Raw genomic sequence first — 1,153,433 nt, 5'->3', positions numbered from 1 at the left:
TGGGAGACCTGCAGGGCTTGGACACGGCTAGTGGGTTGGACACTTCCCCGGAGTGGAACTTGGCATTTCCGGGGGAGTACACTGAAGAGGCTGCCTCTTTCCATTCAGAGGTCAGGAAGGCGGCGGATTTTCTTGACCTTTCTCTTCCAGCTGAGGATGTTAAAATGAATATTCTTACGGAGGTTTTGCATCCTTCTTCAGCTGTGGCAGAGCCGCTTCTTCTGTTTAATGAGGCGCTCATTGACCCAATAATGTAGGTGTGGAAGAAGCCTGTGACTTCGACGGCAGTAAACAGGTCTGTTGCGAGAAGGTATCGGGTGGCTCCTGGAGATCCAGCATTCTTGTCCAGACACCCGACTCCAGAGAGTTTGGTGGTGCAGGCTTCATGCTCCTCACGCTCTGCTCCAGGATCTTTTCTAGAAACATTATTGTTTGGATTCTGAAGTTAGGAGGGATGGCCATTTTGCACGCTCTGTGCTGCAGGATTTCTTGGTTTGACCATTCAGGCACCCACCACCGAGTGCAGTACTGGTTTGGGACTCTATTCTTTAGGTGAGGAATCCACAGGTAGTTGTATCCATCAGAAGAACAAGTTACTTACCTTTGGTAACGCCTTTTCTGGTGAATACACTAGCTTCCTCTCGATTCCTCACGGTTCCTCCCGCCTCCCCTTTGTCTGGCTGGTCTTACCAAGATTTCCTTGGGTGAGCATCTGTATGTTGTACATATGAATATACTGATGCAATGATTTATATATGTGTATATATTTATTTATGTATATATATATTGTAGGAAGTTGGCTCTGTATGTACTATTTCAAAGTAAGAAATAACATGCACAGAATCCAAGGGTTCTTGTAGGAAGTTGGCTCTGTATGTACTATTTCAAAGTAAGAAATAGCATGCACAGAGTCCAAGGGTTCCCCTTAGAGGTAAGATAGTGGCAAAAAGAGATAATTCTAATGCTCTATTTTGTGGTAGTGTGGTCGAGCAGTAGGCTTATCAGAGGGTAGTGTTAAGCATTTGTTGTACACATACAGGCAATAAATGAGGAACACACACTCAAAGACAATTCCAGGCCAATAGGTTTTTATATAGAAAAATATATTTTCTTAGTTTATTTTAAGAACCACAGGTTCAAGATTTACAAACAATACTTTAAATGAAAGGTATTTCACTCAGGTATCTTAGGAACTTTGAATCATCACAATAGCATGTACAGTTTTGGCAAAAATGGCAATAAGCTATTTTAAAATTGGACACAGTGCAAAATTCAACAGTTCCTGGGGGAGGTAAGTATTTGTTAGTTTTTCAGGTAAGTAAAGCAGCTACTGGGTTCAAAGTTGGGTCCAAGGTAGCCCACCGTTGGGGGTTCAGGGCAACCCCAAAGTTACCACACCAGCATCTCAGGGCCGGTCAGGTGCAGAGGTCAAAGTGGTGCCCAAAACACATAGGCTTCAATGGAGAAGGGGGTGCCCCGGTTCCAGTCTGCCAGCAGGTAAGTACCCACGACTTCAGAGGGCAGACCAGGGGTGTTTTGTAGGGCACTGGGGGGGACACAAGTCAGCACAGAAAGTACATCCTCAGCGGCACAGGGGCGGCCGGGTGCAGAGTGCAAACAGGCGTTGGGTTTGCAATTGGTTTCAATGGGAGACCCAGGGGTCTGTTCAGCGAAGCAGGCAGGCAAGGGGGGGGGCTCCTCGGGGTAGCCACCACCTGGGCAAGGGAGAGGGCCACCTGGGGGTCGCTTCTGCACTAGAGGTCGGATCCTTCAGATCCTGGGGGCTGCGGGTGCAGTGTCTTTACCAGGCGTCGGGTTCTTTGAAGCAGGCAGTCGCAGTCAGGGGGAGCCTCTGGATTCCCTCTGCAGGCGTCGCTGTGGGAGCTCAGGGGGTCAACTCTGGCTACTCACGGGCTCACAGTCGCCGGGGAGTCCTCCCTGTAGGGTTGTTTCTCCCCAGGTCGAGCTGGGGGCGTCTGGTGCAGAGTGGAAAGTCTCACGCTTCCGGCGGGAAACGTGGAGTCCTTTAAAAGTTGTTTCTTTATTGCAAGTTTCAGTCTTTGTGGAACAGGGCCGCTGTCCTCGGGAGTTCTTGGTCCTTTTAGATGCAGGGTAGTCCTCTGAGGCTTCAGAGGTCGTTGGACCCTGGGGGACGTGTCGCTGTTGCAGTTTTTTTCGAAGTGGGGAGACCGGCCGTTAGGGCTGGGGCCAAAGCAGTTGGTGTCTCCGTCTTCTCTGCAGGGCTTCAGGTCAGCAGTCCTTCTTCATCTTCAGGTTGCAGAAATCTGTTTTCCTAGGTTCTGGGGGCCCCTAAATACTCAATTTAGTGGTGTGTTTAGTTCTGGGGGGTTAGTAGCCAATGGCTAATAGCCCTGAGGGTGGCTACACCCTCTTTGTGCCTCCTCCCTGAGGGGAGGGGTGCACATCCCTAATCCTATTGGGGGAATCCTCCATCTGCAAGATGGAGGATTTCTAAAAGTCAGAGTCACTTCAGCTCAGGACACCTTAGGGGTTGTCCTGACTGGCCAGTGACTCCTCCTTGTTTTTCTCATTATCTCCTCCGGCCTTGCCGCCAAAAGTGGGGCCGTGGCCGGAGGGGGCGGGCATCTCCACTAGCTGGGATGCCCTGTGGCGCTGTAACAAAGGGGTTGACCCTTTGAGGCTCACCGCCAGGTGTTACAGTGCCTGCAGAGGGAGGTGAGAAACACCTCCACCCAGTACAGGCTTTGTTACTAGCCACAGAGTGACAAAGGCACTCTCCCCATGTGGCCAGCAACATGTCTGGTGTGTGGCAGGCTGGCAAAACAAGTCAGCCCACACTGGAAGTCGGGTATGTTTTCACGGGGTATCTCTTAAGATGCCCTCTGGGGTGTATTTCACAATAAAATGTACACTGGCATCAGTGTGCATTTATTGTGCTGAGAAGTTTGATACCTAACTTCCCCGTTTTCAGTGTAGCCAATATGGTGCTGGGGAGTTCGTGTATGACAGACTCCCAGACCATATACTCTTATGGCTACCCGGCACTTACAATGTCTAAGGTTTTGCTTAGACACTGTAGGGGCATAGTGTTCATGCACCTGTCCTCTCACCTGTGGTATAGTGCACCCTGCCTTAGGGCTGTAAGGCCTGCTAGAGGGGTGATTTATCTATGCCATAGGCAGTGTGAGGTTGGCATGGCACTCTGAGGGGAGTGCCATGTCGACTTAGTCATTTTCTCCCCATCAGCACACACAAGCTGGCAAGCAGTGTGCATGTGCTGAGTGAGGGGTCCTCAGGGTGACATAAGACATGCTGCAGCCCTTAGAGACCCTCCCTGGCATCAGGGCCCTTGGTACCAGAGGTACCAGTTACAAGGGACTTACCTGGGTGCCAGGGTTGTGCCAATTGTGGAGACAAAGGTACAGTTTTAGGGAAAGAATACTGGTGCTGGGGCCTGGTTAGCAGGTCCCAGCACACTTTCAAATCATAACTTGGCATCAGCAAAGGCAAAAAGTCAGGGGCTTATTTATTATAAATGTATATATGTTTTGATTAATTTTTATATAAATAAATGTTGTACTTGTATTGCATCCGTATGGCTATATGTATGTATATATGTGCTATCATGAAGACGGTTTTCACCTGTTCGCCTCAAAGGCACGTAAAAATGGGTGAAACTGATGTCAGCACGCCGGTGAGGACCTCTTATTGCCACGGTGACATCAGACGGAGCCATGCAATTGTGACGTCCTCGTCAACGTGGAGAGCTGGGAAGAACATTTTCAGCCGAATGCTGCGCATTGGGAGAATTCATAAGGTCCGGAATCCACAGGTAGCTAGTGTATCCATCAGAAAAAGCATTACCGAAGGTAAGTAACTTGTTCTTTGTAACCATACTGTATACTACTAATTAGTATCAGAACAGTTAAAGGCTACAGAGGGTGATCATAATTGGCTTGTAACCATGGCCCAGGACACATGCCAATTAAACCCTTTTAGCCTAGGTATCATACTCCGATAGTTCCTGGTATTCCACAGTGGCTTGAGTGATGTCTTTAATAGATGTCATGCTATTTTCAACTTTTTTGTTTCCTTTCATGTCTTTGTTGCTGACAAATCTTCTGCGCAACACACCATATCTTGCATCCACAATGGTTCCACTTAAGGACATCCTATATGTCAGGACCTGAAGAAATATGAGCGCATTACTCCACCCTCATTGAACTCCACAAGTTCCTGTTGTCAGCCCGCACCACCTTCAAAAGCACCTGCATCATTTTCAGAGTCATTGTGACTGGCTACCACAATGCATTAACAGTCTCCAAATGAGCTACATCTCCTTTCACCCATTAACTTTATACTTGACTTTGACCACGTACAGCTCTCCACTGGCTTTTGGCTAGGCATTGCTATATAAATACCACATACATGCATACTTAAAAATGCATTAAGTCGAAAACAATTTGTTAACATTTGATTTAAGATATAGTTTTTTGAGAGACCTAGGTCAAACCCTTCCACCCAGAGTAAGATGAATGTATTTCTACTTAATAGAACTTTAAAATATATGTACTTATTTTCTTAGGGTTATTATTTATGTTTTTATTGTTTTACTGATACCAACACAAGGAAAGTTACTTCTTGATAAGTTTCTTCTACAGTGACAGAGGACTAATAGTCAACTGATGGCACTTCCTATGACGTTATTTCTTGTGATTGTGATTTTATGCAAATTGGAAGAGCCTTACACATTCTCTTTCTGCCCAGGGCCCCAAAAATCCTAGAAGTGTCCTTAATAATAAAGCTCTTAGCGGGCTTGTGCATATTCTGTCAGGGTGTTTCCCGAGCATACATCTTTTACTAAATTAAAAATAGAAAAGATATTGTTGGTCTTTCGTTTAATGTTGGCAACTTCTAGCCCAGTTTTTGAACCCTGGCCCCACCGCACCCGTCACGTATGTACGCTCATTGCGGCCCACTTGTAAACCAGCCTAAAAAACCTTTGTCTTCTAGAGCTTTCCATTAAAATAAATATTTCCCTGCTTTATACCAGGAAATTGTGCATGTTAAAGTATTTCAGACAAATATGTGATGTGTGATTACATGCTGGGAAATGCTTTAAGGCAGGTCTTAACATCAGTACTTAGTGATGTGAAATGTCATAGGGCAGAGACAACGAGGGGTATGACAGTTGAAGTCACAATAGAGGACAGGGCTGCCAGTCAAGGACGTGAATTGTGTTTATCTTGTTATATCTGTAGACAGCACCTTTTCAATCCGAATAATTTATTCTGAGCTAAAGGGGGGGCTGTCTAAGTGATATCATCCTTGCATATTAAATAAAACCAAAGTTTGATCATTCAAATCTTAATGAGTTGATTCCACTTGCTAGCTTTGTTTTCCCCTGAATAAACTCCACAAATGTTATAGACTGACAGCTAGAATCCAGAAAAAAATTGATTTAATTCTACTTCTTTAATGTGTATGCCTAAAAATTGATTAATTTTATCCATGCATGTCACTAAGGGTGATCCAAATCTTGTGAGATAGGTAAGGCCACTGGACAACAAACCGGGTAGTGATTTGATTTATTTGTTTAATTTCTTTATTAGACACACATCACAAACTAAATTGTCTTTAGGCGCAGTGATCCATGGAACATTAAAATAACTAAATAAAAAAAGTGGGCGGCCTCCAGTTCAATTTATTTTTCAATAGCACTAAGACTTCGACTAAGTCTCTTCCCATATCGTATTTGTTTCAACAGCTGTGGTGATGATGGAGCTGTGAATTGTAGCTTTCATTGCATCCCAATTTATAAATGGACTCGTCTTTTGATAGTAATATCTTTCTCCTCATCCAGTAATTCAGCATTCAGGACTTTATTTAGAGTTTGACAGAGGTCCAAATGTGGCGGTCAACCCACCATATTTCAAGTGCATTTACCCGTATGTTGGAAATGGCCCATTGGGCAAGGTTATCCCCAAACGTGTTGCCTTCTTCCTTCTGTTTTTTTCAGATCTATTTTTTTGGGCTTTAGGACTCTGGGCACTTAACGCTGCTGACCAGTGCTAAAGTGCAAATGCCCCCTGTCTAAATTGTATTGGTGATGGTTTCTCCATGATTGGCATAATTAACTAGTAATTCCCTAGGGCAGTGCACCAGCTGTGCCCAGGGCTTGTAACCAAATGCTGCTAGTGGGCCTACAGCACTTATTGTGCCACCAACATGAGTAGCCCTGCAAACAGGTATCAGGCCTGACATTGCAGTGTCTGTGTGTGCACTTTTAAACTGCATTGTCGAACTGGCAACTGCACTTACTTGCCAGGTCAAAACCTTGCCTTTTACTCCATGTACGTCACCCCTAAAGTAGGCCAAGGCAGTCCCATTGGCAGGGTGCAGTGTATTTAAAAGGAAGTTAGCGTTACATGTCCTGATAGTGGAATACTGCTAAATTTGTTTTTTACTATTGCACAGACTGTCTCTCCCATAGGGTAACATGGGAATTACAGTGGAATATCTTTTAAGTATAGTTTCCCATTGGGAGCAAATAGCGATGTGGAGTTTGGGGTCTCTGAACTCACAATTTAAACATACATCTTTTGGTGAAGTTGATTTTTGAATCGTAAGTTTGAAAATGCCACTTTTAGAAAGTGGCCATTTTCCTGCTTAACCATTCTGTGCCTCTGTCTGTCTGTGCAATACACATCTAGGTCAGGATGACAGTTGAGCTGTTTGTGCATTCACTCTAGACTGTCACACAAAGGGAGCCAAGGTGTGCCCTTCATATCTTGACGTCCCATCACCAGGCTGATGGGTCTACCTGAGCTAGAATGGTGGGAGGAGCTGACACTTGCACCTGAATAGGGCTGTACCTGTCCTCACACAAAGCAGTCTCTGAACCCCTGGAGTGTGTCTGGGGCAAGGGTAGGAAAAGGCAGGATCCTGTGCACCACAAAGACTTCTCTTTGAAGTTTGCCTTCTTCAAAGATGGAAATGGGTATATGTTTTGGACCTCTGATCCCACATAGTTAGAATCCTTTGGGCCTCAGGAAATTCTTCCTGGAAGGAGAGCTAGGTGCTGTAGGAGTGACTGCCACGGTGCCTGTTGCCTTGTTGTGCTGGTCTGCTGCTTCTGTCCTGGGAGTGAAAGGACTGGACTTAGCTTTCTACTTCCTGCTTCTGAAGGTCCTGCAAGGGCTTGGACTGAGCTTGCCTCCTGTTAAGAAGTCCGAGGGACATCAAAGTCTTCACCTGCCCACACCTGGGCTCTCTTGCTGAGAGTCCTGACTTGCCATGTGGTGTCACATCCAGTCCCTGTGCCCTTGGGAGTGAGTTCTGGTGCAACAAGGAAGAAACTAGTACATCGACTTCCAGAATGACTTCAGAATGGTGCCGCTCTTTGACTCTGCACCACTGCCTGCACGGGGCCAGTGGTCTCAGCTGAGTGCAAGGACCGTGACATACAATGCAGGCCTAATGTCACCACAGCATGAGTCCAGAGTGCCATATCACCGACTTCCGTGGCACCCGACTTCACCACAGCACCTATGGCCCCGTGGTGTGATCGCAGCACCGCAAAGTCGACGCCTCGCATCTTGACCTGCTGCATTCATCGACCCCCCCCCCGCCAACCATCCCCCCGCAGGGTTGTAAGGAACTGATGTCTTGCTGCCAACACTGCATCATCTCCTCTGCAACCGTAAGGAACCAACGCCTCACCTCCCCTGCCTAACAGTAATGAACAGACGCCTCACCTCCTCGGTGGCAGTAAGGAACCAGTGTATTTGTAAGCCCTGTACTACATTTAATCTTTGAAAATTCATATCTTCACTTGTGTATTTTGGATTTTTGTAATTTGTTCTTGTTTTACTCAGATAAATATTGGCTAATTTTCTAAATGGGTGTGGATTGTGCCACCCACATTAGTAGCCCTGCAAACAAGTTTCAGGCCTGCCATTGCAGTCTCTGTGTGCGCAGTATTAAACTGCATTGGCGACCTGACATGTACAACCACTTGCCAGACCCAAGCCTTCCCTTTTACTACATGTAAGTCACCCCTAAAGTAGGCCCAAGGCAGCCCCATTGGTGGGGTGCAGTGTATTTAAAAGGTCAGACAAGTACTGGTGTGTTTTACATGTACTAATAGTGAAATACTGCTAAATTTGTTTTTCATTATTGCACGGCCTATCTCTCCCATAGGGTAACATGGGTATTAGATAGAGATATGAAGTTTGGGGTTTCTGAACTCACAATTTAAAAACACATCTTTTGGTGAAGTTGTTTTTTGAATTGTAAGTTTGAAAATGCCACTTTTAGAAAGTATGGAGTACTTTTGTGGTGTTTTCACTGTGTTACTGTGTGTGTGTGTATAAAATACTTTACACATTACCCTGAGATACGCCTGACAGCTTGAGCCAAGCTACCAAGGGAGTGAGCAGGGGTTATCCTAGCTGTGTGACTCCCTTCATCCCGACTAGAGTAAAGGTCCCTACTTGAACATGGTGCAAACCACTGCCAACTAGAGACCCCATTTCTAACACCATAATAGAGGGGACGTAACTTCTCTTTCTCTTTGGGGAGCCGTCTATATGTTTGTGTAAGGAGAAGATAATACATACATGTTCTTGTAGGCATTTCGGTCCAGCAGTAAAGGTGTCTACTTGATTACTGTGCTATAACCTAGTCTCTGCTTTGTATGTCTAGTAGTCACCAGAGATCCTATAGTGTTCGGTATTTTCAGAGACTGGAGAGATTTAAAGCATTGAACAGTTTGGTGTGGCGTTTGCTTGTGTAGAATATGAACCATTGCAAAATGTAAGTCTCTCCCTCAACTATTTATCTAGAGGCTGCAGGTATTGATAATAATCTCTGCTCTACTCCTTGTCTTAATGCTGCAGAATTGCATGCTTGTTGTGGATCATTTTAGTTAGTCGCTGGGTACAGTGATAGTTTGATAGTTTAGCTTAGGCTTGCAGCCTGTGCCCTTTTACCTAGTAATCATGCTCTGTATTTCAGAATTCAATTTGTATCCATTGTATTATTGGTTCTTTTAGTGCCATTGTTTTAATTTCATTATCAGCTGCTATTCTGTGAAAGCGTCATTATCGGTGCTACAGATGACATACTTTGCATCATGTTCTTTTCCCCGGAATCAGAAGAACGGAATGCAAGGCACACAGAATATTTTGTATTGCCTACCCCACGAACACATAAATAGTCCAGCGCTTAGGTACATACTTGCATCAGGCTTCTGTTCATGAACAGAAACATGTCCCCTACAAAAATATCTTGTAGGACAAAGCGTATTAGAGGGGATTCTAGCCAGAATTTCCATCCATGCTGCATGCTGGTTTTTGGTAGACCTCAGCCTTTGTGTCTCCATGGATCCTGATCTGTCTGAAGGCTGGCGGCTTGACCTTGTACCAAGGTAACGGGGGTGAAGTGTGCTTTTCATGGACACTATATGGATAGATTTGGCTTACATTGCCATGCTCTCCCTTAGGGGCTAGAGAGTAGGCTGTTAGGTAGGAATTGTGTATTAATGTCATATCAATATGTCAGGGTTGTTTATATATACAAATCTAATTTTCACAATTCTGATTTTGTTATTCCTCATTATCCTAATAATTGCAGTGCGTGCATTTTATCGTAGATTGCAGTCTTTTCAATAACTGTATTTAAAACTGTCCTGCATCTCTTTTCTTGCCTGTATGTGTGTAAGAGACTTGTATGTGGAGAGAAAAGGATAAGACTTGTTTTACCATGATATTCCCTGAGGGGGTTATCGGAGTTCCATGCAAGGCTGGCGCAAATCACCTTTACTGGCTGGGCGTTAGTGAGGTGCTGCTAGTGAGCCGGGAGGGTTGAGCTGATAGCTGCCAACTGGTGTCGGAGTGACTCGGTTGCCAACAATGCAGAGGTGCTGCCGCCCCAAATCCAGCAGTCTTGCCATAGTACGAGAGTCCTTATGACATGTTGCCACCAACAATGGTGTAGGCACTAATTTTACACGTCTCTGGAGTATCTTAGTCTCACACACTGAAGGTAGCCTAAGTACCATAGCACAGGGAAGTCCGTGGTCTTGGGGGCAATCCTCCTCATTTAAATAGGGAGCACCTATCTAGGCTATAGGTTGTTCAAGCTTTAGCCATAAAAGGACTTTTCCCCTGTTGGTGTTCCCTAACACCTGTTCTCAAATATGGCAAATCCTATGAACATCAGGGATAACTGAAGACATCCACTCTCACAGTTTCTTTTAGCCCATGGCTTAACAGAAGACGGAGGGGATGTCACATTCGTTCTGGACACCCACGACTCATATAGGACAGAAATATTTTACTCCTGGGGTCAACTTTTCTGAAATAGACGCAGATTCACATGCATATCATGTATACAGAATAGCAAACGTACCCCAACAGTACCAAGCTTACCAATACTTAGAGATATCTCTCTCTTATCAAAAACACCAAAACCTGTGAATGACGCTTTTCCACATGTAATACAACCCCTGAGATTAGGTCCTTTAAGCAATGATGCACCAACGTGGCCAGCACTTAGCACATACACGCCACATCCCAATGTGCATGCAGTGCAAGTAGCTGATATATGCACACTACACAATGAGTTAGTAGCAATATATAGCTGAGTAATACAATTTGTGATGCAGACTTTGAACACCGCCCCAGCGAGAGCTTCTCATCAATTGACCACCCCGGGAATTAATCCACATATGGTCCACTCAATAATGGTTAAAAAAAAAACACAGAATGGGAGAAGATTCTTTTCTGGATTGCACAAAAAACAAATCAGCTGGAAGCAGTGTTTCCCCAATACGGGACCCCAGGACAAACATAGAATTCTCACTATGTGCCTTTCGTTTGCCATGGTCCCCTCAGTAGAAGACTATAACACTTGGGGTTCAGTCTTTTCCTCAATCTACTCTACCATGCATGGTACTCCAACGCTTGCCAATTTACCGGAAGCGTTAAAATAAATTAAAAAATGAACATGGGGCCGTCCTTGATCTGGGGATGAAACTGATGCACTATTTTGACACAATGTCCTCAATTATTTTAAGTCAGTTATTTTAAGTAACATTAAAGGAGAAGAAGCAGCTTTGGCTATTCGCCAACAGTTCTAAAAAGTTCCTCAACAGAAACAGGATAGCGAGCTGCCAAAGATTATTTCCGTCACCTGTACTAATATAGGACGGGATAGTCTTGGGAGGGGGCCCGACCATCAAAGCCATAAATGCAAAGTACCACCCCCAAGGAAAAGTATAATACAAGAGGATTCTAAAAAACTCTGGGATTAACAAAAACAAAACAAAGAGAGAAGAAGTCAGAGAGGAGAATCTCCGAAACCGAAGACCTCTGAGAAGATATCTCCAAAATAGAGAAACTTTAAAAACTCCTGATAGATACCAATATACTGAGACACGTCCTTCTTGTTCCTTTCAGGACACACCAGACAAACAGAGTGAGAGAATGGGATGATCTGAAACGTGAAGTGACTACACAAAGCTGAATAAGGACTTACAACGTTCCTCAAAAGCTTATGTTAAAAAAAAGGACAAATTCCCTCAATAGAACCCTCAATTTAAAAAGAAAAAGGTGGCTGCAATTTCAATCAAAAATGCCAGCCATGCTGTGAACACTGTTGAAGAACAGGACGTGGGCAGTAACTCTGCTGGACAGTGTGGAAGAGGTCACAATTTTTTTGCCAGAATCTTATAGATCATCTGGGTGTGACAGCAACTAATAACTTTCCCATCATAGAGACAGCGAACAGGCATATCTCCCCACAAGACAGTGTTTGTGACTGAAATATTAAAATTGAGGGAGACAAAGCACACTATTGAAATTATATTCTTGGAAAATTTAAACTGTAATATTCTATTAACACAAAATGTTTGGCCACCTGAATTTGTCCACAAGCTCCCACATGGGGAAGGTGTCATTTTGCCTTCTTTCTTGGTCCTCGTTCCAGACATAGTAAAGGAAGCCTATGCCGCTGATTGGGCTCGGACACAGGCTCTCGAGCTGTACCACAACCACGAGGGGTTGGATAAAGAATCCACCTGCCATGTACTACCAGTTAGATCTTCACCACAGCCTCAACCTCAATATCCTATTAAGCACGGGGCTAAAGTTCCAGTGAGAGAGATTCTCACACAACTTGAGTACCAGAGAGAAATTGAACCCTGTGTCTCTGCAATGAATAACCCGTTATTCCCCATTGCCAAATCAGATCATTCATATAGTATAGTCTTAAATTACAGACATTTAAACGGTCAAACATACGCAATACAAAACACACACAGCACTAACAACATAATATGCAAGAAATACTAAACAACCTTGGATATTTCCAGTGTTTTTCTCTGCCAAAATCTAGCACCTGAAAGTCAGGGTCTTAGCGTCTTTAGCTCATTAGGCTAGTAGGGGCGCTTTTGCCAATTATCTCAAGGGTATAAGTACAGCAGTGGGTTGTTTTCAGCCCAAGTAACATCAATAGTATATGAGATTGATCCTGAGGCATTGTCTTAGGTGGATGCTATTTATCTCACAGATGATGACTTCAACATACATCTAGCCAGGGTGGATCAGATCGTATTAGGATTCGCTGCCCAGGGCTACAAATTCAATTTCAAGAAAACTAAAATTGCTTTCCTAAGTGTCCTATTTCTGGAATGAAAACTATCAGATGAAGGCAGGAGCCTGGCCCTGCACTTCTAGAAAAATGCTCTCAACTTCAACCTCCAAATACCATTAGGAAACTGCAGGGTTTCTTAACTTTGCAAAAGGAACAGTTGATGGACGGAATGCAGAACAAATCAAACATTCACCCCCAGTCAAAGATCTCAGGTTAATCCATCAGTTTTTTTGCTCACCATATCATTCTAGTTTGGACCCAGCCATCTGCAAATCAGTCTTGACCCTGTTCTCCATGGGAACAGTCCAGCCCGAACTGCCAGACCAGGTCCTCCCTGGGCCAGAAACAAGCATCCTGGGTTGGGGTATCACCCTTCTTTCAGCCAGACTAGCTTGAATCAGTTTTTTAAACTTTGGCAGAACATACATACCTGATTATGCACAACGCTTAAAACCGCTTTATGATTTAATTTGTCCAGATTTTTCAAGCAAACACTGGACAATAGAACACACATTCTCAGAGACCTGCAGCAGGACATGGTATAAGCAAAACATTTACAGACATGTGAAATCAAAACAAACCTCGTCATTAGAACAATTGCTAGTGCCATTGGCTTCACCTATGTCACATTCAATGAAGGTGACACAGTGCCCATAGCATACAAATTACATTTGTATTTCAATGCAGAACATGTTTTGCACCAACAGAAAAAATACTGACTGCTGTTCAGATGACTGTCATCAAGGAGAGGCCACTTGCCCAAGGGAAACACATTATTGTTGTTACTGAGGTGCCAGCCCTTGAGGCGGTCACCAAAGCTAGCATTCCAAACACAAAAGCATTATAGCCACTTTGGATTCAGTGGGCAGTCTCCCTGACTGCCAGTGATGTTGATGACATCTTTGACCCAAAACGTCAGACCCAGGAATTCCTCCAATATGAACAGGAGTACCCTGCACCTACTAATATATTACCATTAGAACAATACCGAACTGTCATTTACACTGATGGTTCTGCTTACACTGTTGTAACTGGACTGATGAGGAATGGTACATTTCACCCTCAAAATACCTACACCCAGACCCTAGAGGACATAGATCAGTTGGCAGAGCTTAAAGTTCTTGTCTTGACACTGGAACATACAGATCCTGACCAACCACCACTGATTGTGTGCTACGGCTTCTGTTGCTGCAATAACTCATTCTCATACGAGGTTGGATAATGAGACACTGGCTGCTGTGAAAGCTTCAACGGACAGCAAGCCTTTACCAAAAGCATACCCTGCAAAATATTCCAACCATCTCAGTGTCCAGAACTTTGCATTTGCAACCATTCCATGGGTGGGAGATCGTGTGATCCCCACCCAAGATGAGAGTACAGACCTCATTAAAGCAGGTGTGGCTGCTACAGTATCACTATTACAAAAATTACAAAAAACAATTTTGGTGGCCAGGTCCTTACAAACAGACCTAGCAATATGTCCTTTGTTGTGGCATTTGCCAGCAAATGAAAGGGTCACCATTAATCGCCCACTACAGTCATCCCTCCTAATTTCCAACAAAACCCTACAATGTGTGTATCTAGACCACTGTGGCCCCTTGCAATCTGATGGTGAATACAAATACATCTTAGTTGCTGTTGATTCTTGTTCTAGATTTCTGTGGGTATGGCCACAATGCATCGGCTGATGCTTGGACTGTTATTAAAAACTTGCTAGTCTTTATTGGTACATATGAGGTTACAGCATTCCAGTCGGACCAGGGCTCTGCCTTTAACTCTAGGGCATTCAAGGACACCATTGGAACAATGGGTGTTCAACTCCATTATTCTTCCCCCTATCATCCCAAAGGAAACAGCATTATGGAGAAGAAGAACCAAGACTTAAAGCAGCCCTTAACAGTGAGAGTTATAGGTTGAGACCATAGTTGGCTTCAGCACCTATATGGGGGTCCAGAGAGCACAAAATACTCTTCCCAGAAAGTCCTTTGGAGGTTGCACCCCATACGAGGTCCTTTTTGGGATACCTATGTATGTCCCTGATCTTGATGGTTTTATCACGGTGGCAGCAGACACGCTGGTTGACATAAATGAACGTGCAGCTGTTTTATAGGAGCTCCAGCAATTTTGTGCCACCACCTTGAAAATAAGGGATTTGCCACTAAATTCTACAGGCTGGATTTGTGGGGGATCTAGTACATGAAAAGATTGCTGTGAAAAAGGAATTTGGCCCATCCTACAGAGCACCGGTTCCAGTCCCGGGAATACACGGTACCAGAACTGTTATCATACCGCTGCTTCCTGGTTCCAGAGTGAACAGGTTTTTTTCTATTGACAATGCACATTGCACCATATGGCCGATCCTGCACAGTAGACCCAGAGGTCCTTCGAGTAGTACCCACTCCCCTCTCACTGCCCTCTACAAGCAGTAAACAATGTTTCTGCCAGCACCAGTGCTACAATTACCTCCTCGAGTATGGAGAGGATGGAGAATGAACTTCTGTTCATTCCTGTCACCACTTCATTAGTGAATACTGTCTGAGATGTGGAATGTTAATATTCCAATTCGACCCAGGAAGATGACATCAATTACTACGTACCACCACAAATGGTTCCATCCACCGGCTCTGCATTGACTCCTGTGTTTGCACAAACTGCTTCTGGTTGTTTCATCGACATCAGTGCTTTAAATGGGCCTGTACTCTCCGGTACTGTCTTATTTTGAGAGGGAGAGTACCGGCATATCTCAAGAAAAACGTAATACTTTTAATTGGAGAGTACTGGCACTTCTCAGAAACAAGCAGGTACTCTATTACAGAGTACCTGCACTTCTATTTTTCCATTTAAAGCACTGATCGACATGGATGACTTTTCTTCTGACTCGTCTGCTTCTGAAAATTAGACTGTATCAAAGACACATAAGCTGTACATTTGGCTTAGGAACAATTAATTAATGTATCCATGGTACTATCTGTGGATACTGTTGACATTGCTTTCCTTTCTGCTTTGGATTGGTTTAGTTATTGTCTTTTTACTTCTGATAAATGGTCATTATCTTCCTGAACACTCTGCCACTGAGCCTGTGGATGAGGTTTTGACAACTTCCCTATCTTCTCATAAGGTCTGAAGAGACTTGTCCCTTATGAACATTTCAGCAGTTCCGATTCCAGATGGGATTGTGTGTGACAAAGTATAATTTGACAAATACTGTCCTGTAGAGGTCATTCAAATTCCATATGTGTTTAAAATTTCAAAAAGTTATGTTATTACATCTGGTATTGTTTCCAATGACTGGGAGGTTAAAACAGTTGATTCCATGCTTTTTTAGCTTGATTATTACAGTGTATTTGAAAGTGAAGATGTGTATGTGATCACAGCGAATTATGGGTATATGTTTTGTCATCACTGATATGGACATTCCTTTCTGCACTGAACCAGTGCTCCAAAATTAGTTTACAATTACAAACAGTGGGAACATTGTTCAACACCACCTGTGGTAAGTCCCAAACATATGTAGATTAGTTTGTATATTTTATTGGGCATGACAAAATCAGTGCTGAGTCATACTATTTCAAATTGCTGCCTTCCAGAATGCGAAAATGATTGCTAACCAACACAAAATTGGTCTACTCTGATTCCTTTGTTTCCCGTCTTGCTGTGGAAGGCTATGAGTATTGGAAGAACACTATTGAATTAAAAATGGGGAACAACAAATGGCAAATACAGGTTAGGGAAGCTTTGTTTAGAGCATACCTTATTCCTTTACAAATGATATTTTTAAATGACACTGTCCAACAAACATCCTGTTTGCGGTTAGCAAAGATAAAAGAATTTCATGCGCCCACTAACTCCTCACCTTCTAAATTTCACAATTGGCAAACATTTTTAAATTTCACTCAAGAACAACTACTTGGGTTCAGAATGGTACCTTAAATTCCTCACTTACGAGTCCCAGCGGATGGTGATTGTGGCAAAGAGACACAACTGAGTGGCAGGCATGTTTTGTTAATTCCTCTAGGGGTTTTTGAATAAGCTGGCCAGATCCTCACTTTGTCTCAGGTCAACACTCAGGTACTGTTACTACATACAATGTGGGCAAACTGTGCCAGCAATGGCTGCGTTCCTCTACTTTAAGATCTGTAAAGGAACACCCTAGTCTCCTATCTAAGGACGTCAATCTGCAAGATTTCCTGTTAGGACCCAGGAAAACATGCTCAAAGCATTTTCTGTATGCCATTTCATCTCTTGATGACATTGGAGATTTTTTGCAAGAACATGATTATTGTTAGTATTCGACCATTGGCTTTTTCTCAAGAAAGTCAAATGTACACCAAATTGCCTTTTCGTTCGGCCTGTCTTTTGGCCTGCTTGGCTTATCAACTTGCACATTGTCTTTTATGTATTTTTTTAGCTATGCTTTTAAAGTTTTTACACTTTTATTAGAGCATTCTTACCATTAGGGCTTGGACTCCTTACCCTTGTTCCGGCAATAAGGGAGGGTGTTGTGGGTCCATTTTAGTTAGTTACTTGGGCACAGTGATAGCTTAGCTTAGGCTTGCTGCCTTTGCACCTAGTAATCATGCTCTGTATTCTAGTATTAAATTTATATTCATTTTATTATTTCTTCTTACAGTGGCATTATTTTTATTATCAGTTGCTATTCTGCGAAAGTGTCATTATTAGTGCTGTGGATGACAAACTTTGTATCATGTTCTTTTCCTCGGAATCAGAAAAATGGAATGCGAGGCACACAAAATAATATTTTGTATTGCTGGCCCCAAGACTGCATAAACAGTCCATCGGTTAGGCACATACCTGCATAAGGCTTCTGTGCATGAACATACACATGCCCCTATAAAAACATCTGGCATTAGCTGGTGCTCCAGCCAGAATTTCCATCCATGCAGCATGCCGGCTTTCGGTAGACCTCAGCCTTTGTCTCCACGGATCGTGATTTGGAGAATGGGGACCTGACCTGTACCAAGGTAACAGGGGTGGAGTATGCTTTCCACTGATAGTGTATGGGCAGATTTGGCTTACATTGCTATGCTCTCACTTAACAGCTAGATATTAGTCTTTTAGGAAGGAATTGTATACTCATGTCATAACAATACTTCTGATGGATACAACTACCTGTGGATTCCTCACCTCATGAATTTACCCTTGCGCCAGCATCTGACGGAAAATCTTCTTCCCAGCTCTCCACGTCGACGAGGACGCCATAATTGCACGGCTCCACGCCACTCTGTCTGACGTCACTGTGCCAATAAGAGGTCCTCGCCGGTGTACTGACGTCAGTTCCCTTTTTTTCCGTGCCATCGGCGCTAACAGTTTTCTCCTAGCTCACGCTTCTGTTGGAGATGTTCCATCTTGTTGCTAGTTTCTATCTGACTTTTTAGCTACAATGTCTCCTCCTAGGAAGTCCGGTTTCAAGCCAGGCTGAGAGTGCCAGGATTGCATGTCGGTTACTGACCCTCATGACGATTGTCTTTGGTGTCTGAGCTTTGAGCATGACGTCGAGGAGTGTGTTTCTTGCCAGAGCATGAATCCAAAGGCTTTGAAGGAAAGAGAGGCCAAACTCTTTTTGGCCAAGGTGAAGAAGGGTCATAAGAGCCATCGTAGATCCTCTTCCCATGCTTCTTCGAAGAAGCATAAGAAACGGCATCATCATGACTCTCGGCGTCGTTCGGTTCGGAGCCGATCAAGATCTCCTTCTCGTCGGCGCAGTGCGACGTGACTCCACAACCTCAGAGCCCTAAGGCTTCTCCGGCGCCGTCAGTCTTTGAGGTAGTGGCACCTCCGGACAGTCCTCGGTTTTCACCTGCTGCTCATGAGTCCGATGTTCAGCAGGCACAGGTGCAACAGGGAGATCAGCGGTATCCTGCCCTCCCGGCTCCGGGAGCGGATCCTGCAGCATTTTTGAATGCCATGTTCTCTATGTATAATGCGATGGCCCTTGCTGGTACACCGGCTGGCCCCACGGGTCCGTTGGCATTTTCGTTGGGCTCCACTGCTCCATACAAGGCGGCGCCGTTTATGCCATTCTGTCCGGCTGAGGGTGCCGGACTGGGGCCGATGATGTCGCCTCGAGGCCCTGTGTTTCCCATGGCGTCGCCTTCCAGGTCTATGGCGGCGATTTCATTGTCCCGTCAGCTGGCGCCAATGGTGGAACCGCAAGTATTCTCGTGCCATTAGGATCCGTGCCGGCGCCGGATCCGAGTGATGGATTCGATCGAAGTCAACCTTCCTCTCCTGTTCCACGTCAGGTATTGAAGCCGGTGTCTTCGACGCCTATGTCGATGCCGAGGTTGGAGGCTAGACTGAGGTCACGTAGAAATGCCTTGAGACTCTTAGAGGAGGAAGAGTACCAAAGGCAGTTGGTGGAGGAGGGCGAGCCCTTGGGAGAATATCAAGGGCTGGATTTGCCCAGTGGGCTTGACACTTCACCGGAATGGGATTTGACTTCACCGGGGAAGTTCACAGAGGAGGCAGCTTCTTTTCACACAGTGATTAGGAAGGCAGCAGACTTTTTAGATCTTCCATTACCTGCTGCAGAGGTTAAGACAAACGTTTTAACAGAGGTCCAGCATCCTTCTTCGACTTCTGCGGATCCTTTGCTTCTGTTCAGCAATGCTCTTAGGGAGCCCATATTAGAGCTTTGGAGGAAGCCTGTGTCGTTGCCTGCTGTGAACAGATCTGAAGCACGAAGATACAGAGTGGCGCCTGGTGGTGCGGGGTTTTTATCGAGACATCCTACCCCAGAGAGTCTGGTGGTTCAGGCCTCTTGCTCTACACGGCCTGCTATGGTTCCTGACCTGCCGCAGGATATACAGAAACCATTTGGTGAACTCCAATCTGATGCGCAGGCTGCGGCAAAACAAATATTCCAGTCTGGTCTGGACTCTACGGACTCGGTGGCCAGGGCAATGGGTACATCTATCGCTACCAAGAGGCCTGCTTGGTTGAGGTCCTCCGGGTTTTCTTCGGATGTACAGACCACTTTATTGGATTTGCCCTTTGATGGGAAAAAGCTGTTTAGAGATAAAGAGGACTCTGCCCTAGAGCGCGTTAAAGATAGTCGGGCCACGGCGCAGTCTTTGGGTCTGCAAGCCTCCTCTGCTACCCCTTTCAAGTCCTTTCGGAGGTTCAGAGGGTTTGGGCGTAGAGCTGTTTACTGTGGGATATCCCAGTCCACGGTCCAGCAGCCTACCAGCCTCCCGTATCGATCCTTTAGAGGGCGGGGGAGGGTTAGTACAAGAGGGGCCCACCAGCAGCACCCTGCATCATCCTCTTCTTCTGGGGGACAAAAGCAAGGGAAGCAGCCCTAGTTTTCTCCCCTTTGTCGACCATACTTCTCCTGTAGGGGGAAGATTACGTCTTTTTCTCCACGAGTGGGAGTTAGTTACATCAGACTCGTGGGTTCTAAACATTGTGAGAAAAGGATATGCTGTCCCTTTTCAGGAGTTTCCTCCTCCCATCCCTCCCCGTCCCTCATTTTGCTAAGAAGACCATCTCCTGTTGTTACAGCAGGAGGTTCAGATCCTATAGTCAAAAGGTGCGGTGGAGTTGGTTCCAGAGCTGCAAAGGGGTCAGGGTTGTTATTCAAGATACTTCCTGATCCCCAAGAAGGACGTCGTTTGAGACCCATTCTCGACCTGAGGATTTTGAATTTGTTCCTCAGACAGGAAAAATTCAAGATGCTGAGTGTAAGGAAATGCCTCCTTGGCATGGTTATCCCCTGACTTTTTGCCTTTGCTGATGCCAAGTTATGATTTGAAAGTGTGCTGAGGACTGCTAACCAGGCCCCAGCACCAATGTTCTTTCCCTAAAACTGTACTTTTGTTTCCACAGTTGGCACACCCTGGCATCCAGGTAAGTCCCTTGTAACTGGTACCCCTGGTAACAAGGGCCCTAATGCCAAGGAAGGTCTCTAAGGGCTGCAGCATGTCTTATGCCACCCTGGGGACCCCTCACTCAGCACAGACACACTGATTGCCAGCTTGTGTGTGCTGGTGGGGAGAAAATGACTAAGTTTACATGGCACTCCCCTCAGGGTGCCATGCCAACCTCACACTGCCTATGACATAGATAAGCCACCCCTCTAGCAGGCCTTACAGCCCTAAGGCAGGGTGCACTATACCATAGGTGAGGGCAAATCAAATCAAATCAAATCATTAACATTTATAAAGCGCGCTACTCACCCGTGCGGGTCTCAAGGCGCTAGGGGAAAAAGGGGGGGGTTATCGCTGTTCGAACAGCCAGGTCTTTAGGAGTCTCCGGAAAGCGCAGTGGTCCTGGGTGGTCCTGAGGCTGGTGGGGAGGGAGTTCCAGGTCTTGGCCGCCAGGAAGGAGAAAGATCTCCCACCCGCTGTGGAGCGGCGGATGCGAGGGACAGCAGCGAGTGCGAGGAGCGGAGGAGGCGGGTGGGGACGTAGAAGCTGAGGCGTCTGTTGAGGTATTCCGGTCCCTTGTCGTGGAGGGCTTTGTGTGCGTGGGTGAGAAGTCGGAAGGTGATCCTTTTGCTGACTGGGAGCCAATGCAGGTGTCTCAGGTGTGCGGAGATGTGGCTGCTGCGGGGTATGTCGAGGATGAGGCGGGCCGAGGCGTTTTGAATGCGTTGCAGGCGATTTTGGAGTTTGGCTGTGGTCCCGGCGTAGAGGGTGTTGCCGTAGTCCAGGCGGCTCGTGACGAGGGCGTGGGTCACGGTTTTTCTGGTGTCGGCGGGGATCCAGCGGAAGATCTTGCGGAGCATGCGGAGGGTGAGGAAGCAGGCGGAGGACACGCGTTGACTTGCTTGGTCATGGTGAGAAGAGGGTCCAAGATGAAGCCGAGGTTGCGGGCGTGGTCTGTGGGGGTCGGTGCGGTGCCGAGGGCCGTGGGCCACCAGGAGTCGTCCCAGGCGGACGGGGTGTTTCCGAGGATGAGGACTTCCGTTTTTTCAGAGTTCAGCTTTAGGCGGCTGAGCCTCATCCAATCTGCGACGTCCTTCATACCCTCTTGTAGGTTGGTCTTGGCGCTGGCGGGGTCCTTGGTGAGGGAGAGTATAAGTTGGGTGTCGTCGGCGTAGGAGGTGATGATGATGTCGTGCTTGCGTACGATGTTGGCGAGGGGGCTCATGTAGACATTGAAAAGTGTCGGGCTGAGTGATGAGCCTTGGGGTACGCCGCAGAAACGGAGGGAGGTAAACTCTTTGGGAACGGTTTGAGAGGAAGGAGGCGATCCAGTCCAGGGCCTGGCCTTGGATCCCGGTGGAGCGGAGGTGGGTGATTAGGGTGCGGTGACAGACGGTGTCAAAGGCAGCCGAGAGGTCGAGCAGAATGAGGCCGACTGTTTCACCGTTGTCCATCAGGGTTCTGATGTCGTCAGTGACTGAGATGAGGGCGGTTTCAGTGCTGTGGTTGGTTCGGAATCCGGTTTGTGAGGGGTCGAGCAGGTTGTTGTCTTCCAGGAAGGTGGTCAGCTGTTTGTTGACGGTCTTCTCTATTACTTTGGCTGGGAAAGGCAGAAGAGAGATGGGGCGGAAGTTTTTTAGGTCGCTCGGGTCAGCCGTAGGTTTCTTTAGTAGGGCGTTGACTTCGGCGTGTTTCCAGCATTCGGGGAAGGTAGCAGAAGAAAAAGAAGAGTTGATGACGGTCTGGAGGTGCGGGGCGATGATGTCGTCGGCTTTGTTAAAGATGAAGCGCGGGCAGGGGTCCGAAGGGGCGCCGGAGTGGATAGAGTTCATGATGGATTTGGTTTCTTCCGTGTTGATGTGGGACCAGTTGTTGAGGGTGATGGCCGTGGATGCTGGTTCGGTGGTGTATGGTTGGGTCTGGTGTCCGAAGCTGTCGTGGAGGTCGCTAATCTTGCGATGGAAGAAAGTGGCGAGGGATTCGCACAGATCCTGTGAGGGCGTGACGGCGTTGGCGTTGGCGCTGGGGTTGGAGAACTCTTTGACAATGCTGAAGAGTTCTCTGCTGTTGTGTCTGTTTTTGTCCAGTCTGTCGGTGAAAAAGTTCCTTTTGGCAGCGCGGATCAGGTGGTGGTGTTCGCGGGTAGCGTTCTTGAGGGCGGTCATGTTGTCAGCGGTGCGGTCCTTGCGCCAGGCTTTCTCAAGGGCGCGACAAGTTTTCTTTGATTCTTTGAGGGTGTCAGAGAACCAGAGAGGTTTTTTGGTGTTGGTCTGTCGATGCGTGCGTTTGAGGGGAGCAAGGATGTCTGCGCAGTTGGAGATCCAGTTTGTGAGGTTGAGGGCTGCGTCGTTGGGGTCGGTGGTGAGGGTGGGTTGGTTGGCGGCGAGTGCGGAGAAGAGTTGCTCTTCGGGGATCTTGTTCCACTGTCGACGAGGGATGGGTTGGGTGCGGAGGTGGCGGGTCTCGCGTCGGAATGTGAAGTGGACGTAGCTGTGGTCGGTCCAGTGTAGGGCGGAGGCGTGGCTGAAGAAGACGTGTTTGCTGGCGGAGAAGATGGGGTCAAGCGTGTGTCCGGCGATGTGGGTGGCGGTGTTCACCAGTTGTTTGAGGCCGAGGTTGTCGAGCAGGGTGGTAGTGTTGGGGTCGTTGTTTTGTTACAGATGGAAGTTGAGGTCACCTAGGAGGATGTAGTCCGGCGAGGCGAGGGCGTGCGGGGAGATGAAGTCAGCGATGGCGTCGCTGAAAGGGGCGCGTGGCCCGGGAGGACGGTAGACGAGGGATCCTCTGAGGGTGGTCCTCGGATCGGTGCGAATCTGAAAATGCAGGTGTTCAGCGGCGAGAGGGGTGTCTTCGGTGGAGGTGGTGACGCTGATGGAGTCTTTGAAGACGATGGCGATACCTCCTCCTACCTGGTTGGTGCGGTCTTTTCTGGAGATCTTGTAGCCTTCGGGGATGGCAGTGGCGATGTCAGGGGCCGAGGAGGCATTCATCCAGGTCTCCGTGATGAAGGCGACGTCCGGTGCTATGGAGTCCAGGAGGTCCCAGAGTTCAATGGCGTGTTTGTGGACGGAGCGAGCGTTGACTAGGATGCACTTGAGGTGGTTGATGGCGCGTGGGCTTGTGGTCGTGGTTGTTGCGTGGTGGAAGGTGCGTTTGCAGGAGTTGTAGGCGAAGGGTCCATGGGTGCGTTTGGGGTGAGCTTGGAAGCAGGTGTTGGAGCGTCCTGGGTTGAGGGCGTGGAGGGTGGTGGGGTCGTAGCGGGTCAGCGGGGCTTGGGAGAGCTGGGGACCAGGGGTCGTGGCGCTGGGCGCGGGCCAGGCGCGGACGGGCGCAGACGGGCTTGCCTCTGGCGCGCCTCATGCATGAGCACTATGCCCCTACAGTGTCTAAGCAAAACCTTAGACATTGTAAGTGCAGGGTAGCCATAAGAGTATATGGTCTGGGAGTCTGTCATACACGAACTCCACAGCACCATAATGGCTACACTGGAAACTGGGAAGTTTGGTATCAAACTTCTCAGCACAATAAATGCACACTAATGCCAGTGTACATTGTATTGTGAAATACACCCCAGAGGGCATCTTAGAGACGCCCCCTAAAAACATACCCGACTTCCAGTGTGGGCTGACTAGTTTTACCAGCCTGCCACACACCAGACATGTTGCTGGCCACATGGGGAGAGTGCCTTTGTCACTCTGTGGCTAGTAACAAAGCCTGTACTGGGTGGAGGTGCTTCTCACCTCCCCCTGCAGGAACTGTAACACCTGGCGGTGAGCCTCAAAGGCTCACCCCCTTTGTTACAGCGCCCCAGGGCACTCCAGCTAGTGGAGATGCCCGCCCCCTCCGGCCACGGCCCCACGTTTGGCGGCAAGGCCGGAGGAGATAATGAGAAAAACAAGTAGTCGTCACTGGCCAGTCAGGACAGCCCCTAAGGTGTCCTGAGCTGAGGTGACTCTGACTTTTAGAAATCCTCCATCTTGCAGATGGAGGATTCCCCCAATAGGATTAGGGATGTGCCCCCCTCCCCTCAGGGAGGAGGCACAAAGAGGGTGTAGCCACCCTCAGGGCTAGTGGCCATTGGCTACTAACCCCCCAGTCCTAAACACACCCCTAAATTGAGTATTTAGGGGCTCCCAGAACCTAGCAAGATAGATTCCTGCAACCTGAAGACGAAGAAGGACTGCTGACCTGAAAGCCTTGCAGAGAAGACGGAGACACCAACTGCTTTGGCCCCAGCTCTACCGGCCTTCAAGAAAAACTGCAACAGCGACGCGTTCCCCAGGGTCCAGCGACATCTGAAGCCTCAGAGGACTACCCTGCATCTAAAAGGACCAAGAACTCCCAAGGACAGCGGCTCTGCTCCAAAGAAGAAACAACTTTGCAACAAAGAAACAACTTTAAAAGGACTCCACGTTTCCCGCCGGAAGCGTGAGACTTTGCACTCTGCACTTGACGCCCCCGGCTCGACCTGCGGAGAAACAACATTACAGGGAGGACTCCCCAGCGACTGCGACCCTGTGAGTAGCCAGAGTTGACCCCCCTGAGCTCCCCCAGCAACGCCCCTGGGTCTCCCATTGAAACCAATTGCAAACCCGACGCCTGTTTGCACTCTGCACCCGGCCGCCCCTGTGCCGCTGTGGGTGTACTTTTTGTGCTGACTTGTGTCCCCCTCAGTGCCCTACAAAACCACCCTGGTCTGCCCTCTGAAGACACGGGTACCTACCTGCTGGCAGACTGGAACCGGGGCACCCCCTTCTCCATTGAAGCCTATGTGTTTTGGGCACCACTTTGACCTCTGCACCTGACCGGCCCTGAGCTGCTGGTGTGGTAACTTTGGGGTTGCCCTGAACCCCCAACGGTGGGCTACCTTGGACCCAACTTTGAACCCTGTAGGTGGTTTACTTACCCGCAAAATTAAAAAACACTTACCTCCCCCAGGAACTGTTGAAATTTGCACAGTGTCTAGTTTTAAAATAGCTTATTGCCATTTTTGTGAAAACTGTACATGCTATTTTGCTGATTCAAAGTTCCTAAGTTACCTAAGTGAAATACCTTTCATTTAAAGTATTACTTGTAAATCTTGAACCTGTGATTCTTAAAATAAACTAAGAAAATATATTTCTATACAAAAACCTATTGGCCTGGAATTGTCTTTGAGTGTGTGTTCCTCATTTATTGCCTGTGTGTGTACAACAAATGCTTAACACTACCCTCTGATAAGCCTACTGCTTGACCACACTACCACAAAATAGAGCATTAGAACTATCTCTTTTTGCCACTATCTTACCTCTAAGGGGAACCCTTGCACTCTGTGCATGCTATTTCTTACTTTGAAATAGTACATACAGAGCCAACTTCCTACACTGACTCTGGCACAGGTACTTCTGGCGTTGAACAGAGAGGATTGGATGGTGTCTGTCGACTTGCAGGATACTTGCTTTCATATCCCTATACTCAAGTCGCACAGGAAATATCTCCGGTTTGTGGTGGGGTCGCAACACTACCAGTTTGCGGTCCTTCCGTTTGGTCTTACTTCAGCACCTCGAGTCTTCACAAAGGTGATGGCAGTGGTGGCAGCAAGTCTCAGAAGGATGGGGATATCGGAATTCCCTTAACCTGGATGATTGGTTGATCAAAGCCTCGTCTCCAGAGCTTGTGTTGTGTCACTTGCAGATGACAACTCAGTTGTTGTTCAGTCTGGGTTTTTTGATAAATGTACCCAAATCTCACCTGGAGCCCTCTCAGCGCCTCCCGTTCATAGGGGCAGTACTGGATACAACATTGAATCGGGCCTATCCTCCGCCTCAGCGGATTCAGGACATTCAGGCGTTAATTCCAATGTTTCAAAATGGAGCAGTTGTTCCAGTCCTCAAGGTCTTACGCCTGCTCGGTCTGTTCGCTTCTTGCATTCTGTTTGTTGCTCATGCACGTTGGCACATGAGGGCTCTCCAATGATGCCTCCGCAGGCAGTGGTTTCAACACAAAGGGGATCTCGAGGAGTCGATAATGATCTCCAGAGACGCTGCAGCGGAGATACGATGGTGGGCTGTGGACGGCAACCTTTCTCAAGGAAGGCCGTTTTCACTGCTGCCTTCGGTTGCCACAGTCATGACGGATGCTTCCACTCTAGGGTGGGGAGCTCATCTTAGGAACCTGGAGATCAAGGGTTGTTGGTCTCCAGTGGAACAGACTTTTCATATAAATTTGTTAGAATTGCGGGCGATACGTTTGGCTCTCAAGGTCTTCCTCCCGTCCCTTCATGGTCAGTCATTTCAGGTCCTGACGGACAACACTACCGCGATGTGGTATATAAACAAGCAAGGAGGAGTAAGGTCATAATTCCTCTGCTTGATAGCGAATCATCTGGCCGGAGTGCTCAATGTATGTGCGGACACTCTCTGTTGGCTCCTTTCGGCCGATCACGAGTGGCGTCTCCATCCGGATCTGGTACTGCACATCTTTCAGATGTGGGGTTCTCCAGTGATAGATCTGTTTGCCACTTGGGAGAACACGCACTGTCCGTCATTCTGCAGACTCCAGTATCCGGCGCAAGGAGCTTTGGGCGATGCGTTTCAGAGCTCTTGGTGCAACAAGTTGCTTTAGACATTTCCCCCCATACCCTTGATTCCTCGGGTTCTGAGGAAGATTCGCCAAGATCGGACTCAGGTCATTTTTATGGCCCCAGATTGGCCAAGAAGGTTGTGCTACGCAGACCTTCTCCAATTCTCGCTGTGCCCTCCGCTCTGTCTCCTTCTCAGGGCAGACCTCCTCTTGCAGTCGCAGGGGCAGGGTCTACACCCGTACCTCCAGAGCCTGCAGCTTCATGCCTGGAGATTGAATGGGGCAACCTGAGCTCCTTTTCTCTCCCACCAGATGTAGCGGGTGTTATTTTATCGGCCAGGCGACACTCCACTAAGAACATTTATGCCGGTAGGTGGGCAAAATTCATGGCTTGGTGTGGAGAAAGACAAATTGATCCTTTGAAGGCCCACCTTTATTTTATTATTTGCTTTAGATTTAGCAAAGAAGGGTTGTGCAGTGGCTACGGTTAAGGGTTATTTATCTGCTCTGTCAGCCTTCTTTGCCTCCCGGATCAGCCCTCATTGTTTAAGTCACCTATTGTGGTTAGGTTTCTTAAGGGTTTAGTTAATAAGTTTCCTCCCACTCCTTTTCATGTGCCTCAGTGGGATTTAAATATTGTTTTAACCTTTTTAATGGGGTCACCTTTTGAGCCCATGCACTCTTGCCCGTTAAGGTTTTTAGTGCTTAAAACCGTTTTTCTTGTTGCTATAATCTGGGCTAGACGGGTTAGTGAGCTTCAAGCTCTTTCTGTTAAACCCCCCTTTACCTTGTTTTTCCCAGATAAAGTGGTGTTGAAAACCAGGGAGGCTTTCCTGCCAAAAGTTGTCACTCCTTTTCAAATAGGGCAGACCATTACCCTTCCATCTTTCTACCCTCCTCCTAACCCCTCGAAGGAGGAAGTAAGGGTCCACCTTTTGGACCCTAAAAGGGCACTTTTGGAGTTGTGAAGTGTGGCACAGTGGTTAGAGAGGCAGTTTTACTCTAGAGGTAATAAGTACCAATCTATCATTGTAAGCCATAAGGATTATTACACCTTTCATTTTAGCAGTTGCTTTGGAATATACAGTGTCTCTCACCCAACCACAATACAGTTTTAAAATTTCTTTCAATTGTATTCTACTTTCTTGGAGCTTCACGCAGTAGTCAAGAATAACAAATTCCTTAGCTATTATAACAGAAAGTTTCAGTTCTAGTAGGGACATGGGTGCGAGGATTACGCTGTACTTTCTTCGCTTTACAGCAAATAGCAGCCATAACTTTGATACACAATATATTTTCTAAGCCTACATTTCCCAATACCCATTGGAAAAAAATAAATAAACAAAGTCCATCCAATCCCCTTGCTGAGTTTATCCTTATAGTCCCTTGTCTCCATCACCCCTCCTCTTCCCAGTGCTGTAGGAAGAGGAAATTTAAGTCTTTGATATCCCTGATACTTCCAACAGGAGGCAAGCTCCACTCCAAGCCCTTGGAGAACTTCCTCAAGCAGGACACACAGCAAAGTTCACCGATGCACTCTTTTCAGGCAGAAGCAGCAACTGCAGGCCAGGCCAGCAAAGCAACACAGCAAAGGGACAGTACTCCTCCTTCAGCTCTTAAGCTCTTCTCCTGGGCAGAGGTTCCTCTTGATTCCAGAAAGATTTTAAAAGTCAGGGGTTTTGGGTCCTCTTCTTATACCCCTTTCTGCCCTTGAAGTTGGCAAATTTCAAAGCCAAGTCTCACATGTTTGCAAGATCCTTCCTTGTCCAAGCCAGGCCCCAGGCACACACCAGGGGGTTGGAGACTGCATTGTGTGAGGAAAGGCACAGCCCTTTCAGGTGTGAGTGACTACTCTTCCCCTCCGTCTCAGCACAGATGACTCATCAGGATATGCAGGCTACACCCCAGCTCCCTTTGTGTCACTGTCTAGAGGAGAGGTGTAAACAGCCCAACTGTCAAATTGACCCAGACGGCGAATATCCAAACTGGAAGAGTCACAGAATGGTTTAAGCAAGAAAATGCCTACTTTCTAAAAGTGGCATTTCAAACTCACAATTAAAAACCAACTTCACTAAAAGATGTATTTTTAAATTGTGAGTTCAGAGACCCTAAACTCTACATTTCTATCTGCCCTCAAATTGAATCTGCGCTTTAAGGACATTTAAAGGCAGCCCCCATGTTAACTATGTGGGAGATGGGCCTTGAAACAGTGAAAACAGAATTTGGCATTATTTAACTGTTGGGACATGTAAAACACACCAGTGCATGTCCTACCTTCTAAATATACTGCACCCTGCCTATGGGGCTACCAAGGGGCCTACCTTAGGGGTGCCTTACATGTACCAAAAAGGAAGGTTTGGGCCTGGCAAGTGAGTACACTTGCCAGGTCGAATTGGCAGTTTAAAACTGCACACACAGACACTGCAGTGGCAGGTCTGAGCCATATGTACAGGGCTACTAATGTGGGTTTCACAACCAGTGCTGCAGGACCACTAGAAGCATTTGATTTACAGGCCCTAGGCACCTCTAGTACACTTTACTAGGGACTTAGTAGTAAATCAAATATGCCAATCAGGAATAAACCAATCAACAATACAATTTACACAGAGAGCATATGCACTTTAGCACTGATTACCAATGGTAAAGTGCCCAGAGTCCTAAACCCAACAAAAACTGGTCAGAAAAATTAGGAGGAAGGAGGCAAAAAGATTAGGGATGACTCTGCAAAAAGAGCCAGGTGCAACATAGTTGTATTGGTCATTGCTAACCATGATTTTATTGCAGGCTTTATCTCGCAGAAGTGCAGTTAGTCACGCTCCTACGTGGAATTCTTGTCCCGACCTCTATCTGTATTCTACTGGTCTCCAAGTTCCATATATTGCGTTAATGCAAACCTCAGCTGTGCCTCCTTCAGTGGAGGAGAAAGCATAATACTTCACTTTTGATGATAAGTTGTGTGAGGCTGTTGAAACCTTTATACACCGGGTGGTTTCATACACCATGGTGCCCTACGAGAAGACCATACAAAAGCTAAGTGAAAGCTATCACGCACACCTCCCCTTGAGGGAAGACTCTGACGGACTCTCGGTCCCACTACATCCAAGGCACCCAGGAGCTAAGCCCACCAAGGTGACTGTGAAATGCAAACATGAGCAGCAAGGAGGCGATACCGACCCCTTTGACAGCCTCAAGAGGGTATTCCTATCCCATAGGACAACCCCTGCTGGCAACCCCATGACACCTAATCTCTTTGCTGAGGATACAGACCCAGGGGTTTACGATCCCTCTACACCCATAGCCCATTCCTTTGACCTGCTTAGCAAAGACTACTTGCAGGGGGACTTGGACCTGCTGCCCATCCGCAAATGATTCAATACAACCCCTTCCAATACTGCTTACAGTGTGACCAGCGACATACTGTATCTGGATGACTTACTCCACCCCGTTGGAAGAGGTGCCATGACAGCCACTGTGTCTTGATTTTTTTGGATGGTAATGGCCCCTACATAGTATACAGGTGAGTACTCTTACACTGACTGCTCGACTATATGTTAGACCGGTATCCTGACTTTTAATTAGGCCCTGTCATCATGCAAATCTATCATGTGCTTAGAGGCCTATGCCTGAACAAGGTCGTTGTGAGGTTCAGAAGCTAATCTGTAAGCTGAAGGAGGGAACCAAGTGTTTCTTCATAAGATATTTGGCTACTGCCCATGCCCTGTGTGTATCACATAAAGCAGTGGTAGCAGCATAGTGTGTTTCTGAATATGTAGTGTTGTAGGAAGTTGGCTCTGTATATACTATTTCAAAGTAAGAAATAGTGTGCACAGAGTCCAAGGGTTCCCCTTAGAGGTAAGATAGTGGCAAAAAGAGATAATTCTAATGCTCTATTTTGTGGTAGTGTGGTCGAGCAGTAGGCTTATCAGAGGGTAGTGTTAAGCATTTGTTGTACACACACAGCCAATAAATGGGGAACACACACTCAAAGACAATTCCAGGCCAATAGGTTTTTATATAGAAAAATATATTTTCTTAGTTTATTTTAAGAACCACAGGTTCAAGATTTACAAACAATACTTTAAATGAAAGGTATTTCACTCAGGTATCTTAGGAACTTTGAATCATCACAATAGCATGTACAGTTTTGGAAACAATGGCAATAAGCTATTTTAACATGGGACACTGCAAAATTCAACAGTTCCTGGGGGAGGTAAGTATTTGTTAGTTTTTCAGGTAAGTAAAGCACCTACAGGGTTCAAAGTTGGGTCCAAGGTAGCCCACCGTTGGGGGTTCAGGGCAACCCCAAAGTTACCACACCAGCAGCTCAGGGCCGGTCAGGTGCAGAGATCAAAGTGGTGCCCAAAACGCATAGGCTTCAATGGAGAAGGGGGTGCCCCAGTTCCAGTCTGCCAGCAGGTAAGTACCCGTGTCTTCGGAGGGCAGACCAGGGCTGTTTTGAAGGGCACCGGGGGGGACACAAGCAGGCACAGAAAGTACACCCTCAGTGGCACAGGGGCGGCCGGGTGCAGAGTGCAAACAGGCGTCGGTTTTCAATAGAGATCAATGGGTAGACCCGGGGGTCTCTTCAGCGATGCAGGCGCAATGGGGGGGGCTCCACGGGGTAGCCACCACCTGGTCTAGGAAGAGGGCCGCCTGGGGGTCACTCGTGCACTGGAGTTTGGTTCCTTCAGGTCCTGGGGGCTGCGGGTGCAGTGTGTTTCCCAGGCGTCGGGTTCTTTGAAGCAGGCAGTAGCGGTCAGGGGGAGCCTCTGGATTCCCTCTGCAGGCGTTGCTGTGGGGGCCCAGGGGTGTCACCTCTTGCTACACACGGGCTCGCAGTCGCCGGGGAGTCCTCCCTGTGGAGTTAGTTTTCTGCAGGTCGAGCCGGGGGCGTCGGGAGCAGAGTGGAAAGTCTCACGCTTCCGGCGGGAGACGTGTGGTCTTTAAAAGTTGCTTCTTTGTTGCAAAGTTGCAGTCTTTGTGGAACAGGGCCGCTGTCCTCGGGAGTTCTTGGTCCTTTTAGATGCAGGGTAGTCCTCTGAGGCTTCAGAGGTCGTTGGACCCCGGGGAACGCGTCACTGTTGCAGTTTTTCTTGAAGAGGGAGACAGGCCAGTAGGGCTGGGGCCAAAGCAGTTGGTGTCTCCGTCTTCTCTGCAGGGCTTTCAGGTCAGCAGTCCTTCTTCATCTTAGGTTGCAGGAATCTATCTTCCTAGGCTCTGGGGCCCCTAAATACTCAATTTAGGGGTATGTTTGGGTCTGGGAGGTTAGTAGCCAATGGCTACTAGCCCTGAGGGTGGCTACACCCTCTTTGTGCCTCCTCCCTGTGGGGAGGGGGTCACATCCCTAATCCTAATGGGGGAATCCTCCATCTGCAAGATGGAGGATTTCTAAAAGTCAGAGTCACCTCAGCTCAGGACACCTTAGGGGTTGTCCTGACTGGCCAGTGACTCCTCCTCGCTTTTATCCACTAGCTGGGATGCCCTGTGGCGCTGTAACAAAGGGGGTGAGCCTTTGAGGCTCACCGCCAGGTGTTACAGTTCCTGCAGGGGGAGGTGAGAAGCACCTCCACCCAGTACAGGCTTTGTTCCTGGCCACAGAGTGACAAGGGCACTCTCCCCATGTGGCCAGCAACATGCCTGGTGTGTGGCAGGCTGGTAAAACTAGTCAGCCCACACTGGAAGTCGGGTATGTTTTCAGGGGGCATCTCTAAGATGCCCTCTGGGTGTATTTCACAATAAAATGTACACTGGCATCAGTGTGCATTTATTGTGCTGAGAAGTTTGATAGAAAACTTCCCAGTTTTCAGTGTAGCCATTATGGTGCTGTGGAGTTTGTGTATGACAGACTCCCAGACCATATACTCTTTTGGCTACCCTGCACTTACACTGTCTAAGGTTTTGCTTAGACACTGTAGGGGCATAGTGCTCATGCACATATGCCCTCACCTGTGGTATAGTGCACCCTGCCTTAGGGCTGTAAGGCCTGCTAGAGGGGTGACTTATCTATGCCATAGGCAGTGTGACGTTGGCATGGCACCCTGAGGGGAGTGCCATGTCGACTAAGTAATTTTCTCCCCACCAGCACACACAAGCTGGCAAGCAGTGTGCATGTGTTGAGTGAGGGGTCCCCAGGGTGGCATGAGACATGCTGCAGCCCTTAGAGACCTTCCCTGGCATCAGGGCCCTTGGTACCAGGGGTATCAGTTACAAGGGACTTACCTGGGCGCCACGGTTGTGCCAATTGTGGAGACAAAGGTACAGTTTAGGGAAAGAACACTGGTGCTGGGGCCTGGTTAGCAGGCCTCAGCACACTTTCAAATCATAACTTGGCATCAGCAAAGGCAAAAGGTCAGGGGGTAACCATGCCAAGGAGGCATTTCCTTACATAACCCCCCCCCCCCCCCAAACGAAAGAGGATGAGACTAACCTTTCCCAAGAGAGTATTCATTTTCTAAGGGGAAGAACCTGGAAAGGCCATCTGCATTGGCATGGGCAGTCCCAGGTCTGTGTTCCACTATAAAGTCCATTCCCTGTAAGGAGATGGACCACCTCAACAGTTTTGGATTTTCACCTTTCATTTGCATTAGCCATCTGAGAGGTCTGTGGTCAGTTTGAACTACAAAGTGAGTACCAAAGAGGTATGGTCTCAGCTTCTTCAGGGACCAAACCACAGCAAAGGCCTCCCTCTCAATGGCACTCCAACGCTGCTCCCTGGGGAGTAACCTCCTGCTAATGAAAGCAACAGGCTGGTCAAGGCCATCATCATTTGTTTAGGACAAAACTGCCCCTATCCCATGTTCAGAGGCATCAGTTTGCACAATGAACTGCTTTGAGTAATCTGGAGCTTTTAGAACTGGTGCTGTGCACATAGCTTGTTTCAGGGTGTCAAAGGCCTGTTGGCATTCTACAGTCCAGTTTACCTTCTTGGGCATTTCTTGGAGGTTAGTTCTGTGAGGTGTGTCACTATTGATCCATATCCCTTCACAAACCTCCTGTAGTACCCAGTCAAGCCAAGGAATGCCCTGACTTGAGTCTGGGTTTTTGGAGCTGTCCAGTCCAGAATAGTATGGATCTTGGGCTGGAGTGGCTGAACTTGACCTCCACCTACAAGGTGCCCCAAGTAAACCACAGTTCCCTGCCCTATCTGGCATTTGGATGCCTTGATAGAGAGGCCTGCTGCTTGCAGGGCCTTCAAAACCTTCTTCAGGTGGACCAGGTGATCCTGCCAGTTGGAGCTAAAGACAGCAATATCGTCAAGATAAGCTGCATTAAAGGACTCCAAGTCAGCAAGGACTTGATTCACCAACCTTTGGAAGGTGCCAGGGGCATTCTTTAAACCAAAGGGCATAACAGTAAACTGATAGTGCCTATCAGGTGTGGAGAATGCTGTCTTTTCTTTTGCTCCTGGTGCCATTTTGATTTGCCTGTACCCTGCTGTCTAGTCAAAGGTACTTAAGTATCTGGCAGCATCTAGTTTGTCAATCAATTCATCTGACCTTGGAATGGGATGGGTATCTGTCTTGGTGACAGAATTAAGTCCTCTGTAGTACACACAAAACCTCATCTCTCTCTTTCCATCTTTGGTGTGAGGTTTGGGGACTAAGACCTCTGGGCTAGCCCAGGGGCTGTCAGAGTGCTCAATGACTCCCAATTCCATCATCTTGTGGACTTCCACCTTGATGCTTTCCTTAACTTGGTCAGACTGTTTGAATATTTTGTTTTTGACAGGCATGCTGTCTCCTGTGTCCACATCATGGGTACACAGGTGTGTCTGGCCAGGGGTTAGGGAAAAGAGCTCAGCAAACTGTTGTAAGACCTTGCTACAGTCAGATTGCTGTTGGCCAGACAGGGTGTCTGAATAGATCACTCCATTTACTGAGCCATCTTTAGGGTCTGTGGAGAGGAGATCAGGGAGAGGTTCACTCTCAGCTTCCTGGTCCTCATCTGTTACCATCAACAGATTCACATCTGCCCTGTCATGAAAGAGTTTGAGGCGGTTCAAATGGATCACCCTTTTGGGGGTCCTGCTAGTGCCTAGGTCTACCAGGTAGGTGACCTGACTCTTTCTCTCTAGCACTGGGTAAGGGCCACTCCATCTGTCCTGAAGTGCCCTGGGAGCCACAGGCTCCAGAACCCAGACTTTCTGCACTGGCTGAAATTCAACCATAGCAGCCTTTTGTTCATACCATATCTTCTGGAGTTGTTGGCTGGCCTCAAGGTTTTTGCTTGCCTTTTCCGTGTACTCTGCCATCCTGGAACGTAGGCCTAGTACGTAGTCCACTATATCTTGTTTAGGCTCATGAAGCGGTCTCTCCCAGCCTTCTTTTACAAGAGCTAGTGGTCCCCTTACAGGATGGCCAACCAGAAGTTCAAAGGGGAAAAACCTACTCCCTTCTAAGGCACCTCTCTGTAGGCGAAAAGCAGACATGGCAAGAGGACATCCCATCTCCTTTTGAGATTTTCAGGGAGCCCCATGATCATGCCTTTCAATGTCTTGTTAAATCTTTCTACAAGACCATTGGTTTGTGGATGGTATGGTGTGGTGAATTTGTAAGTCACCCCACACTCATTCCACATATGTTTCAGGTATGCTGACATGAAGTTGGTACCCCTGTCAGACACCACCTCCTTAGGAAATCCCACTCTGGTAAAGATACCAATGAGTGCTTTAGCTACTGCAGGGACAGTAGTGGACCTAAGGGGAATTGCTTCAGGGTACCTAGTGGCATGATCCACTACCACTAGGATATACTGGTTCCCTGAGGCTGTGGGAGGTTCAAGTGGACCCATTATGTCCACACCCATTCTTTCAAAGGGGACCCCCACCACTGGAAGTGGAATGAGGGGGGCCTTTCGGTGCCCACCTGTCTTACCACTGGCTTGACAGGTGGCACAGGAGACATAAAACTCCTTTATTTTCTGGGACATATTGGGCCAATAGAAATGGTTAACTAACCTTTCCCAAGTCTTGGTTTGTCCCAAATGCCCAGCAAGTGGAATATCATGAGCTAAGGTTAGAATGAACTCCCTAAACTCCTGAGGCACTACCACTCTCCTAGTGGCACCAGGTTTGGGATCTCTTGCCTCGGTGTAGAGGAGTCCATCTTCCCAATAGACTCTGTGTTCCAATGAATTTTCTTTTGGTCTCTTCAGCAGCTTGCTTCCTAAGGCCTTCAAGAGAGGGACATGTTTCTTGCCCCTTACACAACTGTTCCCTTGTGGGTCCCCCTGGGCCTAAGAGTTCAACTCCATGGGCTCAGTTCCCTCAGAGGGCAGAACTTCTTCCTGGGAAGAGAGGTTCTCTTTCTCTTGTTGTGTGGAAGTGGGTTCCTCAGTCTTCTTTCCTTTTCTCTTGGAGGGTTGGGCCCTTTTTCCAGGCTCCAACACCCCTTTTTCACCCTGAGCCTTGCACTGTGCCCTTGTCTTGACTCACACCAGTTCAGGGATACCCAGCATGGCTGCATGGGTTTAGAGTTCTACCTCAGCCCATGCTGAGGACTCCAGGTCATTTCCAAGCAGTCTACAGGGATATTTGAGGAGACCACTACCTGTTTCAGGCCATTGACCCCTCCCCACTCTAAAGTTACCATAGCCATGGGATGTACTTTAGTCTGATTGTCAGCGTTGGTGACTGGATAAGTTTGTCCAGCCAGGTATTCGACCAGGGGAAACCAGTTTCTCTGTCACCATGGTGACACTGGCACCTGTATCCCTCAGGCCTTCTACACTAGCCCCATTACTTAAGAGTTGCTGCCTGTATTTTTGAATATTAGGGGGCCAGGCAGCCAGTGTGGCTAAGTCCACCCCACCCTCAGAGACTAATGTAGCTTCAGTGTGAACCCTGATTTGCTCTGGGCACACTGTTGATCCCACCTGGAGACTGGCTATTCCAGTGTTAGCTGGAGTAGAGTTTGAAGTGGAACCTTTCTTGGGACAGGCCTTGTCTCCAGTTTGGTGTCCCTGTTGATTACAGCTACGACACCAGGCCTTCTTGGGATCAAAGTTTTTACCCTTGTACACAAAATTGGATTGTGAAGAGGCTTTGGACCCTCCCTCCTGAGCAGGTTTTTGGGGCCCTGTAGAATACTCTTTACTTTTTGCCTTGGATGTCTCAACTCTCTTCCCCTGGGGAGTCTTTGTGACCCCTTTCTTTTGGTCACCCCCTGTGGAAGTCTTGGTCACTTGACCCAATGGTCCGCCTTCTTTGCCAATTCTTGGGGAGAAATTGGTCCTAGGTCTACCAGATGCTGATGCAGTTTATCATTGAAACAATTACTTAACAGGTGTTCTTTCACATATACATTGTACAGCCCATCATAATCATTTACACCACTGCCATGAATCCAACCATCCAGTGTTTTGACTGAGAAGTCAACAAAATCAACCCAGGTCTGGCTCGAGGATTTTTGAGCCCCCCTGAACCTAATCCTGGACTCCTCAGTTGAGAATCCAAAGCCCTCAATCAGGGTAGTCTTCATGAGGTCATAGGATTCTGCATCTTTTCCAGAGAGTGTGAGGAGTCTATCCCTACACTTTCCAGTGAACATTTCCCAAAGGAGAGCACCCCAGTGAGATCTGTTTACTTTTCTGGTTGCACAAGCCCTCTCAAAAGCTGTGAACCATTTGGTGATGTCATCACCATCTTCATATTTAGTTACAATCCCTTTAGGGATTTTCAACATGTCAGGAGAATCTCTGACCCTATTTATGTTGCTGCCACCATTGATGGGACCTAAGCCCATCTCTTGTCTTTCCCTTTCTATGGCTAGGATCGGTCTTTCCAAAGCCAATTTTTTGGCCAACCTGGCTAGCAGGAGGTCATCTTCATTGAGGCTGCCCTCAATGCTTGCAGAGCTGTTGGACTCTCATGTGAGAGAAGCAACATCTCTGACTATCACTTCTGGAGTCAGGGTTGGAGAAACCCTGGGCTCCCTAACTAGGAGAGGGGGTGGAAAATTTCACTCCTCATCACTAGCTTCCCCCTCTGTGAAGATATCATCAGAGGGGTTGTTTTTAGCAAACTCTGCCAAGAGCTCCTGGAGCTGTACTTTGGTAGGGTTTGAACCAGTCTTTATCTTTTTGATTTTGCAGAGAGACCTTAACTCTGACATCCGAAGATGCAGGTAAGGGGTGAGGTTGAGTTCCATCACTATCTCTTCTGCAGCAGACATTGGGGGTCATTCTTACTTTGGCGGGCGGCGGAGGCCGCCCGCCAAAGTAACCCCGTCAGAACACCGCACCGCGGTCGAAAGACCGCTGCGGTGATTCTGAGATTTGCCCTGGGCTGGCGGGCGGCCGCCAAAAGGCCGCCCGCCAGCCCAGGGCAAATCAACCTTCCCACGAGGACGCCGGCTCAGAATTGAGCCGGCGTAGTGGGAAGGTGCGACGGGTGCAGTGGCACCCGTCGCGTATTTCAGTGTCTGCATAGCAGACACTGAAATACTTTGCGGGGCCCTCTTATGGGGGCCCCTGCAGTGCCCATGCCATTGGCATGGGCACTGCAGGGGCCCCCAGGGGCCCCGCGGCACCCCCTACCGCCATCCTGTTCATGGCGGGTTTCCCGCCATGAACAGGATGGCGGTAGGGGGTGTCTGAATCCCCATGGCGGCGGAGCGCGCTCCGCCGCCATGGAGGATTCAGAAGGGCAGCGGTAAACCGGCGGGTGACCGCCGGTTTACCCTTTCTGACCACGGCTGAACCGCCGCGGTCAGAATGCCCTTCGGAGCACTGCCAGCCTGTCGGCGGTGCTCCCGTGGCCGGTGACCCTGGCGGTCACCGGCCGCCAGGGTCAGAATCAGGCCCCTTATGTTTTTAAAAGTTGGAATACTTTTTAAGAATCTAAAACTATCTCTAGAACTTAATTCAAACTTTTACAAAACTTTTAAATTCTAAAAGAAATGCTTACAGGAACTAACACAAGGCCCTAGCAGGACTTTTAAAAATTTAGAAAAATAGCTCAAATTTCACAAATCAGTTTCTAATGACAATTTTTGGAATTTAGTTGTGTGATCAGGTATGGCTGAGTAGTCCAGCAAATGCAAAGTCTAGAACCCCACCGCTGATCCACCAATGTAGGAAGTTGGCTCTGTATGTACTATTTCAAAGTAAGAAATAGCATGCACAGAGTCCAAGGATTCCCCTTAGAGGTAAGATAGTGGCAAAAAGAGATAATCCTAATGCTCTATTTTGTGGTAGTGTTTCTTGGTTCTGGGGGCCCCTAAATACTCAATTTGATTTAGGCATGCATCAGGGGTGTGGAATTTAATAAAATATCTAATGACCATGGGACAGGTTGATTTTTAAATCTACTTGTCCTGTTAAAAAAATCTAATTGTCCCTTTGGTTTCAAGTAGTATAGTGACAAATTATGGGAGCATTCTCATTATATAAGAGCTCTGATAATAGCCTCTCTGATTATGCTGGGGCTACTATTATAGTAGGGCTTGAATACTTACATTTTCAATCCCTACTATAGCAATTTCCTTATTTTGCCACCTTTCCGCAGATCTACATACTGGGGCTGGAGGAAGCAGTAAGCAATAGTTCCAGGGCTGGAATACCGCTGAGTCTGCAAACGTTCTAATTTGCATGTTTTAAGGATTTTCACCAGCTCTTCTCTAATCTTTTCACATAATGAGAAAGGTTGGATATGTACTCCTGACAATAGTAGAAGTTCTTCAAGGGTTGGGAAAAAAGTGATTGGAGGGAAAGTGAACTTGTAAACGCTCAATAGATTTTCACATGAGCAAATTTACACATGCATTTTATATTTGCTTGTGCTAAAATACAGTTCACAAATATTTTCTAGGATCACAATTTCCTGATCTACTTCTGTAAGTTCTTGTGAATTCATTAAAGCCACTAATTTAAAAACATATACCATGGGTGTACTTTTGTGACTTTCTTTAAGAATTGGGTCCCTAATTAGGTCTGGTGTTAACAAAGTCGTTTTGTTTTTATTAAACTTCTATTTCTCTATCAGCTGGCTTTACTGTGAGTGATCACATTCTGCTCTTCCACAAGGAGCATATTGGCACACCAAATCGTTTTTTCCACTGCCGGGAAGTACTGTGGCGATCAGTGGTGTAACGAAACTGGAGCCCACCCCCACAAAGAACATGGGGGGGGGGACTTTCAGACTCATTCAGGGCAAGTGCTGTGCTGAGGGAGCCACCTGTAGGGATCCCCACGCAGTGCAGGGCTGCGGGCCTTTGTTACGCCACTGGTGGCAATGTGTTTTTTGAGACCAAAAAACGTATTTTGCTTTTTGCCAGTATTTGTTACAATGGTGAGGACCTGGCAGCTCCCACAACAATAAACTATTACAAAAGCCAGGTCAAAACAAGGCACACATTGACAAAACCAAAAGACTCTCAGCAAATGTCGGATCGGTTGGCTTTGCCAGTGTTTGTTATTTTCATGCTTCCCATTATCTTGTTGAAAATGGTTAAAGTGATTTGTCATTAGGAATATTTTTTTGAAATGCTAGCATGCATCAACATATTTAACTAAATTACGCTTCAAAGAAAAAGCACCTAACATTTCATAGTAGTGAAACGGTTTATTTTTCCTGTCTGCATTTTTTTCTGAAAAGTTTATTTTGAGGGCAAATAATCATCAGTCTTGCTTACATGCTTCTGGAAACATTTGCATCTAATCAGAGAGCATTCCGGGAGCATTATACTTAGCCTCATATTGTTAAACTTTTTTTTTTTTTTTTTTTTTATTGGAACCACTATCAGTAGTGAAGTGTGACCTTAAAACGTTTATTTACAGTGCTCACCCTAATAATAAAGTATTTTCAGTATTGAACCATAAATACAAGTTTGAACATCATTAACGTATGGACACACATATTAGTTCAACTGCAGACAGTTCCCTTCTCTGTAAACTGGCAGCCAAAGGGTTTGTGCTGTAGGAGGTTTGGCCTACTTGTCCCAAGGACAAAATAAACATGAAAACGTGTTTAGGCTATAGGAATTTCACATCCCTTAATTGAATGTACCAGTAGTTCCAGGTTTTTCTAAGTTCACCATTGATTACTTTATCCCCAAATGTTACATCTTCACAAATCTGTACGTAACACATTTCCCTGTACATTATTCCATTTGCTGTACTCTGGGTACTAGAAGTATATTCCGTTCAACCTTCAAACTCCCTTATTTTCCTCTCAGCTTATGGCTCACAATACAGAAGACATCTGAAGACCAAGTGACACAAAACATATCGATATAAATAATATGACTTTCTGATGAATACAACTACCTGTGGATTCCTCACCCTATGAATTCGATCCTTGCGCCAGCATCCGACGGAAAGTCTTCTTCGTAGCTGTCTACGTCGACGAGGACGTCATAATGGCACGGCTCCACGTGACTCCGTCTGACGTCAACGTGCCAATAAGAGGTCCTCGTCGGCGTACTGATGTCAGTTTTCCTTTTTTCCGTGCCTTCGACGCCAACGGTTTTTCTTCCTGGCTCGTTGTTAACTGTTACGATTTTTGGTGGTTACAATGTCGCCTCCGAAGAAGTCCGGTTTCAAGCCGTATAGAGAATGCGGGGGTCGGATGTCAGTGACCGACCCCCACTCGGAATGTATTTGGTGCCTTAGTTCAGAGCATGATGTGGAAGGTTGCTCTTCGTGTCAGAGCATGAATCCAAAAGCTCTGAAAGAGCATGAGGCGAAGCTCTTCTTAGCCAAAGCAAAGAAGAAGGGCCATAAAAAGGATTCCTCTCATGCTTCTCCCAAAAAGCATAAGAAGCGGTGTCATCATGATTCTCAGCGCCGTCATGACTCTCGGCGCCGTTCGGAGCGGAGCCGATCGAGGTCTCGATCTTCATGACCCCAGAAGACATGGGAGATGAGTCCTACTGTCACGCCTCAGCAGGAGAGTCCGGAGATGTCACCGGCGCCTTCAGTTTTTGAGGTCGCTCAACGTAGCCCTCACTTTTTGCCAGCGCCGAGGGATCCTGATGTTCAACAGACATCTGCACAGCAGTACCCGGCTTTCCCGACTCCAGGGACGGATCCGGCTGCATTTTTTAATGCGATGAATGCCGTCTTTCATTCCATGGCCCCTGCTGATGCACCGGCGGGTCCCACGGGGCCATTGGCGTTCAATTTGGGCTCACCGGCGTCGTACAGGGCTGCTCCATTCATTCCCTTCTGCCCTACAGAGACTGGCGGTTCGGCGCCTAGGGTCTCCCCTGGCAGGAGTCCTCCACCTGTGTCTGTGGATCCGCCTGCACGTCAACCGACTCCTTCTCCGCGCCATCCGGCGTCGTTGTTGTCTCCATCCAGACCAGCTCCATCACCTTCCGGCCAATCGACTTCGAGAAGATCATCAGCCGACTTCGCGCCGGATGAGCCTAGGAGCCTTCCTGGCCCTGTTCGGGGTTCGAGATCGTCGGCGTCAATGGATTCTTTGTTGACGCCGGCCCTGGAAACACATCTTAGATCTCGGAGGAAGGCATTGAGACTTCTGGAGGAGGAGGAATATAGACAGCTTGAGGAAGGCGAGATCGAGCCTTCTGATGACTTCCAGGGTCTTGCCACTGCAAGTGGTTTGGATACTTCCCCGGAGTGGGACATTGCGTCTCCGGGGGAGTTTACTGAAGAGGCCGCTTCCTTCCATGCAGTGGTGAGAAAGGCAGCTGAGTACCTGGATTTGCCTTTGTCCGTGGCAGAAGTAAAAACTAACCTGCTCACAGAGGTACTTCATCCCTCTTCATCCATTGCTGACCCTTTGCTGCCTTTCAATGAGGTTTTAACTGAGCCTATTTTGGACTTGTGGAAAAAGCCAGTGACAACTCCTGCTGTGAACAGGGTAGTGGCGAGGAGACATAGAAGTGCCCCAGGGGATCCGGTTTTTCTGTCTCTGCACCCAACTCCTGAAAGCTTGGTAGTTCAGGCGTCATGTTCTGCGAAGACTGCCCCTGGAACATTCCCTGGAGTTCCGACTGATAGGGAATCCAAGAGGATGGAACAGTCTTCAAAGAAGATTTTTTCATCTTGCAGCATGGCCCTTAAAGCTACTAATTCCACCTGTGTGCTAGGCAGATACGTCAATGCCCTTATGGACTCTGCTAAGGAAATGGCGAGAGATCTGCCACAGGAGATGCAGAAATCGTTTGGGTCCCTTTTCTTGGATGCGCAAACTGCTGCACAGCAGATTATACAATCTGGCCTGGATACCTCGGATTCCATTGCCAGGGCCATGGGAACATCGGTGGCTACAAGGAGGCATGCCTGGCTAAGGTCCTCTGTATTTTCTTCAGACGTACAATCCTCCTTAATGGACCTTCCATTTGATGGGGAAAAGCTGTTTGGGGACAAGGCAGACTCTGCCCTTGAACGGTTTAAGGACTGTCAGGCTACAGCTAAGTCCCTGGGATTACAGACCTCTACTACAACGCCTTATAGACCTTTTCGTAGGTTTCGAGGGTTCATTTGAAGTTCTGCCTTTCGAAGCAGGGAGGAGTAGGGTCGTACCTTCTCTGCAGAGAAGCCCTGCGACTCTGGTCCTGGGCTCAGGACCATCAGATTTGCTTAATAGCAAATCATTTGGCCGGAGTGTTAAATGTACGAGCGGACGGTCTCAGTCGTCACTTCTCAATAGATCACGAGTGGCGTCTCCATCCGGATCTAGTCCTCCACATCTTCAGGATGTGGGGTACTCCTCAGGTGGATTTATTCGCCACTCGGGAGAACTCGCATTGCCCGTTATTCTGCAGCCTCCAGTATCCGATGCAAGGGGCGTTGGGGGACGCGTTTCAGCTGGACCCTGGGGAACGCGTCACTGTTGCAGTTTTTCTTGAAGAGGGAGACGGGCCGGTAGGGCTGGGGCCAAAGCAGTTGGTGTCTCCGTCTTCTCTGCAGGGCTTTCAGGTCAGCAGTCCTTCTTCGTCTTAGGTTGCAGGAATCTATCTTGCTTGGTTCTGGGGGCCCCTAAATACTCAATTTAGGGGTGTGTTTAGGTCTGGGGAGTTAGTACTCAATGGCTACACCCTCTTTGTGCCTCCTCCCTGAGGGGAGGCACATCCCTAATCTTCTAAAAGTCAGAGTCACCTCAGCTCAGGACACCTTAGGGGTTGTCCTGACTGGCCGGTGACTCCTCCTTTTTTTTCTCATTATCTCCTCTGGCCTTGCCGCCAAAAGTGGGGCTGTGGCCTGGCATCTCCACTATCTGGAATGCCCTGTGGCTCTGTAACAAAGGGGGTGAGCCTTTGCGGCTCACCGTCAGGTGTTACAGTTCCTGCACGGGGAGGTGAGAAGCACCTCCACCCAGTACAGGCTTTGTTACTAGCCGCAGAGTGACAAAGGCACTCTCCCCATGTGGCCAGCAACATGTCTAGTGTGTGGCAGGCTGGTAAAACTAGTCAGCCCACACTGGAAGTCAGGTATGTTTTTAGGGGGCATCTCAAAGATGCCCTCTTGTGTGTATTTCACAATAAAATGTACACTGGCATCAGTGTGCATTTATTGTGCTGAGAAGTTTGATACCAAACTTCCCAGTTTTCAGTGTAGCCATTATGGTGCTGTGGAGTTCGTGTATGACAGACTCCCAGACCATATACTCTTATGGCTACCCTGCACTTACAATGTCTAAGGTTTTGCTTAGACACTGTAGGGGCATAGTGCTCATGCACCTATGCCCTCACCTATGGTATAGTGCACCCTGACTTAGGGCTGTAAGGCCTGCTAGAGGGGTGACTTATCTATGCCATAGGCAGTGTAAGGTTAGCATGGCACTCTGAGGGGAGTGCCATGTCGACTTAGTAATTTTTTCCCCACCAGCACACACAAGCTGGCACGCAGTGTGTCTGTGCTGAGTGAGGGGTCCCCAGGGTGGCATAAGACATGCTGCAGCCCTTAGAGACCTTCCCTGGCATCAGAGCCCTTGGTACCAGGGGTACCAGTTACAAGGGACTTACCTGGATGCCAGGGTGTGCCAATTGTGGAAACAAAGGTACAGTTTTTGCGAAAGAACACTGGTGCTGGGGCCTGGTTAGCAGGCCTCAGCACACTTTCAAATCATAACTTGACATTAGCAAAGGCAAAAAGTCAGGGGGTAACCATGCCAATGAGGCATTTCCTTACAGCACCCCAGTGCGATTTTCTGACATGGGTGGTCACCAGTGTTTGTGAGTGTCAGGGTGTTGCCATTTGAGTAGAATTGCTGCTACTTGAGTAGATTTTGTACTCAAGCAGCGGCAAAATCACCTTGAATGGCGGCACTTTCTTGCACAGCATATGATGCAGTTTACACTGATTTTCAGCACTGCCGGCTCTAAATTGCAGCAAATTTTCCACCCACTCCTGGAGTGTTGCAGAATCTTGTGGAACTTTTCTGTAACTCAACCAAATTCGGCAGAGGAAAATGCTGCAAGTTCCACCCACTCATAGATAACAGGCAGATTGTTCCGCATAAAAGTTCCACAGGAGCAGTCTCGTACACTGCAAATGTTCTGCCACCTTATCACAGCAAAAGTGACAGACAGACACACAGTTCATCTAAAACGAAGCATTCTGATGGGGTTGCACCAACTCCCATCCATCACCCAGGCCCCGTCCCCGTTACACAAAACGAGCAAGGACCATCCCATACTTCTGTGTGTTAGATATGGGACCTTCAATTCAGTCTCAACAGACCTCTTAAACCTTCTGTACTTTGCTTGCGTGATGTCGCCTCCTCCTCCTCTCCACCAGCTCCGATGTGGCACCATTATTTGTGTACTTGGCACCACTATGAGGCGCCACGATTGCAGATTGTGAACTTGTTGTGAAAAGCTGCCTGACCCCCTTCTCCGTCCCTTTTCGTCAGATTATGCTGTCTAGCACAGGGGTTCATTTTAAGTCATCAGCATGACTGTCAAGAGCTGTTCATCTTTTCCGCCACATCCAAAGGCATTCGAAATTGAACATCGAGGACATTTGAAAATAATCTAAAAAAGAAAGGCAAGACACCTCTTTTTTTTATTCCTTCCATGGGAATCTTTCCATCAGAGAAGATGGCTCTCTGCCGGCAAGCACTTGCCCACAAATACTTCATGTACATGACAGCATAAGATCTACTTCGACAAAGATCGCTCCGTCAAAGTCCCAGCTCTGCCTTGTCCCGTGCCGCGCGGCCGCTAAGTGCTCACACTGTTTCCATCAATCAAAGCTCGGTAAGCGTATGTAGAAGCTGATTTTAGCGAGGCTTTACTATGACAGATATCTAAATAAATTATGCACAGTCTGTTTATTGTTCTGCTGTGCATTCATGCCCTCGCTTAGTGCTTAATTTGTAAATAAAAACGTGCCGGTGCCCAGAACTCTCCTCTGAAACACTCGGCTGCTGCAACTCAATGTGCGAGCAGGGAATACTGATGTGTAATCCTGAAGCCATCCAGGGCATCTTTAATGCATTTACAGCCACTCCCTGTCCCTTCAGCTCACTCTTGCAGCTTTCTGCTTTCTCCCTGTGTGTCGCGTTTTCGTTTTTCTCTTTCCCATCTTTTCCATTTGTGTCTTTTGCTCTCATTAAATGCTTGAGGCAGATAAATAAGTGCCGGTGCCCCGCACCGAAAATCACCGGCTGAAATTAAGCGCTGCTCTCGCTTTACTGGATCTGTTCAATCTTCTTGAAAGGCGAGTGACCTGCAGCCTAATGTCTGAATGGTAGGAGGGAAAAATTGGTTATTTTATACTGTCATTTAATGTCAGTTGGCCCTGGACACTGTTGCTTGCAATTGTTAGCCAAGACTTATTCTAACTTTGTGACTTTCCATTAGTAACTTTGGACCAGTAGTCAAAACGTACTCTAGGAAATGGCTATGGGTTGGGCTCATTTATAGTGTAAGACAACTAATAAAGATAAATGTCCAGACACGGTTGTATACATCTATATTATTTGTTTATATTGTAGTTGAAAAGATCAGCAGCTGCAACAGATCACAAAGGTGAAAACCAAACAATGTCTGGTGCTAATGGCTCATGAGTTAGTGATGCTGAACATGTTCAATGATTCTTTATGTGCAGGCAGAGCTACGTTCTACTCAGTAAGTCAAGACCAGCGAATCTTGATGGGTTCTCATCTGTGCATTCATGAGTGTGTTTGAGTGTTGCATCAAACCAATAACTTTTGAATCATACCTGTTACCTTGGTGTAACCGGCAACCAGACGTCAAATCTGGCAGGGTATTTTCAAGTCACCATAGTCCACACAAGATCTGGATTTTTGCCATAGCTTATAAAACCATTTAATGGATTGATTTAAGCATGCATCAGGGGTGTGGAATTTAATAAAATATCTAATGACCATGGGACAGGTTGATTTTTATATCTAATTGTCCTGTTAAAAAAATCTAATTGTCCCTTTGGTTTCAAGTAGTATAGTGACAAATTATGGGAGCATTCTCATTATATAAGAGCTCTGATAATAGCCTCTCTGATTATGCTGGGGCTACAATTATAGTAGGGCTTGAATACTTGCATTTTCAATCCCTACTATAGCAATTTCCTTATTTTGCCACTTTTCCGCAGATCTACATACTGGGGCTGGAGGAAGCAGCAGCAATAGTTCCAGGGCTGGAATGCCGCTGAGTCTGCAAACGTTCTAATTTGCATGTTTTAAGGATTTTCACCAGCTCTTCTCTAATCTTTTCTCATAATGAGAAAGGTTGGATATGTACAACTGACAATAGTAGAAGTTCTTCAAGGGTTGGGAAAAAAGTGATTGGAGGGAAAGTGAACTTGTAAACGCTCAATAGATTTTCACATGAGCAAATTTACACATGCATATTATATTTGCTTGTGCTAAAATACAGTTCACAAATATTTTCTAGGAGCACAATTTCCTGATCTACTTCTGTAAGTTCTTGTGAATTCATTAAAGCCACTAATTTAAAAACATATACCATGGGTGTACTTTTGTGACTTTCTTTAAGAATTGGGTCCCTAATTAGGTCTGGTGTTAACAAAGTCGTTTTGTTTTTATTAAACTTCTATTTCTCTATCAGCTGGCTTTACTGTGAGTGATCACATTCTGCTCTTCCACAAGGAGCATATTGGCACACCAAATAGTTTTTTTCACTGCCGGGAAGTACTGTGGCGATCAGTGGTGTAACGAAACTGGAGCCCACCCCCACAAAGAACATGGGGGGGGGGGGCTTTCAGACTCATTCAGGGCAAGTGCTGTGCTGAGGGAGCCACCTGTAGGGATCCCCACGCAGTGCAGGGCTGCGGGCCTTTGTTACGCCACTGGTGGCAATGTGTTTTTTGAGACCAACGTATTTTGCTTTTTGCCAGTATTTGTTACAATGGTGAGGACCTGGCAGCTCCCACAACAATAAACTGTTACAAAAGCCAGGTCAAAACAAGGCACACATTGACAAAACCAAAAGACTCTCAGCAAATGTCGGATCGGTTGGCTTTGCCAAATTACGCTTCAAAGAAAAAGCACCTAACATTTCATAGTAGTGAAACGGTTTTCTTTCCTGTTTGCATTTTTTTCTGAAAAGTTTATTTTGAGGGCAAATAATCATCAGTCTTGCTTACATGCTTCTGGAAACATTTGCATCTAATCAGAGAGCATTCCGGGAGCATTATACTTAGCCTCAAATTGTTAAACTTTTTTTTTTTTTTTTTTTTTTTAATTGGAACCACTATCAGTAGTGAAGTGTGACCTTAAAACGTTTATTTACAGTGCTCACCCTAATAATAAAGTATTTTCAGTAATGAACCATAAATACAAGTTTGAACATCATTCACGTATGGACACACATATTAGTTCAACTGCAGACAGTTCCCTTCTCTGTAAACTGGCAGCCAAAGGGTTTGTGCTGTAGGAGGTTGGCCTACTTGTCCCAAGGACAAAATAAACATGAAAACGTGTTCAGGCTATAGGAATTCCACATCCCTGAATTGAATGTACCAGTAGTTCCAGGTTTTTCTAAGTTCACCATTGATTACTTTATCCCCAAATGTTACATCTTCACAAATCTGTACGTAACACATTTCCCTGTACATTATTCCATTTGCTGTACTCTGGGTACTAGAAGTATATTCCTTTCAACCTTCAAACTCCCTTATTTTCCTCTCAGCTTATGGCTCACAATACAGAAGACATCTGAAGACCAAGTGACACAAAACATATCGATATAAATAATATGACTTTCTGATGGATACAACTACCTGTGGATTCCTCACCTTATGAATTCGATCCTTGCGCCAGCATCTGACGGAAAGTCTTCTTCGTAGCTGTCTACGTCGACGAGGACGTCATAATGGCACGGCTCCACGTGACTCCGTCTGACGTCAACGTGCCAATAAGAGGTCCTCGTCGGCGTACTGACGTCAGTTTTCCTTTTTTCCGTGCCTTCGACGCCAACGGTTTTTCTTCCTGGCTCGTTGTTAACTGTTACGATTTTTGGTGGTTACAATGTCGCTTCCGAAGAAGTCCGGTTTCAAGCCGTATAGAGAATGCGGGGGTCGGATGTCAGTGACCGACCCCCACTCGGAATGTATTTGGTGCCTTAGTTCAGAGCATGATGTGGAAGGTTGCTCTTCGTGTCAGAGCATGAATCCAAAAGCTCTGAAAGAGCGTGTGGCGAAGCTCTTCTTAGCCAAAGCAAAGAAGAAGGGCCATAAAAAGGATTCCTCCCATGCTTCTCCCAAAAAGCATAAGAAGCGGTGTCATCATGATTCTCGGCGCCGTCATGACTCTCGGCGCCGTTCGGAGCGGAGCCGATCGAGGAGCCGATCGAGGTCTCGATCTTCACGACGCCAGAAGACATGGGAGATGAGTCCTACTGTCACGCCTCAGCAGGAGAGTCCGGAGTTGTCACCGGCGCCTTCAGTTTTTGAGGTCGCTCAACGTAGCCCTCACTTTTCGCCGGCGCCGAGGGATCCTGATGTTCAACAGACATCTGCACAGCAGTACCCGGCTTTCCCGACTCCAGGGACGGATCCGGATGCATTTTTGAATGCGATGTATGCCGTCTTTCATTCCATGGCCCCTGCTGGTGCACCGGCGGGTCCCACGGGGCCATTGGCGTTCAATTTGGGCTCACCGGCGTCGTACAGGGCTTTTCCATTCATGGTCTTCTGCCCTACAGAGACTGGCGGTTCGGCGCCTAGGGTCTCCCCTGGCAGGAGTCCTCCACCTGTGTCTGTGGATCCGCCTGCACGTCAACCGACTCCTTCTCCGCGCCATCCGGCGTCATCGTTGTCTCCATCCAGACCGGCTCCATCACCTTCCGGCCAATCGACTTCGAGAAGGTCATCAGCCGACTTCGTGTCAGCGCCGGCACCGGCGCCGGATGAGCCTAGGAGCCTTCCTGGCCCTGTTCGGGGTTCGAGATCGTCAGCGTCGATGGATTCCGTGTCGACGCCGGCCCTGGAAACACATCTTAGATCTCGGAGGAAGGCATTGAGACTTCTGGAGGAGGAGGAATATAGACAGCTTGAGGAAGGCGAGATCGAGCCTTCTGATGACTTCCAGGGTCTTGCCACTGCAAGTGGTTTGGATACTTCCCCGGAGTGGGACATTGCGTCTCCGGGGGAGTTTACTGAAGAGGCCGCTTCCTTCCATGCAGTGGTGAGAAAGGCAGCTGAGTACCTGGATTTGCCTTTGTCCGTGGCAGAAGTAAAAACTAACCTGCTCACAGAGGTACTTCATCCCTCTTCATCCAGTGCTGACCCTTTGCTGCCTTTCAATGAGGCTTTAACTGAGCCTATTTTGGACTTGTGGAAAAAGCCAGTGACAACTCCTGCTGTGAACAGGGCAGTGGCGAGGAGACATAGAAGTGCCCCAGGGGATCTGGTTTTTCTGTCTCGGCACCCGACTCCTGAAAGCTTGGTAGTTCAGGCGTCATGTTCTGCGAAGACTGCCCCTGGAACATTCCCTGGAGTTCCGACTGATAGGGAATCCAAGAGGATGGAACAGTCTTCAAAGAAGATTTTTTCATCTTGCAGAATGGCCCTTAAAGCTACTAATTCCACCTGTGTGCTAGGCAGATACGTCAATGCCCTTATGGACTCTGCTAAGGAAATGGCGAGAGATCTGCCACAGGAGATGCAGAAATCGTTTGGGTCCCTTTTCTTGGATGCGCAAGCTGCTGCACAGCAGATTATACAATCTGGCCTGGATACCTCGGATTCCATTGCCAGGGCCATGGGAACATCGGTGGCTACAAGGAGGCATGCCTGGCTAAGGTCCTCTGTATTTTCTTCAGACGTACAATCCACCTTAATGGACCTTCCATTTGATGGGGAAAAGCTGTTTGGGGACAAGGCAGACTCTGCCCTTGAACGGTTTAAGGACTGTCGGGCTACAGCTAAGTCCCTGGGATTACAGACCTCTACTACAACGCCTTATAGACCTTTTTGTAGGTTTCGAGGGTTCATTCGAGGTTCTGCCTTTCGAAGGTCACAGTCTTATGCCCAGCAACCTGCCAATCCGCCCTATCGTGCCTTTAGAGGGCGGGGTAGGGGTATGGCTAGAGGTCTAGCCCAGCAGCTCTCTTCTTCTTCATCCTCCTCTGGTGGACAACAGCAGAAGCAGCCTTAGTTTTCCCAACTTTATCATCCATACTTCTCCTGTAGGGGGAAGATTGAGTCTTTTTCTGCAAAGATGGAGGTCAATTACAACAGACTCGTGGGTGCTAAAAATTGTGGAAAAGGGCTATGCTCTCCCCTTTCAGGAGTTCCCTCCTCCCTTTCCCCCCCGTCCCTCCTTTTGTTCAGAAGACCATCTTCTGTTGTTGCAACAGGAGGTTGTCACCATGTTGGCAAAGGGCGCTATAGAGTTGGTGCCGTTGCAGGAAAGGGGTCAGGGGTGTTATTCAAGATATTTCCTGATTCCCAAGGTAGACGGTCGATTACGGCCGATCCTAGACTTGAGGATTTTGAATTTGTTCCTCAAAAATGCTATTGGCGTTGAATGAAAGAGACTGGATGGTGTCTGTCGACTTGCAGGACGCGTACTTTCATGTTCCCATAGTCAAGTCGCACAGGAAGTATCTCCGTTTTGTGGTCGGATCGCAACACTACCAGTTTGCTGTCCTTCCTTTTGGACTTACTTCAGCACCTCGAGTTTTCACGAAGGTGATGTCAGTTGTTGCAGCACATCTCAGAAGGAGGGAAGTAGCAGTTTTTCCCTACCTGGACGATTGGTTGATCAAAGCCAAGTCTCCAGAGCTTGTGTTGTCTCATCTGCGAATGACAACCCAGTTGTTGTTCGATCTGGGTTTTTCTGTAAATGTGCCCAAATCTCACCTAGAGCCCTCTCAACGCCTCCTGTTCATAGGGGCAGTACTGGACACAGCAATGTTTCGGGCCTACCCCCCGCCTCAGCGGGTTCGGGACATTCAGGCGCTGATTCCGTTGTTTCAAATTGGAGCGGCAGTTCCAGTCCTCAAGGTCTTACGTCTGCTAGGTCTGTTTGCTTCTTGCATTCTGTTGGTCACTCATGCTCGCTGGCATATGAGGGCTCTTCAGTGGTGCCTCCGCAGACAGTGGTTCCAGCACAAGGGTGATCTCAGAGATTCAATAAAGATCTCCAAGGACGCTGTAGCGGATCATCTTTGGTGGGCAGAGGACGGCAACCTTTCCCAAGGAAAACTGTTTTCACTGCCTCCTCCAGTGGCCACAGTGATTTCGGATGCTTCCACTCTAGGGTGGGGAGCTCATCTGGGGGACCTGGAGATCAAGGGTCATTGGTCTCCAGCGGAACAGATGTTGCATATCAATCTGTTGGAATTGCGGGCAGTACGTTTGGCGCTCAAGGCCTTCCTCCCTTCCCTTCGCGGTCAGTCAGTTCAGGTCCTGACGGACAACACTACCGCGATGTGGTATATAAACAAGCAGGGAGGAGTAGGGTTGTACCTTCTCTGCAGAGAAGCCCTGCGACTCTGGTCCTGGGCTCAGGACCATCAGATTTGCTTAATAGCAAATAATTTGGCCGGAGTGTTGAATGTACGAACGGACGGTCTCAGTCGTCACTTCTCAATAGATCACGAGTGGCGTCTCCATCCGGATCTAGTCCTCCACATCTTCGGGATGTGGGGTACTCCTCAGGTGGATTTATTCGCCACTCGGGAGAACGCCCATTGCCCGTTATTCTGCAGCCTCCAGTATCCGATGCAAGGGGCGTTGGGGGACGCGTTTCAGATGTCCTGGAGCGGCCAGTTGCTTTACGCGTTTCCTCCCATACCCTTGATTCCTCGGGTTCTGAGGAAGGTTCGTCAAGACCGGGCCCAAGTCATCTTGGTGGCTCCGGACTGGCCGAGAAGGGTATGGTATACAGACCTGCTTCAACTCTCTCAGTGCCCTCCGCTCCGTCTCCCTCTCAGGGCAGACTTCCTCTCACAATCGCAGGGGCAGGTTTTACACCCTCACCTACAGAGTCTGCACCTTCATGTCTGGAGATTGAACGGGGCAACCTGAGTTCGTTTTCTCTCCCTCCGGATGTAGTGGATATTATTCTCTCGTCCAGGCGACACTCCACTAAATCTGTTTATGCCGATAGGTGGGCAAAATTTGTGCTTTGGTGTGGAGAGAACCAAAAAGATCCCTTAAAAGCCCACCTTTCATATGTACTTTTGTTTGCTCTTAGTTTGGCAAAGAAAGGCTGTGCGATAGCTACGGTTAAGAGTGATTTGGCGGCTCTGTCGGCGTTTCTTTGCCTTCCAGACGAGCGATCTTTATTTAAGTATCCAATTGTAAATAGGTTCCTTAAGGGTTTGGTGAATAGGTTTCCTCCTACTCCCTTTCACATGCCTCAGTGAGACTTAAATCTTGTTTTGACGTTCTTAATGGGTTCGCCTTTCGAGCCCATGCATTCATGTCCGTTGAGGTATTTAGTCTTGAAGACTGTTTACTTAATCGCAATCACTTCTGCCAGGAGGATTGGAGAGCTTCAAGCACTTTCCGTTAAGCCTCCCTTTACCATGTTTTTCCCTGAAAAAGTGGTGCTAAAAACCAGGGCTGCTTTTCTGCTGAAAGTTGTCACCCCTTTTCATATAGGGCAGTCTATCACTCTACCTGCGTTTTACCCTCCTCCCCACCCTTCTAATGATGAAGAGAGGCTCCATAGGTTGGACCCTAGGAGGGCCCTGAGTTTCTACCTAGAGAGAACTAAGGACTTTCGCCTAGATGATCAACTGTTTGTTGGGTATGCTGGACAGCGAAAGGGCAGAGCGGTCCAGAAACGAACACTCTCCAGGTGGGTCATCTTGTGTATTAAGGTTTGTTACTCTCTGGCGAAAAAAGTCCCTCCTGAAGGTATCAGGGCCCACTCTACTAGGGCTAAGTCTGCATCCTCGGCCCTAGCGAGAGGAGTTCCGTTAATAGATATATGTAAAGCGGCAACTTGGGCGTCGCTCCATACCTTCGTAAAACATTATTGTTTAGACTCTGAGGTGAGGAGGGACGGTCATTTTGCTCGCTCGGTATTGCAAGATTTCTTGGTGTAATCAGGCGGGCACCCGCCACCGAGTACGGTACTGCTTGGGACTCTATTCATAAGGTGAGGAATCCACAGGTAGTTGTATCCATCAGAAGAACAAGTTACTTACCTTCGGTAACGCTTTTTCTGGTGGATACACTGACTACCTGTGGATTCCTCACGGTCCCTCCCGCCTCCCCGTTGCCTGCCTGGTTACACTCTTATCTTGCAGTATTTAGATTAATGTTTCTTCTTATGTTTATATATTTGTATATACATATCTATATATTTTTGTATATTCATGTATTTAAGGTAATAATGTAAATATATGGTTTCAATGGACAAGATTTTTGTGTTTGTATATATTTATATATATATCTATGATCATGGTCGGTTTTCACCTGTTTGCCTCAAAGGCACGAAAAAAATGAGGTGAAACTGACGTCAGTACGCCGACGAGGACCTCTTATTGGCACGTTGACGTCAGACGGAGTCACGTGGAGCCGTGCCATTATGACGTCCTCGTCGACGTAGACAGCTAGGAAGAAGACTTTCCGTCGGATGCTGGCGCAAGGATCGAATTCATAAGGTGAGGAATCCACAGGTAGTCAGTGTATCCACCAGAAAAAGCGTTACCGAAGGTAAGTAACTTGTTCGATGGAACTATGTAGGCGCCGGATATTGCAATTTTTGTGCTATTTCAGACTGGTGAACAAGTTCATTTTAAATATTTCAAGTATCCTTTTTCTTTTTCGGTATGGTGTCCAGACCTCAGTAGTGTATGCCACGGTGATTTAATCAGTGGTCTTTCGATGTGTAATGCTATCTCAGATGTGGAGTGGATCAAAACTCCAGGCTCAATGTAAGTGGGGTTAGAGCAGCCCATGCTGAGAACAGGAAGCTGCCTCTTTGACAAGAGTTCAAGGAATACACCACTTCTGGCAGAAAATAGGAGACAAATGGGAGTACCTTCATGTTATTCAATGTGCTCTTCGGGACGAGCAGGTGCAGTGTTAATAACCACTCCAGTCTCATGATTCCTGATGCTTCCCGGACTCCACACATACCAGGTCATCATGTTTTGTTTTTTGGGGTTCTAGCACTTTAAAAGCAGGGTATCCACATCACGATGCACTCTTCTGTTCTGGGCGAAGGTCAGGAAATGGGAATTTCCATTTCTGGTAGGCATATTGAGTCCCTCAGGGTCTCCAGTGCAATGAGGACAGCTCTTGTTTTCATGACCCGGAAATAAAGAAATTCGCTACTTTGCCAAAGGAGTTGTAGATCTATTTTGGAATTATCAGTGAGTGTACCAAGATTTCCTACATCTCCATGTCACTTATTAAACTCTTACTTGAGAGCCTAAGTCACACAATTTACTTCCACTCCATTCCAACATGGCCTAAATCTCTGCTTCTTAGCAAGAGTCCTTATCCAAATTTCCTTTCCACCTGCTGGTCTTTGGATTTGCATTTCGGCTCTGATGCTTAAGAGAAAAACACCCTACTGCTTGGGCTAATGGACACAAGCTGACTTGCATCCCATCCAAAACATATTTGTATTCACTTGTGAAATTAGTCCCAAAGAGAGCGTTTTTAGATGAATTGACTAAGTGGAATATATGCAGCAGTATTTTCCTAGACTAAATTCAGAATTGGAGCACACAAAAAAGTAACATATTCAAAATGTACATAAGCGTCTAGGAAAATTATAAAAAATAAATACTTATATAAATTAAACCAGACTTTTGTTAGACTTAACGCCAGTAGGTATTAGCGTGTCATGGTGCAAGCAATACGCAGCAGAAAGAAAAACACATTAGAGAACATCACTTTGTGTGCTTCTAAAAGTAGCACAATGCTTGGCCACAGGTTTGTACCCACATTCATGAAAATACATTTAAATATGTAATTTTCATAAAAATGGTTTTCTGTGTATGGACCAATAAACCTGACACGCAGCAGGCCTCTTTCATAGTACCAGTATCGCCTGTGGCATAGAAAATGCTTCTGTTCATTTAAAAAAAAGGGACTAAAGGGATAGTGCAAAATAAATACACCTGTCCTCAGTGTATTTCAGAAAATGGCATTCAGGGAAAAGGAAAATGTTCTGGAGTTCACATTCTAGAATGCGTCTTCACAAAAAATGACTCCAGTTGTCAACTTTGGGGTCACTAGCAACATATAGGAAAGATTGGACTAGAAGACCGTTGCAGAGTTTTGTTTTTCTGTTCTCCCTCGCAGTGACTGATCAACTATGATGTATTTGTCATCCTACTTATCCACTATGAATTGGGGTTAGTCTCAGAGAGCAAGAGCTAAAACCACCTCTCACCCCAATACACCAGTTACCCTTCACTTTCATGCTATGGCTGCTTAATTTGTTTTGGGGAGATTTTGCGTTCATTGATCCACCTCTACATAGTACAAAGATCCTTATGCCTGTTCATAGTCATTTTGTTGCCCAGTCTCCCCTATTTGCAGATTACTCTGCACCTTCAGGGACCACGAGAAAACTGTAACTTCGACTGTCAGGAGGCAAAATACAGAGCTGATGAGACTAACCATTAAAAACAAATCCCTAAGGGCCCCCTGGAATTCAGTAGAAGTTGACAATAAACACTGAAATCCACGTGATATCAGCACATAACTTAGTGGGGCATGACTTGGCAGTGGAGCAAGATGACCACAACTCTTGGGATCTCCAAGCTACCCTCCGAGATTTCCTCCCTCATTTTCTGAAATGAAATGAAATGGTAACCCAGATTCAGAGTTCTATCCCTGATTGACTCATGCTCCAGTGGGGTTTGGGTGTCAGAACTAGAGGTGAGAGAAGAGAGAGAGTCAGAAATTAATGGTAGTGAGCCACTCACCTACACCTGCAAATGTGAACAGCATCACCAGAGCGTGTATAAGGTGGTCTCTCATCACCAAGCTTGTATCACATTGAGGAAGAGTGACACCCAGAGGAGAGCAGAAGGCAACTTCAGGAGGTGCTTTGGAGCACCTAAGGCCTCATGAGATGTTCTGCACTGAGGTGAGGAGAAACAGGGCTGCTGAGAGGGACTGACTGCAATATTTGAATCAGACAGAGGAAATGTCCTGCCACGAGACGTGTCACTGAAAGAGAAGAAAGACAGTAGCAGTGATTCCCAGGAGGCAGACCTGACCTCTCTGACTAAAAGTGTCCAAATCCTGCAGAACACCAAACGTGATGAATAAACAGCTAATGAGAATAACAGCTTGTCTTGAATTGTGAAGGACAACAATAAAGATAATTCTGAAAGCATTTTACTCTAATAGATGTTTACTGGCCACAGAACACAAATGAAGATAGGAAAATAGAGGAATTCTTCTCAAACAGAGCTTCTGGTTCTTGCTCCTGCTCCTTCTCCTGAACAACATGAAAATGCTCCAAAAACAGAAATCGGATGGATACCCAGCTGGACAAATTGGTATGGTCAGTATTTATGCAGAAAAGAGAATGGGGGAATTAAAAGGCACTTTCAGGACACAGCAAATCAAAACACCTAACAGAGTGTGGGATTTGAGAGAGGAAGGGTCTGAACCAAGCTCTGATGAGGGACAAACTCTGAAAATATAAAATGAAGTACAACTCTTTCAACTCCATGTTCTGTTGAGATGTGAGGATTGTAACTCATGGGAGACAGATTTTCACAACTTAATGGAACAGGCCACACTACTTGAAAAAATGTACACGTGAACTGAGGTGATCCCCACTTGGCCTAATATCCTTCAGATACTGAGCCAAACTTCCAACAGCAACATAAGTTAACTACCATGCCGATTCATACCCAAGAAAAAATGGTGTCTGCTCTGCTTCCTTTATCAATTTTCACTAATAAATAAAACTATCAAAACTTATTAAGAGGAGCTTTTTGGTCCATTGAGTTACTACGGATTTAAGGATTCTGGAAAATCTAATCAGGTGTTCCAAACCTACATTTACAGTAAAATTTTGGCACCAGTGATGAACTCTGGAGCAATCCAATGGTGTTGTAATGATAATCTTGGCCAGTAGGATAACTTTATAGAAACTTGACCGACCACAGAAATCCAGGAACACATTGTCCCAGAATTTGCTATTGAAGCAATAGGTTCTAATTTTGCTAGATAGCTTTTCGGCTCCTATCTTTTTGATGGTAAGACTAGATGCCAGGGGTGCTAATACAACAGTTCCTTTTTTTAAATATCTGCACGCTCCTTTCAAACTGTTGCGGGTCCAGTATCCAGATCACTGGGTAAGCAGATAGACGATTTATTATCACCTTCAAAACTACTTATGCTCCTATTTTGAGATGTATGGAAATAGCAGGATCAGGGAAAAGCACAATTTGCCCCTGATCCTGGTATGCAGAGAAGCTCAGTAAATTTGCATTTCCGATTTTTCTCACATGCACCTTACTCTAGGTAATACCTGGCAAAATTTTCACATGGGAAAAGCACCTGGAAATAGGGTAAATGTAAAGTAATCAGGCGTGTAATCGCCAATTTCACATGTTAGCTTCATTCGAACGGATGATGTTCCGGGAGAAAATCCAGTATCTATATTTCCACAGCGGTATTCCCGCGCTGGAATTCTTGAGAAGTTGGAATGTGGTATTACCACGGTGGAATTTCAGAAAAGTCGGAATATGGGCCTTCATGATCCCAACTATAAGCAGAATGTGAATAAAAAGCCGGTCACCCAGAGCCTTTTGAGTTTATACACAACAATCACTCCTCAAGCAGCAGGAAAACGGCATCTAAGCGGCTACAGCTTGAAAAGTTTGATTTATAACTAAAAGTCCCCCGGAGATTAGCGAAGGCTCTCATCAGCTTTCTGACGCTGTAAATATTTTAGAGATGAGCGCAGCCCCAAAGCTTTTATCATCCATAACCTGGTAGTCGTGGGTCACTTTAAGAGGCTCCTGCTTACCAGGGAAGTGTGTGAATGGCAGGCCTCAGCGCAGCTGCAATACAATACACATGCATACGTTCAGGCAGTTAATGCACCCGGCTTCTCGTGCACTCCCCAGGGCAGCATTCATCTACCCCGGGTGATAATAATGGTCTTTCTGCATACCCAGCAGAATTAGGAATTCTTCCATCATATCCCCACCTGGGAGTCGTCCTGTACTGAATGCAATTTATCTTGATGTATAAGATCGCAAAATAAAATATATTTATTTCTTTAAAGTACAGGCAATACATTGCAAAACAAATCAGCACTGCGTTAAATGAGAAAGATTTTATAAACTTTAACCGGGAACTAGGCCACTGTTGGACATGGCTCTTCTAAGAGTATTTTCCGGAAACGTTTTGCTTTTTCCCCCCTGTCTTTGCTCTCTGTGACCTTAGGATACTAAGCACTTCCCAGTGTGAAAGTTGACGTCCTCGTCTTAACTATGGTAGGAGGAGATCGGGCGGGGCAAGACATGGTTGATGTGCTGTACCCAGGAGGGGCCTGTGAAAAAGCTATACCACATTCCCAGGGCAGGTACAGCTCATAGGGGGACATGCACCGAATGTGCCACAACGTAGAAGACCCCATTAACCATGTCTGAAGCCTATAGAAGAGGCCTGCAGGGGTGCTAGCATACCTGCACTCAGGCTGGCCCTTCCAATGCTGGGGCCAACTCTGAGCTGTCCTACGCCCTCCCCAGAGGCCCCCGACAGCAGGGCTGGTGGTAGGCAGACGGCAGGGATACAAAGGTGTACCCTGTCCGGGCAGGGGAGCAGCCCCATGTGGGTGCCCCCTACCTATAGAGGGGGGTCAGCCATGCCCACAAGGGTGGGCTGCTTCTCTGCCACTGGCCATGGGCCACTGGCACTGTCCCCCTGCAAGGACAGGGGGGAAGGGCTCGCGCTCATGGAGGTGGTGCTGACTGTGTGTGGGTCTCACCATTGCAGAAACCAAGGTGTGCACAGAGGCCATGGGGCCTTCAGAGGGTACACGCTTACTCAATGGGGGATTTCAGGTATGTTGCGCCTAGCACAGCTTGCCAATAGGGGCACCCTTGTCGAGGGGCACCGGATCTTGTAGTGAGCCAGGCCCAGTGCCCAGCTGCACTGGGAAGTTCATATATATATGAGGAGCTTGGCATAGCTGGCCTTGAGGTGCCTACTTGCACCAGGGCAAAATATGCTTAAATGAGACTGGCACAACTTGCTAGTGTGTGCATACTTATACAAGGGGTTGCCATGTGGGAGTGGTGACTAGTAGCACTCACTAAATCAAAAGGGGGGGAGGGACTGGGGGGTTAAAGGTCCAGTGTACAGTCTCCCATATTAATCATAAACACAAAAAGAGTACACTGTTCCTGAAAGAAAAAAGAAAAAAAGGTCTAGGGAACCTGAATGTTCAGGAGCAAAAGCCCTCACGCATCACATTGGATGACAGGCATCATCATCGGTAATTGCTCCACGTCAGGCCGGCACTGCAATGCCTGACGTGCTCCCAAAAATGGGGCTGTCAGCCGTAATTGCTAGTGTGATGACTAGTGGAAGGAAACTAACCACCAGTCCAAAGACAGGAGAGCAAAAAGGAATGGTTTAAAAATGGTTAATCATTTCCAACCTCCATCATAATTTTAATCAGAAAAGGGAAATGAAGACCAAGGTTAAAAACAGAAAAGGGAAGTAGAAATTGAGTCTAATGCTCTACAACTTCCAAAATAGACATAGAGGGTCCCAAAAAGTGTGGTGCTACCAAAAGGTCGACATGTTTCGCGTCTGAAGGTCCGATGGATCCGTTGACGCTTCTTCAGGACCAAAATATAGCTTCTCCAATGAACATTAGAAAAGAATAAAGCAATCACTTACATTTTTGTCATTTGTTAAATGTCATCTAAAACGGACGCCCAACCCCTATTAGGAGAAGTGGCTCCATAGGGAGCGCGAGCCCAAGGACTGCACAGATATAGTCTATCTGGGGTCCTCCACGAAGGACCTACCCTCCGGTGCGCATTCCCATTCTACGGTGACTGTACTCACCTGGGTGTGCATCTTTCACAATAATGGTTTTCCTATGTAGGTGTGGGAGCTGGTATCACTTGCCAGGGTACCCGATCACATTTGCACACGGGTACCCGATCATACATAGGAACTGAGTCTGACAGAGCAGGTCAGTATTAGGATACGCTCACCTTTGCAGTGGCTTTACCAAAAGTGCCCCACATGCCCCACTGGGCATGGTTGTGTGCCAGGGATGATGTGTCCAGAGAGTGCAGAACACCCATGAAACCATCCCACCTACTTATTAGACAGGAGTCAATTCCAAAACAAATCATATCTTCATTACCTATATGGAGGGAAAGGGGTAAAGAAACTGCTAACTGCAATGCCACTCACTATAGCAGCCTGGACAGCTGCAGGGAAAAGTATGGGATGGAAAGCTAAAATCATGTGTGAAACGCCTATTTGGGAGGGAATATACCTTAATAATAATAAGGATTTGCAGGGATTTGGAGCCTGGGATAGAAAAGGTATCTCCACATTGGGAGTTTTGCTGGACGACGGACAGGTCAAATCATTTGCTTCCCTGCAGTTGGTACTAGATGGCATGCAACATCTATAAATACACACAGTTGCAACATGCATGGAGGGCAGAGAAATTAGGCCTTACATATATTCAGGACTATGCCCCACTTGACGACCGACTGCTCTAGGGGGAGATCGAAGAAAAGATGATCTCCTGGACATATAAAACCATCAACAATAACATGCCTGACATACTAAAAAAAAACTGTGAGAGAGGTGGGGGAGAGACCTGGGAGAAATAGATGACACCGATTGGGAGGTGGCCTTGATGTACCTGAGAGAAGTGGCCATCAAAACCAGGCTGAGGCTGATCCAATTTAAAATGCTCCACAGAGTATACTATGATAAGACTCACTTCCACAAGACATACAAGGCGACAGGGTGCCCGAGGAAGTTCCACAAGATATGGGGTCCCTGGAGGAAACATTAGCAACTTGAGAAGGGGAACAAGAGGGAGGGGCACTCCCCACCAACAGTTTTCACGCCACAAAATGATAATCAATGAGGAGCACAACTCCCCAGGTTGTCAAGCTTACAAAGTTTCAAATGTTTCACTATGTCATAGTGAGAATTAATCGAACTGCATTTCAGTCCTATGTAATTGCTCAACTGTGCAGCCCAACAGGGCACATTGTTTTGTTTTTTATAAAAAAAAACAACGAAATTATTTTAAAAAAAGATTAAAAGCAGTACCTCTGTTTCAAACACAACCTCTTCTTATGCTCGCCAATGGAAAGCTTCGCCTTCCACTCTCTGATTGCCTTTGAGTACAAAAGAGTGCACTTATCTCTCAACTTAGAGTTGTGACCGGGGCCCAAGCACCATAGCTACAGGTCGTGTGAGTCAGTGACCGGCTTGTTTCCTGCCGTTGTGACACAGCCTGCAGCTGTCATTTTCGGGTGAGACTTAAGGGGAGACTTCTCCGATTTTGGAACAAAATTTGGATTTGTCAAAAAACTGACTAAACTGGGAGCAAAGCTCTGGTTCCACATCAAGGCATTCATAAAAAAAGTAATTCACTTCTGCATGCAGAGGTGGCGCTAATATGTGGCACCACTGCATCACTTCCATGGCAGTATGAAGTCACAGCAGAGCCATATAGTGCCACCTACTGGTGCACTGGGAGCATTGCTTAAAAGAAAACTACGGTCCGAAGTATCCATCAGAATCTTTCTCTCAGGGGCCACAGCAGCTGCTTTTTTTTGGGCAGGGTTCAAGGAGCAGACTCGCCGAGTGAGTCGGCAGTAACACCAGTATTCAGCAGAGAGAGAAGGGTGGTGGTTCCTCACGTATATGGGTATATACCCTTGGTCCCAAATGTAAAAGGCTCCTATAAGTGAAAAAACATAGATATTAGTGATACAGATATATGAAAGAGTTGAGATGCCAGTGTCTTAGAGCGTAGATAGGAATGGTTTCTTGAGATCTCAGTGTCCTGGACATTAAATAGAATGGTTCACGTGTTCTAGGTGACAGGATCCAGGGATCCTATGGAGTGGTAGATACATATAATATATGAATGTGAATAGCCTATATAGTAATAACTCACATCGACAGATAATTCAAGAAGGCTTGTCTTTGTGTGGCAGATACTGCTAATACAAAAGTATAAGTCCCGGGTGTTACGCAGAAAATGAGAATGACACATACATTGTAAGAGGTTTTTGGGGCTCTGCCTCTAATTGTGACCGAGAGTAATAGACAGTGGCAGTTAGACTGAGGATGCCAGCCATTATAGTGTTGGATATCAGTGGGTCACAGTTGTAGAAGTCATTTCTAGTAAAGATTGACAAATGCAAATGTAGAGCATGCTAACCTGTACAGGTAAAATATCATTTTTTGATACATGCAGGAGAAATGTATAAAATAATGTGCAGACACATGAGAATCTCCTCTCTAGATGGGTCGATATCCATGATGGACAGATGCAGAATTATATAAAAACGATGCACAGATAGAAATGGGTTGAGAATGTCAGGCCCATGATGGTGCGACTGTGATACACAGGCACTATATTTTTTAGATTCCAGGATTCGAGATACTAGATGGGAACAGTATGGTATAGTGTAGGGAGCCCTCAGAGTGGTGTGAATGATGGTGCAGAAGAGTTAAAGTACCTTGCTCCAAAGGATGAGTAAAGATAATCCACAAATTCGGAAGGGTTAGCTTTCTTAGTTGTGGTGGGGTAGTTTGAAGTGGAATGTATAAGTAAAATATGTCAAGAACCCTAATAATGGATGGAGACGAGAACCATTCAGATTTGGGAGTGGTGGACTGCTACTATTTAAGGAGGAATATATGCGATGTTCAGTCTTGTCATGAGACCTATCTGTAATGTAAAAAGTAAAACCATAACGGCGTGTAATTTTTGACCGAGTGAACACTTTCACTCTAAATAGATGCTTGCATCAAGAGATACTACCACTTCAGCAATATCAGTTAGTGATCAGGCTAAAAGATGACTTGGTGATTAGGCTCTGTGACAGTTGCTATGTATTACATACCTGCCTGTCCTAAAATGCAACTGACAGAGTGCATTGAGTAGATAACAGACAGCCAAACCAAAGTGCAACAGTATACAATATGAGCTTAAGCTGACCTTTCAAGTGAAGGCTAAACGTATCTGGAAGAGCTTGCTTGCCATCCAGTAACATTTGATTGACCAACATGCAAACAAAATGCCAACAAACGTTCAAGCACACATGTAAACAGCGTCAGTATCTGCATTCCCGGCCACAGGCTCATAAGTGCTGTCAGTCGAGCCCAAAGAATGAGTGGCGTTAATAGGCATCACACACTGTAATTGCTCTAGACCCATGATACAAAGTCTGATTTACTTCACATAGATAACTACCATACCACGCCCAAACAGTACTTTGGGTCAATTATGACTAACATGCACATGTTATATATTTGACAGTTACTGCATCCTGGCCAAGAATGGATTATATGCACATGCAGAAGACCTGAAAGTCCTTGTTCTGTGGGGCGGATAGGAATGACATGAAGACATATTGCAGCTACTGGATCTAAGGGGTGGCTATCTTTGGGAACATGTACAGAAGAAAGATTGTATACCTTTGCTCATAGTTGTGAGCACTAATAAAATGCAGGTACCGAAGTGGTCCCATCCTCGCCCGTTTCCTGCCCCTCCACTCACCAACTCAATGTAAACAGTAAAAAAATCGCATTCGTGCAACAGTTGTGGGGAGCTAACCTCACATGATCTAAATATCAATAATACATAACTGTTAATGGTTGTTGAGTCATGTTCTCCAGGCGTTATATCAAAGATGCTACAATTGGGCTTGCCACCTCCAGTGGGACACGGGGTCGATATTGGACATAATAGGCCAAAGAAAAATACATATTTGATTGATGGAATGTTTGAATTAACCTCGGCAGTGTTTGTTTTTTGCTCACTTTGAAACTACAGAACATACCTAAGCAAATCAGCCTTGGTCCACATGACTATATATAGAAAGGTTGGGTTTCTATTACACAGGCAGGGTCTGAACCTCTTAAATATATATAAATTAACAAGAAAACACACCTCCCTACCTGCCGTGTCATATTTTTATGGATGAGCGGTATGAATGAAAACGTTCCAGGAAAGAACGTACATACATCATACAGTTTATTTTTTTATTCTTTAGTGTGATTCTGAAAAAAACACTATTTCAATAAGGCGTTAACAGAATAGTTTTATACATCATAATTCATAAGTCATCAAGTTGTGTTGAGTCGTGTAAAAGAAAATATCACCAATGAGCAGACCGAGAATATTCCGTGAAGTAGCACATGCGAATATCAGTTAACCAATAATATGCCCTGAACAAATGATCATGTTCCAAATTATATACTCTTTGTTGGATTTCAAGTCCAGAAAACAGTATGTATGAGAATGGAGCACAGTTAATTGTGGCAGTTCGATTGTTCCCTTTAAATTTGATGTGAATCTGGGGATGGGTTAAGCAAAGTACTTCTTGCGGGAGGGATAGGGATTTTTAGATGTTGAGTCTGTTATTCACGTGTTGTGGGGCACGTCTGCGGTAGCGTTGGCACGTTTTGGCCCGTAATATTTCAGGGGTCCCATCGGGACTGGTAGCATGTGTATCCTTTGTCAATTAGTGCCATTAGGATGCTCATGGCAAATCCGGCAATGTTCTTGTGCATGTGCTCTATAGAGCGTGTTTTGTCTGGTGCTTATTTATTAATGAGAGCACGCGAGACAGGGTCTTAAATCGTAGTTAGCTGGTGGTGGTGGGACTACTAAGCTTGTGCCACGAACAGTGACTGCTGGGCGGCTGCTAGGCGTCTCCTAGTGAAAGCATCTACATTAAGACAGTAATATGGACATGACTTCAAAGTATTTTAAAACAATTTTACTGTAGTGCCTGTCAGAAGTGGACGTTCTTCCCTGAGCAGGTTTTAGAGTGTTTCAGGAAGCGCTGAATTTTCGAGCACTCTGGGAAATATTGGTCGAGTGAGATACAATTTAAAGACAGTTTTACAGCCACATTCTTTAAGAAATAGGTGTTTTATCTGCACCTACCCACGTGCATAGGTGCCAAGAGTTCTGTGTCACAGGAAAACCCTAAGTCAGTTCTAGGTTTTTGGCAAGTAGCATAATACAATCAGTCTTTTCTGATGGATACTCCTTACTGCAGAATCTTCACCTTAGGCTCTTCTCAGGTTTTCAGACTGGATCCAGAGAATTCTTCACCAGTGCTTCTTTGTGTGGACATGTGGTGCCAGATGATTCCGCTGTGACTCTGTACCACCCTGGAAGTGACTGAACGGAGCATATTAGCACAACCCCTACACTCTGATGTCACTTTGTGCCTTTGCAAGTTCTTTGATGAGGATCCGATGCCCCGCACCCAACTATGTTAATCTTCCAACAACTTAAAAATGTCTTCTGCAATGTGAGAAAGATGTCTCCTATGATATCGACAGGATTCAAGTGGTGCCCAGACTGCAGGAAGATGTTGTCTGTCATGGATCCCCAAGATGGGTGTCTCTGGTGCTTGGGATTTGGTCACAACTCACAGCTGTGCAATTAATGTGCCCCCATGCATTCAAAAGCAATATGGGAGTGCCAGGCAATCCTCTATATCACACAACTTAAGAAGAGTTTGTAGTTGAAGTCATGTTCCAAGTTGGGGGACTGCTTGTGATTTTGTTCAAGGTTGGTCCTGCTCAAAGTCTTATTCCCGCTTAATGTTTTCTGGTAAGAGCAAAAAAAGCTAAGTGGGCCTCACCCCATCTTGCCACTGAAAATTAGATGAGAGGATGTGAGAACATCAGTCCAGGGAATGTACGCAACAAGCAACTTCTGTTTCCGACCTTGTCCCTCATTTGATCCTAGACTGCCCCTAAATCCCTGAACTGTTGTCGACCCCACAGCAATTACTGGCCTTCAAAGAGGCAATGCTACAAATTTTTGAGATGCCCGCTGGCTCTCTTTGGCTGCCTTCGGACTCCATGGAGCAACAGGGGCTCCCATTTGAACTTCTGCCAGCAGATCCTCCCCTGACACCAGTTCAGACTTGCACCAAGCCAGCCCCATCACTGCTGGCACCTCGGCCAACTTTCATCAGCCTCAAACTCAACCCCCAGCCGATATCTGCCTGCTCCAAGCCCATGTTATGCTATGACAAGCTGAACATTGTACCCTGGGTCACCAACAGAAGAAAGTGCCTCTTTCACAGCAGTTGTGCAAAGGGTACCAGAGTGCTAGATTTATAGCTGCTCATTGTTGAAACTAAAACACATTTATTAAACTGAGCTCCTTCAACCAGGTCAACCTCATCTGAACCACTAGTGCCATTCAACAAGGTTCTCACAGACACTTTCATAGCCACTTAATCTAAGCCATGGTCAGATCCTCCTGTTCGTTGACCGATGTCTAAGCGGCATTTTAATTGTAATTGCATTTATTTAGCCCTTCTACCCCTGACAAGACATCAAAGTGCTTTTTGGTGAGTAGCACACTACTCCAGAACCCCAAAGGATTAGTGGGGGGTTAGTATAGGGAAATATGAGCATAGTATTAGTACAGAGAGGTATGCGTTATTTTGAGTGGAGAACATGTAAGTCTGTTAGTTGGATTTAATAGAATAATGGATGGATAGAAAAGGGAACAATCCAACATAATATTTACCTATTGTGATAGATAGGGAACAATCCAGAAGTGTTAATTGGGAGATCAAAGTAGTAAGATGAGGTTTGGGATGAGTGAATGAGAGATGGAGAAAGGAGAGTCTGTAGAAAGGGATTAGGGAGATCATAGTAGTCAAATTAGGTTTGGGATGACTCAAAGCAGAGATACATGAGGAAGAATTTAGTAGGGTTGTTTGGGAGATCATAGTAGTAAACAGAGGTTTGGGGTGAGGCAGGAGGGGTAGAGGAGGGAAGAGTCTAGGAGGGGTTATTTTGGACATCATAGTAGTAGAATGGTTTTGGGATGGGTCAGAGTGGAGATAGAGGATAGATTGATAGAGGTATAGCTTGATTGAGGTATAGAGTGATGAGACAGTTTAAAGCTTTCAAGAGAGTACTTTTTTCTCTTATACAGTCGGACTAAAGTAATAACTATATAGATATATGATTACATTGTAGGGGAATATATGTGTAAGGTATATGTTATATTGAGATTAAAAGTTGTATCATATAATCACAAACTTTCAAGTGTTGCAGTATTTGAGGTTAATGTATTTGTGTACTTTTAAAACAATATTTTATCTTTCCTCAATATTTCAATAATGAAATGCTTGTAGGTAAATAATTAACATAATATTTACCTATTGTGATAGATAAAATAAAAAACAGACTCATAAGCATCTAATCAAACAACATATATAGAAACTATGCATTGACCTATGAACCTGTTAAACTTAGAATAATATACACATATATGTAGTTACATGCACACAAACTTATATATATATACATTTAACCGTAAGTAATACATACATTTCTAAAACAGGTCTAAAGAGTATGTATATATTTTAAGATAAAATAGTTAATATATATATTTGTACAAAGTAATTCACATATCTAGATACTCATACCTAGATATATACATGGCTATCTGACAAGCAATTGGAGTTTAAAGACTGGATCTGAGGCTGACCTTATGGACATTGACAGGCCCCCGGTATTTCTGATGTTTTTTTTTTACCAAGCATCCTATGCATGAAATCCATGCCTGAAAGCCTGGTACTAGAGGTGTTGACAGGTAAAGACAATCCCATTGTCTTTCTAACCAACCCTCTGGATAGAGAGACAAAACGTATTGATACCTTTGGAAAGGGAGTGTTTTCTTCAGCTAGTTTACCTTTAAAATCCTTGGACTCAGTGCCTTTTGGGCAGATACACCAAGCTTTTTGACATGTGGCCAACAAGATCTTGGCGGCTGTCACAGAAGACCTCAGATGCAGCTGCAAAGATGCAAGAGGAACAGGATGCAGATAAGTATGTCTTGTGTCCTGGCTTGAACACCAAAGAATGAGAAACCGGTGTCGTGCTTAGAAGACACGTCTGGATGAGATACATTTTTTTTTCACAAGATGACAAGTAACCTTTAATGGCTTCAGATTGTTTGGAGAGAAGGCCAATTAAGACCTATTTGGCGGTCAAATAATTAATGTACAGTTGCACGACAGCAAGATCCTTTGAGTTCTTGTCTCTCACCAGGCTGTTCCACTAATAGTACAGAAACTTTAAAGACTATTCTAGGACACTATCTTAAAAGTGGCTTTTAAAAACAGGCTTATGAACAAGGTCTATAATCTTTAAACTAAGTTTTCTAACTACGTACATGATTCTTAAATGTGTAAAAGACAGTTTTATCTTGATTATAGTCTGGATTTTTTTTTAGATAAAATATACATCGTTTTTTTATCTCTAACTTAATCAGTTTGATGATACATGGTGGGATCCGAAGTCAAAATTTAATCAATGTCTATGTTAATTTACCATTGAACCAATTGAACATATAATTTACATATGTCAGCTTTACTTGATTTAAGAATAAAGTTATTACGTCCAATGTTTATTGAACATGGCTGTAGACCAAATCTTTGAAGCTAAGTGCTTGTTTTTTAATGCTCAGAACAGTAGTTATAGACAAGTGACTGCCAGATTATTATAGATTGATCTGGCACTGCCTTAATGCTTGACTCATATGTATTATGTATTTTTTAACTTTGTTATTGATCATATTGACGATTGATGCATTTTATTGTGAATTATTTTATCCATGAAGTAAGATCACCTACTGCTACTACAGATTCCCCCACCCCTATAATTGGCAACTACTCCATGTCATGAGGGTCATCTTCATTCAGTCCAGGGTGTTTAGATAGCAGCACCTTAATTTTGGGGGCTTGTAGTTTAACTTTTCCCTCTAGAAGCAAGGCTTTAAGTGGGTCAGGTTTCTCCAGGTCTCAGATCTGTTAGTAATTAGAAATAGACATTAAAACAGGTCTCTTTCTGGCCTTATATTTATGTCCCTAACTTTACAGGCAAAAACACTGATTATTTTCTGAATAATAAATGTTGAAATATTAAGATAATCCATGTCATTGATTTAGTTCCTGTTTATATTTCACACATTTGCTATATTCCGGATGTTGTGTTTCTGTATGTGTATTTTTCACTGTAGAATGTTACTCTTGTATAGTGCATACGTTCAACTGAGTCATCCCCAGGTGCTTCAGGGCACAGTTGAGAGCTCTGGAGCATAGAATGGAGCAGTGCAGGTTTTTGCAGTACTCTCAGTGGGTCAGAAAGTTCAGAGAGTTGTTCAGATTACATAGTCATCCAGTCTTTGGTCTCTCAGGAGAGAACACAGGGCAATGGTCACGTATTCCAGTTGCATTTGTGATTCTTTGCAATGGTGTGTAAATGAGGCAACAAATGCAAAGCAAAAAATGCAGTGCTTACAGATGAGTGGGCACATTATTTGTTTGGGGATGATGAATTTAAGGAGATGTGAGGAACTGCATTGAGGAGAGGGTGAAAAGTGGGTGCAATTTAGAAAAGAGATGAGGTGCAAGATTAGCAGATGAACAAGAGGCGAAGAGAAAAAAGGCATACACATCGAAGCATAGATTGAAAATAACAGGAATGATTGAGACACTCTGGAGACCGAACCTTCTTCCTACAGGCCTCAGAAGTGGTAAATCCACAGTCTCATAAATTCAGAATTGAAACATTTTCAATATTATTTTCAACAAAATTATCATTGTTTCCCATTTATCTTAAACATCTAACGACTGACAACACCAATTGGCAGGGCTGGTTTTTAAGTGTTTGCCAGCTATGTTATTTAGGTGGATGCTATAATACCAGTTAGGTGGCATATTATGGCAGTCTCAGAACTCTAGTTTACGTGTTTAAGATATGCCCTTTGTTACATAGGTCACACCCTTTTTAGAGACCCCACACGTTTTTCATCTCACTTAAAGCCCTATGATTATGGACCGACTAGCTCCTAAAGCAAAGGAATCCATGCAAAACCAAATGTATGACTGAAGGTGAAGCTCGTGACATAGGGTCAGTTGAAGCTTGCTCAGACACAGCCTTACACAGAGCACAAACAACCCTAAATACACAGCCAGATACACAGGCATGTGCACAGACCTGTACAAACATACACACAGGTACAGTCCAGAGACATAGCTAAGCACCCAGAGTGCGACAGATGCACACGCAGACACAAAGGCGGCTGTAGGACATATGAGCACAGGCATTTACAAACAAATACATACATGCAGAGAGGCACAAATAATTGCAGAGTCAAGTACACTTACTCATTCACACACATACAAGTGTAAAACGCTCATAGAGATACCCCCATCCCCCTTGCTTCTGAACTAGATGCAGAGCTGTGATAGTGCAGTATAGGTAGCTGTAGACATGAAACAGACAGTGAGCCGGTGGCAACCTGGCAGAGAGAACTCACTTTCCGCCATGAGAACGGCGCATGACACTCAAGGCATTCTGCCTGGTTGCCGCTGAAGCCCAAAGTGTGAGAGGCAGGAGTCGGGCACTTTGTGCAGATGTCAATGGCTGCACCACCACAGCAATGCTGCTGAGGGATAGTGTGAGTAGAAGACAGCTCACAGTACATTCAAACAGAGTGCATATGAAATGTGTATTACAGACTGGCAGCATACTCAACGCACTCTGTACCCTGCCCAACACTTCTATGCATGTTGGCAAGCCAGCGGGCCCACTGAGAGAGAGAGACCGAGACACACGGAAAGCAGGTGCAGCAGCACCGATGCCCAGGAACCTGAGGGGCTGACTAAGCCTTGATTAATGTTGCATTGTATTCCCCTTGCAGCAGTTAGAAATCCCACTTTCTTTACTTGAACTAGGGCCCTTTGCACCCTTATGGTAAAGTAATGTAAAGACATTTAAGGCACTTGTTACAACTCAGACTATTTGTCCTATTAAGCCAAAGAAAACCTTCCCTCAGTGGCCTGGAGGGCTGCCTTATTATATTGCCTGTTCGACCCAATGTGATAGAACCTGCATCATTCAACCACAGATACAATTAACCCCTAGCACCTCTTTACAGACCTCTCCTCAGTGTGCAGAAATCCATGATCCTTTTTCTCACTCTGTAAAAGAAAGCATAATTAGAACATTGGAACATCCATTGAAAACAGCAGAGTGCTCCTGGCTTCTAATGGCTGGTAGAAGCCCAAAGCTCAAACATTCCAATGTTTTTGTTCACTCCTGTTTCTGTGAACAAAGCCCTCATGGAGACCAAAAGGATTTAAATCCCCTCTGGCTCAATGAGGCCTCTGTTTTATTTATTAGAACATTCTGCCCTCTAGTGGCAGAATGTTCTAATAGCCTTATAGCCCTCTGTAGCTGGGCTATACCAGCATTAAAGTCCTGCTCCCTTGTTAAAGGCCCTTGCCTTCGGCTCAGGCCTTTTAAAGCTGGAGCAGGCCTTTAATGGCCAATATAGCCCGCTAAGGTGGGCTATAAGGCTATAATAGATGAATATGATAAAGGCAAGCGTTCTGTTTTGCGTTTGTGTCTGGCAGTGGTCTAGATGTTATGTTGTGCAGATTTGTATCACCCGTGAGGGTATCCTGGTGCCAAGCAGGTGTCTAGTCACACCTAGGGCCTAATGGGACTACTCGAAAAGCCAGGTCTTTAGCTTCTTGCGGAGTTCAAGAAGGGAGGAGGATACATTGCTGTTGCTGGAGAGGCAGGTTCAAGTGTGGTACTGCCGTGACAGCATGTTCCTTACCTGCCAGCTTTCTGGCCTAGTTCTCCATGCTTTTAAGTGAAGTCCATTTAGTGGTTAACTCTATCATAAAAATAACCCCAGACCCCCACGCACCCACCCTCCTGCTAATGGTTATGAAGCTGTCAGGCGGTGCTGAGTAGGTGCAGAGCTGCAGCTGGGCCTCTATGCATGTTTAGGATTTGGCAGTGGAGCCCGCCTGGCCTGTAAACAGAAGACACCATGCCCTCCCTTTCTCCCTGTTTTTATGACTCTGGGCCAGAGGTGCCAACGAGCAGTCAGTCAGCAGCGACAGGCAATTTACCTCGTTATTCATGTCTGTATTCGGGTGCCACCACAGACTCGTGCTTACCCGGCCAACGCCATGCACAGAAAAATCAAAGGAATTTTTAAATAAACATCAAAATAAATACATAATTGTATCCATATATTCGTTGTATTCATTAACATTTGCTATCGAACAGAATCTTGTATGTGGTTGTGCAAAATCCTTTATTTGTTCTCAGTTATTTCGTTTCATTAGCAGACTAGAGGCATCCATCACTTGTTTCGCCCCAGTGCCCCATAAATGGCCCATGGGCCTGGGACCTTTCAAAGGCGGTGTAGCCTTCCAGGAAAAGGAGAGCAGAAAGGAGAGTTTTCTGGGGCTTCGGTCAGAGTTTATGGAATGTATAGGTGTGAATAAGCAGTGGGCGTCTTCGCAGAGGTTCTAAGTCAGGAGAGCGGTCATGGAAATAGAAGACAGTTCATTGTTGTCCCAGGACCGGCAAATTGCAATCTGTTGAACGCTGCAATCGAGTGAAAGGTACTTGACTTAACCCTCTCTGTGCTACTCGGCGGACGTATCAACCCCTCCATAAACTCAGACTGTTACCGCGCGGTAATTAGAACCCCCTTCACTGCGATGCACAGTTGGAGATTCCTAGGATGTAGCGTTAGGTCGCCACAGGCTCCAAAGCAGGGGCCAAATGGGCTTTATATGAGGGTAACACTAGAAACGTCTGATTAACTTTAGTACACAGGACTCTGTCACACTTACTCCGACTGTAGTAACTGGCAGGAGAGGGTGGTGCTTGTGGTCAGTGCTCTCCAAGGAGCACAGCATGTGCTATGTCCGCAATACCGCTCCCCTCGCTTCTAATCTTTATGAGAAACTATGATCTGGAGGCAAGTTTTCTTTTACTTTATTCAACCCCATGCATGTAAGAGATATGCGTGCACTATAAGAATGTCAGCTATGTATGTTTATATGAGTAATTAAACTAATAACATTATAAATCACACTTACTAATCTGATAGTTTAATTGCTTTTATAGAGTTACTTATCCCAGTTTACTGTCAGACCACTTGACATCGCACACAGATATTACACAGAAACAATGAATCATACAAGTGTGCAAATCAATGTACAGGAAATCTTATATGAGGCCTTGACATTTACCTTGACATTTACAAGGTGTAAGAGTCACATAGGCATCAAGGTAAGAATGCTAGGTCTAGAGAAATACAAAGTAAGGATTTAAAGCGTAAAACCATGGTTTTGGTTGCCCGTACTAATAAAACTGTAATACTTCTCCTAATTGTGTATTTTTCTAGTTTTAGATCCATTGACCGCTGGTAGCCACAGTTTGGTAGAGCCTAAGCAAATTAACAGTTACAATATACAATTTATTAACCCTTTCTAAGTATATATATATATATATATGTATACAGTGCTTTAAATGGGCCGGCACTTTTTTATTTTGAGGGGGGTAGTACCGGCACATCTCAAGAAAACTGTAATACTTCTAATTGGGGAGTACCAGCACTTCACAGAAACAAGCAGGTACTCTGACACAGAGTACCTGCACTTTAATTTTTCCATTTCAAGAACTGTGTATATATATATATATATATATATATATATATATGTATAAAATATTCATATTAAAAAAACAAAGTTAATAGGGACGTTATAGTTAGACTCACATTTTAAATGTACAAAACCATAGTAATTCACCTGTTATAGCTAGAGTTATCCCAAGTAACTATAACTCGTGCCCTAAGGTAACCTTCATTTATATTTGCCCCAGGAAGGTGGTGGTCGCAAAAGTAGTTTTTGCGCTATTGCTGTTAAAAATCCCTATGGAAAAATGAATGAGGAGAATGTGTTTTGGAACCCCCGAAAATGCCATTCTTCCCCCCCTCCCCGCCCCCCACCTCTGGATGGATCACCCCAAAGCTTTCCAGGCAGCTGCTGATGGGACTGGCACATTTTTGGGGAAAGTTTTGTGATGACTTGTCAAGCGGTGCCAAAGATATAGGCAAGTAAAAAAAACAAAAAAAAACGCTTTTTATATAGATACAAGGCCCTAACTATAACTACCTAGTGGCAACCGCCACTAGGTTATTTTATATATATATATATATATATAAATATATATATATACACACACTCACACACACATATTCACTTAAAAAAACAAAGGTTACAGGTGCATTATAGTTAGGCTTTGTATGTTTAGGATGTCCCTGTAACCTTTGTTTTTTTTAGGTGAATATATATATATTTATTTTTATATATATGTTATGTAACCTTTGTTTTTTTTTTTAAAGTAAAGTTCTATGCGTTTTTTCAATTCTGTTTCCTAACTATAATGTCCCTACAACCTTTTGTTTTTTTGTCAGTGATTTTCTATGTTTTTTCAATGCAAAGTAATTTTCATTACTATACATTAATCCAGCCACCGCAACGCATGGCCAAAGGCCCTGTGCCCAACCCCCTATAACCATCCAAGCTTGCACTGGCCACTGCTGAAGGCCATGCGTCATGGGTTTGGCTGCAGGTCCTGGCCTGCGGCCAGATCCTGCTGCTATCCCCCCCAGCCACTCAAACCTGAAAGAGAGAGAGAGAGAAAAAGAAAAAGAAAGATTTAGGCTTTGATGAATGATATACCTAAAACAAGATATTTTCAGACAAATTGACAAGAAAAATAAACAGACGAACTGCCAAGGGATTCTATAATTTAAACCTTTAGTCAGCCTACTGAGTGACAGCACAAGACCTTAACCCTTAGGCCAGAAGTGACTCTGTTCTGCTCTGCATCCAAATGTAACTATAACATTCTTACGAAGCATCTTGCCAGTCTGACATCTTGTGTGGAGAGACCATTGCAATAGCAGACTCTCTCTCTCTCTCCCATCACTTTAAGGGATGGAGGAGAGAGAGAAAGTGGCAGGACCACTGTAGGAACCTGATGGCCCCTGCGGTCCTAGCCGGCTCCCCATGTCCTGCTCGAGCCGGCGTAGCTTCCACAAGCAGGGAGCTGCTTTAAATAGCAGCTGCTTACTTGTGTGACCAATCTTTTAATTTGTTTCCCTGCTTGCACATTTGCGTGCAGGGAAACAGATGAAAAGAACTGTTTGACAGCTTTCACTTGCAGAAAGTGAAGTGTTTGCTTAGACATTGCAGGAGCTGTTAAACCTCCCACCAAGTCAGAGCAAAACAGCTATGTCCCAGAGTTGGGCACCCCGGGACATAGCAGGAGCCAGCCCTGGGGCTGGCAGTCTCCAGGGTCACCTGTAGCTACTCGAGGGGGCCACTCACCCCCCAACATAAAATAGCCCTGGGAGCTGGTGATCCTTAGGGCTTTTGCGCTTCCACTGCCTCATTACATTTGGTCAGAGCTCTGGGATGGTGGTGGTCCCTGGAGCTCTGGGGCTAAGAGGGGGCAGACCCCTACATTTACTTTGATGAAAGCCCCGGGAGGTGGCAGTTCCTGGAGCTGCAGGGGGACCAGGTGCCCCCCTCCCCACATTTACATTGGTGAAAGCCCTGGCGAGGTGGCAGTCCCCAGGGATGCTGGGGAGGTTTATTTTGATGAAAGCCCTGGGGAGGTGGTGGTTCCCAGGGCTGCGGGTGCCAGGTTCATTTAAATGCCCCTGGGACCTGGCCCACCTGGGGGTTCATTGAAACAAGTGTGGGAGCTCGTGCTTGTTTTTAGTTAAAATTTTCATTGGCTCTGCGGATCCGTCACATGTACCGTAGAACATTAAAAAAAAAAACGTTTTTGCTCTGAGGGTGGGTCTTTCAAGAACACCAGAGCTGAGGTGCCAAAGTGTCTCTATCCTGGCCTCTTTTCCTTTTTTTTTTTTATCTGTTTGGCTGGGACTCTGCTGAAGCAGAGTCCCAACATGGCAGCCATCACTTCCTTGTGGAAGTGTTGGCAGCCTGTCAGATTTCAGCGAGAGAATAGGAGGGTCTGCTGTGTCTCCTGCCAAAAATTGTAAAAAAAAAAAAAAAGGTTTTTGGGCCGAGTGGACCCCAACACCAGAGCCAAGGGGTCAGGGTGTCCCTACCGTGGTCCCTTTTCTTTTTTTAAATCTTTTTTTCTGGGACTTGGCTGAAGCCCAACATGGCTGCCATTACTTCCTTGTTAAAGTGTTGTCAGCCAATCAGATCTCAGCACCAGATAAGGAGGGTTCATGGAGCCTTTGCATCCCTATATATTCAAATTTGGATTTTCTTTAATTTCTCAGAAACTACTGAATGGATTTGTACCAAATAACAAAAAGTTCACTTTCTGGACCGAGGGCTACCTTTCTGCCAAATGTGTAATTCCATCCAGTGGTTCAGGTGCTATTCCTGTTCAAAATCCCTAAGGAAAAATGCATGGGGGAAAAAGCATTTTGGGACCCCCGCTTTTTCTCATCTCCCGCTTGTCGGATCACCCCGAAACTTTCCAGATAGGTGCTGAAGTGAGTAGTATTTTCTTGGAATATTTTGTGAAGATTCATCAAACGGCGCACCAATGATTAGCAAAACAAAAAACAATTTTTCTATAGAAACTAGGTGCTAACTATAGCTATCTAGTGTAAAACCCAGCACGATCGTGCTGAAATTGAAAACCAAAAAACCAAGCGCTGTAACAATAAAAAAAAATATAAAAAGCCGCCCAACAACAGATGAGGAATGGAAGCGCAAGGAAACTGTAGTTGAACGGTGCGCCACTGCAAAAAACGGAAGTGATGTATCGCTGCCTGCACAGAAGAGGGACACTGGACTAGACCAATGGTAAGCAGCAGGCGGGAGCAAAGTCCGTTATACAATACAACAGGTCCTCGAGATAGCGCATGCGCGCTGCCTAGGCTCGACCTAAAAACATACTAACTACTAATCTTGGGTTCCGGAGTAGCGTGGTGCTCGCTGGAAAAAGTACTTCAATGCCTTGTCAGGGGTCGTAAGTGCTATGTAAATGCATTTCAATTACAACAACAGACCACTGGCTGATTAAGGGTGGCTGATAGCTTAACAGAGGCAGAAATCGCCTGGTTAGCTTTTCTGCAATTTTATTTTTGTTTTTCTTTTTTTCATCCACCCCTGTCTGAGAAACCTGTTAGGCCACTTAACTTGAGGCGGTGACAATGTCATCAAAACATGGAAACTTCGCCCTCTTCTGAGAAAATTAGTTCCTCAAATAAACTGCATTTTCCCCCATCGTACTATTAGAGTTCACTGTGGGTACCAACTTAATAACTTTGAAGCACCGTATAGCGGCTGTAAGGTGATTAGTGCTATATAAAACAAACAAATACATAATAATTTATCATATTTTCAGAAGTTTGTTGACTCGAGGTCCAGTTTTTCCTTGATGTGACATGACTATTTACAGTTTTTAAGACACGTACATGAAATGTGTGTTCAAAACCAAATTGCGAAAGTATATATTGAAAGTGTAATTTTACAGTGGTAGAATAACAGGTTTCAATTAGAAAGTATCAGCAAAAAAACAGGGTAGTTAGGCAACCTAAAAATGCACATGTAAAATACCTTACATAAGAGTCAACCGTGAGACCTAGGCGAAACACGGATTCAGATATCAGTGGAGCTAATTCTGGCTTTCACACATCTTGCCACTGTCTCTGTTTAAACAATTCTTTCCTTATTAATGACCACTAACAACGTTCTCCTCCCTGAGCAGGCTTGTGACACCTGGATAGCTTGCGCGGCTCCAAGCACCTCATCCACAGGCAGATAAATATGTGTGCCCATGTATTCTAGGGCACATGAACTTTGGGGAACCTGGGTAGGCCGTGGGAGATATTTAGGCATATGGATAGGGAGAGAAAGGAGCTTGGGCACATGTAGGGTGACCACCCGTCCGTAAATTTCACGGACTGTCCGTAATTTCGCCCTGCTGTCCGTTGTCCGTGATGAAAGCTTTAACGGACGGCATTTGTCCGTAATTTTAGCCTTTCACCTAAAGGGCAACGGAGGCAGGGCGAAATTATGGGCAGAGGAGTTTCCCCAGCTGGGCTGGAAGGCAGGGGGTCTCCTGTGCTCTGAGGGAGGGAGGGGCAGACAGATAAGAATAGGCCTTCTTGCCAGGGGGTCTCCTCTCTTAAAGACATGCAAATGTGGGCAACTGGTAAATCTGCAAATACAAAGGGGCTTGAAAACCTGCATTGACTTTACTAAAAGGAGTCACTTGAAGTTTTCTGGTGGCAAAGATATTTCTTTCAGAGAGGTATTGTAATGGTGTTCCAAGGTGAGCTGTGGAGTGTGTGGTTTTAATGGAGTGTTATACATTTTTTTATCACTAGGTATAAACTGTATATTATTCAAATCTGTATTTGAGAAGCACTTTCTTTTTATTTAACCAAAATGTATTTGCGCGTTTTGTAGCAGCCTTTATTATGATGTAATTGTATTTTTCACAGTTCTTTCAGGTACCTTGGTACCTCATAGTACTAACAAACATTGTCAAAGCCAATAGGTCTAATCTACGAAAGAGTTATTGGCTTTGCTAATGTGTTTTAGCCATTAGCCATGTTATAGACCAGAGTAGCTGCTGTTCAGCATGGCTTAAAGCTAGTGGCATAGTGGTGTGGTGTGGAGTAGAGTAGCATAAGAGCAGTGGCGTAGAGCCCAGTGGTGCAAAGTACAGTGCAGTGGGGTACAGTGCAGTTGTTTAGAGTGTGTTAGGTAGAGTGCAGTGGCATGGAGTGGCATGGGACAGATTAGAGTGGCATAGAGTGCAGTGGAGTAGAGTGGCATACAATAGAGTAGCAGAGAGAGCAGTAGTGTAGAGTGGTGCAGTGGCATAGAGTGCAGAGTAGACTCATGTGGCATAGAGTGTAGTGGTGTAGAGTAGTGCAGAGTGGAGTATTGTAGAGTGGTATAGAGTAGAGTATAGTGCCTAGAGTGCAGTGGCATAGAGTAGAGTGGTGTAGAGTGCAGAGTTGCAGAGTAGAGTGTCAGTGCAGTGGTGTAGAGTGGTACAGAGAACAGTGGCATAGAGTACAGTGGTGCAGAGTAAAGGGCAGTGCAGTTGTTTATAGTGCACTGGTGTAGAGTGCAGTTGCATAGAGTGGCATTGGGCAGAGTAGAGTGGCATAGAATACAGTGGAATAGAGTATATTGGTGCAAAATGCAGTAGTACAGAGCAGAGTGGTGTAGAGTATAGTGGCGGCAAGAGCAGTGTTGCAGAGTGTCAGCTTGCAGTGGTGTAGAGGGCATTGAACTAGAGTGCAGTGGTCAGAGTGGTATAGAGTACAGTGGCGTAGAATAGATTGTTTAAGATAGAGTGCAGTTGCATAGAGTGGAGAGGTGCAGGGTAGAGTGCAGTGGCATAGAATGCAGTGGCACAGAGTGCAGTGGCATAAAGTAGATTATTTCACAGTAGAGTGAGGTGGCTTAGAGTGGAGAAGTGCATGTTAGAGTGGAGTTGCATAAAGTGGCATAGAGTGTGATGGCATAGAGTAAAGTAGTGTAGAGTGCCGTGGCATAGAGTGCAGAGGTGCAGAGTAGATTAGAATGATGTACAGTGTATTGATGTAGAGTGCAGGGGCATAGAGTTGAGTGTTACAGAGTAAAGTGCATTAGCATAGAGTGTATTAGCTTAGAGTGCAGTGGCGTACAGTGCAGCGTTGCAGAGTGTTAAAGAGTGGAGTTGTGCGGATTAGATTGGTGTTGCCTAGACTGGAGTGGTATGGCTTGCAGACGAGCAGAGCACAGTGGTGTAGAGAGGCGCAAAGTGCGGTGGCTTAGAGTAGAGTAGTACAGAGTAGAGTAGAGAGGCATAGTGTGAAGTAGCATAGAGAGCAGTGGCATAATGTGGAGTGGTTCCGAATGGAGAAGAGAACAGTGGCATGGAGTGGCGTAAAGTGGAGTGATACAGAGTAGGGTGCAGTGATGTGGAGTGGTGCAGAGCAGAGTGAGGTGGAGCATGCATGGTGTGGTAACACACTGCCATTACAGAAAACACATTTTTGATTGAAATGACCATTACATTTGCACAGATATACAGTTTTTCAAATCAAACTATATTGTGCACAGACAATGATGTGTGGAAATTGCATCACCTAATGCAATGATTTGTTTTAATCATGTAAAGGTATTTGTTTCCAGCACAGTTCAGAATTAACAAAAATGTGCTTGATTTCAACCTAATTTTTTATAAAGAGGCAGGGCAGATGGTGTGGGCCTTGCCGTGAAGGGCATTAATTTACTACTGAACGAGGACGTAATGTGACACCTGAATGTAGCACACCAGGAGGCAATCACAAAAGGTCCACAGTGAATAAATAGTGCTATGTTAAAAAAGAGTACATAAATGCACTGACAACATAGTGAGGCATGGCCTCTCTTGTGTGTGTCTGTAAAACTGACGTTTGTTCATGAATTTTTGTCCTGAATTTTGACCCTTTGTCCTGAATTTTTTACAGTCCTGTCCAGAATTTGCCTCAATGCCAGGTGGTCACCCTAGGCACATGAGCAGGCATTGTCCATGTGCATCAGGGAACTTAGGCTGACAGTTTGGGATATTGGGGCATACGGATAGGAAGAGTGACGACCTTGGGCACATGGACATGTGTAAAGTGGAGGCCATAAAATATTTGAAAAGCTTGGCCACAGGTAAAAATAATTTGCGGTCTGAGGCCAGCAAACAGGCTATGTAAGGAGCCTGGGGCCCGTGAATAGATAGTTTAGGGAGGTTGGGGCCCAGATAGAGACAGTGTGAGTAGCTTAAGGAACAGGGGTTCATTTTAAGTTAGAAGGGCAATCTGACAGTGCGACTGTGGCCCTCTCCTCACTCACCCAGTTTAGAGGTCCCCATTGGCTTTTGCTGATCTTAGTGGAAACACTTTTGTTAAATTGGTGTTTCAGCTAACCACCATGTCATTGTGGCCAGTGGTGGTTTTGTTTTGTACTTTCCTTAGGGGTCATTGACAGCCTCCGCTTGCCAGGGCGGTCAATCGGCCATCGGTCAATGAGCCTCTGGCTGAAGCCCGTTGATGGGAAGTTTTTTTGGTCTACAGCGTGAAAGGCTGGTCTTACAGCCTTAACAAACATATACTGAGCCTGACTCCATGCACATGAAGTCAGGCCAGCAGGTTAATGTCTGAGGTGGAATGCCAATGGGCTGCTCCAGCTCTCAGCATGAGGTGTGCCAGCCCTCTGGCTCCCTCCAGGTGTGACAGGGGCCACAAGGAGCTGCTGATGGGTAGCCATTAGCACTTGCTTGGCGGCGAGCTGCAGCATTGGAGAAGACTAGGGATGAGATTGTTGGTGGGGGGGGGGGGGTCTGAGAGGGACCTCCTCAGTTTATTTTTTGCCCCCTTCCACTCTTTGCAACAGGGGGAGATACATCAGTCTCTGCTCTTCTCCTTTGTCTGCCAGATATCAATTACTGCAGCCAATAGGGACAGGTTGTGGCTTTAGTGGAATTTGAAAGTTGGTAACCAAGTTCAAGTCCCAGTTTCAGCCCAACATCGTGTAATTCTGGGCAAATCACATAATCTATATGACCCTATAAACATTAATATGACGCTTTGTAGTGTCATCTGATGCTTATGGAAAGCTCTCCAATGCCCTTGGGCAAAGTTCGTGCTACATAAAACTGCATGTAAGCTGAGTGACACTCGTTTTTTTCTTTCTTTTTTTGTTGTAATAGCACACTAGCATCTTTCCCTTTGTCAGAACGAACACGAGGCTAGCCAGTCTCTGCCCATTGGAGGGGCTCTTTTAAGAAATGCACAAAATAAACTTAATATAAAAAAGCCCAGGGTGAGTGTAAAAGGTAGTCTAGGCCATGTCATGTTTCCCCCAGAGCATTTATTAAAACATCCGCAGCAAACGTTCTGGCCCTACAATGTTTAAAATACTTTTGTGCCCCAGAGGTTTGCCTCATTTAGTTTCGTGATCCTAACCAAGCAGTGTATTGCAAAAGATTGCGATCTGCGAATTTGGCCCAATTTTCTTTGACTGCCCGGGCCTAATTGTGGCTCAGTACAACCCTGGTCATTGATCATTCTTTGTGGGTGAGGTCTGCCTTGCCTTGCTTGGCAGTCATGGGCAGGAAAAATATGTCTCGGAAAATCATGCCTTCCAGTGGCAGAACCTCTGCTGTGCCTTAGGATTCTCACAACTGAAGCCTCGGTTCGGATACCTGGCGGTTCCTCCCGCCACCCGGAGAAGAGTCTACTCCGCGAGTACTCTGGCCCGGTGCTTTAAACGGGAACAGAGATGCGCAGGTACTCACTAACTCGAGTACCTGTTTGCTTTGCCGCCACTTTTCGGTAATAGTTCGTGATGAATAAACATGGGAAATAGAATCCAAACTCTTAACTTGGGCACTAAAACTGGGGGGTACAGGCGAGCGTCCCCGGATTCACATGAGAAGTGGAGTCTTTACGGCGCTCTTTATGGGGAGTGTTCATCATTAATGAAAATCGGTTGTAGGGGTTCGTGTGCTGACTGAGCGGCTAATGGGAAAGGCGCGAGAGGCTGTGTGCGACCATAATGAGCTTCGAGAGGGAACAGGACATTACTACAAGTGGAATAAAATAGCTCGCCGGTCATGTGTTTCGGGGCACCTCTAATTATTTATGGATTTATGCGCAGGACGCCATGAAGGTCGTGCTTTTATTAAAGGAGCAGGAGCCAAGCGTGCTGCCAGCGCCGCCGGGGCCCACAAGCACTGGGTATATTCAGTGTCAGGGAGGCTTGAAAAACGTTTCTAGCGCCGGGGAGGGGTGGCTGGCCGGCCCAGATCTCGCACGGTGCCTGCTATCAGATTGCAAGTCGGTGTTCTATTTATACAAGTGTTAGCGAAGGCCAGAGAAATGCAGGAGGGAGATGGAGACGTGTGAAGGAGATGCACGAGACAGGGATTGGTGGCTCAGGGGCAGGCTGGTGGCTGCCCAGGTTGAAAGAAGACAAGGTGGTCTATAGATGGATGGTGTTGACCGGGAACGAAGGGATGGCTAGAGTGGGAATGCATAAATAAAAAAAGAGTAGATGGACGAGGGGTGATGAAGGTGAAGATGGAGTGAATGGGTGGGTGGGTTGAATGGTACAGATGGGTTTGGTGGATGGAATAATAATAGAGGATTTGATGGATGGAGAAATAACAGAGGATACGGTGGGTGTAAGTTCTAATAATAGATAATAGTCTGCATGGATGAAGGAATAATAGAGGCTAGACTGTCAAATGAAAATTCAGACTCGTCCCAACAATGCGCGTGTCGGACGCACCCAATCCGTCAGCCGCACTAGTCAGGTGGCTGTCTGGAAATGGACTCGGATGATTTGGTCCCCCCCCCCCTCCACCAGCACACCGGACACTGATACCACATGTCTGCGCATTCTATCTGTAAACATATTCACTTGCCATCTTGTTGCCACTTTGTCCAGTTGGAAACATATTTTTTATTGTGATGCCACGCATAAATACCATTGACATGTATAATGACCATGATAATTCCGAATAAGATCTGTGATGTAAAACAAGCCTGTGTTCTTTCTTTTGTCTGTAATATGTCCAGTGCTACAGCACATTTGGTGGAAATGGGAAACCCCTATAAAAAAGTAAAAAAAAAAAAAAAAAAAGAGGATAGGCTTGATGTATAAATAAATAATTGCGGATAGGCTAGGTGGATGAAGTATTAAGAAAGGAGTTAATGGAAGGTTTGGACATAGGTAAGAAGTCACTGATTGGATGGGTGAATGATAGTGATAAGGATAAATTATAAAGTGATAAATTGTGTACATATATATATATATATAGTAAATATTAAAGGCTGCTTAGTCTGCTCGGGCACTGAAAAAAAACGCTGTATGTGCTAAAGGCCAATAATAATAAGAACTTGTACTTTACATGATGCTTCCTACATCTCTTCTGCAGTTTGTAAACACTGTAAATAGACTTTGCCAATGCACAATTTAATGGTACTTATTTTAATGGCTTGGAAGTATGGAAGACTGATATTGCCTTGCCAGTATTCAAAATCCTAATCTGTAGGTCCCACAGTTGTGAACAGTGAGCTTTCACCTGATTTAACTCCTCTTTATGGGGATTTGCCATGGGAAGTTGACGGATAAAAGATGTTTCGGGCACTGGATGGTAAAATAGCCCCTTTCCTGCCACAAGTCAATTCACGTCCTAATAGCAGTAGTACTGTACAATGGGTTTCCCCAATGTAGAAATGCGTGATTCTGAGCTGGATCAGAATATGATTTGGATCAAGTAGTGAAAAACTTTCTTTGAACCTATGACTTGTTTTGACAGAAATGTTTCATATGAAACACAAAGTCACTGGCAACCAATGTCTCTGCTTGTAGAGCTAAGTGTTTTGCAAATGCCAGGATAATGTTTGAATTCGTCTGTAATGCAGCATCACATTTCTCTGTAAATAAGGAGCTTTGAGTCTTCTCAGGTTTCCCTGTGTATATGGCCAAGGCAACTCAATGGTATTTGGATGTGCAACTTTGCCGTAGATTTTTTTCAATGACCAACAAAATCCTGTCTTAACAGGTAATAAGCCCTTGTCAGGCACAGTCCAAAGTCTCTTATATCCCATGGAATTATCTCATGCATCTTCCAGTGCTATGACAGCCAAAAACTTCACCTTGCCGGGTACACCCTTGCATATCGTATAAATGGCTTGGGCTCATAACTGCAGAGAGGGTAGGTCAAGGCCACTATTGGCTGCAGATGCGATGAAAAACACTTAATTAAACCACTGGAATGTTGTATGCTCCACTGACCTTGACCTCTGATAATTATCTGTTTTCTCTGTACCAACGTTTGCTTGCTTTGCCCTATTTTATTTTTAAGTCTTCACATTCCTCAGATCCAGAAGGATCTAAATATGTTGCTATGTAATGTAAGGTCAGCAGTTATTCACAGGGCAGACAATGCTGACCTGTGCAAAGTACATAAAAAAATGTGTTGTATAACCAAGTTAGAACTGAATGAAACATCAGAGTGAGTGCATGTTGAGCTTTTGACGCCCAGTTTTTTAATACCAGGCTGTGATCACTTACATAGAAAAGGAGAGGGTTTGGCAGCTCTGTACAACGTATCCATTGAAATTAAAGCCCTCTCTTTTCAAGCTACATATGTAGGTGAATTTGTACCGTGTTCTGTGAAAATTAAAATCTGTTTTATTAATTTATTTCCTTTCTCTCATCCATCATATGTACTTACAAATGATTCTGAAGCACCTGTGAATGACATGGCTAAAGTATGGTAATAATATTATTCTTAGCTGCTGGTTTATTACCACGCATCCTACCACCCAGTATTTTCCCTTTTTAAACCATGACCCTACTCGCATCTCGAATCATCAGTTATGTGTGGTCTTCTCATCTCCCTAAAGCTATCTTTATCTCATGCTCTCTTTTCTATTAGCACCAATAGAGCACTGCCATCTAAAGCCAACACACAGTTGGTATCTATTAGTGGCTGGAAAATAATTTCCACCCTTTACATTTTTAACAACACTGTAGATCAGGACCGAGGTGTAGACTCTCTCCTAAACATTTTGGAGAATAATCTTGGTGTTGACTTGGACACAACAATCCCTCGCAATCCATTTAAGTGTTTCTAAACTAATAAATGTCATCATAATCCCTGATTTAATAACAATCTTGTTTCCCAGAAAGGTAAGAAATGCAGAACGGAAAGAAACTGGCAGTCTTCTTATACCCAAGACACTAGGGTATTTTATCAGTCTTTTTTACAGCAGTTCAAACCATTATTTGTGCTGATAAAATTAACTATTATACTACTAAAATAAAAAATTCGTATCTAAAGTTCTCTTCAGTGTTTTAAATAGACTAACTACATCATGCCTCTCCAAATCTCTGACTGCCCTGACAAAATGTGCCAGCAGTTAGCAACAAATTCTGGGAATTGAACATACTCGGGCAGATAATAATTATGACGCAGGCTCATCATCGCAAGACCCCTTTGTTACAACTTACGAATGCTAGCAGTACCCTGTTTAGGTTTCAGGATGTCTCCTCTACTGTGGTTAATTCAATAATCCTGTAGGCCAATGCTTCAGATTCTCTTCATGACCAGTGTTTCGCCCCAGTGATGAAACAACTAGCACTGCACGATTTTACAAATCCTGACATTTGTCATCAATTAGTCATTTAAAGAGAACAAGGTCCCTGATAGTTGGAAAGTGTCAGTAATCAAACCATTGCTGAAAAAAACCTACACCAGTTCCAGAGGATGTCTTTAGTTACTGTTCCATTTCACTCCTCCGGTTCTTTGCCAAAATACTGGTGAAACTCGCTTTTACCCAGCTCAAACCTTTCTTAAAATCTAAGCAGATATTATGTCCCTCCCAGTACAGTTTCAGGAGTGACATGAGCACCGATTTGGTGACTACCACCTTTATTGACAATATGCGCATAATGGCCACCCCGGAGAAGCTGTAACTTTCATTTTATTTGCCATTTTCCATGGCCTTTGATGCTATCGACCACTCTGTTCTACTGGATAAATTGCCCGCAGTTTACACACTTCAGCTTTCAAACCGGGTTGAATAATTCTTGAAGGAGCAGACATAGGCATTGACATTTCAGACAGTCTCACCCCCCCCACCCTTTTGCCAGTCCATGGGGGCGTCCCTCAAGAATTAATGCTAATATTATTTTTTTAATCTGTACTTAGCTCCTCTGGCTTATCAGATATATGAACCTCTTTTTATATGTATGATGATGGTGATAATGTACTACTTTTTAAACTTTACCCCACCTCTAATGGCCAGAACTCCATGGTTAACATTCACAGTTTTGTCAGGCACTGACTGACAATTATCTCAAACTGAACCCAGGGTAAACCGAGATATTGATAAACAGAAATTCTGTGGAACTTGGAATACTGACTTATGGCTCTGTTATGTTACCCGAGCATCTTTTCCTATACGAGTGGTCAAACGCCTGGGAGTATTGATGGATGCAACCATACTTTAGCCCCTCAGTTAAAAAGGCTTCCAGCACCTGCTTTTGCCAATAAAAGGTGCTCAGGAAAATCTTGTCTTTCATTCCTATAGATAACTATAAACAAGTCATCACTACCTTCGTGCAATCACGGTTTGTGTTAGAAATGGGGTTTTTGGTTGGCAGTCAGGTTACCCTCTGTCCAAGCAAAAGCTCTCACTCTAGTCAGGGTAAGTCACACACTATCCAAGATTATCCTGTGCCCACCCTCTGGTAGCTTGGCACGAGCAGTCAGGCTTAACTTAGAAGGCAATGTGTAAAGTATTTGTGCAATAAATCATACAATACCACCATATAGCACCACAAAAATACACCACACAGTGTTTAGAAAAATATATAATATTTATCAGGATAATTGTAGGTCAAAAAGAATAAAGATGCAATGGAAAATTGTAGCACTATCACAGGAAAGTGATATAAAGTGTCTTCAGTCTTTAGAATGTAATAAAGTGTCTTTCAAGCACAAAGTACCTGGTTTCTGGTGGAAAATCTCCTCAGAGGGCCACAGGTGAAGAGATGCGTGGAAAAAGGGGTGTGTGCGTCGATTTCCTCTCAGCACACACAGACTTGCGTCGTTCTTTTCCACGCGGGGAAGTCGGGCGTCGTTTTCCGGCGCGCAGACAGTCTCTTTTTGTGGATCGCGGGGATTACCAGATGTCCCGGGTCTGTGCGTGGATTCTCCTGCTTGTTTTCCGGCTGCGCGTCGTTCTGCGGGGCTGCGCGTCGAAGTTTCGATCTCACGGTAGGCGTCGCGTCGATTTCTCCTTGGAAGTCGGGCGGCGTTGTCCTTGCGAGGCCGTGCGTCGAAAGTTTGGTCTCACGGCAGGCGTTGCGTCGCTTTCTCCTTGGAAGTCGGGCGGCGTTGTCCTTGCGAGGCCGTGCGTCAAAGTTTCGCACTCACGGTAGGCGTCGCGTCGATTTCTCCGGGAAAGTCGGGCGGCTTTGTCCTTGCGAGGTTGTGCGTCGAAGTCTCGATCGTCCCGAGGGCGTTGCGTTGATCAGCGTCGGTGTGCGGCGTTTTTCTCGCCGCGAAACAAGCTGTGCGTCGAAATTTTCGGCGCACGGAGCGTCCAAGTGAAAGGAAGAACTCTTTTTGGTCCTGAGACTTCAGGGAATAGGAGGCAAGCTCTATCCAAGCCCTTGGAGAGCACTTTCACAGCCAGACAAGAGTTCAGCAAGGCAGCAGGGCAACAGCAAGACAGCAGTCCTTTGTAGAAAGCAGACAGGTGAGTCCTTTGAGCAGCCAGGCAGTTCTTCTTGGCAGGGTGTAGTTTCTGGTTCAGGTTTCTTCTCCAGCAAGTGTCTGATGAGGTAGGGCAGAGGCCCTGTTTTATACCCAAATGTGCCTTTGAAGTGGGGGAGACTTCAAAGGGTGGCTAAGAAGTGCACCAGGTCCCCTTTCAGTTTACTCCTGTCTGCCAGGGTCCCAGTAGGGGGTGTGGCAGTCCTTTGTGTGAGAGCAGACCCTCCACCCTCCCAGCCCAGGAAGACCCATTCAAAATGCAGATGTATGCAAGTGAGGCTGAGTACCCTGTGTTTGGGGTGTGTCTGAGTGAATGCACAAGGAGCTGTCAACCAAGCCCAGCCAGACGTGGATTGTAAGGCACAGAAGGATTTAAGTGCAAAGAAATGCTCACTTTCTCAAAGCGGCATTTCTAGATTAGTAATATTAAATCCGACTTCACCAGTCAGTAGGACTTTGTATTACCATTCTGGCCATACTAAATATGACCTCCCTGCTCCTTTCAGATCAGCAGCTGCCACTTCAACAGTGTATGAGGGCAGCCCTAATGTTAGCCTATGAAGGGAGCAGGCCTCTCAGTAGTGTGAAAACGAATTTAGGAGTTTTACACTACCAGGACATATAACTACACAGGTACATGTCCTGCCTTTTACCTACACAGCACCCTGCCCTAGGGGTTACCTAGGGCACACCTTAAGGGTGACTTATATGTAGAAAAAGGGGAGTTCTAGGCTTGGCAAGTACTTTTAAATGCCAAGTCGAGGTGGCAGTGAAACTGCACACACAGGCCTTGCAATGGCAGGCTTGAGACAAGGAAAAAGGGGCTACTTAAGTGGGTGGCACAACCAGTGCTGCAGGCCCACTAGTAGCATTTAATTTACCAGCCCTGTGCACCTAAAGTGCACCTTACTAGGGACTTATAAGTAAATTAATAGTCCAATCAGGTAGGATTCCAGGTTACCATGTTTTAAGGGAGAGAGCATATGCACTTTAGCACTGGTTAGCAGTGGTAAAGTGCGCAGAGTCTATAAACCAGCAAAAACAGTGTCCAGAAAAATGGAGGGAGGCAGGCAAAAAGTTAGGGGTGACTACCCTAAGGCTGTCAGGTCTAACATGTGTCCCCCCCAGCTGAAAGTGGGGAGAGCTACCCGACCTCCTGGGAGCTCTCATCGCTAAGGCGGAAGTACCTGGAGAGACCATCAGCATTGGCGTGGTCAACCCCTGGGCGATGTTCCACCGTAAAGTCCATCCCCTGTAGGGAAATGGACCACCTCAAGAGTTTTGGATTCTCACCCCTCATTTGCATGAGCCATCTGAGGGGCCTGTGGTCTGTCTGAACCAGGAAGTGAGTCCCAAACAGGTAGGGTCTTAGCTTCTTCAGTGCCCAGACCACAGCAAAAGCTTCTCGTTCAATAGCACTCCACCTCTGTTCCCGTGGTAATAGCCTTCTGCTAATAAAGACTACCGGTTGATCTCTGCCCTCCTCATTCAGCTGTGCTAGGACTGCCCCTATGCCATGCTCTGAAGCGTCTGTCTGCTCGATAAATTCCTGGGAGTAGTCAGGGGCCATGAGTACGGGGGCCGTGCACATGGCTTCCTTCAGGGCGTCAAAGGCTTTCTGACAAGCCTCTGTCCAATTCACCAACTTAGGTTGCTTCTTGGAAGTGAGTTCTGTCAAGGGTGTTACAATGGTACCATAGCCCTTGACAAATCGGCGGTAGTATCCTGTGAGGCCTAGAAAGGCTCTCACCTCCGTCTGTGTTCGGGGTGGTTGCCAGGCCTTGATAGTTTCAATCTTGGCCTGGAGTGGCTGCACCTTGCCACCACCCACTAGGTGTCCTAAGTACACCACGGAACCCTGCCCAATCTGGCACTTACTGGCCTTGATGGTCAGGCCTGCCTGTTGCAGGGCCTGAAGCACCTCCTTGAGGTGAAGCAGGTGTTCCTCCCAGCTGGAACTGTAGACAGCTATGTCATCCAGGTAGGCTGCACAGAAGGCATCCTTGCCAGCTAGGACCCCGTTAACCAACCGTTGGAAGGTAGCGGGGGCATTTTTCAACCCAAACGGCATCACCCGGAACTGGTAATGGCCATCCGGGGTTGAAAATGCGGATCTTTCCTTGGCCCCCTCAGTTAGGCCGATCTGCCAGTACCCTGAAGTAAGATCAAACGTACTCAGGAACTTGGCAGCGCCTAGCCTGTCCACGAGCTCATCAGCTCGGGGGATGGGGTGAGCATCAGTCCGTGTGACTGAGTTGAGACCCCGGTAGTCCACACAGAACCGGAGTTCTGGCTTCGCACCTGGGGCAGTAGCCTTAGGGACCAATACCACTGGGCTGGCCCAGGGACTACTGGATTTCTCAATGACCCCTAGAGTCAACATCTTGGAGACCTCCTCCTTGATGCTGGCCTTCACCTTATCCGACAACCTGTAAATTTTGTTTTTCACAGGGAGACTGTCACCGGTGTCAATATCATGAACACAGAGGTGGGTCAGCCCAGGAGTAAGGGAGAACAGGGGGGAGAACTGCTCCAACAGCTCATAACAGTCTCCTTTCTGAGTTAGAGTCAGGGAGTCAGACAGAATGACCCCGCTTACTGACCCATCACCTTCTTGGGCAGAGAGGAGGTCGGGGAGAGGTTCACTCTCCTCTTCCGTTCCTTCATCTGTGACCAGAAGCATGTTGATCTCCGACCTCTCAAAATGAGCTTTTAGTCGGTTCACATGGAGCACCCTTAGGGGATTCCTAGGGGTTTTGAGGTCCACTAGGTAAGTGGCCTCCCCTTTCCGCTCCTTTATTTCAAATGGGCCAGACCAGCGGTCCTGGAGAGCTCTGGGCTCTACTGGCTCCATTACCCACACTTTGTCTCCAGGTTGAAACTCTACCAGGGTGGCCTTCTGGTCATACCATTGTTTCATCACCTCTTGACTGGCCTCAAGGTTATCTTGGGCTTCTTTCCAGAAGCGGGTCATCTGGTTGCGGAGGGCCAACATATAGCTGACCACATCCCAAGGGGGTGCCTTTGGAGCTTTCTCCAATCCCTCCTGGACAATGCTTAAGGGTCCCCTGACATAGAGAAGTTCAAAGGGACTGAACCCTACCCCTCTCTGGGGGACCTCTCTGTAAGCAAAGAGAAGGCATGGTAAGAGGACGTCCCACTTACGCCTCATGGCCTCAGGGAGGCCACCAATCATGCCTTTCAGGGTCTTGTTGAATCTCTCCACAAGACCGTTCGTCTGGGGGTGATAGGGTGTGGTGAACTTGTAAGTTACACCACACGCATCCCACAGCGACTTCATGTATGCAGACATGAAGTTAGTGCCTCTGTCAGACACTATTTCCTTGGGGAATCCCACACGGGTAAATATCCCCATCAGGGTTCTGGCCACCACCGGTGCAGTTACTGTTCTTAGAGTGATTGCCTCTGGGTAACGGGTGGCATGGTCCACCAAAACCAGGATGAACCTGTTGCCTAAGGCAGTTTTGGGGTCCAAGGGGCCAACAATGTCGATGCCCACCCTTTCAAAGGGGGTGCCAACGACAGGAAGTGGAATCAGGGGGGTTTTAACCCTTTTTCCTGCTTTACCACTGGCCTGGCAGGTAGGACAGGATCTGCAGAACTTGTCTGAGTGTGTCCTCATTTTGGGCCAATCAAAGTGGGTGACAAGCCTGTTAAAGGTCTTGCCCTGCCCCAAATGTCCTGCCAGGGGAATGTCGTGAGCCAGACCCAGTAGGAAGGTTCGGTAACATTGGGGACCACCAGCACACGTGCTGCCCCAAAGCCCGGAACCTTAGGCTCACTGTAGAGGAGATCATTCTCCCAATATAGGTGGTGATCGCCAGAGGCGTCGCCGGCTGCCTGGTTTGAGGCTTGTTTCCTCAAACCTTCTAGAGTGGGACATTCTTTCTGCGCCTTGCAGAATTCCTCCCTGGTGGGTCCACCCTCAACTTGCCAGCCAGCAAGCTCAGGTAAGTCACCTAGGGCGGCGATGTCTTCCCCAGTTGGCTCGGAAGCCTCCTCCTCAGGAGCCCCGTCAGCCACTGTGGGAACAGCGGGGGCCGGTTTCCCGCACCCCTGGTCCCTCCTCCTGGCAGCTCTCTGGGCCATCGTTCCAGGCTCCAGATGCCCTTGACTTCCCTCTCGGTCAGCCATGGACCGTGTGGTCATGCAGACCCACTCAGGTAACCCTAACATCTCCAGGTGAGACCTGAGCTCCACTTCTTTCCAAGCAGTGTGCTCAAGGTCGTTGCCTAACTGACAATCTACAGGCATGGCAGGACTCACAGCTACTTTCAGAGTACCAGAGACCCCCCCCCACTCAAAGGGAACCAGAGCCACCGGTAGGTGACTCTCGCGATTGTCAGCGACTCTGACCTGGTGGAATGTATTAGGTACTATCTGCTCTGCTGACACCAGCTGACTCTTGATAGTAGTCATACTGGCTCCTGTGTCACGCAGAGCCTCCACCCTCTGCCCATCAATGGTGACCCACTGCCGGTACTTGGAAGTATTTCTGGGCATGTGGGCCTTGGGCACCATTTCTCCTTCTCCCAGGGACACTAGGGAAATCTCTACCTGCTCCCCAAAGCTAGTTGGGTCCATCTCCCCCCCGAGTGCTACACTAGTCAACCCAGGTGCCTGTCCGTGTCGCGCCGCACCGCGCGGCGCGAGCCGAGAGCTCGACTTCTGCCGGGCGTTCGGCTCGGGCCGCGCACCGCGTTATTAAGACGCGGCGCGCCCCCAGCCTCTCCTGCGCGTTTCGAGGCCCCAGATTTGCTTGGGGCCTCGTTCTTCCTTCTGCCTTACACTGTCCCAGGGGTCTCTGAACCCTCTTACCTGTTTTTCTTCGTTTCTTTGTCCTTTCTTCTTTTTGGCAGTCTGTTGTGTGCCTTTCTTTATGTTTTTTCCTCCTTCCCAGATTCCTGTGCTTTCCCAGCATTCCTTGTTCCCTATTCTCTATGGTTCCTCTACTATTCTGTTCTATGTATTATTTCCCTATCTAAGATGGTGTCCTTTTACTTCCTGTGGGTCACTTCCTGTTTTTTGGTATATAAGGGCTGTGTTTTTCCTCTTTCTTTGCGCTGCAACACTTTCTGCTCAGTTAGTGTCTTCGCTCCTGATTTCCTTGCCTTTTGGTTTTGGATTCAGCATTCTGCGTTTTCTGATTTTTGCTCCTTTTGGATTCCTGTTTGTTTGTTCTTGTTTTTCTCCAGGAGTCTTCCTGTTTGGAGGTTTTTTCCCCTTTTTAAGGGGTTTTTTCCCTCTGGCGCTACTTTCTGAAGGGCACGGTCTGTTCTTGGTGTCTCCATTGCCTACAGCACCGTGGCTACCAGAAAGAGTCGCCCCTTTTTGGGCCAAAGCCGAACACTGAAGATTCACGCCACCAGATCTGCAAATTCCAGGCGCAAGCAGCACGTGAGTCGTGACAGATTGCAGCGCCCAACCATTCCGACGTCCTCAAACACCATGGATAATACAGTGGCGGCTGCTGCAGATCCGGAGCAATCTCTGTTGACCACGATTCAGCAACAAGCCCAGGAATTGCAGCAACTACGTAATGAAAATGCTGCGTTACGACAGGCTTTGGCCCTCCGCACCAGTGATGTTCCGACAATCTCCGCTTCTACCCCTTGTTTCTCTGGTGAACCAACCAAGCTTCGCGAGTTCTTGGATGCTTTAACGGTGTATTTCGCCTTCCGACCTACTCAATTCTCCCACGACAGGACCAAGGTGGGTTATCTTATCAGTGCCTTATCCGGTCCAGCCTTGGCCTGGGCAACCCCGATGGTGTCCTCCAGCGACCCTGTATTGTCAGACTATTCCGCCTTTGTGAGTCGCTTCAAACAGATGTTTAGCCGTCCCGGATTGGAAGCCTCCGCTGAAGAAGCCTTGTGCGACGTCCAACAAGGCTCCCAAGACGTCCTGCAATATATAACCCGTTTTCGTCAGCTGGCGGCAGAGACCACTTGGGTGGAACGTACTCTGGTAACATTATTTCGTAGAGGACTCAAAGAAGAAATAAAGGATGAACTAGTGCATTCTACCAGAGCGGAAGATCTTCGTGGCCTGATGGATCAAGCACTGTCCATCGAATATCGTCTTCAGGAACGGAGATCGGAAAAGAAAAGGAGTAGAGGGTTTGCCCAGCCAAGTAGCTCACGTGCATACCTGCAGCGTTCCGAGGAACCTCACACTCCTGCTAGAGACATCGAAGGGGAACCCATGCAGGTGGATACTACCCGAGGTCCGCTCTCTGCTAGTGAACGAGAAGACAGACGCAAGAGAGGGTTGTGCCTGTATTGTGGTTCTGCTGGTCACATTCTCCGTACCTGTCCAGTACGTCCGTCCAGGCCTTCGGGAAACGCCAACTCCCGTCCTCTGTAAGAAGGGAGGGGACGGGATCTACAGCTATACCTTCCATCAGCTCCTTTAATGACAATACAACTGCCTTGTTCATCTTTCCTGTTACAACTTCCTGACGGTCGTCGAGAAAAGACTATGGCATTACTAGATTGTGGTGCTAGTGGTATATACATGGACAAGACGTGGGCTGCTACTAACCTAGTTCCTACTCAAGCAAAAGAAGTACCCGAACAGGTACACACTGTGGATGGATCTTTGATATCTTCTGGTCCTGTAGACACCACTACCCTGATGTTAAGTCTACAGGTGGGAAACCATCAAGAACACATCTCCTTCGATCTTATTACGTCCCCTAACCATACCATCATTCTTGGAATTCCGTGGTTCATCAGACATAACCCATATATAAATTGGGTTACCCGGACAGTCTCTTTGTCTTCGCAATTTTGTCATGAGAACTGTTTTACTTCCGACAAGTATTGGTCTCCGAAAAGATCCTTAGCTACTGAAGGTGCCACTGGTATGTCCATTAATACGGTCCAAGGGGTCCCAGACCACTATTTGGAGTTTCAGGATGTTTTCCAAAAACCGTCAAAACCTGTGCTACCTCCACATCGAGAATATGATTGTGCAATTCCATTGGAACCCGGCACAATTGTTCCTTTTGGGAGGATATACTCCCTCACGGAACCCGAAAAGGAAGTTCTAAAGGAGTATCTGGACGAAAATATACAGAGTGGTCTTATTGTTCCATCGTCGTCTCCGGCTGGGGCCCCTCTCTTTTTTGTGCCCAAGAAGACTAAGGATCTTCGTCCGTGCCTGGATTTTCGAGGTCTGAATAAAATTACCATTAAAGATCGTTATCCTTTGCCTCTCATCAGGGACATACTGGAAGCAATCAGAGGGGCCCAACGTTTTATTAAATTGGATTTACGAGGAGCCTACCACCTTTTACGCATAAGAGAAGGCGACGAATGGAAGACCGCATTCAGGACCCCATTTGGCCATTTTGAATATAGGGTTATGCCGTTTGGTCTTACTAACGCCCCCGCAATCTTCCAGAGATTTATGGACTCAGTGTTTTCAGACCTACTGAATCAGACAGTCGTGATCTACCTAGATGATATTCTAATTTATTCTAGAAATCCTGAACTCCATACTTCCCATGTGAAACAAGTTCTTCAAAGACTTCGTGATCATCAACTATTTTGCAAACCAGAGAAATGTGAGTTCGACATGACGGAAGTTAAATATCTGGGCTATCATTTAAGTCCCACCGGCATAGCTATGGATCAAGAAAAGGTACAAGCTATCCTAGAGTGGCCTTCTCCTTCTACCATAAAAGAAACACAATGTTTCCTAGGTTTAGCAAACTTCTATCGACAATTCATTCTAGACTTTGCCAGTCAGACTAGCCACATAACTCACACCTTAAAGAAGGACAATCTAAAGAAGGGGTTTGTCTGGACTGAGGCTGCTGAAGCAGCCTTTCAAAGCTTAAAGAGAGCCTTCACCCAAGCCCCCATCTTAAGACATCCAGATACCACCAAACAATTTATAGTAGTAACTGATGCTTCTGAGAGAGCCATCGGAGCTGTCTTACTCCAACGACAAGAGGATGATGGCCTTGAACATCCTGTTTTCTATTTGTCTCATATCCTTTCCACAGCTGAACAACATTATTCCGTACTTGAAAGGGAATTATTGGCTCTGAAAACAGCCTGCCTTGAGTGGAGACAGTTTCTGATGGGTTCCAAGGAACCATTTGAGGTGAGGACAGACCACCGTAATTTACACTGTTTAAGAAATTTTGTATGCCAGAATAGTCGTCAGGCCCGCTGGGCCTTTTTCTTTAGTCAGTACGATTTTTATATTACATATATTCCAGGATCTCAAAACATTCTGGCTGATGCTCTGTCTCGCCGATATCCAGAGTGTTCTCCTTCCTCATCCCAGTATCTTCTAGAACCCAGTAAGATCATTGGAGTGGCTCAGTCTTTCCTGGAAGAAGTACAACAAGAATACGCCAACCTATCGGACCATGACATAGAAGAACTAAGACCATTATTGTACAAGAAACAAGGATATTTTTATTACCAAGACCTGATATTCCTCCCTACAAACAAGGTGCAAAAGAAAGCATTACAAATGTGCCATGATTCCCCTGTAGCTGGTCATAGAGGCATCAAAGCCACACAAGAACTACTTTCACGATTTTTCTGGTGGCCTACCTGGAAACTGGATGTGGAAAGATACGTTCAGGCCTGCCCCATATGTGCCCAAGTCAAAGTACCTCACACCAGACCGGCAGGATTACTACAGCCTTTGCCTGTTCCATCGGCCCCATGGCATACCATCTCTACTGATTTTATGTGTTCACTCCCACCATCAGCAGGAAACCGGGTTATCATGGTCACAGTGGATTCTTTCACAAAGATGGCTCATTTCACTGGCCTAAAAAGGCTGCCTACTTCTCAAGAACTAAGTCAAATATTCATAGATCATGTCTTCCGTCTCCATGGACTTCCCCATACCATAATATCTGATAGAGGACCTCAGTACATCTCCCGATTTTGGAAGCATTTTTGTAAAACACTGAATATAAATAGAGCCCTGTCTTCAGGGTTCCATCCTCAGACCAACGGACAGACTGAGCGTCTGAACCAAGGACTAGAGCAATATCTTCGATGCTTTTGCAATTCTACCCAAAGTAACTGGAGCACTTACCTCTCTTTAGCTGAGTTTTCCTACAATAACTCAGTCCATAGTGCCTCCAAGGTCACTCCCTTTTTCTGTTCCTATGGTTTTCATCCTACCTCTTTCCCTACTTCTCCACAACCCAACTCTCCTCTACCTGCTATTACCTATTTCTCCAAACGCCTTCTCCAACTCCATAAACTAATTCGATCTAATTTGTTACATACCAAGAGGTATATGAAGAAGGCTGCAGACAAGAGACGTACATCCAATCCAAATTATCATCTGCAAGATAAAGTCTGGCTCTCCTCCAAATTCTTGCCCTCACGTCTCTCTCAAAACAAGTTCACACCTCGTTACTATGGGCCTTTCCGTATTATCCAGTTGGTCAATCCTGTCACTGTCCGTCTTCACTTACCCCATACATGGAAGATCCATCCGGTTTTTCATGTTTCTCAGCTTAAACCTTATGTGCCTGATCCTTACTCACGTCAGTTTCCTTGTCCACCTCCTGTCCTTGTGGATGATGTTCCTGAATATGAAGTGCAGGAAATTTGTGACTCTCGTCTTTTTCATAAACGACTTCAGTATCTGATTCATTGGAAGGGTTATCCTCTCAGTGAATGTTCATGGGAAGATGCCTCTTCCGTTCACGCTCCTCTCCTGATTCAACGCTTTCACTGTTTATTCCCTCTTAAACCTGGGCCTTCGGGAGGGGGACCTACTGTCGCGCCGCACCGCGCGGCGCGAGCCGAGAGCTCGACTTCTGCCGGGCGTTCGGCTCGGGCCGCGCACCGCGTTATTAAGACGCGGCGCGCCCCCAGCCTCTCCTGCGCGTTTCGAGGCCCCAGATTTGCTTGGGGCCTCGTTCTTCCTTCTGCCTTACACTGTCCCAGGGGTCTCTGAACCCTCTTACCTGTTTTTCTTCGTTTCTTTGTCCTTTCTTCTTTTTGGCAGTCTGTTGTGTGCCTTTCTTTATGTTTTTTCCTCCTTCCCAGATTCCTGTGCTTTCCCAGCATTCCTTGTTCCCTATTCTCTATGGTTCCTCTACTATTCTGTTCTATGTATTATTTCCCTATCTAAGATGGTGTACTTTTACTTCCTGTGGGTCACTTCCTGTTTTTTGGTATATAAGGGCTGTGTTTTTCCTCTTTCTTTGCGCTGCAACACTTTCTGCTCAGTTAGTGTCTTCGCTCCTGATTTCCTTGCCTTTTGGTTTTGGATTCAGCATTCTGCGTTTTCTGATTTTTGCTCCTTTTGGATTCCTGTTTGTTTGTTCTTGTTTTTCTCCAGGAGTCTTCCTGTTTGGAGGTTTTTTCCCCTTTTTAAGGGTTTTTTTCCCTCTGGCGCTACTTTCTGAAGGGCACGGTCTGTTCTTGGTGTCTCCATTGCCTACAGCACCGTGGCTACCAGAAAGAGTCGCCCCTTTTTGGGCCAAAGCCGAACACTGAAGATTCACGCCACCAGATCTGCAAATTCCAGGCGCAAGCAGCACGTGAGTCGTGACAGTCCGGTAGTGGACGGTGCCCTCTTGGGGCACTGTGGATCGCCTTTGTAGTGACCATATTGGTAACACTCCATGCATTTGGGGCTAGATTTTCCTGACCTGTCAAATGTCCCTGGCTTTTTCCCAAATTTGGAAAAGGAAGGGTTGCCACCCCCTCCCTGGGAATTCTTTTGGGGGCCTTTAGAGAGTTCCTTATCTGTAAGTTTATCTCCCCCCTCTTTCTTCTGTTGGGAACCCTGACCACCTTTGTGGGAGTCCCCCCCAGGTACCTTTTTGGACACTCTGGTGCTAACCCAGAGGTCCGCCTCCTCAGCAAGCTTCCTGGGATCAGTCAGCTTACTATCCACTAGGTGCTGGCGCAAATCGGTATAAGTAACATTAAGCATATGCTCTCTCAGGATCAAGTCATATAAACCTTTATAATCTGCTACTTTGTTGCCCCGCACCCATCCATTCAGTGCCTTACTAGAGAAATCAAAGAAATCTACCCATGTTTGTGTGGTTTGTTTGGTGCTGTCCCTGAACCTCTGACGGTATCCCTCAGGGGTCAGCCCAAACTTGGCAAGTAAAGTGGCTTTCTGGAGTGGGTATGTGTTTTGATCCGGTGGATCCAATGTGAGAAGTGTGTCCCTCCCCAATGGCGGCACATAACCCCACATAGCTACCCCCCATTGCCCTTCAGGAACCTCATGAGCCCTTAGTGCAACTTCATAAGCAGCTAACCATTTATCTATGTCATCTCCCACCACAAAACTGGGCACCACATTTTTGGGTATACGAACCTTCTTTTCTCCAGCAGGTCCTGTCTGTATTATTGCTGGATTCAGACTGTCTTGCCTTGATCTCCAGCTCCTTGAGACTCAGTTCATGAGCCAACAATAGTTTCTTTTCAGCCAAAGCTCTTTCAGCTTCCACTTGTTTGGCTGCTCTTTCAGCTTCTGCTTGTTTGGCTGCCCTTTCAGCTTCTGCTTGAATCTGTTTGGCTGTTCTTTCAGCTTCAATCTGTTTGGCTGCTCTTTCAGCCTCAGCTTGTTTGGCTTCTCTTTCTGCCCTCCTCTCCTCCTGTTGTGCCTCAATTTTCAGTTTTGCCATTTGCAATTGGAACTCCCTTTCCTCTCTCCTTTCCTCTGCGGTCAGGCTTTGCATGGAGACACTGCTCCCTGGTCTGGAAGGGTGCACAATTGCAGTGGTAGCACCATCCATAGATAGTGAAAATCCTTCTGAGGGGCCATTTTCTGGCTCCTCTTCCTCATCATCCTCTAAATGGGCTTCTGCCCAGGCCCTCAGCGCCACTTGAAAGTCCTCCTTTCTGGAGGCCCCTTGGGTGGGTACCCTTAATGCCCTGCAGAATCCTCTTAGTTGTTTGACCGTGTATGTATCCAACTGGACTAGGTCAAAGTCCCCTGTCTGAGACCCAGTCAGAGACATGTTGAGTGAGGATTTAGTTTTTGAAAATTGTCAGGAAAAAACGGATTTTCAAAAAGAGATAAAAACCAAGTTGACCTTCAACTGTGGGTAGGTAGTGAAATACTTAGCTACTGTATGTCACTGCACAAATACAAGTCCTATCCTCACCGCTGATCACCAATGTTAGAAATGGGGTTTTTGGTTGGCAGTCAGGTTACCCTCTGTCCAAGCAAAAGCTCTCACTCTAGTCAGGGTAAGTCACACACTATCCAAGATTATCCTGTGCCCACCCTCTGGTAGCTTGGCACGAGCAGTCAGGCTTAACTTAGAAGGCAATGTGTAAAGTATTTGTGCAATAAATCATACAATACCACCATATAGCACCACAAAAATACACCACACAGTGTTTAGAAAAATATATAATATTTATCAGGATAATTGTAGGTCAAAAAGAATAAAGATGCAATGGAAAATTGTAGAACTATCACAGGAAAGTGATATAAAGTGTCTTCAGTCTTTAGAATGTAATAAAGTGTCTTTCAAGCACAAAGTACCTGGTTTCTGGTGGAAAATCTCCTCAGAGGGCCACAGGTGAAGAGATGCGTGGAAAAAGGGGTGTGTGCGTCGATTTCCTCTCAGCACACACAGACTTGCGTCGTTCTTTTCCACGCGGGGAAGTCGGGCGTCGTTTTCCGGCGCGCAGACAGTCTCTTTTTGTGGATCGCGGGGATTACCAGATGTCCCGGGTCTGTGCGTGGATTCTCCTGCTTGTTTTCCGGCTGCGCGTCGTTCTGCGGGGCTGCGCGTCGAAGTTTCGATCTCACGGTAGGCGTCGCGTCGATTTCTCCTTGGAAGTCGGGCGGCGTTGTCCTTGCGAGGCCATGCGTCGAAAGTTTGGTCTCACGGCAGGCGTCGCGTCGATTTCTCCTTGGAAGTCGGGCGGCGTTGTCCTTGCGAGGCCGTGCGTCAAAGTTTCGCACTCACGGTAGGCGTTGCGTCGATTTCTCCGGGAAAGTCGGGCGGCTTTGTCCTTGCGAGGTTGTGCGTCGAAGTCTCGATCGTCCCGAGGGCGTCACGTCGATCAGCGTCGGTGTGCGGCGTTTTTCTCGCCGCGAAACAAGCTGTGCGTCGAAATTTTCGGCGCACGGAGCGTCCAAGTGAAAGGAAGAAGTCTTTTTGGTCCTGAGACTTCAGGGAACAGGAGGCAAGCTCTATCCAAGCCCTTGGAGAGCACTTTCACAGCCAGACAAGAGTTCAGCAAGGCAGCAGGGCAACAGCAAGACAGCAGTCCTTTGTAGAAAGCAGACAGGTGAGTCCTTTGAGCAGCCAGGCAGTTCTTCTTGGCAGGGTGTAGTTTCTGGTTCAGGTTTCTTCTCCAGCAAGTGTCTGATGAGGTAGGGCAGAGGCCCTGTTTTATACCCAAATGTGCCTTTGAAGTGGGGGAGACTTCAAAGAGTGGCTAAGAAGTGCACCAGGTCCCCTTTCAGTTTACTCCTGTCTGCCAGGGTCCCAGTAGGGGGTGTGGCAGTCCTTTGTGTGAGAGCAGACCCTCCACCCTCCCAGCCCAGGAAGACCCATTCAAAATGCAGATGTATGCAAGTGAGGCTGAGTACCCTGTGTTTGGGGTGTGTCTGAGTGAATGCACAAGGAGCTGTCAACCAAGCCCAGCCAGACGTGGATTGTAAGGCACAGAAGGATTTAAGTGCAAAGAAATACTCACTTTCTCAAAGCGGCATTTCTAGAATAGTAATATTAAATCCGACTTCACCAGTCAGTAGGACTTTGTATTACCATTCTGGCCATACTAAATATGACCTCCCTGCTCCTTTCAGATCAGCAGCTGCCACTTCAACAGTGTATGAGGGCAGCCCTAATGTTAGCCTATGAAGGGAGCAGGCCTCTCAGTAGTGTGAAAACGAATTTAGGAGTTTTACACTACCAGGACATATAACTACACAGGTACATGTCCTGCCTTTTACCTACACAGCACCCTGCCCTAGGGGTTACCTAGGGCACACCTTAAGGGTGACTTATATGTAGAAAAAGGGGAGTTCTAGGCTTGGCAAGTACTTTTAAATGCCAAGTCGAGGTGGCAGTGAAACTGCACACACAGGCCTTGCAATGGCAGGCCTGAGACAAGGAAAAAGGGGCTACTTAAGTGGGTGGCACAACCAGTGCTGCAGGCCCACTAGTAGCATTTAATTTACCAGCCCTGTGCACCTAAAGTGCACCTTACTAGGGACTTATAAGTAAATTAATAGTCCAATCAGGTAGGATTCCAGGTTACCATGTTTTAAGGGAGAGAGCATATGCACTTTAGCACTGGTTAGCAGTGGTAAAGTGCGCAGAGTCTATAAACCAGCAAAAACAGTGTCCAGAAAAATGGAGGGAGGCAGGCAAAAAGTTAGGGGTGACTACCCTAAGGCTGTCAGGTCTAACAGTTTGAATATGCCAGTTCCTGTTATTTGGTCCTACTGCTCAAGTCTATCAGGAATTTCCAGTGGATTAAAAACTCTGCAGTCCGGTTGATTGCCACATTCGTTCATTACAGATCACCTATCTCTTGTCCTTAAAATACAGCATTCCGTGTACAGATCACATACCTTCTGTACTAAAATACAGGGTTCTGTCATCGTCCACAGGAGTGTGCATCACAAATCTCCTCCTATTCTGGCTAGAAAGTTTCATCAGTATACTCCTTCTTTATGTCTTCGTTCCACAGACATATTTTTACTCTCCACCCCTAAGATCAGACAATCTTTTCTTTTAAACTTGTGTTTTTTTCTCACTGTAAAAGAGTTGAATAAACTCCCATTCGTATTATGATCTCTACTTATTACTCAATCCTTTGAAACATCTTTTAAAGCACATCCTTTTAAGCAGGCATATAATGTTTAGTTACTTGATTTAGCATGTTTACATAAGCTGTGGTGTGTGTTGGGCTTTATAAATCAGAAATAGAATTCTATAATACATCTTAGAAAGATTTTGCTGATGTATGACTAGTTGTGTGCCTTTCTCTTTATATAATTTGGAGAGTGTGACTATAGTGGCCGGTATCGCCTTTCTGGCTGTCTTTTAAGATCTATTCAAAAAGCGCTACTCCCTTGTCATGCTACTGCTGCCCTCCTGGCAAGTCATCAGCTTCTTCATTTGAACGATTGTCCAAGCGGTGAGGTATGCCATAGGCCAAGCGCGGCCTCCTGTGTATGTGGTCACTAGAAAACTATGCTGGCTGCGCTTCCCGTGACAGTATGTGACAGTATGTGGCATGTCAGCTAATGAACGGGGGCTGCATTATTCACCATCCTTGCGGCTTGCTTGTGTCTAGTGCCGGCTTTTAACTAACGGTGTTAGTTTGCTTTTTACGCACCTTAAGTGTTAGAACTGCGCTATTTTTCAGCCTTAATGAAGTTTGCAACGTTCACTGGTTTAAGTTCCCTATGCAGTCTTGAAATGTTTTTTTCATACACCACCCAGCCAAGATGCCGTTTTCACAGGTACATTTGCCGTTTGCAGTTTTATATGAACAATGGTAAATGTATTTCTCTGAAAGTTTACCTTGCAAGACGTAACTTGTCGCAAGCGTGGGTAATGCGTAAACCGAAAACTGTACAGTTTTGTATAGTCTTAGTTTTACGGAAGCTGTTTGTCCCAGTTTCTTGATCAGGTGCACGCCCTTAAAATGATTTCTGAAAGCTAATAACCTCATTGAACAGGTAGAACAGGTGCATTTTATTGAATTTCTTCCCAAACCTAATGTACACCTGCTGATATGTTTTGTGGGATTTTGGAAAAGCTACACCCTTGATTCTTCAAAAATAATGTATTTGATTGGATCACATGGAAACACTTAAGCCTGGTCCATAGCCAAGACATCAATTTTTTAGTTTTTTTTAGTTTTGCGACTCTCACACGCGAGGGTACTCTATCTGTCAGTTGTATTTGTTCATATCTGTCATCCATTATAAATCAATGAAATGTGGGAGGAGTGGTATAATGACGTAGCCAACCAGAAGAGCTAATTTCTAGTGTGTATTAACGCATACAAGCAAGGTGTATAGTTATAGAAAAATGACTTCTACTGTCTTTGTCTTGATTCCTTTTTCTGCCAAATATTAAAGGTTTTTATTAACCGTTTAACCATGGTACTAAGCGCTAAAAAATCACATCAATCTAATATTGTTCAGACTATTTACACCTACTCGTTAATTTAGTGTGCTTTAGCCTGGACAGCAGGAATCCAAGGGTACCGTTAATTCACCAATTGTGGGCTATCACGACGTACATCTTCTGAATTGTGGTTGTATGATTGTTGCTGTAATATAGTAGTGGAATCACTGCAGTGATTTTGTAGTATAATGATAGTGTTCTACTGTTCTAGTTTGCGGTTGTATTGTGAGTTTGTAGTGTTTTAGTGTAATTGCAGTTTTAAGTTTATTGTTGTAGTTTTACTGTAGTGGCAATATTATAGTAGTGGTGTAGTAATTTTGGTGTTGTGAATTATGTTTGAATATTATTCATGTGTGATTCCATAGTTGTATTTTTGTATTTGTATTATTGTTGATATAGTTCTTGTGTTATTTCAGTGTTGTAATATATTTGCAGTATAGTAGTTGTATCAGTACTGCAGTAACATGTTACAGTTTCATTGTTGGCTTAGTGGTTGTCGTTGAAGTTCTAAGGTTATTGTTGCGCTTACAATCTTGGTGTTGTGTGTTCGGAAGCTGTTAGTTACCATGCTTTAAGTCTGTAGTCTTCTAGAGTTTTAGTCATGGCGGTGCCGTGATCTAGAGCTCATACTGAGTATTATGAGAATTATGGCTTTTGTTGCAGGCAGGATGAAGTAGAAGCTCCAAGGTCCGAAGGACAGAAAGGTCCTCTAACAGGTGAATGCTTCTGCTGCATTCTTTAATGCTAACACAGATGCTCAAAGGCACCCAGAACAAGCACAAAGTAGCGGTACTTAAGCAAACTTCAGCTAACAGATTTCCCTGGCTCGTTGAATACTCCATTAGAATAGGCTTTTATTGGTCTAAATGTCTCCTTTAAACCGAATCTAAAAAATTGTTATTTATATTTACTCTTGCAAAGATAGCAAACCTAACACCAGAATTAATTAAATGCCAAAAGTAAAGTAGGCAAAACGTGTATTCTTTGAAGATGGTGAGGAGAGGTTAAAGTTGGAAATTGGTGAAGTAATTTTTTTTTTGTTTGGTGCAGAATATGGAGAAGACAAATGATTTCCAGGATAAGTGAGTCACTGCTGAGTGGGCGTGAGCTTGGCTTAAAGGTGAAGCCGGTGGAGTGATCCAGCACTAGAATGTTGTGTTACTTTCTGCCTGCTTGTGATCAGTATATCACAGAAAGACTGGTGCTTCAAAAATGGTAAGAGGAGTTGGGTGGTGCACAAATCTGTTTAGTTGCAATGTAGTTGTGCTTGTCATGTCCTTCGTTCTGAATGCACAAATGCTTTGTAACTAACTCACAGCAGTGGCCTTGCTTTCAGTAGTTCACCTTCTTTCATTTTCCGTTGTAGTTAGTCAGGTGCTTGGTTATCAGGTTTCTCAACACCATAAATAACCCCAGTTAATGCACTTACAGAGCAGTGTACATTATTATAGTGTATAGGCAGTGGTCAAGCCAAATAATCCAGACAGTGCCCAGATTCTTTGACAAGCCTTAAAGCCAAACACACACATACACTCACACAAACTAAAGCCAACTATTAAAACACACCTAATGAAAATAACACAATTCCAAGTACACTAATGATGTCAGAGTTAATCATACCAACTACGGTCTAGTTTACTAGTTAATATAAATATCCTCAAAAGCAGGGTGAGGATGTTCCAGTACCCAGTGACAATGTGAGAACTATCTTAATGGCACAATAAAAAAAATAAAACTCGATACATTCACTTACCTGATAAAAAGATACTTTGGCAGCTCCTTTCCGGGCAGTATTTCTTAGGTGGTACATTTTGTAAGTTTATAATTATTTTAATTATCATTATTTCAGTCTGACCATGTTTGTCCCCTGCTTTCTTCCAACGCACAGTTCCTTTCTCAGCAACTGTTTTGACTTAGAACTGTTTCCTCAGTGGCTGCAACACCATAAACGCTGCATGCAGTGGATGTACACTAAAGGAGCATTATTATAGAATCGAAAGCCTTAACTATGAGGTATATATAGTGCTGATAAGTTACCTATTTCATTTAACACAGTGAACTATGTGGCAATAAGGAGTTTCTGGTTCAGAGTGGCCAGTGTCGTATGCTGTCCACAAACCCTTTTTGATTGTTGGTCTTTCTGAAGAGGATGACCTACAAGGTTTACCAGGCTGTGTGAATAGAGCTGATCGTAGACTTGTGATTGTGTTTACGTTTCTTAAGTGCTTGTACAAAATGAATTGGCACTGATCTTTGGGGTGAAACATGAGTCTCGAGAAAATGTAAATGTGGGGCTTAGTCTAACTGTGATGCCATTTGGCTCTACAAGGACAAGCAAACATGTCTTCATACCTTTGCTGGAGAGCACATCGGAACTGGACTTTTTCGGAAAAAGGTGGAGTACGTTCAAGAGTTTGACTCGCCTGACAAACTCATAGTATGGTTGTCCTTGGAGACTTTCAGCAGTTTGTCTTTTTCTAAACTGCTCGTTGGGTGAGAATATATCAGTTGAGGATCTCTTGGGGGTAACATGGGGCTCAAATTGCTATCTTAATTGCATCATTGCATACCCTTTGCAATTTCGAAATTAATTTTTAAGTTAATACTCACTTAGTGCGTTGCAGTAATGAAGATGGGAATTAACCTTTGAGACTGTTTCAATTTCCCAGATATCTTACTGATGAAGGAAATAATAAAAACAAATTTGCGGATGGTTTGAGAGTTATTTCTATCATCAATATGTATTTGAGTATCTAAGCATGTGGCTTTACACAGGATAAAGATTACAGGGGGTCATTACGAACCTGGCGGTCGGAGACCGCCAGGGGTAATGTAGCGTCCGTACCGCCAACAGGCTGGCGGTACGGAGACCCTTATTACGACTGCGGTGGTAGCACCGCGGTCGCACCGCCGGGGCCGGCGGTTTCCCGCCGTTTTAGCCCTGGCGGTGATAATCCGCCAGGGCAGCGCTGGGATTATGACACCCCTACCGCCAGCCTGCTTCTGGCGGTTTGCACCGCCAGGAAGAGGCTGGCGGTAAGGGGTGTCCTGGGGCCCCTGGGGGCCCCGGCCAGCTTTTCACTGTCTGCATAGCAGACAGTGAAAAGCGCGACGGGTGCTACTGCACCCGTCGCAAGGCCGCAACACCGCCGGCTCCATGAGGAGCCGGCTCCTATGTTGCGGCCTCATCCCCGCTGGGCCGGCGGGCGTAAACTAAGTTTGAGCCCGCCGGCCCAGCGGGGATGTCGTAATGGGGTCCGCTGGAGTGCGGCCGCATTGGGACCCCCACAGTTTTGAGTTGTTTTGTGAAGTCTGTTAAACTTATTTAAAATCACCATAGTATAGTAACGGTTTCTCTACCTTGCTTCCATTTTAAACTGTGTCTAGGATTGGGCTGCTTTAATAGCAGAGTTTCCCAAACACTGAAAGCATTAATGGACCAACATATTGCCAGCACAGTGATATAATTCTTAAATACCTTAAAGTTTTGTTTGGATTTGAGCTTTACCATATGTGCAGGAGTTCGGTTCGGATGTTGTTCTTTTCCTCCATTTCTGACCTGGTTAAACGCAAGCTGCCTGAAGGGCCATATGTAACTCAGTCTTAACCTGCTGGATCCTATGTTGTTTGGTTTTGATTAGAGCCTAGAGACAATCTAGGCCTTTCATCTAGTAAGCTTTGTGCAAGGTGCACAGGAATTTGAGCTTTATACTGTACTAGGCTGGAAGCCAGTGTGGAGATTTCAGGGCAGAAGTGGTGTGGTTAAATTGTTCAGGTCTAGAATGACTTTGGCATCTAACTTTGGAGTTTCTGTAGTTTTGAAGATGTTTCTTGGAAAGACCAGGGTAAAGAAATTTGCAGTAGCTTATGTTATATTCAGTGTGCACTTTCCAGAACAAGTGAATTTACAAAGAGTCTCTCGTTACAGGTAGTTCAAAGGAGACATCCAATACAAACCGTACCTTTATTTCTTACTTGGTGCATGGCGACCGTGCTTCATTTGTAGATTCAGGATATTGCTTTTCCAGTTTTTCTGCTCAGGGTCAACATCTCTACCAACACTTCACACAGAGACATTGTTTCTGACGCCAAATACCAGTACTATGGCCAGAACTGGTTGATTGCATCTTTCTTTGCTGAATGTGGTATACCTGGCATCAGTCTGCACTCAGTAAAGTTACTCAGCTCTGATTTTCCAGCAGGTGGCGGTGTGGGGTGGTGGGGGTGGGGGGATCATCATCGCCTCTCCTGATTGAGGCTTAACCGGAATTGCTGTGGCCGTTCTGAAGGCATCATTGTACTTCACTTACCCCTGCTCTTTAAAGCAACACTTTAAGATGCCAAATGCCTCGTTGTCATATCAAAGACAATGCAGTGCGGGCTTGCATTTCACAAAAGAATGGTTTCTGTGAGTTGTAGTCGTGGTTAACTTCAAATGGGATGGAAGTTCATTGTTACAATGGATTGTAGAAGGTGAACTCAGGACTGAATAACTGTGTCCCTGGCTGGCACGAAGACTTCCAGTAAACCTACTTTGAGAAGAGTTGTATTAAAGCTCTCAAACCCTCTGTATTGAGGCATTAAATCATTTCCTCCACTTTAGAAATAAAAGTACTAGTATCGTAACGCATTGTGACACCATTTGGAAAACATGGTGGGCAGTTCAACGTTCTTAGAAAGTGATGACAAGTAGTCTGTGTAAAAATAGTTCTTAACAGGATGACCAATAAGCCACCCCTCCTCCTCGATCTGTCTCTCTACATGGAATAAACAATGTCCTGACGGTAGATTAGGGTATTTCAGAGCCATGGCCCGGATGGCCCTGTCTTCGACTCCAGGCGGCTATTTTTAATTCTGGACAGCGCTGCCAGTCGAAAGCAAGCACGATGGCATTAGATTGTGTATTATTTACAGCCCATTAGGCGACCTCAGAAGGAACAGGAATGGCATATAAATAGGACAAGGGCTAAAAATATAGAATTGTGTTTGTAAATAAGTAAGCCCTTGCAGCATTAGTGCACCTGTATCCCAGGATTGCTCATTAGGGGAGATTAAAGGTGTGAGCCGGGACAGAACACACTGTGCTGACAGGCGTGATTAGCCGTCCACGAGTTTACACTGACAGCAGTCTACTCTGCCCAGCACAGCCTAGATCGTCCACATGGGGTTTTGTAGGATGCGTAGTTTTGCTGACAGTAACCATTTGATCGGGTTCTAATATGTCCAGGTAAATTGTATGCAGCCTTTTTCTCTGTACATTATGTACAACGATCAGCTGAGGGGGCATAGCACTGCCAGATAGTTCCTGGGAGGAAACTTTGCGTGAATCAGCTGATGGAGGTCAACTCTGTCCAGATAGTTTTTCAGAGAAACCGAGGATATTTGCATTAGTCTGTCAAGAGGGAGGCGGGGGAGCTACCAGGTCCAAGTAGTTCATGGGAGAAAGGGTGGCTTGTCCGGCAGAGATTACCTGATGGGGCCTACTTGGTACAGAAAATTATCAAAGGAAGCTTGCCTTTTGTGGAGGATTGTCGTATGACAGTCTGTCAACGAGGCCCAACATGTCCCCCAGAAGTTCATCAGTGGAAGTTTGGCTTGTTTCTTAATGGCCTGGCAATTGTAGTTTCCGTGTCCACAGAGTTCATGGAAAGAAGTTAGGCCTTTCTTTCAATAATTTGATGGCATGGGCATACTGTGTCTAGCTACTTCATTAGAGGACGTTAGGTGTAACCAGAAATAATCTGCTGATGAGAATCTACCATGTCCAGATAGTTTATTGGTGGAAGCTCGGATACTTGAAGAAGCTGAAATAGACTGCCAACAGGGGTGTACTGAGTCAGGATAATTGATGGTTGGAAGCTTGACTTGTCCATCAGTGCTCATGGAGGCCTGTCATATCCTTATACTTAATCAAAAGAAGTATGATTATCTGCTATCAGTTTAATGATGGGAGGTCTGTATCCAGCTAGTTCATCAGAAGAAGTACAGCTTGTCCCGCAGTAGCCTTCTGTTGGGAACCTTCCAACTACATATAGCTTTTGGAATAAATGTAAGCCTGTCGAACAGTAGCTCCTGATGGGGTCATTCTATGCCCAGATAGCTCATCAGAAGAAGTTCTATTCCCAGAAATAGTCTGGTCTTCAAAAGGCCCGATAATGGTAATGAAAGCTCTTTCTAAGAAATCTGGTTGAGTAAGTAGTGCTTTCCTGTGCAGCATCATCTTATTAATGGTTAATGGTATCATTTTCTATTATTAGGAGACATTACTGTTCTGCCTGAAAGCTGAGCATTTTCATATGATTGTTAGCGTGTCCGAAGCAAATAGAATCGTCTCTGTTAGACTGGTCTGTGTGTCGCTGCAGAATTGTATTACTACTGATGTAACACGCCGCATACATCTCAGGACCTGCAAGAGTTAAGGACAAGGTGGCCCATTGTTCAGGGACTCAGCGGAGCTCCTGTGTCATTCAAGTCAATGGAAATCAGTTGGTGAGAGCCTCCCTTAAATTAAACTAATATTGGCTACCTTATAGCAGGGTTCCAGCAGATATATGTAACCTGCTCACAGGGACCAGTGGCACGCTAGTGCATGTTAATGGCACTCTTGAATCGAAGTAACATGGTGTATTAGAAAATCTGCCAATGTGAGAGTAGTGACAGGAGGCGACCATCTTGTGCATCACCTGCTCCCACTTGCCACCAACGAACGCTATAAAGCGCAAGTGGGCATACCGCAGTGCGGGACGCGCTACCCCGGACCAGAGGGAGTACATATCCCAGAATGCTTTGTGGCCCCAGGAGGCGACCATCTTGTGCATCACCTGCTCCCACTTGCCAGAACCAACAAGTGCTATAAAGCGCAAGGGGGCATACCGCAGCGCAGGACGCGCAAACCGGTACCAGAGGGACTACATATCCCAGACTGCTTTGTGGCCCCAGGAGGCGGCCATCTTGTGCATCACCTGCTCCCACTTGCCAGATCGAACGAGAGCTATAAAGCGCGAGGGGGCATACCGCAGTGCGGGACGTGTGCAGGGCAAGCCCGGACAATACCTGTCTGTGCCCGTCCGCGACCTACTGAGGCCGAGCAGGGCCACCCCCGAGTTTGGCTTTTTTTTTTTTTTTTCTCTTCTTTTTTCTCTTTACCCACCCCAAATAGTTTTGTCCGCCTCTGGTCCTCCACCCAATTACAATCCCAGGCCCCCTGTCCCGTCCCAATACATTGCCACAGATATGGGTTAAAAAAAAAAAAAGCAATGGAAGGCGGGGCTGGGGTTGGGGGAGGGGGAGAAGCACAAGAAAAACTCCCAAAAGTCAGGCTGCAATGAAGTACTTGACCGCGTTGATGACCTCCTAGCTGATTACGTGGAAATATTAGCCCTACCATCCGTTGCGGACCAACCCCTGAGTCCCAAACCGTGTCCTGCAACCCAACTATTGACCAGTAAGCAGTAAAGCATATCTAATATGTTTAACAAAGCCAGGGTACGGACAAGGACCAAGACCAGCACAGCGCCCCAAAACTCTGCAGACTCGGTTCCTAGCTCTGGCTCCCCTCATGATTCAACAATGGTGCCTTCTCCCTTGCCCATCCTCTGTACCAATCGCTTTTTTCCGCTATCACGTCCCTCAGACACACCCACAACTCAGGACTTTGCAGTTCTCCCCACTCAGGCTAAGGCAGGTAGTTTCCCAAACAACCAGCCATCCTCCCCCTCCCCAAATGACAACTTGGTAGGTTGCATACAAACACTCAGGTCAGAAATAGCAGCCCTTAAGTGTATGATAGGTGACCTTGTGGTTACAGTGGGGCGCCTTGTGGAAGAGAGAGGGAGAATTGCTAGGGAAAGCACCGCCACCTCAGTTCCGACCAACATCGCCTCTCTGTCACCATCCGTTCCCACCATGCCCCCCCATGCAAAGCACTATGGAGGCCACCCAGGTTTATCACACTAGGATACCATCTCTAGGGCATCGGTCGGAGCCCATATATCGGGTTCCCGTACACCAGCAGGTGTGCAAATTGAATCTCCTTTCATCATCACCCCAGAACAAAAGTTTCAACTCCACACCTCCCACACTAGGGGAGGGTTGTCACCTTAGCAGTACACATGCTCCCAAGACCACCACTCTCCCTCCTCGGAAAATCTTTATGACTAACGTGCCTAGATCTAATTCTCAGGGGGGTAGGGAAGGGGAAGACTCCTTGATTAACAAAGTCACCAACTGAAGTCGGCACAGTAGAGGATGTCTCTCAGTAATCAGAAAAGATATTCTTAGGGCCAGAAGGCACAGGTCTCTGAGCTCACCGTCTGACTGCATCAAGCTTCTTCTAGAAAATGGGCAGCTAGCCTATGATTTAGTAGCTCTAGACCAAAGAACTAACCCCCCCCGGACGGGTCCACTATACAGTTCCAACTTGAGCCACACACCCGTTTTCGTGTGCCACCCTCGCAAGTGGCTTTAGATGATGCCACTGTCTGTTCCAAGATAGATTGATCAACAGAGTCCGAGGCACAGGCTTCCTATGATAGACCTGATAGGAGCACAAGCTCTGACAATTGTCTCTACACCATCAGTCACTCAGCGGACATCACCGATCAGAGAAATAGAATGGGCTTCACCGCATCTCCCATCGTCACTGCACCAGCCACCTTGGATCTCCAGGTAAACCCGCTCCCATCGCCCATCTCCATGACCAATGGTTGGAAAGTTAAGATTGTCTCCTGGAATGTGGCAGGTATCAAATCCAAACTCCTGTTGCCTCACTGGAATACAATCCAAACTCCTGTTGCCTCACTGGAATACTTTTATCGACCACCATGACATATGTATTTTTCAGGAGACCTGGCTAACCAAACCTGCCCACAAACCTGGCTATGCAACCTACTTCATAACCGATGTCTTGGGCAAGGCGAGGCCGCCCATTGGGAAGCCTCCTAATATGGGTGAAAATTGCACTACAGTGCGTAGTGAAACTGATACCCACTGACAGCCCAGATATTATTGGTATCAGTCTCAAGGGAACAGGGTCCACTGTCATTGACATTTTCAACATCTATGCCAGGGGGACAAGGGGGCCTAACCACTTCGTCACCTTGCTGTCTCTAGAGACCCTATTGGATGAAAGACCCTGCGGGAGACTTTAATGCCACCTTCGAACCCCTCGGTCTGGATCACATGGGTGATTTCAAGGAAGAAGATAACATATGGCACATACCTATGCTGGAGGTCCCCCCCATCAAGAAGTGGCACTGGGCCGCCCTACAACTAAATGCCTTGACCCTCATCCAAGGCCTGAAGGCTGTAAATGGAAGAACTAAATCCAACAAGCATTCTGCCTACACGTTCACTGGCACACGGGGTAAGAGCCACATTGACTATATACTGATGAACCTTAGATACTGGCACTTGGTTGACTATATGGTAGTCCTGACCCAAATGGACAGTGATCAAAATCCACTCTGTCTTAGTTTAGAGCCACTGTGGGGAAGGGCGCCCATTGCAACAACTACTGCCAAAGTAGCCAAGGTGGTCCAGGTTGAGAACAACAGACGGCGACTTAGATGGAGTAAAGTGATCCTGCGTGACGGCATTCTCTCCTCCATCGATTTAGATCTGACACATTGTGTAGCACTGATATCCACGATGGGAGAAGATGTGGGAAACTGTTCCCCTCTAACCAATGTACACACTGAGTTTTTCAAAAGATTGGAACAGCTACTATCATTGCCAGCTGTCCATAACACTGGTAGTGCTCCTCCCTGTGAGGGAGATGACTGGTACAATCGAGACTGACGGATGGCACGAACAAATCTAATCAGTGCAATAAAACAAAATGATATTGCCCAAGTTAGGACTCTGCGGAACTTGTATAAGAAGATCCAGAACAAGGTCATGAAGGACTGGGAGGAGGAAAGGTGGAGACTCTTGATGGTTGCCTGCGAACGCAGGGATTCCAAATCCCTTTGGCTTTTGGTTAGCAAAAGAAACCAAAAGGGACTTCCCGCAGTCGGCAACAATATCCAGCCCTCAGATTGGTTCCAACCCTTCAACTCTCTCTACAATGTCGGAAGCAAGTTTGCACCTATTTCTGTCCCTTTACTCCCGCCCCAGCTGAATACCACCTACTGGGATGGTCTGTTCAACCTGGGAGATATCCAGGTTGCAATAAACAACATAGTTCGATTGAAAGCTGCTGGCCCTGATGGCATTCCCGGAGACATTTATCTCCATAACATCGACGAATGGGCTGAGTACATCCTTCTACTATCCAACGCAATTTTTAGGGGAGCCCCCATTCCAAGGTTCTGGAGGGGTGCCGAGGTAATACCCATTTACAAGAAAGATGATAGGTCCCTACCCGCCAACTACAGGCCCTACCCTACTATCGAAAATCCATGATTGGATTTCCGAGAACGACATCCTATCACCATTCCAGCTTAGCTTCAGGTCCAAAACTAGTACCATAGATCAGGTGTTCAGGTTTCGGCTTCTGTTCTGGAAGGTTGTAGTGATAGGGAAGGGGAGTCTCTACGTAGCCTTCATAGATCTCAAACCTGCATTTGACCTGGTACCTAGAGGTAGACTTTGGGAGGTCCTCAACGAGGACACAAGGCCAATTATGCAAAAATACGCTGGGGGAACAAGGGCAATCTTACCGATCCGATCAAGGTAGTCAGGCGTGTTCGGCAGGGTTGTGTACTAGCTCCAACTCTTTTCTCCCTGTATTTGAATCAGGTCATCCAACACCCCACCTTGCAGCCCTCCGACGCACCAACCTTAGGCAAAGAAAAGATTGCAACACTTTTGTTTGCAGATGATACCCTGATAGTATCCAAAACCCTGATGGGCCTCCAATCCTCGCTGAACCGATTTGACAATTTTTGCTCCAAGAGAGGACTAGAAATAAACACCTCCAAAACTAAGTTCATGGTCATCAACCCTCATAGGCCATATAGAGGGTACCTTCCCCTAAGCGGCTCTAAATTAGAACAAGTTAACACCTTTGACTACCTGGGGATCAAACTATCTGACTCAATGTCCTGGATAGCCCATATTACCTCCTAATCATTCAAATTTAGCCAGCTAGTGGGCGTCCTTTTAAGGGAGCACCATGCATCAACTACATGGCCAATAGCTGCTGCTCTCCAGATCTATACATGAAGTCTGTTAGCGCAGCCCTTTACGGGGCCGAACTCTGGGGCTTTGAGGATGTAAAAGAGCTTACCCGTATTGAGAACATGTTAATGAGAAAGCTCACCTCCCTGCCCCCAAGTACCCCGCTTGTTCCTTTGCACTTGGAAATGGCCTGTAATCCCCTAGCTGCCATAGCCGGTCTCAGACCGTTGTTATTTTGGAGGAGGATCATGGCAACCCCCGAACTTTCCTCCTATGCCACCGCGTTTAGGGTAGTCTGTTCTTCGGACACCTCCAACAAGATCTGATGGATCCATTCAGTTAAGTCAGCATTGATTGCCATTGGGATGGGAGACTCATGGAACTCTTCACACACAGGACCACTACCGACCAAAGAAAGAGTGAAGTCTTGTTACTGGGAGTGGGTAACCCAGTCCATATTTTGCTCGCTCTCATTGGGGTGACTAACTAGTGAGTTTCTGGACTTCAAATCTTTCTGGTCGCTAGATCCTTATCTGGACTGCATTCTAGACCCGACCGATAGGAAGCTCTATATGCAATTCAGATTTGGTTCCCTCCCTTTCAAAACCTTTACCTGCAGATGGCAGAATAAGGCCCCTTGCAATAAGTTATGCCCCAGCTGCAACCTGTATCAGGAGTCAGCCGCCCATGTCCTCTTTGCATGCCCACCCTACGCTCTCCTATGAAGGAAATGGCTTACGCCAATCTGAAAACGTCTTGGGACTCGAGATCACACTGCAGCCTTGAGAATTTTAAAATCCGACTCGTCTGCCCATTGCCATTGTAGTTGCCAAATTCCTCGGAGGAATATGGCGCATTAGAAGGAAATTGGCTAAGACTGCTTAGCTTTTATATCCCTGCAGACCTACATGTATACTTCTGCCCAGCACTGTACCTCGGAACTGTGCTTTGCTAGATTTCTCTTTGATTGCACTGTTTTTTCCCCATTAATATTTTGTATCTATTTTAGCCAAAATTTATTTTATGAACTTCAATTTATTTAATATGGTGCAATGTGACTTTTATGGCACTGGATGCTGAAATAAAGTTTTATGATGATGATGACAGTTGTACAGCTGAATTTACCACCTTTCCTGAAACTATGAATGGTCCTTCAAATTGGGATGTAAATTTAGAGTGTGAGACTTGAATAGTCAGATATCTGGTAGGTAACTCAACCTTCTCCCCCTTCTGCTAGTGAGGTGCCTTTCTGCGATAGTTATGTGCAAAGCATTTACACTCTTGCCTGTAACAGATGTTAATGTGAAGTCTTTGACATGGTTTAAAGTCTTTGCAGGAAGTCAATCACTGAGGAAACAATTGAATAGTAAAACAATTCTCCTCCAAAACTCCTAGGGGTGCTATGGATTAAGAGGGGGTGAGTTGACAGAAGTGTAATTTCCCCTCCTCCAAGAACATTGGAGAGTGGACAGTGAGATACTCTCCTGAGGTACCCTGCAATACTGGAAAGAAGGTGTTTGTGCCTGCAGAGCATACTGGACAATAACCTTTAGATGTTGCAGTAATGGTTGAGGATAAGTAGGTGAAAACTAGTTGAATAAAGTGGGCAGAAACACCAAGAGTACAATGAAGACCAGACCCATTCTCTCACACAGGCACACCCTGGAAATATATGTAGGGGCTGCAGTCATTCATTTGTTCATTGAATGAGTGTGGACCACAGCAAAGGAAATCGAAATGAGGACCTTATTTGGAGCTATTATCACCTTGTGGCAGTCAACCTCAATTTAATGACAGCATACCTCAGAAAGGTGGTGTGCAAGGTATTACGGATAAAGGACATCAGGAAGACAGATACAGGGGAATCGCCTCCTTGATAGTGACTATAAATGATCTCCAGAAGCAAACCAACATTCTCGGAGAGGGCAAAGAATGCCCCATGGAGGTCCTGCCAAATAACATAAGATTGGTGGTAGAGTAAATCAACATGCAGCACTTTTCACAGCATTGATTCACAAGGGTACCAAAGTCCAAAGGACTATTCACAGTCTATCAGTTGAAGGGGCACACAGAGCCCTGGTGGCTCAGCTGCACCTGAGTTAAACCTCCTAGTCCAGGAATATTGTGCTTACTCAATTATAGTGACAGGGACTTGATTCTGTAAGAAAGAAGAGGACACTAGTTTTCTTCACGGACTATATTAGGCAGTACAAAAATAATGCAGTTCCTTTGATGCAGTGAAAAAGTGATGCAGCAAATTGTGATTAAAAACATGATTTTCCTTCCCGCAAAATTAAAAATACTGCACAGACGTAATTTGTGTTTTTTTAATGCTCCGAAGCAGGCTTGGAACTGGCTGGAGAAGCTGGGTCACCATTGTGAATTGAGAAGTCTGATAAGAGGCATAAGTAAGGCCCTAAGGTACATGATCTGAACTTTCAGTTGATTACTCAGAGAAATATGCTCTGTACATTAGAGTTTGAAAGGATTGGACATTGGCATGGTGTTTGTGTCAGTGGAGCTGGCTCACCGGAGAGGATGACATCTCTATGATGATATTAACAGTGGGTGGGTATTGGATAAGGGTATTAAGAAGGTAGTTATTGTTCATAGAATGACCTCCTCTGGCTCCCACTCCTTGCTGTCACCACCTTTTGTGTCCTGGAGCCCATACCAGGTTCCAGAAAACTAGAGTACTGTGGCCTGCTCACAACCACAGCTGCAGTACAAGTTATAGTAAACACAAAACATCTCCCCGTTAAAATGAAATTCAAAAGTATATGCAGCATAAATTCTAGAAACTAATGATAATATTGTAGCTAAAACAAAATAAATAGAGAAATATGAATAACAGCATTGAGGAGACCATTGAAACAAGATCTATAACACAAATTAATTAAGTTAGAAACACTGAATATAAACATCAGAATTAATAAAATAATATTTAATTCTGTAAGAGTGAATCACATACGTAGTATCCACGTTTTCTAGGTTTGTTAAAAGCTTCTGTCTTGCTATCTTGGGCTCCAGACATTCTGTAGGAGCTGCTGACAGTGTTTTAACCTCTCCAGGGGCTCAAAGGCTATATCAGGTGGCATTACAGCTGTTTTGGAAGAAGCAGTTTCAGATTGCTAGTCGGTACTAAGTGTCAAGGAGACCTGATCCTCGGGGCTTGCGCATGTTCCCAACATGTCCACCTCTTGGCAGCTCCAAACTCCCCCAGTTATATAGCACAGAGTTAAAGAATGGTCAAGTGGGGGAATGGGTTTTGGGTTGGGAACAACGGGGAAGGAGACCTGTGGAAGCAAGAGTTAAACAACACAATTGCAAGATTAATCACAATGACTTTCAATAAGTTTTGTTTCAAATAAACACTTATGTTGAAAACATGAATGGCCTAAGGCTTCACTATAATTAGGCCTCAAAAATCTAGGTACCGGGAAATCAAGAAAAGGTTATGCAAGGTTTTATCATGAACATTCCAGAATTAGCATATAATAGTTTGAACAATAAAACTCTCTCCAAAATACTTCTTACAATAATCTCTGCATTATAGCAAGAATCAAAGAACACATGTTTTTTTTCTCTGCATGAATGAACTGTACAAGTACCATGAATAGCACTGCTACATCACTCTCTGATTAAGAGTTTCAAGACTCAAATGTTCATGGAATATTATGCACTTTAATCAAAACTGCACATCTAAGTTTAAATGTCTAGAAATGATCGCGCACTCTGCTGATCTGTATTTCAAAAGTTAAACACCAGGAAAGAATTGTGCACTCTGCTGCCGATTCGAACATCTAGATTCACATGCAATGAAACGATCGCGCAAAACGCCGATCTATGATTCAAGAGTTTAATGCTGGGAAAGAATTGCGCACACTGTTGCCGATTCGGAATTCACAATGCAAATGACATGAAATGATCGCGCACACTGGCGATCTGAATGCCAAGAATTAAATGCCTGGAAAGAATTGCGCACACTGTTGCCGATTCAGAATTCACGATGCAAATGCCATGAAATGATCGCGCACACTGCCGATATGAATGCCAAGAATTAAATGCCTGGAAAGAATCGCGTACACTGTTGCCGATTCCGAATTCACGATGTAAATGCCATGAAAACAATTGCACACGCAATTTCAAGTTTAGGTCCAAAACTCGAATGTCACTGGAAAATGGAGTCGTGGGCCCTAACCCGACCTCCGCCTTACCGCCCTGCTTGAAGATCACCAAATAAACGAGTGCAGGCCTGGAAATAACTGGATAGGCCTCCGGGACAGGAGCTCTGGAAAATGCTGCTGCTCTGCACCGGGACCTCTGAATAGTGAGCATGTGGAGCTGGGCTGGCTTCCTTATATAGAGCCAAGCCCCACCCACGAGCCAAACCCAACCATGCTGCCAGAAAGGCTTCGAGAAAGTCTTAGAATAAAGGACCACACCCTGTAGTCCTGCAAACAAGCCTTGCAAATGAACAATGAATTACAAACAGCATTAATGACTTTTCAAGGTGAAACCTCTGCAATGCAAAAGGTTAATATACTGCATAGAAACACAATGCATGAAATATGCCTCTGCATAAGGACTGGGTTACGTCGCCCGTAGAGCGCGCACTGTCCTGATGTTGACACTAAGTGACGAGTATACATAGCCTTATTAAACATCAAGTTTAATTACAGGACACCCACACTTAGTGGTTACACAAGTGTATAATTCCTATGAGCACACGTGAAGAGTGGGAAGTGACGCCGATGTATGAGACAGATAACCCCATATTGACTCACCTCATTTATATGATTTTAAATTGTTTGTTCTTGAAGAAGGTGGATTGCCATTCTGTTTTACCCACCGAAACATACGTTGACTATTTTTCTATAGACCCCAGTCAACATCACCACAGCTGCAGAAATTTGTGATCTTTTTTCTCCTGTAATCTTGGAGTGTATGGCTGGGATGGGAGAGGATGTGTTTGTTGTTTGTTTGTATGGGAGTGGAGAGGGGTATATATGGGGGTGGAGAAAATTGTGATTTATGTTAATACAATTTATATGTACAAGGTAAAATGTTTTTATGTGATATGTTCATAAAATGGACTAAATGTTTTTTTTTCTTTCATTTTTGTAACAGTGTAACTGATGAATTAAGAAATTGAAGCACATGTGGGAAATAAGTGTAAATAATGTTCTGCATATAATATTGAAAATCAGTGTAGAGTTTACCTACTAGGTGGAAAAAATAAAAAAAATGTTGAAAAAATAACAAATAAATAAAAATGTACATGTTTTGAATAGTATTTCTTGGCCAGACCCTGAGTACTTAGGACCATTCTATAAAACATACAGGTCATTTGGGATGTTGTGTATTATTTGTGGTTGTTAACCCCTTAGCTGCTGGGCCTCCCTCCCCCGTGCTGAGGCATTTTTTGGCTGTTTGGGGTAGTTCGCACTTAGGCCTGCATAACGTTATGTCCACATATGCTATCCAAGCCAAATGTTTGTCCTTTTTTCCAACATCCTAGAGATTCTAAAAGTACCCAGAATTTGTGGGTTCCCCTGGAGGAGACCAAGATACAGTGAAAATTTCATTTTTTCCGAAAAATGGGAAAAAAGGGCTGCAGAAGAAAGCATGTGTTTTTTTTCCCCCTGAAAACGGCATTAACAAAGGTGATGCTAAAATCACCATCTTCCCAGCTTTCAGATACAGGCAGGCTTGAATCAGAAAACCACATTTTTGTCTGGGACATACCCCATTTTTAAAATTTTTTGTGCTTTCAGCCTCCTTCCTGTTAGTGACAGAAATGGGTGTGAAACCAATGCTGGATCCCGGACAGCTAAACATTTACGAAAAGTTGACAAAATTCTGAATTCAGCAAGGAGTTATTTGTGTAGATCCTTCAAGGTTTTCCTACAGAAAGTAACAGCTAAAATAAAAATATATTGAAATTGAGCTGAAAAAAACAGCAATTTTTCTCCATGTTTTACTCTGTAACGTTTTCCTACTATGTCAAATTTTTAAAAGCAATATACTATTATGTCTGCTGGACTCTTCTGGTTGTGGAGATATACAGGACTTGTAGGTACATCAAGAACCCTAGGTGCCCACAACCAATAAACAAGCTGCACCTTGATATGAGTTTTCATTGTATACCGGGTGTACAGCAATTCATTTGGTGAAATATAAAGACTGAAAAATAGGTATGAAGGAAACCTTTGTATTTCCAAACTGGGCACAAGATAAGGTATTGAGAAGCAGTGGTTATTAGCACATCTCCAAATTCTGGGGTCCCCATACTAGCATGTGAATTACAGGGCATTTCTCAAATAGATGTGTTTTTTACACACTGTCTCACATTTGGAAGGAAAAAATGTAGAGAAAGACAAGGGGCAATAACATATGTTTTGCTATTCTATGTTCCCCCAAGTCTCCCGATAAAAATGGTACTTCACTTGTGTGGGTAGGCCTACTACCCGCGGCAGGAAACGCAACATGGACACATCACGTTTTTACATTGAAATCTGATGTGTTTTTTGGAAAGTACCTATCTGTGGTCTTTGGCCTCTAGCTCAGCTGGTACCTAGGAAAACCTACCAAACCTGTGCATTTTTTAAAACTAGACACCTAGTCTTCTGATAAAAATGGTTCGTCACTTGTGTGGGTAGGCCTAGTGTCCGTGTCAGGAATAGATCACACAACGGTCAGTGTTGGTCCTTGCATGAGGGCAACTGTTGACCCTGGAGTGATCCATTCCTGATGTAGGCACTAGGTACAGGAACTCAAGTGGGATAGCGTTTTTATCAGGACAGGTGTGGAAACAATGGGTAGTAGGAATTTTGTGGATCCCTGCATATTCCTCTAGTTTGTGTGACAGAAATGTAAGAACAAATAGAGTTTTTATTCAACATTTCAGCTTTTCAGGGTATTCTGGGTAAGAAAACTTTGGGGAATCCACACAAGTCACATGTCTTCACCGGATGCCTAGTTTCCAGAAATGTCTGGGTTTGGTAGGTTTCCCTATATGGCCGCCGAACCCAGGACTAAAAACACAGGTGCCTGCCTTACAAAACCAGGTTGTTTTGTAAAAGATAATTTTGATGTCTCCACAATACGATTTCGGTGGTGGAATTTGGGGCTGAACTAAATTGGGGAGCTCCTAAGAGAGCACTCTCTCTGTGCTTGCTGCTGCATGCACCTGCTCTCTGGGTTGGGCTAACCCGCTATTGTCCCGCTGCACAGACTGTGCTTGCGAAGGGACAGCAGGACTGTCCTCATCACCTCCTTCCAAATCACTGGAAGAGGAGTTATCGAATGGGACTCCACCGACTGAAAAATCACTCCCAGAGTCTGGGCCATTGCCCTATCTCTCAGATGCTGTCTCAGTCTCTGATCATACCTCAGAGCTGTCCTCTATAGCCCGAGTTAGGGCTTGAGCAGGAGTCATCCAACGAGATACCATCCCTGCTATTGGCTAAATTGTCGCTCTAAAACACTAGCCTATGTAGACAGTCATAAATTTGCTGGTGGGTGTGAGTGTGTGTGATACCTGCAACAGTAGAGATCACTTTACCTTCGCTTCTTTCCTCAATCAGCATGGTCTCTCAAGACACAAAAAAAAAAAAAAAAAGACACCCTATTACATCACCTTGTCACATACCAGTCATCACAGTCTTTAGCGCCTCTAGCGCCCAGTCCAGCAATCATTATTGGTTCTCCCACTCCCATTACCTCCTCCTCCGACTCCCTCACGACCACCCAGCAAAAGTGCATTTCATCTCTCCATAGCCCCCCTCGCACATACGTTTCATTTGTAGTACAGCGCAGGTAATGGCTGGCTTTACAAATCCACTGAGCTATTGACATATAATAGTTTTGGCCCTTTCTGTAGGCATATAAACCTTCTGCACTACTTTATGGCATCTAAACTGCCACTAGACAAAAGTCAGATCCTTTTTTAGCAGAAACATAATCACAAGAGTTACTTGACTCTTTTATTGCTGCCTAAAAGCTACAGTTGAAACGCATCAGTTGAAGTGTGGGCATTGCTTTGAAGATGCAAGCTGCAACTGCAAGAGAACTGGTGGCAAATATATATATATATATATTTAAATATATATATATGTAAAGAGATCACTTTTATATGTGGGTGTGGTTTTTCTGGGGGCTGGTCGCGGCACCCAGGGAAACCACACATGTTGACAAAAGTGATCGATATATATATATATATATATATATATCTAGATATGTCTATAGACAAATCTATATATATATATATATGTATATATATATATATATATATGTATATATATATATATATGTTTTTTTTTTTTTTTTTTTACAGCTGTATGGTTTCCTGTGGGGCCCATAGTGGCCCCCAGGGAAACCACACATGTTGACAAAAGTGATCGCTATATATATATATATATATATGTCTATAGACATATCTATATATATAGATATATAGATAGATATCTATATATATATATGTATATATATCTTTTTTTTTTTTTTTTACAGCTGTATGGTTTTCTGTGGGGCCCACAGTGGCCCCCAGGGAAACCATACAACTGTTAAAAAAAAGTATTGCCCCCACAGGGGGTTGCCCTGCTCATGGGCGATCCCCTATCAATTTCATTGTTATTTTTTTAAACAAATTTTTAAAAATGTATTCCACCCCGATCGCGCCCCCCCCCCCCCCGCCCATGGTAAACCTACCTTTGAGAAAAAAAATATGCCCCTGGTAGGGTGGGACCGGCCGGTTTTCCGAGGGGTTGACACCCCTTCTCCCCCTCCCCCCAAGTGAAATCCCTGGTGTCTAGTGGGTCTTCCTGGCCCTTGATTGCAGCCAGGAAACCAGTCCAGGAAGGCCTTGTTTGAAAGGGGAGAGTCTTCCCTTTCAAACTAGGCCTTCTCGAATGTCAGGAAGGCCGTTTGGGCCTGTTTTCCCCACCGGAGTGGGAAGCAGCCACTGATTGTGACCTGCACCAGGTAGGTAGTGTGGCCGATGCGCACACTAATGAGGTTAAAATCTTATACCAACCCTTCCCCTTGGTTTATTAATTCTAAGGAAACCATCACTCTCTCCTGGTACTCTCCCTCAGTCTCTGGTTCCTTCTCCAACAATTCTCTGCGAGCTATGTTCACTATGATCACAGTCCTCTCTCCTTACCTCCTCTTCCAACCAGAGTAAGTTACAGTTTGCTTGTTCTGCAACCTGCTCTTTCCTGCTTCTTTTACATGTGACTAACCTGCTTAAATGCCAAACCCTTCCATCACTCAACAAGGGTGAATTTCACAACAACTTCTCAACCTTTTTGGGTGAAGAAAACTTGCTTTCTCCTTTCCGCCTCAATACATTTTCCTTAACACCGACCCAGCCACCTTCTTCTATATCACCCTTTTGACTCTGTGTTTATGATCATACCTTGACCAAAATGCTTGTGGTGCATATGCACCGATCTTCTTTATCCCTTACTGTGCCAAATTAAACTTTCCAAGATTGCTGCATCTATCCTAAATTGTCTTTTGTAAAAGGTGTGCTCCCTCTCATTAAGTCAAAAAGACTATGACCAATGCTTACACATGGTGTTATCCTAGATCACCGCACCATACACACAACTTCCTTCTTCCAATCCATACTGTTACTTTTGGCTAAACCAACAGTACCCTTGATGTCCCTGTTGAATTGGTACACAAAACCATTACCCTGCGAGTGGTAAACAGATATGGTTTATGCACAACATCATTCCTTTTCAGAAAATATCACCTCTGATGTGCTTGGGTAGTCCTTCCTTCACAAACCTTAATCTGCAAGGGCATCAACATTATTCACAAGTTCAGTTTTTTCAATTTTGGAAAAATTTTCAACCAACACCATGATGTACTGTGATTCTCCACTCAACTCCGGAATAGGCCCCATTAAAAAAAAATATTTCTTTATTGCATTTATATTTAAACGTTGACATAGCGCAGTATAAAAGCATGTGCGATCCACGCTTTTACATACAACTGCAATTGACAACAATAAACATATGAGAGAGGGGGGGAGGCGCATGCAAAACATGTCTATGTACTTACAATATAGAATCAATAAAACCATTATACAGATCAGAGGTGCTCAGCAAATTGTCCCCACACATGCAGTCCATGTGGTTTCCATGCGACTCAGCTGCCTCCGAGCTAAATGGGGTGTCCATCTGTTTTGCCCATGTGTGTAGTTATGCGGTGCGCTAGAGTATATGTATGCTATCGCAATCATGCATCGCCTACAGCAGGGAATAAGAATTGAACGGCGCCGGCGCCAATGGGTTACCGAGATCCATTAACATTAGTTCCCATTGTGTCACAATAGGATACTTCCGCAGTCCCAACACCTCCTCACACCGGAGTGCTGTGCACTCCACCCTCGCCCAGACAGTCAGCGATCGCACCCATGCTTTGTGTGCCGGTGGTTCGGGAGACCTCCATTTACGAGTGACAAGGTGCTTGGCCACTAAAAAACTTAGATCTAGGAAGCAAGTTGTTGCTCTCAGTTTTTTGCCCGTAGGGAACAACCCCAGAATGCATGTTTCCAATGTCTGTGGCAAGGGTCGACCCACACAGCACATAAAGCTCACTAGTGTCAAACACCAATAGTGGCCCAGTGTGGGAGAAGACCAAACCATGTGTAGGAAGTCCGTCCCAGGTGTTGACAGCACGGGCAAGCAGCATCAATGTGGTTCAAATATCTGTTAACTTTCTTGTGTGTGAGATGGGCTCTTTGAACCAGGTAATATTGTATGAGGCAAAATCGCATGTTGCGTGGGACATACACAGGGGTTTCTAATATGGTCGCCCATTCCCTGTCTGTGAAAGGTCCACCTCAGTCCCCCTCCCAGTGCCCTCGGAGAGCCACAAGTGGGCAGGATGTATATGCACGCAGAGAGTCTGCTAACCAATGCATTAAGGGCCTTCCTTCTCCGAATATATACAGATATTGCATTGTGTAATGTACCTGGGGCTCCCACGCGAGGTCACTCCATGTACGCTGCAGAGTATTTTTAAGAGAGTTATACAGGAGGAAGGTGCCAGAGTGCAGGCCAGTGACCTCCATTAGTTCATCATGAGTGTAAAGGGCACCATCAGAGTAGAGGGTCCCCTAGGGTATATATTCCTGCTTCATGCCAGATGGCTAGTTCTGTAGACGTCGTGGTACTGGCACCCGCGGCGACGCCCATAGCGGCATTGCCGGCGCATATGGTGTGGTGCCCCTGGTTAGGTATCAACACCTGTGGTAACAGCGATATGCTAAGTTTCGTAACATGGGCGCTGGTGCTGCTGCTTTAGCACAGGGGTGGAATAAACAAAGTAATTTACAACGTGACCACGCTGGAAGATCAGTAGCCGTGTCCGCTAGATGTTGCAATGAAAACCAAAGGGCCACCCACTGTAACTGCGCAGCCAGATAGTGGTGTTCCAAGTTCGGTAGCGACAAACCTCCCAGAGTTGACGGCGATTAGTCTAGACAGTGCCACCCTATGTCGGGAAGTGTTTCAGATCAAGTGACGGAGCTCACGTTAACATAAGAGCCTCGGCAGCACTATAATTTTAACAAGGGCTACCCTGCCCATGACCGTCAGCGGCAACGTTTTCCAGAACGCCGACTCAAACCCGACACCGCACATCAAACAGATCAGTATTTGCGTAGTATACCAGTATGCCAAGATATCTGAAGGTACTGTATTGCCACATTAGGCCGGGGGCTAACGGTGTGAGGTCTGGGGCAGGTACAATAGGCGACAACCAGAAAACACAAGATTTGGCCAAGTTTACTCGTTAGCCAGATATCCGCGCATGTGTATTGAACACTGCTATTGTATCTCTGGGGAACTCCACTACATCTCTGATATACACCAGAAGGTCGTCCGCATATAAAGAGACCACATGGTTTCCATCTCCCAACGGTATGCCCCAAGTGTGCCCCGCATTACGGAGCGCTGTCGCCAGTGGTTGCACTGCCAGAGCGAAGAGCAGGGGGAACAAAAGACACCCCTGCCATGTGCCTCTCTTAACAGAGGTGGAGGGTGACAGGAGTCGTCCCATTCTGGTTCTGGTTGATGGGAACGTATAGAGCAGTTTCACCAGCTGCAGAAAGCGCAGTTGAAAGCCGTACCTGAGTAAAACTGCAAAAAGGTAAGGCCATTCCAGCAAGTCAAACGTCTTCTCTAGGTCTATCACCGGGGAACCCGCTCGTGGCCAGCGATAGGGAGCATAGCGCATCGTACGAAAAAATCTGCGCAAGTTGAGGGATGTCGTGCGACCCAGTACAAAGCCATTCTGTCCTCATGCACCAATGAAGGTACCTGTGGGGCCAGTCGCATTGCAATAATTTTGGCTAATATTTTAAAGTCCGAATTAAGGAGTGCCAGGGGCCTGTCGGAGTGCAGACTAGTGGGGTCCTAATGTGGCTTCAATAGGGAGATCTGTGTGATCTCTCGCAGTGTAGAGGGTAAGTGTACCAAGGCCTCCTCGTATGTAGCAAGCAACTTGGGTGCTAGCTGGACTGAGTACGCCTTGTAACATTCTGCTGGCAGTCCGTCCGGACCGGGTGCTTTGCCATTGGCGAGAGAGCGAATGGCGTCCTGCACCTCAGAAGCAGGAGAGAGCCATCTAGATCCAAACGCTGCTTGCAGAGATCCGGGGCAGGGGCAGTCCTGCGAGGAACAGGTCAGTTTCAGTTAGGGGAGGATGAGAGACCATGCTATACAAAGTCACATAATGTGTGTGAAGTGCTGCATGGATTGAATCCTGCGTGTACAACAAATCTCCTGTTGGTGTCCGGATGGACATTACCACACTATAGGGAGTTTCTTGACGTATCAAGCGGGCAAGTAGTGTCCTGGCTGTATCCACCCTTGCATGCGTGTTGGCCAAGTGAGCTGCATAATTAAGGCACCACAAACGCTCAAGGAGTTCTTAATGGGTCTTACGGCGGCTTGCAGTTCAGGTAGCCATTTCCGATTCGCGCCGCAGCAACTGGGCTTCCACAGCAGACACCTCCTGGTCCAGTTCCCAGCGCATACCGCAGCTAAGCCCCATGCAGTGGCCATGCAGCGTAGCCTTGAATGCATCCCCTTCCATTGAACGAGACAAGACCTTGTCTGTATTGAGTTCAAAATAACTACCTATCTGGTTGCTGGTCGGCTCACTGAATGCCCGGTCCTCCAGCATCGCAGGTTGCAGCCTCCACGCGGGAGTAGTAGGGTGGGTGATCCCATCCCAATCGAGTTGAAGGGATTGAGGGTTGTGATTGGAGTGGGTGCGGCCCAAATAATCAGTCCCTACAACCGCCGGAACCAGGTTGGCCGTGCAGAGGAACCTGTCAAGCCTGACATGAAAATCATGAGAGGGCGAGTACAAATATAGCCTGGTCTCAGGATTACAATGACGTAATTCATCCGTCAACTGCCAATGGTCCAGCCAGGTGACTAAAGAACGAGCATTACAGGTGGCAGTAGTACATTCCAACGGTAGAAAGGACCTGTTCATATGCTTATCTAGCACGCAATTAAAATCCCCACCAATCAGCCAGGGTACATCGCTCCAGCGCGCAAGGAATCAATTAAGCATATTGCTCCTGAATAGGCCCCATAATATCAATTCCAATACCTTCCCAAGGCATGTTAGGACTGTCAGTTGGGAGTATGGTGGCCTAAAAGTGGCATGAGCCATGTCTGAATGTTTTCATTCAACACAGTCCCTTACTGCCAAAATATTTTTTTATTTAAACCCATCTAACTTTTCCTGAAAAGAACTGAGGGATGTAGTTTTTGTGTACTGCTTGATAACTTAGCTAGCTCCACTAACATTACAGGTTCTGCACTATTTGGATTGAGTATCAGCCCTACTTCTACTTGGTTTCTTCATCCTAAGACAGAAGGTCTTTTTTTTAGTACTTTATAATTTACAGTTGGCATACCTGTTTTTAAATTTAAACATCAGCTTTCTAAATCCTAGCATTCCAATATGTTCCCGTGGGAAACCTTCTGGGTTTACATCAGTAGCTTCTAATGTATTTCCTTGCTTACTCTTGAAAACATTTTCCACACTTCTACATTAATATTTGAATTTGGTGACCCCGAATTGGCCACTATATTTATTCTCATGCTTCCCAGAGCTGTTTCACATATAGGTTTCTTTTTTTATTGGCCCTTTTGTTGCTACCACTTCCTGAGCCACACACAAACTGTTTGAGCAGTTTTTTTCTGTAAATCATGATAGTATTTAGATTCTTCCACATTAACAGATTTAACATTACTATCTAAGGGCGTGGCCAAGCAACATGGCCGGTGGGATGCGCTCCCAGAGAGCTCCCGCTACTGGCGAAATTCTCAAGGGATCCTGGGGTACCCAAGACAGCAGGGACCCTCCTCCTGCAGTGGGACGATGTGAGGAGAGTTCGGGCACAGCGGAGTCCCTCTTTTTGGCACCCGCGGAGCCGGTGATCACGTGCCTCTCTTGGGCCATGTGGGAGACGACCACTGGACCTGTGGAGTTCGCGCCAGAGGGACGGGCGGCTGCATTGGCGGCGTAGGCGGTTCGGGAGGCTCGCGGTGTCGGCAGCCCCCGTCATGTGCAGAGGGTCTTCTGGGCCGCGAGGTGAGCGGCAACATTATTGAGGGCTCGGGCGGAGACGGCTGGGCAATGGAGGGCAGCACGAGGGCCTGAGGAGCGTGGCGATTGTGAGTGGAGGCCTGTGCGGGGACCAGCTGCTAGGCCCGTTGCCGGGCGCGGCCTTGGAGGACAGGCAGCTCCTCCCGCACTGCTGACTCGAGTGGGCTGCTGGATACGCAGCCCCTGGTGAAGGTCGCCCAAGTTTGGAGGTAGCGGCTGCGTCCTGTGGGGGTTCCAGGGGGGGGCGCGGCAGAAACCCAGGGAGTCGCACTAGGGCCTGCTGGACTGCAGTCGCTGATTGGCGCGCACCGGAGCGGGTGTATGCAGTGGTGGCCCCTGGACCTACATTTTTTTCTTTTTTACATTTTTGATCCTTTTGGCCCCTACCTGTGACTGCCTTGAGAGAGGTCCTCTACTAAGTGAGATATCTGTGGCCGCTGCACTGGCCACTTGGTGAAATAGTGGTGGATAGTGGGGCCTGACGGTGTGGAGAGCAGAGGACACTGTTTTTGTGGCACTCTGTGTTCAAGACCTTATTCGCATCTCCCTGCTACAATTGGGACTGGGTCATAGCCCTGCTCCGGGTGTGGGACGGGGTGGGGAGGCATAAGCGGACAGATACATCACAGGTTAACACCATGGAGCAGTATACTACGAGACGATATGAGTGTGCCAATGTATCCAGAGGAACCTTCACGTGCGGAGCTGCTTGCGGCCATCCAGTGCTCTAGGGTGGCACTGGAGGGTAAGATAGAGACTGTGGCTGTGGAGGTCAATCTGCTTCGGGCGGACTTCCGGAATGTGTCTGACAAAGTCAAGGTGGTGGAGGGATCTATTGTGGAGCTACAAACAGAGGTGGGGCCCTTGCGGAAACAAATGGTGCAGGCCAACTCTACGGTTGGACGGCTGGAGGCAGGAGGACTCAGAGAGGAGGTCCCGGCGGAACAGTGTCAGGCTGCTGGGCTTTCCGGAGCGTGCGGAGGGGTCCGCTGCTGAATATTTTGTTGACAGCTGGATCAGAGATCTGCTGCAGCCTACTGGGCTATCTAAGGTTTTTGTAGTGAAGCGCACGCATAGGGCTCTTGTTGCGCCCCCCCGGCTAGGCGCGCCACCCAGGGCCATTATTGCCCACCTTCTGAACTATAAGGATCGCAACTGTGTTTTGCGGCCGCAACGATTCCGATAAGGCAATATACGAGAACTGTAATATATCCATTTATCCTGATTACACAAATAAGGTGCAGAGTTCTCGTAAGGGATTCATGGAGGTCAAGGCAAAACTTTGTGCCATGAAAATTATATATATGCTTCTCTATCTGGCACGCTTAAAGGTTCTCTCAGGCGGGAGATCAAACTTCTTCGATCGTCCGGAGGAGGTGTGGCGATGGCTGGAGATGTGGGACAAGGTGGCTCTGGCTAGGAAGGAATGAATGAACTGGAGGCGTCGCTCTTCGGGCCTCTGGAGTGGAGAGTCCAGATTGAGGTCACGTGAAACTGGTCAGCTGGTGGATGCTGGGACTGGCGGGTCAGCTGTGGACTCTAATCACAGAGTTGAGATACAACAGAACAGAACAATGACAGTAGTGTCTACTGGTCTGGCTGGGGTTTTGGAAGTGGAGCGGGCGAGGAGCTGGGGGGGATCCTGCAAAGTCTGACTATGATCTTCATGGTTCAGGGTGCCATTGCGCCTCTTTTTTGCAGGGTTGGTGACAACGAAGAAAGTATTTCTCTGGTGGAGAGCTGCGGCACTGATTTGGTTCAGGTCCTGCCGGTGTCTCACTTAAGGATTGGACTGCATTGTCCCTCGGGGGGGTGCCGCTGAGACTTAGTGAATTAAGACTGGGGTGGTACTCGGTTACTCTGTGGATTGATGCCGGGGAGGAATGGGGGGTGGTCACTCCACATTTCTGGTAGGACTTTCGACATGGTAAGTTGGGGTTGAGGCTGTTGTCCTGGCAGCATTTATGGAATGGACTTACAGTATGGTCTGTTAAGGTTGTTTTACTGTATATCTGGGGTGGGGGGTTTGGGGGGTTTGATAGGCCAAGTTTGTCAATGTTTGAAGCTTATTCAACAGTGCAGGTGTCAGAGCGAGATGTGCAATATGTCTTTTCCTTGTTGTGCCACGGGGGTGGAACACAGGGGGAGGTTTTCAGTTGGGAGGGAGGACAATAGTGTATCACTATGGGTCGTCAAATTAACACGTTGACATGGAATGTCAGGGGGTTGAAGAGCTACACCAAATGCTATAGGGTACACTCATTCCTCAGGAGGCATAAGGTGTATATTGCCTGTCTTCAAGAAACACAAATGACTGAAGAGGAAGCACACAAACTGTCTAAGAAGTGGCGGGGACAAATGTTCTCATCCTCCTTGATGATGACACATTTAGGACTATGGGATAGTTGGAGGGAGCTGCACCCTGAGGGCAGGGAATACACTTGCCACTCCAGAACACATAATACTAATTCCCAATTGGACAGGTTTCTGCTGGGTGGTCTCAGTGGCTCGCAAGTGCTGGATGTTACGCATATGGGTAGGTTCTTGTCCGATCATGCACCAGTGTAGTTACAGTTATATTGGGGTGCAGCAGCCACCTGTTCAGCGCGTAGTTGGCGTATGCCTGCGGACTTACTTACTGATGCTGGGTGTTGTGAAAGGGTGGGTGAGGCTATAAAACAGTATATGGAATTGAATTGGAACACAACACTATCTAGGGGCCTGGAGTGGGAGGCTATGAAGGCAGTCATAAGTGGGGAGTGTAGAGGCATGGTGTGGGGGGTATGCAGACAATGGAGCGGGATCTTACAGAACTGGAGGTGAAATTGGGGGATTTGCAGCAGCAGTTACTAGATGCAAGAATGGCAGAACGGGAGGAGCTCAGGTTATACAAGGAGGTTAATAGTTGTTGGGCTACACTAAGCCAGATAACACTTTGAGGGTATAGGCAGCAACTGCATCAGGAGGGAGATAAATCTGGCAAACTTCTTGCATGGATTCTGAAATGGGAGGTGGAGGCCCCTCCTATTTTGCATATTAGGAATGCTGATGGCAAAACGTTCACGAGGCGCACATATGTTTTATGGGAATTGGCTGTGCACGTCTAAAGGGTGTTGAGGGCTGGTGCTGTACTACCTGAGGAAGGTGTGGGGGGATATCTGCAGCAGATGCCGCTTCCGCGGTTGGGTCTGGAGAGTAGGGATGCTCTTGAGAGTGCAATTACTGTAGAGGAGGTGAGTGTGGCAGTGGCAACAATGACATAGTCCAAATCCCCTGGTGGTGATTGTTTTCTTGTTGAGTTGTATCAAATGTTTTCACTGTCATTACGGGAGAAGCTCCTGGAGGTCTTTGAAGAAGCTCAAGTGCGTGGTATGTTGCCAGACACCATGCGTCACGGTATTGTATGTTTGATGCTTGAGCTGGGGGGTACCCAGGTGACCCCTCCTCGTATCGCCCGCTTACCATGTTAAATAGCGATGTCAAGATACTCTGTAAGATTTTAGCCACCCGCTCCGTGGGGTGATACAGGGTCTAGTGCACGAGGACCAATGTGGGTTTATCCCTGGTCGTAGTACGTCCTATAATTTGCGTCGATTGGCACATATTCTGCACGAGACCAAAGATGTAGAGACTGAATTGGCGCTAGTGTCTCTCAACTTGGAAAAAGCCTTTGACACAGGTGAGTGGGGTTACCTTTTAGAGGTCTTGCAGGGCATGGGGTTTGGCCCCGGTTTCTGCGCTTGGGTGCGGTTGCTGTATACTGCTCCTACTGCACAGGTACGGGTGGGGGGAGAGCTCTCGAACACCTGGGAGATAGGCCGGGGTACACAGCAGGGATGCCCGCTCTTGCCTCTTTTGTTTGCTCTGGCGGTGGAGCCTCTAGCGATCTGGCTTCAAGAGGAGCTGGTACAGTGGGGGATTCAGGTGGGAAGGTCCACACATGTAATCTCCCTGTATGCTGATGATGCACTGGTTTTTGTACGGGATCCCCGCGTCTCGGTGCCGATGCTACTGCAGACGTTGGATGTGTTTGGGGCTGTCTCTGGTCTCAAGATCAACAGGAAGAAGTCGCTTCTGTTCCCCTTGGGGTCCCTTAGTGGGGTTGCACAGGCTGAGATACCTAAAGCCGGACTTCGGTGGGAGGTTGAGTGTTTCCGGTTCTTGGGTATATGGGTCACTAACTCTATTGCTGCTCATGATAAATACAATGTTGAGCGAGTAGTTGCAGGCCTGGAACGCTCGGTCTCCTTTTGGAACAGGTTACCTCTCTCTGTGATGGGCAGGGCTGCGGTGGCAAAGATGGTGTTCTTGCCATGGTGTTTATATCTGGTACAGAACTCCTTGTAATTGTTGGCTGCCCGGCTCTTTCGTCGTTTGGACAGCCTGCTGATTTCTCTGGTGTGGGCTGGTCGACGAAGCAGGTGGCACTATCGGTGTTGCAGAGGGATCTTGAGGGGGTGGATTGACGATTCCTAAAATCAGATACTACTATTACGCAGCACACTTGCAATATGCTGCCAAGTGGATGATGGATACTGATAATTGGGAGAAGAGGTTGTGTGCTGGAATGTGCGATGGGCAATCACTGGTGCATATATTGATGTTGGGGGTAGATCTGAACCTGATGTGCCCTACCTGATCAAGATCACTGCTGGGATTTAGGAGCAGGTAGTTAAACATGTACTCAGACGAGCCCCTTTTGACAGGGAGCTGAAGATATGGGACTTGGCCCCATTTCAGGAAATGGAGAGGTTAATGTCGGTAGAGGCCTGGAGAAGGCCTGGAGACTGGGAGTGTTGGAAATGGCCCTTTTTTCAGGGTTATCCCTAAACTTTTTGCCTTCTTCCTCCTATTTCTTTAGGTCTGTTTTTGCTGGTTTATTGTCTGCGCACTTTACCACTGCTAATCAGTGCTAAAGTGCAAGTGCTCCCTATAGAAATTGTACTGTTGATTGGTTTATCCATGATTGGCATATTTGATTTACTAGTAAAGTGCACTAGAGGTGCCCAAGGCCTGTAAATAAAATGCTACTAGTGGGCCTGCAGCACTGGTTGTGCCACCCACATTAGTAGCCCTGTAAACATGACTCAGACCTGCCTTTACAGTGTCTGTGTGCAGTTTTAAACTGCCAATTCGACTTGGCAAATGTACCCACTTGTCAGGCCTCAACCTTTCCTTTTACTATATGTAAGGCACCCCTAAGTTACGCCCTAGGTAGTCCCATGGGCAGGGTGCAGTGTATGTTTAAGGTAGGACATATACTAGTGTGTTTTATATGTCCTAACAGTGAAATACTGCTGAATTCGGTTTTCACTGTGCAAGGCCTATCTCTCTCATAGGTTAACATGGGGGCTGCCTTTAAATATCCTTAAAGCGCAGATTCTCTTTGAGAGCAGATAAAAATTTGGAGTCGAGGGTCTCTGAGCTCACAATTTAAAAATACATCTTTTAGTGAAGTTGGTTTTTAGATTGTTAGTTTGAAAATGCCACTTTTAGAAAGTAGGCATTTTCTTGCTTAATCCATTCTGTGACTCTGCCTGTTTGTGGATTCCCAGGCTGGGTCAGTTTGACAGTTGCGCTGTTCACACCTCTCTTCTAGACAGTGATCTTGATTAGCCATCTGTGCTGGAGGGGAGGGGAGGGGAGGAGTGGTCACTCACACCTGAAAGGACTGTGCCTGCCCTCACACAATGCCGTCTCCGACCCCCTGGTTAGTGTCTGGAGCCTGGCCTGGACAAGGAAGGATCTTGCAAACACTTGAGACTTTGCTTTGAAGTTTGCTAACTTCAAAGGCAGAACTGGGTATAAGAAGAAGACCCAAAACCCCAGACTTTTAGAATCTTTCTAGAATCAATTTGGAACCTCTGCCCAGGAGAAGAGCGGAAGGAGGAGTACTGTCCCTTTGCTGTGTTGCTTTGCTGGACTGGCCTGCAGATGCTGCTTCTGCCTGAAAAGAGTGCAAAGGGTGAACTTTGCTGTGTATCCTGCTTGAGAAAATTCTCCAAGGGCTTGGGGTAGAGCTTGCCTCCTGTTGGAAGTCTCAGGGACACCAAAGACTTCAGTTTCCTCTAACAGCAGCACTGGGAACTGTGTGTTTTGTGCTGTTCAAGAGCAGAAACCACAGCGACGCCGCCACCGACACCGCTGGCCTGCACCGTGACCTGTCGACACCACATGGAGTCGCATTGCCCCGCTTCGCACCGCGACCCTGGTCTCACCGACGCCGTCATCGGACGACTTCACCGAGCCGCTGCTCGCACCGCGACCTGTGGGCCCTGCACTCCGGCATCGCCTGCTCACACTGCAGCCTGGGCATCCCGACGACAGCACTCCTGCTATCACCGGCACCGCTGCCTGCACCGTGGCCTGTGGACACTGCTCGTGAGGTACACGAAGCACCATCCCATCCCGCACCACAGCCCTGGTCCACTGACGCCAGCACCATCAACTCTTGTGTCGTCACCAGGCATCCTGCCTGCACCGTGGCCTGCAGACACAGCTCGTGAGGGTCACGAAGCACAGTCCCATCCCGCACCGCTGCCTTGGGCCTACCGATGTCAGCGCTTCAGCAACGACGACACTGCTGCCTGTACCGTGACCTGTGGACACCGCACGTCGCACCGCCCCGCTTCACACCGCAGCCCTGGTCTCATCGACGCCCCTGGACGCCGTCACCGAGCCGCTGCCTGCACCGTGACCTGTGGACACCTCACGTCTCATTGTCCTGCTTCGCACGGCAGCCCTGACACCATCCACGCCGGTGCACCTGACTTCATCAGCCTGTAGCTCGATCTGCAACGCTTGTGACCTCAAAGGCCCGACGACTCCTGCACGTCTCCAGAACCGACACTGCAACGTCAGTGACGCTGCTCTCCGGAGCTCACCGCAGGGATCACGATGCCCTGCAAATCCAAGGTACTGTTTGCTGGTCTTCCTGACACTGTAGCTGGCCCGCAACGCTGCGGCTGGCCTGATCTGTTGGTTTTATTGATCACGACGCTGTGATAGCCCCTGGTGGAGCTATCGACTTCAAGGAACTGTATTTTTGAGTAAATCTTGCAGAATTCATATTTTTATTACTGTATGTTGGATTTGTATCGTATTCGGTCTTGTTTTATATAGATAAATATTGGCTATTTTTCTAAAACTGGTGTGGTGTTCGTTTGTAGTGTTTTCACTTATTACTGTGTGTTATGTGCAAATGCTTTACACATTGCTTCTGAGATAAGCCTGACTGCTTGTGCCAAGCTACCAAGGGGGTGCGCAGGGGTTATCTGAGCGGGTATCTCCCTTATCCTGGCTAGAGTGAGGGTCCCTTCTCGGACAGGGTGCAAACTGACTGCCATCTAGAGACCCCATTTCTAACAGGGAGGATGTGAGGTGACTGGGGATCTCGATCCCAGTGGAGAGTTTCTATCCTTTACTGACGCTCAGAATTTGTTTGATCTGGGCCCTGGTCAATTTTTGCAATATGCGAAAATCGAGTGTGTGGCACGTGAGATCTGGAGTGGTTTTCCAGTCGCCGCTGGGGCATCCTCGGTGCTTAACGGTCTGATTAACTGAGGTGAGGGGGTGCATTTGATTACTTGGTTTTAAAAAGCCCTGCGGGAGGATCAACCAGATGTGATAAGTGTGGGACACAGGGCATGGGAGTCTGACCTGGGGGAACCCTTAGCGGATGCTGACTGGGATTTGTCTTTTTCCTTGGTGCGTACGGTGTCGCGTAATCACAGGTTTAAGTTGTTGCATTTTAACTTTGTACACAGAACTTATCTCACACCGCGTCGACTAAACAGGATCTACCCGAACCGTAGAGCGTGCTGCCCCAGGTGTGTGATGCATTTGGTGATTCCTTCCTACACCTGGGCTGGACTTGCAGGCAGTATATGACTTTTGACAGGAAGTGGTGGCTGCGATTGAGGAGGCCGCAGGATTGGGGTTAGAGGCAACGCCGATGACATATATCTTGGGAGTGGTGCGGAAGCCGCGTGGTCGGGGCATTCCATATAAACTGGCACAGCTAGCATTGGTACTGGCTAAGCGTAGAGTAGCAATCAGTTGGATGAGCGCCCAGAACCCGATGATCTCCAGCTGGCTACGGGATATACTGGAGTGGGGGGCTGCCGAGGAGCAGCATATGCGCTTGACACGAAGAGATGAGAGGACACTCGCTGATGTAGCGGCTTGGGGAACATTGTTGGAACAGTTTACTGGTGGGAAGGACATAAGCTCTATAAGCAGCGAGGGGGATGGGGACACACACCTTGCCCTCTGAATAGGTGGCGACCAACTGTGGTTTCGATACGCTCCTATATGCATCGGTTGTTTAAAGCATGGTCTAATAATGCCCTGGGTTGGGAAGGTGGGATGGAGGCTAATGTCTGTACAGTGGTTGTGTCTCTGTCTTGATTTGAACTCTGGTGTACATGGCCCTCTGGTACTCTTATGTAATGATGATGTATTGTCTTGCTGTAACCTTCACTGTCCTGTATGTTCTTGTTGGTTTCAACTTTATTAAACTTAATAAAAACAGTTAAAAAGCAACAAAAACACATTACTATCTAACCTGCTAAAACACACTCTAAAAAAAATGGAACTGGGTTTGTTGCCTAGGTCAGTGAGGAAAGCATTCATACTGATGTTGGGAAAGCCAGAGACCCATATAGATATAGGTCTTACATGCCTTTATACTTGCTAAACTGGATGCTGGTTGGCAAACGTGCTCCAAGATTTAGTGTGTAAGGATCATTGTGGTTTGCTTTAAACACACAGGGCCTGATTCTAACTTTGGAGGACGGTGTTAAACCGTCCCAAAAGTGGCGGATATACCACCTACCGTATTACGAGTCCATTATATCCTATGGAACTCGTAATACGGTAGGTGGTATATCCGCCACTTTTGGGACGGTTTAACACCGTCCTCCAAAGTTAGAATCAGGCCCACAGTCTTGAAAGTATCTGTTTTAGGTGCTGGAGGAGATGCAGTTAAATTTATTTTACCTGTGATAGTTGGTCATCTCTCTGGGCTATCTCACTTGTTTATGCTATTTTTGTGTTATAGGTCTTGTGTGTAGGATTCTGCTTTCACTGTGCCTTGATGCATCTGAAAGCCATCCATGAAATGGATGCTAAATTCTTGGTGGCTTAAATTAAGGGCAGGTCTAATTTCTCTTCAAGTAACAGAATTTCCACTCCCACCATTCTCATTCTAGGAGTCATTCCCCATTGCATCAGAAACACAAAAAGAGCATAAGAAGTCCCCACCTTTGTCATAGCGAGAAAAGAAAGAGATCCAAGAAGAGGACATTCTCATGCAATTTTAGAGTCCCTCTCCACTACTAGCACCTGTCAGCTGTTTAAGCAGAATCAAGCCTTTTATCAGGCTATGTTTGAGATTTACTCCAAGGCTCCCTCATAGATGCTTTCTCTGTCTGTTTCTGTGCCTAAATTGAATGTTGACTCTGTGGTAGGAGTTGAGTGTGAAGAGAATGTTGAACATCGAATGTGATGTGTAATGAAAGGTGGGAAAGAATGTTATAGACTGAGTGGCTGGCAGTGGAAGAGAATTGGAGGAGCAACTAACTGCGCTCTTGGGGCTGCACATATTAAATCTGCATTTTGTGATTAAACTTCTTCAAGCTACTCACCGTGTTGGCCATTTCCTCAAGCCGACACTGGTGATGAGCTGAATTACCAGGAGCTGAAAGATCAGAACAATGTAAAGCATCAGAGTTGCAAGGGCTTTATGACACAACAAAGTGAGGTGGATACATGGAGTATGTATGAGGGGATACATGGATTCTGTATCGGTTTACAGCTTCTACCTGAAGATGCCAGGTTGAATTGTGATGGTTCAAGGGAGCAAATAACCAATGGTTATTGAATGGCACCTGATAATTCCGTCCCCATGCCATTGCATCGTGAAGTTACTTTATTGAAGTTTGTTGTAGTTTATTGAAGTGTGTGGCCATCATGGTATGACCTGCAACTGTTTTTTAACATCTTTATTTATTGTATTATTTATTCCTACATACAACATACAGAGGCAAACCCCCGCCTCTTCCAACCAGTGAACAGTGCCGTAATAAAGTCCATTATATGTAAAGTTTCATTATTCAAGAGATCATGTCCCTGTGGGATTTCACATTGCAGGACTTTTCTCCCACCCCACCCCCCAATTCCTCTGAATCGCCCTCCCTCCCACTAGACCTCCCGTCCATTATTATCCGTTATTATCCAAGCAGGAGGGGGTGCATCCCACAGGACCACCCCACACACTAACCATCCCCCAACATTGAGGCACCATGGTGGCAGATCCTATTACCAGTTCTAACTCTCCATCTGTGGGAGGGATGTAGCTCCCAACAGAACTCCAGTCCATCTACCCTCCCCCCAGGACAGATCCCTCTTCCACAGAACTGTTCAGTAGACCAGTGCAGATCATGCAATCTTCATCCACCTTTTTATCAGTTCTCACCTCTCTCATTCTACTCTGTTCCGCCACCACTCATTCCTCCATGTCTCTCATCGATCCAGCCACTTTAGGCCCCACGTTACCCATCCAGTGAACAGCAACTTGCCGTTTTGCTAAGAGAAGCCCCAATTGTGAAACACGTCTTTGCATGCTACCATCCCTGGGGGAGGGAACAAGCCCCAATAAGCATTTTAAACGAGGTTTCCAGTAATATTCTCGTCACAGCCTGCAGTTTACCTACTGCCTCAGCACAATATGGCACCACCTTGGACACTTCCAGTTCACATGCAGAAGTTGGCCTGATCTTTTTCTCATCTATTGGACTCATGGGGTCGTTGGGGGTAAATACATTGTAACCTCGGTGGTGTAAAATATGTGCAATGAATGAGTGGAAATGCGCCAGTTTAATCCTGGTGTTACTGGACACCTCCCTCACCGAGGCACACACTTGTCCCCATTCTGTTTATCAGTGGCCCTTGTAAGTCCTTCTCCCAACCATGTTGCGCATTCATAACCTTGTTGTAGCCTGACTTGTTTATGCTGCAAAGAGCTTGGAGAAAGTCCTCACTCTGAATTCCCTTTTTGGAAGTACCATCATTGTCTGTGAAGTCACTGGAACTGCAGGAAAATCCGACTCGTATTTCAAGTTGGCTAACTGCAAAAACTGTCCCGCTTCTATACCAAATGTCTCCTGAGTATCCTGGAAAGTTATACAGGTGTCTTCCTGGATTAGATCTCCCACTGTAGTGCACCCTCCCTCTGTCCATCGTTTCAGGGATATTTTATGACTGAAACATATAAACGGCTGAAGCCATTCCCAAGGAAGTTCTCTGGAGAAGGGCTGTGCCCTCAAGATCAAATTCACCACTGATTACCACGTCTTAACCACATGACACATTATGTAAAGGCGTGCGGTCATTTGGCGCTCTCCTGACATGAGGCAGACTGGTAAATTCTCTGCTCGTTTTATCCCCACCAATAATCTCTTCTCCCAGTTGTCTTCTAGCCAACACCAACTTACTACATGTTGGAGGTGACTTGCCATATAATATAATTTGACGTCCGGAAGACCAAATCCCCCTTTCTCAGGATCCAACTTGATTACCTCCAGTCATACCCTGCTCCTCTTCCCAGGGAAACCAGTAGGCTATCCAGTGTTTTAAATATAGCATAAGGTATTCGATATAGAGAGTTTTGCAATTGGGCTGCAACATTATGACACTACTATGACCATCTTTGATTTGTGATTATCTTTCATTTGATAGATTAGGATTTTACTGTATCAAGGCATTCGCATGTTTCAGGCGGGTGCATGGAAGACCTGCAACAGGAATCTTACACATTTTGCACAAATGAGCCTAGGATATCTCCGATCTTGATGTATGGAGTTTGCACAAAATACTTCAAGCACATGTTGCTTTTGCTTTACCTTCTGAATGTATACCTCTGATTACTATTGTCCAGGTAAGCTGTCAATCAGTGCCAGTGTAAGAGCACACCAAACCCAGAAGCCTTTATTGTGGAACACTCTCCTACCTTTACTAAAAAAGAGATTTTTATAATGAAGTGGTCTGAGTGTCCTATTGAAGACTGACCCTATCTGACAATGCTGACTTATGTTATTTTAGTTGTTTTTATATTCTGGGATCTGGATTACCTGGTATATCGCCATGTCCAGTATTGTTCCATCTCCCCCATTCTTGCAAAATCCAGGGGAACCTTCAGTGGACTGGTATATTTAGTAGAACGTATTTTTAGCTATCCATAGGTCCTGGAAGCTACTAAGGAATCTTTCCCTTCCAGAACATTGTTTAAGGAGAGTTTACGAATTTACCACCTTAAGACGATTATGGTAATATTGATGTTTTTACTTATGCGGACAGATAGATGGATTTAGGTTATAGCAAATAAAAAAAAGAGGCACAAAATATGTTTGAGGATGTAAGATGGTAAAATTGTAGAGGATTTTGGGGTGCCCTTGAATCTTTAATGATCACATTTTATTTCTAACTTATAAATTATGAATATGTATTGCAAGAGCAAATATTTATGAAAATGACCTGTAACAGGTAGAACAGTGTTTGTGGACTCGATCTAACATGTCATTAAATGCTATCATTAATTTAACCAAAGGGGTCATCAATCTTAGCTATTAGCCCCCGAACTAAGGGAAGACACCAGTCCTTGGCTAAACATAATAATTAAGAGATGTAACATTATTGAGAAGGATTCTGAGAAAAGAAAAGCCACAAAAATCCTCATGAAAACATACAGAAATAAATTGCAAGAGTGTGGATTGGATTTGACATGGTATTAAATGCTATCAATATTATATCTAAATGGGTGGAACAATCTGAACTTTTAACCTAAGATCTAAGGAAGGACACCAATCTTGGGTTAAACATGGTAAGAGATAAAAACATGTTGAGAAGGATTCGGACAAAAGAAAATCAATTTAATTCTGCTGCAGCTATCGGGAACTTCAAGGGTCATTCCCCTATTGATAGGGCATGTGTGAAATGAAGACTGGTAATTTTGGAAGTGTGTGTAGAAGTTTCAAGAATGTGAGCATGGCAACTGAAGCGATTGAAGAAGATTCTCATACGTTGAACCCTAGTGTGGTATTAAGCATAACATGAGAGTGACAAGAAAAAGGGTCTCCTGGCACCCATTGTTAACATTTATGGGAAGGATGTTTTGCTCAAGGTAAGTAATTGGAGTATCAGCTGGGAGAAGTACCCACCTCAAGTAATCATCACAGTCCTTGTGAGGGTGATTCACTAAAGTCACTGAATATGGTTGAGCTCAGTCCCCTTGCAGCTATGGCACAGACATGATAGGCTTACCTAGAGGCAATGTGTAAAGTATTTACGCAGTACCAAAACAGTAATGAAGTCGAAATGCAGATCAATAAAAATCCCAAGCATAATTTTAAAGAAAGTTACATTGAATAAACAAAATGACACAAATCCAAACAGTGGAACCATAGATAGAAATTTTTAAAGTTTTAACAAGGTATAGCGCCATGAAGCATAATGTGCCAAACATAATCAATCGTCACATTATACAGATCCCCACAGCAGGGTCGAGTCCAGGTCCAGTTGCCACTGGTCAGCTGAGCAGTTGCAGGAAAGACCTCTTGTAGCTTGTTCTATTCCTGTTGACGTTTGGAGACCACTTATTTATCCTGGTTACAAGAGGGAGCAGGTCCAGTCCTTCCGTGCAGGGCTCCTCTCAGGCCACAGGCATCAGTTCCAGTCTTCTTCTGTTCATCCTCAGGTCCAGAAAGTGTCCTGAAGTGAATGCATGGAGGTGCCACAATTATGGCTGGCACTAGCTAGTAGGTTATAATGAATCTGGCCACACCCTAACCAGTGGAGTAAAAGTTCAACTCTACCCATTTTTGGCATTTTCAAGATGGCAAAAGTCTTTGCCACTAAACTTGAGCTGTGAAGACTGGCAGTTGCATTGGAGTAAGGGGTGTACTATGGAATTCTGTTGTCCTTCCACATCGAGCACTAAAATCCAGTTTTGATCAGCCACTGTAATTACAAAAAACAAAGAGATTGAAGCTTGGTAGAACAAAACAGGCTTCATCAGCAGCCAAAAAGTGGATACACAAAAACGGTTTTGCCATTCTCTTCCTTTCAAGTGTGCCCCCGATGTTATATGTAAGCACTAGAGACAGACGTCTAGCGAGGCCCAGCTCTCCCCAGGCTGTTGTATCACTCTTGCGTCTGTCTTCTCCTTGCTTTTTACCCTGTTTTTTGTGTGTCCTTGCCTTGCTTTTCCCTTATTTTCACTTGTTTCTCTTTGCCTTTTCTCCCATTTTTAGTGTGCCCTCTCCTTGCTTTGCCATAGTTTTCACTGATTTTTCCTTGCTTTGTCCCCTGTTTTCTGTGTGCCCTCTCTTCGCTTTTCCCTCGTTCCCACTGATCTCGCTGTGCATCTTCCCCCATTTTGTGTGCCTTCTTGCTTTTCCCTTGTTTTCACTGCTTTCTCCTTGCTTTTCCCCCAGTTTTTTTGTGTGCGTCTCTTTGCTTTTCCCACGTTTTCTCTGCTTTGTCCTTGCTTTTTTCCTTATCGCTGCTCCTGCCACCCGTTATTTCCTGCCTTCTGCCTAGCACTGCCCACCGCCTCCCAGTGCCCCTCTCTCTTCCCAGGACCTACTTAATAGAGGTTGCAGCGCGACTCATTGAACAGGTCCCAGGCCCTGCTCTCCCCATGCTGCTGCATCACACTTGTTCTTGTCTTCTTGCTATTTTCCCCATTTTTTGAGTGGTTGCACCTTACTTTTCCCTTGTTCTTATTGCTTTCGCCTTACTTTTTTACCTTATTTTTTGTGTCCCCTCTCTTTCCTTTCCCTTGTTTTCACTGCTTTCGCCTTGCTTTTTCCCTCATTTTTTGTGTGCCTTCTCCTTGCTTTTCCCTTGTTTTCACTGCTTTCTCTTTGCTTTTTCATGTTTTTTTGTGTGCCTTCTCCTTGCTTTTTCCTAATTTTTCACTTTCTCCTTGCCCCACCCCCTTTTTGTGTGCATTATCCTTGCTTTTACCTCATTTGTCTGGGGCCTGCAAGCACTTGGATACTCTGTTGGGTGATTAGCCAGGCTTTACAAATCCTGACTGATCCTTTTCTCTACCTCTTAAGTGCACTCCAAAGAGTTATTTGTAAACCCAGCAGGCGTTTTTAAACAGTCTTGACAGTCAAGCACAATTTGACAATGTAATGTCAAAAAGGATGATCACAGCCCCCACCCTGCATATTCTGGGAGCTTTGGAGGGGTCCTTTCTGCCCATTCAGGTCTGCCTATTGTTTGCTCCTTGGGGACATTTCACACCATTTTCACCCCATCAGGCAGGGGAATGGTAACCTTCTAAACATTAATTTTCCTTAATATTTATCAACACTCCAAATTCCCCATTGGATTGTATTTTAACAACTATTAAAAATAGTTGCTTAATTATTTTTCTAGCTAGTCCCCTTCCTGAGATACAGTTTATGATTTTAATCTGTGCTCTAGTTTTCTACATAAGACAGTTAGGCCTACCACAATTAAAATAGCTTATAAAGGGTTAGGCACTGTAAGGACATGTTAACATTATGGGGGTTATTACAACTTTGGAGGAGGTGTTAATCCGTCCTAAAAGTGACAGTAAAGTGACGGATATACCACCATCCGTATTACGAGTTCCATAGGATATAATGGACTCGTAATACGGATGGTGGTATATCCGTCACTTTACCGTCACTTTTGGGACGGATTAACACCACCACCAAAGTTGTAATGACCCCCTATGTTTCTACATGTCCTACTTTTAAAGAACATGCACCCTGACTTATGGACTGCAAAGGTTGACTTATTAACATTTAAAAGTGAGATTTTTATCTAACAAAAGGGTTTATTTTTACAGGTTGAATTGCAGTGGTTACATTGCTATATTTAGACTGCACTGATTGGACTGAAGCTAGGTTTGCACTGCAACTGTAGTGGATGGCACAACAGGTGCTGCAATCTACTAGTGGGCTTACATTTACAGGCACTGGGCACACTTTGAACCATATATTATGGACTTATAGGTAAGTTAAATATAGCAGTTATGAATTTAATCATGTTTATGGGGGGTACTAGCAATTTGCCACTGATTAGCAGGATTGAAGTGCACACAGTTCTTATGTCAGCATAAACATAGGATCCATCGAAAAGCAAAACAAACACGGTGACAAGGCAGAAAAGGCAAAGTTCCTACACTCATGATTGGTTCTTGTGCATCGTACACTATCTTGGGAAATTACTGGTTGTGGAAGCACAGGAAATTGGATAACACTGACATAGAGCTAGGGGATTACATTAAAAACAAAATTGACCTGTTGGGATATTAGGTGAATATGAACTACCGTGGAGACATATGAGGGGGAAAATTTATGTAGCAGATAAAGAAGAATCTATTCTTGGATGACCCCCATCAAGAACAGTGGGTATTAAGCTTGACCTTAGAGATGCCCTCCCTCTCCCTCTCTAGTTTTTATAACCCACAAATCCAGAAGTCCCTTAGGAATTGTAAGGAAATACCTCCTTGGCATGGTTACCCCCTGACTTTGTGCCTTTGCTGATGCTAAGTTATGATTTGAAAGTGTGCTGGGACCCTTCTAACCAGGCCCCAGCCCCAGTGTTCTTTCCCTAAACTGTACCGTTGTCTCCACAATTGGCACAACCCTGGCACTCAGGTAAGTCCCTTTTAACTGGTACCCCTGGTACCAAGGGCCCTGATGCCAGGCAAGGGCTCTAAGGGCTGCAGCATGTCTTATGCCACCCTAGGGACCCCTCACTGAGCACATACACACTGCTTGCCAGCATGTGTGTGCTGGTGGGGAGAAAATGACTAAGTCGACATGGCACTCCCCTCAGAGTGCCATGCCAACCTCACACTGCCTGTGTCATAGGTAAGTCACCCCTCTTGCAGGCCTTACAGCCCTAAAGCAGGGTGCACTATACCACAGGTGAGGGCATATGTGCATGAGCACTATGCCCCTACAGTGTCTAAGCAAAACCTTAGACATTGTAAGTGCAGGGTAGCCATAATATGGTCTGGGAGTCTGTCAAACACGAACTCCACAGCACCATAATGGCTACACTGAAAACTGGGAAGTTTGGTATCAAACTTCTCAGCACAATAAATGCACACTGATGCCAGTGTGCACTTTATTGTAAAATACACCCAGAGGGCATCTTAGAGATGCCCCCTGAAAACATACCCGACTTCCAATGTGGGCTGACTAGTTTTTGCCAGCCTGCCACACACCAGAGATGTTGCTGGCCACATGGGGAGAGTGCCTTTGTCACTCTGTGGCCAGGAACAAAGCCTGTCGCTGGGTGGAGGTGCTTCTCACCTCCCCCTGCAGGAACTGTAACACCTGGCGGTGAGCCTCAAAGACTCACCCCCTTTGTTACAGCGCCACAGGGCATGCCAGCTAGTGGAGATGCCCGCCCCTCCGGCTACTGCCCCCACTTTTGGCGGCAAGGCTGGAGGAGATAATGAGGAAAACAAGGAGGAGTCACCCCCCAGTCAGGACAGCCCCTAAGGTGTCCTGAGCTGAGGTGACTCTTACTTTTAGAAATCCTTGTAGAAGGAGGATTCCCCCAATAGGATTAGGGATGTGTCCCCCTCCCCACAGGGAGGAGGCACAAAGAGGGTGTAGCCACCCTCAGGGCCAGTAGCCATTGGTTAGTGCCCTCCCAGACCTAAACACACCCCTAAATTCAGTATTTAGGGGCTCCCAGAACCGAGGAAGATAGATTCCTGCAACCTAAAGAAGAAGGACTGCTGACCTGAAGCCCTGCAGTGAAGACGGAGACAACAACTGCTTTGGCCCCAGCCCCACCGGCCTGTCTCCCTACTTCGAAGAAAAACTGCAACAGCGACGCATCCAACAGGGTCCAGCGACCTCTGAAGCCTCAGAGGACTACCCTGCATCTAAATGACCAAGAAGCTCCAGAGAACAGCATCCCTGTTCAAAAAACTGCAACTTTCTGCAACAAAGAAGCAACTTTAAAGACCCCCGCGTTTCCCGCCGGAAGCGTGAGGCTTTCCACTCTGCACTCAATGTCCCCGGCTCGACCTGCGGAAAACTAACACTACAGGGAGGACTCCCTGGCGACTGCGAGCCTGTGAGTAGCCCGAGTTGACCCCTCTGACCCCCCACAGCGACGCCTGCAGAGGAAATCCAGAGGCTCCCCCTGACCCGCGACTGTCTGGAACAAGGAACCCAACACCTGGAACCAGCACTGCACCCGCAGCCTCCAGGACCTGAAGGAACCGAACTCCAGTGCAGGAGCGGCCCCCAGGCGACCCTCTGCCTAGCCCAGGTGGTGGCTACCCCGAGGAGCCCCCCCCCATGCCTGCCTGTATCCTTGAAGAGACCCCCGGGTGTCCCCATTGATTCCTATCTGAAACCCTGACTCTTGTTTGCACTCTGCACCCAGCCGCCCCTGTGCCGCTGATGGTCTACTTTCTGTGCCTGCTTGTGTCCCCCCCGGTGCCCTACAAAACCCCCCTGGTCTGCCTTCTGAAGACGTGGGTACTTACCTGCTGGCAGACTGGAACCGGGGCACCCCTATTTCCATTGAAGCCTATGTGTTTTGGGCACCTCTTTGACCTCTGCACCTGACCGGCCCTGAGCTGCTGGTGTGGTAACTTTGGGGTTGCCTTGAACCCCCAACGGTGGGCTACCTTGGACCCAACTTTGAACCCTGTAAGTGTTTTACAAATACTTACCTCCCCCAGTAATTGTTGATTTTTGCACTGTCCCCACTTTTAAAATAGCTTATTGCCATTTTTGTCACAATTGTACATGCTATTGTGATTATTCAAAGTTCCTAGAATACCTGAGTGAAATATCTTTCATTTGAAGTATTATTTGTAAATCTTGAACCTGTGGTTCTTAAAATAAACTAAGAAAATATATTTTTCTATATAAAAACTTATTGGCCTGGAGTAAGTCTTTGAGTGTGTATTCCTCATTTATTGCCTGTGTATGTACAACAAATGCTTAACACTGCCCTCTGATAAACCTACTGCTTGACCACACTACCACAAAATAGAGCATTAGAATTATCTCTTTTTGCCACTATCTTACCTTTAAGGGGAACCCTTGGACTCTGTGCACACTATTTCTTACTTTGAAATAGTATATACAGAGCCAACTTCCTACAGGAATTATGCAATGAAGGGAGTTAGGCAGGCACTAGTCAGAAGAGTGTACCAGCGTACTTTTGAACAAATCTTAAGATGTGTTCAGTGAGAAGTTAGACATGTACAAAGCTTTTAGACATCACATTATTCTTAAGGCAGGGCCTCTTAGACATATGGGAGGAAATGTGGCCTAGTGGCTAGAGCGGGTGTGTTTGAAACCTGAGGATACAGGTTCATATCCCAGCTTCGGTGCTGAACTAAACATTTTGTGATTCTGGGTAGATTGTCTAATCCCCCTGTGCCTAGAAATGTTATGTGTGTGCAGTGAGTTTGTGTAATTCCTACTTGATGTACATGATCTTGTAGATTGTCTCCCAATCACTCACGTAATGTACCACACTCTATTGCTTCAAAGCTATCCATGCCTGGTGTAGATACCAGTTCATACTTACATAGATTAAGGGATGTTCCACTTACCTACAGATGTAAATAAAATAAATTTTTAAATGTTTTTTGTAGAGAAAAGATTCTTTAACCACTTGAGTGATCCCTTTGGGTTTCCCCTGTTGTGGTTTCTTTAAAGAATTCTTGGGAGTTCAGGCTGTAAATAGATCTCTGTGGTTTAAATGGCCCATTCTGATGGATACAACTACCTGTGGATTCCTCACCCAATGAATTCTCCCTAATGCGCAGCACAATTGCCCGACTCCACACTGCTCCGTCTGACGCCATCGTGGCAATAAGAGGTCCCGGCGGCGTGCTGACGTCAGTTACCTTTTTTCCATGCCTTCGATAACGGTTATTTCTCCAGCTCTTGTGTCGATTGCTGTTGAAATGGATACTTTGTGTTTTCGGAAATGTCTGCTCCGAAGAAGTCGGGGTTCAAGCCTTGCAGAGAATTCGGAGGTCGTATGTCAGTTACTGACCCGCATAATGACTGCCTCTGGTGTCTAAGCTCGGACCACAACGTTCAGGAGTGTGGTTCGTGCCAGAAAATGAATCCCAAGGCTCTTAAGTAGCGTGAAGCCAAGTTGTTTTTAGCGAAGGGTCATAGGAAGCAGTGCCATCATGATTCCCGGCGTCGTTCCAGAGGAAGCCGTTTGAGGTCGAGGTCTCCATCTGCTCGGTGCCATAAGTCATGGGAGGTCAGCCCGACGGTGACTCCTCAGCCTTCGACTCCGCAGACTTCTCCGGCGCCGTCGGTCTTTGAGGTGGTGGAACCTCGGAGCCATCGCTTTTCTCTGGCGCATCCGGATATCCAGGATCCGGCTCCGGCTCCACATGAGTATCCTGTCTTCCCTACTCCGGGATCGGATCCAGTGGCATTCCTTAATGCCATCTTTGCCATGTTTCAGAACATGGCACCGGGAGGTGGTGCGCCGGCTGGCCACACTCGTCCCTTGGCATTTAATTTAGGCGCTCCGGCTCCTTATAGACCGATGCCATTCATGCCATTCTGTCCGGCAGGGGACGCTAGTCCGGCGCCGGCTGTGCAGCCGTCGACTCCGGTGGAAAGGCCTTCGACACCGGTGTCTATCCAGATGGAGTCATCCCGAAGCCGGATGGCGTTGGTTGGTAGAGATCGTCTGTCCACGGTGCCGATGGGTCCATCTCCGGCGTCGGATCGGTCCGGAGATCGAGTGGTGACACCTACTTGACACCGTTCTTTGACGTCGGTCAACTCGTTGTCGACGCCGGGTCTGGAGGCAAAGTTGCGCTCCTGAAGGAAGGCTCTGAGATTGTTGGAGGAAGGAGAGTACTGGAGACAGCTCCTTGAGGAAGGGGAGATTGTGGAGCCCCTGGGTGACTTTAAGGGGTTAGACACTGCCAGTGGGCTGGATACTGCCCTGGAATGGGATTTAGCCTCACCAGGGGAGTTTACCGAGGAGGCAGCCTTGTTTCATTCTGTGATAAGAAAGGCTGCTGATTTCTTAGATCTCCCGTTTCCTGTTGCCCAGGTCAAGACAAATATCCTGACGGAGGTGCTACATCCGGCCACTGCTGTTGCGGATCCACTGCTGCCTTTTAATGAAGCTCCCATGGATCCCATTGTCGAGGTATGGAGGAAGCCTGTTTCTTCATCAGCGGTGAACAGGTCGGTGGCCAGAAGATATAGATCAGCTCCAGGGGACCCTGGGTTCCTTTCAAAACACCCGTCTCCGGAGAGTCTGGTGGTACAGGCTGGTGGTTCATCACGGTCTGCTCCTGGCTCCTTCCCTGGTGTGCCATCCGACAGGGAGTCCAGAAGGATGGAGCAGTCTGCAAAGAAGGTTTTCTCGTCCTGAGCATGGCGCTTAAGTCGGCAAATGCCACGTGTATCCTGGGTAGATACATTCATGCTGTTATGGATGCAGCTAAAGCTGTGTTGCCTGATATGCCCCAGGACTTGCAAGGACTCCTTAAGGATGCCCGGGTTGCAGCAACCCAAGTCATACAATCAGGACTGGACACCACGGACTCAGTTGCTAGAGCCATGGGAACATCCAGCGCTACCAGACGTCATGCTTGGTTACGTACGTCTGGGTTCTCTTCAGATGTCCAAGCCACTCTGTTAGACTTGCCCTTTGATGGCGATAAGTTATTTGGCACTAAGGCTGACTCTGCGTTGGAGCGCTTCAAAGAGTGTAGGGCAACGGCAAAGTCCTTGGGCCTGCAAGCTGCTTCGACCCCTTTTAGGTTGTTTAGACATTTGAGGGTGTTTGGACGAGGGGCTTCCTTTTGTGGAAGATCGCAGCAGACAGGCCAGCAGCCCTCAAGTCTCCCTTACAGATCTTTTAGGGGGCGCGGTAGAGTCCGCACTAGAGGGGCCACCCAACAGCAGCACCCTGCCTCTTCCTCTTCCTCAGGGGAGGTGCAACTGGGGAAGCAACCCTAGGCCTCTAACCATTGCATCCCATGTATCTCCTGTAGGGGGAAGGTTGTCTCTTTTTCTTCCCATGTGGGAGTCGATCACATCAGACTCCTGGGTCATCAGTGTTGTGAGGAAAGGCTATGCCCTTCCCTTTCGGGAGATTCCTCCTCCCTTCCCCTGTCTTTCCTTTTGTTCAGAAGACCATCTCCTGTTGTTAGAACAGGAGGTTCTATCCCTATTGTCAAAAGGTGCAGTGGAGTTGGTTCCCGAGCAGGAGAGCGGTCAGGGATGTTATTCAAGGTATTTTCTGATCCCCAAAAAGGATGGACGTTTGAGACCTATCCTGGACCTGAGGATTTTGAATTGGTTCCTCAAACAGGAAAAAATTTAAATGTTGACTCTAGCAGAGGTGCTTATGGCGTTGAGCAAGGAGGATTGGATGGTGTCTGTCGACTTGCAGGATGCTTATTTCCATATTCCCATTCTCAAGTCACACAGGAAGTATCTCCGATTTGTGGTGGGGTCGCAACACTACCAGTTTGCGGTCCTTCCTTTTGATCTTACTTCCGCGCCTCGAGTCTTCACGAAGGTGATGGCGGTGGTTGCAGCAAATCTCAGGAGGAAGGGAATAGCAGTATTCCCTTACCTGGACGATTGGTTGATCAAAGCCAAGTCTCCGGAGCTCGTGCTGCATCACCTGCAGATGACAACCCAGTTGTTGTTCAGTCTGGGCTTTTCGATAAACGTGCCCAAGTCTCACCTGGAGACCTCTCAACGCCTCCTGTTCATAGGGGCAGCACTGGACACAACATTGAATCGAGCCTTACCCCCGCCACAGTGGATTCAGGCATTGATTCCAATGTTTTGAGAGGGAGCAGTTGTTCCAGTCCTCAAGGTCCTTCGTCTGCTCGGTCTGTTCGCTTCATTCATTCTGTTGGTCACTCATGCACGCTGGCACATGAGGGCTCTTCAGTGGTGCCTCCGCAGGCAGTGGTTTCAGCACAAAGGGGATCTCGCTGAGTCGATAAAGATCTCCAGAGACACTGCAGCGGATCTACGATGGTGGTCTGTGGACGGCAACCTTTCTCAAGGAAGGCCTTTTTCACTACCACCTTCAGTGGCCACGGTGATAACGGATGCTTCCACTCTGGGGTGGGGAGCTCATCTGGGGGACTTGGAGATCAAAGGTCATTGGTCTCCAGTGGAGCAGATGTTTCATATCAATCTGCTGGTATTGCGGGCGATACGTTTGGCTCTCAAGGCCTTCCTCCCTTCCCTTCGCGGTCAGTCGGTTCAAGTCCTGACGGGCAACACGACCGCGATGTTGTACATCAACAAGCAGGGAGGAGTAGGGTCGTACCTTCTCTGCAGAGAGGCTCTGCGGCTCTGGTCCTGGGCACGGGACCATCGGATTTGCTTAATGGCAAACCATCTGGCCGGGGTTCAAAACGTGCGTGCGGACAGTCTCAGTCGGCTGCTCTCGGCCGATCACGAGTGTCATCTTCATCCAGATCTGTTCCTTTACACCTTTCGGATGTAGGGATTTCCCCAGGTAGACCTACTTGCCACTCGGGAGAACACGCACTGCCCATCGTTCTGCAGCCTCCAGTATCCGGTGTAGGAAGCGTTGGGGGACAAGTTTCAGGTGTCCTGGAACGGCCAGTTGTTTTACGTGTTTCCCCCCATACCCTTGATTCCTCGGGTTCTGAGGAAGATTTGCCAAGACCGGGCCCAAGTCATCTTAATAGCTCCAGATTGGCCAAGAAAAGTGTGGTACATGGACCTTCGCCAACTCTCACTGTGCCCTCCGCTCCGTCTCCCTTACAGGGCAGACCTCCTCTCGCAGTCGCAGGGGCAGGTTCTACACCCCCACCTCCAGAGCCTGCACCTTCATGCCTGGAGATTGAACGGGGCAATCTGAGTTCTTTTTCTCTCCCACCGGATGTGGTGGACGTTATTTTATCGGCCAGGCGACACTCCACCAAATCTGTCTATGCGAGCAGATGGGCTAAATTCGTTGCTTGGTGTGGAGAGAGGCAAATTAATCCCTTAAGTGCCCATTTGTCGGACATATTGTTGTTTGCATTGTCCTTGGCACAGCAAGGTTGCGCTTTTGCTACTGTCAAAGGCTATCTTTTGGCTCTCAGCCTTCTTATGCCTACCTGATCAACCCTCTTTGTTCAAATCCCCTTTAGTATTGAGGTTTTTGAAGGGGCTTACCAATAGCTTTCCTCCCACTCCGTTTCTTATGCCCCAGTGGGATTTAGATCTGGTTCTAACCTTTTTAATGGGTTCACCTTTTGAGTCGCTACATTCTTGCCCTTTGAGATTTTTTGTCTTAAAGACTGTTTTTCTTACGGCCATCACGTCTGCTAGGCGTGTAAGTGAGCTTCAAGCTTTTTGTGTTCACCCTCCTTTTACGACCTTTCATGCGGACAAGGTGATGCTGAGGACCAGGGCGGCTTTCCTCCCCAAGGTAGTGACTCCTTTTCATTTGGGGCAGTCTATCACACTCTCGTCATTCTATCCTCCTCCACATCCATCTAAGGAGGAGGAGAGACTACATCAACTGGACCCAAGGAGGGCCTTGAGTTTTTACATAGACAGGACGAAATAGTTCCGCTTGGACGACCAACTCTTTGTCGGATACGTGGCAAAGAGGAGGGGGAAGGCCGTCCACAAACGAACACTGTCCAGGTGGGTCGTTCTTCGTATTAAGATCTGTTATTTATTAGCAAAGAAAGTTCCTCCTGTTGGTATAAGAGCCCATTCCACCAGGGCTAAGTCGGCCACGTCGGCCCTGGCTAGAGGTGTTCCAGTGGCAGACATTTGTAAGGCTGCGACTTGGGCGTCCCTCCACACCTTTGTAAAGCATTATTGCTTGGACTCGGAGGTGAGGAGGGATGGCCATTTTGCGCGGTCTGTGCTGCAGGATTTCTTGGTATGATCAGTCAGACACCAACCTCTGAGGCGGTACTGCTTTGGGACTCTATTCATTAGGTGAGGAATCCACAGGTAGTTGTATCCATCAGAAGAGCAAGTTACTTACCTTTGGTAACGCTTTTTCTGGTGGATACACTAGCTACCTGTGGATTCCTCATGGTCCCACCCGCCTCCCCGTAGTCTGTCTGGTCATTCCGAGATTTTCTTTGGATGTATATATGTATATTTGTATGTTGCTGAATTATGAGAGGCTGTATGTATATATATATGTATGTATATATATATATATATATATATATATATGTATTTGTATATATTTATGACTATGTATTTTTGCGAATATATATTGATATTGTTTGCTATTCTTATTTGTTTACCTTTTGTATAAAAGTTTTCTTGGATACAATCATAATGAGTATGGAATATCGGTATTCACCTGTTCGCCTCAAAGGCATGTCAAAAATGGTGTAAACTGACGTCAGCACGCCGGGGGGGACCTCCTATTGCCACGATGACGTCGGGCGGAGCCGCGTGGACTTGGGCAATTGTGACGTCCTCGCCGACGTGCAGAGCTGGAAAGAAGTTTCTGTTGAATGCTGCGCATTGGGGAGAATTCATTAGGTGAGGAATCTACAGGTAGCTAGTGTATCCACCTGAAAAAGCGTTACCGAAGGTAAGTAACTTGCTATTTGGGTTGACTGCCTTTGTCAAACTTACATAAGATGGTGTCGACTTTGGCTGGTGGAAAGATTTTTTTCCACTTTTGATCATGCTAGCACCTATCACCATCTGGTCTTGATCTATGAATCAAAGCACCTTACAGCTTTTGTCTCTCCCAAAAGTGGATCAGTACAGTAAGCTTCCCTTTGTGTTGGCCAGTGCTGCATCTATCTGTGTTTCCACATCATGAAGGAAACTCTTGCAGCTGTATCTGGTGCTGTGACATTGGTTTGTGGCAAGGGTCAAGGAGCACATAACTCTAATCTTAAGATGTTGATGTTTGTGGAGAGTAAGGGTTTAACACTGAAGGTATCCAAGTGCAAATTCAGCAGGGTGGACATGACAGGGGAACAGTTCATATTGTTCCTAGGTTTGGCTAAATTCTAGACTACTTTTTGAAACAATTTTATTATGTTTTTTGAAGAAAATAACAGGACACACATTACATTTCCATTTGAAACAATGTGAAAAGTACAAAATGGGAGACATAGCTGGTACACTCATGTTAAAGGTAATTGTTACAGTCTAAGTACAAAACCCTTGAATGAGTACATAGGATATCTGTAGACCGCTTCATATGACGTCATTAAGCCATTTTCATCAAGTTGGAAATTTGGTTCCCGATGAGCCTCCCTCAAGTCTGATGAAGACATGATATGAATGTCGGATGCCCTCAGAGTCTTGGACATCGTCATGTGGAGTGCCCCCACCCATTGTAAACGCCGTAAGTAGTGAAAGGGTGCCATATGACTTTGAATTTCAGTGCTTGATTACAAATGTCATTTTGTTTTTCCATTGCTTAAAGAGACCAGCCCTTCCCCCACCACATGTTAAAGGAAGGAGGTTGTGGCTGTTTGCACATATGGGCCACACATAGTTGTGCTGCTAATAACAATTGGGAAAACAGACAGCCCTGTGTGGTCGTTGTGGGGAAGAGTTAATCACAATTGGATCAAATGGTACCAAAACATTTGTAACAGCTTGTATTGTACAAAGGACCTCAATCCAGAATGTGTAGATCAGTGGGAAGAACCACCAGGTATGCAGAAATGTGCTTCTTTTGCCGCACCCCTTCCAAAACAAATCAGGACCCCCAAACATCTTTGTAAGGTTATCTGGCGTGAGGTACCAACGTGTAAATATTTTATAAGCGTTTTTAGTAGCTCTTTGCCATATGGTTGCCCATGTGTCGTCGGAAATCTCATTGTCCAGTCCTCTATTTCATTGCTGTACATAGGCATGTTTTTGGGGGAAGGAGGAGCTAGGTGGAGAAGATATTAGTATAACCATGATATGCCTTTATGGCAGGTGTTATTGAGATAGAGGGACTTGATGGGTGCGTTGTCACGCTAGCGGAATAGGCGTGTCGGGGTCTACCTGGCCAGTGATATGCCTGACCCAACCTATAGTTGTCCCGTTCCCATCTAATCAATTCTCTAGATTAGTGGTTCCCAACCTTTTGACTTCTGTGGACCCCCGCTTTATCAGTACTGGAACCCGGGGACACACACTGAAACATTATTGGAATCCGAGCGACCCCCCACCCCCAATGAGTCCTTACTGAAAGCTGGGGACCTAACCTGCTAATATTATTAGATTTTTTCACCAGTCATGGACCCCCTGAGGAGGCTTTGGGACCCCTAAGGGTCCCCGGACCACAGGTTGGGGACCATTGCTCTAGACTAAATTCTTGGAGTATTATGGCACGAAAGTGGAGCCATTGATGTTGGATTTGAGAAAGCATTAGAAATATTGGTGCCAGTATGCCACATTTAAAAAAGTATTAGAAATATTGTTGGATTGTGTTTGTAGAACTTACTTGGGAGATATTTTAGGTACCATGTTTGAAACCGTATTTTATTGGACAAGAGTATATCTAAGGATGGATGTGAACAATTGTGGTATTGGGATGATAATTATGCAGCATGATGGAGAAATAGAATGTATATTGCTGTATGGTTCAAGAACTCCTAGACCAGCTGAATCGAATTACTCCGTGAGAGATGGGGAGTTCCTTATGTACATTTAGGCAGCTGAACATTTGACAATGGAATGGTGGGGGTACAAAATTAATTGCGACGACAGTCTCTGGCCAATCTTGTTGTCTCCAAACTGTGGCAGATTACTAGCTGCCAGGTTGACTAGGCTGGCTGCCAAATTACAAGCTTATTAATACAATATTAGGTATATTACAGGGAGATAACACAATCATGCTGATTGTATGTCACAGTTACCTTTGGTGGAGGAGGCAGCTACTGATGTTCAAGACGTTTAGTGTGAGTAGCATTTACCAAGGAGGATGTTAGGTCTGTACATGGAAAGGAAGTGTCCACCGCCATCTCAAAAGTAGAGTGGATTTCTGAAGTGGAAAAGATTGCTTCTATGAATGCAGTATGTAGGTTGCATTGTGTTTGGTCAGAAGAGCACAGTTAGAGCTTAGTGAGCTTAAGTCCTTTTCAAAGGTACTTGAGGAACTTGCTATTGAGAATTGAGCATTAGTGGTCACCAGTACTTGGATTAAGAAGAATGTTACTTATTCACAGTCATGTTGGTCATATTGAAATGTCAGATACAAAAAGGCGTGCTTGATAATATTTTGCTAGTTGTCTGTGGATGTTCTTCTGGATAAGTGGGTGACCAATCAGTGAAGGTGTCTCTCATGAAGGCTCAGCCAATGAAATTTCTAGCAGGACCCCTGAATAAGTTGGGATTTGATATAATTGGGCCCTGTGCAATTTCAAGAAAATGTTGCTACTGTTCTGGTAGACTATTTTCTCAAAATGGCCAGAGGTTATTATTGAGTGAAAAGTTGTGTCAGATGTGATAATCAAATATCTTGATGTCTTTTGCCGGGAAAGGATTCCTGAAAATAAATTGCCTGGCAATGGGACACAACTTGTCAGTGTGAAAGTATGGGATTATGTTGTCAAATGTGGGGTGTGGCGCATGAGAATCACTGTTCCATCCTCAGTCTAATGGAAAAGTGGAATGGTTTAGTTAGGCACTGAGGTGGGAACTGATTGGAGGAAAGCCCTCCAAGCAGCATTATCCACAAGATTACAACCAATAGGGTTAGGGGTGTGTCTTAGTTTGAGCTATTAAATGGATGCAAGCCAGGATATGCAATTGTTCCATGGTTTGGAGATGTCTAGTCTTGATTTTGTATGAATGATGAGGGTAGCTGATGAGTGCAAGGACAAGATGAAAAAGGATATGGATAACTGGAGGAAAAGATGCAGCAAATTGAAGAGTGGCATGGGAAAGTTGGTTTGCCTTACGTTACCCATGGATTATGAGAAAGGCACATCAATATGGCCAGATCCCATTAAGATATACAAGAAGGCAGTGGATGTTGTTGGCTGCAAAGTTTGAAATTTGCCATGGTTTTGGTGTTCCCAGCTGGTGGTGGAGTTGATTATTCTGTGTTTCATGTAGATAGTGATATAAGGGATGTGGATCTAGCAGTGCCTTTCTTAACATTTCAGGAGGCAATGCAGTGAAAGGTTGAGGATATCAAGTATTGTGTGAGAGTGCTTTGTCTGTTCTGGTAACGTGTGGCTCTTGTGGTAAAGAGGGTCAAAGTACTGTAAAGACGGGTAGACATTGGGTTCAGAAAAGCTCTTTAATTGTGTCTCAGACACCAGTGTCTTGTAGGAGCACAGGCCAACCCAGGAATTCTCAAGCATTCAGCTTGTGCTCCATATTCTGAAACCTGTGCACATCATTAGTGGAAGAGTAAAAACGAATAAGACTTAACCAGGTAAGCACCACACATCAATCCCACAAATAATTTTACTACCAGCAACAAGGACAAAAAGGTAAACATGATGAACAGGACAAGAGGTGCACTACATTTAAAAGTATAAATGGTAATCCTTCAAGTAAGAGAGTTCTACAGGATTCTTCTTTGTGTTGACATCCTGCATTGGTTAACTGACTTTTTACCTTCATCCTCACCTTGCAACTCTTATCAACTGCTTCCCTTGCACTCCTATGGTGTGGAACTCTGAAGATATATGTAGGAAGGGTCTGGAACATGAGCAAACTATTCTTGAATAAATTCACAGTCCTTGGATCTGTGACCCTAGACCACCTCCTATTGCCAGTGGGAGCTTGCTCTTTTATCCAACCTCCCCCCCTTGACGTATCCTTCCTGCAATTCTTTCCTTTTTTCATCTGCTCTTCCTCTCCAGCTCTGCACTCTGCACAGAGGCTCAGATGTCCAGTCTTTGTTCCACTCCATCCAGCCAGGCACCAATTTGTAGTGGTGTGTGTCTCTCTCTCTCCTTATGTATATGTAAAGAGGCCACATTCATATGTGTGTGTGGTTTCCCGGGGAGCCGATTGCAGCCCCCCAGGGAAACCACACATGCATCGACAAGTGATCACACTGTGTGTGTGTGTCTATATATATATATATATATATATATATAGACACACATGGATATAAAATATATACATATATATATAAGAGAGAGATTTCTCTCCCTCTAGAGTCTCTCTCTCTCTCTCTCTCATATAGCTAGATAGATCAATATCTTTTTATAGCTATGTGGTTTCCCTGGAAGGGGGGGGGGGCGACGATCGGGACCCCCCAGGGAAACCACACATCTATAAAAAATAAATCATTTTTAAGGGCTGATAGGGTTCAATAGCCAAGGCAAAGACGAGGGGAGATAGGGGGCATCCCTGCCTCGTGCCTCTAGTTAGGGTTTGTCTGGTGAGAATTCCCCATTAATGTTGAGTTTAGCAGTCAGTTTCTTGTAGTTTGCCTGGATTTATGTTTTCATCTCTGGGCCCAGGTAAGTTTTATCAAATGTTACACACCACAATGTATTGAAAACTGACATCAACAAATAGTCTTTTATATGGTACAAGCTTTCATCCACAAAGTCTAATGAAAAGCATACCATATGGTGAATTTTTAAGAGTCAGACGCAATTGTTCAGAGGAGAGTGTGATGATAGAACAATGTGAGGAAGTGAAAAATCGATTCATCAAAAGAAGGTACAATCACAAGGGAATTAAAACAAGTATGATGAAAGCACAGAAATCATGTAGAGAACATACGTTAAAAAGAATAATGTTGACAAACCCACGGATCAGTGATGATCAGGACATAAGAATGATAATGTCCTACAATAAAGAACATAGTGAAATTACAAAAATCTTGAAGAGACATTGGAACTTATTATATAATGACTCAGATCTTGGACCCTTGGTGGGAACAGGACCAAAGATTACATACAAAAAAGCACCCTCCATTAAAGACCAACTCATTAAGAGTCATTTTGTTGAACAAATACTACAAACTTGGTTAGAGGCAGATAATACAGGTTTCCTTAAATGTTCAAAGTGGAAAGCTTGCCAAATTGGTGAAAATAGAAAAACAGTAAATGACAGCATGGGGCACACCTTCAAGATCAACCAGAAAATAACTTGTAAGACCACCTATGTGGTATATGTATTGAAATGTGGGTGTGGCTTAAAGTATGTAGGCAGCACTATTTGTAAATTTAAAAAAACGCATATTGGAACACATTAGGGCTGTCAACAATAGTGACTTGAGTTACGCAATGGCGAAACATCATAGACAATGTCAGGAGCAGCATTGGAAAACCATGCAATATTTTGGGGTAGCACATGTCCCCAAAAATGAAAGAGGGGGCAATAGGACATTGAAATTGTATCACTTGGAATCTAGATATATTATTAAATTGAAGACAAAGCCTCCGCTTGGGTTAAATACCGATGAAGAACTATTTGTACACTTGTAAAAAAACTAGTAAAAAAATTAGTTGGGACTCTCTTCTCAAGAGCATACTTTGATTCACAGTGAACACACAAAAGTAGGACTCAATCCATGTAACTGTAAATATTAATAATGAAAATTATTGTTTTTAATCACTCTTTTTAATAACTGTGGTTATATATAAGGACAACAGTGTTGATGATCCTCACATTTGTAGAGAAATGTACCATATCAAAAAGTTGAAAGATGAATATACAAATGATGTAGGGAATCTGCTTTACTATGGTGTTGATTGTAGGAACCAAAAAAAGAGGCATGCTTAAAAGTATTGACAAAATGCGAAGAATAATGCATATTGGTCCATAATTTTAAAGCAGGGGCCGATTGGATTGTGGTGCTTATGGTTACTTGCCCTAATAGTGTATTATATAAGTTGGGTAGTCTCCAATATTTATAAAAGCAATTTCTGTTAAAAAAAATATATATAATTAAATGAGTTTGTATCTAATATATACAACAATATTTAAATATAATAGACCTAAACATAATAATTACTAACATATCATACCATAGGGTTTATATTATGAAGAACAAAACAAGATTGGATGCATAATTGTTAATTGTGGAAAAGTAGTTGAGGTTCAACAAACTAAGAAACTACAGGTTCCAGAGTGCAACATCATAGTAAAATGGTTTCAGACTATATAAATGGGGTTAGATTTGACATTGTTTACCTGTGATCAAGACATGTTTAGGTTGAAACGCGTTGGGTGGTGGATAGCACTGGTTTGTGAAATAATTAAAGGCTGAGAAAATACCTTCCTGGAGTGCGATGTTTTACTTTCCTGGAGATAGTTATGGGAGTTTTGGTCGCTGACTCCTTCATTGGCACCGGCAGCAAGAGCCCGTGATATATATATATGAGAGAGATTTGTCTCCCTCTAGAGTTTCTCTCTCTCTCTCTCATATATAGATAGATAGATCAATATTTTTTTTATAGCTGTGTGGTTTCCCTGGAAAGAAGGAGGGGGGACGATCGTGGCCCCCCAGGGAAACCACACATCTTTAAAAAAAAAAAACATTTTTAAAGGGGCTGATAGGGTTCAATAGCCAAGGCAAAGACGAGGGGGGATAGGGCGCATCCCTGCCTCGTGCCTCTAGTTAGTGTTTGTCTGGTGAGAATTCCCCATTAATGTTGAGTTTAGCAGTCAGTTTCTTGTAGTTTGCCTGGATGTATGTTTTCATCGCTGGGCCTAGGTAAGTTTTATCCAGCACCTTTGACAGGTACGACCAGTCCACCCTGTTGAAGGCCTTCTCTTTATCCAAGGAGAGAAGGGCGATTGGCTGGTTCTGATGCTCTGCCACCTCCTTGAGTCCCACCGCTGGCCTTGTGTTATTGTTCGCTTGCCTCTTTTTGATAAACCCTAAAGATCGTGTAGTGACCAGCCAGACAAATCCAGATGTGTTGGGCCCTGGCTATTAATACAGATGCATAGATCTTGACATTACAGTTTGAGAGTGAAATTTGTCCATATGATGAACAGATTGTCTGGGGTTTGTCAGACTTTAGGAGGCGAGTAAGATGCAAGCTGAGTATAGTGTACGTCACTACCTTAGAGGGGTTCAACCAGCAGGAAGGAGTAGGCCTTGTAGAAAGAGGTAGGAAAGCCATCTGGCCAGAGACCTTCCAAGATAGCATTCTATTGATCGCCACCCGTACTTTGTCATGTGTAATAGGTGCATTTCTGCCTCCCAGCTTGGGGGCGAAAAGTCTTGGAGATACTCATCTTGGAACAAGGCTGAGCAGTATTGCTTAGATACAATGAGGATCTCTGCCATTTTCTGTCATAGCTGTCTCTTCCTGTTCTCTATTGCTTTAACTGGGTTTAACAGCGTAACCATCTGAAGCTTAATGGTCAAGAGTCTGTCCGCTTTATCACCCGTTTCATAATAGGCTTGGTTATTATAAAGCAATTTTCTGGCAGCCGCCTCCATTTTAATTTTTCCTGTTTTCCTATTTTTCTGACCTGTTTTCGTTGGCTTTAGGACTCTGGGCACTCTACCGCTGCCAACCAGTGCTAAAGTGCATATGCTGTGTCTAAATTGTATTGGTGATTGGTTTATCCATGGTTGGCGTATTTGATTTACTAGTAAGTCCCTAGTATAGTGCCCCAAGTGGGCCCAGGGCCTGTAAATCAAATGCTACTAGTGGGCCTGCAGCACTAATTGTGCCACCTACATAAGTATCCCTGCAAACATATCTTGGGCCTGTCATGTCATTGTCTGTGTGTGCAGTTTTAAACTGCCAAGCCGACTGGCAAGTGCACCCTGTTGCCAGGCCCAAACCTTCCCTTTTACTACATGTACGTCCCCCCTAAAATAGGCCCAAGGCAGCCCCCATGGGCAAGGTGCTGTGTATTTAAAAGGTAGGACATGATAGTGAAACACTGCTAAATTATTATTTCACTATTGCAAGGAATATCTCTCCCATATGGTAACATGGGGATTGCCTTGAAATCTCTTTTAAGTGTAATTTCCCATTGGGAGGAGACAGAGATGTGGAGTTTGGGGTCTCTGAACTCACCATTTAAATACACATCTTTTGCTGAAGTTCGTTTTGGAACTGTGAGTGTCTGCTGAATACACATCTGGGTCGGGATGACAGTTGGGCTGTTTGTGTATTCGCTCTAGACAGTCTCACAAAGGGAGCAGAGGTGTGCCCTGCATATCCTGATGGCCCATCACCAGACTGATGGGTCTTCCTGAGCTACAGTAGTGGGAGGAGCTGACACTTGCACCTGAATGGGGCTGTGTCTGTCCTCACACCACACAAAGCAGTCTCCAATCCCCTGGAGTGTGTCCGGGGTCAGGGCAGGGAAAGGCATGGTCTTGTGCACTACAAAGATTTCTCTTTGAAGTTTGCCTACTCCAAAGACATAAATGGGTACAAGTACTGAACCTCTGACACCAAATAGTTTGAATAAGTCTGGACTGAGGACAGTCTGCCAGGAAGAAGAGCTGGATGTTGTAGGGAGGACTGCCACTCTGTTGCTTTATTGTGCTGGCCTGCTTCTTGCTCCTTCTGTCCTGGGTGTAAAAGCACTGGACTTTGCTTTTTACATCCTGCTTTCCAAGGTTTTCTAAGGGCTTGAACTGAGCTTGCCGCCTGTTAAGTAGGCTCAGGGACATAGAGACTTAATCTACCAGTGCCTGGGCTCTTCTGCTGAAAGTCCTGATTTGCCAAGTGGCGCCAACTCCAGTCCCTGGGCCCTTGGAAGTGTAAACTTTGTGACCTGAAGGAGAACATACATGCACTGACGTGCTGCAACAGAAAAATCGACGTCACACCTGCAGAATTGACGCAGCGCTTGCCTCGTGGTTAAAAAAAATCTACAGAGCACCTGCAGAATCAATGGAGTGCCTGTTTCACAGGAGTTAAATCATCACAGTGCGTCTGGATTTTCCACGCATCATCCCTGGGTTTCAATTTCTTACCAATCCCGCACAGCAGTAAAGAACCGAGGCTGCGTGTCCAGAAATCAACGCATTGCCTTTCTTGTGAGGAAAGAATTGACACATTACCTCCTTTGCCAGTACGGAACCGAAGCATCACCTCATCTGCAAGGAAGGAATCAAGCATCATCTCCCATGCGCAGTATGGAACCCATGCATCGCTTTCCTTTTTTGGCGCTTCACCTCACTTGTGTCTCACATCGTCTTTGCTTTTGAGGCATCCAAGATACTTTGTGCTAAAAAGATACAACCATTGATTCCTTTGGACTATGACTCCTTTAAACCTTTAAAAAGTGATATCTTTACTTGTGTAGGATAGATCTTTGTTGTTTTGGTCTTGTTTTACCCATATAAATATTGGCTATTTGTCTAAACTGGTGTGGAGTACTTTGGTGTTTTTTTCACTGTGTAACTATGTGTACAAATACTTTACACATTGCCTCTGAGATATGCCTACTAGCTTGAGCCAAGCTACCAAGGGGGTGAGCAGGGATTACCTGAGCTGTGTGACTCTCTTACCCTGTTAAGAGTCAGCGTCTCTACTTGGACAGGGTGATAACCACTGCCAACTACAGACCCCATTTCTAATCTATGCCAAAATGAACATCAAACTATTATCGGATCACTCCCCGGTCTGGCTGCTGATGAATCCGGCCAGACCACCAAAACCATTCATAAAACTGTAGGTAATAAATGAGATAACGTTGAGAGACCCTTTCCTGAGGGAACGCATCAGAGAAATCATAAAACACTACTTCTTCTTACTCGCTTATCTTTGTATGTGAATTGCAGTCAAAAGGGGAACCCCTAATGATATGGGATTTTTTTGGTTTGCAAGCAGCTTTCAAGGTTGTCAATTTTATCTTGCATCACAATGTGACCCCGTTCTAGTTTTCCGAGGCATGCCGTGCGATCCATATTGTCCTGGACATGATCCACCACCATTGTTTTGACCTGTTCTAGATTGGAGTATGTTTTTCACAGTGAGCGATGAAGATCGTTTAAGTCTCTGGTAAAGTCATGTCTGAGGGATGCAATGTCTTTGCAAAATTTTGTAAGCAGTACCTGAATGTCCTCCTTGATCACCGGGACTTGGGAGTCTGGATTGCTGCAGGTGGTTTGAAATGGCGGGTTGGAAGTTCGCTTCCTGAGTATGTGGGTCCTCAGACTGCTGTAGTAGCTCTTTAGTGGAGGAGGACTGGGGAGTTTTGCTCTTCTAGTCGCCATTGTTGTAGAGAAAGGCAGTCTGTCTATCCCTGGACCTGGAGTGCGTGTCGTTGGATATCATGTTGGTCGTGGCTCTTTGTGCTACTCCAAGCTGACCACTGCACGGCCTACACAGCGGCCTGTAACAGCTGGTTGCCCACACTAGGGTGTAATCCAAGCCCACCAGTTGCTATATGGCAGGTCTCCACTCTCCTATATCCGTTGATGTGGGTCAGAGGGGCTACCACCTGTCCGGCTGTGCTCTGCTGTGGACTTCCTTATGATCATTATCCGTGATCTGGGGTAAAGGTGAGGCGAGGGGCCACCCCTGTGTCCAGGGTTGATAGGAACTCCTGCTCTTGTCCCCACTCCTTGCAGCCTGCAATGCTAGGAGGGTTCAGTGGGCAAAACAGGGAAGGCTGGTGCTTTTTCTCCCCCTTGCCAAGAAACTCCCTCTGTTTATGCCAGCAGGTCAATATATATAGCTGCAGAGACTCCCTGCGTTCCCTTTGGGTGTTCTAGATGGGGGATGAAGTAGTGCTGGGATCTCGGTGCTTCTCCACCCCCACCTGAGCCTTGGCCTCGGCCCTGCATCGTAGCCAAGCCTAAACGTCCGGTGCAGTGAGCCTTAGGCTGGGTCCACAAAGGGGCTGCGTGCAGCTTAGCCACCTCTCCAGGTTCTCTTCTCACCTTATAGCTTTTATTTCTGCTGCTACATGGGTGAGTCTTCCTAGCTAGCTTTGGTCCTGCAGCTCTCAGCAACAGGTTCATCAGGGAAGAGCTCTCAGAGGCCAAGCCCCGCTGTAAAGGAGAGGCAGGTGAAATGTTGCTCACTCTAACAGGCCTCATCCCATGTCTGGTAATTTGGATCAGGCATTGACCCCAGGACTCTGTCTCCCATCCATTCACCATCAGGACTTGGGATTGTATATCTTTTGAGTCTTGCTGGCTATTATGCCATGTTTTTTGGGGGGGGAAAAGGGCTCAAAGTCAGAGCTCAGGGAGACCTGTCCTGACTGGTCTCCTCCCTGGCCACATTCCCAATTATCTTTGTTGCTTTTCTTAAGCAGCTCCCTCGTGACATATGTTTTCTCAATAAGGTTATTGACAAGCCTACTGTAGAACTCTACCATGCCAAAGAATGACAGTAACTCTTTACTCTTGGAAATCTTCAACTTGTATATGAGGTCGCCTAAACTGCTTTTCCGGGATATTTTGTGATAGTTTACCAAACATACACTTATCTACATTTAGAATCAAGTAATTTTCCTCAACCTTTCCAAAATCTCTCACGCTCTGCCATTATGTTTGATGGAGATATCACCAAAAAGCAACATAGCATCATAGGAAAACTTTACTCTAGCTAATTCACGCAATAAAGAACTCTTAACCCTTTAATTTAGTAGACAGATCACATAAACAAAGCCAAATTGTACGGTTTGATTATCGCAGGAAGGTCTTGTGTGACCCAATGCAAACTGATCTAGTGATATGGAGACGTAAGGTCAAGAGGTGTAAAATATTTAACTCCCAGAAAGGCTTACAACATCCCTGTTATGTTAAGTAGTTTAAATGTATCTACTAAAATATTCTTATTGAGTGCCCTTAGATCAATGCAGAGGTAAATTTCTCCCCTCAGCTTTATACATACAATCACAGGTACCAACCACTTCATAAGTTCCACTGGCACAATCACATCTGGCTCACAAACCCTGTGTAACTTCTAACTCGCTGCTGTGTATGTATTCAGCTAATTTAATCTTACTTGGCCACAAACGTTAAATCACTTTTCATGACTTTAATCTTGTAAACATGTCCTTCAGGCAACCCAGCTCAGAGTTAAATACAGCAGGAAAACTGCCTTCAAAGTTCTTTTAACTCTCCTCTACTTGATGGACTTGTACTTGAGGATGTGCATTGCGATCCAGGATGACTATCAGATATTTCTGGTGTGGCTTTCCTATTGTCCCCTTTCACAGTCACATAAACTTTCCATCTACCAGTCTTTCTTGGAACTCTAATAAAGAAAGCAGGAAAAAAGCCTTTTATGTCAGTGGCTTGCCAGTAATACCCCGTCCCCCGCAAACATCCCCGTCTGTCCATTTTCGGCAGTTTGATACATTCCGCAAAATGTTTTTGCACACTCAACCCAAGAGGTTGCCCACACTTTAGATCTTAAGATCTTTCCACCATTTCTAAAGTGCCCACACTTGCGGCATCTGTATGTATATATGTATGGTATTTTAATAGTGCACACCTTGCCAAAAAGTTGCAGCAGACTTTACAGAATCAAAGACAAGCATAAAGTTAATGAGTGATTGGAAAGGTAGCTGGTTTGAGGATTGTTCTTTAAAGTGGTACATCTTCAACTCTTTCCTAAATTGGAGCAGTGATAGGGCAATCCAATGGATGCAGGTATGTTATTCCTGATCCTGGGTGCATCAATGGGAAAGGCTTGCTACATTATTTTTTCTGTTCTACACATCTTAACTTGTAATTGGATGGTGTCCTAACTGTGGCTGTGGGTGTGTCCCGAGAGATGGTGAGCTTGTCTGCAGGGTAAGCAGGGGTGCTGGTTGTGGCAGTTTTGTAAATGATGTAGCTGGTTTTAAAGATGGTGCGGGCTGGCAGGGGATACAATCTGGTTCCATCAGGATGGGGTTGATGAGCTCATATTTTTAAGGCCCTTAATGAGGTGTTGTGTGGCATGTAGGATGCCCTAAAATAGTGCCAGTGTGGAGTCGTTTGCACACCACCTTGTATGCAGGACATTTCTTGTTGCTGGCAGTGTTCCTCACCAGTCGACATCTGTAACTTTGACCCATGATCCTCTTATCATTGATCAAGTCTCGTTCACTGACTTTTGTCACAGTTGCACCCACTTCACACTTCCACCCAGTCTCCTTTCTAAGCTCAATAGCAGACTTCATCTTGTTGTCCACGCTCTTTGCTGTAGAAATGGCTTTACTTATTCCGGGTCAATCTTTTAACCACAACTCTTCCCTGATAATGACGTTAGCCGAGTAATTAGCCTGAGATTCATCTGTCATTGTTCAACGTCCCAAACTTGTAAGGAGAAGCTAGCTTTTTTAGTGATGGTATGTAGTCCTCCTCAGTCTTCACCTCGCACACTCTTTCGAAAATGATCTCTCTCTAATATGGTACTGATGCAGGATTAAAAATGTAAATCAAGTTTTTAAACCAATGCATCATATTCATTTAACTTATTCTTCCTCTTGAATTAGTTCCAGTCAGTTGGCTAAGACCTCCTGTCTGTCCCCACCTATACAGCATATCAACCAAGCCAGCTTCCAGTACCTAAAGTAGCTCCACAAACACATGCCTAATATTGAAAAACTTCCTTTCACTCACCCCACCTTAATGGTCGTTAACCCAGATGAGCTAGAAAAGACAACAGAGGAATCGCTTTTTGCATTTCACATTTTTGATTTGATCACTAAGGTGAATTAAAATACTAAGACAGCAGTGCAAAAAAAGAATAAGGTTTATCTGAACACACTACACTCCCAACAGTAGAAATGAGAGGGGCTTCTACATTGTAGCTTCTCTGCACACGTTCTTAGGCCGCAAATAGTGGTCCAGGGCAATGACTGAAGGCCCACACACTGTACTGTTGATGCTGAGTGACCACGAGCAATCGACCAGCTTTTATTTATACCATCAGGCCAAGCCCGGCCCTTCTGGCTGATTGCAAGATACACTGTATAGTAGAGGCCGCGTGGCACTCTACATACATAACAACTCAATCCAAGTGCCTCTCTTTAAAAAAAAAAAAAAAAATGCCCTCTATTGTAAAACAAAAATATTGATAACATCTAAAAGAAATCACTTTATGTGCCACAAATTAAAGTTTACTAACTATACTATGAAAGGGTGCTCCATCTTTAAAGGAACCTGCTATGATCACTGAAGAGCCTTCCTGGGTCCACAACATTACTTGCTTGAGCTGACACCTCCTCCCGTAGTGGACCATTGGCCAGCCAAAGACATCTGACCAGTGTGACACTTTATACTCTCAGCACCAACCAGTAGCCCACAACCCAGGGAGGAATATTGTACAAACGTATTTCCATTACACTTACTAACGATGAAGAGTTCTTTTGTCGACCATGCAGTGATAATGACAGTCACCGTCGCACAATAACCACATATCTATCCCTAGTTAAAATGGAAGACTGGGATTGAAACACATCACCTGCAGATTCCATAGACCTCGCACGCGGTCACTCCCACTTCACATTGACGTGTCATTCGAATACCAACATTTCGTATGTGGAAGCCATTTGGCCGCAGCTTTATTTGCATTTGTTACAGTACCACCGCTCATGCAGCCCAAACAAAACACATTATCTTGTCACAGCTCATAAATCCTAACGTCGGTCATAAATCACTGTGAACAGGTCATCATAACGCCGGTCATAAATCATAGCGTCAGCCATAAAACACTGTAGACAGGTCATAAATCATCTTACATGCCATAAATCAATCAGTGTCACTGACATCTCACTCCCCCCCCTTGCCGGTCATAAAACCATCCATCACTACATTGCTAGCTGAATGCTTAGCTCCTGCGCCTTTTTGGCATTTACCGTTGTTGGTTGATTCTTGAGCTGGAGTTTACTGTCTATGCCGAGAGGAGGGGTGATGCATTATCTCATAGTCTTAGGCCCAACTTGCTACCTTGCATAGTTTATTGTCCTCTGCCACCCCATGGTGGCCTTCCCAACTCCATGAGCTTGTTCATGTTCCAAGCTGCGACAGACCTTGATGTAGGTGTGGGCGGGTGGGACTTCCTGCTTCCGGCGCTACCAATCCCAAGAATGCCTTGACCCTGCGGGCCCCCGCCAACCATAGGGCACAGCTGCCCTGCAGGCACGATTCAAATATTGCGCGGCCTCCCCATTGGCCGGCGCTTCGCACCACTTTGTGTTTGTCTTGGCGCCTTGCCTTGCACCACACCCCCATTTCTGGTCCCGCTTTGGAGGGGGGGGGGCAGAGCTTGGGGGGGCTGCTGCTTGCCCCAGGCCATCTTGCCCTTGCGTTCTCGGGCCACCGTTGCCAGGCCTTGGCGCTGTTTACTGCACTGGCCTTCTGAGCACCATGCGGGTACGGGCCTCTGCCATAAACAAGTGCACAGGAGGTGATGAAACACCTAAGCTGCTAGTCATGCCATAGAAGAGGAGTTTACCAGTTTGACAAAGCTCTTTTCACAGTCAGGTTTTGCTCAGCTAGTGATTGACTGTGGCCCCTTATATAGTGCACTGTAAATTCAAGAAAGGTCTTCCGCACTAGCGGTGCTGCAGAATTTAACTTTTGAAACCACCCTTGCCTTGTTGCCTACGAGCAAACAGTTCCTGAAGCCAATCTCCTCACTACTATTTCTTGCCTGGGGTGTTGCGCATTATAGTTGTCCGTGCCAGTTGGCATCTGTTGTGCCACATGACAGGTAGGATTCTCTAACTTGCCATAAAGTTAACACCTTATCGTCAGCGCCTGCCAGGGACACGATTGTCCACGCTGGGCCCACGACGGGACAATTCTCTCAAGGACAGACCCTGTCAGAACCGGCCGGGCAACAAAATATCCATGTCGTGATTTTCCCACCGGACCTGTCCAGCTCCTTTGAGGAAGTACGAGCTGCACAATATGGACGATTCCACTATCAGCTCTCGAAGACGTCTGAAGCGAGCGAGAGATAAACGGGCGAGGACGTAGGAAACATGCTCTATTCAGCTCGAAGTATCTCATCCAGGCAGCTGAGAGTGCAGAGATAAAGAACCTCTCCCGCGCACTCAGGCTGACGGCCCGCGGTGTCCCGTCGGGACATACAGGCGTGACACTCTTGTTGGTGTAAAAGGTCATTTATTAGAACAGGTTTTAAACATCATTACTCAAAACTTAACTATATTTCCTTTAACAGACTTTAACTTAAACAATTCCTTTTCCTTTATTTCCTCCTTAAAATATCTCCCTTCAATTTCCCTACCATATCTACTCCCCTATTCTTCCCATGCCTTCCCTGCCTGTAGCCTACCCCTCCCCGCTCTGATCCTTCAAATCCTTGTTTTTCCCCCTGGAAGGGTGGACAAGCCCGCACCTGGCTCTCCACCCTCCCCCATCTCCTGCCATCCCTTCAAAATTCACCTGTCCTAAATGACTATTAACCGCCCCTACTTACCCCTTCCTTCCTACCTACGATCTCCCCCTCCTGTCTTCCTAAGCTGGGTGGTCCTAACTAAGACTCCTTCCTACACTACGTCGGCACGGTGAAGAGGCCGACCCCACCCTCCACCCCCCTTATATACCCTTGCCTAAAACCCACCCCCACCTACCTTTCTACCAATGAGGCGCCTTGCGCGCCACTTCCTTTCCCGAACATGCCCGCGGAGAGACTAGACTGCGTCTCTTCCTCTCCGCGGGCCCCTCCATCGGGACATACAGGCATGACACTCTTGTTGGTGTAAAAGGTCATTTATTAGAACAGGTTTTAAACATCATTACTCAAAACTTAACTATATTTCCTTTAACAGACTTTAACTTAAACAATTCCTTTTCCTTTATTTCCTCCTTAAAATATCTCCCTTCAATTTCCCTACCATATCTACTCCCCTATTCTTCCCCTGCCTTCCCTGCCTGTAGCCTACCCCTCCCCGCTCTGATCCTTCAAATCCTTGTTTTTCCCCCTGGAAGGGTGGACAAGCCCGCACCTGGCTCTCCACCCTCCCCCATCTCCTGCCAACCAGAGAAACCCGTGAGGCGTTTCGCTGCCCCACCCTCTCTTATTCCTTAGTACACAAATTTGTACCCCATGCGCCTTCTAACATCAATCTTAATTCCGTAATATAATACACATTGCCCAGTTGTGATAAATGTACCCCATCATCACGAAACAATTCTTTTTCTTGTTCTTTTATGTCCCCGTGTCTCAGCACTTTGATCCCCTGGGCCCAGCAGAAAACCCTCATAGCTCTGTTCAATTTTTTCCGAGCCCGCTCTATGGCTCCGTGATTGATAGCCCCTCTCCAAGCCCCTCTTGGCACAAATTCCGTCCAGATCAAGCATGTGCCACATAGTTTGTGTTTTAAAAGTTCCAGATCCCTCTGCATCATTTGAATCAAAGTGAGCCACGATAGTTTCACCAGATCGTTCTCCCCCAAATGTATCAATAACAAGTCTGGACACCCCCGATGCGGCAAATTACTCGTGATAAATGGAAGCAGGCTCCCCCACCTCATACCAATCTTGCCCCACCAGCGCACTTCATGATTTCTGCTGGGCAGTCCCAATGATCTGCCGTACACCTGCTTCTCTGCAAATTTCGCCGCCCAATGTACAAACGAGTGGCCGACCAGCCATGTCGTCATTTTTCCTTTCTCTGGCCCAGCCATGCAACCTATAAAGAAAAAACATTGTAACAAACTGCCTGGATATGCAAGAAACCACCCCCCCCCTCGCTCCCCTGTCTTTCTTCTTCTGTCTGTGCCGTATTCTTCACGGCCTAACATATCTTTCGCAGCACCTCGACTTCCATCTCCCTATGGCCTTGATTTTAGCCCAATCCCATCCCCAGTGTGCCGCCTCTGTTGCCGCGCCAATCCTAAAAGAGTGCGTTCCATAATCACCTGCGCGCCGCCCTATCCTTCCCAGTGTCATTCTCATAACTTGTAAGAGTTGGTAACTCGTTAGTTTCTTTCCTGACGCATGCATGAAAACACCTGTTTCACCTGCCCTTGGCCATCTGTCTTTAAAACTGACCCATTCCTCAAACGGGCAAGCTAAAACCACACCCCCTTTCCTCAACCATATCCATTTGCCTTTTCCCAGTTGGTCAGTTTTTGACCGTCTTAACCATATCCCCAACCTGTCTCTATGCACATATACCTCTTTACTCCTTACCCCGATTTCTTTTCCCACCCCCAACAACTCTGATACTCTAAAGGCGCCAAAAAACATCCACAACATACATAACCTAAACAAACCCACCTCATATTCATCCCTACAACAAACTGGTAACACCTGTAACATCTCTACCAACATTTCAAACGTAATGGGCTCCCTGGCTGGCTTGTCTCCGCTCACTCTAACTTTGCTCCATCCCCACAGCATTTTGCCCAATAAGTCATTACGCGCTGGATCATAGCCGAAAAACAATTTGCCATAGAACGACACACCAGCCAATTTCCCCCCAATGGTAGCTGGGGATAAACCCTCCCGATCAAGAAAAGCACGAAACGTCTAGTTCTGGCTTCCAGCATTGGCAGGCTTTGTGCCCAGAAATTGCCCCAAAATCGTTCAAAAGATTGAAATTCCAACCATGCCATTCTGTAATTATGCCGCGTAGATACTGCTAATGACATCTCCACCAGCCCCGTGATCATCATGCCCCCCATTCCCAGATGTCTGCCGGGACCACAGTCTTGTTCCGATCCGCTCCCGGTGCCAATTCGCGGAAACGTTGCCACTGTGAACGAGATAGTGAGTCTGCAATCTCGTTGTAAATCCCCGGTATATGTGCAGCTTTAAAAATAACATTCAATGACAGGCATAACAGCATGAACTGGCGCAACAGGCGCAAAACTCTGAGGTCCCTTGCTCTCTGTCTATTGACCAATTCTACCACTGCCATATTGTCTATCTGAAAAATCACTGTCCTATTCGCTAATTCTTGACCCCACACTGCCAGTGCCCCTTAAAGGGGAAAAAACTCCAAGAACGCAATGCTTCTCCCTTGCTGCATCCAACATGCCGGCCACTTCTCCGCACACCACCTCCCGTCCCAATACAAACCAAAACCTGACGCTCCTGCTGCGTCTGAAATTTTTTTTATTTGCCATACCGTGTCCGACTCTCCAAAAGACATAGGCACTCCATTGAAATGTCTCAGAAAGATCTCCCACACTCTAATGTCTTCTCGTAATGACAATGATACTCTTATCCTGTGGTGCGGAAGCACAGCACCTGACATGGAAAGTCCCAAACGCCTACAAAAAGTTCTACCTCCCCTAACTACCCTGCACGCAAAGTTAAGATAACCTAACAGCCTCTGAGCCGTTCTCAGATCCATCTTACGCAAAGTGCGCACTTCCTCTAGGCAATCTAGCATTTCCTTCACTTTTGCCGCTGGCAACCTGGCGACCAAATTTTGTGTATCCAATTCAATGCCCAAAAAGGTTAGCATCGGCACTGGGCCTTCTGTTTTTTCTGGGGCCAAAGGCACACCTGCCTGTTGTGTCAGATTTTGGAAAGCGTCCAGAGCCCGCCCACATGCCCCTGATGCCGCTGGCCCTACAAATAAGAAGTCGTCTAGGTAATGCGTCACCCACCTGTGGCCGCTCGCCCTTACGAAAACCCATTGTAAGAAAGTGCTGAAAGTCTCGAAAAGAGCACATGATATCGAGCAGCCCATGGGCAGCACCCTGTCCACGTATATGTTGCCATCCAGCTGCATGCCCAAGAGGTCAAAATCTGCTGGATGAATAGGGAGCAGTCTAAAAGCTGATTGAATGTCGCATTTTGCCAATTCCGCCATCCTGCCGCATTTCAAAACTAACTTTATCGCATCATCAACTGATGCGTAAATTACTTTAGAGTCCTCTTGTGCAATAAAGTCATTGACCGACGTCCCTTCCGGCCAAGACAAATGATGAATCAGACGGAATTCCCCTTGTGCTTTCTTGGGTACCACTCCCAAGGGGGATATCATAAGAGTGTCACTTGGCCACCCAAAGAATGGGCCTGCTATTCTGCCTAAAGCTACCTCTTTTGCCAACTTGTCATGCACTATCTGCGGGCGTTCTTTGGCTGACCGCAAATTGTCAGCCCATCTACGTTGCCGAGGGCCTTGGTAACCTATTCTAAAACCTTCTCTAAAACCCCATTCGAGTAAGCGTGCTTTATCCCTGTCTGGGTATCTATGCAACCATGGTAATAGAAATTCCAGTCTAACTGGTGTAGGTCCCTTTTGGCGCAGGAGTGCCATGTCCCCCTCTCCCTCTAGCAGCCCTCCACTGTTCAGCTGGGCTGGACAATGAGAAACATTGGGTGACTGGATGACGGCCCCCGCACTTGGAGCAATCGTGCTTGAATCTGCATTGTGCCCTGGAACAAAAACCTTTATTAAAGTTCCAACAAGCCCCTGCCGTTGTCCCTGTTGTCTTAGTAGTATTGCCCGCCCCTCCCTGGGCGGGGCGAGTTTGAAAGGGCTTATACGTCACTGGCAGGCCACTCGCAGTGTGAGTGGACGCCGCTGTCTGCACCGATGCCATCCATTGCATCCATAATTCGGGGTCCACGTCACCCCACGGTTTCTCCGGATTAACACTCACCCGGGCCCTAAATTCCTCATCATAACTGAGCCATGCAAAACCTCCAAAATGCATCTGTGCCTTCCTAATTATGTCCATGTATTTGAAAAGTGCAATGGCCCTGTCCGGGTATTTCTCGCAGTATATGCTGGCAAATATCAAAAAGGCCGATGTCCAGTTATCCATTGTTATCGGCACCCTGGGCCTACGCGCTAGCTCCCATTCCTCCTCCTTGGACCCTTCCTTTGCCTGTATGTCCCTATGTAACAGTTTAAACACGTCCACATATTCGTGTTTCCATATTTTGTTTTTTGTTTTTTCCGCCACATGCGAACCCAGAGGCATGGCTAAACCCATGTATGGCAGTCTCTTTCTGAGGCCCCCCCCCTTCTTTGTCCGCTACCGTCTTCTCTCCCGTATCCTCCTTCCCCGCTGTGGCCGTACCACTCATGGCTGTGCCTTCTTTGTCCTTGTTCGCGACCGGTTTCTGAATGTCGCTATCACCTGCCTTTTCTAAAACTGACCCGTCCTCTACCCCTATGGACCTTTTTGTGTTAGCTTCCTTCCTTATGCCACTCCCTTCGTCCCAAACTGACCACCAATTCTTACCTCCAGTGGTGTCTGCCAGACTCCTTGGTATTCTTTTTAGGCTTCTGCCTCGCGGCGTACTTTGCCGACCGCCCACAGGGCCTTCCAGCGGAGCTGCCACCTGCAAAACAGACAACGAAGAGGTTGCGCCGCTCTTGCGCCCTCGCCCGCCCCCTTTATGGACCGTATTCACCTCCCAATCACGTATTTCGCCATCCTCCCAGTCATCCCCTTCCTCCTCATAGTCTAGTTCAATTTCGTCGTCTCCTTCCCACTGGCCCTTGCGCTGGCCAAAATCTCTAGTATTGTCAGATGTACTCGTACTTGCTTCCCCACCCGCATGACGCGTGCCATCGGGACGGTGTCCGTGGTCCCTTGGTGTGGAGAAGGCCGCTGCAGACCCCTCCAGTGCTTCGTGCCAACGCGTTTGGGCCGTATTGCGCCCAGTTGGCGTATTCCGTCTCTTGCCAACCTCTGCCGCTGGCATTGCTGCCCTTCTGACCCCATGACCGTCTGCGTCACCGGGTTTCACCGCGCCAACTGCCCCTTCGGCCGCTCGAGCCTCTTGTCTCTGTTCTCCCCTTGCCTGTGGCACCCATACCCAGGTACCCTCTCCCTGCCCCGGTTGTTGTGGCCTCGCCTGTCCCTGGGCCTCTCTAAGCGTTGATGTTAGCTCACTGCGTGCCTGTGCCTCGTCCCTGTCCTTACAGATCTGCGCCCACCTGGCTTCTGTTTCCGCAACTGCCTTGCGCTGTTCCCTTATTCTAGCCTCCAAATCCCACGTCTCTGCCTGCTCCCAGGCCACCTGCCTGTGCGGGCTCATGTCCCCCACGGTCCCCGTTCCCTGCGCTGCCTTGACTTTTCCTCCCTTGGCCTGGCGGGGCGCTGCCTTGGCCCTTCCTAGCCCGCCCCTGTGCCTTCCAGCATATTTACCTCTTTTCTTGACGGGCGCCCCGAAAAAACCCAAGCTGTGGGCCTCCCCACTGCGGTATGACAAATCTAAAGGTGCAAAATCCCCGCTGGGCCCCGCTATGGGTTGCTCTGCCTCCTTGTTATGGCTGTCGTCTTTTTCCTCCCCCGCCTTGGGCCCCGCACTATCTGCTGGGCCCGCGCCTACTTGCGCACTGACTGAGGCTGCTGCCTGTGAAGCCTGGGTTTCCCCTCCAAACAACAGCGGGCTCTGAGTCCCGTGGGGGCCTGCCGCGTAATCCCGGCCTGCCCGGGGGCTATCGTCTCGTCCTCTCCTTCCTCTTCAGAGTCCTGGGACTCGCAAGCCGCGATTGATCTAACACCCCAGGTCTAAGCAAATCAGCCCTCCCTGCCTTGCCTAGCATGCGTAGAGCGGCCCTTACAGCCTCTGCGTCGTTTCCGGTGGCCATGTTGTGGGTAAGTATATATATATATTTTTTTTGATCTATATATATTGATTAATTTTTTATTTTTTTTATTTTTTTATTCAGGCCACTCCGGTGCGCCCTGCGCTGTCCCTTGCCCTCGGGGGGGTGTCCGCTATGTTCTATATGCCGCCAGAAAATTGTGAGGACAGAACAAATATATATATATATATATATATATATATATATATATATATATATATATATATATATTTTTTTTTTGTGGCCCTTCCGCGTGGGCTATCGCTCGTTAGTGGCCCCGGGGGCCCCGCGCGTCGGTGCCGGCAAGGCCTAAACTTGCCGTTTTATGGGCTGCTCCTCAAGTGACCTTTTGATGCAAAGAAACCCCCCGGGTGCCGCTTCCCGCGAGCGCGCGGCTCCGCGCTTTATCATTTCTGTATCGGGGGTGGGGCCGCCCTTCCCCGATCCCCCGCAGGTGTTTTTGCCGAAAACGGAGCCGCTCCCCCTTCAAAAACGGCCGCCCGCACCTTCCGTGGTGCCCTGAATATAAGCTGAAAACCGGGGGAAATTACAAACGGCCCCGCAAGGCGGGGCGCCTGCTTTGATGCACAAGAATCTTCCGGCCTGGCCCTGCGGCCTAACTCGCCTGCCCCCACTCCTTACCTAACCTCCTAACTAAGACTCCTTCCTACACTACGTCGGCACGGTGAAGAGGCCGACCCCACCCTCCAACCCCCTTATATACTCTTGCCTAAAACCCACCCACCTTTCTACCAATGAGGCGCCTTGCGCGCCACTTCCTTTCCCGAAAATGCCCGCGGAGAGACTAGACTGCGTCTCTTCCTCTCCGCGGGCCCCTCTATAGGAGCAGCGAGAGGATGCAGTTACTAGCTCGGCTATTGCACGCGACCCCTCCGGAGTGTAGCTCAGCCCGTGTGATTTGGCAAATCTGACTGCCGGTCTGGTAAGAGTACGTACGGCTTTACCGTTTGCTGGTTTCAATAACTGGGCACTCGTACCTGTTGTTAATCACCAATTATAAACATGCTGCTGCCTCGAGTTTTCAATAAAGGATGTTTTAAAACATAACAGATCATTATGTGACTAGGTTATGTGAGACTTTCTTTGGTGTCTGTGGGTCCAGGGGCTTTCCTGGTCATTTGTTACCTTAGGAATTTTCTCTAAAAGATGTAAGGCTCCTTGACCATGTGGATCTTTAGGCAGGGATTTCACCCCAGATTCAAAGCAGCACATGTGCTATGAAAGTTTACCCTGAGAAAGAAAGGTGTAATTGCAAATGTTCAGTTTTTAATCTCTTGCTTGATACGGATCTTATTTTAGAAGTGCGCCCAGTTTCGACATATATGAGAACTACAATGAAGGGCGATAAAGTGATTTGCTCAAGTTCATACAGTCTGGCTAAGTGTGTCAAAATCCCAAAATATCGTGGATTTTCTGGTTTCACAGTTAATGCTTAACTAAAAGCTAAAACTCACGAGGCAGCCCACATACGGCCCCAGATGTTGAATGTCTTAATAAATAAGTCCAAAGGACCAGGTTCAATTTCGTCTGTTGAGTTGCCATATTTTGTGTACATGGTGTTCATCAGTTAAACAGACGCAGAGTTAAAAGCCTTCTGAAAACACCGGAGACATGAGATCAACTAGTTCACGTTAAGTAGGGAGGCACAATAAAAAAATAATCATTTGTATTGGAATTTATCAACATGAAACAAACGGTAGGACCATTGAATAGGCAATGAACTGCCTATGGTCACTTGATGCTACTTCGAAACGTGACATTAACCCCCACTTCCTCCCTCAAAAGCTGGCAGACTAGAGCACAATTTAGCATACTTAGAATTCTAATTAATTCACTTCCAAACAGAATCCATATTAAGACTCCGGGTTCCCCTGCGCACCACTTGGGGAGGGTATTACCCAGACATATCAGGCCAGCTGGTCAGCCACCCCATCCAGACTACCGGGATCCTGTGCTTGTCTAGGAACCTTTAGCTAAACGAAGGCATACTTGATTCCCTAAACACATGCATGTGTTTTGCACATTAGTGAATATGGTTTCACTATTGGGATGATCCTTGTATACTGCGCTGAAATTTCACTTTATAGAATAATTTGCCACTGTGTCCTTGAAGATATTTTATTTAATTTCAGGTTTGATCTTTGAGAGTTTGACAAAAAAATCTTAACCTTAAAAAACCTTAGAAATTCACTGAAAAAAACAAAGGTTGCAGGGATGTTATAGTTTGGGAATAGAATTAAAAAACATTAGAACATTGGAATGTTGGCAGCTCCATTGAAAACAATGGAGTGCTGCGGGCTTTTACTGGCCGGTAAATGCCAGCAGCGCCAACATTCCAATGTTCGCTTTGTTCACAGCAACAGCTGTGAACAAAGGCTCACGGAGCCCGAGGGAATTTTAATCCCTTTGGGCTCTGTGAGCAATTTGTTTTATTTAATAGAACATTCTGCCCTGAGTGGCAGAATGTTCTAATAGCCTTAGAACCCGCAGTAGCAGGCTCTACCGGCTATTAAAGGCCCTTTCCCTTGTTAAATGCCCTCGCCTTCGGCTTGGGCATTTAACGCGGGAGCGGGCCTTTAATAGCCGGTAAAGCCCGCTACGGCGGGTTCTAAGTCTGTATTAGAAATTCACTGAAAAAAACAAAGGTTACAGGGACGTTATGGTTAGGTTCTGAATTTACACGCACAAAACCATTGAAATTCAGCTGCTGTAGTTAGTGTTATTTCAATTAACTATAACTCGTGCCCCAAGGGAACTATAACTCGCTCTCTTGCTATGCACAGCTTGTTACCCCACATATTACATCATTGATTATGTCTTCTTCGGCATCATTGAAATTATCACTGCAACATTTGCTATTAAAATATTGATAAGAAAACTCTGCATGGCGGGGACCGAGTTATACTTACCTTGGGGCACAAGTTATAGTTACTTGAAATAACTCTAACAGTTGAATTTCTATGGTTGCGTGTGCATAAATTCAAAACCTAACTATAACGTCCCTCTAACCTTTGTTTTTTCAGTGAATACATATGTGTGTATATGCAAAGGAAAGCGAGGTACTCTGGGTAGTTCCCAAGTTTAGCTGGAGTGCAGCCTAGCATAGAACACCCTACACCATCAGCAACACTCTGAATCTGCTCACCACAAATGTCTGTTTTACTAGCACATTTTTTAGGCATAGGATTAGCTCAGTGCCATCCTTGCTGAGCTAAAAAGTGATGAGGATACTCTTTAGATGGATACTTCCTTTGATACAGGGTTTGTCAGACCCATTCAGGAGACCATGGTGCAGCAAGGGTTACTGGTCCTGCTTTGGAATGGAACATGGGACTCATGTGCACCGTCCTACCTCTGCCTCTCCGGCCAAAGTTCTGAAAAAGATCTAGAGCGACCAGGCCCAAGTCATCCTTATGTGTTTGCACTGAGCTAGGACAGTGTGGTGCCAGAACCTCTGGTTATTAGCATCTGCCCTCCTACCAGGCTCCCATTTCAAGAGGATCTCCTGTTGCAGCAGCAGAGCAGGATCCTTCACTGGAGCCTGTGCAAGTTATACCTCCATGCTTAGATACTGAGCAGCTGCAGTTAACTGCCTTTAATCTGCTGCCTGAAGTGGTGGATGTCGTTCTTGCCACCAGCTGTCCTGCCACAAAGTCTATTTAGACTCAGCACTGGGACAAATTTGTGGCTTGGTGAAGCATTCCCAAGATGGACTCTTTACAATCCAAAGTGGAAGATGCCCTGTTTGTTTTATCTTTGGCCCAGTGGGGTCTTGCTGTGGGCATGATTAAAAGTTATTTATTGTCCCTTCATGCCTTTTTATGTCACTGGACTAAACGTCCCTGCTTCAATCACCTGTTGCGATGCTGTTTATTAAAAGCTTGACACGCGTTTCCTCCCAGACTGTTTGTGATGCCTTAGTAGGACCTTAACTCGATCTTTAAGTTTATCATCTGTACTCCTTTCAAGCCGATGCACAGTTGCTCATGGTGTTTTCTGACCTTGAAGATTGCCTTCCTCATTGCAATTACTTCAGCTCGTTATGTGAGTGAACTTCAGGCACTGTAGGTGCAACGCACAACACCACCTTTTTTCCAGACAAACAATTGCCAAAGACCTAAATCGTTTTCTTTACTAAGCTTGTGACTTCTTTCCACGTTGGGCAATCCATCACTCTCCCAGTGTTCTTTGCCCTTCCTCACCCCTTGAAAGAGGAGGAGAGGCTCCATCAATTGGACCCCAAATGAGCCCTGAGCCAAGGACCAGCGGGTGAATTATTAACTTTTCGTGAGGTTGTCCAGGGTGAAGAAAAGGAAGGTTTTACAGAAGAGGACTGTCGAGGTGCACATCCTCTGCATTAGAATCTGTTATCCACTGGCCAAAAACAGCCTCTTCAAGAGCTGAGAGTCCATTCTACCAGGTCTACAGCTGCTACATCTGCATTGACACATGGAGTGGCTGCACTTGATCTGCCATCCCGCAACTTGTGTATTTGTGCACATGTTCAGAATATACAACTACTTTGACAGCCAGGCCAAATGGGAAGGACATTTTGGTTTGTTTGATCGGTCCTACAGGACTTTTTGGTCTAAGTCCACCCCTCAGACCCTATACCTTTTTTATGCACTGCTTTCGTGTGTATTCTGAAGGTGAAGAATCCTCTGTTAGAAGTAAGCATCAGAGGAACAGTTTTCTTACCTTTGGTAATGCTCTTTCTGGTGGATACTCTAACTTCGGGTCCCTCACTACCTACCCTCCTCCCTGTTCTGTGTATGGGCCTCTTTTTAACTTCTAACAGTCCCAAGTTAGGTATCTGCACACTGGTACTGAAGTCTGGAAAAAGATGTCCATGCACCAGGATGTGCACAATTCCAGTGTGGTGTGGAGCCTTTATGCAACCGCCTGGCACCACCTAGGGGTGCTCAGAGGTATTGCTGAAAAGTTCCTGGATCGAATCTGATCCTTAGGGATCCCTTCAGAAAGAGCAATTCCCAAAGTAAGTAATTTGTTCTTTTATAGCACAGTCTTGATGTACATTTAGTACAAATCCTTTGCGTCTGATAAGACAGTTTTGAAATATTTCAGTACTTAAAGGGTTTGTCAAACACTATTTATATTCCCCAGGCATGCTGAAGGTTCATCTGCTGCAAGAATGTTTTGAGCAAATAGTGGTGAAATTGTGCTTTACTCAGTAGTTTTCCTAAAAATGTGTGGAGCCAAACGTGCAACAACTAGTTCAGAAAACGTAGTTTCAGATTGACTGTGCTTTTCATATCATCATTCTACATGTCTACATTTCAGTTTCTTTCATTTTTAGGTTTCGCCTGCACAACACTTGCGCTGTACTTGCGAAGTGCCTTCAATTTGAAGGAAAAAAAATCTCAAAAGGGGCTTAGAACCAGCCCCTTACTTAACTGAACTTGCCATTGATTGATTCTAATGTTGCTCTAATTTAAACAATTCTTATTGGTCAGCATGCTGTCACTTCCTGCTCTACTTGCCTGTCCAGGTCGTGGAGCTGGAACCAAGTACAGCCTCTGGTCACTGGCCACTGACTAGTGAACAGTGTCCTTCCACTGCCTACACACCCTGAAGGTACTTTTTTTAAAATAGTGCTATTGATGCTCCATGCAAGTGCACCTCTAGGCACATCTATCCTCCCTTTCACTCTTCCCACATTGTTCCTGCTATAAGCTCTAGTTTACTCTAACCTCTTCATCACCCCGCCCTCCTATCATGTTGATTGTTTGTCCGCCCGTGTCCTCTTTTTTCCATAGTCAGTTTATCAGTACCACCCTCTTACCCCCAGCCCCGCCATCTTCTTTTGCCCAGGAGTTTGTGATCGGAGAACAGGCTTAATGCGTTTTTATTTTGAGGATATTGTTGCTGTGTTTATATTTTTGTTTCTTATGGGGGCAGAAGTGCCTCACAAGCAGAAGTCTGCCTCCCTCCCCCCCTCCTACTGCAACCCGCAAATCGCCAACTTCTGAATGTGCAAACAAAATGCAGCGTAAAACCGGAGTAAAAAAAAAAGCAGACAATTTCAGAGATGGTGATTGAAGGGTAGCTATCTGCTACATGAATATATCATAATTTGCTTCTTTCGTTTCAGATACATTGAAAACTGACCAAATTACACTGACATGGCATTCTCCAATGAGAACTCCATCCACTCTACCCAACCAAAATCTGGCTTTAGTGACTTAAGTGCAACCTTACATTTTCACCTCTCTTCACTTAAATCCTCTGGAATGACATTCCACCGTACACTTCACACCATATAGTGCACTGCAAGTAGTAGAGGGCCCGGACAGTGAAAACGAGTGGTTGTATGTTTGTATACAGAGAAAAATTATGATGCTACTGCTAAGGACTGTTTTCACCGAGAACATAAGCAGGCACGGTTTCAGGGTGTTCTGTGGGTCACAGCAGAGGTACAACAGTGAGAAAAATGTAGAGCGAGCTTACAGTGCCCTGTAATAATCGATCGAAGGTCTCGTGCTGTCTTACTTCTGACTTGTTTTGTTTGTTAGTTTAGTGCATGTGACAATGCAACATGAGAATTCAATTGACTTTGTCCAAGTTTTTTTTTTTTTTTTTACATATTGAAGAGCAGTTGAGCTGCTGTGCAATATAACTGTCCACGTCATAGCAGTTTTTTTTAAATATTTTACTCCATGTTGCACAGCAGCTCAACTGCTGTGCGACATGTAAAACAACATTGACAAAGGCAATAGATTTTGCAGAGGCAAAACCTATGGGCTTTGCCAATGTTTGTTAAATTCTGCCATTTCCAAGTAGATTCTAAATCATAACTGGCAGTCTAAGTGGAAGGAGAACATTGAAAATATAAAAATGAAGCAAAGCTCACCATTTCGGCAGTAGGCACAGCTACAGATGGAGTTTAGAGGCTTATATCTGTTATCAGTCAGAATGCAGACACTTTATTGGTAAGGACAGCAAGCTGATTACACCATTCATACAGTCTAGGATCTCAAACAATTGTAGTGATTATTGGTCAAATATTAGCTGTGTACATTTGAAAATTGAATCATTTTGTCTCTAAACATCAGCGTTTCAGTTTATGAAAATACATTAATTTTGCTGTCAAATGTAAGCCATTCATTTTGAAAAAATGAACCTGGTAATCTTAACAAAACTTGTAATTTTCAGGAAAGAAGTTTTCACAGTAAATATCAGCTTTTTTAAGTGTTATGTAAATGTTTGCTGCAGCAATATCAATTTGTCATTTTTACGAAGTGCCTACTTGCATTGTCACTCATAGGTTCTGCCTTGCGTGCCCACGTATCTTCATCCCTTCTATGGAAGCCCACAGTATGCCATGTATTATTACTACCATTATGTCAGGGCTAGCGTTATTATACCAGGGGTGGGATTCATGCAGCCAGGAATGTCCACAGTAGGTCAGAAATTATGACACGATGAGTATTTTACCTGGCGAGATCAGCATCCTGCCATGAGTGCCCACAATATGCCACAAACCCCCCTCTCCCCCCCATGCAACAGCAGCATTTTTAATACTATAACTGATTATATGAGTGCCGATCAGGCTGCTTCCTTACTTCTACCGCCTTTGTTATGTTTTGATAGTGCGGGGCTGTGCGTTGTCGCTGACTCTTTAAGTGTGATTCAGTGCCTTCTGTTTGTTTCTTAGCCGTGGAATACAGCCCCTGGAAACCTGCAGGCCTTCTTACTTTATGCATTTACTCTATCAGACTACTCTGCATTAGTGCTTTCCGCGATACAAAGAACTGCCGATCATCCTCTTGGTTGAGCCGCAGTGGGAACGGAACGTGATAAACTAGTTAATATTTAGTAACTTTTGACTTACAGCAGTTGTAAGCTTCCAACAGAGCTCTTGTCGAACACTGTCTGCCAACACCCATGGAGTGCAAAACGTTTAGTTTCCGAAGCATTTCATCCTGTGAGGATACCAGACGTTTTGAGTTAATACACATGCTGACACCGGCATGTAACTATGGTTTATTTAGTATACACCCTACTCGAAAGAGTCTACCAGAGTTATTTAGATTCTGGTGGTAATACTGCAATAGGCAGGTTTAGTTTTGAAGCTACGGAAAATTAGAACCAGAGAACACCTTGCACTTTGTGAGATTGTGTCTTCTTTTATACCACAACGCTGAAATAATTACACCTTTTTATATATAGCACTTCAAACCTTGGTTTTGCCGCCTCTGCGCTCTGTAACAGATTTTACAAAATGAATGATAGTCGGTTTACCGATCATGAAAGAACAGAGGGTGTTATAACTTATGGCCTGCAGGTCACATTACTTAGGTGAAAGTAAGTTAATTTTGACAAGAATGCTTAGCACCCCAGGCAAGGCCCTTATTATGCAAATGTCTTGAAAGCATAATCAGATACATAAACATTGCATCCTCTAGAGAGCACCTGTTGACACTTGCGCTTAGGGTAATGTTCCTGACAAGAGGAATCGGTCAAATACACAAACGGTGATGGGAAGAATTCTTGCAAGTAGTCTAACTACTGGCAATCATTCTGGGTAAACACGTGGTCCTTTGTGCAATAAAAAGAAGCAGCCGTTTGACGCAACTCAAACGATAAACCAAAATCTTCCTAATGTTTCTAGGGACACCCATTAAAGAAGGGACAATTGTAAAATCTTTTAAACTACGGTAATGTTAACCCACGTCTTTGGAAAGGGTACATTGGAAAATGCGCTGAAGAAGTGCTAGACATTGCTTTCATTTAATCAGACGAATGTGTCAGTTTGCACGGCAGATTACCTTTAGGGTCCCTGTAAAATATTTGGGGTGATCTGTCAAGGGAAATTCATTTGTGAAAATGATGGCAGTGCCTCCTCCGTGCCTGTGTGGGCGGTCTTTGTGGGTCACTTTGTAGCCTTCTGGGGTGGCACATGCGATGTCAGGGGTTGATAAGGGTGTGAGCCATGTCTCAGTGATCAACATTAGGTCCAGTCTGAGGGTGGTTAGAGTGTCCCATATCTCCGCAGTGTGTTTGCAGAGGGGTCTTGCGTTGATCAATATGCCATGCAGCTGTTTCTCTGGATTGGCGGGCGGCGGCAATGAGCTGATGCGGGTCTCTGTGAGGCAGGTGAAACGGCACCAGCAACATGCGAATGGGCCGTTCTTGTTCTTGGGGAGGTGACCAGTCACCTCTCTCAATGCTGTATAACAGTCACAAACACTTTGACCTGCAGTTAACATGCCTTAAATGAGTACACTCGGATGAGTGGTTGCTACAAGAAGAAATTTAATTATTTGTCTAACCAAAGAATAAAATTATGTAGCATGTGGCCCTAGTTTTAAACATAGAGAGCACTTGCTTCCACTAAAATACAGTAAATAAAAGCGTGATTTTTTTTGTAATTCACTGCGCTTTAGGTTTTATGGTATTCAAATGTTTTTTTAAGTATGCGAAGTCCGATGTTGGTTCGTGGCTGTGTCACACGTGAGGGGCCCTTCAGCAGTTGTGCATGCCAAGACTCACTAGGTTCTGTGATAAACTGGGCAGATAACCTGTTATTTAGATGTATGACATTTATTGTGCTGTATATCTGAATATAATAAAAGAAAGCTCAGAGAGGAGCCAAAGTATCTGTCAAGTGGCACATTATAAAAATCACAAAAACTCAGTATACATTTTTAAGCAACACCCGTTACTACATAGGCCGCGCCCATTTTAAAGCCCCCCTACTTCTTCATCCTACTTAAACCCCTGCATAATTACATGCGTTTCTCTAATTTGTTTTTCAACACTGGGTGTTCAAAGGGCTTAAAACAAAGCAACAAGACTCTCTGCATGACCACAAGGGAAGTATGCATCCTAGTGTGAAGCTGGTTCTTTTGAGGGAGTTCTTGCATGAGTTCCTGGAAGTTTGCACTGGTGGAAATCAGTGCAGGCTCCATGGAGACACAGAGAGCACATATAATGCCCATCTCCTGCACAAGCAGCAGCATCCTATATGCCTGATCGGTGCTCCTCATCAGAGCCTGACACCTGCCAAGCACAGCAGAGGATCCACACTCCAAATAAGATAACCTGAAACCCGCACTACTGCAGCACACTGCCATGGTGCATGTGTGATGTGTGTACAGTCTATTGCACTGAGAGCATGCTCACTGACAAGTCAATACATGGACTGCATGTGATATTAATTATGTACAACAGGCAACATAATGACATGCCGGGACATATACATTGTATGTGAGATTAGGATGCCATGAAGCACATTGCTGACTTAAAAGGAGACTTAGTAGAGTCAAGATCCATGTACTGCATATGAGATGTTTTAACAGTCACTTGCGCCACTTAAAAGATGGTGTACTCAAAGCCAGGCACACATACCTACACATATTGATTACACTGTTGCGCACAGTGTCAACTAACATAAGCAAGTACATGAACACACTCAGCATATGAAATATGTACACAATAGTAACTGCACAATGGATGTAATCACTGAGAGGCAAGCCTACGTAGGAGATGTGTGTAGTCCATTGCACTCTCATGTATGGCATGTGTTGAATATGACGTGTGGGCAGTCAATAACACATTTACACAAAGAATCTAGTACTGGTCGGCATAAGTCCAGCAAGCCCAGCTGCAAAACTGCAATGGTAAAACACATTTGCATAAAGCACACTCTAACCAACGTGGTGTCACTTGCTGTATTAGCAATGGGAGGAGTAAAGAACTCATTTGTGTTTGAACTTGTAAACTTCAGATCTCACTTGGACTAGAGAAGAGGGCTGAAAAAGGACTCCAGTAGTCCAGTGGCGCCTGGGCTTTTACTGGACCACAGAGGATTTTGAGGGGTATCTACCCTGTGGCCAAAGTCACCCCACAAGGACCGTGGATCGAGGAGTAGCCCCAGGACGTCCTCCGTTGACTGCACCTTTAACATCCTGTATCCATTGCATCAGTATCACTCTATAGAAGTCATAAGCAAGTTGCCATTAACACTGAAACTGAACTGGAGACTGCTGCCTTTTGGAGCTAACTATACTTTGGGACTTTGGTAGTCCCCCCGACCAGCTCCCTGCCAGAGTTAGAACCCCAAAGTGATTGGAAGTAACCACATTCAACTTTGACTGAAGACGTTTCTAGGTCTCAGATTCGTTGAATTTGCCAATTCTTGTTTGCAGTCAAGTGATAAGTTATAATTTATTGTTTCTTCAAGAAAGTTTAACTCCGGAATCCTCTGGTGGATCTTTTTCATTTTGGTGGCTGATAATTCATAGAAATATAGGGGGTCATTCCGACCCCGGCGGTCAAGGACCGCCGGGGCCGGGGATGCGGGAGCACCGCCAACAGGCTGGCGGTGCCCCGCAGGGCATTCTGACCTCGGCGGTTTGGCCGCGGTCAGACCAGGAAAACCGGCGCTGCGCCGCCATGGGGGATTCCGACCCCCTCACCGCCATCCTGTTCCTGGCGGTTCCGACCGCCAGGAACAGGATGGCGGTGAGGGGTGTCGTGGGACCCCTGGGGGCCCCTGCAGTGCCCATGCCAATGGCATGGGCACTGCAGGGGCCCCCGTAAGAGGGCCCCACTTTGAATTCCAGTGTCTGCTTTGCAGACACTGGAATTCGTGACGGGTGCCACTGCACCCGTCGCACATCCTCCACTCCGCCGGCTCCATTCGGAGCCGGCTTCCTCGTGGGGATGGGTTTCCCGCTGGGCTGGCGGGCGGCCTTCTGGCGGTCGCCCGCCAGCCCAGCGGGAAAGCCAGAATGGCCTCCGCGGTCTTTCGACCGCGGAGCGGCCATATGGCGGCTCCCTCCAGGCGGGCGGCTCCCGCCGCCCGCCGGGGTCAGAATGACCCCCATAGTCTTTTATAAATTGGTGTCTGATTTCTTGAGAGTTGTGTTTTTTTTTTGTCCAACTGTTTTGGTGCTGTTTAAATGCTTTACACTTGTTCCTTTTGTTGAAGCATGACTGCTGAAAGCCACAGCTACCCTGGTTTGAGCTAAGGGTTGACAAACAAGCCTGACTGGACCCAAGTCAGGATTGTGACTTTGTTACATTCTGCTGTCTCACAATCACACCATATAATAAACCACATTTCCTCATAAAACTATACAATGACAAGCCATACCATACTGTACTGTACAATGAAAGGCTATATCATACTATACAATGACATTCCATACCATACTATACAGTGGCAGGCCATACCATACTATACAATGACATGCCAAACCATACTGTACAATGACAGACTATACCATACTATAAATTGAGAAACCATACCATACTATACAATGACAGGTCAATCTGATTGAGACTTTTAGCTGCAGATTCTTTACCTTTTGAATTCTCCCCTATGCATCAGACTGGATCCAGAGGATTTTCATGAGTAGTACTGTTAGAAATGGGGTTTTTGGTTGGCAGATAGGTTGCCCTCTGTCCAAGCAAGAACCCTCACTCTAGTCAGGGTAAGTCACACACAATCCAAAATCAGCCTGTGCTCACCCTCCGGTAGCTTGGCACGAGCAGTCAGGCTTAACTTAGAAGGCAATGTGTAAAGCATTTGTGCAATAAATCATACAACACCATAGTATAACACCACAAAAATACACCACACAGTGTTTAGAAAAATATAGAATATTTATCTGGATAATTGTAGAAATATCACAGGGAAGTGATATAAAGTGTCTTAAGTCTTTAGAATGCAATACAGTGTCTTTCAAGCACAAAGTACCTGGTTTCTGGTGGAAAATCTCCTCAGAGGACCACAGGAGAAGAGATGCGTGGAAAAAGGGGTGTGTGCGTTGATTTCTCCTCAGCGCACACAGACTTGCGTCGGTCTTTTCCACGCGGGGAAGTCGGGCGTCGTTTTCCGGCGCGCAGACAGTCTCTTTTTGTGGATCGCGGGGATTACCAGATGTCCCGGGTCTGTGCGTGGATTCTCCTGCTTGTTTTCCGGCTGCGCGTCGTTCTGCGGGGCTGCGCGTCGAAGTTTCGATCTCACGGTAGGCGTCGCGTCGATTTCTCCTTGGAAGTCGGGCGGCGTTGTCCTTGCGAGGCCGTGCGTCGAAATTTTGGTCTCACGGCAGGCGTCGCGTCGATTTCTCCTTGGAAGTCGGGCGGCGTTGTCCTTGCGAGGCCGTGCGTCAAAGTTTCGCACTCACGGTAGGCGTCGCGTCGATTTCTCCTTGGAAGTCGGGCAGCTTTGTCCTTGCGAGGTTGTGCGTCGAAGTCTCGATCGTCCCGAGGGCGTCGCGTTGATCAGCGTCGGTGTGCGGCATTTTTCTCGCCGCGAAACAAGCTGTGCGTCGAAATTTTCGGCGCACGGAGCGTCCACGTGAAAGGCAGAAGTCTTTTTGGTCCTGAGACTTCAAGGAACAGGAGGCAAGCTCTATCCAAGCCCTTGGAGAGCACTTTCACAGCCAGACAAGAGTTCAGCAAGGCAGCAGGGCAACAGCAAGACAGCAGTCCTTTGGAGAAAGCAGACAGGTGAGTCCTTTGAGCAGCCAGGCAGTTCTTCTTGGCAGGATGTAGTTTCTGGTTCCGGTTTCTTCTCCAGCAAGTGTCTGATGAGGTAGGGCAGAGGCCCTGTTTTATACTAAGTTGTGCCTTTGAAGTGGGGGTGACTTCAAAGAGTCTCTAAGAAATGCACCAAGTTCTCTTTCAGCTCAATCCTGTCTGCCAGAGTCCCAGTAGGGGGTGTGGCAATCCTTTGTGTGAGGGCAGGCCCTCCACCCTCCCAGCCCAGGAAGACCCATTCAAAATGCAGATGTATGCAAGTGAGGCTGAGTACCCTGTGTTTGGGGTGTGTCTGAGTGAATGCACAAGGAGCTGTCAACTAAACCTAGCCAGACGTGGATTGAAGGGCACAACAAGTTTTTAGTGCAAAGAAATGCTCACTTTCTAAAAGTGGCATTTCTAGAATAGTAATATTAAATCCGACTTCACCAGTCAGCAGGATTTTATATTACCATTCTGGCCATACCAAATATGACCTTCCTGCTCCTTTCAGATCAGCAGCTGCCACTTCAACAGTGTATGAGGGCAGCCCCAATGTTAGCCTATGAAGGGAGCAGGCCTCACAGTAGTGTAAAAACGAATTTAGGAGTTTTACACTACCAGGACATATAACTACACAGGTACATGTCCTGCCTTTTACCTACACAGCACCCTGCTCTAGGGGTTACCTAGGGCACACATTAGGGATGACTTATATGTAGAAAAAGGGGATTTCTAGGCTTGGCAAGTACTTTTAAATGCCAAGTCGAAGTGGCAGTGAAACTGCACACACAGGCCTGGCAATGGCAGGCCTGAGACAAGGTTAAGGGGCTACTGAGGTGGGTGGCACAACCAGTGCTGCAGGCCCACTAGTAGCATTTAATCTACATGCCCTAGGCACATGTAGTGCACTCTAATAGGGACTTATAGGTAAATTAAATAGTCAATCATGGATAAACCAATCAATAGTACAATTTACACAGAGAGCATATGCACTTTAGCACTGGTTAGCAGTGGTAAAGTGCTCAGAGGTCAAAAGCCAACAACAACAGGTCAGAAAAAATAGGAGGAAGGAGGCAAAAAGTTTGGGGATGTCCCTGTCAAAAAGCCAGGTCCAACATGACCCCCCACCAGCCTAAAGCCAGGGGAGAACAATCACTATCCTGATGTACTTCCCTGTTTGAGGCGACAGAACAAGGACCCAGGCCCACAACAGCAGGGGCATGCTCCAGTTCTTCGCCTTCCTGACTCCCATTGGATCCCTCTGTCCATACTCTCAGGGCCCACTAAGCCCATCCATGGGGAACCTTTCTCCTTTCCTGCGGATCCCATCTGTGTAACACCTAACCTTACTTTGCTCACAGATGTATCCCAGGAGCAGGATAGTACCACCATGACCAACATAGTGGTGTTGCCCACTCTACCCCTGGGGTGTGACACTTGTCCCCTCCCCAGGGATAACTCTGTCCACCCGGACAGCAAGCCACAGTGATTACTGACAGCTGCCAGGGATGAGAGCCAGGCCTCAGGCCTCTCAAAGCTCTCCAACCACTGTGGCTGTGGAGAGTGGGGGGCGGTAGCCCCAGGTGCTGGGCACCCTTTAACCACTCTCCCTTCCACCAGGTCAGGGATGACAGCCTGAACCTGGTCCTCCCCTCTGGGGCTTTGTACCCTCCCTCCTGGAGCGGTACCCCCAGGGTCCAACATGGTCAGGGTGCTTACAGAAGTCACCCTGTACCATTCCTCCACCAGTGCAGGGCTGTTAACCTGCCACTGGCCCTCCAACCTGGGGCCTGTACCTTCAGGTTGGACTAGGGCCCGGGGTGAGGCTTCCCTCCCCCTGCCCTCCCTTCTGGGGTCCAGCACCCTCCAACTAGGAGTGGCCTCCTCAGAAGACAACATGGTAGGGGCACTGTTATCAGTAGCCCCTCCCTCCAGGTCCGGGGGGACACCCTGAACCTGGTCTTCCAGCCCAGGGTCTGTACCCTCAGACTGGATCACCGCCTGGCAAACCAGGACTTCCTGGGAGGCACACCTACCCCCCACCAGGTCAGAGTTTAACCTCTGCACCTGCCCATTCAACTCAGAGTCACCACCCTGAAGTTGAACAATTGCCTGGCACGCCAGGACTTCCTGGAGGGCACACTGACCCTCCACCAGGTCAGAGTTTAACCTCTGCACCTGACCATTCAACTCAGAGTCACCACCCTGAAGTTGAACAATTGCCTGGCACACCAGGACTTCCTGGAGGGCACACTGACCCTCCACCAGGTCAGAGTTTAACCTCTGCACCTGACCATTCAACTCAGAGTCACCACCCTGAAGTTGAACAATTGCCTGGCGCACCAGGACTTTCTGGGAGGCACACCTACCTCCCACCAGGTCAGAGTTTAACCTCTGAGCCTGGTTCCCCAACCCAGGGTCACCACCCTGAGGTTGGGCAATTGCCTGGCACGCCAGGACTTTCTGGGGGGCACACTGACCCTCCACCAGGTCAGAGTTTAACCTCTGAACCTGGTTCTCCAACCTAGGGTCACCATCCTGAGGTTGGACAACTGCCTGGTACACCAGGGCTTTCTGGGGGGCACACCTACCCCCCACCAGGTCAGAGGTTAACCTCTGAACCTGGATATACAACCCAGAGTCACCACCCTGAGGTTGAACCATTGCCTGGCAGGCCAGGACTTTCAGGGAGGCACACCTACCTCCCACCAGGTCAGAGTTTAACCTCTGAGCCTGGTTCTCCAACCCAGGGTCACCACCCTGAGGTTGAACCATTGCCTGGTATACCAGGACTTTCTGGGGGGCACACCTACCCCCCACCAGGTCAGAGTTTGACCTCTGAACCGGGTTAGCCAACCCAGAGTCACCACCCTGAGGTTGGGCAATTGCCTGGCACCCCAGGACTTTCTGGGAGGCACACCTACCTCCCACCAGGTCAGAGTTTAACCTCTGAACCTGGCCATCCAACCCAGAGTCGACACCCTGAGGTTGGACAACTGCCAGGCACGCCAGGACTTTCTGGGGGGCACACCTACCCCCCACCAGGTCAGAGTTTGACCTCTTCACCTGGTAAGCCAACCCAGAGTCACCACCCTGAGGTTGAGCCATTGCCTGGCATTCCAGGACTTTCTGGGGGGCACATCTACCCCCCACCAGGTCAAAGTTTAACCCCTGAACCCGGTTATCCAACCCAGAGTCACCACCCTGAGGTTGAATCTTTGCCTGGCATGCCAGGACTTCCTGGGGGGCACTCTCACCCCCCACAAGGGACACGCCGTCCCCAAGGGCCACACAAGAGTCTGGTTGGCGCAGGTCTCCCGACCTCTGCCCATCCGGCAGAGTCTGGGTTTCCCCCAAACCAGAAACGGTCTCACCTGGGTCATTCCTGGGGGGCTCTGCTCTCAGAGCTGACCCCTGACTTTCAAGATCCTCCACTGGGGTCTGCCACCCCCTCTCAACCCTATGTCTGGACTTCTGCACCCCCTCACTAGGAGTGGTACTGCCAGACACCAGAACTGTTGGGATGCTGTCTACAGTCATCCCCCCAAGTTCTTCTGACACTGCGGGGCTTCCCTCAAAAGGTGGCCCTACGGTACAGGTTAGGCTCTGAGACCTACCTGGGACACTACAATCCTCTCCCACCTCACTTGGTCGGGAACCACCTAGACCACTCCCTTCAGGAGCGCCCCCAAATGCCTCTTCAGACTCTCTGGTACTCACCCAAAAGTCTGCCTCCACTGTAAGTTCCCTGGGGTCAGAGAACTCACACTCCACCTGGTGTTGGCGTAGCTCTGGAAAATAAGGACCAGACATATGCTCTCCAGCAATTACATCACTCTGCCCTTCACATGTATTAACCACAGTACCCTTCACCCAACCACCTAGTAACTCAGCCTTGGAAAAGCACTCTATATCACCCTCTTGAGACTGGTGAGACAGTTTCTGTCTGTCCCTGACACTCAACCCAAACTCTTCTGGGATGTCTCTACACTCTATATCCAGGACGTCCACCAGGGGGGAACCCTTTTCTCTGTCACTCTCTGCTAGAGTCAGTAAAGTGTCCCTCCCCCCAGTAGGAATATGACTCCCTGTGCCAGTTCCCCAATTCTTCTCAGGGACCCTGTGCATAACGGGAACTACCTCATACCCTTGAACTGCCTGGGGTGTGTCAACTCCCTTCTTCAAATTGGGCACCACATCTCTGGGCTTGTGCCCTTCTTCAGCAGTACTAGATGCAAGATTTTTGCTGCCACCATCTGAACTGGACTCAGCCCTTCCGGCCTCCAGTTTCAGCTCTTTACAGCTCAGCTCTTGAGCTGCAATCTTTTCTTCTTCCAGGGCTAAGAGACTTGCTGCCTCAGCCCTTTCAATAAACTCATCTAGCTCTTCCATCCACCGTGCTTGAGCCATGAGCCATTCTTTTTTCACTGGGTCTCTTTCCTCATCTGAGTCGTCCTCCTCCTCCTCTGAGGGGTACTTAGTCATTTGGTTTCTTGCTGCCTCTCTCTCTGCCCATCTGTCTTCCTCCCAGACTATGTAGGCATGTAGCATCTCTGCTTTAGTAGATCTCTTTGCTACAGGAAGGCCACATTCTCTGCAAAGCTTCCTTAGGTCAGCCTTAGTGAGGTGGTCAGTAGGCAAAAAGAATAAGTAGGTAAGCGATCCCATTCTGATAGGATCTTACCCGCAAAAACCAAAATCCAAAGTCCAAAATATCAATAGTATATCCAGGAGGACATCAGAGACCAAAAGTCAAAAAAGAGATAAAAAATCAAGTTGACCTTCAACTGTGGGTAGGTAGTGAAATACTTAGCTACTGTATGTCACTGCACAAACACAAGTCCTATCCTCACCGCTGATCACCAATGTTAGAAATGGGGTTTTTGGTTGTCAGATAGGTTGCCCTCTGTCCAAGCAAGAACCCTCACTCTAGTCAGGGTAAGTCACACACAATCCAAAATCAGCCTGTGCTCACCCTCCGGTAGCTTGGCACGAGCAGTCAGGCTGAACTTAGAAGGCAATGTGTAAAGCATTTGTGCAATAAATCATACAACACCATAGTATAACACCACAAAAATACACCACACAGTGTTTAGAAAAATATAGAATATTTATCTGGATAATTGTAGAAATATCACAGGGAAGTGATATAAAGTGTCTTAAGTCTTTAGAATGCAATACAGTGTCTTTCAAGCACAAAGTACCTGGTTTCTGGTGGAAAATCTCCTCAGAGGACCACAGGAGAAGAGATGCGTGGAAAAAGGGGTGTGTGCGTCGATTTCTCCTCAGCGCACACAGACTTGCGTCGGTCTTTTCCACGCGGGGAAGTCGGGCGTCGTTTTCCGGCGCGCAGACAGTCTCTTTTTGTGGATCGCGGGGATTACCAGATGTCCCGGGTCTGTGCGTGGATTCTCCTGCTTGTTTTCCGGCTGCGCGTCGTTCTGCGGGGCTGCGCGTCGAAGTTTCGATCTCACGGTAGGCGTCGCGTCGATTTCTCCTTGGAAGTCGGGCGGCGTTGTCCTTGCGAGGCCGTGCGTCGAAATTTTGGTCTCACGGCAGGCGTCGCGTCGATTTCTCCTTGGAAGTCGGGCGGCGTTGTCCTTGCGAGGCCGTGCGTCAAAGTTTCGCACTCACGGTAGGCGTCGCGTCGATTTCTCCTTGGAAGTCGGGCAGCTTTGTCCTTGCGAGGTTGTGCGTCGAAGTCTCGATCGTCCCGAGGGCGTCGCGTTGATCAGCGTCGGTGTGCGGCGTTTTTCTCGCCGCGAAACAAGCTGTGCGTCGAAATTTTCGGCGCACGGAGCGTCCACGTGAAAGGCAGAAGTCTTTTTGGTCCTGAGACTTCAAGGAACAGGAGGCAAGCTCTATCCAAGCCCTTGGAGAGCACTTTCACAGCCAGACAAGAGTTCAGCAAGGCAGCAGGGCAACAGCAAGACAGCAGTCCTTTGGAGAAAGCAGACAGGTGAGTCCTTTGAGCAGCCAGGCAGTTCTTCTTGGCAGGATGTAGTTTCTGGTTCCGGTTTCTTCTCCAGCAAGTGTCTGATGAGGTAGGGCAGAGGCCCTGTTTTATACTAAGTTGTGCCTTTGAAGTGGGGGTGACTTCAAAGAGTCTCTAAGAAATGCACCAAGTTCTCTTTCAGCTCAATCCTGTCTGCCAGAGTCCCAGTAGGGGGTGTGGCAATCCTTTGTGTGAGGGCAGGCCCTCCACCCTCCCAGCCCAGGAAGACCCATTCAAAATGCAGATGTATGCAAGTGAGGCTGAGTACCCTGTGTTTGGGGTGTGTCTGAGTGAATGCACAAGGAGCTGTCAACTAAACCTAGCCAGACGTGGATTGAAGGGCACAACAAGTTTTTAGTGCAAAGAAATGCTCACTTTCTAAAAGTGGCATTTCTAGAATAGTAATATTAAATCCGACTTCACCAGTCAGCAGGATTTTATATTACCATTCTGGCCATACCAAATATGACCTTCCTGCTCCTTTCAGATCAGCAGCTGCCACTTCAACAGTGTATGAGGGCAGCCCCAATGTTAGCCTATGAAGGGAGCAGGCCTCACAGTAGTGTAAAAACGAATTTAGGAGTTTTACACTACCAGGACATATAACTACACAGGTACATGTCCTGCCTTTTACCTACACAGCACCCTGCTCTAGGGGTTACCTAGGGCACACATTAGGGATGACTTATATGTAGAAAAAGGGGATTTCTAGGCTTGGCAAGTACTTTTAAATGCCAAGTCGAAGTGGCAGTGAAACTGCACACACAGGCCTGGCAATGGCAGGCCTGAGACAAGGTTAAGGGGCTACTGAGGTGGGTGGCACAACCAGTGCTGCAGGCCCACTAGTAGCATTTAATCTACATGCCCTAGGCACATGTAGTGCACTCTAATAGGGACTTATAGGTAAATTAAATAGTCAATCATGGATAAACCAATCAATAGTACAATTTACACAGAGAGCATATGCACTTTAGCACTGGTTAGCAGTGGTAAAGTGCTCAGAGGTCAAAAGCCAACAACAACAGGTCAGAAAAAATAGGAGGAAGGAGGCAAAAAGTTTGGGGATGTCCCTGTCAAAAAGCCAGGTCCAACAAGTACCATTGCAGGCCTGTAGGTAAATTGATCACCTCCGCGCCTGTCATCGGCATCTTCTGAGCCAGATATGACATCGCAGGTCCTATACAGGTGCCACCCAGGTGCACGAGTGTCATTTCTTTTCTTTACACGCCAGCTAGTGCTGATCCGAAGAGAGCTGCCCCTCAGTCAATTTTTGATTGGTCTTTTTACACTTTTTGTTGAGCTTTTTTTATTTTTTTTATTGAGAATTTTATCCTGGTGTGTTGAGGGATGTCTTCCAGGAAGACAGGTTTCAAGCCCTGTGGATCCATGTCGTTGGGCGATGTTTGTGAAAGATCCGCACCTCGTGTGTTTGTGGGGTCTGGAACGCGACCATGACCCGATTCGTGCTCCGAGTGGCGGGCCATGCATCTGAAGGCCTTGAGGGAGAGGTGCCTAAAGCTGATGAAGGCCGGGCACGCAACCTGAGGTCTCGGTCAAGAGGAAGATCCTGGGACCAGTAGCAGAGCCCTCGTCCCATTCGGAGTACCTGGAGCGATCGGGTAAGTTGAGGCACAAGAAAAAATTCCAAGAGGTCGAATTGCTGTTCGACTTCTCCTCATCCAGCGGGACAAGGGAGCGTCATTCCTCTAGGCCTCGTTCTGCGGAACATGTGCCTGAGTCGATTTAACGCCTTCCTGAATTTCCGGGAGCCGGAGCAACCCCTGCCCAACTTATAGAGTTTTATGAGGTCATGCCCTGTGCCTCATTTGTGGGCAGTCTGACCCTGCTGGAGCGCCTTCAGGCCCTGTGAGGTTGGAGGTGGCCCCTTCATGTTCCGTGCCGGCAGCTCTGACCCCGGCACCATGGGGCTCCCAGGGAACCAGTCCTGGTTGTAGCACCCCGACCTTCCCCGACGCTCGAATCCACTGGTGCTGCCATTCCCATGGTATTCCCCGACTCCGGTACAGTGCCAGATGGGCATCACACCACTCCGGCGCTGGCAGGAGCCCTGCCTCCTCAATCGGATCCTAAGCCCTATTTCTCTGGGCTAGACCTCAGGGATGAATGGGGGGAGGGGTTGCTGGGCCCTTTAGAATACCAGCCGTATGAATCTGAGACAGACTGGCTTGAGGACTTGGATGAAGCCAGTGGATTGGACACTTCTTTAGATATTGGCATGCCTTCTTCCCGTACTATGGCTACGGAGCAGGGATCTTCTTATGCAATGGTGGTGAGGAGGACCACTGAGATCCTGGACCTTCAACTGCCCTCAAAGGCTGTCCAGACTAATCTTTTAACAGAGGTGCTGCAACCAGGAGCTTCCAGCACAGAACCACTTCTCCTGTTCAGTGATGCCCAAACTGACATCCTACTGGGTACCTGGCCCAAACCCAGCACCGGGGCTCCTGTGAACAGGACGATTGCCAGCTGCTATTGCCCACACCCAGGGACCCAAGTTCCCTGATGCAACACTCCACCCCCAAGAGCTTGGTGTTCGAAGCCTTTGCCTCCAAAGGCACATTACCTACTGCTCTCCCAGATAGGGAATCCAAAAGGTTGGAATAATTTCAGAAGATGAGGTTTTCTTCTGCCAGCCTTGCCTAGCGATCAGTGAACACTGCATGCCTTTTGGGCCATTATTCCCACACGCTGTGGGATACGATTGCACAAGTGCCTCCAAAGGTCCCAGAGGGAGCCCAGGCTGTACTCTCTCAGGCTGTTGCAGATGAGAGAGATGCGGCAAAGTTCATAATTCATTGCAGACTTGATACGACCAACTCACTAGGCAGAGCGGTTACCACGACAGTGTCCCTGAGAACATGATCTTCAATGGCACCCGTCTCTTCGGAGACAAGGCAGACTCAGCGCTTGAGTGCTTCAAGGTTTCTCGTGCTACTTCCAGGTCATTGGGCCTCACTGCGGCCTCATCATCTCGTCCAGTCTGCCTTTTGCCCCTTTCGTGGTTACAGAAGTTGTTACCAACCGCACCAGTTCTCATTCAGCCACCTTGCGCGCATGTTGCCCAGCCTCTGCGTGGCCAAAGGCATGGGAACCACTGACCTCGTGGCTCAGGTGGCCAGCAGTCTGGTCAGTCTGCCCTCCCCCCCCACTTCTGCAGCAGCCCCCACAAAGGATCAGTTGGCGGCAGGATTCACCATCACCTGCCCCACTGGCTATCCATCACTTCAAACAGGTGGATTTTGCAGATATTCCCAAGCGGCTACTCCCTCCCCTTTGAGACTATCCTCCCATCCATGCCACCATCTTACGATGAGATGACGGATTACCATGTTACTTGTCCTTGAAGTTATGGCTCCCTTTGCCAAGGGAGCCACAGAGAGGGTTCCAGTGCCAGAAGTAGGATGTGGTTGTTGTTCCTAATACTTTCAGGTCCCCAAAAAGGACAAGGATCTTCGCCTTATCCTAGATCTTTGATCCCTCAATCTCTTCCTCAAGAAGGAGAAGTTCAAGATGCTCACATTTGACCAGGTCTTGTCTGCCCTGGATCCCCGGGACTGGATAGTACTGCTGGACTTGCAGGACGCTTACTTCTACATCCGCGTCCTGCCTTCTCACAGATGTTACTTGTGGTTCACAGTAGGCCACAAGCACTTTCAGTTCACCCTGCTCCCCTTTGGTCTTACCAGCACCCCTCTGGTGTTCACCAACGTGATGCAGTGGTTGCTGCTCACCTGTGGAGATCAGGGGTTTCATTCTTCCCCTACCTAAACAACTGACTGTGGAAGGCGAGATCGCCCCAGGCTGTCATCTCCCACCTTCAGACTTCGGCGGACCTCCTGCATTTGCTGGGCCTCCCTACAAATGTTCTGAAGTCACACCTGACTCCTTCTCAGATGCTCCCTTTCCTCAGAGCTGTTCTGGACACAGTGCAGTTTCAGGCTTATCCTCCCAAGAGGCAAATCTAAGATATTCAGGCAATGATACCGATGTTTCAGCCTCTATCCTGGATTTCAGTGAAAATGACTCTGAGACTGCTGGGCCTCACGGCCTCCTGGATCCTGCCAGTAACACATGCCAAATGGCATATGTGGGCTTTACAGTGGGACTGGAAATTCTAGTGGGCGCAGCATCAGGGAAATATCCACAACATGGTCCAAATCTTGGAGGGAACTGCAAAAGACCTGCAGTGGTGGTTAAAGAACCGCTATTGGGCCAGAGGCAGAGCCCTCTCCCTTCTTCAAGCAGAACTGATATTAGTGATAAATGTGTCACTTCTGGGATGGGATTGCCATCTGCGAGAGGTGGAGAACAGAGACTTCTTGTCTCTGGTGGAAATGGGACTCCATATCAACATGCTGGAGCTCTATGCTATCTGGTTGACAGTGAAGGCTTTCTTCCCTCTGTCAAGGGAAAGATGGGTGTTCACGTACAACACCACAGCCATGTGGTACTGCAACCAGCAGGGCCGGTGGGGTCCTGGACCCTTTATCTGGAGGCTCTGCACCTCTGGACATGGGTGGAAAAGCAGGGTATATCCCTGGTGGTTCAACATCTGGCAGGCTCTCTGAATGCCAGACCAGACAAACTCGGCAAAAAATGCCTAGTGGATCACTTAATCTCTCTTTCAGCAGTGGGGAGAGCCTTGGTTAGATCTGTTCACCTCTTTTGAGAATGTGCAATGTCAGCAGTAATACGCAATGAAGATTCCAAGGCGGCAATCGCTCAATGACACTTTTGTCTCGAGTGGAGTTCAGGCCTCCTGTACACCTTTCCTCTCATACCACTCCTGTCCAGAGTTCTCATGAAGTACAAGAACGACTGGGTCCAAGTAATACTTATGGCTCCAGACTGGCCATGGAGAGGCTAGTATCCCGAGCTGCTGAGCATGTCCATTGACCCTTTCATCAGACTGCCCCTTTGGGAGGATCTTCTGTCGCAGCAGCAGGAGAAGGTTCTTCACCTGAACCAGCCCACTCTCAACCTTCTTGCGTGGAGATTGAGCAGTAGCAGTTGACAGCCTTTGACCTTCCTCCCAAAGCCTGTAACATAGTCTTGGCAGCCCGACGTCCCTCTACCAAAACGGTAAATGCCTTGCGTTGGAAGAAATTTGTGGCATGGTGCACAGACAAGTCTGTTGACTCCCTTTTTGCCCCTTCTTCTGAGGTCCTATTGTTCATCCTTTCCCTTGCCCAGCAGGGCTCTGCTCTAGGCACTCTGAAGGGATATTTATCTGCTACTTCTGCTTTGTTTAAGTTGCCTGATCAACCACCTTTAAGTCTCCTTTTTACATAGGTTCCTCAAAGGTCTTACACATCTCTTTCCTCCATCCCCATTTTCATGCCGCAGTGGGATCTGAATTTGGTTCTGACTTTTTTTTATATTTGCTCCTTCCTAGACTCTTCTTAATTGGCCTGTCAGGCTTCTCTTGTTGAAAACAAATTTCCTTGTGGCAATTACATCTACCCGCAGAGTGAGTGAGCTGCAGGCCTTATCATCAGATTTTAAGCCACTCTACATTTCCATCTATCCTGACAAAATAATGCTTTGCACTAGGTCCCCTTTTCTGCCAAAAGTGGTTATGCCTTTTCATGTGGGCCAATCCATCACCTTGCCTACTTTTTACGCACCCCCACATCCTTCTAAAGAAGAGGGGAGAGTCCACTGCCTGGACCCAAAAAGAGCATTGGCTTTATACCTTGATTGTACCAAAGAGTTCCAGGTGATTGACCTACTCTTTTGCAGCATTTAGGACACGGGGCCACCGCGGCCAACGGCCTCATGTGCCCATCCACCGTTGCTCAGGGGTGACTTCCGCCCCGCCTGTCTCACGAGACGGGCAGGGCGGAAGCGTTTGTCGCAGGAGTCTGGGGGGGTGGCAGGCATAAAGCGAATCACTTCCGACCCGCGCCGCATCCCTGTGGGGGTATTTATGTACCCCCCCAAATAGATTCCACCTTTCTGGTGGATGCGGCGAAGGCGGTAGGGTGCAGACTGGATCGCTTAGGGTCCTACTTAGTGGTTTGCCCAACCATGGGTGCCACAGCACTGTTCATTTACGAAAGCGGCGAATGCCTGTCAAGATATCAATTTTCAGCGGTAATGACGGCCACTCTGGGGGCAGCTGGGTTGGACCCCTCAGGATACTCACCACATTCCTTTTGCATAGGGGCGGCCACAGTGGCGGCTGAGGATGACATGTTTGCAGAAGAAGTGTCAACAATTGGCCGATGGTCCTCAATTTGCTTTAGGCGGTACATTCGACCAGATTTGCAGTAGTACATATGACATTCGTTGTGATTGATCATCATACCTTGTCGTCACTCACGCTGTTTTTTATTCTGTTTCGGTAGTATGGCCTCACATGTGGTTTGGGTTCTCGGGCACCCCTTTATCGAGCGGCCTTCAGGTCGCAACTGCTCCGTAGACCTAAGCCAGAGTCGATCCGTGAAGTCTCCTTCCGGTGGTGTGGGATCGGTGGTCTGAGAGTCAATCAACTACAACAGCTGGTAAGAATGGCGAAGGGGTGGGTGGGACTGCAGTTCCTGGACCTCATCGCGGTACAAATTGGAGGGAATGTGCAGGTCCAACTTGGGCATAAGGCACTCAGGGAAGCTATCTTAACAGAAAAATCTCAACTGTCCAAGGAATTTCCAAACACCGCTATCGCATGGTCACACGTGGTACCTCGGTGTAACTGGGGACAAGGGATAAAATCAAGGACTATCAATGTGTCTGTAAGATTTTTGAATTCAGAACTGTCAAGGTTGTGCCCGGCACATGGGCGCTTGTGGAATATCCTACATAAACTGCTTAAAAGCTCAGATATGTTCCACAAGGATGGGGTGCATTTATCAGATCACACCAGTAGTCAGTGTTCTTCATGGCTCTGTGCTTCTGGCATGAAAAGACGTGAAAAGAAACTGACGTCGGTGCGCCTGGGTGGCACCTATTTAGGACCCTCAATGTCATATCCAGCGCGGATGACGCCAGATGTGGAGCCGATTGACACCACCCACTGGCACGTAGGGGTACTGTTCATGAAAGTCTTCCAGATCCAGTCTGATGCCTATGGAGAATTCAAAGGTAAGGAATCTGTGGCTAGATGTAGTCTCTACCCGATACGGTGTTACCAAAGGTAAGAAACTTGCCCTACTACCACACCATACCATTCAATGACAGGCCATACCATACCACACCATACCATCCCATAATGTACAAAGACAGGCCATACCATGTCAGACCATACTATACAAGGAAAGGCCATACCATACCATACTCTACAAGGACAGGCCATATCACGCCATAGCTTACTTGCACAATGACAGATCTTACCATACCAGGCCATACAATACTATTCCTTACTATACAATGACAGATCATATCATACCATACAACGATGGGCCATACCATATTATACAATGACAGATCATACCATACTGTAAACTGACAGGCCATACCATCCCGTACCTCATCATTGTATACAATGACAGAGCATTCCACAGCATACTATACTATACTGTACAATGACAGGTCATCCCATACTATACAAGAGGCCTCACTATACCATACAATGACAGACCACACCATACCATATCATACTACACAGTGACAGGCCGTACCAAACCATACTATACTAGACAATGACAGGCCATACGGTACCATACTATAAAATGAGAGGTCATAGCTCAGATACAATGACAAGCCATACCATACCATATTACACAATAACAGGCCATATCATAACATAACATATACAATATCATAGTGTACCATATCACACTATTCAATGACAAGCCATACCAGACCATACTGTATAATCACAGGCCATACCATACCATATCACATAAATAAAAAATACCGAAAAAGCCAAAGGATCTTGCATAGGCAAGACCTATTGGCTTTGCCACTGCTTGTTATATTAAGAGGCCGGCTCCCAGTATACACATCCATGCATTTTAGTACCCGCTGTAATTGTGGTTGTTGTGTTACATTTTGAGCTCTAAACATATCTTATTGCGGCACTTTCCGAGAACTGAAGTCTATTAGTCTTCATGATCATCTCTGACTCGGATTGACTGTTTAGCGCAACACTGTAAAGCGAGTCCTTGGAGAGGCCCACTTAGTCTGACAGTTGATAGTTATGAAATGAGGGGTGGGAGGGGATGGTTTAGATCAAAGGACAACTGCCAAGAGCCACTTAGTAATTCATGCACTTTGCTGTAATCAGCAACCACATGTATGCACTTCATCCTCCCACGGCCTGCCAATGAAGGAGGCGGTGGAGAGAGCCTAGGACTATATTCGTGCATGTAGATTGCACTAACACAAACATAAGGTCATGAAGGCCCGTTTGTAAAATATATGGATAAGTATTTGTATATTGTGCACTCGTGCCTGTTGAGATCTGAGTACAAATTGGGGGTATAGTCAAACTTACTGCCAGTCTTCAGAGGATGATAACTATCTACAAGTCTATCAGAGGATGATAACTATATACAAGTCTATCACAGGATGATAACTATATACCAAACATGGAAAATGGTGTCCATAACACATGCGTGCAACATCCAAATACAGTTCGCGAATGCTACTCTCTCGTGTGCCCTCATCTGTGGTTGGTGCCAATATACACCATGTACCCTGCACAAACTGGATTGCCGCAGGCGTGTTTTTGCACCCGATCTTACCAATTAGGCCCGACGGAACCCCGTAGAGTTTTGTCGCTGAAATATGGAACTCCCTGACCTGTCGTCTGATGTAGAAATTTGAAAAGGGTTTAGGTATTGTGCCTGTGCTTTGCTTAATCATTTTTTTAATTTCATAATCATGTCTATCCTTTCAGTGACACAAAAGTGCATTTATACCACGCGACATTTTTCTCCGCAGGGACGACTCTTTTGGCTGTTTTCCCTCCCAGTTTTCATGTTCGAAACAGATTTACATCTATCCTTGACAGGATCAAGTCGGCAAATGTCCTCAGGATGTGAAAGTACCTGCAACCCTTTTATGAAAAGTTTGTGGCTATTCATCAACCTTTGCAGGTGGGTTCCTGTTGGAACACCCCACCCCCGGGCCACACTTGTGAGCTCATTAGTGCAGTCGGAAATTCTAAAGTACTGGAGGAATAGTAGTATGAGCAGATCCCATTGCACAAGGGCAAAATAAGTATAAATTGGCTTTTCCGTTCATATATTACGATATTTGTGCACGTGTCGCTCTGCGGTCGAGGTTCTTGGAGTTTGCTGCATGTCTGTATGGAGCACGCGGTAACCTGAACGACTCCCCTGCACGCTCCTCCCACCTCCTGGTTTCTCTGTGCGGTGCGTCTCTGTCCTGTGGAAGAAGCTGATAAAGAGCGCTATCGGACACCATCGCCACCTCCGCGCCTTCGGCGAGGCACGCGCCGCTTCCCGAGGCTTTTTGTCATTCTGACACTTGAGATGACAAGCGAAAGAGACTTTTCTCAGAAGCCCAGATCTGTCGGCAACAGGGCAAAACGTTCCCCTTCTTCTCCGAAACCTCCCTGACCTGGTGTCTGCCTGCGAGTTTTTTATTACACGGCGTGGGCTCAAGTGACTGAAAGCAACGGCGACAAGCATTGGAAAATCCAATCGGTCTGCCTCTGTCAAGCGTGTATATTTATTTTTTTCAAATTTATGAAAAAAACAAATTGGCAAAAATGTAAAATGGTGGCTTAGCAGTCCAGGCACACCAGCACTACAGTAAAACCTATTTATTTTCAGACAACTGTGCACATATGATCAGACAGAAGGCCGCAGTCATAGTGCAAGACACCCAGTTGATGAAGACGCCCCATTCTCCATACTGTGGTGAGCGAAAACGAATCTAAATTACAATTTACCAGACCAGTGTATGGAGTATTTACGTAGGTGTTTCATTATGTTTTTTAAAAATGTTGTTTGGAAACCAGGGTGGTGAGACACAGCTATCTCTAGGTCCAACACTCTAGAGAATGTCTGAGTATTTCTTATTAGACAAATCTCAGAGTTATTATCACAGCAGCCTAAATACATCTCCAAGGTTATTACACAATACATAGAGACCTGTCCCAGTCTATTACATTGTAGCCTAGAGACCTCTCCAAGGTTAGCCACACAATAGTCTGAAGGCGTAGCCATAGGTAGTGCCTTTCAATGTGGATATATTTATCAACTGTGGACTTTTGTAGAGGGCTGCTTATTTGCATTTTGGTAACTTCATAGTACCACTTAGCATAACAGAGTTTGAATGCAGAGTGGGTACAGTCAAGTCAGTAAAATTGAGACCAATTTTTTTTATTGCAGATATCTATGCAGGAGATTTCATAGAAAGCAAGCTGAAGTAGATCTCTTTCAGGCCTTCCCATATACTCGAGCTTGGCTCTCAAATTTGAGCAAGAGTCATATCTCCTAGTATATTAATTAATACAGCAGTCTAGAGGCACAACCAAGGGAAGTGTATCACCTTTCATTTATGTATGTATGTGATAGTACTTGTTTAGAACAATCAGAGATGGGGAGCAGTGGAGTACTATACAGAGTACAAGAGCTGAAGAACACTATTGAGATTACTTACAGTGAGGCAATAGCACATAAGTACTGTTGCGTGTGGGGAGTAATGCTTCTTGAAGGGATGTGTTGGAATATTCTGATACTGTTGGAAATGTTGTTCCCCCTCTTGGGTGAGTAGACAGGTGAGGCTTATATTAATTTGTTTCTTCTTTGTACTTCTTTGTTTAAATTCTGGCAATATATTGACTCCTGGTGTGGAGCCGCATTGTCCACCTAACATTTTTTGTTTCTCGGGCTGTGTTTTCTCATGGTCTTGAAGGTGTTGCACCTGGTCTTGAAGATGGTAGTGCTCCAATGTGAAAGCTAGCTTAATTCCTTCATTGTTTGTCTGTTCCGTCTTGCTGCTTTTGAACCATCTAGCTCCAGAAGCATAGAGGGACCAAAAGGTAGTGTGATTTTACATATGTTATGATGATGATAAGGTCATGCCTTAAATCAAGGCTTGGAACTCTGGTTGATTTGAGCTATTGAAGAAGAATTGAGTCTTTGGTTGAGCTTGTATGTATGTATGTATAGTGTATTTGTAAAGCGCATTCCGGCCCGAGGGCATCGAAGCGCTAACTGGGGTGAGGCTGTGCAAACTCTACAAGAAAAAAGAATCAGGGTCCAGACTTATCGTGAGAAAAGCCAGGTCTTAACCCGTTTCCTAAAAGTAAGGTAGTTGTGCTCTCTCCTAAGTTCCAGCGGGAGTGAGTTCCAAATCTTTGCAGCCGCAATAGTGAAGGCTTTGTCACCCCACTTCACCTTCTTGGTGCGGGGGACTTGAATTTGATGGATGCTGGCAGAACGTAGCAGTGTTTTAGGTCTATACCACTGTAATTTGGCCATCAAATACTTAGGTCCGATCCTGTGGGCGGCTTTATGGGTGATACAGAGGGCTTTAAAAGAAATCTGTTGGGCTACCGGAGGCCAGTGTAGACTTTTAAGGCTCTCCTTAGCAGAAGCTGATCGTGGAAGGTTCAATAATATTCTAGCAGCTGTGTTCTGCATCAGCTGCAGTTTATTAAGAGATCCTTTGTCCAGGTTGAGCAAAAGAGCGTTACCGTAATCCAATCTGGACAGGACAAGGGCCAGAGTAGCAGTAGTTCTCCATTGTTTTAGAATATAGGGAAACATTTTCTTCAATTTCTTCAAAATCCACATGCAGGTTTTAACGGTCTGATTGACCTGGGGTTTAAAAGATAAATGGTCGTCAAAAAGTAGTCCTAGATTCCTTGAGGTAGGACCCGGGGTAGGAGGGGTGCCACACTCTTTAGGCCACCAGCTAGAAGACCACTGTTCCCTTCTTATCCCAAAGCAGAGAATTTCAGTTTTTTCACAATTCAGTTTTAACCAGTTGGCCTTCATCCAACTGTTTACAGCTAAAAGTGGGTACTTGACATCCAATTCTGGATTATTCCGAGGCAGTTGTTAAATTGCTGAATGCCATTAGTGGAGGAGCTTTTGAGACAGAGTTGTGGACATATTGCAGGAACATGTTGCACAACCCTGTCTGTGTATGTTTTTAAGGGTGTTGAGCAGTACATGATTGTAAAATGTGTCAAAGGCTGTAGAGAAGTCACTCAGATTGTTTGTATCGTCCAAGGTTATTACCACCACAGCTCACCATTGCAGGCTAAAGCATTTTCAAGGTTATCACAATTGCTCAGAGATACACCATGGTCCTAAAATAAAATCAGATATGCCTTTGGGAGTGATCCTGTTCTTTTTACTTGAATGAAGACGTTCTGTACAGAGCACAAATTATGATACCCTTCTTAAAGGAACACCTCAGCTGCCACTGATGCTCAGAAACATTAAACCTTGCCTCACTTTTCACTATTGTACTCAATATTGTACAGTTTGGATACCCATTCAGGACATTCCTGCATTCCCATTACTCCTTTGTTTCCAAGATCAGTGTGCTCTATTTATAGATAATAATAATAGATAGTGTGTTTTCCCTGTAGAGCAAGCAGTTACTGTTGAGGTCAGTGCAAATCTTTGGAAAACATTTGTGAAGATCAGCAGGAATAGTTTACATTTGTGTGGGAAAAGAAGATAAAATCTGCAGATACACCTAATAGATCCACAGAAGTCTTATATCTGACACAGACTTCTATCTGCAGATGTATTATGTTAAAATTATCATCAGGTGCCAGAGTGGATCTGGAATTTTTTTCGTGAGCAGTACCTCTGCACACTGGTAGGTGACGTTGTTGGTGTCATTTGCCCCAGACGTGACATGTGCAGTGCCTATATAGGCACCACCCCAGCATGCTGATGTCAGTTCTTTTATTTCTGTGCCAATCAGCGCAGATCTGGAGAAGAACTACCCTTTAGTTACTTTCTAACTAACCTTTTTTCTACGTTTTGAGACTTTCCAAACTGCTGGGGCAGGGATGTCATCTTGGAAGGCCGGCTTCAAGCCATCCAGCTCCTGTCACCGTTTGATGTTGGTGACAGACCGACATCTTGTATGCCTTTAGTGCCTCAAGCATGATCACAATCCAAAGCTTTGCTCTGATTGCTTGACCGTGAACCCAAAAGCCTTAAGGGAGCAATTCCTTAAGTACCTGGCGGCTCGACATGCGATGCAGTGACAATCAAGAGGAAAGGAGTGGTTGGGACGTCCACCTCGTCACACTCAAATTAGTCAGGTCACTCATGTAAGTCCCAGCACAAGAAGAAGAAGTCAAAGATGTTTCTTAAACGCCAGGGCACAATTTTGACACTTCCGTGTTAAGCTGCCGGTCCGAAACCTTAATGGCTCTGGACCTTATGCCCTTGCCCCAATTGTGGCGGGGTATGATGTGGAACCATGTAATGAAGTCACTGGGTAATGTCCATCCCAGCCAAACAGACTTACTTAAAATGGATTCTCTCAGTGTTTTCTGACCCAGCCAAACCAGCTCTTTACTGCCAAGATATATGATGATAACATCTGAGAACTGAAGTTCCACACAACCCTTCATTTACTGCACCATCTCTCACAGTTGTGTTCTCTTAAGACCTCCAGCTTCGCACCATCTGAAGAGGACATTTTGTAAGGACACTGCCTTAGGCTTTCAAAGGTGTTGCAATTGGTATGCTGCTTGCCGCACAAAGGATTGGCTGAGGACCCAGCCAGATTTGATACTAAAAGATCAAAAGGGGAAAACAAGATGTAAACAACATAAAAATGACAGGGCAAAAAACTCCAATTAACCTGATAGCTTGATGTGGATGTAATGCTTAAAACAAGGGGATGACCATCAGCTGATACCCTTCACTTCCTGGTGTGAAAGGTCTGTCTCGGCTGCAAACGTTGTGGTGCCTTTTCTGAATGAACTAGAGGACTACCCAGGAGGGCCTACTCTGAAGGCTGAGGCTTAGACAGCTAAGAACTGATAGCCCAACAGGCTCTCGCCATTTTCATGAATAAACAATACCAGCACTCCCAAGCCCAGGTAAATTGAAGTACTGGGGACCACCCACAGCTCGATGCTAGCCCCCTTCCAACCTGATGATTCTTTGACCTCCTCAGCCTAATGGCCAGTTTGTCAGGCTCGATTTGAATATCTGAAAACTGAAAGCCATCTGCCTGATTCTCTCTAGTGTTCCCCACCAGTTCACCCACCCTGAAGGCACTGTAACAAGCGATGAGGTGCAAACATTGTGTAAGCTGTCTACTCTGGTGGCAAGCTTCTTTGTGTCTAGCGGCTGCCTAAGATCACTTGACCTGGCACCCAGCCTCTTCCCCCCCATTTTAGCCAGTACAAGTGTAAGTAATTGAGCTACTTGGGGCCCGCCCTGTCCTTTTGGCCACACAACCATTCCTCTCAGATATTGTGCCCCTAGTAATGAGTCAAGGAAAAGCAAATAAATCAAGACACGGAGGCTTATAGAACCGACCACCGCTGGCCAGGGAAAGGAGCCACCCCGGGACAAAAATGCATGGGAGGAAGGTATTGCACTGGGGACGTCAAATTTGAAATGTGGCAGGCAAAGTCCAGATATGAACCGGAACCTCTATCAACGACCTACGAAAAGATGATCAGGGATTTTCAGTTAATCTGTCTGGCCTGAGTAGGCCATGTGGGCTGAGGCCAATCTCTTATCTAGACAAGGATTAGCAAAGCCAATAGGTCTTGCCTAAACAAGAGCGATTGTCTTTGGCAATGTGTATTACCATGTTGTACACCATTGTGGCTTGTGTAAACTCGAATACGGAATCAACAAGAAACTCCAAACTAGACTTCAGAGAATACAGAACATCATGGCCAGACTGATTCTGGACATCCCGAGCCACAGCCACGTCTCTGTCCACCTAAGAGACCTACACTGGCTCCCTGTCAACAAACGCACCTCTTTCAAGCTCCTGACACATGCATAGAAGCCCTTCATAACATCGGATCTGCCTATCTCAAGCACCGCCTCTCCTTATACACACCCTCCAGGCAACTCCGCTCTGCTCAACAGGCCCTCGCTACCATCCACAGGATCAGGAAGAACAAGGCCGGGGGAAGATCCTTCTCCTACCTTGCTGCGAAGGCGTGGAATACAATATCGTTCCACCTTAGGCAGTCCCCCTCGCTGGCTCAGTTCAAGAAGGACCTCAAGACCTGGCTCTTCGACTGACCCGTGTCCCCCAGCTAGCGCCTTGAGACCCCCCCCCCTGGGTGTTAAGCTACGCTTTATAAATGTTTGATTGACTGAGTGTGGCTGCTGTTCAGCATGCCTAAAAGTTAGGGGTGTGTAGTGGGGGAGTAGAGTGTCATAGAGTGGATTTGTTGGAATGTTGTAGAGTGGAGTAGGAGGAGTGGAATGTCGCAGATTTGCATAGGGGGGAGTAGAGTTCATGGTTCAGTGCAGAATGTCATAGAGTGGGTTGGCGTGGATTGAGGTAGTGGGTTGGAGTGGATTGAGATGGGGTGGATTATGGTGGACTAGAGTGAGGTGGATGGAGTGGAATGGGTTGGATTGAAATGGTGTGAGGTGGATGGCATTGGGGTGGATTAGATTAGATTGGGGAGAGTGACTTGGATTGGAGTGATAGGGCTGGGTTGGTCTGGATTGGGTGGGGTGGACTGGATTGGAGTGGGGTGGTTTGGAGTGGATTGGAGTGGGTGGTCTGGATTGGTGTGTGATGGAGTGGATTGGAGTGGGGTGGGATGGGTGGATTAAAGTGGGACAGGCTGGATGGATTGGAGTGGGTGGATTTAACTGGAATGGTGTGGGGTGGATTGGATTAGGATTGAGTATAGTGGATTGGAGTGAGTGGATTGGAGTGGGGTGGATTGAAATGTGGTGGGGTGGATTGGATTTTGGTGTGGTGGGCTGAAGTGGGATAGATTGGAATGGGGTGGGGTGTGCTGGATTCGATTGGGGTGGAATGGAGTGCATTTAGGTGGGGCAAATTGGAGTGCAGTGTGGTGACTAGATTGGATTGGAGTGGACTGAACTGGGATGGGGTAGATTGGATTGGGGTGCGGGGATTGGAGTGGAGTGGGTGGATTAGAGTGGGGTGCGCTGGTTGGATTGGATTGGAGTGCGGTGGACTGAACTGAACTGAGATGGGAAGGAGTGGATTGGGTACAGTGGGGTGGAGTGGATTGAAATAGGGTGGGTTGGATTGAGGTGGATTGGACTGGGGTGGATTACACTGAGGTTAGATGGATTGGATTGACGTGGGGTGAATTGAACTGGAGTAGGGTGGACCACAGCGGGGTGGGTTGGATTGGGGTGTATTGAATTGGGGTTGGGATGGAGTTGAGTGGATTGGAGTGAGGTGTGAATTGGTTTAAGTAGGGTGGTTGGGGTGGATTGGATAAGGATGCGGATAGTTGTATTCGGTGGGGTTGACTGGATTCGGGTGAATTGGAGTGGGTTGGTTGGATTGGAGTTGAGTGGATTGTGGTGGATTGGTGTGTGGTGGACCTGATTGGAAAGGGGTGTACTGGATTGAGGTGGGGTAGATAAGGTGGTTTGGGGAGTGGCTGACCTGGAATAGGGTGGATTAACGTGGATTGGAGTGGATTATAGTGAATTATATTGGAGTGGGTTGGATTGGGTAGCAGTGGACTTGATTGGAGTGGGGTGGGTTGGATTGGAGTAGGGTGGGTTAGATTGGAGTGTGGTGGGGTGGGTTAGATTGGAGTGGGGTGGATCGGTCTGGAGTGGGGTTGATTGGACTGGAGTGGGGGTGCATTGGGTGAAGGTGTATTGGATTGGAGTGGGGTAGACTGGACTTGGCTGGATTGGATTGGTGTGGATTGGATTGGTGTGGGGTGGGGTGGACTGGATTGTAGTGAGGTGGATTGGAGTGGGGTGGATTGGATTGAGGTGAGGTGAATTGGAGTGGGTTGTTTGGGATTAGAGTGGGGCAGGTTGGAGTGGGGCAGATTGAAATGGATTGGAGTGGGGCAGGTTGTTTTGGATTGAAGTCGGGCAGACTGGAGAGAGGCATATTGTTCTGGATTGGAGGTGAGGTGGATTGAATTGGAGTAGGACGTACTATTTTGGAATGGAGTGGGGAGGGTTGGACTGGGACAGATTTGAGTGGTGTGGATTTGAGTGGGGCAGCTTATTTTAGATTGGAGTAGGGCAGATTGTTTTGCATTTCAGTGGGGCAGGTTGTTTTGGATTGGAGTGCAGCATATTGCAGTGGGGCAGATTTCTTAGGATTGGGGCATACTGGAGTGGGGCATATTGTTTTGGATTGGAATGGGGCAAATCGGAGTGGGGCAGATTGTTTTTGATTAGAGTGGGGCGAATTGGAATGGGGAGATTAGATTGGGGTGGGTTGGGAGGATTGGAGTGGATTGGGTTGGGGTGAGTGGTTTGGATTGGAGTGAGGTGGATTGGTGTGAGGTAAAATGGGGTGGATTGTAGTGGGGCGGGTTGGAGTGGGGGATTGGGGCGTACTACACTTATGTAATAAAACATAATTTCAGAGATTACACATAATAAAGAAACAATGTTGCTTTGCAATATTTCAAACAAGTTAACTATAATCTTTTGAAAAGAACACCCTTGAGCAAAAACAAAAAAAAACATGAGTGGAAAGCGAGAAAAGACAACTTGGCAAATTAAAAGAAAGTTTGCTTTATAAAATAAAACTGCAATTTTGATTGCCCGTCTGGGCACACTTTTGCCAGTCACAAGCCTTCTGTTTCCTGAACCCTAGGAGTTTAAAAGAACAAAATAGTACCTTGATCATATCGCAAGCAGTGGACGTGCACTAATTAAGTTGAATCATTGAGTGCTTAGTCCCTGCTCCACATAGAGGACCAAAAATGATGCCAGGCCTGCCTTGACGAATTATGATGCTGTAAAGCGTGCCATGCAAACCATCAAATTGTGAGTGACAGGCCATCTCCAAGCCCTTTACTGTACACAACATACGCGCAAGTGAGACGCAAGCGCTAGCAGGATCGACCCTAACTAGCGCATGCACTCGCAGGATCGACCCTAAAAAAGGAGAGTGTGGAAGGGGGAGTCCCTCTGGTTTGTGTATCAGAATCGATGTCCGGGTAGCTCTCTTGTGCTTAGGTGACTCTGTCGGGCCTAGGGCAGTCACAGTCCACAAGGAAGTATTCTTTCAGGCCACACAGCCTGCATTCCCTCAGCTCCTGCCTGTCCGTTCCCCATTATCATGATGGCAAAGTGAAAAATGAAAGCCAGTCGGGCCATGCTTAAATAGCCTCCCATGCAATCACAATAACAGGGGCCCCAGGTCCAGTGCTATAATGCCACATTCTCTTCCTATTTATCTAATGAGTGGTTAGCCAAATTTGTTGCATTCCTACATCAGTAGGGTGACCAGACGTCCCGGTTTTCACCAGACAGTCCTGGTCACCAAACACTTTTCTTCATTTTAAATACATGTCCAGGATTTTGGGACAAAGGTCAGGTGGTTCATCAAAGCAGAATTTAAATATATGTTTTCCTTTCACAGATGCCTCTGAAGACTTAATAAAATTGAGGATTGTATATGTTTTTGTTGGCAGCCGGGGAGGCAGTGTGGGCAGTAGGGCAGGAGGGCTCAGGATGAAGATCTGGTTATCCAGCCTCCTTTTAGAAGTGTGCCTGTCTGCTGTGTGTATATGTACATTACTTGCACAAAACAAGACATAGCAGGAGCTGGCCCTTGGGGGGAGGGGGTGGCGGTCCCCAGGCCCATTATTGGCTCCTTAAGGGGAGTTATGCTGTCCCCCTCCAAACTTTGCCCCAAGGAAATGGTAGTCACCAGGAACTGGGGTCCTCAATGGCCCCCCTTAATTGTACTAACTTTCCCCGGGGAGGTGGTGGTCCCCAGGACTGCCCGGAGATGGGTCTGGGGACTTACAGCCCCTCCCACACAAACTCATTATTTAGTCACAGGGAAATGGTGGTCCATAGGCTTTGGGGGTCAGGAGATGATGGTCCCTGGGGCTTTGAGGGTGGCCGTACAGGTCTCCCCCAAAGTTAGTTTTGAAAATAAATACATAAATGACCTACTGGCCGTCTCCAGTAGGTAGCTATAGTTAGGATCATGTTTCTATAGAAAAAGTGATTTTTGACTTGTCTATATCTTTTGCAGCATTTGATGAATCATCACGGAATGTTCCCAAAAAAGTGCTCTGGTGATTCTTGTTGCTCACGTAAAATTTCAGAGCGATCCGCCAAAAGGGGGCTGAGAGAAAGGAGGTGTAAAAAACATGTGTTTCCCATGTTAATTCCCATAATATCTTAACACGACTACAGCCCGAACCACTGAACAGAATTACACCAAATTTGGCAGAAAGCTAGCTTTCGGTAGGCAGATTACACTTTCACTTATTTAGTGTAAATCAGTTCAGTTGTTCTTCAGATATTTAAGGGGAAATACATTTTTATATCTAGTGCTGCAGATGACTTTGCGAATAATGACAAACTTGTGCAGGGAAATACACAGCTCTCATTGGCTGCCAACACTTCAACCAGGAAGTGTTGCCAACCACCTTGGGACTCTGCTTCAGTCAAGTCCTAAAAAAAAATGCTCAAAAATTGAAAAGGGTTCAGGGTAGACACACCCTGACCCTATAGTTCTGTCTTTCATAGATTTACCACTGCGCATAGACAGTATGACTTAAAGCTTTCACTTCCTGATAATTGGTCCATTCATTTACCACTGTTTATGAGACTATATAGGGTGTGGCTGTGGTAGTTGAATATGGGTTGATTAACTAAGTACAGGGCTGGGACAGCCATAAGATCTTACAGCCATAAGATGAGGTAAAGCAGTAGCTTAAGGCCGTCACCTAACAGTGGTACCATATTATTGAAAATAAGTCCTGAATTTTCCTCACATGTTACTGAATCACATATTTCAAGACACAGCAATTATGTTTTTAGGTCGAGCTGTAAAGCAGCAAAAGACGCATTGTGGGCTTACCCACATTGGTTGGCTTAACTGTCACTCTCATTTGCCTTCTTATTTAATGGCTTTTTGTGTCCTAGCTTGCCAGACTTTTGTTTGTCCCTCCCATGGACCGTACCCTCTTTACCACCTCTTTCATTTTCTGGGCTCTATGCTGCCACTGTTCACTTTTAAGGAACTACTTTTTACTTGTTGTTCAAGCACTTCATAAGAGTTCATATTTTTTCCAGCTGTCACCCTCGTGTGCTTTTCTCTCCTGTTCAACTTTGCTCCCTCTCGCCCATATGCACCTCTTCCCCAATCACACTCTTGTTGCTTTCTCTCTCTCTCTCTCTCCTGTGTTTCCACTTCCTGTGCTCCACATTGCTCCCTTTTGCCCTTGTGTTCTCTCACTCTTCTTGTTTCTCCCATGACTGCTGTGTTGCTTTTACTCCACCTGCTGTGTTGTTTGCCCCCACCCCACCCAACTTCCTAAATTCCCTCCTCACCCAGTGGTTTAAAAGTTCTAAAAAGTGCTTCCATGCTACTTTTTTATTTACCGTCCCATGTCTGACTGGTTAATTAAAAACAAAATGTAAATTTCTGATGAATACAACTACCTGTGGATTCCTCACCTTATGAATTTGTCCTTGCGCCAGCATCCGATGGAAAGTCTTCTTCCTAGCTGTCCACGTCGACGAGGACGTCATAATGGCATGACTCCATGTGACTCCGTCTGACGTCACCGTGCCAATAAGAGGTCCTCGTCGGCGTGCTGACATCAGTTTTCCTTTTTTCCGTGCCTTCGACGCCAATGGTTTTTCTTCCTGACTCGTTGATTACTGTTGCATGTAGCCATGTAGGGAATGTGGAGGTCGGATGTCAGTGACCGATCCACATTTGGATTGCTTCTGATGGATACAACTACCTGTGGATTCCTCACCTAATGAATTCTCCCATGGCGCCAGCATTCGACGGAAATCTTCTTCCTAGTCTCTGCACGTCGACGAGGACGTCACTCTAGCCCACGCGACGCCGTCTGACGTCATACAGGCAATAAGAGGTCCTCGACGACGTGCAGACGTCAGTTCCCTTTTTTTCCGTGCATTCGAAACGGTTATCTTCGAGGGAGCTACTGTTACTTTAGTGGTTACAGTGTGTTTTCTGCTGCGTAGTTCTTCTCTGCGGTAACAATGTCTCAGAGAAAGTCGGGTTTCAAGCCCTGTCGAGAGTGTGGGGGCAAGATGTCCGTTACAGATCCTCACTCCGACTGTCTCTGGTGTTTGAGCTCCGACCACGACGTTGTGACTTGCGATTCATGTCAGCACATGAATCCGAAGGCCCTCAAGGAACGTGAGGCTAAATTATTCCTGGCGAAGTCGAAGAGAAAGGAAAAACATCACAAAAAGTCTTCCTCGCCAAGGTCTCATCGGCGTCATCGAGACTCCCGGCGCCGTAGAGATTCACGGCGTCTTTCAAGCAAGGAGACTCGTTCGAGGTCGCCTTCGGCTCGGCGTCTGAGGACTTGGGAGGTCAGTCCAACGGTCACGCCGCATCCATCGACGCCGTTGCCCTCTCCGGCGTCACCGACTTCGCCTGGACAAGTGTCTGTGGTTGAGGTGATGCAGCCTCTTGTGATGTCTCCGGCGTCGCGGACGTCGAGACCAGTTGGGGTCGCCTTCGATCCAGGCACCTCAGTATCCGGCTTTTCCAGCCCCTGGAGCCGATAGTACTGCATTTCTGAATGCGATGTATACCATCTTTCAGCAGATGGCTCCAGGAGGTGCTCCGGCTGGTCCTTCGGGGCCTTTGGCCTTTTCATTGGGTGATCCTGCGCCTCTTCGGCCGGCACCCTTTATGCCCTTTCTCCCTTTTGGGAATGTGGGCTCGGCGCTGGTGTCGGCGCCGGTGACCGCTCCGGTGGCTTCAGAGGGATTGGCTCCGGAGGTTTCCATCCCGTCGACGTCGGGATTTCGTCCTGTGACTCCGGTGGGTCCATCGGCTCCAAGATCTCTTTGTCCTGCTCCTTCATCGGCGCCGGATGCGGCGTCGGATGCTTCTGGAGATCGGCGCCGATCTTCGACTTCGGCAGAGGCCATGTCGACTCCGCGTATTGAGCAGAGACTACATTCAAGGATGCGTGCTCTCCGTCTGTTGGAAGAGCAGGAGTACCAGCGAGTCCTGGAGGAAGGAGAGGTTGAGGACTCTGGTGATGGACTGCATGGTCTGGATACGGCCAGTGGGCTGGATACTTCCCCTGAGTGGGACCTTTCATCTCCAGGGGAGTATACGGAGGAGGCTGCTACCTTTCACACGGTGGTGAGGAAGGCGGCTAACTTTCTGGACCTGCCTTTGCCGGTGGCAGAGGCGAAGCAGAATTTGTTGACGGAGGTGCTGCATCCGGCCTCTGCTGCAGCGGAGCCTCTCTTGCCGTTTAATGAGGCTTTGCTTGATCCGGTGTTGGAGGTGTGGAAGAAGCCTGTATCTTCCTCGGCAGTTCATAGGGCTGTGGCCAGGAGATATCGGGCTGCACCATCTGACCCTGGCTTTCTTTCAAGACACTCTACGCTGGAGAGCTTGGTGGTGCAAGCCTCCTGTTCATCAAAATCAGCACCTGGATCTTTCCCGACGGTACCAGGAGACAGGGACTCCAAAAAACTGGATGCGCAATCCAAGAAAATATTTTCTTCTTGCAGTTTGGCGTTAAAGGCCACCAACGCAACTTGCATTCTGGGGAGATATATCCATGCTCTTATGGATGATATTTCATCTTCTTTTACGGAGCTTCCCCAGGGACTCTTGGATGTTGTCTCAGACGCCCAGGCTGCCGCAACCCAGATTATCCAGTCTGGGCTGGACACGACCGACTCGGTGGCTAGGGCGATGGGCACGGCTGTGGTGGCAAGGAGACAGGCCTGGCTCCGTAATTCAGGGTTTTCTGCGGATGTACAGTCGACCCTATTAGACCTCCCGTTTGATGGGGACAAACTGTTTGGAGCAAAGGCAGATTCGGCCTTGGAGCGATTTAAAGAGAGCAGGGCCACAGCCAAATCGTTAGGGCTGCAAGCTCCTTCTTCCTTTGCCTCTTCCAGGTTTTTCAGGAGGTTTCGTGGATTTGGGCGTGGCTCTTCCTCCTCTTCCTTTCGGGGGAGGTTCCAGCAACCTGCCTCTTCTCACCCCTATAGATCATTTAGAGGGAGAGGTAGGGCCCGCACCAGAGGAGCCTCTCAACAGCACTCTGCCTCTTCCTCGTCCTCTGGAGGGGTGCAGCAGGGAAAGCAGCCTTAGGCTTCCACCATTTCCCACTCACTCCTCTCCTGTAGGGGGAAGATTACGGCATTTTCTCCACAAGTGGGAGACTATTACAACGGCCACTTGGGTTATCAGTATTGTGGAGAAAGGCTACACCCTTCCCTTTCGGGAGTTCCCGCCCCGCCCATCTTATTGTTCAGAAGAACACCTCCTGTTGCTAGAACAGGAGGTTCAAGTCCTCCTTTCAAATTGCGCGGTGGAGTTGATTCCAGAGCAGGAAAGGGGTCAAGGTTGTTACTCAAGGTACTTCCTGATTCCCAAGAAAGATGGTCGGTTGAGACCGATCCTGGATCTGAGGATCTTGAATTGGTTCCTCAATCAGGAAAAGTTCAAGATGCTGACCCTAGCACAGGTGCTTTTGGCGTTGAACAAAGAAGATTGGATGGTGTCTGTCGATTTGCAGGATGCTTATTTTCATATCCAGATACTCAAGTTGCACAGGAAGTATCTCCGGTTTGTGGTAGGGTCGCAGCACTATCAGTTTGCGGTCCTCCCGTTTGGTCTTACTTCAGCACCTCGAGTCTTCACGAAGGTGATGTCAGTGGTTGCGGCAGAGCTCAGAAGGAAGGGGATAGCAGTATTCCCTTACTTGGACGACTGGTTGATCAAAGCCAAGTCCCCGGAGCTTGTGTCGTATCATCTGCAGTCAACAACCCAGTTGTTGTTCGACCTGGGCTTTTCGGTGAACGTGCCCAAATCTCACCTGGAGCCCTCTCAGCGCCTCCTGTTCATAGGGGCAGTACTGGATACAACATTGAATCGAGCCTTTCCTCCGCCTCAGCGGGTTCAAGATATTCAGGAATTGGTTCCAATGTTTCGAAATGGAGCGGTAGTTCCAGTCCTCAAGGTCCTTCGTCTGCTCGGTCTGTTTGCCTCCTGCATACTGTTGGTCACGCATGCTCGCTGGCACATGAGGGCTCTTCAGTGGTGCCTCCGAAGGCAGTGGTCTCAACACAAGGGAGATCTAGAAGGTGTGGTCAAGATCTCCAGAGATGCTGCTGTGGACTTGAAGTGGTGGATTGCGAGCAACAATCTTTCACAAGTAAAAGCCGTTCGCGCAGTCGCCACCAGTGGCCACGGTCATAACGGATGCTTCCACTCTAGGGTGGGGAGCTCATCTGGGGGATCTGGAGATCAAAGGGCTTTGGTCTCCAAAGGAACAGATGTTTCATATCAATCTGTTAGAGTTACGGGCTGTACGTCTGGCTCTCAAGGCCTTCCTCCCATCCCTTCGTGGTCGGTCGGTACAGGTCCTGACGGACAATACTACCACGATGTGGTACATAAACAAACAGGGAGGAGTAGGGTCGTACCTTCTCTGCAGAGAAGCTCTTCGACTATGGTCCTGGGCAAAGGACCATCAGATTTGCTTGGTAGCAAATCATTTGGCCGGGGTCTTGAATGTACGTGCGGACAGTCTCAGTCGCCAATTCTCGGCCGACCACGAGTGGCGTCTCCATCCAGATCAAGTTCGTTTAATCTTCCAGATGTGGGGATTTCCTCGGATAGATCTGTTTGCCACTCGGGAGAACGCGAATTGTCCGTTATTCTGCAGCCTCCAGTATCCGGTGCAGGGAGCATTGGGGGACGCGTTTCTGATAACCTGGTGCGACCAGTTGCTTTATGCGTTTCCCCCCATACCCTTGATTCCTCGAGTGTTGAGGAAGATTCACCAAGACCGGGCCCAAGTCATCTTAATAGCTCCGGATTGGCCAAGGAGGGTGTGGTACTCCGACCTTCTCCAACTCTCGCTGTGCCCTCCGCTCCGTCTCCCTCTCAGGGCAGACCTCCTCTCGCAGTCGCAGGGGCAGGCTTTACACCCCAACCTCCAGAGTCTACACCTACATGCCTGGAGATTGAACGGGGCAACCTGAGTTCCTTCTCTCTCCCGCCTGATGTAGTGGATGTTATCTTAGCGGCCAGGCGACACTCCACTAAATCTATCTACGCTAATAGGTGGTCTAAATTTGTTACGTGGTTTGGGGAGAGACAGATGGATCCCTTACATGCTCATCTGTCGGACGTCTTGTCTTTTGCTCTGTCTCTAGCGCAGAAGGGTTGTGCAGTGGCTACCATTAAGGGTTATTTGTCGGCTTTGTCAGCCTTAATTTGTCTTCCAGACCAACCATCGTTATTTAAATCCCCTATTGTTCTCAGATTCTTGAAAGGTCTTCTAAATAAATATCCTCCAAAACCATTCGTTATGCCTCAATGGGATTTGTCCTTGGTCCTCACTTTCCTTATGGGGTCCCCTTTTGAGCCTATGCATTCTTGCCCCTTAAGGTAATTGGTTATTAAAACAGTCTTCCTGGTGGCTATAACATCTGCAGGGAGAGTGAGTGAGTTGCAGGCCTTATCGGTAAAACCCCCTTATACAACTTTTTATGGGGATAAGGTGGTGTTGAGGACCAAGGCTGCTTTCCTCCCGAAGGTTGTTTCACCCTTCCATTTGGCCCAGACAATTACTTTGTCCACGTTCTATCCTCCGCCTCATCCTTCAAAGGAGGAAGAGAGACTACATCGCTTGGACCCAAAAAGGGCGTTAAGCTTCTTCATTGATAGAATGAAGGATTTCAGGCTGGAGGATCAGCTGTTCATCGGATACGTGGGCAAGAGGAGAGGAAAGGCAGTCCACAAGAGAACACTCTCCAGGTGGGTTGTTATTTGCATTAAAATCTGTTACTCTTTGGCAAAGAAGGATCCTCCTGATGGCATTAGAGCTCATTCCACCAGAGCTAAGTCGGCCACTTCGGCCATGGCCAGAGGTGTTCCTGTGGTCGACATCTGCAAGGCCGCAACTTGGTCGTCCCTTCACACTTTTGCGAAACATTACTGTTTGGACTCTGAGGTCAGGAGGGACGGCCATTTTGCATGGTCAGTGCTGCAGGATTTCTTGGTTTGACCATTTCGGCACCCACCACCGGGAGTGGTACTGCTTTGGGACTCTATTCATTAGGTGAGGAATCCACAGGTAGTTGTATCCATCAGAAGAACGAGTTACTAACCTTCGGTAACGACTTTTCTGGTGGATACATTAGTTACCTGTGGATTCCTCACGGTCCCACCCTCCTCCCCGTTGCCTTTCTGGACTTACCAAGTAATCCTTGAGTGCGCTCCTCTTGGTCTTCAGGATTGCAATAGATGATGTATATATGGATACTTGTATATATTTATATGTATATATATATATTTATATATATGTATATATTTTTGTGTATATACATGATTTACATATATTTGTTGGTTAAAAAAAAAAAAAAAAAAGTTATATTAAATCTACAACCATTTTATTGCAATGTTGTGTATTTTACAATGTTATGGGATGTTGCCTTGCTCTTTCATTGCATTGGGTTGTTGTTCTCATGCACGTAAAAAATGTTGGTACTGACGTCTGCACGTCGTCGAGGACCTCTTATTGCCTGTATGACGTCAGACGGCGTCGCGTGGGCTAGAGTGACGTCCTCGTCGACGTGCAGAGACTAGGAAGAAGATTTCCGTCGAATGCTGGCGCCATGGGAGAATTCATTAGGTGAGGAATCCACAGGTAGCTAATGTATCCACCAGAGAAGTCATTACCGAAGGTAAGTAACTCGTTCATCTGGTGCCTTAGCTCTGAGCACGACATTAAAGGGTGTAGGTCGTGCCAGAGTATGAACCCTAAGGCTCTAAAAGAGCGAGAGGAGAAGCTTTTTATGGCAAAGGCCAAGAAGAAGGCCATAAGAGAGATTTCTCCCATGCTTAACCAAAGAAGCATAAGAAGCGGTGTCACCATGATTCACGGCGCCATCATGACTAACGGCGCCGGTCTGAGCGGAGCCGGTCGAGGTCTCCGTCTTCTCAACGCCAAAAGACATGGGAGATGAGCCCTACTGTGACGCCTCAGCCCAGGAGTCAGGAGTTATCTCCGGCGCCGTCGGTCTTTGAGGTGTCTCATCATAGTCCTCAGTTTTCGCCGGCGTCGCAGGAGCCTGATGTACAGCAGGTTCAAGGACAGTCCTCTACTCTGCAATATCCTGCTTTCCCAGCTCCGGGGGCGGATCCGGTTGCATTTTTTTTATGCAATTTATGCCGTTTGTCAGTCCATGGCTCCTGCTGGTGCACCGATGGGACCCACGGGGCCATTGGCATTTGATTTGGGCTCTCCGGCGCCATATAAGGCGGCTCCATTTATGCCTTTTTGCCCTGCTGAGGGTGTCGGATCGGCGCCGAGGATGTCTCCCCGTGGGAGATCTTCACCAGCTGCGTCTGTGGCTCCACCATCGCGTCAGCCGACGCCATCACTGCGCCATTCGATGTCGATGATGTCTCTTTCCCGGCCGGCCCCATCACCTTCCTGCCAGCCGACACCGCAGAGGACGTCATTGGAGTCCGTGTTGGCGCCGGGTGATGCTAGGAGTCATCCTTCTCTTCCTGTGCCCTACCGGGATTCGAAGTCTTCGACGTCAATGGATTCGTTATCGACGCCGGCCTTGGAAACAAGCCTTCGGTCTCGAAGAAAGGCTTTATGACTTCTGGAAGAGGAAGAATACAGGCAGTTGGAGGAGGGTGAAATTGGACCTTGTGAAGAGTACTAAGGTCTGGCGCCTGCAAGCGGCCTAGATACTTCCCCGGAGTGGGACATTGCATCTCCGGGGGAGTTTACAGAGGAGGCAGCATCCTTCCATATGGTGATCAGGAAAGCAGCAGAGTTTCTAGACTTGCCCTTGTATGTGGTGGAGGTGAAAACCAACCTGCTGACTGAGGTGTTGCACCCTTCTACGTCCAGTGCTGATCCTTTGCTGCCCTTCAATGAGGCGTTGACTGAGCCCATTTTGGATTTGTGGAGGAAGCCGATTACGACTTCGGCAGTAGCAAGGAAGCATAGAGGCGCACCCGGAGATCCGGTTTCCTGTCACGCAATCCGACTCCTGAAAGTTTAGTAGTCCAGGCGTCTTGCTCCGCGAAGTCTGCTCCTGGAACATTCCCTGTGGTTCCAACTGATAGGAAGTCCAAGAGGATGGAGCAGTCTTCGAAGAAGATCTTTTCATCCTGTAGCAAGGCGCTCAAGGCTGCAAATTCTTCCTGTGTGCTGGGCAGGTATGTCCACGCCCTTATGGACTCTACTAAGGAGATGGTCAGAGATCTACCGCAGGAGGTACAGAGGTCCTTTGGGTCTCTTTTTTCAGATGCGCAGGCGGCTGCACAACAGGTTATACAGTCTGGCCTGGACACAACTGATTCGGTAGACAGGGCCACAGGTACATCTGTGGCTACTAGGAGGCACGCATGGTTGAGGTCCTCTGGTTTTTCCTTGGACGTTCAAACCACCCTGTTGGATCTGCCATTCGATGGTGAAAAGCTGTTTGGAGACAAGGCAGATTCTGCCCTTGAAAGGTTTAAAGACAGTCGGGCAACAGCTAAGTCTTTGGGCTTACAGACTTCCACTGCTACGTCTTATAGACCTTTTCGCAGATTCAGGGGGTTTGCACGTGGTTCTGCCTTTCGGAGGTCCCAATACTTGGCCCAACAACCTGCCAATCCGCCCTATTGTTCCTTTAGAGGGCGGGGTAGGGGTAGAGCTAGAGGGGCAGTCCAGCAGCCTTCATCTTCATCCTCTTCCACCGGGGGACAACAGCAGAAGCAGCCCTAGTTTTCCCCACTTTATCGTTCATACTTCTCCTGTAGGGGGAAGGTTGAGTCTTTTTCTCCACAAGTGGGAGTCAATAACAACGGACTCTTGGGTGTTAAGGATTGTGGAAAAAGGATATGCTCTCCCCTTTCAGGAGTCCCCTCCTCCCTTTCCCCCGTCCCTCATTTTGTTCAGAAGACAGGAGGTTCTGGCCATGTTATCAAAGGGTGCAATAGAGTTGGTGCCAGTGCAGGAAAGGGGTCAGGGGTGTTATTCAAGATATTTCCTGATTCCCAAAGCGGACGGTCGTCTAAGAGCGATCCTGGACTTGAGGATTTTGAATTTGTTCCTCAGACAGGCAAATTTTTAAATGTTGACCCTAACGCAGGTGCTATTGGCGTTGAACGAAGGAGACTGGATGGTGTCTGTCGACTTGCAGGATGCATACTTTCATATTCCGATAATCAAGTCGCACAGGAAGTATCTCCGGTTTGTGGTGGGGTCGCAACACTACCAGTTTGCGGTCCTTCCGTTTGGACTTATTTCAGCACCTCGAGTTTTTACGAAGGTGATGGCAGTGGTTGCAGCACATCTCAGAAGGAAGGGAGTAGCGATATTTCCCTACCTGGATGATTGGTTGATCAAAGCCAAGTCTCCAGAGCTTGTGTTGTCTCACCTGCGGATGACAACCCAGTTGTTGTTCGATCTGGGTTTTTCAGTAAATGTACCCAAATCTCACCTGGATCCCTCTCAATGCCTCCTGTTCATAAGGGCAGTATTGGACACAACATTGTTTCGGGCCTACCCCCCGCCTCAGCGGGTTCGGGACATTCAGGCGCTGATTCCAATGTTTCAGAATGGGGCGGCAGTTCCAGTCCTCAAAGTCTTAGGTCTGTTTGGTTCTTACATTCTGGTGGTCACTCATGCACGCTGGCATATGAGGGCTCTGCAGTGGTGCCTCCGCAGGCAGTGGTTCCAGCACAAAGGAGATCTCGGGGATTCGATAAGGATCTCCAGGGACACTACGGCGGATCTTCATTGGTGGATAGTGGACGGCAACCTTTCCCAAGGAAAACCGTTTTCGCTGCCACCGCCTGTGGCCACAGTGATATCAGATGCTTCCACTCTAGGGTGGGGAGCTCATCTGGGGGACCTGGAGATCAAGGGTTATTGGTCTCCAGCGGAACAGATGTTGCACATCAATCTGTTGGAGTTGCGGGCAATAAGTTTGGCGCTCAGGGCCTTCCTCCCTTCCCTTCGTGGTCAGTCGGTTCAGGTCCTGACGAACAACACTACCGCGATGTGGTACGTAAACAAGCAGGGAGGAGTAGGGTCGTACCTTCTCTGCAGAGAGGCTCTGCGACTCTGGTCCTGGGTTCAGGACCATCAGATTTGCTTAATAGCAAATCATTTGGCCGGAGCTCTGAATGTTCGTGCGGACGGTCTCAGTCGTCACTACTCAGTAGATCACGAGTGGTGTCTCCATCGGGACCTGGTCCTCTACATCTTCGGGATGTGGGGTACGCCTCAGGTGGATCTATTTGCCACTCGGGAGAACGCACACTGTCCGTTGTTCTGCAGCCTCCAATATCCGTTGCAAGGAGCGTTGGGGGACGCGTTTCAGATGTCCTGGAGCGGCCAGTTGCTTTACGCGTTTCCCCCCCATACCCTTGATTCCTCAGGTTCTGAGGAAAGTTCATCAAGACCAGGCCCAAGTCATCTTGGTGGCACCCGATTGGCCGAGAAGGGTGTGGTACACAGACCTACTTCAACTCTCTCAGTGCCCTCCGCTCCGTCTCCCACTCAGGGCAGACCTCCTCTCACAGTCGCAGGGGCAGGTTCTACACCTCCAGAGTCTTCCCCTTCATGCCTGGAGATTGAACGGGGCAACCTGAGTTCCTTTTCTCTCCCACCGGATGTAGTGGATGTTATTCTATCGTCCAGGCGACACTCCACTAAATCCATTTATGCCGGTAGGTGGGCAAAATTTGTGGTTTGGTGCGGAGAGAATCAAAAAGATCCCTTAAAGGCCCACCTTTCAGATGTTCTTTTGTTTGCTCTTGATTTGGCAAAGAAAGGCTGTGCGGTAGCTACAGTTAAGGGCTATTTGGCAGCCCTGTCGGCTTTTCTTTGCCTTCCGGACCAGCCTTCTTTATTCAAATCTCCGATTGTAAATAGGTTCATTAAGGGATTAGTTAATAAGTTTCCTCCCACGCCCTTTCACATGCCTCAGTGGGACCTGAATCTGGTATTGACATTTCTGATGGGTTCGCCTTTCGAGCCTATGCATTCATGCCCATTAAGATACTTAGGGCCTCATTCCGACCCTGGCGGTCTAAGACCGCCAGGGCCGCGGGCAACGGAAGCACCGCCAACAGGCTGGCAGTGCTTCAGTGCCCATTCTGACTGCGGCGGTAAAGCCGCGGTCAGAAAAGGGGATCCGGCGGTTTCCTGCCGGATTTCCCCTGGCTGGGCTGAACCTCCATGGCGGCGCTGCAAGCAGCGCCGCTATGGGGATTCCGCCCCCCTTCCCGCCAGCCTGTTTCTGGCGGTTTTGACCGCCAGGAACAGGATGGCGGGAACGGGTGTCGTGGGGCCCCTGGGGGCCCCTGCACTGCCCATGCCACTGGCATGGGCAGTGCAGGGGCCCCCTAACAGGGCCCCAGTATGATTTTCACTGTCTGCATAGTAGACAGTGAAAATCGCGACGGGTGCAACTGCACCCGTCGCACCCCTGCAACACCGCCGGCTCCATTCGGAGCCGGCCTCTGTGTTGCAGGGCCTTTCCCGCTGGGCCGGTGGGCGCTCCCTTGGCGGGCGCCCGCCGGCCCAGCGGGAAAGTCAGAATGGCCTCCGCGGTCTTCTGACCGCAGAGCGGCCATTTGGCGGTTTCCGGCAGGCGGGCGGCGTCCGCCGCCCGCCCGGGTCAGAATGACCCTCATAGTCCTAAAGTCTGTTTTCTTGATTGCAATTACTTCTGCTAGAAGGGTTGGGGAGCTTCAAGCCCTTTCCATTAAACCTCCATTTACCATGTTTCTCCCTGATAAAGTGGTGCGGAAAACCAGGGCAGCTTTTCTGCCAAAAGTTGTCACTCCTTTTCATATGGGACAGACTATTACCCTTCCCTCGTTCTACCCTCCTCCCCACCCTGCTAAGTATAAAGACAGACTCCATCGGTTGGACCCTAAGAGGGCTCTTAGTTTCTACTTGGAGAGAACAAAGGACTTTCGTCTGGATGATCAGCTGTTCGTAGGGTATGTTGGACAGCAGAAGGGCAGAGCGGTCCAGAAACAAACAATCTCCAGGTGGGTCATCCTGTGTATAAAAGTTTGTTAGTCACTGGCAAAGAAAGTTCCCCCTGAGGGTATCAGGGCCCATTCCACTAGGGCTAAGTCGGCCACTTTGGCCCTAGCGAGAGGAGTTCCATTAGTGGACATTTGTAAGGCGGCGACTTGGGCGTCCCTCCATACATTCGCAAAACATTACTGTTTGGATTCTGAGGTGAGGCGGGAGGGTCATTTTGCTCGCTCGGTATTGCAGGATTTTTTGGTGTAATCAGGTGGGCACCCACCACCGAGTGCGGTACGGCTTTGGAACTCTATTTATAAGGTGAGGAATCCACAGGTAGTTGTATCCATCAGAAGAACAAGTTACTTACCTTCGGTAACGCTTTTTCTGGTGGATACACTAGCTACCTGTGGATTCCTTACCTTATGAATTCGTCCTTGCGCCAGCATCCGACGGAAAGTCTTCTTCCTAGCTGTCCACGTCGACGAGGACGTCATAATGGCACGACTGCACGTGACTCTGTCTGACGTCACCGTGCCAATAAGAGGTCCTTGTTGGCGTGCTGACGACAGTTTCACCTCATTTTCTTCGTGCCTTTGAGGCGAACAGGTGAGAACCGACCCATAAAAAACGTAAAGGAAAACACATATACACAAGAACACTTCCCATTATCGCATATATTCACATGAAATTTAAGTAATAGATTACACCCATAAATACATACATATATATATATATATATATATATATATACATAAACAAATATAAACTCTTGCAAGATATCTGTGCAATCAGGCAGGCAACGGGGAGGTGGGAGGGACCGTGAGGAATCCACAGGTACTGTGGAACGTAGCTATTTCTCTTGCTCTCCAACTTAACGTTGGCGGGTGAGAGAAAAAACTGCGCTACGCGTCACTTAGCAAAGTTTTTCAGACCTCTGTACTCCACAAAACTCTGTGACCTCCGCTGGCGGTCAGAATTCTCGCCCACTCCTGATTTAGATAGGCTGGCTGGGAAATGCCTTTACTTTCCTGAAAGAGGAACATGTACTCAGTGCAGTGCAGTCAAATACAGCCTTGCCTAGAATGGATAGAATATATACATCGTCCATTCTCTATATGTGTTTTTTGCTTTTAAACCTAGGCAACAAACAAGCCCTCCTTTTGCTTCCTCGGCGAAGTTTCTCAAACGTAAAATATCTCTCTCAACTATATTTGTTTGATTGTTCGACTTTTCCTACTTCTTAAGCATGGAGTTTAAAAACGGAAAATACGTGACTCGGACCAAGTTCAGCGATCACAAGCATTTCATTTATTTTCTGCATATACAATTTAGAAATTTGAATGTACGTTCTTTAACCGTCTTTCCGATTTTTCTTGCAGGGCTTGGCAAGGTATTCTATGATTTTGGCGTTTCTCCTGAGGTTTGAGTTGATATCAGTCTTGCTCTCAGTTTGTCATTATGCCTACTTGCCAAGCACAAGTTTTCCCATGTCTTATGTGATATACATTGGCCTTTGAGCCAACATCATGTTGAATTTTGGAACCTGTTCCAAAATAGACATAAACACATAATCAAAAGTAAGGCTCCTGTTTTTGTGGTATTTGATTACCGTTTCTGTTTTTATTCCTAATTATTTTCTATTGTCCTACTGGTATTTATTGATATTTTTGTGTTATGAGAATAAATAAGTAGCAGACCAGTATATTTATATATTCATTTTCTCAAAAATGTACACTCACTGGCATTTCGATCGGGCTTTTGCAATATAACCATCCATATAAAATACAAATACAACATTCCATTGCCAACACGTACACACCTGATAACATATGAGATTTCTTTAAACAGCGTAATTGAGGTTAATCTGCACAGACACTGGCTGGGGGCCATTATTGGCAACTAAGACCTATTTTTTGTATTTTCCATTTGTAAAAACGAGTGCACTCAAGGACACACATTGTTTACAGTCTACATGTAAAGTAAAAAGTTTAAACCAGGAGACTTATTCAAGACTATTCATCCCAGGACTTCAGTGCAAGAAGCGTAATTGGATGCAAAGTGATGGATTCGCAGAGCTAGAGAGAGACAGGCCTCCAGACCAACCTTTTAGTAATAGATATCCAGCATGATGTCTTCAAATAGCAACTGTATTCTCTGTATGCTGTAGTAACAGCAATGTGTTTTAGCTCCACCTGCTCCAAAAGCGCCCTTAGGTTTCCTTCGTTGAGACTGCAGGAAAGTCTCCCAGCAGAACCTGCTACTATGGGATTCTTGTATACTCCTGTCTAGCCGTCAAAAAGGGCAGTTTTTCTCCTGAGGACTCTAGCGATATCGGAGTGGTTTCTAGGTCCAAAATGCATTACATCCGGTGCTAAATTAACACATAATAGCACACTGATTTATAGTGTTTCGACAAGAGTACCAGATTGCAAACGATTAGCTCATAAATTGTCCTGTTGCTAAGAAGCGGGGGACGCAAAACAGCCAAATATTTTTTGCACGAGGCTTCGAAAATTCTTGCACCAGAACTTTTGGAGAACTTTAGTGTTTCTTTAAGTGATGGGTGTGGGTGTACTCCAGGAGCAAGATCTGCTGACTCCCCAAGGGCAAGTCTAACAGCCTCTCCTAGGGGGGCATCCTTTCCCACGAAAACACGTATATTTCGAATGTGCCAAGCGATTCAGGCCCTTATCACCTGAAGCGGTGGATACCTGCCTCCCACACAAACACGGACCCTCCCCAGTTCACAGCCTACTTCTTGCTTCGGTGCGGAAAAACCACAGTACATCTTGTTCAGCAATTTCACCAGAAAACCTGGGAAAGATCAGCAAGCATATGCCCCGCTGTGACAGAGGAAGATGTATTTTACCTGCCTTCCTGACATATGAAATCTTGAGTTATACCGGTTTCCTGTCTTGACAGTACATTTTAGCCCAACTACCTTGAACTATGATTATAAACTGGAGTTCTCCAGTAATTTGAAGAGCCATGCCCAAGTTAAGTCAGGTCAAATAATCTTTATTCTGTTTGCATTATACAACCTTAAAATATAACACAGAACAATAAATACACAGGGCATGTTAGAAAGAAAAAAATAGCAGAGATCAAATACAGTCCACATGCATATCAGGTAAAATTTCCCTGATCCTTAAAACACGGTTTACAAAATGTAAATCAGCAGAACAGATATGTATAGTGTGCACTGATTGTAACTATAAAAGAGCAAGTCTACATTGTTTACAGTTTAGTGCAAATTCTTTAAAAAAAGAACTTTAACAGATTTATAAAACACGCAAAGAAGTCTAAATGTAAAGTGCTTTGTGCATACATTCCGTCACAATGACAAACTGCTGAAAGGCGGGTTATTAGTTGTGTGGCCTGCACAAATAACGAGTTCGCACACGACCACCACTGTGAACCAAACACCCCATTGTACTGCTTGACTCTCATAGGGTAGCGTTGCAGAGCAGCCCAAGGCTTACTCAAGGGAGGTGGTGTGGGCTAGTAATCCCCATTCACAAGCACGCAAGCATGACACTCAATAAATGATTGTCGTCTGTGCTTTTTCTTTTGATAAAGTAAAAGTACATTTATTACACACACACTACTCAATACTATGCAACAATTTACAAATATACACAAGTTGATGGAATTACTCTTGGATAACATTGTGTAATCTCTCATGTCTCCCCCGAGCGGAAATATAATCCAACAACCCACCTGGCAAAACCATCCCCGGTATCCCAATGCAGCACTTGACTGTAATGTAGAATGAGTGCACCTAAATCTGGCAATTAAGTACATCTACTTTGCAAAGAGGTGGCCGTCAGTCTCATTACTCAAATTAGCATCAACAAAGAACAGGTAGAGACATATTTAAACAATTTAAAGGGTAGGATTACTTTTGAGTTATTCTTGAATTACTTTCAAATTACTCTTGGTTAACATTCAGATTACTGTTGATTAACATTGCGTAATACCACCCTACACCCCTAGAGGGCGTATTCCCACAAGCCAAGAACAAAAGTCCCAACCAGCTTGTGCTTCACCTAACGTTGGAACCCTTGGCGGGGTTACAATTCTTTTGTCCCACTCTACCTAGGGTGGGGACACAAACCGCATTGGGGGGAGGCTGTGCTGCTCCTACAGCTCCCCCTGTCCAGGGGCACTTGTTTGGTGGTGTAGGAAAGTACCATCTTGCCTGGCATGTTACCCCCATATTTCATTGTATGTATGTTGTTTTAGCCCTTGTGTCACTGGGATCCTGCCAGACAGGACCCCAGTGCTCATAGTATGTGCCCTGTATGTGTTCCCTGTGTGGTGCCTAACTGTATCACTCAGGCTCTGCTAACCAGAAACTCAGTGTTCATGCTCTCTCTGCTTTCCAAATTTGTCACTGCAGGCTAGTGACTAAATTTACCAATTCTCATTGGCACACTGGTACACCCATATAATTCCCTTGTATATGGTACTTAGGTACCCAGGGTATTGGGGTTCCAGGAGATCCCTATGGACTGCAGCATTTCTTTTGCCACCCATAGGGAGCTCAAACAATTCTTACACAGGCCTGCCACTGCTGCCTGCGTGAAATAATGTCCACGTTCATTCACAGCCATTTTCCACTGCACATAAGTAACTTATAAGCCACCTATATGTCTAACCTTCACCTGGTGAAGGTTGGGTGCCAAGTTACTTAGTGTGTGGGCACCCTGGCACTAGCCGAGGTGCCCCCACATTGTTCAGGGCAAAATCCCCAGACTTTGTGAGTGCGGGGACACCATTACACGCGTGCACTATACATAGGCCACTACCTATGTATAGCATCACAATGGTAACTCCGAACATGGCCATGTAACCTGTCTAAGATCATGGAATTGTCACCCCAATACCATTCTGGTATTGGGGGGACAATTCCATGATCCCCCGGGTCTCTAGCACAGAACCCGGGTACTGCCAAACTGCCTTTACGGGGTTTCCACTGCAGCTGCTGCTGCTGCCAACCCCTCAGACAGGTTTCTGCCCTCCTGGGGTCCAGGCAGCCCTGGCCTAGGAAGGCAGAACAAAGGATTTCCTCTGAGAGAGGGTGTTACACCCTCTCCCTTTGGAAATAGATGTGAAGGGCTGGGGAGGAGTAGCCTCCCCAAGCCTCTGGAAATGCTTTGATGGGCACAGATGGTGCCCATCTCTGCATAAGTCAGTCTACACCGGTTCAGAGATCCCCCAGCCCTGCTCTGGGGCAAAACTGGACAAAGGAAATGGGATTGACCACTCTCCTGACCAGTACCTCCCAGGGGAGGTGCCCAGAGCTCCTCCAGTGTGTCCCAGACCTCTGCCATCTTGGAAACAGAGGTGTTGGGGGCACACTGGATTGCTCTGAGTGGCCGTGCCAGCAGGTGACGTCAGAGACCCCCTCTGATAGGCTCTTACCTTTCTTGGTAGCCAATCCTCCTTTCTTGGTAGCCAAACCTCCTTTTCTGGCTATTTAGGGTCTCTGCTTTGGGGAATTCTTCGGATAACGAATGCAAGAGCTCACCAGAGTTCCTCTGAATCTCCCTCTTCAACTTCTACCAAGGATCGACCGCTGACTGCTCCAGGACGCCTGCAAAACCGCAACAAAGTAGCAAGACGACTACCAGCAACATTGTAGCGCCTCATCCTGCCAGCTTTCTCGACTGTTTCCTGGTGGTGCATGCTCTGGGGGTCGCCTGCCTTCACCCTGCACCAGAAGCTCAGAAGAAATCTCCTGTGGGTCGACGGAATGTTCCTCCTGCTAACGCAGGCACCAAAAGACTGTATCACCGGTCCTCTGGGTCTCCTCTCATCCTGACGAGCATGGTCCCTGGAACACAGGAGCTCTATCCAAGTGACTCCCACAGTCCAGTGACTCTTTAGTCCAAGTTTGGTGGAGGTAAGTCCTTGCCTCCCCACACTTGACTGCAAACCTTTGTACTGCGTGATTTGCAGCTGCTCCGGCTTCCGTGCACTCTTCCAGGATTTCCTTCGTGCACAGTCTAGCCTGGGTCCCCAGCACTCCGTCCTGCAGTGCTCAACCCGCTGAGTTGGCCTCCGACGTCGTGGGACCCTCTTTTGTACCTCTGCTTGGGCTCCGGTTCACAAATCTTCCAAGTGCCTGTTCAGGTACTTCTGCGGGTGCTGCCTGCTTCTGTGAGGGCTCTCTGAGTTGCTGAGCGCCCCCTCTGTCTCCTCCTCCAAGGGGCGACATCCTGGTCCTTCCTGGTCCTCAGCGGCACCTAAAAACCTCTAACGCAACCCTTGCAGCTAGCAAGGCTTGTTTGCGGTATTTCTGCGTGGGAACACTTCTGCAACCTTCATCGCGACGTGGGACATCTTCTTTCCAAAGGAGAAGTTCCTAGTCCTCTTCGTTCTTGCAGAATTCCAAGCTTCTTCCATCTGGAGGCAGCTTCCTTGCACCTTCATCCGGGGTTTCCTGGGCTCCTGCCCCCCCTGGACACTGTCGCGACTATTGGACTTGGTCCCCTTGCTTTGCAGGTCCTCAGGTCCAGGAATCCGTTTTCAGTGCACTGCTGGTGTTTGTTGTTCTTGCAGAATCCCCCTATCACGACTATTGTGCTCTTTTGGGATAGTATGTGTACTTTACTCCTACTTTTCAGGGTCTTGGGGTGGGGTATTTTGGACACCCTGACTGTTTTCTTACAGTCCCAGTGACCCTCTACAAGCTCCCATAGGTCTGGGGTCCATTCATGATTCGCATTCCACTTTTGGAGTATATGGTTTGTGTTGCCCCTAGACCTATGTCTGCCTATTGCAACCTATTGTAATTCTACACTGTTTGCATTACTTTTCTGACTCTTACTTACCTGTTTTGGGTTTGTGTACATATAACTTGTGTATATTACTTAACTTCTTACTGAGGGTACTCACTGAGATACTTGTGGCATATTGTCATAAAAATAAAGTACTTTTATTTTTAGTAACTCTGTGTATTGTGTTTTCTTATGATATTGTGCATATGATATAAGTGGTGTAGTAGGAGCTTTGCATGTCTCCTAGTTCAGCCTAAGCTGCTTTGTCATAGCTACCTTCTATCAGCCTAAGCTGCTAGAAACACCTCTATTCTACTAATAAGGGATAACTGGACCTGGCACAAGGTGTAAGTACCTTTGGTACCCACTACAAGCCAGGCCAGCCTCCTACAGGTGGTGGCCCCATCTTCCTAAGACCACCACAAGCTGGCTAGGGTCTAACCCAATGCTGGTGCCCCGCAAGGCATTTTGGGGCAGGGCGCATATGAAATGATTGGCTCTCACGCTGTGCCGGGGAGAGCCGCATTGCTGCCAGAGCTGGGGTGCTGCTTTGGGGGTGCCCGGACACCCCCACACCAGGTAAGTGCTCCCTCATTGGATTGTGGCGCAGGGAGCCCAGCCATGGCCGCTCCCGCAGGCTCCACGCACGCTAGCACCTCCATGTGCTGCCGTGGGAGCCAGCTTTTCCTGTGGTGTCTGCCTGCTCCTGCTGGCAGACGAGTGCAGGGGCTGCGGCCAGACAGGCTGCCTGGGGGAGTGCAATGGGACTCCCCCCTCCTCCTCTCCATCTTCGGGACCCCAGGATGGGGTCCAGGGCCCCTCCTCACATTCGGGGGAGCGTGACGTCACTCCCCGACTTACTCCACTTCTTAGGGCCCCGGGATGGGGTCCGGGGCCCCTCAGGCCATTTTCATGGGGGCGCCACGGCAAACCCCAACTTTGCTTCTCATGGGTCACCGAGATGGGGTCCGGGGCCCCTGGGACGGATCTTTACGGGGAGTGTGATGGCGGTCCCCAGCTTCTTCTTTGGCTGCCGGCCCTTTCCACAGCCGGCGGCCATCTTGCAGGGGGGTGCAATGGTGACCCCCCCAGCCATCATTCACGCGGCCCCGGGATAGGGTCCCGGGATGGGGTCAGATGGGGTCTGGGGCACCTTTCCACGATGTTCACAGGGATCACTATGGCCCTCTCTGACTTTACTTCGGTTGCAGGGGGCCCCAGGATGGGGTCCAGGGTCCCTACATCATTGTGGCGAGGGGAGTGGGTAACAGCATCCCTTCCTCCTCCCCATCTCCCTGAACGGGCCAGACTTCACGGGCCCCTTCTTCCTCCAGAGGAGGAGTGCAATGGCACTCCCCCGGCTCCTCTTCCTCTTCCTCTTGGGGGAGGCCCTGGCCCACCCCAGGGGCACAGTCTGGACCAGCGGCAGAGCCCCACGTGCTTCATTGCGGCCTCTGGAATGGTCAAAGGTCACGGTCCTTCTCCCCTTGATATCTCAGGCCCCCAAGGGCTGATTTTTTGTGATTCTGGTGTCGTTTCACTCCTGGTGACAAGCCCTCCTGGTGAGACGTTTGAGCAAGAGTGGCATACATGGAGGACCCATTAACTGGAAGGGCTCTGGTGTCCATGTTTCCTGGAGGCAAATAGTATAAAATCTTACAATGTCGGCTTTGCAGTTAGGGTTACTTAGCGTATTTGATATGCCTGCCACTTTCCAGGATCCCATGTTAATAATGCACCTATATTGGTCCTCCTCATGCATTTACAAATAATTTACCCTATGGTTGAGTTCTCCAACTACTACTTGATCAGTATCCCCAGAATCCTTCCTCTAGTCATCATGAGGAAGGACACTAGAGACTGGGTAACATACATTATGTCAATCTATGCTATTGACAGACGTTAGTCGATCAAATGAGTTGTGAGTTTTGCCATTATATGTCACATCTTTCAAAACTTCACCCACAAGCCGTTTTGAAAGGTGCCTCCAGGGACAGATGTCTTCACGTCTATAAAAGTAGCCCTGGGGAACAACAGTGATGTGACTTAGCCGTGAAGGATAGTGATACATTTTTTTAAGAACACCGTTCACAAAATTAGGGTTTTTAAGGTTCACAACAATACAATCCCCATCACATGTTTTTTTTAAATTTCCAACTCTATTTACCCTACAAACTGTCAGGTTCTCCTTTAAAATCCAATCAGTATTGCCCACCCTAGTGGACAGCCAGTGAACAGATTTATTTGTCAGCTCTGTCAAAGTCCTTGTATAATTATGATGGAGGCACTGGACATTCTTCAATATTAGGACATACGAGATCACCTAAGGGGGCAAATGCAAGGTATGATTATTTGTCTATGAGCTCTGTTCTATTTACATATCTGGGTTAACACATTTGTTCTCTATACATCTATTGCTGTTGTTTGCCCTAATGTTGACTTGGGGTACATTTTGTGTCTAACCAGTCTTTCCCCTTCAGTTGGGAGCATAAGCACTGTAGGGCAATTGAGTGGAATTGGAAACCCTTTGGAAACAGGAGGAGGAAGGGTCTGGTGTGACATCAAATGGGCCCTTGGAGGTAGATGGTTCATAAGATGCAAAAATCTGTGTTCTCTGTTTTTTTGTAGCTGCGAGCAGAGAAGATAAACCATTTTCCAGAGTTTTTAACTTCGCCAGTACAGTATCAAAGTTCAGCATTATAATACGTTCAATTTGGAAAGTTGTTCATCCCAGTTATGCCATTTTGTTTGTCTAAAAGAGGAAGTTCTTTACTCCTGAATTAACCTCTGTATTCTTCTGTGGGGCAATAGGTTGATTTAAGGAGCTGTGTATAAGATTATCCTTAGGGTGCTCACCCGATTCTTCTTTACCTTTCTGTTTGCTGGGGGTGTGCCTAGGAGGACTTAAAGTCTCAAGCCCTCATTTTTTTTAATTTCTGAATTAATAATGCCCATGGCACTGGTTAAATAGCTTGCATTGACAGTAACCTATGGCCCCCTTTCACCACAGTGTTTGAGGAAGAAGGTAATTTCCTCTTACGCATAACTCCAGGTGTGGTATGTATCAGTAGAAGAGGATCTGGTCTCAAAAGGAAGAGTTCATTTGTTATAGTGGTGGCCCAGCCTGGTGTCCTCCGGGCTCGGATGGGGGCAGACGGTCATGCTTTTGTTCCAGTCTTATCCTGCGCCACGCCTGGGATCACCCAGAGCATCTTGCGCAGCGTGTTTGTAGCATGCTTATGAAGGAACGAAGCCCCACCTCCTCCTGGAGACAGGAATGGGGCACCATGGATGTTGCAGTCCTGCTTCTCCTGGAAAATTATTCCCATGCAGTGGGTTTGTAGTGCATACGAGGGCCGAAGGGAAGAAGCCCCGCCTCCTTCTCGAGACAGGAATAGGGCACTATGGATGTTGCAGTCCTGCCCCTCCTGGAAAACATGTCCTGCGCAATGGGTTTATAGTGTGCTTATGAGGGCTGAAGAAAAGAAGCACCGCGTACTCCTGGAAGGAGGAATCGCGCACTATGGATGTTGCAGTCCTACCCCTCCTGAAAAATACGTCCTGCGCTGCAGGTTTTTTAGTGCTGTTAGGAGGGCTGAAGGAAAGAAGCCCCACCTCCACCTGGAGGTAGGACTAGGGCAATATGTATGTTGCAGTCCTGCCCCTCCTGGAAATTGCATCCTGTGCAGCAGGTTTGGAGCACCCTTTTGAGGGTAGAAGCAAAGAAGCCTCTTCTCCTTCTGCAGACAGAAATAATGCACTATGTATGTTGCAGTCCTGCCCCTCTATGCTCATTTGGACATGCGTAAATTATTGGTGTTTCCTTGCCCTTAGCTAAATGCTCTATATCATTTAAAAGTTAGGATCACACTTGAAATTCTACTCCTGGCGCTGATGCTGACTGTCATGCTGATTGGAATTGCTATCAGAGATCATAGGAAGTTCAGAGTTCTTTTAACGCACCCCTAGCTTACATTCAGCATGGCGTGAGCACTGGCCCCACTATCAGCCTTCGTCTGGGATATGGAAAGCTCCAGGACACATTTGGTGCTTGTACCCCTAGAACAGGCTTCTCCAGTGAGTAGCTTGTAAAATACTAGTAGCTCTCTAGCTACCTGAAAGAAGCTCTCCTGTGCGCAGCCCAGTGAACCAAATTAGAAGCGTTTTCTTGATTGAATTAAAATATGTATACCAACATTAAAAAGCATGTTTTTGATATGAAAATGTGTTTATTTAAAACTCATAAGCTGATGTTTGGAGAATATTGGTTGAATTTCCAATATTTATTTGAAACTAGTTTTTGAGTGACAAAAATCAAATGGTGGTGGAGAGACCCTTTGCATATATTATTAAATTGGTGCTACAAGCATTGCAGCTATACCCCCGCCATGTTTGTTGGTACGGTCTCGGTGTATCGTTTTGTAGCCATCAGGGGTGGTTGTGGCGATGTCAGGTTTGAGGAGGGTGTTAGCCATGTTTCAGTGATGTAGCAGGTGTCCAGTCGTAGGTGGAGATGATGTCCCAGATTTCCGTGGTGTGTTTGCATAAGAAGCGGGCATTTAGCAGGATGTACTGGAGTGGTGCTTGGTTGTTCATAGTCTTCTGTGTGGGTGCAGTGTGGGCCTGCATTGCAGGAGAAACAGCAGTGTAGGCAGCTGAAGGGTCTTTGGTTGAGCGTGTGAGGGCCGTAAAGCAGCTGTTGATGGGGTGTCTGACGTTCAAGGTCTGGAGCTCCTTAGTGGTGTTTGGACCGTGATCCTGGTGCTGGACACGGTCCAGGCACGGATGGGCGCAGACAGGCTTGTCTTTGGTGTGCCAGCGGCACAGCTGCGCTGTGGCCTCAATTATATTTCCTGGTAGGTGGAATGAGCCAGAATGGGAGATGGGAAGGTGGGAGAGGCAGTGGCATGAAGGAGGTGTCGGCAGGAGTGTCAGCCTATGCAATCAGGATCTGGGTTGTGGGTGGACCTGTTGGAATCAAGCTCAAGAATGTGGGCGGAGCTGTCACAATCAGGCTTAGGAATGTGGGCAGAGCTGTCAGCAGCAGACAGGAGGGCCGTGGAGTGGCTGGGAAACTGTGACTGGCCCATTGAGGTGCCAGAGTGCATCTGTGCTCACTCAGAAACTGTAGAGTATGCAGATTAATTTGAAGGAACATATCACCCCCAATGGGCAAAAAAATGCAATATTGACTTGACATCCAGCATCTTTAGTAAATGTGGACATTTTCAGTTGAAATCTATAAGGAGGTAGCGCAGAGATCACTGGTCCTGTGCTCCATACGGTACCTGTCTACATTTCAGGTTGGGCAGTGATCAATGAAGTGAACAGACCCATTTCCCTATTCTGTATGCTGTAGTAAGACAAAGATAAATATCAGTGACACATCAGTAGACCCATGCATGCAGATGGTTAGTGGAAAGACCCTGTAATATATATACAGTAGCGTCCCTCTCAGTGAAGTTAGTCAGTGTGCTGACTATTGCCCAGTGCTGTATGCAGGAGTAGGCCAAAGACAAATGTCAGTGATACAACAATAGAAGCATGGATGAAGAGGGCTGGCTGAAAGCCTCTGTGTTGTATAGATAATGCCATCAATCACAATGGATTTAATGAGTGGCAGAGGTGAGTTTACCCAGTGGCCCTTTCTACATGCTGTAGTGAGCTGGAGACAGATTTGAATGACGCAAAAAGATCATTGTGTTGCAAATGGGTTCCACTCATTTAGTCCACCATGATTCTGCTTTGATCACCTGGTTTTGGACCTTTGCTGTGAGTGGTTCTCCCTGCTTGAGTCACAGTCAGGGTAGGTTCATGCTAATTGGACTGAAAGTGTTTACTGCTGTGTCGGCCTTTTAGGATAAGAACACTACAGCGCCTGGGATGGTTACACATAAATGTGTGCACACATATGCAGGTAAGCAGGCTGCACATGTGGGACAATCGTCATGTGCGCAACCCGGTAATTGTGCATAGGTAGCCTGACACTGTTGCTGACCTGGGTTAGGCCTTATTATATTAGTGGGCATTCATAGATAGGTTAGTAGGGTTTACTGGAAAATCTATAGTGCTTTTACAGTAGGTGAAATCTGCCTTTTAAGGGCAGTTTTGCTTCACTTAGGCCTACACAGCCGATCAAGGTGTCAGTCATTAACTCTGAGTTTGAATATACAGTTTCCAACACACCACAAATACATCGTATGGGACATCAAAACTTGTCATATTTCTGTGGACCAGCTCATAGTCAGATGCCAGGCCTTTGCCCCTCCTCCCCAGTTGGGACAAGTTACCTGCTCTGCTCCTTGGCAGAGAGAACAAAGGCCACCTCACACAAAGGCAGTATTTATCAGTGAAGAAGAAGACAGGGGCGTGGAGAAAATCTGCATTTGATAATAAGCTTTTCACATTGCACCTGGGTTGGGACAGCCCAAGTCCCATTGAACAAAGGAGGCAGTCCAGACATTTAAATCCTCTAGGCGCCAGGGCAAAAAAAAAATTTGTGTATTTTTTTTTTTTGTTTTTTTTTTTTTTTTAGAGATGGGGAGCGACCCATCAGGCAAGGGTCGCTCCCCTGGGGGGCAAATTGTATTTAGACCATTTCTGTCCCCCTTGGGGGCCGATTGGTCGATTTTAGGTCAATCTGCCCACAAGGGGGCAGAAACCACTAGGCACCGGGGATTTGTTTTTTGCCGCCAATGTCACGCAGGGGGAGCGACCCCGTAGGCAAGGGTCGCTCCCGGGGGAGGGGGGAGGGTTCGGGGGGGCAAATTTATTTTAGGCCATTTCTGCCCACCCTGGGGGCAGATCGGCCTATTATTAGGCCGATCTGCCCCCAGGGGGGGCAGAAACCTCTAGGCGCCAGGGCAAAAAAAAAAAAAGTGTTTTTTTTTTTTTTTTTTTTTTTTTTTTTTAGAGATGGGGAGCGACCCATCAGGCAAGGGTCGCTCCCCTGGGGGGCAAATTGTATTTAGACCATTTCTGTCCCCCTTGGGGGCAGATTGGTCGATTTTAGGTCAATCTGCCCACAAAGGGGCAGAAACCACTAGGCACCGGGGATTTGTTTTTTGCCGCCAATGTCACGCAGGGGGAGCGACCCCGTAGGCAAGGGTCGCTCCCGGGGGAGGGGGGAGGGTTCGGGGGGCAAATTTATTTTAGGCCATTTCTGCCCACCCTGGGGGCAGAAACCTCGGGCCGGCTGTGCTAGAGGCCAAAATCCACAGGTAGGCACTTTGCAAAAAACACCTCTGTTTTCTGTGAAAAAATATGTTGTGTCATTTCCTTTCGTGGGCGCTAGGCCTACCCACAGAAGTGAGGTACCATTTTTATCAAGAGACTTAGGGGAACGCTGGGTGGAAGGAAATTTGTGGCTCCTCTCAGATTCCAGAACTTTCTGTCACCGAAATGAGAGGAAAAAGTGTTTTTTTGGCCAGATTTTGATGTTTGCAAAGGATTCTGGGTAACATAACCTGGTCAGAGCCCCACAAGTCACCCCATCCTGGATTTCCCTGGGTTTCTAGTTTAAAAAAATGTGCTGGTTTGCTAGGTTTCCCCAGGTGCCGGCTGAGCTACAGGCCAAAATCCACAGGTAGGCACTGTTTTCTATGAAAAAATGTGATGTGTCCACGTTGTGTTTTGGGCCATTTCCTTTCGTGGGCGCTAGCCCTACCCACACAAGTGAGGTATCATTTTTATCGGGAGACTTGGGGGAACGCTGGGTGGAAGGAAATTTGTGGCTCCTCTCAGATTCCAGAACTTTCTACCACAGAAATGTGAGGAACATGTGTTTTTTTAGCCAAATTTTGAGGTTTGCAAAGAATTCTGGGTAACAGAACCTGGTCAGAGCCCCTCAAGTCAGCCCATCTTGGATTCCCCTAGGTCTCTAGTTTTCAGAAATGCACAGGTTTGGTAGTTTTCCCTAGGTGCCGGCTGAGCTAGAGGCCAAAATCTACAGGTAGGCACTTTGCAAAAAACACCTCTGTTTTCTTTCAAAAAATTGGATGTGTCCACGTTGCGCTTTGGGGCATTTCCTGTTTCGGGCGCTAGGCCTACCCACACAAGTGAGGTATCATTTTTATCGGGAGACTTGGGGGAACGCTGGGTGGAAGGAAATTTGTGGCTCCTCTCAGATTCCAGAACTTTCTACCACAGAAATGTGAGGAACTTGTGTTTTTTTAGCCAAATTTTGAGGTTTGCAAAGGTTTCTGGGTAACAGAACCTGGTCAGAGCCCCACAAGTCACCCCATTTTGGAATCCCCTAGGTCTCTAGTTTTAAAACATGCACAGTTTTGGTAGGTTTCCCTAGGTGCCGGCTGAGCTAGAGGCCAAAATCTACAGGTAGGCACTTTGCAAAAAACACCTCTGTTTTCTTTAAAAAAAATGGGATGTGTCCACGTTGCGTTTTGGGGCGTTTCCTGTCGCGGGCGCTAGGCCTACCCACACAAGTGAGGTATCATTTTTATCGGGAGACTTGGGGGAACATAGATTAGCAAAACAAGTATTATTGCCCCTTGTCTTTCTCTACATTTTTTCCTACCAAATATAGTAGAGTGTGTAAAAAAGACAACTATTTGAGAAATGCCCTGTAATTCACATGCTAGTATGGTCACCCCGGAATTCAGAGATGTGCAAATAACCACTGCTCCTCAACACCTTATCTTGTGCCCTTTTTGGAAATACAAAGGTTTTCTTGATAGCTATTTTTTACTCTTTATATTTCAGCAAATGAATTGCTGTATACCCGGTATAGAATGAAAACGCACTGCAGGGTGCAGCTCATTTATTGGCTCTGGGTACCTAGGGTTCTTGATGAACCTACAAGCCCTATATATCCCCACAACCAGAGGAGTCCAGCAGACGTAACGGTATATTGCTTTTGATAATCTGACATTGCAGGGAAAAGTTACAGAGTAAAACGTAGAGAAAAATGTATGTTTTTTTCACCTCAATTTCAATATTTTTATTTTTCAGTTGTTATTTTCTGTAGAAAACCCTTGTAGGATCTACACAAATGACCCCGTGCTGAATTCAGAATTTTGTCTACTTTTCAGAAATGTTTAGGTTTTTGGGATCCAGCATTGGTTTCATGCCCATTTCTGTCACTGACTAGAAGGAGGCTGAAAGCACAAACAATTGCAAAAATGGGGTATGTCCTAGTAAAATGCCTAAATCGTGTTGAAAAATTGGGTTTTCTGATTCAAGTCTGCCTGTTCCTGAAAGCTGGGAAGCTGCTGAGTTTAGCACCGCAAACCCTTTGTTGATGCCATTTTCAGGGGAAAAACCACAAGCCTTCTTCTGCAGCCACTTTTTCCCATTTTTTTAAAAAAAACAAAATTTTCACTGTATTTTGGCTAATTTCTTGGCCTCCTTCTGGGGAACTCACAAAGTCTGGGTACCTCTAGAATCCCTAGGATGTTGGAAAAAAAGGACGCAAATTTGGCTTGGTTAGCTTATGTGGACAAAAGGTTATGAGGGGCTAAGCGCGAACTGCCCCAAATAGCAAAAAAAAGGCCTGGCACAGGAGGGGGAAAAGGCTTGGCAGTGAAGGGATTAAAGACCCTGAACTCGAGATGCGGCTCGGCCTTAAACCAGAAGAGGGTTTATCCCGATGCAAAGTGGCTATAAGGCTATTATAACATTCCATCCACTGAGGGTAGAATGTTCTAAATTGAAAAGGGAGAAACATGAAGACAAACTTGGTAATGTTGGAGCTCCTGGCTTATAATGGCCATTATATGCCCGGAGCTACTCCATTGTCTTCAGTGGAGGCCACAACATTCCAATGTTCAAATAAGTATTACATTTTACTAAAAGTTATGTTTAGAATTAATTGAAATTATTTTGTACCCAAAGTTTAATTTAATTTTTAAATCTAAAATGTTTATTAGATTTTATATTAATATAATGGATATTTATTATATAACTTTCTTAACATTAAACAAAATATGTATATATTTATTTTCAAAGTCGACATCATGTTATTTAGTGAACATTATTTCCTATGGGGTGTTATTTTAATTTCCTGTGTCCATTAGTTTCTATGGTGGTGACTTGCAGTACATTTGTGTGGCCGTGTGTGGTGCTGGACTGTTGTAGGGCATTTTTGGGTATATTAACCATGAAAATGTCATTTGTGAATATCACCCTGCTTATTCTTTTGTGGTTGGGTGTTTGTATTTGCATTTCCTTCCCTTAACACTCATGTCTTCTCAAATCCCTCCCATTTAATAGTAAGTACTCCCCATTTTGCTGTCACTTCACCTATACATGGTAATAAAACGTAGACCCATATGTGCAGAGATCTGTGCACACAAGGCATAGACCGTCTCTCAGAAAATATAGGAGTGGTCGATGCAGAGGCCTCTGCCAGCAGGTTAGTAAATAGCATTTTATAGTACCTAAGTATTACTACTGAAGTACTTCTTCAATTATTACAAAATGCAGTTGGTGAACAAGCTCCTCTCTGAATTGTGATTCACAGGGTTCTCGTCCGCAAAATGATTTTGTATATCAAGCCCTCAGTGTGTCCCATAGTTTATTGGCACTTACGTGCTTGTGTATCATTCCAATTTTACATCAGTGTTTTTGAGGCTGTGTTAGCAAGTTAATCCTTTAGAAAATGTAATCACTAAATGAGGCACACGTTTCTGGCTTCCAGCCTTTGGGAGCCGTTCGACGGACATGTGGGTGTTTATTACAGGGACTAGTTTAATTATACTTAATGAACACCGCAGGCTGACCCGAGTGAGGTAAGAATGTTATGTCACACCAGGTTCCATCATCAGTTATAATCTGGACCTGGTGCTTTCTACATGGATATTCTCAAGCTGCATGAAACTTCACTTCTCTAGAAGATTTCGTCTCAGTGGATTCTAATCTTCAACTGTGTTTCCCACTTTGTAACACTAACCCCATCCTGTCTGAGACTGGCGGGCGGTGGGTGAGCCCTTCAGCTTGTGGCAGCCAGAATCTTTTCAGGTTTTACGTAATCAAAGGATGAGATCAGAATAAGCTAGTAGGCAGAATGAAGTGCCAGGAGCCAAAAGGTATACTGCTGCTACTTAAGTAAATATGTACTTCTTGCACCATTTGGCTTTATTTTATCCAAAGCAATTGGGTTGGTGTACTTGCATGTTTTGGATCATTGCAGCGCAGCCTCTCGTACTGGAGCAATGTCTAGGCTGGCGGCGAGTCAGAACTAAGGGGCTGAAAGGCGTTTGTCACAAACACATGAAGATGGCTTTGCTGTCACCACTTCTCTGCTGTTCGGCGTTCGTGTGGATTCCTTCCGAGAGCGAGGGGTGTCGCTTGAAATTCATAGCACAGATTTCCTGACTGGTGACAGGGTTATGTGTGTGCCACGCTGAGACTGCTGTGTGGGCTTGTACGAACCAGAAACAGAACAGGACTTTCTTAGTGTAGAATTAAAAAACACACTGAGTTGTGCGTGCTGTAAGTAAAGAGACCTGTTACCTGATGAGAATAAACATTGCTTAAAGACTTCTGCGGGAAGATGCAGTGTGTAAACAAGCTTCCTTTTCAATCTACTTCTGTGGGGCTGTCAAGGCTCTTCATCATACCTGATATTTGTGACTATGCAATGTCTAACATTGGATCTTGCAGCTCATCTAATTATTTGACGTATGGTTTTATTCATGTATTATTCATTTATTTAATTTTCAGTTCATCATCATGTTGCTGAGCCACTACTGAGAGCACGTGGTGAAAGGTGGAACACAGTTTAACTTATTAGTGTACTGTAAGAGGTCAATTTAGGGAGGTTTAGCTAACTATCGCCTTTGAAATATTTGATAATGGCGCACATGTCTTTTGAGTTCCACTGGGACCCAATACAGTTGTTATTGGGCTGCGGTAATGCATTAACTTTTCCTAAGATTTAAGAAAAGTCTTGTCCCTATGTTCTGGAGTTTTTGAATATCCTTCTTTGGAGCACTGACAGACACTTTAATGCAGTAGTCTATTCGTGATGGTACTAGAGTTCTTGTCAGTTCAATCTTATGATTGACTTGGAATAACGGGAGTACCCTTCTCGGCTGAAGGTTGCTGTTCTTCACAACTAAAGTGACCTGATGACTGAGAGTTAATTTGTGACCAAACCACGCATCCATGTTTTTTACACTCTGCTGGGTGGGAGGCCATTCCAATGGAAATACAGGGTAATCATGATTTCCAATTCTCTGAACCTAAGTTTTGGAATTTTTTAGACACAAGAGATTGTCTTTCATCCCGAAAAATGTGTGCTTGAGGCTTTTACTGATCTTATTAGAATGCACAACTTCTGTCATTGCATAACTGTAGCAGCTGCTTGGCTCTGCGATGACGTAGGAGCATCACCCCCTGCTCTCCCCCCCAGCAGCAACCGCTGCAAATCCTTTAACAACGAAAGAATAATAAACTATGTTTATTATCCTTTAGTTGCTAAAAGGGCTGGGTATTGGGGATGACGGAGATGAGGGGAGTGCACTGCTGGGTATTGGGGAAAGAGGGGAGTGCACTCCCCTCAGTGCGCATGTGTGTTTGGCCGGCCCGCTGGCCTTCTCGGGCCGGCCAAACACACATGCGCAATGTACTCTCTCCAACCCTGTTGGCGGGCTGGAGAGAGCAGGCACAAGCTCCCAGTCTGCCTGGGAGTGCCTGGCTGGGCGCTCCCAGCCAATCCTAACGCTGCTCTGAGCAGCGTCAGGTTTGGCCGCAGGGCAGGCTGGGAGCCTGTGCTGCCTGCTGAGGAGATGGAGGACTGGCAGCGCGACACGCGGGTAAGTTTTCTTTTTCTTTTTAATATTATTAATATTCCCCCCGCCACCCTGCCCCTTGAACCACAGCAAACCGCAACTGGTAAAAGTAATGGATGATAAAGAGAAAGCTGCGACTAAGGTATTTTAAAACCAAGCTTGTAATTATGGGAGCAGGCCAAGTTGCTGGAGAAAACGTGGAAACGTGACTATCTATTAAATCTACTCAGCGTACGTCTGATATGGATTTAGGGCTATTCCCAGGCTACTGGATCATGTTTGAGCACAGAATCCTTGACTGTGTTCACAAAATAAATATTGGTAACTCATAGCTAATAAGGTAGGGTCCACACTTCACTGCTGTGGAGATTTATTGTAGAACAACGAATATGTTGTGGTACCTGTATAATCAGCTTTTTAGATGAGGAACCTCATTGTAAATCATATATTTGCGTATTTCGACTCACAAATCGGGTACTTCGGTTTTCTTTCCTTTCAGAGTTCATGCTTTCATCGGGGATCAATATTTGTCATAGTCTATCGCAATTTTAAAAACTTTTCTAAATTTTGCTAATTTGAGATTCTTGTGACTGGGTCAGTGGGCAAAAAGGCTAACGCTGTAGAATCATATCAAGAGAAACTGCCAATAAACCACCTGTAGACACCATAAGCTAAGAAGGAGCAGGGAGTGGACAAAGGAGAAGTAAGAGATTTTACCAAGCAGAGATTGGGCTTGATGATTGTAGAATCAAACACAACAAATTCAGCATGAAAGTAGGGGTGATGAAGATACTGTACGTTAATCAGCAAAGACAGATGGTGTGAGTTCAGAAAGGGGTGAGAGTGTGAAGACAAACAGTGCCCTGGACGCTAAACTGTGTTGGGGCATGAAAACAAGCAAACATGCTTAATAAGTAATATTCACAAAAAAATTGATATCAAAATTCACAGCATGGCCCCGTAAGCAGGAAATTCAGTCATAAGGAATATTCAAGCTCAGGCATGTCAGCAAAGTGAAAGAAATCAGACTCGAAAAACAATCTCTACGTTTAGAAGGCAATAGGCAAGCCACTGGGTTGCTTTCTCAAGCACTGGCATCACCTGCCATAATAGGTCCGAGATAGTTGGAGGTTAATGGCCATGGTGTGCCCTTACCCCCTAACCCCTGAACCATGGGACTGTGACATCCCACCTGCTAGTGTCACCTTGTGGCAAATGCCAACAGGAAAGGGCCAGTTATTCGACCTGGTGGGGAATGGCATGCGGAAAAGAACTTGGTATTCCTGTGGCAGCATGTTGCTCCCCATTCTGGGTGAAATAACTTGTCATGCTGGTTCTTGGTGCAGAATCAGCGATTCTGGCCCCGGCATCCCTGCCTCGAGTAACAGGCAACTCGTAATGGATTGTAGTGGTAAGTGTTCGAGATTGTGCTGGGGAAGGAAGGAAAGATGTGTGAAGGAGGGCCTGTTCATCATTTATCCCACTAGGACAATAAAAACATCTACCTTCACCAATAATAGAATGTAACAAATAATAATAATAGTTTGTTTATATGTGTCTATATATGTCTATAGCAGTTCATACTAGTGTTGTTTGTAAGCCCTGCGAATAGTAGGTGCAACTACTACCCAGGTTATGACGCCACTCTTAGAAGGGAGACAGAGTGAGTCTGCCGAAGCTGAGTTTCAAACTTGTGGCCTTATATTACTGTATTTGTTGAAATGCTATTTCAGCACACTGAGTTGACCTACAGGTATGACATATTTGTATAGATGTATATAAACATGGTAGATGACCAACAGACAGCCAACAGTTTTATCTTGGTCTAGAAAAGCTGTTCTTCTCTATCTAGCTATTAGTTCCCTTTATCACGAGTATTTCTAATGTCCTCCAAATGCCAGCTCAACCTGTTGCAGAGAGCTCCAATTTATCCATGCCAGCGTGGGCTAGTCAAAATGGCGTTTTAGTGTTTACTAAACACCTTTTGAAAATTGGAAAAGCCTTTTCAAATTTTAAAACTTTAACCTGCTGAAAGACTTTCGCCATTCCATCACATAGCAGCTAAGCTTCTTGTTGTGAATGCGGTAGCTCATTCAGATAGATCTCATACAACTGATACGTTTACTGAGATACCGTAAACATAATTAGTACCTGGGTGCCACATTCTGTGAAATGTATAACTTTTGCATCTCGTGAAGTTGTAAACATATTATACTGCAGGCGACTGTTGGGTGAATTTTTATACCTTTTTACAAACTCTCTTGCACAGGACGTCTCCACCAGAGGAAAACAACCAGTGGCGTGTTTTTCACCCACTTTTTAAAAAAACGTTTGTGCCACTTTCATGAATATTAAGATTGACAACTTCACCTACCCAAACCACCCACACAATATAGCTTAAGTATTTCACCTATGGTGCTGCATGACCCCTTTCAACACTTCGAATTAGCAAGATCGCATGATACCAAAGACCATAGTAGAAAATGTGTCTTTGTTTGTAGATCCTATGGTACTGAGTTTAAATCCACACACAAGTAAAACAGGTAGGTCTTCAGGGTGTTTGACAACAATATCGAAGCTTTAATATTGACCTGCTCATCTTTCCACATCACAGTATTGACTATCAACATGTCATCAATGTAAGTAGATGTGGGGCTGACAAGAGTAAATCTAAGCCTCCCAATTTAGCCTTACCTTGATGATATGCTGGTAATAGATATTGTGGAATCAATCTATGTGCCGGTCGTAATTATTGATTGTGATCTACACTGATTTTCAGTGCTTTATGATATTTATGTAAGCTGGTTTCGAGCAGCAGCTCTTGCTTATTTATTCAAATAATTTTGCACCTTCACCAAAAAGTTTTTTTCTGGTTGTACAGACAGTTTACTATCGGACTACACTACTCGAGTTATCTAAACGGCTGATAGGAATGGATTTGAAGGGCAAGATCTCCCAGGGTTTGTGCATACTCTACTGGAGTTTACTAAGTGGATGGCTTTGAAGGTGAAGCACTGTTTGATAGGGAGTGGATGCCTCCTGTGGCCATAAAATAGGCTTACACGTCACAAACGTCATAAACGGCAAATAATTATAATTTATGTGAAGTGGATTCATTTCATTCACTCATTTTGCTCTTTGTCTTAATTGTAAGTCAATCATGGTCCTACCCTTAAAAAGGGGTAGTGTGGCTGCTGTATCACTTCTCTTTAAGCGAAAATATAAGCAATCCTGGATATATATGTTCCAGCATTTTAGGCCTCATTAGTGAGGTGCTGTTTGTGTACACCTAGCATATTGAACCACAACCTACAGCTATATGAACCGAAGCCTCATAGGGTGACACACTTTTTAGAGTGAGTAAAAGTAATGAGTGAAAAAACATTTACTTAGCCTTATCACCGCTTATTGTCACATTCAATTTCATCATGTAGTAGCTTGTTGGTACCTTTATAAATACAACTAGTAAAATATACTTTACAACATAATTTTGCTTATAAAGCTACAAAAATAAGAATATAGAATGTGGCCCCACAACGAGACTGCTAGTTTCACCTAGTTTCAACTTTTGTGTCTGCACATAATTCATCATACAACATCCGCATTTAACGAAGGTGAGCAAAAATAAATGTTAAGATACTCTAGTCCCAAAAAGAGCTGGAATTGATTTCAATAACATTGTACAGGTATGTATAGGTGGACGTACCTGTTGCGAGATTTGGTAGCAATGTTTTCGTATGATTTCATGTCAGGGGGAGATGGCATTGTGGGGAGAAATTAGGGTTAAATGTCCAAGGAGGTACTGTACCAGAAATACTTGCAATGCATTTGTCATTTATATTATTGTAAATCACAGAAACAACTTTTGCAGATATCAAAAAGGTAGATATCAAAACACGCAAAACTCTTCATTAACAAATAGGGTAGAGTAACAGAAACATGGCAGACAAACCTGTTTTAATTGGAGTCTTTGTGTCTGGGATAACCAGTAGGATATCAGCAGGGTCGGGCTGACCTATAGGGCAATCACACAGTGCCCAAAGGGCTGATCTGAAATGTCATTGTGTGGGCTGTTTTTTTGGCTGTTTGTGGGCCTGTTTTATGGTCTAGTGGACTGTGTTTTTCTGTTGATTTCACCCCAGAATCCATAATATGTATCCAACATCCGAATTCATCAATCACTGTGGAGTTTAATAATCATTCCAGTGGCCCACCCAAATGGATGACCTGCTGTTCCCCCTAACACCACTACCACCCACTCCAATCCCACATCCCTACTCTTCTCATTCTTTTCTCTTTCCTTCCCTTTCATCACTACTAAACCATGTGTAATCTCTTCTATCACCACTGAATGACATTACACTCAATCAGTCAATCAGTCAGAGTATTTGTAAAGCGCACTACTCACCCGTGAGGGTCTCAAGGCACTGAGGGGAGGGGGGCTGCTACTGCTCGAACAGCCATGTCTTGAGATGTCTCCTGAAGGTAAGTAGGTCCAGTGTCTGACGCAGGTGGGTGGGAAGAGTGTTCACGTCTTGGTGGCAAGGTGGGAGAACGCTCTGCCACCGGTGGTCGTTCTGTGGATTCATGGGACGGTGATGAGGGCAAGGGCGGCGGAGCGAAGCTGTCGGGTTGGAGTGTAGAAGGAGAGCCATCTGTTGAGGTATTCTGGTCCGGTGTTGTGCAGTGCCTTGTGAGCGTGGGTGAGGAGTTACACTATGATAGTCCCAACTACATCTGTTAACCCATATCATAATATCATCATTTATCAAACATACTTCATTCAGTATCCATTGTACTCTTAGACTACACACCTATTCATACCACATTACTGTGTGAGTTATTACTTCATGTATTTTTGTTCTCTTTCTTTATTACGTAAAACTCAATAAAAATTGGTTGACTTAAAAAAAACTAAACACCGGCTGCAGCAAGCTCAAATCCATACAGTCTTACATACCTTTCAGAACAGTTATTCAGTTGAAAACAGCCCTAAATTACAAACATGGGATACTTTTTAGGTATCTAATTCACTAATGAGGGTCACTTTTATTTTGGAGCTGTGGCACTCATTTCTGTTCCAGTCCCACATTGATTGGACTAATCATATGGTAGCACCAGGCTTGGAAAGCTAGCCAGGCTGCAGCAAGCACGACTACTATGGGTGGAGCCAAATATAGACCATCTAGGATAATGCCCCATAGTCTTATAAGGGACAGTGAAAGCCTGGGCCATTGTCTGAAGTTGGAATCTAAGTTTCAATGTACAATAAACCATTGCATTTTGACCCCCTGTTCTAGATATGCAAGCTTCCCACTACCTGACATCCAAATCTTTGAGAACCCATCCCATATGATGGTTGCACTTGGTTAGTTCAGTCGGAATGTATTTACCAAAATTCTTCGTCCACTACTATCATGTTACGAAACTGGATGTGTTAGACCCTGAGCTATCAAATGTTTTTTCTGCCATGGTGTACTGTGAGCAATCCGCGCTACCTCAGACTGATGTGATGCATAGTTGTCAAAGCTTTTTACTTTGTTCTATTTAGTACATGTGCAGGTCATGAAGATCATGATTAAGTTAGCAGGTTTCTGGCAACAAGCGCTATGGCTGATTATTGGGCACACTATAATTCGCCACCCACATGAGCTGTCTACTGGATTTTTAGTATCTCTTATGCTTCTGTGCCTGGACCTGCCCCAAGAGGAGCTAGTGTAGCCACTGGCCTCTAAAAGCCAATGATAAGTGAACGTCGCCCTATGTGGCCTCGTTCCAGTAGTGACTCTAAACATAAATGCAAGGTTGTGGTTGGACATGCTAATCTTTTTCCTTTTGCACATTACCAGAAACCAACTCCCGACCAACGTGACCCAACAGAGACTTCATATTAGTCAGGCAGGACGACAGAACCCTCTGTAATTTAATAAAGGTCGATGTCAAGCATGTCCAAGCTGCGTGCAGTTAGGTTCGGGCTTAGGACAGATGGTGGGAATCAGACGGACTGTCCATTTGGTCCGTACAAACTTTAGTCCACTGAAATGAATCCTAAAGGAAGATCACCATTGGACAAGCAGTATGTACTGTTCTGTCCTCGAAGAGCTAATACACAGATGCTTAATTAGCACTGCAGGTGATGTAGCAGCAGTGTGCAGCCAAACTGTCAGGTGCAAAAGAACGAATTACCGAGAATTAATGACTTTGTCTGAGTATAACACAAGTTTTTGGAACGGTTTCAGACATGCATTATTATGACTTGCGTTAATTTGAGGTGAAAGAAGAGGTGAAGACAACATGATCTGAATACTTAACAGAGATCTAACACGCTGGAAATGTGTGTCAGTGCTGCCTTTGTTGTGCAGGACTTCAGTAGCAGCACTTCATTGTAGCTGTGACTTTCCTTTCTTGTTATCTGCTGGCTGTTCATAAATAGTAGCTTCCAAGTGGCTTTTTGGTGCTGTGAGACTGGTTTCCAGGCATCGTACCCACATGTTACTGGTAGGTATGTTAAAAGTTTACACCTAAGTGACAAATGATCATCAGTTTGCTTGGCGCGGAATGGTTGGGTTACACGTGCGGAAAAAGGCCAACATCTCCTCCTTTACTTTTTTCTAAAGTTGGGTATAACCACCCAATGCAATCTAGTGAAGTAAAGTTGCTTGTTAGAATGATAATCAGTATTTTTTCCTAGGCCAGGCTTTGTCTAGATGCGAAATGCCCTAAAGGCCAAACACATTGACTTTAATTTGACTCACTCAGTTAGATACAGTCAATTTAATATGCAAAATGATGGGCTACTTGGTCCTGATATTGAAATTAGAGAGAAATGTGCACTCTCTCAGTAGACATATGTGCTAAAAAAAAACTGCCAAGGCAAATTACTGAAATACCATAATTTAAAAGGACACATCCCTCACACACTCAGAGTAGCATGTTCATCTCAAAATCTGCTCCAAACCATAGCTGTCTATTTGTGTTCATGGTGGCTCCTGATGTTCTTATGAATTGGTGTGTGACCAAAATTGTCACTCACATAAAGGTATAGAGTTTGTTGCTTTCTAACATGGTGTGCCTACATTATGCAGTTTCTCCTACTGTGAGAGTGACCTAACAGAACCAACATTATAAATTTGAGTAGCGGTAGGTATACTGAGTTTATCAATACAAGGCTAACAACAAGAGGGTATATTACACATCTGTTTTATTGAAATTTTTCTGGCACTACAGCTCTCTGGCATCCATCGGGGGGCGAGCCTCCCTACTCGTGGACTAAAACTGCCTGTGAGTTATGTATTGCTTAGGATATGTATAGAAAGTGAAGAACAGGATCTGCAGATTTGTAAAAAAAAAAAAAAAAAAAAAAATAAGAAGAATTGGTTCATATAATCATATATGATCAAATACATCTTGCGAACCTCTTCCAAAGCGCTATGGCATGACAACTTTTATGAAAGGGTACTTAGGCCACACTCCTCTCACTGGACGTTTATAGGTCTAAATTAAGAGTGCTCATTTTAGGTCCAGGAATCCTTACTCCATTCCAGACTTTCTCGATATCCATATAATAAAACTTCATTTTTAATTAACCTAAATGGACAGTACTTATGTAGTAGGTGGCTATCCTGAAAATGTGGCATAGCTGTAGCTCTGTTGGCACTCCTAGTGTAAATTCATCAATAGCACTGCAAAAGCATCAGGCGTTAAAAGACCACTGCCCAACAACTGTCATACATACTCCGATGCACGAGCCACAAAAGCGGGAGTAGGTATTATGCTTAATAAGTTTCTGAAAACCTTTCACGTTCCAAAACCTGTACAATTTGCGCTTCTCCTCTCAACAACACTCTGTTTCAGCGATTACCAGTCATTATTTCTTAAAGACTTAGGTGGTCATTACGACCCTGGCGGTCAGAGACCGCCAGGGGTAATGTGGCGTCCGTACCGCCAACAGGCTTGTGGTACGGAGGCCCTTATTACGACCGCAGCCGTAGCGCCACGGTCGCACCGCCGGGGCCGGCGTTTTAGCCCTGGCGGTGATAATCCACCAGGGCTGCGCTGCCCTGGGGATTATGACACCCCTACCGCCAGCCTGTTTCTGGCGGTTTGCACCGCCAGGAAGAGGCTGGCGGTAAGGGGTGTCCTGGGGCCCCTGCACTGCCCATGCCACTGGCATGGGCAGTGCAGGGGCCCCCTAACAGGGCCCCGGCCAGCTTTTCACTGTCTGCATAGCAGACAGTGAAAAGCGCGACGGGTGCTACAATTCCCCCCTTCGCCGGCAGCAACACCGCCGGCTCCTATGTTGCGGCCTCATCCCCGCTGGGCCGGCGGGCGTAAACTTGGTTTGCGCCCGCCGGCCCAGCGGGGATGTCGTAATGGGGGCCGCGGGAGTGCGGCCGCATTGGCGGCCGCACGGCGGTTACCGCTTGGCGGGCGGCAGTAGTCGCCCACCAAGGTCGTAATGACCCCCTTAGATTCTTTACTAGAATAACTTCACTCCACTGCTTTAGTTACTATCCTCAGTGTTGCCACTCTAGACTGAATGCCTAAATGTGGGTCTAGTGTTCACAGTGTCACTGAAACCAAGCTGCACCCGACTGAAGAGGCCCGGTGTACACATTTGAAAAGGCCCAACTGTGCCGATATTGGTCTTGGGGGTTGTCTGTGCTAAAATTCAGAGATAACCTGGCTTGGCAGTTAGAGCTGAACTGTTCTTAGTGGAGGATAACCCAGGCGGATTTGCATTTGTCTGGGTCTAAGGTGAGGTCTCATCGTTGGCAAAAAAGGGATGTATTGGAGTGTGGTCCCTGTAATGACCAGTGGCTGAGATTAATTTGTGCATTCCATCCATTACTTTTTTTGTATTCCTCAGTGCAACGTCCTAAGTGTGATGGGTATGCCCAGATGTGAGCGCCGTGCTCACTACCCTACCAGAACCAAGCTGAACCCGATTGAAGAGATAGAAAAAAGTCTTGGGTTGCTTGTGTTCTGGTTCGGTGAGGACCAGGCTTGGCAGTTTAGGCTGGACTATTCTTATTAGAGCAGATTCAAGGCTGATTTGCACATGGCTGAGTCTAATGCAAGGTGACATGGAGGGCAAAAAACACAGTGGATTGGGATGTGGCTGATGCAGACTGAGTAATTACTAGTGGCTGAGATTAAATTCAAGCAGTCCACACATCACTTTTTTGTGTCACTCTAGACTTCAGCAGCCTCTAACGAAGACACTGTTCAACCAGCTCCTCGCTGTTCACACTTTTAATGCACTTGACACCCACAGACGGCAAAGGGAAGCTTATGCTTATGAATACAATACTTATTTTTAGCACACTGGCTCATTCACCTAACACTATTGCCCTTTCTCCCTCTGATTGTGCTATCTTGCACAGTCTAATCAATGCCCCACCTGTCCCTCCTAAAATTGACATTACCTAAATCACTCTTCAGCCTTTCTTGTGTTAATCCCATAACTACTAAACTGCTCTGCAACAGTCCACATCATTTGACAAATTCAGTAATGTCTTGAAGCATGCGTTTGATTCTTACTATCCCCTGTGCTTTTTCTTCTTCACCATTATTCTCCCTCAACCTGGGATCTCACCAAACATCCAAACCTTCAAAATGACATGTGTGCACACCATTGTCAGTAGCGAAGGAACAAAACCATTGAAAAATCTTTGTGTTTGTACTAACCCTGACTCAGCTAGCCTCAGTCTTGCATGATGTCAGATCACCATACCTTCAAACCTTAACACAGTGCTTGGTTCTCACCCACAACGACTCACACTATCAGCAACCCACTTTCTCCACCACGCTTGCACAGTTTTCAACCAACAATTATGCTTCCCATTTCTCCTCCCCATTTAACACCAATAGCACAACTCTCGCTACTCTACTTACTTAAAAATCACCCCTTCCCGTTCATCACGAACCCTATCCTCCAGTTGCTTTGCTCTTGCACTTCAACACAAATTACCTGCAAAGCTTATTTGAAAAATAAAATCTGCAAGTCCACCAAGGTTTTCCCGCTTATCCTTTCAGCCTCACGTCCTCATCCCACCCCAAGCTAAAAACCCACTGAAAACCCTTCCTACCTTCCAACTGATACCAGTATTGCAACTTACTTTCTTCTGCAACATCCTGGGATCGCTAATATTTTATTGAATAGTCTTACCTAAAAAAATGATATCTAGTAATTTGCTCAATCCATTTCAGTTCCAATACTGAGCACTACACTTAACTGAGACCTCCCTGTCACACATCCCAAAGTTCAGCACAACAGCCCATCATAATGGCTTTTCCTACAACCTTATACTTCTGGCCTTCTTTATGGTATTCACTACTTCTGATCATCCTACTTTGCTTGCCTTTCTTAACACCTTGGGGAGTGTTAATTGGGGAGTCAGCACCCAACTGGGTGTCTAACAAATTTTTGTCAGTATGTTTGTCACCCACACCCCTACACGTTAAATCTCATAGGGATCAGCCTTGACTCCTCCTCTTCCACCTCTGTTACATCTCCCTCCTGACATGTCCTCTTTTGTTTTTTCTTACCTTCTTTATGCTCATGATACACACATTTTTTCCTCTCTTCAAACTCTTTCCACATCTTCAAGAATGGCTGTCCAGCTGTCTCACTGCTATTCGCCACTTGATGGCATTACAGTCACTCTTGTTGTACTCATCAAAGACTGTAACTGAGTCTTCTTGAGGTGTTTGGATCGGACACAAATGGTGTGCCAGTCGCCCTGCTTCTTTTGAGCGGAGCCTATGTGTGGCGACCAGAACTGTGATTCTACTTGTTGTGACTCGCATTGGTGGCTGCTTTGTTAGTTGCGTCTGGTTAAGGTGATGAGTCAGTTGGCACTGCCCTAAGGAAACCCCTGGATTTGTTCCTTTAGGGTAAAAACATCAACAACAAATGGTTATCCAGTAAATGGGCTCCCATAATGGGCATATACTCCTACAGATGTTGAAACTCATTGCCTACACCGCATATCATTTGGATGTATATATGTAAAAATGTTGTTTTGCACTGAGCACTTTTTTTGGCACATTATGCCATCTGCACTAGTTTCACTATTTCCTGATGTTGTAAAAATACTTCATTTGTTGATATACTACCACACCTTGAATGCGTCAGATACTGGTGGTATGGTAGATCTTTGAGAAAATTGTACCCAAGGTACTGTTGTGTATTTCTTGTATCAAAGACTGTGGTCCTGTATTTTCCTTCCTCTTCAGACTTATGCTGTCACTCAACCTTGTCATATTTTTTTTACTGTCCTTTTCCTCCTCTGCCAGAAACATGCTGTTCTCTTTTACTTATCACTACACCTGGCACCTTTCATCACCACCACAGGCATGTGAGCATGCTTCCAAGTTCTAAATAGACCAAGGATTCGGCCATTCATCCTATTTCAAATAACAAAAGCACTGGTCATCCCACTGGTAATTAGTAAATTCGACTATTATGATAGTCTACTGGTGGGATAACCACAGTGCTCATTGCTCCCACGGGATAAAATTATCAACTGTATTATTATGAGCCTGTATAACATCCCCAAACACACACCGGCTTCTGCCTGTCACCATCGAGTCGACAGTCTCTCTGTCAAAAACAAATTCCCGCACAAACTGCTGATACTGGTATTTAAGGGTTTTAATCACCTATCATCTGAATTACTTTGCAACTCCAAAACCTTCTACATTATTCTCACAACCCTGGTACCATGAACACATCCATGCACAACATCTAAAGTTTGTTAATTCCACCTTCAAGTACATCTTCCTTGGAATTCCAGCATGCTCCTCAATCCAGGATTTAACAATAGCCATTGAAAATAATCTGCTGAATCCCAAAGAAGAGTGATCTCTTCTCAGTATTTTCATCCTTCCTTGTTAATATGTATATTGTTGCCTCTAAATCACTGTGGTTTTAGTCATGCCTGTTCAATGTCTGTCTTCTCTACCCACTCACAAATAGTAATGTATAATGGCATTGATGGTTTGGCTTATATTTTATTTGTTTTGTAACCTATCTATCCATATGTCTTATGTACCACATATATTCTTGTGTTCAACGTTTCTGATTGAGATCTTTTGTGGTCTGGAATAGATTAGTACAACATACCTATAAACTATATGTCGTGGAAGATGAGAATGTTAGGCAATTGAATGTTTCTGGACTACATAGCTGGTGGATAGTACATCTGTTCTTGTGAGGACCGGGCAGCTACCCTGTGGTAAAACAAGCCTCCTCAAAATGTGTACTTCAGTTGCTTCACAGGCTCAACAAGTCACTATATACTTTCAAACCATGATCATCTCTTTGCTGAAACTATTATCCCTGTTCCTGCTGTTGTTTCTAAAGCAGTGATAAGCTAGAGACGTTTCTTTCTTTTTTGATTTTCAGTTTGTTTTTTATTTTCACGTATTCATAACTGGTCTCCTAAAAGAAATGTGTAAAAACGTTTTTTTTTTGTTTTTTTTGCAAGCGGTGTCCTCAATCAACATAGTCTATAAATGTTAACATACAAGAGAGTAGCCAGAAAAAACGAACCCACCATTTAGAATCAAAGCTTTGATGGCACCAAGTAGGTGAAGCAAGAGACACCAGCCCTCCCTAAAAGAGCTTCCTTGTCTCTCCACCATTTCACTTTTGCATTTCGTCATCCATTTGTTCTTTAATCCATCTTTCATGTTTCGCCATTCCATCCATCCATATTTTCTCCTGTCCTTTCATCAATCCATTCTTTCAACTACCCACTCATCCTTTCACCCACCCACACATCCTTCCTCAAATTCACCCACCCAGGCATCTTTTAAACCACCCATGCATCCTTTAATCCATCAAACCTTTCACCCACCCACACATTCTTTCACCCACCCTTTCACTCCTTCTTTTACCCGCTCATGCCTCCATTCACCCATCATTTTACCCACCCACACCTCTTTTCACTCATCCATCTGTTCACCTACTCATGCGTCTTTTGACCCATTTAACCTTTTACCCACCCATGCCGTCTTTCATCACTCTCAGATCCTTTCACCCATGCATGCCTTCTTTCATACACTCATGCACCTTTTCACCCATCCTTTCACACACCCATGCATCCTTTCACGCACCCATGCATCCTTTCACGCACCCATGCATCCTTTCAGCCATCCTTTCACCCCCCCATTCATCCTTTCACCCCCCCATTCATCCTTTCACCCCCCATTCATCCTTTCACCCCCCCATTCACCCTTTCACCCCCCCATTCACCCTTTCACCCACCCATTCACCCTTTCACCCACCCATTCACCCTTTCACCCACCCATTCACCCTTTCACCTATCCTTCCTTTTAACATTACGTCCATCTTTCTCTTTCTGTCGACACATCTTTGGCTTTAATTGTGAGCATTTGTCTGTCGAGTTGAAGGCACAAGAGGCCCATAAGGAACACATCCTTCCCTCCCTCCCTTGCCGGTATTATTTGAAGGTGAGGTAAAGGATGTTTTGGGGTCTTAGAAAGTAGCTTGACCGCCCCATGTGGTCAGACAGCACCACAAACATGGAATTTCAGCCAGAAGACAAAAGAGCAGAAGCAAAAAAAAAAGAAATCCGCAGAAGGGAGAAAACTCCTCTTTGTAAGTCATAAATTGTGCTATCGATTTACTTTCATTCGGATCATGACAGCTGACAGGGTCAGTGGTCCTTGAATGCCAAGGTTGGTTGAAGGCCACAACATTTAGACCTGAGATGCAAAATGTTAGATATGATGATGACGCACTGTTTGTGGACACTGATATCGCAAAATCTTGGAGTGGATTATAATTTCGAAAAATACCCTATAGAGGGACTCGCAAAAAGACCTTTTTTCATATTGAGGAAGATACCAAAAACATCACACTTATCAACCCTCTCAACAGCCCTTTATGCAAGCACATCCAGGCGGCATCCTACCCCAAGCAACCACCGCAGGCAGGAAACACTGGCTGCGGGCTGGTTATGTCTCCTTCAATACACCATCCTGTGGGGGAAATTTTTTAAAAATGTTCTCATCTATGGCATAAGATGACCTCGGATAATTGTGTCTGGGATCTCATCACATAGGGTCACATTTTAAGGTTCACCTAGATTCCGCCCACCACTCCACCAAAGCGAGAGCACCCACATCATCTCCATCTTCTTCAGAAGGAAGTGCTAGCTATGCTAAGCAAACGTGCCATAGAAAAAGTCCCACACTATCAGCAAGGAATGGATTTCTGTTCTCGTTTTGTCCCCATGGACAAGAAAACTGAGGAATGTCGACCCATCCTAGACATCCGGAAATTAATTAAGTGTTTACGGACACAGTCTTTTCACATGGTCACACTCTCCGACAACCTATGTCTCCTAAACATGGAAACCACATGACAACTCTGAATTTACAGGAAGCATACTTTCACATCCCCATCCATCTAAAACATTGCAAATAGCTATGCTTCACTGTAGCGGGCACCCCTTACCAATTCTTAGTCTTTCCATTTGGCCTCAAATAAGCCCCCCACATTTACCAAATGCCTAGCCTCTGTGCCAGCTTCTCTCAGGAGGTATGGTCTTCAGGTATTCCCCTTCCCCCACGACTGGTTGATAGAAGCACCAACAGCATTTTAACCACAGAGGCTTTCCTAAAGTTGACTCTGTGTAAATTACCAAAAATCACCATCTATTCCATCCAAGAAGTTAATGTTCCAGGACGCTATACTAGATACTGTCAACGACACAGACTTTTTATCCCACAACAGGTAACAAAGGCTCAAGCAACTGACTTTCAATTTATCCAGAAAAAGACCATTCAGTGCGTCTGTTCAAATAGCCTTTCAACATCAGCAAATAATCTGATCCCTCTCACACACATGAAAATGAGAGCCTTGCAAAACTATGGATTCAAACAGAAGGATCATTCGAGGGCCGGGTAAACATTACATCAAGTGTGATCAAAGCACTAGCCTGGTGGTCCCCAGATCTCCCACCTATCAGAGGGTCTCACCTTCTTACCTCAAATACTTGACTTTGTAATAGCTATGGATGCCTCTCTGGAGGGCTTGAGCGGCCATCTGCAGGACCTACAAATTCAAGGAAAGTAGTCTCCGCTCCAGAGGAGCAGGCACATCAGTCACTTGGAGCTCAAAGCTATCTGTCTCAGTATCCAACCTTTCCTGCCAAGCATAGCAGAGTATTCACTGTTATGCCACACAGACAAAACCACCTGCATGGACTATCTGAACAAACAAGGGGGCACAAGATCTGTGGCACTGTCCAAGAAAGCTCAGGGAATCTGGAGCTGGCTGACAAAACACACAAAAACTATTGGGGCCAAACATGTTCCCGGGACAAGCAGTGTCTTAGCATACATGCTAAGCAGAACTAGGAACAGCTGCCAGGAATGGGAGCTTGATCAGTCGCTGCCAAGCACGGTCCACTCACTCTGGGGCAAACCAGCACCATATCTCTTTGCAGCAAACGAGAATCGCAAATGCTAGTTCTATGCAAGTTGGCATGCACATTCAGGATTGGGGGGGGGGAATCCCTTTTCAATCAGATGGTTCGGGATCCATGCCTAAACTTTTCCCAAGATACCTCTCATACCAAAAGTTCCCAGCAAGATGAAAGTGGAGCGGTGTCACTTCATCCTAATAGCTCCCTGGTGGCCCAGGCAGCATTGGCAATGAACCAAGGCCAGATCCTTCATCCACTCCGACTTCTCTCCGCTTATGCGCATAGCTCCTAAACTCCATGAAGTCCATGATCTGAATATTTTGGGTGGCAGGGTTATTCTCTCCAAAGCTAGGGTGGAAGCTACAATAAAAACATATAAGCCCAAATGAAGACGTTTCGGGTTATGGTGTCAGATATAAAATCTGAATCCTCTACAGACATCACCTGAGAAAATACCACTCTGTCTTCTTTCACTAGTTCAGTCTGGGTTGGTGCAAGACTATCAAGATGCATCTTGCTGCAACCTCTAAATATTGGCCTTCCTCACAGTCTCTCTGTGCTTGAACAAAATTGTCAAGCAGTTCATGAAAGTATTGTTCGGCGTTTTTCCTTCGGTAATGACTCCTCTTTCGGACCAGTGCTTGAACATAGTTCTTTTTCAACTCATGAAGAGTCAATTCAAACCCATACATGGAGCAGACCTCTACATGTTCTCACATGGAAGCTCGCAATGTTGCTAGCATTCACTTCGGCCAGAAGGGTGAGTGAGATTCAGGCTCTCACTGCCCAAGAACCCTTCTTGTCTTTGCGGCCAATTGTTAGTCTCAGAACTGCTCCAAAATTAATTCCTAAAGACCCTTCTGAATTTCACCTCAATAAGCCTTTAACATCATGGATTTTCTGCCCAAATCCAACCTCACTAGCAGAAAGATCTCTTCATACGCTAGATATTAAAATATGTCTAAAGTTGTACCTACAGCGCACTAAGCAGCTGAGAAAAATTGACCAGGGTGATTAGCCACGCTTTATAAATCCTGATTGATTAAGACTGCAAATTGTATTCATCATATGTGGTGTCCAGCTATAGGTCTTGGAGTATTGTATTCTTAACATTGCTGGTGTACAGCTATAGCACTCAGCATACTGTATGTTGTATTTATCACACTGGTGGTGTACAGCTGTAGGACTCAGAGTTATATATTCATCACATGGGCTGGAGTACAGCTGTAGAGCTCAGACACCAAGCATCTTTTCCTCATAATACAGAAAAGGCCATACCAATCTAGTTTACTTAAAACAGTGTCTGGTGTACATATGTGTGGGATTTAGTTTTGTTGGTACCGCTACTCCTTTTGGGCTGTGTGCCCATGTGCACTAATATGCAATTCTGGGTGTCTCCTCTGCTGGGCAGGGGGCTGGGGGGGTCACAGAGAACAACAAGAACCATCATCTTTGGTACGCTGTGCCAAGATAAGGGCTGCTGCCCTGTGCAGGGCTGCGAACCAGAGAGGGCCGATGCCTTACGTGTACCGCTCGCAACCTTCATATATTGCAGGTGGAGGCAGCCATTGCCCTGGTGTAGCGGTATATCAAGAAGAAGGCCATCACTCTGCATAGCACTGTAACCTGGAAAGGGGTTTTGCCCTGTTTACCCTGATATGACCCCCATATGTCAGGAGGGAGCAGTAGTGAAGTGGAAGAGCTGTCTCCCTGAACCAGCCTGCATACGAGAAGGAGAAGCAGGTCCTGATTCACAAAGGAAAGAGCAACTATTCAATTCCACGAGTCCAGAAACTCCCAAAAACTCCCACCATACACAGAGAGAGACTTACACATAACCAGAGGAGCACCGTGGGCCTCTGACACCTGGACCACAGGATTGTGACTTCTTCTCCTTTCCAGGCTGCAGGCGCGAGACCAGGAACTCAGAACCAACACTCCAGTAAGAGGAGGTAGCACAGACTACTGGGCCATCAGGCCCTGGGGGAACTTGCTCTGATTAATGCGCAACCACATGGGCACACATTGATTTTTGCAAAGCCATCGTAGAACTTCTAAGACTTGAGCTCAGTAGGGGGGCCTAGCTTGGATGTTGCCTGGCGTAAATGGAGAATAACCATGTTCCTTAGAAAGAAAAGTGAGACTTGAGAGCTGACCTCAGTAACGCTTGTTACCTGCCTTATGAAGACTATGAATATTGTTTTTGATGTGCCATGTTGTACTTTGTGTTAGTAGATAAATGCTCCTTTTTTCATAAAAGCAAGTATTATACTGGATCATCATTTACTGGGTTTGTTGAATGTATTTTGAGTTGTGAACCTTTGTACAACCTACACTACCTTCTACACAAGACACCTTTGTCTGTTTAACCTGCTCTATTACTGAGAATCAGCTGCTGAAGGGCAGTGCTTAATATGAGCCGGTGGTTTCCGGTGCGGGGCACCTGCACTTATTTTTGAGGGCCGGCACTTAGTTTTCTGCATCAGGCATTTACTGCGAACAAAAGACACTAATGGGACAGATGGATGTAGGGAAAAACCAAAAAGCTTCACAAAGGGAGAAAGCAGAAAGCTGCAAGTGTGAGCTAAAGGGGCGGGGAGTGGCTGTAAATGCATTAAAGAGGCCTGCAACTGCTTTAGCATTACGCTGCCTTTGTGCTCACAGTTTTAAATGCAGTAACCGCCTGTTTCGGGGAGAGCGTTGAGCATTGGCACATTTGTATTTACAAATTAGGCACTCCTGAAGGGGTACATGGCCCAGTTGCTCAGAACCCATAGTAAACCGGGACCTGGGGTATCAGCATTGAAAGGCCTCAACTACCATGGTTGAGCCCACACCTGCTTACCCTGTGGTCCTGTGAAAGGGGTTCAGAAAACAGGAATAACAATAGTAGAATAGTTGGTAACTAGAGGAGAACTTGTGCAGCAAAGACAGCAAGAATAGTGAGTACAATGGTATTGTTGGCACTAAGAAAAAAACCTGTGTAGCCTTTTAAAGGTAATGGTTTTGCTTACTGCACTTTTCCAGTAAGGAAAGGACAGTTTGTATTGGGGGGTTTCTTTCCTTCATTTTCTCTCATGATCCCAAAGACAGACATTGTCAAGCTTGTTGAGCCCTAACTGAGTAATTCTCTAAATACAATTGTATCCTGCATATGCCAAGATAATACTAAAACCAGTGGATCCTGAAAGCTAGAATGATCTGCCTGTTCTTCTGTGACCACTCTGATTCTTTCTTCCCACACACATTTACCTTATGAATCCCGTACTTATATAAGCACAGAAACTCATCACATCATCCTTGAAAAGTAGGATTTTCGTTTAAAAATGGCCACTTGAAAAATATTTTGTGCTTAAATACCAATTTGTTACATTAATAAATGAATACTTTAGCCAAATGTACTCATCTTTATGACTATCTTTTTTGATTTCATGAAAAAGATGCTTTAGAAATGCTCTTTTGCCAGATGTACATGTTGCTAGTTTTCCTAGGGCTTTCATTCTGCGAGGGGTCTAAACCTGATTTTGCCTTGTCCTTATGTTATACTGGATATTTGTGATTGTTCCTGATGCAAACTTCTATGGAGAGCTGCTGCTCAAATATCTTAGCCAGGAATACCTGCCCTAGTGAAGCTGGCATTGAATGACAGAGCTGTTAAAACGTTGGTCCCTATTTAGAGTCTGGTGGACAGGGTACTCTGTTGCAAATGCGATGGACTGGTCTCCCTACCAAACCTTTTGGTCAACTCGCCTCATTTAGAGATGGGTGGACCTAAAGTAGCCGCCTGGGAGCCCCAGTTGACTCCGTTGATGGAACCCTAATTAGATACGTCAACTGAATTCTTCCTGACGGTCCGTGGAAGATGCTGTTGGAGGATGGACATTACATTTCCCATCGGTGATGTAGTCTTTTTTCCTGTTTGTCACCACTACGAAAAACCTGGTGGTACGGGACAGGAAAAAAAACAATGAACCCCTTCCCCTTACACCTTCGGACAAAACTTCCTCAGGGTTTCTGTCTGAAAAACAAAAATATATATGTTTGGTGGACGGCCGTAAAACCGAAGGTGCGCGTCTACCAAACTTTTTGGCAGTTGAAATGAACTTCCGTGAGAGCCGTTCCTTTAAATGATCACTGGTCATCTGTAATTTTTTTTCATTTTATAATCCTTCGAGTGGCGGAGGTAATGTCTTCCGCCTCCCTTCTGGACTCTAACCCGCCTGCCGAACTGTAGATCAAACGTATATGTCCTGCTCTGTCCCTTTTCAGGCTTCTATATCTTATAGTAATGCACATTTGTCTGCTTTATATCTTCGATAAATACATTCCACTGTCCTATTAAGTTCTCTTTTGAAAGCAAAGAGTGCCCTCTACAGGAAAATATGTTCTGTGCATGTATAATCTCACAAAACTGGTGCAGCATACATTTAATATAAGGCTGTGCAAGACCGCAAAACACCCCAGTTCTTCACGTTTCCCTCCATTGACCCCAATTAGTCCCTTTGTTTACACTAATTCCCAATGCACTTTTGAAGGTTAACCCCTTCGCTACCAGGCCTTTTCCCCCTCCTGTGCCGAGCCTTTTTTTGGCTATTTAGAGCAGTTCGCGCTTAGGCCCTCATAACTTTTTGTTCACATAAGCTACCCACGCCAAATGTGCGTCCTTTTTTTCCAACATCCTAGGGATTCTAGAGGTACCCAGACTTTGTGGGTTCTCCAGAAGGAGGCCAAGAAATTAGCCAAAAAAACAGTGAAAATTTCGTTTTTTTCAAAAAAATGGGAAAAATGGGCTGCAGAAGAAGGCTTGTGGTTTTTTTCCCTGAAAAGGGCATCAAAAAAGGGTTTGCGGTGATAAAATCACCAGCTTCCCAGCTTTCAGGAACAGGCAGACTTGAATCAGAAAACCCAATTTTTCAACACAATTTTGGCATTTTACTGGGACATACCCCATTTTTACGATTTTTTGTGCTTTCAGCCTCCTTCCAGTCAGTGACAGAAATGGGCATGAAACCAACGCTGGATCCCAGAAACCGCAACATTTCTGAAAAGTAGACAAAATTCTGAATTCAGCAAGGGGTAATTTGTGTAGATCCTACAAGGGTTTCCTACAGAAAATAACAACTGAAAAAGAAAAATATTGAAATTGAGGTGAAAAAAACATCAATTTTTCTCTAAGTTTTACTCTGTAACTTTTTCCTGCAATGTCAGATTTTCGAAAGCAATATACCGTTACGTCTGCTGGACTCTTCTGGTTGCGGGGATATATAGGGCTTGTAGGTTCATCAAGAACTCTAGGTACCCAGAGCCAATAAATGACCTGCACCCTGCAGTGGGTTTTCATTCTATGCCGGGTATACAGCAATTCATTTGCTCAAATATAAAGAGTAAAAAATAGCTATCAAGAAAACCTTTGTATTTCCAAAATGGGCACAAGATAAGGTGTTGAGAAGCAGTGGTTATTTGAACATCTCTGAATTCCGGGGTGCCCATACTAGCATGTGAATTACAGGGCATTTCTCAAATAGACGTCTTTTTTACACACTGTCTTACATTTGGAAGGGAAAAATGTAGAGAAAGACAAGGGGCAATAACACTTGTTTTGCTATTCTATGTTCCCCCAAGTCTCCCGATAAAAATGATACCTCACTTGTGTGGGTAGGCCTAGCGCCCGCGACAGGATATGCCCCAAAACACAACGTGGACACATCACAGAAAACAGAGCTGTTTTTAGCAAAGTGCCTACCTGTAGATTTTGGCCTGTAGCTCAGCCGCCACCTAGGGAAACCTACCAAACCTGTGCATTTCTGAAAACTAGAGACCTAGGGGAATCCAAGATGGGGTGACTTGTGTGGCTCGGACCAGGTTCTGTTACCCAGAATCCTTTGCAAACCTCAAAATTTGGCTAAAAAAACACATGTTCCTCACATTTCTGTGGCAGAAAGTTCTGGAATCTGAGAGGAGCCACAAATTTCCTTCCACCCAGCGTTCCCCCACGTCTCCCGATAAAAATGATACCTCACTTGTGTGGGTAGGCCTAGCGCCCGCGACAGGAAACGCCCCAAAGCGCAACGTGGACACAGCCAAATTTTTAAAGGAAAACAGAGGTGTTTTTAGCAAAGTGCCTACCTGTAGATTTTGGCCTGTAGCTCAGCCGCCACCTAGGGAAATCTACCAAACCTGTGCATTTCTGAAAACTAGAGACCTAGGGGAATTCAAGATGGGGTGACTTGTGTGGCTCGGACCAGGTTCTGTTACCCAGAATCCTTTGCAAACCTCAAAATTTGGCTAAAAAAACACATGTTCCTCACATTTCTGTGGCAGAAAGTTCTGGAATCTGAGAGGAGCCACAAATTTCCTTCCACCCAGCGTTCCCCCACGTCTCCCGATAAAAATGATACCTCACTTGTGTGGGTAGGCCTAGCGCCCGCGACAGGAAACGCCCCAAAGCGCAACGTGGACACAGCCAAATTTTTGAAGGAAAACAGAGGTGTTTTTTGCAAAGTGCCTACCTGTAGATTTTGGCCTGTAGCTCAGCCGCCACCTAGGGAAACCTACCAAACCTGTGCATTTCTGAAAACTAGAGACCTAGGGGAATCCAAGATGGGGTGACTTGTGTGGCTCGGACCAGGTTCTGTTACCCAGAATCCTTTGCAGACCTCAAAATTTGGCTAAAAAAACACATGTTCCTCACATTTCTGTGGCAGAAAGTTCTGGAATCTGAGAGGAGCCACAAATTTCCTTCCACCCAGCGTTCCCCCACGTCTCCCGATAAAAATGATACCTCACTTGTGTGGGTAGGCCTAGCGCCCGCGACAGGAAACGCCCCAAAGCGCAACGTGGACACAGCCAAATTTTTTAAGGAAAACAGAGGTGTTTTTTGCAAAGTGCCTACCTGTAGATTTTGGCCTGTAGCTCAGCCGCCACCTAGGGAAACCTACCAAACCTGTGCATTTCTGAAAACTAGAGACCTAGGGGAATCCAAGATGGGGTGACTTGTGTGGCTCGGACCAGGTTCTGTTACCCAGAATCCTTTGCAAACCTCAAAATTTGGCTAAAAAAACACATGTTCCTCACATTTCTGTGGCAGAAAGTTCTGGAATCTGAGAGGAGCCACAAATTTCCTTCCACCCAGCGTTCCCCCACGTCTCCCGATAAAAATGATACCTCACTTGTGTGGGTAGGCCTAGCGCCCGCGACAGGAAACGCCCCAAAGCGCAACGTGGACACAGCCAAATTTTTTAAGGAAAACAGAGGTGTTTTTTGCAAAGTGCCTACCTGTAGATTTTGGCCTGTAGCTCAGCCGCCACCTAGGGAAACCTACCAAACCTGTGCATTTCTGAAAACTAGAGACCTAGGGGAATCCAAGATGGGGTGACTTGTGTGGCTCGGACCAGGTTCTGTTACCCAGAATCCTTTGCAAACCTCAAAATTTGGCTAAAAAAACACATGTTCCTCACATTTCTGTGGCAGAAAGTTCTGGAATCTGAGAGGAGCCACAAATTTCCTTCCACCCAGCGTTCCCCCACGTCTCCCGATAAAAATGATACCTCACTTGTGTGGGTAGGCCTAGCGCCCGCGACAGGAAACGCCCCAAAGCGCAACGTGGACACAGCCAAATTTTTTAAGGAAAACAGAGGTGTTTTTTGCAAAGTGCCTACCTGTAGATTTTGGCCTGTAGCTCAGCCGCCACCTAGGGAAACCTACCAAACCTGTGCATTTCTGAAAACTAGAGACCTAGGGGAATCCAAGATGGGGTGACTTGTGTGGCTCGGACCAGGTTCTGTTACCCAGAATCCTTTGCAAACCTCAAAATTTGGCTAAAAAAACACATGTTCCTCACATTTCTGTGGCAGAAAGTTCTGGAATCTGAGAGGAGCCACAAATTTCCTTCCACCCAGCGTTCCCCCACGTCTCCCGATAAAAATGATACCTCACTTGTGTGGGTAGGCCTAGCGCCTGCGACAGGAAACGCCCCAAAGCGCAACGTGGACACAGCCAAATTTTTGAAGGAAAACAGAGGTGTTTTTTGCAAAGTGCCTACCTGTAGATTTTGGCCTGTAGCTCAGCCGCCACCTAGGGAAACCTACCAAACCTGTGCATTTCTGAAAACTAGAGACCTAGGGGAATCCAAGATGGGGTGACTTGTGTGGCTCGGACCAGGTTCTGTTACCCAGAATCCTTTGCAGACCTCAAAATTTGGCTAAAAAAACACATGTTCCTCACATTTCTGTGGCAGAAAGTTCTGGAATCTGAGAGGAGCCACAAATTTCCTTCCACCCAGCGTTCCCCCACGTCTCCCGATAAAAATGATACCTCACTTGTGTGGGTAGGCCTAGCGCCCGCGACAGGAAACGCCCCAAAGCGCAACGTGGACACAGCCAAATTTTTTAAGGAAAACAGAGGTGTTTTTTGCAAAGTGCCTACCTGTAGATTTTGGCCTGTAGCTCAGCCGCCACCTAGGGAAACCTACCAAACCTGTGCATTTCTGAAAACTAGAGACCTAGGGGAATCCAAGATGGGGTGACTTGTGTGGCTCGGACCAGGTTCTGTTACCCAGAATCCTTTGCAAACCTCAAAATTTGGCTAAAAAAACACATGTTCCTCACATTTCTGTGGCAGAAAGTTCTGGAATCTGAGAGGAGCCACAAATTTCCTTCCACCCAGCGTTCCCCCACGTCTCCCGATAAAAATGATACCTCACTTGTGTGGGTAGGCCTAGCGCCCGCGACAGGAAACGCCCCAAAGCGCAACGTGGACACAGCCAAATTTTTAAAGGAAAACAGAGGTGTTTTTAGCAAAGTGCCTACCTGTAGATTTTGGCCTGTAGCTCAGCCGCCACCTAGGGAAACCTACCAAACCTGTGCATTTCTGAAAACTAGAGACCTAGGGGAATCCAAGATGGGGTGACTTGTGTGGCTCGGACCAGGTTCTGTTACCCAGAATCCTTTGCAAACCTCAAAATTTGGCTAAAAAAACACATGTTCCTCACATTTCTGTGGCAGAAAGTTCTGGAATCTGAGAGGAGCCACAAATTTCCTTCCACCCAGCGTTCCCCCACGTCTCCCGATAAAAATGATACCTCACTTGTGTGGGTAGGCCTAGCGCCCGCGACAGGAAACGCCCCAAAGCGCAACGTGGACACAGCCAAATTTTTTAAGGAAAACAGAGGTGTTTTTTGCAAAGTGCCTACCTGTAGATTTTGGCCTGTAGCTCAGCCGCCACCTAGGGAAACCTACCAAACCTGTGCATTTCTGAAAACTAGAGACCTAGGGGAATCCAAGATGGGGTGACTTGTGTGGCTCGGACCAGGTTCTGTTACCCAGAATCCTTTGCAAACCTCAAAATTTGGCTAAAAAAACACATGTTCCTCACATTTCTGTGGCAGAAAGTTATGGAATCTGAGAAGAGCCACAAATTTCCTTCCACCCAGCGTTCCCCCACGTCTCCCGATAAAAATGATACCTCACTTGTGTGGGTAGGCCTAGCGCCCGCGACAGGAAACGCCCCAAAGCGCAACGTGGACACAGCCAAATTTTTGAAGGAAAACAGAGGTGTTTTTTGCAAAGTGCCTACCTGTAGATTTTGGCCTGTAGCTCAGCCGCCACCTAGGGAAACCTACCAAACCTGTGCATTTCTGAAAACTAGAGACCTAGGGGAATCCAAGATGGGGTGACTTGTGTGGCTCGGACCAGGTTCTGTTACCAAGAATCCTTTGCAAACCTCAGAATTTGGCTAAAAAAACACATGTTCCTCACATTTCTGTGGCAGAAAGCTCTGGAATCTGAGAGGAGCCACAAATGTCCTTCCACCCAGCGTTCCCCCACGTCTCCAGATAAAAATGATACCTCACTTGTGTGGGTAGGCCTAGCGCCCGCGACAGGAAACGCCCCAAAGCGCAACGTGGACACAGCCAAATTTTGGAAGGAAAACAGAGGTGTTTTTTGCAAAGTGCCTACCTGTAGATTTTGGCCTGTAGCTCAGCCGCCACCTAGGGAAACCTACCAAACCTGTGCATTTCTGAAAACTAGAGACCTAGGGGAATCCAAGATGGGGTGACTTGTGTGGCTCGGACCAGGTTCTGTTACCCAGAATCCTTTGCAAACCTCAAAATTTGGCTAAAAAAACACATGTTCCTCACATTTCTGTGGCAGTTCTGAAATCTGAGAGGAGCCACAAATTTCCTTCCACCCAGCGTTCCCCCACGTCTCCCGATAAAAATGATACCTCACTTGTGTGGGGAGGCCTAGCGCCCGCAACAGGAAACGCCCCAAAGCGCAACGTGGACACAGCCAAATTTTTGAAGGAAAACAGAGGTGTTTTTTGTAAAGTGCCTACCTGTAGAGTTTGGCCTGTACCTCAGCCGCCACCTAGGGAAACCTACCAAACCTGTGCATTTCTGAAAACTAGAGACCTAGGGGAATCCAAGATGGGGTGACTTGTGTGGCTCGGACCAGGTTCTGTTACCCAGAATCCTTTGCAAACCTCAGAATTTGGCTAAAAAAACACATGTTCCTCAAATTTCTGTGGCAGAAAGTTCTGGAATCTGAGAGGAGCCACAAATTTCCTTCCACCCAGCGTTCCCCCACGTCTCCCGATAAAAATGATACCTCACTTGTGTGGGTAGGCCTAGCGCCCGCGACAGGAAACGCCCCAAAGCGCAACGTGGACACAGCCAAATTTTTGAAGGAAAACAGAGGTGTTTTTTGCAAAGTGCCTACCTGTAGATTTTGGCCTGTAGCTCAGCCGCCACCTAGGGAAACCTACCAGACCTGTGCATTTCTGAAAACTAGAGACCTAGGGGAATCCAAGATGGGGTGACTTGTGTGGCTCGGACCAGGTTCTGTTACCCAGAATCCTTTGCAAACCTCAAAATTTGGCTAAAAAAACACATGTTCCTCACATTTCTGTGGCAGTTCTGAAATCTGAGAGGAGCCACAAATTTCCTTCCACCCAGCGTTCCCCCACGTCTCCCGATAAAAATGATACCTCACTTGTGTGGGGAGGCCTAGCGCCCGCGACAGGAAACGCCCCAAAGCGCAACGTGGACACAGCCAAATTTTTGAAGGAAAACAGAGGTGTTTTTTGTAAAGTGCCTACCTGTAGAGTTTGGCCTGTACCTCAGCCGCCACCTAGGGAAACCTACCAAACCTGTGCATTTCTGAAAACTAGAGACCTAGGGGAATCCAAGATGGGGTGACTTGTGTGGCTCGGACCAGGTTCTGTTACCCAGAATCCTTTGCAAACCTCAGAATTTGGCTAAAAAAACACATGTTCCTCAAATTTCTGTGGCAGAAAGTTCTGGAATCTGAGAGGAGCCACAAATTTCCTTCCACCCAGCGTTCCCCCACGTCTCCCGATAAAAATGATACCTCACTTGTGTGGGTAGGCCTAGCGCCCGCGACAGGAAACGCCCCAAAGCGCTACGTGGACACAGCCAAATTTTTGAAGGAAAACAGAGGTGTTTTTTGCAAAGTGCCTACCTGTAGATTTTGGCCTGTAGCTCAGCCGCCACCTAGGGAAACCTACCAAACCTGTGCATTTCTGAAAACTAGAGACCTAGGGGAATCCAAGATGGGGTGACTTGTGTGGCTCGGACCAGGTTCTGTTACCCAGAATCCTTTGCAAACCTCAAAATTTGGCTAAAAAAACACATGTTCCTCACATTTCTGTGGCAGAAAGTTCTGGAATCTGAGAGGAGCCACAAATTTCCTTCCACCCAGCGTTCCCCCACGTCTCCCGATAAAAATGATACCTCACTTGTGTGGGTAGGCCTAGCGCCCGCGACAGGAAACGCCCCGAAGCGCAACGTGGACACAGCCAAATTTTTGAAGGAAAACAGAGGTGTTTTTTGCAAAGTGCCTACCTGTAGATTTTGGCCTGTAGCTCAGCCGCCACCTAGGGAAACCTACCAAACCTGTGCATTTCTGAAAACTAGAGACCTAGGGGAATCCAAGATGGGGTGACTTGTGTGGCTCGGACCAGGTTCTGTTACCCAGAATCCTTTGCAAACCTCAAAATTTGGCTAAAAAAACACATGTTCCTCACATTTCTGTGGCAGAAAGTTCTGGAATCTGAGAGGAGCCACAAATTTCCTTCCACCCAGCGTTCCCCCACGTCTCCCGATAAAAATGATACCTCACTTGTGTGGGTAGGCCTAGCGCCCGCGACAGGAAACGCCCCAAAGCGCAACGTGGACACAGCCAAATTTTTTAAGGAAAACAGAGGTGTTTTTTGCAAAGTGCCTACCTGTAGATTTTGGCCTGTAGCTCAGCCGCCACCTAGGGAAACCTACCAAACCTGTGCATTTCTGAAAACTAGAGACCTAGGGGAATCCAAGATGGGGTGACTTGTGTGGCTCGGACCAGGTTCTGTTACCCAGAATCCTTTGCAAACCTCAAAATTTGGCTAAAAAAACACATGTTCCTCACATTTCTGTGGCAGTTCTGAAATCTGAGAGGAGCCACAAATTTCCTTCCACCCAGCGTTCCCCCACGTCTCCCGATAAAAATGATACCTCACTTGTGTGGGGAGGCCTAGCGCCCGCGACAGGAAACGCCCCAAAGCGCAACGTGGACACAGCCAAATTTTTGAAGGAAAACAGAGGTGTTTTTTGTAAAGTGCCTACCTGTAGAGTTTGGCCTGTACCTCAGCCGCCACCTAGGGAAACCTACCAAACCTGTGCATTTCTGAAAACTAGAGACCTAGGGGAATCCAAGATGGGGTGACTTGTGTGGCTCGGACCAGGTTCTGTTACCCAGAATCCTTTGCAAACCTCAGAATTTGGCTAAAAAAACACATGTTCCTCAAATTTCTGTGGCAGAAAGTTCTGGAATCTGAGAGGAGCCACAAATTTCCTTCCACCCAGCGTTCCCCCACGTCTCCCGATAAAAATGATACCTCACTTGTGTGGGTAGGCCTAGCGCCCGCGACAGGAAACGCCCCAAAGCGCAACGTGGACACAGCCAAATTTTTGAAGGAAAACAGAGGTGTTTTTTGCAAAGTGCCTACCTGTAGATTTTGGCCTGTAGCTCAGCCGCCACCTAGGGAAACCTACCAGACCTGTGCATTTCTGAAAACTAGAGACCTAGGGGAATCCAAGATGGGGTGACTTGTGTGGCTCGGACCAGGTTCTGTTACCCAGAATCCTTTGCAAACCTCAAAATTTGGCTAAAAAAACACATGTTCCTCACATTTCTGTGGCAGAAAGTTCTGGAATCTGAGAGGAGCCACAAATTTCCTTCCACCCAGCGTTCCCCCACGTCTCCCGATAAAAATGATACCTCACTTGTGTGGGGAGGCCTAGCGCCCGCGACAGGAAACGCCCCAAAGCGCAACGTGGACACAGCCAAATTTTTGAAGGAAAACAGAGGTGTTTTTTGTAAAGTGCCTACCTGTAGAGTTTGGCCTGTACCTCAGCCGCCACCTAGGGAACCTACCAAACCTGTGCATTTCTGAAAACTAGAGACCTAGGGGAATCCAAGATGGGGTGACTTGTGTGGCTCGGACCAGGTTCTGTTACCCAGAATCCTTTGCAAACCTCAGAATTTAGCTAAAAAAACACATGTTCCTCCCATTTCTGTGGCAGAAAGTTCTGGAATCTGAGAGGAGCCACAAATTTCCTTCCACCCAGCGTTCCCCCACGTCTCCCGATAAAAATGATACCTCACTTGTGTGGGTAGGCCTAGCGCCCGCGACAGGAAACGCCCCAAAGCGCAACGTGGACACATCCAAATTTTTGAAGGAAAACAGAGGTGTTTTTTGCAAAGTGCCTACCTGTAGATTTTGGCCTGTAGCTCAGCCGCCACCTAGGGAAACCTACCAAACCTGTGCATTTCTGAAAACTAGAGACCTAGGGGAATCCAAGATGGGGTGACTTGTGTGGCTCGGACCAGGTTCTGTTACCCAGAATCCTTTGCAAACCTCAAAATTTGGCTAAAAAAACACATGTTCCTCACATTTCTGTGGCAGAAAGTTCTGGAATCTGAGAGGAGCCACAAATTTCCTTCCACCCAGCGTTCCCCCACGTCTCCCAATAAAAATGATACCTCACTTGTGTGGGTAGGCCTAGCGCCCGCGACAGGAAACGCCCCAAAGCGCAACGTGGACACAGCCAAATTTTTGAAGGAAAACAGAGGTGTTTTTTGCAAAGTGCCTGCCTGTAGATTTTGGCCTGTAGCTCAGCCGCCACCTAGGGAAACCTACCAAACCTGTGCATTTCTGAAAACTAGAGACCTAGGGGAATCCAAGATGGGGTGACTTGTGTGGCTCGGACCAGGTTCTGTTACCAAGAATCCTTTGCAAACCTCAGAATTTGGCTAAAAAAACACATGTTCCTCACATTTCTGTGGCAGAAAGTTCTGGAATCTGAGAGGAGCCACAAATTTCCTTCCACCCAGCGTTCCCCCACGTCTCCAGATAAAAATGATACCTCACTTGTGTGGGTAGGCCTAGCGCCCGCGACAGGAAACGCCCCAAAGCGCAACGTGGACACAGCCAAATTTTGGAAGGAAAACAGAGGTGTTTTTTGCAAAGTGCCTACCTGTAGATTTTGGCCTGTAGCTCAGCCGCCACCTAGGGAAACCTACCAAACCTGTGCATTTCTGAAAACTAGAGACCTAGGGGAATCCAAGATGGGGTGACTTGTGTGGCTCGGACCAGGTTCTGTTACCCAGAATCCTTTGCAAACCTCAAAATTTGGCTAAAAAAACACATGTTCCTCACATTTCTGTGGCAGTTCTGAAATCTGAGAGGAGCCACAAATTTCCTTCCACCCAGCGTTCCCCCACGTCTCCCGATAAAAATGATACCTCACTTGTGTGGGGAGGCCTAGCGCCCGCGACAGGAAACGCCCCAAAGCGCAACGTGGACACAGCCAAATTTTTGAAGGAAAACAGAGGTGTTTTTTGTAAAGTGCCTACCTGTAGAGTTTGGCCTGTACCTCAGCCGCCACCTAGGGAAACCTACCAAACCTGTGCATTTCTGAAAACTAGAGACCTAGGGGAATCCAAGATGGGGTGACTTGTGTGGCTCGGACCAGGTTCTGTTACCCAGAATCCTTTGCAAACCTCAGAATTTGGCTAAAAAAACACATGTTCCTCACATTTCTGTGGCAGAAAGTTCTGGAATCTGAGAGGAGCCACAAATTTCCTTCCACCCAGCGTTCCCCCACGTCTCCCGATAAAAATGATACCTCACTTGTGTGGGTAGGCCTAGCGCCCGCGACAGGAAACGCCCCAAAGCGCAACGTGGACACAGCCAAATTTTTGAAGGAAAACAGAGGTGTTTTTTGCAAAGTGCCTACCTGTAGATTTTGGCCTGTAGCTCAGCCGCCACCTAGGGAAACCTACCAAACCTGTGCATTTCTGAAAACTAGAGACCTAGGGGAATCCAAGATGGGGTGACTTGTGTGGCTCGGACCAGGTTCTGTTACCCAGAATCCTTTGCAAAACTCAAAATTTGGCTAAAAAAACACATGTTCCTCACATTTCTGTGGCAGAAAGTTCTGGAATCTGAGAGGAGCCACAAATTTCCTTCCACCCAGCGTTCCCCCACGTCTCCCGATAAAAATGATACCTCACTTGTGTGGGGAGGCCTAGCGCCCGCGACAGGAAACGCCCCAAAGCGCAACGTGGACACAGCCAAATTTTTGAAGGAAAACAGAGGTGTTTTTTGTAAAGTGCCTACCTGTAGAGTTTGGCCTGTACCTCAGCCGCCACCTAGGGAAACCTACCAAACCTGTGCATTTCTGAAAACTAGAGACCTAGGGGAATCCAAGATGGGGTGACTTGTGTGGCTCGGACCAGGTTCTGTTACCCAGAATCCTTTGCAAACCTCAGAATTTGGCTAAAAAAACACATGTTCCTCACATTTCTGTGGCAGAAAGTTCTGGAATCTGAGAGGAGCCACAAATTTCCTTCCACCCAGCGTTCCCCCACGTCTCCCGATAAAAATGATACCTCACTTGTGTGGGTAGGCCTAGCGCCCGCGACAGGAAACGCCCCAAAGCGCAACGTGGACACATCCAAATTTTTGAAGGAAAACAGAGGTGTTTTTTGCAAAGTGCCTACCTGTAGATTTTGGCCTGTAGCTCAGCCGCCACCTAGGGAAACCTACCAAACCTGTGCATTTCTGAAAACTAGAGACCTAGGGGAATCCAAGATGGGGTGACTTGTGTGGCTCGGACCAGGTTCTGTTACCCAGAATCCTTTGCAAACCTCAACATTTGGCTAAAAAAACACATGTTCCTCACATTTCTGTGGCAGAAAGTTCTGGAATCTGAGAGGAGCCACAAATTTCCTTCCACCCAGCGTTCCCCCACGTCTCCCGATAAAAATGATACCTCACTTGTGTGGGTAGGCCTAGCGCCCGCGACAGGAAACGCCCCAAAGCGCAACGTGGACACAGCCAAATTTTTGAAGGAAAACAGAGGTGTTTTTTGCAAAGTGCCTACCTGTAGATTTTGGCCTGTAGCTCAGCCGCCACCTAGGGAAACCTACCAAACCTGTGCATTTCTGAAAACTAGAGACCTAGGGGAATCCAAGATGGGGTGACTTGTGTGGCTCGGACCAGGTTCTGTTACCCAGAATCCTTTGCAAACCTCAAAATTTGGCTAAAAAAACACATGTTCCGTACATTTCTGTGGCAGAAAGTTCTGGAATCTGAGAGGAGCCACAAATTTCCTTCCACCCAGCGTTCCCCCACGTCTCCCGATAAAAATGATACCTCACTTGTGTGGGTAGGCCTAGCGCCCGCGACAGGAAACGCCCCAAAGCGCAACGTGGACACAGCCAAATTTTTGAAGGAAAACAGAGGTGTTTTTTGCAAAGTGCCTACCTGTAGATTTTGGCCTGTAGCTCAGCCGCCACCTAGGGAAACCTACCAAACCTGTGCATTTCTGAAAACTAGAGACCTAGGGGAATCCAATATGGGGTGACTTGTGTGGCTCGGACCAGGTTCTGTTACCCAGAATCCTTTGCACACCTCAGAATTTGGCTAAAAAAACACATGTTCCTCACATTTCTGTGGCAGAAAGTTCTGGAATCTGAGAGGAGCCACAAATTTCCTTCCACCCAGCGTTCCCCCACGTCTCCCGATAAAAATGATACCTCACTTGTGTGGGTAGGCCTAGCGCCCGCGACAGGAAACGCCCCAAAGCGCAACATGGACAGAGCCAAATTTTTGAAGGAAAACAGAGGTGTTTTTTGCAAAGTGCCTACCTGTAGATTTTGGCCTGTAGCTCAGCCGCCACCTAGGGAAACCTACCAAACCTGTGCATTTCTGAAAACTAGAGACCTAGGGGAATCCAAGATGGGGTGACTTGTGTGGCTCGGACCAGGTTCTGTTACCCAGAATCCTTTGCAAACCTCAACATTTGGCTAAAAAAACACATGTTCCTCACATTTCTGTGGCAGAAAGTTCTGAAATCTGAGAGGAGCCACAAATTTCCTTCCACCCAGCGTTCCCCCATGTCTCCCGGTAAAAATGATACCTCACTTGTGTGGGTAGGCCTAGCGCCCGCGACAGCAAACGCCCCAAAGCGCAACGTGGACACAGCCAAATTTTTGAAGGAAAACAGAGGTGTTTTTTGCAAAGTGCCTACCTGTAGATTTTGGCCTGTAGCTCAGCCTCCACCTAGGGAAACCTACCAAACCTGTGCATTTCTGAAGACTAGAGACCTAGGGGAATCCAAGATGGGGTGACTTGTGTGGCTCGGACCAGGTTCTGTTACCCAGAATCCTTTGCAAACCTCAGAATTTGGCTAAAAAAACACATGTTCCTCACATTTCTGTGGCAGAAAGTTCTGGAATCTGAGAGGAGCCACAAATTTCCTTCCACCCAGCGTTCCCCCACGTCTCCCGATAAAAATGATACCTCACTTGTGTGGGTAGGCCTAGCGCCCGCGACAGGAAACGCCCCAAAGCGCAACGTGGACACAGCCAAATTTTTGAAGGAAAACAGAGGTGTTTTTTGCAAAGTGCCTACCTGTAGATTTTGGCCTGTAGCTCAGCCGCCACCTAGGGAAACCTACCAAACCTGTGCATTTCTGAAAACTAGAGACCTAGGGGAATCCAAGATGGGGTGACTTGTGTGGCTCGGACCAGGTTCTGTTACCCAGAATCCTTTGCAAACCTCAAAATTTGGCTAAAAAAACACATGTTCCGTACATTTCTGTGGCAGAAAGTTCTGGAATCTGAGAGGAGCCACAAATTTCCTTCCACCCAGCGTTCCCCCACGTCTCCCGATAAAAATGATACCTCACTTGTGTGGGTAGGCCTAGCGCCCGCGACAGGAAACGCCCCAAAGCGCAACGTGGACACAGCCAAATTTTTGAAGGAAAACAGAGGTGTTTTTTGCAAAGTGCCTACCTGTAGATTTTGGCCTGTAGCTCAGCCGCCACCTAGGGAAACCTACCAAACCTGTGCATTTCTGAAAACTAGAGACCTAGGGGAATCCAATATGGGGTGACTTGTGTGGCTCGGACCAGGTTCTGTTACCCAGAATCCTTTGCACACCTCAGAATTTGGCTAAAAAAACACATGTTCCTCACATTTCTGTGGCAGAAAGTTCTGGAATCTGAGAGGAGCCACAAATTTCCTTCCACCCAGCGTTCCCCCACGTCTCCTGATAAAAATGATACCTCACTTGTGTGGGTAGGCCTAGCGCCCGCGACAGGAAACGCCCCAAAGCGCAACGTGGACACAGCCAAATTTTTGAAGGAAAACAGAGGTGTTTTTTGCAAAGTGCCTACCTGTAGATTTTGGCCTGTAGCTCAGCCGCCACCTAGGGAAACCTACCAAACCTGTGCATTTCTGAAAACTAGAGACCTAGGGGAATCCAATATGGGGTGACTTGTGTGGCTCGGACCAGGTTCTGTTACCCAGAATCCTTTGCACACCTCAGAATTTGGCTAAAAAAACACATGTTCCTCACATTTCTGTGGCAGTTCTGAAATCTGAGAGGAGCCACAAATTTCCTTCCACCCAGCGTTCCCCCACGTCTCCCGATAAAAATGATACCTCACTTGTGTGGGGAGGCCTAGCGCCCGCGACAGGAAACGCCCCAAAGCGCAACGTGGACACAGCCAAATTTTTGAAGGAAACCAGAGGTGTTTTTTGTAAAGTGCCTACCTGTAGAGTTTGGCCTGTACCTCAGCCGCCACCTAGGGAAACCTACCAAACCTGTGCATTTCTGAAAACTAGAGACCTAGGGGAATCCAAGATGGGGTGACTTGTGTGGCTCGGACCAGGTTCTGTTACCCAGAATCCTTTGCAAACCTCAGAATTTGGCTAAAAAAACACATGTTCCTCAAATTTCTGTGGCAGAAAGTTCTGGAATCTGAGAGGAGCCACAAATTTCCTTCCACCCAGCGTTCCCCCACGTCTCCCGATAAAAATGATACCTCACTTGTGTGGGTAGGCCTAGCGCCCGCGACAGGAAACGCCCCAAAGCGCAACGTGGACACAGCCAAATTTTTGAAGGAAAACAGAGGTGTTTTTTGCAAAGTGCCTACCTGTAGATTTTGGCCTGTAGCTCAGCCGCCACCTAGGGAAACCTACCAGACCTGTGCATTTCTGAAAACTAGAGACCTAGGGGAATCCAAGATGGGGTGACTTGTGTGGCTCGGACCAGGTTCTGTTACCCAGAATCCTTTGCAAACCTCAAAATTTGGCTAAAAAAACACATGTTCCTCACATTTCTGTGGCAGAAAGTTCTGGAATCTGAGAGGAGCCACAAATTTCCTTCCACCCAGCGTTCCCCCACGTCTCCCGATAAAAATGATACCTCACTTGTGTGGGGAGGCCTAGCGCCCGCGACAGGAAACGCCCCAAAGCGCAACGTGGACACAGCCAAATTTTTGAAGGAAAACAGAGGTGTTTTTTGTAAAGTGCCTACCTGTAGAGTTTGGCCTGTACCTCAGCCGCCACCTAGGGAACCTACCAAACCTGTGCATTTCTGAAAACTAGAGACCTAGGGGAATCCAAGATGGGGTGACTTGTGTGGCTCGGACCAGGTTCTGTTACCCAGAATCCTTTGCAAACCTCAGAATTTAGCTAAAAAAACACATGTTCCTCCCATTTCTGTGGCAGAAAGTTCTGGAATCTGAGAGGAGCCACAAATTTCCTTCCACCCAGCGTTCCCCCACGTCTCCCGATAAAAATGATACCTCACTTGTGTGGGTAGGCCTAGCGCCCGCGACAGGAAACGCCCCAAAGCGCAACGTGGACACATCCAAATTTTTGAAGGAAAACAGAGGTGTTTTTTGCAAAGTGCCTACCTGTAGATTTTGGCCTGTAGCTCAGCCGCCACCTAGGGAAACCTACCAAACCTGTGCATTTCTGAAAACTAGAGACCTAGGGGAATCCAAGATGGGGTGACTTGTGTGGCTCGGACCAGGTTCTGTTACCCAGAATCCTTTGCAAACCTCAAAATTTGGCTAAAAAAACACATGTTCCTCACATTTCTGTGGCAGAAAGTTCTGGAATCTGAGAGGAGCCACAAATTTCCTTCCACCCAGCGTTCCCCCACGTCTCCCAATAAAAATGATACCTCACTTGTGTGGGTAGGCCTAGCGCCCGCGACAGGAAACGCCCCAAAGCGCAACGTGGACACAGCCAAATTTTTGAAGGAAAACAGAGGTGTTTTTTGCAAAGTGCCTGCCTGTAGATTTTGGCCTGTAGCTCAGCCGCCACCTAGGGAAACCTACCAAACCTGTGCATTTCTGAAAACTAGAGACCTAGGGGAATCCAAGATGGGGTGACTTGTGTGGCTCGGACCAGGTTCTGTTACCAAGAATCCTTTGCAAACCTCAGAATTTGGCTAAAAAAACACATGTTCCTCACATTTCTGTGGCAGAAAGTTCTGGAATCTGAGAGGAGCCACAAATTTCCTTCCACCCAGCGTTCCCCCACGTCTCCAGATAAAAATGATACCTCACTTGTGTGGGTAGGCCTAGCGCCCGCGACAGGAAACGCCCCAAAGCGCAACGTGGACACAGCCAAATTTTGGAAGGAAAACAGAGGTGTTTTTTGCAAAGTGCCTACCTGTAGATTTTGGCCTGTAGCTCAGCCGCCACCTAGGGAAACCTACCAAACCTGTGCATTTCTGAAAACTAGAGACCTAGGGGAATCCAAGATGGGGTGACTTGTGTGGCTCGGACCAGGTTCTGTTACCCAGAATCCTTTGCAAACCTCAAAATTTGGCTAAAAAAACACATGTTCCTCACATTTCTGTGGCAGTTCTGAAATCTGAGAGGAGCCACAAATTTCCTTCCACCCAGCGTTCCCCCACGTCTCCCGATAAAAATGATACCTCACTTGTGTGGGGAGGCCTAGCGCCCGCGACAGGAAACGCCCCAAAGCGCAACGTGGACACAGCCAAATTTTTGAAGGAAAACAGAGGTGTTTTTTGTAAAGTGCCTACCTGTAGAGTTTGGCCTGTACCTCAGCCGCCACCTAGGGAAACCTACCAAACCTGTGCATTTCTGAAAACTAGAGACCTAGGGGAATCCAAGATGGGGTGACTTGTGTGGCTCGGACCAGGTTCTGTTACCCAGAATCCTTTGCAAACCTCAGAATTTGGCTAAAAAAACACATGTTCCTCACATTTCTGTGGCAGAAAGTTCTGGAATCTGAGAGGAGCCACAAATTTCCTTCCACCCAGCGTTCCCCCACGTCTCCCGATAAAAATGATACCTCACTTGTGTGGGTAGGCCTAGCGCCCGCGACAGGAAACGCCCCAAAGCGCAACGTGGACACAGCCAAATTTTTGAAGGAAAACAGAGGTGTTTTTTGCAAAGTGCCTACCTGTAGATTTTGGCCTGTAGCTCAGCCGCCACCTAGGGAAACCTACCAAACCTGTGCATTTCTGAAAACTAGAGACCTAGGGGAATCCAAGATGGGGTGACTTGTGTGGCTCGGACCAGGTTCTGTTACCCAGAATCCTTTGCAAAACTCAAAATTTGGCTAAAAAAACACATGTTCCTCACATTTCTGTGGCAGAAAGTTCTGGAATCTGAGAGGAGCCACAAATTTCCTTCCACCCAGCGTTCCCCCACGTCTCCCGATAAAAATGATACCTCACTTGTGTGGGGAGGCCTAGCGCCCGCGACAGGAAACGCCCCAAAGCGCAACGTGGACACAGCCACATTTTTGAAGGAAAACAGAGGTGTTTTTTGTAAAGTGCCTACCTGTAGAGTTTGGCCTGTACCTCAGCCGCCACCTAGGGAAACCTACCAAACCTGTGCATTTCTGAAAACTAGAGACCTAGGGGAATCCAAGATGGGGTGACTTGTGTGGCTCGGACCAGGTTCTGTTACCCAGAATCCTTTGCAAACCTCAGAATTTGGCTAAAAAAACACATGTTCCTCACATTTCTGTGGCAGAAAGTTCTGGAATCTGAGAGGAGCCACAAATTTCCTTCCACCCAGCGTTCCCCCACGTCTCCCGATAAAAATGATACCTCACTTGTGTGGGTAGGCCTAGCGCCCGCGACAGGAAACGCCCCAAAGCGCAACGTGGACACATCCAAATTTTTGAAGGAAAACAGAGGTGTTTTTTGCAAAGTGCCTACCTGTAGATTTTGGCCTGTAGCTCAGCCGCCACCTAGGGAAACCTACCAAACCTGTGCATTTCTGAAAACTAGAGACCTAGGGGAATCCAAGATGGGGTGACTTGTGTGGCTCGGACCAGGTTCTGTTACCCAGAATCCTTTGCAAACCTCAAAATTTGGCTAAAAAAACACATGTTCCTCACATTTCTGTGGCAGAAAGTTCTGGAATCTGAGAGGAGCCACAAATTTCCTTCCACCCAGCGTTCCCCCACGTCTCCCGATAAAAATGATACCTCACTTGTGTGGGTAGGCCTAGCGCCCGCGACAGGAAACGCCCCAAAGCGCAACGTGGACACAGCCAAATTTTTGAAGGAAAACAGAGGTGTTTTTTGCAAAGTGCCTACCTGTAGATTTTGGCCTGTAGCTCAGCCGCCACCTAGGGAAACCTACCAAACCTGTGCATTTCTGAAGACTAGAGACCTAGGGGAATCCAAGATGGGGTGACTTGTGTGGCTCGGACCATGTTCTGTTACCCAGAATCCTTTGCAAACCTCAGAATTTGGCTAAAAAAACACATGTTCCTCACATTTCTGTGGCAGAAAGTTCTGGAATCTGAGAGGAGCCACAAATTTCCTTCCACCCAGCGTTCCCCCACGTCTCCCGATAAAAATGATACCTAACTTGTGTGGGTAGGCTTAGCACCCGCGACAGGAAACGCCCCAAAGCGCAACATGGACAGAGCCAAATTTTTGAAGGAAAACAGAGGTGTTTTTTGCAAAGTGCCTACCTGTAGATTTTGGCCTGTAGCTCAGCCGCCACCTAGGGAAACCTACCAAACCTGTGCATTTCTGAAAACTAGAGACCTAGGGGAATCCAAGATGGGGTGACTTGTGTGGCTCGGACCAGGTTCTGTTACCCAGAATCCTTTGCAAACCTCAAAATTTGGCTAAAAAAACACATGTTCCGTACATTTCTGTGGCAGAAAGTTCTGGAATCTGAGAGGAGCCACAAATTTCCTTCCACCCAGCGTTCCCCCACGTCTCCCGATAAAAATGATACCTCACTTGTGTGGGTAGGCCTAGCGCCCGCGACAGGAAACGCCCCAAAGCGCAACGTGGACACAGCCAAATTTTTGAAGGAAAACAGAGGTGTTTTTTGCAAAGTGCCTACCTGTAGATTTTGGCCTGTAGCTCAGCCGCCACCTAGGGAAACCTACCAAACCTGTGCATTTCTGAAAACTAGAGACCTAGGGGAATCCAATATGGGGTGACTTGTGTGGCTCGGACCAGGTTCTGTTACCCAGAATCCTTTGCACACCTCAGAATTTGGCTAAAAAAACACATGTTCCTCACATTTCTGTGGCAGAAAGTTCTGGAATCTGAGAGGAGCCACAAATTTCCTTCCACCCAGCGTTCCCCCACGTCTCCCGATAAAAATGATACCTCACTTGTGTGGGTAGGCCTAGCGCCCGCGACAGGAAACGCCCCAAAGCGCAACATGGACAGAGCCAAATTTTTGAAGGAAAACAGAGGTGTTTTTTGCAAAGTGCCTACCTGTAGATTTTGGCCTGTAGCTCAGCCTCCACCTAGGGAAACCTACCAAACCTGTGCATTTCTGAAGACTAGAGACCTAGGGGAATCCAAGATGGGGTGACTTGTGTGGCTCGGACCAGGTTCTGTTACCCAGAATCCTTTGCAAACCTCAGAATTTGGCTAAAAAAACACATGTTCCTCACATTTCTGTGGCAGAAAGTTCTGGAATCTGAGAGGAGCCACAAATTTCCTTCCACCCAGCGTTCCCCCACGTCTCCCGATAAAAATGATACCTCACTTGTGTGGGTAGGCCTAGCGCCCGCGACAGGAAACGCCCCAAAGCGCAACGTGGACACAGCCAAATTTTTGAAGGAAAACAGAGGTGTTTTTTGCAAAGTGCCTACCTGTAGATTTTGGCCTGTAGCTCAGCCGCCACCTAGGGAAACCTACCAAACCTGTGCATTTCTGAAAACTAGAGACCTAGGGGAATCCAAGATGGGGTGACTTGTGTGGCTCGGACCAGGTTCTGTTACCCAGAATCCTTTGCAAACCTCAAAATTTGGCTAAAAAAACACATGTTCCGTACATTTCTGTGGCAGAAAGTTCTGGAATCTGAGAGGAGCCACAAATTTCCTTCCACCCAGCGTTCCCCCACGTCTCCCGATAAAAATGATACCTCACTTGTGTGGGTAGGCCTAGCGCCCGCGACAGGAAACGCCCCTAAGCGCAACGTGGACACAGCCAAATTTTTGAAGGAAAACAGAGGTGTTTTTTGCAAAGTGCCTACCTGTAGATTTTGGCCTGTAGCTCAGCCGCCACCTAGGGAAACCTACCAAACCTGTGCATTTCTGAAAACTAGAGACCTAGGGGAATCCAATATGGGGTGACTTGTGTGGCTCGGACCAGGTTCTGTTACCCAGAATCCTTTGCACACCTCAGAATTTGGCTAAAAAAACACATGTTCCTCACATTTCTGTGGCAGAAAGTTCTGGAATCTGAGAGGAGCCACAAATTTCCTTCCACCCAGCGTTCCCCCACGTCTCCTGATAAAAATGATACCTCACTTGTGTGGGTAGGCCTAGCGCCCGCGACAGGAAACGCCCCAAAGCGCAACGTGGACACAGCCAAATTTTTGAAGGAAAACAGAGGTGTTTTTTGCAAAGTGCCTACCTGTAGATTTTGGCCTGTAGCTCAGCCGCCACCTAGGGAAACCTACCAAACCTGTGCATTTCTGAAAACTAGAGACCTAGGGGAATCCAATATGGGGTGACTTGTGTGGCTCGGACCAGGTTATGTTACCCAGAATCCTTTAAACACCTCAGAATTTGGCTAAAAAAACACATGTTCCTCACATTTCTGTGGCAGAAAGTTCTGAAATCTGAGAGGAGCCACAAATTTCCTTCCACCCAGCGTTCCCCCACGTCTCCCGATAAAAATGATACCTCACTTGTGTGGGTAGGCCTAGCACCCGCGACAGGAAACGCCCCAAAGCGCAACGTGGACACAGCCAAATTTTTGAAGGAAAACAGAGGTGTTTTTTGCAAAGTGCCTACCTGTAGATTTTGGCCTGTAGCTCAGCCGCCACCTAGGGAAAACTACCAAACCTGTGCATTTCTGAAAACTAGAGACCTAGGGGAATCCAATATGGGCTGACTTGTGTGGCTCGGACCAGGTTCTGTTACCCAGAATCCTTTGCAAACCTCAGAATTTGGCTAAAAAAACACATGTTCCTCACATTTCTGTGGCAGTAAGTTCTGGAATCTGAGAGGAGCCACAAATTTCCTTCCACCCAGCGTTCCCCCACGTCTCCCGATAAAAATGATACCTCACTTGTGTGGGTAGGCCTAGCGCCCGCGACAGGAAACGCCCCAAAGCGCAACGTGGACACAGCCAAATTTTTGAAGGAAAACAGAGGTGTTTTTTGCAAAGTGCCTACCTGTAGATTTTGGCCTGTAGCTCAGCCGCCACCTAGGGAAACCTACCAAACCTGTGCATTTCTGAAAACTAGAGACCTAGGGGAATCCAAGATGGGGTGACTTGTGTGGCTCGGACCAGGTTCTGTTACCCAGAATCCTTTGCAAACCTCAAAATGTGGCTAAAAAAACACATGTTCCTCACATTTCTGTGGCAGAAAGTTCTGGAATCTGAGAGGAGCCACAAATTTCCTTCCACCCAGCGTTCCCCCACGTCTCCAGATAAAAATGATACCTCACTTGTGTGGGTAGGCCTAGCGCCCGCGACAGGAAACGCCCCAAAGCGCAACGTGGACACAGCCAAATTTTTGAAGGAAAACAGAGGTGTTTTTTGCAAAGTGCCTACCTGTAGATTTTGGCCTGTAGCTCAGCCGCCACCTAGGGAAACCTACCAAACCTATGCATTTCTGAAAACTAGAGACCTAGGGGAATCCAAGATGGGGTGACTTGTGTGGCTCGGACCAGGTTCTGTTACCCAGAATCCTTTGCAAACCTCAGAATTTGGCTAAAAAAACACATGTTCCTCACATTTCTGTGGCAGAAAGTTCTGGAATCTGAGAGGAGCCACAAATTTCCTTCCACCCAGCGTTCCCCCACGTCTCCCGATAAAAATGATACCTCACTTGTGTGGGTAGGCCTAGCGCCCGCGACAGGAAACGCCCCAAAGCGCAACGTGGACACAGCCAAATTTTTGAAGGAAAACAGAGGTGTTTTTTGCAAAGTGCCTACCTGTAGATTTTGGCCTGTAGCTCAGCCGCCACCTAGGGAAACCTACCAAACCTGTGCATTTCTGAAAACTAGAGACCTAGGGGAATCCAAGATGGGGTGACTTGTGTGGCTCGGACCAGGTTCTGTTACCCAGAATCCTTTGCAAACCTCAACATTTGGCTAAAAAAACACATGTTCCTCACATTTCTGTGGCAGAAAGTTCTGGAATCTGAGAGGAGCCACAAATTTCCTTCCACCCAGCGTTCCCCCACGTCTCCCGATAAAAATGATACCTCACTTGTGTGGGTAGGCCTAGCGCCCGCGACAGGAAACGCCCCAAAGCGCAACGTGGACACAGCCACATTTTTGAAGGAAAACAGAGGTGTTTTTTGCAAAGTGCCTACCTGTAGATTTTGGCCTGTAGCTCAGCCGCCACCTAGGGAAACCTACCAAACCTGTGCATTTCTGAAAACTAGAGACCTAGGGGAATCCAAGATGGGGTGACTTGTGTGGCTCGGACCAGGTTCTGTTACCCAGAATCCTTTGCAAACCTCAACATTTGGCTAAAAAAACACATGTTCCTCACATTTCTGTGGCAGAAAGTTCTGAAATCTGAGAGGAGCCACAAATTTCCTTCCACCCAGCGTTCCCCCACGTCTCCCGATAAAAATGATACCTCACTTGTGTGGGTAGGCCTAGCGCCCGCGACAGGAAACGCCCCAAAGCGCAACGTGGACACAGCCACATTTTTGAAGGAAAACAGAGGTGTTTTTTGCAAAGTGCCTACCTGTAGATTTTGGCCTGTAGCTCAGCCGCCACCTAGGGAAACCTACCAAACCTGTGCATTTCTGAAAACTAGAGACCTAGGGGAATCCAAGATGGGGTGACTTGTGTGGCTCGGACCAGGTTCTGTTACCCAGAATCCTTTGCAAACCTCAACATTTGGCTAAAAAAACACATGTTCCTCACATTTCTGTGGCAGAAAGTTCTGAAATCTGAGAGGAGCCACAAATTTCCTTCCACCCAGCGTTCCCCCACGTCTCCCGATAAAAATGATACCTCACTTGTGTGGGTAGGCCTAGCGCCCGCGACAGGAAACGCCCCAAAGCGCAACGTGGACACAGCCAAATTTTTGAAGGAAAACAGAGGTGTTTTTTGCAAAGTGCCTACCTGTAGATTTTGGCCTGTAGCTCAGCCGCCACCTAGGGAAACCTACCAAACCTGTGCATTTCTGAAAACTAGAGACCTACGAGAATCCAAGATGGGGTGACTTGTGTGGCTCGGACCAGGTTCTGTTACCCAGAATCCTTTGCAAACCTCAAAATTTGGCTAAAAAAACACATGTTCCTCACATTTCTGTGGCAGAAAGTTCTGGAATCTGAGAGGAGCCACAAATTTCCTTCCACCCAGCGTTCCCCCACGTCTCCCGATAAAAATGATACCTCACTTGTGTGGGTAGGCCTAGCGCCCGCGACAGCAGACGCCCCAAAGTGCAACGTGGACACAGCCAAATTTTTGAAGGAAAACAGAGGTGTTTTTTGCAAAGTGCCTACCTGTAGATTTTGGCCTGTAGCTCAGCCGCCACCTAGGGAAACCTACCAAACCTGTGCATTTCTGAAAACTAGAGACCTAGGGGAATCCAATATGGGGTGACTTGTGTGGCTCGGACCAGGTTCTGTTACCCAGAATCCTTTGCAAACCTCAACATTTGGCTAAAAAAACACATGTTCCTCACATTTCTGTGGCAGAAAGTTCTGGAATCTGAGAGGAGCCACAAATTTCCTTCCACCCAGCGTTCCCCCACGTCTCCCGATGAAAATGATACCTCACTTGTGTGGGTAGGCCTAGCGCCCGCGACAGGAAACGCCCCAAAGCGCAACGTGGACACAGCCAAATTTTTGAAGGAAAACAGAGGTGTTTTTTGCAAAGTGCCTACCTGTAGATTTTGGCCTGTAGCTCAGCCGCCACCTAGGGAAACCTACCAAACCTGTGCATTTCTGAAAACTAGAGACCTAGGGGAATCCAAGATGGGGTGACTTGTGTGGCTCGGACCAGGTTCTGTTACCCAGAATCCTTTGCAAACCTCAACATTTGGCTAAAAAAACACATGTTCCTCACATTTCTGTGGCAGAAAGTTCTGAAATCTGAGAGGAGCCACAAATTTCCTTCCACCCAGCGTTCCCCCACGTCTCCCGATAAAAATGATACTTCACTTGTGTGGGTAGGCCTAGCGCCCGCGACAGGAAACGCCCCAAAGCGCAACGTGGACACAGCCAAATTTTTGAAGGAAAACAGAGGTGTTTTTTGCAAAGTGCCTACCTGTAGATTTTGGCCTGTAGCTCAGCCGCCACCTAGGGAAACCTACCAAACCTGTGCATTTCTGAAAACTAGAGACCTAGGGGAATCCAATATGGGGTGACTTGTGTGGCTCGGACCAGGTTCTGTTACCGAGAATCCTTTGCACACCTCAGAATTTGGCTAAAAAAACACATGTTCCTCACATTTCTGTGGCAGAAAGTTCTGAAATCTGAGAGGAGCCACAAATTTCCTTCCACCCAGCGTTCCCCCACGTCTCCCGATAAAAATTATACCTCACTTGTGTGGGTAGGCCTAGCACCCGCGACAGGAAACGCCCCAAAGCGCAACGTGGACACAGCCAAATTTTTGAAGGAAAACAGAGGTGTTTTTTGCAAAGTGCCTACCTGTAGATTTTGGCCTGTAGCTCAGCCGCCACCTAGGGAAACCTACCAAACCTGTGCATTTCTGAAAACTAGAGACCTAGGGGAATCCAATATGGGGTGACTTGTGTGGCTCGGACCAGGTTCTGTTACCCAGAATCCTTTGCAAACCTCAGAATTTGGCTAAAAAAACACATGTTCCTCACATTTCTGTGGCAGTAAGTTCTGGAATCTGAGAGGAGCCACAAATTTCCTTCCACCCAGCGTTCCCCCACGTCTCCCGATAAAAATGATACCTCACTTGTGTGGGTAGGCCTAGCGCCCGCGACAGGAAACGCCCCAAAGCGCAACGTGGACACAGCCAAATTTTTGAAGGAAAACAGAGGTGTTTTTTGCAAAGTGCCTACCTGTAGATTTTGGCCTGTAGCTCAGCCGCCACCTAGGGAAACCTACCAAACCTGTGCATTTCTGAAAACTAGAGACCTAGGGGAATCCAAGATGGGGTGACTTGTGTGGCTCGGACCAGGTTCTGTTACCCAGAATCCTTTGCAAACCTCAAAATGTGGCTAAAAAAACACATGTTCCTCACATTTCTGTGGCAGAAAGTTCTGGAATCTGAGAGGAGCCACAAATTTCCTTCCACCCAGCGTTCCCCCACGTCTCCAGATAAAAATGATACCTCACTTGTGTGGGTAGGCCTAGCGCCCGCGACAGGAAACGCCCCAAAGCGCAACGTGGACACAGCCAAATTTTTGAAGGAAAACAGAGGTGTTTTTTGCAAAGTGCCTACCTGTAGATTTTGGCCTGTAGCTCAGCCGCCACCTAGGGAAACCTACCAAACCTGTGCATTTCTGAAAACTAGAGACCTAGGGGAATCCAAGATGGGGTGACTTGTGTGGCTCGGACCAGGTTCTGTTACCCAGAATCCTTTGCAAACCTCAGAATTTGGCTAAAAAAACACATGTTCCTCACATTTCTGTGGCAGAAAGTTCTGGAATCTGAGAGGAGCCACAAATTTCCTTCCACCCAGCGTTCCCCCACGTCTCCCGATAAAAATGATATCTCACTTGTGTGGGTAGGCCTAGCGCCCGCGACAGGAAACGCCCCAAAGCGCAACGTGGACACAGCCAAATTTTTGAAGGAAAACAGAGGTGTTTTTTGCAAAGTGCCTACCTGTAGATTTTGGCCTGTAGCTCAGCCGCCACCTAGGGAAACCTACCAAACCTGTGCATTTCTGAAAACTAGAGACCTAGGGGAATCCAAGATGGGGTGACTTGTGTGGCTCGGACCAGGTTCTGTTACCCAGAATCCTTTGCAAACCTCAGAATTTGGCTAAAAAAAACACATGTTCCTCACATTTCTGTGGCAGAAAGTTCTGGAATCTGAGAGGAGCCACAAATTTCCTTCCACCCAGCGTTCCCCCACGTCTCCCGATAAAAATGATACCTCACTTGTGTGGGTAGGCCTAGCGCCCGCGACAGGAAACGCCCCAAAGCGCAACGTGGACACAGCCAAATTTTTGAAGGAAAACAGAGGTGTTTTTTGCAAAGTGCCTACCTGTAGATTTTGGCCTGTAGCTCAGCCGCCACCTAGGGAAACCTACCAAACCTGTGCATTTCTGAAAACTAGAGACCTAGGGGAATCCAATATGGGGTGACTTGTGTGGCTCGGACCAGGTTCTGTTACCCAGAATCCTTTGCAAACCTCAACATTTGGCTAAAAAAACACATGTTCCTCACATTTCTGTGGCAGAAAGTTCTGGAATCTGAGAGGAGCCACAAATTTCCTTCCACCCAGCGTTCCCCCACGTCTCCCGATAAAAATGATACCTCACTTGTGTGGGTAGGCCTAGCGCCCGCGACAGGAAACGCCCCAAAGCGCAACGTGGACACAGCCAAATTTTTGAAGGAAAACAGAGGTGTTTTTTGCAAAGTGCCTACCTGTAGATTTTGGCCTGTAGCTCAGCCGCCACCTAGGGAAACCTACCAAACCTGTGCATTTCTGAAAACTAGAGACCTAGGGGAATCCAAGATGGGGTGACTTGTGTGGCTCGGACCAGGTTCTGTTACCCAGAATCCTTTGCAAACCTCAAAATTTGGCTAAAAAAACACATGTTCCTCACATTTCTGTGGCAGAAAGTTCTGAAATCTGAGAGGAGCCACAAATTTCCTTCCACCCAGCGTTCCCCCACGTCTCCCGATAAAAATGATACCTCACTTGTGTGGGTAGGCCTAGCGCCCGCGACAGGAGACGCCCCAAAGTGCAACGTGGACACAGCCAAATTTTTGAAGGAAAACAGAGGTGTTTTTTGCAAAGTGCCTACCTGTAGATTTTGGCCTGTAGCTCAGCCGCCACCTAGGGAAACCTACCAAACCTGTGCATTTCTGAAAACTAGAGACCTAGGGGAATCCAATATGGGGTGACTTGTGTGGCTCGGACCAGGTTCTGTTACCCAGAATCCTTTGCAAACCTCAACATTTGGCTAAAAAAACACATGTTCCTCACATTTCTGTGGCAGAAAGTTCTGGAATCTGAGAGGAGCCACAAATTTCCTTCCACCCAGCGTTCCCCCACGTCTCCCGATAAAAATGATACCTCACTTGTGTGGGTAGGCCTAGCGCCCGCGACAGGAAATGCCCCAAAGCGCAACGTGGACACAGCCAAATTTTTGAAGGAAAACAGAGGTGTTTTTTGCAAAGTGCCTACCTGTAGATTTTGGCCTGTAGCTCAGCCGCCACCTAGGGAAACCTACCAAACCTGTGCATTTCTGAAAACTAGAGACATAGGGGAATCCAAGATGGGGTGACTTGTGTGGCCTAGACCAGGTTCTGTTACCCAGAATCCTTTGCAAACCTCAACATTTGGTAAAAAAAAAACATGTTCCTCACATTTCTGTGGCAGAAAGTTCTGAAATCTGAGAGGAGCCACAAATTTCCTTCCACCCAGCGTTCCCCCACGTCTCCCGATAAAAATGATACCTCACTTGTGTGGGTAGGCCTAGCGCCCGCGACAGGAAACGCCCCAAAGCGCAACGTGGACACAGCCAAATTTTTGAAGGAAAACAGAGGTGTTTTTTGCAAAGTGCCTACCTGTAGATTTTGGCCTGTAGCTCAGCCGCCACCTAGGGAAACCTACCAAACCTGTGCATTTCTGAAAACTAGAGACCTACGAGAATCCAAGATGGGGTGACTTGTGTGGCTCGGACCAGGTTCTGTTACCCAGAATCCTTTGCAAACCTCAAAATTTGGCTAAAAAAACACATGTTCCTCACATTTCTGTGGCAGAAAGTTCTGGAATCTGAGAGGAGCCACAAATTTCCTTCCACCCAGCGTTCCCCCACGTCTCCCGATAAAAATGATACCTCACTTGTGTGGGTAGGCCTAGCGCCCGCGACAGGAAACGCCCCATAGCGCAACGTGGACACAGCCAAATTTTTGAAGGAAAACAGAGGTGTTTTTTGCAAAGTGCCTACCTGTAGATTTTGGCCTGTAGCTCAGCCGCCACCTAGGGAAACCTACCAAACCTGTGTATTTCTGAAAACTAGAGACCTAGGGGAATCCAAGATGGGGTGACTTGTGTGGCTCGGATCAGGTTCTGTTACCCAGAATCCTTTGCAAACCTCAAAATTTGGCTAAAAAAACACATGTTCCTCACATTTCTGTGGCAGAAAGTTCTGGAATCTGAGAGGAGCCACAAATTTCCTTCCACCCAGCGTTCCCCCACGTCTCCCGATAAAAATGATACCTCACTTGTGTGGGTAGGCCTAGCGCCCGCGACAGGAAACGCCCCAAAGCGCAACGTGGACACAGCCAAATTTTTGAAGGAAAACAGAGGTGTTTTTTGCAAAGTGCCTACCTGTAGATTTTGGCCTGTAGCTCAGCCGCCACCTAGGGAAACCTACCAAACCTGTGCATTTCTGAAAACTAGAGACCTAGGAGAATCCAAGATGGGGTGACTTGTGTGGCTCGGACCAGGTTCTGTTACCCAGAATCCTTTGCAAACCTCAGAATTTGGCTAAAAAAACACATGTTCCTCACATTTCTGTGGCAGAAAGTTCTGGAATCTGAGAGGAGCCACAAATTTCCTTCCACCCAGCGTTCCCCCACGTCTCCCGATAAAAATGATACCTCACTTGTGTGGGTAGGCCTAGCGCCCGCGACAGGAAACGCCCCAAAGCGCAACGTGGACACAGACAAATTTTTGAAGGAAAACAGAGGTGTTTTTTGCAAAGTGCCTACCTGTAGATTTTGGCCTGTAGCTCAGCCGCCACCTAGGGAAACCTACCAAACCTGTGCATTTCTGAAAACTAGAGACCTAGGGGAATCCAAGATGGGGTGACTTGTGTGGCTCTGACCAGGTTCTGTTACCCAGAATCCTTTGCAAACCTCAGAATTTGGCTAAAAAAACACATGTTCCTCACATTTCTGTGGCAGAAAGTTCTGGAATCTGAGGGGAGCCACAAATTTCCTTCCACCCAGCGTTCCCCCACGTCTCCCGATAAAAATGATACCTCACTTGTGTGGGTAGGCCTAGCGCCCGCGACAGGAAACGCCCCAAAGCGCAACGTGGACACAGCCAAATTTTTGAAGGAAAACAGAGGTGTTTTTTGCAAAGTGCCTACCTGTAGATTTTGGACTGTAGCTCAGCCGCCACCTAGGGAAACCTACCAAACCTGTGCATTTCTGAAAACTAGAGACCTAGGGGAATCCAAGATGGGGTGACTTGTGTGGCTCGGACCAGGTTCTGTTACCCAGAATCCTTTGCAAACCTCAGAATTTGGCTAAAAAAACACATGTTCCGTACATTTCTGTGGCAGAAAGTTCTGGAATCTGAGAGGAGCCACAAATTTCCTTCCACCCAGCGTTCCCCCACGTCTCCCGATAAAAATGATACCTCACTTGTGTGGGTAGGCCTAGCGCCCGCGACAGGAAACGCCCCAAAGCGCAACGTGGACACAGCCAAATTTTTGAAGGAAAACAGAGGTGTTTTTTGCAAAGTGCCTACCTGTAGATTTTGGCCTGTAGCTCAGCCGCCACCTAGGGAAACCTACCAAACCTGTGCATTTCTGAAAACTAGAGAGTTAGTGGAATCCAAGATGGGGTGACTTGTGTGGCTCGGACCAGGTTCTGTTACCCAGAATCCTTTGCAAACCTCAAAATTTGGCTAAAAAAACACATGTTCCTCACATTTCTGTGGCAGAAAGTTCTGGAATCTGAGAGGAGCCACAAATTTCCTTCCACCCAGCGTTCCCCCACGTCTCCCGATAAAAATGATACCTCACTTGTGTGGGTAGGCCTAGCGCCCGCGACAGGAGACGCCCCAAAGTGCAACGTGGACACAGCCAAATTTTTGAAGGAAAACAGAGGTGTTTTTTGCAAAGTGCCTACCTGTAGATTTTGGCCTGTAGCTCAGCCGCCACCTAGGGAAACCTACCAAACCTGTGCATTTCTGAAAACTAGAGACCTAGGGGAATCCAAGATGGGGTGACTTGTGTGGCTCGGACCAGGTTCTGTTACCCAGAATCCTTTGCAAACCTCAACATTTGGCTAAAAAAACACATGTTCCTCACATTTCTGTGGCAGAAAGTTCTGAAATCTGAGAGGAGCCACAAATTTCCTTCCACCCAGCGTTCCCCCACGTCTCCCGATAAAAATGATACCTCACTTGTGTGGGTAGGCCTAGCGCCCGCGACAGGAAACGCCCCAAAGCGCAACGTGGACACAGCCAAATTTTTGAAGGAAAACAGAGGTGTTTTTTGCAAAGTGCCTACCTGTAGATTTTGGCCTGTAGCTCAGCCGCCACCTAGGGAAACCTACCAAACCTGTGCATTTCTGAAAACTAGAGACCTAGGGGAATCCAATATGGGGTGACTTGTGTGGCTCGGACCAGGTTCTGTTACCCAGAATCCTTTGCACACCTCAGAATTTGGCTAAAAAAACACATGTTCCTCACATTTCTGTGGCAGAAAGTTCTGAAATCTGAGAGGAGCCACAAATTTCCTTCCACCCAGCGTTCCCCCACGTCTCCAGATAAAAATGATACCTCACTTGTGTGGGTAGGCCTAGCACCCGCGACAGGAAACGCCCCAAAGCGCAACGTGGACACAGCCAAATTTTTGAAGGAAAACAGAGGTGTTTTTTGCAAAGTGCCTACCTGTAGATTTTGGCCTGTAGCTCAGCCGCCACCTAGGGAAACCTACCAAACCTGTGCATTTCTGAAAACTAGAGACCTAGGGGAATCCAATATGGGGTGACTTGTGTGGCTCGGACCAGGTTCTGTTACCCAGAATCCTTTGCAAACCTCAGAATTTGGCTAAAAAAAACACATGTTCCTCACATTTCTGTGGCAGTAAGTTCTGGAATCTGAGAGGAGCCACAAATTTCCTTCCACCCAGCGTTCCCCCACGTCTCCCGATAAAAATGATACCTCACTTGTGTGGGTAGGCCTAGCGCCCGCGACAGGAAACGCCCCAAAGCGCAACGTGGACACAGCCAAATTTTTGAAGGAAAACAGAGGTGTTTTTTGCAAAGTGCCTACCTGTAGATTTTGGCCTGTAGCTCAGCCGCCACCTAGGGAAACCTACCAAACCTGTGCATTTCTGAAAACTAGAGACCTAGGGGAATCCAAGATGGGGTGACTTGTGTGGCTCGGACCAGGTTCTGTTACCCAGAATCCTTTGCAAACCTCAAAATGTGGCTAAAAAAACACATGTTCCTCACATTTCTGTGGCAGAAAGTTCTGGAATCTGAGAGGAGCCACAAATTTCCTTCCACCCAGCGTTCCCCCACGTCTCCCGATAAAAATGATACCTCACTTGTGTGGGTAGGCCTAGCGCCCGCGACAGGAAACGCCCCAAAGCGCAACGTGGACACAGCCAAATTTTTGAAGGAAAACAGAGGTGTTTTTTGCAAAGTGCCTACCTGTAGATTGTGGCCTGTAGCTCAGCCGCCACCTAGGGAAACCTACCAAACCTGTGCATTTCTGAAAACTAGAGACCTAGGGGAATCCAAGATGGGGTGACTTGTGTGGCTCGGACCAGGTTCTGTTACCCAGAATCCTTTGCAAACCTCAGAATTTGGCTAAAAAAACACATGTTCCTCACATTTCTGTGGCAGAAAGTTCTGGAATCTGAGAGGAGCCACGAATTTCCTTCCACCCAGCGTTCCCCCACGTCTCCCGATAAAAATGATACCTCACTTGTGTGGGTAGGCCTAGCGCCCGCGACAGGAAACGCCCCAAAGCGCAACGTGGACACAGCCAAATTTTTGAAGGAAAACAGAGGTGTTTTTTGCAAAGTGCCTACCTGTAGATTTTGGCCTGTAGCTCAGCCGCCACCTAGGGAAACCTACCAAACCTGTGCATTTCTGAAAACTAGAGACCTAGGGGAATCCAAGATGGGGTGACTTGTGTGGCTCGGACCAGGTTCTGTTACCCAGAATCCTTTGCAAACCTCAACATTTGGCTAAAAAAACACATGTTCCTCACATTTCTGTGGCAGAAAGTTCTGAAATCTGAGAGGAGCCACAAATTTCCTTCCACCCAGCGTTCCCCCACGTCTCCCGATAAAAATGATACCTCACTTGTGTGGGTAGGCCTAGCGCCCGCGACAGGAAACGCCCCAAAGCGCAACGTGGACACAGCCAAATTTTTGAAGGAAAACAGAGGTGTTTTTTGCAAAGTGCCTACCTGTAGATTTTGGCCTGTAGCTCAGCCGCCACCTAGGGAAACCTACCAAACCTGTGCATTTCTGAAAACTAGAGACCTAGGGGAATCCAAGATGGGGTGACTTGTGTGGCTCGGACCAGGTTCTGTTACCCAGAATCCTTTGCAAACCTCAACATTTGGCTAAAAAAACACATGTTCCTCACATTTCTGTGGCAGAAAGTTCTGAAATCTGAGAGGAGCCACAAATTTCCTTCCACCCAGCGTTCCCCCACGTCTCCCGATAAAAATGATACCTCACTTGTGTGGGTAGGCCTAGCGCCCGCGACAGGAAACGCCCCAAAGCGCAACGTGGACACAGCCAAATTTTTGAAGGAAAACAGAGGTGTTTTTTGCAAAGTGCCTACCTGTAGATTTTGGCCTGTAGCTCAGCCGCCACCTAGGGAAACCTACCAAACCTGTGCATTTCTGAAAACTAGAGACCTAGGAGAATCCAAGATGGGGTGACTTGTGTGGCTCGGACCAGGTTCTGTTACCCAGAATCCTTTGCAAACCTCAAAATTTGGCTAAAAAAACACATGTTCCTCACATTTCTGTGGCAGAAAGTTCTGGAATCTGAGAGGAGCCACAAATTTCCTTCCACCCAGCGTTCCCCCACGTCTCCCGATAAAAATGATACCTCACTTGTGTGGGTAGGCCTAGCGCCCGCGACAGGAGACGCCCCAAAGTGCAACGTGGACACAGCCAAATTTTTGAAGGAAAACAGAGGTGTTTTTTGCAAAGTGCCTACCTGTAGATTTTGGCCTGTAGCTCAGCCGCCACCTAGGGAAACCTACCAAACCTGTGCATTTCTGAAAACTAGAGACCTAGGGGAATCCAATATGGGGTGACTTGTGTGGCTCGGACCAGGTTCTGTTACCCAGAATCCTTTGCAAACCTCAACATTTGGCTAAAAAAACACATGTTCCTCACATTTCTGTGGCAGAAAGTTCTGGAATCTGAGAGGAGCCACAAATTTCCTTCCACCCAGCGTTCCCCCACGTCTCCCGATAAAAATGATACCTCACTTGTGTGGGTAGGCCTAGCGCCCGCGACAGGAAACGCCCCAAAGCGCAACGTGGACACAGCCAAATTTTTGAAGGAAAACAGAGGTGTTTTTTGCAAAGTGCCTACCTGTAGATTTTGGCCTGTAGCTCAGCCGCCACCTAGGGAAACCTACCAAACCTGTGCATTTCTGAAAACTAGAGACCTAGGGGAATCCAAGATGGGGTGACTTGTGTGGCTTGGACCAGGTTCTGTTACCCAGAATCCTTTGCAAACCTCAACATTTGGCTAAAAAAACACATGTTCCTCACATTTCTGTGGCAGAAAGTTCTGAAATCTGAGAGGAGCCACAAATTTCCTTCCACCCAGCGTTCCCCCACGTCTCCCGATAAAAATGATACCTCACTTGTGTGGGTAGGCCTAGCGCCCGCGACAGGAAACGCCCCAAAGCGCAACGTGGACACAGCCAAATTTTTGAAGGAAAACAGAGGTGTTTTTTGCAAAGTGCCCACCTGTAGATTTTGGCCTGTAGCTCAGCCGCCACCTAGGGAAACCTACCAAACCTGTGCATTTCTGAAAACTAGAGACCTAGGGGAATCCAAGATGGGGTGACTTGTGTGGCTCGGACCAGGTTCTGTTACCCAGAATCCTTTGCAAACCTCAACATTTGGCTAAAAAAACACATGTTCCTCACATTTCTGTGGCAGAAAGTTCTGAAATCTGAGAGGAGCCACAAATTTCCTTCCACCCAGCGTTCCCCCACGTCTCCCGATAAAAATGATACCTCACTTGTGTGGGTAGGCCTAGCGCCCGCGACAGGAAACGCCCCAAAGCGCAACGTGGACACAGCCAAATTTTTGAAGGAAAACAGAGGTGTTTTTTGCAAAGTGCCTACCTGTAGATTTTGGCCTGTAGCTCAGCCGCCACCTAGGGAAACCTACCAAACCTGTGCATTTCTGAAAACTAGAGACCTACGAGAATCCAAGATGGGGTGACTTGTGTGGCTCGGACCAGGTTCTGTTACCCAGAATCCTTTGCAAACCTCAAAATTTGGCTAAAAAAACACATGTTCCTCACATTTCTGTGGCAGAAAGTTCTGGAATCTGAGAGGAGCCACAAATTTCCTTCCACCCAGCGTTCCCCCACGTCTCCCGATAAAAATGATACCTCACTTGTGTGGGTAGGCCTAGCGCCCGCGACAGGAGACGCCCCAAAGTGCAACGTGGACACAGCCAAATTTTTGAAGGAAAACAGAGGTGTTTTTTGCAAAGTGCCTACCTGTAGATTTTGGCCTGTAGCTCAGCCGCCACCTAGGGAAACCTACCAAACCTGTGCATTTCTGAAAACTAGAGACCTAGGGGAATCCAATATGGGGTGACTTGTGTGGCTCGGACCAGGTTCTGTTACCCAGAATCCTTTGCAAACCTCAACATTTGGCTAAAAAAACACATGTTCCTCACATTTCTGTGGCAGAAAGTTCTGGAATCTGAGAGGAGCCACAAATTTCCTTCCACCCAGCGTTCCCCCACGTCTCCCGATAAAAATGATACCTCACTTGTGTGGGTAGGCCTAGCGCCCGCGACAGGAAACGCCCCAAAGCGCAACGTGGACACAGCCAAATTTTTGAAGGAAAACAGAGGTGTTTTTTGCAAAGTGCCTACCTGTAGATTTTGGCTTGTAGCTCAGCCGCCACCTAGGGAAACCTACCAAACCTGTGCATTTCTGAAAACTAGAGACCTAGGGGAATCCAAGATGGGGTGACTTGTGTGGCTCGGACCAGGTTCTGTTACCCAGAATCCTTTGCAAACCTCAGAATTTGGCTAAAAAAACACATGTTCCTCACATTTCTGTGGCAGAAAGTTCTGAAATCTGAGAGGAGCCACAAATTTCCTTCCACCCAGCGTTCCCCCACGTCTCCCGATAAAAATGATACCTCACTTGTGTGGGTAGGCCTAGCGCCCGCGACAGGAAACGCCCCAAAGCGCAACTTGGACACAGCCAAATTTTTGAAGGAAAACAGAGGTGTTTTTTGCAAAGTGCCTACCTGTAGATTTTGGCCTGTAGCTCAGCCGCCACCTAGGGAAACCTACCAAACCTGTGCATTTCTGAAAACTAGAGACCTAGGGGAATCCAAGATGGGGTGACTTGTGTGGCTCTGACCAGGTTCTGTTACCCAGAATCCTTTGCAAACCTCAGAATTTGGCTAAAAAAAAACATGTTCCTCACATTTCTGTGGCAGAAAGTTCTGGAATCTGAGGGGAGCCACAAATTTCCTTCCACCCAGCGTTCCCCCACGTCTCCCGATAAAAATGATACCTCACTTGTGTGGGTAGGCCTAGCGCCCGCGACAGGAAACGCCCCAAAGCGCAACGTGGACACAGCCAAATTTTTGAAGGAAAACAGAGGTGTTTTTTGCAAAGTGCCTACCTGTAGATTTTGGACTGTAGCTCAGCCGCCATCTAGGGAAACCTACCAAACCTGTGCATTTCTGAAAACTAGAGACCTAGGGGAATCCAAGATGGGGTGACTTGTGTGGCTCGGACCAGGTTCTGTTACCCAGAATCCTTTGCAAACCTCAGAATTTGGCTAAAAAAACACATGTTCCGTACATCTCTGTGGCACAAAGTTCTGGAATCTGAGAGGAGCCACAAATTTCCTTCCACCCAGCGTTCCCCCACGTCTCCCGATAAAAATGATACCTCACTTGTGTGGGTAGGCCTAGCACCCGCGACAGGAAACGCCCCAAAGCGCAACGTGGACACAGCCAAATCTTTGAAGGAAAACAGAGGTGTTTTTTGCAAAGTGCCTACCTGTAGATTTTGGCCTGTAGCTCAGCCGCCACCTATTGAAACCTACCAAACCTGTGCATTTCTGAAAACTAGAGACCTAGGGGAATCCAAGATGGGGTGACTTGTGTGGCTCTGACCAGGTTCTGTTACCCAGAATCCTTTGCAAACCTCAGAATTTGGCTAAAAAAACACATGTTCCTCACATTTCTGTGGCAGAAAGTTCTGGAATCTGAGGGGAGCCACAAATTTCCTTCCACCCAGCGTTCCCCCACGTCTCCCGATAAAAATGATACCTCACTTGTGTGGGTAGGCCTAGCGCCCGCGACAGGAAACGCCCCAAAGCGCAACGTGGACACAGCCAAATTTTTGAAGGAAAACAGAGGTGTTTTTTGCAAAGTGCCTACCTGTAGATTTTGGACTGTAGCTCAGCCGCCACCTAGGGAAACCTACCAAACCTGTGCATTTCTGAAAACTAGAGACCTAGGGGAATCCAAGATGGGGTGACTTGTGTGGCTCGGACCAGGTTCTGTTACCCAGAATCCTTTGCAAACCTCAGAATTTGGCTAAAAAAACACATGTTCCGTACATTTCTGTGGCAGAAAGTTCTGGAATCTGAGAGGAGCCACAAATTTCCTTCCACCCAGCGTTCCCCCACGTCTCCCGATAAAAATGATACCTCACTTGTGTGGGTAGGCCTAGCACCCGCGACAGGAAACGCCCCAAAGCGCAACGTGGACACAGCCAAATTTTTGAAGGAAAACAGAGGTGTTTTTTGCAAAGTGCCTACCTGTAGATTTTGGCCTGTAGCTCAGCCGCCACCTAGGGAAACCTACCAAACCTGTGCATTTCTGAAAACTAGAGACCTAGGGGAATCCAATATGGGGTGACTTGTGTGGCTCGGACCAGGTTCTGTTACCCAGAATCCTTTGCAAACCTCAGAATTTGGCTAAAAAAACACATGTTCCTCACATTTCTGTGGCAGTAAGTTCTGGAATCTGAGAGGAGCCACAAATTTCCTTCCACCCAGCGTTCCCCCACGTCTCCCGATAAAAATGATACCTCACTTGTGTGGGTAGGCCTAGCACCCGCGACAGGAAACGCCCCAAAGCGCAACGTGGACACAGCCAAATTTTTGAAGGAAAACAGAGGTGTTTTTTGCAAAGTGCCTACCTGTAGATTTTGGCCTGTAGCTCAGCCGCCACCTAGGGAAACCTACCAAACCTGTGCATTTCTGAAAACTAGAGACCTAGGGGAATCCAAGATGGGGTGACTTGTGTGGCTCGGACCAGGTTCTGTTACCCAGAATCCTTTGCAAACCTCAACATTTGGCTAAAAAAACACATGTTCCTCACATTTCTGTGGCAGAAAGTTCTGGAATCTGAGAGGAGCCACAAATTTCCTTCCACCCAGCGTTTCCCCACGTCTCCCGATAAAAATGATACCTCACTTGTGTGGGTAGGCCTAGCGCCCGCGACAGGAAACGCCCCAAAGCGCAACGTGGACACAGCCAAATTTTTGAAGGAAAACAAAGGTGTTTTTTGCAAAGTGCCTACCTGTAGATTTTGGCCTGTAGCTCAGCCGCCACCTAGGGAAACCTACCAAACCTGTGCATTTCTGAAAACTAGAGACCTAGGGGAATCCAAGATGGGGTGACTTGTGTGGCTCGGACCAGGTTCTGTTACCCAGAATCCTTTGCAAACCTCAGAATTTGGCTAAAAAAACACATGTTCCTCACATTTCTGTGGCAGAAAGTTCTGGAATCTGAGTGGAGCCACAAATTTCCTTCCACCCAGCGTTCCCCCACGTCTCCCGATAAAAATGATACCTCACTTGTGTGGGTAGGCCTAGCACCCGCGACAGGAAACGCCCCAAAGCGCAACGTGGACACAGCCAAATTTTTGAAGGAAAACAGAGGTGTTTTTTGCAAAGTGCCTACCTGTAGATTTTGGCCTGTAGCTCAGCCGCCACCTAGGGAAACCTACCAAACCTGTGCATTTCTGAAAACTAGAGACCTAGGGGAATCCAAGATGGGGTGACTTGTGTGGCTCGGACCAGGTTCTGTTACCCAGAATCCTTTGCAAACCTCAAAATTTGGCTAAAAAAACACATGTTCCGTACATTTCTGTGGCAGAAAGTTCTGGAATCTGAGACGAGCCACAAATTTCCTTCCACCCAGCGTTCCCCCACGTCTCCCGATAAAAATTATACCTCACTTGTGTGGGTAGGCCTAGCGCCCGCGACAGGAAACGCCCCAAAGCGCAACGTGGACACAGCCAAATTTTTGAAGGAAAACAGAGGTGTTTTTTGCAAAGTGCCTACCTGTAGATTTTGGCCTGTAGCTCAGCCGCCACCTAGGGAAACCTACCAAACCTGTGCATTTCTGAAAACTAGAGACCTAGGGGAATCCAATATGGGGTGACTTGTGTGGCTCGGACCAGGTTCTGTTACCCAGAATCCTTTGCAAACCTCAGAATTTGGCTAAAAAAACACATGTTCCTCACATTTCTGTGGCAGAAAGTTCTGGAATCTGAGAGGAGCCACAAATTTCCTTTCACCCAGCGTTCCCCCACGTCTCCCGATAAAAATGATACCTCACTTGTGTGGGTAGGCCTAGCACCCGCGACAGGAAACGCCCCAAAGCGCAACGTGGACACAGCCAAATTTTTGAAGGAAAACAGAGGTGTTTTTTGCAAAGTGCCTACCTGTAGATTTTGGCCTGTAGCTCAGCCGCCACCTAGGGAAACCTACCAAACCTGTGCATTTCTGAAAACTAGAGACCTAGGGGAATCCAAGATGGGGTGACTTGTGTGGCTCGGACCAGGTTCTGTTACCCAGAATCCTTTGCAAACCTCAGAATGTGGCTAAAAAAACACATGTTCCTCACATTTCTGTGGCAGAAAGTTCTGGAATCTGGGAGGAGCCACAAATTTCCTTCCACCCAGCGTTCCCCCACGTCTCCTGATAAAAATGATACCTCACTTGTGTGGGTAGGCCTAGCGCCCGCGACAGGAAACGCCCCAAAGCGCAACGTGGACACAGCCAAATTTTTGAAGGAAAACAGAGGTGTTTTTTGCAAAGTGCCTACCTGTAGATTTTGGCCTGTAGCTCAGCCGCCACCTATTGAAACCTACCAAACCTGTGCATTTCTGAAAACTAGAGACCTAGGGGAATCCAAGATGGGGTGACTTGTGTGGCTCGGACCAGGTTCTGTTACCCAGAATCCTTTGCAAACCTCAACATTTGGCTAAAAAAACACATGTTCCTCACATTTCTATGGCAGAAAGTTCTGAAATCTGAGAGGAGCCACAAATTTCCTTCCACCCAGCGTTCCCCCACGTCTCCCGATAAAAATGATACCTCACTTGTGTGGGGAGGCCTAGCGCCCGCGACAGGAAACGCCCCAAAGCGCAACGTGGACACAGCCAAATTTTTGAAGGAAAACAGAGGTGTTTTTTGCAAAGTGCCTACCTGTAGAGTTTGGCCTGTAGCTCAGCCGCCACCTAGGGAAACCTACCAAACCTGTGCATTTCTGAAAACTAGAGACCTAGAGGAATCCAAGATGGGGTGACTTGTGTGGCTCGTACCAGGTTCTGTTACCCAGAATCCTTTGCAAACCTCAGAATTTGGCTAAAAAAACACATGTTCCTCACATTTCTGTGGCAAAAAGTTCTGGAATCTGAGAGGAGCCACAAATTTCCTTCCACCCAGCGTTCCCCCACATCTCCCGATAAAAATGATACCTCACTTGTGTGGGTAGGCCTAGCGCCCGCGACAGGAAACGCCCCAAAGCGCAACGTGGACACAGCCAAATTTTTGAAGGAAAACAGAGGTGTTTTTTGCAAAGTGCCTACCTGTAGAATTTGGCCTGTAGCTCAGCCGCCACCTAGGGAAACCTACCAAACCTGTGCATTTCTGAAAACTAGAGAGTTAGTGGAATCCAAGATGGGGTGACTTGTGTGGCTCGGACCAGGTTCTGTTACCCAGAATCCTTTGCAAACCTCAACATTTGGCTAAAAAAACACATGTTCCTCACATTTCTGTGGCAAAAAGTTCTGGAATCTGAGAGGAGCCACAAATTTCCTTCCACCCAGCGTTCCCCCACATCTCCCGATAAAAATTATACCTCACTTGTGTGGGTAGGCCTAGCGCCCGTGACAGGAAACGCCCCAAAGCGCAACGTGGACACAGCCAAATTTTTGAAGGAAAACAGAGGTGTTTTTTGCAAAGTGCCTACCTGTAGATTTTGGCCTGTAGCTCAGCCGCCACCTAGGGAAACCTACCAAACCTGTGCATTTCTGAAAACTAGAGAGTTAGTGGAATCCAAGATGGGGTGACTTGTGTGGCTCGGACCAGGTTCTGTTACCCAGAATCCTTTGCAAACCTCAAAATTTGGCTAAAAAAACACATGTTCCTCACATTTCTGTGGCAGAAAGTTCTGGAATCTGAGGGGAGCCACAAATTTCCTTCCACCCAGCGTTCCCCCACGTCTCCCGATAAAAATGATACCTCACTTGTGTGGGTAGGCCTAGCGCCCGCGACAGGAAACGCCCCAAAGCGCAACGTGGACACAGCCAAATTTTTGAAGGAAAACAGAGGTGTTTTTTGCAAAGTGCCTACCTGTAGATTTTGGCCTGTAGCTCAGCCGCCACCTAGGGAAACCTACCAAACCTGTGCATTTCTGAAAACTAGAGACCTATGGGAATCCAAGATGGGGTGACTTGTGTGGCTCGGACCAGGTTATGTTACCCGGAAGCCTTTGCAAACCTCATAATTTGGCTAAATCCTCACATTTCTGTGGCAGAAAGTTCTGGAATCTGAGAGGAGCCACAAATTTCCTTCCACCCAGCGTTCCCCCACGTCTCCCGATAAAAATGATACCTCACTTGTGTGGGTAGGCCTAGCGCTCGCGACAGGAAACGGCCCAAAACACAACGTGGACACATCAAATTTTTTCATAGAAAACAGTACCTACCTGTGGATTTTGGCCTCTAGCTCAGCCGGTACCTGGGGAAACCTAGCAAACCAGCGCATTTTTGAAAACTAGAGACCTAGGGGAATCCAAGATGGGGTGATTTGCGGGGCTCTGACCATGTTCTGTTACCCAGAATCCTTTGCAAACATCAAAATTTGGTCAAAAAACACTTTTTCCTCTCATTTCGGTGACAGAAAGTTCTGGAATCTGAGAGGAGCCACAAATTTCCTTCCACCCAGCGTTCCCCTAAGTCTCTCCATAAAAATGGTACCTCACTTGTGTGGGTAGGCCTAGCGCCCACGAAAGGAAATGGCCCAAAACACAACGTGGACACAACATATTTTTTCACAGAAAACAGAGGTGTTTTTTGCAAAGTGCCTACCTGTGGATTTTGACCTCTAGCTCAGCCGGCCCCGGGGGGGGGGGGGAAATGCCCTAAAATAAATTTGACCCCCCACCCCCCCAAACACCCCCTGCCCAGGAGCGACCCTTGCCTACGGGGTCGCTCCCCCTGCGTGACATTGGCGCCAAAAAACAAATCCCCGGTGCCTAGTGGTTTCTGCCCCCTTTGGGCAGATTGACCTAAAATCGACCAATCTGCCCCCAAGGGCGGCAGAAATGGTCTAAATACAGTTTGCCCCCCAGGGGAGCGACCCTTGCCTGATGGGTCGCTCCCCATCTCTAAAAGAAAAAACACACAAAACAAATTTGCCCTGGCGCCTAGAGGTTTCTGCCCCCCCCTGGTGGCAGATCGGCCTAATAATAGGCCGATCTGCCGCCGGAGGGGCAGAAATGGCCTAAAATAAATTTGCATCCCCAACCCCCACCCCCCCACCAGGAGCGACCCTTGTCTACGGGGTCGCTCCCCCTGTGTGACATTGGCGCCAAACAACAAATCCCCGGTGCCTAGTGGTTTCTGCCCCCTTGGGGGCAGATTGCCCTAAAATCGACCAATCTGCCCCCAAGGGGGGCAGAAATGGTCTAAACACAGTTTGCCCCCCAGGGGAGCGACCCTTGTCTGATTGGTCGCTCCCCATCTCTAAAAAAAAAAAAAAAAAAAAAAAAAAAACACAAACAAAAAAAAAGAAATTGCCCTGGCGCCTACAGGTTTCTGCCCCCAGGGGGGGCAGAAATGGCCTAAAATAATTTGCCCCCCCAACCCGCACCCCCCCCCTTCGGAGCGACCCTTGTCTACGGGGTCGCTCCCCCTGCGTGACATTGGCGCCAAAAAACAAATCCCCGGTGCCTAGTGGTTTCTGCCCCCTTGGGGGCAGATTGACGTAAAATCGACCAATCTGCCCCCAAGGGGGGCAGAAATGGTCTAAACACAGTTTGCCCCCCAGGGGAGCGACCCTTGTCTGATGGGTCGCTCCCCATCTCTAAAAAAACAAACAAACAAACAGGGGTTCCCCTTCCATCCCTGACTTGGGGGGGTGGGGGGGAACCCCACAGAGGAAGCGCTAGCGCTCCCTCTGGGCTCTGTGCACAGGACGTAATGGTTACGTCCTGGGCACAGCAGCACTGTGCCTCAGGACGTAACCATTACGTCCTGGGCACAGAAGGGGTTAAACGTGGCTCTCAGCTATTTGTCTATTCGTGCAAAAGACCACTTATTTATACAGTGCCTGGTTTTGGTCACTTAGGCACCTACTGAAGCACAATTAGACAAAGTGATTTGCCAAGATCACACATAGGCCCTCATTATGGACGTCGTGGAACTACTGATTGCACTCTCGGAAATCCCGACAGGAGGGGGTGTGGTTTTTTCCACATGCGATATTACCGCACCATTACGTAATGGCTTCCATATAATGGAGAATTGACACAGAAATGCATGTTTCTACACTGATTTTCTTGTATGATTTTCACAGTCGAGGCCATTTCTAGTGATGATGAGAATTTTAATTTCAAATCAGCACCCATTCTACAAGCAGTAGATCTTGGCCAGTTTAAAGATACTGTTTTAGAGTCCGGGAAAATGGTTCATAGTGTTCTAAAGTCATACTAATCCCGATATCTTTGGAATTCGTTAAGCAATTTCGACTTTGGGCTATAAATTGTTGACTCACTTCTTAATGGAAGAAACATTGGGCTCATTGTACTAGACTGGACCCTGACCAAATTGTCTCTGTCAGAGACTGTGACCCGGCCCTACCTAGAGGAAGAATGCCTCTCTTTTCATTGAACAACCAAGCACAGTGTTCCAGAAACCTGAGAATCCCCTACAAATCACCATATACAGCTTTCCCCTAGGGGATGGAATGTCAGGACTACCTCTTAGGCCATACTGTGTTTTGCTTCTTCATTTACGTTCACTGAAGCAAATATTTCTTTTTGAGAATATTGCCAACATCATTTTTTATGAAATATGCCAGTCCCGTATCAAAAGCTAACTGAAGTTTACAAAAACATCTAAGTACTTTTGAGGCAGTTTGCTTAAATAGAGGTTTATTGATAAATTATACAAAAAGTAAGACTTTGTCTCAAACGCTCAAAGGGCTCTCTTAGATGTTAATAGCATCTCTCCAGGAAGCGCAGTACATGTATTCATTGTACACATGCCATGCCTGCTCGTTTTTGTCATAATTCTCTTGTGACATCCCTCCCAAATTATCATCCCTTCTAGATGTCATATAGGTCCCAGGAGTGACTTACCCTTACTCTGTGTATATGTCCAGTAAGTGGCAAAGAAATAAATAATCTTGCATGCAGGTTTGGAGCTATTTTCCCCTTTGTCCCTCTTGGGTCCGCATTGACATCCACTCCTACCAGGGCTCCAAAACCGAGAAATACAATGCATGATGGCAATAACTGTAGACCAGTGTCAATGGGAGGAAACCTCCTTAGGAATCTAAGCTGCCCTGTAGTCCCCTTAACTCAGCCACAGAGTCGGTAGGCCTTAGTGTCTAATTGTGCATTGCATACTCCCCTCCTATACAAAGAACTGCAAGTCAACTCTTCTGCACATGCATGCATCTTGTGTGGATGGGCTGATTGACAGAGAGGAATCTGCCCTTAAGTAGACTAATGAAGATTGGTGCCTGTGCCTGTCCATTCAGTATTGGGCCCTCTTGATTCCGATCCTTTGTGCCAGGCTGTGGGCCTGACCTATCGAAGGTCTTCAGTTCAGAAATGCTCTCAAGTGTTTGTCACCCTTGCTGGTCTTGGCAGATCAGAGGTCCTATGGTGACACTTTCAGAGACCAGCGGTCAGTGCTGACTCAGAATTATCACCTACTAAGATGTCCTACTCTTTCATACAATTCCATGCACATACTGTCAACCATTCAGATAAAAGATCTAAGCTCAATCATCCAGAAACCCATAACATCACCACCTATTGCATTATGCTTCCTTCCTGGATGAGCTACAGTGTTAGCTTCCTCTGCGATTTCCTGTTACCTGAATTTTCTGATGCTCAGCCAATAGAGCATCTGCTGAAGTTATGTAGCTTCCAGGTATACATTTGAACAGTGTACACTATTATAGTTGCCAATACCTTGCGTTTATATGATAGCCGGAAAGATAAGGATGGCGTTTGATACAAACTCAAATCTCTGCTATGTCCACTGGGATGGACCTTTATCTCAACCGAGGCTAACATCGTAAATTCAGCAATATATCAATGACAGTAGAGCAGAATTTGCCACAGGAACGACAGAGAAAGGAACATTTGCAAGCCATGAATGATTAATGACAAACTAGTAAATCTACAATTTAAAATAAGGTCAGCTAAGCATAAATAATTTGTTGTCTGAATACAGCATGAATTAATATAATCCAAGCAATTGATTTCGACAAATGCAAGTACACAGTATTAAAGATAGCGTATGCAAAGTAAGATAAAGTTCCATTCCCATTATAATATACTATGTTTTGCTTTAGAGGATGTGGGGAATGTGGGAGAGTGAGGCATAGCGTAGGTGTCTGTTAGGGTGGTGAAAGTGTATGCAACTGTTCAGGTATTCTGGTCCTGTGTTGTGTAGGGATTTTTGTATGTGTGCGTGAGAAGTTTGAATTGGCTGTGTTTGTGAATGGGGTGCTTCTTGAAGTGTGGTGTGACGTGGGTGCAGTGTGTGAGGTCAAGGATGAGTCTTACAGCTGTGTTCTGCATGGGATGGAGTCTGTGTAGCAGTCGTTTGGAGATTCTGGCGTAGAGAATGTTGCTGTAGACCAGCCTGCTGGTGATGAGTGCTTGCATGACGGTCCTTTTGGTGTTCTGATGCAACCATTTGAAGATCTTGTGTAGTATGCATAGGATGTGGAAGCAAGAGGTGCACATTGTATTGACTTCAGCCGTCATGTTGAGCTTGTCATCTAGGATGTTCCCTAGATTTCTTGCATGGTCTGTGGGTGTGGGTCCTAGCTCCGACACCACAAGGTGGAGTCCCATGGGGAGGTCTTGTTGCCAAAGAACAGTACTTCTGTCTTGTCGGAGTTGAGCTGCAGGCAGTTGGTTCGCATCCAGTCTGCTACCATGATCATGCAGTTGGTGAAATTGGTCCTGGTGGTGGTTGTCTTGTCCATCAGGGAGATGAGTTGGGTGTCATTGGTGTAGGAGATGACACTGATTTTTTTTTTATGAGCAGTGTCATGTACATGTTGAAAAGGGTAGGGCTGAGGGACCATCCCCCTGGGACTCTGCATATCAGTCTCTTGGTCTCTGATGTGAATGGTGACAGCCTGACACTTTGGGATTTTCCTGTGAGGAAGGAACCGATCCATTTGAGAGCAGATCTTTGTATGCCAACCTTGAGGATTCTTCTGGTGAGGGTGTTATGGGAGACCATGTCATAGGCTGCAGAGAGGTTGAGCAGGATGAGGGCCTGTGTTTCTCGTCAGTCTAGGATGGTTTGAATGTTTTCAGTGGCCATGATGAGAGCTCTTTCGGTGCTGTGGTTCTTTCTGAATCCTGATTGAGTGTTGTGTAGAAGGTGGTGAAGTTCGAGGTGAGTTGCTTGTTGATGGCCTTCTCAATCGCTTCGGCTGGAAAGGGGAGCACAGAGATGGGTCGGAAACTCCCTAATGCTAAGCTAAGAGTTTAAGTCGGAAAATTTTGAAGCAGCTGATGTCAGCTAATAAAGCATCGAAAGTAGAGCCCAACTAAGGTTCCAAACAAGGCAAGGAGAAATGTACTTGCTCTAGGAAGTAAGTCTAGGAGCAGAAAGATAAGGATCATTGGGTCTTAAGAAAGAGAGAGAGAGCAAGAGGGGACATCCACCTGCAGAAATGTACAGGAGCAAGTCTCACTAGCTAAAGCCAAAGCATACAATTAAATAATTGAATTAAGGAGAAGGTACATGTCCTACATTTCCCACCGAAATAAGAATTAATAAAAAAACCAGTGTTCCCTATGTACTTGCTGTCAGCCTTCTTCTGTTGGATAACACACTGCCATATTATTCCATCATCGTGACTTTCACAATATCTTGCAAAGGAGTATCCACCTCCTCTGCCTCCTATCCTGGCAAGTGCTGAGAATCATTGTCCAACCAATTAATTGCCAAAAACATGACCTTCCACAACAAGCTAACAAATAATACATTCTGATGGATACAACTACCTGTGGATTCCTCACCTCATTGATTCTCCCATGCGCCAGCATCTGACGGAAAATCTTCTCCCTAGCTCTCCACGTCGACGAGGACGTCATAACTGCACAGCTCCACGCCACTCCATATGACGTCACCGTGTCAATAAGAGGTCCTCGCTGGCCTGCTGACGTCAGTTCCCTTTTTTCCGTGCCTTCAACGCTAACGGTTTTCTCCTAGCTCTCACTACTGTTGAAGGTGTTCCATCTTGTTTCTGGTTACAATCTTGTTGCTGGTTACAATGTCTCCTCCTAGGAAGTCAGGAATTAAGCCGTGTTGAGAGTGCGGTGGTTGCATGTCGGTCCCTACCCCTCATGATGATTGCCTTTAGTGTTTGAGCTCCGAGCATCACGTTGAGGAGTTTGTATCCTGCCAGAGCATGAATCCAAAGGCTCTGAAGGAGAGGGAGGCCAAACTCTTTTTGGGTAAGGCGAAAGAAGGACATAAGAGCCATCACAGGTCCTCTTCTCACACTTCGTCAAAGAAGCACAAGAGATGACATCGTCATGACTCTTGGCGTCGTTTGGCTCGGAGCTGTTCAAGGTCCAGGTCTCCATCTCGACGGCCCTGTGCAACGTGGAAGGTTAGACCGACTGTGACTCCACAACCTCAAAGCCTCCAGGCTTCTCCGGCGCCATTGGTCTTCGAGGTGGTCGCGCCTCCAGAGAGTCCTCGCTTTCCACCTGTGGCGCAGGATTCGGATGCTCAACAGGCGCAAGTGCAGCAGGGAGACGAGCGGTATCCTGCCTTCCCGGCTCCAGGAGTGGATCCAGTGGCATTTTTAAATGCCATGTTTTCTATGTTTAATGCTATGGCCCCTGCTGGTGCACCGGCTGGCCCCCGGGTCCTTTAGCATTTTCGTTGAGCTCCCCGGCTCCTTACAAGGCGGCGCTGTGCCGGTTCGGTGCCAATGATGTCACCTCAGAGACCTGCGGTTCCGATGACGTCGCCTTTTAGACCTGCCGCGCCGGTGTCATCACCCTTTCAGTCGACGCCGGAGCCTCAAGTGACCTCGGCGCCAATGGGATCCGCTCTGGCGCCGGGTGGCTCCGGATTAGAGCGTAGTCAGCCTTCTTCTCCTGGTCCGTGCCTTTCAGTTCAGAAGCCGGTGTCATCGACGTCGGCTAACTCTATGTCGACGCCAAGGTTAGAGGCCAGGCTGAGGTCGCATAGAAAGGCTTTGAGACTTTTGGAGGAAGAGGAGTACCAGAGGCAGTTGTTGGAAGAAGAAGAGAGTGTGGAGCCCTTGGGGGAATATCAAGGGCTTGACTTGGCCAGTGGGCTAGACACTTTGCTGGAATGGGACCTTTCTTCACCAGGGGAGTTTACGGAGGAGGCGGCCTCTTTCCATACTGTGGTTAGGGAGGCATCAAATTTTTTGGATCTTCCGTTGCCTGCTGCAGAGGTCAAAACAAATATCTTAACTGAGGTCCTGCATTCTTCTTCTACTTTGGCGGATCCATTGCTTCCGTTTAATGATGCTCTTTCTGAGCCTACCTTAGAGGTATGGAGGAAGCCTGTGTCGTCACCAACTGTCAACAGATCTGTGGCAAGGAGGTACAGGGTAGCTCCTGGGGATCCGGGATTCTTGTCAAATCATCCTACCCCGGAGAGTCTGGTTGTTCAAGCTTCTTGTTCCACACGGTCTGCTCCAGGCTCCTTCCCTGTGATTCCGTCGGACAGGGAATCCAAGAGGATGGAGCAGTCGACGAAGAAGACTTTTTCTTCTTGCAGTATGGCCCTCAAAGCAGCAAATGCTACTTGCGTGTTGGGTAGATACGTGCACACCCTGATGGATTCAGCTAGGGCTATGGTTCCGGAGGTGCAAGGATAGTTTGGGGAACTTATGTCGGATGCTCAGGCCGCAGCAAAGCAGATAATCCAGTCTGGTCTGGATTCTACAGATTCGGTGGCCAGGGCGATGGGTACCTCTATTGCTACCAGGAGGAATGCATGGTTGAGGTCCTCTGGCTTTTCCTTGGATGTTCAGACTGCTCTCTTGGACTTGCCTTTTGATGGGGACAAACTTTTTGGTGCTAAAGCTGACTTTGCCTTAGAGCGCTTTAAGGATAGTTGGGCCACAGCAAAGTCTTTGGGTCTGCAGGCTTCCACTACTACCCCTTTCAGGTCCTTTCAGAGGTTCAGGGGGTTTGGGCGTGGAGCCGTTTAGCGTGGGAGACCCCAGTCCACAGTCCAACAACCTACCAGCCTCCCTTATAGATCCTTTAGAAGGCGGGGAGGGTTCGGACAAGGGGGGCCACCAAGCGGCACCCTGCGTCATCCTCTTCCTCTGGAGGACAACAACAAGGGAAGCAGCTCTAGTTTTCTGCCCATTTTCAGCCACACTTCTCCTGTAGGGGGAAGATTACATCTTTTTCTCCACGATTTGGAGTTAATCACATCAGACTCCTGGGTTCTGAACATTGTGAGGAAAGGATATGCTCTCCCTTTTCAGGAGTTTCCCCCTCCCACCCCTTCCTTCCCTCGTTTTGTTCAGAAGACCATCTCCTATTGTTGCAGCAGGAGGTTCAAATCCTGTTATTAAAAGGTGCGGTGGAGTTGGTTCCAGAGCAGGAAAGGGGTCATGGTTGTACTTTGAGATATTTCCTGATTCCCAAGAAGGCTGGTCGATTGAGACCAATCCTAGACTGAGGATTTTGAATTGGTTCCTCAAACATGAAACATTCAAGATGCTGACTCTAGCACAGGAAATTCCGGCGTTGAACATAGAGGATTGGATGGTGTCTGTCGCCTTGAAGGATGCTTACTTTCATATCTCTATACTCAAGTCGCACAGGAAGTATCTCCGGTTTGTGGTGGGGTCGCAACACTACCAGTTTGCGGTCCTTCTGTTTGGTCTTACTTCACCACCTCAATTCTTCACGAAGGTGATGGCGGTGGTCGCAGCAAGTCTCAGAAGGAAGGGAATATCGGTATTCCCTTACCTGGACGATTGGCTGATCAAAGCCAAGTCTCCAAAGCTCGTGCTGCATCACTTGCAGATGACAAGTGAGTTGTTGTTCAGTCTGGGCTTTTCGGTAAACGTGCCCAAGTCTCACCTGGAGCCCTCTCAGCGTCTCCTGTTCATAGGGGCAGTTATGGATACAACATTCAATCGGGCCTATCCTCCGCCTCAGCAGATTCAGGACATCCAGGCATTGATTCCAATGTTTCAAAATGTAGCGGTTGTTCCAGTCCTCAAGGTCCTACGCCAGCTCGGTCTGTTCGCTTCTTGCATTCTGTTGGTCACTCATGCACGTTGGCACATGAGGGCTCTCCAATGGTGCCTCCGCAAGCAGTGGTTTCAACACAAGGGGGATCTCGAGGAGTCAATACCGATCTCCAGAGACGCTGCAGTGGATCTATGATGGTGGTCTGTGGACGGCAACCTGTCTCAAGGAAGGCCGTTTTCACTGCTGCCTCTGGTAGCCACGACCATGACGGATGCTTCCACTCTAGGGTGGGGAGCTCATCTGGGGACCTGGAGATCAAGGGTCGTTGGTCTCCAGTGGAACAGACTTTTCATGTTAATCTGTTAGATCTGCGGGCGATACGTCTGGCTCTCAAGCCTTTCCTTCCGTCCCTTCGCAGTCAGTCAGTTCAGGTCCTGACTGACAACACTACCGCGATGTGGTATATAAACAAGCAGGGAGGAGTGGGGTCGTACCTTCTCTGCAGAGAGGCTCTACGGCTCTGGTCCTGGCTTCAGAACCATCGGATTTGCTTGGTAGCGAATCATCTGGCCGGAGTGCTCGACGTACGTGCGGACACTCTCAATCGACATTTCTCGGCTGATCACGAGTGGCGTCTCCATGCGGATCTGGTCCTCAACATCTTTCAAATGTGGGGTTCGCCAAGGATAGATCTGTTTGCCACTCAGGAGAATGCGCAATGCCTGTCATTCTGCAGCCTCCAGTATCCGGTGCAAGGAGCTTTGGGGGACATGTTTCAAATGTCTTGGTGCCACAAGTTGCTTTACGCGTTTTGCCCTATACCCTTGATTCCTCGGGTTCTGAGGAAGATTCGCCAAGATCGGGCTCAGGTCATTTTAATAACCCCGGATTGGTCAAGAAGGGTGTGGTACGTGGACTTTCTTCAACTCTCACCGTGCCCTCCGCTCCGTCTCCCTCTCAGGGCAGATCTCCTTTTGCAGTCGCAGGGGCAGGTTCTATACCCCTACCTCCAGAGCCTGCATCTTCATGCCTGGAATTGAACGGGGCAACCTGAGTTCTTTCTCTCTCCCACCAGAGGTAGTGGATGTTATTTTATTGGCCAGGCGACACTCCACTAAGAGCGTTTATGCCAGCAGGTGGGCAAAATTTGTGGCTTGGTGTGGAGAGAAGCAAATTGATCCTTTGAGGGCCCATCTATCCGATGTTCTGTTGTTTGCATTAGCTTTGGCACAGAAGGGTTGTGCAGTTGCTACTGTTAGGGGCTATTTGGCGGTACTGTCAGCCTTTCTTTGCCTTCCGGATCAGCTCTCCTTGTTTGAATCGCCTATTGTTATTAGGTTCTCAAAGGGTTTAACTAATAAGTTTCCTCCCACTCCTTTTCTTATGCCTCAGTTGGATCTGAATCTCGTTTTAACTTTTTTAATGGGTGCACCGTTCGAACCCATGCATTCTTGCCCGTTAAGGTTTTTAGTTCTTAAGACGTTTTTTTCTGATAGCTATAACGTCGGCTAGACGTGTTGGTGAGCTTCAGGCTCTTTGTGTTAAACCTCCCTTTACTTTATTCTTTCCTGATAAAGTGGTGCTGAAAACCAGGGCGGCTTTCCTACCAAAAGTTGTCACTCCTTTTCATATGGGGCAGACCATTACCCTTCCATCTTTCTACCCTCCTCCTCACCCCTCAAAGGAGGTAGAGAGGCTCCATCGTTTGGACCCCAGAAGGGCTCTCAGTTTTTATATTGAGAGGACAAAAGACTTTCGCTTGGAATATCAGCTATTCGTGGGATATATTGGAAAGAGGAAGGGCAGAGCGGTCCATAAAAGAACGATATCCAGGTGGTTCATTCTTTGTATCAAGGTTTGCTACTCTTTGGCAAAGAAGGTTCCCCCTGAGGGTATTAGAGCCCATTCGACCAGGGCTAAGTCTGACACTTCAGCCCTGGCTAGAGGGGTTCCGGTGGTGGATATTTGCAAGGCAGCAACTTGGGCATCCCTCCACACCTTCGCAAAGCATTATTGCTTGGACTCGGAGGTTAGGAGGGATGGCCGTTTTGCACGATCTGTATTGCAGGATTTCTTGGTGTAACCAGTCAGGCACCCACCTCCGAGTGCGGTACTGCTTTGGGACTCTATTCATAAGGTGAGGAATCCACAGGTAGTTGTATCCATCAGAAGAACAAGTTACTTACCTTCGGTAATGCTTTTTCTGGTGGATACACTAGCTACCTGTGGATTCCTCACAGTCTCACCTGCCTCCCCGTTGTCTCTGTGGTCATACCAAGATTTTTGTGTTACATGTGTACATAGGTTTTGGTAATTATGTGTATATATAAATGATGGTAATGATTTTATTGCATCATTATGGTTTTATGTATATATGTATTCATTTTTGTGAGGTCGGTTTTCACCTGTTTGCCTCAAAGGCACAAATAAAAATGGGTGAAACTGACGTCAGCACCCTGGCGAGGACCTTATTGGCATGGGGACGTCAGACGGAGTCGCGTGGAGCCGTGCAATTGTGACGTCCTCGTCGACCTGGAGAGCTGGGAAGAAGATTTTCCATCGGATGCTGGCGCATGGGAGAATTCATAAGGTGAGGAATCCACAGGTAGCTAGTGTATCCACCAGAAAAAGTGTTACCGAAGGTAAGTAACTTGTTCTTTGAGAACACTGTGACTCTGGTGCCGGAAACAAAAGGAAAGTTGAGCACACCAAGCAAAAATAAGTTTACTTTAAAACAGAGTCTGGCACCTTGGCCCACTCATGTAAGTGTTAAGATGCATCTAACCCAATTATATCTTAATCAAAAACATATCAATCACTTATTTCACAAAATCTAAATTAACACGTGCACACGTATAGTTAATGGCTAAGCATGTTGCAAGTTAACATATTATTAATGTTATTAATGTTATGAATGTTTTTAAATATATTTATTTTTGCATGAAGTTAAATTACACAATGCGGTGCAAACACACATGTTTAACAATAAAACTCCAGAAAAAGGACAGCACATTGGCATCACATTTACAACTTACTGTGGAGCGCAACCAGCAAAACCTCAATCACAATTTGAAGAGCCATAGCAAGTAATACAGTACCAAGGCATTAATATCCGGATGGGTGCGGTGGTAGTCCCATGCCCCCATCGATCAGGCCGAGATCATGGTATGTTATCCACTTTCCCCGCACCTTATAGAATTTCGAGCGTCCACTATTTTTATATGTAACTTTCTCCTTGCCATATACATGTCCATCCCATTCCTCCACGCCTTGACAGTGGGGATGTCAGGCACCCCCCGGTGCCTTGCAAAAGTTAGCATATTACTAAGCACAGATAAATGACAAGGACTTTGCATCACCAATAAACAACCTTGTGTTTATTTGTAAAAGTAGGATACTGTTAATGCAAGTCAGTAGTGTGGAGCAATCGGCTCACCTTGCCAAATGTATTTCTTGATGTTTCATGGCGTATGGCTGTTTTAGATTGTATTTTTTGTATGATTATCTGGTCTTTTTCACCTATCACTAAAAATAAAATATCTCTTGCTAACACTGATGTGATCAAGAGCTTCCTGACAGAACAATGTCTTGCTTTATTTTAAGAAGCCCTCCAAAACTTCTGACTTTCTAAAAATCTCCCACAATCTATTGTTTGCCATAAAACTATTTTCTCTATTTGTTTGCAGGAAAAAAAACACCTACAATGTACAGGGAGTGCAGAATTATTAGGCAAATTAGTATTTTGACCACATCATCCTCTTTATGCATGTTGTCTTACTCCAAGCTGTATAGGCTCGAAAGCCTACTACCAATTAAGCATATTAGGTGATGTGCATCTCTGTAATGAGAAGGGGTGTGGTCTAATGACATCAACACCCTATATCAGGTGTGCATAATTATTAGGCAACTTCCTTTCCTTTGGCAAAATGGGTCAAAAGAAGGACTTGACAGGCTCAGAAAAGTCAAAAATAGTGAGATATCTTGCAGAGGGATGCAGCACTCTTAAAATTGCAAAGCTTCTGAAGCGTGATCATCGAACAATCAAGCGTTTCATTCAAAATAGTCAACAGGGTCGCAAAAAGCGTGTGGAAAAACCAAGGCGCAAAATAACTGCCCATGAACTGAGAAAAGTCAAGCGTGCAGCTGCCACGATGCCACTTGCCACCAGTTTGGCCATATTTCAGAGCTGCAACATCACTGGAGTGCCCAAAAGCACAAGGTGTGCAATACTCAGAGACATGGCCAAGGTAAGAAAGGCTGAAAGACGACCACCACTGAACAAGACACACAAGCTGAAACGTCAAGACTGGGTCAAGAAATATCTCAAGACTGATTTTTCTAAGGTTTTATGGACTGATGAAATGAGAGTGAGTCTTGATGGGCCAGATGGATGGGCCCATGGCTGGATTGGTAAAGGGCAGAGAGCTCCAGTCCGACTCAGACGCCAGCAAGGTGGAGGTGGAGTACTGGTTTGGGCTGGTATCATCAAAGATGAGCTTGTGGGGCCTTTTCGGGTTGAGGATGGAGTCAAGCTCAACTCCCAGTCCTACTGCCAGTTCCTGGAAGACACCTTCTTCAAGCAGTGGTACAGGAAGAAGTCTGCATCCTTCAAGAAAAACATGATTTTCATGCAGGGCAATGCTCCATCACACGCGTCCAAGTACTCCACAGCGTGGCTGGCAAGAAAGGGTATAAAAGAAGGAAATCTAATGACATGGCCTCTTTGTTCACCTGATCTGAACCCCATTGAGAACCTGTGGTCCATCATCAAATGTGAGATTTACAAGGAGGGAAAACAGTACACCTCTCTGAACAGTGTCTGGGAGGCTGTGGTTGCTGCTGCACGCATTGTTGATGGTGAACAGATCAAAACACTGACAGAATCCATGGATGGCAGGCTTTTGAGTGTCCTTGCAAAGAAAGGTGGCTATATTGGTCACTGATTTGTTTTTGTTTTGTTTTTGAATGTCAGAAATGTATATTTGTGAATGTTGAGATGTTATATTGGTTTCACTGGTAATAATAAATAATTGAAATGGGTATATATATTTTTTTTGTTAAGTTGCCTAATAATTATGCACAGTAATAGTCACCTGCACACAAGATATCCCCCTAACATAGCTAAAACTAAAAACAAACTAAAAACTACTTCCAAAAATATTCAGCTTTGATATTAATTAGTTTTTTGGGTTCATTGAGAACATGGTTGTTGTTCAATAATAAAATTAATCCTCAAAAATACAACTTGCCTAATAATTCTGCACTCCCTGTATAACCACGTTCTTTAAAAATGATTTAATGTTTCATAATATCTCTAAAATAATATAAAATCAAAACTAGTGAATTCCTCTAGATACTAGTGGATTTGGTATATGTGTAAAATTAAGTTATGTTGTGTTGTGCCTCAATATCTTACATGGAATACTTCTTCTACACACACCACAGACTGAATCCTCTAAAGTTGCCTTCTTCAGAATACCCTGAGAACCGAGCATAAGGATTAAAGCGAGATTTGCAACAGCTGTGTTGTATAAAAAATCACTATCATAGCAGAGAGAGAGATCCCATCTCTTCTTCTACCAAGAGCTTTACCGCTAACTTACACAAGAAATGTTCTGACAATGGACATGCCACAGAGTATCAGCAACTGCTGCTTTATGAATTATATACCGTTGTTTTGTTTTTTAGATCTAAAGCTTTAGTAGAAAGTGAAGACGAGTAAAATGTAAGACGCAGCCTTCAAAACATCTGGAAAATGCTAATGATATGTCTTGAATAATGATAGCGAGTGTGCAATCATTTATTCCATTTTCATTTGTAGGCATGAAACGACCTCTGAGCCCAGCCTTGATCTCTGAAAATGGAAGCCCGGGACTCACCCTGCAGCTCACCCATGATCACGGCACCCCCAGCACCACCAAAAAGGAGAAAAAAATGCAGTCTTTAACGCTTTGTGAGGTGTGCAACATCCAGTTGAACTCTACGGCTCAGGCCCAGATCCACTTCAATGGCAAGTCCCACCAGAAGCGCCTCAAGCAGATAAGCAATGGCAAGGGGCCGGGTTTCCATGGTAAGTCAGCCATAATCTCGTGGAAGTAGCCATTCATTTGTAGTGTCTGATTGAGATATCACCTGAGAGTTCAGATTGCTGGTTCTCCCTGTCCTAAAAAGGCTGCCACTGGGGCTCCTGATCGTGATGAGATGTTGTCTCTTATCAGAATGTGCTTGCTTTTGCATTACATTTAAATGGACTTTAGAGATCTGTCTGAGCATAAATAAGTTCCCAGTTCACACTTCCATTATAAATTGGCTTTGATTGTGTGCTCCTTGCATTTGCAGCATGCTTGGAGTGGATGCTTTGGAGGGGTTACTTGGTTCTTTACCGTGGTATCTTCCCAGACATTTTGAATTGTGCTGAAATCGGCTGTATTAGGTTTTATAGGCATAACCAGTCTAGTTGTATGTTATTTCCTACTCGTGTGGCTTGAAGGAAGATGGAACAATAGTAAAGCCCAAACAATTGTCTGTAGAGAAAAAAGTACACATTTCTTTGTGATAGAAAAGCACAGCTGCGATTTAAACATTGTGACTGTAAATCAAGACATCCTTTTGCTGCTTTCAAATGTTATAACCAAGAGGGGTGCTTATTAAATTAAATTATCCTAAACCAAAAACGTTAATACATTTTATAGAGATACATCCAATTTGTCTGCCATTTATCGTTTTCATAGTGCATACTACTTCGTGGCTTATATTTAAAGATCTCTTCTGTATCTTTAATTAATTTTACCAATTAATCCTTACATATTTCTATACAAATTTCTAAAATGCAAATTGTTCCATGTGTTTTGGGAACATTCTTTGAAAATTTGTGTATGTTAAATAAATACACATTTCAAAACGAATTTATTAACCTCAGGGAGTTTGAAAACATGTAAATACAACTATTTCTCACCTGTCACTACTGACCGTGAGTTAAATGTATCAGTCTGAGTATTGAGAATTATTTTACTGTTGATAAACACAAGCCTTAGCTAGAGATTAATTTAAAAAGTTGCAGTTGCCACGTTTTGTATGAAACACGTGATCATAATGTAAAGTTCCATACTGTGGTAAAATTTCATCTAAAACTTTCAGGGCTCTTGTGGGTTTCAGCACAGAAAATCACAACTCTGACTCTTAATGAATGTATGTATGTGTATGTGATATTTCTATAATGCAGACCTAACCAAAAGGCAGTGTAGCACTGTACAGTGACAAAGACAAACATAAAGTAAATTAGTGATAGGCGAAGTAGATGGCTTGTGAACTGTTAATGCATTGTGATGTAGAATTATTTAAAGAGGTGTCTTCAACTCTTTCCTAAATTGGATCAGAGTTTAGCCAGTACTGATAAATATGAAGATGTTGTTCCAGAACCTGGATGCTTAGATGGGAAAGGTCTGCTGCCTTGTTTTTTTTTTTGTTTTTTTAAACTTCTTAGTTTGCAGTTTATGGTCTGGATGTGACTGTACCAAGAGCCACAAGAGATGTTGAGCTGGTTTGCGAGATAAGCAAGGGTATTGGGCTTGATGGCTTTGTAAACAATGCAGCTGGTTTTGAAGATAGTATGGGCTGGGGAAGGGAGCCAGTGGATTTCCATCAGGATTGGGGTGAAGTGGTCATATTTCATCAAGATATGCTTTGGTGTGGAATATCCCCTTACGGGATACCAGTGTGGAGTCTTGGAGGCTATGGAGAAATGTCACCAGCATCCAAGTATGAGAGTACCGAGGCTTGAACAACAGTTCCAAGGTCGCTTTCTGGACGAAAAGTATTTAATTTCTCTAGCATCAAGAGCTAAGTCTTTGGGTTTTGGGCAGTGTGTTCCTGGAGGGTGTAATGGGTGAACCCAAGTGATTTGAATTTGTTATAAATTGGGGCTCAAAGCTGTCAAGGTATTTGTCATTAAGCCAGGTTTGCACTTTATTTCTTTGCTGTTCTTGGCCTTTGAGGACTAAAGCAGAAGAGACTTTCAAGTAGAGCTGTGCTTCATTGGTTTTCTATGAGTAGTGCCTGTGAGAACTCCAGGATGATAGGGATCTGTTGGGACCTGGAGGAACCTATGTAAACAAACTGGAAAGTTAGGAAACAAAAGAAGAATATTACTTCGAAACTCCAGGTTAGTTAAGAGAGTGGGATGGTCTACTATATCAAAAGCAGCTGAGAGGTCCAGAAATATCAGGAGGAAGGGGGCCATCTTCATTTGTGGGCAGGAGGACATTGTATTCGATGTTTAAGGTAGCGATCCCTGTGCTGCTACGTGATTTGAAGCCAGACTGGTAGTCATGCAGGAGATGTTTAGCACTGATGTGATCTTGGACTTGAACACAAACTACTTTTTCAATAATCTTGCGGATGAATGGTGGGCATGTGATGGGCTGGTAGTTGGTGAGGTCATCATTGTCTAGTGTAGTTTTCTTTAGCAATGAGCAGATGTGGCCTGTCTTCGGAGATTCTAGGAAGATGCCTTGATTGAGGGAGACATTGACTATGGTGACAGAATTTCCCCAGAGAGAACTTTGATGAAGGGTGAGAGTAAGACATCATTTTCATAAGAAATGGTTTTCAGGTAGTTGATTATGTCGACGAGATCTGCAAGAAATAGGGCTTTGGAGACTGACCATTGCAGGATTCTCCTAGAAGCAGTAGATGAAAGAGAGGAAGTGTGCTGTCAGATTGTCTCTGTGAAGAAGTTGTTGATGGCATTTTTTCTCCCATCTGTGGTTGGTTTGTTTATTGTCGGCAAAGTCTTAAGAATATCATCATGCTTAAGGCTTTGGTTTGCACTTGCATGTGGTAACTGGGGCACGGGTGATGACACATCTTTCCAATAAATTGTTGAAGCTATTTAGAAGTGTTTGGCATCCAACATGGAGATGACAGGATGAGAGCATTAGGTTGTCTATGGAGAAATCACTGAATGATCTAAACATTTGGGGTCTTTTGGGGTTGACCTTGGTTTGTTGCTAGAATGCTGTGGAGCAAGATAGGGGTGACTAAGTGGTTGGTCCAGTCCATAGCAATGGGTGATTAAGATTAGATTGTTGGTGATGTTGAGAAGATAAGTTTGAAGATGTGGCCTTTTGAGTATGTTGGTTGTGTGAAGTACTGTACCACATTGGTTGTGTTGAGGAGGTTGTCTCTTGTTTTATTTGAGCTTGTGTTGTCTGGAAGCTTGAAGTCACCCAAGAGGGTTATTTGGGCACGCCGGATGGGTGAAGTAGTTAGGCAATCTAAAAATTAATTAGTGAAATCCTTGTTTTGCCTGGGAGGCTTGTGTATGAGATGGATGGTGGTGGTCTGAGTGCAAAGAGTGGTAAATGCCATGTAGTTTTAATGGAGTTGAGTATTACTTGACTTATGAATGATGCCTCCTCTCTTCTTTTTGTGTTGTCCGCACAATTGATGCAGTAGCCTGTGGGCAGAAGGATGTCTAGGATACGGGAATGAAACGTGTTTCTGTAATAAAGGGAGCATCAGTCTTGTGAAAGGTGATTAGTTGTGCAATTTCTTATGCATGGGATACTGCAGAGTGAGCATTAATGAGCATATGTTGGAATGTGTGTTCTGTAGTTGTAGGATGTGTGTAAGTTACTGGGATGTGTACAAGGATGGACATATGTACTATGTGAGTGTTTGGGCCATCTAGCTTTTGGTGTGATTGTGGGGATTGATGGTTTGTGCCAGTGGGTAAGAGATATGCTTATAACTTACAGGTGCTCTTTCCCAAGGCCCTTCCTAGCTCTAACATTTCCAAGCAGGCAACACCCTTATCTATATCTGCCTGGGCAATGGACGACCTGAGGAGTTAATTGTAGTAAGTAGAAGGCAGGACGTTGTATAACTTCCTGTTCAGATGGACGTTGGGAAATGCACTTATGTCACTTCCTGTACAGATGAATGGTGGACAAAGAATTTGTCTTGCCTGACTTATTCTTTTAAATATGGTTTTGGTGGTAAACCAGTGATGTTAATTCCTGTGCAGACAGCATACATTTTAGCGATCTCAATCTTATGAAAGGTTGAGTTGATTCAGGATTGAAAACTGTCCTCATGGAATTACCGATTTTATGCTAGGCAAAATAATACGCTGACATGCCCATAAAGGAAAAAAAAGAACACAGACAGTAAGATATATTATAGATTATGAACTATTCAAACCTCTATTTAATATTTGTCACTGTGATGGAGGACATAGCCTAAGCATTGTTGTAAGCATCTAATTGTGGACATGAAGGAAAGCAGAAACCATTCAGTGATTTACATATGCCCCAGGTAAAATAAATAAAACCTTCATTTAGACTTCTCGGCTAAAATCTGGATGGCTGAGAATGACAAGGGTTTGTAGGAGGTGACACTTAACCCCTGCTACTGCATGGTCATCCAGAACTGACTTCCCTTATTTCAATTGCTGTATGTGCGCAAGGCAAGTTTCAATGCCAACTAGAAATGTTAAAGATGCATCAAAAGAACAGATTTATTGTTTATGTAGTGTGGAATGACTTAATGCTCGGAGAAAACTTTACCGACCCTTTACCAAGGTATCAAAAAAGATGAGGGGGGTAGCCACTATTAAATGCACATGTGACGTGTAAGTACGTTTGATGAAGATAAAGAAAAAACTGAGGGAGATAACTAGTATTAAATCCACATGTGAAGTGTGGCCAAAGGATTATGCACAACACATCAGGAAAACAAGGAACGATTAATCTCCAGAGACGATGAACATCAACATCACTAGTGGTAGTAAAGCAATGTATGTATACGAAGCATTTGAGGGACACATGAGTGTTCCTGCCAGAAAGACTGATGTTAGGAAATAACAAGAAAAGACTTGGTGGAGAGGAAAATAATGCAGAGTGATCGTCTCTGTGGAATAGGGTATGGAAGGAGAGATGGTACATTATAGAGACTCAGGAACAGAGATTTCCACATGTAGCAAGGAAAAGAAAAAGTTCTGTACTGTTTGTCTGTTTTGTAAGTTAAACTACATTTATGAATAATTGACCTCTAAAATAGTGGTTTGGAAGAGTTAATTTAGGAGTGAATTATTTAGATGGGGGAATATAATGGTGCATGTTTGTGCTCTTCAGTTTTCAGGACCTGTGCTAATCTGCTGAGCCATTGTACTAAATGTCATGGGCTCGTCAACCCCACACATCAACAGAAGTTATTATTCTTGAAAATGCATTCAGTTATCTCTATGGCACAATGCCACTCACCGTTCTTCTCAATCTTAGAATGTTTACTATCTGTATGGGAGGAACATGATTTGAAAAGATGTGGCCACTGAGATAGAGCCCCGTAAAAGAGGAATACCTGCCTTTTTAGACAGGAAATGCCAGAAGAATCCTACTGTATTTCTTCTTCACCTCAGTGGGGCAAAATTATACTTCATTTATTTTAGAGCCCACCAGCCAGACATAGTGATGGTTTGTCCAGCCCTCTCCATTTTGACCGATGAAACTTGTTTCCTCTGGGTCTGTACATCATAGTAGTATGGTCTCTGCAGAAAATAATGACATGCATAATCAACGCAAGGTGCAAATTGCCTACCATCCCCCTGGCATGACAGCCTTGAACGCTTCTCATTAACCTTCCCCAAAGTCCACAGACTACTGTGTACTGAGGTGGTGCTCTCTTGAGTCAACACCTGCACTAAAGGCAGGTTTTATTTTGTACTGGTTAGGAGGCAGCATTATGTGGTTGGTCAATTGAAGCAAGTCTACAAATGCTACTGTACGTCTGCTGTACAGTAGGAGGGAGTTGAGGGGCTTTCTGGTTGGTCTAAAGGAAGGTCAGTAACTGCGTCAAGAGATCGACTTTGCTGATTTAGGTGAAAACTTTCATTGACTGCCTTTTCTGCGTGAAATGTTGCCCACCTGTTAAATGTTTGTGCTTAAGGATTTCCACTTGAAAAAAACATTTTAAATGCGTTTGTTGATATGTTACCATCTTTGGTTATAAGTTTGAAAATCATAAATAAATTATATGTTTAATGTGATCAGGTGATACCACTGTTTCCTTTCTCATGTTTATATCCAAAGGTTGTCTTCTTTGGTGTACAACTACAGGATAAGAGGTATCAGTAAGTATTGTGTTTTTTAGCAGGATGTTGTTGTCATTAATGCAGTCTGTGTAGCGGGCGTAGGTAGGAATGGCCCTCTGCAGTGGTTGCCTCCATGCTGTGCAGTTCCGCAGGAACTGGAGCAGGTGGAAAGCAGTAAAAGCCGTGTGGGTCTTGTCCTCAGCACCGCATATAGCCCCAAGGCAACAACATCCCCTCTTATTGGTAGGTGTGACCTCTGGCTGAGCCATGACTGCGCAATTGTGTGTGTGTATGTGTGGCTTGGTCACATTGGCACATGGTAGCAAACACTGGCATTATGATAACCATCCCTGACTCTAGTGCCCAGGTACAGTGGTTGTAGCTGCCCCTTACATCCATTAGCCATCTTTTGTATCTTGGAGACATCTCTGACTTGCAGTGAGCATTCCTGGCATGATATATTTTCCTTTCCTGGCATGTAGCGGCATTCCAGGGCCGTTCCTGTCATATGCAAGTATAATTTAGTATTCTTCCCTAGCAGACTGTGGCACTCCTTGGCATCTAGTGACCATTCCCGAACTTTGCTTGCAACCTTAGCATTTGTACTGGTCATTGCAGGCATGTGGTGCTGATACCCAGTGTGTAACACTCATAACTATCATCCGGTGATGACTGTCCATAATAAACAATAGCCATCTCTGGCATGTTATTGCACTCCCATACTTGATACTTGGTACTTGGTAGCAGTCCCTGGCATATGGATATGGTGGTTATTTCTGCCACATATTGACCCTTGGCCATATAGTAAATCTCAGTGGGATAGAGTTACCCTCCCAAGCATCAGATTATACCCTGACATTTGTTGGCCACTCCAAGAAACTGGCTGTCATCCCTGGATTGTGGTGGGTGGCAATCTGCAGCATATGATTGTCTTCTTAGATAGATGTTCGGCAACTCTGGAATACTAGGAGTAACATTGACTTGTGATGGCCATCTCTAAAGTATTGTGGCCAACTCGGATATACAGGGATAATTGCTGGCATCAGTGTCCATCACTAATTTGGTTAGGCATCCTTGCCCACTCCTACGATAGTGTTCACCAGTGACACCTCTCTGGTATTTTGCCCATTCCTTGCGTGTGAGAACTGGTATTGGTAAATTGAGGCCATGAGGCTGAATTCAGCATGAGAGAGAAATCGCTCATTCGTAGCTGAATCGGGGCTTAAGAGGTCAGTGGGTAGGAGTATGAGTCAGTGTCTGCCCTTCTGAGCTATTTTGGGAATATTTAACATTGAACTAAGAAAGCGTTAATTGCCCACTTTCTGTGCATTATATGTGTATAGAAAGATACACTGCAGCTGAGTGACACCACAACAGTGTAAATATAAAATAATGAAACAATTGTAAGTCGTCTGAAAACTGTTATATTTGTATCACATTCAGTCACTGTGACCGACGTATTTACTCCACTTAGTCTGTGCACACTACCAGTCGTGGCTCGCAGGGGTTACAAGGGACGGCGTGGCGCACGCAGGGGTTTGAATATTAATATTATTAAAAAATAACTTTAAAAAAAAACTTGCATGCGCGCCGCCGATCCGCCATCTCCTCAGCAGGCACAGAGCAGCGTTAGGATTGACTAGGAGCGCCCAGCCAGGGTACTCCCAAGCAGACTGGTAGCTTGTGACTGCTCTCTCCAGTCCGGCAACACAGTGCCGGGCAGGAGAGAGCATAGTGCGCATGTGTGTTTGGCAGGACCGAGACAGCCAGCCAAACACTCATGCGCACTGAGTGCACAGTGCACTCCCCTCATCCCTGTCATCCCCAATGCCCTGCCCCTTTAACAAAGGATAATAAACTCAGTTTATTATCCTTTCGTTGTTAAAGGATTGTCAGCGGTTGCTGCTGGCCCGGGTGGGGGGTAAGAGGGCAATGCTTGTTACGGAGGAGCCACCACTGCACACTAGTGCCTTGAGAGGCGTTAGGATGATTGTCAGTAACCGGAAATAGCGGAGTTGAATTCCAGAACTGGGGTCCGCGAGTAGAGAAGACGCTAAGCCATTGAGGCCGAGATTGTGTCAGACGGCCACCAGAAGCTCCTGGTCTAGCGCTCCTGAGTTTACTGCTTTTAAAGCATGTATGTTTTTTGCGAGGAACCCGGGTGCAATATTTCGTAGACGTTTAGGTATCGTGCATCCCAGTTAAGTGATTTATCTGTGCACAATATAATAATTGGGCTATTTCAATGCTCTGGGAGGGCCATGGCCATGCATCTTTATATATCTGATACTCCTATCGTGTTTTTTGGACACGGATCGGAATACAGAGAAGACTCTGGCGCGGTGGTTCATCTAAACCCTCTGTCACACCCCAAAAGTCCATTCTTGTTCTTGGGGTGTGCAGTGTGCCTCCGCCGTGCCGCGCGCGCTGCTGTGATGGACGCAGGCGCGGCCGCGCCCGGGGACTCCGTGCCGGCAGAGCGGCGCAGCCAGCTGTAGCATTTGATTAGTGCTTAAACAATGGCGATAAGGGCCACGAGCGGTTATTTCACGGAACAAAGATGCATTGCAGATTGCTTTATGTCGCGTCCATTGGCGCTTATTATGAGAAGTGTGCGGGCCTGACGGAAAGTAATTGCTTTCCGCCGGTGTTTTGGTTGGCTGCCGTACATCAGGTAGCTTGTGTTCTCTTTGTATTCATGGGGTGCTTGTACAAGAGAATGGCCTGATTTCCCACAAGGGCATTCACGCTAATTAATTCAGTTATCTCAAGAGCTTAACAAGTTGGAGCCCGTGCTGGCCGGGTAGCGGCGTTCTTCCACAGTAGAATAATTTCATGGTATTTAAGATGGAGCGATGTTTCCCACGTGAACGAGCTCGCGTGATCATCTCTGGGTGCGTCTTTGCTTCCCTCGGTGTTTAACAGAGAGGTGTCCGCTTTTTTTTTTTTTTTTTTGTTAATGCCTTTATTTTCAGGAAATTTACTTCTTTGGCCACGCTCGAAGTTCATTGTGGCATGTTTGGTAACTTCTGCTGCCGTATATGTCGCAATTATTAGTTTTAAGATAAATGTCAAACCTGCCAGTACTTAGCAGGGACGGAGAGGATGCCCAGTATTTATAGGAAAGGGTGGGTTTTGGTGCAGTAAGCACCAAAATCCACGTTATTCCCCAAAAACTTATGTTTGAGTGGTATTTGGGCGAAGGCCCGCGACCGAAGGGAGCTCAGGAGGGCCCGGAGCGGAAACCCCACCGCGGCCCTGAGCAAACAAAGCGCCAAAAATGGCGCGCAACGTCACAATAGAAAATAGGGGTACCGGAAGCCCCCCGCGAGCACCCCACCATTTCCGGCCAAGAACGCAAAACGGACGTTCTGGCGGAAACAGAAAGGGGAGACAGGAAATAAAACAACTAAACCAATGGGGGTGCAAGCATTTTTTGAATCGCGCACCCCCATGGGCCCGGAGGGCAGAAATGGGGGATAAAAGGCTGCCCGGCTCCAAGTACCCACAAAAGTTGCAGGAGACCCGGCAGCAGGAGAGAAGAAGATAACAGGAGCACGCCGGGACCACTTCAAGCAGCCCGACACCACAAGCAGCGGCAGACACGGAAGGAACCACAAGTCAGCCCAACAGCTCGGCGGAGACGCGGATCGGCGCGGGAGACCGGCAGCCCGGGACACGACCGCCCTGCAACCAGCCACAGCGCGGACACGCAAGCACCTGAGGCCGCAAGTTAGCCCAACAGCTCGGCGGAGACGCGGTTCGGCGCAGGAGACCGGCGGGCCGGAGCGCGACCGCCCTGCAACCAGCTTCAAGCAGCAGCAGCGCGGAAGGACCGACCGGGAAACACTCGGCCAGCACAACAGCGCAGCGGAGACAAAGAAAGCAAAGGCACTCACCCGCCGCGCCGCAACCAACAACCGGGATCCATCCGGCCGGAACTCGCCGCACCGGTAAGCACCGCCCCTGCCCTCTGAAGGTCGGAGGTGAGCCCGTGTGCACCCTCCTCGAAAGCTGGGCGCTGGGCTCCTCTGAAACGGTGCCTCACACCACGGTAGCGATCACTCGAGCAGGCGGCAAACACCGCGCTGCCCCCGAGGCAAGGACCCAGCCCGCAAAGGACCCCTACGAGTACAGGGAGGCGAGCGCGGCAAACATCTAGCCTCCGTGCCGCAAGCTCCCGCGGCTAAAACACTCGGGCATCAACAGCCCATAGCTCAGTGGCGAATTTATGACCGCCGTCACCGGAAGCCGCCCCGTGACAGGGGTTCGAATCCAGCTGCCACCCGGAACGTTGTGATTAGCCGGGACGTACCAAAAAAAAAAAAAAAAACAAGACAGAGGAAGGGAAACGGTCGAGCATTTAAAACAGCTGTAGAGGGGAGACAAGCCCCTCCCTCACCTAGCGGACTAAGCAAGGGCCCAACACAGAGCAGGAGAGCATCAAAGCAACAAACAAAGAAGGACAGCAGCCAGGGACAGCCCAAAGGGTGACGCGACCTGGCTGCAGCTACTACAACCCCACCAGCAGCAACAACCGGGGACAGCCCTTGCGGCGACGCGACCCGAGTTGATCACCTAACAACAGCAGGGGACAGCCCAGCCGGGGTGACGCAACCCTGTTGGTGGACTGACCAACGAGGCACCATGGAGAACGGACCAATGGTAGAGCTTGACATCGAGGAGATCATCAAAGCCGCTAGGGAAGCGGCAACAACACGCAGCAAGGACTGGATCCTAAAACAGATAAAAGGAATAAGCACAGAAGGAGTGATGGCGCAGGACGAGCGCAACGACAACGCGACAGGTGGCGCAGCACCGGAAGGCGAGGAACCGCAGACGGAGGCAAAGAAGCGACAGCGCAACACGAGCAGGAGCACGAAAAAGGGGGACAAGAAGGAAGCGGCAGACCACACCGAAGCACCCACCCCGGGTCCCAGCAAGAGAGCGAAGGCGAACAATGGTGAGCAGATCAGCATAATTGTCCAAGAATGTCTGAAATCAATGGCGCCGCTATTATTTGCAAAAGCAGGGGGGGCGCCTGAGGCAAGAGAACTGGGGGACACAGAAAGCAGGATCGAAACAGTCCCCAGCATAGTAAAAGGGAGGGGGTCCAGGGCCCCTAGAGCAGACACAGCGCGCGAGCGTACCCCATCACCCGACAGTGGGGAGGAGGAGACAGCTCCTTTAAACCCCACAGCTAAGCCAACACAGGCATGGGACTCGGATAGGAGCACACGCAGGCGGCGCAGCCCATCTGCGAGCGGGCGGGCCCCAGAAACATACAAAAGGGGAACCCTGGGGAGACCGTACATGGTAGCAAGGGCGCCAGGGCTAGCAAGCCTGATCCCACTAGCGGTAAAAGAAAGGATATGGCGCAGAGAGTTCATAGACATCTTCACCCTGCTAGAAATCCAAGTAGAGGGCCTTGACCTAACCACAGTTGACAAAAAAGAAGAGGAGAGGAGAGAGCGTAACAGAGTCAGAAAGGAAAGGAATTTCGATAACTGGCTAGACGCCTTTAGAATCATGGCCTGTATAATAGTCGAGAAGTTCCCACACTGTGCAAAAGATCTGTGGCTATACGAGTCAAAGATACACGAGGCACAGAGGCAATTCGCTGGTGAGGCATGGCTAGACTACGACAAAGGCTTTAGGCTAAAAATGCAGGCACACCCAGATATGGAATGGGATGAGGAGGACGTGGCAGGGTATATGCATAAAATGATGATAGCGAGAGAAGCTAGGTCATGGGCAAACAAAGGCGAGCAGCCCTTTCGCGGGAGCTACCAAAAAAGCAAGTATGACAGAGCGAAACCCTACCACAAGAAACAACAGCTCACACAATGGAAAGGGCAGCAGGCAGGTAGAGCAAACACGGCAGTATGCTACAAATTTGAGAAAGACGAGTGCACATGGGGCTCAGCATGCAAATTTAGGCACGTGTGCTCAACATGCGGGGGCGGTCACCCCGCAACAGAATGCAAAAGAGGGGGGGGGGACAGCGTCAAGAGGGAAAAAGGCAAAAAGAAGTAGACAAGCCAGCATGGTTCCATGGCTGGGAAGAAAGGTGGAATTAGCAGCTTCCCCCATTAACACAGCCAAGCTGAGACAACTGGCTAACGAATACGGCAACAAACAAAATGCTAAATTAATATGCGAAGGCTTTGAACAAGGTTTTAAAATTCCGTCCCGGGCGCAACCATACAGCACAACACCTAAAAACCTGCGCTCAGCAAGTGAGTTCCCCTCAATCATAAGAGAAAAAATCAACAAAGAGATTGAGCTAGAGAGAGCGGAGGGCCCCCTAGCACCTCCCATCCCACCCGAACTCCTAGTCTCCCCACTGGGGATTGTTCCCAAAAAAGAGGCAGGCAAATTCAGACTCATCCATCACCTATCCTACCCCGAAGGCAGTTCGGTTAACGATGGCATAGACCCAGACCACTGCGCGGTGGGTTACACTTCAGTGGACGACGCAGTCGATTTAGTACGCACAAAGGGGCGGGGAGCGCTGATGGCAAAGGCCGACATAGAGGCAGCCTTTAGACTCCTGCCTGTACACCCAGAGAGCTATCACTTACTAGGGTTCAGTTTCGAGGGAAATACCTACTTTGACAAAGCGATGCCCATGGGGTGTTCAATTGCCTGCGCCTATTTCGAGATATTCAGCACATTCCTGGAGTGGGCCCTACACAAACAACACCCCAGGGGCGGCAAGCTGCACTACCTGGACGACTTTCTATTCATAGGGGAACCCAGTGGCCCCGAATGCCAAAACCTACTAAATGCCTTCCAAACTCTGGCAGCCGAACTGGGCATCCCATTGGCAGGAGATAAAACCACGGGCCCAACCACCAGGCTAGTCTTTCTAGGGATAGAGCTGGATTCCTTAGCAGGCACTTCCAGCATACCACCGGACAAGGTCAAGGACCTCCAAGGAAACATCAAAAGGCTAGTGGGCAAGCAGAAGGCCACCCTCGGGGAAATACAGGAGCTTTTAGGCAAACTCAACTTTGCCGCAAGAGTCATCCCGGTGGGAAGGGTATTCGCCAGGCGATTAACACAGCTAACTAGGGGTTTAGAGAAGAAACACCACCACGTCAGGCTGACATCAGGGGTAAAACAGGACCTGCAGACATGGCAGGCATTTTTGACAGACTTCAATGGCACATTGATCTGGAGAGAGGGTTGGGTGTCTGCCAGACAGATTGAATTGTACACTGATGCGGCAGGCAGCGTAGGGTTCGGGGCCCTGCTAAAGGACAAGTGGTGTGCCAAAAAATGGCCAGAGTCTTGGGCTGCCCGAGGCCTCACAAAAAATATCACACTGCTAGAGCTATTTCCCATTGCAGTGTCCCTGACCATATGGAGGGAACAACTAAAGAATATGAAACTCACATTATGGTCGGACAACCAAGCGGTAGTGCACGCCATCAATAGGGGGGCATCCCAGTGCGCAGTGGTCCTAAAACTGCTGAGATACATGGTGTTTCTACAGCTGGAGAACAACCTAGACATAAGAGCAAGGCACGTGCAGGGCGCAGTAAACACTAAAGCTGATGCCCTCTCTCGTTTCCAGATGGGAAAGTTCAGGACACTGGTCCCAGGCGCGGAGAAAGAGATGACACCATTTCCCACAAGTTTATGGGGCCTGGTAGAGGGGACCTAATGGCATTAATAAAGCACGCCCTAGCACCCAAGACAGCAAAACGCTATGCTACGTACGCAAACAGAGTGCTAACAGTGACAGGCCTGCAGTCTTTTGAGGTCCACGAGGAATCTCAAAGAGCTATAGAGCATTTCATACAATGGGCTTACACACAGAAGAAAACCAAGTCCTGGGCTCAAGCACATGTAACAGCAGTGGCCCACTACAGCAAACTGACAACAGGCAGAGACCCGGCAAACTCCCATTACATAAAATCCGCAATGAGAGGGTGGCGCCGGTTGGAGGGGCCGGCCCGGGACCAACGGCGCCCAATCGAGTTCAGCACCCTGAAGCTGCTGGTCGGTGCCCTCAGACACATCTGCCGCGAAAGCTTCGAACATACCCTATTCAGGGCAGCATTCACGCTGGCCTTTTTTGGGGCCTTTAGAGTAAGTGAGCTGGTGGCCCCAGCAAAGGGCGGGCGGGCAGATACATGCATACAGAGACAAGACGTGCAGTTAAGGGAGAAAGACATGCAAATCATGCTACGGAAATCCAAGACTGACCAGCTGGGAAAAGGCAAAAGAATTGATTTAAGGTGCCTAGACGACCACGAAGCATGCCCAGTGTGCAGCACACGGGATTACATGAAGCTAAGCACAGAGGGGCAGGGAGCGCTTCTGAAACACGCAAATGGAGACTTCCTGAGCATTTACCAGCTCAAGGCAGTCCTGAGGAGGGCCCTGACCAACATAGGGCTCCCCGCCAACAAATTTGGCACCCACTCATTCAGAATAGGGGCAGCAACCACGGCGGCGCGCTACGGCATACCAGAGCACGGCATCAAAGCAATCGGGAGATGGAGCTCCAACGCTTACAAGGGCTACATCAGGGAACAACATAAAGAAGGAAAACACTAGCCAAAGCCAGACCCTCAATTTTCCCCCTTATACACCCAGGTCAACACAGAACGGTATGGATAATCGGACACTCTTTCGTGCGCAGAACACAGACATGGTGGGAATCGGGCGACCCCACGAACGAGCAGCGCCCCCGTCATACAGAGGTGAAATGGTTTGGCTTCCCGGGCATGAAATGGGAACACTTCCAAGGCAGGCTAAGAGAGCTACTGGCCTCACGACATCGTGAACCCGACGTAATGATCATCCACCTGGGGGGCAATGACCTGGCACAGCTTGGCAGGAGGGAACTATTGGCAAGTATTAGGGCAAATCTCGTGTCAGCGGCCAGAACCTTAGGAGAAGTATCCCTGGTATGGTCAGAAATCATCCCGAGAAGGGAATGGAGAGGAGCCATATCAGCAGGCGCCCTGGACAGATCAAGAAAAAAATTGAACATAGCGGTCAAAAAATTCTGCATGCAAAATGGATGGGAATGCGTCAGGCATGGGCTCATCAACCTACAAAGGCCAGAATACTTTGCGAGAGACGGGGTACACCTGTCCCGCCAGGGGACTGAGGTGTTCTGGGACAACTTATGGGCTGCCCTGCAGCTGGCTGGATGCAAATAAACTCAGATGAAATAGGGGGAGCCACCCTCGAGCGGTAACCCGAGGGTCGGCGTGGCGGAAAGGAGAGATAAACAAGAACTACAAAGGCCACACCCCACGCAGCGGGGTGGCAGGGCTACTTACCTTGGGATGCCTCACGGCAGGGTAAGGAAGCCAGCGGAGGTACTCGAAAACACGGCACTCGCAGCCCGGGTCCGCCAGAGAGCGGGACACAAGGACTAAACAAAGGTAGCGAGTTAAGCCTAAAGAAACGAGTACCTTCCTACTGGAAAAAAAGGAATAACGGCTAAAGACCAAACGGGAGATTGATTGAAAACAAAGGAACGACGGCATGTAACAAAGAAGTCATTGTTAAGCGGAAAGGCGAAGTGAGGTACGACACAAATGTACCAAGCTGAACCACAAACATGGCAATGTATCGCTCGCAACAACTTGATAGAATGATTTATGGCCCTCATAAAAGCAGGGCGGGCATGCTGTAAACTAACTGTTCAATAAACTGCGGCCAAAAGATTTCCAAACACATACCAACTCCAGTGTTATCATTTGCGGGTATGGGCCGTATGGAGGGGTTTTGGGCGAAGGCCCGCGACCGAAGGGAGCTCAGGAGGGCCCGGAGCGGAAACCCCACCGCGGCCCTGAGCAAACAAAGCGCCAAAAATGGCGCGCAACGTCATAATAGAAAATAGGGGTACCGGAAGCCCCCCGCGAGCACCCCACCATTTCCGGCCAAGAACGCAAAACGGACGTTCTGGCGGAAACAGAAAGGGGAGACAGGAAATAAAACAACTAAACCAATGGGGGTGCAAGCATTTTTTGAATCGCGCACCCCCCCCCACCCCCATGGGCCCGGAGGGCAGAAATGGGGGATAAAAGGCTGCCCGGCTCCAAGTACCCACAAAAGTTGCAGGAGACCGGGCAGCAGGAGAGAAGAAGACACCCACCCACCCACACCTAAACATCAGGCTCCCAGAGCGTCGCAGACTGGGAATAAGGACAACAGACGGTAGCAGTATACGGCGGAAAGGAGAGATAAACAAGAACTACAAAGGCCACACCCCACGCAGCGGGGTGGCAGGGCTACTTACCTTGGGATGCCTCACGGCAGGGTAAGGAAGCCAGCGGAGGTACTCGAAAACACGGCACTCGCAGCCCGGGTCCGCCAGAGAGCGGGACACAAGGACTAAACAAAGGTAGCGAGTTAAGCCTAAAGAAACGAGTACCTTCCTACTGGAAAAAAAGGAATAACGGCTAAAGACCAAACGGGAGATTGATTGAAAACAAAGGAACGACGGCATGTAACAAAGAAGTCATTGTTAAGCGGAAAGGCGAAGTGAGGTACGACACAAATGTACCAAGCTGAACCACAAACATGGCAATGTATCGCTCGCAACAACTTGATAGAATGATTTATGGCCCTCATAAAAGCAGGGCGGGCATGCTGTAAACTAACTGTTCAATAAACTGCGGCCAAAAGATTTCCAAACACATACCAACTCCAGTGTTATCATTTGCGGGTATGGGCCGTATGGAGGGGTTTTGCTACACGCGTTAAATTTCAGCTGGACGTAGTTGAAGTTTTACCAGGTGCGATAAACATCACATCAATTACCCCTCCGCTTGTACTGGAGGACCTAGTTGAGACTGCATAGATCTTGTGATCCTTTGCAGGACTTCCCTTACTCTCTTTGTAACAGGCACATCATGAACCTCTGCTTTAGCAGCGATAGAGGGTTGGGGTTCTATTAGAGGAAGATGAAAGAAAAGTAGGAAAAGTGATGGGACGGATAAGTGGATGGATGGGAATAGGGGGATGGGCAGGTAAAGTGATGGCAGAGTAAATGGGAATCTTAAGAGATGAATGAATCGGCAGATGAAAGGAAGTTGTGAACTCGCTAGCCACACTACAATAACTATAACTCACGCCTTCACCATGCAGTGCTTATAGATTTTGATATTTCGTCACTTATTAATAAGATTCATAGCCAGACCTATGACATGTCTAATGACATCATGAGAACACAGTGCATGGTAGAGTGCCGAGTTGTAGTTAACGTTAGTGTGGCTAGCGAGTTCTCAACTCTGTGTATGGAGGTACGCAAATTATAGCACATTTCGGAATAAATTATAACTGTAAATTATAACTATAACTTTGGAATTTCCAACGTTTGTTTAGTTTAGGTTGGTTTTATATATAAGTAATATATTAACGTTTCCTAGCTATAACTAAGCATTAAACTTTGTTATTTCACTAATTTTGTATGTTTTTGTTTATTTATGGAAAATATTTTTGTAACATAAAACAAAGTAAATCCATCATTGTTTTTCAGACCAGCCATACATACCCATATAGAAATGTACCTGTTTTATGTACAATGGATCTAATGATGTGTAATTTTTTATTTATCTGTTATTTCTTTGAAGAACTAAACTTACTTTCCAACAGTGAGCACAGTGTCTATGGTTGTTTCTGGAATTTAATAGTATTGTTGGTGTTACTTAACTGTCATTCTAGTCTCTATGGTTGTTGGTGGTATTTAGTAGTAATGGGCAGCTTTTACAGCCCACTTGATGCTATTAAGAAATGACAAAATGCTTTACTTCTTTATTTTTTTCCTTATCAAATATGTTTATTTTAAAAACAAACCAAAGGCTGTTGTAAGAGCCACCCTATATTATGTGTATGTTCATTTTGTGATATATGTATATATATATATATATTTGTATTTCATAAGTATGGCGGTACTTCCTAGATACTTTTGCAATAGTACTGCAGTACTTTTGTGTTTTGTTAAACAGCATATCTCATAGAAACTTGTAGTTGCAGATTCCTTACCTTTGAATTTCCCCAGGCGTCAGACTTGAGCCAGAGCTTTTTCTTCGAGCAGTACCTCTGCGTGCTGTCAGGTGGCGTCTGTGACTCCGCTGGCGTCGTGTTCTCCGTGATGACGTCGCAGTTGTATTATAGGTGCCACTCTGGCGCGCTGACGTCAGTTCTTTTATTTCCGCGCCAGCCTATGCGCAGAGCCGGAGAAGACCTACCTCAGTCATTTTTTGACTATGTCAACACTTTTGTCAAAGTTTTTGACGAGTTCGTGGATGCGTCGAGGGACCGGATTCAAGCCCTCCGATTCCTGTCACCGGACTATGTCGGTGACGGATCATCACCTTGTGTGTCTTTGGTGCCTGGAGCAAGATCATGATCCGAAGTCGTGCTCAGAGTGTTGGGACATTAACCCGAAAGCTTTGAGGGAGCGGTCCCTAAAGCTCATGGCAGCCCAACACTCCACTCCGCGGCACTTACAGTCTTGTTCGAGAGGAAGGTCTCGAGATCGGCCGCAGAATCATCACCACTCCTCGTCCTCCAAGTCATTGGGACATTTGGGTCTCAAAAAGGAGGAGTTGCAGAAGGATAAACATTGTTCGACTTCACCCAGTCGCTCGGACGACGCGACGAAGGAAGAGCATTGACGCTCTAGGCCTCCGTCATCGGAGCCTTCATCTGGGTCGGCTCCTCGCTTCTCCGACTTCCCGGGAGCCAGAGCCACCCCTGCCCAGCTTAAAGAATTTTCTGACGCAATGCGCCTCATTTTTGGGTAGTCCGACCCACCTTTCGGCGCCCTCGGGCACAGGTGAGTCAGTGGGGGCCCTCTCGGGTTCAAAGTCGTCGGCTTCGGCCACGGCTCCGGGGAGAGTCCCTCCGGATCCAATCATGGATCCGTCCCAACGCCGGTCATGCCACAGCGACCTTCTCCGGTGTTGGGTCAAACATCGACGCTCCCGACGCCGGTTGGGCCCACAATCGACATCGATCCCATCCTCATACCCGACGACCCGGAGTCGGAACGACGTTGATCGACACCGATTCCATTCTCTATGGGCTCTCCTGGGCCCAGGGTTGAACCAGACTCTTATTCTTGTGGGTATGGATAGGGGGAGACCTTTTAGAATACCGACTCTCTGGGCAGATCGGTTGCATCGACGGTGGCATTGAGATGCCACGCCTGGCTGAGAATATCTGGCTTTTCAGTGGATGTCCAGCAATCCTTGAAGGACATGCCCTTTGATGGCACACATCTCTTCTGAGACAAGGCAGACTTGGGGCTCGAGCGTTTTAAGGATCCCAAGCCACGGCTTGGTCCCTTGGTCTCAAGACCATTTCTAGACCCCAACAGTCCACCTTTCACCCCTTTCGTGGCCACAGAAGGGACACCCAACCGCGTCCTTTCCCCCCCTGGCAATCGACCTGCGCATGCTGTACAGCCCCTTCGCGGACGCGGGATCCCATACCCCCGGGGATCAGGGAGCCAGCGGGTCACCTAGTCCACCCCGCCCCTCCTCACCTCCAAGCCTTCCTAGTCCACGGGTACACCAAGTACCAGTTGGCGTCAGGATTCGCCATCACCTGCCCCAATGGCAATCCATCACCTCGGACAGGTGGGTCCTCCAAATTGTCCGGAGGGGCTACTCCCTCCCCTTCAAGACACCTCCTCCAACCATGCCCCTTCATACAATTGAATATCGGAGGATCATATGGCGCTTCTCTGCAAGAAGTCCAAGCTCTTTTGGCCAAAGAGAGGGTTCCGTTGCCAGAAGTAGGTCATGGTTGCTATTCCCGCTACTGTCTGGTGCTGAAAAAGGACAAAGGTCTTCACCCTATATTAGATCTTTGGTCCCTCAATCCCTTCCTAAAAAAGGGGAAGTTCAAAATGTTGACATTGGCTCAGGTCCTGTCTGCCCTGGATCCTTGATGGTAGCGTTGGACTTGCAAGATGCATACTTCCACATTCCCGTTTTGCCGGCCCACAGACATTACCTACGATTCATGGTAGGTCACAAGCACTTTCAGTCTACCGTGTTCCCCTTTGGCCTTACCAGTGCCCCTCGGGAGTTCAAAAAGTGATGGTAGTGGTGGCAGAACATCTGCGCAGGCCCAGTCTTCCCCTACCTTGAAGATTGGCTGTTGAATTCGCCCCAGACAGTCGTCTCCCACCTCCAGACTACGGCGACCCTTTTTCATTCGCTGGGATTCACTATCAACATGCAGAAGTCACACCTGACTCCTTCTCAGACGCTCCCTTTCATCGGAGCTGTTCTGGATACAGTGCAGTTTTGGGCATATCCTCTGAGGCTGCTGGGCCTCATGGCCTCCTGCATCCTGCTGGTTCAAAATGCCAGATGGCATATGCGGGCTCTGCAGTGGGACCTGAAGTTCCAGTGGGCGCAGCATCAGGGGAATCTCTCCGACAAGGTCCAGATCTCAGAAGGAACTGCGAGAGACCTGCAGTGGTGGTTAACGAAACAGGATTTGGTCAAGGGCAGATCCCTCTCCTTACCCCAACCAGATCTTAGTCGTGACAGATGCGTCACTCCTGGGATGGGGCAGCCACATGGAAGAGGTGGAGATCAGAGGCCTCTGGCCTCCAGCAGAAACCGGGCTCCATATCAATCATTTGGAGCTCTGAGCGATTCGATTAGCATTGAAAGCATTCCTTCCCTCTCTCAAAGGGAAAGCCGTGTAGGTTTTCACAGACAACACCACTGCCATGTGGTATTGCAACAAACAGGGCGGAGTGGGGTCGTGGACCCTTTGTCAAGAGGCTCTTCGCCTCTGGACCTGGCTGGAACATCAGGGCATTTCCCTGGTGGTTCAACACCTGGCGAGCTCCTGGATTGCCAGAGCAGACTGAGTCAGCCAACGATGCATGGTCAATCACGAATGGCGTCTCCATCTGGAGGTGGCGCAAGGTCTCTTCCTTCAGTGTGGAGAACCTTGGTTAGACTTGTTCGCCTCCATAGAGAATGCGCAGTATCAGCTGTTTTGCGTGTTAGAATTTCCAAGGCAGCAGTTGCTCTGCAACGCTTTTCGCCACAAGTGGAATTCAGGCCTCCTGTACGCCTTTCCGCCCATACCACTTCTGCCTAGAGTTCTGAAGAAGATCTGGCAAGACCGGCCCCAAGTAATACTGGTGGCTCAGGACTGGGTACGAAGAGTCTGGTGTCCCAAGCTGTTGATCATGGCCATAGCTCCTCCGATCAGACTGCCTTTTCGGGACGATCTTCTGTAGCAGCAGCAGGGGAGGGTCCTCCACCCAAACCTGTCAACTCTGCAGCTTCTTGCGTGGAGATTGAGCGGCAACAGTTGACATCTTTTGACTTGCCACTCGAAGTCTGTGACGTTATCTTGGCAGCCAGGCGTCTCAACCAAAACTGTATACGCTTGTCATTGGAAGAACTTTGTGGCATGGTGTTTCGACAAATCTGTTGATCCTCTATCTGCTCCTCTTTCTCAAGTCCTTCTCTTTGCTCTTTCCCTTGCCCAGCAGGGTTCTACCTTGGGCACTCTTAAGGGATATCTTTCGGCTATCTCTGCTTTATTGAGGTGACCAGGTCAGCCTTCCTTATTTAAATCTCCTATAGTTGGGAGGTTTCTTAAAGGCCTCACACATCTCTTTCCTCCTATCCCTTTCATCATGCCCCAATGGGATCTCAATCTCATATTGACATACCTTATGTGTACCCCGTTTGAGCCGCTGTACAACTGCCCTTTACGGCTCTTAACTATCAAGACTGTCTTTTTAGTTTCCATTACTTCTGCCCGCAGAGTAAGTGAGCTCCAGGCTCTGTCATCTAAGCCACCTTTTGCTGGCCATCCATCCTGACAAAGTGGTACTTCGCACAAGGGCTTATTTTCTACCTAAAGTAGTGACACCCTTCCATGTGGGACAGTCCATCACCTTGCCTACCATTTATGCACCCCCACATCCCTCTCATGAAGAGGAGAGACTCCACCGTCTGGACCGAAAAAGAGCATTGGCGTTCTATCTTGATCGTACCAAAGACTTCCGGGTGGATGATCAACTCTATGTGGGTGTGAAGAAGGGGAAGGCGGTGCAGAAGAAGACCATTTCACAATGGTTACTCTTATGACTCAAAATGTGCTACGCTCTGGATAAAAAGCAACCTCATGAAGTTTTGCAAGCTCACTCCACCAGAGCTACTGCTGCTACCACAGCGCTAGCACGGGCGTTCCAGTCCTGGACATCCGTCAGGCAGCGACATGGGTATCTCTGCACACTTTTATCAAACACTACTGCCTAGACAATCAGGTCTGAAGGGACGGCTACTTTGGCCATTCGGTCCTGCAGAACTTCTTGGTGTGATCTTGGTTCGCAGCCCACCACAGGGGATGGTATTGCTCGGGTATCTATTCAAAGGTAAGGAATCTGCAACTAGAAGTCTCTATCAGATGTACAAGTTACTTACCTTTGGTAACAATATATCTAGTACAGACATATTCTAGTTGCAGATTCTTTACCGAGCCACCCATCCTCCCCGCTCTGCAAACTGATTTCTAGGGACAGGAACTTCCCTTTAAGGGCCCTAGTTCTGGCGCACCACACTGTGTTCTTCATGGCTCTGTGCTACTGGCGTGGAAAGTTGTGAAAAGAAGCTGACGTCAGCATGTGGCGGGGTTGGTGTCTGGATATGGCTGCAACGTCATCACAGCAAACACGACACCAGCGACGCCCACAGAGTCGACCGATGTCACCTGATGGCGTGCAGAGGTACTGCTCGAAGAAAAATCTCCGGATCCAGTCTGATGCCTGGGGAAATTTAAAGGTAAGGAATCTGCAACTAGAGTAAGTCTCTACCAGATATATTGTTACCGAAGGTAAGTAACTTATACTTCACTGGCTTAGAACTCTGTCTATATCAGGAAACAGGAGCTCTACACTCCTTTTCTACATTTCCAGTGAGATCTTCAAAAGTGAAGGTTATAGTGATTCCCAAGGGTAAATTCTGTCCTTTAAACCCACATTTGAGACTTTTTTGCAATCCAAAGTCTGACCAATAAGATCCTGTCCGGTTTGAGGAGGCAGAGGAACAGGAAGAGCAGACGATGCAACAGGAGGAACAAGAGGTGAAGCGTAGAAAGAAGCTTACAGATTCTGTTGTCTGGCAGTTTTTTCCTTGCCAGCTGGAGTAAAGAATGTAAATGCCAAACTGGTAACATGCAACCTTTGCAAAAAGGTAATTCCCCATGGCAACATCAAGCAGTACTCTTGGTACGACGGTATTGCACAAACACCAGCAGGCGATCCATTCAACCAGGTTGGCACAGACCAAAAGAAGGGGTGAGAAGTTGGAAGAGGCCGCAGCAACAATGTCAGCAACGGCCACTTCTTCGACTACTCCAAGATCTTCAATTTCTTCAGCGTTGGCAGAACCTCCACCACCATCCACTCCATCTGTCCCGGCATCAGTACCTGTTGCTGGTACAGCAATGACAATAGAGTTAGGGAGGCAGGATAGACAAATTGTGGACCTGTTCTTCTCAGAACTAACATAAAATTTAATAAGTCACAGTTTTGGATCGGCTTGACCACACAGGTCTATCCCTTTATTCGAAAGTAGGTGCACACTCCTAGAGGTCCGACTGCCCCAGACCCTCTACAACACAAGAATATTTAATCAAATGAAAGGATGGCGCCCCAAATAACCAGCATGTTCATATATTTGGTATGAATACAGTCAGGAAGCATGGGCTTATGTATTTTCACACAGTTCATCAATGGAAAGCATCCATGCCAAAAATATCAAGTGAACATGATTTTAGAAATGAACTGTCATGGTCAACCCAACTTTACACCATCACCAATTCAGTGGTATAGAATTAATTAAAATATCTACGTGTCCATGGGACAGGTTGCTTCTTAAATCTAGTTGTCCTGTAAGAATATTTACTTGTCCTCTTGGTGCCATGTAGTGCAGCGGCAAATTATGGCAGCAATCTCATTATGTAAGAACTCCGATAACAGTCTCTCTGATTATGCCCAGACTACTACTATAGTAGGTTTGAATACTTGCAATTTCAATCCCTATCATAGCAATTTCGTTAATTTGCCACCTTTCCACTGATCTACATACTGGGGCTGGAGGAAGAAGTAAGCAATAGATCCAGGGCTGGAATGCCTTTGAGTCTGTAAACCTATTAACTTGCATGTTTTAAGGATTTTCACCAGCTCTTCGCTAATCTTTTCCCATAATGAGAAAGGTTGGAAATTTACTCCTGACAATGGCAGAAATAGAGGGTTTTCCAGGGTTGGGGAAAAAAAGTGGTGAGAGGGAAAGTGAACTTGTAAATGCTCAATAGATTTTCACATGAGCAAATCTACACATGCATATTTGCTCGTACTAATTTACAGTTCACAAATATTTTCTAGGAGTACGATTTCCTGGTCTATTTCTGTAAGTTCTTGTGGGAATTCATTAAAGACGCTAATTCAAAGACCTATGCCATGGGTGCACTTTTGTCACTTTCTTTAAGAATTGGGTCCCTAATTAGGTCTGGCGTTAAAAAAGACATTTGGTATTTCTTTCTCTATAGGCTGGCTTTACTGTGAGTGATCGTATTCTGCTCTTCCACAAGGACCATATTGGCACACAAAGTAGTTCTGTTCAGTGCCAGGAACTACTGTGGCAATCAGAGGTGTAACTAAACTGGAGGGGATCCCCCTGCAAAGAACATGGAGGGCCCCCTCCAGACTCACTCAGGGTAGGTGCTGTGCTGTGGTGGCCCCCTGGAGGGGAGCTGTGGGGCCTTTGTAATGCCACTGGTAGCAATGTGTGCTTTTGGAGACCAAAAAACTTTTTTTCTTTTTGCCAGTGTTTGTTACAGTGGTGAGGGCCTGACAGCTCCTACATCAATAAAGTGTTATAAAAGCCATGTCAAAACAAGACACGCATTGACAAAACCAAAAGAATAACAGAAACTGTGTGATCGGATGTCTTTGCCAGTGCTTGTTTATTTTCAGGCTTCCCATAATCTTGTTGAAAATGGTTACACTAATTACCCATTAGGAATATTTTTTGGAAATACTAGCATGCATCAACATTTTTTACTAAATGACGCTTCAAAGAAATAGCACTTAAAATTTCATAGTAGCAAAACGTTTTTTTTCCTACCTGCATTTTTCCTGAATATTTTATTTTGAAAGCAAAGAAACATCTCTCTTGCTTATACGCTTCTGCAAACATTTGTTTGTAATCAGAGAGCATTCTGGTAGCATTTTTCTTAACCTCATAATGTTAAACCTTTTAAACATGTGTGTACACTTTAAATATATATATTTTTTTTTACTGGAACCACTGTCGTCGGTAGTGCAATGTGACCTTAAAACATTTATTTACAGCGCTCACCCTAATAAGGAAGGCTTTTCATTAATGAACCATAAATATACGTTTGAACAGCATTAACATAAGGATGCACTTATTACCTCAACTGCAGACAGTTCCCTTCTCTGTAAACTGGCAGCCAAAGAGTTTGTGCAGCAGGGGTTCTGAAGGACAAAATAAGCATGAAAACCTTTTGCCCTTGACCTCAAACAATATGTCCCGGGCGTCAGGCAATAGGAATTCCAGGTCCCTGCAACTCCAGATGATATCATAATATTTCATATTACTTTTACAATTTAATATATTCTAATTATATGCTTAGATGTCCAGTGAATTCTAATGTATCATACATTGGTTTATTACTAATTACTACAATTTAACATGTATTACTTACAATCATCAAAGCTGAAAGTTCACTGTTGGTGACCACTCCTCAACATGTTTCTCTATAATTCTGAAAGAAAACAAGTCAAACACCTACACTTAACAACAATCTCACAGAATTCTATATCCAATACCCACAATTCTCATATCAAACATCCATCTGTTTAATACCTTTTTTCTACAAAACAGTATTACATTAATCATCAAGAATCACAAAGAACTATCCACAGCTATCAAACCCCTTGCCTCGCTAATACCTTATTTGCTGAAGGCACTCTGTGTAAGAGTCCTACTAAGATCTTATAAGTGTTACAATCACAACCACTGCATTGAATCCATATTCATATTCACCATCCTGAAAACATACCATGCTCTCAAATTCTCATAACACCTCTCCAAAGGTAAGACAAAACAGAGCTATCCATGCACAAACCTCTCATATCCATACCCAATAGAGAATCCCAGTGTCCTTGCTAACTTGAGCGGAAGAAACACTGTCCATTCTAAATCAGCGCTTTTTAGGTCCAGCGTACAACACAGCACAGCAGTCTAGTTTGCTAAAGACATCGTGAGGACTTTCAGAAACTTGACCTAGGAATCCATTCTACCCATTGATTACCAGTGGCTTTGTTGTCTGTGCCTCACATTTTTTGGCTTTCTGTTTGCTGGCTTTATTTGCTTTAGGCTGTCTAGATAGATTTCGTCCCTCCCATTGCCTAAACCGTGTATACTGTATTCTTCCACAAATGTGCTTTTTGTAAACAGACCTTTACATTTTCCCCTTGCCACATTTGCTGTGCATTGAAAGACTGAGTTCAAATGTCAGTCTGTCTCTTCCAGGGAGTGTGGTGTTTCTTTTCTTTCTCTGACTTCAGAATGAGAGAATTTATGTGACCATCCTGCTGAGTACCTATGTAAAACGAGAAGGGATGCTTGTATTTCTTTCTAGCACACAACAAAAAAATGAACTGTGTGGATGTTTCAGAATCTATCAGAATTAGTACAACTGCAGCAAATGTTTGTAATTCTGAAGTGTGGTGGAAAACAGTAATTGAATTTGATCAAAACTCATCAATAAACGAAGTGATGACATTTGCACAAATTATCGTTTGTGTTCAGTACAACCGTATTTCAGTGCAAATGTAATGGTCATTTCAATTGAATTTTGTTTCCCTATTGGCAGTGCCCTACCACACCATGCATACTCCACATTACACGACTCCACTCTTTGCCACACCACTGCATTCTGCGGCACTCCACTCTGCGACATGCCACTCCACTCCCCTCCACTCTAAGACACTCTGCGACACAACACAACACTCACCTCCACACCACTCCAGTCTACGCCACTCACTCCACCACACAACGCACCACTCCACTCTATGCTCCTGCACTACACTCTATTTACCCCTCTCCACTGTACCCGACCCCACTCTAGTCTACCCAACTCCACTCCAATCTATCCCTCTCCAATCTAATGTTTCCCAGTTTACCCCATACACTCCACTGCAATCTATCACAATCTACTCCACTCCCCCAGTCTACTTTACTCTACACCACTTCACTCCAATCTACCGCACCCCATTTTACCCACCAAACTCCACCCCACCCCAGTTCACCCCACACTACTCAATTCTACCCCACTTCAATCCACTCCACCATAACCCAATCTACCCCACTCCAATTGAGTCTACCCCAGTACAATCTGATCTACCCCAGTCCAACTCAATATACCCACTCCAATCTACCTCACTCCATTCTCCCCACTCCACTCCACACCAAACTACTATACTGCAGTCCAATCTAACCCACTCAGTCTAACCCAATCAACCCCACCCCTGTCCAACCCATTCCACCCTAATCTACTGCACTCCACTTGTCTACCTCACTCTGCTCCTGTATACCCCAGTCTACCCCACCCCACTCTACCCCAGACCATTCCACTCAATCCAATCTGCCCCACTCCAGTACAGTCTACCTCACTCCAATCTACCCAACTCCACTCTACCTCAATCTACCTCACTCCACTCTACAACAGACTACCCCACTCTAGTCCAGTCTACCCCAATCAATCTAACCTAGTCAACCCCACCCAACTCCAGTCCAACCCACTCCACCCTAATGTACTGCACTCCACTCAAGTCTACCCCATTCTGCTCATATCCACCCCAGACTCCCCCACTTCACTTCAGTCTATCCAAATCCACTCCAATCTACTCCACTCTATCCCAGTCCAGTTTACCCCACTCCATTCCAATTTAACCCACTCCACTTTCCACTGCAATCTAACTCCTTTCTATTCTACCCCACTCCACGTGACTCCAATCTACCCCACTCCACTCTACTCTACCACACTGTACGCAAATCTTCCCCACTCCAGTGCACTCCATTATACCACATTCCACTCAAATCTACACCACTCCCTCCAATATAACCCACTCCACCTCAGTCCACCCAACTCTAATCTACCTTACCCCACTCCACCTCAATCTACCCTACTCCAGTTTTCCCCTCACAAATCTACCCTGCACAAATCTACCTCTATCTACTTGACTCCAGTCTACTCCACTTGACTCCAACCTGCCTCAGTTCACCTCAGTCTACCCCACTTAACCCCACTCCACTGCACTCCAGTATAACCCAGACCACTCACTACGATCCAAACTACCCCACTCCACTACCTCACTCCAATCTATCCCACTCCACCCTACTACAGTCTACCCCACTCCAGTTCAGTCTATACCTCTCCAGAGCAGACTACTCCACTCCAGTTCAATCTACCCCACTCAGTCTAACCCAATCAACCCCACCCCACTCCAATCCAACCCACTTCATCCTAATATACTGCACTCCACTAAGGTCTACCCCATTCTGCTCATACCTACCCCACTCTACACCAATGTACTCCACTCCAAACTCCACTGCAAACAAACTCCTCTCTATTCTACCCCACTCCAATCATCCTTTGTCAATCTACCCCACTCCAATTAACCCACTCCATTCCAATTTACCGTGCTCTAATCCACCCTAATCTACCCCACTCCACACTTGCCCAATCTGTCTCACTCCACTCCAATCTATCCAGCTCCTCTCTGCCTGCTCCTCTCAGATCCACCCCACTCCACTCAATCTACCTCACTCTAGTCTGCCCACTCCAATCCACTCAGTATACCCCACTTCACTCTATCCCAGCCCACCACACTCTGTTCCACTCTACCCAATCAACCCCACTCCAGTCTACTCACTCCATTTCACCCAATCCACCCCACCCCAATCTACCACACTCCATTCCACTAAATCCACGCCACACCAGTTCACTCTAATCTTTCACATTCCACTCAAATCTACCCTATTCAAGTCCACTATAACCCACTCCATCCCAATTCACCCCATTCAAATTTACCCTACCCAACTCCACCCTAAACTATCCAACTCCAATCTACCCCATCCACTCTCAAATCTATCCTGCTCCAATATACCCCAGTCTACTCCACTCCAATCTATCCCACACCATCCAATCTACCCCACACCACTCTATCCAACTCTGCTCCAACCTACTCCACTCCAATATACCCCACTCCACTCCAATCTACCCCACTCCAAACTACCCCACTCCCATCTCTCTCATTTCACTTTACTTCAATCTTGCCCACCACAATTCAACCAATCTATCCCATTTTATTCTACTGCACTCCACTGTGCCCCGCTCCACCCTAATCTTCCCCACTTTTCTCCTATTTACTCCTCTCAACTCCAATCTACCCCACTCCAGCCCACCCCACTCAAGCCTACTCCTCTCTACCCCACTTCAACCTACCCTATTCCACTGCACTCCTTTCCTCCCCAATCTACCCCATTCTGCCCCAGTCTACTACATTATATCTCACTCTACTTTACCCCAGTCTACCCCACTTGAATCTACTCCACTCCAGTCTACCCAACTCTACTCCAGTGTACCCCACTCAACTCCAGTCTGCCCCACTACATCCCAGCCTTCTCCACTCCACCCCAATCTACCCCACTCCAATATACCCTACTCCAATCTATCCCAATCTTCCACACTCCAAACCACCCGCCCCATCCCAATCTACCCCACTCCAACGTACCCCACTCCACTCTACCCCACTCCCACAATCAATTCCATTTCACTCTACCACACTCCATTCTACCCAAACCAACCCACTCCACTTCACTCTACCACACTCCACTCAAATCTACCCCGCTCCAATCTGACCCACCCCAGCCCACTCCCCTAGTCTGACCCAACCGAGTCTACCCTACCCCAATATACCCCACCCCAGTCTACCCCAAACTACCACACTCCATTCTACCCCACTCCATTTTACCATGCTTCACCCCACTCTACCCAAATCCAATCTACCCCACTCTATTCCAATCTACCTTAGTCTAATCCACCCAGTCTACCCCACTCCACCATAATTTACCCCACTACGCACCACTCTTCCCCAGTCTAACTTACTCCACTCTCTACTCCACTCAGAGCTATCCAACTCCACTCCACCATACACACCTCCACTCTATCCCAATCTACCCTATTCCACTCTGCTCCAGTCTACCCCACACCACCCCACTCCACAATGCTAACTTTTAGCCATGCTGAAGAGCATCCACACTGATGTACAGCATGGTTAAACCACAATCGCATAGGCGAAATCTGTTGGCTTTGCCATTGCTTGTTCTACAAACAGCCATTGCATGCAAATTCAGAGGAACTACCCTCTCAAAGATCGCCAATTCACATTCCCTAGTCAGTCACCATTTTGAATCAGGTCTCATCTCCAAAAATAGTCAATTTCTTCACATTATTGAAGAAAGCTAAATAACAAACCAACAAGTTTGTTAGCCCTTACATCCCTTAAACTTTACCTGGTTTATCTGTCTTGATGCATTTACTGAAAATCCATATTTTCAGAACTAACCAAATATCTTTAAAAAAATAGAGCTTATTCCAGTGTTAACCATATTTTTTCAGGTATCAAAAATACATTGTAATTATTATAGAGATAAACGTTAAGTGTAACATAAGTTAAACATGTGCCTTATGGTAGCCTCATACTACATTATAAATGTATAATACACTGCTACAGTAATATCTGATTGTACTTAGAGTGTAGTACACTTTCGTAGAGTGGAATGTAGTACAGTGCAGAGGCATAGAGTCTTGTGGAGTGGCATAGAGTGTAGTGGCATAGAGTGAAGTGAAGGAGAGTGTTGCAGAATGCATTGTTGTACAGTGGAGTGTCGTACAGTTAGTGTTGTAGAGTAGAGTTTTGTATACTGCAGTAGAGTGGCATACAGTGGAGTAGTGTTTTAGTGAGGCGTAGAGTGGAGGAGAGTGTCGTACTGTGCAGTAGAGTATCATAGAGAGGCATAGAGTGGAATAGAGTGTTGCAGTATGGCACAAAGTGGAGTGTCGTACAGTAGAGAAGCACAGACTTTTGTGGCGTGTCTACAGTACAGTGGCGTAGAGTGGAGATTTGTGTCATACAATAGCGTAGAGTGGTGTGTCATACCATGGCATGTCATACTGTGTCTTATAGCAGAAGGCGGAGGGCCGTGTCATAGAGATGTGTGTCGTAGAGTGCCTTAGAGTGGAGGTGGGCGTAGAGTGGAGTGGCATCTCGTAGACTGGCGTGGCGTGCCATAAACTGGAGTGGCATGTCGAGAATAGAGTGGCGTGTTGTAGAATGGATTGGCGTAGAGTATCATAGAGTGGAGTGGCGTGTCATACATTGGAGTGTTGTAGACTGAAGTGGAGTGTCATCGAGTACAGTGTTGAGTAGAGTGTCGTTGAGTGTAGTGTCGTAGAATAGCATAGAGTGAGTAGAGTGCCAAAGAATGAAGTGATGTAGAGGAGAATGGTATAGAGTACAGTGGAGGAAAGTGTTGTACAGTGGAGTGTTGTAGACTGTAGAACAGTTTCGTATAGCGGGGTAGCGTAGATTGTCTTACAGTGGAGTAGAGTATCCTCAAGTGGCGTAAAGTGTACTAGAGTGCCATTCAGTGGTATAGAGTTGAGTAAAGTGCCATAGAGTGGCACAGAGTGGAGTAGAGTGTTCGAGTGGAGGAGAAGAGAGTTGCGCATAGTCAAGTGGCGTGTCATAGAGTGGAGTGGCATGTCGTATAATAGAGCAAAGAGGTGTGTCACAAAGTTGTGTGTCGTACAGTGTGTTAGAGTGCAGGGGTGTAGAGTGGAGTGGCAAAGATTGGAGAGCCGTGTCTTAGAGTGGTGTGTTTTAGAGTTTATTACAGTGAAGTGGCGTACAGTCAAGTGGCGTGTCTTAGAGTGGTGTGTTTTAGAGTTTATTACAGTGAAGTGGCGTACAGTCAAGTGGCATCTCATAGAGTGGAGTATCAGAGAGTGGAGTCACATGCGTTAGACTGGAGTGGGGTGGCATGTCGAAGAGTGTAGTGGAGAGTTTGGAGTGCCATTTTGTAGATTGGAGTGCCATGTCGTAGAGTGGAGTGGCGTGGCATACAGTGGAGTGGCGTAGATTTGAGGGGCATAGAGTGCAGTAGAGTGTTGTACATCTGAGTGGCGTGTCAGAGTGGCATTTCGTAGAGTGTTGCACAGTGGCATATAGTGTGATAGAGTCTCTTAACGTGGAGGAGCTCAGAGTGTGGTACAGTGTAGAAGAGTATCATAGAGTGGTATACACTGGCATAAAGTATGGAAACCCTTTTTCCTTATTGAACTGAAAACCTGGCTTCACAAACCTGATTACATATATTTAGTTGGCAACACAAACTTAGGCTCTTTTAAGAGCCACCCCATAGTGTCTAATGTAATTTTTATCACATATATGTTGTTTTAATTTTATTAGGTACCACAATGCTTCCTAGATAATTTTGCAGTCGTACAATAGTACTGCAGTACTCAGTGAATGTTTTTAGAAAAACATAAATCAGAAAAGCTATTTTTCCTTCCCTCTACAGAGTTTGCTAAAATGGCTCATTCCTTCCTCAACATTAAATCATTAGTAATAAACTATATTTTATATTGAAACACACAACAGAGCCAAAGTGTGATCCTAGCAATATGCAGGCCTTTTAGTTTTGCAAGATCTTTCATTAACCAATCATATTGTGTTTTGTTATCACCAGGTACTGCGGCCCAATGTATCACTAAGTTTTTGTCCCTCATAATTTCAAAATGTATGAACCAATTTACAGAGGTTATCACAAAGTAACCTTTGCACACCATAATCTATATTTCTGCCAAATTTCACCTAAATCCATTCAGCCGTTTTGGAGCTACATCTGTTTAAAAAGTCAATGAAAAAATGAATTTTGGGGAGGGGGGCTGCATGGGGGGTGTTTGGGGCCATTTTTCTTATTTTCTTTGCTCCCCCTTAACTAAATACCATGAAACTTTGGATCATTAGCCAGATAGAAAAATCAATAGTTTTGTGGAGATTCGTTAAACGGTGGCATAGTTATTGGCAATCAAAAAATCTGAGGAATTCCTACTTCTGGGAATCCTAACTATGACTACAGAGTCGATGAATATATATGTATAGCTGTAGATATAAAAGATCACTACCAATAGGTAGTTACAGTTAGGACCACGTTTCCATACAAAAATCATCTTCTGGTTTGCTAATAACATTGACATTATATGTCAGAGCTTTCCAAAAAGAAGTTTATCCAATTTAGCTCCTTCCTGGAATGTGGGGGCCCAAAACATGTTTTCTCTATTCATATTTCCACAGGAAAATTAGACACAGCTATAGCCAAAACGGCTAAACAGAATTTACACAAAAGTTGGCTGAAAGCTTGCGAGAAAGCGTGTGTTTTGTGATTTGGTGTAATTCCGTTCAGTAGTTCTAGAGAAATTCAAGTTCAAAACTGTATAGATCTATCAGACTTTGGAGGATCCATACACCAAATGGACCTGACAAATCAAAAGGTAAAATCTGATTTGCTGACACATCGATAAAGATGTGGCGGCAACCATTTTCGGACTCAGGGACTCAGTCCTCTGTCCTACAAAAAAGTTTTAAAAAACATATGGGGTGGGGGCAGTGTAGGGATCACCTGACTCCTAGGCCTGATGGTGGATGGGTGGTGGGTCCCAGAGGGTCCTCTTTGGGGCGAAGCCAGATAAAAAAAAAAAAGTACTGCAAATTCGTAGAGGATCTGAGGATCTGCGGTAATTTTTTTAAAACAATGGGTATGGCCAGGGCTCAGGGTGATGACTTGATGTACTTTTAATAGAGGGCGAGGCATCCAGCCACCCAGCCTTTTCTAGTCCTTAGTGAACCCTTCTCCTGGGGCATTTTTAAAAATAAATTGGTAGGGATATGCGGCCCCTCCTTGAGCCTTTTTAGGCCCCAGGGACCCCATCCCCTGGGGCAGATTCTTTATTTTGAGAGGGGGCCAGCCCCACTCTCTGATCCTCTCTGAGGCCCCTTGGACTCCACTTCCCAGGGCCAAATATTTTTTGTGGAGCGGCATGCAGCCTCCCTCCCTGAGCTGTTGATCCAGCCCCAGGGACCCCGTCCTGCAGGGTACAATACTGCCTGGCGTACCCTGCCCACACTCTCCCTGGCAGGGAACATCACTTTGCTCCTGCCTGGGAGGGAGCAGTGTAAAACGCTGCTCTCACCCAGGTGGGAGCAAAGTTACTGAGCTGGCTCCAGCACCAGTGGGTGATGGTTTAGGAGCCAGCAGGGGGCTGCGATGTCCTTGGGGTCTTCCCAAGTGGCCCCCAACATTTTGCCCCATATGTGTTCCCTGGGTGGGCACTGGGATACCGAATTAAAAATAAAAAGGCCAGCTCATGTTGCAGAAGTGGGTGGGGAGCCAGCCAGGGCTGCAATATTGATAATTGTGGGTGCCCTAGGTGGACACGGGGGCAACCAGTTTTTGTTTTAAAAAAATAGCCGGTTCCCACCACAGTAGCAACTGTAAAGTCAGCAGAGGCCCGGGAGTAATGGGGCTTCCCCTGCAGCCCGCAGCAAGTAGTAAAATAAGGAGAAAAACACTAATAAATGAGCGAACGGAGTTGCTAATTTATTATTTACTGCTAGAGCAAGAAGCAGCCTATAATACCCTAGGGCTTTAAGTTATCTATTCTGTTGCTGGCAGTGCCTCTACAAGGGACAGGGGAACCATTAAAACTTTTTTTTAATGTTATGGAGGGCTGCAGGGAGTCCAGCAATCCTCCAGCAACATTAAAGACAAAAAACAGTAAATCTCTTGGGTCAATAAATCCATGATCTCAGAAGAGTTTACCATATTTGTTTAAAGCACTTTAAGCTGTATGCTGTGCAGCTGCAGCGCTGTACCCTCTAGTGGTTGGTTCAATGGCTGCAGTTTGTGCCCTGAAAATGTTAAAAAAGATTCAAAGACATGTTACTGCTTTTTAAAAAGGTTTAATTGAAAATATTTTATGACATCCACTTTTATTAAATATTGTAATGTGTGAATTTATGAAATATACATTTGATTATGGTTATTGCTGAATCTTTGGCAAAGCCAATAGGTCTACTTTATATCTGTTGATGTACTGACCCCTTGATAAAGTCAGTAAGCCCAGCTGCTATTATTTTGTGCATTTGACAAAGCTGGTAGGTCTGCCTGATTTAAATGTCACCTTTTATATTGTTATATAACATAGCCAGCCATGTTCTCTTAGGAGTAAAAGGAATGCGAGACCACCCTTCATGCTTCCTATAGGCTTTCAGTTCATTATGATCTTGCAGCAGATTTTGAATGTCTTTCTTAGTGATGGGGCAGTAGTGGTTTTGCAAGTGTGAGGTTCTTTCTTACACTGCGGTACAGAGAATCAAATGTAGAATGTAAGTTTTGTGCCTCATGGTGTCCTCAAGGGATGATAAATTAAGGAATTTGACAGTGATGTCAGTTTCCAGAGAGGCCATAAATTTTGGCTGAGAGAGTGCTAAGCACGGAGGACATTTGTGTGCTACGTATCACCTAAGCGTAGTGGATTTTTGGCAGGATGGGTCTACAGCTATAATGAGAGGGCACCCACATTCATTTGGGTAGAATGGGGGAACTGCTCAGATAAAAATGAAGAAAAATAGAGGGGCTGTAGTATCAGTGGGAAAGTGGAAGCTACACTGAACTTGGAAGAACTTAATTGGTTTTCTGTTTAGTTAAAATAAGAAAAGAGACATCTGGAGGGGGAGAAATGTATGTGAGAGTGAGGAGAGTCAAAGAAAGTATTCCCATCAGAGAGGATTTAAGGCACATTGAGCTGTAGGCAGTACTGTAGTAGGGAGTTCTGTCTACACAGCCACTGTACCTTCTGTGGAGAAAGATTGATGGCATAGGGGAGGCTGCAGGGGGAACTAGGAAAGTTCTTGCTTTAAGGAATTGCAGGTGTGAAAGGAATTGGGATTAAAGGGGGTTACCGACAGAGGAGACGGGCCTAACGTGAACTTGGATAAATGAAAATTATGGTTTTGTTGAAAAGTGAACCCAGAGAGAAGAATGACTTCTCTTGGAGCAAAGGATGGTCGAGAACAGTAGATCAAACTTTGCAAGACCCTCGTCTAGGTAATGTGTTTTAATCCTGATAATCTCTAGGAGGGCAATCAGTTTTGATGAGTCTGTGAAGATCAGATGTTTGCCTCTAAAAGAACAATTCGCAATTTGTGATATCTTCAGGTGCTTTGAGAGTAAACCATTAAAACACAGGGGCAAAAGGATAATGTAGACGCTCACAAGTACATCTCCTATTCACATCACAAAACATATAGGTGCTCATAGTCTCTGGGTAGAGTGGCCAGTTGTGCCACAGAGAGTCATAATATCTCTGTTTCAGTAATTTGTAATGCATCCGCAGGAAAGTGCCTGTTTTGACATGATTGCCCCCCACATTTTGCCTGGTTTCTGGTGTAATTTTGACTGTTAGAGCACTGGGTCCCTGCTAACCAGGTCCCCAGTGCCAGATCTCTTACCAAAACTGCACAGTTGTTTTGCACAGTTGGCAAACTCTTTAGCTACCACTGTAAGTCCCTAGTAAATAGTACCCCTGGTGTCTAGGGTCTGGGGTATTAAGGGTTTCTCTGAGGGCTGCAACACCAATTGCGCCACCCTCAGGTGCTGCCTTTGCAGACTGTGTGTGGGTGCAGGCTAAATTGAAAACATGACCTGTCACGCACCCCTGTGGGGCAGGTCTCCTAACACTGCTTGTGCCAGGTGTAAGTCACCCCTAAGACAGGTTAACATGTGAGGGCATATATGCATGAGCAGATATGCCCCTGCTATGTGCCGGTCGATCCTGATAACTATTAAGTGCACAGGGAAGTCATTCTAAATGCATGTGCTGGACACCGGTCATTACGAGTTCCTCAGCTACATGATGGCCTCTCTGAATCCTGGGATGTTTGGTATCATACATCTCAGAATAATAAACACTCACTGACTCCAGTGAGGGATTTATTAAAAAATGCACACACAGGGCACCTTAGAGGTGCCCCTTGAAAATCTACCAACAACTAGTGTGTTGACTGACTGGTCCTGACCAGTTCAGCAACCACAGACACGTTTCTGGCCACCCAAGGTGCGAGCCAGTGGTCTAGAGTGCCTGAGTCCAAAAGCTTGCACTGGGCAGTGGTGTGACCTCCTCTCCCAGGCAGGATGGACATTCCAGGGTGGGGAGCTTCAAAGGTCTAGCCGCCTTTGTAATGCGACCCAGGTCTCTCCAGATGGTGGAGATGACCAACCCCCTTGTCCTAACCCCACTTTTGACTGCAGCACAGCTGGAAAACTATGCAGATTAGGAGGTGTGCCCACTTCTAGTCTCACCCCTAAGGTGGATGAGCTGAAGTGGACACTACATTTAAAATTCCTCCATCTTGTTTGGAAGGGAATTAGGCCACTAGGGTTAGGGTTATTGCCATTTCCCAGCGGAAGTGGTCATAAGAAGGGTGTAGTCACCCTAAATGTGGTCAGCCATTGGCTACCATCTGGCACTCCCTGTAGCACCCCCTAAATTCATTTGTCATAACGCTGACGATGCAAACACCACTATAATTGTTCAGATACAGTGTTCCAAGGTGCTTTCTCAAACATCTGTGTTTTAAGTTTTTGTTGCCATTCTTAGAGAAGTATTGTGGATACATGACTTTGAAGGAGGTATGCTAGGCTTTCACAAGGTGAATGCGAAGAGATATTGAAATGAGGCATTTCAGCAGTGGTAGTCATAAAGGAAAGAAAGTTAAATTAAGATCATGGAGGCCTGAGAGAACTTTAGAAATGGGCAGAAGCGCATTGAGAGGTGAAAAGAGGGATTAAGAAAATTGACTGTGCAAGAGCCTGGGGCGCCATAGAAACTGCAATACCACATGACCAGTCGGGGCAGAGCCTACACTTACCGTGATCAGTGTATGGATTAATGCGAGTTAATGCTGAAAAATGGGCAAATCAACTTGAATGTGTGAGTTACCTTCTTTTCCATGCCTGCTCCCCACCCCCAATGGTGGCTTTGAAATAGAGCACTAATAGATCTGTAAAGCTGAGTACTTAAGCCACACATTGATGTAATAGTTATTAGTTGAAAGAACCATTAAAATGGGCTATTGGCCAAGATTTTTTATTTTTTAGAATTAACCAGGAAGCAGTGTCATGAACGCAGTGTTTACTACTGTTGTATTTGGTCAACTCAATAAAATTGTATTTGAAAAGAAATGGAGATATAATTATCCCTCGGAATGCTCCAGCGATATCCTGGTTAATAGACTCCCAAAACCTCAATATGTATAGTGCTTCCAACTATACAGAACTTGCAAAAGAAAGCATAAAAAGGTTTGCGCTGGAGTTGTTTTGAGTAAAGGTAAGGACAACAGGAATACACAGGATGATTTAAGACTCTTGCAAATATTTGCTTAATTGGAATCATGGATAAAGTGATTATTGCTGCTTATTTTAAAATGTATCATATATATTTGCTTGAAGAGGGAGGACAGGCATATACATTCCATTGAATCACAGAGTAAAATCTAATACTGTGTATATTACCATTATGACAGATAGCCATTTTTTAATTTTCTCTTCCATTTCTGCAGGGAGGAGATCATTAGTTGTGGACATAAGAGTTGTTTTTAAGGGTTTCATCTATAGACTTTCTTTCACTTCCTTTATGTCATTGTTGCAACAAATGAGCGATCTGGTGCATGTTTTCTATTTCATAAACAAATATTGTGTCTTCCAGTACTGATGCCTCCCTCTAAGACTACAGGCATCATTTGGTTTCTCTTGAAATTTACCCCGTGATTCCACTGGGCAGATGCGCCAGTAGACTCAGGCATGTGCATGGTATATCAGTGACTTGGGGACAGATGAGCTGTGTGACTCAGTGACTGTAGCAAAAGTCGATTCTGTTGGTGGTGTGACTGCCTTCCTTAACGTTCACCCTGCTGCACTTCAGTTTTCCCTGAAGACCCCAGGATCAGGATTGTGAAACATTCCTTGTTTGTGGGGACCGACTTCCCAAAGTAGCAGCCATTTGTATTCATGGGTATATAACAGTTTTTCTACAAGGAATGAGATTGAAGCATAAGGAAGAATTCTGGGATGGGTTCAGCAGTGGATGAAGAATGGGAGTAATCCTGTTCCATCATGGGTGATCAACTACGTGTATGGGTACTGCAGTGGGAATTTGGGGAGCACCTAATTAAAACATATTGACTATTGGAAGTAACGTTTTAAGCATCTGCTGCAGAGGTGATCACTAGAACGTGTCAGTCTCTGTAGGTTTCTCAGCATATCGCACAACAAACCAGTGCAGTTGTGTCATATATATCTGAAAATCACATCTTAATCTAACACACTAACACAGATCAGTATTAATTATATGAAATAACATGATACATTGACTTAAGACTATGCAATAGAAATCACCAGGTCTTTCTTGTCTACCCTTGTTCCAACCTGCTATCCGCCAGTAGTCTTTGCCTATTTTCCACATCTGTCTTTGCTACCACACATTGATTATAGTACTCCTCACAGATACTACGGCCTATTATGTGTTAACGATACATATACACAGACACACTTTCTCTCTCTGCTCTCTTACCCTTCCTTCTGGATCCCACCTTCCAGTTTGCGTAGGGTGAACTCTGCTCTGGAGATTAGGATATTATATTCCGATATCACTGGTACATGGTCAAAACACCATACTCCCGGACTTCTTCAGAATTTGTCCCCCACGCCTCCCAGAATGCTGATTGGCGGTATTGCTGGATGCTGCCTTTTCTGCAGATGATTCGAAGATGACCTCTGCTCAGGTGCACTGTAAGCTGCTGAAATGGACACTACATAGGGGACACCAACGCAGTTTGAAAGCTGTGCCGTCGAAGGCTGCAGCTGCCAAGTTTATGTTCAGACAGGCTGAACTGGCTCGTATCCAAGCAAGAGCGACTCTAGCCTGGAGAGCAAAGGATGTGTTGAGCATAAAATTCAGCTTGGAAATGTTAACTTGCGTAAGACCGAAGTGAGAACAAAAATAAAGGGAATGGTTAAACATTGCAGTTACTGGGCCATAAAATTTACTTCAAAAACATCAAGTTTCAAAAACATTAAATCAAGAATAAAGTAACACAAGTAATAATTTACTAAAACAGTGTTACCATTCGAACCCCAAAACAGTAATTATATTTATCACATATTTTTACAGTACGTCTAATGTGTTAAAATACATTTCTACTTAATTCTGAAATTGAATGACGATATCAATCTTTGAGAAGGTGGGAGACAAACCTGATGGCCCACAAGGAGCACCCAACATTTTCAAGTTGCAGTAACCTGATAACTTGTTGGACGGCTTGGCGGGTTTAGGAGAGGCTGGGCCCTGTTGCAAGATAGCAATCGTTTTATTCAGTCATTATAGATTACGTTGTTTTATGAGACCAGGGTGGAGCAAGATTATGGGAGTTTAAGAAAGCACTCCATGGGCAAAGCAAGACGGAATTCTCAAAAATGGTTGACAGTAAAATAGTGTGAACAAACTATAATAAAGTAATTGAAAAAATACATTTTTGCCACATATAAAGTAAAAAAGGCAATGACGGCACAGACAGGCATCACTTGCCCTAACAAGGCATTCAGTTGTTTGCCTATTTCATATATTTTAGGTGTTTAGCCATTCTTTATTTTTCAGCTGGAGGTTTTCAGCATTTTGAATAGAAAGTGGTTTGACATGTTATTAGGTTCTCTGGTTCTTCTAGCTACACAGTCCTTACCTTTAAAATATTCACTATGTGTCAGACCGGATCCAAAAAGTTTTCAGTAATTCTTCTCCAAAGCAGAAAGTGGCACCCTGCAGCTTGTGTGGGGCCTGGATAGGTACTACTCCCGCATGATGACATCCTCTCCTTTCTTTCCGTGGATCTGGAGCTCCCTTTGGTTTCTCAGAAACATTACCTCGATTTTCAAACCAAATTTCTACAGTGTGCAAGGGATGTTTTCCCTAAAATGACTGGTTTTAAGCCCTGTAGGGACTGTCACAAACAAATGCCTGTGGCAAATCCTCATTGGTGTGCCTGGGGCTAAGCCACGACTCCAAGGCCTGTGGAGACTTTGTGTCGATAAACCTGAAGGCCATGTGAGGCGAAACTGTACATTGCCAAGCATAAAAAGACTTTGCAACAGGACCATTCCACGTCCTGCTCTGCAACCAAACTTTGCTCTTGGTCCTGTTCCCAGAAACAGTGGAGCCGCTCTAGGGTTCGATTTTTGTTGCGCTTCCAAGTCTTCAGGAAAGCATAAAAAGCACGGTTAGTCAAAGCAGGATTCTGCTACCTCACTCCACTTGCAGTCGCCTAAATAGGCACGGGGGCACCACCTTTCTTGATCTCTGTCGCTAAGTCAGCCGACTTCGGACTTCAGAGCCAATTTCGCAGCTGGTCCCGGCACAACCCAAGTTTCCAGGGCATTCAGCCATGCCACATCAGATAGAAGAGTTCCGTGCAGCCATTTGATCTCTGACAACTCCCTCTGTCATGCCTTCGGACCCCGAAGAGGCCCTCCACCTGGGATACTGCCGACGGATCCGTCCTCCGCACCAACTGGACCCTCCACAATTGCCTTGCTTCTGGTTCTTGTTCTGACTCTGCTGCTGGCATTAAAAGCTACGCCAACCAATGGGACGTTGATCGCAATGCCGACTTCACCGCCTGAAGACGTGGCCTGATAGCCATTCCTATTGCCAACTCAATGCTGGTCTGACCTCGGCCCACATCCTGCTCTAATACACCACAGACGCCGCTTCCCCCACTTGACTTACAGCAGCTTAGACAACATTCTCTCCTTTCCCTCTTTGGGGACTCACTCTGATAATGATTATCACCCAGGTGATACGTTTGATCAGACCTACCAAAATGACAGTTGGCAGGAGGACTCACAGAGGAGGCTAGTGGCTTTGATACCCCCCGTGACAGGTCATTTTTCTTCCCCTGGTCCAGCCACAGAGGAATCCACCTCCTACGCCATGGTAGTGCATAGCGCATCCAAATTACTTGACCTGCAGCTCCTCACTTTGAAGGTGAAAACTGTTGTTACAGAAGTGCTCCAACAGGGGCAAATGTTTCCCTGTCCCCTTACTCCCTTTAACGAGTAACTGATAGACACCTTATTGGGGGCTTAGGCCAAACCTTGCTCTCACCTCCCAGTCAATAAACAAATTGCCAGGAGTTATCAACTGCTCATGGGGACACAGCTTTTCTTTCGCAACACCCTTTGCCAGAAAGCCTAATGATGCAAGCTTCTACCAGCTGTTCTAATCCTAACACATTTCCTTACACCCTCCACACCCCACACAGGGAATCTAAGCAAGTGGAAATATTTCGCAAACATGTCTTTTCTTCTACCAGCTTGCCCCTCAGATATTTTTTGGGGCGCTATTCACACGTCCTTTGGGATTCAGGTGGCTCAAGTCCTTTCTGGTTTTCCTGAAGACCTTCACCCTGTACTTTCAGACAATTCCAGAAGGTCGTGATGCTGCCAGGTTCACAATTCGTTGAGGCTTGAATACCATAGATTCCATTGGGCAAGCCATAGGCACCAGCGTTGCCGCTCACCGCCATGCATGGCTGTGATCAACTGGATTCTCAGGCAAAAACAAGTCTTCCTTGATAGGCATGCCCTTTGATGGGACTCGCCTGTTTGGGGAAAAGGCTGTTTCCACTCTCAAGAGCTTTAAGGAGAGCAGGGCTACTGCTCACTCTCTGGGCATTTCTGCCCATCCTCACCAACCGCAGCAGTTCCCCTGTCCCTTTCGTGTCTTTGGCACCCATCTATCCAGCACCCTCAATTAACACAGCAGTTCGATGGTAGAGGCCGTGGTGCCCACCGCCCCCATGGCCAAGGTCACCGCTATACCCAGCATATTGCACCCCCTGCGATCCCACCTCTTTAGCGTGCCCCCGCCCTTGCAGGGACACAGCCACCTAGTGGGAGGCAGGAACCAGCAATTCTTACCGGGTTGGCAAGAGTTCATGTTGCACAGGTGGGTACTATAAAATATACCCTTTTCCTCTTCTCCACTGCTCTTTCCACCGTTCCCTCGGCGACTGACGGAGGACCATCCCACAATTTTGTGGCTGGAAGTACAAGCCCTTTTGGCCATAGGGGCTATTGAGAGGGTGCTGGTGCCATAAGTGGGACGTCTTTGTTATTCTGTTAACTTTCTGGTGCCCAAAAAGGGTGGAGGTCTTTGGCCTTTTCTACACTTGCACCTTATCAATGCCTTCTTCCGGAAGGAGAATTTCAAAATGCTCACCCTGGCCCAGGTCTTGTCTGCCCTTGACCCTGGAGACTGGATGGTAGTGTTGGACCTGCAGGACACCTATTTGCATATTCCTGTCCTGCCAGCCCATCAGTGTTACCTGCGGTTCATGTTGGGAGATGAGCATTTTCAGTTTGCTGTACTCCTATTTGGCTTCACCATTGTCCCTCGGGTATTCAGGAAAGTGGTAGTGGTGGTGGTGACAGCGCTCCTTCAGAGGGCATGGGTGCCAGTTTTCCCCTACCTCTTTGACTGACTGTCTGAAGGTGGGCTCACCCCAGGCAGTCGTCAACCACTTCAAGGCTTTGGTGAACCTCCTATCATCTTTGGGGTTCACTATCAACATGCTTAAATCACACCTGACTCCTTCTCAGATGCTCCTCTTCAACTGAGCCATTCTGGACATGGTTTAGTTTCGTATCTTTTCACCTGGGGAAAAAAGAGTCCAGGACATTTAGGTTATGATCCTAATCTTTAAGACTCAATCCCGGATTTCATTAAGGTAGACTGAGGCTGCAGGGATTCATAGTCTCCTGCATCCTGCTGGTCAAGCATGCCAGGTGGTATATTTGTGCTCTTACTGTGGAGTCTGAAGTCGCAGTGAGCCCAAAATCAAGGGAACCACATTCAGATTTCGGAGGAGACTGCAAAAAATATGCAGTGGGTCACTGGCAGTCCCTTCTCCCCCCCCCAGGGCTGACTGCGGTGAACGATGGATCATTTCTGGGTTGGGGCTGCCACCTGGAAGAAGAGGAGATTAGACTCCTCTGGACTAGGGCGGAATCCCGGCACCACATCAATTTTCTGGACCACAGTGCCATCTTCTTTCCGTTGAAAGCCTTCCTGCCATCCATTAAGGGGAGGCTGGACAACACCACTGCCGTGTGGTACTGCAACCCACAAGGCGGGTGAGGTCACAGACCCTGTGCCAGGAGGCCTTGCACCCGTGGAAATGGCTGGACCACCAAGGCATTTTCCTGGTGGTGAACTACCTGGCAGGATCACTGAATGTCGATGCAGGATCACTGAATGTCGAGACGGATGAGGTTAGCCGTTTACACCTAGTAGCTCACGAATCACAGATACACCTGGAGGTGGCACAGGCCTCTTCTGCAAATGAGGAAAACCTTGGCTTGACTGTTCGCCAGTGCCCAGAATGCACAATGTCAGCAGTTATGCATGTTAGAGTTTCTAAGGCTTCTCGCTCGGAGATGTGATTCGCCTCAAGTGAAACTCGGGACTCCTGTGTGCCTTTCCACAAATAGCAGTCCTGAAGAGTTCTCAAGAAGATCCGGACTGACTGGCCCAAGCCATCCTATTGGCTCCTGATTGGGCATGGAGAGTATGGTATCCAGAACTCGAGGGCTCGACCATCTATCCTCCGATCAGCGCAGCAACAGGGTAGAGTTCTGCACCCTGGCCTTTTCAATCTCTGCCTTCTTACATTGGTATTAAGCAGCATCCAACTGAACAACTTCGACCTTCATCCGGAGGTGATGATGTCATCTTGGCAGCCAAGCATCCCTCAGTGAAAACTGTATATACCTGTCTTTGGGACAAATTTATGATTTGGTGCAGTGCATGATAAAATGATGCCCTCCAGGTCAAGGTATCTGATTTCTGTTCTGTCTCTTGCCCAGCAAGCCTTTGCCTTGGGCACTGTTAAGAGTTATCTTCCAGCCTTCAGGTTGCCAGAGCAGCCCTCAGTGTTCAACTTACTAGTTGTGATGTGATTTTTGTAAGCGCTGCAACACTTGTTTCCCTCTTCTGCTTTTGGCATACCCCAGTGGAATCCTAATCGGGTCCTGACTTACCTTATGTGCATTCCATTCGAACCGCTTCACAGTTGTCCTTTATGGCTCCTTACTATCAAGACTGTGTTTCTTCACCTCAGTACTGCATGTAAGTGAGCTTCAGCCTGTTTGTGTTAATCTGCCATACACTCCTTTCCAGACAAACTGTTTCTGTGGAGACAGGCATCATTCCTGCCTAACGTGAGGTGGAGAGGCTTCATTGCTTGGACCCAAAAGAGCACTGATCTATAAAGATCAAACCAAAGACCACCAGGTGGATGATCAGCTCTTTGTAGGGTTCGCTAGAGTGAAAAAGGCAAGGTGGTGGAGAAAAGACCATCTCCAGCTGGATTGTGCTCTGCATTAAGATCTGCTATGCATTGGCAAAGAAACAGCCTCCATAAAAACTGCATGCTCATTCTACCAGGGCCGAAGCTGCTACTAGTGCATTGGCATTCAAAGTCCCTGTCATAGGCATTTGCCAGGTGGCTGTGTTAGGGTCCCTCTATTTGTTCATGAAGCATTATTGCCTGGTCACTCAGGTTCACCAAGAGAGGCATTTTGCCTGCTCAGTCCTGCAGGACTTTATAGTTTGAGTCCATCTGCAGATCCATCTCCAAATGAAGATTCTTTTGGTATCTATTCAAAAGGTGAGAGATCAGCATCTAAAGCTCTCTATCAGAAGAACAAGTTACTTAATTTCAGTAACTCTTTCTGGTAGCGACTATCTGGCCACAGATTTCTCACCGACCCTCCCATTCTCTGCATTCTGTGGTTGGACTCCATACTTTAATAATATCTCAAGTCTAGGAATCTGCATATTGTCTACTAATTTGCTTTTGGGACTTTGCATCTCAGTGTATGAACAGTTTCAACAGCAACTGACATCAGCGTGAGGGAGTGGTGCCCATAAAGGCCCCGCACATAATTTCCGAAGCAGAACGGCATCTGTGCTGAGTCAAAAGACAACAACATCCGGTGCACAGAGATACTACTGAAACGTTTCTCGCTCCAGTGTGACACCCAGGGAATATTCAAAAGGTGAGGAATCTGTGGCTAGATAGTCTGTACCAGAAAGAGCATTCCCGAAGGTATGTAGCTTGTTCTTCAGGCCCAAAAGGTAATTTGGCCATGCAGATGCGTTTTAGGTTTCCCCTAAGAGTGCTCATGAGCCGTCCCTTGCGATGATCTAATGTTATCTGGAAAAAGGATCAAAAACTCTGAAACAGGCTTTTTAGCCTGCCCATTACTTACAATTGATTGTCTTAATTTTCACTCTTATTTTCTTCCTTTTCATTGGTGAGCATGTGTCTGCACATGCTGGCTTTACTTTGTCTCCATGTTTTGTTTTCTTTCCTGGAGCATGTTCTAAGTGCTGATTGAATTCCTTATTAGTGTTCTTCTGACCTGCCATGTGCTCGGATTGTGGTATTGGTGTATTGTTTGTGTGTATTTTCTTTTTACACACTCCTATGCTGCTCTATCTCGTTTTTGTAGCTCCTTTTATGCCCCCTTGTTTTAGATTTTTTTCTCTAGTCCAAAGCTTTCCAGATTTTTCAGACGTTCTCTTTCCAGTAATCCATATTTTTCTATGGTCAGACTTGTCCGAGCCGTATAACAATACGGCATCATAATTGATTACATTTTAATAAACTTGCATGTTGCAGCATTCACCAAGTGTGCTTTTGTTTATGAATTGTTCTTATTTTAGTTGAATTCTATATAATGCGTCCTTCCTTCCAAATTTGGTAAGCCAACTTAAGTTACATGTTTTCAAAATGTACCAACTAGTGATATTGGCGCTTGCCTAAATGCAAATGTATGCGTGCTGTTAGCAGTTCATAGGTTGTACACCTTAATACCATGCCATACCATATTTACACCATAATAAACTACACAATAATCTGCCTTGACATACCACACCACACCATACCATACTATACAATAATAGATAATAACATCCCATATTATACAATACCAAACCATACTATATAATTCCATACCATACTAAACAATATCAGGCCATACCATACTATACCATGCAGTACAATGACAGTGCATACCATATCATACCACATTCTACAATACTACACAGTAACAGGCCATACCATACAATGACAGACCATACCACACTGCACAGTGACAAGCCATACCATATCATTCTACCCAGTCAAGTCACCCTCACCACACTTCACCTCTACCCCAAGTCACCCTCACCTCCTCTTACATATATCCACTCCTAAGCCATGAAGCCACCCTTACCTCCCTTTACCCACCCCTCAACACTCTTCAACTCATCCCTCGTAATCTCTACCCACCTGTCAACCCTCAAGTCACCTTCATCTCCCTTTACATCCAACCACATCCCAATTCTCATCATCCTCACCTTTCTTTACCCATACCCACCTCGAATCCTCAAGTGACCCTCAACTAATTTTCCTTGTGCCGCCAACCCTCAAGTCACCCTCACCTCCCTTTACCTCTTCCCACACCTGAGCTCTCAATACACCCACACCTCCCTGTACCTCTACCCAGCCCTTCACCCTCAAGTTATCTTCACCTTCTTTTATCTCTACCCACCCCTCAAACCTAAGGTCAGCCTCACCTGCCCTTACCTCTACCCAAACCTCAAGTCACCCTCACTTTCTGTTAGCTCTACCCACCCCCGAACCCTCAATTTACCCTCACCTCCCTTTACCTCTAACCACCCCTGAGCCCTCAATTCACCCTCATCCCCTCTACCCACTCCTGAACCCTCAAGTCACCCTCACCTCCTTTTACCTCTGCACATTCCTAAACCTTAAAATCACTTGTTTTAAATTACATAAAAGTTTGTTATTAGGAAAAACATACTTACTTGCATAGGAAAGTACTTAATAGAAAATGTACAAATACTTACCTGCATGGCAAAGACTGTGTTAAAAGTCCTGCATGGTAAAGGCTGAGAAGTAAAGGCAGTTTCACCTTAGGCAGGACACAAATGTTTTGGGGGCACTGTTGTTTCTTTTATGCCCTTAAGTATGTTTAGCGGGCACCTTCGCCTCTTTGACAGTTTACTGTCTACCTCTCCTTTCCCTCCCCACACCCTATACTTTGTCTCACCTGAGAGATGACATGCGCTGTCACTTGCGAGACATTTTTTATCTAGGTGGCTTAGCTTTGCTTTAGCAGGACTCGTATTTTCTTGCATCTCTTGGTTAGCAAGTGCTGGCTTTACTTTCTCTTCAGGTGTTTGTCCTCACCCTGGAGCATTGCCCAAGTAATGCTTCCCTTTCCCATTGTCCTCACATTGATTGCTGCTTTTAGTGGTACCTTTTATCCTTTTACTTTCACGCCCTTCCTCGTTCCACATTGTTGCTTGCCCTACCCCCGAACCTCCTCCAGCATTGTCTGGTCCACCCCTGCCCCCATTACTGCTTGCTCCATCCACCTGCCACCCATCCCTCTTCGTTGCTCTACCCCTCCTGTTCTGCCAAAAAAGAAAGCACCAAAAAGTCATGCCAACACGTGTCAAGATGCAAATGGCACTGTGCAGCCTGCTTTAAATGGTCTGTTTGGTGCTGCCTTCATGCAGGACCAAAACTGCAACTTCATCTCGGACAAAAGATAATTAAAAGTTTTTTGTGAAGGCAAAGAATAATCCCATACTAAGAAAATGCATCAGTTCCCCTCTCGGTCAGCGCTGGCTGTGTCATAACACTTGCATTTCTAACTTTCACCCATGCTGTGCAGCAGCCACACAAATTGACAAGGCCAATAACTCTTACCTAGGCAAGACCTATTGGCTTTTCCAGTGCTTGTTTCCAACTGCATTTGCCTCATGTTCAAAGAAGCTTTAATAACAGTGATTGCTGATATCACATCATTTTCTACTGCAGTTTAGTTTAAACCAAGACTTGTGAAGATGCTAACACTTTTTTAAATAGATATATATACATACATAAATATCCTACTGGTGGCCTCCGGTAGTTAGTTATAGTTAGGACCATGTTTCCACAGAAAAGGTGTTTTTGGACTTGCCTATATCCTTGGCACCGTTTGATGAATCTACACAAAATGTTGCAAAAATAAAAGTGCCCCGGTGCTTCTTGTTGCGCACGGAAAGTTTTGGGATGACCCATCAAAGGGCGGGGGGGTCAAAAACATGTGTTTCCCATGGTAATCCCCTTAGGAGTTTTGAACATGACTATTGCCCGAACCACTGGTCGGAATTACACCAAATTTTGCAGAAAGCTAGCTGCTGGTATGCAGATTGTGTTTTTTTTTTATTTGGTGTAAATCCATTCAGTAATTTTTGAGATATTAAAGGAAATCTAAATTTGTAAATCTCTGGCCCCAACGACTTCGCAGGTAATGATGAGCTCATGCAGGGAAAGGCAGAGCTCTAATTGGCTGCCAACACTTAAACCAGGCAGTGTTGGCAGCTATTTTGTGACTCAGCTTCAGTCAAGTCTCAGAAAAACTGAAAAAAATAAAAAGGGCCAGGGTAGGGACCCCCTGACCCCTTAGCTCTGGTGCTGGAATCCCACAGGGACCCCACCAGAGCAAAACAAAGTTTAAAAAAAGAAATAAAAATGACCGCAAATTTGTAGCGTTGCTGCAAATTTGCGTTAAAAAAATTACAAAGAAAAAAAAGCGCGGTCTCCTGCGCTTCTTTTTTTTTTTCAAGCCCCCAGGCGGGCTAGGTCTCGGGGCATATAAAAAAACGTAAGGGGGAGGGGTGCACAGGGCCCCCTTCATGGCTTCTTTGGGGCTTATGTTTTGAAATATGTGAGGGGCCATTCGACCCCCTCATGCTCCGGGGACCTCAATCTCCCCGGGGCAAAATGTATTTATTTGAGTAGCCCCGCCCTTCCCCAGGGCAATTTATTTATAATAAGGGGGGGCTGTGTGCCCCCCCACCCCATAGCCTCGGGTACCACCACCCCGCAATTGCAGACCCCACGGAAAACCAGTAAAATTCAGCAGTTATAGTTAAAGTTCTTTCAAGTAAGTATAATTCGTGCCCTAAGGTAACTATAACTCTCGCCTTCGCCATGCACAGTTAATTACTCCACGTTATATCATTGATGACATCGTCTATCCCACCTTTCATATTATCACTGCAACATTGGCAATAAAATTATTTATCAAACAACTGTGCATGGCGAGGGCGTGAGTTATAGTTAATTTAGGGAGCAAGTTATAGTAACTTGAAAGAACTCTAACTGCTAAAATTTCCATTGTTTTGTACGAGTAAAGTCAGAACCTAACTATAACGTGGCTGTAACCTTTGTTTTTATATCTATATATACATATATATGTGTATATATATCTTAATGTTTTTGCATTGTAGCGTACAGTACAGAGTAAACCTAGGGTGGCGACTCTTCAGCCACCTCCTCAGAAACATCACCTATGCACTTGTGTTAAAAATAGTCTAATGTAAGTCTCTTATTTGTTGCGACCCTACCACCTCTCCCCCTAACGCAAGCAGATTTATGTTTAGATCAAATTTAAACATCTTTCCTAATGACACTTCAACAGCATACTAACGTTCCGCATCACATCTATTACTTTTAACTTTTTGAGAGCTAAGGTGATTTTACTCGGTGCATAACGGAAGTCAGCTATCATCCAGAAATGGGGTATTATGATCTGCCTAGCAAAGTGTTCCTGTTAAGACACTGACCTTTTCCTTATTTGTTGTTTCAAGAATGATTCAACTTTCGATTCCTTTTTCCTTCTTTAATCTGTCTTTCTTAATAACAGAGTTTTCCAGTTCTTAATTGAATGTCTCGGTAAATTCAAGACAGCATCTGTGCACTAGGCCTCTTAACAATCACAGGACGTGAAGCAAAATGCTTGAACAAAACTCATATCGGGTTTTATTTGTGATTTAAAGCATAATGTCTTTCTTTCTCTTCTTTATCGTGCCACCATCCTTTTGCCCATCTGCTCGTATATTCTTTCTTTCCTTCTTCTTTTTTCTTATTTAGTCATTCTTTTCTTTTTCCTCTTTCTTGCTTCTAATTCTCTTCCGTCAATTGCATTGATGCTTCAGTCTTACATCTAAATACTCTACAATCCATCAGTTCTTCCTTACTTTTTTGTTCTTTGTACCACTACTTTAGTTTTTCTTTCCATCTTTTGACTCCCATTTACTGCCCTACTTTTTCGCTGTTACGTGAGCACTGACCTTTAGCAAGTAGTTTCTTCCAGGGGAACTTTTTCATGCAAACTGGCAGATTTTGTTAGTTGTAAGACCAAGATTTTCTTTAGCCCTGTCAACTCAGATCCACATGAGATATCTTTAAAAAGAACATTCCCATGGCATTACCATGGGTCCTTCGCACAAGGTGACAGCACAAAGTTCCAGAAAACTGTGGGGTTAAAAAATCCATACTTTGCTTCTCTGCCATATACTCCATTCCATGATCATTTGGCACCATTCCCCTGAACTGCACAGAGGTTACTTTTTGTTGGATGCAGAAGAATTGGGGAAAACGTTCAGATGGTTGTCAAATCTGGCCAGTGGGTTAGTCCCAAACACATAATTTATGTGAACTGTGTTTGCTAAATAGTCATTTTTAGCACAGCCACCTACCTTTTTTTCAGCGCCGGTGCCCAATATGTAGAAGACTGAGCGCCGGTGCCCAAAGTTGTGTTCAGAAGCTGCAGCTGCAGCTGCTGCTACGAATATCGAGGTGCCAGATACCAAGGATGCATTGTCTTAATTCCATCTCATACCTCTTTCATTCACCACTAGACACTTCCTGCCTCTTTAGCTCATTCTTTCAGGTTCTTTTTTTATCTCTGCTTTTTCCCTTCATCACGGTTTTTTTCATCTATCTCTTCCTCCTTTTTAATTTGCATCATAACAATAGAGCCACGCAGATATGAAAAGCTGAGCTTTTGTTGGCAGGATTGGAGACTTAATGCATCATCGGAGCCAGAACTTAAATTTAGGGGTCAGTTGGGCTACTGAGTACAAGTCAAGTACCTGATTTTGTTCGACTGAAAATAATTTAGATTATCAATACTTCAAGAACAACGGCTAAATGTGAAAGGCTCTAACTCTTTTCATTAGATAAACAGGAGCTAGCCAATGCCTGTGTATAATTCATGTTATTCATTTCACCGATTTGTCTCATTATTTAATAAATTGTTTTTTGGAGCAATTTTAACCAAGTTTGCTCTTCAACTGTTTGCCACGTCCTTTGTTTTCAGTTTTTTATTGTGGGGGTTCTATGACACAAAAGTCTCCTGACATTACTGAAAATGATGCCAATTATTCCTAAGTATGCAATTAAATCTAGTCCCAAACTGCAAACAATTACATTTTGATCCTCATTTCACACCTCAGATAGCCCTTTTTAAATCATCCTTAAACCACAGTCTCTATGAACGTGTATCTAAAGAACCCCTTGCAACAACAATTGCAATGGACTCCTTTCTTCCGAATATCGGTTTCAATAAATTTCTTTTAGATGTACAATGGAAGACATTATCCTAAATGCCACAAGGCATGGACCTTGTACTGTTAATTAGCATTTGTACAGCCCACAATCTTCCATTAGCAATGCAGTACAGCACTACTATATGACCCCGGTGTCAAAATTCAGTAGTATTCTTTTCAAATGACACCACAAAAAGAATGTAATTTTTGGTCTCACCTTTACAACGTAGAGCCTTTAGCCATAAGTGTAACGGTGCAGGATAAGAGCGCCCATTTTTATTTTTCACATACCCAAATAGCACAAGCTATTTGGTTGCATGAGACCTGTTGTGGGCTTTCAGGCTTCCCATTACTTGCCAGTGGTTGGCTTTATTGTCATTCATATTTGCTTGCTTCTTATTCAGTGGCTTTCTTGGTCCAATCTCGTCCGTTCTGTGTTTGTCACTTCCCTGGGGCACGGTCTCTTTACCATTCTTTTGCTAACTTATACCCTTCCACTGTAAAGTTTTGGGGAATTGTTTTTTTTTTATTCTGGAAAAGTATTCTATGAGTGTCATGTGTTTAAGAGCTATGTCGCTTGTGTTCTTACATCGCCATGCCTCCTGACCCTGTGCTCTGTTGCTGTCTCCCTTGTGTGCTACTCCCATCCTGCACACCATGATGCTGCATCTCTTGTGTTCTTCTTTCCCCATAAAGTGCTCACATGCAATATGATGCTCTCTCCCTCTTGTTCTTCTCTCCCCAGAAACTACCCTATGCTATGTGTTGCTCTCTTCCTCGTGTGCTCCCCCACCCCTGCAAACCCGCAGCCCCCAAGCTCCATGTTGGTCTCTCCATTGTGTCCTTCTTCCCCTCCTGAAAACCACCCTGCACTCTATGGGCTTCTCTCTCTTGTATGCTTCCCCCACCCTGTGCTTAGTGTTTCTCTCTCCCTGCCATGCTTCCACCCACCTTCATGCTTCGTGTTGCACTCCCTCATGTGCTTTCCCTTGCAAAAGCAGGTACTCTCTCCCTCATGTGTCCCCATGCTCTGTGTTCCTGTCTCCATCATGTGCTTCTTCTCCTGCAAGCCCTCCTTTCCCAATTCTCTGTGTTGCTGTCACTGTCATATGCTTCTATGTAAAACAACTCTCTCTTATTCCCAATGTTACTCTCTCTTGTATGTTTCCCCTTGCAAACTTCCCTTCTCGTATCCTTCATGTGCTGCTTCCCTTATGTGCTTCTCCCCTTCTGGAAGCACCCCTCGTGCTCTATGTTGCTCTCTTGGACACTTTCTCTCTGCAAACTCCACTCTTCCCATGGCCCGTATGTTGCTCTTTCTCTTGTGTGCTTCCCCAACCCAATGCTTTATGTTGCTTTTTCATGTGTGCCTTCCCTCCTGCATACCCTCGCTCTGTTTCTCTCTCACTTGTGTGCTTCCCAACCCTTTATGTTGCTCAGTCCATCCTGTGGCACACCTCCTCTGTGTTGCTGTTGCTCTTTCCCTCGTGTGCTTCTCCCCCTGAAAACACTCACCACCCCGTGCCCTGTTGCTCTCTCTATTGTGTGGTTCCCCATGCAAACTCCCCTCCCTGTGCTCCAAGTGCTCTCTCTCGTATTCTCTCCACACAATCTGACCTGTGGTGTTCTCTCCATCACAGGCTCACTTACCCGGGAAAGCACACTCCGTGTACCCCGCCGCTCTCAAACAGTATTTGCAAAACAAATAGGTCCAAAAGGCAAGACCTGTTATCTCTCAATACCACCAGCTGTTCTTGTTCCCCAATTAACAATTTATGAATGCTAAAACCATATAATTTATTACCTAATGCTAAGAGCGGGTCGTCACCTGCAGTTTTAAATCTTTTGTTTATGAAAACATCCGAAAAGTTTTGAAAAATTATAACTAGGCGCCTAAACAGCTGCGATACCATACTAATAGCAGTTTCTACACTATAAATACCATGCGAAGTAAAATTTACTACCGCCCATCGTGCTGAGATTGCAGGGGCATTTGCAATGCGTGATTGCACCTCACTGTCCCAAGCTGATGACAACCCATTCTGGCTCATACACTCATTCCCAGGCAAAGACGAGTGAATTACCAGCTGGGTATTGTGGGTCAGCTCAAAAAGGCACTGCATGAGGACATCTGAAATGTGCCAGTTTGTCTGTCACCCAAAATTATTTGCCCTAAAATAATGTCCTAATATGTGGTGTATCCTGCTTGAAAAAGGTAGCATGAGGTCCAGTCCTAAAGAGGACTAGTAGATCCTGTTTGTGTTTTTTAATTGCACCGTTTTTAACGTGCATCCACGGAATGCAACTGCTTTACGAAAATGTCTTTGATTAAAAATAGAAAATAGTACAATTCATTGTATCCTATTCGTACCTTCTTGAATTGTTATACTTTGTATCCCATACCACTGCATTTGCCTTCCTCTCAGATATCCTTCCTGACAGTCTTTTTCATGGTTCGCTAGAACCGCATCTGCCCTCTGTCGGTTATTTCTCACTGACGCTGTACTTGCCTTTCTTCATCATGCGCCCTAGGACTACACTGTCGGGATGACTACCACCCCCCCACCCCTCAAGATATGCTCCCTATGTCCTTCTTTTGACATTACTTTTGCACTGTACCTGTCCTTCCCCCAGCTCTCCTCCTTTCACTGCATTTTTCAGTCCCCAATCTCTCTGCGGAACTCAAAGTGCCTTCCATACACATGTTCCCACAGGCTGGCATATGCTTTTTTTGTGGCAACGTCCCTGCACTTACGGCCTTTTCAACAAAAATGTGTATAAAATAGCCCAGGTCTGTTGGCTCTTCAAGTCGTTGTTGTTTTTGCTAACACTCAATAGTAAAAGGTCAGGTAATGCCATTGATAGCCGAGCCCTACTGGGTTAGGAGGTGCTTGTCCTTGCTTGCATTAGTGTCCACACTTACATGCACTTGTTATTGCTGTTTGGCTGCCTGCCTCTTAACGAATAATTTAATTGTGGTGACGCCACATTAGCAATGTGGCATGTAAGTCCGCTGCTTATGTTTGGAGGTAACTGATGCTCCCTACCAACTCACGAACAGAGACTCTGACTGTGATCTGGGGTGAGTGGGACTCCTAATCATGTGAGAGTCCAGGGGGACCTCTGATCATCTAGGTATCATTGATGAGATGCTCGTGCATAGGGTTGTTGGGCGTATTTGCAGGCTTTTAAAAGCTATGAGCCTATGATTTGCATTGCATAGATTTAAGAGGGAGAGAAAAATGCAGCATATGTAGCCATTTCACTTGCTAATCAAGGAATACATATTTATTCTATTCTATTTGAATGTTTTCGTAAAGTGCGTAGCTACCCAACCAGACGTCCCATCGCTGAAAACAACCACAACAGCCTCCTGATTTTGGGTACTGTCAGAAGTCCATATGTCTCTGACTGCAGAGGTCTCCTAGGGACGTAGGGTGAGATCAGTTTCTGGGTGATAGGTGGGCCTCTTCCATGTATTATCCGATGGGCAATACAGAGGGCCTTGAAATTAATCCTTTTCTGAATCGGCAGCCAGTGCAAAGCTGCAAAGGTTGGGCTGGTCGATTGCTGTTTGGGAATTTTGTGTAGAATCCTGGCAGCATTCTGGACTACTTAAAGTCTTTGGATGACATATTTTGCACTCCCTATATAAAGGGAGTTACCGTAGTATAGCCTTGAGCAGATTAAGCCCTTCACATCACTCTCTTAGTAGGAGGTGGAAACCAAGGCAGTACTCTTCTGAAGGTTCTTAGAATGCTGAAGCAGGACCCCGCCAATTTCCAGGCCTGCTTTTCCATGTTAAGCTTATCGTCTATCCATAAGTCAAGACTTCTTACTGCCTGGGAAGGCTTGGGGCAATCCCCTAGCTACTCTGGCCAAGCGTGATCAGTCCATTTTGCGGGGTTATTTCCAACCACCAGAACCTCTGTCATTACACCATTGTTTCAGACAACTTGACTGACTGGGAGCCAATGCAAGTTTCTCAGGTGGTCTGTGATTTGGCAATGGCGGGGGAATGTCCAGGATGAGGCGTGCAGAGGCGTTCTTGATGCGTTGCAGCCTCTTCTGGAGTTTGGCCGTGGTTCCTGCGTAGAGGGCATTGCCGTAGTCCAGTTTGCTGCTTACGAGGGCTTGGGTGACTGTTCTTCTAGTTTCGGTGAGTATCCATTTGTAGATCTTTCGGGGCATGCAGAGGGTGTTGAAGCAGGAGGAGGAGATGGCGTTGACTTGCTGGGTCATGGATAATGAGGAGTCCAAGATGAATCCTAGGTTGCGTGCGTGGTCGGTGGGGGTCGGAGCGGCTCTGAGAGTGGCAAGCCACCAGGCGTCATCCCATGCGGAGGGGATGGAGCCAAAGATGAGGATTTCCGTCTTGTTGGAATTGAGTTTGAGGCAGCTGCTCTTCATCCATTCGGTGGTGGCCTTCATGCCTTTGAGGAGGTTGGTCTTGGCGGAGTCCTTGGTGAGGGAGAGGATCAGCTGGGTTTTGTTCGGCATATGAGATGATGTTGAGGTTGTGGGATCGGGCAATGTTAGCGAGCGGGGCCATGTAGACATTGAAGAGGGTCGGGCTGAGGGATGAACTCTGGGGTATGCCACAGATGATTTTGGTGGGCTCCGAGCGGAATTGGGGAGGCGTACTTTCTGGGTTCTGCTGGTGAGAAAGGAGGTGACCCAGTTCAGGTCTCTGTCGCGAATTCCTGCATTGCTGAGGCATGCTTGTAGGGTGTAGTGGCAGACGGTGTTGAATGCAGCCGAGAGGTCCAGGAGGATGAGGGCTGCGGTTTCGCCGCTGTCCAGTATGGTTCTGATGTCGTTGGTGGCGGCGATGAGGGCAGTTTCGGTACTGTGGTTGCTGCGGAATCCGGATTGGGAAGGGTCCAGGGTGCAGTTCTCCTCGAGGAAGCAGGTTAGTTGTCTGTTGACAGCCTTCTTGATGGCTTTTGCCGGGAAGGGGAGCAGGGAGATAGGCCGGAAGTTCTTGAGGTCCTTTGGGTCCGCCTTGGGTTTTTTGAGGAGGGCGATGATTTCGGCGTGTTTCCAGCTCTCCGGGAAGGTGGTGGACTCGAAGGAGCTGTTGATGATCTTCCGTAGTTGGGGTGCGATGATGGAGCTTTGTTTGTTGATGATGTGGTGAGGGCAGGGGTCAGATGGAGAGCCGAAGTGGATGGTGTTCATGATTTCGATGGTGTCATTGACAGGGGTCCAGGAGAGCAGGAGGTTGGTCGGAGGTGAATCTGTGGTGTTGGTGGTTGCCGGGGGGTCTGGGTGCTGAAGCTGTCGTGGATGGCTGCAATCTTGGGGTGGAAGTAGGAGGCTAGGAAGTCGCAGAGGTCTTGGGATGGCGGGATGCCGCTGGCGTTGGAGCTGGGGTTGGAGAGTTCCTTCACGATGTTGAAGAGCTCCTTGTGTCTGTGTGCATTGTTGTTGACTCAGTCTTTGAAGGCGGTTCTCCTGGTGGCTCGGATGAGTTGGTGGTGTTTTCGGATGGCGTTTTTGAAGGCTGTGCAGTTGTACAGAGTCTGATCTTGGCGCCACTTTCTATCGAGTCTTCAGCAGGTTTGCTTAGATTTGTGGAGGTCGGCGGTAAACCAGAGGGCCTTTCTGTTGGTGCATCTGTTGGAGGGATTCTTGATTGGAGCAAGAGTATTGGCACAGGTGTCGACCCATTGCCTGAAGTTGCGGGCAGCTGCATCAGTGTCAGTGGTGCCAATGGATGGGTTCCGGGAGAGGATCGCGATAAGTTGGTCTTCGATGACCTTGTTCCAACTGCGGTGGATGGTCCGTTGTGGGTGGTGGTGTGTTGTGGGTTTCTTGAAGGAGAAGTGGATGCAGCGGTGATCTGTTCAGTGGAGTTCGGTGGTGTGGCTGAAGGAGACGTGATTGCTGGCGGAGAAAATAGGGTCGAGTGTGTGTCCTGCGGAGTGGGTCGGTATCGTGATGAGCTGTTTGAGGCCGAGGTTGGAAAGGTTGTCGAGCAGTGTGGCGGTGTTGTTGTCGTTGGTGTTCTCGAGGTGGAAGTTTAAGTCCCCGAGGAGTATGTAAGCAGTGGATGCAAGAGCGTGCATGCTGATGTTGCTGGTGATGGAGTCGCTGAACTGCTGTCGGGGGCTGGAGGGGCCTGTAGACGAGGGTCCCGCAGAGGGTGGTGTTTGGGTCAGTGTGGATCTGGAAGTGCAGGTGTTCGGCGGTGCTGAGGGTGTCTTTGCTGCTGGTCGTGATCCTGAGGGTGTCCTTGTGGATGATGGCGATGCCTCCTCCTGGTTTGTTGGAGCAGTCCCTGCAGGTGTGGCTATGGCGATGTCAGACACTCAGGAGGGGTTCATCCAGGTCTTGGTCATGAATGCGACGTCTGGGCAGGCTGAGTCTAGTAGATTCCATAGCTCTACTGCATGCTTGTGGACAGAGCCGGTGTTGAGGATACATCTGAGATGGTTGCGTCCTGCCTTGGTGGGTGGGGCGTGGAGGCTGGTGAAGGTGCAGTTCCGGCAGGAGAAGGGTCCGCGGGGAGGCTTGAAGGCGGGTGGGAGAGCGGCCGGTGTTGAGGACGCGGAGGTTGGCAGCGTCGTAGTGAAGATGTACGTGGCGGTGGGGGGGGGGCGGGAACCCATAAAGTGCTCACATGCAATATGATGCTCTCTCCCTCTTGTTCTTCTCTCCCCAGAAACTACCCTATGCTATGTGTTGCTCTCTTCCTCGTGTGCTCCCCCCACCCCTGCAAACCCGCAGCCCCCAAGCTCCATGTTGGTCTCTCCATTGTGTCCTTTTCCCCTCCTGAAAACCACCCTGCACTCTATGGGCTTCTTTATCTTGTATGCTTCCCCCACCCTGTGCTTAGTGTTTCTCTCTCCCTGCCATGCTTCCACCCACCTTCGTGCTTCGTGTTGCACTCCCTCATGTGATTTCCCTTGCAAAAGCAGGTACTCTCTCCCTCATGTGTCCCCATGCTCTGTGTTCCTGTCTCCATCATGTGCTTCTTCTCCTGCAAGCCCTCCTTTCCCAATTCTCTGTGTTGCTGTCACTGTCATATGCTTCTATGTAAAACAACTCTCTCTTATTCCCAATGTTACTCTCTCTTGTATGTTTCCCCTTGCAAACTTCCCTTCTCGTATCCTTCATGTGCTGCTTCCCTTATGTGCTTCTCCCCTTCTGGAAGCACCCCTCGTGCTCTATGTTGCTCTCTTGGACACTTTCTCTCTGCAAACTCCACTCTTCCCATGGCCCGTATGTTGCTCTTTCTCTTGTGTGCTTCCCCAACCCAATGCTTTATGTTGCTTTTTCATGTGTGCCTTCCCTCCTGCATACCCTCGCTCTGTTTCTCTCTCACTTGTGTGCTTCCCAACCCTTTATGTTGCTCAGTCCATCCTGTGGCACACCTCCTCTGTGTTGCTGTTGCTCTTTCCCTCGTGTGCTTCTCCCCCTGAAAACACTCACCACCCCGTGCCCTGTTGCTCTCTCTATTGTGTGGTTCCCCATGCAAACTCCCCTCCCTGTGCTCCAAGTGCTCTCTCTCGTATTCTCTCCACACAATCTGACCTGTGGTGTTCTCTCCATCACACGCTCACTTACTCCCCTCTTGCCCCGGGAAAGCACACTCCGTGTACCCCGCCGCTCTCAAACAGTATTTGCAAAACAAATAGGTCCAAAAGGCAAGACCTGTTATCTCTCAATACCACCAGCTGTTCTTGTTCCCCAATTAACAATTTATGAATGCTAAAACCATATAATGTATTACCTAATGCTAAGAGCGGGTCGTCACCTGCAGTTTTAAATCTTTTGTTTATGAAAACATCCGAAAAGTTTTGAAAAATTATAACTAGGCGCCCAAACAGCTGCGATACCATACTAATAGCAGTTTCTACTCTATAAATACCATGCGAAGTAAAATTTACTACCGCCCATCGTGCTGAGATTGCAGGGGCATTTGCAATGCGTGATTGCACCTCACTGTCCCAAGCTGATGACAACCCATTCTGGCTCATACACTCATTCCCAGGCAAAGACGAGTGAATTACCAGCTGGGTATTGTGGGTCAGCTCAAAAAGGCACTGCATGAGGACATCTGAAATGTGCCAGTTTGTCTGTCAACCAAAATTATTTGCCCTAAAATAATGTCCTAATATGTGGTGTATCCTGCTTGAAAAAGGTAGCATGAGGTCCAGTCCTAAAGAGGACTAGTAGATCCTGTTTGTGTTTTTTAATTGCACCGTTTTTAACGTGCATCCACGGAATGCAACTGCTTTACGAAAATGTCTTTGATTAAAAATAGAAAATAGTACAATTCATTGTATCCTATTCGTACCTTCTTGAATTGTTATACTTTGTATCCCATACCACTGCATTTGCCTTCCTCTCAGATATCCTTCCTGACAGTCTTTTTCATGGTTCGCTAGAACCGCATCTGCCCTCTGTCGGTTATTTCTCACTGACGCTGTACTTGCCTTTCTTCATCATGCGCCCTAGGACTACACTGTCGGGATGACTACCACCCCCCCACCCCTCCAGGTATGCTCCCTATGTCCTTCTTTTGACATTACTTTTGCACTATACCTGTCCTTCCCCCAGCTCTCCTCCTTTCACTGCATTTTTCAGTCCCCAATCTCTCTGTGGAACTCAAAGTGCCTTCCATACACATGTTCCCACAGGCTGGCATATGCTTTTTTTGTGGCAACGTCCCTGCACTTACGGCCTTTTCAACAAAAATGTGTATAAAATAGCCCAGGTCTGTTGGCTCTTCAAGTCGTTGTTGCTTTTGCTAACACTCAATAGTAAAAGGTCAGGTAATGCCATTGATAGCCGAGGCCTACTGGGTTAGGAGGTGCTTGTCCTTGCTTGCATTAGTGTCCACACTTACATGCACTTGTTATTGCGGTTTGGCTGCCTGCCTCTTAACGAATAATTTAATTGTGGTGACGCCACATTAGCAATGTGGCATGTAAGTCCGCTGCTTATGTTTGGAGGTAACTGATGCTCCCTACCAACTCATGAACAGAGACTCTGACTGTGATCTGGGGTGAGTGGGACTCCTAATCATGTGAGAGTCCAGGGGGACCTCTGATCATCTAGGTATCATTGATGAGATGCTCGTGCATAGGGTTGTTGGGCGCATTTGCAGGCTTTTAAAAGCTATGAGCCTATGATTTGCATTGCATAGATTTAAGAGGGAGAGAAAGATGCAGCATATGTAGCCATTTCACTTGCTAATCAAGGAATACATATTTATTCTATTCTATTTGAATGTTTTCGTAAAGTGCGTAGCTACCCAACCAGACGTCCCATCGCTGAAAACAACCACAACAGCCTCCTGATTTTGGGTACTGTCAGAAGTCCATATGTCTCTGACTGCAGAGGTCTCCTAGGGGTGTAGGGTGAGATCAGTTTCTGGGTGATAGGTGGGCCTCTTCCATGTATTATCCGATGGGCAATACAGAGGGCCTTGAAATTAATCCTTTTCTGAATCGGCAGCCAGTGCAAAGCTGCAAAGGTTGGGCTGGTCGATTGCTGTTTGGGAATTTTGTGTAGAATCCTGGCAGCATTCTGGACTACTTAAAGTCTTTGGATGACATATTTTGCACTCCCTATATAAAGGGAGTTACCGTAGTATAGCTTTGAGCAGATTAAGCCCTTCACATCACTCTCTTAGTAGGAGGTGGAAACCAAGGCAGTACTCTTCTGAAGGTTCTTAGAATGCTGAAGCAGGACCCCGCCAATTTCCAGGCCTGCTTTTCCATGTTAAGCTTATCGTCTATCCATAAGTCAAGACTTCTTACTGCCTGGGAAGGCTTGGGGCAATCCCCTAGCTACTCTGGCCAAGCGTGATCAGTCCATTTTGCGGGGTTATTTCCAACCACCAGAACCTCTGTCATTACACCATTGTTTCAGACAACTTGACTGACTGGGAGCCAATGCAAGTTTCTCAGGTGGTCTGTGATTTGGCAATGGCGGGGAATGTCCAGGATGAGGCGTGCGGAGGCGTTCTTGATGCGTTGCAGCCTCTTCTGGAGTTTGGCCGTGGTTCCTGCGTAGAGGGCATTGCCGTAGTCCAGTTTGCTGCTTACGAGGGCTTGGGTGACTGTTCTTCTAGTTTCGGTGAGTATCCATTTGTAGATCTTTCGGGGCATGCAGAGGGTGTTGAAGCAGGAGGAGGAGATGGCGTTGACTTGCTGGGTCATAGATCATGAGGAGTCCAAGATGAATCCTAGGTTGCGTGCGTGGTCGGTGGGAGTCGGAGCGGCTCTGAGAGTGGCAAGCCACCAGGCGTCATCCCATGCAGAGGGGATGGAGCCAAAGATGAGGATTTCCGTCTTGTTGGAATTGAGTTTGAGGCAGCTGCTCTTCATCCATTCGGTGGTGGCCTTCATGCCTTTGAGGAGGTTGGTCTTGGCGGAGTCCTTGGTGAGGGAGAGGATCAGCTGGGTTTTGTTCGGCATATGAGATGATGTTGAAGTTGTGGGATCGGGCAATGTTAGCGAGCGGGGCCATGTAGACATTGAAGAGGGTCGGGCTGAGGGATGAACTCTGGGGTATGCCACAGATGATTTTGGTGGGCTCCGAGCGGAATGGGGGAGGCGTACTTTCTGGGTTCTGCTGGTGAGAAAGGAGGTGACCCAGTTCAGGTCTCTGTCGCGAATTCCTGCATTGCTGAGGCATGCTTGTAGGGTGTAGTGGCAGACGGTGTTGAATGCAGCCGAGAGGTCCAGGAGGATGAGGGCTGCGGTTTCGCTGCTGTCCAGTATGGTTCTGATGTCGTTGGTGGCGGCGATGAGGGCAGTTTCGGTACTGTGGTTGCTGCGGAATCCGGATTGGGAAGGGTCCAGGGTGCAGTTCTCCTCGAGGAAGCAGGTTAGTTGTCTGTTGACAGCCTTCTTGATGGCTTTTGCCGGGAAGGGGAGCAGGGAGATAGGCCGGAAGTTCTTGAGGTCCTTTGGGTCCGCCTTGGGTTTTTTGAGGAGGGCGATGATTTCGGCGTGTTTCCAGCTCTCCGGGAAGGTGGTGGACTCGAAGGAGCTGTTGATGATCTTCCGTAGTTGGGGTGCGATGATGGAGCTTTGTTTGTTGATGATGTGGTGAGGGCAGGGGTCAGATGGAGAGCCGGAGTGGATGGTGTTCATGATTTCGATGGTGTCATTGACAGGGGTCCAGGAGAGCAGGAGGTTGGTCGGAGGTGAATCTGTGGTGTTGGTGGTTGCCGGGGGGTCTGGGTGCTGAAGCTGTCGTGGATGGCTGCAATCTTGGGGTGGAAGTAGGAGGCTAGGAAGTCGCAGAGGTCTTGGGATGGCGGGATGCCGCTGGCGTTGGAGCTGGGGTTGGAGAGTTCCTTCACGATGTTGAAGAGCTCCTTGTGTCTGTGTGCATTGTTGTTGACTCAGTCTTTGAAGGCGGTTCTCATGGTGGCTCGGATGAGTTGGTGGTGTTTTCGGATGGCGTTTTTGAAGGCTGTGCAGTTGTACAGAGTCTGATCTTGGCGCCACTTTCTATCGAGTCTTCAGCAGGTTTGCTTAGATTTGTGGAGGTCGGCGGTAAACCAGAGGGCCTTTCTATTGGTGCATCTGTTGGAGGGATTCTTGATTGGAGCAAGAGTATTGGCACAGGTGTCGACCCATTGCCTGAAGTTGCAGGCAGCTGCATCAGTGTCGGTGGTGCCAATGGATGGGTTCCGGGAGAGGATCGCGATAAGTTGGTCTTCGATGACCTTGTTCCAACTGCGGTGGATGGTCCGTTGTGGGTGGTGGTGTGTTGTGGGTTTCTTGAAGGAGAAGTGGATGCAGCGGTGATCTGTTCAGTGGAGTTCGGTGGTGTGGCTGAAGGAGACGTGATTGCTGGCGGAGAAAATAGGGTCGAGTGTGTGTCCTGCGGAGTGGGTCGGTATCGTGATGAGCTGTTTGAAGCCGAGGTTGGAAAGGTTGTCGAGCAGTGTGGCGGTGTTGTTGTCGTTGGTGTTCTCGAGGTGGAAGTTTAAGTCCCCGAGGAGTATGTAAGCAGTGGATGCAAGAGCGTGCATGCTGATATTGCTGGTGATGGAGTCGCTGAACTGCTGTCGGGGGCTGGAGGGGCCTGTAGACGAGGGTCCTGCAGAGGGTGGTGTTTGGGTCAGTGTGGATCTGGAAGTGCAGGTGTTCGGCGGTGCTGAGGGTGTCTTTGCTGCTGGTCGTGATCCTGAGGGTGTCCTTGTGGATGATGGCGATGCCTCCTCCTGGTTTGTTGGAGCAGTCCCTGCAGGTGTGGCTATGGCGATGTCAGACACTCAGGAGGGGTTCATCCAGGTCTTGGTCATGAATGCGACGTCTGGGCAGGCTGAGTCTAGTAGATTCCATAGCTCTACTGCGTGCTTGTGGACGGAGCCGGTGTTGAGGATACTTCTGAGATGGTTGCGTCCTGCCTTGGTGGGTGGGGCGTGGAGGCTGGTGAAGGTGCAGTTCCGGCAGGAGAAGGGTCCGCGGGGAGGCTTGAAGGCAGGTGGGAGAGCGGCCGGTGTTGAGGACGCGGAGGGTGGCAGCGTCGTAGTGAAGATGTACGTGGCGGTGGTGGGGGGGGCGGGAGCCTGCGGTTCTGTCGCTGGGCGTGGACGGGTGCAGATGGGCTTGCCTTTGGGATGATGCACAGGCAGAAGCCTGCGGGTGGAGGAGGGCCTCGAACTCCTGACAGCGGTCAGGAGTTCAGAGGAGCCAGGGAAAGGGCTCTATTTGCAAGGTGGAGCCATGGGAGGCAGAGCAGTGCACTGACCAGGTCAGTGATATTGCTCGACCTACCATGCGCCGGCCATCATTAAATAGAAAGGTGGGGGGGGGGGGGCAGACAGCAAGGAGGCGGAAGCAGGGTTGAAAAAACGTCACAAAAAAGGGGTGGGGCTGCGGGGGCAGCAGCGGCGGGAGTGCAGCACGAGAGAGAGTGGAGGGGAGTGGGGTCACTCAGTGATGACTTTTAGACACTGATTAAGTTGGGTGGATGTATGACTCGTGTCAGGAGTGAGGGTCATGATGATTTGAATATGACCCGAGATCTAGGCAATGCGCATGACCAATCTCTGCCAAGGGGAGCACATATAGATTAAAAAGCACTGGGCTCAGGGAGGACCCCTGTGGAACCCCACACATAAGTGGAAGGTCGGCTGAAGAGAAGATCACACACCTGAATGCCTCTGTTTTCCAGAAAAGCTACAAGCCATTTCATGGCTTGCTCCCTGATTCTATTCTTCCTTCATACTCTGGATGAAGGTAGAATGAGAGATTGTGTTGAAAGCCACACTCGGGTCTAACATAATCATCGCAGCTGAGCCACCCTTTTCCAGGATGGTCCGCAGTTCCTCGGTGGCAGCTAGTAAAGCGGTCTCCATACTGCTACCATACCTACAACCTGTTTGCGTGGGATGAAAGGTGTGTGCACTTTCAGAAAATTGGATAGGTGTTGTTTATTAATATGTTTTCCACAATTTTACTTGCTACTGGGGGAAGTGTGATACATCTATAATTTTCCTCCTTTTTTCTTTTCTTTTTTTAAAGTTTTACTATTGCCTGCTTCCAGGCTGAAGTGATCACACCACTCTCCAAGAGGAAAGATTAAGGATCTCCATTAACAAAGGCAGAAGGACACTATACGTCCAGTGGTGCTGGTTCAAGAAGGGATCCAGACTTGATAGATTTTAACATTGACTCCATGGTTTCTAGATTGAGTGCAGATAGTGTAGGGCCATTCCCCGGTTTTGCCAGGGAGTCTGTTTGATGGGACCAGTGAGGGAAGGAGGTTAAAAAGATTGATGACTTTGTTCTGGAAGGAATTAGAAAACATACTTCATCGTTCTTCTGATGATTGGCAGTCTATGGGACAATGAGGGGCTTTCATCAGGGAATTTTCAATCTTAAATAATTATTTGGGGAAGTTTGGTGCATTCTTGATTTTATCGTTAAAGTATATCGTTCTGGCATGCTTGATCAAGCATTTGTACTCCTTTTTATCTGTTGTACATCTGATTTTGCTGGGATCATGGTATGCTTTTCTCCATTCACTTTCTTTTTGTTTGTTCCCCTTTTCAGTCTTGCCAGCTCTGGGGTATTCCATGGGGCCCTGTTTTTTTGTCTGATTAACTTTACGTGATTTATTAGAGAGGAGCAGGTTTCTGAAATTATTCATCCAGCTCTATAAAGTATTATGCCTTCCTGTTGTATCAACTTTTAGGATGAGTGCTGACTTTGTAAGTACACTCACCCATTCCCTGATATCTAGATTCAACCAGGATCGCCTGGGTTTTTGTAGGGGAGGCTGTTTAGATGTTCTATTGGGGACATCAAGGCTATTGGAATTATGTGATGATCTGACCATAGTATAGGAATAGCATCCTCCATAGCCCAGCTGGAGACATTAGTAAACACTGGGTCTAAAAGGTGACCATGATTATGAGTAGGTCCACCTATGATATGCCTTAACTGCAGTGCCTCTAAGTCTTGAACTAACCTTTTGGCAGTTTCACCACCAGCTTCTTCAAAATGAAGATTAAGATCCCCTAATAAGGTAAAGTTAGCTTTGTGAAGGAAGCATTCTGCCACTATGTCTGGTAATGTTTGAACAAACTGATGCTGCCCCTTTTTCCCAATATTTATGGGAGTGTAACTCGAGTATACGGATAAGTCCTAACATAATGAGACCTCCCTCATTTCAGGGTGTCCTCAGTCGTTCACAGCTTACTCGCCTACAGAACCTAGAAATTCATAGGTCTTTGTGGGCAATATGAAAAGTAGGATGAGTTGCATTAGTCTGCCTTTGTCACAGATACAATGCAGCTTATATTCCCCTACCTGTGTAGAGTTGTGGCAAAGGCCAGATTGTGTGCCGTGCTTGCTGGGTATTTACAAGACAGTTAGGAGTTTGTGGTACATGAGGGCATATCTTTGTGAGCTCTGGATTGGGTACGGTGTGGTCTGGACTCTTCTTAATCATCGGAGGTACCCGGAAGAGTGCCTCTCAGGATATGAGAAGACACGTCCTTTTGCTAGGATTATTGTGAACGTAATGGAAAGAGCAGCAGATGGAACTAGTGATGAGTTAGATTTCCGATTGTGTGGAATCAGTCAAGGGAATAAGAGATATCCATAGCATTAGGTTTGAGAACAGCATAGGAGCTGCTGTTTTGCTTTCACTAATGACCGAGCTGAAAACAATCTGTGGAATGCACTTCTTAGTTTAAAGAAGACATTTATTATTTCTTCACCACGAGGTTCCTGAGAGAGGAGATTAGTAGGTTGGAGGCACACGTTTAAAAATAGTCACAGCAATGAAAGGCAAAGTGATTCTCAATTGCAATGTACACAGCAAATATATGTGATTATATTATAGCATAACTTCAGAGCAAAGAATAAAACTCCAAATTCATCACCGTAGGGCCTATCCCTGCTCGTCATCTTTCTCATGCCAGCAAGTTGATGACTCCTGTTCAACTGCGAGAAAGAGATTTTCTACCCGTACAGGACAGGTCAGGCAGCTGACATCCACTCCTGACTGAAGTCTCGGAAAATTCCCCTCGCTGCTGCCAAGGGACACCTTTTATAGATTAAATAATGAAAAATCCTGCTGACAGGCCCTTCCCTCTAATAGTCAAAACATGCTGGCTATTGTAGGTCAGAGTTGGAAGAAAACAAGCCCCGAAAGTTGGCCAAGTTTTCAAGGCTGTCTGTCCTAAGGCTGCACTAGAGAAAAACCGAAATATGCGCTTCCTTATCATGCTAGTGTTCGGTGAGAGAATCTGCGAAAAACACAAGCTTGATTTACCATGTAGAAAAACACAGCTCATCTGCAATGTCTCAACTGCTATGTCTAATGCCACGATAAAGCCAATAGGCAGCTAAACTGAATACAAAATGTCTAATGCCACGTTAAAGCTAATAGGCAGCTAAACCGAATACAAAATGTAATGTGCTACTGGTGAACATTGAACAACTGATATGCACAGCGGTGAAACACAAAGTCAGTGGTCAAACATACTTAATTTCATTACATCTCCACTCTCTGACCAATGACTTTTTTTTACTTTTCTCTTGTTTCAAAGAAAAAACAAAAACATTATAAGAAAATCAGGTTTGAATGATAAAAGCAATCACTGTAAAGCAATGGAAGTGGATTAACGTATTGATCTCCTAACGTTTCAAATCAGATACACCTACAATGAAGAGACTGAAGCTTATATACTCTGATTGGGATAATAACTGATTGAATAGTGTCTCTAAAATAGCAAGTTGATGTAGCATGAGTTCTACTCATGTAAAGGTACACTGTCCACCTGAAAGGTTTGCTGGAATGTAAGTGAAAGTCTGGTTTCCACACGAAAAACAGACAGCTAACTGGCAATGTTGCTTAGTTCCAGTGGAAGAATGTAATCAAGCAAGTTGCAATGGTACTCTGTATTGATCCCATGTAGAACTTGAACTGAAGGCACCAGTTGCGCAAAATGGATCCATGGGGTTTGTACTTTAATCAGTCAGGTTCAGGTTGGGGGTGCGGTCCCTCCCCCGACCCCACACGCAAACACCCAAAGGGAGACCACAAAGCAAACTCATGGTCAGTGGCGAGTCGTAGTAGGATTTGCAAAGAAAAAAGTATGACTTTTCTTGCAAATAACATTTGTCATCTGAAATGTGCCCTCCTTTTTCTTTTCCTTGTTTTATTATCAGTAGGACGTCATTGGGCCCTTTGTTATGATTTCTGCAGGTTCTGGAGGGTCATTTGGGGATTCAACCCACACCTTAGCACTGAGGTTTTTATCTGCTGCACCACAGCTTCCCTTTCCTTGCACTGTCAGAAGGGCTGGGGCAGACTCCTTCCTTACCAAACCTCCATTCACTGCACTTATGACAAGTTGGGCAATTCTGTCTCCAATCTGTATGAATAAATCAGAGTCTCTTCTAGTTATCAGAGTAACTTTTATTTCTCCTTGGTAATCTGCAGCAATCACTCCCCCTAAAACCTGATCAATTTGCCATATCTGTCCTTGTAACTTTCCTCTCCCCAACTGATCTTTGACTGTTTGTGGGACAGATCTCTGTTGTGTGTGCTCACAAATAGGACATTGCCAAATCACAGTTTTTATAAAATCTAAGGGAATGTTCATTTCTCTAATCTCTGCCCACCTGTAAGTGGCTTTTTCTCCCAGATGTCCATATTTCTGGTGCACCCACTTAGTCATCCCCACCAAGTCAGAATTCTGGGTTGACACTTCTGTCTTTGCACTTTTTTCTTTAACATCTGCAAGGGAATTGATCCATTGTTCCAATGAGTCAATGGGACAATGAGCATCTATGACTTTACTCTGTTTTAACATTTCCCAAACTTCCTGCCACAACTCTTTGCCCCTCACTTCCTTTGAATTAATGAACCAGTTATGTGCAAGCCATGTGGAAAGCCAAACGACTAATCCATTGGCAGTGAACCAAGAATCAGTGTAAAAATGACACGTCTCAAGCAGCTCTTGCTTTAAAGTCTGACACACATTGTACAACTCTGCATATTGGCTACTTTTTCCTTCTCCTGTGGTAGACAACAACTTTTCAGTAACTGGATTGTTTAACACTGCTTTCCACTGTCTTTTAGTATTCACGTAGTTCAATGAATCAATAGTCAAACAAACACGCCTTCTATCCTCAGGGGACAAGAATTCAAATGTTGCACTCAATTTCACTGGTAACTCTTTTACCTGTGGTACTCCCTGCACCCTCTCCTAATCCTGTAAAGAGGCTTGTGACACCTGTTCATGTAGGGCTGCAGTGCCTGTAGGTCCTACATGAGCCCTGTTTTGTATGTACCGGATCCAAAGTATGATACTAGCCTCTTGTGCCTGTCCTATACTGTGAGATTTAGGTGAACTCATCACCCACTGCATGATTGATATTTCTGATTTCAGAATTACATTATCATTTGATGTGATTTGCCCAGTATTCACTAGAGCCCAATAATTAGTCAAACGCTGTTTTTCAAAAGGAGTACAGCGCTTCACAAAGTCAGATAGTTTTCTAATCCAAAGCCCCAGGGGCACCCTTGTCCTCCCCAGTTTCTGCCACATACTCAAGTTCACATCAGTGCTTCCCTCTTGCACTGCGCACAAATCTAAAGTCTTTTGAATTATTTCATTTGCCAAATCAAAAGCACGCAGCTGCTTCTCACTCCATTCAAACTCATGTTTTTTCCTAGCTGCTTTATACCAAAGCGTTAAGATTTTACTCAGATGAGGGATATACTGTTTCCAAAATTCAAACAATGTCATGAAACTCGGTGTCTCTTGCTTGGTGCAAATAGTGAGAAACTCTAAAATCTTTTGTTTTACCTGTGACAACCTCTGTCTATTTTCTGGATTCCACTGAATTCCCAGAAACTGCACATTTTGCGACAGTACCTCTGCCTTGTCTGAATTCATTTTGCACATCGTACTTTGCAAAAGTGGTCTGAATATAACATCGTCAACTTCGTGCTCAGTGTAATCTTTTAAAGAATGCACTTCAGCTCCTGCCAAAAACTGTGGTTCTGCTCTGCACATGGAGATCTACGCTCTGCTCAAGAGGCTCACACTAGCCCCCACCTTTTTAACCTCCTCATTACTGGAATGTGAAAAGCCAGATTCTTCAGTAACAGCTTTGTAAATTTCAGCTTTATCTTGCAATAATTTGTTCTGGCTTATTTGCTCACGTAAATTCTTATTTTCATGTTCTAACTGCTTACAGCTCTCATGCATTTTTCTGTAAGCAGACAAAAGTATCCAAACCCTTCTGTCAAGAACAAAAGGGACATCATTTCTTTCAAAAAGCACCTTTTCTAAATATGAAAACACTTTTGCTTTATCCAAGCACTCATCCCAAGACTTAGAAAGTCCTGATAAACAAGAAAACATGTTTCTCACAGCACCATAAGGCACTTTAACTTCACATGCATTTTCAAACATGGTCTGCCATGCTTCCTTTAATTCCCTGAACAACAAAAAAACAATGACACTTTTAAATCGTGCACTTCCAATCTCCAATTCGACTCCCAGACTGGCGACTCGACAAAATGTTTTGCTTTACACTTCAGAATAACAGAACTACGCACGTCAGGACAATTTAGGGCACAACGTGAAACAATCACTCCTTTAACTTGTTAAAAAAAATTCCCCTTAGAATCCTGCCGACTATGCCAAAATATTTTGCTTTCACTAATGACCAAGCTGAAAACAATCTCTGGAATGCACTTCTTAGTTTAAAGAAGACATTTATTATTACTTCACCACGAGGTTCCTGAGAGAGGAGATTAGTAGGTTGGAGGCACACGTTTAAAAATAGTCACAGCAGTGAAAGGCAAAGTGATTCTCAATTGCAATGTACACAGCAAATATATGTGATTATATTATAGCATGACTTCAAAGCAAAGAATACAATTCTAAATTCATCACCTTAGGGCCTATTACTGCACGTAATCTTTCTCATGTCAACAAGTTGATGACTCCTGTTCAACTGCGAGAAAGAGATTTTCCACCCTTACGAGACAAGTCAGGCAGCTGACGTCCACTCCTGACTGAAATCTCAGAAAATTCCCCCCGCTGCTGCCCAGGGACACCTTTTATAGATTAAATAATGAAAAAGCCTGCTGACAGGCCCTTCCCTTTAATAGTCAATACATGCTGGCTACTGTAGGTCAGAGTTGGAAGAAAACAAGCCCCGAAAGTTGGCCAAGTTTTCAAGGCTGTCTTTCCCAAGGCTGCACTAGAGAAAAACACAAAATATGCGCTTCCTTATCATGCTAGTGTTTGGTGAGAGAATCTACGAAAAACACAAGCTTGGTTTACCATGTGGAAAAACACAGCTCATCTGCAATGTCTCAACTGCAATGTCTAACGCCACGATAAAGCCAATAGGCAGCTAAACTGAATACAAAATGTCTAATGCCACGTTAAAGCCAATAGGCAGCTAAACTGAATAAAGAATGTAATGTCTAATGCCACGTTAAAGCCAATAGGCAGCTAAACCGAATACAAAATGTAATGGGCTACTGGTGAACATTGAACAACTAATATGCACAGTGGTGAAACACAACGTCAGTGGTCAAACATACAGCATTACAGCTTCACTGAAATATGTTAATGCAAATACTGCACCGGGGGTTAATAAAAAAGTGCTGGTTTTCAAATATCTCTTTAATGCGTCCCATTGAGCACATTTTTTAAATGAAAGATAAGCAGTGATCTATCAGAGACCATGGGCCATATGTACGAACACTTTTTACCATCGACACAGAATGGGGAAAAACCTTTGCTACATCTGGCCCCATATGAGTAAATGGTACAGTGGCAGGTAACCCTTGTTAACAAACAGGGCGACTGACAAAGGTAACTCACACTTGTGAGTAACAAACATGTGTAAGTTTACTCTCACACTTTTTATTAACTTTACTACTTTTGGGTATTCGCCATTTGTGAATGAGCCAAATTTACGAGTGTTAGCTACCACTGCAAAAAGGAGCAAAAGTAAGTCCAACACCACGAATGACCAACCACTAATATTGTAACACCCTCCCCTGAAATAGAGCCCACAGGAAATAATGCTGTTTTTTAAAAATGATGACGTTATTTTAAATTAACTCTACATATTTTTTGTAATTTAATAAAGATAAATAATAAATAAATATAAACATGTTACAATAAACAATATTTTTTATAATCCTCATAAAAATATTAATTTAATATTTTTACAGTAAATAGTTAATTCAAAATCGTTATTAGTACTGTAGCATTTTTTATTGTATTCTACATTTCAACTAAATATATAATCGCAACTTACATTAATATGTAACATAGAAACAGATTTTTTTTTAAATTCAAGTTGATTCAACTTTTGTTTTAACCTTTTTTATGCTTTACTGTAAGGAGACCTTTGCCTTCGGGGCGATCTCCGTGTGTCAAAGAATTGGCAAAATTTAAAAAGTTGAAGGAATTTTTTTTTAAATATTTGTATGTTTAATATCAATGTAATTTAATTTTATATGTTATGTTATGTTATGTTAACTGGATTTGTATAGCGCATGGCTACCCTGAGGCCTCCCAGTGCTTACGGACCAGAAACCAGAGACTTGGTGGGAAAGACGGCTGATGTAGAACCACCAAGTTTTAAGTGCTTTGCGAAAATCCAATTCATGGTTAATTAGTCTGATCCTGAGAGGGAGGGAGTTCCACCTAGGTATGCCATCTTTGAACCACCCCACTTGTTTTTTTTTAATTAGGTAGTGTTGCAAGAGCGGCAGTTGCGGACCTAAGGTCTCTGGTGGGCTTATAAAATGTTGCTAAGTTCTTTAGTAGGGGGGGCTGTATTGTGTAATGATCTATGGATCACACACAAAGATTTGAATTTAATAAGTTGTTCCACTGGGAGCCAGTGAAGCAATGCGAGGGCTGTTTTTGCCGAGGCATGCCTAGGAATGTTAAGTAGAAGGCGTGCCGCAGCGTTCTGGACTACCTGTAGTTTCCTTGTTACATATTTGGGAGAACCAAGGAGTAGTCCATTACCATAATCCAGACGAGATAGAATGATCGCTTGAATAATAAGCCTTTTAGCAAGCGGGGGAAGTATTCCCAGTATCTTCCTTAATAGTCTCAAAAGTCCATAACATGTAGCAGACACTTTCTTCGCATGGTATTCCAAAGTCAGTAGGGGGTCTAACCAAATTCCTAAACTTTTAATGTGTTTCTTGGGGGGGAGGCAATTCCCCCAGGACGCTAGGAGGCAGAAGATTCATGCTGGGGTCTGGGTGGTGACCCAAGACCATTATTGCAGTTTTGTCCCCATTAAGTTGGAGCATACTATTCTTCATCCAACCAGAGACTGCATGTAGACAAGAGGATAGAGCGTGTCCTTCCGATCCTAAATTTGTGGAGAATGAAACCACTAACTGTGTATCGTCTGCATACGAGACAAGTGACAGTCCAAAAGATTCCACCAACTCTGCCAAGGGGGCCATATATATGTTAAATAATGTTGGGCTAAGTGAGGAGCCCAGTGGCACCCCACAGCTCCAGTTGAGCTTATCTGAGAAATGGGAGCGGTCGAGAACCTGGAAAGTTCTGTCTTCAAGAAAAGAGGAGAGACAACTAAGTGCTAAGCCCTTAATACCCAACTCATACATCCTGAGGCCAAGCACACAATGGTCTACCGTATCAAAAGTAGCAGTCAAGTCAAGGAGTATCACCGCTGTCATATGTCCTTGATTCACTTGTTTTCTCGCCTCTTCCATGACAGCTATAAGAGCTGATTCGGTACTATGGAAGGGCCTGAACCTTGTCTGAGTGGAATGAAGGATATTGTTGTCTTCCAAAAACCTGGATAACTGGGAATTGACATATTTATCCAGTATCTTAGATATAGAGGGGAGTAATGAAATAGGTCTATAGTTTTTGAGCTCAGTGGAGTCCAGATTAGGTTTTTTTAACAAAGGCTTGACCATGGCATGTTTCCATTGAATAGGGACAAAGCCCTTAGCCAGCGAGGGGTTCAAAAGTTCTGTCAGAACCGGGACGATGACAGAGGACCCAAGAGCCAATACAGAGGGAGGGGTGGGATCCAGTGGGGAGCCTGACTTCAAAGATGAGAGAAGAGAGGCAACCTGAGCATGAGAAAGAAGAGAGAAATTAGATAAGGTGGGCATCCTATTAAGGGGAAGTTTAACCTTAGCTTCCACCTTAACCTTATTCCTAGACAGGTTCAAATAAATGTCCCTAATTTTCTGTTGGAAAAACCTTGCCAGTTGGTTACTGCGGTCTACCGAGGCGTTAATTGATTCAACATTAAGGGGAGATTGTAAAAATTCCTTAAACGCTTGAAAAACCTCTTTCGGGGAACCAGAGGCCTGTTCAATTCTGCGGCAATTGTATATGCCTTGTGCTGCTTTTATTTCAGCATGGTAGGACTTAATCGCTTTCCTATATTCCACCCTTGCTGCAGGGTCATAAGATTTCCTCCACTTTCTTTCTAAGCCTCTACAATTTATTTTAAGGTGTAGTAGATGAGGATTAAATCATTGGGCGCCTACTCTCCAATGTGCTTCGGCTTTAGTCCTGTGGGGGAGTAGAGAATCTAAGAAGTCAGTAATCCAGTCATTGAAATTGTCGGTTCCTATGTCATTTCTGTTAGGAAAGCTAGATCTACGGCTTTCCAACATCCTGATCCATTCACAGGAGTTTAGTTTATGCCATTTCCTAACAGACTGCACTATGGGCAGGGATGGTCCCCTAACGGTAGGTGTGTCTAACTTTAGGGGAATTAGGAAATGGTCTGACCACACCAGCGGAAGGGGGGGCCTCGAAGATGAGGCTTCAAGGTTGCTGATGTCTAGATCGTGGTTTGTCCCTTTTCATGCGTAGGACCACTAACCAATTGCTCTAAACCAAGGGCTTCCATATCCGCCAACAGACGCCTGGTGGCTGCCAGTTCTTCGTTATCTACATGGATGTTAAAATCACCTAAAATGGTGATATTGGGTTTGTTACATATCAAATCGGCCAATTGATCTAAGAGGGAATCGAAAAACTTATCCGGAGACCCTGTGAGACGATAAAGCAAGACTCCTGAAAAGATGAAGTGTGGATTGAGGGTCAGGTAGAAGAACATGCTTTCGCATTCCATTAACTGAAGAGGGTGGAATGTCTGCGTAGGGCCTTCTTTGTGAATAAATGCAATGCCTCCTCCTCTAGCAGTGGGTCTATCCATCCTAGCTATTACATATCCCGGAGGTAGCGCCAAAGTAATGTCAGGCCATGAGGCTTCGTGCAGCCATGTCTCTGTAAGGAAAAACGATGTGGGCGAGGCTTCACTGAGCAAAAGGTTGATATCTAGTTTATGCGCTGACATGGAATGACAGTTTGTCAGCAGAAAGGACGTGTAAGGAATAGCGTCAGAGGAGGCCATTCGATCTTTGAGTTGGGGGGCCCACTTGCATGCACGACAAAACCATGAGCAATTACTCGGATCTGGGCAGATCTGGCAAGCCTCTGATATGATCGGTCTAAGAGCCAAAAGGGCTTCGGAGGAGTAGACAATATCCATTCTCGAAACCGGGACGGGGGAGGCTGGCTCCTGGCCTTGTTCTGGCGCAGAGGGGCTTGCCTTTGGCCCGTCTTCAGCGCACCGGTGGCGCGCCCGCTGCGTGCCGGCAGAATCGCGCTTTATGTCAGGGTCTGAACTGGGCTCTCTGCGCGCTAGACCGCTGACCCTCTAAAAACCCTTCTTCTGCTACCTTCCCCGAATGCTGGAAACACGCCGAAGTCAACGCCCTCCTAAAGAAACCTACGGCTGACCCGAGCGACCTAAAAAACTTCCACCCCATCTCTCTTCTTTCCCAGCCAAAGTAATAGAGAAGACCGTCAACAAACAGCTGACCACCTTCCTGGAAGACAACAACCTGCTCGACCCCTCACAAACCGGATTCCGAACCAACCACACCACTGAAACCGCCCTCATCTCAGTCACTGACGACATCAGAACCCTGATGGACAACGGTGAAACAGTCACCCTCATTCTGCTCGACCTCTCGGCTGCCTTTGACACCGTCTGTCACCGCACCCTAATCACCCGCCTCCGCTCCACCGGGATCCAAGGCCAGGCCCTGGACTGGATCGCCTCCTTCCTCTCAAACCGTTCCCAAAGAGTTTACCTCCCTCCGTTTCGCTCAGAACCCACCGAGATCATCTGCGGCGTACCCCAAGGCTCATCACTCAGCCCGACACTCTTCAATGTCTACATGAGCCCCCTCGCCAACATCGTACGCAAGCACGACATCATCATCACCTCCTACGCCGACGACACCCAACTTATACTCTCCCTCACCAAGGACCCCGCCAGCACCAAGACCAACCTACAAGAGGGTATGAAGGACGTCGCAGATTGGATGAGGCTCAGCCGCCTAAAGCTGAACTCTGAAAAAACTGAAGTCCTCATCCTCGGCAACACCCCGTCCGCCTGGGACGACTTCTGGTGGCCCACGGCCCTCGGCACCGCACCGACCCCCACAGACCACGCCCGCAACCTCGGCTTCATCTTGGACCCTCTTCTCACCATGACCAAGCAAGTCAACGCCGTGTCCTCCGCCTGCTTCCTCACCCTCCGCATGCTCCGCAAGATCTTCCGCTGGATCCCCGCCGACACCAGAAAAACCGTGACCCACGCCCTCGTCACGAGCCGCCTGGACTACGGCAACACCCTCTACGCCGGGACCACAGCCAAACTCCAAAATCGCCTGCAACGCATTCAAAACGCCTCTGCCCGCCTCATCCTCGACATACCCCGCAGCAGCCACATCTCCGCACACCTGAGACACCTGCATTGGCTCCCTGTCAGCAAAAGGATCACCTTCCGACTTCTCACCCACGCACACAAAGCCCTCTACGACAAGGGACCGGAATACCTCAACAGACGCCTCAGCTTCTACGTCCCCACCCGCCTCCTCCGCTCCTCTGGCCTCGCACTCGCTGCTGTCCCTCGCATCCGCCGCTCCACGGCGGGTGGGAGATCTTTCTCCTTCCTGGCGGCCAAGACCTGGAACTCCCTCCCCACCAGCCTCAGGACCACCCAGGACCACTCCGCTTTCCGGAGACTCCTAAAGACCTGGCTGTTCGAACAGCGATAACCCCCCCCCCCTTTTTCCCCTAGCGCCTTGAGACCCGCACGGGTGAGTAGCGCGCTTTATAAATGTTAATGATTTGATTTTAAAAATGGCGGCCGTCGGATATGCCGACGGCCACAAGTAAAAATGGCAACCGCACCCTATGCGGCCTCCAGCACAAGAAAATGCAATAACCCAATAATGGGTAGGAAGGGGAAAGGCAGGGGAAGGGGAGAGCCTCCAAATGAGAGAGGCCCCTAAAATAATCGAACAGGCCACTGAACACGGGCCAAATAGACTTAGAGGGAGCGCAATGACACCAGTAAAATATACAGTGTTAAAACCTAGATCATTAAATGTTCAGATTTAAAAATATTTAAAATATTAAAAATTTGCTAGCGTCTCAGAGCGCCTATAACACAAATATTATAATAAGATCGCCGCCAAACCAACCTAGTCTAATATATGTATATTATATTTTTTTTTTTATGTAGAACAAAATAAAACACCTACACTACTAGTAACAATTTTAGTTTAAAACGCAATTATTTTGAATATATTAAATAAAAATGTAATATAAGTATATATTTTTATTATGTATTACAAAATGAAAACTGGTGTATAGCATTAAAAACAATTTAAGTATATATGTTTTTTAAATGCTACATTATTTTTTGAATTCGAAAGGTTATTAAAATATTTCAAAATGAAATACAAATGTTTTATTTCTAGATAGTTTTTTTAACATTACATTAAATGTATTTATATTTTAACTAGCTTAAATGATTTAATTTAATTTAACATTATTGCCTACAGGATGTTAAGTCCCTATATACATTATGTTCTACGAGAGGGTGTTTCAGTACCAGTGGTTGACCAAGTATTCTGTTGGAGTACATGTGCTACTATTTTGTATCCTTTTTTCACCTGTAGTAACTTTAGAAGTGCAGTTTGTGAATAGGAATCGGCTTACTCTTTTGTGGATGGGTGTATGTCCCTCCCTGGCGGACTCTAAACTCCTTACTCTTTCCTAAACGCCTCCCATATAGTGGTAAGTGTGCCCATTTTTACAGTCACTCCTCCTGGTCCTGCCCATATTTACTACTATGTAGTAACAACAGCGATTCCTCCATATGAACGGAGGAGCATCCCTACTCCTCCCACCCCCACATTGCTGCAGAAAGAGTGAAAAATAAAATGGTAATAGCATGATTTTATTACCATTTTATTTTGTACTCTCTGCCAATTGGAGTGTGGGAGTGGGGCCTGTGCGTCAGCAATGAGTAGTGGCCACTTCAGTTTGAAGTGCGCATGTTGGTTTGGCTGGTTACTGTACTACGGCCAAAACAACATGCACAATTCAAACTTCCCACCCAGCTGTCTTAGACCGCTGGGTTGGAGAGCAGGCGCAGGGCTCCAGTGCCTTTCGGAGCAATGAGGCAGTCTGCTCTAGCCAATCCAGATGCCTCACTCATGCTGCGTAACAGCATGAGAGCAACATCTGAATTGGATAAAGTAGTTGGCTTTGTGACATCACCTTGCGCTTGGAGGAGTCTGGAGCCCAGGACTGGAGAACATTGAGGACGTGCTGCAGGATAAGGTATGTAAATGTATGTAGCACCCAATGTTTTTTAATACCACCAACCGCCACTGCGTTGTAAAGTTCCATGTGTAAGAATCTCCCCGTAGAAAATATAGGAGAGTTGGAGGTTTATACTTATGGGTCTGTGAATTACATTTTGTAGTAAGTAGTACTCCTGTAGTACTACTTTATGTACTACAAAACACAGTTGATGAATAGGCGGCCCCAAGGTGTCTTCATTACTATAAATGACTGTGATCTCTTGGGAAACACTTATTATCCTTTTCATGGACCATCAAACATGCCATGGTTCTTCAGGCTTCTTTCTTCTACACGTCACCCTGTCCACTTTTTGATGGGAGTGTCTCCACTTTATGTGTGATTCTGCATATATTGTAGGAGTAACTTCGTGCATTACAGGGGATGCAGATGTTCTCTTGGTTACAGTAAGACGCTGGGGCAGTCTGAGATTAACAGCCAGCCATGTGCATCCTAGGTAAATCATACAGTAGGAGCACCTTAATGTTTTGTTTTCATTATAACTTCATTTTTTGTTGTATTCAGCGCTCTACTTAACACGGTGTCCTAGGCGATTGCCTAGATCACCTATATTAACAGGCCTACTTGGACATGTCACTTCTGCCAGTAATTTGCTTACAAGCTTTTAGAAGCTATGGGCCTTTGATTAGCATTGCATACATTTAAGAGGGTGAGAAAGATGCAGCATACGTATACATTTTGCCTGTTAATCAAGGAATAATTATTTATGGTCATGTAGCAGAAACTTTAGTGCTGTCCCTCATGTGACAGACGTCATCTCTACATGTAAGTTTAGGCATTATGGTATAAAAAGTAGAAATAGTTTGCATGTAAAGTGATGCACTGAGAATACGTGTTAGTGTGCATTTATTCTAGACTAGATGTCTAAACCTCAGTGGCATTGAAGTTAAACTTAACGTTAGGAGTATTTAACTCATATTATGTCATAAGTAAGACTCTAAACTAACAGAATGTATTGAAACAATAAAGAATTTATAATAATTAATAATTTAAGTACATGTGCAAAAATAGGTAAATGTAGCGTAACGTTATATCGACTGAGACGTATTGATAGTCCCTTCGTTTACAGTTATTGTAATGTGAATATTAATGAAGAACTAAGAATTACCAGTCTGCATATTAAAATGCATTTTATTTAATGTATTAATGTGCTGTATTTTTTCATTCGCATTAGCCTAAGTTAGGTCTGTTGGGTCCTATTTCTCGTGACTGCAAAGAATGCTGATTCATTTCCATAACGTGAACCTTCTTTTAACCTTGGTTCCCATGAGAAGACTACCTTTCTAGTGTTTAGACATAGAGAGAACGTGACATAATGTCCTTGAGTGTAGAACATGCTGAGCATTGACTGACACTCTATACAATTTTTTCAAACGTGTGCGGAGCTACACAGAAGGATGATGTTCCCATGGTGGACTTGGTGAGAGATATCAATGTTACAACTTGGGCTCTTGTGATCGATCTCTGTTGGATGATGCCCCTTCAACATAACATGGGCTGATACCTTAGGTGAATCAGAATGTCGTATGAACTTTAATATACCTATGACCAGTTGGATTTTGGTCAGATGCTTTCCAGATTTCCTACCCATAAGCTTTGCTGATGAAGAAACCTGCATGCTGTGCCCCTTAAAGAGGTATTTTTCTCCGTGCCTTTGCCCCCTTTGGGATGCCCTATTGAGACAAAGATTTTTCACCCTAGCCCTCGCAGAAGACTCTTGATCAATCTTCTGACAGGCTGATGCTTTCCCGTTTTTTTACGTATCTTTTGCCCTTCTTAGTTAGTAGTCGTTTGCCCGAGATTACCTTTTCCAAATTCTTTTTGCCCTTTTTGGTTTTTTTTGTCTTTTGCCTGCATGTGTTCCACCCCGCACATGTTCTTCCCCGATTTGACTGATTGTAGGGTTTCCCCTTGCCCAACTGAATTATAACTATGCTGATCTATATTGACTTGATGTTTGCAAAGCCTTAGCAATGCTTAATTTCTGTATCACAGTTAATTCTGTTGTTGTTTTGAACTCTTCTTATTGAGTGCTTAGTTGTACTATTGTTAGCTCACTTGAACTTGTTTAATCATCTTGGGCAACCCTTGGTGGTATTGTATTATTTTGACTTGAGAGTGGTGTATATGACTGTGAGCATAAGCTTGTATTAAAACCCCTTAACTTTATTCCGAACCTGAGTTTTGTTTGTATGGCCACACTGGTCATACTATGTAAATTTATTGGTTTGTATTGAAGTTGTGTTATTTGTTATACCACACCCTTTACTAGGTCTAAAGATTCATTGACCTCAATGAGCATTGACTCATGGAAAAGGAAGAAAATGCTTCAGCAATGGCAACCCAACTCAGATAATTCCCTGAGGAGCCTAGTTCTGAACTATGGTATATTCTGTATTCTGTCTGTTGGCTCACACATCAAACACCCACACAGAGTCCTCCCTCATATCTGAGGGTCCTCAGTCCTTCACAGCTTAGTAGGATTTGTTTCATTAGTCCACCTTTGCCACTGGTGTGATGCAGCTATGTAAGGTTGCTGCAAAGGACAGATTATGTGACGTTTGCTGGGCATTGTTAAAACAATTAAAATAGTTTGTGGTAAATGAGGGGATATTGTGCTGAGCTTTGTACTCTGACAAACTGCAAGAAGCTTTGGACACATGAGCATATTGTATTCTGCTTAGTACCCCAACAACGCATTGAAGTACTTTGTGGTGATCGGTACCTACTCCAGAACCCAAGGTTAGTGCTTAATCCATTGGTTGTTGGTTATTGTTGATTATTGGTATGTTGTGTGCTCTCAAGGAAACATTTTGTGCATTTACTCCAGTTTTTAGGTAGATTAATTATTAGACATTAGGTCTGATCATTACAGGGAGGGTATGTGAGTTCATGCCAATGTATGGCAGAGTAAATATATAGGCTAGAGGAGATTAGGTGTTGTTAGGTTGCAGGGATATATGGTTTCAAAGAAGGAATGAGATGTAGGCAGTTTACAGAAATACTGAGATTTTAAGGCAGACAGTCATCCAATTTAAATTAGGTCATTAAATAGAAAGAAAAGAGAGGAAAACATTAGAAAGTTTTTTACGTCAAGGAATATGTAAGCAGAAGTGGAGGACGTGCCTTCTTTCACATCACAGCAAAAACCTGGAACAGCCTCCCCACGCACCTCTGGACCATCACCTCACTTCGAATGGCCTTCAAGACCTGGCTGTTCGAATAAGCCTCCAGGACCTGAAAATGCCTGGATACCCTATCGGGTGATTGACTGTTCTTTATAAATACTGATTGATTGAATGTTTCATGCTGGGTTTTATTTTAAGACTGTAATGGGAGGAGGCGTTTTGGGATAGCATGCGAACAGAAGATGAGAAACTGTGGAAACCGCATTAGCTGCAAATGAGATAGTCTATTGTATTATAGAATTTGTTTAGCACGTGGTTCCCCTCTGTGGTGTGCTGCAGCATTTATCCATACAGATAACACAGTCCACCATGTGGGGGTATGGTTGGAAGTGTGTTGTCTTTGCATTGTTTGTATGTAGGAAGTCTTTCCATGTCTTGCATGATGACCGTCAAGGTGAGGTAATGATGCATGGCGCTTGGCAGTTTGATGGATGAGGAAGTGTTAAGAGTTAGACATACATTTTTATATTTTGTGATATGCTTGCAGCATTATTGTTAATTTATCACGAGCACCCAGGCAGGTATCCTGTTGGTGGTGCCAGTTATTCAAAAAGAATGGATTTCATCAGTTTTCTAAAAAGAATATGTTCCTCAATCAATATGAGAAGGCACATAAGCTAGTGTTTAGCGATTTGAGAGCCAGAGGAAGCGAGTTCTACTGATAAGCCCTGCACGTCCCTTTATGGTGTTGCTATTTGTTTCAATGATCTCAATTTCATTACTTATGTTGGGTGTGACAGACATCCTCAATTCTGATATCTTTTAATCTGTCAGAAGTAGCATGTGTGGAGAAAGAGCAAGTAAATTAGAGATCCGCCCAGAAGACTGCATTACAGTTCTCCTGTATGTAATTGACATTATGAGATGCCAATTAAGGACATTTGCCAAGATTTACTGTGTTAAACATCCTGTTGTCATAACTGGATGTCTGATGTTTGGGGTATATGATTGTTTGGGACCTGCAGTTTGGATCGTGCAAGAGGTCTCTTTTAATCAGCAATGTGTGGCAGATCTATCCAGTATTCGCAGATCTGTATTGTTCATATTGAGTGATATGTTAGGTGGACTGTTTTATTATGTAGCTGTGCCCTTCAGTTGCCAGCAAAGTTCTTCAGGACCTTTAATATACTATAAGCCTACCCCTTTGAAGATGAGGGATCACAAAATAAATTATCATATGGTATTATATGCTGACACATATTACATAAGATTGGGACTGGGAGGAGTTACTGTCCTCCGTTGTTTGCTTAAAGCTAGAGTCAATTGGTCATATTGCTGACAAGCACGTTTATGTCCTTGGTGAGATTGTTTTCCCCCTGTGGAATTGGATGTGAGTTGTATCTGTGGAGGCCATGGGCCTAGTTGATATGTTGGTGGGATGCACCCAGGATGAAGGGTTCCTAGAGCCCAGTAGGTTGGCTGTAGCTAGGAGTGAGAACCACTTAGAGCCCCGTAGATAGCCTGGACCTAGGTCTGAGAGTTCACTAGAGTACAGGACCAGCAGCCCTTACCCTGTAGTGGTACATGAGGATTTATACCCAGGACTTTTAACCCCCAAGGTATCGTGAGGAATGCTTACGGCACGGGCAGAAGGTGTGAGGATTGTGGAGCACTTGGACAGACAATATAAGAAGCATTTAGCATAAAGTGTGATGACATTGGGGAACATCAACTCATGAGGTGAGGCGCTTTGAGCAAATGACGACTATGGGAAGCGCACTGGACACATGGACTCGCACTGATAGGCACATGAGCAGACATTGTGAGGCTCTTGATCTGCAGGGAAACAATGGAACAGCTGGAAAGACAAGTTGAAGATACTGGGGCACGTGCACCGACAGTGCAAGGAGCTTGTAATTTATGAACAATGTTGCCAGTAGCTCTCAAGTCGCCGATCTTTGGTGGGTGACACACACTTTGGGGGTCTGTAACTCGCTAGCCTCCCTTCTTCACCTGCTTTAAGGCTGTGTGATACAGACTTCAGCAGCAGTTCTGAATATCTGATGCCATCTAAAAGAATGCTCTCAGCAGAGGTGTGCAGCACAGCATAGGTTATGCATCAAAATAATGCTACTCTCAAAGAGTATGAAAACGCCCCAGAAGTGATGCTATAAACACGGGGGGGCGGGGGGGGGGGGGTGTTATGATGTGCAGGAAGATAAAACAACAAAACTTGTGTTACAAATGCGAATCTCATGTCTGAAGGCACCAGGAATAAGACTGTATCCTGAAATCTTATTGACCAAGGTGCTGTGTAATGTGAGGTACATGGGGAAGACTGAGCACTAGGACAGGCAATAAAGTTTGGGGCTCATAAATAAAACAAATATAACATGTGAAAAGCTTGATGCCTGGGGACTGACAGTGCGGAAAACTCGGGGCACGCTGACAGTGGGACAATTGGGGAACACGCAGACACAATGTGAGGCGCTTGGAGCACGTACACTGTTACGTCGTAGCCTGCAGCAGGCCTAAACCCTCTAGAACTCTGACCCTGCCGCACTGCTGGTGGAGCACCACGTAAAGCGCCTTCCACGTGCAGTGGGCACTATACTGGAGCACCTGGCCGCCGCTGCACTAACTCAGCACATTCGCCCGCTGCCAAGGTGTTGTTTTGTGTTCGGTGGATGGTGGGGGTGGAGGCAGGCAGGCACTCTGCGGCCGAATGACTCCATATATAAAGCGGGAAGTGCAGAGGAGCTGCAGCGTGACAGCCCCGGAGCTGTGCCACCGACACACTACATTAATTTGATCTTCTGCCGCCTGCCCTACCGGAAGAAGTTGAGAGAGTTCTGGAGGGGGCGGGAGCTGGCAGCGTCGCGTGAGCAGGAGCGTGAAGGAGCTAAATAAGCATACGCAAATCGCTGCACTGTCAATAAAATTAAATAAATTAACTATCCTTTCGTTAGAAAAAGCATCTTATGGAAAAACAGACCGAAAAAAGGTCGGGGCTTGTGACGCACCCGCACTAGAAGAATCTGTGAGCTGCACGGGCTTTTGAGGAAACCGTGTTCCCGAGTCCAGTAGTAGTATACCGCGTTCCTGCTGTTGCCACTTTGGGAGGCATTTGGCAGAGAAGGCAGAGGACACAGCTGGCCTCTGAGACACGCTTGCAGGCCTCATTTGCGTGGGACGGCTGAATGGGCTTATGATGCTAATGCCTGCTGACAGGATTAGTTATGGATGTCAAGTAGAAAAAGAAGATCGTTGAAAAAGGACAGTCAGCCCACAGGGACAGGGGCGATGCTAGGAACAGCCGGGCCACTCGGCTAGGTTGGAGACATGTTGCTTGGTGGTCCCGAGAGGTCGTGGCTGCGTGAGAGGACTAGGAAGAGTGTGTTTTGGAGTGTAGGAGGTGTGGTGTAGAGAAGGTGTGGCCTAGAGCAGAAGAGACCTACTTTAGAGTTGGAGATATTTAGGTGAGGGGTGTGGTCTAGGGAGGTAGATGTGCTGTAGGGGAGACAATGGGATGTAGAGATATGCACTAGAGTCGGGTATGTTGGTTAGTGGAGCAGTGTGGGCTAGGGCCGGATGTTCTTTAGAAGCGACGATGTGATGTAGATATATGCTAGAGTTGGAGATGTGTTTAGTGAAGAAACCAGGGCTCCCAGCCTATCACAATTTTATGATCTGAACTTCAAAACAATACACAGTAGTACTGAAAGAAATGTAGATCATACAAATACACAGAATATTAAATACTTTAATTCATAAACAAAAAATACAAAAACGGACATTTTAATTTTAATGGGAAAGCTGGAGTTTTCCAAATTTTATTTTATTTCCAAAACATGACACACCATGCTAAACTTTAGCTTACCAATTTGTGTTTTTGACACTAATTGTTAATACTAGATTCTGTTTAGTTTACTTGTGCTGCTCTCCCAACTCAAGCTGAGGATTCCAACTTAATTTTTAGTCTCCAAATTCAAATTTATAATTCCTTCATATTTATGGAGGATTTCATACACAAAAAAGCAAAATATAAAATTAGTTTATATAGCTGCAGCCCATTCCGACACCGTAAAAGCAGGAAACCGTGGGCACTCCAGGAGTAGTGGATTTAGAAAAAATGTATTTAACCAACACGCGGAGCCAGCCACTCTGGCGCAGTTTGGCTGCTCTTCAGCCTTTCTGAAGGTGAATGAAAAGGCTGGCAGAAAAGAGACTGCCGTGGCTGGCCATGAGTCCCACCTCTGTCAGCCCGTCAGGAGCCATTTTCCTGCGGGGCGATGGTCCCTTAACTGTCCGACCATCAGGGCCATAATGTGGCTGTCGGACCACCTGAAGTGCAGCGGTCTTACCGCTACCGAAGGCTTGTGGTCTCAAGACTGCCAGCCTTGTAATGAGGTCCTTAGTCCATACTTCTTCTGCCTTATCCTTTTCGAGAGTGAGAGAAAAAACTATCAGTGGTCTTTGCAGGGCATGTAAGAGTAACAGATTAGTGCCCATGATGATATTCCCCTGGCAGCTGGAAAAAAACATCAGTTTGAAATTCTAAGTAACTATTTTTCCTAACATAGATGATCGTAAAACTAACTGCAAGTGCTGTACAGCGCTCCGCTGCCTTTTCAGTTAGGTCTGTGCTACACAAATACACTTACATACATTAAAGTTAGTTTTCCACTCATAAAATGATTTTTTCAAATGAAGTTTTAATCACAGTAAATCTACTGGTTGGGAGTAAGCGAAGAGCGGCTATTGCAATGCACAAATGCTTCGAAACTTTGTGAACATACAGAAACATGCATTTTTTGGGGAGAAATTCACAAACTCCTTTCTTATCCTTTGCTACCCTGTTAAAGGACAGAATTTCACTCCTAAAAAGGGCAGTGACTGTGTAGGGGAAGGCTTTTTCCCACAGGGAAAAACATTTTCCCCCCTTGGAAAAAAGAGAAAAAGTTAATTCCCTAAAATCATAAATCTGTTTAACCCTACATGTATAGATTTACGACTGTCTTTTGGTAATCAAGGCCATGCTTTTTTAAAATTATAGTTGGGTTATTAGTCTTTGGAATTCCCTAATAAGTTATTGTACTATGAGTTCCACAAGATTAACTTCTGGCAAACATCACTAAGAACTGTGCTCTTGTTTTAGCATATTACGGACCCAGTTGTTCAAAAAACATTTTGTGCACCTAATTTAAACATATATTTTCAAAAATTGTAATTTGAGACTCACTAAAATTAGGATCTCTGGATATTTATGGTCACCAATGGAACTTCAGCTCTAGAAAATCAGTCACATGTCTGGATTTTTCGCATTAGTATGTTTATGGAATGAGAAACTGAAGTTCCCAGGGGGATCGGTAGAGTGGTCAATGGAAACTTTGGGAACATTTACAAAGCCAGACAGACGTTTGTGGGTATTCTCAAACAGTCCCAATACATACCGCAAATATGTACATCTAAAGGGGGTGTAAACAAAGATTGGAGTGTCTGTGCACTGAGTATATGAAAGGTCCCTAAACCTCCTCATAGTTTCAGTACATGTAGGGGAAGGGTTTCTTTACATGGAAACGTTTTTTCTGGAGAAGCAAAAGTGGGGGAGTGAAAAAGTAATATTGCATGTTTTCACCCAAAACTAAACCTGCGGGGACTGTCTGCCCGCCCAAAAGCTTCAAGAGTAAAACTAGAGTAAATAGGATTAACCCTGGAAAGCTATGTTCTTTGTAGAACTCTGAACATATTGTGAGTATGTGAATGCCAGAAAATATGTACATTTACGTACGCTGTCGGCAGAAAACAGGGACATTTCCTTAAGGGTAGCCCTAGTTTGGTGAGTTTTCTCTGGCTACAACGCCCCTTTAAATGAAAGCAAGTTTACACGGCAAACTGATGACTCGTCTATTTTTTAAACTAGCTTCAGTGGCCTACATCTGTATGCGACCATGAGACCCACTTCGTAAACTGTTCTCAAACAGGGAACATCATTTCAGTCCTCACATTGGGCTAAATATACTATTGCGCAGGTGACATTGCACAAAGCATATGCAGTACATACAGTCAATTCTTTGGGGGGCCCTTTATTGAATGTTTCACAGGAATGGGGGATGGAGGCATTATATTTTCATCTCTGTATTCACACAGTACCATGAATGCAATCCTTGTCTATTAAACAAATATGAATTTAAACGTTAGAAAAGTGTTGCTTTGTAAAGGATCATTCGGGGGAGCTCTCTTGCACACAGCTTCTACTGCAAATGGTTACTGGCTAACAAGAGCAGTTTGCAAAACTTCAGGGCACATAGAATTAATATATTTCTATACAAATCTTTGGCGTCCTCCTTTCCTTGTGCTTTTCAACTGATTGCAGTGTCGACAATCTGAGTCACATCATTTGCAATTTGAATACATTGCCTTTTACTTTTCCATTCTTGCTAGTCTTTCTGAGCGTGAAAAGCCTTTAATACATCGGCTCTCCAAGTCTCAAAGAGGGAGAGGCAGTCTGGTCTGAGGTTTTTCTGTCATTGCTGCATTCTGAGAATAAAAAAAAGATTGACCTTTTGTTTCGCGTGATTAATAACGCCATGATATACTGCCTGAAAATGTGTCTCTTGCTATTTTCATGTGTAATGACTTTCAGATAAAGAGTATTGATTTGATATTGTTTTTTCCCAGAAGGCTCACCTTTTCAGTGGAATATGTGCCTTATTAATCAGGAGTATGGATTTGAACCCCGTTGTTGGTTAAAACTACATGGCACAACGTAGGCAATAATACAGTTCGCCTTGATGAAGACACACTCCAGAGGTGAACATTTCATTGTGCTCGAGAGGGTTGGAGCTAGCCCTGCAGCAGCTATAGGACCGTTCTCTGTTGCTCCTTCTTTCTGTGGCCACCCTGTAATTCACAAATCACATGGATAATGTTTGATTAATCTCTTTTGGCGTCTGACCTCTTCACATCATTCCGTGCCAGTTCACATCATTCTGTGCCAGTCATTTTAGCAGGAACACAGGGGTGAATCATAGGTGCTATTTTGGGGGAGTATTCGTTCACCTCTTTGTAAAGTGTGTTATAATATATTGTACAGAGTGATCCAACTGATGTACAAATACTTAAAATGTGGTGTCAGAATCCTGTTAGTACAAGGTCCCAGCTGCTATAGCACTTTCCATTCCAATTCAAAAGCAGACCCTCAGACTCAAGAAAACGATTTAAAATCCTTTTGTGCAAGCAGACTTTTTGCAGATACCTACAACTACAAGGCACACCAATTGAGTTACTCAAGATAGAGTACACGCCCTATATTATCACAGACTCGTATCGCCCTGAGGCTTGGTATTTAGAATTGGGGCACCCTTGCTCTGTAAATTTCTCTGCTCTCGGTTACATTGGATCAGAATCATGTCACACCATATTTCCAATCCATTCACATGAAGGGAGTAACAGCGTTGGCTTCCAGAACTGCAGGAATACAGCACCTTTTGTCCATAGAAACGAACAGGATTACCCCCTGATAACTGCTGCAGCAAGGAAGAAAGCTCCAACATTCAAAGCCATTTCACAGTTAACAACTCTAGCCATCAACTTGTTCAAGTTGAAGTCAGATCAACGCTCATTACGACTAAGTTTGCCAGATCACTCCATCTCATCAGGCAACCATGTTTCAAGTGTTGAGCTTTCATTTGATAGCCGTGTGCTTTCTATAAGATGAGATCCTGGCTCATTTCAACTTTTCACCTGTAGACACAAGCTTTGCAAGACTAGTCTGGCCTTGTTGGACCTCTTCACTGAGATGCAGCTTCAGTCCTCTGGCTCAGTGAGTATTGAACCCATGCCTGGGCAGACCTGTTGTAATTAGGGAATCCCAATTATAAAACCGAAAATACAGTGGGTGGAATTATTAAATTAATTTCAGCATAATCAATCAGGGTAAAATCTGTCTGTGGGCGTCTTATATTTCTGTCTGTCTAGGAAGTGTGCCACTGCCTCCTGCACTGTTTCTATTGGAGCAAGACTTTGGGCCTGATTACGATCTTGGCGGATGGAATACTCTGTCACTAATGTGACAGATATCCCATCTGCCGTATTACAATTTCCAAAGGATATAATGGAATCGTAATACGGCGAACGGGATAGCCATCATGTTTGTGACGCAGTAACCCCGTCCGCCAAGATCATACTCAGTCGCTAAATCTGATTTGTATATGGCTTGCCACTGTCTAGAGTGGCATGGTGGGAAGTAAAACATTGAATTGCAGTGCATCAGTACGTAAATACCAGTATCTGAGATTAATGCCCATCATTTTGTTTGTGTTTCTATGTTCATTTATGACTTCAAGTGGTGAAGCTAGTCTGCAGAGAAAGACCCAATCAGAATGAGCAAGTAGTAAAGCACAGTTGACTCGTAGCACGAAATGTAGAAAAAGAAGTTCATGAGATCACTCACTGTTCCTGTTACTCATAGATTACCTACTTGTGGTCTCCAGTCAGTAGTTATAATTAGAGCCATGTTTCCATAGAAAAAACCTGTTTTTTTACTAGCCTATATCTTTGGCACCATTTGGCGAGTCTTCATGAAAGTTTCTGAAAAAGTACCCCAGTGATTCTTGTTGCACATTCAAAGTTTTAGGGTGATCCATCAATCGGGGGTGAGGGGGAAAAAAGGGAGATGGGGGTGGGGCAAACAAGTTGTGTTTCTCATGTTAATTCCCATAGGTGCTTTAGTGACAACTACAGCCTGAACCACTGGGCGGAATTACATCAAATTTGTCAGAAAGCTAGCTTTCAGTAGGCAGATTGCGCTTTTGGTTATTTGGTGTAAATCCATTCAGTAGTTTACAAGAAATTAAGGCAAATCCAAATTTGTGTATCTCTGGCCGCAAATAAATCGTGAACATTCCCGAATGCGCACGCGAATAGAAGCGCTGTAATTGGCTGGCCACAACCTGACTAGAAAGTTGCTGCTGACATTTTATGTTATAGGAGAGGATCCCTGGGGCTGACAATAGAAATATATGGGGTCAGGGTGGAGGTACTCTAACCCCACGGAGTGATACGGGGTGTTTTAGGGACAAATTATGATTTTTAAATGATTTTCTTCCTCATGCGTGATATTCTCAATATATTCAAAAATATTTTTGAGTACTCGAGGATATTTGAGAATATTTTAGAATTTACAAAAGAAAATTAAAAATATTCACACTCATTCATACACTAATTCATTCACTCATACATGCACTCACATACTCATGTGCCCACTCACACACATACTCAGACACTCATGCACCCATTCATAGATTCACACACCCACACCCACTTTCAGACCCACTCAGACACACACCCACCCACTCATAGATCCACTGACATACAGGCCCTGTGGCAAACCCCGCTGTACCCCTGGCCAAAGGCCATGTGTGGGGCAGGGTAGGTGGTTATCAGGGCTTGGCTGCAGAGCCTGGCCTCAGGCCAGGCGCTGCGGCCAACCCCTGACGGCCGTGCACATCAATGGTTGGAATATGGTATAGTAATTAAAATTACTTTACGTTAAAAAAACATAGAAATTCACTGAAAAAAAACAAAGGCGTTATAGTTAGATTCTGAATTCACTCATACAAAACCATATTCAGCAGTTATAGTTAGTTATTTCAAGTAACTATAACTTGCATCCAAGTTAACTATAACTCGCGCCTTTGCCATGCACAGCCAGTTACTCCACACATTATATGATTGATTACATCTTCTGTGGCATCTTTGATATTATCACTGCTACATTTGCAATAAATATATTTATAAGAAAACTGCATGGCAAGGGTGCGAGTTATAGTTACTTTAAGGCACAAGTTATAGTTACTTGAAATAACTGTAACTATAACTGCTGAATTGCTGTGGTTTTTTACAAGTAAATAAAGAACCTAACTATAACGACCCTGTACCTTGTGTTTTTTTCCATTGAATTTCTAAAGTTTTTAAAATTCTTTTTCTTAACTATAATGACTCTAACCTTTGTTTTTTCAGTGAAAAGAACTATATATATATATATATATATATACACACACACACACACACACACATACTTCTCTGCAGCTTAACTTTCCTTTTCTCCATACCTGTGTTAATGCTTATAAGAAGATTTAGACAAAAAAAAAGGAAAGTCAGTCTAGGGTGTATCGGAAGAAATTTAACTGAGCCTCAGCAAGGATAAATGAGTTCAGCCACAATGTCGGTGTAATTAATTTAATTTAGTTAGGCTTTTCTATACCTACTGACAGTGAATTCCAAGGAGTATATATAACATTTTTCAAAGAGGGAATAGTTGGTTCGTTTCAGTATGGGTGCGTTCATTGTGCATTCGGACAAATGACCTGCATGTGCTAGCTTCACAAGATAAAAAATAACTGTCTGCTGCTAAAGGGTGTAGGAACAAATTTTTAGAAAAACGCATAGGGTGCAATTTAAACCAAGATTGGGAAAATGCAAATAACACTGGTGACCCTTTGTTTAGATTTATGTGTGATTGTCAAGGGGCTGAATTACATAGGGGGTGCAATTTATATTCTCTCCTGTAACAACCTTGAATTAATACTTTAATGTGCTTTTAGGCCTGCTTCGAAAGAGTTTTAGCTGTCTCTCCAGCATCTTATAATCAGAATAATACATAAATACAAAATACATACATGTATACATAGAGGAGCTTTGGCTCTTCTTCCATTGGTTTGTTCAACTGTTGTTCACCTTGTGTTTCTGCCCACCATAAACCTACAGTATGGAGTAGTGGGTAAGCTCTCTACTGGCATTGATTCTCTTACACTGATCACGTTTGCTCATCTACTTAAACAAAGTGCACATGAGTGCCAGGGTGGTGGGACAGTACAGTACTTTGTCTGTGCTTTTCCCTTTCCATTCAATGTCCTCTCGTAGGTCGAGCCTACGAGACAGCACAATCTGTCTGGTTGCAAAAGACCTGTTGGGGATTTACCAAGAATTTGAAGGGGCTTGCCCATTGAGTACTATTGATTGGCTTTATTGCCACTCTCATTTGCTTGCTTATAGGGGAAGGTGTGGCCTGTCAGCCAAAGCTGATGACTTTAGAACAGAATCAAAGTTAAATTGTAAAACTGCATATAAACTGAATAATGTTGAAGATATCCCAGTTTGTACCAGTCACAGGTAACTTTGTTGGTTACAGGGTGCAGAGGCCTTGGCCCGGTAACTGACAGAGATTGGTAACCCAATTCTTCATGGATTAAATAGTTTAATGGCATTCTCATAACGATAAAGAAACGTTTGAAAATGCCATTTACATATAACAGTGCACTGAAGGACTTTGCGAAAGTTTCAAACCGTAACAGCACATATCTGTAATTCAACATCTAGAACATCACTGTTGGCAAGCTAGTACGATCTCAGCCATAAGACCAAACTCAATTTACAACAACAAAAGTCACCTAAATGCGGGGTTAGGAGGCAGCATGACTCAAGCCATGGAATATGTGGACTTTGCGTCCTTCTATCTTCAGATATCTTTTTTTGATTGTGTCTTAATTATACGTTCTCTCTGCCCTTGATCACTTAGTTCCACCAATATAGTAAGTGCACTAATGTACAGTTTTCAGATCTGTTCCCTCACGGATCATCATATTGAAAAGGCCCTGGTCTTCTGCTTTTAACCCCTCACCGATTGCTGTAGTCAGTATGCCCACATCTCTGACCTTTGCAGCTGTTACCTTGTTTTCACATGGTGTTCCTTTTATGACTCCTGGAAAACAGTAGTAGCCACAGTGCAGTGCTCGAATTCCTGGATCTTGTGGTACCATATTTCCCCTTTCCTTTGTTAAAGTTCATGTCAGCGTCTCTACAGTTCACACATTCCTGCATCATTTTGTGCCTATGTGATGCAAAGCTTCAACACCCCAACATACTCCTCTATAGAAGATATCTTAGATACCATGCACTTCATTATGCTTTGCATCTTTGTTAGGGTCTGAATGATCAATGCATCATTTTGGTTGTGTTAATGTAGCCTTCACTGCTTGGTCTCCTAATTTCTCGGCTGCTTACCCGTAAGGGTGGGGTCTTTTGGTAAAAAAAAAAATCATCATTGGTTTTCCCCAATTTGGGCCTCTGTTATTTAGAAGGTACTTTAGTACTTAAGAGGTAATTCTCCAAACCTTCGCCTCTTTCACAGAAGTGGTAGACAGTGATTAATCAGGAGAGATGAGGGCTAATCCTACCTGTCATGGTCTTCTGCTGTTACCATCATCACTCTGCTCTCTCTTTTTTCCTGTGCTATAGCTGTGCCGGTATTAGGGGTAAGGCTCAAGACTGCTGGTTCGACTCTTTGCCCTGTGCTGAGTCTGCTTGCATAACAAGACTGGCCTAGGTCGTCCGGCTGACAGCAACTAGAGCTGTCATCTTGACCACACCAGGGAGATCAAACACCATTCCTATGCATGGACAAAAGGGTAACTAAAGCCGCAGGGTCTCCCAGTGGAGTGCCACATCTCTTGCACCAGGGAGACACCTGCCTCACGCTTGGTTCTCTCTGCCCGCTCTTGATTGTGGTCCTTGGAACAGAGCTGTGTCTGAGCTTCATTTCTCTGTGAAGCTCCATTCCAGCTAGTCTAACTTTTTAAACACCTGTAGATTTTTAACTGCTTGACGGTGTCCAGAAATTTAAATGGTGGATTCAGTGGAAGAATCAGGCTGTCCTTTGAATTCCTGGTAAGAGCTCTCTCGACCTTGAAATGGTTATATCTTGGGCTCCAATAAGACTGGATTCAAACAAATCTAGTTACAATACTCAACTTACTGAAGGGAAACTCTTGCTTTCCTTCATAGTCAGTGGGCGTTAGACAGCAGCTCCCTCCAAGCATGATAATTGCAATATTCAAGGTGTAAGTACCAGTCATCAAGATGGCTTTTCATATGCTCTGAGGATGGAGGGAATATGTCTGGACAGAGGAGGCTTGTTCTGTTTTATGAAATTTGTGCAAGTCCTTTAAACTGCAAAGTACTTGAAGTTGCCTTTCTATTTTATATCCTTAGGTGTGACCCAGTTGCTTCCACCCGTTCATTTATCTACATTGTACCCGTCAATAAGGTGTTCTTTAGAACAAAATTAGGTTTATGCTCCACAGTTTAGGAATCATCCAATGCATGTTTTGCTCTCTAACTCTGAGCTTTATCGTGACTTGTACAATTTTAAATTATGTGAGCTAAGTATTGATTTCTGAGACTGTTCCTCACTTGCTAATTCCTAGCTCGGCCAGAACTAAATACTCTGAACGTCTTCCTTAGGAGAAGTAGAGCACTCACTGATGAACGTTTAGAATTGAGTTTGTTATATTTCTTCCCAGGCAATCTCTCCTTCCAGCTTGAACCCTTCAAGCGAGGCTCTCTTTGACCCTTTTGCAGGTGCTTGTATGGCAAATGTATAATTTATGTTTACATCTTTATGGATTTTAATTTGTCACTGGTCATCCGCTATTCCTAATGTAACCTATTGTTTGCTTTCATATTCTGGCCAGACCAATTCATCTTTCTAAATTAGTAAATTGAATAGCATTAAAATGGATATTAGAAAAATGTGTTAATTATCTATAGTGCTTACTGTAAAACACTGTATAACAAGTATTATATTAAAACACAAGTTATTCCTACTTTGGGACAGCGTCCCCCAAGAGAGGTGATTCCTTTAGATACCTTAAGAAGTCTTTATGTGCCAGCTGAACTAATCCTCATATTATCTTTAGGTGCCAGATCGGTGTAATTCTTAAAACTGACTGTAAAACAGCCCCTTTAGTCTTCCCTTTATCCCTTGCATCACCAGCTGCTTCCCATTCACTGTTCTTAAATACTTACTGCATTTTGAAAGTTACAGATGTCATAAAGTATAGTTGTTGTACTCTATTTTTCGACATACAGTATTTTCAAATTGAACATGTGGATGATGTCAACAGTCCTTGCCAAATAAAGACATAGATGTCTTCCCAGAGGCGTACCATGTCTCTCAAGTGCTCCAAAACACAGACCAGCCATACCCAGATTCCTATTCTGTTAACTGGTGTGGATAGTACTCTACAGATGCAAGATTGATGCAATTGATAGTATATTCTGAAAAGTAGGTTTCTAGTTTACCAGTGGTGTTGTATAAGGAAATTTTGTTTAACTCGAGCCGCCATTTGCACATTCAGTAGTGTTGTGGGCAAGATTGTCTTTCATTGGAGGTGCCTGGGAAAAGCCAAGATACTCAGCAAGTGAAGTAAATCAAGATGCTGAGAAAGAGGACCCTCAAGTGATAGACAAAGTTTACTGTGTAGCTCTTTGGGCAACAGTCCTTCTAGATTAATGAGTATTTCTATGAGTCCATCAGCATGAAATATTACATACATAGGAAACGAAGGAGAAGAAGATGTAAAGACTGCACATCAGTTCAGCCAGTTTCAAATGTAAGATTACACAGACATTAGATAACTGACCACACCATGGAGGAAATATCCTTAGTCCCAAGTATACTCTTATGATCAGCTGAGGCAAGGCACTAACTTAATTGTTTGTGTTTTTTACCCAGGACAATCTGCTTTTTAGCCCTTTCTAAGCCACAAACCCAGAATCATCCACTGATCGCTTCTTACTTTAATCGGTAACAAAGTAGAGAGTCTTCAAGATTGCAACAGTCTGAGCAAGCACACAGTTCCCTAGCTCTGCCAACTAAGATTGTAAGAGTTCTTATGGCATATTAGTGAAAAATTAGAAAATGTAGGACTTTAAAACTTATCAGTGCAATATTTATTTGTGAATGTTTTATAGTGAATCGCCTAAAAGAAAAGTACCCAAATCAGCAGTAGTCTACACAGATACAGAAAGACCCAAGCTTGTTTGCCTTGTTACAAAATCGTAGTGGAAGAGTTAATGTTTTTTATGGAAAAAGATTTCCAGTGCAAGTTAAGTATACTAGTGGAGTGAACACTGTCTGTGGGACCACAGAAAGGGCACCTTGCTGAATTTGGCACTTGCAGCTACTAATAGGATTCTCCTTCATACAATGTGAACCGGATGCTATAGGGCACTTACTACGACTAACTAGTTATCTACGGCTTACCATGGCCATTTACCAATGATATACATTTGCAAGCATCTTCTGACCTCATCGATCGATTACGGATTCTCTTTGCCCTAGACAGCCTAATCTCTGTTTGACACAGCAATTGCGAACACGTACTTTGTCCTGCACTATTGACGCTTTTACGGATGTTCTATTATACATTAGCCTTGATAAAGTCAATGTGACAAAACACGTGTTGGCTGTAAGCTGTATTTTGGATCTATTGCTTCTTGACAAGAATAAAACTTCTTCTTCACCAACCACGTGGCTTTGGACTTCCAGTTGTTTTCCACTTGGATGAACTATGCTGGACTATTTTTTGGTGTGCCCTGGTCTATATTGTTACAGCATTCTCAAATCGGTTTGGTAAAACATGGCTTTGCAGTACTGGACTAAATATCCTAGCAGCCACCGACAACATATACGCCATACTGGACCATGGAGACACGGCTGCACTCATCCTCCTCAACCTCTCTGCCGCATTTGACACCGTATCCCACCCCACCCTCTGCGCCAGATTCCACAACACCAGCATATGCGATGAAGCACTGGAATGGATCAGATCCTTCCTTACTGGAAGAAAACAGAGTGTCAGACTACCGCCATTCATATTGGAACCAAAGAAACATGCTGCGGAGTACCCCAAGGATCTTCACTCAGCCCACCACTCTTCAACATTTACATGGCCCGCTTGCCAAAATCATCAGACAACATGGCCTAGACATCTCCTCCTATGCTGACGATACCCAACTGATCCTATCACCCTGGAAAATGCCCCCGCTCCTGCCAACTACGCACGCAATCTGGGCATCATCCTGGACTCCTCAAGTCAACGCTGTCTCGACACACTCTTCAACTCCTTCAAAAGATCTTCAAGTGGATTCCCACAGAGACCAGGACAGTCGCCCACGCACTCATCAGTAGCTAACTGGACTACGGCAACACATTCTATGCGGTTCTGGGGATTGATGTTATGCTGTGGAGCCTTTTACTGGTTTTCTTTCAGTGAACATGCTTATTACCATCATAGGTCCTTGTAAATGGACCTCTTTCTTTCTTCCCTTCTAGATTTAGACTCTTTCTGGTACTTGGTCATTTTGTTTGAGAGTCTTTACTTCTTTGCTGTGATGTGCAGCCATAATTAGCTCAATTTGTTAGTGTTTGTTTCTATGGTCAGCATTTTGTGTTTGTCTAGCTGCCCGACTTAGACTGTGTCCTCTGTGCATTTCTATGGGGAATGTGTAATTTCATGATGGACACTGACAGTGTTGTCCTTCTTTAGTGTCTATAGGGTGCATTAGGAAATTGCCACTGCAGCTGGCCTGGATCACAAGATGCTGCTCTACTTTGTTTAATGGACTTTCCCGACTCTATGTGGGTGGCTTCCCAAGTAAGTTTTGGTTTGTGTCACATGTCTCGTGAGATCTCATCATTCCCTTTAATTCAATGAGCTGTTTGCCCTATTTTGCCTGGCAGTGGAGTGAAGAAACTCTTGCAGGGGCAAGATCTATGGCTTTGGCAAGGTGATTCTCTTCTTGGTATGGTGTGCCCTGTTCTGCAGTGGTGAGGGTCACGCTACTTATTACCAGTCTTTACACTCTGGTGAAATGCAATTTTCACGTTTTTTTGTGGTTTTTTTTGTGCTTGCTGGTAGATCGCGTTCTGCTAAGTGACACAGCATGTTCTTTGAGAGCATGGCTCGCTGTTGTGTGAGCTGTGCTAGTGGGTGGGTGCTTTGTACCAACGGCTTGTCCTTCATTGCTAATTGTCTGTGACCCACAAATGAAGTACAGTGTAGATGAAAAGCTCACGCTGGAAGGAGGTGGTATATTTTGTAGCGCTTTATTTCGAGCTTGGAAGTAGATGTGGCAGCTGTGGCTAGAGAGCTCACTGTTCTTTGTCCTACCCCGGAATGTAAACATTTTCCGTCAGTCTCTTTTATATCCTGTCTCTACCTGGAAGAGGTTTCAACCACAACAGAAGGGACATTCCTGATCCATACAAGGTCCCGATGCCCTACACTACAGTCTTGTGAACAAAACGCCTGTGGAAGAAACAAAGCAGAAACAAAACTGCTGTCTATTCACAAATGAGAGTTGCAATTTCACCTTTTCAGCTGGCCACGTCACCTGCAGGGTGACATAGAAGAGACAGCAACCTAGTGTTGCATCCCTGCCAGTCAGAGTGAATCAGTTTTGTCCCAACACGGTCTGCCTAGGTAGGAATTGTGGGCCACCATTCCTTCCCTATCATTTGATGTCATCAGGGTGTAGGGCGCAAGCAGGAGGGGCTGGTGGTAGCAATACTGTGTTTGCCTACCTATGAATCAATTAAGGTCCCTCCCTTCTTTTTTCATCCTTCCACTCTATCAGTTTTGGGGGCCTTATGTATTAGGAGAGGCATCCAGATCGATAGGCACATTTAGGTGTAGTGTGGCAGGGAGGCGAGATGGTGTGTGAGTACCTCTGGTAGCCCAGTCTCTAGACTCCTTTTTTTAACAAAACTCCCCAGTAGCTGAATCACAATAACACACAACTTAGATGGTGAAAACGACTGGGAAAATAAGTACAAGAAAATCAGGACACAAAACACAACACAGTACTCAAAAATGTGAAAATATTGAACAGGCTTTAAGAATAGGCTATGAAAATAACCCGCGATAATTGAGGATTGGCCACTTCCCTCCACATTATGATTTAAGCTGCCCTGCAATCTGCTTATCTTGTCTAGCTAGCTGTTCCCTACTTTCAGGTACTCCAGGACAGAGACTGTGACCCATATGTGCATGTCTTCTGGGTCATATGCTGGCTCACAGTCGTTCGCTTAAGAACTGCCCCCAAGCAGTCCAACATAAACTTGTGTGGGGAAGAGCTGTGCTGCAAGGCAATGTGCTTCCTACATCGCTCCAGTCAGTCTAAAGTCCAAGCCTCTACCTCCCTGGGCGCTCGCTGGGTGCAGACAGCAGCAGCATTCTTGATAAGCTGCTTTCTCCCTCCAGTGATATCGTCTTAAACGAAAACTCTCTCTGGCGGACTCTCTGGCCACGGGCAGGTTTGCTTAAACTTGAAAATGTCAGATCGAAGCATGAAGAGCGATTGCTAGGATGGAGGGTGAATCAGCGCGTGACGCCGAGCACAAATAAAGTGACATTGACCATCATTTTTAAAAATAGTGACTCTGGAATGTTCTAAAGTAAAGAACAGATTAGAAAGCTGTGAGTTTCTGCCCTACAGTCTGTGCTTTGATGTCCTCAATCTCTTTCATTCTTTCTCCTTGGTTCTCCCTCTATGTCCTGGAGGTGGCTCTCCTTGTCGGTTCAGTTCATGTCTTTCATGTCCTCTTTACTCTCCGCATTAACCTCCCTTGCTCTCTCCTATATATACGAAAATCCAGATTCTATTCCATTTGGAAAATGACTCAAAATAAACATTACCAAATATATGGATCACTTTGACAAATATATGGAATAAACACAACCACTTAAAAGGCTTTCAGGTGTAGAAGAAAAAACGGTTCCCTTTACTCAGCCCTACGTTGCTTACAGTCAGCTTTCCAAAATATTCCTTTCTTTGAGGGTGTCTTCTTGAGTTTTGACACATACTGTGACATCATTCACCGGGTGGTCTCTTTAAGTAGAGATAAATCTGTTCTTCCAGGTGTTTAGTACCTTACTCACATTATTCAGTTTGAAGGGCAGATAAATCTGACATCATCTCTGACAAAATGCTAGAAAGTGGAAATGCTACTCAAGAAATGTATTAGTAGGGGTGGGTGGAATGTTTAATTTCACTGGTGAAATTGGCGGAATCTGGCGACTCCACGTTACTCTTGGAACTCAATTTTTTGGCTAAAGTGTACCAGCCGCTGTGTGGTGGCATTTTTCCCACAAGAATCAGAAATGCAAGCAAGATTTGGCATCCCCTACCTCCATTTTCTAACATGGGCGGTCTTGTGTGGTCGCGCTCAGAGGCCTGCTTCTCAAGTAGATTTGCTGCCACTTCAGTAGATTTTCTACTCGAACCGCAGCAAAATCAACTTGAATGGGTGCACGCACTTTCTCACTACATAGTGCTGTTTGCGCTGATTTTTCAGTGATGCTCACGCTGCTGGCGCTAAATTACAGTGCAACATGCACCTTTCCACCCGTTGGCAGAGCCCCTCAGAATCTTACTGAGTTTTCATGTAACTCAGCAGAATTTGGCTGAGTGAGTTCTGCCTACCCCCAACTTAACAGCATATCGCAGTCTGAGCAGAATCACCCAGCCATGTTATACCTTCATTTCCAGAAGCAAGGCCACGTGAATCCTTCATCAACATCACTACACTGGTCCTTGCTGGAATCGGGAATTAAATTGAAATGATGCTGCGCTATACAAAGCTCGGGGTTTCTTAAACAAAACTGGCAAATCATTACATCTTTAGATTGAGCCCTCAATCAGCCATGTCTAGTATGATTCAACAACAGTTCAAAATGCTAAAACATGTAGACCAGTGGATAGTAATGGAGCACCCCCTACTCTGGAATGAGCTGCACCTTGGAATGTGGGCAGAAGACAACCACCTGCGATTGAGGAAAAATCTAAAAACACAACCGTCTGAGAACTGATGCAAAGACAGATAAAACAGTATTGCATAGTGTGTCATTTTACCCTCCAAACTAGTTATGCTGTAATTATGCCTATCTAGAACTTTTAATGCTATGGTTACATTTAGCTTCATTGCAACCGAACAGTGACACTGTAAAACTATTAAAAAATCCTTAAATAAAAAAATTATGAGTATGTGTTTGCGTACAAGCAGTGCATGTGCGCAGACGTATACTATTGCCAAAAGGAAGCTATGTAAAAATCTATGTGCATTGACTGTGAATCTACTGAAGCATTACGTAGCTGCCCTTTTTTCTGTTTATGAAAAGCATTGCAAAAAAAGAAAATACAACAACAATATAACTACAACTATGGCAATACTGTTACAACTCAACTATAGTATTACAGCTACAGGACTACTAGAATGCTACTCCAGCATTGCAACTGCAATTCTTAAACGCTACAACTGATTCACTTACAATACTACAGAAGTGTTACAATTCTATCACTACAATAACATTGCAATTCCACAGCACCACAACTACACCACTGCAATGCAGTAAAATTGCATCCTGACTACAAAACGTTAACTACCTTCTTAAAACTGAGTCTCTACAGCCACATTACAAAACTGTTACACCTGGCATCCTTGGTGGAGTCTCCCTTGTCTTTTTTTGTCTCTGCCTCCCATGTTTTGACTGTGTGTTGGACTCTATTTTTGCTGTTTTTGGTACTCTTGGCACTTTACCACTGCTGACCAGTGCTAAAGTGTAAGTGCTCCTGTGCAAAGTGTTTGGGTAATTGGCTTTTCCATGATTGGCATATTTGATTTACTAGTAAGTTCCTAGTAAAGTGCACTAGAGGTGCCCAGGGCCTGTAAATCAAAGGCTACTAGTGGGCCTGTAGCACTGGTTGTGCCACCCACATTGGTAGCTCTTTAAACATGGCTCAGACCTGCCACTGCAGTGTCTGTGTGTGCAGTTTTAAACTGCCAATTCGACCTAGCAAGTGCATCCACTTGCCAGGCCCAAACCTTCCCCATGGGCAGGGTGCAGTGTGTGTTAAAGGTGGGACATTTACTGATGTGTTTTATATGTCCTAACAGTGAAATACTGCCAAATTCGTTTTTCACTGTGCAAGGCCTATTTCTCTCATTGGTTAACATTAGGGCTGCCTTTAAGTGTCCTTAAAGTGCAGTTTCCCTTTGAGAGCAGATATAAATGTGGAGTTTTGGGTCTCTGAACTCCCATTTAAAAATGCACCTGTTAGTGAAGTTGGTTTTTAGGTTGTTAATTTGAAAATGCCACTTCTAGAAATTAGGCATTTTCTTGCTGAAACCATTCTGTAACTCTGCCTGTTTGTGGATTCCCTGTCTGGGTCAGACTGACAGTTGGGCTGTTTGTGAATCTCCTCTAGACAGTGACACAAAGGGAGCTGAGGTGTAGCCTGAATATCCTGATGAGCCATCTGAGCTGGAGTGGTGAGAGGAGTGGTCACTTACACCTGAATGGGCTGTGCCTGCCCTCTTACAATGCAATCTCCAGAACCTGGACTCCCTGCTGAGACTCCTGCCCTGCCAAGTGGTGCCCTATCCACTTCCTGGGCCCTTGAAAGGTGAAGTTGGCAAAACCAGAACTAAAATCCACGCACAGAATGCTCTGCGGGGAAATTTTCGACGCACCATCTGCAACGCAGCTTATGAACAATGCGCCACCTGCTTTGCAGCTGAAATCGAAGCTCCACCTGCATCGCAGCTGGGAGACCGACTCATCTTGGCTGGAGAAACGATGCAATACCCGCTTGCGGCTGTTGATAACGACGCAAACCCCACATAGCGCAGTTTTCTAACACCATGCAACGCGATTTCTCATGCATCATCCCTGGACGTCACTCATTGTGAACCTGAGCGGATCCGAGTTGACCTGTCCCTAAATTTGATGCATCGCTTACCGGACCAGGGAAGAAACAACGCATGGCCTCACTTGCGAGTAAGGAATTGACGCATCTCTGACCTTTCCGATGCACGCTCCCCGTACGGCTTTATTTTTTACGCAAACCAGGTACTTTGTGTAAAGTCAAAGTTTGCACCGTTTTCTATGGAGTAAGACTCTTATTCTTTTGAAAATTCTTATCTTGACTTGTGTATGTTGGATGTTTGTTGCTTTGGTCTTGTTTGATTTAGATAAATATTGCCTATTTTTCTAAACTGGTGTGGTGTCCATTTTGTAGTGTTTTCACTGTATTACTGTGTGTGTTGGTACAAATACTTTACACATTGCTTCTGAGATAAGCCTGACTTCTGATGGATACAATTACATGTGGATTCCTCACCTTATAAATTCTCCCAATGCTCCAGCATTTAACAGGAATTTTCTTCCCAGCTCTCCATGACGACGAGGACGTCACAATTGCATTGCTCCACATGCGACTCTGTCTGACGTCATCGTGGCAATAAGAAGTCCTCACCAGCACCCACCGCCGAGTGCGGGACTGCTTTGGGATTCTATTCATAAGGTGAGGAATCAACAGGTAGCTGTATCCATCAGAAGAACAAGTTAGTTAACTTTGGTAACGCTTTTTCTGGTGGATACAGTTGCTACCTGTGGATTCTTCATAGTCCCACCCGCCTCCCCGTTGCCTGTCTGGTCATACCAAGACTTCTGTTATTATAATTGTATATACATTTTTGGTGTTTTTATATAACCAAATGTTGTGGTTTATATTTGTATTTGGATTGGTATATATTGTTCATGTGAGGTCGGTATTCACCTGTTCGCCTTCGAAGACACTTAAAAAATGGTGAAACTGATGTCAGCACACCAGCGAGGACGTCTTATTGCCACGATGACTTCAGACAGAGTTGCGTGCGGAGGCGTGCAATTGTGACGTCCTCGTCAACGTGGAGAGCTGGGAAGAACATTTCCATTGAATGCTGGCGCATTGGAAGAATTCATTAGGTGAGGAATCCACAGGTAGCTACAGTATCCACCAGAAAAAGCGTTACCGAAGGTAAGTAACTTGTTCTGCTTGTGCTAAGCAACCAAGGGGGTGCGTAGGGGTCATCTAAGTGTGTTTCTCCATTGCCCTGACTACAGTGGGGGTCCCTGCTTGGAGAGAGTGCAAACCTAGTTCCCAGGGTAAGGATCCCCAGCCCCCAGTGGAAATTAAGTCTTGGTTCTCTAAAGGGAAGCCTGCAGAGGGGTGGTTTCCACAAATGTTATGCATGTGGCCAGGTGTCTCATGTGAGGGAGGGACCCCAAATGCCCCAAGTGGACACCGGCACCCACTGGTGCTCAGTCACAGGGTTTGGCCAGTGTAGCGCTTGGGGAGGAGTTGGTTCCAGGTGGGTGGGAGCCAGCTGAGATGACCCTTGTCTCACTTGGGGACAGTGAGAGGGTCCAGAGAACCCTTGTGCCTGAAAACAATAAGAAGTACAGGCAGTGGGTGACCATCAATGGACAGAGGGTGGAGGCTTTGAGAGGCAAAGGAGCCAGTGTGACTACTGTGAGTAGTCACCTGGTGTCTGAAGAGCAGATAGATTCCCATGTACTTCACCAAGTAATTGCGGTAGACAACTCAGAGCGCCTGTGCAGAGTGGCGCAGGTGCCCTTTGAAAGAGTGGGTCTCAGGTGTCTTGAGAGTAATTGTGAGTCCAACCATGCCGGTAGATTGTCTGCTTGGCAATGATCTGGAATATTCCCTTTGGAAGCAGGTGGAACACAGGTCTCACTTGGTCTGCCTGGGTGGTTGTGTGTATGGCAGCCCCTCAGGGTGATCAGGAGACCCTGGAGTCTGAAAGAGTGGTCTAGGTGTCTGCCAGAAGGATAAAGGGTAAGGGGCGTGGGAAACCTGCTCCAGAAGTTCCCATGGTCCAGGAGGAGGCTGAATCTGAGGGGGATACCTTGGAGCCTACAGGGGAACAAGTGGCTGAACTGGGAGAGGTCCCTGAGCAGACTCAGTGGCAGCAGGAAGGGGGAGGCATTCTGTGAGGCACAGAAGACATGCCCTACTCTGAAGGGTTTGAGGCAGCAAGCTGCAGACCAGGCTTCTGGCAAGGAGCCTGATCACACTTGATCTACTGGGAGGATGGCCTCCTATATAGTGAGCCTAAGGTTGCTGAGCCTGGGTCAGCCTGTGTGCTGGTGGTACTCTAGTGCGTCATAGCCTTCCTACTGGGTCTGGCTTATGATGTGCCTTTAGCTAGTCATTTGGGACAGGACAAGACCTTTGAGCGGCTTGTCGCCCACTTCTACTGGCCCCAAATGCGCAGGCACTCCGATGCACACTGTAGGTCTTGCCAAACTTGTCAGGCAAGTGGCAAGAGTGGGGGGAAATGTAAGGTGGCCCTCCAACCTTTTCCTATTGTCAGCACCTCCTTTGAGTGGATCGGTATGGTCGGTATTCACATTGTGGGGCCTCTGGTACCAAGACAGCCATGGGCAACACATTCATCCTGGTCTTGGTGGACCATACCACCTGGTACCCAGAAGCCATTCCTTTGAGGTCAATCACCTTCCCTGTGGAGGGATGTGTTTTGATGGGGGGTTTTACCCGCATGGGATTCCTCAAGGAGGTGGTATCTGATAGGGGTAACAACTTCATATCAACTTATATGAAGTCTCTGTGGAAGGAGTGTGGGGTGATATATAAGTTCATTGCTCCTTAGAACCCCCAGAGTAACGGTCTGGTTGAGAGATTGAACCGTACCTTGACAGGCATGATTATGGGCCTGTCAGAGCCCTTGATGTGTAAGTGGGACATCCTTTTGCCATGCCTTCCATTCGCTTACAGGGAGGTGCCTCAAAAGGGTCTTTGATTTAGCCCTTTTGAGTTACAGTATGGCCACCCTGTCAGGGGACCTCTGAGCCTGGTTACGGAAGGCTTGGAGAAAGAGAGAGTGCAAACTGACTGAGAACCAGAGACCTCATTTCTAACAAAAACTATAACAAATTCAACACAATGGAGGAGTGGGGTCAACCGGGCTTCCAACTGGCTGTGATCCTGTGGAGCCCTTTTTGACCACTTCCATGCCTACCCCTAGGCACTAATGAGCAGCTACATTTAGTTACAGAGAAGAGAGTGTCAGACATCAATCAAGAGAAGGTTATGCGTGGCTGATGTGGCACGGACTGCTGTGACAGCCTGACTGTCCAAAGACCAATAAGCTGTGTTTACATTAGAACAATCCCTTCATGGACCGCTCCTGGACTGTGAAATGGGTTGAGAGCACCAGAGTGTGGTTCGCAGGAGGATTGTTGGAGACCTGCACAGGTGACAAAAATATCACAGGAAAACCAGGACCATGGATGTTAGATAGTGCTGCCGGGTAACAGGGAGGGGAGGATGAGCCGGAAAGGCACGACTTTCCACAGTCGCAGTGAGAAATGACTCCTGCAACATTGGGCTCTTCATCAACAATCAAGGACAGGGCTTTGGGGCCGAAGCCTGGCTTCCACTGGGACGCAAGAGTGGCCCCTTGACCAAGGCCTGTTCTGAATGTGAAGAGAAAATCTGGGGGCCTAGCTTCTTGACAAGCTGCTCACTGGCAGCCAATATGGCAGCAAAACCAATGGGGAAAAAGGGCTTGTATGGCCCACGTAAAGCAGCATCCAAATGTGGCGGGAGAAAACAGATACAATATTTGCCAGAAGCAGATGGCATGGCAACTAGTGAGGGAGCTTTGCTCCTTGCTTGGCTGCCTTGTGCTGTGATTTACTCGAAAAATGAGCTTTATTGAGGAAATTATGCAGAGCATTGAGCAAAAACTGAGAGGCCTGAGTGGCAAAGTGGTGGCAGTCGAGAAAAAACAAGAGGCGTTCCAAAAGACTAAAGGTCAGTTGGAAAGTAACATGACTGAAACAGCAGAGATGAGATCCAGTCCTCTATGAAAATCACTATTGGGATATGGGTGAAAAGATTCTTATTGCACTATGTGAGACAGAGCACTCTTCTTCATTTGTTGGGTGTGCCGAGTGTGTATCCAGAGAATTCTATCCAGGTATAATTTGAAGGTGGTGCTATATGACCTACTAGGGTACTGGGACAAGCACCAAGAAGGAGTGACACAAGCATACAGACCTTTTGTTACCCTCCCCACAGTTCCCAGAGAGAGGTAACCAATCATAAGTAAATATTTACTTAAAGTTTTAACAATCTCCTTCCCAGGCATCACACAACGGAGGTGTTTCAGGTGCATGGCCTTCAAGAGATATCTTGTAGCAGGATTATACATTGCTGTCAACTTGTCCCAGGCAAATGTGTGGAAAGTCACTATTAAAACATTTAATTAGCTCAAACTCCTGTAGCTTGACTCCTGAAATGAGAGAAAGAGATACAGAATCACAGTAGCTAAATTGTATTTTCAGTGTTAGCGTGGCTGGTTAAATTAAGGCCTACATTAACTACGGATAACTTAACGTGTAAACACTTTAACTGTTGTACTCTATAACATTAAAAATTAACCCTTTGAGAGTACATATATAATGAGTAGATTAGTATATTTTAACCCAGAATATAGTGACGGAGCATCACCAGGACTGTGGCCCAAGAATTGTAACTAAGAATCCTTTGAGGGAGGTGTGGCCTAGGTAACTAATGGCTTCACTCAATACATGTGAATTAGTTAGGTTTCCATCATCTAATGGCAGACATCGGAAATCGGACTCATGCTAGTAAATTCAGCCTGACAAATTACACTGGTAATGAAGCATGCACTTTTATGCTTGCAGAGGAGGAAGAGAAGAGACAGATAATTTATTAAAACATTTAGATCAACCACGAGGTCTACAAGGCAACAACTACTTTTGTTTTTCAAAAAGGCAAACATTTAAAATGAATGCTTACTTTGTCGAATTTGATACATTTATAGTATGAAAGTTATTATTATAATTTATGGAGCTGAGATGAAGTAAATCATGATTTCATGACCACTTACATTGCTTAGACTTTTCTAGAGTTTAGCTGAAACAAAAATCGGTCCCTCATTACAAGAAAACGACCCCTCCCTGGCTGTGGCAAGGTAATATTTTCTACTCGGAAAGGCATGCTAGGGCCTTCAGAAAGGAATACTTCTCCAGCGGCCATAGACACCTTCGGCTGCTCCTGTGCTCCGTGTATAAGATGCAGGTCACCCTAATCTAGTGTTGCAACCAAAAGCCCCACAACAGCCTGTCTTCAAAGCACCTTGCCTCTTCTGGGTGTGTTACTTGGTGAATACTCATGACAATGAGGATAGAGGTGGGGTGGACATAACTATCTTACAGCGCCTCCCCCCTTCTTTCCAAATTGGCACAAGGTCCACCAGGTTGCTGCAGTGGCTCATATGATCGCGATAAATGAATGCGGCAAACTGACAGTTGTGGCTCTAAAGCCCCCTCTCTTAATAGGTGATAGGGACCAGTGACTCCTCTCCAGGTTTTATGTGCTCCGTGCCATCTGTGTATGTGTATGACAGTAGGGCACCTGTATAAGCCTTGCAGAACGAGGAGCAGTGCTTTAAATGGGCAGGTACAGTTCGCTACTGAGTAATTTGAAAGGGGAAGTACCTGCACTTCTCAGCACTGCTCCTATACATTTAATGGGAGAGTACTGGGACTTCTCTAGAACAAACAGGTACTCTAAGGAGTGAGTACCTGCACTTCTATTTTTCCATTTAAAGTACTGACGTAGAGTACTTCAGTACGATTGCATCTGATTACATACTCTGCGTCTTACGATGTATTGAGTCAAGCTGGCACGTAAATAACCATTTTTGGCTGAGTAAACCGGCAGCAGTACAGTGGTGTTTACACTGATATAGTCTCTTGTTTAAAGAATAATGCTGGGCTGGTTAATGTAAATATAGAGGTAAAGGTCCTGAACAAATGAAAGGCAGCTATGCGTGCCTTGAGCCACGTGACCCAGCCAAAGTGACATACTATTTGTTTTAACCTTTTTAACCGTGTTTTTAAAACATTTTTAAACAACAATATCCTACTCCAGGTATAATCACAGTGTAACAGAGATTGTTTTAGATTGCTATAGAAATGTGAAAATAACAATCATGAATCAAGAGGAAGGCCTGTATGGCCCAACAACAAATACCCATTAATGAAATGAAATACACGTGTTACCTCACAAGATCATAATCCGCATTAGACGTCATAGAAGTGGTCGTAAAGTAAATAAATACGTATTATATTTACGTGGCTTTTGCCCCGATATGTTGCAGTCGTTTTTTAAAACTTTTTTGATTTCAGGGGACTAGACCAGTGGTTCCCAACCTTTTGATTTCTGTGGACCCCCACTTTAACATTAATGGAACCCAGGGACCCCCACTGAATCATCATGGGAATCCGGGGACCCCCGCCTGAGTCATTACTGGAAGCTGGGGACCTAAGTTGTCAATATTTGTTAATATTTTTTCATTTTCTAGGCTCTCGCTGACCCCCTGAGAAGTCTTCGCGGACCCCCAGGGGTCCCCGGACCACAGGTTGGGAACCACTGGACTAGACCACTGTAGGAAAGTACCATCTTGCCTGGCATGTTACCCCCATTTTTCACTGTATATATGTTGTTTTAGTTGTATGTGTCACTGGGACCCTGGTAACCCAGGGCCCCAGTGCTCATAAGTGTGCCTGTATGTGTTACCTGTGTAGTGACTAACTGTCTCACTGAGGCTCTGCTAATCAGAACCTCAGTGGTTATGCTCTCTCATTTCTTTCCAAATTGTCACTGACAGGCTAGTGACCATTTTTACCAATTTACATTGGCTTACTGGAACACCCTTATAATCCCCTAGTATATGGTACTGAGGTACCCAGGGTATTGGGGTTCCAGGAGATCCCTATGGGCTGCAGCATTTCTTTTGCCACCCATAGGGAGCTCTGACAATTATTACACAGGCCTGCCACTGCAGCCTGAGTGAAATAACGTCCACGTTATTTCACAGCCATTTTACACTGCACTTAAGTAACTTATAAGTCACCTATATGTCTAACCTTTACCTGGTAAAGGTTAGGTGCAAAGTTACTTAGTGTGAGGGCACCCTGGCACTAGCCAAGGTGCCCCCACATTGTTCAGAGCCAATTCACTGAACTTTGTGAGTGCGGGGACACCATTACACGCGTGCACTACATATAGGTCACTACCTATATGTAGCTTCACCATGGTAACTCCGAATATGGCCATGTAACATGTCTATGATCATGGAATTGCCCCCTCTATGCCATCCTGGCATTGTTGGTACAATTCCATGATCCCAGTGGTCTGTAGCACAGACCCTGGTACTGCCAAACTGCCCTTCCTGGGGTTTCTCTGCAGCTGCTGCTGCCAACCCCTCAGACAGGCATCTGCCCTCCTGGGGTCCAGCCAGGCCTGGCCCAGGATGGCAGAACAAAGAACTTCCTCTGAGAAAGGGTGTAACACCCTCTCCCTTTGGAAAATGGTGTGAAGGCAGGGGAGGAGTAGCCTCCCCCAGCCTCTGGAAATGCTTTGTTGGGCACAGAGGTGCCCAATTCTGCATAAGCCAGTCTACACCGGTTCAGGGACCCCTTAGCCCCTGCTCTGGCGCGAAACTGGACAAAGGAAAGGGGAGTGACCACTCCCCTGACCTGCACCTCCCCTGGGAGGTGTCCAGAGCTCCTCCAGTGTGCTCCAGACCTCTGCCATCTTGGAAACAGAGGTGCTGCTGGCACACTGGACTGCTCTGAGTGGCCAGTGCCACCAGGTGACGTCAGAGACTCCTGCTGATAGGCTCCTTCAGGTGTTAGTAGCCTTTCCTCTCTCCTAGGTAGCCAAACCCTCTTTTCTGGCTATTTAGGGTCTCTGTCTCTGGGGAAACTTTAGATAACGAATGCATGAGCTCAGCCGAGTTCCTCTGCATCTCCCTCTTCACCTTCTGATAAGGAATCGACCGCTGACCGCGCTGGAAGCCTGCAAACCTGCAACATAGTAGCAAAGACGACTACTGCAACTCTGTAACGCTGATCCTGCCGCCTTCTCGACTGTTTTCCTGCTTGTGCATGCTGTGGGGGTAGTCTGCCTCCTCTCTGCACCAGAAGCTCCGAAGAAATCTCCCGTGGGTCGACGGAATCTTCCCCCTGCAACCGCAGGCACCAAAAAGCTGCATCTCCGGTCCCTTGGGTCTCCTCTCAGCACGACGAGCGAGGTCCCTCGAATCCAGCGACACCGTCCAAGTGACCCCCACAGTCCAGTGACTCTTCAGCCCAAGTTTGGTGGAGGTAAGTCCTTGCCTCACCTCGCTGGGCTGCATTGCTGGGAACCGCGACTTTGCAAGCTTCTCCGGCCCCTGTGCACTTCCGGCGGAAATCCTGTGTGCACAGCCAAGCCTGGGTCCACGGCACTCTAACCTGCATTGCACGACTTTCTAAGTTGGTCTCCGGCGACGTGGGACTCCTTTGTGCAACTTCGGCGAGCACCGTTTCACGCATCCTCGTAGTGCCTGTTTCTGGCACTTCTCCGGGTGCTACCTGCTTCAGTGAGGGCTCTTTGTCTTGCTCGACGTCCCCTCTCTCTGCAGGTCCAATTTGCGACCTCCTGGTCCCTCCTGGGCCCCAGCAGCGTCCAAAAACGCCAAACGCACGATTTGCGTGTAGCAAGGCTTGTTGGCGTCCATCCGGCGGGAAAACACTTCTGCACGACTCTCCAAGGCGTGGGGGATCCATCCTCCAAAGGGGAAGTCTCTAGCCCTTGTCGTTCCTGCAGTATTCACAGTTCTTCAGCCTAGTAAGAGCTTCTTTGCACCAACCGCTGGCATTTCTTGGGCATCTGCCCATCTCCGAGCTGCTTGTGACTTTTGGACTTGGTCCCCTTGTTCCACAGGTACCTTCAGACAGGAATCCATCGTTGTTGCATTGCTGATTTGTGTTTTCCTTGCATTCTCCCTCTAACACGACTATTTTGTCCTTAGGGGAACTTTGGTGCACTTTGCACTCACTTTTCAGGGTCTTGGGGAGGGTTATTTTTCTAACTCTCACTATTTTCTAATAGTCCCAGCGACCCTCTACAAGGTCACATAGGTTTGGGGTCCATTCGTGGTTCACATTCCACTTTTGGAGTATATGGTTTGTGTTGCCCCTATCCCTATGTTTCCCCATTGCATCCTATTGTAACTATACATTGTTTGCACTGTTTTCTAAGACTATACTGCATATTTTTGCTATTGTGTATATATATCTTGTGTATATTTCCTATCCTCTTACTGAGGGTACACTCTAAGATACTTTGGCATATTGTCATAAAAATAAAGTACCTTTATTTTTAGTATAACTGTGTATTGTGTTTTCTTATGATATTGTGCATATGACACTAAGTGGTACTGTAGTAGCTTCACACGTCTCCTAGTTCAGCCTGAGCTGCTTTGCTAAGCTACCATTATCTATCAGCCTAAGCTGCTAGACACCCTATACACTAATAAGGGATAACTGGGCCTGGTGCAAGGTGCAAGTACCCCTTGGTACTCACTACAAGCCAGTCCAGCCTCCTACATTGGTTGTGCAGTGGTGGGATAAGTGCTTTGAGACTACTTACCACTCTTGTCATTGTACTTTTCATAAGAGAAAAATATACAAAACAAGGTCAGTGTATATACACATAGCCAAAAAGTTTTGCATTTCCTCTTTTCACTCTTTTCTAAGTGCTGAAAAGTACTTCTAAACTTTCAAAAAGTTCTTAAAAGTTTAAAAAGTTTTTTTTTTCTGTCTTTGCAAAAAGTTCTGAAAACTTTTTTCTCTTTGTCTATCACTTTTACTCTCTCTAAAAAATGTCTGGCACAGGCCAAAAAGTTGAACTGACCAAACTTGCATATGATCACCTTAGCTGGAAAGGAGCAAGGAGTCTCTGCATAGAGAGAGGTTTGAGTGTAGGGAAGAATCCTTCCTTAGAACTGTTAATTAATATGCTTAGAGTACAGGATAAGGCCATAAGTGCCCAATCTGTAGAAAAAGTAGCTAATGGTTCTCAATCTGATCCAGGGACTCCCCCAGGAAAAGGTTCAGGAAAGAAACTTCTCAGCCTGCCCATTACTAGACAGTCTAGCATAGTTGGTACAGAGGTTGAATCACATCATACTGATGATGTGCTCTCACATTATACTGGTAGCCAAGCTGTTAGGGTGCCCTCTGTAAGGGACAGGTCTCCTTCTGTTCATTCCCATCATACCTCTGTATCTAGAAATGTCCCTCCCACCCACCCTGATGACAGATTGTTGGAAAGGGAGCTCAATAGATTGAGAGTGGAGCAAACCAGACTGAAGCTCAAGAAGCAACAGCTGGATTTGGATAGACAGTCTTTAGAAATAGAGAGGGAAAGACAGAAAATGGGTTTAGATACCCATGGTGGCAGCAGCAGTATTCCCCATAGTCATCCTGCAAAAGAGCATGATTCCAGGAATCTGCATAAGATAGTTCCCCCTTACAAGGAGGGGGATGACATTAACAAGTGGTTTGCTGCACTTGAGAGGGCCTGTGCTGTACAGGATGTCCCTCAAAGGCAGTGGGCTGCTATCCTATGGCTATCATTTACTGGAAAAGGTAGGGATAGGCTCCTTACTGTAAAAGAAAATGATGCTAACAATTTCCAAGTTCTTAAGAATGCACTCCTGGATGGTTATGGCCTAACCACTGAACAGTACAGGATCAAGTTCAGAGATACCAAAAAGGAGTCTTCACAAGACTGGGTTGATTTCATTGACCAGGCAGTGAAGGCCTTGGAGGGGTGGTTACATGGCAGTAAAGTTACTGATTATGACAGCCTGTATAACTTAATCCTGAGAGAGCATATTCTTAATAATTGTGTGTCTGATTTGTTGCACCAGTACTTGGTGGACTCTGATCTGACCTCTCCCCAAGAATTGGGAAAGAAGGCAGACAAATGGGTCAGAACAAGAGTGAACAGAAAAGTTCATACAGGGGGTGACAAAGATGGCAACAAAAAGAAGGATGGTAAGTCTTCTGACAAGGGTGGGGACAAATCTAAAAATGAGTCTTCATCAGGCCCACAAAAACACTCTGGTGGGGGTGGTGGGCCCAAACCTTCCTCTAATCAGAACAAGGAAAGGAAACCATGGTGCTATTTATGTAAGATAAAAGGCCATTGGACAACAGATCCCAGTTGTCCAAAGAAAGGCACCACAGCTCCTACCACTACAACCCCTACTGCTACACCTAGTGTCCCTACTAATAGCAGTGGTGGTGGGAGCAAACCTACTAATAGCCAATCCAAGGGAGTAGCTGGGCTCACTTTTGGTAATTTAGTTGGGGTTGGTCTGATTAGGGAGACCACAGAGGCTACTTTAGTCTCTGAAGGGGCTATTGACTTAGCCACTTTGGTTGCTTGCCCCCATAACTTGGAGAAGTACAAGCAACTAACCCTAATAAATGGTGTTGAGGTCCAGGCCTACAGGGACACAGGTGCCAGTGTCACAATGGTGATTGAGAAACTGGTGCACCCTGAACAACACATACTTGGACACCAGTACCAAGTAACCGATGCTCACAACATAACACAAAGCCACCCCATGGCTGTTGTAAATCTCAACTGGGGGGGGGTATCTGGTCCAAAGAAAGTTGTGGTAGCTTCAGATTTACCTGTAGACTGTCTATTAGGGAACGATTTGGAGACATCAGCTTGGTCAGATGTGGAGTTGGAGGCCCATGCAGCAATGCTGGGCATCCCAGGGCATATTTTTGCTTTGACAAGGGCTCAGGCCAAAAAGCAAAAAGGACAGGGAAGCTTGGATCCTGGAACAATGGACCAAGTGCTCCCTAAAGCTAGGGCTAGTAGAAGCAAACCACTTCCTACTATCCCTCCCTCTACAGTGGATTCTACTTCTGAGGAAGAAGAATTCCCTCCCTGTGCAGAACCTACACCAGAGGAGCTGGAAGCAGACACTGCTGAGCTTTTGGGTGAAGGGGGGCCTGCCAGAGAGGAGCTGAGTGTGGCACAGCAAACCTGTCCCACATTAGAGGGTCTCAGACAGCAAGCTGTCAAACAGGCTAATGGGGATGTCAGTGACTCACACAGAGTTTACTGGGAGGACAACCTCTTGTACACTGAGCAAAGGGATCCTAAACCTGGAGCTGCCAGGAGATTAGTGATTCCTCAGGAGTACAGAAAGTTCCTCCTAACACTGGCACATGACATTCCCTTAGCTGGACACCTGGGTCAAATGAAAACTTGGGACAGATTGGTACCACTGTTTCATTGGCCTAGGATGTCTGAGGACACAAAAGATTTTTGTAAGTCCTGTGAAACCTGTCAAGCCAGTGGCAAGACAGGTGGCACTCCAAAGGCACCCCTTATCCCACTGCCTGTGGTTGGGGTTCCCTTTGAAAGGGTAGGGGTTGACATAGTTGGCCCCCTTGACCCTCCTACTGCTTCAGGCAATAGGTTTATCTTGGTGGTAGTGGACCATGCCACAAGATATCCTGAAGCTATTCCTTTAAGGACCACTACAGCTCCTGCAGTGGCAAAGGCCCTCCTGGGAATATTTTCCAGGGTGGGCTTCCCAAAGGAAGTAGTATCAGACAGAGGAAGCAATTTCATGTCTGCATACTTAAAGGCCATGTGGAAGGAGTGTGGTGTAACTTACAAGTTCACAACACCCTATCATCCACAAACAAATGGACTGGTGGAGAGATTTAATAAAACTCTCAAAGGCATGATTATGGGACTCCCTGAAAAACTCCGCAGGAGATGGGATATCCTTCTACCATGCCTCCTTTTTGCCTACAGGGAGGTACCCCAGAAAGGAGTGGGCTTCAGCCCCTTTGAACTTCTTTTTGGACACCCTGTTAGGGGTCCACTCACACTTGTAAAGGAGGGTTGGGAACAACCTTTAAAAGCTCCTAAGCAGGATATTGTGGACTATGTACTTGGCCTCAGATCAAGGATGGCTGAGTACATGAAAAAGGCCAGTAAAAACCTTCAGGCCAGCCAAGAGCTCCAGAAGCAATGGCATGATCAGAAGGCTGTTTTGGTTCAGTACCAACCAGGGCAGAAAGTGTGGGTCTTGGAGCCTGTGGCCCCAAGAGCACTCCAAGATAAATGGAGTGGTCCACACACAATTGTTGAAAAGAAGGGTGAAGTCACCTACTTGGTTGACTTAGGCACTGCCAGGAGTCCCCTTAGGGTGCTCCATGTCAACCGCCTGAAACCCTACTATGACAGGGCTGATCTCACCCTGCTCATGGCAACAGATGAAGGACAGGAAGAAGACAGTGATCCTCTACCTGATCTCTTCCCTTCCACAGAACAAGATGCTCTTGTGGAAGGGGTAGTTTTGGCTGATTGTCTTACTGCTGAGCAGAAAGATAATTGCATAAATCTCCTAGGACAATTTTCAGAACTCTTCTCCATTGTGCCAGGCACCACTTCTTGGTGTGAGCACACTATAGATACTGGAGACAGTTTACCTGTCAAAAGTAAGATCTATAGGCAGCCTGACCATGTCAGGGACTGCATAAAGCAAGAAGTTCAGAAGATGTTGGAACTAGGAGTGGTTGAGCACTCTGACAGTCCATGGGCTTCTCCTGTGGTACTGGTACCAAAACCCAATTCTAAAGATGGAAAGAAGGAAATGAGGTTTTGTGTAGACTATAGAGGTCTCAACTTGGTAACCAAAACAGATGCTCACCCTATACCCAGGGCAGATGAGCTAATAGATACACTGGCATCTGCCAAGTATCTAAGCACTTTTGATTTGACTGCAGGGTATTGGCAGATCAAAATGTCAGAAGATGCTAAACCTAAGACTGCATTTTCTACCATTGGAGGACATTACCAGTTTACTGTAATGCCTTTTGGTTTGAAAAATGCACCTGCCACTTTTCAGAGGTTGGTGAACACAGTCCTGCAAGGGCTGGAAGCTTTCAGTGCAGCATATTTGGATGATATAGCTGTCTTTAGCTCCAGCTGGGATGATCACCTGGTCCACCTTTGGAAAGTTTTGGAGGCCCTGCAAAAGGCAGGCCTCACTATCAAGGCTTCAAAGTGCCAGATAGGGCAGGGTAAAGTGGTTTATCTGGGACACCTTGTTGGTGGGGAACAGATTGCACCACTTCAGGGGAAAATCCAAACTATTATTGATTGGATTCCCCCTACCACTCAGACTCAGGTGAGAGCCTTCCTAGGCCTCACTGGGTATTACAGGAGGTTCATTAAGAACTATGGCTCCATTGCAGCCCCTCTTAATGACCTCACATCCAAGAAAATGCCTAAAAAGGTATTATGGACAGCAAACTGTCAGAAAGCTTTTGAGGAGCTGAAGCAGGCCATGTGCTCTGCACCTGTCCTGAAAAGCCCTTGTTACTCTAAAAAATTCTATGTCCAAACTGATGCATCTGAATTAGGAGTAGGGGCAGTCCTATCACAACTTAATTCTGAGGGCCAGGATCAACCTGTTGCTTTTATTAGTAGAAGGTTGACCCCTAGAGAAAAGCGTTGGTCTGCCATTGAGAGGGAGGCCTTTGCTGTGGTCTGGGCTCTGAAGAAGTTGAGGCCATACCTGTTTGGCACTCACTTCATTGTTCAGACAGACCACAAACCTCTACTTTGGCTAAAACAAATGAAAGGTGAAAATCCTAAATTGTTGAGGTGGTCCATATCCCTACAGGGAATGGACTATACAGTGGAACATAGACCTGGGAGTAGCCACTCCAATGCAGATGGACTCTCCAGATATTTCCACTTAGACAATGAAGACTCATCAGGTAATGGCTAGTCTTATTGTCCTTCGTTTGGGGGGGGGTTGTGTAGGAAAGTACCATCTTGCCTGGCATGTTACCCCCATTTTTCACTGTATATATGTTGTTTTAGTTGTATGTGTCACTGGGACCCTGGTAACCCAGGGCCCCAGTGCTCATAAGTGTGCCTGTATGTGTTACCTGTGTAGTGACTAACTGTCTCACTGAGGCTCTGCTAATCAGAACCTCAGTGGTTATGCTCTCTCATTTCTTTCCAAATTGTCACTGACAGGCTAGTGACCATTTTTACCAATTTACATTGGCTTACTGGAACACCCTTATAATCCCCTAGTATATGGTACTGAGGTACCCAGGGTATTGGGGTTCCAGGAGATCCCTATGGGCTGCAGCATTTCTTTTGCCACCCATAGGGAGCTCTGACAATTATTACACAGGCCTGCCACTGCAGCCTGAGTGAAATAACGTCCACGTTATTTCACAGCCATTTTACACTGCACTTAAGTAACTTATAAGTCACCTATATGTCTAACCTTTACCTGGTAAAGGTTAGGTGCAAAGTTACTTAGTGTGAGGGCACCCTGGCACTAGCCAAGGTGCCCCCACATTGTTCAGAGCCAATTCACTGAACTTTGTGAGTGCGGGGACACCATTACACGCGTGCACTACATATAGGTCACTACCTATATGTAGCTTCACCATGGTAACTCCGAATATGGCCATGTAACATGTCTATGATCATGGAATTGCCCCCTCTATGCCATCCTGGCATTGTTGGTACAATTCCATGATCCCAGTGGTCTGTAGCACAGACCCTGGTACTGCCAAACTGCCCTTCCTGGGGTTTCTCTGCAGCTGCTGCTGCCAACCCCTCAGACAGGCATCTGCCCTCCTGGGGTCCAGCCAGGCCTGGCCCAGGATGGCAGAACAAAGAACTTCCTCTGAGAAAGGGTGTAACACCCTCTCCCTTTGGAAAATGGTGTGAAGGCAGGGGAGGAGTAGCCTCCCCCAGCCTCTGGAAATGCTTTGTTGGGCACAGAGGTGCCCAATTCTGCATAAGCCAGTCTACACCGGTTCAGGGACCCCTTAGCCCCTGCTCTGGCGCGAAACTGGACAAAGGAAAGGGGAGTGACCACTCCCCTGACCTGCACCTCCCCTGGGAGGTGTCCAGAGCTCCTCCAGTGTGCTCCAGACCTCTGCCATCTTGGAAACAGAGGTGCTGCTGGCACACTGGACTGCTCTGAGTGGCCAGTGCCACCAGGTGACGTCAGAGACTCCTGCTGATAGGCTCCTTCAGGTGTTAGTAGCCTTTCCTCTCTCCTAGGTAGCCAAACCCTCTTTTCTGGCTATTTAGGGTCTCTGTCTCTGGGGAAACTTTAGATAACGAATGCATGAGCTCAGCCGAGTTCCTCTGCATCTCCCTCTTCACCTTCTGATAAGGAATCGACCGCTGACCGCGCTGGAAGCCTGCAAACCTGCAACATAGTAGCAAAGACGACTACTGCAACTCTGTAACGCTGATCCTGCCGCCTTCTCGACTGTTTTCCTGCTTGTGCATGCTGTGGGGGTAGTCTGCCTCCTCTCTGCACCAGAAGCTCCGAAGAAATCTCCCGTGGGTCGACGGAATCTTCCCCCTGCAACCGCAGGCACCAAAAAGCTGCATCTCCGGTCCCTTGGGTCTCCTCTCAGCACGACGAGCGAGGTCCCTCGAATCCAGCGACACCGTCCAAGTGACCCCCACAGTCCAGTGACTCTTCAGCCCAAGTTTGGTGGAGGTAAGTCCTTGCCTCACCTCGCTGGGCTGCATTGCTGGGAACCGCGACTTTGCAAGCTTCTCCGGCCCCTGTGCACTTCCGGCGGAAATCCTGTGTGCACAGCCAAGCCTGGGTCCACGGCACTCTAACCTGCATTGCACGACTTTCTAAGTTGGTCTCCGGCGACGTGGGACTCCTTTGTGCAACTTCGGCGAGCACCGTTTCACGCATCCTCGTAGTGCCTGTTTCTGGCACTTCTCCGGGTGCTACCTGCTTCAGTGAGGGCTCTTTGTCTTGCTCGACGTCCCCTCTCTCTGCAGGTCCAATTTGCGACCTCCTGGTCCCTCCTGGGCCCCAGCAGCGTCCAAAAACGCCAAACGCACGATTTGCGTGTAGCAAGGCTTGTTGGCGTCCATCCGGCGGGAAAACACTTCTGCACGACTCTCCAAGGCGTGGGGGATCCATCCTCCAAAGGGGAAGTCTCTAGCCCTTGTCGTTCCTGCAGTATTCACAGTTCTTCAGCCTAGTAAGAGCTTCTTTGCACCAACCGCTGGCATTTCTTGGGCATCTGCCCATCTCCGAGCTGCTTGTGACTTTTGGACTTGGTCCCCTTGTTCCACAGGTACCTTCAGACAGGAATCCATCGTTGTTGCATTGCTGATTTGTGTTTTCCTTGCATTCTCCCTCTAACACGACTATTTTGTCCTTAGGGGAACTTTGGTGCACTTTGCACTCACTTTTCAGGGTCTTGGGGAGGGTTATTTTTCTAACTCTCACTATTTTCTAATAGTCCCAGCGACCCTCTACAAGGTCACATAGGTTTGGGGTCCATTCGTGGTTCACATTCCACTTTTGGAGTATATGGTTTGTGTTGCCCCTATCCCTATGTTTCCCCATTGCATCCTATTGTAACTATACATTGTTTGCACTGTTTTCTAAGACTATACTGCATATTTTTGCTATTGTGTATATATATCTTGTGTATATTTCCTATCCTCTTACTGAGGGTACACTCTAAGATACTTTGGCATATTGTCATAAAAATAAAGTACCTTTATTTTTAGTATAACTGTGTATTGTGTTTTCTTATGATATTGTGCATATGACACTAAGTGGTACTGTAGTAGCTTCACACGTCTCCTAGTTCAGCCTGAGCTGCTTTGCTAAGCTACCATTATCTATCAGCCTAAGCTGCTAGACACCCTATACACTAATAAGGGATAACTGGGCCTGGTGCAAGGTGCAAGTACCCCTTGGTACTCACTACAAGCCAGTCCAGCCTCCTACAACCACATACTCATCTCTGTGTTCTAGCTCTGTGGACCTCGTGAACACACTAGCTGCAAGATGAAAAGAGGAGGGACAGAAAATCATTGACAATCACTATGGGGCTTTAAAATAAAGTGCAGTCACAACCATACTGTTGTTGCTTCTGTCCCCGTGCTCATGTTGTTCGGATAGTCCGAGAAGAGAGAGTGTGCAGCAGCACGGACGAGAGGGGCTGATCCCTACAGAACCAGCCCATCCAATCCCAATGCAGTCCTGAGGCTACTTACTATAATACAGAGAATGAAAACTGCATCTTAATTGGCTGGCAAGTCAACTCACCCAGTGCCTCATGTGAGAACAGTGGGCCTTAGAGCACTTTAGTTATTGCTCCACGTCATGGTAGCTAAGGAAGTCTTGTGTAACCTTCAGAACAAGTAGTGTCCACGTTGTTAGGAGTGCAAATATCACAATATTTAGAGATGACAACACTTTGGCTGTCGGAAGATGTGACATGCCACTAGCGTGACTTCATCATATGCTTCTGAAGTGCTGCAACATCTCTAGACTGGAAGAAGACATTTCAGCAAAGGTTATACTTGGTTCTGGACTCTGATATTACACTAGCAGCCAAGTAACCTATTTTTAATACTATCAAGAAGAGGCCTGATGTAAGATATGGAAAAAATCTCGGACTTCTGCAAGAGATATTGTTGTCCAAGAACTTAATTCTGAATAACTAAAAATGTCTGTCTATTCCACCAGAGGATGCATGGATAATGGATAATGGAAGTGGCTAACTTGTCGGAAGTAGTAAAGAAATCTGTCATACTAAGAGACCAAGAAGATCTGTTCGGTCTGATATGGAACAGGTTTCTGGACATCTAAGAGAAGTGAATACTGTTGATACAACTAATGCTAAAATCCTCATTCTTCTGCTGTTTATATTTATCATGTGTTTCCATATTGTCAGTTGTGTAATGCCTATAGTAATCTGTTTCTGTTACATGTATTCTGTATATTGATAGGTAATTATCATACTGGAACTCTCAGCACGTATCTATAGTTTATAATACACTTCTCTGCAAATAGGCATTGGAAACTACTTTGCATGTGTACGTTGAAACTATTTATGGCTTGGAAAGTAAACCCAAAAATAAAAACATTTGCCAGTCAGCCTAACCTACACAAACCTTTGTTCTGTTCTCAAGACCTCACACATGACCTTGTTGATGACAACAGAAATTACATCATCGATAAAATCATTGATGACAATTAATGATATGACTTACACAGGGCTTGATCTTATGTATTTGTATACACTTAGACTCATTAGGAGCGAACCAGAAAATGCACTGGAATCTTCCTATCCACAGAGGGACACGGGTAAATCCGGGAGTGGGTAAAATCCAGCCCTTTTAAGAATCGGACCTTGATGATGCACTAAGAAATGCTGTATTACCAAGGCAGTTGCTGGTCCAGTGCACCTGGCAATTCCTCATTTCACCTTGGAATTTCATATGAAGATTTTGGCTGCAAAATCTCTGTATGAAACCCTGGGGTCAAAGTAAAGAGATCCATGCGATTCCAATTGATCTCATTATTTTTATGGGCCCTGTAACTGTTGTTAGTGGACCCATTGAAGTTACACGGACACTCTTAAGGGAGGGCCTTAATATGCATAATTCTTTTCCTCTTCTAGTCTGTCGTTTCTACACGTCGAGTTTATCAAATAAACAGGTTCTTGGACAATACATACTTCGATGTCTTTATAGAGTGAGAACAAATTAAGACGAGGGCAGTATTTGACCAGAATATGGGGTTAAACGCCTTGAAGAATTCCTTTTGAAAGGCTCTTTGAATTTGTAGAAGCATTCATTAGCAAAGGAGCTACATGATTAAAAATATGCCATACTTTTAGAGACAGTCTTATATCGTTGCACTTTATACTTTAGCCCCTTCGCTGCCGGGCCTTTTCCCCTCAGGTGCCAGGCCTTTGGCTATTTGGGGCAGTTCGCGCTTAGGCCCCAATAACTTTTTGTCCACATAAGCTACCCACGCCAAATTTGCGTCCTTTTTTTTCCAACATCCTAGGTCTTCTAGAGGTACCCAGACCTTGTGGGTTCCCCTGAAGAAGACCAAGAAATTAGCCAAAATACAGCACAAATTTCGTTTTTTTAAAAACAAATGAGAAAAAAAGGGCTACAGAAGAAGACTTGTGTTTTTAACCCTGGAAATGGCATCAGCAAAGGGTTTGCGGTGCTAAAATTACCATCTTCCCAGCTTTAAGGAACAGGCAGACATGAATCAGAATACCCAATTTTTCAACACAATTTTGGCATTTTACTGGGAAAAACTCAATTTTTACAATTTTTTGTGCTTTCAGCCTCCTTCCAGTTAGGGACAGAAATGGGTGTGAAACCAATGCTGGATCCCCAAAAGCAAAACATTTCTGAAAAGTAGACAAATTTCTGAATTCACCAAGGGGCCATTTGTGTAGATCCTACAAGGATTTCCTACAGAAAATAAAAGCTGAAATAAAAACAATATTGAAATTGAGGTGACAAAACAGCCATTTTTCTCAATGTTTTACTCTGTAACTTTTTCCTGCGATGTCATATTTTTGAAAGCAATATACCATTACATCTGCTGGACTCTTCTGGTTGCGGGGATATATAGGGCTTGTAGGTTCATCAAGAACCCTTGGTACCCAGAGCCAGTAAATGAGCTGCACCTTGCAATGGGTTTTCATTCTATACCGGGTATACAGCAATTCATTTGCTGAAATATAAAGAGTGAAAAATAGGTATCAAGAAAACCTTTTATATTTCTAATATGGGCACAAGATAAGGTGTTGAGAAGCAGTGATTATTTGCACGTCTCTGAATTCCGGGGTGCCCATATTAGCATGTGAATTACAGGACATTTCTCAATTAGACATCTTTTTTACACACTGTCTTACATTTGGAAGGAAAAAATTAAGAGAAAGACAAGGGGCAATAACACTTGTTTTGCTATTCTGTGTTTCCCCAAGTCTTCCGATAAAAATGGTACCTCACTTGCGTGGGTAGGCCTAATGCTTGCAACAGGAAACGCAACATGGACACATCACATTTTTACATTTAAATCTGACGTGTTTTTTGCAAAGTGCCTAGCTGTAGATTTTGGCCTCTAGCTCAGCCGGCACCTAGGGAAACCTACCAAACCTGTGCATTTTTTAAAAGTAGACATGTATGGAAATCCAAGATGGGGTGACTTGTGGGGCTTTCACCAGGTTCTGTTACCCAGAATCCTTTCAAACCTCAAAATTTGGCCAAAAAAACACTTTTTCCTCACATTTCGGTGACAGAAAGTTCTGGAATCTGAGAGGAGCCACAAATTTCCTTCTAACCAGCATTGCGCCAAGTCTCCCTATAAAATTGGTACCTCACTTGTGTGGGTAGGCCTAATGCCCGTGACAGGAAATGCCCCAAAACACAACGTGGACACATCACATTTTTCCAAAGAAAACAGAGCTGGTTTTTGCAAAGTGCCTAGCTGTGGATTTTGGCCTCTAGCTCAGTCGGCACCTAGGCAAACCTACCTAACCTGCACATTTTTGAAAACTAGACACCTAGGGGAATCGAAGATGGGGTGACTTGTGGGGCTCTCACCAGGTTCTGTAACCCAGCATCCTTTGCAAACCTCAAAATGTGGCTAAAAATAAACACTTTTTCCTCACATTTCGGTGACAGAAAGTTCTGGAACCTGAGAGGAGCCATAAATTTCCTTCCACCCAGCGTTCTCCCCAGTCTCCCGATAAAAATGGTACCTCACTTGTGTGGGGGGGCCAGGTGCCTGCAACAGAAAAGGCAAAAAGCTTGTAGAGATTGAAGGGATAGCACAGCGAGTTGATAAGCGCATATTTTTCTTTCATACATCTTTAGGCTGACTCTGCTTTGGGGACCCACACAAGTGAGGTATCATTTTACTTGGGAGACTGAGTGGAACGCTGGGTGGTAGGAAATGTGTGCCTGAGCGGTGATCCTACAAAGAAAAGTGAGAAAAATATAATTTTTTAAGCAAATTTTGAGATTTGCAGAGGAGTCTGGGTAAGAAAATGTTGGGGGATCCAGGCAAGCCACACCTCCCTGGACTCCTTGGGGTGTCTAGTTTAAGAAAAATGTCTGGGTTTGATAGGTTTCCCTAGATGAAGGTCGCACCCAGGACCAAAAACATAGGTTCCCCCCCCCCCAAACACAGGTAGTTTTGCAATAGATCATTTTCATGTGTCCATGTACTTCTGTGATGTTCCAAATCCTAAAATTGTGAAAAGAAACACACTTAGGTTATGTTAAAAAGACCACTTACCCACCAACCAAGTTGGTAGCATGCTTCATGTAGGAAGGTATCCTCTTTCTAGCCGTGTTACCCCCACTTTTGGCCTGTTTGTGAGTATATGTCAGGGTGTTTTTACTGTCTCACTGGGATCCTGCTAGCCAGGGCCCAGTGCTCATAGTGAAAACCCTATGTTGTCAGTGTGTTTGATATGTGTCACTTGGATCCTGCTAGCCAGGACCCCAGTGCTCATAAGTTTGTGGCCTATATGTGTTCCCTGTGTTTTGCCTAACTGTATCACTGAGGCTCTGCTAACCAGAACCTCAGTGTTTATGCTCTCTTTGCTTTCTAAAATTATCACTGCAGGCTAGTGACTAATTTTACCAATTCTCATTGGCACACTGGAACACCCATATAATTCCCTTGAATATGGTACCTAGGTACCCAGGTTATTGGGGTTCCAGGAGATCCCTATGGGCTGAAGCATTTCTTTTGCCACCCATAGGGAGCTCAGACAATTCTTACACAGGACTGCCACTGCAGCCTGCGTGAAATAACGTCCACGTTATTTCACAGCCATTTTTCACTGCACATAAGTAACTTATAAGTCACCTATATGTCTAACCCTCACTTGGTGAAGGTTAGGTGCCAAGTTACTTAGTGTGTGGGCACCCTGGCACTAGCCAAGGTGCCCCCACATTGTTCAGGGCAAATTCCCCAAACTTTGTGAGTGCGGGGACACCATTACACACGTGCACTACACATAGGTCACTACCTATGTGTAATGTCACAATGGTAACTCCGAACATGGCCATGTAACATGTCTAAGATCATGGAATTGTCACCTCAGTACCATTCTAGTATTGGGGTGACAATTCCATGATACCCCGGGTCTCTAGCACAGAACCCGGGTACTGCCAAACTGCCTTTCCGGGGTTTCCACTGCAGCAGCTGCTGCTGCCAACCCCTCAGACAGGTTTCTGCCCCCTGGGGTCTGGGCAGCCCAAGCCCAGGAAGGCAGAACAAATGATTTCCTCTGAGAGAGGGTGTTACACCCTCTCCCTTTGGAAATAGGTGATAAGGGCTGGGGAGGAGTAGCCTCCCCTGCCTCTGGAAATGCTTTGATGGGCACAGATGGTGCCCATCTCTGCATAAGCCAGTCTACACCGGTTCAGGGATCCCCCAGCCCTGCTCTGGCGCGAAACTGGACAAAGGAAAGGTGAGTGACCACTCCCCTGACCAGTACTTCCCAGGGGAGGTGCCCAGAACTCCTCCAGTGTGTCCCAGACCTCTGCCATCTTGGATTCAGAGGTGTTGGGGCACAATGGACTGCTCTGAGTGGCCAGTGCAAGCAGGTGACGTCAGAGACCCCTCCTGATAGGTGCTTACCTCTTTCAGTAGCCAAGCCTCCGTTCTCTGTAGCCAAACCTCCTTTTCTGGCTATTTAGGGTCTCTCCTCTGGGCTATTCCTCAGATAACGAATGCAAGAGCTCACCAGAGTGCCTCTGCACTTCCCTCTTCGACTTCTGCCTAGGATCGACCGCTGACTGCTCCAGGACACCTGAAAAACCGCAACAAAGTAGCAAGACGACTACCAGCAACATTGTAGCGCCTCATCCTGCCGGCTTTCTCAACTGTTTCCTGGTGGAGCATGCTCTGAGGGCTGTGTGCCTTTCCCCTGCACTGGAAGCCAAGAAGAAATCTCCCGTGGGTGGACGGAATCTTCCCCCTGCTAACGCAGGCACCAAAAGACTGCATCACCGGTCCTCTGGGTCCCCTCTCATCCTGACAAGCGTGGTCCCTGGAACACAGGAGCTGGATCCAAGTGACCCCCAGAGTCCAGTGATCCTTCAGTCCAAGTTTGGTGGAGGTAAGTCCTTGCCTCCCCACGCCAGACAGCAAATCTGTGTACTGCGTGATTTGCAGCTGCTCTGGCTTCTGTGCACTTCTCCAAGGATTCCTTTGTGCACAGCCTAGCCTGGGTCCCCAGCACTCCGTCCTGCAGTGCTCAACCCTCTGAGTTGGACTGCGACGTCTTGGGACCCTCCTTTTGTGACTCTGAGTTCACAGAACTTCCAAGTGCCTGCTCCAGTACTTCTGTGGGTGCTGCCTGCTTCTGCAGGGGCTTTCTGAGTTGCTGAGTGCCCTCTCTGTCTCCTCCTCCAAGGGGCGACATCCTGGCCCTTCCTGGTCCCCAGCGGCACCCAAAAACCTCTGTCATGACCCTTGCAGCTAGCAAGGCTTGTTTGCGGTATTACTGCGTGGAAACACTTCTGCAACATCCAGCACGCCGTAGGACATCTTCCATCCAAAGGAGAAGTTCCTAGCCCTTTTGGTTGTTGCAGAATCTTTGGCTTCTTCCACCCGGAGGCAGCCCTTTTGCACCTTCATCTGGGGTTTCCTGGGCTCCTGCCCCCCCCCCCCCGGACACTATCGCGACTCTTGGACTTGGTCCCCTTGCCTTGCAGGTCCTCACGTCCAGGAATCCGTCTTCAGTGTTTTGCTGGTGCTTGTGGTTCTTGCAGAATCCCCTATCACGACTATTGTGTCTTTCTGTGGTAGTAGGATAACTTTACTCCTACTTTCTAGGGTCTTGGGGTGGGGTATTTTGTACACCTTTACTGTTTTCTTACAGTCCCAGCAACCCTCTACAAGCTCCCATAGGTGTTGGGTCCATTCGTGATTCGCATCCTACTTTTGGAGTACATGGTTTGTGTTGCCCCTAGAACTATGTTCACCTATTGCATCCTATTGTGATTCTACATTGTTTGCACTACTTTTCTTACTGTTACTTACCTGTTTTGGGTTTGTGTACATATAACTTGTGTATATTACTTACCTTCTAAGTGAGGGTATTCTCTGAGATACTTTTGGCATATTGTCATAAAAATAAAGTACCTTTATTTTTAGTAACTCTGAGTATTGTGTTTTCTTATGATATTGTGCTACATGATATAAGTGGTATAGTAGGAGCTTTGCATGTCTCCTAGTTCAGCCTAAGCTGCTTTGCCATAGCTACCTTCTAACAGCCTAAGCTGCTAGAAACACCTCTATTCTACTAATAAGGGATAAATGGACCTGGCACAGGGAGTAAGTACCACTAGGTACCCACTATAAGCCAGGCCAGCCTCCTACACTTCATCATCGGGGTCCTACCCGAGACACCTAGCGTGTCACGGGTGTTCTGCGACGCCTGATTACAGCGGAGAAGGTTTTGTCATTTTTAGCACACATACTGGTTGGATTTCGCACAAGGGTGAGTGATGGTTCAGTAGATCAAATTTTCTTAACAAGAGATTTCACAAAAGTTAAATGTACTGTTAATAACGGAAAGGCCAAAAAATGAACCAATGACTCACAGCTCGTGAGCTGTAAAGCCGCGTCAAGGCACCAACCACCTTACAGTCCATTCACATACCTTTCGTACATGACGTGCACAAGACCATTCACGCAGCCAGCCGTGGGCCCAGCATATTATAACACTTGCATCAACAGACAGCACCATTCAAGGGCCCATTGTTTTCATATGCCCACATGCCTGATACAGCAATCACACCAGCTGATGGGAGTGTGTGGACTGGCGTTTAGCTGGAATCGCCAGCCAAGCGCCACCCCACGCACACCACCAGCCAAGTGCCACCCCACGTACACTGCCAGCCAAGCACCACTCCACGCACACCGCCAGCCAAGCGTCACTCCACGCACACCGCCAGCCAAGCGCCACTCCATGCACACTGCCATCACTTTTTTTTTTTAAACAACAAAGAAACCACTAATTATAAGTACAAAACTACAAACACGAAAGCTCTAACTGAATACATGATAGTAATGGCAACAGTGAAACTGAACATATGAAAATATAAAACAGGTAGTTTACGCTAACGGTATTTCCCCCAAAAATATTTTGGTGTGGTAACTCCAGAAACAGCCTGCCACACACAGCCCAGGCTTTGAAGGACATTCCGGGCAGTACATCAGGGTTTTCCTGCGGGTACCTCTTCGGGCACAAAGTCTACATTTCTTGGCGGGAAAGTCTTTTTTGGGAGTGGGAGGAATCTGATCAGGAAAGTGGCGATCTTTCAATCTAGCCACATCCTCCACAACCGCTACTCTAGGAACTCTTGCATGATCCACCATAACAAGGCTCTCTATCACTGATTCCTGAAATTTAACAAATTTCATCCCTGACTCAAGGGAACAAACCTTAAACACTATAAAAGCATTAACAGTTGCCGGATGGAACAAATGGACAGACAACTTTTTATACCACACGTACGACTTACGAACAGCAGTGTAGGGTTCCAACCTCTGATCTACTCTATCAACACCACCCATGTGCTCATTGTAATCTAAAATGCACACGGGTTTGCGGACTTCAGCAACTTGACCCCAAACAGTCACAGGTGAAGTACTCTCATCATGGATGGTAGTTAGCATGTACACATCCCTCCTGTCTACAAAGTTCAGAGCTAGCAGCTCATCATTCTGCAAGGCACTGCATTGGCCCCTCTCAAGTGTTTTTACACACAAGCTCCCTTGGAGAGCCTTTCCAGTTAGAGCGGATTGTGCCATAAGCAACAGTGTCCCCTCTGAACAACTCCTTAAATAACTGAACTCCAGTGTAGAAGTTATCTACATACAAATGGTGACCTTTGTTAAACAGTCGTCTACCAAGTTCTCACACAATATTCTTGCTAATTCCAAAAGTGCGCGGACAACCAGGGGGTTCAGTACTGGAATCCCTACCAGTGTAGACCCGGAAATTATAAACATATCCTATACTAATTTCTGACAGCATATACAATTTAATTCCATACCGTGCCCTCTTGCTGGGAATGTACTGCCTAAAAGCCAAACGACCCTTGAACAGGACCAAAGACTCGTCCACACTTATTTCTTTGCCTGGCACATACACCTCTGAAAACCGATCTACAAAATGATCAAGGACAGGCCTAATCTTAAAAAGGGGTGATCTTGTGGCAAGGCTAAAGCATTGTCGACAAAATGCAGCATCCGAAGAAGAAGCAAATATCGATTACGAGTCATCGTTGCAGGAAATATAGCCGTTGCCATCAAGGGACTAGTAGACCAATAAGAAGCCAGTGACGGCTTCCTTATCAACCCCATCAAAAAAGTCAAACCCAAGAATTTTTTTATCTCTTCCAAATTTGTGGGAATCCAATGGGTAGCTCTAGACTGAGGCCTAAGATTGGCAGCGTTGTCCCTCAAATACTGCTCTGCATACAGATTGGTCTGTTCAACAATCTCATCCAAAAATGCATCGTCCATAAACAAGTCAAAGAAATTGATAGGAAAAACATTTTCTGTATTCACTCTACACCCTGGGAGACTAATAAAGGCAGGCAACTGTGGCTGCTTCATCTTTGGGGCAACCCAGGTGTCAGGTCTTCCAACTGGAAGCCTTTCAGCCGCTGGCAGCTGCACCATTGGCACATCGATGTCCTCCTCGAAAACAGGCCTTTCATCTTTACTGAGAGTGGCTTCCTCGTCAGAAAATTCCTCTCGGACAGAAAATTCACTCCCAGATTCTCTCTCTTCCTCCTCTGCCTCAGATGCAGAGTCCGTCTCATAATCATGGTCAGAAGACGACTCAAAAAGCATGCCAACAACCTGCTGAGTAGTCACTCTGCGGCTAGCCATGATCCTTTCTAAGAAGTGTAAAGTGATAAATGTGCCAACAACAACCAGCACTGTCTAAAATAAGTAATAAAGTGTGGCTTTATTACAAAGAGCTATGTATTCAAAAACTATACCACTCACTTGCCTGAAAAAGCTAGACTCACCAGCAGCTAATCTGCACAGACTCAGCAATCACCAATCATATCCCACTGAAAAGAAAAAAGAAAAGCATATTAGACATAAGACAACACAAATATTGTGCACAAATCTAAGGACAATTTCACACACAATCCTGCATTTAGTACACAACCTACAAACATGTCATTCATGCATGGCAACAATACTCCTTTTGAGTAAATTTACTTACCTAAAACATGCAACTACGCAAACTGCAGGTCAACCACTGCCAAAATGAGCCACAACAAAAGAAGCAAAAGCTTTGAACTAGAACAAAAAAGAGATATAAACTGTTATAATCACAAATGCAAACACTTCGCCAGTTGAGAAACACCCCGCCACCAAACAGTTAAAATTTTTCCCTGGTGTCTAGTGTTCTCCGGGGAAGATGGGCTTAAAAAAATACTAGGCCGATCTGCCCCTAAAGGGAGCAGAAACGGCATAAAATATTATATCCCATACACAAAAAACACACACACAAAAAGAAAATCCCTGGTGCCTAGTGGATTCTGCCCCCAGGCTGATGTGCCCCCAAGGGGGGCAGAACTACCTAAAAGTGCTTGTCCCCCTTTGGGGGGTGACCCTTGCCCAAGGGGTCGCCCTCCTCACAAAACAAACAAAACAAAACACATCCTTGGTGCCATTGTGGCTTCTATCCCCCCTGAGCGCAGATCGGCTGAAAAATAATTAGCCGATCTGCCCAGCGCCAGAGCTTCCCCCGAGGGCCGGGTGTAGGAAGTAATGGTTACGTCCTGGGCATGCAAGCGGTGCTGCCCCGGACGTAACCGTTACGTCCCAGGCAACCTAGGGGTTAAATATGTCACAATGCTAATCTGTCCCATATAGAGTGGCAAGTGTCTGTAATTTATAAACATATTTGAGAGAAGTTTAAGTTAGTGCTTAATTTGTGTCAGTAGTTGACACAGGCACTCATTTTTGGGGACCTGGGTTTATTTTTATCATTAGGGTGACTCGGAGCAAGGGGGGGGTGGCAGAAAAGGCAGCAAGATAGAAAAACAGTGACAAAGTGAGAAGGCAGGGAAAGGAATCTGCCCACAACAGATGGATACAGAGGCAGGAGGTGTAGGGTGGTAGAAGAAAGTTACATGAGGTGTAATCAAGACCAAGACGCCCACATATTTATTAACTCCGGCACTGCACGGCTAAAAAAAATGGTGGCCCATGCAGTTATTTTTTTATTTTATTTTACATAGTATTCTGAACTCGTCCTTGGAATTGTCAGATCAAAAAGAGAACATCCCCAGATGTATTTGTACCTTGGTTCCTAATGAAACCCCCTGGTGGAAAGCTGCACGGGCCATAAGATGTGCTGATTATTATAAAATAGCATAATGGGTATTTGTAACTAGCACATTCAACCTGAAGGGTATTCTTGGCACTGTAATAACAGATCTTTATTGTTACCCACCTCAGTGGTCCTGATTTTATCGACCTTAGAAGGATAAAATGCTAAGAGGTCCAGGATTTGAACCTGCGACCATGAGGACAAACACAAATTCATATCCCTATATGCTTTAGTCCTCTTACCAGACTCGTAGGAGGTGTTTATTTCTGTTACAAGGTATGGGGCTTAATACTTTGGGGGTTCCTCTGTTTAAAAAAAAAAGAAGGCAAGTGGCCAAGTTCAAGCTATTTGATCTGCTTTAGCAGGGCTAATAGCGCCTGGGACGACGTATAAGATGATGTTATAGTTGAGTGTCACGAGGATCTTGAAGTTTAGCAAACACACCTTTTTTATTTCGCCCTCTAACCTTTGTGTCATCTGGTCACACGAACTGTCTTTTCTTGTTTGCAGCCTGTTAGGCCCTGATTGCTGCAGGAAGTTTCCAGGCTCTTGGCTATATTGTTGTAGTGACCCACTTTGAAGTGAGTGTAGACCATACAGAACGCATTAGCTAATAATATTTCATCAGCAATTGAATTAAATTTCTTCTGTGATTTCACGCTCTATTTTTAGATAGACATCATTCCATCAGTTTTTTTCATTGACGAGCTTTGATGCACTTGATTTCTTGTTCCATTTAGGTCCTCAAGAAGAAAATAGCACATTTGTCGCCTTTTTGAATGGGGTGCAGGACTTTTTTTTGAGCTGCTATAAATGTTACTTGTACGTTGCAGCTTTAAAGGCTGTTTTGACATCGTTGTGGGGTGGCCCACGGATGTGTTCATCCCTGACGGGATTGCACATAAGACAGGGTACTAGTGCCATACGGGAGAGGGCAGTAAAGGCTTCCACCTTTCATCTGAGAACTACAGATAATGCCCTCTGGCCATTAAGTTAGGAAGCTCTAAATGTAACAAGCATTGGCAAAGCCAGTTGATCTCACCTTGTAGTGAGAGTGCCAAGCTATTGGCTTTGCCAGTGCTTATTTGTAAAGCATTTTTTTAAAACAAGTATAAGAATATCAGAAAAAAACGTTTTAAATACTGGAGGAAATACTAACACATATCTTAAAGTATCTCAAAACAGTACACTGAATTCAATATTTTCAATCATAAATGTCATGGCTTATTTTTCAAATACATTTTAATGAGGAAACTTTGAACATAATTTAAAAGGAATAAGGAAGTTTAAAGGAGAACACTTGCCAATGCTTACATGACTTTCCACAGGACTCAGAAATGAAACATGTCGTAGCCATTTGGTTCCCTAAGGTAGCCCAGGGAGCAGCTTCATGTGCTTCTAGGAGAAGACACTTCTCATTTTCAGTTATGCTAATTACATCTTTTGTCTCAAACACTTGCTCAGTGCAGCAACCATCTCCTCTCTAGCACCAAAAAAACCTTTGTGTGCCAAGGTCTGAGCTTTTTTGTAATGTATGGAATGCAGAAGCTAAAACAAAAAACAACCCTTAGCATCTGCTCTTTAGCAATACCCTGGCAAAAATACCTATTAATGTGCTTTTACAGTCAAGCTGGGAGGTGTGAGGAGTAATACAGTGTGCAATGGGTGGGTTTTTGATAGGGGCTGCATTCACAAGGAACAGAGCAAAAAAACACATGAGCTTTCAGAGACTGCTGAATGAAAAAGAGAAGGTTCTCTAAATGTGAGCAGTGTAAGGATGCAAGCCAGTCAATCAAAAGCATAGTAAAGAGATTGTGCTTTGTGGGGGGAGAGGCGAACACACAAGTAAAGGCAGGCCTACAAGAGGCTTTCACCTACCAGATAGCTAAAAGCTGTCTGGTCAACAAAACCTAAAAATACGTTTTTGCCTGTTGTACTGATAATCTTTGCACTGTGCTTGGTTGTGTTTGACTTCAATGTTATTAACTTCCAGATGCAGGGGAATGCACAGAACTGATATATATATATATATTTTTACCTCTCACACCATTTCGTTTCTTACCTCTACAGTTCCCCTCAGGCACTGCTTGAGCTTTATCGTGCTAAATTCATCCCCGTGCAACAGGAGTACAAATGAACTATTCCTCTGGGATGTGTGACAGAACATCGAGGACAAAAATAGTATGGGGCCAAAATATTGAGGCCTAAATATCAAGGGCCAAAATATTGAGAAAGTAAGTGCATATAGTTCAGTATAGGTTTACTATTCTTAACTCAGCATCTACTTACCTTTAAAATATATATATATATATATATATATATATATATATATATATAAATAAATCGCCAATGTACATATACTTGGAGTTAAGTACAGTAAACCTACACTTACCAACAGAAACGTACCTTCTTGATAGTTTTGTTGCACTCAATATTTTTGCCACCATATTTTGGCCTCATGATATGCTGTAGTCTATGTTCTGGTGGAATACCGGTCCACTGATGCACCGATTTAAAAACCTTATTATTGAAACACTTTTATCTGACATTCACTGTTGGATGGATTTGACTATTAGCTTCCCGAGTTACTGAGTTAACTGCTCGCTGCTGACGTGTGTGTGTGACCTGCTGATCTTAAGTTTAAAGCCAACTCCGCCCTTCATCCAAGCAAGAACGATACTTTGACTATTAGCGATTGTATTAATAGTGAAATCTATTATTAACTGATCATAGAAATCTTCAATCTGTGTTATTAAGCACTAAGTGAAAAACAAAGTACTATTATCACACAGTACTTTCCCCTCAACCCACGTGGGCAGCCGGAGCTCAGTGCACATGTACTTTCAGATCACACGCCCACTACATACATATTCTGGAAGGGCTGGTGTTTTTCCTCCTATGGAAGACTTTCTCTGAAGAAGGTGACTGGTTCAGAAACGCATAGAAACGTGAGAAACCTGCAAATACGTTCCCTCAACTACTGTGATGTTCTGGGACTGGCAGGACACGATTTCTTCCTCCATTCAGAGAACATTTTGTGTAAGCCCACGTTTTGGCCATTACCTTTTGTGGGGTTGTGTTAACAAAGGGAGAGGTCGTACAAAGCTAGCCTGAGGCACCCTTGTCTTTCCCGCCCTAGCCACCCACAGAGCGCATGCTCAGTTACTCCTGTGCTCTGTTCCACTTCGCTTCACATTCCACGCAGCCGCCGAGCATGGCAGCTGCACTGTCACTTGTAATTCCAAGAGCATCGCATATTTTGGCAGTGCCTCATCAGTTCTCATTTGAGCCGTATCCCAGAGACGCAGCACCGTGTCGTTTCTAATCCCAGCCGAACCAGAGAGCCCTGTACCATGTTCCGTTCTATTTCTACCTACCGAGAGAGGAATCTCCTCGACGACACATTACATCGCTGCATCCCAAGGAGTGGTCGGCATCACTTCCTGTTTAGTGACCATCTTTTTTTTTATTAAAGAGGCCAAGCACCTCTTTCAGCCTCCGCCTCTAGAGACCCTAAGCATCTCTTTCATTCTAATGGCTACTCCCAGCTGAGAGTCCCTGTACCAAGTCCGATTCTGTCTATTCCACCCAGTTGAGATGCCATTCATCACTTCTCCATTCTGTCTCTACTGCCCAGAAGTATCCAGACTCCACTTACCATTCAGTTGCTAGTCTCTTCCCTCCTAGTGAAGAGACCATGCATCAATCACTTCCTATCCTTTGCTACCTCTACCATGCCCCACTATCACCTCCTGTTCTATCCCTACCTCTGGTTTGAGAGTCCTTGCACCACCTACCATTCTGCATATGACTCCCACCCAAGATGCAAATTATAGTACTTCCCGTTGCATCTCCATGTCCCGGGAGTATGTAGGCACCACTTCCCATCTAGGGCCTCATTACGAGTCTGGCGGTCCTCAGACTGCCAGACTCGCATTGGTGGTCTTACCGCCACCAGGCTGGCGGTAACGACTGCCAAATTACGTCTTCGGTGGTTTGGCTGAAGCCAAACCACTGAAACACCACCCGTACCGCCAGGGTGGTCAGTTCACCGATAGCCGTAAATACCGCCATCGGTATTACAACTCGGCAGACCGCCAGCATTTTTTGTGCCGGTCATACCGCCTCGAAAATGCTGGCAGTCATGCACCCAGTGCGGCAGACACCCCAGCACACGACCACACACCTACATTCACGCACTCCACTCACCCACACATTCGCTTACATACACTCCCACACACTCGCACCCAAGCAGACACTCAGATACACCCATTTTCTCGCACACACGCACTCAGACAGCCACATACACTCGCACACACGCACTCAGGCACCCTCTTCCCCCCTCTGCATTCATGCAAACATACATGCACTCACACACAAACCTCCCCTCCCCCTCGGCACTCACAAATGCACACACAGACACCCCTCCCACCGCATTCATACACACACGCAGACACCACACACATCCATACTAACACCCCCACCAGCTCTCACACTGATATACACACACCCCCACTCACACATTAGCACCCCCCACATTAATGCACACCCCAACCCCCTCCATGCATCAATACATTCACACGCCCCCATCCGCACACTTCCATACAAACACCCCTCCATCCGCACACTTCCATACAAACACCCCCACCCGACCGCACACATACACCCCGACTCACTTGCAGACTTGCACACATGCACCCTCATTCGCCAGCATCCCAATACACACACCTACTCACTTGCACCCCAACACCGCCCTTCCCCTCCCCACACTTGCAGACACCCCCATCCACACACACGCAGACACACCCCCCAACCTCACGCATACAGACACCCCCACTCGTTCGTAAACATGCACTCAGACACCCCCATTCACACACATACAAGCACTCAGACAGATACCGCCACCCCTCTGCATACACACACGCACTCGCACCCTGGCACCCCTTTCTCTGCTTCCATTCGGACACACACAGCCACCGCACACACATACTTACACACACGCACTCATAGTGCTACACATACACACACACACCACCCACATGCACACAACCATCACTCCCCAACACACACACCCTTTTGGACGGTTCACCTACTTGTCTCAGCAAAGTGGTCGTCCGAGATGAGATGGGTCTCAGCATCTCCAGCACCGCACCGCCGTAATACGGCCGGTGGTTTTCTGTTGGCGTGGCAGAGGAAATGCCTCTCTTCCGCTGTCAGTCAGGCCGATGGTGTCAGATTTCCGCCCGTAAATGGACAGAAATTCAACATAACTCGTAATATCGCAGTCTTCGGACCGCCAACAGTGCTGGTCTTCTGATGTCCGTGGCTTCGGCGGTCTTGTGAAAACACCGACAAAGTCGTAATGAGGGCCTTGGTCTCCGCCCTCTTAGTGAAGAGACCCAGCATCACTTCACATCCCATCTCTACCTCCCAGGAGTATCCACATAGTGCTTCCCATTTAGACTCTAGTCTCCATCCTCCTAGTGAAGAGGCTTCACTTTCCATCTCTACCTCTACCTAGCATCAGCATCACTTCCTGTTCTATCTCTACCACTACAGGACCCCAATACCACTTTCCATTCAATCTCTAACTCACAGTTGAAAATCCCTGCCTCTTCCTCCCAGCGAAGATGCAATGCATCACTTTCCATTCCGTCATAACCTCCCAATAATATACACCCACCACTTCCCATGCAGTCTCTATTGTCTACTCTCTTACTGAATAGGCCGAGCATCCATTCTTGTCCATCATTACCTCTGGAAGACCCCAGTATCCCTCCTATTCTATCTCTACCTCTAGTGAGAGTCCTTGCACCAAATCCAATTCTTTCTCTTCATAGCTTACAGGCCACGCTTCCCCTTCCATTCCATCTCTGTTTTCCAAGAGTATCCACGTGCTACTTCCTGTCCATTTCTCCCTTGCCCCAGCATCACTTGCTGTTCTACCTCTGCCTCTCAGCTGAGAGTCTTTGCACCACCTTCCATTCTATATCTCCCTACCCGTTAAGAACCCGTTCTTCCCTTCCCATTCCATCTCTAGGAGTATCCTCACAGCATTTCCCTTTCAGTCTGTAGTCTCCACTCTCCCAGTGAAGAGGCCAAGCATCACTTCACATTGCATTTCTACCTCTAAATAGCCCCAGCATCACTTCATGTTGTATCTCTACCACTACAGGATCCCACCATCAATTCCCATTTGTTTTCTGCCTCCCAGCTGAGAGTCCCTGCACAAAGTCCCATTCTGCCTCTTCCAGTGACAATGCCATGAACAAATTGCGATTCCATCTCTTCCTCCCGTGAGTATCAACACACAATTTTCAAATCCATCTCTAGTCTCTATCATCCTACTGAAGAGGCCATGTATCCATTTGTACTTCTACAGGGCTCCAGCATCACTTCCCATTCTAACTTCACCTTCCAGCTGAGAATCCCTTGAATTCCCTTCACCAAAATACATATTGATCATCAGCACAAGATAGTCACTTCAAGTCTGGCTGAGAAACTACGCAGCACTTCCCACTTATCTCTCACTGTACCTGGAAGGCCATAAATCCCGTCCCAAATCATCTCTACATTTCAGCTGAAAACCCCTGCATCTATCTCTGTCACCTGGTCAGATACTCTGCAACACTTCTCATTCACCTTTCCGTCCAGCTGAGAAGTCATGCATTGACTGTTAATTACTTCTCTAATCACTTTTTATCAATCTTTACTTCCCAGATAAAAAGTCCTCTTATCACTTGCTGGTCAACTCTGCCTCCCTGTTGAGAGGCCATGCATTCCTTTCAATCCATTTCTAGCTGCCAACATACAGTCCCTGCATAATTTCCCATTTATCTCTTCTTTGTCACTAAGAGGTCCTGTGTTGCTATTCAGTGTTTTACCTCCCGGTTGATAGGAGCTGCGCACTTCCCATGCATCCAAGTTGTATTGTGTTATATGGACATTTGTTTAATGCTTCCCTACCTCTTACAAGACTTAAAGCACTTTCCATATGGTTAATTAGGTACTGTGCCTGTTATGCATGAATGTTATAATGTTTTTTAACAGTGCCTTATGTCAGACCAGTTTTGCTGTTATGCATGATGCTTTGATGTGAGCTCTAAACTTGTTGCAGAAAACCTCTAGCTGTGCTGAAGTGTGATGTGAAGTGAAACAATGTGTGATGGATAGCTACATATGCCTTTTATGATTGTTTATAAGGTGTAAATATTTGAGCAGCTGGGTATATTGATATCAGAAATGGACTTGGTCCATCCGTTATTGATAGAGGACCATTCCAAGGCTAACCGTAGATCCCGAATTAATGCAGCCTTAAGAGTCCAATTGGAAGGGAAGATGGCAGCACCTAAAGATAAACCATAGTAGTAGGTTTATGAGGTCCATCCAGTAGACGAGATGGTACAATTCAAGGATAATCAAAGACTCTACAGTAGTAGGTCATCATGATGCAGGTATAAGAGAGATGGCATAGCCCAAATATAATCTACTGACATTACAGGTGCATAATATGAGATCAAAGTAGCTTAACATAATGTGCATTTGTAAAGTGTAGATTCACCAAGAGGGGGTGTCTTGGCACTGAAAACAGGTGTTTATTGCTACCCAACTCGATGACACTCATTTTATAGACTTTTGAAGGGTGAAAGGCTGAGTGGACCCACCAGGACCTGAACATACTGTATGACCGTGAGGTCAAACACGTGTCCCTGCAGTGGATGCTGTAGTCCACTTAGGAAATTGGCTGTCTCTTAAAAGTCCACCCAGGAGAGGAGATGGTTCAACTCAAGGATAACCAAAGACTCCACAATAGTGTGGCTGTGGCGACCCACTAGAGCAGAGTTCGCACTACACAAAGATAAACCGCATACACCACAGTATTTGGTGGATGTGGTCCACCCAGAGTAGAGATGGGTCACTTTAGGATGACCAAAGAGACCACAGCAGTGGGTCTGTGGAGTAATGAGTCCACCAAGAGACAGAATGTATACCTGATAGAAAACAGTGCTGCTAGTGAACCCAGAATGATAATCCAGAGGAAGTAGTAGTGAGATTTAAAATAGTAGGGGTGTTAAGCAGGAGGGTGATAGGAGAATGGGACAAAGGTGAGTTAGACATGGGTCCTACCTAAGGTCCTGCCTGGCTCTAACTGGTCCAAACCTTAAGACGCTACAGGAAGACACCCTTACCATCTCTATCCTTTATCTGGATTCATAGGGAAGAGCAGTTAGAGGAGTCAGAGTGAGAAAGGGAAGGAGAGGGGGGGATATTGGGTCAGATGCTGCATTCTAACACAGTACTGACAGCCCTAGAATGCCCAGGGTGGTGGGCACATGTGGGAAGGCAAACAAATGCACTAAACCGTGGTATGTTATGTTAATAGTTTGCATAGTGCACTAATCACTGTCAAGGGTAGCCAGACACTTGAGCAGAGGTGTGGTCCCCCGCATTATTCGAAAAGCCAAGCCTTTGAGTTCTTGCGGAACTCATGCAATGAGGAGGAGGAGGCTCTGATGTGGTGTGGGAGGTTGTTCAATGTTTTGGGTTCTGTGTACAAGAAAGAGTGACCTCCTGTGGTGTTTAGACAAAATATTGATTTTAAAATATCGGGAGACATAAATTTCATAAATAACATATCATGACACCCAAATATCGTGATGCACTACTATCATTGACAAGAATAGCGTTTTTTTTTTTTTAGGCAAATCATATTGTTTGAAAGAATGAGTATTTTTAATATTGTTGAAAGTAATATAGTTAAACAATTTGTTTTTTAATCTTTTATGTTTTAGTTGACATTAATTCTATGTATTACTATTTATAGAAATGTTATTTTTTTTAACTATAGCATGTTAGTCTAAGTGAGTTAGTTTTTTACTTAATTATTAATAGTAATTTATAGGGTTGTTGGGTTTGTAGGGGGATAGGTTTGCGAAGTTAATTAGTTAATACTTAATTATGGTTTATTGAATCAATTTTAATTATATGATTGATATTTATTACGTAAATTATGTAATACTGGTTTATTTTTGTATTTTTTTTGCCGGCTGTTATGTTTGTATGGGTATCGGGTGGGGAGTTAAGTAATTGATTAACTATTAATTTATCATGGTTCATTATTTAATTGAATTTTAATCATCTAATTTATTAAGTATTTATTTTATTTATATTTTAGTTGCAAGCTGCTAGGTTTGCACAGGTCTAGGGTGGGAAATTAAGTAATAATGTTTTAACTGTTAAATCATTTATTTTTAATTATGTAAAAGGTGGAATACTGATTTATTTTAGTTGCAGGACGCGAAGTCTGTAGGGTGCAAAGTTAATTAAGTAATAATTAACCATGAATTATTAATTGTAAGTTTGATTTAATTGGTTTTTAGTTATGTTCTTTATGGAATACTGATTTATTTCACTTATATTTTAGTTGTGGGCTACTAGATTTGTAGGATTATTGGGTGAGAAGTTAATTAAGTAATAATTAACTAATAATTATAATTTGTAAATTATGTAATAGAATTTCAAATATGTAAATTATAGAATACTTATTTATTTTACTTATATTTTAGTTGCGGGCTCTTAGATTTGTAGGGGTCTAGAGTGTGAAGTTAAATAAGTAATAATTAATAGTTAATTACCTGTTAAATATTTAATTGATAAATATGTACATTATGAAATGTTAAGTTTTTTTTACTTGTATTAAGTGTGGACAGCTAGGTCTGAAGGGGTATAAGGTGAGAAGTTAATAATTGAATAACAATTATTAATTAATTATGTTATTGACTAGTAATTATGTAAATGGATTATTTTTATTATTCATACATATGTTTTTCATGTTAGTAATTTTGATTAAAAATATATTTTTCTACATTTGTGGGTTTACTCACATATGTAATAATGTGTTTAAGTGAAGTACTTTACCCCTGCATAGTCCAACACTTTCCATACTGTTGTGCTGTTTGCAGTGGGAACAGTAAATTTTACCCCTCCAAAATCCAACACTTTCCTTACTGTTGCCCGGTTTAGAGAGTGGATAGTAAATGTAACCCCTCTGAAGTCCAACTCTGTCCCTACTACTGTGCTGTTTGGAGTGTGAATAGTAAATGTAACACCTCCACAGTCCAACCCTTTCCCTATTATTGCAGTGATTGGAGTAGGAATACTAAACCAAACCCCCCGAAGTCCAGCACTTTCCCTACTGTTACATAAAATAGAGTGGGAATAGTATATTTAATATTCTTAGACTCCAGCAATTTTCAAAATATTTGTTAGTTTTATAGCATTATTTTTTTAAAATATTTTATACAATTGTTTTATTTGAAATCTATTTTAATGTTTATAGTATTTTTAGTAAATGTGTTTTTGGATTTAAAATGTTAATAGCTTATTTTCCCCCTAAATTATTTAATATATGTTTTGTTATTTAAGTGTTTATATTTTATGGTTTTATTGTGTGTGTGCGTGTGTATATATATATATATATATATATATGTGTGTGTGTGTGTGTTTTCATAGTAATAATTTTAAAATACAAAAGGTAAAATATTTTTATTAAATATGTTACTCTCTCTCTCTCTATACATACTGTATACATATCAAAAGCACAAACATGTAGACATATGTTTGTGTGTTTAAGTATATATTTATATATAGTATTGAATGTTAGTGGAATATATTTTATTTACATTATAATAATTGTGTATATTCAAATATTTAACATGTACTTCTTTAAATTCTATTTATTTTATAATTCGATATTTTTTTGTATATTTTTGGATGATATTAATGTTAATATTTTTCCCAATATTTTGGTACTTACCATTATAAGTATTAAGACACAATGTTGTGGTAAACAGTATTTTGACACAATATTTTTGTCAACAATATTGTTTACCACAATATCGTGTCAGTGATCCCACTCCTGTTCTGCCTTTGTGAATGCTTGGAAGTGGAATGTGCAAATGAGTGTGAGGCACTTGAGCGTAGGTGTCTCAATGGCTTGTGAAAGTGTATGCAGCTGTTGAGGTTAACATGTCTCATGTTGTGTAAGGCTTTTTAGGTGTGTAAACCGAACCATAATAACAACCCATACGCCAGTGGAAAGCAACACTTTTTCTGCCAAAAGTAACAGTGGTGTAGGGTGTACTTTCCTGGGCTAGAGGCACAGTAAAAAATATCCTCCCAAAAACAAAGGATAAAAGGAGGAGCCCACACTTTACACAGCACAGTTCAGGTCTTTGTAGCAGCTAGCATGCAGGCCATGGCAGGAACCCACAGTGTCTCTTCCACTCAGTGACTGTCCCGTGGTGAAACAGCGATAGCAGATATTAGGCGGACAGGAATAAGAGGCATCAACAGATGTAGTGCCACAGTTAACAGTGGCAATGTCATTGGAACAGAAGGCATTTCAGCTACTTTTTGAATGGCTCATAGGAAGGGATTACTTCCGATGTCGGCAGAAGGGGTTCCATATCTTGGGTACGCTACCTGAGAAGGGATCATAGCTATGATCCTACAGCTGGTTTCTGCCATCAGTTAAATACCCCCACACAGTCTCTTCTGCTAGGCCTTCTTAATGGCATAACGCAAAATGATGTGCCCCCCCCCCCCGAATGTAATGAGGGTCCCCTGAGTCTCCCATATCTCTCTGATATTCATTGGCTGTGCATTGAATGGGGCCCCTTCTGAATGCTCGACTCAACCAATGCCCTCACGCCCCAACCTGCAGGAATTACAGGGGTCTGTGCTATGCTGCTTAGGATCACCAAACACAAATTTTACTCAAATTTATGTTAGGTTTTTAGAACATGCAAATAATTCATTATAAAAAGCAACACATCTCACTCATTCTCATACATGTTCATGGTGAATAACCTAAAAACCCTGACTGGATTTCCCCTCTGTCTTTTGCTCCACAAGGTATGTTTAAGTCCTGACTACTCCTTATAAGCCAGGGCTTAGATATCAGTCAGTAAATCAATCATTTGTTAAGCGCGCTACTCACCCGTTAGGGTATCAAGGCGCTTTGGGGGAGAAGGGAGGCTTGCTACTGCTCGAATAGCCATGTCTTGAGTCTTTTCCCGAAGGTCAGGAGGTCCAGGGTCAGACATAGGTCGACGGGGAGGGAGTTCCAGGTTTTGGCGGCAAGGTGGAAGAAGGATCTGCCGCTGGCTGTGGTACAATGGATGCGAGGGACGGTAGTGAGGGCGAGGTTGGCGGATCGGAGCTGGCTGGTGGGTACGTGGAAGCTGAGACGTTCGTTAATGTAGGAAGGGCCTGTGTCGTGGAGAGCCTTGTGAGCGTGGATGAGGAGTTTGAAGGTGATCCTCTTGTTGACGGGGAGCCAGTGTAGGTCTCTGAGGTGGGCTGAGATGTATTTGTGGCGTGCGATGTTGAAGATGAGGCGTGCGGAGGCGATCTGAATACGTTGATGTTTCCTCTGGAGCTTGCCCGTTGTTCCCGCGTAGAGTGCGTTGCCTTAGTCCAGTCTGCTGCTGACGAGGGCGTGGGTGACCGTTCTTCTGGTTTCCATGGAGATCCATCTGAAGGTTTTCCGAAGCATGCGGAGGGTGTTGAAACATGAGGATAAGACAGCGTTGACTTGCTGGGTCATGGTGAGCGATGAGTCTAGTATGAGGCCGAGGTTGTGTGCGTGGGTGGTGGGGGGTGGTGTGGTTCCTAGAGTGGCTGGCCACCAGGAGTCATCCCAGGCGGAGCGGTTGGAGCCGAGGATGAGGATCTCCGTTTTATCCGAGTTCAGTTTGAGGCGGCTCATCTCCATCCAGTTGGCGATGGCATGCAGTCCGTTGTGGAGGTTGATCTTAGCGTTGGCGGGGTACTTGGTGAGAGAGATGATAAGTTGGGTGTCATCCGCGTAGGAGATGATGTTGAAGCTGTGAGAACGGACGATGTTGGCGAGTGGCACCATGTAGATATTAAAAAGGGTTGGGCTGAGAGAGGATCCTTGTGGGACTCCGCAGATGGTCTTGGTGACTTTCAACAGGAACGGAGGGAGGTGGACTCTCTGAGTTCTACTGGAGAGGAAGGATGTGATCCAGTCCAGGGCCTTGTGGTGGATCCTGGCATTGTTGAGGCGTGCACGGAGGGTGTGATAACAGACGGTGTTGAAGGCTGCCGAGAGGCCAAGGAGGATGAAGGACGCGGTTTCTCCTTTGTCTAGCATGATCCTGATGTCATCGGTTGCCGCGATGAGAGCAGTCTCGTTGCTGTGGTTCTTGCGGAAGCCGCATTGGGAGATGTCTAGCGTGCCAGTGTCCTCCAGGAAGCGGGTCAGTTGGCTGTTGACTATCTTCTCTGTGACCTTCGCTGGGAAGGGAAGGAGGAAGATGGGCACGTAGTTCTAGAGGTCCTCGGGGTCTGCCTTGGGATTTTTGAGCAGGGCGTTGACATAGGCGTGTTTCCAGCTCTCTGAGAAGATGGCGGTCTCGAAGGAGCTGTTGATGGTAGCACGGAGTTGAAGGGGGATGATTTGGCTGGCTTTGTTGAAGACATAGTGAGGGCAGGTGTTGGGGTGATCCGGAGTGGATGGTGCTCATGGCTTTGGTGGCATCCTCGTTGTTGGTTTGGGTCCAGGTGCTCAGGCGGTTGGTGTGGCTGGGTGCTTTGCGGTTAGAGGTGGTCACGGTGGTCGTGGGGATCGGGGAGGTGAAGCTGCTGTGGATGTCTGTGATCTTGCAGTGAAAAAAGGCGGTGAGGGAGTCGCAGAGGTCTTGCGAGGGGGGAGGGGGTCGATGGAGCAGGACTTGGGGTTGGTGAGTTCTTTGATGATGCTGAAGAGCTCTTTGCTGTTGTGTGCATTGTTGTCGATTCAGTCTTTGTAGAATGATCTTTTGGTAGTCCGGATGAGCTGGTGATGCATGCGGATGGCTGTCTTGAGGGCAGTGTGGATGCTTTATGTTTGTTCGTGGCGCCATACCTTCTAAATTTTCCAACACTCCCGCTTGGAGGCCTGAAGTTTGGCAGTGAACCAGAGTGCTTTCGTGCTGGTGCGGTTGTTGGGTGGTTTCCTAAGAGGGTCGAGGGTGTTGGCACAATCATCTAACCACTGTTTGAGGTTGAGGGCGGCAGTGTTGGGGTCGCTGGTGCCGGGTGGCGGGGCATGGTCGAGGGTGGCGATCAGCTGGTCTTCCGAGATCTTGTTCCAGCTCCAGCGAGGGATCTGTGCGGGTGGTGGTGAGCGGTGGGTTTCTGGAAGGTGAAGTGGAAACAACGGTGGTCGGTCCAGTGGAGTTTGGTGGTATGGGTAAAGGTGATGTGGCTTCTGGCGGAAAAGATGGGGTTGAGCGTGTGGGTGGGCGTCGTGACTAGTTGTTTGAGGCCAAGGTTGGCGAGGTTGTTGATCAAGGCTGAAGAGTTGCTGTCGTTGGCGTTCTCTAGGTGAAAATGTAGGTTGCCAAGGAGTATGTCATCCGTGGAGGCGAGGATGTGGGTGCTGATTGTGTCGGCGATGACGTCACAGAACTGTGGTCGGGGGCCAGGGGGCCTGTAGACAAGGGTTCCTCTGAGAGTGGTGTTGGCGTTGTTGTGAATCTGGAAGTGTAAGTGTTCGGCGGTATCGATGATGTCGTTGGTGTTGGTTGAGATTCTGATAGTGCTCCTGTGGACTATGGCAATTCCTCCTCCTGGTTTGTTTGTGCGGTCTCTATGGGTAATCTTATGCCCTTCCGGTGATGGCTATGGCGATGTTGGGTTCCAAGGAGGGGCTCATCCAGGTTTCGGTGAGGAAGGCGATGTCTGGGGAGGCCGAGGGGAGCAGTTCCCAGAGTTCGATGGCGTGCTTGTGGATGGAGCGGGTGTTGAGGAGGATGCAGCTGAGGTGGTTGTGGGTGGAGCTGCTGCGGTGCTTGGTGGCTTGGGTGCAGGTGAAGCTGCTCATCTGACAGGAGAAGGGTCCATGGTTGTGCTTCGGGGTGGCTAGGACGCAGGCGGTGGAGCGGCCAGGGATGAGGGTGTGGAGTTCACAGGTCGTGTAGCAGCGTCTGGTGATGTGGGGGCGGGAGGGGCAGGGGGACAGGCGCTGGGCACAGACGGGCGCAGATGGGCTTGCCTCTGGTGCACCTCTGGTGCGCCAGCGGCCACACAGCAGCCACCATTAAGAAGGGGAGGTGAGAGGGAGGAGCAGCTGGGAGGCGGAGGTGAGGGCGCGAGGGGGGCGGGGCCGCAGGGACACAGCAGCGGGGAACGGATGGCTCAGAAGAGCCAAAAACGGGCGGGAAGGGGAGTGCAAAGCAGCACGGCAGAGAGAAGGCTAAAAGACCAGAAAATTATGAAAAAAGCAAGCACACAAAAGGCAATAAGTACAAAAAGGATACGAATGGTAACAAAACACACTCACAGTACTTACGGACCCCACTAGACACCAGGGATGAGGCGCAGGGGGGGTGCCTGCCGGTGGTGGAGGGCCTCGAACGCGCGGCAGTAGCGAGGGCAGGGTGGAAGGCACGGGCACAGACTGGAGGAGCTGTGCGGCGTGAGGGACGAACCCAGACCTTAAAAGCAGGTCAGGGGTCACTCCGAGCACTGCGCAGCGGCCGCCATTAAGAAGGGGAGGTGGGAGGGAAGAGCAGCTGGGAAGTGGGAGGTGAGAGTGGAGGGGGGCAGGGACGCAGTGGCGGGGAACGGACGGCTCAGAAGAGCTGAAAACAGGCGGGAAGGCGAGCGCAAAGCAGCGTGGCAGAGACCAGGATTAAAGCACAGCTATGTGCAAGATGTTTCCATTTGCTTGTGTAGACAATCAAATCAAAAAGAATACGGAGTGGAGAAAAAAAGATACAAAGGGCAGTTATGAAGCTAAACAAAGAATACAAATCCTGAATTGTAGACGTGTCCTAATAATCTACAATCTTCTTGGACCTTTCCAGTGCTGCCCACCTGTTCCGAGCACTTGCTGCGCCTCTTCCCCCATCGCCAACCCGCCAGGTAAGACAAGTCTGGTACATACCTAGTCTCCTTGTCCTAGTTAGGATATTGTTGTGCCTAATTCCACATGCTTTTCTCACTAGGTATACTCTCCAGCTTAGTAGACGGGCACCTTGTTGTACTTATCGTAGACCTTCTGTTCTTTCCTTGAGCTTTGAACATCTACTTCTCAGCCGCAGCCTGTCCTTTAAGGCAAAGGGGCCACAACCCACCCCCCCCTTCTGCCCCTCATGAAGCGTGCCTGTCAGGCTGAGCAAAGGTCAGCCTGACAGACGCTGTTAATGTTCGGCTCAGGCAGCTAGGAGCCAGACATGCACAATTTGCGCAGACTCCTGGCTGCCTTAGCTGAACTTTGCTGGGCTGAGGAGGTCACAGCTCCAATGGGCTCAGTAAAGGTGCCTCGAGGCCCCCTCTCAGTGACGAGGGAAAGCAGCACCCATTGACTCCGACCTGGACGCTTCAGGTTTACGCCCTGAAGCGCCCAGGGCAAGTGTCAATCAGTGACGCCTCGTCACAGAGTGGGGTGGGGCCAGAAGTCTCACTGAACTCATCTCACTCTGTGAGGAAGCTGGGACTACTGCCTTCCCTCATTGGCTGATTGGGGGGTGGGGGGGGGAAGGAGAGAGAGAGAGAGATTTTTTTTTTAATGAATGGTGCATGCGTGTATGTTTCATTGTTGAGTGTTGTGAATGGATGAGTGTGATTGTGCTTCCCGTCCACCACCTCCCTCCTAAAATTACCGGCCGCTACTTCTCGCTGGCCTTCTCGTTCTTGATAACCTATTTATTAATTATTCGGATCTTATTTATTTGTATTTTAGATTGTGTTGCACTGGTGCTTTTATCTTATCTTTTTAATCAACGCCCCATCGCACTTGGGCTCAATAAACATCTAAAAAGCAATGACCACATTTCTTGTGAGGCCACACACCACTTCTCGTTCAGTCTGCAGCAACCACTGAGGGCGTGCGTCACTTTCCATTACCTCACGAACTCCCAGCCCAGCGGTCCTATATAACTTCCCATTCATCGCAGCTGAGAAGGAAAAATCCACTGCAGAATAATTTCTTCCACGAGTGAACATAAAAAATGCCATCTGTGCTAATTCGTCTCTTTGTTTTCATTGGCAGTCATTTTGTTGCGCGCTCGTTTATCCGACACGCGACACTGCGTGCAGAATTGTTTGGATCCTATCTGGCCCAGGACTGGGTAAAAGCAGGGCCCCACCACCTCCAGGAAGCAAAATGTTGGCCCCGCTCTACATCGCCCTTTGTAACTGTCACATGAAGGGTCACCCTGATGTTGCATCGTGAGTCACATGGTATTAACTGTACAAGCCCGCATGCTTGAGTGCTTCCGGTTCGGAGGGTCCCATTAAACCCAGTGTGCCGAGTCCGAGTACAAAGGCTCCCACCAGCAGCTGTCCACGTTAGCTACCGCAGCGCACAGTTAAAAAAGGGCTGAGAAGGCGGCTTCACGTGTAGCTGCTTGTGAAATGTTTTCGTGGTTACTTCAGTCATGTTCCAAGACTTGTTGTTTGCTGCTCCAATCAGGTTCCAAGAGGTGTGGTGGCTTCTTCAATTATGTGCCTGGAAGTGTTGTTGCTGCTCCAATCAAGTTCCAAGCAAGATCGTGGCTTCCCCTTCAAGTGCCTAGAACTGTTGCAACTTCTCCAGTAACTGTTTAGAAGTGTTGGCTGTTCCAATCAAGCACCTAGATATGTTGGAGCTGCCTCATTCAAAGTGCTTAGAAGTGCTGTCGTTGCTTCATGCATGTATGCGGAGCGTTGGGTGCTGTCAGAGCTGGCCTTTGCTAAGATAGGGCCCTGGGCGTAGGAGGAGAGAAATTTGACACCCTTTTGTGTTCACTGGTCAGTACCTCAGTGAGCAGGGACTGGCCCCTGAACACAAACATTCTGGACCCCCCCCCCCCCAGCTCTCATTAATCTAATGCTGGGCCAAACAACTTTAAACTAACAAAACAGACAGAAAAGGCTGAGGCAAGATGAAAAGGGCGCTGCTGTTGGCATAAATCTAATGCACACAGCTCCATGCTGCGCCCCTCAAAATATTGGGGCCCTGGACCTGTGCCCAGCTCGCCCATGCCAAAGGCCGGCCCAGGGTGCTGTCGTCATTGATTAATGGTTGCTACAGATTTATTTTTCCAAAAAGTATATTTATCCATTTTAAAATCACTGCCTAAAGTACTAGGTTGGCGTCGGTTGAGTTTGAGGTAATCTATGGTGCTCTGTTTCATTAATCCAATAACCGCGAGACAAAAACCCAAGGCCGAACATTGTATTACATACATCTTTTGAAGTCCATATGTACACTGTATGAACATAAAGTAAGGTACTAGACAAAAACCCAATGTTGAACATTGTATTAGAGACATCATTTGAAGGATATATGTACAGTATATGTACATAACATTAGGCGCTAGACAAAAACCCACGGCTGAACACTGTATTACATACATCTTTTGTAGCCCAAGTGTACTGTATATTTACATAAAGTCCGACACTAGCCAAAAACCTAAAGTTGAACATAATGTTACATACATCATTTTATGCCCATATGTGCACTATATTCACAAAAAGTTAGGTGATAGACAAAAACATAAGGTAGAACATTGAAGCAGAGACATCATTTGAAGGACTTGTGTACAGTATATAAACATAAAGTTAGGAGCTAGTCAAAACCCAAGGTTGAACCTTGTATAAGAGACATAATTTGAAGTACATAACTACAGTATATTTACATAAAGTTACAGTGGAGGCTGACACAAGGCAGAAGTGAAGAGACGCACCTGAGAAAGAGTAGTGCAAAGTGTTAAAAACGAAGTTCAGTTGTTCAGTATCTAATAAATAACAGTGGGCAATATATAATTATGTCCAGTGTACAAAGCAGGGAAATGTGGAGTTTCGATGTATATATATCAATGTTTCGACATGTAGAAGTAATGAAAAGGAGAAGCCCACACATGCTGTTACAGACCCGAGCAGAGCAACCGTGGCTGGTATCGGCCCACACAGCATCACAAAAGCTCACCCAGACCTGTATTGAGTCACGCTCACCTATGCACTGACCCTTAAAGGACCACACATACCAGCACAGGGTCATACAAACTTGCGCAGACCCACAAGCTCTAAGAGAATTTGCCATGTTTATTTAAAGTTGAAGTATCATTCAGAATTTCCTCCCTTCTAACTTCACATTAAATTGAGTAAGATCATTATTGTCTGGAAGATGCCAATAAGCAGGGCCTTAAGTGGGCAGGATGGTGCTGGTGATGAGCTCCGCTCCGGCAGTTCTAAAATGCAGGTGCTGAGAAGGGTCCTTTTGGGGCTTTCCGTTTTTGCTCTCATCCTCAGGGTGAAAAGAAACTACTACGAGTTTTGTGGATGGGAACACCCATCTGCCAAACTTCCGCTGGCGACCACCCTGCCGGGCCCATTACGACTTTCCTGCTTGGCTGAGCCCAGCGGGAAAGTAGCAGCAGCATTGTCTCCGACTCATAATAGAGCTGGTGGGAGTGCTGCCGCACGCAGGGGGCACCAGCACCCTTGAAATGCGCACTGTCCGCATAGCAGACAGTGCTAATTTCGAGGGTGCTGGTCAGTGGGACCCCTGCACTGCCCATGCCATGAGCAGCGCAGGGGCCCCCCTTTGCTTCCCTGCACTTGTTCTCCACCAGCCTTTTTATGGTGGTTGAACCGCCATGAAAAGGCTGGAGGAGAACAAGGTTGTAATCAGAAGGGTGGCACTGACTTCAGCGCCACCCTGGCTGATTGCAACCTGCACCGGCATCAGCCCGTCGGATTCTGTGATCCTGGCGGGGACGGCAGAAGGTTGGCGGGTCTGCCTGCCAACCTCATAATGTGGCAGTCAGACCGCCACAACCGTGGACTGCCAATGTTGTAATCAGGCCCAAAATTTGTCACCCTGATGTTGCATCGTGAGTCACATGGTATTAACTGTACAAGCCCGCATGCTTGAGTGCTTCCGGTTCGGAGGGTCCCATTAAACCCAGTGTGCCGAGTCCGAGTACAAAGGCTCCCACCAGCAGCTGTCCACGTTAGCTACCGCAGCGCGCAGTTAAAAAAGGGCTGAGAAGGCGGCTTCACGTGTAGCTGCTTGTGAAATGTTTTCGTGGTTACTTCAGTCATGTTCCAAGACTTGTTGTTTGCTGTTCCAATCAGGTTCCAAGAGGTGTGGTGGCTTCTTCAATTATGTGCCTGGAAGTGTTGTTGCTGCTCCAATCAAGTTCCAAGCAAGATCGTGGCTTCCCCTTCAAGTGCCTAGAACTGTTGCAACTTCTCCAGTAACTGTTTAGAAGTGTTGGCTGTTCCAATCAAGCGCCTAGATATGTTGGAGCTGCCTCATTCAAAGTGCTTAGAAGTGCTGTTGTTGCTTCATGCATGTATGCGGAGCGTTGGGTGCTGTCAGAGCTGGCCTTTGCTAAGATAGGGCCCTGGGCGTAGGAGGAGAGAAATTTGACACCCTTTTGTGTTCACTGGTCAGTACCTCAGTGAGCAGGGACTGGCCCCTGAACACAAACATTCTGGACCCCATTCCCCCCCCCCCACAGTTTCATCATTTCAGAATGGGAGCATTTTAAATATTTATATCTATCTTATGCAACTAACAACCATTGACAAAGCCTAGAGCCCTGGCATGTTGTAGGTAGAATGTTACCTGTTGTATTATATATCTGGATGCAATGGCAGAAAGAAGCAGCAAAATACCAGTCAGTTGGCCACTATGCTAAGCACAGATTTTTAGCTTACATGTTTTAAGCCACACACTTAATTACATTGACCACACCCCTTTGAGAAACCCCCCATTTTTTTATCCCACTTAAAGCCCTGCCAAAAGTGAAAGTGGCAGATGTGCTGCTCCCGTATTGGGATTTTGGGAATCTTGTTCTTACTTTTAACACGGCTATGCGTCGATTGGCCAGACCATAACAGTAGTGCTTAGTTTGCAAAAGAATGTGCTTTCCGCAGTATTTTGCTCAGAAGCCTGCAGCAAGCGCTACCGAATATTAAGGGTGTCATATATAGTAATAGTATTTATATAGCGCTTACTACCCCTGACGAGGCGTCAAATCGCTTTTTGGTGAGTAGCACGCTACTCTGGAACCCAACAAGAATTAGTGATGGATTAGTATCGGGAAATATGAGTGCAGTTTTTGTATTATTATGAGTTAATTTGAGCCGCGGATATGAAAGTTTGTTAGTTAGATTGACTGGAGTAATGGAGGGGTGGAGGAGGAAAGAAATCCAGAAGTGTTAACTGGGAGTATATCCTTCATTTACTCAACCCAAAGGCTTGGGATGAGTAAAGGAGGATGAAGGAGGGAAGAGTCTGTGGAAGGGTTAGGGAGAGCATAGTAGCAGAGTGAGATAAATGAGGGAGAATTTAGTAGGGTTGTGTGGGAGGTCATGGTAGTAGAGTGAGGTTTGGTGAGTTAGATGTGGTAGCAGAGGGAAGAGCTTAGGCAGAGTTATTTAGGAGATGAACGTAGTAGAAAGGATTTGGGATGAGTCAGAGTGGGAATGGAGGGTAGTTTGATAGAGACATGACATATGATGATGGGTAGATAAGTGTGATAAGATGAGAGCAGGAATTCATAGATATCTAGTATAACAACCCACCCAGGAACCATGCAATGACCCACGAACATGCCAAGCACAGAAACAACATATACACATACATACATATATATATATATATATATATATACAAACACACATACAAACACACATGAATACACACACAAATGCACATACAATACATAATTAGAACCATGGGTAAATATACTTAGTCAAACAGCTTTAAAGAGTGTGTGTGTATTTTATTGTTATGACATAGTAGCAATACATATTTTCTAAATAACTATACATAACTAGAAATAGACACATAATCAGAAAAAATATTTATCAACATAGGCATATGCAGTCCATAGTTGTTTGAATATGGTGGTTATGAAGGAAAGAGACAACTCTTGAGTAGTTTTCTGAAGACAAGAAAGTTATCTGTGGCTCTTATAGTTGGGGGTAATGAATTCCATAGTTTGGCTGCTTGAACGGAGAAGGATGTACCACCGATAGTCTTTTTCTTGTATGGTGGTGTTCTAAGGCGGGATGCCAATCTTGAGCGGAGGTTTCTTTGTTGGATGTATTTGGTTATTTTGTTTCTGATAAAAAGCAGTCCTGTTCCATGTATAGCTTTGTGGGTGATACAAAGCAGCTTGAAAGTGCATCTTCTGGCAACGGATAACCAGTGTAGTGCTCTAAAGGCAGGAGATATGTGGGCTTGCGGCTTTACATATAATAGTAGCCTGGCTGCGGAATTTTTGATACGTTGCAGTTTTTTCATAATAGATAGAGATGATCCATGGTAGAGGCTTACACCTGATGCCTATTTCTATTAACCAGCAGACACTCCTTGCCCTTCTTATCTTACTCTTTCAGGTTCTCTTTCATCACTGCTTTCTCACATTGACAGTGGTGTTTTTCAGTATTTCTCTTTCTCCTCCTTTCCCCATTCTGTGTATTTTTTCTCCCTTGCTCTAGGTCTAAGTCTGATGAGGAAAAATAAGTGCAAAGCCCTAATAGTTAGTGCCATGGGCCCCGCCTGCAATCAGCAGCTCACATTAAGCACTGCATGAAAGCTCTTATATTCCAAAGGTAGAGAACTGGCATACATTTCAACTCTCAATTGCCCTCAGGCAATCCAGGAATATCTCAGCTGGATCCATAGCTTTTGTTCCATGGGTTTCTGTCATCCATTCCCATATCTCTTCTCAACCTTGTGCATCACTGCATAAGCTGTTCACACCTAATATGCATAAAATTAATAATGCAACATTTTCCAAAAGATATTCTAGGATTGGTGTATATATCATGTTAAGTCCAAGAATTTTATGAAGAAAAGAATTCACTAGGAATCTCACATCTTCATGTATTTAAAATTACTTCCAAAGCGTCCTCTCTATTTGCTCGTGAGATCCAAATGGGAGACAGAATATCTTGTAATGCCCATTGGCCCCACTGTGAGTCAAAACGGTAACCCTACAAGCTATATTTATGGCCGACAATACCTCATCATTTACACCAGTCAAGAATGCACAAAAATATTCCTTGCAGGTTTAAATGGATTGCAAATGTCGGTTTCTTAACCTCAAAGATGGAGAAATTGGAAGCAGTAAATTACACACATGTGTGTGAGAGAATATGTTCTTTTTGCATGGTCACCCTTATTTTTTTGCTCGATTTTATAGCTGGTTTTTATACTCTGCACACAGGCACACTGCTGTCCAGTGCCAGGTGTATGTGCTCCCACACCTAAACCATGTAAAGATTGGCTAATCCCAGATTGGCATGCTTAATTCTTTTATAAGGGCATAGGGCCTTATTATGAGTTTGGCTGTCGGACAAGCCACCGCCAAACCCACTGGGAGAACACCACCGCCATGGTGGTGACTGTCCCCCTGCATCCCCCCAAACATTTTACAATGTTCCCGTCAGCTGACCGGTCAGAACATTGCAATTCATGTTCCCGCTAGGCTGACCAACAGGAACTAGGCTAGGATATTGTACTCAGCTCCCTCAAGGGAGCTGAGGCCAATATCCTTGCACTCCAGCACCCTCTGATGGCTGGTTAAAACTCAGACGCCGTCACCACGTCGGGAACCATGTTCCCAGCGGGGACGGCGGTCCGACCATCACCGCCAGCCTCATAATGAGGCCCATAGTATATGGTGTTGATAATGTACCCAGGGCATGGAACGTTAAATGTTAGTTTTGGACTTCATCACTTGTTGTGTCACCTACTAGTGTGAGAAGGGAAACATGGCTTTAGGCATGCAATTTTAGCCTGACTGCTGCAGTTTAAACCTGCATTGCAACCAGTTATAATAATCATTGTTGACATATTAGTAAGTCACCCCCTATGCAGGCCTTGTAGCCCACAAGGTAGGGCACATGATATTTAAAAGTATGAGATGTAAAAAAATAATGTTAACATGTTTCTAAAGTGACAGGGCCCCTAAAAGCTATTTTCACTGTGGCCGACCTGATCAGAATACTGATTAAAATACAAATACTGTATTTCAGGTCTGGGACAATCTAGGAAAAGAATTAAACAACTGTTGTAATCGTTATTAAAATACAATTCAATGGTGAATTGTATTTTCTATAAACATTAAGGAAAATTAAATTTTAAAAGGTTATCTTTTCTCTGTTAAAGTTCCTGGATTCTAATTTGCAATAACTCTCCAGTGACGTCCAGCTGTGCTCAGCCTGGTAAGAGGTGTAAAAGAGGTTGAAATTCCTCCCAAGAGCACACAATGAGCTGACCTGGATCGTCAGAGATGACGTCACGAAGCTCAAAAGACCATACAGGATGGAAGCTATGGGCATTCTGTTGACACCAAAGTGTCAAATACTGCCTGACAAGTCTGGTGAGCCATATGTAACACTTTAGCACACTTGAAAGTGAGAGAGCAGGATGCTCAGACAATTCTTGTGTGTCCACTGTCTGATTGCCGAATGGCCCTGCTTTTGTTCTACCAGACTTCTGTGTCTGGTACTGTTGAGGGGACATTGCCTGGTTCAAACTGGATTTTAGTGTTAGCTGTAGGGGAACTCTAATACTACCATAGTACTCTCTCCATTCACACTCTAGCTTTATAGCCCAAGTTGAGTGTAGCTGAAGATCTTCACCATCTTTGATTTGCACTGACATATTGCATTTTGGACATATTTTCAATAAAGCAAACAGGAACCACTGAAAAAGTAGGCCTTCCAGAGTCTGGGAATAATTACTCAATCAGTAAGACTGCCTGTATCACCCTCCAGGCCTCTTACACATACACTCCTCGGTACCTAGTGAACAAACAGAATGCATCAGGAGGCACCAGACCATCGAAAAATGCTGAAACATGTTGTTAAAGCCTCTAACCTTTAAATAGGAACGGTTCATGGCACAATCTTTCTCAGGTAGTGTGACCAGAATATGAAACGCCTTACCTATGAAACAATGCATCAGCATCTATTTTGCTAGTATTTAAAATGGAGCTGAAAGCCCTTCTCCCACAAATACATTTTGGCTAATTGTCCCCTTAGCCAACCTCCTCACTCTACCATGATAAGGTACCCTCCCCGAGACTGAGACTAACTGCATTACCTCTGTTTCAATTGACCTAAACTTGCTGCTACTACTTATTCCACCTATTTCCTCTAACAGTCTATAAGTCAATTACTTTATAATAATTGAAACAAGTAACTATCACTATGTATCATATCCACCACTTTGTGCCTTTTGTATTAATCATTCGTAGCAACTGTAACTTTGTATCTCTTGTATTGAAACCTGTTTTATTACAAAGTGCTTTAACACCTTTGGGGAATGTCTGCGCTATATAAAAAAGCATAAATGAATAAATAAATAAATTGGTCAGAAAGGGAGTAAGAGTGTTTTAGGGTGCCCCCCCCCCCCCACAGTCTTGTGAAACTTACAAAGCTGGACACTCACCCAGCGTTACTCAGAACACTGCAAGACTTGCAAAAGGATGGCAGGCGGACTGAACCTGCAGCACTTGACAACTATGAACTGTGAGAAGGACACATTTAACAGATAGGACAGAAAGATCTCCAAGGATCGTAAGGATGGTCACCTGGGTGGCTCCAGGAACATAAAACAAAACTGAGAGGATGTTCCTGTGAAGATGTCCCACTGAACATGAACTGGATTGAGCTGTTACCAACTGCCTGACTCCTGAAGAACCTTTAAGTGTTTGCTTGAGGGTCAGGCTCCTTAGAAGTGTACTCACATGATTGTTTAGGCACCAAAAGAAGTTTGGGAACTTTTTCAAAACTTTTACACCAGAGCTTCAAGGGAACCGACCGCAAATTAGTATCTGAATGTCAGTTTCATGGCGTCAGAGTGAATTTTTCTTAATAAAAACATTAAAGTCTCTTTTCAGATTGGGGCTTAGAATTTTTTTGAATTTACACAATTTCAGGCCCTAACAGGACCAACCTACTTGGTGTATCAAACCCGTGCTACACTGCAGTTGCCCACAAATCGTGACTAGATCTCTGCCTACTGCGACCATTGACTATCATTAACCCTTTGAGCTTTTTGGTTCTATAGTCCCTTACATATTTAAAAATTAATATCTCCAGCTCCTCGTATTGGGATTTTGTCATTCTGGTGTCATTTTGCTTATTAAATGTTTCTCCATTATAAATTAGAGTGGACATTTTATTGTGCTGTATTTTTGACTTTGCAACTATTTTGATACTATTAAAACTACTAAATGCTTTACACAATTTCTCTATGTTAATCCTGCATGCTCTGTGCCACAGCTACCAGGGATTGAGCTCAGGTTTAAATTATTGAAACCATTGACTGGATTTAACAGGATTGTGACTTTATTACCTGTGGTAGGTTCAAATTCATCCCAACGAATAAACTACTTTCTCAAGATGGGAGTATTTATTACAAGGTGTTTTGCATGTTAAGTTTGTGACTAACTACAAATGCATGTGTTCGCATTAACAGGCTCTGATATTATTAGACCATTTCTCTCCCTGAAAATGTTGGGAAAGTAACTCTTGTTCTTGGACGGGAAGGGGAATGGATCACCCCCACATTTGTTGAACTTGTATGTGGGGTGCTTTCTCTTTCTCACTGTGGAAAATTCAAATAAAAAAACATTGCTTTTACATTGTAGTTTTCACTGCCCTGTGCTGAAATATACAATATGTAGATTTCCACACTGGAGGAATAGGAGTTCTAAGGAGATGTTCAGTCATTTCCAGCTAAAGCACTTGGAAAATGTTGCCTTGTGCAGCTTTCTAGGCACACTTATGGAAAAAGTATGTAATTTGAAAAAAGTACATTGAGGTAGAGATGTAAATGTCTGCTGTGCTTTTCTTTTTTGTTGTTGTAAGTAAGCCGAATAGTTAGTATATTTGCCGACGTGCAGAATATAAAATGCCATATTTATTACCATTATTGACTGTGAAGAAGGGCCATGCCTCACGAAAGGTGGAACTTCAAATGAGTCACGCTGCTCAACAGTGGTAATAAATAGCATTTTCTCTGTGCCTTTCTGCTTTTGTTATGCTGTTCTTCGATGTGCATTCATTATAAACACAGGCATTCAGACTCTGGGCAATATTTCACAAAGTCCCATAGAGTGAAGAAGTGCTACAGGATGACCCTGGTAGAGGAGACTCTGAAGATGCAGCTGTACTGTGGCATAACATGGGGTTTGACCTTTTCACGGCAGTAACAAATGTGTGAATGCGTGTTTATTCATACTCTAACAAGTTTTAATTGGCCACATTTATTTTCATGGCATTAATCTGTAGAATAAATAGAGGTGAACCCAAAGTAATGGGTTATTACCATTCTTGAATGTGGGAAAGAGGCCATGATTTGCAAGAGATGAAAACTTTACTGTGTCAAGATTACCTCTATCCTCAGTTGTGAAAACAAATCGATACATCTGTAAATACATGTTTTATGCCATGGCTCATTTTTCATGTGTAGTTGTTTTTTTTAGTTTTTTTTTTTAAATATTGAAATAAATCAAGAATGCAAAGGGTTAGATTTGTGAAATATATTGGTGTGAACAGTGTAGAGAAAGGGGCGATGATCCAGGTGATAGCTTCTTGGTCGTTTCACTTCTTGATTATTTTTTCTCTTCCTGCTTCAGCTCAGAGTGAGATACCCCTTAACCCTTTACTAAGGTGAAGACCAGAAAGTAGAGGTGGCACGTTTGTCCTGGATCCTTTTTGAAGGCGATATCATCAGATCTGCCATGCACACAGTTGCTCTTATTGGTGCCATCGTTAGTCTGACAAATAGATTGTGTACCCTTTGTGGCATGCTCCTCCTCCTAGACAAAAAGACACTGAAAACAGCGGTATTTGCAAACAAAGTTCCCCTTTTCGAACATGTCAAAAGTGGGAGAGAGTCTTCGGAGTGCTCAGGTGCAAGCTTTGGACTGATACCGCCCTAAAAGTCTGTTATTACTAATTTTTATGAACCCAGCTGTAGCCTTAAAACACACTTGTTTTGCTAATAGTGCTCGTCAGTTTGCTTGTTCTGATGGCTACTTCTAACTGAAAACTCCCCACCTCTTGAATTCTGACAGGCCCCAGACTAGATCCAAACATTTTCAAAGCAGTTTGCTCCCATGCACCTCATGGTAGCACCACTGGCTCCATGTCACCCCGACGCTGTTCCAGGAAGTGATGACATTGAGGTGTATAAATGTGCCACCCCTGCGGGCTGACATCAGTTCATTTCTTTCTGTGCCCTTCAACATAGATATGGAGATCAATTCCCAGCATTTCTGCAGTGTTTATTGACTCCCAAAAGCTTGTTTTCTAGACAGTGTTCTAAGGGAAATTTCCTTCCTTTGGACATAGGCTGAAAACAGTACCATGAGTGCAGAACTCAGATGTTGGTCATGGATCCACACAATGCCAGCCTTTGATGTCTACGGTCTAGTTGCAACTCCGAGTCTTGTGATAAATGTTTCTTGAAGCCCCTGAATGCAATCAGGGAGTGAGAGACAAACTTCCTTGTAGCCAAACACAAAAAGCGAGGCAGGTTGTGCTCCAGGCTGCAGAGCCTCTCCCATGTCAAATTGCAGGCCACACGCACTCTTGATCCCACTCAGTCAAGAGGCAAGTCTCCCACTCTCTTTCTACGGAGAAGTTGTGCAGTTGGCACGCTAAAGGTACCAATTCGCTTCCGTTATAGAATTCAAACCCTTTCCAAAGTGTGCCACGAGTTCTGTGGGCCATTGTCAATTTTGCAGCATATTAAGGCCTTCAGATAGGCCATGCTGCAGCGTTTTAGGAATATACCAGTTTTCCTTCAGTCCCAAGGAGCTACCTTGACAGAAACATTGATTGCATCCTGTTATAAACCATGTTTGCACCCCCCCACCATAAGTCATGCAGTAGCTAGGCCTGGCCCAGCATCTGAAACAAGAGAGCTTGGTTATTCAGGCTTCCAAAAGCAAGGTATTTACTAACTAGTTTCCAACTCCACCTCCATACATAGAGTCGAAGCACATTGATACATTTGTCAAGAGTTTTTTCCTCTGCCAGCTTGACTTTGTCAAATTCCTCAACCATGACTGCCTTCTTAGGCACTACTGGCATGCTAATATGTGATATTTATTGCCAGTGAGATCTTACCAGCCATACTTGAGGAATACAGAAAAACCTTCACTTAAATAATCCAAGATGAACAGGACACTTTAAATTTGTTTTGAGGACCGACCTGTACACAACGGTCTGTGTGGGTCATACCATGGGCACCAGTGATGTGATAAAACATTATGCCTGGATGTGTGACATAGGATTTCTCAATTACATTGAGGCATCCTTTATGGACATGCTGCTTGACAGTGCTAAATACACAAAACATTGATGGATGGAATTCTTGAATTAATCTTAGCCACAGGTAATCACTCATGGCTGCATCACAATCCATCATTATTTTGCACACCATGCCACCTCATTTTTGACCCAGCTATATGTAAATCAGCCTTGAGCCTGCTTCAGTAGGAACAGTCCTGCCCGAACTGCCTAGCCAGGTCCTCTCTGGTTTCGCCCTAGTTATGCACTCATCAGCCGGGTATAGTTTAGTTCCAGTGACTCAGTGTGCACAGGATTTACTTCTGGGCATACTCGTCCCACATGGCATGACACAATAAATATACAAAGCAGTGATGGATTGAATACTTGAAATAATCTCAGCCACTAGTAATCACTTACGTTGCATCCCAATCCATCACTATTTTGCACACCATGTTTGGACCCAGCTATATGCAAATCAGTCTTGATCCTGCTCCAGTGGAAACAGCTCAGCCCCAACTGCCAAGCCAGATCATCCCTGAACCGGAGCACAAGTAACCCAGAACCTGTTTCACCCAAGCTATGGACGCATCAGCCGGGTACTGCTTGGTTCCAGCGACAGTGTGCACGGGACCCACGTCTGGGCATACCCGACCCACTTAGGGTGACACAATAAATATACAAAACAGTGATGGGTGGAATGCTTGAATTTTTCTCATCTATTGGTAATCACTCGGGCTGCATCCTAGTCCTTTGTTATTCTGCTTACCATGCCACCTCAGTTTGGAACAGTCCAGCCCGAACTGCCGAGCCAGGTCCTTCCTGAACCACATCACAAGCAACACAGGACTGGTTTTGCCTTAGTTATGGGCTCATCAGCCGGGTACAGCTCGGTTCCAGTGACACAGTATACACAGGACCCACTTAGGATGACACAATAAAAACATTGTTGCTTTTGTGTTTGATAGTTCTAGGCTTTTTGGTGAAAAAGCTGACCCTGCCCTGGAGTACTTTAAGGATAGCTGTCCCTTGGTCCACTCTTTAGGCTTACTCTCTCCAGCCAATCAGTTCCATTAGAAATACTGGAATGTTAGAGAATATTTATGAAGGTTCACCTATTGCAATACGCAGTCCTCGTGCCCCATGCATCAACCAGCACAGCCTGCCAGTGATGGAGGTGGCCACAAGCAGAAATCGAGACTGCGGCACCACCAGTCTCCTCTTTCCTCTCACAGGGGACCTGTGGCGGAGTGCTGCCACAACATGTCTCTGCCTGATCGGAAGGGAAAGTGGAAGAGCCAGCATGAAGCTAATGAGGAGTGGCAGCTCCTGTCACTCAAGAGCAGTGGTGTCAACCACAGGCTCCGGCAGTCGGTTGCAGCGGCCTGCGTCTGGGTGCCACAAGAGTCCTGGAGTGGGTTGGGGGGGCTTTGAGTGCCTGCAGCTGGAGCACACTGAAGGTAGGCAAGGACGCAGCACCTGCCGGGCCCATAACCTTCACACCAGGGAGATTCTGGGGCATGAGCAGGCCAGATGTTTTATGATTGCTGTACAAGCCTTACAGCCACTTTGCCTCATTGCTGCAGCAACTGTCCGGGCATGCAAGAATTGGGGAAGACCTCAGAGAATGCTGCACGCACTGGGGCTGGTGTGGGTTAACTGCGCACGCAGGCCCTCAAGCCCAGGCCCAAGGTGTGGTCTGCCACCCGATCAGGATGGTGAAGGAGAAGGCTATCCTGAGACAGAAGCATATAAACAAACTTCTGAGACCAGCAGCCCTACCTGGAGGTGAGCAACCCTACCTTCCTCCTCCATTAGGATGATCAGAACTTATTTGCACATACAACAGAGGCAGGGGGACAAATTTCTTCCCTGGAGGATGTGGAGGGCACTACTAGCAAAGAGATTAAGTGGATGAGAGACTTAGTGACACTCTTTGAACAGCAAGTGGAAGACAGAGAAGGCTGGTCATATGGAAATAACCTGTGGCTGGTGGACCTGCTGGAGGGTGTGGATGGCTAGGGCCCAGGTAAGTTCCTAACAAACTGGTTCAAATTATGGATCCCAGATAACAAGCTCTCATCCTGCTTCATCTTGGAAAGGGCCCATAGGATGCTGGCTCCGAAGCAAACACCCCACCACAGTGTGGCATCCAGACCCATCATTATCAGGCTACTTACCTTTGTGGACAGGGACACTATACTACGGCAGGCAGGCTGTCTCCAGGACATCTGATGCGCAGACACCAAGGTTATGCGTTCAGCTGTTAACGGCTAAGGTACAGCTCCTGTGCAAGTCCTTTCTGGAGATCAAAAAATAAGCTTAGGGATATGGATATTCAATATATGCTGATGTACCCAGCCAAATTGAAAGTGCTCTATCAGGGAAGATCTGTCTTCTTTGAGAGCCCTTAAGAGGCTTGGGACTGGGCGGCTGAGAGGAGACAATTGGCAAAATGGACAAGAGCTCCAGAGACGCTTCAGAAGAAGGGAGGAGGGAGACTAGACCACCCTAGAAGGCACAGGAGCCAGAAAGAAAACAGTTAAGGTGGACTGAAGTCAACAAGAGCTGGTGTTTAAACTCAGGGAAAGGGCGTCCTCCTCAGAGAGATCTAGTGACTGCCCACTGGAACACCCCATGGGAGACTGAAGGAAAGTCATTATTTGAGGGGTTGGGGTGTGCTCCTCCTCGGCCCCTCAGCCTGTGCTATAGCATCCATTTTTTCCAGTGCCACCAAGGGGGCATTTTCAACTCTGGAAAAAGAGGCTGGAGTAGAGTAGGGTACTCCTACTCCATAAGACTTTGGTGATTGTTTCTTATTGTATTTCATCTTAGTTATTGGTTGGTGTTTACATTTGGGTATGTTTGTTTTTAGAAGGACAGATGCTTCCATTTTTTAACCCCTTAGCTGCTGGGCCTTTTCCCCCCCAGTGCTGAGCCCTTTTTGGCTATTTGGGGTAGTTAGGGCTTCATAACTTTTTGTCCACATAAGCTAACCACGCCAAATTTGCGTCCTTTTTTTCCAACATCCTAGGGATTCTAATGGTACCCAGAGTTGGTGGTTTCCCCTGGAGGAGACCAAGAAAATAGCCAAAATACAGTGAAAATTTAGTTTTTTCCAAAAAAATGGGAAAAAAAGGGCTGCCGAAGAAGGCTTGTGGTTTTTTCCCTGAAAATGCCATCAACAAAGGGTTTCTGGTGCTGAAATCACTATCTTCCCACCTTTCAGGAACGGGCAGACTTGAATCAGAAAACCAAATTTTTCAACACAAATTTGGCATTTTACTGGGACATACCCCATTTCTACTATATTTGGTGCTTTCAGCCTCCTTCCAGTTAGTGACAGGAATGGGTGTGAAACCAATGCTGGATCCCGGAATGCTAAACATTTCTGAAAACTAGACAAAATTCTGAATTCAGCAAGGGGTCATTTGTGTAGATCCTACAAGGTTTTCCTACAGAAAATAACAGCTGAAATAAAATAATATTGAAATTGAGCTGAAAACAACAGCCATTTTTCTTTATGTTTTACTCTGTAACGTTTTCCTGCGATGTCAGATTTCTGAAAGCAATATACCGTTTTGTCTGCTGGACTCTTCTGGTTGCGGGGATATAAAGGGCTTGTAGGTTCATCAAGAACCCTAGGTACCCAGAGCCAATAAATGAGCTGCACCCTGCAGTTGGTTTTCATTCTATACTGGGTATACAGCAATTCATTTGCTGAAATATGAAGAGTGAAAAAGAGGTATCAAGAAAACCTTTGCATTTACAAAATGGGATCAAGATAAGGTTTTGAGGAGCAGTGGTTATTTGCACATCGCTGAATTCCGAGGTGCCCATACTAGCATGTGAATTGCAGGGCATTTCTCAAATAGACGTCTTTTTTACACACTCTCTTATATTTGGAAGGAAAAAATGTAGAGAAAGATAAGGGGCAATAACACTTGTTTTGCTATTCTGTGTTCCCCCAAGTCTCCCGATAAAAATGATACCTCACTTGTGTGGGTAGGCCTAGTGCCCGCGACAGGAAATGCCCCAAAACACAACATGGACACATCCTATTTTTTTTATAGAAAACACAGCTGTTTTTTCCAAAGTGCCTACCTGTAGATTTTGGCCTCTAGCTCAGCCGGCACATAGGGAAACCTACCAAACTTGTGCATTTCTGAAAACTAGAGACCTAGGGGAATCCAAGGAGGGGTGAGTTGCGGGGCTCGGACCAGGTTCTGTTACCCAGAATCCTTTGCAAACCTCAAAATGTGGCTAAAATACCACGTTTTCCTCACATTTCGGTGACAGAAAGTTCTGGAATCTGAGAGGAGCCACAAATTTCCTTCCACCCAGCGTTCCCCCAAGTCTCCCGATAAATATGATACCTCACTTGTGTGGTTAGGCCTGGTGCCTGCGACAGGAATAGATCACACAACGGTCAATGTTGGTCCTTACGTGAGGCAGCTGTTGACCCTGGGGTGATCCATTCCAGAGGTAGTGTTTTTATCAGGACAGGTGAGGAGTCACTGGGTGGTAGGAATGTTGTGGATCCCAGCATATTCCTGTAGTTTGTGTGACAGAAATGCGAGAAAAATAGAGTTTTTTTTCAACATTTCAGCTTTGCAGGGTATTCTGGGTAAGAAAACTTTGGGGAATCCACACAAGTCACACCTCTGTGGACTCCCCCGAATGTCTAGTTTCCAGAAATGTTTGGGTTTAGTGTGTTTCTCTATATGGCCGCCGAATCCAGGACCAAAAACACAGGTGCCTGCCTTACAAAACCAGTTTGTTTTGCCATAGACAATTTTGATGTCTCCACAATATGATTTGGGTGGTGGAATTTGGGGCTGAACTAAATTGGTGAGCTCCCAAGAGAGCACTCTCTCTCTGCTTGCCGCCGCATTCACCTGCTCTCTGGGTTGGCCTAACCCACTATTACCCAGTTGCACGAACAGCTTGCGAAGGGACAGCAGGACTGTCCTCATCACCTCCCTCATAATGTACTGGAAGAGGAGTTTTCGAATGGGACTCCTCTGACTGAAAAATCACTCCCAGAGTCTGCGCCATTGTCCTATCCCTCAGATGCTGTCTCAGTATCTGATGTCTCAGTCTCTGATCCTATGTCAGAGCGGTCCTCTATAACCCGAGTGCAGGCAGCAGTCATCCATCAAGATGCCATCTCTGCTATTGGCTAAACTGTTGCTCTAAAACACTAGCCTACGTAGACAGTCACAAAATCGATGGTGTGTGTGAGATACGTGCAACAGTAGAGGCCACCTTACCTGCGCTTCTTCCCTCAATCAGCACGTACTTTCAAGACACTCAAAAAACACCTTGTCACATACCATTCGTCACAGTCTTTAGCACCTCCTGTGACCAGTCCAACAATCATTATTGGTGCTCCCACTCCCTCCTCCTCGGATTCCCTCATTACCACCCAGCAAAAGTGCCCTTCATCTCTCCATAGACTTTACTAATGTACTCAGCTATTTACATAAAATACAGATGTGCTCTTTGCAGTAGGCATATAAACCTTCTGCGCCTCTTTATGGCACTAAAACTGCCACTAGACAAGACGGACCCTTTTCCCCCCAGGGAAACCACACACATATTGACAAAAGTGATGTATATATGACAGCCAACCACCTGAAACTCAACTCAAGCAAAACCGAAATAATCCTCTCTGGCCCACACAAAAACAACTGGGACCCCCCATGGTTGTCCACCACGCTAGGCCCTGCACCCACCCCCGCCAACTACGCACGCAACCTCAGCATCATCCTAGACTCCTCCCTCTCTATGATCCAACAAATCAACGCTCTTACCTCCTCATGCTTCAACAAACTCCGTCTACTGAAAAACATTCAAATTGATCCCCACAGAGACCAGAAAAACTGTCACTCACGCACTCATCAGCAGCAGGCTTGATTACAGAAACGCCCTCTACGCAGGCACCACTCTAAAACTCAAGTGCAAACTACACGCATCCAGAAACAAGCAGCACAACTCATCCTCGACCTCCACCGACACTAACACATCTCTCCACACCTCAAATCCCTCCACTGGCTCCCCATTGACAAAAGGATCACCTTCAAGATCCTCATCCTCGCACACAAATCACTCCACAACACAGGCCCTGCCTACCTCAACGAGAGTCACCTTCCACACCCCCACACGAAACGTCCGCTCAGCTGACCTCTCTCTCGCCTCTGTCCCACGCATCAAACACACCACCACCGGGGGCAGATCCTTCTCCTACATTGCACCCAAAACCTGGAACGCACTCACAACCCACATTCGCAAGACCCAAAACCTACTTCTTTTCAGGAAGGGCCTCAAAACCTGGCTTTTTGAACAGTGAACCTCATAGCCCCTTTCCCTCCCCCCGTCCCCCCCCCCCAGCGCCTTGAGACCCTCACAGGTGAGTAGCGCGCTTTATAAATCTCTTTGATACAGATCTACCTATATATATATATATACATATATATATATATATCTACATAGATATATCTATAGATATATCCATGTACCTAGATATATCTATCTACATAGATATATATATATAGATATATACATATATATTTTTTTAGTTGTTGTATGGTTTCCTTGGGGGCCAAAATGGCCCCCAGGGAAACCCTACAACATCTAAAAAAAAAAAATGCCCCCACAGGGGGTCACCCTGCCCACGGACGACCCCCTGTCATTTCATTTTATTTTATTTATTTATTTATTTTTGAGAAAAAAAAATCCCCTGGGGGGGGCGCAATTGCGCCCCCCCCAGGGGGCACCTACCTTTTTTTTTATTAAAAAAAATTATGCCGGGGGGGGGGGCGGCCCGTTTTCCGGGGGGGGCCGCCCCCCAAAAGTGAAATCCCTGGTGTCTAGTGGGGTTTCCTGGCCCCCGATCGCAGCTGTGCTGCGATCGGGGGCCAGGAAACCGTTTCAGAAGGCCTCGTAAGAAAGGGGGCGGCCCATTTTCCGGGGGGGGCCGCCCCCCAAAAGTGAAATCCCTGGTGTCTAGTGGGGTTTCCTGGCCCACGATCGCAGCTGTGCTGCGATCGGGGGCCAGGAAACACTTTCAGGAAGGCCTCGTAAGAAAGGGGAGACCCTCCCCTTTCTTACGAGGCCTTCCCGAACGTGTAAAAGGCCGTTTTCCCCATGAAAGCAGGAAGCGGCCGCAAGGCTGCTTCCTGCTTTCATGAGGAAAACACCTTTGCAAAGGCACGCTGACGTCACAAAGGGGCGGGTGGGGGGCGGGGGGAGACACGGTAGCTTCCGTGTCTCCCGGGGGGAGTAAAAAAAAAAAAAACATTATTAATGCCCTTCCTGGTGTCGGCCACTGGTCGTGACCCGCACCAGGGAGGGTGTGTGGGCGTCGGCCAGTGGCCGACGCCCGCACCTAAGAGGTTAAGTGCTGGGTGGATGGTAGTTGGGGGAACAGTCGGGGACTTAGGTTATTTCCAGGGACCACACTACACCACACGCAGGATGTAGCTCCTTGGTCCAGATACACACGCTAGATAACCAGCCATGACTACAGACGACACTGCCACACAGTATAGAATAGTGTCCTGCAACGTCAATGGATTACTGAATAAAATTAAACTGATAGCAATCCTTCGAAAAGTGCAGGCGCTCACCCCAGGGGTCATACTGTTACAAAAGATGACTTGCTTGGGAGTAGGTGTATCTTTCTGGCCCGATATAGTTTTAACTGGGTATACCACTGTTGTAGTTAGACTCTCGCTCCTAGGCGAGACTGCTGTTTTAAAAACCCAAACAGTAAAAGGTGATTTCTGGCAGGCTTACGCATGGACTTTAGAGTGCAGCATCCCAGGTGAGTTGTGGTGGAACAGAGATTACCCTTTTCTTATGTTAGTAGTAAGTCTCAGTCACACAAAGGCAATAAAGGAGATGCAGGAAAGTTTTTAACAGGTTGACTAAAAGGACTGCAATATACGTTAAAATGCATGCGCTGCAATGAGTAGGATAATGAACAATGCAAGAAGCAGAATGGTAAAGATGAGAGTCGTGAATACAAAAACTCCCACCATCTTACTATAAACACAAAATGCAAAATCCCTAGCCTAGAGAACCTAATCCCTAAACTAAACAAGGTGTGGTAAACCTTATCTGCCTATTCCAGGTCCATGAGAAGCGCCCCCCAATCCTTACTACCTTGGAAAGAGGTCTCTGGGTCAGACTCCATGTGGACATTATGGCTGAATCTGCATCCAGGAATGTACAGCATAGATGGCTTCGATAGCATCTGGTAGGAATCCCTCTGATTACCTTGTCTGTGTGAGATGTATTTATACAGATCTTGTAGGACCTCTGACAATGGCATATTCCCAGAACAATAGATTAGGGGCAGGCTTGTGGTGGCAATTGTGTAAACAGTTCCCTCCAAAAGTTCATTATGTTCTTGTCACACATAAGTGGGAAAGAGACATGATGTGAATACCTACGTACATCACTTGACTTTGATGCTGTTAGTGACGCCTTCACTTAGTGGCACTGATAACATGAAAACAAAACATCTCTCTAATTATAAACATGGCAGCCATTTAAAAAGAAATACTGAAATAAGTAGGCTAAGACGGAGCAAGCTAAATAGGTTAAAAGTCACTAGGTGATGGGTACACAGGGCTGCAAGCCAGGAGGCTAAGCTAAACTCCTAAGACCCATTAAAACTAAACAGGATCCACTACACCACTCTGGGTTTACAAGTGGTTCTAGGAGGATGGCCATCCTCCTTCATAAAGCCTCTCCCCTGGTATTTACAACGTTCTTCACAGATACAACCATGATACATTGTGGTCATGATCTCACTGCACGGGCTGCCGTGGACCATGTTGTTACATGTTCCCCCAATCCTTCAGGTGACTACAGTGGCAGACCTGATAAATGTTATAGCCTCGGCCCGGACAGGGATCTCATAGTAGGGGGGTGGGGTTCAACTACGTCATGCACCCACAAACTAATGTACAGGGTGGGGCTGGTGTGAAGCGACATTCTGCTCTCACGTTCTTGAACTGAGTCCCTTAAACTTAGTGACCAGTGGAGGGCAATGCACCAAACAGCATAAGAGTTCATGTTCTACTGCCACTCACACAGGTCCCACTCACGTCTGGGAACTGGAACGTCAGCCAGCCGCAGCAGGGGATAATGAAGCACATCATCACCTGAAGGCTGCAAGGGAGGCTCTTAAGCAGAAACTGCTAGGGAGAGCCAGAGCAACTCTGCTGGCATCCCAGCACAGTATATACGAATTTGGGGTTCAGATCAGGAAACTGTTCCATAGGCTAGTGACTAAATTGGTGGAAGACAAGTTTGTCTCACAGGTGTACTGTCAAAATGGCGAGGTACACTACGATGCAATTGAAATTGCCAACATCTTTGCACGGTACTATGGTAGACTCTACTGCTTGAATCCCCGAGGTAAGGCGGAACAATGAAACCCCATAGCGGCAGACCTTGTGGTGTTGCAGCTCTCACAGGATGGTGGGGTGAAACCGTATGGTTCCCTGACGGTGGAGGAATTGCTCATGGCCTTACAGGGAACAGATCTAATGAATGTCCAATGGAGTTCCTGAAGAGGTTTGCATCCACATTGATTCTGCACCTCCTCAAGATGGTTGAAGTGGCAAGAACAAAAGCTATCCTCCCCTTTGATGTTCGGGACACCACGGTGGTGGTCATCCCTATACCGGACAGGCTGCCCATTGAATAAGCTTCATACAGACCAATTTCCTTAATAAACAGAAGCCAAGGTAGTGGCAAAGGCCCTCATAAACAGATTAACCAAACAAGTGCGATATCTATCGTATAGTGATCAAAACAGCTTCATATCAACCAGAGGCACTATGCACTGCATTAGGAGGCTGAACACGGTCCTACCCTGTCTGGGCTCCATATCGGAACAAAAAGCCATTATGCCACTGGACTTTGAGAAGGCCTTCGACTCATTCCAATAGCCGTTCATACACTGCCTCCTGGAAAAGATGAACTTCGGCCCAGATTCTATACTTATGTGAAACTATTGTACACAGATCCCACGGCCAGAGTCAGATTAAACAGTGTGCTTTACACAATGCTTGCCCATCAGTAGGGGCACCTGCCAGGGCTGCCATTTATCCTCTCTCCTTTTCGCTCTTACGATTGAAACCCTGGCCATGTGGGTGCGAAGGGATGCGCAAGTGCAGCCTCAGATGGGAGGGTGACATGGAAGACAGTATATAATTGTATGCAAACAATGTACTCCCAAGCCAATCATGCACATGCAGCTCCCAAGCCAATCCATCCAAAGGTTAATTTGCATGTTGGGCATATACGGTGACGTGTCCGGTTTGAGGATAAGTTGGGGAAAGTTGACTATAGGCCCAGTGGTGGGCAAACCCCAAGAGCTGCCTCCGGGTGCATATAAGTATCTGGATATGTATATTTCCAGGAACCCAGTAGAATGTTAGGACTGCAATATCTCCACCCTAATAAGCAGAATTTAGGGACACACAACACAATGATGCTCCCCACAACCCACTGAATATGATGGGGCTATAGCCCTCTTTAAAATGGCGCAGCTGCCGCAGATGTTATACATTTGGCAACACTAACCCTGCACAATCCTAACCCGACGGTTTGCTACTGTGCAGGCAAGCATCAACAGTTACATATGCAAATGGACGCCCTGGGAAGTTCTGCATAAGAAATGTATACATTCTCCCTACAATGGTGGACTTGGGTGGTTGATAATGGATTGTACTGCTGGGCAGCCCAGCTGCTCCCGATCAGTGACTGGATATTTGGGGACTGGGAGGGCCTGGCCACAAGGCTGTAGAGGGCTTCATTCACTGGGTAGGCACCATAGACCTGGGTGTACCAGTACCCCCTCCCCTCCCACTTGATCTTCTGGCCCTCACAGCTGTCCCCATCTGTTGCTGAAAGGATGCACTACAATGGAAGGGTAGATGAGCATGTGGCTATCCGAAAGTGCAGGGCGTCAGGATTTCAGAAATTCGGATAAGTTGAGAATTTCTAAATTTGGAGATGTATGGCAGACTTCACCACATGATGTCGTATGAAAAACGAACTCATGAATATTATCTTGGTAGGTCGCAGTTCTTCCTTTACTTACAACTTCACCACGCACTGGAAGGGGCACATAACCCGTGCTACGGCACTTGCAGAATACAGTCCATTAAAGGTCTGACTTATAATGTATATTGGCAGGAACGGCATATCCAGCCTCTATAGGACACTGGTGGATCTGGACTGTTAAATGTCCCAGACCCAATAATTATACTGAGGGAACAGTGGGAGTCCGATTTTGAGCCCTTTGAGGAAGAGGAGTGGATGGAGGCTAAGATCGCAGCACATGACTTGGTAATTCCAGACCCCTGTGTTTAATCCAGTTTGAATATTTCCATAAAATGTAGTAAACCACTGATGGGTTTTAGAAGATTGGACGGGGCAGCGACCTTGAGTGCCTACGTTTGCGGTCATGTTTGATGCCAGTTTTTACACGTGGTCTTGGAGTGCTGAGTAATACTGAGGTATTGGGAATCAGTATTTCAGCACTTACAGGAGTTTTCCCAGCATTGAAGAGTATCAGAGTAGAGAAACTATTGGTAGGGATCAGCTGCATGATGGCCAAACGACACATAGGGGCCCACTGGAGATGTAGGGTACCCTACCCCATCTTAAAGTGGCTAAAGGGAATGGATTATTGTTCAGTGGTTGAGGAGGAAGGTTACCAGGCTAGGGGTTGTCCACAAAAGTACAACAAAATCTGAGGACAATGTAAAGACTACAAAGAAATCCTATCAATTAGCCGTCAATACATAAGTTCTTTTGGGTGTGGGAGTGCACCTGACACCTCACCCAGGATGTGATGCTGTTTGTGGAGAACTGGGAGGGGCAACCTTTAAACAGTGGGTGGATTACTATGTTGGTTGTTGGACACAACAGTAGATGTCAAAGGGAGGGGCTAGGTTGTGGGTTAGTGGCACATTGTTCATGTATCTTTCAATATATCATTGGAAAATCTAATAAAAAGATTTTTTTAAAAGGGTCTGGTGGCGAAAGTGGAAGTGGCCACAAGCCATGCTGCTGCTCCAAGCAGATATCATTCTCTTCCTGTGGGCAGCTGTAGGGAGCAGAATTAGTTTTTCCCTCTCACATTGCCATGTTGTAACTTCAGAGCCCTGCAGATTTTCAGCATGGGTATATCATTCCCTTCTAATCTGTCCTCCTCATAGTTCACCTGTTTTGGTTCACAATTCAGCAGATCATACCTCCATTCTGTCACAGGTAGTTTAGTCTCTACTGACCAAGGGGTCCAGGCGGAGGGCCCCTGAAGTGGAGAAGGGCAGCTGGTGTTACTCTTGTTAATTGTTCTGTACCCAGAATAATGGAGGCCAGTTTTAAACCTTTAATTTCGGAAGATAATGCTCAAGATGTTGACCCTGATCCAGGTTGTTTTCACTCAATATGCAGGGGGATGGATAGTGTTCTTTGACTTACAGGATGCATGCTTTCACATGCCCCTCCTGCAGTCCCACAGGCTCTTTCTTTGGTTTCTGGTCCACCATTCTGCCTTTGGACATCACTTTGGCTCCTCTGGTGTATATAAAGATGATGACAGTGTCACATGCAGGCCTGCAGTGGAACCTTCACCTCCACAGGGCTTGATGGTAGGACTATCTGTTGGACAACATCTGGATTTTGGAAAAAAGTTCCTAGGATCTCCAGTGGTGGCTGCTGGACACCAGCCTGACCTAGAGCAAACTGTTTTCCCTACTCCAGCCAGAAAATGTAGTAGTGATGGATATATCGTCTCTGCTGTCATCTGGGAGCAGTGGAGCTCAGGTGCGGATGGAGCTAAGGCAACACATCAACCTGCCATTCAGTTGGCTCTGTAAGCATTTCTTTTGTGCATAAAGGAAATCAGTTTACGTCCTGATGAATGACACAACTGCAATGTTGTTCTGCAACAAGCAGGACACTGCGGGTTGTGGTTCTGTGTATGAGGCATTGTGACTCTGGAAGAGATTGGGCATCCAGTGGCTGCTTTTGACTGTCAACCATTTTTTGGGTTCCCTGAATGCCAGGGCAGCAGATGTCATCTACCAGACCATGAATGGCATCTTCATGAGGAGGTGATTCAAGGCGTTTTCACCTCTTGGGTATGCCCTGGTTAGATCTTTTCACTTCTGATGAGAAGGCACAATTTAGTTTTCACCAAGGTGCTGCCTGGTAGATGCATTCCGACTGTCATGGGACTCCTGTTTCCTGTATTCCCTCCCATCAATGTCTCTCCTGCCCTGTGTTCTAAAGAAGGTCAGACTAAACCAGTCCCAGACCATTCTGGTGCCATGGATTGGACCAGGAAGGTATGGTATTATAATTTCCTGATCTTGAGCATTTGCCCTCTGACCAATTCTCCTGCCTCTTTAGGGGGACCTTGCATCTAAGCAAAAGGCCAGGGTCTTCTCTCCGAATCCCCACAACCTACATCTCCATGTATGGTGATTGAGTAGCCCCAATTGAGCAGGTTTGATCTTCCAGCAGAAGTAGTGGGTATTATTTTTCTGGCTAGGGTCCCATCTACTAAATCTATTTATTTGAGCTGTGGAGCAAAGTTTGTGGCCTGTGCAGAGGCCGACAATTTGGCCCTCTCTGGGTAAACTGGATGATGTGTTGATTTTAGTTTTATCTCTTAACCAGCAAGCATTTGTGATGGGAACTGTTACAAAAAGGTTATTTGTCTGCCCTTTTGTCATTAAAAGTTTGCCTGACTGATCTCTGTCACCGGTTGTGCTCACATACATATTTCTGCCTGTGCACTTTGTGATGCCTCAATATGTCTTAACTTGGTTCTCAAATTTTTGATTTGTGGTAGAAATAGGGTTGCTATTTGGCAGAGGTTTGCATCTTGTCCAAGTAGGGATCCTCACTCTAGTCAACGTAAGAGAGTCACACAGCTAAGATAACTCCTGTTCACCCCCTTGGTAACTTGGCTCAAGAAGTCAGGCTTATCTCAGAGGCAATGTGTAAAGTATTTGTACACACAGAGTAACACAATGAAAACCCCACAAATGTGCTTTACACCTGTTTAGAAAAACAGCCAATCTGAGTAAAACAAGACCAAAACAACAAAACTCCAACATACACAAGCAATGATACGAATTTTCAAAGATTAAATCTTAGTATAGCGTTTAGAAACACAATAGCTCCTATCATGACGTCTTGACCGAGTCATTCCCAACAGTCTGATGCCACTCATGAGGGAGTGTGGGCCGGTCACGGAGTTGCACGGACCCCAGGTTCAGTACCTTGGAAAACGAGGAAACGAAGATGTTGCACAGAGTCTGGGAGGTGAGGCGTCGCTGGAGCCAGTGCATTGTCAGTTCCTTACTATTACTGGGGAGGTAAGTCATCAGTTCCTTACTGCTAGGCAGGGGAGATGAGAGGTTGGTTCCTTATGGTTGCAGGGGAGGTGATGCAGGGTTGGTGGCGAGGCGTTGGTTCCTTTCAACAAGGCGGGGTTAAAGAATCCAGCAGGTCAAGACCCAAGATGTCGACTTTGCGGTGTGACTATCACACCACTGGGCCACAAGAGCTGCAGCGGAGATGGGTGTCACGGATGTAGGTAACACAGCACTCTGGGCTTATGCTGTGGTGGGACTTTAGAGGCGCTGTGGCAATGTCAGGTCTGTGGCGTCGGTCGTTGCACTCAGCGGAGACCACGGCTTCCGTGCAGGCAGTGGTGTGGAGTCGGACAACGGTGCCGGTTTCAAAGACGCTCTGGAGTCGATGTACTTGGTTTCTTCTTGGTTGCATCAGAACTCACTCCCAACGGCCCAGGAACTGGATTTGGCACCACTGACCAAGTCGGGGCTGTCAGCAACAGAGCCCAGGTGCTGGCAGATGAACTCTTTAATGTCCCTAAGGCTTCTTAACAGGAGGCAAGCTCCATCTAAGCCCTTGAAGAAATCCTTTGGAAGCAGGGTGTATAAAGCAAAGTCGAGTCCTTTCACTTCCAGGACAGAAGCAGCAGGCCAGCACAGCAAAGCAACAGGCAGAGTGGCAGTCCCTCCTTCAGCATCCAGCTCTTCTTCCTGGCAAAATGTCCAGAAGGATTCTAACTATGTGGTGTCAGAGGTCCAGTACTTATACCCATTTCTGTCTTTGAAGTACGCAAACTTCAAAGAGAAGTCTTTGTAGTGCACAAGACACACTCCAGGGGGTTGGAGACTGCTTTATGTGAGGACAGACACATCTCTATTCATTTGTAAGTGTCTGCTCCTCCCACCACTCTAGTTCAGGAACACCCATCAGCCTGGTGATGGGCCATCAGGATATGCAGGGCACACCTCAGCTCCCTTTGTGTGACTGCCTAGAGTGAATACACAAACAGCCAAAATGTCATCCTGACCCAGACGTGTATTTAGCAGATAGGCACAGAATGGTTAAGCAAGGAAATGCCTACTTTCTAAAAGTGGCATTTTCAAACTTACAATTAAAAAATCAGCTTCACCAAAAATGTATTTTTTAAATTGTGAGTTCAGAGACCCCAAACTTCAGATTTCTATCTGCTCCCAATGGGAAATTACACTTAAGATATTTCAAGGCAATCCCATGTTACCCTATGGAAGAGATAGGCCTTGCAATTGCGAAAGACTAATTTAGCAGTATTTCACTACCAGGACATGTAAAATACATCAGTACATGTACTACCTTTTAATTACACTGCACTCTACCCATGGGGCTGCCATGGGTCTTCTTTAGGGGTAACTTGTAGTAAAGAGGAAGGTTTGGGCCTGGCAAGTGGGTGCACTTGCCAGGTCGAAATGGCAGTTTAAAACTGCGCACGCAGGCACTGCAGTGGGAGGTCTGGGGCATGTTTACAGGGCTACTCATGTGAGTGGCTTAATCAGTGCTGCAAGCCCACTAGTATCATGTGATTTACAGGCCCTAGGCACACATCGTGCACTGTACTAGGGACTTACTAGTAAGTAAATCAGTGATTACATTTTTAAATTTAGAATTAAAGCATGCTCCACTATGGCTATAAAAAGAAAAGCCTCCCAAGGGACTTCATCGCTATTCCACCACAGCCAAGGCTGCCCCTATAGTGTTTCAAACTATAGTGTTGGTGAGAGGTGTTCTTGTATTGGACATCTGTCTGGCGTTGATAGGAGCATCTATTCACACCTTCATGAGGCATTAATATATCAATAAACATGTCTGCAGGGTGGGCAGAGTCACCCTCTTGGTCCTCCAGGAATTCAAGTCAGGCTCATTGGAGACACTGCTTAGAAATCTATTCAATAGATGTGGAATCAGCAGTTAGAAGTATCCATTAGAAGAACAAGTTACTTGCCTTCGGTTTCGGTAATGCTCCTTCTGGTGAATACTCGTATCTAACAACAGATTCTCGCTGCCATCTCTTCCACGTACCTTTGTCTGGAAGTTTAGGGCACTAAAAATGTTCACAGTTGATCTACTTCTGAAGATGCCAAAGAATTCCATGAAAATCAGACATCAGTGCCCAGCGGTGCCTTGTCGTTACTTCTGGGATGGCGTGAGGTCACCGCATAGCCAGGAGCACCACCTATTGGCGCACAGGAGCAGTTGCTTTGAAAAGGTCTAGATCCAGTTTGTCACCTGGGGAAATTTATAAGGTTAGGAATCTGTGGTTTGACTGAGTATGTATCAGAAATGACGTTACTGAAGGTAAGCAACATATTCTCTGGCACCTTGCACCAAGATGCTTCAATAAATGTGTGCATAATGAATAGTAATAATTTGTGCAAGAAAATAAAATCACTCGGAAAGTGCCCTTTGACTATTAGGAGAGTGCGTAGCTGTGTAACGTTATTGTAAATGTTTGAATATGCCTTTAGTAATAAAGTTGCTCTGAATACACATACATTTATACATACACACACACACCATAAAAATAGGCTGACTTTTTCTCAAGAACATTAACATAGGTTAATTCCAACTTACTCCTCTAAGATGAACAAGCTTCTGTTGTATTGTACACACAAATGATTCAACCCCATTTCCAGAAATCAGTTTGGTCAAATGGGGAGTCTGTATACTTTGCACGCATTGTTACCATGACAACGTCCTGCACTGGTGTACATATGAAATGATGGCAACGGATTAAGTAAGAAAATCCCTTTGCTGACCCTTGAAATCTGTTAGGAGGCCGGTATGATGATAATAACCACTAATTACACGCCTTTAAATTGAAGTCGTTTATCTCCACCGTGGTTCTACACACCGCTCCGAAGTGCAGCAGCCTTATCTGGCCTGTAACAAATGAGGAGAATTCAAATGCTTTAAAGATGTTAGCTTTTTTAATTACTCTTTTTGTAACCCTTTGTACTTTTTAATTGGATATTATGGCGGTATCAGATATGGGAAATGGAACCCGATGCTCAGGGTATTAAGACAGTACCAAAATGCGTTGCTGCATCTGGATAGCAGACTGCTTAGCTGGTATTTTTAACCTGAAGAGTCGGGTGGTGTTCGTGCTACATTTGCCGTCGTTGTTTTGGAACCGAAGTTATAAAGCTTATGCAGAGTTTGCAATCAGGATCTGAAGTGAACAAAATGGTCACTGATTTATGTGGCTAAGCAGGACCAAATAAAACTGCAGGGTTGGAGTGAAATATGCAGCATGTATAAGGCTATTTATGTGATATATTATACAGTGAAGGTAATTTCTGGAGCACATTCTGGTATCTCATTGATTATTCATTTGCAATTAGCCCCGATAACGATACAGAACAACTCTGTACTCTATTAAACATGTAGGTATTTAATTTAATTCGGGCGACAGTTGAAAAAATAGTGTTCATCAACCTTGAAAAGTTTAGATTTTCTTTGAATCACAGTAAACCATCAATCAATCTTTGACCCATGATCATAAAAGACCAATACTACACAGAAAAATAATTACAATTCTAAAAACAAATCTCCATCATAAAACAAATTACATAAATATCTTTCACAAAATACTACCGGAGAATCATGACTTAATTCAGTGTACAGTGATGGCAGCCCTTAACCTAATGGTCCTTTGAATATAGGCAGCTGTACTAGATCCTCGAGTTTGGCAATGGCAAAAGGTAGTTAAAAGTGGCTCTAGTAAAACTAATATTAATTGGTTTGAAAAAAACAGTAAAATATAACTCTTCCTCAAGGTCACATAATATTTACAGAAAAACAAAGTGCAAAGTGCTTTATGTGGAATGGCCATCGCATGGGCAAGCAGGCAGATTCTTACAATATGGGCCCTGAGTCGAAAAGGCTGCCAAAAAGTAAACCGTACTCAACCTCAACCTGACTAACAGGAACCTGTAGCGCTGATTCCCCACCCATGTTAAATATGGCACAATTCAAGGGCAAGTTGAAATCTCTGCATAGGCTTGGACCCTCGGATTGTGCGTCTCCCTCCAAAGTCTAGTATCTACATAGTGAGCCTAAAATGTACTTTTCAATGTGGTGACTGTAACAGTAACACTACTACCAGGAGAAACAAAAAGCTCCTCACAGCCTAAGCTTCGGAGGGTATTGTATACATACTTAATCCACAGGATTTCAGGTGATAGTCCAGTTGAAAACAATCAGTGAGGATGGCCCTATTAAAAACGGTCTGTTCCCTCCTCCAGATACGCATCCACAGTAATAAAGGTTGCATGTTAACAATGTCCCTAAAATAATCCAAGCTCACCTCTGACAGATAAGTGAGCTTGTGCTGGTGTGAATGGAGCGCAAGCATTTAAAGAACCCATTTTCTACAGACTCCAATCCCCCTTGATCACTGATGCCACAGCCCTACTGGCTTCTGGCCCAATCTGCTCACAAAGCTAAAAACTGCCTTAGAGAAGACTACAGCCTTAGTGGTCTTCAATGGTCTCCATGTCAGTTGCTTATCAAACAGAACCCCCAGATAAGCAAAAGATGTCACAGTACACACACACTCATTATTCACCATAAAAAACTGGGTTGTTCTTATTCTTGGCGCCATACCCCATCAGATTAGTTTTGATTTGGTTAAACTGCAGATCTAGGTTTGACATGTATTGACAAAAGCAGTCTAATAATTGCTGCAGCCCCTTGGCTGTCCTCGCTAACAGAACTGTATTATCCGCGTAGATTAAAGCAGGGACTCTGAGACAAGGGGACAGTCCATCCCAAGGTACACCAACTGCCTTTCCAACCCGTACGTGTAAAGGGAAAACAGAAAAGGACACATCTCACATCCATGCCACACTCCCCTATTTAGGCTAAAAGCCACCATAGTCACACCTCTGGGCCGTATCTTACACTGGCTGTGATCCCACTAAATAGTTGTCTCAAATAATTCGCAATATACTGCTCCACTCCCATCTCTATCAAAATGCCCCTTAACTTACCTCTATTCACAGAGTCGAAAGTGAAGCTCAGGCCCATGGACGCCAAGTACATTCTTGGCCATAGTATACTTCCTGATTAACAGATATAAATTGAGCACTTGCTCCACTGTTCCCAGCCCTGACCTAAAAAGAAACGGAAGATCCAAAAGCGCATTATGTTTCTCCTCCCAGGCCTGCAGCCGTCCGGGCAGGCTTCTTCCCGTTCCTTTTGCGGTGGAATTAATCCATGATATTGGGCAGTAACAATGTGGATCACCTCGGAAGCCTTTTTTGAATATGGGGACTCTAATAACATACGCCCATGATTTTGGTGCAACAGTGGCTAGAATGGCATTAAAGATATTTGTCAGGAGTAGAGCCCATAACTCAGTATTAGTTTTAAACAAATCAATAGGGATCCCATCGGGGCCAGGGGCTTTCCTAGCTAGGCAGCTATCTAATGCCAATATAACCTCATCAAGTGTGATCTCTCGACCAGCTAAAGAAGCTACCTGCATTTGACATGTAACCAAGGTCTGAGGTAAGTATGATGACAACGAGTTCATGGATGCTTTAGAAATTCCAGTAACTAAACAGGCCCCCTCCTCTGGATCAGCATAGAGGGACCTAAAATGGGACACCCAGGTGCATGCAGGAATGAATCACTGTGTCCATCCCTGCATCATTGCTACTATTGTACTAATTCTGGTTAATCGTGGCCCAAACGGCCTTGCTGTTGCATAGCTCACTGGCCAGAAGCAGAGACGTGAATGCTCCCTTTCTAATGATGGCTTTCCTTATCTTCATTGTGCCTATAATTAGCCCTAAACTCCCGCACCTTATTCTGATCTCTCGGGACACCTTTCAGAGCCTTAAGAAGCTGATTATAAGCCGCTGTGCAGTCCACATCAAACCACTTTACTACTTACATGTCGCCAAAAGTAATTATACCCAACATTTCAGATTTTTTCAAAACAATCCATAACTTCCCATCCATCCTCCCCCGTACAATCATCTTCTGATAATCAGCGTAGAAAATCAGGCAAGGTTGAAGCTATCAAACTTGACAAAAAAGAGGTTTCATCCACCCTAGTCCATCTCTTAACTAAACCCTTATTCTTTGTATACTGTAGGGGCTGAGGATAACACGGGGGTCCTAACCGAGAAAGAATACTGTAAGGATTTACAAAGAAGCCTATGATAACTAAGTGGGGAGTCCTTCAAATCATAACCCATGACCCATTCCCTAAATGATAAGGAAAACAGAATGTAGTCTGTCTGGCTGGGAGTTCCATTTCCTATCTGAGTTGGCAACGTAATGGGTTTATTATACTTAGTAATAAAATAATTGAATTTGTTCCCAAGATGGTTGTGAGAAAAATGAGTCATCGGGTCCCCCAAACTATCCACCATTCCACACACAGGAGATCGACAAAACTGATAGTCTTAGATTAAAATCCCCCATGAGGAATACCACACAGTCCCCATGTATTTTAGCAATATGATCACACACATCTTCTAGGAGTGACCTAGACATATCTACACTAGAATGATCAAATGCATTGTTACAGTCATTCACTAGAAATACCTGGGCTCTTAAACATTTGAAAAATATGAGTTGATAATTTGGGGAACTAAGATTCACCCGCATCACTTGCGTGGAAAGTGCAATTGAAATAAAAGATACCAGACCTACTTTTGCCTTACCGGGCGAGCTTAGAAGGGCGGGAGTGAAATACATTGTGCATCCATCTTTGAACACAGGTTCCGTGCTCCATGTCTCCTGCAAACATATAGCCACATAAAGATTAATAAACTCATCCCGATCTTTCCTGTCCCATTTGCTAGCCAACCCCGCCACATTCCATTAAGTCATTAAAAGCTCCATACACCCTAAGTTTGAAGGCACTGCCCGGATTTGCCGCTGATCATGTTAGCCTGAGGCAGCGCACAGTCCCTACCCAAATGGGTTTGACTTGTCCTCTCCTGCAGGGTGGGGGCAGTGGCCGGGGCCTCCACTATGGCAAGTTCCCTAAACCATATTTCAGTAATATTCTTCACAACCACGTTACATGTCAAAGTAAGTAGATTTGGGTAAAATAATAGTGACGTTATATCAGGCAAGACAGAAGCCTAAGTTAACATGCATCTTGTAGTAAAATGCAGGGGTGTGGAATTCCTATACCCCAAAACCCAGGATATGTTGTTTGGGAGTCCACAGGCAAGCCTCCATTTCCTACTTTACCCCCTGGACAAGTAGTCTTCACCTTCCTACTGTGCAAACCCATGGACTGCCAGCTTACACTGTCACATAATAGTGAAGACAAAGAGGAATCCACTGCAAGACGTGCATCTGAACAAGAAGATGTTTTAAGTGTTGTATGTGCTTCATTGACGCAAAACGTATACAGTTAGAGCTAGTGCTATAATGCAATATAGCAAGCTTCAGGCTCAGCTTCAGTGTCACCTTATGGATTTTCAGGGCCCCAGGCAGGATGTACTTTTGGGGGGGGGCCCATGGAAGAACTTTGAATATTTATACTCATACCCTGCTACTTCAAGCCTGCATGATGCCAAACAATACCAAATTACATGTAAAACTTTTAACAGTATCACACAAAAAAGTTTGAATATGTCTTGCCATAAAATTACACTGGGTGGAGAGAGTCAGAAGTAGAGGAAGGCAGAGAGAGATTTAGAAAATACAATAGAAAGGTCAAAAAAAAAAATCACATTCTCAGGGGGCCATGGGCCATACCCCAGTTTGCCCCTTCCTTAAAACGTCTCTGCTCAGCTTGCAATTCTGATAGTGTCCGAAAGTAAAAACCTACATATGCAAATTCTAGAAATGTTTGGATATTGCCTATTTTCCTAGAACGCTTCTTTAATTTACCTAAATACGTAAAATGCTTATGGAGATAAAAGGGTAATTCCCCAATTGTTTTCTCCACATGGAAAATATTTTCCCTTTGGCGATACCCTTTTCCCTACACCTCCACAAAGTTTGGAGATGTTCTACTTCCCTTCCAACGCTAAAAAGGGATTTACTCCACCCATACCTTGTGTAACCCTCTGACCATTTTTATGGTGGGAAGCATTGGGAGGAAGGTTTATGTCTGATGTGCCGTGTTTGTGGTCGTTCACAAACGATCAAGACTGAACTTGTCTTGAACTGCCCGCACTCAACCTCTTTAACAACCCCCCCCCACCCCAGCACCCTTGGAATGCACACTGTCTGTATGCCATGAGGAGCCGAGGCCAGTCCTGCTGCACGGTTTCCACTTGGCTGATCAGCGAAAACCTCAGATTTCAGAGGTTTCATTGGTCATTCCAGTGGAAACCTCATAATAGGGCCAGGTGGAACCTGCCAGCCTTGCAGCGGTCTCCTCCATGCAAGTCTGGCGGTCCATGTTTTGGACAGCCAGACTCATAATGAAGGCCCTTAGTCTTTCGCTCTACTGTCTTCCTGCATTCTCTGCTGTTCACCAAACCCCTACATTTCTCATGCTGCATTTTGTGTAGATGCTACTGAGTAATCATGCAGGCAATCTTTTTGCTTTAGTTCTGGATTTGGAAACTCAGTATTTTTACCTCTCTTCAGTAAGTAAGCCTGCTTACGGGTGCTTATATTTCTGAGGCTGCATTGTATGTGGATGTTGGGTGATATGTCACAGTTTTGTCATAGACTCTTCGTGGTTTCCAGCCTTGTATTTCGTTTCAAACTTGGATTATTTCAATATGAGTTCAAATGGGGTGGGTCTGAAAATCCCAACCCTCTTTTGTGTAAATCCTGCTGAGCTCTGACTCTACAACTTTGGGTACTGTTGTTGCTGTCATAGAAGAATTACAGTCATGTCACAAGTTTGTATGTTTTGAGTCCCCACAATTTCGCAGACTACAACTTGCATGGTGCAGTAATCAGCAATAACAGAATCCCAGCACCTCAGTCCCCAGCTCTATCTTTGCTCCTATTGTAATCGTTTATAAATTCTGCTATGATTTAGCTGTCTGGGCCACAAGTTGCTTAAATGAGTCCGGCAGACCATTAGACCAGAAATCCCCTCTGTGTCACATGGTAATGCTTTGCGTATAATGTTGAGGCAGTGTGGCAACTGATCTTAAACTTTCAATTCCTAGCTCTGTCTTTGTTCTCTTGGTATTATCCCACTGAAATTAAATTCATATTGTGTGCTCTCGTGGGATTCACATGGCTATTGCATGGTGCTGATATTGGAGGATACTACACTCATTTTACGATTTTCTGTGATGACTTTCATTCGTGTTGTATGCTCAGTGAAACCCCAAGTCTCACTCTATATGACTGATGATGAGGTCTGATAGCCGATATCGTCCCTGGTTTAATTTCTAGGTTTGTCTTTGCTGTCATGGCTTAATTCCTCCGTTGTGAAGAGCAGTGTTGTGCATGCACAGTTGGACATGACCAGGCCTCAACATTTGTGAATGTGATTGGGCTTTATCAGCTGGAACTTTATTCAGTTTAGTCTCGAAAGCTATCTTTAGTCTTATGATATGATTACATCGGGATGACGTGATTCGTGTTGTATCTTGGTGAGAGCTCCAGGCCTCCAGGTGTGGATGCAGCTGCGCTCTGGCTGCTGTTGGGCTTCTGTGTGCTCTTTCCATGGAAATATGGTTCACAGGCCGCTTTACCTCAATGTCTGTTTCTAGAGTGCTTAGGGTTCACACAGCTGGCTTTCTTTGCCTCATCCCATGTCTGGATACAATGAAGACAAAGTACTTGTCAATTGCAAGCTGGGTCATGAATTTCACACTGCATTCAGGCTGAGATTCTGACACTAACTCGCCAACTCCCATCTAGACCAACCACTTCCACTGCTCTCCCCTCACTGTTTTTTTGTTAGCCAAGTACTTTAGATTTTACTAAAATTATCTATGTATACAGTGAACAGTATGTGGCAGTGGGTCAGCCCACTACCACCAATGTGTAGCTTCACTGTGAGTAAAGACATTCTTCACTGTCACAAGGAGCACATCCACACACAAAGTAGTTCCCTTCTGTGCAAGGAACGGTTATGTTGTCTTTTTTAGACCAACAAATATTTTTGTTGTAGCTGCTTATATATTGGTGAGGGCCCTGCAGCACCCCTAACAATAAAGTTTGGGAAAAAAAACATGTCAAGACAAAACAAGAGGTGACAAATGGTGGAAGGCCAGTGCCAGCCCTCTTGACATTGCCAGGGATTGTTCTACTAAACATTGGGGTGAGGAAAATGTCCTGTGACCTCATTTCACAGTTGGTGGGATGGCAAGGAGCCTCCCCGCAGGTCTGTGATCTCAGATGGTCAGATATTTAACTTTCAGGACTTCAGAAACGTTTTTAGAGGTACTGCTCAAAACATGGGACAATCCTATTTTCCAAGCCTAATCCTAGCAATCCTTTGAGCATTCCATTTTGATTTGCAAACGTATATGTGTACATCTGCTCACGCACAAATGTACAGAGCAAGTACATATGCACTTGATAACTTCATTTTTTCTTTTTTTCGCCGAAGGGAAAATATTATCATCTGTGGAGAAACCTATTCTCATGCACCCCTACTATCTTCAGGGGGTGTTCTCTGACAATGTGGAAAGATATTTCTGTCTGCCTTGTCAGGAGTGATGTTTATGAATCTCAATAAAAGTTTAATTTTTTTGGGTGTGCTGAAACTCAAATTGCTATCGTGCCCTAGAACACCCACTTGCTGCAATAGATTTACTCACTTGAAAATCTATGAGTGAGTAAATGCTTTTTACAAGTGCAGAATCATGTTTGCACGTTTAATACACCATATTACTAAAATAAATTGAGCGGGTATTTTATTTACTCATGCAAGAACTTGCATGATTCATCTAGTTGTAAAATGTAATTGTCCAGCCATTGCTATAGCATTTGGTATATGGGTACAGTTTTAGCTAACAGAGGAACTGTTTCCCCAGTGTGGGAAATGTTTTGCCCACGATCACAGAGTGTGGTCAGCTGGAGAAGGTCAAACTTTGCGTGGTTTCCTAGATACTCAGTGGGAAACGCACGTGCTGGGCCACACATATAATCTGGGTTTATTGACAGTAACATTTAGTAAAATTTACCTAATATTTTATAATACATATGTAAGGCCAATTTGCAGGATGTTTCCTCTAAAACTAAGGTAAGAAAGAGCAATAGCATAATTAAAACACTAGCATATCCAGAACTCTGTTCTAATCACAACATTTGCATAATGAAAGTGTTGATATATTCAGAGCCCCATCGTGTACACAAAGCTGGCAGGAAAACAACACACACGTGAACGGTTCATTCCCATGCGCACAGAATGGAAATATTGATAGAGCTGACATAAATAAAGTCCTAATGTATTTAGAATCTGCCAAATTCAGAGAGGCGGCAAAGCCATGCTAGAATCCTAAGGTTGCCATAATATGAGCAAGTCTTATCAAATTACTCATATAGTGAGAGCACTTCAATAATGTGTCACCTGCTTGCTTCGCACCAAATGGGACAAGTAGAATCTTTTTCCGGACAGGTGGATTTCTGAAGTGCCTTGACCGTTTATGGCCAAGAAAAAGATTTATGTATATAATGCAGATTGTCGCATATGTTCAGCTACCAAGTATTCCGATTTTGTTTAAAAAAAAAAAAAATTCTGTTGGAGCTTAACTGTGAAACTATGTTGTGTTGTTTGAACAACCTCCTTTTGGTGTTAAAGTAAGGATCGAGATGTTTGGTTACTAGTGTGGAAGTTACAACAGGGCAAAGATGGAAACTCGAGGTTTAAAGTGCAGAGGACGAGCTTTAACACTCCTCAAGTAAACTATTTTACAAAACGACCAGGGCGACGTCAGATACTACGTTATCCATTGGCTTTCTTTTTAGTGTATTTGGCAAGCTCGGGGCCACCCATGAGGTTTTCTTGCATACAGAAAAGTCACAGACGCCATGCAAGCAGGAGCTAAGGGACAACAATAGCTATACAACAGTAAAAATCTATTGTCCATTAGCCACTAAAACGAAAATGTGAGCAATCCGCGGAAAAAGTCAGTTTAATCAAAAATGGCTAATTAATCCAGCTGGATTAAAATCCCCATCAACATTTGATAAAAAAATCAAAAGAGTGAACTAGGAAAAGTCATGAAAAATGTTATTTAAAATAAGTAAGTATCCTCCAAATGGCTCCAAATGGTCAAGGTTCTTAGAGAGGCGACTGGGACTATAGCCAAGCCAACTGGCTGTGTAGACTTCAACTGCTTAGAAATGTTCTATCTCTTTCAAAGCTCTCTGCAGGTTATTGTCCTCTGACAGACTTGGTTGCCATCAGACAAGACAGGACTAGACACCGTAAGTGTAAAAGAAATTTGTTTGAGGTTTGAAAATAATCTACTTCCCGACTCATCTTGTATATTTTGACCCCAGAAGTATGGTGGGGGAGAATTCTGATCTTGACAGACACTTGGAACTCTGTGACCAGGCCCAGGCAGTCAGTACCCTAGACCAGTGGTTCTTAACCTGTGGTGCGAGGACCCTAGGGGCCCTCCGCAAGACCTACTCATGGGGTCCACAGCAATTACAAAACTAAGTAATATTAAAATTAATATGTTACAATTAATAACATAAAGAAGCAAAATTGGAAATTTGAAAACTTTTTCTGTATCTAATTGTGAATTAAAATATTTCAATATGTGAGCATTTACTTGGTGTATACTTGTTTTTGTATTTTTGTGTATTATGATGAAGAAATTGCTTAGGCTGGGGGGTCACCGGCTTCCAATGATAACTCATTTGCGTGGCCCCGTATTCCAGTAGGGATTAGGTGGCAGTTCACAGAAGTCAAAAGGTTAAGAACACATCTTTAGACTGTTGGCTTCTTATGTTACACTTGAGTGTGTCTCATGACCCCTGCAAACCCACTGTCTCCTGTACTGCAGATCCTAGCAGTGTGTCAGTTAGCCCTGAACCACAGTAGTAGCAGATACCTGATTTCCCCAAAAAAGATAATTCGTCTAACTGAATTAGATTGTGTTTCTCCAGCAGTGTGGGCTCTCAACTGTTTGCCGTTGGAGAAACATTAGTTCAGATAAGCCTTCAAGATGCTTGTGGTTTTAAATGAGCATAACACAGAGACACCCCTACTGTTTGTGCTACCACAAGCACTAAAATCAGAATTTCAATGTCTGGTGATAGAATCACGTCTTCGGTGGGTCATGATGGATGGGAGAACTTTTCCAGTTAAAGCATGCAGACATGGAACCAGATCCTTTTACGAATCCACCAAAGGTAAAGTCACCATCTTGTAGGCGCAACTTGAAAATCTGTTCCTGAAATCATGTAACCCATATCTGTGGCCTATTTGGCATATATTTAGTTAAGCACCATAATATCACACAACACAAAGAAAGGCAAGAACCTGTGCTGGAAGTTCGGTGAGACTAGGGGCCTAACATGACCATGGTATTCGTGATAACATTTAGCAGTTACCCTGGAAGCAGCTAACCCCAGTGGCTTTCAAGCATAGTAACGGATTTAACATGATTTCATATGAGAGTATAGTTAGAAGAGCCAAAGGGGAATAATGCCCACCTTGGGTCAAGTGTTGGGTTTTGTTTCGGTGCATGATTCCATGGGAATGGCGGACCAATAGTCAATTAAAGACAACACCGACGCTCTGCTCTCTCCAATTAAGTTGCCTCTAATCAGATCTGAAACATGCTAAGTGAAGCAGAACTTTTCTAACTTAGTATATTTATAAATCAAATCTGAACTAAAAACCTGGTTTAGAGTTTGGCCGATAGCTTACTCTGCCACAAATGTGGCAGAGCATCCCTTCCACCATAAGTGCCATAGAATATGATGCACTTGTATCTGTTACATATGTGACGGAGTATTCCAACCACCATATTATAAGTGCCATAGGATATAATGCACTTGTATCTATCATGTTTGTGGCGGAGTAACCCATCTGCCAAAATCTAAAGCAGGTCCTGTATGGTTTTCCTGCATTTATAATTGTAGATGAAAATAACTAAAATAAGTCTAACAATTGCAGTGTGGGTGAACTTCATAGATCTGTTCTACTGTTAGTCATTAATCTAGAAGCATGTTCTGTGGGACCAGCAGTGACCTAATTTGTCTTGCTAATTTGTTTATTACCTTAAATGAGGTGTGTTGCTTCTTGTGAAATTGTTTGTCAGGGGAGGACGGTGATATAAACATTTAAATTGGACTGTCCTAAGTTTAAATTTGTTTTGTGTAGAACAACATTTATGTATTTTATTATCTCTACTGTGCGGATTGTTTTTACTAATTTTGCAAATAATCGTTTTAATTTATGCCTTGCCGCTTTTACAATTGAATGACACTTGGTTTAACCTTGCTTCTTTTTAGATTTCCCATATAGTGTCTGTGATTTATCATGTGATCTGGACACTATGCAAGGAAGCTTTAACACAATGCACTCATTTAATAACTTGTATTCATAGCCCTGTTTTTTCCTGTTAAAACAGAAACAAGAGTTAATAACATTTTATGTTAAATGTGAGTGTTTGGCTCTAGATGGTGTGATCCTGGGCACATTACTGCCACGTTTTCAAAATGCGGAGACTCAGTGATTCTGTTAAGTATCTACTTTACAAAATAATCTTTCTTTGTGTGAGGTTAATGGACTTATGTTTCCTGTACATGTTGTGCAATGTGATGATCTGCAGTGTTTATGTTCTGCTGCATTTATGTGGCATGGCCTCTTGGCGGTGTTGATTGCAGCACTCCCCTGTAAGTGATGAATATGATTATTAGAGTGGACCCTAGGTTGTTCCAGTGAAAAGTGCTTTGAAATGGGTATGTTGTCCCTGAGGCCTTGCACCCTAGCCATATGTTTGGCAGTAGTTGTGGTTAGTGTGTGGTGGGCCTATCGTCTCTTCTGTGTGCATATTGTCTGTGATTGCGCGTCGTAGGTAGCCTGTGCAAGGCCAGTCCAACACTGGGCTGTCTTCTTCTGAAGGTTACCCTTTTAGGGCTGGAGGGATGAAACTGTCAGACTTTTCTAGACAATACATTGCTGAAACCATATTACTGTTTCTGCAAACCTGGATTGTTTAACTTGGCCCTCACCCAACTATCATTTTCCCCTTACCTAGGTTACTTCTGGGAAGGCAGTGTTGCTTATTGTGCTCTTAGGAAAGAAGTGATGGTGATACGTAACTTGAAAAGTAATTCTTCTACAAGTTGTAGCGACTCTTTAAGAGGTTCTGTAATGCTGATGTATGTTTCTGAGCATACGCTATAGCTTGTGTCAGCCCGATATAAAAGGAGTTAACCCTGAACAGTGCAGTAGAGTAATGTAGAAGTATTTAACACCCCCCTCCCCCCCGACCTGGATGGTGGGAACACCCTGTTTGTTCTACTTCGTGATGTCACCCGTCAGAACGTGATATCCACGTCAACACGTATTCCATCCACGGACTGAAGAAATATGAGCTCATCTTTCACACCCTGGTGGACCGGCACCATGCCTGGCCAAAAGACTGAACATTCATTAGCCAGTGCGACACAATGGGACTGGACATTGCCAGACTATAGGTCTGGAACAGCGTCACTTCGCACACCCCGCTTGCTCACCCCTGCCAGTCCCTTCTGCAGTAGACAGTGGGGGCTCCTCCGCTATGGCGGAGGAGCGTCTCCCCTCGTTGGCAGCAGTAGCTGCCAATTGAAAAATAAAACTGATGTTTATTATGGTTTTTATTTTTCAGGGGGTGGGGACATAGCGTTGGCAAGCACTGAGGGTAGTGGTGTGCACTCCCCTCAGTGCGTATGTGTGTTTGGCCTGCCAAGTGGGGCCAGCCAAACACACATGCACATTGTGCTCTCTCCAACCTGGCACCGTGTTGCCGGGTTGGAGACAGCAGGCAGAGGCTCCCAATCTGCCTCGAAGCACCAAGCCAGGGTGCTCTGGCCAATCCTAACTCTGCTTTCATGCTGCCAGCAGGATGACAGCAGCATTAGGATTGGCCGCATGGCTGGCTGGGAGCCTGTGCCTGCTGTGAGTGAGGACCAAGGAACGGCAGAGGTGGTAAGGTAAGCTTTTTTTTAAAAAAAAAAAACATTTTTTTTAATTGTAATGTTTTTTTGTGCCCCCACCACGCCGCTTTGCCCAGGCCAGGGGCTTATCTATCAGTAGAGCGGCAAGTACAGGAACGAGAGGGGCCCCACTGCTCCCATATTATGTCTTTTTTTTATGCAGTCAAAGGCAGTTAGGCTCGCTTTCCCTGTATTCCTTGAAAGTGAGGTCAGGTTTGCCGTCAATGCTTCACACTGCCTCTTGCCTGGAATGGGGCAGACTCTCTTCAGTAGCAAGGGGTGCAGTGTTTCTCCTGGATATGCCCTAAAATTTCCGAATGCGGCTGAAATATGTTGGAATTGGCTAACGGTAATGCCAGGAGCAGACCTGCCATTGCTGGCATATTTTGCATAGAGCACTTCATCGGGGGCTGAGAGTGCACAATGTGTACGTTGTGCGTCAGTCCCAATTTAATGCAGGTGAATTGGCCAGAAGTCGTAGTGGCGGTTTGCCTACGTACAGCGTTTCCCTCTTACCTTTGTCAAAGAGGCCCAGAGTTATTCAGTTCCTTGAAGTCGAAGAAACGTGGCGGCTGACAATAAGGCCTCTCAGAGAGAGAGGAGAAAGCTTGGCTGAACTGCGGCCCAGCACTACAGGGACGATATTCATGCCCACATGTTTACAAGGCAATGAAAATTGTTTAACCATGACCTCCGCAAGCAGCTTGAGAGCCCCGAGCCTTATGCACACAAGAGGCCTTTCATGGCCCAGGAATGCAGCGGCCCGAGCTGGAGTGCTGCAGATAGTGGTCTAGTCTTTCACCTACCTGCCACACATCCTGAAGCCAGCATACCTGGAAGAAAGGGCGGCCATCTGATTACCACTGAATGCTTCCATTTTTGTATTCCATAATAGCTCAACATTCAAGAACACTTTTAGATCCGTTTAGACAGTGCAGCCAGCTTTCAAACTGATCTATAGCTAGCTGTTTTTTGGGTCTTCCCCTTTCAACCAGTGGCATTTGTCAGCGAGCCACTTTCACTTAGCTGTTGGCTTGAGAATTTGTCAATCATGTCTTGGCTCAGGCAAGTGATGTATTCGTCTATCACCTAATGGGTGTTTTCTTCTGTCTCCACTCCAGTGCCTGCACTGAACTGCATGAGCAAATACTTTACAAGTGTAGCCCTCTGTGCGGCTCCTGCTTGCTCTCTCTCAAGAGTCTTGCTCCAATATGCTAACGCTGCATTGGCTGCTAATAGCTCTGCTAATGCCTGTTTTTAAATCTAAGCATTTTGATTTCTATTTGTATTTGAACCAATGTGGAGAAAGAAATGCACATCAACGTTAACATTGTCCAACAAAATATTCTAAAATTAAAGCCATAAAAAATGTAACTGCAGCAGTCCAAACAAAGTATGAATTCTGCACATTTTTGTACATACGTGTTGCATAACACAGATATACACAACCTGACGACTCCTTTGAGATATTTACCTGTCGACTCATCATCATTGCGGGGAGCTTCATGCTCTTATGATTGAACATCATCCTCCGAACACGTGGCATGCCTCCTGTTGACTTCATTGAGATCATCCTTCTTGAAACGTTCCTCAAACTGCAAATTATTTTCATCTCTATTTGTTTCAATCATCTCACCCTCCAAAAAGTCTCAATCTAACCAACCTTAGACACTAAAAGGATTAAGAGGTATGAGAGAAATACTGTATGCATGCAGAAATTCCAAAACAGAAGTAGGCTTCATACTGCTTCACCAAAGATAGTGTGCATTGTATACCAAAGGGTGACCTGCAGACTTAGATGTCACCTGTTGGTGATTTGAATACCTGTGGCTTTGAGAATCATAATTCTCCATGGAGGTGAGTTCCAAGGTTTGAACGACAAGCCAACGGAACGTGCTCTCCCATTCCCCCTTCTGGATCTTCAAGAGTGACAGAGAAAAACAAATAGGCCCTCATTTGGCAGGTGGCGGAGGCCAACCACCAGTGTCATACCGCCAGCAGGCCAAATGGGCGGCCTGAACCCCGCACGCCCTATTTTGAGTTCCCCGCTGGGCCGGCGGATGGAAACAGTGTTCCCGCTCACCGGCCCAGCGAGGAACAGGGTTGCCGGCGGCAATGTGGCGGTGCAGCAGCAGCCGTTGTGCATTCCACTGCCCATTATTTGGGCAGTGGAATGAGCGACGGGGCTGTGCATGGGGGCCCCTATTCTGCCAGCCTTTCCGTGGGGGGGGTAAACCGCCATGGACAGGCTGGCGGATGGGGACTTGTAAACCCCAGGGTGGTGGATTACAACTGCTGAGACCGCTAGGGTGCAGGCTGGCGGCAGCCTGTCTGTGTGTGTGCGCTTGGACCATGGCGACTCTGCCACGGTCATAATGTGGCGGTTGGACTGCCACGACCGCGGCGGTCTGACCGCCACCGTGACAAGATCAAAATGACCCCCCTTACGTGCACTGGTGAGGGGCTGCCAGCTAAATGCCCATTGGGTCCACTCATGAGCAACAGTGTGCGCTGGTGACAGGCAGGCATATAAATCACTTTTCAGTCTCCCAGGAGCAACAGTAGAGCAACACATGGTGTACTCTGGTTACAGGCAGCCAGGATAAATGCTAAATACTATTTTCAGGAGCGATAGAAAAGAAGCACATAATGTGCATTGGTGATAGGCAGCCATATAAATGCCCATTGGGTCCACTCATGATCAACAAAAGAGTGGCACATGGTGTATTCTGGTAACAGGCAGCCAGAAAAAAATGCTAAATACTATCACCTGGAACCACAAAGGAGAAGCACATAGTGTGCATTGGGAATAGGCAGCCAGATACATGCTCATTGTGTCCTTTCCTGAGCAAACGAGGAGAAGCACATAGTGTGCCCTGGTGATGGGCAACCAGATATATGCCCATTGGGTCCATTCATGAGGCAACAGAGAGCAGCACACTGGTGATAGGCAGCCAGATAAATGTCAAATACATACTCTAGGAGCAAAAGGGGAGCAGCACAAAGCATGCGCTGGTTCCAGGAAGCCAACATAAAATCACTAATATGGCCTCTAAAAGTGACCTAGGAGCAGCACTGATTACAGGCTTTCTCTGGGTCAGAACTATAGGTCTGTAAACATATTCTTATATCATTAGCAAAATAGTGATATTATATCAGACGCTTTCTGGGGTGCAGATGGTGATTTATTATAGGTCTTTTTGGTTCTTACTGAGAGAGGTGTGACTTACCATTGCTAGTGCAGAGATTCTGGTCCTAGGCCCTTCCAGACCCAACAAGCTGAACATAGAATTCACCCTATATGTGAGAGTATGGCCCAGGAGAAAAGGCTGCAACATGACGTATTTAGATGGGTCAGGCTAGCCTATTACACCCAGCCCAGTGGCCATTTCTAAAACCTGCAATGCGTAGGGTTCATGAATACGTTTAACTAACGACAATGCACAGTGGCCGAATTTGAAAAAGTAAGTTCAAAACATAGCATATGTATGGAAATGATTTTTACAGCATGAAAACACTTTTATAAAAGCACGTTTCTGAACATTTACACCCAAAAGAAAGAACAATTTTCAATGTGGTCAATCTCACGTAGGGTCTTTTTGGGGGACTACCCCTCTTACTTTAGTAGCTGAACAGCACTTAGGGGTGTATTGAAAAAGTGGACAGTGGACTTTGTACAAATGGTGTTCCATAACATAATGACATGTTATTTATATACCACTTTATACCACACCTTCAGCTGGAAATAATATTACCCACGTTAATGGCGCTCAGTTTATCTGCTTTTGAAGGATTAAAAACTGCGTTGACCTTGCTTGGATTGAACCCATGACCTACAAATCACAACAGCTGTCCGCAGCAAGCGCTGTAATTGCTTATGCGTTTTTACCAGGCTGGGCCAAGAGTGAAAGTGCACCAGCTGATTGTGTGATCTTCATGAATATTGTAGAACAATATTCGTTTAATATGGCTTCAAAGAATAAGAGATGTATATGGCAGGGACACTTTACAGAAACCTAGATCTCACTTGTCCCCTCAGATGCCGAAAATTGGTGCATCCAGTCTAGGATTTCCCTGTGCATCCCAGTACTACAGTCCAGACTTTACAAAGGGAAAAATAATACTACAAGATAAAGATTGCGAAAAAAACTAGAAACACACACGAATAATAGAGATCGCATCGCCCATCCCGAAGGAGCTTGAGATTTGTGCTCAAAGAAAGTCAGAAATGACGGTAAACGTCACTTTCTGCAGGAGTATAGTGTTGTGTGTGTCTGCTCCTTAGCAGAGTCCAGAGACTGGGAACGGAAAAGCAGCTGTGGAGCTGTTGCCCTCTAAAGCCGAAGTTCTGTCTGAGGCTCGCTATCTGCTTCATCGGCTCTTCTTAGAGTTTCATAGCACAGTGAAATCTTCTAGTGAACGCTGCCGCGAGGAAGCCTTCCAGCATCTTTGCAGAGTGGCTAGCTTGTTTATTTTTAATATTGTACTGTAGTATTTATTCATCGCTTCATGCTCCTTATTATTTGCATACGGCGATGTATGGTGCCACATACCTATTTCAGAGCACTAAACCTGGGAGGAGAGGACAGCAGAGGCCCCTTCTCCCTTCCTTGTCTTTGACTGGCGCCCAGAACACTCTATAGATTGGCTTTAGTTATCTCTCCTAGTTATGATATTTCCTGCTTCTCATGGTCCATCGATCATGCTCACCTGCCAGAGGTCCGTATGTTCCTGATATGGTGAGAAGAGTGGGATCCTGTGGTCACGATACACATTTGCCACCTCCCACACCCACATTTAGAAGTCCTTACCAAACTTGCTACCAAAGTTTCTGATGTGCTCGAGTTGTAGGCCTATACAATGGTTTTGGAGGTAAAATCTTTTGTGCAACCATAAGGAAAGGCCTTTAATTATAAGCTTTGTTTATATCTAAGGGTGTATAGACCCAGGAGGGTGTTTGGAGGGGGAGGGGATGCTACACCACCTCTAGTAAACCTATGCCTCGGTTCATGGTTGCAGTGTCTGTTTTGCGTGTACCCTGGAATCCTCATTACGTAACCCTTGACCCTTAGAAGTGCTAGTTGAGACCCACCCCTCCCTCCGGCCACGCACAAAACACGGCTGCGAGACCTGATAGCTCAGTAGACAGCTGAGCCCTTCAAACCTTTCATGTTTTGAAAGTAGGCGTCTCACAGCCTCTATACTGAGAGGAGTTGTACTTCACAGCTACCTGGAGGGAGATTCACAACCTCAAATGATAGTTTATTGAAAGGTGGTACCTACCACTTATAAAGTGTTTCAGCTGCATAGTCCTTACTGTCTGTGCTCAGCCATCAGACGTGCAGGCCCCTACAAAAAACAGTAAGGTGCTTATATAACCTTACCATGGAAACACAAAACTTTAAACATCTGCGTGCCTACTCAAGCTTACTCTGGTGTTGCTCCATACTATAGAATGCTCTACCAGTAGACTAACGATTATATTTTCAGAAAAGCAACGACAACTCACATGTTCAGTATCTGTCTAAATAAATTTGCTCTGATTCCTTTGCCTAACCTCAGTCTGTGCTCTCTGTTCTGTTTCCTCTTTCGCCATTTCTTAATAAACTTAATCGCTTCTTAATCAGTGCCACTTATTTTTCTCTTGCCTCTTCTATACACTTGTTACCTCATCTTTTTAATATCACTCTAATCCCTGGATACCCTCTGTGTCTGTGCAACCCACCTTGCTTTTTGTGGACTAGAGAAGGTATGTACTTATTCATATGGATATGGTTATTGGATGGTTCTGTCTAGCTGCCTGTCACTTAAGAGGTCCTATGGTTTCAGGAAGCACATTAGGTATGACTAGGGAAGTTTGTAGTCATGTTATGGTTATAATATCGTTTCGTAGGAAGAAAATTATTCATCTTGTGGTTGTCATATGCTTGTACAATATATGAGTAGCAAATAAAACATATAAGAGAAAGTAAACGGTGCTATCCAATTGCTCAATGGTTATGTTCCCAATCCTCAGCTGCCCCTCTTCAGCAATACAATCCTGACATTCAGAACTGCTTTTGGTAAATGTGTTGTGTCGTGGATAAGGTAACATCTGCAGGCACCCTACTAGTCATCCAGAGAAATTGCTTGTATGAATGCCATGAACACTGTTTGATTCCCAGTCTCATCATATGACCGAAAATCTCAAGATTGTTGGCAATGCAGTATATCTCCCTGCACTCAGATTATAAATAGGCATAGTGTGCAAACACTCTGTACTCTGAGCTGTCTAGTTATGTTACATTTCCATGTCACTATCCTTGGTCTCGCCAGGTCATGCTGTTTGTAGGTTACAACCTACCAGACAGCGCAACTGTGTGGTAAACGAAAGATATCTTGTAGAGTTTCAGAAAGTTGACCCGGAAATGTATTCTGATTGTTGCTTGCCGTTGGCTTTGTGGTTTGTAACTCACATTTTTCTAGCTTTCCATTTGCTGGCTTTATTTGCTCTAGGCTTCACAGCTCAAGTTATTATCTCCCTATGCTAAAGTTGTGTTTACAGTATTCTCCCACAAACTCATTTTCTGTAATACACAGGCCTGTAAATCTTCTTCTTAACTCGTCATATTTGCTGAGCATTCAAAGACCAAGGGTAAAGGTCAAGGTGTGTGTTTGAGGGAGCCTGGTGTTTATTCTGTTTTCGGCGGACTTCAGAGTCCGAATGTTTACAGGAAAGAGGAATGCAGAGTACTTTTACCATGGACCCTGTTGGTGCCCTTTTAATTTTTTTTATTTTAGACTTAGCCATCTCAAAAGGTATCTCATACTTCAGCTGCACAAAACATTTGCATTTGCTTTTCATTCGTGTGGCACGAAGTTCACTATTAGCTTTGTAAAGGTGGGTGGAAGCACGAACATTTCTAAAATCATGTTTGAAAACTATTACTTACAAAAAAACTTGCACTGATTTAGTCTTATGTACTAGTTTTACCAAGATGAAACAGTTCTGCATGTGAATGAAATATATTTTAATTTTTGCAGGGACTTTTTCATATGTAACATATTTATTTTCCAAACTGTCTTTACAAATGAAGGTGGCCCAAATGTTAAGTGTGCAGGATGCCCTTGGTGCTTACTTTCTTTCACGTCCATTAACTTGTAAATAAATGCTTTCCCCCTTTTCAAACTGATTTAGGATGAAACAGTTCTGCATGTGAATGAAATATGTATTGGAATTTCTGCAGATACTTTTTCATATTTAACATGTTTTTTTTCCAAAATTCCTCTTCTTTGGTGAGTCAATTTAATTGAAACTGCCTTTTAGTAACAAAAGTACAAAACCGCATTTCAGCCTCACATGGGGATCTTGGGCAATTTACACTGTTTATGGCCCATTTATTGTCAAGCACAGGATAAAATCGTCTCACATAAAAAGAGCCAGCCAACATTGTAACACAATTTAACAGTGCTTGATTTTCACTTTGATGTGTAAAGCATATGCTTTATTTATTAAATCTGTGGCAACTCTGGAGACCTGGATACGTTTAAATGCACCTTTTATGAAATCTTTATGGTTTATGTTTAGCTACACAATAATTATGTATTCCGTCTGCAACTGTGACTTTTTCAGAACACTTATAACTGGATATAAATTGTTTCTTCGTTTGGTCCAGGGTTATTCTTTGAATGCGACAACAAGTGCAGTTGTACTGGTTTTGGAAGATCTAGGAAACTCACTGATCACCAGTTATTGCATTATTTTACTATTAAACAAGCAGTCACAAGTGCAGTTACCTTGCAGGCATTAGGGTCATGATTTTAATGTTGCAGCAGCTGCAAGTGACACAGGGGCCAAAAGATCTAGGAAATCCACTGAACACTGTTTACTGCCACATTTTACTACTAAACAAACCGCCACAAGTGCAGTTACCTTGCAGGTACCAGGGCCATGATTTGAATGGTGCAGCAGGTGAAAGTGGCACAGGGGCCTAAAGCTCTAGGAAACCCACTGAACACTGATTTGCAATATTTTACTAGTAAACAAGCAGTCACAAGTGCAGCTACGTTGTGGGCACTAGGACCATGATTTGAATGGTGCAGCAGGTATAAGTGTCACAGGGGCTAAAAACTCAAGGAAACCCACTGAGCACTGACTATTGCTATATTTTATTACTAAACAAGCAGTCACATGTGCAGTTACCTTGCAAGCACTAGGGTTGTGAGTTGAATGGTGCCACAGGTGCAGTGACACAGGGGACAAATGTTTAGGAAACCCACTGAATACTGATTATGCCCATATTTTACTACTACCCCCAACTCAGAACCAGCTATGGCCGCTATCTCCCTGCTCTCTAGCAAACATCTGCTGTCCCAGTGCTTCCTGTGGCACAATGCGAGTGCCACCTCCTCCACCGCTGTCTTTCCTGACCATTCCTCTCTCCCCTCATGGGCTTCCTCCCTCACAGGCATCCTCTTCTCCTCACCTAGGACACTGGTACAGCATAAAAGTGTACGGTTCCTCTTTTTTCATCGTACGGGCAGCTTTTATACAAAGCACTTAGAAGTTCTATAAATTCTTTTAACTAGTTATAAGAGCACCAGTTATTTTTCACAAAGACACTTTTTTATGACAGTGGGGAGAATACATAACTTAGCCAGGATCAAAGGATGTTGAGCCGATGCAGAGACTAGAACCTGGTTCCCCAAGTCTGCAACTCTTTCTGTTACTTCACACATTTTTTATAGTTATCCACAACATGTTAAAATAAAATTGATAAAGACAATAGATTTTGCATAGGCAAAGCTTATTGGCTTTGCCAGTGCTTGTTCTTTGTTATTACATTTAATTCATTCTTGAAATACATGCCTTCAAGATGTGCGCTGTAAGAAAACTTGATTTTACTAAAATGTTGTCAATGTAGAACAGCATACCAGGGCATTCAAAGGGTGCACATAACTGACTTGCTGCTTGGTTTACTATTGGCATTGTCATGGTGGGTAGAAGCATGAACTTTTTAAAATTCATGTTTGAAAACTATCCCTTTAATAAAAAATACTTGCACTGATTTAGTCTGATGTACTACTACTACTAATAAGATGAAACAGGTTCTGCATGTGAATAAAATAAAATTTTGGAATTTTTGAAGGGGTGTTTCCATATTTTAGATGTTTGTTGCAAAATGTCTTTAAAAATGAAGGTGGCTCAAAAGTTAATTGTGCAGGACACCCTAGTTTCTTGCTTTCTTTCCTGTCACTTAACTTGTAAATAAAAGCTTGCTGGTTTTGAACAGGAGGCTGTATTCAAAGGTCAGTAGTGCGCTTGTGGCCCCCAGACTATAAATCTACGGGGATGCTATAGTATAGATTATACAGCACCTCTGGCGTCAGTACAGCATAGCTGAAAGTTAAAGACAAAAAACACACTATAACGCAGTCAACACTGGCTGTATCATAAAGCTTTTTATCTTTACTTTCAGCTAAAAAACATTGGCAAAGCCAATAGAGCTTGCATAGGGAAGACCTATTGGCTTTGCCAATGCTTGTTTGTAAGGTGATATCATTAGAACCCCAAGTACAGAAAACTGTTTTATGTTTTTGTAATGTGATTTCATTAGCGCCCCAAGTATATAATATTATGTTGGTGTAATGTAATTTCATTAGAACCCCAGAATATTATCCTGTTCATATTTCTGTAATGTGATTTCATTAGAACACCAAGTATATAATACTATTGCGTTTTTTGCAATGTAATTTCATTAGAACCCCAGAATATAATATTCTTTTAAGTGTGTGCAATGTGATTTCATTAGAACACCGTGTATAATACTGTTTTACATTTTTTAATGGGATTTAATTAGATCCACATGTCTATAATATTATTTTATGTTTTTGTAAGGTGATTTCATTAGAACCCCAAATATATTGTCCTGTTTATATTTTTGTACTGTGATTTCATTAGAACACAAAGTATATAATAATATTGTATTTTTTTGCAATGTAATTTCATTAGAACCCAGAATATAATATATTTTTACGTTTTTGTAATGTGATTTCAATAGAACCCCAAGTATATAATCCTGTTTATGTTTTTGTAATGTGGTTTTATTAGAACACCAAGTACATAATACTGTTTTGTATTTTTGTAATGTGATTTTATTAGAACCACAAATACAGGGAGTGCAGAATTATTAGGCAAATTAGTATTTTGACCACATCATCCTCTTTATGCATGTTGTCTTACTCCAAGCTGTATAGGCTCGAAAGCCTACTACCAATTAAGCATATTAGGTGATGTGCATCTCTGTAATGAGAAGGGGTGTGGTCTAATGACATCAACACCCTATATCAGGTGTGCATAATTATTAGGCAACTTCCTTTCCTTTGGCAAAATGGGTCAAAAGAAGGACTTGACAGGCTCAGAAAAGTCAAAAATAGTGAGATATCTTGCAGAGGGATGCAGCACTCTTAAAATTGCAAAGCTTCTGAAGCGTGATCATCGAACAATCAATCATTTCATTCAAAATAGTCAACAGGGTCGCAAGAAGCGTGTGGAAAAACCAAGGCGCAAAATAACTGCCCATGAACTGAGAAAAGTCAAGCGTGCAGCTGCCACGATGCCACTTGCCACCAGTTTGGCCATATTTCAGAGCTGCAACATCACTGGAGTGCCCAAAAGCACAAGGTGTGCAATACTCAGAGACATGGCCAAGGTAAGAAAGGCTGAAAGACGACCACCACTGAACAAGACACACAAGCTGAAACGTCAAGACTGGGCCAAGAAATATCTCAAGACTGATTTTTCTAAGGTTTTATGGACTGATGAAATGAGAGTGAGTCTTGATGGGCCAGATGGATGGGCCCGTGGCTGGATTGGTTAAGGGCAGAGAGCTCCAGTCCGACTCAGACGCCAGCAAGGTGGAGGTGGAGTACTGGTTTGGGCTGATATCATCAAAGATGAGCTTGTGGGGCCTTTTCGGGTTGAGGATGGAGTCAAGCTCAACTCCCAGTCCTACTGCCAGTTCCTGGAAGACACCTTCTTCAAGCAGTGGTACAGGAAGAAGTCTGCATCCTTCAAGAAAAACATGATTTTCATGCAGGACAATGCTCCATCACACGCGTCCAAGTACTCCACAGCGTGGCTGGCAAGAAAGGGTATAAAAGAAGGAAATCTAATGACATGGCCTCCTTGTTCACCTGATCTGAACCCCATTGAGAACCTGTGGTCCATCATCAAATGTGAGATTTACAAGGAGGGAAAACAGTACACCTCTCTGAACAGTGTCTGGGAGGCTGTGGTTGCTGCTGCACGCAATGTTGATGGTGAACAGATCAAAACACTGACAGAATCCATGGATGGAAGGCTTTTGAGTGTCCTTGCAAAGAAAAGTGGCTATATTGGTCACTGATTTGTTTTTGTTTTGTTTTTGAATGTCAGAAATGTATATTTGTGAATGTTGAGATGTTATATTGGTTTCACTGGTAATAATAAATAATTGAAATGGGTATATATATTTTTTTGTTAAGTTGCCTAATAATTATGCACAGTGATAGTCACCTGCACACACAGATATCCCCCTAACATAGCTAAAACTAAAAACAAACTAAAAACTACTTCCAAAAATATTCAGCTTTGATATTAATGAGTTTTTTGGGTTCATTGAGAACATGGTTGTTGTTCAATAATAAAATTAATCCTCAAAAATACAACTTGCCTAATAATTCTGCACTCCCTGTACATATTATTTTATATTTTTGTAATGTGATTTCATTAGAACCACAACTATATATTATTTATACTTTTATAATGTGATTTCATTAGAACACCAAGTATATAATACTGTTTTATATTTTTGTAATGTGATTTCATAAAAACACTAAGTATATAATACACTTTTATATTTTTGTAATGTGATTTCATTAGAACACCAAGTATACAATACTGTTTCATATTTTTGTGATGTGATTTCATTAGAACATCAAGTATATAATACTGTTTTATATTTTTGTAATGTATTTCCATTAGATCACCATGTAAATAATGCTGGTCTGTTGTATTTACAGCATCTCAGATTTTAGCAGGTCTTGCTGTCAATAAAATGGTCCTCATGAAGCATCCTGTTCCTCCTTAGAGTCAGTTCCATGCTTTAATCAAGTACATAACATAAAATAGAAATAACCTTGAGGATGCAAAATCACGTATACATGCACAAAAACACATACATATAATCAGACACATACACATATGTGCGCTTAACCACCACACTAGCTTACTTGCATTGGTACCAGTAGTTTGCACGTTATATGCAGATCACTATCGCACACACTCAGCCTGATGTGCTATGCCTTTGGGATTGGTACCCATAGTTGCAGGTAACACAGTTTTTGTTGCATGTGCCCAATTTACCAAGTTATTGCCATCCTTTCACAGGCTATTTTTAAGCAACTTAAAGTCTTCAATATATGGATACATTTGAAGGGATTTAAGAATATTTACTTTTACAGATATTGTCAGCTCTCCCTTGCCTCCTCTTATTTAACTCGCTAGCCCAGTGGTTCTGAACCTGTGGTCCAGGGACCCCTTAGGGGCAGCGAGGCCCACTCAGTGGGTCCACAACTGTTTTACAAAATTAAATATTATTTAAAAATGCATTAAAATAATAAAACATATACAGTTAAAGAAGCAAAATTGAAAAATTAAAAAGAAATTCTATATTTGTGATGTTAGCATTTGTTTGGTGTATACTTGTTTTTGTATTTTTGCTCATTGTTTTGGGGCTCAAATGGCAGAATTTGCGTAGCTAGTGGGCCCCCGGCTTCCAATAATGACTCAGTGGAGAGTCCCTAGATTCCAGTATTGATTCAGTCGGGGTCCACAGATATCAAACGGTTAAGAACCACTGCTGTATCCGATAACCCTCCCCCATCCCTCTGCCCTATCCAACATCTTTTTGAGTCTTGCACACCAATTGATTGCCCATAAACCCCAGACTCACAGTCTTAGCTGCACCACTGTTGTATCCCTGATTTTGGTTAAGTAATTAGGTGTATAGGGAATACCAATGAAAACAAAATACATGCAGAGTACCAGAAAGGAAGATGCAGTGTACTACTTACCATTGTTTTTAGAGGGCGCACTTGTCTGTGACACACTTGAGATGCTGCCTCTTATAAGCTAAGGTGTAAGTAGCGTATTACACTTTCTAAATCTGCATGTATGCTGCATATTCAAATTCTGATTCTTAGAATAGGAGTTTAGAAGGGAAAAAAAGGAACACACGTTCTTGGCTGGGCTGCAGAGTCGTTTCGGAGATTACTCATAGTCACAGTGTACTTGAGGGCCCCCCGCATTGCTTTAATGTTTACTTGGCCTTTATATAATTGAGAGACTCCCTGCTTGCTTGTCTGGAGAGTTGCATAGATAAAAATAATACACAGAGAATATCTTTGAAAAGGAACGTGGCCGTCCTAGTCACAAAAGTGTTCGCCTTCTCTAGACATTTTGTCTCACATATGTGGAGTGCCCTTTCAGCCCCAGTACTGCAAGCACTGCGAGGCTGATTTTAAACCTGACCACTAGCCTGAGATGTGACTAACTGTGCCCCAGCCCTACAGGCCTCGCAGACGACACATCCGCACCCTCAGTCAACCGCTGCACAGAAGAATGCTTTCCATTCCAGCCTGTGGTCAGAGGTCAGATTCCCTGACTTTCTCGGTGAGCAGTGATCATTGACTATCTCTTTATCTGCTTCATTTCCCTGCTACTAAGACTTTAATTAGAAGATATGGGAGATTTCCTTCGAAGGTTCTTCGTTTTCATCCTGTCGCTGATGCACATTGTTTCCTTTGAAGTAATGACTTGTCTGCACAGATGATTAAAATAATCTCTGCTAGCTAAAGGGGTGGGAGCGAATGGGTGCGCCCATATCCTCTTAGCCTGTAGTATATTTGTCTTACTATGAGAGCTAAGGGTCACTCTCTATTCTAATATCCTCAGTGAAACAAACCATGGTGTGATCAGTGGTGCCTGCAGAGGAGTGAGATAGAGCATTGCGCTAACAGAATAACCTGTTGGTGTTTGGGTGACACAAATGTGTAGCCTTGGGACTAGTAGGGGATGATCAGGGCCACTGAAATTATGCAGTAGAGGAGGACCAAATTATGCAATAGGGTTGACTAAATAATGCTGCACAAAAAGACAGATTATGTGGTGTAATGTGGCACATTTTGTGATAGTATTACTTCATCATTTTGTAATTTTTAGGGTCAAGCAAGCAGGCAATCTTGCCTGTTGTAATCTCTCTGTGGGCTTTTCACACTTGCTATTCATTCTTTGTTGTGCTTGCCTTAAATGCTTCATTTTTATTGGTGTATTTTGTGAAATGTCCCTCCTTTGTGTGCTGAGTTCCATCCCCAGGCGATTTAACTAGGAGAACATTTTTGTTGGCCATCACGCTATGTCACGCTTCCCCCTGTTACAGCGTGTGATGGCCCCTCCTATGGTTTTGGTTTGCCTTTCATCCCAGCCGTGATCCTTTCTGGACATTCACGCCTGAAGCCAATAACTCTTGCGCTCACGCTCATGGCGGCGGTGGCGCTTTGAATCAGCTTGCTTCTGTCAACTGTTTTGCTTTTCATTTTCAATGTATGTGGCAAGAAAAGTCCAGTTAGAAATGACAACACTAATAGCTCTAACTTGAACAAACGTGAGACCCATTGCATTGCACATTTGTGTTACTCTTGTTAACACGGTCTGTGTATAGGTTGTACCTCATTGGTAGCAGTTTAACATTCAGATTTAGCAATAAGCAACAGAAAGTTGACCAGTCAATATTTGCAACAAGCTTTCCACTGCTCTGCAATGTGTGTTGCTGCACTTTTAGTACATTTTGAACTGTTTGAGCTAGAAACATATTTTTTGGTTACAATCTGCAGATTATGCAGCGGATGATGAATTATGTGGCAAATGCGGCAAATCCATAACTATGCAAAGAAAAAGTAGCAGCCACACAGTCACATAAGTTCAGTGGCCATGGGAATGATGTGCCTTTTGAGGAGATGAGTTTTACATCTAGTGTGAAGAGATGGGAAGGAATGGGCCTGGATAGTGTTCCTGATCCTGGTTGCGTAAAGTGTGAAGGTTAATCTTTTTTTCATCATCTTCTTGATTTCAGGTCTGATCGTGTCATGGCTAAATGTCTAGCGTTGGTTATTGCTCATTTTCAATAATAATATTAATCCGTTACTTATTTCTATGGCGATTTCACGAAAGTGCTTTACAAAGAACATTTTTGTAAGGAGTTGCTATGATCAAATCAAAATTGGTATGTTTTATCAACCTTAGAATGATGAGACTGAGTTGAATTTGCCATAATTAGAATCTGTAACCAGTAGATCACACACATCTTAGCAGTAGGTACTCAACTGAGCTATCTTACTGGCATACAAGATGCACAGCAGTTCTATGGGGATGATGTGTGCTGAAAGTGCATATCCATCATAGTGACTGGAAAGTGAGTCGAGCAGCTATGTGAAGAACATGCTTCACTCAAGCCAGGTCTGAGTTGTGCTCCGTATGAGGGTGATGGCTTTGACTGGATTCTACAATTTGATTTGGAAACGTGTGGCTTTAATCTGGGTGTTAAATGGTTTCCGATTGCTTGGGTTCCCGTTTGGAGTGGACCTGGGCTGGCAGTTCAGATTGGAGTGTTCCTATTGGAGCAAGATCAAGACTGATTTGCACGAGGCAGGTCTCTGCCTAGAAAGGCGTCTCCAAGCAATTGGCAGCAGTTAACATTGATTCAAGCATTCCTTCCATCCCCTTGTTGTTTTGACATCAGAGCTCAGGCGGTGTTGCAGGAAACAGACAAATTCTAATTGAAGGTTGCATGGATAGACGTGAAGTGAAGCGCATCCACGATAGGAGTTCTGAGCATGCGCGTGGTGATCTGCAAAGTGGCAAGAGTTGGAATGACAATGCCATGTTTAGATAGCAATGAGCAAAGGAATAATCTGTTGGATGGGATACTTCATATAATCCATTAAGTATGTTGTCAGTTGTGAAATCAAGTGACCCGGGTTCTAATTCCAGTTTCCTCCGGTGGCTAAATTGTGTGATCCTGGTCAAATGAGTATATCACCATTTGCTGCAATTTGGTTATCTGTCAATGTTGCGAACACCTACAAACGGCTAAAATGCTGGCAGGAAGTTCCTTAAAAATAAACTTAAGACTCAGTTGCTATTAGGAATCTGTGCATGCAAACATTAGATGAAAACGTTTGTGGTGAAAAAAAGCCGTTTTCAGATGATTGGTACCCTAAGGAGGTAGCTCGGGGATTTCTGTCAGGTATGGTTCAAAGTGCAGACCTTGTTGCTTCCAAAAGGAAAAACCACATTACTGTGTGCTTTTAGGCATGCTGGCAGACTCCTATGATCGGCAACATCTGATATAGATAATCTACTCAGACCGTAGAGCTTGGTTACCACCTTCTCCAATCAAGTGGTAGCCCCACACATACAGTGCCTTCCTTGCTGTTCCCCTATTTATAGGCGTCAAGGTGACCTCCTCCAAGTCGATACCAACCCAGAGCTAAGGCTGCTGTGGGAAAAACAACTGGCACACCGACTGAGAATTTGTTCTAGAGGGTTTTTTGGAGAAGCGTCTTGGCTGTGAACAAGGACCACTTCTACTCAGGCCCTACCGCCTCCTCTAGAACAGGAGACCTTCTGTAGTAAAATGATGGATATGTGCCTACTTCACACTCCAAAGATCTGCTGTGGCTTGCACTTCACATATCCAACTCCAGGCACCACGTTCTTCCATGGTTAATAAAATTAGTACCATTAATTTAAATTATAATAGCGCTTATTACTGCTAAAGTGCCAAGAGTGAAGCGCTTGCTTAATAAAATATCTCTATTAAGTAATAAATGCTCGTGGCGTTTGGGGCATAAGAGTGGTCTCCAAAAGCAAAATCTGAAGTGAGAGTAACGTAGCAGGTCATGAGTGTCACCTTATTTATGCAGACATTTATTAGACAGGTACTTTATCTTTTGTATATAAACTCCCTGTCGTTTTTTAGGGTCGAGCCTGTGTTGCATGACGCTTTTGTATTTAGAAAAGGGCTCGGAGCCCTGTCAACTTCGCGTCAATGTTTTTTATTGGTTCGTGGGCTTGCCTAATAAAATCTGCTTGCTTTCATTAGTCGAAGGCAAGCATACGTCATGCCTTTTCCGGTGGCTAGCCCTCCTCGAGCGCAGCGACCAAGTACAGAAAACATGCGAGGCTCGCTATTTTCCATCGGGCTCGTGGACTTCTTTTTCTCTAATTTATGAGCGCGATCTCGCTTGGCAGAAGTCGAGCGCTTTATATAGTTAATTTCACTTTTTCGGGTTGTGTACATAAATGCACTTTTGCCCGATAGGTGAAAAGTCGGGTTAGGAGTTTACAACGTGATCAGCTCTAACATGAGCAAACGCGAGACCCGTTGCATTGTAAATGCTTGTTATAATTGTGCATGCAGATCAGAACTGATTGTTTCACTTAAGCCCCTAATGAACTTAAAGTCATCAGAAACTAAATATGTTTCAGACCCTCCTCTCCCCATCTATCTGAAAAGCCTCAAACATCCCCGGATCGGGACCACTATATCTTAAGGAGAAAGCTGTAATGTGCTCATCTGGTGGGGCCAGATCAGTCAAGTATAAACCATAATCAGCTTAGTAACTTTGTGAATGAAAATTGAGGTAGTTAGGTCACACTGCATTCAGACTTGGATTACTGAGGTACACTGTGGCACGATCTATGGAAAGCATGACAGAGTGAACTACATAAACCAGTCTGGACGTTGGTGTAGCAAGGGCGTCTAATGCAGATCAAGGAACGCTGGAGCCTTCTCAGGACAATCACCAACTATGTATATTGGTTCCATTTAGATTCGTTGTATGTAAATTTATCTCAGGTGAATAACCTGAAAATGTGGATTTGTCCATCCTGCGCCTACGTTGGACAGCTCTGTGGTAGTGTAATACGTCATGTATGTCACATTGTGGGAGAGGAGGGGGTGTGGCTGTCAGCATATATGTGAGCTGCATCAGGAGGGGAGCACTATACCCGCAAAAAAGAGATGGGGATCAAGTATGGTCATACTATAGTCTCAGTGATCAGTGTGTAGACTCAGGGTCATATGTTTGAGTACCAGCAGAGTTCATTAATTCTATGTCATGACACTGGGCCATACTAACATCTGCTGCTGCTCTGATTGGTTGCACAAGTGAGCGCCCATTTAAAACACAACTTTCTATTATAGTAGATTCATTAGTTTGAGGTCTTCTAACCCGATGAATCAAAAGGCAGATTCTTCTGCACACATATTGGATATGTTGCTGACTGTGACTGCCCCTTATTAATGCAGACGATATTAATTTTATAGAAAAGTGCATCTTCTGCAACCTGACCTTTGCACGTCCACTAGAAAGCGAAGTTCTGAACGTGTCGACAGTTAATGAACATTTGCATATTGTTGAAGGCAGATTGCGTTTTAGGTAATTGAAGAGGAAGTCTGAATTGCCAGTAACGCAAGCTGCACAGATCCATCTCGTTTTACTGTGAGGAGATGTGTCCCAAACGCTCCATAACCGCTCGTGGCGCTGTCAGTGCTTGTTCGGGTAGTCCAAGGGCCTACACTCCATACTCAGCTGCCAGGCACAGGCCCCAAGCAGCCTCTCGCTCGGCACTCGCTGAGCGTTAAGTGCTAATAGCAGTGGCGCGGGATACAGAGCTCTTCATTACATTGTAGAATTCATTAACAAAAAAACCTAAGTACGTGTGTCGTTTTAAGCGAAGGATCTCTTCTATTCGTTCCATCTTTTACATGTGCTCAGAAGAAGTTCTGCTGTTTTTTGTAGCACATTGAAAATTGTAGCACATCAAAAATATTGGCAAACCCACTCCAATGACGCCAGCCCCCTCAAGGTTTGTAACAAAAAAAATATATTCTTATTCAATTCTGTACAATCTGTTTATTTTCTCTCAGTAACTCTGATGTAGGGAGAATGTGCATAAACATTTTGGCACATATGTCATTTGATGGGACCTCCCTCCTCCTCACAAATGTTACATCAATCTCTGTACTGTATTGGTATTCAGCATTTCCCGTACCTCTTGCTAGGCCTGAAGCGCTGACAGGGTAATTCAGTTTACATATTTAAATAGTGCTGCATACCCCCGACAGAGTACTAACGTGCTCCACTATGTGTCAGCTTCCTTAGTGCCCATCGAAGTGCATGGGTGGGAAGATGTTTCTATATGGACATTGTTGGACATGGCAATGCTGAAGGAATTTTCCTGAAACATATTGCTTTTTTCTCCCAGGTTTTGCTGACTCTGTGTGTGACCTTAGGACTCTGGACACTTCTCCACTGTGTGGCAGTGGAAAGTGGGGCCGTCCGTCCTACCTATGGTAGCAAAGGTCTGGTAGGGACATTGTTGAGGTGCTGTACCCAGAAGGGCCCTGTGAAACAGGTATGCCACATACCTCGGGTGGGTATGGACCTGGCTACGAGGGGACGTGCTGTTGGTATGCCACCCCTGAGAGACCCCGTTAGCAATTTTCTAGGCTTATGGAAGAGGCCTGCCGGGGCACTAGTGCGCCTGCGCTCAGGGCTACAGCCCAGATGCGGGTGACAACTCTGAGCTGCCTTACGCCTTCCCTGGAGGGCCCGACATTGGGGCTGGTGGTAGGCAGATGGCAGGGATACAAAGGTGTACCGTATACATGTGGGGGAGCATAACCATGTGGGTATCCCCTACCGAAAGGAGGGATCGGGCGCATCTATAATGGTCAACCGATCCTCTACTAGTGGCCATGGGCCATGAACACTGTGCCCCTTTATGGGCAGGGGGAAGTGCCCGTGCCTGTTCTCCCCTAGAGGGGAGGTGGCATTGACCAATGTGTGTGGGTTCCGCCATGGCAGGGATCAGGGTGTGCGCAGAGGCCATGGGGCCTTCAGAGGTATGAGCTTGGCATACCAGGCCAGTGGGTGCACACTTACTCAATGGGGGATTTCATCTGTGTTGAACTTGGCATTGATGGCCTCGAGGTGCCTAACTGCACCGGGGCGACACATGCTTAAAGGAGACTGGCACAACTTACCAGTGGGTGCATACCTACACTTGGATGATTTTCCTACATAGGTACTGGAGCTGGCATCACTTGCCAGGATATTCACATTTGCGCTCAGGTTTTCTAAGATAGGAACTTCGTCTGATAGAGCAGGCCAGTATTAGCGCACTTGCTCCTTTGTGGTGGCTTTAACTAAAGTGTTCCACATGCCCAGCCAGTTTGGGTGTGCGCCAAGGCATATGTGCCCAGGGAGTGCTGAACAACCATGCATGTTTGCACTACCAATGAGTGCTGCTCTACCCATAAGGTAACATGGGAGAATGAGTCTTATTAAGACTGGCTGCAATAGTGGATCGCAGGGGAGCAGCATCATAATGTTTGGTATCGTTGGATTCAGAATGACAAACCCCTTTGGATGGTGAAGGTGGTTTTGTCATCAATGCCCTACAAATGCCACTTCTAAGAAGTGGGCATTTCTAGGTTCTGAAATGGTACTGGTGTCTTGTAAATTAAGCTTCATTCCATGAGTCAGTGGAGGAAGAGCACATCTGTGCATTCCCCAAGTGACCAATATAAAACTCGGGCATCCAGAAATGACTGATCCTTGCCATTTGGGGCATTCGAGTAACCTTTAAGGCAACACGGGACCGGTGCTGCTGGACCTTGTAGGCACACGGCTTGAGGAATCTGGTGTACCCAGGAGGATAACTGTCCGAGGATGGGATCCACACTCCCCTTGCTGCTTATAGACTGACCTGGGGCTGATTGCTGGCTGCTGTTCTCAGAGAGGTCTCAGGGACATCAAAGACCTCCTTAGAGGGACTTACATCGATGACCGGTAATATCTGGAGAGTGATGCCCTCTTCTGAGTCTACATTGTATGTTGGATTGCACCTGGCAGCAGCAGCGGTAGTGTGGCCTAGGTGTTATGGCTGGAGGCCAGAATTGCTTGGTACTCAGCTTGCCAAGGATTGCCCACACTTCAGGTAGGTGGCCCTTCATTGTGGGGACCACTGCATGCCAAAAAAGTCTTGTTGGTGTGAGCAGGATCACCTAGTGTGGGGCCCGCTATTGTCGAATGTGTTGCATTTCTCTCGTGTGAGCTTTGGCCGCATGCTCATTGTGCGCAGTGCCCTGTTCATTGGCTGTGATCCTCGGAGGTGGGGGTGCAACCTGAGTTGTGCTGTACTTGGCCTCATATAACACGGCTGAACTTGCGTCAAAGTGTGTGACCGTGGAGTCTGGTACGTCTAAAGTGATTGTGCACTAGACAGTGTGCCTCATTCCAGAGAGGTATGGATGCCACGTTCTGAATGTGACCAGAAGGACTAGTGCGACTAAAGTCAACGCATGCTAGACGTGCCTTCCAGAGAGGTGCAGGATTTATATCCTTTGAGGGAGAGTCTGGGATTGTCTGGTGCAGTTCAAGTCATAACCACCAGACTAGTGGACTGATGCCTTTTTCCGCGGAAGTACCACATTGGGAATTAGCTTGTAAGTGAACATGCGGTCAGGGTGACTCAGATCATCGAACCCCTGACGTTGTGCCTCCTTTTTGCGAAGGTACAGCACTGAGCAGTTTTCATATGGAATCATAACCATCTGGGGGTCTTAGATGCCTCAGATGCGGCCTCTCCTGATGCAGGATGTGCGGGCCTAGTAACTTGTCTTGTGGAATTGGAAGTGTCGAGGGTGACTCATGTCAACAAGCCTGATGGTGCCTCTCCATTCCAGAGGTGCTGAAATTCGCAACTATTTGGTAACACTGAACTGTCTGGCTAGGCGGGGCACCTCAGTGTCTTATGGCAATCCCTGTTAGCCTCCACCTGTTTTTTTGCAGACCTCTGAGTGAAACTCCTGTGTGGAGCCCGAACACCTCCTCCTTAATTGTTTACCGGCTGCTGTTTTTCCTTTCCCCCACCTTCACCCCGGAACCCTGAGACTTGTGACTAGCCGCCAGCGGCCCAGTAACCAGGGAAAGCTGGCTGGTGGGTGAGGGGCAGTTTAGGACCCAGGTTGCTCGCAAATACAGTGGCATCCACTATCTGGGTATCAGGGTACCGCATTCGGGTACCTGGAGTGAGTGTGTACAAGTGAGTGTGTGCAAGCACCGACTGATACCCGTGGCATCGCATGGTGGGGCAGAGTTGATGTGATGGAGTGAGTGAGTGCGGGTGAATGCAAAGGCAGTACCGTGGTGCTGCTAGTCACGTTTATCCTGTCAGGGAGTTCATACAGTTGGCATTATGTCTTACTAGTGCGGCTGAGGCCGCAGTGTTACGCGAAGGTGTGGTAAACCTTGTATGTATATTTTGCTGCTAACACTGGGAACCAGGTGCACTCTGAGTTTATGTGGGAAATTCCAGTGTGGGTTTTGTGCTGACATCATTTGGCACCTTATGTAAGTGCAGGGAGGGAATGTACCATTTTCATCATGTGTACATACAATAGTAGTGCTTAACATGGCTGGACCTCATATAGTGGTTTCCATTGCAAATGGGCTCTTAGGCCCAGAGTTACATTATAACAGTACTGTGTTAATTGTTTACGGGCGTCGGCCACTGGCCGATGCCCGCACTACCTCCCTGGTGTGGGTCACGACCAGTGGCCGACACCAGGGACGGTGTTAAAATAATCTGCATTGGAGGATATTTTTTTAAATGTAAAAAACCCCAGGAGACACAGAAGATCTCCCCTTTCAAACGAGGCCTTCCTGAACGGATTTCCTAGCCCTTGATCACAGCACAGCACCCCCCACTAGACACCAGGGATTTCACTTGGGGGGGGGGGGAGGGGGGGCTGGCCCCCTCAGAAAACAGGGGCCAGGGGTAATTGTTTTTTTAAAAGATAGGTTTACCCCTGGAGAGGTGGGGGGTGCGATCGCTCCCCTCCCAGGGGTATAAAAAAAAAAAAAAAAAAAAAAAAAAAAATTGACAGGGGGTTGCTCGTGAGCAGGGCACCCCCAGTGGGGGCAATACTTTTTTTTAACAGCTGTGTGTATATATATATATTCGCCACCAGTTCTCTGGCAGTTACAGCTTGCGTCTTGAAAGCAATGCGTATGCTTCAACTGACGCGTTTCAGCTGTAGCTTTTAGGCAGCAATTAAAAAGTCAAGTAACTTTTGGGATTATGTTTCTGCTAAAAAAGGATCTGAGTTTTGTCTAGTGGCAGTTTTGATGCCATAAAGTAGCGCAGAAGGTTTATATGCCTACTGCAAGTATCAAAACTGAAACACAAATTAAATGTATGTGCGAGGGGGGTTATGGAGAGATGAAATGCACTTTTGCTGGGTGGTAGTGAGAGAATCGGAGGAGGAGGTAATGGGAGTGGGAGAACCAATAAGGATTCTTGAACTGGGTGCTAGAGGCGCTAAACTGTGGCGATTGGTATCTGACAAGGTGAAGTAATAGTGTGTCTTTTTTTGAGTGTCTTGAGAGAACATGATGATTGAGGGAAGAAGCAAAGATAAGGTGACCTCTACTGTTGCAGATATCACACACACACACAAGCAAATTTGTGACTGTCCACCTAGGCTAGTGTTTTAGAGAGACAGTTTAGCCAGTAGCAGAGATGGCATCTTGTTGGATGACTGCTGCCCAAGCCCTAACTCGGGTTATAGAGGACAGCTCTGACGTAGGATCAGAGACTAAGACAGCAGATACTGAAACAGCATCTAAGGGATAGGTCAATGGCGCAGACTCAGAGTGATTTTTAAGTCGGAGGAGTCCCATTCAATAGCTCCTCTTCCAGTGATTATGAGGGAAGTGATGAAGACAGTCCTGCTGTCCCTTCGCAAGCACAGTCTGTGCAGTGGCACAATAGTGGGTTAGCCCAACCCAGAGAGCAGGTGCATGCGGCAGCAAGCACAGAGAGTGCTCTCTTGGGAGCTCCCCTATTTAGTTCAGCCCCAAAATCCACTGCCCAAATCGTATTGTGGAGACATCAGAATTATCTATCACAAAACAACCTGGTTTTGTAAGGCAGACACCTGCGTTTTTGGTCCTGGGCTCTGCGGCCATATTGGGACACCTACCAAACCCAGACATCCAGGGGAGTCCACAGAGGTGTGACTTGTGTGGATTCCCTAAATATTTCTTACCCAGAATACCCTGCAAAGCTGAAATCTTGAATAAAAACTGTATTGTTTCTTGCATTTCTGTCACACAAAGTACAGGAATATGCTGGGATCCACAAAATTCCTCCCACCCAGTGTTTCCACACCTGTCCTGATAAAAACGCTACCTCACTTGAGTGCCTGTACCTAGTGCCTGTGTCAGGAATGGATCACCCAAGGGTCAACAGTTGCCCTCATGTAAGGACCAACATTGACCGTTGTGTGATCTATTCCTGACACAGGCACTACGCCTACCCACACAAGTGAGGTACCATTTTTATCAGGAGACTTGGGGGAATGCTGGGTGGAAGGAAGTTTGTGGCTCCGCTCAGATTCCAGAACTTTGCAGCACTGCAATCTGAGGAAAAAGGTTTTTTTTGCCAAATTTTTAGGTTTGTAAAGCATTGTGGATAACAGAACCTGATGTGAGACCCACAAGTCACCCTGTTCTGAATTCTCCTAGGTGTCTAGTTTCCAAAAATATATAGGTTTGCTAGGTTTCCTTAGGTGCTGGCTGAGCTAGAGGCCAAAATCCACAGCTAGGCACTTTGCAAAAAACACGTCTGTTTTCATTGGAAAAATGTGATATGTCCACGTTGTGTTTTTGGGCATTTCCTGTCGTGGGCCCTAGGCTTACCCACACGAGTGAGGTACCATTTTTATCAGGAGACCTGGGGGAATGCTGGGTGGAAGGGAGTTTATGGCTCGTCTCAGATTCGAGAACTTTGCAGCACCGAAATGTGAAGGAAAAGTGTTTTATTTGCCAAATTTTGAGGCTTGCAAAGGATTGTGGGTAACAGAACCCGGTGAGAGCCCCACAAGTCACCCCATCCTGGATTCCCCAAGGTGTCTAGTTTAAAAAGATGTACAGGTTTGGTAGGTTTCCCTAGGTACCGGCTGAGCTAGAGGCCAAAGACCACAGCTAGGCACTTTCCAAAAAACACGTCAGATTTCAATGCAAAAATGTGATGTTTTCATGTTGCGTTTCCTGTCGCGGGCACTTAGGCAGGCCTACCCACACAAGTGAGGTACCATTTTGATCAGGAGACTCTGGGGAACACAGAATAGCAGAATAAGTGTTATTGCCCCTTGACTTTCTCCACATTTTTTCGTTCCAAATGTAAGAAAGTGTGTAAAAAATAAGTCTGTTTGAGCAATGCCCTGTAATACACATGCTAGTATGGGGACCCCAGAATTAAGAGATGTGCAAATAACCACTGCTTCTCAACACCTTATCTTGTGCCCATTTTAGAAATACAAAGGTTTCCTTGTGATACCTATTTTTCAGTCTTTATGTTTCACCAAATGAATTACTGCATACCTGGTATACAATTAAAACCCATTGCAAGGTGCAGCTCATTTATTGGCTCCGGGTACCTAGGGCTCTTGATGAACCTACAAGCCCTATATATCCCCGCAACCAGAAGAGTCCAGCAGACGTAACGGTGTATTGCTTTCAAAAATCTGCCATAGCTGGAAAAAGTTATAGGAGAAAACATGGCTGGAAATGGCTCTTATTTCACCTCAATTTCAATATATTTTTATTTTAGCTGTTACTTTCTGTAGGAAAACCTTGAAGGATCTGACCCCTTGCTGAATTCAGAATTTTGTCTACTTTTCAGAAATGTTTAGCTGTCTGGGATCCAGCATTTGTTTCAGACCAACTGCTGTCACTAACTGGAAGGAGGCTGAAAGCACAAAAAATAGTAAAAATGGGGTATGCCCCAGTAAAATGCAAAAATTGTGTTGCAAAATGTGGTTTTCTGATTCAGGTCTGCCTGTTCCTGAAAGCTGGGAAGATGGTTATTTTAGCACGTCATACCCTTTGTTCATGCTGTTTTCAGGGAAGACACCACATGCTTTCTTCAGCTGCCCTTTTTTCCCATTTTTCTGAAAAAAATGAAAGTTTAGTGTATTTTGGCTAATTTCTTAACCTCCTTCAGGGAAACCCACAAACTCTGGGTACCTTTAGAATCTTTGGGATGTTGAAAAAAAGGGACGCAAATTTGGCTTGGATATCTTATATGGACAAAAAGTTATGAAGGCCTACGGGCGAACTACCCAAATAGCCAAAAAAGGGCTCAGCACTGGGGGATGGGAAGGCCCAGCAGCTAAGGGTTAACAAGGTGTGTGTTGAATACAAACTTTTTATACATACACTGTGTGTGAAGTCACCTTTGTGTCGTGATGTGTGGTTGTGGCAGGGAAGCGCTCTGTCTTTGCTTTACACATTGCCTCTGTGATAAACCTGACTGCTCTGTGCCAAGCTACCCAAAGATGAGCACAAGTTATCCGGTAAATGTAATTACCCACCCTTGACGCGAGTGGCAGGTTCTGTCTGGCTAGGGTCCTGCCTCAGTCAACCGGAACGTGCTGTCTCCAGCAGACATGTTGGGTGAGTAACAGTGCGGTAAAAGCATGGCAGACCTAATGTCGCTGCACATACATATAGAGGGTAGCAAGGAGTCCTGGATTTATAATAGATGCTGCAGCACATAAAACTATGTACTATCTTTAGGGTGGGTATTGATTATAAATCATGCAGTTGATATGCATTAGTTGGCCCACTACGGTATTGGGGTCTACTCGTTAGAAGAAATCCCAACCCATCTTAAACCACCAGGAATGTACAATGTGGAGTCCACTCTGTTGCTCCTGAGGGTCTAGGCATTTAAGACACCCATAACTCATCAACTGAATACTGAGTTTACTCAATAACAACCGAGGACTCAAACCATTCAAAGCTTTAAGGACTGATTGTCGTGAGGTGATGTACGCAGATGTTTCTGCCCAAGACTTTCTGTAAACCCTAACCGGTGCAAACAGACAGGAAATATGCCCTTAATCTCCATGCTGGGGCTGTATGCCCTACCTCCCAGACTACAGGCGTGAAACATTGACATTTGAAAAAAGGGGCAATGGAAAAGGAAGGATCAGATGAAGGCTGACTCCAAAGAGAAAAGCAAACATGGGGACAAGGGGAAAGTGCACACTGCACTAAAAGACAAAAAACAGCATAAACTGGTAATTAAAACAAAAGAAGCAAGGCATATAAATGCTGTCCTTGCTTTTAAAATCACGATGCAGTCAGATTTGCAGAACATGAAATGCACTTTCAGACTAGAAAAAGCAATCCAACATCATTTTTTAATTTAAGCATTTTTACAGAGCGTACTTGATTACTTTCTCTAAAACAATACAATTCAAAATATTTAGCATCTTTAAATGTATGCAGATGGTAAATGTTTCTGTGCAACCTTTCTGGTCATGCATATACCACACATTCACCATACAGGCAAAACGTGCTATTTCTACTGTGTAAATGCATATGCACCCGCACACACCAGTAACTTGATGAAGCCACATTGAGCATATATACCCACTAAACAGCAAAATGCCACTTAGCATAATAATGAATATTTTCCATATAAATGTACACAACTTATCGTTCAATTGAAAACTGCCTGGATACTACATAATTTCTTCATATTATTTCTTTGTCCTTTTCCTCGCTCCATTTGCTACTTTTGAGGAGCATGTTTCCTCTAACAGACTACTGTTCCTTGATCTACTACCCTTTGCTGTCAGTAAAGGAAGAGAACGCCCATAGCAAATAGGGCTCCTCCTCCGTCTCAGAAGTCTTGTTTTTTTCAGGCAGTTTCCACATGCCATGCTATGCTGACAGTCCGGAGGACGTCATTCCTACAGTTGTGCAAGGGAGAAGTAAAATCATTGGTTTTAATGGAATGGAAGTATCTAGATCACCTAACAATACACAGATAGGTGCAAAAGTTATACATTTTGGAAGGTGGCGATTCAGTTTTACCTCGTACTGTGAAAGTGGACACAGTGCTTGTGACGCTATTAGGAAAAATGTCTGTAAATCCAGAATATTTATCTCCATCTGATACTGTAGACAAGAAAAGTGAAACTGCATTCGAAAAGGCTTATTCAGCTTCACATTTTGCCATGATATTGAGCATATATTTGGTCTATGGTTAAAGAATTTGGAACGCTAGCTGAGTTAATGCAGAAAGGAAGAGATTGTTCGGTAATGTTATCCGGCGTAGAACAACAATCCAGATTCCTTTCTGGTGCTTATGTGTTGGCTTTAAGCAGTGCTTTAAATGGGCGTATCTCAAGATAAACGTAATACTTTTAATTGGAGAGTACCGGCACTTCTCAGAAACAAGCAGGTACTCTATCACAGAGTACCTGCACTTCTATTTTTCCATTTAAAGCACTGGCTTTAAGGCAACCTATTTAGTAGCGGGTGGAGCAGTTTTGGCCACACAACTATGGTTGAAAGACTGAAAGGCAGTATTTAAAATACCAATTTCAGGAGTAATATTGTTTGGAGAGCTGTTAAACAATACAGTTTCAAAGGCCTACCAAGACAGGAACTACGTTTCCCTGTAGAAAGGGAAGACTCAACCTTCAGTTTTCAACTCTTATCCCAGGATACTCATAAACGATCAAAAATGAATAAGGAAACGTTTTCATCTTTGAATTTCTTTTAGGAATAATTCCTCCCCTCGAAAACCATCAACTCAAAATAGCCATCGATCCTGGCTTTGTCAGTGAAAGAATCAGAAAGTTCAGCTGGAGGATGTACCCAAGTCTTCCTTCACTCTTTGATAGAGGGTGTTTCTGATCTCTGTGTGTTAAATATAGTAAAACAAACTTATGCAATCAAATTCACATTCCAGCCTCCAGAACTGTATTTGCCCCTACGACCGTTGCAAATCAGAAGCTCCATGACAATAAATTTCAGACTTATTGTCAAAAAGGATGATATTGCCTGTGCCAGTGTATGCCCATGGGCAATGTTCATATTCGGTTCAGTTTCTGGGGGAGAAGGCATCAGGAGGATAGTGCCTTGTGTTGGGCTTAAGAGGGTACACAAATGTGTAAAGACAACGCATTTCAACACCTGAATCATGTTATTTCTGATGGATACAACTACCTGTGGATTCCTCACCTAATGAATACTCCCATGGCGCCAGCATTCGGCGGAAATCTTCTTCCCAGCTTCTGCACGTCGACGAGGACGTCACATTTGCCCACGCGACGCCGTCTGACGTCATGCTGGCAATAAGAGGTTCTCGCCGACGTCAGTTCCCTTTTTTCCGTGCGTTCGAAACGGTTATCTTCGAGGGAGCTACTGTTGCTTTCGAAGTTACAGTGTGTTTTTCTGCTGCGTGATTTTTATCTGAGAGTTACTATGTCTCAGAGGAAGTCTGGTTTCAAGCCCTGTCGGGAGTGTGGGGGCAAGATGTCCGTTACGGACCCACACTCGGACTGTTTATGGTGCTTAAGCTCCGACCACGACATCGCAACATGTGATTCATGCCAACACATGAATCCCAAGGCCCTAAAAGAGCGAGAGGCTAAACTCTTCATGGCGAAGTCGAAGAGGAAGGAGAAGAAGCATCATAGGAAGTCCTCCTCTCCGAAGACTCATCGGCGTCATCGAGATTCCCGGCGCCGTAGGGATTCACGGCGCCATTCCAGCCAGAGGTCTCGATCGAGGTCGCCTTCGGCTCGGCGTCGTAAGACTTGGGATGTCAGTCCCACAGTCACTACACATCCATCGACGCCGTTGCCTTCTCCGGCTTTGCCGACTTCGCCTGGGCAGACATCTTCAGTGATTGAAGTGACGCAGCCTCAGGTGTTCTCTCCGGCGTCGCAGACGTCGAGGCTGGCGTCTGGGTCGCCTTCGATCCAGGCACCCCAGTATCCGGCTTTTCCTGCCCCTGGAGCCGATAATACCGCATTTTTGAATGCGATGTATACCATTTTCAGCAGATGGCTCCAGGAGGTGCTCCAACTGGTCCTTCGGGGCCGTTGGCTTTCACCTTGGGTGCTCTGGCGCCGCTACGGCCAGCACCCTTCATGCCCTTTCTGATGGATACAACTACCTGTGGATTCCTCACCTAATGAATACTCCCATGGCGCCAGCATTCGACGGAAATCTTCTTCCCAGCTTCTGCACGTCGACGAGAACGTCACATTTGCCCACGCGACGCCGTCTGACGTCATGCTGGCAATAAGAGGTCCTCGCCGACGTCCGTTCCCTTTTTTCCGTGCGTTCAAAACGGTTATCTTCGAGGGAGCTACTGTTGCTTTCGAAGTTACAGTGTGTTTTTCTGCTGCGTGATTTTTATCTGAGAGTTACTATGTCTCAGAGGAAGTCTGGTTTCAAGCCCTGTCGGGAGTGTGGGGGCAAGATGTCCGTTATGGACCCACACTCGGACTGTTTATGGTGCTTAAGCTCCGACCACGACGTCGCAACATGTGATTCATGCCAACACATGAATCCCAAGGCCCTAAAAGAGCGAGAGGCTAAACTCTTCATGGCGAAGTCGAAGAGGAAGGAGAAGAAGCTTCATAGGAAGTCCTCCTCGCCGAAGACTCATCGGCGTCATCGAGATTCCCGGCGCCGTAGGGATTCACGGCGCCATTCCAGCCAGAGGTCTCGATCGAGGTCGCCTTCGGCTCGGCGTCGTAAGACTTGGGAGGTCAGTCCCACAGTCACTCCACATCCATCGACGCCGTTGCCTTCTCCGGCTTCGCCGACTTCGCCTGGGCAGACATCTTCAGTGATTGAAGTGACGCAGCCTCAGGTGTTCTCTCCGGCGTCGCAGACGTCGAGGCTGGCGTCGGGGTCGCCTTCGATCCAGGCACCCCAGTATCCGGCTTTTCCTGCCCCTGGAGCCGATAATACCGCATTTTTGAATGCGATGTATACCATCTTTCAGCAGATGGCTCCAGGAGGTGCTCCAACTGGTCCTTTGGGGCCGTTGGCTTTCACCTTGGGTGCTCCGGCGCCGCTACGGCCAGCACCCTTCATGCCCTTTCTCCCCTTAGGGAATGTGGGCTCGGCACCGGTGTCGACTCCGGTGTCCGCTCCGGTGGCCCCAGAGGTTTCGGCCCCGGAGGTTTCCATCCCGTCGACTTCGGGGTTTCGACCAATGACTCCGACAGGACCATCGGAGGCTCCGAGACACGCCTCTCTGCATCCGGCTCCTACCTCGGCGTCGAAGCTGCCTGTGGCGCCGGACATGGCGTTGGATGGATCCAGCGATCGGCGTCGTTCCTCGAATTCGGCGGATGGAGTTGGTTCCAGAGCAGGAAAGGGGTCGAGGTTGTTACTCGAGGTACTTCCTGATTCCCAAGAAGGATGGTCGGTTGAGACCAATCCTGGACTTGAGGATCTTGAATTGGTTCCTCAAGCAGGAAAAGTTCAAGATGCTGACCCTAGCTCAGGTGCTTTTGGCGTTGAACAATGGAGATTGGAAGGTGTCTGTCGACTTGCAGGATGCTTATTTTCATATCCCGATACTCAAGTCGCACAGGAAGTATCTCCGGTTTGTGGTGGGGTCGCAGCACTATCAGTTTGCGGTCCTCCCGTTCGGTCTTACTTCAGCACCCCGAGTCTTCACGAAGGTGATGTCGGTGGTTGCGGCAGAGCTCAGAAGGAAGGGGATAGCAGTATTCCCTTACCTAGACGACTGGTTGATCAAAGCCAAGTCCCCGGAGCTTGTGTTGCATCATCTGCAGTCAACAACCCAGTTGTTGTTCGACCTGGGCTTTTCGGTGAACGTACCCAAATCTCACCTAGAGCCCTCTCAACGCCTCCTGTTCATAGGGGCAGTACTGGATACAACATTGGATAGAGCCTTTCCTCCGCCTCAGCGGATTCAAGATATTCAGGAGTTGGTTCCAATGTTTCAAAATGGAGCGGTTGTTCCAGTCCTCAAGGTCCTTCGTCTGCTCGGTTTGTTTGCCTCCTGCATACTGTTGGTCACGCATGCTCGCTGGCACATGAGGGCTCTTCAGTGGTGCCTCCGAAGGCAGTGGTCTCAACACAGAGAAGATCTCGAGGGTTCTGTCAAGATCTCCAGAGATGCTGCTGCGGACTTGAAGTGGTGGATTGCGGGCGACAATCTTTCCCAAGGAAGGCCGTTCACGCAGTCACCACCAGTGACCACGGTCATAACGGATGCTTCCACTCTAGGGTGGGGAGCTCATCTGGGGGATCTGGAGATCAAAGGGCTTTGGTCTCCAGAGGAACAGATTTTTCATATCAATCTGTTGGAGTTGCTGGCTGTACGTCTGGCTCTCAAGGCTTTCCTCCCTTCCCTTCACGGTCAGTCGGTTCAGGTCCTGACGGACAATACTACCGCGATGTGGTATATAAACAAACAGGGAGGAGTGGGGTCGTACCTTCTCTGCAGAGAAGCTAGTCGACTATGGTCCTGGGCAAAGGACCATCAGATTTGCTTGGTAGCAAATCATCTGGCCGGAGTCTTGAATGTACGTGCAGACAATCTCAGTCGCCATTTCTCGGCCGACCACGAGTGGCGTCTCCATCCAGATCAAGTCCGTCTAATCTTCCAGATGTGGGGGGTTCCTCGGATAGATGTGTTTGCCACCCGAGAGAACACGCACTGTCCGTTATACTGCAGTCTCCAGTATCCGGTGCAGGGGGCTTTGGGGGACGCGTTTCAGAGAACCTGGTGCGACCAGTTGATTTACGCGTTTCCTCCCATACCCTTGATTCCTCGAGTATTGAGGAAAATTCGCCAAGACTGGGCCCAAGTAATCTTAATAGCTCCGGATTGGCCAAGGAGGGTGTGGTATTCTGACCTTCTCCAACTCTCACTGTGCCCTCCGCTCCGTCTCCCTCTCAGGGCAGACCTCCTCTCGCAGTCGCAGGGGCAGGTTTTACACCCCAACCTCCAGAGCCTGCACCTTCATGCCTGGAGATTGAACGGGGCAACCTGAGTTCCTTTTCTCTCCCACCTGATGTAGTGGATGTTATCTTAGCGGCCAGGCGACACTCCACTAAAACTATCTACGCTAATAGGTGGTCCAAATTTGTGGTATGGTGTGGAGAGAGGCAGATTGATCCCTTACGTGCTCATTTGTCGGACGTTTTATCTTTTGCTTTGTCTCTAGCGCAGAAAGGTTGTGCAGTAGCTACGATTAAGGGTTACTTGTCTGCCTTGTCAGCCTTCATTTGTCTTCCAGACCAACCATCGTTATTTAAATCCCCTATAGTTCTTAGATTCTTGAAGGGCCTTATGAATAAATACCCTCCAAAACCTTTCGTTATGCCTCAATGGGATTTGTCCTTGGTCCTGACTTTCCTCATGGGGTCCCCTTTTGAGCCTATGCATTCTTGCCCCTTAAGGTTCTTAGTTATTAAAACAGTTTTCCTGGTGGCCATAACATCTGCAAGGAGAGTGAGTGAGTTGCAGGCTTTATCGGTAAAACCTCCTTATACAACTTTTTATGGGGATAAGGTGGTGTTGAGGACCAAGGCTGCTTTCCTTCCGAAGGTGGTTTCACCCTTCCATTTGGCCCAGACAATTACTCTGTCCACGTTCTATCCTCCGCCTCATCCTTCAAAAGAAGAGGAGAGACTTCATCGCTTGGACCCAAAGAGGGCGTTAAGCTTCTTCATTGACAGAACAAAGGATTTCAGGCTGTATGATCAGCTTTTCATCGGATACGTGGGCAAGAGGAGAGGAAAGGCAGTCCACAAGAGAACACTCTCCAGGTGGGTTGTTCTTTGCATTAAAATTTGTTACTCTTTAGCAAAGAAGGATCCTCCTGATGGTATTAGAGCCCATTCCACCAGGGCTAAGTCGGCCACTTCGGCCTTGGCTAGGGGTGTTCCTGTGGTCGACATCTGCAAGGCCGCAACTTGGTCGTCCCTTCACACTTTTGCGAAGCATTACTGCTTGGACTCTGAGGTCAGAAGGGACGGCCATTTTGCACGGTCAGTTCTGCAGGATTTCTTGGTTTGACTATATAGGCACCCACCACCGGGCGTGGTACTGCTTTGGGACTCTATTCATTAGGTGAGGAATCCACAGGTAGTTGTATCCATCAGAAGAACGAGTTACTTACCTTCGGTAACGACTTTTCTGGTGGATACATTAGCTACCTGTGGATTCCTCACGGTCCCACCCGCCTCCCCGTTGCCTTTTTGGTCTCACCAAGTAATCCTTGAGTGTGCTCCTCTTGGTCTTGAGGACTGCAATAGATTATTTATATATGGATATTTGTATATATATATCTATTTATTTGTGTATATACTTGTTTAGTGTATATATGTATTGGTTTAAAAAAAAAAAAAAAGAGATTTTATTAACTCTATAGCCATTTTCTTGCAATAATGTGTAGTTTACAATGTTATGAGATGTTGTCTTTATCTTTCATTGCATTGGATTATTGTTCTCAGGCACGTAAAAAAGTGTTGGTACTGACGTCGGCACGTCGGCGAGGACCTCTTATTGCCAGCATGATGTCAGACGGCGTCGCGTGGGCAAATGTGATGTCCTCGTCGACGTGCAGAAGCTGGGAAGAAGATTTCCGTCGAATGCTGGCGCCATGGGAGTATTCATTAGGTGAGGAATCCACAGGTAGCTAATGTATTCACCAGAGAAGTCATTACCGAAGGTAAGTAACTCGTTCTTCTATCCTAACCAAACAGGGGTTTCTGATTATTAGGATAAACCATTTCTGACACCTGTTCAGGATCTCAAGTTTATTGTTACGAGGTTTCAGGCCAGACAGTAATTAGTCTGTTTCCTTCTCACTAGGGTCTATAAGATCACAGGCACATATTTAATACATGTTGACTAAAGATTCTTAAAGGTTCAAAATCTGGTACTCAGTGCAGGGGATATGGTGGAAAAAGTATATCTGGTTCTAAGGGCAAGGTTTAACTTGGGAATCTTGGTCTGCCATTTCTTTACTTGGTAAAATCGGAAATTTAAAGATCTTCATTCACTAGGTTTGCTGACCAGGGAGATGAGGGACGAGCTAGCCTGGAACAGGATCATCTGACTCATAGCAATACAGTTAATCACAACAGATACCAGCGAACATTGTTGGGGCACTATAATGACTAAAATGAAACACAGGTTAGATGGTCAGCTGTAGTTAAGCTACATTCCTTCAACTGGAAGGGATTGGAAGTGGTAAAATTAGCCCTCCTGAAGTTCGTGGACAGAATCTAAAAGATAGTCTGACAATCAAGTGCTATTTGAACAAGCAGGGTGGCTTCAGTTGCTAGCAGCTTTATCTGATCTAATTTACAGACAAACGTAGTCAAGTTTTTCTATCATCAAAATATTTTCATCTTAATCCTGTGGTGTTGAACACGCTTTGTGCAAGGATGGATTTTACACAAGTAAATCTATTTGCCACAGTTTAGAACTCACTTTGCCCAAAATTGATTCCTATTTTCAAAACAGTGGGAACTTTGGGAATGAGTGTCATGACTTGTCCAGAAAAAAGCCACCTTTCCCTCTGATGGCGAGAGTTATTAGAGGATAAAGTATGAGAACGTGCCAGTAAGGATAGTTGTTCTTCTTAGGCCATGTCCATCATAGTTCCTTCTTTTTTGTCAGGGAGGTAGGGCTCAAGAAAGCTTCTTCCACTTTCCCCGCTTCCCTTACTTGCCCTAGTGGTAAGTAGAGTTTTTTCTCTTCTAAAATTGACGGCCTGAAGGCTGAGAAGCTAGCTTTACTGAAGAGAGAACTGTCTGAGAAACTACCATTGGCAACTCAATCTTCCAGAAGGCCTTCAGCTCTTCAATCTTATGTCTGGCAGTGGCTACATTCCAGGAATGGTGTGCAAGTAATGACTGTGACACTGTTTCCTCTAGTGGGTTAAAAGTATTAATTTCCATCAGAAGGAGTTTACATTCGACCTTTAAAATTCAGTAGTCAGTAATTAAAGCATTATAAAACCATGGGCTAGGGCAGGAGAACTTTTGTCTTACTTCTTTAGAATGTTGAGAGGCTTATCTTTAGAAGGTGAGGATGCAAGAATCTGTCCTTTATCCGGTTGCTCAGAGAAATGTGTTTCCTCATATATTGCACACAAGAAGAATATTTCTTATTTACATAGAGCAAGTCTGTGTTTTTTGGAACGTGGAGTTTTTATTTATCGACATTGGGTTGTCTAGGAAGGGTTTGAAGCCATGCTTCGTCTTTAAGTAGGTGGATTAGATCTTTGATTGGTTGTGCTTATTCAGAGAGGTGGGAACTTGCCCGTAGGTGTGGAGGGGAGAATTGAGGGTATAGCAAACAGAAGCATTTCCACTTCTGGGGTAGTATTTCAGGGAGCTTCAGTTGCAGACATTTGCAGGGAAACTATGTAGGCTCGTAGTTCCACGTGTGTAATTCGTTATAGGATTCAGTGTGGTACTGAGTGCTCTGACGTTTTTGGAGCAAAAACACTTTTGGCAGCAGTGAAGCCTTAATTTGTTGCCTTTGTAGTTTAAACTAAATAAATTAATCTGAGCATTCATTCTGGGTCTGCTGTGTTGACAGTGTTCCAAAATGACGGAAGCTTCAGTATGCCCCAAAAATACGAACAGGAGCAAGGAAGAGGACAATGAGGTGATGCCTAAATTATTTACTAGTAATTCCATTACACTGAGTCTTTCTTTTACATGCTAGTCGGACCCACCCACCATTGCTGCGGGCATTTTGGGTCAAAAGAGTTTAGATACTGCAGGATTGATGAGAAAGGGTAGTAGGACTGAGGAATAGTAGTCTGTTGGAGTAGATGGGTTGAAAACTCAGAGTAATTAAAGCACCTTTATGTAATGTACGCCAATTTCTACCAGTATGTGCAACAATTAGGAACAGTGATCCTAAAAATAGCCCATTAATTACTTCAGCATCCTACCTATTATGCATAATCTCAATGCACAATAAATTATCTCAAATGTTTTTATTTGCTCCCTCTTCTTAGCCTTTTAGCTATGCATTCAATCCCCACAAGCTTTACACGCCATTGTTCCGAGGTAGTTCCAGGAAGGTAGTTCACTGCATAAGGATAATTTGGCTACCAATCTTGTCACTCTAAATTTCAGTTGTGGACCATTTCGCTTGATAAATGTTATGATAGTTGCAGAGCTGCCGCTAAGCATTTTATCTCTGGAATGCAGTGCATAGCTTCCACTCTCAAAGAAAACTGTTCTGTTTATCTCCTCACACAAAATCTAATTTCAATAAAAATGGTAATGAACAGTGCACACATTTCATGGTTCTTTGTCCTATTTGTTTTTGACCTCCGCTATTCTTTCGCTACTGGAGCCTTCCCCAGCCCGCCAGTGTTGGGATACAACTAGTCATGTAAGAATTTTTTTACACTAAGTTTATTTTATTTGTTTGCAATTTTGTACAGCATTATCAAGTCCCAAATGTGCATCCGAGCGCTTTACACAGAAATAGTTACTACTGCATACAAGCAATTTACCAAAGAACAGTCCATATGTTACTACAGTATAACAATTGACACCACTTTAAACAGACCTCTCACACTCAAGCATAGCCCTGCAGACGTGATAGCGTGTGCCCTGTAGATATGTTAAGTATGTAAAGCAAAAAAATAAACTTACAGAAAAGACAAATGGAAACTAAAGAAAGAAAGATATGGGAATATAGCACATAAACAGAAGCACTAACAAAGCCAATAGTCCTTGCTTTTTTTAATTGGCGTTGTCAATGCTTTTTTCCCCCAGTGCTATGCAGGATCAGAAACAAAAAAACAAAAAGGCATGCTATTGAACACGTATGCTTCATAACGCAAGGGTGACGGTTGTGTAATTCCATATGGTGTGCTTGCATGATGGCGTGTGCCTGTGCAGCCCTGCAAGCTTGCACTTATAGATTGACATGGGCATCATTTTATTATCTTTTTTATTTACCGCTCCAAGATGACAATACTACTTGAAGTACAATAAAAAATGAATTTTTACTTGCAAGAAAGTGCTATTTTAGATAATGGAGCAGCTCAGCAGAATATGGCAGTTTCTGGCACCCACAAGCATGTAACACAAAAAAAAATTAAATTATTTTGCTGTGGGACAGGAAGTGTGGGAGAGCAATAGAGGAGTTCAGGAGGGAGAAGAAAACGCAAGGGGATTGGATCAAAGGGAAGTGGTCTGGGAAGAAACTGAGGACCTTAAGGTGGGGTTAGGAGGAGGGAAAAATGCTCATGTAGTGGAAATAACAAATGAGGTGGGGTTGTGGGAAAGAGGGAGCAACCTGAAGCGTTTAGGGGATGCAGCTATTGAGGGTGAAGCAACACACAGGGAGACAGCAAGAAAACACGAGCACTCTCATCAAGTGCTTAAAGAAAAACGTTAGTTCCTGAATGTGAGCCATGGAAGTCATCCCGTCAAAAGGATGGTAAAGTCTCTATTCTATACGGAAGGGACAAACACAATAAGCTTTGCATGCCACAGAAGTCATCTATGTGTGACAGTTTACGCAGTATGTTAGCCTAAGGACTAATGGTTTCGATGTAGAAGATGCACTGAGAAGTTAATTTTAGTATGCATTTGTTTAGACTGATATTAGAAACCTTGGTGGTAACAAAATTAAATTAAATGTTTGATGGATTAAACTGATATTATGATGTAATTTGGACTCTAGACTAATAGTATGTATTAAAACAATATTGAATTTGTAATGATTAGTGATTTAAATATGCACCCAAAAATTGAAAAATTTAGTTCCACATAATACTGACTGAATTTTATTAAAAGAGTAATTTCATATAAAAGTGCTGAATTCCAAATGCTAATGAAGAATTACGAATGTAGAAATTATAGTTTGCACATCAAGATGCTTTATTTGATATGTTAATTTGCTATTTTAATTAACGTGCGTTAGCCTAGGTGAGGTCTGCTTAGGCTGTTTTTTGTGACTGTGCAAAGAATGCTGATTCATTTCTTTAACGTGAGCTTTCTTTCAGATTTAGTTCCCATAATAAGACTAGCTTTGGTAATAGACCCCCATTGTTTTAGACATAGAGAGAAGTACCACAATTGCCTTGAATGCAGATCATCCCGTATTGTGGACTGATATTATTTGTAATTGTTTCAAACTCATGTGGAGCTACGTGGATGGAAGATGTTCTCATGACAGACTTGGGAAAATTATTAACTGTTGCAGTTTGGAGTCGTGTGATCAATTTCTATTGCATAATGTCCCTTCAACATAATGTGGACTATCATCTTTGGCAAATCAGAATGCCATATGAACTTTAATATACTGACTAGTTGAACTTGTTTTAAGATCCCAGAGAGATCTACCAGACCCTTGCAGATAAAGAACCCGGCATGCTGAGTCCTGTGGAGAGGTATCTTCCTCTCTGCTTTTGCCCCTTGAAATGCATTATTGAGACTTAGAGATGCACTTATTACACCTTGCAGAGACTCTTGATCAAACTTCTGTCATGCTCATGCTTTTCCCTTTTACCTATCTTTTATCCACCTTAGTTAGTAGATTATTGTCTGAGATTACCTTTTTCCAAATTCTTTTGGTGCTTGTTGTCCTTTTTGTCTTTTGCCCGCATGTGTACTTCCCCACACATGTTTTCCATGATTTGGTAATTATAGGGTTTCCCTATGCTCAACCAAAATTACACCTCTTGATTTGAATTGACTGATGCTTGCTAACAAAACGAGCTCCAGAGGATGGAGAGGGTCCAAGGCACTAGCTTCCTGTATAGAATGCCTAATTAGTTGAATAATATGTAGGGACTTTGCCAGAGGACATGGACCCAAGTCCTCCTAAAATACAAATATATAAACTGAGATTATGGAAAAGTCCCTCTAAAGCAAAGTCTTTACCGAAAAGGCCAAATACTTTAAATTAGATGAAAAAAATAGGGTGGACAAGATTACATCATTGTTGATCCACAAGTTCCTTGTTTATTATTTTTTTTAAGTAGAACAAATTGTTTCCAAAGTAGATAACATCAGTAATGAGTCCTGAGCAACGACACAGAAGAATCAGCCAACACGTGTTTCACCCCAACAGGCGCGTAAGCCGGGGCTTTCTCAAGGCTGAAAGAAAAGGGAAACAAGGTCCGGCTAAGCGTAATTCAATAATGGTGGAGAAGGTCTTGAAATAACACAGCTTTGATGAGCACCTTTTCAATGGTGCCTCATATACATTGATTTCCATTCACTAGCACCTCTTAACAGTAGTTAGGTTTTCTCTTTATAATACCACTGTAATATGCAGTCTGTGTCCTTATAGTTCTTATTTTTATTTTTATTTCTATTGTTTTATTCTCTCTCATCTCCTTCTTATTTTTGTCCCCCAATTGTAATTTTATTTTTATTCTTTCCTTTGCTCTCATCTTCAATACTGCAATTTTTTATGTTTGTATCTTATCATTAATTTTCCCTTTATTTTTCATCTGATTCTCGTTTTTCCCATTCACTTTTTTTTTCTTTACATTTAATTCATTTCCCACTTCAATATGTCAGCGCTGTTTAGCCTGGATTCAAAATGGCGCCACCCATCAATGCCCATGTTGTCCGTTTTCTTTTTCTGTACCTCGTCACCATCACCGAGGTAGGACTTCCAGCGTTTCTCAACCCGCGGCTCAGTCTATAAATATAATGCCGGCGTCATATGGAGACGGACACGTTTCTAGGCACGTTATTGGTTCCTTTAGGTGAGTCTAGTGGTTGCAATCTCTGCACCACCGCATTTTACTATTTCTTCCTTAATGTCTTAGTATCTTTAATCATTGGTCCGTTCTACACCTTATCTCCTGCCACATTTTGTAGTAGCCTCCATTTCAACGAGGCTTTAAGCAATTTCAATATCATAAGTCTTTTCCTTTTAAGTTGCACAACATTCCCCTTAACGTCATGTTCTCTTCCATTTACCATAGCTAACATTTCCCGCTGTATCTTGTTGTAGTTTCCTGCCTTAACAAGGCTTTCAAGCAATTCGAACTACATAAGCCCTTTCGTCTCTAAGCTCCATAATATTTCCCCAAAAGTTATGTTTTTCCTTTCTACCCTAGTTAACATTTTCCATTATATAATCACCAGGGTATAATACTAGTTAACAATGGAATTCATAGAATGTTATACCACTGTTTATTAGGGTTTGTCTGTTTTTCTCTCTGCATTCTTATGTATACCAAATAGTATACATTTGTTGTATGTATTTTTTGCAGATTAAGAATATACCTAATTATCACACACAACAAATTGTTTTGTACTGTTGTACCCTATCTGAATGGTATGTCTGTGTTTAATGTCATTTCCCTTGTTAAGTTCCAGATTTATCTCTATTCTTCAGTTTGCACATTTTTGCTCACCTTTCCGCATTTGAAAGGCACTAATTTTTCTTTCCTAATCTTAGGCACCATAATGGAGTCCACTGTCAAAACACCTTTTAAAACACCTTTACCCCTTCATGTACTTATTCTTGGTGTTCACGACAATAGTGGTTACACTTTCCATGTCCCGTTTAGAGCCTATTAGCTCACTATGATTCACATAGTCACATTATTTGTTACTAATTACTAAATTAGCAATTTGTGCTTTGGATTCTCTTTTCTGGTTTCACTTTTTTGCTTTTCCTTTTCGGTAATGATGACGCCTAGTACTTTCTTTCCTGGGAACACTTGCGCTTGAGAATATTAATCACTAGCACGCATCTTGGAACCCTTCACCTTTTGGTGTTGCTTTATTTCAAGACCTTCTCCACCATTATTGAATTACGCTTAGCCGGACCTTGTTTCCCTTTTCTTTCAGCCTTGAGAAAGCCCCGGCTTACGCGCCTGTTGGGATGAAACACGTGTTGGCTGATTCTTCCGTGTCGTTGCTCAGGACTCATTACTGATGTTATCTACTTTGGAAACAATTTGTTCTACTTACAAAAATGAAAATAAACAAGGAACTTGTGGATCAACAATGATGTAATCTTGTCCACCCTATTTTTTTCATCTAATTTAAAGTATTTGGACTTTTCGGTAAAGACTTTGCTTTAGAGGGACTTTTCCATAATCTCAGTTTATATACTGATGCTTGCTAACCCTGAGCAAAGCTTGATTTCTGTATCACAAATATTCCTGTTAATGATTTGTATTATTCTTTTTGAATGCTTAGTTTTATGAATGTTAGTCCACCTGAACTTAATTCATCACTTTGGGCAACCCTTGGTGATTCTGTATGTATATATTGCTATGCAACACTTGCCTGTCGTTAGGCAGTGTGCTTCTAAATGAACAAGTCCTGTCTACTCAATTACTCCCCGAATTCTATCTTCCTCTATCAAACGCTCCTCCTAATTAGCAAATATAAACATGTTATGCTGTTTTGTTTATTCTTATACTACCTCCCCTTCCTCATTGATCCTCCACCTTCCTTACTCAGCCTCTCATTGCTAAGCTTATTCTCCCCTCATAGAGACCCTGTCCTGCACCCCTTCCCCCTGCCCTGCTTATGGCATGGCACTCCATCCGTCATGTGAGCTGGCCCACTGGGGTCAAGTAAGTAGACAACTGCCCAACTAAGCTTGTATTAGGGGCTTGAAAAGAGAACAGCTCAGGAAGACTGAAGTACTACTCACTTGACATGTATCATTGCTAGGGCCGCCAATTTGATCATTCCTTTAACATAAACTGCATGCTACACAAGGACAGCAGTGGTACTGTGATGTCACATCCTTTCAAGGTGGTGCCTTCATGCTGAGAAGCTTGCGGAAAGTGCTAAATGTTTTTATATTGATTATTGTGTGCTGGCAGGCTGAAGCTGACAGCATGGGGGCAAGACTAAGGTGAACTGTGAGTGCAGTTCATGTCCCTTGACATCTGTGCTTTAGTAGTTTAAGATGTTCTGGGAGTTGTAGAATGTGGTGCTCAGCTAACACTAAAGCCCTCATTATGACTGTGGCAGTCTTTTCCCAAGACCGCCGCAGCCGCCGTATTATCACTGCCACTGGATATCAGCACTGCCGCCAGTCAGATATTCGGCGGCATTCACTATGGTTGTCGGCGGCGCTTAGGCGGTTCCACTGCTGACACCACCACGCCAGAAGAAGACCGCCCACAGAATTACAACCAGTAATTCTGTGTGGCGGTCTTTTTTTGGTGTGGCAGTGCCGGCGGTGGGAGCGCCGGGTCCTGTCCCCTCACGGAGGAGCACCTCGTTGGACAAGGTAAGTGTTGGCCGCAAGGGGAGAGGAGTGGGAGGCTGTGATTGGATGTGTGTGAGTTTGTGTGTGTATGCGTATCATGAATGTGGGGGAGGGGGAGTGTTTTTGCGTGCATGTGTCTGTGTGTAAATGTGGTGATGCATGTGTGTGGATTTGGAAGGGGGTGTGCATGGGTGAATGTGTAAGGGGTGAGTGCGTGCAGGTGCGTGTATGTTTGTATATGGTGTGTGTGTGTGCGTGCAGTGAGGTACGATTGGGGGATGGGGTGTGGTTGTGTGAAGATGAGTAGGGGACTGGGGTTGTGTATTTATGTAGTTGAAGGGAGGGGGTGGGGGAATGGAGAGTGTGTGTGTGATGGGTATGGGTATGTATGGAGCGAATGTTGAGTGTGAGTGGGGGTGTGTCTGTGTGTGTGTGTGTGGGTGCGTGGGGGTGTGCTGAGGTGTCTGGGGGTATCCCGACAACAGGAATGCAGGTTCCTGTCGTCAGGATATATTTCCACTAGCATTTTGTGAGACCGCCAGGAAAATGCTGGCGGTGTCCCTAGTCGGAATAACTCTGGCGGTTATCCGACTCCCACTGGGCTGCAGGTGGAAACCTCCAGCTCGGCAGGCCGCTGTAAAGTGGCAGAACGGGCAGGGCCGTGGCAGTTTGGCAGTGGCCAAACCGCTGCGGTCGTAATATGGCGGGCTGCATCGCCGGTCCCGCGGCAGTGAGACCTTCACAGTGGCCCATGAGGGCCTAAGTGAAGTATATGCTTTATAGAAATGGGTCAGTGTTATACTGTGCATTAATTGTCAAGTCCTACTTTTTTCAGAAAGCAATTATTTCTATGTGATTTCTTCTGTTTTTACAAGTAAGTAATTTAGGCATCACCTCATTGTCCTCTTCCTTGCTCCTGTTCTTATTTTTGGGGCATACTGATTTTTTTTTTTAACGTAACTGCAAGTTAACTCGGAAAGTATGCCGCCTTCTTTCTAGGTCTACACATAGCTCTCAACCTTTTGCACCTGCTTTGGCAGATAGGCATGCACAGTGGCTACCTTTCTCAGAGAAAAATACTGACCAATTAGGGCGATCACAAGTCATGGAATCCAAGGGGGTCATTACGACCTCGGCGGTCTTGCAAAAAGACCGCCGAGGCCGCGGGAGACAGAATACCGCCCTTGCTGGCGGTATTCCTGGCTCCCTATTATGACATTTCTGCTGGGCCAGCGAACGGCAACAGTGTTAATGTCCGCTGCCCCAGCGGAAATGTCACATCAACATTGCTGCCGGCTCGTAATTGAGCCGGCGGCAATGCTGATGTGCAGCGGGTGCAGTAGCACCCGTCGCGCATTTCACTGCCCGAAATTCGGGCAGTGAAATGCGCGACGGTGCAGTGCAGTGGCCCCCAGGGGCACCCCAAGTCCCCTTACCGCCAGCCTTTCCATGGCGGTGTTTTCCGCCACGGACAGGCTGGCGGTCGGGGACTCATAATCCCCAGGGCAGCGGTGCTTGCACCGCTCCCTGGGGATTATGACCGCCAGGCGGAAACCTGGCGGGAAATTGGAGGGGCCGGCGTTATGGCCGTGGCTATTCCGCCACGGTCATAATTGCTGGCGGAACACCGCCAGCCTGTTGGCGGTGTTACCGCCACCTTACCGCCGGCCGCCAGGGTCGTAATGACCCCCCAAGTCTAGACACAAATTGTAAATTTGGACAAATTGAGAATTTAAGGACAAAAATTTTAGACAGAGGTTGAAATTTATGGCCGGAAATTCTGGCCAAGCGATATAGCACACATGATACCAGACACAATTGTTCAAAAGGGATAGAGTGATCACAGAATTCTGCCTGCATAGTATTGATGATACTAGGAGCAGTGTTCTATTTTTGAAGGTGCACATTAAACTGTTAGACCTGTAAAAAAAAAAAAATGTATTGTTAAAGTTTAGTGGCCAGCATTCCAGTTACCGAAGCTGAGTTACACTTTATAGTCAATGTGAAATATTGGACTGCGCATTAAACATCAACTTACAGTAGAATAAACTCTCACCCCATGGAGTCCGAGTAGGAATAGTGTTGAGTATTAGTGGTGGCCGGTCTGACCCCATTGCAGAGTGCCTTTCGAACTGATTCTCCAAGGAGCGTGAAGTCAAGTGCCTGTGGCAGGTAATATAATTTAAGTAAGCCTACGTAGCTTCACATTATTTTGGAGGTTGACACAATTTTCCTGGGTGTGATGTCCCAATACTCTCTCACAGCCTCTGCCAGCTGAAGTCAAGGCGAGGCATTTGACTTGATAGGCACGGGAACTAAAAGGTACAAGGTAGGAGATACTGCCCAAAAGCAGCTCAGTTGCGAGGTTGTATACTACTGATTTCAGTTTCAGATGTCTTGTAAGAAATTCATTCCGTTTAAGACAAGTTAATATCTGCTTTACTCTACCTTGTCCTGCATATATTCTTTAAATTCAAAAAGTTAAATGATGACAAGTGGATCTCTTTCCTTAAGCCTCTGTTAATGCTTAGCCCCTGTTAATAAGACCCTATTTTATACCTCGAGGAGCAATATGGAACTCCTTGCTGGTGGTGACCTAAGCAGCTGCCTGGTTGTACCTTATTGGGGCATTGCAGTGTGTAGATTCTTAGACTTACATGGTTATTTGCACCTTCCCTTCTACTATTTACAACCTCTCGATTAACTACAGTTCTCCCTACATTGTATACTGCACAGGCAATGTCATGCTGAGATGCAACCTGTTACCTTTGCAGGCACTGCAAAACATTTCAGATGGCTCAGTCTCTTCCTCACACCATAAAAGAGAATCAGAGTTGGAGAGATGGTAATCGTAAAGGTCAGGCTTCAGGATTTTTTGTTTTTTTACCAGTAAGTGATTATCTTGTTTGAGAAAACAAAATCTTGAAATTACCCGAGAGTGGATTTTGTTTTTTATGTAGGATGAGGCCTTCCCTATTGAATGACTAAAAAAGAGATTAATGGCTTTTGAGAAGATAACAGGTTTGTGCAGTGGGGCCGAAAGGTTGGAGCAAAAAACAACCACGGACAGTCTTTGTGGGCTCTCCCCCAGATCTGGAACATGGAGCTGTTGTTTAGTATCATAGATGGGGCAGCTGAGAGGCCCTGGACGAGGCACGCATGGAGGTGAGAGGGCGGTACGCTGGTTTCAGTATTTTTTTATAGCAAAGCCTCCTTTCGTTGGAACAAGTGGACATCTCGAGAATTTTGTATGTTCACACTAGGTGAAGCACATTAACTGTAGTTGTGAGAAACTAAGGTATTTTCTGATAGATAATTACTGCCAATGTCTCAGACCACCAAGAACTAAACAGGATTGTAAAAAACATTTGCATGACTTTTTTCCTATACTCAAAATACAAGCATTTTGATTTACATGCACAACCCGTACCGTAATTGGCTAGAGTGCAGTAATACCACAGTGCGAATATAGTAATACACAGATCAGATAAAAAACTGAACAGTTACCGCCACCATGACACTGGTGATAACTATGCACAATGAAGGAAAAGTCGTGATAATTAAATTACGATAGCTTATTGCTTATTTATGGACCCCGCTCATTATATTTAGGAGTTATACCATTTATCTTGATTGTTGTGACGAAATTAGTGCTCCATGGAATGGTACTTGAGAGAGAGGTAGAATATATGCTGCCGCATACAGTTGTTGTTAATTCCATGAGGGACATCATGTTATGGCAGATGTGAATTTTCTATAAAACATGTCACCCACGGTTGCCCTCTCTTTGTCGCTGAACAACACTCTCACTGACCATGTAGGCGATCTGCCAGGATCATAACAAATACATTACTGACTAAATTGCATGGTCATCTGTGAGTGTAGCCTTTGCATCATGTGTGAATTATAGTAGTAAACAACTTCAGCCATCATCCATTTTTTTGCTTTAGAATTCGTTTTTGCTATATTTTTTATAACTATCCTTTTTGTTGTGCTTTTGATTATTCTTAGTACAATTCATAAACGTTTATGGACTCTTTCAAAAGTATTGACAATGTGATTCAAAATCGCAATAGAATACATGGCCGTGGCAGTGTGCCTGCTACAAATTGATTTTCATAATATTCACCAACAATATGTGTTTGTGTGTCAGTCATTAAATTCCTCCTTTGAAGGCAGAGCTTCCACTCTTACCCTTCCTCAGGTCTCAGTGCGCAGCATGTTCATGCACCATCTTTGTGTAGGTAGACAGGTACATATTCGCTATTCTGTGTCTAATACTGAGTACTATCTTTGTGACGCAGACCCAAACTTGTATTTTGCAGCGCTCACTGATTGACATAGATGCTCAGTGAGAAATCTTTGAAACATTTTTTTGAAGAGAAAAAGTCTTGCTATGTAATATTTTAGCTGTGGGTGGTTAAAATGGGCAAAACCTTTGATAACATTTGGGAGAAAGGCTGCTCTGAGATAGTGTCACTATGTGTACATACCATCTGTAAGTTCGATTGCACCTGTTTTTTTGCTCGAAGTTAGTACCTAATTCCCATGTATTCTTCAAATTGCGCATACCTTTTTGCTCTAGAGAACTATAAAGTATGAAATATGCCTGTAAACGACTGGGTAAACCGCCTGCAGCTACTTGTTGAATGCATTCCTATAAACGCCCATCTGCACATTCCAATGGAAGTTAGAGGGTGTTATTGGTGGTTATATATCAATGCTCTTAAATTAGGTTTAGGAGCCCACGTTCCCAACAAAATCCCCACAGCTGAGTACTATTAATTTGGGTAATAGTAATAGTTGCTATTTATAGAGGAAACGGTTTAGAGGTGCTCTGTAAAAAAGAAGTTATTTTAAGATTTTTATTACATGCAAATTGATATATTATTGGCACCATTTGTTAACATTTGCTCGGTGCTTGAGTTTTCTTTGCAACATAATGCTGTGTTAGCAGCAAGCCATTGGAATGATCGATGGCAAAAGTATTACTAAAGGTAATGAAGCTCGAAATCACTCGGCAAGTATTCTGCTAAATGTGGCCCTACTGTGAATGCAAATGAAAAATTTTCTAGCATTTGCGCCAAGACTTTTCAATTCTATTAAGGACACGGAGGCGAGGATTATGCTTATCTCTCTCTTTACTACTCTTCAACAGCAGCCAATCAACTTATTAATAAATGTAAATTTACATAGAACCATAGAGTATTTATGTATCCCAACATGCCTTGCTTGCAGCCACCAATCCCCTGATGGCTATACCTTTAATGTCTGGAACACACAGGTAACTTCCTCTTTCATTGCAAAAAAGTCCTAAATGTCAAAATAACCAGGAGATGCTGGAAAAAAACAACAGTAATTCTCCAACAGTCCTATTAAATGGAACTAGACTGAGGCTATGACTGCTGACATGAAAGCCCCAATGAAATGTCCTCTTCCAAAGTTCAACTGGAAACTCCACTCCGCCGAGCAATGTTCAATCCGTCTTCTGTTCTGAAACTAAATAATATATGATATAAAAACCTTAAAACTCATTATCTGCAAACAAGGGTGGGAAAAAACAGCATTAGACTGAAGTAATTAGCTTAATGAACAACCAGTTGCAAAGCACATAAATCACAATAGCATCAGAACATCTGTAAAAGACCCATAACTAGGAGGGATAATCCTCGCCTCTGTGTCCTTAATAGAATTGAAAATTCTTGGCGTGAATGCTAGCAAATTTTTTATTCTATCACAGGGCTGGAAGCTCGGATTATCCTAGTTTAACGCTTAGAAACTACTACTGAAGCAACATCCAGCACAGTTTTATAATAAAACCGTTTGAAAACTGAAACTGAGGACAAGTCTGCTGCTTTCATAATATCTTGCAAAGAAGTACCCAGATTTACCAACTTTGAAGCCATAGCACCCCGAACGGAGTGTGCTCCGAAAATATTAACATCAATACCAGCTTCCTTCATGACATCCCTGACCCCTCTCGCTATAGTAGCGGAGGACACCGGTTTGAAAGGTTTTTTCAACGCAATCAATAACTGCCCATTGAGATCACTTCTAAACTCTTGAGTACTGAATTCATAAGCCTTTAGACATTTCACCACACACAATTGTTCATTAAAAGGAAACGCTGGATAATCAATACTTCTGGTCAAAGTTTTCATTCTCTTGGTAATAGAGAAAGAGACCCCTTCCGGAGTAAATACTCTACCTGCAAGATCTAATGTTCTCACATCCACAGTTCTTCTGCAGGAAACAAGACATAATAACATAGCCAATTTGGCCGAAAGTCGCTTCCTAGTCAACACACTATTCTGAGGTCAGTTCTCAAAAAGGTCTAAAACCTTATTTACATCCCACAAAACCGAATATTTCGGTTTTGGAGGGTTCGACACCCTGATTCCTTTCATTAATTTCACACTACAGGATGCATACCCACAGACAAATTACCTACCTGCAGATGCCCTGCAGCAAAGGCTGACCTAAAGGTATGTACTGACCTGCAAGACAAGCCATCAGAAGCCTTCACAGAAAGAAAGTTCACAACCTCTGTAATGTCTGCTTCCACGGGATCCAGTTGTCGTTCCATGCACCAACCCATCCAGCATCGCCAAGATGATGCATATCGTCTCCTAGTGGACGGCGCCCACGCCTGCTTTAGAAATTCTGAAGCTGATTCTGAAAGGCCTGGCAAATACCAGAGTTGCCTGACACCCTCCAGGCCATCAGAGACAGTCTCTCTGAGATTACTAACGGATGAGCTTCCCCAAGAGGACCGCGGAGCATGTCCGCTCTCCACGGAAGAAGCAATGGGTAATCACATGCCAGAGCTAACAGTGAAAACCATGGCTGTGCCTTCCACACTGGAGAGACCAACACCACTTCCGCCCTCTGGCGCTTCACCTGAGCGGCCACTCTCGAAATCATGCTGAAAGGGGGAAAATCGTAATTCAGATTGCCCGACCAATCCTGAGAAAAGCATCTGTTGCCAAAGCTTGTGGATCCGGTCTCCAACTGAAGAACCTCTCCAATTGATGATTGAGTCGTGATGCAAAAAGATCTATGAAACAAAGACCCCTTGTGTTTTGAATTAGGGCAAATAATTGCGGGTGCAGTTTCCAATCGCTAGAATCACTCAGAAATCTGGAGTTCCAGTCTGCTATGGTGTTGGACTGCCCCGGAATGTACTCCACTATCACCATAATCTTGCAATCCAGACACAAATGCCAGAAGTCCTTGGCCATCTCTACCAGGAGTCCGGACCTGATTGCCCCAACTCGTTGATATATCTGACCTCAGATATATTGTCTATCCTCTAAAGAATGCAACATGATGTCTGCTTCAGGGATAACGCCCGAATAGCAAAGGATCCTGCCAACGGTTCCAGGCAATTGATGTGTGTTAGACCTGACAGCCTTAGGGTAGTCACCCCTAACTTTTTGCCTGCCTCCCTCCACTTTGTGGATACTGTTTTTGCGAGTTTTTAGACTCTGCGCACTTTACCACTGCTAACCAGTGCTAAAGTGCATATGCTCTCTCTCTGTAAACATGGTAACTTTGGATCATACCTGATTGAACTATTTAATCTACTTATAAGTCCCCAGTAATGTGCACTCCAGGTGCCTAGGGCCTATAGATTAAATGCTACTAGTGGACCTGCAGCACGGATTGTGCCACCCACTTAAGTAGCCCCTTTTCCTTGTCTCAGGCCTACCATTGCTAGGCCTGTGTGGGCAGTTTCACTGCCACCTCGACTTGGCATTTAAAAGTACCTGCCAAGCATAGAGCTCCCCTTTTTTCTACATATAAGTCACCCTTAATGTGTGCCCTGGGTATCCCCTAGAGCAGGGTGCTGTGTAGGTAAAAGGCAGGACATGTACCTGTGTAGTTATATGTCCTGGTAGTGTAAAAAACCCTCAATTCGTTTTTGCACTGCTGTGAGACCTGCTCCCTTCATAGGCTAACATTGGGGCTGCCCTCATACACTGTTGAAGTGGCAGCTGCTGATCTGAAAGGAGCAGGGAGGTCATATTTAGTATGGCCAGAATGGTAATACAAAATCCTACTGACTGGTGAAGTCGGATTTAATATTACTATCCTAGAAATGCCACTTTTAGAAAGTGAGCATTTCTTTGCACTTAAATCCTTCTGTGCCTTACAATCCACGTCTGGCTAGGTTTAGTTGACAGCTCCCTGTGCATTCACTCAGACACACCCCAAACACAGGGTACTCAGCCTCACTTGCATACATCTGCATTTTGAATGGGTCTTCCTGGGCTGGGAGGGTGGAGGGCCTACCCTCACACAAAGGACTGCCACACCCCCTACTGGGACCCTGGCAGACAGGATTGAACTGAAAGGGGACCTGGTGCACTTCTTAGCCACTCTTTGAAGTCTCCCCCACTTCAAAGGCACATTTGGGTATAAAACAGGGCCTCTGCCCTACCTCATCAGACACTTGCTGGAGAAGAAACCTGAACCAGAAACTACATCCTGCCAAGAAGAACTGTCTGGCTGCTCAAAGGACTCACCTGTCTGCTTTCTACAAAGGACTGCTGTCTTGCTGTTGCCCTGCTGCCTTGCTGAACTCTTGTCTGGCTGTGAAAGTGCTCTCCAAGGGCTTGGATAGAGCTTGCCTCCTGTTCCTTGAAGTCTCAGGACCAAAAAGACTTCTTCCTTTCACTTGGACGCTCCGTGCGCCGAAAATTTTGACGCACAGCTTGTTTCGCGGCGAGAAAAACGCCGCACACCGACGCTGATCGACGCGACGCCCTCGGGACGATCGAGACTTCGACGCCCAACCTCGCAAGGACAAAGCCGCCCGACTTTCCAGGAGAAATCGACGCGACGCCTACCGTGAGTGCGAAACTTTGACGCACGGCCTCGCAAGGACAACGCCGCCCGACTTCCAAGGAGAAATCGACGCGACGCCTGCCGTGAGACCAAAATTTCGACGCACGGCCTCGCAAGGACAACGCCGCCCGACTTCCAAGGAGAAATCGACGCGACGCCTACCGTGAGATCGAAACTTCGACGCGCAGCCCCGCAGAACGACGCGCAGCCGAAAAATAAGCAGGAGAATCCACGCACAGACCCAGGACATCTGGTAATCCCCGCGATCCACAAAAAGAGACTGTCTGCGTGCCAGAAAACGACGCCCGACTTCCCCGCGTGGAAAAGAACGACGCAAGTCTGTGTGTGCTGAGGAGAAATCGACGCACACACCCCTTTTTCCACGCATCTCTTCTTTTGTGGCCCTCTGAGGAGATTTTTCCACGAGAAACCAGGTACTTGTGCTTGAAAGAGACTTTGTTTATATTCTAAAGACTTAAGACACTTTATATCACTTTTCAGTGATATCTTTACAAATTCATATTGCAACTTTATTCTCTTATGACCTACAAATATCCTGATAAATATTCTATATTTTTCTAAACACTGTGTGGTGTATTTTTGTGGTGCTATATGGTGGTATTGTATGATTTATTGCACAAATACTTTACACATTGCCTTCTAAGTTAAGCCTGACTGCTCGTGCCAAGCTACCAGAGGGTGGGCACAGGATAATCTTGGATAGTGTGTGACTTACCCTGACTAGAGTGAGGGCTTTTGCTTGGACAGGGGGTAACCTGACTGCCAACCAAAAACCCCATTTCTAACATTGGTGATCAGCGGTGAGGATAGGACTTGTATTTGTGCAGTGACATACAGTAGCTAAGTATTTCACTACCTACCCACAGTTGAAGGTCAACTTGGTTTTTATCTCTTTTTGCAAATCCGTTTTTTTTTCTGACAATTTTCAAAAACTTAAATCCTCACTCAACATGTCTCTGACTGGGTCTCAGACAGGGGACTTTGACCTAGTCCAGTTGGATACATATACGGTCAAACAACTAAGAGGATTCTGCAGGGCATTGAGGGTACCCACCCAAGGGGCCTCCAGAAAGGAGGACTTTCAAGTGGCGCTGAGGGCCTGGGCAGAAGCCCATTTAGAGGATGAAGAGGAAGAGGAGCCAGAAAATGGCCCCTCAGAGGAATTTTCACTATCTGTGGATGGTGTTACCACTGCAATTGTGCACCCTTCCGGACCAGGGAGCAGTGTCTCCATGCAAAGCCTGACCGCAGAGGAAAGGAGAGAAGAAAGGGAGTTCCAATTGCAAATGGCAAAATTTAAAATTGAGGCTCAACAGGAGGAGAGGAGGGCAGAAAGAGAAACCAAACAAGCAGAAGCTGAAAGGGCAGCCAAACAGGCAGAAGCAGAAAGGGCTTTGGCTGAAAAGAAACTGTTGTTGGCTCATGAACTGAGTCTCAAGGAGCTGGAGATCAAGGCAAGACAGTCTGAATCCAGCAATAATGGTGGCAGCATACTTACAGGACCTGCTGGAGAAAAGAAGGTTCGTATACCCAAAAATGTGGTGCCCAGTTTTGTGGTGGGAGATGACATAGATAAATGGTTAGCTGCTTATGAAGTTGCACTAAGGGCTCATGAGGTTCCTGAAGGGCAATGGGGGGTAGCTATGTGGGGTTATGTACCGCCATTGGGGAGGGATACACTCCTCACATTGGATCAACCTGATCAAAACACATACCCACTTCAGAAAGCCACTTTACTTGCCAAGTTTGGGCTGACCCCTGAGGGATACCGTCAGAGGTTCAGGGACAGCACCAAACAAACCACACAAACATGGGTAGATTTCTTTGACTTTTCCAGTAAGGCACTGAATGGATGGGTGCGGGGCAACAAAGTAGCTGATTATAAAAGTTTATATGACTTGATTCTAAGAGAGCATATGCTTAATACTACTTATACAGAGTTGCGCCAGCACTTAGTGGATAGCAAGCTGACTGACCCCAGAAAGCTTGCTGAGGAGGCGGACCTCTGGGTTAGCACCAGAGTGTCCAAGAAGGTACCTGGGGGGGACTCCCACAAAGGTGGTCAGGGTTCCCAACAGAAGAAAGAAGGGGGAGATAAACTTGTAGATAAGGAACTCTCCAAAGGCCCCCAAAAGAATTCCCAGGGAGGGGGTGGCAACCCTTCCTTTTCCAAATTTGGGAGAAAACCAGGGACATATGACAGGTCAGGGAGATCTAGCCCCAAATGCATGGAGTGTTACCAGTATGGTCACTATAAAGGCGATCCCCAGTGCCCCAAGAGGGCACCGTCCACTACTGGACAGGTCCCTGGGTTGACTAGTGTAGCGCTCGGGGGGGAGATGGACCCAGATAGCTGTGGGGGACAGGTAGAGATTTCCCTAGTGTCCCTGGGAGAAGGAGAAATGATGTCCAAGGTCCACATGCCTAAAAATACTTCCAAGTACCGGCAGTGGGTCCTCATTGATGGGCAGAAGGTGGAGGCTCTGCGTGACACAGGAGCCAGTATGACTACTATCAAGAGTCAGCTGGTGTCCACAGAGCAGATAATCCCTAATACATTCCACCAGGTCATAGTCGCTGACAATCGCGAGAGTCACCTACCGGTGGCTCGGGTTCCCTTTGAGAGGGGGGGGGTCTCTGGTACTCTGAAAGTAGCTGTGAGTCCTGCCATGCCTGTAGATTGTCTGTTAGGCAATGATCTAGAGCATACTGCTTGGAAAGAAGTAGAGCTCAGATCTCACCTGGAGATGTTAGGGTTACCTGAGTGGGTCTGCATGACCACCCGGTCCATGGCTGACCGAGAGGGAAGTCAAGGGCATCTGGAGCCTGGAACGATGGCCCAGAGAGCTGCCAAGAGGAGGGACGAGGGGCGCGGGAAACCGGCCCCAGAAGTTCCCACAGTGGCTGACGGGGCTCCTGAGGAGGAGACTCCCGAGCCAACTGGGGAAGACATTGCCACCCTAGGTGACTTACCTGAGCTTGCTGGCTGGCAAGTTGAGGGTGGACCCACCAGGGAGGAATTCTGCAAGGCGCAGAAAGAGTGTCCCACTCTAGAAGGGTTGAGGAAACAAGCCTTAAACCAGGCAGCAGGTGACGCCTCTGGCAATCACCACCTATATTGGGAGAATGATCTCCTCTACAGTGAGCCTAGGGTTCCGGTCTTTGGGGCAGCACGTGTGCTGGTGGTCCCTCAATGTTACCGAGCCTTCCTACTGGGTCTGGCTCACGACATTCCCCTGGCAGGACATTTGGGACAAGACAAGACCTTCAACAGGCTTGTCACCCACTTTCACTGGCCCAAAATGAGGACACACTCAGACAAATTCTGCAGGGCTTGTCCTACCTGCCAGGCTAGTGGTAAAGCAGGAAAGAGGGTTAAAACCCCCCTGATTCCACTTCCTGTCGTTGGCACCCCCTTTGAAAGGGTGGGCGTCGACATTGTTGGCCCCTTGGACCTCAAAACTGCCTTAGGCAACAGGTTTATCCTGGTTTTGGTGGACCATGCCACCCGGTACCCAGAGGCAATCCCTCTGAGGACCGTAACTGCATCGGTGGTAGCCAGAACCCTGATGGGGATATTTACCCGTGTGGGATTCCCCAAGGAGATAGTGTCTGACAGAGGCACTAACTTCATGTCCGCGTACATGAAGCATCTGTGGGATGCGTGTGGTGTAACCTACAAGTTCACCACACCCTATCACCCCCAGTCTAATGGGCTTGTGGAGAGATTCAACAAGACCCTGAAAGGCATGATTGGTGGCCTCCCTGAGGCCATGAGGCGTAAATGGGACGTCCTCTTACCATGCCTTCTCTTTGCTTACAGAGAGGTCCCCCAGAGGGGGGTAGGGTTCAGTCCCTTTGAGCTTCTCTATGGGTACCCCGTCAGGGGACCCTTAAGCATTGTCAAGGAGGGATTGGAGAACGCTCCAAAGACACCCCCTCAGGACGTGGTCAGCTACATGTTGGCCCTCCGCAATCAGATGACCCGCTTCTGGAAAGAGGCCCAAAGTAACCTGGAGGCCAGTCAAGAGGTGATGAAACAATGGTATGACCAGAAGGCCACTCTGGTAGAGTTTCAACCTGGAGACAAAGTGTGGGTAATGGAGCCAGTAGAGCCCAGAGCTCTCCAGGACCGCTGGTCTGGCCCATTTGAAATAAAGGAGCGGAAAGGGGAGGCCACTTACCTAGTGGACCTCCAAACCCCTAGGAACCCCCTAAGGGTGCTCCACGTGAACCGACTAAAAGCTCATTTTGAGAGGTCGGAGATCAACATGCTTCTGGTCACAGATGAAGGAATGGAAGAGGAGAGTGAACCTCTCCCTGACCTCCTCTCTGCCCAAGAAGGTGATGGGTCCGTAAGCGGGGTCATTCTGTCTGACTCCCTGACTCTAAACCAGAAAGGAGACTGCTATGAGCTGTTGGAGCAGTTCTCCCCCCTCTTCTCCCTTACTCCTGGACTGACCCACCTCTGTGTTCATGATATTGACACCGGTGACAGTCTCCCTGTGAAGAACAAAATTTACAGGTTGTCAGATAAGGTGAAGGCCAGCATCAAGGAGGAGGTCTCCAAGATGTTGACGCTAGGGGTTATTGAGAAGTCCAGTAGTCCCTGGGCCAGCCCAGTGGTGTTGGTCCCTAAGGCTACTGCCCCAGGCGCGAAGCCAGAACTCCGGTTCTGCGTGGACTACCGGGGTCTCAACTCAGTCACACGGACTGATGCTCACCCCATCCCCCGAGCTGATGAGCTCGTGGACAGGCTAGGCGCTGCCAAGTTCCTGAGTACGTTTGATCTTACTTCAGGGTACTGGCAGATCGCCCTGACTGAGGGGGTTAAGGAAAGGTCCGCCTTTTCCACCCCTGACGGCCATTACCAGTTCCGGGTGATGCCGTTTGGATTGAAAAATGCCCCCGCTACCTTCCAACGGTTGGTTAACGGGGTCCTGGCTGGCAAGGATGCCTTCTGTGCAGCCTACCTGGATGACATAGCTGTCTACAGTTCCAGCTGGGAGGAACACCTGCTCCACCTCAAGGAGGTGCTTCAGGCCCTGCAACAGGCAGGCCTGACCATCAAGGCTAGTAAGTGCCAGATTGGGCAGGGTTCCGTGGTGTACTTGGGACACCTAGTAGGTGGTGGCAAGGTGCAGCCACTCCAGGCCAAGATCGAAACTATCAAGGCCTGGCAACCACCTCGAACCCAGACTGAGGTGAGAGCCTTTTTAGGCCTCACCGGATACTACCGCAGGTTTGTCAAGGGCTATGGTACCATTGTGTCCCCCTTGACAGAACTCACGTCCAAGAAGCAACCTAGGTTGGTGAATTGGACAGAGGCTTGTCAGAAAGCCTTTGACGCCCTGAAGGAAGCCATGTGCACGGCCCCCGTGCTCAAGGCCCCTGACTACTCCCAGGAATTTATCGTGCTGACAGACGCTTCAGAGCATGGCATAGGGGCAGTTCTAGCACAGCTAAATGAGGAGGGCAGAGATCAACCGGTAGTCTTTATTAGCAGAAGACTATTACCACGGGAACAGAGGTGGAGTGCTATTGAAAGAGAAGCTTTTGCTGTGGTCTGGGCACTGAAGAAGCTGAGACCCTACCTGTTTGGGACTCACTTCCTAGTTCAGACAGACCACAGGCCCCTCAGATGGCTCATGCAGATGAGGGGTGAGAATCCAAAACTCTTGAGGTGGTCCATTTCCCTACAGGGGATGGACTTTACGGTGGAACATCGCCCAGGGGTTGACCACGCCAATGCTGATGGTCTCTCCAGGTACTTCCGCCTTAGCGATGAGAGCTCCCAAGAGGTCGGGTAGCTCTCCCCACTTTCAGCTGGGGGGGACACATGTTAGACCTGACAGCCTTAGGGTAGTCACCCCTAACTTTTTGCCTGCCTCCCTCCACTTTGTGGATACTGTTTTTGCTAGTTTTTAGACTCTGCGCACTTTACCACTGCCAACCAGTGCTAAAGTGCATATGCTCTCTCTCTGTAAACATGGTAACTTTGGATCATACGTGATTGAACTATTTAATCTACTTATAAGTCCCCAGTAATGTGCACTCCAGGTGCCTAGGGCCTATAGATTAAATGCTACTAGTGGACCTGCAGCACGGATTGTGCCACCCACTTAAGTAGCCCCTTTTCCTTGTCTCAGGCCTACCATTGCTAGGCCTGTGTGGGCAGTTTCACTGCCACCTCGACTTGGCATTTAAAAGTACCTGCCAAGCATAGAGCTCCCCTTTTTTCTACATATAAGTCACCCTTAATGTGTGCCCTGGGTATCCCCTAGAGCAGGGTGCTGTGTAGGTAAAAGGCAGGACATGTACCTGTGTAGTTATATGTCCTGGTAGTGTAAAAAACCCTCAATTCGTTTTTGCACTGCTGTGAGACCTGCTCCCTTCATAGGCTAACATTGGGGCTGCCCTCATACACTGTTGAAGTGGCAGCTGCTGATCTGAAAGGAGCAGGGAGGTCATATTTAGTATGGCCAGAATGGTAATACAAAATCCTACTGACTGGTGAAGTCGGATTTAATATTACTATCCTAGAAATGCCACTTTTAGAAAGTGAGCATTTCTTTGCACTTAAATCCTTCTGTGCCTTACAATCCACGTCTGGCTAGGTTTAGTTGACAGCTCCCTGTGCATTCACTCAGACACACCCCAAACACAGGGTACTCAGCCTCACTTGCATACATCTGCATTTTGAATGGGTCTTCCTGGGCTGGGAGGGTGGAGGGCCTACCCTCACACAAAGGACTGCCACACCCCCTACTGGGACCCTGGCAGACAGGATTGAACTGAAAGGGGACCTGGTGCACTTCTTAGCCACTCTTTGAAGTCTCCCCCACTTCAAAGGCACATTTGGGTATAAAACAGGGCCTCTGCCCTACCTCATCAGACACTTGCTGGAGAAGAAACCTGAACCAGAAACTACATCCTGCCAAGAAGAACTGCCTGGCTGCTCAAAGGACTCACCTGTCTGCTTTCTACAAAGGACTGCTGTCTTGCTGTTGCCCTGCTGCCTTGCTGAACTCTTGTCTGGCTGTGAAAGTGCTCTCCAAGGGCTTGGATAGAGCTTGCCTCCTGTTCCTTGAAGTCTCAGGACCAAAAAGACTTCTTCCTTTCACTTGGACGCTCCGTGCGCCGAAAATTTCGACGCACAGCTTGTTTCGCGGCGAGAAAAACGCCGCACACCGACGCTGATCGACGCGACGCCCTCGGGACGATCGAGACTTCGACGCCCAACCTCGCAAGGACAAAGCCGCCCGACTTTCCAGGAGAAATCGACGCGACGCCTACCGTGAGTGCGAAACTTTGACGCACGGCCTCGCAAGGACAACGCCGCCCGACTTCCAAGGAGAAATCGACGCGACGCCTGCCGTGAGACCAAAATTTCGACGCACGGCCTCGCAAGGACAACGCCGCCCGACTTCCAAGGAGAAATCGACGCGACGCCTACCGTGAGATCGAAACTTCGACGCGCAGCCCCGCAGAACGACGCGTAGCCGAAAAATAAGCAGGAGAATCCACGCACAGACCCAGGACATCTGGTAATCCCCGCGATCCACAAAAAGAGACTGTCTGCGCGCCAGAAAACGACGCCCGACTTCCCCGCGTGGAAAAGAACGACGCAAGTCTGTGTGTGCTGAGGAGAAATCGACGCACACACCCCTTTTTCCACGCATCTCTTCTTTTGTGGCCCTCTGAGGAGATTTTTCCACGAGAAACCAGGTACTTGTGCTTGAAAGAGACTTTGTTTATATTCTAAAGACTTAAGACACTTTATATCACTTTTCAGTGATATCTTTACAAATTCATATTGCAACTTTATTCTCTTATGACCTACAAATATCCTGATAAATATTCTATGTGTGGTGTATTTTTGTGGTGCTATATGGTGGTATTGTATGATTTATTGCACAAATACTTTACACATTGCCTTCTAAGTTAAGCCTGACTGCTCGTGCCAAGCTACCAGAGGGTGGGCACAGGATAATCTTGGATAGTGTGTGACTTACCCTGACTAGAGTGAGGGCTTTTGCTTGGACAGGGGGTAACCTGACTGCCAACCAAAAACCCCATTTCTAACAATGTGCATCTCCAACTCGCAAGGAGCCCATCTGCCTCCTGTGGAAACATCTCCACAACGGCTGGCATTGGATTCTATGAAGGCATCTGGCTGAACCCTGAAAATTCTCTGCCATTCCACACCTCGACCTGCTCTAACCACCACTGCAGTTCTACACTGACCTCTGCCGTAAGCGGAATCTGCTCCGAATAAGCTAAACCCTTCTGAAGATGTTGAATTTTTAGCCTCTGCAAAGCCTGATAATGCAGTGGCCCCGGAAAATTCGCCTGAATGGAAGACGCTAGTAGGCCCACCAGTCATGCCATCTGCCGCAGCAACACCGTCGAACGAGAAAGGGCCAATCTCAACTCCTTCTTGATGTTGCAGAGCTTTGCTTTGGGAAGCAACAGCATTGTCGAAACAGAGCCTGTTAGGAAACCTAGACACTCTATAGACTGAGTTGGGACTAAACTGGACTTCACCCTGTTGATCACAAAACCTAAGTCTTGGAGCAGATTGTCACCTGAAGATGCTTGATCAATCTCTCGGCGACTGCGCCACAATCAATATGTCGACCAAATACACGATCAGGCAGATACCTTTCTTTCTCAGAGATGCTATGACCGGCTTCAGGATCTTGGTGAAGCACCACAGGGCTGAAGCCACTCCGAACGGAAGAACCAGATACCGTACCATCGAGCTTTCCATTGAAACTGGAGGAAACGCCTGTGAGGGGGAAAAATGGGAATGGTCCTTCAAGTCCAGCCGGACCATCCAGTCGCTTTCCTGAAGAAGGTCTCTGAGGAGGTGAATCCCTTCCATTTTGAAATGCCTGTAAACAATTCATAAATTGAATTCTCGCAAATTCAAAACCAATCTGTGACCACCTCCTTTCTTCTGCACCAAGAAGATATTGCTGCAGAAACCGAGGAGATGAGGATCGCCTATTTCCACAGCAATGCTTCTATTTCTGCATCTATAAACTCTTCCTCTTGTTGGGAAAAATGGAGAGGGTTTGGACGCACCTGCTGAACAGGGGTTTGATAAAACTTGATGTGAAAACCCTGAACAGTCTGAAGAACCCATGAATCGCGGGTAAGAAGCTGCCAGTTGTGAATAAACACTCTGACCCTGACCACCCCCCCCCCCCCCCCCCCCCAAAGGAACATTTGACAAATCTAGCACTCTGACCTGCGTTACCACAGGGATAGGGGCCTCTCGAACCTCTGTCTCCCCTTGACCTGTGATAACCGGCTCTGGAGGGGACGAAAATTCCCCCTCTGGTGGAGTCTTGAAATGCTCCTCGCTGATGGCTATACGCTCCCCGTTGGAAGCCTTGGAAAGATTGGCGGGCAGACGAGCGGCCTTGGCCTCGCCCGGCCCTGATGAAAAGGTTGGGATGGAAAACCTTTTTCAACTAGATCTGCGCCTTGTCAAGGACCTTAAAAGTACTAACATACTTGCCAATGTCTTTAACCAGTTTCCCCCCAAAGAGGAGTCCGTCGGCCAAAGGACCCACTTCTGCTGGAGCCAGATCGGAAAGTTTGGGGTCTATTCGCATGAGAATAGATTTACGACACTCTGTGAATATCGCACAATTGGCGATACCAAGGAGACAGGTAGCGCGTTGAGTTCACCCAGCCAGAATATCCGGGTCAATGGGTTGACCCTGCTCTTTAGCCTGCAGCGTCATCTCCAGGATCATCACAAAGGGCCCCACAATGTCTAACATTTTATCCTGGCATGCCCTCCATGCCCTATCGATCCCCTTCTTGGGATCCCTGGAGTATTTCTTCAGAAAGGTAATAATGCTAGGATCAACCTCTGGCGTAAGGGCCACCTTATCTGGAAGGTCCGGTCTGGGGCATCCCGCCATAAGGCAATATTGCACATCCTTATCGAAAGGTTTGCGCAAGGTATTACACAAATAATCCGACACCTCCCTTTCCGGAGCCCAGTCTGAAGACCGAGGGTGAATGATACTCTCCGGATCAAAATTGAAGAAGTTAGGAGGAGAAGGAGCCCTGGGAGAAGGAGATCGTTTCCTGATTTTACAATGGCGTGACTTCTCAGCCCCAGAACTGCTGGACCCACCTGAGCGAGACTCAGGATCAGACCTGGAAGGCGAATAAGCGCGCTTTGAATAAGCAGCTCCAAAGAAGAAATAACCTCCTCATGGGGCCAATGTTTCACCATCTCTTTACATTTCCAGGGAACGTCTGTAGAGTCCTTGATGGAACTCGACGAGGCTGGGGTGTTCTTTACCTGGGAGCTAGCCAATAACTGTAATTGAGCGGTGATGGGCCGCAAAGCTGCCGTCAAAGCCTTATGAATGGAGTGCTGAACATACACGTCCAAAGCTTCTAGAGGATCCACCTCATCATTGAATTTTCCAACCTCCTCATAATCCCCCTCAACATATGCCGCCTCGTCAGATAAGAGCTTGTCTGCCATCATCTGGCCAGAATTCAAGCGACACTTGGCATCAGGGGGAGCAACCCCATGTGCAATAATTGAAATAAACAAAGAATCTGCCGCAGCAAGACTCAAAATGCTCCTCAGGCAAGCCTGTGAACTGAATTATTACAGCCCACACCTACTCTGAGAATGTGGGCGTCAATCGAGCCAAAGTTTAGCTGAGCGGGCACTTTGCTCTAAAAAAAAACAAAAATCAATAAATGCCCCAAGGAACTGACTAAGTTCTTCCAGTTGTAGCCTTGGCGTCTCTCTCTTGCTTTGGCAGTTGAAGCGCGCGTGTTGCTAAGCAACCAGAGCTGTCAAAACTGACATCGGGCTCAGTAGAGCCCAATCTACTAGAAGTATCCCAACGGGCTACACGGCACTGCCAAAGGCTTGTCATTGTTTCGGGCCGACTAGGGGAGCCACCGAGCATGCAAGCCATGAGGGAAAGGCACCTAAGGCAAGGGAAAAGACCTAAATGGAAAGAAAGCACCATAGTAAGTCACCGCGCGGAGCTACACCAAACACAGCTGACTCCCTCCTTTCTCCGGCAGCGGAGGCAGCCGATCAGTGATAGAAGATCTTGAACTAAATAAACGTGCCGACTGCAGCGAAGCGGACACAGGAGTGACCGCGGAAGATACAGAACCAAAACAGCACAACGGCATAAGCAAACGCCGAGTCAAACAAGGGAATATGAGAGACATTCATCTTGCCTCGCTGAGCAGCAAAGAAAGAGGAAGTTACGTGTGTGTTTTGGACCTTAAAGGGATAGCCATCAGGGGATTGGTGGCTGCACGCAAGGCATCTTGGGATTCATAAATACTCTATGGTTTTATGTTAATTTACATTTATTAATATGTTGATTGGCTGCTGTTGAAGAGTAGTAAAGAGAGAGATAAGCATAATCCGAGCCTCCGGTCCCGACATAGAATCCAGTTACCAGTATCCTTCCTCCAAGAGACGGCAGACGCTGACCGTCATCAGCAGCCAACCAATCGAATGGCACATCTGACCCGCTGCGTGAGTCTTGTCAAGGTGGAATGGCGCACAAGTTAGTAATCTGTTTAGGGCTCACCTGCTGCACTTCCAGTCTCAGTACTATTCCATCTTTTTTATGGAGATGCGTTAAAGGGAGCTGCTGAGTGGGGTTTCGTGAGATGCGACGAATTAGGGGTTGTTGAATATGCTTACAGTGACAGTTGAAAGTGGTGGGGCGTTAATGTTGATGACACGTTCCACAGTGTTTGAAGGAAGCAGGCAAGACCAGTTGACTAAGTGGGACTGAGTAAGTTAAGAATAATGCATTGTAAATTGTGTCATTTACAGCACATTTTGATAACAATTTGGTTACAATGTAATACTTTTAAATAATTATTCTGAATGGATAGTATACCAGTGAGTATTAATGTCAAGGAAGCAATGCCTAACAAAATAGAAAGAAGATACATTTTCTTTTCAAGAAAACAGAAGCAGGTTGGAGCCAAATACTAAGGGCTTTGAACTTGAAACCCAGTTGACATTTGTAATTGTTTAATAATTATTTATGAATCATGGCCATCCACAACAGGAAAAAAATGTAACAAGATATTTAGGATTCATTATCTTTCCCTTAAATTAATGCATTCAAGTTTAAAAGCTGAGAAAGTGGTGGAAATCCCGAAATTTAGCTGCATTCTTGTGAATTTGAAAGGGTGGTATCTCAGGGTCAGCCGTCAAGGATGAAACAAACTCCTCAAAGCGCTGAGTTCTTCTCATGCTAGTGGATCTCATACATGACTGCTTTATTCATGCCAAGTCACAGACAACAACAAAAATTATGTTAAAAATCTCTTTATAAGCAAAGCTGCTGTGAGCCAGCCAAACTAGCCTTTAAGAAATGAGCTTGCGCTGTTATTGACTTAACTCCACCTCTGCAGATCTATACATAATAAGCCTGCCATGCTACTGACCACATCCCAGTCCAAGCTACCGCCTTATCCGATCTTTTGTCACCAGGATTTGTCTTGGGCAAACCAGTGGTCGAAGTGGGTGGGATTGTAGGGGCATGACATGCCCCTACTTTCTTAATTTATGAAAAACTGTTCTGCTTCGTTTCATGAAAAGACAACCGTCCCAGGACCGTAAGCTCTGATTGTGCAAATGCCTGAGTTGATGTCATTCAGGAAGTCTCCTGTGCTGTGAAACCAAGGGAGGGGCAGACAGCTTAATAATAATCAAGTCTTCTTTCCAGGGTGCTTCCTCACCTGAAAGAAATGCAAATGCGCACAACTGGGTAATCTGTAATGTAAAGTGAGCAGGTATTGGTTTAATTGATTGAATCACATAAAGCTTTGTGATGACAAAGATTTATTCTTTTCAACTGGTAGTGCAAGGGGGTTAGCCACTGAGCTATGCAGTGTGTTCTTTCCAAGGCAGTTATTAAGTACAGTCTGGGCATTGCCAAAACCTATATTTTGGAAGAACCATTTTATCTAAAACCTTTTTGCACATTTGGTAGCAGTCTATCTTATACTGCAAGTTTAACAAAATGACTTACATGTTCTCTGTGCGTTCTGTCACAGGATGTACCCTCGTAGCGCTATCAGTACACAAGTCACAATTCTCCATTGCACCAACCAAGATTTTTTTTTTGGCTTTCTGGTTATACATTCACTGCATTAATAGAGGTTTCATAATAAACAATAATGCGATTTCCAATAATTAACTTAACTTTTAAAAATGTAGTTTTCATTTAATCTGTGAGTTATTTTATGTGTAGCGGGAGGAGAATATTTTTTCTTTCTTTTAGCCATACCTTTGACCCCGTCCCACACTCATTGACCCCGCCCCCATTGCATGCAGCATCACAGTTCCCATACTTGTTTTTTTAATGATCTTCGAACACTGGGGAAAACACCTACAAATCCCTTGCTTACTACAGTGAATTCTAACATTCCACATTCAGAGATAAGTGCCTTTCATGAAACCTTATGATTTCCTTGCAAACACGGTCGGAGACACTTTGAGCAGCGAAGCATTTTATATGATTCCTATCCATTTGCACAGTTTCCAAATCCCATCTATGTAATAAGGCTACTATTTTGCCTAGTTATAAGTTTTCTCTAGTTGTAAGAATTGTATGGCTTACCTGCTCAGAAAATAATCCCTCTATATTCCCCAAGTCAACAAATGATTTGACACTTCTACATAACAGTTTCATGTTGAATCTTTTTGAAATTACAAACTGACTCTCACGGGATTTGTATACTGTGAATGTATCTTTATATACAGAAGGTGTCCATCTGAGTAGGTTTTAGTAAGCCCTAATATAGTATGGCTGTAGAGAGAACCATTGAGTGTACTTACTACTGATGGATAACCTAATATGCTACAAATGTAGGTCTGTCTTGTCAGCGCAGCTGTTGTCAGGTTTTATGTGGTCATCAAAAAGAGATCTTAAAGCAGCATTACTGTAAAGGTACCTGGCTCCTCCGATGTGTTGAGGTCCTTAACTACAGCATTTGATTGATCAGAAGTGATATGTTTCTGCTGAGGAAGTTTATGCTTTACTGGAAAACTAATGCTCAGTACATTAGCCCTGATTTGGTTGTGGTCACAAGCCAATTTGTCAGATGTCATATGCATTTTCTGTTCATTGTGAAAAGTTATAACAAAGGCAAAAGGGTTGTCTTATTTGTAGTGAAAAGCACGTAGACCTTTAGTTGTACATTTTTAAACTGTTAGAACCTGCAGTCAGGGATTTTGTTAACACAACAGACTACTGTAGTAGGTAAGGGGGTTAGTATTAGTTACCACTTCTCATGAACAGTGTGGATTTGCATTATAATAATCCTTGTTGGACCCTCTTTGGAGAATTTGTATATTATTTTACCAGCGTTAATTTTGTACGTATTTGTAATTGTATGCCTGTTTATTTGTGGAAAAGGTTATGCTTAATACAATAGGCCGGAGTTGGTTATAAATCAATAACAAAGGCTCTAGTCCTGATAACTTCAAAATTATGTCTGATGCCATAGGTCTGACCAGTTTATTATGAAAGGTAATGACTAAGTCAGTAAGCTCAACTTAATATTTCTGTAATCATTTTTTAAAGTCAGTAATACTGTATTAAAGCATGTCAAGAAATATGTCGAAACATGGAATGTTAGGGTTTACTGTAATAAGCAAGAGTTCTTGTGGTGTTTTCCCCCAATACATCCTGGTGACAGAAAATTTTCACTGTGATTACCTTTGTTGGGTCCTTTTAGGGGCGATTGTATATTTTTTGCCAACCATCATTTTTGGATTTAATTACATGCAATAGGAGGCATTAGATGGGAATTATCTTACATGGAATCAGACAGATTCCTTTGTAGACAAGTATTTTGGTTATTCCCCCTGAGAAGACCTGAGTGAGGAGACAATTTGTATTTGAGAATCCTTGTTAGACTTCTTAGGATGGTTTGTATGTTTTGCAAGCTGTAATTTTATGTTTGTAGTTTTTTGCATAATATTTAGAGGTGCATGAAACAAAGTACTACTTAAATCTGTCCAGACAGCTTTTGCTATCTGCCAGGCTCTTGTAATTGGAAACAAAATGTATATATATATATATATATAGCTCAGACTTCTTCAGCCATTGGTCTTTTTGACTCTCATTCACTTTCTGTTTTCATCCATGACAGTATACAGCATGGGCCAGTGGGCCTGACAAATTACTCTATAGCCCTTGGAGTGACAGCTGTTAGTGATGTTTATGCTTTTTTCTACATTTGGTCTTTTAATGTATTTGTCATAGCATTTACATAGCTGATATAGCACTTACTACCAATGATGAAGCATTGTTTCTTAGACGAGTGTATGTGTTTGTTAGGAGTGTGAAATTCCTAGCGCCGAACCACCAGGACATTTGTTTTTTTAGGTCAAGGCCACTACGTTTTCATGTTTATTTTGTCCAATGGACAAGTGGACTGTAGTGTCCTCTGTGTCCCCATTTCCTGTATGTCTGAGCTGGTGTTCGGAATGCTGAGGGAGGGTGATGTAATAGAATTGATGTGTGTTGCAGATTGAAAGCTACCTGAAGACCTAACACAAAATACATAGGTTACCTCCTAAGTGAATAACTTCAGACTCCTCTTTGGAGACCCTGCTCTTCAACTACAATGCAGACCCAGGCCCCTGCATCACAAGTCCTTTGGTTGCATGTTTACCGAATGGATCTGTAAAAGAGGATTGTCTGCCAAGATTTGCATTCTTATGTATAAGTTGTTATAACGTGTGTATGTTATTGACTAATGCAAAGCCTTTACTGTCAGTGCCAGCAATATAAAGAAATGCAAAGAGCTATGAGCTCTATATGCTTTATAAGCATTGGTCCCATACAAATTCGAGCAAAATGTAACAGTTTGAGACTACATCTAATGCTTCCAGAATGTTCTCAGAGTATATGCAAAAACTCTGAATATCTGCAAATACATGCACAAGCATGAAAGCAAGACTGATGCTTACTTTCATAATAAAATGTACACAAAGTAACTGCAACTTGGAAAAAGGTTTTACCCAACTATTGTGCAACTTTGATTTCATTTAGTAAAACATGTTTGATGCATGCCAATATATAATATGGGCAACATAAAAATACATTAGGGGCCTGATTCTTACATAAAGTAATAAAAGTTCACTCATAGGTATATGTATTTAGAATTAATGCTGCCTTACGACTTCCAGGACGGCACAAGAGTTTTCAGAAATAAGCCACAAAAACATGTGTAGGAAGTTGGCTCTGTATGTGCTATTTCAAAGTAAGGAATAGCATGCACAGAGTCCAAGGGTTCCCCATAGAGGTAAAATAGTGGTAAAAAGAGATAATACTAATGCTCTATTTTGTGGTAGTGTGGTCGAGCAGTAGGCTTATCCAAGGAGTAGTGTTAAGCATTTGTTGTACATACACATAGACAATAAATGAGGTACACACACTCAGAGACAAATCCAGCCAATAGGTTTTGTTATAGAAAAATATATTTTCTTAGTTTATTTTAAGAACCACAGGTTCAAATTTAACATGTAATATCTTGTTTGAAAGGTATTGCAGGTAAGTACATTAGGAACTTTGAATCATTTCAATTGCATGTATACTTTTCAAGTTATTCACAAATAGCTACTTTAAAAGTGGACACTTAGTGCAATTTTCACAGTTCCTGGGGGAGGTAAGTTTTTGTTAGTTTTACCAGGTAAGTAAGACACTTACAGGGTTCAGTTCTTGGTCCAAGGTAGCCCACCGTTGGGGGTTCAGAGCAACCCCAAAGTTACCACACCAGCAGCTCAGGGCCGGTCAGGTGCAGAGTTCAAAGTGGTGCCCAAAACGCATAGGCTTCAATGGAGAGAAGGGGGTGCCCCGGTTCCAGTCTGCCAGCAGGTAAGTACCCGCGTCTTCGGAGGGCAGACCAGGGGGGTTTTGTAGGGCACCGGGGGGGACACAAGCCCACACAGAAATTTCACCCTCAGCGGCGCGGGGGCGGCCGGGTGCAGTGTTAGAACGAGCGTCAGGTTCGCAATGGAAGTCAATGAGAGATCAAGGGATCGCTTCAGCGCTGCAGGCAGGCAAGGGGGGGCTTCCTCGGGGAAACCTCCACTTGGGCAAGGGAGAGGGACTCCTGGGGGTCACTTCTGCAGTGAAAGTCCGGTCCTTCAGGTCCTGGGGGCTGCGGGTGCAGGGTCTTTTCCAGGCGTCGGGATTTAGGTTTCAGAGAGTCGCGGTCAGGGGAAGCCTCGGGATTCCCTCTGCAGGCGGCGCTGTGGGGGCTCAGGGGGGACAGGTTTTGGTACTCACAGTCGTAGAGTAGTCCGGGGGTCCTCCCTGAGGTGTTGGTTCTCCACCAGCCGAGTCGGCGTCGCCGGGTGCAGTGTTGCAAGTCTCACGCTTCTTGCGGGGAGATTGCAGGGTTCTTTAAAGCTGCTCCTTTGGATAAAGTTGCAGTCTTTTTGGAGCAGGTCTGCTGTCCTCGGGAGTTTCTTGTCGTCGTCGAAGCAGGGCAGTCCTCAGAGGATTCAGAGGTCGCTGGTCCCTTTGGAAGGCGTCGCTGGAGCAGAGTTCTTTGGAAGGCAGGAGACAGGCCGGTGAGTTTCTGGAGCCAAGGCAGTTGTTGTCTTCTGGTCTTCCTCTGCAGGGGTTTTCAGCTAGGCAGTCCTTCTTCTTGTTGTTGCAGGAATCTAATTTTCTAGGGTTCAGGGTAGCCCTTAAATACTAAATTTAAGGGCGTGTTTAGGTCCGGGGGGTTAGTAGCCAATGGCTACTAGCCCTGAGGGTGAGTACACCCTCTTTGTGCCTCCTCGCAAGGGGAGGGGGTCACATCCCTAATCCTATTGGGGGAATCCTCCATCTGCAAGATGGAGGATTTCTAAAAGTTAGAGTCACCTCAGCTCAGGACACCTTAGGGGCTATCCTGACTGGCCAGTGACTTCTCCTTGTTATTTTCTTTGTTCCCTCCAGCCTTGCCGCCAAAAGTGGGGGCTGTGGCCGGAGGGGGCGGGCAACTCCACTAAGCTGGAGTGCCCTGCTGGGCTGAGACAAAGGGGTGAGCCTTTGAGGCTCACCGCCAGGTGTTACAGCTCCTGCCTGGGGGGAGGTGTTAGCATCTCCACCCAGTGCAGGCTTTGTTACTGGCCTCAGAGTGACAAAGGCACTCTCCCCATGGGGCCAGCAACATGTCTCTAGTGTGGCAGGCTGCTGGAACCAGTCAGCCTACACAGATAGTCGGTTAAGTTTCAGGGGGCACCCCTAAGGTGCCCTCTGTGGTGTATTTTACAATAAAATGTACACTGGCATCAGTGTGCATTTATTGTGCTGAGAAGTTTGATACCAAACTTCTCAGTTTTCAGTGTAGCCATTATGGTGCTGTGGAGTTCGTGTAAAACAGACTCCCAGACCATATACTCTTATGGCTACCCTGCACTTACAATGTCTAAGGTTTTGCTTAGACACTGTAGGGGCACAGTGCTCATGCACTGGTACCCTCACCTATGGTATAGTGCACCCTGCCTTAGGGCTGTAAGGCCTGCTAGAGGGGTGTCTTACCTATACTGCATAGGCAGTGAGAGGCTGGCATGGCACCCTGAGGGGAGTGCCATGTCGACTTACTCATTTTGTTCTCACTAGCACACACAAGCTGGTAAGCAGTGTGTCTGTGCTGGGTGAGGGGTCTCTAGGGTGGCATAATACATGCTGCAGCCCTTAGAGACCTTCCCTGGCATCAGGGCCCTTGGTACCAGAGGTACCAGTTACAAGGGACTTATCTGGGTGCCAGGGTGTGCCAATTGTGGAATCAATGGTACATTTTAGGTGAAAGAACACTGGTGCTGGGGCCTGGTTAGCAGGGTCCCAGCACACTTCTCAGTCAAGTCAGCATCAGTATCAGGCAAAAAGTGGGGGGTAACTGCAACAGGGAGCCATTTCTTTACAACATGCTCATAGCAAGCATCACATCATGCGAAAATCTGTTAAGTGATTACAAATTCACTTTCACTACACCCCCTATTGTTCCCATCCTGGAAAAAGTTGTTTTCCTGCCCTTTTTTAGGAGTAGATTTTCAACCATCACTAGTGAGGCAATAGACTGAAGAGTGGTTGAGTAGCCTTAAATATGTTGCAGTTGTGCACTGACTTGCAGGTCACCTATACCAGGTACCACTGCTTCCCGGCCCTCTAAGTACATTTGAAGAAAGATGGCAAAATCAGAACCTTGCTAAAAACCAAATGTTAATATTTCATTAGAAGAGCCCCGATATAATGAGATCACTTTACTAGACGGGACAAAAAAGGGACAAGTGGATTCTTTACAGGACACGTAGATTACTGAAGCATCCCTTCCCTTGGACAAGTAGAAATGTTATAAAATTCCACAACCCTGGTTTGTATCTTATTGTGGATGGGTGAGTGTGTGAATGTACATGTGAATCACCGAGTGGATGAATGAATGCATGAATACAAATCTATAATGAGGTATGGAAAACTTGAATTCATCAGTAAAAGAATAGGAACTTTCAGATTTGACCCAGCCAGACCTATTGGCGTTGCCAGTGCTTGTTTAAAAGTGTTTTGTGGAGTGTTGGGCTCAGGTATACTATAACTGCACTCTTCACAATTTTCAGATTTGTGCTATGACAAAGTGGCAGTGAACAGATACACATGGAATGTGAAGGATCAAATTCTAATAAATAGTTAAAGGAACCCACATATCTCACATGAGCATCACTAAGACGGAAGTGACCAAGGATCAACACAGATTCTAGAACGCCAAAACACGCAAGTGAAGTGCAAGGACAAAGTCTCACAATACTGATGTACCAAGAAATATTCGAGTATATGTATAACAAACATAACATAGAGGTCAACCAGTTGGTGCTGTTGGTGGCTGAAGTACAGTTTCAGGTCCCTTTACAGTATTTACCGAAGCAGGCAGGATAAGCCGCATTGCACCCACGATCAACTTGACATAAAGGCATGGGCAGGCCAAAGGACGTCTACAACCTCATTTTATGCCCCATATTCCCTATTGTGACTTTAGGTATCGGTTCTCCAGTGATCTAGATCTCAAGGTGAGGGTAATCTCCCTTAAAGTGCATCCAGAGGAGATGTTACCTTTTTGGCTAAGCTGCTGGCTTTGGATCATGCTGACATGGATTCTAATCCCAGCTCTGACACTTAATTAAAAACTGTGTGATTCAGAGCAAATCATTAAATCTTCATGTGCCTAATTTGCAAATATGTGAATATATTGCGGTTGTAAATACGTGAAATGTTATTGTGTAAATCAAAAAGGTGTAAGTTCTTACTTGATGTATATCCTCTTGTATTCCTCCAACAGTGCTCAGTGGCTCTCTGTCTAGGTTCCAGTTGTACTGATACCAATTCATACATACAGGACTGATAAATTGTATGCCAGCTATTACTTAGATATAGGAAGACATGTATTGGAGTACTTACAACGTTTGAATTAGGTATAAAACTTTCACCTGTGCGGTCTGTCTGCCCCACCCTGTGCTAAGGCCAGTGGCCAGCGTTCCGAGGCCTCAAAAAACGAATGCAATTGCACCTTCTCGTCCTCAAATGAAAATATCTGAGAATGCATCACTTCATTCAAATATTCCAAGCAACTGATGTTATCCCTGAACGAACACATGGAAGGCACAGTAAGTCGTCATTACCAGGTTTTCCAATGAGAACAAGTCAGTTTGACTGGAGCAATCACACTCTAATCATCACCAGGGTCTTCACCCCATGGAAATCCTTGGAAGTATGATTTCTTGTAACAACCTTCCCATCTTGGACATTAATGAGCACTGTTCTTTGACATCATAGACTGTGACTGGAAGAAGCCTTACCTTGACCCAGACCTACTTTGTGGAACAAGGTTTCCATCTTGGGTGACACTGCTTGGTACCTTTTATCATCATATCTTTTTATCTGGCCATTATGATTATGATCGGTGTCCCGTACTTCATCATGATAAAGGGATTGAGGCAAGAAATTGTGGGACCCAATCTGAACAACTCCCCCAAATATCAATTCTGGCAGACGTTTGTTGATGGTGCTAAGCAGTGAATTACTGTATTCTTTTTTTTTTTAAACACATTTTTATTGTTTTCGTCACAGTTCGTACAATGTTTTGCATAGTGTGCATTCTGGTATACCTTGTCTTCTGTCTGTGATCCTTGTGACGATACTTTACAACTGTTTGATTAGCTGTATCATCCATTCTTTAGTCAAAATGCATCTGTGAGGTCCATTCCGGACCGGCATACAGGTAAATTGCATTATCATGGCATACATAACTCCCATAATTGGTAATGTGTGCTTTAATAACCAATAACATTCCCCTCCCCCTTCCCTCTTTAAACTTGACATCAGGTTCTCGTATGTTGGTCACGGCAGTGATATTTCTCATATTTAACTATTCGTGTCAAGCAGTGAATTTCTGTATAATGTAGAGTTCGAATGAAGATTTGTGGCAGAGATTTCTTTCTGAACTACTCAATATGGGTAAATGCCACAAGAATATCACAAAACTTGCAGCTATGTAATTGTTCTGAGGCAAGAGCGGCGGGCTGTTCCAGTGACAAAAACGTGAATAGTTGTTAAAATACTCAAACTCTTTTGCGCTGAAAAGGTGGCCCATTTTCTTACTTCTCCTCTTTAGGGATGCCTCAGTTAGACGCTATCTTGTCAAAAGACACTGCCATATTTAGTATTATCTATATTTGGGGATAGCTGAAATAATTGCTGATAACAATCATTGACTGTTGCCCGACAGAAGCCTCCAGGTCAGCCTTTGGTTATGTAGATTGCGTTGCTTCCTAGTACTAAGAAGCCCTTCAAGGGTGATAGTTGTCCTATACAAGCTTACTAATATAATATTGTGAGATAGTGGGTTCATTTGCAATGGTTCTGAAACGTTGGAGGTGTCAATTCTTGGGTATGCATGAATGACACTCATATAGAGTAGGCCTCGGAGTAATTTTAATTATGTTGTAGTAATTTTGGTATTTTCGTGTTACTATTCGACACAAATGTACAGATAATTATGCAGTTATGCCCCCACGTAATGCCCCCAGTAATTTTTGGTTTGGGGGGAATAAGCACAGAGACAACATTTAGCGAGCAGCTGCTCACGCTGCTATTCGTGTTTTGTATCTAGCACTGTTTGTGCAAAAAGAATTCTTGCATCCATTTTTGGTGCAAGAGTGCATTTTCAATAAGAAAATAGCACTAAATGCCTGGAGAATGTTAGGGGAAAATCTTGCTGCTATTCGTGTTCTGTTGCATTTAGCGCTATTTCGGTGTGCAGAGTGCATCTTCGGTCCATTTTGGACGCAGGGGGATATTTTTGTATTAAGATAATAGCCCTAAATGCAAAATTAATATTCTCATGTAATTTTGTAGAATTCTGAAGTAGTTAAGCATAGTTATTCTACAGCAAATTACACTAGTTATGCCCACCCCTTATGTAGAGTATTATCGACTTGACCATTTTGCGAGGTAAGCCAGAACCCACACCGTATGTCTCATCATTCCCTTTGTTGCCATTGCCTCTCTGTTTCCCTGGTGCACATTGTCTTCTGTATTACTACAATGCATGTTCCCAGTAGAAAGATGCCTTCTGTCCAGGCTTGAACCCTTCAAGTTCTTTGCCATCAGTCCTATTTTTGGCTTTTGCAATAGCTTTAAAATGATTTTATCATTGAAATAAAATCAGTTGTCTGACAGTAGCCAATGGTGAGCCTTATTGAGTGACTTCAATGATATCTTGATGTTCTACTGGTAGTGGTGTAGCGTGGTGAACAACATGGTTCACTTAGTGGATACAGGCTTCAATATAAATGGCAGATTGTGCTACTAAAAGTAATCAGCAGGATGGTGAGCCTTCTCTTTCCTTTGTATTCGTTTTTAAACTAGAAATCTCAGAGCACCTGTCCTTAGTGGCGACTTTGCAGCTGAGTTCATAATTACTATAAATAGTGACAAATGCTTAGCGGTCAGCGATGATTATCAAATCTTTTTCATAAAGAGCTTGGTGGAAGTACTAGGTTGCTCACACTACCTGGAAATCTGCCTACATCAGTCAAACCTCTGCTAAAATGTCCAAATATTAGTCAGACTTCTGCTGACAGAGGCATCCTTAGTGTGCATTGTCCTATTTCCTGTTGAAGCAGGACAGTGCCTTGACTCACTGGGCTGTTATCCACAGCTAGCTTTGTATGCTGGATGGGGTTGAAAGCGTAGAACATAGGGCTGACATTTGCAAGGCAGCATTTGCTGTGTTGATCATCCTCTGATCTCACAATCTCCACTCCTTGGCAAATAAGCCCTCTCTGGAGAGTGCTGGTTGATTCAAAGTGCTGAATGCAGGCACAATAACCGGGCCACGGAAATTATGGGATTGTGCAACAACGGCGTTTTTTGCATAATTATATATTTATTGCATGTGCCACATAATCCATCATCTGCGGCATAATCTGCTGATTTTAGCTTGTTCCTAGCTCAAAAGGTTCAAAAGTTACTAAAAAAAAGCAGCAACGTGTATTGCAGCACAATGGAAGGCCTTTTGCAAAGGTTGACTGGTCAAATTGCTGTCACTTTTTGCTATATTTGGGTCTTAAACTGGAACTAATGAGGTGCCCAGGTAGTGTTAGCAAGTGTGAAAATGAAAAATAATGAAGTAATACTATCACAAAATGTGCCGCCCTGTGCCACATAATTTGCCTTTTGTTGCCACATAATTTACTCAACCCTGTCGCATAATTTGGCCCTTCTGATGGATACAACTACCTGTGGATTCCTGACCTAATGAATACTCCCATGGCGCCAGCATTCGACGGAAATCTTCTTCCTAGCTTCTGCACGTCGACGAGGACGTCACATTGGCCCACGCGACGCCGTCTGACGTCATACAGGCAATAAGAGGTCCTCGCCGACGTGCCGACGTCAGTTCCCTTTTTTCCGTGCATTCGAAACGGTTACCTTCGGGGAGCTACTGTTACTTTCATAGTTACAGTGTATTTTCTGCTGCGTGGATTTTCTTAGCGGTAATAATGTCTCAGAGGAAGTCGGGTTTCAAGCCCTGTCGAGAGTGTGGGGGCAAGATGTCTGTTACTGATCCTCACTCCAACTGTTTATGGTGCTTAAGCTCCGACCACGACGTCGCTACATGTGATTCATGTCAGCACATGAATCCGAAGGCCCTGAAAGAACGTGAGGCTAAACTATTCATGGCGAAGTCGAAGAGGAAAGAGAGAAAACATCATAAGAAGTCTTCTTCGCCACGGTCTCATCGGCGTCATCAAGACTCCCGGCGCCGTAGGGATTCACGGCGCCATTCCAGCAAGGAGTCTCGTTCGAGGTCGCCTTCGGCTCGGCGTCGGAAGACTTGGGAGGTCAGTCCCACGGTCACGCCACATCCATCGATGCCGTTGCCTTCTCCGGCGTCACCGACTTCGCCTGGACAGGCGCCTGTGATTGAGGCGACGCAGCCTCGGGCGTTTTCTCCTGTGTCACAGATGTCGAGGCTGGCGTCAGAGTCGCCTTCGATCCAGGCACCCCAGTACCTGGCTTTTCCCGCCCCAGGAGCCGATAATACCGCATTTCTAAATGCGATGTATACCATCTTTCAGCAGATGGCTCCAGGCGGTGCTCCGGCTGGTCCTTCGGGGCCGTTGGCCTTTTCTTTGGGTGGTCCTGCGCCTTTACGGCCGGCACCCTTTATGCCCTTTCTCCCTTTGGGGAATGTGGGCTCGGCGCTGGTGTCGGCGCCGGTGGCCGCTCCGGTGGCTCCAGAGTTTTTGGCCCCGGAGGTTTCCATCCCGTCGACTTCAGGATTTCGTCGTGTGACTCCTGCAGGTCCATCGGAGTCTCCAAGACGTGACTTTCTTCGTCCGGCTCCTACCTCGGCGCCGAAGCTGCCTTTGGCGCCGGGCGTGGCGTCGGAGGGTTCCGGAGATCGGCGCCGATCCTCGACGTCGGCGGAGGCCATGTCGACTCCGCATATTGAGGAAAGACTGCACTCGAGAAGGCGTGCTCTTCGCCTGTTGAAAGAGCAAGAATACCAACGAGTCTTGGAGGAAGGAGAGGGTGAGGACTCTGGTGATGGACTCCATGGTCTGGATACAGCCAGTGGGCTGGATACTTCCCCTGAGTGGGACCTATCATCTCCAGGGGAGTATACGGAGGAGGCTGCTACCTTTCACGCTGTGGTTAGAAAGGCAGCTAACTTTCTGGACCTGCCTTTGCCGGTGGCAGAGGCAAAGCAGAATTTGCTGACTGAAGTACTGCATCCGGCCTCTACTGCAGCGGAGCCTCTTTTGCCATTCAATGAGGCTTTGCTTGATCCGGTGTTAGAGGTGTGGAAGAAGCCAGTATCTTCCTGGGCTGTTCATATGGCTGTGGCCAGGAGATATCGGGCTGCGCCATCTGACCCTGGCTTTCTGTCTAGACACCCTACACCCCTACACCGGAGAGCTTGGTTGTACAAGCCTCCTGTTCTTCTAGGTCAGCGCCTGGGTCTTTCCCGACGGTACCAGGGGACAGGGACTCCAAAAAGTTGGATGCACAATCCAAGAAGATATTTTCGTCTGGCAGTATGGCGTTGAAGGCCACCAACGCGACTTGCATTCTGGGGAGATACATCCATGCTCTTATGGACGACATATCATCTTCATTTACGGAGCTTCCCCAGGGTCTTTTGAACATTGTTTCGGATGCCCAAGCTGCCGCGACCCAGATTATCCAGTCTGGGCTGGACACGACCGATTCAGTGGCTAGGGCGATGGGTACGGCTGTGGTGGCGAGGAGACAGGCTTGGCTCCGCAACTCAGGGTTCTCTGCGGACGTGCAGTCGACCCTGTTGGACCTCCCGTTTGATGGGGACAAACTGTTTGGAGCCAAGGCTGACTCGGCCTTGGAAAGGTTTAAAGAAAGCAGGGTCACAGCCAGATCATTAGGGCTGCAGGCCCCTTCTTCTGCCTCCTCCAGATTCTTCAGGAGGTTTCGTGGATTTGGACGTGGCTCTTCCTCCTCTTCCTTTCGGGGGAGATTCCAGCAACCCACCTCTTCCCTCCCCTATAGATCATTTAGAGGGAGGGGTAGGGCCCGCACCAGGGGAGCCTCTCAGCAGCACTCTGCCTCTTCATCGTCCTCTGGAGGGATGCAGCAGGGAAAGCAGCTTTAGGCTTCCACCATTTCCCACTCACTCCTCTCCTGTAGGGGGAAGGTTACGGCATTTTCTCCACAAGTGGGAGATGATTACATCGGACACTTGGGTTATCAGCATTGTGGGAAAAGGCTACACCCTTCCTTTTCGGGAGTTTCCGCCCCCCATCCCGCCCCGCCCATCTTATTGTGCAGAAGAACACCTCCTGTTGTTAGAACAGGAGGTTCAAGTCCTCCTTTCAAAGGGCGCAGTGGAGTTGGTCCCAGAGCAGGAAAGGGGTTGAGGTTGTTACTCAAGGTACTTCCTGATTCCCAAGAAGGATGGTCGGTTGAGACCAATCCTGGTCCTGAGGATTTTGAATTGGTTCCTCAAACAGGAAAAGTTCAAGATGCTGACCCTAGCTCAGGTGCTTTTGGCGTTGAACAAGGGAGATTGGATGGTGTCTGTCGACTTGCAGGATGCTTACTTTCATATCCCGATACTCAAGTTGCACAGGAAGTATCTCCGGTTTGTGGTGGGGTCGCAGCACTATCAGTTTGCGGTCCTCCCGTTTGGTCTTACTTTAGCACCTCGAGTCTTCACGAAGGTGATGTCAGTGGTTGTGGCAGAGCTCAGTAGGAAGGGGATAGCAGTATTCCCTTACTTGGACGACTGGTTGATCAAAGCCAAGTCCCCGGAGCTTGTGCTGCATCATCTGCAGTCGACAACTTAGTTGTTGTTCGACCTGGGCTTTTTGGTGAACGTGCCCAAATCTCACCTGAAGCCCTCTCAGTGCCTCCTGTTCATAGGGGCAGTACTGGATACAACATTGAATCGAGCCTATCCTCCCCCTCAGCGGGTTCAAGATATTCAGGAGTTGGTTCCAATGTTTCGAAATGGAGCGGTAGTTCCAGTCCTCAAGGTCCTTCGTCTGCTCGGTCTGTTTGCCTCCTGCATACTGTTGGTCACGCATGCTCGCTGGCACATGAGGGCTCTTCAGTGGTGCCTCCGAAGGCAGTGGTCTCAACACAAAGGAGATCTAGAAGGTGCTGTCAAGATCTCCAGAGATGCTGCTGTGGACTTGAAGTGGTGGATTGCGGGCAACAATCTTTCACAGGGAAAGCCGTTCGCGAGGTCACCACCGGTGACCACGGTCATAACGGATGCTTCCACTCTAGGGTGGGGAGCTCATCTGGGGGATCTGGAGATCAAAGAGCTTTGGTCTCCAGTGGAACAGATTTTTCATATCAATCTGTTGGAGTTGCGGGCTGTACGTCTGGCTCTCAAGGCCTTCCTCCCATCCCTTCGCGGTCAGTCGGTACAGGTCCTGACGGACAACACTACCGCGATGTGGTACATAAACAAACAGGGAGGAGTAGGGTCGTACCTTCTCTGCAGAGAAGCTCTTCGACTATGGTCCTGGGCAGAGGACCATCAGATTTGCTTAGCAGCAAATCATCTGGCCGGGGTCTTGAATGTACATGCGGACAGTCTGTCGCCATTTCTCGGCCGACCACGAGTGGCGTCTCCATCCAGATCAAGTCTGTCTAATCTTCCAGATGTGGGGGTTTCCTCGGATAGATCTGTTTGCCACTCTAGAGAACTCGCACTGTCCGTTATACTGCAGCCTCCAGTATCCGGTGCAGGGAGCGTTGGGGGACGCGTTTCAGATAACCTGGTGCGACCAGTTCCTTTACGCGTTTCCCCCATACCCTTGATTCCTCGAGTGTTGAGGAAGATTTGCCAAGAACGGGCCCAAGTCATTTTAATAGCTCCGGATTGGCCAAGGAGGGTGTGGTACTCCGACCTTCTCCAACTCTCGCTGTGCCCTCCGCTCTGTCTCCCTCTCAGGGCAGACCTCCTCTCGCAGTCGCAGGGGCAGGTTTTACACCCCAACCTCCAGAGTCTGCACCTACATGCCTGGAGATTGAACGGGGCAACCTGAGTTCCTTCTCTCTCCCGCCTGATGTAGTGGATGTTATATTAGCGGCCAGGCGACACTCCACTAAATCTATCTACGCTAATAGGTGGTCTAAATTTGTTATGTGGTGTGGAGAGAGACAGATTGATCCCTTACATGCTCATCTGTCAGATATTTTGTCTTTTGCTTTGTCACTAGCGCAGAAAGGTTGTGCAGTGGCTACTATTAAAGGTTACTTGTCAGCCTTCATTTGCCTTCCAGACCAACCATCGTTATTTAAATCCCCTGTTGTTCTTAGATTCTTGAAAGATCTTCTAAATAAATATCCTCCAAAACCATTCGTTATGCCTCAATGGGATTTGTCCTTGGTCCTGACTTTCCTTATGGGGTCCCCTTTTGAGCCTATGCATTCTTGCCCCTTAAGGTACTTAGTTATTAAAACAGTCTTCTTAGTGGCTATAACATCTGCAAGGAGAGTGAGTGAGTTGCAGGCCTTATCGGTAAAACCCCCTTATACAAACTTTTATGGGGATAAGGTGGTGTTGAGGACCAAGGCTGCTTTTCTCCCGAAGGTTGTTTCACCCTTCCATTTGGCTCAGACAATTACTTTGTCCACGTTCTATCCTCCGCCTCATCCTTCAAAGGAGGAAGAGAGACTACACCGCTTGGACCCAAAGAGGGCGTTAAGCTTCTACATTGATAGAACGAAGAACTTCAGGCTGGAGGATCAGCTGTTCATCGGATACGTGGGCAAGAGGAGAGGAAAGGCAGTCCACAAGAGAACACTCTCCAGGTGGGTTGTTCTTTGCATTAAAATCTGTTACTCTTTAGCAAAGAAGGATCCTCCTGATGGTATTAGAGCTCATTCCACCAGAGCTAAGTCGGCCACTTCGGCCTTGGCTAGGGGTGTTCCTGTGGTTGACATCTGCAAGGCCGCAACTTGGTCGTCCCTTCACACTTTTGCGAAGCACTACTGCTTGGACTCTGAGGTCAGGAGGGACGGCCATTTTGCACGGTCAGTGCTGCAGGATTTCTTGGTTTGACCATGCAGGCACCCACCGCCGGGCGTGGTACTGCTTTGGGACTCTATTCATTAGGTGAGGAATCCACAGGTAGTTGTATCCATCAGAAGAACGAGTTACTTACCTTCGGTAACGACTTTTCTGGTGGATACATTAGCTACCTGTGGATTCCTCACGGTAACACCCGCCTCCCCGTTGCGTTTTTGGTCTTACCAAGTAATCCTTGAGTGTGCTCCTCTTGGTCTTTAAGGCTGCAATGGATTTTGTACATATGATACTTGTACATACATATTTATATATATATATATCTTTGTGTGTATACATAATTAGTGTATATTTATTTTGTTTAAAAAAAAATAATAAAAAAAGAGGAGTTATATTTAATATACAGCCTTTTTATTGCAATGTTGTGTGATTGACAATGTTATAGGATGTTGCCTTAATCTTTCATTGCATCGGGTTATTGTTCTCATGCACGTAAAAAATGTTGGTACTGACGTCGGCACGTCGGCGAGGACCTCTTATTGCCCGTGATGAAGTGTGGCTCAATGGTTAGAGCGGCAGACCCTGAAGCAGAGATCTGGCTCAAGACCAGGGTTCAAGTCCCGCTTCGGCAGGTCTTGGGCTCAATTCCCCTTGACCAGATAATTCTCGCCTCGGTGCCTAATCTAATTCATGGGTCCCACTCTGCAACTCTGGGCAATAGCTTGCTTAATCTCCACAACGGCCCCAACAGCGCTTGGATGCCTGGCTTCACCCTGGGGGTGCTCAGGAGTGGGCGCCTCACAGGGAAAAGCCAGGAGGGGTTCCATAGCGGTATGAGTACAGCGCCTTGAGACCCTAACGGGTGAGTAGTGCGCTATACAAGTGCTAATTTACATTTTTACACTTTTATGACATCAGATGGCGTCGCGTGGGCCAATGTGACGTCCTCGTCGACGTGCAGAAGCTAGGAAGAAGATTTCCGTTGAATGCTGGCGCCATGGGAGTATTCATTAGGTGAGGAATCCACAGGTAGCTAATGTATCCACCAGAAAAGTCGTTACCGAAGGTAAGTAACTCGTTCTTCTCTGTCGCATAATTCCAGTGGCCCTGACAATGACTGCCCCTGCTTAAAGGGGACCCCAGAAAAGATTTGTTCTAGGGTCTCAAATGGTATTGTAATTGGATTTACATCATGCATACTACCCTTGGCGAGGTGTTGAATCACTTTCTATGAAACAATCTGACCCTCGAAATTTAGAGTGTGTTTGTGTCAGTTAGATATCTTTGTGTTGAATTTCAGGTTTCTGTTCTTATGAGCCATCCACAGTTACAGGAATGTCTTGTTATGCCCTGCTTGACAAATACCAGTGTGCCATTGCTATGGTTTAGGCAGTTTGGGATATGCCCGATGACTTTGTGGATTTCTCCCTCAAAGAGTTTTACTATTGAAGATACCCAAAGTCTGAGCCTCTTTCCTTTAGAAACTCATTTGCCTAGCAGAAGTAGTATTGTAATGAGCCAGTTCTTCTAGTTCATGCTGAGATTGACATATAATTTGGAGAAGACATCAGCACTGAACTGAAGCATCATGTCCTTGATGTGAGGTACTATGTGACGGCTGAGATTTCACTGTCCCATGCCAACACAACATGGATTCATTTGTGTCCCCCTCAACTGTTTTCACAAAGTGCTGTAAGACAGAGTGGCAGTCTAGACACACCTCCCTAACTTCCTTGACCAATCAATCCTCTGCCTTTTTTATTATAAAAGGGTATCGCCATGTTTGTCTAAACCACGTGTGTGATGTACTCCTCAGTGTGTCCTATATTAGAAACGTTCTTGCTAAGGTCAGCGTCTGTAGCTCCACTTAGTGTATCCTCACTTCCAAGTTAATAATGGAGGCGCTGCTTTCTGTAGTATTTTCTCTCTAGGATTTCTAATTTTGCTGATCAACGGGTTTTGCTCATGGATTGCAATGAAGTCAGAAAGATTGTATCACAATTATATTGTATTGTGGTTTATTCGGTGTTCTGTAGCTATCATTTCGGTTTCTGTCCAGTTATACCGTATTATGAATGTTTAGAATTGATTTAAAAAAGGATATTCTTCGAGGGACTGTTCTCGATACATGAAAGTTATTTTCATTAAATGTTTTCTGTTTCAAAGTTAATGATCTGTTTGCCCGTTTCCACACTTTAATTCATTAGTCTTAGGTCACCCGATGCATTGGGATAAATTATTCAATTGGTTTGTTTAAATGGCGAGCTGAAATGTATTAGAGCATACATTTCAATATATTGGCGGGCATGACCTTCGATCAGTTATTTAACCTACACAGCAAATATTTATTATTACACAGACAAACATTTACTGGAACCCAACATCAGTCTGTATATTTTATTTCCATGTATGTTATTGATATTACACACATGCTGTAGAAAGACGTGAACAAAAATATTTGTAAAAATAGCAAACTGTGTTTCAAGTGTAAGGATCAGCAAGAGACCTTGCTTTATTATTATTATTTAATTGTTCATGTGTTTGAAGAACATAGCCATTACTTATATTTATTGAAGGCTGGCTGTGACATCACTCTCGCCTATTGCAGTAATGGCCTGGCAAGATTCTCAGCAATGCGGGGCTGTCAGTAACTTTGTAAGCAGTGAATAAGTTGTACTGATACTTCTGTTTAGTAGTAAATATTCCTTCATGACATATAGCATTCAAAGATGGTTATAGCATCCAATCTATTTATTTTCAGAAGTTGCCCAGTAGACATTTTCAACAGGTTTACTCGGCAAGAATACACCCACTCGTTGTGAGAACAATTTGGTTTGGTGCTTGATGTAACAGGTAGTAGACTTTGGATATTGGGTCTTACTTCCTTTGCCTTCATCAACTTTGACTACACAGCGAAAGCAGCAATAGATGTCATGTTGACCGAATGACAGGATGAAACTCCCTAGTACAATTCGATGCATTTTAGGTGGGGACCTGTAATGTTCGGAAAGCTGTGATGCACTTCTGACCTCCCTGTGCACAGGGAAAGCAGTAAGAGCTGCTCACTCTTTTAGCACTATTTCCATTCTTAGAATACAGGACGTCAAATCAACTTCAGTGCAAAAATGTGCCAAAAAAGAAAAACAAAGGTGCTGAAACTGGCCGTTATTTGCAACCAACACAGCACATACCCATCTAAACGAATTCCTAAAAGAGTACCTTTTGGTGCACACCAGAATGGCAATGAGACTCTAAGGGCCTGATTACAACTTTGGCAGAGGGGGGGTTAATCTGTCCCAAATGTGACAGATATCCCGCCCTCTGTATTACGAGTTCCATAGGATATAATGGACTTGTAATACGGCGGGCGGGATATCCGTCACATTTGGGACGGATTAACCCCCTCTGCTAAAGTTGTAATCAGGCCCTAATTGTCAACATAAGGAGATGAATCTTGAATTTGTCAGGTCAAGTGAGGACAATGCCACTGCACATATGCCTGTAATAATGTTTCCTGTTCTAGAGACTATATATTGGATACTGTGTCCAGTTCAGGGAGCCATGTGTGGAGTACTGTATCAATTAGCAGCCCTAGGGCATTTTGTCCAGTTCCTGGTTAGTGTACCCATTTCTGGTGGCCATGCTAAGTATGTCATGCTGAGCTCTTGAATCCACATATCCAGTTCTCATGTTTTGTTTATAGTTCCAGCAACAATATCTGGAGTATTGAACACAGTTACTTCAACTACATTTGGAGTAGTGTGTTTTGCTCTTGAGTAGTTTGCCCGGTTCTGGAGACACTGCTTGAGATTTGTAGTCCGTACTAGAAGTCACATCTAGAGTATCACGCTTAGTTTTGAAAAAAACATGGTCTGATTGTAGGAAAGTACCATCTTGCCTGGCATGTTACCCCCATTTTGCACTGTATATATGTTGTTTTAGTTGTATGTGTCACTGGGACCCTGGCAGCCAGGGCCCCAGTGCTGATAAGTGTGCCTGAATGTGTTACCTGTGTAGTGAGTAACTGTCTCACTGAGGCTCTGCTAATCAGAACCTCAGTGGTTATGCTCTCTCATTTCTTTCAAATTGTCACTAACAGGCTAGTGACCAATTTTACCAATTTACATTGGCTTACTGGAACACCCTTATAATTCCCTAGTATATGGTACTGAGGTACCCAGGGTATTGGGGTTCCAGGAGATCCCTATGGGCTGCAGCATTTCTTTTGCCACCCATAGGGAGCTCTGACAATTCTTACACAGGCCTGCCACTGCAGCCTGAGTGAAATAACGTCCACGTTATTTCACAGCCATTTTACACTGCACTTAAGTAGCTTATAAGTCACCTATATGTCTAACCTTTACCTGGTAAAGGTTAGGTGCAAAGTTACTTAGTGTGAGGGCACCCTGGCACTAGCCAAGGTGCCCCCACATTGTTCAGGGCCAATTCCCCGGACTTTGTGAGTGCGGGGACACCATTACACGTGTGCACTACATATAGGTCACTACCTATATGTAGCTTCACAATGGTAACTCCGAATATGGCCATGTAACATGTCTAGGATCATGGAATTGCCCCCTCTATGCCATCCTGGCATAGTTGGCACAATCCCATGATCCCAGTGGTCTGTAGCACAGACCCTGGTACTGCCAAACTGCCTTTTCAGGGGTTTCACTGCAGCTGCTGCTGCTGCCAACCCCTCAGACAGGCTTCTGCCCTCCTGGGGTCCAGCCAGGCCTGGCCCAGGATGGCAGAACAAAGGACTTCCTCTGAGAGAGGGTGTTACACCCTCTCCCTTTGGAAAATGGTGTGAAGGCAGGGGAGGAGTAGCCTCCCCCAGCCTCTGGAAATGCTTTCATGGGCACATTTGGTGCCCATTTCTGCATAAGCCAGTCTACACCGGTTCAGGGACCCCTTAGCCCTGCTCTGGCGCGAAACTGGACAAAGGAAAGGGGAGTGACCACTCCCCTGACCTGCACCTCCCCTGGGAGGTGTCCAGAGCTCCTCCAGTGTGCTCCAGACCTCAGCCATCTTGGAAACAGAGGTGCTGCTGGCACACTGGACTGCTCTGAGTGGCCAGTGCCACCAGGTGACGTCAGAGACTCCTTCTGATAGGCTCCTTCAGGTGTTGCTAGCCTATCCTCTCTCCTAGGTAGCCAAACCCTCTTTTCTGGCTATTTAGGGTCTCTGTCTCTGGGGAAACTTTAGATAACGAATGCAAGAGCTCATCCGAGTTCCTCTGCATCTCTCTCTTCACCTTCTGCCAAGGAATCGGCTGCTGACCGCGCTGGAAGCCTGCAAAACTGCAACAAAGTAGCAAAGATGACTACTGCAACTCTGTAACGCTGATCCTGCCACCTTCTCGACTGTTTTCCTGGTGGTGCATGCTGTGGGGGTAGTCTGCCTCCTCTCTGCACTAGAAGCTCCGAAGAAATCTCCCGTGGGTCGACGGAATCGTCCCCCTGCAACCGCAGGCACCAAAGAACTGCATCACCGGTACCCTGGGTCTCCTCTCAGCACGACGAGCGAGGTCCCTCGAATCCAGCAACTCTGTCCAAGTGACTCCCACAGTCCACTGACTCTTCAGTCCAAGTTTGGTGGAGGTAAGTCCTTGCCTCCCCACGCCAGACTGCATTGCTGGGAACCGCGACTTTTGCAGCTACTCCGGCCTCCGTGCACTTCCGGCGGAAATCCTTTGTGCACAGTCCAGCCTGGGTCTACGGCACTCTAACCTGCATTGCACGACCTCCTAAGTTGTTCTCCGGTGACGTGGGACTCCTTTGTGCGACTTCGGGTGAGCACCGCTTCACGCATCCTCGTAGTGCCTGTTTCTGGCACTTCTCCGGGTGCTACCTGCTGCTGAGAGGGCTCCTTGTCTTGCTCGACGTCCCCTCTGTCTCCTGACGCAATTTGCGACATCCTGGTCCCTCCTGGGCCACAGCAGCGTCCAAAAACCCGTACAGCACGATTTGCAGCTAGCAAGGCTTGTTGGCGGTCTTTCGGCGGGAAAACACTTCTGCACGACTCTCCACGGCGTGAGGGATCCGTCCTCCAAAGGGGAAGTCTCTAGCCCTTGTCGTTCCTGCAGAAACCTAAGCTTCTACTGTCCAGTTGCAGCTTCTTTGCACCCACAGCTGGCATTTCCTGGGCATCTGCCCATCTCCGACTTGCTTGTGACTTTTGGACTTGGTCCCCTTGTTCCACAGGTACCCTCGACTGGAAACCCATTGTTGTTGCATTGTTGGTTTGTGTCTTTCCTGCAGAATTCCCCTATCACGACTTCTATGTCCTTTGGGGAACTTTAGTGCACTTTGCACTCACTTTTCAGGGTCTTGGGGTGGGCTATTTTTCTAACCCTTACTATTTCCTAATAGTCCCAGCGACCCTCGACAAGGTCACATAGGTTTGGGGTCCATTTGTGGTTCGCATTCCACTTTTGGAGTATATGGTTTGTGTTGCCCCTATCCCTGTGTGTCCCCATTGCATCCTATTGTAACTATACATTGTTTGCACTGTTTTCTAAGACTATACTGCATATTTTTGGTATTGTGTACTTATATCTTGTGTATATTTGCTATCCTTATACTGAGGGTACTCACTGAGATAGTTTTGGCATATTGTCATAAAAATAAAGTACCTTTATTTTTAGTATAACTGTGTATTGTGTTTTCTTATGATATTGTGCATATGACACTAAGTGGTACTGTAGGAGCTTCACTCGTCTCCTAGTTCAGCCTAAGCTGCTCTGCTAAGCTACCATTATCTATCAGCCTATGCTGCTAGACACCCTATACACTAATAAGGGATAACTGGGCCTGGTGCAAGGTGCAAGTACCCCTAGGTACTCACTACAAGCCAGTCCAGCCTCCTACATTGGTTGTGCAGCGGTGGGATAAGTGCTTTGAGACTACTTACCACTCTTGTCATTGTACTTTTCATAAGAGAAAAATATACAAAACAAGTTCAGTGTGTGTACACATAACTAAAAAGTTTTGCATTTCCTCTTTTCACTCTTTTCTAAGTGCTGAAAAGTACTTCTAAACTTTCTAAAAGTTCTAAAAAGTTTTAAAAGTTTTTTTTCTGTCTTTCTAAAAGCTCTAAAAACTTTTTCTCACTTTTTCTCACTTTTTCTGTCACTTAAGCTCTTTCTAAAATGTCTGGCACAGGCCAAAATGTTGATCTGTCCAAACTTGCATATGGCCACCTTAGCTGGAAAGGAGCAAGGAGTCTCTGTATAGAAAGAGGTTTGAGTGTAGGGAAGAATCCTTCCTTGGAATTATTGCTTAACATGCTTAGAGAACAAGATAAGGCCAGAAGGGCCCCATCTGTTGAAAAAGCAGCTAATGGTTCTCAATCTGATCCAGGGACTCCCCTAGAAAAAGATTCAAGAAAGAAACTTCCTAGCCTACCCATTACTAGACAGTCTAGCATAGTTGGTACTGATGTTGAGTCACACCATACAGATAGTGTTGTCGCACATCATAGCAAGAGCATTCATTCTCACCACAGTAGAACTGATGTTTCTGTTAACCAAGCTGTTAGGGTGCCCTCTGTAAGGGACAGGTCTCCTTCTGTACATTCTCACCATACTTCTGTTTCAAGACATGTCCCTCCCACCCACCCTGATGACAGATTGTTAGAAATGGAGCTCAATAGATTGAGAGTGGAACAAACCAGACTGAAGCTCAAGAAGCAACAGCTGGATTTGGAGAGACAGACTTTAGAAGTAGAGAAGGAGAGACAGAAACTGGGTTTAGAAACCCATGGTGGCAGCAGCAGTATTCCCCATAGTCATCCTGCAAAAGAGCATGATTCCAGGAATCTGCACAAGATAGTTCCCCCTTATAAGGAGGGGGATGACATTAACAAGTGGTTTGCTGCACTTGAGAGGGCCTGTGCTGTACAGGATGTCCCTCAAAGGCAGTGGGCTGCTATCCTATGGCTATCATTTAGTGGAAAAGGTAGGGATAGGCTCCTTACTGTGAAAGAAAATGAAGCCAATGATTACAAAGTTCTTAAGAATGCACTCCTGGATGGTTATGGCTTAACCACTGAACAATACAGGATAAAGTTCAGAGAGACCAAAAATGAGTCTTCACAAGACTGGGTTGATTTCATTGACCATTCAGTGAAGGCCTTGGAGGGGTGGTTACATGGCAGTAAAGTTACTGATTATGACAGCCTGTATAACTTGATCCTGAGAGAGCATATTCTTAATAATTGTGTGTCTAATTTGTTGCACCAGTACTTGGTGGACTCTGATCTGACCTCTCCCCAAGAATTGGGAAAGAAGGCAGACAAATGGGTCAGAACAAGGGTGAACAGAAAAGTTCATACAGGGGGTGACAAAGATGGCAACAAGAAGAAGGATGGTAAGTCTTCTGACAAAGGTGGGGACAAATCTAAAAATGAGTCTTCATCAGGCCCACAAAAACACTCTGGTGGGGGTGGTGGGCCCAAATCCTCTTCTAATCAAAACAAGGAAAAGAAACCATGGTGCTATTTATGTAAAATAAAAGGCCATTGGACAACAGATCCCAGTTGTCCAAAGAAAAGCACCAAGCCTCCTACCACTACAACCCCTACTGCTACACCTAGTGTCCCTACTAATAGCAGTGGTGGTGGGAGCAAACCTACTAATAGCCAATCCAAGGGAGTAGCTGGGCTCACTATTGGTAACTTATTTGTGGTTGGTCTTGGTAGGGAGACCACAGAGGCTGTGTTAGTCTCTGAGGGGGCTATTGACTTAGCCACCTTAGTTGCTTGTCCCCTTTATATGGATAAGTACAAGCAGCTACCCCTAATAAATGGTGTTGAGGTTCAGGCCTACAGGGACACTGGTGCCAGTGTGACTATGGTCATAGAGAAACTGGTCCACCCTGAACAACACCTACTTGGTCACCAGTACCAAGTAACCGATGCTCACAACAACACACTTAGCCACCCCATGGCTGTTGTAAAGCTCAACTGGGGGGGGGGTTACTGGTCCAAAGAAAGTTATGGTAGCCACAGATTTACCTGTAGACTGTCTACTAGGAAATGATTTGGAGACATCAGCTTGGTCAGATGTGGAGTTGGAGGCCCATGCAGCAATGCTGGGCATCCCAGGGCATATTTTTGCTTTAACCAGGGCTCAGGCCAAAAAGGACAGGGAAGCTTGGATCCTGGAACAATGGACCAAGTGCTCCCTAAAGCTAGGGCTATTAGAAGTAAAGCACTTCCTACTATCCCTCCCTCTACAGTGGATTCTACTTCTGAGGAAGAAGAATGTCCACCCTGTGCAGAACCTACACCAGAGGAGCTGGAAGCAGACACTGCTGAGCTTTTGGGTGAAGGGGGGCCTGCCAGGGAGGAGCTGAGTGTGGCACAGCAAACCTGTCCCACACTAGAGGGTCTAAGACAGCAAGCTGTCAAACAGGCTAATGGGGATGTCAGTGACTCTCACAGAGTTTACTGGGAGGACAACCTCTTGTACACTGAAGCAAGGGATCCTAAACCTGGAACTGCCAGGAGGTTAGTGATTCCTCAGGAGTACAGAAAGTTCCTCCTAACTCTAGCCCACGACATTCCCCTAGCTGGACATCTAGGACAAATGAAAACTTGGGACAGGCTTGTTCCCTTGTTTCATTGGCCTAGAATGTCTGAGGACACAAAAGAATTTTGTAAGTCCTGTGAAACCTGTCAAGCCAGTGGCAAGACAGGTGGCACACCAAAGGCACCCCTTATTCCACTGCCTGTGGTTGGGGTTCCCTTTGAAAGGGTAGGGGTTGACATAGTTGGCCCCCTTGACCCTCCTACTGCTTCAGGCAATAGGTTTATCTTGGTGGTAGTGGACCATGACACAAGATATCCTGAAGCAATTCCTTTAAGGACCACTACAGCACCTGCAGTGGCAAAGGCCCTCCTGGGAATATTTTCCAGGGTGCGCTTCCCAAAGGAAGTAGTATCAGACAGGGGAAGCAATTTCATGTCTGCTTACTTAAAGGCCATGTGGAAGGAGTGTGGTGTGACTTACAAGTTCACTACACCCTATCATCCACAAACAAATGGACTGGTGGAGAGATTTAACAAACCTCTCAAAGGCATGATTATGGGTCTCCCTGAAAAACTCCGCAGGAGATGGGATATCCTATTACCATGCCTCCTTTTTGCCTACAGGGAGGTACCCCAAAAAGGAGTGGGCTTTAGCCCCTTTGAACTCCTCTTTGGACACCCTGTTAGGGGTCCACTAACACTTGTCAAGGAGGGTTGGGAACAACCTTTTAAAGCTCCAAAACAAGATATTGTGGATTATGTACTTGGCCTCAGATCAAGGATGGCTGAGTATATGAAAAAGGCCAGTAAAAACCTTCAGGCCAGCCAAGAGCTCCAGAAGCAGTGGCATGACCAGAAGGCTGTTTCGGTTCAGTACCAACCAGGGCAGAAAGTGTGGGTCTTGGAGCCTGTGGCCCCAAGAGCACTCCAAGATAAATGGAGTGGACCCCACACAATTATTGAGAAAAAGGGGGAAGTCACCTTTTTAGTTGAGTTAGGCACTGCCAGGAGTCCCCTTAGGGTGCTCCATGTCAATCGCCTGAAACCCTACTATGACAGGGATGATCTCACCCTGCTCATGGCAACTGATGAGGGACAGGAAGAAGACAGTGATCCTCTACCTGATCTCTTCTCTTCCACAGAACAAGATGCTCTTGTGGAAGGTGTAGTTTTGGCTGATTGTCTTACTGCTGAGCAGAAAGACCATTGCATAAATCTCCTGGGTCAGTTTTCTGAACTCTTCTCTACTGTGCCAGGTACCACTTCTTGGTGTGAGCACACTATAGATACTGGAGACAGCTTGCCTGTCAAAAGTAAGATCTATAGGCAGCCTGACCATGTCAGAGACTGCATAAAGCAAGAGGTGCAGAAAATGTTAGAACTGGGAGTGGTTGAGCACTCTGAAAGTCCATGGGCTTCTCCTGCGGTACTTGTACCAAAACCCCATTCCAAAGATGGAAAGAAGGAAATGCGGTTTTGTGTTGACTACAGAGGTCTCAACCAGGTAACCAAAACTGATGCTCACCCTATACCCAGGGCAGATGAGCTCATAGATACACTGGCATCTGCCAAGTATCTAAGCACTTTTGATTTGACTGCAGGGTATTGGCAGATCAAATTATCAGAAGATGCTAAACCTAAAACTGCATTTTCAACCATTGGAGGACATTACCAGTTCACAGTAATGCCTTTTGGATTGAAAAATGCACCTGCCACTTTTCAGAGGTTGGTGAACACAGTCCTGCAAGGGCTGGAAGCTTTCAGTGCAGCATATTTGGACGATATAGCTGTCTTTAGCTCCAGCTGGGATGATCACCTGGTCCACCTATGGAAAGTTTTGGAGGCCCTGCAAAAGGCAGGCCTCACTATCAAGGCTTCAAAGTGCCAGATAGGGCAGGGGAAGGTGGTTTATCTGGGACACCTTGTTGGTGGGGAACAGATTGCACCACTACAGGAGAAAATCCAAACTATTATAGATTGGGTTCCCCCTACTACTCAGACTCAGGTGAGAGCCTTCCTAGGCCTCACTGGGTATTACAGGAGGTTCATTAAGAACTATGGCTCCATTGCAGCCCCTCTTAATGACCTCACATCCAGGAAAATGCCTAAAAAGATATTATGGACAGCAAACTGTCAGAAAGCTTTTGAGGAGCTAAAGCAGGCCATGTGCTCTGCACCTGTCCTGAAAAGCCCTTGTTACTCTAAAAAATTCTATGTCCAAACTGATGCATCTGAATTAGGATTAGGGGCAGTCCTATCACAACTTAATTCTGAGGGCCAGGATCAACCTGTTGCTTTTATTAGTAGGAGGTTGACCCCTAGAGAAAAGCGTTGGTCTGCTATTGAGAGGGAGGCCTTTGCTGTGGTCTGGGCACTGAAGAAGTTGAGGCCATACCTGTTTGGCACTCACTTCATTGTTCAGACAGACCACAAACCTCTACTTTGGCTAAAACAAATGAAAGGTGAAAATCCTAAATTGTTGAGGTGGTCCATATCCCTACAGGGAATGGACTATACAGTGGAACATAGACCTGGGAGTAGCCACTCCAATGCAGATGGACTCTCCAGATATTTCCACTTAGACAATGAAGACTCATCAGGTCATGGCTAGTCTTATTGTCCTTCGTTTGGGGGGGGGTTGTGTAGGAAAGTACCATCTGGCCTGGCATGTTACCCCCATTTTTCACTGTATATATGTTGTTTTAGTTGTATGTGTCACTGGGACCCTGGCAGCCAGGGCCCCAGTGCTGATAAGTGTGCCTGAACGTGTTACCTGTGTAGTGACTAACTGTCTCACTGAGGCTCTGCTAATCAGAACCTCAGTGGTTATGCTCTCTCATTTCTTTCAAATTGTCACTAACAGGCTAGTGACCAATTTTACCAATTTACATTGGCTTACTGGAACACCCTTATAATTCCCTAGTATATGGTACTGAGGTACCCAGGGTATTGGGGTTCCAGGAGATCCCTATGGGCTGCAGCATTTCTTTTGCCACCCATAGGGAGCTCTGACAATTCTTACACAGGCCTGCCACTGCAGCCTGAGTAAAATAACGTCCACGTTATTTCACAGCCATTTTACACTGCACTTAAGTAACTTATAAGTCACCTATATGTCTAACCTTTACCTGGTAAAGGTTAGGTGCAAAGTTACTTAGTGTGAGGGCACCCTGGCACTAGCCAAGGTGCCCCCACATTGTTCAGGGCCAATTCCCCGGACTTTGTGAGTGCGGGGACACCATTACACGCGTGCACTACATATAGGTCACTACCTATATGTAGCTTCACAATGGTAACTCCGAATATGGCCATGTAACATGTCTAGGATCATGGAATTGCCCCCTCTATGCCATCCTGGCATAGTTGGCACAATCCCATGATCCCAGTGGTCTGTAGCACAGACCCTGGTACTGCCAAACTGCCTTTTCAGGGGTTTCACTGCAGCTGCTGCTGCTGCCAACCCCTCAGACAGGCTTCTGCCCTCCTGGGGTCCAGCCAGGCCTGGCCCAGGATGGCAGAACAAAGGACTTCCTCTGAGAGAGGGTGTTACACCCTCTCCCTTTGGAAAATGGTGTGAAGGCAGGGGAGGAGTAGCCTCCCCCAGCCTCTGGAAATGCTTTCATGGGCACATTTGGTGCCCATTTCTGCATAAGCCAGTCTACACCGGTTCAGGGACCCCTTAGCCCTGCTCTGGCGCGAAACTGGACAAAGGAAAGGGGAGTGACCACTCCCCTGACCTGCACCTCCCCTGGGAGGTGTCCAGAGCTCCTCCAGTGTGCTCCAGACCTCTGCCATCTTGGAAACAGAGGTGCTGCTGGCACACTGGACTGCTCTGAGTGGCCAGTGCCACCAGGTGACGTCAGAGACTCCTTCTGATAGGCTCCTTCAGGTGTTGCTAGCCTATCCTCTCTCCTAGGTAGCCAAACCCTCTTTTCTGGCTATTTAGGGTCTCTGTCTCTGGGGAAACTTTAGATAACGAATGCAAGAGCTCATCCGAGTTCCTCTGCATCTCTCTCTTCACCTTCTGCCAAGGAATTGGCTGCTGACCGCGCTGGAAGCCTGCAAAACTGCAACAAAGTAGCAAAGACGACTACTGCAACTCTGTAACGCTGATCCTGCCGCCTTCTCGACTGTTTTCCTGGTGGTGCATGCTGTGGGGGTAGTCTGCCTCCTCTCTGCACTAGAAGCTCCAAAGAAATCTCCCGTGGGTCGACGGAATCGTCCCCCTGCAACCGCAGGCACCAAAGAACTGCATCACCGGTACCCTGGGTCTCCTCTCAGCACGACGAGCGAGGTCCCTCGAATCCAGCAACTCTGTCCAAGTGACTCTTCAGTCCAAGTTTGGTGGAGGTAAGTCCTTGCCTCCCCACGCCAGACTGCATTGCTGGGAACCGCGACTTTTGCAGCTACTCCGGCCTCCGTGCACTTCCGGCGTAAATCCTTTGTGCACAGTCCAGCCTGGGTCCACAGGACTCTAACCTGCATTGCACGACCTCCTAAGTTGTTCTCCGGCGACGTGGGACTCCTTTGTGCAACTTCGGGTGAGCACCGTTTCACGCATCCTCGTAGTGCCTGTTTCTGGCACTTCTCCGGGTGCTACCTGCTGCTGAGAGGGCTCCTTCTCTTGCTCGACGTCCCCTCTGTCTCCTGACGCAATTTGCGACATCCTGGTCCCTCCTGGGCCACAGCAGCGTCCAAAAACCCTTACAGCACGATTTGCAGCTAGCAAGGCTTGTTGGCAGTCTTTCGGCGGGAAAACACTTCTGCACGACTCTCCACGGCGTGAGGGATCTGTCCTCCAAAGGGGAAGTCTCTAGCCCTTGTCGTTCCTGCAGAAACCTAAGCTTCTACTGTCCAGTAGCAGCTTCTTTGCACCCACAGCTGGCATTTCCTGGGCATCTGCCCATCTCCGACTTGCTTGTGACTTTTGGACTTGGTCCCCTTGTTCCACAGGTACCCTCGACTGGAAACCCATCGTTGTTGCATTGTTGGTTTGTGTCTTTCCTGCAGAATTCCCCTATCACGACTTCTATGTCCTTTGGGGAACTTTAGTGCACTTTGCACTCACTTTTCAGGGTCTTGGGGTGGGCTATTTTTCTAACCCTTACTATTTTCTAATAGTCTCAGCGACCCTCTACAAGGTCACATTTGTGGTTCGCATTCCACTTTTGGAGTATATGGTTTGTGTTGCCCCTATCCCTATGTGTCCCCATTGCATCCTATTGTAACTATACATTGTTTGCACTGTTTTCTAAGACTATACTGCATATTTTTGGTATTGTGTACATATATCTTATGTATATTTGCTATCCTCATACTGAGGGTACTCACTGAGATACTTTTGGCATATTGTCATAAAAATAAAGTACCTTTATTTTTAGTATAACTGTGTATTGTGTTTTCTTATGATATTGTGCATATGACACTAAGTGGTACTGTAGGAGCTTCACTCGTCTCCTAGTTCAGCCTAAGCTGCTCTGCTAAGCTACCATTATCTATCAGCCTAAGCTGCTAGACACCCTATACACTAATAAGGGATAACTGGGCCTGGTGCAAGGTGCAAGTGTGAGAAGGTAGCCTCTTTCTAGCCTTGTTACCCCCACTTTTGGCCTGTTTGTGAGTGTATGTCAGGGTGTTTGTCACTGTTTTCACTGTTTCACTGGGATCCTGATAGCCAGGCCTCGGTGCTCATAGTGAAAACACTATGTTTTCAGTATGGTTGTTATGTGTCACTGGGATCCTGCTGGTCAGGACCCCAGTGCTCATAGGTTTGTGGCCTATATGTATGTGTCACTGGGACCCTGTCACACAGGGCCCCAGTGCTCATAGGTGTGCATGTATATGTTCCCTGTGTGGTGCCTAACTGTCTCACTGAGGCTCTGCTAACCAGAACCTCAGTGGTTATGCTCTCTCATTACTTTCAAATTGTCACTGACAGGCTAGTGACCATTTTTACCAATTTACATTGGCTTACTGGAACACCCTTATAATTCCCTAGTATATGGTACTGAGGTACCCAGGGTATTGGGGTTCCAGGAGATCCCTATGGGCTGCAGCATTTCTTTTGCCACCCATAGGGAGCTCTGACAATTCTTACACAGGCCTGCCACTGCAGCCTGAGTGAAATAACGTCCACGTTATTTCACAGCCATTTTACACTGCACTTAAGTAACTTATAAGTCACCTATATGTCTAACCTTTACCTGGTAAAGGTTAGGTGCAAAGTTACTTAGTGTGAGGGCACCCTGGCACTAGCCAAGGTGCCCCCACATTGTTCAGAGCCAATTCCCTGAACTTTGTGAGTGCGGGGACACCATTACACGCGTGCACTACATATAGGTCACTACCTATATGTAGCTTCACAATGGTAACTCCGAATATGGCCATGTAACATGTCTATGATCATGGAATTGCCCCCTCTATACCATCCTGGCATAGTTGGCACAATCCCATGATCCCAGTGGTCTGTAGCACAGACCCTGGTACTGCCAAACTGCCCTTCCTGGGGTTTCACTGCAGCTGCTGCTGCTGCCAACCCCTCAGACAGGCAGCTGCCCTCCTGGGGTCCAGCCAGGCCTGGCCCAGGATGGCAGAACAAAGAACTTCCTCTGAGAGAGGGTGTGACACCCTCTCCCTTTGGAAAATGGTGTGAAGGCAGGGGAGGAGTAGCCTCCCCCAGCCTCTGGAAATGCTTTGTTGGGCACAGATGTGCCCAATTCTGCATAAGCCAGTCTACACCGGTTCAGGGACCCCTTAGCCCCTGCTCTGGCGCGAAACTGGACAAAGGAAAGGGGAGTGACCACTCCCCTGACCTGCACCTCCCCTGGGAGGTGTCCAGAGCTCCTCCAGTGTGCTCCAGACCTCTGCCATCTTGGAAACAGAGGTGCTGCTGGCACACTGGACTGCTCTGAGTGGCCAGTGCCACCAGGTGACGTCAGAGACTCCTGCTGATAGGCTCCTTCAGGTGTTAGTAGCCTTTCCTCTCTCCTAGGTAGCCAAACCCTCTTTTCTGGCTATTTAGGGTCTCTGTCTCTGGGGAAACTTTAGATAACGAATGCATGAGCTCAGCCGAGTTCCTCTGCATCTCTCTCTTCACCTTCTGATAAGGAAACGACCGCTGACCGCGCTGGAAGCCTGCAAACCTGCAACATAGTAGCAAAGACGACTACTGCAACTCTGTAACGCTGATCCTGCCGCCTTCTCGACTGTTTTCCTGCTTGTGCATGCTGTGGGGGTAGCCTGCCTCCTCTCTGCACCAGAAGCTCCGAAGAAATCTCCCGTGGGTCGACTGAATCTTCCCCCTGCAACCGCAGGCACCAAAAAGCTGCATCACCGGTCCCTTGGGTCTCCTCTCAGCACGACGAGCGAGGTCCCTCGAATCCAGCGACTCTGTCCAAGTGACCCCCACAGTCCAGTGACTCTTCAGCCCAAGTTTGGTGGAGGTAAGTCCTTGCCTCACCTCGCTGGGCTGCATTGCTGGGAACCGCGACTTTGCAGCTACTCCGGCCCCTGTGCACTTCCGGCGGAAATCCTTCGTGCACAGCCAAGCCTGGGTCCACGGCACTCTAACCTGCATTGCACGACTTTCTAAGTTGGTCTCCGGCGACGTGGGACTCCTTTGTGCAACTTCGGCGAGCACCGTTTCACGCATCCTCGTAGTGCCTGTTTCTGGCACTTCTCCGGGTGCTACCTGCTTCAGTGAGGGCTCTTTGTCTTGCTCGACGTCCCCTCTCTCTTCAGGTCCAATTTGCGACCTTCTGGTCCCTCCTGGGCCCCAGCAGCGTCCAAAAACGCCAAACGCACGATTTGCGTCTAGCAAGGCTTGTTGGCGTCCTTCCGGCGGGAAAACACTTCTGCACGACTCTCCAAGGCGAGAGGGATCCGTCCACCAAAGGGGAAGTCTCTAGCCCTTTTCGTTCCTGCAGAAACCTCAGCTTCTTCTGTCCAGTCGAAGCTTCTTTGCACCCGCAGCTGGCATTTCCTGGGCATCTGCCCATCTCCGACTTGCTAGTGACTTTTGGACTTGGTCCCCTTGTTCCACAGGTACCCTAGATTGGAAATCCACAGTTGTTGCATTGCTGGTTTGTGTCTTTCCTGCATTATTCCTCTAACACGACTACTTTGTCCTTAGGGGAACTTTAGTGCACTTTGCACTCACTTTTCAGGGTCTTGGGGAGGGTTATTTTTCTAACTCTCACTATTTTCTAATAGTCCCAGCGACCCTCTACAGGGTCACATAGGTTTGGGGTCCATTCGTGGTTCGCATTCCACTTTTGGAGTATATGGTTTGTGTTGCCCCTATCCCTATGTTTCCCCATTGCATCCTATTGTAACTATACATGGTTTGCACTGTTTTCTAAGACTATACTGCATATTTTTGCTATTGTGTATATATATCTTGTGTATATTTCCTATCCTCTCACTGAGGGTACACTCTAAGATACTTTGGCATATTGTCATAAAAATAAAGTACCTTTATTTTTAGTATAACTGTGTATTGTGTTTTCTTATGATATTGTGCATATGACACTAAGTGGTACTGTAGTAGCTTCACACGTCTCCTAGTTCAGCCTAAGCTGCTCTGCTAAGCTACCATTATCTATCAGCCTAAGCTGCTAGACACCCTATACACTAATAAGGGATAACTGGGCCTGGTGCAAGGTGCAAGTACCCCTTGGTACTCACTACAAGCCAGTCCAGCCTCCTACAGCAAGTACCCCTAGGTACTCACTACAAGCCAGTCCGGCCTCCTACACTGATGTCTTGATTGTATGTGTGGCACGGGTTACTTAAGCCCACTCGGGTTTCTAGCTTCACCACCAGCCACGAGCTCCTCACACTGTCTTTCCCTGACTGTGTCCACATGGCCCTTACACCTCATGCTGTTTTGATGCTTACTTCTCAAAAAGTGCTTAGAAATCTCCACTTCATCCCACATGGTATTCACCTGTGCTCCAGCTACTAAACCTGTATACTTGCTACAGGTTCCCACCACTGTCTGCTTATGTGCACCTGCCATATTAACCAATCTGTCTACAGGGCCAAAGATCCCTCTGGTCTCTGTATGTGGTCTCTTCTCCTCATGTGCCGTAGGTCAGCTAATACTGCCATCCCCTGGACTAAATTATACTGTCTAAGGGGGTGAAAATGAGCTGTTGAGGGTATGTCACAAGGAGAGTGCGACACACAGGCAGATACAGATTCCGGCTAGTAGCCTTAAGGGGACAGCTGTAGTGCAACACTTCTGAGGTCAGACTTGCTCCTTCAGGAATCATTCACTTCTTTCCTTCCTGTGCTTCAGTTAGCCTTTGCAAAAAAAGATGGTGAGAATGCAAACTTGAGGTAGAGCGGATGTGTTTTTAGCATCCAGCCCGGGCAGAGTTGAGTAATCAGGGAAATCATCAGGTGTGGGGGGAATGAATGGTGGCATGATGGCATGAGAAACCCAAGGTAAGGAGGACGTGCCCCCATGGCCAGGTAAGAAGATGAGTGAATAAACAAGTGGAGAGACATTTCCTAGGATATGTTTACAAGGTTTGTGTTTGCATTCAACATACATAGTAGTTCCTTAAGGTAGGGGAGCAATTTACATTGTATTTCTTTTTTGGCACATTTTTGCACTGAAGTTGATTTGACGTGCTATACTGCAAAAATGGAAATAGTGCTAAAAGAATGAGCATTATCCTTGCACTCTAATTTGCATAGGTAATAACTGGAAAAAAGTTATGGGCTAAGTGCATATTGCACTCACTGCTGTTTTTGCACAGGCAGTTACCATCAGCTTGTTGCTGGCTATAATTACCTATGCAAATCAGTGTGCAAGGAATGATACTACGCGCAAATGGGTGAAAAGTGCATTTACTCTCACTATTCTCCATTATTTATCACCAAATTCATATTCCGGAAAGAAAATACACCTGATCCCTGTGCAAATGTTACTTGTACCAAGCTGTTTATGCAACTGTTACCTCGTGAGTTGAGATGACCGTGTAAATTAGGTGCCAAGCTACCTGCCTCAGATTACATTTGCAACTGCTTTCCTTTCACTTTCTGCAGCTGATTTAGTTATAAACTGGAACAATGAAAAATACTGCATATAGATTTCGCCTTTGTTTGCTTGTGTTTTTGTTGCATTTCTTGTGTTTTGCGCTATCTGTTAACAATTACTGAAAGGTAGTGTCAAGGGCAAAATGCATGTAAATACTATTTACTCGCAACGCCAGATTATCACCACTAGTGCTGGAAAAGCTATAAATACAATTTCACCCGTTTTGTCAGTTGTTCCAGGATCTACAGTAGACGGTACCAGTAACCACAGGGAGCCACTGTTTTCATTTCCTAAGATTGAGGTGAGGATGTCTTCCCAGCTCAATTCGGTTCCAAATTATTGTAAAAGACCTGAAAAAATGAATTTGTAGGTATACGGGGAGCGCTCCAGCCGGTAAATTTCTGTTTGTCGCGAACACTGAAAATCCTTCCATAGATCCTGTTATTTCCTGCAGCTCCCTCTCTGCAAGAGTCATGTGGCACCTTTCTCTGCACCAACACTGTCCCACTTTGTTTTAAGGTCTTTGGCGTGCCTGGAAGCCAAGGGGTTGTGAAGGTTTTCGATTATAAATGCAGAACTCCAAGTAGCAGACAGCAGAGAACACTGTGAGCTGCTGACAGACACCTGGCTTGTATAACTTAAAGCTCCGTGTACTCGGGCAGGCTGAATGAAAACAATGCGTGCTTTACGCGCAGGACGCACCATACGCGCCTTGGCACGGTTCCCGCAGTGGCTCAGCCGGGAAAGGCTGCACTTGTTCCTTCTTCTCCTGCGCCTCTGATTGGGCGCCGGGAAGGACCAGTGATGGGGCCGGGCTAGTGAGCGTGGCGAAGCATGTTTACCTCCCCGGGGCACCGATCCGGAGCAGTGAGCCCATCATTGCGCTGCGTGAGCACTGAGGAGGCAGTGGGCGCTTGTGCTGCGTGTCTACGCGAAGAGGTGCTTCATTCCATGCAGCCGGGGCTCGGGAGCACAGATCGCAGCAGCGGCGGCGCCCACGGGACCGAAGATGCTTTTGGGTGAGTAAATGGATGCCTCGCCACCTTCCCCTTCGGAGGCGGGCTGGAATGGAACCTAGAGGGTTTGTGTACTGGACCGCATCTAGGCGCTTCGTGGATGGGCATGCGTGAGGCTGCTCAGGTTGTGTTCTCAGGACAGGAGGGTTGTTTGCTGGTTTTGCCCTGATTTGTGTACTTGGGTACCGCCTGCTGTCGGGCGCGTTGGGGGTCTCGATGTGGTGGTGAGTAAACTTTATCTTTACGTTCGCGCCCACTCGTGTGTGTTATACGCGCAACACAGGTTCTGTTTTTATTGACTGGGGTATTCCATGTGTTGCGAATTCCATCTATGGAATGAGTATTTGTAGGTATAGTAATAATAATAACGGGGGTGTTTATTAAACTGAAATTAATTGACCCCTCGGTTTCCAGACACTGAAATTGTGAATGCCATCTCTGTGGATCCAGTGTGACCGCATTACCCAGGTCCCTCGCATGTGGTGGGTGTGATGTGAACCCTACGATGGTTTGCAAGCCTGAAAACAAAGCGTGGTTTGTGACAGTTGGATTTAATTTAGGCACTGATGTGTTCTGTTAGCAATGCAATTAAAGACCTGGCCGCTGATCTCGGTTTCTTTGCTTCACTAAATGTGTGATCCTCGTCAAGTCATTTATCTCAATGTGCATAGGTTCCTCTAGCTGGCAAACATGTATACACACCTGCTTATACATACAAAGTCCTGTTTCTGTTTTAGGCGCTGAGGTTAGAGCTAATGTTTTGGCATTTTCAAAATGGAAATATTCCATACTTGGCAGAGTACTGGCAAAGTGAAATCACCCACGGTTGTCTTTGGTGGGTCGCATCAGCAAGGGAGTGGCACAGGTTTGTGGGTTAGAGGGTGCCCTCTCTGCGGCTTTGGGTTCGGGAAGGTCCACGACCCCTGTCTTCAGTTTGAAGGGCCTCGAAGTCTTCACTGGAACCCACCCCGGGAGGCGTTGCGTAAAAACGTGAATCTGCCAGCTGTGTGTCCGGCTGGGTGCAATAAAGCCGTCCCCACTGGCGAGCATTGACAGGGCAAAGTGCACGCGGGATTGTCGAACGCCTCTGAGGGGTCCCAGGCAAGGCTTTGTTTACAGTGACGCTAACTGCGCTATTTCACAGCGCGAAGCGCCCATAGAACAGGCTGCAGGGCTTCTGCCTGGCGGGTGTGCGCCGTTACTATCACATTTTCTGTATGTTTACTGCGAATAAATTCGTTGTGATGTAAACATGAAAAATCATTCACTGCCCATTTAATGACAGGAAAAGACGCTGTCCATCACTTGGTTGAAAGGTGACATGCTCCATGGGTTGGGCGCATGCGGCCGAGGTCTCTTGTTTATCGACCAAATCGCAGACTGCATCCCTTTGAAGCCAGCTCAGCATTTAATTCCTCGATTAAAGTAGCATAGTTGATTTGAGTAATAATGCTGTGTATTATTTCAGGGCCGATTGACACTTGTGTTGAAAGAGCAGGGCCTACGTCATCGACGGGGACATTATGCTACCATCTTGGAAATACGCGACTATTACCGAGGTCGTGTTTGTAGGCCAAACGTGCAGAACGAGTAAGTGCAGAAATTGTATTTTCGTTGTACGAACACGGGTAGTCTTCTCCTCCCCACCCCCAAACACTAATGCCTTACCTTATTTATGGACACCGCATCCCCGCTCCTTGATGTCTCCTTTGCGATTGTTGATAGCATTGATCTGTCCGTGGGATGGTGGCATCTCTGCCATGTTGATTTGATGACAATTACAGGGCCTGATTGCCTCGTGAAGTATCGATTTCCGCACTGATACCCAAGCAGGAAGCGTCTGATAGCTTTGTCTGCTTTCTTTTGCCTGCCTTCGATCTGCCCTCTTCTTGCTGACCGAATAATGTGTGTTAGGGACTGCTGCACCCTTTTTATTTCAGTCCGTCCACCCACACAGAGGGTTTTCTGTACATGCTTCAATTTCTATATTTTTTTGGACCAGGTCTGCATGGCCCACCTACCATTACCCAATTGTACGTAAGAGAATAGATTGGCCTGTCAGTGGAACTTTGATATTTGCCTCACCCTGTGATCTGTACTCCAGTGACTGGAAGCAGAGATGCCACGTGCCCAACGTGGGACAACTTCAGACCGTCCATGAGTTTTATCCAGCAGAATGCTGCATTGTGGAACTTGCAGTTTAATCTTTTAACATTGGACGTATACAGAGCTCTCAAGTAGCAATACCTCGTGTGAGTAGCCGATCCAGACCATGTTTGATCTCTGCTTTCTGATAAATGTAGTTCCAAGTTTATACTAGAACGGACAGGTGTACACGTAGTCGAGTGAAACAAAACCGGATGAGCTACTTGCGTGCATTTGTGAAACGTGAAAGCTTTGGTATGGATTCAAATTGCAATGTGATGCTGGCTATAAGAAGCCAGGACTGGCTGATTGGCTCTCAGCATGAGACAAGGTCTGGGCTCTAGTTTAACTGTTGAAAAATGAATGCTTTCATTTTTACCTTTAGAAGTTGTGAGTAAAACGATTCTCATTCCTGGTCGATTTTTAAGCAGCTAAACGCGGAAAATAGTTTTTTTTTTTAACTTTAAACCTCCAAACCTCGTTTGCTGTTTACCTCTATTGCCGAAAATGCAGGTAATTATACGTTTTTTTCACCTTACAGTCAGCCTCCGGGCCGACAGCAACAAAAGTAGAGCGCCGCCTTGTGGCAGGTCATTACAGGTATCTTTGACGTGTGCCTTATACTAACGCACTGATGCTGGAGAAGAGCGGTTAGACTCGTATTACACCCTATTCTTTTTTAGAAGGATTGCCTGAACTCCATGGTTTTGAAGAATTTTAATAATGTTCGTAACAGGAACACATTTTCAATTTTGCATATCTCACGTGCACCTCGTGTGAAAAAAGTATTTTGAGGTTAGCGGCAACTATCCGAAAGATATTTTCTGCTCGACCCTCGGCGTTATTTTGCGAAGAATTTTTATTTATGCAGCAGGCTTACCCAGGTGAAAAAATGGTTGTGAGATACGCACACACTACATTTAACTGCAAAAGCATTATTTCGTGAAATTTTCATGAAATTTCGCATAGAAAAAAAACTACACGAGTTCTCACGTCCGTATTACAATCCTGGATTACGTTGGTTTCCAAAAAGTAAAGAAAAAAAACACATAACATCTAGTCACTTGGTAAACATACAGAACTTGAGCGATTTTCTCGTGCAAGTTGCAAGAAATGTGTGTGTTCCTGAGAACATTCTTTCCCTGAGTTTGGGTCTAAATCTCTGAAACTGAGTGCCAAAGCTTTGTTGGTCTGAGGCATGCAGGTTTGGTTAGTGCCGACCTTTCCTACTGTTACTCTCAGGTAAATAATCAGTGAGAAGTCTGTTAAAAGCAATGAATTGTGCAAGACAGAATTCATGACACGCGCGGTTCGTACACGTTCTAATTTTTTGTTATCTATTGCATTATGTTGTCCAAAATCTTTTCCACTTCAGTGTATGCATAGATGTGCCCAGTCCTAGAATTGGACAAGCACCTGAGCTGTATACGCATACTGTGTTCAACGCATTTATTTCATATTATGTATCGTATAGTATAGCATTTCGAAATGTCGTACTTTGGGGTAAGTTATGATTCGGTGCAAAGAACAGTACACAGATTGGGTGGTGTAGCAAGAACGCGAGTAATTGTAAATAATATGTATTAAAAAGGCTGTTGTGTGAGAGCAAGGACCAAAGAGGTATTTGAAAAATGTACAACACATCTACAGTAAATTAGCATACTGGGCAGGTAACCCCACTTCAGGTGCATATACAAAGTTACCATATTTACACTGTAAACGACACTGTTTGTCATAATCAATAAAGCTGTTATTTGAATTAAACATATCAGAATGGACCCTAAATCCTTAACTCATCGACTGTCTTCTGTTATCGCACAGGACTCAGGTCTGTCCACATAGACTTTGCTTTTGAAAATAAAAGCAAAATAAAATTCAAGTTATAATTTATAAAACGCATCCGAGAAATGTGTAACCTTAAAAACGTCAAAAAGCTGAAAAGAGAATTATTACACATGTTGGACTAGGCTGCCTGTATCCCTTTGAGATAGTTTTCCCTATTACTTGAGGTGTGAGTGACTCTACTACTGAAATCAGATGCATTTGTTATGCTGTGTTGACCAGTGTGCTCTGTGTACAAAATTCCCGAATGACGACGCTTAGCGCCCCTCCAACAATTCACCAATGCTGTCATGTGAAGTTTAGGAGTGGGACTTCCCACGGTTTTACATAGCAGTATACTTCTCTTTGTGTTTACTCCTAGATAGCAATTGCCATAAATCATAACCTTTCATTCATTGTCTTGGCTCTTATGAGTTTGTTATTTAATAACCAGTAGTTATAATTATTGTTCTATATTACCTGTATGCTGTGCAGAAGTGACATTAGGTACTAGGATTGTTCTAGTGTGTCTTAAGGTGGGATCATACTGTGCTCAGAGATCACATTCAGCTATGATGAAGTCCAGAGGACTTTTTGAACAGGTACATTTTTTGGGTGATTTTCAGAAAGTCTCTTTTGAGGGGATGGTATAAGAGAAGTGACATTAAGGGGTTGGGGAGACCGCCATGTGTATCTTTTATGCCACAAGATGTTTGTACATTTCTGGATTGACAGAGTTTGTTTTGACCTCAACTGCATGATTAGCCGGTATGAGGTTATGACTTCAGATGGGACAGGTAAGAGTGTAGTCCATCATGAAGGGCTTTGTGCACGAATCAGTTAAACTTCATTTTGACTTGCTGAGTCGGTGACTAGTGCAGCAATATCAGTTGAACGAGATGTGGTCTTTGCACTTCCGGTCAAGATTTAGGTGGAAATTCTTATCGGGCGATAAGTCTACTCAATGCAGACTACAAATTATTAGCTAAGATCTGGGCATCATGTATAATTCAGGTTGGGTAGCCCTGGTCCATAAAGATCAGTGTGAGTTTTTGCCAACCCGAAAATGGCTACAAACACGCAGTATTTGAGACACAATATCGTCTTATTATCCCGCGCTCAAGACAAGAGTGTAACTGCAATGATTGGCGTAGAGAAGGCACTCAATCTTGTGAACTAGGATGCTCTTTTCTTTGTGTTGGAGAAATTTGCACTTCCTGATCGAATGGTTTCTATGTTCAAAAGATGATATCAAGGGGCATAAGTGTGGATAATCTTCAATGCAAAGCTTGCAGATACTGTGCAGATAAACTGTGGCACTGGCAGGGATGACCAATGTTTCCTATACTTTTTACGCTTTTTATTGAGCCATTAGCAGAACGTATACATAGTGCCAACAGTATCATTCCACCCTTGCTGGGGATGGTCAAACTGTAGTTGTTTGCAGACGACTTGGTGTTATATCTGAAGGCCGACTAGGTTACTATTAAGGGAGCACTCAATATTATTCAAGATTACGATAATTTGGAGGGTGTATAAGGTAAATCAGGATAAAACGAGACATTGCTTTTTAATGCTTGTCCATCAGTGCTGCCACCAGCATTAATTCAGAATTTTAGTAGAAATCGTCCTATACGTTATATTGGGATCCTGGTGATGAATAGGTCTACACTGATTTATTCAAATTATATAATGCGAAAACAATGGTGAAAGTGAAAGGGCTTCTTGAAAAAATGGTCCTTGCTGGCAATTATGTTAATGGGGAGAGTGTCATTAATTTAAATGTCAGTCTTGCTGTTGTTTTTATATCTTTTTGCAATTCTCCCTATAAAGGGCAACAAGTGTTTTTTTTAAAGAACTAGATTCCCTCATAATCATATTTCTATGGAAAGGAACACATCCTGGAGTGAATTACTCCATTCTTCTGTTAGATAAGGAACAAGGAGGATTGGCTTTACCTGATTTCTTTCTGTATTACCAGGCTGCATGGTTTGATATGATGGTCAAAATGGGTATGGTGGACATGGAAAAAGGAGAGTGGAGGCAGCATGCCGTTTTTTTTTCAAAGATGGCGAGATTGTCAAAACTAACAAGTACAAGTTGCTAGACGAAACTGTCTGGCTTTCACAAAAGTTTTTTAGATCTAAGCATATTCCGCCATGTCATTGGCTGTTAAGGCCATGGCATTGCCAGTGGTTGGATTTTGTAACTTCAGAAACTGTTTGTAGGATTTGGAATTCTAAAGGTTATTGGACACTGAGCGACTTTTTCCTAGGCACACGACTAGTTAACTGATCGGAGATAAAATTACGAGTAGGGGTGAAGGCGGGCAAGCTATGGTACAGCTTTGACCAATTTAAATGTTTGATAAATAGCAGTCTCCAAGAGATGAGCCATTCCTTAGAGGCAATTATGAAACTGTGGTACAAAAGTCAGCTGGTGGGAATAGGAAATGAGTATAGGTCTCTTTGGAAATATACAGACTCATTATTGATCGAAAGGCATCTGAGTAAGGTAAGAGCAGGAGACAGGATGCAGATTGACAATTGGAGAATGAGAGCGCATCTTGATAGTAGGCTATACATATCTCAGGGCAGCTAATTTTAAAATAATTCGTTTTTTTATCTCGGTGGTTAGCTTATTATACACCTAAAGGTATTAATAAAATGTATCCATCTGTTATCAACAAATGCTTTAGGTGTGCCCACGGCAATAAAGGGGATTGGCTTCATATTTTTTCGAGTGTCCTAAGCTGTTACAATTCTGGGATGCGGTTTATTGAGATTTGAGTGAAGGAATTCAGGTGACGTTGAGGCCCGAATCGAAGCTCGTACTTTTTGGGGTATTAATTCAAACTTCCTGGTTAGATAAGAATATCCAGAATTTGGTCTCAGCATCATTAGCCGTCGCGATGTCATTAATTTTACAATGCCGGTGACAATTACTGTTCCAACTCCTAAGAAGTAGTTTGCGAAACTACAGAGGACAGGGCGATTTGAGGAAGCATATGCTAGAAGAATAGATAGCCTGAAGAAATATCTTAGTATGCAGGCTCCATTAGAAATGATGGCAATGCACACATTAGTATTGTAACAAAATTGCTCTACTCGTTTATTGGCCATGGTTTAGTGGGCTCCGAGAATGCACAGGAACTAGGCAACACTATTATGTAGCGTGATGGAGTCGCTTTATTATAATGCAATATTTTAGTGAAGGATTAGTTTTGTTCCAGAATGTGAGTCCTGCAAAGTATAGAAGCACTTTATGAATTGATGAACTTTAAGCGGAGCTCCAGGTCTCTATCTTCAATTGTTCTTTATACTACTGCACTTTATTGTTGTGATAAAGGGTTCCACAATTACAATTAAGATGAGTTTGCATAGATGCTATGTTGATCAATTTTTAGATCTGTATGATATACAATTTGTTGAAAAGTATTGTATAACTGTAGCACTTTCTGTTTCAAATTGCCTATTTTTTAACAAGATTTTGCTGCATTTTAGTTGTGTAGATCCCTTTGTTGTGTAAATGGTTCTATAAATAGGTTGAAGACAAATTTGCACAGATGTTAGGTTGTTTAACTTTCAGATGTGTAATATATTTTGTTGAGTGGGATGCTTGTGATTTGCAACTCTTAGAAACGTACTGTAGCACTTATGCACTAAATTGCTTATTTTGCGCCAAAGCGTGTTGCGCTTCAGCAATATCTTTGTTTTTTTGTCACGCTGCAAGTTTGGATAAGCAAGCTCTCTTGTTTTGCTGTACAACACTACTTAGAATTTTTCAGGGAAGATGATGTATATGATCGATTGTCAGTTAATGTCCATTATGATCTGTTATTTTTAATGCAGGAGACCCTCGGTCTGGTGAATGAATGTATATAGATATTTTTATTGGATTGGTGACTTTGATGAATCTGCTCAATAAAAAAAAAAAGAATGAGGTGAAGAACATGGTTTTGTGCTTTTTGGAGTTTGACCACTGTCTTTCTAGATAAGCCTATGTAGAGTTTTGTGGAGTTTTGTAAATAATTGTCTTATATGGTGCATGTATATGTTTTGTGTAAATTTTTTAATAAAAGTGGTTTTCAGAAACATAACCAGAAATGTAATATACTTTGGAATGCATTGCACTCTAAGAGCACAAATACAATTTGAAATTGAGCAAAACATAACAAACTTGCTCTGCTTTTATTTTGTCATATCTTTGTAAATCTGCAATTGCCAATGCTTTCCTACTATATAAGATTGACTACTGCAGCAGTGTCTGACATGCGACGCCCAGGAAAGATCTTAGAAGGCTGCAGGTTATTTTGCCACTGTAATGTCAGAGGAGTTTCTGCACATTCATGTCAACATATTGTTTGCTCCTGGGAAGCATTTCACACCATTTTCACACCAATTCAAATGCAAATCCATCCCTGGGAGACGTATGAGAGCAAATGCAAATTAACTTCCAGGAACTTCAAACAGGGAAAAGGTAACATTTTATATTAATTTTTCCTTAATATTTATTAAAACTCCAACTTCACCATTGAATTAGATTTTTATTAACTACTACAAATAGTTGTTTATTTTTCTAGCATGTCCTATTCCCAGATACAACATTATTATTTTAATTAATAAGTACTCAGGTTTTCTACATAAGACAGCTAGGCCTGCCAGAGTGAAAAATACATCTTGGCTGCAATTCACTGCCAGGACATTGGAACTTTAAATGTCTACATGTTTCCATTTAAATTTCCATCCTCCCTGCCTTCTGGACTACACAGCCTACTAACAGGCGACTTGGTCCCTAAAAGAGAGGGTTTGACGTGTCAAAAGGCTTTATTTGGACAGACTGAATTGCAGTGTTTAAACTGCTACAGTCAGGCTGCAGTGGTTGATCTGAAGATGTTTTGCACTGTCACTGTACTGGATGGCACCTTAGGAGCTGCAGTCCACTAGTGACATTTAATTCACAGGTCCTGGGTACATTTTGTACCATATACTAGGGGATCATATGTAAGTTAACTATATCAATTAACAGTATAACAATTCCATCATGTTAAAAGGAGGAACACAGACACTTTAGTACTGCTTAGCAGGGGTAAGGTGCACAGAGCTCTATAGCTAGCAAAAAATTAGGGTACAGCAAAAGGCGAGGAATATGGGGTAACCACACAGAAATGGCAGATTTCCTACCATAGGTTCCATAGTGTGATTAAATGTACATATAACATTCCACACCTTACTAGTTCTGGTCTTACATTGACTATCAATGGAGTAGAGAGAACATTTTAAGTCCATGTTATGTTATGTAGTATGTATTTATGTAGGGAACAATCCGCCATTGGTAAGGTCTCATAGTGCAACTTGGGTTCTCTACTTTCTCGTCCAAGTTTCAAGGATGCCATTGCAGACCACATTCTGGAGTTACAGTAAGTAGTAGGCATTTGTTAGGGTATTTGATGTTTCTTAGATATGTTATTTGGTCTGGTGTGACCAAAGGTCTGTCCAATATACTTACATGCCAAACATAGTTATTTGCCTTTGCCCATTGCTTAGCAGGTGTAGATGCATGTGAATTAACTGGAGAGTGGTACTTCTGCCATGTATGTAATATAATGTTATTCTTACTTTTCTGTTACTTATCTTTCTCATTCTTTTAGTTTCTTTATTGTATCAATTTACATTAACTCAGCATTTCTTTATGACGTAATGTAAGGTGATACAATTGACAATCTCCTTAGGATTGTTGAGGCATTTACTGTACTGTGCCTAAACCACATATGAAAACATTGCAAAGTTTGTTTTAGAATTGTAAACATTGCCAGAGAGTGCAAGGATATGAAAAGTGATTTGAGAAGTAATAAAGCTACATCTACTTATCAGATGATACCAATGAAGGTCACATGGCCAACAACATGGAGTGCTTTGAGAGTGATAGAGAACAGGTGGGGAGCTTTTGTTGACGATGAATTCAGGATCTCCTTGGACCATCATTAAATAGGAAAAGTTGGAGGAGATATTTGGGGATTTGATTCTTTTGGGACATTTTGAAGAACAGACTATTTAACCTAAAGCTTTTGAAGATCACATTATTGACCCAGGATTTTCTGTAGTGAATTTGCTATTTAATGACAGGAATGCAGATTCCATGAACTGAATAAATTAATTGGAATGGGAAGATAAATGGGAACTGGGAATTATTTCAAACCCATGTTATCTAGAGAAAGTATTAGTGGTAAGAAAGTCACTGAACAATGAATGGGTGGTGACACAAGGTCACATACATCTTGGAAAAATTAAGTAAGGTTTCTCTATAGAATCACATTGAAACAAGGAGTGTTTCCTATGAAAAAAAAATTGCATGAGGTTAATAAATTCTAGAGGTGAGTTGAGAGACATATTGTATACATTGAAGAAATTAAGTAACTTTTCTCAACCGAATCACATTGAAACAAGGGTGTTTCCTATGAAAAAAGAAACTGTATACGGTGCCAATACATGTTAGAAGTGAGTTGAGAGAATATTGGATACATGCTTTGGGGGTTGCAAGTAGAAACTTCTGAATGCTTGTTGCCTCTTGTACTAGCTAGAAGGTGGACAAAAGTTTAAGACTGTGAGTGGATTTAAAAGCGCCCAATTCCAGCATTATGATTTGACACCCATATATTGCATAACATTAGTAATTTAGTTGCCTTTTTGGAGGCTGCTTCTGTTTTTCCCCATGCTAGGTTTTAGATTTGCTTATCACCAGATAGTTTTGTTTCTTGAATCAGTCATTTATTACATTTTAATCTCCCTGTAGACTAACTTAGTTCAAGAGTATGTTGTTTAAACCATCATCACCATCATCTGTGTTCCAGAGGGCGCAGTACCAAATTTTTTAAGATGTAGAATAATGTGTTACATGTTTTCAGGATCAATTTTTGATATTTTTTTTTCAAAAGATGACCATACACATATAATGCATATCAAAGAATTCTGTGGGTGACTACAAAATATTAGTATGGTTTAATCTTCAAAATGCAAATTGTTTCAAAGTGACATGGATTATTTAGAACACACTATTGTGAGGAATGGCATAGTAACAAAACATTTCTAGTTGAAGCAATCAAAATACTCTCATCAGATACTAGTAAAGGTTTAGTATCACTCACATGATTGTGTGAATATTCTAGCAAATGTGTATATAATTTCTCTAAAAAAATGAACCTTTTAAAGAAATTGGTAGGGAAGGCTGCAGAATTTATGTGGGGTGAAGATGAACAGAATGTATTTAGGAAAATGAAATTGGACATTACAAATGCCCCAAACTTGAAACGGTTTTGACTGAGAATTAAATGCATAATCACTGTAGATGCCAGCATATATTTGTGGGTGCCATTCTGTCCTAGAAACTGTAATGGAAAAGTGAAATGTTGCATTTACCTCACAGACTTTGAATACTACGGAAAGAGAATATGCTATGAACGAAAAAGAGTTGTTAGAATGTGTTTGGACATTTGAACATTTTTTGGAATTACTTTTGGGACAGCCAATGTTAATTACGGTCAGGCACCAAAACCACTGATGGGCTCTGTTCTCCTGGAGGTGGGGGGAGCAGAACTTGAGAGCATGAATAACTAATCTTTGTTTAAAGTAACAGGGATATATATTTCAGATTGTTTATGTTCCATTATAAAAATATACTAAGGCTGACTGTTTATGTAGCCTTCTGTGTGACTCGAGCTCTACTATATTCAGTGGCACCTATAGTGATTTAGTTGGTGTAGGAATCATTAAGGATGTAGTGCCAGATAAGAACTGTGGCCTGAATGCAATGTATTCGATTCTAGAATTAAATCGTATTTATGGCAAGTGATTTGTAAGTTGAAGGCACATTTTTATTTAAGTCAGGAAAACATGTGCCCCCAAGGTTTTTTGGGAAAAAAAATAAAATGCTCATAAAGCCATCCAGGAATGGCATCTATGAAGATTACATTGAAGCTGTTTTGTTCGCTCTACACCTGATGTTTTTGGCTGATGGATAAGTGAATGTACCATATGTAGCTGTTGTAATATCTCTACGGACATTGTGATTGTTCCTTTTTTAAGAAAGTTTTCCAGGTAAGGCTATCCAGAGACATTGGTCACTGATAATGGTGTGCAATGATTGAATAAGTAAATTCTACAAAAAAAGTGTTTTATGATCCCCAAACCAACAGACAAATAGAATTATTCAATAGGGTCATTAAAGATAATATTTTCTGATGGATACACCTACCTGTGGATTCCTCACCAAAAGATTTCTCCCCTCGCGCCAGCCTTCAACGGAAATTTCTTCTAGCTCTGCATGTCGACGATGACGTCACAATCGCCCGACTCCACGCGACGCCACATGACGTCATCCAGGCAATAAGAAGCCCTTGTCGACGTGCAGACGTCAGTTCCCTTTTTTCCGTGCCCGAATAACGGTTGTTTCTTCGAGGCTCACAGGGAGCTACTGTTACCAACGGACGGTTACGATGTCGCAGCCTAGAAAATCCGGCTTTAAACCTTGTAACCAATGCGGGGGTCAGATGTCGGTTACCAACCCCCACAAAAACTGCCTCTGGTGCCTTAGTTCCGATCATGAGGTCGAGGCATGCGGTTCGTGCCAGCGCATGAACCCTAAGGCACTCAAGGAAAGAGAGGCGAAGTTATTCTTGGCCCGGTCCAAGAAGAAGAAAGAGAGGTGTCTTAGGAGGGAGTCTTCGTCGAGATCTTCTATGTCTCGTCGTCACCATAGTGGCTCTCGGCGCCGTCATGGATCTCGGCGCCGATCGAGCAAAGGACGGTCCAGATCTAGATCGGCTTCTCCGTCGACTCAGCGTCGTCCGACGTGGGAGATAAGCCCGACCGTCACCCCTCCACCTCCGGCGACCCCGACGTCACCTGGGTCGGTCTTTGAGGTCGAGCCTCCCCAGAGGCCTGAAGGTTCTCCTGGCCAGGAGTTACCTGGACCCTCTTCGGCAACTTTGCCGGTGCAGCAGCAACAGTACCCGGCTTTCCCGACTCCGGGATCGGATCCTGCAGCGTTTTTGAACGCTATGTTTAACATCTTTGCTTCCATGGCGCCGGGTGGAAGTCATGCAGGTCCGTCTGGTCCTTTGGCCTACGACTTGGGTGTTCCGGCGTCTTTCAAGTCGGCGCCGTTCACCCCGTTTGTCTGCTGCGCTTGAAGTGGCGCCGATGCTTACGACGTCGATCAGGATGGCTACACCGGTTACGGCGACGTCGGATTCGCCTCTGATCCCATCGACGTCCAAGAACGCTGTGGAGCCGGAGCCTCCGGCGTCGGACGAATCCGAGGTTCGGCGCCGACGAAGATCTTCGGCGTCGGCTGACGCCTTGTCGACTCCAGGCTTGGAGTCCAGACTTAGATCAAGGCGCCTGGCCCTTCGTCTCTTGGAAGAGGAGGAGTACGCGAGGCAACACCTGGAGGAAGGAGAAGTTGTAGAGCCCTCAGGTGACTTCCAGGGTCTGGACTCAGCTAGTGGCCTTGACACTACCCCGGAGTGGGATCTAGCTTCTCCGGGAGAGATCACAGAGGAAGCAGCTTCTTTCCATAAGGTCATTCGAAAGGCTGCAGATTTTTTGGATATTACTCTTCCTACCGCGGAGGTTAAGAGAAATTTATTGACAGAGGTCCTCCATCCAACATCTGTTTCTGCTGAGCCTCTTCTTCCATTCAATGAGGCTCTGCTGGACCCTACTAAGGATATTTGGATGAAACCTGTATCCACCTCTGCGGTCAACAGAGCGGTGGCTCGGCGTTACAGGATGGCGCCTGGGGATCCAGTGTTTCTTTCCAGGCTACCAACTCCGGAAAGCCTTGTGGTCCAAGCTTCATGTTCCTCCAGATCCTCTCCTGGCTCGTTTCCTGGGGTTCCTGCTGATAGAGAGTCAAAAAAGATGGACCATACGGCTAAGAAGACATTTTCATCGTGCAGTATGGCCCTGAAATCTTCCAATGCCACATGCATACTGGGACGTTACATACATGCCCTTATGGAAGAGGCAAAGGGCCATCCTAATGTGTCACAGGAGATGCTGCAACTCTTTTCGGATGCTCAAGCGGCTGCGACGCAAGTGATCCAGTCTGGTTTGGACACTTCGGACTCGGCGGCTAGGGCTATGGGCACGACCATAGTCTCTAGGAGGCAGTCTTGGCTTAGATCATCGGGCTTCTCGACGGACGTGCAGGCTACACTCCTTGATCTTCCATTTGATGGGGAAAAGCTCTTCGGTTCTAAGGCTGACTCAGCCTTGGAACGTTTTAAAGAGAGCAGAGCGACAGCTAGATCCTTGGGACTCCAGTCGTCGGCCTCATCCACCTTTAGAGGCTTTTGGAGATTTAAAGGATTTGGTCATGGTTCCTTTCGAGGAAGACTGCAAGGACCACAACAAACTGCTTCTACCCTGCCTTACAGATCCTTCAGGGGCAGGGGCAGAGTCCGTACGAGAGGAGCCACCTTGCAGCACTCTTCCTCTTCCTCGGGAGGGGTGCAGCAAGGAAAGCAGCCGTAGTCCTCCACCATTCCCTGTCCATTTGTCTCCAGTAGGGGGGGAGACTTACCCTTTTACTTCCAATGTGGGAGGTCATAACATCAGACTGCTGGGTCATCGACATTGTGAAGAGGGGGTACGCTCTTCCCTTTCGGGAATTTCCTCCCACCCTCCCTCCCCGCCCATCCTTCTGTTCGGAAGACCATTTTCTCCTGTTACAGCAGGAGGTATTATCCCTATTACAAAAAGGTGCAATAGAGTTGGTTCCCGAGCAAGAGAGGGGTCAGGGGTGCTATTCAAGATACTTTCTGATTCCCAAGAAGGATGGTCAGCTGAGACCGATTTTGGACTTGAGGATTTTGAATTGGTTCCTCAAACAGGAAAAGTTCAAAATGCTGACCCTATCACAGGTTCTTTTGGCGTTGAACGAAGAAGACTGGATGGTGTCGGTCGATTTGCAGGACGCGTATTTTCATATTCCGATCCTCAGATCGCACAGGAAGTATCTCCGTTTTGTGGTGGGATCACAACATTATCAGTTTGCGGTCCTCCCGTTTGGTCTTACTTCAGCACCTCGAGTCTTCACGAAGGTGATGGCGGTGGTAGCGGCAGAGCTCAGAAGAAAAGGGATCGCTGTGTTTCCCTATCTGGACGATTGGTTGATCAAATCCAGTACTCCAGAGCTCGTGCGGTGCCATCTCCAGTCGACGACTCAATTGTTGTACGACCTGGGGTTTTCAGTCAATGTACCCAAGTCTCACCTGGAGCCCTCTCAACGCCTCCTGTTCATAGGGGCAGTATTGGACACAACATTGAATCGAGCCTTTCCTCCGCCACAGCGGGTTCGGGACATACAGGCTTTGATTCCAATGTTTCGAAATGGAGCAGTAGTTCCAATCCTCAAAGTCCTTCGTCTGCTCGGTCTGTTTGCTTCTTGCATTCTGTTGGTCACTCATGCACGCTGGCACATGAGGGCTCTCCAGTGGTGCGTCCGCAGGCAGTGGTTTCAGCACAAAGGGGATCTCGAGGACTCGATAAAGATCTCCAGAGACACTGCAGTGGATCTTCAATGGTGGGCAGCGGTCGGCAACCTGTCTCAAGGAAGGCCGTTCTCGCTACCTCCACCAGTGGCCTCAGTGGTAACGGATGCTTCCACTCTAGGGTGGGGAGCTCATCTGGGGGACCTGGAGATCAAAGGCCTTTGGTCTCCAGTAGAACAGAAATTACACATCAATCTGTTAGAATTGCGGGCAGTACGGCTGGCACTCAAGGCCTTCCTCCCTTCCATTCGTGGTCAGTCAGTCCAGGTTCTAACGGACAACACGACCGCGATGTGGTATATAAACAAGCAGGGAGGAGTGGGGTCGTATCTTCTCTGCAGAGAAGCTCTTCGACTCTGGTCCTGGCTTCAGGACCACAAGATCTGCTTGATTGCACATCATTTGGCCGGAGTCCTGAATGTGCGTGCAGACATTCTCAGTCGACGCAGCTCGGTCGACCACGAGTGGCGTCTTCATCCAGATCTAGTTCTGTATATCTTCCAGATGTGGGGATATCCACAAATAGATCTGTTTGCGACTCAAGAGAATGCGCAGTGCCCACTGTTTTGCAGCCTTCAGTATCCGTTGCAAGGAGCTCTGGGGGACGCGTTTCAGATGTCCTGGAAGGGTCAGTTGCTTTACGCGTTTCCCCCATACCCTTGATTCCTCGAGTTCTCAGGAAAATCCGCCAAGACCGAGCTCAAGTGATCTTAATAGCTCCGGATTGGCCGAGAAGGGTGTGGTATTCGGACCTACTCCAACTCTCTCAGTGCCCTCCGCTCCATCTCCCTTGCAGGGTGGACCTCCTCTCGCAGTTGCAGGGGCAGATTCTACACCCCCACCTCCAGAGCCTGCATCTTCATGCCTGGAGATTGAACGGGGCAATCTGAGTTCCTTTTCTCTCCATCCAGATGTGGTGGAAGTTAACAGGCAACACTCCACCAAGTCAATCTATGCGAATCGTTGGGCTAAGTTTACAAGCTGGTGTGGAGAGAATAGTTTAGATCCTTTCAAAGCTGGTTTATCTGACATTTTGTCATTTGCACTCTATTTAGCACAGAAAGGTTTTTCAGTTGCCACTGTTAAGGGTTATCTGTCTGCACTAAATGCTTTTCTGTGCCTTCCTGATCAACCATCCTTCTTTAAGTCACCAATTGTTTTAAAGTTTCTAAAGGGACTTACTAATAAGTATCCGCCCACGCCATTCGTTATGCCTCAGTGAGACCTTAATTTGTTTTGAACTTTTCTTATGGGGGCCCCGTTTGAACCCATGCACTCTTGTTCTTTACGGTTCCTAGTATTTAAAACTGTTTTCCTAGTGGCAATAACATCTGCCAGAAGGGTTAGTGAGCTTCAGGCTCTAACTGTAGAAACCCCATTCCTTTCCTTCTTCAAGGACAAAGTGGTGTTGAGGACCAAGGCGGCTTTCCTACCGAAGGTTGTACACCCTTTCACCTGGGGCAGTCAATTACACTCTCTTCCTTTTACCCTCCACCTCACCCATCCAAGGAGGAAGAGAGGCTCCACCGGCTGGATCCACGAAGAGCGCTGAGCTTCTACGTCGCCAGGACGAAAGAGTTCAGACAGGATGAACAGCTCTTCGTTGGATACGTGGGGAAGAGGAAATGTAGAGCGGTCCACAAGAGAACGCTATCCAAGTGGGTCATTCTGTGTATTAAGATCTGCTATTCTTTGGCGAAGAGAGATCCACCTGTGGGGCTTCGTGCCCATTCCACCAGGGCCATAGCGGCTTCATCGGCTTTGGCTAGAGGTGTTCCTGTGGCTGACATCTGCAGGGCAGCGACCTGGGCGTCCCTCCATACTTTTGCCAAGCATTACTGTTTGGACTCTGAGGTCAGGAGGGACGGCCATTTTGCTCGCTCGGTGCTGCAGGATTTCTTGGTTTGACCATTCGAGCACCCACCTCCGGAGGTTATACTGCTTGGGGACTCTATTCTTTAGGTGAGGAATCCACAGGTAGGTGTATCCATCAGAAGAATAAGTTACTTACCTTCGGTAACGCTTTTTCTGGTGGATACAGTAACTACCTGTGGATTCCTCACGGTCCCACCCACCTCCCCGTTGCCTGACTGGTCAAACCAAGATCCCTTTAGGTGCGCATCCTTGATCTTGTATATATGTATATAGCTTTTTCATGCATATAGTTGTATTCATTGTATATACTTTTCCTTTGCAAATTAAGATAGTGAAAAGGACATTTTGGACTGGAATTATACATATATATATTTACTTCTATCTCGAATTGAGCATTCATACCTGTGATTTATATTGAGTTTTATATTAAATGTTTTATTTTCATCTATTCTGGATGAATGTGTGCTCTTTAGGTTAACCTGTTCACCTCTATGGCACGTAAAAAAATGGTGAAAACTGACGTCTGCACGTCGACAAGGGCTTCTTATTGCCTGGATGACGTCATGTGGCGTCGCGTGGAGTCGGGCGATTGTGACGTCATCGTCGACGTGCAGAGCTAGAAGAAATTTCCGTCGAAGGCTGGCGCGAGGGGAGAATTCTTTACGTGAGGAATCCACAGGTAGTTACTGTATCCACCAGAAAAAGCGTTACCGAAGGTAAGTAACTTAATCGTTTGGGTCCTTACCAATGGTTTAGAGTGGAAGGGATTTTTATCTGAAAAATTCTAGCTCTACAGTATTGCACTTTAGTGCAACACTAGTGAAGAAAGTCCATTCAGGTTGCTTGAAGATAAAAATCCTGTTTCTCAGATGTGCATGATTGGCTAAAAGGATAATGGAGGACTGTAGGAAGCTGGTATGTCAATACTTTGTATAGGGGCCAGGGGTTCCCCAATGAGTGGACAGGGGCTTGCTATGCAATTGCAAAGTCCTCTATTTAGAGGTAGTGTAGTTGAGCAATGTTAGGCTTAACACAGAGGAGTGCAAAACATCAACAAATACCCACATTAATCAGTAAATGAGACACATAACTCAGTTTTCCAATTTATACAAAAAGCAAATATTTTATATATATTTAGGCATCAGAGAAAAATTGTCCAGCTAAGTAAGTTCTTAAATAGGAACTTTTTCACTTTAAAAAGTGGACACAGTGCACTTTCTGAGTTCTGCAATGTTATCATATGGGAGGAAAAACAAGTTCTGCAAACAGATAGAGCACAGTGACCTAAAAGACCAATCTCCAGGAGTTTAGGTGACTATTGGGCAAGGTCCAAGGCAGCACCAGGAGTACACCACCAGTGCCACGGGGACCGCCAGATGCAGGGTGCAAAATAGCATTGGGTGCCCGATACGTTTCAATGGAGATCGGTCACTGCGAAAAGAGGCTTCAGGCTCTGGCCAGGAAGCCAGTTGGGCTGAACCAACAGTGGGGCTCAGGTCTCACAATGCTCGGGCAGAAGTAGGCACCTTTCCTTTTCTCCACGCCTCAAGAGTAACAGGTGCAGAGGTGTCCTTAAGTTACTGTTCTCCTTACCGGAGTGGTCACGGTAGAGGGGGGTCTGCATGCAGAGGCTGCAGGAATCGTCGGGGAGTCCAAGAGGGGGAAAACCATGATGGATTTGGACTCTGGAGGGCTGGGGAACCTTGTTGGCACTGGCGCCTACTTCACCTCTGGTCGGAGATGGCGGCTGTGGTGACTTCAGGTGTCGGGTTTTGGCAGTTCCAGAGGCTTCAGAGTCCCTTCTTTAGAGTTTGCTAGAGAACAGGTCTGCTGTTCACAGGAGGTCTTGAGTCTTTTTCAAAGGCAAGCAGTCCTTCCAGGTTTCTGGAGACACAGCTGCAGGATGAGGGATGCAGACAGGCCAGCAAGGTTGGTACCAGGCCAGCTGATTCTTTTCTCCTCTTCTGCTTTTGCAGCTGTTTAAGATCCTTGGTGTTTTTAGATCATCAGGATCTGCTTCTCTGTTGCCAAGGGCTCCCCTAAATACTGAATTTAGAGCCCTTGGTGTCACTATGCCCCCTATATGATCACTTCCTCTAGGAAGTGGGCATAAATCTATCCCAGAATTCCTAGGTATGCCGTCTCAAAGATGGCTACCACTGAAAAATTCTGTTCTCATTGGCTTAGCTCACATTAGGGGTGGTACTAACCTGTGGGTGGCACGCCTACCTGACTAGCTAATTTTCCCAACTGTCCAAGTGCCAAGGGGCTCTGGACAAGGGGTCAGCTTCCTCTCTTGTGAAGGGGAGCCTAGATTCACATTTCAAAGGTGGCAGCCCTTTGAGGTCTGTAGCCATAGGAAGTCTAGTCAGCAAGACATTCTGTGGGAGCCTGTCTCGGGCGGCAGGCTGGCAAAAAACAGTCAGCAAGGACCTTTGGAGCAGTTGTCGGAGTGTGCTTGACGTCAAAACGTGTATTAAAACTGTGCTTGCCACATCTTTGTTTTTTATTGTATAATGCTGATATCCATCTGATAGCTTACCTCTAATGTGTTGTGCTTGTTTTATGAGTTATTTTTATCCATACGCTGTTTTACAGTTGTGTGTGGTAATGTAATGGGTGTACAGTGTTATGGGCACATTGAGATTCACTTACGTCTTAAATTTGAAGTGTTGTCAGTGTGTCAGGTGTTCTTGCTAATAGATTGTGTTGGAGGTTTATGTTTCTTGTTAATTGGTAGTAAGTGCTACTGTGAGCACTTTGACACGCACCTGTGTCTGTCCTGTGTTGGTTGTTCAGGTTTCTATCTGATGTTCTGTGGGAGGTTTTGGTGTCTGTTGTTGGGGCCAGTGACAGCTATTTCAAGTGTATATTATTCTATGGTCTCTTCTAAGGACACTGTTGGACTAACCTATGGAACATCACCAGGCAATATACGGACGGTCTTACCATTCAAAGTAGCCATAACATATAGAAGTTGGTTATTTCAAAGATGGCTTTTAATTGTAGAGAATGCAAAGAAAACTGCACAAAGGTTCAGTGTACTCGCCAATTAGCCTCTACAACGTGGAAGCGTGTCTGCCTGTCTTTTGTCTCCTGTTCCTGATATGGAATTGGTGAGCATCTGCCTAGGCAAATGTATTGTGCAGGAAGCTGCCTATTACTGTAGATCTATATTCTTACAGAAAAAATGATCCTGGTGAGCCCCAGGGTAAACATTTGGCTATCAGTCAGCCAATGGATACTGGGTTATATCCGTAATGGCTACTGTCATTTGTCACCAGACCACAGGCACTGTTGGGCATGTACTGGAGAAACACATACTCCTATTGTTCACTTAACCCATTACGTGTAGAGAGGTGATATCATCTGGGCTTATTTCAGGATGTGCTAGGGAGTTTGGAGCTCATAAACATTATGATACAGTAATCACAGCCAAGGCGTTTATCTGGAAGATAATGGGTCTCTATGAGAAATGTGTTGCTATCGGAATTAGGGACAGGGAAAAATAGAACACACTTCTATCTTCTGTAGCCAGAGTGTGACCTCAGAATGACTCCTTGTGCTTAAAACTCTTTCATACAATTACTTGACTTAAAGCAGAGTCAATTGTGTCAGCAGTTGCCTCTCATAGTTCTGAATCGTGCTTTTTAGAAAGGACTAGCTTTATGCCAGATGCATATGCTACTACTCGGTAAGTACAACTGGTGTGCTATGCTGTGTCGTGGGAGGTGCATGTTACTTCTGCAACTCTAGGTCCAGATGACGTAAGCCACTATTTCAGTGATCAGGAGCTTTCTTAGTCATGAAGGTTACTAGTCCACCAGCTGAAGAAGGTCATCATTTATGTTAAACTGAGGGCATGTGGAGGAAGACATGACCAATGAGGTATGTCACCTACATAAATCATGGGTCAGTTGTGATTCCATCCACATCTTTCCAGTCATTTCTGCAGCAGAAGTGAGGAAGTCAGCACAACATGGACATAAAGGAAGGCTGTTGAAGATACATCGTTCATATAACTTAAATAAATGGGCAGGAAGTGGGAAGGTCCTTCCTTTATTATTGTGCCGCCCCAAGCACATGAGAAAGGAGGATAACACAGGTAGGTGGACTGGTGCAGGCATTTACAAGGTATCTTAAATGTTGCCCACTCGGTGTTTTTTCCCCAGCAGTAGATCTCTAGATGTGGCTGAGTGCCAGTGCGGATTCTCCGTACCCTCCCAGATGGGCTACAGGTTTTCACAATCAGAAACTACACGCAGGCAGTTACAGCCTCCAGGACAAGAGCAGCCTGAAGGAGGACCTGTAACGTGTGATGCTGTGGCCATGTTCTTGTTGAGAACATCATGAACCACGCACAACAAGGCCTCTCAAGTATTACACAGACACATAAATGTCACAAGCCACCAACCACAGCATATGGAGGATACCAGTGAAAGGAGACGCAGCAGATTTTACTTGAGGTAGTCAGATGACCCTTTTCCAGGGATACAGTTAAAAGGGACAGTGCTTGTGTTGTAGAAGCAACTGCCCATCATCTGTCAGCCTCCCCATAGTCGAGGCCAGTGGCCACTCCTGCTTTGAATGAAGATGCACCCTAGACCCTTGGTTCTTCTGTGCCTCGGTGCTTCTGTTGTGGAGCAAAACAAAAACGTAACATACGTGTAGTTGAGCAACAGATGTCCAGTTCTCTTGTGGGAAGGAAACAGAGCACAATTTTCTATCAGTGTGAGGATTTCTACCACATCATAGTTCCATAAGTGCCTAAAAATGCCCCTGGGTTCACGAGCACTATATCGATTTTTTAACATAAACATAGCTTCAACTGCTTCTACTTCCATGTGGAAGTGGTGCTGTGCGCAGCACTAGCTCCCGTGGGAGTTAATGAGCACACACCAAGCAGGCAGTCCGACTTCGCTTTGTTTGTAATTATCCTGCAGGGTTTGTACTCTACCTTTTAGCCTCACACACTAGTACAGTCAAACGATTAATATTGATGTAATGCTAGACTGACTCTCAAGGATGTATTGCCTAGTTTACCTGTAAAATGCTGCTGGCTGGCGTGGCACATGAGTGTGGTATCTTGGCCTAGGTAAGAGGGGAATCTTCCTGTGTCATCATCGTCAGTAGACCATGGTGATGACGCATGTTTGCCATGGTGTTGGATAAAGCTAGGCCTATGTTGGATGGCATCAACTGTTGTGTTAGCGAAAGTTTTGTGATAAACCACATTGTATAATGAAGTACATCACTGCGTCCGTACTACTGCGGTTACTGTGTGCAAATGACCTGAAAGAGGGATCTTGTCACAACTATAGAAAGCAAGCAATCCTTGCCTATATACATGGCTGCCAGCTGTCTGGAAAGGGGGGTAAGCTATGCATAAGCTGGTTGTCCAGACCCATTCAAGTGCAGCTGTGTCTTATATGATGTTCTTCATTTGTATGTGGCTTGATGCCACCCTACAGCTGCCTCAAACCATGTAGGGGACAGCTCAGTCGCAAAGAGGGACAAGTTGAGAGGAAACAAGGCAACAAGTGCGGCGGAAGAGCCCTTGTTAGATGCAAGTGCACAGTGCAGCATTGTATTTTTGCATTGCAGTAAGTATATCCCAAAGTGTACATTCAAGTTTTGAAGTTGTAGAGAGATAAACTTGGACAATTCATCAAAATGACAAGGGTGGTGGAAGTGAAATCAAATGGTGTGTGAACTTTACTTTCACTCACACACATTCGCTTATATACACAGTCTCTCTTACATAAGCACACACTCACCTGTAAGCATGCACACAACATACATTTAAAATATATATACTTTTTTTTACTTAACTCAGCTGCCAGATAGTCATTTTCTAGCTAGCTGCACTGTAAAAAAAAAAAAAAATGAAAACAAGGAAAGTGGACCCCATCTAACATCCTTAAGAATGAGCTGGCCCAGTGTTCCTGGCACTGGTTGTGCCACCTCTGAGGCCAGGGTTTGTGATCCTTTCGAACCCTAAATGACATCGATGGAGCTAAAATAACATTTCTGATGGATACAACTACCTGTGGATTCCTCACTCATTGAATTTTCCCCATGAGCCAGCTTCCGACGGAAATTTTCTTCCTAGCTTCTGCACGTCAACGAGGACGTCACAATTGCCCACCCGACGCCGACTGACGTCATACAGGCAATAAGAGGTCCTCGCCGGCATGCTGACGTCAGTTCCCTTTTTTCCGTGCCTTCAAGCGACGGTTATTCTTCGAGGGAGCAACTGTTTCTACTCTGCGTAGTTACAGTTACAGTTTCTTTTTTCGATATGTCCCAGTGAAAGTCGGGCTTTAAGCCCTGCAGGGAGTGCGGTGGCAAGATGTCGGTGACAGACCCACATGTGGATTGCTTGTGGTGTCTGAGCTCCGACCATGACATCTGTCATGAAATGTGATTCCTGTCAACGTGTGAATCCTAAGGCGTTCAAGGAACGGGAGGCGAAGCTGTTTTTGGCAAAGTCCAAAAAGAAGGAGAAGCGGCATCGGCGCAGGTCATCATCGCCTAAGTCTCACCGGCGTCACTGTGACTCCCGGCGCCGTCGTGAATCTCGGCACCGTTCGAGTAGAGAGCGTTCACGCTCGAGGTCGCCTTCTGTTCGGCGCCGAAAGACATGGGAGGTTAATCCCACCATCACTCCTCAGCCGCAGACGCCTCCCGCATCACAGCTTCACCTACGACCCCACCATCTGTCTTCGAGGTACCTCAGCAGGAACAGGAGTTCTCACCTGCTTCAGAGACGCCGGGGCCAGTGCCGTTATCACCTCGAGCTCAGGCTCCGCAGTATCCGGCTTTCCCGGCTCCCAGTGCTGACAGTTCCGCATTTCTAAATGCAATGTTTGCCATTTTTCAGCAGATGGCTCCAGGTGGTGGACCGGCTGGTCCTTCGGGGCCACAGGCCTTTAATATGGGTGCTCCGGCTCCTTTACGTCCGGCACCTTTCATGTCCTTCCTTCCTATGGGAGGTGCTGGTTCGGCACCGGTTCCCTTGGCGTCGCCTACACAACCTGCGACTCCGATGATATCTGCTGTTTCGGCACCGGAGAGATCTTCACCTGCACATCCTTTACCTCTGTCGGCGCCGAAGAAGACCATGGCGCCGATGGAACAGTTCCAGGACTGGGCCCAAGTCATCTTAATAGCTCCGGATTGGCCAAGGAGGGTATGGTATTCGGCTCTTCTCCAACTCCCTCTGTGCCCCCGCTCCATCTCCCTCAGAGGGCAGACCTCCTCTTGCAATCGCAGGGGCAGGTTTTACACCCCCACCTCCAGAGCCTGCACCTTCATGCCTGGAGATTGAATGGGGCAACCTGAGTTCCTTTTCTCTCCCACCTGAGGTAGTGGATGTTATTTTATTGGCCAGGCGACCCTCCACTAAATCTATCTACGCTAGCAGGTGGGCTAAATTTGTGAATTGGTGTGGAGAGAAGCAAATTGATCCCTTACGTGCCCACTTATCGGATATCTTGTCTTTTGTGTTGTCCCTGGCACAGAGGGGTTGTGCAGTTGCGACAGTTAAGGGCTACTTGTCGGCTCTGTCAGCCTTTCTGTGTCTGCCTGACCAGCCTTCTTTATTTAAATCTCCTTTAGTATTGAGGTTTTTAAAAGGCCTGAATAATAAAAATCCTCCCACTCCTTTCATAATGCCTCAGTGGGATTTGAACCTAGTTTTAACGTTTCTTATGGGTTATCACTGTTTGAGCCGATGCATTCTTGCCCTTTGAGGCTATTGGTTCTAAAGACTGTTTTCCTTGTTGCTATTACTTCAGCTAGAAGGGTGAGTGAGCTACAGGCTCTTTCTGTTAAGCCCCCGTATACATCCTTCTATGGGGATAAGGTGGTGTTGAGGACCAAGGCTGCTTTCTTGCCGAAGGTTGTTTCACCCTTCCATATGGGTCAGTCTATTACACTCTCCTCTTTTTAATCTTCACCTCATCCTTCGAAAGAGGAAGAAAGACTGCATCATTTGGACCCGAGAAGAGCACTGAGCTTCTTCGTCGACAGAACGAAGGAGTTTAGATTGGAAGATCAACTCTTCATTGGGTACGTGGGAAAGAGGAGAGGAAGGACAGTCCACAAGAGAACACTCTCCAGGTGGGTCATTCTTTGCATTAAGCTGTGTTACTCTCTGGCAAAGAAGGAACCCCCTGATGGAATAAGGGATCATTCCACCAGAGCTAAGTCGGCCTCTTCGGCCTTGGCTAGGGGTGTTCCTGTGGTTGACATCTGCAAGGCCGCAACTTGGTCATCCCTCCACACTTTTGCAAAGCATTATTGCTTGGATTCGGAGGTTAGGAGGGATGGCCATTTTGCACGGTCGGTGCTGCAGGATTTCTTGGTTTGACCATTCAGAAACCCTCCACCGAGTGCGGTACTGCTTTGGGACTCTATTCAATGAGTGAGGAATCCACAGGTAGTTGTATCCATCAGAAGAACGAGTTACTTACCTTCGGTAACACCTTTCCTGGTGGATACACTAGCTACCTGTGGATTCCTCACGGTCCCACCCGCCTCCCCGTTGCCTGTCTGGTCTTACCAAGTTATCCTTGGGTGAGCTCCTGTTGGTAATATGTTGTTTTTATATGTATATGTGTATATGTATATATATATATATATATATATATGTGTATATATATATATATATATATATATATATATATATATAAAAAAGAGATTTGTGGTGATGTAACTATATATAGTTTATATGTATATATTTTTGCGTATTTACATATTTATGCTGATGTTTTCTCTATTTGGTTTAATTAAATGTTATGATATAAGATTTTATTTGAGGCATTTGTTTCAATTGTATATATATTTTGTTAGTATTTGCCTGTTCGTCTCAGAGGCATGTAAAAATTGTTGGTACTGACGTCAGCACGCCGGCGAGGACCTCTTATTGCCTGTATGACGTCAGACGGCAATTGTGATGTCCTCGTCGACGTGCAGAAGCTAGGAAGAAAATTTCCGTCGGAAGCTGGCGCATGGGGAAAATTCAGTGAGTGAGGAATCCACAGGTAGCTAGTGTATCCACCAGAAAAGGCCTTACCGAAGGTAAGTAACTCGTTCTTTCATGGCATTTCACTTTGGCATAAAAGCTATAGAAATATGCCCTCTAAATATTTCAACAGAAAGTCATAACTTAGACTTGAAATATAGAGGCATGGCTGTTCCTGGAAAGAAGATGGGAAATCTTTCTAGGTAGAGACAGCTAATGGAAGCAAGCGCTGCCCAGTGCTTTCACTTGCACCTACAGAGATGCCAGTAGGTCAAGTTCAAACACAGTGTTTTTAGTTTGGAACAAATGAGGGTGACTGCCTCATACATGGAGGCCCCAGCTATCAGGAATTTTACCATAAACAGACAGCTAATTTTTTCCGGCATCCATTTTAAGCAAAAAGTCCTTTAAAAAGTTTGGAAGCACACATAAGAAGACAGTGGACATCTTCTGCTCTCAGAGTGAATGTGGAAGGGCCCCAGAGAGTCATAACCTGCCCCTAAATATGTAGAAGTAATTGTTTACAATGTGTTATATATATATATATATATATATATATATATATATATATATATATATATATATATATATATATATATATATATATATATATATATATATATATAATATATTTCATGTCCGGTGAGCCAGGTCCTCAAATATGGGTGTAAGCCTTGTATCCAGATCTTTGCATCTGGGCCTGGACCTAACTATTCTGTTCTGCAGGTAGGAAAAAAACACACAGGACTATGTGCATGGACAAAGGCTGTGTGCAAATGGTGGGAAGGTAACTAGGTGCAGGGTCTGGCCTATGGCTAGGCCCTGTTCCCAGAACGTGCCAAGCTCACAAATTTGAGTGAGATGAGGCCTGACACAGAACCTGGCTGTAGGTCAGACCCTGCTCCCAGAGGTTGCTATGCATGGTCAATGGCTATTTCCAACTAGTTTGAGTAAGTTGCGGTTTGTGACCAGGGCATGTGCAACGAGGTTACTTCTCAAAGCCAAATGCCACGCATAGCTAGATTGGGGGAGTGCTGTCTGGTTGCAGGGTCTGCGTATATAAGCCACACCTATTGGTTAGGCCCTGTACCCAGAGCCTGCTGCTCATGGCTTCAGGCTGAGCATAGCAAGCTTGAGTGAGATGGGGGCTTCCGTAGGGCTGTGATGTAGGCAAAGTCTTGGACCTAGAAGTTGCTTCACACAGCCAACGACTGGACAAAGCCGGTTTATGGGATAGGCCTTGGCAGCACTCAAGCTTAAGTGGTATGGACCCTGCACCCAAAGTTGATTAGCAATGGAGACAGGTGCCAGGACTAGCCGTAAGCCAAGCTCTGTACCTCGAAGTTATGATACCTACCCAAAGTTTGCGTGCAGCCAGTTTGGTTGGACAGGCTCTGAGCCCAGATCCCAGTATGCATAAACCAAGCCATTGTGTAGCTTGGGTTTGGGTGAGATGAGGTTGTACTCACTGTAACATAAAAGCCATTCAAAATGTTTATTGAAAATAAGTGATGACTACCTTTATTCAGATGAAATTTTTATGCTAAAAACGTTTTTTTCGGAACACAAGGCTCAGTGATCTTGTAAGGAGTTAGAAAAGAGCTCAGATCCTTTTTTTCATTTTTTTTTTTTTTTTTTTTTTTTTTATAAATAAGAAATTGTAGGCGCCATTTAAGGATACGTGATCCACAGTGATAATATTTATATTATTACAATGCAAAACTTAACAACTATTGCAAAGCCAATAGGTCTCAGCCGTGAAACTTACTGCCTTTGCCATTAGTTTTTGTTTTATGGTAAATGGTCACCATGATTGCATATGAAACAGAATTTTAAAAAATAGAAAAAAATGCATTCAAAGATGGCCCTCATAGATGTGCCTGCCTCCATTGTGGTCCGCTTTAAAAGAATTGTATTTGTTGTATACAGATCTATTCAAAGATGGTCTCCATAGATGTTTGAGTGTCTGCAGTGGCCATGTTTGAATGGAACTGGTAAAACTTAAAAAGATATTTGAAAATGCTCACCCCACATCATACCCGCTGAGAGCGCAGCTGATGACCAAAAATTAGTCATGGAGCTTTGGAGAAAAGAAAAGGACAAGAAAAAGACACTGGACGGCAATAAAAAATAGGTCTCAGGGGTTATATAAGAGAAGGATGGAGTGAAAAACGAGAGGGGGGAGAGGGAACAGGGACAAACAGAGAGGAACAAAATAGTACCTCACACGTTGTAAATGCTGGTTCTGGCATTCACAGTAGAAGGTTACCTCAACAAGGCACTGTGAAACCGAATTGCTCCTGAACAGGGCAAGCACATGAATAGGGAGGAAAGCTAACCAATAAGAAACAGGGACATGAGACAAACAACAAAGTTACCCAGTTGTGAGCTGGAGACTAACCCACAGCCCCCGCTATGTATCTGTAATGTTTTGGAAACAATAGGTAGTACCAACAAACTGTAGCTGAAACTAAAAAAAACATGGACATTTCTTAGTAATGATGAGCTGTTCCAGCCATAACTTGTGCTCCTCCATATACCGCTCATAACCTCATATACATGACATCACTGATGACACCTCAAATGATTTCATTCTGATCATAGGGGAGGGAATGAAGAAAATGTTATTGGGAAGAGCATCAGTAGGTGGGTGCTCAGAATCCCATGTTCCAAAGTGCCACTTGAATTACACCTGACATAAATATGTGCATGCCTTGTCATCCATTTGTATGTGTGTGGTAGTATATGTTTGTTGGCGTATGCATATATAAATTCATTGATTGCCTCCAATGTGCATTGCAATAGCATCACACGTTTTACATCAATAAGATCTGTTGCCTTTTCTTAAACTCTTGCTGACGGACGTGTTCACGTGTTCTTAGGCACCAAGATTAATGGATCCACAGAGTGCTTAATCTCTACTCCAGACCTCCCTTGCCATGCTTCTGTCTCCATTACTTGGCCCTGGTTGTATGTAATGAAAGAGGGAGACATTGATATGAATGGAATGGATTCCTAGAAACATATTTAATTCAGAAGCATTTTATGGACCACTTGGCTGGTCCAACGCGGGAGGGAAACTGGCCGGGGGCCTTGTTGCCAAATTAATTTGTCAGATGGTAGGGATTATTTTCTGTCTTTTCCTATGGGGTGAATCTTCGTGTAAGCACAGCAATTATATCATCAAAGGATTAACTCTCGGCAGCGTTTTGTAGAACATCTGCTCAGTGATTAACGGTAATCATTGTATCTGCACAAATTGATTTCCATCTGCCAGGATCGTATCTGCAAGCGCCAAAAGGTAACTTTTCTTAAACGCAGGCACACAAATGAAATGCGGTTCTGCCATTCATCTCCATAGGCTGTTCAAGGTAAAATCAAGCAATACATCAGCTTTATTTTCGTGGATGTAGGTTTCCTATTCTATCTTTAATAGTGTGGCAGTATGGCGAAAACAGTTTTGACTGTCTTAGTGCAGTCAGCTGTTTAAAAACGGTATGTGACCTCGAATGTGGCTCACCCCTGTGCTGCGCTATGCCACTGCTGTGCTGTGTACACATGCTACACATGATGAACCCCATAATACTATTGACAGTCCTACAGCTCTACCAACATTGTGAAGCACTGGGAGAGCATGCAGGATCTGCCATATGTTCAGTACTTTAAGTAGACCTGGGCCTTCTAGGACTGAGTCATGGCAAAGTGAAAATAGGACATTGAACCAGGACTTTGGATGGCCCATATTTCTGTCCTTTGCCATTTGAAGGAAAAGAGCTGTATCTGCTTAGCTAGCTGTGCAACCTGGCTTAAAGTAAAAGTAAAAAAAAATAAAAAAAGCCCTGATGCGGCCAACAGTGACTGAGTTATAGCGTGTTTTTTTCTTTAAGCCATGTTGCATCGCAGCTGTGCAGCATGTAGAAAAAAAACACCCGGGTGTTGAGGGTCAGGGGTGGGGGTCAACACATTGGAGAGCGGGAGGGTGGTGGGGGAATAGATGAAAAACATTGGAGGGCGACAGTGGTAGGAGTTAAAACGGGCGGGATGAAGGAGAGTTGCTTTTTGACGTGTACTCAATAACAGTGCATGTCCAAAAGTAACAAAAGAGTACCTGCAAGAGCCTTAGGTCAATGGAAGGGCACTGGCCACAGGAAGCTGTACTTGGTCCATTCTCCACGGCACTGATAAAGACACTAAGCACAGGAGGAAGCTGGAGGCAAAAACGAGGAGCTGACCAAAAGCTAAAAAATGAGAGTGAAGTGTGAGCCAACCAATGGTGAGTAATGAGTAAAGTTAAGTAAGTAATGGGCGGGCTCTAAGCCCTTGTTAAGGGTTCGTTTTTTTCAAGAACAATAGCCTTTGCTGGTAGTGCCTGGTCACTATAGGTAAAACTTAAAACTGTACCTGTCTGCTCAGGCCTTGGGCCCTGAGAGCAAAGTAAACCTATCTTGGTTCTGTGAGTGCAGCACTTCTACTACGAGCATATTGCTTGTGCCTGATTACTGGAAGAGCATGGTACGTGCATGGGCCTTGTTAGAGCATTGTGTGTGGTTGGACCCTGTGGAACAGGGTGTGTACCTGGGTGTGAGTGGGTAGGGCATGTCCCTGAGCCCTGGGTGAGCATGATTCGTACCTGGGCTCTGTTAGAGCACTGCACGTGCCTGGACTCTGTTAGATCAGTGTATGTGGCTGGATCCTGTGAGTACAGGTTGCGTGCCTGGGCTGCAGGAGTGCAGGGAGTTTGCCTGATCCATGGGAGAGCATGGCAAATGCCTGGTCCCTGTTAGAGCATTGTATGTGGCTGGACCCTGTGAGAACAGGGTGTGTGCCTTGGCTGTAGGGGTGTGCAGGGTGTGTGCCTGATATCTGGGATAGCATCTGGTATGTGTCTGCACCTGCTAGAGCATTGTGTGTGGCTGGACCCTGAGTGAACAGGGTGTATGCCTCGGCTGTGGGAGTGCAGGGCATTTACCTGAGCCCTGGGAGAGCATGGTATGTGTCTGAACCCTGTAAGACCATTGTATGTGGCTGGACTCTGTGAGAACAAGGTGTGCCTAAGCTGCTAGACTGTAGACTGTGTGCCTGAAACCTTGGAGACCATTGTATGTGCCTGGGTCTTGTTAGAGCATTGTGTGTGTCTGGACCTTGTGAGTACAAGATGTGCCTGGGCTGCAGGAATGTAGATTGTATGCCTGAGCAGTTAGAGGTCAGGGCGTTTACCTGGTCCATGGAGTGCACTGTTCTGAGTGCACTGTGCACTGTTCTGAAAACCAAGTATGTGCCTGTGACGTGTAATAGCGGGGTATATCCCTCAATCAGATCTATATGCTATGTATGAGTACAACTGTGTAACCTCAGGAATCTCTGGAATCCGTCTCAATGTAAGTGTGAAGAACCTGACACTAAATAGTGCATAATAGTGTTTTACGTAATGGAAAATCGGAGAAAGAGGATCTGGAGAACATGATTTGTCCAAGATCAAATAGCTTGGACAAATAGTTTAACTGAAATTACAGCGCAGAGCTGCAGATGGTATGCCCCTCTATTGGAAAAGAATAGGTCTCTAGCATGTGAGTGCCCCAGCTGGAGCCAAGAGTCTTACTTAGTTATTCAAAGTTTACCACTTTTTCTTCTGAGTGATACCTCTGTGAGAAAGTTAAGTGCTGTACCGCGCAGTCTCAAATCCAATAGTAAGTGTCATGATCTGTGCTGATTTGCTTGCATTGCCGAATCAAGCTCGGTTGTCAGGATTTCATGAGCTCAGTTTACATGCAGTAAATGTAATGGTGTAGGTTCTGTAAGGGTATTAGCATTTGTTTAGCCAGTAGGATAATGGGCCAAGTAAGATGCAGTATGGGCCATGTTTACTGGATGGGCTGAAAATCCAGCAACACCTCATTTGGCTCAAGATCCTCCAGTCACTGTGAGAGAGCAGCTCCAGGCTTCTTCAGTGAGCTACCAAGGACATATTTACGTGTTACTTCCATATTGAAAATGGTCCCTTAAAGAAGGAATTGTCCTTCGAGTCATGTTCACCAGCTGCCAAGCATTACTAATACTAGGCTCTGCTGTAAACTACATTATCCGAGTTACTGTGCTTCCAGGTGAAAAAGCATTTTTCAGCAGAGCATAATTCGATGATTGGCAACTGTTTACACGAGACAGTGAGGAATAATACAATGTGCGTACTAGGCAATATTTAGAGCACGGTGGGCAGCCCGCTGAGGCCTGGTGTAAGACCACCCATCACATTTCGAATTATTCGTCTTTCTGCGGAGATTATTAAGGTTTCAGAACTCTGCAGCAGTTTTTTCTGAAGACTGAAAAAAATGCTATAGTGGGGTCATTATTGTTGCTCTCTCCAAACTTGTTTGTGTTTTATTCAGCAGCAGTCTCTTCTTTGAGCTCCAGGAGAACCCCACTTTTTTAGAGAATACAACCAAAGGAGAGGCAATAAATCTGTGAGTCCTCACTATTTTGGGAGTTATTGTGTTGGCCTGATGTGTTGGTTCCTATGCCCTCTCCTGTTTCCACTATGAAAAACCTGGGCATTAAAATAGTCTCCTCTCTTTCTGTTTTTTTCCAGTATAACTTTCTGAAATATGTTACCTATCTTTATACCTTCCCCCCCCCCGAAGCTTCAGATACTGGACACATAAGTTTATCTTGCACTATATGCTTAACAGATTTGCCATTTGGAGTTAGGCCGGAACTAGGCTGCCAGAATCGCTCTGGGCCTGTCTCTCAGAAACCACATTTCTCCTGCTCTTGTTTATTTGCACTGGATTCTAGAGATCGGCAAATTCTTTTGAAGTAATGTGGTTGGTGCACAAAGTTTTACCCCCTACCACCACCACTTAGCTCTGCATCAGAGAATTTGGTATCATCACCCTAATAACCTGCTAAACTCACAGAGTAAACATCGCTTAGTGATCTCCAAGTTTCACTGCAAAACAGCGGGGCATTTTCTATTGCAGCTGCGTCGGGATAAATTACCCTGCCTACCTACTTTTGTGCAGAATCAAATTTATTTAGATTTCTGAAATTGCCGAAGATCAGATTGTTGCCTTCTAGCCCAGTGAGGTCCTCTTTGTAAGTTTCCACTCCCATTTTGCTGAAAGTATTTTTCTTCAGTGCCAAGGTACCTCATTCAGCGTAAAGGCTGTGCTTTATAAATCCAAAACAATTAATACAGTAATTAAAATCAATAGTAAATGCTTCCTAGAAGAAATCTCAAAAATCCTCACCTCTACCTCCATCTAAAACACCCAACCTACCTCAGCCTCCTATCAGTACCGTTACAAAAGACATGAAAGAAGACTTCAACTCATTGAATACAAATAATTACAAATAATCCATCACAAATCCTCAGGTCCCCGATACAGGAGCTTAATGAACATAAGGGCACCAAACACAGGAGAAAATAATTAAAGAAAATCAAAACTCTCCGATGATGTCAGCCTGCTCAAGACACTTCACTCTAACCTCCGCTCCCTCATCATCACAGCCAAAGCCTCTTACTACAAGACTGCCATCTCTGAAGCAATCAGCAATGAAAAGCCCTCTTTGGGACTGTCAAACAATGCATCAGTCCTATTTCAGAACATACAATCCCTGCTTCATTGCACAGATAAAATGACATCCGTCTCTCCTTCATTGAGAAGATTAATATGATTAGATCTAACGTAGCTGCCTTCCTCATGGATCCCTCACATTCTGATGCAGCCTATTGCATCACAGTGTTTGGACCTCCTTCAGTCCAATCCCACACTGACAGTGCTCTTTATTAGTTTAAACCCACTTAACACAACCTCTTATAAAGATGACATCCTTCCTTCATCCATCATCATATCACTCCACATGAAGACTCCCACCACCCTGTTTCACATCATTAGCACCTTTTTAAGCCAATTAACTTTCCCAGACAACCAAAAGGCAGAACAAACCATCCCTGAACCTAACTGACTTCTACAACTTCTGCCCTGTCACCCATCTCCCTTTATAGTGAAAATAATCAAGAAAACCTTTGCCATCCAGCTGGAACACATTACCAAGAATACCCTTCTACCAGACTATCAATCAGACTTCAGACTTAGCCGCAGAAAATGGCCCAATCCAGGTAGAGAACTAATTCTTCATTAGTAAGAACCTCCTGGTCCTACTTGACCTCTCCATAGCCTTTGACATAGTTGACCATATTGCTCTGACCAACGCCTTGAAGACACACATCTTCCCACTAAAATTCGGCAAGCGAAAGGCATAGGGACAGCAAAGGTGGAATTGGCTGACAGAACAGAGAGCACTGGCTATCAAAGCTTTGGCCAGAAAGGACAAAATATTGGTAAATGATTACAAGATTCATATTTCTCTGAACCTTAATCTTACCATGCTGAGACACAAACAAGACCTGCAAGTAGCTTCAAAAGAGTTGGTTACCTTTGGAAAGGAAGTGTCCCTGCAATTTCCAGTGTGGTTTTGAGTGGGGCATTAATGAGAACATATATGTGCTCTTCTAGGATGTGTCAGTGATGGAATTTCTGGCCTCAAAGAATCACAGTGCAAATGTGCTGCAGTGAGACTAAAATTATTTGTTGGCTGTTTAATGTGTATTTCATGTGTATATATTTCATATGTAGACTGCTTTGGGCCTGTCTTAACATTAGCCGAGTTTTGGATTTGTTTTGTTCTTTTTTTCCGGTTTATGCTCTTGAGTACAAAATGTGTACCACTTGCATCTTTTACTCCGAGTAATGAGCAAAGAGTGATTGTGATATCTCGCCCCACATATATATTATCATGCAGTTTACATGCTCAGCCCACTGGTTCCTCAAGGGACTAGTGAAAGCTCTAGTAATATACACATCACACAGTTTGACATATTTCTTATTATGTGTTTAGATATTTTATATAGAACATGCCCCTTCATAGTCACTTCTGAAGGCTCTGAGTCACTCTAGACAGGCAGAGATCTTATAACAAAAGCCCAATTGGGGCAGTCACACTAACCATCAAAGAAAATTGTGCATGAAAAGGTGATCGTACAGTGTGTCCAAACTGGGATACCCAGGAGCTCCTACTCCCCCAAACAACCGAATCGCACAAATTCCTCTGTTAGTTGATAGCAGGCATCGTTCTTGTCTTTGATCCTCAAGGTGGTACAGTTGAGCTTAACAGGAGAAAGGCACAATAATTCCCAACAACTTGATTGTGTGGAGTGAAGGCAACAGGAATATAAATCTTCTCTGTGCATTTCAGTAGGTTTTAGCCTTTTAAAATGACCAGTCTGCGTCCCTCAGTAAATACACATAGCTCTGTGTCAGTAGAGTATGAATTTTACCACGTACTTGCTCTCGTCATGAGTAGCCCGTAAGCCAAGCAGATACCAGCATGAATCCGGAGGGCATGATTTACACAGGGATAACATTCTGTGATTTCTGGAGGACATGCCAATTCCAGAGGATACTCCCATCATTGAAGTTTCTGCCAGTAAACTATACAGAAAATACAACTAGTGGATTTGACTCTGAACTAAGCACTCCCAACAGAAATAAGAGACTTTCCATTATCACCACACTCTAAATAAGAGCGAGGGTCTGTGAGTAAGTTGATCCATCAAATGCATTGGGATCACATGGAGACCTCTTTAAGCAGATGGCAGAAATTGAAGCATTAGGTGAGAGGTGGTAAATGACATATGTGACCATAACAGCTAAACCCTACCCTAAGATGAACCCAATTCTCACAATTAGACAAGCCACTCCTAAAGGATGCTCATAGCACAAGTACACTGACAAACGTCAGGTCAAGACTATTGAACTCGTAGGGCATGTTTAATGAGGCTGATTTTGGTCAGTCTGACTTTTCTGGAGTTCCCCAGGAGAGCCTAAATGACCAGCCTCCTGTGCCAAACTTTGATGTTCAGTGATGACCATGTCTGCAGAAACTCTGAGGAGTTGGTATGGTGGCATGTCAGTGCTACATGAAACACCGAAAGAAGCAAATAAACCTCCAATCATAAAGGGATATACATGTCCCATATTAACACATTTGCCTCTGCCACAAACCTCTTAGTTGCCCGTTTTGATTCCTCTTTGTGATGGCTAAATTATGAATTGTATTGACCTTCAGTGGAAACAACTCACCTGCATTTAAAGATGATCATAACTACTTCTACTCCACTTTGATGAGGTTATGAGGCACTCACTACTCAGGGACTATACTTCGCCTGTGTAACAACTTGCATAAACACTTAATTCACTCCCAACAACCTTCTTCTGGTACTCAGAAAACCTTTGTATTCTATCTAATATCTGCCCCCCTATGTTTTGAATAACCCCCTCTGTCTCTAGCCAGCACCTAGAAACAATTTACTTATTTGGTGTGCGCTATACAACATTTGTACCTAAATCAGCTTGAGATTCAATACCTTATTTGTGATGACTGAATGAGAAAGTAAAAGAGAACTGGTTTTCAAGTCAGCTTTGACTGTTACTTTTCTGTTTTGGAGCAGCCCATGAGGTGACTCTTTGAATAGTGTTCTTCACAATCAGGGATTAATTTGTAAACAATGAAGTGCCTGGGCCCTTTTCAAGAGGCCACTACAGCTTGCACCATCCATTGCCCCTGCCATCTTTATATGATATCTCAAAATGAGATCTATTGTGTAAAGAGTCCAGGGGTTCCCTTACTAGTGGACAGGGGCTTGCTCTAGCAATCTGAAGGTGCTCTCTTAGGGAGTAGTGTGGTTGAGCAGCCTTAGGCTTATCAGAGATGAGTGTGAGACATTGCAAATACACACACAGTCAAATGAGGCACAACTCAATAAAGAGTTCCACACCAATTTGCAAACATAACAAGTATCTTTATATTTCTTTAAGCACCAGAAGCAACACGATCAGGTAAGTACATTTTGCAAGAAACATTTTGAAAAGGTAACTGCGCAATTTTTGGAAGCTGCAATGTTATCCTATGAAGGAAAAAAAATACTTCACACAGGTAGAGTACAGTGACTTACAAGACCAATCTCCTGGACTTAAGGTGAGTATTGGGCGACAGTCAGGACCACACCAGCAGGTCACACTGGGCGGTACTGTGGTGGCCGGTTGCTGAGATGTAGTGCAGTGTCGGATGCCCAGTGTTAGTCAGTGGGGATCGGTCTAGTTGGAAAGTAGCTGCAGGTTAGGACTAGGTGTCTAATTTGGGTGAGCCTTCGAGTGGGCTCAGATTTTGCAATGCTCGGGGATGTAGTGAAAACAAGTGGTCCTTTTCTCCCCTGTCCGGGGCGGTGGGTGCAGAGGGTTCTTGAACCGTCGGGTGTGCATCACAGTGGCAGTTGCGGTGGAGGGGGCCCACAGGGACAGACTCCAGACGTGTACTAGGGGACCAATTCGGGTGAACCAACAAGTGGGCTCAACTCTCACAAGCCTGGGGAACACAGAGACACCAATGGCCCTCTTCCACTCGGTCCCCGGCATCCATGTGCGAAAGTGCAGTGGACCCTCGGGGTTGCCGTCAACGGAGGTGGTCATGGTTGAGGGGGGCCTGCACAAAGAGACGAAGGTGTCGGAGTGAAAGGATGCAGAGGGGAAACCAATGATGGGCCTTGTCTCTGGAGAGACTGGGGACCAGGTTGGCACTGTTGTCCCACTATAACATGGGCTGTGGGAGGCTTGGATGCAGTGGTACTGTCTGGTGACGGTTTTGGCGGTCTGAAGTCCTCTTCAGTGGTTCTTGGGTGCCTGCAAGGTTGCAGGGGAGCAGCTCCACTACTCCACAGGAGTTCCCTGGTGCAGGGGTGAAGGCTGGCAGTCTTCCTGGGGTTTTGGAAGTTTTTAGTAGCTGGAGGAGGAGGCAACTTTGGCACAATTGTTGAAGTGGCAAAGAGGTTGGCAGGGTTGGCACCAAGTCCGTCACTGGTGTTCAGTTTTCGCTTTTGCGTCTCTGGAGTGTTCCTTTTCTTCAGGTCAGCAGACTTTGATTTTTTGGTGCCAGGGGCTCTCCAAATACTGAATTTTAGGGGTGTTTTGGGGAATGTAGGGTAGTAGCCAATGGGTTACTTACCCCAGGAGTCACTACACCCCCTATATGACCACTTCCTGTGGGAAGTGGACATAACCCTGTAACAGAGTTCCTACTTCTGCCAACACCAAGATGGCAGATTTCTAAATGTGGTGCCAACATCAGGCAGCTCACCTTACGGGTGAGACTGACATGAGGGGTGGACACACCTCTCTGAATAGTAAATTTCCCACCTGTCCCAATGCCAAATTGGCCCTGGGGTACGGGGGTCAGCCTCTTTCCTTTGAGTGAAGCCTGATCTGTATACTAAGGGCGTTGGGCTTCTTTGAAGCCACCCTTCCTTGGAATGCAGATTTGCAGGTTATCCTGTTGGATGGGGTTTGTAAACACCTCTACTAGAGCAGACATTGTTTCTGGTCACCCGAAACAAAGGCTCTCACCCAAAGGGGTCAGAATCACATCTGGTGGTGGCAGGCTGGCTATGAGACGTCATTTTGCATACTGGTAGTTGGTAGGTTTTCAGGGAGCACCTCTAAGGTGCCCTCGGGGTGCAGACATGTATAAATCCATCACTGGCATCAGTGAGGGTTTATTAATATGAGATGTTTGATACCAAATATCCCTATTTTCAGTGAAGGCATCATGTAGTTGGGAACCAGTGTCTACCACATGTACTTTAATTGGCTTCCCTGTTCACTCACTATGTCTAAGAATTGACAAAGACATTTTGAGGGCATATCTACCATTGCAGATATGTCCTCACATGTAATATAATGCACCATGCCTTAGGGCTGCAAGGCCTGCTGAAGGGGTGACTTTTATATTTATATATATATATATATATATATATATATATATATATATCATGCAGTCTTAGGGGACATGGCACACAGGCTTTCACTTTTAGCTGCACCAAGACATGCGTTCTGCAATGACAGTCTGCATGTGCTTTGTGATAGGTTCCTGACGGTGGCAAAATGCATACTGCAGCCCTTGGCGGCCCTCTTTGTTACCCATGCCCTAGGTAGCAGGGGAACTATTTACCAAGGACTTAAAGGGGCGCCAAAGGTATGGCCAATTGGGAGAACAATTGCACCGTTTTAGAGAAAGAGATCTGGCACTGATGACCTGATCAGCACTTTCAGTCAAAATTGCATCAGATACCCCGCTAGAGGTTGGAGTGACCTTGTAAACGAGCATTTGCAATGCAATGGGTCTTGCGTTTACTCCAGTTAAACCTATTAGTGTTGTAAACTCCTAACTGGACTTTTCTTGCCACATAAACTGAAAAGTAAAACAGCTTCACATAAGCGAGCCAACTGCCGCCATGAGCCGAAAAAAGGAAACAGAAGTTCGCTCGCAGTGAAACGAATTGGCAAAAGTGCAATTATCCATGTAACAGGGTCGATGTCATGCAAAGCGCTCTACTACTGCCCAGCGAGATTGCGCTGCCTATGAAATAAAGAGAAAAAATAGTGCAAAAACCATATGGAAAACATGGATCTTCGTATGTTTTCTGTAGTTAGCCAGTGCGCTTGAGGTGGGCTAAACACAAGAAAAGGCATGGCGTATGCCTGCTTTTCACTAATTACATCAAGCTAATTTTATAAGACAAGCACACAAACCAACCAAACTGATGGGCTTGACATGGGCGTGGTTAAAAGCCCACAGAGAGATTACACCAGGGACAGTGCAATCGACCCTAAAAAGGGGCACTTTCCTACACCAACACAACTAATACACGCCTACAAGTGTGACAGGAAAATTCCAGACCACCCACAGTTATAAGAATGTCCTGGGCAGCAGGTATTAATAATGGTTAATGTATATTAAACTGTTAAAGTTGTTGTGCTCACCTCAAAATTTAGGCAAACAGCTCCACCAGATGGTGGACCGTCATACGTGCCTGTGGTGAGAATTAAGTGCTGGTTCCAAGCACCATCAAACACCAGCTCAGATTAAACACTGCGCACAATCTAAATAGACTGTGCCTCCAGAAATTGCTGTGTGTTATTGGGGCCTAAATCCGTCTCGAGTGCATCTCCTGCAATCATGAAGCATACAGTTAATATCTTGTGGCCTTATGTACCAAACACAGAATTCCACATTGGACGTCTGAAATGTCTGAATCCTAGTTCTTTTTATAGGGCAGAGTCTATGTCACAGAAAAGGTGCCTTGCAAAGCACAGGTGCAGAAGGTCCAATAATAGGAGAGTATCCACTGCACAAACCTCTGAACATTATATGGCTTAGGCTCTCTGTCCTATAATGTGCACCAAACATATCTCACTGTGCACCCCACGTCTTCTCAGTTCTCATTATGCACGTACCAGTGCATGCTTACATTCCCCCATCAACTCCCAGAAGGACAGACTCTTCACTCCTGTCTGCATTTCGCTTGGAAGTCTGTCTGGCCTTAGGTAGCGCGATGAAGCATCCCCTCTATACCCTCTATCTTGACATGACCTCGAGTTTAGCTTCGCTCGAATTATCAGGACTGAAGGCTGACTACTATATATCTAACATTTATAGCCACGAGCCTAACTACAATGTAATTGACAACTGTGCCGAAGAGCAGCTTTCTAGATAGATGACAACAAGAGAAGAAGGGTGGTTAGTGGGAGATACCAGGGTCTGGTGAGTTTCTGTGCGACGAGCAGTGTCCTTATTTGGCTGCAGAGGTGAAGGCTTGTTGCCTGGCTTCCTTCTTGTATCACAGTTTCCAGTCTTATTGTGTGGCTGCTTCGAGGTCTGTGAATGCCACTAGGAACCCTTTCCTGTGGATTGATGGATGGATGGAGGTGCTAGATTTGGGTGGGGCGAATGTACAATGTATTTCTAAAGCATTCTGCGGAATAAGCCCTGTCACACTGTCCAAAATGCTTACACTTCTTAATCCTCCCCAGTTAAGTTGCTGAAATGAGATAACAGCCTGTGCATCGCCTTCAGCCCTTCCCCCACTCCTTCAGTTTCTTCCTGCCACATCGGGTCCTTGTTTCACGGAGGAAGAACACAATATGATTGGCTGTTGGGCAGCAGTGGTCCTCTAGTCCGGAGAAGCATTTGGGCTTCACTGGGTGGCAGCAGAAAGCAGAGTAATTGTAGACTAGTTGGCATATAACGAGGTCTGGACATCATGAGGAGTACGTGACGTTATATTCCTGCTCACCTTTACCCTTCTTTGTTAGCCAGTATTTGGGGTGCACAGAAACAGGCGGATCCACTGTGTAACACACTAAAGAAGATACTGAACTCTCACAAACAAGTATTTAGAAACATTTTCACAATTTTTTATAGACAGATATTTTTGCAAACTTGGTTTGAGATTTTACATGTGTTAAATTAACCTGTGATTTCTATTTTTCACCCTGCTCAAAAAAATCCACAAAACCTTTTGCTACTCTCTTAAACGACGGAGGCCTGGGTGCCTTTTTCCACAAATACATTATCCATGTCCGAGACTCTATATGAAGTATCGTGTTCCTAATTTTTGGTGACGACACCCTTCATTACCCCTAACCCACCCACCTCTTTTGAGGTTTGGAAGCTCTCATAGAACCGTAATTTCGCCTCCCGTTTTTTGTGGATATCCTAGCACATAAATTGCTCAAGATTCCATTTAACGATCTTATAATTTAAAGGTATTTTGCAGCTATGTAATTGGCAATTATTGGAGATTGTCAGCGCAGTAGTGCGTGTGTCAAAAGGCAAGCCTGGTCATGCACACAGTATATGGAAATATTGATGAGGTCCGTTCAGCCATCCATCTTCTGAGGTGTCTAAATGTGAACGCAAGTCATTTCTCCACTTGTGTGTGTGTATGCCCCACAGCTTTCCACCACCCCCACACAAATCTACCTTCGGTGGTATTCGATTTTTAAATGCAGAATGCTATAATCGGTTATTGATTTCCACTCCTTGCATGGTGATATGACACTAATGCTAGTTACGCCTTGTTCACTTTGTATTTCTGGACCAAAGGCAGGCATGTGGGAGCGTGCCTGGCAGTCCATATAGAAATAAAAGGAGTTGTTTCTTGAAATCATAGTCAAAGTCTCTGTTGGTGCAGTTGTTACAGTTCATATCAACGCATTTCTAGCACAACAGTCCACTCTACAGACTTCACAATGTTCTTCTAGGTTAAATACCCTCCTTGTCTTTCTCCTACAGAACCTCTTCGACTTTGCAAGTAAGAACTGCACTGTGCCTGCCAGTTCCTTGCAGCAAAAAAATTACATTTCAGTTGGTGATAAGGGGGAAATGGACTCGCGCTAGAAACTGGCTACACTTGGTGTCGCTCTCAACCGGATTCACCAGTGCGTGAGAAGCATCTTAGTATTTCATAACAACAAGTACTGTGTGTGTGTGTGTGTGTGTGATATCACACAGAAGAGGCCATGCTGCCTTGACTTGACCTCTGTGATGTCATACTGCCAGACGCCTTCTCCTCTCTAATGTCCCAGAACAGCTGCATAGTTTGTTACAGGCATCAAAGGTAGTAGATCCAGATCAGTATTTCAATATCTAATTAGTATCAGTGCAGGATTTCTAGTCTGGTTGCACACCGTAGCGCTCGGATGCACAGGCACGGGGTTGAGGGCACTACCATTGCTGAATAGGAAGGTACATGCGAATACCAGTTTCCGTTCCGTTCTCCTGAAAAGTGTGAGACTTCACCAAAGGCTATCTTCTGCAGAACCGTCTGCCTGGGACTTCGTGTTTTAGGTTGAGCATGTTGGCTCCTGCTGCAGGTTAACCGCCGTTTTGTGTCAGGGTACCCACACGTTTTCGATCTGACAAAATGAAGGCAAGGTGTGTACAACACTAAAATAGGCATACAACATTTTTCCAAAGGACAGCGAGTTATTACCCTACTATTTCATTTGGAAGCTGACATAATGGCAGATGCTCGCCTCCTGGGGCTGAATGAATCAAATCGAAAGCATTGTTTAGAGAGCAAAATATCTTCTTTGAACACTGGTGAGCTTTCCTTCATCTGAAAAGCAAACCGTCTGCTCTACTGGTTACCTAATGTCTTTCTACCCTCTGGAGAGAAACACTACTAAAGTGCCCTATGTAGTGTTTCTTGTAGGACGGAAGGATGCCACCCCTTTTCTTCATCTTAGCAGGCAGGATCTGTTCAAGCCTCCGGAGAACAAAGGCACCCTCATTTTTCTCCTTTCTTTAATCATAAAGAATACCTTTGTGAATATAATAACCACAATGAGAACACAGCGTTTAGTTGGATGACCCACTTGAGATGGAAACACAGTACTTCTGTTTGTAACATGGGAATAATCATTTTATTCGAGTTACAGCTCCCAGTTCTGTGGCTGCTTACCATTAGAACCACTAACAAAGTGATAATGCAATATTATATGCATTATTATATAAAGAACTGAAATATAGAAGCGAATGTAGCGCTTTGATCCAATGCTCTTAGCAAGTATCGATTTCCATCAGTCCGTAATGGTAATTTTAACCAACTTGTCGTGTGAGTCAAATAAAAGATAATGCATGAGAGCAGGGAAGAAGGCCAGGCCTCGGCCTCCCCCCCCACCCTCTCGGCAGGAGTGAAGGAACCGATGCATCCTACGGTCGAAGATGGCAGGATGTTTGATCCAGAGGACGGCTCGTTCTGACAACCTGCCACAACGGATCTAGCTATTCAGCAAATGCCCAGCACACTCCTGTGAGCACACAGCTCCTCTGGCAGGGTGGCCTGCTCACACCATTGTGGGTCACTGGAAGGACACTGAGCTGGACCGGACACTGGGAGATGGTGGAAGGAGATCTCCGAATCTATTGCGTTGAGCATCTATATTTTCAGTGGAGTTCACTCAGATTCTATAGTTTTTTCAACAAACATCCACTGCAGGCTTTCTACTGGCTGAACGGTTCTGGAGCTGCTGACATCACAAGACATGTTTATTTTCAGACTTGGCTGCATACATTTTTCAGCGTTAATGATCTCTCCTTTGGGCTGGATATCTCTGTTTCTTCACGTTAAAGGTTATCGTTCTGAAACAGTATAATAGCAAACGAGACAGCTGTGAGCAAGTCTTTGTGCTGTGCATCTATTGCTGGAAGAATTACATTATTTTTGTTATTCTCGGACAGCAAGAGATTTGGTTTGTTCCTAGGAGCAGTGCTTTAAATGGGCCGGTACTGTCCGGTACTGAGTACCGGCACTTTTTTATTTTGAGAGGGAGAGTACCGGCATATCTCAAGAAAAACGTAATACTTTTAATTGGAGAGTACCGGCACTTCTCAGAAACAAGCAGGTACTCTGATAGAGAGTACCTGCACTTCTATTTTTCCATTTAAAGCACTGCCTAGGAGGTATTATCCTGCTTCGGATATTGTGGTTAGTGTTATTTACCAGTTTTATAGCACACAGTCTGCCAGTATTTTAGCATGAGGGGTAACTTTCCGAAGTGTTCCATGATATCTGTTGGAGCTTACCTCACCTGAACATGAGCATCAAGGTGACTTTGGACACACAGCATAGGACATTGTGGCCACATGCACTTAACCAATTTCTCCCATAATGCACTCCTAGATGCCTTTACTAATTTCTCCAACACTAGGGAACTCTGTACCGAAGCTTCCGCCTGGCAGTATCAACTGGACAGTTAAAGTATCATTTCTATGTTTAATACTGCTTTTCAGTGGCATATGCTTTCTGGAAATCTAAACCAATCCACACTTACCTCTTTTTTCAACGTCTTATATGACAGTTGGATCCAGCGTCCCATATTTCATGCATACTAGTCTAACCAATAAAAAATAATCTTAAAAATTCACGGTATCGTTTTTATTTCCAGTGTCAAAAACATCTGTACCAATTCACATCTACCTGCAAAAGATCTTATTTGGCAAAGTGCTTTAATTGGATGCTTTTGAATTAGACCAGGTTTTTGGGGAATATATAATTTCTGAACTTTTTGTGTGTAACACTGTGCTTCGTGCAGGTTATTTTGATGCAAAAAAATGAAGACTGGAGGATTTTTTTTCTCCATAAATTGTATTTAAGAATGTGGCATTCTTGACTGCAAGAGTGGGATTTGTAGTGTTGTAGAACATGGACTTGAAAACTGCAGTGACCCGCCACAAACATTTAAGTTTGTGGGAATTCATGAGCACTTTGCATCTAGTTTCAAACCATTGACACCCATGCATACTTTTCATAGGTCTTTTTCAGCATGATAAAATATGTTTCCTGAACAAACAAAAAAGATAACATCTACTAATGCACATTTCCACATCAGTTACTCATGCAAAATTCTGAATGAGTCTATTTTGTGCCTGGCAGTATTCTGGGAAATCTACAACTGATGTCAATTTGTAAAAGTATTTCTCAGATTCACCAACAATCCCATAATAGTAGGACATATTCTCCAACCATAGGGGTCATCCTTTGGGAGTATTCTGACTCTGTAAACAAGGGCTTTGTAAATCAAACCATGTGTTAGACGTTCAATTGGATCAATTTCAACACATAAACAGAATCCTTTATGGACAAAGTAACATCTAAATTGATTCCCATATAGATGCAAATTATTTACTGCTTACAAAAGCAGATACTTTATGCTCTGGAGCCGTCGGGATCTATTACATCCATTGATTTCCCTATTTTCAGTATTGCTTAGTATGAAACCCTTATTCAATTGGGCATGAAATTTGGCTTTATTGATTTATACATGAAGTGATTATATAACTGAAGAGCTATTCCAAGCTAAGAGGGTTGATTCATCAAGGCTCATTCGGGATGACGATCCAGGCTACTTTAAACACCCAAATTATAAGGCAATGAGAGAGAAACAAAGCTAGAATGTGGTTTGGGAAAAATAAAGCACAAGCAATGGGAAATTTTCTTTGTTCCATCTTTAAATTATGGTTGAATTGTTACTGTAGCTCTACATGCATGCTGTCATTAAATGTGACAATTCACAGTTACTTTGTGACATCTGATGTGATGTTTTTTTAATTTTTTTATTCTGAGATCAAGATTTACCACTGTCTATAGTGCATTGGATGGTGGGATTAATACATCGAGTAGTAACAAAACAAGAAACATAGATCTAATAGCTGTTTCTCTTACATTAGAACACCAAAATTAATCACCTGTGTGTCCTTTTGACATCTGATACATATCATATGGGCCCTCTTTTAACACTAGCGGCGTAGTTCAAGAACCGCTTGTCGTTTTGCTTCATAAGTATTGAACATTTTGTTGAATAATATTTTTTAAGTAGCATTCTGGATAAAATTGTGTCTGTCGGGGTCTTTCTGGGAAACTAGTGTGTAATGCTGGAAGGCTGAAAGTGGAGGTAGAGGACGCAACATATCAGATCCTAACTTTTACTGTTTCTCATTTGGCATTATAAATCATTTGTAATACTGTTGAGTCTTTAAGGTAGTGCTGCTGAACACACATCTCAGACGTTTAGTTATTTGTTTCATCAGATAAAAATGATAAAATTTGAATATATTTCTTTATTGCTTTCCAGTTTCTGATTTTGATCTGATATAGATGGCAGATCCTATGCCATGGTGATTGGAACAAGACAGTTTGTATATGGATAATATTGTCAAAAATAGCTCTGGTAATAAACCCTACAAAATAGTTCTCAAACCAGACCATCCAAAAAGAGGCTGCCACTTAACATTTCTGTGACTGCTTAAATCTTCATCTCATTATTTATGCAGTTGATGATGAAACAGACTGGCTACTGACAGTTTACACAGACATAAAATGGCCTACAGTTACCCAGGTGCATACATATTTTCACATATTGTAATTCAACAGGACAGCTTTTGTTACTCATCCCTGAACAAAGGAATGGATGAAGATTATGCCTTCCTGAGTGTCAGGAATGCATATTCATGTAGAACAGCAAGGCATCGGAAAGGATCACACGTATCGGAAAGGATCACAGGTTGCAAGGTAGTCTTTAAGTTACCTAATGTGGAGTTATTAAGCGGGACATCTTGTTTGGGGTCAAGGGCAACAAGTTTTTATGTTTACTTTGTCCTTGGGACAAGTAGGCCCAACCCCCTGCAGCACAAACCCTTTGGCTGCCTGTTTACAGAGAGTGGAATTCTCTGCAGTTGAGGTAATGTGTTTCCAAAAGATAATGCTGTTCGAACTTGTATTTATGGTTCATTATTTGAAAGCCTTCATTATTAGGGTGAGTGCTGTAAATAAATGTTTTAAGGTCACACTTCACTACTGACGTTGGTTCCAGTACAAAAAAAAAAACGTGTACACACATGTTTGAAAAGTTTAGGCTAAGAGGCTAAGTATAATGCTCCCAGAATGCTCTCTGATTATATGCAAATGAAGTGTCATTTAGTAAAATGTGTTGATGCATGCTAGTATTTCCCAAAAATATTTCTAATGGAAAATCAGTGTAACCATTTTCAACACGATTATGGGAAGCATGAAAATAAACAAACACTGACAAAGCCAACTGATCTGACATATTTTTATAAGTCTTTTAGTTTCATCAATGCGTGTCTTGTTTTGACATGGCTTTTGTAACACTTTATTGTTGTGGGAGCTACCAGGCCCTCAACATTGTAGCAAACATTGGCAAAACTCCCCCCTAAAGTTTTTGAACTCTTAAAGCACACAATGCCATCAGCGGCATAACAAAGGCCCCGCAGCCGCTCTCCAGGGGGCCCCTTCAGCACAGCACCTGCCCTGAGTGAGTCTGGAGAGGGGACTCCTCCATGTTCTTTGCAAAGGGGCACCCTCCAGTTTCGTTACGTCACTGATTGCCACTGTAGTTCCTGACACTGAACAAAACTACTTTGTGTGGCAATATGCTCCTTGTGGAAGAGCAGAATGCGATCACTCACAGTAAAGCCAGCCGAAAGAGAGAGAAATAGAAGTTTAATAAAAACAAAATGTCTTTGTTAACACCAGACCTAATTAGGGACCAAGACCCACATGTAGGTAGCTTTTTGCATGTCGCAAACAGCGACTTCCGCTGTTTGCGATGTGCAAAAAGCACATTTCGATGCACAAACCCAGTTTTGCGATTCAGTAACCTGGTTACCGAATCACAAAACGGGTTTGCGACTTTCAATTAGTAAGGGGTGTTCCCTTCCTAATTGCAACTCGCAGTGCAATGTAGGATTGTTTTGTGACCGCGAACGCGGGAGCAAACCAATCGCAGTTTGCACCCATTTCAAATGGGTGCTAACACTTTTGCAAAAGGGAAGGGATCCCCATGGGACCCCTTCCCCATTGTGAATGTCACTGTAAACATTTTTTCAGAGCAGGCAGTGGTCCTGCGGACCACTGCCTGCTCTGAAAAAATGAAACGAAAACGTTTAATTTTTCGTTTTTGTTATGCATCTCGTTTTCCTTTAAGGAAAACGGGCTGCATTACAAAAAAAAATAAAAAAAACAGCTTTATTGAAAAGCAGTCACAGACATGGTGGTCTGCTGTCTCCAGCCGGCCACCATTCGCGAGGGGGTCGCAAATTGCGACCCACCTCATGATTATTCATGAGGTGGGCATTTGCGAAGCCGTTGCGAATCACAGATGGTGTCAAGGACACCATCCTACATTCGGATTTGCGACTCGCAATTTGCAGGTCACAAATCTGAACCTACCTACATGTGGCCCCAAATTCTAAAAGAAAGTCACAAAAGTGCACCCATGGTATATGTCGTACCCCTATCAAATATTTGTGAACTGTATTTTAGCATGGGTAAATACGATGTGTAGATTTGCTCATGTGAAAATCTATTGAGTATTTGCAAGTTCATTTTCCCTCCAGCCACTTTCTTCCCAACCCTGGAAGAAGTTCTAACTCTGCCATTGTCAGGAGTAAATGTCCAACATTTCTTATTATGGGAAAATATTAGAGAGAAGCTGGTAAAAATCTTTAAAACATGCAGGTTAGTAGGTTTGCGGACTCAAAGGCATTCCAGCCCTGGAACTATTGCTTACTGCTTCCTCCAGCCCCAGTATGCAGATCTGCAGAAAGGTGGCAAAATAAGGAAATTGCTACAGTAGGGATTGAAACTCCAAGTATTCAAGCCCTACTATGGTAGTAGCCCTGGCATAATCAGAGAGGCTATTAATTGCTGCCATAATTTGTCGCCACACTACATGGCACCAAAGGGACAAGTAGATCTTTTTACAGGACAAGTAGATTTGAGAAGCAACCTGTCCCCTGGACAAGTAGATATTTTAATAAATTCCACACCCCTGCATGCATAAATGTGTACAAGGGGAATTCATGTGTCTTCATCTCAGTGGGATGCAGAGGGCATCCTCTAATTTTTGCAGCTATCTTCGATCCACCAAATGCTAAATGACCTCCATAGTTGTTTCTAAACTAAATATCCTTAACCAGTGCTAGATTTTCGGTAATAAGACACCAGTCATCCATTTTCCTCTTAAGTGCTGCGGCCATAAAATATGTTTTGTATAGCTACATGGCCAGGCTGCCAAGATCTGTAAGAAACTGGATTATTATTTGGGGTGAGTGACTACCCACCTCAAGGAATAATCATAACCCTGTTAGTGTGAACCATCAAAGTCACTAAATTGGGTTCAACCCCTTGTCAACTATGACACAGAGCAAATAGGTTTATTTTGATGGATACACCTACCTGTGGATTCCTCACCTTATGAATTCTCCCAATGCGCCAGCATTCAACAGAAATTTTCTTCCCAGCTCTTCACGTCGAGGAGGACGTCACACTTGCATGGCTCCACACGCGACTCCATCTGATGTCATTGTGGCAATAAGAAGTCCTCGCCAGCATGCTGACGTCAGTTCCCTTTTTTCTGCGCCTTCGACACTAACAGTTTTTTTCCTGGCTCTCGAACAGTTACTGTTTCAAAGGTGTTGTTGTTGTCGGGTTACAATGTCTCCACCCAAGAAATCAGGCTTTAAGCCTTGTCATGAGTGCGGAGGTCACATGTCGGTCACAGATCCTCATGAGGACTGCTTGTGGTGCCTAAGTTCGGACTATGACGTGGAGGGGTGCTTTTCTTGCCAGCGGATGAACCCGAAGGCTTTAAAGGAGAGAGAGGCTAAGCTCTTCTTGGCAAAAGCTAAGAAGGGGCATAAGGGTCATCGAATATCTAAGGCGAGGGACTTTTCTTCACATAAGTCCTCGAAGTCACATAAGCAGCGGCACCAGCACCATTCTCAACCCCGTTCTTCCAGGGATCGGTCTTAGTCCCCTCTGAGACAACGCTGTACGACATGGGAGGTCAGTCCAACGGTCACTCCTCAGAGTCCACAAGCTTCTCCGGCGCTGTCGTTGATAAAGGTCTTCGAGTCCCCCGGCTCACTTTTCTCCTGTGTCAACTCAGGAGCCGGTGGCACAAGCTTCGGATTCGGTTGAAGTGCCTCAGGATGAGCAGAGGTTTCCTGCCATCCCGACTCCGGGAGCGGTTCCAGCAAGGTTCCTTAATGCTATGTTTACCATTTTCAACAGAACTATGGCCCCTGCTGGTGCACTGGCTGGTCCCACTGGTCCATTAGCTTTCACATTGGGTTCACCGGCGGCGTACAAACAGGCCCTGTTTGTACCCTTCTATCCAGCTGAAGGTGCTGGTTTGGCGCCGATGGAGTCGATGCCGGCACCGAATGGGTGTCTCTCCATCCTCTCCTCCGCTGGAGCGCCCATCTGCTTTGAAACCGTCGTCGTTGACATCGGCTAATTCTCTGTTGACGCCGCGGTTGGAGGCTAGACTGAGGTCAAGAAGGAGGGCCTTGAGGCTCTTGGAGGAGCAGGAGTATCGGCAACAGCTGTTGGAGGAAGGGGAGATTTCTGGTGCCTATGGGTGAATTTCAGGGCCTGGACTCTGCAAGTGGCCTAGATACATCACAGAGGAGGCAGCATCTTATCACAGTGTGATAAGAAAGGCTGCTGAATTCTTGGAACTTCCTCTACCAGCATCGGAGGTGAAGACGAACATCCTGACTGAGGTGTGGCATCCTTCCTCTACGTCTGTGGAGACCCTACTCCCATTTGGCAGTTCGGGCTGGACTGTTCCCATGGGGAACAGGGTCAAGACTGATTTGCATATGGCTGGGTCCAAACTGGGGTAGCGTGGTGGGCAAAAGATCAATGGATTAAACCCAGATCTTTCTGACGGGTGAATATTTGCATTGTTCAGCATTCCGTCCATCATCCATTCCATCATCTGTTCTTTTTTCCTTTTACATCCATACCACAGCATTTATAGTTCATAGATTTACGTTTTTAAAACGTTTTATTTACATTTTGTTTTAAATCGCACAGATGTGACCTAAGCAAGCTTCAGAGCACTGTAGAGATAGTGCAGTGACAGTAGGGTCAAATATAAGCTGCAATATTTAGTGAGTATAATTTGCAAGAGGAGGTGGATATAATACAAGGGTCAGTTTCCATGTAAATATAAATACAGAGGGTACAATATAAGGTGTGAGAAATACAGTATACCGAAGCGAGGGATACCACAGAGGGGGAATTTTGATGTAGAACTCAAAATGAAAAAGTACACATAAATAAATTTGGAGTCGAATTTGCATAGAAGCAGTGTGGGAGAAATACATTGCTCGGTGATGTTCTTTGTTAGATGGAGAGCTTTATAAACAGGGGGCTTCTTCCTTGTGTCTCTGCAATTTTAATTTTTCGTGTTTATGTTTATATTTGTCTATAGTAGGTGATATAGTGTGGCTTTGTTTTTCTGTGTAACGTATACTTGATGTATGTCCATTTCGTTTGATAAATATCTTTATGTTATAACCATACTTAAATTATATCACGTGATTTTAGATGGTCAATTAAACACTGAAATTGCTGCATCATTTTTGCTCTTGTTAGTTTCCTTATTTGCATAATACTATTATCATAGTTTTCCCTCCGTGGCTCTCTCTAATATTTATTTCTTATTGTTCAGCGTACCTTTTTTGAAAAATAGAAGTGTATTGTTTACAGTTGTATTCATTCACTATGTGACACAAGATGGTAAATGTGAAATTCCCCGATCAGAGGGGGAAGAGAAAGAGTGGGGAATGTTCATGGGATTATGATTATTATTATTATTATTATTTGTTTATTTGAGGTGCAAAAGATTTTTCTAAATATTTTATTGGCATTTCAACAGACAGCTTACAACTGATAAGTATAACGCAAAGGCAATATCAATTGTCTGTGTTTGATAGTTCCATTATCTACCAATTATTGTACATCTGTATCATCCTTATTGGGGACTACCCATTACAGTTGCTTTCGAAACTGAAGTGGCAATATAAGAAAACGTAATCAATAATGAAGAGTCATATCTAAACACCCCCAAGCTCCTAATGCTATCTGGTGTGTTAGAATCAATGCAGCCTTATGTGTGTGTTTAAGACAAGACGTGCTTACAACTGTACCATGGATTGCTGCCTATGGGGTTACAATCCCTCCCTTGAATAGGTAGTATATTGGGTGTGGGTGGTCTCCCTTCAGCCTATGAGGCATTCAGTTTTGTTGTTGAAGAGTCCCCTAGCACCGTCGTCAAGGTCAGCGTCATCATTCCCCAAGCTAGTAAGTAAGTCTTCTGGGAATCGATCATTCCGTCTGGTCCGCCACATGTGTGCTTCCTCTGATCCCACCCATTCTACAAGATCATCTCTGCAATGGTACTACCCATACCGTCACTGTTGCAATGCGGGCTACAATTTCCTCCCAGAATCTTGCAATAATCGAGCAATCCCACACCATATCTAGAAAGTCTGCCTGCGCTGTGCTAGAGAGTGTGCAGTGTGAAGTTCTGTGGGGGTATATAGTGTGTAACCTCTTTTGGGTGAGATATACCATATGAATATAATTGTATTGTACTAACTTTACTCTTTCCTAAACTGATAGTTTATCCACTCTTGTATGTATTATTGTCTCCCAGTCCCTGGGCGTGATCTGTTTGTCACGGGGTCCTGCCATTTTTCCTCGATGTTAAGTGGTGGGCTGTATCTGTCTTCCTAAAGTGCCCTGCATATATGTGTGATCAACCAATGGCCTCCAGCAAAAGCCAACAAAGTGGCCAACAATTGTGTAGGTGGTGGGGGGTCCGGGAATGATGGCCACGGCTGCCTAGCAGTGGCAGCCAGATTTGCATATTGCAGGAATTGTCCCCGGCCCAGCCCGAACGTGGTGCATGCATCCTGTATAAAGGTCTGAGGCCATTATGCAGCCTCCCTCTCTCCATCGATCTACTGACATCACTCATAAAATCTGTACAAATTGGGGTAAGATCCATAAATCTAGATTCGTAGCATAGGGTGTTCATCGTGTCACCCGTTGAACAGTCCGATCCCACAATTCATACATTAGTTTAATGATGTGCAGCAAGGAGTCTGGGGTGTGTTGCCCCCTCAACAGCAACTCTCCCAGCTGGTGGCCTTAATGAGATGCCACTAGAAGACTGTTCCCAGTTCTCTTCGCCATCCAGGTAATGCACCGCATGCTGGAGACGAGCCGCCAAGTAATAAAGTTGCAGATCTGGAACTTCCAATCTGCTTTTGCTCTACTCCCTTTCCAGGGTAGCAAGTCCCTCTCTGCTTCGTCTCTTATTCCATAATAATTGCACCAAGAGTTTATCTACGTGTTTTATGAATTTGTATTGAGATCTCATACATAGCGCTTGCATGAAATAGAGAGAGCAGGGGGAGCACCACCATTTTTATCAGAGACATTTTCTCCATTAGCGACAAGTGTAAAGTATTCCAGAATGTCATAGTCTGATGCAAGGCCCCTTTTACTTGACCGACGAGTTCAAATGTGGCTCGCTCTCCACGTGCGATCTGAATGCCTAAGTAGGGATTATTATTATTATTACTATTAATATTATTATTATTATTATTATTATTATTATTACTATGTTAGTTCTTAAGGTGTCACCCCACCGGCCTATGTTTGTGGGTGGAAAACCTCAATGAAACTTAATAAGAAGTTTTAGGCCATAAAAGATAAACCTAATATACAAACAACATATAATTTGAGCAAATATGACAATCCTGATTTTTACAGATTAAAAATGTAGTGCATGGTACTGCTCCATATCCTGAAATGTATGCAAATAAGGTGTCATGTTTATATACCAAATAATAACATTTTTAATAGAAAATAAACTTTGGGTGATTCCTGATGAAAAGAGATATCCTCTAACTGTTTAGGGCAGGGGTGTCCATTGTAGGTTAAAGAGGCAGATATTCATGGAGCCCCTGCCTATGCCATGGATTCCCACTCTAAGTCAGGGGCAGCTCCTCTGCAATGCTGGAGTAGCGTTGCCCCCTGGCTAAGAGCCAGCAGCAGAAAAATGAACTGATACCTCAATATCATTGTATTGTTCTGCTGCTGGCTTAGCCAGCATGTGAAAGGAGGGGCAGGCTGGGCCATGGGATGAGAAGAGAGTGGATTAAGTGCGCATGTGTGTTTGGACGGGAAACCCGAAAAGGAAAGGAGCGGGGTGGCAGGAGACGGCGGCGGAAACAATAAGTCTTTCTTTTTTAAATTAATTTTATTATTTGTCCCCTCACGTCCCTGTCGTCCTCCAACCTCTCCCCTTTATATTTGCTGCCGCTGCCGCTCTAAGTACATTTTTCTAAAAAGGATTTCATGTAGTTCTGGCATGGCTGTGGTTCTTCTAGACCTCTGTCAGAGATGGGTGGTGTAGGCAGATAGATCCTGATGCTACAGCTGTGGCAGAAATCGTGAACTATGCATAGTAAAATATGCACTATATGATATATGTCGTCGACCCCTTTTGATTTTTAGCTTATCAATTGCAAGTGTATTTTCTGTTTTGATTTTCTTCACGTTTCATGTCCCATTTCCTTTGCTGGATGCAATTTTTTGGGCACTACTATGTTTTAGAAAACCTTAATTTTGTGTTGTACATTGGTGGCATAAAATACACTATACATGCTAAGTAGGATTATTCTGACTTAAAAAGAGCCTGGACATCCATTTTTAGAACTCTGCATCCTGTGACCGGGATGGGTCTCTCTTAATCTGTGCTTGATCAGTAAAGCCTGACTTCGCGTTACCTTCAATTGAGGTGTCATTTGAGGATTATGCTTTGAGTATCTGTAACGCTGCAGCATGGGTGCTGCTCTAGGCTTGAGCTTTGATTCTGAACTGTCTAGTGTGGTTTCCTGTAACACAAGGTTTGTACAGTGGCCTGGGTGCTGTGACCTTAGAAGGTAGTGGCTATCATATGTTGGCTAATGGTGTTCCAGTACATTACTGCCTTTCTGACCTGAATGTTTCCGACTGAATCTGTGAACTTCCATTCCCATGTACAGCACTGGAAGCTGTAGTCATTATCAAGGTACATTTTTAGCCCCTAAGAGAGCTCATATGTTACAGCACTTGTACGTTTTCTCATTTCAACTCTTGGACAGAGGCTTCACTCCAGGCTGAACTTTAGATTAAGTGCCTTGTATAGAATGCAAATATATTTGTATACTAACTTATAAAAGCCATATTTTGTCAGTATGAGCGTGTGGTTTGTATGACTCGAGGTTGTGTAGCATATGGCTTCAGTGTATCTAAACTAGGGAAAAATAAAACACAATAACCCCCACATAGGAGCACATTCCGAGGCTCACAAGGCTGTGAACTGCACAAAAGCCGAAGTGTGAAGCAAGATTTGTAGATGTAGATGGTTTGATCATGGTGTTCCGATACCCAGTGCTTTAAATGAGAAGATACTGTCCGGTACTGAGTACCGGCACTTCTTTAAATTTAAAGGGAGAGTACCTGCAATTCTCAGCACTGCTGCAATACATGTAGTAGGAGATTACCGGCACTTCTCAGGAGCAAATGGGTACTCTAAACAGTGAGTACCTACGCTTCTGCATTTCAGTTCAATGCACTGCAATACCAGACTCGAAATGCCAAGACTTGGCTATGGACTGAAAGGCCCGTACTTCTTTGGGGCACCTGCTAGCCATGGTTTCCGATATTGTAGTCCATAGTAGGTGAAATTCGGAATCTGACGGGATGCTTACTTGCTAGAGAGACTTGCGCCTTCGCCTAACATTGAGCTGGTGGAAGTCTGTTATTGGAAATATACACACTTCAGTCAACAATAGCTATAACGCAGATCACATTGAATCCATCCATCCTTTAATATGCATTTGTCTCAGTTGCTGGATCTGCAACCCTTCTCTCAATCGCATGGTTAACACACTGAAAACTTTGGGATCACTGATCTCCCAAAGAAAGCGTAAACCACTCTCTTCCGTCCTAATTTGTGTTTAATATATAGTGTTCGGGCAATAGAAACCACCCAGATCACCGGGACAGAGTATCAGCAGAAAAAAGGGTGGAAGAGCTAGTTTGGGGGTGAAGAAAACCTATCCCGCCAACCCTTATTTCTTCAGACAGGATTATTGCACTGCACATCTTTTTCTCAAACGCATGGGCCAAATACTTCAGGAAATCCGAAACTACAACTGCCCCGGATGTTACTACAGGCCTCAGGTTACCACAGTTCAGTGCCAGCACCAGCGGCTTCCACTGGAGCCCAGAATTAAATACAAAACGCCTGCACTGGCAGCTGAAAACATCAACTGCAAAGTCTCTGCTGCTTTAGCGGTACAGTAATCTCTATTTGACAACATTGAACGTGAAGCCCTGAATGAAAAGCTTTAGTAGTTACCGCCTTTCAAATGGTTGTCCTAGAAGGACTGATATCCCCGCTCCAGTGGGCCAAAACCTGTCCTGCTACCGGCCTCATATGGAAGTTTTTATCTTGACCTTCAGAAGAACATCGAGGCTCGCTCATACATTCTACACCTGGGTGCCCCTGTACAAGCCTTCATTTTCTCCATAACTATCTGATTTTTGCTCCCACAGCTCCTAAATACCAAATTCGTTTTTTAGCACTTCCGAAATTTCACAAATAAATTTGTTAAGGAGTTTATCAAGAACCCTGTACACACTGCATTACATCTGGTAACCTTGAGGATTCTTTCACCCCGATGTTCAGTGGGGGTCCTTATACCCAAGGGAACTGTCCACTACCCAACCCCACATAAGGTTGTCCACTGTGTCTAGAAGTTTCATGGCGGCCACTCGGAAATATTTTTGTTTCTTGGAAACAAACCTTCAAGCGGAGATGGAAGGGGTTGGTTCTAAGACGTAACCAAATCAATGGCCCTAAGGTGAGGGAATGTTCTTCCAGTGCTGGGGCCATTATTTCTTTTTTCTTCCTGGGAATGCCAAGACTCGCATGGCGTCCTGGGCTGGGCCCCATTGATTTACTGGGAAGGCTTCAGCTCTGCCAACCTCTAAGTCAGTGGTTCGTAACCTTTTGACTTCTGTAGACCCCCACTGAATCATAACTGGAATCCGTGAACCCCCAGTAAATCCTTACTAGAAGCAGGGACACAAGCCTAAGCATTTCAGATGGTTTGAACCACAAAACAATAATAAATACAGAAACAATCATTCATCAAACAAATACACAAATGATTAAATATTGTATTTGTTTCACAAATAAATGTAAAAAACCTAAATGTTAATTTTAATGGGAAGGATGGAGCTTTTCTAAATTCAGTTGATGTCACTCGTCATCCATACTATATTTTGTTTGATGCACTTGCACTGCTCCCACAAATCAATCTGAGATTAATAATTTAATTTTCCGCCTCCAATTTTAAATTCCTTAACATTTACAAAAGTTTCAATTTTCAATTTTGCTTCTTTAGTTATATTCACTTTATTAGTCTGTTAATATTATTTAATATTTGTTAGACCCCTTAAGTAGGCTTCGCAGACCCCACAGGTTTAGAATCGCTGCTTTAAAAGATCCCATAAGGGCCCCATTCCCAGTGCTCGATGGAGGCAGTATTATGAGATTTCCACTAACTCCTCAATTTGAGAGTTTCACACAGGCACCCCAACAATCCCACTCCACACCCAGCTCTGTGCTACTGATTTCCCCAGTATCAGAAACTCCGGGGGTGGGATTAACATTAGGCTTGAACACGGGGCACTGAATCAACCTTAGGTTTTCAACAAGCCAGAGTGCAACTTGGCACGGTCTGAAGACTCAATTGATCAACCAAGTCCTTGAAGAAGAGGGAGATTTTTTTTTAAATATTTGGGAGAATTTAATTCGCCCATTAACTTCTATTTAGGCAGAGGCAATTTCAGGAGGGAGATAGCGAAGATAAAGCCATTTTTCAGCTTAAAAAATGGTGAGCCTCCTATCTGATTCGGGTCTATTGGCATGTATGCGCTTATACTACAGATCCTATGCATTCAACACGATTTTATGGGGCGTGGTCTGTTTTATCCTCCCATTGCATCTGAGATCTTAATTTTTTTGTCACTTTAAGGAGCAAATGTGAAGAAAATTAGCATATTGCTATGTTTTTATATAACCACCGAGCTCCACGTATCAGTGACTAAGGGCCAGATGTATCAAAAAACCAAATTGCATTTCTTAAATAGCGAATTTTAAGAAATGCAAAATGGTATGTATGATTTTTGCGATTCGGTTATAGTGATTTCTTAAAATTCGCAAATGCTATTACCGAATCGCAAATAAAGAATCCAACTCCATTTGCACCTATGGGCCTGCCGCAAATGGTTTTGCATTTCCTAAATTGCGAATTCCAGTTAGGAATTAGCAATTTAGGAAATGCAAATTCCAGGGTGCTGGGGGCCTAAGGCCCCCTCTGCTGCACCCCAAAAAAAAAATTACGGACATGTGAAGCACACACATGCTTTAGGGGCATGTGTGCGCTACATGTCAATTTTAAAAATGCATTTAAAATGCATTTTTAAAATTTGCACATGGTTACCACCAAACTTTTGTTGGTGGTAATTGCATTTCCTAAATACCCAATTCGCATTTAGGAAATGCTTGATACATGTGCTTAAGAAATCGCAAATAAGGATTCCTTATTTGCGATTTCCTATTTAGAGAATCGCAATTTGACATTCTCTAAATGGGGTCACAATTTTAAGGAATCGCTATTTTAGCGATTCCTTAAAATTGCACTGCGAATGCCTTTCATACATTCTGAAAGGCATTTTTGCATTCGCAAACGGCCGAATTTTGCAATTCGCACCGTTTGCGAATGCAAAATCGCTTGATACATCTGGCCCATTGCGATTCGGTAATTGCGATTTTTAAGAAATCGCAATTACCGACTCGCAAAGGGCCATGTATCACATTTGCAAATCGGTAATTGTGATTTCTTAAAAATCGCAAATGCAATTACCGAATCGCAAATTGAGATACTGGCCCAATTCGCAGCTATGGGCCTGTTGGCCCATAGCTGCGAATTTTTTGCATTTCCTAAATTGCGATTTCTGAAACAGAAATCGCAATTTGGGAAATGCAAAAGGCCAGGGTGCTGGGGGCCTAAGGCCCCCTCTCCTGCGCCCCAATTTTTTTTTTTCACATGCAAAGTACACACATGCCAAAAGGGCATGTGTGCTTTACATATTAAATTTAAAAATTCAGTTTTACTGCATTTTTACATTTTGCACCAGCTTACCACCTGGTTGCAGACAATGGTATTTTGCATGTGCAAAATACCATTCTGCGAAAAATTGCAATTTGCGATTTTTTGCAGAATTGCTTTGCGACCTGGATTTTGCGAATCGCAAAATCCAGGTCGCAACGCAGAAAATCGCAATTTTTGCAATTTTCATTTTGTGGTCTGCGAATGCCTTTGATGCTATGCAGACCACGATTTTGCACTCGCAAACGGCCGATTTTGCAGTTTGCGAGTGCAAAATCATTTGATACATCTGGCCCTAAGTCTCTTTGACTGAAAGGCCCATCTTGTCTCGAGACAAATGCGTTGTAGCATGGTGGCTTATCAGTCTAGGAAAAGATTACTTCACAAATAGGGAATACAGATTCACATAAAATATGGCATGCATTTACCTACTTAAATGAATTGCCAGGCTTGGTGCCCTTTTTCTTGAATATATTGCAGTCACTGAAAAGGTTACTTTAAATATCATTCATTGCCTGTGGGCAGATTCCGAGGTTTAGTAAGTTCTAAACAATCCTCAAAGCGTTCTGTACGTCTCCATGCAGATCTCATCAATAAACGATAATCTGAGTTGGCTCACTATCCGCAGTTTGCAGAGGCGAATTGTTTTTGGGAGATGTCAAGAAGTCCTGGTGCCTCTAAAAGGCAGTTATGGATGGAGTGGAGTCTGTTAATTGTTTACTAACTCCTGCCTGCCTTCGAGAGGAACTAGTCTGGCTGCAGATTCCTTATTGAGTAGGATATCATTTGACAAGAATTGGTTTTACCCTATAGACATCATTCGCAAACTCCATTTTATAGTACGTAGAGTAGTACTACAGTAAATCTACGTACTAGAAAATGGTATTCACAAATCTACCAGTAGAAATCTACTCCTCGCCTATGTTTTTTTACAGTGAGGCAGCTCCACATGTAAGCTTACTACTTGGTAATAAATGTGAGACAGATTAGAGTGGTGGGAAGATGGGGTATATCCAGTGCTTTATTTGTGAAAAAATAAGTGCCAGTGCCCGAAGCTCTGCACAGAAGCCTGCACCGGCTCTACTACATGTCTGAACGACCAATACCCAGGCTGCTAGTCTTGCATCAACATTGGGCCTCTTCATTTCACTGCCAGACACTCCTTTCCTCTCTCTCTCTCTCTCTCACACACTCACACTCTTAGGGGGTTCATGGTTCCTCCCTTTGTGATGATTTTCCGTCTTTCTCTTTGTCCTTCTTTACGTTTTGTGTGTTTTCCCCACTCTTGCTGTTGGGAAATGTCTGAAAAGGAAAAATAAATGACAGTCCCACCGGTTTAAATTAAGCACGGGGTATAGCTAATATTAAATAGGAGGGTGTAAGAAACTGGGTTATTAGTTGAATGGGTTGAAAGCTCCACTTAAATAATAAATACAGTCCTTGTCAGGGTAAACCACAAAAGTCACTAAATAAACCTGAGCTAAACCTCTGGTAGCTTGGCGCAACAAAGTCAGACCTAACTTAAAGGCATTGTAAGATAAGTGTAGTCGCACCAAAAAGCACAAAGAAAAATTTGCTGCTAACAGTTCGCGCTGGACTTGGTGAAAGTCACAAGTTCAGGCTGACCACGATGGAATGTGGGTCGCATACAGGAACCAGGTTTGTCCTGCTGAAGAGTTACCTTTTCAAGTCCATGCCAGGAGCTACTGTTCACATTGGCGCGGGCCAGAAGGAGGTGGTTGTTAGCACAAGGAGCATGTTGAGTGTCACGAACGGTGGTTATTATAGTGCAAAGAACCATTTGTCACTGGAGCTTTGCGTTAGCAGTGGATGCGGGATGTGGCTGTCAGTGCAAAGTGCAGCTCTCAGTGTAGTCTTGCTTTGGTGGTTGTCACTGACGGTCGGTGTTGGTGTACAGAACATGTCCCGCTCGAGCTTTGCTTTGGCGGATGTCATGGGGGGCCGTTTCTCTAGGAGGGACATTAGTTTTTTTGCTAGTGTTTGTACTTATTTCTTTTTCTTGAATATCAATTGCACTTGCTATTAGAGGTCACTTTCTTTATATTGTTTGAGAGTTAAGTGATGAAAGAAGTGATGGTAAAAATGTCTACTGTTTTTGAGTTCTGTCTCCCATTTGCCAATTTCCCTTTTTGTCGATTTCATATAAAGAGGCCATCAAGTGAGAAGTCATCAAACAGAATTACATTCAGTTGCTCATGTTGCTGGTTATTGTTGTTGTTGTAAGACTGGGTTAAAAAAACAGCCGTTACACTTGTCACTGACCGTTTGACAGTCTGAGTTGGTTTGTGGGAATTGAAATCTGCAGGTTACTTACTACTCACGTATCTATCATACTTGTAATGATACATGCTACTTTCAGGTTATACATATGTATAGATGTGTTGCAGGCATATTAACCCCCAATTTTCAGATTACAGACAAATTCTCAGGAGGAGGCAAATCTTACCGGGAATTAAACTGCATAAGGATGCTAAACAAAAAGTCTCTTGAATAGATATCTACTCTAAGCTGCCTAGCTTACTGACCTTTGACAGTAGAAACTATAGATTGCTGACATATATCTGAGAGTGCATTGGCCAGATTTCCATATTACAGAGTTCGGGAAATGTACTTGTCAGGCCATACACATCTCCGAAGCAGGTGCCTTAATCCACAAAGCTGTGTTAACTGCATTTGACAATTAAACCATGACCTGCAAGTTACACACGGATCTATGGAATAGAGGCCAACCCCATGCACTTTCCACTTGAGGATGGGATGATCTGTAACCTGCTGCTCGCTGCGCTTTCTATGGCATGTGCGTAACTTGCCAGGTTGCAATCAGTGACATCTTAAGGACTTGTGGGACTCTCGACAAGATATATTTGGAGATCCCCTGTTTGGAGCAACTTTGAATGTATCACCCCTTTTTGACTCATTCAAACCCTCATGATGATAAACAATATTACATTTTAGCTTAAATCTTCGTAAATGAGAGCATGCAAAAATAGCAGAAAGCTCAAACTGTCTGCCTGCCAACCAAGTCGTACCAAAAGAAAGCTTGCACATACATTGATAAAGCCATTTCTTTTTTTAAACTTAGATCTAGATGTATTTGAGTTGTAACAACATTTTATGTATTGTTCGGTGTATAACCAGCTTGTTACTCCAACTGTTGGAAAAACTTGCTAAAGAGGCTTGTGGTAGATGTTTTTGAACTAGTGCTTAGTATTTAAAAAGACACATACATAGTGCTTGAAATTGTAGCTTTAGTTGGTAGATATTTGTAATCATAAATATATCCTCTTAATCACTAGTGTTATTCTTGCGAACAGTGAAAATCAAAGTGCTGCTCTGAGGATTTTCACCTCAATTGAGAGGTTAGGTAGTCAGAGAGAGAGCTGTGAGGTAGAGGAAGATAAGTTAGTGAGGAAGGTGAGAGAGAAATGAGATAGAGAGTATAGGAGGAGTGTGAGGTAGAGAAAGGGTTGGGAGGAAGGTAGCGAAAGGTAAGGTAGCAGAGATGGAGAGAGAGAGAAGTGACAAAACAATAGACGTGTGTGTAAGAAGTGAAGTAGATTGAGGAAAGATATAGGAAGGTCAGATGGAAAAAGAGCAATGAGGTACAGTGAGAGGGGTGAGGTACAAAGAGAGTTGCATAGATAGAGGGAATAGAGAATGATAGATATAGAGGCAGGCACAGTTAGTCATACAGAGGAAAACTCATAAGAGAAAGGTAGTGAAAGAAACCCCCCCCCCATACCCCCCTGCAGGCACATAACCCCACTCCACGCATGGCCTACAGCTGCGACCTGGCCCTGCAGTCAATCCTCTGCATAATTTGGGATTGATGAAACAGTGGGGGGGGGGCATTTACAGCTGCGGGGACCACCACCTCCCTGGAGCTTGGCCACATTTTCAAAGGATAAGGGGGCAGCCCCTGTGCTAACACTGTGATTGAGTACTAAGATATGGGTTTTTGAGGTTACTTCTCTTTTTGCTTATTTGTGTTAATATATGTCACATTGTAAGAGATATAAAACATATACGTGTCTTTCCTTGTGGAGCTTAATTGACTATGTTATTCTTTGTGTTCATAGGTGAGGTGGAAATGTACTTGTGTGATACTAGTGGAAAGTTTATATTACATGGGCATTTCTAAACATTGCTATGTGCTCTACTATAATAAGTGTTTTGTGGTTTACAAAAGTTGTGGACTGTCTCAAAATTGCTGAATGTGTTTTTAAACAAAACTTTAATTCTGATAAAATTGTAGGCAGTTAAAAAGTTATGTTTTTATTGTGGTGACTACAGTATCGTTACCTGGTTTGTTCATAGGCAAAATACATGAATTGATAGTTCTATAATTAATATAGCACTAGTTATCACAGTAGTTTTGACAAGACACTTAGGACCTGATTTATAGTTTGGCAAACGGGTTACTCCATCACAAACTCAACTGATATCCTGTCCGCCGTATTATAAGTGCATTGTATGGCAGACGGGATATCTGTTACATTTGGAGGGAGTAACCTGCCCTCCAAGCTATACATTATGCCCTTAGTAAATAATGATCTACTTAAAAGTAATTATTATACCAATACACATACCTAAAAGTAATTATGTTGATGTGAAATTAGCGGAGGATTGGTATCTCTTGATGTTGTCATCAGTGATGTTATTAATGATGTCATGTGGGATATCAAAGTAATATCATTTAACACATCACAAGTGTTATGTGAGATCATGAGCATTGCATTATGGGACACAAGTTAGATTTAGTTTATCGAAACATAATTGGCAAATTTTAGTTGTTTTTCAACTGCTTATAAAACAAAACTGCACGTTTAACTGTTTTTTCAGTTAATTTATTGTCTTATATGCAAAGTTGATCATAATTTAACGTACTCTTTGTTTTTTTAGTGTATTTCTGATTTTATCATATTCTGCTTGCAACTTTTTTTGGAAATCATCTAACTGTCCCAATGCACGGGATTTTGCTGTACACAGTCTTAGGGACTGCACTGCCCCAACTGTGGCAGCCAACTCTGCAGTGGATGCCTTGACCTTTGTATAGATTGGCTACAGGGCATGACTTATGGCAAACCCGACTCCGGACCCTTGTGGGTGGCTAGCATTTGATGTGTTCAGCAACTGTGCGTGGCTAGCCACAGCAGTCCAGGACTTTTTGCCATGCACAATGAGAGTTTGCTGCTGGGCTTGGCCAGAGGCCCCACTCCCTCTGTGTTGCTAAACCCCACTGGCACATGGTCTTTGGGAGGTCCAAAAAAGGACCAGGGCCTATTGCCACAGGTTTACAGACATGTTGTTAGGTTTCTTGAATCTCAGAGGCTGCACTGGGACCCACAACTCCTGTAGCGTCTATGATATCTTAGAAAAAACACACTTTTTAAAAATAAATTATTCTTTTTGGGTCTTTCTGGCGCTTCCTCACCTGGGCCTGAAGCACAGAGTCCTGCAATGAAGGCAGCAAGAGATTTTGATCTGTGAGCCCGGCCAATCGGAGGGCTTTAGGTCATGAACCTGGCTTTGGATTTTACAGAACTCTAATGGCATATTGAGAAAAAAAACTTCCTAGTAAAATCAGACTTTGATTTTTTTTATTTTATTTTTTAACATTTTGGCCTTGTGGGAGGTTTGTGAAACCAGGTAGAGAAAGGGTTGGGAGAAAGGTAAGGTAGCAGTGATGGACAGAGAGAGATAAAAGTGACAAAACAATAGACGTGTGTGTGTGTGAGGTGTGAAGTAGATTGAGGAAGATATAGGAAGGTCAGACGGATAAGGAGCACTGAGGTACAGTGTGAGGGGTGAAGTACAAAGAAAGTTGCGTAGAGAGGGGGAATAGAGAATGATAGATATGGAGGTAGGCACAGTTAGTCATACACAGGAAAACTCATAAGAGAAAGGTAGTGAAAAATTTGGCAGATATTCAATATGTTCATCTCACAACTATGATTTTCAAATTTGGGCTGATTCACAAAGGGGGCGCTCGTAAATGAGGGGGGGGGGAGTTAACTCACTAATTGTGGAAACATTTCACAAATCGTTTGGCAAATCTTTAACATTGTTAGTTTTCTGTTGGCATGTCGCATTTTATGCAGATCAATCAAGGGGGGGGCACATTTTAAAGTGAGGGGTCTGAAGATCTATGATATTCTAGTATGTTTGGTGCGTTATCACAGATCTGTAACAAATTTGGCAGCCACTTATTGTGTTAAGCTTACTTTATATATAAGGCGTTTCATACAGATACATCTAAGAGGGCCATAGTTAAATGAAATGTGTCAGGTCTTCATTTGCTATAAACCTTGGTGTTAGCTAATGAATCAGCATTATATCTGGAAGGTTGTTAGCTAGTGAACCCCAGTACTGGGATTTCAGGTTTCAGCCAGAATTGACAAAGGGGGCAAAGTTAAAGTTGGGGTAAACTTTTTGATTTGCTAATATCTTTGGTGCTGTATCATGAATACTTATGGAATTTGGCAGGCCCTTTGTATGTTTAGCTTACTTATTGTATATTGAGTTTCATGAAAATCCGTCAAAAGAGGGCATAATTACATGGGCAAAAAGGTGTTCATTTGTTAGCAACTTTTGTGCTGGTTATTAAACCTGTGTGGTATTTGAACGCTTGTAAGCAAGTTAAGTTCTGTACAGCGATTACAGGTTTCAACAAGATCTGATAAGGATCCCAAAGGTAAGAGGATGGGCTAAGTAAAAGGGGCCATTGTGGGTTGGCTAGTCAGTCTTTTGGTTTGTTGTGGGGCCAAAGGTTGTGTACATTGGGTGTTTGCCAAACTGTGTGGACTACAGTGGGGCTGAAGGATATGTGCAAAAGGATATTGCACATGTCCTAGCTCCTAGTGAGGGTTTGAGCCAACCTGCCACAAACTGCCAACCCCCACGCGATGGCCTTCAGCCTTTATGTAGCTTGGGCTGGCCACAGTGCCTGTTATTTCCTAATAACTTTGAAACTGGTTAATGAATTGCCATTATATTTGGTGGGATCTTATCAATTTAAGCCCAAGGCTGGAATCTCAGGTTTCAGGCACATCAGACAAAGGTGACAAAGTTAAATGAAGAGGGCACAAAAAATTATTTTCTAATATCTTTGCTGCGGTTTCATGGACTAGTATGACATTTGACAGACATTTAGCATGTTTAACTAACACATAATTTGCTGCAGAATGCCTACCGTCAGTGCTGCGCACAGCCTCCTGCCATGCATACCATGCTTGGATGTTGGTCCTGGCCTGTACCCTGGCCTTTTTTTTTTTTTTTAAGTCAGTATTTTGAGGATTCGTGAGTTCTGTTCTAAGTGCACCAATCTTTGGTATGACAGGCTTGTAATGGACAACAGGAGTTAAAACATTCATGTCTGATGAGGGGATCTTATTGTTAAATCTAGATTCAAGAAGAGACTGCAAACCTAAGTTTGAGGCCTTTCTGCAGGATAACGGTACAGATATCTCTAGCTTTTAACCTTTCAAAGTCCACCAACACATTATTGGCATTTGTTTAAAACTACTGAATGAATTTACACCAAACCAAGCACTTCTATCTGTAATAGAGAGCAGAGATCCTCATGAGTTAAAAGTGAAATTGCTTCTTGTTTGATTACCCTTTGAACAGTCCTGTAAGTGCCCCCCACCTGCACTGGTTTGTATGTAACACAAACGCAAAATATTGTGAGTAAGCTAAACACAGTAACAGTCTGTCAAATGTGGAGATCCGTAAATCTGTGCTAAAGTTATTAGCAAGTAAATTATTGTATGATAACTGCAGTTATTATTATTAGGAAATCTTGTATAGGGCTCAGCTACCCACACGGTGTTTCCCAGCGCTCTAGGAACAGGTAGGGTCTAGCATGATCATGCTGACTCAAAACATCCAGGTTTTTAGCTGTTTTTACAATGTAGTCAGCGAAGTGCAACTTCTCAAGTGTTCCAGTACTACATTTCAAAGCTTAGGGCCCAGTTATGCAAAAGACCGCTCTCCAGTGCGTCTGTTTAACTCTGGGAACAGTGCACCGGGAAAGGTCACTGGAACTTAAGGGACGAGGTGGCTGATGTGATGTCACCATTTCAGGGCGATATTAGGAGCGGACCCCCTGCTCTTGTGCACATAGCACAAGGCTTTGAATTGAAGCCATTTCTCCACCTTGAGCCAGTGAAGCTCTGAAGGAGAGATGAGGCCAATGCATTTTTCAGGAGTCTGTAGAGCAGAGATCTTCAATCTGTGGGGTGCAACCGCTGGGGGGGGAGTGGAGTCAAGGGAAGGGGGTTGCGCATTCCCATAGCCTCACATCTGCCTGAAATTTCAAAAGTTTTGCTTTTGGTTTTGGTAAAAGACAACCATCCAGGGTGATTAAATACAGTAGTTAAAATGCTTCACCAGGAGTGCCATTGGGGGAGTGTCCTGTGCTGTGAAACCGGAGCCCAGCCAGGGGCCCCTGCTTGCCTGAAAGAAATGCAAATGTGCCCAATGGAATTAATCTGCACATGTAATGGATCTGTGGGAGCATGTACTGGCTTTAATTGATCAAATCAATGGAAGCTTTGTGACGACAAAGATTTATTATTTTTGAGTGGTAGTACAAAGAGTTGACAACTGAGTTGGGAAGTGCATGATTTTAATTATTTCCATAGCGCTTATACCCATAAGGAGGTGTTGAAGGGGCAGTTAAATATAGTCTGTTACTAAAATCTATGTTTTGTAAGCACCATTTTATTGTGAAAACTTTTGCACATTTTGAAGCAGTTTCTCTTATACCGTGTGTTATGCAAGTATAAAATAATGACTCACATATTCACAGTGCTTTTTGCCACAGGCTGTGTGTGACCTCATAGAACTAAAAATAAAAAAGTCACTATTCTCCATTGCACCAACTTAGATTTAATTATGTGGCTTTCTGATTACATACAGATCCCTGCAGTGCATTAACCAACAGAGGTTTCATAATGTAATGTACTGTATTTCCCACTGAATAAAAACTTGTAATATATTTTTCATTGAAGCTGCTTTTTATTTTATATGTAGGTAACTGACAGTGGAAGACCTAAAAACTGAAGTCATCTACAGCGCCAAACTAATATAACCAGGAGTCAGTTTTTGCTAAAATCGAAACATCTGTTTTCATTATGTTAAACATAAAAACCTTTTTCGAAAAATAGTGTGAAAGAAGATTAAGGGACCACTTCCTCCACTGGAATTAAAGAAAGCATCCTACTTGGACCTTACAGTTAATCATTAATGATTGTAAATGGCATGTTTTAATTATAATGAATGGCGTTTACCAACCTCCAATTCCATGCAGTTGTAAAAGCCAAGCTATCCGCATCCTATGAAATATAGAATGATTCTCCTCAGATGCCATTCACTAAAGTTGCAGCCCATGCATTACAGCCATTATACCCAGGACCACTTGAATTATTTGATTGTGCAGGCATGGCGATTTTTCCATAATATAGATTTGCCACATAATCCATCATCTGCTGCATAATCTTCTGATTTTAACAAAAAAAATGTTTTAGCTCAAACGGTTTAAAAGCTACTAAAAAGCAGCAACACGTTGCTGTGCAGTAGAAGGCCCTTTGCAAAGCTGGACTGGTCACTTTTTTGTTGCTTATTATTATATTTGGGTGTTAAACTGGTACTAATGAGTTGCAACCACAGATTGACCATCTCTTTCGCGAAAAACAGGCACTCCCATAACATTAGTTCAGGAAGGTGTTATCAACCAAATAGGTTTTGTCAAATGATGTTTTTTTGTGAAAAATAAAGTAACATTGTGCATTTGTGTGTGATTGTTTTTGGAGATTTTTTGTTTGACCTTTGTGGTAAGCCATTGACACCCAATCTCTGTCACCCACAAACCTTTGGTTTGCTAAACACTTTTTAATATTCTTTCCACACAATAAAAATGATTTGCTGTGGGAAATGGCGGTGTTTATGGTTGGCGATGGTTGGCAAAGATGAGGAGTATCAGGTTCTGGAAATTTTTCTCAGAAGGGAGTCCTTATGTCTAAAAACTTTGACAGGGGGGTTGGCATCAAAAAGTTTGAAAACATGTGCTGTAGAGCAACCTGGCAACCGAGTTTTGAACCCCTTGCAAATGTCTCATTAATGCTTTGTCTAAGCCCAAATAGAGGACTTTGCTGTAGTCCCGCTTAGACAAGATGACAGTCCTTTGAGCTGTGAATGGGAGTAACCGGGTGATTTTCTGCAGCCATTTCAGGGCAGCAAAACAGGTAGAGGCCACCTTTGCTCCCTAAGGCTCCATAGACAGCTTAACATCCAACAGAAAACCAAGGTTCTTAAGCTAATGATCTGGAGCAGGAATAGCATTCAAGGAATGTGGCTAGTGCTGTGGGACCGAGAGGGATGGGTTCTTTCCTAACAGCAGTATCTCAGTCTTGTCTCTTAATTTTAAGAGAATTGATATTCATCCACGAGTCAACCAAACCCAAGCAGGAGCTCAGGGCCTCAGAATTGTGGTCCTGGGCAGATGGCAAAGAGAAGATGATTTGCGTGTCATCCATGTAGGAGAATACGTTGAGGTCACAGCTTTCAACCATGTCAACCAATGGGCAGACATAGATTTTAGATTACGCCGGGCTAAAGGCTGATCCTTGGGTAACCCCTGAAGTGAGGATGTACCACGTGGAAGAGGCGCTGCCTGAGGAAACGTGGAAGGTATTTTCCTTTAAAAAAGGTGATATTGAGTCTAAAGCTGTTCCTTGAAGACCCACATTAACCAGTCTCATTAAAAGTGTGTTGTGTCGTGAGACACAGTATTGAAGGAAGCGCTGAGGTCAAGTAGGTTAAATACTCCTTTCTTGCATTCATCCAGGAGCCGCCTAAGATGTTCTGTGACTCCTTCAAGAGCTGACTCGGTGCTGTGTCCTGGTCTGAACCCTGACAGAGAGGAATGTAGAAACTTTTAGGACTCCACCTAACTGGAGAATTGTTTAACATGTTTCTTCATGATTTTAGACATAATGGGACGCATAGAAATCGGTTTGTTGTTGACTAGTTGGAAGGATCCAAATTAGGCCTGTTTCCATGGCTGAGGAATGTGCCCCTCCTAAAAGGAGGAGTCCCACCAGAAGTACCATAATATCCGAGTCTAGAGTGCAAAGCTTAACTGGGGGAAGAGGATCATTGGGTGAACCAGATCTTATAGATTGTGCCAGTAACTTAAATAGAGGTGGATCCAGCATGTACCATTAATTCAGTTTCTGGTGGGCTAGTGTGGGGACAGGAATGTTCAGGTCTACAGCGACGGAAGACGGAAGGCTGATGTTAGGCTGGCAGAAATCCCTTTTGTTTGCCCACAGTGAGAGTTGGCTGATGTTAGGCTGGGAGAAATCCCTTTTGTTTGCCGACAGTGAGAGTTGGATGTCCTGCACCTTGTTAACAAAATAGAGCACCTGTTCCTCATGCTGATACTGGGGTAGTGCTGTGACGATGTGGCGGTATTAGGGTCAGAGAGTTCCTTAACTATTCTAAATAGAGTTTTGGGACAATTTTGGGCTAAGGTGGTTTGGTCTGAATAGAAGGTGGCCCAGGTGGCTCCTCAGAGACTGTGATAATGTCTCAGTGCCATTTTGTATTTTAGCTTGGAGTCCTCATCATATACAAGCTTCCCTTGCATCTAGTTTTCTCTATCTCTACCTGTAGTGCCTTAGTAAATCCCGGGGGCCGGAGGGTGAGACCTGGCTGGGCGACAGGTTTTTGTTGACAGGACAGTGTCTAGTAAGTCTCCCAACCAATCATTAATCCTGGGCTGTTTTTGCTCGGCCACATGTACTACGTTGGGCATTGTCTTCCTCAATTGGCTATTGAGGGCTGTGATGTCCAGTCTCGATACGCCCCGGTGTTAGACTGTGCTCTGTCCCACCTTCTAGGTGGACCAGAGAGGGTCCAGACAGAGAAAAGACTTCATTTAACTTTGCTTCCTAATTTCTCTCGTCTGCATGAAACATGAGATTCTTGCAGTGGGCATGGAGCAGTGGAACAGCCCACTTCAGAGATTGACTTAAGTCACTGTGAGTGATGGCAACCTGCTCATGCACAATGTTTGCATCTTCAACAATGTAGTCTCCTTCAGTGCAGGGGTACTACTGGCCTAAAGTGTTTTTTTCTTTTTAAATAGCCTTTTTTCCCCTTTGGTAAGGGTCCAGCATTATCACCCCATTACAACATTCTTCATATGCGTGCATCGCGCGCCCTTTATTTGTGGATAACTAGCACTCAAAAATGGCCACCACTGTGTGAGATGGCTCCACCCTCTGAGTTGTTTTTATTAAACTTTACAAAATTCATTCAATTACTGCTTCATTATTTATTTAATGTATATTTTCCATGTATGTTCGAATACGCTTTTATTTATTTTTTAACCCAAAATCTTTCTAAAATGGCTGGCAGTGCGTGCGCTTGTGCAAATATGCCAACATTTCGAAATAGGAAAGAGGGAAATAGTGGAAAAATATCAAGGGGTGGAAGGGTGTTTTACCCGTTGACTAACGTTAAAAGGGAGGCAGTTTTAGGCAGGGCGGCTGTTGAAACAAGCCCTATTTGCTTTAAAGGTCGGGACCATCCCGCCTGAATCGGGTATGTTGTCATGTATGCTTGTGGCGGCTATACTAGAATGTGTTTTTTTTTAAACTATATGATTGCAAAGAAAATTCCAGATGCTGACTGCATACACCTGCGTGTGCATGCATGGGTGGTAATTTTGTAATGGCCTTTGTAATCAAGAAGCCAGTATGGTGTAGCATTCTGGGACTTATAGTGTTCCGTTTTACAGTCTAAGCACGGGCTCACAAATGCTAGCGTGTGAAGTGCAGTAGGTTAAAAGGCCAGGACTGGGAGAAGGTGTCGCATGTGACGGGGGGGGACATTGGCAGGTTTGCCTTTTAGTCAGGCCACACAATTCTAGCCAAGAATGCAGCTGCTCTTGTTTACTTTTTGTCCTACTAAAAGCTCGCTTGCTCCAGTACTCCTTTTTCTGCCTGCAGATCTGCGTCGTTTCATTTAAACATTACAGTCTTGCTTCTTTTGAAAAGAACTGCGTCCCTTCATTTTGTCGCGTTGATGTTTGGAGCTGTGTGAAGAGTTTGGCAGTGACCTTGCTCCCTTTTCCCAGACTCGCTGTGGCGTGAAGAGCTCCCTGCGACTCCCGCTAGGCGCCCCCAGAGCAGCGGTCGGAGTATCGCAGGCAGACGGAGCTCAGAAGATGGCGGCCCCCATGCATCGCTGAGTGTATGCAGGAGGCGCCAGCTCTTTGTCTCTAGAGCGTTTACAGCCCGGGATTGCTTGCAGCCCCAGAAGAAGCCTGTGAACCGGAGGCGCCCAAAAACATCCCCGCCAAGCGACACCGCGGCGAAAGGGCAGGAGCGCCTTCGTTTCTCCAGTTCTCTTAGGCTCGGGAAGTTTTTTTTTCTCCCAACTATTCCATCTAATGGCAGCTTTTCAGTGGTATGTATCGGGTCGTCAACATGTGGGCAGCAGGGTAGTGTGATCCTGTGTAAGATCCGAAGTGTACTACGTTGATTTTGTTTTGCCGTAATCCTTTCGGCGTTTCATTGGGCAACCCGGATTTCGACAATGGTCCCGGTTTCTCGCCCCAAACTCCCCACTGTTTAACTTTATAACACAAGAGCGGTGCGACAGACACACGTTTGGTTCAGAAACGACCACACTGGAAATACTTTTTATTAAATCTAAATATACTAAACTAGCCACAGAACGGGTAGCCCGCCACCGTTTTTTTTTTAAAGTTTTGTTTTTGTTTTGACTTGTATTAGTTCTCCGTTTAAAGGAGGACAACCCCGTTCTGATACCTGTAGGATTAGCAGATATCTTCATGCCACAACTTTTCTGTCCTGTGCAATCCTCTTGCACATCATTTTTTTCCGGTATATTAGCCCACTTGTTTCTAAAAGAATACGTCAAGTCTTAGGAAGCAGTGTTTTGCTTAATAAAAATCCAGGCTGAACACCCAGCGTCCCGGTGATATGGAGTGACTTTGTATCGCGAGATACGACGACTTTTGCTTTAAACACCCATCGACCGCGCTCCTATGGAGCTACCACATAGCAAACTGCATTCCCAAAAAGATAGTCTTAGATGTATACATTTATTATTTTACGAGAGGAGCAGCGTCATGCACGTAAACATATGAATTGTTTACTATCTGTGTCTTTCAGTTTCTCCCTTTTTGACTTTGACCACAGATATCTCAAGCTCATCACGTCCACTTTTTATCTCTAATATTGAGATAATCTCGGTTTATATAGTCCTTAATATTGCACTTCTATCGACTGAAAGCTCTGCAAGCAACTGTTACTCAAACTGTTACTTAATGTACCAACCTCGGATTGTTCAGTCAAATGAGTCATCCTCGTGTCATATTGCTTTGCTTTTGAATGATTAATCATGAGATGCAATCACATTTTGAGGCCTCTGGGCAAAGCACATTTAAATTGCAAGTGCAGTGTTTACAGCTTTTAAGTAGCTTACTGCTTGGCGCAATAGTGCAGCTACCCGTTTCCAATTTAGAACACACTGGTTATTGGTTGGTAAATTGTCATTCTACAATTGACCCACAAGTGGGTAGCATTAACATCTCGCTCTCATATTTACACACTCAACGCCTCTTTCACCACCCAGTGTCTCTGAATGAATACCAAATTGAGATGAAAAAATCACTTGAGGTATGCTTACCATGTAAGCAAGCAAAGGGGACGCTTGCACTTCTGTTAAGGAAGCTCAGTGAGCATCTTTTTAACTACAATATAGCTGAAAATGATTGGCTGTAGAGCGTGGGTACCCCAGGCTGCAAGGTGATGGGGTATCCCAGAGTACAAGGATATGTAATATTTATTCCAACATCATAAGCCTAATCTTTGCTTACACACTAGGGCATGAGACCTAGCAGCAACAGTGGCATCTAGTCATGCACAAGTTTCTCTCAGTGGACACCATGTGGGCGTCAACAGTTCATGCTTCCCTTCAACATAAAGAGCAGATGTATCACAAGCAGCAGTTTTACAGATTAACTATAGACACAAACGTATGATTACATGGGCATCCACAGTGCAAACATCCATATGTGTTGCATTTATAAAGTATAACCCTAGCTACAAAACACTGGTTCCAGGTGGCCACAAAGGCGATTGGGCCTGAATGGGAGTAGTGGAACTTGCTTGGGTCACTGGGCCACCTGTAGGTGGGAACAAGGCTGGGGATGGGTAAGATTGAAATAATGATGGAGTATGGTCTAGAAAGAACAACAGTGGGATCATAGCAGCACTATCGGGTGTAAAAGTCTTGTTTAAAGTAATTTTCAGTTATTTTCAAGAATCATTACTAGTGTTGTAGATTCGTGTTGTGATTGTTTTCCTTTTGGTGATTTCAGTTGATAGTCGTAAGCACTGAGTAATCCTGCTGACCACTGAAATCTCTAAGCATTTTTTAAAATACATTAATAAACTATTTTATGATATAACTTACATTATGTGTTAACCTCCATGTAGATTGTTTATATTCTTAAAAATAACAGACTAATTCTAATCTGTCACTTTTGTAAACAGATTTTCAAGGTAAATTTTTTCATAAACCTCTTTTCAAGAAAAATGAAAAACACTGACAATGTAGGGAATATAGGCTGCATCTTTTAGAGACTAGTAAACGGACATTATTCATGTATGGAAGTACACTTTACAAGTATCCTATCCTCCCAGTTAGTGTAAGTTACCTCAGCTTTTTTCCAGCTCCTTTAAAGTGGATCACTGTGATCGGTCTTTTTAGACTTTTTATTGCTTAAACCTTTTGGAAACTATATTGACTGGACACTTTTTTGTGCATGAGTGTTTCTTGAATGCTTCCTGACTGGAGCTATTTTTTTTTTTTTAACCACAGAAATGCCGTCTGTGAAGTGCCCTTTGTGGCAGAAAGAAGGAAGAGAATGAGACACATCTGTATCATGTTTACCAGATTCACTCCACCCAGATGTGTCCACATTACATGACTTTTTCCAGGATGACCCTTAAGGACAGGGTAAAACTCCGCCTTCATGGAAAACAGAGCTAGCGCCTTAAATCGTTTTTTTAGATATACGAAGATCGTAGAAAAGCGATCTCCTCTTCCACCATCTATGAGGACTTCCTTAGGGGTAGATCCGAAAAGAGGACTCAGAATTCCCACTAACATCTGCGATGTTAAGGACACATATAGTGTCTACATGTTTGCCACCGAGAGCTGGCTTGCCATTGAAGCACCACTCAGCATCAGAGCCGTCCAGGCTTTTGACAGTAAAAGAAGCCTTGCTGTCTAAAAAGTATTTGACATCGATTAACTTCTTCTTTCAGCTTCCTGGATCAGAACATTGAAGGCTAGACAGATCTTATCCACTTCAGAGCTGGAGAGCTGCAAGGCAGGTTCGCCTGCCAGGGAAGTAAGTCCTCCAGTGGTGGAGACTTCAGATTCTTCATCCCAGGACATCAGTCATCGCATAATTTGTCACATCAGGCATCTCCAACTATGTGGCCACTCTCCCACTAGCGACTCTGACAGCTTCCCAGAGCACCGGCTTCAATTTCTTGACAGCCAGGGTCACTAGTACGTATTCCTCCAGTGGCTACTCTCTTCCAAGGCATACTTGGAACTTCTACTTCTCAAAGAAGATCATGTATACCACAGAAACCTCACTCAAAACATTGACATTGTAGGCCAAGACACTCAAAAAGCAATCTGACTTTCCACTTGCTCATACCACTAGAATTACATTTTGTTAATCTTTCTCACCATTATCCAGGATTTCACCAGTTCAGGATATCTGCACATTTCATAAAATTTTGGCTAAAAGTGCGCCAACATTTAACATATTGGTTTTCACGCCACCTACATGTCTTGATTATGCAAATAGCCTCCACTTTGGACAGATTAGAAAACTAATTGGCATACTTCAAATAATCCATAATATTGCAGCTGGGCACGTCTTAATTCTAAACACGTGGCATCACATTACCTCTACTTTCAAGGCACAACACAGGTTACTAGTGGCAAGAAGAATATCATTTAAAACTCTCCGCTTTGCACACTGGGCCATCAGTATGATGGGTCCAGCCTTCTTAAATCTGACTATACAATCAAAGTAGGAACCGAAGCATGAGAGCGGCACCACTCTGGAAAAATTCAAATTTTTCAGAAAGGCATAAATAGGTGGAAACCCCATCTCTCTAGAAATGCAAGCTGTAGAATTTACTCCCACAGAGAACCATCAGCAATCCCTGAGCATTCAGAAGACCAATAAAGACTTGGCTTTTCCCAGCATCAACATGCATGTGATTATTTGACCAAACCCTGATCTGTTTGTATGTGTAGTTTGTATATACAGCCTGCAAAGCTATTTTCATATTTCTCTCACCACCCCATATGTGAGACTACCTTACAAGTCATCATGATCTGTCTGGAAAGGACATAACTCGCCACAAATAGAGAACACTGCAACAAATACCCTTCTACCATCCATGCACTACAAGAGTGGTTATTACTCGTGATGATCTAGAAGAGGTAGTAACGCACTGTTGAAACTCTGTAATACAGTAGAGCAGAAGTTCATAACGTGTGGTCTACGGACTCCTGTCTATTTGGAATTTCACATAATATTAATAGATTTATAAAGTATATATAAGTAAAGAAGTAAAACTAAAACCTAAAGTTCTGTAAATGTGAAAGGATCTGAAATTGGCAGCTAAAAGTTAAGCTGGTGTACTCAGACTGATTTGTGGGAGCAGAGGAAGTACAGCAAACAGAATATAGTGTGGACCAGCAGCAGCTGCCGCAAATCTCAAGGGAAAGGATGGAAGGGGGAAGTGGAGACAGATGAGGGAGGGTTAAAATAAAATAAGCTTACCTTCACAGCCGCTGCCGTCTCCAGCCGCGTCGCTCCTCTTCCCTTGATGTGGTATCGCAACATTCACTGGGACACCAGCACAGGCTCTCCAACAATCATTTCACTGCTTTCATGCTAAAGCTAGCATGAAAGCAGCGTCTGGACCGGTCTGAGCAGCTTGGACTACTGCTCAGATACAACTCTGGGGCCTGTGCAGTTTCCCCGGAGACGGCCTGCCAAACACACATGCGCACTTAGGTGCACTCCCTCCTCCACCTGCCCTCCTCCCGTGGCCCAATCCCACCCCTCCCTTCACATGCTGCTGGTTAAGCCAGCAGAGGAAAAATACAACTACAGTGAACTATTGTTTTATTTTTCTGCTGCTGGCTCAGCACTCTTACGCCAGTGCGAAGGAGTGGCCCTGGTGTGGTCAGCAGTTGGCCTCTGTTGAATCTAGAGAAACTCTGCCCTTCCTAATAACATTAACATTTAAATGCATTATATTTGTAAAATAAATCAAACACCCCACCATTTATGTATTTGTTTGAATGCTTGTTTTCTAATTTGTCCGTATTGTTTAGAAGTTAAAATGGTCGAAATTGCTTAGGCTGGGACCTCAACTTTCAAAAATGACTCAGTAGGCATGAACTTATTCAAAAAATGATTCATTGGGGGGTTCCTGAAATCCAGTAATTATTAAGTCTGGTTCACAGAAGTTAGAAGATTAGGAACTTCTGTAATACAGTATAACTGGGAGTGGGAGGCCATTTTTTAAAAATGAAGAACAATCGGGAAGGGAAGAGCTATCATTATTGGGTAAGTACCTAGTTTATATAATAATAATGAGCAAGCCTACAATATTAACTGTTATAAAATGAAGGACTTGAATGCTGAGTTTTTACATGTGCTCAGAGTATAACCACGTTTTCCCTATTAACCACAGTAGATTATCTAAAACCAGAGGATAATTTTCCAGGTGGTGAGTCGAAAATGAATTTATTTTAAAGATGTTAACAGACGGACAGTACAGCGCTCTTGTGACTGTTTTTATTGATGCTAATTGAGAGTTTGGAAAAAAATGGTAATTGCGGGGACTAAATGCCCATAACAATCCATAAAAGATTATGAAAATGTTTTTCTTTTTTAATCAAATTATATGTTACAATATACACTGTTAGTGATAGTTTGGCATTTACTAGAAAGATGACCTCCGCTACTAGCCAATACTGTTTCCCAAGCGTTTAAAAAAAAAAAAAGTTTGTTTACATTTTTTTGCCTGTGGTGTATGGGGGTGGAGCCTGAAAGCAAGCAAAGGCTGCCCCTGTTTAATCACACCCACATCAGTAATCTGAATTACATAATTAGAGATATTGTCTAAGAAGGAGAAAGGAAACATACACAAAATATGAAGCTAAATTCCTCTCCAGCTCTTTTGTGCCCAGTCCATCCCCAACTGTTCGAAGCAAAAGTAGACCTTACTAAATAAGATGCAAACAGGCTATGCCTCCTGGGAACGTTTTGCTTCATTCGTAGTGTTTGATTTCCCTACCAACAGCAGTATGGTGTCTCCTGGGAAAAAGCCAGCAGGCGAGACTTCAAACTCGAACAAGAAATGCAAGCGGTATTTCAACGAGCATTGGAAGAAGGAATTCACCTGGCTGGAGTTTGACTATGAGCGCAAGCTCATGTTCTGCATTGAATGCCGGCAAGCGCTTGTGAAGAACAAGCATGGCAAAGCAGAAAATGCCTTCACAGTGGGCACAGACAACTTTCAGCGTCATGCCCTGTTGCGGCACGTCACCTCTGGTGCCCACCGTCAGGCACTGGCTGTTAACATGGACCAGCTGGCCTTCGAATCACAACTGCACGCTCCCCAGGACTTTAAGACAGTCATCAAGGTGGAAGTGAACCCATGCAAAGTGGCCACACTGACAACTGCGTACTGGATGACCAAAGAGCAGATTGCTGTGGAGAAGTTCCATTCCCTGTTGGAGCTGCAGCAGCTCAATATGTGCCAAGCGCTGTTGACCTCCGAAAACAATGCGTACTACCACCCCAGCAGCATGAACGACATGCAGGTGTGTAATGAACCTTTTGCATGGTAGTGTATGTTTTGTTTATCATGATCTACTCCTTTACCAAATGGATTTTATTACTCCATCTATTAGTTGTATAGCAGCAATTTGAAATGATGCAAATTAACACATATATTAGTTAAGAACATATGTTTTGCCAAAGAGGTGCTCTTGTATCTAACCTTTCCATTCCAGGAGTAGATACACTTTGGGGGTAAATGAGGGACTAAAATGTTGTAGTTTCATTGCTCTCAGGCTATTCCATATCTTGTGTGAATAGGTCGTCTAATCAGCTTATTGTCCCTATAATCTAATGACCTTAACATTTGATGGTAAAAGCAAAAATGTAATTACTAAACACACACCTCTTGCAATCTCTTGTGCCGTATTAAAGCTGTAGGTTTATTGGTTTGGCTGAGATGCCGACACTTCAAACATTTGAGTTCCCACTGCCACTGAAGTCCAAGTATAAGGGCCTCCCAGAACCAGCCCGTGGGACGAGGCCAAGCGTTTATCACCCTATCGAGGGCTCCTCTAATTTATGTGCCTCTGCCCTCCCTATGGCCTGAGTGCCTAGAAAAATAGGTCAGTCTCTGGTTGTCCCTCCCTCTACCTTCCAACTACGCTTTTGGCACGAGGTAAAATGTATATTTTAGGTCAACACTGCACAATAGGTAAGAAATAGTCCCTTTAAACACAGTTGTGAGGGAAGAGAGACAGCACCTTTCCTTCAATGGGCCCTCTCTGGCCTGGCATATTTCAAAAAGTGCATCATGTACTCTGAAACTGTCACACCTTGATTCCTCATGCTGTTGCCCCTCACTTCCTGATCTCTACTTCTCAACTGTCTGTTCATCTTGCCCTCTTCTGCTCCTCCTTCCCATTAACTTCCAAATTTTGCTTCAGACGCCTTCTTACTGTCTGGACAGATGTTCCCCTTTTAGGGATCGCCACTCCACCCATTAGAGTCCTTCCTCATTCTATTTATTGTGTGCCTTCTTTCCCTCTATCCTGATACTCCTTATCTATCTTTAATATTTTCATTTTTAAAAAACATTTTGTTGTTCATCATAATTTCTAGCTGTTCATCTACAAAATATCTTCCGCTTTTTCTAATTGTACCAGACAAACTACGCAAGGCAATGTGAAAATAGCCAGCCGGTCTTTTCCTGCCTCATCTAGGCCATAAACGTTTAAGCTGAAGCTTGTTGTTGGAATGGAGCTTTGAGGAAAACAGATCATATTATTGCTGAAAATCATTTGTGTGTTAAATCAAATTTGCGTTTCCCCGACATAAATGATTAGTAGTATCATTAGTAAAATCCATAAAAAAATTAAAACTTAAACCAAAAACTGATTCAACAGAAATCAAAATCCCTTTATATTACTTTGTAGATAGGACGAGCATGGTAAAAGGAGACTTAGCTCATGGTGGAAAATATAGTATTAAATCTAAGGAAGTGATCAATAAATAATTATGGGAACTGCCAAATTAAAAATAGTTAAATGCAGTAATGGCTTTTTTAAAAAGGGGAATATTTAACCAAAGAATGTTCCAGGAAAATGTAATCAACAAATATAAAGTAGTATGGAAAAAACTGGGTATTATAAAGGCTAGCTCTTTGCGAACCATAGCTTCTTTTCTTCTTTCTTGACCAGAAACTGGAATAGCCCCTTCATTTTGTGTTCCCCGTTTGTTTCATGGCAACGCAGGCTACGCTACAAAGGCTGCACGCAAATCACTCAACACACTTACTCAACTTTTAGAAGTTGACTGTTTTAAACAAAATATTCTACTTAAAATACAAAATATATGACTGTAATAAATTCACATTGGGTGTATTACCTAAAAGAATGTAAATCTGCATACAATTGTCCCCTATTCCACAGGAAGAAAGGAAGTAAGTTTAGTAAATATATGACAACATCAAAGTAAATGTGGTCACCAGACTGGAACCACAAAGGATGGGTTAAGGCAGTAACTTGACGAGCAATAATGCTACTTCTGTCTACTCTGGAATTACTTATTTTTACACAGATCTGATTTACCATACTAGCCTCTTCGCATTATCCATGGCCTTTTGCCTACTCATGAAATCCTACAGATAATTGTTCGATAATGGCTAACAAAACAATAAAAATGCTCCCCTGGAGTCGATTCTCTCTCAGATGCTACAAAGCAGTCAGAGAGATTCTCAGCACACAAATACTGGTGTGTGTCAACTTGCACTACTATTCATCGTGATTGCCCACTTGATTATTGTGGAGTTTCGGACCATTAGTTAATCTGCTCTTGGTCCGCAAGGCATTCCACTCACTCAGGAATAACTTTCCAACTACAGCTCCTGAAGCAGGTGCAACAAGATATGTCACCAGATACACATATTTACTCAATCATGATTTTTTTTCTTCTGCTTTCTTAGGCGTTTTATGAGTGTTGCACCTACTTCCCCTGATGACATACAGGGAGTGCAGAATTATTAGGCAAGTTGTATTTTTGAGGATTAATTTTATTATTGAACAACAACCATGTTCTCAATGAACCCAAAAAACTCATTAATATCAAAACTGAATATTTTTGGAAGTAGTTTTTAGTTTGTTTTTAGTTTTAGCTATGTTAGGGGGATATCTGTGTGTGCAGGTGACTATCACTGTGCATAATTATTAGGCAACTTAACAAAAAAAAATATATACCCATTTCAATTATTTTTCATTACCAGTGAAACCAATATAACATCTCAACATTCACAAATATAAATTTCTGACATTCAAAAACAAAACAAAAACAAATCAGTGACCAATATAGCCACCTTTCTTTACAAGGACACTCAAAAGCCTGCCATCCATGGATTCTGTCAGTGTTTTGATCTGTTCACCATCAACATTGCGTGCAGCAGCAACCACAGCCTCCCAGACACTGTTCAGAGAGGTGTACTGTTTTCCCTCCTTGTAAATCTCACATTTGATGATGGACCACAGGTTCTCAATGGGGTTCAGATCAGGTGAACAAGGAGGCCATGTCATTAGATTTCCTTCTTTTATACCCTTTCTTGCCAGCCACGCTGTGGAGTACTTGGACGCGTGTGATGGAGCATTGTCCTGCATGAAAATCATGTTTTTCTTGAAGGATGCAGACTTCTTCCTGTACCACTGCTTGAAGAAGGTGTCTTCCAGGAACTGGCAGTAGGACTGGGAGTTGAGCTTGACTCCATCCTCAACCCGAAAAGGCCCCACAAGCTCATCTTTGATGATACCAGCCCAAACCAGTACTCCACCTCCACCTTGCTGGCGTCTGAGTCGGACTGGAGCTCTCTGCCCTTTACCAATCCAGCCACGGACCCATCCATCTGGCCCATCAAGACTCACTCTCATTTCATCAGTCCATAAAACCTTAGAAAAATCAGTCTTGAGATATTTCTTGGCCCAGTCTTGACGTTTCAGCTTGTGTGTCTTGTTCAGTGGTGGTCGTCTTTCAGCCTTTCTTACCTTGGCCATGTCTCTGAGTATTGCACACCTTGTGCTTTTGGGCACTCCAGTGATGTTGCAGCTCTGAAATATGGCCAAACTGGTGGCAAGTGGCATCGTGGCAGCTGCACGCTTGACTTTTCTCAGTTCATGGGCAGTTATTTTGCGCCTTGGTTTTTCCACACGCTTCTTGCGACCCTGTTGACTATTTTGAATGAAACGCTTGATTGTTCGATGATCACGCTTCAGAAGCTTTGCAATTTTAAGAGTGCTGCATCCCTCTGCAAGATATCTCACTATTTGTGACTTTTCTGAGCCTGTCAAGTCCTTCTTTTGACCCATTTTGCCAAAGGAAAGGAAGTTGCCTAATAATTATGCACACCTGATATAGGGTGTTGATGTCATTAGACCACACCCCTTCTCATTACAGAGATGCACATCACCTAATATGCTTAATTGGTAGTAGGCTTTCGAGCCTATACAGCTTGGAGTAAGACAACATGCATAAAGAGGATGATGTGGTCAAAATACTAATTTGCCTAATAATTCTGCACTCCCTGTAACTGCATACCTGAAACCCTCGCAAAACTATAATTCCTCGACCAACGTTTTAGCCTTCTTTAGAGGAGCCAGAAAGTAAATAAGTAATGTAAAAGAATGGAATGTGTGTCTAGGAGATATACTACCAGGGTCAGAGTGATTTAGCAGAAGATCACTAACACCAAGTTAATTCTTAAATTTTTTTTCCTAATTACATGATATCGCATGCATTTTTTAAATCAAATTAATTTCAGTCATTCTTGGATGTTAGCCAATCATTTGAGATAAGTGAATGTCCTATTTTACCGCAGACAGGTTGAATATGATAATTGGATTTTTTAATCCCATGATACTCCTTGTGCCACAGAGAAAGAAAGTTATGTCACAGATCAGTTGGTGGTAAAATGTAGCAAAATAAAAAGCTTTGGTGAGTCTGAGCAGAGAAAACGTTATATTACTATGATGGGGGACAAAAGAAGTGTATTGATTGAAAAAGAAATCTGTTAAAAACGCATAACATTTTTAAACATGTTTAAAAAAAAAAGCATTTTTTCAAAATCGAGCAACGTTACCATTGGTTGTGTTCCATGCCCTGCACATATGATTATGATCTATTTCCTCATATGCTGAAACAGTTGAAAATCAGTCTCTAGCTGCAGTAATCCTTTGGTCAGTTTAGCAGAACACTTTATAAGCAGAAGATCTATGTTTGATGGCATGTGTGGCTGTAGTTACACATGCTTTGTATAAGTCCGCCATCTAGTGTTGGGTTTGGAGTGTTGCAAATAGGTTTTGTTCGCAGAGTTTTTTGCGAGTCATAAGACCAAGGGATTCCCCCTCTCAGTGATGCATGGGCATCAAGTCCTTTGTTAGATTGTTTTCTCTCTGCCGTCTGGTTCGGATGTGTTTTCATCTTGCTCCAGTATTCCTCGACTCTGTCTATTTCGAACTTGTCTCTTCTATATCTCTTTCAACGATAGTATGATATTTCGATCTCGTTTTCACAATCTAAGGCACTCAACCTGAATTTCTATGCCAGGGGGTCAGTTTACGGCCCTTCAGGGTGCCAAAGCCGTTCTTGGGCATACTCCGCTGCTTGGTGATAGAGTATGCAGGGCTGATGTAACGGACTTAATTTTGGTTCTGCCCTCAATGCCATTCCATATTCCCACACACCGAGCAACACCTGGTGTGTAACTTGTGCTTATCCCCAGAACATAAAGAGAACTGCGACGCCTGTCGGTCTTTTCGATCCCAAGAGACCCTCCGGTACCAAAGAGCGTGTCGGTTGGAGATGGTGTTGAAGACACCAGACTGCACTCCAGATATTTTCGGAGAAGAAGCACAGGAGGAGATCGAACATGAGATGGCCCTTTCCATCAAAGATTTGGAGTCCGATGTTGAATCTGACATCGAAAGTCAGCCACTCACCTCAGCACAAGCCGTAAGTACATCAGCCCCGAACTCCCATACAATGATTCTCAAAAAAACATACAAACAGGTTGTCAGTCCACCACTGTATTACGGCCTTGGTCGGATCCAAAAGTTACATTCGGATGCCCTGCCTTCTTGCTTGGCCCTGAAAATTGCCAAGTCCAAGCTGTCTTCGGCATCAACCTTAAGTTCAACAGCATCCCACACAGGCTCAGGATCGAATTGACCCTTCACACCAAATGTTTCGGCTCTGAAAAAGAAATCGCCCTCATCCACTTCAGAGTGGACATCTTCTGCTCAAAGTAAGACTTCAACTCTGAAAACTTTGGAACTGAAAATGCTGTCTTCCAAAGACTCCACTCATTCCTCAGAGGCAGCTTTACCAGTGGAGACAATTCTTGAAATTATGGACGCTTCTCAGCACCAGCTCCACATGCAAAAGTGAACAGGGAAAATATTTGCTTCTCCCCCTGTCCCAATCAAGAGGAGACTTAATTTTCAAGAGACATTGGACACTTCTCTCTTCCCAAAAAGGTCTCCAAGGGCAAGGCCCCAGGGCAACCTCTGCCTTCTCCACCTCACTCTTCTATACTTCCTCCTACACCTCCACAATCTCTTCCACCTATTGTTGAGCCACAGTTTTCTCCACAGGGCTCACCACAAGCCCATGGGGATGATTTAGGCAAACTTCCACCTGATTTTGACCCATATGATCCAGATCCCATACTACCCAATGACCCTGACTTGTACCTGGCACACCCTTCACCTCCTGAAGATACAACTGCGTACCAACAGGTCATTGCACCAGCAGCTACATACCATAACATGCAATTGTATACTGATCCTATTGAAGAGGATTTCCTCTTTGATACACTCACCACGACACAAAGAAAGTCAGTTCTTCTTCATGTTGCCTTAGACATGCAACAGATATTTTTTAAATAACCTGTTAGGTCCAGAGTTATTACACCAAAGGTTGACAAAAAAATGCAAGGCAGCACCCTCTGACCCTATATTTATTAGATCACAAATACCTCCTGACTCTATAGTTGTCAGCACAACACGGAAATGTGCTAATAGCCAGTCAACAGGAGATGCTCCTCCCCCTGAGGAGAGCAAACATCTTGATGCAGCAGGATAAAGAGTGGCTGCACAGCACAAGCTGCCAATTCACAGGCAAGATATTACAGGGCCCACTGGAACAAGATGGAGGATCTTCTCCATTACCTCCCAGAGGAACATCGGAAAAGGGGACAGGTAATAGTTTCAAAAGGCCAAACTATTTCTAATAACTCGATTAGGAGCGCCACTGATGCAGGTGATATTGCAGCACATGGTATTAAATACCAGTGCATATATAAGGAGGCATGCTTGGCTCCGATGCTCAGGCTTCAAGCCAGAAATACAACAGGCAGTTCTCAACATGCCTTTTGACAGAGAGCACTTCTTTGGCCCCGAGGTTGACACCACAGTAGAAAAGCTTAAAAAGGATTCCAATACAGCAAAAGCTTCGGGGGCCCTACTTACCACCCCACACAGGGATAATTTTTGCCGGTCACGATTTAAGGGAGGCCTCAAAACTTCATCTACTGAGCCTTCTGCCTCCCAAACCAAACAAGGCACACATTTCTATAGTAGAGGGTCCTTTAGAGGTACCTACAGAGGTGCAAACGATAGAGGTAAAACATCATCCTCTAGAGGTTCTGTCTCAAATACACGCCAGTGACTACTTACACCTTCCATCAGCCTACACCTTTCCTGTTGGGGGAAACCTACTCCATTTCCATCCCCAATGGTTCAGTATCACCACAGATCAATGGGTTCTATCAGTTATCCAACATGGTTACTCTCTAGAACTCACCTCCACTCCACCAAATATTCTCCCTCGCACTCATAAATTTCAACGCGCCCATCTTACTCTTTTAAAAGAAGAGGTACAATCCCTTCTTCACAGAGGGGTTATGGAGCCAGTTCCACTGTCACAGAAAAGGGTTAGGAGTATATTCCCTATACTTCCTTATGCCAAAAAATGATGGGTCACTAAGACCAATTCTAGATCTCAGACCTCTCAATCTATGCATTATTTCAGAGAATTTCCATATGGTCCCTCTCCAAGATGTAAATCCCTTTTTACAGCATGGCGACTTCATGACAGCTTTAGATCTGAAAGACGCATAGTTTCACATTCCTATTCATCCAGCACATCACAAATACTTCAGATACCCTATCAATTCAAGGTTTTACCATTCGGAATAACAATTGCTCCCAAGGTATTCACAAAGTGTCTAGCGTTAGTTACCGCTTTCCTCAAAAGACAACACATCCATGTCTTCCCTTTCCTGGACGATGGACTGGTCAAAGCCAGTCCAATCCAACAATGTCAGCGTCCTACTCAGTACACAGTAGACCTTCTCCACACCTTGGGATTCACACTCAACTTTCTCAAATCCCACCTGCAGCCTGCACAGATATAGCCCTATCTGGGAGCAGTTCTCAATGCTTACTCGGTGGTCTCAGTCACAGGGTAATCTCCAGGATCTAGTGTTGTTGGACCGCCAGACTTACCGCTTTCTGAAGTGGTGGAATTCCACCAACCTTCCCAAGGGGTGGCCCTTTCAAGACCCTGTGCCTCAAGTCACTCTGACTATCAATGCATCATAGACCGATTGGGGAGCTCATCTCAACAACCTCACAATACAAGGCAAATGGGATCCGATTCAACAAACTTCTCACATCAACTATTTGGAGTTACAAGCAGTCTTTCTATCCCTCAAAGCTTTTGTGCCACCACTCTCCCCAAAATGGTTCTAGTTTGTACAGATAACATGACAGCCATGTATTAGCTACAGAAACAGGGGTTGGGTGCATATTCGTCTCAGTTGTCCCTTCTTGCTCAGACAATTTGGAAATAGGTAATTCACCACCACATTCACTTACTGACAAAATATCTCCCAGGAGTCGACAACCAGTTTGCATACCTCCTCGGCAGGATACAGCAACAAGTCCACGAATGTGAACTTCACCCACAAGTTCTTCATCGACACGTTCAGTGGTGGGGAACACCACAAATAGACCTCTTTGCCACTGCAGGAAATTCAAAATGCCAGTACTATGCAATCCAGATACCCACATCCTCAGTCCAAGAGCAATGCTCTATGGATGAACTGGTGAGGGATATTTGCTTACGCTTAGAACTAGACTGTGTTATGCTGCAAAATCGAAACATTTGTCTGTTATTGTCAACCTAAACACATTGATCTACTCAAAGCCTCAGTTCAAGACATTATTTGTTATCTGCTACATTTACAAAAGGCCAATTTAGCATACTCATCTATTAAACGTCATTTGCCAGCTCTACATGCTTACCTCCAAAATAGACAACATATCTCTTTATTTAGAATTCCAGTTATTAAAGCTCTCATGGAAGGCCTCAAAAGAGTCATTCCACCCAGGGTTCCTCCAGCTCCATCATGGAACCTTAATATTGTACTTGTTAGACTCATGGGTCCACCGAGTGAGCCTGTGCATTCTTGTTCTTTGCAGTTTGTTTCATGGAGGGTAGCCGTTTTAGTAGCTATCACTTCTCTTAAGATGTGTAAGTGAAATACAGGCTCTAACTATAGAAGAACCATTCTTCCAGTTACACAAAGATAGGGTAGTTCTTAAGATAATCCTTAAATTCCTTCCAAAGGTAGTTTCACCATTTCACATGAATCAATTGAGTTACCAGTTTTTTTTCCCCACAGCCAGACTCCGTTGCAGAGGTCGGACCGCCAGGGCAGCCCCGCTTTCCGCCAGCGGTTACATAGCGGTAACTGTGCCTTGTAAAGGCTGGCGGAGATGGGATGCAGGGTGCCCCAGGGGTGCCTGTGCACTCCCATGCACTTAGCAGGGGCAGTGCAGAGGACCCCCTGGCCAGCCCCGTCGTGAAGTTCACTGTCTTCTTCTGTCGGAAGCCTGTGGTCGTTGTAGTAGCATTCTTATGTGACTATTGTGTGTGTATGTGTGTGTGTGTGTGTGTGTATGTATATATATATATATATATATATATATATATATATATATATATATATATACTGCATGGACATCTCTTCTCTTTGCTCTCTATACATACTCCTTATCTCACCCGCCTGCTGCAGGAAAACAGCAATATAACAAAGGACTCTGTGCCCATGTGCACTATCACCGAGAGGAGGAGTCACTCGATCTTGTGACTTGAAAAGATTCTTCGAACAAAAACAACTTGCAACACTCTTAGCCCAACATTAGATTACAGACTAATGCAAAGCATGACAATCTGCAGCACTACATGCCATGCACAGATGCCTTCTGGGTAAGTAACATTTTACTTTTTGCAACTGTGAAGGTTGTGGTAGAAGAGCTAACTAAGTGGTGGCCATACACCCCTGGGAATACATTTGTAGTCTCCTACAAGAGGAACCTTAACAGCTGGTGTTTTTAGTGCTGGGATCTTAACACTACCTAATGCCAAACTTCAGTTTGAGTTTCAAAGTTGGCAACAACTTCATAAAGGCTGATCGCTGCAATTTTGTATATTTTGAATATTCTGAAAGCCTTACTGAATCCTTACTATTAGTGACAGCAGCACTACTGAAAATCTCCAATGCTCTGTGAGAGTATGGTGGGGAACTGTCCTCTCCAAGGCACTGACTATTTGATGGTACTAATAACAAAATGCACTCTTCAGCAGATGGCACGACTGAGGGCTTAAATACTATAAATGTAATTGACCTTGAATGGCTGCACTCAGTGGTATAACACAAAATGATGGGACCCCACACCCCCTGCAAAATGTGATGAAGGGCCCCTCAGTCTAATATATCTTAGAGATATTCTGGCCCCATTGCACTGCAGGGGCTTGTGTAACACCTCTGGAGCTTGGGACCCCCTTTGCACTGTAGGTGGTAATGTTACACCACTGGCTGGAACAGTGATACACTGGAGTGTAAAGGAGGCATATTGTTTAAAAGAATGCTCCATTGTCATAAATAGTATATGAGGTGTAGCTTGAGTAATTGGTTGCTTTTAATTGTGCAGCTAAAATACTGACACTGATAGAAGTTAATATTTGTTTGACCCTTAATAACCTCCCTTTGATTACATTGCCCTCAGAGTTATATTGAATACATTGCATTCCTTCATACAGTTATATTCACAGGAGACCGTCTGGGGGACACAGGTCCTGCATGGTTCATATCACATAAAATAGTAAAGTATACATTTATTATGTTTGTTTGCAACAAAACTCATTGATTTAATGTTTTGTACTTTTTATTGATCGCTTTTAGGCAGCAATTGTTCAAGTTCTTCACAAGGAAGATAGGCAAAGATTGAAATCTTCTCCTTTCATTGGACTTGTGGTGGATGAAAATGTAGATTCCATGGAGCACAGAATACTTGTAATGTTCTCAGCAACAGTGTCTCCCTGTGATGGAAAATTCTCTGTTACCTTCTTGGGCACCTATAAACTGACTGGTTGTGAATCCGTCTCTTTGGCAGACAAAGTTGTAGAAGTCATGCATTCCTTCGGTGTCCCCACAATGAAGCTGGCTTGGCTTAGTTCTGGGGGTACCACATTGATGTCTCATAGATCAGACAGTGCAGGAGTCAAGCTGAGGTCTCTTTGTCCACTGTTAACGGAAATGCACTGTTTGTTCCACAGTGGCTCATTGTTTCCTGCTGATAGTGTTCTAAATAATGAGTATGTCAAGAAGTATGAAAGCACAGTGGATGCAATGTTCAGACTATATTCAAATTTGAAAGGGGAAAGTCACAGCCTTGAAGACCTACAGAGTGTTCCTAGTTTATGTGGCATTGACTTAGAGGGTCCACAACCTATTCACTGGACTTCTGTTTTGCCAGCAATTGAAACCATTGACTCATCTTGGCCAACACTGGTCCTTCTTCTTGAAAGTGAATCTGAGAAATCGCCTATGGCTGTTGGGCTATGTGAAGAGCTGAAAAAGTTCCAGTTTGTGGCTTTCACAAAAGTCCTTTTGGATATTCTCCCCATTTTTCAGAAACTAAACCTGTTCTTCCAGATAGAGGACTTGGATCTCTCTATGGTGAAACCCATTGTCGCTGCCTCGGTGGCAACACTGCTGGCTCAAAAGAGAACTGGGGGCCAAAACTTCCAAGAGTTCCTTAATGAGATGAATGAACATCCAGGGGATGTCAGTGAGAGCAGGATGTGCTACAAGGGTGTTGAGCTAATGAACTGCTTAAAAGCTGACGTGGAGAACTTTGACCAACTGAAAGGCTCTTATTTGGAAAGTGTTTGTGTGAACTTGCAGGACAGATTTCCTAACCCTGTGCTTGATGTGGTCAGTGCACTCTCTACCATCTTCAGCCCGAGATGTTACCCCCAGACATTTGAAGACATCGGGAGTTATGGAGACAAAGAGCTGCATCTTTTATTACAGTACTACTCCCGTATGGTGGTCTGTGAAAGAGCCATGAATGATTTTCCTCTCTTCAAGCGCATTGTGTTCAGCCTCAGCCAATTGTCCTGCAGAGATGTGTGTATCAAGCTAGTGTATTCAAACTCAGAAATGCATGAGTTGTTTCCAGATTTTGCTGTCCTGGCTGCAATTGCTTTGGTCCTCCCCATTGGATCTGCACTCTTTGACAAGATGAACATGGCCAAAGAGGTTTTGAAGCACAGCCAGTGGCAGTACACATCTGAGGAAGGCTTGTCCAGTGCCATGAAGATCGTGGTGGACGGACCAAGCATTGAGAAGTTTAACTTTGCATCAGCAATTGAATACTTTGAAAATATAAAGCACTCTAATTTGATGATGTCTCAAATGAAACAACGAACAGAAATTAATATGCACAGTCTTGGGTAGAGGATTAGGTCAAATGAAATATTTTCTAAATCCAGAGTAAAAGTAGACATGGTTTGTAGACTATTGCCTTAAAACATAATTTGAAAAAATGTTAGTGCTTCTCTGCCACTACCCATGTACTAGATAATCACTGCACAGGATAAGAAGGAAAAAAGGCCAAGTGAGTCACATTGTAGTTGCCGCTCAACATTCCAGGCTATATTAATTGTTTTGGGGGGGGGGGCATGGAGGAGGAAACAGCTCTTCCTTTGATCAAGAGTGGTGGTTTAGATTTTTTTGAACCCTCCTATCCCATGCCATGTCCACTTAAGGGGATTTATTACTCAGCCACAAGAATAGTTGTTAGTAGTTTAGAAGAAGGGTAATTCTCTCCTGCGTTGTGAGAATGGAGAGATGCCTTCTACCATTTATGCTGCCTTCATCTTTGACCAAGTGTGCCTAAACTGAGATATACCCACATCACAAGGTTAATGGTGAGGAACTTCTTTATTATTTTGTCTAAATCGGTTCCAGAGTTCTAGGTCCTTATGCATTAAAGGGGTTTACCCATTCTGTGTCTCTAGGAAAATAAATTGATAAACAAGGGATTGGTTAGTTTAGTGAAAGAATGGTCATAATGGCTTTTGCTGAAATATTATGATCGAAATCTTATGATTTGAAAATTATCCTTTCAATTATTTTGGTTGCATTTATTTTGTTTGAGAGCACTTCATTTCAAATGTATCTTATCTTTCTGCAAAAACGTTGTGAAATATTGGGTCAAAGTGCTTGTTGCATTTTAAGGCAGATGTTTTTGCTATACAGTTTATACCTATATTACATATAGTTCTTAATACTGTGATGGTCTGATTATGGTTTCACTGGAGCGTTTTCTTTGTAACAAAATGCACTTTCAACTAAACGTTTTTCCATTAGTTTTTTTTTTCAAACACAATTTTTCCTTTAGGTTTCTTCTAAAATATCAAATATATGAAGTAGCTTGTATATGTTCAGAATATGCTTGGTAATGCAGGGATGGCTTTAAGTAGTGATTGAACTGTGGCTAGATCATCCCTTTCTGTTCTACTGAAGAGGATAGATTTATTTTTTAAAGGACCCACTCATATATTTACACATGTGGCTCGCCTTGTACACTGCTATTTTTAATCTCCAATTTCAAAATGCCCTATTTAAAATGAAAGCATTTTAAATGCACAAAAGTTTTCAAAGTGACTGTCAAATCTGGGGTGCAAAGCATATATTGTTACATTGAAAAGGGACCAAATGGATAACTGATACATTTCTCCCCCCCTCAGCACTGTAATTAACAAACCACGTCTACCCCTAACATTGGGTGTAATAGAAAAGTCTGTAATAGTAAGCACTATCTCAGCTTTCTTAAAAAGTCAGTTCCTGGCTTGTTGGCACGTTCTGCCACACTATTTGGGGCCTTGTACCAAAATGGATGACGTAACACAAGCTGAAGTTTTTTATGCATGAAGGAAGTGCATTTGTTTTTGCCCTACACGGTTATCCACAGATATGCAGGCAGGGTTGTTAGATTTATTAAATCTAAGAACAGGCTTACATGGGTGTGTTCTGCGGTGACTATGGACCCTGTCTGGGCTGACCATTCTTTTTGTGATTTTCCTGTATAAATGGAAATATGGCCACTTTTGGCTTGTTTACTAATGAACTCTGATAGTTAAACTGTCTAGCTTGATTAACTTTCTGGCTGAGGCTATTCGAAGTCTTTGTTCAGTAAAGCATTTCTATTAAACTGACTCTGCTGCCATCTGTGCCGAGAGAGGGCCTTCTTCCAGTGCATTTTAGTGGTGCTTCTCTTTTAAGTCTTAGTACAGATGCTCCAAATATTGAGTAAAACATGATCATGTGCTAAGCTTTTGGAAACTGTGTACTGTATTTCTACAGAAATATATATGCAATAGTTGTCTGTATATATTAAGCGTAGATTCCAAAAAAAGATCACACTTACCTTCCGTAATGGGTCCAATGCAATAGTTGATAAACATGTTTTAAGTTCTGCTCAAATTGTATAATATGCTGACGCCCAAAAACAGTTTTATGTTTGTATTCTTTTTAAAACAGAATCTTATAGGAAACCTTTGTAAGCAATAGTGTTTGTAATCTGAGCTTTCCTGTAGTGTGCAACCAAAGAAAGATACCAAAATTGTCCTTGTTTACATCACCCACTGTGTATAACATGTATAACAGTAAATCAATAATTAGTTGTGATTAAGCCTTAGTTCTGCCTTTCACCCTCAAAAGTTTTGCCTGAAAATTGCTCTCAACATTGCTGATTTGATTTGGACAGCCCTCGATACTGAAGGTCTAAACATAGTTGTTGATTTTTTCATCTAAAGCTGTGTAGAGACTAAATCATCAGAGATTTCATATGATCACTGTAGACTCTAGAGGTGTCAACTTTGATAGTGTAGTCGTAACAATGCTCTTGATTGCAGAGGATACTTTTGGGCATCTCATTTGGCCTGGACATACCTCATGCTGTTGTCTTTTGTATTTTTTTTGGCTGAACATACATTTCAATTTCAAGATTTGTTTTCTCAAAAAAGGTATTAAAGGTTTTAGCTCTCAGCTGCAAGAATTTGGGCTTAACGTGTCTCAGTGGACAAAAATGTCATGGAACAGTGATTCGTGGGTGCACAGATCCATGATCAGAATTGGCCACATGCTAGCATCCAAGGTATTGATGCATGTCACTCAGTGTGCTCAACAAACAAAAGCATTTCCCGGCCCTTTGGTTATCTCAGAAGGCTTTTAAATGATCTTTTAATATTGCTAGCCATTTTATTTCACTTCTAGAATGAAATGTACACTATTCTAGAACATTTGGGGAAAGCAAAATATTTTACTTATGATTATTCGGAATGTTCTATTTTGCAGCAGGTTGAATGCCCGGGGAAGGGTGTTCTTGTAGCTGCTTTGCACGTTTGAATTCTGGAACTGCAAACATGGCCCTTCATTCATCTGAGATTGAAAAAAGAAGTATTGTTGAGACGTTTTAAGTAATCACTAAAATATGGTGATCTCAGCTGCATCTTAGGACTGGTTATTGGTGCCTCATGGTATTAGTTCCTTTCAGTTGGTGATTTTATTAATTTAGCTTGTTTTGTTCAGGTACACAGATCTAGCCCAAAGGCCAGTATCGAAACCCTCTGCCTGGGTCTATTAGAAGCCATTTGTACCTGGTGAGCCTTTTATTTTCACCACGGTGTAGTGTTTTGTGTAATATTGCATGCATTTTAGAAAATGTAATGGGTATATTTGTTGCTCCTGGAAGGTGTCCGATAGAGAGCATTGGTCCTTCAGACCAGTCTGACATCCTGCATTTGCTTGTCACCGATGCACCTTCAAATTACTCAGGTGAGTAGAGGTAAAAGCCAGGACTAAGGCCCTCATTCGGACCTTAGTCCCGCCGTCAAAATACCGTACCGCGGTCGCAAGACCGCGGTGGGTATTTTGACTTTTCCCCTGGGCTGGCGGGCGGCCGCCGAAAGGCCGCCCGCCAGCCCAAGGGAAAACGACCTTCCCACCATGAAGCCGGCTCGTAATCGAGCCGGCGGAGTGGGAAGGTGCGACGGGTGCTACTGCACCCGTCGCGTATTTCACTGTCTGCTATGCAGACAGTGAAATACTAGCGGGGCCCTCTTACGGGGGCCCCGCGACACCCCCTACCTCCATCCTGTCCTGGCGGGCGAACCGCCAGGAGCAGGATGGCGGTAGGGGGTGTCAGAATCCCCAAGGCGGCGCAGCATGCTGCGCCGCCCCATGCTGCGCCGCCTTGGAGGATTCATTTGGGCAGCGGGAAACTGGCGGGAGACCGCCAGTTGTCCCGGTCCGACCGCGGCGTTACCGCCGCGGTCGGAATGCCCAAGGGAGCACCGCCGGCCTGTCGGCGGTGCTCCCGCCCCCGTTGACCCTGGCGGTTCTGTACCGCCAGGGTCATAATGAGGCCCAAAGTGTTGTTTTAATACCAGGACTCCGTGCATAGGATATCTACACATGAATTGCTCTTTAATGGATATTTCTCTTCATTGCATTGGGGTTGATGGCAGGTTGTCGTCTGGCCATTTAGTGAACTGCTTTTCAGTCAAGGATGTATACTTGTGTACTGGTTACATTATTTACTGCTGTTACCTAGAGAGTGGGGTACGAATCACAAATTCCACATTATGGGTCCCTAGATAAACCACTTTATTTTTCTGTTCATCTGTTCCCTTGTTCGCCAATAATCTAGAGTGCTTAGCGATAGGCTAAAGAGAGTGAGTTAGTGATTGCAACAGCACTGCTGTGTTTTCAAAGTCAAACTACATTTAAATTTAGTAACTGAGTAAATGATGACATGTCCTGTGTTGTGCACTGTGTCTTCCAAAGCACAAATAATTGGTATTTTTTCAAGTTTTACTATGTTCTGTAGCGTAGACCACCTTTTTACCAATACTTTATAGTGTTCAATTCCAATAAAGCTTTAGCAGTGAGCAAATGTTTCACATTGCATAACTTTGGGACTTGTGCATCTTTATTTACTTCTGAAGATGGTATTTCAGAATGATTTGCAGAGGATTTAACATTTAAAAATAAATCCTAGTTATCTCAAGATAAAGCAAAGGGCAGGCTTTGGTAAATGTTTATCTTTTCAGAGATAGAGTGTGAATAGAGGGAACTTTGAAGTAAATGGTTGGTGCTCTGAAGTCTGAATGGGCTCAGAAAGAGTCACTGAGACATGTCTACTATGTCAGCTGCCATAGACATGTCCCTCAAATGAACTTGCTCATTCCTTTCAAAGATAATTCCAAAACTCGTTGGTACAATTTAGTAGTCACACAAATGTGTTTCTAAGAATCATTCAGGCCACCTGTGATTACATAAATTAGGCACCAATGCCGTGCATAATTCTAACAGTAATGTTTCAAAACACACCTTAGAACAATAATGAAACTATTTAACAACTATGCACTGAAACGCTTTTGGTACTGAAAATATCTGAAAATCCCATTTGCAGTGAATTCTTCTTAGTATTGTTACAATTTCATAATAAATTATACACATACTCTTTAAGCCTCTTTAACAAATGTATATTTACTCACGTTTTTTTATATATATATATATATATATATATGTGTGTGTTTATATTATTCCATGCTTAACATGTTCATAGCTCATTGCATACCTCCTAGATAAATTCTCATATTAGATACTTATGAATCCCTGCTTTCGCTTTTATATCACAATGATAAAATGTTTAATTATCAATTTAACAGCAAGCATTTCACTATTCAAAAATTGAGTAAAGATAAATGAATGTTAAAGTACACTTATTAATTCCAAATATTACACATTTTGAAAGTCTGTATATACAATACTACTTTTCTTCTCATATTATTATACCCATTACTATATTCCTTGCACATATGTTCCCTTACTATGTATTTACATATCTATTACTCTAGTCCTACTGTGCTAGAGAAAAATTAAACAAAAATAAAATCCATAAATAAACTTCAAATTATAAATATATATATATATTTTTTAAAAATATTATATGTATGTATGTATATGTGTGTGTGTGTATATATGTGTGTATATATATATATATATATATATATATATAATAATAATATACATTTACTCTCTTGTAAGCATTACTCTGTCTCCCCATCACCCTGTGTCTTTATCAATCTGTCCTCCATCCCCACTCTGACTCATCCCAAACCCATTCTACTACTTTCATCTCCAAAGTAACCCTGCTTAAGCTCTTCCTTCATCTACCGCATCTAGCTCCCCCAAACCTCAGTTTACTACCATGATCTCCCAAACAACCCTACTAAATTCTCCATAATTTATCTCACATTTAACTCATCCAAAACCCCTCCTGCTACTATGAGCACCCTAACCCTTTCCACAGACTCATCCTATTACTATAAACTCCCAATTAACACTTCTGGGGTCTTCCCTCTTCTATCCCTCCATTACTCTAGTCAATCCAACTAACAAACCCACATATCCTCTGCTCAAATTAACCCATAATAATACTAATACTGTACTCATATTTCCCTGTACTAATCCATCACTAATTCCTCTTGGGTTGCGGAGTAGCGTGCTACTCGCCGAAAAAGCGCTTCAACGCCTTGTCAGGGGTAGTAAGCGCTATATAAATACAATTAAAATTAGTGTTTGGCCTAAACACACAGGCTGATCTATTAACCAACACTGGGGATAAACTTGACAAGGCATTGATTTGAGCTAAACACCAAGGTGACTGATCAGTATTGCTTAGCCTTTAGGGCTATTTCAGTACATAAAGCATCAAAGTGGTATGAAAGTTGAGCATCCAATTTTATGGAATGGAGAGTTGGGACTGCCTACTTTTATTTTTTTGTTTTAAACTAAATGTTGGACTTAACCTTACTCTAAAGATTACTGCATGCGTGTTTTTCCTAGAGAGTTTTCATCTAATGCAGAGTGGGGTTAGGTGGGTTGTGGACATCTGCCCTCCATCACTCGGATTTCAACAACTATTCATGGCTTTGCCCCCTTACCTGAACTCCCCTCCAGTTTCTCTTACGTTCGCACATTGATGAGAGCTACCCTGAAGAATGTAAAATGTTCTAACTTTTGTAAAGGGAAAGCTTTGGTTCTCTTAAGGCCACATGGAAAACTTTATGCATTAACCTGTCTTTTAAAACACAGCAATATATCACATGAACAAATCACAGTCCGCTTAGTCCATGACATAACACATGTTGAGAACCACACACTTCCCTTTCTTCATCTAACATGAGCCAAAACTTCAACAACACTGAATGCTTATTCCTAGTACTAATCTGCTTCCAGGAAGAAGTAAATAGATCGGAATGAACAACTTTCTGTACACCACATACATTATAATGTACCTACCATTCAATATTCTAAGTATTATAAATGTGCAATGCCAACATTTTGTTAAATATTGTGCAGTGAGTTAATTCCATCATAAAATACTTACACATTATATTCTTCATTGGCTTGATGTCCTATAATAAATTCAGTTACTGCCGGCTGGGATCTTGCTTGTCTGAAACTTCCCTATATGAAAGCTCGGAAATCCTATATTCTATGTCTAGATCAGAGAGAAGAATTGTGCATGTTTAAAGCTTGCTTACCAACAATGAAGCTACTCCCATCAGTGGCTTAAAAAATACTTTTTAGAACTTAGATTCCGTGAACCAATCTGATGTGCCCATACTGTCCTGTAATTAGGCCCGGATGCAAATTTGACTACCTGGCGGAATTGTAGTAATTTCTGTGATTCGACGTTACTCTTTGACACAGCATTACCGACAATAATTTGATTATGCCTGCTCGCTTAAGAATAATTTGAGGGGGAAACAATCTTACCATGCGAGCACCTCTAGCAACCGTGAGCCACTGCTGTGCTTGCTATTTCTGCTTTGACTTTAGCGCTATTTTTTAATGCAAAAATGCATCCTTGCATCCATTTTGGACGCAAGAGTGTATTTTGCGCTAAGAAAATAGCTCTAGATGCCAGGGATCAGTTGTGGGGAGAGGGGGCTTTGGGAATCCACTTCAACAGCACATTTAGCGCTATTTCTTAGCTCAACATGCTTTCTCTCGCCACGTAGAGAGACATTTTGCGATAAGAAAATAGCTCCAAATGCCAGGGCTAAACTCAGGAAATATCTTCCCCATGAGTTCATTTAGAGAGCGTCAGCGGATTCTCGAGCTTGCTGTTTATGTTCTTATACATTCAGCACTGTTGTAAGCGCAGAATTACTTTTCTGGCGTGATTATACATAGTAGTGCAGAATATTATGGTAACTCCGCATTATGCTACACTGAATTATGCAAATTACACCCACCCCTACCTCCTCCCTGCTACTGACAATGAAGGCCATGTACACCATAGCACGTCTTGCAGAATGGACCGAAATTGAGAGACCTTGACTCCAGCAACAGCCTTGATCCAACAAACCTAAATAGTGATAGTAGGTGAAAAACTGGCCCATTGGGTTTCATTAAGAAAATGAGGAATTGCAGTACTGCAGTAGGTTGCACTTTTTATTTGCTTCAATACATGCACCACACCTAATTTGAGCAAATTCGGAAAGGCAGCATAGGAGATTTTACCAGTATGGGACTTGGACCATCTGGGGGAAACATTATGCCTGAGAGTGCCAAGGCTCACACATTTGAGACCCTCTAACAGGACACCAAACTCTAGAGAATAGCCAATTTTGCTAACAACTCCTTCTTTGCAATATACTCATTCTGCACCCACTGATAAAGGAAAAGGATGTCTTCCTTGATATCCCAAAGCTGTAAGTAACTAGGGTTTGGCGATTTAGAGAGACTCAATCACCACAGCAACTTACAGATCAATGGATGTTCCCCACAGGAAACTCCTCCATTCAGGAGGTGCGCTTTCCATTCAGAAGGTGTGCTGTTGGCGCTGCTGATCTGAATACATTAATTGTTCTGTAAGCCAACCGTGCTTTCGCTAGCTCTGAAAGAAAACTTGTATGTACAACCTCACTACTTATGCTGCTTTCTAGACTCTTCCTCCTAACCAGTTGACGTACCATACCACTATTACATTGTCCATTTTAGAAGTTTGCATTGTGTTCACCTTTTTCTTTTGTGCAAAAGATCCTACAAAATGTTTGACATGTGCAGCTCTCATCCAGAGCACTGTCCTCCAGTAGTGAAATATCCTCAATGGAACTCTCAGCATGACCGTCTGGCATCTGACTCCGTTATTGGATCTGGAAGAGCCCCAAATATGATGCTTCCATTCTAGGTCTCCATATCGTTCATCTGCGATTAGGTCTTTTCCTCAAGCTTTATAAGCTCTGAATATTGGCAACCTTATCCAAGGGTGCCCCTTGGCCCGGTATTAAAGTTGGCTTGGAAGGAGTGTCGTGATCGATGGGACAGGCATGAACTCTTAGTGAAATATGCTGCCAGGTTAGTGCTTTCCTCAGTTCTTTCCAGAGATTTGTCACCTTTGGCTCTGACAGACCAACAGAAATTGCTTTGGAAACTGTGCCAAATCTTACGAATATTATATTCTAGATGTTAGAGAGTTGCTAACATTTATGACAAATCCCAGCTGTGGGAACAGGTGACCTGTCTGTCTCAGAAAGCCCAATAGTCTTCTTGGACTTAGATTCAAGAAGCCTGGCCATTAGATTCTCCGTGACTGGCCTCACCAGTTTAGCAAAACCCCATAGTGCAGAAGACAGGTAAAAGGGCAATGTTGCAAATTCATACACTGGGGTCCTCGAGGGAAACTGAAAGAAGCAACAGTGGGGTCCAAACATTGTGACTGTTAAAATAAGCATCCTTCAGGTCCATCCTAACCATCCAGTCATTCTGTAAAAGCACATCTGTCAGTGCCTTCACATTAACTCTTGAAATGACAGTACAATTGATAGACTCTCTCAGATTGATGGCTGGCTGTTACAACTTGTCCTTCTTTACCAGAAACAGGTTGCTTCAGAAGCCTCGGGGTGAAGAGTGGATCTAAACATTATTGCCTTTTCCACCAACTCTTCTTCCTCCTTATCTATCAGAGTGTCTTACTCCCTGTAGAATAGGAATGGTCAATGACTTTAAGGTTGACAAGGGGAATTGTAAAGCTCTATCTGGAAGTCCGTCACTGTCTTCTGGACACATTCATCTCCTGTTGTCCTGGATGATGAGTGGCAAAGCATGGCCAACTGTTGCACACAAAGTATTTGGGAAAAATGGATAATCGCAATCTGAATATTCACTGGGAGTGTTGACCGTTTCACTGAAAGCCCTTCAACCCCTGCCACCTCATTTGGAGCCCCTTGAGGGGAAGAACTACTGATTCTCCAGTATTGGATCTTTCATAGATTCACATGCTTGAATCATCCCCGTCATTGAGGTGGAAGTCCCACAGTAACTTTACATATATACAGAAGTAAGTGTACTACACTAGGCTTCAATGGTATAGGCAGGCACTGCTATAGCGTATCCATGTTTCTTTAAAAAAAAAAAAAGAACCAAATCTGAACTACAACTATGTGGGCAATCGCACCCTCTAGAACACTCCCCAAAGAGGCTGTTTCCCTCAGAATTTCTACTGCACATCATGTGAAGGAAAGCTCTCTGTGCTCTGCTCAGCTTCTGTTCTCTACAGCTACACTGACGGGAACATTTCAGTCAGATATATCGATTTGTTTCATTGGACAAGATGTCCCAACATACTAAAAAAAATTAAAAAAAGACTTTTCAGCATTTGTGACACTTGTAGGAAGAAAAGACTTCATATTGATGACCCACACGAGGTGTATATACTGTTCACATCCGGATCACAAGGTGAGAGATTGCAAAATTTGTCGCACCTTTACTCGTAAGACTCTTAAAGACAGAGAAGGGAGACTTTTATTATGGCTACAGAGGCAAAAAGCAATGGAATGCCCTTCTGATGCGAGTGAGGCCCCCTCACAGGTCTCTCAATCTCTTAAAAGGCCTAAAAGTAAAGACAAACTTTCTTTAGAACCACCTAAGAAAGTACTTAAAAAATCTAAACACCTTTCATTGGAACAACAGAAAGGCCAGGAAAGCTATGCCTCATCAACAGAAACTCATTCAAAGGACTTAAAAAAGGTTCACTCAGAGCCTACAACTCCATCAGTGAAGAAAGCACCCCCAAAAAGTGCTTCACTGTCTTTACTGTTGACTACAAAACTAAAGAAATTCTCTCTAGAGTCTGACACGAAAGATTAATTGACGAAAAAATTATTGATGACGCAGGTGTTGATGACCGCGTCTATGATAACGGTGATAATCACATTGATGTTTACCATAGCGGTTTCTCCTATGATCATCACCTTGTCGTCACTATTATCGACGACGATTATAACTGCTAGAATATATAAAAAGACACCATCGACGACTACTCAGTCGACAATGGCGCACGCATCGAGGAGGGAATCGTTGATGAAAGACATGCCGACGAAGTCTGTCAACGACATACCCGTCAACAAGGAACCAGCCAACAGCGACCCCGTCTGCGAGAGAACCGTCTACAAGAGGCCCGCCGACGATAGACACAGCGACTAAAGAGTTGTCGACGAGCGACCCAGTGACAATTGACCCAGCGACGACATACACTAGGAGACCAAATTTTTGCCACTACCGTTGATAACTGTGAGGAAAAAATCCTCTACAATTTTACCAATGCATATTTCGCCAATTAAGGTGTTACCATCCTCAACACCTCTTAGATGACTAGGATGATGTATATTCTCGGACGAAGGAATGTTTGGGGTAGCCAACGGTCCATCACAGCTCAGCGTCAAATGTCAAGATCTAGTTGATGATGATGATGATCACTACCTGGACAGCTATTACTCAGCAAGAGACCAAGTGGATCCCTTGCATTCTGAATTTGGCGATAGAGACACCTCCATACCTATGCCAAGGTCATTGACAACGGGTCTTTAAAGTTGGAGGACTACTATAAAAGGTTTCCACCTGCTTTACCAGTAACACTGGTCCCGCAACCGTATGAGCTGGAAACAGGACCACGGACCCTGTCCTACCCATCCGGGAACGCCACTGAGACCAGATGTGGACATGCCTTTTGAGCAACCTCCTAAGGATGACCCTCAGACCACAGATGAGGAAAGGGAAGAAGGAGAGAATACCAGATGCCACACCTAGTGAGTGTCACGAATACCTAATACCTACTCCATCGCCATCTTTTGCAGGACACGTATACTCTCCTCCTGAGCTTATAGTTGGGTTCCATAACCTAATGGAAAGAGCAGCAAAACACTTGGAGTTACCCATTCTATCTAGGGAGACAGACTGTTTCTTCTGCAACTTTAAAGAGCCAAAAATAAAGTCAGTGAGAGACATACCTGTCTTAGGTTTTATATGGCAAGACAGCCTAAAGGCGATGCAAAATCCAGCTACAAGACCTTCTCAAATCTCACCCTTGGAGAAGAAGTATAAAACCCTGGAAGACTCTTCAAATTGCTTAATAGGACAACGTAAGCCGGACTCCGTGGTCTCTCAAGCGGCACAACGCCACTTAAAGAATCCCTCAGCGCCAATATCCTCCCCGCCAGGTAGAGAAGGACGCCGTCTAGATAACATCAGCAAAAAGTTCTCCTATGTTGCAGCAATAACAGTCAAATCTGCAAATCCGTTAGCCACTCTAGGCAGATACGATAAACAAATGTGGTCAGATATATCCACATACATTGACCACTTAGCTGAGGACACTAAACTGGAGGCAAAGAAGGTATTACAGGAGGGGGAATGGATCGCAGCTGAAATAATTGATTGTGCGTTTGACATTTCCCTGATAGGATTCAGGCAGCTGTCGGGGGCAGCAGTGTTGCGCAGGCAGGGTTGGCTGAAATCTACCTCCTTTAGACCAGAGGTACAGAGCATGATACTTGATATGGCATATGATTGTGAATGCCTCTTCGGCAAACGTGTAGATGAGGCTTTGCAATCTATCAAGGAGGACATAGACACAGCCAGATCTCTGGACACACTGCAGTACAAAAGACAGCCCTTTCAAGGGGCTAGAGGCAGAGGAACTTATTCTTTTCGCGGCAGATACCAACCATATAGGCAACAGTATCAAACTGTCCAAACAGGCTTTTAACAGCAGTGTAGACAACAGCAATACAGGTTACTACCAACAGCTACCTAGAGGCACCCCACAGAGGCAACTCCTCACAGAAATATCTTCCATGATACACAAGGGAGCACTGGAGATCATTTGAACTATGCAGAGGGGCCAGGGGTTATATTTTCTAGTGAAAAAACCTTTGGGGGATTGGCGTCCCATAGTAGATCTCCGGGCCTTAAACAAGTTCCTGAAAAAAGAAAATGTTTTGTATGTTAACGCTTCAGGACATTCTACGCCTCTTAAATACAGGAGTTCACATGACATCTCTAGACCTCCAGGATGCAGACTTCCATCTCCCAGTACATCAAAACCATTGAAAATTTCTCCAGCTCAAGGTAGCTGGTATGCATCTACAGTTTCGGGTCCTATCATTCGGGCTAAAATCAGCCCCCAGAATTTTTTATCAAAATGCTGGCCCCAGTAGCAGCTCATAAAAGACAACTAGGAATACAGATCTTTCCATATTTGGACGACTGGCTTATAAAGGCATCCACAACACACAGCACATGTCCACTTGCCTACAGTTGTTCAAAAGTCTGGGCCTTACCGTCAACTATCAAAGTCGCATTTCCATCCCACAAAGCGACTGGATTTCATAGGAGCACTACTGGATAGACCACAAAGCAAAGCATTTCCGTTCCAGAAGAGGCAGAGAAAAATTTGCAAAATGACTCGCAAGCTATCAGCAAAAAAGTTTGTATCAGTACGAATCTACAAGTCATTCATGGGAATGATTTCTTCATGGATTCCACTGGTTCAAAATTGCTGACTACATATGTGAACTCTGCAGGAACAGCTAGACAGTCAGTGGCTCCAGATGAATGGCTCCTTCGAGGATCAGATTAAGATCACATCAAGAATAAAAACTGCCAAGTCTTGGTGGATGAAACCGTCAAATCTGTCTAAGGGCCTCTCATTTCTGGAATAAGTTCAGAATTTCACAATAATGAAAGATGCATCGTCTGAAGGTTGGGGTGCCCGCCTTCAGGATTTGCAAATAAGTGGCAACTGGATGCAAAAGGACAAAAAGTTTCACATAAACCAACTGGAGCTGAAGGTAATCGATCTGGCACTAAGGGCTTTCTTGCTAAAAATCCATAATTCAACAGTCCTCATAAGAACAGACAACACCATAAGTATGTTCTACCTGAACAAACAGGGAGGCATGAAATCTTTAGGGCTCTCACATCAAGCCCAGAGCATTTGGAAGTGGGCCATAGAGATTTAATTTCTCTGAAAGCGGAACATGTGCCGGTACAGTCCAACCTCCTGGCAGACTTGTTGAGCAGAACGATCATCCTGTATCATGAGTGGGAACTCGACCAACAGGTTCTCGACCAGCTTTTCCGGAAATGGGGCAAGCAGAATCTAGACCTTTTGCCACAAGCAAGAACAAGAAATGCCCATATTACGTAAGCTGGCATCCCCAAAAAGGTTTGTGGGGAAATGCTTTTTTTTATAAGATGGTCAGGAATCTATGCCTACGCTTTTTCCCAGATTCTGTTGATTCCCAGGGTTATCAGCACAATGAAAACTGAGGGATGCCGTCGCCTCCTCATGGCATCCAAATGGCCCAGAAAGTTCTGTTTCACAAAACTCCTTCTATTCTCGGAACAGCCACATGTTCAGCTCAGACAGACATCAGCCCTGCTGACCATGAACTAGGGCCAAGTCAGACATCCACATCCTTCGGCTCTACACTTATCAGCCTGGCTCCTGAATTCAATGAGTTTTCCACCTTAAACATTCCACTGGAATACAAAGAAATATTAACAAACGCCAGGGCTGAAACTACCAATAAAATCTATAAACTTAAATGGAAGCTCTTCTGCTTGTGGTGTGTTAGTGCTGGAATCCATCCTATGACGTCACTGCTGGAGCAAATACTTCCTTATTTATTATATTTGGCAAAATCAGGACTTTCTTATTAATCAGTAAGTGTAAATATTGCGGCAATTTCAAGATTCCGACTCTCTTAGCATTGCCCCTCGTTATAATCTTTCAGGATTGTAAAACAGTTCCTCAAGGGTCTTTTTAGAGTGTTTCCTCCGATGCGTAAACGTCCACCGTTATGGCTTTTAAACATAGTGCTAGGACAGCTCATGAAGCCACTTTTCGAACTGATTCACAAGTCAGAATTAAAATTCCTTACTTGGAAGACATCACTTTTAGTAGCTCTCACATCAGGGAAAAGGGTGAGTGACATACAAGCCTTCACCATCAAGGATCCTTTTCTTCAGTTCACTCCAAATGGTGTTATACTTAGAACAAACCCTAAGTATATACCAAAGGTACCATCAAATTTCCATCTGAATGAGCCGGTGATTTTAAGAAAAAAAATTCCTAATCCGCAAACAGCAGCAGAAAAGGCTCTTCATTCACTAGATGTAAAGAGATGTCTAAAGTTTTATCTTCAAAGAATGCATCGAATACGAAAATCAGACCAGCTATTCGTAGCATATAGAGATGCAACGAAAGGCTCTGCTGTATCTAAGCAGACCATCACTAGATGGATTGGACTGACTAGACAATTTTGTCATTCTCAGGCAGGAAAGCCTTTATGCAGTAGGGTTAAAGCCCAGTCTACCAGAGCGGTGGCCACATACGCAGCTCTGTTTGCCAGAGTACTCCTGCAACATAGTTGCCCGGCAGCAACATGGTCCAGTCAACATACGGTTATGAAGCACTGCTGCCTGGATGAGACTAACAAAACAGATACAGCCATCGGACATGCAGTGCTAAGACATCTATTCAATTAAGGTGTGAGCCTCTCTGGTTTTCCTGCCTTTCACTTGAAAGAATGTTATCAGTACTTGCCTAATATTATTATTGCTATTCTTATTAACATTCTCACGGCAGATATTGCTCTCAGATATTAACTGAACGCATCATCATTGCTATTATTACTGTTATAATCAGTGAAGTTATTGCCAAAAAAGCAAAATTACTGCTCGCTATTCTAATTCAAGCATGTGAATATATGAAAGACCCAGTACTGGAGAAGAAAATTGGTTACTTACCTGTAACTATGGTTCTCCAGTATTGGTATCTTTCAAAACTTCACATGCGACCCACCCTCCTCCCCTTGGAGGCTCCTCTCAAATATGAAACTCTATATTTCACACTCGTACTAGAAAATCTGAGGCAAACAGCCTCTGTGGGAAGTGTTCTAGAGGGTGCTAGTAGTTCAGATTTTTTTTTTTTTTTTTTTTTTTTTTAAGAACATGGATAGGCTATAGCAGTGCCTGTCTATACCATTGAGGCCTAGTGTAGTACACTTACTGCTACATATATTTAAGGTTACCAGGGGGACTCCCACTACAACAACGGGAATGATTCAAGCATGTGAATCAATGAAAGATGCCTATACTGGAGAATCATAATTACAGGTAAGTAACCAATTTTCATGTTCTCTGGTCTTGCAAACATCCCACTATCTTGAGCCTTGTCCACACTGTGAGCCTTGAAGTTGAGTCAGTTGGTCGTCATCTCTAACCACATACCATCTCCAAAAAACCTTCAAACAAAAGATCTTTTTGGTGAAAGTTTGTGACTTATCTAGGAAGGCAAAGGTTGTAAAAAAAAAAAATACATAGTTCCCTAACCAAAGGGTCTCTGAAGCCACCACATTCTGACTCAAAACCTAAGGAGGCCAGTTTCTCCAGTTTCAGGACAACCATAAAGAAAGGGATCATTTACGTTCTGTTAACCACACAGTCTGTGTTACCCAAAATACATATTGGCCCTCATTATGACTTCGGGGGTTTTCTATGAAGACCACCAAAGAAGCGGGCGCCAGGAGACCGCCAGTGCTGGCGGTCTCCCGCCCACCATATTACGTCTACTTCCAGATTTCTGCTACACTTTTGGCAGAAATCCGGCAGTAGTCGTGCTGGTGGGTGGAGGCGCTCTGGGAGTTCCACCACCTGCACCGCCAGTAGGACACCACCCGCCGTATTATGGGCCATGATACAGCCTGGCGGTGTCCTGCTGGCGGGGGTGCTGCCGCGGTGGAAGCGCCCGTTCCCTGCTGGACGACCTTCTCCCCGGAGCAGGTAAGGTTATCGTCTGACAGGGGAGGAGGGCGGAGGGTGTTTTTTGTGTGTGTGTGTGTGTGTGTGTGTGTGTGTGTGTGTGTGGTGTCTGCATGTCTGAATGTAACTGTGTATGCCTGTAAGTATGTATGTGTGGACGGGTGTGTGTATGCTGTTGTGAATGCGTGTATGTATGCTGTTGTGAATGCGTGTGAGTGGATGCGTGTATGTAAGTGTAGGTGAATGGGTGTATGCATGGTGTATGTGGGTGTCTGTGTGCATGTAAGCGGGAAGGAATGGTAGGGGTGGTGGGTGCTGTGGCTGAAGGGGGGCGTGTGGCTGAAGGGGGGGGTCTAGTGTTTGCTGGGGGGGAGACATCTACCTATGACAGGGAAGAAATTCTCTGTCACTGGTAGCCTTTCCACCATGTTTTTTGTGGCTGTGCTACTGCTGCGGAAACCATGGTGGAAATCTGGCTCCTAATACCGCTGGTGGTCTTCTGTGGACCACCGGGTCGGAGATGATCATCTTCGGGCCGGGTGTTCCGACCGCCAAGGCGGTATGAGTGGAGATGTGGCGGGTTGGCAAAGGCCAACCCACCACACTCATAATGTGTCTGCACCGCCAGCCTGTTGGTGGTGGGACGGCCAAATTTACCCTTAAAGAATCTCAGGCCAGATAAAGATGCCTAACTTCCATAATTTCTCCTCCATGTATAAAATCTTTGTCAGGGGTCCAACTAAATCTAGCAACTTGTCTTGTTCAGCTTTGGGTCTTTTACAAATTTGTCCAAGTAGGTGGCATTTTACCATTGATCTTGAGGGTAAATGGTATCTTAACTTCCAAGATTGGACCAGGGTGTTCTACTCTGGTTCTGCCTGTCTAAGGGTTCCCGTTGGCTGGAGCATACAAAAATAGCCACTTTTCTGCTGGGATCCAATAAGACGACTAAGGGCTAGATGTACTAACATTAGGAATACCGATTTCCTAATGTATGAAACTTTTTTGAGTTTCATTAGTGATTCCTAGTGGGTCGTAAAAAAAAAACCTACCCCATGCAAATAAATTTGCAAGATCACAATTTGTGACCAATTAGGAAATGCAGCCGTCACAGGGATAGTGGTCTGCTGGGTTCAGTAGACCACCATGTCTGTGATTGCTTTTTAATAAAGCAATCTTTTTGTTTTTCTTAAAAACAATCCATTTTCCCTTAAAGAAAAGAAACGGGATGCATTTAAAAATAAAAAAATGAAATTTTGCAGTTTCATTTTTTAAGACTATACAGTGGTCCATGGGACCACTGCCTGCTCTTAACAAGTATTATTTACATTCTACAGTATAGTATACACCCAATTATAAATAAAATAACCCTTAGCATCAACAGAAGTTTTATCATCACTTGTACCCAATCCTTTAGGGGGAACATACAAAGGCGCGTCCTCCCGCATTGGTTTTGCGTGAACTATCATAGTCTTATCTGTTCCGAAGATGGAAGCTTGCACCCCGCCGGTCTGAGATGTCCGTGCAACTACCTCCACAGCCCTTTTCTCCTCTTGCAAACGGACTGCCACAACACATAATTTCACCAAACGCCTGATTGCATCAGCCACCTGGGAGAAAACAAAAAGACCATCACACATTTGCTTATGATCAGCTGCTACATCATCGGGCTCTAACTCATCAGAATATTTCCGATATAGTTCAATAACTTCTGTGCCAAATGCCTCAGTAAAATATAGCTGCTCCTTTTCCGTCCACCCTTTCATGTCTAAAAGTTCAGAAGCAGAGACAACGCTACAAATTGTTTTACGAGCAATAGATCTAAGCTCAGACGCACGGTCAGCAGGCAACATAGAGCGACTGTCTCGTATCTTCTGTTGCTCCGAACCGGAGACCTTAGCTAACTCATGATGGGCAGAAGGAACGACATACGGAGGTGGAGGGCGATCTAGTAACAAAAAATCATTGTGTGGTTTATTAAGGATAGGATAGAGAGGTTGCCTAACGGTGTATTGGCCAGTTACCTGTAATTTACGTTCTTTCTCTTCTAGCTCTTTTAAGTCATTTATTTCTTTCTTTCTCATTTCCAATGCTTTCACATATACATTCTTCCGCTGCTCTTTCTCAAGCAAGGCTTGCTCACGCTTCACTCGTCCACGCACTTCTTTCTCCCACATTCGTACACAGTCAAACCTATCTTGCCTAGACCTTCGCTTGAAAATGCATTGTTCCACATACTCAATCTTTCGCAAATCAAATGACCCATGCATAGGCCAACGCAACTCAGGATCTTCACGAGTGTATTTATTCCATAATGTGCTGTACATTATTATAGAAGAAAGACCATGTTTAACATACATATCTCTATTGGGCATCCCCTCTGGGGGTGCTGGTTGCGATTCTTCCAGTCTCAAATTGGTACCATTCCAAAAGCAACACATCCTACGAAGTGCGCTAAAAACAGGCATGCTAAAAATAGTGCAGAATATGAAATATTATAATAAAAGTAGCACTTAAGGTGCTGTTCAAATTAAAATTAAATTGGAGAAAATTCTCCTCATTACCTGCCTATATAAATTGCAATTTATTTATCAATTCAAAGGACACAAATTGACTAGTCACCCAAAACACGAGAGCCACAGTAAGTAGTGCTAAACTTCATTACGAAACAAAGGCATCAAAACCCACAGCAAGTGCCGTAAAACGGCTCTTACCAATCACAGGGTGTCCAGGTTCCAACTGCCAAGTTCTAAAATCGACCAAATGGTCACTGCATGACGAATGAAAAAAAGGATCTCAGTCGAGGACCGGCGCCACCTGCATGTTCAAATCAGAAAGAAGGGAAAAAACGCTGTGGTTGCCAAGACTCTGGTCTCCTCAGGCCTTGATCGTCCGCAGCGAGATCCCAATCCTTCGTCACAACCAATCCGTTGGGCGTCCGAGTCGCCAATGAGTCCCTGTTCGGGCGCCAATTTGTTGAAGTAAACCTCAGCAAGGCCTACTAGTGCAAGGGGTTCGCCCTTCTCTGCATAAAGACCTCAGACCATATAGGAAGAAGTTGGCACAGAAACTGAAATAAAAGACAAAGTTTATTAAACCTCATGAGGTGGTACTACAGTTCAAACAGCACCCTTCGGTAATGTTTGAAGTAGCACACTGAACTAAGAGAGCATGATCCTTTTATACCCACGCAGGGGCTAAAAGAAGGTGGTACAATTATAGAAGCAAGACTTACATACATGTAAGGTCATATGGAAATGCACAGTTGACAGGTAGGAGGGGCTAACAGTTTCAAGGACTAGTTGACACATTACTGTCTGTTACTGATTACTAACAGCTGCAGATCTTACTGGGCATGTGTGAAAGTGGGAGATGCTAAATATAACTTGTCACTAGACAGATTTTCAAGAGTAGTTAACAGAAAGGTAGGACAGAGCACATGGCAGAGAAAATGGCTGCCATGAATACAAAATGGATTCCGCCAAATGTTCACAATAGTTGCTAAATACAAGATGTCTTCTGCTAATGCTTAATCTAATCGCTATTAAATTACAACATAGGGACCCCTTCCTCTTTGCGAATGGATTACCTCCAGTTTGAAACTTACTGTTTTGCGACCAGAATTTGGTTGCAAAATAGTAATACATGCCATACCAATTAGGTATTTGGAAAGGACGCCCTAAACACGCCACTTCCAAATACTGAATCACAAAAGCACAATGTGCTTCGGTAACAATTTACCAAATCGCATTTTGCCTTTTGTACATTGGAAGAATGCTTTGTACATCTGGCCCTAATGTGGTAGATGTTATCAAGGTCTAGCATGCATAGCCTGCTAACCTTTCCATGGCTTTACAGGTTAGGGACATCTGAATGTGGGTGCCTGGGTCCCAGTACAAAACTGCAGCAGCAACTAGATCAAGCTCGATATCTGAACTTCTGGAGGGGGACTCTTTATACACCCTCTTCTCCAGAAACAAATCAACCTTCTGAGGGTCTCTTTTGAGACCATAGGAGGATTATCAGATTCACACAGCAGCAGATGGAGTTGCAGTTTCAGCAAGCTCCTTAAAATTGTTTCCTTGAGCCTTTCAAAAACACTTGAGTGCCCAGAACAACCCTCTTCCACTTAACTTTGGCTGATTTTGTGATATTATCAAGCCCTATGGCCATTCCCTTGAAGCAGGCCATGGAAGCGAGAGGCTTCAGTGACAGCTTTTTAAACTGAGATAGATAATCTAACTGTCCATCTATCAAGAGACGAGTGTAATATTGGATCTGCTGATTTACAATTATAAGACAGTCCTACTCTGTATTATCTGTTGCACCCACTCTGACAGGACAATGGTTTCCGGCACTCAGTGAGAAAGTCCCTGCTGCTTCTTTCCACCCAGTTTAATTGTTAAAGGCAGCCCACTCTACTGAGCCTTAAAACCTTTCCAGCTGTGTGCCAGGGCTCACAGAGGCAGCATATGTATATTTTGTTCTCCTCTGATATCTATGGAGAGCTAGTGGGTATGACCAGTTCAAGAAAATTTACAAAACTTGAAGCCAAACACTTAACAAACGATGCAAAGGAAAGTCTAGCTGGCTCCCGTGGGACCAAGAACAACGAAAGAGGACACTCCCTGGACAAAGCCGACTAGGCAAAACCTGTTAATGGGAATACCTTTCAGTATTAAGAGGTACAGTGAAGAACAGCACCCATTTCCAGAGGACATGTTAACCATCAACAGCACAGCAACCCCATGGGCATAATTCCTTTCTCGGAGAGCTAGGAATAATTATTTTCCAGACTGCTAAGCAAAGAAGAAACAGTGCATGGTTGTCATGAACAACTGGATGGAGGAGTTACAGTTCCGGCATTAGAATTTCATCTTTTTTTTGCTGAATTATAAAAAATAAAATAAAAAAAGAGGTTAACAAGTAGACGGTGCCCTCAACTATACTGCCCTACTCCTTAACATTGCGCATTTCAGATGTCAGGTGTCACAACATCTCCAGCCTTTGCATCATATTGTCTCTTGCGTGCTCATGCTGCACCACGGGAACACCTCACTCCCTACAAATCACTAGAAAAAGGAAAGAATTACAGTTGTGAAGCATGCACATTGCATTTTGAAGTATTTTATGTCATGCACCATTGGTCTGTTTCTTGTAACTTAACCTTTCTATATTTTCTGCTTCATTGGCTGGCACTAGAGAAGTGGAAGACTTACCTAGGATGCGTGCTGACTTGTGGTTGAGCAGGAATCGGAAGCTGTGTGTACTACTGATAGCTTACACTGAGTGCCTGTTACAGTAGAAAGATTGTTCTAAAACTAGGTCACAAGGTGAGGCCTAAGGAGGAAGGAGACTCGGGTAAACAGGAAGTTAGCCATTGAAAGGCTGGTAAATGCAAGGGATCCCTTCAAATAGTGTTGGTGGTTGAGAAGTCAGTAACAAGAGCCAAACATTCAGCAGGTAGTCGGGGGTGGGGAGGGCCTTAGTCACTTTAAGGGCAGGGCACGGAACCTTTAATATGTAGTTTGGAGGTCATCAGGTGCTTGGGAGACAGTTGCTGCTGTCTGAGGGCCTTGTCAGATGTATGTTGTTGATCGTAAAGTGAAAAGCATTTAATCAGTCCCACAGTCTGTGAGCAGCATCTTTGTAGTAGTACATGGCCAAAAAATGATTTATGGCCCTTTAGATAAAAAAAAAGTTAAACTCTAACACACAAGTTATTGAAATCTGTAAAAGCTGGCCACATATTCCTCATCTGTGTTTCTGGTAAACATATTTTTCATAACCAGAGTGAACATGACAGATCTAATCTTTTACAGTCAAAAATACCTACATTTCATTTTTTTCTTCATCAGTGTGTATTTATTTTTTTTTAACCACCGCAAGGTAAGTGCCCTGAAGTGGCCGATTAGTGTTGCCTTGCTCTACAACTAGCCCCTGGAGCTCTGCATTAAGTTTTGTGTGTGATCAAAATCACTTCCTTATCCTTCCTGTGCCCAGCGAAAGATGCCTGTAAGGAAGTCTCATGGGGAACAGGGTCAAGACTGATTTGCATATGGCTGGGTTTAAACTGGAGTGGCATGGTGAGCAATCGAACAATGGATTAAACCCAGATCTATGACTGTGGTTGAAAAATTGCAGCACTCAGTCCATCATCCTTTTGTGTTGCTAAAGTTTCCATAAGTGGGAAGGATATGCCCAGATGTGGGTCTGTTGCTCACTGTGACACTGGATTCAAGCTAGCCTGGCTGAAGAGGGGTGATACCCTGAAAGCAGTCCCAGGATGCTTGTTTCCGGTGCAGGGAGGACCTGGCCTGGCAGTTCGGGCTGGACGGTTCCCATAGGGAACAGGGTCAAGACTAATTTGCATATGGCTGGGTCCAAACTGGGGTGACATGGTGAGCAAAAGAATGAGGGATGAAACCCAGATCTGTGATTGGGGGGGGTGAGTGGTTGAAAAAGTTCAGCAATCCGTCCATCATCCTTTTGTGTTGCTGTAAGGAATTTCTGCACAACAGATTGAGACCTGTCCGAGCACTTTCTCATACATATTTTCACTGTTCAATCTGTGGATGAAACCATACCTGCTAAAGAATGTAATGTCTCCGACAGAATGTTCATACTTTTCATTCCTCTGTTATGTGACTAAAGTTCTCGGGAGGGGGGGAGAGTAAAGCAGGCCAATTGACAGCTTGGTCTGTTCCTTCTTTCTGAAGGGAGGTAAGCAAAAATACAGATTTCCTAAAGGTATTTCCTCCCCTTGACCAGCGCTACAATAAAATGTTCCCACTTGAGTGAAAATTTGGAAATCATTTGAAGTGCACTTCCCACCCTGTTGGTAATGAATAAAAAAACAGCCAAGCCAAAGGGCAGCCGCTGGCTGTAGACAGCTGATAGCGGGTAACTTTGCATTTCAGGTGCATATTGCATTATCCTCGAGAGAAAAAAAAAAGTCTCAATCTGGGCTTGCTAAGCAGTACAGCGTTAAGTGTGATCATGCAGGCCTTTTAGTCATAGGCAGGAGATTATTCAACTGGATTTCACAAATCATTTCAAATCCTCATGTGTATCTATGCGAAACTACCTATGGTGCCAGGCATGAAGAATGAAAGACCTGGATTTAAACTTATTTATTTCTGAACATATATTCTTGTGAATGGTGTGGAGGCATGTCATCTCATAGATCTAATAGACGTCATTTAAAAAGGTCGAAGGCTTCATCTCATTGGATTGAGGTCTGGGTGCCAATTCATTAATAAGATAGTCTTCTATGCAATACTGTCAGTCATTAAGTATTGAAAGAAGTTCTGTTTACAATTCCACTGTTGTTTCATGCACTACAGTGCCATACTGTAACGATGCCATGCTGAAACAGGTATAAAAATATAAACATCAGCTTTGTGGCGGGTTGTGGTTGGCATCCACTTTGTGTTTGTTTTGGGGGTGAGGCAGGCAAATGCAGAGTAAATTTGTAAGGCAAAATAAAAATCAGTATGTACTTCTATGGTTTCCATTTACTTAACTGCTTTATTTACCTAAAGATCTTCTTCAACCTTGCAAAATTGAATTATCATAGGGTCCAGCTGAGAAGAGTTGAGTTGTTGCTGCCTTCCACCAGTGGAGTTAATTGCAGTCTTTTGTAAATTAAGTGGTGACCTCTGTTTTTTGGGTGTAGCTGAAAGCCATTGGATAGTATCCGAAGCGGTAATATGTGAGAAGGATTATTATACAATAATCAACAATGTCGCTTGCAGTGTTGCTGTCTTTCCCTCTTCACTTACAGTGTACCCCTCTCTTTTGAGCACAGCCTGGTTGCGCTGGATGAGCAATTTATGTGGAATGAAGTCTGGATCCAATCTCTAATCCAGAGCACAAGCGTCAAGGCAAGATTCACCTTCAAAGCTTACATGTTTAATATTTTCCCTATTGTAGTATTATTACAATTTAACGGGAAGGACCGTGGGCCGTTTTCTTCTCGAGGGACTCAGTTCCCTTCCAGTGATTTCAGTGTCATCTTAGATGATGTGATGCAGAGATGTGGTTTCAAGGCTCTGAAGGTTAATTATCTGCTGCTAGTCAATTTTTATTCATTTTTACTTTTTCCACCGTCTCCCGGTCTTAAAATAAATAAATAAAAATAAAAACTGTTTTTGCCTTTCCCTTTGGGTGACTTTGGAATTAATTTGATCAGCACACGCCTGATGAAGCAAACTGCAATATTTTGCCTCGAGTCCGTGATGGCTCCAGCAGAGACCGAGGAAGAAAGCTGCGCTCTGCCAAAAAGAGGTCGTGTTTGCCCACAGGGTCTCATTCGGCCTATAATTCTGTGCCTTCCTCCATAATGTTCAAAACTAAAATATTTGTTTTTGAAGTATGTGTCGTTTGAATTAGGGAATGCCATGTCACTGCCAAGCGTATGAGGAAACAAGTCCAGGCTGTTTTTTGCGGATTTTGGATTGCCACATCAGCCTTTGTCTTCACTGATTACTCAATCTTGTGAAACTAGTTATTTTCTACAGAGCTCCTAGTGACATTCTGATACCTGGCAGAAAGGTTTGAAGTCAGTTTACATTTGTACTGGGAAGGCCAATATCTTTGAAAGATCTACCTCCTTGTAGATTTTAGGAGAAAGACACTGAGGGGGTCATTCCGACCCTGGCGGTCATGGACCGCCAGGGCCGGGGTTGGAGGATGCACCGCCAACAGGCTGGCGGTGCATCAAGGGCAATTCTGACCGCGGCGGTAAAGCCACGGTCAGAAAAGGGAAACCGGCGGTTTCCCGCCGGTTTTCCCCTGCCCCTGTGAATCCTCCATGGCGGCGCTGCAAGCAGCACCGCCATGGGGATTCCGACCCCCTTCCCGCCAGCCTGGTTCTGGCGGTTTTCACTGCCAGAACCAGGCTGGCGGGAACGGGTGTCGTGGGGCCACTGGGGGCCCCTGCAGTGCCCATGCCAATGGCATGGGCACTGCAGGGGCCCCCTAACAGGGCCCCACATTGATTTTCAGTGTCTGCCTAGCAGACACTGAAAATCGCGACGGGTGCAACTGCACCCGTCGCACTCCAGCAACTCCGCCGGCTCCATTCGGAGCCGGTTTCCTCGTTGCTGGTGCTTTCCCGCTGGGCGGGCGGGCGGCCTTTTTTTGTGGTCGCCCGCCAGCCCAGCGGGAAAGTCAGAATGACCGCCGCGGTACGGTCTTCTGCCGGTTCCCGCCGGCGGGGGTCAGAATGACCCCCTGAATCTTTTAGCTTCATCCGGGCTTATCGGTTTCAATTTGTGAGCTTTCACGCTTGTGACACTTTTAAAAAAAAAAAAAGAAAGAAAAGAAAAAGATAAAATACCCAGAATTATTGGTGGAGAATGGAAAATCACAAGGAGAATAGTGGAAATGTAAAGGGAATATCAGATTAAACTGACAAAGGAAATTTGATCCTGAAAGGCAATCTACTAGACCAGTTTGTAACCTTTCAGATGCTCCACGTGACCCTCTGATCAACTGGTGAGAAGCTGGTGCACATATGCAAATGTGTGTAAGGACCAGGTCCCAGGTTCGTGCATGGTTATCGTAGTGTAACATACCTCTGAACTCGCTTGCCCTTTAGGGGTCTCATATGTAAGCCTCTCTTCTTCATGTGCTTGGTCCCCCTTGCTGCTGTGTTCTATAGTCTGTTACTACAGTGCCAAGGCCCTGAAACTAAACAGAGTTCTCTGACTAGGCTTCCTACTGACAATTTCATAGTGAGAGATAAGAGCGAAATGTGGGTGCCTTGTATCAGAGCAATGCTGTTTTGACAAAGAATGGTCTTGCTATAATTCATTTTTAGCAGTGCTTGAAATCAGCACAAATAATAAATACCCCATCAATATCTGTATTGTTTTTTATTTATTTATCAAAACCCAGTGTGCTTGCAAAATAGGGTTTAAAATATAATCGGAAAACAGATTTGAGTTAAAAAAAAATAATGATTCTCCTGATGTAGCAACTGTTAACATAAGACACTATCCAAAATTCTCTCCTGCCAAGATGCTGCTAAAGGTACAGAGGTATGATGTGAGGCTTCTGCAAGCCTCCAGGTGGATTCCATCGCTTGAGGCAGAGTAAGGGACACTCACTACTACCCTAATTCATGTGAAATGTGTCTGTGACATGCATGGTTTGAGTTTTGTGTGAGTGTCAGCACTTGTAGATGGCTCATTGGTAGCATGCCTGGAAAGGAAGGCCGAGTGTGCTAGTGACAAGAATGTACAGGTGAGATGGACAGTTTTTGTAGGTGCCAAGAGAGGCAAACTTGTGTTGTGTAACCTAGGCACTTCAGCCACCAAGGGGATGATTCTTCTAGGGAGGGAGCAGCCCAAAGAGGTCGTCATTGGAAACAGCAACCTCAGACACTGAAGGATTTACAGAACTGCACTAGGCTGACTACTTACTGGCTGGCAGTTTCAAAGAACTCTTTGTGGAGAGACGGTCTTTGGAAACTGGCTCCAAAAGTCTCCTATGTAAGGCAGAAGATTGTCAATACATGGCAAGTTATCAGTAGAGGATCACACTGGTGATCCTCTACTGATAACTTGCCATGTATTGACAATATACAGCTCATTCCATCCATACTTCAGTGTCCAGCAGATTTAGAAGTGCAGCAAACCTTGCACTCAGTCCACAGTTTCTCACGTAGAGACCATATGCTTAAATGACCACTGAGTAGACTAGTGAGGAACACAGGCTGTTTAGCCTGTCACACCAAATCGCACAACCCTGTCATTGACCAGTTTGTCGGCTGAACCTTATTGAAGGAGTTATTCCACTGAGATTCGGGTATTAAGATAGAGGTTCTTTTATCCTGTTACGGGGAGAGAAGGTAAGACCCACAACTTCATTCCGGAGATTTAAATGAACATGATTCCAAAGAGTTAAATGAACATGAGAACCAATAATTTGTGTGTGGTTGGACCTTGCGAGATTGTTACTTCTATAGTGAGACCCGGACTATCCATATGACATGAACTATTGTAGAAGCCTACAGAACTATAGATTAATCTCCCTTTAGTATTAGGGTCTCATTTTAATGTAACAATAAAGAACAGAGTGTGGCACATTGCCTGTGCATGTATGTCTAGTCACTAAAGCAGGTATTTTGGAGCTGCTCTGAGAAATGAACAAATATGTATACGCACCCATCGTGCACAGCCTGTTTCTGTTCCTATTCAGCGCACAGATCAGCATCCATACGTATACACATTGCATGTGCAGTGGATCACAGTTGTGAGGAAACAAGAGGGCTTCAAATAAAAATGTTTGCAGCATAACATTGCTGTATTTTCCCAGTAGCCTGGGTTGGTTTCTAGATGTTTTAGTTTCTCATTACACCCTAATGAGCTCCTTTCACCTCTCTCATTTGTAAACTCAAAACCTTTTACTCCGGACCACTGTCTGACCGTACTCATTTGTTGACACTGAAAGTCCTTCTCTCTAATCCTGCATTTAATGAAATGAAGATTTAATGACCTCACTCAGTCCTGTCACAGATGGCTTTACTCTGTTCTTCCAGATTTAGCCCTTATCTCAGAAATCTCTCTTTTCCTATCCAGATTCATTGACCTTCCTTAGTTGTTGCGCCAAGGCTTTTCTCTGTCCCTCATGATTTATTACCATCTTTCACCCGTCCCCCGTTTGATTTATTGCAAAATATTCTTCTCTGGCCTTCCAGACGTAGTGACCTCCTTTAGTCATGTCACAGAAGCTCTACTTCTTTCTGTATTTAAAGTCCTTAGTCTGCTCTCCTCTGTCATTTCAGGTTCACTGTCCTCTCCTAGTTGCCGTTCTACTCCTCCTCCTTCAGTATTTATTGATTCCCCCTTTTGTCTTCTTGCAGTAGACTATTCTTTGTCTTTGGTGATTTAATTACTTCATTTAGACATGCCACAAAAATATATGTCCTTTCAAATTTATGTGCTCCCTTTATCATGTCTCAGACCCTAATCTGTCACAAATTGAAGACCTCTTAGTCGTGTTGCGAAAGTTCTGTCCACGTAGATGGACTTCCCTTAATCATGTCACAGAACGCTGACTTTTCAGATTTGTTGTCAGCCATCATAATACATCAGAAGGTTTTATTCTGTCTGCCAGTTTTAATGATCACTCTGATATAATTCAGTTACTACTGTGGAAATTCCACAGACCAGCGACTTACAAATCTGATTATTTAGACCTAAGCAACACATTGTCTTCAAAACTAGCTGCTTCATGCCCAGACCCATTTTGACCAGCACCCTACCTTCAGTAGCTCTTATTACGCTTGCAGCCATGACACTATCCAACTGGACACTAAGACATGCAAAAAAATAAAATAAAAAGGCAACAAGCATTACCTGTTTATGGACCTAGGAAGTGGAATGGCATTTCTGTATATATTGGAACTGGCCAAGCCATCTGAAAGGGAATGTTTTCCAACTCAAGTGTCTTACAAGTCCTTACAGTTGCCACAGAGAACAAGACACCTTGTGACATTTGACAGGAACAGCCCTGACATGGTAGTTGGGCATGTACCATTCCCTGAGCCCAACTGTATGTGACTCTGGTATCCTCACTTGGTTGCCCCAGCCAACACGCTAATGAAGCACATAATCTGAGGCCTAGGCCTATCAATGGTAATTCCAAGGTCCAGAACGTGTTATGTGGCATGGAGTGGTGTGCCAAGCATATCCCCTTGTTTTAGAAAGGACGGCTGTCCATTTCTTGGGTGGTTGTTATGAAGTGATAGTGAAAGAGCATAACAATTGTTGTGAATTGATATAGATGAGCAGACCTTTTTTTTCTTTTTTTTTACTGTTTCATAGAGAGAGTATGGCCTAACGATTCCCACTGAGGTAAAAATGAGCTACAGTGTGACAGCCAGACTCCTGCTCATACATCGTGTCTCAAGTGCTTGTATATGTCGTACAGTTGGCAGCAAGGTTCTGTGTTGTGGTGAGAGTCTGATTGCTGGGACCATTTTGCTCCATTTTAGAACCCCTGGCTTAATGTAGAGCAAGATTGAGGAGGTAATACAGCTTTACCCAGACGGTGAAAGTGTATTACCTACATTTCTGAAGCCGAATGAAGGAGAGAGAGACACTGAAATGTCGGAGGATTGAGGGAGTGATACCCTTAGATATTCTGTGAGGATCTTTTGACAGGGGATTGCTGATTAATCCTTTCTGAACACTGCCTTTTGGTGGCTAGTAGGTGAGAGGGAGTGAGTCAGAAAATCCTGTTGCTATGGTTGAGGATGTTTCTAGGAAGGTGCTGCCATTATGTCCTTTCAAGACTGATGATGAATGCCAGGTGCAATGTTCACACTAGCTGCATTTGTAACCATCGCCTCACATAAAGGCTGTATCTGCCCTGCACCAAGAAAATGACATTTGAAATTGAACAACCTCAAACTGCTTCCAGAACCCTAGACAGTAGATCAATATGCCCCGTCTGGAAGCAAAAATAAATGTGGGAGACAACTTGTTTCACTTTGTTTCCGTATCAGGTTTTTTTGACAAAGAAAGAGTGTGCTTTGCAAAATAGTTGAAAAGCTGCTGTAATCCAGGGCTGGCGTCAGTGTGATTGATACCTATCATCTGGAGTCTGCATAACTTGGTGAAGCTGTGGGGTTTCCTAGTGCCTAGATGCCTGCTCGCTCAGGAGAGACTGTCCAGTATTAGAAGTCCAGCTGTGTTCCTGTTTTGTGCAGTACCCAGTAGAAGGTGACTTGTTTATGGGAGTGTGCTTGGTTCCAATCCAAGCTGAAAGGGACACCTGCCCCTCTCCATATGGTTTATTTGGTGAATTGTGTGAAGTGACAAATTTTCTGCTGTGACCCAAGGGACCTGTATGCTGCTCCAGACATGCTGTGAACCCATACATCACCACTGTTGTATCCAGAAGACTCACTGTAGGTTGTAAGTGTTGAGAAAGGGTGACTGTGTATCAAGGTGTGCAGGTTAATGACATGAGAAGCAAGGCAGCTGCTGTCATCCACCTTCTGATGCCGGAGACACTGTTGTGTGACTGCATAGAGTGCATCACCGTCATTGCAGCTCTTAGCCACACTCCTAACGCACAGGTGTAACGTGAGGCCATATTTGAGAAACTGTCTTGCACTGGAACTGCATGTTAAAAGGAGACTTGTGTGCCACTACGAACTCTATAACAACATGACCTTGACTGAGATGTTGGATGGTCTCATGGGGCAATCACTCTCAAAAGCTAAGTAGTGTACACGTGAGCTGATTCTCTTTCTCTGTTTCCCTGCAGTAGTAAGCCTGCGTAGGCAGGTGGGAACCAAAACCACGCTATTAGAATGCTGTAGCAGTGTGGAACGTCCACTCCCAAACTAGGACCCTGGGATTGCAGGCAACCCACATTGGTTTCAACCTGTATTGTTTGAGAATCCTATGACGGAGCCCAATTTCTGTTTATGGTATTAAGTTTTGCTGGGCTGTTACAGTATTTCTCTTTTTTTTTTAAGACAAGCACTGGGCCGGACAGTGTAATATTGTGTCTGTTGGTTGACTGTTGAGTTCTGAGATTTCCTCCACACACGCCTCCCTGTAAAGCCTATGACCACTTGTTACCCTTAGAGACATTTGTGGAAAGGGTTGTACTTGGCCCATTTTGCAGAGCAATAGCTGGACGGACCCCAGGACAGAAGTGATAAAAGACCTCAACACCTATGGCTGTGGCCCAGTAGCTTTTTTCTGCGCTGTGACCCTTTGCAAATGGGAGTCTTACATTGTGCTTTTATCCTTCTCAAGTTGATGAAACAAGTGAAATTCAAATTGGGCAACATCCACCTCTTAGCCACCGTAAGGTAATAAAGTTTAAATTTCATATTCAAATTATGTCTTTTTCGTCTTTGAATGTAAAGTATTATATAACATGCGGTATAGAGAGTAGCAGTGTTTGCTTCTCTGTCACACACAACCTGTACTACTGAGGTAGTATCAGTGTAAACTCATCAAGCACAGAACATTCAAAGCATGGGCACCCAGAGGTTATACTTCCTTCAGACACCACAAGTACACTCCGAACCACAGCAGAGCAGTTTGCCATATCAAAGACATAACAAGTATAGCATGGGCAGCAACAGTGCAGGTTACCCTGAAACTCATAGGCATGGAGATTCCAGGTTTACCTATAACTCCGAGTTTTATGGTGCAGACTGCAGCAGTGCAGAGTTAAGCTAATGATATACCACACCCAGGAGTATAGAACAATACTATCCACCGGATGTAGTCTGGAATATCAAGTAGTGAATATCGTTATACCTTATTATCATAGCCAAAATATCAAGGACGAAAATAGCAAAAGGAAGGTGCACATAAGGAAGCATAGATTTACTATTCTTAACTCCACATCTATGTAACTTGACTATATATATATATATATATATATATATATATATATGTGGTTTCAAATATTGAAAATGCATATGTAATTGTCCTAAACTTTTTTGTCCTCAATATTTTGCCTAAGATATAAGTTGATATTCAGGACTTGCATCGCATCCACCAGATTCTTGATGCACAGGATATTCCATTGAATGCTCTGGAAAATTCTTCAGCTCCTGACCTCACTAGTGTCCAGCAGATAGCTTTGGGTCAACCTCCCAACCTCTGGCGCTCACCGAGGTGGGTGGCCTGTAGTGGGGACAGGCCCTCAGAATTGCGCTGCCGCCAGGCTTCGGCAGCAGTTGCTCTCTCTTCCAGATCCCCAAGTGTGTCGAATCAGTGACCTAGGATTGCCCAGATCGTGGAACTTCACAGGCTCGCGTTCTGTGCCATGTTAGGCTGCCCACACCCTCCAATTGTTTTTTTTTCCATTATTGATTGCCAAACTGAAGAGAGGAAAAGCAGCCTGAGAACCTTCAGGCACAACCGACCCGTACTCTATAGTGGTACAAATATACAGCTCCCATCACTGTTAATTCCCTGAAAGTCCTTTCAGCACTAAACCCATTATCAGTTTGGCATCCCTGATGCTGGCCTAGCTGCCACTTCTTACCCTGCTTCTAGACACTCCAGCATGCTAGTCCGGCAGAAGGATGCATTGGCAGATTTGTCTGTTTAAGAGTCTGCATTTGGTTGGCAAAGCCCAGGACCATAACCCTGATGCCATTATTTGTGAGCACAGAGTTTTATGCTAGCAATTCTTGTCATTGCTAAGTAAATGTATACATTACCCCCTGTGGAAATAAGGACATTGGTGTGTTAGGGTTGGCTTCATCCCTATCTTCCCCAAAACTAGCCCTCCTAATCATGCATCAGGTCCGTAAATTTGCACAATTCTGAAAGAAGATACATTCCTTGGATTTCCAGAGACATTCCAATCTTTATTCTAGGAACCCCCTCCCCCCCTCATGTTTGTTCCAGGAATCTCTTCTTTCTATACTGTTGTGGATTCTGTCTTGAAATGGAAAGCATCCTTTCATATAGACAAAAGAGTATCAACCAGCCTTTCGTTTCGTTCGTTTTTTGTTTCAAGAAACATTATCGTTTTTAACGCCTCTTTCTCAGGCAAGTTATTGCCAGTGACACCATAGTGAGATAACGGGGTTATCCCAGTGCAGGTAATTGGCCATGAGGATTATAAGTTTATGTTCAGCCTAGTAAAAAGGAAGCTGATTAGACGCTGCTGATTTGACAGGACTTCACTAGTACTGCTATGAGGACCATCAACAACTGTCTTCTCATGTGCAACAAAGCACGGTTGATGTCACACTCCTGTTTGATGGTAAAAGCTTCTTCTTTAGAATTGCCAAATTGTCCCTAGCCTTTCTGTCAATACCAGCCAGACTCATCATTGTTTCAGTCCGTGATGACCTTCTAGACCAGGGCCACTTTCACTTCCCCCAATCCACAAGCAGCTGCCTCTTCCTCTGCCTTCTTGCCCAAGAGGAATTCTTCATGGCAAAAAGTGCCAGCCAGTCCCTGGGTGTCGACCGTGTTCCAGAAGTCCCAATGACTTATCGTTGGTCTTTGCTCTCTTACCTGGCAATATCTGAGGCGCTCCTATGACCTTTTTCACTACAAATGTTTAGCACAAATCCATCTAACATTTCTATTCTTTAGCTGATACTGGACTGTTATCTTCACCAGCTCCTGCAGTGACTTGGGTCCAGGCCTTGCTGTTTGCCGGTACCTCTTCAGGGACTCCTGTAAGATGTTCTTCATTTTAGAAGCAATAGTGCTGATCCCATCCTCAAAAGGTTGGTTTGAACACTTCTCCCGTTATTTCCTTTTTAGGAAAAATTATTTTGACACTGGTCACGTCTGCCTACCCTTCCAGAACTAGTAACTGGCAATGCCAATAGTTCTGACTTATGATTGAAAGTGCCTTTTATGTCATGGTACATGCACTCTATCACTCATCTTTATACTCACTCATAAATCCACTGACTTATTTGTGTATTCCCCCTTTGACACAACTGTAATAAAATACACACAAACTCAATAGCATATACCAGGTACATTAAAAGACTACAAGTAGAAAATGTGCTCTCACCTAAACATGGCAGGTATTTGATTACAATGCCGAAACTGAACATAGCAGCAGGTGTCTCACTTACAGAGGTTTTCACATAGTCTATTGTTGTTTTAAACTTCCAGCATAGCCATCACATTTAGAACCAACGTGTTGGCTGACTTGGAATGGAAATACAGTGATACACTATGACAACAGCATTCCATAATAGTCTCCTGGTTTAGAGGAAGCAGGCACTTGGGATGCCATGCAGTGCAGATGAAATGAGCAGCAAGCAAAGGACCAGAGAGTTGTAGTACCCACCAAAGTGAAAATAAAATAAAAAGAAAAGCAACAAAGAAGTTAAAGGGTATCTGTAAAGTGATAAAATTGGAAAATGAAGGACTGGCAAACCAGCCCTGACACTAAAACGCTCTCATTTTCAGTTGGATATGTACATGTGATTATACAATTCCTTCATTCACAGGGCAAGGGAGCCAGTGATTGATGTGGACTGAATACTGTCATGGATGCAGGCAGAGTGTAGAGGATACTCAGATACTCAGACAGACCAGTGGTGAAAGAGTGCTCTCCCAAAGGCCCTCTATGTATTTATATTGATATATATTCATAGATATAGATGTATGTAATATTTAATTATGTTTTTATTAGGAGGTTCTAGCCAGACTTCAAAGAGATTTTAGCAAGAATAATTACACTGCAAAAACTCTACCCCTAGACTAAAATATTTTCCTACAAAGGTAAAATTTGACATTTCATGTAACAAAATACCCATCTACAGGCTTTAATACCGAGAATTAACAACACCCCTTAAGTATCTATTTACTTAAACATATGCTTTTTATAATCTATATGTAAGCGATTATGCCTTTTAGGAACTTTTCATAATACACTAAGCAGACCTATGGCATTTGAAATATCCTTTTTAGTGACCAAATCAGCTGTTAATATTGGCTTATCACTATCACCTACTTAGGCCGTCTGTATTGAACTTTTCCCCAAATCTGGTATACAAAATTACAGTTGGCAAAGCAAAATACTATCTTCCTAAAAAGGGACTATCAAGGATTCTGGCAGTGTAAATCTTTCATACCCACAGTTTGTCAGAGGGGGCAGTTAGCACTAAAACCCTTGCCTACTAATTTCTGAGACAAAATGCCTATCTGAAGGCTTTAATATGGAGTAATAACAATCCACCCTTGAATTTGTATTAAAGTTAACATTTGTTTTTCACAATCAGTACGTCTGGCATACTGTCACTGTAATCAGCTCAGTCCTACGGTGTTAGTCATAAGCCTTCCCACAGTAAAACCATCAGGTATACCATAGTAAAATTACAAATATGTACAAAATTACTGTTGTCAAAACAATATAAAAACCCTACTAATAGAGCCTGATTTACCATATTACCAAAGTACAAATCTGTTCCCATGTTTTTTTTATGTAGGTCACAGTACCAAAACCATTTCCTACTCTGGTAATCTGCGAGATTCAGTGCAGCTAAATTGTAAATGTAAATTAGCACTTGTATAGCGCACTACTCACCCGTTAGGGTCTCAAGGCGCTGTACTCATACCGCTATGGAACCCCTCCTGGCTTTTCCCTGTGAGGAGCCCACTCCTGAGCACCCCCAGCGTGAAGCCAGGCATCCAAGCGCTGTTGGGGCCGTTGTGGAGATTAAGCAAGCTATTGCCCAGAGTTGCAGAGTGGGACCCATGAATTAGATTAGGCACCGAGGCGAGAATTATCTGGTCAAGGGGAATTGAGCCCAAGACCTGCCGAAGCGGGACTTGAACCCTGGTCTTGAGCCAGATCTCTGCTTCAGGGTCTGCCGCTCTAACCATTGAGCCACACTTCTCCACTCTAGGCCTTGAGTGAAGTTTAAACTACACAGGTTGAGTATTGGGAAATATGTTACGCAACATGATACCGCATTGCTTATTTGCTCCACTGTTTATGGCAAAATTATAGCACAGGAGCACTGGAAGAAGAAACCACCAAAAAAGCAAGTAGCTGTTGTTTGTAGCACTTAAGTTTTTCCTGCTCTTTCTTTTAGCGTGAAATGCGTCCTTGCATCCGAAATTGACACAAGATCACATTTTGTGCTAAAATATATAGTGCTAAGTGACAGATTTGTGCTTTGTGTAATTTACCCATAATTCTGCATAATTAAACAAAATTAAATTACTTGAATTTCACAAATCTCTACAAAATACCTCCCTGCCGTCTTCATCACAGTGAAATAACAATCCACTGTTAAAAACTGTTGCCTTTAGAACATGCTTTTCACAATAAGCAGAGCCTACTTGTTTTGTCATAACTTTTCATTGTAAATAAACCGCTTGAAAGGAATCTGACATAACTTTTTCTCAGTGAACTGATAGAGCACATAGCCTTTATTATTGACTTGACACTGTACCCAGCACAGTCGAACAGAAGCATGCATAAGATGGCAACCATCAAGTATAGTTATAACATTGCAAATGTGTGCAGAATTACTGTCAGCAAAACAATATATAACCCCTCTCAGTAGAACCCTAATAGGATCATCCCAGTAAAAATCTACTACCAGAGTTTGTCAAAGTGAGTGAACATTATGAAACCATTTGTCTATCATGCTTATCTGTGACATTACAAGTAACCAAATACATGTCTACAGCCTGTAATGTAGAGTAATAATTCCCTGTTCCCTTATCAGGCTTATCTTTGGCTTGTCACCATAAACAACTCAGACATATGTAGTGAGTGTAAGCTTTCTCACAAGCCAACCCTTAGGCATACAGTCATAAAATTACAATTACAAACAAAATTATAATTGGCAAAGCAAACTACTTTCGCTTCTAAAAACGCTTAATAAGGATTATCATAGCTTTTTCACAAGGCAGCCATTAGGACACTAAAATCACAATCCATCCATTAAAGCCATCACCTTGAGCACATGCTTTTCACAATAAGTAGGTCAAGCGTTTTGTTTTCTTTCCTAAAGATTCATAATAAGTTCAAACCCATGGAATCTGGCTTGACCTTTCCTAATGATTTAATAAGGTGCATAGTCTTTACCAGTGGCTTTACACCTTAACCCACACAGGCCTTGTTCAAGTGTACAAAAACTGTCAACCATCATGCATACAGATATACAATTGCAAATGTAGAACAAATAGTTTGCAAAACTGTATACAAACCCTCTCAATTGGGCCTAAAAATCATTCCAGTGAAAATCCCCAGGTTTGTCAGAGTGGAAGAACAGCGCCAAAACCCTTGCCTACTACAGTAATCTGTGAGATTACATGTAACAAAATGCCTGTCTGTCAGCTATACCACAGTATGATGATAATCAACTTAAAGGCCTAAGGGCATTAATACATGATTTTCACAATAAATATGCTAGGCCTACTGTGTTTGTCATAACTTTTCGTAATCATCAGATCAGACCTTTAGCATCAGACCTAAAGTTTTCTAGTGCCTCAATCAGACCTATAGCTCTTCATCATATCCAACTCAGGCCTACTGTTTTGAGCTTAAGCAACTATCAGACTCACAGTCAAAAGGTATACAGCATTACAGTTGGCTAAGCAAAATACAATCTCTCCTTAAAGGGCCTAACAAGGATTCTCGCAGGACAAATATTTACGGACCACAGGGTAGCCAACACCAAAACCCTTGTCTAATCTGTGAGATTCCACGTAACAAGATCCTTCTCTGCAGGCATTCATACAAGGCAGACCTAAACATGCATTTAGATGAGTGTAGCCATGTGCATCACATAGTGCTCTGAAACACACAACTGCACTGTGAAATCTAAAATGAATGATGGAAACAGAAGGGAACCCATGCTACTTCCAGAGAAACCAAACACAATAAATTATGTTTTCATCTAAGACGCTTTAATAGCTCCATCTCATTGTAAGCTTGATACTTTGTTAGTGACCTTTTCCTAGGCAGCCATAATCACAGCTATGTAGAGGGGAAGCACTTTTGCAGTGGAAGCACACAACGTCTGCTCAATAAAAAACATGCTTCTGTCCACCAACAAGTGGGTGGAACCAAAGCCCCTCTATACAACTCCTGGAAGCTCTTTTTTTTGTAAATTGATTACATGAGTTTATGACTGCTGTGCTGTTAAGTCAGACCTAAAATTAATAGAGGGACTTCATTTTTTGGCAGTAGGTTTTATGCAGGGTCTGGCTTGAAAGTTCTATTCTTTTGTCTGTTTCTTTTGTTGTTTCTGCAGTTTTGATGTCATGATTCAGGGATATGCAAATCCTGTCAGTCACATTAGAATTTTTGGACAATTGTGTTTTGCAGAAACGTGTTTGTAGATTTTATTTTTGGCCATCTTGAAAATTGAGGTTCGAGTTCAATTCACAACGTTCATCTGCGGAAAAAAAACATTTCCGCAGGAACGGGGAGGAGGCACTATAACAGGGGTCTGACTGCAATGCAGTAATAAGGGTCATCAAAAGTTAGGGAAACCTCGAGTAAAAGAGCGATTAAAAACAGAAAATTGCAACGGATTCGCAACTCAAATTGCAGTTTCGACAGCCACCATTTTAAGTAGTGGGTTCACCAACCATTTTGTTAATACATTTTGAATCTGATTCGACTTGTGATTGTCACAGGAGTTAAAATAATGACAAGAAGAGTGAGGTGAGTATAGAGAGAAAAAGCCAGAGGAAAAAAATGACATAGAAGACAGCAGAAGGTTGCACACAGAAGGGGCTGTGTGAAGTGAGGGTGGAGCACCTACAGGGGGTGCAGAGCCTAGCCACAGGCAGGATCTTTGACCAACCTTTGATGTGTAACCTATCTGGAGCAGTCATGGCTCGCTTTGCTTATAAGGAGCAGGACGGTGCGGCACGTGGAGGTGGGGGTTGGAGCGGGTCTAAAAATTAATAATAAAAATAAAATAAAATAAAAACTTACCTCGCTACGCCGCTTCTCTCCTCTGTCTCGCTACAGGCACAGGCTCTCAGTCTACCCTGCGGCCAGTCCTGATTGGCACTGTGTTGGGCTGGAGAGGGCCTACTGTGAATGTGTGTTTGGCTAGCCCGAGACAGCCGGCCAAACATACATGCGCACTGAGGGGAGTGCACAGTGCACTCCCCTCACTGCTCGTCACCCCCATGGCCCTGCCCCTTTCACAACAAAGAGCTAATAAACATAGTTTATTATCCCTTTGTTGTGAAAGGCTTTGCAGCTTCTGCTGCTGGCGGGGGTGCACCACTCCTCCGCCCTAACAGAGGAGTCGCCCTTGATCTGGAGTTACCTGCCGCCAGGCTGGTTGGGCTCAGGAGGTGTTTTAATGCTTCTGCAATTCTGCTCATGACCTTCCCTTTGGTTGAGAATAAAGGTAATTATCAAAAATCACTGAAAAAGAATCACAGATAAAAACTGAGTGAGTTATTTTCTGGCTGAAACGCAAAACAAATCCTCGGAAATGTGCCAGTTATGATATGCAACACACTCCATAACTCCCATGGCCCTCCGTGCACAGAATATCCAATTGCAGTTTTTAGCTGTGTTTTTTTCAGTGAAACTATAAATATGAAATATTAAACCTGGTGATGGCGACTATAAGTAGCCTACGTAGTTATGTACCAGACAATGTAGTTATGGTAAGGTTAGAGCTTACTTTAAACAGCTATTTTTGTTTTCTTAATAACCTTGGTTATGTTCAATGAATCTGCACAAAACATAACATAGATTAACAAGTTTTTCCGGTTTGGTGTGCCAGATTTCATGCAGATCTATTTGAGCAAACAAAATGTGACATTTCCCATTTTATCTTTGCTCTCTTCTACAAAAAACTAAAATCTAATTACACAAATTAAATACTGCCATGAAAGTAGGAGATTCAAGTGCCTTTCCTAGGTTTGCTAATAATCTATACAGTAGGTTTCAAGAAATTGGCATTTCAAAAATGTTGGTGGGCCTTAAAGGGTTAAAAAGGATGCACTACTTGTCCCTACCATGAAATTTTAGGTGCTACTTCTTTGAAGCGTCATTTAGTCAAATGTGTTGATATATGCTAGTATTTCCAAATAATATTCCTAACGGAAAATCAGTGTAGCCATTTTCAACAAGATTATGAGAAGCATTAAAATAAACAAGCACTGGCAAAGCCAACCGATCCAACATTTTTTGTGAGTATTTTAGTTTCGTCAATGCAGGTCTTGTTTTGACATGGTTTTTATAATACTTTATTGTTGTGTGAACAGCTAGGCCTTCACCATTGTAACAAAACACTGGCGGCAAAAAAGGGAAAAAACTTTTTGGTCCCAAAAAGCACACATTGCCACCAGTAGCATAACAAGGACCCCACAGCCCTTTTCCAGGGGGGAGGGGGTTGGGGGGGGGGGGGTCAGCACAGCACCTGCCCTGAGGGAGTCTAGAAGGGGGGCCTCTATGTTCTTTGCAGGGGGACCTCCTCCAATTTTGTTATACCACTGATTGCCACAGTGGTTCCTGGCACTGAACAAAACTACTTTGTGTGCCAATATGCTCCTTGTGGAAGAGCAGAATGCGATCACTCACAGTAAAACCAGCCGATAGAGAGAGAGAAATAGAAGTTTAATAAAAGCAAAATATCTTTGTTAACGCCAGACCTAATTAGGGACCCAATTCTTAAAGAAAGTCACAAAAGTGCAGCCATGGTATATGCCTTTGATTTATTGGCTTTCATGAATTCACAGAACTTACAGAAGTAGACCAGTAAATCATACTCTTAGAAATATTTGTGAACTGTATTTTAGCACAAACCAATATGCATGTGTAGATTTGCTCATGGGCAAATCTATTGGACATTTACAAGTTCACTTTCCCTCCAACCACTATTTTTCTCAACCCTGGAAGAACTTCTACTTCTGCCATTGTCTGGAGTACATTCCAAGCATTTCTCATTATGGGAAAAGATTAGAGAAGAGCTGGTGAAAATCTTTAAAACATGCAACTTAGTAGGTTTGCAGACACAAAGGTATTCCAGCCCTGGAACTATAGCGTACTGCTTCCTCCAGCCCCATTGTGTAGATCTGCGGAAAGGTGTCAAAATGAGGAAATTGCTATAGAAGGGATTGAAATTGCAAGTATTCAAGCCCTACTATAGTAGTAGCCCTGGCATAATCAGAAAGGGTATTATGAGAACATTTTCATAATAAGATTGCTGCCATAATTTGTTGCTGCACTATATAGCACCAAAGGGACGAGTAGATTTTTTACAGGACAAGTAGATTTAAGAAGCAACCTGTCCCATGGACAAGTAGCTATTTTATTCAATTCCACACCCCTGAACATTGTACTGTACTTTGACTACAAGTGAGCCGGGCTACCCGTAGGTATTTTGTGCTTGTAAGTTCCTTGAATTCCCAGGACAAGAAAGTGATACAAGTCCCACATGTCTTTTTGGGTAGGTCTTTGTGATCTAAGGCAGCTGACATTTTTTGACCATGCCCAGGAGTTTGCACAGCCACGTGGTATACTCCTGGTCTATGTCAGACCCCTATAGAGTAGTGATGACTTGCTTGGTGGCTCACAGAGCTAGTATTATGTCCTTTCCCTTGTGTAATCGCTTGTGGTTTGTTGCACCTTTGTTTCTCAGAGATAGTCATTTTCCAGTCTGTTACTTATCTGATTTGGCCTGTCACGTAGTAGTTGACAAAGTTGGGGATACCTAGGCCACATTTTCCTTTGAGAGATTGGAGTGCTTTTTCACCATAAGGGCCTATTTCCCTGCAAGATGAAATTTTCTATGAGCATCCACAGTTTGTCTATCACCTATGAAGGGCAGAGGTATAGTAAAGGTAGTGCTTGCATCATGTATAGAATTTTGGGCAACTGGTGTCATTTTAATTGCTGCAATCCTGTTCACCCTTGAAAAGCCGCTGCCAAGACTGGCGGACAGTTTGAACAGTTGTCATTTTGGTCAATAGTTTTATCCTTTGATGGCCAGATTTTGTCTCCCAGGTATTGTACATATTGGGTGGCCCAAGCTAATAGGAAGAAGCTCTTTAGACAGTCCTGGGTCTTTTGTGTTGTTGCCTGAGCACTTCGTGCTGTGTCAGAAATGATGGAATTGAGCTCTGCATGTTTGACAATACCACATGTATGTCATCATCACAGTGGGCCTAAATAATTTCATGGCTACTACACCGGCGATTATACTTTAGACTCAGATTTTCGGATCTGTTTGGATTGGAGGATACCCCCTCCTGCTGCATGCTGCTCCGACTCTGATGCTTGCTGCTTTGGATGCAATATTTGACATTATTCCTCCTTGTACATACTCATTAACTTATTTCTTCATTGCTGTACTGAGATGCTGTTATATTTTCAAGGCATGCACTTTCACCCCCCACTTTCCATGTACTTTCTCTATATGTTTGTTGTTTAAATGCCAATGAAAACAAAATTTAAAAAATGTGATCTACCATAATTGTTTTAGAATTTTGACTTGTGTATAATACCATGCCAAAGGCATTAAATGTATGCATATTTTTCTAGCCCTGAGGAAGTCTGGGTAACGAGGCAGGATGAAACGTGTTGGTTAGAAGCTCTTTAATGGAGAAAGCATAATGTCTGTGCTCCTGGGATTTTGTTATTTGCAAGAAGTGTTGAGGTCTCCAACCGATTTCGGTTGCAGTGTTCACTCTTAATGAGATTATCATTTAATCCCCACCTGTCGTCAAAACTATATGGCTGGGCATCTCTCATTACAGAGTGATTCGATAAGGCATTGAGGTATCTCAACCTACCTAGTCCTGGTCACTATGTGGGATGTGCCCAGAAATTTGTCCTGGCTGGTGTATGCCTGTCAAGACGCAGAGTAAAAAGATATTTTCTGGTGGTGAGGTTCAAGGTACGTCATATGTCTGTCAGGCCCATTTTATTCTGCGACTTTGTCCCATTATTAGAGAGTGCCTATCTGGCCTTCCATTTGCATTGATCTATCTAGTATTTTATTTAGGGCAATGTTAAAATTGCCCTCCTTCCCCACTAAAACCTCTCTGTTGGATGTGACAAATTACGTTTGGTAGGGCCTTGTAGGTGACCCTTTGAAGATTATTATTGGGGTTGCAAATCGTCGTATATAGTAAGTCCCTCCCCATTCAAGGAGACCAACAGCCTCCAAGCGATTTTGACATTCATGTTTAAGACTTTCCCCTTAAACTTTACATCCTCTCTTGCTGGTCTAGAGGAGAAGTTTTACCTAGTGAATTATAGCCAGGGTCTTTTGAATAGGTGAGTTTCCTGAAGTGGGCAGGTGTCCCATAGGTAGACTTTAAGCTTTGTGAGGACTACCATGTGCTTGGCCGTGGTGTTGAGACCCTTTACTTTAAGCTCCATGTTTTGATCATTTGTGTCTTCTCAGTGAAAATTCTCTTTCTTATCACATTCGGCTGTTTTATAGAGAAGTAGGCTATGTGTTTTTAATCTGTAATGGGTGTGGGATGACATAGGGAAGCTCTTGATAGGAATCTTTCAGTTCAAAGTATTCTTTCATTTTGGTCTTATAGAATGTTATTGTATGAATACTGGCAGTTGTCCAGCCCTCTTGATGAATGAAGTGCAATAAGTAGTACTCTTACGCTTGATCTACTTTGTCTCTCTCATTTGATGATCTCAACACCACATTTTGGCGATTAGGATGGGATGCTCGTAAACGAGAGATTGCACGTCAACAGCAGAGATGCCATTACTATACTTTGGACAAGAGCTAACCTTACAGTGTTGCTGTTTAATCATTTTAATTAAGGTGAGGAGTCTGGAGGTCTGTCACGGAGATTATGTCCTGTATTTTACTCATTTTTATGTGTTTGGAGATGAGCAAGGCTTTTTCGGTGTTAATTCTCATAGTGAACTGCATGTGTGATCCTCCACAGCAGTGGTGAGACACTGTGCCCAATCTACTAAAGAAAAAAGGATGTGCATACAAGAAGAAGCTCTAAATGCAATAGAAATAGATCTAATGTGTGCATCTCGATGAATGGCAGTCATTTTGGAGTCTGCGACAACAAGCTGTACTTCCAGTAGAAATAGATCCTAGGCCCTCATTAAGAGGCTGGCGGTCTTGACCGCTGCCAATTTGGCAGTACGACTGCCAAATTAAGAGTTCCCGACAGGCTGACAGCAGTCCAGGTCGGAATCAGCCAGGTTGGTACTGAACTCAGTGTCACACAGCTGTTTACAATCTGGTTCTCTGACAGCCTTTTCATGGCGGTTTCACTGCCATGAAAAGGCTGGCAGAGAACAGGTGCAGGGAGCCACTGAGAGGCCCCTGCACTGCCCATGCACTTGGCATGGGCAGTGCAGGGGTCCACCTGCCAAGCACCCTCGCAATGCTCACCGTCTGCTGCGAACCCCGCGGGCAGTAGCATTGCCTCCAGCTCAATTACGAACCAGCGCCTATGCTGCCGCAACTTTACCGCTGGGCTGACCTTAGTTTCTGCCCGTCAGCCCACCAGGAAAGTTGTAATGGACATGGCCAGGAGGTAGACATGGCGGGGAGATAGCCAGTATAGCAGAGGGGTCATCTCTTCGGCCCAGCTCATAATCAGGCCCCTAATCTGTCTGTGACACACACACCAGCCATTTTAACAGATTGGGAAGGTTTGCATTGCATTGATTACAAGAGTTACAGATTGGAAATGACTTAGCCTATTGCTTCGGTGATGGGCACTCAGTGGAAATATTCAAAATGTGTTGGTTGTTGAGCCTGACGCCTGGTGATAGCACACCATTGCAGGATCACTTGGAGTGTCATGATTTCTTGTGCTGCTCAGTGTTAGAGATAAGCACTCCGCATTTGGAGCCTGTCAATTTAGGTGATAGGCACACCAGTGGAGAAGTAATTTGTGTGGAACTCGGTGGAGGCTAGAGAACAGAAACAGTCTTACACCTAAATGTTGGCAAACTCGTGCTGAAGGTACTTTTGAGAGACTTTTGTTATGAGAATACACACATTATAGCCAATATGCAGAATGTCACATCATTTATGGTGAAAGTGGAAGACACTTTTTGCAAATTATGCAAGTTAATGTGGCACACATTTAAGTGCAGAGCGTAAATATTCTCTTTTGTTGTATTGCGTAGGTGGGGAGGGGTAAGACATTTTGGAGAATTTGCCTGAATTGAGCACAGCTGAATAAGTATGAAATATATTAAAATTAGGTGATGCCTCAGACAAAGATGCATATCCGAAAGAGCTAAATTTGGTTGACCGAGACTTTCCACTGCATGTACTTGTGAGTTCTAGCTGAGTTCAATGTCCTACCTAACTCCTAGCATTCTGAACTGTGTTTGAAGGAAACAGTCTTGCTAAAGAAGCGGCTAGCCATGGAGTGCTATCGTTTAATTTTAGTGAGGTGAATTTGCCCAGGATTATAATTTCTGATTTGGAGCTAGTTAGTTTTAGGCTGCTTTGCGCCTTACTGAAGTCACTTGAGGACAAGGAGAATGAGCATGCTAAGGGGGCATTGATAGCTGTCTTGTACACACTGTCCTTTGCTGCCATTAGCGCTGTTTTGATTCTGTAGAGTGGGTAGAATTGTTACTGGAATGGGTTCGCAATACAGTGGGCCTCAATATATTTATGTATGCTGGCTTTTTTCTCGAATGTTTGAATTCTCAGGAAGGACATAAATAAAGAGGTGGTTATTGGTTTTAACTAGGTCGGAGGACGATTTGTTGAGGAGATGGTGATAAGTGTTTCAAGGTCTCTCGTGCTTTTAGCAGAGGGGCATCATTACTGGTTCGAAGGCTAAGAAGTTTAAATTGCCCTGAAGTATTGAGAGGGCTAAGATGTTTTTTGAGCACTCTTTAGGGTCCTAAGTTATGGAAATATGACAAAACATAGAGCAACCTTGGTCTCAAAAACGCACCAGCCCTTGCTTAGCCCATTTCATAATGCACACATGCCAGTTTGATCCAGTAATGCTTGACAGTGCTGTTTAGAAATGGATTTCTAACATCCATTTTGATTCAGCATTAGTATTTGATTTGCACTGAAATATTGTGTTGCGTAGTTTTCAAATTGTGGTTTATAAGGTAAATTAAGAATAAAATGTATAAGGAAGTAAGGGCTGGGGTGTTGCGTGATGTTATAATGCAGAAATAATATCATAATAAAATTGGGGGTTCATGCTAAAAATAGATTTGAAAGATGAAGATGTAGGCTGTGCAGTAACAAGTATGTTGCTTTATTCCTGTATATTCATTAAGATTTTCAGCACTTGGAGTCACACAAGATATTTCAATACTCTACAGCTTAATGATATATATCTAATCTATTTATATTTGAATGCATTTCAGCTTCTTGATTTCTTTGAGTAACCATGATTTGTATTTGAGTAGTAAATGTTTGGAGTAAAACTGAATTTCAAAATAAAGACATGATCAATGAATGTGCGAGAACGATAGCCCATGTGAATTGACCTCTAATGTAAAATCTTAAAGCTGTGTACATTGACTCTCAAACTGTTACATTCATGAATCTGGAGTCATATTTGATATAATTGGCCTCTTTTCTCTCCCAGATCAATCACCGTAAATGTATAAAAGCACTGTTATGTTTGCTTTGCTCAGCAACAGGCTAGAAATTGTTTCTGAAAGTCTCTCTTGCAGGTCAATTAGCTGTGGATGATTCCAAGCATTATTGCCACACTTTGCTATTAATAACAATATGCCTTTTGAGGCGGTGCCAGCCAACATGGCCAACCGGTCATGAAGCCTGGAGGTTCCTTTCCAGGTGTCTGGGGGAAGCGGTTGGCCGCTGTGGCTCCCAGGACGACGGTGTGAGTCCGGGGGAGCGCACCGGAGCGGCTTGGAGGCAGTTGATGCACATTTCACCGGACCCGGACATGGGCGGAAGGGCCGGAATTCGTTCATCGGTGGAGCCCCTGAGTGAGGTGAGGGGCCCCTCCCGGGTTTGGGACCACGGAGGTGGAAGCAGTGACTCTGAAGAGGGGCCCCCTTGCCATTTTCAGGCAGCTGCGCGAGTGGAGAGGCGCAGGCAGCATTTGTAATGCTGAGTGCATCGGCGGCCCCGGCGAGGAGCGTAGGTCGGGAACCGCTGAATGTTTTTTTGGCCTGCTGGGCACCACCACCCCGCATGGAGAGAGGGTAGGGGGGGAGAGGGTAGGCCCCCAGAGGCCTATTCTTTTTCATTTTTGGGGCCTGCCTGACCTTAAGATGGTGCCCTGTGCCAGGCCTCATGGAACTTTCCTGAACCAGCTACATAGAGAGCACTTGTAGGAGGATCGCTTCTCCTGTCCCTATATAGGGATCTGGTTTCTTTTTGTGTGCCCATCAGCATTTTTTTTAAGGTGGGAGTCATGTCCCAGTGAGCAGCAGCTGGGGGCTAGCAGCAGAAGTGGCACTTATTGTGGAAAAGAAGAGCACCACGGCGAGTGAGACCTGAGGGGCGCTTATGCCTCAGAGGAAGCCACAATCTAATAGGGTCTCTGATTAATTTACACCTGCCAGATCTGAGGTGCCCGAGACGCGGGGGCACAGCAGCATGGCGCTCACCAAGGAAGATCTTTTGGCCTTCCTCTGCACCTTTAAGGCAGAACTGAGAGAGGAGCTCATGGCGGATTTGAAGTCGACACTGGAGGCGCTTCAATCAGACGTTACAAGTCTCATGACCTCTCTTCAAGCAGACGTGGGGACCTGCACGTTAGACCTTGAAACTCAGGTCCAAGAGATAAAACAACAAGTAAGTCCTTTGGAGAAGTAGGTCTTGCAGCTCAAATCGCAACTCCAACTGTCGATACTTAAATGTGAGGACTTGGAAAATCGTTCTCGAAGAGACAACATTAGAGTGCAGGGGCTGGAGGAGGTCAGTGAGGGTCCAGATTTGGAGGCGTTTGTGGTGGGTCTCTTCTCCCATCTCTTGGGCGATGATAATCCAGAAGTACAGATTGAAAGGGTACATAGGGTGGGGAGCTGTCCCACCACTGAGAATAAGAGGCCCCGTAACATTTTGGTGAAATTGAGCTCATTCAAGGTTAAAGAGCGCATACTTCAGAAGGTGAGGCGACAAGATGTGGTGTCTTTTCAAGGTGCTCAATGTGTGCTGTTTAAGGTCATTGAACCAGCTAAACTGCTCCAGCAGCAGCGATTCCGCCTGATTACGGATGAGTTGAAAGCGCAAAATATTCGGTACAAATGGACATTTCCATTTGGCATCGCTTTTGAACTTAATAATAAGCCGTATCACTTTGTGGACAGGTGTGGACAATGGTCTTGCGAGACCTCGGGAGGCGTAACGTCGGGAGGAGTCCGGCGTGTCTCCAGTTGGAGATCGTTGGATATTGCCACAGAGGGAGAGGAAGGCCCTCAAGGAGTAGTTTGTGATCTTATCTGCCGCCTGCTGGGGGAACCCTGAGGGGCAGAGACAGAGGCTTTTTGAGAAGGGCTATGTTGGGTTCCTCTTCCCAGGAGAGAGAGTGGCGGCTCTGGACAGACTGGCAAACTGCTGGTGGCCTTAACGCATTCGAGACAGCTCTCTAATCATTCCTCCAAGGGCAATGAAGGAAGTCTTTACACCCGACACTATATGTGCTTCTGTCAGGGGTCTGTCGGGGGATGGAGGTGGATGACTTCCCCCTCCAGATCATGAAGACTACAAGGAGTTTCCTGTTTCAATGTCGGACACTTATAGTCGTTATGATGTTATGTTTTGTGTTATCAATCTTGTTGTTTGATTATTGTTTTTTGTCCCTATTTCTTGTGGGGGGATGGGATGGAGGGGGGCACTGGGTGTTCAGGGCGACGCATTGGCTCAGAAGTAATCATGGGAGAACACCTCCTAGACACTTTGGTAAGATGGTACACTTTTTAACATGGAATGTTAAGGGGTGAATTCACCTAACAAGCGGTCATAACTGCGGAAAGTCTTTGATGATCACCAATACGATATAGTGGCATTGCAGGAAACACATCTCAAGAAGGGTGACGGCCATAGAGTGCAGCACAAATACTACCCGTAGATCTATACAGCGTCTGTGACAACAAAGCAAAGTGGGGGTATCCTTGCTGTTTCATAGATCCCTGCACTTTCAGCTTTCGGGGTCACATCTGGATAAGGAGGGCAGATTTTTGTTGGTTAAGGGATCCCTGGGCGGACAGGTCTGTACGATAGCCACACTCTATGCACCTAATAGTGGCCAAACACAGTTTCTCTTGCACTTTTTGGACGTTTTGGGGGGCTTTGCAGAGGGTGAGATAGTGGTCTTGGGGGATTTTAACCTGATTTGGGATACCGCTCAGGACACGACACATCCTCAGAGACAGCTTACTAGTGTCTTTGCCAAATCCGTTAAGATGACATTTCACAGATTGGGGCTTCTTGACTCTTGCCGCATGTTTCACCCCACGGTAAAAGACACTATACTTTTTTCTCCCACTCTCACAGGTCCTATTCTAGGATCAGTTATATTTTCATAAGCAAGCCTCTTCGGCAGCTCCTCCAAACGGCCACTATACATCCGATACTCATCTGAGATCACGCGCAGTGGAGGTGAGTTTCGAGTGGACCCTCCCGAAATCCCGGAGAAGGGGGGCTGGTATTTTCCACACATGTTAACCAGAGACCCAACGACTTGAGATGCGCTGAGGAGAGCTATCAGGGAGTTCTTTCAGAATAATCAACCTGGGGACATCCCTCTCACTACTATTGGGGAAGCATTCAAAGCTATCATCTGGGGCACATGTATCTCTTTAGCGACCTCACTTTTTCGGTTAAAGAGAGACTAGGTTTGGAGAACGCATTGCAGGAGGCTGAACGGGTACACAAGCTCTCCCCTACTTGGCAAAATCAGAGGAAGGTAACCTCCATAAAGGGCAAACTGCAGTCTGTCTATATGAATAGGGCAGAGGTGGCATTATTACGACTTCAGAGGTCTTATTATGACGTGGGAACAAAATTGGCTCCCTGTTGGCTAGGCAATTGCGGGTTAAGCAATCTAAGGGCTATATTGCACAAGTGCGGGATGAATCTGGGGACCACCATTCGTAAGAGGAGAAAGCGCGTGCTTTCAAAAAATGTTATACTTGCTTGTATACCTCAGATAACCCGAGTGCTACTGCCCACGAGAGCTACTTACGCCGCATTCAGCTTCCACAGGTCTTCAGGGATACCAATGAGTTTTTAGAGGCCACATTCACCTTAGACGAAGTACGGGAGGTTATCAACTCCCTTCCTCTGCACAAAGCCCTGGATACTGATGGTTTCACTGCGCATTTCTACAGGACGTTTGGGTCCGAGCTCGTTCCCCCACTTAGCTACACTGTTAAGTTTCATACGATCCGAGCACACACACTCCCCTACTATGGGGGAAGCCCTGATCTCAAATATTCCTAAGGAGGGGAAAGATCCTCAGCTTTGTGCTTCCTATCGGCCCATTGCCCTGCTCAATCTTGAGGCAAAACTGTACACCAAAATTCTGGCACGGAGACTTGAAGGGGTATTGCCGGATTTAGTTCATCCGGATCAATCTGGTTTTATAAAAGGTCGGCAAACACATGATAATCTTAGAAGGGTCATCCACCTGATGGAAAAGGTGGCGAAGAAGCAGGTCCCGGCTATGCTGTTAGCACTGGATGCTGAGAAAGCTTTCGACCGGGAGGAATGGTCCTTTTTGGTGGCGACTCTCTGGCGCTTTGGGTTTGGGGAACAGTTCATAGCTATGGTGATGTGCAACTACTCGGGCCCCAGGTCACGGATATGTGTTAATGGGGTGATATCGGATTTTTTTGACTTGTCCCGGGGAACCAGGCAGGGAATTCCTCTTTCCCCGTTGCTTTTTGCGTTTAGCGTGGAGCCATTAGCGGCCCGGATAAGGGCAGATCCGAATTTTCAGGGCATACAATTTGGCTCCGATCAGCATAGGATTTCATTGTTTGCCGACGATATTCTGCTTTTTATCATTCATCCATGCAGGACCCTTCAGGCTGTTTTGGAGGAGTTGAGTTTCTTTGAGCAGGTAGCAGGCTTCAAAGTGAATAAGGGGAAATCCGATATCCTCAATTCAACGGTCCCTTCTGCAGAAATGAGTGTGTTGGCCTCCCTTTCTCCATTCGTCTTGGCCAAGAAATAAATTTTATACTTGGGAGTGCGGCTCACCCCTAGGGTGACAGACCTATTAAAGGCACCCTTGGGACATTGCGAGCTGATTTTAAGAGATGGTCAATACTTTTGCACTCTTGGTAAGGCTGCATTAATACTATTAAGATAACGGTCCTCCGACGGTTGTTATATTTGTTCCAAAGCCTGCCCATTGACATTCCTCCAGACTTTTTTACTGAGCTTCGTAGGTTGTTTACTCAGTTTATTTGGCAGAACACAAGAGCCTAGCTTTCCAACAAATTGCTTACGAGCCCCAGAGATAGGGGCGTGTTAGCTCTCCCGGACCCTCTTATATACTATAGAGTGCCACAACTCCAGGTTATTGCGGAGTGGTCCCTTGAAAAATCAGATAAGCTGTGGTTCCACATGGATAGAGCAGTGACGGGGCGGACGTTGTGCTGTGGAAACGTAGGGGTGACCGTCTGAAAAATGCTTACCTTAGTACTCCCACGGCTACTACTCTCAAGGTGTGGGACACGGTGACAAGCACCCTCAGACTTACGACCTTCCCCTCACCCCATACCCCAATCCATTATAACATGGCCTTCACCTCGGAGTCATACCAGGACCTTTTGATAAGTGGAGAGAGGAGGTTTGTCCGACGATTGCTGGTCTTTTTCATGGGGACCAGGTACGCACCTTTGAAAATTGTTGTAGGGATTTCCATCTACCCATCTCTGAGCACTTTCATTATAATCAATTACTCCTTTGGATTACTCAACCTCATTTGAGAGCGGCGGCCGTTAGGGAGATTCTTCCTTTTGAGAGATTTGTTCGGCAGTGGCGTTGGTTCGGGCAGCATATCCACACTGTACAGATTATTGCTGTACTCATACTCCTTGTCACTTGGCGTTCTGGGAGAGGACGTTGGAATCTCCGGTGGAGGAGGGTCTCTGGTCCCGCCTGTTCCATGTTATAGTCACATACAACCACTCCATGGGCACTAGAGAAGCTCAATATAAACTTCTCTACAACTGGTATCTTTACCCGGAGAAGCTTAAAAAACTCTTTCCTCAGGTCTCTGATAGGTGCTGGCGGGCATGTGGGATGTTGGGAGATTTTAGGCATATCTGGTGGGACTGTCCCATTATTCGGCCATACTGGAATGAAATTCTGTCGCATCTAAAAGAGATTTTGGGCTACCCTATTCCGGCATCGCCGGCACATGTTCTATTGGGCCTGTGCGCTCCCGAATTGCAACATCAAACACAGGGTGATCGATCTATCTTCTGGCTGGCATTGGGGGCAGCAAAGACGGTTCTAGCGTCCTACTGGAAGAAAATAGATCCGCCCCCAATGGCGCTGTGGTACGCCAGACTCTGGCACGGGCTTGCTATGGAGCGCTTAGCTGACAAAATGGATAATTCTAGAAGGAGCTTTGACTGTATTTGGGACCCCTAGTGAGGTTCCTCTCTTGAGGTGTACCGCTTACTGCCTTTAGCCCGCGTCTTAGGGCTTTACACCTTTTTCATATATTAGGGTCAGTCTAGGTGGAGGACATCGGGAAAGGAGTGGGGGGGTCGTGTCATTGGGGCAGCTGCGCCCCTTGTCTCCTCGAGGTCCTGCCTCCGATTGTATAAAATACTCTGTAGGAAATGGGACATAGAGTTTTCTTGTTAGTATTATGGTTTTTTGTTTCCTTCTTCTTTTTTCTATTGTTTAATTTCACTTCTTGTTCTTTTTTTTCTATGAAGTGCACATTCAGAGGATAGTGGGATGGTGTAAACTCCGGGGGGGGTATTTTTAGAGCTACGTTTGATTGATAACTTAGCTTCTGTTGAATATGGATATGCTTACTCTTATAGCGAGAGGGGGGCTAATGCATTTGGCATCTTGCGGGATTATCCGTGTGCTCTGAATTGTCACTTTCATTGTTTCTTAAATGATAAATGTCAATAAAAACAGTTTTACATAAAAAGATGCCTTTTATGGTGCTACCATTCTGGTAGGAAAACTATCAGTCAAAGTCTGAAAGACCTTTTACATAGTTCTTTTAGGTGAATCCGTGGAGGTGCACATGCCACAAGAACCCATTTATCATTAAGCAATACCGATTGGTTCCACATACATCACAAAGTCAGCATAACATGGATCCATGTTTATGGACTGTCATGCTTCTATTCTTAGATGTTTGTTTACATTGGAAAACTACTACAGTTTGAGAGTTGTAGATTAAAATGGTTTGAAGATGGATATACCGCTTATAGGGTCAATATGTGGGAATGATGTGAAGCCATATGGTCAGTGTTCTGGAGGTGAATCGACTAGACTTGGGGGCCTCATTACAAGTGTGGCAGCCTACAGACCTCCAGATTCAAGGTGGCGGTCCAACTGGAACATTACAACCCTGGTGGTCAGACTGCCAGGGACCTGCCAGGATTCATGATCCCTGCGGCCTGACGATGGCAGGGATCGTAATCTGCCAGGGCAGCGCTGCCCTGCGGATTACGATCTTGTTCTCTGCAAGCCTTTTCATAGCGGTAACACCGCCATGAAAAGGCTGGCAGAGAACAGGTGCAGAGGGACACAGTGGGGCCCCTGCACTGCCCATGCTCTGCAGAGAGTGAACATTGCAAGGGCACTGGTGCACTCTGTGGGCCACAGCATTGCCTCTGGCTCAATTATGAGCTGGAGACAATGCTGTAGCCTGTTTCCCATTAGTCCGGCGGGCGGAAACTGAGGTTTCTGCCTGTCGACCTAGCAGGAAACTCTTAATAACTCCGGTGGAGTGGTCGCCATAAAGGTGGCGGCCACCCTGTCGGGAGTTCGGCAGACGGGCTTTCCTGTCCTCCAAAGTTGAAATGCGGCCCTTAGACTCCACTGCTTCCACTGGGAACCAAACAAATGAATTGGACCGTTTTAGATCTTCCCAATCCAAGGCAAAAGGAAGTAGGAAGTACAGCAGATTGGAAGGCTAAGCAGAGCATTGTCTACATCTCAGACCTACAATTCTCCAAGGAGCAGCCCTTCAGATGGTGGTAGCTTTTCTCTGAGCATAAAGAGAACAATGGGTTTATCTATTAAGGGCAAAACTAAGTGTATCTCTTGAAGTTGATCTTTAGGTTACTAAAGAAGATTCACATAAGTAACTGATACTAATCAATAGTATTCATATGGTATTTATATAGTGCCAATCTACGTGAAAGTCAGTGGACAACTTAGTTGAAAGTCAGCTTTAGGCTGCATATTGATCTTTCTTTACTTGATGAGACTGTTTACCTGGTAGGCCATCTGAAATGTGTTTAGTGTAGTCTCCATAACCATCCAGTAAGGATCCAATTAAAATGGTATCAACTAAGGATTTGAACAGTGCTCCCAAAATCTGGGAATACGAGTTAAAAAGGTACGCCTCATTTTGTCATTATAGAGGTTCACGAACACCCCTTACACACAACCACTACTCAGTGTGCGACATGCTGTAGACATGACTCTAATGTGATCTATTCTGCCAAAGGAGTTGTAAACAAAATTAATTCTGTCCTCAGACAAGTGAAAGTCATTGGTGTTAGTGTTTTGAACACGGAATTCAGCATGCAAATTTCTTTTATTTTTTTCAAAAATAATTTTATTGGCGCGTGAAAGAATTTTCAAAGTGCAGCACAAGAGTTAGTTACAAAATGATGTCCAAAAACTACTGTTAGGCATGTTTTTACATGAATGGTGTTGAATATAAGCTACTCTAGTTGAGGTTTACATACATACACATTATGTGCAGACAGTGAACCGCCAGTCCTCGGATGAATATGCAGATGCTGGTATGTGTCTGGTTGTTCATGTACATTGTTTATATGCAGGGCTTTAAGTGGGATGAAAAAACTAGGGGGTCTCTCAAATGGGTGTGGCCGATGTAATTAGTGCATGGCTTAAAACACGTAAAATAAAAATCTGTGCATAGCATACAGTGCCTCCTGACTGATATTTTGCTGCTTCTTCCTGTCCTTTCATCATTGCCTCAGTTCTGGAATGATGAGACTGTGAACAAACTGTAACAAGTCTTTTGAAGTTACCTCAGAGTCATGAAGGGTGGTACTGCTGCTGAGTTGATATTTTTTTCACCCAGAGGGTGAGGGCAAAAATAGAGAGCCCGAAAGGAACCCGTCTCGGCACCTGCTTGTTAGATCTGCCAATGCTGAGCACTGGCTGGACACGGCCCACTTAAAGCACTGTTCATATGTATAAATTGTCATGGCTGATGGACACAGCAGCAGTGGACAAGACAGAGTTATACTATAACTGTTTGAGAGCTAGTGTGTTTATTGCTATAGGAAAAGGTCCCTATAGGAATGTAGTGTAAAACAATTCGATAAATGCACAGGTACAGCAAATGACAGCTATAATTAAAAATGATCTTAATCATAAAACAATGAAAAGCTGATATATGTATTTAAAAAAGCTTTGTTGCAAAATGTGAAACATTTATACTGACAGAGGCACGTATTTAGATGTATAGATCTTGCAGCTCATCATATTTCATAAGCTGACATAACACAGGCAGTTTGTTATTCACTTGTATTTAATATACAGCGAAAGTGTGACATGCCACATAATTGTAACAAGTATGATAGCATACTTAAGAGTGAAACCAGTGGAAACAATAATCTACCAAAGTGCCTTGCTAGCAATAACAAAACACACAATACCATAGTGCATATTGAGTACTTACCAATAAATTGTACTTGAGTCCAGGAAGAAATTTCTTCTCATGGTACCCTTAATGTCCTTTACTTACTAGCTCACATTTCCGTTTCTTACTGGCCCACATTTCCAGTCAATAAGGCAGTTCTTTACAGGAGAAGCATCAGTTTCCTGTTTGTGTGGGTCTCTACAGTGCAATATAAATTTGAGAAGTGCTTGACATTGCCACTGTGTGGAATGAGGATTTTTTGGGGGGAATATAGTGCTAAACTCCATGGCAGCCTAAAGTTTCAGTTGGAATAGAGATCTACAGCATCATGGTCTCTGTGACATGCAGCAGTATGCTACTCTGCTCTCAATTTAGGCTGTCACTGAGGTTGAGGATAAAGGCCATTATTGAAGTTCAGAGGGACTCAAGTGAGTCCTAGATTTGAGTTATTTAGGTCGCTGGCTTGCAGGTGCTCTAGGTTGTTATGCTAATAGGTTAAAATCCTGAACACCATTAATCTGTAAAACTAGTCTAACATTCCTTTATGCCATTTTGGAGGTAAACAGACCATGCATTCCTTTGTAATTATAGAATTCATGTGAATTGTATAATTATGTCTCTGTATTTGAACCAATGATACAAAAACACCACATAGTAACCAGTAATAAGCAATCTGTGTACAAGGCAGACACTGGCAGGTGGTTACACAGAGCCATGGCATTTGATTGATGATATTGAGCGTGATGATTGAAGACGATGAACAGGACACAGCATAAGGAAAACAGAATGCATAAAACAGACCGTGCATTATGGTCCTATTTTGCTATCAAAGAGTTCTGTTGACAATATAAAATATGAGGCCAAAAGACTTGTGGTTTGTAAATATCAACAGAACCTTGCGATGCCAATGTAGGGTTATATCACACATTGCCTGTGAATGCATTTTGTAAATTACATATTTTTTGTGGGAAAGGTGCTCCCAGAATACTTTTTTTCAGGGGCACTCCATCTCTACAGATGAAACCCCACTGTGGAAGAGGAGGATCTAACCAACCTGACCAGAGGAAATCTGATTTTAATGGCATCAGTAGGAAAGGCCCATGAAAATCATCACCCTGTGGAAAGAAGAATTAAGTCATTGTAATGCCAAATTGGACCACATTGAGTGCCATCAGGTAGACACTAATGATGATGTCATTAAGTGCCACAAAGGGGTATGTGCAGAAGTTAGAGCACCATATTTGGCAATTAAAAAGAGTATTTTGAGACTCGGGTGAGTGTCTGGAAAAACAGGGTGATCAGAATAATGGAGCGGTCTCCTACAGAGGATGAATTAAACCCGGCATTGATGTTGGAGATATCTTTCTACCAATACGTTTTTCTGTCAGGGGATAGGGATCCTCCTGGTTCCTAAGTTGAGCCTTTATTTGGAAGCAGACGGGGCAGAATTTGCAAAAGAAGGCAACCCACTGCGTGCTCAGTCCTTTAGCCAGTGTCCTGCTTAGTTATAGGGCAATTAAGGAAGGAGGAAAACCTTCAATGTTTTCATAAAAGGAAGCTGCAAAGACACATTTTGGAAGTTTCAGCATTATAGAGACCGAGAACTTCAGGCAGAAAGATCCATTTCTATTAAGTTGCTATACTGTTGGCATGTTGTAAGTGGCAGTAACAGAGATACACTGAACCTGTCAAGTCTTAGGAGAGTTGTTACTAAAACAGGAGCACACTCTGTCCGAATATCTGACCACAAAGCCCTATCCATATTAACAGCATATGCACCACCATACCCTGCTGCTTACTTCTGGGACTGTGTCATCAAACTTGTTTTTTTTTCTTTAAATCCAGCCCGTACGCAAAAGTGACGTACACAACACTTATACCATCACTTTTTATAACTCATCTATTAGCAGTCTACACCTTGCAAGCTTTAGTCCCATGGTTTATTCCTTTCCTGTTATGGCCCCCTCTTTATTGATTCTTCCTCCCAAATTCAGGTGTTCCTAGATTTTTTGCTCTGTGCAGCACCCTCGGAGCAGCACTTTCTGCACTGCAAAATTACTACCTACTAACCCTCACAAAAACTTGTTGGGAAATTTATAATGTTCCCAATATTATCCCAGACCTGGAGTTAGAATAGAAAATAAACGTCCCGCAATATTTGTGGGAAGGTTACACTTTCCCTAAATATTATTGGACTGAAGTCAGAATAGTATATTTCGTCTCTCAATGTGCGCCACACCTACTGCTGCCCTGAGGGCACAGTTCAAATGCTTCCCATCCTTTTCTTTCACCCTAGCCAGTTTGTATTTCTCATGTTCTTCTTCAGTGTGCTTGGGTCCCCAAAAATGGGTGCTTATTGCACTGTACCCCCATTTCTCTAGGAGGAATAGATCCCTTAGTTCTACTTAGGCTTTGTACTACATTCTCTGTGTTCCAGGACCATCATTTGCCATGAGTAACATATAGAGCAATGCAGTGAAAGTAAAACATAAACATAGTCTCAGTGGAGGGTAAAGGACAGTTAATGCTAGTTGTTAGATGGAGTTGGTGACAGCAATTGAACAATTTATTCTGTTTAATCCCGTTCTTCATTTCTTCTTTTTCATTAGGATCGACTGGACACAGCAATCCTCTTCTATCATCCTTACCGATTGCAGGCCGCGCCCTTCCCAGTCACCTGGACATCAAACACTTTCTGACCTTCCGGCTCAATGGCACTTCACCCCTCAACCTTTTTCCCAACTTCAACACGGTGAGTTATACTCTTTTGATTCCTCAACGTGTTAAGTCGCAGAACTCTCAAGTTTCCTACTTCCTTTTGTGAGTAGGTCATCCAGTCCATGTTCCTGTGCCAGCCTTGAAGCCCCAAGAGGTTGCATGAGAACGGTATGGCCACTTCAATCAAATATCAATGTTAAACAGATTTCTTAATTTTTAATTGATGTTATACTAATTTGACAACCTTCGAGGTACAAAATTGGCTTCATTGAAATCAGGCTATATAAGGGTGCTGTTTGGCCCCGTGTAGGAAGTCCACAGGGGAGGTAGAGGCCCTGCTTCTGCTCTCCACTGGAAGATTGGATGACTTATGTCCACTCCACTGGCACTTTGGCTGGAGGTGTCTGCTGAAGCTGCTTCCTTCTCCTATGCTCAAAATCTTTTCTCAGAAATTGGGCAGCCAGAAGTCAGGTCAGTCCACCGCTGCCTGACATCTGCAGCCTCCAAACACCTTTAGTTTGCCCTCATACCATCATTGGCACCCAGTGGGAGGCAGCATCTGCTGTCAGCTACCCCCGTGCGTCTATAGCATCAGATTGGTGTGTATTGCAGACTGTCTGAAGGGGCTTCTCCCTCTCCTTTGTGACCACCCCTTACCACCCACTTATGACAGGCTGACCGAGGGCCATCTCTCCTTCCTCGCCAGAAACTGATGACTCTCTTGGCCAAGGAAGCCATGGAAATAGTGCCAATGCCAGGAGTAGGTCGTGGTTGTCATTTCTGCTACTTTCTGGTGCCCAAAAAGGACAAGGGCCATTGTCCTATCCTAGATCTGCACCTTCTCAATTTCTTCCTCAAGAGGCAGGATTTAAAAATGCTCACACTTACTCAGGTCCTCTCTGCCCTCAACCCTTGAGACTGGATGGTAGCGTTGGATTTGCAGAACGCATATTTCCACATTCCCGTCCAGCCTGCCCAGTGACATTGCTTGTGGGGGACGGTAGGCCACAAGCACCTTCATTCCAGCGTGCTCCACTTTGACCTTACCAGCGTCCCATGGGTGTTCACCAAGGTGACTACGGTGGTTGCAGCTCATCTGCGGAGCTCAGGATTGGCAGTCTTCCGCTACCTCAACAAATAACTGTTGAAGGCAAGTTCGCCCCAGGCTGTCTTCCCACTTCCAGACTATGGTGAACCCCTGGATTCGCTGGGGTTCAATATTAACATGCCAAGGTCACACCTCACTCACCGATGCTCCCTTTTATTTGAGCTGTTCTGGAAGCAGGGCAGTTTCAGGCCGATCCTCCGGAATGGTGAGTCAAGAATATTCAGGCTATAATACGGATGTTTCAGCCTCTATCCTGGGTTTCGGTGAGACTGACTCTAAAGCTTTTGGGCCTTTTGGCCTCCTGCATCCTGCTTGTGACACATGCCTATTGGCATATGCAGGCTGTGCAGTGAAACTTGAAGTTCCAGTGGGTGCAGCATCAGGGCAATCCCTTCAACATGGTCCAGAGGGAACTGCACAGGATCTGCAGTGGTGACCACTGGATCGCGATTGTCAGCAGCAGACCCCTTACTCTTCCCCAACCAGATCTGACAGTAGTGACAGATGCATCACTCCTGGGAGTGACAATCTGGGAGAATTGAGGACTGGAGGCCTCTGATCCCCAACAGACTCCACATCAACCTGTTGGAACTCTGAGAGATCAGACTGGCATTGAAAGCCTTTCTGCCCTCCATCAAGGGAAGGCTAGTGCAGTTGTTCACAGATAACAACACTGTCATGTGGTACTACAACAAACAGAGCAGGGTGGGTTTGTGACCTTTTGTCAAGAGGCCCTACGTCTCTGGACATGGCTGTACCGTGAGGGTATATTCCTGGTGGTTCAACACCTGGTGGACTCTCTGAATGCCAGGCCGGATGACCTCAGTCGTCGATGCTTAGTGGCTCATGAATGGCATTATCATCCCGAGGTGGTTCGATGTCTCGTTCTAGAGTGGGGAGAACATTGTTAGATCTGTTCGCCACCACCAAGAATGGGCAATGTCTTTAGTTTTGCATGTTGGAGTTTTCAAGGCGGCTCTTGCTCTGAAATGCTTTTCATCTCGAGTGGAGCTCAGGCCTCCTGTATGCCTTTCCACCCATATCACTCCCGCCAAGAGTTTCCAAGGAGATCAGGAACAACCAGGCCAAAGTCTTCCTTGTGGCTCCAGATTGAGCACAGAGAGTTTGGTATCCTAATGTGGCCATCAGTCCTCAGATCAGGCTGCCCCTTTGTGAGGATCTTCTCTAGCAGCAACAGGGAAGGGTTCTTCACCCGAACCTCTCAACTCTTCTTGCATGGAGATTGAGTTGCGACAGTTGACAGCTTTGAAATTTCTGCTGAAGTCTCCATTATCTTGACTGCCAAGCGTCACCCCATTCAAGACGGTATACACCTGCCATTTGGGAAAATGTGTTGCATGGTGTGCAGAAAAGCAGATTGATCTCCTTTCTGCCCTCTTTTCTCAGGTTCTTCCTTTCATTCTTTCTCTTCCCAGCAGGGCTCTGATCTTGGCACTTTCAAGGGATGTCTTTCTGATGTTTCAGTTTTTCTGTATTTGCCTGATCAGTTATCCCTCTACAAATCCCCTATTGTAATTAGATTTTTGAAAAATGTACAACATATGTTTCCACCTTCTCCTTCCATTATGCCTCAGTGGGACTTCAATCTTGTCCTCTCATGCTCCTTACCGTCAAAGCAACCTTTCTCGGAGGGTCTGTGAGCTTCAGGCAATGTCATCCAAGCCTCCATATTTGAACATATTTCAGATCATCTGGTACTCAGTACGTGGTGCTCCTTTCTGCTAAAAGTGGTCATTCCTTTCACGTAGGGCAGTGGGTCCCAACCTGTGGTCCAGGAACTCCTGGGAGCCCCCAAGCCTTCTCAAGGGGTCCATGGCTGCTCAGAAAGTTAATATTAACAGATTAATAAAGTGTATATCACCTTATTTCTTGCCTTGTGGGATTCCTCAGGGATCTTCCCTCAGCCCCACGCTGTTTAATGTGTATGTAGCTCCGTTGGCTAGTCTAATTCAAATTTTTGGTTTCATTCCATCCTCCTACTCAGATGACTCTCAGCTTATTATCCCAATTAATCAGCAATGGGAGGAGGTGGCGGATCGGTTTAGCAATTGTATGCTGGCAGTGAGTAAATGGATGAATACCAACTGGCTTAAAATGAACGCCACCAAAACCGAAATTTTATGTTTCGGACTTGGGAAGGAGCTATGGAAATCACAGAAGTGGCCCTCTGAATGTGGCATTTGTCCTGTGCCCTCTACTGTTAGTAGGAATTTGGGAATTCTGTTTGATGAACAGTTATCCTTTAAAAAGCAGGTTAACCATACGGTAAAGATCAGTCTATGGTCTATCAAAATGCTCAGAAAATGTTTTCTTTATTTGTCATACGAATGGAGAGTATCCACCATCCTAGCACTGGTGATGTCGAAGGTAGACTACTGCAATGCCCTATTTCTTAATCTGGACAAGGTGCTGATTAACAGGCTTCAATTGGTTCAGAATTTCGCCGCCATAGCGGTTCTCAACCTCCCTCGGCGGACATCAGTTAGAGAGAGCCTTAAGCAATTACATTGGCTGCCGGTGGATCAGCGTATACAGTTTAAATCGCTCTGTTTAACATTTAAGGCAGCTCATGGGATTGGACCACGGTATTTGACTTCCAGACTTCATTGGTATGTACCGAAGAGAAATTTGAGGTCTTCTCAAGCATATCGGATACAGGTCCCTCAAACCTATAAAGCTAAATGGGGGGATAAAGCCTTTACTGTGGCCGCTGCCAGAAGGTGGAACTTTCTCCCATTGAACATCAGGCAAGAATCCTGTTATTTGAAATTTAGGAAATTGGAAAAAACTTGGATCTTCCCTCGTTAAAATCCTTCCGTGGTGGTTTATGACCTGTGTTCGGTTTTTCTTTTTCTCTGCCCCTTCTCTTCTGTCTATTTTATATTTTATTATTCGTTTCTATCTGGGTAGTGCTCTTCATTGTGTCTTCCTTTTTACGCTCTCTCCTCCTAGCGCTTCGACGCTCTATTGAGTAGGAATGCGCTTTTATACATTTTGGCATACAGACATACATGCATACATATATAAATAAAGTGGCTAAATGTACAATTGAAAATTTTAAAATGTACTGTAAATTTCAAGGAATTTGAAATTGGAGTCTAAAAATTAAATTAGTATCCACAGATTGATTTGTGGGAGCAGTGCAGGTGTATCAAACAGAATAAAGTATGGATGATGTGCGGCTTCAATTGAATTTAGAAAAGCTCCAACCTTTATATTAATATTATTATTGTTTTATTTTGTTTGCAAACTAAATAAAATGTGTTATTGTGTGTGAATGTGTTTGATGGAATGCTTGTTTTTGTATTTTTTGTGTATTTTTTTGCAGTTCAAATCATCAACAATGTTTAGGCCTGGGTCCCCGGCTTCCAGTAATGACTAATTGGGCGGACCCTGGATTCCAAGAATGATTTAGTGGACGGCCACGGGTTCCACAGAAGCGGAATCTCCAGATGGATTGTGCTCTGTATTAAAATCTGCAATGCAGTGGCCAAAAAGAAACCTCCTGACGGTTTGCATGCTCATTCCACCAGTGCTAAAGCTGCGACCGCTGCATTAGCTTGCAGAGTTATGATCCTGGACATCTGCCATTCAGCAATGTGGGCTTCCTTCACATGTTTACAAGAAAATACTGCCTAGACAGTCAGGTCTGTCCGTACAGGCACTTTGCCTGTTTGGCCCTGCAAGACTTCCTTGTATGAAATTGGTCCTCAGACCCACTTTTGGGTAGTTATTGCTTGGGTATCTATTCTAAGTGAAGGAATCTGTGGCTAAAGGGCTCTATTAGATAAACAAATTACTTACCTTCAGTGATGCTTTATCTGGTAGGACTTTATCTAGCTGCAGATTCCTTACTGACCCACCCTTCCTCCCCGTTGTGCAAACAGATTTCTAGGGACAGGGGTTTTCCCCCCTATCAGGGCCCTAGTTTTCCACACCAGTTGTCAGTGTTGTTTGTGGTTCTGCGCTCCTGAAGTGGAAAGTCATGAAAAGAAACTGGCAGTGTGCTGATGTGGTGCCTTTATAGGCACTGCACTTATCACTTCTGGCCTGGATGACGCAGACGATGACACACAGACCAAAACAACAACACCTACTGCCGCGCAGGGATACTGCTCAAGAAAAGTTTCTGCATCCAATCTGCCGCCTGGAGATAATTCTAAGGTAAGAAATCTGTGCCTAAATAGTCTTTATCAGATGATGCGTTACCGAAGGTAAGTAACTTGTTTATTTCATACACTCCTATCAGATACCCAGTGATCACCTAGTATACTAAATATTGTCATCCCAGAATTTATCTGCTCATGGCATTGCGATAACGAGCATTTGAAAGGCATGCCGTTACAATTTAGAGCCATTTTACCTTGGCTGTTTAGCTGAAAGTGGAGACAAACAAGCCTATTTAATGGAATTTCTCTACATATGAAAACTAACAAGTGCCTGGCCAGATACCCCGTCTCTGTCTACTTCCCCTGCTATATCAAATTTGGCTCATTTATGAAGAGTGAATGACTGTGCCCCAGTTCTACTGGCCATTTGTTGGTAACATCCTCTGGAATTCCTCCTAAATACATGCAGGAGCTGCTTCTGTGAGTCAAATGCCATTATTCCTCTAAATCACACCGGCTTCTCAAAGAAAACATGGACCCTAGATAACATCATGATAATTTTCCTGTTAATTGACTGGGTAATATTGTTTACTTCAATGCGAATGGCAGGTTCAATGAACAGCTTGAAGAAATCAAGAGTTAGGGCAATGGCCAGGCTTCGTGCCTAAGATCTGTTTACAACAAACTAAAGAACCATCACTCACACCAATCATACAGGTGACTCAAGCAAAGGCTCTTCCAAGCTTGGCCTGTGGTAGTGAGGCCCTCGGGGTCGGGACAGCACAGTTCAAGACAAAGCGCTGTTCAGGGTTTACAGGACAATATTTCAGATACCATCATACACATCGCCTGCTCAGATCTGGCTGGAGTTTGACATAGGTAAACAGCCACTAGCACACTAAGCGGCCTGCACAATGTGCTGTCACAACTCAAGACAGCAAAGGAAGGCTGTTTGGGCCACCATCTATAGTCTGAAATAGAAGCAAGACATAGGTCTCCGGCGAGGTCTTACCTGCATTGAACGGCCCTGGAAACACTTGGTCTGGAGGGAGCCTGAAAGCAGGCTATCAGCGACCAGGAGTTCAAAAACTGGCTAAATCATCTGCACACTTGCTGTCCATGCTTGGCGACAAGGATCGCCTCTTTAGGCGTAAGCACCGCTGCATGACATTACACAGTTATGTTAGGCTGATGTCTCAGAATAACCTTAGTGAACCATATAGTGAGCGGTCCAAGTTGCTATTTTTGATGTTCTGTTTGGGGATTCTGCCAGTCCTATGCCATCTTCCCGCCTGGATCAGGCGTGAGGCACAAAACATCTGTAGGCTATGTGGGCAGGGACAGGAAGATATTATTCATACACTCTGCTTGTGCCCTGATTTAAGGACGGATCGTCAGGAGCTCCTCCGAAGAATGTGAATCGAGCAGAATATAAGATCTTGTAGGGAGGCAGCGCTGGCTTACTTTAACTCATTGGATATAATTCTAAACTGTGCAATGGTTTGTTTTCTACAGAGAGTCAAGAAAAGGACGTGGGCCAGGGCCCTATCTATCACTGACGCATGAAGCGCTGAGGTGCTAATCAATGCCTAAAACCCAGTAAGAGTCTTTCTAAGGGGTCAACTCACAGTCAAACTTGTGATTTTGAGGGGATAGAGTGAACTGTGAGGTACTTTCATTGGGCACTGCAATTAACTGGAACAAGTCCCTCTGATAACAGGGTAAGGTATTGGCTGTCCCCTATCAAAATCACCTGCATCATCATAGACATTTGGCCATTTTCGCTTTGAGGGGGGCTCTTGTACAGCATTGGAAACACCCTTAGAGCATGCTGCCTGATCGGGCCATCTATAGGTCTTTCAAACATTTGTTTTATACGTGGGCTAGTTTTCAGAGTACTTTCTGGCAGCAATTCAGCTGCTCCACAGTCATGATTTTTTCTCTACTACCCAAGCCTGGGAGAAGTGGGGAATCCCTAAGAACCACTTAAAAACTTCTGAGCTTAGCAGACTTCAGTCATGATCTTATTTTCTTAAGCTGTTTAAGACTTGTGAGAAGAAGGGAATCTCCAAGAGCCTCTCAAAAACGTCCAAGCTCAACAGGTTTAGTTTTTAGTCAATATTGTTTTAACTCCAAAATTTGAATGTGCATATCTAATGTATTTTAAGTATGGTTGTTACTGTGTCTTATTTTGCAATGGTTTTAACAAATCAAGCAATGAATATATTTATTATTCCAAATACATGCAGGCCAAGTCCACATCCCTTTTTACACATTAAGCAGCTAGCCTCTTTGTTAATGGTAGCAGTGCGTTATATACTATTGACAAAATAGAGTACTTAAATGGAAGATTACAGAGGTTTTGAAGTTTTCTCCATCATCCTTTAGTGATCAAGGGTTGACTGTATTGCAATCCTCACTACTTCCGTTTTAAACTTTTCTAAGTTGGTCGTCTTTTCTTATTCATTGATTTGCCCTCATCAAGGCACCCAATTGCATAATGTTGCAATCCCTTAACTGGCTTCCATCCCACGAGTGCTGTCAAGAGAACAGTGGACCCTTCCTTATGTTGTGCTTTATCTATCCTGGTGACATCCGGCTGCATTTCATACTCTGTGCGCCAGTCTCATACCCCTAGAGAAAGCAGCTCCTAGCCCATGGACTGTCCATCTCCAAAGTCATTTTTTTGTATGATTTGAAGCAAAGTGTGAGCCACAATCACCCTGCTTCACTACTGCCCGGAGGAAGCTTAGTGAATCCTCATAATACAATTTAGCAGCTGAGCTAGCTGTAATTGCTTGTAAGGTCTGGTTGTATTACAATTAACTGGAAGAGCAGAGGAATCCTAATTTATTGTGAACCAGTCACTGCCTATTTAGTAGACTATCAGTCTACTTTGCGCCAATGAAACCTGTCAGTTAGCCTAGCCTTGGGTTAGACAAGGCTTTCTTGGGGATTCGCCCTTTGTGATGGTAGGATGATTATTATTCTAGTTATTATATTATTTTCTGTGATTATCCTCCCAAAGAGCACATCTACCCCAGCCACCAATGACTAGTTATGCTACACACAATTGTTTTGTGAATTCGTTTTATTGATTTTACAACAGAGCTGTGATACTAAGTACAATATTGTATCAGCCTCATAGCAATAGTTAAATGGCAGATACAATATGACAAGTCGCAATAACCATAAATGTTGCATACATTGAATAGTGTCAAGAGGCATTTTGACTAGGGGGAAACAGTTGCAATGCAAACAGTAAACAAAAACACCTAAAAATGTTTGAAGGGAAGACAGCAAGACGACGCAGGAGGTATATCACATTATTGGCAATGTAGTGGTGGGTAGGGGTCATGATCCAGAGAGGGAAATTGATGCTACGCAGAAAATATATGATATTATATCACTGTAAATTGGAGGTGGAAAATTCTTTTCAATACAGATTTAAGTTTGATTCCTACAAGGGAGTTGTGGACTTTGTGACTTTAGGATAGGTTTTAAGCTGTGTTTGTAGTTCGTGTCCCAGAGACTTAAAGAAAATAAGTTATGGGGCCCTGCAATAAATTTGTGACTCATTATGTTCTTGTTTCTAAAGCACTGTCATCAGTGGTGTCACTAGGTTGTAAATCATGAAAGAGCACAAGTTCAACAAGTGACAGAGAATGCCTTTTAGCACCTTTGGTGTTGGATAGAAAGCTTAGCATGCCATGGAGACACAACCAACCCATAGTTGAGCTCTGAGTGTTGTAGCCTTAGATGAAATGTGATGTGCATCAGTGGTATTGTAGTGGAAGATGGAGTTTTATTCGCCTCATAAGAGTTGGTGGTTGTAACCTTGAATGGAAGCTGGTGCATCAAAAGGATTGTATGCTAAAGTTTCACATGTAGTGCAATGCACATCCTTACAATTTATGTTGTAGTGTCCCATGTGCTTCATATGGGCTGGGAGTTGCAACCCTTGACAGAGTCTTATGTTCATATGGCAGTGTGTTGTTGCTTTCTGAGAGGTGCAGGTTAGGTTTTGTAGCCTTATATGGAGACTTAGGTGCTGCAGCCTTCATTGCAATGTCTTGTATGTGACAAACGTTGGGTGATATCACACATTTAGTAGCATGTTCATCGAGAGCTTTGGTTTTGTAGAATTCCATGTGCTTCATTTGGGTTGGGAATCGCAACCTCTGACAATCTCATGTTTACCATGGCTTGGCATAATTGTTGTAGCCTGAGAAACTCTTGTGCATTGTGAGGGTAGATTGTTGCACTAAATTATACAAAAATGTAATGAGCTAAATGCTGGAATTAATCTCAGTTACTGATAATTACTCACAGCTGCATCCCAGTGCATCGTTATTTTGCACACCATGCAACCTCAGTTTGGACCCAGCCATTTGCAAATCATTCTTGACCTTGCTCAAATGGAAACATTCCAGCCCGAACTGCCAGACCCCCCCCTTAAAAAAATGTTGCTCATCTCTCAATTATTGAGATCTTACAGAAACTCACAGTCATTTCATTAATTGTGGTGATACATCAGTGATGGCACCTGGTAGAAGGAAACACAAGAAAACACGAAAGAAACACAGACCCATACACTGCTCCACACGATTCACTTTGAATATAGATAAGCAACTGAAGTGAAGGTGGCTTTAAGAGTTGCTGCCTTCAAACCCAGTGTTTCTGCAGTTTGCCTACCAGGAATAGCTTGTTTTCCATCTACAAGGTAACATTCAAGGCTTACGGTACACCCACCTTTTTCTTGCAAAGTGATGTTTCTGACTAGTTTAAGTGCCCTTTAAAGACAATGTTGTTTTTCAATGCTTTAAAGTGAGGGTGTAACCACTTTTTGTTGAGTCAATTACTTACATATGCCTGCTACCCTCCTGGGGGTATGGGCCATCAACCAGGACACTCCAGCCATCTCTGTCCTGGGCTTTCCTTTCAATCTGACTCTATGTGTAACCCATCTCCTTGCAGTCGCCCTCGACGCCAGGTGATTCTTGGACTTCATCTTTTCTTTTCTCTTGATGGTTTCAGGTGAGAGCTTAACTTGTGATGTTTGCTGCAGGCTGGCAGAGGGTGTGACCTACCCAGCTCCAGCGCCTTTTCTCGATTTCTTCATGAACAGGGAGTTGGAAAGTCTGTTGCCACAGGTCGTTGTTGCTGATGGTGTATGGCCAGTGGATTTGGAGGGTTTTCCTCAGACAAATGTTGATGTTTGGGACTTTGTTGGTGGTGGTTGCTGTTGTTTCTGCTCCATTCAGAAGGACAGAGTTTATGTTGGTGTTAAAAAAACAGATATTTGTTTGCAGCATTAGATCATTGTCGCTCAAGATCTTTTTTAGCTGAATAAAGGCAGCCCTTGCTTTGCCAACTCTTGCCTGGATGTCTGTGCCACTCTGCTTGTCTATGACACTGCCCAGGTAGTTAAAGACCTCAATCTCTTCCAGTGCATCTCCCGCAAGAGTGACTGCAGTTCTTTTGGCCATGTTAGCTTTCAGGATCTTAGTTTTTCCCCTACAGATGTTGAGACCAAGTTGTGCTGATGTGGTTGCCACTTTTTCGGTCTTCTCTTGCACCTGCAGTTGTGTATGGGAGAGTTGGACCAGGTGGTCTACAAAGTCCAAGTCATTGAGCCGCATACAAGGTGCCCACAGCATCCCATTTCTCCTTCCTCTGGATGGCTTCATGATCCAGTCTATGGTCAACAGAAAGAGAAAAGGCAAGAGCAAACATCCGTGGCGGGCTGCGGTCCTCACTTCCAAGTATTCTGTTAGCTGTCCTCCATGGACTGTCATGCAGGTCTTTCCCTCATAAGAGTTCCTGATGATTCTTACAAATTTATCTGGCACGCCATAGTGGTGGAGGACTTTTCAAAGGGTCTCTCTTTTGAATGCCTTCTCATAGTCGATGAAGTTGACATAGAGGGTGGAGTTCCATTCCATTGACTACTCAATGATAATGGACAGTGTTACAATTTGGTCTGAGTTTAATCTATTTTTGCAGAGGCCAGCTTGCTGGTCTGAGAACTGAGCGCCAACTTGTTCCTTCATGCTCTTTAGGATGATTCTGTTGGACGCTTTACCTGGGGTTTATATAAGAGTTATCCCAGTGTAGCTTGCACAGTTACTGAGGTCACCTTTCTTGGGGGATCTTGATCAGATATCCTTCCCTCCAGTCTGATGGTACCTTTTTTCCTCTTCCCAAATCCTTCCAGACATGAGGTAGAGCATGTCTACTGATGTTTTAATGTCTGTCTTCAGTGCTTCTGCAGGAATGTTGTCAGGTCCTGCTGCCTTCCCATTTCTCAGATGTTTGATGGCTTGTCGTGTTTCTTCCTTGATTAGTCTTCTGCAACTGATTGACAAGTCCTTGTCAGCTGGCTGTATGTCTGGTAAAGAATGCGGCATTAGCTGGTTCAGCAGTTCTTCAAAGTGCTCCACTCACCTTCGTTGTTAGTCTTTGTAATATAATGATTGTCTTTCCAGTTCTGTTTTTAACAGCTGTTTCTGACTTGCTGTATCTGCTGGAGAATTTCCTTGTTATATCACAGAGTTCTTTCAGGTTTTCATGGCTTGCTGCTTCCTGGGCTTCTCTGGCAAGACCATTGATAAATCTTCACTTGTCCACTCTTAAACTTCTGTTGATTCAATAAAGTCTTGCATTTCTTGCACACAATATCATTAGCATATTGACTCCAAAAGAAAAGTAACGCACAGCTCAAAACTACATCCTTTAATGCCCCCTCCTGCTGATCAGTACACTAATAATGCCAATTTGACCACACCACTGCACACACGGCTCTCACTTGCTCACTTCCCTTTAATTCCTTAAGGCTACTACAGCTACAGCTACTACAGCTAGCTGTACATTTTTGTACTGCTCTCCAGTGCCCAACTCTGCTGAATTAGTGAAAAGCCCAGGGTACCCCCATGCATATTTGAGGGGTGTTTGCCTTCTCTTCCTGGAAATGAGAGGCTGGCCATCAGAGGCAGGAGATTGTTGTCAGTGGCACAGATCTTAATGACCCTGAGTCATTCGATGTTCCCCTTCGCTCTATATGACGTGTTGTGAAATGCATGTAGGGGTTTTATTGGAAAGGAGTAATTTTGTGAGCTTAGGACTCTTGACTTCAAAAGGTGGTTCCCCAAAGCAGAACCTGTGGTTTTGACACTCTGATGTAAAGGGTTTTCATATCAAAGACCACTGTTCTTATTACCTGACTTGTGATAGGAATTGAGATTGACCCTCTGATTCTGCCATACCCCATAAAACAGTAGTTGTCCTCACCTGCTTTCCTCCCTGGATATGAAAGCCAGGAAGGAAGGCTTCTGCTTTTGTTGATGAGAGGCTTTACATTTGAATAAGCCTTAATGGACCACTGGCTTACCTCCGGAGCCCAGAACTTTTCCGAAGTTCTGACCTTCTGGAACCAGCACATGATATGACTCAGGACTCGACCAAGGAGCACTAAAAGAGGTCTGAGAGTACTTCTTACCTGGACTGTAACTCTGTAACAGTTTTATCAAGTTTGCATCAATCCTGATGGATTCCAAGGAGGATTGGAGCTGTGTGCTTTTTTGGAACAAATGCCAAAGTCTAGCAGGGACAGATGCTGGCATGGTGTGAACTAGCTTAAGGGAGGAGCAGCCCAGGAGCAATGAGGATCTACAACCGTGGTGACCAGGATTCAGACATAAAACAGAGGCCCATAGGTTAGATTAAGCAGTGACCTGGCTTGTTTATCTGTTTCCAGAGCAAGAACTGCAGAACTCCGCCATACGTGAAGCTGCTGGAGGCACAGGGTATTGGACGCATGACCGTACTACACCCTATGAAGTTCAGCAAACCTACTGACTTCCTGCAACACTAATACGTGTTTTCCATCCCAGGAAGAACCCTGGTTTTCACCCTCCCTCCCCAGACTTTTGTGTGCCATCTAGTTCACAATTTTGGTCGAATTGAACTTGAGACTATTTGAATAATCTTCCTACAGCGTAGGGTCTCAGTGTGGGTGTGTTTAATTGTTTGATGTTAACCTGAGTCCGAGTTAGCATGGTATCCAGCTCCAGTAGGTGCATTAAAATCTATTGGTGACCTTTATGTATGACATTCTGATGGATACAACTACCTGTGGATTCCTCACCTTATGAATTCGATCCTTGCGCCAGCATCCGACGGAAAGTCTTCTTCCTAGCTGTCTAGGTCGACGAGGACGTCATAATGGCACGGCTCCGCGTGACTCCGCCTGACATCAGCGTGCCAATAAGAGGTCCCCGTCGGCGTACTAACGTCAGTTTTTCCTTTTTCCGTGCATTCGACTTCAACGGTTTTTCTTCCTGGCCCGTTGGTTACTGTAGCGATCTCTTGAAGTTACAATGTCGCCTCCGAAGAAGTCCGGGTTTAAGCCGTGTAGGGAATGCGGGGGTCGGATGTCAGTGACCGACCCCCATTCGGATTGTATTTGGTGTTTGAGCTCTGAGCATGATGTGGAAGGCTGTTCTTCGTGCCAGAGCATGAATCCTAAAGCTCTGAAGGACGAGAAGCGGAGCTCTTCTTGGCCAAGGCAAAGAAGAAGGAACACAAGAAGGTTTCTTCCCATGCTTCTCCCAAAAAACATAAGAAGCGGCGTCATCATGACTCTCGGCGCCGTTCGGAGCGGAGCCGATCGAGGAGTCGTTCGAGGTCGAGTTCGTCACGGCGCCAGAAGACGTGGGAAATGAGTCCTACGGTCACGCCTCAGCCAGAGAGTCCGGGGTTGTCACCGGCGCCTTCAGTCTATGAGGTCACTCAAGGTAGTGCTCGCTTCTCACCGGCGCCGAGGGATCCTGATGTTCCCCAGACGTCTACACAGCAGTACCCAGCGTTCCCGACTCCAGGGACGGATCCGGCCGCATTTTTTAATGCGATGTATGCTATGTTTCAAGCCATGGCCCCTGCTGGTGCACCGGCGAGTCCCACGGGGCCATTGGCATTCAATTTGGGCTCGCCGGCGTCATACAGGGCTGCTCCATTCATGCCCTTCTGCCCTTCAGAGCCTGGTGGTCCGGCGCCGGGGGTTTCCCCTGGCAGGAGTCCTTCGCCTGGGACCGTGGATCCGTCGGCTTCTCGTCCGACTCCTTCTCGGCGCCATCCGGCGTCATTGGTGGCCTCATCCAGACCGGCTCCATCTCCTTCTGCACATTCGGCGTCGAGGAGGTCATCTGCCGACTTCGGGGCGGCGCCGGCTCCGGCGCCGGTTGAATCCGGGAGCCTTCCGGAACCAATTCAAGGTCTGAGATCATCGGTGTCGATGGAATCCTTGTCGACGCCGGCTCTGGAAACGCATTTAAGATCTCGAAGGAAGGCGTTGAGGCTTCTGGAGGAAGAGGAATACAGAAGGCTTGAGGAAGGTGAGATAGAGCCTTCTGATGATTTCCAAGGACTTGCCACTGCAAGTGGTTTGGATACTTCCCCGGAGTGGGACATTGCTTCTCCGGGGGTTTACTGAGGAGGCCTCCTCTTTCCATGCTGTGGTGAGGAAGGCGGCTGACTATCTGGATTTGCCTTTGTCCTCGGCAGAAGTCAAGACTAACCTGCTCACAGAGGTTCTTCATCCTTCTTCCTCCAGTGCTGACCCCTTGTTGCCTTTTAATGAGGCATTGACTGAGCCTATTATGGACCTGTGGAAAAAGCCGGTGTCATCTCCTGCGGTGAACAGGGCAGTGGCGAGAAGGCATAGGAGTGCCCCAGGAGATCCATCATTTCTATCTCGTCACCCGACTCCAGAGAGTTTGGTGGTTCAGGCATCATGTTCTGCAAAATCTGCCCCCGGTACATTCCCTGGTGTTCCAACAGACAGAGAATCCAAGAGGATGGAGCAATCCTCGAAGACAATGTTCTCTTCTTGCAGCATGGCCCTGAAAGCTACCAATTCCACTTGTGTGCTAGGCAGATACATTCATGCCCTAATGGACTCTGCGAAGGAGATGGCAAAAGATCTGCCACAGGAAGTGCGAAAATCATTTGGGGCCCTTTTCTTGGATGCGCAAGCGGCTGCACAGCAGATTATTCAATCTGGCCTGGATACTATGGATTCTATAGCCAGGCCATGGGAACATAGGTGGCTACGAGAAGGCATGCCTGGCTAAGGTCTTTGGGTTTCTCGTCGGATGTACAATCCACTTTAATGGACCTTCCATTTGATGGGGAAAAGCTGTTTGGGGACAAGGCAGATTCTGCCCTTGAACGGTTTAAGGACTGTCGGGCTACAGCTAAGTCCCTGGGTTTGCAGACCCCTTCTGCTACATTGTACAGGCCTTTTCATAGGTTTCGAGGGTTTGCTAGAGGTTCTGCCTTTCGTAGGTCTCAATCTTATGCCCAACAACCTGCCAACCCGCCCTATCGTGCCTTCAGAGGGCGAGGTAGGCGCAGGGCTACAGGTCCAGCCCAGCAGCTCTCTTCTTCTTCATCATCCTCCTCGGGTGGACAGCAGTAGAAGCAGCCCTAGTTTTCCCCACTTTATCAGTCACACTTCTCCTGTAGGAGGAAGATTGAGTCTTTTTCTGCAGCAATGGAGGTGAATTACAACAAACTTGTGGGTGCTAGGAATTGTGGAAAAGGGCTATGCTCTCCCCTTTCAGGAGTTTCCTCCTCCCTTCCCTCCCCGTCCCTCCTTTTGTTCAGAAGAACATCTTCTGTTGTTGCAACAGGAGGTTGTAGTCATGTTGGCAAAGGGCGCGCTATAGAGTTGGTACCGTTGCAGGAAAGGGGTCAGGGGTGTTATTCAAGGTATTTCCTGATTCCCAAAGTGGACGGTCGTCTAAGGCCAATCCTAGACTTGAGGATTTTTTTTTTTTTCCTCAAGTAGGAAAAATTCAAAATGCTGACCCTAGCCCAGGTGCTGTTGGCGTTGAACGAAGGAGACTGGATGGTGTCTGTCGACTTGCAGGACGCGTACTTTCATGTTCCCATAGTCAAGTCGCACAGGAAGTATCTCAGTTTTGTGGTCGGATCGCAGCATTACCAGTTTGCGGTCCTCCCATTTGGTCTTACTTCAGCACCCCGGGTCTTCACAAAGGTGATGGCAGTTGTTGCAGCACATCTCAGAAAGAGGGAGGTAGCGGTTTTTCCCTACCTGGACGATTGGTTGATCAAAGCCAAGTCTCCAGAGATTGTGTTGTCTCATCTGCGAATGACAAAGCAGTTGTTGTTCGATCTGGGTTTTTCGGTGAACGTACCCAAGTCTCACCTGGAGCCGTCTCAACGCCTCCTGTTCATAGGGGCAGTATTGGACACGAAAAGGTTTCGGGCCTACCCCCCGCCTCAGCGGGTGCGGGACATTCAGGCACTGATTCCTTTGTTTCAAAGAGGAGCGGCAGTTCCAGTCCTCAAAGTCTTACGCCTGCTAGGTCTGTTTGCTTCTTGCATTCTGTTGGTCACTCATGCTCGCTGGCATATGAGGGCTCTTCAGTGGTGTCTCCGCAGACAGCGGTTCCAGCACAAGGGGGATCTCAGGGATTCAACAAAGATCTCCAGGGGCGCTGTAGCGGATCTTCATTGGTGGACAGTGGACGGCAACCTTTCCCAAGGGAAACCGTTTTCACTACCACCTCCGGTGGCCACAGTGATATCGGATGCTTCCACTCTAGGGTGGGGAGCTCATCTGGGGGACCTGGAGATCAAGGGTCGTTGGTCTCCAGTGGAACAGATGTTGCATATCAATCTGTTGGAATTGCGGGCTGTATGTTTGGCGCTCAAGGCCTTCCTCCCTTCCCTTCGCGGTCAGTCAGTTCAGATCCTGTCGGACAACACTACCGCGATGTGGTATATAAACAAGCAAGGAGGAGTGGGGTCGTATCTTCTTTGCCGAGAAGCCCTACGACTCTGGTCCTGGGCTCAGGACCATCGGATTTGCTTGATGGCAAATCATTTGGCCGGAGTGTTGAATGTACGTGCGGACGTTCTCAGTCGTCACTTCTCATTAGATCACGAGTGGCGTCTCCATCCGGATGTAGTCCTCCACATCATCGAGATGTGGGGTACTCCTCAGGTGGATTTATTTGCCACTCGGGAGAACGCGCATTGCCCGTTATTCGGCAGCCTCCAGTATCGATGCAAGGGGTGTTGGGGGACGCGTTTCAGATGTCCTTGAACGGCCAGTTGCTTTACGCGTTTCCCCCCATACCCTTGATTCCTCGGGTTTTGAGGAAGGTTCGTCAAGACCGGGCCCAAGTCATATTGGTAGCACCGGACTGGCCGAGAAGGGTATGGTATACAGACCTACTTCAACTCTCTCAGTGCCCTCCGCTCCGTCTCCCGCTCAGGGCAGATCTCCTCTCTCAATCGCAGGGGCAGGTTCTACACCCCCACCTCCAGAGCCTGCACCTTCATGCCTGGAGATTGAACGGGGCAACCTGAGTTCTTTTTCTCTCCCACCGGATGTAGTGGATGTTATACTATCGTCCAGGCGACACTCCACTAAGTCTATTTATGCCGGAAGGTGGGCAAAATTTGTGTTGTGGTGTGGAGAGAACCAAAAAGATCCTTTAAAGGCCCATCTTTCAGATGTACTTTTGTTTGTTCTCAGTTTGGCGAAGAAAGGCTGTGCTATAGCTACAGTTAAGGGTTATTTGGCAGCTCTGTCGGTGTTTCTTTGCCGTCCGGATCAGCCATCTTTATTCAAGTCTCCCATTGTACATAGGTTCCTTAAGGGTTTGGTGAATAGCTTTCCTCCTACTCCTTTTCACATGCCTCAGTGGGACTTAAATCTTGTTTTAACATTTTTAATGGGTTCGCCTTTCGAGCCCATGCATTCATGTCCATTGAGATATTTAGCCTTCAAGACTGTTTTCTTGATCGCAATTACTTCTGCTAGGAGGATTGGTGAGCTTCAGGCGCTCTCCGTTAAGCCTCCTTTCACTGTGTTTTTCCCTCATAAAGTGGTTCTAAAAACCAGGGCTGCTTTTCTGCTGAAAGTTGTCACCCCTTTTCATTTAGGGCAGAATATCACTCTTCCTGCTTTTTACCCTCCTCCCCACCCGTCTAAAGAAGAAGAGAGACTCCATAGGTTGGATCCTAAGAGGGCCCTGGGTTTTTATCTCAAAAGAACTAAAGACTTTCGTTTGGATGAGCAACTGTTTGTTGGGTATGCTGGTCAACAAAAAGGCAGAGCTGTACAGAAAAGGACACTCTCCAGTTGGGTCATCTTGTGTATAAAGATCTGTTACTCTTTGGCAAAAAAGGTCCCTCCTGAAGGTATCAGGGCCCACTCTACTAGGGCTAAATCCGCATCCTCGCCTTTGGCGAGAGGAGTTCCATTGATAGATATATGTAAAGCAGCAACTTGGTTGTCCCTCCATACTTTCGTGAAACATTACTGTTTCGACTCTGAGATGAGGAGGGACGGTCACTTTGCTCGCTCGGTATTGCAAGATTTCTTGGTGTAATCAGGCGGGCACCCACAACCGAGTGCGGTACTGCTTGGGACTCTATTCATAAGGTGAGGAATCCACAGTTAGTTGTATCCATCAGAAGAACAAGTTACTTACCTTCGGTAACGCTTTTTCTGGTGGATACACTGACTACCTGTGGATTCCTCACGGTCCCTCCAGCCTCCCCGTTGCCTGCCTGGTTACACTCTTATCTTGCAGTATTTAGATTTAGATTTATATATATGAAAGCGCATATATATGTATATTTATATGTATATAGTGATATTTCTCTATTTATTTTGTATATTTATGTATCCCAGCTTTCAATAAGAATGGATTATTTAAATGATCAATGTTTTTGTGTGTGTATATCTTTCTATATTATTTATCAATTTTCATGGTCGGTTTACTCCTATTTGCATTAAAGGCATGAAAAAAGTGAGGTGAAACTGACGTTAGTACGCCGACGGGGACCTCTTATTGGCACGCTGACGTCAGACGAAGTCACGCGGAGCCGTGCCATTATGACGTCCTCGTCGACATAGACAGCTAGGAAGAAGACTTTCCGTCGGATGCTGGCGCAAGGATCGAATTCATAAGGTGAGGAATCCACAGGTAGTCAGTGTATCCACCAGAAAAAGCGTTACCGAAGGTAAGTAACTTGTTCTTCTTGATCATAACATGTAGGAATATAGAAGGCCCCAACGATACACATTACCCTTCGATTAACCATTAAATGCTAACCTGTCTTCCCTGACTGGGATGTTAGACAGTTCCCTTCAGTGGTGCTAAATACTCTCTGTAGCCTTGAACCAGGAGACAAAAGACTGTTATATTGAAAACCCACGTTCCTACAACCTCACAGCATGACTTAGTCAATAAAAAAAAACACATTACATTTCAATTTACTTGAATCCATTACACACAACTTAGAGGGGCTTTCAATGAGCTATCTTGACACAGGGTTAGAGTTGTGGCGGGAACTAGGGGAAGGGCAGAAAGGAACTGAAACATTGATGCAGTTTCTGTGTGGCCATCTGATTCACTGATTAATACCACACCTGCAGAAGCATCACCTGCTTCCGAGTGTGAGGCTCTTGTCTGAATAGTTAACCAAGTGCTTCCTTAAATGTGAGTGCTTGACTGCATTTATGACCATAACTCGGTTCTCAAAGATGCTAGGACCTTTACGTTTGTTTTGCATTTTAACTGTTCTGCCTTTCTGCCTTGTGTGCCGTTTTGTTTAAGTGCTACTATAGTCTGATTTTAACTGTTCTACCTTTCTGCTTTCAGCCTTGTGTGCTGCTTTGTTTGCATGCTGCTATAGTCTTTCTTTATATATTAATTTAAACCATATTATGAATAATGACAAAAGAGTATTGGCTTTATTGCAGAGGTTGGAAAATAAAGCACTTTCTAATGGTAACTCGAAACAGGTACTTCATAGACAGACTGCATGGAAGTCCTACTGTGGCATCAGAAAAATCCTAGAGAGACAGGTATCCTGTCAACCTTGTAAATTATGATGGGAAAGCGGACCTCAAATGTCTTTCCTGAATGCAGAATAGGAACGGTTATCCCAGAGAGAGGGAGTTGAAGGGGAGAGAGAAAATTCAAATTACCGTCCCATCAAATGACAGAGTATACTGACGGAATAGTTAACTGAGTGGTTCCTGACAGCTGGTCCCAAAACATCTAGATTAATCACATACTGGGAAATACTGGCTACCTAATTTCATTGCAGCAGTGCTAAGTGGTGCTCTGAGATGGAAAGTGGAAACAGTGCTAACCATGGATACTACACAATATCCCTTTTCCAACCCTCAAACAAAAAAAGATCTTGCACCTTACATGTCCCAAGTTCCCCAACTGCTTTTTTACCCTCAGAAAAAAAGTAAATGTTACTCCCGAGGCAGGGCTGGAAATTGTTTACCTATTCATATAATTACTACAAAAACCAAGTACTCGTGTGAGAGGGAAAATTTCCAAGGTGATGTGGCCTTTATCAGGACCTCAGTGAGGTGGGAGGTGCCAATATGCAAGATGCACGGCAGTGCACATGTCAAAATCCGCCGATTTAAGCTCTTTGTCATTCAAGTGTGTCCCTAGTTCTGCACAGCCAGTCTGTCTTGGGCACCATATGAACCTTACCAAAAGTTCCCTTTCGTCATTTGTTTGGCATATTGAAATACTTGAGGCATAGAATCAGAGTAGTTCATGCTTATACGATGGAGCAAGATTAGGGCATAAGGTCTCATATCATTTATTAATTTTTATGTAATGTTTCTAGGTTTCGAGTATATATGTGCCTCTTAATTTTGGCAGTTGGCATTAGAAGTAAAGAAAAAAAATAGGCAAAGCCTATACACAATGAGCTGATAGGATTGCGGAACTAAGGTTCGTGGCCCAAGGATCTAGAGGATCCTCTTCCACTCAAGCTCCTTTGGTCACTGATGCCATAATTGTCCACTGACTAAATAATCACATTGGTTTGCCAAATATGTTTCTGAGCTACACAATATGCCTGGTATATGGTTCTGACTGGCACATGTTGCATTCCCGAAATCAACTATATTAGTAAATAATGCCACAAAATGTGAGATTGTTTTATCCAATTTTCACTGGCTCAGAAGCAGGTGGAGAGGTGAACAGCAAGATAGAATATACTTCAGATCCATTTTGGTCCATCTAAACTACTATCTGGTTGCCTTCAGCTTATAGCTGAAATTTCAGATTGAATTGTTTTGAGTGTGTGAGTGAGTAAGTGTGATTATAAAGCATTCATTGTGGAATAAAGAACCTCTCAACACTAATACAAAAAGGAGTCAGCAAAAGTGCAGGTGTTTGACAGCATGGTTGAAGGAGGAGATACTGCTTCAGACTATGAAAGGCTTGTCCACTTCTGAAATATAAGAGATGGCGTTGGACTGTAGTGTGGGTTGACCATATGATCCATAATGATGTGTGCTTGTAGATTTGTTGGACAGACAGGTGGCTTCCCTTGAATGCATTTTTGGAGACCTTTGAAGATCTTAAAGTTGATGCGACCCTCTACGAGTAACCAACAGGAAATCCTGTGGTATTCCTCTCTTCAAGATAGAGTTTGGAAAGGTACAGCAGAGATTCTGCCTACTGTCATTGGGTGGTAAGAAAGGATGTTAGGCTTGTTAGGCGTTTTTAACTGTTGTATAGACGCGTGAAGGGTTTTGGAGCTCCCTTATATCAAAACGTAATTAGCTGTACATTTTTTAATCTTAACTACTGTAATGCATTTAGATAGCTGATTAAACAACATAGATTAGTCTGAAGTAATATTTGGAATACAATCAATGAGTTTTAATTGCTTTTTCAAAAATTGCAAAGGTCCATCCAGTAAAGACAAAGAGTAAATACAAACATTAAATACAATATCATTTAGTGCCAAAGATATGAAGCACTATTAGTTCAGGAGTCACAAAGTTCTATGAAGCATATTTAAGTAACTATTCATCTAAAGTTCAAGGAGCTACTCAATATTTCCCATCATTTAATACAAATCATGTGAAATTAAAAATGTTGTTTTTAAGTAAATGTGACCATCCACAGAATTCAGAAGTGATCGAAATCTGTGTTCTTGTAGTCGTTGGCTAGTGGTCTAAAAAGCTTTAAGAAGTGGAAAATGTAGGTGTACATCTAGTGGTCAGCTAGTAGCCTAGATCTCATATATCTGAAGAAGTGGAAAATGTTGTCCACAAAACATGCATCACTGCCACTCGCCATGTGAGGGAGAATGTTTATTTTATTAGTTAATTAAAACGCCATGTGATTATATAAAGTACAGAATGTGCTATTGTACATAAAGTTGTTCTTTATGTAGCATTGCAATTTTGAAAATGTAATAAATTGGTAGTAACTATACAATCTTATAGCCGCCATAAGGTCAATTGCTTGTCTTTTGCATTTGAAAAGCCTGCCTGTAAGTCTGAGGTAAACGGGATCACCACAATGAAAGGGAGATGAATGAAGATGGACGGCTGCTGGGCTCTTTGGTGGCTGTCTTGGACTAACGTAACTAGAGAGCAGGGTTTTACAAAATCGTGACTGAGGTTAGACCGAAGAACACTGTGGAGGTTGCTCAGGTGCTTCCAGATCAATTCATCCTAAATTATATCCACCTCAATAGGATTATAAACGGAAGCCCTTCCTTCATGGCACTGTCAAACACGAGTTTCTAATGGAAAAATGGGTTCACGTCAATGACATGTCCGATAAACCCTTGATTAAAAAAGGACACAGACTGCTGTTCCCTTTTCCAGGACACACCTTGTATACTTGATAGCCTCATGCAGCATTTGATACCACTTATTACAGCTTCTAAGCACTATAAAGAAAGCCCATGTGTAGAGGAAGTGTCTAGATTAATTACTGCTGTTGGTCAGCAGAGTTTTAAAACATAGCCAAAATAAAAATGAACGAATTACCACAAAATCTGGTGAGCACCTTTCCGACTTGAAATTACAGGCATTTCAAAGGTTAGATTGAAATCACTATTATTTAAAGTATCACAAATTGAGCAAGCACATGATATATGCTGGCATTTTTGCTGTATGAAGCAGATTCATGGTGCTGAATATAGACGACCCCCTTTGTTGTTCTCATTACTGCTCAGTCAAGAAGAAAACATGTAATGTAGCTAGACATGAGCTTGCTGGAATCAGCCTCAGCGGAGCACAGGCACATCTTTGTAGGCTGCTCTCCAGGAATGTCTCATTGCATTGCGAATTGCAGCTTGATGTGCCACAGAATTGTTCCGTAGACTCTGATCCAATCGCATCACTCCGATCTCAGAAAGATGAGCAATCGCAGGGCACTTCTTACAGTGTATGCTGCTGTTTCCTGAGTCAAGCTGTTAAAGGGTGCTACTGCCAGTTTTTAGGACTCCCCTGCAGACTCCTTTCACTCTGTATTGGCAAAGACGTATTGTTTGCCATACATTAAAATATATACATATAGTGAGCTTCGGGCCAGCTGCTTGTGCTTAATCAGATGTTTTTCTTGTCTATCTCATTTCCCTGCTTCTTAGTGGATGGCTGTCTACCCTGTTCTCTGTTTTTTCCTGCCTCTAAGACACTTCTATTTTTTTTCTCCTATGTTTTGATTAGATTGTTTCCTTCCACTGCTTACATTCAGAGAACTAAATGCTTCTTTTAGCACTCCTGCAGAGTGCATGTATTTCCTTGCTCTCTCCCCAGTGTGCTGCTTCACCTTCTCTGTCTTTCTGTCCCACCCAACCTCTCCTAGCTCCCCCCAACTCCAGGGGCGTGGCTTGGTCAATAAGATTAGGAGGTGTGAGCTTCAGATTATCCGACAATCAGACTGGCATGTAATGTTTAAACTCATTATACGACAAGGAGGGTGCATGGGAGGGGCATAAACAGTATTTTGTAAAATTATCAATTTTTTTTTATGGCTTTAAAAACTGAGAGGGAGAGTGTGTGTGCGTTTCTGTCTGAATGTATGTAAAACTTCCTGGTGAAATCTGGCAGACATCCCACCATACCCGACTGAAAGCATCTGTACCCAACTATTTATCAGAACGTTAATTTATTAGGGGGTGTAACACCTCAAACCCCCCCCAAAGCTACGCCCTTGCCCAACTCTCCTCATCCCTCTTTGTTCTTTATATATACGTGTATGTGTCTGTATATGCGTACACACACACCTATATTTACAATGAAAAAGCAAAGGTTAAAGTGATGTTATAGTGAGGTGATTTTGAATCCGGAAAGGGATGGGTGTATTCTTCTGGGACATTCCACTCATCCCCAGAAAGCCTAGGGGGTCAAGATCCTCAGATCCTAAAATGACAGCCAAATATCTCTGTGAATGTTGACACCAACTAGTCAGATCTTACCTTTTTATCAGCCAGTCCTGCTGCAACAGATATCTATACATTTTGATCCTTAATTTCTCAAAAAGGCTGAACTCAATTACACCAAATCAAAAACACACTTTCAGGGGTGAAGATCGAGCCTACTGCTAAATTCCATGTGATTCTGCTCAGCCGTTTTTTCTGTATCATAGTCTCATTTTCCCCAAGGAAATTGAATGGCATAAAAACGTTTTGGGACTCTGCCCCCTATTTCTCAGCCCCCGTTTTAAGGAACATCCCAAAACTTTCCAAAAAGGAGCTGATGAGCATGAACTTTTTTGAAGAAGAGTTGCATGAAGATTTCTCAAACTGCAGGAAATGTTATGAGCAAAACAAAAAAACGCTCTCCCTATGCAGATTCTAACCAACATGTGTATGTATGTATGTATATATATATATATATATATATATGTGTGTGTGTGTGTGTGTGTTTCACCCACCCATTATTGCTCCAAAGCCACCACACTGTATTCTGCTTCAGGCACTGCTCCTTTGTTGCTCACATGCCATGTTTTTCTAATTTTAGATTTTTTTAACTTTTGGAAAGGCCCAGCAACTGTAATTTGTTATGGGCTGCTCTTTTCTCTCTCTTTTTTTTTTTAATAGAAAAAAGATGCTTTTGGACTCTTCTCATTTATTTATTTTGAATTCTCTGTTCCAAGGGCATCTGTCATATTGAAATTTTGCATGTACATGTATGTTGATATCATGTGGGGGTCACAGCTGATCAATGAACTAATACAGCATCCCGCTGTTCCAAAAGCACATCTGTGTCTGGTTGCACAAGAGCATCTCGAACCTAAATGTGTCAAATTGTTCAAAGACAATGGTGATACTGTCCAGGCGTACTACCATCCAACTATCCCTGTTCTCTTGGGAACTAGTTCCAACATCATATGCTCCGATCTCACCTTCTTCCCCAGGTCATTAGTTTGTGAGGCGAGTGAACTATCACATGACCCCACAAAGTAAGCCCGCACAGCTTCTTCATTTGTATTATCATGCAGACATTGAATCACGCATTTCTCCCTTATTTTCTGTACCATAATACCATCTAGCATCGTACACTACCTCCTTTCCAGACAAGTTGGTACTAAGGACACAAGCACCTTTCCTTCCAAAAGCTGAGACACCTCTCCATTTTAAACAGTTGATTCCTCTGCCAGCGTTCGTTGCTCTGCCTCACATCTCCAAAGAAGAGCCGAAGGGACCCATCGTCTTGATTCGAACAGGACATTATGTTTTTACATTGACAGCACTAAAGAGTGTTGGATATATGACCATCTCTTTGGTGTTTAGGTGTGAAGAAAGGTAAGGTGGTGCAAAGTAGGACCCTCTCAATGTGGATAGTCTTCTGTATCAGGATCTGGTGGGTACTGGCCAAGAAACAGACACCTGATGGTCTGAAAGCATATTCCACCAAGCCCAAGGCTGCTACAACTTTGTTGGCTCCCCTAAAAAGGAGGGGTTCCCTTGATTTGAAGATGGCATTAAGTTTTTACATTGATTGTAGAAAAGACCATCAGGTAGAAAATCAGCTCTTCGGCTGTCTGTTTTTCAGGACCCTATCAAGATGGATAGTCCTCTCTATCAAGATCTTGAACACAGTGTCCAAGAAACAGGCACCTGAGGGTCTGAGAGCCCATTCCACCAGCATCAAGGCCTCTACAATGGTATTGGCATGAGGGGTGCCTGTTTTGCACATCTTCGGGGCGCTTTTGGCCCTGGTTAATACTTTCACAAAATACTACTGCTTTGACAGCCAGGTCTGATGGAAAGGTCACCTGCAACTACTTATATAGTTGTGATATTCTGCAAACTACTTTGGCAAAATAAAGCCTGCGGAACGGAGCTAGTAATGATGACATACTCTTCACCCAAGTGAGCATTAGAACACAAACTAACCTAACTGATTCCTCATGCTCGGTTGTGACAAAACTTTAAACACATTACAAAAACCTTATGAATTTTGATTGTGTGCTTGGTGTGATTAAACACACCAACCACTTATAGACACAGCACTATTTGTATAGACCACTTTGTATACTGTGACAAGCATTAATCCAGGAAGACGTGCTATATCTCATCTCGGATGAAGTATGTATATATTAGTGCAAAAACTAAATTAGTTGTAATTTATAAGGTTCAGACAGGTGTCAGGTGTGCATAAAGAGAGTCCTAGTACATGAATGAATGAATATTGTACTCTATCATATTGGCCTCAGGCCCTTATTTACCAGAGAATAACGTTGGGACATATGAATAAGGGTGATTTGCTACTGAGGTAAGTTAGGTACTGTTGCTTACAGGTAGATTTATCTCAGTTTACCTTTGTACACAAGCCGACAATTGTGTTTCTGGCAGTTGGATAGCTTACACCAGTGGTTCCCAACCTTTTGACATCCGTGGAACCCCACTTTATCATTACTGGAACCAAGGGACCTCCACTGAATCAATATTGGAATCCGGGGACCCCCTACTGAGGCATTACTGAAAGTTGGGGACCTAATCTGTTAATATTATTTAATTTTCTAAGCAGTTGCGGACCCCTTGAGGAGGCTTCGCGGATCCCCAGGGGTCTCCGGACCACAGGTTGGGAACCACTGGCTTACACTATTCTTTCCTGTTTGGAATTTCTTAGCAGGGACTAAGCACAGCACCTGTTCTCCCATTTCAGCAGGCAGCAGTGAGGAGTTTGTAGACCATTGTGGATTTGAGCTCAGGAAACAAAGCAGGGCCGGCTTTAGCGCTGGTGGACCCCCGTGTGACAGTCTTTTTGCCCTCCCATGGCCTCCTTTTCCACGAATTCCATACACTACCACTCTTCAACAGTGCCCCTCATCTCTCTATAATCCCTCTCTGACATACATCTCATTTTTTAAAGCGCTACCTCTAGTTCACTCACACTCAGGTTTGTGGTCTGCATGGTGCACGTTCTTTGCAACTGGCACATTATCCCTCGGCGCTACTGAGTCAAAACTGCCACTACACAAAATTCTGATCACTCACCAGCAGTAACATGAATCACCATAGTGATCTAGACATTTTCATTGTTACTTGCACTGCTGGACACAAGGAAGTTTACATGCTTTTAAACCCAAGAGTTATTTTAAACAGAGCGCACCCCTACAAAGTCAGCGTCAGGAGCAGCTGCACCGGTCGCACCGCCCTAAGGTCGGCCCTGAAACAAAGTATGAGAAACGTAGGGCACGTAGCCAGACCGTGGGTGGAGCGTTAGGGGCGCATTGATAATGTGTCAGGAGTTTGGGGTACGTGGACTACTGGGGAGCATGGAGCATATGGATAGATGGTGTGAAGACCTTTGGGGCACATTGATTCAGTGTCAGGACTTTGGAGCACGTGGGCAACCGAAAAGCATGGGGCACATGGGCAGACGTGTGAAGAGACTGGACTTCATGTAGCGACGGACACAGGAGGTTGGGCAGTTTGAGGGGTCTACACTGCTCTTAAACCAAGGCCAAGCGTTCCAGCTGACACTGCTCTCACTTTTTACCTAACTTGGGGGGTGGGGGTAGATTTCGTCATGGTGCTCCTTCCACTTCTCAAGAAGAACCGAAACCCGTGACTCCTACCAGATGCATGACAGAATGCTATCGACTTTTGGCACCTGCCGGGATGAATGACACTTGCCTTACGTCATTCTGCCAGCTACGTAAACTGTGCCCTCTAGTGCCAGCGGGATTTCCTGGTATGTCCCTAGCCAACCAAAGGGCACTTTCTAGGACATGGACGAGGCTGCCCACAAGGTGTGACGGCTGAACTTGCCATACGCTCCCTTCTTCTAACCCTGGCCGTGTTGCGCATCATAAGCCCCTATTAGAAGTTAACACCTTTAGCGCATTTGCCGTCGCCAGTTTCCTAATTCCCTCCAAACGCGTCTTATTTATATTCTGGATAAGCGCGTCAGAAGGCAGGCTGGCGTGGCATTAATCACCGAGTATTACCATTCCGCTCACTCTTGCCGTGGAATTTGGGGTCCTGATAATGACTCTCCTGTCCAGGCTGGTGCCTTTAAGACGGATGCACCTGTCTCGGCAACTAAATAGCTTTGAAGAGACTTACGAGAAGCCTAAAAATCCCAGGGCCCTTCTGACAGGAGGGACTGCGATAAGGTAATCTCCCTGTGCCGGAGGGGGAGCAAGAACAGCCCTTGCATTATACATTATACCAGCGTTCGAACAAAGGAGGCAGTCTGCCCCCCGCCCCTTCCCCACCTGCAGCTAATAGTTCCCTCTTTTTTTTGCGAGCAAGTTTACTCCTGTTGCCGGCAAGGAGCCAGCAGCAGCCGCTGCTCTTGCCTTGCTCACTAATGGTGACTTACCGACATTGGTAAATCGCAGGACGTGGGGCATGAAGAGGCCTATGAGACCTGCAGCTGCTTCCCCAGAAAAAAAATACTGGCCCATTTATTCATGGCCTTGTTGTGGCCTGGTAATAGGGGTCCTCTGTCTTGGACTAACTGATGGCCCGAAAGCACACCCTACCGCAGCACACCCTACCGCTGCGGGCCTCTTGGTGCTGCAGGTGTTTGAGTTTGTTTTGACTGGCCTTAATCTCCTTAGCTCCTAAGGCTTTTCCTGCCACAGTGCTGAGGCATTTTGATGTATGGGGCATTTTCAGCTTAAGTCTTTGTAACACTTTTTCCCAAAAGTTATCCAGGCCGAATTTGCATCTTTCTTTCCTACACGTTAGGTTTTCTAAATGTATCGAGGATTTGTGGATTCCACTGGAGGCAACCAACAGAATTTCCAAAATAAAGCAATACACCAGCTGGTTTTTTTTTTGTTTTGTTTTTTTAAAAATGAGGAAGATAGTGTATTTTTTCCTACTGAAAATGGCATCATGAAACGGTTTGCAGTGCTAAGATCACAATCTTCCCAGGTCCAGGGCCAAGCAGAGTTGTAAAAACATATATTTGTTTTCCACAGTTTTTTCTCTTTACCAACTGGTGTCCATTTTTCCTGTTTCATCTTACTTGCGTTTTGTGGTGGAATCAGATGTGAAACCTATAGATGAACTCAGAAAGCTACATATCACCAAAAACTATACAAAATTCCAGAGTCACCAAGAGGGTCATGTTTGTAGATCGCGAATGGTTTGCCCACACAAACTAATTGTTCAAATAACATTTTCAACAAATTTTCATCTCTAATTTTTTGCTCCGGTGATCAATTTACACATGTAACATATCATTTTGTCCATCAGACTCTTTTGGCTTCAGAGATATGTAGTATTTGTTGGTTGACCAAAAACATACACTACCCAGAGCCAACACCTAAGCTGCAGTTTATAATGATATTTTATTGTGCACTGGCCATGCAGCAGTTCACATGATAAAATGTAATGAATGAAAAATTGGTATTTTTGAAATGTGACTTAAAAGCTGAGTTTAGGAAGAGTGGTTATTTCTCCGTCTGAATTTGGGGTTACCCATTGTATCATGTCATTCAGAGGACATTTGCAAAATGTGTTCTTTCTTGCACATTTGCTTACGTTTGGAAGCAAAAAAATAACTTCTTCAGATAAGTCATCACACTTGTGTGAATGGGCCTATCACCTGTAACAGTAAAGGCCCCAAATCTCAATGTGGAGACATCAGATTCTCACCATAAAACAAATACCTATTTTGGCGAGGTAGGTACCTGGTGAATTTGGGCCTGATCTCAGTTGCAACCTAGAGAAACCTATTAAACCCATACATACATTTATGAAAACTTGTCACACATGTTAGCCCAAGGTGATTTATAGATCCCACTCATGTTCTCACCCAGAATGCCGTGCTAACCTAAAATTATCTATTTTCCACATTTTAGTTAGCAAAACATCTAGAATGTGCAGACAGCCACAAAAATCCTACCGCTCTGCGTTCTCACAATTCCCCACATGAAAACTCTGCCTACCTGTGTGAGTGGGTCTGTCCAGTCAATGTGATGTTTGCATGGTCCTGGGCTTCGTCTGTACTTGTCATCCTCCTGATTCTATTCTTTTTTTCGCCTTTATCCTGGTATCTAGTGCGCTTTCTGCCCCCACATGCCTTCTTAGCGGTGGGGGCTTGACCCGTTCTGTAGTGGAAGACTGCTCGATCCCTGGGAGGGCTGCCCCCTCTGATTTTTATTTTGTTTGCTGCGTACTTGATTTCCTTCCCTCTCAGGGGTGCAGATTGGAAGTAAACATAGCCTATGTGCCCCCACGGTGAGATTGGTGTGCAAAAAGACTGTTGTGCCTCCCCCTCCAAAAAACATTTTTCTCATGTCTAGTGGGTGGGTCCTTGTTTGGGGCTCATGGTTCCGGGGCAGACCTCCAAGCCAGCTCGACCCCACAGATGAAGTACAAGACCACCTGCTCACCTCCTGGAACCAGCTCACCACACAAGACACCCCAGACATCATGAGCTCACTACACACAGGAGGACCAATGCCCCACCACATTTTTAACCTGGGGTGGAAGACAATCAGCAGCAAGCTCATCCCATCCTCAACACATCAGTCACCACGGCCACCTTCCCTAAAGAATGGAAGCTGGCAGAAGTCAAGCCCCTACTCAAAAATGTCCACAGACCCAAGCAAACTCAAGAACTACTGCTCCATCTCTCTGCAGCCCTTCCCCAACAAGGCCCTCGAGAAAGCCATCAACTGCCAACTTACAGAGCACCTCAAGATCCACAATCTTCTGGACACTTCCCAGACAGGATTTTGCACAAACCACAGCCCCAAAATCCACCCTGCTGACTTCCACAGATGACATCAGAGCACTACTGGATCAAGGCCAAACAGCAGCCCTGATCCTACTCGACCTTTCAGCAGCATTCGCCACAGTATCTCACAACATCCTGATCAAAGACTACACCACATTGGAATCAGAGGGAATTCCCTCAAGTGGATCGCCTCCTTCCTCACAGGGCAAATCCCACCTTTCACCTCATAACCAAAGAAGATCCTCTGCGGTGTCCCTCAGCCCCCCCATATTTCACTCTTGTATGACCCCATTGGCCAACATCATTAGATCACAGGAACTGAACATCATTTCCTACGCCAACAACACCCAACTCATTCTCTCACTATCCGAAGACACCGACACCATGCTAACAAACTTCTACAAGTGCATGACGAACATCACTGACTGGATGAGAACTAACTGCCTCCAACTCAACACAGACAAGATCAAACTTCTAATCTTTGGAAACACCTCCCCGTGGAGGGCCCCCAAGCTAGGAACTCCACCATCCAGCCACGCCCATAACCTTGGCATCATGCTGAACGATAGACTGGCAATGAGGAATCAGATCAGTGCAGTCTCCTCCTCCTGCTTCTTCATGCTCCACATGCTCTGCAAGATTTTTAAGTGACTGCCTATCGACTCCAGACGCACCTTCACTCAAGCCCTGATCACTAGCCGACTGGGCTACGGCAGCTCACTCTGTGCAGGGTCACAGCACAACTCCTCAGTAAACTACAGAGTATACAGAACTCAGCAGCCAGACTCATCCTCGACCTCTCCAAGTGACCCACATCACCCCCCACCGTGTAAAAACTCCATTGATTCCCCATGCAGAAGAGATACCAGTTCAAGATGTTGATCCAACCATTCAAAGCCCTCCACAACCAAGGAGCCGAGTACATCAACCAGCATCTGAATTTCCACTTCCCATCCAGACACCTTAGCTCAGCCTCCCTCTTCCTCAAACCACATCCCCTGCATATGTTGCAGCAACAGTGGAAGTGCTCTTTCACCTACCTCGCCGCAAAATCTCGGAGCAACCTTCCACTTCACCTACGTACCTCACCCACGTACCTCACCCTCCCTGTTGGAATTCAGAAAAGGCCTCAAGACTTGGTTGTTCGAGTGAGCTCCAGCAGCAACGTATCAGTGCCTGGATACCCTAATAAGTGACTAGCTGCACTTTACAAATCCACCTGGAACCACTTCCAGGAAGCATTATTGTAAAACTGTCTGCAGACAGGAGTGTTCTGTTTTGTATGTTTAAGGTTTTGACCATTATGGAGTTGCATAATTGTGTATGTTCATGGGAGAGTAGTTCATTTGGTTGTGTTTAAGGCTATGTGATTGTGTCTGTCTAGAAATCTGACCTGCTGGTGGCATCAGTCTGAGAGGCAGGAGTCCAAGATGTCACATCAGAATGTTCAGTAAAGTTGGTTGTTGTGGTGTGGAGTTTGACAGTAAAGATATTCTGTGAAAGCAGCAGGAGGTAGAAGCCTCCTGAGCCCACTTGCATATCCTGAAAAGGCTCCAGACCAAAGATGATTGCTGTTTAGTGGCGGGCAGCTGCCATGTTCTCAGGACATGGGTGGTGGAGCTCCTCACTGCCCATGATCTTCGCAACCCCATAAAACAGCTGCTGCCTCCCCAACTGGAGGCTTCCTGACATCCCCAGGACCTCAGCAGTGCGCCTGTCATACTCCGGGAGTGCAAGGCCAGGGCGTGAGGCCACCGCATTCTCCTCGCTCCAGCGCTGATGCCCAGAACAAGATGGCGGCCCAGCTTTGCCCACTGGGGACGCTTTACTGACACCTGCAGCCGAGGCATTGAGACTTCGGGGGGGGGGGGTTCTCGCCACTTAGATGAGAAGGGATATGGGACTGAGCAGGAAAAGTCGGGTAAGATGCTGGCATGGATTTTATGAGATGTTGGGGCAGGTCATTCCATACATCAGCTACATATCCTTTTGGGCGTGTGTCTTCACACAGGAGGAGACCAGTGAGGTCTTCCTGCAGCACTATCGTGAACTGTACTCCTTGGGGGCGGCGAGTACTGAGAGGGAAATGATGAACTAAATTGAACTATATTGCGGATGCTTCTCCAGTGTCCCTTGAGTTGGCGCCGGTGGATCAACTGGGTGTGGATATTGCCAAACAGGATGAGCGTGGAGTGATTAAAGAAATGGCGAGGGGTAAGGTACCTGGGCTCTATGGGTTTCCAATAGAATGTTACTCTGCCTGCTTTTCAATGATTCCTGGCATAGTCGGCTCCCTCCTTCGCTGAGGGCGGCAGCCACTCTGTGGCTCCATAGGAAAGGTAAGGACCCTCTTCTTGATTCTTACCACCCCCTTTCAATGCTTAGTGCAGATTACAAGGTTTTGAGTAAAATGTTGGTGACTTGGTTACTCTCTCATATGTGCTGTCTCGTTCATCCAGATCAAACAGGCTTCATTCCTAAGCGTAGCACCATGCTTAATATTCTGCAGTTGTTTCTGGCTTTAGACCTTCGGGAGCTACTCCCGCCGGAGGCACTGGTTATCTCTATGAACATTAGGAAGACGTTTGACTCACCTCGCTGGATTTGCCCTTCGTCAGGTGGACGTGGCTCATCTAGACTGATCCATTGCCTAGGATTCATCTGGAACTTTGATTTTGGAGGCCTTCCTGATGGAGCCGGATACTCAGCAGGGTCGCCCTCTATCAGCTCTGCTATTGGTGTTGTCCATGGAGCCTTTTGCCTGCATGGTTCGCCGAGGACTACACTATCAGGGCCTGAGCCTTACTTCGACCTGTACTTACCTTTCTCTGTATGCAGATGACATGTTGCATCTTAGGGGGAGAGACATCGACCTTCTAGAGGTCGATGGCAGCATTATCGGATTTGTAGGTTCTCTCGGGACTCAAGGTGAACCTGAACAAGTCATGTATTTATCCCTTGAGGGGGAAATGGTACTATCCCCACAGCAAGCCATTGAGATGGGAACGTCATATTGGTTTGGTACCTGGTAGTGGCTTTTTACCGCTCCCTGGAATTGTTTTATGAGGGGAACTTTGGGCATGTGTTGCCTGGGCTGCGTTGCTCTGTTGCCTTCTGGTTTACATTGCCTTTATAGGTAAATGGCAGTTTCCACAAGGATCATAGTGCTGTGTCTTATTTATTTATTTGCAGCTCTCCCGTTGGAGATGCCCCAAAAATTATTTCGGGAGTTGGATGGTTTGCTTCTTTCGCTTTGTTGGATCGCCATTGTCGCTGTGTAGTCCTCTGGAAGTTGTGTTTGCCCATGATCAAGAGGGGGGCCTAGCTGCACCTGATTTGGAGTTATATTACTTAGCAGCACAGCTTAATTGGGTCGCCTGTTTGTGGGCCTGTCAGCCGGATTGAATGAGAGTTGCCAGGTGCGGCTCTCCTTCCAAGGATTGGCTCTTAAGTTTCCTACTGAAGCCTTCATCTGCTTCTAGAGTGCAGACCTCGAATATCTTGATTAGGACTGCACGTTATTTCTGATGGATACAACTACCTGTGGATTCCTCACCTCATGAATACTCCCATGGCGCCAGCATTCGACGGAAATCTTCTTACTAGTCTCTGCACGTCGACGAGGACGTCACTGTCTCGCACGCGACGCCGTCTGACGTCATACAGGCAATAAGAGGTCCTCGACGACGTGCAGACGTCAGTTCCCTTTTTTCCGTGCATTCGAAACGGTTATCTTCGAGGGAGCAACTGTTACTCTTGCGGTTACAGTGTATATCTTGCTGCGTACTCTTTCTCTGTGGAAATAATGTCGCAGAGAAAGTCTGGATTTAAGCCTTGTCGTGAGTGTGGAGGCAAGATGTCGGTGACGGATCCTCATTCCGATTGCCTTTGGTGTTTGAGCTCCGACCACGACGTCTCGACTTGTGATTCATGTCAGCACATGAATCCTAAGGCCCTTAAAGAACGCGAGGCGAAGCTGTTTATGGCCAAGTCAAAGGAGAAGCATCACAAGAAAAAGTCTTCTCCAAGACATCGGCGTCATCGAGACTCCCGGCGCCGTAGAGAATCTCGGCGTCATTCAAGGGAGGCTCGTTCCAGGTCTCCGGATCGGCGCCGGAGGACATGGGAGGTCAGCCCCACGGTGACGCCGCATCCTTCGACGCCGTTGCCCTCTCCGGCGTCTCCAACTTCGCCTGGACAGGCGTCGGTGATTGAGGTATTGGAGCCTCAAGTGTTTTCTCCGGCGCAGACGCCGAGGCCGGCGTCGGGGTCGCCTCCGAGTCAGGCACCCCAGTATCCGGCTTTTCCCACCCCTGGAGCCGATAGTTCCGCATTCTTGAATGCGATGTATGCCATCTTCCAACAGATGGCTCCAGGGGGTGCTCCGGCTGGGCCTTTGGCCTTTTCTTTGGGTGATCCTGCGCCTCTTCGGCCGGCACCCTTTATGCCCTTTCTCCCGTTTGGGAATGTGGGCTCGGCGCCAGTGTCGGCGCCGGTGGCCGCTCCGGTGGCTTCGGAGGGATTGGCCCCAGGGATTTCCATCCCGTCGACGTCGAGATTTCGGCCTGTGACTCCGGTGGGTCCATCCGTTTCAACTGCTCTTCAGTCGGCGCCGAAGTTACCTGTGGCGCCGGATGCGGCGTCGATGGCTTCGGAAGATCGGCGCCGATCTCCGACTTCGGCGGAGGTATTGTCGACTCCGCGGATTGAGCAACGACTGCATTCAAGGAGGCGTGCTCTCCGGGTACTAGAGGAGCAGGAGTACCAACGAGCCCTAGAGGAAGGAGAGCTAGAGGACTCGGGTGATGGGCTGCGTGGACTGGAGTCGGCCAGTGGGCTGGACACTTCCCCTGAGTGGGACCTTTCGTCCCCGGGGGAATATACCGAGGAAGCTGCTTCCTTTCATACAGTGGTACGGAAGTCAGCTAGTTTTTTGGACCTGCCTTTGCCGGTGGTGGAGGCGAAACAAAACCTTTTGACAGAGGTGTTGCATCCGGCCTCAGCCGCGGCGGAGCCTCTATTACCTTTTAATGACGCTCTGCTGGATCCGGTTTTAGAGGTGTGGAAGAAGCCGGCATCTTCCCCAGCAGTTCACAGAGCCGTGGCCAGGAGGTATCGGACGGCTCCAACTGATCCTGGTTTCCTATCTAGGCACCCTACGCCGGAGAGCTTGGTTGTGCAGGCCTCCTGTTCGTCCAAGTCAGCGCCTGGTTCTTTTCCGACGGTGCCGGGGGACAGAGATTCAAAAAAGCTGGAGGCGCAGTCGAAGAAGATTTTTTCGTCCTGCAGTCTGGCTTTAAAAGCCACCAATGCAACCTGTATCCTGGGGAGGTATATTCATGCTCTGATGGATGACATCTCCTCTTCGTTTACAGAGCTTCCCCAGGGTCTTTTGGATCTTGTCTCTGATGCCCAGGCTGCTGCGACCCAAATTATCCAGACGGGACTGGATACCACCGACTCGGTAGCCAGAGCAATGGGCACAACTGTGGTGGAAAGGAGACAGGCCTGGCTCCGTAACTCGGGCTTTTCGGCAGATGTACAGTCCACATTGTTGGATCTCCCGTTTGATGGGGACAAACTGTTTGGGGCTAAGGCTGATTCGGCCTTGGAACGGTTTAAGGAGAGCAGGGCCACGGCTAAGTCGTTGGGACTCCAAGCTCCTTCTTCCACGGCCTCTTCCAGATTCTTCAGGAGGTTTTGTGGATTTGGGCGTGGCTCTTCCTCCTCTTCCTTTCGGGGAAGATATCAGCAACCTGCCTCTTCCCATCCCTATAGATCTTTTAGGGGGAGGGGTAGGGTCCGCACCAGGGGAGCTTCTCAGCAGCACTCTGCCTCTTCCTCATCCTCTGGCGGGGTGCAGCAGGGGAAGCAGCCTTAGGCTTCCACCATTTCCCACTCACTCCTCTCCTGTAGGGGGAAGATTACAGCATTTTCTCACCAAATGGGAGACTGTTACGTCGGACACTTGGGTTCTCAGTGTTGTGGGAAAAGGCTACACCCTTCCCTTTCGGGAGTTTCCGCCCCTCATCCCGCCCCGCCCTTCGTATTGTTCACAAGAACACCTCCTGTTGCTAGAACAGGAGGTAGAAGTCCTCCTTTTAAAGGGCGCGGTGGAGTTGGTCCCGGAGCAGGAAAGGGGTCAAGGAGTTTACTCAAGGTATTTCCTGATTCCCAAGAAGGATGGTCGTTTGAGACCAATTCTGGACCTGAGGATCTTGAATTGGTTCCTCAAGCAGGAAAAGTTCAAGATGCTGACCCTAGCACAGGTGCTTTTGGCGTTGAACATGGAAGACTGGATGGTGTCTGTCGACTTGCAGGATGCTTACTTTCATATCCCGATACTCAAGTCACACAGGAAGTATCTCCGGTTTGTGGTGGGATCGCAACACTACCAGTTTGCGGTCCTTCCGTTTGGTCTTACTTCAGCACCTCGAGTCTTCACGAAGGTGATGTCGGTGGTTGCGGCAGAGCTCAGAAGGAAGGGGATAGCAGTATTCCCTTACTTGGACGATTGGTTAATCAAAGCCAAGTCCCCGGAGCTTGTGTTGCGTCATCTGCAGTCAACAACCCAGTTGTTGTTCGACCTGGGCTTTTCGGTGAACGAGCCCAAATCTCACCTAGAGCCCTATCAGCGCCTCCTGTTCATAGGGGCAGTACTGGATACAACATTGGGTCGGGCCTTTCCTCCGCCTCAGCGGATTCAAGATATTCAGGATTTGGTTCCAATGTTTCGAAATGGAGCGGTAGTTCCAGTCCTCAAGGTCCTTCGTCTGCTCGGTCTTTTTGCCTCCTGCATTCTGTTGGTCACGCATGCTCGCTGGCACATGAGGGCTCTTCAGTGGTGCCTCCGAAGGCAGTGGTCTCAACACAGAGGGGATCTAGAGGGTACTGTCAAGATCTCCAGAGATGCTGCTGTGGATTTGAAGTGGTGGATTGCAAGCAACAATCTTTCACAAGGAAAGCCGTTCCAGCAGTCGCCACCAGTGGCCACAGTCATAACGGATGCTTCCACTCTAGGGTGGGGAGCTCATCTGGGGGATCTGGAGATCAAAGGTCTTTGGTCTCCAGAGGAACAGATTTTTCACATCAATCTGTTAGAGTTACGGGCTGTACGTCTGGCTCTCAAGGCCTTCCTCCCTTCCCTTCGTGGTCAGTCGGTACAGGTCCTAACGGACAATACTACCACGATGTGGTACATAAACAAGCAGGGAGGAGTGGGGTCGTACCTTCTCTGCAGAGAAGCTCTTCGACTATGGTCCTGGGCAAAGGACCATCGGATTTGCTTGATAGCAAACCATCTGGCCGGAGTTTTGAACGTGCGTGCGGACAGTCTCAGTCGCCACTTCTCGGCAGACCACGAGTGGCGTCTCCATCCAGATCAAGTCCGTTTAATCTTCCAGAAGTGGGGGTTTCCTCGGGTAGATCTGTTCGCCACTCGAGAGAACGCGCATTGTCTGTTGTTCTGCAGCCTTCAGTATCCGATGCAGGAAGCGTTGGGGGACGCGTTTCAAATGACCTGGTGCGGCCAGTTGCTTTACGCGTTCCCTCCCATACCCTTGATTCCTCGAGTATTGAGGAAGATTCGCCAAGACCGGGCTCTAGTAATCTTAATAGCTCCGGATTGGCCAAGGAGGGTGTGGTACTCCGACCTTCTCCAACTCTCAACGTGCCCGCCGCTCCGTCTCCCTTTCAGGGCAGACCTCCTCTCACAGTCGCAGGGGCAGGTTCTACACCCCAACCTCCAGAGTCTGCACCTACATGCCTGGAGATTGAACGGGGCAACCTGAGTTCCTTCTCTCTCCCGCCTGAGGTAGTGGATGTTATATTAGCGGCCAGGCGACACTCCACTAAATCTATCTACGCTAATAGGTGGTCTAAATTTGTTGCGTGGTGTGGAGAGAGGCAGATTGATCCCTTACATGCTCATCTATCGGACGTTTTGTCTTTTGCTCTATCTCTGGCGCAAAAAGGTTGTGCAGTGGCTACCATTAAAGGTTATTTATCGGCCTTGTCAGCCTTCATATGTCTTCCAGACCAACCATCTTTATTTAAATCCCCTATTGTTATCAGATTCTTGAAAGGTCTTCTAAATCAATATCCTCCAAAGCCATTCGTTATGCCGCAATGGGATTTGTCCTTAGTCCTGACTTTCCTTATGGGGTCCCCTTTTGAACCTATGCATTCTTGCCCCTTGAGGTATTTGGTTTTAAAAACAGTCTTCCTGATAGCTATAACATCAGCAAGGAGAGTGAGTGAGTTGCAGGCCTTATCAGTAAAACCCCCTTATACAACTTTTTATGGGGATAAGGTGGTGTTGAGGACCAAGGCTGCTTTCCTCCCGAAGGTTGTTTCACCCTTCCATTTGGCTCAGGCAATTACTTTGTCCACGTTCTATCCTCCGCCTCATCCTTCCAAAGAGGAAGAAAGACTGCACCGTCTGGACCCAAAGAGAGCGTTGAGCTTCTTTATCGATAGAACAAGGGATTTCAGGCTGGAGGATCAGCTGTTTATTGGATACGTGGGCAAGAGGAGAGGAAAGGCAGTCCACAAGAGAACACTATCCAGGTGGGTTGTTCTTTGCATTAAAATATGTTACTCTTTGGCAAAGAAGGATCCTCCTGAGGGCATTAGAGCTCATTCCACCAGAGCTAAGTCGGCCACTTCGGCCTTAGCCAGAGGTGTTCCTGTGGTCGACATCTGCAAGGCCGCAACTTGGTCGTCCCTTCACACTTTTGCAAAACATTACTGTTTAGATTCTGAGGTTAGAAGGGACGGCCATTTTGCACGGTCAGTGCTGCAGGATTTCTTGGTTTGACCATTTAGGCACCCACCGCCGGGCGTGGTACTGCTTTGGGACTCTATTCATGAGGTGAGGAATCCACAGGTAGTTGTATCCATCTGAAGAACGAGTTACTTACCTTCGGTAACGACTTTTCTGGTGGATACATTAGCTACCTGTGGATTCCTCACGGTCCCACCCGCCTCCCCGTTGCCTTTATGGTCTTGCCAAGTAATCCTTGAGTGCGCTCCTCTTGGTCTTTGAGGGTGCAATAGATGTATATATAATATATTATATATATATATATATATATATGTATATGTGTATATATCTTTATGTATATACTTGGTGTGTGTATATATTTTAAAAGAGAGAGTTTTATATATATATATATATATATGTACATAAAAAGATTTACAGTTATTCATACAATGTGGTGTATTTTTACAATATAATGGATGTTGCCTTGCTCTTTCATTGCATTGCCTGGTTGTTCTCATGCACGTAAAAAAAAAAAAAAAAAATGATTGGTACTGACGTCTGCACGTCGTCGAGGACCTCTTATTGCCTGTATGACGTCAGACGGCGTCGCGTGCAAGACAGTGACGTCCTCGTCAACGTGCAGAGACTAGTAAGAAGATTTCCGTCGAATGCTGGCGCCATGGGAGTATTCATGAGGTGAGGAATCCACAGGTAGCTAATGTATCCACCAGAAAAGTCGTTACCGAAGGTAAGTAACTCGTTCGTTTGGGCTCATGTTTTATGATGGACTTGGACACCGACCCCATACACCGTGACTTCCTTCTTTGGTAATTCGGTGCTGGGATTGCCCGGGGGATGATTGGGTCTCCGTGAGTAGCCAGTAGCGGGGATTGAGGTCCTGGTTGATCTTTTTGCTGGGGGAGAATTGTGCCCTTTTTTCAGATCTCTGGGAGCCCTATGATATCCTGGTGGGCCATTTCATACTTCATGGAGCCTTGACACATAAGATACGGGAATGGTGGGTACCGGGGTTGTGGAACCTCTGGAGAATGACTGCCTGCACCTTTTCTTCCTCATTACGGATCAAACAGAAGTGGTCACATTACTTTATAGGGCTTTGTTAGAGGGGGCGTGACAGGATCTCTCAACCCTCTGGTTACTTTCGGAGGTGGACGTAGGGGTGCCACTCTCTGATCCCTCTTGAAAGGAGATATTTGAATGTAGTTCTGAAGTATCTAGAAATGCCCGCTTCAAACTCATTCAGTTTTTCTATCTACATTGGGCCTATCTGATTCCCCAACACATACATGCTATGTTCCCAGTTGTGACCTCAGAGTGTCCCAAGTATGCCACTGAGGACTCTGATTTTTTCCACATGGTCTGGGGTTGCCCACTTTTGTTGCCCTAATGGACAACGGTCTTCCGGGTGGTTCAGGAGGCCAGGGATCGAGAATTCCTTCTGAGTCCTCTGTTATGCTTGCTGAGTCTGGCGCTAAGAAGGCTACTGGTTCTTATATCTGGCTTTGATCCTTGCCCGCAGGCAACCGACTATGAGTTAAAAATCTTTCTAGGGTCCCGATATATATCACTGGTGATTAGAGCTGACGAAACAGGCAGACTGCGAACCGGAGGCGATCCTCAGGCAGGAGGCTCAGCAGTTTGGAAGACACTAATATTATCTGCATGGGATACCAATTTAGCTTTCTTGAGAATGGATCAAGGGGGCCCGGGTGCTTGTGGATGATTCCCATTCTGACAACTCGGTGCTGGCTTTGGACACTGAAGTATTGAGTCTGGCTCCTGTGGGGCCTCCGGTGGATACTCCCGGTGGCCCTTAAGTCTCCCTGTTTCATTGCTCTGCTCGCTCACACCGTTTTGGGTGGGGCTCTTAGGATCTGTGCATGGTGGGTATGTTGGGAGGGGGCGGTACTGTTTGTCTACTTCTATATTGTGTACGTTGCATTCTCGTGGTCTTTTGGTCCTTTTTTAGAGGGAAGCACTTCCTCTACTGAGCATGATGATTCCATTATTGTCACTATCTGTACCTCTTTCATGTAACTGATTACTGCTGACGTGTCTCTGAGTGAAGCCTGCCGGCGTTTTTGTTCTTTTACGCATTGGTTTGTTGTGATATGTAGTAAAAAAAATAAAAAAATCCAGTTCAGTGCTTGTTACAGAGCTGTACAAACTTAAGTTTAAAAGCTGATGAGATTTGTTATTTTATTTCCCATAACTCTTTCCTGAAGCCTGGATTAGCTTCCTGTTTCTTACAGACATTTCTTAATCTGTAGAACTCTGGGCTTGGTCTGAGAAGCAGAACACATACGAAGGTATGATCATTCAGCCTCCTCCTGAAAGTTATGAAAAGTACATTTCCTGTTGAGAACTTTACCACTTTGTCTATGAACTCTCCTGCTGAGAAAGTGACAGCAGTATTCTCCATCCATTCACTGGCAAGAGATATAAAACATTCTAGAAATGTATCTCCACTGACCTCGCACTCCTTGAGTAAGCGAAGGAAACATAAGAGGCGCAATAAGCACTCCATGAGTGGTAAGTCCCCAAGGTGCCCGACTCCCACAGGATCTTCATCCTCGAGATGGAGTTGGTGCATCTGAAGCATTCCGAGCTGGCACTGCCTACAGATTCTCCCCAACATTTAAGGAATCTGCAAGCAGAAGTATCCATCAGAAGAAAAAGCACTCACCTTTGGTACCAGTCTTTCTGGTGGGTACTCCATCTGTCTGCAGATTCCTCACCGATCCCACCTACCTCTAGATGGATGTACAGGATGAGTGTTAATGAGGTTCCAGTTAGAATTTTGCACTGTATCTGATCCATGTTGCTCTATCTGTTTGCCTCGAAGGCACGAACAACATGGATGAAAACTGACTTTATGGCTTCAGTAACGTTGACAGGCATCTTTTCTGGGGCTGACGTAGAGCCAGTATGAAAGAGCGTTCAAGTTTCCAGATCCAGTCTGATGTTAGGGATTATTCAGCAGATAGATACACTATCCACCAAAAAGATTGTTACTGAAGGCAAGTAACTTTTTATTTATTGTCTTGTGGGATGTAATATAACATTCTGCTTAGTTGGGTAGTCCACAGTTCTCCTGCAACTTCCCAGGGAAAAAATAGATTGTTGCTATATTTCCCTAATCTGGTAAGTATATTAGCAAGTATAGATTTCGTATGTCTGCTGAAGAATTCATATGAACGCACACACACAAACCCCCTCAAAAAATCAGAAACACCTTAGTACAATGCAATCAGCTTGGCCCTAACCCTTCAGATGGGAATTGCTGATTTTGCCATAGCCAAACTTGACTTTTTCTTACTACACATGATATATCAGTTAGTAGAAACTTCTACAGAAGTCAGGAGTGACCAGAGAACCTGAGTGTGCCAAAATGAGCGATGCTAGAAAAGGATGTCATTGGGTTAAAAGATTAGAAAAGAAGAAAGGCAGTACACAACCTAAGTAAATGTCATGGCTGTCTGCATCACTTGTCAACAAGGATATGTCAGGAATTAAGCAGAGAGAACCGGTGTCAAATAGATATGCGTGATCACACATGTAATTTGGAGCATTAAGGGGTATGTCACTCACCTAGTATACCAGTGTGGTGAGTTTGATAAAGGGATACCAAGATCAAAACTAAGTTATCCACTCAGAAGTGATTGTGCCTTTTAACAACAATTATGATTTGGCTAATTTCCAAGATGGTCGGCCTGGAGCTAGTGCTCTGCCCCAGCCAGGTCATATTTTAAACACTAATGGGTTGAATAAAACGAGATTGAAGCTGAATGACCTGATCTGTTTTACACCAGTTCTCTGTAGCACAGTACGTCTGTTAAAATTCACCTGCAGCTCTTTACCAATTAACATGAACTTATAATGGGACCAGAAAGTGATGGAAAGAACTGATAAAGGAACACTTGACTGCCTGTCGTGAGTGCATGTTCTCTCTTTGGTGTGCCCAGCCTGTCCACTTTTTGGTGAAATAATGAGCCAAGTCAGAAAAAAGCTCACCCGGTTGTCTTCCCTGATCTCTTTTTGACATGTCGATCTCCTGCACTCCACTGGGTAACTGAACGACCAGCGAAGAAAGGAGAAACAGACCTGACCAATTTAGACAATTCTGAAAATGTGGAGCAGTGTGGCAGGTTTTGGCGAAGCCGCTCTCAGAGATGTTGTTGAAGGGGGGCAGCAGGTCCAGATGAAGCCGCTCCAGAGATGGTTGCAAATGGTGCGATAGTGCCACAAATTCTTTTACAAGGTCTTTGATGTCCCTGAGACCTTGGAGGAAGAACAGGGGGCAAGCCAGCATACCCTTGGAGTCCCTCTGTATGCAGTCTCCTTCTTTGCAGGGCAGAGGTCAACAGGCATTAGGGCAGTGCAGCAAAGCAGGGTAGCAGTTCCTGGGAGCAGTCACTCACAGCAACAGGGCAATTCCTTTCAGTGCAACAGCAGCCTTTACTCCAGCAGAGGTTCTTCCAGGTCCAGGAGTGATCTGTTTTTGGGCAGTCTGAGATCCAGTACTTATACCAAAAAGTGTCTTTGATGTGGGGGATGACTTCAAAAGATTTCTGTGAAGTGCACAGGCCCCCTTTTCAGCTCAGCCCCAGACTATCAGTGGGAGGTAATCAGCCCCTTTGTGAGGGCCCTGGCCACTACCCTTTGAGATGTAAGTGGGAGCCCTCCCAACCTCTTCCTCAGGAAGATGCATCAGTATGCACATGAATGGAGATGCAGTGGGGTACCCTGAGTGTCTGAAGTGAATGCAATACTTACATGGCACCCTTCCCTAAGGGCTACCTAGCCTTTACTTAAGGGTTGACTTATATGTAGGAAAACAGGAGTTTAAGTCTTGGCAAGGTGTTGTAAATGCCATGTGGGGTGGCAGTGAGACTGCACACACAGACTGTGCAGTGGCAGGTCTGTGACATGTTTTACAGGGCTACTTGAGTGAGTGGCATAATCAATGCTACAGGCCCATTAGTAGCATTTAATCAACAGGCCCTGGGTATATGGTATACCACTTAACAAGGGTCTGACATGTAAATTAAATATGCCAATTGTATATACACCAGTATTACCATGTTTTAGAGGATAAGCACATGCACTTTAGCACTGGTGAGCAGTAGTAAAGTGCTCAGAGTCCTAAGACGAACAAAAAGATACAGACACAAAACCGAAACTACTGACCGGATTTACACTAAATCACAAAATGAACAATCTACACACCAAGATCTAGCTTCCTGCCAAATTTGGTGTAATTCCGTTCAGCAATTCGGGCTGTAGGCATGTCTAAAGACACTATGGGAAAATTAATATAGACAATGCGTTTTTGGACCTCGTTTATCTTGGCCCCGCTTGACAGCTCATCCCGAAACTTTCAAGATAGCAGCTGAACTGACTGTCGTGTTAGTTTTGAAATTTCGTGAAGATTTGTCAAGCGGCGCCAAAGTTAAAGGCAAAACAAAAAACGCTTTCGCAATTCAAACTAGGTCTTAAATATACCTACCTACAGTAGACTGCCAGTAGGTTAAAAGATATATATTACACTTTAAGTCAAAGGATATTGCATTTCACCAAGTTCTATTACTGTATAAATGAACAAGGCTGAGTTCCTATATAATGTCATGGAACTCCAAAATCTGGTGTCTTGTGGGTGGATCCCTGCTTAAGGATCAACCTCCTGTAGCGATCCCCAAGCAAGCATCCACTTGGGAGAGGGACTGCTGGAAAGAGGATGTTGTCCACTTTTCAGCATTACTTGTCCTATAAACGGTCCTCGGGGGACTCATTCTGCCCCTGAGAACTGATCAAATTGAGTGACTTCAGCATGCTGAGCATCACTCAAAAGTGAAAAACAACTTCAGGATGCAAAAGAATCTCTTTTCTCGCTGTTCAAAGATTTTCTAAAAAAAAAAAAAGAAAATTCTTCTGGTGCAAGCACACAGAGGACGATCACATCTCTGCACTATGGAGGTACAGTGGAGAACGTGAATGTCTAGTCTGCCACATTAAGGGGGCTAAGAGAATGAAAAGAACAGAAGTAACTTTATTCTAATACAATAATGGCCAAATTAGCACAAAAGGATTCAGACATATTGATAGTATTTCGTGCATGTGGGCTATTCCAGGATGTATGCTTTTCCAAGTTCATGATCGCAGGTTATCATTCAGCCACTAAGATCCGGTCACATCCAACTGGGTTTCATCCTACATGATCAGCAACTTCCCTTGACTAGAACAAAGAGCATTCTTCTCCAAAATATGAGCTAGGCATCTTCCAGCCCTTCTCCATGTTGGGGATGAGCGACTGTCCTGTGTGCAACCTAGGCTATGGCCCATCCTAACCTGCCTAGTCCCAGGGTGATAATCTGGATGGTGGCATTATGACATTCAATAACGGGAATCCCTTAAGCGGTGACAGAAGTCGAGGCCATTGAAGATGGCAGCGAAAAGCAATTCTTCCTCTAGAGATTATGCCCCTTGAAATCCTTAAATCCACTCATAAGAGACACACCCTAACAGCATGTATTGAGCTAGATGTCACTGAACATGCCCAGGGGACCAAAACTACACCCGTGATTATTAAGCACAGCAAAGTACTGCTGGAAGTGATGCCTCACATGCACCAAGACCACCAAACCATACTCGTCAGGTTTTCCACTGTGGATTTGCTGCAATTTTGAGGCACTTCAAAAAGCTGCCTATTCTGCAGAAAAGAGAAGATATTCTAAAACTGAGTGACCTGGTGACGGATAGACCCCTGCAAACATTTCTGCAATTGTCAACCCCATGGGCCTATTCTTCCACTATGGTACTGTTACCCAGCTGATCAAATGGATGCTGGATGTGCAGCCTTGCGGGCTGACCAGTTGATTATCAGGGGCAGGTGGGAAATTGGCTGGGGCAAACAAATGAATGACTGAGCATGGTCTAATGCAATGGCATTCCCTGCTAAAGCTTAGATGAACTTGCAATTTAAATTAATGACATTGTTTATCTTACACAGAGCTTACTTAACACCTAAACATATACAAAGAACATGTGACAGTAGCGCCCAATTCTCTGAGAATGAGAAGGAGGCTGAGTGGCGAAAGGTCTTGCCCAAAGTTGACGAACCACCGGAGGGCTGTGGCAGACGTGGCTTCCCAAGATTGTCATAATGCCCATGCTGTATAGTCAAGAAGTCTAAAGAAAAAAAACAGGGGGGGGGCTAATCAAATGGGAGATTTAATTGGTCCTGTGCATTATACTCCCATACAGCTAACAAAATAAAGATGGAAGCACAGTTCCATGGTAAATGTGGCTCCTCACTACCAATTCGGGGAGCAGTCAACTAGACCCTGTAAATGCTCACAATTGGGAACTAGAGCATTCACTCACCTTTTGGTGACATGCTTCATCATCGGGCTTTGCTCCTCGTCAGGCCAGCACTGCAATGCCTGACAGGCCTCTCAAGAGGGCTCTTTGCCGGAGATCTTTTCGAAATCTTTGCCAATGATGAGTGCAATAATGTGGGATTGGTGAGACTAAACTGTTAAAAATGACTATGGGAAACCAAATGGCAGATCTTTATTATAAATGTGAAACAACCAAGATGAGGGAAAAATTAGATTAAGGACTTTATTCCCCTACTCGTATATTGTGTTGTGTGTCATATGCCCTACCGTCTAAGGATTGACTCACAAAGGACGGTGTTGGTAGTCCCTACACTGCCTATCATGAACTAGTCAACATGTTTTTCGCTGTGCTAGTCATAAGGATCTTAATGCGATTCATCAGGAGCTAGAAAAAGGAGACATTCTTAATCCTCACTGTCAGATTGGACTAATACCATGTGATATTTAGATGATATATAATGTAGAGCAGGAACCCTCCTCGAATTAAAAGGATGGGCCCAATAGGGATAACGACGGGCTTGCGTGGTCCAATAAATCTATTAATTTGGAAGAGGAATGGCGTTCACTGCAGGACCTACCCCAGCTCCGCCGATGCTCTGGGGTGGGCCCAGAAGCATGAAAGAAAAGGCCTTTCCTTTCATGTGTTTCGGAGCATTTCTGCGGCCCGATCGTAAAGCCAGGGATTTGTGTTTACATAAAGTAAACAATGGAGGGGAGCAGTCCCTTGGACAAGGGTCGCTACCCTGAGGGGGAATGTTTTATTAGGCCTTTTCTGCCCAACCCATCTCCAACCCTATTTTAATTAGGCAGATCTGCCCCCAGGGAGGGCAGAAGCTTCTAGACACCAAAGGATAATTTTTTTATTTACCTATTTATACGTGGGGAGCGACCCCTTAGGCAAGGGTCGCTCCCATGGTTATGCCCCTACCCCAACTGAAGGGGGTAACAGTCTTTCAGCTTTCCCCTGCACATTAAAAGATCTTATCCCAACGGCAAGCAAAAGGACATTTGATTATTTTAGGGTTTTATTTTACATTTGGGCCATGATAGCTTGTCTAACTCTCAGAATCGTCCCACTTGGAATGGTGAGGGCTGCACTTTTTGGCCTTTGGGACGCTGCCATGTAGAAAAATCTTACGAGACCTTGACACATCTGAAAACTAAACATCTGGGTGAGATCAGGGTGGTGTGCTTCACCTGCACCCGCACCATTTTCTTACTCACAATGCCCTGCAAACCTCCAGCTTTGCTTGAAATCACACATTTTCCCCACATTTTTGTGATGGAACCTTCTGAAATCTGCAGGAATCCACAAACTTCCTACCACCCAGCATTGTCACATCTATGCAATAAAAATTCTGCCCCACTTGTGAGCCTCAAAACGCTTTTTGTTAAACTGCCCTTTTGGACCCGCTTTGGTTCCCCCTCAATTTTGACATGTTTTTGGCTCTTCCCTGTCACAAGCACTTGGCCCACCTACACAAGTGAGGTATCATTTTTATCGGGAGAATGAGAGAACGTTGGGTGGTAGGAAATGTGTGCCGTTGTGATGATCCCACACAGAAATGTGGGGAAAATGTGATTCTGTTTTTAGCTAAATTTGAGGTCTGCTGAGGATTCTGGGTAAGAAAACAGTGGGGGATCCACGCAAGTCACACCTCCCTGGACTCCCTCGGTTGTCTAGTTTTCAGAAATGTCTGGGTTTGGTAGGTTCCCTAGATGGCTGCTGAGCCCAGTGCCAAAAATAGAGGTGCCCCACCAGCAAAATCAGGTAGTTTTGTATTTGATCATTTTGATGTGTCCACATAGTGTTTAGGGGCATTTCCTGTCGCAGTCACTAGGCCTACCCATACAAGTGAGGTACCATTTTTATCGGGAGACCTGGGAAAACACTGGGTAGAAGGGAGTTTGTGGCACCCCTCAGATTCCAGAACTTTGCAACACCGAAATGTGAGGAAACAGTGTTTTTTTGTCAAATTGTGAGGTTTCTAAGGATTCTGGGTAACAGAACCTGGTGAGAGCGCCACAAGTTACCCCATCCTGGGTTCCCCTAGGTGTCTAGTTATCAGAAATGTCGAGGTATGCTAGGTTTCCCTAGGTGCCAGCTGAGCTAGAGGCCAAAATCTACAGCTAGGCACTTTGCAAAAAAACAGGTCAGTTCTCTTTGGGAAAATGTGATGTGTCCATGTTGCGTTTCCTGCTGCGGGCATTAGACCTACCCACACAAATGAGGTACCATTTTTATCGAGAGACTTGGGGGAACACAGAATAGAAAAACACGTGTTATAGTCGCTTGTCTTTCTCTACATTTCTTTCCTTCCAAATGTAAGACAGTTTGTAAAAAGGACATCTATTTGAGAAATGCCCTGCAATTCGCATGCTAGTATGGGGACCCCGGAATTTAGAGATGTGCAATCAACCACTGCTGCTCAACACCTTATCTTGTGCCCATTTTGCAAATGCAAAGGTTTCCTTGATATCTATTTTTCACTCTTTATATTTCACCTAATGAATTGCTGTATACCCGGTGCGGCTCATTTATTGGCTCTGGGTACCTAGGGTTCTTGATGAACCTACAAGCCCAATATGTCCCCGCAACCAGAAGAGGAGTCCAGCAGACGTAACATTATATTGCTTTTAAAAATCTGCCATAGCTGGGAAAAGTTATAGAAGAAAACGTGGACAGAAATGGCTCTTTTTTTCACCTCAATTTCAATGTTTTTTTTTAAGGATCTACACAAATGACCCCTTGCTGAATTCAGAATTTTGTCTACGTTTCAAAAATGTTTAGCTGTCTGGGATCCAGCATTGGTTTCACACCCATTTCTGTCACTAATTGAAAGGAAGCTGCAAGCACAAAAAATAGTAAAAATGGCGTATGTCCCGGTAAAATGCCAAAATTGTGTTAAAAAATGTAGTTTTCTGATTCAAGTGTGCCTGCTCCTGAAAGCTGGGAAGATGGTGATTTTAGCACCGCAAACCCTTTGTTGATGCCATTTGCAGGGAAAAAAACACAAGCTTTCTTCTGCAGCCCTTTTTCCCCATTTGTTTTAAAAACTACATTTTAGCTGAATTTTGGCTAATTTCTTGGTCTCCTCCAGGGGAACCCACAAACTCTGGGTACCGCTGGAATCCCTAGGATGTTGGGAAAAAAAGTATGCAAATGTGGCATGGGTAGCTTATGTGTACAAAAAGTTATGAGGGCTCTTAGCGTGAACTTCCCCAAATAGCCAAAAAAAGGCTTGGCACCTGGGGGGCAAAAGGCCTGACAGCGAAGGGGTTAAACATGAACCTAGTACACACAGTATTGTTTGGTAACATAATAGATGATTAAACTTAAAAGCAGCTAAGTGTTTCATGAACAATGAAAACAACTAAACAATCACTTAATGTATTTTTGCATGATCTTGGTTATAACTTCATGACACATCTACAGAACAGAAGCACATTTCATCACTTATTGCATGTTCAATAACACATGCTTTCAAACTGAAATGAAAGGTGTCTTTGTATTGGAAGTCATGAGTTTATAACAGGTCGAGCTCACAGGAGCAATTTTGTGTAACTATAACTTCTAACAAGTCTATAGTGATGTAAATGGTAATATCCTGATGCCAGAGTTAGGTTTCTGTTTTACATTACACGTGCAAAACTAAATAACCAGCACATTCCTCATCATAACTAATGTTGACAGAATAAACTGTTTTGTAAAAAAAATAAAAATCAATAAACTGAATTAAAAAGAAACTAGGTAGGCTTTTCCTATACAGTTGCAACCACTGTTTTCTATTTGATGAAAAACCTGGAGGGGCTTTAAAGGGGTGTGGCCTAAAAGAACGAGAAAGAGCACTTTACAAGTGGCATGTCCTGTGCAAATATGGTATATCCCAATATGTGTACAGTCGAACTCTGTGCTTACCTAATTCATAAATAGTCTTACTCGCAAATAATAACTGAAATCAACAAGCAATAAGATGTTTTAGGTAAAAAAAATTAGCATACCATTTTTTAAGAGGAAAGTAAAACAATATTTGGCATGATAAATTTGTAAAAGTGTCACCTTTGTTACTTTCTATTGCTGTCCTTTGAGTTCACATATGCAAAGGGCTAATTTAATTATTCATTTGGTATTAAATAGTATCTTAGGTCCTAGGACACGACAGGTAAACAAGAGCGTCCACCATAATTACTGTCCTGTAACCTCTTCCTGCCAAAGGACCTAGGAAAAGGGGCTCACAATACTCAGTTACCTTTAGTCCCTTACTTGCAAACACTGGGAGTGCTTAGATACAGGGTGAATTCAGGTAGTACGTTCTCTCAAATAAATCTTGATTGGTCCCCTAACAAGGTGGCCAGTTCATTGTGATGAGCAGACAACGCTACTCGACTTATAGATGTGGAACAGTAAGCTTATCATCTATTTTAGTCTTTACCAAATATGTTAGTGATAATACACATAGCATAGTGGTAATACACATGTGGTGTCCTCAACAAAGTAGTATTCGCATGGGGCCATGCAGCAAGAGACCTGTGTTGTAATTTCGATTGTACTACTTAGCCAAATTATTTAATACTGGGCAAATCGTGTTCCTCCTGTGCATCTGGCCTCTTATCTGCCATTATGTGAGGCTCAATAGAAGAGACTAGCCCCAAAGAAATATTCTTAGGACTGCCTTTCCCAGCCACCCGCCATCAGCATGTTTTTGCATTGCTTTAGTTTACAAGATTGTCACCTGGTGTGGCACTGTCCCTTATTTGATAACATATTATTATGCACTATGTAAACCCAGGTTCTATATTTGCTGTCAGATTAGAATTTCAGTAAAGATGTGTGGAAATATAAAACTGCCCACATATCCCAGAGTGGTGTGAGTTGGATTCCAAACATTGCTGAAGTCACAAACGTGTACTTGTTCCTAGTGTGTAGAGTCAATTGAGGTACATAATCTGCTCTCATAGGGCCCAGGCACGTACACTGCACAGGCACAGGCTGAGGCACATACATGCACAGCAGGCCTCGGGTAGAACCCTGTCCTCACAGATTCCATTCACATGGCAAAACCTTAGGGGAGCCTGCTATACCTGTACCCTGACAGCCACCAACACCTACTCTGTAGAAGTACTTTACTTCTGCCACTCGTATCAAGAGGCATTAGCAGGAGTTTCAGTGATAAGTTCAGCATAGAAAACACTTAAATATGTGGAATCAACATGCTCTGCAACAGCGCACATCAAAAAACAGTTGTGTTTTATATGCTTCATAATAATAAATATTATTTTTATTTGGAGCGTAAAGGCTGATTGTATATGCAACTCACCAAGGCTAACGTTTGTAAGAGATGTGCGGATTCAAATGAAATCCGTCCACCAAAAGGTGAAAACTAGCGGGATCATTTACAGTTTGATGGAGTGATCTGCCCTGCCATAAACTGCTAGGCCTTCCACTGTGCCAAACTGGTGATTCCCAGGGCGGTTTATGGCCTCATTCTGAGCGCTCTGATGTAGCACCTGGTAACTCCAGCCTCCTGGACTTACTGATCAGTCTAAGGAGTGAGTTAACAGGTATTGGAAGCGGAATCCTGAGTGTTCCCATAGAATTGAGGGATTACCAGGAAGATTAGTTATTCCTGTTTTCCTGGGTAGATCTTGTTTCATACCACCTATTTCACAGAGAAATTACCAGGCCCCATCGGAATAGGCACGTGCATTTAAGGCCTTTGAGGAGGATTAACTATTTGTGTGCTGGTGGAGCATTCACACCCTCCCCAGTACAAAATCATTGGTGGCGGTATGTGCACCGTAAGGCTGCTGCCATCAATGCATCAGGAGCCTTTCCTCCTGATGCAGGCTTTCATTGCAGTGTTCACCGTGCGTAGATTAACGTGGCAAGAAGGCTCACCATTGATACCCAGATGTAGACCGAAAACTCCCTGCTCAAGGTGGCCACTGCCACCTTAAGTAGCCTATTTAGCTCTCAGTTTACAGGTTTTTCCACAGCTCCAATGTTGTATATTATCCCAAGACAGCACCTATCGCTGTGTTAACTTCAACCTTACCACTGTGTATAAACCTCATACTTGTTCTGGTTGAAAACTGGAATGGAGGAACATACTTGACAGGATTGAATGAGTGTTTGAGCAGTACGTATGAGTCACCCTTGCATCTAATAGATTGTACGGCAATGTGAGTTGAAGAATTCAACCACAGGAGAGTTCAGCAAAAGAGAAAGAATGCGAATACTTTCTTCAAGGAAGGTGATCAGAAGTAAAGTCCAAGCCAAGTGTGTGGCTGACAATACAAGTGTGCTTACACTTTGGAAGTATCATTAAGGCTGGGAACTTTGAACAAAACTTAGATATAAACTGATAGAGTTTCATGTATCTGCATTTCACACAAGTCCCTGGAAAAGCAACCTCTCATATTACGGTTGTTGTTCCTGTGCTCCCACAATAGGTTTTGTACCATAATAGACTTGAATTTACACACCAGGGTTTAATAGTGTAGTTTCAGGAATTTCGTCCAGCAAGTTTGCAGCGAATTACTGGAAATTATGCAAGATTACGCCGATTGATAAAAACATTTGCGTGGACCTAGTTTTAAAGGTAAACATTGGTTGGAGGATTTGATTATCTGCCCCAGTGTTGCTAATAGAAATAGGGAATTGGATGAAGTTTTCTTCTTTCCATATCAGCACCACACAAAATGCTTATCTTTCCGTACCAACTGGATGATATCTATGGTATTTATCATGATAAAATTCGAACTTTTCAGATCAAGAGCCAAATTTCAGACAAGAAGGGAGGGCTAGGCGAAGAAATCTGCTTTGGGCCGGGAGGTCTGTACACCTTGATGGAAAAGAGAGAGAGAGACTGAGCAGGGAGAGCATCAAGGTTACAGCAACTCACTGCATGTCATTTAAGATGTTAAAGCTCCGCCTCCCTGATTCTCAGCCTGTTAACATATTTTGCCTGCTTGTCTACACACACCTGCTCCCTCCTCTCTACAACCCCTCCCACAAAACAGTAATGGTCGGAGGAAAGGTACAAGAATTAGAACAGGCCACTTGTCATAGGTCAGGCAGTATGAGAATACACAATTACATGGAGTTACCACTGTCGAAGAATGGTTTAAGAGTAGCGTTACCTACTGTCTAGTACTAGGGGTGGGATGGTGAAAATGTTAGCAGAACCTAATATCAAGTTCCTAAAGTTGATGAAGAAGAAAAAAGCAAAGCATCCAAAGTCATTTGAAGAAGGAGATTAGCATATGTCTAAGGGATTTATGTCAAAATTTGGAGATATGCTGTGCCATTGGCTTGTGTATTCTGCACTGCCATGTAATGCTGCCAACAGTCTGGTGACTTTCCAGTACGTTACTTGGTCAGAATGGTGAATCTAAAAGCCAGAAGAACTGAAGCACATTAAGTCACATGTTGGACATTTTGCCAGATATGCCAGCAACCTGCATCCCCACTGCCATTTGAGAGGTACTAGACTGCTCAGAAAAACCTCTGGATTTCGATGTAGGTTAGTCCCTATCAGCTGAAAGTGGCATATATCGACCAGGCAGTGATGGGCAATGCTAGGTCTCAACAGAATCTGAAAGCTGCAATTTGAGAGCAAGGCTTGCCAAGTGTGTAAGAGACCATCCCTTCAGAGAGCACAGATATACCCTAAATGTTTGCCCTACAGGCAGATCTTGTGTCGCGATGCTTTGATACAGGGTAGGCTGTTAGCTTGTACCCACGGTAATCATATGACTTTTAAATGCATCTCCTTGAAATAGCATTCAGTGCACGAGGCAGAGCTGAGAGCAGCGCTCCATCTCCTTCAGTGAAGAGGGGTTGCCTTCTTACATTAGGGAGTTGCGACTATTGACGTTTGCAGCAGTGTATTCTTCCTGTTTGTGGCACAGACCTGTGCCAGTGATGAGGAACCTGGTTCTTCCAGTGCTGCCCAATCAGCTGCTGGTATTTGTGTGCTGTAAATGGCATGAAGCCTTACTCTTTCCATTCTCACAGTCTCACTGCCCATATTTTTCCATGGACTCTCCTTTAAAACTCATCCCCCAGTTTGGGTTGATTTTTTTTTCCACAGCTTTGCAGGAGGCATATTAACATCACTTATAAACAAAGCACAGCGCGAAAGTAATGTAAATGTAAGTGATGTTGTGTGCATGCAAGTGCAATTATTGTTTTGGGGAAATAAACTTCAAATATTAGTGTCCATTAAGTGTAAAATGTGCTGTTACCCTTTCATTGCACCTGAAAAGATGAAAATAATCCTGTATATCAACACAACATTAGGGGTGTGCCAAATGTGCGTAATTTGATTTTGCATAATTATGTGAAATTTTGTGAAAATTTCGCATAAATAGGCATAATGCAAATCTGGCATTTAGTACTATATTTTAGCGTGAAATGCTTCCTTGTATCCATTTGTTATGCAGGGATGCATTTTACTCTCAAAAATATTGCCAAAAAAGTGCTGTTAATAATAGTTGCACAAGTTCTTGTCTTTAATGTTGTTCCCACTCTTTAATTGTGTTTAATTACAGTATAATTACACAAAGTGGTGTAATCGCATACCACCTAAAATACACAAATTACACCAACATAATTTAAAGTAAAATACATAAAACCTATCTTGATTCACAGCATATACTGTTGACTCCACGCCTACAGTGGCAGTCAGGACATAACCAGCCTCCTATGTCGTATCTATATATAATAAATAAATAAATGTACCCCCTGCCACCTTCCAATAGCAAAATAGTTTTCAGTGCAAGGTGCAGCTCTTCATGTCAATGGCAAAAGAAGGCTGCTATTTGAGACCACCTCCACTGATCCACCGGCATGCACACTGTCCCGGCGCTGGCACTCACTGAATGGTGCCATTGGAAGGAAAAAAAGATCAGCCCATATTTGAGACCTGGATGTGCAGGAGGGCTGCGCCTTTGGATGCAGCCTACATTGTCAGCAGCCTACATTATATTGCGGTGGTGCCACAGACCTCCATGAAGAGAACCAGGCAACAAGGTAAGGGGCATGGACAGGTGATTGAGAGATGGGCCTGTTTCAGGGAACCAAGAGACCTAGTGAAGACCCATGGGGAACAAGTAGGGAATTATAGGTTCCAGGTGCCAAGAAGATTGAGGATTTCCCATTGAGGGCCCCCTAATTCTCGAGTCCACAAGTTCCTGTTCTGGGCATACAGGGAATATACCCGGGCAGGCTGTGTGGTGGTTTTCAACAAGGGAACTGACCCAGCTTTAAGGCCTGACCAAGCTGGAGGTCTCCATCCTTACACCATCGGTGGGCGCTTGCCCCACCTGGCCTCGATGTTCATACAGCGGTGGCACCAAGGCTCTCCTTTCTGAGAAAATCTGGTGTGGTGGTGAGATGGCAGGTGTGGGAGTGAAGACTGAGTGTACAGCGGGGCTGTGAAGTGCTGGGAACCGCTGAGGGGGTATCGCAACATGGAAGCAGACAGCCTGGTCTTACTAACTTTGTTGTGCTGAGGGCTGGTGCCCCTCTACCCAGCTGTCCCGCAAACTGGACTGTAGGAGACTCCTTTCTCCTGTGCCAGACATGATGGGGAAACCTCAGGCAATGTCAACACCCTAGCAAAGCAAAATAGACAAATTTGCCAAGTCAGCAATGGAAGCACAGCGACCAGAGGATGCACATACAACAAATGAGATGAAGATTACACAGATCATCCTGGAAAGAATATTTCAAGCCATATGCAACACTTGCACAACCCTTGAATCTCCGGTTGGTGGGGTAGCTACTGAAGTGAGTCTCCTTCATGGGGACTTAAGAAAAATAGCAGATCGAGTTAAGGAGGCACAAACTAGAATCTCCACAATGGAGGACTTGGTGCAAACACGAAGTGCAGGTGTTACACAACTAAAAGAATTTACAGGCCACCATGACTACAAAGTGGAAGACAGGTCCAGAAGGCATAATCTCTCATTCTTTGGGTGGTGGAAGGCTGAGAAGGGTTGGTCCTGGAGCAGTTTCTGTCTAAAATCCCAGATGCCCTTTCCTTGTGCTTTATAATAAGAGAACTCATAGGGCACTGGCAGTAAAGCTCAGCCAAAGCCCATGATAGGCCATTTTTTTAAACTACATAGACAGGGATGCAATTTTTTGTTTCTTCCACCTCAAGCCTGACCTCACTTTACACTCCACACGGATCAATATCTTTCCAGATTATACAGCTTGGGTACAACAAATGAAGCAATCATTCCTGACAGTCAGACAGAAACTGAAATCAATGCAGCTATTGACCTATGTGCTCCTGTACCTTATGGAGCTTTTGAACTGGCTAGAAATATGGAGACCAGGGTTATGAAAACCTACTGGTTCCTGGTCGGCAGACCCATTTGAACATTGTGTTGATCTTCTACATCCCCTAACCACCACTCCCATGCCCCTCCCCATAAGAGAAGACAGGGAGAGAGTTGTCACAGAGGACTACGAGATTGATGTGACTGTGTTGCTTATGGCGCATGGGGTCCCTGCTGAAGAATAATTGAAAGCTAGAGGTATACTTCTATATTATGTATTTGTTGTCCAGGTTGGCACTACTTCTCCTTAGCTGTTTAATGCTTAGAATGCTCACTCTTCTTTCACAAACCCCTGTAACTTGGTTTAGAAGTAGTGGTTTGCCCACAGATGCCTCAGGTTAGGGAATGTAGTGGGGCAAGTTGGGATAAGAGTTGTGGTTGTCTTTTATGTTTTTCGCTCCTACTGTACAGCAGAACAACAGTCAGGTTAACACCTTAACAAAAGACCTCCACCACATCATTTCAGGATACATTCAGCTTAAGATACTGGAATATTAATGGTCTCAATAAAGAATTGAGTGAGGGGCTGTATTTCAATATCCTAAGAGACATACATCACATTTCGTCCTTTTATAAGAAATTCACCCTCTGGGCATTCCGTGTACATTCCTGCCAGGCAACAGAGCATCTACCACTCTGATTACACAAGCATTTCCCTTGGTAAGCAATTCTATTTGACCAACAAATCCCCAAGGTTCATAACAATGATTCAGGTAGATTCGCTATAGTAGAGGGTAAGTTTGGCTAGGGGGACAATTGCATGCATATATGCATCGTCTACTCTTGTGGACAGCATGTTGAAGGCACTGTTGGCGTTTACGTTTCAGTCACTGGTGGTCATAAATGTTATGAGTTAAGACTCCCAACTTGTCATGGACTCTGTTCACCAAAGGTACGGGGTGCATATTGACCACCCATAGGACCTGTACCCTGAGCATGTGGGCCGATTATTGGGCCTGACTGTTTCCTGGAAGGTCATGCATCCTAACCTCAGGGAATTTGCATACCAATCAACAACAAATAATTCCTCTGCTACGATAGATTACCTCTTCCTCCCTGCCACAAACACAGGATGCCTTGGCAGTGCATGCAACTCTCATGTGTCTTCATGGACCATGTTTCTGTGCAGATTCATATTATGCGGCCTAGAGGCGACAAGGGGGGCAGTGGAGACTTATTGCATGGTGGTTCTGAGATGCTGATTTCACGAATTACCTGCGTCAGCAGTTAGCAGGGTAGCTTGAATTAAATGCCGGGTTCATCACATCTGCTGTTATGATCTTGGAGGCATTATTATTTGTGGACAGGTTATAACTTACCAAATCAAGGTCAAGAAAAAAAGGTAAGGAGATCGATGCCCTAGAGAGTGGTATCCGTGAGTTGGAGATGAAGCTGGCTGAATGCAATGGTGAGGCAGTACACCACCAACTTGAATCATTAAGACTTTCACTCAAATAGAAACTACTAGATTCAGTTGCGCCGGTCATGTTATGGCTCAATACAAAATACATGAACTAGGAGATGAAGCTGAAATGTGCTTTATTGGCTCACAACCAGAGACTTCGAACTTAAACTGGTTCCTAGCATTTGCAGTCCTGCGGGACATACTATAACAGACCCGACTCAGATAGCGCAATAATTTGGCTTATACTACAACTCCTTATTTGCAGCCATGGTACCCCCTTTAGCTAAAAGTAATAATACAATTTTTAAGGATCGTATAATACCCATACTCTCAGAACCAGTACGTTGAAGCTCCCAATACCCTACCCCCAGGAAATACTCCAGGCCCAATGGTTTCCCACTAGAAATCTTTAAAAGATAAGTGTAGCATTTGACTTCCTCTCTTTTAGCAATGTATGATGAGGCCTTTGAAGGGATATCCCTACCATACAGCATGTGGAGTGCAATGAACTTTGTCAATGAAAGACCGGAACAGCCCCCCTATTTCACCCTCTCCCATCCCCCCAAAAAATGAAAGTGTGCTTCTTATTGGTTAATATCCTTATTCAGCCTAGAGGCGAAGAATCTATTTAAGGTCCTCACTAGCAAGTTGATCGCAGAGGTATGCAGTCTAGTTAAAACTGATTTAAACATTGTCCTTGCATGACCCTCTGGATCATAGGGCTTTAGTTCTGGTCGACTTTGAAAAAGTTTTAATTTCTTTACAAAGGCCTTTCATATTTCAACTGCTGGAGCAAATGAACTTTGGACCTCTTTTCAGAAGATGTGGCCAAGTTTTATACACAGACCCTTGGGAGAGGGTTGAAGTAAATAGGCTCTCCTCCCACCTCTATTTTGGTGGGTGGAAGAAGAAAAGGCAGGGATGTCTACTTTCACCCTTCTCATTTACAATGGCCTTCGACCACTTGCAGAGTGGATCTGAAGGAATGCATTAATTAGCGAATTTCGGCGCGAGACAGCGAGGGAGGACAGAATATCAGTTTATGTTGACTGCATCCTCATTTGTGTCCAAAACCTGGTAAATTCTATTCCCAGGCTGATTCACATGCTGAGGATATATGGTGTGGCCTTGGCCCTCACCATCATTGGAATAAATCGATATATGTGCTGGTGATATTGATGGTGACAATTGTTTTTCTAGCATCAGCAAAAAATATTGCGCTCTGCCAAAGGAAATAATCATTGACAAAGCCAGTAGCATGCCACTCATTTTAAAAATGTGAGGCTGATTGGCTTTGACAACTCTTATATTTGTTTTTCTTCCGCTCAGCTCTGTCAGGCCCTGACTCATTTAAAGCATTGCTTGTGGCTTCCCAAAGGTCCTCTTATTTTAAATTTTGAACAATTTATGTAGAATCTCCTGCCTTTGACTACTTTAGCTTCACTCTCATAAGTAATGGCGCTTTCCACGTCACCTGACACCAGCGTGCTTGCTAACCTATACACACCAGCCATAGGACCTGGATGCCCCAGCCCCAACACCCGCCCAGTGAAAACTGACAAATCCAGACTGACTTTGACAGTGGGAGAGTTTATGTACAAAACTGATAATAGAATTTGAAACAACACTGGGCCGGTTCAACTGTAATAAGTCCAGTTCAAAAAATGTTTTAACTATAACTAAACAGAACAAATCAGAGCAAAGGATACGCAGATAAATCTGATGAATCAGGAAAAGCAAATTTCAGTCGGGCAATAACTCATGCTGAGCAGTTAGTGTATCGTTAACCACCCGCAACACCAGGAGCCTACCGCCTTCATGAATTCCATTGGACCACACAGGTGAACCATACCTCACCTGTATCCGCGGAGGGCGTTTCCCAACACCTCATGGTCCCTTGTCCTCATGTTTAGGGTTCTTCCCCCCTCCCCATAAACACCAAGTTGCCATGGGGGTGCAATGGGATGGCCAGGAGCAGGAGCCCCGTGCCCATCCCAGTGATCTGGGCACCCTAGCCCGCAAGCTTGTGTGTACATCCGCAGGTTGGTTCAGGACTGCAGGATCCTACCCTTGGTGTTATCCAGGGGACCCTGGCTTGGGGATTCCTCTGTTGCTTAGGGTGAATTTAGTATCTCAGCTCTCACCATGAGGGTGACCAGGGGCCAAAAGATCCTTCACCCTCCCCAACTCCAAACAAACTGTGTGAGAACTACCAGATATCTTCAATAAAACGGTCTGTCCCAACATCGGATAAATGCACCCCATCTCTATGGAACATGTGTGCGCCCCTTAACAGTCTGTGTGGGATATTCCACAGGCGCCCCAGTCCAGGGCACAGCCTCGCCAGTTCAGAGTTGAGGCATCGCACCAACACATTCATAGTCCTAGACTTTATGTCATGTCCCCAGTAGCGGCGCTGTACCATGTGAGACCATGCAATGGCTGCTTCTGGGATATCCTTTGAAAGTTGAGTGATTTCTTTTAAGCTTGCCTCCCCGAGGGCCATGCTCCCCATGTGCACCAAGTCATTACCTCCAAATTGTATAATGATGAGGTCCGGGAACTGAAGTCCCTCGCATCCTTTTGCCATCTTGACCAGCTGCTGTAGCTGAGTGACACGCAGGCCACTGATCTCGCACTACCGGAAGGACACGTCACGAATGGACGCCGGCTTGGGCTTACAGAGCAGATGCAAACTGAAGGCTGCCCGCCGGACAAAGGAGTGACCGAGAACCCATACTACACGAGACAGCATACTACTGAAATAAAAAAGACATCAGCATGAGAACTTTGTAAACGGATGAAACACAGTCATTGTCACTCAGTACAAATGTAACATTTACAGCACATTGAAGACCACCGGCCTATTGTTTTCACCTCTTCCGATGACATACCAGCCCTACTGCTACAGTAGCTCCCCCTATTCGAAATTAATGTGGCGAATAACCCTCCAGGTCAACTCCAGCTGCTTCTAGTGCTGCAGCCAGAACTGCTGAAAACCGGTAACGTCAGAAGCAATCCCAGCTTGCGTGAAGGAACAATGCCGGGACACCCGTGGCTGACCGGACTGCTAAGTAAGACCGCAAGCGGTCCACAGGGCATGTGGGGAACCAGGCGCAGCCCAAGGTTTGATGGCTGCCCCTCTCCCTTCTTGGTCAGTTTTGTACTTCTGTAACCAAATTATTAACCAGTCAGGCCCTAAACGGACGTCCACCCCCTGCAATCCCCTGCTTGAAATCCCTCTTAGACGATCCTACCAATTCGCCCACGCGAAAGGCACCATAAAAGGATACCGTAAATGCTGCCACAAATGACGTCACCTCGAATGGGGAAGAATAGACCCTTTAGAGGTAGGACAGGAGGAGACTTAAGATGTGGGCTGTAAGGGGGCATCTACTGTCCTTAATGCCCTCAAGGCGGGCCCAGCCACTGCTCTCCTAATAGTGGAGGAATGTAGGTGGACCTCCTCGCCATGCAATTTTGCAAAAAAATAGATGGCCCCGAGATGAGCCCTTGCACAAAAGACTGGCCTGCCCTGGTCTTTAAGATTACCCAAAAAAAGACAAATGGCCTCAGTCTAAAACATGTCAGAGACTTGGAGAGTGTGCAGGAATAATCTGTATTGTTTAAACAACTTTTCATAAGACCCCTGTGTGCGTCTTGCTAGCGATGCCGCCACTAATTCCGGGAGGGCGGTACTCCAATCCTCCACAGATGTGCAGGGAACTCAGTCATCTTCTCTGCTGGCCGAGGGTGGAACTCCCGGAACTCCTGCATCATTGAAGGCGATAAGGCATCAGCAGCATTGTTATGAACACCAGGAACTTGCTTGGCACGAAATGTAATGTTAAGCTTTAAACACAATAGGACCAAATGTTATAGCAACCTCAAGACAAACCTACATAAGGCTCCCTGCCTCTTAATGGATTCGACTACTGCCATGTTGCCAGACCAGAAAATTGCAGATTTGTCTCTGAACACCATTGCCCATACCGTCAAAGCACCTACAGTGGGGAATAATTCAAATCGTCCAGTTAATCCCCTGTGCACCATTCGGAGCCCAATATAGCTTCAAACCCTGCACTGCCCACCGCATCAGTAAAAAGACCCAAAGTAGAACTGGACATGGTGCGGGAAGGCCATATGACCACACCATTAAAATATTGCAGGATGAATGGCCAGATCTGTAACTCTTATTTGATCTCAGAAGAAAGCCGAGTGTGATGATGCTTTACTTTAGGGCCAGACATTGCCCTAGGTATGTACCATGAAAACAGACGAGCCATGGTGATAATTCTTAGGGCAAAGTTGAGCTGACCCACCAGAACCTGAACCTGATGCAAGGTGACTTTCTTCTGCTCTAACACTGTGTCAATTGATTGTCTAAACGCCATTATCTTATCCAAAGGGAGGCAGCACTCGCCAGCCACTGTATCTATTTCAATGCCAAGGAATGTCAGGCACGTTGAAGGGTCCACAGTTTTCTCTGGGGCTATGGGAAAACCCAATTCCTCAAACATGGCAGTCAGCACTCTTAAAGGCCACAAACACCTCCCTGAATCCGGGGAGCCCAGCACCAAGAAATCGTCAAGGTAATGAATAACTTCCTTATGGCCTGTGCGCATGGTGAAAACCCACAGTAATATAGAGCTAAATTGTTCAAAGTATGTGCAAGACACTACAACCCACTGGCATGCATTTATCATAATTATAGTAGCCTGCAAATTGGAAGCCCAACTGATGTTAATCATCAGGGTGCACTGGGGGTAACCAAAAGGCAGATTCTATGTCAGTCTTCACCAGGAGGGACCACCAGCCCAGGTTACGCAGAGAAATGTCTGTGGATATGATACAACTGCAAAGAAAGGACGAGCCAGGGAGAACCATTAAGGTAATTGGGGGGAGGGGTTCTCAGATCCTTGCAATGAGAGCTGCAGACAGTGCCTCAGGGATATAGCTCCTGGCTCACTCGGGGTTCAGGGTGAAAAATTGTGCTGTAGGTCAATTCAGATTGAGGTGAACTCAGCCACCAAGCAGTTTGCTCAAGGGTAGGTTCGGGCCGATGCAGGAGCTCAAAGGAACAGGTAGGCCGATCGAAGAAGCTTTTGACGAGAGAGACGGGGAAACGGTGCAAGTGAAAAAATGGTCAGGCAGCACAGGAACCCAAAAGCTGGTCAGGGGTGACAGGGGCACCTAGGGCTGGTCAGGGGAGACACAGGCGCCTAAGGCTGGTTAGGGGCGACACATGCGCTGAAAGGTAAGCCTAAAGGAGAAGCTGCTTGGGCTTCGGGTTGACACGAGCGCCCAAGTCCTCTTCACTCTGAGGTCGGAGCTGACAATATGATCAAGACAAGACAAAAATCTCAGCTCGCCGATGCCACATCCACAAAAAAAGGCCGAGGCCTGATCTGGTGGGCACCTAAATACCCCCTAGCGGATGCAGCGCAGTCAGAAGTGATGTGCCTCCCGGCTTCCTTCCGCCCTCTCATCTCGTGAGGCAAGAGGGCTGAAGTAACGTGGCCGGCCAACACTAGACCGGCGCACCGGGCCTGGTTCATGGAGGCCCCGGATCCTAAGTGCTGTGCCACCCCATTTGGAGTAGTGCTCTGTCATCCTGCCTAAGCACAGGATATCTGACTTCTGTTCTCTGTTTATGAGGCATGTGTTCCATAAGTGGATGGAGTGGAGGAAAGCATGACCGAACAAAGCTTACAGAAACCATAGAAACCGTGACCATAAACGGTTCGATTAGAACATACTAGGAGATTCAGGAAAACATGGAGAATCCTAGTAGAAAGGGGCAGATGTACTAAGAACTGGTCACAAATTACTGCTCTCAATTTGTATTTTTGCAACCATTGTGGTAATTCATGAACCAACCTATTTGGTTCACAAATTACTGATTCTGATTGGGTCACAATTTGACCTACCTCATGAATATTAATGAGACAAGTAACAATTGCGACCCTCTAGGAAGCACAGCCATCACAGGATAGTTGCCTGCTGAGTTCAGCAGATCACAATGTCTACAATTTATTTTAAATAAAGCATTTTTTGTATACAACCTGTTTTCCTTTGCACATCTGGCTCAAAGTTCTGAAAAGACATTCACTATGTTTGCTACCTCGTGAAACTCCAGTACACACCTCGAACAGTACTATTTTCTGAAGTTTCTGTTATTTCAACATTCTACAGCTGTCATTTTAATTGCATTCAGTTTGTGTTGCACAAAGTCATAGCAATGTGAATGGCTGCAGACATTAGCGACACTACAGTGTTTTACGTAGTAAAAGGATGCATTTGCCAGTTTTTAAACTTTAGAGGCAGGTAAAGCATTCTGTCACAGAGCATCGCCCTGTTAGTCCCTATATTGTGCCCATAATAAGAGGTAGGATCAAACTCACTGGTGCTTTTCAAGCAGCAGCTGAATACTAATAAGAATAACTTCTTTATAAATAGTGCTTCTGAGCAGTCTAAGCACTGTAAATAACAGTTGTTACCATAACCCAATTTAACCGGGCTTAATTCACCTACCACTGAAGGATGTAAGCTGAGTCGAAATCAAGATTACTTATTTGTCAGTGATAAGTGTTTGTTTATTCACTCAGCCATATTGGCAGCTACTAAGGCGTCATATGGTACCAATCAAGTAAAGAGACTGTCTGCCCAATATACGTGACTAGGGTTGCAATGTGGAGAAAATAGTCAGTATAAAGGGAGAAGCCCCCTGCGTCATTCAGTGTCATTCCTATTTATTGGCACAAGCAGTACTCTGTATGGGAAGGTACCTGGGAAAAAATAGGTTAAATCCAAGTCCCGTATAAACAAGGTACTCCTGGGTCAGCTACTAGATGCCTGAAGGCTCGACAGCATGGGGTCCTAGAATGATGCTGAGCTACAAAAGCTGTTGTCACTGGTAAGTAACGTATTTATTCTATACTACCAGACTCCTGAGTTCACTTCGGTTATATCTGGTTCCACACCAAATGAGACAGGCACACATTCTCAACCCATCTTAATTATGTAGCCCAGCAGAGAGAGACAGAAAACTCGAGGGAAAAAAGGGGATTACTTACTACAAGGATAATTTTCCATACCTGCACTACAGCGGTACTCGTGGTTTAAAAGCAAAGTTGGCCACATCTGAGTGGTTCCATGCCTGTTCCAAATGACTTTTTAAAACTACAAGTCACTCAAGCCAGAACATGAATAGTCTTTATTCTTCCTTTCAGATGGATCCTGTACAAAAAGCAGTGATCAGCCACACGTTCGGAGTTCCCTCGCAGCTGAAGAAGAAGCAGTTTATCTCCTGCAATATCTGCCATCTTAGATTCAACTCTTCGGTGAGTGACAGCTCCAGGGCAGCTTGTACCTTAACAGATCCATTGCAGGTGCTAGATCTTCCAGATAGGAAGGCTTTAACAGTTGCTCTAGCAGAAAAACAACGCCCTAAGCATGATCATCCTTAGAAAAATATATTTGTCATTTCTTGCCTGTTGAACATGAAAGCTTTTTCCAGATGCTTCTCCCAAGAAACTAGTGTTACTGGTTATGACATGCCTATGTTTATTTCCGCAAATAATATTATAACAAATCCTTCCGGTTCCTAGATTTTAGGATTAGATGCACTGTATGTGCCCCAAGCTGGCAAACAGAGTTCATCTTCTTTCTGGGGTTCGCAATTGCATTTTTGATTTGCCGAGATAATCACTTTTGAGGGCAAGCATTTTTGTGGCAACTGATCAGTTTGGCACCTGATAAGTCGTTTGGACATATCACAGAATGGTGTGATAGTCTTTGTGCATTCCTGTGCATCACTTTACAAATGGACCAGAAAATGGTTTGTAGGAAGAATGCCTGCTACGCTCTGAAGAGTTCTGCTAGCCTGTGTCAGAAGTCGCAGAGGTTCCCCACTGCTTCATGTGCTGTCCAGGAAGTCTAAAACATCTTTGACTTAAAATTCGTACAGAAACGCTTCCACCAAAGAGGTCCGTAACAAACTTCTTTCATAAAAAGGGGTGTGTGAAATGTGCATAATTTGCTTCGGAGTAACTACTTGAAACTTAAGGAAAATTGCATAAATCATGTAAAATTACGCAAAATGCAAATCCGTTTTGCAATAAAAACTATACCACAAATCACGTAAGTGGCACGACAATTGCCACTCATGTTCTGGTTGCTTGTGTTAAAAGGCAAATGATGTTGCACATTCCCTGACAGTTCTAGTGTCATCCATTTGGGCTAAAAACAACTTTGTTATAAAATCTGCAATTTATTCGGCAAATTGTGCTGCAAGTGCAGTAAATCCATAATTATGCTGTAAATGCTGCAGCCATGGGAACATATAAATCCACTAGCCCTCACCATTGTCCGTTGTTTCAACAACAGTTTATTCATAAAAGGTAACACAAGCTAAACATTCTGATTTCAAATAGTGCCCATTGTAAGCTACACTTATAAGATAAGTGTTTTTTCAAACTAAATACCCCAAAATAAGCTTAAATAAAAATATATATTAACGTATAATATGGCCCTACAATACCACTTTGAGGTTCTGGTGACATTTCCAAACCATTCAGCCTTGCATCTTATGATGTAGGAATCCCTATTGAACCATATCTCATATTACAAGGTAAACTGTTATGTAGATGTGTGTGTATATATATATACACACACATCTACATAACAGTTTACCTTGTAATATGAGATATGGTTCAGATATGGTAACATCATAAATCGCGAGGCTAAGGGGTATTTAAAGGTCACAATGAACCCAGAGATAGCAATAGTAGATCATAAACCACATTAGCTGCTATCTATTATGATACTGCATCTTTATTTTGGGGTAGTCAACTTGAAAAAGCAGTTTTCTTCATAGTGCAACTTACAGTGGGTACTGATAGGATGATAGTGTTTTTAAATGTTAACTACTGCTTCACACGCTAAAGTATCAGTGTATTGACTTTTCCGTGGGTTAGGTTGAAACCGTCAAATAGGCTTCATCATGATCACACCCAAATGGAGCCTAACCTGTGACTGAAACTGTAGAACAGGAGTAACAGTGTTGTACTTGGAGTTCAACTGTAAGAAAGCTAAGTGAGTTAATGTGTTTGGCCTGCATTAGAAAAGAGTGTACATCTAAAGGTCATAGGTTCGATTCCCAGTGGCTACATTTTTTCTCTTTCGAGACCCCTAAAATTACTGCTATTGAGTTGGGCAATGATTGGTCTGGTCACATCTACTATCCAAGCATGAAAACGTCACCAGGTTATATAAAAGAACAGTTGTTTTATTGGACAGATGAGAAATAATGACTGCTATTTTTTAGTAATTCTGATACCACACTGACCCACGATCAGAGCCATCTTAAGAATTTATAGGGGCATTTGCAGACATTGGTGATGGATATTTGTAACTGCAGATTCCTCACCTCAGAATACTTTCCAGGTGCCAGACTGGATTGGGAAAAATGTTCTGTAGCAATGCTACTGTGCACTGCTAGGTGGAGTAGTGTGGATCTGCATTGCTTCTATATCACCCAAAAGGGTGGAAGCGGAACTGTATTAACACCACCCCTGGCTGTAGATAGCGTGAGTTGCCCTAAAGTATTTTGCCATCCTGCTTGGCAAACCTCATAGTTCGCACTGTTGTGAGGCCATGCAATAGGACTTTTGCAGCGGGCATGGCAGTGGCACCCCAAAGGCAAGCCCATCAGTGTGTGTCTGTGCCTTAGCTGCTCCCAGCACCTCCTCCTTCTCACTCAAAGCCACAGTGCTATCTACTCCTTGGCCCAAAAAATCCTCAATCTGAATACTTCATGTGAATGCTCTAGTCCTCCACACAGCCTTATGCTTTTTGGACCGTCCTCTTGCCTCCATTGCGAGCGTTCTTTTCATATCTGCACCCCACCTAGGTCAACACACAATGATAATGATAATGACATTAACATAAACGCTTTTCACTACTACTTTCTAAATGTTTGCTCCCTGCCCAAGTACAGTATCAGTCTCTGACTTTGACGCTTCACATCATTTGAAGGAGATATAATCCCACTTACTTCCTCCAACAAGGTACCTTACCACCCTTCTGGCCCCGCCCCTAACTTTGCATTATACCTTTTCAAGGCCCTTGCCATGGATATCCTTAGTTTGGCCATCTTTACTGGAGATCGGCGATTTCAGTTTCCATGCTGACTCAGAATCCAAATTCTTTCACTTGCAGGACTGTTTAGCTGACCTCACTCAGCAGGTTACAGCCTGTACCCATACTGCTGTACACATGATCAACTTTTTTCTAACTTTTCCTCATTGACTACCACCAGCCCTATTCCTGTAGACTGAACAGATTATTAAACCATAAATTTTGAATTTCCTTTAGCCCCACAGCACCAGCTTGCTCATTCCAAAACCACCCCGGCCGACCTTGGCACAAACTTAGCTGAGCTGAGAAAAATCTCCCACATTGCTCAATTCCAATCTCCCACACCCCTTCCTCAACTATAGAAAACCTTGCCCACCGCAGGAATGAAGGGGCCATGTACAACTCTCATTCTTCACCCTGGTAGTCCCCTACACTTATGATAAGAAAAAGTGCAAAAAACCTAAATGCATAGCATTTTTCAGCAAAATCACCCCCAAAAAAATTGGACTCAGTCATATCCTATCACAAGCAGATTAAGCTAGCCAGGGCTCAATTCTACACAGATAGAACTCAAACTGAACCCGCCTCAAGCAAAGTAACTTTGTCAAGTGCCTATTCATACCTACTTCCCTCGTTAAACGAGTTAGCCATTTACAAGAATTTTGCGATAACTTTGCAAAATAAATCCACAGCAAAATAGATGTGATCTACACCAACTTCGCCCCCCATCTTCCTTCCTGCTATGTCAAATAGTATTTCTAGAATACAACCTGAGCCGCTAAAAGAGAAGGTATAAGTGTATCTCGATGTTAGTTGGTCTCCCTGTAGATCTCCAGTTGCTGAGCCGATTCTACAGTTGGTCCCGAGACCTCTGAAATGTAGATTTTCCTAGTTTTTAATGACGGAAAGTCTTAATTTTATTAAAGACACGGAGGCGGGTATTATGCGTTCTTTTCTTGCTTTAATTTTGACAGCAGCAAGTGAAAAACTACAAATCCCATGAGTGCAGAAGAAATCTGCCAATGAGAAGCATTCTGAAGTACATAAACGATAACCAATGAACATGGGTGTATGGCATTATGACGTAACTGGACTGTAAGCAGCCCTCTTTTCTTGCGCTAAAACATTTCAGCTAGTACGAAATAAAGGAACAATAGAAGCCAAAATGAGAACAGCCATAATAAACGATAACAACTCTGAGCAAAAGTTCATAAGTCCAGGAAACTGATGGTGAAGAGAAGCACAATGATGATCCGCCAGGCAGAGAAGAGGATAAGGAGATATGGAAGACGTTGAAGGGATATCCACATCATGACTGTAGAGTTTAGGTAGCAGGTTGGACAGACGATGCTGACACTAAGAGGGTGGGAAAGAAAAAATAAACAATAGTTTCTACATAAGGGTGGGATAATACTCGCCTCCGTGTCTTTAATAAAATTAAGACTTTCCGTCATTAAAAACTAGGAAAATCTACATTTTATGACAAGACCGGAGGCTCCTATTATGCGAGTTTAAAGCAAATTAATGACATTTGAAGACACATTATCTACTGGTTTACAATAGAATACTCTAAAAACATTGTCATTAGACCAATCTGCAGATCTAAGAATGTCCTCAAGGCGGGAACCCGTCCAAAAAGCTTTGGACGCCATCGCACCTCTGGAAGAGTGAGCCCCAAAAATAGAAGTGTCAATACCGGCCAAGGACATAATCCATTTAACCCAGCGAGCCTAAGTGGGTGACGACACCGGTTTATGAGGTTTCCTGAAGGAGATAAGCAATTGATGTGTTGAGGACGTTCTTAGATGAGCAGTCATAAGTTCATAAGCTTTTAAACATTGTGCAACACATAATTTAGGATGATCAGAAAAATATGGATAAAAAACGGACTGTAAATTTGTTTTAGTTCTACGAGACACAGTAAATGCTACACCAGACGGAGTAAACTGTCTTGCGGATATATCTAAGGCTTTGACATCAGAAACTCGTTTGATAGAAACAAGACACAATAACATGGTGAGTTTAGCAGACAACATCTTCAAAGAAAGGGAGGAATTATCAGGCCATGAGAGAAAAAAATGTAGAACAACATTAACATCCCATAAAAATCTGTATTTAGGTAATGGAGGATTGGCAAACTTTACTCCCTTCAAAAGACGACAAATAAGTGGGTGTTCGCCCACAGGCTTTCCGTTGACGAAGTTGTGATGAGAAGAAATGGCTGATCTGTATAGATTAATAGTACGATATGCTTTGCCCTTACTGGCTTCAGCGGCGAGGAAATTTACTATAAAGGAGACATCTGTTGAAAGGGAATCAATGTGTTTTCCCAAACACCAGCTGTGCCATAAAGCCCAAGCTGATTTGTAAGCTTTCGATGTTCCAGGAGCCCAGGATTGTCTGATGTATTCTGAAGCTTGTGCCGAAATGAGAGGGAAACTTCGGGAACCCCAGAAATTTTCCATGCAGAAAGGGACAGGACGTTGTCGAGGATGAGGTTGTGGGGACGTTGCATGGGATCTAAAAGGAGGTCCGGGAAAGAGGGAATGAGAAAGGGAAAGTCTGTAGTTAATTCCAGAAGGGTTGGAAACCAAATCTGAGATTGCCAGAAAGGTGCAATGAGAATTAGAGTAGCTTGCTGACGTCGGACTTGGGCTAACACCCTGCTGATCATGACGAAAGGAGGAAAAGCGTATGAGAGGAACTTGGACCAATCTTGGAGGAATGCATCCGAAGCCAGGGCCAAAGGATCCAGACGCCAACTGAAAAATTGGGGAAGTTGTGAGTTGAGACGGGACGCGAACAAGTCGATCGTCATGGGTCCCCATTTGTTTTTAAGGAAACAAAAGATCGAGGGATGTAGCATCCAATCGCTCGAGTCGTGGAGATGACGTGAGTGCCAATCGGCGACCGCATTGAGAGTTCCCGGAAGGTATTCTGCATGAACCGAAATTTGGTTTGTAAGGCAAAATTCCCAAAAGCTCTTTGCTAATTCTGCTAGAGGTTTGGATCTTGTTCCTCCAAGATGGTTTATGTAGCGGACCGCAGAAATATTGTCCATTCTGAGAAGAATAGCGCAACAGACCCTGTTTTTTGCAAGGCTTCTGATTGCAAAGGAGCCTGCAAGCATCTCTAAACAGTTGATATGCAATTTGGACTCCTCTAACGACCATAAACCTCCAGTCGAGATTGAGCCACAGTGGGCCCCCCAGCCTGTTAGGCTTGCATCTGACTCTAATACAAGATCTGGGGCTGATGGAAAAATAGCTCTCCCGTTCCAAGCATCTAAATGGTCTGTCCACCATTGAAGCTCTGTACGGGAATCGTAATCTAGAGGAATAACATCCGCGTAGGAAAGCTCTTTGCGGAGATGCTGAATTTTTAGACGTTGAAGAGCCCGGTAATGCAAGGGACCTGGAAATATGGCCTGTATGGAAGAGGATAGGAGCCCGACGATACGAGCGAGAGATCTTAGGGAGATAAATGAATGGCGTAAAACTTGAAGAATCTCTGACTTTATAGACTTTATTTTTGCAGAGGGGAGAAATAGATTGGCCGAAACTGAGTTTATGAGAAAACCTAAGAATTGTATGTTTTGGGAAGGGAGAAGAAGAGACTTTTCCTTGTTGATAATGAATCCCAAGTCCGATAGGAGAGAACATGTTAGATTGAGGTGCGTATTGAGCAAGTGTGGTGATTGACTCATGATGAGAATATCGTCTAGGTAAATGAGGAGCCTCACGCCCTGAGCTCTGAGATGAGCCACCACTGGCTTTAAGAGTTTGGTGAAGCACCATGGAGCTGAGGACAGACCGAAAGGAAGAGATGTAAAGTGGAAGAATTGATCGAGCCATTGGAATTGGAGAAACTTTCTGTGATCTGGATGTATCAGGACGACTAAGTAAGCGTCTTGTAGGTCCAGGCGAACAATCCAATCATTCTTCAATAGTGAGTCTCTGAGATGGAGAATCGTTTCCATCTTGAAGTGGCGGTAAACCACAAACTGATTGAAAAACTTGAGGTTGATAACCGGTCGCATCTTCTTGTTCTTCTTTTGGACCAGGAAAATGGAGCTGATGAAACCTGTGATCTGGATGAGTGAGAGCAATAGCTTGTTTCTGGAGAAGGGACTGAACCTCCGAAGAAATAAGAGCGGACATGTCTGTAGAAAAATGAGGAAGCGGAGGGGCGATGTATTGTATTGGAATTGAATAAAACTCTATCATATAACCCTGAACCGTGCTTAACACCCAAGGATCTGAGGTGATCAATAGCCAATTTGGAAGAAAATGACGAATCCGGCCGCCCACGGGAACATGAGAAAGAAACAGATTTACCTGTTTGATTGGTATTTCTGGTATTCTTGAATCCTCTGGATCGAAATCCTCTGGATCTTTGCGGGTAAAACTGAGGTCTAAATTCTTGGTATCCTGCGTTGAGGTTGCCACGGGAACCTTGATTGTAGTAGGAGCGGCCGGCAAAGCGGCTCCTTCCTCTGCCGGACCTGACAAAAACCCGCTGATGAAACACTTTCTTTAAAGACTGTTGAGCCTTATCAAGCGATGTGAAGGTAGCAACGTATTTACCTATTTCTTTAATAAAATTCTCGCCGAATAAAAAACCTTCTGTTTTAGCCTGGGTTTGGAGAGAGGAGAGATGAACCAATTTGGAATCTAGTTTAAGGAGAATGCCCTTGCGTCTTTCCTGAGAAATAGCGGAATTAGAGTTTCCCAGAAGACAGAACGATCTCTGGACCCATAATGACAGTTCTTCGGGATCGATAAAAGACCCATCAATCCTGGCGGATTCAGCCATGTCAAAAATCCGGGTAAGAGGACCAATAACATCTAGAAGTTTATCCTGGCAGGAGGACCAGGCTTTGTCGATTCCTTTTCTAGGATCTTTGCCAAATTTGGAAAAGAATGTTAGAATGGGTTGATCTAAAACCGGGGTAGTGGAAGACTTGTGCACCAAAACGGGACGGGGGCACTCGGATCTGAGCTTAGCTCGAGTTTGTTTATCCAATGAGCTAAATAACTTGGCTGAAACATAATCTCCGACATGAGTTGCTGGACACCATTCCGTGGAATTAGGATGTAAAATAAAGGAGGGGTTAAACATAGGTACGCCTTCGCAATCTAAAAGAGGGTTGGAGGTTTCTGATGGATACAACTACCTGTGGATTCCTCACCTCATGAATACTCCCATGGCGCCAGCATTCGACGGAAATCTTCTTACTAGTCTCTGCACGTCGACGAGGACGTCACTGTCTCGCACGCGATGCCGTCTGACGTCATACAGGCAATAAGAGGTCCTCGACGACGTGCAGACGTCAGTTCCCTTTTTTCCGTGCATTCGAAACGGTTATCTTCGAGGGAGCAACTGTTACTCTTGCGGTTACAGTGTATATCTTGCTGCGTACTCTTTCTCTGTGGAAATAATGTCGCAGAGAAAGTCTGGATTTAAGCCTTGTCGTGAGTGTGGAGGCAAGATGTCGGTGACGGATCCTCATTCCGATTGCCTTTGGTGTTTGAGCTCCGACCACGACGTCTCGACTTGTGATTCATGTCAGCACATGAATCCGAAGGCCCTTAAAGAACGCGAGGTGAAGCTGTTTATGGCCAAGTCAAAGGAGAAGCATCACAAGAAAAAGTCTTCTCCAAGACATCGGCGTCATCGAGACTCCCGGCGCCGTAGAGAATCTCGGCGTCATTCAAGGGAGGCTCGTTCCAGGTCTCCGGATCGGCGCCGAAGGACATGGGAGGTCAGCCCCACGGTGACGCCGCATCCTTCGACGCCGTTGCCCTTTCCGGCGTCTCCAACTTCGCCTGGACAGGCGTCGGTGATTGAGGTATTGGAGCCTCAAGTGTTTTCTCCGGCGCAGACGCCGAGGCCGGCGTCGGGGTCGCCTCCGAGTCAGGCACCCCAGTATCCGGCTTTTCCCACCCCTGGAGCCGATAGTTCCGCATTCTTGAATGCGATGTATGCCATCTTCCAACAGATGGCTCCAGGGGGTGCTCCGGCTGGGCCTTTGGCCTTTTCTTTGGGTGATCCTGCGCCTCTTCGGCCAGCACCCTTTATGCCCTTTCTCCCGTTTGGGAACGTGGGCTCGGCGCCAGTGTCGGCGCCGGTGGCCGCTCCGGTGGCTTCGGAAGGATTGGCCCCAGGGATTTCCATCCCGTCGACGTCGAGATTTCGGCCTGTGACTCCGGTGGGTCCATCCGTTTCAACTGCTCTTCAGTCGGCGCCGAAGTTACCTGTGGCGCCGGATGCGGCGTCGGTGGCTTCGGAAGATCGGCGCCGATCTCCGACTTCGGCGGAGGTATTGTCGACTCCGCGGATTGAGCAACGACTGCATTCAAGGAGGCGTGCTCTCCGGGTACTAGAAGAGCAGGAGTACCAACGAGCCCTAGAGGAAGGAGAGCTAGAGGACTCGGGTGATGGGCTGCGTGGACTGGAGTCGGCCAGTGGGCTGGACACTTCCCCTGAGTGGGACCTTTCGTCCCCGGGGGAATATACCGAGGAAGCTGCTTCTTTTCATACAGTGGTACGGAAGGCAGCTAGTTTTTTGGACCTGCCTTTGCCGGTGGTGGAGGCGAAACAAAACCTTTTGACAGAGGTGTTGCATCCGGCCTCAGCCGCGGCGGAGCCTCTATTACCTTTTAATGACGCTCTGCTGGATCCGGTTTTAGAGGTGTGGAAGAAGCCGGCATCTTCCCCAGCAGTTCACAGAGCCGTGGCCAGGAGGTATCGGACGGCTCCAACTGATCCTGGTTTCCTATCTAGGCACCCTACGCCGGAGAGCTTGGTTGTGCAGGCCTCCTGTTCGTCCAAGTCAGCGCCTGGTTCTTTTCCGACGGTGCCTGGGGACAGAGATTCAAAAAAGCTGGAGGCGCAGTCGAAGAAGATTTTTTCATCCTGCAGTCTGGCATTAAAAGCCACCAATGCAACCTGTATCCTGGGGAGGTATATTCATGCTCTGATGGATGACATCTCCTCTTCGTTTACAGAGCTTCCCCAGGGTCTTTTGGATCTTGTCTCTGATGCCCAGGCTGCTGCGACCCAAATTATCCAGACGGGACTGGATACCACCGACTCGGTAGCCAGAGCAATGGGCACAACTGTGGTGGAAAGGAGACAGGCCTGGCTCCGTAACTCGGGCTTTTCGGCAGATGTACAGTCCACATTGTTGGATCTCCCGTTTGATGGGGACAAACTGTTTGGGGCTAAGGCTGATTCGGCCTTGGAACGGTTTAAGGAGAGCAGGGCCACAGCTAAGTCGTTGGGACTCCAAGCTCCTTCTTCCACGGCCTCTTCCAGATTCTTCAGGAGGTTTCGTGGATTTGGGCTTGGTTCTTCCTCCTCTTCCTTTCGGGGAAGATATCAGCAACCTGCCTCTTCCCATCCCTATAGATCTTTTAGGGGGAGGGGTAGGGTCCGCACCAGGGGAGCTTCTCAGCAGCACTCTGCCTCTTCCTCATCCTCTGGCGGGGTGCAGCAGGGGAAGCAGCCTTAGGCTTCCACCATTTCCCACTCACTCCTCTCCTGTAGGGGGAAGATTACAGCATTTTCTCACCAAATGGGAGACTGTTACGTCGGACACTTGGGTTCTCAGTGTTGTGGGAAAAGGCTACACCCTTCCCTTTCGGGAGTTTCCGCCCCTCATCCCGCCCCGCCCTTCGTATTGTTCACAAGAACATCTCCTGTTGCTAGAACAGGAGGTAGAAGTCCTCCTTTTAAAGGGCGCGGTGGAGTTGGTCCCGGAGCAGGAAAGGGGTCAAGGAGTTTACTCAAGGTATTTCCTGATTCCCAAGAAGGATGGTCGTTTGAGACCAATTCTGGACCTGAGGATCTTGAATTGGTTCCTCAAGCAGGAAAAGTTCAAGATGCTGACCCTAGCACAGGTGCTTTTGGCGTTGAACATGGAAGACTGGATGGTGTCTGTCGACTTGCAGGATGCTTACTTTCATATCCCGATACTCAAGTCACACAGGAAGTATCTCCGGTTTGTGGTGGGATCGCAACACTACCAGTTTGCGGTCCTTCCGTTTGGTCTTACTTCAGCACCTCGAGTCTTCACGAAGGTGATGTCGGTGGTTGCGGCAGAGCTCAGAAGGAAGGGGATAGCAGTATTCCCTTACTTGGACGATTGGTTGATCAAAGCCAAGTCCCCGGAGCTTGTGTTGCGTCATCTGCAGTCAACAACCCAGTTGTTGTTTGACCTGGGCTTTTCGGTGAACGAGCCCAAATCTCACCTAGAGCCCTCTCATCGCCTCCTGTTCATAGGGGCAGTACTGGATACAACATTGGGTCGGGCCTTTCCTCCGCCTCAGCGGATTCAAGATATTCAGGATTTGGTTCCAATGTTTCGAAATGGAGCGGTAGTTCCAGTCCTCAAGGTCCTTCGTCTGCTCGGTCTTTTTGCCTCCTGCATTCTGTTGGTCACGCATGCTCGCTGGCACATGAGGGCTCTTCAGTGGTGCCTCCGAAGGCAGTGGTCTCAACACAGAGGGGATCTAGAGGGTACTGTCAAGATCTCCAGAGATGCTGCTGTGGATTTGAAGTGGTGGATTGCAAGCAACAATCTTTCACAAGGAAAGCCGTTCCAGCAGTCGCCACCAGTGGCCACAGTCATAACGGATGCTTCCACTCTAGGGTGGGGAGCTCATCTGGGGGATCTGGATATCAAAGGTCTTTGGTCTCCAGAGGAACAGATTTTTCACATCAATCTGTTAGAGTTACGGGCTGTACGTCTGGCTCTCAAGGCCTTCCTCCCTTCCCTTCGTGGTCAGTCGGTACAGGTCCTAACGGACAATACTACCACGATGTTGTACATAAACAAGCAGGGAGGAGTGGGGTCGTACCTTCTCTGCAGAGAAGCTCTTCGACTATGGTCCTGGGCAAAGGACCATCAGATTTGCTTGATAGCAAACCATCTGGCCGGAGTTTTGAACGTGCGTGCGGACAGTCTCAGTCGCCACTTCTCGGCAGACCACGAGTGGCGTCTCCATCCAGATCAAGTCCGTTTAATCTTCCAGAAGTGGGGGTTTCCTCGGGTAGATCTGTTCGCCACTCGAGAGAACGCGCATTGTCCGTTGTTCTGCAGCCTTCAGTATCCGATGCAGGAAGCGTTGGGGGACGCGTTTCAAATGACCTGGTGCGGCCAGTTGCTTTACGCGTTTCCTCCCATACCCTTGATTCCTCGAGTATTGAGGAAGATTCGCCAAGACCGGGCTCTAGTAATCTTAATAGCTCCGGATTGGCCAAGGAGGGTGTGGTACTCCGACCTTCTCCAACTCTCAACGTGCCCGCCGCTCCGTCTCCCTTTCAGGGCAGACCTCCTCTCACAGTCGCAGGGGCAGGTTCTACACCCCAACCTCCAGAGTCTGCACCTACATGCCTGGAGATTGAACGGGGCAACCTGAGTTCCTTCTCTCTCCCGCCTGAGGTAGTGGATGTTATATTAGCGGCCAGGCGACACTCCACTAAATCTATCTACGCTAATAGGTGGTCTAAATTTGTTGCGTGGTGTGGAGAGAGGCAGATTGATCCTTTACATGCTCATCTATCGGACGTTTTGTCTTTTGCTCTATCTCTGGCGCAGAAAGGTTGTGCAGTGGCTACCATTAAAGGTTATTTATCGGCCTTGTCAGCCTTCATATGTCTTCCAGACCAACCATCTTTATTTAAATCCCCTATTGTTATCAGATTCTTGAAAGGTCTTCTAAATCAATATCCTCCAAAGCCATTCGTTATGCCGCAATGGGATTTGTCCTTAGTCCTGACTTTCCTTATGGGGTCCCCTTTTGAACCTATGCATTCTTGCCCCTTGAGGTATTTGGTTTTAAAAACAGTCTTCCTGATAGCTATAACATCAGCAAGGAGAGTGAGTGAGTTGCAGGCCTTATCAGTAAAACCCCCTTATACAACTTTTTATGGGGATAAGGTGGTGTTGAGGACCAAGGCTGCTTTCCTCCCGAAGGTTGTTTCACCCTTCCATTTGGCTCAGGCAATTACTTTGTCCACGTTCTATCCTCCGCCTCATCCTTCCAAAGAGGAAGAAAGACTGCACCGTCTGGACCCAAAGAGAGCGTTGAGCTTCTTTATCGATAGAACAAGGGATTTCAGGCTGGAGGATCAGCTGTTTATTGGATACGTGGGCAAGAGGAGAGGAAAGGCAGTCCACAAGAGAACACTATCCAGGTGGGTTGTTCTTTGCATTAAAATATGTTACTCTTTGGCAAAGAAGGATCCTCCTGAGGGCATTAGAGCTCATTCCACCAGAGCTAAGTCGGCCACTTCGGCCTTAGCCAGAGGTGTTCCTGTGGTCGACATCTGCAAGGCCGCAACTTGGTCGTCCCTTCACACTTTTGCAAAACATTACTGTTTAGATTCTGAGGTTAGAAGGGACGGTCATTTTGCACGGTCAGTGCTGCAGGATTTCTTGGTTTGACCATTTAGGCACCCACCGCCGGGCGTGGTACTGCTTTGGGACTCTATTCATGAGGTGAGGAATCCACAGGTAGTTGTATCCATCAGAAGAACGAGTTACTTACCTTCGGTAACGACTTTTCTGGTGGATACATTAGCTACCTGTGGATTCCTCACGGTCCCACCCGCCTCCCCGTTGCCTTTATGGTCTTGCCAAGTAATCCTTGAGTGCGCTCCTCTTGGTCTTTGAGGGTGCAATAGATGTATATATAATATATTTATATATATATATATGTATATGTGTATATATTTTTATGTATATACTTGGTGTGTGTATATATTTTGAAAAGAGAGAGTTTTATATATATATATATATATATATGTACATAAAAAGATTTACAGTTATTCGTACAATGTGGTGTATTTTTACAATATAATGGATGTTGCCTTGCTCTTTCATTGCATTGCCTGGTTGTTCTCATGCACGTAAAAAATGATTGGTACTGACGTCTGCACGTCGTCGAGGACCTCTTATTGCCTGTATGACGTCAGACGGCGTCGCGTGCGAGACAGTGACGTCCTCGTCGACGTGCAGAGACTAGTAAGAAGATTTCCGTCGAATGCTGGCGCCATGGGAGTATTCATGAGGTGAGGAATCCACAGGTAGCTAAAGTATCCACCAGAAAAGTCGTTACCGAAGGTAAGTAACTCGTTCGTCTGGGGTAGAGAAGGAGAATTTAGGTTTTTTGGGAATGGGCGAAGAACCCACGTCATCAAGGCCAGATGGGTCCACATCTGAATCTGTATCAGGTACATCGTCGTCGGTATCGGGAATAGAGGAAATTACTAATGGGGGTATGACATGTTTAGCTTTGGCCTTACGTTTAAGTGATGTACCATCAGACGTATTATTCTCCTTACTTGGAGTCTTTTGAGGAGCCGCGTCCTCTGCCATGGGTAAGGAAACCTCACCAGTCTTTAGCGCCAATGTTTGTACACTTTTTGACTTGGGGGAAAGGCGCTGTCTGCAAACCCCTGCAGACTGGATAGATAAAGTCTTATTTAACATTTTTAACATTGAACCTTCTAAATTTTTTGTTAATTTGTTCATAGAAGTATTTACAGGTTTTTGTACCGACTTCTGAATAAACATATTAATATCTTGTTTGATGGCAGACACTTCCTCCTGGTCAACCTGAGGAGAAGGGGAACTGCCAGACTCCATTTGTGCCAGTAAAGTGAAATATTAGCAAAAAGACGAACAAACTTCTTAAAATACCCCTTAAGGGTTAATGGGAAGAGAGGGGGAGTATAACTAATGAATAAGCCCTGCCCCGGGGTGTGGGCTAAGACGTTTCCGAGAGGCAAACAGCGAGAGGAGACAAAAGGAAAAACCGGGCCGGTAAGAAAAAGCGAATTATTAATTCTATTAAATACGGAGGAAAGGGCTGTCAGAGACGCGCGTCGACAGTAGAACTCCTCTCTCCTCAAGCGCAAGCCGAAATAACGGCTGACCGCTTGAGGAGCGGGAGAAACGTTGAGGAAAGCGGCGCGCGCGCGAAGGGAGTCCGAAGCAGGAGGAAATAAATTGTTTTGGAAACGTGCGGCAACTTGCCGACTGTGCAGGACGTGTCGGTGACACAATGAATGTATTAACGCGTCAAACCACGCTGCAATATAAATAACGACATTTTATAACACAAATAATACGGAATAGAGAAAAATTATGACTTAACTGGCTTGTGAGCAGCAAGAAAAGAGGGCTGCTTACAGTCCAGTTACGTCATAATGCCATACACCCATGTTCATTGGTTATCGTTTATGTACTTCAGAATGCTTCCCATTGGCAGATTTCTTCTGCACTCATGGGATTTGTAGTTTTTCACTTGCTGCTGTCAAAATTAAAGCAAGAAAAGAACGCATAATAGGAGCCTCCGGTCTTGTCATAAAATTCTCAGGCTATCAGCGACTCCACAGCAAATGTTTTTTAAGGAGGCCTTGCTCCAGATATCTAGCATCTTTGGACCGCGTGAAGGCCTACAAACAGGTCACATCCTGACTGATGTCGCACTATGAAGTTGCTAAAGGTTTTGGTTTTTGACTACTGATGTCCCAGGCCCCACCTTCTATGGCTCCTGACTAACTGGGCCAAGTACTACCCCTTTAGCCCTTGTCTGTGTGGTAGCGCAGGTCGAGCAGTCCATGGCTTCTCTCGGGGGACATAGATGCATGGTATGCACAGACTCACAGCTCAAAACAGGTCCAACAACACCAGTACATGAATGTCCAGCCAGATATTTCCTTTTATTACAAAAAAAGTAGTATTTGTTTGCGAACACAAATTTAAATATGGCACACAACAATTAATAAACACTATCTACGTAATGTTGGCACTCCAGCGTTGTCCCTAAGTCCCACACTCTTATCTAAGGATGGTGGTTATTCCCCATTCACATGAGTCAGTCATTCATGTTCGGCCCCACTAGACAGTACAAGTCTTAAAAGTTCCACAATGGCTTTTGAAAAGGTCAGTGTCCCAGCGCAGTAGCAGTTGTAGTCGGAGGAAGTTTTCCTGGAACATGATGGCCTGGTAGTCACTGTTAGATACTCTCACATGGAACTGAGGTTCCGCAGGCCAGGGAACGCAGCAGCTGCCCAGTGGCGAACAGAAGTCTGGATGCTGCAGTGAGGCAGCAGGTGTCCACGGTGCTGTTCTACCCGTGCAATAAGTCTTCCTGAGTCTGGCAGTTGGTCTCAGGTGCTCCAGGATTCTGGCGAAGAAATTGGTGCTCAATTGGGTCACAATCCACTACACTACTGTAGCACACACTGCTCCAGAGTGCAGGCTCTCTATTTTTTTACTACGGTCCCCTCCTGGCAAAAGGGGTCGCGAACATTGCACTTCTGAGATGGCCAATTTGGGTCACAATACTGCACTTGTAACGGCCCTCTCTTATGTGTCAGCATTGTATCAGGTCCACTGCCTGAACCTGACATCCAGAGCAAACAGCGAGCTCCGGATGTTGGTCACAACACCTCACAGGTGGTGGCCAGTTTCTTCAACACAGCACTGTTTCAGTAAGATGACCTTTGGCTTCAGCATGACCCCCGCCTGGAGACGTTATATGCTGATGACACCCACCTAGTTTTCACCATGGAAGACTACAATTTTCCCTCTTTTGATAAATTTATTGTAACAGCACATATAAGTCGGCAGCCCCTGTGGGACACAACATTGCATGTGTGATGGCCCATGTCTTCACCACAGCGCTGTAGCATGGGTGACAGTCCTTATCTTCGCCACAGCCCCTACTAGGCAATTGGGGTCATGAAGAGCGCATATAAGGTGGCCCCTTCGGGTCACAACACTGCATAGTGATGGTCCCTTTCTTCACTGCAGCCCTGTACCAAGGCCACAACCCTTATCTTCACCACGGCCCTCAACCTGACAACAGAGACAATGAACAACAGCCCTTGTGCGGGTGCCTCAATCAGTGCAAACGTCCACAACGCCGTCCCCAAATTTTAGACTCTGCTTCAGGAATCCATTCAACAAGACCCCCACTGGACCTTGCTCCCTCAAGGTACCCTCTTCCTCCTCAAAGGCTCCTCAGGTCTTGGCAGGCAGGCAGACGCTAGGAGACTGGCAGGCCTCAGTCTCCAGTCCTGGTCACAAGAGCCGGTTGTTTTGAGTGTCCCCACACTGATATGCAGCTCCAGTTTGACACTTTTGGAAAGCTCAGGCTCCCCTTTTTATAATCCATTTGCAGACACAGATGAGATTTAGTGTCTCAGTCTTTCAAGTTCGTGGTGTAGTGGCTGCCCCCTTTAAAGTGCCCACTCCCCTCTCCTGTCCTTTGTCCAGCAAGCAGTCTGTCACAGCAGGAGCAACTCCAAATTTGATAGACCCAAACATAGACCATGAGAGTGGCAAGAGGATCAAACCTGGATGTCCTCTTCACTGATGTATGCCTATCAAAAGGTTACCAGGGCCCAAGCCCTGTTCTTTATGATTCTTTAATCAGCCCCATCTCCTTCCTGAGATGTGCCGAGGGCCCAGTTGTCTTTACATAATCAAAAAATCCTTTTGAAGTACATAAGAGAGTCTGGCTCTCCCTTTATCCACTGTGTCTCACCCATCTCTCTGGAATGCAGGCAATCCACAAATCTGTCTGGGTTTGCTCCTCCACCTCCACATGTCTATCCAATACCCTGGGCTTCCAATATGGAACCCACAGGTTTCCATATACAGTAGCAGATACAGACACCTATACATTACAACATGCACACACGTTTGTTGCAGAACGTTGCATACTAACATGATGTAGGCCAAGGTGAGTTAGGTACTTATCAGCAGAACTTTACATGAGTGGAGCCAGTAGGCCCCACACCAGTGACATGGCTAAAAAGGCCTTTTCACTCTACTGATCACTTGTCACAAAAACAGTGTGCTGCCACCATTGTGCTCATGTACTTGATTCTGTATAAGGGCGGAAGACCATTACCACCACCATTGTAACACGTTGGGAGCTCCTCCCTGTCTAACAAAACCACAATCTGTGCTATATGCCTGTGTCAAGGTGCACATACATGTTCACCCATTACAAAAAAATCAGTAACAAGGATCCAGATATCGTAGCAGCGGTAGGTACTCAGAGCAGGGTTGCACATCCACTATCATGCAGGCGACTTTTCCATTCTAACACGTGTAATGTAACATGGATTTGTAGAGAGCGAAGTTGTCACCCGTGAGGTTATCCAAGTGCTGAATAGGTGAGGGTTCTGCAAGTAGAATCAATTGAAGAGGCAGGTTTTCAATTTCTTGATGGGATCCATAAGTGATACAGATGTCCTGCTGTGATGGGGGAGGTTGTTCCAGGTTTTGTCTGCCAGGTAAGCAAAAACTCTACCTCTTACCTTGTTTCTGTGGATATGGGTGTGAGGGGAGAGGGTGAGTTATGCAGAGCGAAGTTCCCTGGTTCTAATGGAAGTTAAGACAGTGGTTGAGGTAGTTGAGACCCTGGTTGTCAAGTGCCTTGTAGGTGTGGGTGAGCATCTTGAACTGGCAGCATTTCTAAAAGGGGAGCCAGTGTAGTTGTTGGAGGTGAGGTGTGATGTGCAGATGGCGGGGAAAGTTGAAAATAATTCTGACGTGGCATTTTGGATGGTTTGTGGCTTGTGTGCAGGTATACGGAGATGCCATAGTAGAGTGCATTACTGAAGTTCAGTCTGCTTGTGATGAGGGCCTGGGTCTCGGTCTTCCTGGTTCTCAGGAGGGAGCCATTTGTCAATTTTACTGACAATGCGGAGTATGTGAAAGTTGGCGGAGGTGGCGTGTTGATTTGATGTCTCATAGTGAGGTCGGTGTCCAGGATGATGCCCAAGATTCTGATGTGGTTGGAGGGTGAGAGGTTGGGACCTAGTTCTGTGGGCCACCAGGTGAAGTCCCAGGGTGTGTTGTTGTTGCTGAATATCATCATCATCAAAAACGTTATTTCGGTCAGAAGACTATAGAAGTGCAAACAAAGTCATTATACTATTAATACAAAGCAAATATCAAAGCGTTTCCACTGTAAAAAAACGAGAATATTGCAATCAAATCCTGAGAGCTGAGCTTAATATTCTTAGCCAAACAAGCTAGGTATCTCAGGATAGACTCAAGGCATCTTATTCATGAATAAATGTGACATGATTATCCCTTGATAAAAAAAAAAATACACTTTTAAAATTCATAGTTCTAATCATCCCATTACAAAAACAGAAGGGCAAAACTTCTGATGCGTGAAACAAGGACTTAAAAATGTCAGAAGACCATTTACGAACATGACATTTGCCTAATCCTCCACATAATTATTACGAAACAGGACACAGCAAATACCAAACTTTGAGAAGCATCAACCCTTAAGATACAAAGGGCATTTTTATGTTCTCTGACACCTAGGAGCCGATAAGCAGGGAGAATCCATTTTTTCCTGCATAAGACATAGGCTGGGCAGAAGAATAGCACATGTTCAACTGTTTCCCTTTCATCGCCACAAGAAGGGCAAATATACCCATTATTACTATTTCTAATGGCCCAGTTATCAGTAAAGTGGGCGATAGGCAGAGTTCCATATCTGAGCTGCACATAAATCTCTGAGCTAACGGGGGCTCAATTTCATCAAGAAAATATTCAAAGTTATACACTACCTTACCTTGGAGAAAGGTATCGGTCACGCTTCCCAGGGAGGGGCTGGTCAGAATCTGAGCTAATTTAAACTCCACGTATCGTTTTTTTTAAATCAGGGCTTTACTGAGTGACCATGCAGCCATTGCGTCTGCCCACTTTTCTCTACACCCTATCTTTATTGAAGTTTCCTTAACATACCTAAACCAGGGTATACTACTCATACTGCTGAATATAAGAACTTCGTCTTGTGAGCATTGAGATTAAGGTAGTTGCCTCTGATCCAGTTGGATACTTTGCTCATGCACATTATGACGTTTCTTTTGGTGGTGTTAGTGTCTTCTGAGAGGGATAGGAGTTTGGTGTTTGTCAACGTAAGAGATGATTTTGAGTCTGTGAGTCTGAATGATGCTTGCTAGACTAACATGATCATACAAGAGATCAGTGGCTTGGTACTTCCTCTGACAGAGGGTTGAGTTCACCGTTTGGACCCCCAGCGGAAGACAATGTCTCATTTGTAGTATTAGTCCAACGAGCAGCTGTAGTCTTGGACCTACCTGGCACTAAGAAGAATGTCCTTATGGAAATCGTACAGCCTTGGCCAGCCATGTCTGAGCCCTTACTCCTTTTTAATGAGGCACTCACTGATACCTTAATTGGCACTTGGTCAAAGCCTGTTCTTGCTAATCAGTGAAGAGACAGGTGGCCAGACGTCACAAATCGACACCTGCTGATCCTGATTTTCTCACTAAACATCCTACTTCGGAGAGTCTGGTTGTTCTGGCTTCAAACAGCAAGTGAAACCTGATTCATTCCCTAAAAATCCACTAGATAGGATGTGTAAGAAGATTAAGACATTTGGAAAACCAATGTTCTCCTCGGCTAGCCTAGCAATAAAATCAGTCAACTCAGTCTGCTTAATTGGCTGATATATGCATGTCTTCTGGGACAGTGGTATCCTGCTGGAAGCTCCAGAAACCCTAGGCCCTATCTAGCACAGACAATTCAGGATGGTCCAGGCAAAGTCAAATATGTGATTAATGCTGGCCTTAATATTAATGTTTGGGAAGGGCGGTTGACACTACATGCCTGGATGCGCTTCACAGGATTTTCTGGAGACATACAGGCCTCTCATGAACATGCCTTTCGATGGTGCACACCTGTACTGTGAGAAAGCCGATTCTGCCTTGGAACTTTTAAAAGAAAGTAGAATCACGACACGCACCCTGGGTCTTTTGATCTATGCCAAACAGTTTCTTCTCAGTTTAGGAGATTTCATGGCTACTGTAAGAGAGTACTGCCACCTCTGCAATATCCCCAGTCCTTTTGAGACAGAAAACGTGGATCCAGCAGGCAACATGGAGGCCTAGAAGTACACCAGTCCTCCTAGTTCCTTTTCTCTGCAGCAAGAGCCTCCAGGGCACTTTAGCTTGCTATTAGTGGCCCACACCCACCCCATGGGAGGCAGTATCCAGCACTTTCTTCTAGGTTTGTGATCCATCACGTCCAAAAGATGGTCCTTCAAACTGTTCTGTGTGGCTTTGCCCTGCCCATTCTTTCTGCTCTGCCAAATTTTCCCTGCACTTCTGAGCGAATCTCTGAGAAACACCTGTCGCTTCTGTTGTAAGAGATGTGAGTACACCTCCTAATTGTGCTATCGCAAAAGTACCGGACTCAAAAATAGGAGCGGGCTGCTACTTTCTCTATTTCCTTGAGCCGATGAAGGATTGGAGCCTTTGATCCATTTTAGAACTTCAACCTATCAATGCCTTCCTGCAGAAAGATGAACTCAAAATATACATGCTGGCCCACATCCTGTTTGCCATTAACTTAGGCAACAGGTTAGTGTCCTTAGAACTGCAGGACACATATTTTTATATACCAGTCCTGCCACCCGACAGGTGTCACCTGTGGTTCAAGGTAGGCCAGGAGCATTTCACTTTGCTGTGCTTCCATTTGGCCTCACCAGTGCCCTTGGTGTATTTATGAAAGTGATGAAGGTGGTATCCCATCTTTTGACGTTGGGATACCAGTTTACCCTTACTCGGACAACTCGAAATTGAAAGCCTGCTCACCACAGTCATCAATAGACTATCTCCAGATGACGGCAAACTTCTTGACATCTTTGGGGCTCATGATCAACGAGCCTAAGTCACACCTTACTACTTCGTAGAGGATCCCTTTCATTGGACCTGTCCTGGTTATGATACAGTTCATGGCTTTGCTTCCATTGCAACAAGTCCAGGGCATTTGGGCTGTGATCCTGATTTTTATGTCTCAGTCCTGGATCTAGGCGAGAGCAGCTCTGGGGCTTCTTGGCCTTTTAGCCTCCTGCATCCTGCTTGTTCACTATGCCAGGTGGCTTATGTGGCCTTTGCAATGGCATTTGCATTTGCAGTTGGCCCAGCACCAAGGAAACCTATTGAATACCGTCCATATTTTGAAGGGGACTGCAAACAATCTGCAGTGGTGGCTTTTTGACCCACAGTTGGACCAGCAACAGGCCAGTGTCTCCCTTTCCTACACAGAGCTGACAGTAGTGACAGACATGTCACTGCTAGGTTGGGGCGTTCATCTGGTAGAGGTGGAGATCAGAGGACTCTGATGGAAGACCGACTTCATATAAACTTGCTGGAGTTGTGAGACATTCACTTGTCCTTGAAGGCATTCCTACCGTCCATCAAAGGGAGGCTGGTGCAAGTTCCCATAGACAAAACCACGGCCATGTGGTACTGAGAGGGTGAAGTGGGGTCTTGGGCACTGTGCCAGGAGGCTCTGCTCCTTTGGAGTTGGTTGGAGCGTCAGGGCATCTTCCTGATCATGTACCTTCTGTAAGGAGCCTTGATTGCTAGAGCAGATGAGCTCAGCAGACAGTGTTGGGGGACAATGAATGGCAACTACATGCAGAGGTGGCACAGAGCATCTTCCGGTAGTGGGGAGAACCCTGGATAGATCTTTTTGCCATTGTTAGGAATGCAAAGTGTCAAATGTTTTGTGTGTTGGAATTTCGCAATAACATTCTCTAGGAGCTGTGTTCCTCCTGGAATGGATCTCAGGACCTTCTCCAGCGCCTCTGCCTGTTTTCTGAAAAAGATCAGGATCAACCAGGCCTAAGTCATTCTACTTGGGATTGGGCCAGGAGAGTGGGCCTAGAGCTACCGGACATGAGCACCTTCCTCCAGTCAGACTGCTACTTAGGGAGGATCGCCTGTCTCAGCAAGAGGGTAGAGTCCTCCATCTGAACCTATGTAAATTTCCATCTCTATGCATGGAGTTTGAGCAGTGGATGTTTGTTCTGCCACTGGAAGGGGGAATGCCATCCTTGCCACCAGATGCTCTTTCACAAAGTCCTTTTATGCTGGGTGAATGGGCATTTGTATGTGGTTTTATAGAAAAACAATTTATCGGAATACCATAACTGGGAAACCATTTCATCTAAACAGTTTAGTGGAACTTTTCAGAATGAATGGCATTTACCATTTCATAGAAACCAATTCATAGGATCTTTTTTAAATTTGATTCTGCATATTTTTTTTTAAAGATGTAAATGGAACGGTTGTAGGTCTTATTTTCAGAAATATTTATTGTCAAATACATTTATTTCAGTTTTATACATCCAGGGACATTATTTCATTTTTATATCTTACATTGTCAAAAAATTGCTTGGGATGCTTTTAATTCCTTGAACACCATTCATCTCTTCACCCTAAAAACGCACCCCACACATATACTACACCTGTGCATGACCCCTAAGTTCCACTGATAGCATAATCCTAAAAGCCCAGTCTAACCCTAAACTGCACCCATCCTTGAAAGCCCTTTCTACATCTAACCCCCACTCATCCCTAATCCCTTAAAACAACACACCACCCTTAATGTCCAGTCATCCATGAACTCTAAAAAAAAAAAATAAAAAAAAACTCACCACCCCTAAAAACTACCCATTCATGACCCCAAAGCCCCTCACAGCCCTAAATACCCCATCCCTGAACCATAAAAGCCCTTTCTCCACAAAAACTCCAGCTAGCCCTGAACCCTTAAAACCCCACACCACCTTAAACGCCATCCATTCCCAAACACCAAGAACCTTTCACCACCCCCAAAACTCTACCAATCACTGAACCCGAAAAGGACTCACCAGCCCTAAACTCACACATCTGTAAAACCTAAAAATCCTCAACACCTTTATACACCACCCATCCATCAACCCTAAAAACCCTCACCACCCCTGAACTCCACTCATCTGTGAACCCTAAAAATCCCTCACCATCCTAAGCTTTATCCATGCCTGACCCCTAAAAAAAGTAATCACCCCTAAACTTTATCCATCCTTGAATCATAACAATTCCAAAAAAAGCACTTATTGCCCTTAAATAGCACCCATCCTTGAACCCAGAAATCCCTAATTACCCGTCATCTTAACCCAAGTATGCGATTTTGGATGTTTCCTTAAAATTATCTTTCATTTAAAGTGTTTCCTTTAATTTTTAATTTATTTGTATTTCCTTAAATTTACCTTTCCTTAAAATTGCCTTTCCATGATTTGGTTTCCTCCAATGTAATTTCTTAGATTTTGTCTTTCCATTAATTCACATACACCGCTTGGTGTGGTAACCACATGGAAGTCGGAAGTTCTTCTGTTTGTTTTGGTTTTGGTTCACCAAGGCCTTGTGGTGGGCAATAATAAAGGTTATTTCTCAGCCCTTTCGTCCTTTGCTTATTTGCCTGAGCAACCGTCCTTTTTAAAATTGCCTGTTGTGATGATTTTTATAAAAGGGTTGACACAAATGTTTCCTCTTAAACCTTTTGTGATGCCATAGGGGGACCTGAATTTGCCCTTAATGTTTCTCATGTCCATGCCCTTCGGGCCTACACATAGCTGCTCGCTGAGACGCTTCTCATTGAAGATTATCTTCCTCATTGAAATTACTTCAGCTCTTCGCATGAGTGAGCTGCAGTCACTATTGGTACATTCACCCTATGCCACCTTGGTGTTGAGAACTTGTGTGGCCTTCTTGCCTAGACTTGTGACTGCTTTCCACATCGGGCAATCTGTCACCCTGCCTACGTTCATTGCCCCTCCTCACGCCTATGAAGAGGAGGAGAGTCTTAATTGAGCAGGCTCCAAAAGGCTTTACGCTTTTATGTTGTACAAAGGAACACTATGTGGGCAGTCAGCTTTGTGTGGGGGTCTCTGAGATGAAGAATGGGAAGGCAGTGCAGATGAGGACCCTGACAAGGTGGATTGTCCTTTGCATTAAGATTTGCGCTACACTGGCCAAGAAGCGGCCATCAGAAGGTCTAAGAACCTATTCTACCATAGCCAAGGCTGCGACTATTGCTTGCATCAGCAGGCGGAATGCCTGTCCTTGACATCTGCCAGGCTGCGACATGGGTGTCAGTCGTCAGTGCATACACTCATGAACCACTACTGTCTTGACAGCCAGGCCTAGTAGGAAGGTGACTTTACCCGCTTGATTCTGCAAGACTTTTTGCTCTGAGCCCATGTCACAGAACCTCCACCTTGGGGAGGTACTGCATTAATATTTTTTTTGAGGTAAGGGATCAGCGGTTAGTAGTATCCATTATAAGAACAAGTTACTTACAATCAGTACTGCTCTTTCTTGTGTATACTCCTATCTAACCTCAGATTCCTCACTGTCCTCTCACCTTCCTGTTTTGTTGAGTCCCAAGTTAGGAATCTGCACAGTGGTACTACCAATTGTTTAAACTGTATGCCTGCGGGCATGGAAAATGACAAGCAAGAAAGTGATGTCAGCTTGGAAGGGGTGCTGCTTATATGCAGGTCTACATGGAGCCACACTGCACCACCTAACAGCACTGATAGAGAAAGGTTTTTCAGATCCAGTCTGGTAGCTGAGGAGTAGTCTTTAGTGAGGGATCTGCGGTGAGAGTATTCACCAGAAAGAGCATCATTGAAGGTAAGTAACTTGTTTATTTGCAGGCCGTTGCACAGAACGTTTAAACTTAATACTTTTATAAATTACAAGCCAAGTTGCTTTAGAAAAATACAAGATTGTGAATGTTTATACATTTTATGGGAGGTTTTTTGATTTCAGAAACATTTTGAATGATTTCAGATTTTTAGAAGCATTTTATGTGAACTATAAATGTCATTATGCAGAATACTCTAACCCATTTTTGAGTGCAGTTATTAGCAAAGCATGCCTTGGGGAAGATAATTGATAGTGAGATATAGTGTTTGTAGTGAAATGCTGATAATGTTTTTAACATCAATCCGGCTTGCAGTTTATTACTGTATACCGAAATGCAGAGTGCACATGATTATATAGACTTGACTTTCCACTTAATACACTAATACATCAGAGACTTATAGGCATGGATTGGAATGATTTTTAGCGGTGGATATTACAGTTATAGCCTGCATAGCGACCGTCTTCTGTCTCCACCTCTGGTCACAGGTTTATGGTTTAGTATTTCAGCTACTTTTAGTCAACATCGATATCATATGCTGTGACTTTAGGGAACAGACCTGTTACAAAGTATAAGAACATTTATTTTTTACAATCCCCGCTCCATCTCCATCATTTTGTTTCTCCTGACATCTCGCCAGTGACCTCTGCAGCGGTTATCGGTTATTAAACAATATGCATTTGTTATTTCCCAATTGTAATAACTACATTCTGCTTAGGGGATGTCTTAAGGGAAGCACAGATGTGGAAAGTAGGAGCTAAAGAAATATTCGTCCTCCCAGCTTCTAAATTGTAAAATATGATTTTAGATTGCATGTCTTTAGAATTGTCCCCTGTAGACCATATCTGCTGCTACAAACAAGCATTGGCAAAGCCAATAGGTCTTACCTATAGAAAAACTATTAGTTTTGGCTATGTGTTTTTGCCATGTTGTAAATCAGTGTGACTGCTGTTCAGCCAGGCTAAAAATTAGTGGTGTGGAGTGTTGTAGAGTGTAGTGGGGGATTAGAGTGGAGTAAGGGGAGCTGAGTGGAGGAGGGTAGAGTTCAGTGGCAGAGTGTGCTGTGGTGTGAATTGGTGTGGGGTGGAATAGGGTGGCATGGGTTAGAGTGGATTGAGGTAGTGGTGTTGATTGAATGGAGTAAAGTGGGGTGGATTGAAATGGGTGAGGTGGATTGGAGTGGGGTGATTAGATTGAATTGGGGTGGTCGGATTGGACTGAAGTGATCGGACTCGGGTGGGGTGGATTGGGGTGGTTTTAAGTGTGGTGGATTAGGCTAGACTGGATTGGACTCGAGTGAGTAAGTGAGGGGAGTGGTGTGAATTGGACTGGAGTGGTGTGAATTGGACTGGAGTGGGGTGGATTACACTGGAGTGGGGTGGACTGGAATGGAGTGGATGGATTGGAGTGAGGTGGATTGGAGTAGGGTGGGCTGATGGATTGGAGGGGGTGGATTGAACAGGGGCGGATTGGATTGGGGTAGAGTGAGGTGGCTTGGACTAGAGTGGAGTGGGTGGATTTGAGTAGAGTTGACTGGATTGAATTGGGGTGGATTGGGAAGGGATAGGGTGGATTGCACTGAGGTGGGGGACTGGAGTGGGGTGAATTGGATTGGAGTGAGGTGGATTGTGATGGAGTAGGATGGATTGGAGTGGAGTAGATTGGGGTGGATTGGAGTGGGGTATAGTGGATTGAGTGGCATGCAATGGATTGGAGTGGCATGCTGTGGATTGGAGTGGGGTGCACTGGATTGGAGTGGGTTGGGTGGACTGGAGTGGAGTGCAGTGAATTGGGGTGGGATGGATTGGATTGGAGTTGGGCAGGATGGAATTTTTTGTAGTGTGGTGGAGTTGGGTGGATACGATTGAAGTGGACTGGGTTTGAGTAGAGTGGATTGGACTGGAGTGGGCTAGACTGGGTTGGATTGGAGTGGTTTGGATTGGAATAAAGTGGATTGGATTGAGTGGGGTGGATTGGTGTGGGATGGGTTGGGGTGGGGTGGATTAAGATGGTTTGGAGTTGGGTAGATTTGACAGAAGTGGCATGGATTAAGGTTGGACTGTATTGGACTGGAGCGGTGTAGGTTAAGGTAAATTTGATTGGAGTGGAGTGGACTGGAGTGGGGTGGATTGGAGTAGGGTGAGATGGACTGAAGTAGAGTGGGTAGGACTGGATTAAGGTGGGGTAGATTGGAGTAGAGTGGGGTGAGATGGATTAGAGTGGAGTGGATAGGGTGAATTGGAGTGGGGTGCATTGAAATGGGGTGGGTTAGGGTGTGGTGGGTTAGATTGAATTGGGGTGTGGTAGGGTGGATTGGAGTGGGGTGAAATGCATTGAGGTGTGGTGAATTGGATTGAGTGGAGTTCACTGGATTGGAGTGGGGTGAAATGCCTTGAGGTGTGGTGGATTGGATTGCGTGGAATTCACTGGATTGGAGTGGGGTGGACTGAAGTAGGGTGGACAGGAATGGAGTGAGGTGGATTGGAGTGGGGAGGATTGAACTGAAGTGAGGCTGGTGGATTGGAGTGAGGTAGATGGGGTTAGATGGGATTTAGGTTGTTTGCAGTAGGGTGGGATGGAATGGAGTGGTGTGGTGTGGGTTGGATTGGAATGTGGTTGACTGGAGTGGGATGGCTTGGATTGAAGTGAGGGGGATTAGATTGGCGTGGACTGCAGTGGATTAGATTGGAGTGGAGTGGATTAAGGTGAACTGGATTGGAGTGGGGTGAATTAAGGTGGGTTGGAGTGGGATGGACTGGACTGGAGTGAGGCTGGTAGATTGGAGTGGGGTAGATTGGGTTAGATTGGATTGGGGTGGTTTGGAGTAGGGTGGGATGGAATGGAATGTAGTGGGGTGGGTTGGATTGGAATGTGGTTGACTGGATTGGAATGTATTGATTGGAGTGGGGAGGGTTGGAATGGAGTTGGGGTCAGCTGAACTATTAGGGCGGGTTTGACATGGAGTGGGTTGAATTGTGGTGGATTGGAGTGAGGTAGATTGTTTTAGATTGGAGTTGGGCAGATTGTTTTGGTTTGTGGTGGGGCAGATTGAGATGGGGCCGATGTTTTTTATTGGAGTGGGGAAGATTGTTTTGGATTACAGTGGGACAGATTGTTTTGGATTGGGGTGGGGCAGATTGTTTTGGATTGGAGTGGGGCAGATTGTTTTTCATTGGAGTGGGCAAATTGGTTTGGGTCAGATGTTTTTGGATTGGAGTGTGGCAGGTGTTTTTGGATTAAAGTGAGGCAGATTGGTTTGGATTGGAGTGGGGCAGATTGTTCTGGATTGGAGTGGGGCAGATTAGAGTAGGACAGATTGTTTTGGATTGTAGTGGGCATATGTGTTTGGATTGTAGTGGGGCTGATTTTTGGGGTTGTATTGGGGCAAACTGGAGTGGGCCAGATTGTTTTGGACTGGAGTGGACCAGATTGTTTTGGACTGGAGTGGGACAGATTGTTTTGGACTGCAGTGGGAAAGACTGTTGGATTCGAGTAGGGCAGGTTTTTTGGATTGGAGTGGGGCAGATTGATTGAATTGGAGTAGGGCAGATTGGATTGGAGTGGGGCAGATTGTTTTGGACTAGGGTGGGGCAGGTTGTTTTGGACTGGGGTAGCGCAGATTGATTTGGATTTGGGTGGGCCAGATTGTTTCGGATTGTTGTATTGGAGTGGGGCAGATGATTTTGGTTTGAGGTGGGGCAGCATGGAGAGGGGTGGGTTGGGAGGATTGGCATGTGGTGGATTGGCGTGTGGCAGATTGGACTGGAGCGGGGCAAATTATTTTGAAGCAGGCAGATTATTTTGGATTGGATCGGGACAGAGTGGAGTGAGGCATACTGTTTTGGATTGGAGTGGGGTAGATTGTTTTGGATTGGGGTGGGGCAGATTGTTTTAGATTGGGGTGGGGCAGATTGTTTTAGATTGGGGTGGGGCAGATTGTTTTGGATTGGAGTGGGGCAGTTTGTTTTGGATTGGAGTGGGGCAGTTTGTTTTGGATTAGAGAGGGACAGATTATTTTGGATTGGAGTGGGGCAGATGCTTTTGGATTGGGGTGGGGTGGAAGGATTGGAGTGTGGTGGATTGGGGTGACTGGTTTGGAATGGAGTGGGGAAGTTTGGAATGGAGTGTGGTGTATTAGGAGTGGGGTGTGTTAAAGCATAATTTTGAAAATTACTCATAAGAAAGAAACAATGTTGCTTCACGATATTTATAACAAGATGATAGTCACCTTTTGAGATCAGCTTCTGCAGGAAAAACAAAACATGAGTGCAAAGTGAGAAAAGAAGACCTGGCAAAAACACAAAACATTAACTATAGAAAATAAAACTTTGCAATTTTGTTTGTCCTGCTGAGCATGTTTTTGCCTGTTATGTGCCTTCTGTTTGCAGGGCACTAGAAGTTAAAAAGAACAAAAAAGTTTCTCAATCACGTCGGGAGCAGTGGATTGAGCACTAAGTAAGTTGAATCAATCAGTGGTTGGTCCCTGCGCTACGGACAGGAAAGGAAATGATGATATGCCAGCCATGACCACCTGCAAAGCTGTAAAGAAGAGTGCCACGCAGTTTAAAAAATAAGCCACAAGCGCTTTTCTAAATACAGCAGCGTCTGTCAAGCAAAACTCATGCACTATCGCATGATATCGCAGGCTCGACCCTAAAAATGTTTGGTGACATTAGATTTATTTTTGTTTCAACCTTCTTCTTCTTGATTTTAGTGATTGCAACATGACGATCATTTTTAACATTTGATTTAAAAATGCTAATTCACAAATTTGCAGTGTATAGGGTACCTAAGGTGAGAAGACTTAATAGGCTGCCTTCTTATGATGTGATGTTACCAAGTACCCTTATGGCAGGTATGAGATATCAGATGAAAGAAAGTGTATTTATTGCCTCAGCTCAAATGAAGTGCATTCCAATAGCATGTACACTTCTGCCTGGAATTGCACTCACCTCACACGCTTTGTTAGCCCTCCTCTCAAGGGGCTGGAGCTTTCAGGATAAGAGGAAATAATTCCTCGGGGCCTGCCACGGGTGGCCATCTTTAACTGAAAGGAATCTATAATAACTTTTCCCATTTAAAAGAGAAGCTATGGAGACTCATTAGAGCACGCCCTGCATGATGTCTGAGCTAAGTATTAGTATCAAGGGAGATTTCGTCTCAAGCGGAGTTGGTTAAATTCGAAGGCTAGTGGTGGAATCGGGGGGCATGAGAACGCTCTCCACAGTAGAGACTGGGTTTCAATGTTTCAGATTTTTGGTGCACGGAACTCTGAGACAGTTTGAACACCACAATGTATGCACCCTGGAAATTAATTGCATCGCTTTGCTACGAATCTATCATTTGAAAGCGTGGGAATGTTATAAGAACTAACTATAATTCATCACCAAAGAGTGATATGTTTACCACTTAAACTACTCTCCTTGACTTCTTCCAACCAAAAAATCTGCCTGATGTTGAAAAACAAATACCTTACTCGATGCTACCAAAAAACGTACCCACCATGCCTGTCAGCGATCATCGGATGGAAAGATGCTTCCTACTCTGCTTGAGCATGTTTGTTTTTATTTTTTATTTTTTTTTGCTCCACGACGACACTAGTATCCAACAGGGCCAAAGGGTGTCAGTCTTGCAGTGAGGCGGCATGTTAACAATACATAAATCAGCCAGGTTTTGGATCCCTCCCATTAAAATATTATAGATCTTACAGCCCATGGTCTTAGAACAGTTATCCATCACATTAGCAAGATTTCATATGCTAATGCTTGTAAAAGCAAAGCTTCTTCATACGCTACAGACGTATTTTAGAAGCTTAGACAGGTATCCTTCAGGTTGCAGGAATTAAACCTGTACCTCGAGCTACAGATATTGTACAGGGGTATACTTCAGACAGTAGCGGCATTCCACATGTTGAACACACACTAGATCCATGCATGCTTTCCTTATCAAGAAGTGCTGTTGCCAGCTGCGACTAGCTTGACTGTGGGTGCAGGTGTTTTTTTAAATTGTAGTTACAATGCTTTAAATGGGCAGGTACTGAGTACCTGCACTTCTTTAATCTGAAGGGTACAGTACTTGCACTTTTCAGCACAAGTACAATACATTTCATTGAGAGAGTACCAGCACTTCTCAGAAGTAAGCAGGTTCTCTAGAAAGTGAGTACCTCCACTTCTGTATTTCTATTTAAAGCACTGGTTACAGAGCAGGCTTTGTCCCTGTTCTTTGCGCAGAGCGAAAGTCTCCCTTCTCAAGTTCTGCCTAAGGCCGGCCTTATGTGGCCAGGTCCTTTTCTACATCTTGTCTTCCTGGCTAGCACAAGTAAGGGGTATAGTTAGATGGTGCTATGTGCCAGTGGAATGTGTGCTCTCTATGACTTAGTTCGTGGAATCCGTCTTGAATTGCCGCTACAAGCATATTTACAAAATGGAGGCTATAGGTAGCCTTCCAGGCTAGCATTATGTATTATTAGCATTCTTTAGGCTTTTGTGTGGCAGCACACTGAAGTGTGAGAGGTTGGCGATAGGGTCTCTTCAGATGAGCAGAAGTGACCGGCTGCTGTCTCTTGATTTATTTTTCCATCCTATAGCACTTTTCTAAAATTAGATGTGTGGCATTTTCTGGAAGCAGCAGTCACATCTGAAGTGCAGTTTTCACCTTGGTTGAGGTGCAGTTTTCAAACAGCTAATGGGTGTCAAGTGTGCAGGCTTCTCTCCTCTCTGTGAGTGTTTTGTGGTTTTCACCAGGGGAGGCACCAGTCATCACCTGTTACTTTCTGACATCACTTTTGAAAGACGAGGGATACACAAATTGAAGGAACCACCTATAACCAGCTATAGAACCGCACAAGTGGGATACATTAATCATGTCTAAGAAAGGAGTGTAAGAGATGGACTGAAAATGCCAGCCACGGTTTCAAGATGTCTGTCTATCTGACTGGTGTAGGAAAAACCCAGCCAGATGTTGGGGAAACCTATGACCTCCAGACTTGCTGTCCTTAACAGTCAGCCTGCCATGGGTAAATGAAGAAGTCGGTAGCTATCAAATAGAAGAAGCTGTGGGTCTTCCTTGATAAGGGAATGTGCCGAGCCTACTGAAAAAGATGAACTGGAGGTAATCCTTCAGAAGGAGTCCGCACAGCGGTAAAATACCAGCTGTAACTTACTGAAAGAAGAGCTGGCCAGAAAAGCAGACTGACGAATGAAGAAAACTCCAGCTTGCACTAATTATGTGGCAGGTGCTGTTCGGAGATGTGAGGAACTCCTGGCCATTGCGGTGCATGCCCCTACTTACCCACTTATGGATAAGACAATTCTCAGCCCGCTTCCTGGCCTGGAAGCTATCAGAGTGGTGACCATCATGGACAACAGAGGGACACTGCAGGGCCCAACTCTAGAGGGATGTAACAGATTTACGTGTGTGCCATGCTCTCGGCAAATTATGCTGAGAAGTGCGACCAGATCCTGGGGTTGTGGCTGAGATTAGAACTGTGCTTAAGAATCCTGTGACACCAAAAGTATACAGCATACTGCCAGCTGCAGTTGTCACTGCAAGTCGACTGTGGCTGCCACTAGTCTGTGCACCTTCTGAACTTCAACCTCCCACTACCCCTTAACACCACCAACCTCCCATCCCCCACTGTTAGCTTCTGGGATCAATTTTGTCTGCCTATGATCTCTTCTTAACTTACCTCAAAATCCATTTGTGGACTTGCCTACCTTTTTTGAAGGAAGTTGCACTCTGGGTACGAGCCATATCATGAACTGACGTTGCCCTGCTGTACAACTGTGACCTCTCCGGCCACTCATGCCTGAAGAAAGGTAGGGCTAAATGCAGGCTTGAAATCGATGCCGAGGACCTCGTGATTCGGGTTCTGCTGCAATATTCCTGCTAGAAACGGCAGGCTTGAGCACCCTCGAGTCTAAGTGAGGCTGGACTTATTATCCTTTGACTGAGAAAGCCACTAAATTAGGACGCATGGTCTAAGGACTGAGCAACAGTCGTAGACGCAGGAGGTTGTTCACTCCTCAGTCTGTGAGCCTGCACATATGCAGTGTTCCTTTTTAGTAGTTTAACATTCTCTCACATGTAGAATTGCATTAGTAGAACCTGTGTGCCCTTACCAAATTGAGTAGTTGGTGTAATTGAGACCTTTCTCTTTTTATAAAAACAAAGCACTGACTGGACAGTCTTTGAGTGATAATATGTTGACTTTTGACTTCTGAGTCTCTAGCCGCACACCATCTCCCTTGGGAAGTCTTGGATTGTTCACCTCACCATCCAAGAGCCAAGTCTTAAAGGGGGTGTACTTGCTGCTTTGCTATCAGAACACTACCAGGAAAGGGTCTCTTTAAACCCACGCACAACCCAATGTGCACAGTATCTTGTGCGTAAAATCAAAAGGGGCTGTTTACATTTTCCTCCAGCATGATGAACTGATGCACTGAAGATCCACACTGAGCTGCCCGAAGGCTTGGTGGGACACTGGATAGCATACATTTGAGAGTGAGCAGGCGCATTCTTAGCTTTCCAAGCATTCTGCTGCTCCTTCATGCAATAATTTTTCCTTGTGAGGAGGGAAAACAGCATCGACTATAGCAACAGACAAAGAGCCACTGAATGAAAAACAAACGTATACTGGCAGACTTGGTTTTGTTGATGTAAAATATGATGGTAGCAAAAAAAAAGCGCTATAATAGTTTAGGTACGGTGTAGCTGTAACAATACGTTTCTCCGGACTGCGTGAATGCTGAGCTGTTTTGCAATGGACATTCGGAGGATCACCTCTAGAAGGAAGGTCTGTGCCACATTCCCAGATTGCCGTCTATCACTGTGCTCCATGTTTAGGGGCTCGTACAAGTACTGGAGAAGGCAGACTGACAGAGATTTTCCTTACTGCTCACTGCACTCTGCTCTGCCTTAATGTCAAAGTAAAGTCCTGTAGTTGAGCAAGGCTGGAACAAATGAGCCTTAGTACCCAGAAATAAATGCCGGCGGTGCACCCCACAGCCACTGGTATAAATCAAGTGCTACCTATTGAAATCAAGGAAAATCCCAATCCCCTGCGCTGAAACCAGCTTTTCCTCCTGCTGGGTGCACATACAAATGAGTTCAAGTTGGCAAGATAAATGAATATTTATTTTCCATTCCTTAGATATCCATTTGGGATTTCCACTTCAAATATCTGTTGTGGCAGTCGTCTGTGTTGCCTTCTGGTCCTTCTGTTCCTTACCGATCCCTTCTTCCCCTACCCACTCCAGCCTTCCTGCCACCAGAGCCAGCAGCTTTACTCCTAATCAGACCAGTTCATGTTAAATGTAGTTTGGCCTGCAAAGTGATAAGCATGTTCTGACAACTCTTCACTGTGGAAAATACTTTTAATGATATATAGGATGTATACATTTTATCCATTTAGCACCCAGTCCTATTGGTTTTACAGTGCGCACTGTGACTTAGTTAAAGTGTAAAAATAGGTTTTCTCACAAGTGGCACTGTAGTAGGTTAAACTACAGGCATATAGACCACAAGATTCCCAGATGGCAAAGCCATTCATCAAAGTCCAGAGCTCGTACTGGCTCAGACGACTCATCACAAACCAGAAATATTGTAACTTTTTTCTGCCCCAAATGCAAAATTACATTTTGGTGAATAAATGGTTCGTCAGTAAATGGGCGTTATATGTAGCTTCTAGTTCAAATCTGGCATTCTCTTGCTTGTGGCACCTTTGAGGGAGTTGTCCATGAGCAACGTTATCAATCATCTTACATAGATCTTACTGACCGCGGCCTCCGCTAATTCAGCAATCGTTCACCTAATCGGGGAAATTAACTACACTTGGGCAATGGATATTAATTGTCAACGAATTCCATGACTACTACTGGAAAGACGCAGCGGTTGCAGAATCCCTAAAGTATTCACATGCGTATCTGTTGCAATTCTACATGTATGCATGTAAATATAACATTTACAAAGCATGCATTTTCTGATTTACTTTTCCCCACACTGGACATGTATTCACTCCTCCCCTTGGCAGAAATAAATATCCACCTTCACCCAAAGTCTGTTTTTGCGTGCTAAACGTTTCTAAACATTCGCATCATCTACTTTATGTAGGCATTCAAACTCATCTACAGTACGCTCCTGTGAGCAGATTTACTAACATGCGATAGTATGCCACGTTGATGTATTCGTTACCGTTGAGTAAGTATGTTTAAATGTGTAAATACATGTGTTGTTAACTGAATTTATTATTTAGTATATTTTACTTTATTTGTAAATTGCAACCCGCTTTATAAAAAAAGAACATCCACCAGTTCTGGATTTACAGATACTAGAGGTACTGAAACGATAGTGAAAAATGCCTGAAGAATAAGGGGATGGCAGAAAGAACTTCTCAAGGAAAATTTGACCTTCGTTATAATAGAGCCGGGGTCCACACGGATCACTTTGAACACACTGCGCTTCCTCATGGTTGGATAACGGAACCACACATGCAGTTACCATGCACGCCTTTACAACACCACCATTACAATGCATGCTTCTTTACAACTCATGCATCTACCACGATCATGTCATTGTAAAGGCATGGTTTGAAAAGGCCTGTGTTAAGTTTAACATGTTACGAGGAGTCTTGGGCGCTTGATTCTTTGTTATTGATGGTTTTAAATCATTTTGTTCCCTTGCAATTCCATCTTCAGCTGGTAGAGGAAACGGGGTTTGGCTTTTTTTGTTTCATGTTCACTCAGAAATCTGGAGGTTAAAACATTGGCATTTGGTCCAAATTACCAAGTGTTAAGTTTTAACTTGCAGAACTGCATTAATATTCTACTGCTAAATGTTTTTTTTTTTTTTTCCTCGGCACAGCCAGTAGGTATAATCCACGAACTGGGGAAGTTGCTATCAGAAGTTGTGAATCACAGGAATGGTCATTGGTCAATAATTTGGGCTGGTGACTTTAAACATTGGGAAATGTATTCACAGTGGGCATCGCATCTGTGGTGTTTAACGAGCAAGGGGCAGACCTTAGCTACTTTATGCACTCTACTTACAGCGAAGTTCTGAATCAGATTGTCCTTTTCACGACCTGTACTTTTCGTCAGATTTTAATGTTAAGGGGACTGATAGCTGTCCGACTTTCGTGGGTAGAGGCAAGGGCAGTATAATTGAATTTGTGCTTCTGTCCTCGGATCTGACTCAGAAGCTAGATGAGTATGAAGTCTGCTCTGTTCCATTTAGCTACCATAAATGGCTACACTTGGCCACAGACAATCCCCTTAACCACCCAACCCTGAGAGAGAGAGATAAAGATTGAGAGAGAGTGAGAGATATTTAGGCTTTTGAGATTTTTCTATTTGCCTATCCCCTGGCACCTCAGTTATGTCAAAACACCCAGTCTGTTTAGTGTGAATAATTTTCCAAAAAAGTATTCCCAAGAATCTTGTACATGTGAAGTTTGTTTTGGCGTGATCTGTCAAGTGGGGACTGAGAAAAAAGGTGGGGGGATGGTGTCAAAAAAAGTGTTTCCCATACCAATTTCGAACACGACTATAGCCCGAACTGCTAGATGGAATGACACCAACTTTAGCAGAAAGGTAGCTTTTGGTCCAGAAAGAAGCCCTTTTGTTTGGTGTAAATCCGTTCTGTCATTTTTAAGATATTAAAAGAAAAAGAAATATAAATATCTAAATAGCGGTGCGAACGCTTCACAAATACACCCTTATAACCTTTGGCCTTTAAATGGAATTTCTGTGTGTTTTTTTAAATTCTATTACCAAACCATAACGTCCCTGTAACCTTTGTTTTTTTCAGTGAATTTCTATGTTTTTTTTTTAACAGAAAGTAATTTTCATTACTACATGTTAATCCAACCGCCGCCGGGCATGGCCTTCAGGCGTGCACGGCAGCACTTGGCCACAGACAATCCCCTTAACCACCCAACCCTGAGAGAGAGAGATAAAGTTTGAGAGAGAGTGAGAGATATTTAGGTTTGATAAATGATACACTTAGAATGAGATATTTCCAGACAAATTGAAAATAAAAATGTTTGTCAATTAAAAAAAAGTGAGATCACCTTTCAGTATGTAAGTTAAATATTTAAAGTTGAAAAGAAACTAAAGCAGGAAATGACCACAGGTTCACTTAGACCGAAACCCTTATCCCTTTAGTGTGCATGTCTGAGACCTTAACCACTAGGCCAGATTTGACTCCTTACTGTGCAGTGTCCAGACTTAGCTATGACATTCAGCCCTCACTTGCAGATAGTGAAATGTTTGCTCTGACTTGGTGGGAACTGTCAAAGCTCCCGCCAAGTCAGAGCAAACATCTATGTCTCGGGCGGGGATATAGCAGGAGCCGGCCCTGGGGGGGGGGGTGTTCCCCAGGGCCATTATTAGCTCCATGAGGGGAGCTGGGCAGCCCCCCCAATGTAAAATTGACCTGTGGAAGTGCCGGGGGGGGGCGGGCACACATTATATTTGATTATAGCCCTGGAGAGGTGGTGGTCCCCAGGGCCTCATATTATATTTAATCAAAGCCCTAGGGAGGTGGTGGTCCCCGAGGCTACGAGGGGGCGACGCAGCCTACCCGCATTCATTATAAATAAGCCATGGGGAGGTGGCAGTCCATGGGGCATTGAAAAATGCCCTAGGAGGAAGGCCCTGTGTGCCCCCCTTTCTTTATTAGAAAAGCCTCTAGGACCTGGTTCACCCAGGGGCTTCATGAAAATCTTGTCGTGAATATGCAGCAACATTTTCAAAAAGAAGTGTTTTTTGCCCTCGTGTGGTGCCTCAGGGACCCCAGCACCAGAGCCAAGAGGGTCAGGTTGTACCTATCCTGGCCCCTTTTCTTTTTTTTTTCTGAGACTCGGCTGAAGCGGAGTCCCAAGAAGGCTGCCAACACTTCCTGGTTTGAAGTGTTGGCAGCCAATCAGAGCTTTTCAGCTCTATGCACGAGCTCTTCTTATTCGCAAAATCGTCTGGGAGGATCCGCAGCCCTAGGTATACAAATTTATTTTGCCTTTAATATCTCAAAAACTACTGAACGGATTTACACCAAATAACCAAAGGCACAATCTGCAGAAGAAAATCTAGCTTTCTGACAAATTCCCTTTGCACTTTGGGCTGGAGTCGTGCTCAAAACTTGTATGGGAAATAACATAATGCTTGTTTTTTACCCGCTCCTTTTTTTGTGGGCCTCGGCTTGACAGATCACCGTGAAACTTCTCATGTGCAACAAGAATCACTAGCGCCCTTTTCTGGGAAAATGTCCTTAAGAGTCGTCAAACGGTGCCAAAGATATAGGCAAGTTAAAAAACGCTTTTCCCATGGAAACATGGTTTTAACTATAACTAAATAGCGGCAACTGTGTGTGTGTGTGTGTGTATATATATATATATATATATCCATCTTTACCACCCAAAAACCCATTCCTACCCTAAACCCCAAATTCCCCATACCCACCGTAAAAATGCCCTTGCCACCCTAAAACTATACCTCCCCTAAAACCCAAAAAAAACCTTACCACCCAAAAACCCACATCCACCCATAAACCCTAAAAATGCCCTTGCCACCCAAAAATCCATATACCCTTTTCCACCCTAAAAACGACGTTCCTTTGAGATATATATATATCTATATATGTATATATAGATATATATACACACACACACACACTTAATACTTACCTGTAAAACTTTTACTAAGCTCATGCCTTCACCATTCATGCTTTTAGAACGAAATTTGTTGTAAAGACATGCGTGGTAAACGCTTATATGTGCTAAAGGCATCCGTGGTAAAGGCTTATTTGTGGCAAAGGCATGTGCGTGGTAAAGGATTCATGGTAACGTTCATGTGCGGTTATGACGGTCTTGTAATGGCTATTTCCCTTCCTCGCGATTAATCCGTGAAGTGCAAGAGTTAAAGATAAAATGGGGATCCTTTTCTTTAGGCGCACTTTTGGGTGTTTAACGATTCGGGCGCACTAAGCCCTCCGTGTAACACAGAAAAGAGGAAGTCTTCCCCCTGTGCCTGACCATAACCATGTTTTGCCCCACCGCAGTCACCCAAACCATGTGCCCTTCACCCTTCTGCCACCTGGCCAAAAAGGTCAGCTGACAGTGTGGAGGACTCGGCCTCGTCCCACCCTCCCCTCATCGCAGGTTCTGAATGAGGAACATTTACATCACAAGAAACAGTGGATTGCGGTTGTCCTTCCTTGACTTGATGCAACCCTCGACCACCATTTCTCTGAAAGAAGCTGGAGAGTCATTCTTCCAACTCCGAGGAAAACGAAGCAGGAGGAAGAAGCTTATTCTGGTGTTCCACAAAGCAAAGGCTGATGCCGAAGACTGCGCCAAGATTACGAACACTGTTAAAATGGATGGGCAGAAGACCGCGATATGCCTGTCAGCAGGCCCGTGACCACTCAGGAGCATCTTTGTTAAATCTTAGACTCTCCATATTGCCTCAGTTTAGGCACAAAGAATGAGCGCTCATCCAGACAGCTATTGGTCCCATGCAGTTCTTGAAACAGGCCTTTTAATGCAGGGCGTCACCAGTTAAACAGCCACGTATAACTTAAAAAGAGTTTGACCTGATGCTGACTTCTTTGGGGGGCTTAGGTGATGACTTGCAGCCTGATACAATTTACACTGGAAAGTGCTGTTCTTTGCTCACCCTGGTGAAACTTGTGTGACTCACCCTTGTGAATGCAGCCTCGAATGACACAAAAAGTGAACACCTATGCACCTCTAAGCTCCTTTCTTACATCGAACTGCTACAGTGCTGGCCGGCAGCGCTTTAATTAGACTGGTCAATCTTATCAGCGGTCCCACTCTCATGGATTCCTGGAAAGTGCCCCTCCTACTCATGTCCTAAAACCTCAGTACCCAGCACTGTCTCCCAAGCTCAGCAGATGTCTGGAAGTAAGTGATCAGGTGCAGTCTGCAAGGGAACCTTCGCTCTCGCCCCCAGGGCTGGAGACCGTGTTTTTTCGAGCAATATATTAACCTAATCTTAAACGATGCCAGTTTTTGAGAGGTGAAATATGGAAATCCGACTACCAACAATAAAACTCCAGTGCAATTTCATTTTATTTCCACACTCAAATCCCAAGACCCTATAATCCTCTGTCTTTAAATGTCAAACATTCGAACGACCCTCATTTGCCAGATCCTTTGCATCAAACGAGTCCTCCTAGGTTTGCGTTTGCCATAAGCCGCAGAACTGTCAAGTGGGGTGTCTGGATAGAGGGTGGGGGCTGGGTTTATAGCCTTGCATTGTTAGAGGCTGCTAAGCCCAGAGCTATCAGAGGTCGGCTTCTTTTGAATCCATTTTTATCAGCGTGCTGCAGGTGCACATCTATCTGTGTTTCTTTGTTCGCCATTGGCGGAGAGCAAAGATCCTCGTAGAATGTAAATCACATGTAAGGCACCCTTTCCACTGTGGGGGAACATACAAGCTCTGCCATGGTATTTTTATCCCAAGCGAGCAGCCATTGTTCTACAAGGCTGGCCGGTCGTAAATTCTGCACCTTTGTCTAAGGATCAGGAAATGGGTCTTATCTCAAGCGAACAATGCCATAGTATTGTAAACAAGCATTGGCAAAACCAACATGCCTCACCTTTTAGACGCTCTTTAGCTGGGTGAGGGAGTAGAGGTAAAGCAGCGCACAAGGGAAAGAATAACACTGAGTGCGGAGGGGAGGAGAAGCACACCAGGAAGAACAGCTGCAAGGGAGGGAGAGAAACACACAAGGGAAAGAGCAACAGAGACTACCTGCGGAGGGAGGGAATTAGCAGATGAGGGAGAGAGCTAAAGACCCACTTGCAAATTTATGGAGCGCTGAAAGAAGAAGACAACAATAGATCCTTGAATGTGAGTACTGGGACGATGCAAGCCATCCAATCAAAATGATGGTAGAGATGGTATGCCCTGGGTGGGATCAACACAAGAAGGGAAAGGCAAGCCATTTAATAAGAAGGTAGCAAATGAGATTGACAGTAAAGCCAACAAATGGTAAGCAGTGGGCGGGTTCTAAGCTCCCTCTAACATTTTGGTAAACACACAATAGGTTGTCTGCAACCAGACAGCTTCCTTTGCCTGGTAGGCAAAACATAAAAAGGGATACTTCCTAGCACGATCTGTTGGTTTGCCAACTATTTCAGTGGCAGGTGACTAATCAGTCCTTATCACTGAATCTGATTAGCTGGCTTCCTGAACAGTGCCAGGTGAGGCCAGCATGGGCCCTAATGTAGGCAAGGAAACTGGTCAGCCCTACCTACTCCTGTTTGGATATTAAAAGACTGCCATTATCAGGGTGCAGTGAGCCCCTCACACCGATGGGCCCCAGTGCTGCTGCATCAAACAGAATATAGTATGGACAATGTGTGGCTTCAACTGAATTTGGAGAACCTTCCTATTAAAATTGAAATTTGTATTTTTAAAATTTTATTTGCTTGCAAATTAAATTAAATGTGTTATCATTTGTGTATGTGTTTGATGGGATGCTTGTTTCTGTTTTTTGTGTGTATTGTCTTGTGATTTAAATCCTCAACAGTGTTTAGGCCTGGGTCCCCGGCTTCGAGTAATGACTCAGTGGGGCATCCCCGGATTCCAATAATGATGCTCTGTCCATAGAGATGCTGGTGTCCCCTCCCCCAGAGAACAAAAGCATCTTTTAGTTGGAAGCAGACTGATCTCTCCACGTCAGCATTCTTCACCGAGTCTCATGTTTTGAAGCAGTTTTAGGAGGTCCCAGACAGGTTTTTCAAAGTCTCTGGACGGCAAATACTGGCCATCTGAAAACGTTCCTATCTTTTTCTTGGAAGCTCCAGTTCACTCAGTTGTGGTGACTGCCTCTTTTATAAGGGAAGGGCTTTGTCATTCCTTGTAGTTACATATTCTAGTGTAGGGTTGGGAGGAGGCCACGCTTCATTGTCAGGTGCAGTCATCACTGTTCATTACTAATTAAAATCTGTCTGGTTATGCATAACAATACTTTTGATCACATTACTTAATTTGTTTATTGCAATCAATGTGAGCATTTCAATATTTGAGGAGTCGTTTAGCAATTGGCGAATAGGCCCACTATACTACTAAAGCAGTGGGCGAAGCTCCTTCTAGACCTCTGTGTGGCCAACTTGTCAAATATAAAGTATATAGCCTGGTTTGCAGTTTTTTCCTGCGCAGTGGTTCTCAGGTCTATAGAGGGAGCCGCATCTTTTGGAAAAAATAAAACTGTGAGGGCAGGTATGCTTTTTCATGGTGGCATGGTGTGCTTGAAAGCTTTTTGTTTTTTTAGAAAGATAGACAAAAAGGTATTTTTTCTTCTTCAGAAAAACAGGTTTAATGCCGGCCAAACCTGGGAGGTTTCTCCTAGAGCATAGACAGTAATGTAGCTTACCTGTAATTTTCATTTCTCCAGTTCTTCCTTCCTCGTCCCTACTTACTTCACTGAGTACTTAACCTATACCCGCCCAAATGATCACCACTTTCCCAACTTTTTTCTGTATCCATGGATGGCAACAATATTCCCACCTAGAAACTCCTCTGCCTCCAAGTTCAACTCCTGAAGTTCAAAGCCCTTTATCAGATTCCTGATGAAGGCTCCCAGGAAAAGCGGGAGAGAAGTCCTCAAGCGCTGGGACAAAGAAGGAAGAATTGGAGTAATTAATATTACCGGTAAAAAATCCAGACCTTAGCTCCTCATGTCCTTCCTCTTCCCATTCCTTTCTTCACTGAGGATATGCCCAAGCAGTATGCCTTCATCATGGTCTGATAGAAACAGCCCATAAGACATATTACAAGATAAAGGCAACCATGAGTATAGAGCATACATAATCCATTAAACTAAAATGATAATTTCTACCATCAACCTTAATAGTGGGAGGCAGCTGCTCTAACACCGTGGGCACACTGTTACCCACCTGTATATTGTCAAAAGGTTCATCAGCCATTTAGGGAGCAAACTTATTTTGACAAGTAATTTCAGAGTCAGTTTGAGATTCATTATGAGGCTTCTGAAGTGTGGTATTTAGGGGGTAATGTCATGTCACTTTAAGAATTGGCTATAGGAACGTGGTTGTCACTACCTTGTCAAAGTTGTGGAACTGTAGGGTGCGATTCCCCCGAGGGGTATGCTCAGATGTTTGTCTTTTACCATCTCTCCTCTTCTATGTAAAAACCGAGGAAACCTTAGGAGCTTGCTTGGAGCAATTGAAGATAGGTTCAGAATTTAGGATCGAATCGACCACCTCAATGACGTCGTTGAATACTTCTACTATGCGGTCCCCAGCAGCTTGTCTCTCAGTTTTCTTAAGCTTCCTACCCCTTAGCTTGCTCTCTACTGCCTTCCGTTTGCCCATTTTTAGGAGCTAACTCCACAGAAAAGCTTTTTACCCCCGCGATACAAACTGCTGCTAAGTACACAGATGACACTCCATACAGGCAAACATTAAATTGCTAAAGTAATATAAATATGTTGTAGCATCATGAAGTGGATTGTAATGTATTATAAACTAATCCTATTCCACACAGAAATAAAGCACCTTATATCAATTTGAGGTACTGAAATAAATCAAGGTCCATTTCCAAAAATATGGAGCTGATAGTCCTTAGGTTCAAGTTAAATCAGGGGATCATCCAGCAAGAGGCCTAAAGGGGGATGGCACTGACTCTTATTGTTGCCTGACGGGTGCAGACGGGCCCGCCGTTGGTCTGGGCACATCTTGCGCAACAGGTGTTAGGTGCGCCCTCCTCCTTCAACCCCCTCCTGTCACTGCATAGGTTTAGAGGACAGGTAAACAATGTTCCAATAAGTAATTCCTCACAGCAGGTGTTAGGTGGCCCTTTATATCTTTGGTGGCAGTTGGGGCCCTCCTCCTTCAACCCCCTCCTGCTGCTGCACAGGATTATGGGACAGATAGTCCCTGGTCCAATAAAGCATTCAGTGTAGTGAGTGCTGGGTGCGTTTTATAGCGCTGGCAGCAATGGAGCCCCCTCCTTCAGCTCCTCCTTCTTGCTGTACAGGATACTCTTGGCGCTTTGTAGGAAAATTGATTACTTAATTCAGAAAGTTATGTTGAAATGAATGCAAATGACGGATGGAAGTTATTCCATTCGGTGTATTAGAAAAGTAGTGAGCAGGTTCAGTCTGAATGTAACACCAATCCTGCAGTAAGGCAGGAAACACATATGGGACGGGGGGGTTGACCGTGTCTATAGAATTGGTAAACTATACAAGACACACAATCATGCTGATCATCCCTTAATGAAACACTATCCACAGAGATTGAGGTCAAACCTGAGTTTATCCACAACTAGTGTCTCACTAGAATATCTTGCTAAACATAATTACAACAACAACTATTTAAATAGGAACTCAGGAAATTCAGTGCAGACTGTACGCTCTCTACCACATAGAAGGAGGGAGGCATACAGGGAACGTAGAAACCAGCGACAAAGGACATGACATATCACCTTACCCAGATGACTTCTTGCCAGAGTAAAAATAACAATGTGGCTGCCATATCTCCTTAGATATGAAGCCACTCTTCTGCTGATTCCTCTGTCATCAATATCATCAAATTCAGGTGGCATCTCAGTTTGTTGCTCTGAGCCAATTAAAAGAAAAAACTCTCCCCAGAACTGCCCTGAGCTATGTCCTAATGCATTTCCAGGTTTCAAATGAGGAACATATGGGACTACTTTACTAAGAAAGCACTATAGATTACCCCTATTGTACCCCTTGCAGTATGAAAACCTGAAGAGATCTGAATCTGGAGGTCTTCCTGGTAGGCATGTACGCTGAACCATTGCTTAAAAAGCAAGAACACTACAGGATCAAGATTCTTGGTGTAGCCTCAAAAGCAAATGAGAGAACCCAGTTGTCTCAGTGCTGCTCCCCCACAGTAATTCCAGGAAATTTCTGATGAGATTCTGCTATTGGAATTTGCAGTTAAACATACTAAAGGTCGATCATTATCAAGAAACCCTCCGCAGACACTAGTAGAAACGTATGCACAAGAGTTACTTTCCTGAAGTGAACATTAGGAAAAAAAACTGTTGAGGAACTACAAACTGTTGAGAAACGACCACCTTGACACCTTATCTTGAAGAGGAAAGGGCAGGAAGTCTTTGTTTTTTAATCAGCAAAAGTCACTGTTCCGTAATAATTGTCTCTCTTCGTATTGGATCCCTGGGTCAAGGGAAGTGACAATGAGAACCTAGCAGACTTGACTAAAAAAACATCATGTACCAATGATGAAAGCCATGCCAAAACTTATTTTTTGAGTTACTAAAGTCCTTTGATCCAGATGCAAATAGATATGTCTGTCCACAGAGTTAAAAAATGATTTCTGAATCTGCAAAATCACGGGCGCTGTCTCTGAGTCCCTTGCCACCAGAAAACTGACAAGAGAAACATCCTTAAACTGAACACAAAATACGTTAAAAGAAACATACTTGGTCTGCTACTCATATTTCTCATTATTTATATTTGACAGAAAGCCTGAAAATGGTTATGATTCGGCTCTATTTTTATTCATTCATTTCTTGACTTATGCAGAACTTCATCCATCTTTGACCCAAGGGTTTATTTTCATCAAAGGACATTATCAAAAACGTTTTACTGGGCTACTTGTTGCCTTCCATCCCCTACAAAATATAAAACGACTAGCAGCTACTACTTCACCAGAAGCAAAATGCTGAAACATCTGAGAGAACCTTCTCTATCATTTCCATGTATCCCTTATCATAAAAGGTTTACTAGGGGGTCGGAAAGCGTATATTGCAGGGATCTTAGACCTCATTCATAACTTCCACTCAGCAAAGGCCTTTTTTAATCCACCTTCTGCTTTCTTGACCAATGGCTCAGAACTAGGGATGTTCTGTGTTAGTAATGGAGGCTGACCCACTAGGAAGGCCCGAGCTCTTTGGCTACTTCAGAGATGCATCAACCTCTTCCAATAAGCCTAAGCATCCAACAGGGATTCATCGTATTCCTTCATTTCTGCTCCACCATGGGGACCTTACACAGTCTACCCCTAGCACTCTTTTTTAAACCCTGAAGATAATCCTCCTTAAGAGAAGGAAGAACATGATAGTTACTCCTGCGAAAATGTTTGCCCATGTTTACGTAGAAATAGTACATGTGTAATTTAGGAAGGCACCTTGCACTTTCTAAATAAATGAAAATGGCCATGCAACTCTTCTGAAAGAAGCAAACGTTGAAAGACGCCAGAAAAAAACGGAAGTACTGTCTGAGGCAGTGGATTATATCGGTGGTCTGACTGTTGTCATCCATGGAAATAGAAAACAGCGTGGGAAAGTGGTGACCATTTGAGAAGGTATATAAATCTTCAACGAAATAAGGATTTGGGCGAGGAAGGAGATGAGGTCATTTTTCTTCGGATGAATACAGTAGTTGACAACAGCATGTAGACCAGTACTCCGGGCTGCCTTACTTACAGGGAGGTCCCTCGGATGGCATTTTCGCCAGCTCTGGGTCCACACAGTGGTTTTCCTTACAGTGAAGAGACATTTCCAAACTCTGAGATAGGGCACGGAGCAGTGGGCATGAGTGCTAACTACGTTTAGGCAGCTGCTCTATTACCACCCATATCTAAGTTAGGCTCTTTGAAAAGGTCCTGGCAAAAAACATGTTTGTACAATTTTATATTCCGCACTGCCATGACGATGATGGTAATCTGTGTCCGTTCTCGACTGCTTGGTAGTAACCATTCCACTATTGATTCCTTGTATGTGGCACCTAACAATCCTTTAATCTTTTACAACAAACGTGGACAGATTATACTTGTAACCCAGCTAAACAATGTGATATGCTCTTTTTCATTTAAACCCTTGTTGAATATATCTCGCTTATCTATATTTTTACATCCAATATTACGTTTTTATTTCGGTCATGAAGCATATTGTTTTGTTTGCAGTGGAGTCAGTTTTCCTGCTTCCCTAATATGGCATTGTATCTTATGTATCTTAACGTTAGCTCCTAGGTGTTGGACTCTATATGTAGATGGGTTCTCTCTAACAAATCCTATGACAGCTTTGATTTTCTGAAAAATAATATATTTTTATCTCCTTACAAATGATGTTCTATCTTTATCATCAACAGTTGTCTAAAATTCGAATTGGATTTGTAGTTTACTTTGTGTACGTTCTTGTGTTTATTTTTAAAGGCATAACTGCCTTTAGTTCTTGTGGTCTTCCCATAAGGCTTGTGAGCTCTGCACATTTTTATTAATGTCCACAAACTCAATTGTTTTAATTAGAGTGTGACATTTTTCTCATTCAATAAGTGCAATATCCGCCTTTTACTAACGCCTGACATCAGAAGCAAAGAAAGAATTGGATGGGCACATCTCACAACACAGCAGCACCTTGTTAGAGCTCACTTTGCCTGTTAAGTTTTGGTATGTCAAAAAGTAATCTACCAGTTGCTCGTTTGAGAGTCCCTCATGACATCAAGAACTATACTATGTTGCCTCTCGTTTGTACATTTATGTTTATTAGTATATTTCCTACCCAATAGCCTTGAACCTCAATCCCATTGTGAACGGTTCCTCTGTTTTCTGCGACAGCACTCTCTAGCAGAGTACTAGGAGGTTGTGCACAGAAATTGTACAGTTTTGGTTAGCTGTTGCCCCCTCACCAGGTTATTGGAAAATAGATGATTGGCGCCAACAAGTGATTGATTGCTATTGCAAGGACCCCAGAGTCACCGGCAGCTGGTACCATTCTCTTTAGTCTGACTTCCTGCTATTCATTTAAGAGGGCCCTTTAACGTGACTCCAGTTCATTTCGGTATCCTACCCCTAGAACCTGTTCTGGTGCTGGTGTTGTCCCTGCTTGCATACTCGGTGACCCACATGTTCCCTCACAGTGTTGTTGTACACCATCAGGGGTGGGCTCATAATGCTCATAGCCCACAGACTGCCTAGTATCAGTGTTCTGGGAGCTCTCAACAGGGCTCAGTGCTGTTTCCAATCCTGTGGACACGAGCAGAGCCAGAAAGACAAATCTGGCAACAAGAGCCCCTCAAAGGACATACTCAGTGACAAATTGTACTTTAAAGAACTCAGTTGTTATATCAAAGAATTGAAAGCCCTCACGTTTTTTGTCCATTATGGTTAGTGTCACCACCGAAGCCAGAATTCTCACCCTGGCTAACTATAACACAAAGGTGCATATATAGTTTGCGTCCATTCGGTTGAAGATGGTGACATTAATCGTAACTGGCCAACGAAGCAGGGCATAAACAGATCTACAGATTGCCACAACCTAGAGATCCAGTTACTTAGTAAATTGACCAGGCCTAACAGGACACTACTGGATCTTGTTTTATGTAGAAGAAAATGTTACATAAATTTTGTAGTTTATCAAAATGATTACATTAAGACAGGTATGGTGGCTCCATGGACTAATGCATCATCCTCATCGGTCTGTGTTGGATCCCATAGTCACAGGTTTGAGCCCTGGTGAGTCAGCCCAGCATTTTAAAACTTTTTTTAAGTTATAAAATTCAGTACCATTGATTAAGCTAATAATAAACATCAACTTTCTGTGAATAGTACCAAGAGACCTCTCGAGTGAATGCACATTTTACAGATATGCGGGTTATACGGTTTTTTAGGTGTACTTCATTTTCATAATGTGATACAGGACTGATGGGGGATTAAGTCAGATATATGAGCGTGCATGTGATGTGACTGACTCTGCCCCATTTCTACTACAGGTTGCGATGCAGTACTAATGTATGATTGATACTATCTCAGCACAGGCAGCCTTTAAGAGGTGGTCCTAACTGGTGACTGACTGTGTCCAGTTCTACTTTTTTTGAACTACCTCTACCCGCCTTTCAGAACCAAATCTGTTATTTGAACTTTCCTCTGGCCCATTCTTGCACTTCCTTTTTAAAAATTCAGGCCTGCAGCCAAATTCTTCAGCCCCTCCAGCCTGCCAATACTAACGCAAAAATATGATAGGCACTGCCAAGTGTCCTTGCCTTTCAGCAGTCCTCCTGGCAAATGACTTCAGTGCGCTTAAGTTGCCCCATGTCGTGTGAATCCTTCCGCCAGTTTGGCCTTCTAACCAGCAGTCCACTTCCGACTGGGACTAATCGTTTTAAGTTTTCCTCTATAAATGTGGTCTCCCACATAACAGCATATAAAGTGCGGTTTGCCAATACCCCAGAATTTTGCTGCAGTCTTAGTACTTGCCATGGGGCTATTAAGCATATATACGACCGCCACCCAGCTCCACTAAACGTACAGGGAAGGGCAGGTTAAAGAGAGGTTCTAGGGGGGAGTCATGCATGCAATAAAATAGAAAATATGTTATTAGCACGACAAGTATTACCTAAATAAATAGAAAGATTAGTAAAATTATAGACAAATGGCACCTGTTAGCATGCTGTCTCAATTATTATGCCAGAGGGCCGATTTGATTCAAGCCACATTAAATTACACACACACTGATGTGGTCAGAACCAATGTCTGTCTAAGGTTTCTGCCTGCAGAATGTATGCACGTCCAAAAGGACATTGACTGGAAAATGAATTATTTTTGTCACGTTGGTCAAAACAGTGAGCTAATGTACTCAACCTCAGTAAATCTATCTAGCCACTGAAAGTAGGTGAGGAGATATTTCAGGGCATGTAGAGGATTTTCATTTTTTTGTTTTAACCATAATGGTCTTTTTATATGCTCTTTTTCTGGTTTTGCCTCTACCACTATAAAAACATGCAATTTCATCAGATTCAGAATCTCACTTTTCATATGTTTCTTAATTAAAAGTATAACCCACGTAGGTGTGTAAATCATAATGTATAGGCATAAAAAATATGTCAGCTTATTTAATCCTATACCGTATTGGAATAAAAAGACTGTACTTTTAGGAAACAAAAAGTGAAAAAAGATTTGGACGTAAAAGTGTCTCCTACTTACTCATGGCATGCTTGGTCATTGGCCAGTCCACCCCACCATACCAACATGGTGGTCTTAACCTCTTGGGGAGGGAGAAAATATATGTTTTCTGGTCATATGAGGGTTACAGACAGTTTATATAAAAAAGGCAGTTTATTCAGTGGGCATATAGGGCAAGATTAAACACAGAACAGGATGCTAATGTGAGCCTGTCTCTCTGACATCCTCTCTATTTATAGTCTGCTAACATCTTTCAGCCACAGGTAGATCCTCAAAGGAGGGTCGAAGGCCTTCGTCAATGACATTGAGGTGCTTCTAATGTCCATCCTAGGTACTCACCTGCACATTTAGTTAAGAGCAAATCTTACCTCTACCCATCGGATAGTTTTTTCACCTGTAAGCAAACAAACTGAATTAAAGTTATTGTTATTTCTGATGGATACACCTACCTGTGGATTCCTCCCCTTTTGAATGCACCCAACGCGCCAGCATTTGATGGAATTTATTTCTTCCTGTCTCTCCACGTCGACGAGGATGTCACAATAGAACAGCTCCGTCTAACATCATCAGCGGCATAAGAAGTCCTCACCGGTGTGCTGACGTCAGTTCTCTTCTTTCTGCGCCTTCGACGCTAACGTTTTTACTAACTCTGTGTGTGTTTATTCTGTATTGAGGGAACTTCATTGTTGCATTTTTGTTTGTGCGACAATGTCTCCCCCGAAGAAGTCTGCCTTCAAACCGTGTCGAGTGTGGAGGTCACATGTCAGTCACTGACCTGCAAGAAAACTGCCTCTGGTGCCTAAGTTCGTATCACAATGACAGTGGATGCTCTTCATATCAGAGCTTGAACCCTAAGACACTAAAAGAAAGGGAGGCAAAGTTGTTCCTGGCAAAAGCTAAAAAGGAGAAACAGGGAGGCCTCAAGAAGAGTCGTCATCCCACAGGTCTTTGAAGTCACACAAGAAGCGGCGTCATAGTTCATGGCATCGTTCCTCTCGAGATACCACATCTCAGTGTTTACTGGCTTTGGAGTCCCGGCACAGCTCAACTTGGGAAGTGAGTCCCACTTGATCTCCTCCACAACTGAAGTTGCTTGAGGCGTTGCCGGTGCCTTCTTGGTAGAGATCTCAGCTTCACCCAGGAGTCCTATGGCGCAATTCTCTCCTGTGACTTCACCAGATCAGGAAATTGGAGAGAAGACTATTGGACAGGTTCAGCCTCTGCAGCAGGAGCACGAATACCCGTCCTTTCCGTCCCCAGGGACGGACACTACAAACCTCTTAAATGCTATGTTAAGCTTTTTTAATAAAGCTATGGCCCCCTCTGGTGCGCCTTGGGCCCCACAGGTCCATTGTCCTTCTCCCTGGGATGTTTCTAGGCACCGTATAGGCCGGCTCCTTTCCTGCCAACTGCCCTGTATACTTGGTCGGCACAGAGAAAGACAAAATCACTATCGGAGGAGATGACAGCACCACTGGTGCCGATTCCGACGTCAGATAGATCTTGTCCAGCATCTAGTTTTTCTACCCCTGCCAGAAGTAAGGTCACCGCACCGACCCCAGCTTCGCCGGTGCTGCAGCAGGTTTTATCGACTCTGGTGCATTCTCTTTTGATGCCGCTCCTGGAATCCAAGCTGAGATCCAGGAGGAAAGCCTTGAGGCTCTTGCAGGAGCAACAGTATTTGGAGGACCAGCGGTATCAGGGCTTCGAAGAAGGGGAGATTCCAATGCCATCCCAGGTGTTTGAAGGCATTGAGGTGGTGAGTGGGCTAGACACGTCCCCTGAATGGGAATTATTATCCCCTCGGGGTATGCCCCCTCCGGAGGTTACCTCATATCATGCGATATTTAGAAAGGCAGCAGAACTTCTGGACTTACCACTGCCCACTACAGAATTAAAATTAAACATTTTAACAAAGACCCTCCATTCTTCATCTGTGGCATCAGAACCCCTGCTGCCATTCAATGAGGTGTTGTCAGAGCCAGTTCTAGATCTCCACTCCTGCAGTTTCGAAATCCATTTGGAGGAGATATAAGGCAGCACCAGGTGATCCTCAGTTCCTGAGCCAACATCCAACACCTGAAAGCCTGGTGGTACAAGCTTCATGCTCTTCGAAGTTTGCACCTGGTTCCTTTCCCACAACTCCTGCTGACGGGGAGTCAAAGCGGATGGAGCAGTCGGCAAAAAAGATCTTTTCATCTGAAAGTATGGCGTTGAAGTCAGTAAATGCCACTTGCCTATTGGATAGGTACATCCATGCTCTGATGGATGCAGCCAAAGAGGTCATCCCCAAACTGCTGCAGCATGTACAGAGTCATTTTATGGAAATCCTGCAGGACAGTCAGGCAGCAGCAAAGCAGGTTATACAATCAGGCCTGGATGCGGCGGACTCAGTTGCCCAAGCCAAGAGTACTTCAGTTGTCAATAGAAGGCATGCATGGCTGAGAGGATCAGGGTTTTCTCCTGGTGTGCAGTCTGTTAATGGATCTTCCAATTGATGTGTTGTGTAGCCATTTTAGCTATAGTTTTAGACATGTTATTTTAGCAAATTAGGCCTGCCGTTGTGCACTTTAACCTAGATATGTTTTATTCTAGCTTCAATATATTATTTGAACAATAGCCACATTTGCATTCTTGTTTTATTTTCTCTGTCTAGCTGTTCTTCTCCTAGGTCAGCACTGCATTCTTAAACAAGACATTTCTTTCACTCTGTGCTTTTCTCAAGGCTGCAGTAAGATAGGTTGCCAGCAAAAAGTGGGACGCTTTGTCTCCAATGTTCAAAGAAACATACACACTCTTACTTGGGGATCCTTTCTTGGAACATCAGCTGTTTTATTATTAAAACACTACTTTGACCCATGTACGTTAGAGGGAGATTCCAGCCAGATGACCACGACTGTATGCTGATTGCTGAGTGCTTCGCTACAGGTGTTTATGTAGACGACAGGCCTCATGCTCATGTATGAGGGATGATGTCTTCCCAGAGGGAACCTGAAGGGCAGACTTCGAGCTTAACATGCTGTGCTCTAACCTAGCCTAGGTAGGAACTACTCCTAACGATCTTAGTGACAATATGGTAGCGTTATTTTTATGTTTCACACTCCTTGTCACAATGTTAATCTTGTTGTGGTTCATCCTCTTAGCTATTGCAATACATGCTTCATTATCTAAGATACAGTTACTTCAATAAACCTTATCGAACTATACTCTGCCTCCGATTGTCCTTGCATCAGTGAGACTAATGTAACTGAGAGAAACGGATGAGATCTGAGTGACCACGATTTCCCTGAGGATTCATTTGTGTCATGCACCCAGTTGCATATTCATCCCTGCCTTTGGGTAGAGATGAGGCACTGCTAGTTAGCCAGAACAAAACCGGGATTAGGCCAACAGGTGTCACCTGGTGTGGGTTCAGACTCGGTCCCCCACAGTACAAGTGATTCTGTCGCCCGAATCCAGTAGTCTCATTAGGATGATGAGAACCTACCTGATAGATGGATCCAGGTTGTTTGGAGCCAAGGCAGATTCGGCCTTAGAGAGGATTAAGGAGAGCAAGGCCACCACTAGGCCTTCAGACACTCTCCACAACCTACAGACACTTGCGTAGGTTTAGGGGGTTTAAGGGCTCCTCCTTTCGTGGGAGGCAGCACTCTCAACAACAATTGTCTACCAACCCCTTCTATAGAACCTACAGAGGTCGTGGGAGAGCTAAGCAACGTAGTGCACTCCATCAACCTTCCTTCTCATCCACTACATCCTCCTCTGCTAACATTTCACGGAAGCAGCCCTAGTTCTTCTATCCTTCAAGGACATGTGTTACCCATAGGGGGAGGGTTAGTTCATTTACTTAACGAGTGGGAGGCCATAACATTGGACAGTTGGGTTTTGGGCATTGTAGGAAATAGGTATGCCCTTCCCTTTCTGGAGTTTCCTCCTTCCTTCCTTCCCCAGCAAACATTTTGTTTGGAAGAACATCTGTTGCTGCTTCAGCAGGAGGTTCAAAACCTGCTCTTAAAGGGCACAGTGGAGTTGGTTCCAGTGCTGGAAAGGGGTCAGGGTTGTTATTCAAGGTATTTTCTGATCCCCAAAAAGGGTGGTCATTTACGGCAGATCCGAGACCGGAGGATTCTTAATTTGTTCCTCAAACAAGAAAAATTCAAAATGCTGACCCTGGCACAGGTGCATCTGCCACTTGACAAAGAAGACTGGATAGTTTATATAGACTTGCAGGATGCGTATTTTAACATTACCATCCTCCAGTCACACAGGAAGTATCTCCGGTTCATGGTACGCTCGCCGCATTACCAGTTTGCAGTCCTTCCATTTGGTCTTATTTACACACCTTGAGTCTTCACGAAGGGGATGGCAGTGGCTGCAGCGCATCTCAGAAGGAGGGAAATAGCAGTATTCCCTTACCTGGACGATTGGCTGCTCAAACCCAAGACTCCAGAGTTAGTGCTGCAGCATTTGCAGGTGACAACCAAGTTGTAGTTCAGCCTAGGCTTTTTGTTAAATGTGCCCAGATCTCGCCTGGAGCCCTCTAAGCGCCTCCTGTTCATAGGGGTAGTACTGCAAACAACATTGAATCATGCATTTCCTCCTCCCCAGAGGATTCGGGACATTCAGGCCATAATTCCAATGTTTCAGGATGAGCAGTTGTTCTGGTTCTAAAGGTCCTATGCCTGCTCAGTCTGTTCACTTCCTGTATTCTGTTGGTCACTCATGCACGTTGGCACATGAGGGCTGTCCAGTGGTGCCTCCGCAGGCAGTGGTTTCAACACAAAGGAGATGTCAAGGAGTCCATAACAGTCTCTAGAGACACTGCAGTAGATCTTCGATGGTGGAGTGTAGATTGCAACCTACTGCAGGGGAGGTCGTTTTGTCTTCCACTTCTGGTGACCTCAGTCATAACTGATACTTCCACTCTAGGGTGGGGAGCACTTCTGGGGGATCTGGAGATCAAAAGTATTTGGTTTCCAGTGGAACAGATGTTTTACATCAGTCTGTTGGAGTTGCGGGTGATCCGTCTGGCTCTCAAGGCCCTCTTCCCTTCCATTTGCAATCAGTCAGTTCAAGTCTTGATCGGCAACACTACCGCAATGTGGTACATCAACAAACAGGGAGGGGTAATGTTGTATCTTCTCTGCAGAGATGCTCTACGACTCTGGTCCTGGGCTCAGAACCATCATATTTGCATAGTAGCAAACCATTTGGCCAGAGTTCTCAGCGTACATGCGGACAGTCTCAGCAGGCGCTTTTCAGACGATCATGAGTGGCGTCTCCATCGGGAGGTGGTTCTTCACGCCTTCCAGTTGTGGGGGATGCCTCAGATAGACCTGTTCGCCACTCATGAGAACACGCACTGTTCGTTGTTCTGCAGCCTACAGTATATGATGAAGGGAACATTGAGAGACGCGTTTCAGTTGAGCTGGGGCAACCGGCTGCTTTACGTGTTTCCCCCCCATACCCTTGATTCCTCAGGTTGTGAGGAAGATTCGCCAGACTGGACCCAAGTGATATTAATAGCCCTTGGGCAATTGTGGTTTCTTAAGGGTTTGACTAAGCGGTTACATAGTTGCTCGTTGAGACTCCTTACATTTAAAACTGTTTTTCTTATAACGATCAGGTCGGCTAGGCATGTTAGTGAGCTGCAAGCTCTGGGTGTAAACCCCCCGTTTACCACTTTCCATGCTAACAAGGGGATTTTGAGAACCAGGGAGGCTTTCCTACCAAAGGTGGTGACTCCATTCCATTTAGGGCAGTCCATCACCCTTCCATCGTTTTACCCTCTTCCCCATCCCTCTAAGGCGAAGGAATTGCTGCACTGTCTGGATTCAGAGAGATCTTCTATGTGGACAGGACGAGAGACTTCAGGACAGATGATCAGCTTTTAATTGGCTACGTGGGCAAGATGAAGGACAAAGCTGTCCAGAAAAGAACACTATCAAGGTGGGTCATTCTTTGCATTAAAATATGTTATTCACTGGCAAAGAAGGATCCTCCTGAGGGCATTAGAGCGCATTCTACCAGACCTAAGTCTACTACTTCTGCTTTGGCTAGAGGTGTACCTGTTGTGGTTATTTACAAAGCAGCAACTTCGGCATCCCTCAACACTTTCACGAAGCATTACTGCGAAGTGAGGATGGACAGCATTTTGCCCATTCAGTGCTGCAGGATTTCTTGATACAGTCAGACAGACACCCACCTCCGAGTGCGGGACTGCTTTGGGATTCTATTAAAAAGGTGAGGAATCCACAGGTAGGTGTCCATCCATCAGAAGAACAAGTTACTTACCTTTGGTAACGCTTTTTCTGGTGGATACAGTATCTACCTGTGGATTCATCACAGTCCCACCTGCCTCCCTGTTGCCGGTCTCGTTATGCCAAGAAAGTTATGATTTGTATATATGTAGTTCTTGCAAATTGTAGAACAGAATGTATATTTACATATAGGTGTGTGTGTGTGTTTGTGATTATATATATATATATGTTTCCTTCGATTTGCGAAAGAAGAAACCGCACTCCAAAGTTGTTGAATAATCTTTGTACTTTAATGCTGAGCTCTGTTCCGTCCGCAGCAATTACAAAACCGCCCGATGTGTTTTGGTCATTCCGACCTTGCTCACAGGCATTTCCTGTTGTGCCCTTCTCAGTGTTTATGTACATAAGAGAAACCTCATTAATGACACCAACCGTGCTTTATATTCCGATTCTACCATACTGATTGGTTTAATCTCTCTTGTTTCCATCAAGAAGACACTATTAAATTAATTTTTATTTCAATTTCATAATCTTAACTATTTCACGTTTCCTAATGGATTATGGGTGATGTAGTCTCATGTATTAGTGACTACTTAACTGTTTCTAATGCATTTATTTATTTTCTATATACTTGCTTGTTATAACATATCGTACAAAATTTTGCAACAATTGTGTATTCCTCTATTTAGTTACATTTATAATTTCTAATTTATAATTTCTAGGTACAAATACCCTTTCATTACCAAGGAATGAGGAGAACCCAAATATACTAAAACTACCTCTGATATTAGTATCATGATCTAATGGTGCACTGATTGTAACATTGTAAATGTAACATTTGCAAAATCCTCTAAATGCCTTACAGTGGTTGGATGGCTTTAGAGTTAATGACAGACTCAGGTGAATAATTGCGCATATAATATGGGGATGTAGTCGGTATGTATTACAGACTTAGCCTTGCTTGTATAGCAAATAGCAGAAATGAAGGACTTGGTAATTTTGCAAAAATGTGTTACAAGATAACTAAATAGACATATAATATAGAGTGATAGATAGGTATGAGGGTGATTATATATGGTTCGAAACTAAATCACCACTAAGGGAATTTTGAGATTTAATGCTAAGGGCAATTCGTGCACCATTAGATCATGATACTAATATGCTAGTTATCCATGACACAAAATCACTGCCCTCCATATTGCTTTCATGCCACTTAATAAAAACATCATCTATGTAACGTTTCCATATCCTGATCTTATTTTGAAAGGTGTTCTGCTCAGAAAATACCACCTTCGCCTCAAAGTCATGGACATAGAGGCATGCCAGACTAAAAGCAAATGTGCTCCCCATGGAAGTCCCGCGGGTCTGTAGGAAAACTCCCTTTACTTTGCATTAAGTAGGAACTACTTTGAGTCCGAAGGGGAGTTTTTTCATTCTTATTTTGATGATTTAATACATTGACGTTCCTTGTTATAAATCTTCTGTTTGCTAAAATGTTGTGTTGCATTATCAATAGTTTGCCTTTATTTCATTATTATTATTGCCACTGAAAGATCCTCAAGATAGACTGAAGAAGGAACAGGATTAATGCAAAACATAGAGACTGCACCTAAAAAAAGTTTCCAATTTATGAATACAATTATCTTGTTTTTCCTGTCTTTCTTAGAACCAGGCTGAAGCTCATTACAAGGGCCACAAGCATGCACGGAAACTGAAAGCTATTGAAGCCTCAAAAAACAAGCAGAAAATGGCAGCTGTCATCCGCGAGAAAACAAACAACTTTCCTGCTATCCTGGACGTGAGCAGGAGTGAAGATTCCAGTTGTGCAGGTGAGGCCTCTTGCAAGTAGTAATGCTGGAGCCACAGATCGACACAGTAATCTGGCCTGATATGTAGAGGACACTGGTCAACATCCATGCAGCCTGAAAGATGACTGCTTGGTAAAAGTGTCCTTTGCAGATATTTGTGTGGTCGGATGGTCACAGGTTTGAATCTAGCAGGCTTTCTCTGTTGATTATGTAAGTGGTATTTGTGTTGGTAATAGTAACACCTGAGATTTAAGGTGCTCTGAAACAGCAACAATACGTGATAAGCGGAGAGAGGCCGGCATTCAGAAGGTTTGTAGGAAACCCCTGTATCTTAAACATTAAATGAGAGTTCTGCAATCAAAAACTGAGAAAAGGGAGTTCTGTAGTCAAAGATGGAATCAGAAGGATCTGGATCCAAAAGCAGTAATGGAGGTCTGCAGAATAAAAGAGTGATGCAAGAGATGTGGAGCTGAAAGCTGAGTGAGAAGATCTGCAGAGACAAAAAGGGTGTGTGGTGGGAGTGACGCAGGCGTTTATTTGGATGAAGAAGCAGGATCTGCAGCAGAAATGTTTAATTAGGGAATATCATCACAGAAAAAGTATGCAGAGGGTTATCTGTAGTGAATAGGTGAGAGTGGTCTCTTGAGAAAGGCAAGTAGAGAGAAGGCTGTATTCAAAAGGTTAGAATAGTAAGATCAGCATTAAATGTTAGGAAGAATGTGGAAGGAGCGGGAGAGTGGAAGGTGGGAAATTAGTATTTAGCAAGTTTGGTAATGGAGATGTGGCTTCAGAAAGTGAGAGCCCGGAGGTCTGTACTGACGTGGGAGGATGAAATCTGTAGTGATAGGCAGAGGTAGAAATATTTGCTGTCAAAGCCACTGATGGAGGTCTGAAAACAAAGGATGCTGAAATAAATATGCAGTCAATGATGAAGGGCTGTAGGCAAAAGATGGGTGAAGGGATATCTGTAAGCAGAGGATGGAGTAATGCAATGAAGATGATGGAGGTTTTCAGTCCATAGGTGTGAAGGTCTCCTAAATGGAAAAGGTCCATTTATGGTTTCAAGGTGACATCCAATATGAAGTGAAATGCATCATCTTCTGGGTATTTTTTCATTAAAGGTCAGTACTTGTATTTTAATGGGTAAGACTTTTGCAAATGCATAATATACATTAGAAAGCTATAGGATTCACTTTGCTGCTCAAGATCATCTATTCCCAAAATGTTATTTTAACATAGTTTAGTAAGCTTCTTCAGTATTATCTTGTCAGATAATGATATAAGAAGTTATATTAAAGGGAAACGTCTGCAAATATAAAATAAATATCTGCATGTCCTACCTCCTGGTACACCTTCTATATCTGTCTTTGGTGTCAGGTATCCGTCGAGGTTAAACATGTCAAGCCAGTGGTCATGTAGCACAGATAGCACACTTCCCTCATGATATTGAGGTCCCCTCAGGTAAAGACAAGAGCAGTTACAGTTGGTTGATCAGAGAATGTTTCCCACTGCAAAGCCACATCTGCCCGCAAATCACCCAGGGGCATCCCTGTTCTAAGGTGATGTTACTCTTGAAGTAGGTACTCCAGCTAGGGGGCATTGATGCTCAGTGACATGTTTTAAAAGAGGTTCATTGGTGTGTTTCTTTTCACCGGGACAGTAGGGAATTTAGGCAAGAGTTGAGATGGGAACTCCATGTCAGTGATTGTTGCTAAGGTTAGCAGGATTTCTCTGTTAACATTCAGCTGTCTCCAGCATTCCGAGATGATTATACCTTGATTGCAGCAAACTACTGATGTGCAGAATCTGAAGATGGCTTGATAGTCTTCAAAATGAGAGGATTCTAAAGAAAAAGATTTGATTTTGAGACCTAGAAAACTGACTTAGGGCCTGATTTAGATTTCGGCCGACAGGTTACTCCTTCACAATGGTTACTGATAGCCCATGTGCTGAAATATAAATCCCATAGGTTTCAATGGGATTTATATTTCCACGGATGCACTATCCCTTACCATTATGACGGAGTAACCCATCCACCGAAATCTAAATCAGGCCCTAGTGTGTCTAACAGTGTAGACTGGAGTTTTTCAAAGACAAAGTTCCCTCTGTTCCTCGCTAAATGCCAGTGAGCCTTCCATCCTCCTCTGTGAATCCCCCCCTTTTTTTTTTACAGAAGAGTAGACAAGAAATTGCATTACCTGTCCACTTCTAAACATGTCCTATTACAATCTTTTTCCTTCTTTCGAAGAATAAAAACAGAAACCGCCTGTTAGTGTTTTAAATGTTACACATACATATCACTGATCTCTTAAAATTGATCACAGATCTACTTTAGCTTTCTAGTTTTTGTCGTGCCTGGCTTCCAGTTTGTGTATGTAGCTTTGTGCACCTCTGCCTGTCTTAGTGTATGCCTTGAATCTCTGGTGCTGTCAGCCTCACAAGGGCCAATTTAGTAGAGACTACCAGTTATGATATTTTAACAGGTGTGTAGACTGAATCAAAATAGATCAAAATACTTTGAAATATAAAGGCGACTGAAGAAAGAAAGCTGTGCAAAATCTGCAGATATTTAAAAATGCCATTCACAGTTACTGATGCAGTGAACTATCACCATTACCACTTCCTCCTTTCCCCAAGTAGTAACATTCCCCCAATGAAAGAGAAATTTGGTAACAGATCAGCTACGTAGAATACATGCAGAATCTTTACTGTGAAAATAAACCATTACACAGCTTATATTCAAACATATATTTTAAACAATTACATTTTAAGTAAGGTAATTGATTTAAAACGTGTGATAGCAAACAGATTCCTGTTTGCCCTTCCTGAACTCCACCATGTTAGTGAATAAACATATATTACAATGACTGTTTCCTTATAATACAGTGATGAAACTTTCAGGGAAAGACAGTTCAGAAGAGAAGTAGCTCAATAGGTACCCTTCCCTTTATTTATGTAGCGGTTTATGCCTGTTCCTGATCTCCCTCGGTCACCCACTGTTATAATGTTAGCTGTAATACATCTTATTGGTTGAGTATTGTCAGTTTTTTTTTTATTACAGCTCTGTATTGATGTCAACATTGAACTGTAGTGAGAAAGTTAAGCGCTGCAGTCTTCTGTGTACTATATCGTCCTCTTTTGCCTTCCACTCTGAGTGTCAAATAGTTTGTTTCAGCTAACTGTAAAGATGTTGTGCAGTATCAAGGTCCTCAGTAACACTAAGGTCATTCATGGTACTCTCCAGGATATGTTGGTAGAGAAGCCAGAACAGAGACATCCCGAGGGCAACATGAGTCTCAATGTTGATCCGTGTCCTACATTAGAGGGAGTGCCTTCCCAGACAGGAGAGGCCGAAGGCGATGCCTCTTGTGAAGAGTTCTCAGGATTCTTCAGGCTCTCGACATTTATTCCCCATGCCTGGGGCGGTTCCATCTTTCCCACCCCCCTCCATGCCTCCAGCAGTAGTTTTTGCAGTCTGCCCACCTTTCCAGTTCTCTGCACCATGCTAGTAGGCTCAGGCCTTTAGGGTCCTTCCAATGTAAGTTTGTGTTTGGCCAGGATCAGACACAAGTCATGGAATTTACTTGTTTCTTTAGTTTTGGAGGCATGGGGGGACCAGTGTAGTAAGCAATGGGCTGGCATTGTAAGAACCTCCCTTCCTATTAATGATGCTAATTCTCTTTTAACTCCTGACCAGTTTGTTGCTAGATGTGTGCATGCTCAGAGCATATGGAAAATGTTGGCACCCAATTATTTATATCTGGGGCAAGAGGCGTCTGTTGCACCAAAATGTCTGTTAATTTTATCTGAGGAGAGGTAGGCTCTATGTAAAATGTAAAAGCTGATTAGTTTGAATCATGCATTCCTGGACACATTGGGGATACGCTCTGAAATGGTCTTTCAAGCCTGTTGCCAAATCAGAGTCTCTAAATCTGTTTCCCAGTAGGTTTGAAATGTTTCTAGAGGATGTAAGGTATTGGCTTGAATCAAGTGATTATAAGCATGTAATAGCTTTAGAAGTGCGTGTGTGTAACACCACATAATGACAACAAAGGTTATCCTTGGGATCTAAGCTCCCATTCTCCAATGTTTATGGATGGCAGCCACTACCGTACCGTGTAATAGGAAGTGACCATGAGCAGGTCAAAAGCCTCCTGGAAATCTTCAAATCTCAGATCAGATCTCCCATCGTGTTAACCCCTTCCACCGTCCAGACCTGTAACCCCACCCAGTTACCCCCATGTGGGAGCAATGCCAGCATTTTAAGCTGCAAATCCGGGGAATAAGGAACCATTGCATGTGTCTTCTGCAAGCACTAATATCAGCATTTTTGAATGGTCATGCACTTCCGTGAGTCCATAGCGTTCGCTCAGCTAATTTTGAGGAGTGTTTTAACCAAAGTCTCTTAGCGTGTGACAAAGGCTGGCCACAACTCCAGCCGGTGACTGTCTACTGGCTATCTGCTGCGTGAACCATTGTAACTGGGCTGCTAAAAAGTACGATTCAAAATCCTGGACTGCCAGTCCCCCCACCCGCCTGTGCTCCATGCCCCAGATGAAGGCTGTTATTATAGTATTAAGCTCACAGAAAAAGGATCTGGGGATCCAGAGTGGGAGTGTCCCAAAGAGATACAAAAAGCAGAGCAAGACTAACATCTTGAGGATGGCAGTGTGGCCTACCACTGATACCAGGAGTGTTTTTCAGAAGTCAATGTGGGATTTCAGATTTTGGACCTCTGGTCTAAAATTTCCATCAAAGATGTTTGAATGAGTATGATAAACTTTCACTCCTAAGTAGGAGAGACATCAAGGTTCCCATTGGAGGTCACCTGCAAGATCTGCAGGCACTGCATTCTTCCCAGTAGTGAATAGTCTATTTTTTTGCCAGTTCACCTTCACCCTGATAGGGCACCAAAGGTCTCCAGTAGATCTCTGGCACCAGGAAGCTGTCTCTCCTCATCCTCAAGAAACAGTAGGAGATTGCCTGCGTATAACAATGTTCGTTGCGTGGTCCCTCCTAGCTGGATGCCACTATTGTGGGAGCCTGAATGGGCCAACATTAACAGGGGTTCCATTACGGTGGCAAAGAGCAAACGTGAAAGGGGACACCCCTGTCGAGTGCCCTGTCCAATATCATAACTATCAAAGATGGTGTGCTCTGTGCATACTGGAGTGGTGGGATCAGTGTACAGTATGTGCGCCCAGTTCACAAAATCAGAGCCTATCCCCATATGTGCCATGATGTTGTATAAGTAGTCCCACCTCAGGCAATCAAAGGCCTTCTCGATATCTATGGCTAGGACTGTTACCCTCTGTCTGTTAAAAGGTGTGGCATCCAAGAGTGTCAGCAGGTGCCTCAAATTAATTGCAGTATTGCATCCTGGGATGAAACCTGCCTGATCTGCATGTATGAGCTTGGTCATAAGTGGAAGTAACCGAGTGGCCTATATTTCGCTCAGGGTTTTAAAATCAACATTTAGCATAGAAAGTGGCTGATAAGCCGTAACGTAATTCCCAGGTTTAACCAAAGGTACTACCAGCACCTCCCGGGCAGTCCACGGTAGACCTCTGGTGTCTCTCGCAGTATTATGGAGCTTCACTAATTTAGGTGTCAATTTTGGGGCATAAGTAGAGTAGGACTCTTCTGGCAGTCCATCAGATCCTGGGTTTTTACCCCTAGCTAGTCCCTTGATCACCCAAATACCCTCCAGGAGGGTAATAGCCATTCCCAAGCCTTCCGCTTCCTTTGGTGTAATGCGTGAGAGAGCAGCCGCCATCAGGAACCCAGTCTGGGTTGCATTGTCAAGCAGAGCTTTGCTTGTGTAGAGAGCACAGTAGTATGATGTGAAACAGGTATTGATATCAGTCGGTATATAGAGAGTATCTCCCGTAGGGGGAATTTAGTTCCACTATTGTTGTTCCTCTCCTAGCTGGGTTAGCCAACCATGCTAGCAGTCGACCAGTCCGGTCGCATTCAGCATGGGATTGCTCCATGTAAGTTCTATAGTTGAAAGAGCGGAGGCACTCAGTGAGCACTGCCACTTGTTTTTTAGTGTCTGTCAACTTCTGTTGGATTTCTGGTTGCCCTGGGTGCTCTAATTCTGCTGCCCTGAGTAATGACTCTGCAGTTGTAATTTCTCTGAGCAGTGTGAATCGAACCCCCATCAATTCAGCTAAACAGTAGCCTCAAATTACTATTTTAAATGCATCCCACTCCACCTTTCGAGAGGAAGCCGACCCATTATTATCAGTAAAGTGTGTCCCAATCTTCTCCCCAATGACCTCACAGAACAGCTGGTCTTCCAAGGATTCAGGCGTTGATCTCCAGGTGGGAATCTTGGAAGGCCAGTTTAGGTGGAGTAAGACTGGATTATGATCTGAGATGGTGTGGAGAAGATATTCCACCTCTCTTATTAGGGGATGAGTTTCAGCGGAAGACAGGAATGTGTCTAAACATACATGTAGTTCATAAAGTGGGGAGAAGAAGGAATAATCTGTAGCGCTGGGGTTAGTGCAACGCCAGAAGTCTCGGAGTTCCCATTTATCCTGCTAGTCCCTGAATGCTCGGGTCAAGCGATGAACTGGAGAGTCTCAGAGGGGACTCACGCCCCTTCCAGGCCTACCTTTATAGTCTTGCTGTGGAGTTTTAAACTGCAAATTAGACCTGTCAAAATAAACCCTTTCTTCAAACCTGAGCCTTACTTTAAATATTCAGTCAGCCCTAAGTAGGCCCTATTGTCCATTAGGCAACGTGCATAGTACTTAAAAAAGTTAAAGTTAAAAACGTTGTTTGCACATGTCCTTACAGTAAAAAAGGTTCAACAGCTATTTTCATGGTACTAAGGCTGGCTACTCTATAGGAAAACACTGAATTACATTATTACATCTAATAATGCAAAGTTTGATTTGAAAGCAGCTACAAAAATAACTGTCTGATTCTTTTTAATAGTTCTTCTTCTTCTAGTTTAATGATAACCTCAAATCTTGTATAGCTGTTAAGGAAAAGGGACTTTTAGAAAGTTAGCTTTTCCCTGCCAGAAGTCGATGGAGGCTAAATCTTCATTTTGTTCTCCCACTTCTACCAGCCAGTAATTAACATTTGAATAGATATGAATGAGGTGTGAACTTGTTCCCCGGCAGAGACAAAAAGCCTTTAGTGTGGGGAGGTGTTATTGTGCTCCTGACAGGATGACCTACAAGTTAAAGAACTTGATTAACTTCAAAGAGGCTTACCCCGTCAAAAGCTGATGAGCTAACACCCAGCCCTGCACCCTTCTTTGCTCCCCAGCCAGAGTGGCCCCAATCACAATGGGCCTCTTCTTGACATGATAATGTCAGATCCTGGTACTGTCAAAGCCTGCTTGACCGGTCTCCTGTAATTGTAAATATCACACTTGGGGTGCACTTTAAAGGGTGAGATCTGGATGCCAAAACGAGTGTTGTGTATCCACTGTCTGGTTGCTGATGAACACTGCTTTGTTAAACCAGAATTATGCATTTGAGCTTCATGAGGTACAGGGATAGCCTCAAAATCAATTTTAGTGTTAGATGTGGGGGGACACTAAGAGGTACATGCCCCAGCTCTCAGAGCTCAATTTTAGTGTGATCGAAAACTTTGGCCATCTTGGAAATGCCCAAAGTAGGTACGGTTAGCCCAGGCAACATTTACCCCATTGGCTAGAGCATGCCTAGGGGTCATTCCCACTTACTGGCATCTCCAGGAATCCTCTTCAGGACACTCCTAGAACTGTGGAATATAAGGAGATGTCTGTACCTGCTGTCTGAAACCCGAGAAGAGCCCTGCTCCCCCTGTTGTACCCAGGTCAAAGAAGTGGACTCCAAAGGCCATAAGGTTGACCTCTTGTTAAAGCTACGGGGATGCAGCATGATACAAGAGTCCTTTCCTGAAGCTGCCCAGTGTAGGAAGCTGGCTCTTTATATAGTGGGCCAAAAAGAGGCACACTGTGTAAAGAGTCCAAGCAAACCCCAAAGAAATTACAGAGGCACAAATGACACCCCAAATGCTCTCTTTTATGGTAGTGTGGATGAGCACTTAGGCATATCAGAGGGTCGTGCTAAGCATGTATTGCACATACATAGGCAGCATGTGAGACACAGACTCAATAAAGAAACCAAACACCAATTTATAAAAACTGTTCGTACTTTTATATAAATTTTGCTACCAAGCTCATTGGAATCGGGTTAGTACTTTTTGAGTTATTAATTTTTACAGTTTTCAAAAGATGACAGTGCAATTTTTTGGGGGGTAATGTTTTCCCGTGGAGGGAAAACACGTACTGCATATAGGAACTTGGCAGCGACTTACAGGACAAATATTCTGGAGTTAAAGTAAGTATGGGGCAAGATCCAAGGCGGCACCAACAGGTCACTGCAGGAGGCACTGGAGTGACTGGGTGCAGAGGTGCTTTTCAACGACCGGTACCTTAATGTTATCCTTTGAGAAAGAAACAGACACCCCATACAGGCACGTAGAAATTACTTACAGGACTGTTGTTGAGGTCAGTATGGGGCACGGCCCAAGGCCACACCAACAGTTCATCTTGGGTCCTGGGGGGACAGGGGTTATGGGGCGTCCGGGTGCAGAGATATGGCATTGGGTGTCCCATACACTTCAATGAGGAATGGTCTGGTCACAAAGTTGCTGCAAGCTGGGACTGAAAGTCAGTCAGGGTGTAGCCACAGGGGGACTCAACCCTTGAGGTCATCGGGCAAATGGGGACACCTTTGATGCACTCCTCCTCGGGCTGTGGGGACCGGGTGCAGTGGTGTCTTTTTGGCGTCCGGTCCGGTCCGGTGCGGTACTTACTCGCGGCTGTGGGTGTTCTGCATAAACAGGCTGCAGACACAGTTGGGAAGGCCACAGTGGGCAGGCACAAGATGGGCTTTGTCTCTGCAGGGCTTGGGTCCACGCTGGCACTGTTGGTCCACTTCAGCTCAGGCTAGGTGGCTCGGGTGCAGTGGTGCCGTCCGGCATTGGGTAAGTCAGTCAGGGTGTAGCCACAGGGGGACTCAACCTTTGAGGTCATCGGGCACATGGGGACACCTTTGATGCACTCCTCCTCGGGCTGTGGGGGCCAGGTGCAGTGGTGTCTTTTTGGCGTCAGGTCCGGTGCTGTACTTACTCGCGGCTGTGGGTGTTCTGCATAAACAGGCTGTAGACACAGTTGGGAAGGCCACAGTGGGCAGGCACAAGATGGGCTTCGTCTCTGCAGGGCTTGGGTCCACGCTGGCACTGTTGGTCCACTTCAGCTCAGGCTAGGTGGCTCGGGTGCAGTGGTGCTGTCCTGCATTGGGTTTTCAGTCCCGGTCAGCACAGTTCTCTCTTGGATTTCCTGCTGATGCAGGAAAGCAGCTCCTTTGCTCCAAGGGAGTTCATCTCGGTGTTTGGCGAAGTAATGGCAGCTCTCTTGATTTCTGCAGCGGCATGACAGGTCAGTTGCTCCTCGAGGGTCGGGTGCAGCAGACAGGCTAGCAGGGTTGGCGCCAAGTCAGTCGTGCTCTTCGGTTCTCGGGTCAGCAGTCCTCTTTGTTCACTCCTTCTTTTGTGTCCAGCAGAGATCTAGGGTCCTGGTATCAGGGGGTCCCCTAAGTACTCAATTTAAGGGGCATTAAGGGGAATGAAGGGTAGCAGCCAATAGGCTACTTACCCTCGGGGTCACTACGCCCCTTAGATGACCACTTCTTTTGGGGAGTGGGCATCACCCTGTCCCAGAATTCCTAATTCCACCGCACACAAAATGGCAGAATTCCTGAGGCTGTGTTAATTTCAGGTTCTTCACCCTTGAGGTGTGTCCACTCTGGGAAACACGCCTCCTGCATAGCTAATTTTTACACCTGTCCAGGTGCCAGACGGGCACTAAGGCAGGGGGTCAGCATCTCGCTCTGAGGAAGGCCAGTTCTGCATACCAAAGACAGTGGGCTTCTTTGAAGCTTCCTGCCTTGGAATGCAGATTTGTAGGTCATCCTGTTGGGAGGCATGTGTAAATACCACGCCCCAGAGCAGTCTTTGTTTCAGACCTCCAGAAACCAAAGGCAGTCAGATTCTTGTCTGTTGATGGCAGCCTGGCTAGAACTAGTCAGTGAGCTCACAAGCAGATGGTAGGTTTTCAGGGGGCACCTCTAAGGTGCCCTCTGGGTGCATCACTGGAATCAGTGAGGGTTTATTAATACGAGATGTTTGATACCAAATATCCCTATTTTCAGTGAAGCGATCATGTAGCTAGGGAACTTGTATTGACCACTGTCCAGCATGTGCATTTGGGGAAGGAACACTGGCACTAGGGATGTGGTTTGCAGGAAACCAGTGCACTTCAGTCAAAGGTACGTCAAAAAACAGGCAAAAAGTGTGGCGGGGAAGGCTACTGCAACCAAAACCCAGCTTTCTACCTTCAGCTCATCAGTGGCAGCTGCTTATGTACCGGGTTTGCATGACACCATGTGAGTCTCCCTAAGAGCGACTTAAAGGACTAAATTCAGAAGGTAAGATTTTAACCAGGATGAAACTGGTTAGTGTAAAATTGCACATAGGTCATGCTCTACTGCGGCCATTGGCTATCAATGGAACTTTGTGTTTCTTGGTGCTTTTTCTACTTAAAATTTTTGAAATTCATTTCTCTGGTCCCACTTTTTGAATTTTTGTATTTTTTTTTATTTTTTATAAATGTTACTTATTTTTCTAGTCGTTTTGACATATTTATTGTTTGGCACTTTGAGTTTATTAGTATTTTAGTACAGCATAAATACTTTATACATTGCCCTAGGTTAAGCCTGCCTGCTGTGTGCTACACCTACCAGGTGATCGAGCTCCAGTTAATTTCGGGACTTTGAGGATTCGCACTGACAATAATTTGTATTATTTTTTTTCTCGAGGGTATTTACCCCCTCAAATATTTCTCACGTTTAGGAGAGTCATAATCATGACTCACTTGGGAGTTTAGTGATTTTTTGAATAGATTACAGGAACTAGGTATTGGATTCGTGGAAGGGGAAGTAGAAGGCCTTGTGTGAACATACGAAGGAGCCTGCTGGCAGCCTTGTTGGTGCATCATTCAGTCTGCTGGTGACAAGTAGAAGCAGCTTGCTGGGGGTATTAGGAAACTCTGTGAGACTTACAGAAGTTGATGGAAAAGAAAAGCCCGCCAGGAGATAAGAAGAAACAGGCTTGGACTAGTGGAAAGCTAGAAAGACGAGCAACATGAGCGTGGAGGATGTGAAACAAAGTTAGTTTGTGTTTATAATGTGACGTCATGCTGATGAGCGCGTGTGTGTATCTGTGGAAAGGTTTGATGCCGCCGTGCTGAATGCAACATGGGGGCACAGTAGCCTCCCTTGTTCTGAATGCTGCTTTCTCCTCCAGGAACAGGTTTGTGGTGTGTGCCAGAACTGTGCCATGTCAACTGAACTAGAAAGACTTCTGTCCTGTGAGCGCGATGGACGGGAGCAGTGGGTTAGACCTTTCAACGCCCCGCCGATTTTACACTACATTCTGGCTGTTAATAATTTCCGACCTGTGTAAGTTTGCTCTAAGTTGATACCATATAGATTTCAAGTGTGAAAAGCAAAACCTGGAGGGCCATGTTATATTCAACCTCTCTGAAACTTCTAATTATAATATCTTATGCTTCTGAAGGTAGCCTTGTTAACAAAATCTCAGTAGTGCCTGACTACACCAATTAACAGGTAAAGGAGCTACATTGTTTATCATATACTCCTTTTTAATAGAGACATTTGATTAGAACAGCCTGCAGCAGCATTAAATGATTTCGGTGGTCTTGTCTTTGTCTGTACTGGTACTATTGGTGTTTGTATGCCTCGGCCTGCACGTCTTGGGTGTTTTTGCCTGAGTTTCTCCTTGTGTTTTTATGTGCCACGGCTTTTATCGCGTGTTTTTAGGCGTATGTAATTGGCGAAGGTGCATTTCTCTGTGAACACCCGAGTCTGTTTTTCAGAAAATGCATTTGTATGAGTGTGTCTTTGCACATATTCCCTGAAGCAGTACAGCATTCACACTGATCGGCGCCTTTATGCAAAGGTCATTTGGGAGATCGAAAAGGGACAGCGTGTATTTTGCCCTGGGGAACCCATCCATTAGAGAGAATAAAAACGAGTCTTCGAAGTCCGCAAAATCTTCGCGAGTCATTGCCCTCAATTAGCGAGATTTGTCGAGCGATAGAAATTGCCGTCTCTGCTGTTTGCTCCATTTCCCCCTTTTGTCCGTCACCTGTCCAAGCTGCGGACCCAGGCCTTTCTTGTTTTCGGTGTGCATCGCTGCTCCGCTTGTGCCTGCGGCTGCTGCTCTGGCAAATGGCGCTTCTTCATCTCCGAGCTTGTTCGGATGAAGGAATAGAATGATCGCTGTTGGGGGTCTTCATTTTCAGCTGCGTTTGTATGGATGGATGGATGGATGGACGGACGGGTCTGTTCATTCGTTGATGGGTGAACAGGTAAACATTCGATCCTTCGGATTCCAGAATGGATGTGTAAACTGTTTGGCTTCAGAGATGACTGTTAAGTAACTTTTTGTGTGAGGGTGCAGATCGGGGACAAGTGTCTTTGTGGGCCTGTCTACTTCAAGGGGCTTGGCATATGAGTTGGAGTTCCCTAGTAGAGGTTTCCCTGCACCACAGTTACTATTAGCAGTTATATTAGGCTGGGTTTTCGTGAGTGCTTCGGTTCTTTCAGTAAGCTTTACAATTAACCATTTCATTTCCTGCTGCTCGCGTCGTTAGTAACACGGATCTCTATCTTCTGCAACATTCGGAGGGATAGTAGAAGCTATATCAGCTGCTGCGACATTTATCTGACTATTAGTCTGCTCAGTACTTACAGGAATAAGCTGAGGACAAGGGGTTGGGACGTCCACTGGCTGAGGCACTGGAATAACCTTTCACTCAGCAGTTCAAGGCTTTCATGGACAGCTCATTGATTCTCTCATCTCTGTAGTCCAGTTTTTCAGCATATCACTGGGCTGAGAACGCATTGCTAGGCCTTTGGGATAACGATTTGACCTTCACAGATGAGAGGTAGCCTCACTCTGTGCACCTTTCTGTGACTTTTGACATTGTAGATCATCATATTTTGATTGGCCATCTGTCCACTGTGTTAGGGATTTCATATGAAGCCTCAAAATGGTCTTGTTCTTTTTTTAGACAAGCACCACTAACAGGTCACGTTGAGCCCATTTTTGTCAGACAACGGGAGACCAGTTTGTGGAGTCCTGCAGGGTTTACATTTCTCCAGTACTTAAAAAAAATAATTTGTGACAGCGTTTGGCCTTTTAAGGACTCCTGCATGTACAACTCCACCTGAAGGACAATTTGTTGTATTATACATTTTTGACAACCCCAACCAAGTCTTGCAGAGGAATCTCTGTTGGACAATGTCCGGCAGTGGCTGCCATTCAGTTCTTCACAATTTAATGCAGAGTTAATTATTCTGGGAACCTTGTATACATTTAGAGAGAAGCAAGGTCAGAATCAAACTGTGCTGTGATAAAAAAAAAGATGCTAATGAAAGTACTGAAGATACTTCAGCGAATATTTCACTTAAATAGTGAAAATGCCCAAATATTGATAAAAAAAAGCAATTAATGCATTGTGGTTGTTGCTTGCAGCCCAACAGAACGGTCTTTTACGATTGAAAGACACAGAACCTGATTGCAGCTCCCTCATGCTGACTCCAGACTCTGAAGAGTCATCTTCCGCTGGGCACGATGGCAGCATTTCCTCCCTGGACTCGCCACCTGTTTCCGAAGCCTCCGAGAGCCCTTTGGACATTACCGGGGTGGTGGCCGTTCTTGCACCAAGCGAGGCTGGAGCTACTTTGAGTGAGTCTGGTGCGAGTGCCGTTTCCGCACCAGATAGTGAAAAGGAAGAAAAGAGAAGCAAACAACATCTTTATTGTCAGACATGCAAAGTGACAGTCAACTCGGTGTCGCAGCTTGAGGCCCACAACACCGGTAAGCTATGTTTACATTTTGTTAATGTTTTTTTTTAAAACTATTTGCATTCAGCATTTTAGCACTGCTCATGAGCTCAAGGTTTGCGCCACCCAAAGCCACAATGCTTTTAATAACTCCAAAATCTTCTTTTGATTTGAAGTTGACTTTGTGATACCAGGCAATCTCTTTGTCGGTATATAGTATAGCTGTATTAAGCATATTCAGAATGTGATGAGCAAAAAGTCCTAAGGTAATGGATCCCACCAGAAGCAGGATGTTCTACCCATATACTTCTGGTTCAACTGCCACCAAGAGAAGACCAAGACATTCACACCATCTCCCTATCCACACAGAGTAATGCTAAGTGACTTTGAGAGATATTCCTTGTAGGTTTTTTTTAAGTATATTAATTTTTGGGTAGACAGTAGTTATTAATGGATGGCTGCTCAGCCCAGGTCCTTCTTACTCACTCGAAACCCAGAGAACCCTGGAGCATACACCATTCCATGTCCTCATAGAGAACCCCAACCAGCAGACATTGCTGAATTTCTGACTTCTCTACCTCTTACATCAAGGGAAGTGTGCAGCAAGAATAAATGGTTCCCTCGGTAGAGCTGGTAGCCTGTTCTCCCTTTCACCAACTTTTTTTGGAGGGATCACATATACATTCTGTTGTATGTTTAATTTTAGATTATTTTTTTTAGTTATAAAAATAATCATAATCACAAATAACCTTATAGATACTCCATAGAACGGCGCAGTGCAAGTGATTTGTGGCATAGGTGAATAATGGTACTCATCTAATATTACAAAGGTAATCCACTGTTGACTATTAGTACATTTTTGTTATCACAAAACTCACATATGAAGTATACAGTACAAAAGAACAGTTAGATGACAGACAACAGTACAATACGTTGACGTTTCGACCCTCTGTAATGAATTCACCAGGTGGGGTCTACATAAGAAAATGAACAGTGGTAGCGACTCTATTATGACGAGTCCAAAAAACAAATTCATGCTCATGATTTGTAAGTGCCAATTGGAGAAACTCTGTAAGCCCCTACATCGGCTACACCATCAGGGGATCAATTTAAGCACCTCTATTTTGGCAGCATTACGGGCTCTCCTCTGTCTGCCGATGCATTCAAGGGAATTGTGGTCTGTAATATTTCTAACTCAGTCCTACAAAGGAAACCCCCCATAAAACTACCTGGCGTGCCTATATTCTCCTAGGTAGTGAAGAATTATAACAGGGTTGTTTCATCCTTTCGATCTGTGATTTAGCTTTGGGAAAATGTTTTTGTATGTGCTTGTGTTTTCAGGTGCCAAGCACAAGTCTGTACTGGAGGGCCACAACTCTCTGGTTAAGAGAAACAGAGGGAAGATTCTGACTCGGACTGTGCACAAGTCGAAGCGAATTGGAAACAAGGGCTCCATCAACATACAAAACAAAGCCTTTTGCTGCAAATTGTGTGAGATATTCGTCAACTCTGAGACACAATTGAAACAGGTAGCTCATTTTGACTTCTGTCACTGGTTGGTCCATAATTAACCTTGGCGTATGTCTCAACAACCTTTTCCCATTTGTATGCACATTTATACCTGCTGCTTGGATCTGTGTGAGTGAAGGATGAGTTGGTTCTGTCCTGGTATTACAGTCAGGTCAGTTATATTTTGCGAGTTCAGAAACAAATTATGCACAGATCACCCCTAATCTGTATAATTTGGTGAAGACTGGACATGTTGTTTGGAGTTTAACTGGTCCCCGTACAAGTCGATATACTATTTGCCAAAACATATTTCAAATTAAAAGGGGTTTGGCTTTCGTATATTTAAATGTGTTTGCCAAATTACGCATTTCAGTTATCAATATGAATCCGCTGCCAGTGTTTACTTTAACAATTATCTGAATCATATGAAGATAATGTTACTTAATAAGAACACAAGTAAAAAATGTTTATAGGACAAATGTTTGCTAATGTACTTGATCATGGTCAAGGTGTTAGCATATAAAATATAATTGGGGGATTAACATACATGGTATTAGAGCAGGAGAGTTAAATTGTCATGAACGTGGTAGTGGCAATATATCAGTTTTGTGTTCAGTGGAATAAGAAATGTGATTGTCACTGGAGTGGGGCCTTCTGGACCACTTGCATGAAGTTCCATGGCTGTGTACTTAACTCACCCTTGGCCTGCCTGGATTGTTTTTATTACAAGACACCACTAACGTGTGTGTACATGTTAGGTTGCATGTGTGTGCCTGTGGATGGCAAATGGTGGTCTGTAGGTTTCATTTTGGAAGTCCAGGGCCCGGAGAGGCCAGAGAGGAGAGGGCTGCATCCCCCAGACAGAGGAGATATGTATTGCAGACATTCCTGAGAGCTAGGATGGGGCACACACACTGAAGGCAGAGGAATAGAGCCTCCTCTGCACATAAAAGGGCTCTTTGATTTCAGGAACAGTTACTTGTCAGTGGAGCCTGGGCTCATTGTCAGGGAGATAGTTGGATGATGAAGTTGACACTACCAGAGAATCTTGATAGGAAGGCTTAGTCTATTGAACCTTAATGGGGCATTTTTCAGTGGAGGCTGAGAACCAGGTGTGATCCCTGGTTACTCCATTGGCCTGTGTTGTGGGTCACTTATATCTGGAGCCATTCCTGTTGTGGCAGACTGTCTTTTGGGGTGAGAATCCATCATCCAGGAGCCAAGAACACTTGCCCCGTGCCTGGACCAATAGCCTTCTGCCTGCCTGCCGAGACCACTGTGCTGTGTGAAGAGGGGGAGAAGAGAGCCTGGAGGGAGCGAAGCTCAGTGGGAATCCTGATGAGGGAATCCCGTGGGCAGAGTATGTGTGGTGCCCAGTTCAACCTGGACTTGAGTTGTGAGAGGGACACCAGCTCTTTTATGGAAGTTGGCATCCCCCATCTGGGTTGTCGTGAAGTTGTGTGATTTCATTGGGGCCGTCACCTGTGTCCCGTGACCCCTCAATGCAGGAAGGGGACTGTTGGGACTGCTGCGGCCGTTGCTACTGAGAATTTTGAGGTGGTTACCCGTGCAACTGAGACTGTGTCGTATCGCTAGTGTCTGTGACCCCTGTATGCCTGGTCATGACCACTGCAAATGTTGGGCCGTGGCCTGGAAGATCCAACCTGATTGGGACTGTTGGCCCTACATGTGACACTCATATGCCAGTAGGGGGCACCAGCATAGTTGTGGCTGTCGCTGTGTCAGAAAAGTCCCCATGACCAGTGGTAGGGACTCAGGGAACAGGTCCAGAAGCTCCCTGTTCCCTTACCGGCACAAACCGCAATGAAGAAGGAGCAGCTGCACCCGAAAGTCATCCCCATCTGCAAGTGCCTCAGCACTTTGTCCCCACCGACCATGGGAATGGCGCAGTGTGAGCTGCTCATTGTGGTGTGTGGGAAAGAGAAGCACCCCAGCTCCTTGACTCTTCTGAGGGGTAAGGTGGAAGCAGGGCCATAACCCTGTATAAGACGTGTTCGAGTTTGGTGGTTTACTTCCCAGAGAGCTCACAAATACCAAGGCCAATCCAGACTTTGATATACATCGCTAGTGCAGGCATCAATTGGGGTTACCTCCTAAAATCCACCAAGGTTGCAGCATATATAGTGGAAGAGGGCAGAAGTATAGGAGGACCTGCAGGGGGGAGAACTCGGGGAAGTATTAGAACAAGCTTGCTGAAAGGGGACTGCCTGCATGAGGCATCAGAGCGTGAATGCTGATTTTTTTTTATTATTTTATTTTTTATTTTTACATGTGTTGTTTATTAGATTTTCTCATTATCATACATTCACATATTACAGTGATATAACATTTTAACTTTCCCAACATGCCTATGGGGAGACAGGTATACCATTATGGTACAGTAAGACTTTATACCAGTAGCACTTTAAATAGCAGTTACATAATTAGTTGTGTATACTTAAGCCCTCCACATACCTGAAGGATTACAAAACATTTATTTATATTAATATACTAATAAAACAAAGAACAGAAACGTTGAACAAACATTACAGACAATTGGTTCTAGGTGGTACAGAGCGTGAATACTGATGATGGAACTTGCTATATGAGATAACAGAGTAGAGACTCTTGAATAACGTTACACCAGATTACTTAAAATGACTGATAAAGGAAGATTGTTAGATTTATTTCAACAGTGTCACAATGCCGTAACTTGTGGGTTAGTCTTAAATAAAGGTTTATGCAGTTAGTTTTTAGTAATTGGTATCAGCTTCTCACTTTATTTATTCTTTATTTTTTTGCAGCACATGAACAGTAGGCGGCACAAAGACAGGCTTGCTGGAAAGCCCCCAAAGCCAAAGTACACCCCCTTCAACAAATTGCATAAGAATGCAGCTTTAGCAGTAAGTGAGAATATATCTCAGATTGCAGAGTAGATATTTTGTCGAATGTATTATGTTACTAAGTTTTCAAGAAGCCTGCTTTGTATTTATTTAGGCACTTAACTTCTGCCCACATTTCTGTGCTTCGTTTCACCAGTCTGCCGCCTTCTCTGTTTCAGAAAGCTTTAGATTTTTTTAGTTTATTTGGCATTGGTCTGGTGGCTCTCAATGACATAAATCGTGCAATGTAAACCTCTGCTCATAGTCCCCGTAAGTGCTACTTACATGACCAGTAGGTTCACGCTATGCAAATACCACATGCATACATAGCTCCTCTTAATGTCTGCTGCTGCATTCTGTACTTTCCGCTGTCAGCAAGATAGAGGGTAAAAGGCAGAAGTAAGGCAAAATGTGTCATCCTACTTTGTGCAGTTCCCACCCACAAGTAAGTTTTTCTATGTTTTGTTAATGTGACATATGGGCCCAAGTTAACATTCACTAGTAGTGGGAAACCTACAATTTCTTAAGGAAAATGTTAAATCTGGTGGAAAATTCACAGGTTCAGGTTCCTCCAGCATATAATTCCAACACTGAAGAAAATTTAGTCTGCGCATTTCCTGCTAGGCGTAGCATTTCCTCCCGGTATCAAAATCTTTATTGGTGTTGATGTCCGAAAAATCAACACAGCAGCAAACTGGCAATCCATACCAGATGAAATACAAAATATCAATAGAAAAACAAAAAATGTTTATAAAAAAAAATAGGAATACTATTACAAACGTGTTCATTTCTAGCAGCCTGCAGAAAAATGGAGGCCTACTTTACACATTCATGCTATATTTTAAAAACAAAGACTCCTATATAGAGTTTGGCAGACTGGATACTGTGACACAAACACAACAGAGTACCCTTCCTGCCAAACTGTCAGTCCACTTGGCTCATTTAGAGGTTGGGCGGACCCTGAGATTTCCTTTAACAAAGTCTCTGTTGAATCCGTCAACAGAAAGCTTCCTCTGACATCCCAGCGTCCCATTTAGGGTGGATGATGTAACTCCCAGGGTGTAGGGTCATTCGTTTTTTGCAGATTAGGATAAAAAAAACACTTTTTAAAATTTTCCGGGGTGACCATCAAAACAGATGTTGGCATTCACTAAACATTTTATAGCTTGAAAGGAAAAAGTATAACGTTTCGTTCTTTCAATATACAGAGATAATCACTGGGCTGGCAGTCATCTCTAAATGTGGTGGATCGTAGGCCATCAGGGTGGCAGAGGTAATGTCTCACACCACCCTGATGGATTGTACTCCTTCCACCAACCACTAAACCAGGCCCAGAGAATGTAAAAAAAATACTGCACTGTGTTAAAATCCTGACTACCACTCATGCAAGGGGGGCAGATATGCTGTGCTATGGGAGTGCCCATCTATGCTCCCATATTGGCACTTAATAGAAGACTGTTAAATCCAGGCAACATGATCACTCACTCGTTTGAATTACAGTTCTAGATAGGGTTGCCTGTTATAAATTGTGGCCAATTCCATTTTCCGTACTTTGTTAATTTCAAGGAGTGTTCCCTATCCAGAGCAAAGCTTACACTGGACGCTATGTTTTTCAAGGCTTTCATGAATTGGCTAAGAAACCAGCTCATGGACAAACCACTTCAGTGTATTGTGGGTGCAAGGTTTCTGAGAAAGGAACTGTGTGTTCGATGGCATCTGTCGCTGTAGATACGTATGTTTTGCAATAGCTCGCCATCTGGTGTTGGGCCGGAGTGTTACAAGTTGTTTTTCTTCGAAGAAGTCTTTCGAGTCACGGGACCGAGTGACTCCTCCTTTTGTCTCCATTGCGCATGGGCGTCGACTCCATCTTCGATTGTTTTTTTTCCGCCATCGGGTTCGGACGTGTTCCTGTCGCTCCGAGTTTCGGAACGGAAAATTAGCTAATTTCGGAAGATTTTCGTCGGTATTGTTGCGTTCGGGATCGGCGTACTTAGATTCCACACCGCATCGAAGATCGAAGAGCTCCGGTGCCCTTCGGGGTAGTTTTTCGATCCCCCGTCGGGGCCTGGTCGGCCCGACCGCGTGCTGAAGAACGCCGATGGAACGGACCCCGTTCCGTTTCTGCCCCAAATGCCACAATAAATACCCCTATACAGACCAACACTTGGTCTGTAACCTGTGCCTGTCACCTGAGCACAGTGAAGACACCTGTGAGGCCTGTCGTGCGTTCCGGTCCCGAAAGACACTCCGAGACCGTCGAGCCAGAAGACTTCAGATGGCGTCCGCGCCGACAGCCCACCGAGAGTTCGAGGAGCAGGAAGAGGAAGGTACCTTCTCGATCCAAGAATCGGACTCCGAAGGATTCGACGATACACAAACCGTGAGTAAGACGTCGAAAACCACACAGAGAAACATTTACAAGGCCCAGGGGACGCCACTGCCATCCGGCCATGGCTCCACCCATAAATTCGGTGACCGACCGTCGGCACCGAAAAAGGCCCAAACAGTGCCGAGGTCGTCCGACTGGAGACAAGCCTCGACACCGAGATGCCGGTGTGGACACGGCTCGACGCCGAGACAGCGGCACCGAAGAAGATCGACGCCGAGAGGTTTCGGCCCCGAAAAAGAAAAAAGTCACCTCGGAGCCGAAAAAACACGCAGACAGGGTTTCGATGCCGAAACAAACTGCAAGCGACCCAGCTTCAGGCTCTTATACAGAAGAGCACTCGCTAACCTCCCAAATGCAAAAGCATAGGTTTGAGGAAGAGCTACAAGCAACTGATGTGGACCATACGCAAAAGCGTATCTTCATACAGCAGGGGACAGGAAAAATAAGCACCCTTCCCCCCATTAGGAGAAAGAGAAGGTTGGAGTTCCAGACTGAACAGACACCACAACCAAAAGTGGTGAAAAGAGTTACCCCACCACCCTCTCCTCCGCCCGTGATTAACGTCTCACCAGCACGAACTCCATCACACTCCCCAGCTCACACCACCATAAGCCAGGGTGACCAAGATCAAGACGCATGGGACCTATACGACGCCCCAGTGTCAGATAACAGTCCGGAGGCATACCCTACGAAGCCATCTCCACCAGAAGACAGCACCGCGTATTCTCAAGTGGTGGCTAGAGCAGCACAATTTCACAACGTAAGCCTCCACTCAGAACAGGTCGAGGATGATTTTTTATTCAACACACTCTCCTCCACCCACAGCTCATACCAAAGCCTGCCTATGCTCCCTGGTATGCTCCGGCACGTGAAAGAAATCTTTAAGGAGCCGGTCAAAAGTAGGGCAATCACACCAAGGGTGGAAAAAAAGTATAAGGCGCCTCCTACAGACCCGGTTTTCATCACTACACAGCTGCCACCAGACTCTGTCGTTGTAGGAGCAGCTAGGAAAAGGGCCAACTCTCACACATCTGGAGATGCACCACCCCCAGATAAAGAAAGCCGCAAGTTCGATGCAGCTGGTAAAAGAGTCGCAGCACAAGCTGCAAACCAGTGGCGCATCGCGAACTCCCAGGCACTACTTGCGCGCTATGACAGAGCCCACTGGGACGAGATGCAACATCTCATTGAACATCTGCCCAAGGACTTACAAAATAGGGCAAAACAAGTGGTTGAGGAGGGACAGACCATTTCCAACAACCAGATCCGCTCCTCCATGGACGCTGCAGATACAGCTGCACGGACAATTAATACATCTGTAACTATCAGAAGGCATGCATGGCTCCGAACGTCTGGATTTAAACCAGAGATTCAACAAGCAGTTCTCAATATGCCTTTTAATGAAAAAGAACTGTTCGGTCCAGAAGTGGACACAGCGATTGAGAAACTCAAAAAAGATACGGACACTGCCAAAGCCATGGGCGCACTCTACTCCCCGCAGAGCAGAGGGAATTACAGCACATTCCGTAAAACGCCCTTTCGAGGGGGGTTTCGGGGTCAGAGCACACAAGCCAGCACCTCACAAGCAACACCGTCCAGTTACCAGGGACAGTATAGAGGAGGTTTTCGGGGACAATATAGAGGAGGGCAATTCCCTAGAAATAGAGGAAGATTTCAGAGCCCCAAAACCCCTACTACTAAACAGTGACTCACATGTCACTCACCCCCTCCACACAACACCAGTGGGGGGAAGAATAAGTCATTATTACAAAGCATGGGAGGAAATCACTACAGACACTTGGGTTCTAGCAATTATCCAACATGGTTATTGCATAGAATTTCTACAATTCCCTCCAAACATACCACCAAAAGCACAAAATTTGACAACACACCATTCCAATCTCCTGGAGATAGAAGTGCAGGCACTATTGCAAAAGAATGCAATCGAATTAGTGCCAAACACACAAATAAACACAGGAGTTTACTCACTGTACTTTCTGATACCAAAGAAGGACAAAACGCTGAGACTAATCCTAGACCTCAGAGTAGTGAACACTTTCATCAAATCAGACCACTTTCACATGGTCACACTACAAGAAGTATTGCCATTGCTAAAACTACACGACTACATGGCAACTTTACACCTCAAGGATGCTTATTTCCATATACCAATACACCCATCGCACAGGAAATACCTAAGGTTTGTATTCAAAGGAATACATTACCAATTCAAGGTACTGCCTTTCGGATTAACAACCGCACCAAGAGTCTTTACCAAATGCCTAGCGGTAGTCGCTGCACACATAAGAAGGCAGCAAATACATGTGTTCCCATATCTAGACGACTGGCTAATCAAGGCCCATTCGTTAATACAGTGCTCAAATCACACAAATCATATCATACAAACCCTCTTCAAACTAGGGTTCACCGTCAATTTCACAAAATCCAAAATTCTGCCGCGTAAGGTACAACAATACCTGGGAGCCATAATAGACACATCAAAAGGAGTAGCCACTCCAAGTCCACAAAGAATTCGAAATTTCAACACCATCATACAACGCATGTATCCAACACAAAGGATACACGCAAAGATGGTACTACAACTCCTAGGCATGATGTCTTCATGCATAGCCATTGTCCCAAACGCAAGACTGCACATGAGGCCCTTACAACAGTGCCTAGCATCACAATGGTCACAAGCACAGGGTCACCTTCTAGATCTGGTGTTAATAGACCGCCAAACTTACCTCTCGCTTCTATGGTGGAACAACATAAATTTAAACAAAGGGCGGCCTTTCCAAGACCCAGTGCCACAATACGTAATAACAACAGATGCTTCCATGACAGGGTGGGGAGCACACCTCGATCAACACAGCATACAAGGACAATGGAACGTACATCAAACAAAACTGCATATAAATCACCTAGAACTTCTAGCAGTTTTTCAAGCACTAAAAGCTTTCCAACCAATAATAGTTCACAAATACATTCTCGTCAAAACAGACAACATGACAACAATGTATTATCTAAACAAGCAGGGGGGGACGCACTCCACGCAGTTAAGCCTGCTAGCACAAAAGATTTGGCGTTGGGCAATTCACAACCAAATTCGCCTAATAGCACAATTTATACCAGGGATCCAAAATCAACTCGCAGACAATCTCTCTCGAGATCACCAACAGGTCCACGAATGGGAAATTCACCCCCAAATTCTGAACACTTATTTCAAACTCTGGGGAACACCTCAGATAGACTTGTTTGCGACAAGGGAGAACGCAAAATGCCAAAACTTCGCATCCAGATACCCACACGAACAATCCCAAGGCAATGCCCTATGGATGAACTGGTCAGGGATATTTGCTTACGCTTTTCCTCCTCTCCCTCTCCTTCCTTACCTGGTAAACAAACTCAGTCAAAGCAAACTCAAACTCATATTGATAGCACCAACTTGGGCAAGGCAACCCTGGTACACAACGCTGCTAGACCTATCAGTAGTACCCTGCATCAAATTGCCCAACAGGCCAGATCTGTTGACACAGCACAACCAAAAGATCAGACACCCAGATCCAGCATCGCTGAATCTAGCAATCTGGCTCCTGAAATCCTAGAATTCGGGCACTTACAACTTACCCAAGAATGTATGGAAGTCATAAAACAAGCCAGAAGGCCATCCACCAGGCACTGCTACGCAAGTAAATGGAAGAGGTTTGTTTGCTACTGCCATATTAATCAAATACAACCATTACACACAACTCCAGAACATGTAGTGGGTTACTTGCTTCACTTACAAAAATCTAACCTGGCTTTCTCTTCCATTAAAATACACCTTGCAGCAATATCTGCATACCTGCAGACTACCTATTCAACTTCCCTATATAAGATACCAGTCATTAAAGCATTCATGGAGGGCCTTAGGAGAATTATACCACCAAGAACACCACCTGTTCCTTCATGGAACCTAAATGTTGTCCTAACTAGACTTATGGGTCCACCTTTTGAACCCATGCACTCCTGCGACATACAGTTCCTAACCTGGAAGGTGGCATTTCTCATCGCCATTACTTCCCTAAGAAGAGTAAGCGAGATTCAGGCGTTTACAATACAGGAACCTTTTATACAACTACACAAGAATAAGGTCGTCCTAAGGACCAATCCTAAATTTTTGCCAAAGGTTATTTCACCGTTCCATCTAAATCAAACAGTGGAACTTCCAGTGTTCTTTCCACAGCCAGATACCGTAGCTGAAAGGGCACTACATACATTAGATGTCAAAAGAGCATTGATGTATTACATTGACAGAACAAAAAACATCAGAAAGACTAAACAACTATTTATTGCATTTCAAAAACCTCATGCAGGAAACCCAATATCAAAACAAGGTATAGCCAGATGGATAGTTAAATGCATCCAAATCTGCTACCTTAAAGCTAAACGACAGCTGCCCATTACACCAAGGGCACACTCAACCAGAAAGAAAGGTGCTACCATGGCCTTTCTAGGAAACATCCCAATGCAAGAAATATGTAAGGCAGCCACATGGTCTACGCCTCACACATTCACCAAGCACTACTGTGTAAACGTGTTATCCGCACAACAAGCCACAGTAGGTCAAGCCGTATTAAGAACATTATTTCAGACTACTTCCACTCCTACAGGCTGATCCACCGCTTTTGGGGAGATAACTGCTTACTAGTCTATGCAAAACATGCGTATCTACAGCGACAGATGCCATCGAACTGAAAATGTCACTTACCCAGTGTACATCTGTTCGTGGCATCAGTCGCAGTAGATTCGCATGTGCCCACCCGCCTCCCCGGGAGCCTGTAGCAGTTTGGAAGTTACCTTCAATTATTTATATATGTATCATCTCAACCTTAAATAGGTGCATACTTAGTCACTCCATTGCATGGGCACTATTACTACAATTCAACTCCTACCTCACCCTCTGCGGGGAAAAACAATCGAAGATGGAGTCGACACCCATGCGCAATGGAGACAAAAGGAGGAGTCACTCGGTCCCGTGACTCGAAAGACTTCTTCGAAGAAAAACAACTTGTAACACTCCGGCCCAACACCAGATGGCGAGCTATTGCAAAACATGCGAATCTACTGCGACTGATGCCACGAACAGATGTACACTGGGTAAGTGACATTTTCATTCGCCTTCCTCTAAATATTATAATTTAGATTGAATAGACTTTTTGAAGGTGATTTGCTGCATCACATTTTGCTGGACTCGTTTCAGGGTTCCAGTATGCAGCAGGGAATTATTTGATTTTCTTTTTTTTTTTAATTTAATGAAGATGCTCATGATTTAGAAACTGGTCTACATGCCCTGTATTCTCTGCAATTAAGTAACTAGACTTTGACCCATCTTTGGCCTCTTATCAGCTTTCCACTAGCATCAGTGTAGTTTGCTACATTAGTGACTATTGATTTCTGCCGCATGCACAAAAATGGGCAAAACCCCCCAAATGCCTAAATTACCTTGAGAAAGAGCTAAAATGGTTTGGACAGGGAATGGAGGAGTCAATGATGTGCTGAATAAGTAAATAGAGTCTAATAAATTTTAAAGCAGGACAAGAACAGAGACATCAGAATATTACTTTCCAATATTGGAAACCCTAGGTTATACAAGTGAATGTTAAGCATATACTTTTGAGATTTATTTAATTGATGTTTTATAATCTACCTTTTCTATTACGTTCCTTTCCATATTTTCACATAGAACAATTTTTCATATTCTCTTTCTATACTCTTTTAATATCTGTTAATATGCTTAATTTTTCCACAGGCAAAGTTGGCTTTGCAGAAAGAACTGACGAAAACCTTGGCAGCACGGTTTTTGCAGAACCCTCTTACTACAGCGGCGGTTTGTGGCATGCCTGCTCCACTGACACTTCGTCCAGGGACCACTCTTTTCCAGACCCCTTTCCTTGGACCAGCATTATTCAGAACCCCAACTGGAGCATTGAGGGCTGCCCCCTCTCCCTTTATATTCGCTCCCTACTAGTTTGTATGTTATGTCTTTGAATGGCAGGTGTCATGGAAAATGAGAAGATAAAGTGATGTAAGGACCCATACGTCCAAGTGGAAAAACCAGCATGGCACCAGTGGGGAATTCATCTTCTTGAAAATGAGATCTCTGTTCTCCGGATCACATAATTTGTCTTTATTGATGCTGACCGTCCTAGCCACAAGAGTGAAGAGCTTCCAGCTTAGCCGTATTGCCCGCTGCCAAAGGCTATATTGTTTGTTAAAGGCCCTGAACCTTGTTACTGGCCACCTCTGCAGACAAAGTTCTATACCGAAGGAAAGGGATTTTAACAACCAGTAGAACTCTTGGCAGAAGGGCTGTAAGGCCATAAGAACATTCCACCCACTGAGGGTTGAATTTTCCAAATCAAAAGGGAGAACTTCAAAGACAGACATTGGAATGTTGGAGCAGAAGGTCTGTGACAGCCATTATTAGCCGTGAGCCACTTTATTGTCTTCAGTGGAGCTCTCAACATTCCAATGACCTATATTTTGACAACATAATTATAGCCCTCATGCTGGCTCCTACATCAGTTTTTATTTAAAGAATCTTCATGAGGGATCAAGACGGCTGTCTTCATTTCAATGGTAGTCTTGTTCATTACTGGCCTCCAGTATCACGAATAAAGAGATGAGCCATAACTAGTGTGCATCAAAATGATAAAACACAATTATATTTAAATTTTTACATGACAGTGATACCTCTAATGTTGAATTACACGTGTAGCTGACTCCAAGCAGCACAAGGATGTGCCTATTGATGTGTATCACATGAGATTGAACTCTTAGGGCCGAATTCCCTTCTGCAAGTGGTTGTTTTAATGCTGACTTGCATATGACCTACGTCTATATTTCCAACAGGAGGGCTCACTTACCAGTGGAAAAAAGCTGCATGAAACTCACATTGCACAGTCTTAAGCAAAAGGTTGTTTAAATGTGAATGGTTCATTTATAACTTATTTTCGTCTGCTGTATGACTGAAGAATATACTAGGTATTGAGGAATCAGCTTTTTTTTTGTTTATGTTGCTCCCCATTTAACCACATACTAAAATTGCCAGCACCCCAATTTGCAATATATATAACTTATTTTTCAAAGTTGTATGTGCTTAAAATATGCTTTGGTGTTTAAAATCCTCTCTCAGGTGGGCGTACATGACTCAGTCAAAGCACAATCTGGAGTAAATACTAATTGAAGCTGTGGCCTTTAGGATACGATGTCTCACCCTCTTGATGTTCTGTCTTCTTTACACATAGTCTGCCCTGGCTTTTACTAAATGTAGCTGCTTGCCCAGCATTGTTTTGTGGTCCATTTGTTACTGGACACAGTAGGTTGGTGAACTAGAATTCTTCATCACATTTTTCTTTTGTGTGTTCAGCAGGTATTCTGAATGAGGAGGACAGTGTTGTAGCAAACCTCGCCTGACATGTACTAAGCTAAACACCAGAGTGCAAGCACTGTGATGAATGATGGAGATAAATTAAAGTAGTTTGTGGGCGTGCTGGTGGTTTACTCAGCAGGGTTTTGATAAACAGTTTGGCCTACGAATCGCTTAAGACTAACATGACCCCTCTAAGCAATTAATAGCTAAACACTTTCTGAACGCCTTCCATAAACACTGGCTATGGTATAAAGGAGGAAGGAAGAAAGTTAGCTTTTCTTTCAGTTTGTTTGACTTGCTCTTGGAGTACTAATTTTTCTTGTTCAGAATGTTTTATTGCTTTTTAGAAAAAGGGGAAAGGCATACATACACCATAAATACGAGAATAGTCACCTTAGATACATAGACGAGCTTTCAATAGCTCCTTCAGGACCACCACCTTTCCGGAGAGCTGGAAGCACGCCGAAGTCAAAGCCCTGCTAAAGAAACCCAAAGCGGACCCCGTATACCTGAAGAATTACCGACCCATCGCCCTCCTCCTCTTCCCGGCGAAGGTCATCGAGAAGATCATCAACGGCTAACTGACCCACTTCCTGGAAGACAACAACACGCTGGACATCTCCCAATCCAGATTCCGTAGGAACCACAGCACCGAGACCGCCCTCATCGCCACAACCAACGACATCAGGACCATGCTTGACAAAGGCGAAACTGCGGCCCTCATCCTCCTGGACCTCTCGGCTGCTTTTGACACCGTCTCCCACCACACCCATTGCACTCGCCTCTGCGATGCCGGGATCCACCACAAGGCCCTGGACTGGATCACATCCTTCCTCTCTGGCAGAACTCAGAGAGTCCGACTCCCTCCCTTCCTGTCGGAAGCCACCAAAACCATCTGCGGCGTTCCCAAAGGGTCTTAGCTCAGCCCAACTCCTCTTAACATCTACATGGCACTGCTCGCCAACATCGTTGGATCCCACAACCTCAACATCGTCTCCTATGCCGACGACACCCAGCTGATCCTCTCACTCACCAAGGACCCCGCCACCGCCAAAACCAACCTCTACGACGGATTACAGGTCATCGCCAACTGGATGGAGAAGAGCCACCTCAAACTTAACTCGGACAAATCAGAGATCCTCAACCCCGGTTCCAACAGTTCCGCATGGGACGACTCCTGGTGGCCAACCACCCTAGGATCCGCACCAACACCCACCACCCACCCACGCAACCTAGGTTTCATCCTACACTCATCGCTCACCATGACCCAACAAGTCATCGCCGTCTCATCTTCCTGCTTCAAAACCCTCCGCATGCTTTGCAAGATCTTCAGATGGATCCCCACCGAAACAAGACGGACGGTCACCCACGCCCTCGTCAGCAGGAGACTGGACTACGGCAACGCGCTCTATGCAGGAATCACAGCCAAGCTCCAGAAGAAACTACAACATATACAGAACGCCTCGCCACACCTCATCCTTAACATCCCACGCCGCAACCACATCTCAGCCCACCTCAGAGACCTTCACTGGCTTCCAGTCACCTTGAGGATCACCTTCAAACTCATCATCCACACCCACAAAGTTCTTCACAACATGGGCCCGGCCGACCTCAACGAGCGACTGACCTTCCACACTCCCACCCGCCAATTCCGCTCTGCCAAACTTGCCCTCGCCGCCGTTCCTCGCATCCATCGAACTCCAGCCGGCGGAAGAGCCTTCTCCCACCTAGGCCGCCAAGACCTAGAACACCCTCCCCGCCCACCTACGACATACCCAGGACCTCCTGACCTTCAGGAAACGCCTCAAGACCTGGTTATTCGAGCAGTAGCAGTCCTTCCCAACCCCCCTTTCAGCGCCTTGAGACCCTAGCGGATGAGTAGCGCGCTTTACAAATGTTTGATTGATTGATAGGTCTACATTACAAACATACAGAGGACGGGAAACACATATGTTCACCAAAAACTGGAACAAAGCAGAGTGTTTTGAACTGTACTGTTGGTTATCTTGTATTTACAAGACAAGTATGTTGTAATATGTATCTGTAGGTAAGGCTTAAGTGGGTATCCGATGTATGTAAATATGTATCCCAGGTTAACATGACTCTGTTGATGAAGGTAGGAGGAGGAGGAAAGCTTGGGGGGAGGGAACAGTGGGATGAGTAATAGGCAAGAGATAGGAAGGCTGCTTGTGAATGTGGATAGACTAAAGGAGTCCTCAGGTTAACTCTGTTCCATTCCGTTTTATGAATAGATCTAACCATCTCCAGATTTTGTTTGATATCTTAGGAGTGAGAGAGTTGGTATGGTGGAGGGTGTGCGCTTTTGGACTACTCTTGACTTAGTCCTGACTTTACAGACGTAGATCATACCTGATCAACGAGGAAAGCTTTCTTTGTGAAACCAGCACTGTGTGCGATTTTTGTTTCTTACATGGCCTTTGATATTTTAAAGTTATTTATCTCTTTACAAGAAAAAAATACTCTAAATAGTATATATTTACTGATAAATGCTTATATTGCAGATGGCAGCACAAAATACATATGATAGCATAATCAAAGATTGCTCTTGGCCAATGCTCTACTAAACTGTCTTTAAAACTAAAGCAAGAGATTTCCAAAGATTTGGGTCTTTGTATAGAAAGCTGAATGTCATATAATGCAGAGAGTAATTCCAGTGTGATGTCATGCCTAGTCACAATTTAGTTAACTAGATGCCAACGTTTTCAAGAAAAAAATAGCCTCCCAACATTGTCTGTTTTCTTTTGAACAAAGTGCAATATTCAGTGTAGTTTCTGTCTGTCAAAAACTATGTTAATTTTAATTGGAATTACACGTTGGTTATGTTCTTCCTTTTTCTGATTTCATAAAGTGTAACCTGTTTTAATTGTGGTTTATATTGATGATCAAAAAGTGCATTGGTTCACCAAATTATAGCAATACGTGTATTAAGAATCCATCCAATGTTTTCAAATTTCTAAAATAGAGTATTTCTCAAATCTTTGTGCTGACACTTACATAGAGCTGTCAACTGTTCAACCGATGGAGTCGGGTTAATTATATGCCTCAAATAGCTTTCTCGCTTGGAAAATAGTGATAATAGGTCACAGTACTGTCAAACAAGTGTTCCGTAAGGAAAATGGAGTGATGTCATGGAAACATTTGAGAAACCCCACTGCGCTCAAAGTGTGGAACACAAAAGCCAATCAATGTATAAGATTCCGGTGGAATAAGTTGTCAAAGCAGGTTTCAGGATTTAGAGCTTAGAATCTGTAACTGTAAGTCAGATACTTCCAGTCAGATTCTAGATATTACCACCAATTATATTGATGTGCTCCATAGACTCACTGCCTGGTCTTACCACACAGTAGTACAGTAATAAATGTGTATGCACACATGACTTTGACTGTAAAACATCCAAGGAAAAGGAATTTTAAAACTGCAGGGACGAGTAAGCCTCCAGTTTCGATCATTCCCAAAACCCTTTTGGGCATCATGTTCATGAGTCAATGTGACCCCAGTGTTTGGTTATATTTATTATCTGATAACTCTATCATTTGTGTCCTCTATTTCAGTTCTCTATAAAGTGATATTAGTGCAATGAAGTGAAATCTCAGTTTAATACCATTAAAAGTATTCAAGGCAAAGCCTGCCTTCCATCTGTTAGACGTAAGGAGCTGAGGAGTTTGTCCAGAGTCTAAATCATCTGCCTTGCTTAATTGAGATTTCTCACCTTGCAAGTCTCAAAGTATCTGTTTTGCTTAGGGGAATGATAAATCAGTGTGTAAGAACTCCACGTTTCAAATAGCTCTTTACTTAGGTCAAATGACTTGCTTGAACATGGTTCCAAGGTTTATCTTCCTTGAAAAGGCCTTAGATCCTTGGAAGGTACTCAAACATATTTCTTAAAGGTAGCCTCTATTTACTTGAATGAGCTCCTATTTATATTTTGTACATGAATCCCATGTTGCTTTGTTAACTTTGTGCTCAAATGTTTGATTTGCTGTGGTTCAATCCAAATTGTGCAATAAACAACATTGCCAGTGAGACTTTTCACTGTGGTCAAAGTAGACTTACCCAGTGACTGTGATCAATTAAAGTGGAGGGTTAGTGCCTTCATTTAATTTATAAAAATGATTTGGAACTGTGCAAACGATGAATGAGCCCGAAATGTAGTAGAATGGGGAGCGCTGTATATTGGTGGCCTTTGGCTTATTAATTAATGATCAGGTTTTGACCAGTGCCAGAGGGGGGATTTGTACTAATAAAAGGAAGCAGAGTAAGTGACTGCGAATCCAGGTTAACAGAAGCTAAACTTAGACAGGACTCTAAGTATTGGGTGGATCTTTTGCTGTGCATACTGAATGTCCGATGAATTAGTAGGACTAGGCCAGTGACACTGCCTAAAGTGTACAATGTTCGGGGTCTCTGAAGGCATAGCATTTGGCTGTTGTGCAAACCAAGGGTTATTACTTATAAATGTTGGGAGAGTTGCTTGAACTTTGCAATAGAAATATTTATTTGTGCATTGGTATTGAAATGCCCACAGTTGGCCAATTTTGAAGAGTTGGGTTTCGACTATGGTAAGACAATATACATAGCATACACCTTAGTTGCTAGCTTCAGTGTGTTATTCGGCAAATACAACCTTCTGCACTATCTCAGTAGGAGTCCATGTTTAGCTCAGTAGGAGACTTGTGGCCCTGTTAAAGCTTATTACAATCATAGGCAACAACCAGTGTACCAGTTGAAGGCACTCTAGGCAACGCTTGAGAGTTGAGTGGTCATGCCTTCTCTTAACCAACTCTCTAGATCTGGCACATGCATACATCGACAATCTTTAACTCCTACATGTTTGTATTTCAGATAGTTGTGTAAACCCCACCTTGTCTATACGACTAAACCTCAACTGTGACTTTGACACTTGTGCTTCAGTATCTGTTGTAGCGCCTTCTAGAGGGCAACAGATTTCTATCCATCAGGGAAATTAACAGAGGAATATTGTTAGCTCACAGTATGCCATGCTAGTGCATACTCCACTGATTTGCGCTGCAGCTGTAACTTCTTAATGAATGCAGTTGTGCATAACATGAGTTTCGAACAAGCAAAGTAAGCATATACATTGCACTGATTAAAATTCTCTGTTTTGATGAATTAAAAATGCTATTACTCTTTATTGTTCTCAAAATAAACTTGGCAGGATATATTTGGGGAGCTATGTATGTGTATTGATCTGATACATCATTTGAAGTGAAGATGTCATTGCAAAGATAGTTATCTGGGTAGCTTTGTATACGAAATAAATATTAGATCGTTTTTTTTATGAAAGGGTTTATAAGGCTAAATGCCGTATTATGCTGGATACATGCTGCATTTCTATATTCTTTTGGAGTAGACAATAATGGTCACAAGCATCTCAATTTGCTTGAAAAGAGGCATACGAGCACCAAGTACATAGGCACGGAAGACAAAGTGTGCTGATTGGCACTCAGCAGTATGTAACTTATAAGGAGTCTGCAGAAAGAGAATTAGAAGAGGATACAGCACGAGACGGGTCCTGCTAAAGAAAAACACAATGCAGAGTTGAAGGAGAAATAGATAACCAGTGCTATGTAGTTTTCTTTGTACTTTGTTAAAGGTATTTGGTTTTCCAAGGTAGGATTTAGACAGATCAACAACACCAATATCTTGAAGCTCAGCCATAAAAAGTGAGGGGTTCTTGGCTTCCATAGACTCCTAACACTAAGACTCTTGTCTTCAGTCACAATCTATGTGGTTTTGCCGATAGCCGCCTAAAACAGTGAGAAGGCTTGGTCCAAAAGTGGATTACACCTAAGTGTTGAATTCTCAGAGCAGGGCAGATACCTAGTAGCTAAAACTGTTGAGCAAATGTCATATCTAGACTTGTCTTGTTTAGTGGCATTGCCAAATCAGTTTTTTAAATATATTTAATACGTAAATAATATATCAGTTTGGGTCATCTATAAAAGCCATCTGCCTAACTCAGAGGGCTCATAATGCTATTTTGCACCAAGGCTGTCTCACGTTCACCAATGTTTCTTCAGGACTGGCTTCTCCCCCACAGGATTGCAGTAAGAAAATAATTCGTTTGAAATGGGTGTGATGGTGCGAAAAGGTGTGTATTGTGGAACGTCTTTTTTTTTGCTACCTTTTTGCAGGTGAGTTGGGAAACTTTGTTTTCCAACCTTTAAAATGCTGACTGAAGGAGCCAAAGACTTCTCAGTTTTAGTATCCATTAATGGAGAGTTCTGCCTATTGCTCGAAATAGTGAATATTGCCTGAAATTTAGAAAGTGATTAGAAAACTTGGCCCTTCAACGCTATTTCTTTCAGTTGGTATCTAGACTAAATATCTTGTTTCTCTCACTCTAGCACCAACAAAAAGAAGTGCTATTAAAAAAATAGAAGGAAATGAACCACTTGGTATATCGATTCAGAGGTGGACATACGACTGGTTGCATTCAAAAGAAATACTGGGAAATCCTATGTTACAGTGAGGACAGTTGGAAGGTCTAATTGTCAAATATAGTAAACAAATCAGATTACACTGCTTTAACTGGAGATACCCTTTGTCCTCTTTCTTAATGATTAACTAGAAAATGAGGCTATCCGACAATGGGAATTGGGTCTCTGTTACTTATTATGTTAGCCCTGGTCCTAGCCACCCTAGGCAGAACAAGGGAGTTCTTAGGCATTGGCTCTGCCAGAGAATCACATGCCTAGACTCTCCTCCTGCCAGCTAGACGGTCTGTGTCCGTCCCTTAAAGCAGCCGTTTTGTTCCGGATTCTGACATCAGTAGGTTTACATAAGCATCCACGGCCCCCATTTTAGTTTCTGTTTAGTGCATGAATAAGATAGTATGACACCCGTTACAAAAGTGAAGGTTGGAAGAATCTTATGTCTCTTTTTAGGCAGATCTCAACAATGAAGAAATATTGTTATAGATAAAACTTTTTCTCCACAATAGCATATTTTACATGCTTTACGTGAATCAATCAACAAATTGAAAAACATCACAACTTCCTTTAATGAGCACCCATGAGTTCATGACGTGCCAAGAGACCAGTGAAATTACAAAGCAGCAGTGATCCCACAGGCACTAAACAGTGGAAGGTCTACAATGGATTATCTAACTCTAGAGGGTGCCTATGCTTTTAACTGCTGTATTAGCAATGGTTTTACTTATGTAACTGTAGCAGTGCACGGAAAAGCACATTAATGTATCTGCGCTGGGAAATGCTTAATCAGCTTAGTTGATCACTTTATATAATACTGTGATTCTCCTCCACTTACTAAGAAATCCTAAAGTTGACTCCTCCAATCTGGTCTCATTTCTAAATATGCTTTCCTAATTTATCTGAAACCAGTCTCACTTTCAGAATATCCAGCTCCTGTGTTTATCGTGTACTTCATGTTCAGCTGTTGCTGCACAACGTCCTCCTATATGACTTACCATCATTCTCCTGGCTTTCTCCAAAAGACCTCTTCCCAATGACACATGGCATACAGTGCTGCTCCTGGGAACTGCCTTATGGCTGGTTCATGGCACATCTGCAGACAGCCAGTTACAGCTTTCCTTTTCCAATCTTATAGACACCTGCGCTTTCTTTTGTCATAGGTGCATATGCATGCAACAAAGCCACAGCTTTCAGTCTGCTATGCAGGACGGTGTCTCTGTGAGGTTTTCTCTGCAAGATGCCGTAGAATGGTAGAAAGGACACAGTGTCTACTCCAGTAACGAGTGGCACTATAGGCTATAGTGCACTACAGGTTTTGTCAATATACAAAAAAGGTACCTTAATATTTCATGAAGTTTAAACAGTGGAGGAGGAGAATACATTTCTTGCACCTGTTCTCACAATGCATTCTATAGATGCAGTCCTCAAGAGTGTTCAATCAAATGTTTGCCACCCAGCATTAGTAACCTAAGTGCTAGATATCCTTTGACACACGTGTTGTGCTAATTGCACTCATTGGCAAAATCAGTCCATTGGTTTGGGGATGTTTGGGAAGGTTTTATCAGTATAACAGGTTCTGTATCACTCCAAGAACTCAACCCAGCTTCCTTTAGGAAAAGTAAACAGTAGAGAGGGGAGCACACCACTTGCTAAAGTTCCTCCAACACCTTCTGGCAAATGCAGCCCTTAATGATCCACACACTCAAAATTAACCAAGTGTCTGCCATGCAATTTGGGTACAGCAAGTGCTGGATGTTCTTGGCTAGATGTTTGTGCTAACTGGCACTCGTTGGCAAGTAGCAGTCCATGTGTTTGTGGATGCTTGGCAGGCTGTTTTGGCATACCAGGTTCTGTACCCCTCCGAGCATTAAGCGTGTGTCAACCTAAGAAGGACTACATCTACGAAATGCATTGGGAGGCAAGCAGTTTGCTGTACTGCCAAACTCGTTAAATTTCCTAAAAGATATAAAGAGCTATTTGAAAAGATCCTAAGGTTGTCACAGATTATTTGTTAGTAGCAGGATCTCCAAGATTTCAAGGAAAACTTGATGTATAATCTAGCCATTTAGGGTGTTGGACATTTACTTTCTAATGCAGAACTACGAGTCAAAAAGTTCAGTAATATGTGTAATCTTTTAGTGGAAGTAGGTGACACAAAACAGTAAACAGACATAAAAAATCTGCAAAGTTTGTACGTGTGCGAGGGCCCATGCATGAACACAAACAGCGACATGATTAGATTGGATTTGCTTATTGGTCCCTTTCTGGTCTAACCCCTTGTATTTGTTTGTTCACAAACAGAAATGGGATTGCCCAGTGATGTGGGTAATTAGTAATAGTAGAGAACAAACATTAGGATGTTTTTGCAGGACCTGACGGTCATTGAATGTTAATGAGTAGGATGGAGAGAGCCGAGAGGCCTAAGACACGCGATCTTTGCACTGGACTGTTCTGTTGTTATATATCTTGATACTAAACATAAAGTAAGTTATGTTTTTTGTGTGGGTGGGGCCAAAACTGGTGATCAAGACAGAGAGAGGGCAGATTATCCCGGCTTCCATCCTAATGCACATCAGAAATATTGCAAGGGAAAGATACTGTCTACAAAAGAAACGCTTCCTACAGATCAAGCCATGGTTGTGACCAGATTTAGCAGATTGGGAAACAATAAAAACCAAGCCGGAAATGATGTTTAGGGAGACAATTGCTTAAGAGTAACTTTGCGTTGTTAGTAGCCTCCCAATTGTGCTGCACACTACATTTCCCAATGAATCTAGAGATCACCAAGCTATTGATCAAAATACAATTTTATGAAAAGAAATTCTACGATGCAAAACACCCTTCTGTTTCGTATTTATTTTCTGGGATCCTCAACAACATCGGTGAGTTTAAAACTCTGCTCATCAGTGGTGGCCTGGCCCGAGTCTGGCAGTCTTCCTTGACTGTCAGACCCACTCCAGACCAGGAGGTCCTTCAGTGCTTGGCCTAGCAGACAGTATCTGGTTACTACGAAGCCATATTGGTGCATATAAGTTTCTACGCCTGAAGTCGGGTATTTTCTGATCAAGCACATGTACACATGACACATGAGCCTCATTATTCCTCGTGAACATGAAATAAGAGCAACACTGGAAAATGCTTGTGAGATAGTTTAGGAACCCTATGGACTGTCTCCTGTCTTACCTTTTGATTACTGTTTTATGAGCACAGAGGCCATTAGCGAAACCTACACTGTGTTAAATGCTGTGCTCTGGGTATGTTTACAACTACCGTTCCATGTCTATTCATGTTTCCTTGTAAATAGGCTTGATGTGATGTGACTATGTATATATAACCTTTAAAATGTTTTCTTTTTTTCTAAAGAGGACTCCAGGGACCTGGCCAGTATTTCCCTTATAATGTTCATAGGATATTTTTTCGCTATATTATACTTGTTAGAAGCAAAAAAAAAAAAAAAAAAGGAAAATATTTTGTTAATAAAATATCATGGCTTTGTTGTGCTAGTCAATAAAAGGAGACAGCTAAATAACCCAGTCAGTATTTCAAATTACTGTGTCACACGTGTGTCTGTGTGTGTCCTACGTGCGTGTTGGCGTGGTTGCCTGCATGAGTCTGTCGCAGTATGGTAGAGGGCTTCTTTCTGCACTCAGCCTACCCAATGTAGAGGAGTCTGTGGTGCAAACCCAGAACACAGTAATCTTAACCAGAAGTGCCTCTGAACCCTAAACCACAGCGTTAATTGGTTTGTGGATAAGGGTCAGTATTGCTATGGCTTGGGGGGGCTTTCTGGATGAGACAGAATTTTATATTAAGTTGTTGGGTGAAGATGTATGAACAGATGGGCCCTAGTCAGGCACTGCAGATTTCGGGATGAGTGTATGAAACGGTGTGTTGTGGAATTAAAGTGCTGAGAAAAGGAGGAAAAAATAGGACGTAGCTAAGCATGTTGGAAGTAGGGCAAGAGTGATCACAAGCCAGAATGTGACACACGGAGTATCATTGAAGCTAGTAGATTAGGGTTGACTAGACATCACAAATCTCAAGTAAGAATGATTGAAGAAGCAAATAAAGCAGTTTAATTTATGATGGTACACAGAAGATGACCAGCACTGCAGATGTCGGCTAACAAGTGAGTCAAGATGCAGTTTGTGAGACACAAGTTCTCAATGAGGATGGTAGGCAGATGATACATAGCTAAGTATTGCAATAGTGATAAAAGGGGCAGATTATGCATACATCTCTTCAGAGTTGTGACAGTCTGGAAGATGTAGGGTAAGAGTGATTGAAGAGGCATGATGAGACATTCAGAGACTGTGACAATGCCAGACAGCTGACACATAGCCAAGAGGAGGTTTAAAGGTCGAGTGCGGATGGTAGGCAGATGGGACATTGCCAAGCATGACCAATGCCAAGTCAGAGCAATTAGAGAAGCATCTTGTGACGTATAGGGGTTGAGGGATGAAGGGATACAGATGGAACGTGAGCAATTATTGCAGATGATGCCCATTAGTGATCAAAGTGGTAACCTGTAGGATGCACAATCTGACTGTCTAACTTCCAGAAAAAGGGGCACTGTGTGTCCTATATCAGGCGAATGCCCCACTAGCTGCCAGAAGATCAAACAATAACTACATAGAATGGCTGTTATGTGCTTTCAGGAGAAAATTAAGATTGTAATCATTCATAGAATGTTTTGCGATGGCTTTGTTCTGGAAAGAAAGATTACATTCCCACTTGGGCTCTCAGATGACCAATTGCTATTGGTTGTTTTAACTGCATCTGTGTAGCACCCGGGCGTACATGGGTTTTATGTGCATGCATTTGTGAGCGCGTCTGACCTTATTTGGCTTCTTATATTTAATTTGTAAGGGGACGCGTTAGAGGTTCGATGGACCTTTTGACTGCGCTTAGAGTAATTCTCACCATAAGTTACAAATTTAATACAAATCGTCAAACAATATCCATCAACAGTATCAATATTCTTTAGAGTCGATGACTTCACACACCATGACCCCTTTGGCTATGAATAACCACACCTTTATGTAAAAGTTAGAAAGTTTATTTCCCTAGTTAACAATGCTAATATCACATAGATTAGTCTCAAAACCATTAGATACACATACAGAAACATCACTGGTTGACCAAATCTTCTAAAGTTTCTCAATTTAACGCATGGATCACTACGCATTCAAGAGTTATAGTACAGATCAATAGCAAGAACAGCTGTACAATCAATAGCTGAGCAAGGTCAATTATTTGTTAATTTGCAACCTGTTACCATTTCAAGACTTCCCTTACTAACTATTTAATTAGCATAGCATTTTGGACTTCATGCAAAACAATTTAGTCAACATTAATTTGGAAACATATCTAACTATGGCTCCACCACAATTGCGGTTGGTACCTAGAAGCAAAAGATAAAATTACTACAGAACAATAGCATTTTGTTATACTCTTCCTCAGTATGGATCAGCAAGCAGTGATTATCTTCATCAGTTGGACACCAGATCGATCAGCATCAGGACATGAAAAGAATGATTCGGAAAGTGGGCTCTAAGCAACCCGAACCATCATAAAACAAAGTCTAGGAGTCAGCATTCCATATCAAGATTTTAAGCAATAAAGTCTCCAGGAACTCATCAGCTCCTTTGGCAAAATAGATCTGGAAAAGAATAGCATGAACAGAATGGCTCGAAAAATGGTCGCTTCTCCTCTGTGTAGTTGGGATAACTTAAAATTGTCCATAGAGCTTCCTACGCTGCCATTGGTCAAAGAATCGTACGTTCACATTTAGCCCAATAGAATTAGAAATATGAATCTAAGATATAACTAAACTGTCGTTCACATGTCGATGATTGGCTCCTCTTTGTTCCCACCGTCAGGTTTGTCAGGTATCAAATTTGTATCACTCCATTCTCCTGTCAGTACATCCATTGTGAGCTCCTGGGAACATTACTTTCTCACATTTAACTATACAATGTTGATCCTACTATTACAAAATACTCTATCAAGCAGTTCTCATGAGAAGGTTAACAAGCTCTGCTAGCATTTGGTCACCGCAGTAGGAAACAATGCATGTATTAATTTCTCAAGCGTACATTTCTCTCGGCAATATTTGAACAGTGCAGCTTAACATGAGGCTGTGTAAACTAGGCCCAAGACCTCTCTAACTTAAAGCCTACAATTTAATAGACAATAAGTAATTACTGATATAACATACTACTACATTAATTTAAACATGAGCACATCAAATTATATTAACAAGCAATAAAGGCATTTCGTGATTTATGATGGTCACTTAAGTGGGCACATTCTCCAAATCGCACATTATTTCCCATATTAATCGAAATCTATGCAGGACTCATAAGTCATAATACATTAATATTTATTAATAAAAATTCAGCGTTCACAATCCCTCCTCTGATGACTAAATATGTCATCACACTTACATCTTCCCACATACATTTTATTAAATTAAAATTTGCTCTCCTTAAAAATGTTACTTTTTTCCCTTTTTGAATTTTCCCTAAACAGTTTCTCCATTTTAATTTCTTCCCTTCTCTGTTCATTTTTCATCTTTCTCATTTTAATCATATGATAAAATGTCATATTCCCCTTGCTCCAATTATGCAAATCGCAAAAATCAATATCTTTTCTATTATTTTCACTATTATCCCTTTCCCTATGTTGCCAAGCCAATTTCCCACAGAAGCAATGCTTTTGCCAACATTTTCCCAAACTCCAGGTTCTTTCAGTTCTCTCAAATCAGCACTATCATTAGTTAAGTTAGTAATTAAACCTCTAATTTCTTTACTATTATTAGGTATATCTGAGTAACAATGTTTTGAGTTCAGCATTTTACAAACTCTGCCCTCCTTTGCTAAAAGAATGTCTAACACAAGACGGTTCTGAAGATTCATAGATCTTACCACAGGGCCATCCCTTCTGAAAAATGTGTCAACATATTATCCACAAAAGTAGACAACTTTCAAATCTTTATAGAATGTAGGATAACTCCTACTGAAGGAATTATTGCTCCAAGTATATCTCCAACTACACTAGAAGGAGACTCCCTCTTTTGTCTAACATAATGTAATTCAGTTATTTTTGGTAATTTATTAAAGTCCTCAAGTTGAAATATCTCAGGGAAAAGTATTCCCAAGTAACATGTGCCATACCATCCTCTTGGGAGACGGTAATATGCATTTCAGTCCACGGATGTAATAAACTCCTGGAATTGCCGGATCCTGTCCATTCAACATGAACGTCCATTTACTCTGAAACAAAAACATGTCTACATTCACTCTTTCCCACAAACAACGTATCAGTTCTAGATCTAGGCCTATATACACAAAGCTTTCCTATATGTTGTGCATCTAACGCTAATTTCCCTTGTGTCTTTATGTCAGTAAATGCATGATGATTACTAGGCAGCCTTTTTTCAAAAAAATGTTCTGTCTTCTTTAATGACCTTCTCCTATCATCAGTGTGATCTAAAAAGCTCTTTTCTACTGGTGTTAGCAAGCAGGTTAGGTTGTTTCTATGTGCGTATGCAGTACCAAATGTCAATGTAGGTTCAAAGAATCCTCTCACTAATTCAATTTTATTTTACTTAGCTCCTCTTCTCAGGTACTTAATTAAAGGGACAAACGAAAACACCATATCATGGTTCAAGTAGAAGTGCTGAATGTACTCCTGGTTATAAAATCTTGTTAGTAACAGACTACAACTTATTTCATAAATAAAAGGCAAGCTGTGATAAGTAATTTCTTCCTCTACTGATAAAGGAATCTGCGTACACACATAACATTCTCTCACATCCATACTTATGCAATAAGCGATCGAAGACATTAGAAGAAAGTTCTCCCTCTGCATTACCTATGTGCATATATTTCTCATCAAACCTAAACCTGTCTATTTCTGTGAGTGCAGTGGTTGTCTCTAGAGCTGAGGTATGGTTGGCCACACTCCTAATAGTCATACCCACAATCAACATCAGACCTAAAATCATGCATACAATCACCAAACCAATACCCATGTATCTACAGCACCTGTTCTTCCTACCCTGTTGGCTAGGGTTACTCATGATCTGTAAAGAATCCGAAAGTAGAAACAAATGATATAGCTATGTAGCAATATCAAAAACAAAACCTTCAACCTTCCTTAGCATTTATTTACAGCTCTCAGTCTTTCTTCCATGACACTTTGTCAAAAATAGGTAAATTTGTCAAAATCAGTTTAGCAGCTTCTCAACTCAGGTTATCTCAAAAAGTCTCTTTCAGGTTACTTTCAATTGTCTGTCGCTTTTCTTAGGTTTACAACTTTACAAAGTTCAGTTCATTGATTTCCTTCATGTGCCAAAATATTGACCTCGAATGTCTTGATCAAAACAAAAAGACAAAAATTCTCTTTGCCGTTCACTTGTTGCATAGATCTATTCAGGACCAGTGTACCTTCGATTCGCAATTCGTTTTCTTTTCAATTTGCGATCTCCATTTAACTCTCCATCGCTCAAATCTTCCTTTCTCGTTGTGTTTACTTCCTCCTCAATTGTCTTCACTGTAAATGCTTCTTTTCTTTTTGCTTGTGACTGCGGCCACTTATCTCCCTTCAATTGACCTTTGGTCAATGCTCTTTTCAGTGCTGGATTTGCAACTTCTCCTTATTCTGCAGGATTTTGGCTTGATGTACCTGTAACTGGCTCAGCAGGAGTCAGATCGCTTTGACTTTGATCTGCCTCAACTACTTCCACCTCTGAGTCTGTAATTTGCCCTGTTAGTCTTTCAAGATGTCTGCTTGTGGGTGAGCCCTCCTCTGACTAGACACTCCTGCAACCTCAGTTGAGGTTGGTTCACTTCCCCCTCCTGTATTTCTTCCACTTCGTCTCTCACAGGAGTGGCTGAACCGCTCTCAGTTCACTCCAAATCAGTCTCTGTCTCTCCCTCTCTTGTCTTCAATTCTGGAGTTGGTCTGAAGGTTGTTGCTACTCTCAACATCTCTTCTTCATTGTCCAGAGGACGTGGTACTCTCCGAGTATGACTTGCATGGATCCAGTTCGGAACTACAGCACACTTCACAGCTAAAAGGACCCTTCCACCAAGGCTCCAAACACCTCTTTCTCATGTGCTTCCTGACCACAGTCCAATCACCAGCTCTCAAGTTCTGGCCTTGGTCTTGAGACGGTTGCAGCTGATCCACCTGATGAGAAAAAGAGCGAACCACGTCAGGCAGGGCTTTACAGTAGTCCAACTCCATATCATCTGTTATGTTCACAAGAGCATTGGCAGGAACCGCTGACAATCTCATTGCTCTGCCCATGAGGATTTCGTGTGGCGACAGTCCAGTCTTCCTGTCAGGAACATTTCTCATACTCATCAAAACAAATGGCAGTGCGTTGGGCCATTTCATATTTGTGGACGCACACATCTTTGCGAGTCTTGATTTCAAGGTACCATTCATCTGCTCCACAAGTCCTGATGCTTCAGGGCGGTAGCTACAATGCAACTTCTGCTTTCTGCTCAATGTTTAAAGCCGAACATAGCATCTTAATTTCTTCCTTGTTGGGGGCGTGGTCAAGGACGGCAAGATGGCGGTCACACTCTAAGAGTGCTCCGGACCCCACCGTCATCTGCCCAAATAAGCCACGCCGGCCTGGTGCCTGCTTCGCCCCAGCTGGGGGCCCTGACTGTGAGGAGGTGCAGTGCGGCAGCGGGGGACCTGACCTTACCTTTCCCCGGGAGCTACCAACAGGTTCCTGTGACTGCGGCTGGTGCAACTGGCCGCGCGTGGCCTAGGAGAAAAGACGGGCCGCTGCCGGGCTTGAGCAGCAGCAAAAGGTGATCTGCGGCACGGGCGAGGGCACGTCCCGGATCGGGGGCGTCGCCCGCCGTGCCTGGTGTTGCCGCCGCATCAGGGAGGAAATGCGGTGTTGCAGCCCCCACGGGCTGCGGCCTGCGGTCTGTCGCGCCCCAGGGTCTGGCGTGGGGCGGGAGGCGGAGTCGGTGCCCCCCGGTCCTGTGGCCGCCAACAGAAGACCTGATTCGAAGGAGTGAGCCAGTCCCCACCGGGGGTGAGGCTTGGATCTGCCGGTGGCGTGCCCGGGGCTGGGGTGCTGCTGCCGCCCCCCCCCCCCCTCTGGGGGGGATTGGTGGTTTCTGACATTGGGGGCATCCCTTGGGGCTGCAGGCGGTGACTGCGCTGTGGTCGTGAGGGACCCCAGTGTAGACGCGGAGACGGGGCCCATGCCCCCCCCAAAAGTGAGGCGCAAGAGTGGCGAGGAGGCCATTGGGACTGCAGCTGGGGACCCGCGCCACAGCCCAGGGCAGGAGGAGAGACCGAGAAGGCGGCGGGGGACCAGTTCCGCCCTGAGGCCGACGGTGGCAAGGGAGACAGCCGTCGACGGGTTACACCATAGGGCGGAGAACGACGATAATAGCTCCAGGCGCAATAACCTGCGATTCGTGGGATTCCCGGAGGGACTAGAGGTGAACTCAGCGGTCGACTTTCTGGAGCATGGGATTCAGAAGTGGGTCCCGGAGCTGCGGTTTTCCTCCGGATTCGCCATTGAACGTGCCCACAGGGCTCTGGCGCCCCGGCCGCCACCTGGGGGGCCTCGGCGGCCGATGATTGCAAGATTCCTTAGCTTCAGAGACCGGGATGCTGTTCTTCAGGAGGCCAGGGCCCAGCCGGACCTCCGCTGGGATAACCACAGGATCCTGGTGTTCCCAGACTACACCAGGGAAGTGCAGGCCAGACGGCACTCATACGAAGGAGTCGAGCAGAAGCTGCGGGCACTGCAGTTGACATACATGCTCCTCTTTCCCTCCCGCCTCAATGTCTTGATGGCGGGGAAATCCTTCTTCTTTGACTCGCCGGAGGTGGCGTGGGAGTGGCTCACGGAGGAACACTGTGTGATCCGGAGGAGTTCACCCCGTCCGGGGGGTGGTTGTCCGACGTCTGGGGTGACCGCCTCCGTGGGGGCGCAGAGGAGCCGCAGGCGTACCCGGTCCCGTCGGAGGTGAAGGAGCGGCCTTCGCAGCGGTTCAGTGGAGGACGCACAGTCGGACCCGACTCCCGCCGGTGGAGAGACGGCGCAAGATGGCCCAGTGGAAAAACGATCAGCTCCAGATGTTGAGGGGGAGCGCTTTAGCCAATCTCCCTTACTCTCCTAAAACTGTCCGGTATACTCTCTGTATACTTGGGGGGGCTGAATGGGCGCTCCCCCTTCGGTGCCGGGATGGCAGATGACTACACCACTGATCTTTGACTCTGTCGGTGGAGAGCCAATCTGTCCTGATTCTGATCCTTTGTACTGTGTACACTTGGGAGAATTAGGGCGAATGCCCCTTCCCGGGGACGAAGTGAAGGATGGCGATTGGCCAAATTGCAGAACTCGGACATAAATGGAGGGGTCCACCACTCCACAACTACCGTAGACTCTTTGTACTTACTGTTTGGGGCGACAGATGCTTCTGGGGTGCAAGTATGGGGAAGGGGGCAGTTGGGGGGTGTTCAGGGGTTGTTTAACTGTTTTTTGCTATGGTTGACTCGATGTTTTTCTTTTCAGGATGGGTTTGACAGGTTGCACTGGAAATTCCGGGTGGGTACTCGGGGCACACGGTCCTTGATCTCTTGCTTATGTCCAAATCTGCTAAGTGGGTATTATCCTGGAACGTAAATGAGCTCCTTGATAAGATCAAACGTTCAGCGGTGTTTAGCACTCTCCATCGCTTTGCTCCATCTGTAGTCCTGTTGCAAGAGACCCATCTGCTTGGTACTAGATGCCCCATGCTGCTGAGGAGAGGGTACGATAGGGTCTATCATGCGGGCTTTTCTAGAGGCTCAAGATGGACGGGCATTTTACTGCACCGTTCATTACCCATGGTAGTGACTACCTCTCACTCGGATCTCCAGGGCCGATACGTGGTGATCTCCGGGCTGGTGGGAGGGCACTCCATCAATATCCTTAGTGTTTATGCCCCTCAGGGGGCACTGCAGAGTTTCCTGACGGCCCTTAGGAGTGTGGTGGCGGGGCTTCCCCCGGGGCTGACTGCCTTGGGGGGGAAGACTTCAATTCTGTACTGAATCCAGAGTTGGACGTCGCAAGGCCTTTGTCGTCGGCTCGAGCTGCCAGGGCATCAGGGCTGTTCAATTGGGTGGAGGGCCTTGGGCTCTGTGATGTCTGGCGGGTATGGCATCCCCGGTTGCGGCTGTACACCAGTACACTGGCAGCGCACTGTACTCATGCTAGGATAGATCTCTTCCTGGTTCCGGCCCTCGATGTACCTCGGGTCTTAGGGGTGGAACTACTCCCACACGGGGTCTCGGATCATGCGCCGCTCTTGCTTCGGATGGATGATGCTGATGTGGGTGGGCGCCCGGTGTGGCGGCTCAACGCCTGGTTTCTTCAAGATAATGACTATGCCCAGGCCATAGAGGGCTGCCTGGCAGAATATTTCTCTATTAATCTCGGCTCGGTGTCATCTCCGGGTATGCTCTGGGCTGCCTGTAAGGCCACCCTTCGGGGGCACGCCAAGCACCTTCTTTGTGTGCTGCAACGGGCGTGCAGTCAGGTGGTGTCAGTGTTGGAGGCCCGGGCGATGCGCTTAGAAGGCCGCCTTGCTGAGGCAGAAAGTGAAGCGATTAAGAGGCAGCTTATCCTGACTCGTCAGGAGATTAAGCACGCTACTCTCGAAACGGCGAAGCACATATGGCGGGCCTCCGTGGCCTGGGTTTATGGGTGGGGTGATAAAAATGGCAAGCTTCTACACTGGCTAGCGACCTGCCCGATGGTGGGAAGAATTGTTCCGGAGGTCATTGACGAATTGGGAGCGATCCCGCTTTGCTGCCTATTATGCAAAACTGTATGAGGAGCGCCCAAGGCCCATAGCAGAGTGGAACGACCCCCTTTTATATGAGGTATCCTTCCCAAGGATTTCGATGGCGCACAATCAGGAGTTGGATGAGCCTATTCGGGTGGAGGAAGTCGGAGCGGCCATGTGTGAACTGGCGGCGGGTAAGACCCCAGGCCCGGATGGGTTCCCGGCTGAGCTCTATAGCAAGTTCCGGGATGTGCTTGCCCCTCACTTGCTAGCCATGTTTGAGGAGGAAGAGCGGACCGGGGATTCCCATCGGGACTCGATCAGGCAACTATTGTAGTCATTCCTAAGACGAAGCCCCCATCATGGAGTTGCGCAGAGTACCGTCCCATCTCACTTCTTAACACTGAGGTTAAGATTTTCTCCACAATTCTGGCTGCCAGGCTGAGAAAAGCATTGAGAACACTAATACATCCGGACCAGTGTGGCTTCATGCCGAATAGGAGTACTAGGCATTGTATAAGACGACTGCATGTAGCTCTGGCTAACAGGGCTGTATTGACCCTGCCACTGGCACTCCTCGTGGATTTCGAGAAGGCGTTTGATACAGTGGATTGGTCTTATCTCAATGGGTTGCTGGAGAGGGCCGGGTTTGGACCGCGGTTTCGGGCATTGGTGAGGCTCCTCTACTGTAACCCCACTGCCCAAGTGCAGGTGAATGGGGTGGTGTCAGATCCGTTTCCCATCCGGAAGGGGACTCGTCAGGGCTGCCCTTTCTCCCTGCTTTTATTCGCGCTGGCGATGGAGTTGCTGGTGAGGCTGATAAGGGAGAATCCTTTGATTGATGGGTGGCCTGGCCCACTGGGCAGGAGGACTGCATAGTGTTATACGCAGACGACGTGCTCGTGTTCTTGGCAAATCCAGCTAGCAGCGGGTCCCGAGTGTTGCAGCTTTTAGGCCTATTCGCAGAGGCCTCAGGTCTGGTAGTAAACCCCAGTAAGTCTCTCCTGGTCCCGCTGAGTCTGACTAGGGACAGTTACGATTGGCAGCATGATATCCCCCTTCGCCAAAATAGTTTCCGGTACCTTGGAGTACATGTAGCACTCTTACCTGAGCTAGCTTGGTCCCTTAATGTAGCTCCAGCGCTGGCGATCACTACCCCTCAATATTCTGGGCCGAATTGCGTTGTATAAAATGATGGTGCTTCCTCGGCTCCTCTTTATGCTTCAAAACTATCCACACCATATTCCTAAGAGGTGGTTTAATGAGATGGAGGTGGTGGTGCGGCGGTTCCTCTGGCACCGTTTGCGCCCCCGGCTGGCACTCCATACCTGTCAGGGAGATGTCTACAAGGAGGGATTGGGGATGTCCAACCTACGCTTTTACCACCTGGCGATGCACCTATTGGTCGTTCACGACTGGTTGGGAGGGGGCTGGTCGGAGCCCGCGTACCAGTAAGAACTCTCGAAGATGGGCCTTCCTGGCCTGTTGGGGAAGTTGTATGGTGACCCACTGCCACGTAGCATTCCGGAGGTGGTTTGGGTGGTGTTGGCAGGGTGGGGGGGGCCACACTGCGGACGATGGGGTGGTGGTGAACAAAGGAATGCACGGATGAGTGAAAGGATGGATGAGTAGACGAATGAATTGATGAGTGAAAGTGGGTTGATGCATAGATTAAAGGGTGGATGGGTGGATGAGGGAAAAAATGGATAGATGATTGAAAGGGAGGGTAAAAAGATGGATTAAAGAGTGAATTGATGGGTGAGTGAAAGGTGGATGTATAGGTGGATGAGGGATGGAGGGAAAGACTACGAGAGATAAAATGATGGATGGATGAGTGAAAGGATGGCTGAGTGAAAGTATGGATGGATAAGTGAAAGGGAAGGTGGATTGATAAATGGATTAAAGGATGGATAGATGGATGAGGGAAATAACGGATGGATGAGTGAAAGGTAGGGTCGATGGATTGATGAAAGGGTGGATGGATCAATGAGTGAGTGACTTAAAAGATGGATGGATGAATGATAGGTGCGTGGATGGATAGGTTTGATGGCTACATATTGAGATGAATGGATAGACTGGAAATGTATGGGTGGACAGACAGAATGGTGAAAGACTGAATGATGGATGAAAGAATGAATAAATGACAGAATGAAATGGTGGATATCAGCAGGCGAATGGAAGGAGGAAATGGGGAATGGATACAATTAAAACAGGAGCGCTCTTTTTGGAAGGGATGTGATGACTTGCTTTGTTTGCTTGCTGCCATATAGTAAGAGCTTTTGTTCGAAGTGCGTGGTGTTTCAATTTTCTGGCTTCTCCCTTGAACCAGCCACAGAGCAGATATAGTTAACGCTGGGCCAGAAGTCCCCAAAGGGCATGCAAACCCATTAAAACTCCTGCAGGGGAAGGTGCCAAGTGTGCGCACAGTTGTGACCGAAAAACATGTCAAACACGGTATATGTTGAAACTGCCCATTAACATGTTTAGGGGGCAGTGATGGATTCATCCGTTAGTGCAAACGTTGTGTGGCCAGGGAGACAGATTCTCTCCAGACACCATCTTAGTGTTGGTGTAAAAACAGACAGTACAATTAACATGATATATGTGATTTAAAACCATGCTAACCACAGTAGTGCACATAATATGCTATACAATAACATGTAGAGGGTGTGGGGGTGGAAAAGGACTCAACCACTAAACTAATCATGTAACATTGCAAAGGAAGGCTAATTCTTCACTAGTCCCCATCCGCTGATCAGTGTTAAGTAGCCCACAATAATGTGGAAATAACATGGATTGTACTTAGAAAAATGGGTTGGTGCCAGATTGAAAACACTGAAATGGTGACTAGCATCCCAAAAATTGCCATGCACCCCACCCCCCACAATGTGAACCTCTTCCTCCCCCCACCCCGGGCCAAGCCCAGCCCCACCACTCTCAAACTTCACCAACCGCCACTGTTCAGTGAGCAAAACCTTGCGACTTGATCCGCATAACCGTTTCCCATTGACACAAAATCTTGTGACTTCAGGTGTGCACTGCATTTCACTACAGCAATCTTTTCAGGCATTTGAATAGCTTGTAGTAGTTCATGGATTCTCTCACCATTTCTCACTGGTGAACCAGAAGAGGTCAGGAAACCTCTCTGTGACTACAGCTGGCCAAAGTCATGGACTATTCCAAATCTGTACTGACTAGTTACTTTAAGGTAACTTTAAAGTATGCAGAAATATGGCATGCTCTAGTAAAGGCTACCAATTCCACCACTTGTGCAGAATACACTTCTCGAAGCCAGGATGCTTCAATGATGCTGGAAATTGCTCACACAGCATATCCTGCTCTCAATGTTCCCATGTTATCTCTTAAACAGAAGCCATGGAGAAAAACAATTTGGTCATTTTCTTCCAATCTGATATCTCTAATATCAGGTCTCAGTTTAGTGCACAAATGAGTTACTTCTAGACAGTCATGTTCCATTTCTTTCAGCTTGTCAATTTCAATGTTCTCATTTGGAAGTAAGGTTGCTGGGTTAAACACTGTACACCTTTTCAGTGACACGTGTGGGGACCCTAGGATGATCGTTTCATAATGAGTCAGCGTGGCATTCATCAGGTGTTGTGCTTTAGTTCTCGTGAGTAAAACTTCAGTGGAGTGAGGGACCATGACAGTTAAAGGATGTCCAACACAGTGCTATCACTTAATCCAGCCACAGCTGCGGAACACAGACAGCCTGGTAAAGGTGCTGCGACTGGGTCCAAAGTAGCTGAAAAATAAGCTACTGGGGCGATTCACACCACCATGGACTTGAGTCAAGACAGACCGAGAACATGCATCATGCTCGTGACAAAACATGAAAGGTTTTGTGTAATCAGGCATTCCCAAAACCGGGGCTTTGCACAAACTTTCTCTCCATTCAGTAAACGCTTTCATACAAGCTTGGTCTAACACTAAGGGATCAGTAACTTCCTTGTGAGTCAACTTCTGCAATGGCTTTGAAATGACTGAAAAGTTGGGGATCCATTGGCGACAATAGCTCACCATTTTCAAAAACATCCAGTGTTGCTGGGGGGACTCAACTGCAGTATGGCTGTGACTCTCTCTCTGGAAGTTTTCCTAATGCCTTTTTCAATTAGGTGACCCAAATATCTCACTTCCTTCTGGTAATACTGTAATTTAGCCAGGGACACTTTCTGTCCATTTTCCCCTAAATGATTCAGTAAGGCAATAGTATCGTACTTGCATGCCTCTTTGGTCTTGGATGCAACCAACAAATCATCAATGTACTGGACTAATGTCGATTGGAAAGGCATTTCCAATGACTCCAGGTTCTTTTTCAAGATCTGGTTGAAAATAGAAAGTGACTCTGAAAACCCTTGAGGAATTCTACACCAACAGTAGACTCGATCCAGAAATTTGAAACAGAAAAGAGATTGGCTATCCTCATGAAGAGGTATTGGAAAAGAAATGCTTGTGATAGGTCTATTACAGTGAACCATTCAGCATCACATGAGATCTGAAACAAAATCACTCCTGGATTTGGCACTACGGGACAACATTTAATTACATTGTCATTTATTTTTCCCAAGTCCTGAACAATTTGAAATTTCCCATATGGCTTCCTCAATCCCATTATCGGTGAGTTACAAGGACTACTCAACACTTCTTTCAGAACGCTTTGGTTCACAAACTCTACAATAATGGGAGCAGTCCCTTTAATTGTGTCCAATGTCATGTGATATTGGGGTATCTGGGGAAAAATCATGTTTTGCTTTATCGGGACCTTAACTGGCTCAACTCCTTTTATTAGACCAATGTCTTTTCCTGTAAAATTCCACACTTTCATTTTAACTGTTCCCTGTAAGTCAGAGGGAAGGTCTCACTGTAAAAACTGGAAAACAACTAATCAAAGGGTACTCCCCGTTTACTGTGTCACAATCTCTTTCTGGGGTCAGGTCATCTTCATCATCACTGTTTGTCTGAATTTCAATTCCATCATTTGAGCAAGTAATTGAACATTGCATTAAAAGACCCTTCCTAGTAAGGATACCGGACTTGAGTCACAAACTACGAATTTATGCAATCCTTTAAAGTTGCCAATTTTAACCTGAACTGGTTCAGTAATTTGGTTTCTCAAGTACTGATTTGCAGCTCCTATAATTTGGACAGTTTTCCCTGAAAAGGGCAGGTTTGGAATTTCTGCAGTTCTTACTGTAGAACATGTCGCTCCTGTGTCAATAAAGAATAAAACCTTGTGGCCCATTACTTTTCCCTTCAAATATGGACCTTTCTGATCTACTTCTATTGAAGCTGCTAACACACATTTTTCTTCATCTGAATTTTCACTCACCCATTCATCATTTGTCTCATCCTCACTGTATTGGGAACTGGTGTACTGTGTTATTACTCTGATTGACTTGTGACCTGCTGAGGAAGCATCACCTGCTGCCGCTCCACTGGGGTTTGACGTATTTGAATCTGTTGTCTAGGTACATTTGCATTTGAGGTTGCATTTTCTGTGATTGAGATATCTGTGAACGTGGCATTTACACTGGTTGCATGGGCTGGAAATTTTGCATAGGGTTAACATTGTTTTGAAAATTGGGATCTTGACCTCTCATTCTCTGTCCTCTCATATTTGGAAAATAATTAATTTTGGTCGTTTGAACAATGACTTCCTGACTTAACATCAGGCACTCCCGTCTGAGGCCTGCGCAAGCGTGACATGGCAACAGTCTTTTCATCCTGTGCACATGATTTTGAACCACCACAGTATTCAAATTGGATTCACGTTTCCCATTCTTCCATGACCTCTACCTCTTGCCTGATTCTGAAACACCACATTTCCCTGCTGCTGCTGTTGTTGTGGAAAATTTCCCTGCATCCCTGTTTGTGCAGCTTTTATCTACATCACCATTGACTTCTCTTTCAACTTCCTCTCTTTCAACTCAATCTCATTGCTAAAGTACTTTGCATATTGCAATACTTCATCAATCGGCTTAGCTTGCCAACAAATCAAATGACTTTTAATCATCTGGCTAATTTCAGGTCTCAATCCTTCAACAAATCTAAACACAAAATGAATCATGTCTTTTGTCTCAATTGTTTCTGTGCCACTTTAATTCTTGAACGCCTGCAACAATCTTTCAAAGTGTGCATGTATTGATTCTTTTGCTTCTTGAGCTGTCCTGTCTATTCTCTGCCAGTCAATATTCTTGGGCGAAATTCTCATTTTCAGGAATTCAGTCACCTTATAGTAATACTTCATTACATTACATCAGGAGACGGTGCACCTGTTGCTGGATCTCTCTGAGGTTCTCTTGTTGGCCAATCTACACTCCTTTTACATTAGACCCATAAGTCTGCTGAAACCACTGTCTCTAACAGGGTATTCAATCATCCCACAGGCATTTTGCGAGCTTCACAAATCTGTCTGTTTGCTGGTACCACTCTACTGGCTTCTCTCTTAACCTGGGATAATCATTTGTAAATGACAGAATGTCACTTCTGCTCCAAGAGACATGGACAAAATTCCCTCCTGGAATCTCTCATATTGGCAGTATTGTGACTGGGTCCTCGACCTGCTGCACGTTTGCAGTAATGTTTGTGGAATCTCTTTTCCTCTTCTCTCTCTAATGCTCCCCAGATTTGAATGCTCTGAATTAATTCCCTATGCTGATTTTTCATTCCAGGGACTCATGTTTTCGAAATCTTTTGAAATCTAAACTCCTTTTCAAGTGGTTTGTTTTCTTCACCTCTGTCATATTTCTCTGCTAGGTCTGTCAATTTCTGATGTACTATTCCCACTTTGTTAGTAATCAGCTTGCACAAATAGCGCAACTCATCTCTGAATGTGTCAATCCTATCTAATCCCATGCTTCCCTCGATTGGGTCTTCTGCCTCTAATCAAAGTCTGGTCAAATTCAGGCACTTCCTCCACTAGAATCTCCTTGTGTGCTGCTCAGTTTCTCTGACCATTCAGTTAACTGATGAGCTGTCAGACCTTGTAATGTAACGTTGTTATCACTTACACCTGGCACTTGCTGCAATGTTAGGTTTGGGGTCTCTGGTGTCATCACGCTTGGGTTGGGACATGTCTCGAATCCTCTCTGACTATTTGGAGGAGTCCTAAAGGAACCTAAATAGATTAGTGGACCTGATCCAACAAATGTTGGTCTCATGGGGGTCATCATGCTAGCATTCTTGTCAAATCTTTCCCTCCCTATATTCAAGTTCTGGACTTTCTGCTCCTTATTTCCGTTGTTTCCCTTGGGGAACAGCTGTATGACTGGACCTATAAGAACCGGTACTGAAACTGCATCTGGATTGGGTCTAGCATTTGACTGTCTCGGGTACATCATTCCTGTATTCTGGCTCATCAATGTGGACATCTCTATCTGGGATCCTGTTATCGGGGTGTAGCCTGGAACTCTCTGTGCTTGTATCGGAGATACTAAATTCGGGGGTGACTCGGTCTGGACTAAAGTCGGCTTCTGGTAAACCTGTCCTGTCAGCACTATTATATTTGTTGCAGTATTTACAATAGGCACATCTGGGTAAATTCTTGTTATGTCCATCTGCGACATAGGCCTTTGAAACGCAGAGGTACTCGGAATGCTGTGGCTAACCTGCATCTGGCTTTGGATTGGTTCAACTGGTACCGGAGCTGTAGGGTCTACACTGGTATTTGAACTTCTCTCACGCCCTGCATACAGTGGAGGACTATTTCTCAATAATTGCAAAATGAGCTCATCATCATCTGACTCTTCATCGTGTGTCAAAGACTTCTTAGATTCTGTGGATTTCTGTTCTTTATCATTGGAAGGAAAGGAATCCATCTTTCTAGTGTCTCTCCTAGTTTCGTTCCCAGTCTCTTGGGTAATTTCAGGATACAACTTAATTCCCTGTAAAGTCTCAGTTCTCCAGAATTTCTAATCACTCTCGGATCTAGCCTTTGCTAGTGTCTTCTCAGCTTTTCTCATTCTTCTCTCAAATTTCAGCTGCTGTTACTGCCTGGCTACTATTTCCCAAATAGATAATGCCTCAAACTGTGCTGGTCTCAGAGGATGTTTCAAATCATACAGTACTCTCCTCAAATTCTCTAAAATCCTCAAATTAAATGTTCTGTGGACTGAAGATGCCAAACTCCCATCTTTCACTGTCTCTTTGCACCATTGTTTCAGCCAAAGACATGGTGTACCACCCTGCTCTTTGCATACAATGTAGGTGGGTGTACTTCTGGCGGTGTAACTTCTCCTATCCTTGTTGGAATATACGTATGCCCCCTTACGGCACTTTTTAAAGCTTTAAAGAATTTCATTTTCGGTAACCTTACGCTACTTTCAATCAAATCAGGAAGTGACTTTCAATTCCAAAATCCCTTTTACCGACCTTCTCAAACAATTGCACTTCACGGTTGTCCACCAAACGTGCGCGACCCTTCTCACTAACCAAATTATCCCAATGCGGCTCAGATGATGTCACACTCACACGTACATCGGATGAGAAAGTTTTTCATCTTGTCTTCCTCAACTCAAATTCATACATAACTAATGCAAGATATTGTGAGCACTAAGTAAAATCAAAAACCCAATTTGTCTGTTTACTACATGTAGGTTAACACAATCGCTTCAGAAACCTTATGGATTTTTCACTGATGGTCTTTTTGCTCTAACAGCTACTCTTTTTTTCTCAGTTTCCCTGTTCCACAAGCAAAGTTTGACCTGCAAATTTCACCTTCAACTGGTCATTGGGTCTGTCCTGGGGCACATAGGACTCACCAAATCTCAGTCGAAAGCCTTTCACTCACATTAACACGCACTCTTGAGTTTGTCAACCACACCATATTGACCTACTAAATCAGACAAATTACAACAAAAACCATGGGGGTTATTACAACTTTGGAGGAGGTGTTAATCCGTCCCAAATGTGACGGATATACCACCAGCCGTATTACGAGTTCCATAGAATATAATGGACTCGTAATACGGCTGGTGGTATATCCGTCACTTTACCATCACTTTTGGGACGGATTAACACCTCCTCCAAAGTTGTAATAACCCCCCAAGTGTCTCATACACTTACTCAATACTCTGGAGTCTTAGACCACACAGGGTCCGTATACCAACAACCACGTGGACACATTTTTTAGCACAAAGCGCCACACACATTTGAAGTCCAATGACTTCCCTACTCTCACACTTAGGAGTACGCAAACTCCTTCAACAGCTTTATTTGGAGTACACAAACTCCCTAAACCTTACAAACATCACAATTCACCTGTGATTTGCTTAAGCTGTGCAAGCGCAAAACCTATTCATTCACCCTGTCACTAGAACGCCGAGAACATTCTCAAACAAACATTGGCAAGCTCCAAGGTTTTGGAAAAGTTACTGTAGCATTTTTAGGGCGTCATTTTCTCTCCAATTTGTGTCATCAAACTTGAAATCTTAACCTTTACCAACATCTCACACCGAATCTGCAAATTAGTTTGCTCTCTTTAGGAGACTAACCATTACTCCACTACCATCTCTGGGAAGACAAGCTATTTCTCGAGGGAACCTTTTATGGTGGCCTCTTAAGGAGACATAACCATCCTACTCTCTTACCTTCTCTAGAGGGCAAATGCAAATGACCTTATGATGATGGGCTCTTAAGAAGACAAACCATGTACCGGGCCTTATGATGGGCTTTTAAGGAGACAAACAATGTACCGGGCCTTATGATGGGCTATTAAGGAGACTAACCATCCTCTCCTACCATCTCTGTGAGCGCATCTGACCTTATTTGGCTTTTTATATTTAATTTGTATGGGGACGCATTAGAGGTTCAACTGACCTTTTGACTGCGCTTAGAGTAATTCCCACCATACGTGACGAATTCAAAACAAATCATCAAACAATATCAATCAAAAGTATCTGTAATTTTTAGAGTCGATAACTTCACGCACCATGTGACCCCTTTGGCCATGAATAACCACACCTTTATGTAAAAGTTAGAAAGTTTATTTCCCTATATTAACAATGTTAATATTACGCAGATTAGTCTCAAAACCATACAGAAACATCACTGGTTGACCAAATCTTCTAAAGAATCTCAATTTGACTAACATATGGATTACTACACCTTCAAGAGTTCTAGTACAGATCAATAGCAAGAACAGCTGTACAGTAGATATAGCATAAATCTACAATTAGCAACTGAGCAAGGTCAATTATTTGTTAATTTGCAACCTGTTAACATTTCAAGACTTCCCTTAATATCTAATTAGCATAGCATGTTTGGACTTCATTCCAAACAATTGCAAAACAATTTAGTCAACATTAATGTGGAAAAACGTCTAACTATGGCTCTATCAAAATTGTGGTTGGTACCTAGAAACAAAAGATAAAATTATGACAAAATAATAGCATTTTGCTATCCCTCTCCTCAATATGGGTCAGCAAGCAGCAACTATCTTTGTCATTTGGACACCAGTTCGGTCAACATCAGTATCGGGACATGAGAAGAATGATTCGGAAAGTGGGCTCTAAGCAACCTGAACATCATAAAGCAAAGTCTAGGAATCAGCATTCCATATCAAGATTTTAAGCAATAAAGTCTCTAGGAACTCATCTGCTCTTTTTGCAAAATAGATCTGGAAAAGAATAGCAAGAACAGAATGGCATCAGAAATGGTTGCTTCTCCTCTGTGCAGTCGGACTAAGTTAAAATTGTCCATAGAACTTCCCACGTTGCCATTGGTCAAAGAATCGTACGTTCACATTTAGCCCAATAGAATTAGAAATATAAATCTAAAATATAATGAAACTGTCGTTCACATGTCGATGATTGGCTCCTTTTCGTCTGTTCTCATCGTCTGGTTTGTCAGGTATCAAATTTGTATCACTCCATTCTACCGTCAGTACATCCATTGTTAGCTCCTGGGAACATTACTTTCTCAAGTATTTAACTATACAATGCGGCTCCTACTATTACAAAATATTCTAGCAAGCAGTTCTCATGAGAATGTTAATCTCTGCTAACATTTGGTCAACGCAGTGGGAAACAATGCATGTATTAATTTCCTAAGCGTACAATTCTCTCGGCAGTGCAGCTTAACATGAGGCTGTGCAGACTAGGCTCAAAACCTCTCTAATTTAAGGCCTACAATGTAATAGAGCAAATAAACAATAAGTAATCATTAATATAACATACTACTATATTAATTTAAACATGAGCCCATCAAATTATATTAACAAGCAATTAATAAAGGCTATTTGTGATTTATGATGGTCACTCAAGTGGGCACAATCTCCAAATCGCACATTATTTTCTGTATTAATCAAATTCTATGCAGGACTCATAAGTCATAACACTTGAATGTTATTAGTTAAAATTCAGGGTTTGCACATTCAAATGATGGAATTCCCTGCGAGGATACCCAGTCTCTGCAAATAGAAAGACTGTTTTAGGATTGATTTGATTTGATGAAGTGCAGGGTTACCTATAAGCGTTCTGGGGCTGATAGAGCTGCAGATACAGTAGTTGACAGGTTTGAAGGTTCTTTCAGAACTGGAATTGGTCCTTCGTTGAGCGGATGTGTAGTGAAAAGGAGTTTGAAATGTTACAAGTGTGATAAGAAAAGAAACATCTGCTTGGTCAAACGCCTCTAGTCTTAGGAACTACTAGAGACACCGCTGCACAAGGGAAGGCAGACGAAACTGAACAGGATCAGAAAGAAAACCTGGGACAGAAGGTTTTAAGACAAACGCAAAGACATCTCGAAACAGTTCATTTATTAATTAGCAACCGGCGTAAGGTTTTTAAATACGGGGATGTGGTAATTTAAAAGTGTTATAATCAGTTTTGTTCCAATAAGCACTGTCCCAGTAATTGGTCTGAGTGAATTGGGGGTCACAGTGGTGAATCTGCAGTGTCAACAGAAACCGACATTTTGAACATGGGGAGAGAAGATTATGTTTTTGCAATTGAGCTTGGAATTCTCTGTTACCTCTTCATAATGTTCTTATTATCCCCTATTTATGACGTCATTAATAACCCATAATAGAACATTGCTACTCTAATGTAATACATTTCTTCCAGGTGAGTTGCGGCTTCAGTGCTTCATGTCACACTTAGCAAACACTGTGTAAAGTAGCTTTCCAAGCAGCGCAGTGCACCCTCTCAGACCTCCTTCTTCTGTATTCCTGTCCTCAAGAGCCACGGTTGTTGGCTGTTCCTGGAAAACTGTCAGTTGCACTACAGAAGGTTCAATAGAGGGCAACACAGATCTGTTTGCAGGTACCCGCACATGCTTGCATGTTACTCACACATATTGGCACACAGAGGTAGGTTTGATGTTGACATACGAAACTGCTCAATAGTAACTGCACTGGTTATGTATGTATTTATTTTCAAATTACAGATTTCCTTATACAATACCTGCGACCACATATCTTTTGTTAGGAGTAAGAGCCCAAGGACTTACTGGAGGTTTAGAAAGAATGTGATAATGTGGCCATGTGCAGTGCAGTGGCGGTTTCTCTTCAAGGGCGTCGGGGCTCCGCCCCCTTTACATTCTCAGTGAAAAATAATGCATGGAAGCAAAGCTGAAACTGCTTCCTTAAAACAACTTATGAACTCAGTGTATATACAAGTTGAATTCTCTTTCTGAGGCTGCTCTACACTGCGGAATGACCATACTCCTTGCAGTGGTGACAGTGAAGTGACGCTTTCCTGGGCAGGCACAAAATCTAGAGAATTTTGCTGGGCGACAATCTCACAGCCCTGAGGCCTGTGAGGTCACAACTCAGCAAAGACATTAAATCAAAGGTTCAGTCTCCACCCCCTGATGACATGGAGGTAGAGTTAGCTCTGGGCGTTTCAGATTCAAGCCCTGCAGCTCTCGGCCTCCACGTCAATCAGTGAGAGGAGACCATTGTCACCACACCCTTTTCCAACTCGTCACAGGGTGGGGTGGTACCAGACCCTGTGACGAGTGGGGTAGAGACTACAAGCAGGAAGCCACAAAATCGAGTGTGCGCAGTGTGTGAGCTGGACTTTTGTAGACACACTGCGCAGACTCGAGGTGCTGCTTCCCACGCTGCAGTTCATGCTGGATGCCTTTTGAGCTCCGGTATGCCTTATATTTACTGCCAGCAAGCAGACTCGTGGGGACAGTGAAGCAAAGAGCAAGTTGTTGCACATTGCATGTGCGTGTGTTTATTTGGATTAGTCAGCATCCCTGAGTCCCGACTCGCCTGGCTTGAAACTTCCCTCCATGTCACCAGGTGAGGCAACAAAAATGTCAGCTGGGGGTCATAAATAACGTGAAAGGGTGAATGGGTGTATGTGTGAGTGAATGGATGGATGGCTGATGGATGGATGAGTGAGTGAAAGTGTGGGTGGATGGATGTATGAGTGAAAGGGTGGATAGATGGGTGAGTAAAACAGTTGGTGGGTAAAAGTGAAAGGATGGATGTAGGATGGATGAGTAAAAGAATGGATGGATGAGTGAAAGAGAGGATGGATGGATGGGTAAAAGGGCGGATGGATGATTAAGTTCAAGAATGGATGATGGATGGATGAATGAAAGAGAGGGTGAAAGGGTAGGAGGATAGATGAGTGAAAGCGTGGATTGATGATGAGAGAAATTATGGATGCTTGAGTGAGTGAAAGTATGGATGGTTGAGTGAAAAGTCAGATGGATGGATGTGTGAGTGAAAGGGAGGATGGATGGATGGATGAATGAAAGGGTGGATGGATGGGTGAGTAAAAGGGTGGGTGGGTATATGAGTGAAAGGATGGATGTAGGATGGGTGAGTAAAATAATAGATTGGTGAGTAAAGAAAGGATGAATGAGTGAAAGAGAGGGTGGATGGGTGGATGGATGGATAAAATGGTGGATGGATGAATATGTGAAAAAATGGATGGATGAATGAAAGAGAGGGTGAAAGGGTAAATGTATGGATGGGTGGATGAGTGAAAGGGTGGATGGATGATGAGAGAAAGTATGGATGGGTGAATGAAAGTGTGGATGGATGATGAGAGAAGGTATGGATGGTTGAGTGATGGTATGGATAGATGGAGTGAAAGTGTGGATAGATGGATGAACAAAGGAATGCACGGATGAGTGAAAGGATGGATGAGTAGACGAATGAATTGATGAGTGAAAGTGGGTTGATGCATAGATTAAAGGGTGGATGGGTGGATGAGGGAAAAAATGGATAGATGATTGAAAGGGAGGGTAAAAAGATGGATTAAAGAGTGAATTGATGGGTGAGTGAAAGGTGGATGAGGGATGGAGGGAAAGACTACGAGAGATAAAATGATGGATGGATGAGTGAAAGGATGGCTGAGTGAAAGTATGGATGGATAAGTGAAAGGGAAGGTGGATTGATAAATGGATTAAAGGATGGATAGATGGATGAGGGAAATAACGGATGGATGAGTGAAAGGTAGGGTCGATGGATTGATGAAAGGGTGGATGGATCAATGAGTGAGTGACTGAAAAGATGGATGTGTGAAAGGATGGATGAATGATAGGTGCGTGGATGGATAGGTTTGATGGCTACATATTGAGATGAATGGATAGACTGGAAATGTATGGGTGGACAGACAGAATGGTGAAAGACTGAATGATGGATGAAAGAATGAATAAATGACAGAATGAAATGGTGGATATCAGCAGGCGAATGGAAGGAGGAAATGGGGAATGGATACAATTAAAACAGGAGCGCTCTTTTTGGAAGGGATGTGATGACTTGCTTTGTTTGCTTGCTGCCATATAGTAAGAGCTTTTGTTCGAAGTGCGTGGTGTTTCAATTTTCTGGCTTCTCCCTTGAACCAGCCACAGAGCAGATATAGTTAACGCTGGGCCAGAAGTCCCCAAAGGGCATGCAAACCCATTAAAACTCCTGCAGGGGAAGGTGCCAAGTGTGCGCACAGTTGTGACCGAAAAACATGTCAAACACGGTATATGTTGAAACTGCCCATTAACATGTTTAGGGGGCAGTGATGGATTCATCCGTTAGTGCAAACGTTGTGTGGCCAGGGAGACAGATTCTCTCCAGACACCATCTTAGTGTTGGTGTAACAACAGACAGTACAATTAACATGATATATGTGATTTAAAACCATGCTAAAACCATGCTAACCACAGTAGTGCACATAATATGCTATACAATAACATGTAGAGGGTGTGGGGGTGGAGAAGGACTCAACCACTAAAGTAATCATGTAATATTGCAAAGGAAGGCTAATTCTTCACTAGTCCCCATCCGCTGATCAGTGTTAAGTAGCCCACAATAATGTGGAAATAACATGGATTGTACTTAGAAAAATGGGTTGGTGCCAGATTGAAAACACTGAAATGGTGACTAGCATCCAAAAAATTGCCATGCACCCCACCCCCCACAATGTGAACCTCTTCCTCCCCCCACCCCGGGCCAAGCCCAGCCCCACCACTCTCAAACTTCACCAACCGCCACTGGTGCAGTGCTTAATTTGTAAATAAAAAATGTGCCGGTGCCCAAAGCCGCCCTCAAACACGCAGCTGCTGCAATTAAATGTGTGAACACGGAAGACTCCAGAAGCGTAATCCTGAAGCCACCTCGGGCCTCTTCAATCCATAAAAAGCCACTCCCTGCCCCTTCAGCTCCCTCTTGCAGCTTTCTACTTTCTCCCTATGTGCCGGTTTTTCGTTTTTCCCTTCATCCGTCTTTCCCATATGTGTCTTTTGCTCGTAGCAAATGCTTGAGGCAGAAGAATAAACCCCGGCCCTCAAAAATAAGCGCCGGTGCTCAGCACTTGAAACAACAAGCACAAATTAAGCACTGGCCATGTATTATAATGAATACAGTTCCCCTCACTATACAGTCAAAAGATATTACAAGTGTGCGCTGAGTTCTTTCTTTCACCCTCGCAGTATTTCGTGGCCGCAGACACTTGAACCCCCTTTTAAAGTGTCAGAGGATCAGCACTTAAATTAAAAAGGTTATTTTTTATGTATTCTAGCTTTTTAAATTGTAGCCATAGAACACGTGGCAGTGCTGAAAACACCGCACAATTATATCTTTTGCTAAAACCGTTTTTCCGTCATGGGATCTGCACTGATAGTCCTAAAGACCGAATAGTCTCTAGTGTTGCATTAAGCAAATATAGTCACAGGCTTTGATAGAATAAAAATGTTAAATCTCACACAGATTTAAAGAGGGGGCTGATAGTATCCATTGGAAATCAGAGGAACGAGCACATAGAACGGATGTTGTGAGAAGAGTCAAATAACCACAACTACCTACCCTCAGGATATAGCACCAAAGTGTGTACCACATCCCTGTATCCCATAATTCGTATCCAACCTCTATACCACTTCAAAGAGACCACAGTTATCTCTCAGGTGGCATAGAAGTCAAATGCTTTGGTAATAAACAACAGCTACTCAGAGTATACAGGTTCACACCTTAGAGTGTACCAGACCATAAGCTCTTACCTTACCTAACAGAGGTATTGCACAGGTTCAGGCATCACACAGCAGAGCAATCTTCAGGTTATGTGCGTGTTTCTGATCTTAAGCTGCCCATCAGGGCCTATAGCAGTGGTCACCAAACGCTTTAATACTGCGCCCCTCCCACCAGTTGAAAAATCAATGGCCCCCCCTCAGAATTTTTCACAATTATTTTATAAAGACAGCAATGTTTAAATATGTCTAGACCTATTTAAACATTGCAGTTAAGTACTGTTGCCTTTTTAAAAATGCAATAACATGATTCTGCTTAAAAAAAGGACTGTTATCTGTATAATACTGCTTTTTGCCAGAGTCTGCCCCCCCTGCCCCCCGGATCACTTGAGGCTCCCCTAGGGGGGGCCCAGGGGGCCCGCCCCACAGTTTGAAGACCTCTGGTCTCTAGGGATTTTATGTTTAAGCCTTTAGACAAGAAGGATAGGCCAGAAGAAATAAACACCCTGCATCACATGTCAAAAGCCTGTCCCAGGTCACCTGCGCTTAAGTAGGCCAAGTAGTAAAGGGATCCACAAGGAAGCAGCATGCTATTGCTTAAATTATCTACATGATAGTGACATAAAATGCAGGGTCAGGGGTGGTGTTGACCTCAAGAACTATGAGTTAACGTGTCCCTAGAGACACAATTACAAATAACATTTAAAATACAGACAAAGAATTGACTCAAAATGGGAGTTTGAGATCAGAAATTTGGAAAACCATGACGATTTAGTAGAATTTCAATTACTGTTTCAGAAAACCATATGGAGTTGGACTCAGAGTTCAATACATTACACATTAAAGCACGAAAGGTAATGTAAACAGCTTACACTTAGTGGAAGTTAGGGGAATGGTGTTTAAAGGATAACAGATGTGCAGCCTGAATGAGCCAAGGGAGGTCAGTGGCTCTAGCCTAACCCCTAGAGATACCATTAAGTTAGTAGAATGCTTCATTCAACATGCTAAAAACAAAGAGCAAAAATTGATGTGTAGCCTATGTGTCATTACTTAAAGCCTACTCTATCATCTTTTCCCACAACACTACATGTGAGCCAAAGATGGGGAAGTAGAAGTATACAGTTCCATACCCACAGGTTTTCCGTCGGCTTCAGTGCTGGGGGTAATCAGACTTGCCTAAGCAGTGGCTGTTTACAAAGCAAAGACCTCTGCTCAAATAGATCCTGGCCATACAGTAGGACCAAACAGCTTACTCATAAGTTGGTGACTGACCTGGCAGGATTTCTGAACTACATCAGTTAGGAGAAAAACTTGCTGTGAGGCTACAAGGGGCCTGTAATGTTACAGAGGTAATGGAAACACCGATGGATTTAATTTGACCTCAGCCAGCAACACTACTAAAAATAGACCCATCACTCCTCACAACACGCAGGGGCTGGGCTCCAACTTTGTAGTAATACAGGATTATGTATGGCACAAGTGTGTCTCAACAGTTCACCAGGCATCTCAAGCTCAACAACCATATAACCTATCTCTGCAGGATCTGTGAAAGACAGCTGTGGACACTCCAGACAGCCAAAATCCTCTCTGCCGAGGTAAGCATACCAATTCTGGTGTGGCTAGGCCAAGAATCAAAATTGCTCCTCTCTCCAATCCTGTGCCAAAACATTCAGTAGTCTACAGTCTTCTGAAGAAAGTGGTGGAAAGTAGGTGCTTTAGGAAGACACAGCCCAAACACTCACCAACACACCTGCTCCAAACCTCTTCCCAACATCACACCCAATCCTAGCAGTAGAAAAATCTAATTCATCAGCAGATGCACTACAGGCATCAACAAGGAGATAAGCAGAAAGCAAGAAGACTGAGTCTCCTGGCCTCCCAACCGCATGAATTCGCCTGCCTGAGAACGCCCACGTCGGATGGGTGCCTCAAGGCAGAAGGATCCCCCCGGGCGGGCTGAATCTGTGTCGTGCTCTCTTCCATTGTTCCCCTCGCGCTGGCTCCAGGCAGCTGGCTGGTCCGCCGGAACAGAGGGGCGGTGGCCAAGCTGTGCTTCCAGGGCGGCCGGGGCAGAGTCAGCACAGGTTCATTCCTGGCTCTACCTTTGCTGGAACATAAGCTGGGAGGGGAGCTGCCTGCAGAGTCTTTCTCTACCAGTGGTAGTCAGGATTATTTTCAGGATTATATTTGTACATACCAGGCCACCCAGGTTGAACATCTCTGCATGACCCCCAGGCGTCCATCGGGGCCTGGGACCAGGACACGGCAACAGGGGCAGAAATTACATTTATCCAACCCTGGTTTGGACCATCCGGGCCCTCCATTAGCCTCAATTCACCTATTGTCTGGCACGGGGGCAAGAAATAAGCAAACTGTTAAAGGTAAGTCCCCCAATTTATCATTATCACCACCATTATTTTTCGAGGGAGGGGCGCCTTTCCAAAATAATCAAACTCCACTGACAAAAAATACTAAAGAAACAGGGGACATGGCAAGACTTACTACTAGGAGAGTGAAAATCCCCCCCTCGCTTATGTCCTTTTTTTAAGGTACAAGACCACATCAACCTCCTTACCCAACAGAACATGTCTACCTCTGAAGTAAACACGGAAGCCATTTCGGTAGGAACACCCTCCACACTGTCGGACTCACTGCAAAGCTCAGTCACTCAGGAAATAGGTCAGGGCATCGTTGGGGGGGCCCTGCTTTACCGCAGGAGGCGGAGGTTGTACGGAGCAGCACAGCCCACATGAATACTTTACTACAGTCATTACTACTAGAGATGAGAGACAGGTTCGCTGTATCAGAGTCCAACCAGGCTAAGATTCAGGGGGCTTGTGATAGTTTAGGCGCAAAAATGACCAACCTGACAGAGAGATTAGGGGTCATGGAGTCCACTATTGGAGTGTTACAGGCAGAGGTGGAGTCTAACAGACATGATATTCAAGCTTTGAAACGAAGCGAGAAAGATCTGAGAGATAAATTAGAATCCCTGGAGAATAACTGCATGCGGAACAACCTTAGATTCTTGGAAAAAAGGGAGTGAAAGGGGACAAAATTAAAGGTCTTATTATAACTTTAATTAAAGAACATATCCCCACGGTAGCCTCTATCGACCTAGACCTGGAAATAAAGAGAGTTCACTGGGATCCCTTTAAGAGAAACCCTAATAGGGATAAACACAGGAAGGTGCTGGTTAATTTTGCCTCATACTGAGTAAAGGAGCAGATCCTTACAGAAGCTCTCAAAGTTCGGGGCTTCAAGCACAAGGGTTGGACTTTCTCAATAAGATCTGGCATGTCCAGGGCAACACAAGATTGACGATGGGAGTTGGGGAAGTGTATGCAGGAGCTTAAGTCATTGGGCGCTACTCCACAACTGAGGTTCCCTACTACCCTGAGAGTAATGTGGAGAAATAAAATGCATAATATGAGGGATCCCCAAGAAGTCATGGCCCTAATTGAACAGATAAAATGGGAGTGCTAGCGGGCTCCGGAGTGGCGGGGCTCAAGGGTAGGATGAACCACCTATTATGGGTAAAAGGAGGGTTCCCCAGGGAGGGTTGGGGGAAGGGTAGCTTTGGGGGGGTCTTTATAGTTTAACATAATTATCGGGTTGGACAGGAGACAGACACCTGAACTAGAATAGGATGTTAGGGTCCGGGGTCACTTTTAAACTTGATATTCTTACCTGGAATGTAAATGGACTCAGAGTAAGCAGGAGAATTTGAGATTGTTTAAGATTATCTGATAGTCAGAGTATTCTCCTGCAAGAGACACATTTAAGACACGAGGAGTGGATGAACATTCTTAAGGCGCAAATATGGATTACTCAGTTTGCTTGTACTAATCAATCCTGCAATGTGTAAGGGGTGGCAATTATTGTAAAGAACCAGGTTCAAGGTCATTTCACCAACGTAAGTGCTGATCCAAGGGGGAAGTGGTTGTTGGCAAGCATTAAGCTAGAAGGGGTTGAGTATACCCTGGTCTCTTATTATGGACCTAACGTGGATGACCCAGGCCCACTTATGGATCTTCATGAGCAGTAGTCAGAAAGAGCTAAGAACTTGATAATAGTTGGAGGGGACTTTAATGTTTTGCTTAACCTCACCCTAGATAGGTCCACCCCCAGACCAACTGTCAGCACAATCAGGATGAGAAATTGTTTACATAACATAATGAAGAATTTTGGCTTGATTGACCCTTGGTGAATTAGAATGGGGCAGATTGAGGAGTTCACCTTTTGGAACAAAAAATATGGTCACGCTTCTAGAATTGACTTCTTCTTGATAGATGTAAGGCTTTGAAATAATCTAGTGGAAGCCTCTCACCAGCCATATCATCTTTTGGATCATTCACCCATACAGCTAGACATCATTCTCACTGGCCCTTGTGCACATCCCAGATGGACACTTGATAGATCTCTCCTGGGTGAGGAAGAGATTATACAAAAGTTGAAAAGGGATTCTAAGGACTTTTGTTTAGATCAATCTACGTTCAGCATCGAAAACCATAGTTTGGGAAGAATGTAAGGCCTTTATTAGTGGTAAATTGATTAGTTATGCAACTTACAGGGCAAAGAGAACTAAAGCCACAGTAGAGACCCTAGCGGGTAAACTCTGCAAATTACAGGCCCGGATGGACATCTCTAAGGATGCAACAACACAAGTTGACTTACAGACCCGAATACAGGAAGTTAGAAATTCATTTGAGGTTCTCTTGGAGTCAATAGTAAGGAGTAAATGGGAAGCTAGTACATTAGCGCACTTTGAGTATGGCGAAGGTTGTAAGAGGTTACTAGCTTGGAAAATCAGGTCTGATAACACCAGGAATACTATTAAAGGAATGATGATTGACGAGTCGGGTAGAATGTCTTCAGAAGATCAAGATATTGCAGGAGCTTTTGTCAAATTTTTCTCTGAATTATACAGGGAAGACACCGCGGCTTTGACAGAGGAGATTGAAAATTGGCTAGGGGCAGACGCTCTCCCTAGGCTAGAACTAGATAAGAATCAGATTCTTAATCACGTTTCCAAACCGGAGAGGTAGATAACGTTATTGCTGGGTTGAAAAATGGGAAGGCTCCGGGCCCAGACGGAATACCAGCCGAAGTATACAAATTCCTGAAAGAAGAATTTGTACCAGTTCAAACTCAGTTGATGAATTCGATATTCATAGAGTCTACCCAGCTTCCGACTTCATGGAACAAAGCTATTATAACTCTAATATTAAAGCTGCAGAAGGATGCTAGGAGATGTGAGTCATATAGACCCATCTCCTTGCTCAAAAACATCAATTTTGCACAAGTGCTTGCCAGGAGATTGGACAATGTGATTGGTGACCTGGTACACAACAATCAGAAAAGCGTTATGAGATATTGGCACTTAGGGTATCTGATTCATGATTTAATTTCCGCAACTGATATTGCCACTACTACTAACATTCCTCTCGCCATATTAACAATCAATGCCGCAAAAGTGTTTGGCAGGGTGAGCTGGCTCTTCTTGCAGGCACTAATGAAACGCAACAACTTAGGAGATAACTTCCTTAAGGCAATCAGAGCTATCTACAAAGCATCCACAGCCAAGACTCTTGTTAGTGGTAACTTATCCCCACATTCTAAAATTGATTGAGGAACAAGACAGGGATGTCCTGTTTCTCCTCTTCTTTTCACTCTATATATTGAACCACTGGTTAGGAGAATTCGACTAGAGCAGAGAACAACACCCTTTTAGTACCAAAGCTGGGTTCTGAAGGAAGCCTTATATGCAGAGGACCTCAAAGTCCAGAATCCTCAAAGTTCCTTTCCAGCACTTTTTGAAACTATAACGGGTTTTGGGGAAATCTCTGGCTACTCAGTCAATACTGATAAATCTGAGCTAATGACCTGGATGACAGGATAGTATATTGCGGGCCCCAACAGGGAGCCTTCGGGAACAGGGCTCACATGTTCTCTATAAATTTGGCCATCCTAGGTATTACAAAACAGTAAGATTAAAAGTTCTTAACACAACTTGTAGGATATGGTTTGCATTCAGAAGGAGATTAGGAATCCCGTACTATAGTGAGCTGGCTCCAGTTTGGGATTCGCCTGGTACACCGATATGCTTACAAGATGCACTAGCTACTCCACTGATAGAGGTAGGAATTGTACGATGGGGACAAATAGTTATAAGGGGCTCTGTGATTCCATGGGAGTCCCTATCTGATGCAACAAATGCTAGGCTGTCCAGGTTAAAATATATACAGATTAAAAGCTGGGTACAAGGAGAACCTGAAGCAGGGCTTTTCACAGGTTGGGAAAGTGAAATTATAGGCACTCAGAGATTAAAGAAAGAAGTCTCAAGGTGGTACTGGGCATTAATACAAGCCGAAGATGTTTCTTTTCCATTAACTGTAGTAGTGTGGAAATCTGACCTCCCAGCACTCGACCTTCCCCATCTTTAGCAGGCATCTATGATTATACTTTGGTCTGTGGTGAAATCCGCCCCCTTGAGGAGGAATCACCTATTCACTATGTATAGGGCCTATTGGACTTCCGGAAGGCTAGCTAGAATAGGACTTCAAAGGAAGAGCAACTGCCCGAAGTGCAATCTAGAGGGTGCGGATGATATACACTTTTGGTGGCGGTGTCCAGAAATTCAAACATTCTGGGAAAAAGTGGGCAAGATGATTTTATCCATCATAAATAGACGAGAAGCAGTAAGCCTACCAATGAATGTATTTGGATTATATGAGGGACTTGGGAGGAGCATACACGATAAATTGGAGAAACCTCAGATGCACCTTTTTAAAAATTTTGTGTTGATAGCACTGCGGGAAATATGTATTAAGTAGATTTCTAGATTTCCTCCCACTCATACTGATTGGCTATTGTCAGTGAAGAGAATCTCTGACTAAGATTAGACTTAGAGCCCAGGTCCTCCCTGGACCAGAAACAAGCATCCTGGGACCGGTTTTGTGGTATCACCCCTCTTCAGCCAGGCTAGCTTGCATCTGGTGGCATAGTGAGCACGGGCCCCACGTCTGGGCATACCCTTCCCACTTGGGGTGACAAACGCAAAAAGAACAGTAGATGGATGGAATGTAGAACAAATCAAACATTCACCCTCAGTCACAGATCTGGGTTTAATCCATCAGTTTTTTTTTTTTTTTTTTTTTTATACCCCGAAACCGGTCCCAGGATGCTTGTTTCTGGTCCAGGGAGGACCTGGTCTGGTAGTTCGGGCTGGACTGTTCCCATGAGGAACAGGGTCAAGACTGATTTGCATATGGCTGGGTCCAAACTAGAATGGCATGGTGAGCAAAAAACTGATGGATTAAACCCAGATCTGTGACTGGGGTGAATGTTTGATTTGTTCTACATTCCGTCCATCGACTGTTCTTTTTGCATTTGTCGCCCCAAGTGGGAAGGGTATGCCCAGACGTGGGTCCTGTGCTCACTATGCCACCAGATTCAAGCTAGCCTGGCTGAAGAGGGGTGATACCCTGAAACCGCTCCCAGGATGCTTGTTTCTGGTCCAGGGAGGACCTGGTCTGGCAGTTCGGGCTGGACTGTTCCCATGAGGAACAGGGTCAAGACTGATTTGCATATGGCTGGGTCCAAACTGGGATGGCATGGTGAGCAAAAAAACTGATGGATTAAACCCAGATCTGTGACTGGGGGTGAATGTTTGATTTGTTCTACATTCCATCCATCAACTGTTCTTTTTGCATTTGTCACCCCAAGTGGGAAGGGTATGCCCAGACGTGGGTCCTGTGCTCACTATACCACCAGATTCAAGCTAGCCTGGCTGAAGAGGGGTGATACCCCAAAACCGGTCCCAGGATGCTTTTTTCTGGTTCAGGGAGGACCTAGTCTGGCAGTTCGGGCTGGACTGTTCCCATGAGGAACAGGGTCAAGACTGATTTGCATATGGCTGGGTCCAAACTGGAATGGCATGGTGAGCAAAAAACTGATGGATTAAACCCAGATCTGTGACTGGGGGTGAATGTTTGATTTGTTCTACATTCCGTCCATCAACTGTTCCTTTTGCATAGGTCTCGCAGGTCAGTCTCCCACCAACGGCGTAAATGAAGCACAGCATCTGGGGCATTGTAAATTAATTTCTTATATGTTAGGGAGATCGCCTTCTGGCTTATGTGGTGATCCAGTAGTCTGTCTTCCAGTGGTGATGTTTCTGGAAATTCTTCCCCATTAGGGATCATAGCCTGAAGGGCATGTTGGACCTGCCGGTACCAAAAACTCTAAGTAGCAGTGAGATCATACTCCCTCTGGAGGGAAGAGAATGAGAGAACTGCGCCATGTGACCGGAGATCTTCTATCTTGGAGATGCCGATCAAATCGCACTTGTCGAAACCTGGCTGTGAACCCAACTCACCCAACTTCGCTGAATCCCAGAGTGGTGTGGCTTGGGTGAGCCTGTCTCCCCACCCCACTGATTTTAGTGCGGTGTGCCAAATTGGCACTGGTAGGACTTCTGGACCTGTAAATGTTTCAGAAGAGTGTAGAGTGCGTGCAAGTAGTGCACGGTCCTAGGGTATAGTGGTCCATGTGTTATGCCGGTTGATGAACCCTTTGATTAATGACCACGAATTGCACTTCCCAGTAGTACTGCTGGATATCCGGTAAGGCTATCTTTCAATTGTACCAGTCTTGTGTCAATTTATTGCACGCTATACACGAGGCACCCCATCCCACAGCAGGGCTCTAACTTTGCCTTCTATTGCCTTGAAGTAGGCTGTGGGCACTGTATGTGGTGTGTTTTGCAACACATAAAGGAATCTTGGTTCTGCCATAATTTTTAACAAAGCAGCCTGCCAAGCAGGGAGAGTGGGAGCGATTTCTAGTGCTGTATGTCTCCCTTGAGGTGGTGTAGATGACCCTGCAGGTTAGCTGTGTAAAATAAATTGGGATCAGTAGTAACATATATCCCAAGATAGCGGAACCCATTAAAAACTACCTGTGCCTCGAAATTTGCTGGCAGGTTTGGAGCTTGCCCATGGAGGACATGTACTATGGACTTGGACCAGTTGATCCCATACCTAGAGTACTGACCAAAACCATTGAGGATATCCCATAGTGTACAAATTGAGGGGTGTGGTAACAACATGTATAGAAGAATGTCATTGGCTGGTGACGACATGTATAGAAGAATGTCATTGGCATATAGAGATATTCTATCTTTCCAACCTTCTGTCCCCCGCAATCCGTGGATCAGGGGAGCTCCACGGACCCAGGTCGCTAGTTGTTATAATATGAGGGCGAATATAAGTGGTGATAACGGGCACTCCTGTCTGGTCCCCTGCCTGAGGGAGACTACTTGCCCCAGGGGTTCAGCATACCGCAGCCGCACCCAGGCTAGAAATTTGGGGGCGAAGCGCATGCACTCTAATACTGCAAAAAGGTATGGCCATTCAACTGTGTCAAAGGCCATGCGGGCGTCCAGTGATAGAGTGACTGCATCCTCAAGGATTCTTCCCGCACATCCTAGTACTGTGCAGTGGATGCAGATTCAGGGCCATGTTTCTGCCCGGCTTGAAGCTGGATTGTTCGGAATGGATTAGTTTGGTGATAATCTGTATGAGTCACAGATCCAGTAGTTTGGCCTCTGCATTGATGAGGGCGATTAGGCTTAAGAAAGAGCAGTGTTCCGGCGGTCTACACTCTTTGGGTATAACAACTATTGAAGCCAGTATCTGAGGAGGATACTTTTGTCACAATTCTCCTTGTACATCTCCAAGAGCTACAGCGTTATCAGGGGTACACATTATTGTCCTTTTTGATAGTTCTCCAGGCCAGTTCCCATAGGCAATTCATTTTGCATATGTCCACCTGCAACCCATCTCTGACACAAAAAAGACATCACATCATCTACTAACCATAAACATTGAATGATGTTCGTTGTTAGTGCTCTGTGACAGAACATCAGCCATTTGCTTCCGTAGTGGGTTTTGGTGAAGGACTGCCTAAGAGATGCCAGGAACTCAAAAGTGATACCTACATTTTAAAGGGCACCTTCACACATTACATGCTTACCTACATTTTGAAAGGACTACACATTTTCATTTGCAGGAATTAATTTTACTTGTCCTGTAATGCATGGATTGGGTGTTCCAAGGACTATGCTTTCAGTCGATTCTTGGTGGTGATCACACATTGCAGATGAAGAAGGGTAGAGGCATCCTACAAAGAGAGTGGAAGCATATGCCAACTTTACAAAGGTCAACACTAAATATGGATGTGCTGTAATGAGCTCTCACTATCATGAAAAAGGTAGGCTCGATGTCGCAGTACCTGGAGAGGGAGGGCAATGCATGGACAATTTGGTACGAATTACTATCTCTATGCTGGAAGTGTGTGGTCTTAGAAGGATCTGGAACCACCAGTCCTGTCATGAAGTGATACACTGTCTGAGATTTTAATTACACCCTCTCTAAAGAGAGGCTTTGCTAATCTATGAGCCATAATCACACCCATGAACAAAATCCTCTGGAATGGAAAAAGAGAGGTTTCTAGTGGTTTGCTGAGCCCAAGTTTAAATGGAGTGCAGAGTGCCATGCGCAAGACTAGCTTGCACATTGCTCTGATGGGACAATTGTCTAGGTATAGATAGAAAAAGACCTTCTTCTGTCATTGAAAGATCACCAGCGGGGTCAGGAGCTTGGTAAACACCAAGAATGGTGGCACTGATATCAAATAACAGTGTCTTCCACTGGTCTTCTGGTTTTCACACTGTTAAATAAAAATACTTTGTGTGTTTCTCCCAAAAGAGTGCACTGAAGTTACAGTCATGCATTGATTTGGATATTTAATAGCACCAGACCCAAAACCGACATCTTCGCTTGTAAGGGAGGAGCTTCTATACCATCCTACAGATACTTTTGGGATGCTAAATAGTGTGGTGCCCCCCTTTTATGGAGGAGGGTACTGCAGCTAAGAAAGTAGCCATTTTTCATCAACAAAAGAACTCATTCTTTGATGGTTCCTTGGGTTCAGTGGTGGTAATGGAGTGAAAGCCTGCACCGGAGAGGAGTGGAGTGGGCCTCCTGAAATGGTGCTGAATGAGTTATCTGCGGCTATCATTGAGACCACATGGCTTCTCGCGAGGCCAGGAGATCCAGGCTTCTTCTTCTTTCTGAAGTTCTAGACTCTTTGGCCCATATTTATACTTTTTGACGCTAAACTGCGCTAACGCAGTTTAGCGTCAAAAAGTTTTGCGCCGGCTAACGCCATTCTGAAGCACCATGCGGGCGCCGTATTTATTGAATGGCGTTAGCCGGCGCAAGCAGACCGGCGCTGCCTGGTGTGCGCGAGAAAAACCACGTACACCAGGCAGCGCCGGCGTAGGGGGAAAATGGGGGGAAAATGGCGCATGGGCGTCTTAAAATGGGGCAAGTCAGGTTACGTCGAAAAAATCGTCGTAACCCGACTTGCGCCATTTATTTTCGACGCCCATACCCCATCAACATGACTCCTATCATTGTAAAGATAGGAGTCATGCCCCCTTGCCCAATGGCCATGCCCAGGGGACTTCTGTCCCCTGGGCATGGTCATTGGGCATAGTGGCATGTAGGGGGGCACAAATCAGGCCCCCCTATGCCAAAAAAAATTATTTAAAAAAAATAAAAAAATACTTACCTGAATGTCCCTGGGGTGGGTCCCTCCAGCCTTGGGTGTCCTCCTGGGGTGGGCAAGGGTGGCAGGGGGGGTCCCTGGGGGCAGGGGAGGGCACTCTGGGCTCATTTTGAGCCCACTTGTCCCTTAACGCCATGCCTGACCTAGGCGTTAAAAAGCGGCGCAAATGCGCCGTTTTTAGCCACGCCCACTCCCGGGCGTCTCTTTTGCCCGGGAGTATAAATACCACGTAAAGGCCTGGGAGTCATTTTTTAGACGGGAACGCCTCCCTTGCATATCATTAACGCAAGGAAGGGGTTCACGCTAAAAAATGACGCACATTCCGGGAACTTTGGCGCTATTCGCCTCTAACGCCATAGTATAAATATGGCGTTAGTTGGCGTTAGTTTAGCGTCGAATTTGCGTCGAAAAAAACGACGCAAATTCGGCGCAAACGGAGTATAAATACGGCCCTTTATCTCCTTGTCCACCAGGAAAGTTGCCATAATAGCTAATGACTGAGCTAGGGGATTTCTGTACACAAGGTCTCAATGTATTTGGGAGCCCAGTACATGCTGTACCACTTTGAAATGACAGCCTTGGAAAAAGGTTTTCTCCAAATCTCGTACACTATGGGGCATATTTATACTCCGTTTGCGCCGAAATTGCGTCGTTTTTTTTTACGCAATTTCGACGCAAAACTAACTCCATATTTATACTTTGGCGTTAGACGCGTCTAGCGCCAAAGTCCATGGAGTTAGCGTCATTTTTTAGCGTGGACACCTACTTTGCGTTAATTATATGCAAGGTAGGCATTCCCGTCTAAAAAATCGACTCCGAGGCATGTGCGTCGGATTTATACTCCCGGGCAAAAATCGCACCCGGGAGTGGGCGGGTCAAAAAAAATGACGTACGGCCGCTTTTGCGCCGTTTTTTAGCGCCTGCAAAAGGCAGGCGTTAAGGGACCTGTGGGCTCTGAAGGAGCCCAGAGGTGCCCCCCCATGCCCCCAGGGACACCCCCTGTCACCCATGCCCACCCCAGGAGGACACCCAAGGCTGGAGGGACCCATCCCAGGGACATTAAGGTAAGTTCAGGTAAGTGTTTTTTTAATATTTTTTTTGTGGCATAGGGGGGCCTGATTTGTGCCCCCCTACATGCCACTATGCCCAATGACCATGCCCAGGGGACAGAAGTCCCCTGGGCACGGCCATTGGGCAAGGGGGCATGACTCCTGTCTTTGCTAAGACAGGAGTCATTTCTATGGGGGTTGGGAGTGAAAAAAATGTCGCAAATCGGGTTGAGGCGAAAAAATTGCCTCAACCTGACTTGCCCCATTTCTTGACGCCCAAGCTCCATATCCCCCTACGCCGGCACTGCCTGGTGTACGTCGTTTTTTTTAACGCACACCAGACGGCGCCGGCGGCTAACGCCGGCTAACGTCATTCAATAAATACGGCGCCCGCATGGCGCTTCAGAATGGCGTTAGCCGGCGCAAATTTTTTTGACGCAAAACTGCGTTGGCGCAGTTTTGCGTCAAAAAGTATAAATATGGGCCTTTATTTTGATAATCTATTGCATTATGGCTAGAACAGTATTGGTAGTAGAGCTGTAGAGGCCATCCGGGCATAGTTGTCCTTGTTCTCGACAGGAGATGCTTCAGTCTCAATGGACGGTCCTTCTAAAGTATGGCTTGCATGGTTACTCCAGGTTGAGACAGATACTCATGGTCTCCTAGTGGTCATCAGTAGTGGTCCTTGAATTGTTGTGTTTCCCCAAAACAAGCCCTCTGGTTAAGAGGAAGCCTGGAAGAAGATCGACTGGTGAGTCATCCATCCCTGATGGCAAAGCTGAGGTGGAAAGGGCTAAAGTTAGCATCAGCAGTTAAAAAAGAATCGGACATAGAGGTTGTGGATGGGGAAACTAGTGTCTTGGACAGTTCTCCTGGTCTTGGGAACTGCACTGACGTCTGCTTGGCTGTACTCTGGACGGCAGAAGATATGCCTGGATGCTGTACCAGGACTTGAGGTATCTCCCTTGCCCTGAACTTTGCACTCAAGGCCTGCAGTGAATTTCATGTACAACAAAATGTGCAGCCCAGATCCAAGTGGCACTGAGAGCGGTTAAGTAACTCCTGATTCAGCTGCTACAGTCTGGTGTATAATGCTGTACTCACTTCCACATGTCTTGTAAGTGGCCATGGACTTGGGTCTGTCCAAGTTACACCAGGGGACCAGTGCTGGTCACAGACTGAGGCCCATATTTATACTTTTTGACGCTAAACTGCGCTAACGCAGTTTAGCGTCAAAAAATTTAGCCCCGTCTAACGCCATTCAGAAGCGCCATGCGGGCGCCGTATTTATGGAATGGCGTTAGCCGGCGCAAGCGGACCGGCGCTGCCTGGTGTGCGTGGAAAAAAAACACGTAGACCAGGCAGCGTCGGCGTAGGGGGAAAATGGCGTTAGGGCGTCTTAAAATGGGGCAAGTCAGGTTGAGGCAAAAAAATCGCCTCAACCCGATTTGCGCCATTTTTGACGACGCCCAGATGCCATTTAAATGACTCCTGTCTTAGTAAAGACAGGAGTCATGCCCCCTTGCCCAATGGCCATGCCCAGGGGACTTCTGTCCCCTGGGCATGGTCATTGGGCATAGTGGCATGTAGGGGGGCACAAATAAGGCCCCCCTATGCCACCAAAAAAAATTAAAAAATATAAAAAATTATACTTACCTGAACTTACCTGAATGTCCCTGGGGTGGGTCCCTCCATCCTTGGGTGTCCTCCTGGGGTGGGCAGGGGTGGCAGGGGGGGTCCCTGGGGGCAGGGGAGGGCACCTGTGGGCTCATTTTGAGCCCACAGGCCCCTTAACGCCTACCCTGACCCAGGCGTTAAATAGTGGCGCAAATGCGGGGTTTTTTGACCCGCCAACTCCCGGGCGTGATTTTTGCCCAGGAGTATAAATACGACGCATTTGCGTCGCCGTCATTTTTTTAGACGGGAACGCCTTCCTTGCATCTCATTAACGCAAGGAAGGCGTTCACGCAAAAAAATGACGCTATTTGCCCATACTTTGGCGCTAGACGCGTCTAACGCCAAAGTATAAATATGGCGTTAGTTTTGCGCCGAATTTGCGTCGAAAAAAACGACGCTAATTCGGCGCTAACGGAGTATAAATACGGGCCTGAGTGAGCAAGTTGGAGTTGGGGGGAGGAGCTGTTAAGTAGAAAGGGGAACACACTATAACTGCTTGACCAACAAGAAGGTAAGATAACATTTGGAGAGCAACATGGGGGAGCTAGAAAAGACCAAGAGGATAGGGGGGGTCAATTTTGACAAAGCAGGCAGTGAAAAGCAGCCAGAAGAAATGAGCAACAGCCGAGGGAAACCTGAAAAATACAACCCTAAGGAGGCAGTGGGGAAAAGGGTAAGAGAAGGAAAGGACCAATGGCAGGCAGGGCAACAAAAGCAGGGTGGACGAATCAAAATGTTTCTAACGGATTCAGTTGCATAGAAGAGGGTCACCCAGTGCATGCTAGTATAAATGAAGAGTGTTTAAGAGCAGGTCAAGAGGAGGTTGCACAGAATAGACAAGGGTGCTGACCACGGCCATCGTGCAAGGCAGGAAATGAGAAGTAGTAGAGGAAACAGCGACAGGAGTATTGGAGGATGAGCAGGAAAGAGACTTCTCAGGACATGCAAAGCAATATGATGATGGTGGGGCAAAAAATAGAGTAAACTGTCAAGCAGTAAAAAAGCAAAGAGGAATGGATTGGTAAGCGGAATGATGCAAAAAAGGCATCAGAGAGGGTTCGTCAGCTGAATGGAAAAATGTGAAGCCTGTGATGAGAATAGTCGAAGAAGCACTGTAGACAGCTAGAGGCTGCCTGAACAAATCTGCAACAAGAGGGGGACAATAGCAAAGGGAGGGGAGATATGGCAGCTAAGGAAGAGGTAACTGAGGACAAGGAAGGACAGAAGGGGTGACTGTGATTGCAAGGAGAAACAGTATGGTAGAGGCCAGCTCGGTGGAGAAAGGATGAAGATTTCATCAATACAATTATGAGGAAGGAAAGGAGGAGAAGAAGGTGTAGGAAAGCAGGTGAAAGCAGCAGATTGCATATGGGGGAGCAGTGGGAGTAGGATCAAATTCAACAAGTTGACAAGGAAACGGAAGAGGGGTCGGGGCACAGCAAGGGAGAGGTTCAGAGAATTCAAGTCAAGAGGGAAGTCATATATATAAGAGGTTCCTAACCTTTTAACTTATGTGACCCCCATTTCTTTGTCACTGGATCACAAGGACTCCCACTAAATCATAATTGGAAGCCGGGGACCGGAGCTGAAGAACTGATAATTGAAACAGCTCATAAAACATACAGAAACAAGCATTCATGAAACAAATATACAAATCATGACATTTTAATAAATTCATGAACAACTATTCAAAATAAAAAATCGAAATCTGATTGGGAAGGTTCGTGCTTTTTTAAACGCAATTGAGGCCGTTCATTCTCCATAACATATTCTGGTTGGTGCACCTGTACTGCTCCCATCAATCAATCTGAGGATAATACCTTAATTTTTATGGATCAAATCTTTTTATTGGTTTTAACTACAAAAGTACGAAGCACATTGTTTGAGTCGCCAGCAAGTCAACCACCTAGTTACAGCGTTTCAATCTGCTATCCAAGAAGCATGCACATGATTACTATCTTATTGCCTAGGGAAATCTCCCTTTACGTCCACTTCCAAACATTTAGAAGTTCCAAACATTTAGAAGAACAAGGTAGGTAAAGACAATTATCTAATGACCTCAGAGCTTCATACCTAATCAAACAGAACATGTAAAAAATTAATAACAGAAAAACTGTGCCTCCCCCGTCCAAAATGTCGCTCCTCACCTCCGGGACTCCCCCCCTCTTTGCCAGATAGCATCCTGCTAGGTCACGCCCAGCCAACAGGCCAAGCCTCTTCTAAGAAGCATTAGTCAGTCCCAGAACCCTCAAATAAGTCGGGCATGCCAGTCTGTCGCCCTTTTAAGGATCATAGCGGAAAGGTGAGAGGGTTGGGCAGGCCTAGAAGTATATACAATGGAAACCTAGGGAGCTCGGTCTGGAACACTTTATCAATATCGTCTAGGATGCTCGTCCAATATCTCTGAAGTTTGGGGGCAGTGCCAGAGGAGATGTACCAGCGTACCAGTATTACCACACCCCCTCCAGCAGAGGCTAGGCTTGGTGGGGTCCCATGAATGTATCCTAGCCGGAGTGTAGTACCAATAGGAAGCCACTTTATACGCCGTCTCCATTCCCGCTGCATTGAAAGCTGTATGATGTGCTCTATAGTATATATTGTCCCATTCCTCATCAGAGAGCTCCCTCTCCAGCTCCCTCTCCCATCTAAGTTGCCCCTTATACTTAGCCAGGCGCTCCCCTCCTTTTAAGAGTCTATACAATTCTGAAAGGACTCGCCTGTCGTCCTTCTTTGTCAACAGCCATTTTTCGAACGGTGTGAGCGGCCTATCCATCAGTGCTCTGTTCGCCGGCTGAAGAGCCCAGTGCCTCACCGGGTAGTACATCAACCTATCTGCCTCTGTCAGGCAATACATTTCCTTCATCTGATCGAAAGAAACTACTCCCTGTGCATCAAACAGATTCCCCACCCTCTTACAGCCCCCATCATACCATCGGCGCAAGCCCTCCAGGCCCAGCCCAGGCTCAAAATCGGGGTTCGCCCCTATTGGGGTTATAGGGGACGGGAACGACGTAAGCCCTGCTCGACACGCCACTGCGTCCCATACACGTAACGTTGCTCCCGTAATCAGGGAGTAGTATAGGCCCCTCACCCTATGTCGGCGTCGAAGCCAAGGTTCCTTCCAAATGTGCGATCCCGCAACCACCAGATCCATGAAACACCAATGCTTCTCAGTAAGTGGACGGCACCACTCCAGGAGAAAGCGCAACTGTGCTGCCTGATAATATCGTAGAAGGCCGGGGACCGCCAACCCCCCTTCCGCTCTAGAGCGGTATAAGAGTCTTCTAGGGAGCCGTGCAGGGCGTCCATCCCAGATGAACTTGAGGATTGCCGACTGGAGAGTCGCTATCGCACGAGGCGGAGGAGCCAGAGGGAGCGCCTGGAAGACGTACAATATGTGCGGCAATGTGGTCATCTTCACCGCCGCTACCCTGCCCAGCCAGGAAAGTTTATGTTTCGCCCAGTTCTCAAAATCACGCTGCATCTCCCGGGCTAATGTCGCATAATTCAAGCTCACCGTCTTCGTAACCGAAGACGCCAAATCAATACCCAAGTAAGGGAGTCGTGATGAAGACCAAAGAAACGGATATCGAGTCTTCAGCTCTTGCTCACGTTCCGGGTTCATAGACAAACCGAGTGTTAGAAAGGGGGTTTTTGGTTGGCAGTCAGGTTACCCCCTGTCCAAGCAAAAGCCCTCACTCTAGTCAGGGTAAGTCACACACAATCCAAGATTATCCTGTGCCCACCCTCTGGTAGCTTGGCACGAGCAGTCAGGCTTAACTTAGAAGGCAATGTGTAAAGTATTTGTGCAATAAATCATACAATACCACCATATAGCACCACAAAAATACACCACACAGTATTTAGAAAAATATATAATATTTATCTGGATAATTGTAGGTCAAAAAGAATAACGTTTGCAATGGGAAATTGTAGGGATATCACTGAAAAGTGATTTACAGTGTCTTAAGTCTTTAGAATATAAACAAAGTCTCTTTCAAGCACAAGTACCTGGTTTGGAGTGGAAAAATCTCCTCAGAGGGCCACAAAAGAAGAGGTGCGTGGAAAAAGGGTGTGTGCGTCGATTTCTCCCCAGCACACACGGACTTGCGTCGTTATTTTCCACGCGGGGAAGTCGGGCGTCGTTTTCCGGCGCGCGGACAGCCTCTTTTCGTGGATCGCGGGGATTACCAGATGTCCTGGGTCTGTGCGTGGATTTTCCTGCTTGTTTTCCGGCTGCGCGTTGTTCTGCGGGGCTGCGCGTCAAAATTACGATCTCACGGCAGGCGTCGCGTCGATTTCTCCTCTAGAGGTCGGGCGGCGTTGTCCTTGCGAAGCCGTGCGTCGGATTTTCGGTCGTCCCAAGAGCGTTGCGTCGATCAGCGTCGCTGTGCAGCGTTTTTCTCGCCGCGGAACAAGCTGTGCGTCGAAATTTTCGGCGCACGGAGCGTCCAAGTGAAAGAGAGAAGTCTTTTTGGTCCTGAGACTTCAGGGAACAGGAGGCAAGCTCTATCCAAGCCCTTGGAGAGCACTTTCACAGCCAGACAAGAGTTCTGCAAGGCAGCAGGCCAACAGCAAGGCAGCAGTCCTTTGTAGAAAGCAGACAGGTGAGTCCTTTGAGCAGCCAGGAAGTTCTTCTTGGCAGGATGTAGTTTCTGGTTCAGGTTTCTTCTCCAGCAAGTGTCTGAGTGAATGCACAAGGAGCTGTCAACCAAGCCCAGCCAGACGTGGATTGTAAGGCACAGAAGGATTTAAGTGCAAAGAAATGCTCACTTTCTAAAAGTGGCATTTCTAGAATAGTAATATTAAATCCGACTTCACCAGTCAGCAGGATTTTGTATTAACATTCTGGCCATACTAAATATGACCTTCCTGCTCCTTTCAGATCAGCAGCTGCCACTTCAACAGTGTATGAGGGCAGCCCCAATGTTAGCCTATGAAGGGAGCAGGCCTCACAGTAGTGTAAAAACGAATTTAGGAGTTTTACACTACCAGGACATATAACTACACAGGTACATGTCCTGCCTTTTACCTACACAGCACCCTGCTCTAGGGGTTACCTAGGGCACACATTAAGGGTGACTTATATGTAGAAAAAGGGGAGTTCTAGGCTTGGCAAGTACTTTTAAATGCCAAGTCGAGGTGGCAGTGAAACTGCACACACAGGCCTTGCAATGGCAGGCCTGAGACAAGGAAAAGGGGCTACTTAAGTGGGTGGCACAACCAGTGCTGCTGGCCCACTAGTAGCATTTAATTTACCAGCCCTATGCACATAAAGTGCACCTTACTAGGGACTTATAAGTAAATTAATAGTCCAATCAGGTATGATTCAAGGTTACCATGTTTTAAGGGAGAGAGCATATGTACTTTAGCACTGGTTAGCAGTGGTAAAGTGCGCAGAGTCTAAAAACCAGCAAAAACAGTGTCCACAAAGTGGAGGGAGGCAGGCAAAAAGTTAGGGGTAACTACCCTAAGGCTGTCAGGTCTAACACCGAGGACTTGAGATTTCTGCATATTTACCCGGAACCCTGAGACCCGGCTAAACTCCTCCATTATCCCCATTAGTTCAGGCAGTGAGGTCGCGGGTTCAGCAAGGGTAAGAATCACATCATCTGCATACAGCGTGATAAGATGATGATCCCCTCCAAATTTAACCCCAGAGACCAAGGGGCTGTCGCGTAGGCGCTGCGCAAAGGGCTCCATATAAAGCGCTAACAAGAGGGGGGGAAAGAGGACACCCCTGTTGAGTCCCACGTCCAATCGGGAACGGCAATGAGACTGTACCATTAACCCGGACCGTAGCCCTAGGCGAGCGATAAATGCACTGAACCCACCTCCTGAAGCCCGGGCCCATTCCATAACACTCCAAGACTCAGAATAAGTAAGGCCAATGGACCCTGTCAAATGCCTTCTCAGCGTCAATAGAGAGGAGCAGCGTCTCCCTACGAGATCTGTTAGTTTTATCTATCAGATGTAGCAGTCGCTTCGTATTATCACCACACTGACAATGGGGTATAAAGCCCACCTGGTCCGGATCTATAAGGCCCGGCATATAGGGATTAAGGTGGTGGGCCAGTATTCCGGTAAGGAGCCTAGGGCCGGATGTAGGTAGCCTTTTGCGCCTCACAAACGGCGAAAAATGCAGTTTGTGAGGCGCAAAAGGCCTCAAGCGATGCAGAAACACATTTTGCGAGTCGGTACCGGTTTCCGACTCGCAAATAGGAAGGGGTGTGCCCTTCCTATTTGCGACCGCATCGCAATGTAGAGTTGATTTGTGACCGGGAAAGCGGTCGCAAATCAACTCGCAGTTACCGTCCACTTGAAGTGGATGGTAACTCATTGGCAAACGGGAAGGGGGCCCCATGGGACCCCTTCCCCTTTGTGAATGCAAACAAAAATATTTTTTCAGAGCAGGCAGTGGTCCTTTAAGGAAAACGGGCTGCAAAAAGAAAAAAAAAAAACCTTCTTATTCAAAAGCAGTCACGGACATGGTGGTCTGCTGTCTCCAGCAGGCCACCATCCCCGTGAGTGCCTAGACTCGCTATGGGGTTGCAAACTGCGACCCACCTCATAAATATTTATGAGGTGGGTCTTTGCGACCCCATAGCGAGTCGCAGAAGGTGTCTGAGACACCTTTCTGCATAACATTTTGCGAGGTGCAAATTGCGAGTCGCTGGTACTCGCAATTTGCACCTTGCAAAATGTTTTCTACCTGCATCTGGCCCCTAGCATCTATGTTCAAAAGCGAGATTGGTCTATAGGAAGCACACTCCTCAGGGTCCTTCCCCTGCTTGGGTATCACCGCAATAGTCGCTTCGGACATACTGGGCACAAGAACCCCTGACTCCTGAAAGGAGTTAAAGAGGCGCGCCAAGAGCGGTGCAAGCTCCGCGCAGAAAGTCTTATAAAAGAGCGCCATAAAACCATCAGGGCCAGGAGACTTCCCCACCTTTAGCCTTGATATTGCCGAGATAACCTCTTCCACTCTGATAGGCTGATCCAAGGAAGACGCTTCCCTCTCTCCAAGCAGAGTAATTACTATCCCTGCAAGGAATGCGGCTGGATTCGCATTGCTCTGAGCATCAGCAGTATACAATATTCGATAATATTCGGCGAACGCTTCTGCAATATGATCATCTGTGTGGGCCTCCCTCCCCGAAGGTGAGCAAACCATTTTTATCGCTGCTGTCACGCGCAGAGATCTCAACCGATGCGCCAAGAGCCTGCCACACTTATTGCTCCCAATGTAGTATTTATGCTTAAGCCGCGCAATCGCATACTCCGCCCTGTCCCAGTCCAACCGCCTTAACTGCTGCCTCATTTTCTCCAGTTCCCCCCAAATTCTCGGTGCCCCCGTGGAATTATGAGATCGCTCCAATGCTGCCACTTTTTGTTCTAGCGCCGCTCTCTGCTCCCTCCTTACCCTATTATCTCTAGCGACATTACCTCCCCCCGCACCACCGCCTTCAGAGCCTCCCACAAAGTCTCCATACTGGTTGTGCCATCATTGTGGCTAAGATAATCCTAAATCGCGCGCCATAGCGACTCCTCCATTTCTCTATTCTGCAAGATCTCGTCCCTAAAACGCCAGCTCGACTTGCCCACCTGATACATATCTACCCCAACCTCCACCGTGATAGGCGCATGATCTGTAAGTGCCCTGGGCTCTATTGTGGTCTCTCGGACTCGAGAAGCGAATTCTCGTGAGGCCAGGAAGAAGTCAATCCGTGCGTATGTCTTGGTAGCCGCTGAGTAAAAGGAGTAGTCCCTAAGCGAGGGATGAGTACTCCTCCAAACATCCTCCAATCCACACTCGGTCAACCATTGTCGCCCTGCCGTCGTCAACGCACCCGTCTGCCCATAGCAGTGCCCTGATCTGTCCATCTCATTGACCATTACCAGATTAAAATCACCCCCCACTAAAACAGCACTATCGGGTGTCGCAAGCGCCAGGGCAATCGCCTGTTTCAGGAAGGATTCTTGCTGCGCATTGGGGGCATACAAGGAAGCAATGGTAAAGCAGAAAGCCCCCACCCGTAGTCTAAGGGCCAGGAGTCTGCCCTGTACCTCATGCATCTTTGCTATCACTTCCCCAGAGAAAGTCTTCAAGAGCAATATTGCCACCCCAGCATGTTTCGTGGAGGACGAGGACCAGAACTGTCTAGGAAACCACTTTGAACGCATACGATATGTGTCCCTGGCCAATAGATGCGTTTCCTGTAAGAGGCAAATGTGACTACCAGAGCGCTCAAGAGTCAACAGGATCGCTAATCTCTTAGCCGGACTGTTAAGACCACGAACATTCAAGCTTAGACACTTAAGAGACATATGACCCAGCATCATAATCATTCATGGGGAGGGCCCACCAGGGGAGCCCGCACCAAGATCAGCCCCAAGGCCAGTCCAGACCAGGGGGCCCGGCAACCAGGACAACCTGTATACACGTTCCAGGGGAAGCACACCAACTTACAACCATAACGCACAACAGGTGCTCATAACCACAAAGTCCTCTATCGCTCATCTTCTAAGAGGCAAAGTCTAAACAGGGGTAGCACAATCACTCAAGTTCGTCGTGTAGCGTCCAACGACTCCGCCGCCCAGGTCCCGTCGCAACAGTCACATGCCCTGAAATGTTGTGGCCCGCCCTCGAGCCATCAACTGAGCCCTCCAGCCATTAAGCATGTGTTCCAGCAGCCACGCTACTCATTACAGATTGCCGCTCCTGAGCCTGTTCCGATGTTGTAGGTCGCTGCTGTTTCCTCTTTCTCTCCTTACACTGCCATGGTGGTCGATCCCCATCAGCCATAATCATAGATGTGCCCTCTTCCTGAGTGTCTCCCTCCAAACAGAGGATCTTTCTCGCTTTCCGGCACTGACCTCACTTGGCCGAGCTGTTCTTCCCAACGAAAGATGAGGCGGAATGGGTGGCCCCAAGAATAAGACACCGAGTGCGCCCGCAGGTGCTCCGTGATGGGCCTAAATTCACGTCGCCTCTGCAGGGTCCGCAGCGAAAGATCTTGAAATAATTGGAGCGTGTGCCCTCGAAACTGAATCTGTGGGAGATTACGGGCCCTCTGCAAGATGCTTTCTTTAAGCCCATAGTTATGAACACATGCCAGGATATCCGGTGGGCGCTCCCCAGGTCCGCCGCTGCGGCCCGCACGCTGGACCCTATCTAGTGTAATCTCCCGGGCACCCTCCAGGCCAAGCACAGAGTCAAACAGCGCCACCACAAATTCACTAATGTCCTCCTTCTCTGCTCCGAGTGGTGCACCCCTAATGCGAATGTTATGCCATCGTGACCTATTTTCCAAGCCTTCAACCGCAGACTGGAGGAATTCCTGCTGGTCACGCAGGCGTATGACCTCTTGTTGCATGCTCGCTAACTCCTCACCGCGAGAGATCTCGCCATCCTCAACCTGGGCCACCTGCTCGCCCAGAGACGTGACCTCCACTTGTAGCTCTTTCACCTCTTGGAAAATGTCTCTACGAAGTTCCTGCAAGTCACTCCGCAGCTAATCAAACAGTGAGGTAAGGAAACCCTTTGTGACTGGGGCCTCCCCGCCCCTCTCCAGCTCCCCACGTACCTCAGTGGACCGCCCCACAGCCGAGCCCTGCTTTGTACTGGGTGGGATCTGGTCAACATTTCTCTCACCGACTGATCTCGTTTGGGCTTGGAGGACGTCATAGCCCCAAGTGCCTCTCTGGGGCCGGTGTCTTTCACGTCCAGAACCTCTTCGTACTGCTCACCTCGGGTCGGGTTGCCAGCTCCTGCACTTTATGTCCTTCAAGTTCTGGCCATTTCTTCCTGCATCTACCGCAGCCCAAAGCTCCTAGGTCCATTGAAGGCCACAAACTCCCTCTGACCTAGGGCTGGGCCACCGCGGGCCGACCGCACTGCTGATGGGCGGCCCAACCCTCTAGCGCCTGTCCACGCTCCACCAACCTGGACCAGTGGCGCTAATATGCAGTGCTGTGCCAAGTCACGCCCGGGACCTCCAGCCCGCACCGGGCGTGCAAAGAAATGGGCACCGTGGGCCACGGAGACCCGCTGCACCCTGCCCCGCATCGGGGGCCTCCGCTGCGAGGTTCAGGGACCTCTGCCACTCCGATGTGAGCCAAGGCAGCGTCCGCGTTGCTTGAGGTTGCCGGCCGGCCGCTGCGCACCCAGCTGCCCCACGAGGCTCAACCGCCACACGCCGCGGCCGGCGATCACCAGCTCGGCCTAGGCCGCAAGGCCCAACACCGCCGTAGCTCTCCTCGGAGGGCGACCCGGCTTTCCCCCGAGGCGTCTGCCGTCTCTCGATCCCCCTCAACTGGCCAGGAGGGCCTGGGGCTGCAGAAAACCGGGCTGCAAAGCCTTTACTGGGACCCGGGCGGCAGAGCTCAGACAAACGCGTCTGCTCACGCCGCCATTTTGGCCACGCCCCTACCTTAATTTTTAGCTTCCAAGTCCTTCACATTTACAGAATGTTTTCAAATGTTCAGTTTACATTTTGTTTCTTTATTCATATAAACCTAATTATATTATTTAATTTTCAAAGCAATTGTGGACCCCCTGAATAGGCTTCGTGGACCCCCAGGTGTCCCCAGACCACAGGTTAAGAACCACTGGTGTAGAGAATTATGGAGGTAGTATTAAGGGAGGTGTTGCACAAAATAAGGGCTCATTTGGACAGAATATTAGATGCACTAGAAGGAAGAGTAGAAGATCAACAAAACGTTTAATTAACAAGGATGACCAAAATAAAGGTAGGATCAGGGGAGTTAGAAAAATGTACTCTGCTGGATGTAGGTGAAATGGGCGATGTGGGGTTTTAATTGTCTGGCCGCGCCGAGGTGGAGGCCCCATGGTCAAGTATAAAAGGGATGGTGGACATATTAGCACGTATTTCCAAGAAAGTGAGGGAGAAGACTGTCAGTCTACAATATTTCCCTATGTTTGCTCACTTGGTGAGGGAAGGGCAGAGAACGTAGTAGCACAATGTGGGGATGTAGGGATGGATCTAGAGAAGAAACGCTAAGGCAGCAAGTGCATAGGACATTTGAGAATTGGGAATCAGCATTGGCTATAAGGATACACAAAACAACTAAAAATTCATATGAGGCCATTTATATTATATAACCAGCCATATATCCTACCACATTAGCTAAAACAAATATTACTAGTCCCGAGCAGATGATACACTACTGATGCACATTCTGTGGGAGAGTGGCAAAAACTGTCCTTAGGTTTCCAGACGTTTGGGGATGATATATGCAAGTTGTATGATAGTAGCAACAATAATGACTAATGGTTTCACTTTGCTGAACAGCTGCGGAGGAACATGCCGGGTTTAGCCATCATGGATGCACCTTTGAAGTACTGGATGGATAAAAGGGTTTGAGTTGAGGCCCTTTTCATGCAGTCCTTTGGCAAAAGGGATGCACAAATGTATTTGTGGCAGTACAATTAGGGTTGCTTCTATGCAGGATTGTTCTGCAGATACCTTCACAAATGCATTAGGTGTTGAGTCACCTGCAGGGTTGGCACAGAGCAGCTGGTAAGCTTTGGGCAGGAAGAGGAGCAAGAAAGGGCAATCAAAGCAGTGGTAATGATGGTAAAGAGGATGAACAGCAGGGTAGAAAAAGAGGACATGATACACAACATCTGCTTACCCACTCCAACTAATGTACTACAATTACACAAAGCATTTGCTTTGGAAATGAGGACAAGGCATTGTTTTTGAGAAATATAGTTTCATAAAGTTTTACAATTCTATTTTCTGCTCTTGATATAAGTTCATTGGCACCTGATCATAAGTCAAAAATACAGCTGCCATTCATCTGAACACACAAAATGGAAGTGGCTTTAGGAGAAGTAGCTGGTCTCTTAATGTCACCTCCATTGGAGAATTTTAGAATGTTGGCCTTGGGTTTGATACCAAAGAAAGCTCCGAGCAAACTTCAAATGACACACTAAATAGCTTACCCAGATGTTAGCTTTGTGAACACCTCCTTTATTAAGGAAAATCTTTGCTGAAAACCAAGGACCTGGCAGCTACCCTGTGCAACAATCTTTACTAGCTTCTACTTTATAAGGAGCGCAATATGACATGGACCCAGTCCCCTTTCTTCACACACAGAAACCTGGTTCTTAAAACATAGAGACCTAGGTCCTTTTATCACATCATACCTCTTTTTTTGCACTTCGCATGACTGAGGCAAATTCTCTCACGGGGAAAAATCAACCATTTTCTCATGAGCAAGGCTTTCAGCTGCAGACCTCATCTTTTCAAGTCGATTCAACCATGGAGGTTGCAAAAGATATACTCCTCAAAGCTGTAAAAGGTGAAATGACGGTTACACTATGATGGGTAATATGATACGACCACAATATAGCTCAAATTGCATCTCTAACATCCACACCTCCCACAACTGCTCCTCTGATACAGTAATCCCCGTATTTGCCCTTAGGTTGCACGTTTAATCCCTGCCCTTTCCAAATAGCCCTTCTTTCCACAGATGTGAACTGCACACCAGTATCTGATACAAGCTCAGCTGGAAAACCTTCTCTTGGAAAACACATCTGTAAGGAGTGTAACAACAGTTTTGTTGTTTGGTTTCTCGTACAAACTTCATCTCCAACCAATTAGATAAATCAATCAAAACAAAGGCCAGGCATTGAGCAGCTGGAAGAATATTAAACTGACCAATGAAATCAATCGTCACCCTCTCCCAAACTTTTAAAGGTACGGCAATTTCCCTAATTGGTGGAGTAATACATTTGAGGTTCTTATCATCCTGTTCAGTAATCACATATCTGCCATTCCACACTTCAACATCCTTGTCCATTCTTGGCCACCAATAGGTCTCCTTTAATCTTTTCTTGGTATGACCAAATGGCCTTGATGATTAATATTTAACTCTGTTCCCAATATGAATTGAAATTAGTTTATCATCTCTGAATAATAGTCCACTTTCAGTCTGAACCTTCTCAGTGACTCGACGCTCAGCAAGAGCTTCCCTCCAATCTTTCCAAAGCGCTTCATTCCATTCAGCTTTACATATGCCACTAAACAATCAACATCTTGCTGGTCATCAGCTATTTAATTCAAAAGAGAATTGGCTTGTGGAAGGTGGGACTGGCACCTGTACTGAACATCAAAATGATATTCTAAAAGCTTGACAATCAGTAATCTAGCAGTCAAATCAGTGGAGTTGATATTTGTCCGATTTAAGATAAGGACAGGCGGCTTGTGGTCAGTACACAATAAGAATTATGTTTCCCACACATACGCTTTAAAATGTTCAACAGCCCATGTGCAGGTAAGCATTTTATGCTGAATAACGGAGTGTACATGAAGTGAAAGCAATCATGCGTTATGATTCACCTTTCCTTTGGAATAGTATACCCCCTACATCTACTCTACTGGGTTCAATAGTAATTCACAATGGCTTAACAGGTAAATAAGGAATTAACAGCGGGATATTCAACAATTCTTTTTATCTCTCAAAAACCCAAATCTTGAGCTTCCCCCACACAAATTTCACATTTTTCTTCAACAATGAAAAAGTAGTTTTTCTTTGGTAGCAACGTTTTAATAAACTTTGCATGGTATTCACACATTTCAAAGTAGGTTATTTGCCATCCTTGGGACCAGGTACCTCCTCAATGGCCTTCAATATACCCAGATGTGTGGCAGTACTCATGCCTGAAGCTACATGTCCAAGGTATTCTACCTAAGCTATCCCAAATTTGCTTTTGTCTTTTCTCACTCTTAAATGCTTAGGTCAAATAGCAGAGAGAAATATATTAAGTCTCTCTTTGTGTTCATCGTAATCTTTACTATAGACCAGTATGTCATCCTGGAATATTAAAATGCCAGAGAGAATATTGAGATAATCACTAATGACAGGTTGGATCACTGCAACTACCGAAGCAAGCACAAAAGGCATCTACAATACTAAATACACCATTAGGAGTTACAAAAGCAGTAAGGTGTCCAGATTCCTTTGCTAAAGCCACTTGATGATACCGGGAGCACATATCAAGCTTAGAAAAGAAGTTTGCTACAGCAAATGTAACTATCATCCCAATCAATTTTGGGTAATGGGTGACCATTCATCCAAGTAGCTTTGTTCAAGCTCCTAAGATCAATGCACATTCCTAAGTCATAATATGTTTCTCTTGCAAAAACTATTGGTGACAACCACAGTGAGAATTCAGTTAGTTCAATAACCCCTTTGGTACACAATGGATTTAGACGTTTATTTAAGCCCTCTCTCATACTCTAGGCACACACCTCAGTTTATGTTCAAACAAATAATCCCCTCTTTCAGTCACTTTATATGTTGAAAACCTTCAACTTTTCCAAGTTTTTCATACAAAACAGCATTACTTTCTAGGACTTTGTAAGAAATTGGACTACTGGTTGAGGGGGGTGAAACCCTACTCAATCAGGATCCACAATCCTTGGCAGAGAGGAGTCACAAGCAAACCCTAAATCAACCTGTCCTCAACCCTCGAGTAGCTTGGCACAGAGCAGTCAGGCTTAACTCAGAGGCAATGTGTGAAGTATTTGTGCAACACTTCAAACAGTAATACAGTGACAACATATCACAAAAGAATCCCACACCAGTTTAGAAAAACAGTAATTTCAATGAAAAAAACAAGACCACAACGGCAAAAAATCCAAGTATTAGAACTGGAGGTATGCAGGTTTAAATATTTCAGTAAAACTAGCACCAAAAGCACAAAGCCCCAGCTGTTGATATCTGGTCACGCCGGACAAGGATAAAGTCACATGTTCAGGCTGATAACTATGGAGTGCCAGCCGAATACAGGGACCCAGTTAGGCCTGCTGAACAAGAGTACCTTAAATCGTGGTTTTTGGAGCGTTGAGAGGTTCAGAGCCAAGGATGCATCACGCAGTCGAGGTGATGCGTCTGTTTCAATGTGATGCGGAGCTGCGATGGGAGTCCTGCGTCATTGTCGGGTATCCTGTTGACAAGGGCTTGCAATGCGAAGTCCAGCTTGAGGATGCAGCATGCAGTCGAGGGGATGAGTTGCTTCTGAGGTGCTGTGAGGCTGCGGTGGCAGAACCTGCATCGTCATTGAAACTGCTTTTGATGAGAAGCTGGAGCCAGCGTCTCAAATGCTTTGGATAGGCAACCGTTCTGAAGTGGCTGCTGGGTTGATGTGGAGTCCTTTGCGTCAGAAGAACACTTGCAGCAGTGCACGGCATCGGTTCTGCTGGAGATGTGCCACGGAGGAGATGCATTGGTTCCACTGGATCCACAGATGGACTGGCAGAGTACCTGACGCTTACAAGGGTCCAGGACTGAGTTGGCAACACATAGCAGAATAGGACTCACAGATGGCTGAGTTCAGGTGCTGGGTTCAATGTTTTAGGAGCTGTCAAGAGACCAGCCAACCAGCCATTGGAGTCATTTTCGGGTCCTGGGTTCAACAGATGCAGGTCCAGCCCTTTTCACCCAGGCAAGAGGGCAGCAGGTCAGGACAGCAGGGCAGCAGTTCCTTCAGAACAGCAGTTCAGCAGAGTGGCAGTCCTTTCAACAGCACAGCAGTTCTTCTTCCTGGCAGAGTATCCATAGTGTACCGAAGAGTGGGTGTCTGAGGTCCAATATTTATACCTGGTGTGCTTCCCCTGTAAGATGGGAGAAGCTTCTAAAGGCTACCCTTTGAAGTCCTCAGGTATCCTGCCATCCCAGTCCTGTCTCCAGACTAACTAAAGCATTTATGTAGCCCTTTGTGTGGAGGCAGGACACACCTTATTCATGTGTAAGTAGGACTGTGCCTAGCTCTGCCCTCCAATCCTGCCAGTGATGGTCCATCCAGGCACACATAAGCTTGGAATTGTGCGTGGCTGTCTAGGAGGAATATAGAAAGCCCAACATCAGCTACCCAAGTCATGTGACCCAGAGAAAGGCTCCAGGCACTAAGGCCCGTATTTATACTTTTTTTACGCCGCATTTGCGTCGTTTTTTGACGCAAAAACGGCGCAAACTTGCAAAATACCATTGTATTTTGTAGGTTTGCGCCGTTTTGCGTCAAAATGCGGCGCAAATGCGGCGCTAAAAAAAGTATAAATACGGGCCTAAGGCCCATATTTATACTTTTTTAGCATCGCATTTGCGCTGCTTTTTGCCGCAAAATCGTCGCAAACTTACAAAATACATTTGTCGCCGATTTTGCGTCAAAAAGCAGCGCAAATGCGGCGCTAAAAAAGTATAAATATGGGCCTAAATGGCTAAGGATAGCTAAGGCAGGAAAATGCTAACTTTTTAAAAGTGGCATTTTCTAAATTCTAATTTAAAATCCAACTTTACTAGAAGAAAGGATTTTTCATTACAGTTCCAAAGACACGAAACATGAGCTGGTTACCTGCTCCTATTTGGAAATTACAGTTTATTAAATGTAATAAGATAACGTCAATGTTGTCCTATGGTAGAGGTAGGCCTTGCAGTAGTGAAAAGCAGTTTGAAGAGTTTTTCACTACAGAGACATATACAACTTAAATGTATGTGTCCTACTTTTTAAATGCACTGCACCATGCCCTCTGGGCTGTCCAGGGCCTAGTCTAGGGGTGACATATGTATTAATAAGGAAGGTCTGGGCCAGGTTTAATTTGCCAGATCTAACTTGCAGGATAAAAACTAAACACAGGCTGCAATGGCAGGCCTGAGGCATGTTTAATGGGGCTATTTAAGTGGGTGACACAATCAGTGCTGCATGCCCACTAGAAGTATTTCATTTACAGGTCCTCTGTACATGTAGTACCACTTCACTAGGGACTTATAAATAAAATATGCCAATTGGGGATAGGCTAGTGTTAACATGTTTAGAGGAGAGAGCACACTCACTTTAGCACTAGTTAGCAGTGGTAAAATGCACAAAGTACTAATGGCAACAAAAATGAATTCTGCAAAAATAGGAGGAGTGAAGGCAAAATGTTTGGGGATGACCCAGGAGAAAGTGCCAAGTCCAACAGATGTTTTGTAAATTAAGTGACTCCTTATCCATGTTAAATTCATCGACCATTAAAACATGTTGATCACAACCTGGTTCAAGAGTGATTCCTAAACACCCTTGATGATGCACACCAAGTATATCTGGGCCAGAGTTGGAGAAGTAAACTTTCCCTTGTATCTCCAGTTCCTTGAATTTTATCACAGTTTCAAAGTATACCTCTAGATCGATTTTGGAACCTTTGTAACTCTGATGGGTAATATCAGAGTGATATAATATTTCTTATAATCTTTTGTCTTTAAACGCATTCCTAGAAATAATGGTGATTTTTGACCAATAATCAGTTAACAATCCGTATCCATATTTACCCAACAAGAAACATTTTGATAGCGTCTTTTGATTTGGGACCATCATTTTCATGCATGTGCACACACAACCATAGATTATACATATTGCTTGTCATATCTCATTCAGCTTCATCAGTTACCAGATTCACTTCGGACACCTTGGTACACACTCTGGCAAAATGGCCAGTTACACCACTCTTGGCACATTGTCTTCCTAACACTGGATATTGATTGAAAGAGGCAGTGTGAAATTTTGATCCACAAAAATAACAAGAGTTACTTGTATTGGCATTCCTTTTGTTCAGTAATGGTTGTGTCTTGCCAGATTTGTTCTTGTCCTCCTTAACAGTACATACAGCATCTTTAACTCCTTTATTAAGTACATTTACAAATGCTTTGGAATTTTGTATACTGTGGCTATCTCCATGTCGTTCTCAGGAGACAGGTTCTTACAAGTCAAAGGTCTATCCTGTGTTATTCTTATCTTATTTCTGATTTTGTCAAAATTGGACTATGTCAGTGTCATCTACCTGGGAATTCCAGACTATCTCCTGCACCGTCCGCAGATAGTGCAGAACACGGCAATCCACTTTTTGTTCAAACTGCTTATACGTGCCTTGGTGTCCCAACTCCAGGAACAATTGCACTGGTTGCCAGTCCACAAGAGTGATGTTCAAAACCTTAACGATTGAGCATTAAGCTTTCTACAATACAGATCCAAAATACCGTAATGAGACGATCATTGGACTACCGCCCAGCTAAGGCCCTATGCTCTACGAACGTGCACATGATAGTCATCCTCCATGTTAGAAGCACTCGATGGGGGAGGGGTGTGCAAGGGGCTCTTTTTTGGTACTTGTTGCCAAGATGTGGAACGAGCTTCTGCTTCAACAAAGAGCCCTCACAGATGAGGCAAATTTTCGAAAACCCCTAAAAACTTACCTGTTTAAGCTTTAAGTCTTGCTCTCTGTTCAGTCTTTTGCAATATCACCGGAACACTCGCTGAGTAGCTGTGCGCTACACGAAATCATTCATTCATTCATTCTTATTACAGCATCTGGTAATTGAGCTCTAGAGAGTTGATCACTAAAAATTTGAAATTCACAATTAGATGCCAAAACCTGCAATGAAGCCAGAAACATTTCAATAAATTCAGTAGCAGGCTGTTCTCTAGTAAATAACTTATATTTACTGGCTTCTAAATTGGCTGGTTTTGAAAAATGTTTCCATTCTTTTAACATCTTCTTCATACTCATCAACACCTTCATCGTCATTATACAGAACATATGCAGGAAAGTGTTAATTTCCAAAGAATGCTGTAGCAACCATTTTTTCCGTATCTGGTTTGAACTTAAAACTGTTGATGCCTCCAAAGTAAGCATTAAAGGATCTGGGCCATACCTTCTATGCATTTATTGCTTGCATAATGAACACAATTAATATAGTTATGTAAGGAATTTTGGGGGTCATTCTGACCCTGGCGGTAATTACCGCCATGGCGGAGGTCGGTGGTAGCACCGGCAACAGGCTGGCGGTGCACCGCTGGGCATTCTGACCGCGGCGGTTCAGCCGCGGCCAGAAACGGAAAGTCGGCGGTGTACCGCCGACTTCCCGCTGCCATTGAGAATCCTCCATGGCGGCGGAGCGCGCTCCGCCGCCATGGGGATTCTGACACCCCCTACCGCCATCCGGTTCCTGGCGGTTCTCCCGCCAGGAACAGGATGGCGGTAGGGGGTGCCGCGGGGCCCCTGGGGGCCCCTGCAGTGCCCATGCCAATGGCATGGGCACTGCAGGGGCCCCCGTAAGAGGGCCCCACGGAGAATTTCAGTGTCTGCTTTGCAGACACTGAAATTCGCGACGGGTGCAACTGCACCCGTCGCACCTTCCCACTCCGCCGGCTCCATTCTGAGCCGGCGTCCTCGTGGGAAGGGTGTTTCCCGCTGGGCTGGCGGGCAGACTTTCGGCGGTCGCCCGCCGGCCCAGTGGGAAAGCCAGAATGACCGCCGCGGTCTTTTGACCGCGGAGCGGTCTTTCGGCGGGAACCGCTTGGCGGGCGGCGACCGCCGTCCGCCGCGGTCAGAATCACCCCCTTTACCTTTAAAAGTTTATTTTCATGTGTAATTTTCTGTGTAACTGTGTACATAATAACGTTTATTCACATGTTATTAAGAATTGTATCAAACAATTGTCTGACTGTGGCTCAAAGAAATGCAGAAATAATGTTAAACTAGAAAGCAGGCACTTTTGCATAAAAATAATGTGGCACTTAGCAAATGCAGGATTGCGCGTTTCAGTGTCAATGAAGGTCATGCAATCCAGCTAACACAAGCTTGTTCCTGAACGCCTGTGTCTGCTCATTCTTATGTGGTGATGTTGTGTTGAAGAGCACCTCCAAGGCTTAGAAAATGGCACAATAGAATGTTGGTCAGTGTGAACAACTGATCTTCAGGCAGATACCTGGTATGACTAGCAACATGCTCCCTGAACAGATGAACACGGCAGGGTACAGCGCAGCACTAACACAAAGGAAATCGTGGGTATTGTCAGCAAAGACAGTGTTGGGATGTGGAGGCAGCAGAAAATGCTGATTCTCAGAGGTTTTACTGCATAAAGAAGTGTAGTTTTATTAAAGACAAGGAGGCTAGCATTATGCATTGAACCTTTATTTGCCATTTCCAAGCAGCATCTTTAAAGAATCTCAAATAGACCACTAACCCCCAAACAATAGACTAGAACTCCACAGTCCAATATAAGCCTCCTGTCAGCCATCTTCTCCTCTTTTGTTTTGATGCGTTCTCTAAAATCCTCTTTCTCATCCTCTAATTCGACCTTGGACTTATAATTTTACGTAGCAAAACATTAAACATATCACCACTCCATTCTCTTTTGATATAAGACCCTGACAAACTAATATTATTGATTAATTATCAAACAAATTAAATGTATCCACTTACAATATAAACACCATCCATATCCCTCCACACCTGGGTGGGTGGGAGGGATAAAGCTAGCCTTCTTCTCTTTAAGAAAATCACAATTATTTATGCAGTGAAACCTGAGAATTGACATTTTATGGCAAGACAGGAGGCTAGTAGCATGCATGTTCAAAGCTTTGTAACACCTTGTTTGAAACATTTTCCACTGGTCTGAAATAAAATTTCTAGAACACCTCTACATTACTACAATCTGCCACCTTTAAGATTTCTTCTAATCTTCCTCGAAAAATATATGCTTTTCTAACCATCGCGCTTCTAACAGAATGTGGCTTAAACTGAGACAAATTCACTCCAGCCTCTTTCATGACTGATTTCACCCATCTTGCTATCATAGCTGTTGTGACACCACAATAAGGATTCACACAAATCAATAATTGGTCTGTTCCATTCCATCACTCTACACTCGTACTCTTGTAAACAGCGCACAACACATAATTTTGGATCTGAAATCAAGACTCCGAAATCATCTTTGTTATTTTCCAAATCTTAAATAGGATCCTTCTAGTTGATAGAAGCATCTACTTACCTCCAAAGCCTTTACTTCTGAAACTCTTTTAAAAGACATCAAACATAATAAGTTAGAGTACTTCCAAGTCAACTTATTTGAACCAAGATATCTGTTAAGTGGCCATTCCTGAAACAAATTAAAAATTAGATTCTCGATCATATCTCACTCAGATGAAGTCTGTTCAAATGAATACCTTTCATAACTCTACAAATCAGTGGACTTCTGTCAAAAGAAACTCCATTCACTAAAGAATTGGTAACAATTCACAGTTCTGTACGAGAAACCTCTTTGAAACAAATCTGCAAAACATTTGCAACCATCACTTCATCAGCTTCCATAGGATCCATGCACGTTTGTATCGTTTGCGTGTCCCTGGGGCCCAAGACTCATCGAGCAACTCTGAAGCGGTTCACAAAAGATCTGTGAATCTTCCTGCACACCTGATATTCTCCATACTAGAAAGCTGAGTGAATTTGCCTCTACCAACAGATGTTCTACTCCATCTGCACCTTTGAGCAACCCCCTGCAACATCTTATTAAATATGGAATCTCTATCACCATCTCCATTACTGTTGGAAACCAAGCTTGTGCCATCCAAAACAGAGTTACTAAAACCAACTGACATCTTTGTCTCCTCACCTGAAGCAACATTCTTTGTATCATTAAAAAAGGTGGAAAAACCTGACCCTTCATCTTCGACCCATCCTGGTGAAATGCACCTACTGCCAGTTCTCCTGGATCCGGTCCCCAACTGTAAACAGATCTAACTGCAACGGTCCCAAGCACTATTGAATCCTCATGAAATTACCTTCCTTCAATTTTGAATCACTGAAATCCACTAAATTCCTGGAATTCCATTCTGCAACCCAGTTCTCCTTTCCTGGTACGTACTAGGCCCTCAATCCAATCTTGTACTCCGGGCAGAACTCCCACATTTCTTTTGCTAAATCTTCCAGCTGTTTGGACTTCCTGCCCCTTAACCTGTCTATGTATGTTACTGTAATAAGACTGTCCATCTTTAACAAAACTTAAGTCCCCTGGAACTGAGATCTGAAACTTTCCAACGCAAACATTCCTGCCCTCATTTCCAAACAATGTGTATGCTCCTTCTGTTCGCTTAAACTTCACCTCTTACCTGAGCTGAACACATGGCTCCCCATCCTAAAGTGCTTGCATCTGTCTCCAATAATCTAGTTGCATTCCAGATATAGCTCGACTATTCAAATGTTCTAGATTCTTTAACCACCATTCTAATTCCTTACTTGCCTCCACTGATATCTTGACCATGTCTCTGTACCATAGACCTTTGGAAAGTTCCAATGATTTCAGATGCTGCAAGGCTCTGTAATGAGGCGGACCTGGAAACACTGCTTGAATTGAAGATAAGAGACCTATCACCGTGACTAGAAAAAAGCTGCAATGACAGTTAATAGTAAGCATTGCTCAACAATGTTAATCACCCTCAACTTCCATTAGAAATACACTCAAACATTGAATAATCTAGACAAACAAATCAATCCCTTTTATTTTATTTTTTTACCTAGGAGGGGTAACTGCTCCTATTTAAAACATCAAGAATACTTTGAATAAATTACTTTCTTTTATTGAGTCTGCAAACTTTGTCTCTAAATTTAAACAATGTTTTTACTTCCTCGCGCATCCAATGCTTTACGCGCAATCAGAAAGCTCAATTCCCTATAAAAACAAGCCCTACATTCGTTGCGTGCCCATAACAAGATGGCTGCCCGCTCTAAGGCTTCCTTGAACCAGAACTGGGCAAAATGCCTTACTTGTGAGCACGATGGTGAGCGCTGAAGTGCTCCTCAACTGTTGATCTCCTCTGCACAATGGTAACGGTCCTGATGCAAACATTCCTGCCCTCATTTCCAAACAATGTGTATGCTCCTTCCGTTTGCTCAAACTCCCCCTCTTACCTGAGCTGAACACATGGCTCCCCATCCTAAATTGCTTGCATCTGTCTCCAATACAAAATCTAGTTGCATTCCAAATATAGCTCGACTGTTCCAAGCTTCTAGATTCTTTAACCACCATTAGAACATTGGAAGTTGGCAGCTCCATTGAAAACAATGGAGTGCTGCGGGCTTTTACTGGCCGGTAAAAGCCCGCAGCGCCAACATTCCAATGGGCTTTGTTCACAGCAGCAGCTGTGAACAAAGCCTCATGGAGCCCGAGGGGATTCTAATCCCCTCGGGCTCCATGAGCAATTTGTTTTTTTTAAGAGAACATTCTGCCCTGAGTGGCAGAATGTTCTAATAGCCTTAGAACCCGCCATAGCGGGCTCTACCGGCTATTAAAGGCCCTTTCCCTTGTTAAATGTCCTCGCCTTCGGCTCGGGCATTTAACTCGGGAGCGGGCCTTTAATAGCCGGTAGAGCCCGCTACGGCGGGTTCTAAGGCTATATTCTAATTCCTTACTTGCCTCCACTGATATCTTGACCATGTCTCTGTACCATAGACCTTTGGAAAGTTCCAATGATTTCAGATGCTGCAAGGCTCTGTAATGAGGTGGACCTGGGAACACTGCTTGAGTTGAAGATAAGAGACCTATCACCGTGGCAATGTCTCTCAACTTCACCAAATCTCTCTGCAAGTCCATTCTCACATCTTTCCTTATCATTATAATTTCTTTTATGGCAACAGTAACTTCCTCCTTACTCTGCCTACAACAAAACCCAAAAACTCTAGACTTTGAGTAGATTCCAAAATCATTTCTTCTGATTTATAACAAACCCTAGGGATTCTAAACTTTACTTCACCATACGCATCTGAATCACCAAAACAGACACACACTGATTCATTATCAAAAATGTTGTCGAAATAATCATACAAACTCCTTTTTCTCTCAAATACCTTACAGCAGCCCTCATGACTTCGTGAAGCACCAAGAGGCTGAGGAAATCCAAATGGAAGTCATAGAAATTGAAGTCTGTCCTTTCCATCTGAATTGTAAAAATGGTTGACTCTCTTCTGCAATCAGAATGGTGAAGTAGGCATCTTTCAAACACATCTCTATCAACCAATCCTTCTCTAACAACACATCTCTGAGAAGATGAACTTCCTCCATTTTGGAGTGTCTGTAGGTTGCAAAAAAAAAATATATATTTAAATTTATCAACGGGCACCATCCCTTGTCCTTCTCTACACAAATAATGTGCTTACAAACCCTACTTCCATGTCACTCACTTCCTTCATTGCACATTTTGCCAACATAGAGTGTATCTAGCAACCCACTATGTATTGTAATTGCTCATTGAAGCAAAGCTCTCTTGGCTTTTGAGATTGCAGAAGGTTTGAAGTGAACTCTTTTTGATACCATATAACCGTGGCTATCACCCATGCATCGTTTGTAATCAGCCTCCACCTCTCTACATAGAATCTCAACTTTCCTCCCACCTTGGATAAAACCTGTGCAGGCGCCCCAAATGCAGGAGTCTCGTCAAAATACGAGAGTCCTTAGGACAATTTCGATGCTCAGCAATTAAACCAACATTAGCATTGCCTAAAAACAAATTACTCATTGGCGCCAAACTCTAAGTAAATGTATGTGTAAGTCTCTACCCTTAATGTATGCTTCCTTCACCATATCAAGTATCCTCGCCAGAGGATCTAAAGCATCCAATAATTTATCCTCACATTGCTTAAGGGAGAATTTCAAATCCTTGCGATTATCTCGTCCCAATTTATAAAGATAGGTTATTAGCTCAGGGTCCAAATTTGGTGTTAAAGTATCCTTCTCCCCAATGACAGGGAGCGCACATTCAGTCCTTGTAAGATTGCCTTCCTCCTTTTCTAAAGGCTTTCTAATCCATTTCTTAATATAATCAGCCACATTTGCTAGCAGCCATAAAATCAGATCCGCGAGGATGTGTAATTTCCTTTGGTTCAAATAATTTTCACAATACATCTCTTATTTGATTCTCTACACAAATAACTTCCTTCAAATTCCTCATTCAAGGAATCTCTACAGTCTAAATCCAAGATGTATTCATCTACATCCTCAACATACACAGGATTAACCTGCCCATCTGAAATGCTGCCTCGGGCACCAACTCTGTGTTTTTTAGCACATTTACACCCAGGACCTTTAATGACTCTGTCCTCCCATTCTGATATGGAACAATACTCATCCTTATCGATGGAACCTCTCTTATTCTCCTTTATTGTCTGTCTTACTGATTCCTGAACCAACTCCTTTAACTCCTGAGTTATCAAACCCGTAAAATGAACTCCCTGACTAGACTCACCATCTAGCTGTTCAGCCATGGTAAATTAACTAACTGTAGCAAAAACTAATACAATCCTAACCAAAATGTATCTAATAATAAATAGTACAACCTTTAAGAAATACTTTAAAGACTCCTACTAAGCCTTAAACAAATCCCAACTAAAAGGCACAAATTCTATAAAGAAATGGTACTATAAAGCCCCCTAAATGTAATTCTGACTGGAAAAAAGCTGCAATGACAGTTAATAGTAAGCATTGCTCAACAATGTTAATCAACCTCAACTTCCTTTAGAAATACACTCAAACATTGAATAATCTAGACAACCAAATCAATCCCTTTTATTTATTTATTTTTTTACCTAGGAGGGTTAACTGCTCCTATTTAAAACATGAAGAATACTTTGAATAAATTACTTTCCTTTGTTGAGTCTGCAAACTTTGTCTCCAAATTTAAACAATGTTTTACTTCCGCGTGCATCCAATGCTTTACGCGCGATCAGAAAGCTCAATTCCCTATAAAAACAAGCCCTACATGCATTGCGTGCCCATAACAAGATGGCTGCCCGCTCTAAGGCTTCCTTGAACCAGAACTGGGCAAAATGCCTTACTTGTGAGCACGATGGTGAGCGCTGAAGTGCTCCTCAACTGTTGACCTCCTCAGAACAATGGTGACGGTCCTGATGTTTATTTTAACAATATTTACTTACTTTGTGCACAGTTCAATAATGTTAAATTAGCAACTAACAATGTTGTGAAAGGTGTCTTAAACACATGAAGTCTCACAAATCTTAGGAAACCTACTTAAACAAAGACATTTAAAACAATAATCACACAGAAAATAAATCCCTACATTGGATTTAGAAACACACCATACTTAACAATACTACATTCATTAAAATCTAAATACATATCACTTTAAAGATAATCTCAAATATGAACATATATTTATTTGCTCAGAAGCAGCAAACAAAAGAGGAAGAAGATGGGTGACAGGAGGCTTATATTGGACTGGAGTTCTATTCTATTGTTTGGTTGTTAGTGTTCTATTTGAGATTCTTTAAAGGTGCTGCTTGGATGTGGCAAATAAAGGTTTAATGCATAATGCTAGCCTCCTGACTTGCCATAAAATCTGTGCATCGCTGTGTATCCACAATTGCTTGTGTCAGTATTAAGAAGGTAAGCACATTATCATGAAGTTGCCAGGTAGTTGTCTGTGCTTTTACTCAAAGTTCAATCAAAGAAAACCAAAGAAAGGAAAGGACTGCTCTGGACTAATGCTCACTCATTCCAGGTTCTAGAGTGCAGAGGGACCAAGACATACTACTCTCAGAATTAGAGGAACATGGGGATATCGGAGTAATTTGGGGGACACAATCTTATTCTGGGCCTTATAGATGATAGATCCTGTGCTTCTGCTGTGAGGTTAGAAGGGGGTATTAGGGCACGTAAGGAGTTGTGTTACGGAATGTTTAATAGGTTGTTTTTTTTATTTTATTTTATTTCAACATGTTTCATAAGAACAAGAAATAACAATCACAGAACGTCACACAATGTCAGTCTTCATGATATACAATGCAGAGAGTCAATGACATTTGTGAGGTACTTAGGTGGCACAAACATATATAACAGCAGAATTAATTGTACATTATCAGTATGCACCACAATATTAGGACACACTCCCACCAGAGGAGACTAAACATATAGGGGGTCATTCTGAGCCCGGCGGTCTGAGACCGCCGGGGCCAGGGTCGGCGGGAGCACCGCCGACAGACCGGCGGTGCCCCGCAGGGCATTCTGACCGCGGCGGTTCGGCCGCGGTCAGATGAGGGAAACCGGCGGTCTCCCGCCGGTTTCCCGCTGCCCTGCAGAATCCTCCATGGCGGCGGAGCGCGCTCCGCCGCCATGGGGATTCTGACACCCCCTACCGCCATCCTGTTCCTGCCGGGACTCCCGCCAGGAACAGGATGGCGGTAGGGGGTGCCGCGGGGCCTCACCTGCACCTGGGGGCCCCTGCAGTGCCCATGCCAATGGCATGGGCACTGCAGGGGCCCCCGTAAGAGGGCCCCACAAAGTATTTCAGTGTCTGCTATGCAGACACTGAAATACGCGACGGGTGCCACTGCACCCGTCGCACCTTCCCACTATGCCGGCTCAATTCTGAGCCGGCGTCCTCGTGGGAAGGCTGATTTGCCCTGGGCTGGCGGGCGGCCTTTTGGCGGCCGCCCGCCAGCCCAGGGCAAATCCCAAAATACCCTCATCGGTCTTTCGATCGGTTTTTGGTGGGGGAACTTCGGCGGGCGGCCTCCGCCGCCCGCCGAAGTTAGAATCACCCCCATAGTCTATGGATAGTTAGTGTGTCCCCACTGGTCCACTTTCTAGAAAGTTGCTGCCAGGCACTCTTTCTGTGTGGAGGTGCCCTCCTCTGATTCATTACTATATGCAAACGCGCCCTTAACCTGTGCCCATATTTCCAAGTCTTTAACTACTTTTTCATCTTTCCTGGATAATCTGTTATGTATTTCTTCAGCTAATGCCAACTCTGGTACACCTCTGATCCACGCTGTACAGAGTGGATCACTGAACTGAGTCCCTTTGTACCCATGCACCCTATCACTATGTGTCTCCATGCCAACATTAGTGCCAATTGTTAACATTTCTTTTGCATTTTTCTTTGCTTTGGGAATTATACCGGTTAGGGTCTGATGTAGAGTAGGTTTCAGGGGTATCCCTGTGATTGCAGATAATTTAACAATTATCTCTGCTTAGAAGGCGACGATCAGGGGCACGAGCATGTCAGGTATAGGAAAGAGGCTCAATCTGTGCTATGGTTTGGTATAGTTATATTTGTTGATTTCTTCTGCCATAGGAGGGCATGTGGCAGAGAGAAAGGGCCAAATAGGAAGGGGGAGCCATCTGCCCAGGTACTTGTTCTGATTGGGACAGCTCAGGTCTTAAAGCTATTTCCGGGTTGTGTTCAGTACTGAAACTATTTCATTTAACACCAAGGACTTTGACCCTTGTGCAGAACTTCTTGTAGTGAAGAATCCGTTAAGTAATGCAAAACGCATAATTTCTCTCATATGAGAAGCACGCATTATTAAGAAAGACTGGTTTCAACTTAAGTCCAGGTGACTTCTGAGACAGTGTTGGTCCTTGGCCCTGCTAAGGAAGGGAGGTGGTGCTAATAAGCATGGGGTTGCCCAACACAGCCAAGAAAGTTATTTCTACTAGTGAAAAATGGGGTGATCACTTTTACCATAGCAACGGTATACACACCTAACACTGACCAGGAGAAATATATCAAAATAACGTTACCAAATATTAGGCATCAGACAAAGAGGGGATTGATGATCAGAGCTATCTAAATTTGAACATACATGGAGTCAAAGACAGACCCTTGATGAAAGTGGACAGGGCAGAGTTCTACACCAGTGGTTCCCAACCTTTTGATTTCTGTGGACCCCCACTTTAACATTAATGGAACCCAGGGACCCCCACTGAATCATCATGGGAATGTGGGGATCCCCGCCTGAGTCATTTCTGGAAGCTGGGGACCTAATTTGTCAATATTTGTTCATATTTTTGAATTTTCTAGGCTCTCGCGGACCCCCTGAGAAGGCTTCGCGGACCCCCAGTGGTCCCCGGACCACAGGTTAGTTACCACTGTTCTACACCAAAGGCTAGGAATGATAAAACACTGTGAAAGAGGCAGCAGACTACATGTTCTTCTTTATATCACACAGGACAGCAGTGAGTTCATCATTTTCTACTACTTGATCACCACTTGATCACTTTCCACTGTAGACAGTGCAAAGTTTGGGCACATAGATTTTCTGATCATGCTCCGAACTTTTTGACTCGGTCTATCAGTAACCACCCCCGCACAGAAGATGGACACTAAACAACCTCGTTTGTCGAAGCCAAAAGTGAAGAGGTAAAGAACAACATTTAAAGTTATGTGAGTGAGAACAAGGGGCCCTTTGTGTTGCTCTGAAAGCTGTAATAACTGTTTTCCTGTTTTCAGCAGGCTTAAGAAAAGGGCAAACGTGAGAGCTGTAAGAAAAACAATGAGTACAGTCTCGTTGAAAATCTGTCATCTTGGAGACTGTGCTTAGAGCTCAAATTAGGGCACTAGACACATAAAGCTCAATATCCCTTGTTCAAAATCATCAATATATGTAAGGAAATAAAACAGGTTGACTATTACCTTGCAATCTTCAGACGCAAATAATGAGGCATAAGAAATTTGGAGTGCTGGATAGGCTAGGGTCATAAATCCAGACCTAGGAATAGTGGCCTGAGTACTACTGTGAATTATGTATGACAGAGGAAGCACCTGAATCCACGCCAGAATCTTAAGGGCATATTTATGAGGATTTGGTGTAGGGCAGCGCAGCTGTGCTGCCCCTCGTCAAAGTGAAAGGGCAGGAATGCACCATATCCATAGCATATGTTACATTCCTGTCCTTTCCCCTGTGCTAGCGCACAATGGGCTGCCTAGCGCCAACACAGGTGCCCTTGCACCGTGATGAAAGGGTGTCTGCGTTGAAGGCAGGATTGTTTTTGTGCGGGAAGGAGAACCTTCGTGCACAAAAACAATCCTGGGAGGCTGTTGGAAATGACCCTTTCTTTTTTTTGTGTTGTAATTTTCTATTTGTCAGAATCAACAATATCGTACATAGATCATAGAACAGGCCTGTAAGATTCAAGTACATCGTACACCTTAAATTCCGGCAAAACAGCGCAGGAAATATTAAGCATATTAGGAAAGAAAGACACTTTGGCATATAATAATGTCCAAAAGAACCTGGATACAACATGTACACGTCTGAGGCACTAAACTGCAACTGAGATAGAATAAATGGATTAACCATAGCGCAATAGTACAAAAGTACAGTAGTACAATACAATCATACAATAATACAGTACTCCTCCTCCGTCCCCCTCCATAGCCCATTGCAGAGCAAAGGCGGAGAAGGTCCTAAAAGAACGGACATACCATCCCTAGCTACCTCTCCTCTAAGTGTCTCAGAACTCCACTATCCATCGAGTAAGTTGAATACGGGAGGATGGGGAGCAGGAGGATGTCCCATGGGGATGGTTAGTTATGGATAAGAGACAACACTGTAGGCCCTCCAGACATAAGATACGAGCTGATGACGGAGAGAGGCGGCCCGGGCGGCCTGTAAGGATGGATGATACCCAAACCATAGGAAGGGGGTAGGAAGGGCCCCAAAGGGGACATAAAGGGGAAGGGAAGGAAGAGGAATAACGCACTGTTGATAGCAATGTGGGGGAAGGGTAAAATGTCTATGGGAAACGGCATGGGTTAGCATGAGTTAGGTCGCAGTGTAGCGGGGGAGTATCTGAAGAGAGAGGTGTAGACAAGGCAAGAAAAACGAATAGAGGGAACATAGCTACGGGTTGTTAATAATAGTGGAAACAGGAGTGATAGGGAGAAGAGGGAGTGGCAGTGAAAGTAAAAGGAAAGGTGAGAGTGAAAGTGAAAGTGAGGATATAGGTAGTAGTGGTGCGGGTGGAAATGGTAATGGTAGTGACCGAGGGGGGAAGTGAATAGGACGAATGGAAGGGGGGGGGGGGCAGGGGACACGTTCAGAGAGGGTTGGCGGGATTAATGTAAGTGAGGAGAATAGTGGACGGGATAAAGAAGTGGAGGAAGGAAGCGAAAAATAGGGGGTAAGCGGGCAGTGCGCTCTTGAAAGACCCGAGTGGAGAGCAGGCGAGAGTGTGTACTTGTACTCAACTGATGCCGGTGCGAAGCAGAAGGGAGTGGTAGCGTACCGGTGTGTGATATTAGCATTTCTGGATAAGCGTGGCCCCACTTGGTCACTTGTGTCGTGACCTCCGCGGTGGATATTCAGCTCATTGGCTTAGAAAGAAAGGGCGACCACGTTTGTAGGAATGCATCTGTTTTATCTTGTAAATCGTATATGAGTTATTCATGGGAGGAAGCCTGATACATTGTAGGGATCCATTCCCCAGGGGAGGGGTAGTTGCTGCAGGCCAATGCTTGAGGATACATACCTTAGCTGCGGCCAGTGCGGTGTATAACAAACGATGTTGCGGACGGGAGAGATCGTAAGGATCTCTGGTATCATGCAGTAGTAAAAGGGAAGGGGTGAGGGAAGATTGTAAGGGTATCACATCTCTGAGGGTACCCCCTACTGATCGCAAAAAAGGCTGAATGACGAGCAGTCATGTAAGATATGTGGCAAATCACAGCGGGCATCTCCAGCAGGAGGCATGAGACAGTAACCCTGCAGTACGCAATTTCTTGGGAGTCCAGTACAACTCATGTAATGTCTTGAAAAGACTGAATTTCAAGTGGGCCTCCCGAGCTCCGTGGTCACTGGCCTCAATTAAGTCTGCCCAATCCTCCAGTTCGTATTCGACCTGCAGACGTGTCTGGCACCTATTTTTGAGAGAGATGAGGAGGGGAAGAGAGAAGAGGTTTTGGTTCGTCAGTGCCTGCAGTCCTGATACGGCTTCCCTCAAGCGATCCCAGGTCTCCAGATATTGGAGTATCAGGGATGTCGCCAAGCGGGGTTCCCCATGCGTCTTTCCAAACAATGCCTAAGCTGTATAAAGCACCACGAATGATGTACCGGAAGATCGAATTCCTCCCTGAGTTCCGTGAACGACTTAAATCTGTCCCTCGTTAGAAGCTGATCCACCCTCAGGAGACCTTTTGAACACCACTCCTCCCAAAAAATAGTCTTTCCCCCTATCAGAAAATCTTTATTGCCCCATATTGGTGCCCTGTCATGTATTTGGGGATCCACTTTTATTAAGCTGTGTGCCTGCCGCCATGAATTTCGCGTAGCTCTGATCATAGGATTTGTGGTATAGTGGGGTGCCGATCCTACATTATAGAGCACCTGGAGTCCTGATGGGGAACGCAAGAGTGTCCGTTCCCCTTCCATCCAGAGCGGTGGGTCCCGCACTCCCGGGAGTAGAAAGACCATCTGCGAGAGATGTAATGCCAGGGTGTAGTGTTCTACTGAGGGGAGACCCAGTCCCTCAAACTCGCATCTGGCGAGCAAAGCGGCTCTAGGTAACCGTGGACGCATGGACCCCAAGACGAAGGCCCGGATATGACGATCTATCTCTCGAAGAAGAGACAAAGGTATTCACAAAGGTAGCATGCCCAGGACGTATAGAAATTGCGGTAGGGTCACCATACGTACCGCCTGCACCCTGCCCCACATAGAGAGGCCTAGGTGTGTCCATTTCTCAAAATCTCGTTTCATACTGCCTAGTAGTGGGTCCAGATTGTCAGCCACCATTTTGTCCAAACCCCTGTTAATGTCGATGCCCAGATAATGAAGACGTGACTGTTTCCATTTGACTGAGAATCTCTGAACTGACGCGCTTACTGTTAATGGGGATAATGGTAATGCCTCACTCTCATCCCAATTGATCCGATAGCCCGAAAGAAGTTCAAATTCCTATAAGATAACTCTGCGAGCCGGTAGGGAGTTAGGTAGGTCAGTGAGGGTGAGTAAAATATCATCAGCATATAAGTAAATGGTGGAACAGCCGCCAGGGACCGATATTCTGGAAATAAGATTGGAACTGCGGATTGTTGCCGCTAAGGGTTCTTCAGCTAGTAGAAATAATAACGGGATAGAGGGCAGCCCTGCCGACTCCCCCTGTTGACAGAGAAGGTGTCTGATAGGAACCCACCGCAGTTGACCTGGGCTGTCGGGGAGTCATACAGCAAGCGCACTCTGTTGATGAAGCTAGTCCCTAGTCCAAAACGTTTTAGTGTTTTGAAGAGGTACCACCATTCTATTCTATCAAACGCCTTTTCGGCATCCAGGGAGAGGGCAAGGGCTTCCTCCCGTGAATCCCGAGCAGTCCAAATGGCGTGGAGTATTCTTATCCAAGTCTTGCCTTTCGATCCATAATATTCAGAACAGAAAAAGATTTCATCGAGTCTCCTTGTTTTTCAGACTCTTTTAATAATATGAGGAATCCAATATTGTCCAATTAGATATTTGTCCTTAATCCGAGTCGCGAGGCAGCGTGCTTGTCCGTTCTATTTGTAACCGTATTCTTGGATAAGAATATGGACTGGTGATCTGTGAGCAGTAATTTGTCTGATTTATGTTGGATGCAGATTTGAACAGTATACGTTGGGAGCATATTTATTTGTCCTGAAGAAGGTGGTGGAAGAATTTGTACATGACCACCGAAACGCGGCAATGCTAATTGGACTGCTGGACCCATTGGAACGGGCCTGGATTCAAATAGGGACTGTGTGCAGAAAAAGATTGGCCTGTACATACCAAAATTGGGACAGAATAAAGACAATAGATGAAAACGGATGTCTTTTTTGTCTCCCCTATGTGTATGGTGTCTTTTTAATGTTTGTGTTTTATTCAATTATTTTCATGATTTTAATTGTCATGGATAGCATGCCTTAATTTTATGGGAAAGAAAAAAAATTGGGGGGGATTTTTTCATTTAATTAAATTAGACATTTTTTACTGATTCCTTTATTTGAGATTCATCATTGGAGCGATTGAGTGGATGATATTGGGTGTGATGTATTTGAGAACAGCCATTGGAGTGTAAGGGTGCATCGATTCGTTGTTATTTCCTTTCGGGGACTCTTTTTCTCTTTTTCCGGCAAAATCACATCCCTCATCTAGAGGCAGGTCACGAGGTATGCATAGTGTGGTTTGTACAGTACAAATAGTGCTAATGATGAGCAAACAAATCTGGATAAACTGTAACTTGAAACATATGTGAAAAGACTCGAACAGATTGTTTGGACCTGCTGCCAATCGGCGTTCCCAACCATAATTTGACCCCCAAAGCGATAAAGTACTCACATTGAAGCTGGGCTTGCAACAAGCCCAGCAGTGGAGGTGGGTAACATCAGCAACAGCTCAAACGTGAGAGTATAGAGCTAGCCCTGGCCCCACCCTTGCCCTCCCTAACCGAGGGGAAAGACAATGATAAAGATAGTCTAGTATGACACTTAGCTGTCCGATAAGGAAGGGCCTGTTGCCGGTTGTAGAGCGAGAAGTCCTCTGAGCGCTATGAAGCCCGACATTACGGGTGTTCCTCAAGTGCTGGCTTCAAGGGAGACCGGAATTTGTCTCTGCCCTGGTCCTGGGTGTGATCAATCACCGCTTGGAGGACATGGTCCCGGCCCTCCTGCGATTTGAGCACGCGGTCATAAACTCTGCCCCTCTTCTGGGAGGCTGAACGATGAGGCTGTGACAAAGGAGGAGAAACAGAGGGAGGGCTTCCAGGAGTGAAGGTGACGGGTTCCGGGTGTGCTGTGGCAAAGTCCATAGGGTGTTGAGCGAGGCCGTCTAGAAAGGAGCAGAGGTCCGCAGGTTCAGTGATGTCCCTGGATTTGCCATTGTACGTAATCCACATACGAGCATGGTCAAAAAGACCGAATTTAGCGTCCAGGTTCCTGAGTTGTGGATGGAGGGCCAAGAATGCCTTCCGCTTTTCATTTGTTATCCAGGAAAAATCCACTGCCACCCTGATCTCGTGACCCTCCAGGGAGTACAGGCCTTGGGATTTAGCTGCCGAGATAATCTGAAGAGCCTGATCATGACGTAAAAAACATGCGATAATGGGACGGGGCTTGCCGAAGGTCACTTTATGTAGAGGGTCAATCCTGTGGACTCTTTGGAACTCCAATGGCAGTGAGAAATCCAGGCCAGTGAGCTCGGGTAAAAGCCCTCTTTGTGTTCCGGAATGCCAGAAAGGCGAACATTATCTCTGCAACTCCTGTCCTCCAAGTCTATGACCTTTGCTCGTAGAGACCATAACTCTGCCTCTTGATCGGGTAAGGACGCGACATGGTCCTCCACAGTTGTGAGTCGTCGATCCAGGTCAGTTACTTTCTCCTGGAAGCCGGCAATGTCAGCCCGTATGGAGGTAGAGGCAACAGTCAGGTCCAGTATCTTTGAGTCCATTGCCTCCAGGCAGCACCCCACTGCGGTGATCTCCTGCAGTATGCGGTCCGTTGCCTCCATTGTGCAAGTGTCAGCTGGCGAGGTCGTAGGGCTAGAAGGGGCCGTCTGCACTGCCATGGTTTTCGGTTGTGCGATGGCCTTGGAAAATAGTAGTTGACGGGAGTGTTTGCTGAAAGACTTCCTGTTTGGCATTGCCCGGAGGGGGATGGTAAGAGCTCCTGGAAAAGTGTTACCAAGTGTAGACCTGACTACAAGACCTCATTCCTGCTGTAAGAGCAATGATGTCTGCGTTGCAGCCGCCGGGGCTTCTGATACTATAGCCTCCATGAGGGATCAGCAAAGCAAACTGAACCCTAAGAGAAATGCCACTTGTGGTGGAGGGGTCATGCAGCTGCTAGGATCTTCCAAACAAGAGGTTGAACTCTCCTCACTGTCAACAAGCAATCTGAGTGGTGGCGGACCCCCCACACAGATCTTCTGGGTTCAGCCCGTGCTAGCTCTCGGCCCAATGCGAGTCGCCAGGCATGGACGAGGGTGGGAAGGTAGAGGGCGGAATGGTGGCACCGTCGATGATGAGCCCCGGGGGTATGTCTACTTGGGACCCCAGTCACTGCTCCACTGTAGTCAGGCAGGTGGGCCCTACCCTCCACAATACCCTGCCGGGGATACCAGTTGCTTCTCGGTGATGGATTCCCTCCTGCCAGGTCCTGTGGATCTGGCGCCTGCCCCTGCTTGTGGGGTGCTCTTAGCAGTTGAGTGCTGCTTCCTTCTTCTCACCTCCGATACACTCACTCCTCCCAGGGACCAGGGAAGATCTCTTCAGCTAGGTTGCCAGGGTCCTTTGAACTTGAGTGGGCCCCAGGACAGCATATGCTGTTGGGCACAGTCACGTGCGGTCGTCTGCCTCTCCTGGGGGCAGCCGCGGGGCCCTCGACCGTTCTGCGGCACTCCGCTGTGGATTGTCGGCTGTCGACGACCTTCCTGCTGCTCAAAGGGGGAAGCGATCACCCCTCGCCTCCCCCTCCCAAAATGTCCAGGTCCTGGTGGGAGCTAGTTCTAGGCCGTCTCGTGCGACCGGGGAGAGACGCTTCTGGCCACGTGGTCCACCTCTGGGGCCCTCTGCCCGCAGGAGAAATCGAAGCCACGACTCAGTGTGCCGCGTTAGGCCGCATCCAACTGTGGCATCTCGGCAGCCGCTACCACCGCTGTACGTTGAATGGCTCCAAGATTCCCGAGCCTGACATTCCTGCAGGGGCCCCCAGTATAACAAGGGGGCTATTGTTGGGAAGTAGTACCCCCTCCGTGGTCCCCGATCCAGCCCGGCGCACGGAGCTCTCTACTCAGGCAGCCATTCGTATTGACGGCCAGACCACGCCCCACGGAAATGACTCTTTGTGCAGGGTTATCCCCAACGTTTTGCCTTCCTCCTCCTATTTTTCTGTCCCTCTTTTTGTTAGATTTAGGATTCTGGGCACTTTACCACTGCTAACCAGTGCTAAAGTGCATGTGCTCTCTCCCCTGAACCTTGGTATAATTGGCTTACACCTGTTTGGCATATTTAGGCCCATATTTATACTTTTTGAAGCAAACCAGCACCAGCGCTGGTTTGCATCAAAACTTTTACCGCGGCTAACGCCATTCCTACGCACCATGCGGGCGCCTTCTTTAAGGAATGACGTTAGCTGGCACTGCGGACTGGTCCGAGTCAAAAAAATGACTTAAACCAGGCAGCGCCGGCATAGGGGAAAATGGTGGGTTGTGCGTCAAAAAATGGTGCAAGTTAGGTTTGAGGCAAAAATCATGCCTCAAACCGAACTTGCACCATTTTTTGATGCACAACCCCCATTGAAATGACTCCTGTCTTAGCAAATACAGGAGTCATGCCCCCTTGCCCAATGGCCATGCCCAGGGGACTTCTGTCCCCTGGGCATGGTCACTGGGCACAGTGGCATGTAGGGGGGCCCAAATTAGGCCCCCCTATGCCACTTAAAAAATAAAATAAAAATACTTACCTCAACTTACCTGTACTTACCTGGGATGGGTCCCCCCCATCCATGGGTGTCCTCCAGGGGTGGGCGAGGGTGGCAGGGGGTGTCCCTGGGGGCAGGGAAGGGCACCTCTGGACTCCTTCCATGGTCAGAGACCATGGAAGTGAGCCCACAGGTGCCTTAATGCCTGCCCTGACCCAGGCGTTAAAAAAAGGCGCCCATCAGGCTGTGTGCCCCCTCCTGTGCATCAAAATGACGCTGGAGTATAAATAAGGCGCACAGGCCTTAAAGTAATTTTTTGGGAAGGAACGCCTACCTTGCATGTCATTAACGCAAGGCAGTTTCCCGCATCCAAAAAATGACGCACATGGAGGAATTTTGACGTCTGCGGGCTCGGGCGTCAAAGTTTAAATACGGTGCACGGTTTGCACCGAATGTGCGTCAACATTTTTGACCCATATTCGGTGCAAACAGAGTATAAAAATGCCCCTTAATTTACCTGTAGGTCCCTTGTAAAGTGGTATACCATATGACCAGTGCCTGTAAATTAAATTCTACTAGAGGGCCTGCAGCGCTGGTTGCGCCACCCACAGAAGGAGCCTTTCAAACTTGTCTAAGGCGTGTCACAGCAGGGCCTGCATGTGCAGTTTACAGCCACATTGACTTGGCAAGTCAAACTATTTGCGAGGCCTAAGCTCCCTTTTTACTACAACTAAGTCACCCCTAAGGTATGCCCAAGATAGCCTTTTGGGCAGAGTGCTGTATATGTAAAGGACATATACTTTTATGTGTTACCTGACCTAGTAGTGACAAACAGCCTATTTCATTTCTCACTACTGTGAGGACTGTCCTCTCATAAATTAGCATTGGGTTTTCCCTTTTATATGTCTCAGTGGTAATTTCTGATCTGTGAGGAGTAACGTGGGCATGTTTGGAATGGTAGTGAGAAATCCTGCTTACAGGTTTAAGGGGATTTTACATTACTATTTTAGAAATACCACTTTTAGAAATTCAGCATTTCTCTGTGCTTATAACTCTACTGTTTTGCAGCCTGACTCAAATCCATATCCAGGGCAGAGTGACAGCTACACTTCTGCATACTTTCTGGACAACCCAGGTGGGGCTAGGTATGACAAGAGAGGCATCTGCATACTGATAGTCATCCCGTGCTGGGGAGAGGGAGGGTCGTTCACAGCTTACATGTCAATAGGCTGTGTCCTGCCCTCGTGTAGTGGGCTGATTACCCCCTACTGATGTCTGCAGCCAGAGCTGGGTTGAAAGGGGAGTTTGTTTTACTTGAAAGGGTTCCTTTTAAGTCACCTCTCTCTTCAAAGACATTTTTGAGTATAAGTACAGGGGCCCTGACTCCATGATTTTAGAGCACTTTTGGGAACTCAGAGTGAACCTCTGTCAGGACTGGTGAGCTGTACAAAGGACTCATATGGACTACTTTTCTGTTGTGCCCTACTGCTTGCTGGAAGCCATTAAGGACTCGCTGGATTGCTTTTCTGCTTGTTGCCCTGCAGCCAGCTGCTCCCCAACTCTGCTCTGCTAAGGCGGCTGGTCTTTTGTTAGGGAAAACTGCCATCTGGGGTCCCTGCCTTATAAGCTGGCCTACAGCTTATTGATCCTCTCTGTGCCCCCTTCACTTGGTGTTCTTCAGGGGCTTGCTGGATGACGTCTGCTCCTTCAGAGTCCCCATGCTAGTGGGTCTGCTCTGAGGCTGACCACTTTAACTCATTGGCACCTAGTGAGCATTCTATTCTCCACTTCCGCAAGTGCTCCATGAACTTCAGCACATAGGGAGTGCTCTGCCCTCTAAGCTCGTGGGAGGTGCTCTGCTGGGGCCACCCCATAGCAGGTACAAATCCTTGAAGAAAGGTACTACCACTAAAAGCATGTGGAGAGTGCTTTGGGATCAGCACCTGTCTTCCGCGGCTCGCACTGTGCGCGCCAAGCCTGCCGCACCACCCAAATTGGATTCCCCGCTTCAGCCAGCAGGGCGACAGCGTGGCTAAGTTGGGAGGGACAACAACAGCTCCAACACACGTTTGCAGGTGGCTGCATCTCAGCATTGTGCTCACGTGCCGACTCCTGACTTACAAGAGTGCCGCCTCAGTGTGCAACGGGAAGGGCTTCCCTGGCAGCACACGCCTGTTCAACAACAGGCGGAAAACCTCCCTGAAGCCGGGACAAGCTTCCAACCACTTATCCCCATAGCAGATGCACCAGATGCTTTTTTCCGTCTGTGGGAGAGCCTCCCCTGCAACATTCAATTGTAAGCATGCCCTTCCCTGCCCCTCATCTCCTCACCTTGGGCCGGGCCCAGGGGGCATTTTCTGCTAGGACAGTAATTTGCCACGCCAACCCCCTCAGGAGAGGCAAGGGGTTGGCCTCCGAAGATGTACCATACTGTAAAACATCTAAGGGATGCAACCGCAGTTTTGGGGTTCTACATGGATATTCCTAGCAGCAACAGAAAAAATACTGTATTACATGCAGTAGACGCGCAGGGGCTCTTGCAGTCTCCTAAATACCTTTCTTGTTTACCAGGCTATCCGAGGAATTACCATAACCCCGATGGTGGAAGGGCAGGGGTCCCGGTACCTCTGCTGAACTCTTATTGTTGGGATTCTGATGACATTATTGCATGAATCATATATTTTATGAGCATTCATGTGTTTCCCTGATGTTAATGTGTCGTTTTGTTAGATACTTTTCATGCCCCAGGAGTGTACTGATGTTGTGGTATAATAAATGATGGTTCATGCACTTATTGGGTGGGGGACACTGCAATGGTGCTCATACTTTTCTGTTGCATGGCCTGAGGCTATGATACATGTGATGTTGATATTTGCACAGTAATTATGATTTAGGACACTTTTGGCCTAAGGGTACATGGTGGCTCATGTGGTTATTACTATAACCTACCTGCTGGGACCCATGCCCTGATGCTGTGATATATGACATTTTTATTCTTGCCCAGCCAAGATCATTAGTACTGACTCAGGATTTGCATAGTTTAAGGTTTTGGGCGCATCCCCAGGTTTACAAGGTCTTTAAATATGAGGCTGCATGAAAATCCAGGGGTGTTGTGTGGGAACACCCACTGCAATGCCCATGGAACGCTTCCCTTGCATAGAGTAAGGCAACGCAGCGATTTGCACTGCCTTGCCTTACTCCATATCTATGAGGCCATCTAAAGCCACACAAAGTGGCTTTGTGTGGCCTCATAGATATGAGTTTAAGGCTTGTGCCGCCATTGTGTCACAAAAAGTGATGGAAGCGCAGTGCAAGGGGCTCGTAAATTTCCCCCTTAATTTTTCTCAATATCTTTCATCTTTAGTCCAAAATCTTGAAATTCATTGCTGGCGCCTGGAGATCAGAAGAGAAGGTACTTAGAACTCCCTGAATTAGTTGCTGATATCTGAAAATTCGTTGCTGCCACCTGGGGATCAGATGCGGTTGTACTTAGAACTCCCTGAATTACAGCTCCAAACACAGACATTTAATCTGCCAAAACAGACAGAGAACGTTGCAGTCATCACTAGCCAAAAACAGTGAAAAGCCTCAGGCCAGATAGGTCTTCACCATTATTTTTCAAAACAATTTATCGAACCTTTGGTTTCATCTCAGTGATGTTGTTTAATCCCTTTGCAGACGGTGGAAAGTGTCAGATCCATGAGAGAAGGTTAAATATTTATGAGCATCCTTGGATCAATATTGTTTTGTGCAGAACAGACTGTAAGGAGACAACACCAAAAAGATAATACATTTCCTAGATAATCTTTAAAGAACCTATTTATATCACTTGAGCCAGATAAAGCATTTGATCGGTGCTGTCAGGAGAGATTTGGTCTTCACCCCTAATTTAGGGGTTGGGTCATGGCAGACTACTAGACCTCCATAAACATAAAAGGAAATCTTCAACTTCCTCTGAGATCTGCTGGTGAACAAGGCAGGTGTCCCCTCCCTCCCTCTTGCTGTCCGCTCTACCCACGGGCCTGTTTGCAAAGCACATTTTGAGAGAAGTGGACAGGGGTGGGGAAAGGGTGAAAAATCTGTGGACTTAAGTACAAATTGTTCACAAACGATCTTCTGCTGACTGTGACTCACCCCTCTAACTCAGCCCCCTGCATTACGAAGGTACTAAAGGAACATGGCGAGCATCAGGCTTTAAAGTTAATTGCCTGAAATCCTAGACATTCAACATCTCGATCCAACAAGACTGTCTCTTTGACGTAATGAAATGAGCAATCATTTTAATCTCAGATGTAGGTGTCCTTATCACTTCCTCTCGAGAAACTGATTCTTACAAATTACAACTGCTGTTGAGGAAAGATCTACGGACGTGGCACATTGAGGGAATTTCCTCGTTTGGAAGAGTAGTGGCCATTAAAATGGGCACTTCTCTTCCAAACTGAAACTTTATTTTCATTCCAAACGCCACCCTTGGTTTTTCCAGTAACTGTGACCCCGCAGCTGCAGCGAGCTAGAGAACACCTCATATGGCCTGGAAAGAAACCCTTGTTCGAGGAACCCTGCTGAACAAATCCCTGCCAGGGCATGGGGCATCCCTAGTGCAGCAGGATTTTACTGGATTGAACAGTTTGGTTGGTGGAATACCACATTAAAAACAATGGTGTTCTATGGATCAAATAACAGCAGGGACAAATGTCTGAAGTGGCATGGTTGGACAAAAGACACCAGGCCCAGGGTTTGCAGTCTGGGAAAAACTACCTAAGAAATATGATCTAACATCACGTTTAGGGTAACATACACTGGAGCTGCCCCGAATTTAGGTTTGTCATGAATGAGAGTTCTTTTAAGGTGTGGATGGATGGGGGGTTGCAACAGACTGGGAGACCTGTTCAAGGGTGCAGATGTTACATGGTTAGCTCTCTTAAAAAGGGAGTTTAGCCTATCAGAGAGATGCCAATACTGCCAATTTTGCCTCTTGGATCTCCAACATGCGGTTAAATCTCTAGCAACTAGACAACAGACAAAATTCGAGAGATGCATTATTGCCGAAGATGGTAACAAGAGAATTTTATCATAGTTATACAAGATGCTGGTCCTCCCAGTTTATTTAACAGTATAAGTGAGGGGGGTTGGGACTGTCTCTCTCGGAAGACAAGTGAGGTGATATTTACATCATTTTCCAACATTAACCCGTTACACACTCCCTCCCTGGTGCGGGTCACGACCAGTGGCCGACACCAGGGAGGGGGTTAAAAATCCTCCGGTGCAATGCACCGGAGGATTTTTTTTTTTTTTTTTTTCACCGTAGGAGACGCGGAAGAGCTTCCGCGTCTCCATCCCACCCCCCTCCCGCCCCCTTATGACGTCAGCGCGCCGCGAGGCGCGCTGACGTCACATTTTTTCCCCACCGGAGAAGGAGAGACGGAGGTAAGCGTTCTTTCCTTCTCCGGTGGGGAAAAAAAGGCCAAAACGGCCTCCCCAGATGCCAGGGAGGCATCGATGGAAAGGGGAGGCTCTCCCCTTTCCATCGATGCCTCCCTGGCACCGTTTCCTGGCCGTGGATCGCAGCGCGGCTGCGATCCACGGCCAGGAAACGCCACTAGGCACCAGGGATCTTCTTTGGGGGGGTCGGCCCCCTCGTAAAAGGGCCACCCCCCCCCCCCGGCAATATTTTAATTATTTATACTGTTTTGGGGGGCGATCGCGCCCCCCACAAAAAAAAGAAAAAAAAAAAAGAAAAAAAAAATGGCGGGGTCGGCCCTTGGAACACGGGCCGACCCCAGGGGAAAAAAAAAAAACGTAGTTTTGCCTGGGGAGGCCGATCGCCCCCCCAGGGTAAAAAAAAACAAAAAAAAACAAATTGTTGGTGGTCAGCCCTTAGGGTGACCATCAATGGGGCCATTTTTTTTTTTATACATGTGTGCTTTGCCGAGGGCAAGCACACATGTATAAAAAGAAAAAGATTTGTGACATGAGTCTCATATATATGTGTATATATGTATACACATATATATATCTATATATATATATATATCTATATAGATATATATATATATATATATATATCTATATAGATATATATATATATATAGATATATATATATACAGGGAGTGCAGAATTATTAGGCAAGTTGTATTTTTGAGGATTATTTTTATTATTGAACAACAACCATGTACTCAATGAACCCAAAAAACTCATTAATATCAAAGCTGAATATTTTTGGAAGTAGTTTTTAGTTTGTTTTTAGTTTTAGCTATGTTAGGGGGATATCTGTGTGTGCAGGTGACTATTACTGTGCATAATTATTAGGCAACTTAACAAAAAACAAATATATACCCATTTCAATTATTTATTATTACCAGTGAAACCAATATAACATCTCAACATTCACAAATATACATTTCTGACATTCAAAAACAAAACAAAAACAAATCAGTGACCAATATAGCCACCTTTCTTTGCAAGGACACTCAAAAGCCTGCCATCCATGGATTCTGTCAGTGTTTTGATCTGTTCACCATCAACATTGCGTGCAGCAGCAACCACAGCCTCCCAGACACTGTTCAGAGAGGTGTACTGTTTTCCCTCCTTGTAAATCTCACATTTGATGATGGACCACAGGTTCTCAATGGGGTTCAGATCAGGTGAACAAGGAGGCCATGTCATTAGATTTCCTTCTTTTATACCCTTTCTTGCCAGCCACGCTGTGGAGTACTTGGACGCGTGTGATGGAGCATTGTCCTGCATGAAAATCATGTTTTTCTTGAAGGATGCAGACTTCTTCCTGTACCACTGCTTGAAGAAGGTGTCTTCCAGGAACTGGCAGTAGGACTGGGAGTTGAGCTTGACTCCATCCTCAACCCGAAAAGGCCCCACAAGCTCATCTTTGATGATACCAGCCCAAACCAGTACTCCACCTCCACCTTGCTGGCGTCTGAGTCGGACTGGAGCTCTCTGCCCTTTACCAATCCAGCCACGGGCCCATCCATCTGGCCCATCAAGACTCACTCTCATTTCATCAGTCCATAAAACCTTAGAAAAATCAGTCTTGAGATATTTCTTGGCCCAGTCTTGACGTTTCAGCTTGTGTGTCTTGTTCAGTGGTGGTCGTCTTTCAGCCTTTCTTACCTTGGCCATGTCTCTGAGTATTGCACACCTTGTGCTTTTGGGCACTCCAGTGATGTTACAGCTCTGAAATATGGCCAAACTGGTGGCAAGTGGCATCGTGGCAGCTGCACGCTTGACTTTTCTCAGTTCATGGGCAGTTATTTTGCGCCTTGGTTTTTCCACACGCTTCTTGCGACCCTGTTGACTATTTTGAATGAAACGCTTGATTGTTCGATGATCACGCTTCAGAAGCTTTGCAATTGTAAGAGTGCTGCATCCCTCTGCAAGATATCTCACTATTTTTGACTTTTCTGAGCCTGTCAAGTCCTTCTTTTGACCCATTTTGCCAAAGGAAAGGAAGTTGCCTAATAATTATGCACACCTGATATAGGGTGTTGATGTCATTAGACCACACCCCTTCTCATTACAGAGATGCACATCACCTAATATGCTTAATTGGTAGTAGGCTTTCGAGCCTATACAGCTTGGAGTAAGACAACATGCATAAAGAGGATGATGTGGTCAAAATACTCATTTGCCTAATAATTCTGCACTCCCTGTATAGATAGATATATATATTTTTTTCAGGACAAGCATTGCAGCGTCCATGTGCTGCTTTTCTGACTTGTTGGTGTGTATCTGGGCTTCTAACAACGCCCACCTCACGCCCATCACTACCACTCCTTTGATGGCATTGGAAAATGATTTACCTTTGTCCCTCCTTGGGGAGGTTTTGCTACCGCCTTGGCCATCGCCCCTGGTACATGGCTAATTGCACTTTTGCTGTTACGTTTAACTGCGAGCGAACTTCTTTTCCTTTTGTGTAACTCTTCACATGATGCTCATGGTGGCCATGGCGCTGTGAATCGGCTCTCTTATGTGAAAGAGTTTAACTTTAAATTATCAATTTATGTGGCAAGAAAAGTTGGGTTAGGAGTTTATAACGCTAATAGCTCTAACTCGAGCAGATGCGAGACCCATTGCATTGTAAATGCTTGTTATTCTTGTGTGTGTTGTTTTATAATGGTGAACAATTTCACCGCACTCCACGAGGACCGTGATCAAGACTCCTTGGTGAGTTGAAACACGTTGGTGGTTATTGACTGCAATAAAATACACGTTTATTTGTACTTCATGGAGTGCGGTGAAATTGTTCGGCATTAGATAATTTCTAGATTGGTCTTCCCTGTCACTGGGCACCGGCAGTGAAGTGTGCCGCCCAGCAACCCTTCAACCACTTTGTTTCTAAACATATAAATATATATATATTATTATATATATATATATATATATATATATATATATATATATATATACACACAATATGCATGCATGCATGTCTTTTCTGTAGTGGCAGTTTTGCTGGATAGTACTGAGGGAATTAGAAGAGGAGGTAATGGGAGGCAGAGCACCAAAAATGACTGTTGCACAGGGTGTGTGGTAAGGTGAAGTAATACATTCTTTTTTTGTTTTTTCAGTGTTTTCAGAGAATCTGCAGAATTGGAGAAGAAGCGAAGGTAAGGTGACGACATTTCCTGTTGTACACAACAAACATACCAACAAGCAATTTTGTGACTATCTGCCTTCTACGTAGGATAGTAATTTAGAGGGACAGTTTAGCCAGTTGCAGAGATGGCGTCTCGTTGGATGACTGCTGATCAAGCCCTAGCTCGGGTTATGGAGGACAGTTCTGATGTAGGCTCAGAGACTGAGACAGCAGACACTGAGACAGCATCTGAGGGAGAGGACAATGGGGCAGATTCTGGGAGTGATTTTTCAGTCGGCGGAGTCCCATCTGACGACACCTCTTCCAGTGAGTCTGAAGGAGACAATGACGACATCCGTGCTGTCCCTTCGCAAGCACATTCTGGGCAGCGGGACCACATTGGGTTAGCCGAACCCAGAGAGCACGTGCTTGCTGCCGCAAGCACAGAACGAGTGCTCTCTTGGCAGCCCCCCTGTTTGGTTCAGCCCCAAATTCCACCTTTTACTGGTGACGCTGGATGTAAAGTCGATACAGCTAACTTTTTGCCAGTCGACTACATCTATCTGTTTTTGGATGTTGACTTTCTTCAGAAAGTTGTGCAGCAAACAAATTTGCGTGCAGACCAATTTCTGAGGGAGCGCGGAGGCACTCTAGGGCCCCGTTCTAGGGCACGCCAGTGGACTCCCACTTCGCTGGCGGAGTTGAAGATATTTTTGGGCCTTACCCTCAAAATGGGGTTAGTACAGAAACCCACCTTGCAGTCCTACTGGACGACTCGCACGGTTTGGGTAACTCCCATCTTCGCACCATACATGAGCAGAGATCGTTTTTTGCTACTGCAGCGCATGCTGCATTTCAATGACAATTCTGCTGCATTGCCCCGGGACCATCCAGATCATGACAGGTTGTTCAAAATTCGGCCTGTCGTGGAACATTTGTCTGCCAGGTTTCCAGAGATCTATACTCCTGGAAAGAATATAGCAGTCGATGAGTCCTTGATCCTGTACAAAGGACGGCTGCTTTTCAGACAGTACATTGCGAGCAAAAGAGCTCGCTATGGCATAAAGCTGTACATGCTGTGTGAGAGCTCTACTGGCTATGTGTACAGCCTGAGAGTGTATACAGGGAAGGATTCTACCCTAAACCCTGTAGGTTGCCCTCCCACGTTAGGGGTCACAGGTAAGATTGTATGGGAACTTGTCCATCCACTTCTTCACAAAGGTTATAACCTTTATGTGGACAATTTCTATACAGGAGTAGAGCTGTTCAGTGAGCTCTACAAAGCTGGCACTGTGGCCTGCGGTACAGTTCGTTGTAACCGCAAAGGATTCCCGCGGGAGCTTGTTTGCAAGAAGCTCCAGAAATCACAGAGTACTGCATTGCGTTCTAACGAACTGCTCGCAGTCAAGTTCCTAGATAGACGTGATGTATACGTGCTCACTACAATTCATGATGAGAGCACTTCTCCCATCACGGTTTGGGGTCAGATGGCCGAAGTCCACAAGCCCATCTGTATACTTGATTACAATAAGTACATGGGTGGAGTGGACAAGAACGACCAGGTTCTTCAACCATACAATGCGTGTCGTAAAACTCGCACTTGGTACAAGAAACTGTTTACCCACCTGATTCAGATGGCAACATATAATGCGTATGTTGTTTACCGTCAGACAACAACAGGAAGACTCATGACTTTCCTTGACTTCCAGTTGTCTGTAATTGAAAGCCTCACTGCTGTTACTGAAGAAGCAGCAGCCTCCACCTCATATGTTCTGGAGGATGTGGCAAGGCTGCAGGAGCGACACTTTGCTGATCGCATACCTAAAACACCCAAAAAGGATCGCCCATGTCGTCGCTGTAAAGTGTGCTCAAAGCATGGAAAGCGGCAGGAGAGTCGGTATTACTGTCCCCAGTGTCCATCACAACCAGGCCTCTGTATCCCTACTTGCTTTACGTTGTATCATACTAAAGCAAAGTTCTGGTAAATCGACTGAGGTTGAGCTGCTGTTGGGTAATCCTTTCAGTGGCAGTGCATGGATACCGAACGTCCATGGGCCACTGCTTCGTTAGGCAAGGAGCCACAGAATTTTACTTCATCATGGACTTCCTTTTGGCGTGGTCGGTGTTCTGTTCAATTAACATGCATTTTCTTCCCCCTACTGCATATACTAGTAGACAGAACATATGCCACATTGCCACGGAGTACCCTTTCTTCACCTGCATGTCTTCCTTACTTTCAACGGTAGATATGCTCTCTCAGTTCGAGAAATCACTTTGTAGGGCATACTTGGAAGCCCCCAACTTGCTTCCACAAACTAGTATAGGTTCACTTGGCTATTATACAGGATTAGCCAGGACTCTGATGAGAACAGAGACATGGATGGGTAAGGAAAGCTTATGGTAGGAGTGCCTTCACAGGGTTATTGCACAGGTAGAAGGCAGATAGTAAAGGTAGTACAGATGTACATCATCTACACCTATGGATTCAAACCCATTGGTGCCATCCCAGCACTAAAGGAGAATGACTTGTATAGGTCAGTGTTTGACCTGCTTTTCATGTTCATCCTCCATCAGAACTTAGTAGATGTTCAGTTTGCTGTATAAGTGCATTATAGTCACATCACTGCACATAATGTTGGCTGGGACATATGCTACGTTCTCATGGACTCCCCTATGTACCAAACACTACCCTTTTCCATAGCCTATGACCTTCTCTTTAGGGAACATCATGAGAAATCCCCAGCATGTCTCCCTTAGTTTCAAAGGTAGATATGCTCACTCAGTTCGAGGAATCGCTTTGTACGGCATACTCGGACACCCCCAACTTGCATCCACAAACTGGAAGGAGTTGGATTTAGCACAGAGATTGCGCTAAAGGCGCATGAAAAACATGTCTTCCTGAGCCTCAGGTGGCTGTCACAGGAGTCATTAGTAAAGGTTTGTTACGCATGCATTTGGTAATGTTAAGGAAGAAGGAGGCAGGTAGCCTATGACCTTCTCTTTAGGTAACAGCATGAGAAATCCCCAGCATGTCTCCCTTAGTTTCAAAGGTAGATATGCTCACTCAGTTCGAGGAATCGCTTTGTACGGCATACTCGGACACCCCCAACTTGCATCCACAAACTGGAAGGAGTTGGATTTAGCACAGAGGCTAAAGGCGCATGAAAAACATGTCTTCCTGAGCCTCAGGTGGCTGTCACAGGAGTCATTAGTAAAGGTTTGTTACGCATGCATTTGGTAATGTTAAGGAAGAAGGAGGCAGTTACTTGACAGGTGGTAAAATGTAGTCAAACTTAATCCGTTCTGTGGCGTGTGAATGTGATGGGCCCTTGTCTGGCAGCGGTAAGTTAATGTGAGTGGAGTGATTGATTGGATTGGGCCCGTGGCTGGCGATATGAAAGGGTTGTTTGTTGTGCGTGAATGGCGTGTGAATGGACCATAAAGAGGTTGGTGCCTGGACGCGGCTTTATGGCCCACCTTCAGAAGGCTTGGTTTCAACATTCAGATACTTTGATAAGTAATCATGCTTTAAAACCATAATTTCTGGAGGTGCTAAAACCAACCAGTGTGAGTGGTGGGTTAACTTTAACAAACTAGTACCAGGGGAGACCAAGGGTGCAGGACTTGCATGGCTTTCACCAGTTTTCCTTCACCCAGAATCCCCTTGAAATTACATTATGTGCTTAAAAAACACATTTTCCTTGCATTCCAATGAGCAGAAGTCCAGGGATCTGCAGGGATCCTCAAAATTTCTACCACCCAGTGTTTCCCCACTTGTCCTGATAAAAACACAACCCTGCTTGTGTGCCTGCGCCTAGTGCCTGCTTCAGGAATGAATCACTCCAGGGTTAACAGTAGACCTCAAGCAAGGACTACCATTGACCCTTGTGTGATCCATTCCTGTCGCGGGCGCTAGGCCTACCCACACAAGTGAGGTATCGTTTTTATCGGGAGACTTGGGGGGACGCTGGGTGGAAGGAAATTTGAGGCTCCTCTCAGATTCCAGAACTTTCTGTCATCGAAATGTGAGGAAAACTTGTTTTTTTAGCCACTTTTTGAGGTTTGCAAAGGATTCTGGGTAACAGAACCTGGTCAGAGCCCCGCGAGTCACCCCATCTTGGATTCCCCTAGGTCTCTAGTTTTCAAAAATGTACAGGTTTGGTAGGTTTCCCTAGGTGCCGGCTGAGCTAGAGGCCAAAATCTACAGGTAGGCACTTTGCAAAAAACAGCTCTGTTTTCTGTGATGTGTCCACGTTGTGTTTTGGGGCATTTCCTGTCGCGGGCGCTAGGCCTACCCACACAAGTGAGGTATCATTTTTATCGGGAGACTTGGGGGGACGCTGGGTGGAAGGAAATTTGAGGCTCCTCTCAGATTCCAGAACTTTCTGTCATCGAAATGTGAGGAAAACTTGTTTTTTTAGCCACTTTTTGAGGTTTGCAAAGGATTCTGGGTAACAGAACCTGGTCAGAGCCCCGCGAGTCACCCCATCTTGGATTCCCCTAGGTCTCTAGTTTTCAAACATGTACAGGTTTGGTAGGTTTCCCTAGGTGCCGGCTGAGCTAGAGGCCAAAATCTACAGGTAGGCACTTTGCAAAAAACAGCTCTGTTTTCTGTGATGTGTCCACGTTGTGTTTTGGGGCATTTCCTGTCGCGGGCGCTAGGCCTACCCACACAAGTGAGGTATCATTTTTATCGGGAGACTTGGGGGGACGCTGGGTGGAAGGAAATTTGAGGCTCCTCTCAGATTCCAGAACTTTCTGTCATCGAAATGTGAGGAAAACTTGTTTTTTTAGCCACTTTTTGAGGTTTGCAAAGGATTCTGGGTAACAGAACCTGGTCAGAGCCCCGCGAGTCACCCCATCTTGGATTCCCCTAGGTCTCTAGTTTTCAAAAATGTACAGGTTTGGTAGGTTTCCCTAGGTGCCGGCTGAGCTAGAGGCCAAAATCTACAGGTAGGCACTTTGCAAAAAACAGCTCTGTTTTCTGTGATGTGTCCACGTTGTGTTTTGGGGCATTTCCTGTCGCGGGCGCTAGGCCTACCCACACAAGTGAGGTATCATTTTTATCGGAAGACTTGGGGGGACGCTGGGTGGAAGGAAATTTGAGGCTCCTCTCAGATTCCAGAACTTTCTGTCACCGAAATGTGAGGAAAACTTGTTTTTTTAGCCACTTTTTGAGGTTTGCAAAGGATTCTGGGTAACAGAACCTGGTCAGAGCCCCGCGAGTCACCCCATCTTGGATTCCCCTAGGTCTCTAGTTTTCAAAAATGTACAGGTTTGGTAGGTTTCCCTATGTGCCGGCTGAGCTAGAGGCCTTAATCTACAGGTAGGCACTTTGCAAAAAACAGCTCTGTTTTCTGTGATGTGTCCACGTTGTGTTTTGGGGCATTTCCTGTCGCGGGCGCTAGGCCTACCCACACAAGTGAGGTATCATTTTTATCGGGAGACTTGGGGGGACGCTGGGTGGAAGGAAATATGAGGCTCCTCTCAGATTCCAGAACTTTCTGTCACCGAAATGTGAGGAAAACTTGTTTTTTTAGCCACTTTTTGAGGTTTGCAAAGGATTCTGGGTAACAGAACCTGGTCAGAGCCCCGCGAGTCACCCCATCTTGGATTCCCCTAGGTCTCTAGTTTTCAGAAATGTACAGGTTTGGTAGGTTTCCCTAGGTGCCGGCTGAGCTAGAGGCCAAAATCTACAGGTAGGCACTTTGCAAAAAACAGCTCTGTTTTCTGTGATGTGTCCACGTTGTGTTTTGGGGCAATTCCTGTTGCGGGCGCTAGGCCTACCCACACAAGTGAGGTATCATTTTTATCGGGAGACTTGGGGGGACGCTGGGTGGAAGGAAATTTGAGGCTCCTCTCAGATTCCAGAACTTTCTGTCATCGAAATGTGAGGAAAACTTGTTTTTTTAGCCACTTTTTGAGGTTTGCAAAGGATTCTGGGTAACAGAACCTGGTCAGAGCCCCGCGAGTCACCCCATCTTGGATTCCCCTAGGTCTCTAGTTTTCAAAAATGTACAGGTTTGGTAGGTTTCCCTAGGTGCCGGCTGAGCTAGAGGCCAAAATCTACATGTAGGCACTTTGCAAAAAACAGCTCTGTTTTCTGTGATGTGTCCACGTTGTGTTTTGGGGCATTTCCTGTCGCGGGCGCTAGGCCTACCCACACAAGTGAGGTATCATTTTTATCGGGAGACTTGGGGGGACGCTGGGTGGAAGGAAATTTGAGGCTCCTCTCAGATTCCAGAACTTTCTGTCATCGAAATGTGAGGAAAACTTGTTTTTTTAGCCACTTTTTGAGGTTTGCAAAGGATTCTGGGTAACAGAACCTGGTCAGAGCCCCGCGAGTCACCCCATCTTGGATTCCCCTAGGTCTCTAGTTTTCAAAAATGTACAGGTTTGGTAGGTTTCCCTATGTGCCGGCTGAGCTAGAGGCCATAATCTACAGGTAGGCACTTTGCAAAAAACAGCTCTGTATTTTGTCAAAAAATGGGATGTGTCCACGTTGTGTTTTGGGGCATTTCCTGTCGCGGGCGCTAGGCCTACCCACACAAGTGAGGTATCATTTTTATCGGGAGACTTGGGGGAACATAGAATAGCAAAACAAGTGTTATTGCCCCTTATCTTTCTCTACATTTTTTCCTTCCAAATATAAGAGAGTGTGTAAAAAAGACGTCTATTTGAGAAATGCCCTGCAATTCACATGCTAGTATGGGCACCTCGGAATTCAGAGATGTGCAAATAACCACTGCTCCTCAAAACCTTATCTTGATCCCATTTTGGAAATGCAAAGGTTTTCTTGATACCTCTTTTTCACTCTTGATATTTCAGCAAATGAATTGCTGTATACCCAGTATAGAATGAAAACCAACTGCAGGGTGCACCTCATTTATTGGCTCTGGGTACCTAGGGTTCTTGATGAACCTATAAGCCCTTTATATCCCCGCAACCAGAAGAGTCCAGCAGACAAAACGGTATATTGCTTTCAGAAATCTGACATCGCAGGAAAAAGTTACAGAGTAAAACATAAAGAAAAATGGCTGTTGTTTTCAGCTCAATTTCAATATTTTTTTATTTCAGCTGTTATTTTCTGTAGGAAAACCTTGTAGGATCTACACAAATGACCCCTTGCTGAATTCAGAATTTTGTCTAGTTTTCAGAAATGTTTAGCTTTCCGGGATCCAGCATTGGTTTCACACCCATTCCTGTCACTAACTGGAAGGAGGTTGAAAGCACCAAAAATAGTAAAAATGGGGTATGTCCCAGTAAAATGCCAAATTTGTGTTGGAAAATGTGGTTTTCCGATTCAAGTCTGCCCGTTCCTGAAAGGTGGGAAGATAGTGATTTCAGCACCAGAAACCCTTTGTTGATGGCATTTTCAGGGAAAAAACCACAAGCCTTCTTCGGCTGCCCTTTTTTCCCATTTTTTTGGAAAAAACGAAATTTTCACTGTATTTTGGCTATTTTCTTGGTCTCCTCCAGGGGAAACCACAAACTCTGGGTACCATTAGAATCCCTAGGATGTTGGAAAAAAAGGACGCAAATTTGGCGTGGTTAGCTTATGTGGACAAAAAGTTATGAAGCCCTAAGCGCGAACTACCCCAAATAGCCAAAAAAGGGCTCAGCACTGGGGGGGAAAAGGCCCAGCAGCTAAGAGGTTAAAAAAAAACAACCAAAGAAATACACCTTGAACGTAACCCTCGCTTACCAACAAAAGGGGCCACAAGCTATTTTCACCAACAGCACTGCTGCTTTTGTCACCCCCCGCCAAACCACCGACTCTAAAGACTACATCCTATTACGTGACCATATCTTCCACCTAGAAGATCAGAACAACCCCAACTGCATCCCACACCTCAAAAGCCTAGGAATCTTCGGTCTGACACAAGACGTTGCCAGAGCCACATACTCAGCCAGACACACCCATGACCCAGTTTTCACCACCTTCAATGGTATTGAAATTACCGCAAGCACGCCACTTACCTAGAGGATCACACCATCATGGACTTCCAAATCAACATCCCTCAACAAACAAAATCAACAAATGCAAGCCTGGGCAGCTGCAGCTGGTACAGCGTCTCTGAATACAACTGGCCATACACCCGGTACATGAACCAGCCAAACCCCACCAATGATCGGTGGGGCCTCAAGTGATCCCGGGGGAGGGGGGGGAGAGGGGGGTGCCAGGCTCTGGCCAAAAGAAGCATTTCACAGATAACAGTGTTTTGTTTTAAGCAGAACCATGTTATTTCATTTTTAAAATGGCAACAGTACTTACCTGCAATGTTTAAATATATCTAGACATATTTAAACATTGCCATCTTTATAAAATATTTGTGAAACATTCTGAAGGGGGGCCCAGTGATTTTTATTTTTCAATTGGGGGGGGGGCGCAGCATTAAAAAGTTTGGAGACCTCTGCTCTAAACACAACATGCAAAGTAGAACCCGGAAGCATGCTAGCTGGTACACAGAACTCTGCTCAACCAAACAATACTGCAAACAACTGGAAAGAATATAGATAACAAACCACAATGATATTGACAATGACACTTACAATGCAGCACTGCGGTGCCATCACCAGCAGATCAGAGAGACCAATAAGAGAACCCTGACAGAGGGCATAGATAACAGTTCCAATATGCACAAAGAAACTGATATTGTCAACGACTTCACCTCACCAGTTACCACCACAAACGACATCGCCCCCTCGCAAAAACAATGCGATAATCTCTCATAATTTTTCAACAAAAAATCTAAATCATTTACACAACTTTGACCCTCAGCCGAGCACTTGGTTCCTCGATTCCAGCCTACCATCAAATGATCACGGAAAATCTGACAACCCGGAAAACAACTATCATGAAGATCATGCAGACAATGCACTCTGGGGCATTGACGGACCCTGGCCATGCTACATCTCCAGCTTCGGTGCATCCCCAATCAGCAAAGTACTCATATGCATCCTGAACACTCCATCACCACTGCAACATTACTGGATGCCCAGAAACACACAATGGTCAACGCACTGTTGAAGAAACCCTCAGCAGACACAATCTAGCTAGCAAATTGTTGGCAGATCTCCCTTCTACTCTGCCCAGCCAAGGTCATGGAGAAAGCCATCAACAAGCAACTTGACCACTAACTCAACGTACACCAACTCCTAGACTCCATACAATCAGGGTTCCAGCCTAATTACAGCACTAAGACTGCCCTAATCGCAGCAAAAGATTACATCAGGATTATCCTCGACTGAGTAGAAACTGCGGCCCTCTTACTACTCTACCTCAGCAGCTTTTGAGAAGACCTCCCTCTCCACCCTAATCAGAAAACTACAAAAAAAACAGGCATCAAATGATCTGCCTTCAATTTGATCAGCTCCTTCCTCAAAGGAAGAACACAAAAAGTCAACCTGCCACCCTTCTTGTTGGAAGCCAAGAATTTCATCTGTAGAGTTCTCCAAAGATCAGCTCTCCATCTGACCTTATTCAGCATCTACATGACCCCACTGACAGACCTCCACAAATCTGATGACTATCCTACCCAGATGATACCCAACTGATACTCTCCCTATCAGACAAGACCACCACAACACAAAACAACTTTGCCACCTGCATGACCACAGTAGCCACCTGAATGAGATCCAACTGCCTCAAGCTCAACTCTGACACAATAGAAGTAGTGCATACTGCTCCACTTCCTATGACGTTTTCCTAAATTTCATCTCTATTGGACTTATGTCCTGAATGCCTCTGATATATTTCGAAAACCTATGCCCAGATTTAATGGGTACACAATACTGCGTATTTCTAACGTATCCACTGTACTCTCTAAGAGCCAGACAACTATTATTGGCAGTATGTGTTGTAACCTGTCTGGAGGCAGGTGAGAGACTCAGAGGTAATAGACTGGTTTTAACTCTATGCAACCCATTGGCTGCGGAGAAGATAGGTCTTTGGAAAGGAAAATTGAATAGTACAAGTCGGATGCAACACCCCTTTTGAAATAACTAGCAACTGAGTTTAGGGAATTGACTTGTTTGAGATACCATAGAGTGTTAATAATGATCTCACCAGCCCCTGCACAGAAGTCATAAGACTTGCTTAGCTGGTTTTGAGTTGAATTACCTGAGTCTATACAAACTTGTATAAGCAGCAGACTGTGTACAGGCCCTCGCCTACTGGGTAAGGGAAAGTACTGCGGAGAGCTTTATACAATGATTCCATTTTTCGTTACTGGTCTCATCTGTCTCTGGAAATAGGCAAAAAATGGGTATCGCTTTCCATTCAATAAAAAAGTTTGATCCATAAAATGCTAGCAAGCAATCTTGTAAACATTCCATCTCAGACTTTCGTTGCCAAGCATTCTGCATGCATTTTACTGGTTGTCTTGTTTTCTTTCCACTTTGCAGATGGACTGTCATACTTTCCCTTTGATAATTTATTTTAGGGGGGGTTGGCTGTTGTTTAGTTTCCCTTGCTTGGTTGTGTGTCCGTGCCGTTCATTCCCCTAGTTTTACAGCCTCTTTTCCATATTTGCCATGTGTGTTGCCATTCTGAATGTTTCACCATTCGATCAGGATTTTTTTAAACGAGATTTATACCCTGCCACCTCCAGACCCCCTTTTCCAATAACACCTTATTTACACTTTCCATCTATACACTTCACTTACTTTTTGTCGGTCAGGTAGTGTCTTTCCCTACTGAACAGATGTTAGTGGAATACTTAGTGAAGGATAAATTAATTGCCTTTTCTGGATGATGAATGAATGGGTACTTAATGAATAACTATGGGGAGGGTCAGCTTTAGCACTGGTGGCACCCGGTGTGACAATTTTTGCCCCCTCCCCCCCGGCCTCCTCCTAGGATTCCCTCACTACCACCCAACAAAAGTGTCTCTCATCTCTCCACAGCAACTCTCTCAAATAGAGATGATTTTTTTTAAAGCGCTGGCAAAGACTGGCTTTACTAAGCCACTCAGCTGCCCACATAAAATACAGATCTGTTATTTGCAGCAGGCATATTAATCCTCTGTACTACTTTATGGCAACTCAAAACTGCCACTAGACAAAACTCTGATTTCTCTCTCTAGCAGCAACATTAACCACAAAAGTTAGCTTGACATTTTTATTGCTGCCTGAAAGCTGGATGCACAATGAACTCTGCAGCACAGTGCTTTTATATTGAAAGTTATTGCTAAACAGAGCGCCCCCGCTTGAGGTCAGTGACCCCCTTTTAGGTTAGCACCCAGTGAGGCCACACCACCCTAAAGCTGGCCCTGAGTCATACAAACAAGATGTTAATTCATTGACTAATGAATATTTCTGATAAATTGAAAGTTGCCAAGCTCATATCACTGATCGTAGGGGTCATATGAAATGAAAGTTCTAATCTGTAACTCTGGAAAAGCAATCCCAGTGTTCTGGTTTGCCAGAACAGAGGGGAAGAAGAGTTCATTGAAGTCTATAGGGCGGTAGGAAAGCTCTGACAGAACTATGATCCACAAAGGGTTTACAGACTGGTCACATGATATGCAAAACAGTTGAGTACATGAAACAAATGCTCACTAGATAAAGGTTGCCAGCACAAGGAAGAGATCACTGACAATTAATTGTGCTCTAAATATTGAACTAAATCAGTGCCTAGAACTAAAGTGCTTGGCTCCCATCATCTTCTTGCAGAAAGATGTTTGAAACTTTCCATGTCTCAGATACCTCAGCTCTCAATATCTGGAAATGAATCTTATGTCTTGGACCAAAGTCCCACTTTTGAAGACAGTAAGGATTTCCTGACTACCATTAAATAACACCAGAATGTGTATTGTTCTCAAAATCTTTCATATTTGGTCCAAAATCTTGAAATTCATTGTTGTGGACTGTATGCCTGAAACCGATGCCTACCCTGTGCCTCCCCTGGAGCACCAGTACAAGCACTCAGTAGAGGAACAAGCACAAAGGTACCCTGGGGGAACAGGAAAGAAGGGGTAGGGAATGGAGAAACACAGCAGCTGGACTTGGGTTTCAGAATCCAGATATAAATCTCTGATCATATGTAGCTAGCAATGAAGGCTAGATGATGGGTGTTACCCACAGCATAAGAGTGCACCAGCTTTGGGACCAGAGAAGGAAGAACAGCAAGGTCATCACAATCTGAAGACAGATAAACAGGCCACAGAATTAAAAATGGAACAGAGCTAAAGACCTCATTACGACTTTGGCGGTCTTTTCGTAAGATTGCCAAAGCCACAGATGCCGAAAGACCGCCAGTGCTGGTGGTCTTAAGACCACCCTATTACGACTGATTTTGAATTCCATCCGAAATCGGGTGGAATTCTGACATCAGTCGTGCTGGTGGTCGGTGGTTCCACTGCAGGCACCACCACACCAAAAGGATGCTGCACACTGTATTACAACCTGTAATACGCCGTGGCGGTGTCCTGATTGGGGGGGAGGGAGTGCTGCCGGCAGTGGAAGCGCCGGGACCCATCCCCTCCTTGGCGACCTCCTCAATGGACGAGGTAAGTGGATCTTCCGACAGGGGTGTGTGTGTGTATGAGTTTGTGTGAATGTCATGAATGCTGGGGGAGGGGGATGTTTGTGGGTACATGTCTCCATGTTTAAGTGATTCTGGACGGGGGGTGTGAGTGTTTATGGATTGGTGTGGAATGGCATGTGTAAGTAGACAGGGGTGAGGTGCGTGTGTGAGTGTTTGTGGATGGGGAGGGGGTGAGTGCATGAGTTCGACTGAGCAGATGGAAGGGGTGAGTGCATGTATGCCTGTGTATGTAAGTGGACGGAGAGGGGTACGTGTTTGTGTGAGTGAACAGGGAGAGCGGGTGTGTGTGTGTCACTAGACGGGGAGAGCGTGTGAGTGCGTGTGTGCGGTGTGGAAGGAGGGGAGTGAATGTGTCTATGCGATGCAGTGGGGGGCCGTGAATGGATGCATGTGGGTGAGGGGGGAGTGAATGTGGGTATGTGCTGGCGGGGGAGTGAATGCATGCGGGTCACCGGTGTTTGTGTATGTCAGTGTGACTGGGTGTATGTGTCCTGTTTACGTGGGTGAGTGGGGGTGTGTCTGTGTGTAGAAGTGTGTGAGTGCATGCGTGCAGGTATGAGGAAGTGTGTGTGAGTGTATCCTGGCAACAGGAATGCTTATTCCTGTCGCCAGGATGCAAGACCGCCAGCTTTTTCTGGAGGTGCGACCTCCAGAAAATGCTGGCGGTCTCCCATGTCATTATACCGCTAGCAGTATTACAGCATCCGTCGTGCTGGAGGTGCTCACCTCCAGCCCGGCAGACCGCAGAAAAGCAGTGGGATGGGCGGAGGATCGGCGGTTTGGCTTAGACCAAATTGCCAAAACCGTAATTTGGCGTTCTTCACCGCTGGCCCGTCTTAAGACCGCCAGACTCGTAATGAGGGCTTAAGTGTCCAAAAACAACAAACGTACATATGGATGGAGGCTGGGAGCGAACTGGTAAGACAGCAAATGAGCTCAACAAGTCACAAAGTTGCCAAGCAAAGAAGTATTGGTTTAAACTGTTTGTATACAGTCTCTGTCATGCTTGACACTTCTGATATATTGGTTAGGGAAAGTCTCATACTTCAAACACTCGAAGACACCATGATGGAACGGGAAGTGTGCCACCGCTGATGCATGCTATCTATTAATATAATTTCCAGTGTAAGACGGTACTTCATATTTTCCTTGTAATTTGTGTGTACTTCACACTTGGATGACTCGTGTCAACTGACACCCTGAATCCTCATACAATTATGAGAATGAGCAACTGAAGGGTAAATACGGTAAGAATCCCTCTCAGCCCTGACATCTTTACCATTGTGGGGTTCTAGCTGACAGATTCAAATTGGCTGTAGTATTCAGAGGTGAGTAATACTGCTTAGTTTACAGTAAAGTTGTTATAAGTATAGTCATTCCAAGGTTTTTAGGTTTATTTCCTGCAAAAGACCTAGACGCCAACACAGCAAATACATTGTCATTTAATCAACTTTATTACAAATCAACATTACATGATAAACACCGATTTAACCAAATAAGAAACTTTTGAAAAAAATGATTATGCTTTAAAGACATGCAAGAGATGAAGTGAAAGTTGCATTTTAACTCACACTTAAAACAAGAACTGGCATGTAGATCAAGACATAGAGCAAAGAAAATATTAAAAGAAATGTGAAAAAATAACCTTCATAAAATGCAACAGAAATATTTTTTTTAAAACACAAAACCTTCAAAAAGTAACAAACTTGATCACGTAAGCCTGCATTTCGCTGTGACCTTTACTACATTTCAGAACCCTTAATCCACTTCTGAAACCTTTAAGGAGAATAAAAGGCATTTTATATATGACTGTGTCTCTATAATATAAAACACCCACCTAGGATCTCTCTTAAGCTGTGAGTGTTGTTCATGTTGTTCCTTCATTTTCTTTTCTGTAGCACTGTTACCGAAGAGGAGCGTCAGCACGAAAGGATACACTTGCAGACTGAGCAACAGAGTAAACTTCCCACCAACTAATAAGTAGAAAAGCGTGTGAATGCTTAGGCTGTGCAGGCACGACTGGTGTAAAGACATCTGTATGGGGATGGACAACCCAAACACAACATCTGAATAACTGACCAATGACAATATATAACTTGGGAGGAGTCTCAAAAAAGTCACCCTCTTAATACACTTTGTACTTGAGTTCCCCCTCAATTCCGATGCTCTGTACTTTTGCAGTACTTTTCCTTATAAATCCTCATTTCTGAAAAACAGACTTCAGACTGAAAGACATATGAAAGATAGCCAATCAGTGTATTTTAAACCTCCCTTCCCTCCATTAACAATGTGAGCAGAACTCCCATTTTTACTCTTTAATCATCTTACAGCTGCTTGTTTGTACAACAGAGGAGAATGTAGTATAAAACCAAGATTTTGCTCTACAGTACATTTTAGTATGCTTCTTAGGATGGAATAGTCTATTAATAGGCTGAAATTGAATATGCAACCACGTAGGGTTTTCATAACCGAAATTCCTACCCTAAGTAATGCACTTTTGAAAAGCAACAAAGTTGAATTCCCATTTTTTATTTCAATTTGTAATATGGAAATTCAGACCAAGACGTTTTTTAAATGTCTCTGAATCAGTACTGAATAGACACCATCTTAAAACTAGGCAGTTTATAATGAATATGTGAAAATGAATTTGGAATTTTGATTCAGGTGTTGCTAACCAGCTGCTGCAAGCCAAACTTTCGTGTACATCTCAGGAGAACCTGTCACTACAGGGAGTGCAGAATTATTAGGCAAGTTGTATTTTTGAGGATTAATTTTATTATTGAACAACAACCATGTTCTCAATGAACCCAAAAAACTCATTAATATCAAAGCTGAATATTTTTGGAAGTAGTTTTTAGTTTGTTTTTAGTTTTAGCTATGTTAGGGGGATATCTGTGTGTGCAGGTGACTATTACTGTGCATAACTATTAGGCAACTCAACAAAAAAAAATATATACCCATTTCAATTATTTATTATTACCAGTGAAACCAATATAACATCTCAACATTCACAAATATACATTTCTGACATTCAAAAACAAAACAAAAAAAAATCAGTGACCAATATAGCCACCTTTCTTTGCAAGGACACTCAAAAGCCTGCCATCCATGGATTCTGTCAGTGTTTTGATCTGTTCACCATCAACATTGTGTGCAGCAGCAACCACAGCCTCCCAGACACTGTTCAGAGAGGTGTACTGTTTTCCCTCCTTGTAAATCTCACATTTGATGATGGACCACAGGTTCTCAATGGGGTTCAGATCAGGTGAACAAGGAGGCCATGTCATTAGATTTCCTTCTTTTATACCCTTTCTTGCCAGCCACGCTGTGGAGTACTTGGACGCGTGTGATGGAGCATTGTCCTGCATGAAAATCATGTTTTTCTTGAAGGATGCAGACTTCTTCCTGTACCACTGCTTGAAGAAGGTGTCTTCCAGGAACTGGCAGTAGGACTGGGAGTTGAGCTTGACTCCATCCTCAACCCGAAAAGGCCCCACAAGCTCATCTTTGATGATACCAGCCCAAACCAGTACTCCACCTCCACCTTGCTGGCGTCTGAGTCGGACTGGAGCTCTCTGCCCTTTACCAATCCAGCCACGGGCCCATCCATCTGGCCCATCAAGATTCACTCTCATTTCATCAGTCCATAAAACCTTAGAAAAATCAGTCTTGAGATATTTCTTGGCCCAGTCTTGACGTTTCAGCTTGTGTGTCTTGTTCAGTGGTGGTCGTCTTTCAGCCTTTCTTACCTTGGCCATGTCTCTGAGTATTGCACACCTTGTGCTTTTGGGCACTCCAGTGATGTTGCAGCTCTGAAATATGGCCAAACTGGTGGCAAGTGGCATCGTGGCAGCTGCACGCTTGACTTTTCTCAGTTCATGGGCAGTTATTTTGCGCCTTGGTTTTTCCACACGCTTCTTGCGACCCTGTTGACTATTTTGAATGAAACGCTTGATTGTTCGATGATCACGCTTCAGAAGCTTTGCAATTTTAAGAGTGCTGCATCCCTCTGCAAGATATCTCACTATTTTTGACTTTTCTGAGCCTGTCAAGTCCTTCTTTTGACCCATTTTGCCAAAGGAAAGGAAGTTGCCTAATAATTATGCACACCTGATATAGGGTGTTGATGTCATTAGACCACACCCCTTCTCATTACAGAGATGCACATCACCTAATATGCTTAATTGGTAGTAGGCTTTCGAGCCTATACAGCTTGGAGTAAGACAACATGCATAAAGAGGATGATGTGGTCAAAATACTCATTTGCCTAATAATTCTGCACTCCCTGTATATCTGAAGGCTGGGGAGGTGGAGGAAGTTAGTAAAACATATGCAAATATGATTTTTTTTAAAGAAAGCATCAATTTCAACGATGTGAGAAAGAAACTTGAGTATGGATGCAAAAAGAAAGCAACAAATTGTATGTGTAGTTATATTTGTAAGTTTTCGTGCTACTTTAAAGCATTTAGTGGCTTCCCTCTTGGAAATACCGTAGTCTTGCATGCACCACTAGTATTGAACCCCAGTCTCAGATGGAAGCATGTTGGCTATCAGAATGTCTCTCTCTCCCTGTTTCAGTGTTATAGCCTGCTGAGTTCCATTGCCGGTTACATGTCCCGGTGTGTGTGTGTTTGCACCGTTGATAGTAAATATATTTTCAGCCCTGGGGTGTTCAATAGAGATATGTACAATACATTGTGAGGGTAATGCATTACACACCCATGCAGTACGAGGAATTAAAAACACTACAGTAATCTAATTACTTTCAACAGTGAAACATATACCACAATTTAGCCCCATGTGGTTATAGCTCAGATGCTTAAAATATGTAATTCCATTGACTTTCTGACTGCGAGGGTGGTGCTACTGGGCCTTCTGGAGGAGTTGTAGGGACACAAACGGACTGAACATTTATCGGGGTGGCATGCCTAGTGGCTAAAAGAGACATTGCACAACTGTGGAGAAGCCCAGTGGTGTCGTCGATTTCTAAATGGTGAGACAGGTTGGACTGGTGCTCTTAACTAGAAAAGCCCATCTATGAGGCACGTGGCTGCCCTCAGAAATATGAGGAAATTTGGGGGAAATGGCGGACACACCATGGGTTGAATTTCTAAGTAGTGTAATTCTGTTCTGGGCTGGCAAGAGGAGAGAATGTTGTCAATTCAGGGCTCAAAAAATCTACTCGACCACTCACTACATCGAGTTTTATTTTATGAAGTCGAGCTATTTTTAGAATCCACTCAACACTTCTGGCTAGTAGACAAAGAAGAGGTGTTCTGTTCAGTCAGAAACTGAATTAGCAATTAGGATGCCTTTAAATCTTATTCTTGTCACATTTGCTCTGTGTTCATGCAATGCAAATACTTTTCCTTGTGACTGCAGAGCTCCAGGATTTTGTAAGGTGAACTGTCTGACCTATGTGAAATGAAAGGCTTTTGATATCAGGTTTTTTCCTAACACACAACATTTATATAACTAAATCAACTTTACAAACATTTCAAAATATATTTCAGTAGCTGTGAAAGACCATTTCTTGTACTTCTGTGTGATGAAAAACATATTTTATTAGGATGAAAAAAAAAGTCAAAACACTACTTGGTGATGTGCAAATGATAATTTTTTTCTAAAACCCAATTTCCACAGATTATTGTTAATACACTATATAGTTTTATCAGTAAAGCTGCAAGTTAGTGGGAAGGATTTGGACATTACTTGGAAAATGTACTGTCTGTAAATGACAGTGCACTACCACATCATGCTTTAGTAATATATTTATTTAAAGTGAGTGTTTAAACATAAACTGTAAAACACTCCTGCTCTGATGGTAAAACTATTAGTAAACTACGAGGCAAGTCATGCATGGATCATGTGTACCCTATATGTGGGCTAGATTTATTATACATGGAGCCAACATTCAGTGTATTTGATCAAACAAAAAAGGTTTTTTTTTTACAGCAAAAATGCTGAACTCAAAAATGTGAAGGTGCACTCATATGTGAGAATGAAGAAAAAGGCGACTGTAAAATATGCTATTTGCCTAAGATCACACAATTTGAGACCCGTTATCGGGTCAAGTACATTACAGTTAGGTCAAGTAGATTATCCAAGCTACTCGACCTGCAGGTCTAGTAACATTTTTATGATTTTGCGAGGCCTGCAATTACAGGCAATGTATCGATCTGCCTCATTCATTCTTGCTTGCAGGTACTCACTGTTATGCTGTTGTTCTCTTGTTTTTCACTTTCAGCGAAACTAAATAAACTTGGTTATAAAAAAATTCAATTGACTTTCAACACTTTATGTTTATAAAGTATCTCTTCAGTATTAGAACAGAAAGACGTGAATCAAATGTGATGTGAAGTTTCGACACATTGGGTCCATGTACACAGAAGCGGTGATAAAAAGGCCATGCAATGCCTCATAGACTTGGGCACCTATTATTCTTTTGAGCATCCCTTGTGCTGAATAAGGACAATGTTAATCCTTGAACATGTCGTGTTGATTCTGTCGTGCTTGCAGACCCTGCATTTACAGCTTTTGCATTGATTTCGGCTTAGGGACTCTTGTTATCTCGCATTAAAAGCTGTACTATGACCATACTAGCCCCTTCCCTTTCTCATAGCGGACAAAACGGGGACAACCCTGAAACATTCCGATTAATTTCTTGGATTTACACAAAAGACAAGGGTATGGGAATGAATACTGCCTAGTGGCTAAAATACCGACTTGGAAACTAGGGACCTGGTTTTCTATCTCTGCCTCAACAATTGGCTGAAAATCCAGTGATTCTGGGAAAATCATATAATCTCCCGGTGCCTAAAAATGTGAATATGAAACACAATTGTAAATATGTCACTTAATTTCAAGATGTAAATCCCCGCTTGAAGTACAATATCTTGTATCATCTTCCAACATCCCCTATAGTGTACTGCGTCCCGCTGCTACACATCTAGGGCTGAGCTACATGAATATATACATGCAGTAAGGTGGGAATCTTACGGCATTAGACTAGTGTAGCATGATCACTAGATGGCGCTGTTACACCGTAAATGGATATGGCAGGAACCATGGTGAAAGGGATGGACTGACAATCACACTGAAATATACAACAGATGCCAAGTGAAGGACGGAATTATCAATTTACCTCAACAGTCATGAAGGGAATGTAATACTTCACAGAAGCATGTGCACTGGTAACATTGTTAGTGCAGGAAATAGAAAGCACAGCGTGCAAAGATTTATTCTCGTCACGACGGTGTGAAATACTTTGGATGTGGAATTATTTTACCACCAAGAGGATCACCTATCACATAAAGTGGGAAATAATGCCATCTTCGTGCGTCAAATCACGTGTGCTCACCTGTACCTTTTGCAGGCGTGACATCATGTCTTCATCAGGGCGTGAAATACCTACAAATGAGACCACGAGGGGTTGTGAAATCAGAACCTAAAGTCAGTCATTTTACCAGCTGTGGAATCTCCCCATCACCATACCTTGAGCAGGACTGCAACTATAGGATCATCAGGAGTTAAAACTGGTATAATCGCGTGGCACACTGACTCACCAGGTGTAAGATCACACTTTGACCAGGCACACTGAATCACCAGGTGTAAGATCACACCTTGGCCAGGCACACTGACTCACCAGGTTTAAGATCCCACTTTGACCAGGCACACTGACTCAGCAGGTGTAAGATCCCACTTTGACCAGGCACACTGAATCACCAGGTGTAAGATCACACCTTGGCCAGGCACACTGACTCACCAGGTGTAAGATCACACCTTGGCCAGGCACACTGACTCACCAGGTGTAAGATCCCACTTTGACCAGGCACACTGACTCACCAGGTGTAAGATCCCACTTTGACCAGGCACACTGAATCACCAGGTGTAAGATCACACCTTGGCCAGGCACACTGACTCACCAGGTGTAAGATCACACCTTGGCCAGGCACATTGAATCACCAGGTGAAAGATCACACTTTGACCAGGAGTGGATCCATACCACGGTCACCTGACAATGTTTAGACCCACTCCTTGTTACGTGGCATTCCACAAATTGCTCAGGAGAAGAATCACACCTTAACAAGTTGTGTCATCACAGTATCGCCAGGTATGAATCGCACCTGCAGCCCACCAATTAGGCATGCCCGTCAAACCATAGGGGCCAACAGGCGCTCTGGTGATAGGCGTTGAGCCAAGGCGTTGAGCTCCAACACTGATCATGGGCTATCGGGGCCGGGAAGGCAGCTCCGACCTCAGCTCAAAGTTCGACCAGCTCTCAGTCTCACCACCAGGAAGCAGAAACGTACCCAATGGCAGAGCGGGCCAATGCAGTCTGGCTATGACGCGACACATGCATGATCGAAATCAACATGAGACTTGCACAGCACCGTCGGCCAAATCGAATAAATGTAACTATGATGTGACACTTCTTTCAAGTGTTAGGTCATAATGTCTCCAAAAGTAATATAAATATCATGGCGAAACAACTTTCAAGTGTCCACTATGTATGACACTTTTGATTAATCACTATTGATATCCCATGAGTATAGAAGTGATTGACCTTTCATTGTAGTGATAATGCACTTTTACCATATGCTACCGTCTGTTATTTTATGCAAGAGGATTTGCAGTCTTACTTTCAATGCCAGAATATTGTTGATTTACCATATTTTACCTCAGCCGGATCGTGTGTACCCCAATAATGCAGCTCCACCAAGCCTGATGTGAGTACTTCTCTGAGTGAACAACTTGTAACCTCCATAACGACCCAGGAAGCCCCTCTTAATTCGAACTAATCAATGATTATTTCCTTGCAGCTCATAGACATTCAACATAAGCAAACTTTTAAGATTCAAGATTGTATAATCGTTCAGCAAGTGCAAGTAAATTTTGAATTCCTTGGTAGACATAAGTCAGGCCTTAAAAGCTTTGCTTTCACCATGAGACGCAAAATAGCTGTGAAAGAACAAGTCAATCTTCTGTTCTTGATAGCTTACTTTGAAATTAAAATAAATACTGAGGCTGGAAGGGACAATGTGCCAAGAGGCAATATGTTGGCAAGGTAATGACGCACTCAGCTGTCAAGTGACCCGCTTCCTTTGTTACGGCGGCTGAGCGGGAATGCAGACTTGTTCTGGGGTTGGGTCATTTTGCTGGCCAGGAATGTGAAGGGTTCAATGAGAGTCCGGCGGTCAGCAACGGTCACCTCCCACAGCTTCACTTTCTCCACTTTTGCCCAGTGCTGTGCACCTTCGTGGTCCACTCGTCTTTGGTCCTGCACATCACATTTATTCCCCAGAACAACAATAGTGACCTGTGTATCAAGAGAGAAGAGATGGACGATTATCAATATGTATTTGTTTTACTGATCCAAGGAGGCCAAGATAAAACTTCTAAACATGGAGGCCATCTTGGAATGGTAAAACAATGATACATTGTGGATAATACAATTCCAAGATGGCAGCATACTCTGGAAGTAGTGGCTACACGGGATGTGGCACACTGACTAGCAAAAGAGTGGCCCAGTAGTGCCTGGGGGGCTGCAGGACACACTAAAAAAGAGAAGGTTAAGATTCAAGGGATACCTATGAAAGGGAAAAAATTGAAAATAACAGACTTGTCTTCACCTCAGGCACTGAAATGCATTTTCAGGCAGCGGTGCATATGTGATCAGAAAAAATGACATAATTCACAGGGTAACAACGCCAAAGGCAGAAATGAGCTACATTACTGCCCCATATGATATGCTATCACGGGACAAAGCAGAATGTGAATGACAGAAAGGACAGTAGTGTTTTTTTAATTTTTTTAAACAATACCCTGGCAGACGGCTAGGTTTTCCACTCTCAGGAGACAGTCGAGCAAGGGCTTTCACAGTGCAATGCTTCTATCTCCAGGGTTTATGAAAGAAGATGACCATGAGGCATACGGTCAAACAATTACAAATATGTGCACAATTACAGTTTGCAGAGCAACACACTTCCATTCTGAAACGGGTTAACAAAGATTATCAAAGTGAAAATGTAACAACTCCAGGGTTTCTGACATGGAGTGATTAGCCTACTGTGGCAATCTGTACGAATACATGTGACCATTATAGCTGCCTGCAGGCTTTGACACTTTATTTACAATTTATATTAGAAGCATTATGTTGGCCTCGTTGGATCAGTAAAACAAATGCGCATACTGTATCGAGCAGGTGATATATACTTTATAAAGTTTATTTATTGTGTGAGAAAATATTCTAATGTTATAAATACATCATTGTAATTTGGACTCAATAGTAATTGTGAGCTGTAAAATAATTTAGATTTGGTGCCATATATATATATATATATATATATATATATATATATATATATATATAAAGTTGTCTTTTGTGAGCTAGTTTTGGTTGCAGTCTTGGAGATGTCTGTGGATCATGGATAGATTTGTTATTTGTAGTTTGTTATTTGTTGGGAGCCCGTGGAGTGACCTAAGAGTGGAAACTTGTGGTCACTGCCCTGAGGGCCAAGAATGAGCCATGCTGCATGGCTCTGAGCTCTCTTGGGCATACTGACGGGTTCATTCCAAGAATCACCTAAAGTGTACAGGGCGCGAGCAGCGACTGAGCCTGTTTTATGTATAGCGTACACCACAAGTTTTGCACAAATTGCACCCAGTGCTTAGTTTTTACCAGCTCAATTTTCTCCAGATACCTCCTGAAGAATACTGGGTGGGCAAAAAAGGGTGATAACAGGAATGTAGCGTAAAACAATAGTTACAAGGAATATTTTCCCTCATTGCACAGCAGAAAAAATTGATAATGGGTGTCAGATACTATGCATAAATGGTACTTCCCCAGGCGGTTTGAGCACTGAATTCCTAACCGGTACTGAGGCTGTGTATGTAGAGGTAGGTAGACTAGAGTACAGGCTATTAGGCAGGCGGTTATCACTATTGAAGGCAGCACAATTTGCTGGGGGAGGACAGAAGGGTAATCATGAAGCAAGCATGGATGGCAAAACACACCCTTCTTCACTGAGTTTAGCTGTGGAATATTGTTAAGGTCCTTGGCGAAGAGGGCACCTATGTCGTATACTTTTGGGGCTGTAGGAACCGGCAGGGAATGCTTGCAAAATCACTGGTTTTGTAGAAGAAGGGTTTTGTTCAGTTTCCCAGGAGTAATTGTGGAGTTTTTTTGTGAATTCAGAAACAAAGGGAAATGTATTCTGAACTTAGAAGGAATCTCACTGGAGCTAATTCCTTATTGTTTTTGAAAATCAGGACTGTGGTGTTTAGAGTGCATAGATATGTCTGGTAATCCTGGTTGAATCCATTAAGTGGAACAAGTTGCTTTTTGTACACTAAATATCATTTCTGAGCCTGAATCTTAAAGCAATCTGCAGTCACAAGTTGCTACATCACATGGATGCAGATTCATAATTTGTTTTTTTTCCGGGTGTACTTCCGGAAAGTGTTGTGAATGTTATTTGCAACACTGCAGGGGCATTTTCAGCATGCATATTTGTACTTACTGTGTTAATGCAACTAGTGGGATTCATAAAGCCAAACCCAAAGATTGTTATGGTATGGATCAAGTGTGCCATGTAATAGTTATAGATCCTATAAGCTACAGGGGTAGGTGGGTTAGTGGATGTGTTTGTGTGTCACTCAAACCTTCTATTTTAAGATTGCCATCACTTACATGAAATACTGATTTTATAGCACCACATCAACTCTAAACTCCCATGCTTTACATAGTCCACACCTGTTGGCTGGATCTAGAATATTTTCAAAAGTTCCAAAAACAGCCCTCAAAGAGAAGTTTAAAGCAAGCCTGTCACCGCGTGTTGTGCATACATAGGATTAAGCTTTAGTTAGCCAACAGACAAGTAACTGATGCAGGCTACAGGCAAGGATAGGCCGTTTCTGCTGTTCTACTAGAGAGCTTTGCACCTGCAACTACTGTCTAGCCAAGGTGGCCAGTTGGCTTTGAAGAATCCATGGAGGAAAAACACTTTTCTAAAACCCAGCTCCCTCCTGGTTAGTCTATGCACAGCATTAGGCCCTGTTATAGATACATCATGCAAAAGAATTTTAATTATTTTTAACAATAATTTTTCAGCTTGATGTCTACCATTTATCCACATGCGACATGAGTAAAATGTCAAACTTCGGGAAAGAGAAGATCTACGCCTGAGAAAAAATCCCTTCCTTTTAAAGGGCATGCATTGGCTATAAATGTTTTGTATTTATTTTCACTGGATACATTTATTAAGCACGACCCTGGCCCCAAGAAGCAATGGACCACTTTATATAGGGTGAAACATACAATCTAAGATGAATTTAAAAAATCATGAATAGGAGCATTACATATTCTCAGGGGCAGTAGCACAATTGAAGTGCAGAAGACACATCGGATTTGCTGCTGTCGGGGGGGGGGGGTTTAGAAGGGAGGATAGCGAGGAAAGAAGAGGAAGATTTTCGGTTCCCCTCTTGAAAGTCTCACAAGAAGAGACAGGTCATTCCAGAGTCTGAGTGCCAAAAATGAAAGACTAACTTCTGTTTTTTGCCTTGCAGATCTCTGGTTTCATCGCATTTATGTTACAGGTGACATAAGAGCGGCCAGAGAGGGAGAGTACTTCAGCTAGTTAGTCCAATTTTCTGAGAACCTTCTAACTGAAGCATAGAGACGTAAAATAAATGTATGTTGGGTGGGGGCAGAAAAGATGGGTTGATGTGACTGACCTGCCGTTAGTCAGGTGAGACGTACAGTAGCATGGAAGACATATTCCAGGACATCAGGGGAATTTTCAGAGTGCACTGACCCTATTGATGAGTGAGAATGAGTGCTTGCCCTGTGAAGCTGAAAATGTGGGTTGGGAAGAACTAATTTTATTCGGTGTGGAAGACTTACCTAAACCCAGGCCAGAGATGAATTTTGATGCCCAGGAACTTTGCAATGGGATGAAGAAGTTATTGAAACCTCCAAGATGCATATTGTTGAGTCTATGTACATTTCAGGCTTGAGCTGTAGTCATTGACCATTACTCTTGAGTCAGTCACCAATCAGAGCTGCCACTGACCATTTATATTGGTTCAGTCAACATTTGTGGAAGCAGCTGATATTAATAACCATTAATGTTCAGTCAGTCTACGAATGGAGCCAGGCATTGTCACCACTAACCTTTTCTATCAGTAGTGGCGAGGTTTGGGACATAACACATGTATCCTCAAATAAGCATGATGTTTGTGCTACAAAAAAGACAAATTGATACATATATCATGTTACTAAGAACACATTTCTGTCATGTATTATTGCACTGCAGAAATCGGAATTCACCCACCTCCTTTTTATCTTTGGACTTATCGATCTCCTTCTTTAGGATCTCAACTCTTTTAAAGGACTCCTTGTTGTCAATGCTGTAGACCAGCACATAACCATCAGTGCAAGAGAAGCAGTGCTTTGGCAGTTCCATGTTGTCCTTCAGGCCCCGTGTGTCGTAGAAGCGCACCTGCTCCCGGACCCCTCGGTCTGTCTCCACTGTCCCTACGTAGATGTCCTCCTGGGTCTCCATGGTCTGCGAGCCTGTGAGGAAACAATGTGCCCCGGATGTTTAATGTTCTTGATAACAAAGGTGTTTGAAAAGTAGAGGAGTCAGGGGTTTTTGTGAGAAACGCTGACAGAACAAGTGCAGCCTTACCAAGAACACTGGACTAAAAGTCATACCTTCCCAGGATCAAATCCTGGCTTGCCTCGCTGTATGACTGAGTTACTTTGTCCTTTTTAGTGGGAAAATATAGACAGGGAGGTTGGGTACTTTGACCATGTGGCTGTTTGCATGTATGTAGCATTAAATTATATGATTTGCAAGAGGGAATGAAGGACAAGCATCTCAAAGCAAAGTGTTACCAGCCTTGTACCTCCAATCAAAAGGCACACGTTCTGCAAACATTTACAACCGAGAATGCCCAACCACTCTAGTCCTCTTGCCTCTTTGCCTTCCTGCTCGCAGTCCAGAACAAAATGACTCAAAACTAGTATGGCTGATTTTAAGGCAACTCCACCAGGCATTCTGGCACTATTCCCAGTCAGCTGAAAAATGGCACTGTCGCCCAGTGGGTGAAATCCTAAAGATCTAAGTGGTCCACAGTGTAACAGCGCAGAGCAGGGCAAGTTCTGGTATTCCAAGTAGAGTGGGCCAAGCCTGTGCTTCACTGCTCAGGCCTTTGAACATCAAACTTTCAATTTGAGATGGTTGCTCCTCACGGTCCGTGACCATGTAGCTGTAGGAGGGGGACAGGGGTGGAGAAAGAGGACAAACAAAGTAAAGTGACAAAGAGCGAGAGAGAAAGCAGAGGCCTGTGCTGTGTGAAGTAAAGGTGGGGACGAGGGCACTTAAATGGTTCTCAGTTTCTCAGGGCACCAGTGGCTTGAGGTGAAATTATGGGATTTCCAAGCAATATATGTTGAATGGCCCTTACAAACTGGCCACACACTACACAGTTGCTATAGCAAACCCAGGCTGTATGCTTCAATAACAGGGTAGTTACAGCCTACTGTCACTGTGTTGAGCCATCAATTTTAATGATTATGGTGTTCGGGTCTTCTGTCGATGTTGGCACCAACAGCTGTAAAGGTACTTCTGCCCAGTATTCGCAACCATAAACTTTAAACACTCCCAGCGTCTTGGTCCAAGGTGGGGGCCTGTTTAAAAAGGGCTGCAGAGAAGTGTTTTGCACTGCTGCTGGGTACAATGGATACATTTTTCAAATCTCACTTAATTTGTTCTAAAGCATCCCTCATACCTGATCCCTTTTCCTCTAGAACTATGGAACTCTCTTGAATTCACATCCTTTTCCGCAGTGTCTCTTGACTTCTGTGCATAGAGACAATTCAGTTTATAATCTGCACATAACAAGCAACTCATTTAAATAAACATCATTTAGGGCTGGCTTGTCAGCGCAGCTGTCATCAAACATGATGTGATCAACCTAAAAATGAGCTTTCAAAAGTACCACAGAGAGGGGTTTCGGCTCCACCCACCTCTTAGTATGCAGGAGGACATGTTTTGATTGGGCAGAAGTAGTGTACTTCCACAGAAAAAAGTGCTTCCCCTCCACACAGCTGTGATTATTTTATTTATTCATTTGCATAAGCCAGCAGAAGTATGGCTACCTGCACTTGGATTTTCTCGGGCACACACATGACATTGTAAAGTGTTTTAGACAATCAGATAATTTACAGTGTTGTCTTTCTCTGGCAGCAGCACAGATGTTCCGAGGGGATCAATCCCAGAGGTCCCTCCCTACCACCCTTAACTTTAGACGCGAAAGTGCAGTTTTGTGCTTGAGAGCGGTATGGGATGGCCAGGGCTACACTAATCTACATAGAGTTTTAGGTCCAATTGACAATGCAACAATCACCTGGCCTTATGTGATCAACAAAAAGACCTTGGTCATCTATTCTGACAAACCGTGGGAGAAGAATTTTACTGTGATGATTCTTTTTAAGCCCCATTGAAAGTGGCTCTATATAGTTATGCCAACTGTAATTTTGAACATATTTGTAATTTTATAAATGTATGCCCATTGGTTTCCAGCTTATGTGCACATCAGTAAGCCTGTTTTGCATATAGTGTCAAGCCATTAGTTAAGACATTAGGCCCATCAAGCTGTGATAGCACTTCACAACAGGATACTGTGCACTTTACTAAGTTCTGTGGTCACTATAAGCAATCTACTAAAACATTTTCAGTTTCTCTGTTTAAGAGATTAAGGGGGTCATTTTGAGTTTGGTGGACGGAAAAGGCCATCCTCCAAACTCCCGCAGCCAGGTTGCCGCCAGTGCGATCGCCTTCCTGCGGGCCCCATTACGAGTTCCCCGCTGGCCCAGCGGGGAGCACCCTACAACATTGACACTGGCTCATCACTGAGCCGGCTGCATGCAATGTTGCAGTGAGTAGGGTGCACCAGCACCCATTGTGCAGTTCACTGTCTGCAATGCAGACAATGAATTGCGCAACGGGGCTTGCCATGGGGGCCCCTGCACTGCCCATGCCAAATGCATGGACAGTACAGGGGCCCCAATGTGCCCCCCTGCACTCCGTGTCTGCCAGCCTTTACATAGCAGTGCTACTGCCATTTCAAAGCTGGCGGAGAGGGGGGCCGTAATCCCCAGGGCCACACTGCATGCAGCGCTGTCTTGGCGGATTAGGACCGTCAGCCCATCCTGTGAGGGGAAACTGGCGGTCCAACTGTGGCGCAACCACAAAATGTGGCATATTATTTAAAGTAGTGTTTTAAAAAAAAGATTGCAGAGGGACTTTTATTTGATTTTATGAATTGCTATTTTATTATTGTTTTGTTCTTTTTATGGTTTTGTCTTAAAACCAAAATAAAGATTGACTGAACTGAAAGTCACATTTTAGGCCCAATTCAGATACGAGTTCCCAGCCTCTAGTATCTAGTTTGAAATTGTGCCTACCATGTCTAGCTTTGGTGTTTGTGCACAACTAAGGTGTACAAATACCTTCATAAACACTTGGCAAAAACAAACTGACTTTGGACACAAAAGACATTGGGTTACAAATGATAAAGGCTGCAGTGTCTTGAAAAACAAAACAAGCTTTGATGAGATAGCAAGCTGAACTTCTCGCTACAAATGTTGATATTGATATTACATTTTGCAAAGTGCTAAGATGTTATGTTACATTGTAAGCTTCTTACACAAAGTTGCCATTTCTGGTTTCATTATGCAACAGCTATCCTATGCTAGAACAATCAAGAAGAAAACAAAATAAGGTACATTCACTTAATAAACGTTGAAGTCAATTAAACCTGTCACGGGTAGCATAACTTTCTAAAGATGAAATCAGTTTGACTAGAACACAGAAGATATTTTGGAGTGTATCGCCAGGTCACCCTCAAATTGTATATGGTGGCAACTGGGGAGTGGGAGGAGCCCATTTCTAATGACCAGTATTGTTCCATCCAAGGGGTACTAATACGTGCACACCCCTGTGATCTCAGGTGTATTAGACTTTGAGCCAGTGGTCTCCCAATCTGCAAAAATCTTCAAACCGTCTTGGCACAATGCAGCAGATGACGCAGAACACCCCCAAATGAACAGTAAACTGTGTATTATCTGCATGACAGTGGATGAGTTGGAGGCTCAACTCAAATGTTGTACAGGTAGGGGAACAAGGCCGATACCCATGGAACAAAACAATTTAATGGCCAGAGAAAAGAGGTAAAAAAGGCCAGGATGACAGATTGTTGATGGCTGACTAAAGAGGACCCGAACCAAGCCAAGGCGGGACCAGTGATCCCAATCAGCCTAAGCTGATCCAGCAATATAGTATGGTTAATTGTGTCCAATGCAAGTTTCTCCCTCAGCCCATGTAGGTATCGGTATGTGAATTTCCAAAAAGTTTCCTAAAATTCATTTGTATTGTGGCAACACAAGAATCCACCAGACCCTTCCATTTTATGTCACCTCACACTTACCTCCACAGATCGTGGTCTACAAACTGACACCTTCTATTAAAGCCCACTATGCACTGGCACATTTTCTTGGACCCGCTAACCAACTAACTCTGCTATGGATATTTATAAGTGAGATTTTAAGGAAACAGCGCTCAACTGCGACCCAGTCAATTTGAATAAAAGAACAAACGTGGAAAATACATTCAGTGATCATTTCTTGCCTTGGAGAGGAAGATGGTATGGGCAGAGAGGTCTACAGAAGAGCTGCACTGATAAAGGAATTGAAAAAGTCAGGAGATAAATAGGACCGTGGTGAAGAGATTGGGAGCATAAAGGATGGGGAAAAGAGAAAAAGAGAAAGAGTTGAAGACAGTGTGTGAGAGTAGAAAAGAACGATGTAATAACACAGCGAAAAAGTTGGAAGTGGAAATAATGATTTAGAGCAGGAAAGATACAGAAAGGTGAAAAGGGAAAAGTATGACAGAAATAGGGATAAGCTTTAAACAAACAGGATAAGAGAGGGGTGGCATCAGAACAGCAAGAAAGAATCAGGACTGTGGAAGGCAAACTGGTAGTAAAAGATAAACAAGCACTGACAAAGCCATAAGATTCTACCTTTAACAGGCGTTTGCCAATGCTTTATTTTTACTGATTTAACATGGCCACCAGCCTTGTTGGATCAGTAAACTAAAAAAAAAGGGAAAATGGTCATCATACGTTAGAAGGGACGCATGTTTTCATGTGAGCATTCATGTGAGGACACAATAGCCATTTTGGAATGGTTAATTCTAAGATGGAGGCTGACTGCATGCATGTGTACCCATGTGTCACAATCGATGCACCCACGTATATTGAATATGAGCACAAAGCATGTATCTTGAAGCACAGCAGTCTTTTTGTCTAATTATGTTCTACTGTTCCAACATGGGTGCTATGTTAGAATGGACAAATAAAAAAAAAGGAGTGGCCCAGTTGCAGCTGACATCTGTCGTGCCCTCCAAAAAGAAAAAAAAAAGAAAGAAAAAAATTAAGAAGTGGAGAGTGAAGCGGGGCAGGGAAGAGGAGAAATTTGGCACATCAACATCAGAGCTGGCGCCCCTCTGCATTACAAAATACTAAAATAACATTAAAAAGGGCATTGCAAGTAATATGGATCGGAACCACTGTATCCAGTGGTCTGTTGCAAATGCTAATATCCAACCTGTAGGAGGCAATACTGTAAGAGGCAATACCTAAATCAAGCGGAACAACAGTAGCCAAATATTAAAGACTGTCCAAAAGTCCCATTGTGAAGGTACGAGGACATGTTTATTGTGTGTCTTTTGTGTCCTGTAACGAATGAGCTCTTGGAGTCCTCTTACTAATGAGCTCTCCATAGTCTACCTGTTGAGACCTAAAGGAATGGGAAGAAAGGGCAGTAGAGCAAAGAAAGAAAATAAGTATCATCTTTAATGGAATAAAAGTACTGGTTGGTTGTCAGAGGGTTTTAAGTAATTCTGATTTTCGTGCTAGGACCTGGGTTATGTAATCCTGGGTAGTCCTGAATGGTATTGGGCTTTGTTGGAGCTCCTTCAAACACTTAGGCCTTGTCAATAATTTTAAAAAATATGTGGTATTTTCCTGGGGTACTGCAGTTAGAGGTTAATAGGTAATATATGTGGGGTGCAATACTTTACAACAATACTACTCCATTCCGAATGAACCGGAGTTAGAAACTCAAAGTATGAAGCAGTAAACAAAATGCAGTAACTTCAATGTCCAGTCCATGCTGTAACCAGGTATGTGAACAGAGCAATTAAAACTGGGATCCATAAAGAAAACGAAAGAGACCGAGATGCAAACCCAAATATCTACACAGCTGCTATGCATTAAGCCCAACAATTTTATAAAATTGGATATATGGTGAATGTTATCCAACAAGGCTGTGTTCAGATCGGCTCGTGGGTATGTCAGAATTGGTCGAGTGTCTTGTTCTTTACAAAGGCGTTTTGACTGCCACAGATTCATATTTATTTAAGAGATGCAAACGTGGGGGCTCTTTACCAAGTCCTGCAGGGGTATCCCGTTGGGTACTGAAGAGAACAACTCAGTGGGCTGATGCCTTCGCTGCTGTGCTTCGAGTACTTACAAAAGCAATAATTCCAATGACGAAAACACTCAAGCAACAATGATCCCACCGAAAAGAAGTCACTGGAGTAGTTTCATGATCCGTTGTTGAAACCTATGGCGAAATAATACCCCATAAACAATGCCTGGCTAGGACACTGTCTAAATTGCTGGAGCCCAGCAACCAACTTGTTCCTATATTTTCAATGAAGGCATATGTAATAGACGGTCAGCATTCACAATGGTGTTGTACATAATATGAAGGCACCAATATCTGGCTGCGGTTGAGATTTACTGGCTGCGGTGAGATTTACTGGCTGCGGTGAGATTTACTAGCTGCGGTGAGATTTTCAAATGGTGATGGCAGCACCCACGGACTGTATCACCTGATAAGGTCACTCCCATCATCATTTCCCTCTAAACACAGGTGGATCATGTAGGCTCACCAATGAGTCCAAAATAGCCAATATTCCACAAACAAGATGATGCTATTCTTCAAGCTTGATTATCCTGGGCAGCTGGACTGAGGAAACTCTGTGGCTCTTCAGTAACCTTGGTCCACTCTGATGTTCTACATGGAGTTTTCCCAGTCAACTAGGATCAGGTTGGCTCCTCTTGGGAAGTGCAGTACTTCTCTTTGTGTAGGCAGGTAAGCACTCAATCTCTCTTGGGGTCACAGCAGCAAGGCTTCATGTAGGATCTAAGAGTTAAGGGATAACAGCAACTCAAAGAGGTCCAATGAAATGTCTTCCTAACACTGCTGGGAAAACCTTTACAGACTATATATTCTCCTGTTGTGACCAAAGCTTGCAGCCAAAGCCAAGCAGCTTTCTGTTTTCATCACGTTACAGGTTTCCTGTGCTATGAAGCCAAAATGTCACAGGTCACACTACAGCCTAAACTGGACTAGATTGTTTTTAGATTGTAGATCAGATGGAGCTCCACATCTGATCTACTTTCACTGGATACTATCAATTTGCGGGAGGTGTGTGTGCATGTGGGGGGTAAAAGAAACATCTCCAAGCTAAGTAATGGCCTGTCCCCCATCACAAGGTATAACCACACTCAAAAACTGGAGGGATACTTTAGGTGTCATTTAATCATTGGTGCGCTGCTCTGATGATGCACAGAAAAGAAAAAAAAATCACTTCCAGTGGGCTTGTATTATTGTATTTTGTATTTGAGGACACACATTGAGCTAACCAGAAAAAAAGGACAGAGCAGAACTGCATCATTTAGGAAAAATAGACAGGACCCGAAGGCACTGCTTTTGAAAGCCATGGAAAGGACGTTCATTCAAACATCTAGTTCCTATGGTCCATCATCACAGACTCGAAGGTGAGGGATTTCTCATCGATTGCACTATAAAGGTGAAGTCACTAATTGCACTGCAGGAGGTCTGTTACTGACTACACTGTAGTACCTGAGGGCTCTATTTGTTAATGAACACCCTGATTAGTGTGTGGGAGAGGAGAGCTGATTATTCTACAAGTGAGGCATTTCACCCTCAGTAGGAAGTGGTATAGGAGGTGAGGGTTCTCTCCATTACTGCACTATGGGAAGTGAGGGTTCTGACCCTGATTACAATGTGAGAGGTGATGTGCCGATCTCCAATACACTGTGGGGGGCGTGAGGTAAGGTCTCTATTCATTACTACACTACAGATAATCAGGAGTCTGTCCCAGATAATACGGTAGGAGGTAAGGACTTGTCCATTACTACACCTTAAAAGGCAAGCGGCCTATCACTTATAACACTGTTCGTGATGACTGGTTGATCCATGGATACATTGTTATTTTTGAGGTGTCTATCTTTGATTACAATATTAGAAATGAGAGAGATGACTGTACCTGATTACAATCTTGGTGGTGAAGTCACCCAGCTCATGATAGTACATATCCCAGGGGTTTAATCTGTACTCACCAACTACATGAGCACCATATAGCAGCTGTTCAAGGATGGCCGTCTTCCCCACTGAATTTTGCCCGCACACTACCACCTTGCAGCTCTTTCCCATTCTGCTCCAGTAGGGCTCAGTGACGTGGTATCTAGGAAAGAAAACGAAACACCCATTTCAGGTGTGCATATCAAATCTATATCCTGGAAGTACACATACTTTCCAAACAGTTTCATAGTTCATGTTTTAATCTCTGCTTCTAGTTGCCTTTATCCTGTAATAATGATGAAGCTGTTGGTGACAAATTGTGGAAATAGCCTTTATGACAGAAAAAGTAGGGGTGCCTCAGCAGCTCAGTATGTCCCTTGTCTCAAATTTCATGGCAATAATATTGTACAGAATATACTGACCCACTACTAGTTTGTAAGGTAAATATATGAAAGAAAATTAATTCAACATACACGTAGCCCCCAAAGTAAGTATGGCTAGACCTAAGAAAAGTACATCCAAGTATACTTTACAATGTCCTGATAGGTTGATGCAGTGCACGTGATAATACTGTAGGTAGGTATTTGTAACCTAGATGCATTGAAATATTACCCAAAATGGGTTTAAAATCCAGTCCCTTCTCTGCATTAGATTCATTTCCTTCAACTGGTACTAATGGCTAATGTGCATGTAACGCTGGGACAATCACAGCACCGATAGTAAAAAGAGGAAAGGGGATATCAGTCCACTTCTCTCCTGCTAGCTTCCATCTGTCTACCTCTGAATGGCTATAGGAACATTCCCATATAACTGCAACCTCCACAAACACAATATATGATTCCCCAGCTTCAGGAAGATCTCTCACTCATTCCAAAATCTCATAAAATCACCCTCTTTCCACCACAGTCTGTAGCAAAGACCAAGGAAATAACATCTTTAAAGGGTGTGAACAAAAAATTAGATTTGGAAAGTCCACCCTAAACAGTGGGGTATCTTCAAGGTAAAACACTGGCAGTACTGTGACAGATGGGTGGTGGTCTAAGTGCTTGTAGACTTAGGATCTGCCATCAGAAACCTAATGGCTATCCTTCTAAACTGTGCGATGGAAAGAATGGGACACTCATCAATTTAATGCAACTGCCCCACTATGCCCTCCTCTTAATGAGCCCCTCCATCAATGTTAATGCAAGGGCATATGGTCAAGCTAAGATCAAGAGACTATTAAAAACATATCTATGTCAATGCAGTGTCTAAGATGAGCCAGTGCACGGTTTTTAGGTTCAGCCTCTACCTTCCAGCTTAATCGATTGGCACCAACCACTTCTGTTAAAGGATCAGACTTCCTAATCACACTCCTTGCATTTCGTCTTTCAGTAATATATATTTATATTTGCTCTTGTACTGTTTTGACCAATCTATTGTCCTCCTCTAGAGGTGTAGAATATATAAGTGACTGGGTGGATCTTGATTATTATTCACTAGAATTCCCTAAAAACATAAACAAGTAAACAAATTAATAGTGTGGATAACAGGTTTCAGAAGTTGTGATGCATAGATGGTAAATTCTTGGTAGTTTTAATGCCAGGTACATGCATCAGTTTAACAACTCTCTCAGAGGTTGGTAAACTGGAAAACTGGAATGTGCCAAATGTTACTTTATGGCTTAGGCAAAGGGACTAAAGAACGAGTTACTTACCTTCGGTAACGACTTTTCTGGTGGATACATTAGCTACCTGTGGATTCCTCACCTCATGAATACTCCCATGGCGCCAGCATTCGACGGAAATCTTCTTACTAGTCTCTGCACGTCGACGAGGACGTCACTGTCTCGCACGCGACGCCGTCTGACGTCATACAGGCAATAAGAGGTCCTCGACGACGTGCGGACGTCAGTACCAATCATTTTTTACGTGCATGAGAACAACCAGGCAATGCAATGAAAGAACAAAGCAACATCCATTATATTGTAAAAATACACCACATTGTATGAATAACTGTAAATCTTTTTATGTACATATATATATATATATATATATAAAACTCTCTCTTTTAAAATATATACACACACCAAGTATATACATAAAGATATATACACATATACCCATATATATACAAATATATTATATATATACATCTATTGCACCCTCAAAGATCAAGAGGAGCGCACTCAAGGATTACTTGGCAAGACCATAAAGGCAACGGGGAGGCGGGTGGGACCGTGAGGAATCCACAGGTAGCTAATGTATCCACCAGAAAAGTCGTTACCGAAGGTAAGTAACTCGTTCTTCTGATGGATACAACTACCTGTGGATTCCTCACCTCATGAATAGAGTCCCAAAGCAGTACCACGCCCGGCGGTGGGTGCCTAAATGGTCAAACCAAGAAATCCTGCAGCACTGACCGTGCAAAATGGCCGTCCCTTCTAACCTCAGAATCCAAACAGTAATGTTTTGCAAAAGTGTGAAGGGACGACCAAGTTGCGGCCTTGCAGATGTCGACCACAGGAACACCTCTGGCCAAGGCCGAAGTGGCCGACTTAGCTCTGGTGGAATGAGCTCTAATGCCCTCAGGAGGATCCTTCTTTGCCAAAGAGTAACATATTTTAATGCAAAGAACAACCCACCTGGATAGTGTTCTCTTGTGGACTGCCTTTCCTCTCCTCTTGCCCACGTATCCAATAAACAGCTGATCCTCCAGCCTGAAATCCTTTGTTCTATCGATAAAGAAGCTCAACGCTCTCTTTGGGTCCAAACGGTGCAGTCTTTCTTCCTCTTTGGAAGGATGAGGCGGAGGATAGAACGTGGACAAAGTAATTGCCTGAGCCAAATGGAAGGGTGAAACAACCTTCGGGAGGAAAGCAGCCTTGGTCCTCAACACCACCTTATCCCCATAAAAAGTTGTATAAGGGGGTTTTACTGATAAGGCCTGCAACTCACTCACTCTCCTTGCTGATGTTATAGCTATCAGGAAGACTGTTTTTAAAACCAAATACCTCAAGGGGCAAGAATGCATAGGTTCAAAAGGGGACCCCATAAGGAAAGTCAGGACTAAGGGCAAATCCCATTGCGGCATAACGAATGGCTTTGGAGGATATTGATTTAGAAGACCTTTCAAGAATCTGATAACAATAGGGGATTTAAATAAAGATGGTTGGTCTGGAAGACATATGAAGGCTGACAAGGCCGATAAATAACCTTTAATGGTAGCCACTGCACAACCTTTCTGCGCCAGAGATAGAGCAAAAGACAAAACGTCCGATAGATGAGCTTGTAAAGGATCAATCTGCCTCTCTCCACACCACGCAACAAATTTAGACCACCTATTAGCGTAGATAGATTTAGTGGAGTGTCGCCTGGCCGCTAATATAACATCCACTACCTCAGGCGGGAGAGAGAAGGAACTCAGGTTGCCCCGTTCAATCTCCAGGCATGTAGGTGCAGACTCTGGAGGTTGGGGTGTAGAACCTGCCCCTGCGACTGCGAGAGGAGGTCTGCCCTGAAAGGGAGACGGAGCGGCGGGCACGTTGAGAGTTGGAGAAGGTCGGAGTACCACACCCTCCTTGGCCAATCCGGAGCTATTAAGATTACTAGAGCCCGGTCTTGGCGAATCTTCCTCAATACTCGAGGAATCAAGGGTATGGGAGGAAACGCGTAAAGCAACTGGCCGCACCAGGTCATTTGAAACGCGTCCCCCAACGCTTCCTGCATCGGATACTGAAGGCTGCAGAACAACGGACAATGCGCGTTCTCTCGAGTGGCGAACAGATCTACCCGAGGAAACCCCCACTTCTGGAAGATTAAACAGACTTGATCTGGATGGAGACGCCACTCGTGGTCTGCCGAGAAGTGGCGACTGAGACTGTCCGCACGCACGTTCAAGACTCCGGCCAGATGGTTTGCTATCAAGCAAATCCGATGGTCCTTTGCCCAGGACCATAGTCGAAGAGCTTCTCTGCAGAGAAGGTACGACCCCACTCCTCCCTGCTTGTTTATGTACCACATCGTGGTAGTATTGTCCGTTAGGACCTGTACCGACTGACCACGAAGGGAAGGGAGGAAGGCCTTGAGAGCCAGACGTACAGCCCGTAACTCTAACAGATTGATGTGAAAAATCTGTTCCTCTGGAGACCAAAGACCTTTGATCTCCAGATCCCCCAGATGAGCTCCCCACCCTAGAGTGGAAGCATCCGTTATGACTGTGGCCACTGGTGGCGACTGCTGGAACGGTTTTCCTTGTGAAAGATTGTTGCTTGCAATCCACCACTTCAAATCCACAGCAGCATCTCTGGAGATCTTGACAGTACCCTCTAGATCCCCTCTGTGTTGAGACCACTGCCTTCGGAGGCACCACTGAAGAGCCCTCATGTGCCAGCGAGCATGCGTGACCAACAGAATGCAGGAGGCAAAAAGACCGAGCAGACGAAGGACCTTGAGGACTGGAACTACCGCTCCATTTCGAAACATTGGAACCAAATCCTGAATATCTTGAATCCGCTGAGGCGGAGGAAAGGCCCGACCCAATGTCGTATCCAGTACTGCCCCTATGAACAGGAGGCGCTGAGAGGGCTCCAGGTGAGATTTGGGCTCGTTCACCGAAAAGCCCAGGTCGAACAACAACTGGGTTGTTGACTGCAGATGACGCAACACAAGCTCCGGGGACTTGGCTTTGATCAACCAATCGTCCAAGTAAGGGAATACTGCTATCCCCTTCCTTCTGAGCTCTGCCGCAACCACCGACATCACCTTCGTGAAGACTCGAGGTGCTGAAGTAAGACCAAACGGAAGGACCGCAAACTGGTAGTGTTGCGATCCCACCACAAACCGGAGATACTTCCTGTGTGACTTGAGTATCGGGGTATGAAAGTAAGCATCCTGCAAGTCGACAGACACCATCCAGTCTTCCATGTTCAACGCCAAAAGCACCTGTGCTAGGGTCAGCATCTTGAACTTTTCCTGCTTGAGGAACCAATTCAAGATCCTCAGGTCCAGAATTGGTCTCAAACGACCATCCTTCTTGGGAATCAGGAAATACCTTGAGTAAACTCCTTGACCCCTTTCCTGCTCCGGGACCAACTCCACCGCGCCCTTTAAAAGGAGGACTTCTACCTCCTGTTCTAGCAACAGGAGGTGTTCCTGTGAACAATACGAAGGGCGGGGCGGGATGAGGGGCGGAAACTCCCGAAAGGGAAGGGTGTAGCCTTTTCCCACAACACTGAGAACCCAAGTGTCCGACGTAACAGTCTCCCATTTGGTGAGAAAATGCTGTAATCTTCCCCCTACAGGAGAGGAGTGAGTGGGAAATGGTGGAAGCCTAAGGCTGCTTCCCCTGCTGCACCCCGCCAGAGGATGAGGAAGAGGCAGAGTGCTGCTGAGAGGCTCCCCTGGTGCGGACCCTACCCCTCCCCCTAAAAGATCTATAGGGATGGGAAGAGGCAGGTTGCTGATATCTTCCCCGAAAGGAAGAGGAGGAAGAGCCACGCCCAAATCCACGAAACCTCCTGAAGAATCTGGAAGAGGCCGTGGAAGAAGGAGCTTGGAGTCCCAACGACTTAGCCGTGGCCCTGCTCTCCTTAAAACGTTCCAAGGCCGAATCCGCCTTAGCCCCAAACAGTTTGTCCCCATCAAACGGGAGATCCAACAATGTGGACTGTACATCCGCCGAAAAGCCCGAGTTACGGAGCCAGGCCTGTCTCCTTTCCACCACAGTTGTGCCCATTGCTCTGGCTACCGAGTCGGTGGTATCCAGTCCCGTCTGGATAATTTGGGTCGCAGCAGCCTGGGCATCAGAGACAAGATCCAAAAGACCCTGGGGAAGCTCTGTAAACGAAGAGGAGATGTCATCCATCAGAGCATGAATATACCTCCCCAGGATACAGGTCGCATTAGTGGCTTTTAACGCCAGACTGCAGGACGAAAAAATCTTCTTCGACTGCGCCTCTAGCTTTTTTGAGTCTCTGTCCCCAGGCACCGTCGGGAAAGAACCAGGCGCTGACTTGGACGAACAGGAGGCCTGCACAACCAAGCTCTCCGGCGTAGGGTGCCTAGATAGGAAACCAGGATCAGTTGGAGCCGTCCGATACCTCCTGGCCACGGCTCTGTGAACTGCTGGGGAAGATGCCGGCTTCTTCCACACCTCTAAGACCGGATCCAGCAGAGCGTCATTAAAAGGTAATAGAGGCTCCGCCGCGGCTGAGGCCGGATGCAAAACCTCTGTCAAAAGGTTTTGTTTCGCCTCCACCACCGGCAAAGGCAGGTCCAAAAAACTAGCTGCCTTCCGTACCACTGTATGAAAGGAAGCAGCTTCCTCGGTATATTCCCCCGGGGACGAAAGGTCCCACTCAGGGGAAGTGTCCAGCCCACTGGCCGACTCCAGTCCACGCAGCCCATCACCCGAGTCCTCTAGCTCTCCTTCCTCTAGGGCTCGTTGGTACTCCTGCTCCTCTAGTACCCGGAGAGCACGCCTCCTTGAATGCAGTCGTTGCTCAATCCGCGGAGTCGACAACACCTCCGCCGAAGTCGGAGATCGGCGCCGATCTTCCGAAGCCACCGACGCCGCATCCGGCGCCACAGGTAACTTCGGCGCCGACTGAAGAGCAGATGAAACGGATGGACCCACCGGAGTCACAGGCCGAAATCTCGACGTCGACGGGATGGAAATCCCTGGGGCCAATCCCTCCGAAGCCATCGGAGCCGCCACCGGCGCCGACACTGGCGCCGAGCCCACGTTCCCAAACGGGAGAAAGGGCATAAAGGGTGCCGGCCGAAGAGGCGCAGGATCACCCAAAGAAAAGGCCAAAGGCCCAGCCGGAGCACCCCCTGGAGCCATCTGTTGGAAGATGGCATACATCGCATTCAAGAATGCGGAACTATCGGCTCCAGGGGTGGGAAAAGCCGGATACTGGGGTGCCTGACTCGGAGGCGACCCCGACGCCGGCTTCGGCGTCTGCGCCGGAGAAAACACCTGAGGCTCCAATACCTCAATCACCGACGCCTGTCCAGGCGAAGTTGGAGACGTCGGAGAGAGCAACGGCGTCGAAGGATGCGGCGTCACCGTGGGGCTGACCTCCCATGTCCTCCGGCGCCGATCCGGAGACCTGGAACGAGCCTCCCTTGAATGACGCCGAGATTCTCTACGGCGCCGGGAGTCTCGATGACGCCGATGTCTTGGAGAAGACTTTTTCTTGTGATGCTTCTCCTTTGACTTGGCCATAAACAGCTTCGCCTCGCGTTCTTTAATGGCCTTCGGATTCATGTGCTGACACGAATCACAAGTCGAGACGTCGTGGTCGGAGCTCAAACACCAAAGGCAATCGGAATGAGGATCCGTCACCGACATCTTGCCTCCACACTCACGACAAGGCTTAAATCCAGACTTTCTCTGCGACATTATTTCCACAGAGAAAGAGTACGCAGCAAGATATACACTGTAACCGCAAGAGTAACAGTTGCTCCCTCGAAGATAACCGTTTCGAATGCACGGAAAAAAGGGAACTGACGTCCGCACGTCGTCGAGGACCTCTTATTGCCTGTATGACGTCAGACGGCGTCGCGTGCGAGACAGTGACATCCTCGTCGACGTGCAGAGACTAGTAAGAAGATTTCCGTCGAATGCTGGCGCCATGGGAGTATTCATGAGGTGAGGAATCCACAGGTAGTTGTATCCATCAGAAATGTTACCCTCTTGGGCTAATGCAGGAAACAGTGTGGGATAAACTTTCTCAAACCTCAAATAAAGCAGTATAAAGGCAGCTGAATTCTGCACTCACTGCCAATGGATTGTCACAAAAGTTTTTGGGGAGTTTGTAAAATAGTTCTACTGTCACGTACTCCAAAATGCTTAGAGGTGTTGAGCGAGGTCAAAAGTAGATGTGAAATCTCCTCGATTGAGACAGAGCACGAGAAGGCAGGAGGCATGTGAGGCACACTGGAACTATCGTACGGCTTCGGGCGATCAGAGCGCAAGGAGTCAGAAGATGTGTGCGGTACACACTGACACAGTGCCGCGTGGTCGAGCTGCAGAGCAGAGCAGCGCAGAGTGGTGCAATGCAGAGTGGTGTGCTGTCAGACCAGGATGCTGGAAGGCGGCCATGGATAGTTAGGAAGCAGCGGAATAGAGTGGTGAGTCCCAAGACCGAGGTACCAGAGACACGGGAGGCCGGAAGGACTGACTGCGACCCACACCCAGGTACTTGGTATAGAGCCCAGAGTGGGGAAGTGGGGAGGGGTCGAGTGGCCATCTCCTCCAAAATCTCCCCTTTCACCGTCCAGGCTCTCAGGCCCAAAAAAGTTTCCTCCCAGCCCAGCCAGGCCCATCAGCCAAGCCGGTGGCACCCGGACGTCTCCGGCCAACAGACAGCACTGGGGGCAGCAGTACGGGCGCGAGTGGCCGAGGAGCAGTCCCAAGAAAGGGTGAGGGGCTTATCAATCAAGCAGCTGACCTCAAAGTGCCCCGCAGCACCTCCCAGTGCCCCTAGTGCCGCCCCGGACAAAGCTTTCATTCATTTCTGGCATAATGGACACAGATAAACCGCGCACTGTGCCCCTCCGTCGCGGCATTCGGCAAATTGGAGCGGCAAGGTGCAGGCGTGTGGCGGGCTCTATAGGCTCGGGCCAGAGCCGTAGTAAAGAACTGTGCAACACTGCACGCTCGCGCCCCTCCAACAAAGCCATCAGCCTCTGGAGGTTAGAGGTGTGGGGGCCAAGAGACGTCCAGCAGAGAGTAGAAAGACGGGGAACAATAAAAAACTAAATAAATAAAGAAGACGCCAGGCTCAGTGCCATCAGCACTGGGCACACAGACGAGCACACCGTCCAAAGAAAGGATCAGGTAGGGTCCACAGAGGTACCCGGAGGTGCAGCGCATGGAGAGTGACCATCCGGGCAGAACACATTGGCCCGGAAAATATGACAGTAGTAAACATGAACATCAAAGAGTTATTCAATCCAATATCGTCTGCGAGAGGCATTAGGGCAGGAAGTTCGCAACAGCAACCAGTCAGCAAGGCACACAGGAAACTCCAGCCAAAGGCTACGGATATATCCAGTGGAAAAATGAGTACAGGACAGAATGAGAGAGTTGTCGCAGCACTCCTTGTAGAAGCCACGTTTTCCCACTTTGGGAAGATAACCCCCAACCAAAAATGTGCCTTCCACGAAGACCCTATAGCAGTAATACATTCCATACAAGAAGAGGCACAAGGTCTACCTAGCCAACCAACCCTCAGAGACCAGAGACAGACGAGGACGAGACGAAATAATCCTTAACGAAGCAGAGGAAATCATGAGGGTTGAACAGCAATTGAACGACACAGTGGAAAACCTAGAGAGGCACAATGCACCAGGGTCGGTGCAGCAAACAGCAAGATAAAACAAGTAACATCTCAGGTCCACGCCTGCATGACACAGACAACAGACAAACCTGAGGGCAATAAGGGGACAAAGCTAGCATCCAACAATAATCAAAAGAGAATCACAATCAAAAAGGGTAAGATTGAAGAAGAAATTAACTTGTCCAGCTACAAGGATCAGTTACAAGAAATTCAAAAAGAGGATCCGATCACTTTCAATATCAAAGCACTCTGACCTGCTACAAGCTCTCGAATACAAATCGATAGGGAATCTGTCCTTGGGAAATAACCATGGCCCAGAAGAGATAGATCAGGGAGCTCTCCCAGAACCCTCAAGACAGAGTAGTAATCTGGGTAAAGATAAGAAGGGCAAGAGAGCAGTAACTCCATTGGATGAAAAAGCATTTCAATTAATACAGCCTAGTCTGACCTCAACAGTCAACTTGATACTAGGATCCATTATACGCGATAAGGGAGCTGAATCAAAAGATGACCATCTACATGCGTCACTACTAATGATCTATTCAACAGAAGAAGTTGAATCAGACTCACCTAATGGCAAGAGGTTACCCCCCCAAAAAAAAGTGTGGGGGAAGAACTGGGTAGCCTCACTACAACAATCAACTGAAGTGCTGAATTTCCAGTCGTACAAATTGGACGTGCAAATAGAGTTGATTAATGTGATGGTAGAGCATACTGTGGGAATCAATCAGAAGCTGGATGTGTTAGCAGCTCTCATCATTAGAGCGCAAGCCAAGCACCGACTCACCTTGTCATCAGAAACTTGTAGCGGTGGCCCCCTAATTAACAAACTGGTCACGCTTCCGGACATAATGGTGTCGCTCCCCAGACAGAAAGGCTGGTGGCCAGAAAAGATCAAAGTATCGCAACACGACAGGAGGCATCTCCAAAGGTACAGGCAGATGATACCACACACTTGCAAGAGAAGATCACTAAAGAACCCCCAAAAAATCAGGAAGAATCTGGGGCGAAGACAACAACGATGAACCAGAGCTCATCCAGATCCCCAAGTGCCCCAGCTCGACTCCAGGCAAATTAACTAAAAGGCAACGCAAGCGGGAAAGGAAGGCAAGGCACAAGCAGTTTTAAACAAGGGAACAAAAGAACAAAGAAGTTTATCTAATGTTTATTCAAAGAAGCAAAATCAATTCGGACAGCTCACTTTTTAAACCCTTCGCTTCCAGGCCTTTTCCCCCTCAGGTGCCAAGCCTTTTTTTGGCTAATTGGGGCAGGGCGCACTTAGGACACTCATAACTTTTTGTCTACATAAGCTACCCATGCCAAATTTGCGTCCTTTTTTTCGAACATCCTAGGGATTCAAGGAGGTACCCAGACTTTGTGGGTTCCCTTGAAGGAGACTAAGAAATTAACCAAAATACAGTGAAAATGTCGTTTTTTTCAAAAAAATTGGAAAAATGGGCTGCAGAAGAAGGATTGTGTTTTTTTTTCCTAAAAAAAGGCATCAACAAACGGTTTGCGGTGCTAAAATCACCAACTTCCCAGCTTTCAGGAACAGGCAGACCTGAATCAGAAAACCCAATTTTTTCAAAACAATTTTGGCACTTTACTGGGACATACCACCTTTTTTACGATGTTTTGTGCTTTCAGACTCCTTCCAGTCAGTGACAGAAATGGATGTAAAACCAATGCTGGATCCCAGAAACCTAAACATTTCTGAAAAGTAGACAAAATTATGAATTCAGCAACTGGTAATTTGTGTAGATCCTACAAGGGTTTCCTACAGAAAATAACAACTGAAATAAAAAAATATTGAAGTTGAGGTGAAAAAAACAGCCATTTTTCTCTACGTTTTACTCTGTAACTTTTCCCTGCGATGTCAGATTTTTGAAAGCAATATACCGTTACGTCTGCTGGACTCTTCTGGTTGTGGGGATATATAGGGCTTGTAGGTTCATCATGAACCCTAGGTACCCAGATCCAATAAATGAGCTGCACCTTGCAATGGGTTTTCATTCTATACCGGGTATATAGCAATTCATTTGCTGAAATATAAAGAGTGAAAAATAGGTCTCAAGAAAACCTTCGTATTTCCAAAATGGGCACAAGATAAGGTGTTGAGGAGCAGTGGTTATTTGCACATCTCTGAATGCCGGGATGCCCATACTAGCATGTGAATTACAGGGCATTTCTCAAATAGAGGTCTTTTTTACACACTGTCTTATGTTTGGAAGGAAAAAATGTAGAGAAAGACAAGGGGCAATAACACTTGTTTGCTATTCTATGTTCCCCCAAGTCTCCCGATACAAATGGTACCTCACTTGTGTGGGTAGGCCTAGCGCCTGCGACAGGAAATGCCCCAAAACACAACGTGGACACATCACATTTTCCCAAAGAAAACAGAGGTGTTTTTTGCAAAGTGCCTACCTGTGGATTTTGGCCTCTAGCTCAGTCGGCACCTAGGGAAACCTACCAAACCTGTGCATTTTTTAAAACTAGAGACCTAAGGGGAATCCAAGATGGGTTGTCTTGTGGGGCTCTCACCAGGTTCTGTTACCCAGAATCCTTTGCAAACCTCAAAATTTGGCTAAAAAAAAAACACGTTTTCCTCACATTTCAGGGACAGAAAGTTCTGGAATCTCAGAGGAGCCACGAATTTTCTTCCACCCAGCATTCCCCCAAGTCTCCCGATAAAAATGATACCTCACTTGTGTGGGTAGGCCTAGTGCCCGTGACAGAAAATGCCCCAAAACATAACATTGGACACATCACATTTTTCCAAAGAAAACAGGTGTTTTTTGCAAAGTGCCTACCTGTGGATTTGGGCCTCTAGCTCAGTCGGCATCTAGGGAAACCTACCAAACCTGTGCATTTTTGAAAACTAGGGACCCAGGGGAATCCAAGATGGGGTGACTTGTGGGTCTCTCACCAGGTTCTGTTACCCAGAATCCTTTGCAAACCTCAAAATTTGGCTAAAAAAAACACCTTTTCCTCAAATTTCGGTGGCAGAAAGTTCTGGAATCTGAGAGGAGCCACAAATTTCCTTCCACCCAGTATTCCCCCCAGTCTCCCGATAAAAATGGTACCTCACTTGTGTGGGTAGGCCTTTTGCTCGCAACAGGGAATGCCCCAAAACACTATCTGGACAAATCAAAATTATCAAATACAAAACTACCTGTTTTTGCGGGGGCACCTGCGTTTTTGGTCCTGGGCTCAGCAGCCATCTAGGGAAACCTACCAAACCCAGACATTTCTGAAAACTAGACAACCGAGGGAGTCCAGGGAGGTGTGACTTGCGTGGATCCCCCAATGTTTTCTTACCCAGAATCCTCAGCAAACCTCAAATTTAGCTAAACAAATCACATTTTTCCCACATTTGTGTGTGGGATCACGGCACCGGGACAAATTTCCTACCACCCAACGTTCCCCTCAGTCTCCCGGTAAACATGATACCTCACTTGTGTAGGTGGGTCCAAAAGGGCAGTTTGAGAAAAAACATTTTTAGGCTGACAAGTGCAGCAGAATTTTTATCGGTATAGATGAGACAATGCTGGGTGGTAGGAATTTTGTGGATTCCTGCAGATTCCGGAAGGTTCCATCACAAAAATGGGGCAAAAATTTGTGATTTCCAGCAAAGTTGGAGGTTTGCAGGGCATTGTGGGTAAGAAAATGGTGCAGGCTGCATGTGAAGCACACCACCCTGGAATCACCCAGATGTTTAGTTTTCAGATGTGTCTAGGTCTTGTGGATTTTTCTACATGTCAGCGTCCCAAAGTCCAAAAAGTGCAGCCCTCACCATTCCAAGTGGGACGATTTTGAGAGTTAGCCAAACTCTCATGGCCCAAATGTAAAACCAAAACCCCAAATAATCAAATGTCCACTTGCTTGCTGTGGGATAAAATGTTTTAGTATGCGGTGGGAGCTGAAAGGCTGTTACCCCCTTCAGTTGGAATGGGGGCATAACCATGCCCAAACTGGTTGGTAGCCACCACCACACTATTTTTTTATTTTTTTTATTCCCTGGCATTTAGTGGACTTTCTGCCCCCGGGGTGTGGATCGGGGGTAATTGCCCCATCTGCCCACTGGTGGGCAGAACAACTATGGCCCCATTTATTTGGGGTGGGGGTATGGCCATACCCCCACCCTCTTATTTTGAAAAAAAAAATCTTCCCTGGTCTCTGGTGGGCTTTCTGCCCCCCTTGGGGGCAGATGGGCCTTCCAAAAATAGGCTGATCTGCCCCCCAGGGGGGCAGATATGGCCAACAGTAATGTGCCCCCATGGGGAGTGACCCTTGCCCAAGGGACTGCCCCCCCCAAACAAAACACACACATACACACACACCAATCCTTGGTGCCTGAGTGGTTTCTGCACCCCGGGGCAGATCGGCCTAATAGAAATATGTTGATCTGCCCCCAAGGGGAGCACAACTGGCCTAAAATAAATTTGCCCCGAGGGGATTGACCATTGCCTAAGGGGTCGCTCCCTTTGTGTGAAACTGACGCAAAAAAATAAAAATCTGCGGTGTCTAGTGGTTTCTGCACCCCTTGGGGGCAGATTGGCCCAATAAAAATAGGGGCAGAAATGGCCTAAAGATAATTTTGCCCCCAGGGGAACAAGCCTTGCCAAAGGGGTCGCTCCCCACAGGTAAAAAAAATAATAATAATAATCCCTGGTGCCTAGAGGTTTCTGGCCCCCTGGGGGCAGATCGGCCTAATTACAACATTACAATAGGCCGATCTGCCCCCAAGGGGGGCAGAAATGGCCTAAAACAAATTTGCCCCTCCAGGGGAGCGACCCTTGCCTAAGCGGTTGCTCCCCTCATGTGAAACTGACCAAAAAAAAACAATCCCTGGTGTCTAGTGGTTTCTGCCTCCGTTGGGGGCAGATTGGCCTAATAAAAATAGTCCGATCTGCCCCCAAGGAGGGCAGAAACGGCCTAGAATTAATTTTGCCCCCAGGGGAGCGACCCTTGCCTAAGGGGTCGCTCCCCACATATAAAAAAAATAAACAAACAAAAAAAATCCCTGGTGTCTAAGGGTTTCTGCCTGGGGGGGGGGGGTCATCAGACACCACCAGGGGGTTGGGGGTGGAAGGGGAAGCGATTCCCCTTGCATCTCTGCCCAGGGGAGGGGGGTGCTTGGCCATCTGGGGGAGCACTAGCGCTCCCCCCGGTGGCCCATAGCAGGACGAGCTGATCTCGTCCTCGGCACCAAGCAACCATTGCCGAGGGCGAGACCAGCTCGTCCTGGGCACCCTAGGGGGTTAATACATCACCAGACCAGGGAGTTAAGAGAGGGGGCTTGCCCCCAGCCATGCCACTCCGGGCACTGCTGACACAAGAACTGCTCAAAACACCAAACCCAGCCAAATCGCTCTCTAATGGTCATTCACGGCCGAGGATTGACACTCATGCCACACCAAGCAATCCAACAGCCATAGCGCCGAGGATGCACCATTCATCAATCACGGGGCAGCTCCAATGAACAATAGGAACTCTATTCTAATTACGATAAATGGGCACGGCCGGGCCTGCAACAGAAAAATCTTGAGGCACATAGTGAAACACAATTCATAAGGCTGGGTCTAGGTGCAAGCCAGGTTCAAAGCCAAAAAGAAGTCAGTAAGGATCAAGCATGGCCCACCCAGCAGGACACACGAAGGAACGGACAAGTTACAGCAGGCAAAAAACATGCACCTGAATCTCATCAACTAGTTTCACCCAGCAGCACCAAAACAGTCTAACCAACCTCCTCTTCCAGCCTGAACATGCCTCTCAAGGACCAAATGACACACTGAATAGAGGAAACCTGCTAAACCTATTCATGGAGATCCAAGATCTAGGATGGCATAATATCTACAGACTTATTAGCAGTGGAATTTCGTCCAGAAGAGGCCTGGCAGCAGCCCGAACTAACATTGACAACCTGGAAATCCCCAAAAATAGTTGAGCTGATCTATGCCCATGCAGCCCACTTTGAGATCTGGGGAATCACGCTGAAAAGACCACAGCCCGCCAAATATCCATATCGCCTGTTGCAAGGAATGGCTCCGACTTTCCAATCTCCAACTAAACATCTAGAGCCACAATCAGTCCTGATGGTGCACAAAGTTACTCACACTGGTTGGTAAGACAGGACGTTGTCTAACAAAAGGGAAGGCACTGCCAAAGGCAGTATAAACAGACGGAATTAGACAAGCAGGATTGGTCCTAGATTCCTGCGATCCTCGATACCTGTCGCTCCTGAAGGATTTGCACAGTCAAAAGGAAGGATTTCTTCAACAAATACAAAGCCACAGATAGTAAAACATGAACTCATTAATACTTGCTCATAGAATGTCCATGGGTTTGGAGCAATGCCGCAAGGTCAGGAGACAATACACTTCCTTCAAAAATTCTACATAATTTTACTTCAGGGAACATGGAGCCTAATGCCTAACCCCATAGCTGGATTTCTGGAACACCGCATATCTGCTGTAAAGGCTGCAACCCACGGCCATCCGAAAGGGGGTATGGCTATCTACTTCTCCACAAATTACAAGTGGAAGTCTGAAGTCATCGATTCAGAGGAAAACTGGCTTCAAGTGATAAAACTGTATGGTAAAACAGAAAAACAAGAATGCTTGTACTTGCTAATATAATAAATATATGTATTTACCCAGACAATGCAAAAAACAAGAAAGGTTTGTGCTTCTAATGTATACGTTAAAGTTATGGCAAAACCTGTTCCAGGGGTGGCCAATGGTCATCTCAGGGGTTTTCAACACCCATTTTTATATTAATCGGACCGGGAAATCCTCAGGCACAGGAAGCATGTGGGCTCAATAGAAGTGGGCAATCTGCTAAAATTAATAGAGGATCAGGTGCTGACGATCCTGAACGGGAAAGCAAAGGCAGGTCTGCCCAGCAGCAATCACGTTTTCAAGTGGTAAATCCCTAATCCACAAATGACTGCAGCTTTGTCAGCACCGAATCTGCCCGTGGGATTCCTATTTTAAAATCCCAGTAAGCCCCAAAAGTGACCACTTCCCACAGGTCATAAGCACTGCGTTACATCCGCAAACAAATGGAGCAACTTGTGATTTAATCCAACGACTGGGAAGCTATGGCCTAAAAAGACTGAGATGGCATAGAGGAATTTCTGAGCAAAAATGGTAACGGTTTACCAACACGGACCCAATCAAAGGGTAACTAGCAATAGCTCAAAAACTCCAGATATGGTCTTACAAAATAATTTCTCAGTAAAGTACTATCTGCAAAGGAACACTGCAGGTAATCCTAATGTGGGAAGAGGGGTAAACCACTGGTTCCACAAAGCATTACGAAACAGTAAACGAAAAACTGCAAGCTAAACCAGAAGTCTGGCATGTATTCAGACAAAACACAAATGATTCTAATGAGGAAAGCATACAAAAAAGCATGTTGGAGGGAAAAAAGGAGACATCTGGGTGAGCTGTGGGTGAAAATTCTATGGGCCAGTGTTAGAAATTGGGTCTCTCTAGTTGGCAGAGGTTTTCACCTTTGTCAAAATAGGGACCACAATCCTAGTCAAGCTAAATCACACACAATCCAAATTATCCTCTGCCCACCTTCTGGTAGCTTGGCACTCAGCAGGCAGGCTTAACTTAGAAGGCAATGTATAAAGTATTTGTGTAATAAATCATACACTAACACAGTGAAAACACCTCAAAAATACACATCACAGGCTTAGAAAAATATATATAAGATATATATTTGGTTACATTAAGGTAAACAAAGATAAAAATTCAATAAGAACAAGTTGAGATATCACTTTTGCAAGATGAAAAAGAGTTTTAAATCTTAGAAATCAACAGTTGTCTCTTGGTTTCACAAAGTACCTGGTTTGCATCAAAAATAACACTCATGGAGAATGCAGAGGAGGAAATGTGTGGAAAAATAGGTGTGCGTCGGATTTTCCGACACGGCACAGACAATGCATAGTTTCTTTCCACACTGCAAGGGGCTTTGTGTTGATTTCCGGCGCAAAGTCTTGGTTCCTCACTGCAATGCAGAGATCTTTTTGATGCCCAGGGATGATGCAGGGAAATCCTGGGCGTGCAGGATGAACTCACAGGTGTTGCATCGATCCAATATGGCGATGCGTCGAATTTTCCGTCGAGAGGCAGGCGCTGCGTTGATTCTTCACTCAGGAAGTCAGGCTGCGTCGTTCTGGTTCAGGTCTGCGTCGATCCGGTAGGGCTGTGCGTCAAATTTCCAGCCACAAGGAAGGCGCTGCGTCGATTCTTCACTCGGGAAGTCTGGTTACGTTGTTCCGGTTCAGCTGCGCATCGATTGCTTGGGCACACCGCGGTTGTGCAACATTTCCCACAGGCTGGGCGTTGATTTCCGGCGCACAAGGAGTTTCCTCAAGAGATTTTTGGCCCTGAAACTTCAGAAAACAGGAGGGCAACTCAATCCAAGCCCTTGGAGAGCACTTCTCAGCAAACTCAGAGGGCCGCAAGGCAGCAGGGCAACAGCAGGGCGGCAGTCCTTCTCAGTAAAGCAATCCAGATGAGTCCTTTGGGCAGCCACGCAGTTCCTTTTGACAGGTTGCAGGTTCATGTCCAGAAGTGTTTGATTTGGTGGGGTCAGAGACCCAGTTTATACCCAAAAATGCCTTTGAAGTGGGGGAAGACTTCAAAGAGTGGTTCTGAAGTGCACAAGGTCCCCTTTCAGTACAGGTCTGTCTGCCAGAGTCCCAGTAGGGGGTTTGGCAGTCTATTTTGTGAGGGCAGGCCACTAGCCTTTGAAATGTGAGTGTCAGGCCCTCCACATTCCCAGCCTGGGAAGACCCATTCAGTATGCAGATGAGTGCAGGTGTGACTAGGTATCCTATGTTTTTGGTTGTCTGGGTGAAATGCACAAGGAAGCTGTCAACCAGCCCAGATGTGGATTGGGGACAGGCTGTAAGGCACAGATGGATTTTAAGTGCAGAGAAATGCTCACTTTCTAACAGACTGATGAGTTGGCGTTTGCACACTGAGTAGAAGCTGATGAAGAAATTGATTTTGAGAATTTTACTACAAATCCTATGGAAAATATTGACTACCAGTGAGAAGGATACTAGGTCTGGGATCAAAGGGGAATCATTGATTGTGAATTGGACGCATTGGAAAGAAAAGCTTTAGTATTGGTTATGGTGAGGGTGCTACCTGTATAAACATGACTTTCGTCCTGATGATGTCCGCTTATTGGTTGGTTCTTCCTTTGAGGCTGAAACATCAACATTATTTTTTGTGGATTATTTCTGAATGAAATGAGTGACTTCTGGACACCAGGACTGAAGGGGTCCCTTTAAAGTTCACTCCTTCTTTTATATATTTTTTAACCACAAATTGTATATATTGTGAATAACACTTGGCACTTTTACACTAATCATGTTTCACTGCACCGTTATCTTGGGAGTATCTTAGTATGCTAATTTGTGTTAATAATTGAATAAAACAATACTTTTATAAGTTCCTTCAGCCTTGTGTGTTCGCAAGGTTTTTTTAAAATAAATTGTTTGCTGTGGGAGTCAAAGGCTACACTTCCCCCTTGGGGCCAGAAATTTCTTATTACACTTTCTAACAGTGGCATTTCTAAAATAGTAATATAAAATCCAACCTCACCAATAAGCAGGATTTTCTATTACCATTCTGGCCATACTAAATATGACCTGGTTACCCCTTTCTGATCAGAATCTACCACTCAAACAATATACGAGGGAAGCCCTAATGCTATCCTATGAAATGAGCAGACCTCACAGTAGTGGAAAACCAATTTAGGAGATTTCTACAACCAGGACATATAAACTACACATGTCCTGCCTTTTACCTTCATAGCACCCTGCCCTGTGGGTTACCTAGGGCCTACCTTAGGGGTGACTTATATGTAGGAAAAGGGGAGTTTAGGGCTTGGCAAGTACTTTTAAATGCCAAGTCAAAGTAGCAGTGAAACCGCACACACAGGCCTTGCAATGGCAAGCCTGAGACATGGTTAAGGGGCTACTTATGTGGGTGGCACAACCAGTGCTGCAGGCCCACTAGTAGCATTCAATTTACAGGCCCTGGGCACATGACTTTACTAGGGACTTACAAGTAAATCAAAAATGCCAATTAGGTCGGAGCCAATGTTACCATATTTGTAGCCAGAGAGCATATGCACTTTAGCACTGGTTAGCAGTGGTAAAGTGCGCAGAGTCCTAAAACCTGCAAAAACAGTGTCAGAAAAGTGGAGGGAGGCAGGCAAAAAGTTGGGGGATGACCACCCTAAGGCTGTCAGGTCTAACAGCCAGTAAACAGACTACAAGTAAAAGCTTTTGGGTCTAATAAACAGCTTTACTAAGGGCAAAAAAGACACCTAAATGCAGAAATTGCAGGAGAGACGTGGACAGCATATGTACATGAAACGTACGTGTCTCCTGGTACTAGTTTTGTAATGAGGACGTACAGCCTATTGTCAGAACAAGAAGAGAAGTAGCAAATGGCCACAACCCAGGGAAACAAGATGAAAAATCTAAATAATCGTCTAGTCTGTAAGAGGTCGCTGACCCAAAGGAAGGTAGGGAAGCACGTGGTGGTCAGAGACCCAGGGCAAGCCCATAAGAGACAGCAGCCGGAGGACAAAACTGTGGTGAGCTTAACTGATGTAAAACAATTGGAGGAGATCATTAAAAAAATTAAGTCAGAGGAAGCAGCAGGCCCCAACTGGTTGCCAAACGCATTATTTAAATAAAATGTGAAATACTGGGCCGAGTATTTAGCGCCCATCTTCAACCTCATTTATGCTTGCATTATTGTGCCAACATCCTGGAAAGTAAGTATCTTCCACCCAATATATAAAAATGGAAGTTACTCATCCCCAGTTAATTACAGATTAATCACCCTAATAGACGTGGAAGCCACAATCTATGCATCCTGTATCCTACAATAACTCCTTGCATGGACAGAGGAAAAACAGTTGATACCGAAAACCCAAACAGGGTTCAAGCCCGGCATGGGAACAGCAATCAATGTAGCGACCCTGAGGATTCTGACTGAAAATGCAATGAGGAGGAACTCCAGGCTTTTTACCTGTTTTGTCGATCTTAAGTCGGCATTTGACCGAGTCCCACATGATCGCTTATGGGCAAAACTGGATAGAAGGGGCATGCCAGGAGACATGCTCAAGGCAATCATTGTCTTATACTCTGACACGTGGGCCCTGAAAAAAGTGGAGACTGTAGTTCATTCACTGCAAAAATAAGCACTAGTAAAGGTCTGAAACAAGGGTGTTCTGGCACCAGGCCTATTCAATATGTACCTTGCTGATATGAATAGTCATCTGAAAGAAGACAACGGCCATTCTCCAAATTTGCTAAATGAAGCAATCACCTGTCTACAATATGCAGATGACATAGTCATTCTGAGTCAAATGCCAGTAGGACTGCAAAGACTAATCAACGTGCTGGCAAATTATATTGAGAAACAAGGTTGAGAGCTGAATTTGAGGAAAACCAAAATCGTACGGTTAGTGGACTCAAAACATAAGGCATATAAGTGGTTTATCAAAGGAGAGCAGGTGGAGTCCTTTCAATCGTACAAATACCTGGGTGTTACACTGGGGCGCCACCTGTCGTGCAAAAAACACTTTATGCAGATGCAAGCAAAAGCCCAGTCTCTGACATTCGCCTTCAACCTCTGAAAAAAAACCTGAATGGCGCAGCATATTTTCATCCACTAATCGTGATGATAGCACAATTACTACCTTCATTGGCGCATGGTTTGGAAATATGGCACGGTAAGGAAATAACTTTATTAAACCAATTACAAGCAAAAGTGTATAAAGCGGTCTTCAGTCTCCCAAAAGCTTCTGTATCGGCTCAGATTTGCTAGGAGTTTGACCTTCAAAATCAAAAATATCAACGCCTTAATAACTGCGTGAAATTGTGTTGGCGACTCAGAGCTGTGGAGCAAGGAAACCCAAGTAGCCTTTGTTGGGCAGAGATAAATACCCAGCTAGAGCAAAAACGTGCAAACTCATGGGGCTCACATCTAAATAATGCTCTAACAGCCATAGATGGCCAGAAAGCATGGGGCTGCAAAATTGCTCAAGCGACTTTCGCAAAGATATGTAACCTCTCATCTAAAAAAAAAAAAATCCTTTATGCAAGACAGGATCACATTGGCAAAGTTAAGGCACGCCTGGGCAGTGATGAATTCATATACTAATTTGAAACCACAATCATATGTCATAGCGCATTTCCACCAGGCGATTAAACAGAGTTTTATGCTCTTCCATTTTGGATTTTTTGAATCTAAGGTTCTTTTACCAGCATGGAAGGGCGAGTTTCCAAGATGTCGCCTATGTGGCTATAAAAACGGAAATAGTCAGCCATTTTATTGGCACATGTCCAAGGGTTATGGATCTAAGGTAGGCGATGCTCAAGCCAATTTTTCTTGCACTAAAGGTACGAACTTGCCGCCAAGCAGTTATACGCTGGCTTTCGGGGACATCAATCCCTTTGGCTTGCATTGGAGTAAGATTCTTGAATCTAGTAAACAAGCACCAAGACTCATTGAGGTAATTTAAGGCTCATGCTAGAGGCTATGCCCCTGGCTAGGGAGGGAGAACATTTTATGAACCTTGCACACCATTCCAGTTCACGCACATGCATATTGCACATATGCTTAGGGACACACTTCAGCTGCCGGGACTCATGTTCAGCAGCAGTACGGCCGCCGGTGCACAAAGTAGATCCGGTATTTTAATGTACGTTTTTAAAGATGAGTGTTATTAATTTTTTTTTTTTTTTTTACTTCTTGCTGTGTCACAGCGTAATGGTTTTTATTAACTATGCATTTGCTAAATAAAACTTGAAACTTGCACTCCAAAATGCAATTCACAAACCTCTGACTGGAAATCTCTATCACCTCTTCTCCTATCTTTTCTATACAGAGATCTCTAGCCCAGTGGTAAAAATCTCTGCATAAGTAATTAGAGGGTTTAATAATAAATGCGGGAGGGTTGGGGGTGGGGCGATACTGCAAAAATGGGGTTAGGGGAAATCGATGCTGGGGTTTAGGGAGTGAAATGCTAACACAAAACACCCACCCGCATAAGAGTAAGATAATTGTAATTCACTAAATACACATTTAAATCTACTACAGTAGTATCAATGACAAAATAAGGCTTAAATGCACATGTACACTACTATTAACACAAAAACGAAAAGGAAAAGACATGGCACAGGCTTCATTTTCTGAAATGAACAATGCTAAAGGTTTTCAGTTTCCTTCTGAACGCAATTCCATGTATTAGCGAATAGTGAGAACAAAGAGAGCAACATTTTCCAAAATGATGTGACCCCCCAGGAAGGACTGCATTAGTACAGGCTTAGGAACGTTCCCTGCACGGTAAATGGACATGGGCCCCTTCCCTGAATGACCTGAGTACAGGGTATACTGATTTTGTTGGCCCTATCACAAGTTAATCTAGCGTCAAGTTAATGGCCTCGTCCTGTCCATGATGATTCTAAGGTCTAGAACCTTGTCTGTGGCCGGAAGGGGTGCACCAAGGGTAACATCTTTATTAACATGGGCACCCTATCCATGTGCTGACATGAAACAGTCTGGCAGTATGCAAGTATTTTGTATGGGTTAATAGTACTAAGCAGACCTTTTTGGGGGACAGGAGCCTGCTGGCACCACTCACGTAAACTTCTGCTTAAAGGTAACACCCAAGCCCTTGCACAGACATTCTGTGTGTGTGGGAGGTGTGTTATGTAAGGTGTGAATGGTAGCAAGACTCCATGCTGTGGTAAGGGTATGCTTTGCGGGTCCAGGTAATGGCAAAGGATGGAATGCGGCTACAGCTCTCCAAGACAGTAGAACTGTGTTGACTGCAGTCCTGGATCTGTATGGAGGAGACCCAGACAGTGAAGTGAAGGAGGATGGAGGTAGGGCTACCCTTTGAAAATCTGAGCGGACCTTTTAGAATGGGCTTTCAGATTACTCATTCCTGAGCACTCGCATTTGGTGGATGGTTGGGGGAGGGGATTAGTCAGCAGGTCTCTTGTTAAGGGTGATGATATCTGAAGGCACATCCTGCCCTTTTGTCTTTCTCTGATTGCTACTTCAGGAAGGCTGATGACAGCCAGGTGCAGAGCCTTCACTTCACTGTGTGATTCTTTTAAGACCCTCCGGCTTGAAGACACCATCATTAGTACCTGTGCGAGAGCCAGCACCTTAGACAAAGGCTGTGTCTGCAGCGTAGCTGGAAACTGACATCTGAAAGGGTACCACCCAAAACCGTTTGCAGAAATGTACACAGTGGATCAATAGCCCCTGTTTGACAATTAGTATAAACGCGGGATCCAAACCATCCCACTTTGTTCCAGTTCTAAGTTATTGTTGACCAAGGAAGGGAGTGCTCCTCAGAGTACCCAAAGAGAAGCTGTGATCCAGGGATGCAAAACAGCCAGTCTCCCAGCGGTGTAGGAACATCACCTGAATTCTGCACAATGGAGAAGTTGCAGGTCTGCCCAGCAAATACAAGCCTGTCTACCTGCAGAAGGAGAGACTGTCCCGAAGAAGTCTAGCCTTGTGCTGGGTGCGCAGAACATCCAGAAGTTATTGGCAGTGTGACGGGTGCCAACTTGAGCTGACAGGAGTCAACCTCCCAAGTACAAGCGTGCTCTCTGGCAGCTCTGCCGCAATCCATTGAATCTCTTCTGTCACTAACCATGTGCTATGGAATGAGATGTCATCACTGCTGAAGCCCAGGGACCACCACTTACCCCCAGCCTGGATGCTCTAACTGCAGAAGACGGACAACTGCTGACACAGACCTACCATGCTTCTTACTTTAGTGCCAACTTCCAAAGGGTGGGGCTGCAACCGTAACCCTGCTGCTGCTAGCAGAGACATTACCAGTGTGACCACAAAGGGTGCACCACAACCAACGCAGTGCTAAGCCACATTTGCACAGTCTGGTAAATGAAGACGCTGTTTTGAGAGACTTATAGATTGTGTCATGCGGTAGAGCTGCAAGTTGAAAGGATTACCAATCACCTTTACAAACTGAACTGACATATGCATCCCCCCATTTTGTGGTTACCCACCAACACAAAGTAGTGAACTCACACCCCAGCAATGCTCGCCCTATGTTTTCCTGTACCACCAGGTCAGGCTGGAAAATACAATCACCGTGCTAGAATGCTGTAGCGAAGCATCGATTTCCACCACTGAACTAAGACACTTTTGTGGGTCCGGGAACTATAAGAATTCTTTTTGGCCCATAGTGCCATGGAACCCTGTAGTGGAACCTGAATATTCATTTTGCTGAACTATTAGCATACTTTTTGTAGTGTTTTCATTGTGTTACTCTGTGTATGTGTGTGTTTCACTGACTGACTTGCAGTGGTGGTTCCTGCTTGTACAGGGTGCATCCTCCGACAACCAAAAACCCCAAACACTACTTCAGTTGTGTTTGGGGCTATGGCAATTGTTTACAATGTAAACACACTTTTAATATCATACAGGTCAGAATTCTGAGAAGATTTTAAATTATTGTTTGCCTATCGACATTCAAACCAATTTATTATTAAGTAGGAGGGCATCTTTAAGCTTCACTGAGAACTATTTATTTGTGAAATATCATGTCATGTCTTGTTGGTAACATATATGAGGAAAGATCCAAATGTGGTAGATTTCATTATTGCAAGAACTTTAAAAACTGACATGAGATGTCATTAAATAGTTGCATATTAGGGTTTGGTTCCAACGGCTCATGGTTTAAAGGAGGTAATGAGTTAAAGACTTGTGTTGGAGATCCTCTGGTAACTACCTTCCAGAAATGAATATCCTTTGGTTTCTGATAAGTCATTACAGGCCCACCGAAGCATTTGTTGGGGCCAGAATTAGGAAACCCTGATGATTATATTCAGACAGAAACAGTTGGTTGCAGAATTGTAACTAAGGAGGAAAACAGAAGGATTTGCCGAAGGGTTGCCAGCTTTACGTATGGGATTTGTTGCAGCCCCTCTCTACTTAAATGGATTAATTCCAGAAATGTGGCTATGTTTGAGGATCTCATTTACTAGAATTTACATCTAGTTTTTGGAATAATTAATGCAGCCAAACTTTTGTTTCACTGGTTCTGGACATCTTATTCTGGCTTGACACACACTTCTAATATTTCTCTCCTGTCTTCCTTCTTTTTATGAGGCTAGACTCGAGACACCATCAATCCCATCCCAAGTATTCATGTCAAATGGAAGAGGATGTAAGTATCAGATAAATGTATTCTCAAGTATTTAATTTTCTACCTCTATACATTACTTTACTGTCCCTTGTTCCTCTATTTGTATGCCTTTGTTTCTGGATTTATTTCAACCTATTCCTTTCCTTGGAATTTTCTCTCTCTATCCTTTTGTTAGGATAAAACTTTTTCCTTCAACTTTATACCCAACCAAAGTTAACTGTTTATCGCATCTGACGGAAGAAGAGTTTAGGTTGGGATGTGTGTTGAATTGTCTTGGCCAACTTGCCCTGGTTGTGCTCTTCCTACTTTTCACAATCTAGTTTGGAAACCGTGCTTTCGTTTTGGGTATTAACCCACCAGGAATCACCTTTTAGTGCTGCTTCAACGTGAATTGGGCTATAAATTAATAAATAATGTCAGTGTTTCCTTTCCCACATTCTTCTTCCCACTATGAGTTTTATATTCCCGGTACCCACAGTTACTCACCCTGAAAGGCCATGAGTCTCCCGACTCGTGGGAGGGGCAGTCTACCTCCTGTGTCTGTCTAGCATACGAATTTCACCTCCTCCTGCCCTCACTGCTCACGCTTCTTTTGTTGGTCTCCCAAAAACTGTTCCTGCATCTTTCTTCCATGTCAGCGAAGCCAGCAACACAGCCTCTCCTCTTCCGACTGCTCCTAAAGCTCCTTCCCATCAACACTTGCTTTCCTACTCATTCCAGGTCCTTGCTTCTAATGGCTTTGAGTAACAAACTGGCCTCTATTATTAATTCTTGCACTTTCTATCTCTGGATGGCTGCACTCTCTTCAACATTCCAAAACCCTTCTTCTGCAAATATCTACCCTCAAGAAAAAAAATAGACACTGGCTGAATCCTTTTTCAGGAAGTGCAACTAAGATCAGAAGTTCCATTGTTCTGCATCTTTTTAAATGTCATCTGAAATCATAACACCGTACCTGAACATCATATTTCTCACACTGTGAACCAAACATGTCACCTATTATAATACATGACCTTTAGTTGTGAAACTGTAATCTGACCCTGGTATAGCTTTGTGTATACATATTTCTTTATCATGCTTTGTGTGTGATTTTTTTTGTTTCCCACTTTCTAATTATAGTCACCAGACCTTATCTGATCAACCTAAAAAAAGAGTTTTCAGGAGTACTAGAGAGAGAAGGGCTTTAGCTCGATCCACATGCTGGTGGACAGGAGTGCATGTTTTGATTGGGCAGAAGCAGATCTGCCAACCTGCAAAAACATTTCACAAAGTGAGGAGGGAGCAGTGTTTTGGAGGGGACGGGGCCTTATACCTGCACCTACCTGAGAAGCATTGTGACCTCCACAAATCCACTCATGCCTAAAAATCAAAAGGTTGCTGAGGCTGTCTTCGATGCCCTGGGGTATTTCACAACCCTTTATGGGCACTGGCTGCTTACAGCCTCCAAAAAAGAGCTGGCAAGCCGCTTTGAGCAGTGCTTTCCAGTTGTCTTTCCTTCCACCATGTGATTTTATCTCCTCACAAGGTAACCGTGTAAAGGGAGTCAAAATTGGGTGACAAAGGCTGGCACCATGTGAGTTGGTAGGTCTGCAGAAGGTGTGTGTTTTCAAAGAAAACAAGCACAGGCAAAACCAATTGGTCTCACCTATGCCAGAGCTATTGGCTTTGATAATGTGTTTTAGCAATGGTGTACGCCAGCGTGGATGCTGTTCAGCATGGCTAAAAGTTAGCAGCGTAGTGGCATGGAGTGTCGTAGAGTAGAATGGTGAAGAGTGTAGTACAGTATTGGAGAGTGGAGTGGCAGAGAGTGACGTGTGTTGGAGTGGCATAGTGCTGAGTCACGCAGAGAGACATACACTGGAGTGGCATAGAGTGGACTAGTGTAGAGTGCATTGACGTAGAGTGTTGCAGAGTATAGGGGAGTATACTGCAGTGGCACTGAGTGCAGTGGCATTTAATTCAGCAGCCTAAAATGCAGTGACGAAGAGTGGAGTGGTGCAGATTGGAGTGGCGAGGGCAGTGGAATAGAGTAGAGTGGTGCATAGTTCAGTGATGCAGAGGGCAGTGGAGTAGAGTTGAGTCGCATGGAGTGCAGTGGAATACAGTGCAGAGAAGAGTCGAGTGGCATAGAGTGCAGTGGCGTAAAGTGTTGCTGAGTACAGTGCAGTGGTGCAGAATGCAGTGACAGAGTGGGGTGGTGCGGATTGGAGTGGCGCAGAGTAGAGTGCAGTGGCATAGAGTGCAATGGAATAGAGTAGAGTGGGGTAGAGTAGTGCAGAGTTCAGTGATGCAGAGGGCAGTGGAGCAGAGTAGAGTCGAGTCGCATGGAGTGTAGTGGCACAGAGTGCAGAGTAGAGTCGAGTAGCATAGAGTGCAGTGGCATAGACTGGTGCAGAGTACTGTAGCGTAGAGTGGTGCAGAGTACAGTATAGTGCCGTAGAGGGCAGTGGCACAGAGTGCACTGGCATTGAGTGGAGTAGCGTAGAGAGGAGTAGGAAAGAGTAGAGTGGCATAGAATGCATTAGCATAGAGTGGAGTGGCGCAGAGTGGTGCAGACTGGCGTACAGTGTAGTGGCATAGTGTAAATTGTTTCAGAGTAGAGTGAAGTGGCATAGAGTGCAACAGTGCAGGGTAGAGTGCAGTTGCATAAGGTGGCATAAAGTGTAATGGCGTATAGTAAAATGGTGCAGAGTGCAGTGGTATAGAGTGCAGTGGTGCAGAGTAGATTAGAGTGGCGTACAGTGGATTGGTATAGAGTGCAAGGGCATGGAGTTGAGTATTACAGAGTAAAGTACATTGGCACATAGTGTATTGGCATAGAGTGCATTGTTGCAGAGTGGCATAAAGTACAGTGGCATAGAATAGAGATGTGCAGAGAAGATTGCTGTGGCCTTGGCAATAGTGGTGTAGAGTGCAGTAGCGAAGAGTGCAGTGGTGAAGAGTGGGACGAGGTAGAGTAGAGATGCGTAGCGTGAAATTGTGTAGAGTACAATGGCGTACAGTAGAGTGGTGCAGAGTGCAGTAGTTTAAAGTGGAGTGGTGCAGAGTAGAGTGCAGTGGTGTGGAGTGATGCAGAGTAGAGTGGAATGGTGTAGAGTGGAGTATTCATGGTGCGGTAGCACACTGCCATTACAGACAACACATTTTCAATTGAAATGACCATTATATTTGCATAGACATGTAATGATTTGTTTTGATCATATTAAAGTATTTGTTTCCAAAACATTTCAGAAATAACAAAAGATGTGCTTCATTTGTGTTCCTAACAGGGGTGTAGAATTGCAATTGCCCAACATCCAGGACATATTGTTTGGGGTCAAGGACAACAAGTTTTCATTTTTATTTTGTCCTTGGGACAAGTGGGCCCAACCCCCTGACTGCAGGTTTACACTACCACATTATTTGCTACTGTGAAGGGCATTGTCTGCAGTTAAGCTAATCCACTCCGGCTCACCATCCGACCCCTGCCCTCACCACATCTTCAACAAAGCAAGCTCCATCATCGCACCCCAACTCCGAAAGATCATCAACAGTTCCTTTGCGTCCGCCACCTTCCTGGAGTGCTGGAAACACGCCATGATCAACGTCCTCCTCAAGAAACCTTAGGTGGACCCAAAGGACCTCAAGAACTTCCCGCCCATCTCCCTGCTCCTCTTCCCGGCAAAAGTCATAGAGGAAATTGTTAACAAACAACTGAACCATTTCCTCGAGGAGAACAGCACTCTGGACACATCCCAATCCGGATTCCACAGCAACCACAGCACCGAAACTGCCCTCATCGCCGCCACCGACATCAGAACCATACTGGACAACAGCGAAACCGCGGCCCTCATCCTCCTGGACCTCTCAGCCATGTTCTACACCGTCTGCCACCACACCCTATGCACACGCCTCAGCGACGCAGGAATCCGCGACAGAGCCCTAGACTGGATCACCTCCTTTCTCACCAGTAGAACTCAGAGAGTCCGCCTCCCTCCATTCCGCTCTGAAGCCACCAAAATCATCTGTGGCGTACCCAGGGTTCGTCCCTCAGCCCGACCCTCTTCAACATCTACATGGCTCCGCTCACTAACATCGCCCGATCTCATAATCTCAACATCATCTCATACGCCGATGACACCCAGTGGATCCTCTCACTCACCAAGGACACCACCAATACCAACCTCCACAAAGGAATGAGGGCCATCACCGAAAGGATGAGGAACAGCTGCCTTAAACTGAATTCCGACAAGACTGAGGTCCTCATCTTCGGCTCTACCCCCTCCACATGGGACGGCTTCTGGTGGCCTGCCACACTGGGAACTGCACAGACATCCACCGACCACGCACACAACCTGGGATTCATCCTGGACTCCTCACTATCTATGACCCAGCAAGTCAACAACATCATCTCCTCCTGCTTCAACACCCTCCACATGCTTCGGAAGATCTACAAATGGATCCCCACTGAAACCAGAAGAACAGTCACCCAAACCCTTGTAAGCAGCAAACAGGACTACAGCAATGCAGGAACCACGGCCAAACTCCAGAAAAGACTGCAACTGATCCAGAACGCCTCTGCACGCCTCATCCTGGACATCCCCCCTGCCACTGCCACACCACAGCCCACCTGAGAGACCTCCATTGGCTCCCCGTCAACAAGAGAATCACCTTCAAACTCCTCACCCACGCTCACAAGATACTGCACAACACCGGACCAGAATACCTCAACAGACGGCTCTCCTTCTATACTCCGACCCGACAGCTTCGCTCCGCCCACTTTGCCCTCCCACCGTCCCACGCATCCGCAGAACAACCACCGGCGTCAGATCATTCTCGCACCTTGCCGCCAAGACATGGAACACTCTTCCCACCCACCTGCGTCAGACCAAGGACCTCCTTACCTTCAGGAGACATCTCAAAACCTGGCTGTTCGAGCAGTAGCAGAGCTACAGGGTAGTTCCTGGCACTGAATAAAACTACTTTATGTGCCAATATGCTCCTTGTGAAAGAGGAGAATGCTGTCATTCAGTGAAGCCAGCTGATAAATAGAGAAAGAATTTGAGTAAAAACAAAAGGTCTCGGAAAACCAATTTAGTGCCCAATTCTTAAAGAAAATCACAAAGGTGCACCCATGGTATATGTCCTTGCATTAGTGCAGGTTTACAACTTTCATGAATTCACAAGAATTTTCAGACGTAGGCTAGGAAATCGTACTCCTAGTAAATATTTGTGAAGTACATTTTATCAAAAGCAAATACACATGTGTAGATTTGCTCATGCGAAAACCTGTTGAGCGTTTACAGATTCACTTTTCCTCCATCCACTTTTTCCCAACCCTGGAAGAAGCTTTACTTCTGCCCGTATCAGGAATACATTTCCAACCTTTCTCAGTATAGAAAAAGATAGAGAAAGAGCAGGTGAAAACTCCTAAAACATGCAATATTAGTATGCTTGTACAGACTCAAAACCGCATTTCAATCCAGGAACTATTGCTTATCCCTATCTACAGCCCTTAGTATGTAAATGTGCTGAAAGGTGAAAAATAAGGGAATTGCTAGTATTCAAACCGTACAATAGTACAAACCCTGGCATAATCAGAGAGGTTATTTTCAGAGCTTTTATATAATTAGACTGCTGCCATAATTTGTTGCCGCACTACATGGCACCAAATGGACAAATGGATTTTTTTACAGGACAAGTAGATTTATGAGGAAACCTGTCCCATGAACAAGTAGATATTTTATAAAATTCCACACCTGTGTTCCTAATTGTGATATATTCTGAAATACTTACACAGCTCATTTAAATGTTTTCGTGTTCAAGTAAGAAACGCTTTCCTACCCTCAGTATCCAGCAAGGTTGTCACATAAATCCTCTCATTTTGAAGTCAGAGAAAGAAACGTAAACAAGTGTCTTCCACACAGGAGACATAGTCTGGCATTTGACCTCAGTCTTTGAATGCACAGCAAATGTGATGAGATGAGAAGAAGATTTACAGGCCTGTTTCAGAAAGGGAGCACTCAGAAGGATGTTGTAAATAAGGATGGGCAAGGGAAGGTACAAACTCAAGCTAGACAGCCTAAACCAAATAAAGCCAGCAAATGGAAAGCAAGAAAATGTGAGTTACAAACCACAAAGCCAGTAGCAAGCAACAGGCAGAATGCATTCCTAAGTCAGCTGCGCTGTCTGGTAGGCTGCAACCTAAAAATGCTTCACCTCCACACAGCTGTAATTATTTTGTTTGTTTATCGGACTGCTGATTGGGCTTCTTAGAGAAGGCTCTGCAATACACATGAGGTATAAAACTTACTTGTTTATAGAGTATGGCCTCCTTTCAAAGGCACACACATGGCACTGTAATGGTGTTAACGTGTCTGATAAGTAGACAATTTATAGCAGTTGTTTTTCTCTAGCAGTTTTGAGTAGTTATGAGGAATGTATTATTGCTCTCCAGTCCCAGCACCCTCTCCTTCCATCATTAAATTTAGACTGCAGTTGTGTGTTTGAGATCAGTATAGCATGCCCAAGACCACTCTATCTATATTCATTTTTAGGTCAGACTTGACAGAGCAGCTGTCTCTAGACCTTATGTGATCAACACAAAAAAGCTTTCAAAGTACAACTGAGAGAGGGGATTAGGCCTCACTTACACAGGGGTTCCCCAGAGTAAAGGACTTGATAGGGTCAACATTGTGTGCATCCATTGAAAAGAATGCTTGTAGTGCACTCTTTTGGCTTGTGGCAAAGCTTACAATCAATACAGCATGACTGAAATGGATATGGTGGCAAGCAAATGATCATGGCTAAAGTTCTAATCTGCTTGTTATGAAATGTTACGACAAAGGCAATAGGCCCAGAGTATTTATTATGAAAATAATATGTTACCATCAATCGATTTGAGGGTGGAGTGTAATTAACTCTGTATAAAAGCCTGTAGAGAAGGATTTTGTTACATGGAGTCTCACAGACTGCTGCAATAGGTAAGGATTCTGGTGTTGGTTACCACTGTGACAAACCCTTGTTAGAACCTTGTAGGAGAGACAGTATTTATATTTGACAACTGTAACTGTATGAACCTTTGTAATAAGATGACTTTGTGCCTGATGGTTTGCATATGAGAAAGCTTGCACTCAAAACAGCAGGCGTGAGTTGGTTATGTGGACGAGGTATAAGCCTTATTCGTGCACTGGGAAAAGTTATGTCCGATGTCATGGGTCTTATCTGCTTATTTGGAAAATTATGACAAAGGCCATAGATTTAGCTTAATAATGGTGATAAGCATTTCGTAAAGTCTGTAGGTTTACAACAGTGGATTGTTATCACATTGTGTTACACGATTTAAACAGGTATGTGACTACATGTAATCTCACAAATAACTGCAGCGGGCAATAATTCTGAAATTGGCCGCCCACTCCTACAAACCTGAATGGTTTTAATGGTGATGATTCTTGTTAGTCCCTGTTGAAAGGAGTTGTAAATTGTTTTCAAAGCTGTATTTTTCTACATATTTGTAATTTTATAACTGAATGCCGATGGCTTCCAGTTTAGATGCACTTGAATGGGCCTATATTGGTTATGTTGTCCAGCCAATGGTAATGATTCTGAACTTTATTGATTCATTTGGAAAAGTTAGGCCAGAGTCCATAAGGTGGATTTGTTTATATGATTTACACATTGTGAAGTCATGTGTTAAAGACAATAGGCTTTTAAGGGAGGATTGTTATTACTCTGTGCTAAAGCCTGTAGGCAGGTATTCACATGGAATCCCACAGACTACCATGTTAGACAAGGGTTTTAGTGTCGGTAACCCACCCGAACTAACCATAGGGATAGAAGATGTGCACTATGATAACCCTAATTAGGCTCTACTAAGAGGGATTTTATATTGTTTTGACAACTGTAATTGTGTAAATATTTGCAATTTCATTGTGGTATACCTCATGGTCGCTTTGTGGGAAAGCTAATGCCCAACACAGTCGTCTGCGTTGCTTATGGTGACAAGCCACTGATGAAGGTCACAGTCCTGATTTTAATGAAAAGTTATTATAAAGGCAGTAGTCCCAGTGTACTTATTACATAAAGTATATCTTAAAGTCAATCTGCATTTAAGAATGGATTACTAATCTGTGTTAAACCCTACCGATAAGTATTTTGTTACATATAATCCCACAGATTACTGTAGTAGGCAAAGGTTTTGGTGATGGTTACCCCTATGATCGATCATGGGGAGAGAAGATTTATACTGTGAGATCCCTGATAGGCCCTCTTTGGAGAGATAGTATTTTGTTTTGTCAACTGTCATTTTGTATGCTTATATAATTTTATGACTGTGTTTTTGACAGTGCCTTCTGGGAATGATTAAAATCAATACAGCAGCCCTAAACTGGTTATAGTGACAAGCCACTTATAACCGCTGTAGCCTGAATGGCGCACTGTGAAAAGGTATGGCAGATGCTGTAGGACTGGTCTGTTTAAAATGAAAAGTTATGACAAAGGCAGTAGACCTTGTTTACTTACTGTAAAAAGCATGGGTTAAAGGCCATCGGCCTCTAAGAATGGATAGCGATCACACTATGTTATAGGCTGCATACCTGTATTTTGTTAAATGGAATTTCACTGATTACCATAGGAGGTGAGGGTTTGCTGTTGGTTATCCCCCCTGACAAGCAACTGGTATAGGAGATATGCACTGTGAGAATCCTTGTTAAACCCTCTTAGGAAAGATAGCATTTTGCTTTTCCAACTGTAATTTTATGACTGTATGTCTGATGGTTTCTTTGTGGAAAAGCTTAAACTCAACATAACAAGCCTGAGTTGGTTATGGTGACAACCCAATAATACCAGTTACAAGCCTGACTGATTCTCTAAAAAAAAGCTATTTCACTTGCCATATGTTTGAACTGTTTACCATGAAAGGCCTCTAATGGTGGGTTGTTTTACACTATGTTAAAGTGTGCAATCGGGAATTTGGTTAAAAGAAATCTCACAGATTACCATTATTGGGAAGGATTTTGATGTTGGCTAAAGCCTTTGACAAATTGTACAGGTAGAAGATTTGCACTGTAATAAGTCTTGCTTGAATCTGAAGATGTATATATCTCAGTAGCCACTCTGTGTAGTTATAGTTAGGATTCCAAAAGATAGGAATACCTCAGAATTGTGCTTGGTAATAACTTTCCCACCGTTTGACAAACTTCTAAACATTGCAGACCTATTCACTTTTCTTCATAGTCTGATGATGAAAGGTTTTGTTCTGATTAGTTAAGGGGGTACAAAGAAATTAAGGGAGCTCCCAAAACACTTTTTTCCACCTATCCATCTTTCATAGACTATATACAGAGCCATAACTACAAAATGTCTGAAGGGATTTAGAATAAATGTGACAGGAATGTAGATTATGGCGTGGAAAGGATCCTTTTTAGCGTCAAGCCTGCAAGAGCATGTGCTTGCACATGCCTCTTGCTTGCGAGGCACTATTGTATACAAAAAGGGCTTGGATCCCGCCAATTGATTACCATTTGGTAGCTTCACGTCACTCTTCTATACAGTCTCAATTGGTCACGGTAGGCGAAACATAATTTCCGATCATTTCTATGGATCAAGCACCAAGCATAGATTGAATGTAGTTAATCGGTGCCCGTCTGCTGCTCCAGGCACGATTGGAGTACTATTTCTTCTCCCCTATCACTCCACCTGCCTGCTGTTCACTCAATAGCGCTTACACATTTTTATTTTATTTTGTCGTCACATGTCTATACATAGACAGGTGAGGGACCAGGTTGCCACCAAGAGCAACAAACAATTTGCTGTCGGCTTTTCATTGCCTTTTTTGACCCATAAACCTTAAGTCTCCTTGCATGCAGTGTTCAGCCAATTCTGATTTTTAAAACATTACAAGATCATAAAAGTGGAATTGAAGGAGTTTTGAAACAAAAACATATTACTTAGAACAGACAAAGTTTTCAACTGTGCCTCCACATTCAAACCTTTATCACGCTAAGGATCCCTGGACTGCAGGAATGCACCTAGACGGTCGGGTTCTTTGGTGGGGTGAAGCTGCTGCTGCTGCTAGTTGCTGCCTCTCTCATTGAAACCAAGGACGGAATCACTGTGCTCTGCTTGTCTCCATTGAGGTGTTGTGGGTTCATTGAAAAACTCTGTGTTAGAGCATTCTTTAAACATGTTGGTCACTGAAGACTAGGATTTCTATGGATTTTGGAGCCATCACCTTGCACGTTCTTAAACTGTGTGAGATTCCCAAAACATGTCTTGCCAGAAAACTCCCAGCTTCATCCCTCCCACCAGCACCATCCCGTTACCTGTTTTACCTCCCTCCCCCTACCACCTGCAATTTTTAAAAAAAGTGTCACGACTCAGCCAGCGCTGAATATATTATAGAGCTATTTTGTGTACCGTCCCAGTCCCTCCCGTTGTCCGGCCTGCCCACCCAGCAGAAGAAACAAGCATTTGCAATGCAATGGGTCTCACGTTTGCTCGAGTTAGAGGTATTAGCGTTGTAAACTCCTAACCGGACTTTTCTTGCCACATAAATTGAAAGAAAAAAAAAAAACAGCGCGATCGCGCTGCGTCGAAAATAAAAAGATAAAGTAGTGCAGAAAACAGTGTGAAAACATGGAGCCTCCTATGTTTTCAGTAGTTGGCCGGTGCACTTAAGGAGGGCTAAACACCAGAAAAGACATGACGTATGCATGCCTTTCACTAATGAAATCAAGCAGATTTTAAAAGGCAAGCCCACGAACCAATGAAAGTGACAAGCATGACATTAGTGTGGTTAAAAGCCCAAAGAGAGATTACAACAGGGACGGAGAGCTTGTAGGCTTGACCCTAAAAAGAGTGCTATAACCCAGCCAGTGCTGGCTGTGTAAAACTCTGTTTTCATAACTTTACTTTTAGCCATGCTGCTGTACAGCATGGCTAAAAGACATTGGCAATTGGCAAAGTCGATAGTTCTCGAAAAGGAACGACCCTTTGACTTTGCCAATGCTTGTTGTTGTTAGATGTGAATTGATTCAGCAGTTTTGAAGTTATAAGAGACAAAACCTTTGTGATATATTCGGCTGCTGTACATGGCGATAACAGAACGCCATCCTATTGGTTAATGAAAGCCCTTACAAAAATAAAAAGGCAGCCATATTGTTTAGACTGTATTTTGCATTTGTTCTGTGGTTTAAGGTGAAATATAGAGTATTACTGCTATTTTAATGTACATGGAGAAATGAAGCACTTTAGTTAACTCTGTAGAGGCAGGAAAACATATTTTTTTATTTATATATATTTTTTAATGTCTACGGAGTACCGTGGTAATTTTGCGAAGGTATCTACACAGCACTGCAGGACTTGAAATGTAAATAAATAATTTATAAATGAAAAATGTTTTCCTAAACATATGTAAATATGTTTGTGAAGCCAAGTTGTTAAATTTAAAATGAAAAGATGGTTTCCCTAGGTTGTAAAATGCATACCATTATAACGACAGATGGCTGAATTGGAATATTTTATATTCAAATGACAAATGGAAGATACTTAAATATCTCAAAGGAATGCTGACACTCTCTTGTTCACATCTTTGAATCTTTTGCAGCATGTTCAGTAGACCATTTCCAATTTTGTCTCAGACAAATATTTAAGAACACAAAATGTGTGTTCTGAAACATAGACATTAGGATGGAAAATGTCTACTTCAACTGAGTTTCCAATCTAACTCCAGTTAAGTGTCCTCTATCATTGCCACCACAGTGGATAACCGTAAAGTGGGGATGGGAACATTTACTAAGCGAGGACAGGAGAGGGAGTAAGGACTAACTGATTCAATTTCAAACTTCCTTAACCAATCCATGTTATTTTAACTCCTTTCAAACACAAATCATTCTCAACACCTCCTTTCTTGGCATGCTGACTGGCCAAAAAAATAAAACTGTACCCAACAAGCCGAACTCATCTTGGACATGGAAAGACAAACAAGAATGAGGAAAACCAATTCAGACAAACATACATACAAAGACTAAGATGACTGGTCATTAGGAAAGTACATCCAATCAACAAGGTTTTCAAACCGGTGATGGAGCATCTAAGAGCGAGAGGCTTCAGATTGATTTTTTACCTGGACGATCTCCTATTGATGGATCAATGTCCATTCAGATTGAGAGACCAATTACAATACAACGTTTCCCTGCTGGAGAGGTTTCCTCATCAATGCCAAAAAATCACTCCTGATACCCTCCAGACAAACAACCTTCCTGGGGTTTGTCATAAATTCTATAGAAAAAACTTTCAGCTTGCCTTCCAGGAAGGTTTCCAAAATTCGCAAGGAATTGTGCAAGACAATCTTCAATCAACTTCTCTTCGTCAGATAACTTAGTGGGCCTTCTAGCCTCATCTATTCAAGCAATCTGTCTCCTATATTTCAGGGCCCTTCAGTACCTAAAGACCTTCCATTGATGCAGGGGCCTCTCTTACTCAGAACAGGTTCCTGTGATCCCACATGGAGGCATGGAATGGTCGGGCCATTTTCGGGTCCGACCTGGATATAGTCATAGAATCCAATGCCAGTGGCTCCGGCTGGGGGACACGATGTGGCGAACCTTCCACCGGAGAAAAGTGGTCTTTGGAAGAACAATCCCTACACAGCAATTGTCTGGAGCTCTTGGCAGGGTCATTTGCCATTCGATGTTGGACCAAGGACAAGGCAAATTGTTCTTTCTTGCTCACGATGGACAATCTGTCAGCGGTCCGATATACCAACCATTTAGGAGGCCCCTGATCCAAGATCCTGGCAGATATGCCCAAGGAATTCTGGGAGTTTTGCCTAGCTTACAATATCTCTGTTACCGCAGAATACCTTCCAGGATCCTCAAATCAGATTGCGGATTGGTGCTCAAGAGAGTGGCCAGACACAAGTTTGAGGTGGTTAAAGCCAAGGGTATTTATGAAACTGAATTCAGTTTGGGGTTCCTTCACTATAAATCTATTTGCGACTTGTCTGGATCATCAGATTACCCAATACATCAGTTGGAAACTGGATCCACTGGCCGTTGCAACATACTGCTTCCTTCAGGATTGGTCAAAAGAGAAGGGTTACGCCTTCCCTCCTTTTGCCATGATCACACGTATAGCAGCCCAAGTGCACAGGCAAAGGGCGCAGCTTGTTGTGATCAAGCCCGCTTGGAGATCGCAGGTGTGGTTTCCGGTGCTTCTGGAACTTTCCTAGGATTTTCCAATCCCTCTTCCCCAGGATCCATATATTCTGATGGATCCCCTAGGCCAGAGTCATCCACTAGTACTCCAGGGCCATCTTCCCTTCATGGTGTGAAGGATTACCGGGAGGGATGGAGAGTCCCAGGCCTTTCATCGGAAGCTGAAAGACTGCTGGCCACCGCCTGGGCCGACAGCACCTTCAAGAGATATAAATCTACATGGGCAAAGTGGGTACATTGGTGTATTCAACGCAAAGTAGATCCCATGGTGTGCAATGTTCCCTTCTTGAATTTTCTGGTATCCTTAGCGTCTAAAGGCATGGCATATTGTGCAGTGAATTCCTATCGATCTGCTATATCTGCAGGTCATCTTCCCTTTCAGAATATTCCAGTGGGAGAACATCCTCTTGTCTGCAAACTTCTGAGGGGTATTTGTCTCACTCTCTCTCTGCAGCCTAGATACTCCAAGTTGTGGGACGTCAATGTGGTGTTTAATCTTTTCCAATTTTGGCAAAATAATGAGTACCTTTTGCGCAAAGAATTGTCTGCGTAGTTGGCAATGTTATTGTGTTTGATTTCATGTGGGAGAGTCTCGAATGTCCGGGCTCTGGACATTTTGATTAGAGTTTTTATACCGCAAAGAGTGAAATTACACATATCTAGAAGAACCAAAACTGATTCAAGGTTGATATCTTATCCCGCTTTTGATAAGGCCCCAAAGTTGTGTGTAGTGAGATGCTTGAAGGTGTATGAACATGCAACAGAGGACATATGTCCACTAGGGAAGATCAATTGCTAACCTCCATCAGAAAGCCCATTAGAGTGGTTTCTTCCCCTACCATATCTAGATGGGGTCCGTTGGGTTATGCAAGACACAGGGATCGATGTTGGAAAGTTTGGATCACACTCAATTGGAGGAGCTACAGCTTCTAAGGCTTTCTCCTTAGGGGCTAGACTAGAGGACATTAGTAACGCGGCGGACTGGTCATCAGATTCCATGTTCAAATAAGTTTTAAGCGCGGCCGGCAGTGAGCACCACCAACTGGGCAGCAGGCCTCAGCCAGCCAGCTGGATTACAAGACTGCAGACGCCAGGCTTTCCGTGGTGGTCACCCTGACACAAAAACCCTGGCAGAAATGCACCCGGTGACAGTAATCTCCATTCCTGTTGCCGGTACACGCACCCGCACACATCCACACACATGCACACATGCACCCATACACGTCCACACTATTACAAACATGCACCCCACTCTCCCACACACTCGCTACATACACCCCCATTCACTCGGAGACACACACTCAAACACGCACACTGAAACACGCATTCACGCACTGACAAGCACTCAGGCACACTCTTGCAAACGCGCACACAAACACCCCATTCACACGCATACAAACATTTATATTCAATTGCATACACGCACATATTCACAACCCATTCCGCATACTTGCACTCAGACTACACCCCCGCATACTCGCACTCACACACGCAGATAGACACACACACAGACACCCCCTGCACCACATACACACACTCACAAACACCCCCCCAGCCGTACACATCCATTCACATACCCGCACTCACACATACGCATCCCCATCCGCACACTTGCATACAGACACCCCCACTCACTCACGAACACGCACTCTTACACCCCAATCTGTACACATACACGGATTCACACACCCCCATTCGCACACATACACACCACACACATGCACCCAACAACTCCACTCCCCCACTTTCGGATGATCACCTTACCTTTTCCGGCAAGCTGGACGTCCAGGAGGGGATGGGTCCTGGCGGCTTTGCACCACCAGCACCACCACACCAGCAATACTCCGCCAAGCCATATTATGGCTCGTAATACAGTGGGCGGAGTCTTCCTTCCTCGGAGTCGGACTTCTGAGTCCTCCAATGATTCCAAATATGGCGGTCTGCTCTGGCTGCAGCGGCTTCGGCGGTCTTGGAAAAAGACCGCCAAAGTCATAATGAGGGCCTTAATCTGGGTGTTGCCCAAGGATCATCAAAAGGATAGCAAAATAGGCTTTTTCAGCCTGCTTGGAAGCAGTGATGGACTGGATGAAAATCAACAACCTTCAGTGCAATCCTGACAAAAAAGAGGTTATGTTATTTGGTACAGATCTGCTCCCCTGCTGGACTGGGTGCTGGCTTCAGATAATTTTAAAACACAAACATTGTCCATGTAATTAGAACATTGAAAAAACATACAAAACAACAACAACACACAGGGGTTCATTATGACTTCGGTGGATGGAAAAGCCTGTCCGCCGAAGTCCCGACAGGTAGGCTGCTGCCAGTGCAGCTGCCTCCCCGCCATCCCGATTACAGGTTTCCCGCTGGGTCAGGGAGCGGAAACAGAGTTTCTTCCCGCTGGCCCAGCAGGACACAGCCTACAGCACTGTCTCCGGCTCGTAATAGAGGCAGTGTTGCAGACTTCTTAGCATGCTCTTCAAATTGTACACACTGTTGTGCCCAAATGACTAGGAGTTAAAACTTAAACACTGGTAAGCATCAAAGATAAGGCACTGATGGCTCCAGTGGCCAAAATCATTCCTGCCAGTGTAAGCCCTGTCCATGTTCTGGCATTCTGAAACAGCACATTTAGATGCTGCACGCAAATCTCAGCAGTAGGCAATTCACCCACTGGTCTATTTCATCCTAATTTTCACATTCTAAAAGGAAAGATGGAAAAAATATTCATGGGATATAAAGGCAGACCCTTGGTACCACTTTAAGGCAATTTCTAGACCATAATATAGCATATGAGGTGGTACTTTTTAGATTTCGGTTAGACCCTGCATGTGCTATCTCTTCGAGACATGTTGTGTACAATCAATGGGCTATAGCCCATCCATAAGCTTACCATTTGTTCGCTTCAACTTTGTTCCTGTTTGTCCACAGTATGCATGGGCCGTGCCTCCTCTTGTGTTTCACCCTCCTCTAGAGCTTGGACCAAGTACTTGCGTCCATCTGGAGCTACTTTTTATGTCTTTGAGTATTCCATATGAGTGCTTGTGTTTTCACTCAGTCCATCTCCTCCCACTCGCCCCCATCCCTGTTGCTTCTTTCCCTCTGCAGATCGTACTGTAATGTGTGTCTTTCTTTAACACCACCCACGCCCCAGCACCGATTCTGGACAGGAAACCGGAAACCTCTACAGACAAACCATTTTGTTTCTTGTTTCAATGACTGCCCCTGCAGATGCATATAATTTAAAGGACATCCAAGGAAACAACACTGCGGACAAGCTGCTGCTGCCACGGTCTAGCAAGAGAATAACTTTATTTCTGCCCCTCGTGCCGATACACATTTCAAACATACATGCTGCCAAAGAGAAAAGCTGCAGAAATGCCACTGGCTTGCTGACTAAACAAAAGGTGACTCAGCCTCCGAGAAAGCATGTCTCTAGCGAGAAATGAACCAGCAAAACTAATATGCTCCACAAGTTAATAAAAGCTGAAAACAGGCTCACTGAGTAAGTACAGAGGACTCAGTGAGCCGGTTTTAATCACCAGCAGAGCTTGCATCGGAACTTCAAAGCAGTGATAAATCCAACTGCCCGAAGCAGGAGTAATTTCAAGATTCCAGTGCTCGCAGGGCATTCTGGATGGCCGAGACCTACTGTCTTTGTCAATGCTTGTTCAAATTATTGATTTGTTTTACTGGTGGTAAAGTGTCTCTCAAAGTGTCTCAGAGAAGGAACTGAAATGTCACGCATACGGCCAGGGAAAATAACAAAATAACAAAATGTCAAATTTAAGGAAAGGGGAAACTTGGCAGCGGTGGGCTTCTGCCAATTTGTTGCTGTCTCCGAGTTTTATGGCGATCTAATACAGCGTGGCGTACATTCACTTAATCCCCGCGTCAACCATATTTACGTAGTTTCATATGATAGAAAACAATATCAGTTTTCTGACTGGAAATCGAATACTGCATTGCTGGGTGGCATTCACACTGTTTTAGGCAATTTCAGGGGGTGAGAGGACAGAAAAGAGCAACAAGATCCTTTTAACTCCCATGAAGGTGGCTTCCTCAGCACTGCAGTAGATATGCTGCCTCCATCCCAAATCAACAGCAATCTAAGCCCCACAGAGATTGCTGGACAATATAGCCAACCGATGCAGACTGTGCCCCGCACTCAACTGAACCGTGAAGACAACAAGCATTCAATTCCACATAATTCAACACAACACCACACAATTAAGTGCAGTGCAAATTCACAACACACAAATCCTCACTGCATAATTCCACTACACATAACACATTTCAACATCTCATAATTTCATGACACACAATTCAGCTCCACATCATTCCACTCCATGCCACATAATTACAATCCAACAAATTCATCTCCACATATTTCCACTCCGGTCCATGCCACATAATTCCACTTCACATAATACCACTCCATACAACATAATTCCACTCCACACACCATTACACTCCAAGCATCACAATCCAACTACAGATAATCCCACTACACATATTTCCACATAATGCCACATAATTCCACTCGATATATATCCACTTAGCTTGAAAACACATAATTCCACTCCACAAAATGCAATTCTGCAGCATGCCACATAATTCTACTTTACATCATTCCATTCCACACCATGCCTCTTATTTTCATACACCACACACTTCCACACCACACTATTCAACGCCACACAATTTCACACAAAATAATTACACTTAAAATATCGCTTCACATAATTCCACTCTATACCACTTAATTTCACCCCACATAAATACACTCAATGCCACACACAACACTCCACATAAATACGCTCCATACCATACAGCATCAATCCACTCAACATATTTTTACTCAGAGCCACATAATTCAAATCCACATAGTTCCATTCCACACAACATAATTCCACACCAAACCACATAATTCCATTCCGCAAAACATAACTCCAGTACAGACCACATACGTCCAATCCACACCATAGAATTCCACATCATGCCACATAATTCAATACCACGCAACATAATTCCACTCCACTACATGCCACTCCACGACATATAATACGACTCCATGACACACAATCACACGTCACATAATTCCACTACACTCAATACCACATAATTACAATCTACATAATCCCACTGCACACCATGCCACATAATTCCACTCCAAATAGTTCCATTCCGCATAATTGCAATCCACACAATATATTTAAACATCATGCCACATAATTCCACTCCACTACATGTCACTCCATGCGAAACAACGCCACACCACGTACATCCACACCATGCAACATAATTACACACCGCACCATGTCACATATTTACACTACACATATTTAAACTCTACACCACATGTATCAATCCCACTCCATAACACATGGCTAAAACACATTGACAACGCCAATATCACTCGGATTGCCTAGACCTATTGGCTTTGCCCATTCTTCTTTAAATTACTGCTTTGTTTTACTGGTGGTAAAGGGTCCCTCAAGCTGTCACACAAAGGGAACTGAAATGTCACACATACGGACACGGAAAACAACGAACTGTCAAAATTAAGCCCTCACTATGAGGGACAGCTGTGGGCTTCTGCCGATTTCTTGCTGTCTCCCGAGCTATATGGCAATCTAATATCGTGACATTTGTTCGCTTAATCCCGCGTCAACCCATGTTTGCGTAGTTTTATATGAAGTCACATGACAGAAAACAATAAGCAGTTATCTGACTGGAAACCCAAACGAACACAGAGTGCCACGAATGATGAAACGTAATAGATGCACTTACCGACCTGCTCCTTTCTGCTGTCCCTTTTTGTAAATAAAACACTTCCTGGTTTCTGCAGACCCTGAACCACATAACAAGGCAGCTGTGCAAGACGGCCCTGCCGAGGAGGGCGCGTTCATCACAGCGCCCTCTGGTGTTCATCTCAACCCTCTGCCTTCAGCTCGCGGAGGCGAACCCCGGGCGACCTCAGCTGTGCGGTGCTAAGGACACAACGTCAAAAGAGTGTCCAAGAAGCAGCTCAGCTTCAAAATAAACAGAAAGCGGCATTAACAACGGGGGATCGGCGATGCACAGCCGCGGAAGAAGGAGCCAGAAGAAGGCTTCGGAAATAGGATTCATTTCTGAGAAACCCCCGAAACACCCTTCAGCCGAAAGTGACAAAAACATTACACACGAGTTGAAATAGGGCTCATTTGGCTTCGCTGCAATCATCCTAATTCAATAGGTGGGTAGACGAACGGATGGATTGATTTGAAGTTCTAGGTGTGACAGAATACAATGCCCTCATGAATAGGGGAGAGATCATGTATGCTTTAATATTGCACGCGATGTATGAAAGTAACTTGTATTTATTTAGACATTGTCTTTGCTGAATTGATGTGGCAGGCATCAATTCACTACCACACATCATAACAGAAATACAAATATTTGTACTTTTAAAATGGCATTTGGAACACAAAAGCATAAGTACTTTTCTTATATATTAAATAAGGGGTTCATGTGTTTTTTATTTGTTGGCTCTCATCAAGGATTTTCATACAGTTTCCCATCTTGCAAGCCTCAGAAAATTGCCTTTATTTGGGATACAGGTTTCACCACCGGATGAAAATCGATCCGTTTTTCCATTATGATGAATTGAAAATCCACCTCATATCATTCTTTTTTTTCTCCATATTGTAAATATTTTTCCTTGTGGGGATATTACTTTTGCTACGCGCTCTGAAAATAAGGATACTTGGGGCACTTTCACATTCATTCGCAGTCAGGTGTGTAAATTGGGTGGAAAAGCCAGTGGAAATAAATGTTTGTGGAGGTAGGTCTTTGTGGGTATTGCTTTACCGTAAAAGTGATGTAGGAGTGGGATATATCTTCACTCTTTATCCTGTTAATCAGAATTTAGGAATTCTAACCCTCCATCAAACTTTCTGCAGTTGAAAGTGGTCTTGTTGTTTACAATTGTTAGACATGGGCGGGGGCCTAGGTTTGAGCCTTATTGTACAATACAGAGATTTGGCCAGGGTGAAAGAGTTTAGTTAAGTAAGAAAACCAAGATTGCAGCACCTAAATCTTCCCTATTACAAAACTGAATTTATAACAGCAAATCAGTTCTCATTCCCGATTCACAAAGAAATGCATGAAACTATGTACCATGTATCTATGTATGGAGGTAGGTTTTGCTGCCCAGGTGTGCTTAGTTTTATGAATTTTAGGAATTCCTATGAATTTTTAGTGTTTTCTAAACTTTCTTTGAATATGCCTGGAAAGTTGCACCAGTTGCAACGTTCCATTCGTTCCTTTGTTGGGGTGGCATTTTCCCAATACAAAATTGTATGAATCATATAATTGTGAAACAACGGAACGTGTGTTTTTAATCCATGGGAAAAAAGAGTTTGATGGTGTTCTTTTCATTGTCCCATCCTGGACAGGAAATGACTCCTGGCCTGGACAAGCATACATTTCTGAGCAAAATCCCCTTACCTGGAGGGAAGTGGTCAGACCACCATTTGTGAATTGTCACTGAGTCACATGTTCAAGGACGTTCACAAACTTTAAAGACTGTAAAGCAGTGGTTCCCAACCTGTGGACCGGGGACCCATGGGGGTCGCGAAGCCTCCTCAGGGGGTCCACGACTGCTTGGAAAATTGAAAAATCTTAAGACATTAGGGGCCAGATGTAGCAAAGGTTTTTACCCATTCTGTGTCTATGGGAAAAAGTGTTCGTACATACAGCCCTAGGTTCCCAGCTTTAAGTAATGACTCAAAGGGGGTGTCCATGGATTCCAATAACGATTCAATGGGGGGCCCCTGTTTCCAGTAATGATAAAGTGGGGGACCACAGAAGTCAAAAGGTTGGGAACCACTGCTGTAAAGAGTCCCCTCCTACCTATAATCCTGTGTAATATTACCACAGGTAATAAGTTTCCAACTACATAGTTACGTTTTGTGGATTACTTTTAGTCGTAAACCTAGCTAAACTTAAAACTTAGACTAACTTCACTCAACAAAAACGCCATTCTACAGCCCTCACTAAGGGTGGCCTGGTAAATGATGTGTTATTTATGGTACCTGATAAAATCCAACTCCACGAAGTCAGAATTTTATCAGGGCAATTAATACCAGTCCATTACGATTTTAGGGTAAATAACGTGTGTACTTTGGTGCTTAGTGCACCGAAATCCTCATGTTCTGGTAAACGGATAAATATCAGCAGTTTTGACCTACAGATATCTATCACAAACCCCATAATTGCAATGTTTGAGGCAACAAGGAGTTACCACTCCTATTACAATTCACTGGTCCGCTTGTAACGAGGGGCTTAACCTTTGCAGTGAGCACTAGGGAGTTGGTCAAGTGGGATAGCTCCCGTTTAATGGAGTTACAAAGCTACCACCCTGTGGCAATGCACACTAAATAAAACTGTATTTTTCTTATTTTAATTACAGGATATGATATTATGAATCTAAACAGAAGAGAAACATTAAATTACATGGTGAAGATGGTCAGAAATAACAAAAAGTGAGTAGGCACCAAAAGCAATTGTTTTTAAAAGTATTATTGCTTGCTCTATCATTTTCAGAGCGCCAATGTCAGGACAAAGGTGACCATCTCCCCCTATAAGACCATGCTAGTAAACAGTGAGGGAACATAGCTTTTGGATGCTGTTAGCTTTTCCCTTCCACACTGTCGGCAAATTAGAACACTGGAGTGAAGTGAAAGGGCATTGTTGTGGTAGCTCATAAAGCCCATTAAACAACCAAAGAGAATACTGTATAAGTATGTTTTCATTGTGTCAAGCTCATGGGACACTAATGCTTCCTGGCACTTGGGAAATTACCTTTCTACTGTTTTCATGACAAATCTGTTCTCCTTTTGCTTTACAAACATGAAATGAGATGAGAGATGCCAAGAATAACACTTGCTATGAGCTCAAACAGGTTTCTCCTCTTCTAGGCGAGCTTTTAAATCTTGCTAAATAGCCTTGGCTGGTAAATGTGTACTGTTAAATTTATTTTCGAAGAAATAACACTTTACAACCTCATTACTTAAATGTTACTGTCAGCAGAAAATGTGATTTTTGCCTAGATTAATTCTCTGGCAAGATTACAGGTAGGCAGTATTGCATTCATAGAGAATTACAGCAGGGGTAAATACTATCCGCTGATAAAAACAAAAGTTACAGCTAACTAAACAGAAATATGGCTGTGGGTGAGGTTTATCAATGATGCAGTGTTAGAAATTGGGTTTCTACTTGGCAGAGGTATACACCCTGTTCGGGTAGGAACCACAATCCTAGTTAGGGTAAATCAGGTTCACACCCTAAAATAATCTGTGCTCACCTTCTGATAGCTTGGCACGGAGCAGTCAAGCTACAGTAAAACAGTGAAAACACCACACAAAAATAATCCACACCAAGTTAGAAAAATAGATCTTAATTGAATAAACAAAACAAGACCAAAACTTAAAAAAATCAAGTTACTAGAAGTTGAGATATGAACTTTAAAAGAATATCTGCAAATGTAGTGCTTAAAAGCATCAAGTGCCAACCTAAGCTATCTGGTCGCGCTAGACCAAGGCAAATCCAAAGTTCAGGTTGACCGTGATGGCGTGCAGGCCAGCCACATGAACCAACCTTGTCCCACTGAAACAGTACATTGTATGGATTGTTACGTTGATGTCAAGGATCCAATTCAAGAAGGAGAGGAGACGATGCAAAGGCAATGCATCGGTACCGATCTGCGCAGTCAGAGGATGCGTCGTTGTCGAACTGCACAGTCGTCAATCCTCAAGCAGTGGTGCAGTGTCAAACCTTTTGTGATGAAGGTGATGCACTGTCGCTGAGCCGTGCAGCTGGCACTGCCAAAGAGATGTGGTGGGGCTAATGGCGATGTGTTGACCCTGAGATGTGCACTCGGTGATGCGAGAGCTCATCCTCAGCGGCAGCGGTGATGTGTCGGCATCGAGGAGGGATGCAGTGGTTCTGATCAGCGCAGTGACAGTGATGCATGGATGTTTTTTAGAACACAGCTGTAGAACCCACTTACAAAGGCCCAGGACTGGATTTGTACCACTTGGGAGAGCAGGATTCACAGGTATCAAAGTCCAGGTGCTGTGGGAGAGTGGCAGGTAGTCTTTGATGTCTCTGAGACTGCAGAACAGGAGGCAAGCCAGAAAGCCCTTAGAGTCACTTGGTTCTGAGGTTGTAGAGATTTAGGTCCAGTCCTTCCCACTCCCAGGCAAGAAGGCAGCAGGCAGCACGGCAAGCACAGCAAAGCAGGAGTCCAGCAAAGGGAAGCAGAGTGACAGTTCATTCAGCAGCACAGCAGTCCTTCTTCCTAGCATAGTATCCTCAGGTCCAGAAGTGTACTGATTTGGTAGGGCCAGAAGTCCAGTTCTTATACTCAGTGGTGCCTCTGAAGTGGGGGTGGATTCAGAAGTGGGGTTTAGAAGTCCACACAGGCTCTCCATTTCCTGCCTTAGATCCAGACACACTCCAGGGGGGTATGCAGCTCTTTGTGTGGGGACAGGGACAGCACTATTTAGGTGCAATTGTCAGCTCCTCCCTTTCGTCCAGTTCAGGAAGACACATTAGCCTGGTGATGAACCATTAGGATGTAAATGGCACACCTCAGCTCCCTCTGTGTGTGACTGTCTAGGAGAATGCACAAAGCCCAGCTGTCACCCAACCCATATGGGAATTGGAGGCACACAGCAGGCACACAGGACTTAAAAGCACAAAAATGCCAACTTTCTAAAAGTGGCATTTTTAAAGTTGTAATCATAAATCCAACTTTACCATTAATGAGGATTTTATATTTAAGTCAACAGGTGCCAAACACAACATTCCTACTCATTCTCAATCAGGAGTTACACTCAATTAAATTATTAAGTAATACCCAATGTTTTCCTGTGAGACGGGTAGCCCTCACAGTAGTGAAAACAACGTTGGGAGTTTTTCACTACCAGGACATGTGAAAATAAAAAGTATATGTTCTGCCTTTTACTTTCACCACATCCTGCTGTATGGGCTACCTAGGGCCTACCTTAGTGGTGTCTTATGTGTAATAAAAGAGGAGTTTAAGACTTGAGAAGGGGTTGTAGATTCCAAGTCGGCATGACAGTGAAACTCCACATACAGGCTCTGCTGCAGCAGGCTTGAGACATGTTCAAAGAGCTACGTAAGTGAGTGGCACAAACAGTGCAGCAGGCCCACTGCTAACACTTGACTTACAGGCCCTTAGCAGATATAGTGCACTTTACTAGGGACCTATATGTAAATTAAACATGCCAATTGTAGATGCACCAATCTTGCTATCTTTTAGGGGAGTGAACACAGGCACCTTAGCATTGGTTAGCAGTGGTAAAGTGCCCGAAGTGCTAAGGCCAACAAAAACAGATCAGTATAAGTGAGGCAAAGCAGGCACACATGTTTGGGGGACGACCCTAAGGCAGCAAGGTCTAACAGGCAGAAAGATCCACCATACAAAAATATATTTTAGTTATGTGACAAGAACGGGAAACTGCTGCTTGACTACCTCAGTAATCAGTAATACAGCATATTCAGCGCTTCATGCTATAAAAGCAGGGTATAGCACTGACCCACGTTAAGACTTGCTCAGAGTAGCTCTTAAAGAGTGTGGGAAAATTATTAAAACTCACATTTTTTTTTGTTTCTAGAACAGAAATTATGGGCAATACTACAATTATTGCCAATAAATTAACCCCCCCTCCCCTCGCCAGGGAATAAGCTATCAGAGTTGATTTTACTTACGCATGAATTTTCTGCTTTTCTATTAGCCAGTATTTACACCCCAGTGGTGATTACCCATTTTATTCAGTAGTATTTATCCCATCTTTTCTCTTAAATGGGCCAATGCGTATTGTAATAAATGTTGTTTCTGGTCGTTAATAACATGTCCCGTCTTTACTGATAAGAGCAGCTATTGATAGCTTTTTTTTAGCTATCATCCATCACCTATTAGAATATGTAATGTTTTTTTACGGCTGTGCTGGCCAATTAGAGTGCTTGCATCCATGATGCATTTAATGTAATAATGCATCACAAGCTAATAAGTGTATGATTCGGAATATGCTGTTTAGGCCACCTCAAGGTGCTTGCTTTACATAGCTCTACAAGATCTGTAGACCCTTCTATACTTAGGAAATACATTAGGCAAAGGGACACAGTTTATGCTAGGTTTCTTTAAACTAAAGTCTCAAAAAGAGTTTCCAAAACCCTTATACTGCTCCCAGTGAGCATCATATAATTGCGTTGTAGTGATCATTATTATTGAGATAATTATTTCACTGTTGTTATCACTGGAATACAGTGCTGTTCATGCTATTATAATTAATAGTACTGCAAAACTGCAGATGCTTTAGTAATAGTAATTATAATGAAACAAAAGCATAGCAATAGAAAGTAAGACTAAAAAGAAAAGCAGAGTACTGATGCACCAATAACTTGATTTCTAAGTGGATATAATGATATGTGTCGCGGTCTGATGATTTTTCTGTTTAAATTCAACTCACCCTATTGAAGTTTATTTTAAAAATGACAATTGTAACATACATAAAGCAACGAGGAATGATGTAAAATAAAATATTAAAGTAAAAAGAAAATACAATGAAATGTTATGAAAAATATAGACCCCAAAGTACATAATACAGAAGAGAAGATTGACCAGTGAAAATAGACAGAATAATTCATTATAATAATAAACTTAACTTGATCAAATGAATGCTAATAAATTAGCTTATGATACACATCTCAATTTATTATGAAATTATTAATATGTTGCATAAATGTAAAATATGACACTATGTTAGAAAGTGTACTATAGGATTATAAAACTTTACACATGACATCAAAAGATGTAATGTCAACCCATGTGAACACAGTTTCATCTTGTTTTTTTCCTGAAGTTTCAGTTTCTACCTTAGAACTTTAACTTAGAGTTGTTTTCTTTTCCTGATTCTACTTCACAGAAAATATCTAGCAACTGTCGTTATCATTAGGAAAGGATGGTGTGAGTCCGTTTCTCCAAACTCTTACCAAAGCAAGCTCATTAGGGAATTTATATGTCAAGTTTCTTCTATAGTGTACTGATTTATTTCCCTGATTTGCAAAATAAAATGATAAATGACATCAAAAAATGTAGAGCAATGCAGAAAAATGTATGATAATAAAAATAAATGTCTCTCCACAAGCGTACATATGGGGAACATAACAATTGAGATAAGATGTAAACCTACTCAATGACATGGATGGAAACATGCAAACAAACCAGAGCTCAAACCTGTCTTCTCACCTAACACCAGCAGACCTCAATGCATTCTCTGAGCTCCAAACACCAAGAGCCTAAACCCATTAAACTGAATACCCAAAATATCAAAGCAAGGTGTGTTTCACACTCAGCTTACAAATGTGCACCTACATTAATGCAATGCGTTTGAAAAAGGGTGAAATGATCTCTGCTCCAACCTTTATATAGTAAACTAGGAAAAAGCACAAATAAACTATAAGAAATTTGATTATTAGTTGAGGGCAATGAAAATCCACCTCAAATAATAATCACAGTCCTTTTCCGGGTGAATGACAAAAGTCACTAAATAAACCTGTGCTTAACCCTCTGGTAGCTTGGCACACAAGCAGTCAAGCTTAACTTAGAGACACTGTGTAAAGTATTTCTGCATCACTCAAACAGTAATAAAATAAAAACATAACACAAAAAACCCCTGCACCAATTTGGAAACATAGAGTACATTTTAATAAATAATTCACATAAAAATGAACAAAATACAATAAGGAGAACTGCTGGAGATATGATTTTTTTAGGTTTGAATTAAAAGTAGCAGCAAAAGCACTAAGTACTTACCACAGTTATCTGGTCACGCTAGACTGGTCAAAGTCGCAAGCTCAGACCGATTGAGAAGGAGTGCAGGTCAGATACAGGGACCCGGTTCTTCCTGGTGGAAAGTTTAGCTTATGATTTAGAAACCTTTCTGGACCAAAAGAGGTCATCTAAGGGGCAAGCTGGAAGCAAAGCAGGGTTTGATGACAGCAGGTTGTTAACAGCAGGATTCCAGTGCGGTCATGGATGAAGATGAGAAAGCTTTGAGCTGGCAAGGTCCGAAGTCTGTGCCCAGGAACGCCTCAAAGCCGACTGGTTGCTGCTCAGAGCTGGTCCCACTACAGCCCTCTATGTTTGGACTTAGAAACTTTTCTGGAAGCCAGATCTCCCTCAGCAGGGCAAACTAGCAAGATGAATCTGACTGGTGATTCAACGCTGACGGCTTTGGCTCAATGGCAGTCCTGGTATCCCATTGGTTCTCTAGAGGAAATTCTGGCAAAAAGTTTCTAAGTCCCAGCTTTTGCAATGTGGGCAGAAGGAGTACACTCTAACACCAGCCAAGGGTCCAAGACTTGAGGGGCACTACTTGGGTATTAGGACTCTCTCCAGCAAAGGCCAGCAGCAGGGTCTTGGGCAGGCCCAGTTGGATCTGGTCAACTGCGCAGTTGCAGAGACATAGACTTCTGGAAGCTTGTTGTGTTTGTTCTAGCTCAAACAGGAGGTCCCCCAACTGACCCTTGGAGTCACATCCGGGGTCCTGGGTTCAAGCCAAGCAGGCTCAGTCTTCCTTCTTCAGACAAAAGGGGAGTTCTTCCTTTGATCTACATAGGCAGGGCTCGAAAAATTATAAAAATGATACTAGACCGTTACTAGGTCGAGTAACTTGGATGATCTACTTGACCTAACTGTAATGTACTTGACCCATAAATGGGTTTCAAATTGTGTGATCCTAGACAAATATTTTAGTTTACAGTCACCCTTTTCTTAATTCTAACATACGAGTGCACCTTTAAATATGTGAGCTTAGCATTACTGCTTTACAAAAAAAAACCTCTTTTGTTTGCTTAAATAGACATAGGGCCTCACTCGCGGTGGCAGCCTGCGTGGTGGTCGGACCGCCAGGATCTTGGTTCCCAGCGGTCTGGAGGTGGCGGAGGTCCTAATCTACCTCTTTCTCAGCCAGTGATTTCATGGAAGTATCACCAACATGAAAAGGCTGGCAGAGAACAGGTGCAGGGGGGCACAGGAGGCCCCCTGCACTGCCCATGTACAGTGCAGGGCCCCCCCTGGCCAGCACATTTGCAATGTTCACTGTCTTAGGTTTCCGCCCGCTGACCTAGCAGGGAACCCATAATAGCTTCAGCAGAGAGGGTGCTGCGTAGGTGGCCACCCTGTTGGGAGTTTGGCGGATGGAGTTTTCCATCCGCCAAACTCATAATGGGGCCCTACATGTTTGTTCCATTCATAATAAGAATCTAGCCCACATATAGGGGGCATATGATCCATGACTTGCCTCTTAGTTTAATAATAGCATTGCCATCAGGGCAGGATGTTTTTCAGTTCATGTTTAAACACTCACTTTTAATAAATATATTACTTAAGCATGATGTTTGCAAATCACCAATCAAAGTGTACTACTGAAATATATTTTAAAATGTTTGCACACACAACATTTAAATAACCCTGTACAGCAGGTCAGATAATTCACCTTACAAAATCCTGGAACTCTGCAGTCAGAAGGAAAATTATTTGTAAGTCAAACTGACTTTTGACCTCTGCCTCTGAACACAGAGCTAATATGACAAGATCACAAGATTTAAAGGCCTCTTTATTGCAGCTGCACTTGCTTACTGAACAGAACACCTGTTCTTTGTCAATGCACCAGAAGGGGGGCGTAGGTCCTAAAAATAGCTTGACCTGATAAAATATGACTCGCCATAGCGAGTGTGCGATTAGAATTTTCAAGGCCTGATAGATCCAGGAGGGTTCTAAACAGAGGTCTGCGGGGTCCACTTTATGCTCATTACCAGCCTGTGAGTGGTGGGCAAGCCTTTTGCCACCCCCTAAAACCAGTTCAGATCAGTTCCTCTAACCCCACTGGGTTTGGTGCCAGCCTACCTAGAAAGGCAAAGGACAGGCAGGCCCAGTTGTGAGCTTCATCTGCAAGTTACAGAGTAGGCCTCCTCTATAGCCAGGATGGGGCTGGATACAGCCCCCAGGCTACCCTCTGAAGCTCAGGAAGGGACTGAGTACAGTGCCCAGGCCATTCTGCTCAGAAAAGGACCCCTCCACCCCCCACACCGAAGGTCTGTTTGGGAGCAACACACATTACACTCCAGGGGAACCATCTGGGACCAGAGACACTGGACACTGGAAGAAAGGCACATTTAACTTAAGACAGGAAAATGACAACTTTCTAAATGTGTACATTCCAAAGTATCATTATAAAATCAGACTTTACTATTTAGGTGGATGTTAAAGTACTACTATTTTGGAGGTTTTTCACTGCCAACACATGTAAACCTTTAATCATACATACCCTGTTTTTAAACTACTGTGCTTCCTACACTATGGGCATTTAAGGCCTACGTAGGGTTGACTTTTAAGTATTGGAAAAGGAATGTTTAGGCTTGGCAAAAGGTTAATTGTGCCAGGGTGCAATGGCAGTTTTAATCTGAACACACAGGATGTAAGGGCAGGCCTGGATACATGTTTACAGTACTAAACTGGGTGGCATAAAGAGTGCTGTAGCCCTCTTGTAGCACTTAATTTACAGGCCCCTTGGTACATGTACTACCCTATACTAGGGATCTATAAGTAAATTAAATGTAGATGTATACCAGTTTTAGCATGTTTAAAAGGGAGGGCACAATCGCTTAACCACTGGTTAGGAGTAAAGTGTGCAGAGTCCTGTGACCAGCTAGGCAAAAGGCAAAACATCTGGGGGGAAGCCCACCCAAAACAAATGGTAATTTCCAGCATAAACTCTTAAGGAACAAAACTGTAGCAAACATATTAAATATCATTCAGACTCTCTAAAGAAAACATGGTGAAAAAAGTCATTCGGGCAGTAAAGTTTACACATTAATAGCAGTGATCCAGCCCAAAACACGCATTTTATACAGAGGTCTTAGGATTCATGCCAAGCCTTACAATGATGGTCTTTCAGTCACACTAATTTATTGTCACTCCTTACAGGCACAGGTACCCTCCTACACATGCTATCTGAATGTCCAAATCAGAACATTTTTAGAACTAATGCAGCACACTATACTATCTGATAATCTTTTAACTTCAGCCCAGAAAGGGGGTCATGAATTCATAATTGGGGTTGAATCCGGGCCAAATGTGAGTGGACTATAGTTGGTTCAAAAGACTGTACCTCTTTAGTCCTGAAGGTTAAACTATACAGATATTGGATTTTAATCTGTGTGAAACGTAACTCTAAATCTCTACAAATTATCCCAAATACGAGAACTACATTGTTTTATGTTGCTAAATCACTCTGCCTTCTGGAAATATCAGTAGTCTATATCATATTTTAAAACACATATTTTTTAATTTGCCTATTTTGAGTAGGATTGAGGGAAATATCTGTTTTCTTTTCAATAGAATTTTCAAGTAAATTGTTTATAATTGGGTAAAATCTGGCTTCTGAAAAGAATTACTTCAGAAGTTAAAGAACACAGTACAAGGTATTCAAATCACAATTCTGAAATGTAAACATATTTCCAAAGTATCCTGCAGCTGTTTTTGCTAGTTTGTAAAAGAAAAACAGGGTTACCCGATTCCAAGTGGATCCTCACTATTAAACATAACATAACAAAAAACACTACATGGTACAAGACTCTATTAGTCATGTCTTGTCTTGTGATTGACCTAGAAAGCTCAGCATTTTTGTAAAAAAGCACCATTAACATAGCAGTGCAACTGAATGCACAATAACAACATTACAACATGATTAAACATACAATTTTTAATGTAGCTGCATAGAGTGACCAACAGTGTCGGTAGCATAGTGTGGTGGTGGAGAATATTTCCATGAATAATGAAGTAATAAACTTTAGCGGAGCGGTAATCCCTAGTGGGAACAAAACTTAGTGAGAGAATTTTTGGGCAGGAGGTCAATCTAACAGAATCTTGTTCTGCATAAAGATCGATAAGGTCTTGGTAAGCCCAGTGTGTAAATTCACAGATCAACATCAGGACTGTGGGAACATTTTGGTACATCTAAGGTCGGTGTCATCTAGTAAAGAACCTGGTATGAGTCTGTATCAGCAAAGAGAGTCCTAACTATCACTCATAGTGGAAACAAATTTATTTTTACAACACTTATCGGGGAGGATTGATTTGCTGCACACTCTTCAACTCAGGTCAAGTTCTCAGACACTCCAATTCTGTCTACATTATTGAAAAACACTTAGCTGGGTGTTGTTCTGACTTTTGATTTTCATACCACCGGCAGTGCCATGTAGGACTCTTTCCTGACAGTGACCAGTCTTTCAGGAGGCTGAATCGTGCAGCAAAGGACAGAGGCTCAGGAACTAGATTGGGTTTGGGAGCAGTAGAAGGACTTAAAGAGTGAAAAGAGAATATTGCATGGAAATCAGGCATAGACTACATATGCGCTGTATCTTCATGCACCTGCTCAAAATCCAATAGCTCTCACTTTAAGAGAGTTCACATGGGTCTACATTTGACTTACAGATTAATGTGGAGTTATTCGTGACAGTGTGGTCCTCTCTGCAGCTAGTGCACATGGAAAACTTTATGTTCAGAACCATAGCTGGAGCTTGAAGGAATAGCTATTGTTACTTGAGCATTTTGATGCGATTAGTACTTGCTCTCCCTCCTATAATCAAGAGTGCCTCACATTTCTCCATTTAACTGAATATTTCTTCTTCTTGCCTTTTCCTTGACTATTATCTTGTATCACTTCCTACAAGCTAGATTGTGCTCCTGAGGCTGTTTGAGGAAAAGAGATTCTGACTTTTAATCCAAACAGCAGTTCTGATGGAGACTTTCATGCGTCTCAAGATAGTGCCTCAAAGTCTGACATAGCATATCTGAGACACGTGACTTACTGAGTTTGGGGTTTTGCATAGCTTTCTTCAACTTGGCCATAAAATGATCCACTATTCCATTGGTGTGGGCTTATTATAGGGTTGTAATATTGCAGTGATGACAACCAAAGTATTCTGCAAGCTCTTTGAACTCTATACTTCTGAAAAGAGGTCCACTGTCAGATTTGGCAACTACAACGACGATAACAGAAGTTGCAAATATTTTTTTCATAGTAGGTACAATGTTAGCTGACATGCTGGAAACAACTGTGACTCTGGAAACTTGGAAAATACAGGGAGGTTACAGCACTAATTATCTCTCTTGATTCTCTCAATGTTATGCCATTGTTAGTCTTTGTAGTGCACAGTAGCCCCTTTTAGTCACATTATAAAAAGCTTCAAACTAAATGAACACTATACATCATTGGGAGGCAACCAGTTAAAATGCACTGCTTCAAGTGTGGTCTCTTCTTGTGAGACCTTAATAATGCTGTTTTTGACCAAGACAAAAGGATGAATCTGCTTGACTACCTATCAAGTTCATTCCTCTGCAATCAATGGCATACTTACAGTTAGCTAGAGAGAAGCATGAGAAAAACTCTGGAGGATATGATCCTTTCAGGCCTGCGAATAATAAACTAAAACATTCTGCTATTACAAGTCCCACCTCTTCATATGAGGGGGCATCATTGCCTTGGGATTGCCAACAATGGACATGAGGCTTGATGATCAATTACAACAGTGAAGCGTGTTATACGAACAATTGAAAGTGTTCACAGCCTAACCCTCTGCCAGGCTTTCCTTCTCTGTTTTGTAATATGTCCTCTCTCAGCTTGTCAGCCTGTGATTGACATAGACAACAAACTGCCAGGGCAGCTCAGGATCAGATTCACACTGAGACAGGATACCACAGAGACCAAACAGACTAATATTAAGAATTATTCTGTGTGCAAGGCATGGTCTAGATGTTCTGTTATATCTGCTTTGGCAATGCAGATTCAAATTCTCCCAAAAGTAGCCTCATGCATTGGTATACACTAGCCTTGTCGTGAAGGAATCGTGTGCTCCTGCTTCTTCTTTCTTTGCCCCTAAAATGGTAGTCACCAGTCTGAGGCTTTGCAGGTGCTTTTTAAGGTGACTCCGTAGCTAGGCCATTTCAGGGTTTTGTTCTCTTTTCTTTTCCCTTTCCAGTGTGGCTATTTCTCTCTTGGTTTCTTTCTGATTTTCCCAATCCATGATGTCTTCTGTCATTGATTATTTGATATAATTTCCTTTCCTTTTACTAATTAAAGACCTGTGTCTGGCTGGATGGTGTGTTGTAACAAGCCATGTAACTTTACTTGTTTCCTTTTTCCCTGCACTTGCTGATCCTGACACTTTGCTCTTGGGACTGCCTCTCCTGGAATCCTGACTCCTGTTTTTCTCAGACCCTGTGACGACTTAATCAGCAAGGAGGTTTTTTACGCCTTTTGCTTTTTCCTCCTGAGAAAGTGGCAGGTTCTCGAGGATACTTGCCTACCACTTATTCCAGTTTTTGGTGACATTGTGGCTTCCGGAAACAGTTGCTCTTACAGAGGACAGTGGAAGACCTGGAACTGGATTACAGGTAAGCAACCAGCCCTCACATACAATAGCACAGAACACAGTGCTGAGACAATATTTACAAGTGAAGAAAAATAATAATCTAGGTTATTCCACTCTTACTATAGATAATCTTATTATAGAGGAATGCAATAGTCTAATTTCTAATTACCCCATCCTAAAATGTCTATTTTTCAGCCCAGTTTGCATGTTTACCCATGATCATCATCCAGACAAGCATAACTTCAAAGCAATTTTGCCATAGTGGAGAGTCTCACTCATGGGTATTGCTGAAACAGAGCAAAAATAGTCTGAGTTTCTGGGCCCAATTCTAAAAGTTAAAGGTTTCTGAGCTTGTATGGGTAGTATCATGTACACAAAGGGACTCAAGCTCTTTATCCGGGTGAACCAGCATTTCTACATGTCAGTGATGCACCAGTCACTGTATCCACCTGTGGTGCTGACTTTCTTGTTGTGGTCACAGAGTGTGGCACTTATTAAAGCAAAGTCTTTTTTTTTTTTTAAAGATGTTTTTTATTGAGTCAGATACAAGAACATTAACCTAACATTGCCAGGACAGAGATATGCAGTTGTGAATATATATGCATAAGGAATATTGTACTTATAAATGCATATTCAACATGTAAATGAATTAGGCATATACAGCAATACAGTATCAAAGACTCCAAGTTTGAATAAAGAAAGAAGAAAGAGAGAGGGAGAGGGAGAAGAGCTTTAGGGATAGAAAAGGGAATCAAGTGATAGCCATGTGGAGAGAGAGGTAATAGACATTAGTTACAGCAAATGTAAGATGAAATAAGTATGTATAAGAAGAAAAACAGGAAATATATATATATTTTTTTTAAAGGAGGAGAAAAATCCATTTCCTTTGCAGTGCGTGAGAGATTGTTACTTAATGGCAACCATAGCTGATGACGTTTGAAGAAAGTTCCTGTTGAATCAAGCTTGTAGCTGTCAAGTCTATGATGATAACATACAGAATTCCACCACTGTGTGAGAGTAATGTTCTCCGAAGATTTCCAGTTAGAAGTAATAATAGAGATTGCAATAGAAAGCAATAGGTCCACCAATTTTCCAAGAGGCCTGAATGAACTCCAGATATTGTGTATGCCACCCAAAAACAGTAATTCATATGACATTGGTAAGGGGATCTGAGCTATTGCTGAAATGCGAGACCATATTAAGGACCAAAAAGTAGATAGGGATGGACAGGAAAAAAAATATGTGAAAGTCAGTACCCTGCTGAGTGTGGCAGCTCCAACAATTGTCATTTTGTGCAAGTTTGAGTTTGTAAAGGCGTACAGGAGTGTAGAAAAGTCTGTTATAAAAATAATATATAGGGTCTGTGTGAGGCTTGCAGTGCATGCAGTGGAATGTATCTTATACCATATTCTAGCCCATACAAAAGTTGGCCAAACAACACCAAGATCTGATTCCCACAATGTCTCAATAGGTGATTTGAGTCTAGGTGAAACAGACGTTCTTAAAAGTTTATAAATTCCAGCTGCCCTAGGATAATTTGAAGTTACAATCGGGTGTGGAGATGATGCAAGAGAAGAATGATTATGATGTATAAGTTTATTGAGGGCCTCTTGGACTAGAGTAGAAAGAATGATATATGGGGATTTCATGCGAATAGGGAGATTATAAATTGCTGAGAGAGTAGTAAAAGGGATGATAGAGTCTTTATGATATAATTGGGAAATGAGAAGAATACCTTTAGTCATCCAAACCTTCCAACACAAGGTTTTACCTTGTTTCCTAAGCGAACTATTGTGCCAAATAGGACTGTTAAAGAATTGATTAATCAGGGTAAGATGCGAAATAAAAAAAGGTTTCAGTAAGTTGACTGAATGGGAGATAGTGCTGGTCAACCAGAATTTTGGGGGGTTAGACATAAATATAATGTGTTTATGGGAAAAGGGAGAAATAAATGTTTCTTCCAAAGAGAACCATAGCTTTTGAGGGGCATCATTGAGTGTAGATAAATAGGGATGTATTTGCTTAATGCCAAAAAGATTTGTAATAAGTTATAAAGTCAGGAAAATTAACTCCACTTTGTACTTTAGGAAGTTTTAATTTCGAGAGAGAGATTCGGGATTGTTTACCGTTCCACAGAAACTTGGATAGAATTTTATCAATTGAACTAAAAAATAGTCTAGGTATCTTAATAGGAAGCATCATAAGGAAGAAGTTAATGATAGGGAGAAGCATCATCTTAATGGTGTCCAAGCAGCCCCACCACATGAGATATAACGGAGACCATTTCTGTGTGAGATATACAAGCTTTGCAGATAAGATTTCTAAGTTAGTCCTTAATATATCCTTGAGAGTAGTGCAGTACCATACCCCCAGGCACTTAAAGTTAGAAGAATTCCAAGATAATCCTGCATCAAGGAATACAGAGCCAGTGCAATGAGCATTAAGTGGTAAGACCACTGTTTTGTCTATATTAAGTTTATAGCCAGATACATCAGAATATAAGTTGAGCTCATGCAGGAATGCAGGAAGAGAAGTGTCAGGGTGAGACATGAACAAAAGAATATCATCAGCATATGCCATAAATTTGATGTGTGCATTATTAATTTGAAACCCCGTAAATTGTTCAGACGTTTTTAATTGGTATAGAAAAGGTTCGAGAGACAAAATAAATAGTAAAGGAGATAATGGGCATCCCTGACGAGTACCCCTTTTAAGAGGGAAAAAAGGAGATCGGATACCCTTTGTTATAACCGAGGAACATGGTGAGGAATAAAGAATGGATATAAAATGTCGGAATTTAGTACCTATTCCATGCCATTCCAATGCTTTCGACAAGAAACCCCAGTAGACCCTATTGAAGGCCTTTTCCGCATCCAATGATAAAGCTGCCAGAGGAATCTTAAGTTTAGATGCCTTGTTAATAATATTTAAAAAAGTATGGGAATTATCTGCTACATTTCTATTAGGGATAAAACCAGATTGATGAGAATAATAAGGTCAGGTGTATATGGGAGTAAACGGAGAGCTAAAACTTTGGCATAGAGTTTACAATCAGTATTAATTAAAGATATGGGTCTATAATTTTTACAGTCAGTTGCATCCCAATCTTTTTTAGGAATAAGACAAATCATGGCCTCCATAAATGAGCCAGATGCAGAACCTGACATTATAAAGTGATTAAGTAATTGAAAGAGTTTGGGTAAAAGAGACTTAGCAAACTGAATAAATAATTCTACTGTGAAGCCATCTGGGCCTGGAGCCTTACCCTTGGGGAGAGATTGTAAAGCTGTATATAGTTCGGTAAGTTGTAGGGGTTGGTTTAAAGATGAGAGGTCAATCTGCAATGGGTCTCTTGGTTTGAGATTAGAGAAATATTGGTTGAGAGATTCAACTGTTGGTATGTGTCCTGGAGTGTACAGGTCCTTATAGTAAGAGGCGAAACACAATGCTATATCTTTATCTCTAAAGTGTTTAACACCATTGTTATCTGTGATAGATTTAATAGTTGTTTTTTCTTTTCTTTGTTTCAAATATCAAGCTAGAAGAGAACCAGCTTTATTGTTACCACCATAATATCTGGCAATTTATTTTCAGGAGGGTGCTGCATGCTTGTTCAGTTGTATATTGGTTAAACTCCATTTTAGCTGACACTAGTGCTTCAAGATGTGATTTACTAGTTTTGTGAGTATAGTATTCATGTTCTAGGGACTTTATATTTTCAAGGATGGAAGTCGATTTTTGTTGAGCAGACTTTTTTTTTGAGTGAGCGTAACTTATGATGAAACCCCTAGAGGCTGCTTTGAATGCATCCCACACAAAATGAAATGATAGTTGATCACTATCATTGATGTGAAAGTATTCTTCTATAAACTTACTGTAGGAAGCGATAAAAGTAGCATCTGAAAGTAGAGAGTTATTAAACCTCCATGAAGATGTTTTAGAACCATTAAGAAAAAGAACAAGGTCAGTAATCACAGGTGCGTGATCTGAGATCAAAATAGCACCAATTTCAGAGTTGACCATATGTTGCAATAAACCTTTACTCAGAAAGATATAATCAAGCCTAGAATGGGAATGGTGGGTAGGAGAATAAAAAGAGTATTCCAAGAGGTCGGGATTGCATACGCTCCAGGAATCAGAGAGAGAATGCTGTAAAATTAAGTTTTTAAAAGCTTTGTGGGAGGAATGTGGAATGAAACGTGACGTGGAACGTCTGTCCAAAAATGGATCGAGAATTTGGTAGCAGTCACAACCTATTAGTAAATTGTTTGAGTAATGTTCAGAGACAATATGTGAAAGATTCTTCCAAAAATTTGGATCTGGATGTGTGGGGCCGTATATATTTAGGATAGTAAGAGAAATATTGTCAATTGTAAACGTAACACGTACCCAGCGACCTTCTGTATCTTCATGCTGTGAAATTATGGTAGGTTTGAGAGATTTATGACAGAGTATAATTACCCCATTTTTGTTTGTGATGGAAGGGGAGTAGAAAATGTCCCCCACCCATTGTTTTTTAAGCTTAATTGCCTCAGAGTCGTTGAGGTGAGTCTCTTGCAACAAAGCAATGTGGCATTTCAAACAAGCTAGGTGAGATAAGACACGCTGACGTTTAATGGGGTGTTTAAGCCCCTTAACATTCCAAGTAACAGTTCTAAGTTGCATAACAAGAAGTATTAATAAACAACTGCTGTAACAAGGAAAAAACTAGGCATATAAATTTTGCAAAAGCAAAGAAATGGGAAAGAAACAAAATAGTAAAGAAAAAGAAAAGGAGGAAGATGACCTCCAGAAGTTGTATATACATGGATGTGGCAATACAGGAACTAAAATCCACGAAAGCTAAAGAAAACAAGATAGAAAGTGAATACCCCGAAAGGTAGAGGGACAGCGGAGAACCTGAAAAGAGAGGCAAGAGTGGCTTCAGCATAAGAAAAGTGATATTAGATATTAAAACATATGAAGGCGAGTTTCATGGAAGAAAAAAAAACCATACAAACGAAAAATGTACAATTCAGGAGACCAAATAACGTAATAACTACAGTAAAGGACTGTGACATGAAAAACAAAAAAAATCAAAGCTTACCAGTGGAACGTGTAGGAGAACAATTTGGATGGTGAGAAAGGGATAGGGTTGGGAAAGGAACATGAGGATTGCACAAAGAACACTATCTAAAAAATATATATATATATAAGAAAATAAGAAGATGCAGAGAAGGAAAACCATGGATATAAATATTAAACATAACCATTACTATTAAACTGTCCAGGAAAAAAAAAAGAAAAAAAAAGAAAGGACATTAAAGACAAATTAAATTATATCTTCAAGCAATTGCAGATGCTCCTAGATCCATTGCTTCTGTTTTGTGTTGGTTAATAAACGTTTGTAGTGCTGAAGGTTCCTCAAACGAGTAAGATTTGTCCTTGAATGTAATTTTGAAAAGGCATGGGTGAAGAAGACCATATCGAATATTCAAGGATTTGAGTTGTGGACGTAAGTCCAAAAACTATTTGCGACGTGCAGCTGTAGCAGGAGAGAAGTCTTGTGTGAAAAACACTTTATGACCTGACCATTGCAAAGAGCCCATCTTTTTGGCTTCCGAGAGTATTTGCATCAAGTCAGTAAATTGGAGAAAGAGAATAATAATTCCTCTAGGATGTGCACGAGGGCCAGTTGAAGTCTGTGGACCTAAACGATGTGCCCGTTGGATAGAGAGGGGAGAGGTAGGAGGCAAGCGGAGAATTGAAGGTATTGCTGTTAATGCAATCATGTTAGAGCCTTCTGAACGTTCTGGAATCCCAAAAAGGCGAAGATTATTTCTCCTATTTCTGTTTTCTAAGTTTTCAGTAAGCCTTTTAAGTTGAGCTATGTCCTTAGAGATCTGAGGATTGACAGTGTTACAATCTTCAAGGTTACTGACTCTCTGTTCCAGAGTACAAATTAGTTGTTCGTGTTGGGACCATTGCTCCTCAATACGTTGCAAAGAGGCATTAGTGTCCATCATAAAGGGCTTTAGTGCACGCAATTCCTCCATGACATCATCTAGAGTAAGATGTGTAGGTGATTTTGAGAGAGAATCAAGGTCTTTTTTGGGGCGCTTGATGGAGGAGGTGTTAGATGATTTTTCCGCAATTGCGCCAGCAGCATGAGATGAAGAGGCGCTATCCTTTAAAAAGACTGCAGCACTATCCATTGTTAAAGCTGATGGTAGAGAAGATTTAGTTATATGTGTGCGCACCACTCAAAGAGGATTATTAGACTTAGAGAAAGATGATGACTGGCAACTCTGAGAATTATGTGGTCTCCCCATAAAAGCCAGCAGCAATTTGGTAATAGGAAGCCAGCAATGTGAGGTGTTGAAGAAATTATATTACGATGAGAAGCTGCTGCCAGAAGTTTCCAACAACAGAGCAAAATATAATAAAAATATATATATATAGAAAATCCTAAATTATTCTCTCATAACAGGCATGACAGAATACCACAAGAGCAAAGCACTTTATGGCACATAGTCAAACAATTGGTGACTAGTTTTAAGGGAACCTTCTGAAAAGGAACAAATCCCCTCCATCAAAGGAAAGCATTTACCATGTTATGAAGAGCAATTTGAAAGAGCTCCTTGACAAGAGCTGCCAGTGAATACTGAAAGTTGAAAACCTCAGCTAAATGTGTTTGAAGAGAGAGGTCAAAAGTTCAGCTGGCTGTCAGAAGGTAATAAATATTCCATTGCAGAGGAAACTAGATTGTAGAATCACATCTAGGCAAGCAGTTAAAAGTCAAATAGAAACACCTCTGTGAAAGTTTAGGTTTTTGCAGAGGCTTATGGAGTGAAACACAAATGACACAGATAAATAATTACCTCAGGCCCTCACATGAAGTCTCTGAAATGACTTCAAAACTCGATGTCTCTGTAAGATAAAGGCATATTTATGCAGCGGCAGAGCTCCTGTGCTCAAAAATGCTGAAGAAATTAATCATTTTGATGTGAAAACATCTCCTTCTTTCCAGGAAGTGCTGAAGCCTCATGGAGCTCTAAAGAGCAGCGGCCATCTTGCGTGACCTCCAGCCATGCCCCCTTAAAGCAAAGTCTTGAACGTATCTGGCACAATAGATGGCCATGCCTGCAAATGATCTGTGAAGTAACACACATGATATGGTACTGAGGTGAGGAATTCTACCTTGTTGGGGTCTGGATGCAAGTCTTCTTTGAGGAACATTTGTCCATAAAATTTGAGCAAATGTTTGCAGGAGTCACGTTTTCCCTTATTGAAAATGAGATTCATTTTACGCATGCGTTGTCTTTACCCTTTTCTTATCTCTGATGAGCAGTAACTAGTGCCTCAAACTCCAGACCTCTGCAGGAGTTTCTTCTTATACAACAAAGGCTCACACATAGCAATTAGCTGTGACTTTAAAGTCTACTCGATATTGTATTTGTCTAAGTCGAAGTGTTTGATACATGCTCTCAGATGTCTGACAAAGGAGTCAATGGCTTTGCACAGTTCTGATGAGTTGAAGAAAATGTAACATTATAATCAACATGTTTCTTGGTCATGAGGCAGTATTTCCAACTTACATATGCCTTGCCGGCACCGTTCGTGAACTCCAACTCGAGGTCCCTCATGCTAAGCCCCATATAGTGCAACAGAAGACCTCTCAAGCTCCTATCATTTTTAATGCACAGAGCATCAGTGGAAGTCTTCAGCTGCAAGCTGTATGCTTATTGGAACAATTGCTTTGGCTTCCTATGCGCATTTTAGAGATGTCAGCCAAGTGCATTTAAAGTGACACACAGCAAAGGAATACTATAACAGGGTGTTGCGTGATTAGGTATCTAGAATGTCAAGATCGTCAGAGGCAGATTCAGTAACTCTAGACATTAAAGTCATCCTTCATAGGTCCCTTGTAACCTTCTCCGTATTAAGGGCCTGATTTATGAAAAGTTAGCGCCACTTTTGCATCAAAAAATGACGCAAAGGCGGCGCTAATGATTCATAAATCAGGCCACAATTTTCATAAATGGAAACACTCTAAGTCCATTGTAGTGACCGCAGCTTACACTGCAGAGGAGACCAGGTATGAATGCTGGGAAATATTGTTATTACCAGAACATAAGATGAGCAGCAGGAACGACATGGTCTTTGCTCAGCATGGCAGTTCATACATTGTGAACATTGCGCAGCTCTCTGCTTGCTGGAGTTGGAACCTCACAACTTGAACAACCATTCTCAATCTTCGCACATGCTTTCTGCTTAGCCCATCTTCCCAAGCGCAGGGGTGGTTCTTCCCATGCAGTGGGAAGTGATGCCCGAGTGAGTCGGAATGCGGGACACTATAATCCCCTAACCCCACATCAAAAACCTAAAACCCATTCCATGACAGCAATCAGATGTTTGGCAGTTTGTCTAGGTTGGGATGAGATGGATGATATGGAAACAGGGAAAAAAAGTAGGAACAGAGGAGATGAGGAAGGATGGGAGGGGTGGGATAGGGTTGATGGTAATGAAAGAGAAAGGAGAAACATAGGTCTGACTCACACTCGCTGTAAAGTGTACCAAAGCTATGTCAATTTCATTGGAGTCCCAGGAAGCAGGAGTGGGTTTATGTCTCTCTGACTGTCCATCATCAGATAATAGTTCAGAGCACTCATCCTGAAAATGCCTGAAGTGTACTGTTTCATAAAGTCCTTAGAGTTTCTCGAGCTTGCACTTCTTAATTCAGGTCAAGAGTGGGTTTGCCAGAAAGAGGGGAATCTTGGTCCTGAGTTATCAAGCATGAGCTCCACAGGTAGCACTCCTGTAACGGGTGTCTCTATGGTCCTACAGCGTTTGACAGAGAACATTAAATACTGACAAATTGGTAGTCTTATCTAGTTGCAGTGCCTTTGTGACAGTAGCCATGAATCGCTCTACGATGCCAATGAATTGGCACAACAAGAAGCTAATATGTTTTATGGATTCTTTCAGAATACGTCCTGGAAAATTGCTTTTTAGATCCCCTGGCACTAAGGACTTTGTCAAAGAGTCAACCGGAGATAGAAAGTTAATTAAACTGCAAGAACCTTCACAATCCACTGAGCACCATAGAATGGGGTGCGTTTTAGGTAACAACCAATACTATGAGCTATCACAGGAACAATTAGAAGAACTCAAACCCTCTTTCATAATGGAAAGCCATGCACAAGAACACTAAGAAACCAGGAGAATATTTAAAAGATGTATTATAAAAAACAAAATCCTTTCTTACTGCATACAACAGGCATATCAACTATTATAAAGATCAACAAAATAGTGATTGCAAGATTTACCAACAGCATGAATATCATATAATATTGTAACATAACACATTAGTAAAATCATCAGATCCTTTTATATTAAAATCTACAGCCCCATGCTTATCTCCTTTGCGAATTACACTAACCTTAACACCAAAGAGGGAATCTAATTTTAAGTTTCAAAAACGGTTCGCACCCACAGACCTCCTTTGAACAACGGAACCAATGTTCAATACGACAACATCTGCTATTCTTATCTCCGTCTACAGGAAGGCCGCCAAGCCCACAGAGCAGAGGCTAAATGTGCCTCACAGTTCTGTATAGCCTCTGTTCCGATTCTCTAGCACAAAGTTCTTCTTTATCGTTTCACACTGTTCTCAGGTTACATAATGGGTCTGTTCATTATTGAATCTATCAGAATAAAGTTAGCAGATAAAGTGTTGGCACCCTTTCACTTACTTACATTTTTTTACACAGAGTTTTTGTTTAAAAACAATAAATGAGAAGTAAAATTAAAATATTCCAGATGACCTGATTATCACTTTGAAAGTAATAATGACAGGAATAAATGCATTTTATATTTCACCACTTATATCTAATAACCAACATATGCAATTTCAAAAAGGGGAAAGGAAAACGCATGATAGTTATAAAAGTTAACCAACGCTACATAAGTGGCATTGAGTACCGTGGGGCTGACCATGGCTCGGATTTGAATCATCAGTGAACATGTGACACCTAGCAAGTGGCACAGAAGCAACCAGCCGCGTCTAGTGGCACTCAGCACCTTGTCAGTGACATGATCAACATGACTGTGGTAGGCCACAGAGGTGTGTGTCTTTTGCCTGTCAGCGGGGGTGTTTCGAAGCCCTCGTTTCACAGTGGCCTGCAGTGGCCTGCAACAGACACCTGCCAAGTGCAGGGAGGCCGGAGAAAGGCAGACCAGCAGCCTCCACTGTGGTGTGATGTCAAGCCTGCTAGGGGGAACACCATCAACTGAATGGTGTGGAGAAGATCACTCCATGGCACTGTGAGAGACTTCCCATCTTAGCAAAAGGAGAGAGAGGAAGAAAAGCAGTACAGCTACACAGAGGCATAAAATAAAAAGGACACATATGAGACCGTCATGAAGGTTTAAAGACAGAACTTGTTACAGATGAGCCAAGGTCAGTCGTACAGGAGAGTGCCACAATATAGCACAGTGCCACAACAAGCAGATGGTTAGCGTGGCAAAAGAGTGCCCACCGTTAGGTACCTGTGCATGATCTGGACATCACAGAACAAGACCAGAGTGCCTGACACGCACAGCTGTGGCGTCCATTCCTGCAAATGAAACGTTTATTGTCACCACACTGCCCTATGCACAAGCACCAAAATGTAAACCGTGGGTTGGGAGGCTCGAAATGTATTTTGCAACCAACACCGTTGAAGACAACAGTAATTGACCACTACTCTTACGTCGGCATGAGAGGGCATTTATAAATTATCACGCAACCTACCAGAAGCAGGACCCCAATTCTCTTACGACACCATTGTCACAGCTCTCAACCATCATTTTGAACCTACGCCCAACCCATACTTTCAGCGATTCCTCCAGTGCCAAGCCCAATTAAGGCCCAAATGAATCCATAGATGCCTTCTACGCCTAAATGAGGAAGCACACCAACACATGCACCCTATGTGAAGAAACAGAGGAAATCCGAATGCAGTTCACACAGGGTTGTGCATTGGCCAAATTAAGAGATCAAACATTGCAAAAGCCAAGCAAATTGATGCAAGATATCCTAACCCTCAGATGCTCAAAGGAACTCTCAAAGGCAGGGCTTCAGATATAGCATACACCCCTCCACAATCCCTTCAACAGTGAAAAGGTAAATTATATTTACCTCGCGGAAGGAAGAAGGATGCCAGAAACCACGAGGACTAGGAGTGCTTCTGCATTCGAGGAAGTGCCCAGCCAGTGGCAAGAAAAGCTCAGAGTGCGGGAAAATGAACCTTTTCACAAAGGTATGCAGATCATCACTGAGCCAGTGAAACAATCAGAAGGCAGAGGATGTGTTATGACCTGCAGTAGTTGTATTAACCTGCAATGGCTGTAATGCATTCTATTTGTATTTTTATTATCAAAGCTAAAGTCTCTTATGGTTCTGTTTGTATGTGTTACTAGGTTTAAGGGGAATGAAACGTGTTTTAACCTGCAATCGTTGTAATAACCTACAATGCATTTTATGCACAACTTCTCTCTTTCCCTGACCTGCTCAGCCAGTGTGTGATGTTATAGAATGTTGGTGAGCGACTAAAGGAATGGACAGTTAGAGAGAGTGGGCTGAGCAGAGAGGCTGCTGCTGCTAGTGATGTTTTCCATTTAGTAACCTGTGACCTAACCTGTAATCTCTTCAATAAACCTACTTACTGAGAAGAAAACTTCAATTACAACAGTATGCCTTTGCACCCTCAGCTGAGGAACCAGTGGAACACGGCATGGATGATAACAAGGAGAAAGGCTCTGTGCTCATTGTGTATGCTGTTGACCAGTTTCAGACACAAGCAATGTCTAAACTCAAGTGCTGAATAATGGCTAACATTATCGACACTGGGGCCTCTATACACATCAAAGCTCAAGAAGCTTACAAGACCGTAACCAGTCAAATGGCCCTCGGACCCACCAGTGTGCAAGTATGTGCCAATGGACAACCAACCCTCTGCTGGCAGGAAAGCTGGTTGCAACCATTATCCATCCAGCTTGATCATGGTATGTGGGACAAATGAAGGGGTAGTCACATTTCTGATCTTAAATATTGTGGAAAACTGAAACTGGTTCAGTTTGTACACAGCATGCATACCACAGTTAGGGTCTGATTTAGAGTTAGGTGGATGGCGTTACTCTGTCACAAACGTGATGGATATCCCTTCCGCCGAATTACGATTCCATTTGGATATCGTAATACGGCGGATGGGATATCCATCATGTTTGTGACAAAGTACTCCATCCGTCAAACTCTAAATCAGGCACTTAGGTGGTCATTACAACCCTGGCGGTCGGTGTTAAAGTGGCGGTAAGACCGCCAACAGGCCGGCGGTAAAAATTTAGCAATTATGACCGTGGCGGAAACCGCCAACAAAAACAGCCACTTTAACACTCCGACCGCCACGGCGGTACAAACAAACAGCGCGGCGGTCACCGCCAACAGACAGGCGGAGGACAAAGTACCGCCCACAGTATCACAACCTACCAATCTGCCACCTTTTCCAGGCGGATTCACCGCGGATAAAAACACAGAGGAAACAGGATTCCGAAGGGAAAACGCTCACCTCTACACGCCCCACGAGGAACTAGGACACCATGGAGCCGGAACTCCAAATTCAACCTGCGATAGTCTTCCTGCTCCTCTACCAGGAGCACGAACGCCGGCGGCGAAGACCACAGTGAGTACTGCACCTACGACACAGGGGAGGGGGGAGGAAAAAAACAGGGACAAACACACGCAACACGCAGCACCCCCACCCCCACCCTCACCCACCACAACACACACACTAATACATATTGATACATCACAGTTACACCCACCAACCCCCCCCGGAAGAATGCAAAGACAAAAGAAAATGAGTGTAACCATTGTAATATACTAAAATCAAGTAGGCAAAAATATATATATACACCATTAACAAAATATACACCAAGCATAGTAGTCCATGTAGTGCTCCAATTAAGTCCGTGGAACACTGGGCCCACACGGTATGGACGAGGCCCACACAAGATCCCCGACCATGACGGAGAGAACACTGTAGGGGCATCAGAGAGCAACAAAACAGGCACCTCAGTGGGAGGGAAAGGGGGGCACCTCAGCCGGTTGAGTGCACGACGCCAAATCCACGAGAGGGCCACATGCCCACTGTTCAATCCTGGGGAGTGCAAAGCCACAGTCTCTACAGTGGGTGGTTTGCCCACTGTTCCATCCTGGGGAGTGCAAAGTCACAGTCTCTCAAGTGGATAACAGTCTCCACTGGTTCTGGAGGGGGCCTTGTGCCCAGAGTGCTTCATCCTGCTAAGGACAGAGGTAGTGGATGGATCTCTCCACTGGTTCTGGAGGGGGCATGGTGCCCAGTGTGCTTCATCCTGCTAAGGACAGAGGTAGTGGATGGATCTCTCCACTGGTTCTGGAGGGGGCCTTGTGTCCAGAGTGCTTCATCCTGCTAAGGACAGAGGTAGTGGATGGATCTCTCCACTGGTTCTGGAGGGGGGCTTGTGCCCAGAGTGCTTCATCCTGCTAAGGACAGAGGTAGTGGATGGATCGCTCCACTGGTTCTGGAGGGGGCCTTGTGCCCAGAGTGCTTCATCCTGCTAAGGACAGAGGTAGTGGATGGATCTCTCCACTGGTTCTGGAGGGGGCATGGTGCCCAGAGTGCTTCATCCTGCTAAGGACAGAGGTAGTGGATGCCTTTCTCCACTGGTTCTGGAGGGGGCATGGTGCCCAGAGTGCTTCATTCTGCCCGTGACGGACTCAGTAGCGTCAGTGCCCTTGGCACTCATGGGCCAGCGGTGCTTGAGACGGCGGTGCCCTGTTCATCGGTGCTTGAGACGGTGGTGCCCTGTTCAGCGGTGCTTGAGACGGCGGTGCCCTGTTCAGCGGTGCTTGAGACGGCGGTGCCCTGTTCAGCGGTGCTTGGAGCGGCGGGCTCCTTTGCAGTGACTCAGCTGCTGGCGGTCCTTCATGGCCCAGCGGGGCTTGTGCTGGCGGTCCTCTCTAGCCCAGCGGGGCTTGTGCTGGCGGTCCTCTCTGTCCCAGCGGGGCTTGTGCTGGCGGTCCTCTCTAGCCCAGCAGGGCTTGTGCTGGCGGTCCTCTCTGTCCCAGCGGGGATGACGGCTGTGGCCTCCTGGGCAGCGGGGATGACGGCTGTGGCCTCCTGGGCAGCGGGGATGATGGCGGTCTCCTCCGCTGTGCTGCTCTTTCCAGACTTTCCTGGTTTCTTGTGGCCCTTCCCCACCTTGGAAGGTGTCGCAGCTGACTCCACACTCCCACCAGGACCCCTGGAAGCGGCTTTGGTGGCTGGAGTCTTCCCCCTTTCCCGCCGGGCACTGGCCAACTTCTGATGCTTCACAGGTGGGGGACTGTCTGCGCTGTGGCTCCGTGCCACACTGGCTGCCCTGGTGGCCGGTGCACTTTAGATCCCGGTGACTACAGGCACCACTGGTCCCGGAGATGTTGTGGCTGAGGTGCTAGTTCGGGACCTAGGAGACGGACGGGGTGGAGGAGGTGTGGGAAAGAGGTCAAGGTTGGACAGGAAAAGTTTTTGGGAGACACTGGGATGGGTAGCTGAAGGGGGTTTGGGAGAGGAGGAAGAGGTTGTGGTTGTAGGAGGTGTTCGTTTGCTGACTTTGGGTGAAGGTGCATGCGCTGGAGGCTGTCGTGAGGTGGATGGCTGTTGGGTGGGTGTGTGCCTGCGTTTGTGTATCTTGGGAGGGGGTGTCACAGACACACTGGGAGAGGACACAGGGGAGGTGTGAATGGTAGTGGGGGTGGTGACTGCACGTGAGCGGGGTGTGGTGGTGGGTGTGCTGGTGATGGCAGTAGTGGCTGTAGATGTAGTGCATGCAGGTGTGAGTGTAGACGAGACTCGGAGGGAGGAGGGAGACGAGGAGGAGGGGGACACAGTGGAGGCAGTGGATGTTGGTGTGTCTGCATGTGTCTGATGCTTGCGTGAGTGCCTGTGGGATGTGTGGTGCTTATGTTTGCCTGAGCTTCCGTTGTGTGTTGACGTGTGTGCATGCTGGTCTAGAGGTGTGCTTGGGATAGGCTGGGGTATAGGGGATTGTGTCTGGGTGGAGGAAGTTGGAGGGGGGAGGCTAGACACAGGGACAATGGCTGCCATCAGTGCTGAGGCCAGAGTCTGAAATGCTCGCTGAAGGGCCGCCTGACCAGAATGAATGCCCTCCAGGAATGCATTTGTTTGTTGCAACTGCTTTTCTACACCCTGGATGGCATTCAAAATGGTAGACTGCCCAACAGTGAGGGACCTGAGGAGGTCAATGGCCTCCTCACTGAGGGCAGCAGAGGTGACTGGGGCAGGGCCTGAGGTACCTGGGGCGAAGGTGATGCCCACCCTCCCGGGTGAGCGGGCACGGGGCAAAGGCTGAGGGGCTGCTGGGAGGGCGGTGCTGGAAGGGGGGGTGGCGGTTGTACCTGTAGATGGGGGGGGCACAGATGTTGCCGCCACCACAAGGGAGCTCCCATCAGAGGACGAGTCTGTGTCACTGGTCTCAGCTCCTGTCCCTGCTGTGGAGCTCCCCTCGCCCTCCGTCCCACTGGTAAAGTCCGATTCTGTAGTGTGGCCCTCCATGGCCATGTGGGATGTAGCCCCCTCGTGCTCCGGTGCCACTGCTCCTCCGCCTGATGATGCCAATGCACAGAAGAACATGGAGACCACAAAAGGGGGGGGGGGACGACAGAAGAAAGACATGTTGCCCTGCCCCTCCCTGCACTGCTGGCTGAGCCAGCAGATGAAAAATAAAACAATAGTCAACTATCGTTTTATTTTTCATCTCCTGGCTCTTGGCCAGGTGTTGGCACTCATCCCTATTGCGGAGGAGCCGCCCCTGGTAGAAAGGCCCACTCCCTGTGCGTCACCAATTGTGATAACTCACAAATCAAAACAACCCAGGAAGGTGGAAGTCTTCATAGTCATGTGACCCCCAAATCTGGAAATCAAGAAGAAGAGACACATCACTCCGACAGTATTCTACTTGGTAAGTTAGATAACAGGATCTTATGGGTTCTACAAGATAGATCTTTAATCAAGGTATCGCCAATTCTTGCTAGACCTGGGGCCCAGGTATACGCAGGAGCATAGCTTAGTCAGTGAAATTTGGTGGGGTGAAAAAGCAGAATGAATGGGCAAGATGACTGAGGTTCAGAAAGGACAATTCCCATGAGAAGCAAGGTCAGTACTGATTAATATTAGATGGGCCTCCGGAGCTTATTTAGAGTTTGGCGGATAGGTACTCCATTACAATGGTGATGGAGTACACTGTCTGCCAAACTCAGTGTCTGCCCACCCGATTGTGAATTGGGTGGATTGCAAATTTACGCATTTGGTGTAAAACTTCCTATGATGGCCCAAAGGAGTAGGGGCCATTGGAGGTATTTGGGATGATCGAATGGCTTTTGCGTTACTTTCCCTCACTGCCAGGTATACCCTGGGAGTGAAAAAATAAATAACCCTGCATCATGTGAGAAAACCCCTATGTTGTGGTGGTGTTAGATTATTTTTTTAATCTTGCTTTAGAGTTTATTTTTGGAAACTAAAAAACCTTTGAAAATTTTGAAGGCTGAAAGTCATGTTTGACAGAGCCAGTTGCCAAAATGTCCATCCATTGACAGTAACCACCATGACAGCAGTTCCTGCCAGTGTATTGAGATGTTAGTGGGGCAAGAGGACATCCCACCATTTGGATTTCAGAATAAAGGCAGGGTGGCAAGCATAAAGTCTCCCACCACCCAGACTGCCTTTACTTTGCCTTCCAACCCCTAAATTGGGCCCTCTGTGTAGTGTGGTACAGTGGGCAAAAAACAATGGAAACCTGGCACATACTTCCAAGCCTATTACTGCCAATGTTTGCGAAATGCAAATTTGCATACATTCAAGTGGTACTTCCTAGGGTGCAGATTTGCTACTTTTTTGGTAAAAGAGTCACTGTAAATATTTACGCTCCTGATCCAAAAACATGAATATTGTTAAAATATCTTAGTGAAATCAGGACAATGAGAAAAAACACAGACATAGCAGACCCAACTCAGGCAGGGCCCCCTGACCCAACTAGCAAGCCAAAAAATCATTTATTTGGGGGGTTTCTCACCTTAAACACCAACCCCTGAAGCTACGCACCTGAGTATACGTTAAATTTTTTCACTCACCTAGGCCTCCATTGATATAAAAGATTGAACTTGGGAATATATAGTGCGGTGGACGTCTTCCAGAACACCATTCTTAAATCCTGTCAAGTTAATGAGAGTCATAAACATGAGCAGTGACATCTTAGTCTATGCCCCAACACTAGAGGAACACTATGCTCGCCTCGGAAAAGCCCTCCAGAGACTCGAAGATTGTGGTGTTTCGCCACAAGAAGTGTGAAGTCCTTAGACCACACATTTGTTTTTTGTACGAAAGAGTATTATGCAGTGAGAGTGGTTAGGCTTCACTATGTTATACTCTCACAGTAACCCAATGATGGTCCCTTGGATTCACAATAATAAATCTTTAGCTCAGTCCTGGCAGTGTGGCAAAGAGCATTCAAGCTTTTCTAGAAGAACACGTATTAAGCATTTCAGAGTACCAATATGGTCAATAGATAATTGACACGACTCGAAAGAAATCTGACACCAATTTATAAAAAGATTTTTATATAATTTTAGACACCAAAACAAAACAAATCAGTTACATATAATCGGAGTTGTGGATTTTAAAGCAGAAATAAAATCAGTGCATTTACAGGCTATCAAATGTCACCATTGCGGTCAATGGGAAAAGTCACCAGTGACACCTGGTCACTTGTGGGTGTTAGTTCAGGCTGTGCCGGTCCCAAGACCAAGCTGCGACAGTCAGACCAATTTTGCCTGGCTTGTGCAGCCCGGGTGCTAAGCGTGGGAGCCGCAGGTGCTGACAAATGGTACTTGTGACACTCGGTCACTTGCAGGTCAACTTCGTGGGTGCCCACTGGGGGTTGAGCTTGTGTGGGTCCCTGGACCAGGATTCACCAGCTAAAAAAATCACATTTTTCCCACATTTCTGTGTGGGATCACTGCACCGGCACAAATTTCCTACCACCTAATGTTCCTCTCCCGATAAAAATGATACCTCACTTGTTTAGGTGGGCCAAGTGCCTGTAACAGGGAAGAGCCCAAAACAAATTCGGAATTGAGGGGGAACCAAAGCGAGTTAAAAAGGGCAGTTTGGAAAAAAGTTTTTAGGCCGACAAGTGGGCCAGAATTTTTATCAGTATAGATGTGACAACGCTGGGTGGTAGGACTTTTGTGGATTCCTGCAGATCGCGGAAGGTTCCATCACAAAAATGTGGGGAAAATGTGTGATTTCAAGCAAAGCTGGAGGTTTGCAGGGCATTGTGGGTAGGAAAATGGTGCAGGCTGCATGTGAAGCACACCACCCTGGAATCACCCAGATGTCTAGTTTTCAGATGTGTCTAGGTCTCGTAGACTTTTCTACATGACAGCGTCCCAAAGTCCAAAAAGTGCAGCCCTTACCATTCCAAGTGGGACGATTTTGAGAGTCAGACAAGCTCTGATGGCCCAAATGGAAAACCAAAACCCAAAGTAATCATATGGCCCCTTGCTTGCCATTGGGATAAGATCTTTTAGTGTGCGGGGGAGAGCTGAAAGACTGTTACCCCCTTTAGTTGGCGGTGGAGCAGTGGAGGCATAACCATGCCCATACTGGTTGGTAGCCACCACCCCACTATTTTTTTTTTATTCCCTGGCATCTAGTAGTTTTCTGCCCTCCCCGGGGAGTGGATCGGGCATAATTGCTTCATCAGCCCACTGGTGGGCAGAACAACTTTGCCCCCATTTATTTGGGGAAGGGGTATGGCCATATTTTTTTTTTAAATCTTCCCTGGTCTCTGCTGGGCTTTCTGCCCCCCGGCAGATGGGCCTTCCAAAAATAGGCCGATCTGCCCCCAAGGGGGGCAGAAATGGCCAACAGTACTGTGCCCCCCTGGGGAGTGACCCTTGCCTAATGGGCTGCCCCCCCAAACAACACACACCAATCCCTGGTGCCTAAGTGGTTTCTGTCCCCCCTGGGGGCAGATCGGCTTAATACAAATAAGCTGAGCTGCCCCCAACGGGGGCAGAAATGGGCTAAAAAAAAATTGCCCTCCAGGAGAGTGACCCTTGCCTATGGGATTGCTCCTCATCTGTAAAAAAATAAAAAAATAAAACATCCCTGGTGCCTGGTGGTTTCTGCCCCATCGGGCAAATTGAAATAGGCCAATCTGCCCCCAAGGGGGCCAGAAATGGCCTAAAATAAATGTGTCTCCCAGGGGAGTGACCCTTGCCTAAGGGGTCGCTCCCCGTGTGTGAAATTGGCACATCAGACGTCACTGGGGAGGTTGGGGGTGGAACCCCCCGACCAGGAGGTGTGGGTGGGAGGCCCACGGGCCGGGTGCAGGACGAGCTGGTCTTGTCGTCGGCACACGGGAACCGTGGCCGAGGACGAGACCAGCTCGTACCAGGGACCCTAGGGGTTAACGATAAAACAATAATAAACATAGTTTATTATTGTTTTATTGTTAAAGGTTTGCAGCAGCTGCTGCTCATGGGAGGTGCAATGCTCCTCTGGCATTGTGAAGGAGCTGCCACTGGGCCAGCGCTTCTTCAGATCCGGTGAGTACTTTTTACCTGTGGTGGGCAGGGGAATAGTGCCACTAGTCCAGGAGAGCCTGGTCTTGCCTTTGGCTCACAAAGGGTTCCCTATTACGGGGGGAAGCAGTCTTAGGTCCAGGATGAGTCGCAGTCGAGCACTTCCAGGAGGTTGCCACAGGTTCAAGGTATCACGCCTTTTGTTAGCGCAAGTTCCTGTTGTCGTTGATACAGGTCTCCTCTTGTCCTCTTGTTGCAAGTTAATAAAGATCTGAGGTCCTAAATTTAGGGGCTTTAGGAGTATGGGTGCAAGTTGGCAATGAGCTTCTAATGCCAGCGTCTAATCCGCCCCTGAGGTGACCACATGCAGAGGGTTGTGGCACCTGTTCTACCCAGAGACGTCTATTCTGCCTCTTTCCAAGATGGCAGAAGTCTTCCTCGGCTGTACAGACCAGGCTCCCCACCCCAGAGGTGTGGCTAGCCTTCTGGGGGTGTATGCGTCTTAACAAACTCATTTTCCAACCTGCCCGGGGACAAATGTGCCTGGGGGGGGGACAGCTTTGTCCTCCACTGGGAGACAGCCTGCATCAGAGGTGGTGTGCGCTTTGAAGCTCACCTTCTTGATGTGCCACTTCACTAACCTTCCTGGGAGGGAGGTAGGTGTGACCTCCTTCCCACCCTGGCCATTGTCCTGACTTCTGGGAGTATTCGTGCAGCCTGGCAGGAGGTCACTGGTGGCAGCAAGTGCAGTAAAGCATGGGCTGGTTAGCCAGAGCACAGTGAAGCTGGGGTAACCAGGTGGGCAACTTCTAAGGTGCCACTTGGGTGCATACCAGCCTTCCCTCATCACCAGATTTGTGTCAGGGAAACAACATCAAACTCGACATATGTAGATGGTACCATAATGGAGCTAGCAGCCCGAGTCTGCTCAGGTACAAGTCTCATATTATCCTATGGACCAGCTACCACTTATAGTGTACTTTAATGGTAAAGTCACTGTAGAGACATTTAAGCTTGCACTTACTTGTCTACTCTCTTGATATACTGCACCCTGCCTCCTGGGCACAGGAGGCCTTCTCTAAGGGTGACTGACATATATTAAAAGCAGTGCATGGGACTGTGCCACACATGGTGAGGGCATAATCGAGTTTGACCTGCTCCTGCAGTCTGTAATGGCAAGCCCGCTGTCAGTAGTTTGCTTGGTCCTCTAGGGTGACACAAAACCATGCTGCGGCCCTGGGGACCCCTTTACCACCTATGCCTTGGGTATCCCAGTACCATACACAAGGGACTTGCAAGGGGGCAAAGTCCTTGTAAATTGGGGTTACCAATTTACACTTAACAATTCTGGGGAAAGAGCACTGGCACTGGGGCCTGGTCAGCAGGCTCCAGTGCACTGTCAGAGTCGAAAACCAGCATCTAGTAGTCCAAAATGGGGGCAAAAAGTGGGAGGGGGGCATCTGTAAAGAAGCCGGTTTTCTTACACTTTTTTGGGTACCATTTCTTCACAGAATGGGTGGCACTCGGCCCTGCCGAGGTGCAGGAAATAAAATCCGCTCCAGCCCAGACGGTGGAGTAGGTGGCCAGAACATGTGAGAATTGCCAAGCCACCGGAAACCCGATCCACCTGCACCAGGTATTACTGAAGATATCCTTAAATTACCATGGGCCAGAGTCAGTTTCGATTTTGGCAGCTTGCTGGATATCTGGTATATGTAGTCCTGGTAGATGACTTTTTCAAATACCTAGAGGTTGAGACATAGTCAAACAGCTTCCAATGAAGTGATTTATAAAAACAAGAATATATAGGCCGTCCACCATTTGATGTGCAAGATTGACAGGAGGACCCTGTTCCAAGACTAGAACGTGGCTGAATACTTCAGGTCTCTCAGTGCTAGGTATAAGAAAATAACTCCACAGCAGCCCCATGGTGAAGTTGAACACGTCATGCTAACACTGGCAAAGGTGATAAGAATAGCCCAGGCCAGTGGTTAGAACAGGCCTTGCATTCCTTCCTACAAGAGTACCAACACACTCACCATATGACCACTGGTGAGGACCCGAACCAAGCATGTATGGGACGACTTATGGCACATGCCATCCCACATCACCCTGAGTGGACTCTAGCCCAACCATTTCATGAGGGCACACTCCAGTGAAGAATGAACAGGAATGTCACTGTTAGCTAGCATTAATAAGCAAACGTTGATCGATCTGAAGGTGGGAGACCTAGAATTGAACCAGGGCCACCATCCTGACAACAAGTTACACCTACTGTTGAGCTGGAAGGAGGCACCATGGTAACTACCTGGAGAGATGGTGAAGATGTAACTGTAGCATCTTTCTTTCAAACGTTTTTTGGTAACTCACAGTGATTGATGTCAGTGGAACTAAGTGTTACAGAATGTAATGGCCAGCCAGTTACTTACTGGTAATTTGCACTACACTGAGTACAGGTATTTCTCATCATAGAAGTGACATAGCAAGCATCTGCTCTCCATTGACAGAAGTTTTTACCAAGCCACAAGAGACTCTCCACCCACTAACGTACCTTTCTCATGCCTCAGAAAAGGAAGACATACCATACCAACCTCCTGCTGTTAACAAGCTTGGAACCAAAAACTACACAACCAGTGGACTGAGTAGGCAGGGAAACTTGGGCTGTGATCAGGAAGACCTGTTGAAATGGAGTTTACCAGTAAGTAACCGGGCCACTTCCTCATCGTCCGGTCTTCATCACAGTCCTAACCAAGTAAACTGATATCAAAACATAATCCTTCAGCTTTAAGTCACTCTTGCAACAGAAAAATGTTATATCAAATATAAGGTTGAACATAAAGTTTATTTACTTTATCATCACTCCAATACTGCATCCAGTACTGCAGAAGTAAATGAAACTGATGCGCTACCACATACCTGTAGTTTATTGTGCCTCATAAAGGTATATGGGGAATCCCCGGTGTCCACACTGCACATATCAGCCACTGAAGCTTGTTTCAGAGTGCCCCACAAAGCCACAACCCCTCTCGTTGGTCTACCTTCAACTTGGATAGACAAAGGTTTCCATTGATTTTCACAGAATACCACAATGTCAAAAGTAACATATTTACAAGCCCCTAGCGCCATTGGAGCATCACTTTTTTTGACGCTCCAGTGGAGCAGTGTGCAGGCCCATATCTATAAAGCCGTGCAAAGCCATCTTGCATTGCTTTTCATGGCCTTGTAAATACAGCCCTTTTCACCCATTACTCTGAGCGAAAGGGGCATTCCATGAGTGTTGCTGTGGATGTTCCCATGCAACACCCATGGAATCTGACATATTCCCAGATGTATAAGGCTGAGAATGCATCAGATTCCTATGCCACCTCAGGGGTGGCGGAAAAGTGGCGCAACGAGGAGAAATAACTGTATTTCTCCTTGTTTTTTTCTCTTTCCTCATTCTGCAAGCACCCTGGCACAAGGGTAGGCTGCCAATTGTGCACTAGCACTTAGAAAAGTACAGGGATGCGTCGTATTTCTGTAAATATTATGCATCCCTGCGCTTTCCTAATGGTGCAGCTCGACACTGCAAGATGGCTACCAGCATGGTGTTACATCATTATTTTGAAAATATGCCCCAGAACATCCACCTTCCTAAGAGGTTGTGTTCTTTCCAAATAAATCTCCAGGGCCCTTCGAATGTCAAGAATATGCAACAACTGCTTTTCAGGAGAAGAGGGCAAGGACATATACACTGGTAACACAGGGTCACTTGACCAATGGAAAATCAAGGTCACTTTTGGGATAAATTCGAAGCTAGTTCTCAGAAACACTTTGTCCAGAAATAATTTATATAATAGTTTTAATCTCAAGAGATTCCCTAGTTCTCCAATTTCACTCCCTGAGGAACTTTCCACTAAAAACTCAACTTTACTGTACATGAAATTCATGACCAAAGATCCCAACGGCTAAATTGGAGACTTCTGAACTGCCTGTAGCTCCAGTGACTATTCACATACAGAAACTGGAGAATGAATCGCTGACCTTTTCAGACAAAAATATTGTCAGTAACTTCTAGGCCAAAGGAACCAAAACTTCTAGTAGAGGACTTCTGGAAGCCTTTATGTTGGAGGTGGCACATTCTGGCTGGCTATGGTGAGGCCCCAGCCAGGCAGAACCTACCACTCCAGTCCAGGGGGGTGTTTACACTCACTGTATAACCTGCGCTCAACCTTGGGTAGCTTGGCACTGAGCAGTCAGGTTTATAACAGAGGTAATGTGTAAAGCATTAGTACAGCACTCTCACACAATGTATACACTGAGCATCACAAAAGGGACTTCACACACGTGGTAGGTAAACAAGTTTGTATTCAACACATACATTAAGTAGCACAACATAAACATCATGCCTTCTGGGCATAAATCACACTTTGTAATATTACTAGCATTACTAAGCCTAACCATGTTAAAATGACATCAGTAGAATGCACACTTGGGAGAAATACTACCCCCAGCATGTTTATACAGTGCGATATGTTGTCAGAACTAGGCCAGCGCTGGCAATTAAAATAATGCGATACCACACAGTTATAGGATGCATCCCAGATCACAACGATATCAGGAATATCTGTACACACAGATAATGACAACACTTTTAGCAGCACCGTTGGCCAAGGCCGCACGGGTAGAACCAATGTCAAAAACAGTATCCAGTTGGCAAGAAATCTACATGTATAGCAGTTCCACCGGTCCATGTAATAACTAGTAGGCGGTCTTCATGCAAGCACTCCCACACGCTCACAGTCACTCAGCACCACCATACGGTGCTAATGATAGGCAGGTCTATATGTCACACACACACACGCATGCAGCACTGTAAGGCAGTGCAACTGATGTCGAGCAGGTCAGTTGGTAGCACAATGCAGATCCCGTGGCCTAAACCTTCCTCCACCTTCTGTCTCACCCCGACTACCCCACACCTACGGATTAGAATGAAATCACCCCCTCCCTGAGATTAGGCTGCTCTCGGCCAGAGTCACACTTAGTTCAGGTCCCAGTGAAGAAGAAGGAGGCAGTTGACAAACAAAAGGGGTTGGCCACCACTCAGGAAGTTCACCCACAGGATGCGAAGCAGAAGCGGGTGAGGGCAATAGTTTGTTCAACGAAGGGATTCCATAACGTGCCTTCTAGCACCAACCAAGTTCTGCGAAGCACTGAGGGGGGGCTTGGGGAGAAAAGAAAGGGTTGTGCAGTCTCTTGAACCACTTCTGATCACTCTTGGAAGCGTTCCTTCAGCCCAGTCAGTTACTCTCACCACCCAGGCCCAGACTGGAAATACTACCAGGCACACAATGTCGTTGAGGGCTGGGTAAGGAGAGGGCAGGTTGTTCCCCACACAGAGAGCCCAGAAGGAACAATCAATGTAGGGAGAATGGAGCAGGGGAGCCTCTTGGAAGGTAGAACCGCCCTGTCAGGTACACCTTGATCAGAGTTGCACCCAGACAATCCACGCACAATGTCTAGTGCGCAATGATCCGAGTTGCACCAGACAATTCCAGCTTCACACACCATAATGAGTTTCAAATTCCCTACCTCCCTGGAAATGAGGCACAACGCCTGGTGCGAGTTGATACAGGTGGCACCAGACAGTTCCAGTCACACACACACACAGGCAGAAGATCAGTAGTGCTGCACAAGGTAGAATGAGGCACTACTACGGTTATGCTCCCACCTCTGAGAGTCGCAACCTGTGAATCGGACACCGCACACAATGAGCATGCAGTCGGCGTGATGCACGAGAGAGATGTGGCATGATCAACCAAGCGAGGCATGCAGGGTCCCGCAACTGGTGAATCTGCTCACGACCAACAAGACGCTCATGTGTGCTGAGGCCCCAAGAAGCAGGGAGCACACTCCTTAGATGCGGGCAATGCTTTTGGGTCTCTGCTCCAGGAAATCCAGTCTCCAGGCACAATTCTTAATTCCATGCTCACACTGCGCTGTCAGTTGGAACCCAGCAGGTGACGTCGGCACTCATGAGGGCACTGCTCTCCAGGTGTCACAAGTAGATGGTGTGGGTCCCTTGCGGGAGGTCTTTGATGTCTCTGAGACCTCATCACGAGAATAGGGGGCAAGCCAACAAGCCCTTAGAGAGCACACTTCAGGTTTACACATCACAGCAGGCAGTCTGCCCAGGCCAGCCACGATTCTGGAAGGGTGCATGGTCCCTTCCAAGGGCAGTAATCCTCCTTGTGCACAACAGATTCCTCTGGCAGTGTGCACCATGCAGACCATGTTCTCTGATCCCTGCAAGTATATCTCTACCCTGCTGCAGTATGGCACCAGTAGTTATACTGTAGGGTGCCTTTGAAGTTGGGGGTGGTTCAAAGGTTTTTCCTTTGAAACACAGATGTCTCCCCTAAATTTCAGTCCTGTCTGCCCTGGGGCTATGGAATACAGATCTTAATTTTTTGTGGGGCAAGGATCTGGCTCCCAGAGGTCAAGTGTCAAAATCTCTCTCTCCAATCTATCCAGCCAGGCCCTCAAATGGCAGAGATCTGTTGTTCCAGTTGTGTGCCCAATGTTTTTAATTGTCACCGGGGAAATCAATGCACAGTTGTGCTACCCCAACTATGGGTGTCGAATGGAGTCAAGTAGAAAGTCACTCAACAAACTTTAGAGCAGAAAAATGCCCACTTTTGAGAAGGGCATTTCTCAGCTATTAATGACAAAACCACCCTTACCATAGCAAGGGTTTATCACTGTGAATCCAATGATAGGAAACATCATGAGGCTGCTCCACTGCAATCCACTATTGCCGTTGGGAGTGATTTTAATCATTACCCCATGTTAACCTGTGGGGATCGCAACCCTCAGAGGTAGTGAGAACATACATGGATATTCTTCACTACGTTTAGAAACAAGCTTGGTGCAAGTACGCACATACTGGTCTGCAATGGCAGACTGGACACATTTTAAAACTCCATTGTGCAAGTGCGCTCACATGGGCCTGCAATGGCAGGCTGGACACACTGGTTAGCACCACTTATTAACAACTGTAGGAAGTACATGTGCACTTTCACATTGTACTTAGAGTGAGAACATGCTCCGGGCTCTATGGCCACTAAAGGAGAATCAGAAAAACCTATGGAAAGAGCTGAATTAATGGGTGGGGAAAACCCATGTAAGGGTTCTTCACCTCCAGGGCATGGAACACCTATGTCTACCTGCCCTGTCTTCCACCTGCCTCCTACCACCTGCTCTGCCCTTCAGGGGGTTGTTATGCCATTAATTGTGTTTGACCACTGACTTTGTGTTTCACCACTGCGCATATTAGTTGTTCAATGTTCACCAGTAGCACATTGCATGTTGTATTCAGTTTAGCTGCCTATTGGCTTTAATGTGGCATTAGACATTACATTTTGTATTTAGGTTAGCTGCCTATTGGCTTTAACGTGGCATTAGACATTACATTCTGTATTCAGTTCAGCTGCCTATTGGCTTTATCGTGGTGTTCGACATTGCCGTTGAGACATTGAGATGAGCTGTGTTTTTCCACATGGTAGACCGAGCTGTGTTTTTCGTATTTTGTTCTCATTGAGCCCTAGCGTGACAAGAGAGCATATATTTTGGTATTTTCCTCTCTACCCAGCCTTGGGAAGGAGCGAGCTTTGGAAACTTGGCCACTCTCCAACGCTTGTTCTTTTCCCACTGTGATACAGTAGCCAGCATGTTTTGGCTATTAGAGGAAAGGACCTGTTAGCAGGCTTTTTCATTATAAGGGGTGTCCCAGGGCAGCAGCAGGGTAATTTTCTAAAACTTCAGTCAGGAGCGGACGTCAGCTGCCTGACCTCCCGTATGGGTGGAAAATCTCTTTCTCGCAGTTGAACAGGAGTCATCAACTTGTAGGCATAAGAAAGATGAAGAGGAGTGATAGGCCCTACGGTGATGAATTTTGACTTTTATTCTTTGCTTTGAAGTTATGCTGTAATATAATCACATATGTTTGCTGTGTACATTGCAATTGAGAAGTACTTTGATATATTTTCCTTTAATTGCTGTGACTACTTTTAAACGTGTGCTTCCAACCTACTAATCTCGTCTCTCAGGAACCTCGTGGTGAAGTAATAATAAATGTCTTCTTTAAACTAAGAAGTGCATGCCAGAGAAGTTTTGTCAGCTCGGTCATAAGATAAGTGAAAGCAAAACAGGGGTACTCTAGTAGTAGTATAAGGCCCACTCAGGGTTGGCCAAGGAGTAAGAAATGCCAGCCAAAACGTCAGTGCAACTGAGCCTCCCCAGGCTTGCAATGGCAGGCCTGATACATGGCTGATAGGCTATTCTGGTGGGTGGCACACTCTGTGCAGATTCCCACTAGTAGCTGGGGCTATACCTGCCCCCATGTGTGGTATACCTTTGTACAGGGCACTCCTGGGAACAGCACTTCAACCAATCATGTAAGCGCCCCTTACTGGCATGTGTAGGAAGGGCATGTGCACTTTTCCACTGCAGTACAGTGTAAAAGTTCCCAGAGAACTAACGCCACGCAAAAAGAGTCCGCAAAAAACTGGGAGGAAAAAGATAAAAGTTTCAGGAAAATCCCCTAAGAAGGGCCATGTCCAACACCTTAAACCACTACTGGGTTCTCAAAATGGAGACTGCCAATCCTATAAGGGAACCATCTCTCAATAAGTCTAACACCAAATCTGGGTCACCAGAAACATGTCAGTTTTGTATTCACGCCACTTTTCATAGTTCCACCGAAGGCTAGAGTAGATCTTTAACGTTGACATATGCCTAGACTGCTGAATAAGTTTTGCTACTTTTGAGGACCAACCCAAGCTTGCTAGGTTTGCCCGTTAAGGTACCATACCCCCCAGGTTTGGATGAGCCACAGAGGCCCGAGGGAGGTGACTGCCCCTGAGTGAGTAAGGCCATAATGGAATCACCCAAGGAGCCTGTACAGCCATCTGAAGGAGGAGATGAAACCATGGTCACTGCTTCCAGCACAGCACAATCAGAAGAATCTCCCCTTAGTCTTCAGGCACTTTCTTTAGGACCCTCAACAGCAGGAGAAGGAGAAGTAAGGCATACAGGAGTGTCCTGGGCTACTGGAAAGCTAGTTCATCCACTTTCCAGGCCTCCTGACATGAAACCCTCGTACAAAAATGTGGCAGATAGGCATTCGCTCTGGATAAAAATAAGTCCACTTCTGGCATCCCAAACCTGTGAATTAGCTGCTGAAAGGCAGTATGAGAAAGGGCTAACTCCTGAGGAGGGAAAACCCTGTTAATTTGATCTGCAGGCCCATTTTCCCTCCTCGGAAGATGAACTGTGTGCAGAGAGGGAAGACTGGACTTCCCTCATGAACAAATCTCCTGTGCCAGAGATAATAAGGGCATCACCTTTGAGCTCCCACCCCTTTGAAATACACCATAACAACACTGATGTCTGCTCTGATCTGCACATTGTGCCCATCCACCGATGGGGAGAACAGAACATTTTCTGTGTCTTGGACCCAATTTTCTGTCCCGACTTGTTCTAAAAAAGTGTCCTCCATCCAAACCTGCTTGTAACAGTGGTCTTTAGAAGAGGAACTTCTAGGGGCAACACTCTGGCCCAATTCTCTTGACTTATCACCACTGCAATGCTTCGCCCACTTCCTGGTGCACTGGGTCTCGGACCTCGTATTGCAGCAATTTGTGGTTCCAAGAGTTCAGCAGATGGCTAACTAATGGTTAAAGATGGAAATTGGCTCATGGGAGAACTATCACTGATGACGTCATAAGCCTCTGAACCCTCAACGACTCCCTTCCTGTTGGGGAGTTCTGTCCTGGAAGTGCTGAAATGCAAGATATCAGTTTCCAACTCTGTCTAGAGGGCAAAAACACATTCCACAGATCCATTGTTAAGTGATCTTGCATCTGTGTAAAATAATACATGACTCACCAATATCACAAAGACCTCTTCCACATGGTGGTGAGTTTAAAGAAACAAGAAGAAGAAATCAAAAAGTCATCTAAATATGGGAAGACCATAATCCACCCCAGTAAAGTTGCCAATATCTTGTTGCCATTGTAGAGGAAGTCAACCGAAACACTAGAACCTAGAAAAAGTAATTGTTGTTCTCTACTGCCAAACAAAGATGCTTCTGTAAGGCTTGATGAATTGGGATGTGCAGGGTTGCATCTATCAGGTCTAATGAAGCTAGAAAGTCTTCAGTCTTATTATAGGGTCGCATTTTCTGTAGAGACGTTTTGAAACTGACATGTTGAATAAATCTGTTTACTGTTTTTAAGTCCATCACTGGCCTGAACTCTTCAGATATCTTCTTCATCAGAAAGAGAATCAAGTAAAACCTTTCCCTTTCTTGTGACACTGGAACCTGAACTACTGCCCTCTTTAGAAGTAAGCTCTGGACTCTAACAAAGCTCTCTGCTTCAGTGCATCTATTGGCATGAGGGTTGGACTAAAGTAATCACCTGAGATCTCCTGAAAGGGGATTCGATAACTATGCTAAACAATTCCCAGAACCAACTTGTCCACAAATGAAACTCTCCTCTTGTCACAAATTATAGTTAGCCTGCCCCCTACCAGCAGTTGGTGACGATCCTCAATGGAGTCATGACGTGGGGTCAGGCAGAGCTGAAGTGGAAGATTCTGCAGCCTTGGACCAGGATTTTTCAGAAGCAGGGACTCTCCGGCCATGTCCTGTTCCGCCAAAGGTCTGATTCATCCTTGCATGAAAGACTGTGCCAAAAGCCCTCTTTGAGATGTAGAACTTCCTTCTCGATGAAGGCTTTGATGGTGCAAAGTCTCCAACTCTGTGCCAAAGAGTTTAGCTTAAGTGAAAGAGGGTTTATTTATCAGCAGATTTGTTCTGCACGACATCTGCCTTCTACAACCTCATACATATCTGCCTTCTTGAAGCTATGAATGACCCTGGTGTTGCTGCTGCTGCTCTTAGTGAGCCAATAGAAACATCTGACATAAAGTAAAGCTGCTCTATCATTTACATGGTTGAAGAAAATTCTGCATCCTGTTCTATTTGTTCTGACATCCTTATAAAAGTCTTTTAATAACGACCGTATAGTGTAGCTGGCATGTACAGAGACCCTGATTGCAAAATGTGAGGCCCAATATGCTCTCTTCACTGCCAGCTTGACCCTCTGATGGTGAGGGCCCTTCTAAAATTATCATATTCTGCAAGGACAACCCTTCCATGAGACAATCCACCTTCACCTGTGAGGGAAACTTCTCTGCAAACCGTTTTAGTGGGTAGCTCTGACCAGGAATCAGGGAAAGGTGTGCTTGTCGACTTCCTTCCATTCATTTGACACCATCTTCCCTTCCTAATAGCCCCACATGTATTTGTAAAATGCACTATCACCAGTGAGGGTATCTTGGTGCTGAGCAGTTGGGTGTGCTTATCCCTGAGGTTAATTGAGAAGCCAGGTCTTCAGCTTCTTGGGGAATTTAAGAAGACAAGAGGATGAGGAGGCTCTGATGTGAAGTGGGAGGCCATTGCACACTCTAGGAGTGATGTAAGAGAACATTTGTTCTTATCTGGTTCTGTAAATGCACCAAATGTGTGCAAGTAGGAGTCCTGCAGAGAGGAGGTGTCTGGGTGGTTGGTGGAAGGAGATGCAACTGGTCACATAGGGGGGGCCTAAGTTGTGTACTGCCTTGAATGTGTTGTGAGCAGTCTGAAAAGAGCATGTTTGTGTATCGGGAGCCAGTGGAGCTCCCTGAGGTGTGGTGTAATGTGAGTGCTGTGTGGGAGGTTGAGGATGAGTCTAGCTTCCAAGTTCTGGATGCTTTGTGATCCTCTAGTGAGTTGCTTGGCAATCCAGATGTAGAGGATATTCTTGTAGTCCAACTTACTAGGTAACTTGGGTGTGAGTGACAGTTTTCCCAGTGTTGCTTGGGAGCCATCTGAAGATCTTCTTCAACATCTTCTGCATGATGCAGTGACGTCGTTGACTTGTGCGATCGTGATCAGTTAACTGTTGATTACACTGAGGTTCCTGGTATGGGAGCTGGGTGTGGGCTCGAGTTCAGCCGGCCACCAGTTGGAGTCCCATGTAGAGGTGTCCTTGCCAAGATCATATTTCTTGACTTTGGTCATGCAGGCAGTTAACTTGTTTCTTGTGTTGGGGGTCTTGCCCGAGAGGGAGAGTATGAGTTGTGTATCGCTGGTGCAGGAGCGGACGTTGATGTTGTGTGTGTGGATGACATTGGTCAGAGTCTTCATGTATGCACTGAAGAGGGCGGAGCTAAGTGATGAACCTTGAGACACTTGGGATGAGTTTGCGGGCTTCTGAGGAGTGAGGTGCCAGGCTGACAGCTTGTGTTCTATTCATTAAGAAGGAGTCAATCCACAGGGTGCATGTCCATTTAGGCCAATTTCGTGCTGGTGGCTGATGAGGATGAGGTGTGTGACCATGTCAAATGCTGCAGACGTGTCCAGAAGAATGAGGGCTGCCATGTGTCCTCTGTCAATGACCATACAGATGTCATATATGTTGGTGATGAGTGCTGTTTCTGTACTGTGTTTGGGCCTGATTCCCAACTGCATGGTTTCAAGGAGCTGGTGGTTGCTGAGGTGATTGGTGAGGCACCTGTTGGTCAGGTTCTCTAAGGCCTGAAAAAGATAAACTCTTTGGCTCCTTTATCTTATATTGGACAAAAATGGATCTTCTTCTACTTCAACTGGGGCTTCTGGGAACACCATATTTTCTCTTAAATGTCGAAAGACTTCCTTAAACTCCACCTGTTGGACAAATCTGCCCTTTACTTCATCATTCTCTAGGTTCTGGGCCTGCTCCAGAAGGGATATTTGGGGTCTCTTAAGGAGTATATGGACTTTCCTTACTTTAAATGCTGAGGCTGCAGCCTACTTAATCATACAGTGTATAAACCCAGAATAGGCATTTGTGAGGCAGAATTACTCATTCAACAGGGGCATCTGGCGCCTCCACAATGTGCTTTTTATTAGCATCCTTCTGCTTCTGACACATTGCCAGCCTCAGGCTGACCTTTAAATCTCCAACAGAGATGGGGTCCCTTGCCCTCACTTAGCTTAGAAAAACCATGTTGCAGCACTTGCAAGCAGGACATTTACCGCCCCCGGCAGCTCAAATACTGAGCTTATCTCATACCTCTGGAAGCCTCGCCACCTTTGAGTCAGGCTGTGGTTGTGATAATCAAGAATCATGTTTCCAACTATAAACAGGGTCAGAACACTCAAACACCAGGAAAACTGCACTGCTTTGGCATGTGCTACCTTTCCATTAATGAATGATTCACGGGTCCACTAAAGCAGGACCTCCCAGGTCTAACAGTATGACTGGGAACCACGATGGCAGGTTCTCCCCAAATCAATAACATCGAATACAACAAATACCAACATATAATACTTTTACTGGAATCCTGCGGCTTTGTGAAAAATGCCACCGGAAGGAAGGAAACACAGGAAGTGGGGATGGAGTGGCTTTTGGTGGGTCATACTGGGAGGTGTGGCATGAGGAAGCCATATTAGTGGGTGGGGAGTCTCTTTTGTGGCTTGATAACAAAGTTTAGTCAATGGAGAGCAGATGCTCACTTGCGGAGGAAGATGGACGATGAGGTAATGCGGAGACTCCAGGAATCTGAGGTAATCAGGATGATGATGATAGTCCTGTTTCACTAGTAACTGCACTGCAGTCCGTGGAGTAACTTATCTCTTGTGGGACAAGCTCGCTGGACATTTAAGTGCTTCCTGCTGCTGCAGAAGCACCTGTTTCATCTATATTGATCCTTCATATAATTTGCAAGCAGAACCTACTCCATATCAGGGCCAAGAACTTTGTGCAGTGACTAACATTTCTTTTGTGCCTGTATCATAGGTAGGATAGCTGTATGCTGGAGGTTGGTCATGTTCTGTGTTTTCGAGAAGAATGTAGCATTGCACATGTGCAATCCTAGGTGATTACATGTGGTGCACATTCACTCACCCCTGTTGAACCAGATGGTTATATCCTGATTAAGTATTCTGTATGAATAAAGTGTTGTGAGTACACTGCAGGTTAGCTACTTGAACTGCAGTGTCAAAGTGTTGAGAAAGCTGAAGGCCAGAAGGGCACACAAAGCTAGCAAATCAGCAGGCATGTGTACGGGAAGGATTGTAGGCTAAATAGCTGCAATCGTAGAAGTGTCAAGTGTGACTTTTAGTGCTAGCCTTTCTTCATCAGAAGACATCATGGTTTCTTCCGATTCACATATAAGGGTTACAGGGAGGGGGGTCCACCTTTCCCAAAGAAAAACACCAGCCATCTGTTCAAGTTTTAAGTTTCTGTAAAGGCCCAGTCATCCTATGTAAACAGAACTTTAAATAAAATCATCTGTTTTCATTTTTTGCATGTCCTTTCTGTTTTTATTTATTTTCATTGTGAGTCAGGGGTCATTAGGACAGCTCCACAAGACATCTAAAAGTGTTTTTTTCTTATTATTACTGTTTTAAGTATGTACTGATTATGGGACAAATATCCCTTTCAGATGTTTTTGTGTTGGCTGGGACATTAACATTCTGGTCATGCCAGAAAAAAACAGCCAGGTGGCAAAGCTAGTTGCAGGTAGCACTATGTGTGCAGAATGTGAAGGCAATGTAGGTGGTTCGATAGTGTGGTCACTAGTCGCCAGTGTACAGACCACAGGTTACACAGCAGAAATCAGATATGTATGCTAGAGAATATCTTTATTAGCAGAACAAAGCCCAGGCAGCCAAAGGACATGGCATTCACCCAGCGTGGCAGTTCATACGTTCTTACCAGTGTGCAGCTCTCTGCTTACCGTGGAGGCAGGAGCACACAACCTAAGCATCATGCGCTTTCTGCCCAGCCTGCCTTCGTCCAACAAGAAGCCACTTCCTGAGTGCAGAGACAGCCCTCTTCTGCACTGTGAAGTGACTAGAGGTGGGTGAGCCACCAAAGGCATGAGCAAGATGCCTGGCTTTGGCTCATTCTGAAGTCCTTTGGGAACCTCGAGCCCAAAACAAGCCAAGCTTTTACCAGAGACGATGTGGACTACTGGCTACAACTGCCAACCATGTATCAATGGGAACTGGGCTTGAATCCCAGCCTCGAATCAGCCTCCTGTAAAACACCAGCAAATTTCTCTGTGCCAAAAAAAAACAATAAATGTACAATATAGCCTATACCTGTGGTGAAGCGCTGTTATATCCTCATGCTAGGTTAGCTTCTGTGTGAAACAGCCCAAAATAAAATGTGGTTTGTGCCTGTCACCCACATTCTCAATCTCCTCCACCAAGAATTAGGGTCAAAGCATTAAACTTTGGTGTCAGAAAGTGATTCCCAAATAGCTGCCTGAATTGCTCAGTTGATACTGGAAAATCTGTGATTAATCCTGGATTCACAAAATTGTGTGGTTTTAGGTAAATAATTTATTTCACCAAACATGTCTTGCATTTGATTTAGTAACCTATAATGTTGCTGCATCTATTATAAGAATGTAAGCAACATTTAAATTGTACATGACAACTGACGTGCCTCTTAGTTTAATAATAGCATTGTCATAAGTGTGGGGTAAGAATTTTTCCTAGTTCATGTTTAAAAGCTTTCACATTTAATAGTTTTCAAATAATCTGATGTACTAAGGTGAAATGCTCCTATGTATTAAGAAGTACACTTTCTTGAATGTTGAAGACACATTTTCATACTCTAGCGCAGTGGTTGTTAACCTGTGGTCTGGGGACCCCTGCGGTCTGCAAAGTCTACTCAAGTGGTCTGCCACTGCTTAGGAACTTAAATATTAACAGATTAATAAAGTGTACTTAAAGAATCAAAGTATAAAACTGTAAAATGTTAAAATGTTCTGTGAATGTGAAGGGATTTAAAATCGGGGCTAAAAATTAGCATCCTCAGATTTACTTGTGGAAGCAATGCAAGAGCATCAAACAGAGTACTGTATGGATGAGCGGCCTCAACTGAATTTAGAATATTAAACTTACAATTTTGACTTTTTTATATTTGTGAATTAAATAACATATTTTATATATTGTGTATTTGTCTGATAAATGCTTGTCTCTGTATTTTTTGTTGTATTGTTTTGCAGTTCATACCATCGAAAATGCCTAGACTGGGGTCTCCAGCTTCTAGGAATGACTCAGTGGGGGTCTCCAGATTCAAATAATGATTCAGTAGAGGTCCCTGGGTTCCGGTAATGATTAGTTGGGGGTCCACAGAGGTCAAATGGTTAAGATTCACTGCTCTAACGTGATATTTGTTGCACAATTAACATGGCAAATACTTTGAGGGATCGGCACATGCACGCGCTCTTAGTAAGGCTGCCAAAGTTCAGAGAGAAAGGTACTGGACATTTGCTCATGTTTTAAGATGCTGCAAACCCCAGACATAATACTCAAAGAGAACTTTATATACTGTTGTCTGTGCTCATTTTTAACTTAGCGTTTCTGTCTTTATTTACTTTAATGATCGGTCAGGGATGATGAAGACAGCTCTAGTACACATTTTAAAGTGTTTGTTTTTATACATTTTATGTTTACCATACATGCCACCATTTTCAAACGATTAAGAGGGAGATTTTGAAAAAACAAAATAAGGGGACTTTATTTGCCCATTGACTTCCATTGTAGTAAAGCCAAATTTTAGACGGGAGACTGCTATAAATAATAATAGAGACTTTTTTTCCTTAAATATCGGGATATTAACTAGGGTCTGCTGACATGTATGATTTACTGTTAAAAGAATGGAGTGATAAGGTGATAAATTATCAGCCTTAGATGATGTTCCTAAATTTTGTACTGGTTGCGCCATTAAAACACCAGTCATGTCGGTACAAAATGGCCAAGGTGATAACCAGTGCTTTACATGGAAATAGGGAAGTGCAGGTACTCACTCTCTAGAGTACCTTCTTGTTTCTGAGAAGTGCTGGTAATGTTAGCACATCTGACCTTATTTGGTTATTTATCATAAGTTATAAGGGGACGCGTTAGAGGTTCGATGGACCTTTTGACTGCGTTTAGAATAGTTCCCAGCATAAGACTCAGTTCGAATTCAAATGAATAACAATACCAATCAATAACATCAATAATCTTGGGAGTCCATAATTTCCACATGCCATGACCCCTAGGCCATGAATAACCACACCTTTATGTGAAAGTGAGAATGTTTATTTCCCTATATTAACAATGCTAATATCACGTAACTGTGGGCCAGATGTATCAAAGTCCCGGTTTGCATTTCCTCAATAGCGATTTTTAAGAAATCGCTATTTAAGAAATGCAAAATGGGATGCATGAAAATTGGATTCGGTAATAGCGATTTCTTAAAAATATCAATCACTATTACCGAATCACAATTAGAGAATGGGACTCCATTCATCTCTATGGGCCTGTGGGCCCACAGGTACGAATGGTTTTGCATTACCTAATTTGCTAATTCCTGTTAGGAATTCACAAATTAGGTAATGCAAATCTCAGGGTGCTGGGGGCCTAAGACCCCCTTTGATGCACCCCCAAAAAATATTTGTGGACATGTGAAGTGCACACATGCACTAAGGGCATGTGTGTGCTACATGTCATT

At 45.2% G+C, this 1,153,433-nt stretch overlaps 3 protein-coding genes and 1 long non-coding RNA gene across 7 annotated transcripts; 3 read left to right on the top strand and 1 right to left on the bottom strand.

The window, feature by feature from the left end:
• The first annotated feature begins 327,365 nt into the window (after nucleotides 1-327,365).
• Nucleotides 327,366-925,821, top strand: ZNF385C (zinc finger protein 385C). Of its 2 annotated transcripts, none has more exons than XM_069237673.1 (8): nucleotides 327,366-327,610; nucleotides 774,064-774,206; nucleotides 840,624-840,734; nucleotides 898,944-899,106; nucleotides 912,718-913,062; nucleotides 914,370-914,557; nucleotides 917,342-917,440; nucleotides 925,603-925,821. In XM_069237673.1, exons 1-8 carry the CDS (start codon nucleotides 327,475-327,477, stop codon nucleotides 925,819-925,821), a joined length of 1,404 nt encoding a protein of 467 aa, XP_069093774.1. In that variant the 5' UTR covers nucleotides 327,366-327,474. The 2 variants fall into 2 exon arrangements, with proteins under 2 accessions (XP_069093774.1, XP_069093775.1); XM_069237674.1 differs by lacking the exon at nucleotides 327,366-327,610 and adding an exon at nucleotides 623,110-623,227.
• Nucleotides 696,368-719,981, top strand: C6H17orf113 (chromosome 6 C17orf113 homolog). The gene is made up of 3 exons (XM_069237671.1): nucleotides 696,368-696,657; nucleotides 702,633-703,155; nucleotides 713,901-719,981. The coding sequence occupies exons 1-3, from the start codon at nucleotides 696,641-696,643 to the stop codon at nucleotides 715,458-715,460; spliced, it is 2,100 nt and encodes a 699-aa protein (XP_069093772.1). The 5' UTR covers nucleotides 696,368-696,640; the 3' UTR covers nucleotides 715,461-719,981.
• A 111,081-nt stretch (nucleotides 925,822-1,036,902) lies between the features above and the next one.
• On the bottom strand, nucleotides 1,036,903-1,101,598 carry NKIRAS2 (NFKB inhibitor interacting Ras like 2). 3 transcript variants are annotated; one of them, XM_069237668.1, is made up of 4 exons: nucleotides 1,101,492-1,101,598; nucleotides 1,056,974-1,057,098; nucleotides 1,048,804-1,049,045; nucleotides 1,036,903-1,044,788 (listed from the first exon to the last, which is right to left on the bottom strand). In XM_069237668.1, exons 2-4 carry the CDS (start codon nucleotides 1,057,065-1,057,067, stop codon nucleotides 1,044,549-1,044,551), a joined length of 576 nt encoding a protein of 191 aa, XP_069093769.1. In that variant the 5' UTR covers nucleotides 1,057,068-1,057,098; nucleotides 1,101,492-1,101,598; the 3' UTR covers nucleotides 1,036,903-1,044,548. The 3 variants fall into 3 exon arrangements, with proteins under 3 accessions (XP_069093769.1, XP_069093770.1, XP_069093771.1); XM_069237669.1 differs by having other exon boundaries at nucleotides 1,101,496-1,101,516; XM_069237670.1 differs by lacking the exon at nucleotides 1,036,903-1,044,788 and adding an exon at nucleotides 1,048,625-1,048,711.
• A 76-nt stretch (nucleotides 1,101,599-1,101,674) lies between these two features.
• LOC138299431 (uncharacterized) lies at nucleotides 1,101,675-1,116,206 on the top strand. Its single transcript, XR_011204752.1, has 3 exons — nucleotides 1,101,675-1,101,936; nucleotides 1,104,154-1,104,226; nucleotides 1,116,053-1,116,206. It is a non-coding gene; the product is annotated as an uncharacterized lncRNA (long non-coding RNA).
• Nucleotides 1,116,207-1,153,433: the final 37,227 nt, after the last annotated feature.

This window comes from Pleurodeles waltl, chromosome 6, assembly GCF_031143425.1.
Source record: "Pleurodeles waltl isolate 20211129_DDA chromosome 6, aPleWal1.hap1.20221129, whole genome shotgun sequence".
NCBI lineage: Eukaryota > Metazoa > Chordata > Amphibia > Caudata > Salamandridae > Pleurodeles > Pleurodeles waltl.
Note: the sequence above shows the minus strand (reverse complement) of the source record. Positions and strands in the feature narration are given on the sequence as shown.

Bases quoted from the DNA above. Each gene is read 5' to 3' on its own strand.
- ZNF385C (XM_069237673.1), top strand. From the start codon at position 327,475: ATGCAGTCTTTAACGCTTTGTGAGGTGTGCAACATCCAGTTGAACTCT. The intron at 327,611-774,063 runs GTAAGTCAGCCA...CTTTTTCATTAG, and splicing joins CAAGGGGCCGGGTTTCCATG to GATCGACTGGACACAGCAAT. The intron at 913,063-914,369 runs GTAAGCTATGTT...TTGTGTTTTCAG, and splicing joins GCTTGAGGCCCACAACACCG to GTGCCAAGCACAAGTCTGTA.
- NKIRAS2 (XM_069237668.1), bottom strand. From the start codon at position 1,057,067: ATGGGAAAGAGCTGCAAGGTGGTAGTGTGCGGGCAAAATTCAGTGGGG. The intron at 1,049,046-1,056,973 runs GTGAGTACAGAT...GTTTCCTCACAG, and splicing joins ATATGGTGCTCATGTAGTTG to GCTCGCAGACCATGGAGACC. The intron at 1,044,789-1,048,803 runs GTGGGTGAATTC...CTTGATACACAG, and splicing joins AGTCCAAAGATAAAAAGGAG to GTCACTATTGTTGTTCTGGG.
- C6H17orf113 (XM_069237671.1), top strand. The intron at 703,156-713,900 runs GTGTGTAATGAA...GATCGCTTTTAG, and splicing joins GCAGCATGAACGACATGCAG to GCAGCAATTGTTCAAGTTCT.